This window comes from Canis lupus, chromosome 24 (assembly GCF_003254725.2).
Source record: "Canis lupus dingo isolate Sandy chromosome 24, ASM325472v2, whole genome shotgun sequence".
Lineage (NCBI taxonomy): Eukaryota > Metazoa > Chordata > Mammalia > Carnivora > Canidae > Canis > Canis lupus.
Window position 1 is genome coordinate 45,566,130 of NC_064266.1, and position 1,096,966 is coordinate 46,663,095.

At 60.3% G+C, this 1,096,966-nt stretch overlaps 19 protein-coding genes and 10 long non-coding RNA genes across 72 annotated transcripts; 16 read left to right on the top strand and 13 right to left on the bottom strand.

Annotated features, from left to right (window-relative positions):
• Window positions 1–68,353: 68,353 nt before the first annotated feature.
• Window positions 68,354–572,722, top strand: CDH4 (cadherin 4). 2 transcript variants are annotated; one of them, XM_025470591.3, is made up of 16 exons: window positions 68,354–68,477; window positions 70,522–70,633; window positions 440,450–440,676; window positions 462,013–462,186; window positions 519,902–520,057; window positions 528,872–529,016; window positions 538,643–538,815; window positions 549,630–549,767; window positions 558,429–558,614; window positions 564,834–565,087; window positions 565,432–565,574; window positions 569,327–569,560; window positions 570,408–570,641; window positions 571,027–571,166; window positions 571,625–571,789; window positions 572,206–572,722. In XM_025470591.3, exons 1-16 carry the CDS (start codon window positions 68,415–68,417, stop codon window positions 572,410–572,412), a joined length of 2,751 nt encoding a protein of 916 aa, XP_025326376.1. In that variant the 5' UTR covers window positions 68,354–68,414; the 3' UTR covers window positions 572,413–572,722. The 2 variants fall into 2 exon arrangements, with proteins under 2 accessions (XP_025326376.1, XP_048956309.1); XM_049100352.1 differs by lacking the exons at window positions 68,354–68,477; window positions 70,522–70,633 and adding exons at window positions 147,076–147,201; window positions 261,056–261,184.
• On the bottom strand, window positions 196,575–206,625 carry LOC112674218 (uncharacterized). Its single transcript, XR_003145333.3, has 4 exons — window positions 206,485–206,625; window positions 199,324–199,405; window positions 198,845–198,945; window positions 196,575–197,984 (listed from the first exon to the last, which is right to left on the bottom strand). It is a non-coding gene; the product is annotated as an uncharacterized LOC112674218 (long non-coding RNA).
• On the bottom strand, window positions 277,879–280,273 carry LOC112674217 (uncharacterized). The gene is made up of 3 exons (XR_003145332.3): window positions 280,015–280,273; window positions 279,393–279,441; window positions 277,879–278,530 (listed from the first exon to the last, which is right to left on the bottom strand). It is a non-coding gene; the product is annotated as an uncharacterized LOC112674217 (long non-coding RNA).
• Window positions 572,723–584,880: 12,158 nt separating the features above from the next.
• Window positions 584,881–652,176, bottom strand: TAF4 (TATA-box binding protein associated factor 4). Its single transcript, XM_049100309.1, is given in 18 exon segments — window positions 584,881–586,364; window positions 601,220–601,339; window positions 601,755–601,811; window positions 602,186–602,311; window positions 603,058–603,188; window positions 603,498–603,667; window positions 605,513–605,627; window positions 605,983–606,130; window positions 608,140–608,385; window positions 608,946–609,035; window positions 610,865–610,987; window positions 611,513–611,632; window positions 614,061–614,180; window positions 615,406–615,572; window positions 650,685–651,161; window positions 651,276–651,695; window positions 651,698–651,821; window positions 651,823–652,176. Coding segments are annotated over 18 exon segments (3,261 nt in total). The 5' UTR covers window positions 652,162–652,176; the 3' UTR covers window positions 584,881–586,196.
• Window positions 652,177–667,311: 15,135 nt separating this feature from the next.
• On the bottom strand, window positions 667,312–669,892 carry LOC112673424 (uncharacterized). The gene is made up of 3 exons (XR_003144795.3): window positions 669,104–669,892; window positions 668,659–668,860; window positions 667,312–667,834 (listed from the first exon to the last, which is right to left on the bottom strand). It is a non-coding gene; the product is annotated as an uncharacterized LOC112673424 (long non-coding RNA).
• Window positions 669,893–672,795: 2,903 nt separating this feature from the next.
• Window positions 672,796–677,019, bottom strand: LOC112674223 (uncharacterized). 2 transcript variants are annotated; one of them, XR_007405463.1, is made up of 4 exons: window positions 676,877–677,019; window positions 675,135–675,368; window positions 674,713–674,904; window positions 672,796–673,684 (listed from the first exon to the last, which is right to left on the bottom strand). It is a non-coding gene; the product is annotated as an uncharacterized LOC112674223 (long non-coding RNA). The 2 variants fall into 2 exon arrangements; XR_004808907.2 differs by having other exon boundaries at window positions 672,796–674,904.
• Window positions 676,816–688,211, top strand: LSM14B (LSM family member 14B). Of its 8 annotated transcripts, none has more exons than XM_025470595.3 (11): window positions 676,817–676,976; window positions 678,495–678,658; window positions 679,959–680,094; window positions 680,868–680,984; window positions 683,209–683,376; window positions 683,634–683,711; window positions 683,915–684,076; window positions 684,441–684,591; window positions 685,182–685,336; window positions 686,348–686,533; window positions 687,007–688,211. In XM_025470595.3, the coding sequence occupies exons 1-11, from the start codon at window positions 676,850–676,852 to the stop codon at window positions 687,144–687,146; spliced, it is 1,584 nt and encodes a 527-aa protein (XP_025326380.3). In that variant the 5' UTR covers window positions 676,817–676,849; the 3' UTR covers window positions 687,147–688,211. The 8 variants fall into 8 exon arrangements, with proteins under 8 accessions (XP_048956260.1, XP_025326380.3, XP_025326381.3 ...); XM_025470599.3 differs by lacking the exon at window positions 676,817–676,976 and adding an exon at window positions 677,969–678,121; XM_025470596.3 differs by lacking the exon at window positions 683,634–683,711.
• A 1,910-nt stretch (window positions 688,212–690,121) lies between these two features.
• On the bottom strand, window positions 690,122–695,431 carry PSMA7 (proteasome 20S subunit alpha 7). The gene is made up of 7 exons (XM_025470603.3): window positions 695,231–695,431; window positions 693,546–693,672; window positions 692,886–693,010; window positions 692,144–692,266; window positions 691,364–691,483; window positions 690,649–690,711; window positions 690,122–690,341 (listed from the first exon to the last, which is right to left on the bottom strand). Exons 1-7 carry the CDS (start codon window positions 695,324–695,326, stop codon window positions 690,249–690,251), a joined length of 747 nt encoding a protein of 248 aa, XP_025326388.1. The 5' UTR covers window positions 695,327–695,431; the 3' UTR covers window positions 690,122–690,248.
• Window positions 695,432–695,734: 303 nt separating this feature from the next.
• SS18L1 (SS18L1 subunit of BAF chromatin remodeling complex) lies at window positions 695,735–722,219 on the top strand. Its single transcript, XM_025470604.3, has 11 exons — window positions 695,735–695,895; window positions 703,229–703,305; window positions 703,980–704,064; window positions 705,410–705,554; window positions 706,115–706,309; window positions 707,157–707,321; window positions 707,696–707,800; window positions 708,412–708,504; window positions 716,252–716,371; window positions 718,763–718,890; window positions 719,393–722,219. Exons 1-11 carry the CDS (start codon window positions 695,827–695,829, stop codon window positions 719,417–719,419), a joined length of 1,209 nt encoding a protein of 402 aa, XP_025326389.1. The 5' UTR covers window positions 695,735–695,826; the 3' UTR covers window positions 719,420–722,219.
• On the top strand, window positions 696,089–698,438 carry LOC118352175 (uncharacterized). Its single transcript, XR_004808908.2, has 2 exons — window positions 696,089–697,805; window positions 698,137–698,438. It is a non-coding gene; the product is annotated as an uncharacterized LOC118352175 (long non-coding RNA).
• A 1,374-nt stretch (window positions 722,220–723,593) lies between the features above and the next one.
• MTG2 (mitochondrial ribosome associated GTPase 2) lies at window positions 723,594–736,453 on the top strand. Its single transcript, XM_049100307.1, has 7 exons — window positions 723,594–724,060; window positions 730,459–730,617; window positions 732,140–732,287; window positions 732,881–732,996; window positions 733,705–733,923; window positions 734,172–734,310; window positions 735,021–736,453. The coding sequence occupies exons 2-7, from the start codon at window positions 730,465–730,467 to the stop codon at window positions 735,395–735,397; spliced, it is 1,152 nt and encodes a 383-aa protein (XP_048956264.1). The 5' UTR covers window positions 723,594–724,060; window positions 730,459–730,464; the 3' UTR covers window positions 735,398–736,453.
• A 10,492-nt stretch (window positions 736,454–746,945) lies between these two features.
• On the bottom strand, window positions 746,946–751,401 carry HRH3 (histamine receptor H3). Of its 2 annotated transcripts, XM_035705584.2 has the most exons (4): window positions 751,137–751,401; window positions 750,020–750,186; window positions 748,557–748,954; window positions 746,946–748,454 (listed from the first exon to the last, which is right to left on the bottom strand). In XM_035705584.2, the coding sequence occupies exons 1-4, from the start codon at window positions 751,384–751,386 to the stop codon at window positions 748,034–748,036; spliced, it is 1,236 nt and encodes a 411-aa protein (XP_035561477.1). In that variant the 5' UTR covers window positions 751,387–751,401; the 3' UTR covers window positions 746,946–748,033. The 2 variants fall into 2 exon arrangements, with proteins under 2 accessions (XP_035561477.1, XP_025326391.1); XM_025470606.3 differs by having other exon boundaries at window positions 746,946–748,954.
• A 718-nt stretch (window positions 751,402–752,119) lies between these two features.
• Window positions 752,120–757,963, top strand: LOC112674227 (uncharacterized). 2 transcript variants are annotated; one of them, XR_003145336.3, is made up of 3 exons: window positions 752,120–755,778; window positions 756,221–756,285; window positions 757,759–757,963. It is a non-coding gene; the product is annotated as an uncharacterized LOC112674227 (long non-coding RNA). The 2 variants fall into 2 exon arrangements; XR_007405464.1 differs by having other exon boundaries at window positions 757,762–757,963.
• Window positions 757,964–767,310: 9,347 nt separating this feature from the next.
• On the top strand, window positions 767,311–809,530 carry OSBPL2 (oxysterol binding protein like 2). Of its 7 annotated transcripts, none has more exons than XM_025470608.3 (15): window positions 767,311–767,432; window positions 783,109–783,209; window positions 785,252–785,335; window positions 786,768–786,912; window positions 788,279–788,354; window positions 793,168–793,302; window positions 793,842–793,939; window positions 797,279–797,461; window positions 799,123–799,230; window positions 799,835–799,924; window positions 801,954–802,077; window positions 803,722–803,850; window positions 804,869–804,992; window positions 806,072–806,162; window positions 808,260–809,530. In XM_025470608.3, the coding sequence occupies exons 2-15, from the start codon at window positions 783,173–783,175 to the stop codon at window positions 808,360–808,362; spliced, it is 1,527 nt and encodes a 508-aa protein (XP_025326393.1). In that variant the 5' UTR covers window positions 767,311–767,432; window positions 783,109–783,172; the 3' UTR covers window positions 808,363–809,530. The 7 variants fall into 7 exon arrangements, with proteins under 7 accessions (XP_025326393.1, XP_025326395.1, XP_025326397.1 ...); XM_049100305.1 differs by lacking the exon at window positions 767,311–767,432 and adding an exon at window positions 781,750–781,965; XM_025470610.3 differs by lacking the exon at window positions 785,252–785,335.
• Window positions 809,531–816,931: 7,401 nt separating this feature from the next.
• On the top strand, window positions 816,932–822,932 carry ADRM1 (ADRM1 26S proteasome ubiquitin receptor). 2 transcript variants are annotated; one of them, XM_025470616.3, is made up of 10 exons: window positions 816,932–817,083; window positions 817,549–817,762; window positions 818,275–818,391; window positions 820,089–820,212; window positions 820,753–820,839; window positions 821,317–821,398; window positions 821,636–821,757; window positions 822,113–822,270; window positions 822,399–822,501; window positions 822,705–822,932. In XM_025470616.3, the coding sequence occupies exons 2-10, from the start codon at window positions 817,550–817,552 to the stop codon at window positions 822,806–822,808; spliced, it is 1,110 nt and encodes a 369-aa protein (XP_025326401.1). In that variant the 5' UTR covers window positions 816,932–817,083; window position 817,549; the 3' UTR covers window positions 822,809–822,932. The 2 variants fall into 2 exon arrangements, with proteins under 2 accessions (XP_025326401.1, XP_025326400.1); XM_025470615.3 differs by having other exon boundaries at window positions 816,933–817,083; window positions 821,636–821,868.
• A 115-nt stretch (window positions 822,933–823,047) lies between these two features.
• Window positions 823,048–868,435, bottom strand: LAMA5 (laminin subunit alpha 5; the record flags this gene model as incomplete). Its single annotated transcript, XM_035705499.2, is given in 81 exon segments — window positions 823,048–823,474; window positions 823,599–823,718; window positions 823,836–823,929; window positions 824,017–824,144; window positions 824,223–824,379; window positions 824,473–824,637; window positions 824,711–824,903; window positions 824,971–825,116; window positions 825,205–825,337; window positions 825,433–825,597; window positions 825,683–825,813; window positions 825,916–826,059; window positions 826,130–826,262; window positions 826,335–826,492; window positions 826,583–826,726; window positions 826,985–827,147; window positions 827,221–827,354; window positions 827,484–827,637; window positions 827,711–827,847; window positions 827,935–828,105; window positions 828,176–828,324; window positions 828,410–828,589; window positions 829,354–829,464; window positions 830,009–830,111; window positions 830,216–830,357; window positions 830,599–830,753; window positions 830,920–831,036; window positions 831,146–831,342; window positions 831,451–831,621; window positions 832,130–832,241; window positions 832,421–832,531; window positions 832,604–832,755; window positions 833,255–833,404; window positions 833,492–833,672; window positions 833,892–833,992; window positions 834,163–834,377; window positions 834,511–834,566; window positions 834,568–834,592; window positions 834,775–834,902; window positions 835,149–835,262; window positions 835,775–836,005; window positions 836,569–836,652; window positions 836,752–836,853; window positions 837,070–837,231; window positions 837,358–837,498; window positions 837,686–837,830; window positions 838,031–838,235; window positions 838,507–838,718; window positions 839,113–839,228; window positions 839,782–839,921; window positions 840,417–840,543; window positions 840,633–840,834; window positions 840,910–841,007; window positions 842,278–842,386; window positions 842,494–842,654; window positions 843,171–843,324; window positions 843,411–843,517; window positions 843,595–843,737; window positions 843,981–844,119; window positions 844,237–844,393; window positions 844,484–844,583; window positions 844,861–844,966; window positions 845,073–845,125; window positions 845,237–845,342; window positions 845,574–845,626; window positions 846,043–846,180; window positions 846,263–846,397; window positions 846,482–846,616; window positions 846,713–846,850; window positions 846,932–847,072; window positions 851,612–851,674; window positions 851,758–851,892; window positions 852,059–852,149; window positions 852,238–852,356; window positions 852,503–852,618; window positions 854,151–854,248; window positions 854,325–854,495; window positions 854,594–854,712; window positions 855,395–855,512; window positions 863,879–864,031; window positions 868,193–868,435. Coding segments are annotated over 81 exon segments (11,145 nt in total), but the record flags the coding sequence as incomplete, so codon positions are not given.
• Window positions 868,436–881,499: 13,064 nt separating this feature from the next.
• RPS21 (ribosomal protein S21) lies at window positions 881,500–884,423 on the top strand. 6 transcript variants are annotated; one of them, XM_025470621.3, is made up of 6 exons: window positions 883,355–883,491; window positions 883,706–883,768; window positions 883,854–883,917; window positions 884,003–884,074; window positions 884,228–884,283; window positions 884,361–884,423. In XM_025470621.3, the coding sequence occupies exons 2-6, from the start codon at window positions 883,719–883,721 to the stop codon at window positions 884,368–884,370; spliced, it is 252 nt and encodes an 83-aa protein (XP_025326406.1). In that variant the 5' UTR covers window positions 883,355–883,491; window positions 883,706–883,718; the 3' UTR covers window positions 884,371–884,423. The 6 variants fall into 6 exon arrangements, 5 of the variants coding, with proteins under 5 accessions (XP_048956268.1, XP_048956269.1, XP_048956270.1 ...); XM_049100311.1 differs by lacking the exon at window positions 883,854–883,917 and having other exon boundaries at window positions 881,500–883,491; window positions 884,204–884,283; XM_049100312.1 differs by lacking the exon at window positions 883,854–883,917 and having other exon boundaries at window positions 881,500–883,491.
• A 58-nt stretch (window positions 884,424–884,481) lies between these two features.
• CABLES2 (Cdk5 and Abl enzyme substrate 2) lies at window positions 884,482–897,950 on the bottom strand. Of its 2 annotated transcripts, none has more exons than XM_025470619.3 (10): window positions 897,472–897,950; window positions 890,882–890,953; window positions 890,692–890,784; window positions 889,649–889,726; window positions 889,145–889,253; window positions 888,545–888,710; window positions 888,080–888,183; window positions 887,656–887,762; window positions 886,737–886,941; window positions 884,482–886,494 (listed from the first exon to the last, which is right to left on the bottom strand). In XM_025470619.3, the coding sequence occupies exons 1-10, from the start codon at window positions 897,933–897,935 to the stop codon at window positions 886,354–886,356; spliced, it is 1,539 nt and encodes a 512-aa protein (XP_025326404.1). In that variant the 5' UTR covers window positions 897,936–897,950; the 3' UTR covers window positions 884,482–886,353. The 2 variants fall into 2 exon arrangements, with proteins under 2 accessions (XP_025326404.1, XP_025326405.1); XM_025470620.3 differs by lacking the exon at window positions 897,472–897,950 and adding an exon at window positions 892,684–893,098.
• Window positions 897,951–900,063: 2,113 nt separating this feature from the next.
• Window positions 900,064–915,621, bottom strand: RBBP8NL (RBBP8 N-terminal like). Its single transcript, XM_025470622.3, has 14 exons — window positions 915,435–915,621; window positions 909,355–909,500; window positions 908,306–908,348; window positions 907,631–907,726; window positions 907,021–907,133; window positions 906,453–906,525; window positions 905,920–906,050; window positions 905,691–905,773; window positions 905,278–905,444; window positions 904,152–904,866; window positions 903,749–903,875; window positions 903,211–903,281; window positions 902,993–903,114; window positions 900,064–901,456 (listed from the first exon to the last, which is right to left on the bottom strand). Exons 2-14 carry the CDS (start codon window positions 909,413–909,415, stop codon window positions 901,372–901,374), a joined length of 1,887 nt encoding a protein of 628 aa, XP_025326407.1. The 5' UTR covers window positions 909,416–909,500; window positions 915,435–915,621; the 3' UTR covers window positions 900,064–901,371.
• On the top strand, window positions 912,488–917,509 carry LOC118352176 (uncharacterized). The gene is made up of 2 exons (XR_007405466.1): window positions 912,488–916,882; window positions 917,254–917,509. It is a non-coding gene; the product is annotated as an uncharacterized LOC118352176 (long non-coding RNA).
• A 6,855-nt stretch (window positions 917,510–924,364) lies between these two features.
• Window positions 924,365–932,558, top strand: LOC118352177 (uncharacterized). The gene is made up of 3 exons (XR_004808911.2): window positions 924,365–924,930; window positions 931,159–931,325; window positions 932,420–932,558. It is a non-coding gene; the product is annotated as an uncharacterized LOC118352177 (long non-coding RNA).
• Window positions 932,559–939,175: 6,617 nt separating this feature from the next.
• Window positions 939,176–949,306, bottom strand: GATA5 (GATA binding protein 5). Its single transcript, XM_025470623.3, has 6 exons — window positions 948,760–949,306; window positions 947,366–947,541; window positions 941,483–941,608; window positions 941,199–941,286; window positions 940,782–940,906; window positions 939,176–940,457 (listed from the first exon to the last, which is right to left on the bottom strand). The coding sequence occupies exons 1-6, from the start codon at window positions 949,289–949,291 to the stop codon at window positions 940,302–940,304; spliced, it is 1,203 nt and encodes a 400-aa protein (XP_025326408.1). The 5' UTR covers window positions 949,292–949,306; the 3' UTR covers window positions 939,176–940,301.
• A 12,288-nt stretch (window positions 949,307–961,594) lies between these two features.
• Window positions 961,595–967,627, top strand: LOC125753489 (uncharacterized). The gene is made up of 2 exons (XM_049100315.1): window positions 961,595–965,175; window positions 967,287–967,627. Exon 1 carries the CDS (start codon window positions 963,094–963,096, stop codon window positions 964,054–964,056), a length of 963 nt encoding a protein of 320 aa, XP_048956272.1. The 5' UTR covers window positions 961,595–963,093; the 3' UTR covers window positions 964,057–965,175; window positions 967,287–967,627.
• Window positions 967,628–999,317: 31,690 nt separating this feature from the next.
• Window positions 999,318–1,009,481, top strand: LOC118352180 (uncharacterized). Its single transcript, XR_004808914.2, has 2 exons — window positions 999,318–999,938; window positions 1,009,323–1,009,481. It is a non-coding gene; the product is annotated as an uncharacterized LOC118352180 (long non-coding RNA).
• Window positions 1,009,482–1,028,833: 19,352 nt separating this feature from the next.
• On the top strand, window positions 1,028,834–1,034,039 carry LOC118352182 (uncharacterized). 2 transcript variants are annotated; one of them, XM_035705595.2, is made up of 2 exons: window positions 1,028,834–1,029,477; window positions 1,033,855–1,034,039. In XM_035705595.2, the coding sequence occupies exons 1-2, from the start codon at window positions 1,028,854–1,028,856 to the stop codon at window positions 1,033,855–1,033,857; spliced, it is 627 nt and encodes a 208-aa protein (XP_035561488.2). In that variant the 5' UTR covers window positions 1,028,834–1,028,853; the 3' UTR covers window positions 1,033,858–1,034,039. The 2 variants fall into 2 exon arrangements, with proteins under 2 accessions (XP_035561488.2, XP_035561489.2); XM_035705596.2 differs by having other exon boundaries at window positions 1,033,858–1,034,039.
• A 9,402-nt stretch (window positions 1,034,040–1,043,441) lies between these two features.
• LOC125753491 (uncharacterized) lies at window positions 1,043,442–1,046,380 on the bottom strand. Its single transcript, XR_007405470.1, has 2 exons — window positions 1,046,240–1,046,380; window positions 1,043,442–1,045,468 (listed from the first exon to the last, which is right to left on the bottom strand). It is a non-coding gene; the product is annotated as an uncharacterized LOC125753491 (long non-coding RNA).
• Window positions 1,046,381–1,047,373: 993 nt separating this feature from the next.
• Window positions 1,047,374–1,049,707, top strand: LOC112674235 (uncharacterized). 9 transcript variants are annotated; one of them, XR_004808922.2, is made up of 5 exons: window positions 1,047,374–1,047,513; window positions 1,048,233–1,048,357; window positions 1,048,567–1,048,652; window positions 1,048,754–1,048,859; window positions 1,049,154–1,049,707. XR_004808922.2 is itself a non-coding variant. In XM_035705600.2 (4 exons), the coding sequence occupies exons 1-4, from the start codon at window positions 1,048,469–1,048,471 to the stop codon at window positions 1,049,619–1,049,621; spliced, it is 543 nt and encodes a 180-aa protein (XP_035561493.2). In that variant the 3' UTR covers window positions 1,049,622–1,049,707. The 9 variants fall into 9 exon arrangements, 2 of the variants coding, with proteins under 2 accessions (XP_035561493.2, XP_035561491.2); XR_004808919.2 differs by having other exon boundaries at window positions 1,048,233–1,048,859; window positions 1,049,154–1,049,389; window positions 1,049,496–1,049,707; XR_004808918.2 differs by having other exon boundaries at window positions 1,048,233–1,048,859; window positions 1,049,154–1,049,356; window positions 1,049,496–1,049,707.
• Window positions 1,049,708–1,053,352: 3,645 nt separating this feature from the next.
• LOC125753490 (uncharacterized) lies at window positions 1,053,353–1,058,608 on the bottom strand. Its single transcript, XM_049100323.1, has 2 exons — window positions 1,058,476–1,058,608; window positions 1,053,353–1,058,288 (listed from the first exon to the last, which is right to left on the bottom strand). Exon 2 carries the CDS (start codon window positions 1,057,582–1,057,584, stop codon window positions 1,056,592–1,056,594), a length of 993 nt encoding a protein of 330 aa, XP_048956280.1. The 5' UTR covers window positions 1,057,585–1,058,288; window positions 1,058,476–1,058,608; the 3' UTR covers window positions 1,053,353–1,056,591.
• SLCO4A1 (solute carrier organic anion transporter family member 4A1) lies at window positions 1,058,247–1,081,473 on the top strand. Of its 11 annotated transcripts, none has more exons than XM_025470628.3 (13): window positions 1,058,247–1,058,597; window positions 1,059,138–1,061,366; window positions 1,070,226–1,071,093; window positions 1,072,044–1,072,134; window positions 1,072,711–1,072,832; window positions 1,073,200–1,073,311; window positions 1,075,858–1,076,012; window positions 1,077,326–1,077,521; window positions 1,077,960–1,078,125; window positions 1,078,218–1,078,390; window positions 1,078,591–1,078,655; window positions 1,078,916–1,079,064; window positions 1,080,405–1,081,473. In XM_025470628.3, the coding sequence occupies exons 3-13, from the start codon at window positions 1,070,292–1,070,294 to the stop codon at window positions 1,080,567–1,080,569; spliced, it is 2,196 nt and encodes a 731-aa protein (XP_025326413.1). In that variant the 5' UTR covers window positions 1,058,247–1,058,597; window positions 1,059,138–1,061,366; window positions 1,070,226–1,070,291; the 3' UTR covers window positions 1,080,570–1,081,473. The 11 variants fall into 11 exon arrangements, 10 of the variants coding, with proteins under 10 accessions (XP_025326413.1, XP_025326411.1, XP_025326414.2 ...); XM_025470626.3 differs by lacking the exon at window positions 1,058,247–1,058,597 and having other exon boundaries at window positions 1,060,136–1,061,126; window positions 1,061,290–1,061,366; XM_049100317.1 differs by lacking the exons at window positions 1,058,247–1,058,597; window positions 1,059,138–1,061,366 and adding exons at window positions 1,063,111–1,064,249; window positions 1,065,626–1,065,710.
• Window positions 1,081,474–1,096,966: the final 15,493 nt, after the last annotated feature.

The window sequence follows — 1,096,966 nt, forward strand, 5'->3', positions numbered from 1 at the left end:
ATGGAGATTGCACTTGAGCCCACCTGGGTGCAGGTTCTGTGCAGGGAAATTGCAAAGAAGGCCACGCACGAGGAATCCCAAGGAGATGGAGGTGCCGAGGCTGAGGGGCCTGCTCTCGCGGGGGCTCTCGGGAGCTTGGCCTTGAGTCTGGACGGCTCGCCCCCACGTGCAGCCCCAGAAACTGCTCGGCTGCAGGCCAGGCCCCAGTTCCTCCCGCAGCACTTCCGCTGGCCGACCCGATCTGTGTTCCTGGTTGAACGTGCAAGCAGGAGGCTCGCTGGCTCTGTGTGCAAGCCGGGCACATGGGGTTTGTGTCTGACTCGGCCAAGGATTGGAGGCTCCTTGGCCAAGGACCCATCGGCGTGGCTGAGAGAGGCAGGCTCACGGGGCCCCAACGTCCCTGCTGCCCCCTCGGCTCTGGGTGGCAGGCCAGGCATTGCACACTCGCCTTTAAATAGGGAAGCAGGACTGCTGCTCACGGGCGGGCTGACCTCTTCCTAAGCCGCACGCCCAGTGCTGGGCTGGTGCAGAGATGATGGATTTCTAGGAGAGGAGAGCCAGCTGCTCCCCCTTCCAGGGGCCAAAGGTCCTGGGGAGAGCGTGTTCTCCCCAACTGAGGAGAGGCAGGTGCGGCCCTGGTGGAGGCCCTGATGGAGGAGCCAGGCGTCTGCACCCGAGCCCAGCCCTGCAGGCGGTCCCGGGAGCCAGAGGAGCAGATCTTGCAGCTGCAGACCTAGAGGACAAGACTGCTTTGCTTGCAAATGTGTTGACTCTGCAAAATGGAGAGAAACAGTCGGGAGGTGTCGGGGAGTGACAACATCTGGGCCTCGGTGGTGTGTGTTGGAAACAGCGCTGACGGGCCGCCCTCCCCTGCTCCCCAGCTGCTGGGCCAGGGCGCCGAGGAGGGTCAGCAGGACTCCTGGGAGCACCACGGCAGGCTCTGGCTCCCTGTGGGCAGGACCTCTTCAAACTCACAGGAGGCCACGTAGGACAGACCCAGGGGAAGGGCTCAACCCCGGAGGGGATGTGCTCACCCACTGGCACTGGTGGGGGCCTCCCCAGCGCTGCCTCCCTGGAGCGGCCTCCAGGTTTACAGCACCTTGAGAAAGGTCAAAGGACTTCCACGCTCAGGACCGTCCACTGATTTCAACCTTCGGTGTCCCTCACCCCAGCCCCCCCAGAGGATTCGAGAGCCGGCACCGTGACGTCCACCTGAAGCTTCAGTACCACATAGACACGTGCCCATGCTGTTAACACAGCTCACCAGAACCCAGGGGAGAGGGTTCCTGCTGCAGGACCGGAGCACCTGCAGGGTGAGCGTGGGCTCAGCCCTCATTGGCCACTCGTGCAGCCACCAGAGGTGTGCAAGTGTGTGCGGCACCGTGAGGCCAGGCACCCTGGAACAACTAAGGTGATGGTGCAGGTGAATCTTTACTTCACGGACTCTATTGAGAGAAGGAAATTGAAGCAATTATCCTTAAGGTAAATCAGAGCTGAGATGCCCGGTGGCTCAGCAGGTGAGCATCTGCCTTCGGCTCAGGGCGTGACCCTGGGGTCCTGGGATCGAGTCCCGCATCGGGCTCCCTGCAAAGAGCTTGCTTCTCCCTCTGCCTGTGTCTCTGCCTCTCTGTATCATGAATAAATTTTAAAACTCTTAAAAAAAAAAAAGATAAATCAGTGCTGTGCAGAGGGCCAGAGGGTATGTACTTAGAAACAGAAGAGTGGCCGTGGCTGCCGCGGGAGCTGCAGGGAAACCAGATGCTGCGTGGACCTTGTTACCTCGGGGGCTTGTCTATGCGGAAGGTCCAGCACGTCTGCCACATGGACAACAAGGCGGCATCACCTCCACGCCCCCACCGAAGAGGAAGCAACCCCACTAGGAGCTGAAACGCGCCTCCCCTTCCACGTAGCCGTTCCACTCGCCCGTTTCCCATTTCCGGGAGACACACGTGAGCAGGTGCACGAGGCAGCCCTCGGAGGAGTGCTCAGAGCCGAGGGTACGGAATCAGCAGTGACGTTAAAGTCCAAGTCAGGGGCCACTCCTGCGTGCACACCCCAAGCAACTGACAACAGGAACCCAGACGGTTGCGCACAAATGTTCGTGCAGCATCATTCACATCAGGCAAACCCCGGGAACGACCCGGAGGTCCATCGGCAGGTGAGCAGAGAAACTAAATGGGGTCTATCCCGGACGCTGCAACGTGACGCGGCCACTGCAAGCCGTGGAATCCTGACCCCTGCTACCTCCTGGACGAGCCTCGAGGACGTGCTGAGTGACAGGAAGCAGGCACAAAACAACAAGCGCTGCATGGCTGCACTCACGGCAGGTACCTGGCATAAGGACACTCGGAGAGAGCAACAGGGGAGAGGCTGCCAGCGGCCGGGCCGGGGCGCGAGAGGGGCTTATTGGCATTATTGGTGAGCTGAGGTCTGTGATGAGCAGGTTCTGGAAGTAGTGTGCTGGTCCCCCCACGCCGGGGGGTGCGTCATACAGAGGCCTGCGCCCTGACAACGGTGAAAACGGCAAGTTTTGCATGATGTGTTTTACCACAATTAACAAAATGAGCTCGGAACAGCCCAGAAAGTTCCCCAGGAGGGAACGTGCTGTTACGTTCTGGGACGTCTAGACCAGGAGTCGGCACGCGCTTCCTGTAAAGGCCACGTTCAGTGTTGTGGGCCATTCGGTTTGGGGCTCATATTCTTGTTTGTATTTTTTTTTTTTTTACAACCATTTAAAATGTAAGCGCCGTTCTCGGCTCTCAGGCTGCGCGAGAGTGGGCGGTTCGCCAGGTTCAGCCTTTGGGCTGCCGTTTGCCAAACTCCTGGTCTACATGATGCAACACTACACGGATCACCGAGAATTCAGTGCTTTTGTTTAAGTACTTCTATTGACACCGAGAGACTTCAAAATGTATCACAATAAAAACAATTTGCAAGTGTGACATGAGTATATTTACAGAAAAAAAGAAAATCGTGTGTTTCTATGTGTGCGGATCTGCTTGTAAGAACACGGAAGCCTGGGGAGATGCAAAGCCATGGACGGTGGTGACCTTGGAAGGGGGCATGAGTGAAGGTCAAGGGAACTTTGCATTACCTTTAGTTTTGAAAACTTTTTTTTTATTAAGATTTTATTTATGTATTCATGAGAGACACAGAGAGAGAGAGGCAGAGACACAGAGACCCAGGCAGAGGGAGAAGCAGGCTCCCTGCAGGCAGCCCGACGTGGGACTCGATCCCAGGACCCCGGGGTCACGCCCTGAGCCATAGGCAGACGCTCAACTGCTGAGCCACCTAGCTGGCCCTAAAAATTTTTTAATGAGCATATATTTACTGGTGAAATTCAAAATAATATTCACAAATAACACCAAAGAGGGGATCAAGGTGTTTCCCACACCCCAAACTCACACCGTAATCATTCTTTTCTGCTTAAGAAACTCTGAAATCTCTGGTCACCCCCTAAGACGCCAACACTCCCCCAGGACAAATCTTTCCCACCCCAGGACGTGCCCAGAGAGTCGGGAGGTGACAGCAGCGAGGGCTCTAAGACCTTAGGAAAGCCCCGCAGACCCCGCTTCCGCATCCTCCGCTCAGACTCGGAAGGACGATGTGCAGGGACAGTCCGGGGTACCGCTGCCGAGCGCTGGGACACCCGAGGGTGCGGGGGCTCCACCCAGCAAAGGCCCCAGCTGACCACGTGCCCTCGTGTGCTGAGGCCGGGGTGTCCGGTGAACAGTTTCACAGCCAGTTTGAGCCACGGGCGGAAGGGCAGGTGGAGGTCTCACCGGTCTCCCAGCGGGGGACACTCCCCCTGGGAGGCCCCCCCAGGCCGAGGTGCCTCTGACCGTGTGCCCTGCGCCGACGGGCCACCTTCACCAGCCATCGGTCCCTGGAGTGGGCAGGGGAGAGTCCCCTCGCCCGCCGCCCTGGTGGACAGCCCTGTGCCCGCGCTCCTGGCCTCCAGGCCTCCCGCCCATCCCGGCCGCAGCGCACACCTGAGCCCCGGAAATTCTCCGCAGAGAGCTGTGGCACACGGGACAGGACGGTGAGGGCCCGATCCCTGCTCTGAGTCGCAGACCAGTGACTGTGAGCCTGCTGGGTCCTGGGCCGGTCACCAGGAGACTCCGGAGTGGTCACCGTAGGGGCCGTGGCCTTTCGGAGTCCAGCATCTTCACACTCGACTCTCCTTGGGACCGCCCAGGGCCCTGCGACGAGAGTCACTGTCCCCATTCAACAGAGCACAAAGCAAAGGCTGGGCATTTCTGCACCTGCACGAAGCCACGGAGGGGGCGGATGGGGCCCCGCGGTCAGCTTTTCCTTGGGCCGAGCTCCGTCTACGGCGGGCAGAGGGCACCACGGCAGGAGGGCGCAGCTCCAGGATTACCTGCCAACAGGCAGATTTCCATGAACAAGTCTGCGCTGCTCTGTTTCCTGCCTTCACTCATAAATTCCTGATAATAATATCTCCTCAAACTGTTTTACTGAAGATTTGGTGAGCACTTCCCAAACACCCATGACCATTGCTAAGGAGATGATAGTTATTATTACAGTTATTATCACAGAGTCTAAATTCCTGTCACCTTTTTGCAAACTAAAGGACACTCAGGAGCCGTGCCCAGCCTGTTCTCTGCGTCGGCTTCTATGCCGGCAGATCTTCCCGCGTGTAGCAATGTCATTGTTCAAGGGAGTCTGGCAAAACACTGCCACCTCCTTCCAGAAAGAGCCCACAGCGGTGCTCGGTGGAGCTTGGCCAGGCACACCGCGCGGGGGAACCGACGGAACGGTCACTCGCTCTCCCTCACGGGGCGTGTCGCAGACTTTGCCTCCACTCCGGGACGCCCGTGCACTTTCTGTTTCCTGGTGTTGTCGGGTCCGGTTGTTTGCATTTATTACAAAGTAATCCGTGTCACCTGTGGTAAATGCAGACAACATGGAGCACGTACCGTGAACACCCCACCTGTGTGAAAACCACCTACAGAAGTAACATCAGAAAATTGACGCATGTGTGGTCTTCGGACATATTTTGATGTGTGCATACACACTTGCACACATGGGTGCACACGGCCATACGTGTACACACATACATGTACAGAGAGATACACACACATGCACACATGAGTGCACAGCCATACGTACACACAGAGAGACACACACACATGCACACATGCACACATGAGTGCATACCCATATGTGCACAGACATACACATGTGCACACAGGAGTGCACACGACCATACATGCACACACATACACACAGAGAGACATACACACATGCACACACGAGTGCAAGGCCATACGTGCACACACATACACACAAACATGCACACATACACACATATTTGCTCACAGAGAGACACACACCCTCACACGTACATAGGAAATTAGGTTTTCTTTTTTTTGTTGTTTTTTCAAAATTAGGATTCTACAACCACATCATCCAAATTTGCCTTCCACACCTAATACACTCGGGCCCTTCCCACGTCCGCACGGAGTAACGACCACGTTCTTCCCACGGCTGCTTCCTACTCCGTTCCTGACCGCACCACCCGGGATCTGCACTCCCGTACACGGAGCTGCGGACTCTCAATGGTTTCCTCGTGCCAGCGACGCTGCAGTGAGCCTGGTTTTTGGTCCAACGTCGCACACTCATGCTGCTTTTCTGCAGAATGGAGCTGATCCCTGAATGTAAGGAATGAGTGCCAGGATAAGAGCAAACATCGAAAACTCATAGCATGGGAGAAACAAAGTGTTCCCTTCACTCTGCATTAAATTCTTCTGGAGAAATGGGCACGGGGAGCCAGAGCATGCACGGACCCGCGTGGACCTGCGATGTTCCCACAGGCCGTCACCAGTCGTCAGCCTCAACGGGTAATTGTTTGACAAGCCACATGTTGCCATCATCGCCTCCATACTTTGGGAGCAGGTGACATAATATTGTGACAATGTACTGTAGCACTTATGAAATCTTAATAACCGGTGCACGGCGAAGGTCGTGAATTCCCAGCCAAGCCCAAGCCCCGCACACGGCCGCATCTCTGCCGGAGATAGATTGCCTCCCCTCAGGTGCAGCTGCAGTTTTAAGCAAGACACTAAATCACGTTGCTTCCCACCTTGCCGCATTTGTGAACAGGATGGCATGTCTTGCCTTTGAAATATCCAATTAGAAATAGAGGGGGGGGGGGATTAAAGCTGGATTTCCCAAAAGCTAGATGATTCCCCCTCCTCTCTTTAAGGAATAAAATATTCCAATTAAGACTTGGCAACTAAATAACATTGCCTAAGGAACCGTGCATGAGCTTACCCTTCACGATGACAAAATGTGCTCTGACCCTTAGCGGAGAGCATCGCTCGAACTCTCAAAGACAGGGTTACACTTATTTCCTTGCAACCCCCTCGGCACCGGATCCACGCATGGGAAGCTTGATATATTTTGCAAAGTGAGTGTCATCCACAGCCTGAAGTGTTTAAAAATCACTCATTCCGTTTAATTAGATCTTCAGTAGCTCTGAAAATTAATATCACGCCGATTGTGACACTAATGAGCTCTGTGATCTTGGGAGTGATGGAGACAAGGGTCTTTGCAGGCACTTTGGGATCCGGACATTCGTGTGGTTTCGTGATACGGCTTTGTCTCGGCCTCATTTCTGTGACTTAATCCGGGAACAAGTAGCCCATTTTAACAAGACCACATGGCGTCCGTGTGTATGGTTATTGAGCCTGCTGCATGGGAGAAGGAAAAGGAAAAAATATATAACCAGCCATGATTTAACGGAACTGACATGCCATTTTTTTTCGACTTTTTTCAAAACCCCATTTTTGCAGCATCGACCTCATTAAAAAGCCTCTAAGCAGGATGAGGATCTGGGTCCTGTATATATTAATAAAATCATCGATTTTCCCCGAGCCAACTTTTCACTGGCACCGAGACACCTCGCAACACTGCGAAAACATCGCTCACGTCAATTTCCAGTGTACCGCTGTTAATATCCAATTTCAAGAGCACATCTTTTATTTGTAAAAGCAAATTGCTAGAAAAAGCAATTGCCACTGGCATCCCATGTTTCTCGTTCCAGCACGTATCTTCATGGAAAATTTATAGGAAATAGTTTCTAAATTTCTCCAATCCTATATAGTACGGGTGTTTATCATACATTTAGATACCTATGTGACCTGATTATTTTTTTTAAATGACAACCCATATGAATTTAAAATGAGGTTACTTTAGGGTGCATAAATTAGAGTAAGTCGCACTGAAGGATTAAAAATAAAAGGCAAGAAAGAGGAGAAGCTACAGACCTACTGAAAAGCCCAAGCTTAGATCATCTCTCGCATTTCGAACGAGTCCCGCTCAACCACTGTCGGAAGCGGTGAGGTTGCAACCTTACTGGATCGGGGAGTTAATACACATGACTCTGGGAATTACAGCAAGGTAATTAAGGGCATTTGTGAGAGAGCTCAGGGAAACCAATTGTTCTCTGGCATTATTGATTGAGTGATAAGTCAAGTAATGTTAGCATCAGGTAGAGAGTGCAGACCAGACCAGTAAATAAAAGGGCCATACATTTTAAATGCAATTGTTGCAAAGGGCACTTTGCTTGGTGCCGAGTGCATTCAAAGCTCTAATATGTCTCTGTGTTTGCATAAAGTAGAGCAAGACAGGAAAAAAAAAAAAAAAGCCCAAGTAGAATAATAACCTGCGCTATATAAACTGAGGTAAGCGGTCCAATCAGGCTGCTGATAGGAACGTGTGGGTGACGACAGACCACGAGGCAAAGCCATAAACTGGGTGACTAGACATAGACATAAAAACACAGAGAAAACGTGGGAACGTAACAGCTGTGATGCCCCGGATAGGTGCTCAGGGTACTTAGCCTGTCGAGGACACACTTCAAGGCGGTGCGTAGACCTGGCCTGCCCTCAGGGCCGAGGCCATCCTTCGCCGGTGTGCATGGGCTGCCCTTTGGTTTCACTTGGCTTTTGCAGTGCCTTTCATTTTGCCTTTGGAAAATGACCTGCCAATATTTAAGACTTGGGAAGTTCCACCCAGAAAGTCGGATTCCTGGCATCTCGTGAAAAATTAAGACCTGACAGCCTTGAGGCCACCTTTGCACATAATTGAGAATTTGTCCTAGCTGCAGGGATGAAGAAGAGGGAGTTTCTCTCCCCACTCGGCACGTGCCCTGCCCAGCCCCAGCCACGTGTGGTCCCGTCACGCATGGGTATGAGCTGAGTCTTCTCCCCTAACAGACCAGGCTGACGTCCAGTGCCACGGGGTTCCGGAGGTAGAGAATACAGGCTGCCCTGGTCCTCACGGGTTTATATGCAGCTGTGGCCTTCTCCATACATCACCGTAGAGATCATATAAAGATTATAAGAGTTCGTGTGCTCCATGCTGTACGGGGAGAAAATCAATTTCTCATTCTTCCAAAAGGCTCACAATGCGACTGGAATTTTACCTGAACCAAGTAAACAGAATTGTCATCTAACATGAACGGGGGGAGAAAGGTGTTAGAAAAAGACTTTATTGTTCTATTTTCAACTCTCCTGTTATTATCAAGGTTCAACCGATTTTTTTCCCAGGAATGGGATTGTTAGGGGTCAACTTTACGATGAACCCTACAGAAACCATGCCTTGGGCTTTATAATAGAAACATTTTAACATTTAAATCATTGGTGAGAGATTGAAGCCTTGCAGCTAGGAAGATGTGATTTTTTTTTTGTGCCATTTATTTTCCTCGAAAAGTACAGCCTGACTCAGCGTCGGCTCCTAGCCTGTCTCATTGCAGGCCAATGAAGCAATTGAAAAACAAATGAGTGACCTTGGGCTTGCAAAGGTCATGGTAACGAGCCTTCTGTCCCCCTGGGTATAGACCTAGGACAGAATACAGAAGATGCTCCCGGGAGAGAGGAGCAAGCTCCTTATACTTGAAGCTGAGGACAGCATCGCAAGGTGGCCTGGAGCCTATCTCTGCTATAATGAGACCCCTCAGAGGACTCTTCTACATCTGGGAGAAAACAGGCTTCAGAAGCCACCTCCTCAGCCATGATCACTCTAGGTCCCTGATGTGCAATGGACATGACACACTCAAGTCATCCTGAGCATTCAGGGGTGGTGACACTCCACACAGCGCGCTTAACGCAGTGTCCGGCAGAGAGCAAATGATGGATGCATGCTGGCTCTCGGTGCTGAGAGTCTGGAGGATCAGTTAACAGTCAAGGGGTGAGGAGTTCAAATCCTGGTGTCCCCTCTTGTTGCTGGGAAAGTTATTTGATTGCTAATCCTCATCTATAAAAATCAGAATAATAACTCCTACTTTGTAGGAATTCCATAAAGTAACATGAAAAATATAGCCCAAGGTGAGCAGATATATTATTAATTATCGCTATAGATGACCTACGTTGTTCCTAGGACCCGTATTTCAGGAGCAGATTGGACACGGCCAAATCAATCAGACAGCGATTGGAACTCGCACCAATACCTGACAACGACATTTCTCAAACAGTGATCTGGGAAATGAGCGGCATGCAAAGTAGTGTGTATTGTGTGTGCAATGCATCACCCGGTCCTAAGTGCCCTCTTGGGTGTGCTCACAATAGGAGCATAAAGCCCAGTACTTGTCCCCGCGTGTGCCCACCATGATCTTAGGAGACCGATGGCTTATTGCACATTCTTCGCTCATGTGCTCTTTACTCCGGGCGGACGAAGCATTTCCTGATTCATGCAGTCTCGTAGACCTTCGTTTCCTTCACACAGACCTGGCTGTTATGATCATCTGTACTCTCGAGGAAGGAAACATGAATTTAACTAAGTTAATGAAGACAGCAGCACAGTAATAAGCCCGCTGTCCCCCTGGGTATAGACTAGGGCGGAAGACAGAAGATGCTCCCAGGAGGGAGGCGCGGCTCAGGCGATGTCAGGAGGATATGATGATGGCCTGTGTTTTCTTGGTATTTGCCATCAAGATCCACAGGAGCCACAGTTCGGAGTCATCGTGCCCAGTTGACAACATTGTCGTGAACTCGCACACCATTTCGGGCAGGCCAGCAATTAAGTGCAAGCCCTGCTGGAGCTGTTGGGGTCTCCTTTGCGACCAACTATGGGTCATTAACAAGACCACCTGGTGCACTAAATAATCAGAATGTTGGGGGAGCTGCAGGGGCACCAAGCAGTGGAGGCATGTGCATGGGGGCTCCTGGCTAACTCCGGGTGCAGGAACGAGCTCTGGCTCTCTGTTTGGGACTCAAGGCATACAGCATCCAGAGGGAAGCTGAGATCCGGCTCTTGTTAAATGACATCCACACGCTTCTGAGGGCCCCACATGTACGTCCTAAATCCACCAAACGCAGGGAGAAGCAAGCCTTCATTTTAGAGAAGAGCTTGCCCGTGGGACTCACCACTCACATCTCCAAGCAAACAGCCGCCCACCCAAGCTTGGCACGCTCGACAGCGTGCATTTTGCCCTCACACTTCTCCTTCTCATCAACAAGTGTTGAGGACTCCTCTGGTTGTCTGGCACAATGAGGTTTTGATCCGGTTTTCCATCTGATGACTTCATCCTTGCAGAGGGAACACTAACTGCTTTGAGCTTTTCTGGAAGTTGCTTCGAGTGGAAAGCGAGAACGTATATGTTAAAGCAACAAAAGTTCATGTCGTGAGTTATTGCTTTCTCAGTGTATTTGAGAAATACCCTTTCATCTGAAGTCTAGGATTTTTCTCTTGATCAGCAAGGAGTTGGCGACCAGCTTCTGGGCAAACGGTGTCCTGCTCAGCTGGATGCTACGAGGCCGCTCCCTCCCCCCCACCCCTGCAAGCTCTTTTGTGACTTTTTCTTGTTTTTACAAAGACTCACCACCTGCTTCCAGACAGTCCAAGGGGACAGCCCGTGTCTTCTGGGTGTTTATCACATGTGTGCCACTTCTGTGAGTGCAGAAGGACTTTGAAGGTTGCCAAGTCTACCTTCTTCGTTCTCAGTGTATGAAAAATTCACTGAAGTTGCTATTTCTCAAGAGACTGTAAGGATTGCCTCTGATTTGCCTCAATTCATGCTTGCATCCCAACACCCATCTCGGAAACCTACAGTCTCTGTTGCTTCAACCCTGTGTCCAACTTCTCTTTCTTCTCAAAACTACACTGTCTACCATTTATCGTCTAAGAATAGAAAAAATGTCACTGCATTTGGCTCTCCGTCTATACAAGGATCGTGTAACTAACGGGAGGGGGCATAATTTTTGCCAGCGGAACTTTATTGTAGCACTTTTGGCTGTAATCTCAGAAGGATAAAAGGCAGTCTGCTACTCAGGATGCTGTTTACATCTTCACAAAATGCATTTGGGCGTGCGATGGTCGTGAGAGCCGTGCAGAATTTGCCTGGTTCAGCCTGTCCCCGTGCAGTATCTGAACACACACATCGCTCCACGGTCGTGCGGCCGAGAGTCACTTGGTCTGATAGCCAAACCCAAAATCCACGGGTGGTTTTGGGTTTTTTCCTCTCTTTTTAGCATTTTGGGTTTTTTAAATCATTATTCGTTTTCATTTTGCTTCTCCACTGCCTGGAAAATTCTGTCTTCGAGTCCATAATAATTGTCTTAAATCCTCCCTCGTTGGTAGAAGCAATCGAGACTCTCACTACAACCAGGCAGGCGTCAGAACAGCTTCTTGCCAGAGAGCTTGAAGTCTCCTTGTCATTGAAATCTCAAACTCCATCACCGTAAAAAGGCAAAATAAAAAGGAACTGGCATATCCATTTCCATCTGTTTTACCCTTTCATTATACCTTGTTATTTAAAGAGAACATGATCAAGTCACGTGACTGGAGCCTAACAGTAAAACTGCACAAGCGAAGCCCCTACCCAGACACCTTGAATAAAGAAGATGATTCCTGGTAAGGTGTTGCGTTGTCTGCACAGAGCTGCACGGTTCTAATGTCACCCACAGAGTTAAGGGAGTGATTAAGGGGTTAAGCAGGACCCACCCTGTTAGTGACATCTGTCAGCCAACACTAGGGAACCCGGGCCATGGGAGGGGCCCCTTTCCTCCCAGGTCAGGCCACCCCTGTCTGTCAGACAAATACAATAGGAATTACTTAATTTAACACCGTTTCGGTTCTAATTGAATTCCATTTTCTAAATCCTGAATAAATACATTACAACTGCCGCTTCGGTCAAACGGAGAGAAAGAGCCATCTTTTAATGACTCCCCTGTGGGTTTAATGCCTATTCTATCCTGAGAATAATGACTCCGACAGCCCTGGAATACATTGAAGGGATAATGGTTATTTAAACATGTCAAGTCTTTACAGAGCAGATAAGTATTTTAATTTGCATTTATGAAAATCAAAAAGTAAGCACGGGAAACAGGTGCCAGTTTATCGACTTCCTAAGCCACAGAAAACACGGAGCTGCAGAATCAGGAAGTGAGAGGGGAGGACCGTCCACCCTACTTCCATCCTTTCCTGAGGGGACCTGCCGCCAGCCAGCATCCCGAGCACGGCGTTCTCGTGAGTGCTCGTTACAACAGCACATCTGATCACACACCTGCCTGGCTTTACACCTTCAGGGCTGCCTGTTGCTCTGCCATCAAGACCAACAGAGCCAAGAGGAGGGTCAGGGCCCTGCTCAGCCTGTGAGGCTCTGCACGACCACATCCTTGGCACGCTTCAATTTCCAGGCCCACCTACTCACTGCTTCCCCCAGGACCTTTGCACATGCTATACTCTGTAAACCTCACACTCACATACACCATAATTTGTAATTATCTAATTATTTATGTCATCGCCAGATTAATGTGTGTCTCCAGATAGGCAGTAAACTAGCGGCCTTATCTAATTTGTTCAAGATCATAACCCCAGGCACATTTTGCTGAGCACACAATACACTCTCCACAAGTTTCTGATTGAATAAATGGGTAAATCAATCAATTGACATCTTACTTGTGGCGCCTAAAAATAAATAAGCAACTTAGTCGAGGTATTTCTTGATTACTCCCATAATCCAGCACTTCTTAGATTCCGAGTTATTTCATGTTCATTCATTTCCATATTCTTTCCTCTAATCTCCTTTTATTCCATCCCTTAAAATTGTCAAGTGGGCTACCCCATCACAGTGTACCCAGGAGACCCTGGACTTGGTCCACTACTTGGGCCGGCGCCCCTTCATTTTCTGGGTCTGTTTCTTTTCCTGGGGCTGCTCTGAAAGCAGCGTAGCTCTGTCTCCCTCCCAGGTCCTGCCCGTCCCAGGCAAGGACGAGCCAGCCTAAGACATAGCACAGATAGGCCCCTCTCTGCAGGCGTGCCTCGCTCCCTCCCTGTCTGCCCCTCCCAGGACTCTCTGAGGACATGGCCATGGATGGCCCTTGCCTGCCTGAGCAGGCAATAGACTACATGGAAATTCCCCCTCCAAAGGCCGGCCTCCTCCTTCAGCCAGCAGCTCACCTGCACCTGGTGGAGGCTTCAGGGGCAGAGAGAGCTGGTGATGGGCTGGTAACTGTTCAGCAACCAGCTTTAGGAGAAAAGGGTGGGAAGGTCCTGACTTGTAGCCCCTGCCAATTTCCCTGGTGCAAATACTTTCAGTGCAGCTGATTGCAAGTCACCAGGATGATGTGCAAGAATGAAGGTACAGGGAGGTGTGCTTGAAGAAGCCTGGGCTAGCTACCCAACGTTGTGAGTTTGGTTAACAGCTTTTATTTCCTCCTTTACTGGAAGGTGGTCCCATCTCCAGCTGCCAGCACCTGCAGGAGGGACAGGAATGAGCCTCTTTCCCAAGTGCTCATGAGCCTATGTTCTTCCCGGAGGTCTTTGCCAGTACATGGAAATACCTACCTAACTGTTACAATGCCTAATGAAATGGATTTTAAAAGCCCGCACAATTACTTCAGATATTTTATAGACGACATCCCTGCAGTTTTAAAAACTTGAATTTGAAACATAAGCAAAATTCTAGAATATCTGCCTGAAAATAATTTCCTAAAATAAGAATAACGGTAAAATGTACAAATGTAAGAAGAGGGGTATAAACATGTGTGAAGCCTCAAATTTCAAGTGTTTGCCACTGTTCACCTGGGGGCCTTGTGAACCTGACTCCTCTGCCTTCAAGGGCAGGGAGCCGGCTTTGCCATTTGCCTTGGGTTTTGCCTTGAAGAGCAGAACAAAAGGGCTTGGTTGCTGGTGGAAGGGAGAGGATCCTGCATTTTGTTATGGGGATGTGTGCAAGTCAGACAGGAGAGGGGAGAGAGAGAAGTGAGAGACAGAGAGAGAGCAGAGGCAGAGAGAGAGAGAGTCCCAGTTACGGGTGGGGAAGAACAGCGTCTTTGTCTGATGAGCTATAATCCAAATGTGGGCAGCAGCAGAGCTCGGAGCACAGCTGGTTCTACAAATCTACATCTCAGACATTTGAGTCAGAGGTCAAGTGCGGCCAGCAGAATCATGCACAACAAGGACAAAACAGCTCCCTTCCCGAGATCCCTCACAGCTGAGCATCTCCGCTCACCACCATCTCTGACACTCGGCACCCCGGCACCCTCGTGTGAGGTGCTGGAGCAGATGTGGGGCCCCTGCCCGACCATGTGTGCAATAGTCTGGAAATAGAACTCTCCTTGACAGTGGTAATTCCTACTTGTCACTTTACAAATTGAGCTACTTTTTAAATGCATGATTTAACCACCCTCCCCTTCTCTGCATGGATCTCTTAGGACCTGTCCACATGGCCACTGGCCCCAAACGCTGTACTCTTAAGATGATAGGTCAGAAGCAGCGGGATTGTCAGCCCTGCTATCTTTGCTTTGTTGCTGAGGGTGTGGGTAATGAGCCCTCTCGCTGACTGTTGATAGTGTACCTATGGAACACCTTCATGTTGTTTTCTGTTTGTTTAGTCTTATTTTTTTTAATTTTGGGGGGCAGTCGGACAACACCATTTAGAAATTAAATGTGCATAACCCTTGACCTAATTTCACTTCTAAATCTATCTATAAAAATAATAGCACGAAGATGTACATATATGGATAATCATCATGAATAACAGTGAGAAATTAGAAACAACATGAACACTTACCTAGAGTGTTCTGTTAATTTGGGGACATCCATATAATGGCATGCTCTGTGAGTACCTCTAGACCTCAGTGTTCCTGTAGGCTTGGTGTGTGTGAAATTGCTGTTAGAAACAGTGCCGAGCACATGGCAGTGTTGACTACTGTAATTTGTCTCTCAAGTCTGATCCCCTTTTCCACAATGTAAAACCCCATTCATTCATTGATATGGCCAATATTCACTATGTGCCTACTATGGGCTGATGGCAAGACATCAGCTAGTTGTAGTGAACAGAGCAAGCTCGGGTCAGGGATCAGAGAGAGGTGTGATGTGGAGGTGCAGGTGCCATGGGGCAAGCCATGACTCCATTCCAGGAACAGCATTTTGGCTAAGAGTGGAGAACAGCTAGAGGTAGCAGCTCCAGGTGGCGCACAGTTTGAACAAAAGGATGATGGTAGTTTTGGAAGGAAAGGTAGTAACTCTGGATTCACTGAGGAAGATAAGTTTTAGAGATGAACTGAATTTGAGGGTGGAGGAGAAAGAAGCACCAGGAATAGTTCCTAGATTTTGAGCTTCAACATCTGGGCAGATGGTGGGATTTCAGTATGGTATGTGGGACACTGGACCAGGAATGGCTGTGTCTTGTGGGAAGGGGTGATGGAGATGTGGCCTTTCTGGGATGACAGGGGATTTGGTATCTCATGGATGCCCAGTGAAGAATTTTTCCTAAAGAAACAAATGGCCTTGAGGCTTTCATTGAGTTATTCAATACTGATTATTTAATAGAAGTAACTATACAAGATAAAGCAAAATGATGGCTACATCGTTTGTCATGTATCTGAAAGGAGTGATGCATAATTATACATCGTGATCAACCCTCTTCAAGACCTAGAGAGATCGAGAAAGTTGACTTTTTGATCCAACCAGAAGTGGTGGCACGTGAATTTGAACCCAAGTCTGCCTGATTCCAGGTGTTTTTGCCATTCTAAGGGCACCTTGCAAGATTCCAGAGAATTCTTCTGTGGAGATTAAAAGAGAGAAATTTTGAAAGTAAGGAAAACGTGAGATAACACCTTGCAGATTTCCAGTGTGAGATACAACTGGCAGGTGTTCACAAGCCTTGGCAGGCACTCAGATAGTTTCTTAGAAGATGCACCAGCCAGATAGCCAGATAAGATCAAGTTTCTATAATGGAACTTTTGTACACGGAGAGAGAATGAAATACAATTTAAGCAAAGTGGAGTCAAAGACTTCAGATTTTTTACTTCAGTGATGGAGAGTCCTGGAGAGATTATTGCTTCCACCTTTACAACAAGTAAAGAACCAGACAAACTGCAAGCCACTGACTTTTCTTGAACCCACTGAAGATCTAAGGTTGCAGAGCAAACAACAACAACAAAAAAACAAACCTGGGGAGAAACAGATGTTTACAGGGAAAAAGAAGACCCAAGCATTTGCTTACACGGGGCAGCTGTTACCTGATTGCACATGCACCGGCAGGAACTTTCATCTGTAAACTGTTGACTAGTTGATAAAGGCCACGTGAGGGCCAGCAGGAGAGTCGAGCGCACGGGGACTACCACCCAGGTAGAAGTTTGCATCCTCTCCAAACACACCAGGTGTTGTGTGTGGAGAGCAGATGTGCCCATGGGATGTATGTCAACCATGGCATGAAGGATGGGGGGGGAATTAGGAAGTTCTTGTCAGCCCTTACCCAACATGTGAGGCAGTATGATATTAACTGAAGGTGAACTTGGGTTTTTTTCATGTGTATTTTGTAAATACTAAGGAAAACACTTAAAAATTAAGAAGTATAAATAATTAATAGAAGAAATAAAGTAGGATCATAAAATGGTCACTTGTGCCTAGGAAAGGCACAGCAGAAAGAGGGGGAATTTTTAGAAAAATAAAATAGAAAACAGCTAACAGAACGATGACGTTTAATCCAATTACATCACTTATCACCTTAAATGTGAATGGTCTCAACACAACAGTTAAAAGACAGAGATTGTCAGGTTGGATTCAGAAAGAGGAAGGCTCAGCTGTATGTGGTCTAGGGAAAATCAATTTTAAATATAAAAACATACAGGCATTACAAGTAAAAGGATGGTGAATGCTATGCCATGCAGACACAAATGATAGAAAGCTGGAAGAAGTCTACCCATTTCATACAAAGCAGAATTTGGAACAAGGAATATTATCAGAGAGAAAGAGGGATATTGCAGAATGATAAATGCATCAATTCTCCAAGAAGAGGTAGTGCTCTTAAATATTTATGCAACCAACACCACAGCTTCAAAATACTTGAAGCAAAAGAACTGATTCATCCAACGGAAGACGGAAAAATATATAATTAGAGCTGGAGACTTCAACACGTCTCTCTCAGTCACTGCTATCACAAGTAGGCAGAAATCAGTTAGGATCCAGGCAACCTAAACACCACTGGCACCATGTGACCTGATTGACATTTATAGAACACCCCACGCAACAAAGGCGAGATACGAACTTTCTTCTAAGTTGTCCGTGCAATATTCACCAGGGGAGACCAGGCTCTAGACCATGAGACAACCCTTAATAAATTTAAGAGAACAGAAATCACGTATTTCGCTGGACAAAGACTGAACTAAACTAGAAAATTGATAACAAATATATCCGGAAAATCTCTACATATTCGGAAATTAAATAATATATTTCTCAATAAGACGCGAGGGAAAAAGGAATTCTCTGAGGGAATTAAAATGATTCTGAGACAAACGACAATAAAAATACAACATAACAAAATGTGTGGGATTCAGGTAAGGCAGAGGTTAGAGGACAATTTGTAATGTGACATAATTAAAAGAAGAAGAGGAAGAAGGAGGAGAAGGGGAGGAGGAGAAGGAGAAGGGGGAGGAGGAGAAAGGGAGGAGGAGGAGAAGGAAGAGGAGGAAAAGGGGGAGGAGGAGAAGGAAAAGGAGAAGGAGGAGGAGAAGGAAGAGGAGGAGGAGACTGGGGAGGAGAAGGAGGAAGAGAAGGAGGAGGAGAAGGAGGAGGAGAAAGAGAAGGAGGAGAAGGAGGAGGAGAAGGAGGAGGAGAAGGAGGAGAAGGAGGAGGAGAAGGAGAAGGAGAAGGAGGAGGAGAAGGAGGAGAAGGAGGAGGAGAAGGAGGAGGAGGAGAAGAAGATTTAGAATCAATAACCCAAGCTTCCACTCTGAGGAATTAGAGCAGGAATGCTAGTTAAGCCCGAGGCAAACAGCAGGAAAGAAACAATAAAATTTAGAAAGGAAATCAATAAACGTGAAAGCAGAAAAACAATAGACAAAACCAGAAACCAAAAGCTGGTTCTTACAGAAGATCCGTAAAATTCATAAACCTATAGCCAGGCAGACCCGGAAAAAAGAATGAATCCCATTTTATCGGCATCAACAATGACAGCGTCATCACTCCTGGTCCCCCAGATACTGAGGACAGTAAGTAAAGTTTACGGCCCAACGTCGGCAGCGCAGTGGGATGCACCAACTGCTTGAAAGACACAAACTCCAGAAACATACTCAGGACGTAGACAGCCTGCGTGGGCTCATGTGTATTAAAGAGATTAAATTAATTAAAAATCTTCTAGAAGAGAAACCTCCAGGTCCTGGTAACTTCACTGGAAACTTCATGAAACATGTAAGAAAGAAACAATAGAACATCTGTACAAGATCTTCTAGAAAATCTGGAAAAGCGAAGACTTCTCAATTTACGTAATGAGGCCAGGTTCGTTTTCCTACCGGTGCCAGCCGAAGACATTATGAAAGAAGAGAGAGAAAGAGAGAGAGAAGGAAGGGGAAAGGAAGAAAGAGCCAGACCAGGAGGAAGAAGCAGATGTTTATTCCTCATAAACATAAATGCAGAAATTCTCAACAAAATAAAGCAGCCTGAATCCAGCAACATGTGAGAAAGTTCGTCCGTCGTGGTTAAATTAGGGTCTATCCGAGGGATGCAAGTCTGGTTCAGTAAAGTAAAATAATAGAATTGGCCGTATTAATAATGTAAATAAGAAAAAAGTAAGGACGTAGGTACAGAAAAAAGAATCAGATAAAATGTAACACTAATTCGTGATGAGGGATGTTGGCAAACTGGGAACAGAAGGCACCGTCCTTGACCGAATAAAGGGGCATCGGCAGGAAACAGCACACGGGACAGCGCGAGGCCGGGGACGCCGGGCCGTGGGCCAGGACCGGGACCCTCGGCCACCTGGGGCCACCCCACGCAGGGGCCCTGCCACCGCCCGGCCGGGCAGGTAAGCAGCTGAGAGGCGCGGGGGTAAAAGGGAGCAAGTGAAGCTGTGCCCCTTGGGTGGCGGGATTGTCCACGTGGGAAATCTTAAGGATCCCCGAGAAGGCTCCAGAACCGGGGGCTGTGGTGGATCCTTCACCTCGGGGAGGCCAAGGAGCACCAGCAGCGTCCCCCCGACACATGAACGCACACCTGTCCCTGCACGTGTGTCCCTGCACTCACCCACACTCGGGCACACAGGGCACAGGCGCTCGCGTGCACGTGCGCTCCCACACCCACGCATCCTGCTCGGGCACACAGCCAACACGGGGGCGGCGAGGATGGGAGGGAGCAGGGGCGGGCGGGGGGGATCCTGTGGCACCAGCCAGCCCGGGCCCTTCGCCCCACTCCACGGAGCACACCTGACCTCCCGCAAGCTCCCGCCGGGACCAGCCACCGAGAGGCCAGAACGTGTCTCCATGGTGACCTTCTGGTGATCAAGGCCTTTGCTGGTCACCAAGGTCGCTGCCAGCACCTCGCCCCCGCACCCCAGGGGGCCACCACCCCCAGCCTCTCCTGGGGGAAAACGAGCTACGTGTTCAGGTTGCGGGAAGGGGCGTTTGCTGCTCGCTCTCCCGGACGGATGCCAGCACGGGGCGGGCACCCTGGTCCCCGGGCTCCCCCGAGAGCCTGTCACTGCACTCGGATGGGCCCCGAGGGCCTGCGAGGACCCCGGCGGGAAGGTGAGGCCGAGCACTGTCACACCCCCAGCCGCCTCCCTCCAACCGGGAGCCAGCCCGGGGCACACTGCCCGCCGACGGCCGTCCCCTCATAGGCTCTCACGTGGGTGTCTGTTGCCAACATTTTGAAATTCGTTGTTCAGCTTCTTTATGCTCGAGGCGAAACACTTGACGGGAGACGAGGACAGCGCGTTCTTGAAACCACGCTGATAAATTCTACAGAGACGTAATCCCCCCGTGGGCTGCAAGGAACCTGCGCACACCTAATACCGGAGCTTGGCAAGTGCACGATCTCAAGGACCGTATAGTTTACCGAGTGGGGAGCCCCCAGGGATGCCCCAGCACCTAGCGCCGCACACCACGTCTTCGGGGCGGACCGGCCCCGCTGCTGATCAAACCCCAGATGTGGGGGCCTCGGGGCACCTCCTGTGCAGAGCTCGCTGGGCCCGCCTTGCCCCCGTTGTGGGCACCGCCAAGTGGGGTTCCGCAGGTCCCCCTGGGATCCCGCCAAGGCAGGTGCGCTCCAGGAAACAGGCCCCGCTGCAGCCCCGGGGATAAGGAAGTGCGGGCGTCGGAGGCCCTGGCACGGATTGCTTTTATCTGGAGGCAAATCCAGCACGCTGAGCGAGTTAACCGCCTTCCAGGGAGCCCCGCAGAATTTGGAGACGTGGGCGGGTGTGAGCAGACACTCACCAGCTCCGCACACCCCGGGGCAGGGGTTCACACCACCAGGGAGCCTGCGCTCCGGTGAGGTCCTCTCACTCGGCCCCTGCTCTGCTCTTAGTGACCTCCCTGAGCTCTGCTCTCCTCACCCCTGCAACACAGGTCGCTCCCTCCCTGGGGTTGAAGATGAAATGAGGTCAGCAAAATGCCCGCATGCAGCTAGGCGCCCGATGAAAATCAGCTCTGTCTCTCCGCGGGGACATTTGACGCCTAGCAGCTCAGGTCCCGTGGAGCACGCAGGCCTTTCTGGAACGAAGCAGAAGCAAAATTAACAGTTCACCTCCCACCAAAATCGTCTACGTCCAGAGGGAGTCCGCCTTCTGTGGTCGCGTGAAGAAAGGCCCCAGCAGTTCGAAGTCCCGGGGTCCCGTTCTCAACGGGAGCAGCTGAGGGAAACTGCAGGCCACGCGCTGGAAAGCTCTCGGGCTTACCCTCGGACCTAAAACCCTCGGGGAAATTAGTTCTCCTGAGCCATCAGGAGGATGAAGGGGGCTCTCAGCCTGGCAGCTCCGAGTCCTGCCCTGGAGCGTGGGCCGGGGTCTGGGTCCCCGCCTCGCAGAGCATCCCAGCTCCTGCTCCTCCCGCGTCCTCTCCCGCTGCACCAGCTTATTCCAGGAGGCAGCTACGCCCTCCTCCCCTCATTAAAAGCAGCTGTTTTATTTCTGATTGACTCTCTTTTGAGCAAATCTTCCAGAATCAAGTTGCTTGAAGGGTAATTGTTTCTGACAAACATCTTGTTTCTTCCTCTCCACAGCTGTGGCTCTTCAATGGCTGGAATACCATCTATTGACTGGCGTATTTATGGCTTGACTTTTTTCTCTCCTTTTATTGTGGTTCTGTGTTGTTTAGTCCTCTTAGTTTGGGGGGATTGTGCTCTTTAGGTTTCGGGGGGAGTTATTCTTTTTTTGCTTTAGTGTGCTCCTAACAAATAGCATAAAAATTTTTGTTTTTTATTTATTTTTATTATTATCATGTTTTTAAGTAGGCTCCATGCCTCGCATGGAGTCCAATGCAGGGCTTGAACTCGTGATCCTGAGATCGAGACCTGAGTTGAGATCAAGAGTTGGATGCTTAACTGACTGAGCCCCCGAGACACCCCTGTTTTTAAATTATTTTACATAGAAATATCTCTGGGAGGCCTGGGTGGCTCAGTGGTTGAGGGTCTGCTTTTGGCTCAGGGTGTGACCCCGGAGGTCCTGGGATCAAGTCCCGCATCGGGCTCCCTGCACGGAGCCTGCTTCTCCCTCTGCCTGGGTCTCTGCCTCTCTCTCTCTCTCTGTCTCTCATGAATAAATAAATAAAATCTTTAAAAATAAATAATGAAATGTCTCAATAAAACATCCTAAAACGTGGGCATGAGTCCATTAACTGACAAAAATCTGCGTTTCAAAGAGAAGCTGATCAGTCTCAAATGTTCAAAGATCACCTTTACAAACCCCGGAACCGCGTGTCAACCCGTTCCATGGAACTCAGGGGATACGTTTCACACTCACCTGCATATTTAATCCCTCATCAAAACCGTCTAGGAGGAAGCTATGGTCCCCTTGAACATGTCTAGGGATAGAATTTCTGTCATCTGACATGAGTCATGAAGACTCCCGGGGCTTCCCTCTGGATCCCCTGACCTCTAAACATCTTTGTGGGGGGGGGGCAACGCCCTTTGAAGGGAGGGGTCCCCCACACGGAGCCTAACAGAACCAGGAGGCCTCCATCAGGCTGAGGCACGGATAGGGTGGGGGTGGATGGAAGGCACTGGCCATCTGCCCAGGCGCCTGTGACTGCAGACCACCATGTCTCTGGTGGGGTCATCGGCTCCTCAACCACAGTCCTGTCCTAGAGAAGCTGCCCCCATTCTGCCCTGTAGGACCCCCCACGGGCATGAGGGTGACCTCATGCTCACCATAGGTGGTGGGGCCACGGGTTCAGAAAGCAGTACCTGGGTGGGTGAGAGTGAGTGTCAGGGACACAGCTTCCCAGCTATTTCTGCTCGGAGCCAGGGTCCAGCCACGTGTAACTCAGGAGCTCCCTACTCATTGTTCGCATTTGGGGGCGTCCCCTCTCTGGATTATAAACTCTGCGAGGTCTAGCCTGTGCCTGTCCTGTTCAGCATTGGTCCTCAGGACACAGCTCCATGCCTGGAACGAAGGGCTTCTGGTAGAAACAACGAGTGCGCTTTGGGTCAAGAAAGGAGTAGACCAGGTCAACAAGGTGACCACAGCACAGTGGTCGATGGCCCGTGTAGGAATTATAATTACAGGGAACAGGTAGGCAACCATATTAAAGGCAAAAAAAAAAATAAATAAATAAACAAACAAAAAAAAGAAACCCTTTTTAATATTAGAATATAATGTGTTTAATAGATGTGATTATTAAAACTCGTGGTGTGATCATTAAATTGTGAACTCCTGTTTTAAACAATAAGTACTCTCCTCATGCTGTCACCAAGGAGCCATTGGGATTCACGCAGGGCACCCTGACACATCCAGGTTTTGATCTTGAAAACTAGTCTTCCATGAGAGGAATCCGAGCTCCTCAGAGAGGAATTGATTTGATGTCCAGGGAAGAGCAAAGTCAAGATGATCCTGGAATATCTGATTGCCAGAAAGTGAGAATCCTTTCTAAAAATGTTTGGGAACAGTATCAAAAGGACAAAAAAAAAAAAAAAAAGCTAACCAAAGTGGCTCCCAGTGGACACTGTGACAATGTAACCATCGCCAGGAAAGTGATAATTAACAGGTAGTAGGAACGACCCGATTCAATGAAAAACCACTGGCCGATAACGACACTCCAAATGGGGAAAGAGGACGGGAAGTCTTCAAAACCTTCTGTGCAAGATTGATGGGGTGTTGATGACGTGTGGGTCCAGATTACAACCCCGCAGGCTGCTTGCTGGTTAATGGGAGAAAATGTAATTACACATTGGGAGGATCTACGATGCCCCTTTGCAACCCAATGACAAAACCTGTCGTCGCCAACGTCACGTGAAGTACGCGGCGTCCCTACCTGTTCCCACCAGTCAGCCCCTCGTTCAGGCCTCTCAGTTTTGAACCCTTTATTGTTTAACCCAATTTGAGTTGATTTTTTCATGAGTCAGGTAAGAAGCAGCCGGTAACTAAAGAGCCAAGTACACAGCTGGGGACTCCAGAGGAGGCTCATCCTCCCATCTTCCTGGTAGTGAGGAAACTCTGCGAGCGTCCACCTCCTGGGACTCCGATCAAAACCCGCCTAAGAGAGCTGGGTTGTCTGAACCTTTAGCAAACATGGGGTTACTTCTCGGGTTGGCTTTACCCACAGGGATGGGAAACCAGTTGGGTGCCGCCATTTTGGTCCAGGGCAGGATGGCACAGGAAGGGATGCTGTTGGCCATTGGGCCTTCCTTTTGTCTTGGCTGATTTTCCAGGCAGGTTTCCCATTCTTTGAAATTCCTCAGGGATGTGTCTGGGATCTCAGCATCTAAATCCTCAGCTCATCCCTGTGCAACTCCCCTTGACTGGTTCCCAGGGTGTCACCTCACTTCTCAAACCTTAAAATGTCTGGCACAACACCATGTGTCACTCGGAATGGAATGATTTGCCGGACCAGTGGAATTTGTCATTATCTTGGTACCTTGGATGATGGATTCCCCCGGGACTCGCATTGCAACTGTTGGTGGGAATCATGGCATCACCATCTCTCAACGATAGCAACATTTTATCTGCTAAGAGGGAGTGAGGAGGTTATTTCATTAATCTCTCAATCTGCGTCCTAGATGCCAGATTGGCTGTGACCAGTGGGGCAGTTCCCTGCACCGGTTACTTGGGGCACCTCTTCCTCCTGTGCTGGACCTCCTTGCTCGACGTTCCCCAAAAAGCTCAGTTTTATCAAAGATTTCTCTCCACCACCTCCACAGTATTCAAGGGACCGAGACACGCATGTCAAATATTTCAAGCCATTTGCAAAGGTGTGGAGATTGCCTAATGCTAAACTGGCAGAGTGAGGCTGTGGATGGCAAAATTACCCGTTGCACACAGTCATTCGACGCTTGTCTATCACCCGCGTGAGACACAGTGGAGGGAGGACCGGCTGATTGAGCTACTCAATGGATGCATCCAGAAATACGGCTCAGAATTAGTATTTATTTTCCGTAGCAAAGAACAACCGCGCTGTTTCCTGCTGGGAAATTTACTATGCCTTTATTTTGTTTAACCAATAATACCTTATGGGCTCTTGAAAATTATATTCACTTAAAGATCAAGCAGCCATTTTCATCTGTCCTGACGGGAAAGGGAAAATTGCAATTGGGTCTACGAAGCTCAGGTTCAGTCCATGATTTGCTGGAGTGACTTCCGCGCAACCACAGCCACGGCTGCTCACACTTGCCTTTGTCACATCTCCCGAGGACGCGCGCTCACAAGGGAAGACACTCCTGGGAAGACTCTGCTCCTTCCTCGATCATGTCCAGTCTTGCTCGTCTTCATGCGTGTCTTCCCAGACTCACGTCTGCACTGACCCCCCCTCCCCACAGCCCTCATGGCAGATGGAGCAATTGGCCTTCCTTCCCACCTCCCCCAAAGCCGAGCTCCTGTCGCGTGGCTTTTCAGCCGCTGTCCCTAACAAAGGGGCCACTGGCATGCCACCAGGCTGCACGTGTGGGCAGGGTGGGTGTCCATTCCGGACACTGGGAAGCGGGCAGGGGGGACAACTCACTAGTTTCCAGTCAAGGACAGGAGTTTAGAACTGCCAAGCGGAGCCGACGCAGAACGCGTACACCCGCCCCGTCCACACCCAGACACGGGAGAAATAAACGCTTATTCTACACACAGCTGAGATTTTGTGGTCTGACGTAGCAACACCTGACTGTACGACCTCCTACGGCATATTTTCATGGAGCCGAGTGAGTGTGGCAGGTAGGAAACTCAGCCAGCTGATACACAGTGTTAACACGAAATTTTCTTCATTTATTTAAAACTCAAAAAAAAATAAAAAATAAAAAAATAAAACTCAGCTCAGGGCAGCCTGGGTGGCTCAGCGTTTTAGCGCCGCCTTCAGCCCAGGGCGTGATCCTGGAGACCCGGGATCGAGTCCCACATCGGGCTCCCTGCATGGAGCCTGCTTCTCCCTCTGCCTGTGTCTCTGCCTCTCTCTTTCTCTGTCTCTCATGAATGAATGAATGAATGAATGAATGAATGAATGAATAAATAAATAAATAAATAAATAAATAAATAAATAAATAACTCAGCTCTTCCCCCAGCTCCATCCTCCGGGGGTGGAGAGAAACCAACCCCAGCCCATCTAGTGGTGAACACCTCCTTTCCCCATGGACGTGGCTAAGTTCTACCCGTTGGCCCAGTCGGGGGACAGAGAGGAGGCAAGGGTCCGCATGCTTCTCAACGTGGGGCCGACAGCCTGCTACATAAGTGTCCCCGTCACGGTCCCTGAGGCCCCCTGCAGACACCTCCTCACACGGCCACTCATCACGTGGGCCACTGTTCGGTTCCCGCCACGGGCTAGGATCTGGGATGCCCTGCAGGGTACCCTTGGGCCTTTTCTCAGCCCCAGAGCTCCCACATTCTTTCTAAGGCATCCCCAGAAGGAGGACATGGTTTCTCCCTATTCTGAGACCCAACCAGCTTCTCCGGGCTCGGCTTCCTTTCCTGGTGCTCGGTTCAGGAAGCCACGGTGCCCGCTGGTGACTGTCCCGTCAGACTGTTCATCTCCCCACCCGGGGATGCCCATCTCCTCTGAGGACAGCAGAGTCTGTCCTTGGTTTCCTCCCAAATTTACCAACGATTCCCAAGTCTTTTGTTTATCTAGGGACCTATGCTTTTGAATGCAAAAGCTAGGAAGAGACGCCATGGTTCCGTACGTTCTGATGTCATTTTTCTCGTTTTGGTCCAGACCCCCAGACAACCTTAGTGAGTGTTGGAGAGGGACAGAAGAATCAGTCCGTGTCTGTGTGCTGGTTTACGGAGCTTATGATCCAGTCCAGCAGCAACAAAAGACAAATAAGAAGCAATTCATTAATTAGCACAAAAAGACATTATATAGTTATTCAACTATATTTCATGTGTTAAAAAAACATTCTGTAGAGATGTAGAAACTGTAGAGGTGACCTGGAAGCTCTTGAAAATGCCACCCTGAACGCCTAAATCGGAATCTCCAGGAATGGGTCCAGCTATAAGGAGATTTTCGAAAGCTGCTCTGGGGAGTTGAGTTGAGAAATGCCGTTCTAACAAAACCCTGGCATGCCCCAAAGTCTCTCAGCTTTGCAAAGACCCCTCATCCACCTCCAAGGAATTCCTTCCAGTTTAAGAATCGGTTAGCCAAGATCCCTCTAAAGGAGAAAGGGGAACCCGTGGCCTCTGTGAACCCTCCCCACACAGAGCCCTGGCGCATCATGAGGAGAAGGGCTAGCAAAATGACAGCCCCCAACGGCAGCAAAATAGAGCAAACAACACATCCCAGATCCTGGAGAAATGTGCGCCGTGACCGTGGTCTGTCTCCGTGGTGCATGAACACGGAGTGATTTCCGTGCAACCGGATAGAGTGTGCCGGGTTTCAAAACATCCCCAAGAGCCAGCTCTCTTCATTTCTGGCTGGAAGGCGCTCACTCTCACCCTGCTGAGCACCTGGTGGGACTCGGAGCTGTTTCCAACAGACACTTAAGAAACACTTGCTGGATGGGTGTAAGATGGGTGATACATGGCAAGTTGTCTCGTAAACAGACCTGGTTCCAATCACAGGCACAGACACACACAAAATCACAGGTGCTGGCGGGTACGTAGAGGGTCTCCTCACTGTGGAGCTCTGCAAACACCCTGGTGCTTGGATGCCACCCACACCATTGAAGTCGGAATGCCTGGCAACTGCCTCAGGGCACAGGTTTTTGTTTTTGTTTTGTTTTGTTTTTTTAGAAATATTCCAAGTGGTTTTGGCAAGCAGCTGAACCATCATAGGGGGCACGGGGCTAATGTTGGTGGTGCTGTGGGTGTGGGGGTTTATATAACCACAGATTTCTTTTTCTTTTCAAGATGTATTTATTTAAGGCAGGGGAGGGAAGGACAGAAGGAAAAGGAGAAACAGAGTGTCTCCAGCAGACGCCCCACTGAGCGTGAGCCTGTCGTGGGGCTCGATCTCACGACCCGAAGATCAAGACTGGAGACAAAACTAAGAGTCGGATGCTTAACCGACTGAGTCCCCCTGCCCCAGACCCCCCGGAGTAACAAGGGATTTCATTCCATCGTTGACTCGGGGAGAAAGCTGTGGTTCAGTGTTGGTAGGACTGGGGACGTGCACCTCCGCCACGTGGGCCTCCAGCTCGAGCCTGGGAGGCTCGTGGTGTCTTCTCCACACGTAATAATGTTTTCCTGGTTCACTCAGGCTCCCAGCGGCTCCCAGACTCACAGAGTTGGAAGAGGCAAGGCTAAGACTCAGGCCTTGGTCTGTCTGGCTCCAAAGACATTATCATACACACGTCTTGACAGGAGTAAAAAGGCGGCGTAACGGTGCGACTCACAGGGAACGGGATGCGCATCGTGTGGCTTCGAGGTGTAAGGAAGGTTCCACAGAGGAGGCATATGGGAGGTGAACCTCGAGGATGGAACCGTGGGCACAAGGGACATGTCTTTCAAGCAGAAGGATCGGAAAGTAAAATGTCAGTGTTTAGATGTGGCGGGGTTGGCACGCAGAGTAGAGGGTGGTCCCAGCAAGAGGTGGGATAGATGAGTCCACCTAGTACCCGTGGTACTGATCCAGAGATGAAGTGGTGCCAAGGGAAGATTTTATTAGAAGGGATTGTTTTAGGATTCCCCGGGGGAAACACAACCAATGGGATGTATACACCCATGAAAAGAGATGTATTATAAGTGCAGGCAGGCCCGACACCCAGGAGAGGCACTGGGGCAGATGAGGCCACTTGCTGGAGAATTTTTCTGTTACATGGGAGACGGTCCATCTTTTGGTTCTCTAATGGGCCTTCAACTGATTGGATGAGGCCCACCCTCATTGGGAAGAGCAATCTACCAACCGAAATGTTACCCTTTCCGGAAACAAAAATGTCACCCTCACAGAAAACACCCAGAAAAGCGTTTGACCAAATATCTGGGTACCTGTGACCCATCAAGTTGACTCGTAAAGTTAACCTTCACAGGGGTGTTCAGATCAGACCTTCATTTTGGCTTCAAGAAGCTTCTGGATGCCACTGGAGAAGGGATTCAGAAAAGAGAGTCTATAGGTATCCACGAAAGGATATCTGGGATGTGAATGTAAAGAATCACAAAACATCAAGTGCTCCAGGTCCCAGCAACAGCTTAAGAAAAGAACAAACAGACCTATTAACGTCGGAGCCGCTGGAGACCCCCCTCATTCTCCCAACTTCCCCCACCAGTACCCTCTCCCCCGGCTCTTTCCCCCCAGAAGTAACCCCTGACTTGTGCTCTTGTTTTCTTGCATAAATATTTATGCAATCTTATGCAAACTCCAAGCAATCTTCTCCCCTTTCTCACGTTTTAAGTTTTCCACATGTTAAACGTTCCAGGAGCCAAACGCACCATGTGCATCGGTCTCTAGCTTGTTGGTTGGCCACACAGCACACCCCCCGGCTTCGTCCGGCTCATGCCCGCAGCCGTGAGTTGTCCTCTCTCACGCTGCACGATGTCCCGCTCACGAGCACACCGCGCATAGCTTCTCCATTCCACTGTGGTGGCTTCGGGCCATTGTCTCCTTCTCCCTGCATCACACATAACGCCTCTGTGAACGTGCGCGTCCACACTTCTTGCTACTGTGGGTGCAGAGCTCCTCTGGGATGAACCCCTGGGGGACGTGCTATGCCAGAGGATGTGTGTGCCTCCCCCCAAAGCTGTTCCTAATGCAGAATACTTTCCCGGAGCCTTAGTGTCAGGAACGCTGCCTCCACTTGCTGCCCGTCGTCCCACATCCTCCCATCCCCGGCCGAGCCCAAGGCTCTGTCCTTGCTGGAGCTGTTGTCGGATGGGCTGTTGCCCACAATTCCCAGCACTCTCCTTGCACCAATTGGCATTCAAAACTCCTCTCCTGTAAGGTCTTTTCAAGCTGTGGCACCCACCCTTTATTGGGTTACCTTTACTTTATCGAAAAATATATTGTGAGACTTATTTATATATTGTAAATACTTAACCTTTTTGAATGATGTGTTGTGAATACCGTCTCCCATGTGGAAGCTGGCTTGGGGGGGGGGGGTTGTTATGATTGGGTTGCCCAACGCTTTCCACATCACAGTCCATGGGAGAAATTGTATCACCCAGATGTCCATGTACCTCCCTGGGCGCACTACGTCCGATAGTCATAGACACGTGGCCTTTTCAAGGACGCATAGAACATTTATGCAGAGTGACCTAAACACTGAGACGTAAGCTCCGCTGAGGATATTTCGTATTGAAATATGTTGAGGGCACATCCTTAATGCATTCCAAAGGACGAGTACCACACGGATCAAATTTATCTCTGATGAAAATGGGAATTGGTCATTTTTAAAAGATAACTAAAAATTTCATACGTTCACACATTTCTGAAAACATATGATTCACTGATGGGATGAAGGATAAATCAGGCTAAAATTCCAAAAGCGTTTCGAACTGAATGGTGACAAGGATCCTACGTGTCAAAACCCATAAGATGCAGCACAGCAACATTTGAGAGAAAAATCTGTAGCCTTAAACTGTCACGCTAGAAGAGAAGCCAGGTTGAAAATAAATGAACTATCATGCACATTATCAGAAGATTACAGATGCAAGCAAAGCTCAGTAGAAGGAAGGAAGGAAGAACAGAAAGAGGAGCAGAAATTGATGAAATAAAATAGGAAACTACCCTCGAACAGAAAGAATCAACATGGGAAGAACTAATAAATATGAAAGGTTTGAAAACAAAACTATCAATAATTGTGAGTAGAATTTCCAGATAAATTACTTGAAGTAATAAGACAGTTTATTAAAAGATCCAGGAGGAAAAAAGAAAAAAACAGAAGTACTTCCACAAAATTAATTTCGTATCACTCCACCAGCAACAAACAGAAATGAAAATTGAAAGCACGTTCGTTACACAGGCACCCGAACACTGAAACCTGGGAATAATCTAACAAGAGATCTGCGACACCTGGGGGAGGTAAAATTATTCCGTTTTACTGGTGCACGTAGAAAGTTCCAGTAACTAAGAAAGTGTACGACGTTAATTATTTTTTTTTATTTTTTAAAGATTTTATTTATTGACGTTAATTAATCCGAAGATTCACTGTTTCAAGATACATTGATTCTCTCCAAACGGATAGATCGATTCAGTACGATGGCAGCAATTCCAACCGGTTCCCCGATGGAGCAAAAGTGCAGGTGTGACGTGACAAGGTCCTCGACCACTTAAACAGTTGTGCAAAAGCTCAAGAGGCAATACATGGGGAAGAAGTGAGGAGGGAGAGCTTTTCCTACAGTAATTAAGGGGCCCGAGAACCACCCAGGAAACCTACGACCTGGGAGAGAACCAGAACCAGAGCCAGAACTAGGGTCCATGGAAGCTTCATCGGTGACCAAGGTGGCATGGCAGCGGCGGTGGGGGGGGGGGGGGGCGGGCTCAATGGATGGGGATGAACAGTGGGGTTTCCTGCACAAAAAAATAAATCATGCAGGGCAGCCCCAGTGGTGCAGCGGCTTAGCGCCGCCTGCAGCCCAGGGCGTGATCCTGGAGACCCGGGATTGAGGCCCACGTCAGGCTCCCAGCACGGAGCCTGCTTCTCCCTCTGCCTGTGCCTCTGCCTCTCTCTCTCTCTCACTGTGTGTCTCTCATGAATAAATAAATAAAATTTCAAAAAATAAATCATGCAGCAACCCTTTCAACGCGGATTAAAGAAGTAAATGTCAGGGGCGCCTGGGTGGCCCAGTCAGCTGAGCGTCTGACTCTTGGTTTTGGGTCAGGTCACAATCTCAGGGTCGTGAGATCGCACCTGTGTCGGGCTCCACGCTCCACAGGGAGGCTGCTTGAGATTCCCTCTCTTTTCCTCTGCCCCTCCTGCCCCTGCTCTCTCTCTAAAGTAAATAAATCTTAAAAAAAAAAAAAGAAAGAAAGAAATGTGGGAGGCAGTTCCTTTTGTAGATTGTAGGAAACTGTGGAGACTATGTATAGTCCCCGTTGATAAGCCGGTTAATTGCGTATCTAATCGTCATAAACCCGGAGCGGCCCCTCTTTTCCTTCTGGTTGCTTGAAGACGCCGTCTTATTTTTAGCTTCCTGCAGTTTCACCAAAACGTGTCTAGATGTGTGAGTTTGTTTGGGGCGGGGAGGGTATTTATTTGCCTATTTATTTACATTCTGCTTATGATTACTCGAGCTTCCCGGATCTGTGAACTGGAGTCTTTCATCAGTTCTGGAAAGTTCTAGCCTTAGTACATATGTGTCCTTGTGGGTTTACAACCGTTGAGTGAACTTCGGTTTCCTTGTCGCTTCACCTGTGGGAAGTCCCTGGGATCTCTGTTGATGGCGAGGTTATCTCCTTCTGCAGATTTCTAAGAACATTATGGACAAGGATGGCTTTAAACTCTGCGTCAGGTTTTGTAGGCTGGGTTGTAATGTAAATTCGGGACACAACAGTGAATTCTCGGGTTATCAATTTCAGGGTAGATTTTCCATGTCCAATCTGCCTCGAGGACTGAAAGGACAGTGTCCGTGCAGCCCTTGAGGCTGGATTTGCTTCCACTTCCCCTTATATTGGGGGGAGCCCTTTGGGGGGCCCAGCTTCAAGGGGGAGGAACCGCCGGCAGACTTGGCACCTTGGACAGGCCTGAGCTTTGCTTTGTCTCCCTGCACCTGCAGACCGTGAAGCTGAAGCCCGACATACCTGGCTGTCGGATGCCCTCGTCCCTGCTCTTATCACCTCTCTGGGCTCCCAGTAATAGCCAATTGCTGGACGCCAAGGTTCATTTACTTTCTTGCCAGCCCATCACGCATTTTATAGGTGTGTTTTTTGTTTTCAATCCAGCATTTTTGGTTGGTGTCCGCGGGGGAGTTTGTTGTATCTATCCCACCACTCTGCCAGAAGGCATTCTTTTTAATAGTTGCATAAAATCCCACATCATAAACATCCCACTTTTTAATCATGAATGGAGAGTCGGTTTTCTGAATGTTTTGTTTGTTTCTGATGCACAGTGTTGAAAGCGTGCATCTCTACACTTGTGCTCTCATCTCTGCAGGACGGGATCAAAGTTTCGGAGTAGCTGCGTTCCCGTGTGTGCGTTTACAGATACACAGATTGATGGATTCACAAATGTACCTCCTTTGTCTCAGAGTGGGCACATTTGCCCCTTCTTCCCCCCCCCCGACTTTTTATTTTGAAAAATAAATAGTTGCAAACCTTGTACAAAGGGCACATGCATGCACACACAGGCGGAGGGTGATCCATATGCTGAAATACGCCCGGTTTTATTGCACCATTTGACTCGAGCAGCCAGCAGGACGCTTCATTACTAAATGTATCAACAGGTGTTTCCAAAAACAGCAACATTCTGCTACAATATGGTTCTCAGACGCAGGAAGTGCAACACTGATATAATTTTATTATCTAAAATAACTGTTCAGGGACACCTGGGTGGCTCAATGGCTTAGCACCTGGCTCCGGCCCGAGGTCCTGGAATCGAGTCCCGCATCAGGCACCGTGCATGGAGCCTGCTTCGCTCTCTGCCTCTCTCTCTCTGTCTCTTATGAATAAATAAAAATTTTTAAAAATACTGTTCATAGTCATATTTCTCCAATTATCCCAATAACGCCTTTTAGCATTGTTTTACTTTTTAACCCAGAAAAAAAAAAACAGAATCTAATAAGGATCACAAATTGCCTTTAGCTGCAAAATTCCCTTAATCCCTGGAAAGGGGGACCTGGAAAGGTCCCCCCGACTTTATTTTTATTTTTGTCTTTCATGGCGTGGGTCTTTTTCATGAGTCCAGGGAAGTCATTTTGCAGAGCCTCCCTGGGAGGTGTGTATCTGACCACTCCTTCATGATTGGGTTCAGCATAATCACTTCTGGAGGGAACGCTCCGCGGGAAACGTCTCCCTCCTGGGACATCACATCAGGGGGCACGTGGAGTCACTTCTTCCCGTCATCGCCGTATCAAGTCTCAGCTCTGGGTTCAGTTTGGGTGAAGTGAAGTCTGCTGGGTTCCCTCTTGTCATCATTTGCCCCTAGAGATAAACGAGCACTTCGTGATCCTAGACGTTGAGGCAACGTGGGCACCCTCTTTGCCAAGAGCTTCCATCCGGCGATCTCGTAGCCGGTGCTGATTCTCGCCCGACTCGGTCATTATTACCGTGACCGTCAAGGGATGGCTCCCTGTTCTATTCCTCTACATTTAGTTATTGATATTTCTCTGGAAAGAAGAGCTTTCTCGTGGACCCTCACTTTTAAGACAACCGTTCAGTCCCTCCTGCATATGAGTGTGGATTCGTGGGGTCTTATTTTTTTTCTCTTATGCATGTGCTGACGCCCACTCCTGTCATTTCTGTTTTGATGCTGAGGTTTCCCTGGGCCAGGCCGGTGGGAGCCCTCAGGCCACAGGGCTCTTTCGCTCCGTCTCCGGCCACAATGCCTGATGTGGGCCCGAGAGGCTGCAGCCATCTCCCCCGGCTGGCCCAGCCCTCGGGCCCACAGGGTTCCGCACGATGGGATCTGGGATCTGGACGCCAGCGGCCTGCCCTTCCACTCTGAGCCTGTGCTCCCCTGACTTCCTGCCCTATCCCCCCACCCCCACCCCCAGCACTGCTCCCGCCTCTGAGCGCACCTTGAATGCATCTCTTTGACGCTGCTCCTTCCCTTGACACCAACACAATTCTCTTCCCGTCTCTCCAGGGATGACTCCCCCACTCCCAAGGCTCCAGTGATCGGTCATGCTGTCACTTCTGTGCCACCACTTCCCGGGGAGCCATCTCCCGAGCGCCAGCCCGCCAGTTACAACTGCACACCCTGCTGAGCGTCCGTGCCCCATGGGCACCTCAACCTCGCTGCACGTTCACTCACACACGGCGGCACGGCCCGTCCCCCGGACCCAAACAAGCCGCCGTCTTTCTCAGTCACCCAGTTTCTCCAGCCACCGGATTGCGCCAGTGGACCACCGAGGCGCCGTGCACACTGCCTTCTCCCTGCCACCCCAGCGCCGTGTAGACCGCAGCTCCTGCTGACCTACCGACTCGCACTCTGCAGCTCCTCCCTCTCGCCTGACTTTTTTTTTTTTAAGATTTTTTTATTTATTCATGAGAGACAGAGAGAGAGAGAGAAAGAGAGACGGGGGCAGAGAGAGAAGCAGAGGAGAAGCAGGCTCCCCCAACGTGGGACTCGATCCTGGGTCTCCAGGATCAGGCCCTGGCCTAAAGGCGGCGCTCAGCAGCTGAGCCACCTGCCCTTTCACCTGACTTCTTTTTTTTTTAAGCCTTTTTTAATAATAAATTTATTTTTTATTGGTGTTCAATTTGCCAACATACAGAATAACACCCAGTGCTCATCCCGTCAAGTGCCCCCCTCAGTGCCCGTCACCCATTCACCCCCACCCCCGCCCTCCTCCCCTTCCATCACCCCTAGTTCGTTTCCCAGAGTTAGGCGTCTTCATGTTCTGTCTCCCTTTCTGATATTTCCCACACATTTCTTCTCCCTTCCCTTATATCCCCTTTCACTATTATTTATATTCCCCAAATGAATGAGAACATACACTGTTTGTCCTTCTCTGATTGACTTACTTCACTCAGCATAATACCCTCCAGCTGACTTCTTGCTCCTGACTTCTTGCTCCAGATTTCCTCCCCGAGCGGTGAGGCAGCCCGGGTGGCACGCCCCCTCCAGCAGGTCCCCCTCCCTTCCTCGGGAAGCCCCGACGTCTGTCGGCACAGAGAGCCCCCGGCCGCCCGCCTGGCTAGGTTCTCTAATGGGACTAGAGAAGGTGTGCAGTGGGACTTGGATGACAGCTGGTGCCCCGACGGCCTTCCTCCCCTGCCCACCTCCAGCTCAGTCTGTGGGCAGCTGCATCAGCACCATCCGGAGCAAGAGCTGGTCTGCAAGATGAAAACCCTGTGCTGGCTTGATGGGCAGAAGGACGGGAGTCAGAATCCCAGATGACCCTGTGGGACACTCTCCTACCCCACCCAGCTCATACCTGGAAGCTTTCAACTTTGATTTTCTCTGAACCACTGCTCTGGGCCGAGGAGGTGCTTCCTCTTATCAGCAGGTGTCCCTAATCCAGCTGACAACACACTACAGCTCATCGCCTTGGGGATTAGCCTCCCATTGGCCTTAGAATCAGCTGCGAAGCCTTCATCAAGTTACCTGGCTGCCTGCAGATTCTTCTCCTCCACCAGCCATGCCCCTTTCTATTCCCTTCAGTGGCCTTTTCCATCCCGCTCCAGTCTGGGTGCTCCTCGTGTTATGCATCTGGTACAGATATGGTTGCAAGCATGTGTTCATTGGAAAAAGTTGCATCTTTAGGGTCTATATTCTCTGTTATCTGTTTATGTGCATATAGATGATGGAGATGGAGGCACAGGTGCGGGATAGGTGTGGGTGTAGGTGTAAGTAGAGAAGTAGATGTAGCTGTGGTGTAGATACAGGTGGGTGTAGGTGTCAGTGTAGATTAAGTGCAGGCGCAGGAGTACCTGCAGGTGTACATGCAGGTGTGTGTGCGGGTGTGCATGCAGGTGCAGGTATGTGCATGTGTGTACAGGTGTGCATGTGCGTGCATGTGCAGGTACAGGCATAGGTGCAGGTGTGGGTATAAGTAGAAAAGTAGAAGTAGATGTAGTATAGGTATGGGTGGATGTAGGTGTCAGTGTAGATTAGGTGCAGGTGTGGGTGCAGGTGTGCATGCACTGCAGGTGTAAGTGTAGGTACAGGTGTGGGTGTACTGCAGGTGCAGGTATATGTGCGGGTGCAGGTGGAAGTGTAGGTGCAGGCGTAGGTGCAGATGGAGGGGTATGTGCAAGTGCAGTGTAGGTGTATATACGTGTGTGGAGGTAGACAGGTGAAGAAATAGATGTGGATGTAATCACGACCCCAACCACCTCAGGCAGAATCAGCACTCGGTTCACATCCCTGGTGTTTTACACCTTCCATACCTACCTGGGACTTCCCGGCAGCCCCGCAGGCCAGTAAGCACCTGCATCCCCAGGTCCAGCCACATGGGAATACACAAGAAGCACTCAATGAGTGTTCATAGACACGCTAGTGAACTGGAATTCTCTCTGCACACACGTGTATTTTGGGCCCTTAAGAAATGACTTCCGCATGCCTAATTCCAAATGCATATGATCATACTTCCTTTATTTAGTCTAAGACAATTTTCTGAGATTGTACAAAAATACCTCCTGAATTTGGGGATTGGGATTTGGAAAACAAACTCTTCTGTCTCCTTCCTCTTCATTCCCTTCATGACTGAATACATTTAATTCACGTCCCCTTGACCTTTCCATTTGGAAAATGACTCATCCTTTGGGCCTGGATTCTGTAGCTGTCCCTCCCTCTGCTCCATCTCAGAGTAACTGCTTCATACACTCCCTGAGCCCAGCGGGTCTGCACTGCAGACAGCTTCCGGGGGTAGAGACCACCACCTTCCCAGATACCAGGAGAAGAGAGGAGGCAAAGACCCAATGTGTTTTAGAGTAAAATGTGTTGGTCTTATGTAACAATTATGGGAATGTTTTCAGGTTTAGCAAAAAAAAAAAAAAAGACAGCTAGTGATTTTGAATGTCAGATAATCAAATGATTTTTTGGTATATGGATGTCTCGTGTAATAAATAATTTTTTGGTATTAGTAAGTCACAAATATTATAGGAAACATATTAGAAAATCTTTCATTGCTCATCTGAAATTCAAAGTTAATTGATTGCTTTGTGTTTATGGGGCAACCAGAGAACACAGTGCATTTTGCCTAAATTGTCGTCTGCGGTGGAAAATGCTGTCTTGGATAATAACATTCTACTTACTCCTCACAAAAGTCCACTGAGGTAGGCAGAGCAAATGTCATTAGCTGCACTGAAATTAAGATATTTAACAAAACTCACAATGTCAGGTGGTGAAACTTTAAGATCTTAACCATCTGGCTTTTATTTTACCCATCCTAGCTTTACTGATGGGACAGGTGGCCCTTCCCACAGAAGAAGGGGACTCGTGACTCGTGCCTGCTTCCCTCAGTTTATCATCAGGGCACCACTTGTCCTTAGGGGGGGGGGCACCCTGCCCAATCTGGAGTCCATGTGTTTGGGTGAGATTGATCCCAGACCCCGGCAGGGAGGATCTGCAGAGCCCATCCCTTTGGCCATATCAGCTCCTTGCACACACCCAAGACAGACCCATGAGACACAATCACAGGACTTTGGCTGGAAATTAATTACTGGCAAAGAGCACTCTCTTTTGGGTAGGCTCCAACTTGGGAGGCCATCATAAAGGAAAGAAAAAAAGAGCACGAGAAAGCAAATCCTGAAAAGTAATTTGAGCACCTGGGTCATGGTGCCCAAAGTCTAATGGCCCTAGACTCTGCACCTGCATATGAGTCAATGCATTTTCTTTTTTGTTCAACCTGGGTTTAGTTGGATCTCTGCCACTTGCCAATAAAAGGGTCTTGAGCACCTACTTTCACATTTACATTTCGGTCTTTTGAAATCTGTCCTGGACTGGAATCTGACAGTTATTTATTGAGCACTTGCTATATCTTGGCACTATGTCAAGCACAGAGACCCAGCATGGACAAAGTAAGCATGACCCCTGCTCTCACACAGCTGACTTTGATGGTCAAATCCTCAACCTGCCACGGCCATCCAGTGCTGCTCAGTCCGAGGGGACGTTCCCAAAGCTGTATCAGATGCGCTTGTACCAAACGTCTGAAACCCAAAGAGCCAATTCCTCAGGTGGCCTCGGTAATTCTCTGGTCAGAGAGCAGGGCACACCGCCTTGTGCTCTGTTAGAATCCTGCCACGTTCCCCCCTGCTCCTGTTAGCGCTCACACCGTCCTCAGGCACCACCCGCGGATCTGCCCATTCTCCAGCCGCCTACTCAATGAATAAACCATCTTGTTAAAATGCATAAATGCCAGTACTAAGACCCCAGAAGGCAGTGACTCCTACCTATTCCCAAGATTTATATTCTGAGTGTGAAAGTCAATAAAAACTAATTAGATGTTTACCTCATTTCCTTGGTAATGACCCTTACATGGCACTGATTGTTGAACTGAATCCATCTGCGGGCACTACCTCTATTGGGGTCAGGACTAATTTCTGCATACACCAAGAAACATCACTGCAGTTATTTATACCTGGGGCCGGTATGTTCTGTGCAGATGCTCATCAGCTCATTTCCATAGGAGGAGGAGCTGAAGCCAAGATTTTAGCGCACCGAGCAGGGAATTAGGTATGCAACAACCATTAACAATAATGAGAGTTATGCACCTAATTCCCCAGCATCGTTTTAAAATTTGTTTTATTAAATAATGCTGTAATGTTATGGTAAGTAATGCAATGTTAAGTAACATTGACTTCAGCCTCATTAAATCATCTCCTTAACTATCATAGTGGAAAACGAGTATCATTAAACAAATGTGGTTTGTCATCGGCCATGATGTCATTGTTGCAGAAGGTTCTCTGCAAAGGAATTCATTAATAAACAAGGCACCGCATATATAGGGCCACTAAAGGGGTGCAAAGTCGAAAGCGAACGGGTCCGGAAGATACCTTCGGAGAGAGAATTCATAACCCAAGTAAAGAAGGAAGAAGAAGAACCCATCCCCGCTGTCCTTGGGTGGCTCCCCTCTGTGCCTGGGGGAGGGACGTGAGCTGATGCGCTGTTGGGGAAAGAAGAAGAAGAGAGGAAACGAGCCTCTGGAGGTTTACCAGTCGACCTTCCAGAGCGCAAGGGAAAATCTCAACATCTCTGCCTCCCCTTGTCGGGACTCCATTTCACAATGAAAGCCGCAGGACTGTAAAGGGAAACATTGGGATTTGTGTGCGTCTTTTGCTATATGTTATTCTCAGTTGTGGTCAGTAGAGTAACTGCCCCACGTCCTGATGCCCCAAGCCCATGAATCTGTGAGATTATGCAGCACCGGGATGGACTAGAGCTGGCTAATCAGCTGACCCTAAGATAAGGAGCTTGCCCTGGATTGTCTGGTGGCCCCAGTGTCATCACAATGATCTTGGAAGTAGAGGGGGAGACAGAAGGGAGAGGTCAAAGACAGAGGAAGGGAGTTAAGGAGCAGAGGCCAACCCTCTGGGTGCAGAGTGTGCTCCGGGGCCCTTCCATCGGCCAGCTCTCTGTGCGTGCCCGGGCTTGATGTTGAAGAAGGTTTTGTTTGACTTCAGGGCTGAGAAAATGACTAGTTAGCTGGTTAGATACAGGCTCAGAGCCTTTCTTGGTGAGAACCCTCAAGAGCAGGATGTGATCCCAAAGCCACATTCTACCCACTGTCCCACAGCACCTACGGCCCTGATGCCAGTAAGCAGCTGTCGCTTAGAGGTGATCGGAAGGTCGGTCTTCTGGATGGGAAACATCTGCCTCAACTTGTGGTTTGTTTCTTACATTATCCCTGTTAATGGGTCTTTCCCAAAGAGATCTTGAATTTATATCAAAAATGTATCTCTGGGACAGAAGAATAAGCACGAGGGCACTGTATCACTTTGCCAGGCTCATGGTTGTGAAGGGTTACTAATGATGTAAAGCTGAGAGGCACTCTGGGGTTTTATTTATTTATTATTTATTTATTTATTTAGATTTTTAAAATTTATTTATTCATGAGAGACACAGAGGCAGAGACACAGGCAGAGGGAGAAGCAGGCTCCATGCAGGGAGCCTGATGTGGGATTTGATCCCAGGAATCCAGGATCACACCCTGGGCCAAAGGCAGGTGCTAAACCGCTGAGCCACCCAGGGATCCCCTGCCCTGGGGTTTTAAATCAGGCTTTGCCACCCGACAGTGTGCAACCCACTCATTACCCAATGACCCACAGCTCTCACCCCTGGGAGCCCTCGGCCAGGTCTTGTGTGCACTCTGTAACAAAAGCCAACAGTGGTATTTACATATGAGACATTCTCCCCTGCGTTGGCAATTGCCCACTTTATTACACTTGTGTAAGATAGAAGTGCAAAGATTCCAAAAGAAGATAAAAGGGCACAGCCGGGGGGTTAGCTCTCAGTGTCCAGTAGGGTTTTCTGTGCTGCTGGCCATGTTCTGGAGCTATTCTGTGCAATAAGGTAGACTCTAGTGACACGCGGCCACTGAGCACTGTTAAGGTGGCTCATGCAACCGGTGAACTGACTCTTGGAGTTTAGTTCATTTTAATAAACCTAAATGTAAGCATCCACAACTGGCTGGTGGCTCTTGTCTTGAATGGTACAGAGTTGAAGGAAAATTGTTGAATGTGTCCATGACACTCCGGTAGCCATTGGCCTTGGAATGGTCCGCCATGTGGACAGGTGCGTCCCAGCCTCCAGGACCTAGAAATATAATCCCTCCGTGGAAAGTCATGCTGGCTCATCCATCATCCTGCCGTTTTTTAAAAAGACCTTTAGTCTGCACGTCTTGTATCTATTTCTTTGGTTACCGTACCTATCAATTTATGTTTCACATCGTCCCTCGACCGAAATGCATGCCCTGGAGGGGCTCACTCTTGGTGCTTTTTTATTACACATGCAGAATTAATAAGGGACTAATTATTCCCATCAATTAAAAATGGAGCTCATAATAAAAAATACCCTTGAACTTTTTGGAGTTAACAAAACCACATGTAGATGGTTGTCATGCTGGGGAGACGGCCCTGGGTGTGCTGCCCAGACCCCTCGCTGGGAGGACTGGCTCCTCCAGGTCACCCGCAGAACCCACTGAGGAAAGGGCCTCACGGCCTTGCCATTTGGGCCCGAAAAAGCCCAGTGGAGACTCAGATGTTCCCACTTCCCTTCAGCACTCCGGCATCTCCTGATGCCTCAGAACACCCAGACCACGATCCAGATTGAACGGCCTTGTTAAATGAGGAAAACAAGATTTATAGATTAACTTGCCAGTTTCAGCGTTTTGATCCTCACAGTAAAAACTGGGCATCTGACAAGTGTTATTGAGGACACTGTCTGAGTGGGCTTCGCGGGAAATGACAGCCGCGGTCCCCGGCCCCAGCGCGGGGTCACCGCCGTCAGCCAGGCCCCCGGCAGCGCCCAGGGGATCTCGCCGGTTCCGTGAAGTGGCTCCATTGCCCCCTGGGGACCGGGGGTCCTGTGGCATCGTGAGCGGCAGCGCGAAATATTAGTTCGGCTCAGGCCGCCTCTGCTCTGAAGGCCAGTTAAAGGGCCCAGGGTGAGCCCATGGCCGGTCCCACAGGCTCCCGGGGCCTCGGAAGGCAACCAGGGGCTGCTGCCCGAGGCCGGGAGGCCACTCCCTGCGAGTCAGGGGCGCCAGGACGTCAGCAGTTATCACTCCCGAGGGAAAACAGAGAAACAACACGAATTCTCACTTTCCACAGGCGCGTACATTTACCTACAAACGCCGGTTCCCAATGTGGGTTCCTGGGCACGTTGCTGTGGCCCCTAGGGTTCCGTATTCACAAGTTAGCAGATGCTGAGTCCAACTATAGCAATGAAAAAAATGAGGGGGCGTGTTTTGGTTTTGTTTTGTTTCTTGAGTAGTCTCAACCCTGGCTGTATGTTAGAATCACCTTGGAAATTTCGTAAAAAAATTCCAATGCCTGGATCACACGGTTCAGTTAAATAATATTTTCTGGGTGTGGGCTGGCAGGAATCAGGCTTTTATTAAAAAAAAAAAACAAAAAAAAAGAAAACAAAAAAATCCTCCCTGGGGGATTTGAACATGCAGCAGTGTTGGACACCATGACTGGCGATCTAGGAAGTTCCAGGTCGGAGGTGGCTGGAGGAGCAGCTCAGGCAAGGGAGCCCCTGACAGCTGTGGGGGTGGCTCCCCTCCGCGGAGACAGCTCCCCACCTGCTCTCCACTGCCGCAAACCACAGGCTCCAAGGTCAGCATGTCTACACAGCACGTTGACTGCCCCCCCCACCCCAGCAGCCCTGCTCCAGTGGAGAAATGAGGCAGCCGTCGTCCTCCGCCCAGATCCCTGACGGGGCAGGTGCCGGTGCCACCTCCCGCTGCTGCTCCCCAGCAGGAAGCCAGACAAGGACCCAGGATGGCCCCACCACCGTCTCCTCTGGGTAGCAACAGGTGTGTGCTACGGGGTGGAAACAACAGCTGTTAGTCAGTCTGCAGGTAAGAAACAAATGCAACCTCCTCGAATGCAGAAGAAGATATGCTTCATTTTTTTCCATGAAGTACTTTAGGTCACCAAAGCCACTGTCCCCATCATGTTTTTTTTTTTTTTTCTCTACTGGTTTAATCGTTTTTAAAAATACAACTCAGTAGCATTCAGTGCATCAGGCTGTTTGGCAACAGCAGCTCCATCTAATCCCGGAACGGGCCGGTCACCCAGAGGGTGATCCTGCCCCCAGGAAGCGGTCACTGCCTGTCCCCAGCCCCCAGCCCCGGCAACGACTGGTCTGCCTGGGTCTCTGTGGACTCCCCAGTCCTGTGCGCTTCCTGTCCAGGGAAGCCACAAGGCCTGGCCTTTGCGTCTGGCTTTTCTCACTTGGTGTCGTGTTTGCATGCGCATCCACCGCAAAGCCAATGTCCATGCTCCCATCCCTTGTACGTGGATAAACAAGCGCAGTATGTCCGTACGGTGGGGGATAAAACTCACCCAGGTTTTCTTTAGAGCATCTTGCAGGAGTCGTGGGCATGACACTCAGGTTTCCAAAGCTGGAGACAGGGAAACAGACCAAGCACACTTTACACGACTAGCAGCAGAGGCAGGGGCCCGAGTTCCCCTCATCCCTAAAGCCCCGAGTGTCGCTAGCAGCTCCCTGGCGGTCAGCGGCCTGGCCTGGCGTGTGCTTTCCCTGCTTCAGGGGTCCTCAGCCCCGCACTCCCAGGAAGTGAGCAAGTTTCCCAAAGGAAACCCCCGTGTGGTGCCAGGGGGAAGGGCCAGAGATGTGGGGCAGGCACAGACGGAGACGCTTTGCAGACACGAAAGTGTCCCCGCTGGGGGCTCAGAGACCTTGGGCCCTCTGTCTAGGGCTGGCGGCCTGATATTTTGGGAACCGTGACAATAACAAAGCACCTGCTTACTATGCCCCGGGTGCCAGACGCTCTTCAAAGCGCTTCCTTGGCCTCATTCAAGCCACATGGGAACAGAGAGAGACGCATGTCGAGGGGGCCCGCTTCAACGCCTGTGCAGCTCAGGAAAACAGCTCTGCCCGTCTTGCCAGAGCCCCGGGCCACACGGAGCTGGGGAGCTCCTGAAAGGCGGCTGTCGGAGTCGAGCCGAGCTGGGCCGTGAGGGTACAACACACGTCAGCTCAATGGCTTTATGTGAGAAAAGGCACAGAATGTGCCTACTTGATAGTATTTGTATCGATTATATGTTGCAATGATAATATTTTGTATATATGTCGTTAGAGTCCATTTCACCTGGTGTCAGCTTGAAAATTTCAAATTTCACACCAGGCTCTGGGCACCTGGGTGGCTTAGTGAGTTGAGCAGCTGCCTTTGGCTCAGGTCATGGTCCCAGGATCCTGGGATCGAGTCCCGACCTAGCAGGGAGTCTGCTTCTCCCTCTCCTCCTGCCCTTCCTTTCTTCCCCCCACCCGCAGCTAGCTTGTGCTTGCTCTCTGTCTCTCTCTCTCTCTCTAATAAATAAATAAAATATTTTTAAAAATCTCACATGTTGCCCTTGTTAACATTTTAATTGGACAGCGATGGTCTAAAATGTGGGCTGTGCATACAAGGTAAGCACCACGGAGCTGAGAGGTGGAGCTCGCTCTCAGCCTTGCGTCCAGCCTGGCTTTACCACGTGCGAGCTGGGCTTCCTGAGACAGATCACTTAATACCTCTGGGCCTCACCTGCCTCCCCTTTCAATGGACGACAAATCTTAGCAGACCCATGGCGTGATGGGACAGTCCGTGTCTGCAGGGACCAAGCCCAGGAACCGGCACGCAGGCAGGTGCCGGGCATCACTGCTGCTGCTTCTGTGACACCATCCTTCCCTCCAGGCGCGGGAGAAGTGGGTGGGAAAGGCAGAGAGAAATAAAGCTGCAGAAGGTCCCTTCACAGAGTCCCAAGTTGAATCTCTCCATCACCAGGAAACTACAAATCTTGTCCTTTTGATCCTTATTTACAGAATGTGTATCACAGCCAAGCCCCACACAAGACTCCAGGAGCCCGGGAGCGCCGATCTCAGGAGGGCGGACGCATCACGGAGCATCCATCCATTTCCCCAGGACACCGGCCATTCCTTCCCGGGCTCCTTTGTCTCTTGAAGTTAGTGGGTGACTTGTTTACCTTTAGAAGTCGTGGCCTCATATTTGGGTTCCGCCAAAGTCAGGGTAGATCATGAGGGGCAATGCGTGTGTTCCCTGCTGGGTGATGAGCTTGTGGGGGAGAGGAGAAGGGAGTCCGGTTGCAGTGGGTCCCGTCCCCTTCACACACCTGCTGTCTGAGCACAGACAAATCTCACGTAGGAGACGGGGATGCTTCCCACGTCACGGGCTGGTTGGGAGGCTAATTAAGTTAATGAACTCACAGGGCGCAGGCGGTGAACATATGCGTCCATCTTGATTACCAACATGTCGCGCGTCCTACCGCAAGGTCTAGCCATGGAACAAGTGCTAAGTAAATTATGGGAGAACAGTAAGCTGAATCGCTTTCATTGTTGCAAGGAATACCTTTTACCCTTTTTTATTGTTGCAAAATGTCACGCGATTAAAGCTAAAACAATTCATTAGTGACAGTTTGGGTGGCTGCATGTGTGTCTGGGTGTACGTGCATGTCTGCACGTGTCTGCACGTGCGTGCATGTGTGCGTGTGCAGGGGAGAGGGGATTCAGCACTATGTGCACGTGTGTGTGTGTGTGTGTGTGTGTGCATGAAAGAGGCTCCTTCCCCGCCTCTCCTCTGCCGCTCCCTGCAGGCCCAGCCCTTCCCGCAGCCTTCTCGCCTCCACAGCCCTCGAGCGAGCGTGCTCTGGCGTGACGGAGTGTGGGACACGGCATCGTCGCCGGCTGGCTGACGGCACTGAGCACGGAGCTGGCGTGGGGGGAAGGCCACCGGGCCTCGGCTCAGCAGAACCACCGGGCGCCCCCAGCCGGAAGCCACGCCCAGGCGACGGGGTTACCAAGTCTCAGCTGCAGTGGGTTCGCGTCCACCTCGCCCCTCCCCTGCCCTCCACTCGCCAGGCCACGCTATTTACTGCTCAGAACACGCTCAGGATCCACGCGGCAGTTTCTGTTTAAAATCTATCTCACATGCTCAGAGCAAATTAAATCGGATGGAGCAGAAATCGCCTTGAAGGAAGTGAATGCGGTGACTAACTCCCCGGTTAACGTGGCTGGGTTCCTGCCACACTTCACCTGTCATCCGGGGCAGGCCCGGGGGGCAAGCCACTGGCCCCTTGGGTGTCCTCCGGGATCCGGCCCTGGGAGGTCCCACTCACCCCGTAGCTCTGGATTTCGATTCACGGTAGAGGTTGGCTGCTCGTGGAAATAAGGCGGCGTCTTGTTTCGAGTGGGTGGATGGATGAGGTTAGGATATTGCCTGTTCAGGATGGGAAAAATGCACACGGTGTTTGGGGAGCATGTGAAACAGAAGCAGCCACTTCTGGGCTAGAAATCGGAAGACGCTCAGAAGCCAGTGGGAAGGGATGAGGGGGCCATTTGGGCAACGTGGAGAGGAAGTGAAGTTGCCCTAGGAAATGATGATGGGCTTGTGCGGGGACCCAGGGCCGCTACAGGCTCTTGCGGTCAGTAGGGCAAGGCCCCCCCGGAGGTCGGCCTCCTCATGGCCCAAACCTGGGAACCCGGGACCTTCCATGCCAGAAGGGACTTTGCGGCTGTGATTATGGTTATGAACCTTCAGAGGGGGGATTTCCCTGGATTATCTGGGTGAGGCCAATTTAACCACACGGGTCCTTAAAAGCAGAGGGCCTTCCCCACCTATGGTCGGAGAGAGGCACACACGTGTGGGAGACGGATCTGAGACCTGACCTGCCGTCACTGGCTCCGAGGATGGAGGAAGGGGCATGAACCGAGCACCTGCAGATGCTGGGAAAGGCACCAAGGGGATTCTCACCTGGAGTCTCCGAAGGGAGCACAGCCCTGTGGGTCCCAGGGAGACCCAGTGCAGGCTTCTAACCTCCGGAACCTGTGAGGCGATGCACGCGTACTGTGTAAGCCACGAAGTCTGCGCCACTCGGCTACCGCCTGCCCCACGAAGCTCGGGCTTCCCGCTCACAATCACTCCCCGAGCCCCAGGCAACTTCTGCAAAGTGGGAGCATCAGCAGACCCACCCCACGCAAGGGCTTTAGGGGTCAAATACGGTTCTGCGGGGAGAAGTACTTGCCCCTTGCCCGTACTCCACGGTCGTGAGCCTAAGTTGGAGTAAAGAAAGGAAGGGGCCGTGTGCCACGAAATGCAAAATTTAGAATTCGTAATGATGGCAAGGGATACGAGGCATGATCCTGTAGCTAGGAGGCTTCTTGCAGCATGTTTTTAACAGTTGCAGAGAGTCACTCTGCTTGTAAGTGGGTGGGATGACTTGCAGGTGCCTCCCCTTCACGCACCCACAGCTCCAGCAGCCTCGTGGGCCCTGGGTGCTGCCCCCGGGATGGGGGCCTGGGGACACACATCTTGCCGAGCTGCATACGGTCCCCCGGCAGGGTCTCGGCGGATGGGGGAGACCCTAAGTACATGGAGGAACCAGACTCGGGCCTCGGGTCCAGCTTAGCCCTCCGCAGTCTCGACGACGCTGGGAACTGTGGCCGCTGCTCTGTGACTCCAACAGCAAGGAGGCCTCGTTCCCGCACGCCTGGGCTTCCTGAAATGGGGACTGGTCTATTTTCTTCTTACTTCCCAGGGAGAAAACCAAAGGCTTTTTATTCCCGCCACACAATCTCAGTACTTTATTCTCCCTGTAAGTAAATTCCTGCCTCTTTCTAGCTTCCCAGCAGCTCCCGCCCCCCCCAACCCCCACCCCCACCCCACCCCCGGGCCCTGCCTTGGGCACCTCCCTGCGTCTTCTTTTCCCTCCTGAGCATGTCCCCGCCTGCCCTGCCGGCTGGGCCCAGGGAAGGATCAGATCACTCACTGATCAGATCTACCTGAATTACCCCCACGGGAAACTCTCCTCCCCCAACCGCGGGGGGCCTGCCCCCCACCCCAGGCCCCTCGCCCCACAGGAGGCCCAGCCGTGCACAGCGCCGCTTAGTGGCTGCGAGCCACAGGCGCACCCTGCTGGGAGCTGGCGAGACTTGGGGTGATGGGGAAAATCAGGGTTTTACGAAAATCATCTTTTCACTCTGTCCCCAGAACTCTGTGTGGATCTGAGAGCCGGGTAGGGATTTGCAGACAGTGGCAAACTATGAATGAAAGGGAATGTAAGACCGCACGCGGGTGTGAGGGTGAATTCAGCAGAACCATATGACGCGGGGAACGATCCGGCGTTCAACCTCATGTTTGTGCGTGGGGACCTGGGGACAAAAGTGAGATCTGTCATCACCTATCTATCTTCCAACCACCTACGTATCATCTGTCATCTGTCTATCTACCTTCGTCTATTTTCATACATAGACACATTTCACAGAAATACGGATCATGTGTTTCAGGAAAAGTACTAGAACTACCCTCTCCTGAGCTTCAAGAGGGAGCGCTGGACCCGGGGGCCGGGCGAGGTATTGTGCTGAGAGCCTCGCTGCGTGGATTTTCCCACTTAGGACACGTCTGCAGAGTGAGTGCTGAGAGCCCGAGCGGATGAAGACAACGCGAGGTGCCACAGGGGTGGGGCGGGGACGTCCCTTCGCTGTGGGGACTCAGCAACAGCCAAGGACGTGGTGGCCGATGGACGTGGATGCGGTTAGTCGTGAGCGTGGGGCTGATGGCGGCCACCAGCCTTCTAACGAGGCGCTCCCGGCCCTAGATTTGACCATCGGCCCTGCTCTCCTCTCCCATCGATGCCAGGCTCCTGCTCTCTCTGCTTCCCTCCCAGTCACCCCTTGTCCACACAGGACAGATGGGCTGCCCCACACCCACCGCATGTCCTACAGGGTCCCCAGCCACCGGCCACTGGCGCTGGTCTCTTCCAGACCCTGTGGGAGATCACGACGACTGCTCCGGCCAACGGGAATGTCCCCGCAGGTCACACGGCCAGGAGAGTGGGCCCCGTCCCCCAACAGGCCAGCGCAGGCCTTGGCCCTGGGCACCCCTCGTGCCCGCGGTGCTCTGAGTGTCCTCCTCGGGGGCCTCCCCGCTACGTGCCAGACGCACTGTAGGCACAAGTGGCGTCTGTCCAACCGCGGCGAGGCTCTGGGGGAGTGGGGCCCTCGCTGCCGGGTGCCTGGAGGGACAGGCGGGGAGGACGGCTTCCCTCCGGGCTGTCGCAGGAGGTGCGGAAGCTATCCCAGCTCCAAGCACTTCCACCCACCGAGGCTGGCCGCACATGTGCTGTTCGCCAGCATTGCCCACACTCCCCACTCTGGCATTTGCAGCCCAGTGAGTCTCTCTAGTGGGGCCGTGCGGGGACTGGAGGCTGTCCAGCAGCACACGATGCCGCTAGCATCCCCAGCGTGCCTACCCTCGCCCCGTGGTGACAACAGATACACCCGAGATGTTGCCGAATGTCCCCGGGGGCAAACTCACCACTGCCTCCCCTGTATCGAATTCTCCATCCTCGCCATCTGCCTGCCAGGGGGCCATGATCATTTCCTTACAGAACAGGAAGTTGAGCTCTGAGATGTTGACACACTTGCTCAAGGTCACACAGCCAGTAAGTCAAGGCGTAGAAAATTGAACTCATACGCTAGCCTTTCTGGAAGTCTCCAGAACGGCATCTATTGTCCTTTACCCCTGTGGAAAACACTATCACTGAGCACTCGGTGTCTCAACCATGGGAGCTGGGATGACCCACACCCAGTCAGCAAGTACCAAGTCCAGATAGGAAGTTACCTTGATGCTGAGAGTCGCTGCCACGCTGCAGGCCCAGATCAGCAAGCAAGCAGGGGAGCACGGGTCTCTGGTGAGTGGGGTTGGAGCCTGGCTCCTGCCTCCCTGAGAACCTCCTTCTGCCCTCATCAGAGATTCACAGTGTGCAGGGGAGGGGAGCTGCATGACCAAATGGGCTCATCATTTCTCATTAGTTTGGGGGCAGGTGTTAGCAGGCCCAGGACTAGGGTGAGGTGCACCAGGCACCTAAGGGCTGACCCCTACTTGCCCAGCCTTGAGAGTGATGCTGCTGCATACCTGCACCCTGGGGGCCTCTTGTGCACCCCCTGCACACATGCCCCAGCACCTCCTGTGCCCTGACTGGTCCCAGTTCTGGCTCTTCGTCTTGCCCTCATGGCCCTTAGATTCATATTTGTCCCAGTGGCCATGGTGGACCCCTCAACGTCTCCCATACCCTCTCCAAAAGCTTTCCCAGTGTGTTCAGAGGAGGGTGTGCAGCCCCCTGGCAATCCTTCCAGCAAGAAAGACTCATCCTACAAGACACTTTGTCAAGGGAGCCTAGCCTGGGGTGAGCCATCAAATGTAGGCCAAAGCAGGCCAACCCCAGGCCAGCTCAGGTCAACCCAGGTCAGTCCAGGTCAGCAGAGATCTACTGGGGCAGCCCAGGCCCAGTCCAGACCCAACCCAGGCCCAACCCAGGTCAACCCAGGCCCAACCCAGGTCAACACAGACCCAACCCAGGCCCAGCCCGGGTTAACCCAGGTCAACCCAGGTCAACCTAGGCCCAACCTAGGCCCAACTCAGGCCCAACTCAGGTCAACCCAGGCCCAATCCAGGCCCAACCCAGGCCTGACCAAAGTCAACCCAGGCCCAACCAGGTTCGCTCACCTCAGGCCAACCCAGGCCAGTCCAGGTCAGCAGAGATCTACTGGGGCAACCCAGGCCCAATCCAGGCCCAACCCAGGCCCAAACCAGGTCAACCCAAGCCCAACTCAGACCCAATCCAGGCCCAACCCAGGCCCAACCCAGGTCAACCCAGGCCCAACCCAGGTCAACCCAGGTCAACCTAGGCCCAACCTAGACCCAACTCAGGCCCAACTCAGGTCAACCCAGGCCAGTCCAGGTCAGCAGAGATCTACTGGGGCAACCCAGACCCAATCCAGGACCAACCCAGGCCCAACCCAGGTCAACCCAAGCCCAACCCAGACCCAACCCAGGTCAACCCAGGCCCAATCCAGGCCCAACCCAGGTGAACCAAAGTCAACCCAGGCCCAACCCAGGCTCAACTCAGGCCAACCCAGGCCAGTCCAGGTCAGCAGAGATCTACTGGGGCAAACCAGGCCCAATCCAGGCCCAACCCAGGCCCAATCCAGGCCAGGCCACACCTAGCTCAGTGAACTCCACTCTCAGAGAAATAGGTTGCTGATGTCCAAATGCAGAAGAAGTGGAAGTTTTGGCCCAATTCTACCCTATCCCAGGGTCTCTGAAGGCTGATAAAAGGCACAGCTTTCCTGATGAAACACTGCCTACAAAACGGTCCGACAGACATTAGCATCCAGGAGCCGCCCAAACAAAAGCCCTGCCAGGTCCAGCACCCGGAGCTCAGCTGTTTGATAGCATGTGCTGCCGCCGAGGCACAGCGCTGCTAGCTCCTTGACATCACTTTCAAACCACTGCTTTATTTCAATAATTATAAAGCTTCCTGGCCTCTGACAAATAAACGGAAAGCCTTCCCACGTGCGGGAAGAGCCGGCAAAGGGAATGGTATCAGAGCTGGGCCTCGCCTTCCCCTGTGGGGTCTGTTCTTCCTAATTTGTGTTTGCCCAGAGCAATGGGGATTCCAGAGGCTGGCAGGCTTGTTACTCACTTTCCACCCCCGTCAATCTCAGTGAGGTTTTACATTATTGGATATGAGTTTGGGGTGAATTATTCAGGTTTCAAATTTTGATGAATGGAGGGGAAAATGCCTGTAGAGAACACAGAACTCTGTCAAACAGGCACAGGTGTGTGTGTGTGTGTGTGTGTGTGTGTGTGTGTGTGTGTTGAGAAAACAAACATCACCTTTGCCAATCCCCACTTGTCCTTCCTGTAAAGCCTTCCCTGCGCATCCCGCAGGCCTGGGAGCAGAGCGCCGGGCGGTGGGGGCCCTGTCTGCGAGCCCACTGGGGGCCGCTCGCCCATTTCCCCGGGCATCCCCTGTGTGTGTGTCAGTAATAGTAACGATCTACGTGCCGTCGGGCACTGGGCCGACCACAGTGTGCCATGCACTCGCCCAGGGAGCTGGCACCAACTGCGCGTGGCCTGGGGGACCGTCTGCAGTAACGCACGGTACCCCGAGAGACCGGGGCCCAGGGAGTGCGCCGTCACTGTGCCCCCCACGAGCACCTCTGGGACGCTCTTGCCGGCAGCTTGGCAGCGGGTGGTGTGGCTATTTCTGTGTGAGAGCCAAGGGTCACCAAGCTGCCCCACGGCCACCTCGAATAAATTGGGAAATTTGCCTGATGGTACCGTCCCTGCGTCACCTGTCAGTAAGGGGCGCCCCCGGTTTCGTGAGAGCCTCCTCGGAAGGAAGGCGGGACGCGGAGGAGCCGCAAAGCGCTGTGACGGAGCCATGTGCTTCTGCACGGTCATGACGGTGACCCGCGGCCTCCCGGAGGCACTTGCGGGCCGATCGCCTGGGCACGGCCGCCAGGTCAGCGGGCGGGGCGCCGCAGCTGGGTGCACACCTCCCTGCTTGAAAGCTGATCTCTGGTCTCCGAGCTTAGCTGGCTTCGGTGATGTGTTATTACGACACCTCCTCCACCTCGTATTATTAATTTCATTTATAGCAGAACCAATAACTCATACATTCAAGGCAGTTTGTCATGCATACCTGTAAATAGATTGAAAGTTTACTGAAGCATGCTGGGTAAACACGAATCTGGTGTCTGCTCGTCTCCTGGCCCCGCGCCAAGTTCTTTAGATTCGGGCCATATTTTTTATAATGCATATGAATCTATGCCACAAAGACAGCCTCGCCACCCCCAGCCCCTGCCACCATCACCCCTGAAATTCCATTTAGTTTCAATTTTACTGCTCAAAGCGGCTCTGTTGGAGCTGCATCCTCTGAAGGTGATATGTCGCTGCGTCATCGTCGTATTGATTTAGAGGAGCCGCCTGCAAGCGCCCGGGCTCCTATCACTGGGCAGGACCCACCTCACCCCTCACGAGGTGAGTAAACAGAGGCAGGGGTCCCCCGGAAGAGGGGCCGCCGGCAGCAGGGGCGCAGGACCGGCCCGGCAGGCTGGACCCCAAGGCGGCCTGGAGTCCCTGACAGGGGTCCCGGTGCAGGCCGTCTGAATAATTAAAGAGGCAAGCTGCTTGCATAGAGCAAACCTTCTATTTCCCCTTAAGGCTGCAGCTAAAGAACGTAAAATGGGATGTGCGAATATTACCAGTCTATGGACCTTTTGACAATCATTTCCCGAAATTTGTCCTAGAGGGCCACCGGCATATGTGCTCACGGATGACACATGTTCAAGGTAAGGAGTGCCCTGGGCTCTGGGGGCAGGACCCCAGGCCCAGGCTGCAGAGCTGGGCTCAGTTTAACCCGTTTCATGGAGCTCTGTGTTCGCTGCCTTCCGAGCACCCACCCCTCAGAGTTCTCGGCAGGAGCGGGGGGCAGGACATTCCACTCCCTCATCAGGGAGGCAGGGTGACTGACTGCTCCCCCCCATGTGGGCAGGCATGTGACCCAGGCATGGCCAATCCGAGCACCGAGTCACCCTGGCACAGAGACTAGTTCAGAGGGCTACAAGGACCAGGCTGGCCCAACGAGGCTCCTTCCAGGACTTGTACTCAGATGACTGATGAGCCAGGTCTCCTGTTGCTTGCGTTCCTGACAAGGAAGGGCATAAAAGTGCTGCCAGTGGCCGTTTTCCTAGTAGAAGGAGAACCCTGATTCATCATGAAGCTAATATGTGCGATACAGAAGGGGACAAGGGCTGGGGTCAAAAGAAATCTATTCAGCACCTGGATCCAGCCGTGCCTGAAGACAAAGTATGTCTTGCCTTTTGAGTGACCTGAGCCGATATACATTATTCTATTTTCTTTAGCAGAAGCCAGCGTGAGGTGGAATTTACTCTCTTCTAACTGGCAAACAATATCCTGGTGATGCAACTTAGACCCCGCGAAGAGTAGCGCGAAGAGCCAGTGTCTCCCCATCCCTTCCTGCAATTGTTTGGCTTTCCTTGCAACCGCAAGAGTCTGATTCCAAGCTAATGGTAGTCTTTGAATTCCTTCAAGTGCTATCCTTTGTAAAAGCAATCTCTCAGGCTGTCAGAGTGCGAAGTGATCCGATTGTGTGCAGGAAATGTATCATTTTAAAATGAAAACGGAAAGGCGGGTTTTCTCTAAGGTCTTTTCTTTGAAACCGTGTGTCACCTATTCCAGCATTTTCAGTCCCCTCCCCGCTGCTTTACTGCTTTAGAGGCAACCAGATATTCCTCCAGCGTCCAGCCAGCCTTGCCCCCAGCTACGTCGAACTCCAGTCCCCGGATTCGGACTCTGCGTGCGAGCTGCCCTGAAAGCCACTGACCGAGCCCTTGGCCCAGCTGCCTGCCACCGGGTCCCCTCTCCCAGGGGCCACGAATGATGCCCGTGAATATGCTGGACTTCAGTTGAACTATTAATTTTACTGTACAAAGCCGGGGTCAACGGCATTTGGAACACAGCAGGAAAATCTACGTAAATGAACACACACAAGTATGCAGAAGGCTCTGCAAACACATGTCCCCGGAGGTGGCCGGGCTGCCACCGAACCGTGTCACACAGGTGGCCCGAGTCCTGATTTCATTCCCGACCTCAGGGAAACAGCCAAAGCTCCGACAATCCTTGGGTTTCTGATTACAACGGAAACACTGTCTGCGCTGGAGACCCCGTGTCTCCCGTTGCGTGCGAGCTTCCCCGGACTCAGATGGTGCCGGAAGGGCGGGAAAGGCCCAATGTCAGCTGCAAGGTTCGAAGCCAGGGCTTGGTTTCTGATTTTATGTAAATGTGGGTAAAACTTTCTGCCCGCCTTCTGCCTAGATGCCATGTTTTCCGTGACTTTCAGGGAGGAAAACAGTTTTCCAGGTTCTGTGGTGTGGTTGTGCCAGACGTGGGGCCAGTCTCTCCGGGTGTGGGGATGCTTCCGGGAGGAGGTCCCGTCTGAAAATCCACTGGGTCCCTGGCCTGAAAGTCGGGCCTGACACAGCCGTGGCTGCACACAGTCCACCGAGGGATTCTCAACTGCTTTCTGCATGTGGACTTTTTATCCTGCAACTTTTACTTTGTGTGTGTGTGTGTGTGTGTGTGTGTGATCTCTAGACTTTTCTACATATAAGATCATGTCATCTGCCAACAGATAATTTTACTCTTTTCTTCCACTTTGGGTGACTTTATCTCTTTGTTTGGCCAGTTGCTCTGGCTCGGGCTCCCCGTGCCATGTTGGGTAGGAGCGGTGGCGGGAGCGGGCGTCCTTGCCTTCTCTGTTTTCTACCACTGAGTGTGATGTGAGTTGTGGGTTTGGCATGTGCGGCCTTTGTTGTGTTCAGGGACATTTCTTTCCATTTCTGGTCTGCTGAGAGTTTTCTCTGATGAAGGGACTTGAATTTTGTCAAATTTTTTTCCCCCAAGTTTATTAGGATGATCATATGACCTCAACTGTGAATGCGATGTGTCACATCACCCGCTGTCTGTATGCCAAACCATCCCTGCATCCCAGAGACAAACCCCACTTGGTCGTGGTGTCCTGTCCGACCCTCTCAATGTGTTGTTGTATTCGGTTTGCTAATCCGCATTTGTCAGGGATACTGCCTGATGAAAATAACTTCCCTGTGTTTTTCTCTGGTTTTGCTGTCAGGGTAACGCTGGCCTCATACAGCGAGTTTGGAAGTGTTCCGATCTCTTTGGAGAGGTTTAAGAAGGATTTGGAACTGATTTTCCTTTAAACATTTAGTGGAATTCACCAGTAAAGCCGTCTGGTCGGGCGCTTTTCTTTGTCGGGAGATCTTTGATTGATCAATCTCCTTAGTCACGATCGATGTCTTCAGATTTCTTCTTTCTCCCTGATTTGGTCTTGGTGGGATGTACGTTTCTAGGAATCTAGCCATTTCTTCTAGGTCGTCCTATCTGCCGGCATAAAATTGTGTGTAGTCTCTAATGATCCTTGGTTTTCTATGGAATCAGTTGCAATAGCTCCTCTTTCTAATCTTGAGTCTTTTTGTTGCTTAATCTAACTGAAGTTTTGTCGATTTTGTTTATATTTCAGAAAACAATTCTGTTTTGTACGGGTTTTTTTTTTTTCAATTTTTAAAAAATTCTCTTATCTCATGTATTTCTGCTCCAATCTTTACTATTTCCTTCCTTCTGCCAACTGTGGGTTCAGTTTGTTTTTCTTTTAGTTCCTGGAGGTGTAAAGTCAGGTTGTTTATTTGAGATCTTCCTTCCTTTCTATGGTAGGCGTTTATCACTACAAACTTCTCTCTTGGCACTGCTTTTGCTGCATCTTATCATTTTATGTTCTGTTTTTGCTTTCATTTGTCTCAAGACATTTTCTAAAATCCTCTTTCATTTCTGCTGATTGTCCAAGAATGTGTTAATTTCCACGTATTTGTGAATTTTCCCGTATTTCTTCCGCTATTTTATTTGCAGTTTCATTCAGTTGTGATGAGAAACGATACCTGATATGATCTCAGTCTTCTAAAATGTATTAAGACTAGTTTGATGACCTAATAGGTGATCTATCTTGAGGAATTCTCCACGTGTGCTTGAGAAGAACGTATACACACTCCTATCTTCATTGCAGTGTTATTCACAGCAGCCAAGAGGTGGAAAAAATCCTCAGTGCCCATTGATGGGTGGATGGATAAATAAAATGTGGTGTATGCAAACCATAGAACATTATTCGGTTTTGAGCAGAAGGAAAAACTGCCATTGGCAACAACGTGGATGAACCCGGAGGATATCGTGCTGAGTGAATATGCCAGACACAGAAGGACAAAACGTGGATAATTTCAGTTATGTGAAAGGAGCTAAAATAGACTCTAAGAAACAGAGCATAGACACTTGGTGGTTTCCAAGGGCTTGGGGAGGGGAAGTGGGGAGCTGTCCTTCGATGGGAATAAAGTTTGAGTAAGTTCTAGGGATGCTGTACGACTTGGGGACCATAGTCAACAATACCTTACTGCGCACCTACGATTTTGCAAAGAGGGTAGAACTCATGTTAACTGTTCTTATCACAGTAAAAGGATAAATGAATGAATGAATGTTCACTCATAAGAAAATACGATGCTCTCAGGAGTAGGGAGACGGGGAGGATGGAGGGTGCTTTACCAGCTGCTTACTGACCAGGCACCTGGAGCTCCATGCAGAAAGTCACTTTTCAATGTTATATTTCTGCCCTACGGTTGGGTCACTTTGCTCTCCGATTACCTGAGAGATTGGTTTTACCAACGATAGGAACGGGGGTCCTCATCTACTAACTCCCACCCACCACTGGTTGCAGGGAATGACCCTGTCCTCCCTGTGTGTGTGCACATGCACATATGTACACACCCCTTGGGTTTGGCTTGTGCAGGGGTGAGGCATGCTCGAGAGGCAGAAGGAGGTACTTCCAGGGCCTCAGGTAGGCAGCCACCTGGTTGCTCAGCACACCTTAGTGATGTGATCTACCTGGAGCAACAGCTTCATTGCAGAGCCTGCCCTGGGGCCCCCAGATTACCCTGGCCTGGGCTGTAGAGGGGTCTCAGCTACTCCAGGGTCTGGGGCTGCATTTGGCAAACTGCACATCCCGAATGTCACTTGCAAGATGAGCTTGTGGAGCAGGGCCTATGTGGGAAGAACCTCTCCTGCCTGCTGCTTGTGGGACAAGCTACCTCCACCAAGTATACTTGTTCTGGCCTCAGCTGTGCATTATCCCCAGCCCCCCCTTGCTCTGTGGGCTCTTCATGTGCAGCTGGATGATCAAAGAGTGAGCCTCACAGAGGCCCCGCTCCAATACAGTGTCACTCAGCAGAGGCCCCGGGCTGGAGTCATCATGCCTGGCCTCTGATGTCAGTGGGACCAGGGAGATGTAGAATGACAGAAGCACATCACACATTTACCATCTTAGAGGCAGTTTATATCCACTTCCCCTGCCTACCCTCCTGGGGAGCTCTGTTCACACAGGCGACAAATGTCCCCCAGTGCCCTTTGCATGATCACCGAGAACCCAACGCACACACAGCTGAGCCCACCTGAAAAGAACCCTCCAGCCGCAGCCCAAACTGCTCAGCCTGAGGAAGGACAGGTAACCTGTGTTCAGCTCTGGAAATGCATTGTTTTGCTCGTTTTCTTTTGTTTTCTCTCTTTCCGCTTCCCCTGCCTCTTTCTGACATTGGAGAAAATAGGACTTGAGATGCACAGTGCCTGTCTTGCCTTCCCCCTGCAAACTGGAGTGTGAGCAGAATAACGCAGTCCATGTGTGAAGGGAGGGTGTGGAAGGGGCTTGCATGCTGAGCCAGGGCCTCGTGGGGCTGCTCCTTCCTTCCAGCTGCGTGAGAGAAGCAAACCTCTTAGGACAGGGTTGGGATTTTCAGCTCCAAGTTCTGTGTGTAAGGCTGGAGTCAACTAGACATTGGGCCAAATCAACTGGCTGGGATTGGCTGTTCCCCGTGAGCTGCTGGAAGAACACCCACCTCCCCCTGACCCTACAAGACCAAAGGGCTGCCGGGACAGCTCACCAGCATCAGGGACAGGCTTCCTCCCTGTGTCTTCACCATGACTTGCTAAGCGAGCAGGCTTCGGAAACAGTTATGTGGGTCTGAGTCCACACTACCTCTTAGGCTGGGCTATGCTACAGTTCGTTATCTATTGCCGTGTAACAAATTGTTCCGTAACTTAGTGTCATAAAACATCCACTTCCAGTTGTATCTCAGTTTTATGGGTCAGGAATTTGGACAGGACTCAGCTGGGTGAGTTCTCCACAGACGTCAGTGGAGGAGACTCGGTGGTCCTCAGTGGTGGGTGGGCTGGTCTGGAGAGTCCTGGAGAGCTTCGCTCACAAGGCAGCATGAGGCAATGACAGCGCAAGGCACCCTGCACCTGGCCACTCTGGCATGGTGGCCTCAGGGTGGTCAGATAGTGCACAGGGCAGCTCAGGGGCCCAGCGAGGATGCTTCAAGAGGTGCCCTGGGGGCTGCAAGGCTTCCTATGACCTAGTCTCAGAGAGCCAAACGTCCGTTCTATCACATTTGGCCACTAAGGCCAGCCCAGATTCCAGAGAGGGCAACGCGTGTCACCTCTTGGCGGGAACAGCAGCAAAGAACCTCCTGCTGCCACTCCGATTCTACCCCAGGCCAAGCTGCTGCTTCTGACACAGGTCTTGATTCTTCCTGAGTGAATGGCAGTAGTCATGGGCCTGACTTTGGAAAATGGGCGTGAGGATAAAGTGGGGTGATGCGCAGAAGTTCTCTGTCTTTGGCCCTTGAATAGGGTCTGTGGGGAAGGTGGCTCCTCTTTCCTCGGTTCATCCCAGACAGAAGCTTCCTGACCACGTGCGCCGGGGCTGCCCACCCACGACGCCAGCCCTCTGCCTCCCAGTTGCGCCATCTCCCCGGCTCTTGTACCACATTCCTCCCCACACTGCCTCTCAAGTGCGATAAACCGGCTCCTGCGTAGCGAAGGCTGTGGCGCTCGGCGAAGATCATTATCTCTTAAGAGCAATGAGTATTTGTTGAGAATATGCCTTCCCCAGCAATAATTTATAAATGAAAGAGAGAACAATCATAATAGTCATTGAAATCCCAAAAAGAAGGAGACTATTTATAAATGCAGAGTGCTTCATCCTTGCCAATTCCCGAATCTTAAGTACCTAAGTGGGAGAGAGTGAGGGCAACTTTGTTAATTGGCATCTAAAAATCTGTGTTGTGAAAGGTGCTCACCAGGACTCAGAAGAGATGAGAGTGCTGCCAGCAGGCTCCGGGGCAGCGTGGCTCAGCCGGGGCGCGGGCGTTGTGGGCACGGAGGCGGCGGCGGTGGGAGGGAGGTGCCGGGGAGCGACACCCCTGGGCCCACCCCCAGCTCACTGCCAAGAGGCCGGGGGCCTGGGCTGGAGGCCCCGAGGTTGGGACCCTGGGTGCCAAGAACCCTGGAAGGCAGGAGAGAGACTTACTCAGGATTCATCTAGGGGACGAGCCTATAGTCTTCACTGTCTGAAAACCCAGGGATATCGGGAAGCAAATGAGATGTCCTTAAATAGGGGGCTGGATAAACAAACTGGGGTACATCTGCACAATGGAACGTTAGTCGGTGCTAAAAACACGGGGAGGGGGGGATCAGGGCACATGGCGAAGTGAGAGAAGCACCCTGAACAGGCGACACACCGTGCGGTTCCAACTATATGACCTTCTGGCAGAGGCAGAGCTGTGGAGGTTAGAAAGCGCCGTGCCTGCCAGGGGTTGGGGAGCCCAGGATGGGCAGGGGAGCACCTGGGACTTTGGGGCAGCGCAAGCCGCGTTCCTACCACAGTGAGCTGGTGGGTGCATTTGTCAGAACAGCCCATGGTTGGCCTCACCCTGGAACAACAGCCCCCGGGGCCTGGGTGCAGGGGCTCTGGAGGAGAAGGTGCCCATCTTCAAACCCCACAGCCCAAAGTGGTGGCTTTTCTCACCTGTGCATTGTGGCAGCTGCTGCCTGTCCCTCCTCCGGAGCCGGGGTATGGTCAGGATGAGCCCAACACCTGGCAGACACACGTGGGACACTGCTGCCCCCCACCTTGGGGGGCCTCCCCACCCTGGTCCCGCACTGTTGTCCTAGGTCTACTCTCCCCACTGACGGTGAGACCCATGGGGGGAACACAGCACAGCGCTTGCTCAGGGTGGGAGCCCCCGAGAGGATCCTGGATCTGGGCACATGAGACCCAGCTCGCTAGGCAGGGACGCAAGCTGCTGATCAGACTTGCCCGCCTCACCTTTGGCTCAGGAGATGGCTCTCTGGGGACCCATACGGTCTCTGACCTAGATTAGACCCCCAGTTTCTCGCCGCTTCTTCCTCAGTTTGGGAATGCTCCAGAAGAAACGGCTTTCTGTGGAGCTTTCAACTGTGGAGCTGAAATGCCCCCCAGGGAGGAGCCGGGCTGACTGACCTGCGCTCATCTCCTGGCTCTGTTTGAGGAGCTGCACCCGTCAGAGCAAACCACGTCCCTCTCAGAGCCTCAATGAAATGCGGTTGTGGCGAGTGGGCCCGGGTCCGCGCTCGTGAGTCTAGAGTCCACGCGATCCTCCCAGCAAGCAGCTCCCAAGTGCTCCAGGCTCGCGCCTTCAGCTGGAGACCTTCCCAGGGACCCGGGGCCTGCCTTCCGCAGCACGAGGCACGAGGCCTCTGGCACCCACTGGGCTCTTCTGAGCCCTCCCCCTGCCTCCTCCATGTCTCGGCACCTGCCTCCACTCTTGCATCCGGGACTCCCCTCTCCTGCAGCCGGAGACCCAGGCCTAGGCCATTTGCTACGGCAGGAACCTTGTTCCTAGGAATCAATTCTATAGGTTTTAGCTTGACAGCCGGGTCGCCTGTGGAGTAGACTGGGCGGCCACGTAGCATGCCCACTTCTGTCTTCAGGGCTCTCCTTCCCACACGCAGCGCCCAGCAGCCTTGAGGCCCCTGGCAGCTGTCCTGAGAATCCCGCTCTCGTGCCCCACCTGGACATGACTGCCACTCTGACCGCCTGCCACATGTCCCTCCATCAAACCAGACGTGTGTTTGCCCAATGCACGTTGGGAAAGATACAAAAAATGAAGTCACAATAGGACACCCAAGATGGGAGTGTTTGGAAGTGGTTTAATGCCTTAACCGCTGGTGTGCATTCTAAGTCACCTGGGGAATGCTGAGAACACAATTGCTCAGGCCCTGATATTTGCTGAACCTGAATCTACGCGGCTGGGCTGGGGTCCAAGAATCCCTATTTTTAAGATGTTTGTCAGGTGGTCCTGTTGCACAGCTAAAGTTTGAGAATCCCGGCCTTATCCCAAAGAAGGCAATCGCTAACGGGGGCGGGAGGGGGGGTGTCATATTTTTAGGCAGGTGGCTTCATCCATCTGCCTCTGAGTCTTCTTTCCCATTACAGCGTCAGCCTCAGACCCAGAAAGCAGAAGGAGGCTGGGCTCGGAGGGCACCCCGAGGGCTTGCTTCTTGAAGACAGGCGGGCGTCTCTGGCCCCCGCGCTCAGCAGAGTGCCGAGCTTCGGCCTGCACCGCACATCTGCCCCCCGCACCCCAGCAGCCTTCACGGGGCTGGAGCTCCAGCCACTCCCAGTGCCCCGGGACCCCGTCCTGGAGAAGGGGATCGGCGCTAATCCCCCACAGTTTGATAGCACCACAGGCTAAGGGTAACTTGAAAGGATCCAGGCAGCCCCTCAGCAGGTGCAAGCGTCTCCCCCAGGGGCCCCCAGGGGGGCTAAAGCCTAGCGCAGTGTCCCAGCCGCAGGTAAAGCCCGCGTTCACCTGCTTTCCATTTCCCTGGTCTCTGTTGCTCTGCTTACCTTCCAACGTCCCCCCTTTCCTGCTCTCCCTCCCTTAAATCTAATATTATCTATTTTACTCTATAAACTGTTTTCATCGCCCTCCTTGCAGACCCCTGCCCCACCTTCCGAGCATCCTTGGTCCCACTGGAGCAGCCTCCTCTGGCCCCAGTGCTCCTGTTCCTGCCCTTGGAGATTAAGAGCAAAGGGAAGAGAAGCCGCCGGCGGGTGTGGGCAAGGAAGGGTTCAGGTGGGCAGAGCGTTGCAGGGCGAGGTTGAGTTTCAGAGACCCGCCTCGTGTCCTGCCCGCTTTCCTGTTCATCTGCTCGGTGCTGGGCCTGGTGCCCCGAGGGAGAGCGAGCAGTGGGTTGGTAGAGCTGTCCCTGCCCCATGCAGATGTTAGATGAGCCGAGAAGCAGAGTGACAGGTGCGAAAGGTCCTGGCTGAGTGGGAGGTGTGTGAGCAGCCTCGTGGGGGGTCTGGTGGGGCCTCTCTCATCAGGAGCCTGCATGCTGAGCCGCAGTCAGCCATGCAAAGACCTGGGGATAGAATGTTTGGAACAGCAAGTGCGGAGACCCAGACGCAGGAAGCAGCCGAGGAGCGAGGCCAATGGGAGTGGGGGGGGGGTTGGCGTCTCTGTGGGGGCCAGATGGCGTAGATCCTTGTGGGACATCATCGAGGTCCAAGAGGGTCCAACCTGAGGGCTTGAAGCAGAGGCATGATGTCACATTCTCTGATTCACATTTCTAATGGGCCTGGTTTGCGGGTAGAACAGAGGGGGGGAGGTGGCTGTAGGGGTCCAGGTGGGAGATGAGGAGCTTCAGACCCCAGGGGGAGGGAAGTATTTGCATATGCAATACGCTTTGCCAGAAGAACCAACAGAAAAAGAAAAAAACAAAGTAAATGGATAAAAAGATCACTTCTCTGCTCCCATCCTGATGCTACGGGGACACAGGGCACCCATGATACAGATGGACACAGCTCCAGCCCAGGTGAGGAGGTCCCAGGGAGCAGGAGCACAGGGCACCGCCACGTTCCTGGGACCGGGGCCCGTGCGCCCCCCGGAGACGCGCTAACAGGGTGCCCTGGCGCTCTCTCGCTGACATTTCCTCGTCCGCCCGCGCCAGCCGAGGTCACCCTGACCTCTTTCCTCCCTCTGTCAGCTGCTTCTAAGAACCAGCCAACGACAAGTCGGACATCATGCAAGGTCGTGAGTGAGCACTCTGTTATTGGCGTCCTTGTGACATGTGTCCCTGCTCCCAACACGGGGGCTCCCCCTCCTTGTAAAGCAGACAGGAAACAAATGAGCGAAGCAGCAACGCAGAACAAGAAACCCCTGGGATCCGAGGCGGCCCATCTCCTCCTTCTGTTGCCACAATGCGTCTTCTTTCTCCAGCGGGTCCTAGGCCCTGGGTTGTCACCCGGCTGCCCCGTACTTTTCTCGATCCTTCTGAGCTGCACCTCCTGCTTTATACAACACCTCCCCTTTATACAAAGGGCCCACCTGAACCCTTGCCCACACCCGCCGGCGGCTTCTCTTCCCTTTGCTCTTAATCTCCAAGGCCAGGAGCGGGAGCACTGGGGCCAGAGGAGGCTGCTCCAGCGGGACCAAGCCGGGGACAGGATGCTCGGAAGGTGGGGCAGGGGTCTGCAAGGAGGGCGATGAAAACAGTTTATAGAGTAAAATAGATAATATTAGATTTAAGGGAGGGAGAGCAGGAAAGGGGGGACGTTGGAAGGTAAGCAGAGCAACAGAGACCAGGGAAATGGAAAGCGTCAAAGTCCCTGCCTCCCACCCCAGTCCCGGAGGAGCAGCACCCGAGAACATAGAACCATAGCAGAGCCTTGGCTTCCTCCAAACACGTAGGCGTGGCCAGGCTCTTTGGGGTGCTGGCCCAGGTAAGGGTGTGGGCCTGGACCCAGGCAGCCCTGGATCTGGGAGGAGCATTGGAGTGCAGCCCGGAGGGCCGTAAGCTGCCCTGAGAGCCATCACTGTGGCCACAGCTCTGCCCACCCATCCCCCGGACACAGGGCTCCCGGCTCTGCGAACGGGCGCATGTGCTGTGCCTCCGCCAACAGGGCTCTCAGAGTGTCCAGGGGCAGGTGCAAGGCAGCGGGATGGTGTGAAGACAGAGGTGGGCAGGACATCCTAGGGCCGCCAGACCAGGCCGCTGCCCCTGAAGAAAGGGAGGCATGAGCACCCCGACAGAGGAGCACCCCGTCCCATGCAAAGGCAGCGTGTATCCTGGCGGGGGGTGCGGACACACAGGAGCCGGGAGGGATACGTGTGCACCTGCTGGGATCAGAGGTCAGACTCCCCGGGGGCCGGGTGTGGGGGGTAGGCCTGCCCCCTGGGTCTCTGCACTGGAGCCTGGAGGTGCCCCCCCAGGCCCCCCACAGGCTGCCTTGTGCACCGGCACTGCGCTCCCCCCCCACCCCGGCCTGTCTTCTGTCCCCCGGAAACACCCCCTTCTTCCTACACGGCCATGACGAGATAAGGATCGGAAGAGCTTTAAGGCAGGGCCTGCCCCATAGTAATATCAGCAAATGTTAAAAAGGGAACAATGATATTGTGGAAAACAAAAGCAGTCGTTCAGCTTCATGGCTGAGCATCACTGGAACTGAAGGCAGAGAAATACTTGTGCTGGCCTCTCTCTCTCTCTCTCTCTCTTGCTTTTTCCTTCAAGATTGTTCTCTGCTCCACACAAGAAGGGTTCCTTTGAGCCTGGTGTCAGGATGATTTTTTTCACTTCTGCTTTGCCTTGAATATCTTCGACTGCCCACAAAGATTCCGTTACGTTCTGGGAAGACACCTTTTACTAACATCTCCTTGCTTTCTTTACAAAACAGCTTTTATCTAACACTGAAGTGTCTAAAACGTAATGATGAGTGGGGAAAGCAAATTAACATCAGCTGAAAAGGCAGGGAAATGGAGCCCCGACACCAGCATGTGATTTGCTTCTAGACATGAGCCCCTTCCCAGACTCACCTCTGCGAGTGGGAGAAGCCGGAAGTCGACCGCGCTCGGCAAACATCTGCGGACCACTTACAGTCAACAGTTTACAGGTGTCGAGGGGAACAGCTACTCACATGCTACCCTCCCAAAAGAGTTTTCTTAATCTCTCTTAGAAACAAAAGCACACTCTCCTCTAGTGCTCTTTATCTAGCAGGCGGAGAGCACAACTCCTCCTCCAGGTGGGCTGGGGCCCGGGGAGGCTGGGCAGAGCAGGGCTGGCTGGGGTCCTCCCTCCAGCCCGTGCCTGCGTCGGGGTCTGACCCACGTCTCATGCTGATTCCCAGGCCCTGCCCCCCAGAGGTCCAGATTCAGTAGATCCAAGGCAGGGGCCAGGAACTAGCATTTTTATGAAGCTCTCGGGAGCTGCTTATTAGCTACAGGATAGACCAATCGTTCTCAAACACTAGCATCTACCCAAGAGGTTGTTAAGAGGCCAGGTCCCAGGCCCTAGACCCCAAAGCCCCCCGTCATCAGGTCTCAGGTGGCGCCCAGGAATCTGAATTTCTTGGGAGCCTCTCTAGGATTCTGCAGCAGAGGATGTGAGGACAGAGGTAGAGTGGAAGGAGAGGCGGTTCACACGCAGATCCCCATACTGTAGGTCTGGGGTGTGGCCCAACGTTCTGCATTTTAAACAAACTCCCAAGGGGTGTTGATGCTGTGGGTTTGGGGTCGTATATCATGCGACCTAGCTGCAGACCATCTTTTGCACTCCGCTGCTATGTATTTCAGATCATATTTCTGCTTCCTCTCCAAATGCATCCTCACTGCTTCGTTCACAGCAAGCGTGATAAACCAATGCTCCCTACTGGACTTGCCTCAGTTACTGCAGTGCTTCTGAAACCACACTCCTGAAAATGTGCGTTCCCATAAGACATCAGACACTGTGTCAAAAGGCTTCCTCCAGCAAACGAGTTTGGGAAGTGCTACCTGCCAGGGTGGCCGGGGGCCTGGGTGAAAGACAGGCCGGCCCTGCAGGCCGAGCCGGGGCCTGCTGTCTGCATAGCTCCCCTCGCTGAGCTGAGCAATGTGGATGTTAACGGAGCCCACTTATGGAGTGAGGACGCCTCTGTGAGTTCATTTACCCAAAGCTCCTGCATCTGTGCCTGGCTCAAGGCTGGACGTTCTCAGAACGCATGTAGCCTGTCTGGAAGTCACGCTGCGCTTCCATAGCATCCAGACTCTGAGGCACTCAACCGTCTGAGACGGGGAGATGTGTCATCCAGCGTTTGGGCCTCAGGACCCCCACCCAACGCCACCATTTTTGTTGTTCAACTTGCCATGCGTGTTTGCAGTCCAGCGGGTTATGGAGCACAGTAGAGCAAATGCTGAGTTCTGGAACACATCCCCTAGGAACAGTTTGCATTATGCTCTGGCCTTCTGAAGACAAAGGCAGGTCCCAGCAATGGACAGTTGAGGACCGCCTGTGTGAGCCCTCCAGACAGTGCTGGAATACACTGAGTAAGGGGGCGGGAAGCAGCGGGGGTCTTTCCGCGGTGTGAGCTCAGGGCTGAGGAATGCAGTCCCCCCCACCCCCCCCCACCCCCGCCTCCCCCCCGTGTGGATTTCGGGTGGATTCGTCCCTGAAACCTCACTGGCTACGCAGGACCTCTGTGCAAGTGTGAACATGATGAGCCCGGCACATTCGGCCATGTAAACCTGTAACCTGTTACTCTCCTACCAGGTCAGGAGTGTTCCGAGATGCAGGGCGAGGTGTGGCAGGCTGCTGCAGATGTGCGCTTCTGTTTACTAGTCGCACACGCTTGCTTTCCGGAGGAGAGGCCTCACGGGTTTGCATATAGATCTTACCGCGCTCTTCCTGGCTTATCAGATGACCTGAGGTCCAAGGCAGCTGGGGAGCTAACCTGCAGACCGCCCTGCCCAGGTGGGAGGGCGCTGGGGGGGGAAGCAAAGCCCTTGGGCAGGTCTTCTGCCCTCCCGCCCTACTTGAGTCTGACCTTGGAGCCCAACACTCGCACTCCATCCTCTTCCCACTCCTTTGCAGAGCGTTTCTTAAACCAGAACTAATGTATTCTGGACACAGAGCTCCTCCAAACCGAGACAAAGAAATTTCAAATATCTGAGCAAACAACATCACTTTTTCCTAAATCTCAGAGCCGAAAGGAAACGTGCAAACACATTTACTCACTTTCCAGGCTGTACATATTTTTCAGTTGATGATCCCTTAACGAAGTGCTCCCCGCCCCCCCCCCCCCCAACCCCATCCACCCACCCACCCAGTTCAGAAATCCCCCAAGCAGAGCAAATGGAGCCGGGGCCTGGGCAGCCTGCGCGCTGCTGACATTCCTGACAGCTCTTCTGTGGGGGGGGGGGGGGTGGGGGGTGGATAATTTCTTCCTTTTCTTTCCCGGGGCCTCTAATTTCTTTCTTGGCTTCTCTTGGGCCTGAGTGTGAGTGCATTCTGATGCACGAACGAACGGGGATCAGTCGGGTCCCCAGCCCCCGGGGTGCGCCGCGGCCGGGACTGCGCGGGTGGGGGTCTGCCCGGGGACCTCCCGCGGGGCCGGCCTCTGGGGCGCTGAGTCCGGGGCGGGCGCCCACCGTGCGCGCAAGGCCTCGCTCCCGGGGCGGAGGGGGGCGGTGCGAGGACACCCCGGCGCAGGGAGCAGGAGGGGGCGCCCCCGCCGAGGGCCGCGCAGGAAGTTGGCCCGAGCAGGGGGTCCCCATCCAGAGGGGGCGCACGGGGGCGGGGCCTCCCCCACCCCGCGCCCCGGGGGTCCGGGCCGGTCCGTGCTCCGGGCTGGGGGCGCGGGGCGCGGGGCGCGGGGCGCGGGGCGCGGGGGGCGGCGCGGCGCCTTTAAGGCCCGCGTCAGGCCGAGCGAGCGAGCGCAGGGGCCGGGCTCGGGGCGGGGCCTCGGCGGGCGGCCGCGCGGCTTCACCTGCAGCTCGGAGCGCGCGGAGACAGGCGCGGGCGGCTGCGAGGCCCGCGGACGCACCGGCCCGAGGAGCGCGCCGCGGCCCCTTGGCCTGGCTCCGGAGCCGGGCGGCGACCTCGGGGCGCGGGGGGCTGCGGGCGCGGGGCCCGGCCGGGCGGCGGCGGCCTCGGGGCGGCGCGATCCGGCGGCGGCGGCGGGCGCGGGAGCGGGAGCGGGCGCGGGATCCGGGCTGCGGGCTGCGGGCTGCGGGCTGCGGGCTGCGGGCGGCGCGGCGGGAAGATGACGGCGGGCTCCGGCGTGCTCCTCGTGCTGCTCTCGCTCTCGCTCTCCGGCGCGCTCCGGGTAAGTTGCCGCCCGGCGTCCCGGCCGCTCGGAAGCCCGGGGCCGGCGGGGCGCGCGCTCTCCCCGAGGGGCTCCCGGCTGCTCCCGCCGCCTCTGGAGGGACCCGGGGCCGCCCGGCGGGGGCGGGGCGGGGCGGGGCGGGGGCCGGGACCGGGACCGGGACCGCCGAGCATCCCCGGCCGCGGCTCGCAGCCCGCCCCCCCCCCCCCCCCCCCCCCCGTGCCCGGCCCGGCCCGGCTGCCCGCTGGTGGAGCCGGTGCGCCCTCCGCCGCCGGGAGCCGCGACCTCCGGAGTTGGCGAGCCCAGCGCGGGCCGGGGCTGCGGGCGGGGGTCCGGCCTGGGTGCCCCGGGGTGGCCGCCGAGCCCCCTGCGCGGCCGGAGCTGGGCTGGACCGCGGCGAGGGGCGAGGGGCGAGGGGCGACCCCCCCCCGGTGAGCCGGGCCCCAGGCCGGGGGCGGGCGGGGGCGCCCGGGAGGCGGCGGGGCCGCGGGACTTGCAGGAACCCCCTCTCGTGGCCGCTCGGCCTCGCTGCTGCTCCGGGCAGCGCCGCTGGAACCGCGGAGGGAACCGAGCGCGGCGCCCCGGGCCGGCTGCAGGCTGCGGGGCGCTCGGCGGCGCTGGCCGCTCCCCCGGGGCCGAAACTTTGCGGGGCGAGTCCGGCTCCGGGGCCGCGGGCGCGTGTCCTGCCCGGATCCCGAGCAGCGGCGCCGCGGCGGGGACCGTCCCGGAACGCGCCCTGCCCCGGGCCCCCCCCGCGCCCTGCCCCGCGCCCCCCCGGGACCCCCCCAGGGACCCCCCTCCCCGCGCCCTGCCCCCGCCCCCCCCGGACCCCCCGGGACCCCCCCCCGGGACCCCCCCGGCGTCGGAGAGCGGAGTCCGGGCTGCGTCCCCGCCCCGCGCGCGCCGCCGGGGAGCCCTCCCGGGATGCGCGGCCGCCGGGCTCGGCGTCTCTCCCCGCGGGCCTGCGGCGGGCGGTCCCCTGGACGTTGCCCACCCCGAGGCCGAGCCGGGGGGCCCCTTGCGCCGGGCCGCACCCCAGGGCGCCCCAGGACAGGCGCGCACCCACCCGCTCCGGTCGCCCGCGGGGCTGCAGGCCGGGCTCCCAGGGCGGACCAGCTCAGCCCAGTGGCGGAGGGAGGACGGGAGGCTGGAGCCCCATCTTCAGGAAGCCTGTGTCCTTGCCAGGCGCTGAGCCGCTGCCGCCCCTGGGAGCACCTCCCTTCTTGCCCTGGCCCCTCCTCCCTCCCTGGGGACCCACAGAGAGGACGGAAGCCCGCCCGCCCTGTGCACCCTGTGCACCCAGAGCCCAGCTCGGGGCCCCCAGGGTGCCCTGGCTGCACCTCCCTCCTGTCTGTGGCTTCCCTGGCGGCCTGGCGGCGCTCCTCACTCCTCAGGTGTGGCCCCGCCAGAGAGGCGGTCCCCACCCACCGCCAGGCCCCGGGGCCAGGGCAGCGGTGCCCTCTTATCCCCTGGGCTTCCGTCTCCCCGGAGCCACCAGCGAGGCTGGGTCAGAAGGTCAGGTGCGCCCTGGTGCTGCGTCACCTGCCCTTGTCGCTCCTGTCACTTCATCCCATCACCCGGGCATGTCCTCACGTCCCCTTGTCACAGGAGGGTGAGCGCAGGACAGGAGGTGTTTGCAGAGCGAGAGGCCACGTTCACACAAGTTGTACGGCTGCGCATTGTGACAGCTGTCCTGGGTCACGGGGAGTTCCTGACGCTCCCCGGCTGTGCCCGGTCCATCGGTTACACTTGACTGCGGGTGTGTGTGTGTGTGTGTGTGTGAGGGAGAGCACCCGGGGCGTGCAGGGTGTGGCACTGCCCCCGGCTTCGGGCATCCACGGGGCCTGGGGCGCTGCTGAACCAGGTGCGGCCATGAGAGCTCAGGAGCAGCAGAGCAGCGGGTTTGGGTGGCGGCTGTGGCTCCGGTGTTTGTGTCATAGCCGGAGGCAAGACCCGGCCTGCAGCAGCCCCTAGTAAACATGGGTTTTGGATTAAATTGTGTCAACTTCACATTTGTTCCAATCTCTTTTCTTTCTGTTCTCAGGCCCATAATGGGGATCTTACAGCCAGAGAGACCTGCAAGGCCGGATTCTCTGAAGAAGACTACACGGCATTAATCTCGGAGAATATTCTGGAAGGAGAGAGGCTACTCAAAGGTAGGGGGCCGCGGCGGGTGGGGAGAAATGGCACACCGTACTCTGGACAGGGGAGACGTTTCCAGGAACAGGCGAGGCGGGGCTTGGGGCTTGTCTTGGAGGCAGGCTCTTTGCAAAATGATGGCCGTGAGGTCAATGAGATGCGGATCTGTGGACCTCGAAGGCATGTTTGCATCACAGGTGAATGATTCAGAATGCCTGTCATTTTTGAGTGAGGTGAATCATTTCCTGGGCAACAAATTGGAATTCGGATGTAACGTCACCCAAATAATGTGCAGGGAGAGACTTTCTTGCTAAGTATTTTTATGTATGAAATTCTGGATTCTTAAATTATCCCTGCTTTGAAATGCATGATAAAGCAGACGATGTTGTTGGAAATGCGGTAAATAAGCCCACAGACGTTCTGTTCACAAATGTGGCATTCATTTTCATTACTGCCCCACTGACAACACGAAAACACACATGCAGGAGGGAACTACCAATTAGCTTTATCGTAATTGTAGGATTATATCCACATTTGTGATGGGAACGTCAGAGGCAGCCTCAAAAGTCAAGTGACAGTAGATCATTCTGCATGTTGATCTGTTTCCCTTCTGAGACAAACTAATTAAACTTTCCATTTGCTTGGGAGGGGAAATAAATCAGCTCTTCCTTCTGTGGATTCCAAATCCTACCACGAGCACGGTGGCTGTGCGCCTTCCCAGAAGTAGCAGCTTTTAGCTGATTTCGGAGTGATGGAGGGAACAAAGTTTGGATAAAGCTTCAGAGCTAAATTTCAGCACTTGCGACTAAATAGTCCTCGTACCGCTGACTTTCTCCCCAGTTTTGTGTTTTAGGGAATCTAGGATTTTCCCCTAAGAGCTGACAACAGCTTCTTTGGCGGTATGTGTGTGTGTGTGTGTGTGTGTGTGTGTGTAACACACACATATCATGATGTGATTTTCAGATCCTCTTCCTTGGGGATGGAGCTTGTTGACTTCTCTTGTTTGTTCTTGGTTCTATAAATCAGGATTTTGACTTGGTATTTAGTCCAGCTTTTCTTATTTGTTTTCTGCATTGACTGCTTAAGGGTATGACACTAGTGAATCTTTCATTGATTACCAAAAAAAGTTAAAAATAAAAAAATCCCCAGCAGTTGACCAGAAGCAGGAGGGGTGTGTTGCATGAGTCGTCATATATGGCGAGAGTTTTCAGGAGATGCTCAGTGAATTGCACCGTGCATGTCATTTTAGAGGATCTCTCAGGATGTATTAGGCTGCCTCGCATACTTGTGTGCTCAGGGAAGGCCTGGAAGATTCTTCGATACTCAGTGTGTTGTACTGTTGCACAGAGCAGGGGACGCAGTGCGGCACCCCTGCTTGCTTGTCTGGAAGCTGGCATCCTGCGCCTCTCTGGGTACGAGCTACACTTGTGAAGACCTTGGATTATCAATTTTACTCAGAAATGTAAGAAAAAGTGTCTCTATTCCAGGAATGACAAGTGCTACCGACTGTGGAAGAGAATAGCAGGTTCTCGTACCTTTTATGATGAGATGTGGGATTTCTAACGGACGTCTGGTCTCCCACCTGGCGGGGGTGTGGGTCCAGGCGGCACTGGCCACTCTGCTCTTGGCCAGGGTTGTGGGGAGGTCTCGATTGCTGGCTGAACGCTGGCCTGCCCCATGAGCCCAGGTGGCATTCACCCAGTGTGGGGTGAAAAAGGTGAACTCAGACTTGGGGTTGCATGACCCATTTTCTGGGCACTTATACCTGAGATGATGCCCAGCCCAGGTTGAGGGGAGCATCGCAGGAGTCCCCCAAGCATTGGGACCCTGCTCGTCCCCTCCTCTGGGGTGGGCTAGAGCAGCATTGCTTCTCCTGCACCTGCGTGCCCACCCACCTCCCCGCACACACAGAGCTTTTGGAAACAAAGATCTTTTACATCTTAGAAGTAATTTTACACATATGAAAGCAAAAGCCAATGCTGACACACGCTGAAACCAGGGCAGGTAAAAAAAAAATCCCCCTTTTTGTGTACAAACTCTGTGAACCACAAGACCACGGTGAAGATGTGCGCGTCCACAACAAAAGCCGCGATATTTCTGTTACTCTGGTAGGAATCGACTTAAATAGATAATGACTATTTATAATTGACTTTTTCCAACAGAGAGAGCTTAACCTTAATTTGACAAGTGCGGCTCCACAGAGTCGCCGTTTTATTATAAGTGCCCCGAAAGCCATTAACGACTGCTTGGTGGCTCCTTCGCCTGAGTCCGCTTACCAGCCGCCCCAAACATCCAGATTCCAGAAGGAGTGATTTGTTACCCAGTAATTAACTTATTTATGATAAATGGATGGAAGAAATGTCGTGGCATTTTGTTTTATGTCTAAACGAAAAGCATTTGCATTCTAAAAAATTTCATGCTAATTAGGCTTAAAATAGTTCTCCCCAACAGGGTGGCACATGCGAACCTTCCGCGCAGCGATGCGGGGCGCCCGGCCGGCCGAGCCCTGGCGTTCCCAGGTCCCCTCCGCGCCGTGCCTCCCCTGTGTGCTCTTCCTGGCCGCCAGGTGAATGCGCTCACGTCCTCTTCGTCTTGTTTTCAGGATAATTCGCTTATGGCCATGATCTCTGGTGCGTGGTAATATCCAAAGGAGGATGGCTAAGCCGTTTTCCTTAGGCCAAGATGGAACGTTCTGTGAGCCATAGTTTAGCGTGGGGCAGTTGCTGAGCTGGTGTCTTTTTCTCAGCTTTGTTAATAATTAACGGTCAGCCCGGCAGCTGATGCAGTGACCTGCATTGCTCTCTTGTGGCGGGCAGAGTTCTGGAAAACCCAGACCAGCTTCGCCGCAAACCCTCCCCCTGCCAAGGATGGGAGAGCGGTAGGCTGTGCAGTGGGCACCCAGGCCGCGTGGGTCCCAGCTCCCCCCGGGGGCCCGGAGAGGAGGCGGCGTGTGAGTAGAAACGTCTGCTGGGGGCAGGACAGAGTGGGGTCTGGGCGTCACCTGAGGGAGGTGACCTCGACTGATAAGAGAGGAGCCTTGTCTCTGATGATGACGGCTTCAGAAGAGCTCCCATGCTGCGTTCGCTGCGGGCCCTCGGGTGCACCCCCAGCCACGCTGCTCCCTCCTCGGGGAACTTTTGCTCTCTGGGCGATCATCCCTCTTACCTTAAACCCTAAGGCTCATGAGGGCAGCAGCTCCCGCACGCTGCTCTACTATTTTAGATCATTTCAGGATGCACTCAGCTGACAGGATAAAACCCGATCACCAGGATCTTAAATGAAGGGGGGTCAGTTTTTCTCACCTGACAGTGAAGCGCGAGATGGTGGTGGTGGCGGGGGCGTGGCTGAGACCGCCCCTGAGCGCCAGCATCACTTGCCTGGTCTTTATTCTATCCTCTGTCTCTAACTGGTCAGCCCCGTGAATTGCCTCATCGTTGTAAACTGGCTGCCGCGGCTCCCGCCCTTGCATTTGAGTTTGGAGCAGCATAAAGGAAGCGCCGTCTGCAGCCCTTCCCTGTATGGGGAAAGCCAGCACTTCCTCAGGATGCTGGCAGTTTTCCTGGGCTAGAACTAGGTCACAGGCACTCCCTGCCTCCGAGAGGGACGGGGAGGCTGAGAGGCGGGAGCTGCGTTGTCGTATTTGGGTTAGAGCTATTATGATCCGCCACCTGGTCGATGCATATCCTGGGAGCCAGTAGGATTCCGGTCTGGGAAGGAGGGAGGGAGGCATGGGTGCAGAGGGGACCCGCCTGGCATCTGGCCCCTCAGGCTGCTGCTCCCAGCTCCCTCCCGGAATGCACGGGGGCATGAGTGCCTCATTTGCATATAAGGCTCCGTCCCCTGGGGAGGTAGGTGCGAGTCGGGGTAAGAAGGGCCCGTGGTATAGTGGATGCAACCCTCTGCGCTCGCAGTGTGGCCTGACCCTGCGCTGCATGGACGGGTCACTGTTACCGGGGCCGAAGGCGCATCCCTGGCCGCAGGGCACGGGGCTAAACCAGGCCCGCCACCCACCCAGCGCCCATCACTGCGTCTAACTCGCTAACTCGCGGTGTGGTTGCTGCACAGTGACAATCCCACGTGAAGCCCCGAGTGTGCCCGACAGCGCTGCACGGGCTGCAGGAGCTGCTGGGAATGCTTAGGTAGGTGGCACGCTGATGATCAGTGTGGACGAGGCAGGCGCGGTCGGCGGCCCCTCCCAGGTCATCCTCCGTCCTCCCCCTCTTCCTCGCCGTCAGGTCTTCTGGGCTGGCCCATCTGGCATAGGCTGAGTCCCGTTTCAGACGCTCACACATCACGTCTGGGGCAACATGGCCCCGTTGTGGTTAGTGGGATCTAATCAGGTTATTTTGTTAGATGAGGCTCCTGGGAAAGATGTTTTTTTTTCTTTCTTCCTGGTAGAGAGGAATCTATTCTGCTGGTCATGCCTTGTGCCCTTTCCCCTTACCGCTTCCTCCCGCCTGGAAGACAGACGTGATGTCTGAGGCAGAGCAGCCGTCTTGTGACGATGAGAATGGTGCAGCCGGAACTGGATCCTGCTTGAATGACATCCACATAACCTCTGGGCTCCTTGTCCCCCTAAGCGATGAGAAAAACAAAGCTAAAATGCCACAGTTGAGTTTCTTGTCTGCAGGCCATTGTGACCCATGACTTGGGAAGCAAGCTCTGTGCACGTCAGCAAGATGTGCCTGTCCTTCCCTCTGGAAGCTCGGAGCGCATTCCAGCCTCTCACGGGAGCCCAGTTTTTCTCCCCATCCTTTGTTCCGTGGGCCTTGGCCTTTCTCTTGCTTTAGTAGCCTCTGCTCCTCGTGGACTAGAGTCCACGTCCAGCACCCGGGATGGCAGAGTGCGCGCTGTGGGCGCTCCGTATTTGCCGAGTGGAGGAGATAAACAGTCACCGCATCCGAGTCCGGGCCAGAGTGTGGATGAATCATTAACTGTATGAATCCGGGCTGCGTGTCCGCCTCGCCCGTCATGGAGGGTGCGTGCAGGGTCTGCTGGCTCCCTCAGCCGTCCTCCTCCAGGAAGCCAGGAGAGCAGGCCCGGTTGGGACTTTGTCCGCAGGACTGACTGGCCTGGGAAGCCGTGGTCTGTCTGCGCAAGAGGTGGAGGGAGGGGCAGCCATGCAGGACGGCGTGTTCCCTGCTCTGGAAGCCGGGGGAAGGCTCCCCTTGGGGCGCCACGACCTCCACGGGCTCTCCCGGCAGCCGCCTCTGGGGTCCCCCAGGAGAAGCACCCAGAGCCTGCCATGCAGGCCTCGCTGCAGGCCGTGATGCCCCTCTGGCTGTCTTTGGGGCCACCCTTGACTTTTCAGCCTTGCCCCACGCTCATTTTGCCTGGTGGCTGAGGTAGGAGGTTTAGAAGGGAGGTTTCTAGCTAGGGACGGCGGCTTCAGGCGGAAGCAGGGTCCGCCTGGGAAGGCGCCACTGCCCGTGTTGTCCCCAGAGCCCCAGCTCAGGCAGAGACAGGGTCCCGGTGGCCAGAAGGAGGCAGACGGCTACAGCCCTGCGGCCCACATGGCCCGAGGGCGTGCTGGTGGCCACAGGGCCCCTGTGGCCGTGTGTCGGGCCCCACCCCCTGCATCTTCCCGCTTCTGCCCCATGTGTCACCTGTCACCACCCCAAAATCCTCGCTGCAGAGAGCTCCCACGCCAGTCAGACAGGAGCACGACAGACTCATCGGTGCCCTGGCTTAAAGATGAAGATTTTTGCATTTCAGAGCCGCGCCTTTTCACGGCGCCTCAGGATGCAGAAACGCGAGGCCTCGTGTGATTGTCGCGGCCGCGCTGCCTGGCCGCCCTCTGCGGACACCGCCTGTGTGGTCTCACGAGGCTTGGCCGGCGAGGTAGGACCGGTCCGGACGCACGGCTCAGAGGCTGATGTCGGACGGGGAAGTGGAGCGATTGGCCGGAATGCGTCGACTCGCTCTACCTTCCCTGTTCGTCCAGACTCGCGCTTGTAGCTCATTTACGTCTCCCACGTGCTGCGAGCGAAGATGGTTTCCGAGCACCGAGATCACGTGCACGCAGGATACCCCAGATGCTCAGGGCACCGTCATAAGATTAGCAATTAGCAAGCATTTGGACGTGCTAATTGTCTCTCGTCTTGGACGTTTGCAACCAGCAGAGGCCCGGCGTGTCAAGAGGCGCCTGATGGCCGTCAGTGATGCGTGAGGGCTCATCTGAAGTGGGTCCAAACTCTGTGGACACCTTGGGTTTGCAAAACCGGCCCTGGGATCACAAGAGCCAGCATTCTGTGATGCCAACAGGAGTTTGCAATTCTGAGCATAGAAGCGGACGGTCCAGAGTGCGTTCCTGGCTCCCAGGCTCCACCAGCGCGGGGGAGGCCTGTGCTCCGGGAGTCGGCACGCCTGTGATGCAAGCATGTGAGGCCATGAGAAGGCCCGGGATCGGGGGCCCCGAGAGGAGCCGGCGACTCTGCCTGAGGGAGGCTCCTGGCACCCTCTCGCGGCTCCGTGTGCGTGACCCCCGTCTGTCCCGGGTCTGGGGGCCTGGGTGTCTCCAGGGGCCCCTGATAGGTTTGCAGGCCTGCTCCCTCGCTCCCTCCCTCTCTCTGCATCTTTGAAGCACACGTAAGTCGATGCCAGAACTAATCACCAACTGAGAACAAGTAAACGTGCGAGCGTTCCTCTTTCCGAAGGATGGACTGATTATCCTGAATCCCACTGTGAAAAAAATACCATAATGTGCTGCGTTCCTGCGCATCGAGGGGGGTGGAGTTCTCTCCCGTGTGTTCTCGCAGAACCTCGTGGCACGCTGCTCCTTGCTTTTCGTCCTGGGGAGGGATTGAGGCGTGTTGTAAGCTGGTCCAGTCAATCGTTCGCTTTTGTCAGAAGGCTCAGAATTTGGGTGGCTCTCGGCTGCCGTCTCCTGCTGTTTCAGGCTGGCTCCCTGACTCCTACGCGGAAGCAAAAGAACAAAACAAAGCAAATCTACTTAATTATCTGTGACCAGTGTGTCCTTTCTTCCAAAGCCTGCCCCCCTTCCCGCCTCCACCAGGGCACACACTGTGTTTTGGGACCTTCCGGGTGCTCGTACGGCCGCTCCCTCCAGGCCTCCCAGGCACCTGCGGGCTCGGGGCGCTCGTGGGTGGGACTGCAGCCTCGCTGGCTCTGCACAGAGCTCTCTGACTTTCCATGGCCCGCACGCCTTCTGCAGGGAGGAGCTCGCTTGGACCATGGACCGGGTTAGTGTTTCCCTATTGTCCAGTGGCCTGCATGGTTAGGGGCTTAGAAGACCCAAATTCATCTCCTCCTCACTGCTCTGCACACCGACATCCAGTGTGGGCCGGCCCTGCAGGCTGAGTCGTCCTGGAGGCCCCAGGGCAGAGTCCAGGCCCTTGCCGGCTCAGCGTCACGCGGCGCCCTGTTTCCCCGGGCTTGCAGCCCCGGGCTCGTCCTCACCGCCACTCCAGTGCTCCTGCCCACGCCTCACCGGTGCTCACACGGCCACCGCCAACTGGCCACCTTCCCTTTCCGGTTACGAGGACCCCTGAGATGGCACTGGGCCCACCTGGCTAATCCGGCCGGCTGTAACCTCGGGCTCCTTGCCTTGGTCACTTCTGCAGAGGCCTCTGTGCCCGCCAGGTGATGCTCACAGGCATCCCTGGGGTGTGGGGTAGGGGCTCCCTCAAGCCTGTGCTGTCGGCCCCCACGTGCTGAGGACGGGCAGCATCTTGGGCCCCTTGCCGTGTTCTTCATTCAGTTCCTAGGGGTGCTCAGCAGGTCACACAGACACGCCCCTTCCCTGTGGGAGGAACAGGGGCCCGGAGCCACTGAGAACCCCGTGGAGTCAGGGTCCGGAAGCGCCAGCACTCAGGCACCGAGCAGCTCGTCCAGGCCCAGCCTTGTTCCTGGAGCCCCCGCCTGCCGTGGCCTGTGTCTGTAGTGGGGGGGGGGGGGGGGGACTCTGGCCGGCAGCTCCTTCATGGGTCCTGAGATGTGATTTGCCGCTTGAGAGTCTGAGGCTGAACGGAGGCCGTAAAGCCCACGGCAGCTTCCGATCCGGCTGCTTCGAACGTAGCCTTGTTTGGCTTCACTGTTTTCCTGCTGACAGCGTGTGGGGATTTAGGAGGGATTAAGGTAAGCCTCAGCGACAGATAAATATCCACAGGCACGAGAGTGCCACCCCTGCCTCGTCTGCCGGAGGATGGTCCTCGTGGAAGGACGGGCGCTTCCCTGCCCAGCGAGAGGCCCCCGGAGAAGCCACCCTGCGGGGGGAGGGAGGCGTCCTTGGCCCGGGTGCATCTTCCATTTGGAATACAATTGAATAAAGTTCCAGCCCCAGGGTGGGGGCCACAGACCCATGTCTGTCCTGGAAGGAGCTCTCTCTCTCTCTCTCTCTTTGAACAGGACGGAGGAGGGCGGCTCACCTCCTGGGTCCTCCCTCAGGACTGTGCGCCTCTGCTTGTCCACGCGACTTGGAAAACTGTTGGATTATTGTCTTGCATTGGGTTTTGCTGCCCGAATGGAAGTTTGAACATTGTTGACGTTGATCTGCCTGGAAAGCTGCGGGGAAGTGAGGCCTCGGTGTACGTGTTTGCTAAGCACGCGGTCCCCCGGCTTCCGCTTCCAGCAGGGCTGAGGGAGAAGTGCAGGCTCAGAGCCAGGGGATTCAGGGGCTGGGGGGGCCCGACTGGCCTGTCCTCCTTCCTGCGGGCCTCCGATTCCTTATGTGAAGAGCAGAGGCATAGCACATCCAACGGGGGTGGAGGGACTGCCTGCCTGGGGGACACTTGGGAACCCTGGCAGGCCCCCGGTCCCCTCCCAGACCTACTGTCCTGGGTCGAATGGTGAGCCCCAAAAGTTACATCTACCTGGACCCTGTGACTGTGACATGGTGTGGAAAAGGGGTCTTGTAGGCATAATTCAGTGAAAACATGGAGGTGAGATGATCCTGGATTATCCAGGCGGGCTCTGAGTCTAGTGACAGGTGTCCTTAAAAGAAACAGAAGAGCAGAGACAGACACAGGGGAGAAGCCATGGGAAGGGGGACAGACGGGGAGATGGAGCCATGAGGCCAGGGTGGAACCAAACAGGCAGGAAGGCCCAGCCCTGGAGCCCCCGGGGGCAGCACAGCCCTTCCCACACCTCGACTTCAGACTCTGCCTCCTAGAACTTCAAGAGAATACATTCTTGTCATTTTAAGCCACCAAGTTCGCGGTCGTCTGTTACAGGTGCCCCGGGACACCCAGACCCAGTGCATCAGATATCCTGGGGCTGTGGCCGGGGACACTGCCTGATGGACCCGCGTCCCCGGGAGGCTGGTGCTCGTAAAGCTGAGGACCCTGGGTCTGGAGGACTTTTAGCTTCAGAGTCCTGGGGTCAGCATCCGTCCTGAGGAACCGTGTTATTCCTGATGGTGACGGCATCTGCCGGGCGGTTGCCGGCGGCGGAAAGTGCGCCTCGGGGGCGGGGGATGGGGGGGATGGGTTGGGGGGCGGTGCTGTGAGCGTCCACCTCCCCGGAACGGCGGGCCAGGCCCTTTGCTGCAGAAACACGGTGTTCTCATGTGTAAAGCGTGACACGGAACAATGTCATCGGAACTAAAACGTGCGTGGAGCATTTGCTCTCCTCCCATTATCTTCCCTTGTCAAATGCCATCTTAACAAGGATTATAGCTCAGATGATACCACGTAGACACGTTGTAAATATTGTGTTAATCCGGAGGTCTGCATTTGGGCCTGGCTCGTGGAACTGCTGCCTCCAGAGGAGGAGAGGCTCGCTCCCCCTGCTGCCCAGATGTGGAGGCACGCGGGAAGGCGCGGGGCGCGCAGGCAGGGAGGCATTTATAGAACGTGCCTCTTCTCTCCCCAAAACTGCTTTGCCGTGCAAATGCAAAAAAGGCATTATTTCTGGCTCCAAGTGTCAAGTTTCTTGTGTTTTGAGCAGCCGCGTTTTTGCTGCCTGGCTGCTCAGCTCCTCCGAAAGCAGAGGTTAGCGTGCTTGCTGCGGGGAGCAGCTGCTCAGCTGTTTCCAGGGACCCGTCCCTGTCGCTGCCACTTCTTGACCGTTGGGGGCGGCCTCATGTATCCCTGGGGACAGCCACGGCCCTGTCCGTGGGTGCACAGTTGCCGGGGAGCCCTGGGCACCCCGTGGGAATCTGCTGCCCCGGGTCCCGCAGCCCGGGCATCCTGACTTCCTGGGCGGGATGGGCAGCCCTGGGCCGGCGCTGAGGTGAGAATTCCTGTCCCTGCCAGAGGCCTGTTGCCGCTGGGCTCAGGATGCCCCAGTCCCCAGGCACCGCTCCAGCTGGGCCGCCTGCCCACTCCCCACGAGTGCCTGTGACAGCCGGGCCGGGTGGGGAGGGGCCCCTCGCGGGAGCTGCCAGGTGAGCTCTCCCTTGCTTCGTCCCGATGCTCAGGCTGGTTTGCACTCCGTGGGGATTTCAAGGAGAAAGACACCCCTCTTTCCTTCCTTTCTTTTTTTTCTTCGATGATACAGTGACAGAGGGCCTTGGCAGGCTCGTCAGAGGGGCACCTCTGATTGATTAATGAGCGCCGTGGGGAGGACGAGCTGCATGTGCAGCCACCTTTGGCGAGCACCAGAACCCCACAGGAAGCCCCGTGCCGGTCCTGGCGCCCGGCCCTAATCCAGAAGCTGGTAGGACAGTCATTCTAGTCTGTTGAGATTCTTCTGTGCTGGGCACTGTGCTGGGTGCCTCACCGGTGCCAACTGGACTCATCTGCACAAGCACCCTGTGAGGTAGGTGCATTATTAATCCCCCTTACCAAGCGGGGGGTGCTGATGTGCGACGCTCTAGGGCCCCTTGTTCATGCTCCTGCACCAGTGCTGGTAGAGCCTGGGGGTGAGGGGCAGCCTGTCATCTGAGGCCATCCCGCTTGCCCTGTTCACCGAAGCTTCGGATTTTCCCGATAGACACTGGGCACCCTGAGGGCCAGGTCCAATCAGCTTCCAGGGGTCCAGACCCAATGCCCTGTCATCTGCTGCATGATAGCAGGCGCGTGTCGTGACCTGCATGACCTTCTGTAGCACCCTCCATAGGAGGTGATGAGCATTCTGATTGCAGGGGCAGGCCTGGAGGCCCGGCAGGATGATGCATGAAGCTGTACCTGGCCTGTTGAAGGCGTGGCCACTGCTCGCTCGCCCTGGGTCACCGTTGATGCTGCCGCTCGTGAATGCAGCAGGCCCCACTCAGCCAAGTGGAGCCCGGGCCTGCAGCATCTCTTTCCTGGAAGCTTTGGGGATGTGAAGCCCATGCTGCATTCCTGATTCATGACCGGGACACCCATGGCTGCGGGCACCTCTCTTTCCACGCAGCCCTGGTTGTCGGTGGATGACCTCAGACAGTCCTCTTGAGAGTCTGGCCCTGGGGCACGGGGAGCAGGCCTTTGAGGTAGTCATTTTTCTGTTAGACGGCAGCTCAATTTAATAGGTTTTTATGGTTTTGTTTGGGAACTTTTCCCTTCTTGGCTTTTCCATTCTTATGTGTGGCCAGAGACCTTTTAGCAAAAGGAGTGTTCTTAAAATTGAGCAAATAAATTATGGAATGGCTTCTTTAAAGCTCTGTAGGCTCATGGAGAGGCACACACAAATGTAAGTTATTCACTATGGTTATTTATGAACAGGGCTCTGGTGTGGTTGGATTATGTCGCCGCGTTTTAACGCCGGGGAGGGAAGCTTCAGTGAGGTCGGAAGCTGGCTGAGCGAGGTGGCCGGGCTGCATGCTCTCCCCTGTGTAAAACGGGACGTTTCTTTCCTAAACTACTCTCTTTCCCACCTTCCCTCAATATGAAGAAGAAATTACACCACTCGTCTTACCTAGTCCTTAATACTTTATAATAAAAACAGGAAGGGTTTGAAGGTGATAAAATTGTGATGAAAAGTCCGTAAAATTATAGAACCTATGTATTCCTGAGAACACGGAGGCTTCGCGATGACTTTTTTTTTTCCCCTTAAAGGAGCTGGACAGCTTCAGGATTGATCTGCAGAGAAGTATAAGATATACTTCCATGTGGGAAAAAAAAAATACTTACATGCTTGAAAGGTTAATGGCTGGTAAACGTCAATTTTCTACAATCCTGGCTAATAAAAATACCTTATAAGACATAAAATGTCATGCTGCCAAAATTACAGGGGCCTTTGAAATCCATTTGAAGTCTCGGATCCTTTCAAAATGATTGGGGGTAAGGGGGGGGTGTGTGGAGTGTGAGCTTCAAGTATTTTCCTTCATGGTTGAGTGATGGCACCTTTGCAGGAAGGTATAAGCATCTCCAAAGAGGTGGAGTCTTTTTCTCGGATATTTTTGGTGGAAACACTGAACAAGTGCTCTGGATTCCTAGTCCTAGAAACCGCAGGCGGCTCTTTCCTTAGTCCTGTCCACCTCGATAAACCTGCCCTGCATTTGTGGGTCTTTGAGAGGGCCCTGCTCTGGGGATTTGCATTTGAAACACTGTAAGCGTGATATTCCCTGAAAGTCTCTGGTTTTTTAAACATGATGACAGCGACAGCCTTTTGTGGCAGCCCCTAAAATTAGAATGGGCTTGTCTGCACTCTGTGGGTAGGAATTCCAGGGCACAGAGATTCTGGAACTTTCTAGAGTCTCACAGAGATAACTTGGAGGGGGGCTGCTGGGGAATAGCCTCTCCACCTTCCCTGTCTTGAATGTGCATGGCAGATGTGTGAGTACCTAGCGAAAACCCTAAGGGCCTCGTGGTGGGTTACTGTCCCGGTGCCCTTAGGATCCACGTCTTCTGTATTAAATCGAGCCCCTGGACCAGGGTGCCCCTTCTAATGAAGTGATGGAAGACAGCCCTCACGTCCAGCCTGGATGAATCAGCATGACGGAGGGGCCAGTGGGCTCCCTTCCTGACTTCTTTGTGAGCGGGATTACATTCCCTTCAGGCTGGCGCGGGGCGTGGACTTGGCTCCAGCATCTCATGAGGCTGCAGCAAAAAAGGCTCACGTGTCTGCGTTTAGATTCTGAAAAATCTCCCGTGCTCACCTGATGCTGCACCGGTGCTTCCCCCCCTGTTCTCCTCACACGGTACGTGAGGCTGTGTGAACCCAAAATAGGGATCTGATTTCCCAGCAGGATGAGCCCAGAGGTCACGCCTCCCACCAGGGATGTGAGAGAAGGTGCCACTGATGGGACGGGTCTATCACGACATAAGAGAATCTTACTTTTGCCATTTCCCAGTCGAAACATTAAAATAGGGGGCAGCTGGGGTCTCACAGCAACGTGCCACAGTTTGAGTGGGGGCAGGCTGGGTCTCTGGGACCGGCCCGATGGGTTGGCCGGGGCTGACTGGGTGCAGGCAGAGAGAGAGCGAGAGCGCGGGGACGCGGGAGCAGGACGCCAGGCTCCTACTCGCTTGCCTCCCTTCCCTTGGAATTCTGCCCTGAGTGGTGTCTCCTCCCCTTACAGAAGGGGCACCGAGAAGACAGTTCTTTCTAAGCCAGACCTCCGTCCTCCGGGAGCCCTGGCGCGGGTGCTGGGGACTGCTGGAGACGTGCCCCATTGTTGGGCTCTAAAAGGAGGATTCTGGAACGATACAATTCTGTGACGTGCACATAAAAGTCCCCCAGTGTCTTCCTAAGGTCGCCGCCGCAAAAAGGCACTAATTAATCACTTCCTGCAACCGCAGTGGGGCAGGGGCTGCTCCCGAGACCAGGAGGCTGCCGTCTGTGCTCTGTTTCTCGATGCGGGCAGAAAAATCACATTGTTTCCTCACTTTGAAAGGTGGTTATTTCATCAGAAGCCATCCTCTCCCTGCAGTTATCTAGGAATTGTCTTATTGCATTTCTCCCTTATCACTTTCGAAATAATATTATTTCCTTCTTGTTTAAATGCCACGGGGGTTCAAACTTTCGTTGTTGGAAATGGCACCATGGATGATGGCCTTGTTTATTGCCAGAGTTCCCGGTCACTCTGGAGGAGGGCGGCTGTGACGGGAAGGCCGCATGCGGCTCCGGACGCTCGTCTGTGTCTTCCCGCAAGAGTCCCGAGTTCTGAGTGTCAAGCAGTAGCTGTGGAGGCAAACGCTTATCTATTTATTTCCGAACATATTGTGCCGTTAATCTCCACTCACCGTCTCCCAGTGGAACTGCTCTTCATGAGACTGTAGCCTCTCTCCAGAAAGTTATTTGATTTTTGATGTAAGGAAAGGATTAATGCAGTTGGATTTTGATAAGGCTGGCCGTCTAGTGTGGCACAGACACGCTCGTCCTGCGCGTATCGCTGACAGTTGGTTCGTTACGCGGGAGCACTGCAGAGCGGCGATACAGGACGTGCAGAGATAATTGTAGTTTTGCTATTTAAAAAAAAAATAAGTCTAGTGCTTTACAATGTTAAAATGATAACCCGTTTAGGGGAACTCACAGTGCCTGTCTTTTGGCACAGGAAAACCTCTTCTAGCAGCTTGACTTGGATCCTATTAATCTATTTTTATTTTCCTAAGCATAAATTAAAGCCTCATTTTTACTTGAACTTTGAAGCTAGAATGTGGGGCCAGAGGTGCGTGTCTGCAGTTTTGAACTGAACATATTTCCAGGACTCTACACCAAGACGAGCATGTGCCTTTGCTTTTAAATGATCTCCACTGTTGAGGTGAGATGTACTTGGTTACACTCGACATTAAGTAGCTTGATCTGTGGGGGATGCTCCTGACCCAGGTGCTCATCTTGATGCTGCACGTGGGAATTGGGGGAGAGAGGGCTAAGTGGCTGCACTTGTACATTGGGTCAGTGTGATCCCATATTCCTGCCATCCCCCTCTCCCCAGAGGATGATGACAGGGCTGGTGTTCACACCCGCTCGCTCACACTGCTGTTTCCCACGTGGCCGCGTTTGATGTTTCTATGGGATGGACGTTTGTGGAGGTCCCGATGGTGGTTCAGGGATGCTGTTGTTCTGTTACGGTGGCTCTGAGAAGGCCACAGGGTCAGAGGCTGCTGGACAGAGAAAGGCATGGGGGCCCCAAGACGCCGCACATCATTGATACATCAAATTGTTCATTTTGCCATCAGTGGTGATGTCTTGCTTCAGAAACGTGTGAATCTTTGGCTCCCCAGATACCAGAGCAGCTGCACTGCTCTTTGGCCCATGAGCCACTGGTCCTGAGGGTCAGGCCCTCCAGGCCATGGTCCCCGGGCTCCATTCCCTTTTTCCCCACGCCACGCCCACTCCTTCCAGGGGCCAGCCCTTCCTTCCCGCTCTGCTCCTTTGTTTTGGCTGCACCTGCCCCACCCCCCAGCTGCCCTTTGATCCATAGGAATCTTCTAGGGCCTCCTGCCTCAAATCCCATTTCTCTGTGGAGCTCCTTCTGCCGCCTTCTCCCATCGTCCTGCCTGCATTAAGTGAGATTAATTACTTCCACCTCCATTGTCTCAGCTTTATTAAAGTATGTGATGATGTGGGTGTTTATTATGTTGTTCCTCCTGTCTGCCCAAGTCGTGGTCATACCGTGTGAGTGCGTGTGACTGTATGTGTGACTGTGTGTGTCTCTATGTATGTGTGTGTGTATGACTATGGGTGTGTGTATGTGTGACTGTGTGTGTGACTGTGTGTATCTCTATGGTTGTGTATGTGTGTGTGAGACTGTAGGTGTGTGTGTGTCACTTGTGAGTATGTGTGAGTTGTGTGAGTGTGTGTGTGACTGCATGGCTGTGTGACTATGTCTTTGTGTGTGTGTGACTGTGAGGGTGTCTGTGTCAGCGTGTGGGACTGTGTGTGAGTGAGCATGTATGAGCGACTATATGTGTATGACTGTGTGTGTGAGTGCATGTGTGACTGTGAGGATGTCTGTGTGACTGTGTATGTGTGTAACTGAATGTATGCATGAATGTGAGTGTGTGGACGGTGTGTGTGAGTGTGGTTTTGTGAGTATGGCAGGGTGTGTGACTGTGAGGGTGTCTGTGTGACTGTGTGTATGTGTGTAACTGAGTGTATGTGTGAGTGTGGCTATGTGTGTGAGTGTGCGACTGTGAGTGTGTGTGGCATTACTGCTTGAGTGCTGCAGGAGGATGTGTGCAAGGGAGCTGGAGGGTGAGGCCGATGCCCGGGGTCACCCGCGCAGCCTCCGTCCCAGGAAGGCATCTTTGCAGGGAAAGGAGATGAGCTCGCTCCCCGCTCTTGGAGGGGCAGAGGCTGGAACTGACAAGCAGGGAGACATGAAAGCGTGATAATTAGGGAAGGATGGGCACAAAGTGGAAAAGTCACAGTAGTTTTCATTTTGCACCTCTGCATTAGGGCTTACTCAGCTTATTTATTAAGCTGTTATCAAAGCAAAGGAAGACAAGTGGGTCTTACTGTAATGAAATTGTCTCTCCGTGGGCTGTGCTGGCTTCAGGTGTCCAGAGCGTAATTGGATGACATTGGTGATTATTGCATGAGCCCTAGGGCCGGCAGCCCCTCCGTTTGTGCGCTGTCCACGCCGCACAGCTCACGGCTGTCCTGGGGGAGGAGGGGCGGGGCTGATGCTCCGGGTTCCGACCGGGACCTGCAGGGTGGGTGCCAGCCAAGCCTGATAGAGTCTTCACATTTCAGCCCCCAGCACCATTCTGCAACTCGGGGCCTATATTACAACCCAGCTGAAAAGCACATGGGCTGCCATTTGGTAAACTTTCCCTCTTGGGGTATTTGGCCGGCCCAGGCATCGGCAAGCGGGCAGTTCCTTATCGAGTGTCAGGGAGCCGAGGAGGCCTACCTGTTAATTTCTGATTTATTTATTTAACTGTCTGACTTTTTCTCTGTCCCTGCCACCACCGCCCTTCACCACATAGCACCGTCTGCCGGTGTCACTTCCCTGCTGATCGTTAGCTCTACAGCATCCTGTTGCTCTCAGGGAGTGGAGGCCTGGAGACGCCCATGTGCCTGAATGTGCACAAGTCAAGCTGGTTGGCTGATGGGTTTATTGATTATCCTCTCCTCTCCTGGCCTTGCCAAGCTGGGGGCCTCCCTGGATGAGTTGGGGACGTTTAGGTGCTGTGGACATGCCCATGCTAGATACTGAAATGTGTTCCTCGTACACCAAGGATGTGCGTGTGGTCACTGCCTGCAGTTACCGCCGGGTCAGCGGGGCAGCGCCTATCCTGGTGCTCAGCCCTCAGGGAGACGCCCGGTGCTTACTCATTGTTCCCAGAGGATGAGTTCAGAATATGCGAGAGCCAGGCAATTTGGAGGGGAGCAGGGGTGCCATGAAGTATATTGTCTCCTTTGGAAGCACGGAATCGAGGCTTTTCTGGGTGTCTGACGATGGGCCTCTGGGGTGCCACAGGCCTCCGAGGATGGCAGTGCCCGGGCTCTCATGGTCAGTGATCAACGCTGAGTTGATGAACTTCACTTCCCAAGTGAAGATCCCAGAGGCAGGGATGCGTCCTTACTGGCAGAGGTTGGATATCACTGGTAGAGCCTCTGCAGCTTTCCTGTGAGCAGCAGAAACACTGTGACCCACGAGAGCCAAGGGCCTGAGGCCAGGACGGGGACCTCCCTGCCCCCCTCCCAGGGCACCTGCATTCCTTTACTCCTAGGGTGAGAAGCCATGTGGCTGTGACTGCCGTTCCCAAGAGTTGTCCCTCTAAAATAGAGACTGCAGCCAGAGGCACTTTCAGGAACATTCTAGGAGGTGGGCAAGGGCTGGCACAGGTGAGCACATCCTCCCAGCGGATGGCGTGGTCCTCACAGCATCTTGCTGCCTGCCGGCTCTCACTCTCAAATGCATCCTTTGCTGAGACACCAGATCGAGTTTCAGAGGCAGACTGGTGTGGGGCTCAGCACATTGAGGCCACCACAGGGCCTTGCACACTCCTCACCCTGCTCTGCCAGACTGCAAAACCGAGTGCCTGGTGCTTTCCGGTTTCTTGCTTCATATTGTGCTGGGGCCTCTGCTGGGGCTGCTTCCTCAGATGAGCACCCTCTGCCTCTGCTCAGAGCTGTGCTCCCTCCGTGTCCCCTGCTTGTGCTGGGGGGCCGCTGTCCAGAGCCGCCAGCCACGTCCCCTCGCCCATTACCCTTCCTCCACTGCGACGTGGCTCCCAGAGTGCACAGACTGCTTCCTGCATTGCCCCCTGGCCTGGAGCAGTCCAGGCCTCCAGGGAGGGCCAGTCAGAGCCAACCGCTGAGCAGGTGATGGGGCATGTCCTCCCCAGGGGGTCTGTGTGACTGTCACAGCTTCCCTGACTCCCTCTGGCCTGCTCGGCTGGAATTGCTTGGGCCTTCATCCCATGTCTCTGCTCTTTCTTGGCTAGTTCCCACCTCTTATTTCCTCCTCATCTTGGGGGCAAGTCTCCTCCAGAGCCCCGCCCCCCACTAGCAGCCAGGATCCCTTCCAGGCTCCCGTGGAGAGGGTGCTCCTGCTGTCATGGGGCTGCCGTGGGGCTCAGCATGGGGCGGTCAGCAGCCGGCTCCTCTTTCTCCCCATTGAGCGCCTGCAGGGGCCGGCCACCCGAGGGTGGAGGGAGACAGTGGGAGGGTCTGAGAACCGGGGAGCCTCTCCTCCTCTGAGGCTGGCACCCTTGCCTAAGCCCCGTGGGAACACAAACTTGGCCTGTACTCCCAGTGCCCGAGAAACGTGGGCAGTCAGAACCCTGATGTGAAAACCTCTAGTTTTGTGAAGTTCTGTGAGTCAAGCACACAGCAGGTCACTGGGCTGATTTCCAGGCCTCCATGCATGATTGTGGGCTTGGCTCTGTTTCAAGTAGCAAGGCGGCCGTGTGGAGGCCAGCACTAATGGGAGGCTCTGACGCTCTTCTTGAAGACAGGTAACTGGAAGGAAGGGGACATCTTAGGCAGGGCCCATGGTTGCAAGGAAGAAACCCCCCTCCAGGAGGTAAAGGCCAGGCCTGGGGTTGTAGAATAGTCCTCCATGCCGGTCGGTAGCCCCAGCAGGGCCCTGGGCCAGGAGGCAGGTCTGGGGATGTCCCCGCCCTCTGCTATCCATGAGCCTTGGCCTTGACTGCTGGGGCTGGGTGGGGTGGGGGGGCTGTTCCGGGGGCTGAGTACGAGAAGGGGGTGAGTGTGAGACGCTAAGCGCAGGAAGGGGCAGGGGCTGTGGTGCAGGTGACCAGTGTGAGATGGAGCCTCACCCCACGAAGGTGGGAGTGGGTTTTAACTGCACTTTGTTCAAACACAGGCTGTCAGCGCCAGAAGACCCCCAGAGCATCAGGCCCTGCGTTGCTTCCTGCAGTGCATGTGGAGGACGGTCGGGGTTCCCATGGCACACATGGCGCTAGGGATGGGGTCCTCCAGGGACAGAGACACCCTGTCTTTCTTCCCAGCATCAGGGCCTCAGGATGGCACCCCGATGTCTTGCTTCTTGCAAATCTGGATTTTTCAGAGAAAGCAAGCACCAGGTGTGAGGCAAAGATTTAATCGCATTATTTTGCTTTTCCTGTGCTTATTTATAAGCAGAGGTTTAGGCATTGATATAAAATCCCCTGTTAAGCACATGTATTCCCATAAGTTGAAGGCGTCCGTTAAGACAGAAGCAGAGGTCTGACCTGGGAGGGGGACGTGGAGAGACCGCAGCACGTGGCGGCCGTGTGCGAAGGCCTGGTGACCTTCACAGGAGCCCACCTTGCTTCATCTCGCTGTTCCCCGAAGCGAGGGCTGGGCGGGCAGCAGCGTCCAGACAGGCTCGTGGCACTGTCCTGTCTCCATCACTCGCGGTGGTCAGTATCCCTGGCTGTCTTCTCCCCGGTGGTGAACCGCTTCCCCTGCAAGTCCCGAGTTTCATAGAGAATCGGAGGGATGATGGCACCGAGGGTCTGCAGGTGGGGCGGGGCCTCAGCTGGGATCAAGGGCGCACACTGTCCTCTCCTCTCAGACAAGTGGCTCGGAGCCGTCCACGTGTTCTGACCTGGTTTATGGTGGGTGGGGCTCTCCCTTGCACCCCTGCTTCCAGGCAGCGGCGGCGGGCAGGCCTGTGTGTGCCCGTCACCCCCTCCAGGATGGCACCGTAAACCACGGTGGGGTGTCCACGCAGCCAACACCAACGGGGCCACCTGCTTGTAACCCGTGCCAGGGGACGGACCCCAGGCCTGTGCATTCTTCTTGGGGGCCCCAGGCAACTCCGCTGCCCTGACTGCCAGCGTGGTAAACACGGGAGGACACCTGCACCTGCAGATTGAGTAGGCTCTGTCCACACCTCCCATGTATCTGAGTGTGTCTTTGAAAACCCCAGCTGCTCGGGAGAGAGGCAGTGGAGCAGAAGAGGCAGTTGGTGTAGACGCTAATCAGGAGCATAATTAATGAGGAAACAAAGCAAGAATTAACCTTTGGGAACACACATTACATAAGGTAGTTTCTTTTCAAAACATATCATTCATCTGTCCCTTTTGTATTAATATAACATTTTGTATTTTTACGATGCCAAAAAAATTGTTTGAAGATTTGAAATTAGAAAAATACAAAAAAAAAATTCAGTATGATTTTATCTACCTCCCCTGAAGAAACCATGGTTAATCATTTGTCGTGTTATTTGTGTCTGTGTGTGTGTATGTGCGTGTGCATGTATGTAGCGTGTACACAAACTTGGCATAGGTTGGCTGTGTTATAATGTAGGTGCACATGCGTGCTGTGTGTGCAAGCGTGCACGTGACTCTGATGTGTGTTCTCGTTTCCACATGTAGCATGTGCACGAACACATGTACAATCTAATGCAGACGTGTTCATACCCACACATATGTGCTTCATGCATGGCTGTGCACTGTGTGGGTACGTGGGTTTGAATGTTAGTGTATGTGCAAGGATGTGGGTGCTGTGTGTAGTTCACACAAGCTTGTGTACCTGTGGTGTGGTTGAGTGTGTGCACACACGTGGCTGTGCTCCATGGACACATGTCATGCGTGTGCTGGGACAGGATATTTCCAGTGCTTGGCGACTGACTGGCAGTGACGGCGTGATGAAGATCCTTGTAAACCCAGCTTTTGGTACTTCTCATTATTTCTTCATGATGAATCATTAGGAGCAGAATTCAGAATTTCTGGTTCAGAGGTTGTGTTTGTTACGCAGTCCTGGATCCACTTGTCCAAAGGATGTTTCAGAGGGTGGTGCTGATTGATGTTCCAGGTGAGGACATTGGGGATGTGCATGTCCCCATGCCTCACGGTGCCGGAGGTACTAACGAGGCCATGACGGGGAAGGTGGCGTCATCTGACCTGCGTTTATTCGTTCGGTGGAGAGGCTGGGCATTTAAAAAAAACATCTATTTTTCCCTCTTCTTTTTTCTTTTGCAAAATTGCGTGTTCAAGTGTGCTCGTGTGTCTCCTCGGGGTGATGGGCGCGGCCGACACACATGTAGAGATGCATTTGGGGAAATCTCACATCTGTCCTTAGCTGTCAAACACGCTCGCGCGTCTGTGCCCGGTTGCTGTTGAAATCCCTCAGGGAAGTTTTGTGATTATCTTTCAGGTAGTTTTGTGCATTTTTAGTACTTACCATGTGCTAACGTGTGCAGAGCGTGTACTCAGCACGGAGGTGCTGAGATGTGTGGTTGATGGGATCTGTTTTCTCCAGGGACCATTTGTTTGTGTTGATAAGTAAGCAGAAGCCTTCCAAGAAGGTCTGAGATTTCCAAGGCCTGCAGCCGGGGGTTTAAACAGCCGCCAGGACCCGGGCAGCCCAGTGTGCTCGCTAGAGGGCCTGGTCATCATTATTTCAGGCTCTGCAGGCCAGATGTTGGCGGGACCTACTCGACTGCCCTCATAGCAGAAGAGTGGCCGTGGACGGTTGCTAAGGAAGGGGTGGCTCTGTGCCAGTAGGACTTTATCCACAGCCCCAGGCCACGGGCCGGATTTGCCATGACGCGGCCCCCCGCTGCCCTGCGCCTTCTTTGCCAGATTCTCCCGTTGTTGCCTTCAGCCAACCCGTGCCCTGAGTGCATCCGTCTTTGGTCTTCACAGCAGCCATCCGCAGCTTGTTCACAGTCCCATTCAACAGATGAGGAAGCGGAGACCGGCAAGCTGGGAGGACACAGCCAAGGTCACGGGGAACCCATGGCTGCCCGTGGAAAGTGCAGCTCACGGTGGGGTCCGGCTTCGGGGCCAGAGGCCACAGCGTGTGTCCCCGAGGCCGAGCGGGCTGGAGGGGCCCAGAGGACATGAGGACACGAGCCGCCGCCGCGAGCCCGGCCCTCCAGCCCTGCCTCGGAGCACTTTGTGCCGGGCAGATGATAATGACGCCCATAACGGCGGCCGTAACGAGGAGAGAGAGAGGAAATGGAACATTATTAACCGCTGATGGATAGTGTATTCAGTTTTCAATTTAATGATCTGCAACTGCAAATCTAGGGTTAAGGATGAACCAATTTCTCACTTCCTTTTTGCTCTGTTCATCCCAGATAAGGAAATGAAAGGATTACTCCGCAGACGTGCAATCCAAATGTCAATGTTCTGCCTCATTAGAGAAACTGGCACGACTCCCCCGAAAGCCGGCGCGGTTGGGGTGACGGCGCGCCGCTCACCGGCTCAGAGGGCGCCGAGGGCCCCGCGGGCCTCTCCAGGCCGTTGTTCCCTGGGCCCTGGGAGCCTCTCCAGTGCCCTTGCCCCTCTGTTCGGAGCCTCCCTCCGCGGCCGCGCACCTGCCTATCACTTCCACCCCGGCCAGCGGGGTGCAGGCGGCCGTCCGGAGCCCCTGGGGGTGGGTTCCCACCTGTTCCCGCCATCCTGGCAGGGTGCTGAGGCACCAGGAGGCAAGCATCCGAGTTGACGGCTTGTCGACCAAATTGCTGCAGTTCGGTTGCCTCCTTCCCAGCGCTCCTGCGCGGAGAGCAAACGGGAGGCCGCCTGAGCTCGGTTCCACCGGGCGCCCCCTTCCAGAGCCAGGACTCCAGCGGCACCGCGGGGGGGCAGGGGCTGGGGATGCCGCGGCCCCCGGCCCCGCAGCACCACGTGCCCGTCCCACGGCTGTACTTGACAACGCCGGTGTTTTCAGTTCTGCACAGAACTTGATAGAACCTTCCAGATCAAGTGTTCTTTTCACATGACTTGAGATGGGGTGGGCGGGGGCTGCTGGTTACAGTTCAGAAGCCAAGAGTGTTTGGTAGCTAATGCTTTGACTCAAGGAGAGAAATTATGAGCAAACACTTCTGCTCGGCAACTTTGTGAAAACAAACATATGACAGCGTAAACGCTTCTTAACAGCCCTGCATATTGGTCTGGTTCACAAGACACTGAAAACCGAAAATAAAACAATGAGAAAGGATGTGTGTGCCAGCTTGCAGAGAAGAATCCCCGAATAGCTGACGGGTTCGTTTTCACTGGTTTATGGGCAGATTTCAGAGCTGCATCTGTTATTTCTTTGTGAACACTCAGACGTCCTCTGGGCTTGTTTCCTCGGATGCTTTGTGAGCGACATCTGCCCAGGAGTCGCCGTCAAGTGGCCCCGTTGGAAGGAGGAAGAGTCACCGCCAGAAAGGCTGGCCCCCATCGTTTTGAATGCGTCTGATGTCACACTCCTTGACGGTGCTTCTTGAAACGTTGGGTTTGTTGTAGAGCCGTCATTCCACATGGGACACAGAACCCCCCCCGTGTGCGACGGATGTGGGGCCCCCACTCCCTGCTCCCCGCTCCTCGGCCCTGACACCGAGACCCTCCATGGCATGCCTTCTCGGGAGTCCCGGCAGCCTCGGCGTCCAGAAGTGAACGGCGTGTGTGCGCGCCACTGACCTGGCCACGCACCCGGCAGGCATCAGGTGGTCATCACTCAGCCCATGGCAGCTCTTCTTGAAAATGAAGACCATAAAGGGCGCTGCTGGGGGCAGTGAGCCCTGAGCCCTGCTCGTTTTCCATAGCGGCATGTGGTCCCGGAGATGCCCAGCGCACTCATGCTCCCTTTTGGGGCATCCGGTGAGTGTCAGAGCTTAGAGTCCAGTGGACAGTCACGGGCTTAATTCCCAGGCTGCTTAGGAACCTGCCCTGCCTGCACATTCTCCCCATGCTCACTGGGCGGCTGCTGGAACTGTGCGTCGGGTACCCGGGCATGCCTCTGGGCCTGCATGTTAGTGTCCTCGTGTCCAGCCGCCTGGCTCCGCGGTGGATGAGGCTTGTTGGGTAAACCCACGCCACGGCGGCCCATGAGGGAAGCGTGACCGTGAAGCAGGCTCCTTTGGTTTCCGGGGTGGCTCAGAAGGATGGTTCAGAAGCTGAGATGCTGAGGCCCAGGCACCCGGTTGGACAGGTGACGTGGCCTTGAGCTGTGTCCGTCGGGAAACAAGTGCGTGTTTGCTCCTCCAGCTATGGTGAAGCTCCGTTTGGGCGCCACCTGTTTTCAGTGAAATTGAGTTTCCCAGGATGAAGAGAATCACAGCCAATAGGATTTGGGAGGACAGGGATCAGCCTTTTAAAAAAAAATCTTTTTATCCAAATGCATTTGTTGAAAGAAGCCTCTAGCATATTTTCATTCTCATGATTTTGTTTTTCCCAAGTAGAATGCAGTCCTCAGTGGAGTTCTCTGGTTACGTGTTCCCAGGAAAGTCCCCTTGCATGGAATGACCATAGTTCCTGGCCGATCCTTAAAAATGGGATTTTCCGATCTTTGGTTCAGGCCCCAAAAGTTGAACTGTGTAATATGTTTTAGTGGAAAGAATCACATTTGTCCCTCTTGATTGACAGCCTCATTCTCTTGCCCACCAGTGTCTGAGGATGTGGCCATGCACTGTGGGGCGACCGGGGTGACCTGCAGGCACTGAGACAACTCTCCTCGGGGCCTGGGCCTGGGGCTGGGGAGGTGGGCAGGCGGGGGCTTGCTTGCCGATGGCATCCTGGGCACAGAGCTGCAGTGGCAAGCCCCTGTCCCAGGGTGGGTGGGTGGACGCAAGCCGGCATCTAATTAATGATCCTGCCTGTCCAGCAGGCCCAAGGCACGGCTGGCAGGTGGAGCTGTGGTTTCCATGGGCCCCGGTGGCAGGAAGAGGTGACACCGTCCTCGGAAGCGCCGTCAGAGGTGGTGGCAGCCACGGCCGGCCGCGCCACAGGTGAGGGCGTAGAGCCCCGAGCACGCCCGCCCGGCGCTCACGGTCTCGGGGCCGCCCCACGTGGGAAGCAGGGCGCCCGGCACCACCGGGATAAGCAGCTTCAGCTTCGGTCTGTGTTGCAGGTTCAAGGGTGTCCGTTGTCTCCAGGCGGTAATAAAGTCATCGTGTTCTGAGGCAAGAGTCAGAGACTCGGGCTCCTTGCAAGTACGCTGCGGCTTTGAGGGAAATGGCTTATCCAGATCCTATTAGGAGAGGACCAGAAACATTTTAAAAAGCCGGGAACCCATTTTTTTTCTCTCCAGCACAAGAAACGGGCGAGTGGTGTAGGGAACATGCTCCTTTTGAAGGGGTGGCAGTTATTTTTGCTCCCAGGCCAAATGGGGACTTCACGGGAGCTCCCGTGCACAGTGCTGGGGTGATGGGGGAGCGAGGAGGGGGGTGGCTCCCTGCGCGCTGTCCTGCGTGGCCGGCCCGCTCCCGTCCTAGCAGCAGCTGGTCCTAGTGGTGGCCTGAGCATACCAAGCAGCGAGCGTGCCAGTGGCCGCCCTGTCCTTGCCTGCGCACAGCCAGGGCTTGGGGCTGGCGACTCCGCTCTGGGGGGATGACTCTGGCTGAGCTCTCCATCCTCTCTAGGGCAGGCTCATTCTGAGCCTCTTTGCCTGTTTTTCTGCCCGTGTACTCCCACAGCATGGGGCACAGGAGTCTTCCCAGCCAGCAGTGCTTTGGGGTTGTGGGGGGTCGGGGTGCATTCCCTGCCTTTGCCTTCATGGGACGGCTGAGGCTTGCGTGGTGATGTCCTGTGAAACAGGAAGTGACACCTAGAATGTCCCCTAGCCAGCGGGGTCCCACGTGGCCCTGTACTTCCACGGACCGCTTGGCCCATCTTTCTAAGTGCTCTGTGGGGAATCACTGCCCTTACTCCCATTAGCTGCCTGCCGCACCCCTTTTGTGAGTGGGTGATGTGGTCTGGAGAGGCTATGGAACCTTCCCAAGGGGGTAGACCACATACTCACACTCTAGATGCTCCCTACTCCTGGGACCACTGCACACAGAAGGACGTTTCAGGCTAAGTGGAAGGATGAGTGGATGAAATGAATGGATGGTGGGTGGGTGGGTGGGTGGGTGGATGGGTGGGTATATGAAATGGATAGTAGGTAGGTAGATGGAGGGGAGAAGGGTGGGTAGATGGGATGGATGGATGGGTGAGTAGGTGGGTGGATGGGATGGATGGATAGGTAGATGGGATGGGTGGAGAGGGGGATGGATGGATGGATGGATGGATGGATGGATGGATGGATGGGTAAGTAAATGGGTGGGTGGGTGAATGGGATGGATGGACAGGTAGATGGGATAGGTGGATGGAGGATGGATGGATGGGTAAGTAAGTGGGTGGGTGGGTGGATGGGATGGGTAGATGGGTGAATAGGGGAATGGATGGATAGGTAGATGGGATACATGGATGGGGGAATGGGGGGATGGATGGACAGGTGGGTCAGTATGTGGTGGGGGGATGAAGGGACGGATGGACAGGTAAATGGGGGGATGGGTAGATGAATGGGGGTAGAGGGTGGGAGGGTGGATGGAGAAAGGATGGATGAGGAGGTGGTAGAGAGAAGGAGGCAGAGAGAAGCGGGGTGGGATGGGTTAATTGGAGTTTCTTCATAATGGCTATTACTCAGCAGATTCTTCTGGAGCTGTTGGGTGTGACAGGCTGGGGCACTGAATTAAGCGAGCAGGCCCGGGAAGCCCACCTGAACTTCGGCTGGATCCTCTTTGTTTTCCACGTAGGGTACTCGGGGTTTCTAATGAGAGTCTTTCTCTTGAAAAAATCACAGAAAAGCACGGGCCTCGCATTGTGAGGAATGTCCTGTGTTGTGCGTAAAACAGCGCCGTGGACGGAGGGCTCGCTCACTGTGAAGCATCACTTGTAAGGTGGTGCTCGGCGATCAAGCTGGGGCGTTGAGCAGATGCGTGTGATCCCACGGACGGGCCAGCCCTGGGAGTGGGGGTGGGGGTTTGTCTGCCTCGGTCACGGCGTTCCCGGCGCCAAGGGCAGTGCCTGGTGCGCAGCAGACACCTGAGCCTCCTGCTCCCGCCAAGGCCAGATCCTGGAAGCCCCGCGGCACGTTTTCCGTCGGGTCTTTCTCGCGTGTGATAGAGACATTAGTGCACGTCAGACCCTTCACCGGGGCTTTCCCATTGTTTTAAGCGTGTTCCTTTAATCTAGTGCGTTCGCGCCCTCGGCTGAACTTTCATGAGTCTGCGGGGAGACCGGGAGTGCTTCGTCGTGCTGTGGTTTGAATGACAATCAGGAGGTGCTTCTCCTGGCTGTGGAGGCTCTTTGCAGCGGCTCCATCTCCTTCTGGGTCTGGGGTGTCGGGCCAGCTCCGGGGGCCCATCGTCCCACCCACGGATGCCCACCCAGGAATCCCAAGAAGGCTTTGGCTCTCGCGAGGTGGCGTGTGTGCGGTGACTCCAGGAGCCCCGGGCCTCCCTGGAGCACCCTCCGCCTGTGCGTGGAGACGTGGCAGCGGGGTGGTCTGTCCCAGCGCCGTGCTCCTGGCCCATGTCGGGCAGCTGCCTGGCCTGGGACACCCGCGCAGAAGGGTCTCGACCCTGGGCCACCGCAGGCCTCCCCACTGCCGGCTCCGAACGGGCAGGGAGATCGATGAAGCGAACTGTGCGTGAGTGGCAAGGATTAGAAGCGAGCCCGGGGCTTTATGGATCAGCTGCCCTCGAGAGTCAGCGCTCCCCTGGGGAACCACGGAGCCACAGCCCAGCCCAGGCCCGGGCTCGCCTCTCTCCCTCGCCCCTTCCTCGCCGACCTCCCCATTCCCCTTACCCCTGGGCTTGTTTCTGGAGCCTTCTTGTGCACCGGCTCCTCTGCAGCCCCAGGAATCCTGCACAATGCCACGCCCTGTCTGCAGTTACTACAGCCCGACCGAGGATCTGGGTCCGGTGCTTACCACGTCTCCTTTGAAAAGTCACTTTTATCTATGGCAAATGCTGTGAGCCTCTGGCAACTACATTGCCCTCGAATCCTGCAGTAATCATCATCCCTTTCTGTTGCCAAAAAAAAAAAAAAACCCAATTAATTAAAAATACATTTAAAAGTACGTGTATTAAAGGAAATCATTAACAAGCCAAGCTGCAGAGGAGTCAGAAAAGTGAGAGCTGGTGAGAGTCTCCTGTGTTCATGGTAACGAGAGAGCAAGTGTGGCTGCGTGTCTGTGTGTGTGCTAAACAGAACAGTCTGCCTAAATTCTGGGGTGAAAAATGCTTTAAAAGAACCAAGTTGGTTCTGACGACAGAAATTGGAATGAGAACCTCGCCGAGTGTAGAGGGTTGAGCAGAGCCTCCCGGGAAGATATGTTATAGGCCTCACCTCCCGTGAGCGCAGCTGTGTTGGGGCGGGGTACGGGGTCTTTGCAAATTTACGTAGGCAAGAGGAGGTCATGCTGGATGCGGACGGCGGTTCTGGGAAGCCTTCCCAGTACGTCCCTGAAGGGGCTTCGTGCAGCAGACCCTGTGCCCGGGGGGAAGTGGCCCGCTCACTCCACGCCGGAGCCGGGCAGCGCCGTCCCAGATGCAGGCTCACTGTCAGGGGCCTGCGTCTCGGCGAGCGGCGCAGTATTCCCCAGAGCCCCTCGGACCCTCGCAGCACCCCGTCCTGCAGGAAGCTCATAAATCCCCGGTCTGCGAGCGAGGACTGAAGCCCACGATGGCAGCTCGGGGAAAGTGCCCAAGCCCTTTGAAATCAGCCATAAGACCCGCCGCACCGTCCTATGGGGGCTTGACCTGCAGCGAGCATCCGGGGCGGGCTGTTTGACTGTGGGAATATTTGACATATTCAGCTCTTAGGAGGACCAGCTTTGGGGCTGGTTTGTACAAAGGGACATTAGTAAAAATGATTTTTTTCTTAATGTGTGTCCGTTCGCTAAACAAGCACAGCATGCTGTCGGTCCTGACAGCAGGTGCCCAGACGGGGGCGTCGGTTCCTGCCTGCTTGGAGCGTACCCCACCCCGGTGGGGAAGGGAGGGTCGAGAAGCCATGCATCGGTGAGATCCAGGTCATGCTTGCAAGTGCAGTAAGTTACAGAACATAACATGCACTTGCCGTAATAATATCTCAATATGGAAAAAAGAAAAAAATAAAAAACTCCCAGGGAAAGGATCTGTTGCTCCAAAGGTAGACAACAGGTGACGTTGGAGTTGGAAGGCGCCTGTTGGGTGAAGTGACATTAAGGGGACACCTGCGTGATGAGGAGGAGAGAGGCCAACCACATCTAAGGGGAGAGAATCGCACGTGCAAAGGCCCTGAGGCAGGAGGCCCCCGGGGTGGAGGTGGACAGAGCCCCTAACTGCGGACCCCTGCAGGTGGGGACAGCTGAACCCCAGGCCTGCTCTGCCCAGACCCGGCCGGCCGTCGGCCTGTAGCTGGGAGCTCTCAGCAAGCTCCTGAGAGCCGGGGCACCTTGGGGCTGAATGGGCCGCGGCTGGGCTCCGGCCCCCGTGGGTTCTCTCCACGGTGATGCCTGCCTGGGAGGGGAGAATGCTCAGCTCTCAGCCTGGTCTGAGGCCCCCGCCTTCCCCCACAACCCACAGATCCCCCGCAGGGACGAGGCCGGCTGCCTTCCAGTGCCCAGATGTCATTTCTTTTAGGTGGAAATGCCCTGCTTTCCTGGGACCTTGTCCCAGGGCATCAATTTTCCTCTTCGTGTCCTTATTCTAGAACGTTCTCTGGCTGACCGATGGCCGGGCACTCCCACCTGTGCACGTAGCTGCAGGGAAGCCCCAGACCCTTCCAGCTCCTGACTGGTTGGACCCCCCGGAAGGTTTCCACAGCGAGGGGGGGGACCTCCGTGCGGCCTCATCGTGGCCATGGGTTGTGCCAAGGGCTGCGTGTGCAATGTTTCACGGAAGGGTCCCAGGCCCGCCGCCTGCCAGCCCGCCTTCCGGACGGGGGAGCCCCGACCCCGCTGTGCCCACGAGAACGTGAAGGCGCACCATGGAGCCCATCGAGGATCATGTGTCCACGATCCGGTAACTGCTGTGGGCTCACTGTGCGCTCTGGGGATTGAGGAGGAAGCAGCGGTGCCGTTATGGGTGTTCAAGGTCACCGGCGTCCCCGCACTTGGAGCACGTCGACTGTCCCACTTGGGAGCAGAGCCGCGGCATCCGGACACGCGTGTCCGTAGAATTCAGCTGGGGCTGCTGCTGCCCCTGCCCAGGTGCGCCAGCTGCCGACGCCAGGGTCCGACCCCGTGGCCGCGTCCGTGCCGCCCCGGCCGCCCCTCGCCGTGGGCGCCCGACCCCCAGGGAGTTCTGTTGCCTCTTTGGTTCTTTCCAGGGATTATTCTCAGACAATAAACCTCATCTCTAAAAATAGGTCACATAAAAGGCTCGAGTATTTTTCTAATTAGTGTGAGAATTTATTGAATATACATCACACGTATAGATCACAATATTATTAAAATTACTATTAAGACTTTACACATCAAAATATTTCAGGCGACGGGGACACGGGAAGCCTGATGCTCCCTGAGAATCATATCTGCATTAGCAAGATAAAGGACAATTTAGGACGATTACAAAAGCAATGATTTAGCGTACAACATAAAACTCTGCTGAGAACTAACTCCTAATGCCAGCTGCTGCTAAGCTGCTTAATCTTTATCTAGTTCAATTAAAATCTGAATGTTTGGGATTTCATTAACAACGAGGGGTTTGGAAATTACATGCACTTTTACGCTGGATTCCATTGCTGATGCCCGGTATTGGAAGTTTCCCAAGGCGTCTTCAGGTAGATTTAGGTAGAATTAAAACTCGCGTAAAGGATAACACAGAGGTAAGAGAAGACTCGTTGAGTTTTTCCGTCAGATCCAGCTGACAGGAGTAGGACCGCACCCAAACCGGCGCAGAGGGCCCGGGCCGGGCGGCCGCTGGCCACGGACGGGTTGACAGAGGGGGACGGCGTGGGCCACCCCGGCTGCGCGTGCGGCTCCGGCCTGATCTCCGCTGCAGGGTCTCTCGGTTCATTACGCGTTTCCCGGCTTTGCAAGCGGGTCTTTGTAAAATTCGACCAGCGAGGGCGATGTCTGCACGATACCCGGAGATCAGAACCTGCCGGGGCGGATGCTTCATGGGCACGTCCGCCCCCCACCCCCACTGGGCGGCAGGTCTGGTGTCGCCGGCCCTATGCTTACCCCGAGGACCCGAGGACCCTTGGAGGCTCTGACGGAGCGAGGGGTGGGACCCGGAATCTGTTCGTCATGCCCCCCGCCCCGCAGTCATGCCCCACGCACCCTGACCAAGAGCTCACGGTCTGGGGGGACACGCCTGCTGCCGCACTAGCTCGGCTGCCTGTGTCGGGGGAGGCTGGATGATGGGCGCAAAGACGTCCATGCCCTGCTCCCCGGAGCCCGGATTCAGTCACCTCATGGGGCAGATGGGACTAGGTCGTGGACCCGGCGGTGGGACAGAGGGAGGAGGGCCCGAGGTGGGCGGTGTGTGCCGGCGGCCTGCAGAGGCTGGATTGTGCAGGAGGGGCCGCGTGGGGTGCAGGTGCCCCCGGAAGCTGGAAGAGGCGAGGAACAGCTTCTCCCCCGGAGCCCCCGGTGGGCGAGAGTGTGCGCCACGGCGGCCCCGGGGGCCCGACGGGCTGTGTGTCCTGAGCAAAGCTGCCGTGTCCTCACCCCAGCTGCGTCTCCCTGTGTCCCCGGGAGGCGCCTGGTTCCCTGGGGCAGAAACAGAGCCCAGGCCAGTTGTCCCATGATCTGGGGGTCAGGTCCCTGCTTCCTGGCACCCTGGGCAGCTGCAGGCACTGGCTACCTAACGTCCTTCCCATCTTCCCATCTGAGGTCCCCTGTCCCCTGCCCTCCTTGTCCTGGTGCGGCTCCCTAAGGGGGTGCCCAGGAGCTGAGGGGGTGGGGGCTCCCTGCGCAGCGCTGTGCACACCTGGGCACGCCCAGGCCAGGGAGGCCCCCGGAGGGCCATGACGGGTGTTGTGTTCTACTTCTGGATGGGGCCAGAGGCTTCCTAGAAGTGGGCATTTTGGATGAAGAGTAACCAGCTCCGTGTCTTGGGTGAGGACGCGCCTGTGATAACTCCCCTGGGTCATCGGGGAACTGTTCAGTATTCATCACTTTACATGATTCTGAAACTGGTTTTCTGTGACATTTCCTTATCTCAGATTTGCATCTTCCTGCTTCCTTGTCTTCTCTCGAAACTATGAGTTCCTGGAGGGCAGGAGGCGCACGTGTGTGTTGCGTGTGCAGGTGTGTGTGTGATGTGGGCGTGTTTGTATGCATCTTCTAGGACCCCTGATGTGGAGCCTGACAACCCAGGAGTACGTGTCATGTGTTTTGTGTGTAAACTTGTCTTTTCATTTGTGATGTTCCCCCCGCCCCCCTGGGGCGAGAGAGCAGCACTGTATCTGTTACCCCTGCTGCCGTGCTGGGGCAACTGGGACATCTGCAGCCACAATCTTACTTTCTTCGGCCTTTGGGAATTTAAAGTGTCCACAGATCATATCAGAATCGGGTTAAAATGCTGGTTCTGACTCGGAGGGTCTGGGCTGGGGCGTGAGGTCTGCACCGCCTGCCGCCGCCGTTGCACTGGGGACCACGCCGTATGGAGCAGGGATCTCGAAGGCTCCACCCTCACACGTGAACCCCCTGGCGTGTTCCGAATCCCTGCGCCAATTCCTGGGACCGTAAATGCAGCCCGATGCCTCCGATTCTCCTGCCTTCTCTTTTCGGCAGCTTTCCTCTTCCCCTTGGTCTGAGGGCATTCGCACGCACCTCGAATGGCCGTCTGATGGCTCGGGACCCACCATGTGGCAGGGGGCACGACAGGTTAGAATGAGCCACCGTGATTTGGTGTCGTCACATCCACTTGTCAAGAAGAAGGCAGAAATAAATAAATGACGGGTGTGCCCACGTCCCAAGTGGGTTTGGTGCACGTTTCAGCAGGGAGGTGCATGGGAGCTCGGAGCTGAAGGGTCTTCCCTTCATTGCTTAGGTTTCATGGCGCCTGTTGATTTGCAGAGTCTTTCAGAGGTTGTTGGCAAGGATGATGATTGTGCATCGGGACGCGACAAGCCACCTTAGCGTATCTTAGGCAAAGCATCCCAGGTTCCTTGGAAACTCGCATCTGCCAGAAGTGGTCGATTTGCTGTGTGGCCGTGATGTCATTAAGGGTTTGAAACATTTGACCCATGGATCACTACACACAAAATTAAAAAAAAAAAAAAAAAGGCCATGAGTCCTGAGTGTCCAGGTGACAAAACCTCTCTGGCTGAGCACCAAGGTGTCAAGGGGCCAAGTGGGACCCCCTCCCCTGCCCCTGCCTCCAGCCTTTCTCTAGGGTTTTCCCACCTGGCAACCTCCGTGTTGCCTGTTTTGAACTTCAGGTCACTGGAGCCCATGGCCTGTACTCTCCTGTGTCCAGCTCCTTTGGTCCTGCTCCAGATCATTCAAGCGGTGGCTCTTGCATGCTCCGGGTGCCCCCTCCTCACGTGGAGCCTGCCTTCCTGCAGAGGCACCGTGCTTTGCCGGCCCCGTCTACACGGATGGTGCCGTGGCAGGTGCATCACGTGGGGCCCACAGCTTCATGCCATGCCTCTGGAGTGGCCTTTAGGAATCCCTTCCTTGTATTCGAGGAATGACCAGAATCTTGAAAGCACAGTGCAAGTTGCACCAGTGGAGGGTGTCAGTGTTGAGCTCAGTGCCCAGGGGAAAATGCAGACATCATTGTATGTTTCCGTTGGTGCCACGTGAGCCTCTTGGTTTTAAATGTATGTAGCATAGGACGGCACTTGATGGGATGAGCACTGGGTGTTCTACTATATGTTGGCAAATTGAATTTAAATTTTAAAAAAATGAAAAAAAAATAAATGTATGTAGCATAGTCTCCCATAGGCTTGGACCACGCCGGGGGCGTGTGGTTTTCAAGGGTTCTGCAGATGGGTTCTTTAGTGTTAAATACTATATGTGTACACGCTCAACCAAAGCTGTCACAAAAATCCTCGAGCCGCAGGGCTGGGTGGGTGGTTCTGTGGAGACTGAATTAGTGGGACCCAGTGTCCTTTGTGGGGAGGGGAGGCAGGGGACGGTGACATCAGTGGCACCCTCCTTCCCACCCCATTATGCAGGAAAGCTGCGCAATTAATCTTTGTCCACCTGCAAATCCTGGCAAAAGTCAGACACGCCAGCAGTGTCTGGGATTTTTCTGCTGCTTTTGTTCATTGGAATAATTGCGAGCCGGGGGCTGGGTGGCGGTGGGGAGAGCCAGGGCTCACCATTTGGCACGAGCCAGACAAAATGTGCAGCCCATCCCGTTAGCCAGGTGCCTGGGCTTGCATTGCCTAGCGGGAACCAGTTTGGGCAGCTCCCCAAGGTCTTGCCTTAAAAGTGCATTTGATGATTGCTGGTGGAGGAGAGGCTGGTGCTCTGACTTCTGGAGGTTAGACTTTGCTGCCAGGAACCTGTCCCTGTGCCTGAAATAGCCCCTCTGCACATCTGAGGCCTCTCAGAGCCTGATCAGAGGCTGGGCCGTGCAGCGGGCTTGCAGCCCGCAGTTGGCGGGAGAACTGATCCCTGCTGGATCTGGATTCCAGCAGGTGAGCGGGTACCTGGACTGCTCCCCTCTGGCAGCCCTTGGCTGGGGCAGGATGGGCTGCACGTTGGTGGGTCCGGGGATAAATTGGGGTCCCTACTTATAAAATTGTGAAGAGTTTCAAGATGACGGAGCCTTGAACCAAGCACAGCGCCGAGGACTGTACACCCCAAGCCCGGCCATATGCAGGCCAGCTGGGGCCCAGGAGACCCTGTGCTTCCCTTGGATCTTCTGGCTGGGTGCTGGGGTGCAGGGGAGCTCAGGGGAGCATCGCCAGCACATCTCCTGATCCCTGAGATGTGGGTGTGGGGCTCCCAGCACTGGCCACACAGTGCAGGGCCCTTGTCGCCCCTTTCCCGGTGCCGTGGGGGTGGGCACCGCCTCGCTCTCCTCTGGACCTTTATTTGAGGTGCCTTCAGGAAGGGTGGGCAGGCTGTCATGGACAAGACAGCAATTTGGAGGCAAGATAAAGCAAAACAAAGAAATGTGACAGAGAGGAAAGGAAGTGAAACCATTGTGGACACTGCAGAACATCCGGACCATTTCCCCAAATGGTCCTACCTCTCGCTCCAGCACGTGACCCCAGTGATAGTATTTGGAAGATCCCAATAGAAAGATTAATTTGTAGATTGCCTTGTTCATTCATTCCACAAGTACGTCCCGAACACGTGCCAAGTGCCAGGCCCCGAGTGTGGCAGTGAACACGACAAAGTCCGAGAAAGATCTTTAGTCACGAAGCGCACGTTATGCGGGCATCTCAGGGCTGATCGTGGCTTTTCAGAGGCCTTTGGAAAGAAGAGAAGGGGGCTGACGCGTGGAAGGGAGGTCCCGCGAAGGGCCAGGTCAGCGTGGCTGGAGCCAGCCCCGGCTCTCCGCCTCCCCGCCACCCAGGCTGCACCTGCCCTTCCGGGAAGACTGTCTGCAGGGCTTCTTGGCCACAGGGAGGACTGAACTCCCTGTCCCAGGCCTGCCCTGCAAAGATCCCGAGGCCCATGCCAGTCGGATGGCTTAGGTCACTGCCCACGTCCAACTGTCCATGGAGTACAGCCTGCAGGACAGCTCCGGCCTCCAGCCAGCAGGCCCAGAGTGTTGGGGGGTAGCGGTAGCCCTGGGGCTGCAGCCACTCGGAGCTCTTCGCTAGGGAAGCAGGTTCACGTCCTACAAGCCAGATGAGGAGTCTGCTCAGGCTGCCGGAACAGGGGAGCACAGACGACGGGCTTACACAATAGGAACGTTTCCCCCGCAGTCTGGAGGCTGCATGTCTAAAACCAAGGTGCGGGGATCCCTGGGTGGCGCAGCGGTTTGGCGCCTGCCTTTGGCCCAGGGTGTGATCCTGGAGACCCAGGATCGAATCCCACGTCGGGCTCCCGGTGCATGGAGCCTGCTTCTCCCTCTGCCTGTGTCTCTGCCTCTTTCTCTCTCTCTGTGTGACTATCATAAATAAATAAAAAAATTAAAAAAAAATAAAAATAAAACCAAGCTGCAGGCAGGGCTGGTCTCTCCCTGGCGTGTAGATGGCCGTCTTCTCCATGCACGTCTGTGTCCTGAGCTCTTCTTATAAGAACACTTGTCACGTTGGATTAATATCCATTGCTATGACCATTTTATCTAAATTACTTATTTTTTTTTTTTTAATTACTTATTTTTAAAGGTCCACTTTCTAAATAGAGTCCCAGGTGCTGAGGCTTAGGACTTGAATGAGGATTTTATCGGGGGTGGGGGAAGGAGGAACAACTCAGCCCCTAATGGTTCTCCTGCCTCCCACCACGGGATGGGAAAGAGCCTGCCCCCTTCACAGCTGGGGCTGGGCGTGTTCTTGTCCATCCTCTTGTGTCCCTCAGACTCACCCTGTGGTGGCTCAGGGCCAGATGCATATTTAGTGGACTTGCACGTGGGTCATCAGACACTTAAAGGTGGCCCTCTAAGAAAACAGAACCTAGGAAGTTGGAGGGAGGGATGCGTGTTTGTCTACACTCTGAATGGGGATGGCAAATAGCAAATAGCTGAATAGCAAAGCCTGGGATGAAATCAGAAAGAAAAAATGGTTGGATGTGGAAAAAAATACAGATGGGGGAAAAAAAAAAACACCCTTCGATGAAAAAAATATTTTCACATCGAAAGGCAAACAGAAAAAAAAAAAAAAAAAAAAAGAAAGGCAAACAGATCCGGGAAAAGAATCGTGATAAATATGACGGGGAATTTCTCACCTTTAAATACAAAGAGGTGACGTGGGTCGGTGGGAAGAGTGCCCGTGAGAGGCGCGGCCAAGCAGGAAGAGGAAACGGACAGAAAGCAGGTATTGACTAATGGGGGGGGGGGGGGGGGGGGGGTGCGGTCCTGCTGGTAACCAAGGGAATGAAAATGGTAAGTGTCCCCTTTTGCCGTAGCAGTTGAACAAACTTTCTCTTCCCATCGTGAGTGACGCTACTTAGAGCCGACCAAGCACCTGGTGAGTCGGCACTTTTACCCGGTCTGCAGAGATTCAAGTGAGATACAGAGGAACCCACGGAATATGTCAAGCGCCAGAGAAACGGGTGTGCGCCTTGGCTCCCGGCTTCCAGATCCAGGCCCTCCTAAAAGGAGAAATCGGGAATGCGGGCCGGGCTGGTGCGGGCGGGCCGGGCGGCGGGCTCGGCGCTGCACTGGGCGACTGCGCCCACCGGCGGCCTCTCCTGCGCCCCAGCCCGGCCGGGCCGGCAGCTGGTGGTCTTTCCCACCCACCTGGTTCCCCCGTGTTCGTGTCTCCCCTCTGACCGCGTGGACACTGGGACTGAATGAAGGCAGGGCCTGTGCGCACCGGACGCGACTCTCGTCACGGGTGGGGGAAAGCCGTGTCACAGGCTGGCCTGCTCGGGATGGCTTTCGAGTGCCGGCTCTTCGAGGCGCGGTGGTGTTTAAGGTCGGTTTACTTCACCCTGGTTAATCCCGTGTACTGCACGGGGCCTGGTGCAGCCCGAGGGGCAGATGAGGGCCCTGCTGAGGCCTCATGGTGCCTGGGGCCCCCCGGAGCGGCAGCAGGGGCCCCAGGGCCGGGCCGGGAGCGGGTGGATGCAGATGCCTCTGCCTCCATCACGGGCCCCTTCCCTCCGACTTGCTAGCTCGCCCCTGGACTGCCCTCGCTCACTGGTTTCAGTGTAGACAGACCCCGTGGGGCAGCCACCAGCCCCTCCTCACGGTGCCTACACCTCCATGTGATTATGTTTTGAGAGCCAGACACAGAGGGAGCTCTTAATTTCATGCACAAATTAAGGGAGCGCTGGTGGCAGCCGCGAGATGAGCCTGGGACTGTCCACCCACCAGGGCCGTGAGATGTCCGGGAGGCGGTTTCCTCTTCTTTTTCTTTTTAAGTAGAGGAGCCTTTTTCTTCCAGACAGAAGTGATGAGTCGCAGCCGACCACTCGTGCCGGGAGCCCCAGCACGATTCCAGGCTCTGGCCAACCTACGTCTCTGGCTTTCTCTGGCTGATTAGAAAGACCACAGGGGGAGGGAGCCAAGAGATACGGATGCTCCCGTACTCGGGCCCCCCGAAAAGCAACAAGCTTACCTCTTGGACCTCAAGGAATCTGAGCGCTGTCTGGAAAAACAGGAGTTAGTTTGTCCCTTGCCCATTTGCCAACCTTTTCCTCGACTTGTGTCAGAGGAAAGCACCCCCTGCCCACAGCCCGTGTGGTCTGTGGAGGGTCCCCCCCCCCCGGCTCAGGTGCTCGTGGGGCCAATGGGACGCCACCTGGTGCAGCAGCACCTATGTTTCTGGGACCATGGGGGTTGCACGAGGCCCATGACCGGCTCCAGCTGCCCCGATGCCTGGGCAGGAAGCTCCTGCTGGAGTCTGGGGTCCAAGAGCAGGGAGGCCCCTGCAAGTGGTCCTCGGGGAGCTCAGAGCCGTGAAAGTAAGCTGGTCCCGGGGACAGGTGGTCACAGCAGACAGGCCGGCCTGACTCGGGTTCGCAGAAGCTTATCGTGTCGCTGAAGCCAGCTGGAGTCTGGTTTCCCATCTCGTCTGCAGAAACAGCGAGCAAGGAAGTATTAGCAGCAGCTGCCCCGGGCCGGGCAGCGGGAGCCGGGCCTGGAATCTAGGGCGCCGGGGTCGGCCCTTGGGGAAGGCCGAGCGTGTCCGCGGAAAGGGGCTCTTCCAGAGGCGGCAGGCGGCGAGGGGTCCTCGCAGGTGGCGGGCGGCACACTGCTCCTCGCGCCCCCTCCCTCCTGGGTGCCAGCCAGGGCCCTGTGGGTGGGGACGGGCGCGTTGCAGGGAAGCCGTGAAACGAGAAACAGAAGCTCGGCTTCCACACGTAAGGGTGTTTTCGGATAGGTTTTTTGATGCATCTGCATTTTTTCAAAATCCATTCCATCAGGAGAGGTTAAGAAAAGGAAAATCTAATTTTCTGGAACATCGGAGATGGAGAAGACCCTGCTCCTCGCAGATGGAGGCTGTGCTTCACTAGGTCTATAATTTGAAGGCACTAAGGAGTTTGAGGAAGTCCACTTGTCCCCCTAAATCAGGTTCAGGCAGCAAAACAAATGTGTTGCTCCAGAGGGGATGGAATAGACCTTTGGCTGGAAGGGGGGAGTAAGCCATCAGCTCAGTTTTACCGGGTTTCCGCCTCCCCCCCCATGAGTGTCCACCGTGCGCCGCGTCTTCTCAGGGGGACCGCGTGGTCTGAGAAAGGAAAAGTGGACGCTTTTCGGTGCAGTTAATTCCGTGGGCCCCAAATGCCGCGGACTGCTGGGAGCGGGTCTGATCAAACAGATGGGTCCGTCGGTGCCTCGCCAGCGCTGACCATGTTATGGGGGCGGAGAGGGGCTGTCCCGATGGCCTGAGCTGGGCTGAGAGGAGCTGCTGCCCAGCCTGGACCCACCGTCCACCTGCTTCTTTCACGGCCGCTGCCCCGCGGGCCAGGGGGTCACGGCGGCCCTGCCGGGCCTGGACGCCGGGCCTCGGGGCCCCTGGGTGGGCACGGGCCACCTGCACCCCACAGCTGGCCTCCGGGCACCTGCACCGTGCATCCTGTCAAGTCCTGCTTCAACTGGAGTGTTTGCAAGGCCTGCCCCCAGGCCTGATGGAGGGGGGCCCAGAACCGCCCACATGCCCAGAACCCTCCGTCTTTGCTCGAGACCAGGTTTCTCAAGCTGGGGGTGCTGTCTCTGTAGGATGCTCCGCAGCAGCTCCGCTCGCTCCATGCCAGTGGCCGTCCCCTTCCCCAGCCATCACAACCAAAAGTGCCTGCAGATGTCACCCAGCGTCCCCTGGGGGCAGGAGGTCCCCTGGTCAAGAACCACGGCTCTACGCAGAGGGCCCGTGTTGGTTCGGAAGCCGACCCCGTCCATGGAAAGCAAGGAAAGCGCAGGTGGGTGGCGGGTTAATAAGCACGGGGACTTCCTTGCGAGGCCCGCGTGGGCTGCAGGGAGACGAGAACCTGAGGTTTACAGAGAGGCCTCAACGAGACCCGGTCTCAGGGCCGCACGCTCTGTCCAGGTGGAGGCCCTGCAAAGGCTTCCAGGGGTGGGCAGGGTGGGCCAAGCCCCCTCCCAGGGGCAGGGGACGGTGAGCAGCCTCCGATGCCCTGGGCCGGGGGGCAGCGGGCGGGTGACGACCCTGGGTGAGCTCCTTGAGACAGCGGCCGGGGAGGGGACTTCCCGTGTCTGTTCGTGGCTCCGTCCCGCCAGGCAGGGGTGCATTTGCTTGTTTTCTGTGAGGGGCTGTGTCTGAAAGTGCCATCAAAGTGGAATGCCCCATGGCCTTTGGGAAAAGGAACAATCCAGCCGTCCTCGCAAGGGGTGGTGTTGCGAGCACTTGGCTGGCTGGCCGGCTCCCTGCGAGCCTAAAAGGACCGGGGCTGCCCCGCGGGAGTCGCACGCTCTTAGCTGCGGACGGTTTTTACCTAGACCTTGCGTGTGGGATGAGGGCTCCCGCGCCCTGCTCCCTGGGTCTGCACGACCTCTGCTCTTGTGGACCTGGGTGGGAGGCCGTGGCCAACGGGCGAGGCCAAGCACCCCGAGAGAGGCTACATAGAACACAGGACCCCGCAACCTGCCTTCTGAAGCTGCCTGAGGTGGAGCCAGTGATGCTTGATGCTTGGCTCCTGTTGACATGGTCGCGTCTCCCGGGGCCCAACACCCCGTGCCCGGCGGCGGCAGCGATTTGCCGAAGCAGCCAGTGTGCACGTGGGTTGAGCCGCCGACTCCATTAAGCAGCCTGAGCTCGTTCTGGGTTCCTGAGCCGATACTGTGGGGTCACGTGGACTGTGGGTGCCTTTGGGTCACGGTCCCCACAGGAGGCTCCGGCACTAGGAGTGGTTCGCCCGTCGCATAAGTAACAGGACGCCGTGACCTTTGGGACGTGCAGACCATTCACAGACCTTTGGAGTGCGTCAGACAGGCTTATTGCAATCAACTCCTCCCTTTGGGCAAATAATGAACTCAGGACGTTGAGGCAGAGAGAGGAGACGATCACGTGACCTACCCCCAGACAAGGCCTGCGTTTCTGAGATTATGGGACGACGGGCGCTCTGACGTCGGCGCATCGAGGGGAGATCGCAGGGGCCGTTTCCAGCAGGCTGGAGCCTCTTGCCTGCCTCTTACTCCACTCACCTTCGTGGGAAAGTCCATCTGTCTGTCCTCGTTGGCTGCCGGGTACCTGTGAGAGTGCGAGGCTCTGGGTAGGCGTCCAGGGGTCCCAGTGTGACCCTGGCCCGCAGGCGCCGGTCCCGGGGCGGTTGTGCACTGTGGCTTGTGGGGACTGTGATGGGGGCTCTCTCTGTGCCGTAGGCCCAGGAGGCCTTCCTGGAGGAGTGTGGCATGGAGACCGATTGCCTGAGTGTCCTCAGGCTGCCGTGACCAATTACCATGAATTGGGTGGCTCTGGGGGGCAGATGTTTTCTGTCTCCGAGCTCTGGGGGCCAGACGTCAGAAATCAAGGTGTGGGCAGGGCCGCTGTCCCTCTGCTGGTTGCGGGGAAAGATCTTCCCTGCCTCTTCAGCTCTGGGTCCGCCGGAGGCCCTGGCACCCCTCGGCCTGGTGACCAGCCCTCTGCTCCCTGCCCCCCTCGTCACCCGACCTGTGTCTGAGAGGATGCTGCGTGCAGACTTCCCTCCTCTCCCGGGGGCACCGGTCACTGGAATAGGGCCACCCTAAGCCCATTGTGGCCTCGTCTCTATTCAGTTCCGTCTGCAAAGACTATTTCCAGAGGGGGGACGTCCTGAGTTTGCAGGCGGGCGGACAGGAGTTTGGGGGGGGATGTTGACCCAGCGCCCTGACCCTCAGCGCTCGTGAAAGAGGAGCAGCGGGAGAGAGGTTAGCACCCAGAGAGGGTGCTCGGTTCGTCCTTGAGGCCAGCGGCCGTGAGGCACCTGGATGAAACAGTGGCCTTGCACCTGTGGGCAGAGCCCTGGGACATGGGACCCTCCGGGGCGCCCTCAAACGAGCAGGTGCAGGACCATCACTGAGCTTTTCTCTTAAACCTAGAGCAAGCACCGTGGTGAGTCCTGGCTCCGGCCACGGTGCTCCCGGGATGCAGGGCAGGGGCAGAGCCTGCCGGGGCCGCAGGAGCACCGTCCCCCCCACCCGCCCACCCCCGCCCAGGCTTCTGCGGAAGTTGAAGGAGAAGCGCACAGCAGGTGCTTCACCCAGTGCCTGGCGGACAGTCGGCTGTCAGAAAAGGCGATAGTGGGTCTTTGGCATTTTTTTGGCTTTTGTAACATCTTTCCTCACTGTCCTGGGTGGGTCGTCAATAAGCGATCGTTGAGAATAGAGGTCTCAGCTTTCATGCTCCTTCGTGGGGCAAGTCTCCCCCATGAAGCTCTTCGGGGGAACCTGACATTCCCAGATTTTGCCTCAAAGCCCCAATGAGGAAAATCCAGTGACATCCTTCCCCGTCAAGCGTGAAGGTGCTGTGTTAAATTCTGTGACGTTCCCTTGCCTGTAGGCAGCGGGGCCTCGAGGTTTCTCACTTGTCAGAGAAGAGGTGATAGAGGAGTAAGACCCGTATCAGGCTGCGGCGGTGTCAGAACGGGAGGCGTGCATTTGGGGACCGAGAGGATGGAGAGGACGTTCTGGGGGAACGTGGAGGGAGCGAGTGTGTGCTCCTCGGAGTAAGTGCGAAGGCCCAGGAGCGGTGCTCCGGGATGGGGTGCGGAGCGTGGGCCCGGGCAGGCGGGTCGCGTGTTCTCTTCTCTGCACGGTTCTTCCTGTAAAGATTCCGTGGCCGTGGACTCTGCCTCCAAGAGCATCAACGGTCCCGGTCGGGAAATTATCAGAAACCCTGGACAAGCTCTGTGCTGCTGTGACAGCTGCCTGATCGGGCGGGTTGGATCTCTGCCACCGGGTCATCCTCGTCAGCACGGTGTCCCGTCCCCGCGTGTCCCCGTGCTGGTGCTGGTGGCACCGTCGCCCACCCGTCAGGGTATGAGACGCAGCCGTCCTGGACGTACAGACAGATCCCGGAGAGAAGCTAAGTCGAGGGGAGCTCGCTGTGACTCCGCGGTCCCCTTCTGTTTCCAGACACTGACTTTAGGGGACAGATAGAGTGAAGGGATGAGGTCACCCCTTTGCGTTCCCCTCTTCTTAGAATCTCTATTTAGGCAGGTAATTAGTACTCCTTTCCAGACTCCTCACTTAAGTGACTTGTTTTAGGAAGGGCTTCGCCCAAAGTTGAGCGCGTGGAAGGTTTCCATGAATATATATCGAAGGAAGAAATGAATGAGTGACATGTTTTGAACTATATTGGCTCACTTGTACAAAACTGCATGCATAACAGGAAGCTGGCTGCGGGGGGAAAAAAAAGGATTATTCTTGTGAAATACACAATTATCTCTCCAACGTGCCGTGTGGTTTGAGAACCCCGAGGAAATGCAAGCACATTTGTTGTCTGCCCGGTTGGGACGGGTGGGGGCACGACGGGCGTGTCACAATATGTCAAGGAGATGACCGTCTTCCTGAGATTCCGTATGAGGGAATATAATTAGGGTTAGAATCGCACTGTCTATGAAACATGTCTGCTGGGTCCAGAAGGCTCATATTCCGGAAGGTGCCGGGACCGCCTGTGGGGGACGGGCTGCAGACCCGGTGCGGCTGCACACGGCACGGGGCACACGTGCTTCCCGGGAGCATTTCGGGGTGAGATTCCACAGGACAGAGGCTTTTCTGTATTAGGTCACGTGAACCTGGCAGCAAAAAAAAAAAAAAAAAAAAAAGCGGCTTTTCATGTCGTGGGAGGAAAACTATTTGGTTTTCAGTGGCGAGAAAGCCCCGCTCCACGCATGACATGTTGCTTCTTAGGACTTTTCGTCTCGGTCATCCGGGAGCATCTGGAGGCCTGGGCCGCGGCCAGCCGTGGAGGGCCTGGGAAACACGGCAGAGCCAGTCCTGGGTCGCCTCCCTGTGTGTCATTTCCCGACAACTGGTTTGTCGGGCACAGTTTTACTGGCTGGAAGGCTTAGGATTGGCCTCCCCTGGGCGAGAATGGGCTGTCCTGCTCCTCCTCTCCCCCTGAGGGGTCCTGCGGCAGAGAGAGGAAACGGGGAGCGGGGCGGGGAGGGGGCTGGGGCCCTGTGGGTGCCGCCTGCCGTGGTCCACTGCAAACCTCATATTTTATCTGAAAAATTCATGTGCCCAGGAGCCATGTGAGAACAGACAGTTATGTTTGATTGTGTAACAATTAAAGTTCCTGACTGTCGAGAGCGTATCGTTTAAATTTTACAGAAAAGAACGGACACCCAGGGAAAACGAGTCTTTACCATATCTGACGCTTCTTTTATTTTTTTTTATTTTTTTAAAAGATTTATTTATTTATTTATTTATTTATTTATTTATTTATTTATGAGAGAGAGAGAGAGGCAGAGACACAGGCAGAGGGAGAGGCAGGCTCCATGCAGGGAGCCTGACGTGGGACTCGATCCCGGGACTCCAGGATCGCGTCCTGGGCCAAAAGCAGGTGCAAACCGCTGAGCCACCCAGGGATACCCTGACGGTTCTTTTAATAAGTAAAGAGCTTTTAAAAATCAATGAGAGGTGACCGGGGGCTCATACTGGTGCCGATAGGTGGAGAGGTGAAGAAGCCATGGCCAGGTTATGTGAACGCCCAGTTCGCAGGAAAGGACTTTCAGAAGGTGCTCAGGTTCACGGCCCTGCGGCACGGAAACCGTGGCCACCTCCTCACTGATTAGGTTGGCAGGGATGGAACGGTGGCGCCCGGGGCTAGCAGGGGTGGCGGCTTCGGGCCTCGTGCAGGCCGCTGCTGGGGGATTGATAGTCAGCATTTGGAGGGTTTTTTGACAGCACCCGGTACGATGGAGTGGACGCGCCCCTTGACCCAGCCGTCCCACCTGCAGAAACGGAGTCCGTAGCGTGCTCCGGGGTCTGAAGAGTCGTCTCTACTGGGAACCGGTCTACACTGGCTGGATTGTCGGCCTCAGCCAACACCGAGCAGGAAACCAGGCAGCCGTCGTAAGGGCTGAGGTCCGATTCCGTGAGTGGCCATGGAATTCTAATAGTTGATCTTACGTGAAAAAGCAAATTCACCAGCGTGTGTGCTGGGGACTCTGCGTTCGATAACATCTGCGCTTAGGTAAATAGTCACAGAACGTTTTTAGAGGCGGGTAAGGAGAAGCTGACATTCCCACGCGGCGTGGGCGTGGGGAGCAGGGCGGGACGGGGGTTTTTACCTCTTCTTGTGGGATATTGACGGTGGCCTTCAGATGCGTTTAAATAAAATCGCTAGGGGTGGTGGACGGGGAGGTGGGCGGGGGGTGGGGGTGACTGGGTGACGGGCACGGAGGGGGGCACTTGATGGGATGAGCACTGGGTGTTATTCTATATGTTGGCAAATTGAACACCAATAAAAAATAAATTCATAAAAAATTTATTAAACAACAGGAAAGAAAATATAAATAAATAAATAAATAAATAAATAAATAAATAAATAAATAAATAAATAAATAAAATCGCTAATTTAAGCGACAGTTTGCTGGAGGAGGAAGGTGGCCTTTTCTCTTAGGTGCCAGCGATGATGAGAGTTCCCCTTACGCTTTGTAAGTGACAGTAACAGTCGCGTGCCTGGAGCGTTCGGATTCACGCTGTGTCCGTGCGTGTCACAGCGTGTCGGTGGGTGGCCCAGAGCTCGGGGGTGGGCGGACGCCTGGTCCCTGGTGCGTGCACGGCTCCTGGGCCCTAGGACTGGGCGTAGGTGGCAGTGAGGCGGCGATGAGACGGGAGGACCCCTCTCTCTCCCACACCCACTCTCAGTGTTGGCTCCTCCGAAGGCATCGGAAGGTGGGGGTGCGCTCACCTGCTGGACGTCGTCCACTCACATCGCACACACCCTGGACGGTCAGAGCAGCCTGAGCTTCGGCTGAATGAGCTCTGGGCTGCAGGGGCAGGTCCCGTCAGAAAAAGCACCGATGGCGCAGCCCCGCCTGCCTGCCCCTGGGCAGTGGCACCTGCTGCCGGGGGTGGGGCCCGGGGGTTGGGCTGTGGGCCTGTGGCGCTGCTTGGACAACCGCGTGTGCGTGACACAAACACGCCCCACAATCGTGGTCACCACGTGCAATGCCTTGTGAATTTGCTTTTTTTCACTTAAGATTAGTTATTGATCAGGGGGCACCTGGGTGGCTCAGGGGTTGAGCATCTCCCCTTAGCTCAGGGCGTGACCCTGGGGTCCCTGGATCGAGTCCCGCATCGGGGTCCCCGCAGGGAGCTGCTTCTCCCTCTGCCTGTGTCTCTGCCTCTCTCTCTCTCTCTCTGTGTCTCTCATGAATAAATAAGTAAAATATTAAAAAAAAGATCAGGGATCAGTTATTGATCAGCGTTCCACGGCCGTTCATAGGCTTGTGCCCTGCTCTCTTCAGTAGCTCCTGCTCCATCGAGCTCTGTATCTGGCCCCAGCGGCTCCCACCGGAGCGGGGCTTGTTGTTATTAGTTTCCTGGAGGAAATGACCCTGTCAAGTCGCAGAATCGGAATGGCTGGCTCCAAGGGTGTGCTCTCCGTCTTGGTGGATGTTGCCCGTGGGCATGGAAAGCGTCACGTGGTTCACCCTCCCGACCCTCGTGGTGGGAGAGTCTCTGCCAGAGGGGCCGTGGGGAGGGCTCGGGGCTTCGTCGGGGTGCACCTGCCGTGGCTGCTTCCACACCACCTCCAGGACTGACCTCCTCTTTGTCTCCCCCTCCCCTGGGGCGGCCACATGCCCCTCAGCACATCCCTCCTGCCCCCCCCAGTCCATTGCCTGCAGACGTCCAGGGGGCATCACCTGCTGCTCTGCTCGGCCAACGCGGGCGCACGTTCACCGTCTGGCCTGGCCCTGGCAGGCTGCCCCCGTGTCCCTGTGTGCCGGCCACCTGGTCCTGTCAATTCCTCACACTTGTCCAGCTTGTCCCCAGGAACTGGAATGTTCTCCGCGACCCTGGCCGCAGCTGGCCCTGGGCGTTCGTGTCTCAGCCCACGCCTCACCCCACATGAGACCAGGGGTTTTGTCCTCTGTCCACCTGTTTTTATTTTTTTCACAGTACACACCCCTGCGTGGAACCGTCGGGCTTAATTAATCTCTCTCGTCCCCCTGGCCCGAGAGCCCGGGCTGTTGTCCTTGGCGCCGAGCCGTGCCCGGCTCTGGGACCACGGGTGAGCATTTGTCCAGGGCGTGAAAAAACTCTTCCAAGAGAGTCGAGACTGTGAGCCCCGCGTGGGGTGGTGCTGTGGTCTGTCCGCGTTCCTGCCAGGGATCGGCGGCGCCAACACCAGGGCCAGGCACAGGGTGGCCCCGAGTACTCCTGACCGGTGGGCACGGGCGGGTCCCCGATGGGAACATAGACACCCACGTTACGCCATCTGTGTAATAACAGGGGCGAGAGCCTTCCGGCCGCCCACCGTCCCACGGGGCCGTCTCCGTGACCTTCCGATCGCGGCAGAGCCTGCGGGAACGTCGGCGCGTCTTGGGGCTTCCCTGCAGCCAGGTCTGGGGCGGGCAGGCCTGACGTAGGGAGGTGCTAGAGGAAGGCCCCACAGTTCCAGGGCGGCAGGGGGTTTCCATGTGCCTGTGGGATCAGAGGCGCAGGGTCCAGCTGTGGGTTCTTCTGTAAAGAATCCAAAACCCTCCTGTGATGCTGGCCCGCCCGGCAGGGTTCCTGACCCGGGTGCTTCCGCCCCTGCCTGGGCAGGGGGAGAGTGCAGAGCACCCAGACCACCCGCGTGGGGTCAGCCGGGCCACCGTCCCCTCCCCAAGCCATGGGGCAGCCTTGCTCTTGGCTCGCTGGCCACTCGTGCATCTTGCGGCGAGACGTGTGCCGCCTTGGGGGGGGGTCGCTGCCCCTCCGCCCGGCGGCCCCACCCTCCTGGGCCCCACCCTGTGGCTCAGACACCCAGCTGTTTGGAGACAGGCCTGTGATCTCCGCGCTCCTCGCCACAGATCTGAGGCCCCTGCCGTCCCGCGACCGCCGGCCCGGCCTCACCCTGAAACAAAGCCTCAGCCTCTCTCTCCGCGCCAGGGAGTCTTTATTTTTGGAACCGGCCAGACCTGTATGTGGAAAGGGCGGTGCCGTCCTCGGGAGCCCGCCGGGGGCGGGAGGGGGGGGCCTGCCGGGTGGCCTCTTCAGAGCAGGGGTTAATTTTTAGGGGCATTTCAGCAGCTCTGATAAAGAGAAGAAACAAGAGCAGCTGTGACCGCCACACAGTGTGAGCTGTGGTCCCTCGGGGGGGACGCTGCAGGCGTGTGGCTGTCGGGACCGCGTGCTCCGGGACCCGCGTCATGAACCCCCGGCCGTGGCCTGTGCACCACTCGGGCGGTGGACCAAGCAGGCCGGGCCCCCTCGCCTGGCGACGGGAAACGGACGGGGTGCGACGCCTGAGAAGCGGCTCGTGCAGGTGGCCGCGTGTGCAGCCCCGTGCCGGTGGCGGCAGGACGGGGACGCGGGGCCGCCTTCCGTGATTCCAGACGCCTGGCACGTCTGCCAAAGCCCCAGGTCGACACTCGAGGCGAAGTGTGTAATAATGTAGAGTTTATTGCCCCAGCACCAGAGTGGCTCAGAATTAAAGTCTGTGCCCTGTGCGCGGCCTGCTGTGACAATGCCCTCCGAGCGGCTCCGGTGCCACCATTGAGCTCACACTGCCCCAAGGCCTGTGGACCCTCGGCGACGGGGGCCGTGTGAGGTGACCGGGTGGCGGGGGCATCCAGCTCGGTGAGGACAGCGGGGGTGATGGGTGAGCCTGACCCCTGCTCAGCCCTCCTGCTGCCCAACCGAATGGGGCTTGGGTTCACTCAGCCCAGCTCGGGGCGGGGGTGCCCTGCTGGGAGCTTGGGCTGTTTGGCCAATTGTTTGGGTTTTGGGGAATTCAAGGAGGCAGGCCTCCCACCCATCCCTCGCCGATAGAATGTTCTTGCCTTTGTTGTCGTCAAACCTGCTCTGTTCCTCTGTTGCCTCCTCCTGGAATGCCGCCCACAGCCATCGGCCCTCCCGCTAGCCCCTCCTGATCCCCAGACCCTTGCACCTGCAGGCAGGGCACCTGTCCTTGGCCCCAGAGCAGTTGCTATGGTTACCCTTTCCTCCCCGGGGTCCTCTTCCCCCGGATGGCCCGAGCCGGGGGCGGGCACCTTGCCTGCTCTGTCCTGCAGGTGCTCCCAGAGCCCAGAAGCTGCGGACGGACGTGGTGTTGGGTATTGAGTGGGTGGAGGCGGGCCTGCTGCTGCGGCGGATGGCAGCCTGGTCGTCACTGCCCCGGGCCCAGGGCCCACAGAGCTTCCGTGACTGGAGGACACGGGCTGCCCAGCTTGGCCAGGGGGAGGAGCAGCCTGGCTCGGGCGTGGGGCTGCGGCTCAGGGCATAGGTGGGCACAGAGGGAGGGTGGGGCAGAGGAAGCAGAGGAGTTCCAGGGACACCCCCCCCGGGCCCCCCAGCAGGCCTGACCCCAGGATGCCCTCCAGGCTGTGCCTTCTAGGGGCCCATCTGAGCCTTTCTCCAGCCAGCCCGGCCCAGCCTCCCTCCTGCTGCTACCACTTCTTGAAACCATGTCCTGTTCATGATAAAAACTCATCTGGCTCCATAGCGGGGCTTTTCAAGTCCTGGCTGTGTCACATGTCATCTTAGGCAAGACTTGCCAACCCGAATGACAGGCACAGCAGCCGTCCCTACTCTGCGGGTGAAATCCAGGCTCCCAGGGCCCCACGGGTGAGGGAGTGGCATGTGGGCCTGGTCCAGCTCGGCAGGCAGGTGCAGGGCACACTGCACGGTGGGTGGGGAAGGCACCTGGTGCCCAGGGCTCCGTGTGAGGAGAGAGAACAGCATCCGCTAACTGCATCTGTATAGAGTACACGTGTCAGTGACACTACGTTGGCTGCATTGGGCAAAATCAGAGTAGTGACGTAATCCCACCTCTTCAGCTTTAGTACCTTTTAACTTGGTGCTGAAGCATTTAGGACCGTGCACGAGGTTGGTGCTGTCTCTGCTGCTGCACCTGATGGGCCAGGCTCAAGGGGGACCTGCCTCAGATGCCTGCAGGTGCGACCCTCCCTCTGAGAGCCTTGGGGCTGGTGAGCGCTCCGTTTCCCTCTGCCTCTCAGTTCCCCCTTCTCTGCTGGGGTGCCCCTACCGTGTCTTTATGCCCTCCCTGCCTGGCAGCACCCCTGAGCTCCCCAGCCTGGCTCTGCACCTGAGGTCCAGCCATCGTGTCCTATATGCCATGGGCTGTTTAGGGCAAGGCTTGGCTGACCCAACAGCTCATTCACCTGGCCCGTCATGGACAGAAGGGGGCCTGGGGGCATGCCCTAGCCCCAGACCATCTCCTGTCACCCGCAGGATGGCACATGGCTCCCATGCTGGGCTGCACTTGACAAGCCAACAACATGGACTCCAGGACCCTCACAGACCCTCTGGGTTAGAACTCATCAAGGATGGATCTGGGTGTGTGTGGGCACATGTGTATGTGTGTGCATATCTGTGTACATGTGTGTATGATAGGCACCCGTGTGTGCATCTGTGTATGTGTATATATCTGTATTCGTGTGTGCATGTGTGTGCATATGTGTCTATGTGCATGCATGTGCACATGTGAATTGTGTGTATGCATGTACTTGTGTGTGCACGTGTACACACACACACACACACACAGACACACACACACACACCTAATCTCCCCTAGAGTTGCTGATCTGGGCTAGGGACCCAGTGGGCCCACAGCCTCCGGCTCCCACTAGCCCACACGTAAGAACCTGGTTGCCCGGGTGCTGTCCCTTTGCCTCACCCCATGACAAACTTCCAAAATGTGTTTGAGGGTCACACCATTGGCCCTTTGTTTCCAGACTGAAAGGCAGGACTCTGAGCAGGGGTCTGGCCCCATATGCACCACCCGAAGCCAGTCTCCACCCAGCAGCCAGAGCTCCAGGGCTTCCTAAGGGTAAATCAAGAGGCACCTGCGACCCCTGTATGCACCCAAGACAAGGAAGCCCCATGAACATGGAGACTTGCACACGGTGCTCATAACATCACGGGAGGAAACCACCCAGATGCTGTCAGCGGGTGCACAGGTAGACAAAATGCTATGAATCCACACAAGGGAACACCATTTGGTCATAAAAAGGGGTGAATCCTGACACGCACCATAGCATGGGTCAAGTGTGAAAACACGCTCAGTGAAGTCAGGCCATTCATAGGCATGATGTGGGGTTCCTATGTAGCCTATGATGTAGGGTCCCATTCCCATGAAAGGTCCAAAACAGGAGAGTCTGTAGAAAAAGAAGATAGGGAAAAAAAAGAGAGAGAGAGAGAGAAAGAATATAGATCAGTGCTGACCAGCAAGGGGGTGTGGGGAGATGGGGAGCTACTGTAATGGGACAGTGGAATGTTCCAGAATTAGGTAGTGATGATGGTGGCACAGCTCTGTAAATGACCTAAAAACTACTGTAGCGTACACTTCTTCCTTAAGATTTATTTATTTATCTTAGAGAAAGAGAGAATGTGTGGCAGGGAAGGGCAGAGGGAGGAGAGAGAGTGTTAAGTAGACTCCGCTAAGCTCAGAGCCTGATGAGGGGTTTGAACTCACGACCCTGAGATCATGGCCGGAGCCGAAATCAAGAATCAGACGCTTAAGTGACTGCAGCACCCGGGTGCCCCGGTGGTGTGTGCTTTCAAAGGGTGAGCTTTATGGTATATAAGTTCTGTTTCGGTTCAGCTATTAGGAAGAAGGCCTGGTGGCCAGGCCCCCGGCTCCCACCACACGGTAGCGGGGCCCGCAGGCCCCCTCAAGTGCACCGTCTCACCCCTGCTCCCCCGCCCCCTTGCCCGTGCAGTGAGTTGCCATGCCCAGGGATTCTGCATGGCCCCTGCGTGCCCTTCCACTGACCTCCCCGAGCTGATGGCCTCTTGGGTCTCAGCTGAGAAGCCGCCTCTCCGGTATCGGTTGTCTGAGCCCCTGCACCTGTTCTGCTCCTGCACAGATGTTCTTCCTGAGGCTGCGGAGCACTCACCAGCCTCTGAAACCGTCCTCTTGTTGGTATGTTTGTTTGTTGTCTGTTTTCCTCCCTGAGAAGGGGTGCTCTGTAGCAGGGAGGCATCCGTGGGCCTGTGGGCTTGCTTCTCCGTGCTCAGCGCCTGGCACGTAGCAGGCCCCCAGACCTTGCTGGATGAATAGGCCTTGAGTGGCAGCATGATTCCCTGGGCTTGCCCCACCTCGTCTTGTCCGGGACTCTGGAGCTTGAAATGATCATGAAGGGGACGCCACCCACAGGGCATTTACCTTGAGGTGTGGAAAGGAGACATGCCTTCCAGGTGCACGGTGAAGGGCTGTACAGTACCCAGGAAACACTCCCAGAAGGACAATGAGGTTGGACCCCCAGACCGCCCTTCCTGCTCGAAGCAGGTGCCGGAGCCGCCTGAGCCTTCAATCACCATTAAGCCTCAAAGACTTCTCAGTAGACGCAAGAGGCATTGCACGTCTTATTAATAAGCGTGGTGGCGGCGATAATGCTGCTACAGGAAGCTAATGAGATAAAACGTATCTGACAATTCCCTCTCCCGTTGGGTCTGTTGTTTATCACGAGCACCTTCGCAAAGACGGTGAGCAGAGGCTGCGTGGCTGTGGACAAATGTCAACGTATTTATATTGATTCTCTCCCTAACGGCCCAACCATTTTGGGAACGTGGGTGGGGCCGCGTCAGCGATCTTGTCTGTGGTCCACATAATAGATACAGTTGCCACTATCTGGTCTGAGGGAGATCGAAGGTAATTATATTCACTTTGTTCAAAAACTTAGGACTAAGCCGCCTGAAAAGCTCTTTAAGATTCCAGACAGATCGATTTGATATTTAGGAATTTTAATTGCACCTTTTCTGCCATTCACAAGGTGTGATTTCTGGAGCACACGGGGGTCTCCCCTGAGCATCGTCCTGGTCCTGGCCCAGGAGCCAGAGGTTCGCGGTGTCCTCCTGGCGGCATTTGGGAACAAGGTGTAAGGGGTTCCTGCCTCCCTGTCTGGGCTGTTGCGGGCACTTACAGGGTGACTTTGGTAGAAGCTGGTCGCCCGCTGCTGTCTGTACCTGCTGGTGACTCGTCTCTATTTCTCTAATTTGATTAGCGTCGCTGAGCCAGATGCGAGTGTCTGTTGTTGACAAGCGGCCCCTACCTCGTCAGTCTGCTGATGAAACCAGAAACGCCATCCCTCTGCGCCACGGTGGCCCCTTAGCTCCTGCCTGCCCATGAGGGTCTCAGGCTTTTCCTCCTTCTCTGGCCCAGTTCTGATGCTGTCCTAGAAGAAGTTGCTGCTCTGATGTCTCCCCGGCCGGGAGCGTCTCCTTTTTGGGGTGCCTTCCCCATCCTTGCCTAGCTGAATCCCATGAGACCCAAATGGACCCCCTTCCTGGCTGTGAGGTCCAGAGGACCAGTTAGCTCACTGGGCCTCGCCTCTCTTATCTGCCCAGCAGGGATCACAGCAGATCCACCCCACCCGAGGGTTAGCTTGAGGATGCAGCGTGATGATGTCTGTGTAAAGCAGGGCACTGTGCCCAGCGCATAGTAGGTGTGCCTCCTCCTCCACCGTCAGCGGTGGTGTTCTTAAATCCAAGCGTGTCACCAGTTCTCCTCAGGGGCCTGTTATCTCCTGGCACCTGTTCCCCAGCACAGCACCTGGTCTTTCTTCTATGCCTTCGCCCCCTTCCACAAAGGCCTTTTCACGGGACTCTTCTAGTCTCCCTTGGTCAGTGGCAATCCTGTGTGCACAGTAGGTCCTCAGTAAGTATTTGAGGGGAGGAGGCCAGTGCCTCCCAGGATTCTGCACATGCAGAGACCAGCTTCTTTTTAACCCAAACCAAGGGAGGTCATTGGGCTAGAATCTCCAGTCCTTCCTGCAGAGGGCAGGGGTCCACGTCACTGACACTCAGCTGACTCTGTGGTCCTGGGGCCTGTTTGCCCTATGTTCACTGTGGGACCTTATAGGTGAGGGGTCTCTCTTTCCTCCCCATCTCTTCTGTGGCAACAACACCCCTTAGAAGCGAATCCACTCACATGTGGAGCAGTGAGGACAGGTAGTCTGGGCGGTACTGAGATTTTGGCCTCAGTCAGGCTGATAGGAAATAGCCAGGCTCCTTCTCTCTGTGAGGCTTGAGAAAATGGGTGAGGGGTAGAATCCCGGCTCAGCTCCTCTTGCTCCGGGTGAGCCACTGTTGCTCTCTGAGTGGCGGAGCCTTCACTGTGCAGTGGGGGTAGTCCAGGCAGATACCGCCCAGGGGTGCCAGGGCCTGATGAGTTGTTCTCCTGATATGGCTGGCAGAGTGCTTTGTTAGGTGTTGATGGTGATGGTCATGATGAAGATGGCGATAATGAAGATGGTGGTGATAATGATGATGGTGGTGATAATGATGATAGTGGTGATGGCGGTGATGAAGACGAAGATGGTGATGGTGGTGATGATGGTGGTGGTGCTGGTGATGGTGGTGATGAAGATGAAAATGGTGATGAAGATGGTGGTGTTGATGATAATGATGATGGTAATGATGGTGGTGCTAGTGATTGTGGTGATGGTGATGATGTTGATGGTGGTGATGAAGATGGTGATGATGATAGTGGTGATGGTGGTGATGGCAGTGATGAAAATGAAGATGGTGAGGATGAAGATGAATATGGTGATGATGATGACACTGGTGATAATGATGGTAGTGATGATGGTGGTGATGAAGATGAAGATGGTGATAGTAATGATGATAGTGATGATGATGATGATGGTGATGGTAGTGATGCTAGTGATGAAGATGAAGATGATGGTGATGATGACAATGTACAGATACCCCCTGGGTCTAACCTTGAATTTTCTCCCATGGTTCAAGAGTCCAGAGTCTGTCCCCTAAGGGTGCCCCCCACTCCTTCACACCACATTGCCCTTGCTCCCTGTTTGGGAGGTTTGACATCCCGTTCTGTGACCTCTGTCATCTTTAATATTTCTATTTCTTTGACCTGTGATTTTTCCCTTTCTGTATGTGCTTTTTCTTATTCTCTAAACCCATGCTGCACTGATGATTTGCACTGCTGTGAAGATAGAAATGGCGCTTCCTTCCTTCCTTCCTCTGGTAATTTTGAAATGTGTGAGTTTCTGCCCTGGAGTTTTTAGTTTTCTCAAACTGCAGGGGGCTAATTAGTTTGGTTATTTCACAATGGCCTTTACTATTTTGTTATTAACCGGGCAGATATCCAAGGACTCCTACTCCTCTTTGGGGGCTTTTGCGAGGTTTCAGTCGTAGGGCTGGGTGGGAGAGTGATAGGGCTTGCAGAGAAGCCAGGACAAGGAGAGAGTTGATTGCTGGAATCAACTCTAGCTGTCCCCAAGAAAGCCACAGGGCTAGGTTTGCCTTTTCGGTTTGACCAAGTTGAGAAACACCAGCCATTTTGTAGAGCAGTGGTTCAACCCTTGATTTTCTACACACTTTGCTTCAAAACTCTCTAAAAAGATATTTTAAGAAAGGATGTTGGGGTAAGGTTGAAGATAAGAAAATCAGAGGTTTAGAACCAGAAAAAAGGATGCTTTTCCTGCATCTAGGACCTCAAAGGAGGGCGTTTTGTCTTGGCAGAATGAATGGTTGTAAATAAGACTTGAGCAAAAAGAGAAGGAGGAGAATGAGGAAGGTGTGTTTTCTCTCTGCGAAGACATGCTCTCCAGAAGAATGAGAACCAGAGGATTGGCCAGGCTCTGCTGGGCTCCCAGGCTGGGCTCTAACTGTTTGATTTGCCTTCCCTCTTGGCCTGGGTTCATCTGCTCTTCTCTCGGGAGTCATCCATGACCCTCCGCACTCACTGACCATTGCCATTAATTTTTAATAATCCTCTCAAGATTTGTTCAGTGCAAAGGTTTTAGTTGTAATTGAAGGGAGAATTTTTTTTTAATTATACTAATGGTTCTCCAGAAAGTGTTTATTTTTTCATCGTTTCATCATCCTTAAGGCCAAGATAACATCATCAGGAGACTGAGAATCAAAGAGAAAGTCTCATCCTTCATTTTATGTACATGGAAGTCCTAAAGTGAATTTGGTGTTTCTATGTATATTCCCTGGAGACATTCTTGAACGTGTCCCCAAGGAGAACACACACAAGGATATTTACTGCCGTATTATTCAAAATGGGGGGAAAAAACCCGAAGCAAACGAAAGAAAACCAAAATGTCCAGTAATGGGAGAATAAATATGAAAATTGTGGTATATTCCAACAGTGTGATTCTGTGATAAACCATATATCCGTATCCCCGTGGATAAACATCTAACGTAATAGTATACAAGAATTGCAGAGTGATACTTACTAAATGGTACCATTTAGATGATGTTTCAAAATATTCTCAGATATGATATTTTGTTTATGTGTCCGTGTGGAATGAAAGCAGGAGAATGAAGAGAGAAGGCACACAAACCATTTCCAAGTAGTGGTTTCTGCTATGCAGGAAAAGGCCAGGATGGAGGAGGGTGAGCCAAGGGAGTTTCCATTGCGACACGTGATGGTTCCTGAAGATCCAAAGCGGATACGGTGTGTGCCCTCATTTGTGCAATTTTGGTAATGTGTGTGTGTGTGTGTGTGATTATTTTTTGTAGGTTTTTTAAAATTTTTGTTTATTTATGATAGTCACACAGGGAGAGAGAGAGAGGCAGAGACACAGGCAGAGGGAGAAGCAGGCTCCATGCACCGGGAGCCCGACGTGGGATTTGATTCCGGGTCTCCAGGATCGTGCCCTGGGCCAAAGGCAGGCGCCAAACCGCTGCGCCACTCAGGGATCCCTGTAGGTTTTGAAATATTTCTTAGTTATATGTTACAGACTTGATGAAAAGATTTTACATAATTATTCTTAAACGAGGTCCTCTCAGCAGAGGTGGAATTTGGGGTTCTAGCTAAAATCTGGGTCATGTTGAACTCTGTACGAGAGACTGTGGGATTTTACAAAGGATTCCCAAGAGGATGTACCCCATCTAGAGCAGCCAATTTAGGATGTTTGAAGGGAAAAGCCCTCAGAATTAGTCACAACCTTTAAAGAGTTACTTGCTTGCAGATTTTAAATGCCATCTCATTGCTTCCGAGTTCATTTTATGAATATAAAGAGTATTACTGAGTTTAAGAAGATGAGTTAATTAAGAAATCATAATTCCCAGAAAGCCTCTTTGACATAATTTAGAATCCCAGGTAAGTGTAATCCCATCATTAAAACCTGAAATTGAATGGGAGACTGGAAAATACTATGTGACTGCACAATATGAGTAATCCCAACAAGAGGGTCCAGAGGTGGGGAAGAAGGGTGAGCAGGGGTGGGAGACCAGCTGTCTGGAGGATGCAGGTGGTTGGAGGAGGAGACTCGTTCTGGCCCAGCAGTCATGGAGACCAGTGGCTGACTAATGTCCAGGAGATGGTTTTCTGTGAACACAGAGACGAGTCACTCACCCCAGAGCCTCCCAGTGTGGACCAGCTGCCAATGCCCCTGTTTACCACATAAGGGAGTCAGTCGTGGGCAAGGAGACCAAGGCTAGGTCCCGTCTGTTGGGGATATTGCCAAAGGGGTCTGCCCACGGGACGGCATTTTGGATTTTCTAGATCTGATTCTATGATGACGTAATAAAGTCGCTCATCCTAAAATCATTGTTGGGCCAAGAATAGAGTATGCCATAAAAAGCCCCATGGTTTCTCATCCTTTTTGGTTATGTTTGCTGCCTCTTTGTTCTAAAGCCATGCACAATGGGTACAGATCGTCCTGTCTAGCCTAGCATTTGGCCCAGGGAGGGCTAACCTGGCCAAAGCTCCGCGATCAAGTTTAGACTGTGAACTCCAAGATGCTTCCTTGTGTCTTCCATGGAACGGTTTCCCATTGGGCAGCAGCAGCAGGTGGCAGCGGCTCGAGGAGGTCCTGTGAGGAGGCGTAGCATCAAACCCCAGGTCGGTCCATCCCCTCCTCCGAAAGGCAGGGTCCCGCGCTTCCGCGCTCAGGGTGATGAAGGCGAAACACCGGGCGAGAGCCCTCCGTCGAGTGGCGGGCATCGCAGGCACCTCTGTGAATCTGCCCACGGTTCCCAGGAGGAGCCCGCGCTGGTGGGGTGCTGCCGTTGGCGGTGATCACGGGCGGGGGCGGCGCTCCGCGTGGAACGGGGCACATCCCTCGCCCCCCAGAAACGTCAGTTGTTGTTGTTGTTGTTACTTTTATTGACCTTCCACTTCAGCTGAGTAAACTCGGGGCAGAAATGAATGACTCCAGTGACAAAGAAAACAATCTTGTGGCTTAATATTGACCAAATCGGGGAGCTGGGAAGTAGCCCAAACGTGGCATTACCGGTGTTTGCTGAACTGCCAGGAGAAGGTTGCATGCGCTTCTGTGTGTACATATTTATTTAACATAAACTTAGGTGGAGGAAGGAGCTCGGATCATGAATGCCAGCAGTCTTGGAAACCGGCAGATGAGTGCATTGGCAGATCCATCATCCGCAGCCGAAGCTCGCTCTTCTGCGATGGTGAACCCCGTGGCTGGCTAATCCCTGTGTGCTATTAATAGGGAGCTGAGTAATTGGAAGGGACTGGCCGAGGGCTTGTAAACCCATCTGTCGGCCACATTTTCATGACTGTTTTTGGTACACGGCATCTCGGAGGCGAGAGGTGGGGGCTTGCCTGGTGACAGAACAGAGAGCCAGTGTGCAGGGCTTGGACGGGCCCACGTCCCTCGCCGGCCCCGGGAGAAGTAGTTCCTAAGATCCGCAGCCTTCTCCTGCCCGGGGCTCTGGTGGAAAGCGGGTTGCACACCGAAGCCTGGTTGTGTAAGCCGAGGGTCTAGGGCTCATGACATTCTGTACAACGCAGAGGCCGCAGTCTGTAAGGCCCGCTGGCCGCGGTGACACCAGGGCAGGATTACGGATGACGGCCCACTCTGGGCCTCGGGCCTGGAAGACAGGGAGCGTCAGCTTCTCGGGAGGCCACGGACTGTAACGACCGGGCGTTTCATAACCGCTCGCTTGGGAGTGGGGAGGGCCCCCCACGACCGCCCCTCTGGTCAGCTCCGGCCTTGAACGTGCTTCCCTCAGAACCACCGGGCCTGGGGGTGCCTGATGAGGCATGGCAGGTGAGTTCCTGGATGGACAGTCCGGGGTTTATAATTCTGTGAAAGTTACCCAAATGTACAGTAGCCTTTTTTTTTTTTTTTTTAAGAAATTAAAGAATCCGGGGATCCCTGGATGGATCCGCGGTTTAGCACCACCTTCAGCCCACGGCATGATCCTGGAGTCTCGGGATCGAGTCCCACATCAGGCTCCCTGCATGGAGCCTGCTTCTCTCTCTGCCTCTCTCTCTCTCTCTCTTGAATAAATAAATAAATAAAAATATTTTAAAAATTTATTTTAAAAAAAGAATTAAAGAATCCTAAATATTTGAAATCATGCAGCCGTGTCCTGATGCTATCAAATTTGCATCTCCTCTGAGCCTCATGGATGACCACACGGGTCACTAAGGAAGTGATCGCACTGCCTCTGGGGTCCCGTAGGTACTGGTTTGTGCTGTCACCCCCAGCTCCGCGGGAAAGGCAGGGCGCCCTCGAGTAGGCCTTTGCTGTGGAACGTGTTGTGTTCCTGAGAGTTTTCACTCTGCAAGTGCGATGTGGAAAAGTAGATGGTATCTGGTCTAGGCCGGAACACGAGACAGAAAAACGGTTATGAATTAAGGTGAAAGAAACTTCAGGTTAGTAGTCTTTGCCAAAAAATAATTTTCATTGAGATTTCAATCAAGAGATTGGGAGCCACGTCCATAAAAGAACAGTATTTAGCTAGAACTCTTAAACAGTTACGCGGGAAAGCACGTACGCGGGCACGTGTACATGTACGTCGTGTGTCTGTGTCAGAACCCAGAGGGATCTCAACCAACAGGTGGGATGTGTTCACGGAATGGGAGTGTGTGTGGAAGATCCTGCAGCCAGAACCTGCATCATTATTCCCCAGCGCCCCTGCTTCCTGCACCCCCGTTCCAGCGTAAAACCTGCCGGCTGTTCTGATACGAGTCGGCATCAGTATCAGTCACTTCTGGTTGCAGTAACAAATGACCCCAGGCTCTCAGTGCTTATGAAAAGGTGTCCGTCTTACAAACCAGTTGCCGTGGGCCGGGCTTGTGTCTTCTCTATTCTGTTGTCTTGGCTGAACACGTTTTTTTCTGGTAGCTGTGCCTTTCAAAGGATTGATTTCTTTTTAAGATTTATTTATTTTAGAGATTGAGAGAGAGAGTGTGTGTGCATGCACACACATGTGTGAGGGAGGGAATCGCTAGCAGACTCCCTGCTGAGCATGGAGCCCAATGCAGGGCTCGATCTCACGGCCCCAAGATTATGACCTGAGCTGAAACCAAGAGTCAGACGCTCAACTGATTGAGCCGCCCAGGCGCCCTGTCAAAGGATTGATTTTTGATGCACGATTTCTAGGCTTTATGCCCCAAGAAGGCATGGGCCCTTGGGTCTGCATCATGCGGCAGAGTGCCCGTCACAGCAATGACGGTCGGTCACCTCAGTGGGAAGAATCCCTGAGGCTGGACTCTGTAGGGGCAGCGGTGAAAAATACGCCAACCCCGAGAGGCTCCCTGAAACACAGACTTGACGTAGATGTCGAGTATTATATCCGTGTGAGGAGTGAGGAGAGCATAGTCCAGGCAGAAGGAGGAGAAAGAACTCTGGACGAAGCCACGGAGATGTAATAACAGACCTTAGCAGGCGCCCAGGACTGCCCGGAAGTTGTACGAGAACAGCAGGAGGGCCTGATGGAGGGTGGGGAGGCGCGCTGGCCTCGTAGGTCGGGTAGGACGGTGGCGTGCCTTGCTCTTTGCTCCAAGGCAAGGACCACTCGGAGCGAGAATCCAATCGTGCCCTCAGTTTACGTGCTGGTCCTGGGATTGCTTGGCGAGTCTGTTGGGTTTTCCATATTTGTTTATCATTCTTCTGTCTACATTCTGAAAGGATTTGAGGTAATTTGCAACAAAACAGATATACGTTAAGGTTCTTAAAATGGAAAGCCAGAGAGCGGAACTCAGTGCAATTTTTTTTAATTTTTTTTTTTAATTTTTATTTATTTATGATAGTCACAGAGAGAGAGAGAGAGAGGCAGAGACATAGGCAGAGGGAGAAGCAGGCTCCATGCACCGGGAGCCCGACGTGGGATTCGATCCCGGGTCTCCAGGATCGCGCCCTGGGCCAAAGGCAGGCACCAAACTGCTGCGCCACCCAGGGATCCCAACTCAGTGAAATTTTACGTCTGTTCTTTTCTTGTGAACGTCCTCCGGTATCCTTGGTTTTGGGTTTGCCGTTTTTCCCAGTGACAAGGTAGCCAGAGGGCCACACGGCCAGTTCACGAAGAAGGAAGGGGTTGCTTTTCCCTGTTGCCCGTTAATTTGTAAAGTTCCATACTTTCTGACATTTCTTATATTAAGTTTTCACTCTGTCATTTTTGGCTGAATCTTGTTTCCTAGGGTCTGGGATTTGACATTTGTATTCTGATTTTTTTGGTGATAACTGTAATGTTAACACAAATTCACAGACACATGCTCAGAGTAAGACCTTCCTGAGTCTAGAATTGGTTAAGTCAAGGTTAACATCGCCAGCACTGCGGAACTTCATCACTGGATGTCGAGATGCGGGGTAGAGAGGGCAGCAAGGAGTCCGGGTGCCGTTCTTGGAAGGTCTCAGGCAGCAGCATGCCATCGATCGGGATTTGGACAACCCCCTGCTGCCCATGGAGGGTGGGTTATAGGAGCGGGAGTGGAGCGGGAGCCAGGCTCGCCAGCTGAGTCTCACCCAGGCGGGAAGCCACGTGCGCTGCGTTGGGATAGGATGTGAGTCCTGTTCAGTCCGTAGCCAGGTGCCTGGCCCGTCCCCCTCATCTCCATCCACATCCCAGATGGTGTCATTCAGCAGCTTTCCTTGTTCCCCGAAAGCATGGCACCTGCATCCAATAAACCGCATATCACATGGTCTCATACTTTGCTGCCAACATCAGGAGCCATGATTTTCCTCACGTTTCATCCCCAGGACTCCCTTGAGGCCCTGACCTCACAGTCAGAACCCACAGCACCCCTGACTCACTCCTGTTCCAATAAGGGACCTGACACTCAGGGGGCCAACCCTAAAACTTCATCCCCTGGGTGGCCCTGACACCCTCTTGCAGGCAAACCCCTCCTGACCTGCCAGCACCTCGGTGGGCATGCCTCATCGGTGCCGATGGAGTTTGCGTGCGACGCTTACCTGTTTTTACCAGAATACATGCCATCAGGTGAGCAGCCTTCTCTTTTAGATTGTTCTAAATGTTCTCACTTGGATTTTGCTTAAAGGCAAAAAAAAAAAATACCCCAACTATCAACACATTTTTCCCTTTTCATACTTTACCAAATGTAACAGGATATTGACTCCCACGATTTTTCCTGGGGTGACTCAGTATAAATATCTATGACAAATCGCAGAAGGGATTCTTAATGGCAGCTGTCAGTGTTTATTTAAAATGAATTAGAGCTTTCCAGTTCTCTGCAATAATCAGGTCTGCGAGAGACGCTGGAGGCCGCTCCCGTTGCTCGTGCACCTGGAGGTCCACCACCCCAGGAGGTCCGCGAGGTCGGGAATCACAGGCGCTTGCAGAGCAAACCGAGCCCACCGTGGGGGTTCGTGAAACGTCAGCTCGCCTCGCGTCATCTTCGCACAATTGTGTGTGTTGTGCAAACCCAGGCTGCGTTTTCTTGGTTTGGAACAGGCCATCGGCCTCCTAGACTGCAGCTGATGTGGCCGATCGGGACTTTGGACTGGATGTCTGGGGTGTGCAAACACGGGCGCTCACGTTGTATGGTGGCCGGACTGTCCCGTAGCCCTCCCGTCGTTAGAGATGACCGTGATCAAGGGAAGTCTGGAAACCCACGCGTGTGCTTCTCATGGAAAAAGCTCCCGTGTGCACACCAGATCCTGGAGTTTGGTGACTTCCCATGGGCCCGTTTTGCAAGGGGTGATGCTAAATATTTCTGCATTCAGAGCAAGCGAGTCAGGAGAGAGCAGAAGCCTGCTGGTGTTCTCCGCAAAGGAGTTATTGCCAGTAGTTCTCTTTGGCAAAAATGTAGGAAGATTGAATTCCGCCCAGACTTTCTCTAACCTTAAAACCGAACTTCCAGTGAGAACATCGTTTTTTTGTTCTCTTTAGTTTCCTTCTATTTCCCGTGTTTAGATAATCCAGAACCCATTTATACTTCGTGGTGTCCTTTGGCTAAATCTCTCCAAATGGCTTGGAGCCTGGCTCCCCGGGCGGGGTGGACGAGTGTGGGAAGAGACGTCAGGGAGCACGGGAGGACGTGTCATTTCAGAGGTGACTCGCGCGGGCTTGGAATAAGCCATCAGATGACGGCGAGTGACTGCTTCTCGCCTCTGGAATGAAAGAGAGAGAAAACCGTTTGGTTCTTTTGATGTAATTGACGCAGCGCCTTAAAAACGCTTCTGTTTTGCTTTTTCTTTGTGTTTTCAAGCTGCATTTTTGGAAAAAGAGCACAGGGATGCCCTGCCTGCCTCTGGCTCCCCAGGAGGGACACAGCCGCAGTCCTTTCTTGGCCGCCCGGGCCTTCCGTGGACGGGGAGGCAGGCAGGAAGCAGGGCCACACTGTATCACCGTCTTTCTATTACGTGTTTGATGCTGTGTGGCCCTGGCATCCGGGATTTTGTGTACGGAAGTCGTACTCTGGGGTGGGACCGAGTGCCTCTCTATGCTGAACATGGACCAAATCTCGAGCCGGGTGGGTCTAGAGGGACAAACCGTTGTCATCAGGAGAAGGTAGCAGGGAGCCCAGTGCCCCGCCTGTCCCCCACCAGGGGCTGCCTGCTACGGGGGGAGCTGGTGGTTCTCAGGAGAAAGGACAGAAGCCACATGCACCCCACCTGTCCTCAGAGCAGGGCTTTGTCCGGCTCCCGCGTGGGTGGGGTGTACTGTGTCTACCGTGGTAGCTAGCGGTCGTCTTGAGTGCTGGCTAATGGTTGCTGTGAATCGAATCACAGGGAAGAAACACCCACTTGAGGTGTGAGCCAGTTAATTTACACGGTAGGTGAGGAAAAATCCCTCTGGGCCACGTGGAGGCTGAGCAGAGCGATGTCCTGCTGTGTCCCACCTCTCCGTTGGCCGTGCCAGGATCCGCGGCGCTGGCTGGGTGCTGGGCTGGGGGCGCGGGTGTAGACTTGGGGTGCAGACCCCTCCGTGGGGGCTTGTGGGGTAGAGGACTGTGGCTCTCCAGAGCTCTGTCCCGTTTGAGCCTCTTGTCCCGCGGTGAATGGGGAGCCCTGCTCTGAGCAATAAGTTACCTCTGTAAACAGCATCGTGGGGGAAGGCCTTGCCGGTTCCCCTGAGCAGGGAGGGAGGCCCCCCAGAATGAAGCACCTGCTAAGGTGGGCGGGGTCCTCATCAGGGCACTTGCAGAGGACGCAGGATGCACGGGCCAGCAGAGCCCTCAGCAGGCCCCGGGGGACCCCAGTGCTCAGAGCCCACCCGACCACCTCCCTGCCCTGCGTGGGGGCCATCGTCTAAGAGAGGCGAGGAGATGCCCCACTGGGAGGAGACCTCTGACCCGGGACAGCCAGGCCCCGTCCTCCCCCAGCCAAGGTCATGGAGCCCACCCCCGGCCACCGGCCTTGGCCTCTGCTGAGCTGCCCCCTTCACGTGGCCTCAGGAGAGCCTGTGTCTTGAGCCAGGAAACCGGGGTCCTCATAAGGGACGTGAAACTGGGGACCAACTTGTAGCTTTTCTTTATTTTCTGGAGATACTTGTGGAAGGAAACTCCGTACAAACCAGGGAGTGAGTCAGGAGGACAGCGCTCACACTCCAGGCCCAGGTGGGCCCGACACAGGCCACGTTCCCACAGGAGACACCGTGCTTGGACAGGGTCACCTCTGCCGTCGGGGCGGCTCTGATGGTGGATGGGCCCCAGGGCCCATGCGGGGAAGCCTGTCCGCCCCCTCCATCCTGGTGGATGGGCCCCAGGGCCCACATGGGGAAGCCTGTCCTCTCCCTCCATCCCGGTGGACGGGCCCCAGGGCCCACGCGGGGAAGCCTGTCCACCCCCTCTGTCCTCGGAGCAGCCCCATAGCACAGCTGGGGTCACGTCTCTTTCAGACCTGGGGGCCGGGCCTGTCTGCCCACCACCCAGGTCACCGTGCCCTGCCCATCCACACGACGGGGCCCTGGCTCTGGCCGTCCTCCGCGGCGCGGGCTGCGTAGCCGCCTCTCGACGGCTTGCTATAAAACTATGCACAGTCACTTCAGGCCCCGCGGAAGACAGATGTAGAGCGGGGCTGTCAGGAGTTTCTGGACATTCTTAGAAATGACATCTCTTCCATCTCATCTAACGCGTGACTAAAATTTCTTTAAAAAGAAAAAGAAACAGCCCACAATTTAAATGAGACCCGAAATGGGTGCCGATCAGCCATTTGTGGCCTGAGTTCAGCAACACCTCCCTGGCCGGTGTCAGGGCACAACACGTGTCCTTTCAGGGAGGCTCCATCCGGAAGGATGACCCGCGACCCCTCAAAAGGGGATGGCACACAGGACATTTCATAATTCTGTTCTCTCTCTCTCCTACCCCGTAAGTCCTATGGGAATGCATTGCCATTGTCAAAGTCCAGTCCAGCAAACCCCGAGGGTCCCCATCAGCCCCCCACTCCCCTTGGCACCTTTCTGGGTGTTTCCATGGCTATGCAAATGTAGGTAAATATTTTAGCACAAATGGAATTGATTTTATATATATATTTTTGTTCAACTTGCTTCTTAAATCTCATATGCCCTGGAGTACATGCGTTATAGGAACACGCGGGTTTACTCACTTTAAAAAATTACAGAGTATCCCATAGACTGGACGTCCCACTGATTGGTTTAATTAGTATTGATGACACATAGGTCGTGGCGTGTGTTGCCGCTCATTACAGCACGTGTTTTTCTACACTGTGGTGAAGTCATCCAAACGTGGGAAAGACATTAAGTTGCCTTTAAAAATGACTTTACTCATTTAAATCCCCACCAAGAGTGTGCGCATTCTGGGCAGCCTCTCTAGTACTTGGTATTTTCAGTACCAATTGGGGGTGAAATTTCTGACCATCTGGTAATTAAAACATTATATTATTAAAAATTTTTTTAATTTCCCTGATAACTAGTAGAGTTGAACGTATCATGTTTTATAGGGACCATTTGTATATCTGCATAGAAGACTATATTCTTTAAGGTATTTGGCTTTTTCTTATTGATTCATAGGAGCTCTTTATATATGTGGCACATTAATTCTTTTATTTGCTGCATGCACATCTTTCGGGCAGCGTGCCGCCTGGTGCTTTTTTCTGCTCTTCTGAGTTCTTCTGAACAGCTCAGCAAGTAACCTGACACCCTATGAATGTGTGAAATACCGAGGGCAAGGAATGGGGTCTGTTTCCCACTCAGGGACACGGGTCCGAGGACTCTGGAAGCCTCCAAACTTCCAAGTACAATGTGCCGAGGAGATCGGTTCGGTCCACGTGTGTCCTGCTGGGCTGCCAGGGCCCCGGGTGGGAATCAGGCCCTGGGGACCCCAACGGTGTCTTCTTGCCCTCCCACCACCTCAGGGGCAGGGCGCTGCCTTTCCTCGCCCGACTCTGACACTCTTGGCTCCTCTGCTTCTTGAACCGCCTGAGACTCTCTGTTTTACTTGCCCCACGGAGCTCCACATCTGGACTCTGCTCCGATGCCTCATGGGCTTCTGGAGCCCGTTATGATGAATTGGCTTCTTCCACCCCCAGAGGCAAAGCTTGGTGGGCAGGGCTGGGGCCTCGGGGTTGGGGATGTGGCTCCTGGCGGTGTGGCCTCGACTGTGTGGCCACCGGGTCCTCTGAAGCTAACGTGCTTCCTCCATTTGACATAATTCCTGCCGCCCTGGCTATGTGCCGAGTCATCACAGATTGCGTGACACCGGCCAACTTGGCCCGTAAATTCATGTCTCCACCGTGAACTCACTCATCACCTTGTAAACGGCCTTAATATACTGAGGCCCCATGGATGGGTCTTCGTGGGAAGCCAGATTTTACTCGGCAGCGGTGGGCGCGGGCCCGTTCCCGACACCCGTCCTCCTGCGGCCGGCCTCGCATCCAGGCCCCCCTCCACTCCCTTCTTATTTTCTCTCTTCTTTACTCGCTTTCTTTTCTTTATGATTTGCCCGTAGAAGGGGCTGATTAGTTCACGTTCCTGCGGACAGGCGGCACTGCACACGGGACCCTGCGAGGGGCCGCTCTGCAAACAGCTGAGAAACAAAGTTGTGTTGTAGCTCGGCGGCTTCAGTGGCGCTGACCTCCGAGCACGAGAGAGAGCAGGGATCTCTCCACCCCCTCAGCCCCGCCTCGTGTGGAGAGGCTTATTTTCAGCTTTACTCTTGGAAGACTTTGTTTTTCTGCTTTCACGTGTGGAGAGCGAAGAATTTTCGGCCACGGCGGTAGCTCGCAAGATTGTGTGATGCTGGTTTTCACCTGCGGGTGATCGTGTCCCCGAGGGACACTCAGTGACGTCCGGGGATATTCTCGGTTGTCATGACCATGGAGGGGGCTGCTAGCCGCAGCGCACAGAAGCTGCAGTGCCACCAAGCATCTTCCAGGGCTCGAGATGGCCCCCCGGCCAAGGCCCCCGGACCAGCGGACCAGGGCTGAGCAAGGCTGCCCTGCGGAGCTGGGCTGTTCTCCAGGTGGTGGTGGGGCGTGAGAGCACAGACTCTGCAGGAGGGTGCTCCCCCAGACTCGGAGTGGAGAGGGTGCTCCCCCGGACTCAGGGCAGAGAAGTTGCTCCCCCAGACTTGGGGTGGAGGGTGTGCTCCCTAGGACTCGGGGTGGAGAGGATACTCCCCAGGACTCAGGGCAGAGATGATGCTCCCATGGACTCGGGCAGAGTATGCTCCCCAGGACTCAGGGTGGAGAGGGTACTCCCCAGGACTCGGGGCAGAGACGGTGCTCCCATGGACTCGGGGCAAAGAGTGTGCTCCCCAGGACTCGTGGTGGGGGCCACATACTTGTGCTTGAGCTCCCAGCCTGCCCTCTTATGAGTATCTTTGTCCCCCTGAGACCACCCCCGAGTGCTGCCAGGAGGTGAGTACCCCTAGGATGGATCTTCGTGGGTGGTGGTCCAGTCTGGCTGTGGAGCAGGTGCCTGCACGCGGCAGGTGCCCAGAGCATGGCTGCTGCTGCCGCTGTTGGTAGAAACCAGAGAGCAGAGTCCAGAGAAGAGATGAGGGAGCTTTCAGACCCACCCTGCCCCAGGCCCCAGATGTGACGCACCGTCTGCTGCATCCTAGTGCTCATCTGCCTCTGGCCAGCCTCCACCTTCCCTCCTGGCCTGGCCGCAAGTGGCCAGTGGCCCTGGGTGGGCTCCCCACGGTGGCCTCGTCCCATGCCCGTGCAGGCCTTCCTGGCCATGTCAGCCCCCACCCCATGTTTGCCCCCCACACTCCTGGTCTCAGGGGAGCTTGCCACAGGTGCGCAGGCTGGGGGTGAGGACGGCTGGGGGGCCCGGGCCACAGCCCCTCACTGGCCATCAGGCCTGGCTCCCACACCTACGCGGGCCCTGTTAATTAGGCGCTGTTGGCCACACTGGGAGTGACGCGTTAACATTTTATAGGCCATTTTCTCATAAAGAAAAGCAAAGCCGATGTAATTCTTGCTGGCTTTGAGGTTTTGGCTTCACAGTCAGCACATCTGATGCAGCCACTGTGGGAATAAAACCCCTCCAATCATCGTCCGCGTCGTTGAGGAGCGAGGAAAACACTCCATTTTAGTTCTTTGAGCAAAGACCCTGAAATCCTTTAATGTCCAGGCAATAAACAGTGAGCACATCTTCCCTGCAGCCTGCAGACCCTGAACTGAGGTCTGAGTCAGGAGATCACCAGCAAAACAGAAGTTTGGAAAGGCTGGAGCGGGGACTATGCTCGGTCTGCCTCTGCCAACCTAAGGAGCGTGTGTTTGGAGGGAAGCACGCTCCCGTCAGCCCTCGTGCAGGCTTTCCATACCCTCAGGGCTCAAAGGGACCTCTGTGGGACCAAGGGGGTTGGGGTGGGGTGCACATACATCTTCCTCTTGCAGAGATGTCTGGATCTGAGACAAACACCAAAAAATGCAGAACACATGCATCCAGAATGGAGATGACAGTCTGTCCTGAGCTCTTGCACGGGCCTCACCACCACCACACCATTGCACATACTCCAGCTCTCTGATTTAAGAGAAGAAACATGGAGACTGATCAAGATGTGACTATGGAGAACACTGAGGAATAGTAGCTGATAGCTAAGACAGGGGGAAAGCATGTAGACGTGTACACGTGTGTGTGAGCACACCTATGTTCTGCACATGTGTCTTCTATCTACGCATCTACCTGTACGTTATATGTGTATGTATGTATCTGTCTTCCACCTCTGTCTACCTATCCAGCCAGCCAGCCAGCCAGCCAGTCATCCATCCATCCATCCATCCATCCATATCTGCATCTGTCGATCCACCCAATCATCCATCCATCCACCCATCTATGCATCTATTGATCCATCCAGTCATGCATACATCCAACTATCCATCTATGCATCTGTCGATCCACCCAATCATCCATCCAGCCATCCATCTACGCATCTATCAATCCATCCAGTCATCCATCCATCTAATCATCCATCCATCCATCCATCCATCCATCCATACATCCATCCATACATCCATCCATCTGTCAATCCATCCAATCATCCATCCAGCCAGCCAGCCAGCCATCCATCTATGCATTTATCAATCCATCCAATCAGCCAGCCAGCCATCTATCTATGCATCTACCATTCCATCCAATCATCCATCCATCTGTCCATATGTGCATCCGTCCAACCATCCATCTATGCATCTGTCATTCCATCCATCCATCCATCCATCCATCTATCCATCTATGCATCTGTCGATCAATCCAATCATCTGTCCATCCATCCGTCCATCCATCCATCCATCCATCCATCCATGTATGTGTCAGTAAATACACATACATGCACATACATAGAGCAGTCATAAGAACTGAAAACCATCAGGAAGTTTGGAAAATCCCTTGCATTCCTCACAGCCCATAAGGACATTGACATCTATGGAATTAGACACCAATGGGTTATTCTGGAAATGACCAGGTGTCAGAAGAGCATCCTGGTGTTTTGGAAGGGATAAAGTTTATCATGCACTTGCTAAAAGTTCGTTTCCAGAATGGTCATACTTTTTTCCACAATGCTTTTCCTTCAAGAATTTGTCTTTGCCTAGGTGCGCTGCTGAGGGAGATTCATAAAATACAGCAATGACATTTATAGAGCATCCGTTGTGTGCCCAGTGGTGAGCTAAGACTTGTGCATGCATTCTCACACTGGGATTTATCACTATTCCTACCAGACTGATGGGGAGCTCGTCTAGGTAGAGGGTTTAGCACTTTGCCTGAAGTCCTGCAGCTGGAAGGTGACACATCTGGGGCCTCACGTGTTGTTTTGTTAGGGCGCCTACCCGCTCCCACCTGCTGGCACAGCCATTCCCTGAGCTGAGAGCCACTGTTTCCCGGGAGACCTGGGGAAATGAGGTCTTTGGCATTAACCCCAGCCCCGCTCAGCCAAGAGCCCCAAGAGTCTTTACGCCCAATTGTTTATGAGTTCAGCCAAGCAGAGAAACACCATGCCCCCTACCTGCTTTAATCCCCTCACCATTAATTGTCTGGCTGCATTTTCTTCAAGAGGTAACAAAGAGTAAAATCCATGCAGTTGCTTTTCTGTTTAGTTGGTTGTAAATATTCAGCCAGAATTTGAGTGACAGTGCAATCTTATGTTTCCCCAAAGCTTGTGCCGTATGTGAATATTTTAATTAGGATTGTAACAAGCTATTGAGAAAGTTTGAGCTAAATTGGTTCAGCTGTTTTTGCATTAGTGAAGCATGAAAAGAAATTTTTTTCATCTATTAGAAAAATATCCCTTAAAAAAAAAAAAACAAAAAAAACAAGCCAAACCAACTGAAAATCAGCCAGTTCGGGATACTTCAAAGTCAGCAGATTGGATCTCGGTTGGGATTAACTGTACACTTTCAAAAAATGTGAAATTTAGTTCAAAAAGGTTGTCCATGTTTCGCCTCTTCCCCTTGGCAGCTGCTTGGGAGGGAGAGATGGTTCTGATGAGGACCACGTGTTTCTAAGGAGGAAATTACTGGCAGGTCCAGATTCCTCAAGCTGTCTCAGCTTAGGGTGCACCATGAAGGTGATGTGCTCCCCCCTCAGCGAGGTGCTGGGGTACGTGCTTCCCCCTCGGGTGCTGGGGTGCCCCTTCAGCACGTGACCCTACCTCCACCAAACAGCTGGCTGTGCAGGGTGCACGTGGGGGAGCTGGGGGCATGGCCCAGGCTCCCCTCTTGGGCTGCTCTGTTAGAAACTCCGCCCGTGTTGAGCGGTGACCTGCCTGCTTGGCGCTTTCTCTCATGCCCTGCGTCTCCTTGGACGTGGAGCATCTCTCTCGGCTCCATCAGAGAGCTGGAGGGGGACGGGAAGGCGGGGGTGGCTGGCTAAGGTCTGGCGACATCTTGCCCGCTGCCACCCCTGCTGCGGGCCCCATGTGCGCGTAGGTGTCCACCCTGCTGGCGAGGGCCTCTCTGGGTCTTACCCATTCGCTGTGGTCCTGTGTTCCCGTTCCTACAGTTCAAATGTGTGCTGACACACAGCGCAGACCACACACGGCAGCTCCGTCCCCAGCAGGACTGTAAGCCCACCCGTCATTCCTGACCTTGAGTTCATGATCCCCAAGGGCGGGAACTGGGGCTTCCTGTTGGTTTGGGTTTTGTTTTGTTTTTTGTTTTTAACCCCCCGGGACCCCCTACAGCACCTACGTAACTGACCACTTGGTAGTTGTTTTTAAATAATTCTTTGTGAGAAAAAAAAAAAGTCTGATTTTGTAGGTTCAAAATCCAGAACAGCTTTACCGGGTGCTTGGTTTCTCCCAAATGTATGTGCTTTAATTGCCAGTTGCAATAAGACGCGTTAATAAATGTGACTTGTCCTCACTGTCTTCCGCGTGGATGAGAGAAGTGTGAGCCCAGCTAGGAGGAGTGTTTCCCACGTGGAGGCCTCGAAACTACTGGAAGGGTCTCCTCGGCCGGCGCGCTGGGATGATGAGCCGTGTCTGCTGCCCTCCGCACAGCCCGCCGTGCACCGAGGCGAGCTCAGCAGGGTCCGAGCCCTTCGTCCCGGGGCAGCGGGCCTGCAGCTGGCTCCCAGGGACACCGGTCCGGCGGTCCCCACGGCCTGAGGCTGTTTCCGGTTCGCTGCGGGCTCCGGGCGCGCAGCCCCAGCCCCACGGTTTCCCTGCCCCGCTGCCTCCCGAGGGGCCGGAGCAAACAGTCCATAAATCCTGGCGAACAAAGGCGGAATGAGCGGTGGCTTTCTCGCCAGCTCCCTTCCAGTTTCCTTGCCACTAAGCAAAAGCATTTTTAATCAGCCTCATTATGCTGTTAATGAGGAGAACCTGAAGCCCAGCCCCTTGCGAACAGGCGCCCCTGTGTTCCTGCAGGAGACAGGGGGACCCACGGCCCTTCCCAGCTCTCTGCGCAGACCTGTCCCCCGGGGGTTTGCAGGCCGGGGTGCCAGAGGCTACGGCGACGGGGGGCCTGGCCTGGGACCGAGACAGTCCTTCTCACCGGAGGGAACCATCCCATTAACGCGGGAGCTGAAGGAGAGGAAGACACATAAAACCATACAAAACCGTTTGCCTGGCAGGGAGTCGTCCTGCCAAATGCTCTTGTAGATCTCTGCGCGGGGTGGCGGGAGGGAGACGGCTTCCTCCGCGGTGCACCGAGCCCCGGACGGCAGGGCGCCCCGCCTTCGGACGTGGGGCAGGGGGTGTTTCTAATCCGAACGTTCCACACGGATGTCCCTAAACCTGTCAAGGTCAGGAGGGGAAGCCAGGACGTGGAGGCAGCGAGGCAGAGGTGCCGGGCATCAGCCGGCAAGGAAGCACGCCCGTATTTTACTTGCTGGCAGCCCGAGTTCATTAATTCCAAGGGAAGTTTCTGGGTCAGTGAGTTCTCATCTTGGCTTTCTTTTCCTAAAGAAACAATGGACTCACACATCGCTACCAGGGGACGGGCCCTCCTGAGCCTGCCGAGTGACGGACTCTGAGTCTCGCAGGCACTTCCCAGGGGGGAGGGGGGTGCTCGTTGCCAGGGTCACTCCAGCACGTGGCCCCAAACTGCGTGCCCACGCGTGTGCACCCGAGGGTCCGCGTACATGTGCTTCTCCCCCCCTTTCCTGGGAAAACCAGCAGTAAGATGAGCACAGGCCCCAGTGCCAGGGTCATTCTAGAAACACTGGCCTGGAGAAGCCCTAGTTCCCAGCACGCGGATGGGCCGTCAGCTGAGGCTGCTGTGTTTTGGCCGCCCCGGCGCTAGGTTCCAAGGGCTCCGGGGCCTGGGCTGGGGTCTTGGTTCTGTCCCACAAAGCGGTAAATGAGGTGTGCAGCCCGTGTCCCCGGCGGAGCAGAGCCCCGGTGCCTTCCTGGGGGGGGGGGGGGGGGCGGGCGGCGGGGGATCCAGAGCCACCACGGCCTTTCCCCACATGCTTCATCTCTGGGCTTTGGAGAGAAAGGCGAAAGGGAAGGAGGAATCCAGAGGCTTCGATTTGCACTAACTGCTCCCGTCAGAGTCTGCGGCGCGTCCTGATGAAAGCTGGGCTCTGATGGAGCGGAATCAAAAGAGGCAGACAGCGACTTCGCTCCCACGAGATGACACTTTAAAGGGAAAGGCCCAGGAAGGAAGTTCTTTATTGAGTAATTAGCCATAATAAGCTCAGATAAGACAACAGATCAAACAAATCCTCGGAAGGAAAGTGAACAGAGACGATGCCTTTCTGGAAGGAATAACAAATAATATCCCCACCCCGAAATCTGGGACTCTTGGCAAGATGCCGGTTCCAAATGGAAGTAGCCGCCACACGCGGCTCTCTCTTCTCACTGAACCCAAGTCATAACCAGAGTCGTCAGAGCCCGAGCCAGGCCGCCCGTGGGGCCGGCTCTCTGCGCGCCGCTACCTTGCAGAGGCGATCTCAGCCAGACCTTCGTCAGGAAGGGTGGCGGAGGCTCACGTGCACCCCGAGTGTGCAGAGCCTGTGCCGGGCACCCCCGGGGCTGTGCCATGGGGAACAGAGGAGTTCCTTATTTCTGAGGGGCTTTCGGAGAGGAGAGCGCTGGGTGGGAATGAGGACGCGGAGCGGGGGACCGGCGGGTGGCAGGGACGGGGCTGGCGAGAGCTGCGGCCAGCGTCTCGGGGCTGCTTCTCAGCTGGGACTCCGCTCCTTCCGTCAGCCGCTCGTTCCCAGGGGTTGCCGTTTGTTCGTGTCCCCCAGGAGCCAGGCAGAGGGCCCTGCCCAGGAGCTCACAGTCAAAGCCACCAGGATTCAGAGCAGCGTGTTGGTGAACACGGTGACAAAGGTCCAGGCGGGATGTTCCTGGGGTGGAGAGAGGCCACTGGGGAGGGTTTCCAGGAGGAGGGAAGTCAAGGCACAGAGATGCTCTTAGGGCCCAGTTGTGGACCAGGTACCGGAGCCTGCAAATCATGAAAGTTTCTGAACTTAACACAAAATAGAAAAAAAAAAAAAAAGCAACTTTATAGAATCTGTTGACAAATAGCCAGAATGATCAAAGGCGTAGAAACCCAACTTTGAGACGGTGATCCCGATGCGTACGGGCTGTGTACACGTGAGCTGATGCTCCAAGCCTCAGGAGTGTCGGCTGGCCGCTCCCATCTCCGCGGAGGTCCCAGCGGAGGGCGCGGCATCACAGTGCCCCAGGAGGAGTTTGGGGAAAGACTTGGGGGACCTCGGATCCCAGGAACGGGAGCCCCGCTCTAACGACTTAGGTCGGATACTTGGGGAACACGGGCTGGAGAAGCAGCGGGCGTCGGAGAGTTCGGGAGGCGCAGCGTTGAGACCGCAGCTCTGCCTGGGGGTCCGGGGGTGCTGGTCCCGCTGCTGAGTTAGAGCCAGGAGGCCGCGGAGCACTTACATCTCCGTCCGCGTGGAGCGTGGGGCTGCGCTCTGGAAGCCCTTCTAGAGCCTTCTAGGCTCCTCCGGCCACGAGTGTGGATGCGTCCGTTTGCCAGGACATGTGCGCTCCCGTGATCTTCTGGGCAGGGTGCGGCGGGGGAGAAAAATCATTCCTTAGCTCTTGTGATGACGTGTGTTGGAAAGAGAAAAGCAAACCTGGGGAAACGGGTACACGAGCGAGGCAGCTGCCTCCTCGGCGAGGACGTGCGCCCCGCGGCCAGGTGTGGTCTCCCGGGGCAGGTGCACGAGCCGTGGCGAGCCCGGCCCATGAGGCAGACGCGCGTCTCGGGCCTCGTCCTTCTAATCTGCTCAGTGCCTGTCGTTTCCAGAAGGAAGATGCTCCCACTAGGATTTGGCTTGTGACAATCGTGTGTGCAGGAGCCCAGCGCGGATTCCTTCCAGGGGTGCACATGTGCTGAAGAGCAGGCGACGGAGCCAACACTCCGAGGGTGGAGCAAGGAGTCGGAGCCAGCGGCCAGGACAGGGAGATGGTGCAGGTGTGAGGTCGGGATGGGGACGTCCCTGTGCCGAGGCAGCCGGCTCCCAGCGCCCCAGGCCAGTGCTCAGGGTGGGCAGAGGGGGCACCGTGATGTCAGGCCGGCCGGCCCGGCTCCTGACTACCCCTCACGGCCCCAGCCCTGGTCCCGGGGCGGGGAGGGGTTTGTTTTTCCCACGTGGCGGGGGAGCCGAGCTCCGACTTTCATGGAGGCCACAGTCTTCAGGGCACACAGGTGACCAGCAGTCCGTGTCTCACCAGCAGGAGTGGCTCGGGATGGGTCCGGACGGTGGAGCCCAGGGACTGAGGTTGGCAGGCGCCCCGTGGGATGCCCAGGGCCACGCGGCGGGGAGGATGGGTGGGATCACGAGGTCGTGTTGGCCCAAGGACACGACCCAGCAGCTGGCCGCAGGACGAAGTTCCAGAGAACGCGCACGGTAGCCCATGGAGCAGATTCCAGCTCGTTGAAGAGCCGCCAGGAAGGAAGACGTTTTACGTGCCTCCCGCGTGTCCCTTTGCCGGTCACGCAGCGGATGGACGGCCTCAGTGAGTGGAGGCGAGCCCGGGGGCGCTGCCGCTCTCACCTGTGAAGTGGGGCAGCGGCGGCCCCCCCTCCCCGCCCTCCAGCCCCAACGCTCGGGTCACGTGTACACTCCTGTGCCGCGAGTCCTGCCTGGGGCCGTGTGACCTGCGCGTGCGAGCTGACCGTCTCCTCCTCCCCCACCGCCCACCCGCACGTCCATTCATTAGCTCGCTCATTCATTGCTTCATCACACAGATCTAGCTGGGCGTCTGGTGTTTGCCGAGTGCTGGGCTGGGTGATGGGGATGCACCGGCCAAACAGACAGATGGGCCCCGCCTGCCGGGTTTCCATCGCTCGAGAAGCATCGGAGATCTCCCTCCCTCGCACACATGCACGCACGCAGACACGCACACGCGGGCGCAGATAACATTCTGACACACGTGATGAAGAGGTCCCGGGCCCGCCGGCGGTAAGCGGGGGTTTCGGGCCCAGCCTGGCCGGTCACGGGGGCCCCCGGGTGGGGAGAGCCGGGGATGGAGGCCAGGCCGGGCCCAGGGCCCAGGAGCTCCGTGCTGGTGCCCGAGGCGGCTCAGAGAGGGAGGCGGCGCGGAGGGAGGCGTGAGCAGACGCGCCGTGCCAGGGTGTGGGGAGAGGGAGCCACAGTGCCCAGATCTAGAAAATCTACCGTGGCTTCCGAGTTGCCCGTGGCAGGCATTTCCACCCGTCATCGTACCCTCACCGGGAACAATCCAGCAGGTCCCGCCTGGAGCAGGGCTGGGACAGGGGCCCTGACTCCGCCGCCGCCCCTCTGCCTGGTTCGCAGGGGTCTCCTGACCAGCTCCCCACCCCCACCCCCCAAGTGCCTTGTCCCAGGAAGGCCTGTGGCAGCAGGCGAGGTGGCAGGTCCCCGGAGCTGCTCCCGCCGGCCCTTCTGATGCCTCTGAGCCGCCTCCCTGAGCACCTGGCCACCTTCCGTGAGGCTCGGGACTGTTCACGGTGCCCCTGGCACTCCGGGCACCTTGCGGCCTGGCCTCCTGGGAGGCTGGCGTGGCCCCTTCTGCCTCGGGGTGCGCTCAGGGGCTCAGCTGGATGGGGTACAACCCTGTGTGCGGGCGGAAGGGCTCCCGGGGAGCTCGGGGCCCGCAGGCTTGTGTGGTCATCCCCGTGGCACATGTGCCAGCCGTGAACATGTGCACGGACAGGAGAAAAGGTGTTGCTTTTTAATTATTTATTTTTTTAAAGGATTTTATTATTTATTATGAGAGACACAGAGAGAATGAGAGGCAGAGACACAGGCAGAGGGAGAAGCAGGCTCCCTGCACGGAGCCTGACGTGGGACTCGATCCCGGGATCCCGGAGTCACGCCCTGGGCCGAGGGCAGATGCTCCACTGCTGGGATTTTCACCTGGCCTATGTCTTGCTTCTAGCTGAGTGGACTTGGAATGAGGGACTCTGGTTCAAGGCCAGGCCACGGTGAGGCTGATGATGAGATGGTGAGAGGCAGGGAGGGTCCTAGGGGCCCCGTGCTTCTGAGTGTGGCCCCAGACCACTGTCGCCAGCACCCCCTGTTGGGAGCTCAGATTCCTGGGGGGACTCCACTGAGGCAGGTACTCGTGGAGCGGGGACCAGGAGTGGGGTGTTAGCAAGCCGTCGGGGGATTCTGAGGCCCACTGATGGGTGGGGGGCCACCGCCCTTGCCCCTGCAGGGCTGCTGCCCATGTAGCTCAGGGGACAGGCTGGCAGCCTTCTCTCTTCGATGGGGTCGTGTTCTGTGTTTTTACTTTACGTATTTATATGTTTTACTTTTTTTTTCCCCTAAGATAGTTTCTAAACCTATGAAATAATCAACACAAGCACGTATGTTTTAAGAGATGGAACAGTAAGCTCCCAACGTTAAGACAGAACCTTCCGGTCGTGGAAGGGGCGTGGATGCCCCTGTGCACCCCGCCCCGTCACACACCCACCCGCCCCTCACCGGTCATCGCTCCCCTGAATTTTTGTGCTTAGCGTTTCCTGTAACACATGGTTTTGTTTCGCTCGTTGATTGAGCTTTGTAGAAATGGGAGACCGTACCCCGTGCCCCCCGAACTGGCTCCTTTCACTGAGGTGAGAACCAGCCTAGACAAAGGGTTAACAACGTCGACCCCGACCCAGCTCTGCCACCGCGGCCTGGAGCCAACCCGTCAAGATCTCTGTGCCCGAGCCTCTGAGCCTGGAAAACGTAGACTTTCTCGGTGTCTCTCCAAATCGCCGAGCCCGGTAACGTGCATCTGGTTGTGCACACGGATTTTTAACGTTAAAAAATACGATGTGTGTCTGCGACGCATTCACGTTGCTGCTCGCGGCTGCGGCGTCTCGCTGGTCCCCGACGCAGATGGTTCTGTTGTATGACTAGAGCGTCACGTATGCACCTGCCATGCACGGGCCTCGATTGGTTCCCAGGTTCCTCCTTCCGTGACTGGTACCCCTGTGAATTGCTTATTTAACTGTTTCTGGTGTCGATGAGCATGAGCTTCCGGAGTGTTCAGGTCCACGTGAACTTGCTGGCGTGGGGAGGAGGACCCCTCGTGTCACCCTTCCTGGAAAATGTCACTAGTTGACATTCCCACCAGTGATGTCTAAGAATTCCTATGGCTTCAAATAGTTGCCAGGGGTTCGGGTCAGATTTTTTAAAAAAAAAGTCTTTTACCTTGCCGTTGTGATTTTTATGTCCGTTTCGAAATTTCTCGACGACGTTGAGCATCATTTCACGTGTTTGCTTGACGTTCTTTTATTTCTGTGGTTAAGGGGTCATTTGGATCTTTTACCTGTTTTGCTGTGAAGTTGCTATCTTCTCGCCGAGCTGTAAGGGTCACCTATATGCTCTAGACACTTGTTCTTTCTTAGATTTGAATGTGGCAAATAGTTCCTCCCAATTAACGTCTTGTCCAACTTTCCTCGTGACGTCTTTTGGCAAACACAGGCTCCTAACTGCCTGCCGGGAGGTGATCAATTGTTTTCTATGTATATTGATTTTTCATGTGTCTCACAAAAAGAAACACTTCCTTAACCGAAGATCGTGCAAGGACTCTGCTACGTTTGCTGCTAAAATTCTTCTAAAGTCCCCGTTGAAGCCCTTCGACCTTTGGGGCCTGCTTGCGTAACTGATGTGAGATCGAAATACAATTTCACTTCATTTATTCTCCGCAGAAGTAAATGTGATTCTTCAGATGGCTCAGCGGGTAACTAACTGTTCGACTCCCTGCTGGTTTCCAACGCCGGTTCTTCGTATGGAAATTTCTCACGCGTGTGGTGGGTGTGTTTTGGGATTTTCCATTTCTCAAAACCCGCAGCACTGCCCTGCGTTGATGTGGGCTTGGTTCTGAGTCTGGGGCGTCCGTCGGGCAGTTTGCCACCGTGTTCTCATCAAGACACTCTTGCCTGTTCATGATCCTTTCTTCTCCCATATACACTTGGAAGGCGTTTGCCTTCCACAAAAATATTCTGAAATTTTGATCGGAATTCTTTTGAACCCAGTGCCCAACTAGGTGAGAACGGATATATTTGCCCTAAAGATGTATTTCTCCATTATGCAAGTATTTAATGTCTTCCTATAATATAAAATTTTCTCCAGAAACTCTTTGCACATTTGTTAGAGTTACTTATAGGTACTTCATATTTTTTGTGTGATCAGAAATGTCATCTCCTGGGACACCTGGGGGGCTCAGCAGTTGAGCATCTGCCTTTGGCTCAGGTCGTGATCCCAGGGTCCCGGGATCGAGTCCTGCATCGGGCTCCCCTCAGGGAGCCTGCTTCTCCCTTTGCCTGTGTCTCTGCCTCTCTGTGTCTCTCATGAATAAATAAATAAAATATTTTTAAAAAGGAAATGTCATCTCTTAGTAAACTCCATGGTCTTTACAGTCTAGAGTATTGAAATGCAGTGGACATTTGTAAATTTATCTGGTATCTAGCAATCTGTTCAGTTTCTAATTTCTAATAAATTACAGATTCTTTGAGGCTCTTCCATGTGGATAATCATGTCATCTATGAATAATGTTATTTTAAGTCATTTCTTTGTACCTTGGATTCTTCTTTCTTGTTAATCAGTCATTGTTAAATAGAGATGCTAATAGCAGATAACTCTGTTCCTCATTTACAAGGCAGTGGCTCTAATGATTCGCCACTAAGAACGAGGTTTGCTGTAGATTTAAAAGATACTCTTTATGAGGTCTAGAAAGTTCTCTTTCATTGCTAGTTTGCTGTGACTTCGCGTTGCAGTTTTTTCTTCTGCTGAGACAGTCTTATCATCTTCCTCTTTAATCTGTTCTCATAGGAAATTGTGTCAGTAAACAAACTTGCGTGGCGAATAAACTTTGCTGGGTCGTGAGAGACAACCTCATTACACCTTGCTGGATTTATTTGACCAATGTTTATCATCAGTAATTTTTAGCTCTTCAGAAGTGAGATCACCTGTAATTTTTCCTTGTGCTTTTCTGGCTCTTGATTTTGGAATTAAGGTCATGCTAGTTTCATAAACCAAATTGGGGAGCGGTGGTCCTTGTTTTTCTGTCCTCTGGGAGAAAATACACAAAATTAAAACCATCTCTTGACTGGTTGATAGAACTTACCTGTACGTGTCCCAGGCCGTGTGTGTGCACGCGGGCATGTGGGCACTCGCGTGTGTAAATGTGTGTGCGTGTGTGCACACACGTGTGTACAGGCATGTACGAACGTCGTAGGCGACTCTGCTGTTTACTTAGGGGATTAGAGAACCTGTAGGGTGTCCTACTTATTATCAAGTTGATTTTGATAGTTCATGTACTTTTTATTTTTTTAATTAATTAATTTTTTAATAAATTTATTTTTTATTGGTGTTCAATTTGTCAACATACAGAATGACACCCAGTGCTCATCCCGTCAAGTGCCCCCGCCCAGTGCCCGTCACCCATTCACCCCCACACCCCGCCCTCCTCCCCTTCCACCACCCCTAGTTCGTTTCCCAGAGTTAGGAGTCTTCATGTTCTGTCTCCCTTTCTGGTATGTACATTTTAAAGGAGAAATCTTTGCTTTTCACACGGTCAGCCAAACCACAGGCTGAGCTTCAGTTTCTTTCCCCAGACATCCCGCTTCCTGGGTGACGTGTGCGATCTCCGCACCACAGTAACGCCCCTCCGCCCCGTGACGGCAGGCCCCGGCCCCACGTGGACGCAGTCTGCATTCGTGAGGTGCTCACCGTGTCTGGACACGTGTGTGGCAAGGCAAGGAGCTGTGGCCCAGGAACTACCTGAAGCCACATCCTTCAGGAGGAATGAGAGTGCAGCTGCTGGTCCACTAGGACCTGTAACTCACTTACCGGTCATGAGCAATTGTGGGTTTCTTTCTTTTTCTTTTTCTTTTTTTTTTTCTTTTTCTTTTTTTTTTTTTTTTTTTTTTTGGCCATTTTCATAACTGTTAAACCCTGTCATGATCCAGGATGATCTTCTCATGCACCATATTTGACCTAAAGTCTCCATAATTATTACTTTCTTCCAGCACCTTAGGTAAATCCACTATGCTGAGACCCAGATACCAAGCAATTAGACCTTGGCAATTGCAGTCACCCCATAACTGTCCCCAGGTTCTCCTTGCTCACTTGGCAGCCTGAGGGATGTGAGAAAATATGAACCGGGTCGTGACGGCTTGAAGTCTTTCCTCTGAACCCCAGGCTGGAGGAGGGCATGGCCTCTGCTGGGCACAGTGTCCACTAAGTCTCAGCTTCACAGTCTTTTAAACTTGTAAATCCACGGGCCACTTTCCTGCCCCAGGACCTTTGCACATACAGTTTTGGCCGCCCAGGACATTCTCCTCTCTTTAAACGCCAGCACCATCTCATCCCTCAGCTGTGGTAAAAACGTCACTTCTTCGGACAGACCTGCACTGACCACTTGCTTGTGGTCGGTCCCCCCGCCCCTCCCACTAAGGTCTCCACTTCTTGTTTCCATCTGAGCACTGCCACGGTTGATAAGGATTTCGATCCTTTGTCTTCTCCACCGAGTGTAGCTGTGCAGTAATGGGACCCACTGGCCTTGCTCACCCTGGCATCCCTCCCCAGCTCAGCATAGAGTAGGTGCTTAGTGAATACCGAGGAATGCCGTGGAGCCACTTACTGTGCTGCACGTCCTCCTTCAGACCTGCCAGCAGCCTCAGAAGCTTGAGGTCCCCAGCCCGGCCCTGCCCTGGATGTGGCTTGTGAGGCGGTGCCCCTGGTCCTATTGTCCTCCCATTGGGCACCTTATCCGCCCCTCCTGCTGGCAAGTCCCTTCCCTTCCTCTGAGTTCCAGCAGCGTCCGGACAGGCAACCGTGTACTGGGGCTCCAGTCCTGGCCCGGCCGCGAGGGTCTCCCAAGCTTCCTATCTGCAGAGGGGGCTTAATGCCATCCTCCACCTCTGGGTGGGGGAGCTGCCAGGATAACGGGTCAGTGAGAGCCAGCGCATGCTCAATCCTGGGCATCCAGGCTCCCCGGGGACACTCTGTCCTCCTCCTCCACACTCACTCCCTCTGCACTGCAGTGTCCTCCAGCCTGAGGATGGCTTCTTCGTCTCTGGGCCCTTTGGGCAGGATTCGCAATTTTTCTGTGGATGATCTCAATAATCCTCATCCCATCTGGGTCCTTGGCAGGGTTTGGCACCTGCTTGTGATTGTGTGCAACTGTTGGGAAGCGTTCAAGGGCAGGATGGTGGTGGGTCCGGCCGGGAAGTAGACAGTCCCTGCCCACAGGTCCCTCCCGAGGGTGATGAGGGAGGACTGGAGTTGGGGGAGCAAGAAGGAGCCATGGGGAGGGAAGCAGCCCTGGACCCCACGTGGCCCCATATGTCTGGGAAGATGAGCCCCACCCAATGCAGTGATGTCCAGAGTGTCTGCGGGGCCGAGGCTCCCAGACGCTGCTGCGCTCTGGGCGTGCCTGCACCACTTTGTAGAGGACGGTTGTCAGGCTCCTGCATGTGACTTTTGAGACCCATCAGATCAGAACTCAGCCCTCAGGATCTGCAGGCATCATATCCCTGCTTATTGGCTGCATCCTTGCATCCAGAGAGATGTGAGCCTTTCTCTCCCTGCTGCAACGCACCCCCATGGCGGTTCCCCTTGCATAAAGCCTTTCTTACCACCTTTAACGGGCATCAGAATACTTTTTTATTTAGCAGATCCAAGACAGACCCCAAATAAGTAAGCAGGACAGGAATGCTACTGAGCTGGAGGGATTAGGATGCTGTTTCCTGTGACTGTGCACGCATGAGCTGGAATAAGGCTGGAACCGGCAAGCTGCCCTAATGCAGAACTCGTGTAGGCACGTAGGCATGAGCCCGGGTGTCAGAGATCCAGATAAGAGGGTTTCTCATGGTTCCCAGCTTCCCTGACATTGCAGCATGGGGTGGGGGGTGGGGGGGACGGGAAGCATTGACTCCCTGTGGGGCAAGATCGTCTGAATTGGAGCACCAGCTTTGCTGGGGAAATGCTTGTCTCTGCACTTTGCAATCCTCCAGGTTTGAAAGCTGAACCTCCAAAGAGATGTTACTGAGCTCCTGCATTTAGTTGGCTTCTAGCTGGTCTCTGCAGCACTGGGGGGCTGTCTTAGCTTAGGATGCCCTGAAAGTAGATCCTGCCGGGGTGGGGTGCCAGCAGCTTATTTGGGGAATGATGCCGGGAGACCTGTGGAGAGAGAACAAGGTAAAGAGGAAAACCAAAAAGAGGGGCTTGTTAAGGGGGATACGGCCTCAGGCTACCACAGCTCAGCCCCTCAGGGGATCCCCCTGCGGGACCACGTAGGACCCACTGTGAGGAAGGAGGAGGCGTGTGTGCTCCAATCAGCGCCCCCCACACACACTGGCTGGGGTCCACGGCACCGTGCACGTCGCCAGGGAGAGCTGCATACGCAGGAACTGCTCATCAAGGCCACCAGCCACCCCCGTGGCCCAGGAGCTGTGGGCAGGGCAGCAAAGTGTCGACCAGGGTCCTCGGAACACCTGCTCCCTTGGGCTCACCATATCCCGGTACATCTGATACTTGTCTCTGGCTAAGTGCTTGCTCTGTACCAGACACTTGGAGCTGAGGACACAGCAGTATTGAAGCCGACAGTGAGACACGGTGTAGGAAGTAAGGAGAGACCCATGAGGAAGCCTCAGAATTCAAGTTCTCAGTGACAAGAACAGCAGCGTAGACAGGGGGAGCCCTGCCATGATGGGGACATGGCAGAGAGACACAGGACCCAGCCTGACGGGCCCCTACCCGCCCAATCCAGGGAAATGCCAGAATTGGAAATAAAGACGATGGTAGTGATAGTAGCCTATGGAATAAAGTAAGAATTTTGAAGTCCACGCTGGCACAAACAATAGGACTGGGAAGGGCGGGGCCTCCTTCCAGCAGAACGGCCCCTGACATGTGAGGCATCTGCAGTGGAGCCAGAGAAGCACCATTCCTCAGGCAGCGCTGATGAGGGTTGGTCCAGGCGAGAAGCACTGTAGGTACCGCAGCTAGTGGGGAAGAGTTAAGGCGCGATGCGATAGATAGCCTCGGAATATCCTCCTAAGGAGTCTTAATAATTGCCAAGGTGGAAGTAAAGCTGATTTTATGCACAGAGATTATGGTGGACACATCCTTGTGAAGCCTCCAAAGCCACTCCACCTCCGGTCATGGGGCGCGTGGATGCCGCGTGCCTGCTCATGGACCCTCGGCCCTGAGAGGACGCAGCATCGGCTCTGATTGCCCGAGTACCCGGGGTCTGTTGGCGGGGAAACATCAGAGAGACCCAGACTTCAGAGCTGCCTACAGTAACCAGCCTGGCCTCCAAAAATGCCGCAAGTCACACAACACGGGAAGCAATTCAAGACAACTTGAGAGCGGATGACAGGTTCCTGCAGACGACCTGGGGACTACTTCTGCACAAGACATTCTAGGGACAGGTGGCGAAATCTGGGAAGTCCCTAGGTTAGGTTGGGGGCATCGTGCAGCGTTATCATCCTGATCTTTGAATTCAAACTGGGATTCGTAGGAGGAGGTCTTTGGCTTTGGAAAATACGTATTAGGGTATTTATCAGCAATCGAGAAAATGGGGTCAAGGGAACGTACATGAAGGGAACGCAGGCATGTGTCATGTTCTTGCAACTTTTCTGCGAGTCTGGGATCATATTAAAATAAGAGTAGCAAGACAAACAAGCAGCATAAGACCAAGAGAAGGGACGGTCCAGGGGGCACATGTGGAGGCGGAGCAGGTGGGAAGCTCAGAGGTGACCCTGCTTTTCCATGGGGAGCACCGGGGTCGCTGTGGGCAGGGGGAGGGCCATGCTGGACATGGCTCGTGGCTCCGAGATGAAATACAGATGGTGGCGCATGTGGCGTAACCCACCCCGCCTTGGCCAACACCCCGGCTGCTATCTCCTCCCTCTGACTGCCGGGCCCCTGGCCTCACGGGGTCATCGTGTCCCCCACAACGGGGGATCTTCCCCCTCAGAGGACAGACCGCCACTCGGTTCTAAGTCCTGGAAAGGGCTGCGCGGCTGCTGCCAGCCAGGGCTTGGGGCTGTCCGCCAAAGACCGATCCTTCCAGTGGGAGTGTAAGTACTGATTACATCTCCTGCTTTGTAAATAACTCAATGGTAAATTTTTACAATTTTGTTTTTACAGAGGCCCGTAATGAGAAGGCTGCTTTTCCCCCTGTCACTTGGATATTAAGCTCTTTAATGGAAGTACACAAAATGACTCCATAAAACTTGGTACGGAGCAGACTGCCGTGGGCTCGGCGCGGTGGAGAGTGGAGGGGCTCCGGCCCCCGACGGGTGAGCCCCCTGGCAGTGCGGGAAGCCGGCGGTGCCCACAGGACGGGTCCTCGCTCCCTCTCTGGGGTCCGGTCCCTCCCTGCTGCGTGGGCGGCGGTCACCCCGCGGCCTTCTCGGAGTGGGCGGGAAGGCGCAGCCTGGGGATTTTTGTGATCTGGGAGCCTGCCTACTTTTTAATTGGCCTCGGTGTTAATGAATGGCTCCGCTGTGTGTGGAGCGAGCAGGGCTGGGCGCTGGAGCGTGGAATCTGATTGCAGCCTGTGCTCTGAGCCCCGCGGAAGCCTCTGGAGCCGCCCGGATTGGTTTGGCTCCGGGCTGCACAGTGCTTGGCAGCAATGGGGCGGGAGAGGGTGGAGGGGGAGAGAAGGCGGGCGCCCCCGCGCTGGCAGGCCTCCGCGCTGGGTCTCAGGTCGTGGGAGCCAGTTGTCATCGTCGCCCAGGCAGGCCAGCTCCGGGGCCCTGCCCGCGGTCCCCAGGGGCAGATGGGGACGTGGGGACTCTCCCCGGGAGGCGGCCTCCCTCCCGCTCGGGACCCGGGAGAGGACGTGTGCTCATCCTGCCATCCTGCCAGCTCTCGCCCGGCGGGAAAGGCCGACAAGCTGGTGGTCCCGTAGCCGCCCACCTGCCTGTTCTCCAGCCGCGGTTGTCTTGCTGCGGCTCCCGGCGCGCCGGCTCCCGTGCCCCCCAGCACCGGAGGGCCGGCCAGGGCTTTGCCGTCCTTCGCCGCCACCGTGTCACTGGATGCAGGCCCGGAGAGGGACCGCCAGCTCCCCTGAGACCCCGGGGTCCGGCCCAGAGCCGCACGGAGCCGAGCCGGGCTGAAGACGCAGCAGAGCGGGAAGCGGGTTCACCCGAGGTGCTGGGCGCACCCTGGAGGCAGGTCTCGAATCCGGACGCGCTCCCACGGGGCCGAGGCCGTCCCTCCTGCTCGTACCCCTGCCCCTCGCCCCGGCCGGGCACGTGTTGCTGTGGCTCGGGGAGCTCGTCCCAAGCCCAGGCTCGTGAGGACGACGCGGAGGTGGTGTTTGGTGGAGCCGCAGGCAGTGGCCCGTGTCTGCAAACGCGGCGCCCGTTCCAGGTTCAGGAAATGCTGGTCTAAGTGAATCCGCGTTTTCAGGATTCGGCTTTCGTGGTTGAACTCGATACGTTTGTTCCGCGTCCGTGACCCCGTCTCTCCCTCTGCCCCTTCTTGCCGGGCGGGCAGCTGAGCACCAGAGTAAGCACGTGGGTGCCCAGCCAACCCGGAGGGCCAAGAGCCACATCCTTCCCTGGCCCGTCGCTCATGGGTGACTCAGCCACTGGTCCTGATGTCACGTGTTGGCCTGGGCCCCACACAGATGCAGACCCGGCGGCGGCAGCATAAGTACTGGGGGCCCCAGGCCTTCCCACCCCGCGTGACATCTAGAGGAAACCAGGGCACGCATCTCCAAGCGTGCACTCTGCCCATCATGCTCATGCAGCGCGTCCCCGTGGGGCTGCAGGGCTCCATCCTGTGGTCTCTAGTCCACGACGTCTGCTCGTGGGTGCACCATGCTGGCTTCCTGGGACCAGCGGTTAGGGGTTCCTCGTCCATAAAGGAGCAGCCCCCAAGCTGGCCGGGCCTCTGGCACCCCCGGGGGCACTCATGGGTCCCTCCACACGGGAGGTGGCAGTGAGAGGCTGCAGAGGGGACCTCGGGGGACCCACGCCAGCTGCCCCATCCCACCCACTGACCAGCCAGGGGCTGGTTTTGCCTCAGGTGAAGAGGAGTAGCTGTGTCTCCCCCGCTTACGCTCACCCAGGTAGAGGCGTGGCCACGTCAGTAGCAGTAGAACACGCTCACCTGGGGCACCTGGGGGCTCAGCGGTTCAGCGTCCACCTTCCGCCCAGGGCGTGACCCCAGGGTCCCGGGATCGAGTCCCACATCGGGCTCCCTGCAGGAAGCCTGCTTCTCCCTCTGCCTGTGTCTCTGCCTCTCTCTGTGTCTCTCATGAATAAATCAATAAAATCTCTAAAAAAAAGGACACACTCCCCAGCTTAGAGGTTCAGTCCCCACTATAGGAGGCCAGAGCGTGCGCGGTCACGCTGGGGACTGAGGCTAACGGGGTTGAGCCTGCAGCACAGGGACGGTCATAAACGAGCCCAAGGCCTGATCCTACCACGCACGACGCTCCAGACCTCTGTTTTTACACTGAGCTGTCACTGCTTAATCTTATTTTTCATAAATAGCATGACTTCTGCCTTGTTTCCTAACAAACTGGAGGCTTTGGCTGCCCGGGGCCCATGCTGCAGGCACGTGCTCTGAGTCACCCGCGTTCCCGCCGGGGCCCCCCAGCCTGTCTTTCCCGCCGGCCCTGGAGCCCGAGGGTTCAGCAGAACCCACAGCCCCGTGTGGGGCCCAGGACGCTTCCCAGCTCCCAGCCCACGGCCGCACGGATCCGCCGCGGGGGCAGGTGCCATCCCGCACGGGACATGCGAGATGGGCTGTGTCTTCTCGCTGCTCACTTGGAGTTGCTGGCGACTCACTCAAGGCTCCCTTCATCGCTCTGGAAACAGCGACGGTGTTCTCCGGTCACCGCAGATACCGTGGGGGGGGATGGGGTTGGGGGTTCTCCTGCTTCATCCCTTGTAATGAAGGCCGTCCTGGGCCTCTCAGGACCACTGGGCCCTAACGGAGGAAGAGCAGCAGACACAACTAGAGAAATCTCTCGCTGTCGCTGACCTCCCCGTAAAGCAGGAGCAGGAACCGGGGCCGTAAGCTCCACCACTCACACCTCAACTGTCGCGTGGCCCGGGCCGGTTGTGTGGGGTCGCTGGGGCTGTTTTGTCAGTTGTGCAATCATAGTGATGATTCCTCATTTCTGGGCACCGTTGGGTGTGCTGGTGGACACGCTGTACAGTGACCTGAAAACGCCGAGGGTCACATAAATGCCAAGCGACTTGAAGAAACAAAGGTGTGTATCCGCGTGAACTCTGGACTGGCTCACACCCAACGTCTGGGGCACTCTGTTCCCTTCGGAGACGATGGAGAGGGCACGGAAGCTGCTAGGCACAGAGCAGGAGGGGTCCCTGGGCGCGGGGGTGCTGGCGTGTGTGGGCCGGGTGCACGTGTGGCTGGGAGAGAGTTTGCACGGAGCTCCTTGATGGTAGTGAGTCAACAAGCTTTGACAGATCAGCCACTCTGAGTTTTAAAATATTCGTCAAACACCCATCAGGGATCAGTCACGGAGCTCCGGTCTGGTGGGGAAACAGCAGTAAAATATGGTCGCTCCTGAGGGGCTCATGTCTCAACAGGGAGGAAGGTGTAGGAAGGTGAGCACAGCGCATGTGACGCGGAGGACACGGATCATCCCCTGTGCAGGGAATCTGGGAAGGCTGCACAGTGGAGGTGATGGCCAGGGTAGGGAGGGGATGAGACAGGAGATTGACCAGGGCATCCCTTCATGTCTGGCGTGTACATGTGGCATACCTAGGGGGTTCCCAGGAGGCCTGCGAAGCATGTGGGGGCAGTCTGGGATGTGTTTAAGAGAGTTGACGCAAGTCAGACCGCCTGGGCTTAGGTCCTGGCTCCTCTATGTGGGTCCCTGTGGCCTTGGGCAAATTGCTTAAGTTTTCTGGGCCTTAGTTTTCTCTGCTATAAAATGGGATAACAACACTATCTACTTCAGAGGGGCTTTATAAGGCTGGGAAGAGTGCTTAGAAGAGTGTTAGGTACCTACTAAGTGCTCGGTAAAGTTAGATGATGATGGTGGTGGTGGTGATGGCAGTAGTGGTAGTGTTGGTGGTGACGGTACTGGTTGTGGGGTGATGGTCACCATCGTGTTGGTGGCGGTGGTGATCATGATAGTGGCGGTGATGGTGATGATGGTAGTTGTGATGATAATGCTGGTGGTGATGGCAGGGATTATAGTGATAAGGATGATGCAGGTGATAACAGTAATGATGATGGTTGAGATGTGATGGTGGTGGTGGTGGTTGTGGTGATGATGATGGTTGAGATGTGATGCTGGCGGTGGTGGTGGCGGTGGTGGCGGTAGTAGGGTGGTGGCGGTGGGAAATGTGGAAGCAATGGTAGTAGTGCCGGCGGCATCAGCAATGACATCTATAGCGCGGACAGTACAGAGGGTGGTGATGCCTGCCGTCTGTTCCCCCTTAGTGTCGGTGAGATGAGCACGGATCGTGTGACGTGAGGAAGTGGCCGAGGAGTGGATCACCCAGGAATGCTGTGCTGAGGAATGCGGTTGCTACTGGAAGGGAGCACAGGGGAGGGAGCGCAGGGGCAGCTGGGCTTCTGTCGGCGGAAGCCAGGCTTGGAGCAGCTTCCCAGCTTAGAGAAATGGCAGCGGCACAGCCGTGGAAGCGGGAGAAGCCCGGGGCAGGTTCCTCCCAGAGTCGCTGGAGGGCCCTGGAAGGGGTGCTCCTGTTTCCATCTCACAGGTGAAGCACGTGAGCTCGGGGATGTGGCAGGACCACTCAGGGTCACCCGGGCGGAGGCAGCGAAGCCAGGATCGCAGGTGGCACGTGGCCCCACTCACACCCGCTCTGCCCCGGCAGGTCACCGGGCAGGTAGCCTGTCCACAGTCTGCTGGTCATCCTGGCACAAGGGGCCTGTCTCTTGGGGCAAAAGCCTAATCGCGTGCCTTTAGGGCCACCTCTCTCGTCCCCACAGCGGGCCCTCGCAGGGCAAGCTTGGAACTACGGGGTGGTGGGATACCAATGCGCTCCCACCACTGATACGTGATGGGAGGCTGTCGTTCACGTCTGCGTTGCCAAGGTAACAGGGGATTTGGAAGGGACGGCCCAGCGACACATTTTGCAAGCAGTACTCTGGGTTATTGAAGACTTGGTGGCTCGGGCTAGCACTGCGGAGGTCAGGAGCGCGGAGGCCCCAGGAGCACGGCCATCTTCTGTGATGGGCGAGGAGCTCCAACCCCTTGGAAAAAGCTGCTCTGGGGGCTCCTGGCCGGTGGCAGATTGGGGTCCCCTGCCGTGTCGGGGCATCCGCTATGGCTGAGGTGCCTGTGGTTGCACGGCCGGGGGTTTGTGCCAGGTGTCCCTCCCGGTCTGCGCCCTCCATCCTCTCTCCCACTTCCGTCCCCGGTCCAACTGCAAAACCCTCTATCGCCAAGACAGCCCCGCATGGCCCGAGTGACAAGTGTCACCAGGACTCAGGAGTTTTGGGATCCGCTGCCGGCACTCGGCCCAGGGACCCCTCCCACCTCCACCCCAGCCCGCCCGGCCACCCTGCAGGCAGGCGCTGCGTCACCTGCATGGGGACCTTGCTTCGCTCCTTTGTGCATGTGGAGAGTGACTGCAACCCCGTCTGCGTTCCCCGGCCCCGTGAGGGTTTGGGAAAACCTGACGTTGTGCAGAATCTGAACACGAGTGTCTGGAACGAAGAGAAGCTGGTCTGGCTTCTCGACTCAGACACGAGCCCAAACCCCCCGCCGGACGGTCCCTGCAGTCCCCCGATCGTGTTGGCTTGGAAGCAACCTCCGCGTCTTTCATACGGTCCAAAGGCGCGCCCGGGATGCCCAGGGAGGCCGTGGGCGTCGGGCTCAGGGCTGGTCCCTTTCAGAGCCAGGCGCAGCCCAGGCCGCTACCGCATCAGAATCGCGTTCAGAGCAACCCTTTGGCGTGACGTGAATGGGCTCCACGGCCGCCCCCTGTTTTTTACTTCATAAGGTTTCTGGACCTTGCGAGGGCAGCTCCTGTGATTGACTGAGCAGTAGATGGATGGGCCCTCGTGACGCGTTCCAGGCAGTTCCAACATCCTTCGGCGTCCCCCAGAGAGAGGGAGTAACGTGACCTCCGGAGCCTTTTAGGTTTCTTAGCGTTGTGTTGGTGTTGCTTGACCTAAATAAACATATTCAGGAAGAGGCGTTTTAAAGGCTTCGTTGGGATATGGATTTGGTTCCTTTAAAAGTTGGAGAGTAGTGTTTTGGGGTCATGTGGCTACTTGAACAAACGGGTCTGAAATCGAAATGTCGGGCAGGGCTGTGTCCGCGCTGGAGGCGTCGGGGGCGGTGGGGGGAGCCTTCCTGCCTCCTCCAGCTCCTGGCAGCCGTGGCCGCCCCTTGGCCTGTGGCTGTGTCTCTCCAGCCTCCTCCCCCACCTTCACGTCCCTGCCTCTCCCCGCGCTCGCTCTCCCCTCTTCTTCTAAGGACACTGGTCACTGGATTTAGGGCCCAACCGGATAATCCGGGATGATCTCTTTATCTCAAGATTCCTAATTACTTCTGCAAATATTCTTTCTCCAAACAGGCTGACATACACAAGTTCTAGGGATTTGGCATGGACTTATCTTTTTTGGGGTCACCATTCCAGCTTCTTTGTATAGCTCTGTATGGTTTAGCATGATTTACAAACTTTTTGCTTTGAAACATAGGTTGATAAGGAGTTGGCGGAGATGGTACACACAGGTCCCTTGGCCCCGTCCCCTCCTGGTGTCACACCTAGCGAAGTGATGTTGATACAATCCACAGATTTTAGACATCATTTTCTTTTTTTTTAAGGTATTTATTTATTTATTTATTATTCATTCATTCATTCATTCATTCACTCATGAGAGATGCAGGCAGAGGGAGAAGCAGGCTCCATGCAGGGAACGCGACATGGGACTTGATCCCGGGTCTCCAGGATCACGCCCTGGGCCGAAGGCGGTGCTAAACCGCTGAGCCACCCGGGCTGCCCTAGGCATCATTTTCTTTTGAGGGTCTAATTTCAAGTCAGAGAGAGGTGTGTGTATACCGCAGACCCCCTTCCTTTTTTTTTTTAAATTTATTTTTTATTTATTTATCATAGTCACAGAGAGAGAGAGAGAGAGGGGCAGAGACACAGGCAGAGGGAGAAGCAGGCTCCATGCACCGGGAGCCCGATGTGGGACTTGATCCCGGGTCTCCAGGATCGCGCCCTGGGCCAAAGGCAGGCGCCAAACTGCTGTGCCACCCAGGGATCCCGCGTAGACCCCCTTCCTAGCTGGGGGACTTCGTGCAAGCTTCTCACCATCCCCAGCCCAGGGCTCTTCCTTCCACCAGGGAAAGGGGCGCTTGAGAGCCACAGACGTGGGGGTCCAGAAGGTGGGTGGCCTGCACCCGCATGGTGAGTGCTGCTCCCTTCAGTAGACTAAAGCTGCAGCTCGGACATGGGATGCGCTTCCAGGTCTGCTCCTTGGAAGGGTCTGGAGAGCAGACTTGGAACATGCACGGGTCTTAAAAAAAAAAGAAAAAAAAGGAACATGCACAGGGCTTGGAGTGAGCTCCCCGGCAGGGTCTGCGCGCCCGAGCACCGACAGCCGAGCCCGCGGCCCAGAGCAGCTGTCACTGGCCGGCAGCCACGCAAGGTAACCCGGTACTTCTCGCCGTGAATGCCAAGCGGACGGGATAGTTAGCGCCGTGGTTTTTATCGTTCTGGGAGCTAACCCAGCGTTCGAATCCGAGTAGGAAAATCATGCACGAGTCGTTAAGAAATGCGGAGCCTCGTCTTCCTGACGGAGAAGGCGGTGGTCGTGGTGCGTCGAGTGTCGGCGCTGCAGTCTCCAGCCTGCTGCTCCCCTGTGACGGGATGGCCATCAGGTTCCGTGACCTAAAAGGGAGGGGAGGGCTGTCCCTCCTCACACACACACACACCCCACCGGTGAGGTTTCCAGAATGCATCATTTAAATGCACTGAGTCGATTAAGAATCCTTCGAGGAGCCGCAGAAAAATCACGGCAACACCCCGTCCTGTCCCCAGCGCTTGACCAACCCCACTCACCGCCCCTGTGCTTGATCATTAAGTTCCGACTGCAAGTTTGGGGAGTGAAATGTCAACTTCAGGAGTGTGGAGCAGAAAGGAGAGTCCGTGGGCATCGTTGTTTGAACCGGGGACAAATCATTCAACGAATATCAGATGGTAATTGGCCTTTGTTTAAAGTGGAGCGTCATGCAGGTAAGGACTGTAGATAATTTTGTTGCAGATCTCTTTTTTTTTTTAAATTATTATTACGCAGACTAATTTGATATTGTCCTGGGAAGCCGTCCCTTTGAATATTCAACAAAAGCAACAATGCGCCGGAGAGATGATAATTTATGCTCGGTGACAGCTATCACCTGCTACCCTTCATCACACGTTTACGGGGAGACGCTCGACGCTTCCAATCTCATTAAGCTATTTATTCATTGTAATGAATGATTTTAATGTACTGCATTAAGGTTATGCCACACTGAACTGTTAAGAAAATCCATCTTACTGTACACATGTTAATGTTTGCAGTTAAATTAATGCCTTTATCGCCGCCTCGCCGGTCGAACGGACACCACGTGCGGAGTGATCACACCCGTCTTCCCCCCGCCGTCCCGTCCCGGGTCACTTCTCCATACAGCTGCGGCCACCTCGCCGGCACGGTGTCCGTGGACAGACGCGCCACCTGTCTCGCATGAGCTCATGCATCGCGGGGGCTGCTCACCGCAGCACCCCCTTCTGCACCAGCCACCACGGGGCTGCCGGCACAGCCTCCCGGGCTGCATGCCACCCGTCCGTGCCCCTCCCTGGATCCTTCAAGATGCTGTTGGCACGTTGCAAAGACAGGAAGATAATATCTTTCCTGACGATGGAAGGCAGCTCTAATAAAAAGCTGTCATTCACAAATCCAGATCCACTGTCACACGATATGCATTTTAAAGACCATATGAACTGTTAAGTGGCTCAATATGGACAGCCCGCATGGTTATTACAACTCGGAGATTTTTAGTGGTGAGAGAAGGGGGTGTGGGGCCCGCTACAGCTTTTGGCAAAGGAAAAGTTTGGGGTTCTGCAAAGAAACACGGCACCTGCGCTCTGTGACATCCCAGTTGTCTATCCTACACCTGCTTGAGGGGGCCTCGCTGAGGAGGGTGGGACGTGGGCAGGGGGTGCATGCAGCCACAGCCCCGGACGGTCGTCCTCAACCATCTAGCAAATACTTGAAAGCTGCAAGCTGCACCGGGTGACAAAGTCCCCATCTGAAGGCAGCAGATGGGAATTCAGAATGGCACTTTGCAAGGGGAAGGTTAGGTGGGGCTTGGCATGTAGCATCGTAGATTCGGAGAGGAGGAGGAGGAGGAGAGACCCGCTCACACCAGGGCCAGGGTGAGGTCTGGGACGCCAGCACCCTCCCCAGTCCGTCTGTCCGAGAAGCTGCCAGCGTTCTGCCCCGTAAGATCGCTGGGACGTTTGTGATTGACATTTGCTTCGAGCGCCTGCTTATTTTACAGATGATATCACCAGGGCCCAATCAGGGACGCGGGCTTTGAAATTTAAGGAAGAAAAATACGTTCTTTGGGAGAAAGCAAATGCAGAAAATTGTAGACAATTATTCTGGGCTTCTTTTAGACCGTGCGGAAATAATTAGCCCATCGCACTCAACCCAGCAGTTTACGATAAACGAAAACATCCACTTAGCGAGAATTTTTAGTTTTAGAAGAGAAGGAATAATGTGGGGAGAGAGTGTGCCACCCTGTCCCCACCCACCCCCCAGGCGTGTTTGGTTTCCCGAGAAAGAAAATAGCCAGAGATCATTCTCGAGGAGGGTGCAAGTGGACATGCCGTGACCCCCCGTGCATGCACGCATGGCGGGCGGCACACGAGGGTGGCGTCCGCCGGGAGGCTGGAGGCGGCGAGCCTCCCTTCCCTCTGCCTCGTCCTCGGGGCGCAGTGCTTGGCGTCTCCGGTCGGTCGGGGTCGTCTATCCCTCACACTCGTCCGCACGTGGCCCCATCTGTGTCCCGGTGAGCGCTTAGGGCTCTGCACAAGTTGTAAGCGGCTGTTTGTCCCCTTGAGGGAGCAGGCTCGTCTCTACCTTGCCTGAGTCCAGTGCCTGGCACGTAGCAGGCGGTTCACAAATGTTCATGGAATGAATATCTGACCTGGTTTGAGGAACACGTGGAGGGCACTTTGGCAGAGTCTCTGGCAGCGTGCGAGCGACTGTGGTTGCAAACATCGACCTGGGTGCGGGGGACACGGAGCCCACGGGTTGGGGGGTGCTGCTGAACATCCTGCAGCGCCAGGGCGGCCCCCACGGCAGAAGACGGTCCGGCCCAAGATGTGGGGCGTGCCACGTTTGAGAAACCCCAGTCGAGATCGTGAGATCTCAGGTCATCTCTCTTCCTTTCCATTGTAACGATTTCCCAAATTCTCTGAAGTCATTTTGTAATTAAAAATTACTTATTAAAGAGGTATTTTTAATTAGGACCAACGGGGGAATTAAAGAAGCCGTGGCTGTCAGGACTGGCGTGGTCACAGCACGCTGTTGCCACCTGCTAGTTTTCATCCCTGAGGAAATTTCTGGGGCCAGTTTGCATACCTGCACATGCCCTCAGGCCTCAGAATCCCTGGAAGCTCAGAGAATATTCTAGAGAACACCCTTGAGATATGCCCACTCTGCGATCTGCCGGGTAAGTGAGCCCACGGAAGCAGCAATTTACCCAAATGGACGGAGTCAGCACCATTTAGGGGCAGAGGGGCCGAGCCGCTGTGCTGCTGCGTTGCAAGGCATGGACGGCGTCGGCTGCACCGGTCGGGGCCTGGTGTGCGGCCAGGACGCACTGAACATGATGCTGGCAGTGGACGGAGGTCTGGGCCAGCCGGTTCCTACTGGTGCCCCGTCACCCCAGGCATTCTTGTCGTGCACCATCGGCCTGGCTGACACGCTGCACGGGCTGAGGGATGTGCACGGAGCAGCATGTGCAGCCCCGTCTCCATAAATGCTGTTCCTACAGCCTTTTGGGGAACCCCCACTTGGCGTACAGGGCTCTGGAATTGCCTGAGCCAAGGCTCTGCGACGGTGTGAGTACTGCCCATTGGGGTACGTCCTGGGACGCTCCCTGGCCCTGGCATGTTTGTGCGTGGGGAGCAAGACTAGCTGACCCAACTTCCTTCCTCTCTCCCTTAGGTAATAGAAGCAGAATGATCCTTAGGTTAAAAAAAAAAAAATTGGGAAACCATATTTCTGCATTGGCACGTTGTCCTCTGAGGACACCGTCTGTCCCTAATTACCAGTCCTGCTTCCAATTTGCCCTGGCTGGGCAGCCTTCCCGAGGCGTGCCCTTGGGTGCACCGCGCTGGCAGCAGGGGAAGGCCGTCGGCTGCCGCCCTCGGGGAGTTCTTTCCTGCCGGGCTCCTCTCCCTCTCCGGGCGCTGAGCAGGTGACGATGAGCCAGAGGAGGGAAACCGCTCTCGGTGACCAGTGCGGAGGCAGCAACGGTCAACGGGGACCTGGGGAGGGCTGGCAGGGTCACCTTTCCCAGGCCTGGCAGGTGAGGAAGCCGCTATGAGAACGTCTCACATGCACTGGGGCCCAGCGCGAGGTCCCGGCTCAGCGCGGCTTTCAGCGTCACCCTGGGCTTTTGTAAAATGTCCCATTTCCTCTGGGGGGTGAGCACCTCATGCTGCAGGAGGTGGACGGGGGGACTTTATGCCGCATAAAACTGGCCTTGCATTCCCAAGGGATTGGGAAATTCCCCTTTGTCTGGTGTAGAGTCAGCGGCCTGGCGTGCTCCCCGTGGGCTGGGGGCCGAGGGCGCCGGAGCTGGTGCTCCCAGGTCCACCCTGCGTGCTGGTGCGCAGGTGCTCCCTGGCCCCCCGGCCTGCGAGGCACAGGGGCGGGGACGGTCCGTGCCCCCCTGACGTTCTTTCCAGGGAAGTGAGTTCCTTGGGCACGAAAATTAGCCTCCTTTAATGACAAAAATGATATAGTCCATTGAAGTAGGGCTGGATTTATCTCATGACGGCGCCTGCCACGGCCTGGAGTATTTATTGAGCAGTTTCAAAGTTCATTAAGTGCCAGAGATTAGAGGCTGCCCCGCGCGGTGCCCCGTACAGGGGACGTAAGGCCCTATTACTTGGTAAAATGTTTGCTCTGTTGTTAATTCAACTCCCCTGACTTCTCATCTTCGGACTCAAAAGACATTTTCCCGTGCTGTTAAATTTGACATTTTCAAAGGACCCGGGACTGTTGTTCACAGCACTCACCAGAAGCCCGCGACGGCACATTTATTTCATGGGGGAGGAATGCTCGCCCCCCACCGCTCTCTCAAATGTCAAACGCATTAGCCCTGCCTTTTCCCCACGCACTCTCCTGGGTCCCCTGACTCAGCCCGAGCCGCTGACCGCCAGCACGGCTCCCCGGCAGGAGGGAAGTGCAGGTGGACCCTGCTCCCCGCAGCGGCTGGGCCCCGCCCCTCCGACCCGCCGTGCCCTCGGCACCCACCCGACGACGGCAGGGCAGGACGCGTGGGGACAGGGCCCCGTCCGCGTTTCATGCTGTGTGTTTCACTTCCGATTTCCTTCCGAGCCCGTTCCCGCTGAATCTCCACAGGAAAAGACGTTTTAAGAGCTCATTTGACCGAGGGCCTCTGTTTGCTGGATTGTGCAGCGAGGTCCTGCTGGCACCGACCACTCTGGGCAATGGGTCCTCCCGTGAGCTGGCCCAGGACGCGGACGTGAAGACGGCGGACGGTGGAGCCCGTCTGCGGTCCTGGAGAGAAGAGCAGGACAGGCCTTTGGTCTCCCCCCAAGAAGGAGGGGGCTGCGGGTGGGCCGTTTGATGCGCGGATAGACAGCTGCCGCCGTCTGATTTGGGGCCCCCGGCCCTGGCACGTCTAAACCTGGAAGCTTTCGTTGGCAGCATGAAGGAACTTCCTTCATGTTCTCGAGACGAGATGAGATGTTCTCACGAAAGTAATTCTGAATTACCGCCCGGCCCGGGAGTGTCTACGGAGCACACCCGTCACGCAGAGGACACTTTGAGCGCAGCTACTGCAGCCGCGCAGCGCGGATCGCTGAGGGCCTCCCGGCGGCGTGGCCGGTCACTCCAGGCCTCAGACTCCCTCCGTCCGATCAGGGGAGTAAGAGTGTGTGGCTTGCTTGCCGCCTTCTCCTGAGGATTAAATAAGATCACGCCGGGGATAAGAGCTCAATGATTAATAATAATGATCAACACCACCCACGGAAAATGCCAATATTCATTAAATCCTTGCACGTCCCGGGCACGGATCCAAGCAGCACGTGTCTGGTACCCGCACATACAGTGTTCAGAGCAGTGGAACTACTCCCACCGGGTGCACAACAGGAGAACGGTGGGCCCAGAGAGGTGCTGTGACTTGCCCAAGGATACACAGCTGAGAGGCAGCCGAGCTCGGATTCAAAACTAGCCTGTCTAAACCTGGGGATTGCACGGATGACCGTCACAGCACGGTGTTAGTGGCTTCCCACGGGATGTGGGTGTGTAATGCACCTGGCGGACTCAGCCAGCCACCGTCACACGCGTGGTCGTCACCGCGGGAAGAGTGATTGCCTGTGTCTCACTGCATCGGTATCGTCTCTAGCGTTGGTCCTCGTGGGTGTATCACGTACAGAACAGAAAATACCGAAGTCACCGCATGGTCATCACGCTCAATAGCCTAGGACGGTGCTGGGCGTTGGACACCCGTGAGGCAGGAGGGGGCCGTCCCACCCGGAGGTACTCAGAGGTCATGTGGGTGTGTGTCTCGAGGGAGCCAGCGCCTCCTCGGACCCCCCACCCCACCCCGAGTGTTCCGCCTGATTCCCCTCCACCGTCGGAGGTGCCTGGCTCCCCTGACGGCCTCTTTGTCCGCGTCAAGGCCCAGCTCCAGCATTTACTCCCCGCCGCAGAGGGTGTCCCGCCCCCACCTGCCGTCTCCGGAGAGGGAGGGACGAGCCCAGGTCTGGGGGTGTAAGGGAGGACTTTGCCCCGAGCCCTGGAGTGACTTGCCCTGGTCCATGCTGGGACCTGGATGGAGACAGATGCAGAGGACAGGATGTTCCTGTGCTCTAAACGCTGCAGAAGGAGCCGGGTGCCTGGAAGCAGTCCTGGGGAGATAGGGGGTGGTGGCTGTGCACCCCATCTCAGCGGCCAGGCCCTGCCCCCCAGCGGGCCATTGAGCCAGACCTACCACGCCTGCCAGCTTCTCAGGAGCCCGATACAGATTTTCATGTGAGAGCTTCCCATTTTTAAATGTTGGAAGCTTCATATTAAAATACAGAGAAAGCTCCGAGCTGCCATGTAGGCCAAATCAGACGCTTACGTGGTTGGACATCTCTGTGGCCGCTGCACGATGAACACCCGCACCCCCACCTCGGGCCTTCCTGCGCGCTCACCATGTTCTAGAGCCTCTCCTGGGCCCGTCACGAGATCTGCCCGGTAGGCCCCAGCCACCTGCCTGGTTGTCAGCCACCGACCCCAAGCTCGGGGGGCAGATCTCCCGAGAGCTCTAGATCGGATGCTGGCTCTCCTCTTTGGCGACTGGGCCTTTTGGGGGATCCCTGGGGGGGTCCTCCTCCTGCTTCTCAGGCCCTCGCCCCTTCCGAGGCCAGAAATCTCCAGGCTTTGTAATAGTTTCTGGGGAACTCATCACTGGATCAGTGGTTCCAAACCCCCGAGAAAAAGATTTGGCCACTTAATCCCAGAAGATCGACATTTGTCATCCAATGAATCATATATGAGAGCCACCGTGTTACTTAGTGTGTTTTACTGAGTGAAAACACACAATGAGTATGTTAAAAGGTGAGAAAAAAATAAACGTTGACTTATTAGCAGCACAGGAACGTCTGTGCTCGTGTATATGGCATTTTTGTACGTGTGTGGTGTTATTCGTGATGTTACTAATTCTAAACACTGAATTTTAAAAGCTAACTGTGCTGTCAAGGCACAGCAACCACTTAGACTGAGCTCCATCCCTCATGAGAGTGTGCGTAGATATTTCATAGTCTTACTAATTTCAGAAATTTTGGGTGATTTCATCAGATCTACCTACGTCCTCTGTGGCCTTTGACCTCATAGGGTGACTGACAGCTTGGATTAGGGCTAGAAGTACTGCCTCCACCTCTGGCCCTTTGCTTGTTTTTGTAAATAAAGTTTTATAAGAACACAGCTACACCTACGTGTCCTTCGCAGAGCTGACTGGTTGAGCCAGAAACCATACATGGCCCCCAAAGCCGGAGATATCTGCTAGCTGGGCCTTCCCAGAAACGGCAGTGATTCCCAAACACAAGAGGCGCCGTCCCTGAACCGCCAGGGGCCTTTGTCGGAGATCCAGATCCTCGAAGATCCACATCCTCAGCTCCTCCTCCGGAGATCCAGCAGGCAGGGATCCAGAGCCTGTATTTTCATGAGCCCCTCGGGTCATTGTCATGGGCAAGAGCAGGCTGAGGAAGAATCTAGAAAACAGCTCTGCTCTCTCGATGACATACGCCCAACGGTAATAATGGCCAGTGAGCTCTCAGACCTGTGAGGCCGCGGGCTGAGAGACCGTGTCTCAGGCCCACCGGGCCGGCGTTCCTCTGGGTTCCTCGTAGACCATCTGTGTGGGGCCGTCCACTCACCCGCGGCGCTCGCAGGAGGGGCACATTCCGCCCCTCACCCCACACCCATCCTGTTGTGGGATCTGAGCCATGGACAGGCCGTGGGCAAGTGTCCACACCACCCGCAGAGTTGGAACCACCTGCTTTCTTGCTGGCTCCCTCCGCAGCCTCAGTGCTTCCACGTTTCCCAGGCTCAGAGCCCTGAGGTCTCGGCAGAGGCACCTGTGCCCCCACGTCGGCCCTGGGACGGGACTGGATGCCCCCAACGGCTCAGAAACAGGTGTCAGATATTTGGCGGTTTTTGTCATACACTTTTTAGAACTACTTAAATCCTTATGGGAAAATTATTTCAATAAAAACATTTATATAAATATGAAATAAGTATAAAGTCTATAAAAATGAGGCCTCTTCTGGGGGTGTTTCCTCTGGGAGGAGGGGTGGTCCTAGGAGGCTGTCGGGATCCTTCTCTCTAGCCAAGTGGTGGTTTTGATGGTGGGCTCGCTTTGTGAGAATCCATCAAACTGTACGCTAGTGACTTCTGGGCTTTTCTGCGAGATGCTATGGATTGTATGCTTTCCTAAACACGTATATTTTTCTTTTTTTAATATGTTTTTCAAGATTTTATTTATTCATGAGAGACACACAGAGAGAGAGAGAGGCAGAGACACAGGCAGAGGGAGAAGCAGGCTCCCTCGTGGGAGACTGATGTGGGACTCGATCCCCAGACTGGGATCACGGCCTGAGCCGAAGGCAGATGCTCAACCGCTGAGCCACCCAGGGGGCCCAACACACTTATTTCTAAGTACGGGCCTTCGCGGACTGGCCCGAGGTGACCCACAGTCACCTGAAGGGCTGACGAGGTGGACCTCGAAGTGTGTGTGTCCCGTGCCTGGGGGAGGCCACTGGGCTGCAAACCACTGCTCCTCATAAATCCTGCCACTTTCTTCAGAATGATGTCGCCACGTGGCTTTGTATTGGTTACCTGTTTGCTGAAAGTGTCGGCATGAGATAGAACCAGTTAAGTTACATTAGAGTTTTCGTTAGAAAACTAAACAACATTCTGCCTGGGTAGGGACCCCATGGCTTTCCTGGCGTCTGTGTCGTCCTCGCCGGGCATGGCACCTGCACGCGCCCCGGGAACGGAAGGAGCCGTGAGCAGGGGCTCACCTGTGCACTGGAGAAGGCGGGGCCGAGTGTGGGGCACGGGAACCGTGTGGCAAGCTGTGCACACCGCGCACCCACGCCGAAGGCAGGTCATCGGGGGCGCGAGCTCCCGGCGTCTCTGCGGGACCCACTTGCTGCTCTCATTCACAGAGACTCCCGTGCTCACGGTGGCACCAGAGGAGCGCTGCGGTGTATCGGTCTTGGCTCCGTCTTGGAGCTGATGATGTACCTTGAAAGATGTGGAGCTTTAAGTATTTACGGGGGCCTGATGCTACAGGAGGGTGGATTTGCGCTCTGGGCGTTTCCGACCTCGGAAGAGAAGAGATGATGTTCTTACGGGGGCCATTTGTACATACAGAAGAAGGAGAGGACCCAGAAGAGAATAACGTTGGGACTTACCACCTCCTAGGGGCTCGGGAGCGGGCTGGACCTTGCGTAGTCGTGGTTGGCGGGCGGCGAGCAGAACCGGTAGGTCGTGTGTGTTCTGGGGGAGACGTGCTTTCGGGAAACGGCTCACAGGCTCGCGGGGCTGGCAAGTCTGAAACCCTGAAACCTGCGGAGCGGGCGACAGGCTGGAGACCCAGGGCCAAGCTGGAAGGCAGTCTGCGGGCACAGGCCTCTCTTCTCCGGGGCCCCTCAGTCTTTCCCTTAGGATTTCAAGTGATGAGATGCGGCCCACCCAGATGATGGAGCGCGATCTCCTTTGCTCAGAGTCTGCAGGCTTCAATGTTAACAGCATCCCCAGAGGAAATACCTCCAGCCACCCGCAGGTTGGCCTTGGACCTTCTGGGCCGCAGGGGCTACGTGAGTTGACACATAACATTGACCTTCACACACCCGGCGACCTCTCAGGCCTCGCTGATGGGCCCCCTTCCCCAGCAGGCTTCTCTGGAGAGAGGCAGGCGGTGCTACTGTCCAGGAGCCGCGGCGACTCGAGGTAGCAGAGCGCGTGTTACCCGCTGGGTCGGGAGGCAGCTGAACTTGCCCCTCAGGACCGTCTGTTTCTCCGTGGAGAGTAAGCGACGGCAGCCAGAGGGGTGCAGAGGCCCTTCCTCCCCTGGCCCCGCGTCCTCTGGCGACTGATGTGCTTTGAGCCTCCCGCAGGAGGCCCGGCACCGAGGAGTGCCCGCATGCCCCCGGCGGCCTTGCGCTGAGAAACATGCCCCCGCCGCGGCCGGAAGCCCCCTGCCTCGGGCCAGCAGAAGCAGCCGAGGGGAGATTTATTCTGACATATTTCTGGGGCATCGTACATTCTGTCCCGATGTACTCAGACACAGGTTCCAGGAACACAGAGGATTTGGACGTGTTCCCGATTCGCGTTCCTGCCAGATGACGTCCCGCGCTTGGACAGGTTTGGAAGCTGTCCATCTTCTGGTTTGGTTTTCTCGTCATGAACTTGTTGCACATACTTTTCTCTCCAAGGGAGCCGCGGGGCTGTGGCCGCCGTTCCTGAGCGTGATGGCTCTGGGTTGGTGGAGCCAAGTGCTCTGAGTCTCACGGCGAGGCTGTTCTTGACGGTCTCTCGCTCCCTCTGGGCCCTAACTGGACCACCTCAGCGCAGCTGTCAGCCTCCCAAGAGAGCCGCAGGAGAACGGGGTCCCCTGTGGGACTCTGACCCTGTCCCTTCCCCTTGCCTCCAACCACTGACTCCTTTCTGAACAGGGGACAGCGGCCACACGTGTGTCCAGTCATGGTAGCCTTGTGCACAAAGGGAGAAACCTCTCCCCTCTCCACAGCTCCCTTGTTTCTGGGAAGAATATTTTATGGGCATCAGCTGTGGGTGTCCCTCCAGGCTCTCCAACAGTTGTGAGCAGCGTGTCTGGGATGGAGCACAAACCCGTGGACCCATAGCCAAGTGCACACCCGCAGACACACAGCTGAGCGAGTTCCCCGCAGACCCAGAACTTAGGGTGCACCCGTGGACCCACAGTGGAGCGTGCACTTGGGGACCCACAGCGGAGAAGGCAGCGTGTATGTCCCTTCTGGCTTCCCTGGCCTACCCGGCCTCTGCTTCTGGGGGCGTCACACTGTGCTCTACTGCCTTGACTTTGTTGCCCACTGACCCCGAAATCCTCACTCACAGTAACTCCTTCGAAGACCAGACTCTTCAAACAGTATCTTCAATGATTTTTTTTTATAAATTTTTATTTATTTATGATAGTCTCACAGAGAGAGAGAGAGAGAGAGAGAGAGAGAGAGAGAGGCAGAGACACAGGCAGAGGGAGAAGCAGGCTCCATGCACCGGGAGCCCGACGTGGGACTCGATCCCGGGTCTCCAGGATCGCGCCCTGGGCCAAAGGCAGGCGCCAAACCGCTGCGCCACCCAGGGATCCCAGTATCTTCAATGATTTTAAAGAAAGAACCTGTCGTTTCATAAAAGATTACTCATGGAGAATTCCAAGCACAGGGAACAGCGTCCCCAAGCCCCGGGCCCCTCTTCTACTGTCTCTCCACCCACGTGGGTTCTTCTGCGTCCCAGGCAGCCTGTCATCCTTCACAAGAGGAAGGGGCGTCCCTGTGGGAATGGGGAGGGCCAGCGTGCCCGTCACCCACATCTGACATCCAGCACTAAGTGTCGCCAGCTTGTAAGCACGTTTTTTAATTGCCCTTTTGTGTAGGATGTGCTTACCCGTGTGCCGTTGTGTTGGGGAGACTGAACCTGCCCTCCGGGCGCCTGGACGGGGAGGGGGTGGCCTTCCAGGCAGGGGTGGAGGGCTGGGCTCACAGGTCACCTGTGCCGCTCAGGGTGCAGGAGCCACAAGCACGCGGGGCATCCCCCGAGCTCAGCGGGTGTCATGCAGCTCATTCTCTGGGGACCTCCCTGGATGGCTGCTTTTAGAGATGAAGGGTGGGGCGGGGGTTTGCAGGCCCATCTCACCTACGCGGCCAGAAGTCGCCCTGAATGTCTGCCCTGGTTACTTGGCTCTTGCCTGCAGGATGGATGTTTAGCGTGGTGAGCATTTGCAGAGAGCTTCAGTTGTCGTACCTGGAGGGTTGGACCAGTTAACACACGAAGACGGAAGGCCCAGCGAGGTTCCCAGTGCTCACCACGGTGGAATCTGTGGTAGAAAATCCTTTTTTTCCCCTTTCTCCCTTAATTACCGAGCTACCAATTTACTCAGGACAAAGTCTCCTGAACAAAAGCTCATTTGTCAGACTCCCTTGCAGCTAGGTGTCACCCCGCAACTAAGTTCTGACCCAGTGCATTTACGTGGGATTATTTGAGGGACTTCTAGATTTTTTTTTTTTTTTGGTGCAAACTTTCCCTTCTGCCTCCCCGTCAACCTTCTTCCCTCCTCCTTTTTCCTGTGTGGAACATAGAAGTGATGACTGGAGGTCCAGCAGCTACCTTGGACCACGAGGTGACCTTGAAGGTAGAAGCCACAGATGCACAGACCAGAGAAGTAGAAACGGACCGGGTCTGTGCCCCTCTGCCCACCACCGTGGCCCTTCTGGACTGCCACCCTGGGCTTCGTGACGTGAGCAAATATCTTTATGAGTTCGAGGGAGGCTCTGCATGAATGGTTGATCCTAAACCTAATGCAGCTTTTCACGATGCATGACTTTTCTTCTCTTTGGACGTACTGGGAGTGTGTGTAGGGGCGTGGGTCCTGGCTCCCAGTCGTGGCCTCACGCATCAGGCTGCTGTCTTACTCTGAGGTGTGTGGCCACCTCCCCAGAAGTCAGGACACTCAGGAAGGTGACCACCTGCTGCCCCCACCTCCCTGTGGGTACAGAGCCTCCTAACTCATCATCTCATGGAAAACATGTAAGGTGCAGTCGGAGGGCGGGAAGGGCCCCTTGCACCCCGCTTAGCTGGGCCCGTACCCCAGAGTGTGTCCTTCTCTGAGTTAGTCTCCTGGCAGCCGTGTGCCCACGTGGGCTGTGTTCACGACGCACGTTCCCGCGTCCACATCTTCGTGCCGTCAACCCACGCCCACGCTCCTGCTGCCTCACGGGACGCTTCTCTACGTACACAGACCCTACTTTGTCTTTATTCCTAAAGCCAAAGGGCAAACGGGAAAGCACCATCTCTGGCTTTGGAAAGCTTCCCGCTTTGTCCAGATATAGCAACAGGGAGTCTGGCTGGACACGGATTATCAGGAAAAATCTAGAAACCGCAGTGTGTGATTTCCGGCTCATGTAAATATCTCCACATGTTATTCTTAATTAATTATGTTTTATTGAAGCAATTAGGTGACTGACAACCTCAGTTAAGTGGTAACAAGAAGACCATGTCTTTTCACAGCTGCTGATCAGACGCTGCGGCTGGGCAGCCCTGGGGCTGGCGGTGGGTGAGGCCACAGGCGGGGCTCTGGGCCGTGTCCCCCCCCACCCCCGCCTCCGCCCCTCGCCGAGGAGAAGAGGCCCCTGCACCCCGTCCCTCCACTTCCCTTCTCTTTCTTTTAGTTTCCAGAAACCGTGAGGACAGCTGCTCCAATCCCAACCGTGGGGCTTCTCCGGGAAGTTGGGTTAATCTGTCTAATTTTACACCTTTCACGCCGCTCCGCGTGGTCAGAGCATCAGATAAATCTCATGCTTCTTGCCTTTTCGGAAACGGCCAGTGGCGTTCCAAGCAGCCAGCGCACCTGGCTCAGACCCGGGGCTTCGGGACGTACCGGGGATTGTGCCAGCAGGTGGGGTGGGTGTTCCCGCCGTGGCTCATGCAGAGAAGCAGAGACCATCCGGGCAGGGGCTCCGGTGGACACGGCACTGGCTTTATTTCAATCAGATTTCCCCTTAATTGGAGCCATGTCTTCGGGAAAATGCCAAACGTCCGGGGGCTTTAGAGATTAGGAGGCAGGTGGCCGTTTCGTGCTTCAGAGGAAGCACATTGTACGGGATGTGGTCAGTACACCCTCAGGGCCGGGTTTGTGTGTGGGGCCTGGAGATGATGCTGAAAGCGGTCAGGTCAGCCACGCTGTCTCCTCACCCCTGCCGTCCTAGGTCTCAGAGGCCAAGGCCAGCCTCCTGGTCCTTCTGCCCCCTGCCGCCAGGCCACCATGTCCCTTGCTGTGTCCCATGAGCTACGGCCCATGTGCTGGGACCCGCTCCAGAAACCACTTGACTCCCCTGCACTGATGCTTCACAGCTCCTCATCCATGAGCTGGACCCCAAGGCCGCTTACAGTCTTGGGGCCGGGCTCCCTCGTGTTCATCTTAAGAAGAAACCAGGGACGCCCAGGTGGCTCAGTGGTTGAGCATCTGCCTTCAGCTCAGGGCATGACCCCGGGGTCCTGGGATCGAGTCCCACATCCCCGCAGGGAGTCTGCTTCTCCCTCTGCCTGTGTCTCTCATGAATAAATAAATAAATAAAATCTTTAAAGAAGAAGAAGAAGGAGGAGGAAGAGGGGGAGGGGGGAGGGGGAGGAGGAAGAGGGGGAGGGGGAGGAGGAGGAGGAGGAGGACCACCGCTCACGGAGTCAGTGTAGTAGAACCACGCACGGTCCAGCCTTGGCCCTGATCCCCCGCGTTCACGTTCATGTAGTCGGTGTCCTCACATCGGCAACAAAGGAAAATAAAGCCACGGCTGCAAGAGGAGTTTAATCCAAGGGTCTCAGCAACAGATCCTTTCCCTGATACGTATTCAGACGAGGCACCGCAGCAAGTAAAGTTGCGCCCTTGACCACTTGTCAACTTGCCGCTTAAATCCCGCCCTGGGTTCACAGCAAATCTTGCCATTCTTCATCTGGAGAAGAGACCTTGCACTTTTGCCTCTAGGGCTTCAAGTTCTCAGGAAGGGTTTTAGGAGTTTCCAGACACTGGGATGTGGTTCCCTTAGCCGTGGGGAGCGCACAGAGGAAGTGGGTTGGTTCCTGGACTCGTGCAGGTGCTGCACTGGGGACCCCGCGGTGCCGTGGCCGAGGGGGGCCTGCCTCGGGCTGGACCCGGCGACCTGGGGACACACACGCCAACAAACGTGCTGCATGGGACACAGCCCTGAGAACGTTGACACAGGGTGGTGGGGTCACTGTGCATTGGGGGGGCCACGGCCAGCCTCCCTGCTCAGGAGAAATTTGGGCTGAGACTGGACGATGCGCAGGACCCAGGCTGCAGGAAACAGCGGAGGAACATTCCAGCAAAGGGATAGGAAGGAGTGCTGCAGGCACAGTGTCAGCCCCAGCTGCTCTAAGACAGACCAGGCTGGAAGCCGCGATCAGGGCGCCAGCCTGTGTGGTTCCTGGGGAGGACCTGCTCCCGGCCTGCGGCTGTGTCCTTGCATGGTGGTGGGGGGTGGCGTCTTCCTCTGCTTGGAAGGGCACTCATCCCATCACGGGATCCCATCCCCATGACCTCATGTCACCCTAATTATCTCCCCCAGACCCTACCCCTTTACCATCGCTGGACCCTCAGCAGATGTGTTGGGGACACACACATTCAGTCCTCGGCCGCCAGGCTCAGACACCCGCCTGGTCTGCCGATAATATCCTGTTTGATCCCGGCCCCCAGCCCCTCTGCCTGGACTCAGCACCCATGAGACAGACACAGCCCACTGCGCTCACTCCCAAAGGGGTGCCCCTCCCAGACGTCCGTGAGGTCCCGTGCAGACGCCCAGGCCAAAAGGTAGTCACCATCACCAACTACTTCTCCCTCTTTCCAGAAGGTTCTACCCCCAGTGCCTCACAGGGCTGGCTCAGCCCCACTCTGTGAGGACGCCCCTGGAACTCCAGCTCCGTGAGAGGCCATCCCCGTGTGTCCGCCTGGTGTGAGGGCACCTGGCCTCCCCACGGGCTCCGCCTCGCGCCCAGCTCCCGCGCTCTCCACACCCTGCCCCTTCACGCGGCGGCCGGCGGCCCCTCAAGAGCGGACGCCCAGCTGCCCCGGCTCGGCACGGGGAGGGTGTGCGAGGACCGCTGTGGCTCATGGCTCGGGAACAGCAGTAGGACTGTGCACAACCGCTCCGGACAACGGTGTGCTCTCTTTTCATAAAGCTAGACATGAACTTGCTTATGAGGTCTCCAGAAGCTCGACCCCTGGAGATGTTCGCAAGAGAAATGAGTGCTTATGTCACAACAACAACAAAAATAATAAAAAACGTGCAGGAATGTTCATAGGAGCTCTGCGCTTTCTGGCTCCAAATCGGAAGCTGCCTGAGTGTGTAGATGTAGGAAAATGGGTGAAGAGGCCACACACGCTCCTGCGGGGTGACGGGCACGGTGATGGTGGGAAGGAGCCGGCGCCGTGTAGACGACTGTCACAGACGTTAGGTTGTGCACAAGGAGCCAGACGCACAAGGGTGCACGCCGTGCCCGTCCGCCTCTGGGAGGCTTGTGAATGGGCCAGGCTAACCGTCGGCTTCTTACAGCTGCTGTAACAAATTAACCCGCACCGAGGGGCTTAAACGACACACACGTACTCTGGCAGTCCTGGAGGTGCAGTGTCCGCACGGGCCAGCAGGGTCGTGTCCCTCTGGGCACCACGGGGAGCCTCCGTTTCCCGGCCGTTCGCAGCTTCCGGAGGCGCCCACACTCCCTGCCGTGGCCCCACATCACGCTGTCCTCTGCTGCCACCAGCCCGTGTCCTCCTCTGATGCTGACCCTCCGGCCTCCCTCTTACAAGGGCCCTGAGACAACCAGGGCCCCCCAGAACCCTGGATACCTTCCCCCCTCCACGCCCTAATGGCCTCTGCAAAGCCCCTTGGTCAGGAAGCCTTGTCTGTACAGAATCAGGGGATTGGGACGCAGTGGACGTCTTGGGGGATCGTTGCTCTGCCCACCGCACTGATGACGGGAGAATGTGGGCTCCCCTGGGGGTATCGGCTGTGAATGGACGTGGGGAGTATTGCGGGGTGCCGACGGTGCTGTCGACCTGCACGTCCGTGCCGTTCACACGGGCGTGCACCTACTGAAGAGCTCCTCGGGCTGCAGCCGGAGGGTCCACCTCGGCACCAATTCCGAAAAGAAGACAGAAGTTAAGTCAGCCCTGGGCCTGGGGGGCGAACAAGGAGCCAACACGTCTGGTGATCGTTCCCAGCACGGCCGCATCTTAGCACCTCGAGGGGGCCTGGGGACGGGGCACAGGGCGGGTGGCAAGACCATGCAGAATGGCCCCCGGGCTCCATGCGTGTGGTGCGCGTGGAAGGAGCCCGCGCCAGGAGACACGTGTAACTCAGTCAACAGGCCCCTGACAGTCTACACAGCGAGCAGGCCTCCTACGCGGGTCTGGAACCGAAGCTCTCGGCCTGCGATCCTCGGTGCCCCAGGCCCTTGCCGGTCTTCATGAAGCCCAGCCAGTGGTCGCCAGGGCGATGGGCCCGTGGGACCAGGGTTCCACACACAGGCCCGAGTTCTTCTGGAGACGTGGACTCTCATAGGCTTTTGCACTCGAAGGCTCTGGAAATTGAATAGTTTAGAAAACTGCCAATAATTTTGCCAAAAGGAAAGCACCGGCATTTTCAAGATGCTTTTTCCGTCCGTGGCCCAGCGTGGAGGACTGCCCAGCCCCATCCGTGGCTTGGACGGCGCCGCGGCCCCTGCCGCCATGGGGGGTGCGGTCGGGGGGCCTCGTCCCGGACCTTGGGCTGCTCCCTCATTTGGTCCCAGAATCAGAACTACCCAAGAAACGTCGAAACAGCTGGGACTCGCAGAGAGACGCGCTACGCCCCCGTAACGCTCTTTAAATAACTACAACGTTAAAAGGGGTTCCCTCCCTCTCCAGAAGGAACTAAAATGTGTTCTTCACAGATAAATACTTCAGACTAGACCAACTCATCTGGAGCAAATGTTACCTTTTTAAAGATGCAAATTGAAAATTAAACATCAAAACCCGCGGGTTCACTGGGGCCACCAGGAGGGGCTGGGGTGCTCTCAGAGCTGGTACACGTTGGAAATCGGGCTCACAGCCCCTACCGACCTGCAGGATCTGACTTTGTACCGTTGTTTCACTTTGTGTGTTTTTGGATTATTTTAAAGAGGAAATAGGATAAGAACTATCAGGCATATCATCAGCAGGTGGAAGCTGCTGTGCATGAGAGAAGTGAGTCCCCAAGATCATTCTAGAAAGATTTTGGCACTGTTGTTCCCTGCAACTTCACTGTGGCCCTGAAATGTCATTTATTTTTTAATGTTCCCAATTTGGAAACTCTGAAAGGGGATCAGTCACAGCTGCCAAAGAGATAGCATTCGGTGGCTAAGAATACCCAGTGTTTCAGAAAACTGATAATCATCATTAATGTTCAGGGGCTCACAGCACCACACGCCGTCCCTTATCCCAACCGATGGACGCAGTGGGTGCAATTTCATCTCCTTTCTCGGATGAGAACTAGGGAGCTCAGGGGAGGGAAGTGACTTGCTCGAAGGTGCACAGCTCAGGGCTCAGCGGGGATCTGAACCAGTCTGGCCAAGTCCTGAGAACGGCCAGCTGTACCTCAGGAGTGTTGGCTTTTTACGTGGAGGCTGGAGTTGTGGGAAAGCCCAGTGGCGCTTTAGGGCCTTTCCTGTAAGTTATTAGAGAAAAGAAGAATATCTTGTGATCATCCATCCATCCATCCACTCATCCAAGCATCCACACATCCATCCATCATATATCCATCCATCCATCTGTCCATCCATCCACTCATCCACCCATCCTCCCATCCACCCACCCATCCATGCACCCATGCACCATCTGCTCACCCACTCCTCCATCTGTCCATCTATCCATCTACCTACCCGTGCATGCACCCATCCGTCCTTCCTAGGTTTGAGGATTCTGGGACCAGCAAAGCTGATGAGAGCCCTGCTGTCATGGATCCGATGTTCTTCTTCACCATCCTATACTGTCATCAAGATAAGGAGCCACATCATGCCCTCATCAGGCCCCCGGAGCTCCCACCTCTGGGCTCGTGTAGCGAGACTGATTTCAGAACTGCATCAGTCACGCCCATGCAAGGAAAGGCTGCATTTATAGATGTGAAGACCTCAACAGAGACTGTGCCCGGGTAATTGCCTGGCACAACCTCGAGTGAGACCCTCTTTATTTTAGTTTTCAAACGGGCAGCGTTCCCACGGGGCCAGACGGCCCAGCTTCCACAGGGAGGTTCAGCCGCCGCCGGGCTGCACGGTGTCACCCGCCTCAGAGATGCCTCCGCAGCCATGTCTTAGGCATGGCCCGCCATCTGCTCTGCAGCTACACTGAGCAGCTCATTTCATTGAGCTCTGCCTCATACGGAGCAAGTTTTGAGCTCAAAGAAATAAAAATACAAATGAGCAATGAGTGCCAGAAGGGAAGGCGTGTGTGCATGTTGGGGGACGTGTGGGGAAGGGATGTGTCAGCACCGTGGGCAGACCACAGCAGGCAGCCCGCCGGTGTGGACAGGCTGGACAGCAGCCTCAGTCCCGCAGGATATGTGGCCGTCGGCATGCTCGCTGTCGGCTCGCTGGGCCCCCTGCCCCATCCTGGCACACAGTAGGTCCTCGGCGCGGTCCTGCAGGGGGACCACGGTCTGCCACTTCACCCCCTGAGCCTCCCGCCTCATCCAGAAACAGGTGACTGCGGTGTCCCTGCCCTTCCGGCAGAGGAGCCTGGCTCTGGTGGACCTTGGCTGGCCTCTCCTTCCCTTTCACTCCACCCCACAGAGCAGATGAAGGGTGCCTTTCGGTCACTGATATAATTCACTGTCCCCTGCAGAAAGCAGCCCCTTTCTCTCCTGGGGCTGCCCCAGGTCTGGTCCTTCATCCCCGAAAGTAGATGAATGTCTCTGTCTTCAGCAGAGTCTACACCGACACAAACCAAGGGGAATCTCAGTGAGTGTCGATAAGAAATCCGGGCTCCCGGGCATGACCCAGGCCGGCTGGAGCTGGCTCCTAACCGCTCCCCAGCGCCAACTGTGCCGTCCTGCCCCCGACGGTGTGGGCACTAATGGGCGTCCTCCACGGATGCTCCCAATGGCCTGTGGGGGCTTGAGAGTGGCCGTAGAAACTGGGAAATGCTGCAGGTTGGCCTCCGTCCCGGAGAGCTGGTGTTTAACGTTCACCAGCACCCCACGGGCTTGCACTCCTGAAGTCTAGATTCCTAGCACGGCGTTCAAGGCCCTCCTTTTCTCTAACTCAGCTCAGAGTGCCTTGAGAACAGGAAAGAGGGGGACGCCTGGGTGGCTCAGGGGTTGAGCACCTGCCTTGGGCCCAGCGCGTGATCCTGGAGACCCGGGGTCGAGTCCCACGTCGGGCTCCCTGCGTAGAGCCTGCTTCTCTCTATGCCTATGTCTCTGCCTCTCTCTCTCTCTCTCTCTCTCTGTCTCTTGTGAATAAATAAAATCTTTAAAAAAAAAAAAAAAAAACAGGAAAGAGGGGCAGGGGAGGGGATTTGTTCACTGGCATGCCCGGCGTTCCCATGGCACATCGTGGCAGAGATACATCCAAGGACTCCGACTGTGCCCTCGGACTAGGCCGGCCCCTCCCCGCCTGCCTTCTCAGCTCTGACCTTGCCCACGGCGTAGCCCACGGCAAACTTGGAGAAATGGCTTTTCCTGGCTCGGAACTTGAGCAAGAGCTTGGGGGCTGCATCTCGTTGGCTTGCTCTACCTCTTTGTTTCCCCTTGAACCAGCCCATCTAAATGGAATGTTCTGGTTGAAGGAAGGCAGGGAGGGAGGGATGCAGGCGGGGGGGAGGGGCAGAGGGATGGGGGACAGGGCAGGGGGCTCAGGTGCAGAGGACAGAGAGGGAAGGCGGGGTGCTGTGGTCCCCTTTGAGCTGGAGGGGCGACGCAGCCCCGTCAAACCTCAGGGGCAGAAGGAGACTGGGGCCTGACCCTGAGGACCCGGAGTGGGTGCTGGGCAGGCCAGGCGTGGGCTCTGTGACGTTTCTCCCCCACCCCCCAGCCCCGCGGCCCCCGCGGCCCCGCAGCTGCGTGGAACCCACCCCTTCTCATTCCTGTGCTCCTGGCTGCTGGTCTCTCCGGGACTTCTGTGCAGCATGCGCTCCGGTGTTGGCCGTGGTCTGAAAGCACCATTCCCAAGCGCCTTCCCCATCTGTCCTCTGCACCTGAGCCCCCTGCCCCGTCCCCCTGCCCTGCAGCACCCCCCCCCACCTGCATCCCTTCCTCCCTGCCTTCCTTCTGCCAGACTGTGAGCACCTGTGGAGTTGTTGGACTTGCCCCGTGCCCCCTGGCCCAGCTGCCCCCCAGCCCAGCTGCCAGCACAGGCCGTCGTCCCGGGTGGGAGCGGGAGCGGGAACCAGGCACCTGCTCTTCGTGCGCCGAGGCAGCCCCGTGCTGGCGGGAGGCGGCCTCTCCTCACTCTCCTGGCCGGCAGCCTGGGGCTGTGGGGCCCGCGTCCTCGCAGATACCAGCACCACAGCGGCGCTTGGAGGGACGCACGCCTGCGCAGTAGCAGGGCCCGGACCATGGCTGTCACCACCGAGAGGATGTGAGTCATGTGGGATCACGGCCTGGCACACAGTAGGTGCTCAGACCGTGTGCCTCCCCGCCCCAGGGACTGCCCCCCACAGGTTCTCCCCTAGGTCACTCGTTGGTGAAAGGTGACGGGGTGTCTCCCCGTTGGCACCCCAGGCAGTGCTCGCTCCCAAGCAGCTCTCGGCGGGTCATCCCGGTGCCCGTCCTGTGCTGTGCGGCTCCGGCCGGGGTGACATGGAGCATGGAGGGGGCAGCATCAGCGACACCCATGCATGCGTCTCTCACGGCCTGGACGCTGGAGGTCCGAGAGCACGGCGTGGGCAGGTTGGTTCTCCTGCGGCCTCGCTCCTTGGCTCGCACATGGTCCCCTCCTCCCTGTGTCCACATGGTCGTCCCCGCATATGTCTGTCCTGGTCTCTTCTTATAAAGACACCTGTCAGACTGGATGGGGGCCCACACGGGTGGCCTCATTTTAGCTTGATCACCTCTTTAAAGACCCTGTCTCCAAATCCAGTCCCATTCCGAGGTCCTGGGGGTGAGAAGTCCAACCTAGGAAATGTGAGCAGACCCAGGTCAGCCTGTCACACTTCCCATCGGCCTGTGGGTGCAGACGTGTCCCCAGGCGTGAAGGCACCATGCTGCCGGAGTGCGCGGGCCTGACGCCAGCAGGTGGGGAGCACCCCCGAGTGCTCCCCCACCCCCCCGGCCTCGGTCAGCTCACGCTGCCGGCTGCTTCGGCTGCGCCGTCCCAGGAGGGGCGGGAAGCTGTGGCCACCGCGGAGGCCCGACCTGCCGCTGCTCAGCGCGCTCTCGGCGAAGGAGCCTTGCACCATCCTTGAGCAATTTGATGGCACTGACGGTGCCCTTGCAAGCGCAAGAGTAAGGGGCAGAAGGTAGGGCCCGTTCCCAGAACTGGGATTCCCATTAGAGCCACAGTCGGGCATCGCCCTGGCGGGGAGGGGTGGCGACGCCCTTCAGACAGCCGGGGACCGTCCTCTTGCTGGAGGCAGCTCGTCTCCTGTGGACCCGCACCGCCCATGCGCCCTGGTGCTCAGGCGTCTTCCGGCGGCCCCGGGGCAGGTGGCGGTTCCCGTGTCCCTCACTGCGGCTCCGCAGGCTCAACCGGACACAGGCTGGGCCCTCTGCCGCGCCCCCTCGGCAGTGGCTCTCAAGGCGGGGTCTCCAGACCAGTGGCATCAGCATCTCCCCGGAAAATGGGGGAGGCACGTCATCAGCCCCACCCCAGACCTGGGGACACACACACGTGCGTTTAGAGCTGCAGAGCTGGCTGGCCAGCCGAAAATGCTGCCGGCAGCAGGGAGTGGGTTTTTTTGTTTTGTTTTTTAATTTTTTTTTATTTTTGCAGGGAGTGTTAAGTAGTCTCGTAGCCACGTTGAAAAGTACAAAGAGGGATCCCTGGGTGGCGCAGTGGTTTGGCGCCTGCCTTTGGTCCAGGGCGCAATTCTGGAGATCCGGAATCGAATCCCACGTCGGGCTCCCGGTGCATGGAGCCTGCTTCTCCCTCTGCCTGTGTCTCTGCCTCTCTCTCTCTCTGTGTGACTATCATAAATAAATTAAAAAAAAAATTAAAAAAAAAAAAAGTACAAAGAGGGACGCCCAGGGGGGCTCAGCCAGTTAAGCGCCCGACTCTTGGTTTTGGCTCCGGTCCTGATCTCAGGGTTGTGGGATCGAGCCCCACGTCGGGCTCCACACTGAGCGAGGAGTCTGCCTTGGGGACTCTCTCCCTCTGCCCCTGCTCATGCACGCTCTTGCTCTCTCGTAAATAAATCTTTTTGTTGTTGTTGTTTAAGTGCAAAGGAAAAGCTAAGGTTGATTCTTTAACGTGGTAAATATACGTGACATAAAATAAAATAAATAAAATAAAATAAAATAAAATAAAATAAAATAAAATAAAATAATATATATATACGTGACATAAAATTTATCGGCCTAAACCGTTTTTATGTGTACGGTTCTGCGGCATCCAGAACACTCCCATCGTTGTGCACTGTCCACCTCCAGAATTGCCTCACTTTCCTGCAATGAGATGATGTCATGAATCCCTCCTTCCCTTCCCCAGCCGGATAGCCACCATTCAACTCTCTGTCCCTGGAAGGCGACGGCTCGGGGTCCCTCGTGTGAGTGGACTCGTGCACGATGTCTTCCAGTGCCTGGCTCGTTCCACTCAGCAAGGTGCCCTCCAGGTCCACCTGTGCGGTATCAGGTGTCACGTGTCCTTCCTTTTTAAGGCTGCGTCTCATTCTGTCGTGCGGCTGGACGATTTCCTTGACCCATTCATGTGGTGATGCACACCCAGGTTCTCTGCGCGTCTTGGCTGTTGAGAATAACGCCGCAGTGAACACGGAGTGCAGATGTCTCTTGGAGACCCTGTTTTTGTGCTTTTGGATATATACCAAGAAGTGGGATTGCTGGATCGTGTGGTAGTTCTGTTTTTAATTTTTTGAGGAAGCTCCTTCTGCTTTCCACGGTGGCTGCACCGGTGTGCGTCCCCACCCACGGGGCACGGGATTCCCTTCTCTGCAAATCCTCACCAGCATTTGTTCTGTGCTGTCTTCTTGATGATGGTCATTCTGACGGGTGTGAGCCGACATCTTGTGGTTTTGATTTGCGTTTCCCTGATGATGAGTGATGTTGAGCATCTTTGCATGCACCTGTCGGCCATCTGCATATCTTCCTTCCTTAGAAAAATGTCTATTCAGAGACACCTGTGTGGCTCAGCGGTTGAGTGCCTGCCTTCAGCTCAGGGCGTGATCCTGGGGACCCGGGATCGAGTCCCACATTGGGCTCCCTGCATGGAGCCTGCTTCTCCCTCTGCCTGTGTCTCTCTGCCTCTCTCTGTGTGTCTCTCATGAATAAATAAATAAAATCTTTAAAAAAAAAAAAGTCTATTCAGATCCTCTGCCCGTTTTTTAATTGGATTGTTCAAGGGGATTTTTTTGCTTTTGAGTTGTATGAGTTCCTTATATATTTTGGACATCACCCCCTCAGCAGATCGATGGTTTGCACATATTTTCTCTTATCCTGTAGGATGTCTTTTCATTTTGTTGATGGTGTCCTTTGCTGTGCAGAAACTTTTTAGTTTGATGTGGTCTCGCTTGTTTACTTTTGCTTTTGGTGACAAAAAAAAAAAAAATCATTGCAAAGGCTGATGTCAGGATGCTTACCATCTGTGTTTCCTTCTAGGACTTTCATGTTTTCAGGTCTTATGTTCGAGTCTTTAATCTCTTCTGAGATGATTTTTGTGGATGGCGTAAGATAGAGAACCAATTTCATTCTTCTGCATGAGGCTGTCCAGATTTCTCAACGCCAAAGAGACTGTTCTTTCCTCATTGAATATTCTTGGCTCCTTTGTCATAAATAACTGGCCATATAAGTGTGGGTGTATTTCTGGGGTCTCTAATTCTGTTCTCCTCTAATGTCTGCCTATTTTTATGATGCCGGGACCACACTGCTTTGATAGCTGTAGCATTGTAATGTAGTTGGAAATCAGGACATCTGATCCCTTCAACTTTGTTCTTCTTTCTCAAGACTGCTTTGGCCATTTGGTGTACTTTTGGGTTTCATATAAATTTTAGGGTGTTTTTTTTTCTATTTCTGTGAAAAATGCCTTTGGGGTTTGATAGGGATTATTACACTGATCCATAGATTGCTTTGGGTAGTATGGATGTTTTAACAGTATGAATTCTCTGGGGATCCCCGGGTGGCTCAGCAGTTTGGCACCTGCCTTTGGCCCATGGCAAGATCCTGGAGACCCGGGATCGAGTCCCACGTTGGGCTTCCGGTGCATGGGGCCTGCTTCTCCCTCTGCCTGTGTCTCTGCCTCTCTCTCTCTCTCTCTCATGAATGAATTTTTATTTTTTTATTCTTTTCATGAATAAATTTTTTAAAAATCATATGAATTCTCCCAATCCATGAATGTGGAACGTCTTTCCATATGTTTGTGTCATCTTCAGTTTCTTTCACGGATGAATCGTGATTTTCAGTGTGCAGGTCTTCACCTCCTTGGTTAAATGTATTATAGACATTTTATTGACTTTGTTGCAGTTTTGAATGGGATCGTTGTCTTAATTTGTCTTTCTGATAGTTTAACAGTGTATAAAATCATAACAGATACTTTTTGTGTATTGATTTTGTGACCTACAACTTTACTTGAATTCATTTATCCTAAGTTTTTTCATGAAATCTTCAGGGTTCTCTATGTGTAATTTCGTGTCATCTGCTAATAGAGACAGTCTTACACACCTTCTTTTCCAATTTGGGCGCTTTTTAGTTCTTTTTCTTGCCTCCTTGCTTTGGCCAGAACTTCAGGTACTGTGTGGAGTAGGAGTAGGGAGAGTGGGCATCTTGTTCCTGATCTTAGGGGAAGCTCTCTATCTTCCACCACCGAGCGTGATGGCAGCTGTGGCCTATATTGTGCTCTGGTGTGTTCTCTCCATGCCCAGTTTGTTGAGAGTTTTTATCATGAATGGATGTCAGACACAAACTTCACGGAGTGTGATTTTAGGGACTGTGGGCTTATCCATTTTAATAAAAGGCAGTTTTTCTGAGACGGGAATGTCTCTCGACAATTTTTTCCTGACTCACTGCCCTTGGGGAGCATTGGACGTCTGTACACAGACATGGGGTACGTGTCTTCGGGCCTGGCCCAGGTGTTGGTTGGATGGGTGTTTAGACCCCAGGAGGGGCTGAATCGGGGAGAATGCAGCAGGACTGGCCCGGCCTTAGTTCTTAATAGAATAACATCGCCGGCGGAGCTGACCAGGAGTGCTCCAGATGAGACCCAGACTCTGCGGCCTATGTCCTTCTCTGGAAAAGGCCTGTGTTGGGGGCCACGCAGTTCGGGTGCCCAGAGACTTTCTCTCTGTTTCTTAGTCTCATGTGTTCTCCTCCCTCTCCCCTTCCCCCATCTCTTCCCCTCCCCCTCCCTCATCCTTCCTCCCTCTCCCATCCCCTCCCCTCCCTCCCTCTCTACCTGCACACCTGCTGCGGTTGCCTCTTCTACCTTGAGCCAGCTGTGGGATGTGGGACACACACACACCAAAGTGCCAGCTGTTACCTCTAAAAATATCACCAGCATGCGCCAGCACCTTCAGGTGCCAGGAGTCAGGCCATCAGAACATTTCCCCCTCTGAGTTGATTATTATCAACACCTGTCAGCACACCCCAGGCCCGTTTCAGGCCAGAGTGCCTGTATATATTGATTGCTCACTGCGCTATAGATTAGCACCGGGGTTGGGGAGGAAGCTTCCAGCAGTGCGCGTCTCAGAATGTTCACTTTGCATTTAATGGATGCATCACCTGCATCCTCCAGGGCAGCAGGACAGAGGGTACCCACAGTGACCCGACTTGGTCCCGGAGTCCAGACTCGGGTCAGACGCAGAGAACCTCGGTTCTGAGGATGCAGCGGGGTGTTACCTTCCTGCGTGCCCGAGACAGCCAGGCCCTTTCTGTCCCAGCGCATGTGGGGAAGGAACACCGTGGACCCGTTAGGTTTCCTGCCTGGACACAACGGCCGCAGGTGGCACTGGGTCCCCAGGAGGCCTCAGAAGTGGGAGAGCCGCGTCTGCTCACAGCGCGTGGAGGACTCCTCTTACTGCGGTTTTGCTGTTAAATAATAAATGCTGATCGGGAAAATGAAGATGCCATTGGCTTCGGGCGGGCCCTTTGGTGACGCACATCTGAAGGTGTCGGATAAGAGTGACGTGGTTCAAGCTTAAACTCCTGCTTTTTTTCTTACTAAGTGAAGTTGTTAGATAACCCTATTCGGTTCCCTGATCCTCTGATTTCCAGTCTGTAAAGTGGGCCCAGAACAGCACGTGTGTTACCGCCACGTGAAGTCACGAGTGGACGGGGCCGTCTCCCCATGTTGCCATCGGCAAGTGCCACACGCTGGGGGTGTTAGCATCACTGGATATGGTTCCTCGCAGTCTGGGAGCCTGGACGCCCCGTCGGGGTATCCACAGGGCCGGCTCCTTCCGCAGGGGTGAGGGAAGCCGTGCCTGGGCTGCCGACGACCTTGGGGGACCTCTGCTCGAGGACATGTGATGCCCGTCCCTGCTCAGCCGTCACGTGGACCTGTGGGCGCCTCTCCCCTTCACTTCTCCTGTCACCGTGTTTAGGGCCCCACCTAATCAGGGGCCCACATCCTTAATCACATCTGCAAAGACCCCTTTTCCAAATAAGGTCACCTTCACAGCCCCGTGGACCTGCCTTTGGGGGGGACGCCATCCCGACCTCTCCAGTGGGCCCACACTCTGTCAGTGCAGAAGGGCCTCGTGTGCAGCCTGGGGGGCTGCTGGTCACCACGAGGGCTCAGTACCGGGTGCCTCGAGCTCGCACCCCCATCCCATGTGGCAGGATGTCTGATACCACCTTTTTCCCTGAGGGTAGCGCCTTGATGGGCTGGTTCTTTTTTCTTTAAGATTTATTTATTTATTTTAGAGAAAGGGGGGCAGGAGCACATGCATGCACGCAGGGCTGAGGGAGAGAGACTGTCTAGCAGACTCCATGCTGAGTGCGGAGCCCCATGCGAAGCCGTCTCACCACCCAGGATCACGACCTGATCTGACACCGAGAGGTGGACGCTCAGCCGACTGCACCTCCCAGGCGCCCACGGGCTGGTTCTTATCTTTACCTGCTCATTTCTGGTTTCTCCTGTGCCGAGTGAGCGCTCCCCTGTGTCTGGCTGATTGCCGCTGACGCGTCATCCTGTGGAGGTCTTCCCTTCACCTGGTGCCCGATAAATGCCCTACTGTGTGTTCTGCACATACTGTGCATGATCAGGCTCTGAACTACACAGCCATGGTGTCACCCACCCCGTGGTGAGGGTGTCATTGTCCGCAGCTTCATGACAAGCACCCAGCAGGCAGGAGGCTCATGCTGAGGATGCTGTATGCAAAGCCTGAGTTGCATATTCTCAGATTCTAACCATAACCCTCTGAGGGGGTGTCCATGAGCCCCATTTTACCAAAAGAATGTGGACAGGTGAAGGGTTGTCTGGACCCGCTGTTGGGGAGAAGGTGTCAGGCTCTCACCCAGGAGCGTCTGATGCTGAATCCAGGAGCACCAGCCTCGGCCTGCGTGGGTCACAGGAGTACAGGAGGCCACAGGAATCCTAGCTCCTCTTGCAGCACAGGGACCTGTGGGACCCAAGGCCTAGTGGTGGCTACAGGGGCTGGAGCTGAAAGTGATGGGAGCCAGAGGAGGGACAGTGACTGTTGGCAGGTGCCCCTCACCCGGGAGGCATGACGTCACCAAGCACCATGGAATGAGAAGTCTCAGCAGAGAGAGAGGTCATCTCTGTCCTGACAGAGATGTACCAGACTGTAGGGCACCAGACTGTAGGGTAGCCGACCCTGCATGGGATGCGAGAAGGCAGGAGGAGCTCAATGCTATTCCTATTTACAATTTCTTTTTGCCATGGAAAAGAAAATAAATGGCCCAAATCATTTCGGAAGATTCTGCAGCAGGTCTTTTAAAGCTGGACATAAAAAAATAAAAATAAAAAAAAATAAAGCTGGACATAATGCATTCCCTGTGGCTCAGCTGCTCCGCTCATAAGATGATGCCCAATGTTAATGCACAATGTGTATCTAGAAGGTTCTAGAAGGTTCATGGCAGTCCAAAGTTGGGAACGACCCAGATGTCCATCCACAGCGGGATAGGTAAATGAATTGGGGTGTATTCACACAGTGAAGTGTACACAGGAGAGTGAAGAATGTGCTGCCCCAGCCTGGAGTCTGGATGAGCATCAACACGACGCTCCCGAGCGCCGCCAGCTGCAAGAGCAGGTCCTCGTCCTCCCATCATCGGGAGCTCAGAATGGGAGAATGGGACAAACCCCAAGTCCACTGTGAGGGGACTCGCTACACTCCTATTTTGGGAATGGCTGCCTGGAAGGGACGCGGGGGCTCCTCGCATACCAGAAATCCTCCCCCCTGGACTGGCTGGTGGTTACATGGGTTGTGGTTGAGAAAGGCCGTCAGCCTGTTCTTCACTCTGAATATGTTCCACTCAATTTTGGGAAATTACCATGGAAATCACCAGGAAGACTTTATTTGATGCAATAACAGGAAAGACTTCACAATCCTGGACAAAATAGGAGCCGAGAGGGACCCAAAAGGGATGTAGATGAAGCGTGGAGATGTTCTTTTGATGAACGCAGCCAGATACCTGAGGGAACATTCTGGATGCTTCCACTGATACGAAACACTGAGTGAGGTGGAACTCGTCTACACTGCCGGAAGCCAAGGCAGTGGTTCACTCTGGGGTGAATGGTGTTTCAGGATGAAAGGGAATCAAGCAGGGGTTTTGGGGTGCTGGTCACACGCAAGTCAGTGGTGCAAACCCAGGAGGCTTGTACACTCATGATGCACAAGCGTCCTCTGGAGAAGGAGCCAGAAAGAAGACACTGGGTGTGACTGGTGTTTACGGCAGGGACTGGGGAGGACCGTCCCCCTGTGCCTGGGTCCGCAGGAGGCGAGAGGTGGTGGCAGGGAGAAGAGACGGGGCTCATTGGGGTGGCATGAGGTTAAGTGGGCTTATGCATTATTAACTAATTTTAACTCCACTCGCCTTCACAAGATAGACAGATGGCAGGGAGGCCCCGGGCTGGAGACGGTCCTCACCCCTCAAGCATTAAGCCAACAAGAAGACTGCCAACTGCCCCCTCCCGCCCGTGGGCCGGGCCTTTTGCCAACCCACATCAGAGGCTCGAAGGCCAAAACAAACAATCTGATGATCTAATGACATCCGGGAGAGGCCAAACAGTCCCGCGGGGTGACCAGAGGACGTTTTGGGTGTAAATCCGCACGCACCGTCGTGGGAGACGAGATGGCTCCCCGCGCCCGCCGTGCCTCGGGGCTCCCCCGACGGCGGGGGCACATTTACAGACGCGCGTATCTCTGCGGTGGGGCCGCGGGCCGCGCGGTCCCCCTGCTGTAGGGGCGCCCACTCCGAGGTCCGAGACCTCTCAGCTGCGAGGGCTTCCCCGGCTGCAAGTTCCAAATTCGGACGGCAGCTGCGGCGGGTGCCAGCGGGAGCTGCTGCCCGGGGCCCCTCACATCCTGCACGAGCCCCTCCTGCTGCCGCGGGCCCTGCATCCGCGCCGCGCTTCACGCCGCCTTGCTTCCCGAGTGCAGAGCGCACAGTGAAGGTGACAGGGACCCGGCCTCTCCTTCTCTGGTTTGGAAATGACTCCGTGGCCTTAGCATCTCTCTCCCTCTCTGCATTTGTGAAGCAGTAGCTTCTCTGCCCATAACGTGTGGTGTCCCTTCTGTTACTCGGCAGGTACATTTGTCATCTGCTTTTTTCCCCCCATTTTGAGATAAACACCCTCAGACCCTCTGATTTCAGCACCATTATGGTGCTTTCCTTGCTCCTAATGAGATGTGTCCTTACCTGTCTCTGCATCCCAGCCGTCGCTAAGGGATGGGCCTCTCGTAACTGGGTTCAGGCTTCCTGCATATCTTCTCACACCTCCACCTCCTGGCCTCTGCCTGCGTCCTCAGCTTCATCACTCCCTGCACACACGTACACACGCGTGCACAGATGAACATATGGGTGCATACACCACGCATCTCCATATGCACACATCACAGGTGCTCGTGTGCATACCTCTATGTGTGAGCACACAAACGCACGTACAAACCACGGTGTGTGTGCACAGGCACAAGGATGCACATGTCAGCCTCATACATACGTGCACGTGTGTGCCCAGATTACCCTGTGGCTCTCAGCTGCAGCCGCCCCCTGTGGCCCCCATGGGCTCCTCCTCCCCCAGCCTCCCACAGCTGCTCCTGGGCCAGGCAGGCCCTCGGTCCACAGCTCTCCCTTCTGCACTTGGGGCCTGATCGGCCCCCTGGGCCTCAGTGGCAGGCCACCTCTCAGACCCTTCCCTGACCCCTGTTCTCCAGGGCGCAGGCCTGGCCACGTCCTGACTCAGGCCCCAGGCATCTGTGTGCTATGGGTGCTCCCCCCCGCCCAGGGAGAGCCCCATGTCTGCCCTTGCTGGGTCCTGGCACAGGACCCCAGGCATCTTGCGAGTGTGCAGGGTTGGCAGGGCCACTGCAATCTGTCCACCTGAGGCCAAGCTGGAACCTGACCCACCACCTGAAGCCCAGGGAGCCCACTGCGGGAGAGGAGGCTGCAGCCTCGGAGTCTCACCTGGGCCGGCTCATCCGAGGCAGAGTTGCAGAGGGGTGGCCCTGTGCCAGGCCCTGGGCACCAGAATCAGACACCCCTGCGAGAGATGGATGCTCAAAGAGATCCCCACAATAGGATAAGGCCCCGCAGGGCTGGAGAACCAGGCTGGCTCCTGGGGGCCCAGCACAGCAGGCTGGAGACGGGGAGGGTCTGAAAGAGGGCCCTGCCCGCTGCGCCCCGAGTTGAGATCTGCCGGCGGGAGGTGCGGGATGGGAGACAGGGTCACAGGTGGGCGGACACAGCAGAGGTTGGGGGCAGGGAACGCCAAGGGTGGACCTGGGCTGCTCTCCCTCCTTGGGGCGCTCATTGCTGCGACTGCTCCCCCCGCCATGCAGGCGAGCGCCCTGGCGCACCCAGCACAGCCTGGCACAGCCCCCCGCTGTGGTCCTGCAGGCGTCCCTGCTTAGCCCTGAGGTCTGGGCAGCCAGCGTGCACAGCGCGGCACCCCCTGCAGGCGGGTAGAGGCCCGGGAGGGGCGGCTGGGAGCTGGGGTCAGGGGGCCTGGGCAGAGCACCCAGGGCGGGGCAGGGAGCAGCTCAGGGTGCCTGAGGGCAGGGGTGGGGGTCCCCTGTGAATGCGGGGCAGGTAGCAGAACCCGCCCTGCAGCTGGCACCTGAGTGTGATGCGGTCACTGAGGTCAGGCCAGGGGCGGGCCCGGCGACCTGGACGACACTGGACGACACTGCCGCGGTTGCCTGGGCGGTGACGGAGGCCTCGCTGCCAGAGGCGCCTTTGGGGAGAGCGGGAGAGCCGAGGAAGCAGGTGACACCGGGAAACCTCTCGGGCAGGGCCCTTAGCACAGGGGCCCACCCAGGGCGGGACTGAGACGTGGTGGCCTCGGGCCATCCCTAAGGAGGCAGGTGCACATCCTCCATCTGCTAATGCAGGGAAATGACCCCACGGATAATTAGCCGCGGGTCCCTCTGGAGAGAGAGCGCAGGGGGATTTCACTCTGCTGTTAAACAGGTGATGAAGAGGTATTCATTTTATGGGGGAAAAGCAATAAAATAAATAGGACAGAGGAATGCATAATATATTTAGTGGAGGTGGCTCACGTTGGGTCTTTTTTAATCTGACATTTGAAGCAATGATCCCATTTTTTTGACAGAGCAGGGTGTTGTAATCAAGCTGTGATCATGGTTTTGCTCAGAAAATACTCCAGCTCCAGGTACGAAGATGAGAAAGACAGGAAAACTATCACAAGCCGTGTCCTGTGACGTGTTATCTGTGACTCACGCGCACTGTCATCATGTGACCGAAGCTCGGTGTGTGTACATTTGCACGGCGCTGGCGGGATCGTGGGCGGCGTGGAATCTGCTGTTCTATGCAGAGGCCGGCGGACCCGGTGTCGTCCTCAGTTCTGGGCGCCGGAGGCTGCAGGGCGTGTTTGCCTGTTGGCCAGCCCTGTCCCTGTCCCTGTCCCTGTCCCCTGCGTCTGTGGTCTGTGTGTGAGGGACCGTAGCCCCCGCAGTGATTGCCGTGGCGTGTGGGGCAGGTGGAGCCTCCCACGGCATCCGAGGCCACGCGGTGCCTCACTGTCCGGGTGACCTGGGTCTTTGGCCCCAGTGCACGTGATGGAGGGCGATTCCCCAGGAGGACTGAGGCCGGAGCCTGCCTCCCTCCGCGTTATCTTTCCGGATGGTCTCAGGGTACAGGATGTGTGTGCAGGGCTCTGTTTTGGGCGGTCAGGATTTCAAAATAAAGATTCTTCTGAACAAAGACCTTGCTTGTGACCTTTTATGTGAAGCCAGCACAGAGTCCGGGCTAATTGTTAGTAATTTTTCTCGGATCCGTTACTGTGTTCCTGACGGATGGTGTTTTCTTTCACAATGTTTGTGTCACTCACTTATAACTAAAGTGAGCAGCGTATGTACCACGGCAGCTCCCGGTCTAATTAGGGAGGAGAAAAGTCAGAAAGTGATTCACGGGCTGGCGTCTTTGGAACAAGCAATTAAAAGCCACCTCGAAGCCTAGTGCGTGGCTTCCCGCTGCATGTTTCATACTGAGGCTGCAACACACGTGTTTGCTGAGCTCTTCTTCATGGCTCTGTGTCCCCAGTGCCAAGCGTGTAAGGGGCGCTGGTTGTGCACGGTGGCGGCCGACCGTGCTCCGTGGGGCTCTGTCTGTCGCAGGCTGATGGGGCCTGGCAGCCACTTTCTCAGCAGGCCAGGATGGAGGATGGGTTTTCTTCCAGTACAAACAGATCCAAGGCCAAAGGCATGAACAGTTTTCCTGCGGGGATTTTAAGGTCTGTTGCATGGAACTGGAAGGCTGTCTTCTCTGATCCCGATTTCCGGGCCCTGGGTTCGTGAGAGTGGTCCCTCTCCACCACAACGGAGCAGCTCCTTCTGCTTTCCCAAGCAGGGTCCCGTATGTGGAGCCTCTGGGGTGTGCAGCCTGTGCTCTGCCTTCTGCCTGGAATGCCACCTGCAGATGCCAAATTTTCACGAGAGTCATTGTTCAGGTCTCTGCTAGCAGCTCTCCCCACCCACCCCCACGCCAGGCTGTCATTCCACACACTCGGACCGGGACTCTGGTTCCCTTAAAGCAAATGGCTGGGATCAGACCAACTCTGGAATGGAAGCTGCCTTAGGTCGGAAGCAGGGAGGGAGGAGGGACAGGAAAAAACAGAGAAGGAAGGAAGGAAGGAAGGAAGGAAGGAAGGAAGGAAGGAAGGAAGGTAGGTTAGTCTTGAAACATCAGGAAACAACCAAAGCAGCTAGGCCTTGAGGGCCAAACCTCAGAGAAAAGAGACCTGCTGACAACGGAGGCCAGTGTCCCCTGCGGTGGGGTCGCTGGAGTGGGTGCTGACCTCTGGGCTGCAGGTTCTCAGGCAGGACAAGACAAGAGTCTGCTCAGGGGCTGAGAAGTGGGGCAGAGCGGGGATTCTCACCACTGGGGACTCTGGCTATTTAAGGCTTGTCTGAAGGGGAACCTCTGATGCTGCCCCATTGGCAGAGATGAGCAGCCCCTGGGACCCTGACTCGCTGCTGGTGGGGATGTAAACTGGCCTGGACGTTAGGAAAACTGTGAGCAGCTGCTGCCAAAGCTGAATGTGTGCACGTCCAAGTCCCAGGAATTCCGCCCTGAGATGGATCCCCGACGGAGACACAGACAGGTGGGCACCAGGAGACAACATCGCTGGTCACATACCCCGAACTAGAAGCCATCCAAATACCCAGCGATAGTAGCACGGACAAGTAAATCATGGGCTACCCATAAAGAACGCGCTGCTACCTTCACAACAAGCATGACCGCCATAGATAGGATGTCAGAAGATGGAGTACCTTTGGGGGTGGGCCCTGGGTTGGCGCATGAGGGAAGCTTCTCTGGTCCTGGTGATGGTCTCATCCCAGTCTGGATACTGGTCACGCGGTGGGGATGTTCACTGGAAATCCATCAAGCTGTACACTTAGGATTTGTACATTTTGTCATAGGTATACTTTGTTTTTAAAGATTTATTTATTTGAGAGAGAGTGTGTGCATGTGCATGAGCAGAGGCAGGGTCGGAGGGAAAGGGAGAGAGAGAATCTCAAGGAGACTCCCCACTGAGCGCAGAGCACAAAGCGGGGCTCAATCTCATGGAATCCAAGATCATAACCTAAGCTGAAACCAGGAGTCAGATGCTCAGCTAACTGAGCCACCGAGGCGCCTCGACCGTATGCATATTTTAACATAAATCTTAGCTAAGTAGATGGAGGATGGACGGGCAGGTAGGTAGGTGGGGACAGAGAGAGAATATGAATGAATAAAAATGGTGACTTACGATGTGTGTGTTCTGGGGACAGTCTTCACACACAGATCCGTTTCTCCCATGTTCTCAGCCTGTTTATATTCTTCTGTCCCTTCTAAAAAATTATTTTATATTGTACTTGTTTGCATTTTCCAGACTGTGGGTTTCTTGTTCTCAGGGGTGACAATAAAATGATGATAATGATGGCCGCTTATATTTGACTGCTCACTGTTTTCAGATACTGGTCTCCATTTATTAACTCATTTAATCTTTACAAACAACCCTCGAGGTAGAGACCATTACTATCGCTGTCTCACAGATCCAACAAAATTGAGCCTCAGAGAGCCGATTCAGCTTCCCACAGTCGCATAGCTAGTCAGTGGCAGGAGCGGCATTCCCAGCCTCCAGCACCCACGCGTGCTCCAGCTGTCAGGCTCTCTTGCCTCTCCTAGTGATGAAGGTGTCCGTTTGTGTAACATGACTATGCGCTAGAGACATACGGAGCTCAGCACCCAGTACAGCCTCTCATCTTTGTGTGTCCAATATGAGGCAGTGTCTAGTATTTGTCTGTTGGGTGGATGGACGGATGGATGGATGGATGGATGGATGGATGAATGGATGGGTGGACAGATGGATAGATGAATGGACAGATGGATGGACAAATGGATGGATGGATGGATGGATGGATGGATGAATGGATGGGTGGACAGATGGATAGATGAATGGACAGATGGATGGACAAATGGATGGATGGATGGATAGATGGTTGGGTGGATGGGTGGACAGATGGATGGATGGGATAAATGGATATGTGGATGAATGGATGGATGGATGGATGGATGGATGGATGGATGGATGGATGAGTGGTTGGATGGATGAGTGGATAGATGGATGTAACAGATGTGTAGATGGATGGGTGATTAGATGAATGGACAGATGTGTCGATGGATGGGGTAGATGGATGAATGACAGATGTGTGGGTAGATGGGTGGGTGAGTGGGTGGATGGATGGGTGGGTAGATGAATGGGATTTTCAAAAAGTATGCCCTCAGAAAATTCCCTCTGAGTCTTTGTGGTGTCTGGTCTGTAGGTAAGCGATTCCCAAGATAAGCACGAGAGGCACAAGCAAGCTTGGAACTAGGCTTCTACCTGGAGGTGCCCCATTAATACAGATTCCTGGCCCCACCCGCATAGATTATGAGTCAGTAGGTCCCCAGTCGGTCTCGGGACCCTGAATTTCCAGCAGACTCCCAGGACGTGCTGCTCTGCTGGGCTGCGGGCCCCACAGGCGAGGCCGGGCTGTGAAGTGTCTCCGGTGGCCTGGTGCCGTGTTTCTTGCAATGACGCTGAAGACTATTTCCCTAAGCCCTCTGTTAATTGGACTAAGCAGAGATAACGAGAGAATGATTTCTAGGGCATGTCTTCAGGGCTCTGCAGACTGGGTGTGTGCATGCAGGGAAGGGGGCAATAGGGTTTTCCGCAGCTTCCCCCGAACGTGAGTCTGCACTCAGCTTTGAAGCCCGCTCATCAGTGTGCCAGGCGGCCTTCTGCCTCGAGGCCATTTATAGTGCCGAAGCTTGTGAAGCTAAAACAGTTTGATGTGTAATTGCAGGAGGAAATGGGAAACCTGCTGAGCATGGCAGGATATAGTGCCTTATCACCCTTTATGTGCAGCGGCTGCTTGCCGGAATTGCCAGCAGATCCGCACCATCGACAGAACGGTGACATTTTTCATGGGCCGCCGTGTTCTGAATCAACACTGCAATGGTGTGATTAGAGCAGGACGGGAAGGGAACAATCGCCGTGGCCCTGGTGACAGATCAGTCGCAAGCCCTGCCTCCTCCTTATTACCTGCTGTCTGGTGTGATATGCAAAGCAGCTTCTCCAGACGCATTACACCTTCACATTACCTGAAAATTGAATTTTATTTGGTGGCCTGCATATAATTTATAGCACTCCTGCAATACACTTCAGTTCTCATTTAGCTGAAAGTGTATTCTTTATTTCCTACTGGCCGAGAGACCGAGAAAGGAGCCTGGGTGCCCGGGTGCCCGGGTACCTACAGCCCCCCGGCCGCCCGCGGAACGGGGGTTTCAAGCTGCGTTGGCAGCTCATGGACGAGGGTTGCCCACGCTCCGCGGTGCCTGAGACACCCTCCTCCTGAAGACGTGCTGCTGTCAGCGTGGCTCGAGGGGTGCTCTGCAGCCGTGGGTCCCTGCCTGGCCGAAGGCCGCCCCCGTGTCCTGAGGCCGTGCCGGACACGCGCCGGGAACCCCCGTGCCAGAGGAAGCGTGTCAGTAACGGATGGACTGGATTTTAGCTCCGAGGGGTCGCCGGAACTCCCCTTACCCCCCATTTCAAGTCATAAACATTCTGTGGGGAAGATCTATGTGACAAACCTTGGCTTCTGGGGTTCCATGCAGGACAACATCTCACATGGTCACAATTGCTTTTTTTTTTTTTTTTTGATTGAGTTTATCAGGGCTCAGATTTACATACAGTAAAGCGTACCCCCTTTAACGTGTACATTCCCATGAGTTTTTTTTTTAATTTTTTTTTAATTTTTATTTATTTATGATAGTCACAGAGAGAGAAAGAGAGAGAGGCAGAGACATAGGCAGAGGGAGAAGCAGGCTCCATGCACCAGGAGCCTGACGTGGGATTCGATCCCGGGTCTCCAGGATCGCGCCCTGGGCCAAAGGCAGGCGCCAAACCACTGCGCCACCCAGGGATCCCCATTCCCATGAGTTTTGACAGATAACTACACTCACGAGACCACCATCATCGCAAGATTCAGAGCGTCTGCCTCCCCTAAAAAGCGTTCTCTGCCTCTGTGCAGTCAACCCTTGTCACCCCAACCTCTGGCAGTGGTCCCTGCATGTCAGCGTCCCATCCCTGGGGGCGACGTGGCATTCTCCACAGCTCTCCAGAAATGGGATCATGGGCCACATGGTCTCCTGGCTTCTTTGCCCACGTTACCGTGCACACGTGTGGCACCTTGCTCTTGCTCTGTAGCATTCCACTGAACGGGACACACGTTTTGCATATCATTCACCTGTTGATGGGCATTTCGGATCATTTCTAGGTTGCTGGGACAAAGCTGCCATAACCACTTGTGCCTACGTCCTTGCACGTCTCACCTGCCCGGGGTGAGCGCCTAGGAGAGGAATGGCAGTGTGCGAGGCAGCTGTTGAACGTGCTAAGACATTGCCTGGTGGTTTTCCAAACCAGCCGCATGAGCATTCCACCCCGGCCCACAGGCGGGGTGTCCAGCCCTTGGGGTCGTGGCCACCGGGGTGAGTGCGCAGCGGGGCCTCGCTGTGGCTTACTCCCCCTTTCCCTACAGACCGATGGCGTTGGGCGGCTTTACACATTCTCATTGCTTGTTCACGTGTCTTCTGTGAAGTGTCTGTTGAAATCCTTTATCTGTTCTTAGATGGTATTGTTTATCCCATTACTGCATCTTCATATACCCTGCACGTAGGGTACCCTACACGTAGGTGACCTTCATATACCCTCCACGTAAGGCTTCCCCAGACAGATAGATTGAAAATCTCCTCTGCCAGCCAGTGACCTGCTGCTTTGCTTGGGTCTTTCAAAGAGCAAAAGTTGTAATTGTGATAGAATCCAGTTTGCCAACGTTTCCCCTTACGGGCCACACCTTCTATTTCTATCTAAGACCATCTTTCCTCATCCAGAGTCTCGGCCGTGTTTCCCCTGTGTCTTTGGCACGTTGTAGAGCTTTCGCCCCCGCGTTCAGATCTGGGATCTGTTCTGAGTTAACCTCTGTGAACGGAGCGAGTTAAGGGTCAGGGTCTGTTGGCCACGCGGATGCCCAGTTACGCCAGCACCACTTGTTGGAGAGACTTTTCTTTTCCTGTTAAATTATCCTGGCAGTTTTGTCAGATTCCAGTTGACCCTCTCTCTGTGTGTGGTTCTCGGTTTTCCATTCCGTGCGTGGCTCTGGATGCTATTCGTCTACCAGCGGCAGCAATTCCTGTCCCTTGATAGTAAATCTTGAAATCCAGTCGCTACGTCACTGACTTACTCCTTTCAGAATTACGTCGCCTCTTCAGAGATGTTGCATTTTCATGTACGTTTTTTAAAAACCCTGCTGGATTTTTTTTTAAAGATGTTATTTGTTTATTCATGAGAGACACAGAGACATAGGCAGAGGGAGAGGGAGAAGCAGGGTCCATGCAGGGAGCCCGATGTGGGACTCGATCCCGGGACCCCAGGATCACGCCCTGGGCTGAAGGCAGATGCTCAACCGCTGAGCCACCTGGGCGTTCCCCAATCCTGCTGGAATTTTGATTGGGATTGCCAAAATCCCTCTGGAAGATCACTTAAATGGGCTCTCAAATGCAAGAGTTTGGGTGCGTGGCCCTGGGCATGTGTGGTTCTCATGCCTATAGAAGCACTTGGGCCGGGGAGGTGGGAAGGAGAAGGCTGTGGTGCCCTCGTGCAAACCCCTGTGCACCCCGAGGAGTGAGCAGCAGAGGGAGTGGGCTCTGGGACGTCCTGCGGGGCACGCAGCACCACCTCCCTGGTGATCCTCGTCAACTTTGATATGTGCAGAAAGAGCTGTTTGCTGTTGAGAGGATTGAATGAAACCTGGCGGCTCGTGCATGAGCTGCGCGTGTGTGGACTTCAGTCTCCACCCAGCTCTGTCCACCCAGCCACCTGTCCCAGTTGGTATTTCCAGCAGCGGCTTTCTTGTGTCCTGGCCGTCACTGCCGTGACCCGCGGGGCGGGGGTGGTTGTACCCTGTGCAACATGCCGCTCCGGCGACTTCCATGTAGAGGCCAACGCTACAGAGCTACTCTTTGGAGACTTCTGCCTCCAAAGATCAGGGGGCAGGGCAGCCAGGAGCTCACGGGACTGACACGCCAGTGACATTTGATCCCTGGGTAACTGCCCAATTAAGAGTTGGCTGGCGGTTCGTAGCTGCCCTGGTTCCATCGTTTTTGTGAATGATCCTCGTTAGGCTTTGCATGATCTGATTTAGCCCGGCTCTGTGAAAGCGCCGTGCAAGCCCAGCCCCTCTCTCTCCCTCTCTGCTATTTGAGAGAATAATAGATCCATAGGAGAATTCATTTGTAACTCTAAGCCCCCAGTTAAAGACGTCTCGGGGGATAAACGTGGGTGATTTGTAGAACATTGCGATGCATTTATGAGATAGATTGCACGTTCGCTGCACACAGCGGGGCCAGATGCATGGGAGGCGTCAGGCTCTTCCCTACCTCATGTGGCTCTCCTTTGGGGAGAGAACGCAAGCTTTACTGAGTGCTAAGTGTGAAAAGCCGCCGTGGAAGTGGCTTCTGTGGCAGTGGTCCTGGGAGCAAGTACCTGCTTGCTGCTCTTCCAAGCACATCGGGGAACCCTGAGGAGTGAAGTGCTTCCCGCTGAGCTGAGTTCCGGGCCCTGCCCCACCGCCTCCGCTGTCACGGGGAGGTGGTGAGTGTGACACGGGCGGGAGGGCGGTGCTGCACCGAGGCAGCGTGTCGACAGCCCGTGCCCTGGGTGCTGGTGCCCCCCACCCTGCTGCCCATCGCCCATCACACCCCGGGGTCCTGTTTTCCGCTCCTCCCACCCCTCTCTCCCTAACGCTTGATCCTTAGGGACTCTGCTACTTTATCCCCGCCGCCGCCGCCGCCGTGGCAGAAAGTAGACGACAGCCCTAGCTCTCTCTTCTCTTCTCTTGTTCTCTGTGCTCGCATCTCGGGCAGCCTCACCCCCGCGTACAAAACCCAATTAACTGGCTCTCTGCTCAAGCCAGGCTGTGTAGACAAACTTGGTTTTCCTTCTAAGACTGTAAGCCACGGGACTCATGTCGATCGGCTTTGCGGTTACTGGGACCTACTGTGTCTGCAGGAATCTGTGACTCTGCAGCACACCCAGGGGCTTGGATTCTATCTTGTGCCATTTACCGGGGGCAGAGGCCCTAAGGGGCAGTGTGACCTGCCCTCATGACAGGTGTCAGACGGGGAGGAGGGAGGAGAGCTATCTCCTGCCCGAGCTGTTGCAGGGAATTCATTTGCGAGGCTGCTGCAGGGTGGAGATGGCCAGTAGGCTGCGCTGGGCCCCCTGGCTCTCCCAGGATGGGCAGCCTCTTGGGTAGCCCTGCCCGCGGGCAGAGGGGTGCAGAGGTGCAGGCCAGAAAGTGGGTTTTCAAGCCAGAGTGGAGGGGACGTGAGAACAAGGAGCCCGGGAGGGAGCCGGTGCCGGGAGTTGCCTGCAGCTGACCGTGCGCCAAGTCCTCACCACACGTGCCCGCAGAGCCCTGCCACCTGGGCTGCCCTTCCCTCCGGTGGTCAGGTGTGAGGCCTGCTCCTTCACCCCCAGTCTCACCACAGGACCTTTGCACGAGCTGTTCCTTGGCCTCTTTAGCCTTGAGACCTGGAGGAAGCCACCCCCAGCCTCCTTGGCCACATCAGGCCCTCCGAGCCTCAGCTCTGTCCCACCCGTTCCTGTCTTAGAGTCACTCTGAGATTCACACAGGTCCGTGTGGATTCCACTTCAACTCAGCCCCGTCCCACGCCCGCCAGGGCTTCTGTAATTCAACCCTGACATTGGCTACACGGTGCAAGCTCAGACCTCACGGGCTAACGGCACATTCCTCACAACACTGCCCCCACTTCAGACCCCAGCCACAGGTCTCGGGGTCCCCAGACCCCCGTGCTTCTGACCAATAGGTTACAGATTCCAGGTTTCCTGTGATGCTCCTGCCCCTCCCCTTCCCATCCCCAATTCGGTATTTTGGGAGAAAGGCCACACTTGTGATTATAGTGTTACTATAGGCGTCAGGGCCCCGGGGTGGGACGCTCCGGGCACACCCGTGTGTCACCAACCAGGAAGCTCTGATATCTTTCTGCGTGCAGAGCTCTTCCTGGGGGTTGGTCACGAGGCACGGTGGGTTACGGCTTGGCTGTGTGACGGCCCTCCTGTCCCTGTCCCCGGCGGAGCAGGCTGGCTCGCTCCCCGCCGGCGTCTGCACCCGCTGCATCTTCACGCCCGGCACCCAGCCTAGGACACGGGGTAGGGGCTCCCCAAAGAGCAGAGATTGAGGGAGGGGTCGGCCTGATGCGGGTGTGCTTGGGAGGAGGCTGGAGCAGCCCACCGCAGCCTCACCGGGCGCGAGGACAGAGCACAGGCCCGTGCCCCCGCGCCTTCCCCGCCTCCAGCTCCGCGTACCTGGTCCTGCAGGAGCCGCGGCTCTCGTGGCACATCCCAGACTCACGGGAGGACGCTGTTTATTGACCTTGGGTCCTCTCGGCTCTCGCAGGGTGGTGCGCGACACCAGGCGCTCAGCTGCTGCAGGGCAGCTTGCTTCGGGCTGGGAGAGCCAAGACCCTGCTCGCTGGCCGCACACGGGGACCGGGGGTGCTGACTCGGCCTGCAGAGCCGCTGGCATCAGAGCTTCCGCTGCGGGGACCACGCCAGGTCGTCCATGCGCTCGGGGAACAGGGAAGCGAGGGCTTTCCTTTTGCTCCCAGCGTCACTGCCTGGGGGCTTCCGCCCTGCAACAGAAGACTAATTAAGTGACCAGGATCCCCGATGGCTGCTGTCCTATCACAGGTCATGGTGCTGACACCCCCCCACCAAGACTGGCAGGAGAGCCCACCAGGCCCACACTCGTCCCCCCAGACAGCGGACGCCATCGGCGAGCAAGGCTCCGGGTCCTGCAAGGGTCCTGCTACCTGGACTGAGAATGGAATTGACAGGAGCAGAGAAACAGCAGAGAAGCAAACTTAATTTCCTACAGAGGGGAATCCACACAGACAGAAATTTCCAAGACGGTCGGTGAAAATGAGGCGACTGGGACATCCCGAACGACGGGGACGGCGTTGGGGACGAGGTCTGGGCCCAAGAGCAGAGGAACGCAGTTCACAGGGCGCCACGGAGAGCGGGGCTCCGTAACTAGACGTCTGTCCCCCACGGAGGGGCCGCTCGGATCAAGTCTGTCTCTGCGAGTAACCCCCGTCCTGGGAAAGGCTCCCAGTTTAGGTGCTTGTGTGGAGGTGCGGGAGGGGCCGGAGTTTCTCTGGAGCCTGCAGCTCCGAGTCACCTTCATGCCAAGTGGCCATCTCGGGGTGACCTGCCCTCGGCCCCTACGGAGCCACACAGACAATCCCAAAGGGACCGGCCATGGTCAGCCACTCGGATGTTACGTGTGTTGTCGAGGGCCAGGCACGGAGGGTCCTCGGCGTGGTGCTCCGCCCTTCACGGAACCCACTCCGCTCTGCCCTCAGAGCAGGAAAGCCTCCACGATGAGCGGTCTGGACCCCAGCAGCATTTCCTCTTCCCAGACAGGAGGGCCCCCCCTGGCCTGGGGCCGTAGGGCACCACCACCCAAGCCCAGCCAGACAGGATGTACCCCACATCTCTCTAATCGATGGATCAAATGTGACCAATTATGCCTCGAACGAACGAAAGGTCCAGCATGCGAGGAGTTTTACTGTTTTTAAACATTTATGTTATCTTAAAAATAACATACCCATCAGTAGGAAATGCAGCTTCCATGAAGAATTTACATTAGGAAATATGAAAATCCATACCCCGTACCATTTGAGTGTTTTTTTTTTTTTTTTTAGAGAAACCAAGGAACCTTTCTGACTTCAGTTTTGTAGTGTGTGTTTTGTTCTCCTTGAGAGGACCTCATAAATCAATTGGACACATTTTGCTCTAAAAGAAATATTTTATGTGTGAAGTACTTTCTTCAAGATTTTCTCTTTTATCAGGGGTTTGTAAAAGTGCAAAATGACACGTGGGTATAATTGGTTGGCCGTAGTCCTTAACTGTGGGCATCGTATATCTCTGCTTATGCAAAATTTATTTGAGTGTCAGAACTTTATTTAAGTGTATAAAGTGGGGAAACGCTTCCCTGAAGACATTGCATATGAAAAAGAAGATTCCGTGCTTCAAAAAACTTCTGGCAAAACTCCGCAACCCCGTACTGATAGGACTCTACCCACAGCGTCCTAAAGCGTGTCCTTGGCAGAAACCAAATCTTGAACATTTTATTTAATCAGTACTATTCCCCAGGAATCCTTGGGAAGAAGCCCAGTTCATTTTCAGTGTCCTACACAGTAAAAATTAGTACAAAGATTTAACTCACTTTGAAAACATCCAAAAAACCTCCCAAAATTTCCATTGTTATGTTTGCCGTGAAAACACTGGGCGCCTTGTGTCAACGCTTCTTTTATTTTTCCTCTCAGTGACGCACATGTCTTCTGTGTTGACTGCTCTGACTGAATATATTTTTAACTTTTAAAAGACTTGTCTCTTCCCTGAAAAATAGTTTGACTTTTTGTCAAAATGGTCAAAACAATCTGGGTGTTTGAAGTCGTGTTATTTGAAGACGCGGGCCTGTCTTTGAGAAGCCAGCCCCCGAGGAGAGTGTTGACATGCATGCTTCAGTTGTCTGTCACTGCGTGACCACCCCCCACACTCAGAGGTGGAGGACACCAGTGCATTAGCATCTCCTCGGTTCTGCAGACATGTGGATGGGCTCAGCTGGGCGGTTCATTCAGGGGTCTCCCATGCACCTGTGCTCAGGTGGTAGTTGGGGTTGGAGTCATCCCAGGCCACGAGTCGCCTGGATATCCAAGATGGCGCACTCATGTGGCTGGCAGTGGATGCTGGCCATCAGCTGGGAGGTTGGCATGGATGGCAGGTAGGACATGATTCAGGCTTGTCATAGGTTCTGAGGTTCACTAGGTTCACTAGGTTCTGAGGCCTATGTCCCAAAAGAGAGCATTCTCAGGACCCACGTGAAAGCCAGAGGGTTGGTGACCCACCAGTGGACGTCCCAGAATGTCTGTCCCGCTGCGATCTGTTAGTCAGTATGGTCAGTAGCTGGTCCACATTCGAGGAGAGGGGATTGGCATCTCCTGTAGTGGGAAGCAGAGCCTCTAAGGAATATTCCTCAGCCATTAGAAACGACAAATACCCACATTTGCTTCGACGTGGATGGAACTGGAGGGTGTTATGCTGAGTGAAATGAGTCAATTGGAGAAGGACAAACATTATATGGTCTCATTCACTTGGGGAATATAAATAATAGTGAAAGGGAATAGAAGGGAAGGGAGAAGAAATGTGTGGGGAAATATCAGAAAGGGAGACAGAACATGAAAGACTCCTAATTCTGGGAAACGAACTAGGGGTGGTGGAAAGGGAGGTGGGTGGGGGGTGGAGGTGACTGGGTGATGGGCACTGGGTGTTATTCTATATGTTGGCAAATTGAACACCAATAAAAAATAAATTTATAAAAAAAATAAGTACAGAGAAAGAAGGAATCAATGAGACCATCGTTGGAGACCACCCAGTGCAGCCGTCCTGCTGTAGCTCTCTGAGTCACCCCTACTGTGCGCCTGTGCACAGACCATGCATGCGGTGAGTTTCCAGTAAAACCTGCCTCTCTGCTCATCGCTCATCGCTCAGCCCTCTCATCTCTGCTGGACACACCACGGCTTTTTAGATCGCTCTTCGCTGATCGTCCAGTGTTGCAAATGGCCCATAGTAAACCCCAAATGCGGTGTAAAATGATCGCCGAGTGGGAGTGCAGATAATGCAAAAATACAGCATTTCATGAAGATGATGAGCATCTTTCTGGAAAACCGCAGAAGTTGCACTCACGGTTGTTGACGAGTGAGGAGGTGGCGCTCCTGCAGGTAACCATCAAAGAGGCAAAACTCAGCTTTTCGCCAGTGATAATATATGTTCACCTAAGAGAGTTATTAAAACATTAAGTAATTAAGAGAGCATCTCCTGGGAATTCATGGAACCCTAGACTTTTTTTTTTTTTTTTTTTATAAAAATCACTCTCTGCGAAAGGGGCTCTGAAAGTGTGAGCTGCCACGGATTTTGTTAGCGAGCAAGCGCTGCAGGTGCCAATTTCCGACATCAGTCTTCCACTGAAAAGCCAGGCGTATAGTTGCAATTAGAACTGATATTTTATTCAGTGTTAGATAAAATAGATGTATTTTCAATTGGTTTTAGTTTTGTTCTTCTATATAAAGTGTTAATCAAATAATTTGATGTGCGTTGTTCACTGTAAAATGTTGACCTCGGTGTTCAGTGGATTTACTTTGTCTCTTGGAGAGTTTGGACTGCCTGGTGTGACAGAGGTCTCCTGGGGTTTGGATCCAGGTGATCAGGGCTGGGATTCCAGGTTTCCGCTCACCAGTGTCGGCACCCTCCGACAGGTGTCCTAGTGTCCCCGTGGCCATGGTGCGTTGCTGACATGGGGTGAAGAGCGGAGAGGTCTGGTGTCCGTGTGGGGAGGCTAAGCACCGCTCTTAACAAGGGTGGAGTGACCAGGAAGGGCCTAGGTGCTCAGACCTGCTGGCAGGTCGTCCGCGTGCTGGCGTTGGAGCCATCCGCACCGAGACCTGGCTCTGAGACAGAAGTTTCCATTGAGTTCAAATAGAACTTCAAAGACATCTCATTTCTCTAGCTTCATTCTTAGGGCGACAGAGATACAGTTCTTCTTCCCACGTTTCTGAATCAGGAGCGACTTCTTTGAGCCTGCGAGCCTGTGCTCTGCGCGACTCAGACTTGCAATGCCGCATCAAAGCTGCCGCCCGCGGTGGTCCTGCCCGCCGCAGGGGCCATTCTCTGGGCAGAGTCAAAAGAGATAGGACTAAGTTTTAGAAAGGGGAGTTTTAGAAGGAAAGGAGGACCAAGGGCCCCCCCCCACCCCCCGCCATGCACACACCTGCCGCACCAGCCTCCTACTCTAGGGTGGGCGTGGTGACCCAGTGGGCCGGGCCACACCGCCAGCCAGGCCGAAAGCGGTGAGGCCCTGGGCCCGTGACCGCAGCCCCTGGCACCAGCCGTGCCCACTGGAGCTGTTTGCCCCCATTTGGTCCACGAGAAAGAAGAGTCATGCAGAACCATTCACTTTGCAAGGTGTAGTCACTCAAACCTGGCGTCCTTCTTAACAAAGCTCAAGCTCCATGCGGTAGAAATTCCTGCAAGAATTTTCAAAACCCACGTTTGTGAATCTGCGCATCCTCCTGGATGACGCAGCGAGCGTGAATGTGACATGAAGACCGCCGAGACGCAAGGGCAGCAGCCCGGGCTTCCAGGACCAGTTACTCTCGCCTTCACTGCTGACGGCTAGCAGGAGGGGGGCCATCGGGCTCGCCAGACGCAGCAAGTACTCGAGGTTGCTCCCAGCTGTAACCTGTAGTTTCGCAGGAAAAGCCCGCGTGCGGGCCGCCAAAGCTCCGTCACTGCGAGCGAGCTGGGGCCAGGCCTCCCCGATGCAGAGACCCTCAGACATGCCATGTTTAGAGCATATTTTTAAACAAACATCATCATTGTCAGGTCGATGAAACAGCTCTGTCCTTTATGCTTATCACCCTGCTGTGAAAATGTTTATGGCAAAAAAAATAATAATAACAGATTTTGAGGGACGCCTGGGTGGCTCAGCAGTTGAGCATCTGCCTTCGGCTCAGGTGGTGATCCTGGAGACCCGGGATCGAGTCCCGCATCAGGCTCCCTGCCTGGAGCCTGCTTCTCCCTCTGCCTGTGTCTCTGCCTCTCTCTCGGTGTGTGTCTCTCATGAATAAATAAATAAATCTTTAAAAAAAATTTAAAAAAAATAACAGATTTTGAGAACTCCGATAAAATTACTGCCTAACTAGACACCATTTTAAGTAAAAGTGGTATTTCTAACCGGCCCACTGGGGTGTGTCAGGGCTTCATGTGGGAGCTAAACTCCACTCCAGGTACCCACAGCCTGCGGTCGAGAGCAGGTGTTTGCTTTCTGGGGAATGAGATATAAAATGTTAGACACTGACCCGCGTCCACAGGAGCCCCAGCGACCGTGGTGACTTCCAGACCGAAGTCAGGGTGTCCAGAGGCTCCAAGAATCTGCAGATGGAGCTGCTTTGATTAAATAAGTAACAAAGATGATTTTTAACCCTCTTTTTGCTGACTGGGGAAAAAAATGTACATTCGTAAGTATACATTTCTTTGGCTTGAGCCCTGGTCCCCAGAAACAGTGCAGTTTCTAAACGTTGGCGCCGCTGACATCGGAGCCAGATGGTCTTCTGTGGTGAGGACATCCTGGGCACGAGGATGTCTGGCAGCAGCCCTGACCACACCCACGGGCACCCTCCTTCCCCCACCTGTCCAGTTAGCACAATCAAAAGTGTCTCCAGACTTTGCCAACTGTCTCCTGAAGACCCAACGGCCCCTGAGTAGGAACCACTGCCTTAGTAATACGCTTTAAAAAAAAAAAAAAGTGCTAGATGCCGTGAGCCATGTCCAAAGCACCTGTGTGCAGAGCCTCACGGTTTGCCTGGAAAGCTCTTTGCATTTAAACATCGGTGCCCGGGACTCTTGCTTGCCCCAGGAGCTGTTAATGCTGCTTAATTGGTGCAGTAAATATTCCAGAGTCTTCCTTATTCCGCCAGAGTCATTTGGAAACCGGCTTTGGAACGCGGCTGCTATTTTAGGGATCGTCACACATCATCTGCTGTTTGGTGTCAAACCCGGAGTCGCTGTTATTTAACACTGATTAATAAATGGCAGGTTGTCAGTACCGGATGTGAAGAGACTTCAAGGCGCCATTGTTCTTTTAAATTAAAACATTTAAACATTTAAATCCAGGGCTGGTTCTGGTGGCTCATTTTAATTATTCCTTTTGTCTTAGCATACCTTTCTTCTGATCACGCAGCTGTCACGCCAGCAGTACCTGGCGTCGGAGCACATGACACCCTCTCCCTATTAACTGCCATTATTTTTATAAGGAAAGCTGGAAGCCACTGGAGCAGATATTAATTTCGAGAGAAGACCGCTGGCTAAGTTATTAAAATGGATGTATCTGAAAGCTACAACTCATTTCATTTATATCATGGGCGGGCGGCAGGGCTGGGCCGTGCGTGCACGTGTGTGGCGGGGGGGGGGGGCATTTGGCACCGGGAGTGCTCCCCCCGCTGTGGTCCTGCCGTCCCTTCTCTGCTCCCGACTGCAACAATCACAGCCCAGCTCCGCCCATCCCTAGCAAGCAGGAGTGTGCGCAAAGACCGTCGATCCCCGCATTGACGGGCAGTCGGACAATCAGGTGGGGAGCAAGGGGGGGCCCTGTCTGGAGCCTTACGTTGTGCCCCCAACCCTCCCACACAGGCACCAGCATCCGTGGGCAAGACTCCGTCTCTGGAGGAAGGGTCCGGTTGGCCGACCCCAAGTTGAGCCCTGCCTTCCCAAGTCAGCGGGCTCAGGGACCATGGCGATGGTGCTCTTCACTCTATAGAGATGCGGTTTTCTCACCAACTTTCAATCCACCTGGTTGGTGTTATATTTAGCTGTAAAGGGTGGGGAGCCATTGCAGAAATCAAACTCCTGCAAAACACAGGACAGTTTCCCTCCCTCGCAGGATGGATATTCCCCGGGTCCTGGGTTAAAGCCACAGGTTCTCAATTTGGCGTGCGGGTGGGATGCCTGGCCCTGCCCCTCATCCCCCGCGGAGGGCATCTGGGCAAATGCGGGCGTCTTTCTCCTCCAGAACCCTGACCCCACACATATGGTTCCCTCTGGTTCCCACTGGCTCCGGTGACTGTTCATGGTACCACGGACGGGCGGGCAGTAAAAACCCAGAGGGAACCTCTGGCAGCTCATTTAGACGTGCTGGGTCCTGCCTCGGGGTCGACTCCCCGACAGACCGTTAACTCTTTACATATCTGCAAGTATATGTGTCAGTTATTCCCAGTTGCTTCTCAGATCTTTTTCTTTTTTTTTTAATTTTTTAAATTTATTTATGATAGTCACAAAGAGAGAGAGAGAGAGAGAGAGGCAGAGACACAGGCAGAGGGAGAAGCAGGCTCCATGCACCGGGAGCCCGACGTGGGATTCGATCCCGGGTCTCCAGGATCGCGCCCTGGGCCAAAGGCAGGTGCCAAACCGCTGTGCCACCCAGGGATCCCCTCAGATCTTTTTCAATAAAAGGTAACAAATACTAAAACCAGTAAAACCCACGTGTCTAAATAAAATATATTTAAAAAAGACAGTGGGACAGATACAGATACTGCAGTTCTCTGGGTTGCATTCTGGGTCCTAAGGAGGAAAGACCAGGAGCGAAATGAAAGCTGACAAACTCTCAGACTTTTTTAACGATGCAGTCCATCTTCCCCACGTAAAGATGATCACCGTGTAAAGTCTTTTTAGATCGGGAAAGTAATTTTCATAGGCAAAGCAATTAATCAGACGCTGACGTTCAGGACACACACGCTTTCCATAGTAAGTACACCCAAAAAGACCAGAAGGAGTGGGTGATCCTTGTGAAGGACGAGTTTTTACTGAGATTATCTTTTTTTTAAAAAAAAAAGAGATTTATTTATTCATAAGAGATGCAGAGAGAGAGAGGGCGGGGCAGAGACATAGGCAGAGGGAGAAGCAGGCTCCTCGCAGGGAGCCTGATGCGGGACTTGATCCCGGATCCCGGGGTCACGCCCTGAGCCGAAGGCAGGCGCCCAACCCTGAGCCACCCGGGCGGCCCTACAGAGAGCATCTTGAAGCCCAGACTCCTACAACCTGGTGGGAAGGAGAAGAGGGGTTGCCCCATGCCAGGCACCAGCGGCCAAAGATGGTCATTTAAAATCCACTTTCCAGACTGCAAGTGTTCTACAAACCTTGTTTCCATGAATCTACCCTGGAGTCAACTCCATGCTTGGAAGGAAGTAGGAGCCCAAACCTTAACGCTACGCAAGTGAACGTTTGATTAATTGTTCTGCCTCTGAAAGTTCCCTTCCAGTACAAAACGACGCCTCAGCTGTAGCCCTACCTGCAGGGACAACAGTTATGCACCGAATCGGCGGTCACGCTTCTAAGCACTTCCACGCCGCTCGCCTCACGCACACGCCTCCCCGCCGCCAGGCGTTCGTGGCTACGGAAATATCCATCGTTGGGATGATTATTGTTCAACCAGGACGCCTCATGTGGACACGTGCGCTCGATTGCCTTTTTCTCGTTCCCGACAGTGGCACGGACAGGGGCACCCGAGCGCGTGTGTCCCTCCTGCGCTTCTGATCATCACCTTCGGGGTGAGTCAGAATTAAAGATTTAGAACATTCTGGAAAAGGCTTTTGGACACACTGCTAAGGTGCCCTAGGAAGCTCCCCGCCCCCCCGCTGCCCCACATGCCGCGTTGCACATTCCATCGTAGCAGGAATCCACAGGCGAGGCGGCCGCCCCGTAGGCCAGCACCAGGTGAGGGCGGGCGGGTGGACGTTGACACGTGTGCACTGGCAGGTGTCATTTATTGAGCATTTGCTTTTCCTTTGTAAGTCCATTATCTGTGGGGGGTTACTTGCTGGTTTGCTTACTTTTATCCACCGAAATGCTTGCCTTTTCCTGTTTGCTGCGTAAGAAGGCCTCGCGTGCGTGGGGACCTCTGTGCTGCCACACTCTCTGCAGACACGTTCCCCCCGCCCCGTCTGTCTTTTGCCTTCGGCCTTATCCGTGGTGTTTCCCGACTTGAGGATTCGCGCTCAGTGTTGTGACAACGTCTGTCTCGCCCCCAGCGTGCATGTTTTCCCCTCGCGATCTGCTGCCTTCCTCTCTGACCCACTCACCTCACTTCCTCCCGCGTGTTTCCCCTATTAGGCCTCTTCCTTCCTGCGTCTTCCTCCCTCGTCATGGTGACACGGGCACGGTGAACTCACAGATGTCCCCAGCTGCCTGCGCGTCCGTGGCCCGCACTCCCCTCCCGCCTGGGACCCCCAGTCCCCTCCCGGAGCAGTTTAGGGACAGACATGAGGATCTAACGTGGGCTGGTGGCGGGGTGAGCTGGCTGGGCCTCCAGGAGCCGCCACCCCGGGAAGCTGGCGACCGATGCCTCTGTGTCCCCGGTGCCGTGGGTGCCCAGCGACTCGTCTTACCTTCTGCTGACTATAAAAAAGATGCTTTTATAGTTTCCATTAGAGATTTTTTTATTAAGCAAACTTGCACCCTGCCAGACCGGAAAGGTATTATGTGAACGTTTTATGAGCAGAATGTAGAAATTAATGGAGAAAAAAATATTAGAAATTGGGATTGTTTAGCGTTGCTTGCTGCCCGCACCTGATGGAATATGGTTAATCGTACATCACATTGCAGGTTCCTCTAATCTCCTCCGTAATGTGTTTTTTATTTCCATTTGTGTTGGGGGTTTTTGTAAAATAAACACATATTGTGTTCTCTGGAGAGATAATGGACGCCTTTAAACGGACAAAGACGGGCCCGATTCCGTGGGCTCTGAGCTGTGCGAGGCGGGGAGGGGGGCTTCGTGTCCTGTCTTATCACACTCTGCCGTAGGAAACGGCTTACACGGACCCGGCCTCGGAAGCTGCAATTGTGTCGAAAGGCGTTGCGGTGAACCTCGTGCGTGGACGCGCGGTTCCATATAATGAATCTACAAATAGGCACCCCCGCGCATCCGAGGGTTTCTTTCTGATACTCTGAAAAAGCTATTCTTTTTTTTTTTTTTTTTTTTAGGCCAATCTTCGAGTTCAGTGATGGAGAAATAGCAGTAATAACAGCACACACACAAAAACAAAATCAAAATGCCCTGAAAATATTTAAATTTGCATCAGGAGACAGCACGGTGATGTGATTCTATGCAGCAGGTCGTCGGGTGAAGGGGCCACTCGGTGGTCACTGTGCCGTGGTTTTCTCTGCCATCTTTAAAACCTGGATTCTCGTTAATGCTGTCACATCATGCACAGTCCCTGGGACATGCTTGGGGATGGGGATGGGGATTGGGGTGCAGCTGCCTCCTGTGGGCTGCGTGGTGGGGGGTGGCCAGGGGACCCCAGCTGTCCTGGGAGGCCCGCAGCATGGTGCCCGCATCTCCTCGGCAGCAGGGGTCAGTGTAGACGACTGGGCAGGGGGACATTCAAGCCAGTCTTCCCATATCTCCCAGTTTTCTCACCTGCTCTGCGCAGGACTGGTCCTCACTCTCTGTCATGAGATTGGGGACATCATTTCATTGACCCTATAGCCCATCTTGCTGAAACGATCCTTTTGCACAGCCCCCCGATAGGGGCAAAGGAAAGGATTTCAACAAGTTTTACTGCTTTCTAAAATGTATTTTAAGTGTTTGTTGATGGCGGAAGATTTTCATGGGAATGGGTAAAAATTAACATAAAATTACCCCTGTTACTATTTTGATCTATAAATATCCCTTCTAGTCTTTTTTTTTATTATTATTAAGCCTGCAAAAGTGAAATTATGCCGAATAATTTTGGTTTGCCCTCAACTTCCCCATCTCCGGTGGCTACTTCCCGTGTTCCGCGTGGCTTCCTGTACCGTTCCCAGAGTTGTGCTGGTTCTGTGGTGCTCCGGAGTAGTTCGCACAGCTTTTTCACAGGCAGTTCCGAGTGTGCTTGGTCTCCATTTTCCTGTCACTTAAGGGAAAGCAGTTCCAGCAGGAGATGCTTACGTTCTATTTGCGGGGACGGGCTGGTCTCTGCCCCCGTGACTGACCCCAACTCTGACCCAGAAGGGGAAATGAGTGTGTGTTAGTTTCTACAGTGTTGACAGTGATCGCGGGATGGTCAGAGCTGTCTTGGGGGATTCCTGGATGATCCTCCGAGTGCCCGGTTAGTGGACGTTAAACCCCATCTGTGGCTCAGGGCTGCGTCTGGATGAGCCCCTTCACAGGGACATCTTCTTCTAGGACGGGCCTGGGTGGGACCCTGAGCTGCAGGCTTCGGGACCAGCTGGGGACAGGGAATGATGCCTCCCAGGGGGCTGATGACCCGGAGGCAGGAGGCTCACACACGTGCAGTACCCATGGAACCTAGACACCCCGGGCGGAGGACCGAGGGCTGGGTCTTCTCCCAAACTGCCCTCGAAGCTCTTTCACAGCGGTCTCCCCTGCACCGAGGGCAGGATGCCACGTGGGTTACATGGGCTTCTGACCTCTGGAAGCTCGATTTGTGTCAGCCAAGCCAGCCAGCTTCCAATCAGGAAGCTGATTCTTCACTTGGCAGAGGATGGGCCGGGAGGGCTTCAGACACACAGTCTGCTTTTATACCAAAATATGGTTTCAAATGTGAAAGTGTGTCTAGGAGCCCGAACACGTCCATTACTGTTAACACCTCAGCACCTTCACTCTTGTCCCACACTGCCGTGGTGTCTCAGGCACCTGGCTGGAAGCACCCAGGCCCCGCTGTCCAGAGCAGCGGCCCTTGGCTACACCAACAACCCCCTCCATCTGAAGGACTGCGGGCATGCATGGCTCCTCCCCTAGACCCGGAGTGGGCGCCCTGCAGTGGGGTCCTCCCCGCATTGCCCCGGTGTCTTCACTGCCACCCAGCCCTGGGAAGGAATCGTGGCTCTGTGAGCCCAGCCCCCAAGGGGTGCTGGACAGCCCTGCACCTGTATTAAATCCCACATGGCCAACTCAGGAGAGATTCTACGTGTTAGGGCCACAAGCTCCCGTAGAGAGGGGACTACAGTGGTCAGGAGAGACTTGGCATGTCCTCGGCGGTGCTTCCCTCCCTCCTCCCCTCACCCCACCCTGCTTGTCTTTTGCTGTGTCCTTGCCCACTCCACGTGGAGGGAGCGTGTGCTCCGTGCTAGGTGGGTATCACACATGATCCTGCCTTTGAAGGCTGCAGATTCAGGACGACAGCCGTAGAGAGGGTGCCTCTGAGCCACATCAGAGCATCTCAACTGTCTGTGCCCCAGGACATGACTAAGATCCCAATATGACCACTTAGCTGAGGCCAAGCCACACAATCCTTACCAAGCCCTGGTTTTCTGATCTGCACAAAAGGTGTAATAACAGTTCCTGGGATGCAGGGGAGCTAACAGGTGCAGTGAGCACACGCACCTGCAGTCCAGCCTGAAGCCACGGCGCTTCTCTCGCCCATCTTCCCTGGTTTGTGGGGAGGGAGAAGCCAGGGCCCCGTGGCCCCAGCTGGATGTGGAGGCAGGAGGGTCACCCTGAGCATTGAGAGGCTGAGAGGACTTCTTCGAGGAAGGATCTGGAAGGTGGGAGGGGCAGGGCAAAGGGAGAAGAGGGCCCTGGGAGGTGGTGTCTGGGCAGAAAGGCCTGCCTGAGCCTGAGCCTGGCTCCTGAAGCTTGATGGGATGCCATGCTGAGACCATGTCACCCGGAGGACAGCTAGGTGGGGACAGGGCCCGGGCAGACGCGTCAGCCGGCTCCTGGCCACAAGATTGTTGTCATCGCTGCTCTCTGTTGTTGGACGTAAACCAGCACCAGAACAGTGTTGCTTCCCCAGCAGACAGAGTCACAGAGTTCACTCAGGTCCCGTACCCGTGAGGTGTGAGGCCGGGATTGGCCCCTGACCCCGTCCCCATGCAAGGGGCCGTGGAAGGAGTCTCCTGAGGTTGGTCAGGGCCTGGACGTCTGTGGACATGGAGACAGATGGCCTGGACCTGGGGGACGGTTATACATTGTAGACCTGGACCCATCTACCTGGACAGGGAGGTGACAAGTATAGGTAGGCGAGGAACCCAGAGCTTCCATCAGGTTTGTTTTGTGTGGTTCCTGCAGCATCTGTAGAGACAAAGTGACTGCCCACCTTCAACCATCATGAGACTTCACGTCAAAATCGAGGTATTCCCCACTGTCCAGAAGTCAGGGGGGTCTGGGCTCTGGCATAGCAGAGAAGTGAGTCCACCCCTTGGAGGGAGGACAGCAGCCCGATGCCCGCCAACCTGAGGCCCAGCGTCCCGGCCATCTGTCCCGCCTGCAGCCCTGGGGTTCTGAGATGTGCACCCTCGTAGCTCCTCACCCTTCCCTCTGTCCCCTGCCAGGCTCCTGCTCCAGGCCTAGGGTGCAGAGGCCTGTGGGAGGTGGGCAGGGGGTCAGGACAGAATGACCCAGAGGGCATGCAGGGAGAAGGCAGGCTCCTGCAGGAGGGAAGGCCCCTCGGCCCCCGGGCCTACCTGAGGTGAGGCCTCCACACGAGGTTGCTCTGGTCCATCAATAAAACTAGCAAGGGCCCGGAATGAGTGTTTTCCATGTAAACACCACCCCTGTGTGGGCCTTGGAGGCGGTGGTGTTCCCACCTGCCATTTGCAGGCTGATAATGAGAGGGTCACAGAGACGGACGGGACCCTTGCCCAAGACCTCACAGCAAGGCTAGGACCCTCCACAAGCCAGATCTGGCCTGGGCCCACCCTTCCCCTCGAGAGCACGTTCTCCCCATCGGCACTCAGCTGTGACATGAGTGTCCCCCACCCAGGCCCATCCGCCCTGAGCCACCTGCGCTCGTCTGCCCAAACAGAAGGCAGTTCACGCGTTGGCGTGAGCAGGGTTTCTCGGCCACGTGCGTCTGCGGATGGGGCTCACCCGTAGTAAATGATCACACGCTACGGTGTGTTTCCGGACCAGCTCAGCCCAGATTCACAGGGAGGTCAGACTTCTCCCCCAGCTTCTCCCTCATTTGTGGGCATTTAGATGATTTAGGCAGAAACCATTTGAAAATTAACTATCCAGATAATTGCCAGCCACTTAGGTTCACTTTAGAAAATGCCAGCCTGACGGTAAGTCAGCCCCACTCATCTCGTGTCCTCCGTCGGGGACGCGGCTCTGGTCCTGGCCTCGGACCCGGGCGCTCCGGCCTCTCCTGCGGTCGGTTTGTGGATCGCGAGCTCTGTGGCTTCACGTGTCGTGCGGCTGCCATCAAATCCAGGTTGGGCCCTGCAGAAACAGGTGGCAGGTTTACAGGTGGAGCTCCAGGCCACTTCAGAGTTACTCTTAGGTGTCAAAACATTATTTGAGACGATGCCCGTCTCCACTGGCCCGTAATGGATCTTAGTCCTTCACTTAAAGATTTCCCTGCCCCGCCTGGTGGGGAAGAAAAGCCCACGTGAAGTAGCTCTATACACGTCGCTTGATTTCTGAAAAGATTGCTAATCCCGGTGGGAATTTATGTAAAAGCATTCAGACCCCGCAGAACAGCCAAGGCTTCCATATTTATCAAGCTTCGCTCTTCTCGTGTGAATAATGCATCCTGGGCCAGGCGCAGCCAATTGCCTTCGTTAATGAATTTCAAAGGTAGAGACGGTTGTTGAAGCGTCTTATCTGGTGGGCTTGCTGGTGGAGTTTTGCGATTTATTCAGTTTTTAAATTTCCGTTGATTGTTGAAGAGTTTTCCAACATTTTGTAAGAAGGAAGACAGGGAAAGCAAGAGATATGTTATTTGATTTTTTTTTTTTTTTCAGTTAATCCTCTGGATGCATTCGCTGGTACAAGCCAAGGCCTCATCATGCACAAGTCCTGGTGGGGGAGGGGGACACGGAAAGAGAAGACCCATGACAGTTACCCTGTTCCTCACCTTTCTTCCCCCCCCCCACCTGACCACCCCCCGGCCCCGGGTCCACCTGGCACACCTGCTGAGACGACACCCTTTGGGCAGCGTAGCTGGCATTTCGTTTAGCCTTACAGTTTCTTCCACGGCAGACTCATGGCGGGTCTCCTCCCAAGCTCACCGCGTAGTAAAAGGTTTTCATAAGAAGCAGATGAGGAGATGAAAATCAAACATCCAGGAACTAATTACACTAGTTTAGGATAAAGCCAGAAGAACTCTGAAAGGAAGGGGGAGAAAGCCAGTGAGGGCGCATATGGAGGGTATTAAATTGATTTTAATGTCGTCGTTTGATATCTGGGAACACGAACAATTTATGGTTCTCAGAGCTGTCAAATGGAAGCATTTGTCTTCCCGTGGTGGGGCGGCGGTGCTCATGAGGATCAGGACCCAGTGCCCCAAGAAAGAGCTCGAATTTCATTCTGGAAATGCAGGTGCCCGAGGTGTCCGGGCTCGCATGTCCCCTCCTGGCTCTCCGCAAGGCCCTAGGCACACGGCTGGTCCTCTGCAGGTGGGTCCGCGTGCTGTCCCCGCTCACAGGAGCATGCGAGCAGCACTGACTCCCGGCTCGTCGGGCACGTGTGGAGTGTGCTCCGTGCACGTGGGCCAGATCTCGCGAGGTGCTCAGCAGCATGGAGAAAAGGAGGTGTGGGCGGCAGATTTGTTTGTTTTTGTTTAAAACCCAAACCTTTTGCGTGTCTTCCTTAATGGGATTACAGTACAGGTCTGGAACGCCTAGCGAGCCTCAATGCCGCACATGCGGTCCCATGACCTTCATGAAGACCCCTTGAGGTAGAGCAGGGCCTGTGGGGCCTCAGGTCTACCACGTGGGGCCCTTGAAGCCAAGGGCCTGCTTCCCTGCCCCACACAGGCCAGTGGCCTTTGCAGAAACACACTCGTCTTCAGGACCCCACATCCCCTTGGTTGGCCTGGCCCGGGGCGACCGTGCGCTCAAAGCCTCAGCTCCCCGGGGACCCCCATCCCCCTGGGGGTCAGGCACCCGTTCAGGATCTCCACCAAATGTGAATCAGCAGCCACCTCCTCCCAGCGACGCTGGGATTTTATCCAGACTTTGGGCTTCACCAGCACGTGAGCACACATGTGCTGTCCCGGAGCCGGGGCCACAGCGTCACCATGGTCCACAAATGGTCCTCAGGTGAGAGGGCGTGTCTGCTGTGGGGCCACCCGGCCGTGACACCCAGGCGGGGAGGGGGAGCAGAAGGTGGAGGGCACCTCGGAGGCCCGTGTTCAGCCCTGGAGGCAGCTGCTCTCTCAAGCCTGGTCATACTTAGAGACGTGTCTTTTCTGTAACTGGAGGTGGCAGATGTGCTCAATATGCATTGCAGGCCTTCCCGTCACTCCCCCAAGGAAACTCTGTGTCCAGCAGGGAGGCCTCTTCTAGGGAGCGGCGGCCTGCGTGCAGCCCCTGACCCTGCCCAGGCAGCCCACACCTCACTGCCTGCCAGGCCCTCTCCCGAGCTGGGCGCCTGCCTGATGGTCTTCCTTGCCCTCTTTGTCTGCAGATGTCATGTTGTCAGGCCCCGGGGTCGCAGGCCTTCTCTAAGCTTCGGTAACGCGTTGCCTGTGGCCATGGAGAGCGCTCATCCCTCCTTCAGATGTTTGCAAAAGAGCATCCACTGGCGGAAAACGTGGTGCCGGCTGCTTGGGAGGCGGAGGAGGCAGCGGCCTGTTCGCCCGGAGCTCACGGTCTTGGGGGGTAGTGTTCCCTTCTAGCGTGATGAGTGCTCGAAGGAACCAAGTGGGGTGGGGGGCTGCAGGGCAGAGGAGGGTGCCCGCCGCTCCCTCTGGGGGGATGGGCGCTCTGTTCTGGATGGCACCCCTCACTCTGCACAATCACAGTTATCACATCCCTTATCCTGTGTGATGCTTTGTACACGTCTAGACAGCGAGCACCATGCAGGCCGGGGCACACCCGTGGGACATCCTCACAAGGCTTTTGTCAAATGCAGAGAGAATGAGAGAAGCGGCTCACTGTGATCTGTTTTCTGCCCCGCACGGCACCTCTGACATGGTTTGGACTGGTGGGGGTGAGAGCCGACGGCCAAGGAAGAAATCTTGGGCTGTTTTTTGGTGCAATAAAGGTGTTTTTATTAAAGCATGCAGACAGGACCCTGGGCAGAAAGAGCTGCTCTGGGGTTGTGAGGAGCAAATGATGAGACACTTTGGTGTCAGGGAGTGAAAGACAAAGGGAAGTTTCCAAAAAGGACTTTCAGATTCTAAAGGAGGCTCACAGGATCCTGGAGGCCTGGCTCTTGTCAAGCTAAGGCTGTTTTCCCCTCTAGCAAAGCATTAACACAAAGACAGTTGGGAGTTTCTGGAGGAATGTCAAACTCTGCCTATCTCAAGTATTTGCCGGTGGGCTACGGGGTTATAAGGAAATTTTATTTTATCTACATTTCCTTCTTGCCTTTCTTCGGCACGTCACCTCCAGCCAATGAGAAAATGCCTCTCTTTGCAGGAAACATTGGTAACACCCCTGCTGCGTCCTGAAATGGAACCAGAGATAATAGAAGGACCTAGACAGACGCTCGTTTGACTCTATCTTGCAGGTGTCACGAGTCCCAGAGAGTTGCAGAAAGCCATGTACAGAGAGGTCCTGTCCACCCTCACCTACTTCCTCCGGTGGTGACATCGTAGGACAGTGTCACGGCCCACAATGTGGCCTTGGTACAGCGCACAAGCCCCACTCCCACGTCGGCAGTTGGCCCTGCCTGTGTGCGCACACGCATGTGGCTCCATGCAGTTCTCTAAGTGTTTGAGCATTTACGTACCACAAGCTGTCGCAACCAATCTGTTCTTCACTTAATTCCTAATAGCTCCTCCTCATCAGCCTGTAGGGAGGTGCCGTGCCCTCTGCTGCTGATCAGAAATACCTTCCTCCAGCCACCCAACGGGAGGCCACTGAGGTCTCAGCAGGTGGTCACGGAGGACTCCCCTTTCTTCCAGCCTCTGGGCTGGCTGCTGTGGACATAAAGGTGACCAAGGTGGAGACCGTTCCTGTTCTCATGGAGTTTATGGCCCAGAGCGGGAGTGGGCAAGGGAAACAGGCTGTTCAAACCAATGACGGAGGCTGTGACGGGAGCGTGCTGCCGGCCTGTGCACAGGGAGGGTGCAGGTCGGGGCAGAGCAGGGGCTCGCTGGGCATGGGTGGAGGGAGGGGCGTTCAGGCCACTCAGGGGTCCACGGCATGGTCAAGGCTGCTTGGGTGACCCCCCACCCCGTGACTGGGGGCAGTTGCTCAGGAGTGTGCAGGGGTAGGTTCCACTTCAGGAAGCCTATGTGCAAGGCAGGAAGCTTGGACTTCACTGGAATTGTAGCTGGGACCCATTTGCGCACTGAACAGCTTTATTGAGGTAAAATTCACACACCATACAGTTCAGTCTTCTAATGCAGTTCAGCGGTGTTTGGTTGACTCAGACTTACGCAACCGTCGCCACCGCCCAAAAAAGTTCTTTGTAATTTTATCTCATGTAGATTCGTTTTACCCCCACAATCCAAGTCGCAGACTGTTCAACCTTGATAAGCATATGCCTAAAAAATCCCTACATGGTGTCACCATAACATCAAGGAAGATGAGAAGGATGGCCCCCACAAAGCATAGGATTTTCGCACCCAGGCAGGACTCTGCTAGAAAACCCGGCCAGGGCTTGTGGCTTGTTGGTGGGGCCTCTGGGAGGGTGGCAGCTGCGGCGTTGGACACAGCTTAGATTACTGACTCGAGTGCCTCAGGCCAGTGTCGCAGCTGGGGATATAATTCCCCAAAATGGTGAAGAGCTCTTGGAAGGTGCTGAGCAACATGAAGGACAACACTCTTTCTCTTTATGTGATAATTTCACTCCTGGAAAAATTCATTGTGGATTAAAATCCTGCAATAAGGTGATATTTCTACATAAAGCAAAATTAAGATCTGGGCTAAAATAATTCTAAACCTATAGGATGAGCTGGTGGGCCGTGTCAGCTGGACGCACACGGAACTTCTAATGCTTTGCAGGATGACTTGGCATCCCTGGCCCTTGTCCACAAGATGCTAATGGCACTGGGGCATTGTGATAATAAAAATGTACTTTGCCTTATTTTCAAAACTGCCCCTTGGGGTAGTACCACCCCCACGAAAGCCACTATGCTTGACTATGAGTTTCTCATGGACCCAATAGCTAGTCCTTATATTTCGCCTGTTTTACGGGGCCTAGCAGATATGAAGTAGCCAAATAAACATGGATGCATGGAGAGAGAAATGGATGGGGTGGATGAAGAGATGAATGGATAGGTGGATGGATGAATAGATGGAGAGAGATGGATGGGTGGATGGATGGATGGATGGATGGAGAGGGATGGGTGGATGGATGGATGGATGGATGGATGGATGGAGAGGGATGGATGGATGGATGGATGGATGGATGGATGGATGGAGAGAAATGGATGGGTGGATGGATGGATGGATGGATGGAGACATGGGTGGATGGATGGCTCTGGAATATCACTATACTTGAAAAACCCTCAGGAGCCTGCTGTCCAGCATATGTGCTAAGTTCACCATCTCTGTCCTTGGACATGATTGGGCCTCTACTCTGAAGTAGCATATGGTGGTAACTCAGTGCGTGAGAATCATATTTGGCTGCTCTAAGAACACTCAGTTATGTAAGAATCTGAGATTTTACGGTAAGTCCATGATTCTCAACAGCTGAATTTGATTTTGCCCCAGGAATCATTTAGTAATACCTGGGAACGTCTTTGGTTGTCACAACTTCAGACAGTATGGTGGCATTTCGTGGGTAGAGGCCAGGGATGCTGCTCAGCCTCCTAATGCGCAGGACAGCCCCTGTGACAGAGAAGGACTCAGGCAGATTGTCAGAAGTGCTAGGGCTGAGAAACTCTGCCACAGGGGATCAGCTATACTATTTTTAAGGCACCGTAATGTGAGTCCATTGAATTTGGGAATACTAAAGATGGCCTTGAACAAAATGGATGCAGAAAGAGCTCATGCACGTATGGAAGACAGGAGGCAGGGGGGAGGCAGCTCCAGAGACGAGCTCTGCCAGGGCTTTCCTCCAGGTGTCTTTAGAGCAAGGAGTGTGCCCTGTATGTTGGACGTATCATTAGTGTGATTATATATACTTATGTGAAGACACAGTTGTTCTATAAACGCAGCGATGCTTCTGAGAATAATAGGAAAACTTCTCCTGGGGGTGAGCAAGTTAACAGACGGAGAACGAGAAGCCTGGATTCACAATGGGGTGATAAATGGAAACTTGCTGCACAAAGGAAACTCGGTGTTTTAATTTGTCAGAAAATTACTGACTGGCAAGAGGTGCTTTGTACCAGAGCTCTCCCTTCAGAGTGTGAATTTTCCTTAAAAGAGAGCAAACCTCTGTTTACTGTCTCTGTTGAACAGAGTCATTTGGAAACAATGAGGACCTACATGGGGTTCACGGACCAGCCGCCGTGTTGCGGTAACCACACGGGCCATTCTGGAGACAATTAGTTGTTGCCGACATCTGCTGCTGTGGCTGCTACAGCCGGTTTCTCTACGTACCTTGGAGGTTGGCAAAAGCTCCAATTAGTTTCCTTGTTCACTGGAGCTTCACATCTCCCTGGGCCATCTCTGGAGTGAAGGAGTGACTTGCTTTATCCTCCTTCAAGGAAGTCTGTTAAGGGTAACCCCAGTGTAAAGAGAGCCAGAGACATTAGGATACGGAGCTATCCTGGGAAAGTTGACCAGCAAAGCAGCCAAAATTTGGTGATGTAATGGTGTTGACGACTGTTATCTGATGATGAAAGTGGCTGTGATGGTAATGGTGGTGGTGACGGCGGTGATGGTGATGGTGGTGACGGCGGTGATGGTGATGGTGATGGTGGTGACGGTGGTGATGGTGGGGACGGTGGTGCTGATGATGGTGGTGACAGCGGTGATGGTGATGGTGGTGACGGTGGTGATGGTGATGGTGGAGATGGTGGTGATGGAGATGGTGGAGACGGTGGTGATGGAGATGGTGGTGGCAGTGGTGATGGAGATGGTGGCGATGATGGTGATGATGGCAGTCATGACAGTGGCAGTGACATACGGTGGTAATAGTGATGGCCCAACCCTGGCAGGGTTAGCAGAACTGGCCTCTGGCCCTGCTTGCCCCATCCGTGATCTGCACACACCCCTTGGCCTCAGCTCCTGCCGCTCCTCCCCTATTCCTCCTGCCTCTGAGCTCTGGCCATTCCCATAGTTCATCCATCCTAGGGTCCAGCAAGCTTGGCCCAGCACCTGGGACTTTCCAGTTTCTGTTCCCTCTGGAAGTTTTCTCCTTTGAGTGTGCAGCTCAAACCATCCCCTGGAGCCCTGGAGGGGCCTTCCCTGATGTCCCGTTGCCATCTCAGTGTCCTCCTGGGCTTCTGTCGTCTGATGGACAGGTTTCACTTCTCTCTGGCCAGGTCAGCTGTCACCTTCTCTAGAAGGTCGGTCTCATGAGAGCAGGTGCTGGCACTGGGCATCACTGTACCCCAGTTCCTGGCCTATGGGGGTCCAACAGGAAGTCACCATGGAGAATCCCTGATGCAGAGCTTTCTGTGCACCTGTGGGATGGGGTCAAGGTTTGGGGGGCTGTTAGGTCTCCAGCCGGGAACGGGCACCATAAAACAACAGTCCGAGGACACCACCCTGGAAGTCCATAACAGAGACCGTGTTGTGCACGTGCCAGAAATCACGTCTTTGAACTTCACACCACCAAGGTGGGGAAAGGGGCACAGAGGACCCCAGGGGCCTCCCAAAGATTTCAGCATCGTCACAGCCCATACTGACCCCAGGGCCCAGTGGGGGAGGGGTCTCCAGGCCAGCAACCACCTGCAATGGCTGGAAGCACCGGGCAAGTGGAGGCCAGGAAGTTACCCCTGTGTCAAGCCGGTGGCTGGCGCCAGAGTCTGGGACCACACTTTGCCAATCAGTCAATATTCTCTGTTAGTAGAAAGTCAATCAATGTTTGCTAAATGAATGTGCACAGGTGTAAAACTCAAGGAGAAAAGGTGTGAGGAGCGTGTCACCCAAGCTGGCACGTAATAAGCCCCGAGCAACCACGTGCCCTGCTACTAGCGCCGTCATTGCTTCCCGGCACCCAGCTCTGTTACCGACAAAGGGAAGCCTGTGATCAGTGTGACGCCTCCTCCTGCCGTCATTGTCGTTCTGTAGCAGAGAGCGGGTGACTCTTCCCCTTCAGGGAGCAGAGGTGTGCAGGTGATTGGATGTGAGACCTGCTGCCCTCACCTGGGCCTGAGAACCGGCTATTCCATTCTTTTGATGCCTGGCCTTAGAAGCGTGGCTAGGAGACTCGGGCCCCAGTTTCGCTCTGAAAGGGACTGTCGGAGGTCCCAGAACCCTGGACTCACCTGCTCTTGGGGGGACCTGGCTTCCCAGGGACCTGCACATACGGTTTGGGACTATAGTGGCAGCAGGGCACCTACCTGCATCCAGGTTTGAACGGAACAGGTGGTGAGGCAGCACCCGTAGGTGGGAAGCGTGTTGAGTGGGTGTCCCTAGGGCCCTTGAGGGGCGGCACAGCAGGCTGGCTATCCTGAGGGGGTGGATCTTGCCGTGGGGAAGGGGCAGTGGGTGCTGGACTTGGCTTCCAGGGTCTGGGGGTACCGATGAGGCCCTTAGAGGCATTGCCCAGCCCCACGAATGGCACTGACCACTGTTTACTGTTACCATGAATAACAGCACCGTTATCCGTGCCGGCCTGCTTGGCAGCGGGGGGCATCGGCTCCAGCTCTCCCAAGGCCCCCAGGGGACCCCTGCACCTAGGTGGCCCCCTGGCAGCAGTGGCCTGCACCAATCTGTTTGCACCTTTTCCAAGAGGCATTACTAGTGCAAATTGCAGGGGACCGGGTTCCTAATGCAGAACTGGGCCGTGTTTATAGATCCTGAACTTTAAAAAGTTGTGGGTGCCTGGGTGGCTTGGTCGGTTGGTTGGGCTTCTGACTCTCGATTTCAGCTCAGGTCATGATCTCAGGGTCGTGGGATCGAGCCCCGCATCGGGCTCCACACTCAGCACCGAGTCTGCTTGAGTTTCCCTCTCCCTGTTCCTCTGCCCCTCTCCCCGCCCCCACGCGAGCTCTCTCTCTCTCTCTCTCGCTCTCTTTCTTTCAAATAAGTAAATCTTTTTTAAAAAGTGAATGTTGTATCACCCCCTCTTTCCTCCAATTTCATGCCAATTATTGTAAAGGGAGTATTGGCAATCTCAGAAACAAATTGGATTAAAAACTGCAAAATCCCTAAGCTGGAGCTTCCGCAGGGAGGCCAGCCGTGCCTCCAGCCCCTTCCACGTTTCCTGCAATTAAGAAGGGCATTAAGGAGGGCGGCACTTCTCGAGCACTCTCTTAATTGTCAGCTGTGCGGGGTTAATGAACTACATTAGTTCACCGAAAAGTAACGTACGGCTGGGCTGTCAGCACCTGACGCATCGGCAGTGGGAAGGAGCCTTCGGAGACTATCTTTGGAGAAACTGCAAGTGACTTGCCTCCCTCGGAAGGATGAGGAGACCGGAGGCCGTGCGGCGAGGCAGGTCCACACCGGCTTCCTGGATGCAGCCGGCTCCGGGAGGGAAGGTGCTCACTCTTGCGGCCGCGGGCACCGGGAGGGGGGGGGTGCAGAGGTGTCTGGGCGGGGGTGGGGGAGGCACCTGCCGTGGGGGCGGGGGTTTGGTGACCTTTTTCCCAAACTGCCGCTCCCTGGAAGTGGTGTCTCGTCCTCCTGTGTCATTTCTGCATTTGCGAGGTGGTTCACTTAACCTGTGCGCCGACCTGGAATCGTCCCCGCCGGGGGCGCGTGCTGTTTGCAGAAGAATCTTATTGAACAAACACAGACTCTTTACACTTGACTAGCAGGTGCCTCAGGAGGGGTTAGGCGGCGCTCGGCTGCCCAGGGCCCTGGAAGGCCCGTGGGTTCCCAGGGCCGAGGAGTCGGCGTGAAACCCGGGGGCAAATCCATGAAAAATTAAGACGCCCATTAAAAATTGAGTTGACAAAAGATTGTCGCGCTCGGCACTCCCGGCTCGGGCCCAGCGTGGCCTTGCACGCACGAGAGATCCTTACGTGCCAGTTAGACTCTTTGACCAGGAAATTGTCGGGGGCACCGTGTGCGCCGGATTCCTGATCAAATGCCAGGATTAACCCAGGACTTGGGGTGCTGTGGCCTCGCGAGGCTGCAGATGGGGTCCATGGTGGGAAGGATGTGCGAGGCTCCTGCTGGCGGGAACGCTGCCGGGGCTCTGTGGGAGCTACTCATTAGCCAAGGCCAGGCTCGCCCCTGATGAGGGGACGGCGATGGAGCGCTGGAGGGGAGTCTTCAGAGGAGGAGAATCAGGGGGTGAGCACTTCCTGGGGGGCAGGGGGCACCAAAGTCAGAACCGAGGTCGGTGAGAATCCCTGTGCCCAGGCCCCCGCCCCTGGACTGTGCTCAGGATCCCGGGAAGCCGGGGGTGCTGACCGAGCTCCTCCAGAGCCCTGGGCTCACCGGTGGCTCCGGCCAATCAGTCAGGAGCAAAGACAGGCGTCCAGGGTGCACACCTGGGCTCCCAGGTGACAAGTCTGAGGGCCCAGCCAGGAGTCCTGTCTGAGTCACGGCCCCAGGATTGTAAAAGAAACACCACGGGTGGCAAGGGGGACTCCCGCACACTGTAGGGGGATGAGAGTGAACCTAATTCTGCTGAAGCCAAAGGTGGGGGGCTCTAGTCGGGTGAGCACGAGGAAGGGGGGGGCTCTAGTCCTGGTGAGCTCAAGGAGAGGGATGGGGGGGAGGGGGCTCTAGCTCAGCTGGGGTGAGCAGGAGGAGAGGGGCTGGAATTGAGCTGCCTGGTGGGAAGCCACGGCAGGTGGGCCTCTCCTCGGCCGTGGATTTCCACCTGTAAGGCCGCCGCTGCCCACAAGCTTTATGACGGCTGCTTCTCATAAAACTTGCTGGCTCAGGACACATCAGTTTTTGGGAAACTTGGTGTGTGGGGGCCTTGGTTGGAAAGAAAGTGCCAGAAGGGCAGGGTAAGCCCTGCTGCAGTCAGAGACCAGTAGGAAATTAATACTACGCCAGAATATCGAATTGTTCAACAGTCCCGCAGGTGTGTTACCAAGTGTCATTATCATAGATGTGATCGTCCGAACCCCCACTCGGAACCCAGAACGAATGCGAGGAGTGAGCGTTTGGCGTATGTTCGGGGCTGTTTTCGGGCTGTAGGAGGAGAGACGGTAAAGCCACCCCTGGAATCTAGTTGAGAAATGACAGTGCGGCGCTGGGCTGTTGACCAGAACATCCTCGTGTGTTATTACCTCCTGAGGGCCCGGCCCGATGACGGGCCAAGACATCGTTTTGCTTTCGCACGCAGAATTGTCCCGAGTGGTGGATAATACCGGAGAAGGTTAATTGATTTGGGCAAATTTGGACACAAACGGCCTCCCTGGATCTTGGAGTGGAGGTTGGAGCCGCCAGCTGGACCAAGAGGACTCTCGGATGGGCTTTATTAACAGTCCAATAACGAACTTGGACATGTCTGTTGTCCTCGGGGTGAGAAGCAAATCAATCTTCACGCGCGCCGAGCCCGGGTCCCCTCCCGCGCACGCGGGCGCTCGTGCCAGCACCCACGGCTCGCTGTGGACTCAGAGCTGCTACCAAACTCATTTCCACTAGAACAAAGAAGCCACTTCAAACCCAGGGGCTCCGCGCGAAAGACGGCTCTTTTATCCAGGTCACGCATCTTACGTTTTCCCTGTTCAACAAGCTAAAAGTCTGAAAATGTCGCATTTGGATCCTTTACGACGCGGGTCCTGCGAGCGCGCACAGGCCGTCACAGGCATGTGTGAGTGTTACATGCCTACAAATTGGAAAGGTGTGTTTGAACATCCCAGGTGACCGTCGGCAGGGACTTGGAACAGGCGTGCCGAATGCTAAAAGGGGCAGCATATCGTGTGTTTTTCTCTGTCCCTCTGGGAACGGGAAAGGGGTTTGTCGGAGAATTTGCTGGAGATTCTGGGTTTTGATTATGTGAGAATAGCTAATCTGCTGCTTTCCTATTTTTATCAGAGCAGCCAGGAAGACTGGGACTTCTGTCGGAATTACGTACTAGAAAAAACTCGTCCAGGGAGATATGATAATGGGGAGGGACAGGTGGGGAGCAAACCGGGGATTTTTTTTTTTTTAAGATTTTATTTTTTTATTCATGAGAAACAGAGAGAGAGAGAGAGAGAGGCAGAGACACAGGCCGAGGGAGAAGCAGGCTCCATGCAGGGAGCCCGACGCGGGACTCGATCCCGGGACTCCAGGATCAGGCCCTGGGCTGAAGGCAGGTGCTAAACCACTGAGCCACCCGGGCTGCCCATTTTTTTAAAAAAACCTCTCCTATTCCCTCTCAATACAAACACAGTAAATATATCCTAGCAGCACGTACTCAAGATAACGAAGTTACGCTTTCATCATCTTAAAAATGACAATTCTTGGCATGGCGAGGCCCTGACGGTTGACCTCCGGCACCTCTCGCCAGAGGGTGTGCATGTGCCGATTGTGCAGAGACACCTGGATGCGTCTGAAGCGCGTTGCATCTTGGTGGATGTGTTTTTTTTTTTTCTTTCTTTCTTTTTTGAGCTGTTGCCGGTAATGAAGTAAAATGGCTAAACGTTAATTTTGAATATTTATCTCCTGGCTTTTGTTTTTGTCCATCCTTGCCGTTTTTAAATTTCATTTTCATGTGTGTTTGTAAAGATTGCATTCAATTCTGACCCTAGGGAATGATTAAAAACTATAAACCGGAGAAACAGATTCTCGAATCCGGTATATCTGTTTACAGGGCTATAAAATACAGCCTTCCTTTTTTTTTTTTTTGCTTGTTTTTGTTTTTGTTTTTGGACAAATTTTGACTTTGCCTTGTTCCCCAGAGATTACTTTCCAAATTACTTTGCCGGCGTGAGCTCACGGACGAGGGAAGCATTTCGGGGGCCGTCTGAGAAAGAAGATCCAATCTCCCCTGGTAACGGGCTTCAATTATGAGAGTGCATCCAATTGAGCTCGGTGTGCGGGTCGCGTGCCGCGCGTCCCGTCCACCAAAGGAGACCTGAACTTGCGTGTCTCTCTCTGTCGCTCTCCTGGCTGCCCTCCCGAAAAGGAAAGAGGTAGACATTGGCTCAGGAGAGGCGGCCTCTATGCATGTAGGCCCCAACGTCAGGCGGCTTGAGTCAAGTGGGGTTTTTTGTATGCTTCTCTCCAGATGTTTGACAATATGTGAACACAGCTGTATTATCTTTACCAAAATAGTAGATTTTGCTGCAGTCCTGTTAGATGACGTTCCCTCTCCATCTTCTGTTTTGTTTCGTTCTAAAATACAGCTAAGACGGAGGACGCGGGGTTGTAGGGAGGGACCCCGGCGGGAGCGTGCCGCGGGGCTGGAAGACGCTTGCCCGAGGGAGGACTCGGGATGGCCCAGGATCACCGCGGGGACCGGGGACCCCGACCGGCACAGAGGACATATTGCAGGGCCCGGCTGTGGGGTGAGGGCCTGAGGGTTAGCCCTAGTCCAGTTGGCGTGGCCCCGGGGGGCTCACGGGTCACCCTGTCCTTCCTTAGTAGTGGCTGCAAACATGCATGCGAGCCTGAGTCCCATCCCGCCCCCTTGTCTCCCCCTAAGCAGTGATGTTCGCGGTGATTTCAATAACCTGTGCCGCTCGGAAGGTGCACGACGCGCCAGGCTCATCTGTAAGTCGCTCGAGCTGCTTCCCGCAGCCGGCCTCCTGCCCAAGGGCACACTCACTCCATCAGGGATTCCCCAAGCCCCCGCCCCGCCCCCCGTTTTACCTCAGTTGGGCCCAACCCAGACCACAGAGTGCGTCTCCTCCGCTTTACCTCGCCGAGCTGACATCTGTGAAACCCTAGGACCGGCCTCCCGTCTCAGCGGATTCTTTTTGAGAGCTTGCGTTTGTGAGCTCTTGGTTCTCCACACTCGCCGACCTCGTGGGGACTCAGCGGCTGAGTCTCCGGGCCTCGGAGCAGCCCCGGCTCTGCCCTGACCACGTGCGGCCCCCGAGCGCCACGTGGCATCCCCGCCAGCCGGGCCGACCACACACATGACCACAAGGTGGACAGGCCTCTAGAGTACCCACCCTCCCCAGGCCCCCCCCCCCCGGGTTTGCTCACTTGCTAGGACGCACAGGACTGAAGCCCATCAGAGTGATGCTCAAGGCTCTTTATGGCGAAAGGACACAGGTTAGGATCAATGAAGGGAGGGGACGCATGGGGGTGTCCAGGTGAGACCGTGTGGGTGGTGTCTGCTGTCCTCTCCCTGTGGGGCTTGTGTGACACACGTGGAGTGCCACCAACCAGGGAGCCTCCCTCGAACCCTTCCCGAGTCTTGGTGAGGCCTCCGCCACCAAGGCACCGCCCCCGCCCCTCGGGTGGCCGACTGCCAGCAGGGCCCCAGCCCCCCCGCCCTCCCCCCACGGGGCTCCTGGTCCACCCCAGACCCCAGCAGAGAGGGACGCTCCCATCAGGCAGGACGTCCCATGGGCCTCAAGGTCACCCCTGGAGCCGAGGGCCAAGGCCACGCTCTGGACGAGGCAAACTTGTGACCACACAGCTCGGCTGCCGGAACTGACCGGGGGCTTCCCAGGCTGACGCTGGCCACTCCAGGGGCAGTGGTCAGTGCCGAGTCGTTCTGTGAAGCGTCCGGCATCGACTCTGGAGTCTGTTCTGCAGATGCATCCCCCCACCCCTGGGTGGTACTTTCCCAGGAAGCAGAACTGAACACGTGGGTGGGTGCGTGACGCTCCCCCGTGGATCCCCTTTGGCGTGTGCTGGAGAAGAGGCTTGGCTGGTTCCCGCCACGTTAGGTCACGTGGAAAAAGTTTTCACTTAACGTCCTTCCGGGGAGAGAGTACGATGCGCTGCCACACGGGCGAGCTGAGTGCACCTGACGCCGGGTCCTGACGTCGTGGGACGGGGGTGGGGGGCACAGAGTCCCCGCCCGGCGTTCGCCGGTTACTGGGGTGCATCCCGGGGTCTGTTTCAGGCTCTGGACATGGAGCTGGAAGGGATGCGTGTTTGTGCTCCTGGATCCGAGAGACCTCGTAACCCGCGGGTTCGTGTGAGCAGGATGCAGCAAGATCATCAGGAAGTGAGAAATTTTGAGGATTCGGTGCCCACGTGCTCATCATGACTTTATGCCTCCTGGTTTTTAACCGTGGCTGTGTTTACCAGCAGGCTGACACCGGTGTCCTGGATATTTAGCAGCGGGCTCCATCGGGTGGGTAGGCCCTGCGCCTCCCTGTCTCATCTCTGCCGGCACGTTTTTTCCATTCCAGGGTCTTTATTTCCAGAAATAACCTATTTTAGGAGCTCATGTTTGGACCAGTGGGCCCTGTAACTTGATTCATAAGCAGAAAGTTGAGCTGGTGACCAGCTCTGAGCACGTGGCCGCACCCCGTGTCCCGTTGTTGGCCCCTGGTCCCCTGTAGGCCGGTGGTGTTTTCACGCTGCACCCATGGATTCTGCTGCCAGAAGCGCCGCCGAGTATTGGACGCTGGGGATCCCGGTCGAGATCCAGGCTGCTCTGCAGAGGGTCCTGGGCAGGAGGGGGGGGCGTGTTTCCAGCTTCCTCCACCACCTGGATCTTCAGGAAACATCCTCCCGGCGAGGTGCTCCTGTGTCGCGGAGCAGTACGTTATCGTGGGTGTTCCTGGACACGGAAAAAGTGCAGCGCCTTAGGGCTGCGAGGTATCCTCGGGTCCCGCAGTGGGAGAGATGCCGCAAGATTTTCTAGATTATTCAGAAGCCTCCGGTACCTAAGATGCAGAGGGAGAGGAGTTTCATAACCACTGTGCCCCGGGTGATGTGGGTGAAGCAATCAAATCCTCTCTTTAAGACATAATTATGATTACTTCCAACGTTCTTTTTTCTGGAAATATCCTCTCTTTCTTCTTTTTTGCTTTTTTTTTTTCTTTTGATACTGCCTGGGGCATTTTTATATGTTCTATTAAGAAAATTCCTGCTGTGGCGGAAGCTTCCAGCAAATACTCTAGAGCCTCTGTTGTTTCTGCCTCAGACGAGGTTTTACGGCATCACTGAGCCCTGCAGAGCATCCCGCCAGGAGTGCAGGCCGCGGGGTCCGGGTGTCAGCGCAGGGGCCCTCGTTGCCAGCCTAGGACCCTGGTTCCAAGCGTGACTTGTTGCCTGAATCTCTGAAATATCAGACACCCAAGGCCCGTGCTGCACGAGCAGGTCTCTGGTCACCTTTCCTGGGCGATGCCTTCGGGTGAGGGGAAGCCCGCGTCATCACCGAGGGGCTTTAGTTGCGGAGCCTGCGGTGGACGAAGCAGCTGGAGGCTCGCAGAGCCGGGCACGTGCGTGCGTGATCGGGCCGTGCGAGTGAGAACGCGGGGCCTGCCGACTGGCGACCTGCAGAGAAGGCCAGCTGCACCCCAGGGTGGCATGAGACCTGCCCCGGCTCCCCCGACTCCCACGCCTCCCATGCCCTCAGGCATCCATGCACCTCCCCCGGCTCCCCCAACTCCCACACCCAGGCACCCATGTGCCTGCCCCGACTCCCCCGACTCCCACACCCAGGCACCCACACCCACCCCAGCTCCCCCAACTCCCACACCCAGGCACCCATGCACCTGCCCCGGCTCCCCTGACTCCCACGCCCTGGGGCACCCAGGGACCTACCCCAGCTCCCCTGACTCCCATGCACCTGCCCCAGCTGCCCCCCGACTCCCACACCCCCAGGCGCCCACGTCGGAAAGCTGAAATCCCGCTCCACCTAAATGACTGTGCAGAAACATGGCTTCCAATCTGTGCCCTCAGGGGTCTGCCCCCGGCCCTCCCTCCTCCTCCCTCTCCTCCCCACCGCTTCCTTTCTCTCCCCTGAAGCCCCCTGCCTCACCGTAAACCTCACTCACCCCTGCTTTCCTGACCGGCTAGACGTGTTTGCGCACTGGCTATCGTACGGCAGACGACCATCAAACACCACGAGATAGAATTGCAATGTGTTAGTTTGGTGACTTTGCAAGAAGCCTTCGTTCCCCGGCAGCACGGTTCGCCTTTGCCCCTGAGTGTCGTGGCCCAGGACAGGCTCGCAGGTATCAGGAGCATCGGCGCAGGCACAGCACGCGTCCTCCGGGCGGGAGCGGTCCTGGTGGTGTCGCCACGAGAACAAGGACTCCGGCGACGGCTAGGTTTTACCATTTTGTTGGGGTTTCCTTGAGTTCTCCTGTTCCACACATTTCACAGATTTCAGCCCCGTGTCGAGTCCTGGGCTATGAAAGTCCCGGGGGAGCGGGGAGCTGAGCACTGGCCCCCACCCTGGGGAGGACAGAGACGGAGACGGAGCGACCGTGTGTGCGTCCCAACAAGCATCCTAAGCATGCACATGCGTCCGGGTGTTCCTGGGCATAGACACACTACACATGTGTGTACACGTGTGCGTCTTACCCCCGCAGCAGGGCCGCAGGGCGGGTTCCGTGCCGTCCCCATGCACAGCGGGCAGAGCGGAGGCTCGGGTCATGTCCTCTGCCAGGGAGACACGGACACTGGTGGCCACTCTCACCCCACCCAGCGGCCACCAGCCCTGCCCAAACCCCACCCTGCGGGGCTCCGCGCGGTGAGGGCTCCAATGAGGCGCTGGGCTGGGGAGGCCGACCGGGGAATTTCAACTGCTGTGTGTATTTGGAAGCTTTTCCAAAGCAAAACAAGATTTCAGGACGTGGTTGAGGAGATGCAGCTGGGGACAGATCAGGTCTGTGCACTGGCACGGACGGGACCTGGCTCTGCCCCCTGGCACGGACGGGACCTCAGGCCACTGAGATGAGGTCATGGGCTCAGCTCAGCTGAGGTCATAGTACCGCGGGGCCCTCCTTGCAGGTGGTTAGTGAGGAACTTGGGCTCAGGTGTTGGGAGACCTGAGCGGCACCAAGGAAGCCGAGGTCCAGCCAGAGATGCATGAAGGTGGAAGACGCACCTGTTCTCAGCAGGAGGATAGGGCCCAGGGCCGGGCAGCCTGGGGACCCGAGGAAGGGGAGAGGTGTCCTGGCTGCTGCCCCCACGCCTCCTCCCACTGGCCGAGGCAGGTAGGCCAGCAGTCTGACCAGTGCTCGCAGGGGCAGGTCCTTGCACAACTGTCCAGGGCAAGGGGGTGGGTGAGGCCACAGGGCAGACGGGCAGATGCAGCACGGAGGAACAGTAAGAATCTGGCTTCACTTTGATGATGGGGACATGGGCCAGGCTCCACGGGGTTGAGTAGAGGGAGGGAGAGGAGACAAGAGGACGGTGGTCTGGGGGAGCAGTGCCAGGGACATGAGGGCTGTGCTTGGCGCTGGGAGGGGGTGAGTGTGGGTCAGAGGGCCAGAGGCCAGAGCAGGGGTTGGAGGGATGGAGGCCAAAGCAAGGGTTGGGGGGATGGAGGCCAGAGCATGGGTCAGGGGGATGGAGGATAGAGCGAAGGTCGGGGGACAGAGGCCAGAGCAGGGGTCGGGGGATGGAGGCCAGAGTGGAGGTCAGGGGGATGGAGGCCAGAGCACGGGTGAGAGACACAGGACACAGGGACAGAGGACAGAGGGGCGAGGAGCGTGTTCGGAGGGTGGAGGAACCCGCTCTGTCCTGAGGCCGATGGCAAGGAGGCCCCTGTGACAGCCAAAGTGCTCAGGAGCGGGAGTCTCCGGAGACAGATCCACACCTGATGCCAGGTGACCCCCAGCACTCCTGACCTCCCCTGTGTCCGAGACACAACCAGTAGCCACGTGGAGATGTGGGAATTTAAGTGAACTAAACTCAAACACAAGGAAACTGTCGGTGCCTTAGTCACGTTTCCGGTGCTCCGTGCGCATGCGTGGCTGGGGCTGCGGGACCGCTCGGGGCACGTGCATAACGCCCCTGTCCCCGCAGAAGGCTCTGGTGGACGGGACGCCACCGAGGTCCCTCGTTCTCCCTGCTGGCTCGGGAGGAGTGGCGCGGTGCAGACGTCTTTGGTCAATAGTTACGTTCGATGCTCTTCTGCTGGGAGGACGTTTCTACTATAGAAACAGGATTTCCGGCAATCTCGCTTCCTGGTATTTACCCAGAGGAGGTTGAAAACTTAGTGTCCGCCGCACAAAGCCTGCACACAGATGTTTGCAGCAGCTTTATCCATAATCGTCAAAACTTCGAAGCAAGCAGGGTGTCCCCCCGGTAGGGGGTGGATAAACAAGCCGGCCCATCCAGTCCGTGCAGCACCGTTCAGCGGCAACAAGAAATGAGCTATCAAGCCATAAAAAGGCGTGGGGGAAACTTAAATTCAAATCACTAAGTGAAAGAAGCCAGTCTGGAAAGGCTACACACTGTGCGATTCCAACCATATGACTTTCTGGAAAAGGCAAAATGACAGAGCCCGGGAACAGATCAGTGGCTGCCCGGGGGGTGGCACGGAGGACTTCTAGGGCTGGGAATCTAGCGGGGTGGCGCTCTGTGGGTGGATCGCATCGCTGTCCGTTTGTCCAGCCCCGTAGGATGCACAGCACCGAGAGTGAACTGAAGGTAGACTGTGGATTTGGGGCGGTGAGGACGTGTCCACAGTAGCTTCATGGATTGTGGCGAATGCTCGGCTCGGGCAGGGTGTTCGCAGCAGGGAGGTGTGTGTGCGTGTAGGGCGGCGGGTGTGCAGGAATCTCTGTACCTTCCCCTCAATTTTACTGTGAACCTACAGCTGCTTAAAAAAAAAAAAAAAAAGCCCTATTAGGACACCTGGGTGGCTCAGCAGTTGAGCACCTGCTCAGGGCGTGATCCTAGGGTCCCGGGATCGAGTCCCACATCGGGCTCCCTGCATGGAGCCTGCTTCTCCCTCTGCCTGTGTCTCTGCCTCTCTCTGTGTCTCTCATGAATAAATAAGTAAAATCTTTTTTTAAAAAATGCCCTATTAAAAAGAAAAAAAAAAGGATTTCAAGTTTAGCCCTTCTCCAGGTTGGCCCTCACCTAGTCTTCTGTAAGCAGTTTACCACTTTTGGGGGGAACGTGGAGAGAGACCTGCAGATACTGGTGCTCACGCTGCGACTCTGCCCTTGGACCCCGCGTGGTTTCCCGGTGGGTCCCGAGTGACCCTGCGGTTCACACACAACGAACCACGGACCTGAACAGGCCGGAGGGAGGCTCGGCTCTCCCCAGGCCCACCCTGCCAGGAGCAGCCCTCCCCACCCTGTCCAGCCCACTGCTCCCCACGAAGACTACGTGTCCCCCGCACCCCGCAAGGAAGGGTGACCCCCTCCTGGAGCCTGCTGCTGGGCGGAGGCTTTAAAGGGTCGTCCTCTCCAACAGAACCCTTCCACCCTGTAGAAGGTTCCGTGGACTGGGAAATAATTCCTCTCTCCCACCTTACGCACAGACACAGAGCTTTCGTTGTTTAAAATAAAACACCAACATCGTTTATGGGATGTAAATAGAACTTCTGTAAGATGAGGAGCCGAAGCTGTCTGTAATTGTGCGAGCAGTGACATTTCCTTCCGTCTATTGGCAGGGATCGTGGCTGTTCTGAGTACAAAAATATGCCTCTAAATCGGGAACTGTAACTGGCGCCCCAGACAACAGGGAGGCTCGCCCAGAGCTCCGGGGTCCCAGATGCTGCCCACCCTGCTGGACCGTGAGCACCCAGGTGCCCAGAGGTGCAGCCGGGAGGGGACAGGGCGCCAGCAGCTGCCGTCTATGCTGGGACGGGAAAGTCCAGGCAGCCAAGCCAGGCCAGGCCTGAGTGTCCCATCTGCAAAACCAGTGCCCGAGTGGCCCCTGGTTTGGGGACAGCTGCAGGCAGGCACACGGGAGCAGTGAGGACTCTGCTGTGTTTCAAGTGTGACCTAATTTGCATTCCCAAGAGCAGACCTCCCTTTCCGCGTGTCAGAGTGTGTTTGAGCTGCTAGCACAGCCTGGGGCTCCGATAACAGTCACGCCTCACAGTTCTGGGGGTGGGGAGCCCAAGACCACGGCTGGCGAGGGCTGTCCTCCCGGCTTGCAGGTGGCCACCTTCTGGCTGCGTCCTCACTCGGCGGACATGAGAAGCTCAAGTGTCTCTTCCTGTTCCGGCGTCTCTTCCCGTTCTGCTGAGGACACTAACCCCATCATGGGGCCTCCACCCTCGTGACTCCTCTACCCCTCATCACCTCCCAAAGGCCCAGATCACAGGGGTGGTTAGGGCTTCAGCATGCGTGGGGGACACACGCATTGGACCCATAGCAATATGATGAGTACCCAGGGCTGCATCTGGTTGCCATCCAGCAGATGACCCAGGTGTGACACAACTTACCGTGGTGCCGCAGGAGGCACACGTAGCCCTATAACAAGCGTACATTAATGCATCCAGCGTGTATTAAGTGCTTGTTGCATGCTAGGTATCCTGTGTGTCCTGAGGGGACAAAATGAATACACATTACTTTCCTCTGTCGGGGGGTCAAAGACCAGAACGTAGCAGGCAGGGAGGCAAACGACCTCTGAGATGCGATGCACGTGTGACGGAGATTACCTGCGATTCCTTTACCGCTTCACAGAGCTGAGCCGAGCAGAGCGTTCTCTGCTGGCAGCCGTCTCTGGAGCTTGCGATTCCCTTGCGTAGGACCCGACTTCCACCTGCTGGCATTCTCCTGCCTGGAAGATCTCTCACAGGCCTGATGCGGCAGCTCTGCTGGTGATGAATTCTCTCAGCTTTTGTATTTTTGAGAAAGATTTTATTTTGCTGGACATTTTTTTTTTTCCTCTTAAGGGATAGTTTTGCTGGGTATAGAATTCTGGGTTTGAGGGCTTGGGGGTTTTAGTTTGTTTTGTCTTTCACTTATTTTAAATATACGTTGCAAGGGTTTTCTGGCTTGTATCATTTCTCAGACGAAATCCACTGTCCCCCCTTATCTTTGTTCATCCGTAGGTCGTGGAAACCCCCACCCCTCCCAGCTCTGGCTGCTTTTAAGATTTTCTTTGTATCACTGGTTTTAACCAGTTTGATCATAAACTGTGTTGGCCTGGCTTTCTTGAAGTGTCTCTTGTTTGGGGTTCTTTTGTCGAGTCTTCGGATTTATAGTTTTCGTCAGACTTGGAAAATTCCAGTCATTATTTCTTCAAATACTTTTGCTCCCCTGCCCCCATCTCCTGTGGAAGTTCTAATGATGTATCTAACGAGCTGCTACAAGGCATCCAACAAGTCACTGATGCTTTGTTCTTTTAAATTATTTCTTCTGTGTATTTTCGTCTGGATGCTTCCTGTCAGCGTGTCTGCAAGTTTGATGGTTTCCTTCCCCCTGCGATGTCTGGTCTGCTACCAGGCCCTGTGCACTCCCCATCTCAGACTCTGTGGCTTTCACCTGTGGAAGTGTGATGCAGGACACGCTGCTGCTTCCCCGCCCCTGTGAATGTGTGGAATAGAGCTGTAATACCTCCCTACTGTCCTTGCCGGCTAATTATCTCCTTCTGATCTTTTTTTTAATCAATCACTATTTTTCATTATGGGTCACATTTCTCTGCAACTTTGTGTGCCTGGTATTTTTTATGAGATGCCAGATGCTGCGGATTTTGTTTCCGTGTGTGTAGGCATGTTTGCATCAAGATATTCTTGATCTTTGTTCTAGGACCCAGGTAAGTGAGTTGGCAACAGTTTGATCCATTTGGATCTCACTCTTCAGTTTCAGTGAAGGAGGACCAGGGCAGTGTTCAGCCTGGGGGCTAAGTGTGTAAGTGTGTCCCACTACTGAGGCAGTTTTCATTTGATTGTTTTGAGCTATCTGGTCAGTGCACCATGAATGATGAAACCTGCCCCCCCCCCCCGGTGCAGACACAAACATTTCCAGCCCTAGGTGAGTTCCCCTGAGGCCTTCAGGGGGTCCTGCTAGATGAGGGTGGTTTCTCACATGCAGTTCTCTGATCATGTTCAGCCCATGACTGAAGGAAGCCCCTCCACACACCTCTATGTCTCTCTCTTGTGTGTATATTGCACCTTATTACTTTAAGCTCCTTCCCTGCTGACACCCTCACCCCATCTCAGCCCAGGGCACCCTTGGGCTCAGCCTGGTTCCCACAATGGAGCCGCACCCATCTTCGGTCTAGAACCCCAGTCGCTTGATGGCAGCCTGAGTCCCTTATGCCCTGGCCTCCCTGCACGGAAATGTGCCCTGGTAGCACTGGGCATAGTCAGGAGGCATTCACCATCACCGCTCAGGCAGGAGGCAGCATGCTGCAGGATCCCCGGGGTGAGGGAAGCTGCTAACACCCTGCAGTACCCACGGCGGCCCCACATGTCAGGGCTTGTACATGAGTGCAAAGCCCTTACTCAGCATTCCACAGGTCTGGAAACACTAGAGGGTGCAACCCGGTGCTTGTCGTCACAACCCCCTTCCCCACCTTTGTCCCACATGTCTACGGAGAATGCATCTCTTCAACCCCCCTCTGTCATCTGCACACTCACAGAGGCGAATTCGAGCACAGACCTCTCCAGGGGTCCTGCAGGGCCTGGGGGAAAACAGGAACTTCCCTCCAGAGGCAGTGTCTCCCTCCCCTGCAAGCCCAGACCCTGCATGGAGCACTAGTTTGGTGTTAAAATGCAGAAACAACGTAAAAGAGGGCTCTCTCTGTCTCCCATTCCAGCTCTTTGTCCTTCTCTGTGTATCAAAGCATCAGAATATGTGAAGTTTTTTTTCCCCAGGAACCAAACCACTTCAGCAAATGGTTTTCAAATACAGTAAAATTCTTCCAAATGTTTACTTATGAGACATCCCATATGATATTTTTTCTCAGTTCCATACATATCCATGGACTTTCTGTTTCTCCTCTATGAGGGCTTTGTTTCTCTCCCCTCTTCCTCTCGAGGTTCAGCTAAGCTGGGCCCGAACAAGAGGCCTGCAGCTTCACCTTCCTAGAAAATGTGCCTGCTGCTCCTGAGAGCCAGCACGTGGGGGTTCTGCTCTCCTTCGGCCCCAGCGCTGCTGCTCGTTCCGGTGGCGTGAGTTCTCTGCAAGGTGCAGATTAACCAAGCAGTGGTTCTGCAGGGCCCCGGACGTGCCAGGTGTCATCAGAGATCTGGCAACGGGATGATGCCGACGTGCATGCGAACCAACATTTTCCGAAATATGTGTATCTGTCTGTCCCCAGTTTGTGTTTCTTTTATTCATACGGAGCTGCTTATGAAAACAATCGCCCCATTTCATCAGCACAGATTGCAGTCAGAGCTGCTTCTGTGCGTTCTGGCGGCGGGAGGGGTGTCGTGGCTGATTTCTCCGCCAGGCCCAAGCTCTGCTCCCTGGGGGCCTCTCAGGTTCAACCCGCCCTTCTGCTGGCAGGGCCTAGACGTTGCTCAGCTGCCTCCCACCTTGGGGGGGGTGGTGCATGTCGTGTGACCTGGAGCCGGCCAATCAGTGTGTTCATTGCCCTGACACCTCTCCCTGTAGGGAAGGACCGTTGCCCACATGCTTGATGCAAGAATGCCAACGGCAGTAGCACCAATGCAGCACTTATCCATGTGCCAGACACTGTCCCCATGTCCACCCATGAGACAAGTCATGCCATGTCTGGCATTCTACAGATAAAGAAACTGAGGCACAGAGCTTCAACCGCTAGGGAATGGTGGGGCTGGGATCTGAACCCGTGTCCATCAGCCCGGACATGGAGCTGGTCCAAAGCACTCCTTCCTGCTGCCATAAACTTGTAGGAGAGAGAGGCCTTCTTTCTTCTGGGTCTCTTCAGCCCACTGCTGGGGGTCAGCCAGGTAGCAAGGTAACAGGGCTCCAAGCTTAGGCCGAGGAAGGCAGAGCTGAGAGCCGAAGAGTGAGACCTTGATCTTGGATTAGTTCCGTGCCTGGACCCAGCTGTACCTGAAGGGGGACGCCCAGACATGACATTGTAGCTGAAGCCAGGCCCACTGCATTTGTGACTTTTCCACCAGACTCCTCTAATCTAATCTGATCTGCTCTAACCATACAACCTCAAGGCCATGGGCATTGTCCACGCCTGTCCTTACCTCTGCCCCCAGGAGTCCTCACACTCTGCACACGCTCCTGGGTGTGACAGTGATGGTGCTCCTTCCAGGGGCCGGCCTTGGCCAGGTGACCTGCTTTAGCTCACGAGATGTTGGTGCATGTGCCAGGAACAGAGGTATGGGCCGCGCCTGGGAGCCAGGTCTCTTTGGCTGGGGTCAGGACCTAAGCTCAGGATGTGAGCCCGTGCTGGGTGGAGGCCTGGGGAAGGAGAACCTGGGCAGCCCACCAATGGGTATGTGCCGCCCAGCAGCCAGGTGCCTGGTGGCTTCTCAGCTGACTCCAGGCGAAACTTGCCCAAGGCCCGTCCAGATTGCTGGCCCACAGGTATCCTGTGGAGCAAACCAAGCCGATCAAAACGTCTACATCCTGGCCTTGTCCCACCACGTCCTGTTTCTACCCACTTGGCCTTTCCAGTCTTTCTGGTGCCCTGCTCACCCCATGGCTGACCACACTCAGGTACGTCCCACCCCATGGCTGACCACACTCAGGTACGTCCCTCCCCTGGCCTCCTCCTTGTTCCAGACCTGCTTCCGATGCTTCTCCTTCTGTGCTGCAGACACATTTTTCCTAAATCACGACCTTCACCTTGCCCTTCCCTGTGGGTCCTCCCGGCCTCTGGGACGTGGGGCCAGGTGCCTGACCACACTCGGGGTCCCAGAGCCCAGGCTTGCATGGGCTCTCCAGACTTGCCACCCACCGGGCCCCCATTTGCATCCTCCCCTAAAGGAAAAAGGTGCCATCGTGCCATGTTCATTCCCACAGTTTTCTCTTTTGCCCCAATACTCCTCAAAATTGTACACTTTTGTCTTTCCTGAGCCTACCAATTCTTGAAGACCTGCTTCCACTCCCAGCTCCTCCACGAGGCCTTCGAAGAGCACAGGGCACCTCCCACGTTCTGAGTGTGCCCCGGCCGGGAGCGCGTCCTCATTTCTCCATCCTGCCCACCTCGGCATCCGTACCCCTGGTCTCCTCTCATTTGCCACCTCAGACACGTAGCAACGTCTGGCTCTTGTTCCTTTTATCACCACGACCGGGTGATAAGCGGCCCGAGAGCCAGAGCAGCTTTGCCCATAACAGGACCGAGCTTTGGAAGGCTGCGTGTGCAGAGCGAGCCGGCCCTGGCAGGCGTCCTGGGCCCGTGTGCGTCCCTTCTGGTCAGTTCCCTGAGGCTCCACGGTGCGGGAGGAGCTGGAATGGTCCCCTTCCCCTGAAGCACAGAGAGGGGCAAAGTGACTTGCCGAGTCACACGGTGGGGTTTGAACCCGTGGCCTAGGTGTGTGGAGCCCGCCCTGAGCACTCGCCCACCTGCCTCCCCATGAGTGTTTTTATCCTGTTTTCAGAGCAGGTGTGATAAGATGGGAGCGTGAAGCTGTCCGAGCCTCCCCCTGGGCTGAGAAGAAAGCCCTGCTGCGGAGCACGTGTGCTTTGGGGACGGGTGGCCGTGCAGCAGGTCCTGCTGAGAAGCAGGAAGGCCGACCCCTCCTGCCGGCGGACTCCGTTCTCCAAATGAACTGGCACACGGGCTTCGTTTTGATGATGTTGGCAGAGGAGCCGGGCTCTTCAGAACGGAAGTCAGCACCCCTGTTCCGTGGTGGGATGTGGTTGGCAGCCCCGGGCTTCCACGCATCTCCCTGGTAGACGATTGTATTCAATTTACTTTTTTTAATGTCACGATAGGGTGGCAGGGAGGCCTGCCCGACTGGTGCGCTACTCTCCACGCTCCGACATGTCCCTCCAGGCTGGATTCCGGGGGGTGCTCTGCTGGGTCCCAGCACCACATTGTCTCCCAGAATATTGCACGTCCTGCAAGGGGGTTGCAGGTGATGTAGATTTAGGGATCCGGGCGGCAAACGGGCACTGAGCCCGGCCACCTGGCCAGGGTGGTGTTAGATCCTGGGGACGTGCAGCTGCTGGAGACAGACCCCAGGCTTCGCAGAGCGGCCGCCCTGAGGGAGATCTCCACGGCGGGCTGCCAGACACGGGCCAGGTGAGCACCTGGGGACATCCAGGGTGCCGGTGGCAGGGCCGTGGGCCTCCCCGTGGCCTCCGTCAAGCGTCCTCGCGACGATAATCAGGGATGCTCCTGCCCCTGCGAAGGGCAGAGGGACTGGCATGAACTAGCACCAGCTGCGTACCCCTGCCCCGCTGGCGGCCAGACAGCTGTCCGGGCCTCGGTGCCCGGGACGCATTTCAGCCGACACCCAGCCTCCTGCCAGCTGGGCCGCTGGGAGCGGACGCTGCATCACGTCACTCGAGTCCCGGTCCCCACGCTCCTCCCGGTTCTCCCCGACACAGGCAGCCAGCACGCGTTTCCCCTCCTACACCTCCCTCCCTCTGAGCCGAGACCAACAAACCAACGTGTGCACCACTCACACGCTTAAATAATGATCTTCACGGGTTTGGAGTGCCAGGGAGCCAGGATAGGCCATCCGACAAATAAGGACAGAGTGGGCAGCGTTCGCCTCCACGGGTGAGCAATGCTTTTCTTTTTCCTTCATGTCTGAGATATGGTGGACTGGAGAAATCCATAAACACACAAAGAAACTCCACTAAAGGCAGAATGTCTGATTCTGCTGGGGTTTTAAAAATATTTTATTTATTTATTCCTGAGAGACACAGAGAGAGGCAGAGACACAGGCAGAGGGAGAAGCAGGCTCCATGCAGGGAGGACTCGATCCCAGGACCCCGGGTCACGCCCTGAGCCAGAGGCAGATGCTCAACCGCTGAGTCCCCCAGGTCCCCCCTGTGGGGTTTTGCCCCATGGGGCCACCCGGATCCTGCCGTGAACCTCAGGCGCCCCGGAAGTGTGGGCCGTGACTCGGGCAGGTGCTCGGGCCCCACAGCGCGACGGCCGTAGTCGGGCTTGTGAGCGCCAAGGGGCTGAGGGGTCAGTGCCCACCGGGCGGGAGGACGTCACCGTCCCGGGGTCCCAGGCAAGAACACGCGCTGCCCGATGAGTGTGTGGCTCTGGCGTCACGTACCGGCGTCGCGGCTCCGGCCGTCGCTGGAAGTCAGTACCGGACGGGGCTCCCTCTCTGTAGAGATCTGCTTTCTGAGATAAACGTTTATTCCCCGGAGCATCACAGTGCTTGGATCGGGCAGAATCAGACTAACGGGGAGCGGGGGTGGGTGCTTGAGGTGCATTTGGAGACAGAGTCACCCCCTCCTGTGGTGGATCCGGGGAGACGCCCCGACCGGTGCTGCTTGCTGGGCAGCAGTGTGTTCAAGGGCAGGGAATCGGGCAGGATAGACCGTGCGTCATGGGGCCGGGGACATCGAGGTCCCTGCGGGGTCCCCGGGGGGTCACATACATGCTGGAGCTGGGAGAGAGGCCGGGCGCAGAGGAGCGTGGCCTGCATCGCCCATGGGGCGCTGGGTGTCGGGGCGCCGGCATCGGGCATCGGGAAGGGCTGGCTGCAGCTGGAGGCATGGGGTCGGGCAGGACACCTACGTACCCGAGGGCCGCTGCCCATCGGTCCCCCTCCCGCCCCGACGCTCAGTAGCCCGGGGACAGGGAAGGGTACAGGAAGGGGCGCCGTCACCGGGCTGCGCAGGCTGTGGCCGCCCGTCCTCACCCCGCCTTTGCAAGAACGATCCGGCCCCTCCGAAGCCGTGGACAGGACTCAGTCCTTCCCTCCTCCCCGTAGTCGCCCCACTGCGCCCTGCACGGAGCCCGGCACACGCGCAACACCGGCCGCCGTCACGGGGGCTCATGCTTTTGTAATGGAGCAGAGCCACTTTCAATTTCATAAGAGAACATTCTAGATTAACTCGTTTGTTGAGAGCCTCCATAAACAAACGCCTGGAGTTCACGCGGAGCCCCGTGGAATGATCCTTCTAGTGGCTTCGGCTAAAAGACGTCCCGCGGTGCTGATTGCTCCACGATTGTTTCCGTTGGAGTGAATTATACTTGTGGTAGGGTTTGTACCGGGCTGATTTATTTTAAATTGTAGGATAAGTTCTAAAGCACAAGAAGTACCTACTCTATAAAAAAGTGTCGTGGGGCCCGACTGGCAGCCAGAGAACTGAGTGATAAGAGGCAAAAGCAGGAGTCGGGCTCGGGCGCCGTCGATATTTGGTGACCCTGACTCCTTGCTTTCCCGAGTCTGAAGGTGGAAAGGGTTTTTTATGACATCTTTAGAAATCAGCGGCCGTTCTCCTGCCGGCTGTCCTCTGTTCCTGGCGCATCCTCTAAAAGACCGTGCGGACTCGCAGGGGCACACAGAACCCTAAGCGTGGCCCTCGCCTTCCACGCACGCCGTGTCCTCGGAGCAGCTTGACCTAGAAGCGTCTCTCGTGTTCAAAGATGCAAAGACAGGGAATCGGGACGTCCAGCGGTTCTGTGTCAGGCAAGTGTGTGTTTTTTGTTCGTCAGTTTGGAAAGAGAGCCTCTGCTCACGTTGTGCTTTTGTGCGTTGCCTCGCGATCATCCCTCGGTGTCTGTACCATGCGGGATCGGGACTTCCCATTTCCTCGTCTGGAGGCTTCTTCTGGGTGTCCATGTCCTGTCCTCCCCTTCCAGCCTCACGAACGTGTCACCTCTCATCAGGAGATGGAGAAGGGTGTCCTGCGTGCTCTAGACCTGCCCTTCTCTGCATCTCCGGCAGCTTGACAGCCACACTGTGCAGCGCCCGACATCTCCTGTGTACGTAGCGGGACCCGGGGCAAAACCCAGGCCCGGCCAACGGACCACTGGTCTCATAAACAAAGTCGTGACAGAGTGGCGTCAAACTAGAAGCGAATTGACTTGTCCCTCGCCGCTCCCCCAGGGCCGAGCTCTCCACCGGGGGTCCACTGCAACAGGCCGGTTGGTCCTGATCCCAGTAGCCAAGCCGGGTCCGTGCTTCCTGCCCTCCACGCTACGTGCTGCACGCATACAAAGCTGTTTCATCTTCTCCGCAACCCCGGGCACAATCGCTGCCGTGACTTCCATTACGGGTTGACGCACTGTGCAGGGTGGTTGAGCAACTGGCTTTTGGGACCGGACCCATCTGGTCTCGGAGTCAAAACCCAGTGATCTCCAAATGTAGCCCCCGAGCAGTACTATTGGGGGAAATTCCTGGAAAATGCAGCTCCCTCGGCCCCCTCATGGAGGTTCTGAGTCGGTAGTTGAAGGGTCCAGGAATGTGCATTTTAAAAGTTCTCCTCAGATTGTAATGATGGACCACATTTGGGGATCTGCTATTTTAGATCACGGATTTCTCACTGGCGACAGTCACATTATTTGATTTCAAGAAAGAAAATCAGGGACCCCTGGGTGGCTCAGTTAAGCATCTGCCTTCGGCTCTGGTCATGATCCCAGGGTCCTGAGATCGAGTCCCCACATCAGGCTCCCCGCTCAGCGGGGAGTCTGCTTCTCCTCTCCTCCTGCCCCTCCTCCCTGCTCATGCACTCATACAGCTCATGCTCAGTCTCTCTCTCTCTCTCTCTCTCTCTCTGTCAACTAAATAAAATCTTTTAAAAATTTGTTTTTAAACTTAAAAAAAAAATAAAGTCAAACCCATGCTCACCCTACAGCTCAGTTCTCCCCTCCCAGATGTTATCTAAGGGAAATGAGAGACTTGTACTGAGTGTTCAAAGCAGCTTTGTTCACAACAGAAACCAAGGCAGCCCAGGCGACCGACAGCCGACAGGTGCATCGTGCAGTGGGATTCTGTTCAGCAACGGGAAGGAGCACCCCGCTAACACCTATGGCAACGGGTGAATCCAGAAAGCGTGTGCAGTGAGAAAAGACTCACGCAGCGGAATACTTACTGTACCATTCTGTTTATGTGACATTCTAGAACGAAGCTAATCGATGGTTTGAAAATATTGTCACGGCGTCTGCTTCTGGCAGTGGTGGAGGAGTCAGGGTGAGAGTGGGGGTGAGGGGACAACACCCACGATCTCGATAAGGGCCATCCTGCAGAGTATGCCTGTGTCACAGCTGAGATCTTTGCATTTCATGCCACGTACATCTCACATGAAAGGAAAAAAAAGAAAACCTAAGTGAGTTTTGCCCTCTGCTAATGACATGCACGGTGACATGTTTGTGGGTGAGTTATTCTCACGTCTGTAGCTTGCTTTGGCGTGTTGCAGAATGACATGGCCTGGTGGAGGAACGAGGGACGGGTAGATATGTGGCACAACAGACACAGGCTGTGATTCAGGAGCTTTCAGGCTGTCCTGTGATGCGGGGATGAAGGGCCTTCCCTCCCGTGGAGCGGCCCTGAGATGCAAGATGGTCACTATGGTTACCTGCCTGCTGAAAGTCTGACAGATGCTCTCGGACCAGGAGCCATCTTCCGTAGCTTCTGGCATCGCTAAGATACAGGAGCTCGGTGGGGATCAGAGGGACCACTTCATCCCCCGTGAGGCTGGCCTGGAAAGTGGGGCCATCTGCCTTCCTTCCCCTTGTAGCCCGGACGTGGGTGCAGGCAGGATGCTGCAAGATGGTGGGGTGGCTCTAGAGTTTTCCCAGATCCACGTGGCAGGTGCCAGAGAGATAGGAGGCCCCGGGACACTTTGGCCCACAGCATGTGGTTGGTTCAGGACAGTGAACTGGCCCCAGCAACACGGCCCAGGGAGCAGCCCACTTTTCCTCCAGTCCCAGTCGAGTCCTCCCATTGAGGGAAGCACGTCAGCACCGTCCTTGCAACAGGAACACCTCCAAAATGGCTTATTCCCAGGGCGGGGGCGTGGAGGGAAGTCCTCACTGACCCTCCCACGAAGACTGGCTGTAACGTGGACTTACTTCACTTGAGGTCCACGTCCGAGGTGTGAATACAACCGTTTAGCAACAACAAAAGAAGATGGTGGGAGGCGGGAGTGGGGGTGGGCGGTGGGCACAGGACTCAAGCTCACCGGCTCCACGTGGCCACTCTCATGCGTGCTCACTGGGCCCATCCAGCTCCCGTGTGCTGCTGCCCCGGGGAGAGCTGCTGCCACTTTGTAATCATAGCAATTTCAACCAACAGGGATGACTGGTTTTATCTGAGTAGGTCGCTGTGGCGTGGAAATTACCTGCTAGCAGACTCCCCTGTGCTTATCCTAGAAGTGTTTCTTGGTGGCTCCTTAGTGCCCACACTTGCACAGCACACCTTGCAGCCACGTGGAGCAGGCGCCAATGCCCACTGTGTCCGGGCTCAGGTGACACTCGTGTGCCCACTTCCTACAAGGAGCGCCGGACTTGCCGTGCCCCCCTCAAAGAGTGAGGTGTATCTGATGTAGGTTCACTTACTGATGACACTCGAGGAGAGCCGCTGGGTGACATCAGGGGGATTATGGTTTGGGAGACGAGTCTTTGGGAGAACGTTCTTTACTTGTCAGATAAGAACTCAGGGCTGTCAGTGACTGAAGCCATCTAGTCTAGAAGGAGCCCTTTGGGCTGGATGTTGTCATCACCCGGGGATAAGCACAATGAAAATCCTGGTACACTTTCTTCCAACGCTGTGGACTGTGTCTACACTCGTTACATGAATCATGAATCTATGCTTGTTCTTGTTTACATTGGCAATAGTGAGCTCACGCTCTCGGGCGTTTCTTGACCAAGGGGCCCTTTCCATGCCTACTGCACGTAATTGTCACGTAACATCCAACATGAGGATCTTAAAATACCCCCTGGATTGTTAAAGAAATATAAAATGATATTCAGGATATCGAAGTGCTAACAAGGATGGTTGACTGTACTTTAATGGTCCGACGATGGGCAATTCATGTAAGATCTGTATGGTTGCACTCGAGATATGTTTCAGTAGTCAGAAATCTTTCCCTGTGCTGCATGACTGTTTACCAAACTCCTACTGTCTCAAATCATGGGGAACGAAGTGCCTTGTAGAAGAATAACATAATTTTATTGGCGGCTCCTTTGAAGTACAACATATGGCGCATGAGATGACCAACTGCATGTTAACCTCACAGCATTTTTACGCAGGGTTTCCCAACCACGGTGTGTGCATCCTGTGAATAAGCCCAGAGCTAGCATGTCAGTTTTTAGGAGTTTGCTGTGTGACCAAGTAGACCATGGTGGCTCAGCCCCAGCACAGCCGGTCCTATATGGGGCACTGTAGTGCCCTAAACTTGGTCCTTAGGGTTCTCACTTGCACAGCAAGGGGAACCATCTAGATCTCCTGCCTCCAAACCTCTTGTAGGACAGGTGGCTCTGAGTAGCATGTGTGTGACTCTCGTGATGCTGGCAAACTTCACCACCAAACACTGATGAAAAGCAGAAGACACAAAAAAGAGGGACAACACAGAATGACTTAGGTGACTGTGTGTCATGTGGGGCTTAGGTAGTGGATAGAATCTTGAAGGTCCATAAAAACTGTGATTTGGTTGTAAAGAACAGAGAAAGAATTTCCTTTAGGGCAATTTTAAGACAAGTGCACATTTTTTTAATTTTGACCCCACGTGTATGTATTTTTTTCCGTTGTGTTGGCAGTGTTGATGTTGATGGTGGTGGCATTAGCGTGTTGGTGATGGTGGTATTGATACTGGTTGCTGTGGTGTTGCTGGCAGTAGTGGTTGATGTTGGTGATTGTGGCTTTGGTGGTGTCATATTGGCAGTGTTGATATCAATGGTGGTGGTGGTGGTGGTGGTGGTGGTGGTACTGTTGGTATTGGTAGTGGTTAGTGTTAACAGTAGTGTGGGTGTTGGTGGTAGTGATGGTGTTGATTGGGTTGATGCTAGTCTTGGTGGTGGTGTTGGTGGTGGTAATATTGGTATTGGTGGTTAGTGTTGCTGACAATGGTGTTGGTGTGGATGGTGGTGGTGGTGATGGTATTGATTGTGATGTTGGTGTTGGTGGTGATGGCATTGGTGGTGGGTGTCAATGTGGTGGCGGTGGTGGTATTAGTATTGGTGGTAGTGTTGCCAACAGTGGTGTTGGTAGTAGTGGTGTTGATGGTATTTGTGTCAATGGTAGTGTTAGTGGTGGGTAGTGGTGGTGGTGGTGGTGCTGATTGGGTTGATGGTAGTGGTGGTTGTGGTATCGGTGGTGGTGGTATTAATGGTGGTGATGGTATTGATTGCGATGTTGGTGTTGGTGGTAATGTTGGTGGTGGTGGTGATGGTGTTGATGGTAATTAGCGTTGCTGACAGTGGTGTTGATAGTGGTGGTATTGATGGTGTTGATGGTGTTGAGGATGGTGTTGGTATTGGTGGTTAGTGTTGGTGTTGATGGGCCTCTTTGTGAGTTCTTGCCTTCCCAGTGGAAGGCTCTGTAGAGAGATGGCTACCTACCGAAGCATCACTGGGACTGGAGATGCCGGGGCAAAGAGGTGAGACAAGATGCCTGTCCTCGTGCAGCTCACCCGCCATCTGAGCAGCGCAGGCGCATGATGACCAAGTCAACACCCAGTGATGATATCAGAAAGCAAGTAGTGCTGTGGACACAGTAAAAATAGTAAACATAGATCAGCGGAGAGCTGGGCTCCTTTAAACTGAGTGACAGGACAGGTGACTGAGGCACAGGGACAAGCGAAGCAGCTGGAGGCTGCATCGGGACCACGTCCGTGCTGAGTGCAGGGGCAGGAAGGCACGGGGCTCTGGTGGACGGGTGTGGAGCGTCATGTCTGGCGTGGAGCGGCCACAGTCACCCGCCAGGGGGTCATCCAGTGGCTTGGATTCAGCCCTGTGTGGGGGGCCCTGCAGGAGGAATGAAGTATGTGAATTCACCTCGGGACTCAAGCAAATCACTCAAACCCACGTGCTTTTAGCTCAGACGCTTTCCTGGAAATCCAGCAGAGCAGATCTTTCCCTCTCTGGACCTCTTTCTGGAAGAAGCTGAAGGTGAATCCGCTCCGGACCAGCCGCACACCTTCAGCGTGGACCTTCCAGCGCCCACGGTCCACAAGACGGGCCGCGCTCAGTTTAGGGTCTGTCTTCCCCACTCCCGCCTGATACTCAGAAGTAACCCCGTGGTTCTCCGCATTTTTCTGCCTCTCACAGAGCAATCTTCCCTTCTGTGGCTCGTTGCCTCTGTTGCCCATAAAAATATATTTTGGAAAAACAAGCTGCATATTGAGTGCTGCTGAGCTGCCGTAGGAAAGGCCTTGGTGGCCACAGCCCTGCGCGCCACGTCACCGGTTCTCCTTCATGACGGCAGAGGTGTGGCCGGAGCAGATGGCACGGAGCACCTTTGTGCCTCCCTGCGAGCGGTGCTCCCACAGGTGGCATCACGGTGTGGAGGCTGCGTCCCCACCCCGTCCACGGAGAGGCTGGTGGTCTAGCAGGTTCTGCTGGTCCTCCCTTCCCCCATAAGCCCAGTCCTCACCCAGTCTCGTTGGGTGTCAACTCTCTGGCCAGAGTCATGGCCCCTCCCACCCCACCCCCTCCAGGGAGAGAGCGGATCCTGCATGTGTCCTGCAAGGAGGGAAAGCAGAGAAGCCCAGCGGGTGGGCTCTGGAGGCAGAGGCGGCCCCGCCAACCCTGCTCTGGGGCCTCTGTGGTGCCCGGGCTCTCCCCCGAAACAAGACCTAAAAACCAGCAAAGTGAGACCCCAGGTTCTTGTTGCTGAGAATGTGCACCCGCTAAATTCCCCGCGTGAAACACAGGGTGGGAGGGAAGCGTGCATCTGGCTGAGCTCATCGCCCACAGCCACGGAGGAGCCTGTCAGAGGTGTCAGTGAGGCCCGCCGTGGCGGGAAAGTCCCCACGGACTCTGCGCACCAGCCCCCGGGGGCCCCAGAGCCGCCCTCCCAGCTCCCGATTGTTTAAAACATTATTACTTATGTTCATCCTGAAAGTTTAGAGATTTGCATAAAATGCTGCCTTCATCTTCCTTGTTTTTTTTTCTAAACTTGATAACGAAATCTCCGTCTCTGCCCTCACATGCTGTGTGCAAATCACTAAAATCTATAAACCTTGAATAGATTTAGAAAATCATACGCTGCTATGAAAGAAACCCATAAATGAGTCTTTGTATTTGAAGTTCTGTCATTTAACAAATGCATTGTTATCCATTATCCCTTCAATACTTAATAAACAGCTCGTAATGAAATACAGAGGGGCACGATGGGAAGGGCTTTCTTCCCTTCCTTTTTTTCAAAAACAGCTATTTCCTTGCAGGTAGTAATTTTGTTTTAAGAAGAGCGATGTTTAGCACCAGGCCTTTTAATAAAGTATGTGTGAGAGAATAATTCTCCTAAAACATTCTGTATCTACAGAAATCTATATGTGGGAGAACTTGAATTATTCTCTAATAGATTTTATTACATAGCAGTTAAGAATTTGTCTAAGAGACATCTAGTCAGAGGCATCTATCTTGGCTAACGAGGCGCGGGAGAGAAAGGAACTTACTGGAAACTGGTGTCATTCCCTACTCGGGAGAATTCTTTGCCTGCTCCGGGCTGCCCTTTCCTTCTGGAGGATCGAGCGCTCCAGGCCGCCGATTGCTGGAGCATGGGGCGCGTGCGCACACCGAACACGATAAGCCGCAAATAAGGGAATCAGCACGTGTTGGCTGAATCCACACTTTCTGGGGGTGTGCTGGCTGCCAGTGCGGAGTCTGCCCCGGGGAGACCGAGGCACCCAGAGGCCTGTCCTCAGGGAGCCCACCTGAACGGCAGGACCAGCAGGCAGAGCCTCGGTCTCAGGAGCCAAGGGTGGAGGCCCAGGTAGGGGCACACCTGCTATGTTAATAAATTAACACCCGCGTGGAGCGTCTGTTAGGAAACTGATGGAAGGTGAGAGGGGACGCGAGGGAGCCAGAGGCGGAGAGCGGGAGAGGGAGGGACACCCCCAGACCCCTGCGGCGTGGGCGAGAGCCACGGCAGGATTCTCGCCCAGTATTCATCGAGAAATCTTTCGGACTTACAAAAGAGCTGGGCGTGGAACACCTGGACACCCCCGTGTAAATCCTGCCCTTCATGTGCTGCCGCGCGTGCTCCGTCCCATGCCCACCCCTACATCACCGTCCTTGTCCCGGTTCCAGAACAGCAGTGGGGGTGCCAGCCGGCTGCACCCGGACACCCCAGCAGGATTTGCTGACATTTTTGAGGCAGACGGTCACAGAGAGAAAAACACACACGTTCTAAGTTCAACAAACACATACACGTGCGCAACCAAAACGCTTATCAAGGCACAGAACATTCCAGAAAGTCCTCTTGTGCCCTGGTCAGCGCTCCCCACACACCTGGCCCCAGAGGCAGGTGCTGCTCTGACGTCTCTGAGTTGCCCGCCTGTGTGCATCCGCCCGCAGCGCACCTGTCCGGGCTGTACCGCGGCTTCGGTTTGGGTTTGGGTTTGGGTTTTGCCGCCCACCAGACGGCGGCGCTGCCCGCATGCGGCTGTTACGAACGAAGCCATCGCGACCACCTGTAAACGCTCCGCCGGGGCAGGTGTTCCCGCTTCTCCTTGGTGACCGCTCTCGGCCGCGGTCCCTTCATCTGGCAGAGCGGCGGCCCCGGCGCCTACCGTCCTCGTGGTGCCCCCGCCCGTGTCAGGTGTCTCCGTGGACCGCGTGTTCGGGTCCCGCCTGATGTTCGTCTGTGTTTTCTGTTCCTGCCCTGGAAGGGGAACGTGTGTGGTCCCTCCAGGTTTATTATTGACGTGGTTGGAGTCGGATCTCCCCCTTGATGTTTGTGGTTTTGTCTCCCTTTGTGACCTCTCTCTCTCTCTCTCTCTCTCTCATCTTTCTTTTTATTTCAATTGATGCCTTTTTTTTTCTTTTAGAATTTTGAGTTATTTATTGGAGTCTTACTTCTGCCCTTTAAGTTAGTTTAGGGTTGTTGTAGGGATTGCGGTGGACACCACAGCCCACTTGAGGCTTCATTCGGGGAGAAGCCGAGGCAGAGCCGTGGGAGGGCGGGCGGCGGGGGCCAGCCCGTCTGCAGTGCAGCGAAGGAGGATGTTCAGAGTGTCTGGCGCGGGCGACCACAAACGTACGCTCATGCTCTCCTTACCGTGTAAATATCGATGCTTTAATAATTGATTGTAAGCAAACTCAGGGGATGGCATGGCTCGTTTTTATTACCTCTTTGAAGATAATTCAATTTAATAACTGCTGGATTTCTAAATCCCCTTACTATTTATAGTAAGCATTGGGTGTTAAGATCAACTCCCGAGAACCAAACAGCCACGGCGGGTCTCGTCACCTGCCCCCCTCTGCAGGTGAGTCGAGGACGGTCACAGGAGGACCATCCCAAAAATGGACATGGTTTTTTGACCCAGGATCAGTGGAAACTCTGTCCTACTGGCTCTGTCTCCCCTGTGAGGAGGAATTAAGCTGAGTGAGGGCCCCAGGGCTGTCTGGTCCTCTGGAGGAGCCTCCTCCAGGGTGTGCATGGAATCCTGTGGGCCGGGAGCCTGGGGCAGAAGAGGTGGACGTATGGTTGAGCGAGGATCCGACTCGGAGCCAAGTGTCGGGCTGTGCAGGGAAGGTTTCTCAGCCCACCCTGTGTGGCTGGAGGGTGCCTGGCTGGAGGGCAGCCTGCCGTCCCACAGGCCTGCATGTGCAGGGACCCCATGGGGGCAGTGGTTTGGAGTGAGGCCCCAGGGCCAGACGCCTCTGATTGATCCTGGTTCCCCCAACACCTCCAAGCCTCATGTGCTCATCCCCAGATTGGGCAGGGGGGACAGATCTGTGTCTGGGAGGGTCAGTGGGGTCATGCACCCAAAGCTCTTAGAAGAGCACCAGCCCATCCCAAGTGTCACGGAGTCATCACTGGGCCATTATAACTATTATTATTAATTTTATGATGGCTCTTGTTGCCGTGACAATGGCCCTCAGTGTGAGGACCACCGCTTTCCTGTTGGGAGCCACCGGGGTGTCCTCCTCGGATGTGGGGTCGCCCGGCTGTGCACGGCCTCCTCTGGCCTCAGCATGGGGTGAGCGGTCAGTCGTTCGTCTATATTACCGCCGGGTTTGTCAGGTAATGAAGACAGCACGGGCTGCACTGGGAAATGGAAATGAAATTTTTAATAGCATCTCCAGCAGTGACGAAGAAAGGAGGGCACAGGAAGCCCCAGCTCAGCGGCCACAGATTACAGAGTTGTTACTCACACTTGCCTTTGGAGGCACGAAGTGCATTAAGATGCTGCCTTGGGAGTGAGCTCACACTCAGGACTCGCTTGTGAAAACCGCACATTGTCCGAGCCGAGGGCAGTGCACACACGCTGCCTGACAGGGTCAGGGCCTGCCCCGCCCGAGCATCAGGTGCCGCCTCAGACCACGACCCAGCTCACCCCCAAGGGATGTGCGGCCTGTGTGAGCTTGTGAAGGAGAGAAAGTTAGAATGAGAGGAGACCAGTGGCTGCAGCTGTATTTGTGTTCTTGCCCCTGGAGGTGTTCGGAGGCCCAGATGGCGGGAGCTCCTGCAGCCGCCTGCCGTGGGCAGGTGTTGTGATGAGATGTGACCCTGGTCGCCAGGGGTGACCGCTGGATGGGTCGCCATAGGGTGAGTGGGAGCAGTTCCTACAAATTTTCGTGGTTCGTCTCTGTGAGCTGTGTTGAGTCTGTTGGCCAGTCGAGCGCCTGTCCTTCGGCCCCGTGACCCGGGATCCCCAGAGAGCCTGGGTGCAGGAGGCTCACTGGGAGTTTCAGGCCCCTCGTGGGCACAGGCAGGTGTTCCTATGATCCCTCTTGCCACAGAGTCAGGAAATGCAAACTCATTATGTTTGAAGATCTGGAACGGTTACCGCTCTGCAGCAATCCACCGAGCGTGTCTCTCCAGGAAACTAATGAACTCAGGGAAGAAAGAACTTTCTTCTCCCGTAGATAGCAGATGATCTCCATTTTTTGTAGAGCCCTAGACTGGTCATACCTGGTCACGCTTGGAGCAAGAGGAAAGCCCGAGTGGGGAGGCGGCACCACGTTCCAGCATCCTCACTCGAGCTGCTTCTCCGTATTGGATGCTAAAGCTCCAAAGTTTCAGGGTCAATGACTCCTTCCCCCAAAAATAAATAAATAAATAAATAAATAAATAAATAAATAAATAACTCCATCCTTCCCGTGAGCAGCTGAGCGTAATTTGGATACTGTTTGGCCTCTCTGCAGAAGAGCTGATGCAGCTGGATGGAGGAGGAGGACCCAGGGAAACTGAGAGAAACAGAGTGTGGCCCCTAGGAAATGCCCCTGGTTATTGCTACTTACCTGGCTCCCTGTTCAGGGCGTTGAGACTCAAGAATGATTTTATTAGGCAAGCGGTGCAGTCGGGAAGAGCCGTGGTCCAGATGTCAGGAGCCTCCTTCAGCCTGCTGACCCCACTACTTCTGAGGGCACCTGTCTCCACGACCTGGAGACGCCACTCTGGTTGCCCGACTCGGGAGGGGCTCAGTAGTGGGTGGAGGAGCGTGTTCCAGAAAGCGTGCCGCGCCGTGTGGACTAACGGGGTTCCAGGGTACTTGTGGGGATAACCAGAGTCCACCTGTCGCTGTCACCACCATCGTTAGGGAGCCAGAGGGGAACGCAGCTAGACCCCACTAATGAAGCTTCTCTGTTCTCTTCTTCCTAGGTAAGTGATCCCGCCGCCGAGCTGGACGCGCATGCCCGTGACACACCCGCCTGCCTGCGAGAACGTGTCTCCGCTCCCCTGGTTTCCCCGGGGTGCTGAGCAGAGGGCCCGTGTGAGCTGGGAGGATTGGTGAGCGCATCCGCCGCTCCAGCTGCGTGCGAGCGACACTGGTCACACCTCGGGGTCTGTGATGCGCCGCTAACGTGCACGTGAGGAAGGGGCGGAGATGAGGTGGCCAAGCAGCGAACCAGTTTCTCTCTAATTTGAGAAACCAGCATAGAAAACAGTTAACCTCGGGGGCGCCTGGGTGGCTCGGGCGGTTGAGCCTCTGGCTCTCGGTTTCCACTCAGGTCGTGATCTCAGGGTCGTGGGATCGAGCCCCACGTCGGGCTCGGCGCTCAGAGGAGAGTCTGCTTGGGATTCTCTCCCCCTCTCCCTCTGCACCCTGCACTCATGTGCTCTCTCTCTCTCTCAAATACATAAATCTTAAAAAGGAAGAAGGTGGTCAGACTCCACGGGGATGCGATCTGCAAGGCCCAGGTGATGCAGAGCGCAGGATTCCCGCGTGAGCTTCAGGCCTAGCAGCCTGGTGGTGGTCGGTCTGTCCATCTTGTTGCGTGTGACCTGAGAGCACGGACACTTGCCGGGAGTCCGTTTCCTGCTTCTCCGGAGTGTCCGCAGGTTGGCTCTTTTGAGGCTAAGGTGGTTCTTTTGGTTTGTGGCAACCAGTTCAGAGGTGTTTTCAGGTTTTTTTAAAAAAATTAACAATAAGTCGCTAATGGTCTGTCCTGCTCACTGGGAGGCAGCGTTAGGTACACGTACATCGGCGTGATCAGGAGATGCAGTGGCTGACCTGAGCTGTGCAGGGAAGTCCTGCCCCGGCCCTGAGTGGCGGACCTGTCCCTCCCCTGAGCTCATCTGGAACCGTACCCGTGCTGCTCTTCCACAAAGAGAACAGCAACGCCGAGCCGTGAGCTCTCCCAGGCCGGCCGTGCCGTGTGTTCGTACACTCCCACCTCGTGTCGCGTGGGGTCGGACGTGGGGGGAGCTCAGGAAACCAAGGGATGCCGGGAGCCAGGGTGATGGTCGTCCCTGCCTGAGCGCGCCCGGCCCGCCTGCTGGGGGGGCTCCCCGAGCGCTACAGGGAGCCCCTCCCCCTTGGCGTGAGCTTCCCGGTGTCCGGGGAGTGGAGGGAAGTGGGACATCAGGAGAGAGAAGCCGTCCTCCTCCTGTGTCGTCCCTGGTGGCAGCTACTGTGGTCAGGAGACCAGCAATACCCCCGTCCGTACCGGCGGGTCCTAACGGACAACAGTCCCAATGTGCTGAGACAAAACACCCGGAAGGTTCTGTGTGGTTGTTTGGCCAATTTACTTACTAAGACAGTGGGGTGACGTTGAAGTTAAACTCACGGACTTCCTCTAGGCCGCAGATGATTTGGCCTCGGGAAAATTCTCAGTGGCCGGGCGGGACCCAGGGAGAAGGCAGCCGGGAACAGCGTGGGCGGTACGTGCCCCGGGGAGCGCGGGGGAGGACGGGGCAGTCGTGTTGCATGAGCCCGGGCAGCCAGACCCCCGGGGTGTTCGCTCTGCGTGGAGGAACCGGGTCAGGAAACGGGGCGCGCCGTGGGGCGGAGGCCCTCTGGGGAGAAGCAGCGGCTCGCCGCGGCCCGGGGGGAGGGCATCGCTCTGCGCGGTCTCAGGAGCGTGTCGAGGCGGCCCCGGTGCACACACCCGATTGTGAACGTGAGGGACTGTCTTTTAAAACGACCAAGGAAATAGGGGAAAAGGTCACAAGATAAAGACTGGTTTCCCTAAAAGGGAACCCAAACCCTCCTTTGGAAACGCAGCCGGGTTGTCTTTGTGGGTTCGAGGGAGCGTGAAGGGGGGCGTGTTCTGCAGGTTCTGGGTCGGGCGGGGGGAGCCGGCCTCGCCCTGACTCCGGCGTCTGCAGGAGGACTTGGGTCACAGGCCATGTGAGGACGCAGGTCAGAGTCCCCTTGAGTCCCAGGCCCGCCTCTGGCCAGAGGATGCCGATCCAGGGGTGGAAGTAACCACGTTGTGAGCGAATTGGCCGACCTTCCGTGTCATCGGCCTCATGGTGCCCAGCCCGGCAGGTGAGTCTGTGGGTAAAATGCGCAGCGCTCCCCGTTCGCTGTGAGGAGGGCCACTTAGTCCCACACGGAACTGTGTGTCTTTGGCGAGAGACTTTCCCTGGACGTGCCCCTTCCTTGCTCGCTGCTCCGCTCCGGGCCGGGTCCTCTGGCTCAGTGTGGCCGCAGCGAGGGCCGCTCCTTTTGTCCTCCTTCGGATCAGGGCACCGCCGCCTCTGGGACGGGGACCTCACTACTGACAGGTGTCCTCAGGGCTCTCGAGTCCCCGGGCTCGGCATTCGATGCCCCAGGCGGCGCCCCGCACGCGGCGCTGCAGAACGCCCACTGCTCCGTGGGGTCACTCCGTGGCTGGACACCGGTGGGGCCAGGACACGTGACCCTCCTGGGACACCCAGGCCTTCATTCGTCCCGAGCCCGGCTCGGTCTGGGGTTCAGGAGGCCAGGTCGGCCTTTCGGAATCCAGTTGTAGAGCCGTGTTTCCAGCTTCACCTCTAGAGACGTGTTTGCTGCTGAAATGAGGCTCAGCATCGGTGAGTCCGCGGGAGGACTTCCGCCCCCGGGCTGTTTGGCAGCACCCGTAGCTCAGGGGCTCCCGGCCGGGGTGGCCCGCGCCCAGGAGGTGTTGGGCAGTGTCTGGAGGCATTTTGGTTGTCGCCACGCCCCGGGGTGAGGCATCCACTGGCGTCTGCAGGGGACAGTCAGGGGCGCGGCTAGACGTCGCATGGGATGGCCCCCAACGCAGATGCGTCCTGCCCCAGGCGTCACCGGGGCCAAGGTTGAGAGACCCTGACGTCACCAGTGACCAGAACGTCAAAAGAATTAACGTTAACACCACAGGAACGTTAATTTAAGGCATATTAACGCGACAGTTGAAACAGATGGTGTGCAAAGGGGATGCGCCATGTCATTCTCGAGCCTGTGAGGTCCGCGGGGTGCTTACGCCCCCCTTGTAGATGGGGACAGAGCCCCGAGGAGCCGGGCAGCGGCCAGGCCTACAGCGCGTCGCCGACAAAGCCGCCTGGAGCCGCCCCTGCAGCAGCGCCGCGTCCTCGGCCATGCTGTCCACTCAGCAGGGGTCGGGCCGTGGGGCCTCCCCGCCGCGAACACTCATGGGGCCAAACCCCAGGCCCCAGGCCCCCGCCCGGTACCTGGCCTCCCTGCGTGCCTGCCGCATTCTTGCCACGTGCCAGTCTGACCGATGACCTAATTGGTGCCAGAAACACGGTCACAGCGATTCTTTCCCGGCAGCTCTGCGTGGCGACGTTCACCTCGATCTGGGCCCCGAGTCCGGGGGAAGGAGGCGCACGCCCCCCTCGTCCCCACACACCTGCTCATCGCTTTCCCGGCTCCACCCCGAGGGCTTGACTTAGAAGAAGTGTCTGGTTTGATGGGGGGAAGAAAAGACGAAACCACAAAGTGGGCGTACGAAGCACCGCGCGCGGGGAAGGTGTTCCTCTTCCAGGCACAGCTCAGCACCCCCGCCTTCACTGTTGAACATTTGGCTGAAGATACAGGGCTTGAGGCTATTTTTCTTGCAGAAATTGTTTTTGATTCCACTTCTGCTTTCATTCACGGCTTGGAAGGAAGGCCTGGGATGTGAGGTGTGCGGGGCGTGCCAGCGGCTGCCGCAGGTGGGGGTGAAATGCGAGGGGAAGGCAGCCAGGGCTGGGCAGGGCCAGGGGCAGGGGGAGGGCAGGGCCAGGGCCAGGGCCAGGGCTAGGGCCAGGGCAGGGGCAAGGCCAGGGGCAGGGCAGGGGCAGGAGCAGGGCAGGAGCAGGGCAGGGCCAGGGGCAGGGCAGGGGCAGGGCAGGGGCAAGGGCAAGATCAGGGGCAGGGCAGGGCCAGGGGCAGGGCAGGGGCAGGGCAGGGGCAAGGGCAAGATCAGGGGCAGGGCCAGGGCCAGGGGCACGGCAGGGGCAAGGGCAGGGGCAGGGCCAGGAGCAGGGGCAGGGCAGGGGCAGGAGCAGGGCAGGGGCAGGGGCAGGAGCAGGACAGGGGCAGGAGCAGGGCCAGGGGCAGTGGCAGGAGCAGGGGTAGGGCCAGGGGCAGGGCAGGGCCAGGGGCAGGGCAGAGGCAGGGGCAGGGCCAGGGGCAGGAGCAGGGCCAAGGGCAGGGCAGTGCCAGGGGCAGGGGCAGGGGCAGGAGCAGGGCAGGGGTAAGGGCAGGGGCGGGGCAGGGCCAGGGCCAAGGCCAGGGCCGCCGTCGGGACTGTTACCGGGCTGCCTGGGGCAGGGAGGCTCTAAGTCGGTCCCCCCGGCTCGCCGGGGGTGCGTTGTCCCCGCACACAGGGTAGCGGCTCTGGGATCCCGTCCGCCATCCGGGAGGCAAGTGTATTGAAGAAGTAATTCGGTATTTGTGTGCCTTGCGGCCCGAGCACGTGCGCTCGCCCACAGGTTTGGGGCAGGGAGGGCAGCCTCGCATGTGGCCAGGCCTGTGGTCTGCAGAAGGCCCCGGGGGGTCCAGGTGAGGATGCCCGTCCGCCAGCCCCTCAGCCCGCGGGGAGCTGCTCTTCTCAGTGGGGGGACCTGCTGCAGGGCAGCTGTGCGTCCCGGGGCCTTCGGGTCACCCAGAGAGCGACGAGGCCCAGCCACGCGGACGCAAGGCCACGGCCCGACTCGGTGGCCCGCCACCACCCGGTTCCCCCACACTGCGGCTTTAGTGACCCGCACCCCGCTTTCAGGGCGTTGGCTTTTCTCGTTTGGCCGGGTGAGTTCGCAACATGTTGTGTGAGTTTTTCAGTAGAATATAGTTTCTTAAGTCAGATGCAACAACTAAAAATAAATATATGTACACACACATACACAGACATTTATAAATACAGGCATTTTCTCCAAAGGTAATTTTTCTAAAAGCCAGAATAGCTTTTGGGACCACATCTAATTAGGAGATTGTAGAACAACGCAGAGCCATCTTGATTATAATAACCGTCTTCAGATAATGCGGTGTTAAATTAGCTCACTCAACATCTATTTTGTAAGTAGATTTGGTTTATTTTTAGTTCTTATTTGAAGCCAGGAATCCAAATGGAGGCGAAGGGTTTCAGCGAGCGAGCGTGTGAGACCAAGGGGAAGGCGCCCGCGGGGCCGGGCCTGGCGGCTCCTCCACCAAGCTCCGTGCTTCTCGGGAGGAAGTTTGAAGAAGAGGTGCCGTCGGTGCGGGCAGGGCTCGCTCGGCCTCAGAGACGAGCTTCCACGCGAAGGAAAGCAAGTGGCGGACGCTCAACACCGGCGGCGCGCCCTGCACGCGTGCGAGCGCGGCCCTCAAGTTGCCAAGGTCGACGACAACAAGGGGAAACCGGAGGCCCGCCCTCACCTGTTGGAAGCTGGTCCGACGGGCCTCGCGCTGGCGGGTGGCTGAGGACGGGTGGCACAGTAGTTACTGCTGATTAAGGAGCCACTGCGTCTTGAAGACGCGGCTCCGGCGTTCAGTTAATCTTCCAAAGCCGACACCGGAGCGTTCTCTAAAGTGATTGCTCCTAAAATGCTTTTCGGCCCCCCTCACCCTCTGCATCTCCTTCTGATGACCTACTAGGGGCCTCCGCTCCCCGCCCTTGCGGAACTGGGTCACGCGGGGAGGCGGGCGTCGTGATGTATGTTCCCGTAGCCTCAGCCACTTAACCTGCCGCTCCGCCGGGCCGGAGACGACAGGAAGCTGATTATTCACAGCGCAAGCAGGCGGCGGCTGGGGCAGAGGATGGTCAATTTAAACGATCGGGGCTCGTTTCTCCCTGTGTTTGAGAATCTCTGTGGCAGGCCTGGCGGAAAAAACCCACCCACCGGGTCTTCGGAGTTCACACACTCACTCATGCACGCACGCACAGCCCAGCTGCCACCGAGGGGACGTGCGACAGCAGAGATCTGACGATCGTAGATCGGCGACAGCCTCGGACACCCAGCTACCCGGGTGCGGCGCCGAGCCAGGCCCTGATTAGGACTGTGCCATCGCTCGGGGACCGCGGGGCCTGATGACAAACCCAGGGTCGGCGGAAACGAGACTTTTTTTTTTTTTTTTTCCGATGCAAACACACGAGGGAACGAGTCTATTTCAATGCAGACGAAGGGTGCCTTGGTGAACGTGCAGCTTCCCAGCGCGCCCGCGTGGCAGCTCTCAAGGGCAGAAGAAGAGAACTCACTCTCCGTAGGCATCCTATCAGGAATGGGGAAATTTTGCAGGTACTTACCCTGCAGTATATCCGTGAGGGGGGGAAAAATAAAATTGAGTTGCACAGCTAGCGTGTTGGAGGGCTTCACAGTCAAGGCATGGAAGTAGAGGGTAGCGGAGGAACAGAAGGAAGGGTGAGGTGTCCTGTAGGCTGGGTCCCCGGATGTGGATTTGTAGGCTCTGCCTCGGAAAACGGCAGCGTGTGGTGTAGACCCGGGCTGGGTATGGGGTCTCTGCACCCCGAGGCGATTCCAGCACCTGCCCACCCGCCAGCCGCAGCCCAGCTCCACAATAACCCTGGAGGCGGAAACTTCCAGCTCAGTCGCTGACACCTGCCGGTGCCTCCCGCCTCGCCCTCCCGAGCACACACGTTGCGCACACTGTGGTTCGTAATCCCCCGGACGGTCCAGTGACCACGACAGATATCCAATCCCATGGCGGAGATGGGGCCGGCCACCCCCTGCGCCCCCGCACCAGGCAGCAGGACGCCCCCCGTCCCTGCGAGGGGAAGTCACCGGCCCACCTGGCAGTCCAGCGCATTCAGATAATAAACGTGCACCGTCGCCCGCCTTGGACGGCAGTGACGCCCCACGTCCGTGCCAACCCCCTGAACCAGGCCTCGTGCCTTCACTCACAGTCCCCCAGGGGCGATCGGGGCCCCGCGGAACGCACGGCCGCGGCCCATCCAGGAGCACACCCTGCACGCCAAGCACCCCGCGCCCGGAGATGTCCTTCTGCTAAACACCCCTCAAAAGAAGCACCCGAGAGTATAGACGCCGGCAGATTCCAAATCACTAAATTTCTGGGTTGAAGATCTTTCTGATCAGATTTTCAAACAACTTTAAATGAATAACACTCCACTGAAAAACACACACAAAGCTATACAGGCTTCAATAAGGAAATTTCAAACGCTGAATATAGATGCAGCTGATATTTACAATGATTTCCAAATGATGTTAACCCAGCCATTAGCGCAGTTTACAATTGATTTTAATGAGAACCTTCACCATATGGAAAAATCCCCCCGCCCCCTCTCTCTCTCTCTCCCTCCTTTCTTACCCCTAAAATATGACGCTCGCTCCGTTAACATCCTGAGATACCAGCTGCGTGTGAAAATCTCGCTATCAGCATCTGGGAAGGGTAACATGATGTCCTTACCTCTGAAGTGCGAGATGTGACGCTGCGGTGGGGGGCGGGGCCCGGCCCTTCCCCTTCCCCATCCCCTTCCCCATCTCCTTCCCCATCTCCTTCCCCATCTCCTTCCCCATCTCCTTCCCCTTCCCCATCCTCTTCCCCTTCCCCATCCCTTCCCCTTCCCCATCTCCTTCCACATCCCCTTCCCCTTCCCCATCTCCTTCCACATCCCCTTCCCCTTCCCCATCTCCTTCCCCATCTCTTTCCCCTTCCTCATCCTCTTCCCCTTCCCCATCCCCATCTCCTTCCCATCTCCTTCCCCTTCCCTTCCCCATCCCCTTCCCCAACCCATTCCCCTTCCCCATCTCCTTCCCCTTCCCCATCCCCATCTCCTTCACCTTCCCCTTCCCCATCCCCATATCCTTCCCCTTCCTCATCTCCTTCCCCATCTCCTTCCCCATCTCCTTCCCCATCCCCATCCCCATCCGCATCCCATCTCCTTCCCCATCCCCATCCCCTTCCCCATCTCCTTCGCCATCCGCATCCCCATCTCCTTCCCCATCCCCATCCCCATCTCCTTCCCCATCCCCATCCCCATCTCCTTCCCCATCCCCATCCCCATCCCCTTCCCCTTCCCCTTCCCCATCCCCTTCCCCATCTCCTTCCCCATCTCCTTCCCCATCCCCTTCCCCTTCCCCTTCCCCATCCCCATCTCCTTCCCCATCTCCTTCCCCATCTCCTTCCCCATCTCCTTCCCCATCCCCATCTCCTTCCCCATCTCCTTCCCCTTCCCCATCTCCTTCCCATCCCCATCTCCTTCCCCTTCCCCTTCCCCATCCCCTTCCCCATCCCCTTCCCCAACCCATTCCCCTTCCCCATCCTCTTCCCCTTCCCCATCCCCTTCCCCATCCCCATCTCCTTCCTCATCTCCTTCCCCATCTCCTTCCCCATCCCCATCCCCTTCCCCTTCCCCATCCCACCACCCCCTCCTTCCTGGCCCCGGTACCCCCTGCACCCTGCTGTCCCCCCTCCTGCCTTCCTGGCCCCTGGCGCCTGTCACTCACATCTCCCCTTAAAGCCAACCTCAATAGCCACCTCCTCCAGGAAGCCACAGGTGATTATAGTTCCCTTCCCCGCACATATAGCTGAATCTCAGGTCAGCCTCCGTGCCTCCCTCATGTGTCACTTGAATCACAGCAACTGCCGTGCGGCCCCCTGCACGAATCTTCCCTCCGTGCGGCTTCCTCCAGGCAGGAGGCAGAGCCTGGGAGCTGGTCTGCGGCCGGGGGGCAGCACTGGTGGGCGTCTGTGAGGACGGCTGCCCCACCCCGCTCACCCCTCTGCCCCCCGGCTCCACCCGCCTCCATCCGAGCAGGGGCAAGGGCATTAACTGAGTGACCAGATTTTTACTGAGGCCGCGTCTTCACGGGGCCTGGAGTTGGCTGGTGATGTATCGACACGGTCCTCAGCAGGGGAGCCGCGTTAGGAGCGGCAGGTTGATTTAGCCTCGGAAAACACAGATGGAAGCTTGGCTCAAATATTCATCATCTCAAGAGCAGCTCTGGAATCGTGGTCCAGAGGATTTAGGGGGTCGTAAAGAGGACATCAGGAAGGGCTGGCCTCACGGAGGCCTCCAGACAGCTGGCCTCGAGCCCGGGGCGAGGGGCTGGTTCACAGCCCGGGCGACCCTTCACCTGGAGACCAGGTGCCGTCGTCCCTGCGCCTCCCTCCACGGCGCAGCACAGGTTCAGAATCGTGTGTTGAGATGAGAGAGCTTTTGTTCAATGTGGAATTTTCTTACTTTTACATCCGGCAGCCCACAGGAAGGTTTAAAACCTCAGGTGGCCCAGCGCCCCATCCCCCTCGGCTTGTACCCCGCTATTAGACGGGAACGGGGTTTCCTGGCTCCCTGTCCGGAGTCCCTCTTGACGACGTGATTGAGCCATGGGCTCCGTCACAGGGACTGTCACCCTGCGTGGAAATTCGAGGAGCAAATGTGCGGCGAGTGCCCGGCTTCCGTGCCCCAGTGCAGTCCGCCCACCGTAGGGCACGATCCCTCTCTTAACTACAGCCAGGAGCGGAGAGCACTGTGCACGGTTACAGGCAAAGACAAAACAACTGCATCTGACTTTTTTTGTCTTCTCAGAAGGCTCATCTCAGTGCCTCCCCCCTCTCCTCTCTCTCCCTGGGGCTGGTCCAGTTTTCACACAGACTCCCTCCCCTGTACCTGCTCCCGGGCAAGCCCCAGAGCCCCTGTGCCTGTCAGCCAGGCCCTGACCCTCCATCTGCAAGCCGCCCCCTTGCTCGGATGCTCCCCATCATGGGACCATGCACTGGTGTCGGGAGGAATGGGGGCCCCCACTCTGGCAGCCAGCCTCTGGGCCACGGGCTGGAGAGTGGACACGGGCCCCCTCTTCCCACAGCCCTGGGGCCTCAGTCCGGCAGGGACAGGCCCACAGACCTGCACATCCCGCCCTAATGGAGTGGCCTGTTCAGCCCCTCCCCTGCCCTGCCCTGCCCTGCAGTTGCTCCCCAGGACGACTGTCATTTATGGAACCTGCATCGGACACTATGTGACCGTCCCATCCCTCATCTCTTGGACCCCTCGAAACTATAACCTTGAGGTCGATGCGATAACACCTTCTGATTTACAGAAGGGGAAACCAAGGCACGGTGCCTGAGCTGCATCACACGCGGGAGGCAGGATCTGTGCTCTCGCCACCCCGGATACGAGCCACAGCACCACGGAACATAGTTCACAAGCTCATCCAGCAGACGGCTCGGCAGCTGGGCTGTTTCAAAGCACAGTGTCAGCTGGTGGAGAGCCCGGCTGGTGGTAACAGCACAGAGCCCGTGCTGGCTTGGGAGGAAATGTCAGGCCACCGTCTTGCCAAGAGAGGTCACCACAAATAACCGCGCACTGTTCCCAGGTCAGGAAGAGTGAGGTCGGCGCTCACGCCCAGCTCCTTTGCAGAAACTTGCCTTCAGCGTGCCTGCCTCCCCGTCCAGAGCACCTCGTCCTGGTCAGGACACCAGGCAGGGCTCCTTTCAAAACCTACAACCACTCCTGTTTTTATAACTCAGGCCTTCCTCCCTTTATTGGGATATACCACCCCGAAGATGCACAGGTGACAGCACCCAGCCGGGTGACTGTTCACAGACAAGACCCCAGTGTAGCCAGCACCCAGGTCAGGTCACCCCGAGCTCTGATCCCACTATCCCGAAGGGTGGCCAAATTCCCAAACTCAACCTTTTTGACTAGTTTGCCGGACTCTGAATGTGAGGTACACACAGTCTCTTGTGGCTTGAACCTTGAGTGGGGCAAGAGGCTTGGAGTCCGTCCGCGGTGTCATGTGCAGCCCAGCGGGTCCATCGTGCATTTGCTTTTCCTCTGCAGACGGAGACCAGGATTGTTGACCCATCGCCGGCTGACAGCGCTGGGGAGATGTCCAGGATCAGGAGACAGGGCTGTGGGGACTCCCGGGCTCGGGCATTGCCGGGGCCTGGCCCAGGTGTGTGCCCCGCCTCAGTGGAGCCCTGCAAATGGCCTTCCAGGGGCGCCGGCCCACAGCCCTGGGGCCGCCTAGGAGCCCCCAGTGTGACTTGCTCCTCGGCCACTCCTGACCCCGGAGCTTGTTGAGTGGCTAAGCCCCTCGGGCTACAGGGGGAGGGTGACGCCCGTGCCACCCTCACAGGATTGTGGAAGGAATTGAACGAGCGGGTAATGACGCCAGAGTGCTGGGAACGGGACCGCCGGAATTGGGTTCCCTCTTACTCCCCTCACCCCGTGTTTCATCCCAAGCAGCCCGCTCGCTGCCAGCCCGGGATCCCCCCTCAGAGCCCGCAGGCCGCTCCCGTTTCACCCGCTGTCGCTTCAGGTATCTGCACACGGAGTCCAAATCCTTTGTGCCTTTCAAGGTCTCTTCTCCCTAAATGCACAGGTGTGGCTGCACAGCTTCAGGGGGACTTCCCGTGGTCGGGACCCCCGGTCACCAGGAGGGTGTGGCGTGCGTCACCTGTTCACTCTCAGGGACCATGTCCTTTTACTCATCAGATACAGCCCTTGGGTTCCAAAAGAACTTTTAAGAAGTAATGATTGTGGGGATCCCTGGGTAGCTCAGCGGTTTAATGCCGCCTTCAGCCCAAGGCGTGATCCTGGAGTCCCGGGATCGAGTCCCACATCCGGCTCCCTGCATGGAGCCTGCTTCTCCCTCTGCCCGTGTCTCTGCCCGCCCCCCGACCCCCGTCTCTCATGAATAAGTAAATAAAATCTTAAAAAACAAAGAAAGTAATGATTGTTACTGCAGGGGTCTAGCCCTCCCTCCCTCATGTGTCCCAGGCACTGGGCAGGTACTCATGCCACCATCATCCCTGTATTGACTATCCCTAGTTCCCAAACCCAGGAAGCCCGTGTGGCCTCCACAGCCAGCCTGGAGGGCTGCTGTTGTTCCCATTTTAAGAGCAACCCAAGGTGCAGGGGAGGGTCCCTAACCACAGCCTATGCTAACTCTGCCCCCCACCTCCCGAATAGGAAGAGTACTCTTGAAGGACAGACTGGAATCTGGACAGAACTAGATTCCCTAAAATGGTGGGGCTACATCCATCCGCTTCTCTACTTATCCACCCACCCATCCATCCATCCATCCATCCATCCATCCATCCATCCACCTGTCCATCTATCCATCCGTCCACCTGTCTACTTATGTATCCATCCATCCGTCTGTCCATCCACTCCTCTACCTATCCATCCATCCATCCATCCATCCATCATTCATTCACTCACTATCATGGGGCCATCCATTCATCCATCCATCCATCCGCTCATATGATGCAAGCTCCTGGGACTCCATCATTGGGATGATGCCACCTCTTGCTGGACTTTCTAGAAGCTGAGTGTGAGCATCACCCGTCATGTGACTTAACCGGTGAAGGTGTCCTGTTGCACTGGAGGCACCACCGCAAGATTCTGGGCTCTTGGACCTTCTTTCACTTTCCTTAGTGGAAAGGGCTTCGTGTTTAGTGACATTCGGCACTGTCATAGGTTGGCATGCTCCTCTGTCTTTGAAAGGTGACTTCAGCTCACTCTTATCAACACTTGGTGACTCTTTGGAAAACGCGATGCTTCCATTCTGGACACAGAGCGGATGTCTCTAAGCGATCGCCACTGTTTCTCGCCTCCGGGGCTTTGATTCCATTCCCCGGGATAATGGTCCAGTGGCTGGTGCTGGGAGATGGGCAACCGCAGGGAGGCCTGTTGGTCATTCTTGGCAAGAGCCTTTGTGACCAAGGGGCGGGTGCAGGGCGGTCGCAGCTGCTCTCACGCTCCCCGAGCAGGTCTTCACGAGGGCATCTCCGAAAGGCTTCTCGGCTCCCATTGAGAGGACACACCATCCTGCTGCGCTGCCCGCCGCCCCTCCCTGGGAGACCCAGGCCCATTTGTGAGATCCCTCGAGACCCTGACAACGTGAAGGCGCAGGGGCACAGTTTCTATACTGTGGAGCATCAAGACAAGCGTGCACACGGCCCACAGATGCATCCACACACTTCTGCCGAGCATCTTCTTCAGTTATTCCGCTGGAGGCTTGCGAGTGGAAATAGTGGAGACACTGACGTGACCCCTGCCCCCCCCCTCCTGCTGCAGAAAGGGGTGATGATGGGGCCTGACCCCCTGGGCGGTCGGGTGGGATCCGCCCCAGTGAGCGTTAGGAGCCTGACCCTGAGCCCGTGGCCAACCCCTGATGTCTGTGTGGCCTCAGGAAGTCGCTCTACCTCTCTGGGCTCCGTGTCCTCAGCTGCGCATGGCTTTGTCCACGTCCACGTAGACTTGTCTACGCAGAGCGCTCAGGACGACGCACAGCACAGAACGGGCACCGCGCACATGCCGCCCGTCACCGTGATTCCCTGCGGAGTTGGCGGGTCAGCCGGGCCCTTCTCACGGGTCAGGCCCCGAGATCAGCGTTCAGCCTTCGCTTTCTTCTTTAATCCTCCGCCCAGCCCTGTGAAGGGGTCGCCGACGTTTGCCACCTTCCCCGGTTCAGAGCTGAGCGGCGAAGCAGAGCGCACACCCAGGCCTCCCCGGCCCCGGAGGGGCTTCGGGACTCCTCCGTTGTGCGGGTTAGAAGTCATTAACTTGAAGGAGCTTTCAGCCTCGTTGGGAAAATAGGATTATAATCACCCAAACCGTGGCACGAAAAAGAAGAGGATAATTAAGTGTTCAGATGGGCGATGGACACGCTCACCTGTGCCGGAGGTCGACGAGACTCCGTGGACAGCTTCCACGGGGCCTTGCGGGGAGCGTGGAACAGACGCCGCGCTGGGGACGCAGGAGGATCCTTCAGGCCAGGAAGGACGTGTGCCCTCGTCAGGAATTAGACGTGGCTCTTACACGTTTACAGGATGGTTCCTTTGCCGTCGTTGATGTGAGGAAGGACTTCCGATCCACCAAAGCCAGGCTCGGCCCTCCGCTCCCTGCGGTTCCCCCGGCCCCGGCACCGTGGGCAGCCCGCGCACGTCTGCACATCCCGCCGGACTCTGGGCTCCTGCGGGACGAGGACAGCCGGGCCCATCTGTGTCCGTGGGTGCCACGTACAGTGTGATGCTAAACAGCCTCCGAAATGAGGGCACTCAGGGCAGCATGACCAGGTCAGACACATCTCTTGGGAAATGTGCTGGGGGAGGAGGCGACAGGCGGAGGGGCAGGAACAAGGCAGGAGAGGCATCGGCCCCACTCCCGTGCCCTCGACACCGTCCGAGCTGAGTGTCAGGCAGGCGCATCCCCGAGACGGGTGTCGGCACACACGCCACACACACTCGCTCGCTGGTCTCAGGCGGACCTCTGGCTGCGAGCACCGTCCCCACATCACAGAGGGAGAGACCCAGGCACAGAAGAGCAAACCCGCCAGGTCTTGGAGGGACCAGGGCTCAGACCAGGGGTACCTAGTTGCTCAGCTCAGCCCCTGACCCCCTCTCTACCCGGTTGAGCCAGGTTCCCCGGGTTGACCTGACTCAGTTCCCCGAGAGCAACTCCAGGCCCAGACCCTTGCCGTGCGGGAGCACAGCAGCACCCTGGCCCCTTGGAGCATCCTGGGAGTTCACCTTCCTGGGAATGGGGAGCGCAGATCTTGGTACGACCGGCTTAAGGCCAGTCCCTTAGCTTTTATCCTTTCCCTGAGACGGAGCAAAGCCACGTGTTCTGGGTGCGTGTTGGGCTTCTTGAGTCTGTGTGTGAATTTGACCCGAGTCCCAGGAGTGGGGGCGGGGGGTGCTGAGGAGTTCCGGGCCTTTCCTGCCCAGCCTAGGTCTCGTCCCGGCAGAGGCCATCCTGCTTCTCAGCATGTGTGCTCCCTGCCTGCCCGTTCACCTCCCTCCCTGCACCCCTGGACCAGGGGGGCCCACGCTGCCACCCCTGCCCCACCCGAGCCCCCATGCAGGGAGTGGGCGTCTTCCCACCCAGTGATGAGGGAGCAGGGGCTGGTCAGGCCTGGGGCGGTGCTCCCAGGCTGCAGGGGGAGGAGCCAGGCGAGCTGGGCTGCAGGACCAGGCTCCCCCCACCAACACCCCTCCCCGCCGCCTCCGGAAAGTTGATGCAGGTGGGACCACAGTCTGCGAACTCCGTGAAAACGTGAGAGAGGGGCCCCGCCGCTCCTGACACCAAATGTTGCGCACATTAAAGTTTAATTCGATCTTTTTTAATATCACATTAAAACGTTTCCATCCAGGAATGGAATGGTTATAGCGCGTATAAATCTGCCATACACACAGTGTTTCATTTATATTAGCTTTTATTTAACTTGGTAAAAGGTAATTTGCTTTTATTAATTGATTCCTTCTCCTCCTCCGGTCTGGCAGGCCGTGGGGACCCTGGGTGGGGACGCATGCGGGGCAGCTCCCCCCGGCCCCCAGGGCTGCCCCTCACCTGGTGCCAGTGCTCGTCTTGCAAGGACGCTGCGGGACGGCCAGGGCGCCTGCTTCCCCCACAAGGCCTCACCTCAGGGCGCCCTGGCCAGTACTGACCGCTCAGGGGTGTTGGAGCCCTTGTCAGCCTCCTGCCTTAGGGGGGCACGTAGAAAACGACCCCCATGCAACTGCTGACTCATGGGCACACCTGGGCAGCGGTGCTGGCATCTGGGATGCGTGGCCTGCGTCAGGCTGGCCGCCTCCGTCGGCCGCTGGTGCCCCGAAGAGACTCGGTGTAACGAGCCCCTGCCTGAGCTGTGTCCTGATGGTCCCTCGGCCCACCTGCCTGTGTCCGTGACCCAGCTCCCCCGCGCTGGCTGGCACCGTGCATTCACCCACCTTCCTCCGCCCATCTCTCTACCCTCAGAAGTGTGGGTCCCGCTCTGTGCTGGGACCGTGCCTCAGTTTCCTCATTTGTGCTGGGACCTTTGAGCCGCTGTCGGGTCACAGTCTGGTGCATCCCCAGGTGAATTTCTGGGTAGGTCGACACGCGGGGCAGTACGGAGGCCGCCAGGTTCATCTAGAGCCCATCCTCTGCACTGCGTCCCTGTCCTGACGCAGAGCGCCCCGGCACGGATGGAAGGCTGCCTCCAGGCCGAGAGCTGTCATCGTCAGCAGACTCCGCTCTAGAAACGCCTCGGCATGTCGCAGGTGCCACGGGCGGCGGGCCGCAGACCGGGTGCCAGGCGGCTTCAGGACGGGCGGCTGGGGTGGGATCGGCAAGCGAGGGTCCGCCTTCCATCCGGGGAAGAGACAGCATCCGCGTGGCCCCTGGGTCACCGGCACCCGCGCTGCCCCCGTCACCTGCAAGCAGTGGGCTGCTCGCAGGACTGGGAAGAGCCATAGTCCCTTCCCCCACGGAACCTTCGTGCCAACTTCACTTTGCTACAAAAGTAATATTGAAAATGGCTGGTGTTGGGGAAAAGGTATTTATGACAAGAGCCAAGAGCTACTGGCGGACGCGTGCCTGGTGTTTTCCCACGGGAAAGGCGACACTAGGCCTACCTGCCGAAGGAAGAGCAAGGAGCTCTCGGCTCACGGTTCGAGACGCGCCGTCTCCGTGGGGCCGGGGGGCGCGGGTCTCTCTGCAGACAGACGCGGGCTTTGTAATGACTTAGCCGCGCAAAGACCGCATAATTGCAATTGGGACAAATTGTTTTCCGTGGTTTGGATGATGACGCTTCGTATGTGTGCAGTGCTTTAAACCCTTCTCCAAGCTGTTTCATACCCACTCTGCCATGTCCTCCGCCTAACTGAGCTTGAATCGGAACAAAGAAACACACTGATAAATTAACTAAATCCTGCCCTTTTATGGGGGGCAGGAGGGACGAGAAACACAGCTGCGTCACAGTTGGTTTGTGGGTGCCCATGAAGAAACGTGGAAAAAAATAAGGGGGAAACGTTATGCTCTGCACCCCTCCCTGGCTCAGAAATAGGGAAAAAAAAAAAAACCACCAGGAAATCAATCAGATTCATTTTTTTAATATGAAATATTTGCAATGAGATACTTGTTCCTTGTTCTCCTGTTCTTTTCTCTGACCCTCCCATCACCGCTGCTCAGAACACGTGTATTTCTGAAAGTTTCACAATTGGAATTTTTGGTAAGAAGCCGTGACGGGAAGAAACCGTTCAGTAGGAGGGTCAGAGACACAAAGCGTCGGGGGGTCTCCCCCTGGGAGAGACGGACGGCGGAGCCAGAGCGGCTCTGCCGCAGGCTGTGCCGCACATCGTGGGATGCAGCGTCCCTGGCTTCGCCCACTCGATGTCACATCCAGAAATGTCACCCGGCATGGACTGCCCAGGGCCCCTGGGGTGGGCGTGGGCTGGACAAACTGCCCCCGGGTTGAGAACGGCTCGTAAAGAAGCCCCATTGCTGTGAAGCAACAGACCTGTCTGCAGGAAAGCCTCGCACGGAGGACTCATCCGGGAATCAGGCACCGTGTCCGCAGGGCCGGCTTGGGCCAGAGTGACGGGCCGTCCCCTGGATCTTCATGTCCCCTCGTGACCACTGAGGGCCACCTCTGTTGTCAGCAGGGAAATGGAGCTGGTGCTCCCAAGGGCAGGGACGATGCTTCGCTTCAGGCAGGCCTTCATCTTCCCCAAGTTCTCAGAATCTGAAGAAGAAAACCAGGATATTGGAGGAATGACAACTAAGGAAACATCTAGAAATTGCTTCTCAGTTTGCACTGTGAGGTTTGTCTGCCAGACCTCCTCCCCGCCTGCCCTGCCTCCTCCACTGGAGACGCTGTGTGGCCCCCAAACAAGGAGCTGTCGGGCAGTGAGCCAGCCTCCTCCTCTGCTGCGTGTCCCTGGGGGGCAGGAGGGGAAGGACTTTCAACCATTTTCAAGAGATGGCTCCGAGGGGCCAGAGGTCCGCCCCAGGGACACGGAGACCAGGGCTCTCCTTTCAGGGGAGGCCGGGGCAGAAAGAGCCCTCCCTCCCGGCTGTGGCCCAGAGCAGGGACACCTGGGGAGGTGTGTCCCATGCATGGTCTCAGGGAAGCCGCAGAGAAGCCAGCGCCGCAGCTGGGACGCAGACTGGGCGCATGAGGACAGCTGATGGGCGCTCTGCCTGCCGTCTGCGCGTGGAGCAACTGCAGAGGCACCGAGCATCCGCGCTTCGGGCCCTGGACCAGAGGGAGGGGTGCCCTCGGTCTGTCTGTACCTGCGGAGCCCCGTTACGGAGCAAGTCCACTGAGCATCCCCACAGCTCCAGGGAAGGGTTTAGGCATGCACGTGAACAGGAACACGCCCATGCCCACACACACGGTGCACTCATATGCTGGTGTGCATGCATGCATGCACACACCTGCACACACCTGCATGCAGGAGTGCATGCGGTGTACTCACGCAACTGCCCTCTAGTCTGCATAAATGCATTGTGCATGCACGCACACAGACATGTGCATACAGTGTGCACACATACGTGCACCACACATATGTGCCTTCACACACAGATGCACACTGTGTACTCACATGAGCTCACACACACGAGTTTTCTTTCACATGGACTCTTCGGCAGATCCTGCAAGGTATAGAATCATTTCGTTTCCGATGGTGGCAGGTGTTACAATGCCGAGGGACCAGGGGAGTTCGGGGATGGGCCTCTGCTTTATCAAGAGCCCAGGAAGCCCCCTGAGGACCCCCCGCAGCTGGTGGAGCTGCCGAGTCCTGGAGGCAGAGGGGAGCAGGCGAAGGCACAGGCCAGGGGACCCCGGTTACCGTGTGGATTGTGTGGTCCTACTTGTTTTCCGGAACTCGCACCAAAGTTTCTGGAGAGCTCTTCTCCCCAGCAAACGCAGCACTCCCAGAAGGCAGCCCCCTGCCTCCCAGGGCAAAGCTCTGAGAAGCTGGTGGGGAAGCAGGAAGGGCCGGGGACCCGTGCAGCTCAGCGGTGCTGGGGAGAAGGTGCCGTCCGCTTCCTCCCCCGAGGGGGGCCGGGCCCTGCCGGGGGACCCTCCCTGGAGGCTGGTGCTGGGGGCGTTCCCGGGCGGTGTGTCCCTCCTGGTGCCGGCATGGGGCACCGTGTGCTCTCGGGGTGAACGAGGGGCTTCCCCAAGCCCGGCAACTGTGCGTCAGTCCGAATCTCAGCACCCACCTCCACCGTTCTTAGCGCCGTCGATCACAGCTGTGGGAGGAAACAAGCCAAACTCCGATAGCTCGTTTCTCAATGCGCTACCCCCTGTTTACGCTGCTGGGGTTAGGATCTCGCTGGGCGAGAGCCGCGTTCCCTCCCGCCTGCCTGGGAAGGAACACGTTCACCCTGGAGTCTAAAACGAGGGTGTGGGGAATGGCGTTATCCAAATGCGGCCTGTGCCCGGGGCCCCAGCGTCGTGCCGACGTCACGTTCCCGCTCTTGATCGCGGACTTGGGTTATGTAAGCCGTTGTCGTCGGGGAGCCTGGGGGAGGAATCCTCGGGAACTCTGCCTAATTTTGCAACTGCTGTGAGTCGCAAACTCTTTCAAACTTAAAATTAAAAAACCCCATCTCCATAGCATTCAGTTCTCAGCCATCAGCGGATACCTCCGTTATCAGATCTCTTGAGTTGAACAACAAACACATTCTCCAACCCATGCTTTAACAATAAAGAAGGCAGACTCTTGAGCACAAAGTGGCTCCTCTTCGCCTCTCCTCATCCTCTCCACCCCCAACACCCTTCGTTAAAAAAAAAAAAAAAAAAAAAATCCTCCTTTCTAATGTGAACACTGAAATGTGCATTAAGATCACAAGGCTGGTCTCAGCGCTGGCTTCTTGTTCCCAGATCAGAACCGCCTTAGGGCGGTCACTCTCTGAAAGATAGTTCTGTCCTTGCAAAGCTCCAATGGCACCTTGCGCAGACCTCAAGGGGGTGAATCCCTGGTCTCAGCCTGTGCCCATTTGCTCGGCCGTCCCCCGTGGACTGTAACGCGATCGGAAGCTGGAAGAGCAGACGTTTGGCTGGGGGTGTGGAGCAGCCACAGCTGTGTTTCAGCTGAGCTTTCCCGGGAGATGGAGTGAGTTTTGTGGGAGTGAGAAGGCTGGAGGGCTCGCTTCCTTCACCCCAGTCTGGGGCTTGCATGGTGCACCCCGGATGCTTCCCATTGCTCGGGGCCCGCACACCTGCCCCGGATGCGAGGCTGTGGCCATCCCCGGGAGGCTCCTCGGGAGATACTGAGGATGCATCGTGAGGTGTCTGCAGGCTGCCCAGAAATGGCTGTGCCCCCCGGAGGAATGTCCTCTGCACCCAAGATCTGCTTCTGCAAAAACCCCTCCACATGCAGGAGCTAGCAACGTGCTTAGAAGGAAGAGGGAGGGAGGGAAGGAGGGAAGGAGGGAGGGAGGGAGACAAACATCTGTGGCATCTCTGCTCTGTGCCTGGCGCCACGTGATGGCCAGCCCTGCATCTCACCTTCTCCGCACGGTGGCTGCTGTGGCTCCCAAGGTCTCCACGTGTCCCTTCCTTGCTCAGGTCACGGACCACGGCAGGTGTCCCCCACCGACTCTCATTCAGAGACGAAGGCCGTCTGCCTTCAGCTTCCAGTTCCTCTGAGTCCTCAGGCCCTCTCCACCCAACCGTGGGCCTGTGAGAGACGAGGAAGGCCTACACGCAGAGGGGAGGTTCCAAGGCCCGCCCAGGGGAAGCCGTCCCCGTGGGCGTCTGCTCCCCGGCAGCCACCTGTTCCCGTGGACAGGCGCGCGTGTTCGGTGTTAGCTTTCAGGTTTTGCCACGACGTTAGTGCTTTTATTACCCCCTTTACACAGATGAGGGACCAGAAGGTTCAAGGACTGAGCTGAATTGCTCACGAGCATGTGGCTCATCGACGGGAGCGGGGACTGGGCCCCGGCCACCACTCCCAAGGTCTCCTTGCGTCCCTCCGCCCGCCCCCCCTTTCTGGCAGTCGCTGCCCGGGTGCTTCTGCTCTGGCTTTTCGGGCGTCCCCAATGAACACGACACGGGCAGAAGGAGGAAAATCTTCCTTTTCTAAGCTTCCGTGTCAGGGAGGGCCTAGCAGGGCTGTGTTGTGACGTAGGAAGCAAAGACCTTTCTAGAACCCGTGTCCTGTGGTCTGGATTCCCTGGCACTCCTCTCAGAGCAGGCTCCTCCTTGGCACCCTAAATGACTCCCCGGAGTTGGGAGCGCTCCTTGCATGATGGACGCATCTTTTAAAAGTCTAGATAAAGCCTGCAGCCCGGTGTTATGGGAAAAGATGGTTTGCTTTGTGATTCTCAGATGTGAACGATGGAGAGAGTGCTCTCAATCTCATTATTGCAGTTGTCATATTTCAGAACTCCCTAAATTTAGCTGTATTTAAAAAAAAATGCCTACAGTCTTACATCAAGATAAAAAGGTTTCTGTCAAAATCAAATGACATGTCAATTTTAATGAGCAACTGAAAAATTAACAAATGTAACGTTCTAATCTAATTATGTTCTTCCGGAAAGCTCCTTGAAAGTTGACTCCAGTCTGATTGGCAAGTGCTCTGCCGCCGGGGCAGCAGCAACCATGTGTGGGAACCCCCTGGCGTGTGCAGAGGGGTTTGCCCCTCACGGCATTTCCAAAGCTTCGGGGTCGTTGGCTCACATGCTCACGCTTGTCGTGGACTACGACGTACACACAGAAAAGCAAACAAAGTGTACGCGTGTCTCTCTCAATTTTCCCAAGAGAGTCACAACCACATAGCCAGCACTGCAGATGCTCCCCTAGGGCCCCTCCCAAGTCACTGTCTCCCCACGATTTTTAATAAACAGCAGCTGTTTTTAGAAGGAGGGGATCTGGCCTCTCGGCTCCCGAAGCCTCACCGTATAATTGGTGCACAGAATGCTGCTCAGAGTTAACGTGCGCGGTTTGCTCAGTTTGGACCTATGTGTAGAGTCATGTGACCGTCATCATCATTCAGGTAGTAAACCTTCCATGGCCTCCAAAAGCTTCCCCTCCGTCCCTTTATTGTTTTGTGGGGTGGGGAGAAGGTAACAACACTAATATGAGCTCTACCCTTGCAAAGATTTTCAAAGTCCATGAGACCTTACTGTTAACTCTGGGCACCAGGCTGCAAGCGGAGCTCGAGAATACAGTAACCCTGTGCCCATTAAACATCCCCGTCCCCTCCGCCAGCCTCTCGTGACCGCCTTCTGCTTCTACATCCTCGATGTCCTTCGGTCCTCACGGAAGAATCCGAGCTTTTTAAGCAGGGATCTGTGCTTCCCTTCCCAGAGGACAGGTGGCTGTGTGCAGTGAGGGAGGAGAAACGGTGACATCTGTGCATCCCCTCTCCTGCCCAGCGTCCCTCGTGGTTTGAGAATTCCACATGCTGCTCTGTGTGTTTCTGGGGAAGGACGCGGAAAGACCTCTGCCCTGTTGTCTCCAGTGAGTGAGAGCTTTGACGAGATGTGGCTGTGCTTTCCAGCTCCCACCCTTACAGAAGGGATTTTATTTCGCTGCCCAGAGCGTCGGGTGCTGCGTCAGTAGGACGTGACCTTTTATCACAGGCGTGGACCTGGGCGGAAGAGCATCATGGCTAGTAACTAGAACTGGCTCAGCAAATGCCTCCCTTCCCTTGTCTTGCTTTTGTTTGGTAGCACCTTGGGTGTGGGAGAGAGTGATGGCGTCTCTTCATGCCGTCCAGCTGGACACTCCCCAGAGCGTCATTCTGGGAGCTGGAGACAGTGGAGACCGGAGTCGGCCCTTTCTCAAGGACGTATTGATTAGCTGGGAACAGGGCACACCCAAAAACAAGCAGTGGGGAGGGCAGCAGGTGCTAAGTACCAATGTGGGAGGGAAGAGGAGGCCAGAGACGGGAGATCAAGAGATGGGAGGCAGGTTATCTGGACAATGTAGAAGTCACCTGACGCAAAGCCAGGATACAGGCAGGACAGGTGATGCGGGCAACACAAGGCTGGTCTACCTTCATCTCCTCTTTTTTAAAAAGGAAATTAAGGGGGGATCCCCGGGTGGCTTAGCGGTTTAGCACCTGCCTTTGGCCCAGGGCACGATCCTGGAGTCCCAGGATCGAGTCCCACGTCGGGCTCCCGGCATGGAACCTGCTTCTCCCTCCTCCTGTGTCTCTGCCTCTCTCTCTCTCTCTCTCTCTCTCTCTCTCTCTCTGTCTATCATAAATAAATAAATAAATAAATAAATAAATAAATAAATAATAAATAAATCTTTTTTTAAAAAAAAGGAAATTAGGTTGGCCTTGTTTTTTTATTTGTTTTCTTTGCATTTTTTTTTACAAATGCATGATCTCGATCCTTGGTTATTAACGATTGTGTATGTCCACATAGTGTACTTAGTAAAGCAGAAAATTAGACGTTTTAGAAAGATTTCCACCAGAGGCCAAAGTAAAAGTAGTTTTCTAGTTTTCAGTTTCAGTTAGATAGAGTATCCTATCCCTAATGAAGATTTAATCCTGTAGACTTTGGATTTCATATCCCAAGAATGGAATGGCCATTTCCATGGTGAGACATTCATATTTGATTCCTGAGACCCAAAGCCACATTTTTAACCTTTTATTGAGATCCTTTCTGACCGTATAATCTTAGGAGATCTGGAGATCTTAGATATCAGGAAGATAAATTTACATAGACCTATACCATAATTCTTGTTCTTCATATATTTTATATTGCATCATTTACATATGCTTTAAATATCCAATGAATTGTAATAAATGGGAACTCATAATAAAACTGGTAATAAAATGGATTATTCAGGTAATGCTGTTTTATTACAGTCTCATTATGATTATATAATCCTTATTAAAATCTGGATCAAAGATGAATTTCTCACTGGAGGCATTTCACAAGTACTTTAATAAATTCTATTTATTGCACAATCCCGGGGTGAATATTGGTTTTTATAATCTCATACAAATGTGTTGTAACATGACATGGAATCCATCTACAGGAAATCTGCAGCATGATTCCTTGATAATTTGTAGCTTAGTTTCAGAACTTCTTGTTCTTACTCTAGATTCTTTCATTAGAAGCAATGTTTGCTGGGTGGAATGTATTCATAGCATTATTTTTCATCTTTAGCTGCTATGGAAGTTGCCCCCAAGTGGCCCTTTTCTTAGAATCTTATTCTGACAGCATCTGGGGTCGTCTGGTGCTGATTAAAGCTGCACATGGCAGACGGAATCAGGCTGAGCGAGCGCCATCCGTGTGGTGAGCCCTATCCTTGTGGTGGGGGGTGCAGCCATTTACTAACAGGAGCCTACACATCTGGGAACTGGCAAAGCAGCCCCTTGCCCCGGCATCTCCAGAAAGATCTTTGAAGGCTGGACGAGAGCCAAAACAAGACAGCAAGAATGATCAAGGGAAAGGCATGGAGCCTCTCCGAAAAGACTGGCAGCGAGAATGCTTTGGCTGGGAAGAGACAACACTGGGAGTATTTAATGTCATGAAATAGTCAGATCTGTTCCACCAGACTCGGAAGGCAGGGCCCAGGAGCATATGCGCCCGGTCTAAGAACCAGTGAAGGGAGTCCAGCTTTCAGCCTGATCTAACAGGTAGAGACAAATACTGGAAGCATCCTGTGACTTTGTCATCTTTGGTATCTACAGGTGGGGCCTGGTGCTGTCCACTTGGGGGTGCTGAACGTGTGCCTGAAGATGGAGCTGCTCTGACATCCTTCAGACGCAGATGCAGCACCCCCTTGGTGGACAGCACAGGGCGGACACATGCGCTTAAGGGTTTGTTTCCAGAACCCCACATGCGTGGGTCAAGGAAGAAATAGGACTGACCTATCTTAACATCACTGGAATTCACTACCCACAGCTGCTGCCTCGGAAGACCCTGGGCCAGACCTCTGTGTCCACTCTGGTCTCCTTCCTCTGGAGTCTGCTTCCCCATCTGTACAACGGGCAGCGCAAGGATCTACCATGATGTTGTTACAGGGATAAAAGAACCCATGTTAAAATCATAGCGTATCTGGTACACGAAGATGTGTATTGTAAAAATGTTTGCTAAATTAAATAGATTTTTTTTCTGAATGGGTCTCATAGGCCATCCTGGAGGGTGAGGTCATGGGTCATGGGTCATGGGTGGGGGGCGGGTAGGGAGTGAATCCTATGCATAAGAAACCGAGACACCTCCTCATTCTTCTAGGCGTGCCGGGTGTGGACAGTGGAGGCAGCACTCGCCGAGTCCCAGGTTGTGGGGACCAAGGATCTGTTTGAGATGAGGCAGCGCAACGGGCCTTCAGGCCTGGGTGCAGAGCCCAGGGGTTAACACCCTCTGAATGCAGACTGGAAATTGGATGTGGAAACTCGATTTTACCAGCATCAGTTGGGGAAGCACAATTTTAAAAGCAGGATTTAGATAAAACTGCTTATTAGTAAAGTGAGGATTATCCAGGATTTAAAAGTTTGGTCTTATCTTCCGCACCGCTCAAGTGTGGGAACTTGAGGGGATTTTGGCCCCTGGCCGGGGATCTTCAGCTGTAAAAGTGTCAGACAGTCTTGAAAAAGTGACACCTGCTGCTGGTCCTGAGGTTTCCTGCCATCCCGGGGGGTGGGGGGTGATGCTGATAAATACGTGTGTGAGCAAAACCCAAGCACGTGGCCGACCGACTCCGGGTCCTTGATGGCAGAAAGCCCTTGACACCATAAGCATCTGGGACCATCCACGGAGCACAGACCCCACGGAAGGTTCCACTTGAGAGACGATCCGGTGCCACCAGCACCACAGCGTGGTGGGCCTTTCTCTCCGCCTGCCACCTGCAGGCAGGACGGCACCCAGACAACCATGGGCCGGCTTCCCTGTTCTTTCCAGACCTTAACACGTTAAGGACGTTCCATAAGTTGTTCTGATGGGCCCTGGCAGCCTGACAAACATGACAAACAAGGGCTATCACCAAAAAAGACGCACGTAGTCTGGGCCAGGAATTACGATGGATCCCTAAACCTCAGAGCTCCCCCAGCCTCTGCCAAATGCAGCTCATCTTTCGAAGGACCTGCTTCACGTACAGATCAGTAAGGGAGAAACCACTCAAGAGAAACGAAATGGGAAAGTGGGCAAAGACATAAATGGGAAGAGACAGAGACGGTGGTAAACAGACATACAGAAATATTGCACCTGCTAGTGGTCAATTTAAGACAAACCAAAGGGCAAATCAAAGGGCCACCCTTGCTCGTCTGATTAGCAGAATCTGAAAGTTGGCGGTTGAGGCCCTGGGGACGTGGGGTCCTGCAACATGTGCATGTGGGAATGGCGCACGGTTGGCTCCTGTGTTAGTTTTCTGTTGGTTTAGCCAGGTGTCCGCTGGGGCTGCACCCTGTCCTCACCTAGGGCCTCGCCCGGGCTCCCCAGGTGCAGCAGAATGAGTTCCTTCTGCTTCCCACGCAGCTTCCTCCACAAGGAAGGCCGCCCGGCAGGTGGGGTGAAGGAGAGACAGTCCCCGGGGCGAGGACCCTGGAGATCGTGGAGGGTGGGCTGCCAGGAGGTGCGGTCTGGGGGCACTGTCACTGAGCTCAAGGGAAGAGAGTTTAAGGAGGTGGAGGCTCTGCAGCAGCAAACTCCGCAAAGCAGCCAAAGAACATGAGGGCAGGGGTGACATAGGGCAGGTTGGGGCCCACAGGGCAAGAGGCTGCTGTGGGAGGAGGAGGGAGCCACCCCGGGGCTGCCCGCTGCTTCCGGCAGTGGTGAGAACACGGTCACCAAGAGTGCCAGCACCCTGCGGCAGGGACAGTTCAGCAGGCTGTGCCCTGGTGAGGATGCTGTTGTCCCCCGGGTGTGGGAAGACCCAGGGACCTGCAGGGCCGGCTCCAGGTGGGGGGCCCTGGCCGCTCCCTCGTTTCCGCCGCCTTTCTCTGCAATTAGAGATGCCTCGTGTGCAGGGACCATTAACGCTGCGTCTCCTGCTGCATTATTGAGCAGGCGTCCCGAGGGGCCGGAGCCGGTTCCCACTCTTCAAAGGGAATAAATAGGGTGAGGACGTGACTGTGGGTGTTAACTGTGGGGAGCGTGGGCTCTGCAGACCTGGAATGTGCCAGGCCTAATTACCCTCTGCACTTGTGGAGAGGCAAGGAGCCTCACCAGGCCTTCGGACCTGCAGGGATGAAACCGAGGATGCTTCCGGAAAATTAACCCCAAGTCTCCTTGACGGGGGAGGACAAGCCACAGCCGGCCTCCCAACACCCAAATAAGCCTCTGGCTGGGCAGTATTTCTTCCAGAATGTACCCTGGGAGGTGTTTCTCACCATCCTTTTGCTTTTCAGACAGGAATCCCCACCTCTTTCTGTTTAGGGAGATAAATTGACTGAATGCTAACAAATTTGTTCCATTAACATATTCAGCGGTAGGCAGGCATGAGATAATATAACTCAATTTCTATCTTAAATCATTGTTTTAATCTTGCACTTGAATATCATCATTTAATTTGTACATCCAGCTGGAAATATTGATTTTCAGAGGCATTTATTCTGTGCATTATGTAAAATTCTATTTGCACTCTGCTATAGAAATATTACTTTGTGGCTTAAAATATTATTGAGATTGTTCCTTTTTTTTTCTCATTTCCCACCTGCATCATATGCAGACAGGGCATTTGAGGGCCTAACCGGGGCGTCGGGAGGGGAAAGGAGCTCATTGAACCACGTGGGACTGACTGACTGTGGCCTAGGGGAGAGACGGGGGAAAATTGTGTGTGTTCCCTTGGTTTCTAGGACTGTGCGTGTGCCTCGGTGTATGTATCCTATGTTAGTACAATTGTTTAAAAGCTGGTGGATAGCAAACGGCAGGCTCCCAGACTTAACCCAAGGCCAGGCACCCAGCCAAGCTCCAGGCCAGCTGCCTGTGGGTCAGCGAGGGGAGCCCCCAAGGCTGTTGTTGGGTTGGGCTCCGGGGCTGGAGCTGCAGAAGCAGCCCCTCTGCTTGCACACTGATCAGGTTCTGCTGCTTTTGAGATCTCTCCCTAAACTTGTGCTTGCTCTCGTGTCCCAAGGCCTCTCTCACTGAGACACCCTAGAGAAAACATTGGTAGCCTCCAGCGTGGCTGTGGCAGGAAGGGAATGTTCATCCCAGATGCATCCAGAAGTCGGCCAGTCGAAGGCATGAATCCCATCCACCCTCGTGATGCAAACAGCCACAGCCTTATGCATTCAGAGCTTCTGACCTTTAGAACTGAGCATCCGCGGCTCACGTTGTGGAAACCCACACCATAGCTGATCTCCCGGATACCCGCTGACCCGGGCCGGGCGGTTATAATTATTCCCATTTCACAGATGAGGACGCCGAGGCTCAGAAGTGTGATCTCACAATTCACTGACTTCAGTGGCAAAATAGTGGCAGGTAGACAAGAAAGATCCCAGGCGGCTCACCGGGATCTCCGGCAGCCCGCAGAGGGGGGCGCGGGTCAGACGGGGACTCTGGCCATGGGGACGCCCCTGCCCGTAGGGCTCAATCGTGTGTGTTTAGGATCCATCCACGAGCCCGTGAAACAGGACCGCAGGTGCATTTGCTGATCTCTGCTAACTCAGAGAAGACAGAAGTAGATTTAAACTAATGGTCATTATATCAGGCTTAGGGAAAAAAATCAATACGTAGTTGTCCAAAAAAACCTTTTAAGGAAAATGTTTTAGGAATAGATTCTATGTAGGGGAAGTCTAGAACGGGCGACATAATTTGTGGGGCTCAGTGCAGAACAAGAACACTGGGCCCCTTGTTCAGAAAGTATGAAGAATTTCAGGACCATGACAGAGAGCAGTGCCCGCGGGATGGGGCCCCTCTGAGCGGCGAGCAAGGTTGCGGCTGAGCGGGCCCAGGCGGAGTGCGTGGGGCAGCTGGGGAAGAGCTCCTGGAAGTCCTGCCCTTGGCCTTGCACCTGCCACTGGTCAGACGACCCTGAGAGTTCAGTGCTGGGAGGCAGGCCGATCCCTGCCAGGAGGCTGAGTCACTCCTGAAGGACTGGAGTATCTCCACCTCGAAGGACCCCCATGAATGCTTCCACTTTCTCCTTATTCCCTGGAGAGACGGTGCAGCAGACCCGCCCTCCCACGGGAGCCTGGAAATCACAGCAGCTTCCCAGTGAGTGGCCTGGGCTCCCCATGGGTGCAGACCGCCAGACCGGCCAGAGCCAGAACTGGACCAGGAGGGGAGTCCTGCTTAGAGCATCCTTCATGCCAGTCTTCATTCATTCATTCATTCATTCATTCATTCATGGGATGTAGGCTCCCCTGGGGGGACCCCCGCACAGAGCCCTCCTCCATCGTGGGGGCGCCTGGGCTGGCACAGGGCCTGCAGCCAGGGCACAGCTTCCCTGAGACGGTGGCTCCTGCAGGAGAGAGGAGGGCGAGCAGGCTGGCAAGGAGGAAGGGCTCTGCACGGGCGGCCCACAAAGATCACCCCTCAAATACCCTCTCCTCCTCCTCCCTGAGGTCTGTGCCTAAATTCAGTAGGGAAACAGCAAACCTCCTTGGTGAACTCCATTAAAAAAATAAATAAGGTAAATTGAAATATCTAACCGCTAAGACCCGTAAGGATGCCCGTTGTCATAGGCATGCACACGGGCGCGGGTGTACACACACGTACATACACATACAGGGGACGCTTGGTGCACCCAGGAGGGTCCCGCCGGCACCGAGTGGGTGGGCGTCAGGGGCACTGCCAGGCGCAGCCTGCACGCCCGTGAAGGGGAGAATTTGCCAGAATTGCATAGGGCAGAGGCTGATGGGCTTTGCTGAGCTATGGGCCTCCCCCCTGCCCCCCCGCCCTGCCCCCCCTCCCTGAAGGCTTCTCCTGTACCTGCACAGAGGTGAGCTCGAGCCCCTCCCCTGACAGGAACTCCAAGCCAGAGCCTCGTGGGGAGCAACGAGCCGGGCCCTTGACAGCACAGGATGAAAGACGGCCTCCCGGAGGGCGAGGCCAGGGCAGCTCTGGACTTGGATTCGGAGGGAGTGTCCCCCGTGAGTGACCGCGACGTCCCCGCGCCATGAAGGGGACAGTGCCCGCCAGGCCAGACCTGCCAGTTCGCCCCAGTCCTCCGGAGCCGCCGTCGGCCCCCCACTGGCCTGCCCCCGGCCCTTCCCGGGGCGCCCACCTCACCACGTGGCTCCGAAGGCCGAGCCCGCCCCCCAGCCAGGGTCACACACAGAGGGGCCCTGGCGCCCAGCTGACAGCTGAGGGTGAAGGGGCCGCGTGCAGGTGGCGTCGAGCGGCGTGGCCGGGTGTCGCGTAAACCCAGGAAGGCCAGCTCGTGCACATATCAGGCACCACGTGGGCTCCCCGCTTTCCCGCGAGGAACCTCTCCTCGCTCCGGCAGCCTTCTCGAGGGCAGGTGGCTTTAGCCTAGTTCCCTTCACCCCTGCCCCCCTCAGCCCTACCTGTGCACCTGAGAGAAGGACACGCGCCACGTGCACCCCGCCCCCCCCCCAGGGAGGCCAGCGGGCAACGGGGCTCGGGCATTTGTCCACAGACACACCGGGCTTTGTTCTGCGCTGGTGTGAATTATTATGTCTGAGCCCCAGCCTAGAGGCCGCAGCCCATGAGAGGCCCTGAATTTGCCCAGTGGGCGTGGGGTGGGCGCCGTGACGCCGCGGCTTCCTGCCAGGGGTGGGGTGCCTGGCCCTCGCCGTCATGAAGTCCACACCTGTGCAAATGCTGTTGGGGCGGGAGGAAGACCCGAGAAGGTCCGGGGCTCAGGTGGGTTGCCGTCCGGGCTCCTGGTCCACATGGCCTGGGCCGTGCACCCCCGGCCCGGGGCGTACCCCCCCTCCCTGGGTCTTCAGTTCACCTTTCTCCCCAGACCCAGGCCTCACCTGCCAGCGCTCACTTCCCACATGGGCTGCGGCGGCTGCAAGAGCCAGGTATCTGCACCCTGGGGCGGCTTGAACAGCAGACCCTTACCCCTCGGGGTCGGGAGGCTGCGAGTCCAAGAGGAGGTGTTGGCAGGTTGGTTCCTCCTGGGGCCTCCCTCCTGGGCACATGGCTGCCGTCCTGTCCCGTGTCCTCACCTGGTCATCCCTCTGTGTGCGAGGACACAGTCCTATGGGATCGGGGCCACCCTACAACCCTTGTAAAGAGCCTGTTTCCAAATACAGTCAGATTCTGTGGAACTGGGGGTCAGGACTTCAACATACGAATTTGGGGGGACACAGTTCAGCCCATAACTGTGGGGCGTATCCCGGGTCTGGAGCTGCCTCCTGGTTCCTGGGGGTTTCCGTCCTGCTCCTCGTCCCACAGCGGGTACCTGTGGCTGTCCTGCTTTTAACCACCATCCCCTCTGCACACATCTCATGGGCTGCGGCCCCTCCAGGTCCCACCTGGTTCCAGGGGCTGGAGGTGGGAGGGGGACAGTCATATTCGCCTGGAGACCAAGGGAACAGCGCCCGGAGAGCAGCCCCAGGGCTCAGCACCAGGCCCGCCCTTTCATCTGCTGCCCCTCCTGCCCTCGCCCCGAAGTCCCCAGCAGCCCTGGCCGAGGAGGGAGGCTAGTGGGGTTGTGGTCAGATGTGAACGTGAGGATAGACACAGGGCAGGTAACAGGCCGGGCAGGACCTCAGAGGCCCGCTCACCACGCGCTGCGCAGGTCAGGTCGCCCCCAACGTGCGGGCACCTCCCAGGGGCCTCCCAGGGCAGGTGCGCAGGAAGTGGGTGGGACACGCGTGAACAGCAGCATATTGCTTCTCAGGTTTTAGAAACTGCGGTTAGAAAGATCTTGCATGTGGCAGCACATTTAAGAAATTGACTTTATTGAAAGGCAAAGAGTTCTATGAAAAGATGTAGGAAACCCAGCAAACACACACACACACACACATCCGTTAATAGGGTGCTTGTGCTCTGGAAATTGGGAAGCATCGAGAAATATTCATGAAGCCACCAAGGGCCGTGTTTGAAACAGCTTACAGGGGAGTGAATATCCCAGATTTTGACGTCTGACTCGCGGAAGATTCCCCCCACCCCCACCCCGCCACTGCGATCGGTGACACAAGCCAATGTGCCTCCCGGCACGTAACCTGCAGCATCTGGTCTTGGGGCTCCGGTCTTCCTAAACCCTTACTGGGGGGTGTTCAGCGCACCTGCTAAAATGCTGGGTGCCGTGGGTGCCAGCAGGGATGCTGGACGGGAAGGTCTTACAAGCCACCAGTAGTGAGAGATGACGATGCAGAGGGACCGTGGCTCTCCATAGGCCTTTCCATTCATGAATCTGACTCTGGCATGAAGTTTGTTTTTTTTAATTTTTATTTATTTATGATAGTCACGCAGAGAGAGAGAGAGAGAGAGAGAGAGAGGCAGACATAGGCAGAGGGAGAAGCAGGCTCCATGCAGGGAGCCCGATGTGGGATTCGATCCCGGGTCTCCAGGATCGCGCCCTGGGCCAAAGGCAGGCGCCAAACCGCTGCGCCACCCAGGGATCCCCTGGCATGAAGTTTCCCAGGACTTTGATGGAATCCACGTGGTACAGATGGGTGCCGGCGTGTCCCAGGTACCTTCAGGGCCAGGGGCAGCGTTAGGAACCTTGGTTCCTTTGGCAGCATCTGATGAGCCAGAAGCTGGTGGTTTCCGACGATGCCGCGGCCCCGAGCCGTTCCACTAAGGCGGTCATCCCGCAAACGGGCACGCAGGTGGAAGCCCCCGCCGCACACTCTGCAGGCGCCCAAGCTCAGCACACCCTGGGATTTCTCTCTCAACGTGTTGGGCACAGACTGTCTAAGACGGGAGGACGGGTGGGAGGACGAGTTTGGCGATTCCCCGTCGCTGCCTAAAATATGCGTGTTCGCTGCCCTCTTACCCATGTGCCCAGAAGGTGTCTCAAGGGAAGCAGAATGTCTTTTCCGTCTTCCCCCAGAAAATAATTAAATACCGCGGTCATCGTTCATTCTGTATGTATTTGCTCAGGTTATTCATCAAAATGCGGAATTCTCGATCATCTGCCGTCGTCGTCATACCAGTGGAGTGGATACGTCACGCGGGTGAGCTAACGTGTCCCGAGTGTGTGTCAAGTGATGTACATGGGGAGGTCACCCCTGGAATCAGCGGCAAGGCTCTGGGGTTCGCGGGCGTCACAGGAGCCCGGCCACCGTCGCCCTCTGCTGCTGCTTTGTGCGTCGCCACGTGGGATGCGTCTCCCTGTTTTCAATACGCATATTCCTTAGTTTCGTATCTTTAAAAAAAAAAAAAAATCTACAAAGCACTGAGAAGTACAGACGACCTAGTGAACACTGAGGTGTCCGCCACGCAGGATTGACAGACGTTACTAGACTCTTACAGAAATGAGAGCGTTGGGATCCCTGGGTGGCCCAGCGGTTTGGCGCCTGCCTTTGGCCCAGGGCGTGATCCTGGAGACCCGGGATCGAGTCTCACGTCGGGCTCCCGGTGCATGGAGCCTGCTTCTCCCTCTGCCTGTGTCTCTGCCTCTCTCTCTCTCTCTCTGTGACTATCATAAATAAATAAAAATTAAAAAAAAAATAAATGAGAGTGTTATATAAAAGGTGACCTCCCCTTCCGTACCCAGAAGCAATGCTATCGAGGGCGGCGTCTCTGCATCTGTGTGTTGTGCCTTTTCTGTACGGTGTGTAGAATGGTACAGAAATCATGCTAAATTTTGCACAGACTTATCTTTCTTTTTTTATTATTTTTTTATTTTTTTATAATAAATTTATTTTTTATTGGTGTTCAATTTGCCAACATACAGAATAACACCCAGTGCTCATCCCGTCAAGTGCCCCCCTCAGTGCCCATCACCCAGTCACCCCCACCCCCCGCCCTCCTCCCCTCCCACCACCCCTAGTTCGTGTCCCAGAGTTAGGAATCTTCATGTTCTGCACAGACTTATCTAAAACGTGTGCAAACGGGATCGTGCTGTGTTGTCCCGGAACTGGCCTTGTTTTACTTAATACCATTTTGCGGTCTCTCTTCACTGGCACGTATTAATCTAGTGCGTTTTAGCCGCTGCCCGCCCACGAATGCGCCACAAGATGTTCCCTGTGCTCGTAAGGAGGTCGGGTGTGGGGTCATTGCTACGTCCCCCCCGCCCCCCGCGTCTCACCCCTGCTCCCTGCAGGGCACCTGGGAGGGTTGCTCCTCAGATGAGGTATGGCCACGCTGCTTGCTTTGGGCAATGAGATGTGAGTGGGAGCGGCGTGAGCCACCAAAGGTCAAAACATGTGACCGCCCAGGGGAGGTGACTCAGGACCCTCTTTCTCATCTGGAAATCCATCCAATCAAAGCGGCTTGGGGCACTGAGCCAACACCGCAGGGCAGCGGGCAGCGGCCTGGAGGGTTACCTGGGCGGGGAATAGAGTGATACTGGGTTAAGCGACTGAGGTTTGGGGCCTGGCTGTTACTGCAGCAGAACAACATCCCATCCTGACTAAAGAGGCCGGATCTGGTGTTGTGCCATCATGAGCAGTGCAGCAACGTACAGCATCATGTGCATCTCCTCAACTGCCTGGATCCGCTGGGTCCGGGGGCAGCTGTGCTTTTAACTTGGTGTTGCCGACTTATTCTCCAAAAAGGCTGCTCCAGCTCACAGCCCCGCCCGTGGCGAGAGAGTCCTTCCCTCCACCCCCAGCGCTTTTGAGACGTTGCACATTTGCCAGGCTGAGGAGTGTGAAATTAATTATTTCACTGCTTTAATCTGCGGCAGGTGCTCTCTTTATAGATGTAGTGTTAGTTATGGGGCTCTAAAGTATTATATTCCATGATAATCAACGTAACAACCCTTTTAATGAAAAATTCATATTTTGCACAATATTGGGGCATTTTCCATGTGGGCATCAGTGAAAAAACAGTCGTCACCAACGGAGTGGACTCTTGGAACCACATAGGGAGTATTTTATGAGCAGAAAGGGTTTTTCTGTTCCTTTTAATAAACAGCTCTGGCACTAGGAAGGGTGTGTGCTGGTGGTGACGAACATCAGAAGGTGGCCCGGCCCCCCTGGAACTGTTTGCAGGAACCTGTGAACCATCTTTCAGGTTCCTGTGACGTGGAAAGGCGACAGTTTCTTTTGTTAGTGAAAGTTTGGCTGGCAGTGTTTGGTTGAGCAATAAAAACGTTGCTAAATCCGCGAATGTCACTTAGCTCTGCTAATTTCTCAACCATGATAGGTTTCGTTTGTCACTTACGACATTGCCAAGCGGAGCGATTTTTTTTTTTTCTTTCTTTCTAACTTTGGTTACAAAAATTTGTGAAAAGCAGAAAGTCGACGGCACATCTGGGACGTGTGGGTGCTGAGACGTGAGACGTGTGCCCAGGTGACCGCACACCACGCGGCGGAAGCGCCCTCCTAAACCTTGCGTTGATTACAAGTGATTTTGCGAGTGTAAATGGGCCTTTGTGATGTTTGTTTGACAGAGTTGGTACCTTCCTTGCCCTAACACCACCACCGCCGCCACCCAGGGATGGCAAATAGAAATCCGTTTATCCGGGCCGGAGCTGCTAACAGAACAGCTCTCCAGTAACTTCCCCGGCCCTGGGGAGCGGAGCATCTCACTCCAAGTCCCACTGCTGGCCTGTGTCTCTGCAGACAGGGGGATCCCCCAGGGGACTCTGCTCATTGCCCCCCCCCCAAGGGACATGGATGACATTTGGGGACTGCTTTTGTCCTGCTCGCCCAGACGGTGGGCACATGCCTTCTGCTGTTGGCTCCGTGAACATTCTGCCATGTTCTGGGAGACAGGACACCAGATCTTGGAAGGAAAGCATGTGGGATGCACGTCCATCCAGATGGATGGGTCACGGGGTCTCTGTGCTGACAGCGGGGTGACCCACGTCAATGACGGGACTCCGCGGGGACAGGCCGCCCGCTGACCCCCGGCTCCCACTGCCAGCACCTGACCGAACTCTCACCTTCTCCCACCGGGGAGATGCCAGCTTGGGAGCGTGTTGGAGGAGGACGCTGGAGAACAACGTGCGTGACTGAGCCGTGGCCGTGGGCTGCCATCCCTGCTCCCGGGAGCGTGCTTGTGAGATGGGCCAGCCTCTCTGCTCCTGAGGAAGGAGGGCTTTATGAATTATGGAACTCGAGTCTTACATTTAGGGAAGGGACGTAACTGCTGGGATCTTGGGATTTGGCAAATACAGTCTCTGGGTAAAGTCAAGTCAATGTGAGGAAGAAATCAAACGTGCTGATGCGTCATTTGGGCCCGTTAGGGAAGGATTCGTGGGCAGGCCCGAGGTGGGTGCCGGCGGACACGCAGCCTGCGCCCCTGACCTCGGCTGTCCCAGAAGAGGGAGGTGCGGCCACACAGCCCGTCTCGGGGGGTCTGTCCCGGTGGGCGGCGCCTGGGGCCACCTCCGGAGCTGGCAGGGTGAGCCAGGTAGGAGACCCCGCTGCAGGGAGCAGCACACTTTGGGGACAGCGTGGCACCTACTGTTCCCACGGCAGCCGACGCAGCTCTTCTGAAAGGCCAAACAGCTCTGTGCCTTGAAAAATTACCTTTAAGAGGCTAACGTTGTGGCCGTGTCCAACGAGCATACGTTAGGGAAGTGGCAGTAAGTTATGGGACATTTCAAAACGCTGCCCGAAGCACCCAAAAACTGACGGCGAGGCACGACAATTAGGTGTCCTCTTGCTTTGGGGTCACGGTGTCAGGCTGTCACGAGCACATGCTCATGGACTTCCCACGTGGGCTCCATGCCCCGGCATCTAGTGTGAGAACATCCATGTGGCACCCCCGGCCCCCTCCCTGGCCTCCCACTGTCTCATAAAACCCAGCTGGTGACCAGGTTTGCTTTGCACAATCACGGCACAAATTCTCTTCTCATCATCCTCCACCATCCAGCTGTGGGAGCCCCCGGCAGCGCCCTCGGAGACCATGGGCCTAAAGGCAGGCGTTCATGTGTGTATGTGTGTAGTCTGGTGTGTATGTGTGTGGCCTGATGCATGTGCACGTGTGTGTGGTGTGTGGTATGCATGTGGCCTGGTTCGTGTGCACATGTATATGGTGTGGTGTGTGTGTGGCCTGGTGCATGTGCACATGTGTGATGCGTGTGTGTGTGATGCATGTGTGTGGCCTGGCATGTGTGTTACACACGGGATGTCTGTATTACGTATGAACCCAGGAGGCACGCACGCCGTGTTGTCCGCGTGCCAGGGACTCCCAGCGCCTGCACCCCCTGTGACCTGCAGTGTCGGCCACGTTCTTAGGCGTCCCCCGTCCAGTGCTGGGTCAGCAGCTAACTAACGGGCTGCAGGTGTGTATTTCTCGGGGGGTTCACCCCAGAGTCTAGGTAGGCGGGGTGTGTCTCCGGCTCTGCTGCAACAGCAAAGGAACACACTGCACGTGTGATCGCCGAGCTGCTGGCCTGATTTGCCTGGAGGCCCGTCCTGAGCGGGCTAAGTCAGCCTGTCCAGGAGATGAGAGACGCGGAGTTGGGCAGCAGGCCCCCCGGCACCTGTCCTGCAGGAGGGGTGCAGCTGGAGCGTGTGGCCTGGCCCCGCCAGGGAGCGCACGGCCCGGAGACGCGCCCCAAAGCTTGGAGTCCGGGCAGCCGTCCGAAGGCTTAGAGCGGGAGGCACGGGGCTCGGAGGTGGCAGCCGGGCACCTGCTAGGACGCCGCTGCTCCCCGCGCCCCCCAAACACACAGCCGTCCTAGGTTAGCAGAGTTCTCATCTGCTCGTGGAATTATTGCCGCAGGCGGCGTCTCCGAGGCTCCCAGCCAGGCCACAGCAGGGCGACACGCTCGCCACCCGGGAGCACCTGTTGTCCCTGCCAGGTCGGGTGAGGGACGTCCCAGCGCTCGAGCCCCCAGTGCTAATGGCCCGTCACTCGCACGCTGGATGCGCCCGGTGGACACAGTGTAGTGTGTGTCGCTGTGGGGTGGGCAGGGACAGCCCCTCTGTGTCTGCGTCCCAGGGCTGGCATCTCAGAGGCTGGGGACAGTTGCAGGCGCCCCCCCGCCCCCCCGCCGACAGCCAGGCAGCCAGGCAGCCAGCCAGCCGCTCACCGAGTCTGCGGACGGGCCCCCGTGGCCCTCGGTTCTCACGTGAGCAGCTGGAACCTTCTCACGGGCTGGTGGCCTGGAGGGGAGCCTCTGCAGGGTGGCTGGGGGGGGGCTGTGTCAGCGCTCGCAGGGTGGCGGCTCTGGACGGCTCCAGGGAAAATGCCGGACGCAGGACGAAGGTCGTGAACCTGTTACATCTGCAAACACGACCAGCAGGAGAGAAGCCCGACTGTGGGTAAACGGCCGGGCCACAGGCGGGGTGAGGGGCGGACGGCGGCACCCGGTGCCCCCAGCCTGGCTCTGGCTTCTGAAGCCCACGGCCCCTCGAAGATCCCGCTCTGCCTTCTCGGGGTGAGCTGTTGCTGCAGAGACCCAGTGGCGGGATCCCAGCGCCAGGGCGGCCAGCACGAGGGGCAGGGGCCCTGCTCCCCACCCGCCCGAGGGCTCCGCGGGACAGAAGGGCACCCAGTTGGCGCCTCTCCCGTCTCAGCCCCTCTCAGCCCGCAGGCACTTGCAGGCTGGTCTCCTGCTGTCGGGCCAGAGGATGTTCACTCTGAACCTGGGGTTCGAGCTCAGGGTCCTGCCACGGGGGCTCCGTCAGGGAGAAGGTGATCTTCCCCTGCGCCCCCTCCCACAGGCCCGCCGGTCGGGGACATCTGGCCCCACTCCTCATTGGGATCTTCTCCTTGACAGCCGGGGGTGCCCTGGGGGGAGCTCCCTCCTCCACCCGCTGTGGATCCCGAGCTGTTGGGGGGGGGGATGCACCTGCCAGGGAGTCTTGGTGACTCATGGGGACGAGGCAGCTGCAGCAGGCCTGGCCCCGTGAATCCGGCATCAGTCCTCAGGCTGTTCTCCTGTCGAATGAGAGAAGACCACGATTCCGCTTCTCCATGCCGGTCTGCGTGCAGAACCTAAGAAGAAGGCACCCCCTTCCTGTGTCCGCTCTTCAATCCCCCTGCCAGCCCACCTCGCAGCGCTTGGGTCCCAGGAGGGCCCGGGCGCCAGTGCAGGACCACGACCAGGAGGCTGGCGGCGTCTGGGGCCTGGCGCAGCCACTCCGGGGGGGCGGCCCTGGGGCGTCCTCGTGGTCCTGGGGCTCGAGCCACCTCCCTCACACACGGGCCCGCACGCAGTTGTTCAAGGCCTATGTGCATGTCTGTGCGTGTGCACGTACCTAAGCTCCATGGGTTCACAGATGTGAATGTGTGCACACACGTGTGTGTGTATGTGCACCTGGACACGTGTGCACAGGTGAACGACTCGATCTGTGTGCGCATGTGTGCATTGCGTACGTGTTTCTACATACAGGTATTTACCAGACGTGTACCTGAACACAAACACATGCATATACTTATGTGTGCACACGTCTGTGCACATGCACGTGTGTACATGGATGCACGCACACACATAGGCATGGTGTGTTTGTGCATGCACAGGGATGCATATGCGTGTGTGCACATGTGTGCATGCTTACACAGATGGACTTGTACCTTGTATTTGTGCAGAGAAGAGGAGCACAGGCACCCGACAGGGAGGGAGGGCTCGGGAGGGATCCGCTGACGTCTGCTGTGCTGCCAAGCCGGGGCCCTGCACCAGGCAGAGGCGAGGCTCCGGGGATGCCAATTTAAAGCCGTCCCCTTAGCTTAAGTGATACGCCCCGAGGTGGGTGCTCTGGGGTGGACCGTCCTGTCAGGTACACGGACAGAGGGGGTGGACCAGAAGCAGCAGTGATGAAGTGTGAGGGGCCCCAGGGCAGGGGTGCCCCCGGGCAGGGGTCCAGCGATAAGCTGGCCTTTCCAGCACAGACAACCTCAGAGTCTGCAGAGTGACCCTGGTGCTGACACACTTACTAAATAGGCTCCTATTTGAAAAGCTTTCCCAACAGTGCCCTGGCTCGCGGTAAGCTCTGTATACACACAATTGGTAAAGTAAATAAAAAATAAAATACGGTCTGCCATTCGTGTTCGGGGGGCGGGAGGGAGGCCTCGCTTCCTGGGTCGCCACCCGCGGGCGGGCTTCCTGGTCTGCGTGAGGCCCTCGGGCGGGAGCCGATCATGTGGGGGGTTATGACGCCACGAGCCCCGCGGGCTCCCAGAGCTGGGGTGGTCCGTCCACACCTGCCGGCCTCACGTCGGTCTGCTTCCCGGCATTTCCACGAGCGCGTGCAGCTGACCTCCGGGGAGCCGGTGGGCTGTGTCGGCGGTGGGCCGCCGGGGGCCAGCAGGTAGCGGCAGCTGCAGGCAGCCTGGGGTCGGGAGCCTGGGCTTGTGGGGCGTCCTAAGCTCGGATCCCTGTCCGGCAGCAGCGGGGCCCACGGGACGTGGTTCTCTCTTACTGGAAGGACCGGGTGATGCGCCTGCAAGCTCTGGAGGTGGCGAAGCAGAAGCATGAGCGTGCAGAGCGGAGTGGGATCCCCTCCAGCCCCAAAATGTGCCACCTTTTGCTCAGAAGGAGATTGAGCACCGCCGGTTAGGACTGCGGGCCCCAGATCCCTTTGGACCGGTTATTGCAGAGGACCGAGGGGCGGCTGGACGTCATAATCAGACCCCTTTCCTGGGAGGTAAGCGGAGAGTTTAGGCAGATGGCACTGCCTCCAGCGCTTGGTCTTTCCCGTGTGGCCCTGGCCGGGGCTGCGCCCAGGGCCGTGCTGCATCCCACGCTGCTCTCTGCTCACAGAGGGCACATGCTGTGGAGACATGTGGGAAAGTCGATTTTTAAAGTCGTCGTGATGGTTAACCGGGCATCGGGTAGGAGCACGGTACCTGCTGATTCCCACAGGGCTGCTCAGAGGCGTGCGACCTGCTTCCTCACTGGCTCCGGGTCGTCCGGCGAGGGCTGCAGGCGTCGGGAACTGGGCGTGGGCCTGGGAGTCCGGGGCCCTGCCCAGCCTGGCTGAGCCATCAGCGGGGCCGTCTGAAGAGGCCGGGTGCCCTCGCTGAACGTTCCTTCTGGCCAGGCTCACGGCCAGCTCCAGGGCACCGCGGTCAGCACGGCCAGCTCGCGTGGCCAAGCACAGTTTGTGGGGAGGGCGGTCCCCAAACGGCACCGGCTAGAGGTCACTGGTTCTGCTCGGGGCCGCTGCAGGTGTGGGCTCGGGGGCCCTCACCCTGGCTTCCCTGGCCCCCGCCTGGGCCCCACACGGAGGGCCCGCCGGGAGCCTGCCTTGAGGAGGAGCGTTGCACACGGGAAGGAACCATGCAGCTTCCGTGCACACCCGTCTTGAGCCCTCGGTGGTGCTCTCCGCCCGCGCCCCTGCACCTCGCAGCTTCGGGCCCTGCCTGACCCGGGGCCTGGGCCAGCGGCTCTCGGGGCTCGACCTGCGTCCGGGTCAGACCCTCTGCACTGTTTCCCTCCTGGCTCCCCCGCCCTTCCGGGGACACGGCTGAGCCGGTGCAGGCACGCTGACCCAGCCTGCGGCCGTGTGCCCTGCCGTGGGTGCCGGGTCGGTCCCCTCGCGAGGTGGGAGGCCATGGGCTGGGAGTTGCAGGTGACTTCCCTGCTCTTCCCGACAGTGACCACGCGTGACTTCGGGGCAGTGAGTCCAGAGGGGCAGACCTGAGGCCCCCCGCCAGTGCCTGGCCTGACCTCTACCCCCTTTTATCGTGGAAACTAGCAGCCACGTGCAGGAGGACAGAGGGGCGTGGGAGCAGGAGCTGTCGCCGCAAGGGCCAGCCCGGTTTCTCCCGCCGCCTCGGTCTGGATAACCAACCACACTGCCGTCCGCCTGGAGGACTCGCAGTTGCTCCCTGATGTCTACAACTGGCAGGGAGCGTCCAGGTGCCCCGGGGTCTCAGATGACGGCATCTTTAAAATTGGTTGGTTTGAGGGGCACCCAGGTGGCTCAGGATGTGAGCATCTGCCTTCAGCCCAGGTCATGACCCTGGGGTCCCGGGATCAAGTCCTGCACCAGGCTCCCTGCATGGAGCCTGCTTCTCCCTCTGCCTGTGTCTCTGCCTCTCTTTCTTTGTGTCTCTCATGAATAAAAAAATAAAATCTTTTAAGAAAAAAATGTTTGAGTTAGGATCCGGATGGAGCCACAGTTTGCAATCAGCTGATGTGCTGAGTGTCTTCTGACCTGTGGGTTCCCCTCGTCTTCCCCGTCTGCTGGTGAGGAAGCAGTGGTCAGGCCTCAAGGGCCTCTACCTGGATTTGCATCTGGTACCGGGTGGGGTGTAACAGGGCCGCAGAGATCGGACCCACGCAGATTCATGGGCCACTTGGTTTTGGTTTTTTTTTTGGGGGGGGGGAGGGGAGGGTTGTTTTGTAGAGAAGTCACACTTTCTGAGGAAGCCGGGTCTAGTCCCTCACGCACTCTGAAGGTGAGAAGATGGGCCGAGCGTGCTGGGCCGTGGGGGCGATTCAGGTGCACGGCCAGAGGCTGGGCTTCACTGCTTCCAGAGATCAGGCCCAGGCGCGGCGGGTCCCGGGAGGCACAGGCAGAGGCTCTGGCCGGAGGTGGAGGAAGTGGGTACATCACCAGGAGGCCCAGCAGACGGGGGACGTGTTTGCCAAGACGTTGACATCAGTCTGGCCCCATTTTATTTATTTTTTTATTTTTATTTTTTTTTAATTTTTTTTATTTATTGATGATAGTCACACAGAGACAGAGAGAGAGAGAGAGAGAGAGAGGCAGAGACACAGGCAGAGGGAGAAGCAGGCTCCATGCACCGGGAGCCTGACGTGGGATTCGATTCCGGGTCTCCAGGATCGCGCCCTGGGCCAAAGGCAGGTGCCAAACCACTGCGCCACCCAGGGATCCCAGTCCGGCCCCATTTTAAAATTCAATTTTTTTGAGCGATTTGGCCATGTTCTTGGGGCAACAGTTTATTCAGATTGGTTGCATTTTAGTGACTTGAAACCTCTATTAAAAAATCAAAGCATGTTTATAGAAATTCAAGTTCTTAGGGTGCCGCAAATAAATTGCCTCTAGGAGTGCCCGTTTTTTGGCAATTCAAAGAGAAATGTTGGAAAGTAGCCCCTTCTGATGGCACAGCCCCACCCTGCAAGGTCTGCCCCACGACGCCCGTCCTGAAGAGGAGTATCCGAGGAAGGAGCGACCGGCAGGTGATTGGGTATCGTCCTCGACCCGCTGGGAAGAGGGGGCGCATCCGGAGGGCTGGGGAGCACGGCGGGTCTCGTTCCGGGACGTCCCACGCGGCCTCGGCTCCTGGGCGCGGGATGGAGATCCAGGGCTAGGTGGACACACGGGCAGGGGGACAGGGACGAGCAGTGAGCTCCTCACTGTCCCACTGCTCAGACCCCAAGGTAGAGCCGCCGGGAGCCGCGGGTGTGAGCAGCAGGCGTCCGTGGGCACGGGGTGGGTGACGCAGGGGGCCCCGTCGCCCCGCCACCCGCTCAACCGCAGACGCCCCCAGGGGTGGGGGACTTCAAGCCCTCGCCATCCCCAAACAGGAGCGTCAGGAAGGCTCTCGGGAACCACAGGCTTCTTCCAGCGTCTGTCGGGGACACCCTCCAAGCTCGAGGACCGCTCTCTGAAAACCTTTGGAAATGCACACGGGGGCAATCCCTTAAAAAAAAAAAAAACTGGGTGATGGACACTGAGGGGGCACTTGGAGGGATGAGCACTGGGTGTTATTCTATATGTTGGCAAATTGAACTCCCAATTAAAAAAAAAAAAAAAAAAACAACGCTCCAGTGCTCTGAAGGACGGCGGCGCGGGCTCTACGGGACGTGCCCGACTACAGTTTGCCGTCGTCCTGGACAACCTCGTAAATGCAGAACTCCGGTCACGTGTGTAAAGGATACGCGGCCCTCCGACCCCACCCCGCGTCGCCGCGAGGACGTCATCCGCATCCCGAGCCCCTGGACGATGCGGAGAGGATGTGGGGGGCGGGCGCCGGCCCCTCGTGACTCACCCAGGACGTGGGAAGGTGACGGCTGGGACCACAGCCTTTGGCAGCAGGCTGACGTGGGTTCAAATCACGGCCTTGGTGCTCCGGTGCTGTGTGGTCTGGGCTGGTGGCTCTGCCTCCCTGAGCCCAGCCCCTCGTCGGTCACGAGAGCCCCTGCCTCCTTCGTGAGCGCGCTCAGGTTCTGGAAAGATGTTCCGCGGTGCGTCAGCCTCCCGCTTGCCCCGCGGCGCTTTCTCCCTCACTGTGGTGCCCCTCCTGGGGGAGACTGTCCCGCTCCTCACCCTGGCTGCGATGCTGCACCGCTGCCGCCCCATCGCATCCAGTGGGGACAGCGGGGGCCCCCAGACATGGTCCCTCCAGGGTGAGTCCCGGAGCCGTGGTCTCTGAGCTGACGCTGGGCCACGGCGGCGATGCTCCGCACGGTAGGAGCCCCCGTCCACCCCTGTGGGAGCTGGGGGGCCCTGAGGGGTGCTCAGTTGTTTCAGGTCCCTGAAGGAGCCCCGTGCACGCCCCTCCCCGGCACAGGGGCCACCCCCCCCAACCTCATCCATTGCTCGGAACAGCCCGGCCCATCTCCGTCTCAGTCTCTGGAATCCTCTGTGTGCGTGGCTGCCCCTCGGGAGAGACGCCCCCTCCTTTCCAGTGCCCCAGTGGTTTGCTCGGGCCCCCATCTCCTTCGGATGCGCATCTTCGCTGGACGCCTGCCCCCAGGGTGATCGGCTCTGAGACCCGGGCGTGGCCGGCAGCCGGGAGCCACGCAGCAGCATGTCCACGCCGGCGGCACCCAGGGACCTGCGGTGTGTGCGTGTGTGCACGTGAGGACGTGTGCACGCGGCAGTGCATGTGGAGAGCTCTTCCTGTAGGAGCTGTGTGTGCAAACACGTGTAGGTGGGTTCGTGTGCAGGTGTGTGTTCCTGTGTGTGACCCACACATGTGCAGGTGCCCTTTCAGTACGAGCTGTGAGTATGGGTGTGTGCACCTCGCACCTGCGTGCGCTCAGGGCACCCTGATCTAAGCGGCTCCTTCGTTGGCTCCTTCCCGAGCCCCAGGCAGCCTCGGGGTGAGCGACCCCCGTGAGCGTGCACGGAGGTCAGTCCGCGAAGCTGTGTGGATCCTTCACGGGGTGAGGAATGCGGGCCCGTGAGTCCCCGTCCACGCGTGTGGGCGCCAGAGCCGTGGGGCACGTGGACGGGGTCCGGCCCTCCTCATGGCGGGTCCTGGGGCGGGTATCTGGGCGCGCCCCTGCCCGGGGACCTCGGGCGCTGGAGCCGCTGACCTGCTGCGCCCCGCGGCTGGGCTCGGCCTCCCGTCCCCTCCTGGTCCCCGCCCGGCCCACCCCGGACGGCCAGCAGCCCAGCGCTCTCCCTGATGACATTCACCCCTGCAGCCATTTGTGCAGAAACTAAAGCGGATTTGATGTGATGAATCACAAAATCGCACCCTTTATTCAGAAACCCCGCATAAATGGCCGTTCTGTTTGGGATGAATGGGGCCCGTGCGGTGAGTTATGGGCTCATTAGAGGAGCAGAGCACATTCTTTTATCATATTAGGTTTATTTAAATCACACAGAACGTTCGTTTTTAGAAACAATTCCCTCCCACCTCAAGGAGCCATCAGCATTGCTCCAGGAAATATGACACCATCCCCTTCCGCACGGGACGCACACGGCTCGCGATTGTGCGGAACTTGATTCCATTACGCCTTCCCCGTGGGGACAGCCCATGAAGATGGATTATACGTTACAAATGCTATTAGAGAGCGACACAGCCTGAGTCTCCTCCTGCCTGTGGCTCAGAGGTCCCCACCGCGGCGGGCTCGCCCTCGCACCCCAGCCCCAGGGAGCTGCACGGTCCTCCCGTCTCGGGAAGAGCGCGTGTGACCCCAGCAGCCCAGCCGGGAAGGCTTGGGCTTTGGTGGCGAGAGTGTGTATTTGGGTTTCACGGAGTCTAAAAAGTTTAAGTAGGTCCAGAATGACCCGGGCAGAAGGCAGCGGTGCCCTCGTACAGGACCACCGGGATCCAGAAGGCGGAGAAGAGCCCCTCACACGTCCTTATGACGGACAAGAAGGGACTCGTGGAGAGAGGGTCTCCGGGGGACGGGCTGTGTCCAGTCCTCCATGCAGAGAGACGGTCGTTGTCACCATCAGGCCCCCGGGCACCCCCCGTCCCCACCCCTACCCCCGCCGCCGCCGTGGACCTTTTTTTTAAACACGAGGAGAGCCCTGACGGTGACGCGGCCAGAGTCCAGCCTGAACCTGAATGTCTTCTTCACCGAGCCCCAGTGGTGAGCACAAGGACCCCAGCACACAGCACGGCGGCCGTCGTGGGGGAGGTAGCGCCCCGGCTACGAACGTGCGGTCTGCGGCTTGCCCACCGCGCCACGGTTCCCGGCCTCCGGGGCTGCACACGCCTCGTGTGTCTGCACTGGGACGAGCGGGTGGCGGCTCGGCTCTGCTCCCGGGGCGGGGGGGGGGGGGGGGGGAGTCACAGACCCTCAGAGGCAGCGCGCGCCGGGGCCGCGGCCGGCTCGTCTGGGCGGCGACATCCTCCTCGTGCTCTTCTGCCTCAATCTGGGGCCTGATGAATAGAAATGTCACTGGAAATTGATTTTCCATTTAATCAAAAGAGGAATTTATTTCTGGGTCTCTCCCGATGTAAGGTCATCCTTTGAGGAGTCACTGAGCATTTTATTAAGTTTTAACCTTCCTGTTGCGCGTCTCTGGGTGCTGTGTCCACGGGTCAGCGGGCGCCCTGCGAGCCGTAAGCTAATACCTGCAAAGGTCACAGCTGCCCTGCGAGGGCACCGGGCCGGCGGGCTCGCTGGCAGAGGCGGCGCGTGCCCCTTCCGATTGCCGGGCAGCCGGCTCCGGGTGAGGGGGGGCCCTGCGGTCTGAGACGGGGCAGAGATGCTTTCCGTAAAAGGGCCAGACGGGTGGGGGGAGCACGTTGGGCTCTGTGGCCGCGGAGGCCCCAGGGCAGCATCACCTTGTGAGCAGTGAGTGACCGCCTCCCCCAGAACCACCGGCGGGACCGGGGACAGGTCTCCAGGGCCGCAGCTCCACGACCTCTGCCCTGACACACCCCTAGGCCGGCGGGACCTCATGGAGTCAGCCCCGGGGCGTGCAAAGCGGGCTCCCCCTGCCGGGCTGAGTTCGGGTGCTGGGACCCCACGGCCCGCTGACCACAGACGTGCATTAGGTGCTGGAGCTTCCGGACGTCGCGGCTGCAGGTCCTGCGGCTCAGAAGGCGCGAGACCGGAGGGAACTCGTGGAAATCCATGGTCTTCCACGTCGGGCGTCTGCCTCCACGGGATGCCCACGCGTTGGGGTATTGGGGCGCACCCGGAGCCCCGGGTCGCGGGGGGCCCCGTGGGCTCCGCGGGGGCCGCACTTGCTGGATGGACGGCCCTGCTGGAATCTGCAAAGTCTTGTTAACGACATTAATGTGCAGCTACCTGCGTTTTAATCACGGAGACACAAACCCGGGCCGTTCCTTTCTGGTGGAGCATCACTAATTCCAGCCACACGGTAACTGTGCGGCGCCGGGTTCTAGAAATTAGGCCTCCGGGATCCATTAGCTGTGTGGTGCGCCGTGGCTAAGTGAAGGGCTGTATTATTATCAAGGTAATTCAAAACAAATTTCAAGCTGTGACAACAAAACGGTTCTTGTAGTAGGTTGGGGTTTGTACAGCAATTGCCGGCTAGACGAGGACGGTTATGTTGCCGAGTTGGGATTTTGGCGGGCCCATCTTACTTGCTCGTTTGCGAACAGAATTTTCCCGATGCGGTGCGGGCGGGCCCGTGGTGAACTGGCACCTCTCTCGCTCCGTGTAGCTGGTGGGGGGGGGGGGGTTGGCGTGAGATTGCTCCGTGCCCACGAGAGACAGGAATTTGCAGCAGGAATCCTGGCCCCGGGAAGGGTTGCCCCGAAATTGGGACGGTCTTTTGGGGAGAGTCACGCGGGCTGAGCCTTGCTCCCAAAGCCCTCTTTCCGTTCCTCTGGCCCATTTTCAATGCAAACAGTGCCCTGGAGAAGTTAACTTCGGGGGCCGAGTGGGGGCACTTAGGTTCCCTCCTAGATCCTCTCTCTGCTCTAAGGCTAAAGGGGCAGGAGCAGGCGTGTTACAGGCCATGGCCCTAGGACCGTCCCCTGGCCCCCCCACGGGCTGTAACCCTGGGGTCTGCTGGCTGTTCCTCCCTCCGCGCTGTGCACCGTGTAGTAGATGCTCAGTAAATCTGTGCCGTGGGGATGAGGGTCCCACAGTGCTTGTGAGGGCGCGCCGTGGCGACAGAACGCCCCAACAACATGGGGAGAGCGGAGGCACCGTTGGCTGTAATGGTGCTCAGAGAAATCCACCCTGACCTGCGAGCCGTGCAGGTTCCCTGCCACGTGCACCGCTGTGTCCCTCCCACCCCAGGCTTGGCTGAGGGCGAGGGATCCCCAGGGAGAGAGTGGGGCCTCCGGAGAGAGGGGGGTCCCTAGGGAGATGGTGGGAGATCCCCAGGGAGAAGATGAGGTCCCCAGGGAGAGGGCAGGGGTCCTGGGGAGTGCGACAGTGCCATGGCAGGGTGACCGCAGCCTGGTGGCCCTTGGCTGCCAGCTGGCCCGGCCTCACGGTCCCCTCACTGGTGAGTCACCAGCTGTGCCAAGTGGCTTTAGAGATTCGCTCCTTCTCCCGTCGGGTGGCTGGGAGCTCAGGGGGACCAAGCGTGGCTGCTCCTGGGACACTGACCGTCTGACCTGTGCGGGGCGAGGACCCTGCGTGTCACCAGCAAGAACCAGATGCAGTGGGGGGTGGGGGGGCGTCACCGCCGTCGCTCTGGCAGCTGAGGGCCGCCCGTAGTCGCCCGTGCACACGGCGCGTAGCCGGCTGCCGGTCCTCCCCGGCCACGGCGCCGCTGGGAGAGCCGAGACCCCCACACACGCGCGTCTGAACCACGGCACCTTCGCCCGGTGGCGCCAGCTGATCCGCTTCCCGGAGAGCGGCTCGTGGACCGGCTGCCTTCGCTGTTCCCCCGGGGCCTCCGGGAGGAGCTGCCCGGGCCTCACGCCGCGGACACATCCCTTCTCCCGTGGCTTCTGGTTACCTTTACAGGTTTTTTTTTTTTTTTAATTTTTATTTATTTATGATAGTCACACAGAGAGAGAGAGAGAGAGAGGCAGAGACACAGGCAGAGGGAGAAGCAGGCTCCATGCAAGGAGCCCGATGCGGGACTCGATTCCGGGTCTCCAGGATGGTGCCCTGAGCTGAAGGCGGTGCTAAACCACTGCGCCACCCAGGGATCCCACCTTTACAGGTTTAAAGGGCAGGTGCCTTTTTAAAAAATACGTTTCGGGAGCAACTCTTAATGGATGCGGCACTTTTGAAAGTTGGTGAGCGCACCTGACGGCGGTAGCAGTCGCTCCGTAGGTGTTTCCAGATGTCCTATGTCCGAGCGGTCGAGAGCGGTGGCCCCACCGTCTGGGTCCGGGCTGCCGCCCACCGCTGTCCCTTCCGTGCGTCGGAGGAAGGCGGCAAGGTCGCCGCCCTGTGGGGCTGGAGGGCCCGCGGCCTTTGTCCTTCCCCCCCTCAGGTCCCCGTCCAGGGGAATCGCTCCAGCACCTGAGCATTTCAAGAACAAACAACACTTCCCTTCACTTGTGGACTCGGCTGCGCCTCCGCCTGGGACCCTGGGTGCAGACAGACCCACAGACGAGGGAGACTATCTCTCTGGCGTGAAATAGGACAGTAAATGAGAGTCTTGTCCTCGGGACCTGGCGGCCGGCACAGACCACACCTGTGCCGCGGGGATGGAGACGAAACCTGCTAAGTGCTCGGCCAGGCTTAGGCCCCCGCAGCCCCACGAGGAGCCGCGTGTCATCCCCACGTTACGGATGAGGCGCCAAAGCACAGGGCAGGTGTGCGGCGGCCCCAGGGCCACACAGCTGGTGGGATGCAAACCCGGGGGAGCCGTGGCCGCGTCCTCCCGGACCCTCCGGCCTGCCGACCCCGCTCCGACAACGTGGACAGAGCGCGGAGCAAACAGCGACGGGTGCCGTCTCCGGAGTCAGCCGGCCGCGCTCCCCCTGCCGAGCCCCCTCCCTCCGGGAAGCGGCCGTGCCACCTCCTCGGGGTGCGGCCTGCGGAGCCGAGAGCCGCCGCCCAGGCCTCGTGTGCAGGAACGCGCCTCCCCGAGCTACTCCCACCTTGCCGTGGGAACGGTCCTGTGATTTATTATTTTAATTAAGGGCTTTTAAGCTTTAATTTAAAAAGTTAAATAAGCTGTCTTTTTATGTAAATTGCGGCTGAGCGAATGATCACCCAGGAGCCCTGTGGGCTCTCACCTGCGGAGATAACCCTCTCCTGGCAGGACCCCAGGCGTGGATCCCAGGCGCCCACGGAGTAAGTCTGCACACGGGGATCTCGGCTCCGGGCGGGGGTGCCTTCCCTGGGGGCAGCCGGGCCGTCTGCTTGGTGACAGCCGTGTCCCCCTGCCCCGGGCACAGCCTTTATTGCTGCCCTGTGACATCTGGCCGAGAACCCGTGGGATCCCACGCCTGGCATCGCCTCGTGCCAGCTCTTTACTACCAACACCCTCTTGCTGCCCCAGGAAGGCGACATGCAAGCCGCTGTTTTCAAAAGGCAGACACATGTGGAGCCACAAGTTCGCTTCCCACCAGGAAGGAGGTCCCCGTGGGTGCAGCTGCCACAGCAGGGGCGAGGCTGCCCGGTGCAGCCTCCCGCTCTCCTGCCTCCCCCCTGATGTGCCCCAGAGCTGTCAGCATGGAGGAAACATTTGCTCCCGTGGTTCTCTGCCCTTTGGGTAGAGGGGTGCAGGCTTGGGGGAGGGGGCTGTGCCCTGGGGCTCAGCGGTGCCCCCACGCAATCCCCACAGCCCGGCCGCCCTGCCCTGTGTGCAAGCAGTGCTCCCCACGTCCAGGGGGCAGTGGCAGTGCAGCCGCCCACACAGGGCCACGTTCCAGGCCCGTGATGACCTGCATCTAAAGCGCTTTGCATCCGCGGCCTGGGCAGGTGGGAAGCGGGCCGGGCAGGTTCAGCACCTGTGGACAGTCTGCTGGCAGCCCAGCCGGTTGTGCACTGAGCTCCAGCACCTTCAGCAGTGCCCCCACCTGCCCTCATCCCCTTCCCCCTCCGTGTGTGGCCACCTGTGCCCGCGGCCTCGGAGAGCCACCGTGTCCATCTCCAGGTCTCCCCTTCCCGGACACTGGGTTTAGGGCTGCTCTGATCCAGGCAACCTCATCCTGGGACCCTTGACTCGAGCCCCTCTGTGAAGACCCTGACCCCAAACAGGGTCACGTTCTAAGGCTTCCAGATGTGCCTGCAGTCGGGGGACACTTTTCACCCCTTACACCTACTTGTAACGATGCCTCAGAGAGCCTCGGAGCTGCACTCAGGAAGGCAGGTCCGGGGCAGACACAGCATCACTGGAAGTGCACCTGGGAGTGGGCACCTGGCTCACTGCTGGTATGCACCTGGGGGTGGACACCTGGGAGTGGGCACCTGGGAGGGGACACCTGGCTCACTGCTGGTATGTACCTGGGGGTGGACACCTGGGAGTGGGCACCTGGGAGCGGAAACCTGGGAGTGGGCACCTGGGAGGGGACACCTGGCTCACAGTTGAGGTGCACCTGGGAGTGGGCACTTGGGGGCAGGCACCTGAGTCACAGTGAGGCACACCTGATGGTGGACTCCTGGGAGTAGGCACCTGGGAATGGGCATCTGGCTCACTCCTGGTGCACACCTGGGAGTGGACACCTGGGGGCAGGCACCTGGCTCACAGCAAGGCACACCTGGGAGCGGGCACCTGGGGGCAGGCACCTGGGAGTGGGCACCTGGGGGCAGGCACCTGGCTCATGGTGAGGCACAACTGGGAGCAGGCACCTGGCCCACAGTGGGTCTTGCCACACCTCTGCTGGGCCCGCCGCCACTCCTGCTCTCATTCCGCTGTCCCACGTTGACATGCCGTTGCTCTTGCACCAAGCAGACCCGCGTAACAGCCTTGGGGAGGATGAAGCTCTTCGGCACGTGCTCAGTGCCCCCGAGGGCTGGCATCTCCTGAGACCGCTGGGCGCCCGTCCGACCGGCCCACAGCCCTGGCTGCCTGGGGGGGGACCTGCCCATGACCCCCGGCCAAGGTGAGGGAGGGCCACACGCAACAGACCCGCTGCCCTGTTGTTCCCACCGTATTTGACCTAGACTCTCCTCTCTAGGGAAGAATTTCACCTCTTAGTTATTTTTGGTTCTTCCAAAGATCTTGAAAGAAGTCGAAAAATAGCCTTATTTCCTTACGATTCATTCTGCGCCGATGCTGAAGAATAGGATTAAAAATTGACTATAAACCGACAGAGTCAATACCCACCTGTTTACCCAGCGGGCAAACCGTGGCAGTTGCCAGCGCGCAATGCTGTATCGCATTTAACCGCGTCGCCCTGCGTGGAGACGGGTGGGCGCCGGGCGTGCGTGTGCGCCGCGGGAGGGCTCTGTCCCTGCAGGGTGAGGTCTGCAGTGCCCACGCATGCTGTCCGGAGGGCCTGGCCCGTGGGGAGCCGTGCGCACCCCTGCACCCTGCAGGGTTGAGGTTGGGGCCCACCGGTTCCATGAGTCCGGCCGCACGTGGCGTATTTCCAACACCCAGAAAAAGCACGGAAGCCAACGGCAGGCGGTGTGTGGGCGCTGTCTTCAAGGACACCCCCGCGGCCCCCGGCGGTGGGGAGGGAGGAAGGCAGAGGGAAAGCAGGCTGCAGGCATGTGAGGCTGTGCACAAATCTGCATTTTTCATGGAAGTCACTGGAGAGATGAAGTAACACAATGAACGGTACCTTGTAAATAAATACTCGACGTAGGAATAGAAAAAGTCCACGAGCGGCCGTCAGAGTCTCCTCGGAAACGGAATGAGCCCTTCCTGCCGAGATACAGTGCTGTGGGTCCGAGCGGACACAAGGATCATCTTCCTTCTCACGTCTCCTGGAGGAGACCGTGACGGACTCTCGCTGGTTTACAGACATCCCCGCTGAGCTCCTGCCTCAGGGCCTTTGCACCTGCTGCTCCTGCTGCCAGGAGCACTCTTCTCCACACGGCTTGCTCCCGCACTTCTTCAGGTCTTGGCCCAGACCTCACCCGCCTCATGGTGAGTGAGGCCTCCCTGCCCCCTTACTTGGACTTGAACCCCATCGTCTGCCAAGATAAGTTCACACTTAGGAGTTACAAGAGTAGTGCAGAGCCGGATTTTCCTATTTTCGACACCCAGTTTTGCCGCCGCGTGTGTAGGGGTGGAGGGGGGGTTGCTCTGCTTCAATCTACCTATAGATCTATTACTTATTACCTGTCTATCACCTATGCGTTATCTATCGATCATCTGTCTACCTGTCTGTCACCTATCTTTTGTGTGTTTGATCTGTCATCTGTACATCGATCTGTCATCCATCTAGATACACACACGCCGAGTTTTTCCTGAACCCTTTGGGTTTTTTGTTGTTTGTTTGTTTGTCTTAAAGATTTTATTTATTCATGAGAGACACAGAGCGAGAGAGAAACAGAGACACAGGCAGAGGAAGAAGCAGGCTCCATGCAGGGAGCCCGACGTGGGACTCGATCCCAGGACTCCAGGATCGCGCCCTGGGCTGAAGGCAGATGCTCAACTGCTGAGCCACCCAGGTGCCCCTTTGCTGAACCCTTTGAAAACCAGTTGTTGACACACACCCTCTTACCCCGAAATACTTGGGTGTGTGCGTCCCAGGAAGGAGGATGCTCTCTTAGCTAACGTGGTTATAAACGCAGACGCTTACCAACAATCCTGCAGGTTCTACAGAGCATGTTCCAGGTCTGCCAACAGTCCCGACGGTGTTCTCTGGCCCCCGGCCTGGCCACAGCTGGCCGTCGTCCCTGCAGGGATCGCTCCCTGCGTGTGGTTTTCGTGTCCCCTGAGTCTGCCACAGCTCTGGGCCTGCTTCGCCCCTCCCGACACAGGCTGCCTGGCTTATAGGATGCCCTGGATGTGGACTCATCCGATGTCCCTTGATGAAGCTGGTACCATTTGCTGCTGCTGCGAGAGCAGCATCACAAAGTCGGGGGTCTCCTTACAGCAGAAGGTGAAGATCAGTTTTTCGGGTAGAAGAGGAGCAGCTGAGCTGAGCATCTTAGCTCCATGCCCTTGTGCGTCCTATTGCTCTCAAGCAGCGGATGCAGGGCCTGTGTTGCTGAAATGCATGGGGCATTGCTGGAGGGATAGGCTGCTCGCCTGAGACGAGTGCAGCAAAACATGGAGAAATGTCTGGGGCCTGCCACGGGGGGGCCTCGTAAGGGCTCGGGGGAGGCATCGTGGGACCGCGACTCTTCTCTGACCAGCTGGGCTCCGTGCAATCCGTGGGGCAGCACCAGAGGACGCTCACAGACACAGGTGTGTCTTACATAAAACTCAGGAAGAGAGTCTGCAGGTGCCAGGATCACCCGTGAGGGGCGAGCGATGCCCAGCCAGGCCCCATCCCAGGCCCGACGGGAGGGACCGCTCCCATCGCAGTCCGATCGCAGTCCGAACGCGTAGACGGCAAGAGGCCATGCATTTGGGGTCTGGGCGTCGAGTCTCGCCAGCACGGATGCCTCGCCCCCTCGGGGGGGGTGGTGTGCCCGGGAACGTGACGATTTTGCTTCTAACGACGGTGGCGGGCAGCTGCTCCGGACCTCACGTCGCCGAGGAAAGCAGTGCTGGCATAGAATGGGAATGCTTAATTGAAGTGGAAAACATGCGGGAGTAGAGTCTCTTGAACTGCGGTTTGTGGAGATGCTGCTGTAATAATGCTAATTACCTTCCCTGCCGCCCGTGGGGCCGCGGGCGCTCCCCTCCTCCTCCGAGTGCCTGGCGTTGGGATGTGTAGTGGCTGCTAAGAAGTTTAAAAAAAAAAAAAAAAGAAGAAGTTTGACAAGCTTCTCCTAGGAAAACATCAGGCCTGGGTACTTAAGTGGGTCCGTGCGCTGGTGCGTGTGCAGGGAGACGTGCGCCGTGTGGCCGGAGGCTCGGCCACTTTGTGTGCGAGGGTGCAGGGCGAGGGCGGCATCCCCGGGGGGAACCCCCTGCCCGGTACCGTCCCTCGGCAGCCTCTCGCTCCGGGGTAAAGGCTCGAGGGGTGCGTTTGCCGGCAGGTTCCTACTGCGTAAGCTTCGCGTGTGGACCCCAGTCCCTCAGCGGGACCCCAGGCCGCAGGGGCTGCGACCGCTGTTGGCTCGGGGATATTTGTCGTGAGCCGAGGGATGGATGGTGCTGGCATTCCTTTGCCTTTTGCGCTCAACTCCCAGATGGTCAGGAAAGCTGCCGGGCTTGTCCGGGGCGGAAAGGCTGGCGGCCGGCGGGAGCTCCTGGGCTGGGGGGTGAGCGCAGGCCCGGGGGTTCGCTCATGTTCCTGCAGGAGCCGGGACATGCAGGCCGGGGGTCCGCCCTTGACAGGCCGGCACCCGCACCCTCTCCCAGGGGCTCCTAAGGGATGGCACGGTGGTCTTTACCCAGGCACGGGGCTCGGCTGACGTGTGGGGTCCGGGCTGAGCCCCAGTGGGGTGCGGATGCCCCCTGTCCCTGCGGTAGCTGAGGACTAGGCTTTAGGAGCTGGAATGAGACCCAGAGACGCGGGCTCAGGGGAGATAGTGCCTAAAACACATGCGAAGGGGGGGGGGGGTCTGGTGAAAAGATCCCTCGTAAAAAGTATACACGTGTTGCTCCATTTACAGCTGAACAGATAAAGCGCCGTGTGGTATGACTCCGCCTTAAGGAGGAAGGACATCCTGACGCCTGCTGCCACACGCGTGAACCGTGAGGACGTGCTCAGTGAGCTGAGCCCGACGATGAAGGACGCATACTGTGACTGCCCTCACAGAGCAGCCAGGTGTCGACGGGGGCCAGGCCTGGTGGGGGAGGGCTCAGTGGGTACAGACGTCCAGTTTTGCAGGATGAGAAGGTTCTAGAGACCAGTCCCACCGCACTCAGGACGGTAAACCGTGTGTTACGTGTTCCGCGATGGTTTTTAAAGCCCCGTGGTAGACAGATGGTTGGCAGGCGGGGCAGCCGGCGTGGCGGGAACGCCCTTTGCAGGTCCGCGCCTTTGCACATAGTCAGGGGCAGCGAGCTGGTCCAGGGGAGGGTTTCCGGTTTCGGCTGAGCTCCGGGCCCCAGGGAGCCAGAAGCCACGAGAGGGGAGCCCAGGGGGACCCCACCCGGCCACCAGCAAGGAGGAGGTGAAAGTCCCCATCGCTGCAAAATCCTGGACTCATCAGTGCTCATGACTCATTTTGGCGTTTGCCTTGAGATTTGTTCATTCCAGAAGCAAACAAACAAAAAGTTGAGCATTTGGAGGTTCTTGTGGAAATGTCACCTGCTGTGGGGCCTCTTGGGAGGGAGAGAGCATCCCTGTTCTCAGACCCGACACCACGGATGAGAGCTGGGGCTTAGGTCTGGAGGTGCCTCGGCATGCTCGAGGGGCTCCCGGAGTGTGACCTCAACCCTGTGGGGTGGCGGGGGTGTGGTCCTGTCCTGCCACAGACGGGGAGCAGGTGGGTGCAGCCCCTGCGTCCTGGGGGCAGTGGTGAGCACCTCCAGGAGCAGGGAGGGAGCCCGAGCACGCACCATTCAGGGCCGCGGGTGTTCCCCAAGCTGGGAGCCGGAGCGGGAGGCAGCCCACGGCACGCCCCACGTCCGTTCACTCGTTCACGCGATCCTTCCATTAGCAGCAGAGAGGCAGCGGCAGAGGCCGCGCGTCCCGGGGCGTCACATGGAGAAGCAGCCGAGGCCGGACACGCAAACTGCACAGAGACACGGCCTCGATAAACTCAGATCCCGCGCACGTGGGAGGGAAGGCGGTACGCGGGCAGCACCCCGAGCGCCGACGGCACCCCAAGGCCACCAGCAGCCCCGCCTCCCCGCGGCGTCCTCGCTCTGGAAAAGCAGCAGGTGCAGGTTTAACGGCTGCAGCCGTGGGGGGCTCAGGGCGCACGGGGAGCCGGCGGCGGCAGCTGGACGTCGCAGCCCATTACTACCACCGCCCGGGCCATGCTCCAGGATCCGGTTCTCGGCAGCCCGCCCCACAGGCCCCCGTGGCCTGGCACCCCTCGCCAGCTGCCCGTGGGCTCCGAGCTCTCCTGGCGGCGGCCGCAGAGGTGGTGGGAGCCCAGCCCACGCGTTAGATTCCAGAGAGCATCTCGTGGCTTGTAACCGCGCCAAGGTCGATATTTTCACTGGGGATCTCGCGCGGGCGGCGAGCATGTGAGCCGGCAAGCGCCACGTCTTCCCCACGCAAGGCCGTGCCGGGGAGGAGGCACGTGAGCCCCGAGTCACGGATAGACCGAAGGTGGATGCAGGCGTTTCAGTGCCGTGGGGGGACCACGGGGCACGCGGGAGGGGCGGCTGCTGGATCGCTGCCCGGAGCTTCGCGCACACGCGCTTCACGTGTCCGGGTTCAGCCCGGCCCGCCGCCCCCCCCCCCCTTCCCCTGCCCTTCTTCCCCATTGTAAATACCACTGAAATCGTGCATCCTCTTCCATCGTAGAGAAAAAAATAATTTTCAGTTGATGTAAACGTGCACATCTATTTCAGAGCTCCAGCCACTGAACCGCACCAGAGGAGAGTAAATTCCGCTCAGGTGAGGCACGGGGCGAGGTAGGCGTGAATGACGCCCGGCTCCTCGCTGAGGGGCGTGTTCACCTCGGTGTTTCAGAGCTAGATCGTGTGCTCCTCTCGGCGGGCTCTGGCCTCGCCCAGACAGGGGGGCCGCGTCCAGGACGCTTAGACATGTGCCAACCGCCATGCGCTCTGGGCGGCCTTCCAGAGAGGGGTGCGCTCACGTGGCGGAGCCTCAGCTGGGGGAAGATCTTCCCGGGATCGGGGAGGGGGCAACCTTAGCAGCTCGTACACTTAGCGCTGAACTCCCGGGGAGTTCTGCACGTTACAAAATGGGGCCCTGGAAAAGCATTGCAATGGGGTCAGGGCTTTGGTTTTTTTATTAAGCAAGTTCTTCATTTAGGACTCTTTCGGTTGCAAGGGGCCACACGGACCCCCAAAGGCTATCACACACACACACACACACACACACACACACACACACACAAATGTTAAGTAACAGAGAAATCCAGGTGACAGCTTCAGGTATGGCTTGATCCAGGGGCTGAAGCTGTGATCGTATGATCCCCTCCACCTCCAGGAAGGCTCCCTTCATCAGGGCTCTCCCCTCACGGGAAGCAAGCTGGCAGCAGTCGTACAGGCCTGCATGTTTGCAAGTTTGAGTACAGGGCGAAGGAGAGAGGATTTTCCTGGTGGTGTTAACCAGGATGCACACTTCCAGGCTGCCGGGCCCAGGGCCACATTACAGACGCGTTTATCGGGGGGGGGGGGTGGGGGGGCTGTGACGGTGGTAGAAGGACGCAAATGTGTACCCCTGGAGTTTAAATCTGTTAGTGAGAGACAGACAGTCATAGAATCTTGGAATGAGGGAAGGCGAGCGAGGAGAGAGGAACGTGAGTTTGTAGGGCGGGGGTCTGCACACCGTGGTCCTCTGCCTGTTTTGTCAAGTCTCCTCGGAACTCAGCCAGGCCTGTCCATTTGCACACCGTCCGTGCTGCCCTCACGGGCCAGCAGCTGAGGGATGGCCGTCGCGACCGTCCGCGCGCCCCACAGACCTCAAGGACTTACTCTCTGGCCCTTTACAGGGAGGGTTTGCTGATCCCCGTGGAGCCTGTGATAAAGGAAGTGCCCCTGGTGGGCCGGGGGTGGGGGATGCTGCGGGCTCCCCAGGGCTCTTGCCCTGGGACCTCAGGCATGAGGGGGATCTAACCCCGAGAAGGGCTGGGGCAGGGGCGAGGCGCGGAGGTGGGACGGGGCTGGGAGGGGAGTAGGGGTGAGGGGTTTGGGCTGTGAGACTCAGTGTCCCTCTCAGGACTGGGGGGGGGGGGCAGAAGAGGAAAGAGGGAGGGAGAAGGGCCGGAGGAGGAGGTGGCCCACTCCGGGGAGCCCGGCCTCTCCCCGCGGCTTTTCTCTCTTTGTTGTTCATGCGTGTGGCCAGGAAGCAGCTTCTTCCTGCGGCAAGGCGGCACCTCAGACTCGTCCTCACCGGTCCTGGGCCGGTGGTGTTCTCCGTGGCCGCTCGGGGTCCTGAGACAGCACAGAACACCTTGGTGCAGGGGTGCTGAGCCCAGGTCACCCCGGCCAACTCCCGGCCAGCGCTGCGCGGGGACGGGGACCCAGCTGGGGCGTGTGCACATCCAGGCCGCCGGCTGCACGCGAGGAGGCTCAGAGCCCCAGAGCCCGTCCGTCCCCGCGGGCGGCGTGTGGCCAGCGTCAGCACCGGGAGCGCCCGGGCCACCCCAGCCCGGAGCGCAGGGCTCATGGGCGCGCCCCGACGTGGCCCCACAGCCCGCGCGCCCCTGAGCCTCCGCGGGAAGGCTGGAAACACAAATGCACAATTAGCTTCACTGAGTCCGGGGGCCTGGGGGTCTCGGGAGGTGCATTTATTTTTAATGCAGACGAGGATGTCGTTGCGAGGGCCGTACAGCGGGCTCAGGTATTAAAAATCACCACGGAAAAGGCTGCATCTGCTGCGAGAAGCAGGTGAGCGCGGTCGCCTGCGCCGTCCACGCCGGTGTCTCGCGTGTGGACGGATCTGGGCCCTGAAGGTACTTTATCATCGTCCACAGGGGCTGAGCTGAGTCTCTCACCTCCTTGGATGTGGCCCCGGGCCTGGGGTCTGGGTCCGGGTCTGGGTCCCGGGGAGTCGGTGGTCTTGGCCCTTTGAAAAGCAGCCTATTGTTCTAGCACATTCTGCCCACGAGGATGGTGGTTGGAGGCACCTGCGGCGTTGATGAAACCTTCCTGGTGGTGGCCCTGGGCGCCCCGTGGGGGCGGGGGGGGGGGGCGGACAAGAAGATGCTCAGGAGAGGCGTGTGTCTCGACATAATTAACATTTCTGATCACTGTCTTCCCTCCCAGCGAGCTAGCCTGAGGGGAAGCTGCAGGAAGGCAAAGCAGGGCCTCCTCCCTCTCCCCACTCCCCCCTCCTAACCTCCTCCCTCCCTCCAGCGCCTCTCCCCACCCACCGGGTGCTGCACGGCCTCCCCCTGCGCCGGGGCCCCTGGACGGGGGTCCTCCCTCCGCCTCCCGCCCCCGACTCTGCTCAGACCAAGACGCTGCCCCCTCCACTGTGTCGCCCAGGTTGGGGGTGACACATGCCACGTGCCCGACACCCGCACAGGGGACCCGCCCGCAGCCAGACGCTGTCCCGGGGTGTGTGGGGCACCGGGCGGGCGGGGGAAGACCTTCACTGCTGTGCAGCGGCGCCGAGCAGAGCCCGGTTCTCGGGAGGGATGTCATTCATGGCTTTGTCAGGAGTTCCCTGTGCTCGGCTCGTGGGATTTCACGGGCGGCGGCCGGGCTGCTCCAAATTAACGCTAAATAACTGGGATGTTCTCCTTCCCACTGGTTGAACTAGGAGCGCGATGAACGGCACCCAGGGGCCCTTTGCAGCCATCAAGGGAGGAAATTCCTGCGGCTGAGAACCTGCCGCGGTGCCAGGACCTCGGGAGGCGGCGTGCGTGCTCAGGACGGCCTCCTGGGACCCTCCCGGGGCGCCCCCTCCGCCCCCCCAGGCAGGCCGCTCCCCTGCCCCAGCCTGTGCTCATCTTGCGGTGCAGCTGGAAGTCTGGGGTGGGAGGGACCCAAAGCCAAACTCCAAGTCGGTTCACGATCGAGGACGTCACCAAAAATAGACTTTCTCTCCTTCTCCCCGTTACAGCGTATTTCCAGCCATCCCTTTGGGGTTCCACATGCTTGTCCCTGGGGGAATCTGCAGGACGACGGTGGCCGTCCCTCCCAGCCAGGGGGAGACAGGACAGCGCCTCCCGCAGGCGCTTCTCTTTCCCCGGATCCCTTGACCAGGCCTGAGTCCGGGCCCAAAACCACCCGGCAGCTGCAGGGCGGGCGGTGCTCCCCAGCCCCGACATTGGGGTGGGTGCGTCCCCAGCAGGGGGGTCAGCCCCGCTCTAACCCCAGCCCCCACACAGCGGGGTGGGCACTTCCCGGGGGGGCACAAGTCCTCACAAATACGCACTCCCCCCGGGACTCTTCAGACTCGGGTTTATAGGACCCCCGTTCTGGGTCCCCGGGTCCCCTGGAGCCACCAGGAGAGTGCACGTTGGTTAGCAGCTCCGGGCGTCGTGTCCCGATCTCTCCGGACGACGTGGGCGGTAACGTCCATCCTTCCCGGGGCGCGAGGTCTCAGCCGGGTCCCAGCAGAGCAGAGCCTGCGCGTGGCCCTGTCCCCACGAGCCTGACGCGGACGCGGGGAGCCCCGGGGAGGCACCTCGCCAGTGCAGGCCGAGCCGAGCCACAGACCTCCACACCCACCAGGGACCTTTGCCGACCTGTGGCAACGTCGGGGAAATCAGAGAGCGGGCCCGGGGCGGCGCGTCACGAATGCAAATGGCCCTGCGTATTAGGAGTTATTCAGAAGCTCTTAGAGCCAAAATGTACCTTTTTTTTTTTTTTTTGGTGAAATAAAATGGCTGATTAAATTGCATGCACTTTCTGAATATAAAGAAAACTATAAAATAAACATCTGTGCACTTGAGGTTCATGGAGCGCCTTCCGTGCGCGTGGCGTCTCCGTCAGCCAGCAAACAGCTAATTGGCGGCAGCACAGCCTTTCGGGTCGTAACGCAGCCCAGGGTAAAGGCCTTGATTTACAGACTCTTATGTTGGTATCAAAAGGAAAAAGGAATCCGTGTGAAGTCAAGGCAAGCTCTATTTAAAAAAAAAAAAAAAAGAAAGAAAGAAAACAAAATTTGCCTGCATTTTCTGGAGCACTCCACGAGCACGTGCCCCCCAGACCTGGTGCCCCCCAAATGGCGCGTGCGCGGCCCGCTGCAGCTGCTTCAGGGGCCCTGAAGGAGACGTGGACTGGGAGCTCGGCAGTCGGGAGCGGAGATCGGTCCCCGTGTCTTCGCCAAGATGCCTCGTGGGGAGGAGACTCCGCGCCTTCGTTTGCAGACCTTCGTCTGCGGAAGGTGGGGGGCATGCAAGAGCAGGGAAGACCCCTAGCGGGCAATCATGGGCTGAGCCCTGGCCCTCCCGACCCCCCACTTTTGTTCATGCCTCACTGAGCCCCGAACCTCCGTATGTGACCCGAGGGCCCAGGGCACGGGTCCCAGGCCTGGCGTCTCTCGGGAGCCATCCTCACGCCTGTGGCCAATGAACGTGCCCAGAAGCAAGCTGAGCCCGGGTTCCTGCTGCCCTGGGCTGGAATTCGGGGGCAGAGGGGCAGGGGGGCCGTCTGGCCGTCCTACTGGCCTGGTTTGCAGAAGAGACAGGACAGTCAGAGCGCAGGGGGGCCGTGGAGGCTGTCGCGGGGCCCAGCCCCACACCCCCCGAGCAGATGCGTCGTGTGCATGTCCGTTTCCTGTTGCCGCTGTGACAAACGACACCTGGGAGGCTAACGTGGCAGACGTAAGCTCAGAGTCGGGAGGTCAGAATCGCACGTCGGCAGGGCCGGTTCCCTCTGGGGGCTCCAGGGAAGAGCCCCTTCCTTCCTCTTCCGGCTGCTGGAGGCCACACGCCCTCCTGAGCTTGTGGCCTGTCCCCATCTTCCAGCCGCAGCGTGTTCAGACCTCCTGCTGCCCCCGCTGGCACGTCTCCTCCAGCCTCCCGCCTCCCTCTTACAGGGACCTCCGTGGTGACGCAGCCTGCCTGGGTGACCCAGGGCCCTCGCCCATCGAGTGTCCCGTCCATCACATAAGGTGACATATTCACACTCCAGGACTCGAACGTGGACAGCTTTGGGGCTGCTGTCAGCCTCGTGCATCGTGACCTCCCGTGATGCCGGAGTTGCTGGGAGGATCGTCAGGAAGGCGGGAGGTCGGGGGGTCAGGTAGCCCTTCACGGTGGATGGTTTGCCTGAGTTCCTACGGTGTCAGCAGTGTGGTGAGCCCAGGGCAGGGACCCTGGTGGCCTCCCTGGCCTCCACCCCTCATCTGTATGTGTGTAAATCAGCACACGCACACGCACACATTGCCAGGCCCCGTCTGCAGGCAGGCCTTCCCCAGCCGTCGTTTGGGGAGAACCAGTGTCCCCACCTCCCGCCAGCCTGCCGCAGGGAAGCCCACTCCCCCGTTTGGTTTGCTCACGGCATTTATCTCTGGCTGCACGTCCTGTTCGCCGACCTGGTGCATTCGCCCAGTTGTCCCTACTCACCTGTTCCCCCTGGGCCGGGAGCCAAGCAGGCAGGACCTGTCACCTCTGGTGTCAGGCTCCTCGATCGGTGCTCCGTGAACTTGGCTGGAGGGGGGCCCGGAGGCTGGTCCCCTGTCGGAGGGACAACCTTCCAAGTCACTCCTTGGGACCCCAGAGAGCTGCTGTGTGAGCGGCGACCCATCGCGGACACGACCTTCACCCGGGACGTGAGAGTCTGGGCTGTTGGGTGACGCCAGGCTCCCCTGCTGTACGTTGGGAAGTCGTCCGAGAATCAGCTCCAACGTCAAAGCCCACACCGGCCCAGCCTGGCTAAGTTAAGCTTGGAATCCGAGAGGAAAGAGCACCCTCCACGTGACCCTTGGTACCCCTCCCCTGGATAGTTAGCACCAGGGACGTCAGCTTTCCCGGGGCGGTGGCCAGCAGGTGCCACATCCCAGCCACGTGCCCACCCTGCCCTGCAGAGCTTGTGCCCGGCGTCCAGTGGTGACGCAGACACCTTCCAGGAGGCTGGGCCTAGGAGCACCCTGGCAGGAGGGGGACAAGCGAGGGGGCCGGGGACACAGGGCCTCCGTGACTCCTTACTCCTAGAGCCACGCTGGGCTCATCGCGATACCGCCGCTACCTTCCCGTGCACCTTCACTGTCTCACACAGAAAGCTGAGATCGGCACTTTGGGGACGATGTGTGCGTGGGGGAGCTCACCTGGGGGGCGGACCTTCCCCCGTGACGTGGGTGCTAATTGAACAGCGTCCACCCCGCTCACCTGAGGGCTCTGGTCTCTGAGGACGTCGGGCAGGCTGCTGGAAACATCTCACAGAGAACAAAACGTATGTCCCCGTTCCTGGCCACCCCACCTGGCCAGCGAGGTGTTCTAGAATCTTCCTGGAGCGTTGTCAGCATCGCCCTTGCTGCCTCTAAACCTCCGCGTGCCTCTAGGCTGTGCTGTGCGTGCTCTGCGGTTCGGTTCCTCAGAGATGCCCGAGGGGAGCGTGGGGGGCGCACACACCCCGGGTGCCCCCGGGGCCTGGCGTCTCAGTGTCCACATCAGGACGGTTCACCTGACGGAGAGCCGCGTCCCCTCCCGCCGGGCCTAACCCTACAGCCTCGTGCCCCTGTCACTTTCCCAAACCGGCGCCTGCACCCAGAGCCTCAGCCCAAACACAAGCAAGCGAGGTTCTGTTTTTCAGAAGTTCTGCCCCGGTCGTGGTCCGACCCCACTGTGGGTGCCCCTCTGCTCCCTCCTCCTTTCCCAGCCTCACATGTGACACAAAATGACCGTATAGCCGCACAGGCCTCGGAAATAATGGAGTGGCCTTTTAAATATGCATCAGGTCTCGATGCGCCTCTGCTTACACCCTTCCAGCAGCTTCCTTGGTGCTCCCGGAATAAAACCCTCACTCTTCGTCGGGACTCTACATGGGTGGCCCCGGCCAGGCCTTGAGCCAGCCTTCCTGGGCCTGGAACATTCTGTCCTGGGCTCTGGGCACCCACGGGTGCACCTGCCCCTGCAGGTCTCCGCTGAGCAGCTCTCAGAGCGGCCTCGCTGTCCACCCCCCGGGCTGCATTGCCCGCCCCATCACCCCGCGTGTTCATTTATTTGCTCCCGCGCTCTGCTCACGCTCCGTAATTGTCTACTCTATTAGCGGATTGATTTAGAGACTGTTTCTCCTGCTCGGGTGCCCACTCGGGGAGTGACAGCTCCTGTCTCACCCTGGGTTCTGTCTCCAGTGATAGCACGTGGCCTGCCCACTGCAGTGGGAAGGTGCTAGGCTAACACCTCTGGATAGATGCACTGATGGATTTTCACTAAAGACGATAGCGAAATGCGGGATAAGCCAGAGATGCCTGTGGGAATGTGTGTGGGTGTAGGGGTGGGGCCCTCAGACTTCGGGGGGCTGCGGGAATGCATTTGGGAACACAACCCCAAGACAGTGGAGGCCGTGACCCAGAGCCTGCACAGCCACCACCTCCAGACAGCCGCACCCCAGGAGCCAGTGCCCTGAGGCAGAGAGCACAGCGCAGCTCTGCCCCCACCTCCAGCTCTGGCACTTGCCTGCCACCGGGTCACCAGGTCACTGTGAGACTTGATGAGAAGAGCACGGAGGAGCAAGACTGGCACTTCCCCATAAGGAGTGACGGCGCTTCCCTGGGAGGTGGCCTCGGAGCTCCCCCTGTCCCCTCCACTCACCTGCAGGCCGGATCCCAGCACTGCGAGCTCCCACAGGCCGGCACTGGGCGCCCTCGCTCCTCCGCCTGCACAGCGCAGATAAGAAAAATGGCCTGGAGCTCAGGAATCTTGGCTTAGGGTGGCCAGCGTGGTAAGCGGCGGGGCTGGAGCCCAGCCACAGGTCTGCTCTGAAACATTCCAACAAAACGATTCTGCTGGAAAACACCATCTGCCTGAGCCAGTGCTGTGGGAGCAGCAAAGGCCCACGACCCGGGCCTGAGTCCCGAGTTCCCGTTAGCCAGCTCCCCTTTGACCTTGCAGAAGTGCCCCTGCCCTGGGTCTCCCCGCCCACCCACGCCGCACCCCCCCTCCACCTCCTTCTCTTTCCACCCTGGCCCTTGTGAACCACCATCAAAATCACTTCTGGATTTTAGGCTCTTGTTTTGGTGCAGGCTTCTTTTTTATTGCAAGGGCGTTTATGTTTTACAAGATCTATGTTACTTAGGTATCATTTCCCCCTTAATTTTCAAGCTTTATATTCGGGGCATCTTTTACCTTTCTGATTATTTGGTCAAATTCAATTCAATAGTAGTTTATCAAAGATCAAGTACAGGATCCTCCTGGAAATTGGTGGAACATTTGAGATGTTGGTAATGATGGTGATAATGATGTTGCTGATAGTGATGGTGACGGTGATGTAATGGTGGTGGTGATGGTGGTGGTGATGGTGATGTGGTGGTGGTGATGGTGGTGGTGATGGTGATGTGATGGTGGCAGTGGCAGTGATGATGGTGATGTGATGGTGACAATAATAGTAATGGTGACGATGGTGATGGTGGTGACGATGCTGATGGTGGTGACGATGCAGTAGATGATGAAGACTGCGGCTAACCCCCTTCAGCACTGATGGATTCCATGGCCCACTCCGAAGCCCTTCACACACATTAATTCATCTGATGCTCACGGGAGCCTTATGAAACGTCTTCCTTCTGAGACACGGAACCAGAGACATGGGAAGCTGGAGTGACTTTCCAGAGATGCCCAGCCAGTGCTTGGCAGCCCTGGAATCAGAACCCAGGCTGCCTGGGACCACAGGTCATGCTCTATACCGCCGTCATCCCCACTACTGCACAACTCACCAGGTGGTGAGAGATAAGACACACATAAAACAATGAATTAAGAGTTCTAAAATTATCTGCTCTGCTGCATTAATTCACTTATTTGTCGAGCAAACCTCAGAGTGCCTACTGTGTGGTAATGACCCTGGGGATGAGAGTGGACAAAGCAGGCATCCCCCGTGGAACTTGATCGCAGGAGGGACCACCCAGTCTCTCTCTCTCTCTCTCTCTCTCTCTCTCTCTCTGTCCTGGGTGCCCCACGACCAAGGAGGGAGGTGCAGGGAGGGGGGAAGGTAGACATGGCTTCTGGGCATCAGGGTCTTCATCTGATTGCTGAAGGAAGACTGATAATCGAAGATGGTGGAGGGGGGACAGGGAGGGGAGGCACCCCTGGGGAGACCTGGATACTTGGCTCCTGGGAGGGCGGAATGAGACATCCCTGAGGAAGGTGAGGGAGGCCAGGCAGCCTGAAAGGGGCACCAGACACCTGGCGGCACTAGGCAGGTGCACCTCACGCTGCCCCTTTTATTGCTGCCCTCGTCTCCTCTGCAGAGCCCCACGGATGCCTGTCCCAGCGGGCGCAGTGCCTCCTCTGCTGGACTTTTACATTGATCTCCAAATCGGTTCAGCCAAGATGACATTGACCCCGAGGCCTGGGCCGAAGACTCCCATCGTGTGACCAGAGTGAGCGCTGGCAGGGAGCGAGGGAGCCGAGGGCCGCCCGCGGGCGCTTCTGCTTCCGTCCATCTCCTTTCCCTGCCCCCAGCCGGTGGCCCTGAGCCGGTGCCTGGTGTGGGAGACACGGCCCCGGGGGGCCCCGAAGGTGGACGGCCTCACAGCCCCCCACCCCCGGTTCTTACCACCTTTTCTGAAGGAAGATTAAGCAGCAGAAAGCAGCTGCTTTCATTGATATTTATTGTTTTAAATTCATTTTTAATTGCACAGGTAACACATGAGTGATCTCCCATTGCTGAGCAGTGGAACTGTGCCGTTCAGCCCGCAGCCCCCGCCACCCACCCAGGCGCGAGTGATGCTCCCCCGGAGCCCGCCAGCCTTTGCAGCTTTGTGTGCCCGCTTCCCTGTGCAGTTAAAAATACACGTAAGGGTGTACAGATTTGTTTTTCATTTTAGGACCCTAAGTGATGTAGCAGCGCTGTTAATGCAAAACTGGCTTTTCTCACTTGGCAGTACGCGTTGGGCGTCCTCCCGGGATGCGGTGCGCGAGAAGCGCCGAGCCACGCGCCCGCCGAGCTGCGGCCATCCTGCAAGCGTGACGTTTTGTTCTATTAATTGCAGCCAAAATCGGGAGGGAGGCCGAACCAGGAAACGGGGGAAGGTCCAGGCTTTTAGATGGGTTTCCGAGATGGTCTAGCCTGGTTCACGGTGACTCGCTGGGAGGAGGACAGAGCTCTTCGTGCGGCCGCCGTGGTCTCAGGCCCACGGTCAGGAATTCCAGAAGCAGGGCCTGGGCAGAGAGCAGGGGGCAGTGGCCGGGCAGCAGGTGACTCTGGCCCTGGTGCTTGGCGTCCACGCAGAGGACCAGCCGGCGGTACTCAGGGCGGGGGACACAAACAGCAGACGGCATGAACTCCGGGAGGAGTGGCCCATTCCGGATGCGAGTGGCTCAGTGTATAAACCTGCGCGGCGCGCGTTCTCTGCAGGGGAAACTGAGTCATCTGGCCTGCACCCAGCGCCAGCGCCCTCTCTCCCTCCCGGCTCCGGGCACTGGCGTCTCTCATCCCGCTCTCCCCTTCATCACCCTGGTCCACGGCAGCTTCAGTCACTTGGCCCCCCCCTTGCCTTTGCCGGTTCTGCGTTTCCCCGGAAAAGCCAACAAAACCTTGCACCTCATAAATTTTAACAGGCCTTTCAGCTGATGTATTTCATGTCTGGATTGTTTTATCTGTCTCACTTTGATTGTGCGCCCCGAGGGCTGAGACCTCGTCCCGTTTCATCTTTTGTGCGGCTCCGAGCACACTCTTGGCATCCGGCTCTAAAATCACACGAGAAGATAAATATATGCAAACATCTATAATTGTTTTATTTAGCGCGTTTGACAATAGATCAGAGGTGAGCGCGCGCCCGCACGTCTGAGACTTGCACGTAATTTCATCGCTCGCCTTAATCTGTTCCTTGGGTATTAGTAATTTGTAAAACATGATTTATTCGCTTAGAATTTTTCTTCATAACTTTAAGTGTGTGCGTAACATAAAGGAAAACGTAATCTCCGATTTCTGATTAACTTTTGCCGCACAGGCTTCCTAGAGTTACCTGTGCTTACGAGGAGACATAAATAAGACTCAGAGCGTGTCGCAAAGACACACGTCTTCCTTCTGCCCAAGCGGTAAGTGATGTTAAAACAAAGAGGTTCAAATTGGATTTAAGACAGATTCAAGTCCATCGGGAATGATTTCTCCGTCTGAGTTTTCAAACGTTTGCGGAAGGGAGGTGCTCTCGCTGGCTTGTGTTATCCCATTCGTTTCACCCTGTTTCTAACGCGTAAGCTCTCAGGTTCTTTCTTCTGCCGGGAAAGTGCTCTTCGTGAAAATAATACACCTGTGGCGGATGTAACTCGGTACGTGACGTACAGAAACGAAGGGGAGCCCGCTGGAATAATCGGGAACTCACTTCGTTCTTTCAGAGCTATCCGTGGGATGCCAAGTAAGGTGCTGGAATACGAGAATTTGGGAAAGACAGGGTTTCCAGCCGCAGGGGCTCCCGGCCTTTAGCAGGGAGGTGGAGCACAGGCCAGGCAACTCCGTGCAGAGAAACCGCGGCCCCCCGAGCTGAGACGGCCGTGGGGGGCGCAGGAGGCGGGAGAGCTGGCCTGCGAGCTGGGACTGCGGGCCTCGGGCAGGGGGGAGGCAGGTGCAGAGGGGCGGGCTGGAGCTCGCCGGGCTCCTGGAGGACACCGGGGTGAGGCACAGGCCCGAGGGGCGATGAGCAGCGGAGGCTTCTGTGCCGGGAGCAGTTACCTCAGTGATTTGATGATTGTGAGGATTGTGGTCGCTCTGGCTGCTGCAGGAGACAGGTGTGGAGAGAGCGCAGGGAAGTGGGGAGGCCGCCCCGTTCCAGGAGAGCCGCAGATGTGAGGATGGGTTGGGAGTCCTGAGCGGGGTGCCCCGAAGGCTTGCGTGTGATCACAGGAGCAGTGTCGCCCGGGGGCAGGAGGGTGAGGGGCCTCCACTCACACCCTGAGGAGAGGCTCTTCAACCCCATCGTCCACGGTCGCTCGGGGATCCAGCTGCAGGGACTCAGGGCAGCCCCTCCACCCTCTGGACTCGGTTCACCTTATTCCTTGGGGGGCAGGGGAGAGTGCTCCACCTTCTGCTCAGGGCAGAAGCTCTGGTTAACATGCCACCCGCCACCCTGCCGAGGTCGGGTCAGGATGTTGGGATACTGTTCAAATACTTAATCTTTAAAAATGCAGCATTTTCAATAAATCGGTGTGTCCTGAGCCCTGTCTGAGGCCTGACAGCCAGGGGTCTCGGGGTCTCCAGGCCCCAGTCTGGGGACCAGGGCTGGTCATGGAGGACCATCGAGGTCTGCCCTGCCCGTGCTGAACACAGAAGTGCTCCAGGACAGCATCCTCCAGAGTCCCAAGGATGTGGCTCCTTTGTTCGGAGGGGGACATGGCACAGAGAAGGCCTGTCCCTCCTTTCCCGTCTATGCTCGCTCGCTCAGCAAACTGTGCCTGCTGCCCTTCCGGGACCCCTCCCTCTCTCCCTTCCCGCCCAGCCGTGTCTGTGACCTTGCTTGCACTGGACACCTGCTCACACTTGTCCCCTGCTTGCACTGGACGCTTGCTCACACTGTCCCCTGCTTGCACCTGATGCCTGCTCACATCTGTGCCCTGCTTGCTCCTGATGCCTGCTCACACCTGTCCCCTACTTGCACCTGATGCCTGCTCACATCTGTGCCCTGCTTGCACCTGATGCCTGCTCACACCTGTCCCCTGCTTGCACTGGATGCCTGCTCACACCTGTCCCCTGCTTGCATCTGATGCCTGCTCACATCTGTGCCCTGCTTACACCTCACACCTGCTCACACCTGTCCCCTGCTTGCACCTGACACCTACTCACACCTGTGTGCCTCCAAGCAGCCGGGGCAGGGTGGCCGCTAGTAAAGCTCAGCCCAGGCCTGGCCCCTGCTCTTATCAGGCTTCCACTGCTTCTCCCTCTGCTGAGGACAAAAGCTGGAGTCCTCCCAGAGGCCTCAAGCTGTGTCCCACAGGCACCCCCTCACCTGCCCACTGGCTGCCCTACTGCTCCAGCCTGGTGTCTCTCGTGTGGCTCATCAGCATCTGAAGGTCTAAATGGCCCCTGTTTGTTCACTTTCTGCCCTCCTCCTGCAAGAGCCTGTGCTGGGCCCTATGTACTCGTGTTCCCTGGGGGCGCCCGGCACAGCCCTTGCTCACCAAAGGATCATTCAGATCCAGTGGCTGCACAGGGGTCTTCCGTGCTCCTGTGCTGGTGCTGGGGTGGGGAGCTGGGTGTCAGCAGAGTCCCTCACTCCCTGCCTTCCCGGAGCCTGCAGTTTGAGAGGGATATTAAGCAAATGGCCCCACTCTGCAAACTGCAGGGAGAATGAGCACAAGGAGGCCGCCACAGGTGCCGGGAGGGCTCACTGTCCTGGGGAGACGCCCATGGGAAGCAGCATGAGATCTGAGGGAAGGGAAGGCTTTAGCAAAGCAAAGAGCTTCCATGTCAAGGAAAACAGCCTGTAGGGAAGACTGAGATGAGCAAGGGGGTGTGTTCCAGGAGCAGAAAGAACCAGAAAGGTTCTAGGAGAGCCCATGAGTGCCAGTAGGGAGCTGGCTGGAAACCCAAGTGAGAGCCCTCTCCAGGGCAGGCGGGAGTCAGAGAGCAGGGCTATAGGGGCAGGGGGAGAGGGAGGGGACAGGGGCAGGGAAGAGGGGGGATGAGGCAGGAGCAGGGAGCAACACACGTAGACTCACTGGAGCCCTGCGGGGAGCTGAGTCTGAGCTGCCCTTATAACTCAGGGGCCCTGAGTCCCAAGAGGCCGGGAGGGAGCAGCAAGGATCCCGAGCTGGCTGGGATCCAGGAGCAGGGCGGAGGAGGGGGGACAGCTTTGGCATCATTGTCGTGGCAGCAGGTGGCCCTCGTGTGCAGGAAAGTGACACAATCGAGGAATGTTCTGGAAAGATGGTTCTGGCAGCCCAGAGACAAGTGCCTGAGAGGAACACACTGAACTCGATCCCTCACCACCTTGTATGTGTCCAACAGCACAGAGCCACAGGGAACAGCTGGCTCCTGGAGGAAGGTGGTCCTGCAGGATGCTTTCTGACCACGCATAGGCCTGTCGCCCCACAGCCCTTCTCTGGGACGTGAGGGATTGGCTCACCTGTCAGAGCAATGGCTCCAGGAAGGTGCTAGAGTGGGACCTGCGGGCAGGCTCTCGGCACCATCTCGCTCCTGAGCATACTTTCTACTCACTAGATGTAGGTCCCTTCATGTCATTCTAAGGTCTGTTCATGATCCAGCTTCAGGAGGTTGGCTGTTTCCAGGAACATGCCCATTTCCTCCAGGTAATCCCCTTTGTCGGTCATCGTGTTCTCTTTCTCCCCTTTTTATTCCTGTGACACCAATGCTAACACCCCCTTCCCACGTCTAAGTCTAGGTATGGGTGTCTTTTCTCTTGTTATTCTTGGCCCAGCTCAGGAGAGGTCACTACAGAAAAAAAACAAACAAAAAAACAAAAAAACAGGAAAACACAAAAGAAAGAAGCAAGAGAGGGGAGGAGAGCCCAAAAGCTCTACGACATCCAGAAAACAGTGAACAAAATGGCACCTGTAAGTCCTTCCCCATCAGTAGTTATCTCAGTGTGAACGGATCAAACTCCCCAGTTAGAAGCCATGGGTTGGCTGAGTGAGTAAAACCAAAGGAGACACCAGAATCCAGCTGCGTGACGTCTCTAGAGGACTCACGTAGATCTGAGACGCCTGGTTTTTGTACCAACCTGTTTAGATCCTAGTTTGCTCCAGAGACCTTTCCCTTGTAGTTACTATCTCAGTTGCATAAAACCTCACATAGTCTTAACAATGTAATTTAAACTGATAAGAACTGAACCTCAGGCACATTAAAAACTCCTTTACATCTCCATCCCCCACTTTATGCGGCCATGGCACAAATTACCTCTTTGTATATTGCATGCCCGTTAGCATAGATGTGTAATCACCATGTAGGCTTTTATTGTTTTTTTTTTTTAATACTATGCTAGAATTGAAAGGGACCTGTGTGCCTGCATTACAGTATTACGGGTTTCTTCGTTTGTCTATATGTGTACCCCTCCCAGGTAGTTCTGTATCTCCATGTGGTTTTGTATTACCGTTGAGCCTCTTTTTGTTTCAACTTGAAGGACTCCCTCCAGTGCTTCTTGCCAGACAGGTCTAGTGGTGATGAACTCCCTCAGCTTTTGTTTATCTGATAAAGTCTTCATTTTTCCTTCATTTTTAAAGGGCGGTGTAGCCAGATAATAGTTTTCTTGGTTAAACAGGCAGGTTTTTTTCCTCTGTCACTTAGAATATGTCACACCCCTCCTTTCCCGTCTGCAGTGATAATCTTATGGGGCCTCCTTATGGGCAACAAATCACTTTTCTCTTCTTACCTTTAAGATTGTGGCATTTGAGTGTGATTACGACATGCTTCAGTATAGGGCTCTTCAGGACTCATCCTAGTTGGAGTTCGTGAAGCTTCTTGAATGTGCCTGTCCATCACCTCCTCAGATTTGGGAGGTTTTCAGCCCTCGTCTCTTCAGATCGACTCTCTGCCCATTTCCCTCTCATTTCTCATCCTGGGGCTCCCATAACACATCCATTGTTCCACTTAATGATGTCCTATAAGTCCCTTAGGCTCCTTCACTTTTCTGCATTCTATTTTATTTCCATTCTCCTGGTTGATAATTTTGAATATCCTGTCTTTAAGTTCACAGATTCTTTCTCCTGTCCTTCTGAAGATTAATGCTGAACTGCTCCACTGAAATTTTCAGTTCAGTTATTGTATTTGTCAGCTCCAGAATCTCTGTTTCTTCTTTGGTATTTCTGTCTCTGTTGATATTTCATTTTTCTCATGCATCATTTTCCTGCTTCCATTTAGTTGTCCTTTCATGCTGTCTTTAGTATTAAGTAATTAACATTAATTACTTAATATTACTGATTATTTAGTAATTAAGTATTATTAATGATACTTAATGATGGTGTTATTTTGCATTCTTTGTCTGGTAGTTTATATATTTCCAGTTCTTAAAGGGTAATTTTCAGAGATTTAATTTATTCCTTCTATTGAGCCATTTTTCTCTCTGTTTCTGTCTCTCTTTCTCTCTCTCTCTCTGTTTGTTTTGTTATCGTCTTTGAGACTTGAGCATTTGGGGGAGAAGCTACCTTTCCCAGTCTTTACAGTCTAGCTAAGTACACAAAGACCTTCACCAATGTAGGTTGGTAGAGAGATTCTGGAGACCTCTCAAACTTATTCTGAAACAGCATCTTCTCTGGACTTGCACATGCAATTTCCTAGTTGAATTTTGCTTGTTCCTACTTAGGATCTCCCCAAAATTTCTGTCTGTGGCACTTGAGCCTTTCTGGTACTAGACTGACATGGGATCTGTTTCCATCTCAGTGGCTTCCAGCCTGGTTCCCATACCTGTCAGGATTTAGAGTCAGGTGAGACAGAAACCAGTCTCTCAGTCCATGCACCCCAAAGTCAGAACATTGGACTATGTCCCATTCTTCTTTTTCCCTCCCAGGGAGAACCAAGAGTTGACAGTTTTCCTCCCATCACATTGCTCTGTGCCATGGGTAGTAAGTGTCATGAATTTTCCTACCACTTTTGATGTGGTTCTTCTTGAGTCATCTGGGATGCAGGAACTTATCTTTACTGGTTTCTGGATTTTCCTCAAAGGCAGTTTATCTATGTACTGTCTGCAAAGTCATTGTCACCAAGAGGAAAGTAGTATCTGGGGTATCCTATTATACCACCTTGCTACACTCACTCCCAAAAATAGGAGTTTTGAACACACTATGCATGAGGGATGAAATCACCTTCTGACAGATCTCCCAGCCTTCACACTCATCCCCATGCACAATACCAGGGATCCACAGACTTGTCTCATCAAAGGCTAGATAATAAATATATTCACCTTCGGTGCCCATACCATTCTGTTGTAGCTACTCAGAAGCATCATTGTAATGTGAAGCGCCCATAGACAATAATGTAAATGAATGAGTGTGGCTGTATTCCATTAAAACTTTATAAAATCAGATGGTGAGCAGGCCAGAGTTTGCAGTCCTTGCCCCATGTGGCAGACTGAAGGATCCTACCAAAGCCCAAGCCAGGTTACATTACTGGTCAGCCCCAGTACTGCAGAGTGTCCACATTTCACTCGAAGCAGAGTGTGGTCTTTGTAGCAGCCTCCACTCACTGCATATCCTGCCCCCTGTTCTTGCCATCGCTCTGTCCTAGCCACCTTTCTGGATCTGTGGCTTAGTCACATGAGCTGTTCCCACGTTAGAGTCTTTGCCTTCAGTATTCCTACTGCCTGAAATACTTTTCCTCATATCTACCTGCTTAACTTCTTCACTCCCTTTGAACACTCTGTGACTCTCCCTGTATCACTCTGCTCAGGTCCCCTTAACAGACTAGGGGCCTAAATGACAGAGGTGAGTTCTCTTACCAGCAGGAGGCTGGAAGTCCAAGATCAAGGTGTGGGCAGGTTTGTTCCTCCAGGCATGTAGATGGCCATCTCCCTCCTATGTCCTCATGTGGTTGTCTCTCTGTGTATACCCATGTCCTAATCTCTACCTTTTTTTAAGATTTTATTTATTTATTCATGAGAAACACAGAGAAAAGGCAGAGGCAGAGGCAGAGAGAGAAGCAGACTCCTTGCAGGGACCCCGATGTGGGACTCGATTCCAGGACCCCGGGATCACACTCTGAGCCAAAGGCAGATATTTAGCTGCTAAGCCACCCAGGTGTCCCCTAATCTCCACTTCTTATAAGGATACCAGTCATTTGTATTAGGGCTGACCCATATGACTTCATTTAACCTTAATCACCTCTGTAGAAGCCCTGTTTCCAAACACAATCACATGTTATGATCCTGGAGGTCAGGGCTCTAACATATGGACTTAAAGGGACACGCTTCAGCCCACAGCACTCCCTCTGAGCCCGTGCTAACTGTCCTGTTTAAATGACAGCCCATCTCCTCACCCCAGTGCCCTGGATGCTCTCGTTCTGCTCTTTTCCCACTTAGCACCATCTCTACTAATATCCCACAAGACAAACCAACACTTGCACAACATTCTCTTCTCTGGGATCCTTTATATTCTTAAAAATCATGGAAGATCCAAAGAGCTTTTGTGTAGAAGGGTGAAATTTTTATATTTCCCATAGTAGACATTAAAACTAAGACATTTGAGAACTAGTTATTAATTCATTTAAAAATAATAATAAACCATTTACATGCTAACTAACATACATAGTGTATTTTATGAAAACTAACCACATTTTTCAAAAAACAAAACCATTTTAATGAGAAGAGTGGCAGTATTTTACATTTTTACAAATCTCTTTATTGTCAGGTTTCTGCATCTACTCTGTTGTGATATGTTGTTCAGGATGAAACATAAAAAAAAAAAAAATCAGCCTCACCCAGATGTGTAAGTGGAAAAGGAGAGGCATTCTAATACACTTTTCAAATAATGATGGATCCTTTTCTTTGATATTATACCAAAAGTTAACAGGTGTTAGTTTCCTAAAGGTCAGTTACAATGTGGAAGCTAAAACCATTTCATTATACTTTTCATACTTTGTTCAATTAAAATCCATTGATTTATCTTGTACTTTGAATGGATCTTTAAGGCATGCATAATTTTGTAACATCATGGATTAGTCTTCTGAAATTATTGATTTTATGTGTTATATATGTCTTCCATTTTATATTTTAAAAATCCTACTTGTTAAATATCACCACCAGTCTCATAAGAAAAACATGTAATTGTTGGGAAGCTGTCAAGCTCACAATGGCACACATGAGTTTCCAAAACTCTAATTTTTACTTGAAAGCTCTAATTTTATCATTGGCAATAAATATTGTCAGTTGTTTTCCTTGAAGTGACAGACTCACTTTGTTAATTTTCAAGCAAATGTCTGCCAAACATTCAAATGTGACTAACTATGGTATGTCTGTCAGTTGTTCTTTTAAGTAAAAATAATTTTCCATGAAAAAAAGTGGCTAGTTCAGCTTGCAACTCACAGTCTCACAAGTGCCTTGCATCTAGACCCACCTTACTCAGGTATGTGCTTTATCTCTGCTTCCCCTTTCCTCATACCAAATAATGAAAAGAAATGTGTTTGAGTCAAAATTTAATAAGATAATTTCTGCTGGTTGTTTCATTAAGGGCATTCTTTAGAGAAATGATTTTCCTCCATAATAAAGGCTTGGTGATAAAGAAGTACTGAGTGCTAATTACTGTTTGGGGCCCCTGCCTGGGTTATGCCACAGCACCCACCATTCTGCCACTAGTGCAAAGACATCATGGTGAAAACAGCAAATAACATCTTTTTATCAGCTTATTGCAGTAAAATTCACATACCAGAAAATTTGCCTTTTCAAAATGTAAAATTCATAGTTTTTAGTATATTCAGAGTTGTGCAACCATCATCAATACAACTTTAGAACCTTTCATCACTCCAAAATAAGTCCAATTCCCATTGGCAGCTGCTCCCCATTCCCCTTCTAACCACCCCCTCACCACATGTGCACACACGTACACATATGCACCCTACACGACCACCAGCGTGTTTTCTGCCTCTGTATATTTGCCTATTCCAGAATCATAAAATAGTGGTCTTCTGTGCCTGGCATCTTTCAGTTAGCATACTGCCTTCAAGGTTCATACATGTTGAAGCACGTGTCAGTGCTTCCTTCTGTTTTACTGATGACATGTAGCAGCAGAATAATGGCCTCCCAAGGAGGTCCACATTCTAACGCCCAGAACCTGTGTGTGTGTCACCTCACATGGTGAAAGGGATTTTGCAGATGTGATTAAGCTGAGGACCCGGAGATGGGGAGATGATCCTGGATTATCCTCATATAAGAAGGAGCCTGAAGGTCAGAGTCAGAGAGTCAGAGAGAGAGAGGACAGTGCAAGCAGCAGTCAGGAGGGTATGAGCACACAGACACAGGTGACCTCTACAAGCTGGAAAGGCAAGGACAGATTGTCCCCTGGAGCCTCCAGAAGGAACCAGCCCTGCTGACCTATTTCAGACTTCTGACCTACAGAACTAGACTCAGTTTGTGGTCACTTGTTACGGCAGCCATACAAAACTAACGCATGTGGCCATCTCCCGTCTTGCTTATCCACTCACCCCTGGATGGACATCCAGGTTGCTTCCAGTGTTTGGCTACTACGAGGAGTGCTGCTAGGAATGTACAATGGGTTTGTGTGGACATATGTTTCCAATTCTTTGGGGCAGACACCTAGGAGCAAAACTGCTGAGTCATATGGTAACTCCATGTTTAACATTTTGAAGAACTGCCAAATTATCTTCCAAAGCAGCTGCACCGTTTTACAGTCCACTAGAAATATATTAGGGTTCTAATTCATCTGCATAGTCACCAACACTTGTCATTTTCTGGGTCTTTTATTATTATTATTATTATTACTATATCCATTCCTCACAGGTGTGAAGTAGTATCTCGTGGTTTTGATTTGCTTTGGTTTTAATTAGTCCATAATGACTGAGGACAATGAGCATCTCTCCATGTGTTTATTGGCCATTCGGATATCTTCTTCGCAGAAATATCTATCCAAGTCCTTGGCCCTTTTTAAATTGGGTTATTTATCTTTTATTGCTGGAATGTAAGAACTCTTTATACATTCTAGACACAAGTCCCTTATCAGATATGTCATCTGCAGATATCTTCTGATATCTTCTCCCTGTGGCCTGCGTGGTGGTGAGGAGGGAGCCCAGCCCTCCAGCCACACTGGCCACGAACAGCACTTCTGCGGCACAGAGTATGGGGGTGGGGAGTGAGAAATGCTGGGGCCCCACCCGCCTGCCCCCCAAACCAGGAGCTGAAGCAAGGGAGCCCCACCTCCTTGGCCTTACCCAAAGCAGAATCTTCCTCACACTGACCTGGGGGTTGGGGAGGGTGGAGCGGGTCTTGGCTCAAATGCCCGGACTCATCTTGCTGATATTTAGTACGTTTCCCTGAACGAGCATTTCTCCACTTGTTTTGTGTTCTTGGGACAGTTTCCAGAGATGTTAAAGGGTTGTTTTTAAAATAATCCTTATCCACTGTGTTTGTCTCGCTGGGAAGGGATCCATGGCTCGTCTGGAGCCTCCATTCCAGAAGTCCCTCGGTGCAACGTCTTGGTATGATTGTATAAATCGTTGGCCGAGCAGAGCCCCTGAGCCATCTTGGGGGCCCCCAGGGCCTGTGGCCCCGCTGAGCCCCAGTGTTGAAGACATTGCAAATGGCATGCAGATGCTCATGGGTCTCCCGTCTGGATACATCCCCAGCACGCAGCAGACACTCGGGCTTTACTGAAGGAAGGCGCTAAATGTGCAGATGGCACTTGGAAATGCAAGGTCAGGGGTCAGAAGCATGGGCTGAGCTGTGCATGCCACGCAGGGCCTCGTGCTGGCTCCACGTGACCTCCCACCCCATCCTCTCCAGCTTCAGGGACCCAAAGCCATGGTCAGCCTGAACGCATTCCCGCCTTATCCCAGGTCCAGGTGTGCCCCCACCTAGCTGTGCCTGCCACGCTGTGCACGTGGGGAGGGTGAGACTCTGGGCAGCATTCACAGACGGCCTCGGCCTGGACCCCAGTGTGGAGGCTCCCAAAAGCCACGGGAAGCTCCCTGAGCGGGTTTGCTCACCCCGAGTGTGCACTGAGTGTGCACAGGGCTGTCTTTCTCAAGGCTTCCCGAGCTGCCTGCATGTGTCCTTCACCTTCGGTGCCCATACTGAGAACTACACGAGAGTTAGTCCTCCTTTATCAGGAAGATCTTTTTATCAATCTTCTGTAGTGTTTAAGAAACGCTGGATGAGGCACGCGTAGAAAGGGAGAAGCAGAGCCTCATTGGGATTCCAACGGCGTCCCGTCTGTCTGACCTGCGTGGTGTATTATACACAACAGAGCTGTACCATGTGGATTAATTCTGCGGACTCCATTTGAGGAGCGTGTTGGTGGGAAAGATTGAACATTCGAGGACCCGGCTCAGCCTCTGACTTGAGAAGTCGACCGTGGGCTGGTTTGTTATGAATGTCCCCATAATGGCTTCCCATAAAACCCTCCCCCGTATAACGTCTGCTCATAAAAATCCAATCTCCATTGGCCCAGGGCAAGGAGAGGCCAGGCGTTCCCGACCCGAATGCGTGAGCTGGCGGGGAATGGTCCCTGGGGAACACGCGCCTCTCCATCACAAAGGACAGCCGCCGAGCAGACACATCCCACCGGTGGGGTTGGGCTGAGAAATCTGCGGGAACAGAATGGCTCTAAGCACCGGGACAAAGTAGTTTTGACCTCAGCCCCTAAATTGCTCTTTCCGTTCCCCCAGACTACTTACTTCCCACCACCACAAGCAGGGGAATAGAAGGAGTGTGCATGGACTCGGGAGTGTGTGCTTCGCAGGAGGGGGGCCGGAGCGTGCTCGGGGCCTGTCCAGGACGTGTGCTGTGCTCCTGGGGCCCCGGAGACCGATGCCCCCACTCCGGGCTTGCTGAGATGGGGGTGGGGGGCAGCTGGGTGTGCGAGAGGTTCAAGGCTCGTGTGCAGGTGGAAGGCGACCAGTCTCGGGAGCTGCACACAGGGTCTCACAAGGGAAGCTGGTCTGACCGATCGTCTCTGAGCCTGAGTGTCAGTAAGGAAGGGGTGGTTGGACGGGGGGTGGGGGGGACATAACAGTGCTGGCTGTAATAAAACCAGTGGCTAACGTTTAATTAAAGTCATTTAACATTTAACTTGAGAATTAAAGTCATAAACATTTCTTGGGTCTTGAGCACCACCAGCTCTGGTGTGGGTTGGGGGACACAGTCGTGAGCTCCATGGAACAGGTGCCAGGAACTCCCACGCTTAGTAATAATGATGCAGAACAACACTGGGTGGGGATGTGACTCCCCGCGGGGCCCGCCGGGCTCCCCGCACACTGCGTCCTCGGCACTCCACACCCCGGCTTCTGCGCCTCTGGTTCTGAGGCTGCCCTGTGCCCCTGACCCTGTGGGGCAGGCAATACAGCCTGAGCCGGTGACAGAGCAGGGCCTTCAAATGCATAAAATCAGATACATTGAGTCACAAGGGTCCCTAATCATATTGGAATGTAGTCACCAAAACGTTGCAAAATCCATGACGAAGTGTGTTTTTGTTAATGTGCTAAGTAACAAGGTCCGGGGTGGCCTAAGCAATGCTGAATTCCCAGGGGCGCTGACTCAGTGGTCTCTCAGGCTCTCCTCAACCACCCTGAGGGGTGAGGGGTCGCGGGCCGTGCCACGTGGCTCCCCCAGCACCCACCCCGTGACGGGTGCACCCCTGTCACCTCGGGCGCTCCTGCAGAGGTCATGCACCCCAAAACTCTCCTGCCACAAGACCTCATTTCTCCCATCCTGGGGCGGCCTCCTGCCTGAGGCCTCGACATCTCCCGCTTAGAGGGCAGGGGGTGGGCCGGGTGGCCACAAGGGCTGGAGGGCTCCTGCAGCCGCTGGGCAGTGAGGTCCCACGGAGACTCGGGTCAGCAGGTGTGCCTCCACCCGGCACCCACGTTGGGTGTCACAGAGCATGGGGCGGGGTCGGCCCCCGAGTGACTCAGGCGTGTGTGAGCTGTGCCGAGCATGCGGCGGGATAGCCCAGGCGTGTGAGCAAACTCCTGCACTCCTTCCCCGTTTGCCCAAGATCCGCTGTGCCGACGGGCTGGAGCTGAAAGACTTGGTTTTCTGAGAGTCCTGCATCGGGCGCTGACCTCTGGTGCCAGATGGCCTGCGCGGGTGACCCGTGGCCAGCGTCCTCCCGGGGAAGGGGGGGTTGCAGGGTGGCCCTGCCTATCCTGGCCCCTGGCACTGGCTGTTCTTGGGGACCTGCACCTCTGGTGTCACTGTGAAGGTTAGGACACACCGTGGGGCCCCCGCAGCACACATGTGGAGCCCGCTGGGTACGGGGAGAAGCTTAGGGACATGTGAGTGTGCCCGTGTGCACTGCAGCTGCTGTGGCCGTGCTGTCCTCTTTCCTCTTGTTCCCATCTGCCCCTCCTCATCAGCGTGACCCGCCCGCGGTGCCCTCAGAGCTGCTGCATAAGAACCAGCTCCCCTCCTGCCTCCTCCTTGGCTTTTCCAGGGAGGGGGGACCCTTAAGGACGATGCCATTCATCCCGGGGCCTCGCAGGAGAGTAGAACATGGTTGCATCCTGAGCTCAGTGGCAGTGGCTGGGGAACCCGATGCACCAGGTGAGGGGACAGCTGTGCTGGGTGTGCAGCTGTGGTTCCCCTTCTCTTGGGGGCATGGGGTGGCCCGTGGGCGGCAGGGGGGTAGTGGGCAGGTGCATCACCGGGCGGGCAGGTGTCTGTGCAGGGATGCTGGGCCCTGGGCCCTCCCCTTCCCTCTGGTGCTGTGCAAATCACTGTTTGAATTAATCCATCAGTGCCCTGCGCTGTGCACCCCGCAGGTGCATGATTAGTGCTTTTTAAAGCCCCCCGTCCTGATTCTTCTGTGCCGAGCAGCAATGTGTTAAATAGAAACTCAACCGGAGCCTGCAGCCCCCTCTCATCCCCGCCCGGGCAGAGGAGAGGCACAGCTCTGCTGGGGGGCGGGGGGGCCGCTCTCAGAAACCGCGGAGCACAGCCTCACCAGGGCACCCACCCATGGGACACCTGCTGACCCCGTGTCCCTAAGACAAGAGACTCCTGTGAACACGACAGCCCCGTGACAAATACCAGGAGAAGCATCTAGAATCTTTTCCCTACCTCCCTTCCCCCTAAAGGCTCCCAGTCTCCCCCCTTGCCCCCACCGCCTCCTCCTTTTCTCCCGATGACACTCTGCCCCTGATCCTGGCTGAAGCGGAGACAGGCCTGTGTTCACCACGCATAACCCCGGAGCCGTCTCGCACCGCTGTGCTCGTTGCTTAAAAAATAAAGGCAGAGCCTTCGCCACGGGATCGAGGAGCAGCCTCTCCCAAGAGATGCTACTGGTTCCTGAGTCGAAGTGACAGGTACACCGTTTTAATGACGGGGAAAGTGTGAAGGGTTTATTATAAGTTGAGAAGGCTTGTCACGCGCACAGACTGGCGACGCGGCGGCGCTGCTCGGGAGCGGCCGGCGCCCGGATGCCAGGGCCGGTGCGACGGGTCAGGCTGTGGAATGAGCCCGGGCCCGGGCGCCCACCCACCAGCGCGGCCGAGAGCAGGGCGCCGAGCGGCAGTGGCGTGAATCCACGGGGGCTACGTCATTGAATTTCTGGAAGGGACGTTCCGGTGAAAGAAGGTGACAGGCTCGGCCATGGGTCCTGGATTCCAGCTCTCGAACTGCAGAGGCTCCCGTGGCTCAGGGCGGGAGGACGGGACTTCAGGGTGCACACGTGTAGTGATGGGGGCGCAGGCCCCGGTGCCTCCACCTGGCTCGTGAGCCGAGCCTCAGTTTCCCCGTCGCCGGCATGGGAAGCCCAGAGCTCCATGCCCCCGGGCTGCTGTGAGAGTCCAGTGCAGGAATGCCCCGGAGCACCCAGCGTGGGCCCCGCACGGAGAGGCTCGCAGCCCCCACGTGTACCTTCCTGCACTTGCTCTTAACCCTGCTTGAGGCTCACCCGGCCACACCCGCCTCCCCGAGCGCCCGCTGCCCCCACACGCCCCTGATGTGACCCTGACATCTGTCCTGTCCCCCGAGGCACCTCCAGGGCCTGGGCCGAGCTCACGGCCGGTGCTTTTGGTGCAGACCACAGGAGGTGACCGGGTCGTGCTCTTGCCCGGCCTGTGCAGAGGCAGCCCCCCTGCCGCCCGCCCCCCTGCACTTCCCCAGGGACCCTCACCCCTGCCCCACCACAGACGCAGCCGCGGGGGGCGGGGTGAGGGCAGAGACCCACCTCTTAGGGGCATCTCCCTGGTGGGAGTGGATTTCCACCAGTTTGTGGGCTGTGTTCCACTTACTGCAGGGAACTTATCCGCGTTCACCTGCCTAGTCCCGGGGCCTGCTGTGCCCACGGCAGCCAGGAACCCGCTCCTCAGGCTCGGGGAGGGGACTGAGCCGGTGACTTGGAAACACTTTTGCAGAAAGCTCAGACTTCAATATTAGATACTAGAGCCGATCCTGCCCCCAGCCTCTCCCCCCAGGAGGTCCCTGTGCCCCCAAAACCCTCCCTCCAGGAGGTCCCACCCCAACCCCCCAGGAGGTCCCAGGCCCTCCCTCCAGGAGGTCCCACCCCCAACCCCCCAGGAGATCCTTGTCCCCCCCAAACCCCTCCCCAAAGAGTTCCCTGTCCCCCCCAGCCCCTCCCCACAAGAGGTGCTGTCACACAGCCCCTCCCCCCAGGAGGTCCCTGTCCCCCCCAAGCCCCTCCTCCAGGAAGGTCCCGCCCCCCAACACCCATCAGGGGGTCTGTACTCCCCCAAACCCTCCGTGTCCCCATGCCCCCAAGGCAGAGCTCTGAGTGTGTCAGGTACATAGGGCACCATGAGACCTCCCAGGAGAGAGGACAGTGGAGCGGGGCCAGGAAGCCCACCGAGGAACTCTCCAGCCGGAGGAGTGAAGAACTCAGGTCCCATAACCACCTGGAGACTTGAATCAGGCGACGACACAAGAAAAGCGCTGAGTCCATCGTAAGCCGCAGGGCATGTTTGCATATACGTGTGGTTATGCAGCACCTGCACGTTCGCACGTGGGCACAGGCATCCACACGTGTGTGCCGGAGCCTTCCCTGAACACCAGCCCCCCGTGCCCGCCCGAGGCCTCCGCTCCCCCACCTGCTAGTGGAGCCTGTTCCCCCTCCACGTGCTGTCGTTCCTTTCTTCCCAACGACCTCTGTGTCTGAAGCCAAGGGTACAGGACGTGTAAGCCGGGGCTGGATGGGGGGAGCACCCCGAGACGGCCAGCCCGTGTGGAGGATGAGATGTGGAGTTCACGCCTGCTGCCCCGGCGGCCTAGTGAGCCCTCCTGGACCTTCACGCTGATCTCCAGGAGTTACTGAACGGGACCCGCGAGGGGGAACATTTGGCCGCTGAAGATGTGCTTTTCTGGCCTCCCCCGCGGACGTGTTCCCGGGCAGAAGGCCACTGGACAGCGATAGGGGTTCTCATGGGGCGTTTCCAGCTTTGGGTCCAATAGCAAGTCTTCCCTGCCCGGGGCAGGGGGCAGGGGGAGGAGCCTAGGCCGTCCAGTTTGCACCCCCTCCCTGCATGTCCTTGAGAGCGCACGTGCGCGTGCACCCCCAGCACACATGTGTGTATTTTTATTACCGTTTTCTGGATGAGGCATTTCACAAATGTGCTGCTTCTCAATCCAGCAGCTTGCAGTAATGGCCTAATTACGAAGCTCCTGGTGAGCGTTGCTATGGGCATCACTTGGGGAGAAATGGAAGTAAACAAGGGGTCCTCGTGTGATCTGGGGGGATTGGGCAGTGGGAGAGAGAGGTCTGGCCCTGGAAGGGCAGACCCCACCGCCACCCCCACCTCCGCCAGCCGGGCCTGGGTGCAGGCTCGTGGGTTCTGGTGAGGTTCAGAGCGCTCTGTGCCGGAGAATTCTGGCGTGAACCATGTGGAAGGCTGCGGCGGGCCTGCTGCCTATTTTCACTTCTCCATGAAATGCAATTCCACACGGTTGGGAAGATGTCAGCCTTCGGGTCAGGTGATGAGCTTGAGTTACTGTTATTGGAAGTAATGAGTCCTGCCTGCCACTGGGCATGGGTAGGCAGCGAGGCGCCTGCCACTGAGCAAAGTCGGCTTTTGATGGAGGCCCCCGGGGCGCAGGCAACCAAGGCCCCTCCACGAAGGAAGGCATGAGGCTCTGCTGCCACCTGGATGGCATGAGCTGGTGTTAGTCTCTGCCCCTGCCCTGCCTCCCGCCGTCCTCCTGCTGTGCCTCTCCCTCCCTCCACCCCACACACATGCACACAGGTGTGCGTGCATGCACACGGCCATACTTGCACACATGCACATGCCCATGTGTGCACTCATGCACACACCCATGTATGCACGTGTGCACACAAAAATACACACATACACACACTCCTAGGTGCACTCATGCCATGCACACATACATACATACATGCACACGTGCATGCACACATGTGTACACCCATGCATGCACCCATGTGTGCATCCATACACACGTGCACACATACATGCACATACACATGCATGCACGTATGCATGCACACATAGTACACACATGCACACATGCACACACCCATGAGTGCACACATACATGCATGCACACACCCATTGTGCACACATACATTCACACATACTCATATGCGTGTACGTATAGTACACATATGCACACATACACACATGCACACACCCATTGTGCACACATATGTGCACACATAATACACACATGCACACATCCACTGTACACATACATACACACAGGCATGCACACATCCACACACACGCACACACTCATGCACACGTTTCTCCCATCTGTCTTCTCCCTATTCCTAGTAGAACTATCACACAGGATACAGCTTTTGTGCACAAATAAAGCATCATTGCACCATCTTGACGATCCCTATTCAGAAGGAATCAGCATGTGAGGTGAAAACAAATGCCCGAGCAGGGGCAACACCATGGAGATAAAGCAGCAAGTGGGGCAGAGGGCAGGGGGGCTGGTGACGCCCAGGACTCGGGCCTGACCTGCCATCCAGAACGAAAAGGCCCTGGCACCCCGGGCCCTGGGACCAGACCTACCTCTTGTTAGGGGAGAGGAGTCTGGCTATGGCAGTGCCACTGGCGCCAGGACAGGAGGGCCGTTTGGAACCCACTGAGGCCAGTGCTGCCGGGTGCAAGGTAGAAACGGACGCACCCCCACCAGCCAGCGGCAGGACCCCAGTGGCTTGAGCCAGCCTCACACCCAGTGCAGTGCCGAAGCTGCGCGTGGCCCTCTGTGGCTCAGAGCCCATCTGCTCTGTGTGTCACCCGCCACCCCGATCCCTGGTGCGCCGGCAGGAGGGTCCCGCACGGACACTTGTAAGATGCGGAAACCAGCCCGGGGGGTACGGCCACAGGGCAGCAGAGCACAGCGCCTTGGCCTGCGTGCTGCCTCCCAGCCTGTGAGGGGCACGAGCCAGCGAGTCCCCGGTTGCGGACGGGCGGCCTGTGGCACAGATCCCGGAGCAGCTCCGCCAGAGTCACACGGCGGCAAAGGTCTGGGGCAGGATCCGAGCCTGTGCCCCGAGCTCAGCTCCTCTTACAAAGCTGGCTGCTGCCCCCGTGGCTCGTGGGCTCCCACGCGTCCGGGCCTGGCTGCATTCGGAGGGCTCTCTGCCGCCGTGAGGCTCCCGTGTGTACTGAGGAAGAGACGTGATGCATCGGGGAGTGGGTGCACCCGCTGCGTCCCGGGCCCTCTCGGTGGGGACAGCCTGGCCGCGCTCCTCCTCGCCCATCGCCCACGCACACGTCCAGTGTCCTATCTGTGCCCCGCGTGTCGGGAATGGAGAGAAATGAATTTCCAACCGAGTGCAGCTGGGTGACCCCGGTGACCTTCCCTGAGGAGCCGTGCGGGGAAGGGGATGCGCCCGGATGCCGGCCGGCCCCGCCTCAGCGGCCTGAGGGCCCCTGTGATTGTGGGGGGCCCGCTGCCAGGGTCTATCCTCTGCTGGCCGCCAGAACCGGGCCCAGAGCGGGCTGAGACCGGAGGCAGGACGGGGACGGGGACGGCGCGGCGGTGATTCGCCCGTTTCCTGGTCCGTTAGCCTTTACGATCTCGTCCTACCACGGTTGCCTTCCACTCTGCCTTCGCCGCCGACCTGAAGCCCAGACGCGCAGCCAAGTGGGCAGGCGCCATGGAAGACAAACGCGCCCCTCGGCCGAGGCCCGAGTGGGCCTTTACACGTCCGTCCGTCCGTCCGTATCCGAAGGTGGGATTTTCGTCCGGGCCGACAACGCACTAACCGAGATCGTTTCCTTGTGAATGTTTGTTTGCTTTTTTCCCTTTCATCAAAGCGCTAAGTAATACCATGACCTTCTGGGACGCCGGAAGATTTTTTTAAAAATCCAAAAAGCTTTTTGATTCCATTTAAGAAGAAAAGGCACTACTTTGAAAACACGTTTGATGGCCTACACCCATTATTTATGATTTTCTCATAAATTATTTTTGTCATAGACTTTTTAAAAATGGACTGGGTGACGGGCACCGAGGGGGGCACTTGATGGGATGAGCACTGGGTGTTATGCTATATGTTGGCAAACTGAGCTCCAATAAGAAAATAAAAATAAATAAAAAATAAAAATGGACATAAAACCTAACACAGCAGTGCAACAGGGGGGAGTAACACACACAAGATGGTTGGCAGCCCTGAGATCAGTGCGGATGTAATAAGATGGGCCAGAAACATGTGGCTTGTTTAAAGGGGTTTGGGGGCACATGGACCCTGGTCAGCCCCTGCGAGGCCCGAGCTGCAGGGCATCAGCCTTTGGGCCGTGTCTGCGGCCGGAGCTCTCTCACCTGGGCCGGCAGCCGTCGAGCCGCGCCAGCTCCTGGCCAGCTCTGGCCTGCTTTTCACTCTGGCCACAAACAGGTCAGTTTGGGGGGATTTTTGTTAAGAGTCAGGAAGGGTTCTCTCTGGCAGGTAGCTGGTGTGGTGTGTTCCTCTCACGGCCAGCTTGGGGCCCCCGGACGGGCTGGTTCTGTCCCGGTCTGACGTGCTGGGTCTCTCCGCCTCTCCCAACCCCAGCCCCGGAGCTACCCCTGCTCCATCCTCCTTCCCTCCTACTGCTGCTCCTCATTCAAGGACCTCTTCTTCCCTTGCAAGGCTTCAGACTCCCCCTTGAAGATGAATTTCTTAAAAATGAGCCTTCCCCTCCTGGGTCCCTCCGTCCCCCTCCTCCCCAAGGATGCTGGGGGTGTGAAGGTCCCGGGCCACAGCACAGGGATCCAGCCCAGATGCGCGTGCAGCTTGCTAGAACGCCAGATGTTCAGTCCAACCAGCGTGCATAATTTGGGTGAGGACGGGTTTCTTTTTAAGCCACATGGGTGACAGGTCGTTGTCTTGATCACATCTGGGAAGTGCTAACAGGAAATTTGCCCAGTGGCTTTGGTCAAATGGGAAGTTGTTGCTGTCATCCTGAGAACAAGGAGAAGCCTGTCAGTGGACACGACCCCTGGAGACCCTCCCTGGCCAACACGCGGGCCCTGTGACCGTCCAGATGGGGCGCCCTGGCCCCCAGTTGGTGGTCGCCGGCACCTAATGCTGCAGCTTGGAGCCAGCAGCACCGTGAACAGAGTCCCTGGACCCCGCAGCCTGGAGCTGCGGCCTGACTCTGGGGCACATTGTCCTTTGCTCCGTATTCTCACAGTTTTGATCTGTGGTCTAGGAACGTTGGACACGGCCCCAGACATGGCCTGTGGCAGCTTCCCTCACTTCCTCTTATTTTATTCAGAGAATTGATTCTGCAGACCTGGGTGCCAGATGGGCCACTCTCCCAGCCACAGATCCAACACCTGCACTTACTCGTTGTTCTGTGGCAGCTGGTTGTGGTTGGCAGGTCCCAGGATGACCACTGAGGGCATCTGGAAGGACCAGCCAGTGAAGCCATCACACACCCAGCCAAACTGGGGTACAGGCGTGACCCCTAGTTCGGAGAGCAGATGTCCATGTTCCACACAGGCCAAGGCTGTAGCATTCGCTCTGCGGCACCTCTGGGATGGTGTGCCCGTGGGGGGCAGGCTGCACACCGCACTTCTCAGGGCAGCGCCGATTTCCAGAGCCATGTCCAGCTCCTTTCATCAACGTCCAAATCCCCAGCCAGCCCCCACTCTCAGGCTTCAGGGCACGCGTCCAGGGCATGCAGCTATGGCTTACCATTAGTCCCGTCAGGCCTCTACAGGGAGGACGTGTCGTTCTGTCTTCCTTAATTATTACTATTAAAACAGGGCGTGAAATAAGCAACCCAATGGCCAGATGTGGTTACGTCTTGGTCTCCTTTTGTTTTGTGAGTATTTTCCTGAATTCACGTCGTTTCGCATGCCTTAGTTACTGTTGGAATTACCTTGACTGGATTCTCTCCACTCATATCCTTTGCAATCTTTAAAAAAAAAAAAAAAAATTATCTTCTTGCCTTTTTCTTGTGGTTTTGCAAAAAAAAAAAAAAAAGGTGTTTTTTTGTTGTTGTTTTGTTTTTCATTTTTTTGGCTATCATACACATTGCTGATTTTGCTAGATGGACTGTCTCCACCCCAGCACTTTTAGGGTGACTTTGCAAATTAGGGACTTGATGCAGTGGAAATCCTTTGCTCCAGGGCCATGGTTTAGAGTCTTGGGTCCTATTTAAAGAATCTGGCACTACCCCCTTTACTAACAGCCCCCTACGTCGTCCATCAGCGCTGTGGTTTTACACATGGCCCTGAGGGCTACAACCTGTGAGGACCCTGCTTTTGTGTGTGGTGTGAGGTAGGGATTGCACACTCATGGGTCTGTTTCCGGAGACTCACTTGCCCCCACGGGTCTCTGGCCCTTGGCCAGTCTCTTCTGCCTAATTTCTACTGCAGAGAACTCAGTGCTCAAGGACCTCCACCGCCACGTCTGTGCTGCGTGCAGAGCAGAAGATGACGTGGAAACAGCCCACACACCTCTAGGAGGGCGGGAGAAGGTGCAGCCCAGAGAGAGCAGGTGCTCGCCACTTCTCCTTCATCTCATCTCACCTCCCAGCGCTTCCTTGACAAAAACCAAATGGGTTTTTCTTCTCTCTCTCTCTCCCCACCATGCTCTGTCTCCCCGTCCCCGCCTCCGCTGCTTCAGAAAGCACACGCGCCTGTGGAGGGAGCCGGCGTAGACACAGGGCTGCCCTCCAGGCAGAGCGAGCCCGAGGCTCTATTCCGACTACCAGAGCAGCTCCCCTAGAAGCGGTGCGGACCTTCTCCCCTCGTGACGGATCCGACCAGACAGCGTTTGCGTGTGTCAGTCAGTGGGAGAACCTCCAGAGCAATGTAGCAGTGTTCTCACCCCTTAATATTTCCCTAGAAACGTGCTGCCTCCGTGCTGAACACACATTTCTTTTCATCACCTCCACACTGCTGTGAGTAATAGTCATTTATAAACTGTCCTTCTCTGAGCAGAATCCAGGATGTGATACTTAAAAAAAAGAAATCTGAAAGGAAGGGCTTCAAAAGAAAATAAATCTAGTGAACTGGATACCTAAACCACCAGGGAAATAATTAATTCCGAGAGATTAAACGAAGGAGAGGAAAGCTTGTACGGGGGTGTCTTTAGCCGGGGCTGCCTTCATCCCCCGCTCGCCGCACATCTTGGGCCTCATCCACAGGCTGGCGGTCAGCATGCTCCTGGGAGCAGCGGGCTCCGTGGCCTTGTGCCCTCTGCACGAAGATGTTTGTTCCCGGCATCCTTGAAGCTCAGATTAGTGGCTTCGGGAGCTTGTTTGTTTCCCCGAGGCGGTTGCTGGTGCTTTTCCAGATGTGCTGCGGCTTTGGCGAGGGCTTGTTTTCGGGTCCCCTTGATGGCTGAGGTGACCGAGCCTCCTGTGCATCTGCTCCTCCTGCAGGGCCGGGGTGCGCGGGGAGGTGGGCGGAGGCAGCTGAGAGGGGCGGCATTGCAAGAAGGACCGTATTCCTCTTTGTCTCCTACGGCTCCTGCAATTTCCTGGGTGACAGGAGGTGTGCGTTGCTCAGCGCGAGCCTTTTCCACCACCGCCCAGCTAGCGGGTGTGACTCGTAGGGTCCCTCGACAGCCTCCGGAGGGGGCTGGTCCCCAGGAAGAGGCAGGGACCCCAGGGTGGAACCTGCAGCCCCACCGGCCCGCCTCCGGGAAGGGGACAGGATGAGGCTCGAGAGCAAACTCTGTGAAGACTCCCGGACAGTGAGACTTGGGGGCTGCCGGGCTGTGCGCGCAGGAGGTGCCGGGAGGAAGGGGTGCGCCCACCCCGTCACCCCGCGCGGCTCCCATATGGCTGCTCCCGAGTCGTAGCCGTTATAATAAACCATAAACGTAAGGGAGCTAAGCGTTCTCCTGACTCCTGTGAGCCATTCTGGCAAAGTATTGAACCTGAGGAGGGGGCCGTGGGATCCCCTGATCTGCAGCCAGGAGATGAGGAGTACGGGGGACACCCTGGGGTTGGTGACTGGAGGCTGAAGGGGGCGCAGGCTCACGGGACGGAGCCCTTCCCCCGTGGGGCCTGCGTGAACGCCGGCTGCTTAGCGCCCCCCGACTGATTGGCTAGGGATCCGGATCCAGTGTCGGAGATTTGGAGAACCAGCCGGTGCCAGACAAAACGCCCAGAGGATGTCAGCAAAAAGCAGCAGAAAAACCAAGACCTCTTGTTTTTGTGGGTGACCAGAGCTAAACACTGGGTCCTGACATTTCAGTGAGGGAGCTCGTGGCACCTTCCTGCCCCCAGCCCCCCTCACCGCAGGAGCTGCTGCACCCCTGCTGCACCGCGCTATACCCTGCTGTATCCTGCTGCACCCACTGCACCTGCTGCACCCCCACTGCACCCCGCTGCACCTCCTGCACCTCGCTGTACCTCGCTACACCCACACTGCACCCCTGCTGCACCCCACTGTACCCTGCTGCATGCCCACTGCACCCCGCTGCACCCACACTGCACCTGCTGCACCCCCTGTACCCTGCTGCACCTCCTGCACCCTGCTGTACCTTGCTATACCCACACTGCAACCCTGCTGCACACCACTGCACCCTGCTGCACCTTTTGCACTCGCACTGCACCCCACTGTACCCCACTGCACCTGCTGCACCCTGCTGCACCCACACTGTACCTGCTACACCCCCACTGCACCTCGCTCCACCTGCTCCACCCCCACTGCACCCCGCTCCACCTCGATGCACCCACTGCACCCCACTGTATCCTGCTGCACCTCCCTGTACCGCGCTGCAACCCCACTGCACCTACTGCACCCGCTGCACCCTGATGCACCCCACTGTGCCCTGCTGCATCTGCTGCACCCCCACTGCACCTTACTGCACCCCGCTACACCTTCTGCACCACCGCTGCACCCCTGCTGCCTATGCAGGGATGGGCCTGGGGGAACCCGGGCGAATCCTGCCCGCCCCGAGGGTGCCAGAAGCTGGAAGCACCTGGCCCCAAGGTTGCATTTCTGGCTCTGCTGGAACTTATACCCTTGAAATGTGGACACATCGTGCACATGGGTTTTTCTGAGTGAGCGGCTTCAATTTCCCATGATGAAAAACATTTATATTCACTTAAACCTCAAAGTGATTGTGTGTAGGTTATTTAGGAACTTTTAAGTCTGGCATTAATGACACTTAGAGAAAAATAAATCCACGGATAGCGGGTGGTTGGAAACTTTGTGTTAAGCACACTGCTGTTGACTCCGATGATTCACGATTTGGCATTTGCTCTCTGCCATTCATCTCTCTGTAGCGTCTTCAGGACAACGCATGTATCTGGACCCAGCTCGCTCCGTGTCGACCCACAGACCTCGTAATTATTAATGCAGGGATTTGAGAGTGAGCAGAATTAAGGATTTCTGTAAAAACCAGCATATACGAAGCGAGGGCACCCAAATCCTGCATTTCTAGGCCTAGGCCGACGGTGAGGCAGGCGCGGACAGTTCATCCGCGGGAGCCTGCTTCTCCCTCTCCTCCCCGCCCGTGCTGTCTCGTTGCCATCTCAGGCGCTCTCTCTCTCTCTTAAATAAATAAATACAAGTCTTTACAAAGGAGGGGCGGTTTCCATCCTGAGGTTCACACGCAGCAAGGCTACGGCGCCGGCTCCTTCCACTCAGCTCTTCCGCCGCAGGAAGTTTGCCCCCGAGCGGCGCTAACCCTGCGGCGCTAACCCTGCGGCCGTAACCCTGCGGCCCTCGCCTGTATCCCAGAGCGCACTCCGCTGGCGGGGCTGCCCCGTCAGGGCCTCTGCACAAAGACCCAGGCCCCAGACGCATCTCTGTGGCGGCCTTAGCCAGGCGTCCGGGGCAGCAGGGGCCCCGCTGCGTGTCCGTGGCCTCTTCCCATCTCCCTGGAGGACTGGGGCCCGGGCAGCTGCCGGAGGGCAGCGAAGAAACCCGGTCAAGTAGCTGAGTGGGGAGAAGGCACAAGGTGAAGGCATTTCGGTGGGAGGCGCAGGTGTGCCTCTGCCCTGGGTCCGTGGGCTGGATAAACACCACCTGTGACTCAGAAGAACTAGCACACTGATACGTCTCTTAAGAGCAGAAAAGGTGAACTTCAGGACGTAACACCTGTTTCTTCATTTTCTTCCAACCAAGCCCTCCAGCTGCGCTGAGATGAGGCTTCAGGACTTGGCTGATGTCACCGAGCCCCATCACTTCCCCGACGGAGACCGGGGTGTCCCAAGTCTGTGACCCGGGGTGGACATCTCTGTCCTCAGGCACAGAGTGACCCTTAGTCCTCAGGAAGGGGCAGCCTCTGCGCATGTTGGGTGACCCACCGTGGTCCTGGACTCCTGTGCATCACTTGCTGTGCAACAGAACGTCCACCTGGGAGGGATTGGACTTTGGGGTGGTGGGTGGGAGGGAGGCATGTCAAGGGCTTTGGCTGGAGCGGACGACCCAGGCACAGGACAGCTGAGAACATCATGGGTGTGCAGGGGCGGAGGGTGGTGTTTCCTCAGTTAAGTAGACCAGCCATGCTGGGCGTCTGGGGCACATGGTCCTTTGTCTCCTGAGGACTGAGCCTTCTGTGTGCACGGTGAACTGCAGGGAGGGAACAGACACCAGGGGACCAGCCGAGCCCCCCAGCCTTCCTCCATCCCCGGCATCTGGGCCAGGAGCGTGTGCACTGGCTCCAGACGCACACTCCTCGGGTGGCAGGGGTGCAGGTAACTCTACGGAGAGAGTGTAGGTTGGGGTGGGGCCTGGGCTCACACGCCCTCTTCAGTATGAGCAGTAAATGCACACCGTGGCCCCTCATTAGCTCATCATGGGCTTAAACCAGCCGGCCTGGCCCGGTGTGTGTGAGGCGCTGCCACTGTCACCTTTTCCTGCACAGACAGGAAGGGAAGTGTGTGCTGGTTTACCCCCATCACCAGACACTCGCGGCAAGAACTGACACCCCGTAGTGCCCGTTCCTCTCCCACCCCCACGTCCCCCCCTCCCAGCACCTCCCAGGCTGCCATGTTTCCTGCTTTAGCTTTGGCCTCTCCAGAAGTCAGACGGTATCTGTCAAGTAAACGCTTTCTTGAAGTCGTGTCCAGCTCATAGAGTCTACTTTTGTAAAAACCCAAATGTTTATTTTTCATTACCAAAACTGTCTCTAAAAACAAAATGATGATTATAACTCTCTGGGTTCACCCCACAGTGGAAGCTTTACCAAATACTGACAACTCACTGTGGGTCCCAGGCCGTGCTTCACACCTACTCAGTGCTCTACCTTGGTTTTGAGAACATAGCAACATCCGTGTGGACCCAGGCCAGCCTGCGGAGACTCTTTGAATCTCAAGGGGCACAGGGTCCCACACCAGGTTCTAGTGCTTTATTGTGAATGTGTCCTATTTGTGATCTGTGCCACAACTATGGCCTTACTGCACAGGGTGGCATCTTGCATTTGAGGTTACAGGGGTGCACTGGACAGGAGGGCTTTCAGGGACTCAGGGGGGCATTCATCCCACACAGCCAAGGGAGGACTGTGCCCAGGGAGGACACTGCCATAGGTGCTGGATGACAGCATGCAGTGAGGTGCTGGAGTGTGGCTGCGGCAGAACATGCTGGCAGCACCCAAGTGGGGTGTATTGGCCCCTGGGCTCCTGGGAGACACCTGGTAGAAGGGGGACTGCAGCTGGTGGTGTCTCTAGCCCAGAATTCAGGAGGAGCTAGACAGGGGTTCACAACTGCCCTCAGTGCATGTCTTCCCAAGCTTCCTCGTGGCTGAGTCAACTCAGAAAGGCAGGGTCAAGAGGGCATCCTCATGGGCATGGGTGTATAGTGCTTTGTGCCATGATTACATTAGGATGGATGGATGGATGGATGGATGGATGGATGGATGGATGACAGGTTGAAGGGTGGATGGTAAGTGGGTGGGTGAGTGGTTGGATGGATGGATGGATGGATGGATGGTGGATGGATGGTGGATGGATGGGTAGATGGTAGATGGATAATGGTGAGTGGATGGATGGTGGGTAGGTGGTTGGTTGGATGCTGGGTGGATGGATGGTGGATGGATGGATGGATGGATGGATGGTAGACGGATAGATTGAAGGGCGGATGGTAAGTGGGTGGGTGGGTGGATGGATAGATGAGTGGATAGTTGATGGATAGATGGTGGATGGATGGTGGATGGGGGATGAATGAATGGTAGCCAGATAGATGAATGGATGAGTGGATGGATGGATGGACAGATGTACAAATCTTCAACAATATACAGTATCTGTCACAGATCTAGCCTGTTGAAGATTTGTACACATAGAAAGTATAGCTGGAAGACTACAGGTGAGATTGCTATTTAACAATGCGTTCCATAATTCACTAACAGAAATGTTTATTTTTAAGTTTAGTTCACTTAATTGATACAACTTCTTTCCTTTCCCATTAGGCCCCCTGGAGAGAGGTGTTTGTTTTATCTGTTTGCAGAGAGTGGCTTTCAGTGTCATAATAAGGATCAGATACAAAATTAGTGGGGATCCCTGGGTGGCGCAGCGGTTTGGCGCCTGCCTTTGGCCCAGGGCGGGATCCTGGAGACCCGGGATCGAGTCCTGCGTCGGGCTCCCTGCATGGAGCCTGCTTCTCCCTCCTCCTATATCTATGCCTCTCTGCCTCTCTCTCTCTCTCTCTCTCTCTTTCTGTCTATCATAAATAAATAAATATCTTTTAGAAAAAAGATACAAAATTAGAGCATCTTCCTGGACATGCGATCCCGGTTTATCAAACAGGAATGTCAAGCCTATTTCCCCAACTGTGTCCTCCTGGGGACAGAGCCCTTCCCCCACAGCGGAGGGTTCAGCTTCCCTGCGTCTCCGGGTTCATCCCGGCCCCGTGCGGTCACTGCATCACATCTGTGGGTTTGTGGAGATCGCTCGGTAAGTGTAATTGTTTGCAAGAGTTCAAGGGATCCTCAGCATCTGTTTCTGTTTCCAACCGCCCTGTTCATATTTGCTTTTGTGAGTTTCCTAAAATGGCACCACCGAGGTTCTTTAGTGAGAGGTCAGGGTTGGGAACTGGGGTTGGTGTAGAAAGCCCACCATCAAGTGGAGTTTGACCCCAAGAAGGAAACTCTGGAAAGGACCACATCCCGGGCTGGGGAGCTGGGTTCCGGGGTGGCCTCGGGTCCTCCTGCGCGGCCCCGCCTGCCCCACTGCGCGGAACAGGCCGCCGGGCCCTGCTGACATTCTGCAGCTCTTCCTCAGACAACAGCCTGTCTCCTCTGCTGACAGGGAACATGCCTCAAATGAAAGTTCATTAGTCTATTGAAACATTTCAGTTAATTGCAAAGCTGGTACCCAGAATTGTCAAGTTCATATTTCCATCTGTGCATGAGCACAGTAATAAAGAATTGTTTTGGACAGGTTAATTTGCCTAAAATACCGTGCAGTCAATCAGAGTAACAAAGTTGTTGATGCCCGCATCTGTCAAACGGGGCTTCATCACGGCCGTCCTCCGGCTTGCACGAGCCGGCGGGAGGACAGTGAGCCGGCGTGGCAGCTGGACGGGGGGAGCGTCATTCAGCGTGTGACACCCAACAGCTGGGCGCGGCACGGGGAAGGGTGGCTGATGGTTCAGGGTCTTTTTTGAAAGTAATTCATAGTCATCGGGGTACAAGATGGCTCTGATACTTAATTCGGATCCTTGATGGTATCTACATTCACTAATTGTGTATTTTACTTAATCTGCCACAGATGAAAACCCACTTTGAAATGGAACATGTGTGCTTCTGTCTAAGGACCCCTCACACACGTAGGTGTTTAATTTAAAAACAGGGCAAGTGTTTGAACTGTCATTCTTGAAATAGGCTTCCCATCAAAGCCCGCCTTGCTTCCGCGAAGGAAGGGTGCTGTCGGTTACCGGCCGGCTGTTAACTGGCGACCGTGGGCCTCACACGCGGGGCTCCCGCTCCCGTGCCTCAGTCGGTCCTCACGCACACAGCACCACGCGGTGAAAGCCAGTTTTGCACCAGGTATCGAACAGGAAGAGGAAAAACTCAGTCGTGCTGCTCCAAAGCCGGAAAGCTGGGAAGCAGGTCCTGACGGCATTTCTGGGTCAGCGTGGCCGCTCCCACAGATGCCACAGCTCCGGAGGCCGGACGTCCGAGAGGTGAGCTGCAGGCGCGCGGGGCCGGTCGGCCGGGGTTCATGAGCCGCCCGGCGCACGGGAGGAACCTGCCCGACGAAGCACATTACCTGGTCATCAGACCGGAGAGGCACACCCATGACGGTCACGCAGGGTGACCGTGTGGGACACCTGGAGCGCCGAGGTCAGAGCTTGGACTCAGCTGCAGGAGCCGCGGGTTCCAACTCTGATGCTGCTGTGCGCCTGCTGGGTGGCGGCGAGGAGGTTATCCAATGGCCTTCTGAGACTCGGTTTCTCCGTCTGCAAAATGGAGCTGAGGGCGGCTCCTCCTTGGTTGAGGTGAGGGTCGCGGGTCCTGCACACAGCGGAGCGTTCGGGATGTCCCGTCGGCGGCAGCCAGCAGCTGTGCTCTGCCCCCACCTCCAGGGAGAGGCCCAGCCACTTCCTGCCCCCGTCGCCTTTCTCTGTCCCACGTGGAGCCCCCTCCCCTGCAGGGCAGAGAGCGACCGTGCCTATTTCACTTACATCTGCTTCGTACAGACTATACCTTCGTGAACACTTTCAGAAGTACCTGACCAGAGGAGCAAGCAATTTCTAGAACAAACTGGACACCTAAAACAGCACAACGGCACAGCTAATTAAACCATTCGAGGGGAGCCCGGAGGACCGATCGGAGCACAGCCGGCGGCCACACTGTCTTTTGTGTACAGCAGGGTCATTTGTTGAAAGCACGTCATTCCCGGTCTTTAGGGAGATGCTGACGTGTCACCGTGCATCCCTGGGGACCAGCCATCAACGGTAAACGCCCTCGTAGCAAGTCACCGGGCACAGAGTATATTTGCAAACAGAAAGCAAGGTTCGCTCTGCATCTGAGCAGAGAGAGGCCTGAAGACCACCCCCTGGGAGAAATCCGAGCCTGGCGGGGCCAGCACTGAGGTGCCATCCCCGCCCCAGCTCAGATGGCCAGAGTTCACGCCTGGACTCCACACGCCTCACTCCGGGCCTGCGGACGAGCAGCTTATTCTTCCTGGGGCTGCATCCCGTCATCTGTAAAACGAGGGTGGCCGCAGTTCCCTCCCGGGGAGGGTTGTTGGAAGATCAGCCAGATGCCCCGCGCGTCCAGCAGGTGTTCCGCGAAGCCAGCCTGCTAGGCAGGTGGACCGATAGCCGTGCTCGCGGCGGTGACCTCACCCCCGGAAGAGCCCTGCAGCGTGCAGGGTGCACACAGAGCACGGGGCGTATCGCACGGGCGCCTGGAGGAGCCTGCCCGCACCGCTCCAGCGCCAGCCTGGCTGTGAGCCTGCGGGGCCTGCAGCGGCTGAGGCCAGGAGGCCGGCCAGGTGCCCAGCGCCATGCAGCTAACGACTAGAGAGTCGAGTCTAACTACCTGTCGCTGCAGATCAGCTGTGAGGCTCAGAATCCGGGTGGAGGGAACCTCTGTGTCCGAGTCATGGAGACCTTCCTGGGACCCTCACAATGAGGTGACGTATCATGGCCGAGAAGCCTACAAATGCCCATAACGAGACCCACGGGAGCAGGGCCGGGGGAAGTGTCCCTGGGGGGTGGCGCCGGGAGCCTCCGCCAGGATTCTCCTGATGGCTCCAGGAGGCCGGGGGGCATCCAAACCCCGCGTGGAAACATTCTGTTCACCCGACGGGGAAGGGAGGGCCATTTTGAGCAAGTGTGTGTTGCTCTGAGTATTTAATTAATATATTTATTCCAAATTCAAATATTTAATGAGAACTCTTCCCTCCCCCCCATGACATCAGAAATCTCTGACATTTGCTGAACCAACTTGGCATCTTTATTAAGGATTTGCGTGTGAGGCATCCACGGTTTTGAGCAGCCTGTGTGGTGGTTTGTTACAAAACGACGGCGTGGGAGGACGAAGCATGAGAAACACGGGGCTATATTAGGGTCAGGAATAATGATCATCTACTCATTGTGAGAACCAAATATCAGCAGATCAAGGAAAACAAATCTGAAAGCAGTGAAAACAACATTTTTAAAGAGAAAAAAAAAAACAAGGATTTTGTTTGTTTTTTGGGGATTTTTTTAGACTTGGCTGTATAGGCAGACACTGTTGAGACGCTCGGGACCTTTGTACCTCAAAACGGATGATGTAACAGGCTGCGGCGCGCATCCTGGCTGCTCCCCTCCTAGCCCCGGGCTCACCCTGGAGCAGGGAAGCTTTAGGATCATCACCCCCACCTTTCAGATAAGGAAATCAAGACTCCAGGAGATTGTGAGCTATGTGGTCCTGGGCAGAGCTGCGGCTCGGCCCGGGTCTTCCGATCACAAGTCCCGCGGCCCTGACGTCTGTTCCCACCTCGTAGGGAGGATCCAACAGCACCGTGTGCGTGGAAGCCACTCGGTGGGTCAGAAAGCATCATGCAAACGGCGCACCTGCGATGCACGGCCCCACCTTCAGTGCTCGGCGGCCCGCTCTCTGGGGGCAGGATGGTCCTGCAGCCCCCGCACCCCGAGGGCCATCCCTCCCTTCAGCAGGTGTTTGGGGCGCTTACAGGGTTCCAGGTGCAGGCGGTGGAGTGGGGGGCGGGAGGGGCGCTGATCCTTGCCCTTGGGAAGTGGCCGCGGGAGAGCTGGACACAGTGGGTCTCCTCAGGGTGGCAGGGAATCAGGGCTGAGGGAAATCGTAGGGTGGCCGGGGAGGGGTTCCCGGTAAGCAGAGTGGTCGGAGCAGAGGACACGGGTGCAGGGAACGTCCACTCCCTTGGGAGCCATCCGGATTGAAGATGCCAGCTCCCTTCGTTTGATGGACTCTTCATATATTTTTTGTTTTGCTTTGACGTGCGATGTGGGCTCATGAGCCGAGCATGCGTGCAGGTGTGTGCACATGCGTGTGCGTTACACGCTCTGGGGTGCTGGAAACGCGGGACGGATGGACACCCAGCTGGCTTGCAGGGGTCCAGCCACGCTGGTCCCTTCCGACTGGCCGAGAGCCCCGCCATGCAGCTCTCCGCTGTTGGAACATCGCCTTCGTGGGCAGGAAGGACCCGCAGCCCCCCCCCGCCCCGGGCTCTGTTGGCCGCAGACGCTGCCGTGGCTCCTATTAAGGGAACAGGAAAGAATATGTGACCCATTGCCCTTACCCTATGTATAAAACTATAGGAAGGCCAGCATTTTTAGAGTGTTCTGGATTTTTTTTTTTTAAATTGCACTTGAAGAAAAATTAAATTCCGGGCAGGAAATGAGTATGTATCCTAGAAAGACACGCTGTTTGCAAACCTCTCCGCCTAGACGGGTGAGACCCCTGAAGTCGGGGTTCTGAATCCTCCTCACGCCTCCAGGGGAGGAGAGGCTGCACCCCTACACTGGTCCACGGGGTGGGGGGTGCTCAGCACCGATTAGCAAAACTAGGCACGCCTTCGGGGGAACCGGTGGGAACAGGCAGGCGCCTGGCGGCTTTGGGAAGAGGGCGGGCGGGCCCGCAGCAGCACCGAACCAGGGGTGGCCTCCCACCCGGGCCGGGGGCTCCGCACCACCGCGCCGGGACAGGGCTGTGCCATCTCGGGGAGCGGCCCACCCGGGGTGGTGCGAACCTCAGGGGTGCTCTGGGCTGGGACACCCCGTGCCCCTCCCCCGGCTCCCCGCCCCGCCGCTCCTGCCAGTGCCCCTGTTCAAAGCTGCGTCATTTGCTGGAGAGAATTTCAAGGAGACAAACCAGTTTCTCTACACGATAAGGAAATTCAGTCCGCCGTCGACGCTGGATACGGGAGGTGTCCAGGTGCCCCCCGCCCCCCGCAGGTGTCACTTCTCCTGTGGGAGCTGCCTTCACATCCGTCCCCGGGGCAGGGGTCACAGGCTTGTTACTTGACTCTGTTTTTCGAGATATGCCCGGGCCCTGGGCCCTGCTTGTTCATCAGCCCCTCCTGCCTTCCCCTGCCCGCTTCCCTCCTCCTCCTTCCCCCATACACGGGTCCAGGCATGTCTGGGCCCTGCGAGCCCTGCGAGCCCAGCATTTGGCAGTGTCCTGGGGCAGCTGGGGGTTCCTGGGGGCAGCACCGCCGGCCATGGGGGGACATGCTGTCCCGGGGCACCTGGGGGAGGCCTGGGGGTGCAGTACCACCAGCCGTGGGGGGAGATGCTCTACTGGGGCAGCTGGGGGGGCCTGGGGGCAACACCGCCAACCATGGGGTGAGATGCTGTCCTGGGGCAGCTGGGGCAGCCTGGGGGCAACACCACCGGCCATGGGGGAGATGCTGTCCTGGGGTAGCTGGGGGGAGGCCTGGGGGCGGCAGTACCACCAGCCGTCGGTGGAGATGCTCTACTGGGGCAGCTGGGGGGGCCTGGGGGCAACACCGCCGACCATGGGGTGAGATGCTGTCCTGGGGCAGCTGGGGCAGCCTGGGGGCAACACCACCGGCCATGGGGGAGATGCTGTCCTGGGGCAGCTGGGGGAAGCCTGGGGGTCAGTACCGACAGCTATGGAGGGACCTGCTGTCCTGGAGCACCTGGGGGGCCTGGGGGCAGCACCGCCAGCCATGGGGGGAGATGCTGTCCTAGGGCAGCTGGGGGAGGTCATGGGGGCAGCACCGCTGGCCATGGGGGAGATGCTGTCCCGGGGCATCTGGGGGAGGCCTGGGGGGCAGCACCCTCGGCCGTGGCTGTTTGCAGGGTTCTCCCCAGTGCTCTCCCTCTCGTCAGTGCCCCCCAGAGACCTGCCTCTTCCCTCACGGCCCTTGAGGCCCATGGCCTCCGAGGCTCTCCTCACCCCCCACCCCAGGGTCTCTGTACCCCCTCCCTACCCCCTACCCCCTCCCCCTGCTGCACAAAGTGGGAATTCTCAGCCCACTTCTGTGGCCCTGGGGTGCCGAGCTTCCCTGAGGCCCTTCCCAGGGACCCCGACCCCTCACATGCCCCACGCGTCCCTGTCACACGCACTGCACCCTCTGCCGGGACCTCTGACCACCCTGGCAGATTGCCGGTGCCCACAGGCTCCACGCCCCTGTCACCCTTCACACGCCCCCCCTACCCCCAGCACCCATGGAATTGGGCACCACCCCTGGGAACCCTGGGGGCTTGCTCAGCTGCGTCTGCCTCCGCCTCAGACTTCAGGCCCCATCGCATGCCCCCTTGCCCCCCGGCCCCGACTCAGGCTTCAGGATTCCGCGTCCCACCGCATTCACTACGGGCGGGGAGCTCCCCCGAGTGCTCCTGCCCGGGGCCGGGGGGTCCTCAGGGACAGAGTGCTTCCAGCCCCCTGCCCGCCAGGCTGGCCTGGCCCCGGGGGGCCCGCCGCCCCGCCAGCTGGTCTGCAGGGCTGGCACCGGGCGTTCACACCGAGCACACTCGTGCCCGAGAAGCAGAGCTGAGACAAGGGGACACCCTGGGGAGGCGTCCGTGAGCCTCGCCGTGCTGGGCCCATAGCGGGCCCCGTGGACAGGTGTGCGGGGCAGTCGGGAGCGGGAGGGATCGGGACTTCGCCCATCCCTCCAGCATTGTCTCGGGTGATGCACTGCATACAGTGGGGCTCCATAAATGCTTGATGAGCGTGCACCTGCGTGTGCCTCTCAGCCGCGGCACCTCACAGACAAGCCCGGGCTGTGTCTGGGGCGCCTCTGCTCCCGAGCCAGCGGGTGGAGTCCCTTCTCTGCAGATGCCGGGGCAGAGGGCGCCCCCCACAGTACCGGGCCGCGGGCGGGAGGGGCGCTGCTCAGTGCGGGAAGGGGGCCGGCGGCGGCCACGGGGACGGCAGGAGCGCCCTGGCTGCCGGCCACCCAGCCTGCCCGAGGCTCTGACCTCTGGCCGACGTCCCTCGGAGCCGCCCCGGCCAGGGGGAGCAGACGGGAGGCCCTGGGCACCCAGCGATGCCGGACATGAAATTAAAACAAATAATTCAGAGCTTGGCCTCCAGGGTCTGGGGATTGAGTCCCCCGAGGCGGGGGAGGGGGGGGGCTTATCTGTCCTCCGCACCCGCTGCCACGGCACATGCGGTTCGATTAAAGCGTTAATCATTGATGTTTCTTTTTAAGTTAAGGATGAATTTGAGACAGCTCCGAACTTGGAAGGTTTATCTTCCAATTACAGGGAGTCCTGGTCATAACGACCACTGGCGATGGCCGCGGAAGCCGAGGGGGAGAAGCGGGGGTGCCGAGGCCCTGCCGCAGCCGGCCACGCCGTCCACCCAGGTCCTGCCCTGCGAGGGTGCTGGTCCCCGAGTCCCCTTCCTCCTCACAGCCACGTGGGCCCTCCGGGCTTCTCCGTTACGAGGTCTCCGGTCTCTGGACGGGACGCTGCTCCTCTAGTTGGGCAGACGAGGGCAGGGGTTAGGGTCATGGGCACCGGTGGTTGCCCCAGCGTGGAATCAGGGACATGCAGACCCGTGGGGTAGGGGCTCCGAGGCGGGCAAGAGGCTCTGGTGAAGTTCCTGGCGCCCACGGAGGCCTAGGAGGGGCGGCCCGGCCCCGGGTTCTCCCCAGACCCTGGGGAAGCCTGGCCACCGTCCCCGACCCAGAACTTTCTGTGCCCCCACCAGGCGCCCGCTGTTGCACCTCGGCGTTTGCACGGCGAGCCCTGGCTTCTCCCAACGTGCCGGGGCCTCACGCCGTGCCCGGGACACGAGCCCGCCGGAACTGGGAGAGGTGGCCCAGGCGCCCCGCCGCCCCCGCTGCTTTGCTCCAGACTGCGGGCCGAGCCGCGGCGGAGGGAGCGCCTGGAGCAAAGACCAGGAAGCCCTTGGGGTCGGGGCCGGTGCTGCCTCGTGGTGGCCCTCCAGGGGGCCTGGCTCCCCAAGACGCCCCAGTGCACCTCAGGGCCTGCCTGGGGGCTCCAGGGCCCTCCACTGGGTGGCACCCGCCCCGGGGCCTCAGGGCCCTGTCGTCTCCGCGTTTGGCTGAACCTAAGTGTATATCATGATTTAAAATTCCTCGAGACCCCATGACTTTCCAGGATCCAGGTCGGCACGGGCCAGACCCAGCTTAGGCATCCCAGTCCTGCGGCCGGCACCTGTACTCCGCAAAGCCCGCTCGAAACGCTACGGCTGCAAACCACGTCCAGTTCAGTTATCCTCTTAGACAAACGCTTGTGCTCCCAGCCTGCCGGCGTCGAGCCAGGCGTCGGGGGTAGAGCACGGAGCCGGTCCCTGTGCTTCGTGTCCGTGGGGAGGCTGGCGGATGAGGCCCCCACACACAATGAGGCCAGCGGGGCTAAGCAGGAAACGGGCAGGGGCTCAGGAAAGCCTGGAGGCCCTCCCTGAGGAGGTGGCAGCTGAGCCGCACCAGGTAATGAGGACGCGGCCGTCGTCCTATCTGTGGACACCTACTGTGCGCCCCACACTCCGCCAGGGCCTGGGGACAAACACACACGTAAGGTAGCCCCTCAGCGCCGGGAGCCTCTGGTTCTCCTTCGGCCCTCTATGCGGATGTGCGCAGAAGCCAAGTGTTTGGGCACATGGGACCCTCCCTGCTGAGCGGAGAAACCGAGGGCAGGAGCCTCGGTTCCAAGTTCCTGGCGCCCGATGCCTGCCCGGGGGGGCGTGTGCGCCTGGGGGCACCCGGGGCTCTGATGCTCAGCAGCCCCCTGGGCCCTGGGCCGGCTCGTCGCTCTGCTGCCCGGCACCTGCTCCCGGCGCACAGCCCGGCGGCGCCCACACGCCAGCGAGTCTCCCCCGCTGCCCCGGCTGCTCAGCGCGGCCTGTCGCCCACGGCCCTGGGGTCCTGATCGCCGTCTCGTGTCATCCCCAGCCTGAGGACCTCGGCCTGCGCCCTCTCCTTGAAGCTCAGGCCTCGCCTCGCCGAGGCCCCGGGTCGCCCCGGACTGAGACGCGGCGAAATCCAAACCTTAGTGTGAAAAGGCAAGAAGCAGGTTTCTAGTTACTCTTGGAGGATGTGACGCGAACCATTAAAAATAAGAAAGTTTCTGTTTTAGGGAGAGACCTGCTAGGGCCTTTATCACACTGATAAGCCTCGTGCGGTGTTTTAAACGAGGATCTTTGCTTGAATAATTAATTTTCTCATCTGCCGCCTGACACGGAAGCTCAGTGGGGATGCCCCCGCTCCCCCACACCGTCCACGGCGCATCCTGGGCCCTCAGACCAGGGACCCCTGGTCTCCCTGTGGCTCCGGGGCCTCGTGTGCTTGTCTTGACTTGTTTTGCTTGTGTTGCTTTTTTTTTTCTTCTTGTTCCAAGTTTGTATTTCAAAATAAATTCGTGGGAAGTGGCAAGGATGGCACGGAGGGGTCCCATGGGCCCTGGCCCCCCCCCACCCCCGTGGTTACGTCCTCCAGGACTGTGAGCAGAGTCACGGCCCGGACGTTGGCCCAGTTCCCTGCCACGTGGGGATCCCACCAGCCGCCCCCCCCCGCCGTGGAGCCACAGAGCCCAGCAAGGCCACTACAACCTGACCCTTGGTGCCCCCGGTAGCCACCCGCCCTCTGTCCCGAGGCTGCCGTGGGCCATGCAGGGTGCACAGGGGCCACTGGTCCCGCTTGGATCCCCTGGGGCAGCGTCCACTGAGTGCTGTCCCCATGTCCCATGCTCTCCTGGGAGCTCCTGTCCCCCCACCTTGACCATGCCCCCACCCTGACCGTCCCCCTACCCTGACCATCTCCCCATCCTGACCGTCCCCCACCCTAACCCTCTCCCCCATCCTGACCATCCTCTGCCCTGACCATCCCCCTACCCTGACCGTCCCCCCCGACCATCCCCCCATCCTGACCGTCTCCCTCCCTGATCATCCCCCACCTTGCCGTCCCCCCCATCCTGACTGTGCCCCTTATCCTGACCATCCCCCCATTCTGACCATCCCCCTCCCTGACCATCTCCCCATCTTGACCAGCCCCCCCGCCCTGACCATCCCCCCATCCTGACCGTCCCCCTGCCCTGACTGCCCCCACCCAACCAGCCCCCAGTCCTGACCATCCCCCTCCCTGACCATCCCCTGCACCCCGACCAGCCCCCCATCCTGCCCGTCCCCCCATCCTGACCGTCCCCCCGCCCCCGCCGACTGTTAGCGGGAATCAGAAGCTGCCCGGCTGTGCAGCTCGGTGCTGACTGGCCTGCTCCTCCTCCCACGTCTGTCCTCCCACTCACCTCCCTGTGTCCCAGCCCTCGAGGAACCTTGTCATCGGCCAGCTTTGTCCTCCCTCCCTCGGCTGAAGGCTTCCGTGGCACCGGAAGAAAGCGACACAATAAGAAGGAGCCCACTGGGTGGGTTTGCGCCCCGTGCAGGGAGGAGCTGGGCGGACCCTGCGGGGGTGCAGCCCCCCCACGGCACAGCCGTCAACCCGGCGGTGCCCCCACCACGTCCCCCGCCGCCCAGGCCCCTGAAGCACGTGTCTGGGGAGACACAGCATGAGGTCGCTGTCAGGCAGACGCTAACTTAGGGTTGTTTTTTCCCAGTTTGGATTGTGGGCACGTGTGTTGCTTTTTTTCACTGAAAGCTGATTTCGGGGAGTCTGGACGGTGCTCCCTTCCCGTCCCCGAGCTTGGGGCCCTCCTGAGAACCGAGACTCCACCCGAGCCCTTCCCTGGTCTCTGCCCCCCCTCCCCCCCGCCCCAGACTCCAGGGCTCGCTCGGTCCTTGCTTTGCTGGCTTCCTGGGGCCTCCGTCGGGACGCAGCCCGGGTCGAGCTGCAGCTGCAAGAGCTCACACGATGCGTTCTCCGGTGTAGCCCCGCGGGGTCCTGGGGGCCACGGGCCATGTGAACACTCGGGGGCCCACCGAGTGGATCATCTCTCCCGGCGCCGTCAGCCCGCCCCCCCCAGGCCAGCCTGGCGCCCCTGCTCACGGGCCAGCTTGGCCACGAGGGGAGCGTCGTTGCTGCAGACGCGGCGCCCAAGGAACGGTGCCGTCCACGCGCTCGGCTCGCCGCACGCTGGGCTTGTGAAGAGAGGGTTCTGGAACGTGTCCATCCGCAGCTCTTGCTCCGTCCCGTGGGGCCAGCCTCCCCCCACCCCCCCGCCAGCGGCAGCCCTGCTGGCCTTTGTCGCTAACCTCCTCATCCCCTTGGGCTGCCTCACTAGCGAACCTCTGAGTAGGATCTTCAAGGCGCCTGTCAAGTGCGGCACACGGACCCCAAGGCGGCTTCACTCAGGAGGTTGGCAAGGGGAGGACAGCGCCAAGGTCCCAGAAGCTTCCAGAAGAGGGCTCCCTGCGTCCCGGCTGGGGGCGGGGTGTGTGTGACTCCTTGGGAGGTGGACTGGGAGTCCAGCGGCAGGCAGAGGTGCCTGGGGGCTGCGCCTGGTGGGCCCGGAGCCTTCCCAGGGACACAGTTACAGACGAGGCCACGGAGGTGGCCGGAGACCTAATCACTGAGGGCCTCCGAGACCGTGGAGGGTGGAGAAGGACCCTGCACCTAAGGATGGCGCAGGGATGGCTGGGTGGATGGGCAGGTGGGTGGGACAAGGTGAGGGGTCCCACTGGAGGCTGGAGGCTGGGGGACAGAAGGCTGCAGGACAGAAGCACGTCCCCCAGGGGTGAATGGAAGGGGCGAGCCCCCTCCGGGGAGGTGTTGACCGCAGGCCCCCGGCCCCCACCTGACCCTGCTCCTGGCCTCGTGCTGCCCAGCTCCGCGCCCACCAATCTCCGGAAGAGAACGAGCCACACAGGGGAAAGGAGGGCTGAGGCTCTCCTGGAGACCGTGTGCGCGTACGCAGGGAGCCTCGTGCTCTGCGGGGCCTCCGGGGCTCTGCAGGTGGCAAGCAGGCCTGGTGTGGACGCGGAGGAGATCCGCGGGGGAGGAGGTGATGGGGACGCAGGATCTAGGACGGGGGCGTCAAGGTGGGGGACATGGGCTGTCCGGAGACTACGTGCAGCCCGGGGGGGTATCGGCCGAGGGATCTGGGGAAGCCCAGAGGGGCCTCACGATCGTGAAACAGGAAGCGTCCCCTGGCAGCGTGGTGGACACGGACGGGACGTGCAGCCACCTGGCCCGAGACCCACCGCGCACGGTTCCTGCGGGCCGGACGGACGCCGCAAGTACCACCGCCGGTGAGAAGGGACAGGGGTAAATCAAGGCCGTGCTTGTCCACCAATGTCCCACCACCCTGCGAAGTTCTAGAGGGAAGGGTTGTTTTCTGGAAAGATCCATCTCTGTCTCCTCGGGCCATTTATATTCTGAACGCAGAAGCTGAAGGCGTGAGCGGCATCTCTATTTCTTGGTGGACCCCAGGTCAGCTGGCCAATTATTTTATGTTTTTTTTTTTTCATATTAAGGATACCGTGGTGCCCAGAGAACAGTCTGGTTATCTGGCGATGAAAATGCCCATCTTTGTCATCTCAGAGCCTCTTTGTCAGATGCCGAATGAACCCGAACGCAGTTCTGTTTTGTCATAAATTGCCTTCTGTTGGGTTTTGGAGTAATTACTTTCTTGCAGGAGCTTTTGTTGTGTTATCTTAGCGGATAGTCCACTCGGGAGAGCTGATGGGAGAAAGAGGGCCATAGATCACGCTTCCCCCGTGAAACTTAGTCGCTTTGATGTTTAGCGGTAGATTTGGGTAGAAAATCCCAGAGAAAATAACAAGATCTCCCTGTAGTGGAAGGAAGGCACACGGTCAAAATCGTTCACTTTCCTGGGTCTCTGGGACATCCCAACGGGACAGCCGGGTCCGCCTCCCTGCACCGAGGAGCCTGCACCAGCTCCTCCGGGGCACGAATGATGAGCTCACGGGTGTCTCTGTGGCCGAGCTCACCGCGACCCAGATGGCCCCACTCCCGTCCAGGGGGTGCGGGGTCCTGCCCCGGGGGGTGCGTGGGAGCGCGCTGCAGACGGGTGCAGAGACAACTCAGAAGACACGCGTGCAGCGAGCCAGGTACTGCGGGTCGGCCAGCGCCCGGCCCCGGGCCGCCACCGTCCAGGGGACCACCAGTGAGTTTAGACGAGTGTGCCGGCCGCCATACGATGCAAACAAGCCTCTAGGTGTGAGCCCCGGTCACGCCCCGTGGGGAGGAGGCAAGAGAGGCATCAAGACTCGGGGGGATGGGAGATGGATCTTCAAGGGTCGGCAGGAATTCGCCAGCAGAGAATTATAGAAGAGCCTTGAACCTATACATGTTTTTCCTACTGATAGAAAATTCCGCTTTCATCACCCAGCAAGCTCAGCAAAGATTAATTAAACATGAGGCATTGATTAATGTTTGAAGAGAACTGGGAGTCCGGGCTACGCTGTTGGCCTGTCTCTGGACGACCCTCGGGCCCTTTCTGCCAACGGCTCCTCACGCCGCAAGTTCCAGCCCCGACTCAGCAGACGCACGTGGCCGCCCAGGTTGGGTGCTGGGCACGCTCAGGGCACGTCCAGGGCACGCCGGGTCTGTGTTTCTGTGTACACGGGAAGGCCGGGGGGTGGCCTTGGGTTTGCCAGCCGACCCGTGGCTTGCAGGCTGAACCATCAGGCCCCGGTCCGCGCCGTGGGATAACCAGTGCTCTGCTGTCCCTGCCGCTCTCTGGGCCCGCGCGGGCTGTCAGGACCAGAGATGGGCCCCTGGCAGTGGCCGTGGCAGGAGGCGTGGCTCTCCTGTGTGTCCGAGGCCCTGTGTGGGGTCCAGGAGTTCTGCAGGAGCAGAGGGATGCCCTAGAAGGAGGGGCAGGGAAGACAATGACAAGAGGGTCTGGGGGAAGAGCAGGGTCTCCTGTGGTTTGGGGGAGAGTTCTGGCTTTTTCCCATTTCGTGCCTGGTGTTCCCTGGTTGTCACTGATGGCAGCAGAGGCTCTTTCTCCTTTTTCAGTGCTGCCATGTCTGGGTGGCTGTCCAGGCAAAGCTGGGGAAGCCCTAGCAGAGGGAGAAAGGAGCTCGGTTCAACCACAGGCCTTCCATGTGGTGGGACTCTTCCTGCAGCCATGTCATCACCATCACCCCCAGGAGGGCCGTCACCCCCAGGAGGACCGTCACCCCCAGGAGGGCCATCACCCCCAGGAGGACCGTCACCCCCCAGTAGGGCCATCACCCCCAGGAGGACCGTCACCCCTAATAGGGCTGTCACCCCCAGGAGGAACATCACCCCCAGGAGGGCCATCACCCCCAGGAGGACCATCACCCCCAGTAGGGTCATCACCCCCAGGAGGACCGTCACCCCCAGGAGGGCCATCACCCCCAGGAGGACCGTCACCCCCAGGAGGGCCATCACCCCCAGGAGGACCGTCACCCCCAGGAGGGCCATCACCCCCAGGAGGACCGTCACCCCCAGGAGGGCCATCACTTCCAGGAGGACCATCACCCCCAGGAGGACCATCACCCCCAGTAGGGCCATCACCCCCAGGAGGACCATCACCCCTAATTGGGTTAGATTATACCTTCTTCCTTTTCAGAACCCCAGCAGGCTGAGCACACTTTGTGGTATTTGCCCTGAGAAGTTGGCTTGGTGTTACACTATATGTTGGCAAATTTAAATTTTTTTAAAAATGTAAAAGAAATAGAGAGAGAGAGAATTTGGCTCATTAGAGAAACAGTCACCTAAAGGAGAGCCATCCTCACCCTGCTGCACACCATCTGTCCCCAGACGGGACTTAACTCCCCAATAAACGGGTGTCCTGCCGCTGACACACAGGACCATTTGGGCACGTGTGTTCGTTCCACCGCAGGGGCTCAGCATGGAGTTGGGAGCCCGGGCGAGCATCTTCATGCCATGGCCCAGCCATCCTGTGAGGCCGCCACAAGGAGGACCAGGGTGTGGTGACAGCAGTGTGGGCGTCGGCATCGGACCCACCTGGGCTCACCTGTCCAAGTTTCAGAGACACGGGCTCGCCGTGGACGCGTGAGGAATGTAGTGACGCAGGTGTCTGAGCCGGGTGGCTCACTACCTGGCAGACGCGGCCCAGGGCTCAGCGTCCCGACTATGCAGAGCCCTCCCCCCCCCCCGCCCCCCCGCCCCCCCGCCACCCAGCCAAGGTCAGGAAGCAGCCACCGCCTGTTCCTGGGCAGGTCATCATCGATTCATTAAGGCCGACAGCACTATAAAAATCTGCAAAAGCATTTCAGCCAAGGGCCATGAATTAAATTAGGGAAGAAAAGCATTTCTACAGATTTAGAGGCACATCCAGCCTTAAACACTATGCTGGAACATTCTCCGATTCTGAATTGCTGGAAGAGTTATTAACTCCCGTTGGCTCAGAACTGCAGATGGGGTTACAGAGGCGTCTGTTACTGGGAAGGTGAAGTCTCCGTGCGGTGAGATCTCCTTGGTGGCCCCAGCAGACCCTGTTGTTCTTGGCAATTATGCGACACTGAATCCGGGGGGCTCTGGGGTGGGGGGTGGGTGACACCGCCTGCAGCTGCCACCCAGCCTGTCCTTGCTGTCCACGGGGATGTGGAGCAAGGGAGGGGCCTCATCAGTGCCAGCATAGCCCTGGGACATGTCCCCGAGCAGGCGTCTCCCCGGGTGTAGGGGCCCCCTGATAAACTCCCTGCAGGTCCAGCTCAGCTTTGGGGTGCCGGCCAGGGTCTGACTCCACCTGTCATTACAACCTGAGCCACCAGAGCGCCCTAGGTCATGCCCTTGGCTTCACGTGGCACCTTGGTCATCCGCCCGGACACGTGTCCTCATGCTGAGCCCTAACACAGCCTCCTTTCTCTGGCACAAAATATTCATTCCAAATCTGCTGTGTCAGCAAAGCGGGAGTTCTGGAAACATGACTCCCACGAAACGGTAGAAAGTCAAGTCAAAGGACTGATTTGCAAAGTAAAATGAAAACTGTCAAATGCCAGGAGTGCAGGCTCTGTGTTTTTTACCTCAAAGTGACAGAGTAAAGGCATTTAACAGGAAAAAAGCATGTGCGCCCATGCACACACACATGCCTGTGCACACACATGCACACACACGCACACGTCGGTGCATACCCATGCACATAACACATGCACATGTCTGCGTGCACACATGCCTATGCACACACACACCCATGCACACATCTGTGCATGCACACACGCATACACAGCACTGCGTTGCTTGGGGCATCACGGGGAATCAACCACTTCCCCCCACAGCTGTCGTTCCAGGACAGGCGTTGGCCCAGGACACCTCACCATCTGGCCAGAACCGTGGACCGCGCCCCAGTGCACAATTAAGCGGGAGACCAGGCATATCCCACCACTGTCGTGGCCACACCACTGACTGGGCTGCACTAGCACCCGCCCGCAGAGGGTGCTGGGCCCCGCCACCTGCTGAGCATGTATGGGTGGGGCCACGCCACCAGTTAACTAGCGGCTCAGGTAACACAGAAGGGAAATGACCTGTCCCGTGCTCGTCCACCCTCCGGGTCCTTCTGACCATGTGGGAGCAGGAGTGGACTTTCAGAAGGGGGACGATGTCCCTCTCCACGGGCTCTGGGGGAAGGAGCAGGGTCAGCGGGCGTTGTCACAGCCTGCTCTGGGGGCACTGTGCTGGAAGCACCCTCCTCCGCTGCCCGATTTGGCGCCGACCTTAGGCCCAGTCTGGCAGGGGGACTGGCAGGGCTGCGTTCGAATCCTAGCACTCTCGCTCTGCATCCTGGTCTGTAAAGTAGGGGCGGGGCTGACGCCACTGGGCGGGTTGCTGTGGGGCAAGAATGCTAGAAACTCCTGTTTCTCGTTCCTTCTTAGTCTCCATTTAGGCGAGTATCTCGTTTTGCCTTTACAACTAGGGAGCGAGGGGCGGGGATGAGGGCCGGGGGGGTAGCCCCCGTAGAAGGGTAGCTACAGACCCACTCCCAGGGTTCGGGTCCAACCACCTGCCGGTGTCTCAGCACCTGCGGATGGGTCGTAAGAGTGACCTCTCCCAGGGTTGTGGCCAAGAGCAGGCGAGTTACCACGTGAAGTGCTTGGGATCGGTGTTTGCCGTTCTCGGTGTTTCCAGGGAAAGGCCCTTCGGGAAGGAGCTCGCCCTGAGCGTGGGGCCTCTCTCCCCTCTAGGGCCACCCGAGTATAACCTGAGCCATAGCGTGGCTGCCTCTGCGACCAGACCTTGGCCTCCTGCGTTCCACCTCCGTCCCCGCAGCAGGGCCCAGGGTCCAGGAGAGAGGAGGGCGGGGAGGCCGAGTCGCGCGGTCCAGCGGGCGAGGGGCGCCGCCTGGAGTCCATTCTATATCCTTTAGCTTCCTTTCGAGCTTCTTGTTTAAAAATCCTCCTCTGCGTGCTACTTCGTTGAACTGATGTTTGACAGTCTGGAAGCTGAACATCCAGGTCACAGTGCAGAAGCTGTCATAAAACTTCGCTTCGGGAGTGCAGGGCTGACACTCCTGCCTGCAGTGGGGCGAGGAACCGAGGAGCTGTGCACCCATCACCCGCACTGCTTCCCGCCGGGAGAGGCGGGCGGCTTGCACCTGCCAGGAAGGGCTCAGGCCTCAGCTCCCGCAGGTGCAGCCGGACAGGGGACCCTGGGTGTTTGGGAACCGTGGGGTAACTTGGAGGGGGCGTCTGGGCTTGCGATTAGTTTTCAAGGACGGCACAGGGGCCGTAAGCAGCCGCTGTGACCCCTTGTCCCCAGGACGCTCCGGTTAGTGACGCCCGGGAGAGGAATGGCCGAGGGCCTGGGCTGGCCGAGGACGGCCGGGTGGAGGGAGGGCACACGGCGTCACGGGCGTGTCCCGGCCGCGAAAGTCACGGCGGAGGGCGCCTCCTCCTGCCCGAGCTGCCCCAGCTGACCGTCCTCAGTTTATCTCCAGACTCAACGCTGATACGGATCCCAGGTCTCCAGGGCCGCAGCTCACACGCCCACAGCACCCTCTGGGTGCTTGCCCCGTCCTGCCACCCCCGCCTCACCTCACCCGCCCGCTCTCCTCTCTCCTTCCGGTCGGTTCTGCTCCTGCAGCTGCCAGACCGGGCAGTATCATTAGATGGTGGCACCGCCTCGCCCAGGGCCCATCGCGGGCTGTGCCGCCCGGAAGGTGCGGTGGGAACTCCTCCGTGAGGACGCTGCTCCTGGGGCCGCCCTCCCCTGGGCCCTGCATTTGGGCCTCAGGAGACCTGGGCACGCCGCGTGCTCGCCCGCCCGAGTCCAGGGCTCGCTGCTACTCGAATGCTCCTGTCCCTGCACTTCCCCCGGCGGGCAGCTCTCCCACCTTCTGGAAGGTCGCCGGTGTGAATGCGAGCCCCCCGCCCCCCCCACCATCCGATCTTCTCTCGCTGCCTGGGCCTTTCCCCTACGTGTTCTGTTCAAGATGAATGTCCCCAGCAGACTATGGGCCGCATGAGGACAGGGACTGTGTTGGTTTGCAGCTGAATTCCTAATGCTTGCAGGGGACACCGAGGCACAGTCGGCGACCGAGAGCTACGATACATACCGGGGTGAATGCTGTGTCTCTGTGATTAAACGTCAGCCTTTTTCTCCCCCCGAAACACTTAAACTGAGCGTCTCCTGCATGTCAGGCACCGTACGAAGCCGCAGGCTATAGTCTCGAATAAGACCAGTTCTCATCTTTAGAAAAACTCTTTCAGCCTCAGCGTACGAGCACCTATATAGGCTTTACTTACGCTGCATCTTAAATGATTTATTTCCGTACTCAAAGGTAATAATAATTACAGGTTTTTGGTGCTGCTAATTCAGAAATAAGCAGTACTTTGTTAGTTTTTCCAAGAGCTAACAATTAGCTCAGCCTCTCTGACTGGTGTGAAATGTATTTCAGTTAGGCCGTAGCAAGGGTTTTAATCAACACATCCACACACGGGCTGTCCATGTAATTATGTTCCTAAATGGTCCTCACATGGATTTCTGCCCACGGCTACCACGATACCCTCACTGGAGGAGGTTTTAAGACCAGTAACGCACAGCACAGGGGACGTTTGGTCCTCCCCTGCCGTGGCGGTCACTTCTGACTGTAGAGTCTTCGCCTCTAGGGGGGCAGCAGGCACCTCCCAAACTTACCGGTTTGCGTCTTGCATGGGCGTCCCAAGGGCAAGCGTCCCAGACCCGTGTGGAGAATGCTCGGCCTCCCAAGAACAGGTGGGTGTGTCCAGAGCCCGTTCGTTCCTTCATGGGGCTCCCCCGACACATCCCTAATGACCAGCAACTTATGGATCAGGAGCCCCGCGAGCAGCCAGCCCCTCACCTGGAGGGCGGGGCACCCTGGTCGGCGCGTGGGCTTGGGTTCACACCTGCGCCAGAGCCCTGTGACCTGGGCCCGGCTGCCCCACCCCTCAGGTGAGCTAAAGGCCATCCCGTCAACCCTCTGTAGGGAAATCCCACCAACCACTTTTTCTCCAAATTAAAGCACCCTCAAGGGACGCCTGGGTGCCTCAGCGGTTGAGCATCTGCCTTTGGCCCGGGGCATGATTCGGGGATCCGGGATCGAGTCCCGCATCTGGCTCCCTGCATGGAGCCTGCTTCTCCCTCTGCCTATGTCTCTGCCTCTCTCTGTATGTCTCTCATTTGTAAATAAATAAAATCTTTAAAAAAAAATATTAAGCTTAAAAAAATAAATAAAGCACCCTCAATTTTATTTTTAATCTATGCTCATTGATTTTCCAATGATTTTAGTGATTCGAGTACCTTCCTCAGGCTCCTCATGCTTCCTTGGTCTTAAACACTAAACACAATTGTAAAAAATAAACGGTGTTAGAGCTGAGCATATGGGTAGTCCGGTTGCTGTTTCTCACCTAAACAAGTCACTAAATTAAACTAATCCATTAAGAGTCTACTGAATGTAATTCCGGAATTCTTCTAATTATAAAAACATCTGAGTATTTTTATTTTGGTAAATGAAAAAAGAAATAAAATAAAAAAATAAATGGTGTTTTTCTTCTCAGATTCACTCGACTCTGAGGTTACCGGTGGTAGGCGTCCAGAGCATTGGGTGCCCAGGGCAGAGACCTCGGCTCCGGGGTGAGAAACAGGCCCCTGTTACTGTCCTGCTACCAAGCCGATGCTCTGCGCAGAGAGGAGCCCCCCCAGGAGGAAGGAGCCGTGGGGGCCGGGGGGCAAACACGACAGTTGTCTTCCAGTGTGTACTTCGCGGGTGTCCCTGGTTAGGACCGCAGCTGTAGTCTGAGAGCGGGCTGGATAGCATGGGGCTCGAATCAGTGTCAGCATCCCTTCAGCCTTTCCAGAGTAGCTAATAGGGACGCCTGCGGGGCTCAGCGGTTGGGCACCCGCCTTCAGGCCAGGATGTGATCCTGGGGTCCCGGGATCGAGTCCCACATCGGGCTCCCTGCGTGGGGCCTGCTTCTCCCTCTGCCTGTGTCTCTGCCTCTCTCTCTGTGTGTCTCTCATGAATAAATAAATAAAATCTTAAAAAAAAAAAACCCACCAAAGTAGCTAATACACATTCATGGCAGAAAAAAGAAAGTGCAAAAAGGAAAGAAAGGGATGCAGAGCCCATTATCCATGCAGAATTACTGTGTCGCTTCACCCACTTCCTTCCACGCGGCTTCCCGCTGGTAGATGCGGGTAAGCGGGACTGTGCTCGCCTCAAGGGCAGGGTGCGTGGCTACTTAGGAACCTGCACACGTGTCCGTGTTATAAATTACACCATGTAAAGTGACTGAAGTCACCATTACGGGGAACCTCTAACCTAACCAGTGCTCTGGGACTGATGTTTGTGTCCCTTCTAATTTCCGATATTATAAATAATATTGATGATGATGATTCTCTTAATTATTTTTGCATTTGCCTGTGACATCCTTAGGATAAATGCTATAAAAAAAAAAATAGGTCGTGATGGGTGGTCACCTCTATGCCTTTACTAAATAGTGCCATGTTGTACTTCAGAAAAAAATTGATTATATGCATCCCCACCATTAGTGCTGGGGAAAAGTCTATTCAGATCCGTGGAATCTTGAAATTTAATTTTACCTGATTATTATCCCCAGGGTAATGCTTGGGACGTTAACTCATGAAGAGATTTTTTTTTTAATTGGGGGCAAAAAACACCCCACTTCCTATAATCATGCCAAATAAAGTTCAACAATTCTAAAGAAATTTTGTTAATTATTTGTGTATTTATGTTGTATGGGAAGCCATGTATATTTTCTTAAAAACGGTCATATGCAGAATCATTTGATACTCTTACTTTGGTTTTTATAATTTATTTGGTTTTATTCATTGGAGGTGTCTTAATCCATTTCTGAGATTCATTTGGCATCGATGACACTAAAAATATTTGCAAAAACAGTTCAATGACCTGAAGCGGTATAAAATGAGGTTTAAGCAATAAAAGCTGTATATAAAATTTGTGGGGGCGGAGGTGTGATCTCAGCATTCGGTAAACCTTGAGGAGGGCGCCCGGCAAACAGGAGGACGGAACTCTAGATGTTTGCACAGGGAGGTTGTGCAAAGAGGCGCTCACCCTGGGGGTGCAGACCATGCACGGTCCACGCAGAGACACGCACCCACCACCCGGGGGGGGGGGAAGGCTACGTGTTGGCGGGGGCGGAGGGCTAGGTGGGGAACCAGGACACCAGGGTGGACTATCATGTTCATTCCATATATTTCTGTTGTGCTCGTTTCCTTAGCAAGAAAGAATATTACACTTGTGGTTATATTCAAAGTGTGTGTGTGTGTGCAGAGGTGCTGCCTATTTGCACAGAGGGTGTGTGTGTGCGGAGGTGTGTGCATATTTGTGCAATGTGTGTGTGCGCACGCGTGGGGGTACATGCATACTCGCGCAGAGAAAAGGCCAGCAGCAAACGTGAAAACACAGCGGAGTCTCCTTGGGGTTGGTGCGCCTCACGGTGGATGTGCCCTTTATCTCTTAGTAGCTACGTCGGTTCCTTAACAGAAGACACGTATACGTGGGACCAGTCCCATAAGTACGCGCACGCACCACTCTTTCATTTGGGCTTTTTGGAGAGGGAGCTGGCTGCTGGTCCAGGCACCGCCTGGCCTCCTTGACCCAGGGACGCGTCCCCTGACTCGGGAGGAGCGGCCACATCCCGCTGGCCCAGCTTCAGCAGGAGGGAAGCCCCTGGCCAAGCAGATCACGGCCCTTTGTCATCAGGTCCCCGGTCCGTTCCTTTAGCGTGTCCCCTCTGATGGCAGGTCCCATCTGCTGGCTCACGCCCTCCCTCCTTCGGGCGCCCAGCTCTGTCCTGGACACAGGAGCGCCTGGACCAACAGGCAGTAGGGCCCTGGGGCCTGGGCAGCCAGCTCGGTCCCTGGCGCATGCTGGGTGCATGCACGGCCCGGGAGAACGCAGTGTGGCTGACGGAGAGCCACCAGGACGGCAAGACGCAGCTGGCAATGACCGTGCCGTGGACGCCTGGAGGCACGAGGACGAAGCTTCGGGGTCGTGGACCAGCGCCGAAGACAGGGAAGCTGCCACCAAGCCAGGGCACCCGGAGGAGCTGCGCTCGGAGCTCAGCCCTGCCGTGGTGGAGGCCTCGCCCAGGGGTGAAGGACGGGCTCGCTGGCGTGGCCCCAAGCGCCCCCTGACCTGCTCCCAGGACGGGGCTCCCACAGCAGGCCTGGAACGGGGCCGGTCCGGGTAGACGGTGCCGGTGGGCGGGGGGCAGGTGCCCTGATGGTGGCTGGGTCCGGGTGCCGCCGGGTGTCTCCAGCCTCCACCTCCAAGGTCTTGGGGCGCCCGCAGCCCCGCTCCTGGGTGCACGCCGAGGTCACTGGAGAGACGGCCCCAGCCCTGGAACGTTCTCGGGCCAGAGCAGGGCCGGCCTCAGGTCGCGGCGTCCTGCAGGATCCTCCACGCGAGGCCGAGGGAGAGCGGCAGGTGCCTGGGTGTCCAGCCCTGCGGGGGTCTTGGCAGAGGTAAATCCCCGCCATTGGTGGCGAGAGTCGGCGCGGGCGGCTCTGAGCCGTGGAGGGGGAGGTGCTGCTGCCCACACAGGCCGCCCAGCGGCCTCGGCCCGGGCGCTTTTTGTGGGTCCGATCCTGAGTGATTTCCAGGGCCCAGGGTTGTAGGCTAGATCCACGGGACGCCTGAGCGCCTGTCTCACACTATCGGTTTCACGACCTTTTATTCTTGCTTATCCAGAAGCTTCCCCAGTGCTTCTGGTGAGGCAGATAGGATGATTTCCAGTTCCCCAGGTTAGGAGAACGCGGGGCCCGGGTTCCCCAGACGCGTGCAAGGTCTCCGACAAGGGAAAACAGAGCCGCTCTCGGGAAGGCCTGTACTGACCGAGTCCCAGGGTCAGCCAGCTGTCCACGGAACCCTGGTTCAGCTCTGCCGGGAGCCCGGCTCTTTGGCCGACACCACGCGGTGGACGCCCCTTATCCTCATTCCCAGTTACAGGGTCTGATTTGTTTGCGACTGACCTGCTGTGGCCTAAGCTCAACTATCGTAGGAAATTGGGCGAACGGTACCCGGAACGTCTCTTACTGTCCTTGGCAACTTCTCGTGAATCTATAAATAATCTCGAAGTCAAAACCTTTCAAAAATAAGATGGACGGCAGCCCGGGGGGGGCGGGGGGCTCAGCGGTTTAGCACCTGCTTTCGGCCCAGGGCGTGATCCTGGAGACCCGGGATCGAGTCCTGCTCGGGCTCCCTGCATGGAGCCTGCTTCTCCCTCTGCCTGTGTCTCTGCCTCTCTCTCTCTCTCTCTCTCTTTAAAAAATTAAAATAAAATAAAATCTTTAAAAAATTAAAAAAATAAAATAAAATCTTTAAAAAATTAAAAAAAAATAAGATGGAGCCGGTGCACCCCCAGGTGTGTTGGAACATCACATCCTGTGAGCCTTACCCAGCTGGGTGCCCCCGGGACTCACCTCCAAGAAATGCTCCTCCCCGAATGGCCCCCAACACACATGCACGGACACGTACGCGTGGGTACAAGCACACGTACACGTCCCCGCTCCCCAGAGCTCCCTGTCTTCCCCTGTGCAGAGCCGTGTCCGTCTGTCCTGTCCTGGGTCTCCTCTACCAGGAGCTCCCAGGAGGACACCGGCCACTTCCCGCCATTATCCTGGAGTCCCCTGTGGGCCTCTGCTCTGTGGTCCGTGCTGGCACACGGTGGGTGAGTGACTCTGCCGACATGCCGGCTGGGGACAGATGCCCGGGGGGGAGGAGGGCCGCCCCACGGATCCACGTGGAGATGTGTGAGTCCTCACCGCACGAAGCCCGGGGGGTGCACCCTGGAGGAGCTCCAGACCCTGAGCCACACCCAGCGGTGAACGGGGTCCTACCGGCCGGCCGACCACCTGCGCACCTCGGGTGCCGGAGCGCTCCCCAGAGGCGTGCAGGGCACATCCCCCTTGACTCACCCTGGGGCCACGTCCTGAAAAAGTTGAGAAGTTGAGAATGTGGTAAGTCGAAAATGCATCAAGGCGCCTAACCTACCACGCGTCAGAGCTCGGCCCGGCCTGCCATGAACGTGCGAGAACTTAGCCTCAGCTCCGCAGAAGCCTCGCGCACCGAGCCTGTGCTGTGATCGAGTGTGGACTGTGCCGGGTCGTGTACTGCGTCCTGGACACCGAAAGTGAGAGACAGAAGGGACGTCTGGGTACAGGGTGACCGTGCGTACCCTCGTGGTTTCACCAGCCTGGTCACCTGCTGGCTGGGAGCTGCCACCGCCCAGCATCATGAGAAAGGGTCAGACCGCGTAGCGCCAACCTGAGAAACCATCTAAACTCAAAATTCAAAGCAGTTTCTACTGAGCACGTATGGCTTTTGCACCGTCGTTAAGTCAAAAATCGTGTTGACTGTCTGTATTTAGCACTTTGGGGTACCTGGGTCCTTAGCAGACGTGCTTGGTTCTTAGTACTTAGGGTGCCTAACTACTGGCATAGGTGCTCCGTACTTAGTACTTAGGGGTGCCTGCGTGGTTGGCTAGGGTGCTTGGTGCTCAATACCTAGGATGCTGAGTACTTGGTGCTTCAAGTACCTGGTGCTCAGTACTTCACCCTTCGGGTGCCTGAGAACCTAGCAGAGGTGCTCAGCATTCCCGTCACACCCCTTCCTCCCCGCTCTGCCCCTCCTGTGACTGCCGGTCCACGGGGGCTTTTGCAGGTCCGGGGAGGGGAGCCTGCACCGTCCCCACTGCCGGCGTGGGAACCGCAGAGGGCTCGGCGCAGGGCACGGCGGGTGCACAGGCAGAGGAGCCGCCCACGGCCTGCGGAAGTCCTCAGAGCCTGTAAATGGGGCCTCACCATAAATAAAACAGCACCCGCCTCCCAGCCGGGGCTGGTTTTGATGTTTCATTCAGGAGCCGGCCGCTTGGTTCGGGGCGTGGTAACGCGCTTCACTCTGCACGCTTTGCTGCGAGCTCCCTGCACACAGGCCTGAGAGGCAGCCGTAACAGAGCTGGAAAAACAGCCACAAAAAAAAAAAAAAAAAAAACAACCTTAAGTCTTGAGCTCCGTGTTTCCTGGCCAGGCAGCCTTTGTCGCCAGGCTCAGGCAAGGCCGGGCCCTCGGGGTCAGGGGTGCGGAGCCGCCCACTCAGCACCCAGGCTCCCTGGGAACGACGCCCGGATCACTGCAGGTGGTGGAGTGTGTACCTGCCACAGCCACCCTGTTGGGCGTTTGATGTTCTGGGACGTGATGCGGGGGCTCCCGAATCTGGAGCCTCCAGCCCCTCAGAGAAGCGCCATCAGGAGACCAAATGCCTCTTCCCACTCCCAGATCTGCCCCTGGGCCACGGTGAGATTAGGGACTGCAGGCAGCGGGGGTCCCAGCTTGCCCCCACCCCGCCCCCACCCCAGCACAGGTGTTTGCAGAGCGTCCCAGGAGGGTTAACTGCGAGCAGCTCAGGAACCCAGAAGTTCCAGAACCACCGTGACCCCCAGGGCACACACGGCCCTCCGGGTCCAGGCAGGTGGCCCTTGGACAAGGACATGGGCGGGGCGAGGGGCACGTACAGGGAGGGGGATGCAGGGGCACAGGGACTGCATTAAAAAGCCACATCACACGGGAGGAAGACGTTTTCTGTTTAAGGCTCTTGCATCTGTTCCGACAACATCGGGAGAAAATGCCAGTTCCCAGCCCGCGTCCGGGGCGCCCCCGTGGCTCTCGTGCAGCAAGAACAGACCTCAGGGCGGATCGGCAGCCAGGGGAGGTCTCGGTAGAGGGACTCTCTCTGCCAGACACTCCTCTAAGCCCTTTAGGGACAAACCCACATACCCACCTGACCCGATGACCCGGGTTTTTTATTACTTGCATTTCATAGACAGAGAGACGGAGGCACAGATGGGCGTCACTTGCCCAAGATCACACAGCAGAAAATCCCCAGAGTGGACTCCAGTGTGAACCCGTCGGGCCTGCCTCCGAGCACTCTGCCCAGCGCACTGGAACATGCCTTTACCGTGCGCACATGCCTGCAAACGTGCATACGTGTATGGACACATACGTGTGCGCACGCGTACATGGGGGGCGCACGTGTAAATGTGCATGGACGGTGATATACTGAGTCGGTTTAAAGAAAAATAATATGCAGGTGGTGTTGGCTGATTTAACATGGTGAAGTGCTGAGCCATCCGAGGGGTTAAGAAATCTTTCCAGAAATTTCCACGGCCGCCCCTGTTCCCGTGGGCCCCCGGGGAAAGTACAGAGACGGGGTTTCTGGTGGGTCAGGGGCACCACGTCGGAGTGCGTCCCTCTCGGGCCTGGGCGGGTGGAGAGCGGAGCGTGGGCCCAGCCCCTGAGCCAGCCCCGAGCAGCCCCAGGAGGCTGGCGGACATGCCCCGACCCCGACCCCGGCCCGTGCCCCCGCTGTCCGTGAGAGCAGGTCCGTCAGGCGGGCTTCAGGGTGTGCACCCACGGAGCCGACGGGGTGCCTTCCACCCTAGAATTCTCGGCACTTGTCTTCAGGGAAGTTGTGAAAACAAGGCTTCTTCCAAATCAGACCTGATGCAAATTGCCTGTTTCGCTGGCGTGGAAATGACTGGCGGTTAAGGCGTGCGCTGGGCACCTTCCAGAGCTCGCCGCCGGCGTCCCCCGCCACACAAGGTAACGCCTGTCAGCAGGTGATTGAAAATGTCCAGGCTGTGCTCCTCAATTAATTATGAAGCAATCTGTTGTCAGCATTCCCAGCACCGCGTGCAGCCCGCCACTCGGGGAGGAGGCGGCGGTGCGGCTGCAGGAGGACCGGGAGGGAGGAGCCCGCGCCGTGGCAGGTGCACACGCAGGGGCCTGGCGCGGGCTCAGCGGGGAGGGACCGCGGTCAGGCCTGGGGCTGGCCTTGCAGGGCACAAGGAGGGGACCGGGAACCTCTCCCCTCTCCCCTCGGAACGTCCCCTCAGCCACCACATTAACTCTGCAGAGGGAGGGGGACAGTGTCGCGATCCAGGGGCCATCCCGGAGCACACCTGCACCCCGAGGAGCCGACTTGGGGTCACGTGCTCGGGCAGCCCCTGGGGCCTCGTCTCCGTGGCCGTGTTCAGGCGGGAACGCGCACCTGTCTAGGGATCCGCCGCCTCCTCCAGGAAGCCCGCCGCCAGCCAGCGTGCGGTAGAGCCCTGTCCCCGACTCACCCCCACGCGACGCAGACTGCCACACGCCCGCACAAGCAGCGTAGACACGCGGGGCTGCTCCCCCAAGATGTGAACTCATGAGAGACCTGAATGCCGCCCCCCGACGCGCGGGGCCGGTGTTGGGTGGCGGCCCCCAGACGATGGTGCGCCCGGCGAGTCCACGCGGAGGAAACGAGCTTCCCCGCCCGGGCCGCCCGTGGGGTGGGAGGCGGCCTCCCAGGGTCGTGACCGTGCTCGGGAAGCTGACTGGGCCGCGTGGGAGTGAAAACCCCGAGAGGCGGGAGGCGGCGGCCGCGGCTCAGGCGTGGGGGCGCTGTCGCTGTGAGCGCGGGGAAGCCACTGGCGCCACCGGCCCCAGCCTCTGTCCGCGGCTGTCTGGCCACCCGAGAGGCCGGCGGGGAGACTGGCTGTCCTCCAGGCGGCACCGACGGGGGCCTGGACGCGCCGCTGTGTCTGGAGATGGTGAGGCGGGGAGGGCCTAGCAGACCCGCCAGCCGCGCAGAGGAGGCCACCCAGCCCCGGACCGCCCCGGACTCCCGGCTGAGCTGCTGGGCGCTGTGGGCACCGCTGGACACGGGCGCTGTGGGCTCCGCTGGACACGGGCGGAACTAGCCACTGTCCCCCGGGTCCTCCCCCTCCCACCCTGGGTCTTTGCCCCAACCCTGGGTTCTCCCCCCTCCCACCCTGGGTCTTCCCCCCACCCTGGGTCCTCCCCACCCACCCTGGGCCCTCCCCCCTGCTCCCACCCTGGGTCCTCCCTCCCCCGGGTCCTCACCCCCGCCCTGGGCCCTCCCCCACCCCCCTCCCACCCTGGGTCCTCCCACTGCACTGCTGACCACGCCCTGAGCCTGTCCCATGTTCACGGTCTAGGTCCAGAGGCGTCCAAGCCCCTCCCCCCAGGCTCCCCTGCAGGGCTCACCAGACCAGGGGGACACTGGTCAGGGAAATGGGGACACTGATGCAGGGGAGGTCCCACACCCCAGCCACGGGCCCTGACCCGTCTGCCTCTCCCTTTACTGAGAGACCAGCCCTCGCTCACCCAGAGCCTCCTCAGCGATCTAGCACCCATGACGCCCACAGCTCCAGGGGGCTCCTCCTACCCAGTGGTCAGATCAGGGCCCTGCAGGGTGACTGCTGACCCAGGAAGCCCCGGCCCCCACAACCCTCAACCGTGAACCGGGCCCGTCAGAGTACAGACCTCACGGGTGCACCTGGCATGAGCCGGAGCAGGACGCGGGCGTGGAGCACTGGCGCGGGGGCGAGGGGTGCTGCCCAGGGGCCAGCAGGGTCCTGTCTGGAGCAGAGCGGCCATCCTGAGCGTGCGGTTCCTCCCAACCCAGCACCACGGGGCCTCTGCCCAGGGGACGGATGCTCGTTAACTGCCCCCCCACCCGCCACCGAGGACAGCCCCTGGTGGGAGAGCAGGGCCCAGGGGGGACCCTCATCTGTCCACCTTCCCTCCCGGAGCTGTGCCCCTTCTTCCTCTTGATGTCCAGCGGTATTTCAGCCAGAGGTCTCTCGGGGGCGGGGGGTCTCCTGCACGCCCCGGCCCCTGTTCCTTTATTCCAGAGGACGCTGCCTGCTGGAAAACCCAGCAGACACTCATAAATCCAGCATCTTTTTGTTGCAGCACCACCGAGGGCTGCATCCCACAATTAAGACTCCTTTTTTTGAAGCACTTGGTCTGAAGACAAAAGCAGCGTGAACTAAATGAAGTTTCTTGAAATTAACAGTCGTCATCACATCTGAACAAAAATGCTACCCAGAAAATAAGCTCAATAATTGAAATTATTTCTGCCAGCCCGTCAGTCTGGGGTTGAGTAAATAAAAACCTCTGGTTGCTAAGAAATGGAGACGGCCGGGGAGAGACACCGCGGGCGCTGGGGGTGGCTGTTCGCCAGCGTGGCGGCGGCGGGGGCGACGTGTGTTCCGGGTAGTCCTGGCCGGGGCCAAGCGCGTGAGGGCCTGAAGGCTCACGCTCAGGTGAGCCGATAGGGACGTCTGGTCCCCCGTGAAGGGACGGGCAGGAGCTGCCCTCTGGCTTCCAAGCCGACCGCGGCCCACACAGCAGCACGCGCCCTAACCCGGGCAGGTGCTCCTGCCACTCGCCGGCCTGGCCGGGACGGGAATGCTCACCCCCAAACGGCACCACAACTGTTTGATCGGGGATCCGTTAAATGAGACTAAAAGAAAAAAAAACAAACCAAAAAAAACGGCCTGGATTTTCAGCTGTGGGAGAAAAACCTGATTGCAAGGAGACGGGGTGACTTCGCCTCGGGTGTTCACCTGTGTGCGTTCAGTGGGTCCCCGCCCCCGGGTTCTGTGTCCGCCTCCTCCTAGACGCAGGATCCCCGCCAGACCCGCTTACTGAGTGACAAATGCCCCCACAGAGCGTGCATCCCCAGGGCTCGGGGGTCCGGAGAGATCCGAGGCCATCCCTCAGCATCACAGGGTGGTGACCCCAGGTGGGTCGTGCTCAGTCCCCTTTGATGGGGTGTGTGCTGAGCCAGGGGCGGCCGCGCTGTCTGATGGCCCCGCCGGGGCATGTGACACCCAAGTTACCTCCGACCCCTGCGTGTGATGTGCGGGCAGTGGCCCGGCTGCCCTGCCCGTCGGCACATCTGGGCATCTGGGCTGCCGATGGGGGACAGGCGACGGCGGCGGGAGCGAGGGGGTCCCCGGCGGCCGCACACGGAGGAAGCAGAGAGGCGGGGAGCCTTGTCATGCGGGAGACAGGCCTGCCCAGCCCAGGGCCCCCCAGCGTGGGCAGCGAGAAGCCCCGTCCTAACCGTCCTACCACGGCTGCCGGCTTCCAGGCAGGGTGGCCGTCTCCACCCTCCGGGGCACGCTGTTCTCGGTCCCCTCTCCAGAACGGGGGTGGTCCCCAGGACACGTTGTCCCCAGGGCTCGGTGTCCCAGCGAGGTCCGCGGCATGGGAGCCAGGGGCCGCCTCGTGCACCGACCCGAAACCCATCCTGAGGAGGCCAGCCCCCTGCACACACCCCGCGGCCTCACCCCACGGGCCCCGAGAAACTCGGTTCTGTCCTCGGAGGCAGGACCTACCGTGTCTGCGGTGCACGAGCCCTGGTGCTGTGACATCCCCCCAAATGCCTGTCAGCTCTGGTGAGCGCACCACAGGGGACAGGGCATGGGCGGGCCGCCACAGCGCCTGCTGTGCACAGCTCGGGGTTACATGGTCGGGGTGACACATGGAACTTGGAGCTGGCTTGACGTCCCTGCACCCCTGCTCCCGGCCCTCCGGCCTCACCCCCAGGTCCTGAGCAGACACGTCAGAGCAGGAGCAGGAGTGTGTGAGGGGGCGCGGGAGGGGGTGCACGTCTCAGGAGGGAGCTGGGGACCGGGGAGCAGGGCGGGAGGACACCACATCCCAGTGTGCCGTCAGGAGTCTGCACGGCCTCTCCATCACAGGGCTAGGCTCACAGCCAGGCACACGCGTGTACTGGGGCGTGCGGTCGTGTCAGGGCACCTGGGCCTCCGTGTTCAGGGGAGGCTGCCACAGTCTGCGGGGGAAGAAGAAGAGCCAGAGGTCGGAGAGGCCGGGTCCAGCAGGTCCCCCCAGGACGTGTAGTTGGAGACCGGGGAGTTGGCCGGTCCCGTGGATCACAGCCGGGCCGGCGGCTCATGAGGAAGGCACAGCGAGTGCAAAGACCCGGTGCAGGACAAGGCTTGGCATGTGCCAGCGCCGAGAGGTCCGCTGGCCCCGCGACAGGAGGGGTTCTGCAAGAATCCCACTTGAGCCACAGACACAGCAGACCTTGGAGGCCGTGATGCGAACCGTGGGTTCCCTCTACGACCACTGGTGGCCACTGAGGGTTCCGGCAGAGGATGGAGTGTAGAGTCCACCGAGCTACCGTGTCCTGTGCTCAGGCCCAGAGGAAGTGAGGAGCAGTGAGAGAGCCCGGAGCAGGTGGCCCAGATCCCCACCGCAAAGCTGCCCCACGCGTTCTGTTCCCAGAGGGAAGCTCTTTCCCAGAATCTGAATCTCCTGCTAGCCAAAGTGATCATTTTCCCATTAAATGCCCTTCCTTTTGCATTGCAACGAGTGCCCTCCCTCTTTCTCCTTCCCCCCTCAGCTACAAAAGGCTTTAATGAAAATAACTTCTGGCAGCTGTGTTTATAAGAGCCTGCTGTAGGATGGATGTGACATTTTAGTATAAATAAAATGTACAAATCCGTGCAGGACATGGCTCTAGCTACAGAATAGGGGTGCCTGGTCCCACTCCGGCAAGGCCACTGGTACACCTTGGCCGTGGGAGCGGAGTGGCCTGAGCTGGTCACCGGGAGAGGCCAGCGCCACTCAGCTTGGGACGGCTCGGGGAGACCCTGTGCACCCCACTGCAGCGTCAAAGCCCTTTCTAGGAGGAACTGACCTAATGATACTGAGGATCATCCCAACTTAAGCTGTGGTCCTTGCCCTTGGAGAATTAGATACCTATCGAATCCTGACATACAGTCGTACTCAAATTGCATTCAGTATAGGAAAGGGTGGGTGGGTGGATGGATGGATGGACAGGTGGATGGATGGATGGATGGATGGATGGATGGATGGATGGAGTGAATGGTTGACTGGGTGGGTCAGTGAATGAATGAGTGAATAATAGATGGATGGATGGGTGGACAGATAAGTGGATGGACGGATCAGTGAGTGGGTGGATGGGTAGGTGGATGGGTGAATAGGTGGATGGGTGAACAGGTGGATGGGTGAGTGAATGGTTGGGTGCATGATTGGGTGGGTGGGTGGGTGGATGGATGGATGGATGGATGGATGGATGGATGGAAGGAATATCCATCCTAGAGCTTCCTGATGGCTCTGTATGTGGGTGTGTACCCTGGTCTGTGTCTGAACTGGGATTCCAAGATGAATTAAACAGGGCCCGCTCCTTTATGGCACCCTTCCCAAAGTCAGCCACATAGCCCCCAGGCAGGTGCCTATACTTCGCACGAGAAGACATCTGCCTCCATAATGTCTTCACAGGTGTCACTTCAGCATCCAGCACTGTGTCCACCACAGTAGGGGCTCCTTAAAAAAACGAGTCAGGCTCAGTGAATCAATGGGAAAACAGCCACAGGGAAGGCAACGCATGAGACCAGGGAGGGGTGAGAGCTCAGAGCCAGTGGTCCCTGCAGGTGCACAGCAAGGCCACCTGCCAAGGAGGAGGGTCAGAAGGTGGTAGGGCCTGCTGAGAATCCAGGCCGAGAGACTGTGCCCCGTGACCCTGTGAGCCGGCTGGCTTCTCCAGCCATGCACAGCAGCCTTGAGGGCGAGCCGAGAACGGAAGTAAGGTGGCTCAGGTGTGGCAGGTGAGGGGGCCCAAGGAAGTGAGCGTGCAGCCAGCCATCGGCCCTGGCAGAGGACGGAGGACCTGAGAAACACAGGGGACTCTGAAGGAACGGGAAGGTCACCCACTTTGCAGAGAGAATGGGCTTCCCTGTCGGGGCATCCGCCTGAAACTGGGCGTGACCCAAATGCCACCCCAGTGTGGCATCCAGACTCTTCAAGCCTAAGGAGGCACGTGTGGTGGACAGAACAGCGGCCCTCGCAGGCGTCCAGTCCTGCTCCCCAGCGCTCGTGAACATGTCGCCTTACGTGCAAAAAGGACTTTGCAGATGTGAGCCAGTCAAGGACCTGGGGGGCGGGGGGCGACGGTGATGATCTGGGCGGGCCCTAAACACAACCAGGGGCGTCCGGGTACAGGAGGAGGGGGGCAGGGGGCCTGGATGGGAGAAGAAGGCAGCAGAGGCCGGAGAGGCAGGTGTGAGCTGCCGGCCTCGAACGTGGAGGGCGGGGCCGGAGCAGAGGAAGGCCAGGCCGGCGGCCTCGGGGACGCAGCCCACCCACACCTTGCCTGGGGCCCAGGGAGGCCAGCGAGGCCTCCACCCTGCAGAACCGTGAGGTGATGCGTCTGCGTCCCTGTGGGCCGCCAGGGCGCAGTCCTGTGTCCGGGGCCCTCGGCACCTGTTGGTCCCCGGCCCAGCCCTCCGGGGGGGGGGGGGGTCTCTAACCTTGAAGAAACGACGACAAACAGCTCCAAACCAGCCTCCCCTTCTCCAGCCCTTTCCACTGTATCCTTTGCAACTTTCCAAGGGAAGGGTGGGCGGGGAGGCCCCGGTCGCCCCCGCCGTGCAGGCCGGAGCTTCTGCATTTGGGTCTCGACCCCGTGCGCCTGGAGAGAGGCGGCTTGAAGAAGCTTGACGAATCCACCCGGCGTGACGCGTCTGCTCCGATACTCCACGTGGATGGACACCTGCATCTTCCTTAAGGTCTCATTATCCCAAGAACACGCGGCCGGGCCCAGAAGAACCCTGCTTTGTAATATCTGCCCGTCTTCCCCGGCCTCTCGCGGGAGGGGGAGTCTGGGCCAGCGCGGAGCTCGTCTGCTGGATTCAGCGCGTCCTGGGTCCTCGGTGCTTTCAAGAGACATCGTGAAATGAAGTCAGGACGGGTTACAGAGATGCCCACAGAGCAAAGAACACGCGCACATTACGTTGCTGCTAAGGGGGAGCTAAGTCACGTGTCTGTTCCAGACAGGTGACGGGTCGGCAGGAGTCCTTCAGAAGTCGGGGCGCTCGCCTTCGGCCTCACGTGAAGCCCCCTTCAGACGGGCCCGGTTCCAGGAGCCTGGTTCTCAGACCTCACGTCTTAGTAGAAGCGGGAGGAAGAGCTCCGAGGGCTGGACAAAGGCACAGACTCGTTTCTCATGCCCCTGGAAGGACCGTCGCGCGGCTGGGCCTGTGAGCATTGCCGACTCCATCGCCTCGCCTGCAGCCTCCGGATCGTTCCGCGAACACCCCCCGAGCTTTCCAGGCGCGGTGCAGGGAACGAAGAGGTCCCCACCCTCGGGGTGTGAGCGCGGGCACCCGGCCGAAGCAGGGAGGGTGCGGAAGGTTGAGGTTGCACCCCAGGAGGTTGGGGTGCAACCTCCTGCAAGGGCAGGAGCGGCGGGCGTCTGCCGGGGTAGGGGGGCAGGGGGGAGCCTGTGACAGCCACGGGGAGCGGGAGCTGCAGGCCACCGCCCGGGTCTCAGGGGCAGCATCCTCAGGGCAGAGCTGACCCCGGGGCTTGGGGGGCGGGGGGCCTAGGTCAGAGCCGTCCCGTGGAAACAGAAGGGCAGCCGACAGGCAGGTCGCCTCTGCCGTTTTAAACTTTCGAGTGACTACATTTGTTTTTTTTTAATAAATTTATTTTTTATTGGTGTTCAATTTGCCAACGTGACTACGTTTGAAAAGTAAAAATAAGCAGGTGAAATCAATTATGATCTACATCTCATTGAACCCGACACACCCGAAATAGCATCTCAAATGTGGGCAATACAAAAGTTTGTTAATGAGAAAACTCTCATTCTTTTTTGGTGCTAATTCCTCGAAGTCCAGCGTGGGTTTTACGTTGATTGCTCAGCTCAGTTCCCACCGGCCATGTTTCCAGTGCTCCGTGGCCACACGTGGCCAGTGGCTGTCGCACCGGGCAGCGCGGCCCCAGGCCCCGGGCCAGGTCAGCCCACGGGGGTCCTTGAGCCAAACCTGGCCCCCCTGCCCGTTTTTGTAAATAAAGTATTATTGGCACACACGCCCGTCATTTCCACCCGGCCTGTGTCTGTCCCCCACTTTGATGACCTGGGTGAGTAGTCGCGAAAGGGACCCCGCGACCCACCAAGCCCAAAATATTTACTCGCCAACCCTTTATAGAAAACACCGCTGAGTGGCTGCAGAGGGAGCCCGGTGTCACCCATTTGCTGGCCACCAGGCAGCCCCCGTAAAGCTCCGAGAAGGAAACGAAGCGCCGTGGGATAGCGTGGCCCCCGAGGGGGGTGGAGCGCATTCGGAGCCGGGTCTTCTGAGGCATGTGCCTTTACCCAAGAAGGAACTGCTACAGAGGCTTGGAAGGTGGCGGGAGGGGACCACGGATGGTGGGGGCCCGCGGGTGCCTCCTCCCGGGACGGACCCCCTTCCAGACAGTGTGGGGGGCAGAGGAGCAACTGCTTGGGGGAGGCCTGAGCCGCGTCGTCTGCTCCAAGGCCCGGGGCTAGGCTGTCCCGCTGCCCCGGACTGGCTGTTGGTGTAACGGGGCCCAGGGGGTGTGCCCGGCACTGTTCTAGATCCTTCCACGTGCCCTGAAGCAGCAAGCAAACGTGTCCCTGTGCCCCCGGGGTCCTGCGTGTCCGGGAGCCGAGTGGAGCCGCGTGCCAAGCCCCACTGTCGGAGGAGGACAGCAGGAGGCCCCGGGACAGGAGGGGCGGAGGACAGAGTGAGCAGTCTGGGGGGCACCGGGGGACACATCACACTGGAGGCCCTGCCACCAGGGCAAGGACTGCGACGGTCTGGGTGTGGACGCGCCCGGAGGAGGCCCTGCTGGTGTAGAACCACTGGATCGGAGCCGGCTGCGGCGGAGGACAGACTCAGGGGGCCTCGGTTACGGGGAACGGACCTCAGCCCGCCTCAGCTGACAGCCGTTCCAGGCACGGCGGCCACGGTGCCAGCAGCGGAGGTGCCCGGTGCCCAGCACCAGCGCAGGGGGCGGCGCGGAGCTCGGGGCCTCCTCGTGGGGACGCTCCCGGCCGGACTCCTCCTTGACGTCCGGTCCACCTGGAGGCCCCGTCGATGCTCAGACTCGGACGTCACGAAACTGCCTGACTTTAAGGAGAAGCTCAACAGGGCTTCACACTCAGGCTTGCTCACTAGTTGAGACCCTCCTTTCCCAACGGACCCCGCCCCCGCCAGATCTGAGGTAAGCGGGGTGAGCACGATCAACCCTAGGACAAAGGGGACGGGACGATGGACGGACAGGCAGGCAGGCATAATTTTCTGAAGATGTTGATTGTGTAAAGATGCTGATGCCAGAGCCATAAGCAACACAGATGGGCATCGAAGGGCGCGGACCCGTGGCGGGCGCCTTGGCGTCCAGGAGCTAGAGGAGCCCGCCACTCCACCCGCCAGGTGCCCCTTGGGGTCTGCAGGAGTTTCTGGGCTGCCGTGCAAATTACTACAAATTCAATGACTTCCACACCAGAAGTTTCTTCTCTCTTTGCTCTGGAGGCCAGAAGAGTCTGGAATCGAGGTGTCTCTGGGCAGGTTCCTCCGGGGGCCCAGCCTCTCCCCCTGGCTCCCGATCACCCCCAGTCTTCGTGTCCCTGACTTGGGGGCACCACCCGACTCCTGCCTCCACCCCGGGTGGCCTGTTCTCTGTCTCGTGCGAGGACACGTCCTGGGATGCAGGGCCCATCTACTCCCCAACCGGCTCATCTCCAGCCTCACCCTAGTTATTCTCCTCCAAGTCCCATTTCCAAATAAGGTCACATTCTGGGGCTCCGGATGGACGTGAATGTGGGGCACACCGTTCAACCCACTTTGCTGCCCAAGGGAGCAAGCAACTTCACTATTTGTCCTGTGGATTGGCCAGGCGTTCTCGAAGCTTCCCAAGGAGACGTCGCTGTGCACCATGTTCCCGCCACACCCTGTCCCGGAACAGCGGCCCCAATGGGCTGGACTCGTGGGCATGACCTGGCCCGGGGCCTCAGTGGACGATCAGTGTTCTCCTCCTGCCTCTTCTCGGGGTCCCCTGTGCCCACGTCTCAGCTGATGCTCCGAGGCCACACACCGTTCTCCTCCAGGCTGAGGGACCTTGGCACCAAACGGGGTCTGGAGGCCTCCTTCTGCAGGTGACGCCGGGCCTAGTGCGGTCAAGGCCGGTGTCCGGTCCTGCATCGAGTCCAGGCCTCCCCTGGCACAGCAAGGGATGGGACAGAGACGCGTCCCAGACGCGGGAGCCGCGGGCCCATGGCTCCAGGCTGTCGTACAGAGCAGCCAGGGGGAAGCGCCTCCCTGCAGGCAGAAGCCGTAAAACCAGGAGGAAAGAGGCAGAGACAGTGGGGGACAGGCGGGTGGCTGAGGGGGGGGCGTGGACAGGTGATCGTCCACACCGTGTCTGCTCACGCCGGCGGTCATCAGGGCGCCACAAGGGGCGTCAGACACGATCTGAAAGCCCCGTGATCTCAGTCTGGAGGTATCCCTGGTGCCGGCAGCAGAATGTGGATGCCCAGGTGATGCCGTCCTCCCGCGACACACAGCGTGTGGGACGGTGCCAGCGAGAGCCCTGGACCCCTGCCTTGTGGGTGAGTCCTCTCGTGGCCCCTTCCCGTCCCGTGTCCTCCAAGGGCCAGCTGCGGAGAGGCCACCTCTCTCCCGGAGGGACAGTCCCTGCCAGGGAGACTCAGCGGTTACTTCTGCAGGGCCAGGACCCTCTGTGTCCGACCCACTCCTTGGGGGAACACAAGTGGGTCATTTTCCAGAAAGAAAAACGGGTTCGAAGTGAAGTGGCTTCCCTGATGCCCGTTCAGTCTGCGCAGCTACTAGCACATGATGTGACCAAAGCGAGGGAATGCGGGTCCTCTGATATCATTCGGGACTTTGCAGCGAGGGGGAGACACCCACCCGCACACCCGCACTCCTTTCTTCCCTCTTTCAACCACACGCAGGTAAATTTGAGACATAATTTGATGTGAATTATCTACAAATTGTATACAGTACTTCACAACGAAGTGGCTTTTTGCAGGGCTCGGTATGAATTTTCTCTTTTGTCCAAATCATACAAAATACCGTCTGTGAATTGTTACGATTTTCTGTCGTGCATAAAAATAGGGCTTAAGTCACCCAAAAGGTAACAAAAAAAAAATGCGTCAGACAATTCTTGGGACTTTATAACTGCGTACACACTTGAAGGAGTCTGTTATTTCCCAGGGCCTTGTTCCCAGAGAGCAGTGAGAAAATGGGGCATTCGCCAGGGTCGGGAGGAAAATCCAAGTCCTCCTCGGGAGCCCAGGACCCTTTCGCAGGGCTCTGGTTTTGCAGACCCCCCCCCAAAAAAAAGAGCTTCCCAGGCATTAGGAAAGTCGGGGTGCTCTCTGCAGCTGCCGGTGGGGTGCATTTGGAGCTCCGGCCATAGGAAGCTCTGTGTCTGCATTTGCTCGTGATCTCGTAGTCACTGTACCTTTGGTTTCCTGGTTAGGGAGCGGGCTGCCGGCTGCGCCGTGTGTCTGGAGGGTGTGTGAGCTTGCGTCCGGGCAGGGAGACTGAGTAGAAAATAATGGGATGCCCCAGCCTGGGACTGCGGCCCTGTGTCCCCGCTGTAAGGGGCTGCACGTCCCAGGATCTGCTCGGCATGGGCGTGAGCCGTTGGCAGTGACCTGCACAGAGGGGCTGAGGACCGGGCCTGCAAATCCCCACCGGCACCCGCCCCCAAGGCCCCAAAACACAGGTAAACACGAGAGAAGGGCAGCGTTCCTGCCTAAAACCATCGGGCCAGCCACACCTCCGTGGGACTATGGGACACAGAAAGGGCACCAAGAACACCTTGTCTCAGAGGCATTAGGACTGGGGCCCCATACCGGGCATCAGGCTCCCCTGGGGCTTGGTTAGAACCCAGATTTGGGGGCACCATCCCTAGGTTCTGGGTTAGTGGGTCTGCAAGTTTCCCCCGTGAGTCCCGAGTGTGTCAGCCTGCTGTGGCTGCTGTGATTTAGGGCCCAAAGACTCGGCCACCTGGCGGTGCTGGAGGTCGGGAGTCCGCAGCGGGGCTCCGGGGGCTGAGATCGCCGTGTTCCTCCTGGAGGCTCTCGCAGCTCCCAGGGGCACCCATGGCCCTGGGCTCCTGGCCCTTCCTACACCCTGAAGCCGCCAGTGCGGCGTCTGCCCATCTCTCTCACTCTGACCTCCTACCCCTTCGAAGAACCCTGTGATGGCATCAGGCCCCTCCGATAGTCCAGGACCATCCTCAGTCTCAAGACCCTTAACCAATCACATCCCCAAAGTCCCTCTGGCCACGGGTAGGGACTTATTCACGGGTTTGGGGAATCAGAATATTGACATTTTCGTGGGGCTTTTTAGATTCTGCTGCTCACACCAACTGCTGCTGCTGCTGCTGGTGGTCAGGGACCCCACTGAGCCCAGAAGGACCCCAAGGGTGTGATGCTGTCCCATCCTCGTTTTGTTTCTGGCCATCTGCCCAGCTCACTGGTCAGGCCACCGTGCACGTGGAGCGTCCAGACCCATCCCTGCACCCCCCGCCCCCACCATCTGCAGTAGCTTGACTCCACAGCTGCCGCTCCCCGCACACACGTGCTCTCCACGGGCTACCTTCATTCACTTTAGACACAGATCTGCGGCCTTAAGGTGTGGGGCGGCGCGGTCTGGTCTGGCACGTCACGGCTGCCTCTGGACACGGCTCTGCTGTGGCGAGTTTCCCTAACAGCAGCAGCGTGGGATCACCCGGATTACAAGGCCGGCCACCGCAAGTCCACCCCCAAGTCTGAGCCACAGCCCCCATGAGGCGGGAAAGCTAGATGCCTGAGCCCCCCGCAAGACAAAGGCGGGTCAAGGGGTGTGGGATGGAAAAGTGTCAGTCATCCAACCCCATGCTCCGATGGCACCACTCAGTGCCCGTCCCAGTTTGAGCAAGTCCCCGAGCCAACCCGATCCTCCTGGTTTCTGTCACTTCAGGGTGCCCTCGGGGGCAGTTCACCTCCTCAGCAAACCCCATGTCTGTCCGGCTTCCTTGCTGACTCCTGGAGGACTGAGGAAATGAGGAATCAGAGCAGTTTGGAAGCAGAGTGTGAAAGGCACGCAGGCACAGGGAGGCGGGAAATGGGCCAGTGGGTTCCAGCTGCTGGCGGAGCCCTGGTGGTTTTGGTTCTGCCGGCAACACGCAACTGCTGAGCACCTGCCTCCATTCTGACATCTGGGCGGGTCCCTATCTTCACAGCACTTACCTTCAGTGGGTGTAGGAAGGTGGATGAATGGACGGATAGATGGACAGACAGATGGGTGGGTGGGTAGATGGATGGACAGATGGATGGATGAATGGATGGATGGGTGGGTAGATGGATGGACGGATGAATAGAGGGAAGGGTGGATAGATGGTTGGTTTGATGAATAGATGGATGGATGGATGGACAGAAGGAAAGGTGGATAGATGGATTGATGAATAGATGCATGGATGAATGAATAGATGGATAGGCAGGTAGATAGATGGACAGATGGAAGGAAAAGAAGGAGAGAATCAGACATTAAAGTTTCATTAAGAATAAAACCATGAGGGCAGCCCGGTGGCTCACGCTTTAGCGCCGCCTTCAGCCCAGGGCATGATCCTGGAGTCCCGGGATCGAGTCCCACGTCGGGCTCCCTGCATGGAGCCTGCTTCTCCCTCCTCCTGTGTCTCTGCCTCTCTCTCTCTCTCTCTCTCTCTCTCTCCTCTCTGTGTATTCCCATAAATAAATAAAATCTTTAAAAAGAAAAAGAATAAAACCATGGCTGGTTGAAGTGTGGATTTTAGCCCCCCAGCGAGTGCCTGATGTTTCTGGTGTTGTGAAGAGGAACCTCGCAAAATTTCCGATGATTCTAATCTGTGTAACACTGTATTCAAGTTTGTAGGTTTATGGCATTTGTCAAGAGAACTTATTTTACTCGTAGGTCAATATGCCCATAAGCAAATATCCTGAAAGTAGGTATTCGCTGCTCACGTGTCCAGGTCTACGCTTTCTTTAGGAAAATGCGTTGAGTGAAAGAAAAAAAAAATGCATTGAGAACGAATTGTGAATGGTGCTCTCCTGGCTGCTTTTCTAAAAATTTAGCGTCTTTTTATGAGGATGGAAATGACAGACCAGAGTCTATTAAAACAAACGTAAAGTCACCGCGCCATTCAGGGCTGGCAACTGGACTTCGTGCGCACGATTTTGTTAGACTGTTTTCTCCCTGGAATGTGTTTGTGTGAATTTATATTCTGAGTATAAACGTGCAGAATATGAACAAGTACACACAGCTGCATTTCCCACGTCTGTGTGGTATGAGGCATATGATAAATCTTGAGATCCATATGTTTGTCTTGTGCAGTCCTGATCCTTGAAAGTAGTGAGCAGGAGACATCAGGGCGGCAGAGGGGAACACGGTCGCGGGAGGCAGCTCTCCACCCCGGAGGCTGTTTCTGCTCCACAAAAGAAGTATCTGGCGAGATTTCTCTCCCGCCCGGCGCTGCGCAGCCTGTGCTGGCTTTCTTGGAGCTGTCCCCGCGCATCCTGGCGCCCCCAGCCCGGGGCCCCTGGGGGCCGGGGGGCAGCTGGACGAGCCAACACCTGCCCGCACGGAGAGCGTGGTCAGCTTCCTCCGCGGACGGGCGCCACTTCTGAACCCTGCTTGTGGCGTGTCGGGTGCCGGTGTCGTGAACCCACACTGTAGGTCAGGAAGTCTAATGTGCCGATCAAATATTTGAATGCGTTTGCTCGCGCACAGTGGGTCTGTCTATGGGAGACCGACCGCGGGGGACCAGCTCCCACTCTGGGCCTCTCGCTCTGGGCAGGGGCCCTGCGCCGATAAACCATCCGGATTTAAAGCCCTGTTGTCACGAGAGGCTTTTCCGGACGTGGGATTACCCCCTGCCCACAGTGGGAGTCACACGCACACACCTGGCTCCGTCGGCTGTGGAGCGAGTCAGGTGGGGCAGCTCTTCCTGGCGTGGGCACCTGGGAGGCGGGGCGCCTGGGGACGTTGGCCGCGGCGGGAAATGTTCACAGCTCACGCCCTGTCCGAGGATTTAACAAGGGTGACTGACCCCCAGCGTGGGGCAGGGATGTAGCCCATCCAGAGCAGGCCCTGCTCTGAAGGCTCAGAACATTCCAGAAACCACCAAACAAATGAACCAATGTACTGACTTTTTTTTTTTTAATTTTTTTTTTCAATTTTTTTTTTTTATTTATTTATGATAGTCACAGAGAGAGAGAGAGAGAGAGGCAGAGACCGAGGGAGAAGCAGGCTCCATGCACCGGGAGCCCTATGTGGGATTCGATCCCGGGTCTCCAGGATCGCGCCCTGACTTTAGAAAAAGGAATTGCATCAGGTGGGGACTGCCCAGGAGGGGACGGGGGCAGGGGCCAGCACCCCCTGGAGATGTCTCTGCCTGATGGAACTTTCCAGTTAGGGGAAGAGCAAGCCTGCACCCCGTGTGGCTCAGTCCAGCGGATCAGGTGGGTCAGATACGATGTGTGTGGGCTGCGGGGGGGGGGGGGGGGGGTCTCAGACCCTGTCGGACAAGATGTTTTATACAAGACACTTCATTACCCCAAAGGGGGCTCTGACAGGCGCTGGTGTGCCCCCTGCCCCTCCGTCCCGGCGGTCTGCCTCCTCTGGACCCTTCCCGTGGCTGGGTCACCACTGCCTTCCTCCACTTGGCCACTAAAACGCTGCATTTTAGCGTCTTCTTTAGCTTCTACCGTTTCGTTGAGAGCCGTTCGTGTATTGTCCCGGCGTCAAAACCTGCCTCCACTCGCTCATCTCTGCGGGCTCTGCCATCCGCCCCGTGTAGGAACCCGCGCCGTGTGGGATGGAGCGAGCAGCCTGTGCGCCCTCCCCCCCCCCGCCCCGGGCTGCCTCGTGACGAACATGCCGCGCAGGACCCGTGGGTCCCAGAAGCCTCCTGGAGGCGGCCGGGGCCTGGCCCTCGCCCCTGGGCTGAGGCGGCCCTCCCCATCACCAGCGCGGGCACTGAGCAGCTGGCCCCGGCCCCGGCGCCCTTCCACCGTCCTGACGTGGGGCACCTCTTGGAGCACCAGGGTCCCAGCCCTTATCCCCCCCGCCCCCGCCCCCGCCACCTTCAGAAGCCCGGAAAGTGCCGGCCGCCTGAACCTACCCATTACCGCGGGCGGCACAGAGCAGCCCCCGGATCCCCACGGATGGCGCCCACCTGCCTTTGACACTCGGGTCAAGAGGGAAAAGCGTTTCCTTCCCGACCCCTTCCCCCCTTTATCAGAGGACATTTTTGCAATTCTGGAAGATTCCAATAAATACAGAAGGCAAAAATAAGATCCATTCTAGCACTAGCCGACGTGGTGATATTTTTTTTTCCCCAGTGAAAATAGACCAGTGGCATCTGTACCGATCATTTTACATATTTTTCTGCCAAGAGAATGGGGTCTTGCCAGCTTTTCCTAAAAGAATCAGAATTTCCGTGAAAGTCCTGGAGCTGCACAAACTGTTCACGCATTTGGCGGCAGGTGGTGCACCGCAGAGCCGGGTCCCCAGCTACGTGCTCGCCTGTCCCACGCCTCCGGGGACCTGTGAGCTTGCTCTAGACAGAGGTCTCCGTCCCCAGGAATGCAGTGCTATGTCCTAACCACGGGGTGATGGTGTTAGGATGGGGGTCCCTAGGAGGCGATGGGGTCCTGAGAGCGGGGACCCCACGGAAGAGACCCCAGAGAGCTCACCCCCCACCCCCCCGCCCTGTGAGGGCCCAGGGGGAAGACGCCGTGGATGAGCCAGGGGGCAGGTCTCACCGAATCCTTGGTGCTGGGCTTGCAGCCTCCTGAGCTGTGAGAAACAGGCCCGAGGTAGGGCCAAGGTAGGGTATGGCTGCCCGAGCGGACCAACAGCCCAGGTTCCCGCGGTCCCTGGAGACGCAGGAGCCCCGTGAGCGTGAGGGTGTGCACGTGTGTGTTTGTGCGCGCACGTGCACCACAGGGGTGATTCACTTCTCCCCGAACCCCCGCCTCGAGCCAGCCTGCAGCCTACCTCGGGGCCCCCGGACCCTCTTCCCCCCGACAAGGGGTCCCTTGGTCCTAGCACGCTATCACCCCAAGCACACAGCGGGCAGCGCCCTCCCCGGGATCCCCTGTCAGGGGTCCCCCCGCCACCTGCCCCGGCCAGCCCTGTCCCCCTCAGCGGGCGAACCCGAAGGGAGGCTGCTCTTCTGCAGGCTCCTGTCCTCGGCTTCCCTGACCCCAGACCGGCCCCGCTGGACAGGACTGCTCAGGGTCTTGGGCCCTGTGCAGGGGATTCGTTACAAACAGGGTCCCCCGGTCGGTAATGTCTGCACGTGGAGCACCTGCAGACATGCAGAATGTGGGCGTGGCCGCCAGGTGCACAGGTGCAGGCGAGCATCCCCGGGGCGCCTCCATCCTTGCCCGGCACAGGGGACGTGGTACAGGGGACACGCTGGCTCCGGCCACCCTGCAGTCAGTGAGTTTGCTCCAATTCTGCACAACGGGCCAGGAGACAGTTCTAGAACTCTATTCAAAAATGGATTTGACGATGGAGCAGGCAGGACTTCGGGGCAGCAAGCTCACTGGAGCCCTGGGAGTCCCCTCTCCCTCAACGCCCGGGCAGAGGGGGCAGCGCTAACCCGGGCACCTGCCCTTCAGCAAGCACCTGCTGAGGCCGCATTGATCTGGAAACATGGAAATGCTCCTGTGGTGCCGAGCGTCTGTGTCTGTCCGAGCATGAGTGTGTCCCCGAGAGAACGGGGCGGGGGGGCAGGGGGGCTCGTGTTTCCAGTAGCTACGACTTAGCTCTATATTGTCAAAGGATCACTGAGAGGATATGTAAGTTCAAGATCCCAGTTCCCTCCACCCGCCCTGCACCCGCCCTGCACCCTCCCTGCACTCACTCTGCACCTGCCCTACACCCACCCTGCACCCACCCTGCACCCACCCCTCACCCTCCTTGCACCCGCCTACACCCTCCCTGCACCCACCCTGCACCTGCCCTTCACCCTCCCTGCACCCACCCTGCACCCTCCCTGCACCCACCCTGCACCTGCCCTTCACCCTCCCTGCACCCGCCCTGCACCCTCCCTGCACCTGCCCTGCACCCTCCCTGCACCTGCCCTGCACCCGCCCTGCACCCACCCTCACCCTCCCTGCACCTGCCCTGCACCTGCCCTGCACCCACCCTGCACCCTCCCTGAACATTCCCTGCACTCTCCCTGCACCCTCCATGCACCCACCCTGCACCCACCCTCACCCTCCCTGCACCTGCCCTGCACCTGCCCTGCACCCACCCTACACCCTCCCTGCACCCACCTTGCACCCGCCCTGCACCCTCCCTGCATCCTCCCTGCACCCACCCTGCATCCTCCCTGCACCTGCCCTGCACCCTCCCTGAACATTCCCTGCACTCTCCCTGCACCTACCCTGCACCTGCCCTGCATCCCACCCTGCACCCTCCCTGAACATTCCTTGCACTCTCCCTGCACCCTCCCAGCACCCACCCTGCACCCACCCTGCACCCTCCCTGCACCTGCCCTGCATCCACCCTCACCCTCCCTGCACCTGCCCTGCACCTGCCCTGCACCCACCCTGTACCCTCCCTGAACATTCCCTGCACTCTCCCTGCACCCTCCATGCACATGCCCTCCACCCTCCTTGAGCCCACCCTGCACCTGCCCTCCACCCGCCCTCCACTGCCCTGTAGCCCCTGGGAGCTGTGTTGCGTCTCCAAGGCTGCACTATTGCCTTAGCCTGTTGACATGACCCAGCGCAGTCTTATTCCACCGGCCGTCGCCCCACCAGCGCCAGATGAAGCCTTGTTGTACTCGTAGTTGCCAAACCAGGTCAAAGGGACCTCTCTCTCCAGCCCTCCCTCCCCTCCACCAAGGGCCCCTGAGGAATCACTTAGTGCTTTTACTTATGTCTGCCTGTACCTGCATTTTCTGACACACAGGAGGTCAGACCTGGGTTTTGGTGGCATCGTGGGGAAGGGCCCCCGTGACCTTAGCCACTTAGGAGAGCCCCTGGGAGTTACCTGGTGCTCCTCCGAGACCTTATCTCTTGCATGGAGTAAAAACATACATGAATATGATGTGTTCATCTTTCAAGGTTAAAATCTGGGGCATCTGGGTGGCTCAGTGGTTGAGCATCTGCCTTGGGCTCAGGGCATGACCCCGGGGTCCTGGGATCGAGTCCCACATCGGGCTCCCCGCAGGGAGCCTGCTCCTCCCTCTGCCTGTGTCTCTGCCTCTCTCTGTGTGTCTCTCATGAATAAATAAAATCTTTAAAAAAAAAACTAAAATCCCACTGGATGTACCCTGCCACCCCAGAGGGACTGGGGCAGACTGACACTGTGTCTGCGGAGTCTCACGGGGGCTGTGACTGACTCACACAGCCTGGTCAGGGCACCAGGGTATCACACGAACCCCGCTGGATGAGGATGGTGGCTGGTGGCTGGGTGAGCAGCGTGGGAGCAGATGGTCCGTGCGGGGCCCAGGCATCACCTGTGCCTGATTCCTGGAAGGCTTCCCAGAGGCGGTGCCGCTGTGTGTGACCAGCCTGGCCAGGGGTGGTGCGCTCCAGACCAGCGCCTGGCATGTGGCCTCAGCCCCAGGGGCAGAAGGGGGCACAGGCGAGGGTCAAGGAGGGACCATTATGTCCACTCGGGGGCTCGTGTCCACCTGCCCGGGCCGTTTCTCTGCGTGGATCGCTGTATTTCATTGTCAAGCGGGTCTGCTGCATCTCCGGGCACTTGTTCCAAGCCGTGGCGCTGAGCCTGGCCGGGGAGCACAGAGAGAAGAGCCCCGATACCGCCACCGACCACCCATCCCTCGGGGCCTGCTCCTGCAATGGACGGCAACGACCTGAGCGCTGGAGTTTGGTGTCAGCAGGTCTGGCCCTGCAGAAGAGTCAGGCAAGTGGCTGCAGGTGTCCCGGGGTCTGTGGGGGTTTAGGGAAAGCCCGGGCCCAGGGGTGGGGTTCACTCGGATTCTGGGAGTGGATGCCGTCCCGAGGCCTCGCGCACAGGCTCGCGGGGTGCCATGGGCCCAGCCTGTCGGGCTTTCCAGAACCCAGCCCTTCCTCCCAGAGATGGACCTCCTGAGCGACGTTTAGCCTTGGTGACCATCTCCCCCCGGCCCCTGACAACAGCTGCGGAGAGTGGAAGGACCTGTCCTGATGGACCCCGGGCTTTCCCTCCCCTACAGCCTCCCCGCTGCTGCCCTCTGCCCTCTGCTCTGTGACCTCACCTGCACCTGCCCGGACTCCAGTCTGGGTCGGAGAGGGGAAGGAAGACGTGCGTGCGCGCGGATGCAAATATATAAATTCTCGAACCATACAGCCTTCCTAGCGTTTCTATCTAAGTATTATGAGAATCGGCAAGGACCTAAACCCCTTTGTTTCTGCCAAGGAAAATGCTTCACCTTGTCTTGGTGCAAAGAAATCTCTGGGCACGTGGGGAAACGAGGTGCACAGGGGGGTGCAGATGTGTGTGTGTGACTTCTCTGGTTTTCACAGCCTGTATCCTCACATTTCATCAAGGAATTCATCAGAGGAATATTTATTTATTTCCAGAACCATCAAAGGCATTTTATTTTCCTTCTGGTCCACATATTCCTAAAAGGATCTGTTTTAAATAGATAGGATGACCTCACGCTAATCTCCCCTTCGGCTTAAAAGAGAAAGAATAAGGAGAGGAAAAGACTCAGCATCTATGTAACATCACACACATTGCTCTGCGTGGGTATGTTTTATGCCACGTTTCCTAATAAACATTTATTGATTGAACCAGGAAATTTTCTCAGATGTGCACCCGCGCCAACAAATCCCCGAGCGCTGGAGTGTGATGGGGCAGGGGGCAAATTTATAACAACTTTACACCATCGCAAAAACCCATCTGTGCTCCGTATGACTCAATTTGCTGCCACTTATACACATTTCTGCAGCAATTGATCAGAAAAATTGATTTAGATTCTATTTTAATGCTCTATTTTCTACCAGCAAGGTAGTCATTTGCTTTTTTTTTTATTTCTTATTGGTTTTTTTTTTTTTTTTTTTTTTTTTTTTTTTTTTTTTTTTTTTTGCAAATGCTGGATAGGGCCTCAGAAATGCCCATGTGGATATTGGTCAAAAGCTATCACATATTCCTGAAAGCCTTTAAGCTAACACTGTCAGGAGGATATGAAAGAAGTTGTTTCTTTCTTTTTTGTTGTTTTTTTTTTTTTAGTTATCCAATTAAAATGATCCATGGAGACAGCCAGCCCAGGATGGAGACTAGGACAAATGGCATTTGGGGTTTTGAATGGCTAGTTTGGGATCTAGAAGAACTCTATTAACCCTTCACCAGATCGGCCTCAACTTGACCTGATAACTGCCCGGCGGACAGTCACATGCTGGCCCAGCGAGCACCGGGGGATGCTTCCCCGCAGGGCCTGTACCCCGGTCATTCTTTTGTTCCCATATTTTGTTGATTGCTTGCCATGCACCATGTTGGAAACTCGCTGGAGGCCCAGAGGGTGAGCAGGATGGGAAGCCAGAGAGGTGGCTCATCCCGTACCCAGGGGAAGCTCTTCAGGTGTCCTGATGGCACTGCTTGTTGGCCCTCGGAGCGGGGGCAGCTTCACTGGGGTGGCGGGCGGCCACGTGCACACTCGCCAGGTCCCCTGCGTGTGAAGGTGTCTGGCAATTTCCTTCTCGGCCACTCGGAGCACCTGCCCCGAGGCAGCCCTGGCCCAGCCACCTGCTGCGTCCGTCCACTCCTCTGCTTCCTTTTCCCACACGTCACTCTCTGGAGCTGCGTGCGTTCATTTACGTGGGATCTTCGGCCTCTCCATCTAGAATGTTCAAGAGTGATGGCTTTGCCCTGTGTGTGTCGGTGCCCCACACCTAGAACCGAACCGACGTGCGGGAGGCGACCCCGACCAAGTGACGGGTGTCCCCTAAGTGCACGTGGATGGCAGAAACTGATCCTGACCCTAGATGCCCCCTGCCCACCCCCCGGCCTGAAAACACCTCTCGGGCACTCACGAGGGCATTCTTTTGTCAACCTGCAAAGGGGTGGAAAGACACGCAGAGGGGAGGACGGACTGCCTCATTCCTGGTGCGGTTTTTAGGGGCGGTCATGAGGGCCGTGCTGTCTCCCCTTTTGTTTTTTTTAAGATTTTTTTTTTTATTGGAGTTTAATTTGCCAACATATAGCATAACACCCAGTGATCCCTTGGCGAGGACCTCGGCGTGCTCGTGTCAGTCCCGGGGGCCTGTCGCCTCCCAGCCTCCCTTCTCATTCAGGGCGACATGAAAATATAGCCACGCGCCTTCCAGGGAAATGAGGTTCGCGCGTGTCGACGGTCCTTCCTGGATGATTTGTGAATTGTGATTTCAAAGCGGAGAATGAGAATGTTCTCCGCGGGCTGTGCTCCCGGGGGGCGCCCAGGCACCCCCCCCCCAAGATAAGGAGCGCACGGGGCCGGGGCTCAGCCGGGATGCAGGCCGGGGCTCTCTGAGGGGGCACCCCTGCGAGATCAGTGTGTGGGAGCCGCCGTCAGAAGTCCCCACCGTGCCGGGCACCGCGGAGACTGCTGACAGAAGCTAAAGTGAAATGTCATACTTTGAGATCCGCCGCGGCAGAGGAGCGGGAATGCGGCCTGTTGTGCCTTCAGAGACTAGACAGCTAAATCTTTCATTCTTTCAGCTCCCAACATATGGCATGAAGTAGGGTGTGAAAGATAGATTTCTTTGGATAGGTGCAGAAAATATGTGCCGCGTTTTTCCTGCTTGGCTGCATAGAAAGATCAAAACAGCCGTGTTTTCGGAGAGCAGAATGTTAATGCTCCGAAGCCATGCGTCCAGGGTGGTAACGTTGGAACAGACCTGCTCGCGGTCATCAGCAGTGCGTGCGGCAGGCCCGGGACCGCGGCCGTGGGGCTTGGCTCTAGACATGCACCCTGGCCCACGGGGCCGCCCTCCCCGGGGGCTTGGCCATCGGGGTTTTGTTCTGCGGTTCGTGGACCTGATGTACCGATGGTGCGGGCGGAGGGGGGACCCCGCAAGCATGCCCAAGCCCCGGCTGCTGCACTCGCCCCGGGCTCCAGTGGTGTGGGAGCCGTGGATGGTGGGGGGCCGCCCGGCCCTCCCGCCTGGCACTCCTGGTGGCCGGGAGGAGGGCACCCGAGACCGTGGTGGTCACGGAGCCACCGCGGGAGGCGCGGGAGCAGGCCTGGAGCCGCAGCCCCAGAGGGCAGAGCTTGGGAAACACTAACCCCCGCCGCTCAGCCCCGGGGAGCTACTTGCCTCACACCCCACGCCGACCTCATCCACGCTTCCACCAGGGGACGGAGGGTGCCTCCCCTCCCTGCCGGGCCCCAGGCTCAGGCTGGCCCCCCGACCCTCGACCCTGGGCTCCGGGCCAGCCCAGCTTTCAGCGGGAAGGAAGGCAGTTCAGCCTGAGACAAGGCTTCCCCGAGCTCTTCAGCCTGCTTGACGCACACAGAGGGAAAGCCGGGGCCCGAAGGTAAGGCAGGCGCAGGCACAGGAGGGTCGCTCGGAAGCCTGCACGGTGTGCGGTGGTGGATGGACGTGCCCCGGAGACGCGGGGACCAAAGGGGCCGTGCAGTGCGGGGTGGACGCCAGCGCATCCCGTGGCTGTCTCCTCCACGCTGCCCTGCAGGGAGGACTGTCACCGGCTCCCCTCCCGGTGGGAGCTCAGCCGAGAGGCGGGGATGCCAGGAGCCCAGTTACAGAGAGGTTGAGTGAGGTTTGAGCCTGGGCACAGCAGTCTGAGTCCGTCCCCTGACCCACTGCCCTCCCCGGGCCATAGACCCGGCCCCCAGGACCTCCTAGCAGGCACGGCCTCAGGGATGGGGTGGGTTGCGGTGGCTGAATGCAGGCCCCAATGTATGTCCAAGGCCCTGACCCCCCTGCACCTTCCCTGGAAAAGGAGTCTTGACCTGAGGATCTGTAGGTGAGGTCATCCTGGAGTATCCGTGTGGGCCCTGAACGCCGAGACAAGTGTCCTGCACAGACGCGCAGAGGAGAGGGTGGCGTGGCCCTGGGGGCGGGGGTGGACGCAGCCATAAGCCCAGGAGCGCCGGGAGCCTCCTCCCCTGGAGCCTCCCAGGGAGCGCACCCCCTCCTGCCCCCCCGCCCCCCAGATTCTGGTCTCCAGAACAGCCAGAGAATGGATTTCTGTTGTAAACCACAGGCTGGAGTCCTTTATTCCGGGAACCGCAGCAAAGGAACACGGGGCAACACCTGATTCCAGAAACGCTGGCGTGTGGTGAAGGCTTCCAGGGTGCCGGAGGGCTCAGTCCTCTGAGTCGGGCCCCACGGGGGCTGGGACCCCCACACCAGGAGCGCCGTGGCCCCGACGCTGGGGGCAGTTTCCCATCACCGGAGCCGGATGCCCCAGAGCCCGTGCCCCCCGCACAGCTCCCTGCTGCCAGCCTCTGAGACCGAACACCCTTCCCTGCCCCGTCCTTGCTGGGCCTTGAGTCCGACGGTGCATCCCTGCCCCACACCTGCTGGCAGGCCCCTGCCCTCGCTCGTGTCTCCCCAAGGCCCAAGGCATGTGCTGCTGTTTGGCTGAATGAGCACCTTCCCTGGGGAGCCGGCGACGGGCAGTGCAGTGCCAGCCCCCCCAGGACACCCACGTGTGCACTGGCCTCGTTGCCTTGCGCGTGTCAGCGACCTTCCAGCCGTGTGAACTGACCCGGGTTGTGTGGGGCCACACCGCCCAAGACGTGGCCTCAGCCGCGTGTGGCTCCATGCCTCCCGTGGCCCTGGGCTGCCTGCTGGACGTGGGTCTGCGTGTCCCCACCCTCGCACACGGTTCCCCGGGCAGGTTCCTCGGGCCTCACTCCTGCCCCGCGAGCCCAGCAGAAGGCCGCAGGGCGCCCGCCGATGCCCCGGCCAGGCCGGCTTCTGCCACCGGTCCCGGCGGGTACAGCTGGGGACACGGAGTTGAGACTCCCAGTATTTATTCTAAGGTGGTTCAATTTCTTTAAATGTTTTTTTTTTTCCTTTTGGTTTTCCTGGTGTTTTGGAGAACCCGCCCACAGAACGGTGCTGGGCACCCGGAGAACCGTAGCCCCGAAGCAGAGCCTGGCGCCGCCTCCTCAGGGCGTCCCGGGAGTGGGAGTGGACGGCGTCAGCGAGCCCAGAGCAGAGAGGACGGGGGTCCTGTGTCCTCAGAGCTGGTCCCCTGACCGCAGGGACCTTGGCGCTGGGACTGGACCGTGGGGTCCCGAGGCTGCGTTTCCAGAACACACAGGGCACGTTTCTCAGCCTGGGGCCGCGGACCCTGGGCATGGGGGCCGGGCGGGGGGTGCAGCACATCCAGCAGCACCATGGGGTCTGCACCCGTTAGGTGTGACCAGCTCTGCCCCCGATCGTGACAGAAACGCCTGTAGACCCCGAGCTGGGGCCTGAGCAGGGGAGGAGGGGGCGGGCCCTCCGCGCGCCAAGCCTCTGTGTCCGCGACGCTGGTCCGTGTTGGTGCCGAGCGCTCGGTCACCAGCTGTCCAGCCCGGGCTGTGCTCCACCAGAACACACCTCGGCGGCGTGGAGGCTTCCAGGGCCGCGGCCCGCCAGGCGGGAATGGCCACCGTGTCCCGCCGTGGAACGTGTTTACCGGGCTGGTCCTCACCTGGAGAAAGAGGACTTTCCATCCTCGCTGTGGCGGTGGCTCCGCCCTCCCCGTCTGGCTGGTCATGCAGCCCTTGCGTAAAGGTCAGGGTGGCTGAGGATGCCCGCTGGGCACGGGTTTGGGGCAGAGGCCTGCCACCGCGGCCAACACCCGCGTGCCCGAGCCACGGCAAACCCCGCGCAGGGCTTGTCCTCGGGCTTCTCTCCGGCTCCGGGACCAGGTTTTCCTTGACACAAGGACAGCAGGTGCCAGGAACCTGCTTTACTCCCACCTGCGAGCCGAGTTCCCCGCTGAAGGCGAGCTCCCGAGGGCCCAGGGCGGCCAGCCAGTGCACACCTGCCCCCGCCAGTCCCGCTGCACGCTTGCTGAATGAGAGAACACCGCAGCCCGGGCCAGCCCCTCTCGGCTGGGGTCTCGGCTGGGTCCCGTCTGTCGCCTTCCCGGCTGCATGGCCCGGACCCAGCGCAGCACCGCCCGCACGCCGCACGGGCCCGGGGCATGTGAGCTCGTCCTTAAAGCCGCGGCTCTTCGTCTGGACAGAGAACCAGCGCCCTCCACGCCCTCGTTTGTAAAACACTTCCAAAGGCCGAGTTCGTTTCCCAGCGCAGCTGCAACAAAGGACCACAAACGGGTGGTTTAAACACGGGAAGTGAGCCGTCGGGGTTCCGGAGGCTGGAAGTCCGAGGTCCCCGTGTGGCCGGGGTCGGTTCCCTCCGAGGGCGTGAGGAGCCTGCAGACCCCGTCTTCTCCCCGGGGCTCGCTCTGTGCACGTCTGTCTCTGTACCCACGTGTCCCCTGGTGATCAGGACACCAGTGGTGTGGTGAGCTCCCGCGTGCCATGCTCAGCTGAGCAAAAACAGAACAAGAGCAGGATGCGTCAACACACAGGCCAGGCCTCCCGCACACGGATCCTGGGTCCCGCCCAGCCCAAGGAGCGGCCTTCTCGGAGCTGGCCCTGTCCTGGCCCATGCAGACAAGCCAGCCGCTGGCAAGGCTTTTCCAGACGCGGAATATCCCAGGGACCCTGGAACAGGGTTGTCCTCAGCCAGAGGAACCTGCCTTCCCGGGGTGCAAGCTTGGTGTTATCACAAGGGAATGGGTGTCGCTCAAGCAAAATAGAAGCTCATCCAAGCCAAGAAGCCTTGTCCTCCTCGTCCAGGCCCGCTGGTCCGCGGGCAGCGGCAGGGGAGGCCCAGGCCACGGCGAGGCCCGGAGAAGTCCTGAGGCGAATTCTGCGAGACAGCAGTGGGACCGTGGGAAGGAAGGGTCCTTGTCATTGTCGTCTCCACCGTCCCGCCAGCTCCGTCAGCGTCGTTGGTCGGAGAGTGTGCCGAGGAGCAGGTGGTGATGCTCGGCTGCCCCCCATAAAACCCCACGGCCCTCTCGTGGGACCCTCTCGTGGGAACATAGGTGTTCTTGGGAACCATGCAACGATGGCCTGTTATCACCATTCTCTGCGGAATCGCCGCCCAGGGTGGGAGCTGTTTGCAAGGCGGGTGCGGGCGGGGTTCAGCAGGGCAGGAACGGTGCACGTGGGTCGCTCTGCCCACCGGGAATGTTCCAGACAAAACCCACAGGCACTTGTTTTGTGGAAGGAAAGCGAGGACCACCCTCCCCTGCGCAGCCAAAGTAGCTAATTCTGGTGAGAGTGCCTTGTTTGCATTTTGTGCGTTGTTGCAAATCCTTGCAGCACTTCAGTGTGCAGCTAATTGCTCCAGTGTCCACAGAATTGATCGTGACCTTGATTCAGGGCCGTCGGAGTCAAAGCAAAGCAGAATGGCTGTTAGGAATACACGCTTTTTGGCTTTTTGTTTCTCTGAATATGCATCTTCAAATCACAACGACCTTGTGTTTGAGCTTTGGGTTCCCTGGTGCCCTGGAAACCCCGTGGTGGGCGGTGCCGCCCACGGAAGAAGAGGCACAGCGTGTGTAGGGCTAGTTTACCAGGTTGGGTTCTGCAAAGCGATTTGCAGGACTTTGCAGCTAATCTCCTGTTTTCATTTGATAGAAATGCAGATCTCTTCATCTACACCTGTCACTTTACTACAAAGCACACAGGGCCTGCGTGCCCGACAGCCTGCGTGCCGCGTGAGGAGGGTCCCACGGGTGTGCGCTGGCCGGGAAAGTGGGTGCACGTGTCTCACGTGGAGGATGTTCAGCATTTTCCTCGGCCAACGTGTATTTGTCACGGTCCTGGTCCCGTGGGCCGAGCCGTGTTTGAGGGTGGAGCGTGAACACTCAGAGGTCATGCCCTCTGCTGGATTTGCAGTCAAGTGGTGCAAGGGCTCGCCGAACTCCCGGGCCCCTTGGGTGCTATAAATACCGCAGAGGCCGAGTCGATCATCAAAGCTGGGCCCCCTGAGCAGGCTTGGCACGTGAGCCCTTGGCCATCCGTCTTCACCTTCTCTGAGTGGGTGTGAGCCCCTCCTTCATGCAGGCGCTGCTCTCTGCATGGGGCGGGGGGACCCTGACACCTGGTTCCTTCCTGGTTTGAGGAGTCAGTCAACAGAAGAGCGTCGGCCGCGTGGGAGGTGACTGCAGTGTTGCAGAGCAGTGGGCACGACGACGTGCACGGATGGGGTTGCTATCTGAGGGGTCCGTGGTGGGGAATTCCAGAGGGAGGAGCTGAGGGCCCAGGGGGCCGGCTATGACCTTGCAGACGTCCAGCCTAGTCCTGAAACGGTGTCATCTGTCCACACCCACGAGTTGGTGGGGTAGGAGCGAGGTGAGGGCGTGGGAATCAAAGCCCCTGCGCCCTCTCTGTGGGTCCCTTCCCCGGGCCACCTCCTCCCTGTGTCTCCATGAACCTGCGAAGGGCCCAGCAGGCATCTGCATGCAGCCACCTGGTCTACCTCGAGAGTGTGCATGTGTCCCCTGTGGGCCCTACATGGCGCTCCTCTAGGCCCCGGGGTGGGGGGACCGTCTTCGCTCGTGCCAGGCTGTGTCCCAGTTGGCCTCCCTTCCCCTGATCTTGTCCTCTTTGTTTTCATTTTAAGCACACTGGGTCGGCTCTGGGCTTAAACAGTATTTACTCAGAGCTCTTTACCTTGTATTTTTCATTTGGAAATATTAATTGTGACCTTTCAGAACTCCCAATTAAACTTTTCCAATAAAGTGAAAAGGTTGAAGAGCAGGAGCGGGGCGGGGCGGGGCGGGAGTGGGGACAGGAGGACGGACTCACTGCTTCTGCGAGTGGCCAGGCAAGCAGCCAAGCCCGTGAGCTGGGGAGGCCCGGTCTCCGGCACAAGTGGGGAGACAGGCTGCGTCCGGCCCGACCTCCAGGCTCCTGCAAAACCAAGCGGTGAGGCCTCTTAGCTCCGCTCCTCGGAAGCCGCTGGGATCAGGAGTCAGTGGGTGGAAATAATTTCTGTGGCGTCAGAAGTGTGTCCCGGAGCCCCTGGTTCTCCCTGTGTGGGCACCTTGCTGCCCGGGTCTCCACAGGCACCGGGAAGGATATTAACTCGACGGGGTCCCCGTCTCCTTTCCAACAGGAACCTCTGTGGGGCACGGTCCTCACTCCGGGAGGGGTTTGGAATAAAGGGACCCCGAGTCCACCAGCAATGTGGGGACGCCTGCCTGCCTTCCTTCCAGGGCAGGGCCAGCTTTCCCGGATGCCTCGCCCGTGCACCCTCCGAGAGGACAGCAGCTTGCTCTCAGGCACAGCCACCTGGATGCCGGCCGGCGGCACGTGGCGCCCAGCAGCCTCCGTGTCAGGGCACGTGAGGTCAAGCCAAGAGGCAGGCAGGAGGGGCAGCCCCACGGCCATGAGTGGAGGGAACGCGACCCTCCGAGTGGAGGTGATCACATCTCACGGCTGACGGCGCCGTACAGAGGGCTACATGTCACCGGGTCTTCTGAATTTTCCTGATAAGCTGAAAATCTGCATTTTTGTAAATGTGAAATTTCCCAGTAGCTAATATCTGCAGCCTAGACTGGGGTCTCTCTGCGTCTCGGCACGTTGCCAGGGCGGGCCAGTCGGCTGTTGGTGGTGAGGGCCGGGCCTGGGCATTGACGGACGGTCAGCACCCTGGCCTCTGCCCGCCAGATGCCGGTGAGGAGCTCTTCTCCCCCGTTGTGGCACCTGAAGACGTCTCTCGACGGTGCCACCTTTCCCCGGGGGGCCAACGTCACCCCCGGGGGAGAACTCGGATCCAGACTGAGCCTCTGTAGCAAATTCTGCAAAAGACTGACCCGGAAGACCGTCGAGCAAACAGCTGAGCCCACACGTGCCCGGAGTCTCACAGCCTCCCTTACGCACCTGCGGCTCCTGCGCTCAGGTCGCCGCCCCAGCATCCCCTTCGCCTTGCCTGCAGCCGGGCCACCTGGAGTGCATGGGCCCCTGCAGCAGCCAACCAGCTCCCCCAAACTGCACTTGCTGGTGAGCTTTGGGAAGGGCCTCAGGGAAATGTGTGCTCCCATCCTCGGGAAGGCGCCCGCGCCCCTCGCAGATCCTCGAGTTGTGCTGTTGTTACGAATTACCTGGGAGGAGCAGAATGTCACTCAGGGCCCCGGGAGGCCAGCGGGGACACGGTGGGTCACGGCCAGTGTGGGGGGACCCGCGGTGTGAACGCTCAGCCCTTGAGCTCCGGCTTTTGCGGGTTGGTTCCCGGGTGCCCCTGGGCTGCCCCCGCGGCATGGCAGGGAGCATGGCACTCAGAACATCCCGGCACCATCTCTCCCGGTCGCGGTGCCCATGGCCGGTGGCCACTCACGGAAGCCACGGCCGTGACCTCTTTCTGCCGCTTCAGAGAGACCCTCCATCGGGAGATACCTCCTGGGCTTGCTCCGAGCCCGCGGGTCAGGAGGATGAAGAGTGTCGCCTGGCCATCCGCCCCGACCAGGCTCGCCCTGGCATCTGCTCCTCTCTGGTGGCAGACGCTTCGCTGGAGTTCTAAATTAGGCAGAAGCCTGCAGAATGGCCCCAAGGCTCCGTTTGCGAGGGGTTTGCTGGGCTCTTCTGCACACATATGTGTCAACAATGAAAAATCGCATCACTGACGGCCAAATCAAATACCCCCATTGTGTCAAGTGTCCCCAGACGTGATGTGCAGAGCTCAGAGCTCCCTGTAAACCTGTCGCTTCCTCCCCTTAAAGGCGCCGCCACCCCCACCGACATCTGAGAGTCAGTCCCTCTCCACTCAGGCAGAGAGCGAGTGCCCCACACCGGCTCGCACGGGGGCGATGGGGACGGAAGGAGGCCCACCCCCTGCCCCCCAGCTCCTCGTGGGGGCCCCGGGCCCCGTCTCAGGGAGCTGGACAGGCCGCTCTTGAAGGAGGCAGGCAGGCAGGCCAACGCCACGGGGGCCCACGGGGGGATCGCGGCCCAGGGGGATCACGAGGGGCCCAGACACCCTACCCAGCCGCCCGGGCACTGCGCTGGGAGCCCTGACAGTTGGCAGAGAGTGGAGAGATCCACTTCCCTTAAGGCATGTGGAGAGTTTTTATAGATACGACAAAGGGGAAGGTTTCAGGAGCCACGTGCGGCCGCAAACAGAGTCCAGGGGAGGAGGGACGGACAGAAAGACAGGCCCGGCCGGAAGTGTCACTCACAGCAGCCTGTGCGGAAAGGTAGCCCGTGAAAGGGCGAACATGAAGCAAGGGCCAGTGGCATCTTCTGGGTTCCCGGAGCTGGGCGCTGGGAGGGGCTGCGACCCCCGAAGCAGACAGGGCGGGGCTGCGGGGCTGCTGCGGGGCTGCTGCGCTGGGGCTTTGCAGAAGGCAGCCCCGTCTCTGAGCGGCCGCCTGGAGGGACCGCGGGGACCCGCGGGGCCAGGCGGAGCGTCCGTGCTCCCTGGGACGCGCCTGCCCGTGGAGGCAGCCAGGCTGTGAGCTCCCGCCCCCACCCCAGGAGGCAGAGGGATCCAGAAATAAGGGTCCACATTCCAGTCGCGTCTACGGAGCCTTCTTCGCACCCACTGCCGCCCACAGCCTCCCCTTGCTCCACAGCAACCTCAGCTCAGGAGGCTCCCGCCAGGCACCAAGGTGCCCCCAGAAGGTGCCGGAGCCCAGGCCGAGCCCACACCCTCCATGTCCAGCTCTGCGGCCGTGTTTCTCCTGCCCCCACGGGTGCACATCCCGGCGCCGAGGGGCCTCTGCCGCAGGAAAGGACCACAAGGGTCACCTGCCTCTACTTTGAAGGCCGTGGGCTCGGACTGCAGATAAGGCTCGGAGGAGGCAGCCCGAGCTGCTCAGAGCCCCCGACGCCCAGAGACCCCCAGGCTGCCCTCGGGGACCCTTGTGGCCTCCCAGCTCCCAGACCGCCGGGACCCCCAGCCCGCTCCCGCCCCCTTGACTCCCTCCCAGAACACGAGGACCTTCTCCCTCTCTGGCAGCTCCCTTGGAAAAGCCGAGGTCTTCCCTGACGGCACCTGCTCCCGCTGCTCCATCTGCGGGCACCCTGGAGGGTCTGGGGCTCAGCCCCTCAGTTCCTGAGAGCTGGAGGAGTTGCAGGGCGCGGGGTGCCGCAGGGGCTGGATCCCTCTGTGGTGACGGGTGTGGCTCCCGGGACACGGGTCTGGGCTGTCCTCAGCGGCACCCAGCCCCAGCCCCAGCCCCGAGGCCCCAGCCTCTGCCCTATGCACACCCTCCCCTCCACTGCTCTGAGCCCCCTGTGCACTGCTCTCCTCCGCCAACTCCTCTTTCCCAGAACGTCCTCACCGCCTTCAGGTCCGCCAGCCGCCCCGAGGAAACCACAGGGACACACCAGCCGTGCCCAGCGCACTCCTCCGTGGCTCCATGCTTCCGTCCACGTCTGCAGAGACGCCCCTGACGGCCAGGCCCACACCAGGAGTGGAGGAGCCCATGTGCTCCCTGCCCTAGTCCTTTAGCACGGGAGAGCCAGGAGTTATTCATGGAATTCTAAGTCCACAGAAAGCTGGAGAAAAAAAGGCAGATCTTTATTTCAGTTAAAATGAGATGTGTGTGTAATAGAAGGTCCTAACCTTGTCTGGAACGCCGTGCTTGTGCCCAGGAGGGACGCATCGCGATGACGATTTCATTTATCAGCAGAACTGATTCTCACTAGGACGCTAGTGGTTGATAGGGGGGTTGTGTTATCCCCCCGGGAGAAGGTGTTTTCAGAGGATTACACCTGAAATCATGTCATTACTTTAAATCACAGGGTCTGGTCCCCACCGTAAGCTTCCAGACAGTTCAGTAGGACAGTGGCTACGCTGGTGTTCAGAGATGGGAACACGGGGCCCTCGGTGAGTGAGACGGGGCACTGCGTTATGGAATGCCCAGAGGCCTGCCTGCAGGAGGCGGTCCATGAAGGAGCCCCGTGGGCGTCCAGAACGGAGCCAGGCTGCAGGAGACCCTAACGTCAGGCCAGGCGTTGGCCTCGGTCGTAGGGGTCCTGGGACAGGGGGAGGCCAGGGAAAGGGATGAGCCTGCCTGGCGTGCATGGATGGACTTGTCTTTGGCTGGTCCTTGGGGACACCCTCCGTTTTCCCCTGAGGGTCAGAGTAGCTAGGTCTGTCCCCGGGGCCCCAGCCAGCTCTCACGGTGGCACCCACAACACCCCCCGCACCCCGCCGACCCAGCTCTGGCAACTTTCCCAAAACATGGATGGAAAACTATTTAAACAGAAGTGCTTTCAAGGGAGAAGCCCGGAAGGTACCGCGTGGCCATGGCTCTGGGACGGCCGGGAACCATGTGGGAGGCTGGTTGCCCCCCGGCCTCGACTGGCAGGTGCTGCCTTTCTTGGACAAGACCCCCCGGCGCTCTCAGGCCATCTCATCGTGCGGTTCTGTGGACGCGTCTCAGCCTGCTGCGTGCCGTGGGGATGGTGACCAGAGGCAAGAGGCGTGCTGTCTGGGAGAGGGGGAGGGGAGGTCCCCGCACCGAGTGTTTCCATCATCTCAGAGGAGAGCGGAAGCTTCGTTCTCAGGCACGTGGAGGGGCCGGCTCTTACCCTTTCCTACTCAGAGCCCGACACAGCCCCTTCTCAGCCAGCCGGCCTTCCTTCTCATGAGAAGTGCCCACGACATAGTGCGGTGCCGCCCTAACCAAAGTAACAAATCCCCCCCAAACGTGGTGGCTCCCCGAACAGGGAACGGATCCCTGCACGACTCCACGGCTCTTGAGAGCAGCTTAGTGAGGTGGTTCTGGCTCAGGGCCCCTCGTGTGGCTGCAGCCAGGCCGGTCCCCAGGGGCTTGGGGGAGCTCAGGGATCTGCTTCGGCATGGCTGGCTGGCACGCCGCTGGCACGAGCCCTCAGCATCCTACCAGGTAGACTCTCTACAGGGCTGCTAAGGTGACCCCACAGCATGGTAGCCGTTCCCCAGACCGAGCCACCAGAGAGAAAGCAAGGTGGAAGCCCCACGTGCTTATGGCCCAGCCTTGGAGATCACATGTGTTCGTTTCTGCTATATCTCTCGTGGCTAAGAGGTCAGCCCTATTCCATGTGGGAGGAGTGTCCACAAGGACTGCCGTCGTCTCAGGGTTGGCTGCCCCGGTGGGTCGGTGGGATTGGACGAGCACCACCAGAGATGTGTCTGCCATCATGGTCCTGGGGACCAGCAGGTAGGAGATTCTCTTTCACTCTCGTGCCTCCTCTGAGGGTCCCATCCGTGCCCTCACCCTAACGCCTCAGCCCCAACGCCGGAAGGCCCTGTGCACACCCTGATCTGAGCTCAGGGACACGCTTGCTGTGTTTACCCCCACTGTGGTGATCCCGGACATTAGGCAAGAGGACACCCAGGCAGGATTTGTGAAGGGCCCAGGTTCTGGATGAAGGGACCTGGCCTGGGGGGCGGACAGTGGGGTTTGCACTCTGTGCTGCCAGGGGAGCCAGTCTGCTCCATCTAGATCACGGTAGCTGTCTAGCAAGTCTAAAATCAGGTAGTGCCAGTCCGCTGACGGTTCTTCATCACCCTGGTGGCTACGCCGGCTCTTTTGCCTCCTCTCCACGTAAACATTAGAATCAGGTTGTGTGTCCCCACAGAATAGCTTCCTGGGATTTTTACAGGGACTGTGGTGAATCTGTAGATCAAGTTGGGAAGAGCTGATATCTTGACAAGATCGAGTCTTCCTATCCATGAACATGGACTATCCCTCCCTTTATTCCGTTCTTCTGTGACTTAGTTCATCAGAGTTTGGGGGTTTTCCTCATACAGATCTCATGTACATTTTGCTGGATTTATACTTAAGTGTTTCGTTTTGGGGAGGTGCTAAAGGGAATGGTACCGTTTCTCATTTAAATTCCGCTCATCCCCTGCCGGCGTACAGGAAAGCAATAAGCTCTTTGTGTATTAACCTTGTTTCCTGCAACATTGCTGTAATCACTTGTCCCAGTTTTGCGAAGACAATCTTACTTCTTCCATCCCGAGCAGCACATCTTTGGTTTCATTTTCTTGCCTTATCACATCAGCGAGGACTTTGCCTGTGTTGTTGAAAATCAGCGCGGAGAGGGGACATCCCTGCCTTGCTCCTGATCTTAGTGAGAATGTTCAAGTTTCTCACCAGGAAGTGTGATGTGGACTGTGGGGTTTCCGTGGGTCGCCTTGATCGGGTTGAGGCTATAACCCCTATTCCCAGCTTACTGAGAGTTTTCTTATCGTGAATGGGCGTCGGATTTTGCCAACTGCTCCTTCTGCGTCAGTCGATGGGACCCTGTGACTTCCCTTTCCAGCCCGTTGATGGAATTACTGTAATTGATTTTCAGATGTGGAACCAGCCACTGCAGCTGGATGAAACCCACTTAGTCATCACGGCCTACGTTTTTTTGTACGTTGTCCGATTTTATTGCTGATATGTTGTTGAAGATTTTTGTATCACTGTTCAAGGGTGTCAATCTTCATCCCAAACCAGACATGCCAAACACTCCGCTGACCCAGGCATCCCTTTCCCGCTCCCAGGCTGCTGTAAGCTCAGCCCTCTCGGCCTCCTCAGCACGTTGGAATGCCACTGCCCTGTCCCCTGTGCCCCGGCCTGGGCTGAAGCCACCATCATCCCCCACCAGGGTGACAGCAGTGCCCAGAGCCCTGCAACAGTCAGGGGGCCAGTCTCCCTACCTGGCACCCTGGGCACTCACAGCCTCACAGCTCCTCACCTGGGTACCCCTGCCTTGCACAACATTTGCAGACTCTCGTCTGCCTGGAGCTACTGCCTTGGGTGTTTGCAGCCCACCCTTTCCCATCCTTTGGGTCTCGTTGAAATGTTGCCTCCTTCAGGAAGCCACCCCCTAGGATCCCCTGGCCGAGGGCACCCTGTTCTTGCCCCCGGCGGCGTGACTCTGTCCTCCCGGCCCTCACATGGGGCATGCTGCCTTTGCTGTGGGCTCTTCTCAGAGCGGGATCACGGTCGGACCCTGACTGGACCGTTTGTTACAGACCAGGGCCAGGTACACGCAGACATCGAGCGTGAGCGTTTGGAAACTTGCACCAACGTCTTGCCTGCAATCTTTTCCTGGTAACTCTTTATATTTTATGAAAGCATCAGTGTGTGATGGAGAGTTGATTAAAAAGCAGAATGCTGGTCTTCCAGCAGATGGACTGGATGCTCAGGTGGGTCCCTCGCCCAGGGCCTGCCCTCTGGCTGAACGCAGGCTCCGTGGGACAGGCCACCCGGGCTGACCCCACTACCAGGACTGCACCTGCCTGGAGGTCAGGGAGCGCGTGGAGCTAACAGAGAACCCCAGGGCCCCGGTCCCCACCTCCCCCCACCTGCACCAGATCACGCGGCCGGCCGGCGGCCCGAGTCATGCGGCCAGAGAGCACCTGCCCCTGTGTCCAGGAGGGCGTGAGCAAATGTGTGACGCTGGCCAGGCCAGCAGGGCCTCTTCCGGAAGGTGGCAGGGTGGCCGTGCATCTCTTGGGTAAACGAGAGCACAGGGCGCCGCAGACTGAGACGACACGGGCGATGCTCCTCCCGGGACCCACGAGACAGCGCTCCCTCTCCCCGGAGCCAGAAATAGCGGGCGCAGCGGGCGGGGAGGGCGCTTCTGCTTTTTCCTCCCTTCACAGATGGCGCAAGCTAATCATTCTCATTTGTGTAGCACCTTACACCTCTGTAGATTTTTTCCAAAATGTTGGAAAACAGATGATCACGTCTGTTTTTGTAGCCGTGTGAGAGATTTTCATGAACGGGATCGGGGAGGACCATCTGGGTATTTAGTGGAAAGTTTGCCACCAGCAGCGAGTTCAGAACCGGAGACGGTGGCGGAGGGGGCAGGTCTCACCCGTCTGCAGGCTGCCTGGGGGGCCTGGGGGACGCGGCGTCCGGGAGGCCGGGCTGCAGCCCCCAGAGCCGCTCGGCCAGCTCCCCCGCCTCCCCGATTTCCCCCAGCCCCGACTGACGGTAACCGAGCAGAGAACTTTCCAGAGAAACTGGGAGCCAGAACTGTCTCTCTGCTGCCAGCTGGCTGTGCATCTCAGACGCGTCAGCTCACCTCTCGGAGCCCCGGCATGCTGCAGGCGTCGGGGCTGCTGGGCTGTCAGGGCGCCCGGTCCTACGAGGGCACTTGGCTCCCACGGAAGGTCCCGGGGGATGCGCCGCAGCACAGTCTGCAGCGGGACAGACCCTCTGGCTTCACACTGCTTGTGAGTCATCTCTCCTGCGGCGGAGCCCCCTCCTGGCAAGCCTCGGGTGTGTATTTATGCAATTTGTAATTAAAGCAATGCAAATCGATGAGCGATGAGCGGGAGGGACGTTGCCAACTGCGCTGCACCACCCCCGCCTCTGGGGCTCTCGGGCTGCTAAGGTGGCAGCCAGAGGAGGGGCTGGCGGGCCCGGCGAGGACGGGCAGGGCTCCGTGCGGAGCCAGCGCGGGTGCAGAGCCTCGTTCATGGACGGACGCGGACGCAGCGCCGTCGGCGAGGTCAGCTCCTGTGGGTCACGCTCATTCGCTCACTCAGCAAACACTCACTGCGTGCCACCTCCACACCCGGCTCTGTTCTAGGGTCTGGGACGCAGGGGACTGGGGTGGCAGGCCCGCCTGCCAGGGAGGGGGCGTCCCAGGGCCGCTGTAACAAAGAACCACAAACTCAGTGGCTTAAAAAATGGAAATGTGTCACCTTACAGTCCACCTGCCCACCTGCGTCTGACCTGCCCCCACCCCCCCGCCCTGGCCAAGCTCCAGCTCTGACCTCCTGCCTCTGTCTTGTAGGACCCTTTGATTGCAGCTGCGGCCACCCAGCCAGTCCAGAACCCCATCTCCAGACCCCTCTCTGAATCGCGTCTGCAAAGCCCCTTTTGCCAGGGAAGGTGGGGGGTGGGCCTGGGCCTCTGTGAGGGGCTGTCACCCTGCCCACGCAAAGGGAGACAAGCCACCCTCCTGCACGCTTGTGTAGGCCAGTGCGTGCTGGACCCGGACATTCAGGGAGGTGCGGCAGGGAGGGTGGGGACAGGGTGTCAGGAGAGGAGTCTCTGCAGAAGCAACACCCAGGGAGGCAGGCAGAGGGGCAGCCAGCCATGGCACCTGGGGCCCAGTCTGTGCCAACGTCCTGGACGCCCAGGAAGGATAGTTACACCCCAAGATGAGCAACGGGGAGGCTGGGGCCACACAGACTTACCCATCCGTGAGGGGCTGCACAGGAGGATGGCGGGGCCAATGGCCAGACGCGGGCTGACGCTGCAGAGCTGTGGAAGGGGTGCAGGGGGCAGGGACGGGGGGCTTCAAGTGTATGGCGGCCGGGGAGGCTGGGAGAGGCTGATGAGGCTGCTGATGAGGCCAGGTGGGGTGCAAAGCCTCGGTCCTAGTGAGGGAGCCCTCCAGGGCAGTGGGCAGCGGGGTCCAGCCTTGGGGTTGGAGAAGGACCCTGGGCCCTGGGGAGTGAGGGTCAGCCTGGAGCCCGGGAGGCAGCAGGAGGGGGAAAGGTGCCTGCCTGGCCACGGAGGGAGGGCAGCGAGCGGCTCAGAGGTGCAGCGGGTGCCGGGAGAGGGTGCTGGGAGCCCATGCAGGCCGGGCAGGGCGGCAGCGTCCAGAGCGGGCCTGGCGGCGGGCAGGCTGGCAGCCCAGGTAGTAGGTGGGGTGTCTGTTCTCGTCCGCGTTAGGAAGCTACCCCACCCCTACTCCTCATCCCTTCTCCCCGCGCCCCTCCTCACCTGCAGCCTGCGTCAGCACCCGCGTGTGCAGAGAACAGTCCCGTGGCCTCTCGCGGGGACAGCCCATGAGCACGGCGCGGGTCTGGGCAGCCAGAGGGGCAGCAGCGGGGGGAAGTGAGACGGGACGTGAAGGAGGAGGTGGCCCCATGACCGAAGGGCTCCTCGCGTCCAGGCTGTGCTGGGCCCAGGCCGCCGGCCACGGGAGCCTCTGCAGTGGCCGGAGCTCCTCCTTGAGTGGGCAGGAATCACATTTTTTCATGTTCCTGAACTAATGGAAACAAATCACAGAACCGTTCCTGACCCACCAGGGATGCCCTGCGGCGTGAGACTGGGCGATTAAGGCCAAGGGAGGCTCCAGAAGCTTCCGTGCCGCCAGGGGCAGTGGAACAGGGTTGTTTTCCTCCAAGCCAGCCCTGGACCCCTTTACTCACCCCGACGTTTCGGAGGAACCCAGTCTTTACACTCTCTGGGCAAATGCACAAAATATGCACACGCACAGGAAAGATGCTTTGAATGAGCTCAGCGCAGGCCTGTGTCTCTGCCTCCAGACGTTTGCGGGTTTGATGAGCTGGGGCCACCCTGCTGCCAAGGAGCAGGAGGGTATTCCTGCCCTGAGCCAAGTGTTGGTGAAGAATCACCAAGTCCTGCTGGGGACTCAGGGGAGAAGGACTGTGCGCCAGGCTCTGTGGAGGCGCCAGCCTGCACCTTCCCCAAACCCTATGTATGTCCCCTTCTCTGGGGCCACGCTCCTGTCCTGGTCTTTCCTACAAGGCAGAGCCACAGAAACAGCCCCTGCCCTCTGGGTGCCAGAGGTCACGACTGGGGTCACCCCAGGGGTAGCCAGAGGAGCATCTCCACCCCACCCAGACCCCACATTGAGGGCGGCACCCCGGCTGCCTCACCCCGGATCCTGGTCTGTGTGCTGGGACTCCCCACCCCAGCCGCCACACCTCGAGGGGCACAGCCAGCGCCCCGGGGACCCTTGCAGAACGTTCACATTCATGTGAAGAGTGGCGGTGCCAAGCAGTCCGTCCACGTGCCACCCCTGCTGCCCCTCCCTGCACGCTGACATGCACCCTGGCCCTGGCGGACGTCGCCCCGTGAATGCTGGGGCTCCTGGCAGCCACTCGCTCTCAGACTCGGTGATCCACAGTGCAAGGTCGAAGACAGACTCCGTCTCTATCCCCAAGGCGGTGGTTAGTGGGTGCAGCCACAGCCGCCCCGGGGATGGGGGCCCCCGGCTGCCCTGAAGCACATAAACCGTGCACGCAGCGGCCATGCGGAACGCCCAGCATGGAGGGGGGCCTCCTGCCTCGGTGGGCCGGGCAGAGCACAGGCAGAGGCAGGGGATCAAAACTGCATCCAACTTCTTCACGTTACCTGCAGCCAAAGGGCTTTGCCTCTGAGAGCAGCGCATTGCCGTGAGCTTCCGCAGCTCTATTCAGAGACTTCTGCGTGGGCAGTTTTTGTTCGTGGCCAACACGGGGCAAGACCCAGCGCACCGAGCCATGCCTACACGTACGGGAGCACGTCCGAGCCGGGTAGCCGGGTAGCCCAGCCTCGGGGTCGGACAAGGTAGCAGCAGCCACGGAGGCCCGGGAGGTTTTCATTCCCTGCTTTCAAAAACACAAGCTGTTCCCCCCCCCCCCCCCGCCCCCGGAAGAGCACGTAATGTGCGAAAACATTAGGGATATTGCAAAATGGTTGCGTGACATAACTGTGGAAATATTTCACCAAAGCATTAACCTTCCCTCGCTTCCTTCCCTCCCGACCCCAAAGAGATAATTTCTCCCAGTCTTTATCTTGTTCCTCCGTGTAATTGCTGCTTTAAATCACAAAGCCTTGAGAGTTACGAGTGCAGGATGCAGAGCTGTGTCGAGGGCGCGCGCACCCTCAGAGCCGCCCCCTCCATCCCGCCCAGAAGAGGGGCGGCGGGCAGGTGCCGGGGAGTCGGGACTCGCGTCCCCCAAGTGTGCGCGAACACGGCGCTGATGCTGTGAGACGAGAAGGGCCTGTGGCTTTCCATGGACGCCTTTGTTCTTTCCTTCTGAAGAACGGGTGATTCCTGGGAGCGCGTGTTTCACTCGTAATTGTTTTTTAAATTAAGTTACACTTTGCAGCCCTGACTGCTGAGATAAAGTCGCGGCTGGCGGGGAAGCACCTTGCTTTCGTTAAAGGAACGAGGGTGATAAGACGTTGCCCTGTGCTCACTTGCAGAGCTTAAACCTCCCCACGGCCACTCTGCATCTTCTTATTGGGAGAGTCGTGTGTTCTGTGGGCTCCGGCCAGGGCAGTCCGAGGGGGCGGGAAGGTGCGCCCCTCTGCTCCCCGCTGCCTGCAGGCCGGGCAGGGGGTTCGCCTCTCGGCCTCTGAATGCCAGGCCTCGTGCAGGGCTTGTGCTCCTGCGGTGTCTCATTTAATTGTGGCAAACACCCTTGCAGGCAGAGCTTGATCTCCGAGAGCGGCCGTTAGCTTGGCAACTCCCTCACTGCGGCGGGCCCGGGAATCTGACTGTGGGCCGCGGGCTCGGGCCGCGTGGGTCGGATAAGGTGCTCAGAGACGTTTGCAGGCTCTCCAAGGCCACACAGCTCACCCCGCCGGCTCCCAGACTTTAGCTCTTGGCAAGGCGGCACACGGCGTGCTTTGGCACCTTGGTGCACGTTGCAGGTGCTCGTCACCATTGTAGGGACTCAGCGAGACGGACGGACTCGGCTCGGATCTCCCAGCAGCCAAAGGAGTCTGGTCCGAAGGCTGCCTTCTCTGGCGGATGTCTCTTCTCTCCAGGGAACATGCGGGAACCCTCTTTCACCATCTTGGAATGTGCACCCAGCAGGAGCGAGGCCCCCTGGGCACGGACCAGGTGAGGTTGGCCAGGTGGGCAGGCCAGGCCTCTGCAGGGCAAAAGCTGGAGCGGGCGTGGGTGATCCTGGGGCTCACCCCCTGCCTCCAGCATCCTCAGTTCTCATGTCTAAATTATCTGAAAAAAAAAAAAAAATCATTCCTGCTTCATTGACCTTTCTGCAAATTTTAATTTACACCCAGGAGTAAAATGTCACATGACTTTTATGCATCTGCCGGAGCTTCTTCACCGGTATATTAAAAAAGAAAAAAAAAAGATTCTTTATCAAGATTTTGTGTCGAACTTGTAATTGCCTTGGGATAAACAGCTCACGTGCACGGGGCTCCGCGCGGGGCTCCCTTCAGGGGCGAGGTCTTGGACTGCTGCGTTTCTCCGTGAGGGGACGCGGATGAGGCCGGGGCATCGGGTCGAGGACCGAGGGAGGCCAGGATCCGCTGCCTCCACGTTGGCTTCGTCCGCTGGCTGTCTCTCCTGCCGGGGCAGAGTCACCAAAGCGTGGCCGAGACGGGCAGGAGCCTGCAGCACGCTCTCCCCCGGCGAGGGGCGGTCACGGCGGGGAAGCGGGGCGTGTGGCGGCGTGGGTGACCCTGCAAGAGCATCGCTCCGCCGCTCCGGGTAGGAAGTGGGAACCCGCGCAGCCCGTGCCTTCGGGAGCCTGGAGAGCCTTCGCAGGGCCCCCCGCGGCCCCGTGTGCCCCCCACCCAGGATGCACCAGCAGCGGGTCTTGGAGGCAATTGTTTCCACAGACGCAGGACTTGCTTTGGGTGTTAAGGTCTCCAAGCGCCGTCGTACTTACGCTAGCGAGGAAAGTAAGCGCCCTAGTTCCGGGGGCGCAGCGATGCTTCTCCGGGTCATGGCGGGAACAACAAGCAGAGCCGACGGTCACACGAGCAGCCCTCGTGCACCTTGCTGGGCCCACAGTACATACTGGTGGCACGGGGTCACCCTCCGTCCTCGGGACACACGGCAGGGGCTTGCTTCCTCACGACTTTGCGGTGAGGGCTGACGGCGGGACGTGCTGTGGCAGCGCGGCGGGGGCAGAGGAAGTCTGTCCGTCCCTCCCAAGAGGGGCCAAATGGCCAGTGAGGGCTCCCTCGGCCCCGTGTCGTGGGATTCGGGAACCATCTGTCACTTCGGCGAACCCGAGCCTCGTGCTGAGGACCTGCCCCGAATCACCAACATGCATGAGGTACACGGGTCGCCGGGCCTTCCAGGACTCCCCGGGCCCGGCCCTGCTCTCACCGCCCTGGGAATGCCCCAGACGGACACAGAGTGACCACGGTCGCGACCTGAAACCACGTCCCCCCGCCGCCCCCCGCTCGGCTTGGGCCCACGTTCCTCAGACGTTCCTCGGACAGTGACGCGACGCATGACGACTGTGTGGCCAGGACGCCCGCCCGGCTCGGTCGGTAGAACACGACACTCTCGATCCCGAGGTTGTGGGTTCCAGCCCCACAGTGGGGGCGGTGGATCGCATTAAGGAAAAATTTTTTTAAATAAAAGGAGCCCACGTCCTTCAGGCTCTTGGGGAACAGGGTGTAGACGGGGACCCGCCCAGCAGATGTGCGAGGCCTTGGCGTCCCTGGGGGTGGGGGGAAGGGGGGAGGATGCTGCCAAAGGACCGCTTCTGTCTGTGCTGGAAGAGAAGGCACTGCTCAGCACGGAGCCTTCCCCGTCGTGAGTCTGGGAAGTGTGTCCCCAAGTCCCCGTCACTCCCGAAGCCCGAAGTGCGGTCAGAGGCCCATCCTGGAAGGAGCTCAGAGACACGCAGTGACACCCCGGGGCAGAGCTCCATGTGGGCCGGGGCAAGGGGACGCGGTCTCTAGGGGACTGTCCCAGCGCGGTTGGACTGGCTGCGGCTCCCCGGCCAGGCTCCTGCTCCATCGGGCCCTTCCCGCCCCCCCAAGCTCTGCTAGCACCTTGCGCCACGAAGCCCCCAACAGGCCGCACGCGACCTGCACATACCTGCCCGGCTGCTGAGCGTGTCGGCCCCTGCCCTGCCCTGCCCGCGGGCTCCTGCGAGCACCTCCGCACCTGGCCGGCGCCCGGCCCAGCCCCGGGGAGCAGGGGCGTTGAGGGCAGACCCCAGACACCAGCAGCTTCTACCCTTGGTGCACACAAGGGCCTGCTCACCTCGGGGCGGGGAGGGGGATCCCCAGACACCCACGGGCCCGGTGACGTGAGACCCAGAGACCGGGTCCGGGCTGTCGGTGTGATGGAGAGAGGGGGCGTGCTTGCCTTTCCCAGGTCCTTCTTGTTTACTGTAGAGGCACGGCTGGCAGGCGGCCCGGGTGTATTTACGGCTCAGGTTCGGGGCCAGGTGTAGGTTCAGCCCCAGCAGACCAAAGCTGAGGAGGTGCCAGGTGAGGGGGCCGCCGGCGCCAGGCGGGTGGGCCCATCCCAGCGCCACCAGGTGTGCACCTCATGCGTCCGAGCCACACAGCCCCACAGACGCCCAGACACCCTCGTCCTGCCCAGGCCCCGCCAAGGCTCCCTCCGAACCCGGGAGACAGGACTTGTGAGCTCACAGGCCCTGGCAGCCGTCCTCAGGCTCCCGGCCCCGGGGTGCCCACCGGAGGCGCTCGTCCACCTGCAGCCCCGCACCGTCTTCCTGAGCCGCAGCGGTGGCCCTGACGCAGTCCTGGGCGTCCCTCCCGTCACGGAGCAGGTGGGCTCGACCCACGCCGCGGGGCCTGGTAGCCAGTGCATGCTGGAACCCCCCTGAGGGTTCTGGGTCGAGGCTCCCCCCTCGTGTATCCGTCTGCAGTCAAGGGCGGAGGGTAAAGCATGTTTTTGTTTATTTGTGTGTCTTTAACTTAAACGGTTGCTGGTTCAGTGTTAGGAGGCCCCGAAGGAAACATTTGTTAGCACCTCTGGGGCGCCGACGACCCAGGGAGGGGTGCTGCTCCCGTCTGTGCCGTCCGCCCCTGCAGACGCCCGGCTCAGGAGGGGCCCCGTCTGTGCAGGCCGTGGGGGCTGGCGGGGAGCTCGTGCGTGCACATGTGAACACGCCGCTCCCTAGGGGTGTGCCCGCGCGAGCGACCCCTGCCACCGCCCCGTGCTCACAGCCAGGAGCCCGCTCCTGATCACGGAGTCCCAGAGGCCCCCTGACCGTCCCTGCCCCACCAAGCCCCATCGGCCTTGCTCTTCTCCGTAGCTCCGAGAGGCCCCCACGCCGTCCCGCAACGTCCCCTTCTCCTGTCCCCTCCACTGGGACGCGGCACCGTGACTGCCGGCCCTTGGCGTTGCCCACTCTGGGGAACAGAGGCTCCCCAAGGAGGTAGCAGGGGAGGGCAAGCCAGGCCAGTCAGTAGGTGGAGGGACATGGTGGATGGACGGGCGGACGCGTCCATGGCTTTGCTCCTTCCCCCGCGGGATGCTGAGCCCATGAGGGGCCTTGGTGGTCACAGGCCTCCGCAGGCTCCAGGACGACGGGGTCGCAGCAGGCCGCGGATCCCACCGTCAGAGCAGGGCTCCCTCTGGGCCGGTCGGCGGGGACCGCCTTCCCAGACCTCCCCGGGGCCCCAAAACCCATGTGGTCCTCAGTGTCTGCAACAGCTCACTGGGAACTGGGAAGGAACTAGAGCGGGTGAGTGTCCCCAGCAGGGACGCTGCCAAACAGCCCCACCCTGTCCTTGGGGCGACATGGAGTAAAGTCATGAGCAGGTGTGGAGGCCAGGTCCTCTGTGGGGGCGAGAACTGCCCCCTCTGGTGGCTCCCCCCACAAAGGACCTGGTGGGGGGGACGGGGGCGCAGGGTGGAGAGGTGACCCTGGGGACAGGCAAGAGCCATGTCTCTCCTGGGCCTTAATCACGAGCGACCTCATTAGCTTGGTCCTGACAAGAAGACGCTGATGAGAGGGAGGCAGGCGGCTCTAAAAATAGCCAGTCCTGCTTCCTGGGCTGCGGGGGGCACCCCCGGGCCTGGCTCCCCTGAGCCCTCGCTGCAGCTGCTGCACCCACCACGGGCTCTGCCCAAGGGACGCCATGACACAGACACCCACCGAGGCCCCCAGCCGCAGGCCGTGTGGGCCCGGCCACCCGCTCCCTGTGTCCCAGGCGAGCCGTCCATGGGTGGGGAGGAGATGAGCCGTCTGTCCTGGGGGGTGAGCCATTCATTGTCGGGGAGCAAGCCGTCCATCCTGGGGGGAGAGTCGTCTGTTGTAGGAGGATGAGCTGTCCATTGTGGGGGCAGTGGGTCGTCCATCGTGGGGGCTGAGTGGTCCATTATCCGGAGAGAGTTGTCCATCGTGGAGGGACAAGCTGTCCACCATCAGGGGGCAAGCTGTCCACCGTGGGGGCGAGCCATCCGTCATCAGGGAGAGCCTTCCATCGTCCGGGGGGAGCCGTCCATCATCAGGGGACGAGCTGTCCGTCATCGGGGGGAGCCGTCCATCATCAGGAGATGAGCTGTCCATTGTCAGGGAGGAGCCTTCCATCATCAGGGCAAGCCGCCCATCGTCAGGGGATGAGGTGTCCATTGTCGGGGGGAGCCGTCCATCATCAGGGCGAGCCATCTGGCAAGCCCTGCCTGGGCTGTGTCACCTGCACCGCAAAGCCCTGGGAACGGGTGTCGGAGACGCTGCTCAGCTGACCATCCTGAAGGCAGATACCGACCGGAGTCCGTCTCCCCGTGGGCCCCTCTGTGTGCGGGGTGACAGCCGTGGCTGCGTAGCCACTGGGCGAGGGGGATGGTCTGGGCGCTGAGCCTGGCACGTTTCCTGGCAGGTGTACGAACTCTGTATGCAGAAGCTGCCACTACGGTCACAATGACGTCCTCTGGTCCGTCACGGGCTGGCCAGGGACGTGTGAGCTCGCACGGCCCCAAATACAAACGGTCACTCTTCCCGACGGCCTCCGTGCTGGGCCTGCACCATGGGGCATGCAGGGGGCCTCTGGATGCTGCTTCCAGGAGAAGGGGGTGTGCTCTGAGCTCACGCCCCCCTCCTCCCCTTGGCCGGCCGGGAAGGACCCCGAGCTGGTCCTTTGTCTCTTCCTCAGCAGCATCACGGGAGAGCCGGGGAGCTTTGCGCCCACAAGTGTGCTGCGTGGTGGCCGTGACTGTCTGCTGTGGATGGACGCCCGGGGTGGTTTTCACGCGGGAGCTCGTCACAGCGAGACACAGGAAGAGGGCAGGATAGAATGAGCTACAGCCTGGAACCCCGGCAGCCCCCCCCCCCCCCGGCCCGCTCTGTCCCCAGGGACAACCACACTTGTGTAGGGAGTGGCAGGGAAGGGGGTGCTCCTGGTGGCACAGGCCTGGGGGTCCGGGAGGCAGCAAGGCCGGGAGCCCCGTCAGCACCCGCCCTGCCCCTCGCGGGCCGTGGACCTCGGGGCTCAGTGAACCTCTCCGTTTCTTCAGCTTCCTGGGGAAGCACGTCCCTCCGCGGCCGCCTTTCCAGCGTGGGGACAGCCGCAGTCAAGGGCGCGGAAGACAGTGTCCTCGGGGAGCTGCCTGGGGCGTCCCCAGCAGGCGGGACGTGCCCGTCGGGTCCTCCTCGCGCCCCTGCCAGCGTGCGAGGGCGGGTTTCACCCAGTTTGTCACCCGGTTCCGAGTCTGCGCGCTCCGTGCCGAGGGGCATCCACGCGGTTCGCTACCGAGGCGGGTAGGACTGCCGCTCGGGAAAGAACGTGCCCTCAGCAGCCCTCCTTGGACCCCGAGTCCTTCCCCGCCGCCCCATCGCTGCGTCTCCAACACACCTGCACCTTTGTCTTCTCGAGCGAAGCACCGTTAATTAGCACCAGAGCCCAGAGACTTCGCGGTCCGTGCGTGAGCCCGGGGCCGTTCCCAGACTGGTCTCACGCTCGGGGCCCCAGGTGGGGGCCACACACGCGCCTCCCGGCAGGTGCCTCCACCTGCCACGCGGCCCCGTAAATACTGAGTAAGGTCAGCAAGAGTCTCCGGGGGCCGTGGGGGGGAGGGGAGGGCACGTGCCGGAAGGAAGACACAGGCCACTCAGACGAGGGCACACGTGAGTCGCCACTTTGGCTGATTGTTCTTGGACGCGAAGGATGTCCTGGGAGAGACGAAGCCGGTGACGGCTGGAGCGTGGCGTCGGTTCATTAGGAAGACACCCAGAGGGAGAAGCGGGTTTTACGCTCCCTGCCATAAATGAAATGGCACGAGAGAGGTTTCAATGTTTTGCTTTCAAATGGGATTTTTAACATTTCTGAAACTGCGTGTTTTTCTCTGGAGAAGGAATGTCTGACGGATAACGAATATCCGTTTTTTAATAGATTTTTTTTTTAAGCAATTTTAGGTTTATGGGGAAAGAGAGCAGAAAGTGCAGGGAGTTCCCACCCCCGCCCCACGACTCCCCCACTGTTGGCACCGACGAGCTGGTGTTGAGAGACGATTATTAACGGAAGCCCCTAGTGTGTGTTGGAGTCGCTCCTGATGCTGTTAATTTCTGTGGGTTTGGACAAATGCATCATGACGTGAACCCTCTGTTGTAGCGTCACCGGAGCATCTTCGCCTCCCAGGCACCGGCCCCGCTGCCCCCGCTGCCCTCGCTCCCCAGCCCCCGGCAACCGCCGGTCGTCTGCGTCTCCACGGCCGCACCTTTTCCAGAACACTGCAGGGTGGGAGTCCCCCGGGGAGCGGCCTGTTCAGGTGTGCTTCCTCCACCTAGCCACCTGCATCTCGGTTCCCCCCGCGTCTTCTCGGGGCTCCTCAGTTCACCCACTACTCACATTTTTTTTTAAGATTTTTATTTATTTATTCCTGAGAGACACAGAGAGAGAGAGAGAGGCAGAGACACAGGCAGAGGGAGAAGCAGGCTCCATGCAGGGAGCCCGACACGAGACTCGATCCCAGGACCCTGGGGTCACACCCTGAGCCCAAGGCAGACGCTCACCCGCTGAGCCCCCCAGGCGCCCCCAACACTAAGGGAAATGGAACGTGTGCATCTCCCCCCACCCGCGGCCCTCAAGCACCTGCTGGTAGGAGCCAGAGTCCCAGTGAGGCGTGGAGGCCCAGACTGGAGGCCGTGGTCAGAGCCACGATGAAGCAGGCAGGGCGCCAGCCTCGGGGAGCACTAACGACCGCCCCCAACAAGCTGCGGGGCCGGGCAGGAGCGAACAGCCCCGTGCACAACGTGGAGCCAAGCACGTGGTATATACACGTCGTGGGGAGAAACGGGTGTGGGCGGCTGAGCCGAGGGCCGCGGGGAAGGGGGGACAAGTGGGGCAGCCTGTGTGGAGCCCTGAGAGTGCGCCCCCACCTTCCCCCGCGAGGTGCTGGGAGGCAGGTGCACGTGCACACCCTGCACGGGAGAGACTGGGCGGTGGTGGCCAGGCTCAGACACGAAGAAGCACTGAGCCGATGTAGAATGAATTAGGGCAGCTCCGTGTCACGGCCACCGCTGGTTTGGAGACAAGGGACGGGGAGGGGCCCGTGCGTGTGGTCTGAGGTTTGCAGAGGAGGCGGCACCGAAGGGGTGGGGCGGTGCAGGCAGCAGACGAGGGGTGGAAGGGTCGCCAGTGCCCAAGCGGGGGCTCGGAACCCCTGAGCGCGGGGCCGGGGCACCTCGAGGCCGCGCTGGAAGGGTCACCTTTGGATTGGAGGCACATGCGGTCACAGTGTTGGTGTGTGACATACCGTCCAGGCGCGGGCTCTCCTGGTCCCTGCGAGCACAGCCGCGGACCCTGCCCGGCCCCCGACCCCGGCGGCACGAGGAGCGTGCCCTGGTCCGTGCTTCGGGAACCCGTGCCGAGCACAAGGATGGCAGAGGACACTGGAGGCGGCACCGGGTCCCCAGGTCTCGTCCTGGCCCCAGAGGCACCGTCGCGCGGCCCCGCTCGGGCTAACCGCTCCCGGGCACCAGCCCCACGGGGCAGCCCCTCCCCAGTGTGTGAGCAGGGGACGTGCGCAGTCTCCACGGCCCGGCCTCCTGCGCCCCGCAAGCAGGACTGCTGGTTCTGGTGTGGCTGTGGCCGTGGGCAGACGTCCGGCCGTAGGACCACGTGGAGGAGACACACGCAGGGCAGCGTGTTTGTGTTCAAATCACAGGCCGGGAAACAGCGCGGGGGGACGTGCAAGGGTCCGGGCGGCCTGAGGTTCCAGGCAGGGGGGCAGCGGGCGTGAGGCCTGTGACCCAGCCCCCCGAGGGGCCGCACGAGCACCGCCAGCACGCCTGGCCACGTAATGAAACCCGCCGGACAGCCGTCCGCTGTTCATGATCACCGCCTCCTGGCATCTCTGAAGATGCCCGAGACGAGGGGGCCGCTGCTGCCCAGCACTGTGCCCCCGGCCCCCGGGAAGCCACTGGACGAATGAGCTGGGGGGTGGGGGTTCTCAGCTGAGATGAATGCTGGAAGGCTCCTCGGAGGAGGTGCACGTGCTCCTGAAGGGTGAAGGGTGTTACAGGCAACGGGAGCCACGTGTGTGGACGCCGAGCGCTCGACCAACAGGGAAGGGATAGGCCGTCGGGGGTGAGAGCAGCCCTGGGCACCCAGCTGCTGACCTTCTGGCTGCCCCGGGGGCAGGGCCCTAAGCGGGAAGACGTGGTGAAAGCCGTCCCAGCAGGACCAGTGGTGGCCACCTGGCCGGCCTCACTGACCCTTCAGCTCCAGCCTCGGGCTCTCGTCCCTGAGACTTGGGCCCTTGCGGGGGGTCTCACTGTGGAGAATCAGGGAGAAGAGGCATCGCTGAGGTCACTCAGCACAGGGTGTGCCCCCAGGGCCCCTGCTCATCACCTCCCTCCAACCTGATCTTCACTCCAAGTTCCTGCTGCCCGGGGCTGCCCCGACCCCCTCCGGCTCCCCAGCACCTGGACGGTGCCTGGGAGATGCAGGGAGTGTAGGATGGATGGGTAAGGGGCTGTGGAGGGAGGGAGGGAGTGGGGGGAGGAGGGTGTGGAGGGAGGGAGGGAGGGAGGGAGGGAGGGAGGGAGGGAGGGAGGGAGGACGGATGCAAGGAGGGAGGGAGGCTGGACGGAGGGATGGACAGTGGACAGGGGGAAGGATGGACGGGTGGAGGGATGGATGGGTGGACAGAGGGATGGACCGATGGAGGGATGGACAGGTAGATGGAGGGAGGGAGGGACAGTGGATGGAGGGAGGAATGGATGGGTGGATGGAGGGACGGATGAAGGAAGGATGGAGATGAACAGGAAGAAGGATGGACGGATGAAAGGAAGGAGGAGGGATGGCTGGAAGGAGGAGGAAGGAGGAAGTCCGGCCGACTCCTTGCCGAACTCACCCTGGGCACGGCCCCAGCTACGAGCTCACCTCGGGCTCGTTTGTCCTTCTCAGTTCACCCAAAAAGAAAAATAACAAAAAGGCATGTTTCATAACCACGGCGCAACTCCCAGGAGGAGACACAGCCGGCGCCCCGTCACTGTCAGGCAGGTGCTGCCGTGAGGACGCGGATCCGCGCCCCTGGCCCTCCGCTCCCCGCGCCGGCGCCCACCTCGCTCCTCCCACCGGGGAGCACGGCCGGCGAGGGGGCTGCCGTGTGTCCCCTCCCGGGACGTGGATGTGGCCCCGCGCACCGCGGACGGGCACGGCTGCACAGGCCTGTCGCCAGCCCGCAGCGAGCCAGCAAGGCCCGGGCCAAGGCGGGGACAAGGTTTTAAGCGAGTTTTTTGTTCGTTTTCCATCCTGGAGAAATGAAAGAAGCCGCACACGGCGAGTATCAAATCGTTACGATCTCCGGATTTCAGAACTGACCGGAGGCCGGAGCCCGACCCCCACATTCCAGCGCTTGGAACGGACAGTTTCCACACGTGAAATTGGCACCAGCTACAAACGTTGTGCGTGCGCGAAATTCTAAGAAAAATGTGATAGTCTGGCTCGCTGCGCGCTTTGCATTTGGGGCATCAATTAACTAAATATTAAAAGTGCCCGGGGCCCGTATGGAGAAGGTTGGCTGCCGTCACGACGCTGGGCCCCGCGGGTTTCGGAGGCTCAGGGAGGGCTTGTGGAATCACCCGAATAAATGAACGTGCTCCCGAACGTGATTAATGGTCTCCCTGCGAGTTCAGTTCGCTTCTCTGTACGGCGAGGGGCTGAAGTAGCTCGTTTCTGCGGTGCCTCCGGGCCCGACATTCTGGGGTTTTGTGACCTTCCTGGGAAATTCTGGAGACTCCTGGAGCCATGAGGCCGTCTGGGTGCCGGGCAGGTGTCCTGCCCACGGACCACGGATGTTTGCGGAATGATGACCTGCGGGACCTTGGCCGAGAGCCGTGGCTCCCCGGGGCCTGTCCCCGTATGCGCCAGGCCGGGCAAGGCTGGTCCTGGCCACAGCGGGGACGCGCAGGACGCTCAGAGAGGCAGCAGCTTGTCAAGCACAGACCTGGGTGCAAGCCGTACCCCAGAGGGCCCTGGGCCACGTGGCATGGCCGCAGTGCCCCCCCCATGCACACACACGCAGGCAGGGACGGACGGTGCAGTGGCGTCGGCCGTCACTGGCGATGCGGTCGGGGTCCCGGGGCCCCGGGGCCGGTGCTCGGGCGCGCAGACGGCACGAGGCCTGCCCACGGAGCGGCTCCCCGGCCCCCACGCTGGCTGCGCCGCCGCGCCCAGGGAACAGAGGCAGCGGGGCCGCCGCTGTGTGTACTTAAATGATTGGATTTCGTGTCTCTCAGGACTCCTGTCTCTTGTCAAGTTTGTTTAAAACTAATGGAAGTAATTAGCAAGCCCCGGAGCCGCGTGCAGCAGGAGCGCCGCCACCCCGCGTCGCGGCCCCGGACCCGGAGGCAGCTCGGCCGGCCTCCTTCGGGGGAGCCCAGCTGGGGGGCGCCCCCCGCCAGCACCTACCCCACCGAGCGACTTCCACTCCCGGGGCTGCTGACGGCCTGCCCGCCTCACCGGGGCCTGGGGCGCCGAGCCTCAGACCGGGCGCGGGTTCCACCGGGGCTGCTTTCTCCAAACAGCAGCACAAGGTTCCCTCTCGAGACGGAGATGCACACAGAGCTGACGTAGGAGAGTCTCCCTGGGGCGCCGGGGCGCAGTCGGTTAAGCATCCAAACTTGGTTTGGGCTCAGGTCATGATCTCAGGGTCGTGGGATCGAGCCCCACGTGGGGCTCCGTGCTGGGTGTGGCGTCAGCTTGGGGTTCTCTCCCTCTCCCTCTGCCCCTTCCGCTCACACTCTCTCTTTCTAAAATAAATAAATTGGGGCCCCTGAGGGGCTCAGGGGTGGAGCGTCTGCCCTCCACTCAGGCAGTGACCCCGGGGTCCTGGGATCAAGTCCCGCATCGGGCTCCCTGCACGGAGCCTGCTTCTCCCTCTGCCTGTGTCTCTGCCTCTCTCTCTGTGTCTCTCAGGAATAAATAAGTAAAATCTTTAAAAATAAAATAAATTCATAAAATCTTTTTTAAAAAAAGGAGAGTCCCCCTGGCAGCTCGGCGTGGCATCAGGGGCCTGCAGCACCCCACCTCCAGCTCTCACCAGCTTCAGGAAGGTGCTAAGAGTTTCTGGGACTCAATTTCCTCACCTGCAGACCAAAGAGGCCGCTGCCCACCAGCTGCGCCTAGTGGGGCGCCCGGGGCCTGGGAGGGGGGTCGCTTCCCCGGGAGCCAGGCTTGGAGGCAGGAGAGATGCACAACCTGAATTTAATCAGGGCAGGAGCTTCTCCGCATTTGCTGGTTTCATGTGAAACATTGAGGGAAGCGTTTCTTCTAGAATCTCATGGGACTTTAATTTTTTCTGAAAACTAAGGGAGAAACGAGATCAAAAACGAGCACATCAAGGGAAGTATTGACTGAACATGTTAATACTGGGCTGCTGGCCTTCGCAGCCTGGGATGCTCTGTCCCGCCCTGCCCGGCTCCTGCAGACCCCGCGGCCCCCCCAGGGCTGGGGGAGATGGTGCGCCCGGGGTGGGCCACATCCCGCCGTCCCCTCACGGCCCGGAGCTCCAGGTGGGGGCATCGTGGGGAGGCCTCGCCTCCTTCCGTAGTGACTGTTTGCCGGCGCCATCCTCGGCCCTGGGGGCCACGGTGGGATGCAGGACAGCGGCCGTGCACTCACGCGCGGCGGTGCAGGCGGACACAGGCAGGGAGCAGAGGATGCCAGACAGGTGCAGGGATGCAGCGCGAGAGGCGGCGCACAGGGCCGGCGGGGCCTTGGGGTCCCACTGCTTCCCAGGAAGCTGACCACAGCTGCCATCGCGCGGCCCCGGGTCCTGTCCCACGCGGGGTGGAGGCCGTTCTCAGGCCCCGGGCCAGCCTGGCCTGCGCAGGAGCTCGTGGGTGCTCGGTGCCCACAGCACCCTGGCCTAGGCCGGGCAGGAGAAGCAGGTGCTCTGGGCCGCTCGGAGCCGGCTTCCCAGAACCCTGAGACCTGCATGGCCCCACGCGCCCTGTTGGTTGGCCGACCCCTTCCTCAGAACACGCCAGGTGACAAATGGCCATGGGGCTTCTCATGTGTCCAAACGGGTCCCCAGGGGGAGAGGCGGCCTCCCCAGGGCCTACCCCGTTGGGTCTGGCCAGGTCCCTGCCTTTCAGAATGGAAAGACGCCGACTTTTTTTTTTTTTTTAAGATTTTCTTTATTTATTCATGAGAGACACAGAGAGAGAGAGAAAGAGAGAGAGAGAGGCAGAGACACAGGCAGAGAGAGAAGCAGGTTCCGTGCAGGGAGCCCGATGCGGGACTCGATCCCGGGTCTCCAGGATCAGGCCCCGGGCTGAAGGCGGCGCTAAACCGCGGAGCCACCCGGGCTGCCCGGACGCCGACTTTTAAAGCCCGCGAAGGTCTTGTGGACACCCGTGTGGGGAAGCGCTCGCTTTACCCCAAGGGCGTGATTGGTGACAGGTTGGGCGTCATCGCACGTTCGATGGCACCATCCCCGCTGTCCTGGCAGGTGTCCCCCGCCCCCTGGGACGTGCGTCATCTGAGGGTCCCTGTGGACGGCGCCGCACCTTCCCTGCCGGGGCCACACCACCGCCTCCTCAGACGTCACCAAACCCTGTGACTACGGCGGCGTCTACGTTTAATCTTCATGGGACGCAAGCCCTCCCGCCGCTGTCCAAGGCCGTTAGTGTTACTAGAAATTTGCGGTTAGACAACAAAGGAGCTTATTTATGTATTTTGTGCTCATCTCCCAACATCCCCCAAACCGTCGTGTTTATCTTTCTCCGTGACAGTTAGGTGTCAGGAATGATTGATCTGCTCAGTTTGTTGCTGATTTTAATTCGCTTGCCGTCGGGGCGAGTCGTACAGTGAGAGCAGCGTGGGATTTTCTTGTCACTTGAAAGGAAATGCAATTATTCCCTCGTCGGCGGGGGGTGTATTTCCAGGGAACCTCGACCCGCCCGAGCCCCGGGTGCCCTCAGTGTCCGAGGACCGGGTCTGTGCACGCGGTGGGGGCGGGGGGCAGGGAGTGGCGCTCCCTCCTCTCAGGCCGGACAGGGCGGAAACGCCGGGCGTCCTCACGTTTGAAAACATTTCTACACCAAACCCTCGAGTGGGAGGCGCTGGTAACCGGGAGACGCCTGCAGTGAAGTATGTGAGATGCGGGACGTACGCGTCGTTTATTATTTCAAGGCAAGCAACAATAAAAGGTGAACACAGGGGAAAAAAACACTTCATCAAATGTAACAGTGAAGCACTTTTTTTAGTTTCTGGAATAAATAGTAATTAAATCATGTAAGCTGTGACAGTGAAATTGCTTAAAAAAGCAATCCTCCCACCGTAATTGCTGAGATACCCACACTTTTATAAATACTAGGTAACTTTATCTATCGTTTCTATCAGCGGAATGTGACACCGGCTGCTGGCGCCTTCTCATTTTACCGTGGCGTTGGCGACAGCTGCAAAAGCACTTGTGTCAAAAACACACTGATGTGGTCCCGGTGAGCTCGCGGCTCCTGAGGTGTCTTTCCCAGCCCAGGGGTTGCAAGTGGCCGGACGGCAGAGTCATTAGGAGGGGCTGGCGATGCGGTGCCTAATTCATGCACGGGGGGCAAAGCTCTGCACGCACCAGAGGGTCGGGAACCCCGCTGCCTGACCCACCCCGTGTCCGGTCCCCGGGAAGGCCCTCGATGACCCCGGGTCCCGCCCAGCCTGCCCCGACAGAGCCTGCGGGCATCAGGTTGGGTCCTTGAGTAATAAAATGCACCAGAGAGCACAGCAGATTCCCACTCGGAACACCGAACGCTGCCTTCCCGGCTCCTTCCACGCACTTAACCTTCTTGGGGTGGAAACAGATCCGTGGGGGCGTTGGGGCATGAGGCCTGCAGGGGCTCGGGGGCTCGGGGGCTCGGGCCAGGGTCGTTTGCAGGCAGAGCAGAGTGCACCCGCCGTGCAACCCACAGACTCGGGTTGGATTCGGGGATACGGGGACGGGGAGGAGGGCGTGCGGAGACGCCGAGCAGCCAGCCGCGGGGTTTTTTATGTCCTTCTGCGAAGGCCAATAACTAATTCCCTGAACGTGGGAGATAAAACACAATACCTGAAGGCCAAAAAATCAGTTAAATCGTTATTTTCCCCATGTTGCTCCTTCGGAGATCAAGAACCCGCAGCTGAAATCAACCACGCGAGCACCTGCGCCACCCTTTGCCCACAGGCCGGTCCTGACCCTGTCTCCTTTTCCACTTGCAGTCACGTTCAGCAGCTGTCTGGGGACCAAGGGGACACAGTATGAGACCAACAGCGTGGACTTCAAAGTAGAGGCAGATGGGACGGTCTTTGCCACTCGTGAGTTGCGGATCCCCTCGGAGCAGGTGGCGTTCACCGTGACCGCGTGGGACCGCCAGACAGCCAGGCGATGGGATGCCATGGTGCGGCTGCTGGTGGCCCAGCCCTCGTCAGCCCGCTCCGCACACAAGGTAAGATGTGACCACATGCAGGGGTTTGGGGAGGATCCTTCCTCCCTTAGGTCCATGACCCTCAACGGGCTGTGCTGGCCCCAGAGGACCTCTGACCTGCCAGCTTCCTGAGGCCCCATCCCCGGTTTAATGCACAATCTTGACTGTCTTAATTGTTCTTACCCGTTTCTCCCTGGGCACCCCAAATTCTGTAACCTCTCCTGCCTGAGGCTTTGGCCTCGGGTGTGGGGCTGGCAGGTTAGCAGGAAATTGCAGCCCTGTTTGTCCTCATGACCAGTCCCAGCTGCTCACTGCCCCCTGCCTGGGGGTCAGCCCGTGGGGAAGCAGAAAACCTTGCAGCGAACAGGGGGCCTCGGGACCCTCAGAATTACTGTGATGTGAGGTGCATCAGGTCAGCAAAGAGAACGCACCGCGAGAAGCAATGCCTTCTACAGCATTCCCGGGCATTCCTCCGAAAAGACCCTGGGAAGCAAAGGGTTAGACCAGGTTGGTCAGATTCCTTCCTGCACATTTACCCAGCGCCTCACACAATTACGGTGCCTCATGAACTGCAGGGGCAGACAGTCTGCAAGTTTCCCAAGCCGGCGGATCAGGGAACCCTCTTCGGGGCTTCCAAGGAATCCCCTTTGGGAGAACAGGGACCTGTATTTTGTGTTATCTTGTTTTTAAACAAAACAGAGGTGGTTTAGGTTAGAGAAGAGAAAGTGGTGACTCTGGTGGGTAGCTTTCCCCTCTGGCAATGAGTTGATCCACCCAGGAAGGACGTCAAGTGCCCTCATGGCTATGTTGACCCAGGCCTCAAAGCCCATTTCCCTTAGCAGAGCCGCAGTATGTTGCGAGTCTCTCCATGTGGGTGCTGAGACCCTAGGACAGATGGAGGGTCCCATGGTGGTTTCCATTCTTTCCTGGGTGATGATGACGGGCCACGAGCTGGTGAGAAGGCAATGAGCAAGGTGGGCCCTGGGGTGGCTGGGACATGGGCCATGGGGGGACCCCTTCCCTCAGGTGCAGGGCCAGGGGTTGACAGGCTGGCCCCCAGTGTTAAGGCTTATATCCCTGATTGCAGTGGAGAAAACACGTGTCTCAGAGCAGAGGGTAGAGGTCCTTAAAGCCTGTGGAAGTCCTCAGATAAAAGGTACTAATTGAAAACATAATGACACCTTTTGTTAGGCATGTTAATGAAGCGATTTCTGATGCAGTTAATCCCCTGATCCTCTTGGAAGGTGATTGCAATTAGTCCTCAGTACAAGTGCCTCTCCAGCCCCACGTCAGGCTGGCCCAACAAGCACCCAAGGGGCAAAAGGAGAGGCGAGGAATCTGCATCCCAGACTCAGGCCATCCTGGCAAGTCTAGATGCGGGGTACTGTGGGGCCACATGCCTGCGTGCATGAAAGGTGGCGGGCAGAGTCTCTGCAGCCCGCCCAACCCAGCCCTTCTCTATTCATTTCAGGTCACCTGATGACTCCCTGTGTCTTCTTACTTTCAAACTCAGAATTCCTTGTCCTGACTTTTTAGGACCCTGCCTAGGCCTTGTCCTAGGAGGTATCCACCCCTCTGGCTCTCAAAACATCTGTAAGTGGCTCCTCTCATTGTCCCCACTTTACAGTTAGGGACACTGAGTCACGGGACCACAGCCCCTATGCTGAATGGAAGAATCAGTGTTCTAGAGAGGAGTGAAAACTGGCTTTCTAGGTATGACTGAGCCCAGCACCATAAAGCAGCCTGGCTGCCCTGGGTTACAGTTTAAATTAAATCTTCTTTAATTTACTGTCTGATGCTTTGGGACATGTCACTTGACCACACCAAGATTTACTGATATGGAAAATAGGATAACAGTGGGGTTGTCACAGGTATTATATGAGGTTATGTGTCATACAGATTGTAGACTCACAAGAGCCCTGCTGCAAGGATGCAGCTCTTACTACTGCCATCAGCATGGTCCCTACCCTCAGTCTTGTGCCCATCACAGCCACTGGACCCTCCCCAGGGTGGTTCCTGGGGACAGGAAGGAGGGTCTGTGTAAGACAGAGTCACTTAGTTGGTTTGTCCTTACAAAGACCAATACCAACCTTTGAATAATGTCGCTCTCTATAAATGGTTTAATGTAATACCATACTGTTGACATCCCCGACCACCTGCCAGAATCAAATGTCAATCTTCTCCAGTGGAAAGTACCTCACTAGGCCTTGAATTATACCCGTCTTCTCTTATAAACAATGCCTAGCACTCAGCAGAAAATAACTGGGCACACAGTAGCTACAGGTAATGGAGTTATCAGACATAGGAATTATAATATCTATGCTTACAGTGTTTAAGCTTACTGAATACAAGATTTTTAAAGAAGAGTAGAAAGGAATTGCACAATTTTAAGATGGAAAAATGCAACAAACAAAAGAGCTCAATGGGTAGATATATGTGCAGATTAGATGCAGTTGAAGAGAGATTTAGTGAAGCAGAAAATGTCAGAAGAAATATTCAGGCTAAATGACAAGGAGAAGGAAAATACAGAAGGAAGAGTAAGCTGGAGAAGTAGCAAGAGGTCCCCAAAAATGTATGTTTGGAATATGAGGGGGGGATAAAATGGAGCCAAAGTAATAATTGAAAAGATAATGACAGAAGACTCCAGGCATCATTTCAACGTGCCCCGTGGATTCTACGTGGGATAATATGAAGAAAGTTGCACTTAGGCTCAGTCTTCACACATTCAGGCTGCTGGAAGGAAACACTGTAGGCTGGGCAGCTTGTAAACAACAGGCATGGATTCCTTGAATTCTGGAGGCGGGAAGTCTGTGACCAGAGTGGCAATGTGGTCAGGTCCCCGAGAGGGCCTCCTGCCGACTGCTGCCTTTGATGTCTTAAATCCTCACCTGGCAGCAAGCAGACACTCGAGTGTCACTCATGGGCACCAATCCCATCTGGCATGACCTCCTCTGATCCTAATCACCCTGCAAGGCTGCACCTCCTGACACCATCACCCTGAGGCACAAGTTCCAGCATACGAATTTGAGGCCACATGCATTCAGTCCACAACAGGCATTTTATGGTAAAATGTCTGAACACCAAAGTCACACAGAAGATCTGAAATCCAACAGAAGCCAGCTCCAGGGAAGGTACAACGATGATAGGGGAGCTGGCTTCTCGAAGGGGCGAAGGGACGATGGGCACCAGAAGGTGGTGGGTGGTGACAGACACAGGATTTTGTTACCCAGTGAAAGTCTCCTTCAGGAACCACCACAAGAGACTCTGCTATAGGTTATGTTCTTCAGGCAGAAATAGGATGCTTTGAGATGAAAGCTTAGAGTGAAAAGCCATGAAAAGAATAAGTAGATACAAATAATTGTGAGCAAGGCGGGTGAGATGCTACGTGAGGTGTAAGCTACAGGACAGACGAGAAAGCATGCATGGAGCCAGAGGATCATGGAGCCAGAGAATCCAGGATGCTCACATGCCCTGGAAGATGATGGAAATGGAATTAATACACTACTCGGATAAGACAAAGACCCCTGTACAAGGTCTTGGAAAATCACCATCAGGTCACAGTGGTAGACACGATCAATTTGAGATGCACAAGGAGCCCTGGCCAAGGTAGATGGCATTTCAAGTCATAAGTAAATCTGAACTTGAGGAGTGACCTAAAGGCCTTGTACTAACGTGATAAAAAGATATCTATCATAATACCGTCTTTATTTTCCCATGGGATTCTCACAGGACTCTAACGTGATTGCAAAGGAAGCATTATGCTCTCACCGGGTAACTTAATAATGACCCAGCACCGTGCAAAGGAGAGCTAAGCCCTCCTGCCTCCTGGGTGCACGTCCTGTTCAAATGTTTTCACCTCTTCTAGTCTGCAGATTTAGGCAATATTTTTTTAAAGTGCCTTTAAAAATATGCTTTGTGTAAAGATGGAGAAAAGTTGAGAGTAAAAAGACGCGGGGAAAACACCATGCAATTCTCATCAGAGGGGAGCTGGGCATTCTGTTAATGTACGAGTCCTAAATTTGTGTGCACCTGATAATCCAGCTTCAAAATACTTAGGCAAAAACTGGTAGGACTAAAAGGAGAAATAAACAAATATTCCATGAAAGGTTAAAATTAGCACACACACCTCTGAGTCCCCGATAGAGCCGGCAGACGGACAGCCAGCAAGGAAATCGAAGTCTCGGCCCACAGATTTAATGAGTCTGGCCTCCCCTCCGAAACCCAGAACCAAGCACGGCTGCGAACACGTGACCTTCAGGGATGCCCAGCACCTTCGCGACACGTGGCTGCAGGCTCAATCTCCAGCCTCAGGCTTAGAATCAGAGCAAGGAAGGAGGAAGGTAACCGAAAAGCCCCCGTAGATTTGGAAGTCGAGTGAAGAGCCTCCTGCCCGGGCCTCGCAGGAAGGAAACCGCATGCAGGGTGCACAGTGTTCTGAGCAGAGCGCGCGGGAGGAGCCAAGGTCACGCCCAGGGGAGCGGCCCACCTTACCTTCGTGAGAACAGAAGGGGGGTGGGAGCCCTCGGTCTAAACATTTAAAAAATTAGGGAAAGAAACGAAGCAGAACAAAGTGGAAAGAAAGAAATGGTCAACGCAAGAGGAGAAGGTAATGGAATCAAAATCATAGGATTCCCAAGGACAGCAGCTGAGCCTCTGAACTCCCGAGCCGATCAGAGGGAGCAAGGAACCGCCGTGATCCGAATCGGAAGGGACAACAGGGCGTGATGAGCAGCCTCGCGGTCGGTTGCCGTGCGTGGCGGACGGTCAATGCCGACGCACTTGGGAACATACCCGAAGTGACAAGGTTCTGGGAATATGCCGCTCACCAAGACCAACAGGAGCAGAAAACCTCAACTGTTCCGTTATCACGAACTCCTTTCAATTCAGACCCGCGCCCCACGGCCACGGCCACGCGTGAAGCGCTACCCCAACTGTAGGGAGGACTTAAAGCTCATCCCGAGAAACTTGTCCAGAGAGGCGAACAGGCGCCCAGCCAGAACCGGCGAGAACTCCGAAGGGGCAGGAGGGGAGCGGGTTGCCGTGCACCAGGCTGCTCTTAAATCGATGAAAACAACACCCGAGCAAAATACTAACAAGCTCAAGTGCACCCGTGTCTGCAAAGGACAAACCGTGGCTGCACGGGTCCGTTCCGAGAGCAGAAGACTGCTCTAACTCCTGGAAGCGGATACCTGTGATTCAACACAAAATAAGGGGCAGACACCACGTGACCACCTGAATATCGGTTGTTAAATGTAACTTCATTCAGGATGAAATATTCAGCAAATTAGGAAAAGAAGGGACCACCCCTACCCTCGTCAAGGGCGTGCAGCACACCGCCAGGGTGCGATGGGGATACTCGGAGCCTCCCTTGACATCCGAAATAGCACGAGACTGCTCTTCCGTCACATGCCAGAGCTTCAAGCCGCTGAGGTCAGGCGAGAAAAGGAGTCAGAATAAACAGACCCGGCGGTGTGCGTAGTTTATAGGATTGTGAATGTCAAGAACCCGAAATAATGTGCCGAGAACCTGTTGGGCTGGGTGAGTGAGGTTAGTTAGCAAGAGTGCTCGGTGCAAAAGCAATTGCACCTCCACGCACCAGGAATAAATAGCTAGAAAACGAAATTTGAGCCGGATGCCAATGACAATCGCATTTAAAATGATCATACAGCCAGGAATAAATCTGGTGAAACCTTTATAAGACCCTTACATGTTGTTGAGAACAATTAAAGACCCTGAAAACCAGAACTTCTGCTCATAGCTCAGAAAGCTTGGTGCCGTGGTGACGCCAGTTCCACCCAGAGGTCCCTGGAGACTCAACGGTCCAACACGAATGACAATCACAGCATGTTTTGCTTGTCTACTAGTTTATAGAAGGGCAGAGAGATGACTTTAACCTTTTTTAAAGATTTATTTATTTATTTGAGAGAGAGAGAGAAGGGGGGGCGGTCAGAGAGAGAGAGTGAGAGAGAGAATCTCCAGCAGATCCCCCGCTGAGCATGACGCAGAGCTCGATCCTACAACCCCAAGATCATGACCTGAGCCAAAATCAAGAGTTGGATGCTTAACCAGCTGGGCCACCCAGCTGCCTCTAGATGACTTTAAATGTTTAAATGAAAATGCAAAGGCCCAAGAATAGCCCATAACAGCACGAAGATTGGTATTTGGGATGTGGTGAGGTCTATGTGCAAACCAGAGCAGTTTCTTGACCTCAGCACTGCTGGCATTCGGGCCGGACCATCCTCCATGGTGGGGTGGTCCTGCACGCTGTAGGACGTCCACCCAGCAGCATCCCCGGCCCCTACCCCTAGACCCCCATTGCCACCAGAGCTCTCTCCAGTCTTTGCAAAATGTTTCCAGGGACTAAAGTCTCCCCCATTTGAGAACCATTAACTGCAGTAATTAAAATGGGTGGTTTAGGGGCGCCTGGGTGACTCAGTGGTTGAGCATCTGCCTTCCGCCCAGGGCATGATCCTGGGGTCCTGGGATCAAGTCCTACATCGGGCTTCCTGCATGGAGCCTGCTTCTCCCTCTGCCTATGTCTCTGCCTCTCTCTCCATGTCACTCATGAAAAAATAAAATAAAATAAAATAAAATAAAATAAAATAAATAAAATAAAATAGGGTGGCTAAGGAGCAAAGGTGATCAGATAGACAAATGGAGCAGAATGGCAAGCAAAGAAAAAAACATTTCATGTTTTTTAAAAATCATCCTCAGGGAGGAGTAGCTTTTACACAGTAGAATTCACTCGCTTCACGTATACGGCCTGATAAACCCCGTCAGTGCACATGGTGCAGGCGCTTGATTTTTATAAGAGCAGCGCTCTGTGGCCAAGGTCAGTACACTAGAGCCCGCGGCCAGATCTGACCTGCCACCTGCCACCCGCCTTTTGATGGCCTGCAAGCTAAGCATGGTTTCTATATTTTTAAACGGTTGTATAAGTATCTATATTAATACCTTTGATTTCACTTCTTGGCCTGCGATGCCTAAAATATTGAACTATCTGACCCCCTTAACAAAAAGTTTGCCGGGCCCTACCTAGGATAACGGAGGAAGGACGATCTTTTCAGTAGATGATGCTTAAGGAATAAAGGTGGAATGACCCCTAGCCCACCCCACCGCCCAAAATCAATTCTGGGCAGAATTTTTTTCTATAATGCATGCTGAGGGCTTCCCGGCTGAGTTTGGGGACGGTGGGGAGTTCAGATGGGGACACAGTGAGCAGAGGTGCAGCTGGCAAAAGGTTCTGGACACAGAAAGCACCCTTTCCAAGGGAGCAGTGTGCAGGATGGAAAGTCCCGGGAAGCTCTTGCCAAAAGGAGCTTTGAAGTACATCCCCCAAGGACCAGCGTGCGGGGTCCCCCTAATTTCCCGGTTCCGTGAATCCTCTTTCTCCAAGTGCAGCCTCCCTGCCCGGTGTTTTGGGCGACTCGGTGGAGCTGGACAAAACTGACAGCTCCCTGGTGAGACGAGCCATAAAAATCTGGCAAGTTTTCCCCTTCCCGTTTCCTCTCTTAGCAACTATTCAAAGGCAGCCTTTCTGTGGGTAATACCAGCCATGCTGGAATCTGGAATAACATTTTTTTGTGCAGTCTTGCAGGAAAGCTGATAGCAATTCAATTAGAAAATGCAAATGAGGTCACATATTTCCCACAGGAGTGCTGGATCGCCCCCGAGGAATCGGAGCAATATTCTGGCCTAACAGTAAATACTGAAGATAAAGGTTCGCGCATGGTTGTCAGCTGACGGGCTGCGCTCGCACTCGAACGTGGCAATGGGACCTGTGGGTATAGTTTGCAAAAAAGAAACTGTTGTTTATGAAACTAATCCTGGCTCTTAACGCGCACGTCAGCATTTATGAAAGATACACTCAGGCGAGCGGCACCCACGCCCGGCCGGCCCCGGGGCGGACATGGTCTCCCCACGCGTTCCTGCGTCCCCGCCTTGGACGGGCCGAAAGCGTCCCCCGGGGAGCATCTGCGGGGTGCTAACCTGCGCTCACTCGGAATGGGGGAGTTTGTCGGAAGGCCTCGCAGACACGCAGGTCAGGCTGGTGTGCTGACGCCGCGGGGAAATCTGGACACAGACACGCATGCAGGGGGGACTCCGCAGGTGAAGTCGGGGAGCAGGGCGACGCTTCCACAGCCAAGGACGGTGGAGACGGCCAGCCGGCCGCCGGAGTGGAGGACAGAGGCCCCGAGTGGATTCTCCCCACGGCCCCAGAGGGAACTGCCCCCGCCCCCCCCGCCCCGACACCTTGACCTCAGACTTCCGCTGTCACCACGCCCCGGGCTCTGGTGCTTTGGCTCGGCGGCCCCAGGACGCTGTCTCACCAGGCATGTGGCCTCCCCGCCTGTGGCTGAGCGGACTGCAGACAGACCTCGTGTAGGCCCCCAAACGTGGGCTGTGGGTCCCAAGCCGGGGTCCCGCCCAGGCCTCCAGACGCCCCCAGGTCTCCGCATGCTGCCGCGCAGTCCCCAGGACAGCAAGAACAGGTCTGGCCAAGACCCCTATGGCGAGGCCCTGCCGTCCGTCTGCACCCGCCCACAGTTCGTCACCCCTCCATCCCGAGAGCAGGCAGGAGCCCGTCGCCTCCATCACCAAGGACCCCCAGGGGGGTCACGACACGGTGCGCTGGAGACGGCCCGCTAAGGACCCGTTCCTGCCGTCCACCTGCCCACCCGAGAGGTGAGACCCCTCAGGCAAGGCCGGCCGAGGCAGGAAGGCCCTCAAGTGAGCACCGGAGGGCCGGCGCGCCTGGGCCTGCACCCAGACACCGCAGATTCAGAGGTTTTGACTGAAAGGGGCCCCGTGGGGCTTTCCGCGCAAGGTGGTGCCTTGGGAAGGCACCCAGGTCAGAGGTGCTGCCCGAGGGATGGAGTGTGTGACTTCAGACAGTGGCAAGACGGCTCTTTCATCTCTTCCCAGAAGACGGATGGCCTCGTGCGAGCGATCAGCCATCGTGGGCGAGGTGTAGACGTGTCCGCGCCCATGCCCCGTGGGGGCGGCCTCCTGCAGCCCTAATGCGTGTTCGCCCCCCCCCCACCACAGGGCTGCTCCAGGCACACGCCGGACTGCCCACACCCCACAAGCCCTATATCCCTGCACGTCAGGGCCCCACAGCCCCGCACCCCCACACCGCTGGGTCCCCAGGGATGAGCGGAACTCCTCAAACTCACGGCGGCTGTTAACTGTTGGCGCGCAGGGTGTGAGTGGTGGTTGTACCTGGTCGGAGGGGCCTCTTGGCTTCCTTGTCTGCGGTTTCGGAGAACGGCCCTCGGGCGACGCGTCCACCCGACTGTCCTCTCCTGGCCCCGGGTGAGCAGGACGTGCCCGGCGGGAAAGCTAAACGCTGACACTATTTCAGGCTGCAAAGGGCCCCGCACACCCGGGTGCCGGGGTTGACCCGCCCACCCTCTTGCGGGGCGGAGGTGACGGGTCACCGGCACAGCCCGGGGGGCCTCACGACTCTGGCCGGCACTGTCCCAGTGAGACCGGCCGGGCGGGAGCCGAGTCAGGCAGGAGCGGCAGCTCGCTGATGCTTGGCAGCCGGGCGGAGACCAAAGGGACGAGGACGAGCGTCGCTGCCAGGCAAGGAAGCTTCCGGCATGTCAGCCGGGGCAGACAGGCCACACGGGTCCCTGCAGTCTCCAGGAGCACAATCTCGAGGTGGACATGACGGGCAGGGCACCCTCAGAGGATTCTGGGGTCCCCTGGGTCAGAAAGCTCCCAAGTCCCTCTCTTGGTTCCCTGGGGGAGTGACGACCGAGCACGGCTGTGTCCCTGCCCGACGCGCCCTGCGGCAGCCTCTGTGTCCCCATACCCCGGGAACTGGGAGCCGGCCCTGAGCAGGGGGCAGAGGCTGCCGCCGTGTCCAGGGTCAGAAAGGCGACATTAGGAGCCAAGGCCTAAAGCATAAGAGAAGACAGAGGCCGCCTCCAGCCCCGGCCTCTCCCGTCCTTGGGCGAGATCCCGTCTCAGCCCATCCGAGTCTAGGCCTGGGGGGCCGGGCGGCCAGCGCCAGGGGACACTTCTCTGCACGCAGCCTCCTGGGCGTGTAGTGAGCGGAGACGGCACGGGTGCGTGTGTGCACAAGAGCTGTGAGCACTGCAGACGTGCTTGTGCCCTTGGGCTGTTGCTCACCCACCCCCGGGGCCTGTAGCCTCTGATAGGGGCTGGCGTGTGCGTGTGCATGCACGCGAGTGAGGCAGCGTGGGTGCAGGCTGCCCTCCGGTAGGTGTTTCTGGTGAAAATCAAGCAGGTGTGTCCAGACGCACGCAGGTTGGTGGTTCTCTCCAGGCCGTGGCTCCCACCGGATGTTTGGTGAAGTATAAAATCCTTCTTGTTCCTGAAGATGTTTCTGGAAACAACAGAGAGGCGGTCGTGGGCGCTTCTGCTTTGAGAAGAAGCCCCAGCGAGGTCACCTGTGAGCCTGAGCCCCGCCACCCGGCGTACACGCGGCCTGGAGCCCATCCTGCGGGCCCCACGTCCTCGGTGGACAGCAGAACCGACTACGGGGCTGAACATCCCCGGGGCGCCTTCCGGAAGGAAATGAGACTGGAAGTCTGGTTGAGTTAAGGCTCTCAGGCCGACCCTGATCACGTCCTCTTTGAAGCCTTCCAGAGCCATCAACGCTGACAAAACTGACGATATTTCTCACTAATTGACACCAATGTGAAAGATTCATTTGGTTCCACCGCTAACAACTCCGGGAAAAAAGTAACACAGTGTGGCTTAACTTGCTAATTTAATTTAATTTAAATTTTTTTTTTTTTTTTGCTGCGATTGTCCCCCCCTCCCCCGTAAAATGAAGAGTAGTTTCGTTTAAAATGTTTCTAGACAAGTATGATTTTCTTGATTCTCTCAAGGCGTGCAGAGGAGCCTAGAGACACTTTGGGTTGTCACAACTGGGGGTGGGGGCGGCAGGTAGGGGAGTTTCTGGCATCAAGTAGGTGGGGGCCACGGACCCCCGGCAAATGCCCAGGAGGCCACACCCCGGAGAGCAGTCTAGTTCCTAATGTCGGCAGTGCCGAGGCGCAGAGGCCCTGGGCTGGAGACAGGTGTTCAACCGCCGGGGCCCTGGGGGTCCTGGGTGAGCTGGGGAGGCCTGGACGGCTGAGCAACCCGGCTGGACGCGTGGTGTGAGCCTCGTGCACGCACACCCACACCCACACCCACACGGGGGGGCTCGTCGGGATGGGGTGGGGTCTCCCGTCCTGCCCTCTGTGCTTGGATCCTAGGCCTCACCGCGGCCCCTGAGCCTGCCGTCTGCACATGCATGCTGCCCTGCAGGGTGCACCCTGTCCTGCCTGCACTGGGTGCTGTGCCGACCGCATCCTCATTTTTGGGGAGAGAGAAGGCGAAGGAGGACAGGGGGTGACCTTTGAGGTATTCAAGAGAAAGGTGGTTCTGACGCCAATAGGAACAGCATGACACCTTCCCAACCAGGAGCCCCCGGCTGGTAAAAGTGCCTGAGCAGCCCCGACTGAAGTCTTTCCACGGGGGCGGCTCAGTTTCCGGACCTGGGTCCCCCTGCTTGGCCCGGGTGGGACAGGGTGTCAGGAGCGCTCACGCTAACCAGCCGCAGGGCAGAGAGGAGCCGTGCGCCAGCTCGGGGGACGTGACCGGTCACTGCACCTGCCAGGGCCTCACCTGCCCAGGTGTGTGCGGGGACGACAGCAGCCCCTCCCTCCCCGATGCCCTGGGTGTGAGTGAGCAACGAAGACACTCTCCCATGGGGATACAGGAGGGAATAACCAAGCCAGGAATGATTTCCATGGGAATTTGCAAACCCGCCTGCCCTTCCTAGAAGAGATCAGGAGTCAGAAATAGCGTAGTGCTGTGGGGGGAAGATCACACCTGCGTCCATCTGCTCAGGGGCCATGCGCACGTCGGAAAATCCGCTCGGCGCCTCTCAGAACCAAACTCATGCAAATGTTTATTTAGAACGGCTCGCATGTTCTATTTGCTGAGGAACAGAGATGTTTCCCCGTTGTTTTATTTTGTGTTTGTTAAATACCATTTTACTCTGTCCGTCCTTAGCTGCCATGGAAACCAGCCAGAAGGCTGCAGATAGCAGCCTAGTTAAATATTTTAAATATACATGCTTGCAGGCAAACAAAATGTACCATTTTTCAAATGCATATTGAAAGGGGAGTAGGAGGCAGAGAAATGAACTATCAGGACAGACTTTAGTGCTTCTTTTGTTTTTAAGATTCTGATTATCTTCAGTGAAAATCAGCACCAGGTTTGACATGGGGGGTAGGGGAGGCGGTATTTCCTTTACGGAAGCACGTGTCACCCAAAGCCGTAAGGAAGCAGTGGAAACAGGAGGAGACAAAGGAGAGGCATAAGTGACACCCGTGTTCGGGGAATAAAGCACGACCGACCACCTCGGTCAGGTCACAGTGCACGAGGGCCGTGGCCTCCCGCACGTCCCCCTGACCACAGACCCCTGTGCCATCAGTGATCTTGGAGCACCAGGCCCTTCGTCGTGTTTTTGCGTCTGAGATGGGCCACTTACTTCCCCAGCTGTTAGGGCCGTTCAGGAACGGGCAGGTGGGACGATGGACACAGGTCAGTGGTCACTGTGCGCGTGTGAATCACAGGTGCCTCCGAGCCCGGGCGGGACCCAGCAGGGAGGCTAAAGGAACGAGGTACCGGCTGCATTCACTGGCACCTGCTCGGTGTCACGAAGGACGGGGAGCGGGGGAGAAGGGCTGCTTTATTCGTGGGAGTGGAGAAAACGAAGCTTGTGGCCTCCCAGGGCCCCCAGAACCTTCCGTCCTCCAAGCGCAGATCCCCCCGTGCGGGGAGGCCGGCGCTCAGCCGCGCACTGACCGCACAGAGAAGGGTGTGCACCGCCCGACCCGGAAGGCGGGAGAACAGGCCCAGGGAGGTTAGAGCCCAGCGTCGCCCTCTCCCGCCCCCAGCCCTTCCTCATCGTCTGCCCGGTGCCCGCCCGAGGAAGCCGTGTCCGGGCATCGGGGTCCGCAGGCCTGCAGTGCCGGTCGCGGGAGTCGGCCCCCCAGGGACGCCGAGGGGAGGGGCCTGGGTGCACATGTGAAGCCCACCCGGAGCCCCGTGGTGAAGGAGAAGCCTTGAGCATCAGCAGACACGGTGCCCGCGTGGCATGTCCCACCGGGAACAAAGTGGAGATTTTTCCATAGATTCTTTTATCAAATCAGATGGATTCGGGTCCAGGCCACTTTCTCAAAAGTGGAAGGAATTTGAGAGGCTAAGGAAGGAAGCGTCCAGCAGGTCAGCCCCGGACCTGAGGATGGCGGGGAGGGCCTGTCGGGGCGTCAGGCTGTCATCTGTGACATCTTTGGGGGGTCAGGGCTGCTGGGCACACCTTAGAAATGCACCCCTTGGGGTCTGGCACGTGGGCATCTTGAGGCAGTTTCCATATTAGTTGCGTCTGCTGAGAGGGCGACTCTGAGCATCCCACCCCATCCCCACTCCCCGGAGGATAGCCGACTCCCTTTACCCACCGCGCTTTGCAGAAGCGCCAAGTGTCCCTGGTCTAATGACTGTGCTGGGAGCCCGGTGCCGCTCCCGCCCCCCTTCTTGCTCCCGCCCCCTCTGCACCCTCCTCCCTCTGCCCCCCTCTGCCCCCCTTCTGCCCTCCCTCTGCTCCCCCTCTGCTCCCACCCCTGGGTTTCCACGGGGCTGCCCCTACCTTGGCCCGCGACACTCTTCACTTGGCCTTGCCCAGGCTCTGCCCTTCCTCTCGTGTCCCTTTGCACCTGGGAGGCATTTCTAGAGCAGGTGCTTGGCTCCAACCCCCGGGAGCCTGTCCACCATGCGGGTGGACTGGGGATGGGCCTCCCCCCTCCCTGCTCCACAGCACCTGATACGACGGGTCAGGAAGGGGTGCAGCGGGACCTGTCGCCTGCATCCCTATCACGAGGAAATAGGGACATAGTCACCCAGGAAGCAGCAGATGCCCACCCCCGACCAAGATGGCAGGAAGGGCCCGAGGGAAGCCACCTGAGCTCCGTGGCCTCTGATTATTTATGCTTCCTATTTACCTTCACCTCTGATGCTTGACAAGTCAGCCCATTTAACAGCCAGTGCTCACACTTGGCTCTTAATAACTCTGTGTCCCTTACAGGTGAACAGTTAGATAATAGAAAATATGATGAATTAGAACTTTTTGCATGTAGATGGGAGGAGGTGCGTATGATCGTAGCCTTCCCGACACTATTTTTCTTCCACCACCACCCCCCCCTCCCCGCTTTTTTCCAAAAAAAAAAAAAAAGGCGATAATTTAAATCCTGCCTCGGGTCAGTTTTGCATTATTCATCTTTCCCTGGTGAATTGATGATGGAGGGAAATGACCCGGCTTCTTCCTCATCTGTGGCGTCCCTGAAGACCTCACCTGGAAGTCACACTCAATTACACTCATAATCAGACACACAGAACAATCCTCTGGTACAGGGAGAGCAAGACCGGGCGGCACAGAGCTGCCGGGAGCCGACGAAAATAATGTGCCGAGCGGGGGCCGCGGGGGCAGCGCCCGCAGATGGCTGTGGGGTGCAGGTTCGGACCGGCAGGGGCCGGCGGTGGACTCGCGGCTTCTTCCACAGCTTGCCCGTGAACCGCGGCCTCGGTCTCGGTGAGCCGGAGGGCTGTCGTCATTGCTGCGCCGTCGTCCTGTCCTCGGGCCCCTCACCTCCCAACTCTTTCCCTAAAATAACAACCTGCGAGCCGAGTGCGGGGGCTTCACCACGTTATCCCTGGAAGAGGGGACGCTTGCCCTTGAGCCCGGCCCAGAGAGCCTGCCGGGGGACAGCTGCCAGGGCCAGACGAGAAGTCCGGAAGGACCTTAAGGCCACCTGTCCTGGGCCCCGCAGGCGCCCAGGTGCCACAGACGGTCTGTCTGCAGAGGGACCAGCCGTCAGCCCGGGGAGGCCCCAGATGCCGTTTTGTCTTTGCGAAGTCGACGTCCTTCGATGCGGTGACTCCAGACTCCCACCCGGCAGTGAGATTACCCTCCCCAATTGTGGGGGGAAGCTGACCCTCGGGCTGGTGCCCCAGCCCACTGCTCACACCCCAGCTGTCCAGGTCGCCCAATGCCCAGAGCTCACGCAGCCCCTTGAGCGGGGAGACCGAGGCCCAGAGACAGTTAGAGGCACACCTGAGGTCCTGCTCCTGGCTCTGGGACCCCGGCTCTGGGACCCCTACTCTGGGATCCCCTCTCTGGAACCCCCGCTCTGGGACCCCCACTCTGGGACCACCCTCTGGGACCCCGGCTCTGGGACCTCTGCTCTGGGACCCACTCTGGGGACCCCCACTCTGGGATCCCCTCTCTGGGGACCCCAGCTCTGTGAACCCGGCTCTGGGACCTCCCACTCTGGGACCCCCACTCTGGGATCCCCTCTCTGGAACCCCCACTCTGGGACCCCAGCTCTGTGAACCCGGCTCTGGGATCCCCTGCTCTGGGACCCCCACTCTGGGATCCCCTCTCTAGGACCCCCGGCTCTGGGGACCCCTGCTCCGGGCCCCTGGCCTCACGAGGTCCCCTGGCTAATCGCTGTCCCAGAGCACCGTCGGCAGAGTGACTCCGGCCCGGAGCGCCGCGGAGGGAGAGGCAGCTGAAACAAGAAACGCTTTGCAAATAAAAGCTGCTGAAGAAGCAGATCTAGGACTTTGCAAGTGAGAGTGGCCCGTGTGGTCTGCACCGGGGGCCGCTCCACACCCTCATCTGCCCCTTTGGGGAAGTGCCCCCGGTCAGTGCACTGGGCAGTGCGGGCTGCGTCTGGGGTACCTGGGCACCCAGGTGTGTCCAGGTAGGACCGGCTCACGGGCAGCCCTGACCCAGGGCACGACTGGGGTGTGTGGAGGGGACGAGAGGGGTGGGGCAGGGTGGGGTGGGGGCAGGTGTCCCTTGTGGCGAGACACCTGAGCCCGAGGTTGTGGGGGGACTGGTGGGAACCCCTCCCACCCCATTGCTCCCTAGTCCAGGACAGCGAGCCCATCCCTCCTGCAGCCCCAGGTAGTGCCCTGCCCTTCTTGGGGGGAGGCCACCACGGCCGGGGAGACGCCCGGTGCAGCCGCCAGGGTGGAATCCCGGCCGCCTGCCCATGGCCGGAGGGGGGCCCATCCCAGGGGACAGCTAACCCTGCCTCGAGCATCCAGGAGGGAACCCACGTCTCCTCCCGGGGAGCACCTCCCCCTGCACCACCCCTGGCTAACCCCTCCCCCACCAGCCAGGCAAATTCCTTCCTCCTTGTGCCTCAGTTCCCTCACCTGAGCTATGAGGCTGTAGGACACCCCGAAGCCCCCCGTCCCTCTGAACACCTGGGGCTCATTCTAGGCCAGGCCACCACCCCCTGGTGTCCTGGCAAAAGCCCCCGACCCCTTCCCTCTGCACCCCTGGTTGTCCAGCCTGCAGGACCCCCTCCAGGGTGACTCTTCTCGAGTTTCTCCCCACTGTGAACCGGAAATGGGGCTGAAACCCCCGACCATCTGCCCAGTGCCCCAACATCACCCCCACTACCTCCCCATAAGGGTCTCCTCGCTCCACACAGAGGAGCCACGGCTTGGGGGTGCGGGGGGCAAAACAAGCCTCACCAGGCCAGTAAAGAGCAGCCTGTGTCAGACCAGCTCTGCCCACCGGGGAGCCTGGGATGCTCCCCCTCTTCTTCTAGGCCCCAAACGTCCCTTTAGTTTAATACAGGTTCTGGAGGCACCCATGCTGTCCTGCTTCCACGTCGCCCCTTCCTGGCCACTCCTTCCCAGCCTCGTCCCCCAACCCACCCCCGACAAGCTCCTCTTCACCCCTCAGTGCCCTGCCCAGGTGTAAATACCCCATGAAGCGTGTCGCCCGCCCCAGACGGATTGAATGGCATGTAACTGGCTGCTGGTTTGAACCCTGCCTGGTCCTGGCTCGGTGCTGGTCACTGCCCCACAGAACAGCAGCCGTCCTGAGGAGTAAAGCAGAGGATACCCCGGCCACTGGCTGCCCTGTGCCCCCGTCTTCACTGCCCTTGGACTCCTGGCCGGCCACTCCACACGAGCACTTTTGAGGGCAGAGCCTGAGGGTCCCTTGATTTCTGGTGCTCAGGAAATGTGTGCAACCCCACATTTAAGTCTGCCCACTGTGCGTGCCCTGCGCCGAGTGGGCGGCCAGAAGGAGGCCTCGGCCCCCAGGGCAGGGCGGGAGGTGCCCTCCCTGGGCAGGGACAGGGGGACGTGGAGGTCCTCAGGCCTGGTGCCCGAGCCGACCCATCCCAGGACCTGAGGGCACAGGCCACGCTCTGGGAGGCTTGTTCCAGCTGCCGTGTGCCCAGGGCTTCCCAGGGGATGTGCGTGGGCCAGGGAGTCCAGTGGGGAGGCTGGTGGAAGATGGGAAACGGGACCTGAGCCCTGGCAGGCCATAAGGGCACCGACGAGGAGTGCATCCAGTGGCAAGCAGGCGGGGGTCAGGAGCAGGGCACAGCCCGGGTGGCAGCCCGGCCTCCGTGTGGACGGCATGGCCAGTCCTTGACCCCGAAGCACAGGACGAGGGGTGGTTATGGGCGCAGAGCCCAGATCTGGCTGTGCTCAGGTTGGGGGCTCCATGCAGCATCCTCGTGTCCACAGCTCCAGGAGGGTGACCTCTTAACCACATCTTCCCGGATGTCCAGGAAGAGGATGGCGGGACCAGGTGCCCGCCTCAGGGCTCCCTGCCCTGTAGTTCTGCAGCTGTGAGCTCGCTTGGCCCCAAAGGCCAGTCCAGCAGCCAGGAGCCCCCCGACTCCCACCAAGAATGAGGCCTCTGGCCTGGATGAAGCCGTCTAGGGTGAGCCAGTGATGGGCTTTGGCTAACCCGTCACGGTGCCGGGCTTTCGGTTTTGAGAAAAGTGTGGCATGTTATGAACATGCACAGAGATGTGCAGACACTACACTCCTGCACACATGCATGCATGTGTGCCCACCTGTACATCCCTGTGTGCACACACGTACGTGTTAGCAACGGGGCACAGAGGTCAGGTTCGTATCATTAGCCAACACTCAGCCACCCTCAACTCTGCAACATTCAGGGACGCCTGGGGAATTCAGCAGGTGTCGTCCCTCAGGAAGTCCGGAGCACCTGCAAGTAACGCACGCAGGGCTGAGTACTCGTGTCATCGCGCATCCGCGTCGGGCGCCGCGCGCAGAGTGGGCCTGGCGCTGCTGCGTGTCCAGAGCGACGTGCTCGCTCCATCGCCGTAACCGATGACCCGCACGGACATTTCTCCACCAGAGAAGCGGGTGCCTCTTGCAGGCCGAGGCTGCACGGCTCTGGCACTGATTTTCACCAGATTTTGTTATTACATGTGTCTCACAGCTTTAAAATAGTGGCAAATATGTGCAATTTATTTAAGCAACACTAGGGAAATTAACGCCGCGCAGGCTCATCCGAAGCAAATGAAGATAAAGCAAAAAACAAAAATGGCTTAATGAGAACGCTTTAGGGTCCTGAGCCTGGAATGCTGGGAGCGCAGGTGAGCGTCTGCTGGCGCCGGAGCATTACCGGGTCAGGGTCAGGGTTGGGGGCAGACCTGTGTGTCCGCACCCCCTCTGGGGGGGCATCGGGGAAGCCACAGGTGACCAGTACCCCCTCCCTGAGGCTGTGCTTGTGGCGGGGGCTCCTGGCGTCTCGTGCAAGGTCCCCAAGTCCGGCTGGCTGCCCTCAGGCACACACTACCCCAGCCCTTCTCCTGGGCCGGGTACCTGGGGACAGGTGAACTACCTACCTGTGGGTGGGGAGCCCCGGGCCGGGATAGCAGCCCACATCCGTCTCCTGGAGGCTCCCTCACCCAGCCTGCAGGCCGCACTCTCACCTCCCAACGGTAATGCTCATTGTGCCCAGCCCTCCCCACGCCTAACTTGAGGACAGGTAAAGGGGGGTGTGATGTCACAGGCAAAGACCCAGCAGTGAGGGGTGGTGCTCAGCCAGGTGCTCCGGCCCTGAGGTCTGACTCCCGGCGTTCAGATCCCTGCCTCTGCCCCCGGAGCTGCGTGACCTTCGGAAGCCTCCTGAGGCATCAGTGAGAGGGGTGTAGGCGGAGGCCGTGTGGAGCGCCCAGTGCCCCGGGGCGGGGAAGGCGGTCTTCTCCTCGCTGGCAGTGGGGGGACAGCGTGCGGCCAGGACTGTCCTAAATGCAGTTCCGTGAAGCCCATCGAGGAACCTAGAGATGTGACCCCATTGCTGTGTCACCATTAGACCCTGAAGAGGAGTCCCGGTACCTGCAGCCTGACTTGAACAGGAGTGGGTGTCATGTCCCCTTCCGTAGACGTCGGGGCCACGGGCTGGCTCCCCTCGCGTGGCTGCTTTGTGACGCAGGCTGGGGCGGCCTGTGAGAGGCGTTGGGGTTTAGATGCCACAGATGCCTTTTACTGCAGAGACTTGAGGCCGCGCCAGCTGGGACCCTGGTGCAGAAAGTCCCCGTGGGGGTCCCTCCTTCCAGGAGCTTGTCTGGGTGGGTTTTCCCATTGATTCGGGCACTGGGGAGCAGATAGGAGGTCTTATTTTTTTTCATCAACTAGGCGGTTTTCTCTGTATTTAACGTGCTTCTATTCAGCTTTTTTGCCAGAAGGAGTGGGCAAGGTTCTGTGCCCACGGAGGGCAATAGTAAGCCCACCTGGGGCCACCTTGCTGGAGGGACCCTGAGCTCAGGCCAAGGAGGGAGCCTCTGTGGTTGGCGTGGAGTAGACTGTGGCCAAGTGCCATGGGCTGTCCCCATCCAGGCCTCTTGTTGTCGTGTGAGCCCTGATGGGCCGCATGTCCGTGAGGTCAGTGCAGGTGCCGTAGTGTCCCTGGGATCCATGCAGGTGCCGTACGTGGCCGTGGGGTCAGTGCAGGTGCCTTGCGTGTCTATGGGGTCCATGCAGGTGCCTTGCATGGCCATGGAAGTCTGCTGGTTCCCTTAATTATAGAAAGTCATGTATGTTGTAACATTCAGAAACACAGGATGGTAAAAGAAGTAAAGTAAAATAAAACAGCATAAAGCTCACTGGTGATCATTGACATTTTCATGTATTTCCTTTCAATCTTTTTTCTGTCCTTACAAAGGGGGGGGTGGATATGGCTATGTGTACACTTTGGTGCCATTCTCCACTTACCATTATTTTCGAGGCATTTCTCCAGATCCTGGTCTTCAAACAGGAGTTTTCCGTGACTGTACTATCCCAAAATATGAACACACATAATGCATTTAGCTCATATTTACTGCTGTCAGCTCTCCGGAGGTTTTTTTCCTGGTGTTTTTATTATTTTATATGTGCATCATATTATTATAGGAACACCTGTAATGACCATGTGTATAGGAAGAGCTTCCCTTACATAAAGTTTCTGTGGGACAGCTGTGGAGCTATTGGGTCCAAAGCCAGGACCTTTTAAAAAAAAATTTTTTTTTCAGTTGACAGCAAGGATGATTTTTGAGGCTCTGGATGGTCACTGTCACACGCAGCTGGCCAAGGGCTGTGGTCAGCACCCAGAAGTGGTGAGTGCCAACGCCGTCCAGTCCCAGCAGCTGCCCGATAGGCAGGGGCTCTCATCAGTTTAATTGCCATCGCAACCCTGTGAATTCAGGGCTATTATTACCAGCCCCGTTTTATAACAGAAGCAGCTGGAGTTCAGAGAGATGAAGCCACTTGCCCGGAGTCAGTGAACCTTCGGATGCACATAAATACAAGACACCAGGTCTGCTCAACCCCAGGCCCCCACATCCTCTACCATCACTTCTGCTGGCTACCCCGACACACTCCACCATCCCGAGGATCCATTTGTTTAGTCCTGTCGGTTTGACAGCTGAAGAGGATTTATTACTTCAATTTGCATTATTTGATTACAGGAAGATGTGTACATTTTTAATAAGCCTACTGAGTTTTATTTTTCTGTTGATTTCTATTCATGGCCTTTTCCTGTTATCAAAAAGATCTCGTGTTTCTATTGATTTGTAAGAACTCTTTGTATAGTGAGGCTGTTAACCCTTTGGCAGATTGGTTGTAAATCATGTTTGCCAAAGTCGTCAACGGTCTTTAGCCTATGTTTTCATGCACAAGAGTCTTAAATTAAAATGTGTTTTCCTTTATGATCTTTTTACCCCATCCTTCAGGGATTTAAAAGCTGTAGTTCACTCTGCGACGTATTCTTCTGTTTTTACGGTTTCTTTCCCTCACCGTGTAATTACGTAATCCATTTTGTTACATGGGTGTCTTGCTTGATTTTTTTTTTCTCCAAGCACTTAGCTACTTCCCCAGGCATCATCCAGTCTTTCTCTGTTGGTGGAGGACAGAACAGATTCTCTGAACAGATGCCTTTTCCTCTGTGCAGAACTTAACCAGACTTCTTTGGCTCTTCTCTCCCCCCTCCGGCTAATACCACAGAAAGGAAAGCAGAATGGCGCTCTGGACGCCTCGCAGCCTCCCAACGACATGCTATTGCCGTGGCCCCAGCACCAGAACACCAACGGGCTGAGGAGACAGAAACGGGACTGGGTCATCCCACCCATCAACGTGCCAGAGAACTCCCGTGGGCCCTTCCCACAGCAGCTCGTGCGGGTAAGTGGAGCCCCTCCTGCCGGCTGGGAAGGGTCTGGGCCCAGCGCCCCTCTCCTCCCTCTCCTCGGGGATCTGGCAAGTCAGTGGCGGGCTTGTCGGGAAGTGGGAGCGAGGGACACTCTGCACTTGGCGCCTGGACCTATTCAGTCACGAGGTGGCACAAGACAGAGAAAGATCAGGAGGGCCGTCGCGTCCTCGGGAAGGCGGTCCTGCTGGACGTGGGTCATCTGGCCCCTGCCGATGGAAGGGGGCAGGGCGGCGACTTGGGGCCTTTGAGCTCTGACACCTTTCTGTGCTCGCGCTCTTTTCCAACAACGACTGAGACGGCGGGTCTGTGATGGTGGCCGTGATACTGGCGAGAAGCCAGAAGCCTTGGGATGAGGCTGTGACCCCAAATCCGGCACGTTGGCATCTGGCCTGTGGGCTCCTCCCGTGCACCTGCTCCCAGCCCCCACCACGAGGGTGCTATCCCAGGGAGAAGGGGAGGATTGGTTTTACAGATCTGTATTTCAAAAATCCAGACCATCAACTAGCATTTCCTTCTTCCCTTTGAAGAAAATTGCAACCCAATCTGGGCAATAATTTGATAAAATGATGGTGAGGATCCCATCCGGTAATCTCCCGTGCATCGTGGACGCCTCGCCCCACTCGGTGGAAGTGAGGGTCGCTGGGGCAGCGCGAAGGGCTTGCTTTCCTTCCTCGGGCTGATTAGCCTGTTTTGTTCCCCACTCGGCTCCACGGGAAGCTGGGGTGTGATTCAAAATGCAGAGATGGGGCGGCAGCTGGGGGGCTCCGGGGGGCTCAGTGGGTTGAGCTTCTGCCTTCAGCTCAGGTCCTGATCTCGGGGTCCTGGGTCGAGCCCCGCGTCAGGCTCCCTGCTCAGCAGGGAACCTGCTTCTCCTCCCTGGGCCGGCAGCTCCCCGTGCTCCAGCGGTCCTGCGCACTCGCTCATTCTCAAATAAATAAATAAAATCTTTAAAAAATAAAATGCAAAGACGGAGCAGAACAAAGCAGTGGGGTCCGTGTCAGACGCCCCACCGCACCCACCACACCCACGGTGACCGGCCACAAACCTGCAACTGCGGGCACTGCCTGTGACAAGGTGAAGGGCCACAGGAAGCCCCAGTGGGTGGCCCTCCCCAAGCCCCAGGGAGCCCTGAAAACCTTTGGAATTTCACCAGAGTGGAAAGCTCTGGAGCTGTCTTGTGTTATGTTAATGAAGTGGCTTTTGGAAAGTCCCCTGAGGAGGGGGGCTGGCTGCCTGTTGCCGGGGGAACCAACCCGAGGATTAGGGGCTTGCAGCCCCGCCCCCCAACACTGGGTGGAGATTGAGTCCGACCCCAGTGGCCGATGGCCAGCAATCTGATCAATGGAGCCTCCTGTCTCCACGGGGAAGCTTCCAGGAGACCAAGGTTTGGGGAGCTTCAGGCTGGGGCGCTGGAGGGGGCGCGGGAGCTCGGCGCCCTTCCCGCTCCTCGTCCTGCTGTTGCGTCGTGTGTTCTTTGTAACAAACTGAGAATCTGTGGAGTAAACGTGTCCTGTGTCCTGTGGCTGCTCCAGCGGATGAGCGGAGTTCTAAGGAGGGTCATGGGAACCTCAGACTTGCAGCCCGACGGTGGGAGGCACAGGCGACAGCTGGACTTTGGGTGGGCGCCTGAGTGGTGGCTGCCTTGTGGGTCTGAGCCCTTCCCTGGAGGGACGGGGTCTCCCGCAGCTGGTGTCCGAATATAGTGCGACCGTAGGCTCCCGGCAGGTGTCCCAGAATTGCTTGCTAGGGGAACCCCTCTGCTCTGGTGTCAGAAACCATCGGCTGCCGTAGTCCCATGGGAGCATAAGAGAGTCTCAGACTCGCCAGAGGGAGGCCGGCCTCTGACCTCATTCCCCCTGAGAGGGGCAGCTCCCCAGGGTACCCCCTGCCTGGCCTGACTGCTTAGAGGTTCGCTGTGACGTGGACACAGACTGGAGCAAAGCACTCAAGGCATGAACCCCGACCTCGGAGTAGATCCCCAGGAATCCCGTGTTGGGGGCCCGCCCGCCAGCCCCACGCCACCGACAGGATGAGTGTTCTGCGGCCCCCACTGCGCGCACCCACCGCCCTGGGGGCGCTCCCCTATCTGAACGGCATTTGTCATTTGCCTGATGTGTCTCGCTAGTGATTCACTGTTAATATAGATAAATGTATCTTAAGAGGAGGCTTGTACTAGCTCACAGTGGCTGCCTACAATAGAGGCTGGCAGAGGAGCTAAGGCCAAGAAAGCAGTGCTGCTGCCTGGCTGTGTGATTGTCCACACCCAGAGCCTGAGGGCTGCCGGGGACCTGTTACAGGGGAAGCGAGGACCAAGTGTCAGAGTGTCCCAAAGACGCCCTGGGACCAGAGGCTCCCTCTTGAATGTCATTAGGATCAAAAGCAAATTGGAAAGGGAGTGAGTTTTTCATTGTGTGAGTCGGTCTTATTCAAAGGCTCGTGCTCGTACTAGTCAAAAATCAGCTTTGGTAGAAAATTGTTGCTCTAGCTCGGGAAGCGGCTGGGCGGCTGGCTTTTTCTGTAAAGGGCCAGACAGTATTTTAGACTCTGCAGCCGACCGGCCTCCGTGGCAAATCCTCAACTCCTTATAGTGCGAACGCTGCTGCTAGCAACCCATAAACTACTGCTGTGTCCGTGTTCCAATAAAACTTTATTTGCAAAAACGGGCAGTGGGCCACATGTAGCCCGTGGGCCCTAGCGTGACACGTGCAGATCCAGCGCATTTCCCAACCTCGGGAGGGTCTGCCCCAATCAGCCTTGCCGGCACTTGGCAGGAGCATTGAATTGAGTGCGTGAGCTTGAAAGGAATACCCGAGGGTTCTCGCGTGCGCACACACCGCCGGGGACACATGGGACCTCTGGCGGGCACCCTCGCATCACTAGAATATTCTGCTGTCCTGGCTTTCGGACTTTCTTAGCTTAGCAATCCTAGTACAGACACAGGAAACTTTCCCCATCCGTGTCCATCCGCACACGGGCCCGTAAAGTGCCAGGAGGGGACGCCGTGGCGGCGCAGCCCCCGACCCTCGAGGACTCTGAGTCCGTCTCCTTCCTGCCGATGATGGAGCATAGGACGCTTCTGTACCTTCTGCCCGAGGGACCTGCCGAGGTCTCAGGGCTGATAGGTGGAAGCTGGAGGCGAATCCGACCGAGCACAGAGCCTCCCCGACCAGCCCCAGGGACACGTTGATGGGGGTGTCACGGGGGCATCTGCGTGCTCTCGTGGGGGCTGTGCTGCATTTCCAGCTGAATGGCTGCGAAGCGGGAAAATCTGTCCCCTCCCTTGGCGACCCTGGCTGCGGAGAGCAGCAGAAGGCGTGTCTGGAGGCCCTGCCAATACGGGTCCCGAAGACCCCCCTTGCCGCTGACGTGGGTAGCCGGGACCCCGGGGATCGGGAACCTCGGCCGTCGGGTGAGAAAGTGGCAGCACCAGCAGCAGCCCAGCCTGGCAGCGGCGCGGCCCTCGGGTTTTCCGCTCTGCCCCGAGGCTGCGTCGGGAGCACATCCGACCTCCCTCCGCTCCTCAGCCCACTGGCGTGTCCAGCCCGCCCTGCGGGGACGCCCCTCCTCGCCGCGGGCAGGGCGCGTGGGCCCAGTTGGCCGGCTGCTGTGAACGACGGCCGGGAACCTCACACCCGGCCACAACAGAGGCTGCCGCCGGCTCCCGTGAAGGTCGTTTGTGGGAGGGAGGGCTCCGTACGTGGCGGTCACTCGGGGTCCTGGCACGAGGGCTGCAGGACTGGCTAGGCTGAACGGGGCGGCCGTGGCCGTGCCTGGTGCAGAGGGACGCCGGGCAGCGCGGTCCAGCTCCGCCAGGAGGGGGGAGGGTGTGTGTGCGGACAGGGGCTGGTCTCTGCCCCAGCAGGTTCCCCGAGATGAGAACAGGCGTGTCCCTTCGTCTCTGATGGCCCAGAAGCGCCAGGGCCTGGGGTGGCCGTGCGGGGTGGCAGGTAGCCCTGATGGCCAGCCGCCCCCAAGCCTAGCCTTCCTCCGCCCGCTGCCCGGCTTCGCTTCCCGCGCAGCACTTAGTACCTCTGACTCGGTGCTTATGACTCGCGCATCTGAGAACAGGCCTCCTGTCTCTAGTGCCGTAAACAGTAGGCACTACGTTTGTTGAATGAGAGATTGAGGCGAGCCCCAGGCGGGTGCTACCTGGGTGCCCGACCGCTGAGTGACCCGGGCCGCTGAGCCCCGCTTGCTTGGCTCTCAGAGTTTCTCCAATGGGAGATGGAGCGCGTTCCGGGAGCCTCCCCGTCCGCTTCCCCCCCACGCGGGGCTTCCGAGCCGAGCCGGATGCTTAGGGGGAGATGTATCTTCAGATTTATCTTTTCCAAACAGACTCCCACTGATCGCGTAAGGACTCAGCACAGAAACACGGATGCACACGCATGTGCACACGGGCACACGCCATCCCACTTCATAGGCACGCACATGTACCCACGTTCTCCCGGGTTTCGGGGGGCTTTTCTGCCAAGCATCTGTCTGCAGGATGTTCCTGCCAGTTGGGGGGGGGGGTTCTCCTGGAAGGAGCCCGACCCTCAGCGAATGTGAATATAACTTGATGGGGATGGGGAGCTGAGTGGGGAGCACTTAGAGGTTCAGCTGGGATCAGCTGCAATTCTGTGCTCATTAAAGCATTTCATTCTGATAAAATATGTTAAATGAAAAAAATGGGCGGGAGAGAACATTCTTCCCAAAAAGCCTCCGTTAATTACAGGCTTTTTCCTTGGAAGGAATATCACGTCCCTCCGTAGGCATCGGTGAGTTCCACGGTGCGGGGAGAACGGGCCACCGCCTCAGGTGGACCACCGCAAACAAAGGCTGACCGTGTGGCTGGGCTGCGGGAGCCCCGTGTGTCCGTGACGCGGCAGGGAAGCTCTCCCACGGGTGTGCCCAGCGGAGTCAGGCCACGGCCTAAGTAACGTGGGGAGCATGGAGATGCAGCCCCTCGCAGAGGCAGCCCTCAGAAGCTCCAGGTGGTGCCTCCTTCCAAACAGAGGGGCCGATCCCCCGGGAAGCTGGAAGGAGGCCCTTTGTCATGGGAGGTGGCAGGGCAGGACCCCCCCTGCTCCTGAATCAGCTCTGGGCTCTGGTGTGGGGGCATCCAAGGGTGCCAAGCACTGTGCTGGCGCCAGAGGTTCGGAGTGGGGAGGACTGGCATCCTTCTACAGCCTCGAGGCCTCCAGGCAGCCGGCCTGCTGCTTGTCATTCAGAATTTGGTCCCTCCGCTACCGAGGTCAGGATTCCTTCACGTGTACATTAGTGGAAGGTTTTGAAAAAGCCACTTGCTTTTTCTAGCACGTGTGTTAGGTTTGACTTCCGGCAAGATTCAGAGTGAGGATAAAATCAAACTTTTAAAAAGGTCTAATAAAAATTCAGAATTTGTTAACTCGAGAGGTTGTCCAGGGCAACTGTAGGAATCGGCTCAAGATGATGAGGAAGAGTGTCGTGCCACTGGGAGACAAGCCCTTTAATTTTGGAAGTTGGTATTTTAACAGACAGGAACTCATGCAAACCTGTCCTCAGAGCGAGGCCTGGAAAAGGAGCTCTGAATGTCAGGCTCTGGAAGGAGATGGTTACATAATCGCTTAGCATCAAGGGTGGCCACGTGGCCCAGATGAGCAGGAGGCCGTTTCTAGAGGAGGGAGCTCACGAGAGCACAGCTGCAGGGGGCTCGGGAGGACTGCGAAAATCAGCTTCTCACCTCACAAGGCCAAGTGAGCTCAAAATGACTGAAATCAGAGCCTTTTTTCACATTTCCTTGATAAGTTTGGCTCCCGTTTTGTGCACATGTGCTACGTCGCATCCTATCCAGCCACAAATATTTGCCGACCTTCTGTGTGGACACGGAGGGGTGGGGTCTTTGGGGCACGGGCTCCGGAGCTCGGCGAGCAATGAGATGTGTCCCGGGTCAGGGTCGGCACAGTGACATGTGTGACGGTGAGTCATCCTGCATCTGGCCCAGGGTAGACTCTCCACAGATATCAATCAGGTGTTTGAATACATTTGATGGACCCAGCTGAGTTGGAGCTCACTGTTATCCTATGGAATGTTTGCTGGGTGACCTCGTGGTACGAGCATCCTAGCGTCCACCTAGGAACCTGGTCTCTGGCTCTCTGAAGGCATCCACTCATGTGTGAATGACCAAGCAGTCCTCATTCACCATCTCGGGGAAGCCAGGTGACCTTTTGAAGTGTAATATTCGTGTTTTTCCCCTTCTTTGTTTCCTCGCCATCTCCAGGGCAGGGTCTCACTCCTTAGCACGTCACAGAGGCCCTCGGGATCTGACGCTGCCCCTTGGCACAACAAACTCCAGCCATGCCGGGCTACTGCAGCTGCTGGCTGATCACACCCTCGGGTGCCTGGAGTCCTGCGTACTAGTTCTTCCCTCAGCCTGGACTGTTATCTCACAGCCCCAGCCTGGCCACTCCCCACCTCCTCTGAAAAGGCCCCTGCCTCTCCGAAGAGGTGGAGGCCCTCCCGCCCTCCCGTGGGGAGCGTGGCACCCCATTGCCTGCCACTGTGACAGTTTTTGATACTGTTTTGTCAGTGATTATTGATCTGTCTTCCCCAGTAAATATAAAGGTCCTTGAGAGACAGTCCACCTGTCAAGCAAAACAACACCAGGGATAAAGTGGAGCCATTAAGTACTTACCAAATGAACGAATGACACGGCACTTGTGACATATCTGCTGGGTCAGCCTTTCATGATTATTTCGAAGATTGTTAAGTCAATTACATAATACTTGAAAGTAATTACATTGTAAGTTCTATTTCTGATAAATAGAGTCATTTCTATCAGACTACCATTTCTGAAATAACAATTATAAACAATGCAGGAAAATTTCTTTAACTATTTGAAGCTGCTGGAGAGTGGCCAGTAGTAGACAGGAACTGCTGTGGACTCAACCCTTGAGAGAAGGAAACAGCACTGGATGCAGTGTGTTTATATGGCTTTCCCTGTGAGAACACTCATCCTGCCATCAGCAGGTAGCCAGATCTCATGCAGAAAACCACAGTCTCACTCGTTAAAGGACTTGGAAGACAGATTTTAGAACCGACAAAGCGGCAGAATGTGAGGGAATAAATCCAATAAAATACGGAGCCCCAGGTGGAGACTTCCACATCTGCTTCCAGCCTCTGCCCAGTCAGGGAGCTATGCATATACAAGGGAGACTCCAGAGAACCCAGTGAAAAGCAACTGTAAGAAGATTGAAAGAACTGAGCAGACATTTCAGCTGCTGCCTACTGCAAGGGAAACAGATTTAGATTTGGGTGTAGCCAACTTAACTCCCTGCCTTAACAAAAATCCACACCCTTCAGGGAAAGATAACAGAACCCGTGCCTGCAATATAGCATTCACAATGATCGATACACAACAAAAATTACTAGACATGCCCCCAGGATAAAAGGAAAAAAAAACAAAATGTGAGCCACAACTAAGAGGGACAAACCACCCACAGAACCTAACTCTGAGATTAGCTTAGATGGCAAAATTACCAGCAAGACCTTTGAAATATCCCTTTTAAATATGTTCAGGGGGGATCCCTGGGTGGCGCAGCGGTTTGGCGCCTGCCTTTGGCCCAGGGCGCGATTCTGGAGACCTGGGATCGAATCCCACATCGGGCTCCCGGTGCATGGAGCCTGCTTCTCCCTCTGCCTGTGTCTCTGCCTCTCTCTCTCTCTCTCTCTGACTATCATAAATAAATAAATAAAATTTAAAAATAAATAAATAAATAAATAAATAAATAAATAAATAAATATGTTCAGGGACTCAAAGGAAAACATGGTCAGAAAGAATGAATACACGTGGAATCACAGCCGACAAGGGAAGCTAGTAATATGACCAATTGGAAGAGGTAAAACTGAAACGTACAGCATCTCTAATAAAGAACTCCCTAGGCGGGCTTCCAAGTCGATTGCAGAAGGTGGAAGAGTCACTGCACTTAGAGATAGGCTGGTATAAATCATCTAACTGAAGAATGGCAGAGGAGAACTGAAACACGAAATTTCAGCTGGATGAGAGAAACAAGCTTACAGACCCAAGAAATTTATTGAGCCACAAGTGGGATAAATACAAAGAAAACCAAACCTTGATTATCATCAAAATGATGAAATTCAAAAAAAATAGAGAGAAATCTTGAATGCAGAGGAAAAGATACAGTACATCACGGGACAACATTGACGAGGGCCAGCTTCTCTTTAGGAGGCCCCGGGCAGGGGATCCCTGGGTGGCACAGCGGTTTGGCACCTGCCTTTGGCCCAGGGCGTGATCCTGGAGACCCGGGATCAAATCCCACATCGGGCTCCCGGTGCATGGAGCCTGCTTCTCCCTCTGCCTGTGTCTCTGCCTCTCTCTCTCTGTGTGACTATCATAAATAAATAAAGAAAAAAATATTTTAAAAAGGAGGCCCTGGGCAATGGAATGTCATTTTCAAATTGCTGAATGGGAAAAAAAAACTATCAATTCAGAATTCTATATCCAGAAAAAATGTCCTTCAAAATTGAAGGTGAAATAAAGACCTTTCTAAGCAAACTGAGGGAAACCATAGCCAGCAGACCCACAAGAAGTGATAAAGGATGTTCTTTAGACTGAAAAGGAAGGATTCCGGTTGGAAGTTTAGATCTACAGAAAGGGATGAAGAGCACAAGAAAAGATGAATTTGAGGATTAATGTAAAAGATTATATTTTCTCGGGATCCCTGGGTGGCGCAGCAGTTTGGCGCCTGCCTTTGGCCCAGGGCGCGATCCTGGAGACCCAGGATCGAATCCCACGTCGGGCTCCCGGTGCATGGAGCCTGCTTCTCCCTCTGCCTGTGTCTCTGCCTCTCTCTCTCTCTCTGTGTGACTATCATAAATAAATAAAAATTTAAAAAAAAAGATTATATTTTCTCAACTTACTGAAAAGATAGCTTACTATTTAAAGAAAGATAAAATGTTGTATTGCAGGGTTTATCATTCATAAGGTCTAAAGAGATCATGGAGATGCCACCTCCATGTGGCCCGCTGCTTTAATGGTCACCGGAATGGAAGGAACCACTCCAGGACCGATTGAAGACGTTCTGAGTGTCCTCAGCTCATCCCCAATGGAAACACACCTCCTTAGGGAAAAAGTTCTTAATTATAGAGTAACATTTTCATAGAAACTACAGGACTTCCTCCCCAGTGAGTCCGGGTGGCACGGCTACTTGCCCACCACCTGCAAGGTGGACTCTGCCTCTTTCTGTGGGGATGGGGTCAGGTACTACCCACCCCTGCGTGGGTCCCGAAAGTGCGGCCCCAACATAAATGCACCATTCAAGATCTTCCGCAGCATCTGCCAGGCCTCCCTGTAATTAGACATTGTGTGGAGACCTGGAGGGAATTTATATCGTCCTTGCTAAAGCCAGAGGGACATGAAGAGAGCAGTCATTCGCCGATTCAGCTGCCTTGGCTTCTGCGATTTCATCAATCATGTGAAAGAAATGTGCAGATCCTTTGTGTTTACCGTTCCCTCATCGGAGCAGAAAATGTTCCCTTTCTTGAATTGCTTTAATGGCTATATTTATGCAGCTGAAAGTTCCTTAAGAAATGAAAGTTGAATCAAATTGCTGCAAATGCTCAGATAATTTATCGGAGAATATTCAATTAGAATATATTAATATTTTAGATTTCCATCATTAATTTAATATTCAGAGATTTAATGTAGCCATTGAATCGGTGTAGTGCCGTGTGGGTGGGTGTTCAGGACGGGTGCTCCGTGCACCTGCCACGAATGGCCAGCTCACAGCGGTGCTCCCACCCACAACTCCCCCCCCCCCCCCCGCCGTATAATTTCTGCAGTGGCCACCAGGCCTCGGGTCTGCAGATCAGATGGGCATGGGCTGGGAGTTCCGCTGGGCCTCACTGTGGAGGCCAGGGGGGACAGAGGTCAGGCTGGTCAGGGCTGGAATATTCTGGAGCTTGAAGAGCACTGGCCAGCAATCATGAGAGGAGATGGCAGTGAGGAGATGGCTGGCAGGCCTAGTTCATCGTTCTTCTCATCCTAAGTCACCTCTGGGATAATGTGGGTGTTACCAGGGAAACCGACCTCCTGCCCCTGTGGTTCCCCTGGGTCTACTGTAGGGTTAGGCTGGCCTGTGGACAAGTTGCAAGAGGATGGAGAGTCCTCAGGGTCGGTTGGGGTGAGGTTGCCAGTGGCCCCCTCCTGGAAAGGGGTGTCCTCCTTTCTGTAATGTGGCCTCCTTTCTTGTAGGAAGTGATGGTAACAGGAGGTCGAGGTGAAGGTTATGTGTTCAGTCATCACTCACTCCTCAAGCCTTTACGAACAGTCAGAGCGCCCACCCTGTGCTGTTCCAGGTACAGAAGATACACAGAGAGCAGATGACCCAGAGTCCAGCTCTCCCAGAGTTTGGGTTTGGGGGAGGGAGATAAGTAAACCACTAAATACCTGTTAGGGGTCAGAGCGTGTGGGGTGCCGTGAAGGTCCCTGCCACATGAGGTGGCTCCGGAGGTCACCTCTGGGGCGAGAGCACATGCAGTAGCAGAAAAACTATAGTGATGTAGACGAGAAGAGCATTTGGGCAAAGGGAATGGCACGGTTTTGGAGGAAGAACCTAGAGGCCACAGTGGCTGCCTGGAGACAGAGAGAGAGACAGAGAGAGGGGAGGGTGGTGAGCCAGTTGGGAGACCACAAGGCCAGGTCATGCGTGAGGGGACGTGTGGCCACGGCAAGGACTGGCTTCACTCTGAGATCCAGGGGGTGATGACACGAGGCTTAGACCCACCTAGTGCAGAGGCTTCTGCTGTGACAAGCGTCGGGGGCGTTGTGTTAATGTCCTTGCTCGGCACAGTAACAACGTTGAAAACCTCGACAAATCCCTGCTTCCTTTGTTAGGTTTCCTTCTCAGCAAAATCCATGATTTGGGTTCTGCTGCTGCTTCGGGACTTGCAAGGCCCTTGGGTTCTCCCCTCTCTGAACCTGGGGAGGGTCCTTGGGCTCTGAAGCCACCCCGTGCCACCCTGCACCCTGCACCCATCCCTCCCCGACCGCCAAGAGCAGCAAAGGGCACCCCGGGCCCAGCCTGCAGCATGTAGACCAGCGGTTGAAACCTGGTTGGCCTGCAGATGCGTTTGCTGTGACCGACGCAGAGTTCCACAGGTGTGGACACATTCCTGACACTTAAATCAAGAAATGTCCACCTCCCTAGGGAAAAGCCATGTGCACAAGTATGTCCTAGAGTGGTGCAGGCCGCTGATGTCAAGGGGCCAGTCCCGGGTGCGGGCTGCAGACAGGCGTGAGCTGTGTGGGGCCACGGTTGCCACCAGCCGCCGGCATCACTTGGAGCCCGGGGAGCACGTGGTCGTATCCCTGGGAGTGTCAGGAGGGGGCTGCTGAGGCCAACCGGCAGGGGTGAGGCACCAGGCTTTAGGTTTGGAATGGGGGGGCTGTGGGGAAACTGCTCTGGAGGGCCCCACGCGGGCCTCTGCTTCCGGGCGGGGTGTGCAATGTAGGCCAGCGGCCGCGCTGCCGGGCTCTTCGTGGCGTGCGGCCAACCCTGCAGGGCAGCTCGGCGGGGGCAGCTCCGGGCCAACCCCCAGCTCCTTGCAAGTCAAGTTGGGGTCGGCACCCGGCGGTGGGGAGACGGACAAGAGGCAAGTCTGCTCCTTGCGTGGCTCGATTTCGGGGGCGTGACAGGGAAGGGAGAGGGCTCGACCGGGATGCTTGTGACCCTCAGGGTTGTGAGAGGCTCCCGTGGCCTCGGGGTCGTGGAGCTTCGGACTCCTGCGTGTGTGCGTGTGACGTGAGAAGCTGCAGAGCACCCACCAGAGAGGCAGGGCCCTCCGGGGTGGCCCCTGCTGGCCTGAGGCAGGGAGGCCGTGCCCGCAGCTTGCTCCCTCCAGGATGTCCCTGTGCTTGGAAGGGAGTGGACAGCAGACGCACCGGCTGCAGGTAAAAACCCGTTTTCCCGGGCCCGCCTCTCTGGTCCCAGCTGGCACCCAGACACGGGGTCGGGAGGTGCCTGGGTGCCTACAGCAGGTGCTGCCTGGAGCCAGGGAGGAGACGGGCTGCAGGCCATGTGCCTTCCTGGGCGGCGACGGCAAGTCCCGGCCGGCGGTTCCCCCCGACAGCTACAGTCCTGCGGGAGACCCGATGATATTGGGTGTTTCTGGTAATTTCTTCCAAACCACAGTCTTCCATGTTGAAGCCTCCTTCTTCCGAACTGTAGAGAGCCGGGGTGGGGAGTGAGGGACACCCGCCTTCTCAAAGCTCTCAGCTTAGAAACGAGCGTCCCCCTCCCTGACACCGGAGCACAGAGACACGGGCTCAGATGCAAAGCCAAGGAGGGCGGACGGCGTCCAAGGAGGGGTCGTGTTCGGGGAACCAGACTGTCTCCAGGCCTCAGAAGACAGAGGTAACAGTGCGCTGCTTCCCGCCCCCCTAGTGGTGCTGGGACAGCCTGACTTCTGTCCTCGAGTGACTCTGGGGGAAGGGGCCGTGCGGGACCAAACTGTTCTGTGCTTGCGGTGCCTCTGGCTGCCGGCCCCTCGTGACAGTGCCGGCTCTCAGGCCACACGGCCCAGGGCTCAGGGACATCGCTGTCCGGGCCGTCGGGGAGCGGCCTCATGTCCTGAAGGCCCAGAGACGCACCTGCACCAAGGGGTTCGGCCTTCCAGCTGCTGTTCGATTGAGCTACGTGTGAGGTTTGGGCCTTGAGGCCTCATGAGCTGTCATGCTTTGGTTGAGAAGCTCATTTCATTTTCCCAAAATGTGGAGTAATGAAAACAAGAAAAGCCCTGGGTCCTTTGCGTCTGTTAAAAGCAAAACTAAGCAGACAACTAAGCATCCTGTCTGAAGAGGCCAGAGCCCTGCAGGCCCTCCAGGCCGGGGAGGCGGGGTCCTGCGGCCGCGCCCCACGCGCCGCTCGTCTCCCCCACAGCCCATCACCAGGACGAAGCCGGGGTGTTTACAGGCATCAAGTCCAGTCGGAACTGAGGTACAGCGGCGGCTTCATGGTCACGGTCGCGGCCTGTCCTTCCGCACAGACGCACTGGTGGTGCAGACCGACAAGAGGAAAGTGTCACAATAAGGAAGGAACGATGGAAAAAATCCAAGGCCGAGATGAGACGGGCAGGGCCGGCAGGTCAGGGAGGCAGCAGGTGCTCCAGGTGGGGCTTGCTGGTGAAAGCCTCTCCACGAAGCCACCGTTGAACTCCCGCAGGATTAGGAGCCGTGTGTGCCAAGACCAGGCAGAGAAAAACTGCAAGTGCCCCGATCCTGGGGTGGGAACAAGCCCAACGCATCCAAGGAATGGAGAAGTCTTTGCAGCAAGAATATGGGGAACAAAGAGAGATGGGAGGGCAGGCCAGGGGGAGGCAGGCCAGGGGGGAGCGCAGGGACCGAGCCCCTCAGGGCCTCTGGACCAAGCAGGAGATCCAGCTCTCGCCCCCCACCCACGTTGAGAAGGCTTGAAAAACACCTTGTGTCATGGTCTGCGAGGTGCCTTGGGCTGCGTGGGGCGGGTTGGAGGGTGGACGGTGAGGGGCCAGAGCTGCCCCAGAGTCCCAGGCTGCAGGAGGCGGCCCAGGGGAGCAGCGGCGTGGGCAGGACGGCACGGGAGGGGCACCTGGTGGGGGCCGCAGTGCCCGGAGCCCAGAGAGGCTGCTGTGGATGCGGCCCGGGCCCTGCTCCTAACTGTGCGAGGCAGAGCGGGAGGTGCTGAGGCCTCTGCATCCCCAGCCATGTTGTGCCGGCTTCGTGCCTCCGAGGAGCAGCACAGTGCGCAGCTGCGGCGCCCGGGAGGCCCAGATGGGTGACGGATTCCCTGTCACGTCATAAGTCGTCCGAGCTCTGGCCCTGGAGCGCTGGGCCGCTGGCCGCTGCCTGGTTCTAGTAGCTTGCTGTCTCCCGCTCCTGGGGAGTCACGAAGCAGTGCCCGGGGCCATCGGCCTGACGGGACTGGACATCGGGGCCCCCCCGTCCCCTCCCTCCCTAGGTGGACCCGGCCAGCTGCTCCCCAGGTGGGAGGCCAGCAGCTCACCACCAGCTCTGCTGAGCCTGGCTCCCGCCGGACCCCAAGCACAGCCTCCCCAAGACCAGCAAAGCCCCGCTGCACACGCACGTGCACACAGCCTGGATTTCCTCCTTGTCCCCAACACGCTGCTATGCCAGCCCGTGACAAGGAGCGTACCATTTGGCCACCACGGGAGGCTCAGAGAGGATGAGTGACTCACCCACGGCCACACGGCCGGGAAACAACAGAGCACCCCGTGCACGTGACCCGACAGCCCCGGGCTGCCCCTCCTGGCCTGTGGAGGAGGCCCCGTTGTGGCCCGGCCCACTGTCACCTGATGCTCGCAGCCTGGGGCTGCCCGGGGGGTGGGGGGCCAGCTTGGGCTCGGCACTCCGCTCCCCATGAGCCCACCCCAGGCTCTTGCCTCCTGTTTCCCGGGAGGGAGATCCTGCAGGAACCCACGAGGTCCCGCTGCCGTCTTCCTGGGCCCTGCTTGCAAGGGAGGACCGGGGGCGCTGGGACACCTCAGGGCTCCTTGGTGGCCAGACGGGCCGGGGTCAGCCTGAGCACCTGAGCGGTGGGCTGGGTCTCGGGCTGCGGGGGTGCGGGAGCCTGTGCGCCGCTGAACGCGGAGACAAGTGCTCGAGACCCAGAGGAGGACGGAAAAAAATAGCACCGCCAAGCACAAGCCGCTCGCAGGGGCCGTGCTAAAGTGGAAAATGTTCCTCTTCACCGAGAAATTGAGTTTCACACACTCTCCCAACGGTGACAAGCCGCACGCCTGTTCCGACTTGCCGCGCGAGCACCATATGGTACCAGCTTTAGCAACTCGACGTGACGTCCCCGACGGGAGGGCCGCCTCCCCCGGCTGCAGGGAGAACGGGGCCCAGCCAAGGGCTCGAGGGGCCGCCAGTGCGTCCTCTGCAGGACTGACCCCAGGCCCGCGGCCAGAAGGCCAGTCGGACAAGAGCCACACGAGTCCCTCCGCTGGGAGCTGCAAGGACGCCGAGTGCACGTCAGCCCAGTTCCTCCTGGACGGTGGCAGCGCCCGGGCAGGAGCGGCGAGAAGGAGGCCTGCCCTCCACCACCTTCGACCTTCGCGGCAGGCAGGTGCACGCAGCAGGGCTGGGGTGGCTCCTGGGGGCTGGACACAAGTGATGTGGCCTCACAGAGCCCAGGTTGTGCAGCGGGAAGGTCGGGTGGGGCCCCAGAAGCCACTGTGTCCACAGGCCCCCTGGTGGGTGAGCCACGATGCAGGCCCCTCACGCTTGGACCAGGCCGCTTATCTTAGGCCCAGTGACTGTGGACGACCCTCTGGCTCGCTGTCTGCCAGGGCAGCCCCGGGACGCACCCCTTAATCACTGTCCCCCCCCCAGGCCAGGGTCCTCAGGGCAGCCCCGGATGCGCCCCCTTATCACTGCCCCCCCAGGTCAGGATCCTCAGGGCAGCCCCAGGATGCACCCCTTTATCACTGTCCCCCCCAGGCCAGGATCCTCAGGGCAGCCCCAGGATGCACCCCTTTATCACTGCCCCCCCAGGTCAGGATCCTCAGGGCAGCCCCAGGATGCACCCCTTTATCACTACCCCCTCCAGGCCAGGATCCTCAGGGCAGCCCCAGGATGCACCCCTTTATCACTGCCCCCCCAGGTCAGGGTCCTCAGGGCAGCCCCGGGATGCACCCCTTTATCACTGCCCCCCCAGGTCAGGATCCTCAGGGCAGCCCTGGGATGCACCCCTTTATCACTGCCCCCCCAGGTCAGGATCCTCAGGGCAGCCCCGGGATGCACCCCTTTATCACTGCCCCCCCCAGGCCAGGATCCTCAGGGCAGCCCCGGGATGCACCCCTTTATCACTGCCCCCCCAGGTCAGGGTCCTCAGGGCAGTCCTGGGATGCACCCCTTTATCACTGCCCCCCCAGGTCAGGGTCCTCAGGGCAGCCCCGGGATGCACCCCTTTATCACTCTGCACACCCCGAGGCACATGGTTCATAAGTGTCCTGTGGGATCTCAGCCCGAACGGTGCCACGCCCAAGCCTGCAGCTGGGCCCATCTGGGCCGTGGGTACCTGCGGCCGAGGGTGTGGGCCCTGCAGAGACACCTGTGCATGGTCCCCCCCGCCCGGGACCTCCCCCTGGGGGATCAGGGAGCGGGTGAGGACAGTGCGCCGTGGGTCCTGCCTCGCCCTCACCCTCTGCTCCCCACTGTGGGGTGAGTTCCTCGCTGGCCTCCATCCCCACTGAACACGCAGGTCCCCACACCTGTCACCACAGACAACCAGGAATGGGGACGGGCCAAGGTCCTCATCCTGTCCAGGCCCCACTGCTCCTTCTCCCTGTGATTCCGCAGCAACAGGCCACAGAGCTCCAGGCGCCCCGTACCCACTGCACTGAGTCCCTCCAGCGGCCGTGGGTTCCCCAGGAAAAAAAATGGCTCGTCGGAAGGCGGTGGTGCTGGGGGGAACCTTCTGGAATCAGGCTGGATGGCACCACACACACCAAAGCCCTTCATTCACTCAGGCTCCTTGCTCCGGAGCGTGGGGATTCATGGACACAGGCAGGCTGGACTGCGGGCCGGGAGGCTGCCGGGGCCCCAGGGGCCCTGGACCACCTGCTTCCTCCCCCTTGCAGAGGACAGGCCTGGCCGGACGGGGCGGCGCGGGCTCCTGAGGCCAGGGGTGCGGGCGGCAGTCTCCCAGGGTCGTGGCCGTGATTCCGGGTCTGTCACCACACGGGGCCGGGACCCGCCGCCTCCGCTTGCCGTTGACGACTGCGCGTGCTTCCTCTCGAAGCCTCTCAAGGGCAGTTAGCCCTGTGACCCTGGCTGAGGCCAAGGCTGATAACCGCTCCGTCCCAGGCAAGGGTCCCCGAGACGGCTCCAGGCTCCGGGCCGTCCCCAGAGACCGCGCCCCCCTCTAGGACCTCCTGATGCAAATTCGTAAAGCTTTTCACGCGTGTGCGATGTTTACCAGCTTCCGGCCAGAGCTGTGCTGTTGAGGATGAATTTTATAGTTGCTACATTTCTGATCAACTGTTACTTATAATTAGCTCCTATAAATATTTCTAAATGATCAGATACTGTTTAAATAGTTTCAATAAACTACGTAACTGCCTTCTTGCTCCTACCCAGGAATTACATGTAAATTGCTCTAAACCCGGAGCTTCACAGGAGCAGGGCCGCGTCTGGCTGGTTTAAGTGTGGTTTGGTTGACACCCGGCTGGTGCCTGGGGGCGGGGGGGCAGGGGGGCTAAATGTGCTTCGGAATCCAAAAGGATTATTGTACCTACTCCCATGAACCTCAGGAGGATTCGAGTGGGCTACGGCGTTCTGGGTGGGAATTCCCGGGAGGATCCTGCGCCCCGCACCCCGTCCTGCGTCTCCTGTTGCTGCGCGGCCCCGTGTGGTTTCTGGAGGGCGGGCGGCCAGCTCGCGTCCTCGGGAGGCCTCCGGGCTGCGGAGTAAGCGGAGGCTGGGGCGCAGGGCTCAGAAGGTTCTGGCCCAGCCCTGGGCTTGGTGGCTGAGGGTACGCGTGGTCTCACGACGCCGAGGGACAGGTCTGCTGGAATCTCCTGCCTCGTCTTGCCCGATCGCTGAGCCGGTGGAGGACCCTAGGCCTCAGAACCTTCTGGTGCATGGAGGCCTCACTGCTCACAGGTGTCCCCTCTGTGGCATCTGTGCCCCAGGCCCTGCTCTGGCCCGCACACATCCCTCCCGGGGCAGCCAGGTACTGATTGCCTCGTGTCACTGGGGCGCTCTAGGTGCTGGGGTGTTGGGCTTCATCATCACCCGGGGCTGGAAACCCCAAGTTGTGATGTGAGGTCGGGCCTTGGGGCCGCTGCACCAGCGGACGTGGTGGACGCTGAAGCCTTGCTTTCCGGGGCTCAGATGCTGCAGCCTCAAAGCTCAGCAGACAGCCGAGAGAACCCCAATACCTGGAGATGGGGGGCGGGAGGCGGGCAGCCCTGGGCCAGGGTTGGGAATGTCTGCTCCAAGCCACAGCAGGTGCAGTCTGAGCCCTCGGAGCCCTCAGAGGCCTGACAACTGAACCCCGCTGTACATCTCTGAAACCCAGAGCAGGGCTCCCCTGGGGCTGCTTTAGTTTGCTGAGGCTGCGGCAAGAGACCACCGCAAACCCAGTGGCTTTAAACAGCCCCCGTCGCTGGTGTGCAGAGGCACCTCTGGCTCCCGGCACTGACTTCACATCCTGCCGCTTTGCTGAATTCCTCTATCAGTTCCAGCAATTTCTGGTGGAGCCTTTTGGGTTTTCTACCCAGAGAATCCTGTCGTGTGCAGAGTGAGAGGCCGACTTCTTTGCCGATCCAGAAGCTTTTATTCCCTTTTGTCGTCTGACGGCGAGGACTTGCAGGGCCGTGGTGAACGGCAGCGGTGAGAGTGGACGCCCCTGTCAGGTCCCTGACCTGAGGGGGGACGCTCTCAGGTTTCTCCTCCGTCGAGAATGATATTCCCTGTGGGTCTTTCATAAATGGCTTTGATGGTATTGGGGTGTGTTTCCTGTGTCCCGATGAGCTCACTCCTATGTGAAGTTAAGGAACGAAACAGAAGGTCATGGGGGAAGGGAGGTCAGAATAAAGGAAGAGGGAGACAAAGCATGAGAGACGCTGAGCTCCAGGGAACAAGCTGAGGGTCGCTGCAGGTGGGGGTGACGTGACGGGGTGAGCCCTGGGCGTCACGTGCAACTGATGAGTCGCCGACCTCTACCTCTGAAACTAATTTTTAAAAAATTAAGAACAGATTAAAAAAAAAAAAAAACCCACATTTCCTCTCTGACAGCTCTGGAGGCCAGAAGCCTGAACTCTTGTTTCTATGGGTCAAAATCCGGGTGTCGGCAGGGCGGTGGTGTCCCCACGGGTTTGCCCGGCTCCTCTGGCTTCTGAAGGCACCTGAGGCCTCGACTCGCGGCGTCTGACGCCAGGTAGAGGCGTCTCCCGGTCACTGCAGGGTGTCCACGGCCCCCGCCACTGGAGCCAGAGCCCCTCCTGCTGTGTCGCAGGGTGTGATGGCATCCAGGGCCGCGGTCAGCCGGCGTCCTCTCCCGTCTCATCTTGCTCAGCCTTCGCTGGTCTCCGCCTCGTAAGGCGACGTGCACGGGTTGTAGAGGCTGCTGGAGGCTGAGCGAGATGGAGGTTCAGGTCTGTCCCCGCCCCGTCCCCACCGATGCCGCCCTTCACCTTCTCTCCTGAAGGAGGGATGCTAACGACCCCAACATTTATCAGCCCTTGAAGGAGCCAGAGCCCTACAGGTACACCCCCGGCCCCGCGCAGTCCCCCGCAGCCCTGCAGGAGGGGAGCGTACTCCTGCCTGCCTCTGGCCGATGAGGGGACCAGGCTTAGAGAGTCTGGGGAGTGCTGGGCTTTGAACCCTAAAGAGCCCGCCCTACAGGCCCCTGCCGCATGTGACCGAGGAGCTCCCTGAGTCGACATGCCCGGCAAACTGTGCAGGGGAACCAGCCCCCTGAGGTCACAGGTGCGGCCCCCTCATCCCTGCTTCCATGGCTCCGAGTTACTTGTAAAGAATTGGATTTCCTGTGCGGGAAACTGCTTTGAAGAAGAACTTACTTGGGGGAAGAAGACCAGCCTCTCTGCAGAGGGGACTGGAGCCTGGGGATCCGCGCTGGCGTTTGCCGCTGGCTGTCCCCGGTCATCAGCTCCAGGACGGCTGCGAACTGCCAGCGATGGAGGAGAAGCAGTGAGTCTGCGGAGGCGTCTGCGCCCGAGGGCGGCACAGGAGGTGAGAACCCCCGCAGGACCCGGACGCCACGTGGGCGTGGAGGGGGTGCAAGGGGCCGGCCCTCGGAGCACCAGCATGGGCTCTGGGGGCGGCGGGGGCCACCGCGCGCCCTGCTCACCCCGGGGGGGTTGGGCCTTGCAGCGCGGGGCTCCTGCTGATGCACTCCTGCTGTTTCTTCCCCACCCCGTGTCCATCCGGGTCTGGCGCCCTCACGTGTGGCAACTGAGGCAGGGGGGTCACTACCAGGGTCCGCCTCTCTGGATGGCACGGACCCTCCTCCCGTCTCCACTGCCTGCATCCCACAGGCACCTCCGGCGCCCATCCACTGAGCCGCCACCCATAGGGGAGCCGTCGGTCTCTCCGGTGAGGCGTCCACTGGCGCCAGCCTCACCTGGTGCCCACGGAGGGCTTCGGGGTCCCCGCGAGGTGGCTCCACACAGGCCCCGCCTCCATCCCGATGCTCCAGGGCCAGTGAGTGAGGCGCTGGCTGGTCCTTGGCACGCTCACGGCGACCCATCCAAGCGAGCGATTAGCGGTGCCACACGGAGACGCACGCAGCCAGTCTGTCCAAACCAATTTCCCTGGGCTGGTTATTGCAAAGTCTAAAAATCCCTAATTCCTGGAGGCAGGCGGGATTTAAATTTAAGTTTGGATCCCAAATGAGATCTTTCCATCCGACTGTTCATCTGTCCTTGGAAACGCGAGGCGGTACCTCGATTACCCGTCAGGGCTCTGGCTGGGCTGGTAGCTGCGCCTGTGGCTCGGAGCTTGTCCGCTGCTGATGGAATCCACCCAGATCGGGAATTGGGCTCCGCTGCTGCCTGGCCCGGGCGTCCTGGGCGCTGGCTCCGCGGGTTCCCCGAGGGGTGACACCCTCAGGCCACGACGTGGCTCCGCAGCTGCGTCCGCCAGGGTCCTGACGGGGCCACCTGCCGGCTCCTTGCTTTGCCCCCAAAGAGGATCCATCCCGAATCTCGCAGCTTCCATCCAATCCTTCGCTTATTAAACCATCAGAACAGAAATCCATCCTGAGAAAAGCCTCCGTTTCCAGCGGCTCTGCAGCTCAGGGAGGGACTGCTCAAAACCCCGAGGAGGGGCCTCGTCCACGTCCACGAGGGAGGGTCCGCTCTGCCCGCGTCTCCAGGAGGCATCACGGAGGCGGACAGATCCAAGGAATTGCAAACGAAGGAAACCTTTTGTTTTTAACACAAATCCCTTAGCAGAGAAGTGGCCAAAGTGGTGAATTGTCGTGTGAAGCAGAAGCACACACTCTCCAAACAGGTTTGTTACTCGTGGGGTCGGCGGGGGCGAGAGCGGATATGGGGGGGCTTGTTCGTGCCACAGCCAGCAAACCCCGCAGCCCGCCCCAGGGGCTCCGCTCAGGCCCCGGTGAGCCCTGGACCCACCGAAGGCCGGGCCCCGCGAAGATGCCTCCTCGCGTTGCCCCGTCTTGTCCCCGCCGGCCGCCCAGCGCAGGTGAGAGGACAGCACCCAGGATGGCACCCAGGACGGCACCCAGGACGGCCGCGTGGGCGAGAGGCAGGTGCTGCCCCTGCAGGGTCACGGCTCGCACTCTGGACCGCCCAGCCCCGCCTCCCGTGTTCTGGCCTCTGCCCTGGCCTCCAGCCTCACGCCTGCCTACCGACTCCGTGGAGGGACCGGAGACCCAGGGGCTAGTTGCACCGGTGGCCGGCTCTGCCCTTCCCTCCCAGACGCCCCCGGCGCCCCTTCCTTTTTGAAGTCCCCAGACCCCATCTCTCCTGACGCGCGTTCCTAGCTCAACACCCCTCGCGTCTCCTTCTCCGACCTGCCCGCCTCTCACTGGAGGCAGGTTCAGCTTCAGGTGTGTTGGGTTTGAGTCACAGGGGGCCCAGAGCGGGGACCCAGTGGGTGAGCCACAGCCTCAGAAGTGCAGGGAAAGTCCTGAGGGGAGCGTGCCCCCTGTGAAACATGCCGCCATCTAAGAAACCACAAGGACAGCCCACGGGGGATGTCGCCGTAGAAGAGTCAGGGCTCTGCCGCTGCCCGGGGAGGCGTCAGCTCTCAAAGGCAGGTTTACAGTGCGTGTGACACAGACACAGGTGTGTCGGTTTCAGGCACAGCAGGATCCAGGAGCTCAGATAGCATCTGTGTTATCAGACGGCTTTGTCCCCGTCCTGGAGACCGCGGTCTTGCATGTCAGCCCTTCCCGGCCGAGCCCCCAGCATCAGGCCCTGCGCAGCACGGAGCTTACACCCCAGCCCAGCTCTGGAGAGAGCGGTCCTCTCCTCCGAGGAGTTCCAGCAGAGCTCATACGGCTGCCTGGAGGCCGCGCCGGGCGAAGATGTACCGCACGGGCCCGGGGCACGTGACCGCTGTGAGCTCCATCCCTCCCTGCAGACAGGAACAGCGGAGGGGCAGCTCCCCGCGGGCACTGGGGGTCCTCCCTACGGCAGCACAGTCAGAAATAGGTCTTCGCCGCAGTTCCTGACTCAGGGCTCCTAAGACCTTTGTGTTCCCCGAGGGGTAGGGACCCAGAGGGGCTCCTCGACAGCCTGGGGGATGGGGCACCAGAGGCACCTTCAGGGTTAGGACTTTGACGTCAAGGTCTCCAAGGGCCGATGAGGTGATGACCGTGGCCACGAAGGCCCCTACATGACGGGGGCTCACGGACCTTTCAGGGTGATGCGTGTGTCCACCTGCTGAGAGGGTGTCACACCCCAGCTCCGTGGGGACAGAAGCTCCCGCAGTCGGGACCTTGCCCGACCTCGCCCTGTGCACCTGTTCCCCTGGCTGTGCCCCCATGGGTGTCGCTTATCATAAACTGGTCGTCGTGGGTACAGCGTTTCTCCAAGTCCTGTGCGCCCTTACGGCGAGGGATTCAACGTGAGGAGGGGTCGTGGAAGCCCCGGAGCTCATGTGACACCCGAAGTGGGGGCAGACTGGGGGACGGGGCCCTCGCCCGTGGGCCTGTGCTGACGCTGGGAACTCACTGTCAGAATTGCACCCACTTGGTGTCCAGAGAGCTGGGGAACTGGTTGGTGTGGAAAGAGATGAGACGCTTCCCCGACGGAAGGACACAGTCAGCAGACAGACAGACGTCCATTCAGGCTGAGAGGATGAGCAGTGTGGGCACAGGGTGGCTGGACACAGGCCACGTCCCCTCGGCGAGGCAGGCTCAGGGTGGGGGAAGGGGGTCAGCCAGGACCGGACCACCCGTGGAGGCGTCCCCGAAAGTGCGGTCATCGTGGGTCCAGGCCAGTGCACCCTCTGCCCGGCCCAGACGCCGTCCTGTGAGGAACAGGAGAACCCGCCCCGTGGGTGCAGACCCAGCTCCCCCCCACCCGAACCACTGGGGATGTTTCCGCACCCAGTGCCACTGCCCTACCAGGTCGCAGCGTGTTTAAACTCCTCCAGGGACGGCTGGGCGCGTGAACGGATGTCCTGAGAGAGGCTCGAGCTCGAGGGTCATCTGGGAACACGCGCAGGGGGCCGGTGCCGCCCGGGCCAGGAGGGGGACCGTCCAGCCCGCCAGCGCGCAGACTCATTGGCACCTGGAGGCAACTTGGTGGCACCTGGGAAAGTGCGCGTGTACTCCTACTGCTCAGCAGAGGCTGGTCGGGGGACCTGCGCCCACCGACACCCGGGGCTCTGCTGCAGGTCGCGGGGAGCTTCCAGGTGCAGGCGGTGGTCCTGGGCTGCGCTGCAGGGGCCGCTGGGGCACCCGTCATGCGGCTGGGACGCCATGGCCTAGGGGAAGGCCCCCACACGCGGGTCTGCGTTCTGCGCAACAAGCTGGTGGGTGGGACAGGGGAGCCCTGACCTCCGGAGCTCGAGAGCCCTTGCGCCTTCCAGACCTCGGAGCCTTGACCTGGCGCCAGCCCGTGACCAGCAGTGTCACCACGGCCCACCCCGGGGTCTGGCCAGGCAGCCGCGCCCCCCACACCGTGCGCACAGGACAGAGGGAACCGGGGCGGCCGGGGAGCCTGTTGGCACAGCTGCCTTTGGCGCTTTGCATCTGAAGTTGAAGGTACCGCGGGCACGGCCAGGCGTAGACGGGATTCCTTCCAGGACACGGGATGTGGGGGCTTGTTCGGCTCATCTTGTGCTCCTTTGTGTCTTTAAAATCTTTCCCCCAAAAGAATTGTCATGGAAAACAAGCAGGCAGGCAGAGCGGAGCGGGAGCAGCTGGTGGGGCTTGACGAGGAGGGGCAGGTGGCAGGTGAGGAGGCGGGAGCGCAGGAGGAAGCCTCCAGGCCCAGGGAGCAGCGCTGGGCCCGAGGGGGTGGGCAGAGGGCGCTGGGCCTGGGGTCAGGAGCCCGCAGGTCAGGGAGCTGCCAGCTGACCCCGGGAGCAGCAGGAGGACACTAGCCTCTCAGGGGGACCGTGGGGACCCCCCTGCCCTGACCCCCCGAGGCCGTGCTGTAGTAGGGGTTCGGCCTCGCTGCCCAGAGGGCTGAGTTTGGGAGGATAAAGCCTGCAGCTGGGCCCGTCTGAGACCACCTGCCGGGACCCACCCCACGGACAAGGGACGAGAAGTCGTTCCTGCAGGAGACCAGCAGGCGCCCACGCGTGAACCGGAGCCCTGTGCGTGGTTATTCATACCGGAGAAGAAAGCCTGGATATCTTTGACAGTATTTTTCTAGGAAGCGGCCAGATGAGCTGCAGCTCCTTGAGGTTCAATAAATAAAGGGGAGCTCCTGCCGGCCGCTGCTCATGCACCTGCCTCCGCCGCTCTCGGCACGTGGTTCATTGAGGGGACGGGCGGGCTTGGTGTCCCGAGGGGGGCCCTCTGCAGGAGTGACCCCCTTTGTTCTTTCAGAGACCCCATGCGTGCCTGTTCCCTTTGCAGAGACGAGGACGGTGGCTTGAGCCGCCAAAGAAACGTGCCCCAGATCTCACGCCCAGGACCCACAGGCCAGGCTCCTGCAGAGTTAGCAAAGCGGGGGGAGGATGCTGCCGTGAAGTAGGGCAGCACGGGGCTGGGGGGTGCAGGGGGAGATGAGAGCCGGGGGGAGTCGCAGACCCCCGCCCCGGAGAAGCCCACCCCCCCCCCCAGCACCGTGAGAGCCGCGGGGCGCTCCTGTGGCAGGTTCGAGGCCACTGCAGCGTCTCGATGCAAATCAGACTTGAGAGCTGCGGGAGGAACCGTCGGGGGCGGGAGTGTGGGAATGCGGGTGGAAACCTCTAGGCCAGTGGAGGCCGCTGGGAGGCGACACTGCGTCCCCCGCCTCTGAGTCCTTGCTCCTCGGGCCGGGCTGGGCGGGCAGGGCCGCAGCCCTCGGCGCCTGCTCCTGTCCCTGGGAGGCATGTGGCCGCTGTGCCGGCCCCGGGGACGTGGGCAAGCGCCGCATGTTCGCCCAGGTGACACCCGACGCCCGGCTGACACATTTGGTCTCCTCTAAACCACAACCCCACTTTGAAGAGAAGATCTTTTTTTAACTACCAAGAGGCCCTCTAATAATGGGTTGCTAAGAAACCGCCACAGTAGATGATTTTGAAAACGTCTCGCTCGTCCCTGGTGTAAGAGTTCCCGGGGCCATGCAAACAACCCACCTCCCACCCCCCAACCCCCGCCCCCAGCTGGAGTGCAGCCTGGGAGGGCTCAGGGGGGGCGCAGGGGAGGGGGGCTGGTGGGACCGGCCGGATCATGGGGCGAGCCGCCCTGGGGACGTGCCAGTCATGTTGGACGAGGGAGCAGCTGCTGCCAAAGCCACGGTCACTGTGGCAGGAGGCCCGGCAGGTGCCTTCAGGGGGCCTGGGGCCGTCTGGGCCGTGGACCGCGCTGTAGCATCTGATAACAGGGTGTCTGGATACCTAGGGTGACACCTACGGCGTCTGCGTTTGAGGCAGTTGGAGCTAGATCCCCCCAGGCCCTGTCTGTCCCCTTCCTCCCCTCGGGGAATCGGCGGTCCCGCCCCCTGTGCTGGTTGAGGTTCAGCCGTTGAGGGAAGGCAGCCACAGGCAGGTCTCGCAGGCTGTGATAATTTGCGTGAAGCAGCTACCTAGTAACGCCCAAGAAGCATTCGGGAAAACAAATGGATGCAAGAGGACAAGTGAGAAGGTCCTGGGGCCTTCAGGCTCCAAGGACACCATGGGACAAAGCCCCCGGGGGAGGGCCCTGTGTCGGGAGGATGGCCAGATATCCCCTGGGGATCGGGAGCCCCAGAGAGGGGGGCGGTGGGGAGTTTGGTCTGCATGTAGTGTTGATCAGCCCTCGGGACGTCTCGAGCGGCGCAGCCACAGAGCTCTCAGCCACTAATGTCATCTGTCATCCTGGTAAATAACATCCACCCCGCGGTGGGCTCACAAGCATGACCAGGGCGCAGGCACCGCGGCTCCAGACCTCGCTGGGCAGGCTGGGCTGGGCACCCGCCCCAGGAGCAGCGAGCCTGGCCTGGACAGGTGTCCAGTGTGAAAATGGCCAGCACACCCCAGCCCCGAACTGCAGTGAGGTCGAGCCTGGCACATGCCATGGGGTGTGCTCCTGCCGAGCTCGCATGGAATCCGTCTCACTGGACATTGGGTCCACACGTGGGTTGTGAGCTGCAGTGGTTAGAAACCAGGCCTGAGGGGATCCCTGGGTGGCTCAGCGGTTTAGAGCCTGCCTTCAGCCCAGGGTGTGATCCTGGAGACCCGGGATCGAGTCCCACGTCGGGCTCCCTGCATGGAGCCTGCTTCTCCCTCTGCCTGTGTCTCTGCCTCTCTCTCTATGTCTCTCATAAATAAATAAAATCTTTAATAAAAAAAAGAAAAGAAAAGAAACCAGGCCCGAGCAAGGAGACAGGTGCCAACGTTGGGGGACACACAGATGCAAGGGCTCCCATCCCCGCAAAGCTCTGGGTTCGAGAACACAGTCTCCACCGGGACCCCAGGAATCTGTATTTTCAGGATCTGGACTTTGATTTGGAACCTAATAGACACATCGCCTGTTGTTCTGGTCTTGTTTCAAATGTAGCAACGCCAGCTGCAAAAAAAAATATATAGCTAAGGCTCGGTGCAAAGACACATTTATAACCACTATACCCTATAGTTAGGAAAAAAAAAAAAGCCTCCATTTAGACCTCATTTCGAAGCTATGGACACATTAAGGACCAACCCTAGATCTTAATGATGTGTAGGGTTTTCTGCAGTCCCGGCTCGGCCCCTCCTAGCTCTCACTGCGTCTCAGAACATTAAGGAGAATATATGCAAAATTCATTCCTAATGTGATTTGCAACAGAAGAGCAATCCCGCACTGCACCTCCAAGCAGCTCCGGCGTTATCACGTCCCCCTCCTGTCTGCCTCTCAAACGTGGAAGGCGTCGCCGACACACTTCCCTGCTTATGGCCAGCGCCCTGACGGGGTCAAGCTGGCCCCGGGCGAGTCCTTTGTGACCCCCACCTTTGCACTCCCTGCATTTGGTTGGACACTGTTCATGCTGTTGTTTAAATCAATTCCCTTTTTTTAATTTTTTTTTATTTATTTATGATAGTCACATAGAGAGAGAGAGAGAGAGAGAGGCAGAGACACAGGCAGAGGGAGAAGCAGGCTCCATGCACCAGGAGCCCGACGTGGGATTCGATCCCGGGTCTCCAGGATCACGCCCTGGGCCAAAGGCAGGCGCCAAACCGCTGTGCCACCCAGGGATCCCTCAATTCCCATTTTAAATTAAATATGTTTACTGTAGGAACATTTCACGTGGCCATTGTTTAATGGGAAAGCCCCCATCGCTAAGCCTAAAGAGAATGGGGCTCCCCAAAGGGGCAGCAAAATGACGTGATTGTGTAAAGTAAACCTGTGTCCATCCCCCATCAAAAACCATCTCGGGCCCCAGCGAGGAGGCACCCGTCACAGATTGGAAAAAGCCGGGGAGACCGACTTACCTGCCATCTTTCCAGTTCACGTAATGAAAACCAATCCCCCATTTGGAGAAACCAGAAAACAAGTGACACCTCGTTAGAAATTGAAGCCCCAGCAACCTACGATTAGGTGTCATCATATCCGTACACGCGTGACACCAGGACTAATTAGCGTTCGCACTCGGGGGAGGGCATGTGCGGAGGTGTCACGGCTCCCATTGGGGATGATGGATGAGGAAACCAAAGCCGGGACTCGTGTTCGCTAACCTGGGGGCGCTGCTCGTCGCTGGCTGGCTGGTCCACTCGGGCAGAGCCGGGAACGCTCGCCAGCATCACAACCAACACACACCCAACTCGGGACAGGCGTCTGGGGGCGAGGGCAGCAGGGTGGCGGAGGGGAGCTCCCGGGCAGGGCCACGGAGGAGGCTGTGGATGCTGTTCTGAGTCTGACGGGGCTGCTGGAGGTTCCATCAGGGGCGCGACTGACCCGGGTCTCCTTTGGAAAGGTCACCGGGTCCCCCCTACACCAGACCTGGAGCACGGGCACCAGTGTGATGCAGGATGTCATTGCTCCTGCGCGGGGGCATCGATCACACCGATGTCCCCCGCTCCCCCGCCAAGCAAGGCAGTGGCCGGCCCCGAGGAAGTGGGGAGAGCAGTGGACACGTGGATACGGGGACACACTCAGGGGTCCTTGGGATCTCGCAGTTGTCAGGGGCGGAAGGGAGCATCATGGCCAACACTACGGATGCCGGCCTGCTGCAGGGGCTGGAGTGGTTTCCCCGCACGCAGGCCACCGCTCCCTTTCCGGCCCATCCTGACCCCGCACCCTTTCTGGCCCATCCTGAACCCAGCCAAGGAGGGGGGACAGAGGGGCTCATTAGTGCTCAGGGGACGCCACATTTCAGTTTTGCAAGATGGAAAAGTTCTAGAGCTCTGTTGCACAAAATGTAAATCCACTCGCCACTGAACTGTATTCGTAAAAATGGTAAAGATGGTAAATTTAACACTATGTGTTTTTTAGCACCATCAAAAAGAATTACTATGCAAAGCTGGCTGGGCTCAAAATAAAATCTAAAACCCTTTATTTAAAAAAAAAAAAAAAAGAGAGAATTTTGTCTTTTAAATAGGAAATACTGAGCCAGACATGAAGCTTTCTCTATAACTTGCATGTTTATCTAGAACATAATTCACCATAATTCTGAATTATAGCGACTTAGACTTTAGACCTAAACCTGTTCCTTACGTGAAAGTAATGAAGGGGCACACCACAGTCCTAATTGAGGTTGTAATTAAATATAAATTTCGGGGCTCCTGGGTGGCTCAGTGGTTGAGCATCTGCCTTTGGCTCAGGGTATGACCCCGGGATCCTGGGATCGAGTCCTGCATCGGGGTCCCCACAGGGAGCCTGCTTCTCCCTCTGCCTGTGTCTCTGCCTCTCTCTCTGTGTCTCATGAATAAATAAAATGTATAAAAATAAAAGAAAAAATACAAATTTAATACGTAATTTTTTATCATGTTCCCCCAAAAACACCTGACCTGGGGCATGTTCCTGGCTGTTTCTCAAGACCCTCTGTTCACTGCATGTGGGATTTATCAGAGATCATGAAAAGTGGGCCACAGCCGCTCGAGGTCAGAGTCTGGGTGCCCCACCCCGGTTCCCCCCGCCCCATTCTCCTTCGTCTCCGCCAAGCCCCCCACGAGCCCCCGACAAGCTCGGAGCAACACCGAAAACTATAAGCGTATCCGAAGTAATGGGTTCTCTGCCGTCAGGGCAGAACCAAGTGGGGCCTCCTGGAGACCGCCCCAACCCCAGGGGGCCTGCATCACCCCCGGGGTCTCGGAGCTTCTGGGCCGGAACCCGGGCGCCTGTGCGGCCCTTGCAGTGTCTGGGCCGAGCAGCCGGGGCCAGAGAGCCTGACGTTATCCTGCAAACCAGGCCGCGTTTGTCGCGGGAGCGGGACGGAGTCCATCACGTGAGCTCAGCGCCTCACCCCTGCGCAAGTAGCGGGACGTGCTGACAGCTGCTTCATCAGCAGCCTCGTCGCCGCCTGTCAGACGTGCTGTTCTAGAAGAACACAACAGAAATCGCATAAACACACACACAAACATCCCCAAACTCTTAGGGAAAAAAACAACCAACCCACCACAGTGTCTGCTACGGACGTGATGCAGGTGGACCAGGGTGAGATCCCGCGGACTCAGGCTGAAGGGCGGGGTGGTCGTGAGCCACGGGACCCGGCCGGCTCCCAGGACGGCCTCGGGTGACGCGCCCGGAAGGGACAGCACTGACCCTTATCCACCCGCGATAGAGATCGAGCTTCTGACCATCTGGAGCGAGGACAAACCAAGGAACAGCTTTCGTGCCTTCGCCATGAGAACGGGACGCTTGCTCACAGCCATGAGCAAAGCGAGTGAAAGCAACTAGTTGGAATGGGAGAAGCCGCTGAGGCATGGGCGCTGCTGGCCCGGCCATGGGGTCCTGGGGTCCCCGGTGCCCCGGCTCCCCCGCGTGGCTGGCACCCATGCCACGCAGCTGCCCACACAGGCCGTTCCCCGCAGCCTGCGGCCCGGCCACCCCTCCTGAGGGCCTGTCCCTGAAGCCCCGGGGGGTTTGCATCCACCCCACCTTTGCATTTTCAGGGGACCCCCCTCCCGACTAGGGAAGTTAGGTGCTCCCCACAGCCGGCGACCACAGCCTGCGGCCCAGCTCCCCCACCGCGGCTCCAGGGGCCGGCCGAGAGCCCGTCCTGGCTCGTTCCCTTCGCTGCCCGGCTGGCGGGGCTCCTGTTGGCCGAGGGCAGCTCCGAAGCAGGGGGCAGCTGCGAGCCCCGCGGACTGTCCTCCCAGTGTGGTACGTGGTGGCCGCCACTGACCCCCGCCGCAGCCCGTGCCGCACCCTGCACAGGGATGGCCGCGGGGCGTCTCCCCAGCCCCAGGACCCAAGCCCGCGTGGAGCCGGGGCCCGGGACGTGTTTGGTGAAGGACGGCTCCGCATCTGTCCCCACTCCCGGGGCTGCAGACCACAGCCCAGGCTCAAACAGGAACCCGTGGGACCCAGCACCGCCCACCCCCCCGCCTGACCCCACAAGCGCGATCCAGGGGCTCTTTGCTCTTCAGTACACAAGGCTTTCGAGTGCCCGGGCGTGCGAGCACCAGCGTGGACACGGAGGCAGCTTCTGCGATGGCGTTTCTTCCCGTCTGTGAACTGAGGACGCCCTGCCTGGTTTTGCAGCAGCCTGGGGCCTCCGAACGTGCTGAAGACGGCCCGCAAAATCAGAAAACTGCACCCTGAGTGCACTCCAGTTCCCTCCGATTATTATTACGGCGCAAGGTGTGCCGGGGGCACGGGTGCACAGGGTGGATCAGCCCTGCCCCACCTGCCACCCCGGACAGGCTGCAGTGACTCCAGGTCACGGCCCCCGAGGTAACGGGGCCGGGGTCATGCACATGTGGCCGTGAAGTGTTTGTCCAGGCCCAGTAATGGCCCCTGGGTAACTCCAGCAAGTTCTGTACTCGTGAGCCGTGAGCCGTGAGAGAGGGTGGCCCTCGGCTGTTCGCCCAACAATAGGAGCTCCCGGCCTGGCCTTGACCCCTGGCCACCTGTGTCCAGGGAGTCTCCAAGGTACAGCAGGAAGTCCAACCTCACACTCAGACCTCGATCGGGGGGAGTTAAGCCCCTTGGCCCTCAGGAGCCCAGGAGACCCCCGGTGGGCCCCCCAAAGTGGGAGCCTGCTTCGCTGCAATCCATCCTTCGGCAGAGGCGGCGGGGGTGCGGGGGAGCCTCGTAAAGGCTTTGGGATTCCGCGCTCAGGGCTCCAGAGGCCACAGCCGGGAAATTCTGAGCTCGAATGGAAATAAACCCAAGGAACACTGCTCTTCTGATTTTAAATCTTTGAAATTTAATCCTAGATTATCAAATGCAAAGTACACCCGAGCCAGAAGTGCAAAGCTCAGGACAGCTGAGGTTTGGGGCAGGGAACCGGGTTCTCTGTCCTCAGCTGTCCACGCTGCTTCTGATGCCCGTTCTGTATTAGCCCCTGCACTTCCCTCCACTCACAAAAGAGGGTTTAAGGAGACGCAATCTCACGTGGCCTTGGCACAGAGGGGCTTAAAGTCCCCCTAAAACCCAGGGGGACTCGGGCACTTGCATCCCGGGAGCAAACTGGGGGCTTTGCAAGGCGACTCCCTTGTGTGGGGACCCCCCCGCCAAAGATGCTCACGCAGCTGGATGAAAGGGCTGCCGGGATCCCCGAGCTGTGAGCGGGAAGCTTGTCCCCGCACCGCCTTGGAAGGAAGGAAAACGGGGGAGAGGGGAGGTGACGCGGGAGGGCGCGTCTCTCCCAACCTAAAACCCCACTGAACACCATTGTTTGTTTTCCCCATCATCTACCCCATAACGTATTTCCCTAATGTTCACGGGGATAAAATGCACGCAACATTGAGCAGCTTTCTCAATTGCTCCCTGATATTCTAAATACAGAGGTAACAATTCCGATGGCAGAGTTCAGCCCAGATTCTTATGGAAAATTCCATTTTCCACTTCTTTAAACACCAAATTTATTTCCTCTTATCTTACGAGATGTTAATTTTTGTAATAACAGAGGCCATGGTTTTGCCAACCGGAGACATAAACCGGCCGTGAAAAGTAGGGATTCTAGATTCAAATGGCTGCTTGAGCCCGAACACCACCTCTTGGCTTTCTGCAGTCGGGGAGCCACTGGTGAAAGCCAGAAATCTGTCCCCAGCGGGTAGGGATCAGGATGGGGTGGGGGAGTCTGGAAGGATCGCAGGCATGACCGGGGCTGCCTCCACTTTGCCAACAGGACAGAAGTTGCCCTAACAGACCACACGGGGTCACCTGGCGGAGCAGCAGGTGCACTGCGATCCCCCGGGATGCCCCCGCTCCCCTGCTCCCCTGTTCCCACGCGGAGTCCGGGCTCTCAGGGGTCACATGCTCCTTCCTGGCCCCGCGTCTGCCGCCCACACTCATTCCCACACTGACCGGAGCCTTGGAGCCGCGGCTTGTCCTCAAGAGGTGCCAGCGAAGGCCACACGGCAGGCTGGGCTCGGGCGAAAGGCTGGCCTGCACCAGAAGAGCGTCTGTTCCAGTTCCAACGCAGGGACGGCTGCCTGGGTGACTCACACCGATGCTTCTGCACTTGGTCTGACCTCTGTCCGACCAGCCCCCCCGCGGGCTTTTGCAGAATTCCCCCAGGGGCCCCCTCCCCTGCTGGGCGCCCGGGAGACCCTTAAAATGGAGAGGCTTACCTGTGCCCTGGGAGCTGGTGGTTCCGTGGGGGCGAGGAGGAGGGACTGCAGGGGCCCTGAGTTGTTAGGAAGCGGAGAGCTTTGTCAAGCAGAGGGGGCTTCTTGGAGGAGGACGGCTCCAGAGGCAGTTTGAAAACAAAAACCAGAGAAGTGGACGGTCCTTGCTCTCGCCCTGCACTGAGTGTGTTTCCTAAGTCGTGTCCTGCGCTCCGCACGAGGAGCCCCAGCGGTTAGGACCGTGCCTCCTCCTAATCTTGCGGGGAGAGAGGAGGTTGGCCCAGAGAGGTCATAAAGCAGATGGCGGGGGACCAGGCAGCCTGATTCTTGAGTCTGAGCCTCAAATTCCTCATTCGTGTGAGCTCCTAGGGGAGCAAGATTGGGGCCCCAGAGCAGGGGAGCGTCCCCGACACGTCAGCAGGAAAGTCGCTGTGTCGGGAATTCGAGGAACGTGTGGGTGAAGCAGATACCAGGGCCTTTAATGAGTCCCCTGGAGACGGCCTGTCCTCTGCGGAGGCTGCGTAAGGGGCAGGACAGTCCCAGCCCACCCCGCCCAGAATCAGGCCTAACGCGTCGGCTGACATGACCTGCTCTCCCTGCGCCCAGGCCCGCAGCTGCACCCGCATCGTGGTCGGCGGCTTCTCCCTCTGCCCGGGATGCCCCGTCCACTTTGCTCACCAGACGGCCTTGCTTGAGCGGCCAGCAGGGCTGGGCAGCGTCCAGGGAGTCTCCCAGGCCCCTGCCTGCGCCAGCGGGACCTCTGGGGCTGTCCTGCCTGTCGCCGGCCTGCCTGTAGCCAGCAGGTATGGCCACCTGCTAACCCCGTCTCTCTCTCCGTCTCCTGCGCTGGCCGGTGAGCTCTCAAGGTCACAGATGAGCCCCCAGAGGTCATCAGGCCCCAGCGCACGGCCACAGGCAGAGGCTGCCCGGCTGGACAGTCCGTTCTCAGCCGCAGAGAACAGGCCGGGCCACCTAGAGCTAGGGCTTGACCTGCAAGTCAGATCGGAGAGTGGGTGAGGGACGCCCGTGGATGTCTGGACGATCCCCCCGGAGGCACAGAGAGCCAGCGAGGGCTCTTGAGCTGCGGAAGAGCTCCTGTGAGCTCCCTGTCGGGACTCGTGACCTTCAGGGACCCACAGGTTTCAGCCACAGCCTTAAACCATCAGAGGCCCCCTCCCCCCGACATATACACGCACGGATGGCGGGAAGGCCTGCCTGAGCCCAGGCTCCAGCCTCAGGCCTCCCCGAGGGCCAGGGTCCTGTCTTCCCCAGCCGGCCCCATCTCCAGGCGTTAGTCTGTGAGGACCACCCTCAGGGCCCAGGGCCCAGTGACCAGCTCTGGGAAGTCGTCTTTGGGTCCTGTGTGGGGACCAGGAACCTGCAGGTGCGCGGCCCCACCCCTGGCTCTCCGGGCAGCCTCCCTGCACGTCTGCATCCCCCGAAAACCCAAGCAGAAGCCTTCTGTGCCATCCTAATCGATGACAGCAATTAGCAGTGGGCTCTCGGAAACTTCTACTGGTCACTCTTTGTGACCCTGGCCCGTGGGGCTGCCCACAAGCAGCAGAGAGCTGCCGGAGGGGGCCTGCTGGATCTTTCTGAGGTTGGCATCATTGCAGGAACCCCATGGCTGTGCCCTTGGACATCCTTCTCAGAAAGGGCCCTCTCCAGCTGGCCTCTGGGTCCCCTCCTCCATTCTCAGCCCCACCCCCACGGTCCGGGGACTTTGGCCCCTGACGGCCTGGTCCCCCCTCTCCAGGGAGGCCGGCCCGGGTTGGGGAGGGGGGCCGCAGAGCAAGATAAGCAGGCATGAGGGAGCGTCAGAGGCGTCCGCTGGGCAACAGGGTTGGCCTTGACACTGTCCCCGGCCAGAAGAGGGGACCCAGGGACGGAACAGGAGCCTATTGATATTTGCATCCGCGGATTGTTTTCAGATTCACTTACAGCACATCGTTCATTTCTCCGGAGGAAACTTCCAGATGCGTTTGTGTTCTGCAGCCCCCTTAACCCTGTGACTTATGGCGTCTCCTCCACATACATCATCAGGACGATCATAGGTGCTTATGAAGGCGGCTGAGCTGGGACCCGCCCTCACCTTACGATGACGCCCACACACACCGTTTGGCCGGGATCGGCCGCGTGTGTACGTCCGTCAGGAGAAAGCATCGCTTCTGATATCCTCGTGGGTTCTTTCCCCTGTGCCGCTGATTGGGATAATTTATAGGAAGGCTCTAGGGCCGGGCCGGGCTGGGACCACTTGCGGAGCCCGTATAGTTACCAACCCTCCTTCCCAGCTCTGTGCGCTGTGTGGAGGAAAGACGCCTCTGAAGGATCTAGTCTAGTCGTAGGGATGAAATGCATGTTCATTTGGGGAGGGGGGCTCAGTTATTTACAGGTGAGCGCAAGGCCCGCCGGGCTCTGGGGGACTCGACGAGCCGGGGCAGACTCGACGAGCAGGGGCAGACAGCAGGGGCAGGGGTGGAGGGTCCTCGTGACCCGCTTCACCCTGTGACCTCAAGCTGGTTGCTTTCAGAGGCCTTGGGCCGAACTCTGCGGGCACAGACTCCCGGGATCTGGGGTTGCGTCTCCTTCCTCCCACGGGACTGTTTCTCTCTGGGGACGGTCTCTGGCCTCCCTCCTCCTGCCACCGTCTCCCGGGCCGCCCCCTGGATGGTAGCACCAGGTGCTGCTGGGCATTCACCACCGCAGGCCACGGTGCCTTGGTCCCAAGCCCAGTGTCCTCGGGCCAGGCTGACGACGTGGCCCGGGCAGGTCTGGGCTCCCGTCCCACCCACGAGTGTTCCCTGTCAGAATCCGGCCAGACCGACGTGGCCCCGGGGGCCTTGGCAGCCGCGTGTCCGCAGCCACTTATGTGCTGTTAATGCTCACTCACGCCTCCCACGGTGGGGACGCTGCCTGGAGCGCGGCTGCCCTGCTCACCACCAAGCGTGGGGCGGGTGGCCCTGGCCACAGTCACCCCGGGGGCCCAACAGGGACAGCGGGAGTCGAGGCGTAAAGGTGGCTGCGCTCCGGCTCCTGGTCCAGGGCGAGCGGTCGGCAAAGGCCGGGCTGGGGTCCGTCCCAGCAGCAGCTCAGTGGGAAGGGAAGCCCCGCGCCTGAACCCACTGCGAGCCGCGCTCAGTCCAGCCCCGCGAAGGAGCCCGAACCCGACTCGAGGGGCCCGGGTCAGCGATCACACTGGAGCCTCCGAGCGCCTCCGGGTGCCTGACCTGCCCACGGACGGGGAGAAGCGCCTGGAGCGCTCGAGGCCCCCGATGCCCCTCGGTGAGGGACGGCGTACCCACTGGCAAGGTTCCGGCGAGGCGGTGCTTTTGCTAAACACACACATTCCGTGGGCTTTTTTAAATACAGAAAAACAAGGTAAGAAAAGAAACACGGTTGTTGCCCTCAGTCTCGTCGCCGTCACCCACCTTTGTCTCGGGTAGAGCGCGTGAACTCGCTTAGAGCCCCCCTTGCTTTCCTGTGGCCTAGAGCCTCCCCCTCCACGTGCCCGTAGCCTGCTCTGACGTTTCTCGCAGCAGAATTAGCTGTCGGGGCTGCGCACGCCCGGCTGCCACGAGGGAGAGCCGGGGTCTGTGGGCACCGCCCTGCGCAGCCCCCCCTCCCTCCAGCCTCCACCACCCTGAGTGCGTCGCTCCCCGGGGACCTGGGGAGAGGCCCGGCGGAAGCCCTACGCTGGTAGCCAGAGCTGCAGGCTGGCACAGCTGCGCCCCCCAGGTGACAGGGCTCCCCGCAGCGCCCCCAGGTCCCAGCGCCCAGGACCCCCTGCCCCAAGGCGTCGCCCCCAGACCTGCACCCAGGACAGGAAGCAGGTGTTCCCTTCCCTCCTCCTGTTCAGCCATTCCCCTTCTCCCATTCCAAGGGGACCCACGGGGGGCTCGGCACACTGTGTCCACCGTGGACGTGGGCCCTGTGGCTGGTCTCCCTCAGGGAGCCCCCTGCCTCGTGGCAAGAAGACCCTGCACCTCTGCATCCCTGAAGCCACTCCCCGTGCAAGGAACAGAGCACCAGCCTGTAGCGGCCTGAGCACTGGGGTCTTTTTTTTTTCTTTTTTTTTTTTATGATAGTCACACAGAGAGAGAGAGAGAGAGGCAGAGACACAGGCAGAGGGAGAAGCAGGCTCCATGCACCGGGAGCCCGACGTGGGATTCGATCCCGGGTTTCCAGGATCGCGCCCTGGGCCAAAGGCAGGGGCTAAACCGCTGCGCCACCAGGGATCCCGCACTGGGGTCTTTATTTCATGTTCTAAGAAGGAGAGAAAGTGGGTGATGCGTCACGGGCTGGGCAATGCTCGAGGACCCAAACCCTCTATTGCTGACTCCACCCCCCTTAGCTGTTGGCTCTGTGTCCTCGTGGTTGCAAGAAGGCTGCCAAGTGCCCCTGCCATCTCGTCCGCCTCGAGTAGTGACAGCGATGACTCTTTCCCTGCTTGTCATCAGGAAAGCGAAAATACGCCGGGATCCCTTCCCGGCCGCAGACCTTGGCTTCCGCCTCGCCCCTCGGGGATTGTTCGCAGACCGCCCCGAGCTGCAAGGGAGGCGTGACTCTAGCCTCCTTGGTGGGCGACGGGAGCAGGAGGGAGCTCGGCTCACCGCGGCATCCATCACGCCAGGCAGGGAAGCTCCCCGGTGGGTCCCTTCCCGGCTCCTTGGGCTTCCGTAGTCACTAGATATTTTTCCTTCTTTAGGGAGGAAGGTGGGGCTCTGTGATTATATTTTTAGATATCATCTCATTAATAATTCACTTATTTACCGTGACTGTGCCTTTAGACTCCGAGGTCGGCGCTCTAATACGTTGGTGAATTATGTGTTCATTACTCGAGTACCGCATAAAAAGCATCTTGATGCCTAGAAAAATCACTCGTGTGATAAAACCCTTTGTCATTTATTCATTTTAATACAATAACCATCCCGTCTGGTGTTGTGAGTGTTGTGGAGTCTCCGATGACAGCAATAACCCGAGGAGGCAGTCGTTTTTATAGAGCAGAGTTATTGCCGTGTTTAGATTTCAGCACTTTTATTAGGGCGCTAAAATGAGGGCTGATAAGGGGGGATGCCGGCCGACGCGCCTGTAACCCGCGGGGCCCGTGAGACCCGGGGCTGGTCCCGCCGTCCCTCGCCGCGGCGTTGGGTGGCGCCTCCTTCACGGCCAACGGAAGGAGCCGGTGGCCGAAGGGTCGCCGCAGAAGCACTAGAGGGTATGTCCCCTCCCCCCCCGCCCCCGGCCGAGGTCCCCACGGAGGGTGTTGCCCGTCGCCAGTGGGAAGAGAACAGGTGCTTTCCTTGGGCTTCTCCGGAGAAACAGGACCGGGAGGCTTGGGAGGAGCTGCGGGCTGGGGACTCGGGAAGGCTGATGTGCAGACCCCCCACACTGGTTTGGAGGGGCCCATCTCTCTGTTGTACGTGGGGCTCGGCTGCTGTGAGGAGGCTTCCCACTTTAGGGAGGACCATCGGCTTTGCCCAGAGTCCCCTGATTCAAGTGCCCTTTTCTCCCAGAAACACCCAGAAGGATGTTGGACCAAACACCTGGGCGCCTCGGGGCTCAGACGAGCTGACAAAGAAAATTGACCATTAAACGTGGGGGTCACAATCCCAGGCTTCTGGCAAGCGGGTCCAGTGGCCTGCCCTGGGCCCCTCATCCCTGCCGCGTCCCAGAAGCCTGCATCATGCCGACTGTCTCACAGGGTGGCAGCACCCAAGTAAAACACACTCGGGGTTTTGACACGGCTCTGCCGTGTGCCAGGGAAACTGGACATCACCAGAGACTGCGTTAACAAAGGCATGAGGTCCAGAATGAAGGAGGTGAGAGTCCCGACAGCTCACACCTGGCACATCCTGCTGAGGTCTGCACAAACGTGGTGCACGTCAGAGAATTCCAGTAAGCTGAGGGGGTTTGGAAGGGCTTGCACAGGATGGAGGGGGAATGAAAACGAAGCCATAAAAGGTCAGTGGTGGAAGTGGAAGGGAGACGGGGTCACCAGACACCATCTGCACCATCTGACGGGCCGTTGGCAGGGAGGGAGTGGAGGACGACGCTCTGACAGTTGGGCCGTCTGTGGAAGCCAAAGGCTGACCTTAGGGACCGGGTGGGGTACACAGGCCCCCTGTAGCAGAGACGCCGTCCAGGGTGTGCGCGCAGGGCAGGAGTCGAGTGCACCCACCAAGGCCCCGCAGCCCGGCCGTCCCCGGTGCTCTGCACACACGCTCTCCGCCTCCCTGTCTGAGGCTCGAACCATCACAGCTGACGGCCCTGGAGGGGACAACCTCCCGTGGATCCTCCAAACTTGAGCCACAGCAGAGCTAGAGCAGCGGTGGTTCTGTTCGCACGCGACCTGTGATGGCTCGAAGCTGCCCCCGGGGGTCCCGGTCCCGGCCGGCGAGCTCCCACAAGGCCAGCCTCCCTCACACAAACAGCCACCCATCTGGGGTTCCACCGGGGGCACCGAGACACGGAGTGGGGGTCCTGGGGGAGCCGGGGCGGCCGCGGGCTTCCTGCCGCAGGGTCAGGTGCCTGGAGCCAGTCCAGGTGTGAGACAACTGGGTGTCGTGGGGACCACAGCGGACAAGGCAGCAAGCGCCCCCCTGAAAGAGGAGACGGTCTCAGGCTCCCCGAAGGCCGCCACGCGCCCAGCGTGAACAGATGTCCCAGGTTTTCAAAGAGCAGCCAAAAACCCGCCAGTGGGACAGACGAGCCGCGGAACTGCCCATGGCCCGGGGCCGCCGGGCCTCTGCCTCCGCAGCAGGGAAACGGGTGCTTCCCACCAGAGCGCGGGCTTCGCTGGAACCAAGTGCCGTGCGTCAGCATCGTCTTGCTCGGTGCCGACCTTCCCGAGCCCACGGCTGTGTCTCCCTCGTCCCCTGTCCCCGCATCTCACGCTCCCGGCACGGTACCCGCCACGTACCACAGAGTCCCTGTGCCCACCTGGCTCCTGGCGCAGACCCCGGGGACAAAGGCAGCTGTGCCCTGAGGCCGAGTTCAGGCCTTCGCAGCGCTGCCCTCCTCGAGGTGGGGGACAGACGGGCCGCCGCCATCCCCCTCGGACACGCCTTGACTCACAGGCCAGTGTCTGCCCAACTTGCCATTGGGTGTCAGGAGTCCAGCACGGTCACACGGCCGTTCTCTGTCCTTGTTTCCTCACTGCCCCCCCAGAGGGGGAGTGGAGCCCTTTCTCCGTGACACGGGTGGAATTACGGCCGGCCGTCTGAGTTAAAGCCAGTGAAGGTCACTCCCGATTACACTGTCACTTGGATAGCGGGAGAAATAAAGCAGGTCTTAAAACTTTCTGTGTCGGAAACATGCACTTGCCACTGAGACGCATCAATTTCTGTTTTCCCCAAATTTGCATTTTGTGTCATCATAAAGGCAGACTTCAGAGGCAGGAGAGGCGTTTCAGAAATTGTTTGGTCCAAACCCTCACTTTACACGCAAGGAAATGAAGGGCCCCCAAGGTGAGCAGACTTGCCTTGGACACATGTTAGCGGGTGAGCATCGTGCCCTTGGACCCTGGCCCATAGGGCCTCCTGCGGGGTCCCAGGCACATTCTGAGCCCCTTGCCACTTGTATGAGGTCCTGTTGACATGAGCAAGACCGGGGCTGAGCTCAGCACTGAGCCCCTGGGGAATCCCTCCGCTGGACCACCCGGCACCCTCCTAGAGGCAAACATGCTGGCCTCCAGGTACTAAGTAAAGAAAATTCTAATTCATCGCAGGAGGGCTACACACCCACCACTTGTGATAGCAGACGCTGTCTGGAATCTTTGAGAACTGCAAAATCTGAAGCTCTGAAAATATTCAGATGCTCTGAGCTGCCCCACACGACCTCTTGGATTCGTCTATTTCTGAGTTTCATTTGTTTTATTCGGCGTGGTTAGGTGACGCATTTATTGTGTCTGTTACTGTCCCTCCTTTCAGGCAAGTGAGCTCCTCGTACTATGATGCTGGTGGTGGTGCAGGTGGTGCTGGTAGTGGTGATGGTGACGACGGTGGTGGTAGTGAGAGTGGTGCTGGTGGTGATGATGATGATGGTAGTAGTGATGGTGATGGTGATGGTGGCGATGATGGTGGCCGTGATAATAGCGATGGTGAGGATGGTGAGGATGGTGGTGAAGTCGATGATGGTGGTGACAGTGATGACGGTCACAGAAGAGGAAGAAGTTGCAACTGCCATATCTTGAGCACTTTCTGAGTCTTCTAAGTTATAAGCATCTTTGTTTTGATCCTCTTGACAATTTTTATGCAGTAGGTCTCACCATCCCTGTATAGATGAGGAGGCTAAGTTACGAAGGTCAGACTTATCCACGGGGGCACCAGCAAGTGGCAGGGTGAGGGTTTGAACCCAAAACTATTTGCTTCCCGAACTCATGCTTATCATCGTTGATACAATGTCCTCAACATGAGTTTGTGGATTCTGTACTCAGTTGAATTGCTAAATCCCTTGACGTCTGCTGAAATATTTGGCAGCAAAGAGTAAATGCCCATAACACATTTATGTCGCCAGTTCATGTAAACTCTTCAAAAAATAAGGCATGCTTTTCTCCACTGAGTAAATTCTACACCGAAGCATGCTCAGTCAATAAATACTCCGCAGTAAAGCCATGTTGTGGGCCAGCTTTCATAGGTGTAGAAACTGTGTTTTATTGAGAAGTTTGCAAGAGATGATGTCTGTAGGGCAGGGAAGAAATTGCTGGAGGAAAGCAAGTCTCTAAGGACCATTATTCCATTTGCCATAGTTAAACACATCAGCTTCTTTTCTTTTTTCATTATAATTTTCCTCCAGATATCTGGAGCAATAGCTCCCCCAGGGAGAGAATCCCATTGTCCTCCAGAGCTCCGAGATTAGGGCTCTACTCCATGCCAGCTTTCCTTTGCACCTCGGGGTGGCCCCATCAAGCATAGCTCTGCAAAGGCGTCTCCACTGCTGCCTTGCTAAATACGGGCTGCTGGGGGTAGCTGGATTCATGGGTAACGGATATGACTTGAAATGAGTAGTGGCCATTGAATCTTACAGAGATGGATAAGAATACAGAAAAGATGGTCTCCCTCTCCGTGTCCCCACAGCAGGCACTAAGTGAATTGATGATGGTAGAGAGGCAGGACAGAACCAAAACAGAGAGACCCCTGGAGACGATCATTATAGGTCTCACCTAAGGAGGCAAAAGTCCTATCATTTTCTTCACTACGCGGAGCTCTCTGCCTGTTATGAGAACCCGTGTGGGCACGTGTTCATCTTTCTAATAGTGACCTCATTATTTTAGTTGGAATTAACCAGCATGAAAACTTGGGAGAAAAGAGGTCTTGATAAGAAATAGTAAGCCAGTGCCAAACAAGAGATCCAGGTCAGATTTAACTCAATTGTAGGGATATTTAGAAGGGGAAAAGAGTCCTTTTTCCTTTTATTTGAAGGCTCTTTGATCTACGGTCTTCTTCCCACTTATGCTTATAAAGGAACCATTACGTTGTGGGATGACACTGCGGCCATGTACATTATAAGAAAAGGCCGAACCCTCCTTAGATCACAAGTGGAGTTAGGCAGCTTAACTTCTGAGCGTAGGCAGCTTAACCACAACGCTTCTTCATGCAGGATGTTTAAAGGTTGGGTCTCTCCAAGCCCTACCTTCTGCTAGAACACTGTGGCCATTTTCATATCCAACAGCCACAGTCACAGTGTTTGAATTTATGGCATAACAGCTGGTTTTTCTCACTTGACTTGCAGATCCTATAGTCGGTGAATCCTTTTTCCTTTCCTCCCTCATCTATTCCTTTACCCCATGACTTGCCCCAAAACTCTATAAAATGACACTAACATTAGAAGTTATAGATCCGCACTTGATGGGATGAGCACTGGGTGTTATGCTATATGTTGGCAAATTGAACTCCAATAAAAAGAAATTTAAAAAAAAAGAAGTTATAGATCCATGCTCTGAGTCTCAACTCAACACCAGGCTCACGCATAAGAATTTTATTGAGCAAAAAAATAAAAATAAAATAAAATAAAATAATAATAATAATAAAAAGAATTTTATTGAGCACTTACTGTGGACAAGGCGCCATTTAAGCGCTTCACATACAAGACCTATTTGAAATTCACCCAAACTTTGGAGGTCGGTACTATATGTATCTCTGTTTTACCAATGGGGAAACGGAGGCTGAGAAGTTAAGTAACCTGCCCAAGATCAGAAGGTAGAAAATAGCATTTAAATCCAATTGATTTGAGCTTAGAGTTGACTCTTATGCAACTTGCTCTGTGGCATCTCCTTTATATTGTCAGCTGCTCACTTGGTTCTCTAACATATTTCTACTATTATCATGATTATCAGTATCACCATCACCATCACCACCATCGTCACCATCACCATCACCACCATCACCATCACCACCATCAGCAACAGCACCATCACCATCATCACTACCATCACCACCATCACCATCATCACCACCATCACCATCATCATCACCATCCACCACCACCACCACCATCATAAGTAATAAACAGGGTAAGTAAAGCACCATTTCTATGGCTCTTCTTCTGTCTGGAGGAAAAGGAATTGGTCTACCTTCCCATTGTTATGCACAGCTGCCAGCACAAAGATTTGATTTTTTAAAATAGCTTATGAAAAGCAGCACTACAAGCAATTCTCAGCTATTTGAAAGAATCAGATAACCTGAAAACATGAATAAGGAAAAACACATATACATTTGATTTAGGATTCCACTGTGCTGATTTTTAATAGACCATTTTTTATGAAAGCTTATTTCACAAGTGCTTATCCCAAAGACTGCCCCATGAAGCAACCATGGTATGATAATGGCTGTTTTGGTGGGGCCAGCGGGATGTTGACAGGTCAGATTGCTTTGGCAGATGCTGGTTGACCGAAGTGAAGCAGGTGCCCCTCCTGTGGGACTTCTCAGGGCTGTAGCACGCTAACACGCTCCCACCTAGTGTGCAGCTCTGAGATGTCTGGGAGGAGTGAAGGAAGGGGAGCGTGGTAGAAGCCTGGGGGAGAGGGCCTGGTAGGGCATCCACAGAGGCTGGGGAACAGAGCTCCTCGCTGTAGGCTGGGCAGCAAGTCCGGGAAGCAGACCTGGCGTCGGGTCCTAGGGCAAGAAGGCCTTCGCTGAGAGTCTCAGGTCTGCCCACCTCCTCCCAGCCAGCACTAGACTCTCACAGCCAACAAGGCCCAAGAGCCCTGGAGCAGGGAGCAAGTTCCCATGGGCCAGGGCCAAGGGCCAGCCCCAGAACCAGAGCTGGCCTGAGGCAGCCAGCGGGAGACAGCCCCTCTCTGCCTGACTGCAGAGGCTGGGGCGCCTTGGGGCCGCCCGGAAATGCAGCCTGGCTGATTCCTGGCAGAGGCCCGGGTTCTTCCTCTCTCATGTCCATGACCTAGCAAACCATGTGAAACCATCCAGAAATAGGACCGTTATTTCTAGAAGTCAGTCTCCTTCTCCCAATTCAGGTCAAGGCCATCATTGCTAATGATCCTCTGTTAATCACTCACCGTATGTTGTTTCTGAGCTTAGAATAAACTCGGATTAAAGGGGAAACACCCAAGAGGGCTCCACAGTGCCAGTCCTTGCAGGCACTTCTGATGTCACCCCTCTGACCCCGACTCCAAGCTGCAGTGGCCCCTTCCCCACCAGGACCTCTCCTTGTAGCAAACAACCCGTCAAGTACTCCAGGAATCCCTCCTTCTCATCTGGTGGAACTTTTTTTAAAAGACATGAAAGAAGAGCGTACTTAAAAGTTCTCTCTGCCTGGCTACATAAATTATAGTGTAATCAAGCAATGAAATGCTGTGTGCTTCTTGAAAGAATAAGGCCCTAGGAATTTATGCAGAAAGAGCCTCAATAAGCTGCAGAATGACACAAAGAGTGTGGCCTCGTCTGTTTAAAATAACTACAAAGGCTCTGTACCTACCTTTGTACTAGTATCTATGCCTCTACCTACCTGACCTGAATCTACACCTACACCTGGACCTATAACCACCTGTACCTACACCTGTGCCTCTGTCTGTACCTGTACCTACACCTGTACCTGTGTCTATACCTATACCTACACCTATACCTCTATCTCAACCTGTATCTACACCTGTACTTCTGTCTGCACCTGTATCTACACTTGTACCTGTGCCTATACCTACACCTGTACCTACACCTATACCTGTGCCTGCACCTATACCTACACCTATACCTCTATCTCAACCTGTATCTACACCTGTACTTCTGTCTGCACCTGTATCTACACTTGTATCTGCACCTATACCTACACCTGTACCTACACCTGTACCTGTGTCTGAACCTATACCTACACCTGTAACTCTGTCTGCACCTGTATCTATACCTATACCTATGTCTACACCTGTACCTACACCTATACCTCTATCTCAACCTGTATCTACACCTATACTTCTATCTGCACCAGTATCTACACTTGTATCTACACCTATACCTACAGTTGTACCTATACCTGTGTCTGCACCTATACCTACACCTGTACCTCTGTCTGCACCTGTACCTACACCTGTACCTCTGTCTGCACCTGTACCTACAGCTCTACCCATAATTCCACCTGTACTTACACTGTACCTATAACCACCTGTACCTATACCTATACTTACCCTGTACCTGTTCTTACACCTGTGCCTGTCCCTATCTAGGCCTGGCTTGGGCTGAGGTCCGCAGTAGAGACTTCACTGCCCAGAGCCCCCTGCAGCCCTTGAGGAAGCAGCCCACAGGAGGTTCTGCACAGGAGGGTCCTCCGGGTGGGGTGCTGAGCAGTGGGCCCCACCAGCTCCGCCCAGAACGAATCTTCGAGTGCCAAGGCCAGCCCCCACTCCCCAGGGAGGCTTGGAGCCTGGCATCAGCCAGACGCGTGTGTTTTCTTGATCTGAGCAAATTAAATCCTCCCTGAACTGCAAAATTGCCTCCCCTGGAATAAAGACCATGGACGGGTAAGTAGGGAGAAGCATAAAAGGATGCGTTCTGTTTGCAGGAAGATGGGCTGCTGGCATCCCCGCATGCCGGCGGTGAGTTGGGGCAGGAAGGGAGGGGGAGCTGTTAGAATGGTGGGGGCCCCCTTTAATTGGCTGGGGCCAAGGTGAGGAACCTGCTCACTTGTGGTTTTCTAAGGAGCAGGAGCTGGTCTGCACGTGTGGGCTGTACCTGCTGCTTCCTCTGTCTTTGGGGGGACCAAGAAAGACAGTTCAGCAACCCCTGGCCGTTGAGCCCATGGGCTTCCAGAAGCAGCTTTGGGATAGCCCCCTTCCTCCCCTCCAGCTCCTCGGGGGCCCCGAGTAAGACAAGAAAGGAGGTGCTTCTGGGCCCTTCCTTCCTCCCCTCCAGGTAGAGCCAGGTGAGCTTGTACAAAATGAGCTAAACCGGGAGTTCTCAACAAGGCATATCTGCCCCAGGGACACGCGGCCTTGTCCAGAGCCACATTTAGTTGTCACTCCTCGGGGTGGGGGTGCCACCAGCACCTAGTGGGCAGAAGCCAGGGATGCTGCTCAGCACCCTAAATGCCCAGGACGGTACCCCATCACGGAGAACGATCCAGTGCCAAGGTTGGTAAGTTCTGGTCTAAAAGGGAGGTCGTACAAGCTCCCTGGGGGCATTCGTGGTCTCGGTCACGCAGCCCCTTGTTGCCTTGAATCAAGAGACATTGAACCAGAATCTGGGTCCTTGTCACCATCCCATCAGGTCCCCACGGCCTGTGGCGTGGCAGGTGACACGGGGCCAGGCTGCCCCCTGGTCCTTAGTAAGCAAACAATGGGGATGCCCAGGTTCGCAGCAGCCGGTCGGCCTGTGCCAGGACCTCAGGCCGCCTCCCCCGTCCTGCTCACGGGCCTCCTGTGTCCAGCGGTTTGGAGACTTGTACATGGATCAGGATGCTGGGCTGGAACTTTCACTGGCTTCTGTGGCCAAACCCCCCTCTTCTATTGGGGTAAAACACACAGAGTAAAATCTACCCTTCGTGGCATTTAGTACATGCACAATGCCATGCACCATCACGTCCACCTGGTTCCAGAACGTTCCATCATCCTGTAAGCACCCAGCACCCACTCCCCTCCCCCAGCCCCTGGCATCCACGAACACACTTTCTTCTCTACGGATTTGCCCATTCGGGTCATTTTGTGCAAGTGGCAGGACAGGATACGTGGGCTCCTGTGTCCAGCACCACGGTTGGGAGATCCGTCCACGTTACAGCACGAATCAAAGCTTCATTCCTCTGACAGGCAAAGAATATTCCATCGTGTGGAGGGGCCGCATCTTGTTCATCCTTTCATCCGGGTCTGGACAGCGGGGCTGTGACCGCCTTCGGCCCTGGGCACAGTGCTGCTGCGAGCACTGTCTTCGGGTCTCTGGGCTGTACGCCCAGTGGAACTGCGGGGTCGCGTGGTGACCCTTTCACTTTTGAGGAGATGCCAGGCTGGCTTCCAGGTAGCCTGTGGGCCTCCCGCTGAGGTGGCCAGCGGGCGAGGGCTTCCCCGCCAAGCATGTCCCGTGAACGAGCCACTGGGGTGGGCCTGGGCTCCAGGAGCCCCAAGGAAGCACCCCCGGTGCCGACAGCCATTGGCAGGACACACTGCTGGGGGAGAGGGGCGCCTTGCTCCTGCTGCGAGGGTGGCCAGGCGCTCGGGTTTGGGGGTTGACGGCCCTGCGTCCCAGTGGCCCCCCACGACCCTCCCCCTGCATCCAGTCCTGTGGGACCAGGGGCAGAGCCCACTTTCTCTGCAGGCCTCAGCTGGGGTGGGGGAGACACGGTCCCCGGGCTGCATGGCGGGTGCAGGGGCCCTGGGGCAGTTCAGTGTGTTCAGCAAAAACCAAAGGCCCCGTGAGATGCTCGCGGGAACCTTGAGTCCTTGAGCTCATGCAGAGCAGGAGCTGCCGGCACCCTGAGCCACTCCCGTGTGTTGGCGGGATCGGCGGGCTTAGGGCACCCGCTACAGGGAGGGGGTATAAGGGTGCCTAAGGCATGAGCCCTCTCAGAATATGAATATGAATCAGAGACTCAGGCACAGGGACCCCCACTCCTAAGCGAACAGCATGTTGACCACCTGCTCCCCGAGAACATGCTTGGACGCTGGGCACCTTTGCTCTTGGATGGAGACGTCAGTGCTCCTGGGGGCCCTTCGAGCAGGAAGGACGGGGCTGCGGGGAAGTCTTGGCCACATGTTCCTCCGGGCACAGGAGGGTTTGCGTCACTCACTCTGGCCATCCCGCCCCGGGGGCCCTCAGGCTCCTCGCCAACGGTCCTGCCGAGCACACGTCCAGGGAACCCGTGTCTGCCAACGGGCGTGTCACCAGGGACCCTCAGTGTCTTCATCTAGGGCGGGGCTGGCACCGTCTCTCCTGGGGCTGCCGCAGGGGTCAGTGAGGTGGGGCGCGCTGAAGCGCCCAGGGCGGTCACCCGAGTGCCGCAGAGACAAGAGAAGCAGCAGCAGGTGTGGACGGCGGCGGCGCCGGGGGACGGCACCTGCTTCTCTGTCGCAGGGACTGGGGCTCTGGGGGCCAGTGGAGGGGGAAGGGGGCCTCCGCGGCTCTCTTCACCACCCACTCCTGTGCCCTTCGGAGCACTTACGGCCTCGGGAGCTCTCCCAGGCTGGGGACACACATTAGGCACCCGCGGGGCGGGCGGGCGGGCGCACGCTCCAGGTGGTAATGAGCGTTCAGAGAGGATCCTAAAGGAGGCACCTGAGTCCAGCGACTCTCCTCCGGGCGGGGCAGTCAGGGAGGGCTGCCTGGGGCGGCGGTGGTGGTGCCGCTGGGGACCAGAAGGCTTTGAGGGGTAGGAAGGGGAGGAGCGCTTGGAAGAAGGTGGAGTCCTCAGCTTTCTGGAGCCGCTGCTGTCCCCATCACGGGGACCCTCCCTCCCCGGCCCCTGCCAGGCCTCCGGGTGCAGCGCCCTTGAGTCACCCCACAGACGTGGCCACGGCCGCTGCTTTCCTCACCGTGCTGCCCAGCACCGCCCCCCGAGGACTGTGCAGCCCTCCTGCAATTGAGGATAAAGAGAAAGTGGGGTTTCAATGAAAAGGCTGAATCTTGGTGATGGATTTCTCCTAGTGACGGTGGAGACACGGCCTCAGTTTCAGGCCCACTCCCGAGTCACAGCCGTGTCTTTTAAAGGCTGGCAGTTCTCGGGGGCAGTAAAAACTCAGGGGGAGAGTCCCAGGGAAGCTGCTTCCAGCACCTCTGCTCAAATCCCTGGGTGTAGGAGGCTCCCCCTTTCTGGAAACGCCTGCCCCGTCCCAGAGCAGAGTAAGGCGCTGTGCCTGCAGCCAGGCCTGCCGCCCGCGCGTGGGCTGTGACGGCCGAGCACCGCGGGGCTGCCAGCGTGGCACAGGGGCTCCGAGTCCCCGTGCTCGTCACACAGGGGCACCCGCCAGCAGTGCGCTGCCCTCCCCGGGGCCCCGGCCCACCTGGTAACCCCCGCCACTGCCCAGCGTGGCCCCTCTCTGGGTCCCTGGAGCAAAGCAAGAGCTCAGTACTGTGTGACCATGGAAGTGGGAGGGACCAGGAACAGAGAGGGCCTGGGAGTCCCAGTACGTGCTGGGAGCATCGCTTGAGCTGCGACAAAGCACAATACTTAGCCCTCGTTAGTGACTCAGCACAGTACTGAGGAATCGTAGTACCCACTCAGTACTGACCAAACATGGTACTTAGTACTGGACAAGCACAGTACTCTACTTGGTACTGACTAAGCACCATGTAAGAAGCTGAATAATCATAGCACTCAGCCCTCAGTACTGAGGAAGCACAGTACTTAATCGTCATCAGAGTCCCGTTTCCAGGTGAGGACAAGAAAACAGAGGACTCGCGACTTGACTTGACCGAGGTGGGGAGCTGGGGGGCCTCTCCGGTGTCCCGGGGAGCCGGGCCGGAGGAACAGGGTACGCAGAATAGGGAGGACATGTTGGTGCCAGCAGGGTCACTCCCGTGAGTGTGTGGGCAGGGCCCCCCAGCCGCAGGCAGGGAACACGCGCTAACCCGGACCCGGGCTCCTCGCCTGGAACACCAGACTGACCACCAGCGAGGTGTGATGACAAGTGTGGGGAAGCGCTCAGCCCGCAGGTTCTCGTGTCCTGTCATCCGTCCCGCTGACCCCCGACTTGATGGGACTGAGGCGGTGGCCCCGAGAAGAGCTTGGCTCCTCCGTGGCCGTGGGCTCCAGACAGACCAGGGTATTCCTTGCGGGAGTCATGGGAAGGGGCGGCCTCCCGGCTCTGGCTCCGTGCACACGACGGTGCTCGTAGTGAGGTGGGAGCGGCCCCCAAAGCCCCGGATCTGCCCCCACCTGCTCTGCTCGGAGCCGCTTGCTCTTCCAGGAGGCCCTCCAGGCACCTGCGCTTGCCCCAACGCCCCTCCCCTCCGGCCAGCTGCTGGGAGTCCCCGAGTGACCCTCTCTCCTGCGCGGACGGCCGAGCGGCGCACAGAAGGCCGTCAACCACAAGAAAAGAAAAAGCTGGTGACGGCGAGGGCGGTGTAGACAGCTGAGCAGGTGTGGCCAGCAGCGCTGGTGATGCTCAGACCCCCGCGGGCCCCCGCCCTCGCCTCCTGCGCTGGGTCTCACCAGCGGTGCACAGACGCCCCCACGGAGGTCAGACCAGGCCACAGGGGAGACACCCGCCCCCCGCCCTGGACCGGCCCACTAAAACCAGCCCCCTTGTCCCGAGGCTGGGCTCCCTCCGCTGCAGGTCACACGCCACGACCACGCCCCCCCGCCCCCCTGTGGGATGAGGTGAGCCAGACCCCGGCTGACACCACGTCTCTCTTCGCTCTTGCCCCTTCTCCTCTTCCCAGTCATCGCTACATAAGCATCCTTGTCTCGGTCTCCGCCGTAGGGAACCCCGCACGGACACCAGGATCGAGAGGTCATGCTCGAGGGGGAGGTACCGTGGGCTGAGGCCCGAGCCCCCCGGGGACCTCACCTCTGCTTAGCACTTACCTGCCCGGGGCTAAGGGGTCAGATGGAGTCTTGACCCTAAGGCCTCAGGGAACCATCCAGCTTCTAAAGCAGGAAGAGCAGGCCGGGAGGCTCCCGGGCGGCCAAGGGCTGGAGGGAAGGCAGGCCAACCGGTGGCCCCCAGCGGCCTGACAGGGAGATGGCACCGTAGTGGAGGGGCCCCCATCACATCTCCCACCCCGACTCATTCTTGATTCCGATCCACGTTGGAGGGGGCGCCTGGGTGGCTCACTGGGTTGGCGTCCGACTCTCCGACTCTTGGTTTCGGCTCGAGTCATGATCTCAGGGCTGTGGGATGGAGCCCCAGGTCGGGTCGGGCCCTGTGCTCGGTGGGGAGTCTGCAGGAGACCCTCTGCCTCTGCCTCTGCCCTCCCCCTGACTCGTGCTCATGCTCTCTCCACCTCTCTCTTTCTCTCTAAAATAAGTAAGTTTTTAAAAATTCTTAAAAAAAAAAAAAAAAAAGATCCACGTTTAGGAAAGAGAAGCTGATTGTCCCACCTGGCCGGTGGGCCTGCCTGTTGGCTGGGGGGAGGGCAGGCCGTGTTGACCGTCCCCCTGAGACCGCACACGCACGATGGGGAACGATGACCCCCCAGAGGACGCCAGGCCTCTGTTACCAGAAGAGGCAGGAGGGGACCCCGCGTCGCCCCATTGCTAGCAGTACTATCTTCTCTAACGCGAATTAAGTAGCTACCTGTCTTTATTAATTTGGTGCAACCTGGAGGGCATTTTTGAGAAGCATCTAATTCACTCTTCCCCACCAGGCGAATTTTGTAAGAACATATTCATGGCTTTCATTAGCATTCGTATGGCTTTGAGGATTCTTTTCGTGATTTGTAAAACTCAAAGTAATTGTGAATGGTAACGTGTAATAGTGTCGATGCCACACAACAAATGCCTTTTCCTATCACAGTCTGGGTTTTTCTGTTCATTACAAGAACCTAATTGAAAATAATCGAAGGCTGGATTTTATCACACATGAAAATACTCGACAAAATGCAAGAAAGGCAAACAGCTTCGAGCCTCGTGATGTTGGGGAGTCAAGGAAGAGTCGAGGGAAGGGAGGAACCCTTACTTGCCCGCGCCCCAAGTTGGTCCTGTTAATCTGATGAGAAGAGTTTGATCATGGCCAGGCCCCGCGTCCTCCCCAGCGCGGCGGCCGAGGGCTCTGGTTAGACGCGGCGGGAGCTGCTTGCAAGAGCAGCCCAAGGGAAGCTCTCCGCCCAGATTCCCCCGCCCAGATTCCCCCGAAGCCTTCCAGAGTCCCCGCACCCCGAGGCGGCAGCCAGGAGCGTGGCACCGGTGTCCCGGAGATGTCCGGGCGGGCCCCGCGTCCTCGGCGTCCCCAGCTGCGTTCAGAGGCTCCTCAGGAAGGCCCGTGACTCCATCTCCGTCCCCAGTTCCTCGTGGAGCTTTGTCCAACCCCTTGGCCCCTCGGGTCCTCGGTGCCCGGTAGGGAGAACGGACGGACAAGGTGGTCTGGTGGGCCCGACATTGTGGGATCCCCCTTTGGTGACCCCCGGGAAGCTCTGGGATGGGGAGGAAGTTCCTTCAGAGCTGACGGGGAGGCTTCGGGGGCAGAAGGAGGGTAGGAGGAAGCCCTCGTCTGGGCAGAGGCCCAAGAGGAACACAGTCGGGATGGGGTTGAGGACGGGCCATCCCACTGCCAGCCCCATCCTGCCACCCCAATGGGGCACGGGGGGAGCATGCCCTGCCGTGTGCCAGCCCCTGCAAGGGCAGGACAGGGGCCAGCAGGGCTTCCTGGGGAAAGGGGCACCCCCCTTCTCTCTGGGCTCCACTCTGGGGGAGGTGGGGGGTGACCAGACCTCGCTGCTCTGCCTGGCTCCCCTCCCTCTCTCATTTCTCTGCTCTTTTTCCTTCCTCTCTCATCCAGCTGTGAAGCCTCCAGGTGGACCTCTCTCTCTCCCTCTCCCTCTCTCCCTCCCTCCCCCTCTCTCCCTCCCTCCTCCTCTCCCCCCCCCCCAGCAACCTTGCACTGCCCCCGCACCCCTCCCTGATGCCCCCTCAGGCCTCACTCCCCACACCTCTCTGCACGCTTCCTTCCTCATCCTCTGGGCTCAGAAAAGCCGGTTCCTCTAGGAAGCCCTTCCTGCCACCGCCCACCTGCCACGGCCTTGGTCTTCCTTACGGCCCCTGGCGGTGACCCTGGCCACCTGTGTGCCCATCCCTCTGCCCCCTGCCTCCAGGCAGTATGCCCTGGTGTCCTGTGCTCATGCAGGGTTCAGTGAGCATCACTGTGTGCGTGGTGCCAGGTGCGCACGCTGTCCCGGGAGACAGAGCCTGTCCTGTTTGTGTTCCTCAGGCCAGGCCGGGGAAGAGTGCTGACCGCCCTTAGTGCTCACCTGGGCAGGGGGGCAGGGAGGGGAGGAGGAGGGGGGAGGAGGGAGAGGAGGGAGAGGAGGGAGGGGGAGCATTCACAGGAAGCAGACAGGACAGTAGACACATAAAGCCTGAGGTGACCCTGATTCTCTGTCGCCTGAACATCAAGAAGCCCCAGCAGTCAGAGCTGAGGCCCCGCTGCGGCCACATGGGGGCTACAGATGCATCTAGTGAAACAGTTCTCCTACCCCTGGACTCTACTCTGGTGGGAGTCAAGTTTTTAAAAGACAGTGGCCTCTCCTGGGTGCCTGCAGCCGAGGCCGAGCGCAGATCCGCCTGCGTCCCACGTGGTCCGGGGCCGGGGGGCGGGTGCGCAGCTGCTGTCATGACTCAAGCATCTGAGGCGGGGAGGAGTGAGGACCACTGCAGTCAGAAGTCCCAACAGGTAACGAAAACGAGGGTGTGCAATCTGTTTCCCTGGGAAAGTCTCCAGGTTTAATCCCAATTGAGGAGAAAGAGCTGGAACACTTCACTGAAGATTTACATCCTCACGGAAGAGCTTCATCCTAAGGACTTGGAAGCAGCTTCGAAATGTTAGGGCAGGAGCGCCGGGGAGGCCACGTAACGGCCCAGCGAAGCCCTGAGGGCATGGAACCGGCACCTTCCAGGACGCCGGGAGCCAGAGGGGAGAGGAGATCCAGCCGTGTGTGTGTGTGTGTGTGTGTGTGTGTGTGTGTGTGTGCAGGTGTGTCCATGTGTGCATGCATGTCTGTGTGTGCATGCTTGCAAGTGTGCGTGCGTGTGTCCAAGGTGTGTGTCTTCGTGTGTAGGTGGTGGGTGCGTGCATGTGTGCAAGGTGTGCGTGCCCCTAACCGTACGAGGCAGCGGACGAGACCAAACATTCCATGTGAAACTTGCCCCACGTCATCCCCCTGGAGCCTCTTTTCCCTACTCCTGCTCCAACAATCTTTATCACAATTTTTCTCTGTGGACTTAAGAGGGCATCGCTTCTCTCGGTGCCCGGGGTCCCGCAGGCACGCGCCGAGGGAGGGCAGGGCAGCGTCCACGGCGCGGTGAGGGTGATGTTGGGGGGCCTCGGGCCAGCCGGGGGGCAGGGGCCGGGGCCGCAGCCGGAAGCCCCGAGTCCTCCCCGCAGCGGGCGCCCTCATCTCCTGGCGTGGGGCCTTCCCTGCTGGGGTCTGGCCGAGATTCTCTCCCCTTCGATGCTCCGGGAATAAACCTCCAAGGTGTTTGCGATTCACAACCACACGCAGCGACTTTTCTCGGTTTCAAGTTCATTTGCGATTAGGCAAATACCTCGTCCTTGGGGAAGCCTCTGCCAGAAGCCTTGTCTCGTCCGGCCTTTCCTAAGGACGCGGGCCGGCCTTCCGGGCACGAGCCCCTGGGTGAACACCAGCGCCCGGCGCCGTAAGTTACTTTAATGCAGGCGTCACTTTAAACTAACCTTTTACCATCTGTTCTGTCCTTTAATAACAAATGCAAAAGAGCATAACTCTCCGTGGTGTCGTAAAAGTGAGGTGGGTGATGGAGATGCCTGTCTGTGTTCTTTATTCATGGCCCTATCATATGCTGCTGTGATGTTTTTCTCATTTTCCAGACACAAATCACGGGGAAACTGCTCTCCCCCGATCTGGTGAATTCATTTGTACAGTATTTCTTCTTAATGTGGGAACCCGTGGGGGAGCTCAGAGCATCCCGAGCCGGCGGGAGCCCCGGACGCGCCCGCAGAGTGGCACGTGGGAGATTCGGCAGAGGCACCCAGTGGTCAAAATGTAATGAGATTTCTTTGCAAAAAAAATAAAACCTCTTTAAATATGAGGCGGGTTCTTTTCAGTGGTTTTATAATTAAATTTCCCCGTGAAGGGTGGGCTGTGCCCCCGGCTGCTGCAGCCCCCGCCTCGACTGCTGCCCCCCACCGGGGACCTGCTCAGTCCAGCGCAGCCCAGCCCCTCTGCCGGGGCCTGGTGCGTCCTCGAGTGCCGAGCTCACCGCCCTCTCTAGAACCTTCCTCGCTCCCAGAGGCAGCCGGTGCTTCAAGGGCAGCTAGCCTCGAGTTTTTGACAGTAATCGGGCAGCTCCCGTCTCCGCCACCGGGTCTTACCTGCTGCACTGGGTTCCCCACACCCCGAGCAGGAGCGCAGGTGCAGGCGGCAGGAGGGGGCTCCCTCTCGGGGACCCAGATTGGTCGCCGCTGCCCCACCTACCCAGCGGCCACAAACTCCCGTGGGGAGAAGAGGCGGTGCTCAGCCACGGGCCATGAAGGGCTGCCCTCCTGTGAACCACAGGGATGGAGCCAGGTGGCCGGAAGGAGCACCTGCCCTCGGACGCTCAGATGGGGCTGTTGTGCCTGAAGGACGCCACCTGATGGGCAGGCGAGGGACAGCTGATGAGGACCGGGTGGACTCCGGCCCTGGGGTGCCCGACCTGGGGCCCAGCGTGTCATCGCCTGCAGGAGGCCGGGGCGGCCAGCTTGGCGGGACGTGTGCCCTCAGCCCCAGCCCCTGCCATTCTTTCAGTGGCCTTGCGGGCGACCCTGCTGGGGGTGTGCTGCTCAGGGCAGAGCCAGGGAGAGCCGGGAGGTGGGAGATGGGAGCAGAGGTGGTCCTCGCCACCTGGGGGAGGAGCAGGTGGGGAGGGGGAGGGGGATGGCATGCGGTGGGGGTGGGGGAGGGGGTGCATCTCCAAAGCATCACCCAAGACGTCCACTCAACATGTGTCACCTACGTGGGTACAAAAAAACACTTGTTGTGATGAGAACTTCGGGGACGTGCGGTCAGCAGGTTGCAGAGAGCAGTGGGGGGGGGGGAGCTGCCGTCACTGTGCTGTCCGGCTCGTCCCGTGACCCACTTAATGCAGACTGGGATGTGTGCCCCGTGGGCCGCCCCCACTCGGGGTGCCCGCCCCGCACCTCCAGTCCTCCATGCCATGAGCTCGGGGTGGGGGGCGGCAGGGGGAGGGGGTCTTCATTCAGTTTTCACTGCAGTCTCGTAATAAAACGTCCCGGCCAGCCCTGCTCTGTAGAACTGGAGCCTTCCACCGCCGTCCACTGCCTTATAAAACGTGGTCATGGCTCCGGGGCTTGTTGACAAAAAAAAGCTGTTGAAGGATGCAGGGTCGTCCGAGCCCGACCCCGGCACAGCCAGAAATCCGCATACTGACTTCTGACTCCCCAAAAACCTAAGTGCCAGCCGCCCAGTCGAGCAGAAGCCTTACCGGCAAGGTAAACAGGCGGCGAGCACTTAGCGCGTGTGCTACGTGTTTCACGTACCGTTTGTACGCTCGCCGCAAGGTCACCTGGAGAAGGGACGGTGGCGTCACGGACGCCACAAGGCAGCGGAAACGCGCTGCGGGCCCGGGCCGTCCTCATCGAGCCATCCTCGTAGAAGTGGACCAGCGCGGCCCAGAGCCGCGACCGAGAGTCAGCCGTGTTCAACGCCGAGTTCCAGTCTGTTCGCTTGGCCTTCCCAACCGCCCTCTGCAGTTCATTATCCCACGGCCCAGAGAAGCCGGTTACCTTCCGCTCCCGTCGGGCGCCCCTCATCGCTAGAGCTCTCGCTTCCTCCAGGCGGAAGGGGCGCATCCTATTTTTATTTTCTGCATTTTCCGTTGAAGTCGAGTTCACGTGCAGAATTACACTAACCGCAGGCGTGCGCCGCACACCTGGACGCCGGGTGACTCGGCAACTATCTGCCTTACGGAGTGATGCCCACAAGGAGTGCCGTCGCCAACTGTCGCCACGCCGTACGCCTTAGTTTTAGTTCTGCCAGTGTCCCTTCTGGCCCCCGGCCCCCTGGGCCCTGCAGCGCGCGGGGCTGTGCGCCACCCCTGCCCTCCCACAGTCCGACCTCGCTCACGGACTCGACGCGGGAGCCACGGAAACGTTATGTCTTTTCAGCGACGCCCAGCTTCTCTGTGAAAACACCTCTGCCATCCCGACGACAGGCTTCAGGGTGAAACCCGGGCCTCTCTGCCCCAGCCCCGCCTGGACGTCCTCCCCTCAGGGACCGGATCCTGTCCTCTGGTGCCTCCATCGAAGGAGCGAGAAGACAGGGACACAGATGAAGACTCGGGGTGTCAGCGTGCTGCGTCCCCACCTTTCTTCCCTCTGGACTCCGCAGCGGCCGCTCCGCGTCCCTCCTTCCTCATTCCCCACGCGATGGTGGACGCGAGGAGCGTCTGCGTCAGGGCCCGGGCCACCTCGCACCGCGTTCCCTGCCTTCCTCTGCGGTGCTGTCGGTCTCCGCCCCGTGTCCCTCGCTCCTGGCACAGATTTGAACTTGGAATACCGTGTCTCGTCTTTCCCCGTGACCTCGCGGGCCCCGGGACGTGTGGTTGGTGGCATCCGTAACTCCTGCCCACCGACTGCCCTGCCGGTTCCCAAAGCGGACAAGGCATTAGCTGTGCTCCCAGAGCGCCTCGGGCGGGCCCGGGGCCAGGACATCAGGGGCTGGATGAGGGTACGTTTAAGACGCGTGGCCCCTGCTCCCCGCTGCAGGGTGACGCTCCTCTCCTTTCGCTCCTCCTTCCAGATCCGCTCCGACAAAGACAACGACATCCCCATCCGCTACAGCATCACGGGCGTGGGCGCCGACCAGCCCCCCATGGAGGTCTTCAGCATCGACTCCATGTCCGGCCGGATGTACGTCACTCGGCCCATGGACCGGGAGGAGCGAGCCTCCTACCACGTGAGTACCTCGGGCCCTGGGCTCCTACCTCGGGGGGAACGCGGGCGCCAGCCTGTACCGGAATTACCCACGCGGCTGGCACCTCCTGGGGCTTCTCACTCGGTGCACTCAGGGCGGGCGCAAGAGTTCGCACCTCTCACACGGTCCCGGGCCAGCACGGTCTGGGGCCACGCTGGAAGGACGCCTGGTCTAGAAGAAGCCCTGGTCCACGTGTGCTCCGAGAGCTGGTTAGTCCTGTGGGGGAGATTCCCGTGGCCGCCGGGCACACTCGGGCCCTATCAGCACCCCCATCCTCCCCAGCCCTGGGGTAACGCTCCTACAGCAGCTCCATCTCAGAGCTGGGCCTGCAGAGAGAAACTCAGGTAAAAATCTAGGGGCACCTCGACGGCTCAGTGGCTGAGCATCTGCCTTCAGCCCAGGGCATGACCCCAGGGTCCCGGGATCAAGTCCCGCATCAGGCTCCCTGCATGGAGCCTACATCTCCCTCTGCCTGTGTCTCTGTCTCTGTCTCTCTGTCTCTCATGAATAAATACAATCTTAAAAAAAAAAAAAAAAAACAAAGTAAAAATCCAGGTTGCAGATCGGCACCCGGAGGCTCCTGGCTGCTCCCCTGCCGGGGCTCCCTGATGTGGCGGCTCAGGGGAGAGGGATCCCGGAGCTCAGGTGGAGGCGGCAGGTGTCTTCCACCCTCACGGCCAGTCCCTCGTCCAGACCCTGCCTCCTCGTCTGCTGGATGCAGGTTTGCACCAGCTGGAGGCAGCACGAGCCCAAGGCAGAGGTGAGGACCACAGCCTCCTCACCAGGCGGGGGGACTCGGGGATTAACCTGCGTGAAGCGTGGAGAACAGGGCCCAGCGCACAGTGGGGCCAGAGTGCATGTTTGTAGTTGTCATCGTGATACCCGAACACCCAGGCATCAGCTGTAGTCTGGAAGTGAGCCATCATCTGAGAGGATCAGATTCTCAGCTTCTTGCCCCGATGCGACTGCCATCAGCCAAATCTCACTTGGCTTCAGCCCACCGCGCTGACTGGCCCAACACGGCTGCTGCTGTCTGGTCATCTGCGCGGGGCCCATTATGTACGGGTCCTGGCAGGAGGGCTCCGCGTGGTATCCGCGTGGCCATACCACCTCCCAGGGCCAAGAACAGAGCCTGGGCCTCAGGGCGTGTGCACCAACCAACTACAGAGGGAGGGAGCTGGTGGGAGAGGATGACTCAGTCGTTGACAACTGGTGGCCTCCCCTGAGGGACCCCTGACACCCCACCAGAGGCTGGGTGCTAGGCTGACTGGACCTGGGGAACTCTGGGTTAGGAGGCTGGTCCACCCTCTCTTAGTCACAAGGGTTTCCTGTCTCAGACTGGTTGCCCGAGTCCCGAGTGGGTTCAGCTGCACAGAGGCTAATTGACATGGATGAGGAGCTCCAGCCCTATGGTTTTCTCCAAGGAGTAGCGACACGGGTGTGGAATCAAAGTCAGGCTCACAGCTCCAGAAATCCCCAGTTCACTAGTCCCAGACATCCCTCTACACAGCAGCTTCTAGGAGAAACTATGACTCATTCACCCAGACTCTTACCTCTTGTGTATCCCACTTCATCCCTCATCCATCCATCCATCCATCCATCCATCCATTCTTCCATCCATGCCTTCCTTCATCCTTGCATTCTTCCATCTGTCTATGCCTCCATCCATCTACTTATCCATATGTTCATCCATCATCCATCCATCCATCCATCCATCCCATCCATACATCTGCCCATCCATCCATTGATCCATCCATCCATCCATCTATGCATCCATCCATCTACTCATCCCTCCGTCCATCCCTCCCTCCATCCATCCCTCATCCATCTGCTCATCATTCATCCATCCCTCCATCCCTCCATCCATCCCTCTATCCCTCCATTCATCCATTCTGTCTACACATCTGCCCATCCATCCATCTACCCACCCACTCATTCATCCATCCATCCATTCTTCCACCCATGCCTTCCTTCATCCATCCACTCCTCCATCCATCCATCCATCCATTCTTCCGTCTATCTACTCATCCATCCATCCACCCATCCATTTCTCCATCCATCCATCCCTTCCTTCATCCATGCGTTCCTCCATCTATCTATGCCTCCATCCATCTACTCATCCATTTGTCCATCCATCATCCATCCATCCATCCATCCATCCATCCATCCATCCATTACATCCACACATCTGCCCATCCATCCATTGATCCATCCATTCAACCCTTCCTTCATCTATCCATTCCTCCATCCATCTATGCATCCATCCATCTACTCATCTCTCTGTCCATCCCTCCCTCCATCCATTCCTCATCCATCTGCTCATCATCCATCCATCCCTCCATCCATCCCTCCATCCATCCATTGCGTCCACACATCTGCCCATCCATCCATCTACCCATCCACTCATCCATCCATCCACTGATCCAGGGAACATTTCCCAAGCACCCAGTATGTGTCAGGCCCTGTGCTCGGCAGGAGGCCTGCAATGACAACATGAGTAAACACAGCCCCACTCAGGGAGAGCTTACCCTGTGGTGGGATTAAGAGGCATCAAAGCCTTTTGTCCTGAAGCCCCTAAGAAAGGCTGTGTCCCCAGATTCTTCAGACCACAGGCCTTGAGAACAGTGGATGTGGGCACTGACGTGCGTCTGCATCCTGCCCCAGAGACGCCGCTGGAAATGGGCATGTGGGTGCTGTCCTGGCTGCCCCTCAAACGGTGGGGGCCAGGGTCAGAGAGAAGGGATATAAGGGAAGTGGATGGTCTTGTTAGCTGGTTGGAAAAAGAGCTTCCTCCCTTGGATGCCTGAGTATCTGAAAGAAAATCATCGTATCTTTTCTGAGCCAGACTGATGATTTTGTTCACGGCCCAGGGAATGTGGAGGAAAACACGCAGACATAGGCCCCAGAAGCGGGCGGCACTGACACTCAGGCACACTTGGCCGCTGGCTTCTGGGCAGGCAATTTCAGGGGTGCCTTCCCCCCTTGGAAGGGGCTCCCAGGCCTCCTCTGAGGCACTGGGGAAATGAGGTGTGGTTGTTCCCAGAGCAAACCCTTGCTCGGGGCCAGACACTGGGGATGCACCGTCCCTCCCCCTGCCCCTCCTCCCCTGTCCTGCCTCCTTGCCCCTCTGCCTCCTCCCTGCCCCTCCTCCTCCTCCCTCCCTCTCCTCCTCCCCCCTCCTCCTCCCATCCTCCTCCCCCTTTTCCCCTACCCCTACTCCCTGTTCCTCCCCCTCCTCCTCCCCTCCCCCTCCCCCTCCTCCCCTCCCCCCCTCCCCCTCTCTGCCTCTCCCCCTCCTCCCTGCCTCTCCTCCTCTTCCTCCTCCCTTTCCTCCTCCTCCCTGCTGTCTGTCTACCCTGCATTTGTGTCCTGGAGTCTAAAGGGAGCAAATGTTTCCAGAAGAGAAGGAAGGGGTGCTGCTCCCTGGCCGCGCAGCCCACCTGCTCGGGTGCCCCTGTGCCGTTTGTCCCTGGTTAGCCCGTGACCTGCAGAGCCTCCTCCACCGTGGAGAGCTTTGTGTCCAGACGGCCCCACAGGGAGGCCACTTGCTGATGATCATGTTCACCTCGTTTGAGATTAGACAGATTTGTCGTTAATTACCGCGGCCGCTTAGAGCCGTCCTCCTGGGCCGAGGAGCGCAGCCTCTGCCTCTCCGGGGCCCTGACAGCGGGGCTGGCCCGGCTCCTGTCGGGCGTGCGCTGGAGTGTCAGGCCGGGCTTGGCGGCTTGGGACGGGGCGCTCTCGGACCGGCATCGCTCCCGCCTTCCCTGGGGCTCCAGCGACCCCTGCCGTCCCTGCAGGTGTCTTCTCTGGCTTCCAGACTGGGAGGCTGCCCCGCGGGCCGGTGAGCCTGGCGGGGAGAGGCCGCCCCGGGGAGGCCCCGCTCAGCCGGACGTCCAGGCCGCCTACGGCTTCCGGCTGTGGGTGCAAGGTGAAGTGGGGGCCCCCATCTGGGCCAAGGATTGCGGGGCCGTCCAGGCCCCGGTGCACACAGCCCCAGAGCCACTGCACGCCAACGGCCACTCCTGGAGGCCCCCGGCTCCTGGGCCCCCCGAGACGGCGGCTCGGTGTTGGCGGCACCTCACCCCCCGCCCACCTTCGTGCTGACACCCCAGGCCCAGCGCTGGGACGGCAGGATCCCGGCTTTGGGGAGTGGAGGTGGAGCGCCTCCCACATGAGCCACACGGCAGGTCGCTGAACCAACAAGCCAGCCGCACGGTGCTCCGGCAGCCAGAGACGCGCCCTCCCCCCCGGCGGCGGGCTCCCACCCGGCGGCACGGGCCGTCCACTCACGTCTGCGGCGCCGCTGGGGACGGAGAGGCAGCTCCCGGGTCGGCCCCCACTGCGGCAAGACTCTGAGACGGACAAAGGGACAGAGACAGCGCCAGAGAGAGAATCACAGGGAGATGAGACGGAGCAGAGACACGGCAGAGAGCGCGGCGGCCGTGGGGGCGGGGAGGCACGGCCCCGGGGGGGCAGACGGGGGTGCGTGTCCCTCGGGTTCTCACGGTGGCCAAGCTGGCGGGGAAGCGGCCCCTCCTGGGCACCGCAGTGTGCGGCCTGGGCAGCCGTGCCCGCGGGTGCGTGAGGCGGGGCGTCGGGCCTGCGCGCTGGGCTCTCGGCCAAGCCGGCCTCGGAGGACACGGCCCCTGCACCTGCGGACCGCAGCCCACCCGACGGCGCCCACGCAGGGGGGGGGGCGGGCAGGCTCTCCTTGCATCCGCTTTCGTTGCTTTGGAAACCCTGAGCTCACAGGCAGACCTGCCTTTGGTGTTTCCGGCTAACAGTCCCTCCTCGGCATTTCTCACCGGACTCGGCGCTGGAGGTGCCAGCTCCCCGGGAACCCTGTGGCCCGGCCTCCTGCCGCACCCCAGCCGCTGGTGCCACCGCCCGGCAGAGACTCAGGGCCCCGGGGTGACCTGCCGCCCACTCACGGCTCGGCCCAGAGGACACGAAGGAGCGTCTGACAGCCGAGGCCACGCCAGGGAGCGAGTGTCGCCTGCCGCCTTGCTCAAGGCGGGATGTCGACCCACCAAGTGCCAAGGCGGCAGCTGACATCGTGCAGAGGAGCCCAGGCCGTGCACCGCGCACACGCACCCCCCCCCCTCCGTCCATTCCGTGTGTCTGACGTGGTTCCGAAGCCTCGCCCCGCCCGGCTCTGCCCAGGAGACGCGCGGCATCTGCAGCCGGATGGCTCTGCAACAGGCCCCCTCGGAAAAGCCAGGGCTCGGGCCGCAGTCCCCGGGGATCCGGGGTCACATGCTGCCCCAGAGGGGAGGCCCCGGTCCTCCCCAACCACCTCTGTCCCCTGCAGGCGCCGGCCCCTCCTCACCCAAGCCGGCCAGGGAGGAAGCAGAGAACATCAAGGGGACACTGTCCACCTGTCCCTGCACACTCGGCTCACGTCTGGGCCTCGGGGTGATGTGCTCATCTTGACACTTGGCCCACGTTCTCTTGTTCTCCCACCACGTCCTGAGGTTCCCTCCTGGGAGATGGGAAATCCAGCCACGTATTGCATGTCTCCTGCTCGTCATGAACCAGCAAATGAGCTCTGCAGGGCTGCCCCCTCCACCTCCTCGGGCACACCTCAGAGTGAGGCATGTCTCCCGGAGCCACCGCCGGCTGCGGCCTGCAGAGCATCACCCCTAGCCCCTCCCCACCCCCCTGGAGTGACAAGTCAGCAGGAAACCATGGGACCCAGATCAGAGGAGCCACCAGTGCCATTTGCCGAATTCTGGATTGAAAGCTCATGTTCGGTTCTCCAGCTCGGGACCCCCAGGGCTGGGAAGCCCCTCCAGGCGGGCCTCACCCTCCTCGTAAGACTCCAGCGCGACCCCGTCTCAGGATGTGCACCTCACAGGACGCCCACCAGAGCCTTTGGGGTGGCAGTGCCAGCCCCCAGGCATGCAAGCTGTCTACACTGCAGAACAAGCCAGCACAAACCTACTGGCTTAAAATAACACCCATTTCCTGGCTCGCGTTCTGGAGGTCAGAAGCCAGTGGGCTCTGCCTCAGGGTCTCACAAGGTGGAAGTCGAGGTGATGCCTACCTGGGGTCGTCGGTCCTGCTCATCGAGGTTGTGGCAGGTCAGATCCCCACCTCCTCACTGTGTGGACCGGGGCCCCGCTCACCCCTAAGGACGCCTGCAGGCCTCGGCACGTGGCCCCCTCCGCTTTCAAGCCAGCAGCCGAGCACTGAACTTGCCTTCGCTTCGAGGCTCTGACGCCCGCCGGCCGCCGGCTCCTACCCAGACGTTCCCCCGTCTACAGGTCAGCCCTGCCACGGGACGCGGCCTGCTCTCAGAGCGACCCCCCATTGCACCCACATCTGGGGATCCACCCCCCGCAGCCTCAGGCGCCTCAGACCCATCTCCCTGCTGAGAGCAAACTGATGAGCTGTGGACACCGTCACCCTGGGACAAATGCACAAAATGAAGACTGGCCCTGTTTGCTTTGCAGGATGATTCTCTAGAAGGTTCTTTTGAGGGTTCCATAAACAAGACCTGCTACTGAGTCCTGCCACTACTCTCATCTCGGGCAAACCTCCTCATCTCCCTGAGTCTCGCTCCCCATCCGTCAAACAGAGGTCAGGACAGGACTGGTCTCTCGGGTCCTAGTGAAAGCTGAGGCGGGTCACACAGGCGGGCTTGGGGCCCTTGCCCAGCCCTGAGCAGCCGCTTGCTCAGTGCCGGCGACGGCAGGAAGGCTCTGGCGCCCGCAGGTGCGTCCAGGGCCCGCGTGGAGTGTTCCACGGCCCGTGCTCCAGGAGGAGGCCAGCGGCCTGCAGTTAAAACACGGAGCACAGCGAGCCCCCGCGAGGCGGCAGGTGCACCCCGGTTCCTCCCCCTCCGGCCCCCACAGGGACCCGACCCCCGGCCCCCAGCCCATGCGTTCGTGCTCCACCGTCTCCGTCCCGTGGTGAGAAGGGACAACTGTCCTGCTCACGGCATCACAGGGCAGGAACTTCCCTTCGCATGAGCTGCTCAGGTTGGCAGGTAGCAGAAGGCGCCATCGGATGACGGGACCCCCCAGGCCCACAGCGCAGGCCCAGCCCGAGGCAGATGGCAGGGGCGGGCCTTACAGACTCCCCACAGAAGCCACAAATGTCACAAAAAGTGTGGGGGTGCAGTGGGGTGAGGCAGGAGGACCCCCGGCCCTCACCCCCTCACCGCCAGGCTGCCGCTGCTGCTACGGACCACGCCAAAGCCAGTTGTGCCTTAGAAGACGCTACCTGTCATCGCAGCTCAAGGACCTGGATTCAGCGGCTCCTCGACCTCGACTCGGCACGCGGCCACCTGGCTGCATTTGACACAATGAGGGGTCACCTGGCTGCCGCCGGAGGAGCGTCCCTGCAGGACGGGGCACAGGGTTCGGCCTAAACCGCAAGCGGCGCCTCACGACCCTTCCATGCGGTGCTCGGAGCCGAGGCACCAAGTGCGCCGTCACGTGTGGCCCCACGGGCTGCGGCCCCAGGACTCGGGCCTGACCTGCGTCTGTGCAACAACACAGGCCACCTCCCGGCAGACACCAGCCTCCAGCTGCTCCTTAAACCCCCCATGTTAAGGGTACGATTCCGCTGTCAGGACCAAACCCAAGCCGCGGGGCTGGAGAGGACCGCGTGGCTGCCCAGCCTGGAGACACATCGCACCCACAGGCCTCAAGCGCTTGGCATGGCGCCATCCTGTCGCAGAGACATGGAGCTGCCGTGTGAACGGCTCACAGGGACGGGTGTCGGCAGACAGCGGCGCAGCAGTCCCAGCCCTGGTGGGGGACCTCGCAGAGCGCCTCACCCCGTTCTCCCCGCACGGCCTCCCCACCCCCACCTCAGCCGCTCCATGTCCCCTGTGGAGCCCTCCATGCCTGCTCTTCTCCCCGTTCCCTTCATCCAGCCCCAGCTCAAACGTCACCTCCTCCAAGAGGCCTGCCTGGCCTCCCCCCAGCCCCAGCCGGTCGCTGCCAGTTCCTGGGGTACCTGTGTCTGTCCCCTCCTGGTGTCCGTCTCCCTCCTCGGTGAGCAGCCCCAGGGCTGGGCCACGGCTGGGCCACTGAGCAACGGCTAGGGCCCGACCGGTGCCTGCTACACGGAAGCCCTTGACAGGTATTGGTTCAGTGAATGAATGAATGAATGGTGAATGAATGAATGAATGAATGAATGAATGAATGAATGAATGAAAAATTTAAAAAATGAGGTGCCCGGTGGTTCATTCAATTGAGCATCTGACTCCGGGTTTCAGTTCAGGTCATGACCTCAGGGTCCTGGGTTTGAGCCCCGAGTCAGGGTCCACGCTCAACGAGGAGTCTGTTTCTCCCTCTCCCTCTGCTTCACCCCTGCTCACATTCTCCATTCTCTCTCTCTCTTTCTCAGATAGATAAATAAAATCTTTTTTAAAAAATTCTAAAAATTGTGCATCCCTGGGGTGCTCAGCAGTTTGGCACCTGCCTTCAGCTCAGGGCGTGATCCTGGAATCCCAGGATCGAGTTCTACATCGGGCTCCCTGCATGGAGCCTGCTTCTCCCTCTGCCTGTGTCTCTGCCTCTCTTTCTGCGTCTTTCATGAATAAATAGATAAAATCTTTAAAAAAAAAAAATCCAAAACCTGAGGTTCCTCTAAGAGGCCTTCCCCATTTCTGCAGCAGAGAGCACCGAGGCTCAGAGGAGTTTGTGACGTGCCCCGGGCTGACCCCCGCCCAGACCGTCCCCGAGGGGCCCAGGCCCTCTGTCACCCCCAGCCCAGAGCAGTGGGCCAGCCATGCCGGCGGCCGTCCCCAAGGCTGACGGTGTCTGTGCTGCTTTCCAGCTCAGAGCCCACGCAGTGGACATGAACGGCAACAAGGTGGAGAACCCCATCGACCTGTACATCTACGTCATCGACATGAACGACAACCGTCCCGAGTTCATCAACCAGGTCTACAACGGCTCCGTGGACGAGGGCTCCAAGCCAGGTGAGCCAGTGGACGAGGAGGCCCCAGGATCTGGGAGCCCCGACGGCCCTCAGCCTCCCCCACTGATGCATTTTTTAGCAGGCGTGTGACCTGGGAGCAGGGCCCCTCCTTCACGGGCTCCATGGTGCAGAGGGGGCGTTGCAGATAAGAGACGGGCTAAGACCAGCGTGTAATGCCACTGTGCTGAGGGTCAGGCTCAGAAGGAACCCAAGGGACACAGAGCACTGTGAAGGAGCCTGTCAATCAGGGAGGGGCCCTCTGTGGAGGTGACCTGTAGGCAGAGGGCTGAGGTGTGCCACGAAGCCACTCGGAGATAAGGGCTGTTGGGGTGTGTTGGAAGGGAGCCTGAGGAAGGAAAAGGCATAGGCAAAGGTCCTGGGGCAGGAGATGAGGTCAGAGAGAAGACCCGCCCTCCCAGGTCTCCGCACCACACTCTCCCTTTATTCCGAGCCCCCGGGGAAGCCCATGAAGAGGCCAGACTCCCGCAGCCCCAAGACACGAGCCGTGTGCCCGCCGTCCCCTGGAGGGCTGACCCAAGGGCCGATCTGCCCAGACTTCCATTTGGCATTCGTGGTGTTGACCACGGGGGATCATGTGCCACGGCCTTGCCAAGCACGTGTCAGAACCCCTGAGTCCCAAGACGTGGGCACCCTCCCTCTCCCCGCAGCAAAGACAAGGCGCAAGGTCGGAGGAGGTGAAGCAAGCGGCCCAGCCCCCTGGGTGCGGATGGGCCAGGATCCCCGCCGACGCTAGCCCTTGCCCAGGGACCAGCAGGGCACCTGGCGTGGGTTGGAAGTGCCCACCGCACCCCCCGGTCAGTCTCCGTGGGGGGGCCCGGGCTGTGGGCAGACAAGCCCCCGGGGTGGGTTCCGTGCACTGCAGCCTGCGCTGGGGTCTCCTGCGGGGCCGGGCAGGGGCTCATCCTGGGGACAACCGTGTGGCCGGGGTTGGGCCGGCGGAGCTGAGCCAGGCACCCCGGGGCCGCCGGGAGTAGCCACGGAGAAGCACGACGCCAGCTGCACTGGAAGGCAGGGGACAGCTATTCCTACGCGCACCCGTGCGGCCGGCAGCACCCGGCGTGGCTGGGGGACAGCGCGCCTGCGGATGCGAACCCCGTGTACCGGGCGTCGGTGCTCAAGCGGGCGATCTGCCCCGGCGGGCGGGCGGGTCCCTGGGCCCGGGAGGGGGGCCTCTGGGCTCCCGGGGAGGCCGGTGGCTCTGGGCAAACGGGAGCCCCAGCACCAGGAGCTGGGAGCGGCGCCCAGGGGTCAGCGCACGGCCCGCACAGCGCGAGGCCAAGCATTTATCATCGCGTCTCCGCCCGGAGGAGGTTGTCAGAGCCCCATCTCCAGGGGCTGCTTCTTCAACAAGGTGAATTGTGTTTCCGATTGATTGTCTCAGAATCACAGACGCAGGCCAGCCCGGTGCCGGTGAGGGGCCGGGATGTGACATTATTTCTGGCGGGCCTCCCTGTCCGCGACCCACACCACCCTGCAGAGGCGCCTGGATGTCAGGAATCAAACCTCCCGCGTCTCATTTTAAAACAAATCGATGGAGAAAGTCTTTCCAAACGTGCTTTGCTCATTAGCATGACAAAAGCAGCAAATTGCTGTGTCTCCTCCTCAAAATCCTGATGAGCCTTTAAGCCTGGAGATTGGAGCCCCCACCCCCACCCCATGGCCCCAGCTCCACCGTTGCTTGGGATGCGTGGCCTGGAAGCCCCGACGGCTGCGCCCCAGGACTGAGCCCCTCTCCCCCTCACTCCTGTGCCTTTCATGGACAGTTTGCACTACGTGTGGACTGACTTTCAGGGTCCCTGGGGGACCCCACGTCTGACTGTGATCCCGGAACAGCCCTCAGAGGGGAACGGGGACCCCACGGCTTTGTGCCAAGCCCAGGACGAGCCGTACCAGGCTGCCGTTGGACGCCCTGACCCCGCATGAGGCTGGTCGAGGCCGAGTAGACGCCAAAGCATCGCCCTGCATCCCGGGGGCCGGCGGGCAGCTCCAGGCCCCGAAATAGTCTCCGTGGGGTCCTCCCGTGCGCCGGCGAGTCCCCACAACAAAGGGCATCACATGGCGCCCTTGCGGGGTGAGGAGACCCCGCCCCGAAAGTTAGTGGTTATTCTCTGGCGTGAGGGGCGAGGGAAGGGTCACACGTGCACGTTCTAAGGGGGAAACACGGAAAGATGTATCAAATACTGACTCACACAGACAAGTCTCTTAAGGTTTGGGTAGTTCGTTTTGGGGCCACCAGCAGAGTGACTCTTGACTGGGGTCCCAGGCGGAGCCCACGTGCACCCCACGATCTGGCCCCGGTGCCCCTCCACGGCGTGAAATCCCCGGTGGCGCTGGACCGGAGAGGCTCGGAGGGTGTGGTAGTCCCGGGGTGGCCTGTCCTGCTTGGTGCGGCAGCGGTCATTGTGGTTTGGGGCCAAGAGCGTCCTCCACTCCCACCTCAGCTGTGAGACGTCCGGGTCTTCGACAGCCCCCCTGGAAAAGGGAGCGCACTGGCCCACGTAACTGCGGGGTGCAGAGGCGGGCGGCAGCCTCAGGGGCCGTGGCCAGAGTGGGACCAGCCAGGGCCTTGCCAGCCGCGGCCACCCTCCCGTCCCGGTGCTGGCTCCTTCTCAGGGAGGCCTCTCTGCCTGCGGACAAGACGCTCCAGCAGCCGCAGACTCGGCTGCGCCCCGAGAGGGACCACCTCCTGCTGGCGGCCGCGGATCCCTGGGATCTGGCTTGGGTGCGGGGGGAGACGTGCCCAGCCTGAGGGCGTCCCCTCGGCCGGGCGAGGACTGTGAGCACCCTTCAGGCACCCACAGAGTCCGGGTCTAGCCCCTCCCAGTCCTACAGCCTGAGCGTGCGGCCCGCGTGGATTCGCCAAAGGAAACCGGATCGTTGCTCCAGAAGAGGGAGCCGGATGCCAGCTAGGCGCCAACACACGCGGGTGTAAGACATGAGACGCCCCGCAAACCTTCACCGCTTCCCCCAGTGGCAACGGTATGCAGAACCGTCATGTGTGATCATGCCGGGACGCTGACCCCAGGGCCGTCCCCGGGCCTCAGGACACCGACCCCAGGGCCATCTGTCCCTGGGCCTCAGGGCCATGACCCTGGGGCAATCCTCGGACCTCGCTCAGGTGTCGGCAGGTTCACCTGCGTGTGCACAGGCACGTGTGTGCGTACGTGCACACACTTCCATGCAGCTTCACCACGTGTGTCGATTCCTGTGACCACAGCCAGGTGGCTGAACAGCTGCATCGTGAGGTCACCCGTCCTGGATTTTGGAATGGCCACTGCCCGCCGTCCCTCCCCACTGCTTGGCTCTGCTCGGAGCCCTCATTCCACCCCGCGGTGGCCCTACGGGGTAGGCACGTCCATTTTCCCCACTCTGGAGATGAGGGAACGAAGGCGTGGAAAGGTAAGCAGGGACGTGCAGCTGGTAGCAGGTGGAGGCAGGACGGGAGCCCCGGCGTCCAACTCCCGAGTCACGGTGCCAACCAACCGTTGTACAAACTGCTTCCCCGCCCCCGTCTGTGTGGAGTGCTCATGACCTCAAGCCACTGAAAACCCGGCTCGTACCCATAAGGGCTTGGGGGACGGCTTGACACGGTCCATGCGTCCCCTGCTCGTTGCTCAGCTCGTGGAGCAGAGGCCGCTGCTCCTCCAAGCATCGCATCCACTATCGGGCAGAAGGAAGAAAGGGGAGAAGGAGCACACCCGTGGTGGAATCCAAACAGATCCCGGCCTTACAAGTGGAACATTTCCAGAACTTAATCCATGAGCATTGGATATTGAAAAGAAAACCGAAACAAAACGAGACCCAACCCTACACTTTGGTTTGTCATGGTGTCAGCGCAGCAGCCTACAACTAAGTTCCTAAAATCCCACTTTGGACTAATTTTAAAAAGAATCCCAGTTTTTACTTTTACTCGATGGTGAAATTGGTTGCTCTTGTATTTTATGAAAAAAAAATGATTTTTTTAATCTTCATACATAGAATCAAAAATACTTTAACTGCTGTAAACCTTCAAAAGTTAATAGAAATGAGATCATACTGGTTTGTTTCTTATTTTGATTGGAGAAAAATTAAATTGCTGCATTTCGCAGTGACCCATTTAAAAAAAAAAAAAAAAAAAAAAAAACTCTCCCGCCCTGGGAGAGCACATGTGATGTGAGAGCGCCTTCTCCAGGATAGGGAAATATCAACCCCACCCTCAAGGAGCCCATCGTTCAGCTGAGGAAGCCAGAAATCCGTGTGCTGCACACCTGCTAACGCCTGGTACAGACGCACACCTGGGCAAAGGCAGAGGAGAAAACATCCACGGCCTTCGGGAGAGGAAAGCCTTTTCCTGCCTCAGGACCTTTGCACATGCGGTGCCCTTGGCCTGGATGTCCCCCCCGCCCCACTGGCCCCTGGGACGCCGGCCCCTCTTCCTCCCTCGGCTCTCCTATGGCTCCTCCTCGGCGCTGCATTAACACTGCGCTACTCGCTGACTTAGTTTCCCAGCTTGTAGCCGCTTGCACCAAGGCTGTTCTCTGCACCCGCACGAGGGCGAGACTCAGTGAACCCAGTCCTAGCCTGACCCCCTGGAGGCCACTTGGTGCTGCGTCCTGGAGCTCGGGGCTGCTCGGCCCTCGGTCCTACGCGGCAGGCTCCTCCAGCCTCGCAAGGAAAGAGTAATAATCCACAGTGATTATCTTTTAACTAACAAAAAAAAAAAAAAAAAAGACTTTAATTGGAACTCCTGATCTCCCCAACCCCCTTGTAACCGTGTGAGGGCCTGTATTATAAATTTTGAAATTAATGTCGCCTTAAAATATTAAATAGCAAAGAAATCTATATGCTGAAAATGAAGTCAAAGAAACCTTCATCTAGATAACGCCGAGTTTTTTTGCTTAAATAGATTATTCTATTAGTGGCCCGTTTATTTATTTATTTTATTTCTGTGCCGGCGGAGGTCTCCCCGAGATGAGTGCCACGGACTGATGCACAGATGGTGCCAGATACTTGAAAGTCATCTGAATATTAAGAATTTAAATCTTTAGCCTCAGTGATTTGAGCAGAAAGCCAATTATGGGGCTGAATTAGTTTTCAAATTAAACTGCAGTTTAAGGCTTGTGAAATTAATCCTTTAAGGCGGAGGCAGAGCTGGTACACGGATTCCGCGCGAGAGCCGACCCCCCGGCTTCCTCCCGTTTCCTGCGGGTGCGATGATGATCGGCAGACACGGCCGCGCCCTGGGGCGGCAGGCAGCGTCCCCCCTGAGATGAAAACACGAGCCGGATGTTCTGTTTCGTTTGCCAAGGAGAACGGAAGCCTGGCTCCTGGCGAGAGCGGCCGGAGGAGGCGCGCAGAGAAAGCCCTGGAAGGATGAAAGCTCTGCTCCCCGTCACCCGGACGCGCCCTCATGCCCTGTCGCTGCAGATGTGGGCGGCCGGCGGGAGCGCTGCCTCCCCGGGGCCCGGGACCGCGGCCACGTGGCTTCCACGGACACGCCGGGTGGCACCTGTGGACGCTCCGTGTGACTGGGGCCGCTGGGGCGCGGAGGGGGCAGGAGGGCCAGGGACACAGCCCGCAGGCCGGGCCACATCGCCCAGACACCGGCCCCAGGCACCAGCTCGCGGGCAGCTCCTGGGCACCCCCCACCCTGGGGACCCCCAGGGTACCCCCCAGGGCACATCCGGCTTCCAGAAGAGGACCCACAGTTTCCAGGAGCTCAGGGACGCTGCAGGACCAGGCCCGGGAGCGGCAGCGGGGTCTGATCCGGGCTGCACACACACTGCCAGTCCCACCCTGAGCCCGGCGGGGCCGCAGACGTGACCCCAGGCCCCAGGAAGGCGTCCGGTTGGAGGGATCTCTCTTCCCGTGCCTCGTTAGCGGGGGTCAGCCGGGGCCGCAGTGAGCCGCCCAGCTCAGCCCCAGCTTAGCCCTGTACCGGGTGGAGCGGTGCCCGCCGCCCCGACGGGGCTCCACCCAGACCCTCGGGATGCGGCCTTGCCGGGAAACGGGACCGTCAACGTGATTGGTCTAGACGAGCTCCCGGCCACTAGGACTGGTGTCCCTTCTAGGAAGAGGCGATCGGGAGCGGGGCACGGGGGAGGCCGGTGACAGCGGCCGCAGAGGCGGGAAGGGCCCCTCCGCTCCCGGCGCCGCCAGAGAGCGCGTGGCCCGCTGACGCCGTGGTGCTGGGCTTCTAGCCTCCAGACCCCGGAGCTCATGACGCTGCCCCGCTTCAAGCCGTCCCCGTCGCCTGGCGCAGCTTCCCTGCACCTGCCCCTTCCCTGTGCCCCAGGGAGACCGTCCACCGGCCCCGCCCGAGCCCTGTGGGAGGGCGTGAGGTCAAGGCCGTCCACCGCCGCCTGTGGGGGGCCACCTCTAGGGCCAGGCCTGGGGTCTGTCCACCCAGACCCCGGGACAGAAGGACACGGAGGAGGCCACAGTGTCCACTGCAGGCCGTGAGGACCGCCAGGCCTCAGAGGGAGGAGCCATGACCAGGGTCAGAGCAGGGGTCAGAACAGGAAGCAGACGGCGGCACAGGGGCCCGCGGCTCAGGGCCCAGGTTAGAGCCCGGCCCCGGGTCAGCGGGTCAGCACACGTGGGGTCTCGGCCATGCGCAGGCAGGGCAGAGGCCGCCTCCCCCGGGGGGCCCTCCGGGCTCTCAGGAGCTCCTCCTGCCTCTTCCCACCTCCCTGGCCCCGGCTCATGTCCGCTGTCCCGCGGCGCCCCCGTCACGCTGGGGCCGAGCGCTCAGGCCGCCTGACCGTGGAGGGGCGACCCCGCTGGGCTTGCCGAGTCTGCTTCCTGGGAGACACCGAGGCTCTAGGCTCTAAACACGAAGTCACAGCTTCTGTTGCTCAGTTGCCTTATTTCTTTTTCTATTTTCTTTTTTTTTTTAATTAACATTTTACTTTCTGACAATCGAGTGATAGACTTTGAAGGAACCGTGGACGATCCAGAGAAACCACAAAGGAGAAACCAAAATCGCAGGGGGCGCCACGCTCCGAGACGGCTGTCGAGGTGTCCGCCCCACGCCCCCTGGCCTCCCCTCCTTTGCACAAACACGTGGTCATTTCAGAGGCTGGGGTCACACTGAGCAGTCCGGGGACCTCATTCCTTCCCAGCGAGGCGCTCGGATGTCATGGAAATCTCAAATGTCATTAAGTGTCCTTCTGCGACGTTCTAGTGGCCTCACGCTGCTCCATCATCGCGAAGTTCGAGTAACATCACCATTTGTTCGAGTAACCAGCGCCCTGCCGTCCTGCGGTTAATAGCATTTATTATGGGTGATGCTTGTGGCTTGTCTGCACCCCCAGACGGGAGCCTCACGGGTCAGGGGTCTCTCCCACTTGGACTTTGTGTCCGGGATCCACACGCAGCGTGCCGCCGAGACGGGGTCCCCACGTCCTCCACCCGGTTCCCCCGACGGCAACGTGGAAATACGCGAAGCCCACCCCACGGGAGCAGCACAGGCTGTTTGTCCAGAGCCGGCCGGCACCGGGGCGTCGGGCAGAGACCCCAAGGGGGTGGCAGCACAGAGAGCTTCGCAGTGAGAAGGGGCCGCTCAGGGCGGGGGTCCCTGATGGGGCCGTGGGCCCGGGGAATGGGAGGTGGGCATCGCGTGTCGTTGGTTGGGGGCTGGCCTCTCCGGCTGGCCCTGGGCCAGAAGCCAGGACAAAAGCTGGGGGAGCCGTCATCCTAGATCAAGTGCCCCCCGTTCTGGGCCCATTGGTACCAGGTGGCTGTTGGGCTCCCTGGACGGTTACAAGACAGGGTCTGGTTCCGCCCAAGTCTGAGCTGCAGCGAGTGCTGCCTCCTGCGCTGGTTCCCAAGGACAGCGGGTCACCTCCCCTGCTGGTTCCCTCGGGCTCTGGGTGCCCCCCCAGGGCTGATTCCCTCAGGCTCTGGGTGCCCCCACAGGGCTGGTTCCCTCGGGCTCTGGGTGCCCCCCCGGGGGGGCTGGTTCCCTCAGGCTCTGGGTGCCCCCCCGGGGGGGCTGGTTCCCTCGGGCTCTGGGTGCCCCCCCAGGGCTGGTTCCTTTGGGCTCTGGGTGCCCCCCCAGGGCTGGTTCCCTCAGGCTCTGGGTGCCCCCCCCGGGGGGCTGGTTCCCTCGGGCTCTGGGTACCCCCCTGGGGCTGGTTCCCAAAGATGGTGGGTGCCCCCCAAGGCTGGTTCCCGGAGGCGGTGAAGGGCCCCCCCCCACTGTGTCACCGTGTCGGGGTGGCTGTCCTTCCCCATGTGTTCCGTCTGTCAGTCGTGTCTTGGCAGAACCACAGCACGATACCACAGCCAGGGTATTGGGGCTGACACAGAAGTTACGGAACATTCCATCCCTAGGAGGATCCTCGTGTTGGGGATTTAACAGCCGCAGCCCCTCCTGTGCACCAGGGATTTTGTGGATCTGTTTTCTCACGGACCCGCAAGGCCGAACGTGGTGCTTGGCACCCAGTGGGTGTTTAGTCATATTCGTTGAGGGTTTCGTGCTTCCTATCGGGAGCGGCGTGAGCACGGGCTGCGGGGCACGGATCAATCAGCTGTGATGTTTTTTCCTGAAGACAAATTCCTAGAAGTGGATTTGTGAACTGGACACATTTTAAAGGCATTTTGGGTACAGACGGCCAAACTGCCTCCAGAAGCTGAGGCCGTCAGCGCCCGGACCCCGGGGAGGGGGGGTGCGGAGTGCCCGTCCCTGTATCTTTGTAAAGACTGTTTGCCTTTTGGGCGCGAGAAACATGCCTCCCTTTCATTTCTTTGATCAGTAATAAAGGTGATTTTTTTTTTCTAAAAAGGAGGAGCCAAAAGCATCTCAGCGATAAAGATTTGAAATTCAGGCTCCTTGACTGGAGACGAAGCCAAGGGGCCACGGCGGGTGTGTCGGGCGGCGGGGTCACCGGCCGGCTTATCCCACGTTGTACCTTCTGGTATTTTCCCGTGAAAAGGCTCTGGTTTCCATGGGCGGGTTTTATCTTTGCCCACGGCAGGGACACCGAGGGAGCTGCGGGTGCCGCCCTCAGAAGGCCGCTCAGCCCTGCACGCGGTCGGGGAGGCGGGCACCGAGAAGGGGCAGCGGGGGCAGCTCCCCAGCCCCTCGGGCCTGGGAGGCCCGCACCCCAGCACGTCCACCGCCCGCGCGGGCTCCTCTCAGCCCATTTCCCGTGTGACCCCCAGCGCCGGCTCCTTGCCTCCTGCAGAACCGGGCCTGGCCCTTCTCCGTGCGCCTCCAAGTGCCCCCGCGGCACCTGCCACACTCGGCGTGAGACACGGGGAGCCGAGGCCTGGACCGTCTGGCCCGGGGGGGTGGGGGGAGCGCTGGGTGGGAGCTGGGTCTGCAGCCCCCCTGCTGCTCCTCCTCTCTGGGCCCCAGTCCCCCCACTGCCCGCCACCACGAGGGGAGGTCAGAGCCCATGGGTCGCAGGACACTTGCGGTCCCAGAGGAATCCTTCAGAGGTTCCTGGCAGGGACGTGGGGCAGCAGTTTGCTTTCTGGCACCGCCTCTGACGACGGGCAGGCCTCTGGCACGCGGCGTGGGGGAGGATGTGCGGCTGCCCCCGTGTCCACAGGGATCCGCCTGCTGTGGCCGCGGACGCCGCGCATCATTTCCACCGAGATGCTTTCTCTGTCTCCCAGGCACCTACGTGATGACAGTCACGGCCAATGACGCGGACGACAGCACCACGGCCAACGGGATGGTGCGGTACCGGATCGTGACGCAGACGCCGCAGAGCCCGTCCCAGAACATGTTCACCATCAACAGCGAGACGGGGGACATCGTGACCGTGGCCGCCGGCCTGGACCGGGAGGTGAGGCGGGCGTCGTGGGGCGGGGGGAGCGTGGCCCCCAGGGGGCCCGTGTCCTGTCGCGCCCGGCTGGGAGCAAAGGTCCCAGCGAGGCGGTGCCTCGGAGTTGGCCGCCGCCCTTGGAGCGCATCCGGGAGCCCGTCCCGCATGAGGTTTCCGGGCAGGCCCGAGGGGAGAGCTGCTCTGGCTGCAGCCACGGCCGGGCCGCGGGGGCGGGGGCGCCTGACCACCGTCTCGAGCGTCTGCACCCACACCTGCCTGGAGCACCCGTCCTGTGCCCGACCCTGGCGTCCCCTCCCTGACGCAGAGGGGCACACAGGAGGGGCGGCACCCCCCGCTCAGCCCAGGAAGGATCGGAGCCAAACTGGCTTATTCTCACCTTCCCGACCCTGTGTGACCCCAGGAAGCCCGCACCCCTGCTGGACCCCATAGTCCACCCGCCGCCCAGGGCCAGACCCCAGAAGGAGGCTGCGTCCAGAGAGGGTGGGACAAGGCGGCTTTGCTGCGGCCGCCACTGGAGAGGCTTTTTCCCAGTGAGTACAGGGCGTCTCCAGGCACTGGGCCACGTGTCCCCATCTGGGTAGATGACACTGTCCCAGTCACCTACCTCCGGGTTCCCTGGAGGAGTCATTAGCCGCTCCCAGCTGAAAGCCCCGGCTGGCGGCACCGAGTACTCTCAGCTCCCTGCCTGAGCGTCATCGTCTCCTGCCTCTGGGCCTCCACCACTGCCTCCTGCTTGCTCTGTGACCAGAGGCCAGCATTTCCTCTAGAGGATACGTGACTCGGTTTACCCTCGAAAGCATGTGGCTCCCGGGACAGGGAGGAGACCCTGACTGAGCTCAGAGTAAACAGGATGAGCTTCTCACTCCTTGCTGGGGGCTTGTTTGCAGAGCCTGGACCAGCTGCGTCCTCGCTGGGGGCTTGTTTGCAGAGCCTGGACCAGCTGCGTCCTCGCTGGGGGCTTGTTTGCAGAGCCTGGACCAGCTGCGTCCTCGCTGGGGGCTTGTTTGCAGAGCCTGTAGCCACACTTGTCCTGATGGCCTCTGGCTCCCCCTCCCAGAAAGCCTGTGAGCTCACCGTCCGGGTCCAGGGCTCACCTTGGTCTGGGGGCACTGAGCCAGGGGCCGTGCTGGGTGTGGATTTTCGGGGCTACGTTGCAGCAGGTTCTATCCCCCCCAGGCTGATTCCCGTGCCTGGTGGTCCCGGCAGCTTTGAGGGGGACGCCAAACTCCCCGAGTGTAGCCCTCACCCCTGGCAATGCTGCCGGAACACGTCCAGCCACTCTGCCCGACCTGTGCCTTCCAAATCAATAAATGCCCGGTGGCAGCTTGGGAAGTGTCCCCCACCCACCCCGAGAAGGGCACGTGGAGCTCCCCTTGGCATTCCTCCATGGTACCCGGGTGGTGGGCTGGGGCGGAGGGGCATGCGAGAAGTAGCCTACGTGACCTCGTGGTGGCGCAGCCATGAGCACGTTAGGGGACACGTCTGAGCCCCACGGCGATGCCAGCCTGGCAGGCCAGCAGGGAGGCTGGGCCCGGGTGGGGGGCGAGGACTGGTGGGGAGGCTTCAGATGCAGGGGTTCAGACGTCCTCTGGGCCCCATGTTGGGGGGCACATGTGGCAGGAGAGGTGGACAGGCCCTCAGGACTCCGTGGGCGCACTGCGGGGGGATCTGTTGGGGCCCCACCGCCCTCGCAGGGACCAGGGAAGGCGCCCCGTCCATGCGGACCAGGCCCTGGAGTCAGGGATCAGGACAAGGGGCTGCTCCTCCTGGCTCCGGAGAGCTGCTGCCGTTCTCTGGGGAGGTGGACAGCAGGCCGTGACAGTGACCCCTGGGGAAGGCCACCGGACAGGTCCACACAGGGACAAACATTTGTTTTTTCCTTCCTTGTTTAGAAAATTCAGACAAAGGTGCTGTGGGTAAGGCACAGGGCATGGAGCGCTTGTTAGATGGATGGCTGCCCCCCCGAGGTCCCAGGGGGGCTGTAGGGGGTGGGGAGCAGAACCTGAATGAATGTGCTGCAGGGGGTGCAGGGGGGCACACAAAGGGTCATGTACCGACGAGATGCGCTCACGATGGAGAAATCAGGGGAGGCTTCTCCGAGGAGGTGGCCTTGCTCTGAACCTTGGGGGCTGGTAGGCTCCGTCGTACACTCTGCTCTTTGGGACGGACGACCAGCACCCACTTTTCCAACCGCTGCGCATCACACATCTGACGTGTCGCGAGCACCCACAGAGCCACTCCGCGGGGTCCTTCGTTCACTCAGAGACGTGAGCTAAGCAGCGGGGCACCCGCGGCCTGAGCTGCACCCTGGACCCACCCTCGATCGCCCGGCGTCCGCGGGCAGGTGGTGGGGGCCCCAGAGACGCAGGTGCCCGTCGGCTGCCCCAACCCGGGGTGCAGAGTTAGGCGCAGGGGTGCAGGGAGGGCACCAGAGGCCGCACCCCAGATCTCACTGGAACCGAGAGCAGGCGAGGCGGACAGAGCACATCCAGGGGCCACGTCCAGCCCCGGGCCGCGCTGGGCACCCCCAAAGCCTGCCGGGGCGGCCAGCACTGTCAGCCTTGAGCAAGCGGGCTTTCCTCCCCGGGGGTGGGGACCCGAGGGCTCCCCGGGGGAGGCGTGCGCTGCCCTGACACGGGCTCCCCAGCCGCTTTCCAGGGGGAGACGCTCCTGAGCCGAGTGGAGGGGCCGCGCTCCACCCTGCAGACACCGCACAGGTCGGGGGGGATTTGAACTCCAGGCAAGCCACGGCTAGCGTAAGTACGTCCCCAGTGTCGCGTGGGGCATACTTACACTAAAAATTATTTGGCGTTTGTCTGAAGTTCAAAACTAAGTGGGTGGCACGTCCCTGTTTATATTTGCTCCATCTGGCACGCCTCCCCGGAGGTCCCCGGCCACCCACCCAGAACCCCGGTCCGGGCCCAGGGCCGGGGGCAGAGCCGGCTGGTGTTGAGATCCGTTGGGCAGGTCTCTGAGGAGCCCGTGCCTGCACCCGTTCCCCGACGGCGTCACGGGACACCCGGCAGGTGGAACTGGGGTGGCCGTGGCGGGCGGCAGGGTGCTCGAGAGGGGGGCTTTGCCGATAGGAGGGCGGGACAGGTAGGGGACGAGACACCCAAGGGCACGACCCCAACCCGAGGCCATGGGGTCTGAGCAGCAGACCACCCCCGACACGTCCCGCGCCCTCGCGTGGGGGCCTTCCCTGGGCCGCAGGGGGGTCCTGGCACCTGCCTCTGAGGACCCCCGCCTCCTGGAAGACGTGAAGGACCCCGTCCATGGGCTGATGGTGGTCTATGCACCCACACCTAAGGGGACAGCAGCCAAACCAACCGGTGTCGGGTGCTGAAAAGTCTGTCCTCAGAGACGCCTCCTCCAGGCCGTCCACCAGCACTGCACGCCCCATCAGCCAGCCCCCACCCGCTGCCCCACTGCGGGTCCCCGTGCACCTAGTGCTTGCTTTTCCTGTTACAGGACGTAGTGGCCACTGGAGGCTTTGGGAGGATTTGGGCTCATCGTGGGGGGCTCAAGTCATTAACCGCCACAGAAGCATCTGACCAGGACACCCGGGGGGTGACCCCTTGTACCCAGGGGGCCGAGGCCCAGGGGGCTTCGTGGGGGTGGGCGCCCTTCCCCGGACACAGGCGGGGGGCTGCAGGGCAGGGGCAGGCAAGAGAGGCCCCCGGGGTACCTCCGCTGGGCAGCACAATGAGCCCTGATGCCCCGAGTCTCTGGTCCCTCCTCGCCCACACCGAGGCCCTCCTGGCCTCTTTCTCACTTGGGACAAAATGCAGAGCCGTCCCCACGGCCCCAGAGCCCGCTCCGTCCCCGTTCGCTCAGCCGGGCTCTGCCCACGCGTGTCCCTGACCACTGGCCGCCTCGCCTGGGCCGCGCCAGCCTGTGAGCCACGTCCTCACGTCCCCTGGCCCATCCTCAGCCCCGGAGCCCACTCCGTCGGGTTGATGGCAACAGAATCCCCTGCGGGGGCGAATCCACGCACCTGAGTGGAGACCGCCCGCCCAGGGACCCTCCCGGCCCGGCCCGGCCCCTGCGTCACCACGTGCCCCGCACCCCGCGCCCCTGGCGTAGGAGGGGCCGCCACGGGCCCCGCAGTCCGGCCTCTGCCCCCGTTCTCAGAACCCCGGGATGCACCAGGCGGCAGCTCGCGCAGCCTGGAGGGCGCCGGCCTCTGCCCCCCGGCTCTGTCCCTGCTGGGGGCCTGGCCTCTGCGTCGGGGCCGCGGCCTCGGGGGCTGCTGGGCGGCCAAGGCCCCTCCTCCCCTCCGCCCAGAGCGGGCGGTCTCGGGCTCTTGAGCGCGCCGAGTGGAATCATCACACACGGGCCGTCGGCACGTCCGGACCACGCGCCGCGAGGGCCCTGAGCAGCTGGCGGACACTCCTGCCACCCCCCGCGTCTCGTGCCGGGCCTGCGGGGAGCCCCGCGGGGTGGCCAGGTCCCGGGACAGAAGGGGTGTCGGGGAGTCTGCAGGCGGGAGCCGGTGCCTGAGATGCACCACGTGCCCCGGCGCCTCGGGGCCCACGCCGCCCACGGTCCCGCGGGCTCCCCGCTCCTCCGGGGCTGAGGCCGGCCCTCGCCCTCCACGCCTCTCCGCGCCCGGGTCTTCCCGGCTCAGCAGGAATGTGGGGAAAGGCCGGAGGGGTGGACGGACGCGCGAGGGCCCCAGAGCTGTGACCTCTGCCCCCGAGGCCGGGCAGCGTGTCCCACAGCCCTCAGAGCCCCGCCCCGCCCATCCTGCTCTGGGACTGACCAGGCTTTGGGTGTGTGTGACCCCGCCTGGTTCTTACCAAGGAGAACTACTGTGCCCTCCCGCTGCAACTCCAGGGGATCAGCGTCTGCTGCGATTACTTGTTTTGTTGTGTTTCTCAGCCTCCGAGCGCCGCCCCCCCCAGGTGTCCTGGCTCTTGGGGCCTTTCTTACTAGATTGCTGCAGTCCCTGCCAGGTGATGCCCTAAATCTTATACTACAGTGTGAGTAGTTGATAGAGGCGGGACAAGGTGGCATTTGCACCGTATCAGAGAGTAGAGCCTGGAGCTGCAAGACGGACGCTCCAAGGATCTCAGGATTTGGGGGGGGGGGGGTCTCTTCCCCTGGGAGCTGATTCGGCACAAGCAGAGAGTGCTCACCCCTGACGGGAGATTGCTACTGCCCTCACGGCGTTCAGGGGGCCCTGCACAGAGCGAGGCAGCGCCCTGCCAGGTGCCCGGGGAAGGGGGGCTGAGGGCCCGCCATGGACCCCGCACCGGGTCCCCTTCCCACGTTGCTCACAGGCACCCCCACCGTGTCCGCCTTTGAACTTCGGGGAGAGGAAACGAGAGAGCGGTGGGGGCGGATGTGAGCGAGGGAGCACCCCCGCTGGCTCACCCCGAGTTACCCAGACACCCCTGGGTGAGGCCACTCAGCGCAAACATGACAGCAAGGGCACCCCCACCCCGTAAAACCTGCGGGGCGGCCACTGGCAGGGGGTGGAGGCCCCAGGAGACATGCCAGTCCTGCCCAGCCGGGTGCCCATCACTGCCCAGCCAGGTGCCAGTCGCAGCCCAGCTGGGTGCCCACTCGCTGCCCAGCTGGATGCCCACTCAATGCCCCAGCCAGGTGCCCACTGACTGCCCAGCCGGGTGCCCCGTTGCTGCCCATCCAGGTGCCTACTCGATGCTGCAGCCGGATGCCCAGTCACTGCCCAGCCGGGTGCCCAGTCACTGCCCATCTGGGTGCCCAGTCACTGCCCATCTGGGTGCCCACATGCTGCCCAGCCGGGTGGCCACTCACTGCCTATCCAGGTACCCACTTGCTGCCCAGCCAGGTGCCCACTCGATGCCCAGTAGGGTGTCCACACTGCCCAGCCAGGTGCCCACTCCCTGACACCACCCCAGAGACAGGCGGGCACTCAGGCCCACCCGACCCAGGTGCCAGAGCTTCGCCCCCGCAGGAAGGTCACGTGAGCCGGTTTCTCCACGAGGCTCCTCCCCAAATCTGCCTTCCCCCTCCTCTCCCTGTGGGAATATTGATCCTCGCCCCGGGAAGCGCAGCATCTTTGGGGGAGAAACACCGCAGACCCTCCTCGAGCCAGCTTCCCGTTCGGCAGAGCGAGAGCCGTCTTTATGAGGGGAAAATCCACGGACGTCACTGCCACCGTGTCTAATTAGGCAGAGCTGTGTAAATTGAGCGTTTTTACATGATTAAAATGTCAGGAAGGGCCTCATAAGATGTGAGAGGCTCGAGTGTCTCCTGCGTGCCCGGCCGGGGCACCCCTGCTGCTGACGTGGGTGGCCGGCCGCTCGGGGCCCAGGTAAACGTGCCCCTGGCCCAGGTGAACGTGCCCCCGGCCTGTTCTGCAGGTGCGGGTGGCGGCTGCCCCAGGGCTGTGCTGGGCCACCGACGTCCTCAGACCCTCTCTGCCCACGCCGGGGCGAGGTGGCTGCGTCAAGGGCCCCACCCAGGCTCCCCGTCCCTGGGGACGCCGACCATCACCTGTCACCCTCATCAGGCTGCAGTGTCCCCCACACGTGGCTGGGCCACGGCCCCTCGCAGTCTTACGGGTCTTTAGGGAGCCAAAACCCGCACCTTCCTATAGTTCCAAGCCCGCAGCCCCGTCCCCTGGCGGCTCAGGCACTGACTCAGAGAGCAGGAGCACCCCAGCCTCGGCCAGGGAGGAGGGGCGCTGGGAGGGCCTGAGTTGCAGTGTGGACGCCGGGCTCTCAGCTTCAATCTCCACCGCATCCCGGCCGCCGGCCCACGACAGACGGCTCGTATGGGAGGGGAGACTCGGGCCCCGGAGCTGCGGACACCATTCTCAGGCTGGGGGGGTGCGGCTCCAGCAGCCTGTGGGGGGCCACGCCGCGGGCCCGATGCAGGCCGGGATGCAGGCCTGGCGGCCGGTGTGGGGACGGGGACGCGGGGCCTGCAGGAGGCTTTGATGCTCTTCTAGGGCGGGTCAGCGACTGCATTATTGATGGATGTTCTGCAAAATTTAAACGATGAGCTTTGGGGAGGTAGGCAAAGACCCCGGGGACCACCCCCTTGTGGCTTTCTTCCTTCTCTTCAACTTGGAAATGGCCAGATCACATTTTAATGAGTTCATCCCCGCACCGCTGCTGATGCGGCCGAGTGGGAGGAGACGCTGGGCAGCAGGGGGCGGGGGGCGCGGGGGCACCTGCGTCCGGGTGGGAGCAGCCGTGGCCAGCTGGCCTCCAGCGGACGAGCCCCCAGAGGCACCTGCAGGCCCACTCCCCACCCAGCCACCTCCCTCCAGCTGCACTGGAGACCCCGTGGGTCCAGAGCTGGGTCCGGGGTCATCTCTGTGTCCCCGTAGAGCCGGGCCCCAGGCACACGGCCCATCACAAAGTAGGAGGGTGGCACCCCTGCACCCCAGGGCCGCGGGGAGGTAGGAGTGCTGCAGCGGGTCTGCTCCGTGGGGTCGCCAGCGGGAGGTGCTACAACGGCCAATAGCTCATCAGGCCAGAGCCCCCCCAGGTGACGGCGGGACAGTCGCACCAGGGGATCTGTGTCCAGGGACGCCAGGTAACGGCCACCCCCTCAGCCTCCAGTGCCGTTCCAGAAGGGGATTTGGCAGAAGAGCAAAGGGTGACAGCTCCTGGGTCTGAAGAGCCTACTTTGTAAAGCAGAAGCGACAGCCCAGAAGCCCAGGGGCTCCACCAGGATGCAAATCCCTGATCAGGGCCGCGAAGCCGGATCTCAGAGGCCCCCCCTACGGGAGGCACAGCCTCTGGGACCCCACCCACCCTTCCTGTGGCTGGGAGATCGCCCCCCACAGGGGCCCGGGAAGCCCCCACCCGGCCTCCAAAAGCAAGACAGGCACACCTTCCAGTGGTGGTGGGCTGTGCACACGTGTGTACATGCAGGCGTGGGCGTGCACACAGGTACAGACATGCACACACGGGTGTCCACATGCGTACACTCACGGATGTACACAAGGACCCGTACACATGCACGCGTGTACACATTACACACACGAACACACCTGCACGCACGTACACACTCACACACCCACACACACGCATGAGCCTGCACGCAGGCACCTGCGCATACACCCGTGTGTCCCTGTGTCTCCAAGGGCAGTAGCCACGGGGTCCCAGGGAGAGGCTGTGCGTCGGTGATAAGGGGGAAGGAAGGTTTGTGACTCCACCTTCCAGCCACACGTTCCTTCTCTGGCTAAATCCGTCTCCCCGGGTCGGCCTGTGCCCTCTCCTGCCTTCTGCTCCAGCCCTGGGCGTGGGGGCTGGTCCTGGGAGGCCAGGTGGGGCGTGAGGTTGGGTGGCTCCCTCCGCCCCGGTCCCCGTCCTTCCCACCCAGTGATCAGACAGGCTGAGCCCCAACGGCAGGGCCCCCCGGGTCCCGGTGAAGCCTCCCCGAGTGGGGCCCTGCCATGGGCCTGGAGCAAGGTGGGCACAGGGGCAGGGGCGTCGCGACACCCGGGTTCCCTCCAGCAGCACCAGGAAGGGGCCCCACCAAGGCCCTTAGGAGGCTCCTGGGGCAGCCCCCACCACTGTCATCACAGCACGGAAATGCAGTCTGACGGTCTGGGGCCTCCACCTCGGGGCTGCAGCCATGGAGGCTGAGCCGTGTGGGTGCCCGGCCGTGGGCCCCTCAGGCCTGCAGAGCCAACGCCGACCCATCCCAGACACCCGCTCCCCCTTGTGCCTGCTGTGCTGTCCTCTGGCGGCTCCAGAGACGCCTCCGTGGCTGGGCCTGTGGGTGGGTCAGCCTGAGGGGCGTCCCCAGTGTCCACCCCCGTCCTGTGCCCAGCTCCTGCAGGATGGAGCCATCCACACCGCGCCCCATCCCCGCCACTGTCCTCAACCCGGGCCAATGCTCGGCACATCTGGAAAGAGAGTGCAAGTGCCTGTGGCTCAGAGCTGTGCCCATAGACAGTCACCCCCTGTGCCCGAGGAGGGTGACACTGCCCCTGAGTCACGTTCTGGACGGCAGAGAGAGGGGCGAGCGTGACGCCCTGGGCTCTGGGGGCCCTGCCTGTGGGGCATCAGCAGGCAGCGAGCAGGCAGGCCACGCGGACGCTGAGAAGAAAAGCAGAGTCCAGGGAAGAGCAGGTGTGGGAGGGAGAGCCAGGGGCGGGGGGGGGGGCGGGGGGACTGGCATTCCACTGTGGAAGGGGTCGGCCTGCCCGTGAGGGGACAGACAGAATGGCCCTCAGCTGCCCTGCGTGGGAATGTGCTTGAGGAGCAGCCACGTAGGGGAGGGGAGGAGAGAGGGAGGCCAGATAGGTGGGTGGGTGGAGGAATGGGTGGGGGGATGCAGGGATGGATAGGGGGACAGAGGGACAGAGGGATAGGCAGGGGGACGGAAGGATGGATGAGGGGACAGAGGGACAGAGGGATAGGCAGGGGGACGGAAGGATGGATGAGGGGACAGAGGGACAGAGGGATAGGCAGGGGGACGGAAGGATGGATGAGGGGACAGAGGGATGGGAAGGGAACGGAGGGATGGAGGGATGGGCGGGGGACAGAGAGATGGGTGGGGGGATGGAGGGATGGATGGGGGGACAGAGGGATGGGCGGGGTGTTAGAGGGGCGGATGGAGGGATGGAGGGGGGCGGGGGAGGCGGAGGATGGGGCGGGGAGGGACAGAGGGCCGGATGAGGGGAGGGGTGAGGAGAGGGATGGGTGGGTGTGTGGGCAGAGGGATGACAGAGGAAGAAGGTAAAGGCTAATCTTCTGAGAGAAAACCTGAAACCCGACGCTGCACCCAAGCAGACAGACGCAAGCTCTTTCCATTATTTTTTCCATGTCTCCTGGGTCCTCCCCACTTTCACAGCTGTTTTACTCAGTTCCCTTAAGCTGCGGGAGCAACCGGCGCACAAGCCCTCGGCTGGAGCCCAGCACACGGCCTGTCACAGCGGGGACCGGGTGACCCCCGCCCACCCTCGACCACCGCCCCGCACGGGTGGGACAGAACGAGTGGAGGCGGGAGGCCCCCGAGCCCTAGTCCCCCCCACCCCCCGGCCGGGCCCAGGCAGGCTGCCCAAGCTCTGGTCCCACCCCCGTGGCCGCCGGGCCGCACCCCCACTCCCGCGGAAGGCTCCCCGGCTCCCCCCGCCCCGGCTCCCCGAGGAGCTTGCAGCATCCCCCCTCCCCCCCCAGCCTGCCTGGAGCCACCTGCCCAGCGTCGGGCCCAGGGCCGGTGACGGGCCACACGGAACAGGTTTCGGGCTTTAGGGCCGCGGGAGCTCTGCCGCAGGCGGACACGGCTCCAGACGTCAGCTTGGCCCGCGGCCCGGGGTTGACCGGCCGACCGCCGTCCGCACGCGCGGGATCCGGGGACTCCACAGCCCCTCAGAGACCCTGAGCCGCCTGCAGGTGTCCGGGCGCCGCACGGGGCACCGGGGGCCTCGGTGGACAAGCTCGCCGTGCGTCGGCCTGTCTGAGTCAGCGACGTCACTCCACGGGAGCGGAGAACGTCTGGGGCAGCGCAGGGGGCTGGCCCGTCCGTGGGGTCGTCCCTGTCTCAAGGGGTTCATCCTGGTTTGCCAAACCCCCGCAGCACGGTGCCCTCCCTTCAGGCTCGGCCCCACACAGCCCTGCAGCCCCGAGGCCGGGCCCTGACGTGGACGCAGCCAGGCGTGTGCGGGAAGCACGGGAAGGGACCGTCCTTCCAGCCCGGGGGACGGGGATGCCGAGAGCTCCTGGGGGCCCCGCAGCCCCTCCCACCCGCGGGGACCGGACCACAGCCGCTAACGCCGCCTCGGGGAGCGCATGTGGGTGAAGAAGCCCGTAATCCCAGCCCCAGACTGACGTGTGTCCTTCCCACCCCGTCCCTCCCAGAAAGTCCAGCAGTACACGGTCATCGTTCAGGCCACAGACATGGAGGGGAATCTCAACTACGGCCTGTCCAACACGGCCACGGCCATCATCACGGTGACCGACGTGAACGACAACCCGCCGGAGTTCACCGCCAGCACGGTGAGTGTCGCGCCCCGGCAGCGGGCTGCCCTCGGAGGGAGCTGGGCAGAGGGCGGTGCCGCCGCGGTCCAGGCAGCAGGAGGCTGGGGGGCCCCCAGGTGTCTGCAGCAGGGGGAGGCCGGAGGGGGTGGCCTCGGGGTGGGGGCGGCGGCAGCAGGTGCCCCTATCCGGCTCGAGGAGGCGCCACACAGAGGGACGGGGACGCCTCAGAGGCGCCCAGGACAGGGTGGGCTGCACACTCCCTGAATGCGGTGCTACTGGGGCTCAGTCACTGTTGGAGGGATGCATGGTCGTGTGCGCGGGGGGGGGGGGGGGCCTGCTTGGGGATGCCCAGGTGGGGCCCCGCCCGGGGCAGGCCGTCCCTGCAGGCGCAGCTGAGCTCCCCTCCACAGCAGAGCGCAGCCTGGAGGCCGGGAACACGCTGCGAGCCCTTCCCCCAGGCTTGGCTGCTGGCTGCCAGCCCCCCAGGCTGCTCCCCACCGAGGGCCCGAGTCCCTTTGGGGACGAGTCTAGAACCCGAGGCATGGGTGCCCCCCCCACAGGGAACGTCCTAGCGGCAGAGCCCTGGGGCCACAGATTGCAGCAGAGCGTCACCGCCACGAGGTCCCTCCGCATTCAGCGTCCACATGCTCGATGGCCCCTCGGGGCCGCCCCACGGCCTGCAGGGCCGGCCTCTGCTCTCTCCGCTCTCAGCACCGGGCACCCTCCCGTGATGCCTCCCCCAGGCCTCGGGGGTGCCGACAGCTGGGGGCACGGCCCTCCCTGCAGGTGCCCACCCTCTAGTGCAGCGGGTGAAAGGGCTAGGGCGGGAGAAGGGGGGGGTCAGCGAGGGCTCCCAGGGCGCCGCTGGCAGGTTGCAGCTGCCCCGTGGATCTCCCGACGGCCTCTCGGAGCCGCCCCCCGAGGTCCAGGCCACTGCGGGGCCAAGGGGACGAGGATGTGACAGCAATAGGCACATCACAGGGCACGCTGGGGAGCGCCCCTGCCAGGCCGTAAGCCCCCCGCCCCCTGTGAGGGTCAGGGCCCGCGATGTGGCAAAGGCTGAGGCTCAGAGAGGCCAAGTCCCAGCCCAAACCCACTGGGCCAGCCCCTAAGTGGGAGCAGCTGGATTGAACCCCAGAAGCCTGGCTGATTCTGCAGCAAGCAGGGGGCGGGGAGGAGGGAGGTGGGGAGAGGGAGAGGAGCCCCCCTCCTCCTCCCCAGAGCCCTCAGCCCAGGCAGGCACCTCACAGGCCAGAGTCCTGGGGTCGCCCCACCCCGGCGTCCGAGCGTGCCCCCGTCCTGCACCCCCGTGCCTCCACGCCCCGAGTGCTCCTGTCCCAGAATCAGAGACCCCAGATCCCACCCCCTGCACCCCTGCGCCCTGCAGCCCGCCCCCCCACGGCCCCCAGCCCGACCTCGCCCGTGAGGACAGGGCGCCATCTAGCGGGCAGACGGCGGATGGCGTGCAGGGGCCCCACCTGGTGAGGGGCGCGGGGCGGCCGCTCCCACTTGCACTCCTGGGCCAAGGAGCCCAGGTGGTTGGACGCGGTGAGGCAGCCCCCTAGGGAGCTGGGAGGAGAGTGGTGCCCAGGCCCCGGGCCCCAGCAGGGCCTCACCCACACTGGCCCAGCAGCCCCGGCCGCCCTTCCTGCTTCCCCCTGCGCCTCTCCCTATGATGACAGATGTCCCTAGGACACGCCGGCCTGTGCTGGTGCAGGAGGGCCGCGCTCCCGGGTGAGCACCAGCGCAGGACACGTCCCGTGGGCAACGTGAGGACTGGAGCCGGGACCAGGCCAGCACCTGGCGGTTGTGGGGCAGGGCGGGGGGCACCTGAGGATCCTCAGAACCCACCGGCTGAGTGAGGGTCTCGGATGGCCCACGGCAGGTGCCCGGGCGAGAGGTCACCCAGGCTCACGTTCTGGTCCTGGTTCCAGCCTGTAAATGCTAGTTGTCTGGGGAGGTGTGGCAGCGGCCGCGGCCCTCCGGACCCCAGGACCCCCAGGACCCCCGGGAAACAGCCTCGGGACCCCCGCTGTCACCATGGAGACCAAGCCGATCGTCCCTGGTGGGACTAAAGGATGTGCTTCCTGGTGCGAGGCACCGTGGTGACCTGACAAGGTGGAGGACTGAGCCCGGCCCTGCCGGTCACCTCTGCCCCACCGGGCGCTGACGCTCTATACCCTGAGTGTCAGGGAGACTTGCCACATCCGCACATCCTGAGCGGCCCTGGGATCGTCTTCAGCGCCTGTTGGAGTAACGTCAAGCCCACGGGGACGTTGCCAGAGCGAGAATGAGACCAGTCCCCGTTCTGTGGGCCGCGGCGCCTGCGGAACGCCGCTCACCGTGGCAGGGAGCTGTGTGCGGCGTGGCCCTCGCGTCTAGAGGCTTCTGTGCATTTCCTAAGAGGTCTTCCCTGACGTGGCCACTGCCCCTTTGTCCACCAGAGACAATGGAGGCCCAGGAGGCGAGTTCCGGGGGCCCCAGGCCACATAGAGTCTAACCCAGACGGCCTGCTCGGACCCCACCATTGTGCCTCACGGCTGACCTTGCAGACCCTGAGGGTGTCTTCTCTCCCCTTCTGGGGGGGGGCACCTTCCCTTCTGCAGCCCCAGCAAGGGGCCCGGGCTGCCCGACCCCTGCTCCCACAGGGGGGGCCTGCAGGGGGCCTCTCCCGCCCCCCGTCCCAGCCCCCGTCCAGCGGTGACACTTGCGCTCTGAGTCTGAACGCCGTCTTCCCTTCTGCATGGCAGCCACCCCAAAAACACCCGTGGGTCCCCCAGAAACGCCCATCCTGGGAGGGCCCACGACGGAGCGAGGACCGGAGGGCTGTGTGAAGCATGAGGGGGTGGGCAACCCCGATGCACACACACCCCTGAGACGTGGGCGCCGCGGGAGCCACACGGGGATCCTGGGGAGGAGCATCGGACCCCGAAGGTGGCTGGGAGGGCGCCCTGGGGCGGATTCCTGCCCCGCAGCCGGTGGCGGGCACAGCCTGGCCCCCGGGACGTGCCGCTGCCCCTCTGCCTGGGGCGGCCTCCCGGCCTGGAGCGGCCCAGGTCAGAAGAGCCCGCGGGCGAAGGCTGGGGGCGGCTGTGGCCCCGCGGATGGATCCTGACGTCGGACCCATGGCCGCTGGGGTGGGACCGGTCTCCGTCTCGCCCCCGGGTGACTGGGCCACGGTCATGGGTTCCCCCCGGGGGGCAGGGGGCACGCTGGCCACATCCCTGCTCACAGCCCGGCTATTTTTACCAAAGCCTAATCAGGAACAATCAGCAGAAGCTGAGGAGATGAGGGGATTTGCATGATCCGGTTCCTATTCTTACACGTTAATTAAAAGTTGTTTTCCCCTTGCCTGGGCCGCTCGCGGGGTCCTCCGCAGCCACCGAGGGGCCGCCCACTTGCACTCTCGGGCTGGGGGCGCGGGCCCGGGACGCGACGTGCACTCTGCCCCCGGGGCCTCCGGTGGGCCTTGTCCTGGGACCCCGGGCCCTCACACGCCCACGCGAGCGTCTCCTGGAGTCAGGAAGCCCCTCACGGACCCCGCCTTGGTCCCTCCTCGCTGTGTGCCCGTGGGCCGATGGCTGGACCCCCCTCAAGTGTCATTCGGTCCCAGGGTGACGTCAGGAGCATCCTCTGCTCTCCGTGAGCATCGGTGCCCGTACGATGCCGTGCTGTGCTCCGCGGGCCTCGACGGTAGCCAGCCCTCCACCCCGGGCGCGCAGGGGCCTGTGCTCAGGCCTCCGCACCCCTGGGGTCCTGCCCCCGCTCGGACTTCGGGCGAGGGGCGCACAGCCAAATTGCCAAATGGTCCGATCTGAGCGCAGCCTCCTCATCTGGGGGGGAGGGCAGGAGCCATCAGGTCCAGCGTCTTCGCTGAGGCTGTAGCGATGCGACGCGCTCCCCTCCACCGCCCACTTTGACGGCTCGGCCCGCGCCCCATCCCGAGGAGGCATGGATAAAATTATCTGTTAAGAAATTTGTTTTAGTTAAATTAACATTCAAGTAAATGTCCCAAACCGAAGGAGAACGACCGTGGGCTCCCTGGGGTGGACGGGAGGACCACGAGCGGGCGCGGAGGCTACGCTGACCCACGGCAAGCTCAGCCCCCGCGGCGAACCCGTCACCCTCGGAGGCGCTGAACCGATTTGCCGGAGGCGGGGCTGTGACCCGGGAGCCCTGGGCCTGTGGGGCTGGCACCCCCACGGTTTTATGGTTTTTCTTGGGGTAACACTTGAAGTTGCGTCCTTGGGGCTGCCTGTCTGGCCGGGTGGAGAGGCGGCCGCGGCTCTGGGCCTGGCTGGTGGCGGCCCCGGGCGGCTCCTACCCTGGCTGCTGGCGCCTCTGGCCCAGGCCCGGGCAGTCCCACTTGCTCGGCTCTTCCACTGACACCCATGGACCCGGGGGGAGATTTTGACTCAGCCTGAGTTCCGGAGACGAAGTAACCGGCATCTCAAAACTGGAACGAACGCCTCGCCCTTAACTGTGCTCGGGCCCCCGGCGCCACCCTCTGCAGTAACGCATCGAAACAGCTCTGAGCAGCGAGGAGGTGCAGGCCAGAGCGCCTGGCCCGCCTCACGTCACATCCCGTCACGTGGACCCTGAGCCCTTCCTGCCAGCCCGGTGTCCATGTCCCACAGATGACCGTCCCCCGACCCTCTGGCCCCCCGCCGGCCAAGCTGCACGCAGAGGCGGGCCCCGGCTCCTCCCCGGCCAGGTGCCGACCTCAGGCGAGTCCCTGTGCCTCGGCCTCGTCCCCTGGAGCTGGGGGCACCTGCCGACGGGTGCACACCTGCAGGCAGGCTGGGAGCCGGGGACCGGAGCACAGGAGGCTTGGCAAGGAGACAAGGAGCGTGGCTGTCGCTGTGCCGCTGGGGGCGGTTAGGTCCGCAGCATGTTCGTCCTCGGGCGGAGGCCGGCTGCTTGAACCCGCGGCCCGACCGTGCTAGGACCGGCCAACAAACCCCGTCTTTAAACCGAAACGCTGAGGGGTGGGGGGAGTCCGAGATCTATCTTCAGCTGATTGCTGGGTCCTTCCCCCGGGCTGTCCCTGGAAGGAGCCCTTCCCCGTGTGTCCTCTCCCCTCTCTGGTGACAGCTCCGCGGGCTGGCTGGCTCCAGAGGGGCCCCCAGACCTCAGTCCCTCCCCCGTGACATGCAGGGTCAAGGAAGACCCCTCCTAGACATGGCTCCTGGTTCGACACGGACCCTCCAATCCGATTCTGACCCTGAACTCAGAACCCAGAAGAAATCGTCATTGGTTCACTGGACAGGAAAGTTCAATTTCAAGAAGCAAAACCCCTCAATGTGCAGAGGCGCATCCACGCACTTTCCCACAGCAGCCACGGACGCTCGAAGGCACGGCGCTGGCATGTCCCCAGTGAGGTTCCGTGGGGACCCCTCCCCAGGCGCCCCTGCAGCCCCCGGAAGCCCCTCTGGCTCCGGGCCCCACAGAGGCACAGCCAACACCCCGGCCAGACGGACCCCGGGCCGACTCCCCCTCTGCTAAGGACAGCGATGAGCCCTGGGCTCCCGGTCAGGGAGGGCGCCCCCCCCCCCAGTGAGATGCCCCCACCCGCGCAGTGGCCTCGGGCCAAGGGGAGGGGCTGCCCACCCCGAGGGCGGCTAGGGAGGCTCAGGTCCTCCGGCCCAAGCATGGGTAGGCTTGCTCAGAACAGAAACAGAAGCGCAGCCTCAGAGGTCACGGCGTCACTCGAGGTGCATGGCGAGGGCGCCCGGAGGACCCGCGGTCCCGCGCATGGACAGGCTGTCATTCTTGTCCTCCTGGATCCTGCTTGGGCTTCGCTGTTCTCACCCTAATCCTCCTCTATGCTAATGTGACCTTCCCCCGGGAGCCCTGGATTTGGGCCTTGGAGCTGGGTTTGTGCTGGATGAAATCCCTGTCCCTCAGGACGGGGCGACATTTGAATTCGGGACCTCCATCTAGGCGAGGCACTCCGTTCCAACGACCTTAAAATTCCATCTTCTGCCAATATCTGCCTTTGCCTCCCGGGAGGCATGAGCGAGGCTCACCCTGTGCCTGAAGGTCTGAAAAAATTAAATTAAAAACTCATTATGGCCAAGGGAAAGTTAATAAGAAAATCCTAAGCCAGATTTATCAGCTTAAGACCCTTCTTTGTGAACCTTTATTAAACTCGCATGAATTAAAACAGACGCTTGGAATAACTTCATCCGGAGCCTGCAAAGGTTGGGCTCCGGGACCCACAGGTCTCCCCTGCGCCGTGAAGCTCCGGGGTGGCCAGACTGGGTGGAGGTGCCCAGCAGCCCGGGCCGGAGCCCCTCGGAGGCCCACCCGAGGCTCAGCGCTCACGCAGCAACCCTGGGACCCACCCCGTCGTCTAATCCAAGGGTGACGCTGCCAGAGGATGTGAGTGGTCACGAAGCCTGAGGCCACGTGTGTCGGCACGGAGGCTCATGGGGCACCCCTCCTGTCGCCGGGACCCGGCGTAAGGACCAGAGCCCCTTGTCCCGTGCCGGGCGGGGCGCGGCCACCTGCAGGCGCCAAAGCACAAGGCCTCTGCCTCACTGCTGACCAGCAGGCCCGAGGTCACCTGACCAGCTTGTGGCTGTACGGGAGGCTGAGAAAGCAAGTTCTGGAAAATAAAGGGAATTCAGGCAGGCAGCCTAACAGATATGCACAAACTGACCGTGGCAACTTAGAAAGAAAACTCTTCATGTCTCAGGAGCTGGAAACTAAACACGGACTTCAGGCACAGCTGGATCCAGGCACCAGTGGCCACCAGGAGCCTCCCTAAGCCGTGCTTCCCCTGGGCTGGCTGCAGTCCTGAGCTCAGGCACAGCTGGATCCAGGCGCCAGCGGCCACCAGGAGCCTCCCTGAGCTGTGCTTCCTCTGGGCTGGCTGCAGTCTCAGGTGTGCATGGCACCCCCACCCCACCCAACACCTTCAAGCAGGTGTGGGCACACCTAGGCCGGGACAGCGGGCACCAGGACTAAGCCACAGGTCCGTTTCTGAATTCCTGCAGGGGGCGAGTACAGGGGTCTGGAGCAGGGATCCAGGCTTGCCTGTAAAGGGCGTGTAGGAATTATTTTCACGTCTGGCACCATCCACTCCCTGTCACACTCACTCAACCCCGCCACAGATAAGATATAAATGAGGACATGGCTGTGTGCCAATCAGTTTATTAACAAAACAGGCGACGCCCTGAACTTGGCCCTGGAGGGGGCCAGCACCTGTGCTGGCCTGCGTTCCCCCCAAGCCGCTGAGAGTCGGGGGTGCTGCAGCCCCAGGACCAAGGATAGTGATCCTGGTCACACACACCCCGAATTCCCAAGGAGTCTGGAGCAAGCTCACGCACTGCTGGCCGCCTCCTCCTGCCGTCCGGGGAGGTGGACGCAGGCGCCCCTGGCCCGGGCCTTCAGCTGAGGAAACAGGCCCAGAGAGGCTTAGGAACCCCCAAAGGTCGCACAGCTGCTTGAGGCCAGGCCAGACCTGAGGCCGCCTGGACAGGCTCACCTGCCGGGGGACGTGGCTTTGTCACTCATGGCGAGCTGGGCCCTGGCCGGGCTTGTCCCTCCCTCTGCGGCCAGGAAGCTGTGCTCTGGGGCCGGGAGCCTGGCCAGGCCCTGTGTGTCCCTCACAGAAGCCCTGACACGTGCCGGGAGCTTTGTGTGCATTGTGCTCCATCCCCAGGCCCTTGGGGACATGCTGTGCCCATTTTGTGGATGACAAAACCAATTCTCATTCAGCACAGGTCGCACAGCCCCTGAGTGGCACCGGCCTCCTGCTATGGGGATATGTGATGCCCCAGCAGAGGGAATGGCCCTGGTGCGGCAGGCGGGGAGGGCCCGGGCAGGTGGGCCCCAGCAGGAGGCGGGTCTCCAGGAGGGCTCAAGGGACAGCAGGGCAGCGGGGAGCCTGCCTCTCCCGTCCCTCTGCCTGCCGCTCCCCCTGCTTGTGCGCTCTCTCTCCTTCACTGTCTGTCAAATAAATTAAATCCTAAAAAAAAAAAAAAAACAAGTTTCAAGACAGTGAGAGCAGAGCATTGACCAAGTCCGGGCCTTCTGTGCAGGCCACACACGGGGGGGGGGGGGGGGGGCGGGCGGCGGCCCTGGGCGGGATTCTCACCCGGAGGGGTGCTCGGGTTTCTGGCAGCGCCGCACACGGACACGCACACGGCGTCTCAGCCACGAGGACCACACTCTGACGGGAGGGGCTCGCAGTAGCAAAGGCTCGGTGTTGGGTCACCCCCTGTCTGCAGCCGCTGACCCCAGCGCGTGGCGGGACCTCAGGGTGGCGGGACCGCAGACAGGACTCTCCATGCACCACCGCCTAGCTCCCGCCCCGCGAGTGTAGCCTACGGTCTCTCGTGCGTCCCGGCTGTTGCTCTGGCCTCCAGGGCCAGGGAGGGAGAGGCGTGAGGGGGTTTAGGAGGGGGGCCGGGTGCGTGCACGTGTGTGTGTGTCCACACGTGCAGGGGAGGTCGGTCTGGAGGCGGTGGGTGGGTGCAGCATGCAGCCGCGGGCCTGCTGGGGGAGCACAGCCCTCTGCAGGTGCCCGCGTGCCCAGGGAATGGGCCCCGTGGGAACCCGGGGTGCAGGGGCGGCGGGAGGCGGGGCCCCCCGGGGGCAGGTAGAGAGCCCCTCCCGACCTCCCCGGGCTTCCTCGCACGTTCTGAGCACTGTCTGTCCTTATGTCCGCAGTACTCGGGGGAGGTGCCCGAAAACCAGGTGGAGGTGGTGGTCGCGAACCTCACGGTGATGGACCGGGACCAGCCCCACTCGCCCAACTGGAATGCCTTCTACAGGATCATCAGCGGGGACCCCTCAGGACACTTCAGCATCCGCACGGACCCCGTCACCAACGAGGGCATGGTCACCGTGGTGAAGGTGGGTACGCCCCCGCTCCCCGCCGGCCGCCGTGACTTCGCCCCCATCACAGAGCAGAAGCGATGCCCGGGTAAGCGCGAGCCACCCCGACGCTCAGGGCCAAAGGGCGGCTCCCACCCGCTCGTGCCAGGGGCAGGCGCCGCGGGGACCTGGCCGCGGGGCCCCCAGGGACTCGGCGGCCTGAGCTGCGCCCTCCCGCCACCCGGAGGGCCGATGCCGTGCTCGAGCAGGGGTAGACCACCTGCGTTCCCGGGTAAGGCCGCCCAGCCGGGAAGGGCCACGGCCCCTAACGCCGCGCACCTTGCCTCTAACACCTGAGGAGTCGGCCTGTTTCCCGGAGCAGCAGGAAGGCCTGTGCCTCCGCCTCCCCGTGCGGTCCTGCCCTGGACGCGGTGTCGCGATTACGGATGCGGCTCAAGATGCGTGCGGGGGATGCAGGCGCGATGACGAGGGGCCGCTGAGGGGCTTGGGGGACCCCGACCTCCCCGGCGTGGCGGTGGAGACAGGGCTCTGTGAACCTGTCACGAATCACAGGTGAATCCCACTCTCTGTGAATTTAAAACTGGGTTTTACAACCTCCGGGCTGAGAGCAGAGGCAGCGGCGCCGTCCCCCCGAGCCTGGACCGCGTGCCCTGGCACGATCCTCAGCTGGCGCCACACGTTCCCCATTTTTCCTTTTTTTTTCTTATTATTTGCACACGGCGCCTTTCTCCAAACTCTCCACTTAAAGTCTGTTTAAGGCAGAGGCCTCATCTTAGCATTTCCAGGTTAATTTTGCATCGTCCGGTGGAGACGCGGTGCTTTCCGGCATTCTCTGCAGGGGGGCGGCCGGGACGGGCGTGGGAGGCGCGATCCGCCGCGCGGGGTTCGGGGGGCCGTTCTGGATTCCCGCTGGCTCCTGGCTCACTCACGGCCGGCGCGGGCCAGCCCCCTCTCCAGGCCGCTCCCGGGGCCCGACGCCCAGGTCTGTGGCTCCCGGGGCAGCGGGCCCTGCAGGTGGAGGGTCCGGACCGCGCCCGGCAATGCGAGGACCATTCCGGCCCCGTGGAGGAGAGGCGCGTGGTCAGCCGGCGTCCGGCCATCGCGCAGGCCCCCACTGTGGCGTGTGGCCCAGGCAGGGCCCAGTGGCCTGGGGGGCCTTCCCGCCCCTGCGCTGCCCCCCGCAGCCCCCGCCCCCCTGGCTCATCCTGCCTCCTCCCGGGCTGCAGCCGAGCTGGGCCACAGCACCTCTGCCCACAGACCCCCAGCCCCACTGGGCACCTGTCACCGTCGCCAGCGTCCTCGGGAGCCCCCTCTGCCTCTTCCCACAATCTCCTCCAATGAGGAAACCGCAGGCTCAGACCAATCAGCCCTGTTCTCCTGCCTACACCCAGACCTCCCCTTTTGAAGCGGAAAAGCCAAGAACTGGCCCCTTCTGCTCTCCCCTCCCCAACCCGCCCAGCTGTAAGGCTTGCAGAGGCAGTGGGCGAGCTCTGCCCAGACGCTGAAGCAGGGCCGGGGGGGCAGGAAGGCCGGGGGGCAGGGGCCCAGGGTGCAGCCCCCACGGGCCCTCCCTCCACCAGCCCCCGGGCCTGCAGGCAACAGCTCCCCGAGCAGCAGGGCACGGAAGCGCCTGCCCCCCGCCCCTCCCCCTGTGCCCCCCGCGCGCCCCACGCCGGGCAGCTTCCCCTCAGGCCACAGGCCCAGCTCCCGGCCTCTCAGGAGAGGGTCCTTGCCGGTCTGGGGAGGCAGCCAGGCCGAGCCCCAGCAGTACATCCAGCCAGTCTAATTGAAACTGGTGGGCCAAATTACCTATCGATTTCTCCATTACAAATATGTTTTATTTCACCCTCCTATGGACGTTTATCGGCCATAATAGTCTTTCTGGAAGGCATTCGCACTCAGGCTGGTGACACGATCTTAATGCATGACACGCGATGCTCTTCATGTCCCCCAGGGACGTGAACCAGTAAACAGGGAGAGAGATTTCTTCCTTTGGGTGGTTTGTTCAGAGACAAAACCACCACAGTTTTATGAAACCACTGAAATGGCGCAGCCCCTCCCAGACTGTCCGAGGGTCCTGGCGGAGGGGCTGGAGCCATTGGCAGCTGCTGGACTCCGCGTGGGTGCGGGGGGTGCACCCTGTGGGTCTGGAACCGTCCAGAGCCTGGGACGGAGGAAGCAGTCCGCACCGGGGGGCAGAAGCCCTGGGCCGTATCTCTCAGGTGAGGGCTTCCAGGTTATTCTGCACTGGGAGCCTCATCCGACCCCTGCCCGCAAGGCCATTGAGGGTCCTGCCGGGGCGGAATCTGGGTGCGTGGCCCCCCACAGATGCGCCTGAGCTGCACCCGGCATCGGGCTAGGTGACGGGCCTCGGGGGTGGACAAGGGAGGTGTCGCGTCCCCCTGCCTGCCCCAGGCTGACCCACAATGGCACCAACGCCTCCTCAAGGGGCCGGCGGGGCAGCGGAAGGCATCAGAGCGACAGGGCGTGTGCCACCGAAGGACATGGTATCTCATGGCAGGGCTCCAAGGGCCTGCGGGGACCACCCTGCCCCCCGGCAGACAAGGACATCCCGCCTGGAGAGGACGATGGGGCTCAGCCCAGAGCCGCCCTCTCTGGAGGGTATTGGCCTCCAGACCCTCTCGAAGGGCCAGCTTCGGGCTTCCAGAACCCCTGGCCCCCGCCTCTGCTCTGATTTAGCTTTCAAAGCCCTTTTCGGATCTACTGCTCACCTGCAGCGGGAGCTGAGAAGGCAAGGGTTTGATGCACCAGGCGTAAGATACTTTTTTTTTTTTTTAAGATTTTTCTTTATTTGAGAGAGAATATGAGAGCATGCACAAGCAGGGGGAGCAGCAGACGGAGAGGGAGAAGCAGGCTTCCCGCCGAGCAGGGGCCCCGATGTGGGACTCGATCCCAGGACCCCAGGATTGCCACCGGAACCCTGGGGGGCCCCCCGGGCACCCCCAGGTGTAGGATTTCTAATGCTCCCTGAGTCAAAGGCTGAGCCGCTGGGGGACCCGGGGGGGCTGGCTTGGGTCGGGTCAGCGGAGGCGCCGCCAGCCGCGAGCACAGGCTCCTGACCCTGGCGCTCTTCTGTTCATGGCGAAGATCTCCGGGCGCCCCGACATGCCGGGACTGGTCTCTCCCGGCCCCGCAGTCGGGCCCTCGCTTGCCCCCCACCGCCTCATCGCCGATCTCACTCAGAGAGGTTTGTAACTCCCGAGGTCGGGATGCGTCACCCTCAGAAGTAGGCTTTGCGTCCACGCCCACGCCCGTCACACCTGCACACGCCTGACAAGGCAGCCGGCTTCCCTTCGCGTTCTCCAGTTCGAGTCTGTCTTCACTTTCCCTTAATTTTCCCAAAAGTGACTCTGCTGTGGCTTTTCAGATCTGGATCTGAACAGGGTCCCCACCCCCACCCCCCGCCATGCATTTGGTTATAACATGTCTTGAATCTCTCATGGCCTAGAACATTCCACCCACCATTGGCCTGCATGGACGCCGGGCCAGCTGGCCGATGCAAGGCCCCACGTGCCGCGCCGTCCGACCACTTCCTCGCGGGTTCTTGTTCCTCGTTCTCCCTCCCGCGCTGCCGGCAACCTGGGATTTAGATCTGCGGGGGCCCGTCCGTGGGGAGGAGCTCGCGGCTGAGGCTGGGTCACGTCGCAAAGCCCATGGTGCCCGGTGGTCCCGCTCCGGTCACCTGCACCCGACGGGTGGGCTCCGGGGTGCAGCCTGTTCCCGTCGTCCCCCCGCAGTCGGCCTTTCCCGGCCGCAGCGTGATGCTTGTAGCTGCACCTGCGCGGCCCCCCAGCCTCCACCTGCTGGTTCCTCGTCTAACCGTGATCCTTGGCCACGCAACGTCCTTTGTGAGTGAGCACGAGGTGGTGCTCCTCAGATTGTCATTCCTGGGCTAGACTTAGCACAAAAGGGCGTCCCCTCGTCGACAGGAGCCCCCCGGCGTGCCTGTGAGCGGGGCGTGGAGGTCATAGAGGGACCGCAGGGCGCTGCGCTGCTGCTCCGGGGGGGGCGGGGGGGCCGAGAGTGCAGGTTGCCTCGAGGAGCTGCGAGAGGCCAGCCCTGCCCTGGGGACCTCAGCCCAGGGACGCTGACTTATGACCTCCAACCTCCGGAGCCGTAAGACAGCGAGGTTGTGTGGCTCCAAGCCACCTCGTCGGAACAGGGACCTCGCACAGAGTCCAGCAGCAAAGGCGGACGGAGGCTTCGGGACGGCCACGCTGCCTGCTGCCACCCCGAAGGTCCCCCCGTGATATTTTGGGCCACCTGGGTCATCCCGGGCCATCTCCCGCTGCAAGACCCCGACCATCAGGCTCACAAAGCCCCCGTGCCCCGGAGGGCGACACGGTCACAAATGCCAGATGTTTGGACCCGATGTCTTTGGAGGCCATCGATCGTTCCACCAGAGCAATAAGCAAACTCATGAGCGTGTGTGGGTGTGTGGGTGTGTTTCCACGTCCTCGGTACCGTTAAGACTGCACGGATTTGTACGTATCCGTATCGGGTGTGCTTAGTCAGCCGCTGTCGTTGCCGACCTTGCCCCCGGCGAGTGGGAGCCCACCCACCCCCCGACCCCGCCCCGGCCGGTCCCGGGGTCCTTCCTGGGTCCTTCCGCCACCAGCCTGTTCCCGAGCGCTTCCGTGCACTGTGGCCCAACCGGGGGAGGCGCCTGCCTCACATCGGAGCCCCCATGGGCACCGCCGCCCTCCATGTGGCCGGCCCCTCGGCCCCCGAGGGAAGCAGGGAGGCTCCCCCCCCAGCACTGCCCATCCTCACTGTCTCCCCGTGTCTTCCACTGATTCAAACGGCCATTTCATTCTAACCTAACAGCGGAGGATTTTTACTTAAATTCAGTGACTCCATACTTCTGTCTCCTTCCTCTTACACTGAAAAATCTGACTTCGGAACCACGTGTCACAAGCGCTGATTCACTTTTCCCTGCAACATGCATAAAAGGGCGCTCAGAATAACGAGCCCAAGTCATGACCAACCGTGCGAAGACCAAGGGAGCTTAAGGCTTCTGTGCAACGACCGTTGTCCTTAAAATCGATCCCATCAGGAACTGCCATCTAGACGCTGCGCTGGGCACCTGAAATCGCTCTGCTCCGGGGAGTCATGCTGCCAGCTGGTACATAGTCTCCCTTTACTCCAGTTTGCCTGCGGTTTTCAGAGGTCACGTTACATATATATAATTTTATTTGTGACGTGAGTCACAGCTCCGTGCCGCAGCCCTGCCCCCCACCCCGTGCCGCCCCTCTGCAGGCAGGGGACCATCCTCACGCGTTTTCTGGTTCGCTCGTGTGGTCTTGGTCTTCCTCTCTGCAAATAGGAACAAATACAAATTCCGGTTCCTGTCCCTCTACACTGAAGGCCGCACGCTGCGTATCTACCGCTCATCGGCAGATCCTGGAGGTCTGTGCACCTCGCTCAGTGGGTCTTCCCCGCCCTTTCTGTCGTCACAGCTGCAAACTTCCAGCCGCCCTGGGCTTCGGGGCTGTCTCCTGTGCGCATCCTCCAGGAGGACACAGCGATCCCGCCGGGAACCTTCCTGCGCAGAAGTTCCCTTGCGTGTGTGGCAGCCTGGTCTTTGAGTCGCTACGTGTGGCTCCGCATCTCAGGGCCCCAAGTGCCTCCGTGCAACTTCCCTCCCTCCCCAGAGTGTGGGGAGCACCGCAGACCATAGAACTGTTGTAGCGTTTGTCATTCGGGGTCCTGGCACCCCAAGAGGGTGTAGCAGGGGATCACGTTAGTGCAGGAGCCACGTGCAGGGGAAGAGCGCCCACAGGCCGGTGTCTGAGTGTCCTGGGGCCGCCGTGACAAATTACCAGAAACAGGGGCTGGGGGTTAACACAACAGGAGAGAAGGCCCGCTGCACCCAGGAGGGCACCCTCAACAAACAGCCCTGGAGGCCTCGATCTGCTGAGAGCTCGGGCCGTGAACGGCTGCCCCCCAGGAGCTGGGGCCCCCAGGAGCCCGGCTACGGCCAGGCCCTGGCATGATGGGAAGGCACGTTGGGGGGGGCCTTTACCCCACAGGAAGCCAGAGACGAAGCAGTCTGCACACGGCTTCCCTTGGGACCGGTGTCCTGGGCACGGAGCCGGGTGGCAGGAGCAGGAGGGGACCGGGGAGGCAGGTGCACACCAGGCAGCCACGGCCACCGCCCCCGAGCCGGCCCCCAGGCACCTGCGCCAGCTCACCCCCTTGGGCCTCTCGTTGCAGGCGGTCGACTACGAGCTGAACCGAGCGTTCATGCTGACTGTGATGGTGTCCAACCAGGCGCCCCTGGCCAGTGGGATCCAGATGTCCTTCCAGTCCACGGCAGGGGTGACCATCTCAGTCGTGGACGTCAACGAGGCGCCCTACTTCCCCTCGAACCACAAGCTGATCCGCCTGGAGGAGGGCGTGCCCAGCGGCACCGTGCTGACCACGTTCTCGGCCGTGGACCCTGACCGCTTCATGCAGCAGGCCGTGAGGTGGGTCCGCAGAGCACGACCTCCCCCCACGCCCCGCCCTTGGGCCTCGGAAGGGGCCTCCCCCCCCGGGCTCCCTCGCTGCCCATACGGAGGAGCCGCCTAGCGCCCAGTGAACCCTGCAACCCGGAGGGTCTCTGGTGAGCTCTCAGCGGTGTCCCCGACCCATGTCGTCTCTCCAGCGTTGCCAGGGGCTCCACCCCAGAAGGTGGAGAAAGCTTTCGGGACCCAGGACCCCGTACTGGGCTGGGGGGAAGCTCCCCGGCGTCCATGCAGGCTGGGGGACCAGGGGCGGGGCTGGGGCTCGGGCCACCCTCCCTTCACCTCCTCACCTCCTCCCTCCTCAGATACTCGAAGCTGTCGGACCCAGCCAACTGGCTGCACATTAACGCCACCAACGGTCAGATCACCACGGCAGCCGTCCTGGACCGCGAGTCCCTCTACATCAAGAACAACGTCTATGAGGCCACCTTCCTGGCAGCTGACAACGGTGCGCCCCGCTCCAGGGGGTGACTGTGGGTGGGGGGCCCGCCCAGCACTGGAGAAGGTGGAGGGGCGAGGCTGGAAGGCCCCTGCGGTGCCAGGTGCCCTGTGCAGTGCCGCGAGCTGCCCCTCGTCCCCCAGTGCCCCCAGGCCGCCCCCTCTCTGCATCCGGGGCTCAGCTCATCGCCGCCTCCAGGCAGATACACACCCCTCCGCTCTCCCGCGGGGCGCCCTCGTGGGCACCGGGGGAGCCGGGCCAGCAGCAGGGGGCCAAGCTGCGTCCAGCCTGGTCTCGGTGGAACATGACCTGAGCAGTTTCTGAGTTCCCATGGGGTAGACTGAGGGCAGCTGAATGACACTCACGCTTTGGCAGAACGGCCCGGTCGTGCCGACTACAGGCCAGGATAGGTGGGGGCGGGCCTCCCCCAAGCAGCCCCTGGGGTGCCGGCCCCGGGGCTCCGAGCACCCACTGTCCAGGCCCTCGCAGCCCTCAGGGAGCAGGGGCCCCGTGGGGCTCAGAGTCGGGCAGGCACCGTGCGAAGCCGCACACGGCAGCCGGAGCCCTGGGGCTGGCAGACGGTGATGGTGAGACCCCCCGCCCGAGCCAGGATGAGGAGCCCCAGGAGCTGGGGTCGCAGGGTGAAGGTGACCCCGGCAGGGGTGAGGCGGGCTGGGCAGAGGCACTGGGGCCTTCAAGGGAGGCAGACAGTGCCTCACGGCCGGGCACTGGACTCCCAGCCCCGAGGCCACCGCTCCCTGGACCCAGGGACCCAGGAGGCGGCGAGGCCCCCAGCCCCGTACCCAGCCCACTCTGCACAGGAGGGGAGAGGCAGTGAGGGAGAAGGAGGATTCTAGAGCCAGGGATCAGTGCCAGCACCACTGAGGGGTGGGAAGAGACCTGACCACTCCGTGCCTCGGTTTCCTCCTCTGTAGAATGGGGATGAGCCCCCCTCTCTCCTGCAGCTGCGAGGATTAGGTGCGCCGGTGTCCTCAGAGCCCTGGGAGCCGTCGGCCAGGAGCCACATTTCACTGCAAGGGAGGTTGGGAAATGCGGCCCAACAGCTGGGCAGGGTGACCTCAGATAAAATCTAGGGGCTCCGGTTCTTCTATCAACGTCAAAAGGGGGGAATGGATATTGGGGGACAGCTCAGCAATCTCTTGCCCCAGTGAGATGAATGAGAAACAAGTCCACCAGACACTTTCAGGGAGTAGGTTCTGGAAGAAAACAAAGCAGGGCGAGGGAGGGAGGGGCCGGCATTTGCAGCTGTGCTCCTGGGGAGCTGACTGCGGACCAGAGGGAACAAGCCAGGGGGAAACAGCGCAGAGAGGAGACCCAGAGTTTGGAAGCAGCCCGCGCAAAGGCCCTGAGGCCGACCTGTGGAGGTCCGCTCAGGCGGGTTCTAGGTCAGGGGTGCAGCCCAGGCCCCGGAGCAAGCGGAGCCCTTGCACAAAGGCTCGTTCTGCGGCAATGAAAGCCGGGGCCCGGTAACCACCCGCCAGCCTCCTCCCTGCCTTCCCTGACCTACGGGACCCAGAAAAGCCGAGGCCTGGCTGTGGCCGTGAGGTGCACCGGCCCTGGTTGTGGGGAGCTCAAGAGGCTGCGTTAGGAGGTGGTTTTGAACAAACCCGGGGCCGACGCAGCAGAAAGCCGAGAGGACGGCGAGACTGTGAGCAGGGTGCATGCAGGCTGTGGGGTCCCTGGTCCCCCCCACCGTGCTGGCCGGCACCCACGCCATAGCGGCCTCCATGGCCAGGCCCAGCTGCGCCCTGGCCCGGTGCTCTCATGGGTTCCTGAGACCGTGAAGACACATGCTGGGCCATATGTCATAGGTGCCTGCCTCGGCTTTGCCACCAAGGGGTACTGCAGCCGGAAGATCTCTGACCCCAAGCCTGGGGCATCTGTGTCGCACGCACCCACGTGCACGCGGCCCTGGGCCAGACCTGGGGGCTCAGGGAACCGACGGGGCCCTGGGGTGCTCTGGGTGTGCAGAGCAGGTCCGCACCGAGGCCTGCAGGCCGGGAGCCCCGGAGGCCCGCTCGCTGGGCTGGGGAGGCACCCAGGGTCCGCATGTGGCTCAGGGCTCCTGGCCTCAGGCGCCTGCAGGGTGGGGCCAGGGAGACACGGGGGCGTGGACAGGGTCGCGGGCTATGGAGAGACGGGGAAGTGGGTGCCGGCCCCACAGGGCAGGGGTGTGGGTGCCTAGTGCTGGGCATGGTGGGCACCATCTTCTGTAGCTGTGCACCAGTACAGCTCCATGTGAGTGCTCTATGTGGGGGCGGCTGTGTGTGTATGTGCATGTGTGCATTGTGGGGGTGTATGCACATGGGTGCTGTATATGTACATGTGTGTGCGTCTGTGCATGCCTGTGTAGGGGTGTGTATGTGCACATGGGTGCTATGTGGGTGTGCATGGGTGTGCATGTCTGTGTATATGTGTGTGCCTGTGTATGCGGGCATGTGTGTGCACGTGTGTGTACGTGTCTGCGCCTATGTACATGGGTGTGTGCACATGCATGCATGTGTGTATGTGTGTGTACACCTGTGTGCCTGTGTGTGCATGTGTGTGCCCATGTGTATTGTGTGTGCATGTGTGTACATGTATGCATGCCCATGTGTGCATGTGTCTGTGTGTCTGCATGTGTGTGTGCACCTATGTGCATGTGCATGCTTATGTTGCATGTGCGTGTGTGTCTATGCCTGTGTGTATGCCTCTTTATGTGCATGTGCGTGCATGTCCACCTCTGTGCATGTGCATATGTGTCTATGCCTGTGTGTACATGCATGTGTGTCTGTGTGCATGTCCCCATGTGTGTGCATGTATGTGTGTGTCTGCACCTGTGTGTGTGCCTGTGCGTGCATGTGCATGTGTCTATGCCTGTGTGTGCATGCATATGTGTGCGTGTGCATGTGTGTATGCCCCCATGTGTGTGCATATCTCTGTCTGTGTGCATGTGCATCCATCCATGTGCACCTGTGTGTGCATGCCTGTGCATTCATGTTCGTGTGTCTATGCCTCTGTGTGTGTGTGCGTGTGCGCCTTGGTGCATGTTTGTGTGTCTATGCCTGTGTGCGCATATATGTGCATGTGCATGTGTGCATGCCTCCATGTGTGCATGTGTCTTGTACACATGCATGTGTGTGCACCTGTGTGTGCATGCCTGTGCGTGCGTGTGCATCTGCCTGTGTGCCTGTGTGCATGCATGTGTGTGCGTGTGTCTATGCCTGTGCGTGTGTGTCTGTGTGTGTGTGCATGTGCATGCATGTGTATGTGTGTCTATTCCTGTGTGTATGCCCCCGTGTGCATGCGTGTCTGTGTATGTGTATGTGCGTGTGTATGCCTATTCCTGTGTGTACGTGCATGTGTGTGCAAGTGTCTATGCCTGTGCATGTGTGTGCATGTGTCTATGCCTGTGTGTGTGCGTGCATGTGTGTGCATGTGTGTCTATGCCTGTGCGTGCATGTGCATGTACCTATGCCTGTGTGTATGTGCATGCGTGTGCCCACTCACAGCTGTGGGTCTGGTGGCGGCTGCACATCTGAGGCCGTGTCCTGTGTGCAGCTGAGTGGCCATGTGTCTGACGGTGGGTGTTGGTGCAGGTCCGGGACTCTTGGGGGCCATGGCCGTGGTGTGTCCCGTGCAGACCTGTCATCTGTCCCCGGGGCCCTGGGGCTGGCGTTGGCCTGCTGCGTGTCATCGTGTGCCCGTGGCCGTGGGGCACACAGAGCAGCCCTGTAGGGTCACCTGCATCTGTCCCACAGGGATCCCCCCGGCCAGTGGCACCGGGACGCTGCAGATCTACCTAATCGACATCAACGACAACGCCCCTGAGCTGCTGCCCAAGGAGGCGCAGATCTGCGAGAGGCCCGGCCTGAATGCCATCAACATCACCGCGGCCGACGCCGACGTCGACCCCAACATCGGCCCCTACGTCTTCGAGCTGCCCTTCGTGCCCGCCGCCGTGCGGAAGAACTGGACCATCACCCGCTTAAACGGTGAGCCCGCCCCGGGCACCGGGACAACTGGACACGTCTGGGGTGTGGACACATCTGGGGCGCAGCCCACAAGCCGGGACCCGTGGGAGAGCGAGCAGTGGAGACGGGCCGTCCCCCCACCGGAGCCCCTGGGGACTGTCCCCTGAGGGGCCTTGAGGACAGTCCCGGTCCCGCCGCTGTAACGAGCTCACCCGTAGTCCCCGCGCCCTGCGCCCGGCCCCATGGGTGGGGCCCCGGCCCATCTCTCTCCTCTAGGTGCGGGCCTGTTGTATGAAAGGGCCTCCAGGTCCTACAGTTTCCTAGCACTGTGAGGATGCACCTAGAAAGGTCACGCCAGTGCCTCGCGTGTCTGGGGGTACAGGAGCACACCTGTGACCCAAGCCCTCACCAACACTGAATGTCATTTTTAAAAAAAAGCATTTTTCCAGTGTTTTAGCCAAAATCATGGTTTCCATTCACATCTCTCAACCATGCGCATTTTTTTCCCCATTTATTTATTGGCCGTTTGCGGTTCTTCTGTGAATTGCCTGTGCCATGCCCTTGCCTGTTTATCTTTGAGAAGGTCTTTTTCTAATTGATTTGGTAGAACTCTTTATATATTAAGGAAACAATTTCTTCAACATGTTGCAATTGCTCCTTCTGGAATCACCAGTGTCTCCTCACTTTATGGAGTGGTCTGGCGTGCATGTGCGCGTGCGTGTGCCTGAGCGCGTGTGCACGTGTATATGAACCAAACAGGTACTTTAGATTGTCATGCTGTCAGACTCCGTCGTCCCCTTCGGACGTCCCGCTCTAACGGGGTGCTGGCTGCAGACTGAAGGCAGCCTGTCCTGTCACCCCGCACCAGGTGACTACGCCCAGCTGAGCTTGCGCATCCTGTACTTGGAGGCTGGGATGTACGATGTCCCCATCACCGTCACCGACTCTGGGAATCCCCCGCTGTCCAACACGTCCATCATCAAGGTCAAGGTGTGCCCGTGCGATGAGAACGGGGACTGCACCACCATCGGCGCCGTGGCGGCGGCCGGCCTGGGCACCAGCGCCATCGTGGCGATCCTCATCTGCATCGTCATCCTGCTCAGTGAGTATAGCTGAGCCACGCGTGCAGACCCGTGCCCCCACGCAAAGACCCGTGCCCATGCGCATACACCCATGCCCACATGCGCACACCCGTGCCCACGCACACAGACCCATGCCGGCACATGCAGACCCATGCCCATGCACACAGACCCATGCCGGCACACGCAGACCCGTGCCCACGCACACACACCCGTGCCCTTCCATGCAGAACTGTGCCCACATATGCACTGACCCATGCCCATGCGTACACACCCGTGCCCACGCACACAGACCTGTGCCGACATACACAGACCCGTGCCCACGCACACAGAACCATGCCCACACACTCGCAGACCCGTGCCCACGCGCACCCACACCCCGCTCACGGTGCGGCCCCGCCCCCGCAGCCATGGTCCTGCTGTTCGTCGTGTGGATGAAGCGCAGGGAGAAGGAGCGCCACACCAAGCAGCTGCTCATCGACCCCGAGGACGACGTTCGTGACAACATCCTCAAGTACGACGAGGAGGGCGGCGGTGAGGAGGACCAGGTGAGGCTCCGCTCCAGCGTCCGCCAGCGTCAGGGCCGCTCTCTGCCCTCAGCCCAGGACCCAGCCCGCAGCCTCGCACCCCCCGGGGGCCGCTAGGTGACCAGACGGCCGTGCACGGGGCGCCCTGGGGGAGCTCCAGGGAGCTGCCTGGCTGCACCCGGGTCGCGTCGCCATCAGGGGCCTCGGGCAGCTCCTTCCACCACGTGCTCGTGCCCCCCCGGAGCACGGTGACAGTGACCCCAGCCCCAGGCTCTCCCAGGGAAACCAAGGCATGTGCACAGGAGCTGCCGGGGTCCCAGGTGCGGAGCCCCAGACCATGAGGGCAGCCCGGGGGGCAGGACTGGGAGGACCTGGGGAGCGGGGGGCAGAGTGGGGGGGCAGAGCAGTGCGGCAACAGCTGGGACCTCAGGCATCTGGGCCCCCGGTGACGGCCCCCACGGCCCGCCTCTCGCGCCCAGGACTACGACCTGAGCCAGCTGCAGCAGCCCGAGGCCATGGAGCACGTGCTGAGCAAAGCCCCGGGAGTGCGGCGGGTGGATGAGCGGCCCGTGGGCGCCGAGCCCCAGTACCCGGTCAGGCCCGTGGTGCCCCACCCGGGGGACATCGGGGACTTCATCAGCGAGGTGCGTGCTCCAGGGGCGCAAGGCCGGGTGGGGGCGGGGGGTCAGCGCCGGTGCGAGCAGAAGCAGGGGGCCAGGGCGCGGGGGCCTCCGGGCACACAGCAGGTGTCGTGGGGTCAGTGGACACGATGACATCAGACGTCCAGGTCCTGGTCCTCGGGCTCACCCCCCATTGCAGGGACACGGGCTGTGGACCGTCCTGTGCACCTGCCGCGGCCCCGCTCTGCTGTTGGGCCACATGGGCACCTCAGCCCCTGGTCATAGACCCCGACCCCCCCTCCCCCGGTTCCCTGACGGCCCCTCAGTCAACCGCAGGGAGCGCTTGCGGAGCACCTACTGTGTGCAGGGCCCAGCGACGTCCCCTCCCGGCCGCTTCCCCAGCTCCCCTCCTGGGCCTAACCCTGCGCCTCTGACCCCAGGGCCTGCGCGCCGCGGACAACGACCCCACGGCGCCCCCCTACGACTCCCTGCTGGTCTTCGACTACGAGGGCAGCGGCTCCACCGCAGGCTCCGTCAGCTCCCTGAACTCGTCCAGCTCCGGGGACCAGGACTACGACTACCTGAACGACTGGGGGCCCAGGTTCAAGAAGCTGGCGGATATGTACGGCGGCGGCGAGGAGGACTGAGCGGCCTGGCCCCGGGCGCCGGCGGAGCGGGACTGCGGGAGGCGCCGGGCTCCCCGACTCCCCGCGGCCGTGTCACTTAGTGGTGTGTTAGGGGGTCCCTCCCCGCCCCAGCCCCCCCAACAGTGAGCTGTCTGGCATGAGCCCTTCTCGCCCCGCGGCGCGCCACCCGCCGCAGTAGCTGGCTAGCACGGAGAGCAGCGAGAGGCACTCTGTCTTAACTTGAATTTCTTAGAACAGAAGCACTGTTTTTAAAAAAAAAAAAAAAAAAAAATGAAAGTGCCTTTTGGTACATGTATCAGATTCCCTCAAACTCAGGAGTGACGAAAAGCAAGCAGACAGACCACGTACGTCCCCCCAACCCCAGTCCTGAGCGCCCCCGACCCCAGCTAGCCCCAGCTCTGAAGGCGCCAATTAAGGAATCGGGGAGAACCTGTCTCTCTCTCTCTCTCTCTCTCTCTCTCTCTCTCTCTCTCTCTCCCTCTCTCTTTCTTTTTTGGGTCTTTTATTAAGAAAAACAGTGGGTGATTTGCTTAACAAAATTGACAAAGAAATCGTTGGGGTTCAAACCCCAAAAGCCCATCTGAGTCCTCAAGCTTTGCTGGACACGGTCAGGGTTTCCTGGGCCTTTGGCGCCCCCCCCCCCCCCCCCCCGAGGCAGGGGGCAGGCCGGGGGCCGGCAGGGGGCAGGTCGGGGGCAGGTCGGGGGCAGGCAGGGGGCAGGCAGGGGGCAGGCCGGGGGCAGGTCGGGGGCAGGCAGGGGGCAGGTCGGGCGCAGGTCAGGGGCAGGCAGGGGGCAGGCAGGGGGCAGGCAGGGGGCAGTGGGGGGACAGGCCAGGAGAGCCCCCGGGGCGGGCCCAGCCCATCTACCAAAGGCACGTGTGCGCCCTCGGCTCGCACCGAGTTTCTGGCTGCCCCGGCTCCCGACACCGTGCACAGGTGGCAGTGGGGCTCCAGGGGGCTTCCCCGACACTCACCATCTCTGCCCTTTGGCCCCCCAACCACGAGGCCTGCCCGAGAGACAGCTGTCCCCCCCGGAAATGCCACGCAGGCCCCCGATGCCTTCGGTCCAGAAGGCTGCACCTCCCAAGAAGCCGCAGCCCAATCGAGCGAGCATCCCCGAACACCTGACACGAGCCCCCCGCCCCCGCCAGCGGGTTCCTGGAGGCCCCCGTGCAAGGCTCCGCTGGCGACACCCGGACGCCCTCAGCCCCTCGGAGGCCCGTGCGGACGGCAGAGAGCGCGGACACCTGCACGTGCCTCGGCAGCCTCTCCCCCCGGACTCGCAACCTGACGTGGACAGTGAGGCTCTGCTCCGAGTGGCCGGGACAGCCCGCCGTTGCCCTGCCGTCGGCCTCAGATGCATCTGGACGGCACCCACCTGACGCAGTGACCCAAGTCCTCTCCTGGGGACCCAGGGCAGCACCGAGCAGCCGCTCAGACTCCCGGGGATGCCGCTGCCCTTTGCACGGAACTGTCTGATGCGCCAGCCTGCCAAAGGACAGCAAGAGACGCTCTGTGCGTCCCAGGGACCCGCCGGGGAGACCCGCTGCGTTGGTTTCCCTGGGTGATAAAAGGCCACGCAGGCCCTGGTGGGACACGACCCCTCCTGGGAGCACCCTGGAAAGGGGGTGAGGGGTGCCCTGGCCCTGGGCGGGCCTTGGCGTTGGGGGGGCCCGTGGCGAGCAGGCAGGCCTCGCGCCCATCCTGGAGCCCTGGGTCGGGGGAGAGCTCAGCCTGGTCCCCATGCTCCCGGCCTGAGGCCTTGGATGCTCCCCCGTGGCGACGGTCACCCTCTTTTCCAAACAGCTTTGGCCTCAGAGGCGTGTGTGCAGCAGGCAGGGTGGTGTCCCCGCGGGGTGTCAGGGCTCCTCCCCAGGCCACACTCACCACCTCCGCCACTGTCCCCGGGCCGGGCTGGGGCCCTGGCCTGCGGCCTGATGGCTGTAGGGCTCCGTCCCCGACCCCGTCCCCGCTGCCTGGCGGGGGGACGAAGGAGGTGCCCGTGCCCCCCGCTGGATGCGCCTCCGCAGACGCCTCTCTCTCTGCGTCAGGTGTGGGTGGCCCGCCTGGGGGGAGGGACCGGGATCGCTCAGGGCCAGACGAAGACTGTCCGGCGTCTGGGGGCGCGGCCATCTGGGGACTGCTGGTGGGGTCAGGGCTGGCAGGACGTGAGCTGGCATCTTCTGTGTTTTGTTTGTTTTTGGAACGTTTATCCTCCTGTCGAACTTCTCGGCACGAACATGTTCTGGGAGCCGAGGCAGCTGTGGACGCTTCTCTGAAATCTTGAGCCCCCCGGGTGGCCAGGGCCCTGGGCTGTGCTCGGGGACGGCTGTGCGGGGCCCAGCCCGGGACGCACCCACCCCGTGGCGCCCGGCGCCCCACCGCCCCGCCCCACCGCCCCACCCCACCGCCAGGGCCCCGACGCACCTCGCCTGGATCACGCAGGCTGAGGCTGGGCCACGCCGGGGGCCACGCGTGCCCTCCACACAGTCCCCGGGGGCCGGGGGGGCTCGCGTGCCCCCACACCCACTTCACTGCGCACTCGGTTCTGAGGTCGAGCTGGGCGTGCCAGCAGCGTCACGCCTCCCGCAGCCTGTAGACCCACCGTGCCCGAGACCCGGGGCCCGGCCGCGGGGGCCCAGACTCCGCGCTGGCAAAGCCCTAGGGCGCACCTTCATTTCTGTAGGGGATTTTGTTCTGTGAACAGGAGAAACCCGCGGGGGTGGCGCGGCGAGGACGCGGCCGTGGTCGGGGGCGCCCAGCCGAGGACCCCCGTGTCCGTCTGTCCTCACACCCCGCGCCTTTGCTTTCCCGTGTCTCTCAGCACAAGTGCTGGGCCTCCGGCCACCACAGCGTCAGGGTAACGGCCACACGTCAGTTCCCCGAGATGCCTCAGTTTCCCTAGCGTGAGCACCGGCCGACACACACACACACACACACACACACACACACACACACACACGGTCCTTTGAGAGGTAAAAGGTTAGGGGAGGGGAGTCTCAATTTTTGTCAATGCTGAAAAGAGCACCAAAAACCCCGCACAAACTCTCCCATGCACAGAGCGTGCCGTGAAGCAGCTCGCGCAGCGCGGTGCACGTGACAGGTCCTGCTCGGCGCGGCCCGCGGGGAGCCGCCTCTGTGTATAATTGGAACGCGTTTCTTCTTTTCCTTTCCTCTCCTTTTTCCATTCTGATCTTTTTTTTTTTTCCTTTTCTGCATGTTTCTTTTTTGAAAATGGACAAAATGTGTAGCAGCCCGCATGACTGTGGTTGTTTTGGGGAAAGACACTGGAGTATGATGTGTTCACACTGCAACTCCAAGCATTGTGCAGTTAGGCAAAAGTCCCAACTTTTTTTGTAATCGTCAACAGCACAACTATTTTGTATTGTTGTTTGTATCATTTTGTACCAAAAAAGAAAAAAAAAAAGGAAAAAAAAAAAGGGAAGAGCGTCGATGTTTTCTCAATGTGTTTTTAGTGCCAGGAGGTCTTGGTTCCAAACTGAGTAGCAGCTTTGCCGAGTTGTCGTGTACCGGGGCGGCGTCGGGGCACCGGCGCGCTGCTCCAGAGGAGTTAATAAAGCCCCCCTTTTAAATAGTCGGCCTCCACCTGCTTGTGTTTCTCCGGACCTTCGAGAAGCCGACGGGGCTCACGGACGGCACCGGACGGACGCGGGGTTCGGTGTTGAGATGGGAGCGGCGCCCCCGATGGGCATTTCCCGAGCCCCCGCCTTGTCCCAGACGCAGCCCTGGGCCCCCGCAGCACGGACGGCGCACAAAACCAGGCCCGCCCCTGCCCCCCGACGGGGGCCCGCGTGCCAGAGGCCTGACCGGGCCCAGGTGCTCACACGTCGCACGTCAGGCCGGCAGGTTCCCCTCCTGCCCTCACGCTGCCGTGGAAGGATTCTCACTCGCCACCCCCCCCCACTTATCTCGGGGGCCCAGCAGCTCTTCGTGTGGTGGGAGGGCAGCACCAGCAGGCCGCGGCCCCAGAGACACGGGGTCCACCCAGCCAGGCCCCGCAGCCCCAGAAGCTCCCTCAGGCCCAGCCTGGTCACCTGACCCAGCGCCCCCTGGCCCCGGGCCTGAGCCTGAGCAGGACGGGCCTCTGCGCGGTGCTGGCGGGGAGACCACAGGCCCAGGCCCACCCCGCTGGACCGCAGAGGCCCTGCCCCCGCCCCGAGTGGACCACGTTCACTGAGGCTGAGGGGCTGCCCTCTGGCCCGGCGACTAAGGACCTGAGCCCCAAGCAGGCGGTCCCTGCACCCCAGCCAGAGCCGGGTCCTCCAACCTCCGCCCCCCACCGACCGACCCCCCAGCCAAGCCTTTGCTAGCGCAGATCTGCATCCACAATACCACGCATAACAAAAAGTCACTCACTCGGTTAATTACGGGTGCAGCTGATAATTACAGGCACAATTAGCCGCTCGCTAATTTTGAGGGTGCCGAGCAGCTAATTACGTGCATAATTAGGCGACTGCTCGGGCCTGAGACAGGCAGTGGGGGGCGGGGGGAGCAGGAAGTCCTGTAATCAGCCCCCCGGGGTGAGGCTCTGCTTCGGGACACCCTCCCACACCCAGACCCGCAGCGGCTTGTCCCACCGGGAGGGAAACCACGAAGTCCAGCTGGGGCCTCGGAGCAGCCAGGACGCCCCCTCGAGGGTGATCCACCCGGCGGGGCCTGCGCTCTGTGCGTTCCAAGAGGGAACCGCAGGCCCAGGAGGGGCATTCAGCCCGTCAGGCCACGGGGCCTCGGCTCCTCCTCCTTGAGGTGACGACCCACCCTAAGGGCCCAGGAGGCCTGGTCCTGCCCCCGGACCCCTCCCGTGTCACGACCACAGGGTCAGATCCCCCAGGAATCCAAAGCCCACCCTCCTGGCCACCTGGTCAAGGCCAGGCTCACCGGGGCCACATGGGGGGGCGGGCAGCCGCCCTGAGAAAGATCCTTTGGTCGTCAAGGTAGAAAGAGCCAGGGCTTGCAAAGGGACAGAGGCAGGACGGGGGGCAGGTAGCACTGAGCAGGGAGGGCGGACCCGGGGCAGGGCGGGGGGCAGACTGCAGGGGGCAGGGCTGGGAGGACCTGACCCTGCCACTGGCCGTGCTGTGACGCAGCCACACGTGGGTGACCAGGGGACACCAGCCACGGCCTGGAGCCCTAGACGAGGCCCGGAGGGGCGGGTCTGGCCGGGAGTGGGCGCTGCGGGAGGGCGTTTTAAGGGAGGACGGAGAGCACGTGAGATGCAGGATCCAGCGAGAAACTGCCGCGTCCCGGGTCAAGCTGCTACGAGCCATCGCCCTTCAGGGACCGTCCTGCTGCTGGACAGGCGCGTGGCGGGGGGCACCGTGACCTCAGTCCTGGAACGTCCCCCTTGGAGAGAAGGAACCTCCACTCTGAACCTGGCTTATCAGGTGGACGCAGACGGCGGTGCCTCGTGGGAGCCGGGCGGGGTCCCCGCCTCCTCCCCCCTCTGGGCCCAGGTCCTGAGCGTCCTGAGAGGGGCCCCCACCCCCCACCCCACCCGGCCGCTGATCAGGCTGCGGGGACACAGGACTCCCGCCTCCCTGGAGGACAAGGACGACTTCCCGAGACCTAAGGACATGCCAAGCTCCGCCTCCCCCCCACCGTGCCCCCCGGTGTCCAGGGCGTGAGGGGAGCCCGGCCCTCACGGGCAGCCTTTCCTGGGAGCGGGGGCGCCAGCCAGCCAGTGTCTGCGCCTCGAGCCCGGGCAGGTGCGTGGACACCGACGGCCGTCCCTCGAGACCCTCTGGGCTGGGGGGGGCCGGGGCCACGGCGGGCGGCAGGGTGAGCCCACCCCCTGCACACGTGGGACCCGGGCCAGAGGCCACACGGAGGGAGGCCCGTGCCCACACCGCACGCCTGCTGCCCTGTCCCGGGGACGCCTGAGGCCTGGGTGGCCGTGACCGTGTCCCAACACAGGCCCTCGGGGGGCGTCTCTGGGCACTGATGGCCGCATAAGCATGACGTTCAGGTCCCCCCGACTGACAGGGTGACAGGGAGCTCGGCCCCGGATGCCCAGCCGAGGGCAGAGGGACTGGAACTGGCCGGGTCTGCGTCACTGGCTCCCCCCAACACACATGCCCCGTCGTCCACCCTGAAACGCCCACCCGCTCCCCACTGCACCCCGGGCCCCCCGACGACGCCGACCCCCAGCAGCCGTGTTGCCCCCTGTGGCTGCAGGAAATGCCCGCGGGAACGGTTTACCGCAGAGAGCACCGTGGGGCGGCAGGAGGTCCCTGCGGAGCCGGGCAGCGGCTCGGGAAGGCCCGCGTGGTCCTGAATCTCGGGGCCCTCCGTCCAGGAGCCTCCTGAGGCCTCACGGTCTCTCCTCTGGGTCTGCACCTGGCAGCGCGCTGGGAGCGGCCACCAGCCAGGTCCCCGGCCTCCGGGCAGCAGCGGGTGTGGCCCCAGCTGGCTCCTCAAGACCGGGCTCCGGTCCAGCTCAGTCGCTCTCGAGGCTCGTGACCTTGGGCGACCCGAAGGTCTCGGGGCAGCACCTGCTGCGCTGAGGGCGCTGGGAAGGCGAAGTGAGCTGAGCCGGAGGCCGCGTGCCCCAGAGCTGTGGGCGGCCCAGGGGCGGGTGGGCCTCGGGGGCCCCGGGTGCAGGCCAGGCCTCCGGGCCGTGTGCTGCGGTTCCCAAACACGCAGCGCGCCAAGCAGGGTGAGGTGTGTGCACGGAGCGTGCCCCGTGCCCCGTCCCCCTCCACCCAGGGACCAGGGGCAGGCGGCTCCGGGCAGGGAGGCTGCTGCCAGGGGGGCGCCCTCGTTGGCTGAGGCCTCCGCCCACCGCCCACCGCCAGGAAGGAGGCCCCGGCACCGCTCTCCAGATGCAGAAGCCGTCCCAGCATTTTCAGGGAAGTCACAGCAACGGGCTCGGGTGGTGACGGCACCTGTTAGCTCAGCGGGTGCAGGCTGGCGCTGACTTCTCACCAGCACCCACCCAAACTGTCCCCCCCTTCATACGGCCACCGAGGCACCCACAGTGGCCCCCAGACCTGCACCCCACAGTGACCTCGTCTCCCCACCTGCGGCACGAGGCCACAGACACCTCACGGGGCTGCCAGGGTCCCGGGTCCACCTGGAGGCAGGGGTGGGGAAGGGCTCTGGTGGGGGGCACCGGGCAGGGAGGGGCCAAGCCTGTGCCTGCGCCGGCACCGACTTGCCTTTTCCTCCCTTTTAAATTTCTGGAACGGTTGTCATGGAGACTACGAGGCCGGTGGCCAGGGCACAGGTCAGCGGGGCCTGCGGGAGGGCCAGGCAGGGACTGTCACTGACCGCTGGACATCCTTTCTGCCCCCGCCATCCGGCCTGCGCCCTGACCAGCCACACAAAGCCCTGATCCTCGGGGGCCTACGACGCCCGCGTGGCCGAGGTCACAGTGAGAAAGGGGTCATGTCAGAGACGGAGCCGATGACGGAAGCGCCAGCTGGGGCGGAGGGGCCCCGGCAGCGCTCAGGACCCCGAGCCACCCTTGGGAGGGTCAGCGCCCGGCAGCCGGGTCGACCTGCCGTAACACGCGGAGCCAACTTGGCGCTGGGGTCCCGTGGCTGCCGTAACAAAGGACATCGGATTTTTGCTCTCGGACCTGGGGCCAGCACGCAGGATGGTATCCGCCGGCTGAAATCCCGCTGCGGGCAGGGCCCGGCCCCCTCCGAGGCCCCGGGGAGCGTCCTTCTTGCCCTTCCCGCTCCCGCCGGCCCAGGCGTCCTGGGCTTGAGGCCACGTCGCTCCACCTGGGCCTCGCCCTCACGTGGCTTCTCTAACTCCCTCTAACAAGGACGCCCTCTTGTAAGGATGCGTCACTAGACTGAGGGCCACCCGGGTAAGCCAGGATGGCCTCATCTCTGTAGAGGTCCTTGGTGACCTCTACAAACACCCTTCCTCCAAATAAGGTCACATTTACAGGCTCTGCGGATTGGGACCTGGTTTTGTTTTTTTGATATTTTATTTATTTCAGAGAGAGCAAAGAGGGAGAGGGAGAAGCAGACGCCCCGCTGGGCAGGGAGCCCGACGTGGGGCTCGATCCCAGGACCCCCAGGTCGTGGCCTAAGCAGAAGGCAGATGCCTCACCACTGAGCGTCCCCAGCGACCCCTGCCAGCCTCCAGGCTGCGAGGGACGCTGTGCTTCCGGACACTCCCGTGGCAGCTCACACTCGCACTCACGCGGAGACTCCGCAGGGACTGAGCGTGCCCATGGCCCACTCCTCGCTGCTGCGGGCGGCGCTGGGCAAACCCACCAGGTCAGCCGCTCACCTGTACACGGACAACGGGGGGGGCTTTCCCAGGTCCTCGCTGTTTCCCACAAAGCTGCCGTGAGCACCTGTGTACACACCCCTGCGTGGCCGAATCTTGCACTTGTGGGACCATGTCCGGGAACATGTGGACGGGGTGGACAGGGTGACGCGCGCCCCACGTCTGTAGGGACCGCCGCGGGCTGCACGGCCTCCACCCCGCGGCCTCTGCTGGTGCGGCCTGCTGGCATCCCACCGTGCACCTGACTCCCACGCAAGCGCACGACGGCTGCTCCCGCCTTCCTCCCCTGACGCACCCGAGTGCACTCTGCCCCGGGCTTGCCCGCCACCGCTGCCCAGGCCACTCCTCCCGGCAGAGCCCTGCCTGGTGTCCTTGGGGGACTGTGCCTTCCTGCACCCTCCGGGCCCGGGAAAGGCATCCTGTGAGGGAAAGGTGCTCGCTGACACTCGCTAAATACGTGTATTTTAGGAAAAAAGATGATTGCGTGCCCATTCTCCTAAAAAATACAGGAATCCTGGCAAGTAGGACAAAGCCTGAAGCAGCGGCCTGAAAGAGCAATTAGACTCTTGGAAAACGGTGTGATTTGTGTCTTAAGGAGAAGACGTAAGTGCCTTGGCCGGTCTTCCCCGGGAAGCACGGCCCCGAGTGGCCCAGAGGAGGGGAGCGGCTGCCAGCCGGCGCTGGAAAGGCCACCCCGGACCGTGGCCTACCCGCAGGGACAGCACGCACGGGGCTGAGGATGCGGAGGCTGCAGACGGGTCCCCAGAGCTCTGAGATGGAGCATGAGGCCAGAACAGGCGCCCTGCAGCCTCCGCTGTCCAGGCTGGGGGCAGGCCAGGCCCGAGGGTGGCGATGAAGGACGGCCAGGGAGAACTTTTTTTTTTTAAGACAAAAAAGACATTTGGAGACCACCGTCTGATAGGAGGAAAAACTAGTTAACACTCAACTAGTTAACCAGTGACGCTGGTCAATCCCGTGAAGATCACTTATCCCAAGACACCCGCCTCCTCTCAATTGTCCCCAGGTCTCGTAGGGCCGGGTACCTGCCCAGGCAGAGGTGATATCACGCCGGGGGTTCCGAGGCTGAGCTCTGGGCCTTCCCCAGGTTTTACTGAGGTACGTCTCCTAGATGCTGAAACGCACGGACCTCACCTGCCGGCCTGTTCACAGGTGCACACACCCAGGGGACCACCACCCAGATGGAGACAGAACATCCCCATCGGCCACCCTGGGAGGTAACCAACCGCGTGGGCTCCCGCTGCCACCACCAGGGGGGCGTGGGGGCCTCTGGGCCTGGCTTCTCCGTGATTCTGTAGAGATTCGTCTATATCACCGAGTGAATCGGCAGCATATCCCTTTCCATCCCTGGGCGGTGGCATCGAGGTGTCCGCCCACCACCCGAGGGACGGGTGGGCCGATCCCGTTTGGGGCCATCGGTGCCCAGCACCGCTGTGAACATTTCCGGACGGCCTCTTTGGCGGACAAAGGCCATCGCTGTCTCACGTAGGCACAGGGGAGACACACGCGCTTTGCTTTCTTAAAAGTGCAACAGTTTCCCAGAGTGGCCGGACGGCTCCCCAAGGGCCACCGCCACGCGCTCTCCGTCGGCCTCGGTCTCTCCGGCGGGCGTGCGGCAGGCTCTCATCACAGGTTTTCTCTGATGACCAATCATGACGGGCAACCCTTCCATTTGCTTCCGGGCCCCCGGTAGGTCTTGCATACGCATCTAGCAGTGGAGTCTCTCCCTATGTGGCCTGCGGGTCCCGTCGGGGCTCTATGCGCACGTGGTCCCTCCCGGCCCGTGGCTTCCCTTCCGCTCTCCCCGGGCACCTCTGGATCTGCACAAATTTCAAGTGCACTTGGCCGTTTTTTCTTTACGGCTTGTGCCCGCCCTCCCCAAGGTCGTGAACACCTTCTCTGATGTTTTCGTCTAGAGGCTTTGGACTCTTGGCTTCCACTTCCAGGCCTGTGATCCATCTCTAGTTAACCTGTGTGTGTGTGTGAACGTGGGGAAAGACTCGCTCTCCACCCACAGGCCGCCCAGCTCCACCAGCAGCTTCGCCGCGTCGGCGTCTCTGTCCAAAGTCTAGTGGCCATGACATTCGGTTCCGCTGCCGGACGCTCCGTGGCGTTCACTTGCTGTGCCTGCCCTCACGCCAGGCCACGCCATCTGGGCCGCGGCTTCGGCTTCCGCAAGTCCTGAAATCTGGGAGTGTGAATGCTCCACGTGCGGTCCAGGCCGTGTGAGCCGCCCGCGACATCCCGGCTTCCTACGAGTCCCTGGGATCCGACCGTCAGTTTCAGCGCCAGCCCCGCGGGGACGGCGAGGGCGCACGGGGTCCACGCGGACGGCACCGCCGCCGTCCAGCACCCGGCCCAGCCTGAGCGCAGCGTGTGCTCCACTCAGGCCTCCTCGTTTCTCCCGCTTCAGCGGGGGGCTCGTCCGTGCCGCTCCTCGGGCGTACGCCCGGTACCCCGACGTCCGGGTCCTACTGTCAATGACCCCCGCGTTCCCTTTCTGGCTGCTGGCGGCTGGAACACAGAATCACATGTCATTTTGGATCCTGACCCTGTTCCCTACAATTTCACAACATTCAGGCCTCTGTCAGTCACGGGTTTGTGGAGTCTTTCGGACTTTCTGTGCACGGTGGCATCATCTGTGATTTCTTTCTTCGCCTTCGTCCTTTCCGAACTTCACGCAACTTTCGGCCTCGTGTCTTGTTCTTATTTGCCTGGAAACACGGCCATCTGGGGAACGCGGTGGAGAGAGCGGACGTGCCGGGCAACACCATCCCACCCTCTACCTCCAAGCCCACCCAAGTTCCCAAACCTGACATCAGACAAGTAATACCGTGTCGTGCGGGGACACTGAACAGCGGTTAACGGTCTCATGAGAGAAGAACAACGGACAAACCTGTGCCTCGGGTCTGCAGGCAATGCTTCGGCCGGGTGTGGTCTCCCGTTGGCGTCGGGGCTGTGCCTTGGCCGCGACTGTCCTCAGTGGATCAACGGGACCCAGTAGGACATAGAGAAGCTGAAATTAAATCAGTCAGACCTGCCAAAATCCAAGTACGCGTGTCCTCTACCGACTGACCTGATTTATCTCAGGCCAAGAACTTCGTGAAAACCAAGTAGTCACGGTTAGAAAGTCCACGGGTGACGTAATCACGGAATTACCTGGGGCCTTTCACACGGACGGGAACCTGGAAACCACACCTCAAGTGCCTCCTGCTGAGGCTCCGTCCTCCGCCGTCACAGATGCTACAGTGAGGGTGATCCCTGCCCCCAAAGATCACCTCAGAACGTGACCTGACTTGGAGACGGGGCCTTGCTGGCACCCTAATCCATGGTATGACCACTGTCCTGGGGCCGTCCAAGGTGCCAGCCAGCACCGGAGCCGGGGGACAGGCCTGGAACAGACCCCCCGTGGCCTCGAGGGCACAGACCCCGCTGAGCCCAGACCTCAGACTTCCGGCCTCCAGATCAGGAAAACGGGCCTCCACTGCCGAGGGCCCCGGTCTGTGGTGCGGACGGCAGCCCCAGAGGCGATGCAGCAGGCTCCCTGACGAGAGTGGTGTTTCCCGGTGTAACTTGTAAGGAAGCCCACACATTCCTGGGCATGGTCCACCTGAAATCAATGTGAAAACTAGACACCACCTCCGAGCACGCCGACCCACCTACGATACCGACCACGGACAGCGTGCCAGAGGCAGGGTGCAGACGTGCCCGCAACACTAGGGGGTAGCGCGGGGGCAGGGCCTCCTGGAGACCCCATCTGTCTCCAGCACTGGGAAGTTCTCATTGGGGCTGGGGTCATCGCCAGGGCACGTGTCCATGCACGGACCCCCGGGGCCACCGGGGCCTTACCTTGCCTGTCCCCAGGGTGCCCCAGCTGCAAGCACAGGTGCCCCGGCACACCTGTGTCCAGGGTGGGGCGGCCCCTGCAAAGGGACACAGGCAAGGTGGCCCAGACGGCCCAAGCATGCGAGGAGCAAGCTCCACCTCGGGGCCTCACCCTGCAGCACACAGCTCCTGTTCTTGGAGGCAAGGTTATTTCTACTAGAGTCGCTGGGGTTTAGATACTGATGCTAACAAGTAGTAGTTCATAAATAAACACTGTTCCACTCAGTGGAACCAGAGCTCAGTCTCTGGCAGCAGAATATAAAACTGAAAAAAAATGGGAAAAATAGGCAAAACAGATACAGATAAATTTGTTTTTAATAAAGGAGTTAATTTTCTTTCAATCCTATATAAAACAATAGCAATTAAAAACTTCATTTTTGAAAGTAAAATATTTACATATGAACAAGTAACTGTGCAAAATTTACATGAAAAAATGGAAAGACAGGGATTTCCTAAAAGACAAAATAAAAGGTGTAACAGTTTTCAGGTGTTGATAAAAATACTGATCAGCATTCGGTTCACACTCGCGCGAAGTAAAGTCTGACGTGAGGATCCACACAGAGAAAGCCAAAGTATTTACAGTCATAAAAGTACTATCAATAGACAATTTAATACAATAACCTCTGAAAATATAAAGAACCAATTAGTATATTTGTAATAAAAAAATAGGTACAAAGAAGGGGCTTTGCTCTGGACATCTGTAAAGTTGGCCCACAGCTTGCTTACAGTCTCTTAGCAAAATAATTATAGTTTACATAGCCATTTTCATGTTATGTGCCAAAAATTATGTACAATTACTGACAAAATACACCAACCATTTTTCAACACTTGATTCACACTGAGAAACAGTCTTTTGATGATTCTTCTCAACTTTGATTTTATTTCATCTAAGTTTCCACTTTTAGCTAAAAAACACAGTGCAAGTAAAATATATTTATGCTGAAAAGGTTTTCATTTCTTTTAACTTTACAGCTTTACAAACTATAGCAAATAAAATGCGTCTGTACAGATGCCGACCACACACTCGGAAGGAGCCGCCGCGCGGCCTCTCCCGAGCAGAAAGGTGACCACGCTCCGGGCGAGCGCGCGATGAGCTCCGTGCTCCTCGGGGACTCTGGCGAGGGAGAGGACAGGGACATAAATAGTCTAAAACATCAGTTTGCTTTGCCAACTGACTAATACAAAAATAAAATAAATGAAATGAGGTCATTGCTGTAGACACACACCTACGCAGTAAGTTGGGTTGAATAAACCAAAATGCACAAATAATGTAGAAACCGCTACGAGGTGACAGAGGGCAGCTAATTATTTGCTAAACGATTCCATCAGTTTTTATATATGGCTTGTTTGGCAAGAAGGCCACTCAATCAAAGATGAGTTAAGAGTTAATTGTCCGTTCAGAGTGCCCACGGGCCTCTGTGTTCTCTGTTACAGAAACGTGTTTTCTTCCATACTGAAGAGTTGACTTAGAAACAGGAATATAAAACTGTTCCATTGTAAAGAGGTGGCTGTTTTTTAAACAATATCCCATTTGCTTGTTACAAAAGGCGTAATCTGCAAATATATAAAAACGTCCCAGGCGTCTCCATCCGCGATGCCACGCCCGCCCTGTGCTACTTAAGGAATGCTTTGTAGAGCAACAGTGAATGGCTTGTCTCACGCTCATTCTCTAAACAAAATATGAGGTCCCTGAGGTTGACCCGCGTGATCCTTTGTCGCGTGAACTGTCTGGGGGTTCCAACGCCGGAGCTGCCTGGGACCGCCGAGCCTGGGCCCGACCCCTGGTGACGAGAAAGGAGAAGACAGCCGGGTTAGTGGTGTACACGGGTGGGCAGGACCCACGGCGCTGGAAGGAAGGGGCAGAACCAGGTGCGGGCCCCTGGTCCACATGCCTGCGGCCACTCATGCCCCCCTACAGGTGTCCCAAGGAACCCGGATGCTAGAGGCAGCCAGGCTCCTTCCCACAGGCCTGCCCCGTGAGCTGAAGTGCTTTGTGAGTCCCTAACGGGAAGGGAGTGCGAGAAGGCACAGCCCCCATACCGACTTCCAGGACCGGTGCTCAAGCACAGGTGAGTGTTACCCCCCCGCGATTCCCAAAGAGCCCGGACTCCAGCCCCTACAGAAGGAACGGGTGGTGGCTCCCATCCCAAGGGGGTAGGATTCCTCTGGGGCTCAAAGCCGGCGTCCCCGATCTCACGTGTCCAGGAGGTCCAGTGGGACGAATGCCACACCTGGGCCAACTGTGTCGTCCCCACTTCGCTGACAAAGGCACAGTCCCCACACCACAAAGTCTAAACTCCTGGACTTCGTGGGCTGGCAGTCACCCGGTCAGCAGGTCAGGCCGTAGCACTCCGGCCACCGCGGTTATCCGCGGCCAAGGGGACGCCCTGGTCCCCACTGCTGTCTCCGGCTGACAGCAGCGCCAGGGAACAGCCAAGTTCCTCTGAGTCTCTGGCGCCTGCTCATGACACGGAGTTGCTGTGGTGGTTTTCCTGGAAGCATCGTGGCCACCCAGCCGCAGCGTCCTGTGGTCCCAGCACCGTGTCTCCATCCGACGCTCCGAGGGCACATTCGGAATGAAAACTAAGTGTCTGTATTCTGATGGTTAAAGTTGCTCAAGTGGGTTTCAGGGGCAAACAATACAACGGTATTTTTACAGCTTGTTCTCAAGTTTAAAGAAAGTGGGAAGAATCCGGCCGGCGCCAGAGCGCTGCCCAGACAGCCGCAGTTCCAGGAGCCGGGCAGCAGGTGGCAGGCGAGGACCACGGCTCCGCTCGGCGCACCCGGCCCCTCGCCAGGCCCCCTACGCCAGGCCGGCAGGCTGCTCCTGTCCCTGCACACACGCGCCTCCGACCTCAGTCACACTACTTTACACCTCCTCAGGACCCTCTCCTGCTGAGCCCTCCTCCGAGCTAGTTCCTGCAGTGGCTACTTTTCCTTGTTTGAAAGAATGATTCAGGTTTTCTCAGCATTTCCTGAGGCTCCGTAAGAACCCTAAAGTCTTCCAGGCAAGAGACAAACAGCCACCTCTGCAAAGGTGTGTGATGAAAACAGTCTGCAGGAACAGAAGGAACAGCAGGAGCACGGTGGCCATCCTGGGACCCACAACTCTGGACCCCGTCACCACAGGGAGGCCCCAACAGGCCCAAGCAGAGTCCAGTTTCTGGAAAGAAAGCTGCTCAACAGTAGCCTTCCTTCCCTACCTGCCCTGCAGACGCCACCCCTGACCTCAAGGCTCTTGGGGACAGATGCAGCCACGGAGAGAGAACGCAAAGGCACTAGCTTACGCACAGATCCAAGTACCTCTGTGACACTCGTGACCGATTCTGGACCACATCTGATGTTTCTACTTTCCAAATAGCTCAACAGCCAAAACAGCTGGGACAAGGGTAGGTACACACTTCAGGAGCAAACTAACAGCTGCTAAAAGTCGTAAATCAAGATAATTAACACTTTATTGCAATATATTTTAGAAATCAAAGCTAGTGTCAAAGAATTCTGATGGGCAAGTGTCAGCATGGCCCAGGACGGCCGGCTGAGCGCCTCCCACAGGCCCAGGCAACGTGCTCTGAAGGACAGCGAAAAACTGCCATTTCTCGTGGTTCTATGGACTTTTACAAAAAGCCTATGTTCAAAGATATCCTACTTGATACTCAAATTACTTCTACTTATGTGGGATGAGCACTGCCTCTTCCATTTCACACCAAAATGGAAGGACATGCATTCAGGGTCTCGCCTCCAGGGTCATGGTCATCTGCTCTGCGGGCTGCAGAAGGGGGTCACAGGAGCCCAGAGCCCAGCCGGCAGGGCGGGGAGAGCCTGTGGGAGGTCCTGAGCCGCCCCGCCACTGCAGCCTGCCGGCACCGCGCCCCGACCCGGAGTAACAGAGCACTCTGCCGGGTAAGGGCCAACGTCGGGCCCGGGAGGCGGCGGTCGGCAGGACCAACTTCAGCAGCTTGCACACCCATCAAAGGGCTGTTTAGTTCGCTCTGTCTTTGCAGGCACTGGGGCTAAAAACACAGTGACCTTGGACACAGCACTTACGCTCTCGTGCAAGGTGCTTCCACTTCTGAAAACAGAGTGAGAATACCATCACCCTGTCACAGGACCACTGGAAACACTGACAAAAGGAAGCCATTTCTTCCGAAGGCAGCCTTTTCCATCGTCAAACTGCCACAATCAGGCAGCTCAGCGGTTTAGCGCCGCCTTCAGCCCAGGGCATGATCCTGAAGTCCTGGGATCGAGTCCCGCATCGGGCTCCCTGCATGGAGCCTGCTTCTCCCTCTGCCTGTGTCTCTGCCTGTGTCTCTGTCTCTCTCTGTCTCTCTCTCTATGTCTCTCATGCATAAATAAATTTTTAAAAATCTTAAAAAAAGAACTGCCACAATCAATCTGACAGCCAATAAACACTTGATGTAACACCAAATGGAAAGAAAAAACACCTTCCGTCCAAATCCCACCTGGCTCGTGGGCCACCTCATGCGGGAGAGCCCACTGTGGAGAGGGGAGGCGCCACATCACTCACTGGGGGAGAAGCTCCTGGCCCAGCTCTGAGCTTCCCACAAGGGCCAAGAACATGAGGCCCTGCCCATGGGCCCCTCGGGAACTGCCTCAGGGAATATCCACATGGGGGGGCCGAGAGGTGGCCAGAAGCACAGCAGGCAGCTCTCGGGCGAGGCTCTCAAGGCTGCTCCCACACCCCAGGCCTCAGCTGGACAACCAGCAATTTGGGGTGAAACGCCAAGAGAACCGAACGGCACAGGCTCCGCCTGCCCCACTCGGCTGGCCCTGGAGATGGCACACTCCCCAAAGGGGGGGTAAGCTCTCACTGCCCAAAACAGAGCACACCTGCGCAGACAGGTACCTCGAAGACCCCCAGCCACGGTAAAGACACCCAGGTACTCATCCCGGGGGGATGCATGGCACTCACAGGAGGATGAAGACAGCGCATGGCTGGCGAGTCACCTGGCAGCTCCCGGCTCACCCCAGAAAACAACTTAGAACCAGAAGGGAAACACCAGTCTATACAGAGATCACTCCATCAGTGAAGCAGGGAGCACTGTGCTCCAAAAGGGCCCCAAATGAGCAGAACCGGCCCCTCCTCAGTGCGGTGCCCCAGCACCCACAAGGCTACATGGCAAAGACAGACGGGAGACGGCGGGGGCCCACGTCCGGCCAAAGTCAGCCCAGAGTGGCCACTGGTCCACCCGTCTGAGCGCCCAGAGTACCAACAGGAGGGGGGGGGGCTGGGGGGGCAGAGTCCTCGGAGCACAGGGCCTCGGAGAAAGGCCGTAAAACCAGGCGGTGGACAGGAGAGGAGAGGGAAGTTCCCGACGCTGGCAGAAGAGGGCGCCATCGGACCGCGAGTCCTGCGAGCGCCCCCCCCCCCCCCCAATAACCATAAAAGTGAACTCGAATATCAGCAGGTCCACGAGGACCCGCTGCCAAAGGTCAGAAAGTGGAATTCCACGCACATCAGAGACAAATGCCGTCTGGAAAACAAGAACGCTGCAGGGCAGCCCCTTCAGCCACAAACAACGTACCTAAGTGTTCGAGGACATGAAAACTGCTCCAGATCAGAACCTGAAATATTGGGCAGCCTCGGCGGCTCAGCAGTTTAGTGCCGCCTTCAGCCCAGGGCGCGACCCTGGGGTCCCAGGATCGAGTCCCACGTCGGGCTCCCTGCATGGAGCCTGTGCTTCTCCCTCTGCCTGTGTCTCTGCCTCTCTCTCTCTCTCTCTCTCTGTGTCTCTCATGAATAAATAAATAATTTTCAAAAAAAAAACCTGAAATATTAACAAAGAACTGGATTAAGAAACAGAAAGAGGGGCGCCCGGGTGGCACAGTCAGTTGAGCATCCAACTCTTGGTTTCCGCTCAGGTCGTGATCTCAAGGTCGTGAGATAGAGCCCCGTGCTGTGCCCCACACTCAGTGTGGAGTCTGCTTGGTATTCTCTCCCTCTGCCTCTGCCTCCCCCACCCCATCGCTCACTCCCTCTAAAATAAATAAGTAAAATCTTAACAACAAAGGAGTAAGAATTGACTGGATGCAGGAAAAAAATGAAAAAAAAAATCCAATCAGAAATGAGTCAGTTAGCAGTTAGCTATGAGGTGCCGAGGCGGGGAGCAGCGAAGTAGGGGGGCCCAGCAAGGGGCACACGCGAGGACGGGCGCTGCGGCATTAGAGCCTCCAAAGAAGCGAAACAGACAACGTAGCACAAGAGGCACCGAGGCCAAAATCCAAGAGAAAGTTCTGGGAAACAGAGACCAAAATCTGCACTCTATCAACCCTGACGTCTCCTCATAAAACTATTACTTTCAAAGAGACAGATGAGGCCTCTAGGGAAAAAGGGAAAAATAAATTACAAAGCTAAGACAATCCGCCTGACATCAGCTTTTCAAAACCAACTCACAAAAATGAGGCGACCACGGACGAGCATTCACAAAATTACTGAAAGAACATGTGAACCAAGGGTTCTCCGTCCCGCCACACTGTCCTCCCTGCCCATGCCACAGAGGAACTGCTTTCCACACACAAACGTCAGGGGACCCTGCACTGAGGCCCTCGTGGGGGCTCTGCCCCAGGAGAGGTGGGGTCAGGCCGTGGCCATGAGACGGGTCAGCACCCACGGAAACACGCACCTGATACCACAGCGGACGCAGGGCGGGCAGAAGGTCGCGTGTGGTGACAGGACGCAGACAGCCGGGGGGCGGGGGGGACGGACCAGGCTGGCGGCAAGAGCCTGGCACCAACGGGGACCAGTTCCATAAAAACCAAGGACTGGAGGCCTTTCGTGAGGTTTATGTGCAAACATGACCACCAGAAAGTAATCATAAACCTTCCTGAGTACAAACAGAACGTTTTCCTTAAAGAGCAAAGAATATACACTTTAGAGAATCCCAGCAAACACAAAATATGTGTAATTGTAAAATATCACGAGAGAGAAAAGACCAGGCATGCTGGTCGCATCAATAACGGGGAACGGACTTTTTTCATTCACACATTAAAATAAAGCTTTTTGGGGGGATCCCTGGGTGGCTCAGTGGTTTAGCATCTGCCTTTGGCCCAGGGTGCGATCCTGGGGTCCTGGGATCGAGTCCCGCGTCGGGCTCCCTGCATGGAGCCTGCTTCTCCTTCCTCCTGTGTCTCTGCCTCTCTATCTCTCTCTCTCTCATAAATAAAATAAATCTTTAAAAAATTAAAAAATAAAAAATAAATAAAATAAAGCTTTTTGGTGTGCCAGGGGGGCTCAGCCGGGGAAGCGTCATGCCTTCAGCTCCAGTCATGATCTCAGGATCCTGGGATCGAGCCCCGGGTCGGGCTCCCCGCTCAGTGGGGAGTCTGCTTCCCCCTCTCCAACCTGCTCGTGCTCTCTATTGCTATCTCTCTAATGAAGAAGTAAAATCCTGAAAACAAAGAAAGAAAAGAAAAGCTTTTTGACTTGACTCTGAAAAAAAAGACCAAGCCATTGTGCTACTGACTGGAGACATGCCCAACATCAGGAAGGCTAAAACAGGTGGGGGAACAGAGGTGTTCTACACGGAGGGAAGCAAGGAGAATGGGTGACGGTCCCAACTCAGGACACAGAACTCAAGCCCACTGGACAAAACGGGTGTTTTTTTAACACCGAAAGTGACAACTCACAGAAGCTGTAACGCTTATCAATACTTATGTGTCAGGGATCCCTGGGTGGCGCAGCGGTTTGGCGCCTGCCTTTGGCCCAGGGCGCGATCCTGGAGACCCAGGATCGAGTCCCGCGTCGGGCTCCCGGTGCACGGAGCCTGCTTCTCCCTCTGCCTATGTCTCTGCCTCTCTCTCTCTCTCTCTCTGTGACTATCATAAATAAATTAAAAAAAATTAAAAAAAAAAAAACTTATGTGTCAAATAACAGGGCACACACACAGCCCCTCGCTACAAAGCAAAAACTGCAGGAAACATAGGAGGTAAAAATAGAAGCGCGCTAGTAACAGTCACCACACTCAGGACAAAACACATCAAATGGACAAAAATAAGCAAGGACTCAGAAAATTGGTCAGCATAATCAGCAAGGTAGGCATCATGGACATCTATTAAGCTCTCCACCCTCTCGGGAGAATATGCCTGTCCTCAAGCACCCACTGCACATCATGGAAACCGATGACCTGTATCACCCGTCAGACTGGCAAAATCTAAGACGAGGACAACACCTGGCGCTGGTGAGCGTGGGGAGCCCTCTCCCACGCCACAGGGGGACACAACGTGGCATGATCTTCCAGAGGGGAGCCCAGCCACTGCGAACAAAACTACCTGTGCCCTTAACCACCCTCAACGATACCCCCGCAAGGCGAAGATGCTCGTGCACACGGTATCTAAGGCCGCATCACCTGTGCACGAGGAGAGACGGCGACGGTTCCGAAGGCACCGCATTGCTATAAAACAGAATGAGGAGGATCTTTCTGAAATGAAATCAAGTTCCAGGATGTATTAGTGAGAATGGCACGCTGCCAAAGGGTGCCTTGCCTGCACCTCAAGGAAGGTGAAAGAGGGAAAGAAAACACGCACAGGTGCACTGAGTGGACATGGACTGCGGGGGTGGGGGGCGGGACTCATGACGGGCACCCTCTGTCTGCAGGGCTCTCCGCACTTCTGATCCCTGGAGCCCTGGCCACGCTCCGCCCACCAAACTAAACAATTAAAATCAACCGAAAAGTAGGGGAATCCAACATGGAATACAGGCAGCAGCAGGAGAGCCTAAAGCTGCGCTGCACTGCGCTACGTTGTAAGGACTAGAGCCGCGGTGAAAGCAGTGGCAGGAAGGAAGAAGCCCACCCGAGCAGCTTCGAAATGCAACATTCTGACCGGATGTTGTGATGCTAAGTACAACAAGAACGGTGCAGAAATATTCCACACAGCTTAGCAACTCTGAAACGTCTTTATACTTCAGGATCAAACAAAAATAAGTACACGTGGAACAACAAACCAGGTCTCCCACATGAGACACCAGGCACGGCCAGGAGGAGCCCTGTGGCAGCAGAAGAGAAGCTGAGGTCCACGTACAAGCGCCTGTTTCCAGCAGAGACAGAGGGACAGAAACAAAGCAAGTGTGGCGGAGCGCGTGTGGCCCTCGAGGAGGGCTGGACACAGGACACCCAGGAGCACGGCCAACAGAAGGAGCCTGCGCTGATTCCATGGTTATGGCAGGAATACCATAAGCTAAGTCTGGAACATTCTGCAATGTGAGAAAGGAAGAAGTCTTCAAAAAGTGAGGGGTCATGAGAGGTCATAGGAGCTGGCCGAGGCCGAGGCCACGTGGGCGTCCAAACATGGACAGCGGTGACGGAGGGTCACCCACGGTACAAGCCAAGTGTACACACTAACATGGGTAAGTCACTGAACGAGCAAGCAGGAGGGGGAACAGGGCAGAGGCGACAGCTCCCTTTACAGCAGAACCACAGTTAACACACGCGTGGGGCCAGAAAGAGAAAACCAGTCCCAGGCAGAGAGCACAGCCGCCACTGCAGAGACAACTGCTTGGGGACGCAGGAGCCCGCGGCACAGTCAGCCGGCAGATGCCACCTGAACCCAGTGGTCGAGGTGATCACGTGATGCACGGACAAGGGCACCCTACCAGCTTTTTGACATTCTAGCCAAAATTACGGAGCCTGGATCTAGTCATGAAGAAACCTAAGAGGAACCCAAATTAAGGGACTTTGTACAAAATACGTGACATACACACTTCACAAGTGTCAATATTAGGAAAGACAAGGACTGGGAAAGACACCAAGTCAGGAACCACAAGGTCCTGGGTGAGGTCCTGCAACACAAAGACATCACCAGTGGGAAAATAGGGCACTCACACGTGGAAAAAATATTCGCAAAAGAAACATCTGCTCGTGGACTATCACCCACTCTGCAAAGAACTCACAAAACAAGAGTAAACAACCTGAATAAAACTGGGCCGGGGGCAGCCCTGGTGGCGCAGCGGTTTAGTGCCGCCTGCAACCCAGGGTGTGATCCTGGAGACCCTGGATCGAGTCCCACGTCAGGCTCTCTGTATGACGCCTGCTTCTCCCTCTGCCTCTCTCTCTCTCTCTCTCTCTCCCTGAATAAATAAATCAAATCTTTAAAAAAAAAAAAAAAAAGCTGTGCCGGGCAGCCCGGGTGGCTCAGCCATTTAGCACCTGCCTTCGGTCCAGGGCATGATCCTGAAGACCCGGGATCGGGTCCTGCATCGGGCTCCCTGCATGGAGCCTGCTTCTCCCTCTGCCTGTGTCTCTGCCTCTGTCTCTCTTTCTTTCTCTGTGTCTCACGTGAATAAATAAATAATAAATAAATAAATAAATCTTTAAAAAAAAAAAAGGGGCCAAAGCCCTGACCGGCCCCTCACCACAGAGGACCCGCAGGCGAGCCCCTGAACTCACGCCCCTCGGCCTGTGTCACCAGGAAATGCCGACGACGACCAGTGAGACGCCCGCACGCCCGTCAGAAGGGCCCAAGACCACCGCGCCCACGACGCCAAGCGCAGGCGGGGACGTGGGCCAGCAGGGCTCCCTGGGGGGCCGGCGGGAAGGCGGGACGGCGCGGCCACCTGGGAGACCCTCTGGAGGGCGACGCTGACAAGCCCGAGCCCCCTCCTACCCTGCGCCCCAGCGCCCGGGCGCCCTAGGATTTGCCCGCAGGAGCTGAGAGCCCACGTCCACGATCCCGCTCACGGATGTCCACGCGGCTCTGCCCGGAACCGCCCACACTGGGAAGCGGGCAAGGCGCCCCTGGGCAGGGGGGATGAGTCCGGGGCGGTCCGTCCAGACGACGGGCTGTCACTCGGGCTGACGTGAGAAGACGCGGAGGACGCGTGTCCCCAAGCGAAGGAAGCGCACGCGGCGTGACTCCGACCCCGTGACCTTCTGGAAGAGGCGCAAGTACGGAGACGTGGACCGACCGGTGGGCGCTGGGGCGGCGGGAGGCGGGGTGCGGGCAGGGGGAGACGAGCGCGTGGCGCGGGGGGACTCAGGGCAGGGAGACGGCCCTGCGTGATGCGCTACAGCCGATGCCCGTCACTGGACGTCTGTGCAAACCCGCGGCGCGCGGCGCCCAGAGGGACCCGAGGGCCAACCGCGGACTGTGGGTAATGACGATGTGAGTGTGTGGACTCATCCTGGCAAAACCAACACGACTGTGGTGAGTGATGAGGACAACGGGGAGGCCGTGGGGGAGGGTGCAGAGAACCTCCGAGCCTCCCTCCCCGTTCCCTTGTCGACCGACAACTGCTCTAAAAGTTTATTATACTTCTAAAAAATTAAATTCTGAAAAACAAAATCAGATAAAGTCTTGTAACAGCCTATGGCACCAATGACTCATACTGGGGGGAAGCTGAGTGAGGGGTACACAGAAACACTCATGTTTCCCTACTTTTCCATGCATCTAAAATCAGTTCAAAATGAATGGTTTTTTAAAAGATGTATCCCAAGGAATTGCTCCTAAACTCAAAAAAAGAAAAGGATCAGAGTACTACTACTACCTCTGATGAAGGAAGGCACAAAGCAGAGACTCGGTGGTAACCGCTCTGTTTGTAACACACAAGCATCCCCCCAAAGCCCCAAAACAGGCAAAAGCAACAACATACGAAAGAACTCCCCAGAACAGCCTCTGGTGACCTGCTTCCTTCCGTGTCGCTCGGGGTCCCCGTGCTTTCACTGCCAGCTGCTGCCTCGCGGCCGGCTCCCCCCGTGGGTTTGGAAGCACACACTTTTCCTAGTCCCCAGCACAGACTCTGGACGTACCTTAACACCTGAGTCAAAGTTAATCAATATGCTTTACCCCTCTGCCTCCTGCCCCTCCCGGCACGGGGACCCCAGCAGCCAGCGTGGCTGGGACCAAACACAGGGAATAACGGGAACTCGATCTCTCACGGAGAAGGACTCATAGGCAAGGAGAGGGCGAAGGCTGGGCAGCAGCCCTGCGTGCAGACTACGATCCGGGTGTTCGCAGGAACGAGACGGGTGTTTCAGACACAGAAAGCGCCACACACGCATCTGCACTTGCATGAACGCCCCTGGGCCTGGAAGGAGCCGTGCAGCGAACAGCACACACAGAGCTCTGACCCTGGCCTCCACGCACCATCCCCGCCGCCACCCCCTACCCCTGGAGGGCACCAGGGCTCCTGGCGAAGCACCGGAGGGGCGGGGAAGCACCAGAGGCCCCGGGATGCCTCTCGCCAGTAAAACCGTGATGCTTCAAGAACGAGGGAGATACTTCAAAAGGATATAGAAACCAGCTTGAAGGAGCTTCCACTGCCCAAATCTAGAAATAATGAGAGTATTGATTACAACCCACGGAATACACAGGCGTCCATGGTCCCTGCCACGGTGATGAGCGAACAAACAAATGGAGCATGAACGGAGGAGGGAAAGCTCTCCTTACAGCAGAAGGCAACTAGCAAACGTGGAAGGTGCAACGGACAAAGGTCCTCACAACCGGCACCTGTGACGGCCGCCGAGAGGCAGGCGGGTGTGAGCAGTGGATGCCGAGGCTGGTGGCGGTCTGAGGAAGGACGGCCTCCGCATCGCCCTGAACAGCTCCTTACTAAATGCCAACACACACTGAGTCACGGGGATCACACTGCGGAAACACGGCTGAGCCGACGAACCGGGGAGCAACGTGCAGGTCAGCAGGAAGGTCTCCACACGGGCCTCCGGATGCGACAGACCCAACAGCCTGCCCATCGAGATGGGGGCGCCCCTGCCAGTCACCCCACACACAAGCCCCGGCCTCTTCAGTACCATCCAGAACGGGGAGATTCAGAGCAGGCTCATGTGGCCTGCCAGCTGGATGCCACACGTCCCTGCACAGAGCAACAGAGACGCTGCCGGGCCGCTAGCGAGGTGGGGGCAGGTGGGAGCAGGTGGGAGGGCGGGCGGACTTCCTGCCTGGGACTGGGAGGCTGTGGGGCACTGGGGGGCGCAGGACATCCCATCACAGGAAGACTATGCAGGTCCATACAGGCAGTGCACACGCACACACTGAGACACACAGACACCAGGATGAGGTGCGTGTGATGCAATGTTCAGAACTGAGAACTCAGACTAACGGAGTTCTATGTGCTGCTACTACAACTTTTCAGTAGGTTGAAACTATTTTCAATTTTTTAAAAAGTTGTATTTAAAAAAAAATAAATCACTATACCCTGGGAAGACAGCCACAGGGGCAGCTGTTTCTTGGTCTTCCCAAAGGCCCACGTAGACTTATGGCAACTAGATGACAAAACCTAAAACCAGCAGACGACACAGCAAAGCCAGGGGAGGTGAGCCGCGGGCAGCCACAGGCCGGATGGTACCACAAAACCGTGCGGCACAAACTAGAGCAACACCAGTGGGCACTAGCAGGCCTGGAAACCCCAGGAGCCCGTGGGTCCTCAGAAATGGAGACAGCCGCTGAGCCTGGGGCTGGGCCTGCCCTGGGCCCAACAGCACAGGGCCTCACACAGATGAGACCAGGGGATGGGAAACTGAAGACGAGGAAGACAGGGGCAGTGGAGACCAGGGCAGCCCGAGAGCACGGCGGGTGGACACCGGGGGCCCGGGGAGAGCAAGCAGCCGCACCTCCATCACCGCACGAAGACCACATCAGAGGGGCTCGAGAGGTTCGCAGACTACCTCAGACACCATCTCCTCTTAGAAGTTTAAGAAAACTAAATTCATAGGAAAGGAGAACCGGAAAACACAGAGGCCAAATCCCACATGAGTCGGGACAAGGGAAAAAGGAGAGAAAGAGGATGAATGACATCTCTACCACGAGAAACACCATGAACACATAATAATAAACAGACCGGAACTGTCACGTTCTACCTTCAAACAAGCTAGAAGACACGAAGAACATGGTTGCAGTCGGGAGAGAACAGAAGCTGGATCTGCAAACTGTAGAAACGAGGTGCCAGAGGCAAGAAAAATTAGAAAGGGAAGTTGTGAACGAAAGCCAAACCACAAGAACGGAGCCGTGAGCCCGAAAGAGGCCGCCAGAGGGAGGAGCGGGCAGGCAAGGGGCAGGCGAGGGCGGCGTGAAGGCCGAGGCAAGGGCGACATGACCCCACCACCGGGACGTCTGCAGAGGAAGCTGGGCAAACCCACCGAGAGAGAAGGTATTCCCGAATAAAACAGATCTGAAACTGCCTGTGAAGGACTCAACCCAGGAATGCCAACACAAGATAACTAATTCCAAGTACAATTAAAGGCTCTTTAAAAAAAAAAAAAATCCTTTGGGCAAAAAGAACACATGACATACAAGAGAAATAAAATTAGACCATCATCAGGCTTGAAGAGCAACACTGTACGCCGGGAATAAACGTCCAGGGTAACACGTGTAAGGTTCTCAAGGAAAGAAAACAGGAGCCAAGGATTTCGGCTACGGAAATGGACCTTTAGGAACACAGGACACGGACTGTCATCCGTGTGGATGACCTCGGGGATGTCGTCCCCACGAACAATCCCAGACTGTGGCACAGAATGAGACTCTGCATAGACACCACCAGTACTGCAGGATGGTGAGCTGGGGGAGGGTGAAAGGGACAGAGGTGAAGACATGACACCCAGACAACGCACTACGTCAGTGGAGTCAAGAGTGTGTGCACGCATGACAGGCCTCGCTGGAACCCAGCCCACGTGCGCGAAGACCTCCCTCCCACCGCGGCCCCCAGCCGAGACATCGCAGGGCCTTTCCCCGGGAGGACAACTTACTCCCTAGGGTAAGAGCCACCCCGACAAAGCCTAGAACCAAACGTGGACAGGGAAGGCGGAGTGTGCAGGGGCGTCCCACAGGCCCGTACTGACCCCAAAGTGAAACCCAAAGCACACGAGTCAGGGTGAACCGCCTGCTAAAGCAAGAGTCAGCAGTCTCCAAAGGAAGACAAAACCCAGTCTCTCAACCTGTCACCCACCATATCCAGCATCGAGCAACAATCACGAGACGTGCAAAGAAACAGGAATGCATGACCCACCGTTGAGAAGAAAAGCAGTGAACGGAGTGAAGCTGAGGAGCCCAGATGCTGGCCCTGCAAACACATCAAAGCAGCTTTGACAAAGAGGCCAGAGGCATGATGTCCCGGGAGCTGTGCTCTCTCTCAGGACGTGAGCAGACAGGGAATCTCAGCAGAGTCAGAAACCCTAAGAAAGACCGGCGGGAAACCCCACAGGCACAAATACATCAGCACGTGAGAGCTGCCCTGGGTGGGCTTCACGGCCGCCTGCCGATGACACAATCGACGCAGTCAGGGAACCTGGAGACTGCGATCAGAAGAAATCGTGCTGAGGACAAGAGAAGATGAAAGACAACTGAACAGTGCCTGAGACCCAAGGGCAACATCATCAGGTCTGACATATGTGTAACTGGAAACCCCACGAGAAAAAAAGACCAGCAGAAAAAAATTTTGAAGAAATAAAGGTCACAATGTCACAATGTCTCAAATTGGAGGAAAAACACTGACCTACAGATCTAAGAGCCCCGACCAGGCTGAATGTCAAGAGAACCAAGTCTAAAGACAACCCAGACAAACATCTAAAAATTAAGACAATAACCTCAAAGCGCCAAGGAGGGAGACAGCAGGCGGAGACCTTGGTGGGCCCAAGAAGGCAACCGAGCCGCCCCTTCTACAGGACCGCGCCGGGCATGGACCTATCACAGCCAGGCATCAGGTTTATGAATGAGAGTTTTGCAATTTGGGGACACACACTAGGAAAACTCCCACCTTTTTTGTGACCTGGAACAAGACAGCACAGCACTGACGCGGGAATGTCCTTGCAGGCGTGCAAGACGCCAGCTCAGGTAGAGGGGCCCAGGGAACAGGGCAGGGGGCACGGCGCAAAGGGTGCCTGGTCCTGGGGCACAAGTATCCCTCTTGGTGGGTCCTTTCTGAAAGTTAGATGACATCCATCCGGATATGCTCCGCACATCCAAGAATGTAGAAGAAAATAAATCTTAAATGAAAAAAACACTGTCAACCCAGAATTTTATATTCAGGTAAAATATCATTCGAAATTGAGGGAGAAACATCGCCTCTTTCACGTACACAGAAGCCGAGAGAACCCGTCGTCAGCACACCACACAAGAAACGCTGGTGCTGCCCTGCAGGCCCAGGGAACTGCTGCCAGCGCAAGCCCGGCCGCCACCACCACCAGAAGCCGTAGGGAAAGGCCAGGCTTGCTTTCTTCCTGTAATTTACTCAAAAAACAAGTCACAGTGTAAACAAAAGTAGCAATACCCTAAAGTTAGGTTTATAACTACATGAAGGTATCACCACAAACAAAACAAAAAACTAACAAAATCTGAACAGAAACCAGCACGGGCTGCTTTCCCTCACGCCAGGCCCCATGGCCCCGTCCGTCCTCCTCCAGGCCTGCGTCACGCATGCTGCTCAGGAGCGGGCGCCCCTGGAAGGCGCTCCAGCAGTTAGCGTCACCCTGCGCTCCCTGCACAGGCCATCTAACCTCACGGCATCCAATCACAGCCCTCACTTCCTCACAGAAAGAACTTCCATCCACAAGTCGACGGGACACAGAAATTCCAAGGGAGATGGCCACATACATGTGGCCAATTCTCACATGTGTCTGCCGACCGAGAGGTGCCCCCGAGGCCCCCACCAGCCCTCGATCGCTGTCGTGCTACGTACTTCTGTCCCCGACCCCGGTCCTGGAGAATCCACTTTCCTCTTTTTCCTGGGCCCGATGGCGGCGAGTGCTGTGAGGTTGGCATCGCGCTGCCTCATCTGTGCCAGCTCTTGTTGCTGCATCTTTGTTTTGAAGAGGAAACGAGGACTGTCATTTCATGCACATGATTTTTGCTTATCACAAAAGTAACAGAGACATCAAAGATCTTCAGAAACTGTCTAAATTAAAATTTCTTTACTGTTTTGACTGTAATGGTAGGTTTATCCTGCGATCAGAAAAATCATAAAGCAAAAATACGTTCATCTTTAGAAGCTCAGAGAATATAACAAACTGTGTAAATATAAAGACTGAAGAGACCCCATGAGAAATTACTGTTCCATCTAAAAGCAGAACACACAGTTGCCCTCTGCAAACATCTTACATAGCCTCATCACAGAGATGCCACCACTTTCTTCCCCTTTCTTTGGTTGGACGATTAGGTTACATAAGAATCTATTTTCAAATGTATAGTAAAGATTTTTTATTAAAAGAGCTTACCTCTTTTGCCTTCTGTTTCAACCTTAATTGTTCTGGATCTTCTTGTCTGGATCGAGACTATTTTTTTTAAAAAGTAAAAAAAAAAAAAAATAATGAGCGAACTATCATCTAACAAAAGACAAAAATATAGCCTGCACATCATGGAAAAAAAACAAACTCTTAATCCGAAGAAAATCAGGCCCACTGGAGAAGCGCTCAGAGGCGGTCATCATCCCGCCCACCGGTCACAGGAGCCTGACAGATGGCATGCCAGGACGGCCCGCAGGGCTCTGGACGCAGGTCCACGTCCCACCTGCAGCCCTCTCCTAAATCACACGCATCACGTCTTCTGCAGGGCCAGCCCCCAACACAGGGCCAGCCTCCCACAGCCCTGAGCGCGTGCGCGGGTGCTCAGGACCCAGGCCAGGAGCAGCCCCAAGTGCGGTACTTGCCTTGGCTGCTCGCATAAGGATTTCTCTCTCCTGCTCATCCTTCCTCTGCTTTTCAATTTGATCGAGCTGCTCAAAAAATTTAAGCTGAGCCCGGACGTCACTTGCCTGCTCATATCTATCATCATCCTACAAAAAGGTAAAAACACGGTCATAAATTTGGGGCCTAGGCTGGACAGGCTGCACATCATCCCACCTCCCAAAGCAAGTCCTACATAACTTCCACACCTGACCCCTCATCCCCAGATGGCCTGTGTGTGACATGCTCTGCGGGTTAACACACACACAAGTGAGTCTCAGGCAAGCTGTGCTGGGGCTCGCGGGGGTTTCCACTCTGCACACTTTGTTACTGTTCCTTTATTCTAACTGCCGCTCTGACGGCACCGGCCTCACACCGTCGGCCCCTCTGGGTACTGCTCATGTGAGGGAGGGAGGAGGAAGGCGGATCCCACCCTGCAGCCTGCCCCCGGAGGCTGGGCTTTAGCACAGGTGACCCTCCACGAATCCAAACAGAGCAGTGGTCCAAGTCACGGGAGCAGGCGTGGGCCAGAGCCCTGAAGGTCTGCAGGAGCGAGGGTAAAACCAGAGGAGGCTCCCCGAGCTCCAAAGTGGGGGAGGTCACCTCCATCCCAGACCCAGCCCAGGCTAGACCCCTGACGTGCACCCTCATGCAGACCCATCCTACTTCCCAGCCAGGGCACACAGAGCCTGAGGCCACCATGGGCTAATGAGGTGGCCTCGTCCCCAAAACGTAGCTCCATGAAACACTCAAAACCAGTGTGCCACCCCCACGTCTGGTGCAGGAAGAGGCTTCCTAGCACCACTGACCAGGAGTCCACAGCAAGTGCAGCCTCTTTGGGAAGCCAGTGAGTTACCTTATAAGAGAAGTTCTTCTGCTGAGCAGTTTCTGATATCTTTTCTACAAGGTTCTGTAGCCTCTGCTGCGTAGCGTGGGATACGTAACTCACTACGTCTGGATGCAACTCCGTGATGCCGTGTTTTTTACCTGGGGGTAGGCAACACTTTACAAATGTCGCTGTTCTGTCGTCCACGACTCACCGCTTGGAGCAACGTGAGGACGGCCCCCGCAGGCCTTCGGGGCGGGAGGGGTTGGTCTACACCCGCTGCAACTACCTGAGGACCACTGGCATCAGCCATGTAGGACACGGGCAAAAGGCGGGACAAGGCACCAGGCGTGTTCGCGGAGGCCCACGTGCCCCGCCAGGAGCTGCCGGCAGACGGCAGCTCCACTCGGAAGACTAAGCCACACGGGCACACCAGCAGTCCTGGGGATGGCTGCGGGGCTCCAACGTACCTATTTCTAAGATTCTTCTTTGTAAAGGCGCTGGTAAGAGGAAGGTTTCATCCTTACAGGACCGTGTCAGGGTGCCCACTAATTCAGAGTTCGTGGCTAATATTCGTGCACTTTCTTCTGACAGGTTCACTCCCGCCATCGAGGCCACATCATTGATGTCATCATCATCCCTTCGGAGAAGAAGATAATGCTGACTGAGCGAGGGGCGCGTCAGGAGGTGCACTTGGGGGGCCTGACCCAGTGGGACCCCGTGTAGAAAGCACGCCGATGCCCTCTAGGTGTGCGTCCGCCAGCTCCCTCCTGTACCGCGCTGTCACCTGAACGAGGAAGGCTAGTGGTTCTTTGAAAATGAATCTGTTCTTTTAAACGAAGGCCCGATGGAGCTTAAAGCCACACAAGCGTCCTGGCGTGAGGACGTGTGCAGAGGGCCCCCCCAGTGAGGGCTAAGTTGAGGGAGCAAAACCCAGCAACACTGTCCTCACTGCTTCAAGGAGTTTGTTCCAAGTGAAACCTTTCTTTAAAAAGTCAAAGAGCATTAATTTATTCTTAAAACAGTAGCAGTTACAGAAAAGCCGGAGTCCAGGGTGTGGGACTCTTTCTTTCCCTTCACCCGCAGGAAAGCTGCCAACCCGAACCCCCCTCCTCCACCCTGTGCTCCCTGCACCCAAGGGCGTCCCTGCATGGCTCTCCAGCCTCCTTAGCCTGGAATGTTCCTCAGCCTTGCTCTGGTTCTTGTGCCTGTGACACCTGCAAGGCCACAGGCCAGGAGTCTTGCTGCACGTCTGTGTCCATCTGATGTGTCGTCCCCACCCCACCCTCAGCTCGAGACAAGAATGTCACACAAGCTCCGCAGAGGGCTGGGTCTCCTTGGTCCCTTCCTGACGTGCTGCGAGCTCCAGCCCTCGGGGGTCCCGGCCCACATCCCCCTTCCCCATAAGTTTCCCATTCATTCATTCTCACAGGCTCGTGCTTTCCCGTCTCATCCAGCGGGCACAGTCCATTCCTACAAACATGGGCAGTGAGGAGGCCCTAACTAGGCAACTCCTGTTGATTCTGATGGTGTCCGTCCACCCCAACACTGCTTTCTGACCTATCAAGATGCACCAGCTCCCCCTGTGAAGACCCCAGAACCAGCCTTTCTAAGGTGTCTGGGTCACAAGAGCAGAACAGCTTTTAGAAGACATAGTCTGAGCACTGGGTGTGCTGGCCGCCACGCCAGGGCGCCCCCGGTGCACAGAGCAAGGGGCTTCGTCCAGTTCCCCCTACGTGTGTAGACACTGAACCCCGAGCTAACTCAGCCCCACGGGGGCCGTTCTAGCTCACTCTTCTGCACTTCTAACTCCCTCCCCTGGCAGGAAGACACCAGGGTTCCCAGTGACCCTTGCTCTCTTACTACTCTGACCTGCCAGCAGACCCCCCCTTTCCTCATGGATGTCCTCCCCGCCCCACCAGGCGCTGGCCCTCCATGCCAAGGCCCCCAGGCTCAACACCCTCCTCACCCCACTTGGGTGCAGATGAGGCTAGGGCCACCAAGGCTCAGCACTGCTGATGCTAACTCCGTTCCACCAGCCAACAGCTTCAGGGATGACTTCTGGGAGGGAGCAGCCCCGTGAACACCCCTGAGATGCAGGACCTCTCCTGCTGCTTCACCATCACCCACGTCAGCACTACAGCCTCTATCCCATGATTCCCTGACACGTAGTCCCTCGCCCGGCTGCTCATCAAGAGCCCATGGTACAGCGTTTCCACAAGTTTTAAAGTTAAAAGAAGGGCAGGTGAAGCGTCCTGCACTACAGCCATGATGCACTCACAACACTGAGACGGAACATCATAGCGACGGGTTTTCTATTCATTCATATACCAAAAAGCGCTGCTGAGTTCCTGCTACGAGTCTGAGGCACACCTCCCTGCACAAACTTTGCGGAAAAGGTGCACACAAAGGTCAAAATGAAGCGGGGGAAGAACGCAGCGTCAAAGCTGTAGTTGTGGGTGCCACGGGGCGGCCCTCTCCTTACCGAAACGAGCCTCCCCCAGGCTCCTTGAGTTTGTTTTTCTGCGCAGCAGCTGCTTGAGCCGAGACAGCAGAGAGAGCTTTGGTTCCAGGTAGCACGGCGGGCTTCACCACGGGGACTGCAACACAAGACACCAACGGTATACCCACCAACAGGCCGTGGGCACACTCCGTGGAAGCCCCCGCCACTGCTCTGGAGCCTGGTGGCCCAAGGGGCAGGCATCGCCGCGGACCTGCCACGATGAAGCTGGTAGAAACTCCGGGATCCCAACCCGAAAGTACAGGCAAAAGCGTAGCGCGCCCCCCAAGCACTTACTCCTCTGAAACCCATCGCCCTCTGGCAAGTGCGAGAGAGGCTGGGAGTGGAGCAATCAGCTGCGCTGACTGGATCTGACTCCCACACCCACCCCCCACGGAGGTGACGGCCACACGGTGCTGCCCAGGCAGCTCACGGCACCGAACGGGGGCCCTCACCTGGCTGCAGCTGGTTCAGCTGGATCTGCTGGGGTGCGGTGAGCACGATGCGGCTGTGAGGCTGCCGGAGCGCGACCATGGGCGTCTGCGTCAGCGTCACCTGTGGCGGGCGGATCAGCGCTCCGGGCTTAGGCGGCTGCTGGATCACCTGAGGCAAAGCCGCGGGCCCATCAGCACACCCCCCGGAGCTGCCAGCACCCGTCCCCGGCCAGGGCCCTGCCAGGACCGGACACCTGTGTCAGGTGCCACAACAGAGACAAGCCCTTGGGGCAGATCTGCACAGGGGGCCTGAGGTCCTGAGGTCGGAGCCGGAAGGAGGCAGGCTGACTTGGCGGGCTGGCGTGGAACACAGGCCTTCCCCCGTAATTTCAAATTACGGTTGCTGAGGGCTGCAAGCCCACTTTCCCTCCTCCACGGGGTCTCTAAGAGGTGCGCTGCCTTTTTTACACTGGGGGGAGGGGGAGGTCAGATTTCCCAAGTCCTGCCCTGAACTTGGCCCTTAAGGAAGAGCCTCTCCGACGGCCTCCCCATCGGGGCCTGCCTACACTCACCACCCCAGGCTGAGCCCAACCCTGGGCATGTCCCTGCTGCCCCCTTATCACAGGCCCACAGGGCACGGTGCTGCCCTGCCTAGAGCTGTCAGCTGGAGCCCGCTCCCACCTCGGCCTTCACCTGGCTCAGCCCCTGTGCCCGGCCTGGCGCCGTGCCCCGCACACAGCGGCGCCCCCCAGGCCTGCAGGGCCGAGCCCTCTCTGGGGCCAAATGCTTCAGGACTTTATCTCAATGTTACAAAGGTGACCAGCTGCATATGCCCTGGACTACAGGGCAGCCGCTGAGGGACAGGGCAGTGCCCTGCGACCAAACGGTCTCCATGACAAACCTATGAAAAATCACACATAAAGAAGAATAAAGATAACTATTGCCTCAAACTGGTTCACGTCAGGTTTTGCCATAAACTCAGGGAAAAGCCTCAGGTGTGCGTCTCTACAGGCTTCAAGGCAGGCAGGGAATGGGCCAGGCTTGGGCCTGAGCGCACTGCTGTCCCCCCGCCAACAGGCACACCACATCCAGCAGGACCAGGGAAGTAAAACGCAGAACTGACCCTGCCAGCCAAGACTGCCTCTGACTGCAAACCACAGACAGCATCAGGTTGTTCACCTTTCAAGGACGGACGACTACCCACCCATTTCTCTTCAAGAGAATTCTCCTTTGGCGTAAATTAGGCCCAGTGGTTTGGGGAGTCCCGTACATACAAATCTCTGCCCCTCAGCGTGACTCATGCACACCTTTGGCCCCCTGTCCCGAAGCTCCCAGTCCCGTAGGCTAGATGCTCTGACCCACTGTGAGCATGAGTCCCTCACCACCCGTCCACACAAAGACAGAAGCTGTCCCCTGAGCAGGTGGGAAAACAGCCTGATGGACTCTGGTTGCTCACTCGGTTATGAAGTGGCTGCTACAATAAAACACGTTCTACAACCTGCTACCAAGTCACAAGGCAGCCTGCACTGCGGAGGTTTTTTAACTGTGTGTAAGGAACAAAATCCCCTTCAAAGTTGAAAAAAATCAACTGCCTTTCTACGTCTGGGGAGCCCAGCTGTCTATGGGAGCACATTTAAAGTACAATTCTTCCCAGCAGAGATCTCCCTTCTCCAGCTGCAGAACTCAGAAAACTGGACCCACATTGTAAATCAGCGATCAGTAGCCTGGAACTTTATCTCACCAGGGCCCAAACCACGGCTGCAGAGCCGGGTTCAAGGCCGTGAGACAAGAGACCCACCGCCATCTGCCTGACGTATCGTCACCAGGCACACACAGTTTCCGGTCTTGGGGTCATTATGTCCAATCGAAGGTCACGTCCCACTAAAATTCACGGCAAACACACCGTGATCCTTTAAACCATGAATACCTCCCCCAAACAATATGGGTAACAGACCAGTGGGGTTAAGAGCCAACATGCTTATTTCATGTTCCTGAGCAAGAAATCACAAACTTGCAGGGCTGAGGCCTCTAGCTCCTGCTCGAACTACTCAGGCAGCAGCACCCAAGCTTGTCCCTGGCAGCAGCCTTCCCGCCTGCTGGAGGGAGGCTTCCTGAGCCGGGGCCGACTGTGGGGGGCAGCGGGCAGCGAGGGGATGGGCAAGGCTCTCGCCTTCATACCAGTGGCGTGGGCTGCCCCTGCTTGCCAACGCCAACCTGTGTGGGCTGCGTGAGGCTGATGACAGGGGGCTGCAGAGCGCCGGTCACGGTGGCTGCCGTCTTCCCGGCCGTGCGCTGGGCTGAGCTGCTCAGCACCACGGCCGTGAGCGCGGTGGTGGCCTGCGAGGCGGGCGGCGGCTGCTGCTGGCTCTGCTGGATGAAGGCCGCGGAGTCGGGGGTCAGCTGTCTCAAGGCGGGCAAGCTCCTCTGGGCGGAAAGACAGACACGGGGTCGGCGGCAGCACAGGCACCAGGTTCCTTCCTCACAAACCCGGAAACCTCCAGCTCTGAGAAACAGGCCTCCAGCTCCACCATGTAGGATTTAGAGCCTTAGGGCCTCTGCCTCTGGATGTTGGGATCAGCATCCAGCACTCACGAGCCCTGAAACCGCCCCCGCCCCTCCCCCCGTCACCCAGCAGGATTATTCTCCGTGAGAACCAGCTAAAATGTTTAGAGGAGAGACAAGAACGGTATTTTTACATCACAGTGTCAAGGGTTACTTAGGAGGGCCGCCCTGATGCCCTGAGCCCTGGCTCCTCACTGTGAGCCCCGCCTGTCAGCTTCTCTGCTGGGGCTCAGTCCTCGGCCCGGGTGCTGCACATCAGCAGCTGCAGCGTCGGGGGCTTCACAACATACAGGAGAGCCGCCGGACGGGAAACTTAACAGGTCCTTGAGCCTAGCGGGGGCACCTGCACACCCCTCCTCCCCTCCTGCAGGCCTGCTGCAACCTGCCAGCATGCAGGGCTGCACGGGGGTCCTCATGATTACCTTCAGGAAAGGCACAAGGTAAGGTTGAGGTGAAGAATTAAGTTCCCGGTATAATCTACTAGTGAAATCTTCTGCTTCAATTTTTCCATCCTTAAAAACAAAAAGCACAACAAAATTCTCCTGTGAATAGAAGTCAAAACACATCTCTACTCAACATGCACTGGCATCCTGTTTGGGAATCAGTGTTCTTTCTGCCAGGTCTTGCATGGGACAGAGGAGACAGCATAGAAGTCAGGCACGCCGTCACAAAGAGATAGTGACCGACACCAAAGACTCACAGAAGACCCTAGGAGGACGCCCTGGGAAGGCAGGGACGCGAGTGCCCAGACAAGAAGGGGCACAACTCCGTCCTGGAAACCAAAGCAAGTATGGTCTGAGGGTAGGGAGGCTAAGAGAGGTGGGTAAGAACGGGACATCACGGGCCATCCCCCAGAGGAGATCCTGAGAGGGGAGACCCTCAGCCAGGCCTGCTGACACCTGGGGTCCCCACAGGAGAACATAAGCTTCTGCTCAACCTGTGCCCTCTTGTTTGGGGTATTAGCAACAGACCAACCCAGAGCTAACTCATGCTAAGTTCAAAGAGGGAACAGCCAGCAGTGTCCACAGTGCCAAGAGGTCTGGTGGGAAGGGTGGAACAGGGGTCCTGGCGCGCTGACGAGAGCACAGCGGGAAGATGAGGGTGCAGTGTCGGATCATCTACGGAGCAAGGGATGGCGAGACCCAGCCAGCTCCTTGGTGTGGGGAGGACCACAGACAAGGGACCGTGGGGATGAAAGAGAAAGGCATTTATTTCAACAGAAATTTTCATTAGAAGGTAAGGATTGTTAAAATAAAAAGCCAGGAGTCCTTGCTTCTCGTGGGAGGCGAGATCACTTTTCAATCTCTAAGTTCCCTGAAAATATTTAAGTACGTGGTCTGAAACAATCGCCCGTTTGCACTTCCTTCCTTTCTAGACCAAAACCAGCATGGCCTGCGAGCAGGGCACAGAGCCAGCCCCCGGAGGAGGATGCGGCATCTCTGAGAGAGGCTGTCCCGCAGCCCATCACCCCAGCGTAAGGGACTCCTCTCTGCTGCCCACTCTCAGCTGCCTGCACTGGGAAGGCACGCCCAGAGATCCAAGAACCTGAGCCGAAAACCCCAGGAGCAGAAAGACAGAAGCCCAGACACCAAACTACCAGATTTCCTCAGCAAAGGAAATCCAAAGGCAAGAGAAGAGCAAAGAGGGACATGAGGCCAAAGGAGACAGAGCGTCCGCTGCAGTGCCTGCTGAGAGCTTAGCCCCGGCTTGAACAAGCCGTAAGCAGCCCAGGAGGGGGCCGGGACCATGCGTTGCGTGGCATGGCTACATTTGCAGGCTGACCAGGCGTAGTCGCGGTCTTTAACAAGTGTCCTTCTGTGCCGAAATATGTACGGGACTGGGGAGGAGAGGGGGAGGCAGTGGTGGGGCGCAGCAGCCACAAGATTGGGTGTGACTCGGACCCTGGAGAAGCTCGGAGATGGGGCGCAGGGCTTCACCAGACTCCGTTTTTCACTTCTGACAGGTTTAAAATTCTCCATTACAGAAGGTAAAGCAAAGACATGAGAGCAAGCCTGTCAAATGTGCTCCGTTGGGTGTGTCTAAAATGCTTCTGGAGCCAACAGGACACTTCCAAGTGGCAAACAACAGGGCCGGCTCTCTTCATGTGGATGCCCTGGGATGCGGCCAGGCTGGCACACGGCGAGGCCGCAAAGGGCGCCGGCCTCCACGTGGTACAGGGCAGGGCGTCCATGGCAGCCTCTCTACGAAGTCCCCAGAAGGCTGCCCCAGGCCCGGCGCCCGTCTGGGCCATGCACACCTGTGGCAGGACGTCCCCTCCCCGACGGACTCCGCGCATCCCACAGATGCTCTCAGGCCAAGGGGCTCTGGGTCACGCTCTTACCAGTAGGCTCTGTACAAGTTCTTTCACGTTAGCAGCTGTCTCTGTGGACTGTTTACCGGATGAAGCCAGCTTTATTAACGTAGACAGAAAATTTTTACATTTCTTCACGTTTTCCATTGTTTCCTGGAATTAAGTTAAAAAGATTCAAGTGAAAACATGTTACGGCCGATTTCCATCACAGGGTCTGGGTCAATGGAAATGCGCATTTGTATATAAGAAGCCTGCACTTCTCCTCTAAGTGTACAATAAAATGAATTAAATTATGACATAGCTACTGAAGATGAGGGAAAGCCCTGAGCAAGGAAACGAGAAGAGGAGTCCAAATAAAGTCTGATCCGGGGGCTGAGAGATGCACACGTGCACAGGAAGCTACTGCGCATCCAACAGGGACGTGGTCCTGGTCCACGGACAGCAGCTTCTGTACGACCCACGGGCCATGTCCTCAAAGGCCACTGTCTGGGCTCCTGTCGTGGTGGACTTCTGTGCAGCCTCAAAGCCCCAAGCAGGGGCCAGGGCCGCTGCCCTCACACCCCACCTCAGAGAGGCCAAGGTCCCCGGCCCTGGAGGAAGGGAGGCTGCGGGCAGGTGGGCGGAGGGCAACAGGGCACCTCGAGGCGCCTCTCATCCACCCCCACGGGGGGCACTCACCGTGGCAGCTGTGGAGGTGGTGGTGGCCCCTGGGACCGTTCGCTGAGGTGTCCCCGTCTGAACAGCTGTCGCCGTCCCGAGGGAAGTTGTCTGGGCAGCGCCACCCAGAACCAGCTGAGGCTATGAGAGCCCAAAATGAAAGGTGACCACAGGCTCCGCAGAGATGACCCTCATGTCCCCCAGAAGGAAACAAGACTCCACAGCAGGTGGAGCTGCAGACTAAGGCACCAGGGCCATGGTCCTGAGTGCCAAGGGACACAGGATGGCCCACCTGGCCAGAGACCACAAGCCCGGAAGCGCCATGCAGGGCCCAGCCTGGCATCAGAGTCCCAGGGTGGCCACCGTAAATCAGCTCTCCTCCAGAAACCAGATGCAAAACAGAAACACCACAGCTGAAACACGTCACCCGGCTTGTGCAGAGGCTGGAGACAGGGAAGGCTGGGGCATGAGGTCGTCACTAGTCACCCGGGGGGCGGGGGGCGGGCTGCGCCTCCGCCACCACGCGGACCCTTCTCTGCTCTCCACAGGCAGGTCACAGAGAGACCTCATGGCACAGGGGTTTCAGAGCAGATTCATGCGTGAGTGTGAGTGGGGAGGGGCCGCTTCACTGAACACGGGTGCCGGGCCCGCGGGGTGGGACCCCGGTGACATACCCAGGGACATCTCCAGGCCTCGGGGAGGCCCGAGGTTTCATTCCACGTGAACCATCACGACAGACTGGCCGGTTTCTCGCACCAGATGCTTCCAATTTATAAATCTAGCCTTCGATGTCTCTCCAACCTTCCAAACGTTACTTTCCAGCGGCTCGGGCGCAGGGACAGCAGCCCAGAGCAGGGCGTCCGTTCAGCCTCGGCCGCCCAAGCCAGCGCCAGGCGAGTCGTCTCCGGCACCAGCAACCCCCAGCTGCGGACCCCGGGCCCCTGCCGGCCCGCGTCCTCTCCCAGGACGTCCTCACGCACCATGCCGCAACCAGAGCCGGCAAGTGTCTCGGGCAGCCGGGGGACAGTGGGGCTGCTGCAGCCGCCAGCAGGAGCCAGGGCACCTCAAGACGCCCCGTGCCCGCTCCCGAGGCCCAACGGACGCACGCTTCCCCACGTGACCCAAGACCGGGAGCCGATGCGGGTAAATTCGCCACCATACGTGATGCGGGAAAAGTGGCCTTTCCCTGTAACTGGGACTCAGGCGCGCCCACCGGACTGAGCTCGGTACACAGAGAGCGTCCCAGGAAAGCCACCCTGTCCTGGGTGCACCCCAGTCGTGCCAAGCCCACCGCGGGGCTCCGGGTGCCCCTCCCGCTGCTTCAGAGAGCAGCGTCACCCACACGTGGCGCCACGTGAAGGCCAGGTGCCGCCAGGGGGGGTGGGAGCCCCCCCGGGGGGGGTGGGGGCGGCTCCGGGATGCCCCCCGCTGTCCTGCCCCTCTCTTCTGCCTCCGTTTCCCCCTTCGGGAAATGGGAACAGCGCCTACCCCGCAGCCCCGCAGTGGGGCTTACACACAATCAGCAACGATGTAAGCACAGTCGCAGCACCCCCCAGAGGCCCAACACAAAGCGGCCAACGCCGTAAAACCCGCACTGGTGACCCACACTGGTGATGGACACACGTAAACACGTTAAGAACAGAACAGCTCTGAAACCACTTTGCTTCCGGCTGCCTCGAGCCAGCTGCTGCCCTGACCACGGGTCTCCTCCCCATTAGAGAAGGAGCCAGCCCAGCCTGGGCGCTGCCCCCTCCCCTCCTCGGCTTTCCCGACCAGAGGCTGACCCGCTGGCACCGTCCACGCAACCCAAGAGGGCTCAGCGCCTGCTCCAGAGCACTCGCCTACCCACAGCTTAAAAGCGTTTTAACAACAAACACACACCAACCCCACAGGCCGACGGGGAACGTCTCTAGAACTGGATTTCACTCCTGGCAAAGGGCACAGGCCACGAGGGAGGCAGGCCAGCCAGGTGGCCAACACACAGGCCCTGCGGCCACTTCCGGAAGCCCCGACCCTCACTCGTCTGTGCCTCACCAGGAAGAGGGGCCGAGAATCACACCCACTGGCACACACAAGCATTGAGAGCGCCATTCTCAGATGGGACCCCCATCCTCGCCCCAACAGGTGCCACACCCGCACGTCCACCCCATAGATTCCTCTGCCTTTCGATCAAGTATCAACAGAGTGACATTTCGGGACACCTGGGTGGCCCAGCGGTTAAGCACCTGCCTTTGGCTCAAGGCATGATCCCGGGGTCCTGGGATTGGGCTCCCCACAGGGAGCTTGCTTCTCCCTCTGCCTGTGTCTCTGCCTCTCTCTCTCTCATGAGTAAATAAATAAAATATTTAAAAAAAAAAAACAAAAACAAGTGATGTTTCTAATTCTACTTCCAGCATAGCAGGAAGCTTTTAAACATGTTGCTGGTATGAAAATCCATGTGGCTTTAAAGGAAAGGAAGCCTGACCTGTCCCGGGTCAGCAGTCAGAGAAAAACACAGTCTTCAGGACACCTTCCTCCCGAAGCTCAGCTTAGCACCCAGCACCCCAGCCCGCACCCACAGCCACCTCACCTGCACTCCGGGTGAGCGCTGCAGCGCCGTGTTGGGCTGTACCGTCGTCTGGGCCTGAGACACTTGCTTGATTATGGTCGTTGGGGTCACCTGCCGTGCAATAATAGGGGTCCCAGGTGCCTGAAAAACAAGCAAGCATCATCTAAAAGGAGCAACAAGTGACAGTATTTCCCCGCCACCCGATGCAGCACAATCAACCCTTGAGGACAGAACCGGGGCACCCCGGTGCGTCCAGCCTCAAGCTACAGTCATCAACAAAGCCACCCAAATTCTAACCTTTTCTTACCAGAGGGAAAGTGTATGATCAAAATATGTATGTGCTGTAATCAAGCTACCGCTAGGCTCCTTCGCCCGAGTCTACCAAACACGGTCTTTAAAGAACGCGAATATCTGGGAAACCGCTCTGTGCTCCCGTTCACAAGCACTAACACAGGAAGGGTGCGTTCCTGGGTCTAAGGATGGGTCACAGTGCTGCAGAAGAGGAAGTAAAGGAGTGACCAGGTGGCCCCGACACCTCAACCCGATGGAAAGACGGCACGAGTCCCAAGCACGTTGGCGCTGACGTGGGCTGACAGCAATGGCGCTGGCAGTCAGACGGCAACTTGCACAAGTGACAGTGACACCACAGGTGTCCTCCGCCTGCATCTTACTTCACACAGCCCCACGGGCCTTGAGCTCGCTGCTCTGAGCTGTCCCTCGATCACGGGGCACCCTGTGGGTCTCCCAGCACTGCCAAGGCCTCCGTCCACAGCGCGGGCCTCCACCTCCACAGGGGACACGGCTGACTCCACAGGAACGTCAAGCCCCTGCCAGTCTCCACCTCAGTTACTAACAGGCCACCCAGCAGGCAGGGCCCCGAGCAGAGTTACGACCCCGAGCAAAAAGGCACCAGGAGACAGAGGAGACGCGGGTAGCATGCTGGCACGCACTCGATCGGAGTCAGGATGTGGACAAGACACGCCAGCACTGGGGAACCCGGTCCCCCACCGATCTCCAGGCTCAGGGCACTTACCCCCAAAGGCCTAACCACACATGTGGAGGGCACGGGTGCCGTTTCACGCCACCTCCTAACGCTCCCACACGCCTCCCTGACACCTACAGGTAACGCACGCAGGGTTCACTTTGTACAAGAGGAGACTGAGGCACGGGAGGTGGAGTCAGGGACAGCAGGGAAGAGACAGGACAGAGTCCAGGCCACCATGCCAGAGTTTCGCAGAGCGTGGACGCAGAGCCAGCTCCTCAGAGCCTCCCGATGGTGGACGGCGCATGGCCGCCCCTCTCCGCCCTCGCAGGACACCTGCAAGACGCCCCACGGGCTGCCACCACCCGGCGCGCATGCACTCACCTGTACGGTAGAGATCTGGACGGGAGGGGCACTTGTGGGGGTTGCAGGGCGGGGCGCCATGGTGGTCTGAGGCTGGGTCTGCACGTGGGCCTGGGCCTGCATCTGGGCCAAGGCCTGCTGAGGAATCATTAACAACTGCCCGTTCTCGCTCCGCACGAGGACCATACCTGGGGATAAAGGAGACCTGGCGTCAGGTGACGTACCCCGCATACACACGGCTGGTGAAGGTGCTGACCCTATCAGAGGGGAGCCTGACGGCCCTGAGAAGGAAGGAAAGGTGTGAGAGACACCCAGAGTCCCTGAACTCGAAACACACCTGCCAATAAAGGTGACATGCAAGATGGGAACGTGCACAAGGTTTTCTCCACCAGATTCACGCCGCAGGTGAGTCTTCCTTTCAGAAGTCAGGCCACCGGCACGGGCCTGCAGGGAGGGCCTGGCGCCCCTCTGGGGAGGACGCCGGGCACAGGGCCCCACGGCCCCAAGGCCACACACTGTGCCCACAAGGCTGTCAAGCACTCACACCACTGCTCCTGGCCGTGGCCAGGCTCCTAGGGCAGCGGGAACGTGTAGAGGCAGCAGCCAGGCGTTCAGCCGCCGAGCCCACTCCTTGTCTGGGGCAGTGGGCAGCCTGGCCTCTCCACCGCGGGGCTGGGACCTCGGAGATACAGCCCAGCCACGGCCTGGGGTCCTGTGGAGCCGAAGCAAGCACTGCTCCTGGGAACCTGACTCCCGTGAAGCCCTGTCACCTCACCCCTCTCAGATGTGGGGGGAACGCTGGGCCTGTGGCTAACCTGGGCGCCCCCACACAGCCACAAAGACAGGGACGGCCACTCACGTCATGACGCTGGAGCTAAATCACTGGAAAGGCAGTCCCATCAGTCAGATTTGGCATTAATTTTAGATTCAAGAACCAGCAACCAATTATGTCAGTGATTCTACTAGAAATAATCTATTTTACTGCTTAACTCTCACATTTCCCAGGACAAAGTGAGTAACAAACAGCACACTCCTGCTCACACCAGACCCCAGCAGAAGCCCAGTGCCGCGATGCTCCAGTGGGAAAGGAGGCACCTCCACCGCACACGTACCAGCCTCCCACAGTGTGGACTGAGGATGATACTCTCCAGGAAGAAAAGGCTGCCCTGGAGCCTCCTGTTAGCCCCACAAGAAGCAACGTCAAGGCTTTCCTTCCTGAACCAAACAAGAGCTTCAGTGACTCCCTAGTCTGCGAGGAGCCCCTGAACCTCTGGGTCCTGCCTCCTTCGACAGCCAGCGTGACATCAAGAAACAACAGCCCCTCCCTGGGCTCACAGCTACAACCCCTGATTCAAAAGAACCACATTCATGCCCAGTAAGTAAGCTTCCCTCCAAACATCCCTTTTACAATAAACCATGCTGAAATTTAAAAACAAAACAAAACAAATACCAGCTGCTGCAAATAACTCACTCTGCTAAAATCTGCCAGACCCAGGAGCCCATGAGCACACCGGGGACCCCACGAGAGGAAACAGGGCCAACTCCTCCTGATGCCAATCCCTCGAGCCCACTACCCCCTCGTCACCAGTCCCCCTTCCATCAGGAAACCCCGCTCCTTCCTCGTTAGGAGGAGTGAGGAGGGACGGCAAGGCATCAGTGCCTTAGTGCCCCAACTTCAAGCTTGTTAATACGACAGTGGATGAACGTGCCTGAACTATCAGGTGCTTTTCTGCGTAAAGCATTCCTTCAACAGAAACCTAAAGGAAGATTTAAATAATAAACACTCATGAAATAGTGAATGAAGCAGCAGCGCACTGTGCACACTGGGCGCCACAGAAGTGTGAAATGGTGCCGCCCGCTGTGCCGCGTGCCCGTGGCTACAAGTCAGAGAAGGAACTGCAAACGTTGCCAAGAAGTGACCCTGGGACTCTAAGCAGGTAACTTTACCTCACAGAGACACTCAGAATACATCCAAGTCGGTACATAAGGGGACAAGTGAGAATGACAGATGGAACTGGGAAGAAGGGAAGTGGGCCCCCAGTGACCGTGACCCCAAGAACAGCCTCGTGGCTCCGGAGGCCGAGGGAGGGCGGTGTGCACACGGGAGTGGGCGCCGTCCTGGGGACACACTTCCCCCCAGTGTCCCCGGCCACGATGCGTTACAGTCACTGATCACGCAGAAAGCACAGAGCCCCAGGATGATCACGACGCTGACAGCTGCATCAAGTGCCACATTTTAATGACATTATCACAGTCTTGGATCTCGGAAACTCTCACTGTAACCACTCACTTCAAACAGATAACCTGTACAGTGCCTGTTCTTGCACAGACCAAGAAACACAACTCTGTCTCCAAGTCAGCTCCCCTCTGCAGGTGCAACATGGGCTCAGGGAAGGGGCCCTGCGGGTGCGGTCCACTGCCCCTTACACACGGGGCCACCTGGCACACCACAGTGCCCTCCTTCCCAAACGCATCCAAAGCCCACTCCGCACACACACGCCCTGGCAAGCGAGAGGAGGACTGCACACGCTGGCCTTAACCGTCTGACCCCTGACACAGAAAATACGTCTTCTGTTTCCAAAGACCCTTCGGCTCCTGCCCAGCCGAGGTGGCCAGTCCTCGAAGGCAGTTCACAGGCAAGGTCAGGAGCCATGGACGGGCCTCCCTCCGCCTCCCCCAGGAGCCGCTGCCTCTGCTCAGGATGCACAGAAGCCAAAACCAGCCTGTCTGCCCAAGAAACAACCCTGCCCAAGCAGACAGTACTTCAGATGTTCTTTTTTTAATAATTGTAACACTTTGCTGAAAATAGTGAGTCTGTGCAGCAAACAAGCAATGCAGAGACATACAAGGCAAACAGAAATCTGAAATCCCACGTCCTCTGGTCACCATGCACATGGAGGACATGCGTTTCGACGGCGGTGATGAGAAGCAGTCCGTGGCATTTCCTTCCTCTCACCGCTTCTATCGCAAGTCATTTCCGTGTCACTGAACATTCTTCAAAAACACAGTTTTCAGGAACTACATAATACTTCATCCAAAATGTACGTATAACTTCTTTATTGCTTAGGATATTGGGCTATTTTCTGGTTTTCGTGGCTGTGAAAGCTCAGATTTTAAAATTACAATGCACAGCACCAATGCCCTGCCAGCAGTTCCACAGGCCGCACCGTCTGGCAGAGCCTGGGCTCCCGCGCTCACCCACGCAAGCCCCGGCGCACCTGCGTGGGAGGCCAGGCCACCGCCCGCGGGCCGTCCCTGCTGCTCAGCATTGCGTGGACCGCCAGCTCTTTAGAGAGAATCCTATCCTTCCTCCAGCACCAGAGCTCAAGATAAACTCAAGGTTTTTACCCAATGTTACAGTTTCCATGATCCTTTTCATACCAACTTTTACTGTATTTTTAACCAAAATGTAGGTCAGCCAAAGCTACGCTACAGATTAAACAGGCATTTTTGGACTCGCCTGGGAACCTCCACCTGGGCGGCATCCCTTCTGGGGAGGCTCCTCCGCACAACCTCCTGTGGGCTCCGTACCACCTCCGCCTGGCCCATCACAGCCCTTCAAGCGGGGCTCCCTCGGGGCCATGGCTGGGGCTGTAAGGCTGTAATGACAGGAGCAGGGCACAGGGAAGGGTTGCTGGGCCAGGGGGACCAGACCTCCAGCCTCACCCTCCCCACCACGAGGGTCTCCAGTGCTGTCACCTGTCAGAGTACGAGTCCACAAAGACTCAAAAGGCAAAGCCCTCTACCATTAAACACGTGCAAAAAGAAACTGCGCCCCGAACCCCGATGCCAATGCCAAAGAAGCCAGAATTGGGACCAGAGCCGAGAAAAGGGGCAGAGCTCAGTGTGAAACACAGCCGAGACTTGGTTCCTGAGTGGCTGCCCACCACGCTGCGAGCCGGAACCATGAGCTGGAACCACGAGCAAGAGCCTGGGGAAGGAGAAGAGGACCTGGGACCTGCTGGCCCCAGGCTGTGGCCTGAGAAAGAGCAGGGCTGTCCCCGGGGCCCAGGACCCAGAGTAAGAGGTCCCAGGTCCTCCTGCCACACAGCCGCTGATGCGGACACGGGCAAAGCTCACATCAACTACGGCCTAGGTGTTCCTTTCACTCTTGTGGCTTGCTGCTGGGGTACCATGACTCCGGAAAGTGGGGGCGCGGGGCTCCAACACGCGTGTGGGCGGGGCCCCCGGGGCCTGGCACCACACCCACCTCACAGGTCTAAGTGTAGAGGGGACGGCACGCACCAACTGTACCCAACCGTGCCGCTGCTGCGGTGCTGGCTCCGAAGGGCCTGATGCACACGAGGCCTGACCCAGGCCCTGGTCCCAGGGTTTTGGTCCTCTGAGAGCCGCTGCTCCATGCCGCAGTCTCCCCGCATTTTGGCAGCTCTGCTCCCCACACTTGTCCACAAACTGCACAAAGCTGACCATCATTTCTGGGAAAACTGCCCCTAGGCTCCTGAAGGGCCAACCAGACAGTGGTGTAGGACCCACTAGTGGGCTGGGACACGAGCTCGGGCAGGAAGTCCTCCCCAGAATCCGGTGCTCTGTTCTCCTGGACAGCTCATCCTGTTCCCTTAAGGAGGCATCTGTGCTGTTACAGTATGCACAGTGGGCATCGTTCTTTCAAAACCTGTTTACTGGGATCCCTGGGTGGCGCAGTGGTTTGGCGCCAGCCTTTGGCCCAGGGCGCGATCCTGGAGACCCGGGATCGAATCCCACATCGGGCTCCCGGTGCATGGAGCCTGCTTCTCCCTCTGCCTATGTCTCTGCCTCTCTCTCTCTCTCTCTCTCTCTCTATCATTATAAAAAAAAAAAAAAAAAAAAAAAAAAACCTGTTTACTATTTACTGTTGTAAAGCTAAATGTTTTCGTTCTCATGTGTACAGGGGGCAATTCAATGCTCAAAGCAAGAATGGGGGGAAATGCTGTTGCTCAAGGGTGAAGAGCAATGACATTATTCCATTTCTGAATAGTTAAAGATGAAGCTTCTGACCCAATTCATGTTCCAGCACGTGCAGCTGCCTGCACAACATAAATGCTGTTACCACAAACTTTAACTCATCCTAGCATAACACTAAAAACTACAAACACGGCTGAGAACCGTGAAGAGAGATGTAAAGCGAAGAGCTTCACCAGGCCTCGCTCACGGGTCGGGGAAGCCAGTGGCTAAGATGCCAACTCTCCTCAAATGCACCTGCAGATGTAGTGTAATCCACCCAAAATCCCAGCAGCCCTTTGTGTGCAAATGGACAAGATGATTCTAAAATTTGTATACAGAGGCTCTCTGGGTGGCTCAGTGGTTTTAGCATCTACCTTTGGCCCAGGGTGTGTGATCCTGGAGTCCCGGGATCGAGTCCCACATCGGGCTCCCTCTAGGGAGCCTGTTTTTCCCTCTCCCTGTGTCTCTGCCTGTGTGTGTGTGTGTGCGTGTGTCTCATGAATAAATAAATAAAATCTTTAAAAAAATAAAGACTTTATTCATGAGAGACAGAGAGAGAGAGAGAGAGAGGCAGAGACACAGGCAGAGGGAGAAGCAGGCTCCAGAAGCAGCCTGATGTGGGACTCGATCCCGGGACTCCAGGATCACGCCCTGGGCTGAAGGAGGCGCCAAACCACTGAGCCACCCGGGCTGCCCTAAATAAAATCTTTAGGGGATCCTGGGGTGGCTCAGCAGTTTGGCGCCTGCCTTTGGCCCAGGGCATGATCCTGGAGACCCAAGATCAAGTCCCACGTCAGGCTCCCAGCATGGAGCCTGCTTCTCCCTCTGCCTGTGTGTGTGTCTGTGTGTGTGTCTCTCCCTCTCTCTCTCTCTTATAAATGAATAAATTTTTTAAAATCTTAATAAAATATTTTTTAAAATAGAATAAAATAAAATTTGTATACAAACACAAGGTCGTAGAGCAACCAAACAACCATGAGAAAGAATGAAGTTGAGGCTAACGCTACCCATTTCCCAGTGCGCTCAAAGCTGCAGGACAGCGCTGGTGCAAAGTTGGAATAGATCGATGGAGTAGAACGGAGTCCAGAAATGGGCATGGACAACTAATAATTCTTGGCAAAGGCACAAAGGCAATTCAATGGGAAAAGCTAGTCTTTCAACAAATGGGGAATAAGTGAACATCCACAGGCAAAAAGCATTGACTTGGATCCCTGCCTCACACCGTATATCAAAACCGACTCAAAATGGATCCCAGACCCAAATGTATTAAGCCCTAGAACTCTAAATTTCTCGAAGAAGGGACCCCTGGGTGGCTCAGCAGTTGAGTGTCTGCCTTTGGCTCAGGTTGTGATCCGGGGTCCTGGGATCAAGTCCTGCACTGGGCTTCCCGCGGGGAGCCTATTCTCCCTCTGCCTGTGTCTCTGCCTCTCTCTGTGTCTCTCATGAGTACATAAATAACATCTTTAAAAAATAATAATAATAAATTTCTGGAAGAAAATATGGGGGAAAATCTTTGTGACCTTGGATTAGGCAAAGATATTCTATTTTCTTTTAATATTTTATTTATTTATTCATGAGAATATACAGAGAGGAGAGAGAGAGGCAGAGACACAGGCAGAGAGAGAAGCAGGCTCCATGCAGGGAGCCCAATGCGGGACTTGATCCCCGGTCTCCAGGATCATGCCCTGGGCTGAAGGCGGCCCTAAACCGCTGAGCCACCTGGGCTGCCCAAGCAAAGATATTCTAGATACGACACCAGAAATACAACCCTAGAAAGAACAAGTTGGTAACATGGACTTTATTAAAATTAAACACTTCTGCTCTTCAAAAAGCACTACTAAAGGAAACAAAGATAGGCCAGAAGAGGAAAGGAAGTCCTCGCGAGGCACATCTCCAAGAAAAGGCTAGCATCTATAACATGGAATTCTCAAAACTCACTGAAAAGAAACAACCCAATACAAAAAATGGGCAGCAGACTCAAAGAGACGCTTCCCCAAAGACAGACAGACGGCAAAGCAGCACATGTGAAGATGTTCCACACTGGGCATTAGAGAACACATATCAGATCCCCCGTGTGACACCTCGCCACGGTCGCCGCACAAGCAAAAGCAGGACACTGACCATCCCAAGTGCTCACATGGGTGTGGAGCGACCAGGGTTCCCAGACACCGCTGGCGTGAACGCATCCTGCAGCTCCCTGCAAAGTCCCACATGCCCTGTCACAGGACCCATCCCTTCCACCTCGAGGCACTCACCCGAGAAAAGGAAGAGCAGACCCTTACAAAGACTTACACCCAAGTGATTCGTAGCAGCTTTATGTGTAAGAGCCAAAAACAGGGAACAACCCATAGGTTTACCAGCAGATAAAAGGACAAGCCATGCTGGCATTACCTGCAAAACAGAGAAGTAGAGATGACAAGTGATGAGCTGCCGATACACCACAGCATGACCAATGACCAACCTCCCTTCACCTGGAGTGATGGTTCGGCGGAAACCCTCCTGCCCAACAGCTTTCCATAGTTCCCCACAGCTCTAGGGACACAGGTGGGCTCCATAGCAGGCTCCCTCAGCAGCCTCATCTCAAAGACACTAGCCACAGAGCCCCTGCCTACCCCAGGGCCTCCTGGCCTCATTCTAGAACATTCCTTCTTCCCTGCTGCTGCCTCTGGAGCAGCTCAAGGCCTGCATCCTCAGAACCCGCCCACACCTCCTCAGGCTGTGCCCCAGTGTCTGTGGCCCCAGGAGGCTGTGTCCCCTCAGTGTAAGCTCCCTGGGGACAGGACCCGGCCTGCGCAGGCCGCCCTCACATGTCTGCACGAGGAGGCAGGGAGGAGAACAATGGCTTCAAGCCGCACTCCACAGGCCAGCCGCAAACAAGTCCAGCCAGCGTAAGGGCCACCAGCCAAGAAAAATAAAATCAGTGGCTAGTGTCCTCTCTGGCCGACGCGCACAGAAAAAACTGTTTTTCTACGCTGTCAATGCTTTCAAATGCTAAAGATTAGAAAAAATATCTGAAACATCTGAATAAAACAAACACTACACCTGGGGTGAGCACAGCGTGACAGAGCTGCCAATCACTCTGCTGAGCACCTGAAACGAACAGAACACTGTGCGCCAACTACACGTCCGTGAAAAGAGAAACAGAACAGCCCCAGGGCAGGCGGGTCACCCCACGCCTGGAAACACCCGTTCAGGGGTACAAGCCGACCATGACCCGCGGCTCAGTCAGGAGCCCACACATCACATTCACCTCCCCCTGCATCGTCCCGACGAAGCTTAGGACAGCAACGGTTTTAAGGCAGTTTGTCCCCTAGAACTCTTCAGATGCTGTGTTTACAAACTTCACCCATATGTGCACACACACGTGTGCATACGCACAGGCACAAAGGCCACCAGAACTGTTTGCTGCTGGATGGGCCGGTGGAGGAGACGCGGATGGGGGACGGAGTGGGGTCCTCCCTTACAGCAAACATGTCCATACAGGTTGAACTTTTGTAATGAACAGAATTTTGTCCAAAAAAGATGACTAACTTGCCTATAACCACAATAGTTTTATCTACTTTAAAAAGTGGCCAAGGGCACCCAGCTGGAACATGCAACTCTTGATCTTTGGGTCATGAGTTTGAGCCTATGTTGGGTGTGGAGATTACTTAAAGACAAAAATCTCAAAGTTTTTGTTTTTTTTTTTAAATAAAAAGTGGCCAAAAAAATACATCAAGTGATTCCATAGTTTCCCACAGCTCTAGGGACACAGGTGGGCTCCATGGCAGGCTCCCACAACACAAGGGCCAAAGAGCAAAGATGCTCAGCCTCACCAATAAGCAAAGACAGGCAAATTACAAGATGACCCTGTTCACCTCATCATGGCACGGGGTGGGCACAGGGCATACAATTCTGGGCCAGGATCTCTTCAGACAGTACCAATACTGTAACGCACGTCCCCTGACCCAGAGACTGCAGTCATGGGCCTGTGCACAGTGAGACACTCGCCCAGCAGGGGACAGGTGCAGCCGGCTGGCCATGTCCACCCTGAGACAACACGCACCATCTAGAGGAATGCATTCCAACTGTGCACTGGCGGGGATGCGTGTCCTTGATGTGCAACATGAAAAGACAACTGCAGGGCAACACATGGGACCAGCTCCTGCGACAGGCCCCGGGCGTGTTTAGCTCGTACTTAAGAGATAAACAACTACAGTCACCATGCACCTCGGGGTGTTTATGTCTCAGAAGACGCGCAGGGCTCCACTGTCCGCCGTTCTCCACATCAGCACTAGAAACACTGTCACGTAAAACCATCAAAAGAAAAACAGTGACAACAAGTGATGGGTGGCCAGCTGCCAGGAGAGCTGTGGTCCCCTCAGCCCTCTGGGGCCACCTGTACCGCTCTATCACCCTGGGCTCCCAGTGCCGCCTGAGGGCCCACGCACTGTCCCTATCCCTATGGCCCCGTCGCAGACCCCCAGAGCCGAGGCGTCCTCTCCCATGGACATCTGCCCACGCCAAGTCTCGGACGCTCCATAGTGCTTCATCTGTCCTGGGGTGGCAGGGCCTTACACCGAACAGACACTTACTAAACACCAAAGAGTAACTCGGTGGCCCCACTCTGTGGCTCTAGCAGCATCCCACACAGATGTCACCACTCTTCTGGAAGGTGTAGAGGAAACATGGGCCCCAGAAAAGACACAGCCGGCTCCCCTGACAACGGGGCAGGATGGTGACGCAGCCTCCTCACGGAGGGCCGGGCTCTCCTCCAGCGTCACAGCCTCGGCCCTCCTCACTCCTGCGGAGCCAGCAGCCTCGTCCTTCCTGGGAGGCTCGCATCTGCCCAGCTCTCTGCCCTACGCCCTCGGCCCTGCCTGCTAGTGTGCACGGTGAGGGAACGGCGTCGTGAGCTCCAGCGGGCTGGTCAGCCAGTACCACTTTCTCATCTCCCTACTTCTTCAAAACCCCTGAAATCCAGGGGCCTCAGGGGCATCCCTGCATTCCTGCTCCGGGAGCCCCAGGTAAACCCCCCTCAACTTTCCTAAACTCTTAGGATCAAGACTGAGTGCATTTAGCCCCAATTTTTCAGTCTGAAATCCTAAAGGCCCCGCACTGACCAAGAAGCTCTCCCCACACGCACATCACTGTGCTCTCCTTCATCTGCAGATTCAGGCACTAGGGTAGTGCCCCCTCGGCCTTGACCCAAGGAGGCTCTGATCTCCATCTGTGCCCCCCCAACCTCCACCCCACCCAAAGCAAGGTCGCCCAGGGTCACTTCTGCCCTAGCCCCAGGTACACTCGGCCTTCCTTCATTTCCCCGCCCCTGATATTCTCTTCTTCTATTAGGGGTACTTCTGTTATACACCATAAGTTCTTTCTAGTGTGAAACGTGTATAAATAAACAAAGAATAAACAAATAAATGCTCCCAGCAAAACCTGAATGCAGCCACAAAGCAGGAGTGCAGAGCCACCGGCAGGCAGGTGCCTGAAGGACCCACTTCCCCCTCCAGAGCTGGGCTTATGTCCAGGGGCCCACGAGCAGCTCTACAAAGAGAGGACAGGAGGCTCTGCAGGATCACTAAGGCAGAGAATACACAAGATGCTTTGGAAGAACACTCTGGATCTTTGTCAAAATCAATACGCAAAGCGAAACGATGGTCTGCTTCCTGGGATCATCAGGATCATCTTCTGTAATCTCAAATCCCCAAGCCCGTCCACCCCGAGACTAGCGTCTGTGCTCTCTGTGTTTAGCTGGCTACTGAGCCAGTGGGAGCCAGAGAGGCCAGAGAAGAGTGGCTAATCTGGAAGCGTCAAAGGCGTGGTAAGACGAGCAGCTCGCTGCGCCAGACAGAGCTGTCCACAACACAGGATGAGGCCCAGAGGGCCCGGCTGGAGGTCCATCCAGGGCCTGGGTCTGCAGCAGCTAAACCACTGAGGGCATCCTGCTTGTCGTGAAAAACCTGTAGACAGAGCTAACACAGCACAAGTTCGAGGAAACTGAGCTCAGGAGGCAGATGCTGTGCACTTTACATGATTTATAGCAAAACTCCAGCTCTCCAGAACTCAGCCCCCGGGCAAGCTCCCTTCTCGGACCACTGAAGAGGCCAAACACGGGCTCTGAGCAGCCGAGCTATACCCACTCGCTTGGCCAGCCAGCAAATACCCACCGAGGCCCTACTAAGTGCCAGGATGTGCCAGGCACCGACAAAAACAAGAAACACAGCCACGGCACACACTCCTGGAACTCCCTTCACAGTGGAGAAGGCAGGGACTGGCCAACAACCTCACCCTATCTGATCGATGCTACGGTCAATCGGTGCTATGGAGAGGAGCTGCTCAGCACTGGAAGAGCATGCAACCTGGGGACCTTCTAGGCCTTGTCTGAGGGGCCTAAGCAGATTCAAGGACGAAGTGGCACCATAGCAACACAGAAAGGAGTGGGGCCCAGCTGCAAGGAAGGTGAAGGAGAATGCACCTCATCTCAGCAACACGGGCAAGGACACGGCAAGGGTCAGTGGGGAAGAGCAGAGAATGGGGACCCAGGAGGCTGAGATCCAAGCACAGGTCAGCGAGGCCCCCAGGTCCTAGGCAGGTACTGGGGTTGCCAGCGTGGATACTCCCTACAAAGTGTGGGGTACGGCTGGAAAAGCGAGAGGACAAGGAAAGAGACCGCAGGTGGGAGGGAGAGGGTGCTGACAAGCAACACTGTTCAGTTTTAAGTAACATGAAGGCAAATCCCACAGTTGGCAGAAAAAGCATCTGATAAACTCAACATCCACTCATGACTACAGAATAAATATCCCCGCCAAAAAAAGCAAACAACTTCGGGAAATTAGCAATGGGAAGGAGCTTCCTTGACTTGATGAAGGGAATCTACAAACCATAGTCTCCAATGGCTGATCTTTACAGCATTTCCTTTGAAATGAGGAGTAATTCACAGATGCCAGTCATCACCCATTCTACCCAAGACCCCAGCAAGCCCACAGCCCAGAAGACAGGCCAAGGAGCTGGGAGCATAAGAAACTGTCATTAATTGTCAGAACAGGACTCTCCGTGTAGAACATCCAAAAATATTGCACACACATTTTTTAATGAAAGTATGTAAGCATGTAATAAGATTGCTAGACACGATCAACACCCAGAATTCAGCTACAGGGCCCCTGGCAATCAAGCATCTGCCTTCGGCTCAGGTCATGAACCCAGAGGGTCCTGGGATCAAGTCTCACATCGGGCTCCCTGATCTGCTTCTCTCTCACACACTCTCCCTCTGTGCCTTCCCTCCATCTCCTTCCCACAAATAAATAAAACCTAACAAAACAAAACAAAATTCAACTACAATTCAACATACCATCAACAAAAATTAGAAAATGTTAACTCCTTTTTTTTTAAGTAGGCCCCACCCCACCCGCAGTGTGCCAGCGTGGAGCCCGACACGGGGCTTGAACTCATGACCTTGAGATCAAGACCTGAGCTGATGGGACGCCTGGTCGGCTCAGTGGTTGAGCATCTGTCTGCCTTTGGCTCAGGCCATGATCTGGGGTCCTAGGGTTGAAACCCATATCAGACTCCCTGCATGGACTTTGCTTCTCCCTCTGCCTGCATCTCTGCCTCTCTCTGTGTGTGTGTCTCTCATGAATAAATAAAATCTTAAAAAAAAAAAAAAAAGACCTGAGCTGAGATCAAAAGTCAGATGCTTAACCAACTGAGCCACCCAGGCACTCAGAAAATGTAATTTTTAAAAACTACTATTTACAGGTCTGGAATGACTAACAAAGCACATGCAAGACCTAGATGGGAAAAAAATACATACGCTTGATTGAGAGATGTGATAAAAGATCCACACCGAGTGATTAACCATACTCGCAAATATGCAGACACTATACCACAGATGTCGCTCCTCCCCAAGCTGACCCACAGATCAGTACAATCCCAATCAAAGCAACTACAGGAACCCTCACGGGCCTCAAACAATTGACTGACAAATGCATAAGCAAGACAAAAATGCCAAGATGAACACAGACAATTCTCAGGAAGAAGCAAGTAGGGTCTTGCCCTAGAGTTAACACAACGCCACACTATGGACACGGTGGCACCAGCGGAAAAGCACAAAGACAAGCCACTGAGAGCCCAGAAACAGACCCCTATGTCATATAAAACTTGAAATGTTGCAGAGGGGATGCACAGGTCAGTGAGATGAGGACGGCCCATTCAAAGAAAGAGTGCTGGGTGACCATCTGCCGGAGAAGGGGCAGCAAGTGGCCCGAGCTCCCCTGCACCTGACACAGCCTGATTCCAGGGGACGGAAGACACCAGAGTGGAAGCACACTAAGATGTCAGAAGAAAATACAGGATACTATCCCTATGAGCTTGGGGTTAGAAAGAGCATATTAATCATGACCCAAAAAGGCGTTTGCCATAAAGACAGATCAGTGCACCTACATGAGAAAGGAGAACCCCGCTCCGCAGACGAAGCCAGAGACAGGCTGGCCATGGCCACACACACACACACACACACACACACACACACAGCCTCTAAGGAATCGTAACCACAATAGAGATTAACTCTCAGACTGGTAAGAGAACACTCAGAGCACGGCCAGCATAGAGCCAGCCGACGGCACGCACGGCACGCCACCACGACGACTCAGCGGCATGTTGCTGTGTGAAGGACGCCAGGCTCACAAGAGCACCGCTGTGCACGTTCACGTCTACACAGCTCTAGAGGCAAGATCCCGGTCACTGGGTGATGGGGCGGATGGGTGGCTGCCAAGGAGCTCGGGGAGGGGTCTACACCCCGAGTGCAGTGACAGTCACACAACGTACGTGTTCGTTAAAACTCACGAACTATACACTCACCAGCGTCAATGTTGCGGCACGCAGACTACACCCCCGAAAGGGGACGGTGAAGGTAAAGCCGTGGGGTGCCACTGCACACCCACCAGCAGTCAGGCTGCACGAAGCTGACCCTGTGCCCCACAGACGACGAGGACATTCCCAACGACCACTTAGGAAAAGTGTGGTGGCTTCTGAGGAGCCTGAGCACCACTTGCCCCGTGACTCAGCAGTTCCATCCTAACACCCATGAGAAAAGAACATGCACACGGACGTCCACACGCAGCCTGGCCCACTAATGCTCAGGACAAGGCTTCGCTCCTACCGCCCCCACTGGGAAACCCAACTGTGGGCGCCCTGGGCGCGGACTTACTGACACGGGGGTGCGACAACGGGGGTGAACTCCACACCGTGTGGAGAAGCCAGCCATGATCGCCACGTGCAATACCATTTCTGTGAAGCTTTAGGAGGGCAACCAAACGGCAGACCCAGAGCGCACTGTCTGCCTGGCCCAGGTGTCCTGTCAACAAGGGGGCACGGGAGGCTCTCGGGGTGAATGGAACATCTGCAGCTGGGGCGTGATGCTGGGCAGACAGGTGCACACACTTCTCACAGCTTACTCTGCACGCTCCAAACGGGTGCCTCTTGTGGTCTGTGCTTTATGCACACCCCCCCCCCCCCCGAAAACTTTCACGTGTGCTGAGCTCTATTTAAAGGCGAGCCTCCTCAACCCTCAGATCCCATGGACTCGGCTGGCAGAGCGCCAGGAGGCTGAGTCACCCCGCTGACAGCACAGCAGGCCGGGGCAGCCAGGCCGGGATCCCTCTCACCTCCGCAGGGAAGGAGCGCCCCGCCGCCCCCTCCTGCAGCCCGAGCTCCCTGGCTCGGCTGGCTGGGCCCGAACATGCGCTCCTCCTGCGTAACTGTCGTGTCTTTGCTGGACTCTATTATCTCCGTCAAATCTTCTAGGGGATCCCTGGGTGGCGCAGCGGTTTAGCGCCTGCCTTTGGCCCAGGGCGCGATCCTGGAGACCTGGGATCAAATCCCACGTCGGGCTCCCAGTGCATGGAGCCTGCTTCTCCCTCTGCCTATGTCTCTGCCTTTCTCTCTCTCTCTCTCTCTGTGTGTGACTATCATAAGTAAAAAAAGATCTTCTATGATGAGCACGTATCACAGCCGTGCCCTCTCCCCCGAGGTCCCAGGGACGGGGTCCCCCATGCGAGAAGCCGAGGAGCCTCCCCCGGCGCACGGTCAGAAGGTCAGGTCACCCTCGCACTGCATCACCCACCCGCGTCCTCACATCACTACATCCCATCGTCCCCTCATCACAGGAGGGTGAGCACAGGACAGGAGGTGTTTTCAGAGTGAGAGGCCACGTTCACACAACTTGTATGGCTGCGCGTTGTGACAGCCGTCCTGGGTCATCGGGAGTTCCTGATGCTCCCTGGCTGTGCCCGGTGCAGATGTGTGTGTGTGTGTGTGTGTGTGTGTGTGTGTGTGAGAGAGCACCCGGGACGTGCAGGGTGTGGCACTGCCCCCGGCTTCGGGCGTCCACGGCGCCTGGGATGATGCCCCCAGATGGGGGAGACTGTACCCCCTAAGGGCTACTATGAAGCAGGCAGGCCTGAAGGAAGCTGAGACACATCCACGGGGTCAAGCGCACGGCCAGCCCAAAGGACACTCCACGCTCTCCACTGAAGACGAGACGGATGCCTCCATCGGAACAGAACCCAGAAGGGCGGGCCTCGGGTGGTCCCTGGGTGGGGCAGTGGCCCTTCTCCAGGCACAGCCAACAACCTCTCCTCGCCTCACACGGACGCCTCCAAGTGCTCTACTGTCGTAAGAAAAGTGAGACTCCAGTAGCAGACCTAACCAGCCATCAGTGAAGCCGTTTCAAATACACCCCCGAACGCCTATCCCAGCTTTTGCTCCCCTGCACCCCGCTCTCAGAGACATGAATGACAACTCCCACCACAGCTCACAACCCTTCATCTCCTGAAACGGTGGGCAGCACCATGGCAGGCAGGAAAAGAGGCACCGAACTTTTTCCTGAAATCTAGTTTACAAGGAATGAAGTCCACCCATTTTAAGCACACAATCAGAGTCTGAGCAAATAGGCACAGTTGTGTGTTAGTCTCTACCGCAACTAAGACTCGAAACATTTCCATCAATTTACAAAGCCCACTGGCACCTCGCCTGGGGCAGGCGACCACGTGGTTACCCTGAGCTCCTCCTGGGGTCACAGGAAGGGAGTCGTGCACCAGGCGCTCCCGTGCCTGGCTTCTTGCACCTGACAGACACGGCTGTAGGTGCCAGGCCTCTGGTCCTTGCATCACCGAGCCCGGACAGACCACATGCCACACACGTGACAGATATTATGGTGATTTCCAATTTGGACTCTGTAAACTAGGCTGCTACAAGTGCCCGCAACGAGTTCCGTGGGGATGGACGTCGCATTTCTCTTGGAGCAGGACTGCGGGACACCGCCATGCTCCCTCCTCCTGCCGGGCGCTCGCCCCCTCCGGCCAGCGGGCTCCATGACCCCCATATCCACCAGCAGGAGGTGCGGCCAGTCCTCCTGGCTCTGGCCACGACCGTGGGCATGGAAGCGATGGAGTATCCCACCGGGGCTGTCATTTGCACTTCTCTGATAACCAAGGATGTCAGCATCTTTTCACTAAGGGCCATGTGACCCCTCTTCTGTGTCTATTCCAACCTTCCGCCCATCTTAACAGACAGAGCTGTGTCCTCTGCTGTCCTCTGCTCTCGACACAAGTTCTCAGATACATCGCCCCACCCCAAACCTGCCTTCTAGTTTCTTAACATCTGTCAACTAGCAAAAGTTTTCTTCGCATTCTTAAGTTCAGTGTCCTGATCTTTTCCGCTGCGGTTCAGGTGCTCTGCATCCTAGGGAATCTTGTACTAACCTGCGACGTCGTGCAGGTGGGACACGCTGCCACTTCTAGGGACTCTGCGGCCAGTGTCTGGCGTCCCACAGCAGATGACCCCAGAGCCCATGCTCTACTTCTGCTGACATCCTTCTTCTCCAGGGCGCCAAGCCACGGTCTGATGGAGCAGGCATGGAGAGCCGGGGACGATGTGCTCCCACCTGCAGGTCTAGGACACACGCAGCAGAGACGCACTGTGCTTGCCTTAGTCTCCTCCCCCTGACACAGAAACCCTACCCAGAAGAGGGCAACTGCAAACTAACCAAAGCAATGCAGGACAATGTCTCTGTTGGACTCTGTTTGAAAACCAGACCCAGAGAGAACGCGAGGGGCACAGTCTCATTCTGACAAAACTGACTTAGAAGCAGGGGTGGTAAATCTTATGGAAGGGACACCTGCCCAGGACGCTTTAACACTTAGCAGAGCACTCGTGCTGCCCAACCCTAAGTCAGGCTTTGCCATGAGAAAAGCGAGCCCTGATTCCCATGGTAAGAGCACAACAGACGACGAACCTATGCTATTACCTTTCAATCATATGGAAAGTGACACAGTCAGGGGAGCCAGAGGTCTCTGGTCAGTCCTCACCTGGACACGCAAACATGGGAGCTGCCGGATTCACAAGCATCACCCTGACCCTGTTCCCTCAGATCCCCTACATCTAGGACTGCCCCCAGGCCCTTTCTCTTCCTACCTCTATCCTTCTGCCAAGACTCATCCCTCACCAACCCAGCCACCCCGACGTGCACGTCCCTTGTCACCACAACCGTGTTTTGCCACCATGCCCACTCTATCCCACACTGAGATGTCCCCTTGTTGGAGAGGGTCACTTTCCAACACAAGTACCAAAAATCACCCCTGAAAGTCCCCTAAAGCCCCTGGAGGTACTGGCTGAGCCAGTCCCCTCTGGGAGGACCGTGGCCAACTCCTCCCAGGTACTGGAGCACACTGGTGCCTGTGCATCTGAACCCCAGACCAAAGACGGCACTTGCCTTTGGGGAGCCTGGTGTATCAAAAATGCTTTTCTAAAAACACTGACTGCATGCTCAGGGGCTGAGAAGAGTGCACTTCGCTCCTCTGGAGCACACCTCCCCATCCTCCCGAGGGGCACTGCCAACTGACCATGTTATGACTCCGAGAGCTAACACTCAAGGGTTGAGGGGACCTGAACAGCTAGTCAGCAGCGGACCCCGGCTCTCACAGGAGTCCCGCTGGCGGCTGTCACCACCGGGGGCCCTGACCAACCTTGGCTCAGGAGGACAGCTACACGCAGAAGCCCCTGTAGAGTCAGAGTGGACCTCCCCTCCCTCCCAGGGCTCATCCCCCTCCGGCCCTCCCCTTCCCAGGCAGCCAGCTTTTAGGCCCTCACAGAAGCCCCACCCACTCCCCTGGGCCTCTGACCCCCCACCTGCCTCACCTGTGCCACCCCCCAGGCCCCATCTCCAGGCACAGCAGTGCTGACACATGCCCCCACTGGGCCATCATCCTGACTGGTCTCCAGGCCAGGGAGGGGCAAGTGGGCCCAGGGTCTCCGAGTGGCCCTAGGTAACGTGCCTCACCAACCTGAACCTCGGCTACCTGTCTGCAAGAGGGCAGCCAGGAGAGCAGGAGACTTGGCTCACTGTCCCACGCCCAGGCACCCTTTCAGGTTCCATCTTATCCTCTACCTCCTCCTACCATCTGTCCCCTGGTCCGTCACCTGCCCTCATACAGGTGATATTTCTTACTCCCCCCTCATTTCCGCCTGACTGGACCAAGTCACATTTCCTGAGACCTGGATATGGCAGGAGTCTCCTGAGGCTTTCCCTGCATGGCTCGCTCCTTTGACCTCCCTGCTCACTGATGGCACTTTCAAAATACCCCCATTCATGATAAAAACTCTCAGTAAGCCAAGAAAAAAGGGCAACTCCCTCATCCTATGGATAAAGATGATCCACAAAAAACCTACAGCTCATATCCTACTTACCGGTAAGAAACTCAAAGCTTTCCTACTAAGATGAAAAACACGGCAAGGAGGTTTCTTTAGCTGCCAATCCTCCACATGGCACTGGGAGTTCTAGCTGATGCCACACAGAGGACAAAGTAAAAGATGTATAGACCGGAAAGGAAAAAGCAAAACACTGCATTTGTTCATAAATCACAAGACTGTCCAGGTAGAAAACCCGAAAAAAATGACAAAAGAAATCCCTGCAACTAAACAACGGTTATAATGAAGTTGCAGGATACAAAGTTAGTTTACAAAGGCCAATCATTCTCCTACGCCAACAACGAATAGAATAGAATCTGAAATTAAAACACGTTGTCGGGCAGCCCGGGTGGCTCAGCGGTTTAGCGCCGCCTGCAGCACGGGGTCTGATCCTGGAGACCCGGGATCGAGTCCCGCATCAGGCTCCCTGCATGGAGCCTGCTTCTCCCTCTGCCTGTGTCTCTACCTCTCTCTCTGTGTCTCTCATGAATAAATTAAAAAAATCTTTAAAAACAAACAAAAAAACACGTTGTCAAACTAACACCCAAAAAACACAAAATACTTAGATATAAACCTAACAAAATACGTATTAAGATCTCCGTAAAGTCAACTAAAATCTCTGATGAATTGAATCACAGAACTAAATAAATAGGGATCTCTGGGTGGCTCGGCGGTTTGGCGCCTGCCTTAGGCCCAGGGCACGATCCTGGGGTCCCGGGATCGAGTCCCACATCGGGCTCCCTGCATGAAGCCTGCTTCTCTCTCCGCCTATGTCTCTGCCTCTCTCTTTCTCTCTCTCTGTGTCTCTCATGAATAAATAAATAAATCTTAAAAAAAAAAAACTAAATAAATGGTCATGAATAGGACTCGATACTGTCAGGATGACAGTTCTTCCCAACTTGATCTATGGATTCATTTTCATCCCAGCCAAACTCCCAGCAAGTTACTTTAGGGATACTGACAAAGAAATTCTAAAGCTCACATGGAGGGGGCGCCTGCGCGGCTCAGTCCCTGAGCGTCTGCCTTCAGCTCAGGTCAGGATCTCAGGGTCCTGGGATCGAGTCCCACGTCGGGCTCCCTGCCCAGCAGTGAGTCTGCTTCTCCCTCTCCCTCTGCCCCTCCCCTTGCTCGTGCTCTATCAAATACATAAAATCTTAAAAAAAAAAAAAAAGAAAAAGAAAAAAGAGCAGAGCCCTGAAACAGGCCCCACGAATACAGTCAACTGATGTTTGACAAAGGAATGAAGGCAACACGACGGAGCAGAGACCGGCTCTTCCACAGTCGGTGCTGAGCCCCCACGGACGTCCACCTGCGGAAAAACAAATCTACACACAGACCTACACCCTTCAGGGAAAATCACTCCAAGTGGGTCACAGACTTAAATGTACCGTGTAAACTATCAACTCCTCGGGGATAACCCAGGAAGCAACCCAGGTGACCTCGGGGATGGCAATGACCTTTTAGACACAACACCAAGTCAGGGTCCGTGAAAGAGAGAGCCGACAGGCTGGTGCGCGTGAGAATTAAAAACGTCTGCTCCCCGAAAGACAACACCACGAGAGTGAGAACACAAGCCACAGACCGGGAGGAAACACTGGCCAGAGAAACAGCTGAGAAAGGGCCGTCGTCCAAAATACAGAAGAACTCCTAACACGCAGCAACAAAAACACAAACAACCCGATTAAAAAAAGGGCCAAAGCCCTGACCGGCCCCTCACCACAGAGGACCCGCAGGCGAGCCCCTGAACTCACGCCCCTCGGCCTGTGTCACCAGGAAATGCCGACGACAACGAGCGAGACGCCCGCACGCCCATCAGAAGGGCCCAAGCCCACCACGCCCACGACGCCAAGTGCTGGCTGAGATGTGGGCCAGCAGGCACTTTCATGGGGTGCTGGTGGGAATGCAAGATGGCACAGCCTCTTTGGAAGGTAGTTTGGTGTTTTGTTGCAAAACTAAACATATTCTTATCCTATGATCCAGAAATTGTTTCTTGGTATTTACCCAATCTATTTCTCGTGAAAACTTATGTCCACACAAAGAGTTGCACACAGATGCTTACAGCAGCTTTATTCATAATTGCCAAAACTTGTAAGCAACCAAGATGCTCTTCAGTAAATGATGGATGATGCACTGAGGAAGGGGATCCCTGGGTGGCTCGGTGGTTGAGCATTTGCCTTCGGCTCAGGGTGTGATCCTGGGGTCCCGGGATCAAGTCCCACATCAGGCTCCCTTCGAGGAGCCTGCTTCTCCCTCTGCCTGTGTCTCTGCCCCTCTCTCTCTCTCTCTCTATCTCTGTGTGTGTGTGTCTCTCATGAATAAATAAATAAAATCTTAAAAAAAAAATAACACACTGTGGCAGACGCAGAAAACGGAACGTTAATCAGTGATAAAAAGGAATAACCTCTCAACAGTGAAATGGCAGGGCAGAGACACAAATGTACATCACCAGGTGAAAGAAGCCAACGTGAAAGGCCACACACTGTGTATGCCAACTATATGACACTCTGGAGAAGGAACAACGGCAGCAGGGGTCGGGGTCAGGAGGTGGGGGGTGAACAAGAGGACCACAAAAGGTTTTAAGGGCAATGAGAATACTCGGTACAATACCGGTAACAGATAGATGTCTTTATGTATTTGTCCAAACCCATAGAACCTACACGCAGAGATGAACCTAATGCAAGGACCCTGGGTGATGATCAGATGTCAAGTGCTGGTTCACGGATCCTAACACATGTACCCTCTGCTGGGAGATGGACAGTGGGGAGGTTGCACATGTGTGGGGGCCGGTCACATATTGAGAAATCTCTATTTTCCTCTTAATTTTGCTGCGACCTTTACTCTAAAAAATTAAGTTCTTTACAACACAAAAACACATGATCCCTTTTAGTGGTACCTGGAGACTCCAGGGAAGTACCCCAAACCCCCTCAAAAAGTAGCCTGTGGGGGCACCTGGGTGGCTCAGTTGGTTCAGCTCAGGTCATGATCCTGGGGTCTTGGGATTGAGCCCATTGCGGGGGGGGGGGGGGGGGGGGTGTCCGTGCTCAGCGGGGAGCCTGCTTCTACCTCTCTCTGCCAGCCACTCCCCCTGCTCGGGCACTGTCCAATAAATAAATCAAATCCCCCCAAAAAGTAGCAGCCCACGGATAGCTGGCTAGCCAGCAGAATTATCTATTGCCCACACCTCTTCCCCCACCAAGAGCCCACTAAGCCAAGAGTGAAGGAAGGGACCCCCAAAGGTCAGGGCAGGATATCCAAGCTCTAGGCAGAACTAATAGCCACAAGATCCTTTCCTAAAAAAGAGAGGACATTCTGGCATCAAGAAGTCCCCGTCTAGTCCCACCTGACCACCACGAGACGAGGGGTGCCAAGGGGGCACGACGGCTCTCCCTCCCTCCTCTGTGCCACGCTCCCACCGGCCAGGACCAGCAGACACTCCATAAAAGGCTCAACAAGACAGAGACCTCTGCACCTACTGCATGCCCAGCACCGTCCTGGGCGCGAGGCGTCAGTGGAGCTCCCCTCTCAAGAAGCCACCCGGGAAGAGCACAAACGGTAGGGCGCCCGAGACAGGGGAGGACACATGCCAACAAGCCACCCAGACACAAGAAAATGTTCCCGACAAATCAAAAGGAATTTCAGAAAGAGAACAGGCAGGTAATTATTTTAGAAGGGAGCACACTGCCCTCCACCTGGAGGCACCGCAACATTGCGGCGGGCAGCGCCTCCGCAGGGCCTGCTCTCCGGCCACTCCCGGCCAGGCCACGCGCGCATCGGGCTCCGGGCCGGGGGCCACGAGTTCGCCACCCGCGGTCCTCCAGGCGTGACTCGAGGGCACTCGGGCAGACAGCAGCACCAAGGACGAAGCTGGGGCTGGCCCAGGGGCTGGGAGAGCTGTGCCCCCAGCCCCCACATTGCCAGAACCAGCCGCTTACAGGGCCGTACGGCTCCGCTATCCCAGCCCGCCCCCACCCCCACGCGGAGCAGTGACCTTCATCCCAGATAACAGTCTACACCTAACCCTCCAGCCTCGCAGGCCGACTGCACCCTGCAAACCACCTCTGCACAGCGACCAGCTCTCCGGACAGGGTGCACCTCTTCCAAGGGAACCCTACTTCTGGTTTGATGGAGGACACTGATTTCTCGTGATGACATAGTGCTTCGTGGCAGTCAGGCCACAGTGCCCGCCGCCCCACATAAAGCCTGGGGACAGCCGCCTGCCTCCCTGCTGGTCCCAAGGAAGGACCACCGCCTCTCATGTCCCCTCCCTGCCCCCAGCAGGGTAAGCTCTTTCTCTCACCCCCCGGGGAGGTGGGGCTGGCCACTTCAGCCCCTTACCCTCCCTCACCCAAGAGGCTGGTCGCAGGAACTCGGTGACACAGCCCTCTCAGGACTCAGGGTCCCTCCACCCCAGCTCCTGCCCTCTCTGCCACCTTCTCCGAGGCCTAACCAGACACCCTGCAACTCACAGCAGCTGGGACCAGCCTCCCTGTCTGCAGCCTGCCGGCTGCCCTGTCCTGTGGCCCTGGGCCCTGGCCCCCCACTTTCTCCCTCTCTCAGCCTCTGGAGCAATTGCTGACTCGTCTGTAAATACATCTGGAGTAACCACGAGCCACGGGCAGCCACCAAGCACCTGAGTGAGCTGTTTGCAGGTGCAGCCATAGGAAACAGGGTGCTCATGGCTCAGGACGACATGCATAAGGAACGGCACGTCAACCTGGCAACACCTAGACACAAGGGGTTAAATAAGATACATTCTCATCACCGACTTCATCTTGTTGAACTTTCACATTTCTTGTCCTTTTATTTTCTTTTTAATGTTTTTCTGGTTTCTGGTCCTTTTAAACATGCTACCAGAAACTTTAAAATCTATACATGGCCTGTGTCACATTCCTCCTGGAGAACATGGGTCTAAAATCTCCAATCTTCAGAAAAAAAAGTCCAGAAACAACAAAAGAAACGGTCCTTACATTCCATTCACATGGCCCCATACCCCCTCTGAAACGAGTGTCTCTAAACGGTATCTGAACACCCCAAGATCACTTCCCCACCCTTCCACTGAGGACTGGCCTGTTCCAGCCTCTGGGAGCCACTGGGGGCCATACCCAAAGCAGCTCCTTCCTCATCTCCCTAACTGGCCACCAACACATAACAGGTGAAGACACCTTCTTGATACACGCCTGGCCCCATGACCTGACAACCCTGGGGGCCCCCCAGGGGCTCTCCTGTGGGCTCTCCTGGGGGTTCCCCTGGAGGCTCCCCCTTGCCTCACCTGTTCTCCTCCCCAGCATCCTTTGCTAGCTCCTCCTCTGTTCCACCTCTAGGTGTCAGAATGTCCCAGAACAGGTCTCTGGCCTGTGTTCTTCTCTCCCTGGCTATACTGCACCTCCTCCAAACTTGGTGAGCACACTGCCCTCATGGTTTAAAATAACATCAGTCTCTTTTTCTTTTTTTTTTTTTTTTAAGATTTATTTATTTACTTATTTGTCTTGAAAAGAGGGAAAACACATGCAAGGGAGTGCACACGCACGCGGCCAGGGTGTGGGGAGGACAGAGGGAGAGAGAATGTGAAGCCGACTTTGTGCAGAATGGGGAGCCTGATGCAGAGCTCAATCTTACAACCCTGAGATCATGACCTGAGCCGAAACCAAGAATCGGATGCTCAACTGACTGTGTCGCCCAGGCCCACGGCCATCCCCTTCCCCCACAACTTTTTAAAGTAAGCTCTACACCCAGTGTGGGGCATTAACCCACTACCTGGAGATCAAGGGTCCCATGCTCCTTACAGTTGAGCCAGCCGGGTGCTCCTAAAATATCATGTCTTTTAGGGACCATCCCCCCCAACTCCCAACCCTGAACCCACTTCTGAATTTCAGACTCACATCTCAATTCCCCCCAGCCGCCCCCCTTGAATGGTTGGACAGCCCACACTACACATCTAGAACCAAGAACCTGAGTCTTCATAAACAGACCCAGACCGTTCTCAGAACCTCTCCCGCGTGTGGCCCTGTCGACAACAGCCTGCCAGCATCTCGTGAGCTGACCACTCCTCCCAAGGCAGGAGCCCTGGGCACAGCGTGAGGGCCCTACTGGCAAACAACACAAGAGGGGATGAAGAAGCCCTGGTGTCTCCGTGGAGCAAAATACCACACAGCACAGGATGGAAGAATCGCTTAAAGCAAAGACCCCACAGCCCGGCACCCTTCCTACAAACTTAAAACTCAGATAAAACACCTATTGAACGACGCTTAAGAAGAGGCCATGAGCAAGTTGGAAACAAAAAAACCATGGGGTCAGGACGACAGTGGCCACAGGCTAGGGGAGGTGGGGGCTGGACGGTCGTGTGGGATGCTGGCAGGGCCCAGCCCTTCTGCAGGTGGTGCCTGCAGGTGCTCGTAAGCTATTTAAATGACCACATGAAACAGCCCCTGCAGGGACCAAAGACTGTGACCAACCCAGTTCTACGCAACTAAGATCCAAAAACATATCCTGTTCCCCACTAGTCTTCCATCTCAATTAATGGCCTTTCAAACTCATGGCGTGTCTACCAGGCGGACAGACCACAAACACCTCCAGACGACGCCCTGACTCACGCCACGGGCATCCCTGCCACGCGAGTGCCACACTGACGCACAAGTTCAGAGAACGCGGCACAAGCTGTGGCTCTCTGCCCGCAGGGGCTCCTGCCTCGCCAGCTGGGTGAGGCGGCCGAGAGCCCCCACCCCGGACTGGCTCTGCACCGCCTGCCCCACTGCCAGGGCCTCCTGGGACAGGCCTCAGCGGGCCACGCACCTGTCCCGAAGAAGCACCTTGCTCTGCTGAGGAGCCACAAAGACCAGCGTCCCGAAGCAATGTGGGAGCCTGGGCCTGAATGATGAGCAGAAGCACCCAGAAAATAACATCCTTTGCAATGGGAAGAGCAGCTGTGACCCAGTGGGTGCCCCGGGAGCAGGTGGCGAGGCTGTGAACCCCCCGCGGTCAGGCCACCATCAGCCCAACGAAGGGCCTTATGCAGCTAACAGGTAGCACAACACTGTGGGGAGGTGGGGCATCCAAGGGACCGAGACCCTTGACACTGCACTGGGCATCTACTGCTTGACAAGTTCTAACTAAAGCACACACAATTACAAGAGAGAACACTCCAGGCGTCTACCCCTCAAAACAAGTGGTTGTTAAGTATTATCATAACAGTTTCGGGTCTCTCTAGGAAAAATAAAATATGCAGAGAAAGTCAAGGTCCCAACCCCAGGCTCATCCCACCATCCCAGGGAGTCAGAGTGCACCCTCTGGCGCCCTCCCACACCAGGACACACGCATGCTCACCACTCATGGACCCGAACGGTGTGCACCCTTTCACAGCCACGGCCATGGCTCATAGCACGCCTCGTCCCCAAGCCACCTTCCACACACGGGGCACCTCTGCCGTCCAGCATGCCAACGCCAAGCAGAGAGAGGGCTCCCGCACGCTGTCACACACCGCACAGCCACTCATATGACCGTGTCTCCACGGGCCTAAGGCTGGCGGCCTCACAAAGCCAGGCCAGCGGCCTCCCACTTGGGGTACAACAATCTCCTAGAGGCCGGCAGCCCCACCCACTCCAGGACACTCTGCCAGGACCCTCACGGTCACCCCGCCAGCCTCGTCCACAAGCATGGTCAGAGACCCACACGGAAGTACGTCTGGACCGTGAAACCCCCAACGCTGGGGGGGCGGGGGGGATGAGGCAGGCTCCACCATCCGGGATCACGATCCTAGAGAGCACCCAGTAAGGAGTGTCCAAACCTCCCAGCATGAAATGAAAGCCAGGGTTGGCCCCCTGAGCATCAGGCCCAGAGCGGCCAGGACCCTTGCCTGGACACACAGGCTCCCAGTGGGCTCCAGTTGTGGGCTCCTGCGGCCCATCTGCGGGCTGTGTTGACCGAGTCACTCTAGAGCTCTGGGAGACATTCTGAACAAAGTTTCTCAACTGTTCGACACGTAACGAGGTGGCACCAACCCTGATTATCTAATCAGTCCAAAGCAGCAGAGAAAACTCTCGAGTGTCCAACACGGACTACAACAGACAGAGGCCTATCTTGAGCTGGGCTCTCGTGTGAAACAGCCTGGCCCCTGTGCGTGCGCTGCCTCGAGCGGGCGGCAGTGCAGGAGACGCAGCGGGAAGGAGCAAAGGCGCCTCAGGGCCCCCGCCCTCTCAGTGAAACGGCTGAGGGTCTTGGAAAAGCCACTCACCTCTGCGGGTCTCGCTGTCATCGGGACCACCTGGCTGTGGAGCCCTCCGACGCCCGAATCTGTCCATCAGCACACAGCAGGGAGCCCAGGGCGACACACGCCTCGGCGAAGCCACCGGGGTGTCAGCTCAAGCCCCGCGTCAGAGGACAGGATGCCCATCCCAAGCCGTTGCCACACATAAAAAGGCCAAGAAGCCAGGAGATGTTTGCTGCCTTAATGACACATGCTCTGCTTTATAAAAAGCTCTTAAAACAAGAGCTGCCCTGTGTCCGCCTCCCTGGAGGGCTGGTAGCGCTCAGCGTCGCCCCTTCCCCGCAGCGGGCTCCCTGCTCTCGGCCACCTCCCTCCTCCCCGCCCCTCTCCCCTGGACAGAGTGGCCCAGGCGGTAGCCTTGCTGTTCTTCTAGGCAGAGACTCCCTTGGGGGCCTCACTCTCATGGCCAAAAGCTCCATCATACGCCATGTGACTCCCAAATTCAGACCTCCAGTGGCCTTCCCCCCCCCCCCCAGGCCCCCGCCTCATACTCAGCTACCTCTGGGACACTTGCTCAGAGGTGGCATCACAAACTTCACGTTCCAGACAGGCACGCGGTCACCCGGCCCACTCCTCCTTCACTGCAGTACCCGGACTGGGTCACCCCAGAACTCTCAGTTCCCTACCGCCACACCCTGCTGCCCGCCCTGCCCCTCACCACCCACCCCTGCCATCCACGGGCCACAGACACGAAAGAGATCTCAAAACACAATTCAGGTTCTACTGGCGCCCTGCCTAAAACCCTCCAGCGGCTTCCCACCAAACCTGGGATAAAGTCAACCCCGTGGCACACCTGGATACAACGGCTCTGTGACCGAGCCCCACGCATGTCCCAGGGCCCACGCTCGGGCCTGTGCACCTGACCTGCCGTCTCCTCTGCCTGGAACCTGGGCCCCGGCTGCGCACACAAACCCTCTTCTCATCGTCTTCATGTCCAGGTGACAGCTCCATGCCAGCTGCTCAGAAAGGCGTCCCGGCCCAACCAGCAGTACCCTCGGTCACTCACTCTCTGTGCGCTGTTTATTCCTGCATCACATTCGCCACGATGACAAAATGTGCTCACAGTGACATTGCCAACCGCCCACCCCCAACCCAACTCAAGCACCCCAAGAGCAGGGGCTCTGTTGGCCTCGGGACTCCTGGGCTGGACCCCAGCACCCACATCCGCCTTGCTCACTGGGTCAATGCACACCCTAAAACTAATGGGCCACAGTCTTGATCAACATCTGTGGAGAAAGGTTTAACCTCATTTAGTCAAAGAAATACACCTTAAAAGCAGATAAAACCTTCCAAGGAATCCTTCAGAATGGTATCGATTTCTAAAAAGTCCTATTTTGGCCATGGTTCTAAAAACCATGACGTGAAAGTGGAAATGGTTGAGCCTTCAAGAAGGCAATTTGTATCAAAGGCCTGAAACGCTCAACCCACCAGATGCACGCAGAGCTTTGCACAAAGACGCTCACCTGAGGGTCACTTACAACAGACGAGGGGCCGCGAGTCCCGGCAGCCCAGCACGGGGGCCTGCGGGGAAGCCTCGGCCTGCGGTGGTGGGGGGCGGCCCAACAGGGGCGCTTCAAAGACCACCAGGGGCGGGGCACTCGCCACACAGGCCGGGGCGGGTCGCACGCGGGACCACGGGGATGGGACTGCGGACCAGTCGGAAGTCCCTCTGCACCAAACACAGGCTGGGAGGACGGGCGCCAGACCGAGCCCGGAGCCCGACTGCCCGGCTGCACAGGCAGGGGCCAGGAGTGACTTTCTTTCCTTCTTCGTGGTTCTCTTTCCTTCCCCAACTTCCCACAGTGAATAAAACTAATTTTAAATCAGAAGAAAAAAGGTGGGAAAAGAAGTCCCTTTCAAGTGACTAATAGTTCTCCAACACTTTGTAGCGCCACTGAAACATCAATCAACAGCGCCCTCCCCTTCTCCTCCCCGATGTGGGGGCGCGGGCGACGCCGCTGCTCAGGCTCCCACACCACCAAACTCCACGCCAAGAAGGCCCGGCCCGTTACCCGCTGTTGCACTAACCCGCGGCGTCTGTCTACGTAAATCCGATACGGATTATATTAAAAACCACCCCGACAAAGCTCCTGTGTGAAAGGCGTGACAATTCCTTGGAAAGCTCTCCTCACACACCGGCCCCGTGCACTTTAGCACAAAGGTTAAGAGTGGAAAGGCCGCCTTCCCTCCTCTTCCAGCCCTGATGGTAACACAAGACCGTCCACACGGTATGGCCACCCCACGTCCCCAGCACCTCCCTCCCTTCCTGAAGCCCTGGGTCTCACCGGCTGACCCCACCAGGCCTTTCGGTGCCCTCTGCGGAGCATCCAGGCCAACACCTGCCGCTCTGACCACAGGGCACAGGCCTGGCAGGCGGCGCACAGCACCGAGGAGGAGGGCTCGGCTGTCCTGGCTCCTAGTGTCCCGCTCTGTCCGCTCGCCGTCCGCTCAGGCCGCCAGCCGCCCTGAACACGTCACTGCAGAGCTACAGAACCTCCTAGCTGCTTTGCTCCTCGGTTCTAAAATCTAACGTCCAATTCAATGCGGTCATAAAGAACTGTTTTAGGATTTCCCCAACCTCTGGAGCTGGAAAACGATTCAAAATATGCCCCTTGGGATGGGAGCTTCCCAATATTGCTGAGGATGTCCCACATTACCTGGTCACACCCTCCTCATGAGATTAATGGTCAAAGAAGCACTCTCGACCTCCCCCACCCCGGGCCACAGAGAAGAGGCAGAGAGGTCCCATTAGACTCCGGCTTCAGGCTGAAAGAAGGCCTGCAGAGCGGCCGAGGGGCTCTGAGCCTCCGGCCCCTCCACGCCAGGCTCGCCCACCTGCACCCAGAAGGCCTCCATCCACCAGGCAGGCGGCCACAGAAGAAATCAAGACACGAAGGAGAGAGAACCCGCACGCTTGTCAAATTGGAGGGGGGGCAAATGTGGTCAATGTCGGCATCTCTGTGTTTTGAAGGTTTTTAATCTCTTAGCCTAGATGTTTAAGGACATGTAAAAACAAAAAGTTGTCATCGAAAGTGTTCATGGCCCTCCCGTAGAAAACATAAAGCTCTCAATTTTGAAACAGAACTTCACCTACCGCACAGGGTTTAGTTAAGCAGCGTTTATCGTGACCTTACAGCACGGGGGTCACGTGTTCATGATTCACAGTGCCCCCACCCACAGCCACCTCGGGCCCAGCTGGCAACAACTGTCCCTCGCCCACGGTGCCCGGCACCCGGGACAGAGGCTCCCGCTGCAAAACTCACCTCTCTCCTCTGGTTTTCCTATCACAGGCCCGATGAAATAAAAGGCTGCCAAGCTCCAGCCTAAGAAGTCTAAGAGGAGAGCCCTAAACAGTAACTGTTTCCCAGGACAACCAAGAAAACCTGAGACTCCTGCTTATCGGCACACGAGGAAGAGTAAAAGTGCTTCTGATTCTGAGAACTTTGCAAATTCCCCAAACCTAAGGCGAGTTTCTCCAGAGTCCTCTTAAATCTCTGCTTCAAGATTTTCAAAAACAGTTGTTAATTATGTCTTAATCAACTCACACATGACGAGCTATTTATAAAAAAGCTGTCTTCAAATGTATCATTTCAGATGAGGAAAGCTCACATCTATGTACTGAAACGGGCCGAAGCATACCCGGAACGGCCTCTATTTTGATTTCGCGGGAACAGACGCGGGTGCCCCTGCTGCTCTGCCCCGCTGGGCTGAGCCACTTCATTCCCAGGGCAGGGTCCGAACTGGGTCGGTCCCGTTCTGATCCAACGCCGCTGCCGGACGGGACCCGGTGCCCACTAGTCAGCAACTCTGAGCAGGGGTAAGGGCAACTTCCGCAGCACAAGTGGGAGCCTGGGCACTTGCCCACCACGGCCCAGGGGCAACAGAACAATCCTGGGGGCCGCGCCCCTCGGCCCCTCGGTTCACACTGTTCCTCCACGGCCCAGGTAGCAAAGATGCCCCTTTCCTAACCAATTCCTGACAAATGTGCGTCCACCCCACACCCCTCACGTGGCAAACATAAAGGACCTGGAAAGTCCTCGACTTTTCAAACTCCAGCGATTCTGCCGTAAGCACACAGCACACGCTGCCCTCAAGTACGGAAAGCAGCAAGAGAGAACAGATACCCCAGGCGGGTCGGAGGGACCCCTTCCCCCGTTACTGCCCAAAGATAAGAACCACCAGCCCCAAAAGACACCCACGTATGCCTAAAACACCATCCCCACCCCACCCCCCAGTCACCAAGACGGCTTTGTCCACCCTTAAGATGATGGGGACAGTCACGGGCAAAGCCCAGACAGGGTGTGAGGAGGAACGGCCTCCCCTCCGGGCCAGCAACGCGCAGAAGCGAGCGCTCAGGGAAGCTAGCTCTGTCCTGCGCTACGCAGGGCTGTCCGGTGCTGGTCGTGTACCGCTCCCAGAGAGTTCTTTTTCTTTTCCTTACAAACGTCACTTACCGAAGCACATCAAAAGGCAAACTCTAAGGCCTGTGGCCCAAAGCGAGCCCACACCCAGGCACACTCCCTCTGCAGGCAGCTGCGCCCGCTGCCCCCATGGCTGTGGGACACGTCCCCCACATCTACGATGTTCCTGTGACAGCGCTGGCAACGTTCTCACTCACGGAACCAGAGTCAGCCACCGCACCAGACTCCCCAGTGGCCCAGAACATGTCCAAGTTTGGTGCAGTTTTGATGGAGAATCGAGCAGTCTTTAGACTTCACTGCATCTACAGCAACATGACGCTTGAAAACCAGCGAAAAATGGAATGTGACTGGGATAGTACGTGCACAATAAACGCTCCGTGATAGCACTGTGTCCCGTTCATCCCCGTCAGTTCTACAGTGCTCCATGAAATGGTCAACCCTGCTTCCTAGCAGGCCAACTGAGGCTCAAAGAAAAAAGCCCAGAGCATCCTCGAGTAACAAAATCTAAACTTCTAAACACATCCCTCCTGCCACAGCACCAGCTGCCAAAGCCGGCCCGTAACTTCAATGCCGGGTTCCCCACGTCCTACTGCCCGGCTTGGGGCCAGCCCTCCTGGAACCAGACCGGACCCAAACAGTATAGGGTCACCACCACTGGGCTGTTCCTTTCCCCACCGACAGATACCCGCACTCATCACGTGTGGGAATCAGCGCCCCGGGCACCCGTCCTTACAAGCAAGGATACTAGCTAGCATCGAGAGTATTCACCTTAAAGAAGGAGCAAGCCCATGTTCCCAGGCCGAAGCGTCGACGGTAGGAACGGTGCTCTGTCCTGGAATGAGAACCTACACCGTGGCCAGACCTCAGAGTGATAGGAGGACAAACTCATGTACGCTGCAGAAGATTGCTCATCTGCCAGGGCAAAAGATCACCTTCAGAAACGAGCATCTGTAATGAAGCATCTCTCTGAAAAGATCTCTTAAAACCATTTATGCACATGCTAATTTGGGTGTCATATCACTTTTTTCTTCTTTCAACTATAATCATAATATTACTTCGATGTTACGACTTCCAAGCTGTATGACACTGGTGCTTTCCAGAGTTCTTGGGACAGCTGCCTTTGCAGGAAAAATCCCTTATCCATTTTTGTCATTCCCACGACAGATAAAATTTAGACTCTGGTACCTTCAAACAAGCAAATTAACTATAGTAACATAAACACTTCTTTACAAAACCGTCCCGACAGAGCACATTAAGACAGATTTTGGTAAAACCAAAGTCCACAGAGGCTCACAGCGCGCAGTGAGAGTGGAGCATGAAGGCCCAGGGCTGGCCTCAGGCCCTGGGGAGACCACGGTCCCTCCTCTGCCCAACCTGGAGCCCCGGCCTGCAGGAAGGCCAGGTCCTGAGGGGCAAGACTCTTTCACACACTCCAGCTGCCAGCAGTCCGTGAGCTCACTTGACACCTGTGTGCAGCCTGGAAAACCCTGCCCGCCCCTAATCCCCTCCTCCCAAGTGTTTGCATCTCTGAGTTGTAACAAGAATGAGCTGTTAGCCAAGCATAGTTATTTTTACAAGTCACTTCCACCTCCTCTTTATACGTCGTATGATGAAAGACTGCAATGAAGAGAGGACATCGACTAGTAGAATTCAGTATTTCCTGACCAATTATATAACTAGAATATTCACAATCTGTCGTCTCAGTTTACAGAATCATACTATTTAAAAGAAAGAACTTTGTTCCCGGGTAATAATTTTAACCATGGGTTTTTTTTTTTTTTTTGCTTTTGCTGTTACAGAAATGAGATGATGTGAGAGAAATCAAGAGTTCCCAATTGGCGGGGGTCAGAGGGTGGGGGGCAATGGAGACATGGATATAATCTTTCCTATTCTAGAGGACATCTGTTGCCCAAATGTCAACACGGGCGGCTCTGTGCTCTTAAATACGGGGGGCTTAACGCAAACACTCGTGACAACTCTTGCAAAGAGTCAGCAGTTTACAGCTTTTTTCAAGCGGCCGTCTACTAGTCACACAAAGACATCTCTAATGGTGACATTAGAACAGAAGATAAAAGGGAGTCCAGGGTCAACATGACAAAGATGGCAGAGATGCCCCTTCCCAACCACGGCTTCCACCCCGTGCCCCCCCCCCCCAGCAGAAATAAGGAGGGGGCTTCACTGGAGCCAAGGCTCAGACCCGGGATCCGGCCAGCCCCAAACTGCCACACCTACAGGCCCAGCGAGCCAGGCCAAGCGCCTGCCCTGCCGCACCGACTGCTGAGGAGCTCACACCAGGTTTAAATAACAAAAGTACAGCACAGGGGAAGGCCTTTGCTCGGAGTCAGGCAAGTGCTGAACCGTGTGGGACCACCCGAAAGGCGCTTCTGTAGACAGGTAAGGAGTGTCCTGACGTCACGACCTGACGTACCACAACCACGAATTCCCTCCTCTAAAGGTCACTAGAGATCAGCCCTATTGGCGGCCGAACAGTCAAAATACACATAAGGAGCAAAACAGACACTTCAATCAACAGCACCACGACTTCAAAAAGGAAACCAAGTGTGTCGTAGGGGGCATCTCAGCCCCTCTCCAGCATCACCTTTCTCCCTAAGAGCGAGGCAAACCCCCCCAGCCCCAAAATGCGGGTGGGGGCTGCAAGCTTTCCCTACTCCTGCCCATATAAAAACACCCCCGTCAGCTTTGGCCCCAGTCGGGTGCTCACAGGCTCTGACAAGGAAACCTCTCCTTAAGATGCTGAAATTCTGTCAAGGTGACCAACGGCTCTTTCCAGAGCGCACTCGGGGACAGGGGAGGTGCTGTTTCTACTACTCCTGCCACGGCGGCGGCCGCTCCACCAGCACATGTTACTACACGGCAAGGGAGGAGCTCTCCAGAAGCTCAGCACTGGCAGTCCACGCAGGCGAGGTGCAGAGGATGCAAGGGAAACAGGGGCGCCTCCACTGCTAAACTTTCTCTCTGCCTGGGAATCCCCAAACAAAGCAGCATGACCTGGGATGCTGGGGAGGCCCTTCCGCGGTCAGGCCTGAGAGACCCTCACCAACGGCCCAAGCGACGCGGGAGACGAAGGACACGCACGGGTGGGGACCCCACAGCTCCGTGTCAGCAGGCGTTGCCTGTACCTCTGAGAGACCCGCTGCTGTCACCGGATGGTACCAACGGAGGCAACCGGGCACCCTTTAACCAGCACACTACGCTGCGGGCCACTGTGGCCACAGGAAGTGCACAGCACAGCGCAGAGGCAAGGACGTGGACCAGGAAGGGTGTGTGCCCGAGGATCCCTCCAGGGCTCACCTGGGATCCCTGCCATCCTAGGGTTAGCAGGGAAGCGGAAGCTTTCCATGCAGGCTTGCCCAGCCACAAGGAAGGAGTGTCACTACTGTGCCTGACCTCACGGATGGGGGGGGGGGGGGGCAACTCTCCATCCCAGCCCAGGATAACAGAGCAGCAGCAGCAGAGTTCAGTGAGGACACAGGCCAGACACAAGTGCTCCCCAGAAGCAGGAGGGGAAGCACCAAGTGCAGGGGCCGCATGGACCGGCTCCTCCATCACCCCTCGCCCTGCCGCCCCCTCGGCCTCCGCCGCGGGGGGGGGGGGGGGGGGGAGGGGCGGGGGAAGGGGGCGGGGCGGGCAGGGGCACACGCGGCCGCGGTGGGAGCCCAGAAACTTTGCAATGCAAGGAGCCAGCACACAGCACACGTGAAGCGCGGCCCCAGGGCAGGGACCCCCGCTGCCCCGGCACCCCGGGCGCGCGCACACGCGGACACACGCGGACACACGCGCGCACACACACGCACACGCACACGCACACGCACTCTCTGTCCCCGAGGGCAGCAGCCCGGCTGGTCGGCCGCAGGCCCGCGCACCCCCGTGACCCCAGCGCCCTGCCAGCCCCACAGCTCCCCGGCCTCCCGCCCGGCGCGGCCACTCACCTGGGGGCAGCTGGAAGTTCTGGATGTTGGTCGGGTTCTGGGGCGGCTGCGGCAGGCGGGGGGCAAGGACCGTGGGCGTCAGCGTGGCCCGGATCCCGCCGCTGGTGGCCGAGGGCGTCCTGGGCAGGCTCTGGGGCGCCGCGCCGGCCGAGCCCTTGGGCAGCCCGCCGGGGGTGCCGGGGGTGCCGGGGGTGCCGGGGGTGCCGGGGGCCGGCGGCGGCGGCGGCGGCAGTCCGGCGGCGGCGGGCAGCGCCCCTTGCATAGTTGGCCCGAGGATCATGCCGGCCCCCGCGCCGGCCGGGCAGCTGGTCGCCAGGGCCTGCGGCGGCGCGGGCGCCGGCTGCACCGCCGTCTTGGGCGAGTCGGCCTTGGCCACCTGCGCGGGCGCGGCGGCGGCGGCGGCGGCGGCGGGCCCGGGCTGACTGTTGGCGGCGGGCGGCGGGGCGGGCGCGGGCGCGGGGGCCGGGGCGGGCGCGGGGGCCGGGGCCGGGGCCGGGGCCGGGGCCGGGGCCGGGGCGGGGGCGGGGGCGGGCGCGGGGGCGGGGGCCGGGGCCGGGGCGGGCGCGAGGGCGAGGGCGGGCGCGGGCGCGGCGCTGCCCCCGTTCTGCGCGGCCGCCGGGGCCGGGGCCGGGGCCGGGGCCGGGGCCGGGGCTGCGGCCGGGGGGCCGGGCGGCCGGGCCAGGCTGGCGGCGGCGGGCGGCGGCGGCGGCGGCGGGGCGGCGGCGGCGGCGGCGGCGCTGGCGGGGGCCGCGGGGGCCGCGGCGGGGGGCGCGGGGGGCGCGGGCGGCGAGGGGGCGCGGGGCGCGGGCGCGGCGGGGGCGCCGAGGAAGGGCGGCGTCTGGATGACAGTGGCGGCGGCGGCGGCGGCGTTGGGCTTGGGCGGCGGCGCGGGCGCGGGCCCGTTGTGGAGCAGGCTGACAGCAGGTGCGGCGGCGGCGGCGCGGAGCGAGGTCCCCAGCGCGGCGCTCCCATTCAAAGTTTGCGCGGCTCCGGGGCCGCCGGGCGGGCCGTTGCGGGCGGCGGGCTGGGCGGCGGGCTGGGCGGCGGGCGCGGCCCCGGGCGCGCAGGCCCCGGCCCCGGCCCCGGCCCCGGCCCCGGCCCCGGCCCCCGCGCCGGCCTCGAGCGCGCTCAGCTTGGCGGCGGGCCCTGCGGGGACAAGCGGGGCGGCGCGGTGAGGACGCGGGCCCGGCCGGCGCCCGCCCGCGCTCAGGCCGCGCCGCGCTCTACCTGCGGGGGGCGGCTCCGGCGCCGCTGCGGGCGCGCCCTCGGCCGGCACGGCCGCTCCGGCTCCGACATGGTTCCCGAGCGCGCCGGCGGCCGCGGTCCGCGCCTCGGGCGCGCGGGGCGCCAGGTGGTGGTGGTGGGCCGCGCTGGCCGCCAGCTGCGACTCGAGCGAGCCCACCAGGTCGCTCACCACTTTCTCGTCCACCTCGCTGTTGAAGAAGACCTCGTCCAGCAGATCCGAGCCCGCCGCCATCTTTCCTCCTCGGCCCGCCGCCGCCGCCGCTCGCCGGCGCTGGGCGGGGAGGAGGCTCCGCGCGGGCGGGCGGGCGGGCGGGCGGGCGGGCGCGGGCGGGGGGCGGCGCGCGCCTGCGGGGCGGGGGCGGCGGCCGGGCGGGCGGGGGGCGGCCGGCTGGGGGGGGAGGGCGGCGGCGGCGCAGTGCGCAGGCGCGGCGGCACGCCCGCCCCCGCCCGCCGCCCGGCGCGCTCCCATTGGCCGCGGCGCCCCCCGCCCGGCCGCCCGGCGCCCCGCGATTGGCCGCGGCGCGCGCTTAAAAGGCGCGGCCAATGGCTGCGAGCGGCAGAGGCCGGGGCGCGGGCGGGCGGCCTGGGCGCGGGGGGCGAGCGGGGGGCCCCGGGCGGGCGGGCGCGGCGGGCGCGGCGGCCGGGCGGGCCGGGGTCGCGGCCGGGGCCGGGCAGGGCGCGGGGGGCGCGGCGGGGGCCCGCTGGGGGACGGCCCCGGGGCTCGGTCTTTGTCTGCGGTCGCTCCAAAATGGCTGCGGCCGGAGCTGACGGGAGCGCCGGGCGGGCGGGCGGGCGAGGGAGGGACGCCGTGCTCCGAGGCCCCTCCGCGCCGCCGCCGCCATAGCGGGGCCGGGGAGGGCGAGCCGGCGGCGGAGGCCGGCGCGCCCCGGGTCCCCGTGCGTGCGGCGGCGGCGGCGGCGGCTGCGGCCCGAGCGTCCCCGGCGGCGCCTGCCTCGGGCGGCCCGGCCCCGCGCGGGGCCCATAAATCACGGGGGGGCGGACAGGCCCGCGGCGCGGCAGCCGGGTCGGAGCGGCCCGCGGGGACGGCCTCTGCTCTTCCTGTTTCCTCTCCTCCCGCCGACCGGCAGCGTGACCCAGAGGCCGCAGGACGGGTCAGGTACGGTCCCCTGCGGGCGCGGTGCGCGGACGGGCGGGGCGGGGCGGGGAGGGGGCAGGGAGGGGGAGGGGCGGGGGACTGGGCGGAGGGGGGCCGGGACCCACCGAGCTCTCCGCGGGCGGGGCTGCTGCTCAGCCGAGCAGAAACGGGGAATTACGTGTAAAATCAGAGTCTGTAAACCTTGACGACTAATTGGACAATTTGAAGTAAACCACGTACAAGCATCGGCAGGCTGCCTCCCGGCCCCCCCCCGCGTGACGACGTCGGTCGTGGCCCCGCGACGTCTGCACCCTCGGAGCGCCCGGACTGGAGTGCGGGTGGCAAGTGGGCCCAGGGTCGGTCCCCACTGTCGGGTCGCCCCCTGCACGGGGAAGCCTCCCCAAAGGGAGCTCGGCGGTGCCACCTCGGGGCGCCCCCCCCTCACCGCACCCGTGGGTGCATGCCGCCTCCACTCCTGCCTGCACCAGGCCTGCTCCCACCTGGGTGCTGACCTCACCCCAGGGTGCTGCGGGGCAGCGTCCAGTCCAGCAGGAGGTCTGCACCCCCTCCCACCTCACCCCGGGGAAGAGGGGAGCTGCCCACCTTGAGAGGGAACAGGGCAGCCCTGGGGCTCCTGCCCTCCTCCTAAGGGGGGACCCCCCCCCTCCCGCTGCCGACCTGCCCACCTTGCTCACTCACCCTGAGGACTTGGGGAATTTTCTTGAATATCTGTGTGGCTTTACCTGTGGCCACAAAGAGTTATGACTTCTGCAGCTGGAAAGAGACCTCCCACCTCACATAAAGGAAAAAGGGACAATGAAAATGAGTCTAACTCTAAAGACCAGGTTTAAACATGGGAACACATTTGCTGTGACAACGGCAGAACCCAAAATGCAGTCCTGCTGCCTGCCAAGCCGAAAATGTGCAAAACCATGGGTGGAAGGAAAGGCAGCTCCCCAGGCCAGCAGCCATGCAGGCCTTAGTTTATTAAACAGTATATGGTCTTTTCAATAAAAAAGAGAAAGCATCACTCACTTAAATATAAAAATAAACATAACCAAAACCACACTTTCCGTGTTGCTCCAGTTTATGTGCGAGATAGGCAGTGTCCAATGTATTATCTAAGCTTTCGTTGTCCACCTCAACTACTACATAATAAAACAAGACCTGCAGCTAGCTGGCAGCTGGTGGCCTGGGCCTGGCTGCCAGAGTCCCATCTGACAGGTGACTTCCCCACCCAAGCTGACAGTGCTCCTCAGCACGTCGGACCTAGCAGAGGATGCCCGCCAACAAGTGGCTGCACATCCCACAGTCAAGCTCATGAACACATAACTGATCTGTAGATGCAGGCCCATTCGTGTCTTAGGGTCATCAACATTATAAACAGCAACTTATAGAGAAACAATAGAAATTTATTCACTCACAGCTCTAGAAGCCGCTTCTGTTGGCCCCTGGGGTCCTGGGCTTGCCCCACATCCCTCCAGTCTGTGCCTCTATGGTCACATGGCTTCTCTATGGCCTTTCATCTTTTGATGACACCAGTCACTGGATGTAGGGCCCACCTACTTCAAAATGGTTTCGTCTCAAAAAAGGATTTCATTTCAACACAATTCAATTAACTGTGCAAAGACACCATTTCCTAACTGTCACACACTGAGGTTCTGGGTCGATGTGAATTTTGGGGAGACACCAACCCAATACAACATATGACCAGTCTGTCCACTTATGGAGACAAGACGCACAGATAAATCAGAAGGCAGCCATCTGCCTCATCAGCCCCTTTGCCCCAGAACAGTAGCCTGAGGCCTGAGTCTGGAGTGGAACCCACCAGTCAAGGCTGCCCCTCCCGCTGCTGCCTGGGAAAGAAGGTGCAGTGGCCAAACTCTGTGGCCACCAGTGAGAGGCAAACTGGTGCACTGAGCTCTCTACGCGGGCCAAGCCCGTGTGGCAGGTGAGGTCCAAGCTTGGGAAGGTTGTCAGCAGCCCAGGGTCTCTCACGTTGGAGACAGAAACCTGGAACTCGGACCCTAACGCTGACGGACGCAGGCAGGCCTCCTGTCAGGCTGCCAGCACTGACCAAGCCCTCGGTACGCCAATCAGATGTCCGCTCCTAAGTTAGAGTCGGAGGCAGGCCTGCCTCCTCCGAGACTGACCCAGATCTGCTGGATGCGGGCTGTCTGCAAACTCTCGAATGACTCATTTACAACAGTTTCTTGGCTGACTCCCACAAATAGCTAACTACGGCTATCACGGATGGCTTCTACTGGTTTAGCTCAGAGAGGAGCTTACTGCAAAGTTCAGGTGGGAACTCTGAGGTCAGCCTTCCTGTGACATCTCCCTCGACACCCGAAAGTGCAAGCAAGAAACAGCCTTCCTCTCAGAGGAGCCTGATGGCCTCCTGAGTCCCCCTTACTCCGAGGGGTGCGAGGCTGCCAAGCTCCATTCTCTAGGCATCACGCCCATCAGACGGTTCTCTTCAGGTAGAATCGCTTATTGCTTTGGTTGATTCCTAACAGAATTTGCCCCTCGCTCAGCTTTTTTTTTTCTAATTTTTATTTATGATAGTCACACACAGAGAGAGAGAGAGGCAGAGACACAGGCAGAGGGAGAAGCAGGCTCCATGCACCGGGAGCCCGACATGGGATTCAATCCCGGGTCTCCAGGATCGCGCCCTGGGCCAAAGGCAGGCGCCAAACTGCTGCGCCACCCAGGGATCCCCTCGCTCAGCTTAAATGTCCAGTTTAAAAAGCCCAAGCCTCAATCCCTGAAATCCTACCTTCTCGAAAACCTTAGCTTCGTTGCAGGTGCTGTGGGAGGTGCACCAAACCATACATCTTGTCATTAGAAACGCTTATTTCATTAGCATTAATTGTTTGGACAAGATCCATAAAGCTAAGATTTTAGGCACTGACCATTAATGCTAGGTAGGATGTAAAAAAAATAATAATATTTACAAAAGCATCAAACAACCAAATACCTCCAAATAAAACAGAGCACAAGACCAATGGACAGAAAGTTGTAAAACCCGATTGAGAGAAATTTTAGGAAAAATAAGTAAGTAGAAGGATACATGGAGTTTAAGAATTGGAAGGCTCATTATCATAAAACTGTCATTTCTTCCCAAAATGATCTACAGATTTTATACAAAGCAGGTTTTAAGATCCCAGTAGGGTTTTTCCACAGAAATTGAAGGCTGGGCTTCCATTTCCAGTACAGTAGAGTAGCCTCCTGGTGAACTAGCCTCCCCCCAGCACTGTGAACTGTGCACGAAATACAAAAGACCACTTACTGGAGTCATCAGCGTGAGCACGGGCAGGCAGACGCTGCAGAAGTGAGCTGCCCGTTTCACTGCTTCCAGCCTAAGGGCAGGCTGCAGTCTGTACCACCCGGGGTAGACACGACATGGGAGTCCTTCTGTCCTGAGGAGCTGGGAGACCGAGCTGGGCAGCGACAGCCTCTGGGAAGTACCGGGGCATCCCAGAGGTGAGGGAGCGAGAGAAGGGGAGGCCCAAATTCTGCTTATAAACTGCGCCTAAATTTCCAGGTGACACTGGAACACAGGCATGTGGCAGACTGCAAGCAACTAGGCTAGAAATAAAAGAACCAAGATGAGGGACACCTGGGGGGCTCAGCAGTTGAGCACCTGCATTCAGACTAGGGCGTGATCCCGGGGTCCCAGGATCGAGTTCTGCATCGGGCTCCCTGCATGGAGCCTGCTTCTCCCTCTGCCTATGTCTGTGGCGCTCTCTCTCTCTGTGTCTCTCATGAATAAATAAATAAAATCTTCAAAAAAAGAAATGAAGTCTAGCACGAGATCAGAGCTGCTATCCATGGGACAGGGTTTGTAGCCTGAGCCTGGCCAAGTCTTAGCCTGACACCAACACAAACACGAAATAACAAGACCAGCTCTGGAGATATGTGTGTATGAGTCCAAAGTCCACAGAAAATAGCACTCAACCCGTCCAGGAGACAATTCAAAATTAATATTGATATAAAAAGAAAAGGAGAGTGTTAGCCATTCTCAAACAAAAACAGGTAAGTAATAGAGATTGATCTCTGATGTGACCCAGGTAATAGTATTAGCAAACAAGGATTTAAAAGTAACTATTTTAACTATAATCACTGATGGAAAGGAAAATATGTTTTCAATGAGTGAAAAGATTTTTTGAAAACCACAACAGAGGGAATCCCTGGGTGGCTCAGCAGTTTGGCGCCTGCTTTCCGCCTGGGGGTTGATCATGGAGTCCCGGGATCGAGTCCCACATCGGGATCCCTGCATGGAGCCTGCTTCTCCCTCTGCCTGTGTCTCTGCCTCTCTGTGTGTCTCTCATGAATAAACAAATAAAACCTTAAAAAAGAAAAGAAAACAACAATAACTAGAACTAGAAACAATATTTAAAAAGTGGAAATTCTACGACTGAAAATTAAAATATCATACAGTTAACTGAGGGACGCCTGGGTGGCTGGCTCAGTGGTTGAGCATCTGCCTTTGGCTCAGGTCATGAACCCTGGGGTCCTGGGATCAAGTCCTTCATCGGGCTCCTCACAGGGAGCCTGCTTCTCCCTCTGCCTGTGTCTTGGCCTGTCTTTCTGTGCTCTCATGAATGAATGAATAAATAAATAAATAAATAGAATCTTTTTAAAAATAGAATTTATTCAATTTAAAAAAGAGTGGGAATAAATAAAAGCCCAAGGATCTGTGGAACAATTTTAAAAGATCTACATATGTGTAATTGAAATTAAAATGAGAAGTGAAAGAATGCAAGAAAAAGTATTTGAAAAAATAATTCCTAGCATTTTCTGTATTTGGTAAAAGATATGAATCTACATACTTGAAGAAGTTCCACGATCCAATACTCACGTAAGATAAATTCAAAGAAAACCATGCATAGGCACATCATAGTCAAACTGCTAGAAGCGAAATATAAAAAGAACAATCTTAAGGTAGTCTAGAAAGATGACACTTGTCATCCAAGGAACAATACATTGATTTTAATGACTTCTCATCAGAAACTATGGAGGCCAGAAGAGAATGGAACAACATCATTAAAAAACTGAAATTGGGACTCCTGGGTGGCTCAATGGTTGAGCATCTGCCTTTCGCTCAGGTCATATTCCCGGGTCTGGGGATCGAGTGCTGCATTGGGCTCCCTGCAAGGAGCTTGCTTCTCCCTCTGCCTACGTCCCTGCCTCTCACTCTGTGCTTTTCATGAATAGATAAATAATATATTAAAAAAAAAAAGAACTGAAATAAAGTCTGTCATCACGTTTGTAGAATGTCAAACCAGCTTTCTTTTTTTTTTTAATTTTTATTTATGATAGTCATAGAGAGAGAGAGAGAATGAGACAGAGACACAGGCAGAGGGAGAAGCAGGCTCCATGCACCGGGAGCCCGACGTGGGATTCGATCCCGGGTCTCCAGGATCGCGCCCTGGGCCAAAGGCAGGCGCCAAACCGCTGCGCCACCCAGGGATCCCTCAAACCAGCTTTCAAGAATGAAAGTAAGTAAATATATTTTAACATGAAAGAAAATTTTTAAAAATTCTTACCATCAGACCCATATTACAGGAAACGCAAAATAGGGCATTCTTCAGGCTGAAGGAAAATAATACCAGATAGAAACTCAATCCTTAAAAAAAAACAAACAAACAAACAAAAAAAAAACCCTCAATCATCAGCAAAGAAGGAAGAATATCAGAAATGATCCATACCTGAATAAATATAAAAGGGTACTTTCCTCTGAATTCCTCTCAAATCCACACATCTGTGCAACAGTTCTAACATTGAACATTGTGGGGTTCTTCCTATACATAGATGTAATACACACAACTCTAGCAGGTAACACACCTATGACATTGAAAGGCTCTACAATTGGTGGGCTTCAAGACTATATTAACTCACACAAGACCATGTGCTGTGATCCCTAAAGCAATCGCTAAAAACACACTAAGGAGTAGACCTAGAGGGGCAGCCCCGGTAGCTTAGTGGTTTAGCGCCGCCTTCAGCCCAGGGTGTGATCGTGGAGACCCTGGATCAAGTCCCACGTCAGGCTCCTTGCATGGAGCCTGCTTCTCCCTCTGCCTGTGTCTCTGCCTCTCTCTCTCTGTGTCTCTTATGAATAAATAAATAAAAATTTAAAAAAAGGAAAAGGAGTAGACCTAGAAATACAATAAATAAAACGGAATAATAAAAAAAAAATAATGACCCAAACGAAAGCAAGAGGACATTTTTTAAAGGAGCAAATGTAAAATTATAGCCCTAAATCCCACTAAATCAATCATCATATCAAGTATTAAGCATTGAGTACCTCAATTAAAAGGACATAATGCCATAATGGCCTCATAGTACGAGAAACAAAAATTGATAGAATTAAAGAAATAGATAATTCAGAATCATTTTTGGAGATTTTAACACTGATCTCTCAGCACTGCATAGAACAGATGAACAAAAAAACTCAGGACACAAATGACCTGAACACCATGAGCTGTCTTGACGTCATCTTAATCCAACACACCCAACACATTCTTTTCTATTGTATACAGTAGGTTGTATACAGCAAGATAAACCAAATGCTGACCTATAAAACAAGTCTCAATAAATTTAAAAGGACTGAAATCACATAGAAAATGTTCTCTAATTACACTAGAATTAAATTAAAACCAATAACAACAAGATAGCTATGAAAACCCCTAATATTTGGAAACACCTCACTAACCCCTGGGTCAAAAAAAAAAAATCACAGGGGAAATTTGAAGATATTTTTGGACTAAAAGCTACTGGAAATACAACATATCAAAATGTGTGGGCTGCAAACCAAAGCAACGCTTAGAGGGAGTTTTCATTTATAATGCTCATATTAGAAATTGACACATTAATTCCAAAATTCATACAGAAATGTAAAAGGTCAAACATAGCCAAGGTAATCTCAAAGAAGAGCAAAGGTGGAGGATTTACACTAGCGCACACCCAACCACTGTGGTAATTAAGACAGTAGAGCATTGGTACGATGGATAAATAGACCATTTGAATAGAATAGATGGTGCAAGAAAAAAAAACACATATAGTCAGCCGACTTATGACAAAGTGGACAATGGCATGGTGAGGAAAAGACTGTGTTGTTGTTTTCAGTGATTGGTGGTTAGTCAATCAGCTGCCCATAAGGATGAAAAATGAATTTTGACCCAAACCTCACACCAGATGGAAAAATCAATTCCAGCTGAATTGAAGATCTAAATGTAAAAGGTAAAATATTAAACCTCTGGAAGGAAACATGTCTATAATCTTGGAGTAAGGTTTTCTTTTTCTTTTTTTTTTTTTTTTAATGAATTAACACAAAAGGCCCTAAATCCTATAGAGTAAAGATTGATTGATCAGACTGCATTAAGAACTTGTTATCAAGAGGCGCCCGGGTGGCTCAGTGGTTGAGCATCTGCCTTTGGCTCAGGGCATGACCGTGGGGTCCCAGGATCAAGTCCCACATCAGGCTCCCTGTGAGGAGCTTGCATCTCCCTCTGCCTGTGTCTCTGCCTCTCTCTGTGTCTCTCATGAAGAAGTAAATAAAATCTTAAAAAAAAAAAAAAAGAACGTCTCATTAAAAGACACCATTAGAAGATCAGAAAGTGGCTCGCCCAGTGGGAGAGGTTGTGAACAGTAAGGGCAAGTGGTTGGAAGACTGGAGAGGCACATCACCCCTGATAGTGAGAGGATGACTGGGGTGGGCGAGGTGCGTGGCCTCCTCGGTCACCAGGGAAATGCAAAATAAGCCCACTACAGACCCCATCCCACCAACAAAGACCAAACTCAAAAGGGCTGACACCCTCACCTACATAGCTGGTGAGGAGGAGGAGCAACTGCTGATGCAAAGCTGCTGGCAATTTCCACAGAGCTCTGTGGCGGCCCACCCGGCCCAGCGGGCCCAGCGGGTCTCCTCCGCACGTGCCCCACAGGACAGGTCCTGTGTGCGACAGCGGACGCGCTGCAATGGCCATAGCGGCACTGCTCATAGTCACCCCAGGCTGGAAACAACCCAAACTTCCAACAACAGTAAAATGGATAAAGAAATGGTGGCCTATTCACACAACCGCATTATATGGGTGTGTTTGGTTTGAGAGAATGTGTTGATGTGTGTGGTTTTTTTGTAAATGTCACACTTGAGTGAAAGTCAATGGGCGAATGTATCAGACTCATCTGTGCACACTCAGCTTTCTGAGCCGGAAGGCCTGAAACAAACCCCTCACCCCATAAGAGAAGGACCCCTGAGCTCAGAGATCACAAGTGATGGGGCTAAGGCCACCAGAACGGGAGAGCAGGGACCAAAACCCAGGTTTCCTGAGTTCCCAGCCAGGGCTCCCCCTGGTACAGCAAGCTGCTCCATCAATATCCTCTTTTTTTTTTTTTTTTTTTGTCTTTTCTGGTTTTGCTTAAAACAATAACAACAAACACCATAAAATTTATCATCTTCACACTTTAAAGTATACGACTCAGTACTGTTAAGAATGATTTGCATTGTGCGACAGATCTTCAGAATGTTTCCACTTTTTCAAACTGAAATCCTATACCCATTAAACGGCTCCCCGTTTCCCTCCCCGCCGTCCCTGGGAACCACCGCTCTCCCTCCCGTCTGCCTGACGGACTCCTCTAGGTCTCTGATAGAGGGGACTCCCGCAGTATGTGTCTTTTCTGTGACCGGCTTATTCCACTGGCACAACGTCTTCAAGGTCCACCCCTGTTACGGCAGGTGTAACAAAGCCCTTCCTTTCGAAGGCTGAATATGCTCCAGCGTACGATGGCCCACACGCTGTTTATCCACTCATCCATCAGCGGGTGCCTGGGGTTCTTCCACACAGACCCCTGGGCTGCTGTGAACTTGGGCACGCTCCCCTTGAGACCCTGTTCTGGTTCTTTGGGGTGTATTCCCAGAAGTGGTCTTGTCAACATTCTTATGTTATTCACTTATATGAGAGAGAGAGCGGGGGAGGGGAGAAGCAGACTCCTCAGCAGAGAAGGGAGCCAGAGGCGGGGCTCGATCTCAGAACCCCGGGATCACGACCTGAGCCAAAAGCAGAGACTTAACCATCTGAGCCACCCAGGTGTCCCCTTACGTTATTTTATACTTGTAGGTTTTACCCCTTCAACTAAACTGTGAAGTCCTAGAAGCCAGGGGTCAACTATCCAGGTGTGGGTGAATGTTTCATAACCGTCTTCCTAAGTGGATGGGGGAGCCTTGATTTGTGATATTTGCCAAATTCCTTGGTGTACAGACCAAGAAGACACCCGGTGCTGGAAACTGGGCACCGTTTGAAAGTGTCCGGGGCAGGCTGACCCTGGGTTGCCACCCCATCCCACGCAGCCAGGCAACCCCACCCCCTCCCCTGGGAAACCAAAACCAAAGACACCCAGACTCAGGGGCAGGAGCCGAGCAAGGCAGGGGTGGAAGTGGACTGAGCAAACGTCTCTCCATAGAAGGACACCATTAGCGGTGTCTGGTAACCGGCACTCGGGGGCGCTGGTCAAACTCTACTTCTGAAAGGGCACCTGGCTGGCTCAGTGGTTGAGCCCAGAGCGTGATCCCGGGGTCCCGAGATCGAGTCCCGCATCGTGCTCTCTGCAGGGACCCTGCTTCTCTCTCTGCCTGTGTCTCTGCCTCTCTGTGTGTGTCTCATGAATAAATAAATAAACTTTTTTTAATTTTTTTTTTTTTACTTATGATAGTCACAGAGAGAGAGAGAGGCAGAGACACAGGCAGAGAGAGAAGCAGGCTCCATGCACCGGGAGCCCAATGTGGGATTCGATCCCGGGTCTCCAGGATCACGCCCTGGGCCAAAGGCAGGCGCTAAACCGCTGCGCCACCCAGGGATCCAATAAATAAACCTTTTTAAAAATAAAAATACATGAACTCTACTTCTTAGGTTGGATGGTGAGCACATGAGACATTTAGCATTTAAAATGTAAGACAGAAACACACCAGACCCATGTGGTGCATACACCTGCGCAGGTGTGCCCTCAGGTGCTCCCCGCCTCGCTCTGGGAGTTCTGTCCGCGGGATTTGGAGAGACCCAGCTGCCTGCCTTCTGAGAAGCCGGTGGCGATGATCCCTCCATCCACTGGGGTTGTTAAGACTCACTGCTCCAACACAAAAGATGCCCCCACTTGTAATCTTTTCCCCCTGGATTCCTACAATTAGGGAGTGATTGGAATGAGCCAGTTGCTCTTCTCTTGGGAAGCCCAAGTGAGCAGCACGTGTCCGCAGTGTGAGGTGGGAAGTAAGTCACAGGCCGGCGAGTCTCCTCTTTAGGGGAGGAAGGCTTGTGTCACACATTAGTGGCTTTCCCCAAATCCATGCCAATGTGCATTTTGACATTCCCGTTCTATCCAAGCGGGCCATGCGACTCAGACACCGCAAAGTTAACAGCCTGCCCCGGACACGCACATGCTCTCTCCAGATCTCAGCAGATGGAGGCCCAGCTCGGCAGCGGATGGGGTGCGCGGCCTCATTATGAACCCTACAGCCCCCCCCCCCGACCCTCCGTGGTGAGCCTGGTTTGTGCGAGAAGGAACCAAAGCACATTTGAGACGTCAGAGGACCTGGAGACCTTGCGGGAATGCCCACCTCAAGCTCTGACCTCAGGGTCGCCAGGACCAAGGGCACTTTATCCTCCAGAAAGCGAGCAGAGCGGGCGTTGTCAGGTGCCGGCCGCCACCCACCGCCCGGGCCCAGGCTCCCAGGACACGGCTGGGGAGGCAGAGGCCGGGAAGGCGCGGGCCGACCGCAAACGCCGCGCCAACGGGGTTGCCTCTCTCTTAATGCTTTTTCTGCAATTTTCAATTTTTTTTCAATGAACGCATTACCTTTTATAATTAAAAAAAAGAAGCGTGGTGTGGTTTTGCATCTTTCAACTTCCTCCTGTAAAACACACGCGTTGAGAAGCGCACAACCCCGTGAGGTTCCTCAAACTGAACACACTCGTGCCACCAACAGCGGAGGAGACACAGAACGTGCCCTGCATCCCCGGGACCCTGGGAGCCCCTCCTGCTCACTGCCCCGAGGGGGCCCACCCCTGGCTTCCAACACCGCCAATGCCCGTCGCCGGGCGTGGGACTTCGCGTCAGAGCAACTGCTCTCTTTTTTCCCAATGTTTTATTTTCCTAGAGGGTTAGTTTTTGTTTTGTGATAAAATGCGCCATCGCGGCTGTATTAAAGCGTGCAACTTAGTGGTGTTGGGTACATTCATGCTGCTCTGCAGCTGCCTGCTCTGTCGAGTTCCAGAACATTCCATGACCCCAAAAGGAGACTTGGAACAGTCGGTCCTTTCCCCTCTGGCTCCCTGGTGTCTGGCAACCATGAGGCCACTTTCTGTGTCTCTGTCTCTGGATTTTCCCATAATGGGATCAAACGACGTGAGTCCTTATGTATAGGCCCCTCTGTTCCGCGTCTTCAGGGCTCCCACCCACGCCGGGGAGGGAGCACCTGAGCCCACCCCGCGTGCAGGGACCCAGTGATACTCGGCGGGGTGGACGGGCCGCACCCGGGGAGCCCACTCAGCCGCCCACAGACGTTGGCTCCTTTTCCTTTGGGGAACAGTGTTGCCCGTTCATGCGCGGGGCCTGGCGTGGACACAGGTCGTCCTCTCCCCTGGGCACACACCCCTCGGAGGGGAACCTTGGGCTCCAATGGCGATGCCGGGTCTAGTTTTGTCGGGCCCCCTTCCCTGGGCAGGAGGTGAGGCCTGTGTGCCCCCCAAGCCTGCAGGTGGTTCTGGCCACGGTTCCCGGGCCGAATGTGCACCGCCTGTGTAGCCGCTCCTCAGGTGGTGGGGCCACGGCCAAGGAGGCCGCTCCCAACATTCCGCGCTGGACCGTAGTGGCGGAAACACGCTCCTCCTGGGAATACCAACTGTTCACACACAGGCACGCACGCCCCTCCCGGGGCTTTCCCGCTCCGTGCCCGAGCTCCCCCCACCGTTGACCCTCCCCCCAAGGCCTGGGGCAGGGACCACCAGGGGCTTCCGAGGCCGATGGGGGGAAGAGGGAAATGGGTCCAAGGACAGACTCCGGGCAGGGGCTCCACCCACACATGGGCATCTCCTTCGACAACGTGGGGAGGGGATTGAGGTCCTTGATTGCTTGGCAGATGCCTCTTGGCCATCACTGTGGGCCTGACCTGTGCTAGGCTCTGGGGACACGTGCTGGCAGGAGAGGGTGACTGGAAATACGGGAGGCCATGAATCAGGAAGCAGTGCCTGAGTGGCACAAGAACAGTCAGCAGGGTGATACAGAAGTGCTGCTTTGGAAAGGGGGCCAGGGAGGCTTCCTGGAGGCAGTGTCCTGGGAGCAGGCCTAGTTAGGCAGGGCGAGGTGACTGCCCAGCAGGGAGCTCTGATCCTGCAAAGGCAGGGCAGCTGGGCACTGGGTATTACCCGTGCTGGGCCGGTTTCCTCCACGTCTCACTGGCTAGTGGTGCAGACACAGGGTCGGGCAGGTGATGGTTACCCAGAATGGCTTTGGTCCTTCCTTGGTCCCCTCCTGCTGTATGGCCTCAGGCTGGCCCTGGGGTTCAGGTTTCTCAGCTCTGTGTCCTTCAAAGGGCGTGCAAGGGCCAGGGCGTGGGGAAGGCGGGCCAGCCGGGCCTGATCCACAGGGGAGGAGGCACACGAGCAAAGAGAAGAGGAGGCTGTGTGGGACGGCTGTGCAAATGTCATCAGTGGCACGGCCAAGGACAAGGCGCCTGAGGACACACAACCCTGCAGTGTGTGGGGCTGGGGCTCCCCCAGGCCGACTGGGAGCTCCTCCGTCCTCCTGTCAGGAGAGTGAGAACGTCCCATCAGCAAGGACAGAGCTAGGCCTGTGCCTGCCGCAGCTGGTGACCCGGCGTGGGTCCTGTTTCCATGCCGGCTGCACCCCAGCCCCCAGCAAGGGTCTCGCCTGGGAAGTGGAAGGCGCTCAGGGGATGCCTGGGGCATAAGCGCATGGGTGACCGGGGTTCCTCGGGCCAGCACTCAGGGAGTGGCTCCGTGGTTGGTGGTCTGAGGGCCCGGGGCCGCCGGCTGTGACGGCGTCGTGCGGGCCGTCCTCACCTCCTGTCCTGTCTGGACGGCATAGCCTGCCCGCCCCCGGACGCCCTGTCAGCACTGCCCTCGTTCAGACACACGGGGTGCTGTCCTGCACCGGGGCACAGTGCAGGCAGGCCGGGGCACATCCTCCCAATTCTTCCAGAATCTGGAACAAAGTGGGGTTTAAGGAAGCACAGCTCCCCCCTGCAGCGTCTTCCTGCCCCAGCAGGACCCCGTCTCCAGCCTGCCTTTAGCAACCTCCCAGTGTTTACTTACTGAGCTTGCACACGAATGTGGGGGCCTGCCCCTTCCCAGGGCCCTCTGCCCCCTGTTTCCTCCACTGGCCAGCCGAGGGTATGTGTCCCTGTGCTCCAAGGCCTGGGGACCCCATCCCCCAGCGCTCCTGGTGGCAGTGAAGTTTCCACATGCTTGGCTTCCCTGCATCCCTGCACCTCTCAGGTGTATCCCTCCCCCGGGGTCCCCTGCCCACTCTCTGAGCATCCTCCAGCAGGTGCTCAGGGCCCTAGTCACCTGAGGTGGCTTTATGTGGCCCTCTTGGGAGATGCACCACACAGAGCTTCTGGGACAAAGAGCAGCATCCCTAGAACATCGAAGGCCATGCTGCTGTCACCTGCATCCTTGTGTGGCTGCCAGTCAGATCCCTGGCTCTTCACACAGGACCCGGCCCGCTCTCTGGACGCTTTAAGAGTCAGCTTTATACCCCCTGGTTCTGGAAATTTCATGACACTGTGCCTGGGGTGGGTTTTCACTCCCTCAGCCTGGAGCCTCACATCCTCCTGTTTAGGAACATTTTCTGGCAGATGATTTGCTTGGTGGCGCTCTCCCTTCTGTATTTTCCTAACTCACTAACTGCACGTCAGACTGTGTCTAAACCAGTGGTCTAATTTTATGCTTTCTCTTGTATTTTTCATTTCATTTCTTTCTAATTTATGGGACTTTAAAAAAAATATTTATTTATTCATTGGAGAGAGAGAGAGAGCACGAGCAGGAGGGGCAGAGGAGAGGAAGAGAGAATCTCGAGCAGACAGACTCCTTGCTGAGCATGGGGCCTGACGTGGGGCTCCATCCTGCGACCCAGGGATCACAAGCAAGAGCTAGACAGCTAACTGACTAGGCCACCCAGGAGCCCCGTGGCACCTTTATCTTTGCATTTTTGCCCTTGCTGTTTTTTTTTTCTTTCTTAATTTTAAAAAAAGAGCTCTTCCTTAGTCTCTGCCTGTTTCTTTTTTTACAGTATCTTGTTCTTAGGTCCTGGGTGTGATATTTTCACTTATCGCTCTGAGAGATTTTGTTCTCCTTTTTTCCTAAAGATTTTATTCATTTATTCATGAGAGACACAGAGAGAGAGAAGCAGAGACACAGGCAGAGGGAGAAGCAGGCTCCCTGTGGGTAGCCTGACGTGGGACTAAATCCTGGGACCCCCGGACCATGACCTGAGCCGAAGGCAGATGCAAAATCGCTGAGCCACTCAGGCTGCCCGAGATTTTGTTCTCTTTTCTACTATCTTTTGCTCTTCCCAACTGTCTCCTTTGGGCTTCTTTATTTTGGTAGGTACCCTGCAGGACCTTCCTGAGAGGCATGCAGTGCTGATGGGAGCAGCGTGCCTGGATGGGGTGAGGCTGGAGCACTGAGGTGAAGCAGCAGGGTCCAGGCACGTGGCAGGATGTGTTGGGAAGCTAGGCCAATTCTGCAGAACCCCCAGGTTTCCCACGAGGCAGACGAGCCCGGCTGTCAGCATTCTGGGAATTAGCAGAGTCACAGTCAAGGTCGTCTCTCCAGAGGTGCCCGGGTGCCGTCTCCCTGATCCTCCCGGGCTGGCGTGCATGGGGCTGGGCTGGGGCCCCTGAGGCCAGAGCCTCCTGGCCTGCACCCCCAAGAGTGAGCCTGAGGCCTCCAGCCTCCGCCAGCCTGTGTGTCTGGAGCCTAACCGCTCCTTTAAAAGTCTCGTAACTGCTGTTCCCGTCCTCACCCCCACTCCGTGCCCCACCCTCAGAGCACCTGGCCTCCTGGATTTGGAGCCTCTCTGGTTTTCCCTGGTCTGAACGTCAGGGCCACCCCAGCACCTGTCTTCCAGCTGAGGGAGAGGAGATGGCACAGAGTCCCACTGTGGTCCTTCCCTGGGACCTTAGCTCCCTAAGCTGGGTTGGATTGGAAGTCACCCCCTTACGTTTGGGTTTGTCTGAAAGGCATTTTTGGGAGGAGATCGTACTATCGCTATTTCTCATCTCCTACTGCCACCATCAGTACCTCCGATCACTCAGCAGAAGCACTGGCCAGAGGGGACAAAGTCTGGAAACATCAAGAAATGTCACCTGGGGGCACCTGGGGGGCTCAGTCGGGTAAGCCTGTGACTCTTGACCTTGGCTCAGGTCATGATCTCAGGGTCAGGAGTGCAAGCCCCATGTTGGGCTCCATGCTGGGCGTGGAGCCTACTTAAAAAAAAAAGTCACCCAAATGCCTGCCTGCAAAAGAGGAAGAAGAAAAGCCATGCATGTCTGAGCCAAGAGCTGAAACCTGGGGGTTGTGGTGAAGGGGCCCAGAGCACCCACCATCCCCTCCTCACCTCAGGAAGGATCCTGGCACAGCGTCATAGGACGATTGAATGAGGTGCCAACAGATAAACTCAGATTTCTCATAAAATCCAGATTTCTAGCTCCCCTTAAACACGTTGGGTCTGATAGTACAGGTCACAGCAATGCCCAGGGCACTTAAAGCCATGTGTTCTTGACAAGCTGCTGAATCTTCCTGACTTTCTATGTATTTATCTGTAAAAGAAAAACTTACTTATAATAATTTCTGAAAAACAGTCTGGAGCAACAGCTGTCCCTCTCACCCAGGAAACACGCTGTCCAAACCCTGCCGTCCCCACACCCTCCCCACCCGGGAGCCTGGGAGCCCTGGGCCTGGACAATTAGGACGGTGGTGGGCAGGACCAGGGACCTTGCCGTCCCTTCCACCAGCCAAGGTGACCTTGAGCAGGGGCCCTGGCGGTAGATTGCCCAGCACACCTGGACCAGGAGTTCACACCGACTGTAGGTGCTGGGGGCCAAGGCTGTCCTCCAGAGCTGGAGCTGGCATCCTGGGGGTGCTGGGGGGCAGAGCCGAAGCACACAGGTTAGGGGGTGCGGGGTATGCCGGGGCTGCTTTGCCCCTTCCACAGGGTGGCTGGTGGCGGCAGACGGCCTGTCGGATTGGATGACATCAGAACAGAGAAGACAGGAGGGCTGGGCCGTAAGATGCCCGGAGGAAGAACATCCAGGCAGTGGGACAGCAAATCAAAGTCCTCCCTGACATTTGGAGCCCCTAGAGCCCAGTCAGGAGGAGGAGTCATGGCCCAGTTGGCAAGAGGACGTGGGGCTGCTGGCTGGGGGGACACGTGTGGAATTCAGGGCCCTCTGGCGCCGTGGTGCCCCCCCAGGCCTGTGATATGCCCGCACGGTGCCACCACCCGGCCTGAGAAGACGGTGACCAGGGCTCAGCTCCTCCGGAATGAGGATGGGGTCACACCCCCAGGACCACCCCCCAGGCCTGCAGAGGTGACAGCAGAGGGTAAGAGCAGAGGGGAGGAGGGGAGGGATGAGCCCCTGCTGAGCCCCAACAGTGGCTGTGATACTTGGGGTCCCCCCGGGAAGAGTGGCTGGGGAGCCCGGGACGAGGCCCCTGATGCAGGGGAGATGACCTGTGACCACAGAGCCCAACTGTGAGGGAGGCTGAGGCTGTGACTCAGACTTTGCTGAGAGCCGTGAGGTGGCGGAGGCAGTGGCACCAGCGCCTGGCCCTCTCTGCCCCGCGGGGGGCTCCCCCACAGCTCCCTACCCCCCCCCCCGCAGCTCCCGCCGGGGGGCAGACTTGGCCACGCACAGTGGCTGCCGGCCCACGCGAGCTGCCCCCGGTGATCACACTATCCCGGGCACCTGCTTCAGCGGGGCCCGCAGGCCGGGGCGGTGCGGCCACACGGGGCAGAGGGAGGGCTCGGCCACTCACCCCGCAGCGTGGGCTGGCGCTCCGGCTCCGCGGCTGCTGGGCACGTCCTCACGGGCCTGGGCCGCAGCGTCCTGTCTGTAAATCCCACGCTGGAGCGTCGCTGCCCACTTGACACCGACACTGCGAACCTCAACTGCCACGACTTTCCCGTCGAGGGCCCATCTCCAGGAACGTGCCGTCCGGGCCTGACCTCTGCCCAGAACCTAGAACGCGTGGCCGGCAAGTATCAGGGCAGCGGAGGGAACATGGGCCTGTGGACTCGCAGCAGCAGCTCGGGGTCCGTGGGCTGCGCGCCGCGTCCCCTGAGCCGCACGACGGGCCGGGCAGTTCCCCCTTGGGCAACTGCTGGACACTTGGTGCCAAGGCACTCCCGAGCAGGGAAAGGACCATCCTCGCTGAGACACAACACCCCATCCCCAGATAGGTCCAGGGCGGCCGGTCCACCTCACACGTTGCTGTGGGAACGTAAGGTGGTGCCGCCACTTTGGAAGACAGTCTGGCAGTTTCTCACCATGTTAAATACAAAATTACCCTATGACCAAGCAATTCTACTCCCAGGTGTATGCCCGGGGGAAATAAAAACGGACGTCCACACAAGAACCTGTACAGGAACGTTCACGGCAGCCGTGGTCCTAGTAACTGAAAAGGAGAAACCGCCCAAACGCCCATCAGCTGAGTACGCACACTCGGTGGAACGTTATCCAGCCATAAGGAAGGAAGGATTGACCAACTCTGCAATGTGGACAAGCCTTGAGAACATCCTAATGTGTGCAAGGGAAAGAAGCCAGTCACCTGAGACCATATAGCACAGGGTTTCATTGGGGTGAGATTTCTAGGACCAGTAAACCCACAGCAGTTGCCTGGAGCTCAGGGGAGAGGGGAGTGTGGAGTGACTACTAGAGTGTAGGGGTTTTGGGGTGGGGATGAAATGATGCCGAATTATATGGTGATGGCGGCACAGCTCCAGTGCTATGCTAAACGCCACTGGACTGTAACACTTTAAATGGGCGAATGTCATGGTACTTTCTAGCTCGATAAAATCTTTAACCAAAGAGTAAGGCATGAATTCCAGTCCAGCCCATGGTGGAGAGATCAGACCCCGGAGCGCTGGCCCTGAGGTCAGCTGTGGGTGCGGAGTGCTGTTTGTGACACTCTGCCCCCAAACCCAGCAAGAGTCCCAAGGCAAACGTTGGCTCTCCTGTCCCGGTGCTTGAGAAAGACAAATAGGTATCCGCGTATGTCTACGATTGGCCGATTGGCCGTAGGAACAAGGAGAGCCACGGTACGTGTCTCGGGCATGCACTCCCCGTCCAGCTGCTGGGCCTGCTGGCGAAGCTGGAAGCAGCTCTGTACCGAGAAGCTGACCTGCGGGAGCGCAGCGCTCTCCCCCGCCCGGCCCACGTGCTGCCCCGTGGCCGCCTGGGTACCTCGGGGCTCCCGATGCACACTAGTTCTTGCCACCCAGCGCATGACCCCAGCCTCTGCATTCAGGGTGGCTAAGGCAGCAGCAGAAGGGAAGGTTTATGGTGTTACTGCCTCAGACCTCAACGTGAGTAAAAATGCCCACATGCCCAGCAGAATGCCAGCCTTTTATTGGGCCGTGAGCATGTCTTAGTAAGCGTTCCAGGGGCCCTCAGGTGGCTCACGGAGCACTGTTAGGTGAGTTCAGGCTTTGGGAGCCCAGACCGTCTCTCCCAGCCTCTGCCACGGCTTCTCTATTTGCAGGACTGCATTCTCGGGGCTGCAGGTCTGCCCCCCCAGCACAAAGACAAGTGCCCAGCCTTGGAGTGGACTTGGAGCTGGCATCCTAGGACTCTTCTGGGGAAGCCTGTGGGTTACCGTGGCAACTCCCTCGGCTGTGTCCCGCATCCTTTGCATGGGGTCAGGAGAGGACAGGGCCCTGAAGGAGTAACCGATTTCCCCAATGCCCAGCTCCAGCCTCCAGGGCAGTGTGTGTCTGGGGACCTTCGGAGGGTGAGCTCCTCGAGCACAGACATCACTTCTGGCGCCTCTCCCCCAAGGCTGAACGCTGCAGGGCAGGGGTGCCCAGGTCAGCAGCCCGAGCCGCCTGTCTGAACCCCAGCCCTGCTGCTTGCTGTGCGGCCCTGGGCCCTGGCTGAGCACCTCCCCCAGGCTGCTTGCCTCACCTCTGAAGGTGGAGGAGCACAGCTCGGAGGACCCGGCCTGGGTCAGGGGAGGAGAGTGCGCGGCCGGGCCGGCGCTCATAGGAGCACGGGGCAGGCAGCTCGGTAAACACTGGCTGTTGTGGGCACTTAGTAGAAGCGTGACGGATCGCCCTGGAACAAGGCTCTCCGTATTTACTTCCTCTCCAAGTATAACAGACACGTGCACAAAAGTGCTCAGGTGTTCAGATCTACGCATGTCTACGAATGGAATGCACCTGTGTAACCAGCACCCACAGCGGGCCGGCTCCCAAAAGCCACCCAGGGCCCTTCCAGCCTTGATGCCTCATGCCACCCCGACAGCACGTGAGCGCTTGCCCACCGTATGTGCAGGGCATTGGGCCACTGTTCTCTGGGTCTCTTTCTCTTGCCGCCCTGTCTGTGCTCACACTTGGTGCCCCAGAAGCTTCCAGCAGAACAGGCTGCCATCAGAGATCCAATCTCCTGCTGGCGGGCCTGGCGGTTTCTGGTTTCACTGTGAAAACGTTCCGGTGCACGTTCACTGGTGAACAGACACACGCACCACCACTGGGTCCTTCGAATTATCTTTTATTCAGAAATAAAGAGAACTGCCAAGTGCATGGGCCCTTACATCCCCCTTTTCCGTTTCCACATCCTCAGCTGTGGCTTCGGTGACTCGGTCTCACTCTCGTTCTCCCCTTGGGAAGTGCACAGAGGCCAGGTCCTGGGGGCCGGCAGGCGGCAGCCTGGGCACAGTCCCTGCCCCGGGCTGTCTCCCAGCCCCCAGCCGCCGGCCTGATGGAGCCTCCCGGGAAAACAGCCATCTAGGGCCCAGGGCAGAGGAAGTGGATTCCAGCAGGACTCACAGAGAGCAGGTCAGACCTCAGGGAGTATTCCTGGCTATGCAAGAACTAGGAGCCACCTTCCTCGGCCTTTACTCCCCAGACACGTGGGTAGGCCCTGAACACACCCTCCCTGTGCCCCTTTTCTCGTCTAGAAGGTCTTAGTAATCAACGCCTTCAAAGCCAGCCCGGACTTCCCTACCCAGCCCACCTGTAACCCCTGGGCTCCGTCCCAGCTCCACTATCTGCAGGTGGGCAAGGGCTCTCCCAAACAGGTGAGCATCTGCCCTCCCTTATGCAGGACAGGAGAGGGTGGAAGAGGTCCTGCCTCGCTGGCATGCTCCCACACTTCAGGCTGCTGACTTTTGCTCTGTGGACCGCCTATTATTGACCTTTGAATCAACTCACCTGCTGTGTTTTGCTCCTGGTAAGCAATGATACCCACGCCTCCAATGGCCACGAGGCTCATTCTTGCTCAGGTGGACATCAGAGGCACAATGATGTTCTGCGGTGAAGGGTCCTTCCTACAGCAGGATCTGCCGGACTGTGATGGAACCCAGGACAGCGTCCCGTGTCCACATATTCACACCTGTCTGTATCAGGGACCACTTCACTCCCCCTAGACACACAGTAGGTACTTAGTAAGTGGCTCTTTTTTTTTTTTTTTTTTTTAAGTGGCTCTTTTTTGCAGGGGAAAACTCGCTAGCTCCCTCTGTGGTCCTCGGCACATGCAGCCTCCTACTGGGTAGGCCTGGGCTCCTGGCCCGTTAGGTCCTTGCAACCACCAATGAGATGGGCAGGAGAGCTATCGTCTCCATTGGAGCAAATGAGAAACTGAGGGAGTCTGAACTGCTCAGAATATCCCAGCTTCTCAGCTGTCTCTCTGTCCTTGGGCTCAGCGATGTAAGGCTTGGTGGGTAGGCACTGTGAAAAGCTGTTTCGGGTGGAGGTGCTGAATGAGTGCACCCCAGCCCGGGGTACAAACCACACTGATGGCCTCCTGAGTCAAGTCTAGGTCCCACCACAACTGCTCCCCTTCTTGAACCTTTTGCAAGTGCCCTCCACTTCGGGCAAGACACCAAGGAATGTGCGGTAGGGCTGGCATTCTTGGACCTGTGCACCCCTGTATATATTTAGCCTCCGCCCTGCCTGGGCATTTGCCCCATGGCTAATGTCCTCAGGGAACCACCTAGCTGCACACCAAGGGTCTGGCAGGCTCTCAGAAGTCTCTGGAAACTGCGCCCCACCCTGGTCCTAAGGCTTGGAACCTCTCTTTTCCAAGGCAGGACCATCTCTCAGTTGACGAGTACATTCCCACCCAGCTGGGGATGGAGACACACAGAAGCTTGTGGCTCAGAAACCAGAATCTGGGAAGCAGAGAATCTGTGACATTGGGCAAGTCCTATGCTAGACCCAGAACATGGGGGGGGGAGGGGGACGATCAGGAAGTTGGGGTGGAGGGGGGCAGCAACTCAGGACAGGTATGCCCCTGGGAAAGGCTGCGCTAAGGGGCAAGTCCCACCCCACTTCTAGGAGCAGGACACCCCAGCCCCAGAGAGCTCTCCTAGTGGGGCTAGACCAATTCCATGGCTGTGCTGTCCCCGTTCTCAGCTTTCCCATGTGCCAAGAATCAATTCTAGAACATACAGGTAAGCCTCGGCAGGTACATTCTCAAGACTTTCCACCTCCTCTTCTGCTTCCTTCCTGTTCCCTTTCCTCAAAGCCGGCTCCCTGGTCCTAGATGTCGCTGGGTGCTGGTGGGAGCAGGATGTCTCATGTGCAGCAGGAGCTGCCTCTCCGGCCTGCAGCCCCGGTCCCGTGCTGGGTCTCAGTCCTCCTCTGCAAGACGAGGGCCGTCAGATGCCTAATCTGCGCTGTGGGTTAAGCTCTTGTCCCCAGTGGTTTCCGTTCTTTAGTTTGGCACTCGGGGTAAGAAACGGGTTTGACATCTTGACCCAGTACCCACGGGAACACTCACGTACTAAGTGGCCTGAACACAAAGCCATACTCTATGGGAGATGCTCGGGGACTTTCTATTTTACTGTTTTATTTTTATAAAATGCTGTCACCATCCACGTAGCGCCTTCCAGGACCCTGTTGGGGCGGCCAGGACCCAGACAATAAAGCTGCGCACACGTGCAGGCCCCGGGCGGCGGGCGGGCGCTGCGGGGACGAGGGAGCCCCGAGGTCGAGGTCGAGGTCGAGGTCGAGGCCACCCGGCCGGAGGGCTGAGCTGGAGCCGGCGGGCCGGGCGGGGCTGGGAGGCGCTGGTGGCCGCGGGGTTTATTTTAAGGGACGCGAAGCTACCGCAGGTTTGGGGGAGGGGAGGGGAGGGAGGGATTAAAGGAGAACATGCGCTCAGCACTTTATATTTAGCGGCTGACGCGCCGGAAGCGCTCGTCACCCGCAGCTGCCGCTGCGCCCAGAGGGCAGCCCCCACCCCGCGCGGCTGGGGATCCCCGGCCCCGCACCCCGCCCTCGCTCGGCAGGACCGGCACTCACGGCCCTCTGCCCACGGGGACCCTCGAGCCCGCCCCCTCCCGGGACCGGGAACCCCGAACCCCGCCTCCTCCTCCGGGAAAGGGATCCCCCAACCCCGCCTCCACCTCCCGGGCGGGACAGGGATCCCCGAACCCCGCCTCCACCTCCGGGGACAGGGATCCACCCGAACCCCGCCTCCCCCTCCCCGGACAGGGATCCCCCCAACCCCGCCTCCACCTCCGGGGACAGGGATCCCCGAACCCCGCCTCCCCCTCCCCGGACAAGGATCCCCCAACCCCACCTCCCCCTCCCGGGACAGGGATCCCCGAACCCCGCCCCCTCTCCCGGGACTGGGATCCCCCAACCCCGCCTCCCCCTCCGGGGACAGGGATCCCCCCAACCCCGCCTCCCCCTCCGGGGACAGGGATCCCCCCAACCCCGCCTTCCCCTCCCGGGACAGGGATCCCCGAACCCCGCCCCCCCTCCCCGGACAGGGATCCCCGAACCCCGCCCCCTCTCCCGGGACAGGGATCCCCCAACCCCGCCTCCCCCTCCCCGGACAGGGATCCCCGAACCCCGCCCCCTCTCCCGGGACAGGGATCCTCCAACCCCGCCTCCACCTCCGGGGACAGGGACCCTCGCCCTTGCCTCCGCCCCCCGGGGCAGGGACTCCGCCCCACCCGGCCTGGAGAAAGGGAGGGCCCGGGCGCCCGCGGACCGCGTGGCCTCGCAGCCTGGAGCTGGGGAAGCCGCCCGGCCGCTCCTGGAGAGCGGATGCTCGCACGCTCGCGGCCCCGGCGCCCGGGCCCAGGCAGCCGAGCCCGGCCCCGCCCCCGGCCCCGCCCCCGGCCCCGCCCCCGCATTCCCACCCCTCCCCCTCCGCCCCGGGCGGCCCGCGGGGTCTCGTGCTCTCGCCCCGCGCGGGGCCCGCCGGGACTTGGCTGAGGAGGGGGCGGAGCGCGGGGAAAGCCCGCCCGGGCCCGCGGCGCCGTCTGCGCAGGCGCGGAGCGCGGGCCCGCCCCCCGGCCGGCGGCGCGGCCATATTTAAAGGGAGGCCGGCGCGCGGGCCAATGGGCGGCGGGCGTGCGGGGGCGGGGCGTGGCGGCGCGAGGCCCCGGATGTGGCTGCGGCGGCCCCTCCTCCCCCGCGCTCCCCTCAGACCCCCGGCCGCGCGCCGCCGCTCGCTCGCTGGTCCCCGCGCAGGCCGGTCGGGCGGCGGTGAGGAGGCGCCGAGGCGGCGGGGCGGGCGGCGGCGGCGGCGGCGGCGAGGCGACCGCGCGGAGGCGGGCGGGCGGGCGGCGCCATGAGCGGCTCGTCGGGCACCCCGTACCTGGGCAGCAAGATCAGCCTCATCTCCAAGGCGCAGATCCGCTACGAGGGCATCCTCTACACCATCGACACCGACAACTCCACCGTGGCGCTCGCCAAAGGTAGCGCCCGCCGCCCCCGCCGCCCCCGCCGGCCCCGCCGCCCCAACCGCCCGGCCCCGCCCGCCAACAGCCCGCGCCCCGCCCGCCCCGCGCCCGCCCGCACAATGGGCTCCGGGCCCGCGGCGGCTCATTGTGCGCGGCCCGCGGGGGGGGGCGGGGGCGGGGGCGCGGGCGCGGGGGCGGGGGGCGAGCCGGCCCCCTCCCCTCCCCCCTCCCCCCTCCCCCCCGCCCCGCGCACCTCTGCAGGTGGGGCCGCCGCGGCCGGGGGCGGGGCCAGGGGCCTCCCGAACTCGGCCCCTGCGAGCCCTTCTGGAACCCATTAAGCAGCTGGGGCCCGGAGCCTGAACAAACACCGCCGGAATGGAACCTCCCGCCCCGGGGGCAGCGCCGCCCGCCCCGGGGGCCCCGCCTGAAGCGCCGTCCTGCCCCGCTGCACCCGCGGCCGCCCGCCTCCCCCCGGCGCGGGAGCCACCCGCCACCCCGCACCCCGCCCCCCGCCCCCGGCCCCGGAGCAGCCCAGAACCTTCGCCCGCCCAGTCGAGGCAGGAGGTGGCCGCAAAGTTTCTTTGTCCTCATGCTCCAGGGAAGATGGCGAGTGTCCTTCCCTTGAGCGCAGCCCGGTCCGCAGGGTGTCGGCGGGCCTCGAAGGGTCCAGCTCAGCCTGCGCCGTCAGAGGGAGCTCGGCCTCCAGGCCTGGACGACGCAGCCATTCCAGACTGGGGGGGGGGGGGGGTCCGTCCCAAAGCCCGGCGCCCGGGTTCCAGGGCAGCCCGGGAGGATTCGGGACCGCGTACAAGGCCGCGTGCTGACGTGGACTCCTGGCACCAGCTGTGTCGGGCTTGAGGTCCCCGTTGGGGAAACTGAGGCCCAGAGCCTGTGGTCTTCAGCAGGGCTGGTAGTTAGGTCAGATGGAGGCTGCGTCAAGAGATGCAGGAGGATGGACTTGGAGAGCTCTCCAGACCCGCACCCCCCCCCCCCCCCCCCAGAAGGCACCCGGTGCTTGCAGGCTGGGACTGTGGATCCAGGTCCTGGGCCTGCTCCTCCGGCTGCTCTTAGTAGCTCTTCCCCAGGCAGGTTGCAGGAGGGCGAGGGGAGCAGCCTCCCGGCTTCTCTCCTGACAAACTCCCCAGGATGACGGACGTGGGGTGAGGTTTCAGGCTGTTTAATCTAGAAGTGGGGTGTAAACAGCGCTCGCTGCTCTGCCAAGCTGACCTGGTTTGCTGGGGGGGAGGGGCGCTGGGCCTCCTGTGTTCACACTTGAGAACGTTCAACTTCACGGGACGTCAGGCCGACGAGCCATTAACGTGTCTTTGTGACCTAGAACCTTTTGGAGCAGTGCCAGCCGGGGTTTTGTGGGTATTGTCCCCTGGAAGCTGGGGGCGGGGGTACCGTGCCGCGGATGGTGTGCAGGGCAGGCCGGTCGCGGAGCACTTGAGAGCTGCAGTGCAAGAGGATGGGTGGATGGAGCGCTCTTGGCCGAGGACGGCAACCTAATGCTGCTTTCTCTCAACTCCAAAGTGAGGTCTTTTGGTACCGAAGACCGTCCCACAGATAGGCCGGCCCCCCCGAGAGAGGAAATCTATGAGTACATCATTTTCCGGGGAAGCGATATCAAGGATATTACCGTGTGTGAACCCCCGAAAGCTCAGCACACCCTCCCTCAGGATCCTGCTATTGTTCAAGTAAGTGTGTTGCTCTGCTTCACTGTGGGCACGGTTTCCAGAGGCGCTGGTTTCCAAATGGAACTTGGTGTCATCTGTTTGGCGGGAGCGCTCAACTCGAGGAATAGCCTTTTAGTGAGAAGTGGTTTAATTTGTGTCCAGGCTGTTGGTGTTCCTGCGAAAGGTCTTAACCTCAGCAGGCGCTAGCGTGTACTGTAAAGTGAGACTCTCTGTCTTGTGAGAAGGGGGTGGTGTTCTAGTCTTGTCTGGGGTGCTTGGGGAATCCACGTTTGTCCTTAGTGTTTGGGTTGGGACAGCAGGACTTGCTCTCTTGACACGGTCCAGATTTTACCTGCCAGTGTTGTGGGACATTGAGTTTGCAATTCTTACACCATACACCTGCTCGGTCTATTAAGGCATGACTTTAAAAAATTCTTTATTGTTTTCTAAGATTTGAGAGAGGGAGTGTGTGCGTGCACCAGAGAGTGCATGAGAGGGGAGGAGTGTAGAAGCAGACTCCCCACTGAGCAGGGAGTCCTGATGAGATGGTGGGGCTCCTGGTGGGGCTCCGGGCTGGATGGGGCTGGATGGGGCTGGATGAGATGTGGAGCTTGATCCCAGGACCCGGGTGACCATGACCTGAGCCTAAGGCAGACACTTAACTGAGCCACCCAGGTGCTCCCATTTAGGCATAATTTGCCCTGGATGACCAGGGAGTCTAGGTTAATGGTCTCTTGATTTGCAAATTTAAATAGTCAGGGGCTTCTCTGTGGGAGATAGGAGTGTGCCCTGGGGGTGCTCTGGGGACAGGTGGAGGAACTCTGGGCCAGACTTAGGAAAGGTTTGAAGGGAAAGTTCCTGGGGACTTAAGAAGAGCCAGGCCTTGAGAGACAAAGGGGCCTGCCTTTTGGGAGCAACAGAGGCAGCAGTGTCCCTGAAGACGGGACCAGAGAAACGATGCTTATGCTCATCTGGGAACCCCACAGCTATGCTCTTGCCTGTTACGGGCAGGGCCTAATTGAGGATGGTGTGACCATCCTCTTACAGAGGCTAAACTACTTGATGACAGTGGAGTGCCATTAGAGGGGTTGAGTTCTGGGAAATTCAGGTTTGAGTTACCTGAACAGGTGGCACTGGGTATAGAATGTGGGAAAGGCATCTTTGAACTCCCTTAGATTATCTTGGAAGCGTCCCCTGTGCCCCCCAGTCTCCAAGAACTTAGGCTGACAAACCATGCTGCCTTTCCCTGTCTGAGCAGCACTTTCCAGGTGGGTGAGGGGAGGGCCTTGCGCTGCTCTCATCTGTGTGTCTCCTTGCTCAGTCTTCCCTGGGCTCGGGCTCGGCCTCCTCCTTCCAGCCACACGTGCCTTACAGCCCCTTCAGAGGGATGCCACCCTACAGCCAGCTGGCTGCCAGCTCTCTGCTCAGCCAGCAGTACGCTGCTTCCTTGGGTCTAGGTGAGTAACCTGTTTCTCTCTGGTAAAGTACTTTTGCTGTGACCTCCAGGAGGCGGGGCCACGGACCCTGCTAGTGGGGACACTCTGTTCTTGGGATACTCAGTTTGTATCGCACGCTTTGTACATTACTCAGTGCAACCTGAGCTAGTTAGAACGCTTAGTATCTACTCAGTGGAGAGAGGAGGAAGCAGGCTGAATCTTGGAACAGAGAATCCAATCAAAATTATTTGAAACGTTGGTTTGGGCGGAAGTCATGGTACGTTTGCTTCAATAAGAAGCAAGTGTTAGGTCTGATTACAGTTGAGTTCTAAGTATTGGCACATTTGTAAGCCTACAAATAAAAAAAGCTAATACGTATTATATTCATTCATTTTGTTGTCCATGCTTTGCTCAAAAGTTTTCCTGAAGATGGACTAACTCTGGAATGAGGTTCTCTTCTGCACCTGTAGAGTGAGAGTCTACCTGGCCTTGGATGCAGCTTTGTGAAGTGTTCAGACCCCGGAGTTGGCAGGCTCACACTCCAGCGCAGGGCTGTGAGCAGGCCCTGTGACAGTTCTTGGTCACTTTTTTAAATCAAGTCCTCTTGATTGCTGTTCTTAGCGTGGGTGCCCTTCTCAGCCTGGCTCACTGCGTTTCTAGAATAGGTTTGTGTGAGCCACGTGTCCTACGAGAGATTGCTTGACTCTTTCCAAGCTTGCTGGACACAGGGTGAGTGGCTCATTACTTATTTGTGTGCTTTCTCTTTTGCTCTTCTCTCCTCTGTCTTCTTTTAGAGAAGCTGGTGAGCCCTCCAGCCTCGGCCGCAGCTTCCAGCCCTAGTTCTTCTCCATCTCCACAGCCCGCCTCAGAGCTTGACATGTCCTCAGAGCCACATCAGCTCACTTCCAAGGGTAACCGCAGTTTGGGAGAGCTGCATGCTGTCTTGCCATCCTGAGAGCAAGGGGGTAAACCAGTAGCCCAGAGTGACAGTAGCTGTAGCAGATAATTTGCCCAGCCCACGGGTCAATTAAGCTGCTTCCGTTTGGTTCAATATGTAGTCATGATTTATTAATTAACTTGCCCAGTTTTAAAGAAGTGATTGGAAAGAACTGACCAAACACTTGTTCACTCTTCCTGGGTCCAGGGTCTGTGTTGGACCTGTACCGAGACTACCAAATATGTGAATTTTGCCTCTGCATGGAAAGCCTTTCCCTGGGGGTTTCTGCTGTTCCCAGGTGTGTTCTAGATTGCTGGGTGTGAGACTGCAGGAGAGAGTCACTAAGAAACTCACGTTGTTTTGGGATCTGTGCGCCACATTTGTTGCCCGTCCAAGGGGCCGCAGGTGTCTTCTTAACATGAAGCCCCTTTAAAATCGAGAGACTCGATCGAGCCGTTGACCAGGTGAAGGGTGTGGGCCTAATGGCCAGCTTGTTAATGCTGGTGTGTACCACCTGCCTCAGCTGGGCTGTGGCATCTCTTGGGGTTTCTTGACCTTTCCTGGTGTTCTTATTTCATTGGAGAGCTGAGACTCCTATGCCCGACTGTTCAAGGTAGAGCACAGGTGCTGTGCCCTCCCCACCTCAGAGGCTCGGTCCAAGATCGCACCTGGAGCTTCCATCCACTGTGACACACAACTACTGTCTGTTATGTGCTCCTGCGTGGATGCCAATGTGTCCAAGCTATATAGAAGCAGTCCTGTTTTTTGTTTTTTTTTTAAGATTTTATTTATTTATTCATGAGAAACACAAAGGCAGAGACACAGGCAGAGGGAGAAGCAGGCTCCATGCAGGGAGCCCGACATGGGACTTGATCCTGGGTTTCCAGGACCAGGCTCTGGGCCGAAGGCGGCGCCAAACCGCTGAGCCACCCGGGCTGCCCAGAAGCAGTCCTGTTTTTGTTTTTTTCTGGTTAAAGTTTACATTAGATAATTGGTTGTTCTTTGGGTTGTTTGCATAAAACTGCTCATAAGGCAAGATAGTTTAGCTGGTTTGGTTTTATCATAAGCACATGAGCCTGGGAGTCATGCCCCATGGAGTTAGAGTGTAGCAGGAGCAGTCCGGCTGCGTCTCTGGGAACACCCTGCTGGGCAAGGTGGCAGGCCGGGGAGGGGGCTGTTCTAATGTGGTGCCTGTCGTGGAGCTAACCGCCAGATGCCAGTATGCAAGGCCATGAGCACTTTCCGTGCTGGTCATAAGGGATTTTTCACAGTAAATCCCTTAGTGTGGTGTGCCACGAGGAAAACAAGAAAGGTGAAAGAGCCAAATTTCACACATAATGAGCTGAATCTCATCATAGCTACCTCTGTGGTTAGAGTCAGTTTTTGTGTCTCGAAGCTCTGGACCTCCACCCAGCACCGCACCGCCCCCCCCACCTTTAGACTATAGGGAGGGGAGGAGAGGACGTGGGCCAGTGTGGGTGGCATGCCCTCTCCCTGCTTCTTCAGAGGACACCTCAGGAGCTGGGGCCTCCGCTGAGGCTCGGCCTCTGGGCTTGGAGCTGCTGTGCTCCGGGATGGGGCTGCAGTGTTGTAGGAACAGACTTCACATGGCCGCCTCCAGAGGCAGCTTGGGAGCCTTGGCTTCTTCCAGCTGTATTACTTTTCTGTAGTCGGGTCTTACTACGGCATCCTTTCTGTTGTGCATCAAGCAGAAACAACAGAGTTCTAGAATTTAAGGAGTGACCACTGCATATGCTGGAAGATCGGACTGAGATGGTTCTTGTCCAGCATGGACTGGAACAAAATTCCGTGAATTTGCCAGCATCTTGGAATCCACAGAGCCCCCTTGGGGTTAGAATTTATGTGGTTTTGGAAAGCTTTGTTCGTTTGTTTTTTGCATCCCATTCCCCATCCTGGAAAGCTGTTTCTAAACTACCTGGGAGGTATTGGTTTTTGGCAGGGTGTTTTTTCTCCTCCAGGCTTGGGGCTCCTGGGGCTCGGGGCTCCTGGATGAACTGGCCTTGTTGCTGCCTATTAGACTTGGGGTGGGGTGGGGGTCCATCTGGGAGGCTTTGCCAGGATTGGGAGAGTCTCCAGGTGGTTACCTACAGCTGCCTGACAGGCCACCCAGGAGTGGCTGGAGGGGCGTGAGGTTTTCTCCTCCCTGGTTTTCAGCCCTCCTTCCCTTCTTGTCTCAGGAGCTGGTTTTCCATCCGTCCCCGTCGGCAAGAGCCCCATGGTGGAGCAGGCTGTCCAGACTGGTTCTGTTGATAACCTGAGCACCAAAAAGCTGTTACCTGGCAAGGGCCCTGTGGGGATGCAGCTCAACGGGCGCCCCGCCCAGCCAAGCAGCAAGACCACCAGCGGTACTTGACCCCTTCACTCTGGAGTTTGCTTCATGTTCTCAAAGCGGCATGCTGCTTCCTGGGGTTCTTTTTTCCTTTCTCCTTTTTTTTTTTTTTTTTGATTAAAAAACACTGCCCTCTGCCCCCTCATCCTAAATACTATGTGCTTTTGCAGGGTCTCCCCTTGCTGCATGTCCCCCGTGGTGGTGCCACCCTCCTTCCATCGCTGGGCTCTGCTATTGTAGGCGCTTGCCTTACTCTTACCTTTTGCGCCTTAGATGTAGTTCAGCCGGCAGCTGTGCAAAGTCAAGGGCAGGTGAATGACGAGAACAGAAGACCTCAGAGGAGGAGATCAGGTAACAGCTGTTGCCACTTGAGTTCTGGGGAGCTGCGAACCATCCAGGTGTGCTCTGCTTAACCCCCCATCTCTGGGTGACAGTTTCAGGGGGTGCTGGGGCTCAGTGTCTGCTTCAGTGTGCTCTGTTCCCTCTCTGTCGTCTGTCTCACGCTGAGTGACATCATATTGGTGGCTCACCAGCCGTGGCTTCCTTTCTTACAGGGAACAGACGAACGAGGAACCGTTCCAGGGGGCAGAACCGCCCACCTAACGTCAAGGAAAACACAATCAAGTTTGAAGGCGACTTTGATTTTGAGAGTGCCAATGCCCAGTTCAACAGAGAGGAGCTGGACAAAGAGTTTAAGAAGAAACTGAATTTTAAAGGTGTTTGTCGTTATTCAGAAATTGCCCTCTTGGCCCAGGGGCTCAGGAGTATCTGCAGAAGCAGGTCACAGGAAGATGGGTGGAGAGGCAGGGCAGTTGGGTCTGGGGGGTCCCAGCGTGGAAGGTGGTGCCCTCTAAGTAGTTGCTGAATGAGGGAGGAGAAGCCCTGGGGCACTGCGGAGACACTGGGGAGGAGGCTGTAGACCACGTGGCCCCGGGGCGGCCAGGACGGTGGTTAGGATTTAGAGGAGGGGTTTCCTCGAACCCCAGAGACCCCCTGAAGCACTTCCAGGTGTGAGGACTGGCTGCCAGGTAGAACGGGTACTCTGTTTGCTTCCCGGCATCCCATGTGTTCTCCGTGCAGATGACAAAGCTGAGAAAGGGGACGAGAAGGACCCAGCAGTGGTGACTCAGAGTGATGAGGCTCCTGCTGACGAAGACCACCTGGGGCCTAACTGCTACTATGACAAGTCCAAGTCCTTCTTTGACAACATCTCCTCGGAGCTCAAGACCAGGTCAGAGGTCCCGGGTGAGGGCACCGGGCTCGGGGCTGGCGAGGGCTGGATGAGCTGGCAGGAAGACGCTCGTTCTGCCTCAGGTCTCTGGAGATATGCTCTCCTGAAGACCAGACTCAGATCTAAGTTCCTACTCACATCTTTGCCTTGTGGATATATCTGTCCCGGTGGCACCAGCAGATGACAGTGTGGGAACCCCCGGCGGTCACAGGCCCCTAAGGGGTCTGACCAGGGTCCAGCCCAGACTTCCGTCTTGGCTTTGCTACCTCTTGTTCTCTTAAGGCTGGGCTTGGCGCTGCCCTCCCCAGCTGAGTGGCTGCATCATTCAAGTCTACACCACTTGGTCCTGGCCTGTTCTGGGTTCCCCATTGACCCCGGGGGCCTGAGGGCCTCGGTCTTTGCAGCAGCTGGCCCGCGTGTTCTGTTGGGGTGTTCTTTCACCTGATTGCTGGAGACTGGGGACCCTATCGTGCATTCTTAGAGCCTCGCAGCTGGTACTCCGATGCCACCATGTGAAAAAGCTGGACGATAAATGGAATCTCTACAGAGGGCAGAGCGTAGATCTCCAGATCCATTTGTTTTGTACACAGAGGGCCAGACACACTGCTGGGCATCGAGGGCGCAGCACAGAACAGGCTACTTCCCCACGTTCGTATCCCGGCAGGGGAAAACATACACACACGCCCACATGAGAGAGATGCCCCAGCGAACAAGAGGGAGGAGGCCGGGCAGCGGGAGGGTGAAGGTAAATGGAGTGTGGAGGTCTCCCGCCGTGCGCTGTGGGGGAATGAAGACAGGCTGCCGGGGCGAGCCGGCCGGTGTGCGTCTCCCACCCGCCAGAGCAGAGTCCGAGGGAGTTGGTCTGGGCTGAAGGGGACACGTGCATGGGGCTTATTAGGTCACGGTGACGACCAGCTCGTGTGCCGAGAGTCCTGGGCAGCTGTCCGGGTCGGAGCCAGGGAGCCAGGCCGTCTGACGCCTCCGCGGTGTCTGTCGAGTGTACTGAAGGGGGACAAGGGTTGAGGCCGGGTGCCCGTCTGGCTTCTGCGGTAATCTGGGTGTTTGGGGAGAGGGTGGGGCTGGGGCTAGAGGAGAGAGTGGGGCTTCTGAACCGGCTTTGAAAGGGGAGCAGACGAGGTTTGCGGACAGGGCGTGGGGAGAACCAGAGCGACTCTCTGGGTGGTTGGCCTGGGCAGTCGAAGGGTGCAGCTGCTCATTCTTTAAGTGAGGCCTGCGGGGGGCTCGGCGCTGGGTTGTGGTGCCCGCGAGCTGCCTGTAAACGGACACGGGGGTCCTTGCCTGAGCTACATGGGCGGGTGCTGGGGCAGCGTGCAGTGTTGCGGCCCTGTCCCCGCTGCCCCTGGAGCACAAGCATCCTATTCCTAGAGACCCTGCTCCACCTACACCAACTCCCTCCTCATGCACTAAACTTAGCTGACGGGGTCCGTGTCTCAGAACCCAGGTGGGCACTGCCCAGTGTCATGTGTTTGCCGTAGTTGCTAAAGGCGTGACAGTCCATGCTCAGCAGCCAAGTCCAGTGACAAACAGACTCCCCTGGTCGGTGGGGTATCTGGGAGCTCCCGCAGTGTCGGTTCTGTGGCTGCCGGGTCCCGACGGGGTCACCTGCTCTGCTGGCTCCAGCAGCACTAACCACCTGCCTGCCTTCCCTTCCTCCTGGGCTGGGAGGCCGGGCTCTGGCTCGGAGCCGTGAGCTGGCACTGCTGCACTTGGTCTCACGTACCTGTCTGTGCTTCAGTTCCAGGCGGACTACGTGGGCTGAGGAGCGGAAGCTCAACACAGAGACCTTTGGGGTGTCGGGAAGGTTTCTTCGTGGCCGTAGCTTCAGGGGTGGATTTCGAGGGGGCAGGGGCAATGGGACAACCCGCCGCAACCCAACTTCCCACCGAGCGGGGACTGGCAGGGTGTAAGGACGCAGCCCCAGGTGAGTGAGGGAAGGAGGCTGCTGGGCCCTTGGGGGGGCGGGCATTGGGGTGGGAGTTCCCCGATGGGCAGCCTCTGCGGGGGGAGCGGGGAGCAGCTGGCTGGGCTTCCAGTAAGAAGGGATGCCTCCAGAATCCAGGCCACGAGGAGGGCCCTGACCCTCCGAACCGCCCAGAGGGCTCCCAGGGACTCAGGCCCAGTGTTGTCGGAGAGTTGCGAGCCTGTCGCCCCACAGGGACCCCGAGACAGGTGTGTCCTGGGGCTGACCCGCCCCAGCTGGGTGGGACCTGGAGCTTGTACTCCCTGTCCCCAGTACGTACAAAGATGATTTTCATTGTTGGTTGTGATTGGAAAGTCCGGGGAGCCCTGGCCTGATCGGGGTGTCCTCCCTGGGAGTCTGCGTGCCTGGCTCATGCCGGGTGGCGCCTAGTGGAATGGAACGTGCTCACTGGGTGTCCTGTCCCCGTCTTGCAGGCACCTGCGGAGGCAGCACAGAAGTGGAGCTGGGTCTGAGGCTGTTGGAAATCGCTGCACTTACTGGGGAGATGTGGGTCACTTTGTTTACTGAGTTCGGAAAATTTGCGCACTACTACTTAGGTTTCGGACTTAATTGAACTTGGACATGGTCTGAGTTAGAACCACTTGTTTTGGGGGGAAGTATTCATGGGTAACCTCTTTGAGGTATCTTGGCCTGTCTTTCCTCTTTAGTTGCGCACAGCCTGATTCTAAGGTCTTGGTATTTTGGGAAAAGGTTTCTAGAGCAAAAGCTTGATCCTCACTTTGTGACTTTTTTGTGACAGCTTTGACTTTTTTAAAGTGGAACCAAATCTCATTTGGCAAATGTGACAGCCAAGCGTATCTCTGTAACCCAGCTGGCCTCTGGTGCTGCTGGCCTGGCACTCCCATTGCCACAGGTGGGGTCTCAGGAGCCAGGCAGGGCCAGCATGGGAGCGTGTGGGGGTGGGGGGCCCAGGGCAGGGAAAGTGGGGTGTCCCACGGATCATGTTGTATAAGCAAACCAGACAACCCTTACATCCCGAGTGGCGATGTCAAGGTTGAGGGCTGGTGGGGTTGGGGGGGAGGGGCGGGGAGACGGGGGAATCTTGGTGGCTTAGGAAGGGGGTCCTGAACGTGAGCTAGGCACTGTTGCTCAGAGCCTGGCTTCCACAGGAACCGGGTGGGGGCCAACGTCCAGGGCCAGCCCCCCCACGGGCTCCCCAGCCTTCCCGCCCTGCCATCCCCTGACCCAGGCCAGTCAGTGTTGGACTCTGGCCACTGTTCAGTGTCTCATCCACTTGGAAATGAGCCAGTCTTTTTTGCAAAGTCGGTTGACCGAGAACCTTTTTCTTCTCAACTGTAAATAGTTGTGTTTTTGTTTTACATTGGGTGGAGGGAGGGTGGGGAATATAAATTTGTTGCATGAGTAAATGGGTCAGACCTTTAGTGTAAGCATGCGCCCTTCTGCCAGAGAGGGCATCGTGTTGAACATAAGCACCTTGGTAACTAAACCCCTTTACATAGCTATAAAGGTTTTAGTTCTGTATTGATTCAGTTACTGTAAAAGCTTGGGTTTATTTTTGTAGGACTTAATGGCTAAGAATTAGAACATAGCAGTGGGCTGCTCTGTTGGAGTAATGTAAATTGTAATTATAAATAAACATGCAAACCTTTAAAACTTTTTTCTTCTCTGCTCTGAAAGTAAATAGCTGTGTTGATTGTGCTGCTTCACATGCCCTTTGTGAGGCAGGGGCGGCTGAGGCCTCACGCTGGTAGGGTCTTGGGAGACCGACCCGGCTGGCCTGGAGAAAGGGTGTGGGCCAGTCTCAGGGTCGAGGGCTCTGCTTTCCAGACACTTGGGACACAAGCTAGTCTTAGAAATTCAGTTCACAGATAAACCTGCTTTAGAAAGTGGTCCTTCCGTTGCTTCACCGCAGCCTCCAGAAGCTCCCCAGAGCTGGCCTGGCACAGGCTGCACCCCAGCACCGTGCGTAGAAGCAGCCCGTTCCAACTGTAGGGGTTTCTGGCGGACTTTGAAAAAGCAGAGTCCGAGACCTAAGGCTCGTCTCCCTCCGTGTCTGCCCAGGACTCCGTCGGGCCCGGAGCAGGACCAGGCAGCAGGGACTCGGCCCACAGTGTCAGGGCCCCTTCAGTTTCAAAATGTCAACACGTTTTTGGGGACCTTCCTTTTGGGGGGCAGGGGAGGGCACAGACCAACATCCTTGGCCAGTGAGAAGTTAAAATCTTCCGTAGTGTACGTGCTATATGCAGGTAGCCAGGGCGCTAATTCTAACCTGAGTTAGGTGACTCAGCAGCTGCGCTAGACAGGTATTTCTGTCAGCCAGCCTAAATATAGTCAAGTCCCTTTACCACTATGATGACTAATTGTGCTATTAAGATTGTAAACTGGCATTTTGACAGTACACATTTTATGAAACAGCTTAAAACCTACCTGGGCCTTTTTCATCCTTTTTAGAAGACGGTATGTATGTGCCATTCAAGGAGAGCCAAGCAAGAGACGCTGTAGGCTGAGGTGGGAAGCAGAGCCCTGGAATCCTTTTTTTTTTTTTTTTTTTTTTAAAGATTTTTATTCATGAGAGACCGAGAGAGAAAGGCAGAGACACAGGCAGAAGCAGGCTCTGCACAGGGAGCCCGACGTGGGACTTGATCCCAGGTCTCTAGGATCACGCCCTGGGCTGAAGGTGGCACTAAACCGCTGAGCCACCCCAGCTGCCCGAGCCCTGGAATCCTAACAGCATGGCTGGAAGGGGCAACTGGCCTGAGGGTGGTCCAAGGGTCCCCCAAAGACCCATCTGTGCTATGCCCCTGGGGGACTGTCAGCAGGCAGGCCTGGTAGCAGAGCCTCCCGTGAAGCAGCTTTTAGACGAATGGTTCGAGTCTCCTCTAGAGACCCAGGGCCGTCTCTGGCCAGAGCAAGAGCAAGCCGGGAGCAGTGGGCACCAGGATCTTGGGGAGAGGACAAACTTTAAGACCTGATCTACGGGGACGCCTGGGGGTCTCAGTGGTTGAGCATCTGCCTTTGGCTCAGGTCGTGACCCCGGGGTCCTGGGATCCAGGCCTGCATCGGGCTTCCCGCAGGGAGCCTGCATCTCCCTGTCATGTATCTGCTTCTGTCTTTGATGAATAAAATAAAATCTTAAAAAAAAAAGGGGGGGGGGGAGACTTGATCCTGCTACAAATACAGGGCTTGTTCTCAACACAGCTGCTGCTCTGCAGAATTCTGAATTTAAACACTGAAATGAGTGCTCTCTGTGCTGTGTCCGTGATGTTCTGTGATTAGGAACTTGAGTGAAGATCGAGGAAGGAACAAGGTCAGGCTGCTTAGAACCCCTACAGGAAACACACTTGGGAGTTTCCTGTGTCCGTGTGAAGTGCCACACACCTGTACACCCGTCACCGTGCGTGCTCTCCTAGAGCTGCTTGGACTCCCCTGCCCGCCACCACGGCCTGGGGCCTTGGAGCCTGGAGACAACACAGGCTCCTGCTGAGGACAGCACTCCGAGATGCAGAGATGCAGAGCGAGGGGAAGACTCCACGGAGCTGTCACGATTGCACCGACACACAGACGCTCTTAGGAAAAGGTCAACAAACAAATTTATTGCAGGACACACGGACAGTAAATGGAATGGAAATGCCTACATATCATTTTTGAGAATCTTCCATGATCTGAATTTAAAAATCACTACAAGATTCCATCATCATGATGCTTTCTTTTGTTTCTTTTTTTCATTTTCTTCTTTTTCTTTTTCAATTTCAGCAACATATTTTTCAATTTCTTCAGGATTTAAAATCTACCAAAGAAAGTTTACGGTTAGCTCCCCTCCAAGCCACACAAGTGCCCCAGAGCACCAGCGCCACCCTCGGGAGGGAGCTCCTGGGCTGCAGCCAGCCTGCACCTCCCAGCTGCTGCTACAGGGAAACCAGGACGGCAGCCTGTAGGCAGCCCCTGTAGGCAGCTGAAGGGCAGGAGCCAGTGTGCAGGGCTGCAGTGCCGGGAGAGCCTCTCCCCTAGCACTCGGGCCACAGGACCAGGGTCCCTGCACCCCCACCCCCAGGAATGCTCCAGAGCCAAAGATAGCAAATAAACTCCGTGGTTACCTTGAGGGGTTGATCTCGCCTCATAACAGCCAGTTCAATGTTTTTGCCACCAGACTGAACCACCTTGGAAGGAAGAAGACATCAGACACCTCCCTCAAGGCCATGCAGCTCTGGCAAATGCCTCAAACACTGCCCCTTGAGGGGAGGGAGCAGGTCACCCTGAGGGCCCAGCCCCTGAAGCTTCCTGTGTGGCAATCCCTGCCTGCCAACCGCAGACCCTTCTTCCACAGAGCAGCTGTGCTCACAGCCCGCCCCACACTGAGCCCCGACAGCTGGACCCCAGCCTGGCCTTCTGGCTCCCCGTCTGCCTCTCTGGCTTTACCCACCAGCACCTCTGCAGTGCTGACAAAGCCCAAGGCACCTCACGACTCCCGGCCCCAGGACTCCCTAATTCCCCAACCTTGGCAGCAGCAGGAGCCTCAGCAAGGCCGAGTGAGGGGAGTGAGGGCTGTGAGCGGCAGAGTGCACCCAGTGGTTCCGTCCTGCCTCTGCTGCTGCTCATCTGCGCTCTCAGACGAGCTCTGAGACCCGGTCCTGGATTGCTCTGGCTGCACGGAGGAGCTGATACAGCACTGCAGCAGCGCCCAGCCAGAGCAAGCCCGCAATGCCCAGTACCCCGCGCATGCCCTCAGCGCCTCCCTTCCGGTGGCCTGTACACCAGCTGCCCACTCCTGTTCTCCCCAGCCCAAGGACCGGATTTCAAATGCAAACGCACTTCCAGGAGGGCCTTGATAACCAGCTTAATGGTCAGGTCATCAGTCTCAATGGCTTCATCAGTGTAATTCTTCTCCAGAAATTCACGCACTGACTTGGCACCCCGACCTATGGCATTGGCCTGAAACAGAAATTTGTGACATGGTACAAGGCACGACAATCCAGAGACAGCCCAAGAACATGGCCATCAGAGCGCCTGGGTGGCTCAGGGGTTGAGCATCTGCCTTTGGCTCAGGGCGTGATCCCAGAGTTCTGATCGGGCTCTCCCCACGGGAGCCTGCTTCTCCCTCTGCCCACACCCCCCCTTATGAATAAATAAAATCTAAAAAAACAAAAACAAAACACTCATCACTTGGATGACATAGCTTAAAAAAAAAAAAAAAAAAAAGCCACAGCCATGGCTGCAGGGGCCTAGTCCTGTGTCACAGTGTGAGGCAGCCTGGCAGCAGGTGGTGCGAGATCCCAGGCCCCACCTCATGGCTTCCTTTCCCAAAGGGCTTTTTGGAAGTGGTGCTGATCCTTACCAGGAGTGGCATCCTTTTTCATCACTGAAAAAATATGGGTAATCTTACTTTGCACCATGTATCCCCATACCTCACTATCCTCAGATTTTGTCTCAAACAGCAACTTTAATGACTTCTCTGCTCCCACATCAGCAGAAATATCGTGGAACATACTGTGTACCTGTGAGCCACCAAAGGCCCAGTACCTTCCAATAGCCTCCACAACCTCTTTTACTGGCAAAACCACCCAAAGACCCTCTGTTTTATCAGGGACTCACCTTCCAGGCATGGTATGTCCCCGAGGGGTCAGTCTGATAGAGTCTGGGCGTGCCATCAAAGTCGAAACCCACAATAAGGGCAGAGATGCCAAACGGCCTACGCCCATTGCTCTGCGTGTAGCGCTGGTGGGAAAAAGAACAGGTCAGTGCTGTCGTCTTAGCACAAAAGGCCCCCGGAACCCACCCTAACACACACGATGTTCAGAACAGCTGTGCTTTCACCGAGGGGATGGAGATGCTCTCCGGTATCTGCAATGCAAGTGATGAGTGAGCCCAGTCCAGAGCCTGTGCGTCTTTCTCTTGAAAAGATCTGAAAGGTAGACCTGTGACCACAAGTCATCACAGAGTGCAACTGAGGCCGCTGGAACTACTCTGACAACAGACAACAGACGCGCCTCTGGCTACATGGTTGCTTTTAAAACGACTAGTGTTTCACAACAGGGCTGGGGTGGCTTTCAGCTCCTCCCAAGTGCTAGATAACCAGTCACACAGCACATCAAGACAAAAACTACCATTTCCCTCCAGAAACACGAATTTGGACTGTCCCGTGCCACCAAAGCGGATAAGCTATATGAAGTTATGCTCGTACGAATAAAGATCGGGACTGTGTGTGAAATCAGTGCAGTTTTGACTCCATTAAAGTGGCACATGCAGACATCTACACGCGGTAACAGGACACTTTGTGTGACACAGCAGTGACTGCTCCGTAACCAGAGCCCAGCCACAGGCAGGGGACCGCCACCTGCTTCAGACTGGCGATGTAGCGGGTGATGTACTCCACGGTGACTGGGTCCTCCACGGTCAGCCGGTGGCTCTGGCACTCCACTCGGGCCCTGTTGATGACTATCCTCGCGTCAGCAGTGAGCCCTGCAACAGCAGACAGAAAGCTGCCTGACCCACGACTCATCTGCTCCAATCGAGCATGACCCAGGTCAGATGACCAGATAGGAGCTGTCCTCAAACCATTCCTCTGACCCCCAGCTCTGAGCTCGTCTGGGTGGGTGACACGGGAATGATCCTCTGTGAGCTTCTCAGACAAAGCAAGTCATTCTCTAGGGTAGCTCAGGTGAACTGAGACCTTCCTAAAGTGGACGTGCAGGGAGGGGTATAGGAAGCCATGTGACTAGTGAGAGCACACCGCACACCCCCACAACAGGGTGCCACAGCCGTGGAAAGCAGATCAGACCCAAGACTGTAACTACGATCCAGTCATGTGCTGGCAACAGCATGGCCCTTTGGCCCAGAAGGCACCCCACCAAGAAAGCATGAGATCTAAACACTGCTTTTAAATGATTTTAGTTTACCCAGTTTGCATATCTTTCAAGAGCAAACCCACCAAGACAGCCTCCAAGGGACTGATCTTTACTGACTTTGAGAAGTACGGCACTAGCCCCAGACGCACCTGCAAATGCCATGCAGACATTGTCATCCAACGCACAGATCTTGCGCACGGTTCTCTCATCCTGCAGTTTGGCCACTGACTTCTTCTCCACGCCCAGAACAACAATGTCCTTTCCTCGCACGCCAACCTTCGGTAAAAATTGACACGGTACGAGGTTTTGCCAGCAGGCACAGAGCACTAAGCAGATGGTAATGGGATCCTGCAAACACCCTTAGGGTGGACACCTCACCCTGTAGATCACAGATACTGGTCCACTGCTGGCAGAGCTAGCCCAGGTGTCATGAATGACCAGGGTGCCCAGTCCTGTGCCCTGGACATACTAATACACAATTTTCTTTAATATGCAATTCCATAACTATAGTATCAAAGAATCACTATACAAGGATTTTAAGCCGGAAACCCTGATATTCAAGTCAGGTACTCTGAAAGCAATGTCTCTGTAGTTGTGAAATTATTTTAAAGCCCACCCCGCTCCCTCCCGCACTGTGACACACAGATGTGCACAGCTGTGAAGACGACCTGATTGGCTATCAGGTAAGGACAACTGTATCCACTATTCCTCGGAAGCCAACTGCTGTGTAGAGCTGATACTGTAGAGGAGGAGGATGTACTGAAAACATGGAAAAATCCCCAGTGGCCAGTTAACCACCACCCCACCCACCCCTGGGTAAGGGCAGGAGCAAATACAAACGAGACAACACTTGGAGACCAACAAGATTTCTCAGCCGCATACTATGGGCACTGGGACCCACGGGTCCCTCCACGTGGGGCTGCCCTGCCCGCCTCTACCCCTAGAGGTCAGCCAGTAGCACCTCACAGTCTCCCGCAGAGACAACTGTCTCCACCCTCTGCCAAATGCCCCTTGGGGTGCAAAATCTGCACCCCCTGCACGGTTGAGAAATACCGGTCTGCGGGGTTTCAGACTTTGAGGCTTGTTCTCCCGTCTTAAATGATGCTGGAATCTCCCCCCGACCCGGGGTGGGGGTGGGGGGTAGAGATGCGGGGGGACCAGGCCCTGAAACCCTGGGAGGATCAAGCCAAGCCAACCGCCCTGGCCGGCCTGAGGGAGGGCCGGGGGCTGGCGGGGGTCCAGGCAGCTCCTCCTCCAGAGCTCTTTAACCTAAGTGAGCTCACGAGATGCATTTTGGACTTTAATTCCAGGAGAGACTCAGGAAACGAAAACGCTTCGCAATTCAGAGTTGTGCACCTTCTCTGCTCTGCCTCAAATCTCCGAAACTACAGGCGATAAAAAAGAAATACGGCAAAAAAAAAAAAAAAAAGAAAGAAAGAAAAAAAACCGCACACCGCCACACGCTTTGACCAATAAGCAAATCGGCAGGTGTCGCAAAGGCAGCTCCAATTTAAATTTCGAACCGTGGCCCAAAGGCCATCGGGGAGATGCGGCGGGGCGGAGGGTCGGGGGGGCGCGGGGCGCACGGCGGGACCTGACCCCGGGGCCGGGGAGGGAGGGGGAGGGGGGGCAAAATGGCCGTCCTCGGGGCCGCTCGCCCGGAACCGCCGCCCGCCGCCCCGCGCCCCGCCCCGCCCCGGCCTCCCCCGCGCCGCTGTGCCCCCTCCCCCCGCCCCCCGCCCCCGCTGTGCCCCCGCTGTGCCCCCGCTGTGCCCCCCGCGCCCCGCCCCGGCCCCCCGCCCCCCCCACGACGGGCCCCGCCGGGCGCGCTCACCGCGGTCGAGCCCTTCTTCACGGCCTCCTGCGCGTACTCCACCTGGAAGAGGTGGCCGTCGGGCGAGAAGACGGTGATGGCGCGGTCGTAGCTCATGCCGGCGGCGGCGGCGGGCGGGGGCCCGAGGAAAGCGCACACTCACGGCCGCTCGGCCCGCGCACCTCGACGCCGCCGCGCCCCGCCCCGCGCCCTCCCCCGCCGCGCACGGCGCCCCCGGCGTACGTGCCCACGCACGGCGTCAGCGTCGGGGCGCCGGCGGACGTGCGCGCGCGGGGGGCGGGGCCGGGCCGAACCACCGGCGGCGGGCGCGGGGGGGGCCGGCGCGGGGCGGGCGCGGGGCGGGGCGGGGCGGGGCGGCCGTCCGGGGCGCGGCCCCCGGGACCCGGCCGCGGGGGCGGGGGCGCGGGGGGGCGGCGGCGCGGCGGGCCCGCGGGCGGCGCGGGGGGCGGCGGGGCGGGCGAGCCCACGAGGCGGCCCCCCCCGCGCCCCGGCCCCGCCCCCCCGCCCCCTGCGACTGCGGAGAATGAGCGCCCGGGGCCGCCGAGCGCCGCCGGAGCCCCAGCCCCGAGGACCCCGGGCTCTCCCCGCGCGCGACCATGTCAGTGGCCTTCGCGTCCGCCCGGCCGCGGGGCAAAGGGGAGGTCACGCAGCAGACCATCCAGAAGGTGGGCCGGGCCGGGCGCGGGGCCGGGCGCGGGGCCGGGGCGCGGGGCGCGAACAAAGCCGGGGCGCCCCCGCCGCCGCGCCCGCTCGGGGGGGCGCCTGCCCGGAGTCGGGGGCCCCGCGGGGGCGCAGGGGGGCGCGTCGGCCCCGGACACCGCCCCGCCCGCCGCCCGCAGCCCGCCGCCCTGGCGCGTCCGGGGGTCTCGGGGGTCTCGGCGCCGCCGCAGCGTCCGCCCAACACGAACTTTGCCGCTGCGCCCTCCGGCCGGGAAGCCCGGCGGCCCCGGACACCGCGCCCCGGACACCGCGCTCCGGCCGGGGCCCCTGCCCGCCTTGCGAGCTCCCTGCTTCCCTTTAGGAGGCGAGTCCGCGGGGAGGTCGGTGTCCGCCGACCCGCCGGGTCCTCGCCGCGCCCTGGGGCTGCCCCCTCGGCCCTCGGCCCCACTAGCTGCCTGTCTCCCGGGGGCTCGGCCTGATGACCGCGGCCCCCTCCCTAGCGGCCCGCCGGGACCGGACCTGGCGCTCAGGGGCTCCTGTGCCCCGAGACCTCCGCTGCGCCGCAGGCTGTGAACCGGGGAGAGGGCCCGAGCGCAGGCGGAGACGGCGGAGAAGTGCGCGGAGCCTTCGCCCAGTGAGCGCTCGCGGCCGCTGCAGGCCAGGCACCGCTCCAGGGGCTCTGCAGGCCTTAGGTCAGTTAGTTCTGTGCGGCAGCTGCAGTCGCGCCTGTTTCGCAGGCCGGGAAACCGAGGCACGTGGAAGTTCAGTGCTTTGCAGGGAGACGGGCCAGACGGTGGCTCCAGGGTCTTCCGTAGCCAAGACTTGACCTGGGAAAGCTTGGCAAGGCGGAGGGTCCGGCGACCGGCCCAGAGGCACGCTTTGGCACCCCCAGGGGGTCCCCTGGCACCTTGACTTTCTGGAGCTCCCGTGCGGTGAACACAGTGATGTTCCGAAGCCGCCTTTGGCCCAGTGGCATCTAGCTCCTTGTTCTTCGTGCTCACCCCCCGCTAAAGCTTCCCGAAGTCTCCGAGCAGGAGCGTGTGTGTTAGAGCTCTGCTCCCAGACGGCGGAGCAGAAAGGGAAGCCTGCCGACCGCTGACAACGGGTCTCCGTTTGGGCCCGGACGGGTCCGCGGTGCGTGTACTTGCCTCGCTGCGTCGGCAGCAAGGAGATGTAGCCAGGCCTCCTGCGGGTCCGCGAGGGGCTGACAGGTGCGTATCTCACGCTCATGCTCAGAGGGTCGAGAGAAGCCAGGGCTTCCTCAGGAGCTGGCTTGGTGGTGACGGAGCAGGAGGTATGCGGCTTGTCCTTGGGGCCTACCTGAGCAGGAGGTGGACTTAACTTCCACGCGGCCTCCAAGGTCCGCTCGGGTGTCCCCTCCCTCATTCTCTCTTAGCTGGAATGTGGCGAACGCGGCGCTTTGACACACTGTTTGGGTTCCTAAGTGTGCGAGTCACAGCGCCAGGCCGTGAGTGCTCCGTACGTACTAGAGCATCGATGCCGCTCGTCCTGGCAGCAGAAATGTCTGGGAGAGGCAGATGTACGCGTTTCCTGTGGCTGCCAGAACATTTTCATAAACTTGGTGGTTTAAGTCACCAGAAGTGGTTTAAAACAGCAGAAATTATTTTCTCGGGATCTGGAGGCCAGATGTCCAAAGTTAAGGTGTGGGCAGAGTTGGTGATTCTCTGGGGCTCTGGGGAGGGGGGTTCTGCTCTATGTGTCTGAGCTCCTCTTGCTGCCGGCTTGTTGACCCATTACCCCCGCCTCTGCCTTGCTCTTCCCGCGGTGTTCCCTGCGCGCCTCTCCTCTCGGGGATGCTGGTCCTGGTGCTTATAGCTCGCCCTTCAGCCTGACCTCACCTTAACTTGATCGTGTCTGCAAAGACCATTATCTCCTAATAAGGCCACATGCGCAGGTACTGGGGATTCGGATTGGAGCGGGACGGCTTGAGGAGCACACCCTGACCCATAACGGGGCAGGTGTGGGGCGGATACTCCAGACAAGGAAAACCAAGGAGCAAGGACAGGGGGTCTAGAAGATTGAGGGGGTTGCAGGTGGTCCCCCACGTGGCCAGCGCAGAAGGGTGTGGAAGGCTGGAGGGGAGTCGAGGGTGGTCCCGCCGGTGGTCTGCGTGGAGCAGAACACGGGATCCAGACTGGAGGGGAGGGAGAGCCAGCCTGATCTGGGGGGCCTGGGGTGCAGTGACGTGGTTTCCCTCCGAGTGACCAAACCGGGTTTCGGCGCAGTGGGCGGCATAGGCAGGGCTGCATTTCCGTGAGGACCGCGGGGAAGGAGACCTTGCCGGACCCTGAGGTGGCAGTGGGCAGCAGTCTGGCAAATTCCCGTGGCCCCCGTACCCGGCTGGGCAGCCTGCGGGCTGGGGCTCCCAGAGGCTCCCCGCCGGCCCCACGCTGTCCCCCCTGCCATGGGAGGCGTGGGACTGCAGTCTGCCCGGCCGTGTGGCACACCAGGACCTGGCCGGCAGGCAGGCACCTCCTTGCTGCTTGGCACACACGTGGTTGCTTAATAAATGTCACTTTTATTGTTATTGTTCCGTGTTGGTTTTCTTAATTTGTTTTCTTGGCTGGAGGCGGGTGACGGTGTCATCTCTGTAGCCCCAGCTCGCTGTGCTGGGGGAGACAGGCTGTGCGGGGCTGGACGGAGCTGGTGGATGTTCGGGCACCGGGTGCCTGCCCGGGGTCTGAGTCGAGGGGTGGTCAGAATCAAAGCAGCCCTGCGCCGCTGCCGCCTGGGGGCACGGAGGTGAGGGATGGCCGTCCAGCTGGGGGTGGGGGCCGAGTGCTCCCTCTGACTTGGAATTTGTCCTGAAGAGCGTGGGCTAACTTGGTCAGGAAGGTAAATTGGCTACAGCTGCCGACGGCTTGCGGGTGCCGAGCCCTTGACTTGGTCACAGACGTTGGAGGCAGGCGTTACGACGGCCTTTCCCTCCCCGGGGACAGGAGGGGCTGGGGCCGTGGGAGCACAGCCCTGAGCCACGTGGACCCTGCAGAGCGGCCGGGGAGGCAAGGCCTGGGGCGCTGTTGCTGGGCCATGGGTGACGGTGATGCTCCGTGAGGCCCCGAGTGCCATCCCCGTGGGGGAGCGTGAGGAAGCACGTGCTCAGGAAGGGAACAGCGCGGCCGGGCCTGTGCCCTCCTGCCCTGCGCTGCTGCCCGGCCCCGCAGAGCCCTCAGGCCTGGAGGAGGAGGGAGCGCCCGGGTGCAATGCAGCGGTCACGGCGTGCATTGGTTCTCTCACAGTAGCTGTGTCGGCAGCCCGCAGACGGAGGGAGGAGCAGCAGCCGGGGTGTCCCACGTGACACGAGCGGGTGGTCCCCACTGGCATTCTTGGGGCTCTGGCCCTCTGTCCGTAAGCTGTTCCCCGGCCAGCAGGTCAGGGCCCTAGCACCGGCCACGGGTGCCCTGGGATCCCCGGGCTGGGAGTGAGGAGCTGGCCCAGCCCAGCCCCCAGGTGCAGGAGTTGGGGGGTGGCACTGACGTCCCCAAGTCCTGCGGGACTGTGAAGTGGTGGCGCCGGTGTGTCCTGCCGCATCTGCAGTGGCACCTCTGATGGCATCTGCTGATAAGGTGACTGCTCATCCTGCCGCAAGAACCTGACAGAAGTTGAAAGGTTTCGGGGAGAAGGTGCTAGATGTTGGTGCAAAGAAGGCTCCTGTAACTGGGCCCCACACCACTTGGCCAACACGGCTCCTGTGCAGAACGCACAACCTTGGGGAGTGGTTCTGTTCCTTTTCAGCCGGAGGTTGCTGGGAGGTGGGGGAGCCGTCGGCCCTCGGGTTGGGGGCGGTGGGAGCCGGGGGCCTGTGGGGTGCATGGGAGCATCCTGGGCTCAGATCCTTCTTCAGCTGATCGGTACCCAGGCTCAACCGTCGTGTACCTCAGTTTCTTGGTGGAAACATGGGCGAAGGGAGCTCCTCGCAGGCTACGTTTTTGGCGAAGCAAGGTGACCTGGTCCCGGAAGGCGCTTGGCGTCCCAACTGCGGGTCTTCAGCCTCTGGAGCAGACACTGGACCGGATGTATCAGTGGCGACAAGGGTGTGAGAGGTTCACCCCAAATGGGGGTGACCGCGGGGAGTGCAGGGTTCTATGTGGAGGAACACGCGGCGGCTGCGTGGGCTCTCGAGACACGAGTCAGCGCCCCACCTTGGAGGGAGCACGCGCCTCTTCCCTCCACACGGGAGCCCAGTGGCCTCAGTGCCCGTGACTGGCCTCTGTGAGCGCTTCCAGCACGGAACCCAGGGAGCGACTCCCGCAGGCCCCGGGGAAGACAGGCGCGTGTTTGCTGGAGCGCCAACGTTAAGCATGTGTTCCTGTGTCCTTAGTTTCTGGAAATTGGGCACGTGCGTCAAACACGGAGGTGGTAGCACCACGAGGCAGGGACCAGCTCCTCCCAAGGACGCTTTGTGTTTGGGGTTTGTGGTCTTGAAACCCACACCTAACTCACGTGCTCGGCAGCTAGCTCCCCTGGGCGCTCCTCGGGGGAGCCTGATGCCACGGGCCGACCTCCCGCGCCTCCCCGGCAGGCTGCCTGCGTGCCCCGGGCGCAGTGGGCAGAGGCCGAGGCCCAAGTGCAGGTGCAGCCCCCGTGACGCGCAGCCAGCTCTCCGGCCAGCCCGCGCTCTTCCCCGCACCTCAGGCTGCTCCTAGGAACCTCCCCGCGCCCGCCCTCCTTGTGTGGGAGGCGAGCTTCGTGGTCCCGTTTGTGGCCTTGAAAGGCGCGAGGCCACATGACGCCCACGTGGAATTCGGAAACAGGAGCTTCGGGAAGAGCGAGGTGGGGTCTCCTGGGCCGACGTAGAAGGATCTCCAAGACTCCAGAACAGAAGGGACCCCCGTAGGCCAGAGGGAGGAAGCTGTTCCACCTGTGTGCACGGACGGGGGCTCACCCCCGCGGCTGCGAGTGGGAAGAGCCGAGGGGCAGATTCGGGAGAGCCCCCAAGACGAGGCTCTCCCCGCCACTCGCCGGCCACAGCTCGATGTTGACCTTTGGCCCCTCCAGGTGGTATTGCCAACCTTTTAGGTCATCTCTCCTCAGGAAGGCCCCCTCTGGAGTGGGTCGTCCCTCCTCGAAGTCTCGCTTGGGTTCGGTCACGTCTCCTCAGGAAGCCTCCCCCGGGCTCGGGCTGTTGCTCTCCACCGTCCGCCAACCTGTGCCCCGTGGAGCAGCTCCGTGCCGGGCTTTTTCAGTCTGTTCGTTGTTCGGATCTCGCCTTGTCCTGGCGTCTTGGCGAGCTGGCCCCTTGGAGAACGTTCTGATCTGGAAATTCATGCCCTTCGGTTTTGAGAAAACACGTTGAACAATTTTTCGGATGATTTTTCTCCCTGTGTTTTCTTTCTGGAAGTCCGGGAAGCATTGTTTCTTGCCACTTGGATCATTTTTCTAATTTTACTGTTTTCTGTTTTCTACCTTAGTGTTTTCAGTCTGTTCTCTGGGAGTTTCCTCAACCGCATGTTCCAACTCTCCGTTGACTGGTTGGCGCGGTCAGCACGCGGCGCCTCGGGCTTTGCTCTCCGCAGTGTCCGGCGGCCTTTCCTGACCCGCTTTCCTGGCTCTTGGGGGTGGTCGGGGCTCTCGTGCGTCGCTTTGTAAGTTCCTTTCGGGGGAGATCACGTCTCCCCCGGGGCAGGGCTCCCTGGCTCGGCGCTTGGGGTCGGCCTGCGGCGCCACGGGTGCCTGCGGCTCTTCCTCACCCCGTCCGCCCCCCTGAGCGGCGCGCGCCCGGCTTCTGGGGGCCCCGCGGGGCCGTCTCCGCGCCTGCGCGCTGGGCTCTCACGTGTTGGCCGCCCTCGGGTTCTAGAACCCTGCCCACGGCCCCGACGCGCCCTTACTCGCCGAGGTCGCCGGGGTTAGAGGCCAGGGCGCCCGGCCGCGTCCCTGCCCGCCGTGGCTGGCCCCGTCCTGGGTGTTTTCCGCCCACTGGGCCAGTGCCCGGCCTCGCCGCGTCCTCTCCTCACCCCGACGGCGGACGATCGTGCCGTCTCGCGCTCAGAAAAGCCCCAGGCTGGTGACGGCCGGTGCTGCTGCGCTTCCGGTGAGCGTCTGGCTCCTCCACGTGCTTGAGCGGCACCTGCGGGGCTGAGGCGACCTGAGCCAGACCTGAGTCCCAGACCTGAGTGTGCTGTGCCTCCCGCCGCGGCGGCCCAAGGTCCCAGTTCTTCCCTCTCTGGGCGCCGCGGCCTCAGCCAGCCCCCAGCATCAGCCAGCCCCCGGCCCCTGCAGCCCCCGGCCCCTCCAGCCCCCGGCCCCTGCAGCCCCCGGCCCCTGCAGCCCCCGGCCCCTGCAGCCCCCAGCATCAGCCAGCCCCCGGCCCCTCCAGCCCCCGGCCCCTGCAGCCCCCGGTCCCTGCAGCTCCCGGCCCCTCCAGCCCCCGGCCCCTGCAGCCCCCGGCCCCTGCAGCCCCCGGTCCCTGCAGCCCCCGGCCCCTGCAGCCCCCAACCCCTCCAGCCCCGTGCCAGGGCAGCATCTCTGCCCAGCGGATGCGGCTGTGGCTGGCGGGGTCAGGCCGGGCCACCGGCTCTGCGGGAGTGGAACCCTGAGGTCAGGATGCAGCGAGGGGTACCCTCGGCCGGTGGCCCGTGACCCTTGGAGCCGAGCCCCCCACAAGGACGTGCGCCCTGGCGGCCGGCGCCGTTCGTCGCTGGCCAAGGCGCGGCTGTTCCTTTGGCGCGAGGCTCTGAACAAAGGCCCCCGCGGAAAGCGGCGCTCACCTTGGGCTCCCCTCCGCCCCTCCTTCCAGAGCAGGAAGCTGGGCACATGCGCGGCTGCAGGAAGAGCCAGAACCTTCTCTTCGCAGCCAGGGGGAGGACGCTGGCGCTGTGCCCGCCTAGCCGCCCCGGATGCCTGCGGACCCCGGGCCTGTCTCCCCGCCCCCCCGCTGCTCCCACTCCCCCGACCTCCCTCCCTCGCCCCCCTCGGGTCTCCCCAGGCCATCCCGGGCGCTGTCCCCCTTCGAGGTCGTGGTGGTGCTCCACAGGGCCCGTCTCCCGGGAGGCACCGCCATGTGGCCCTGAGGCGGGGGGCTCCAGTCCAGCGTCCCGCACGTGGACTCCGCAGCCCCCTAGCTGGGCGCACACGCTGGGGTCAAGGGCCCTAGACGGCGGGGAGGCCTGTGGGCCGTGGGTTTGCCTCCACCACGTGACAGACCTCGGAACCTGCCCCTGGGTTCGTGGGGGACTGACCGTGGCGCACGGAGGGTCACGCTCAGCACAGCCCCGGGAGGCCGGTCCTGCTGGGGGGTTGAGGTACGCCTGCACGCCGGCGACGGCGCTGTGCACCTGCTGGAGGGACGCCAGCCGTGCTCACTGTGCTTCTCTGCAGATGCTGGATGAGAACCACCACCTGATACAGTGTATCCTGGACTACCAGAGCAAGGGCAAGACGGCCGAGTGCACCCAGTAAGTGGCCGAGCGGCAGCGGCGGTCCCGCCCAGAGGATGGCCTCGCCCCCTGGTCGCTGCCCAAGGAGCGGGAGGTTTGCGGGGAGATGGAAGCATGGGAGGCGGGCCGGCTGCTGGACACACAGGGGACAGTGCGCTCCTCCAGCTAGGACCTCGTGTGGCCCCCGGGCCTGGCTGCAGCGGCCTGTCAGAGCCCCCGGGGGCCGGTGGCGGCAGCAGCCCCGTGTGCCTGAGGGTTTTCTCTGCTTCGGGGAGCCGGCCTCTCCAGGGGTGCAGACGTATCGAGTCAGCCTGGTGTCGGGGTCAGATGGAGGAGGCCTTGTGCGGAGTCTGCTCGGGCGTCTGCCTCAGCCTCTGTCCTCTGCCCCCCTGTGACCTCTCCTCCACCCCCTCCTGTTCTCTGAACAGACCTGGTGACCCCTCCCCTTGGCCCCCGTTTTGGGGTCTTTCCGCATGCTGTCATCAGATGGGATCCTGCTCAGGACTCAGGCTGGGGCCCGTTCCCTGCCTTGCCCTGTCTGACCACAGAGCATCTGGTGCCCGGCCTGTCCCTGGGCATCGCCTGCGCTCAGCATCCCCTTGGGGCTTGGCTGCAAGGCAAGGCTGTCCCCGGTAGACGTCTTCGGATTGGCCTTCCGGCTCCTCTGCCTCACCGTGCGCCCTCACCCGCAGGTACCAGCAGATCCTGCACCGGAACCTGGTCTACCTGGCCACGATCGCGGACTCCAACCAGAACATGCAGTCCCTGCTCCCCGCTGTGAGTGCTTGCAGAGGGGGGGACGGTGGGGCCCCGTCCTTGCCCAGCGCTATCAGGCGCTGCTTCGAACTGCTGGTTCGGAGAGCAGACGTCTGAGCGCGTTACCTGGAGTAACCAGGTAACAGGAGCATGGAAAGAGGGTGGGAAGCCAGTCAGAGTCTGAAGTGGACTGGTCAGAATTGTGACACCCGTTTCTTAAGCAAAGGGAGGTGACCCAAAGGAACCAAACCTCTAAATGGCAGGAGGCGGGTCTTGGGAGAGCAGGGAGTGCCAGTGGCACACAGGATTCTTGCTCTTTATCGTGAGCCCTTCTGAGCGATTGGAAAAACGGTAGCCTGGGAACATATGCTGCTCTGATTCAGCAAAACTGCAGAAGCGCCCGGTGCAGTGAAGGCTGTAAACACCAGTGTTAATTTTTTAAAATTTTTTGCTTAATTTTTTAAAAGTCTTTTTCCCAAAATCAAATTATTGCCGCAAAAGCAAGACCTAGTGGCGGCTGCCTCCTCCACAATAAACAGGAAGGCACGGCCTCAGGAGGGCCTGGCCCTTGCGGGACCAATGGGCAAGGAGGTTCCAGGACAAACCTGCCACCGGGAAGGGCTTCCTGCTGCCCCTAGTCCCTTGGAAGTGACTTTCTAAGTGCCGGCATGTGTTTTGCTGACAAAATCATTGCACCAGCCTTGATTGGCCTATGAGATTGGGACTCCTCAGCCTGGAGGTACCAGTGGATCCTGCTGGGAACTTTGTTTTCTCGGCCAGGTTAGGCAGCATATGGGTCCAAACCTTTGGAGGTGCTCTTTGATTTGGATTGAGGACATGAGATGCAGGGGTCACTCCATCCCGTTGCCCTCTATATCCTGATCAGAGGTGGGCTGGCAGCAGGGCAGGGCACACACAGAAGAGGAGCGACAGGAATGCCAGTGCTAAGGCACGGGGCAGTCTCTGCGAAGGCCCTGGGGCATGGAGTGGTGTGGATGAGGACATAGAACCCTGGCGAGCTGAGGGGCAAGGGTGTGGAGTAAGTTGAGGTAGATGCAGTCTGGGGTGCTGTATCCCCGGTAAAGAGGACCCATCTTTGAACTTCTAAGGATGTGTTGATAAGCTTGGAAATCATTTAAGTTCTGAATGTTCACACAAGAATGCTTGGTGTATTATCTTGGCCTAAAAGGCTTGGGCCTAGTGATCCACCATCGTCTGATCAAGTATGAGAGCAGCAGTTGGTTCTAGACATTTGCCAGGTGGCCATGAGACAGGTGGATCTCACGGGCCACCAAATCTCTGGAGGGCTTCAGGTGGTTATTCTCTGGGTTAACCATCCTCCCTGTTACCTCCCTGTTGCCTGCAGCCGCCAACGCAGAACATGAACCTGGGCCCCGGAGCACTGTCCCAGAGTGGCTCCAGCCAGGGCCTGCACTCCCAGGGCAGCCTCAGTGATGCTATTGGCACGGGCCTGCCCCCGTCCTCCCTCATGCAGGGCCAGATCGGCAACGGTGAGTAGCTTTGAGCACCTCGGGGTTGGGGCTGGCTACTGGCAACCACGTCACCAACTCGGGCTCCCGGGTGACCACTGTCTCAGCAGGGTACCCCATGCCCCACAGAGCTGAGTGTGGGACCGCCCTCCTCCCAGAGGTCCTGGCTCCAGGTCGGCTGCTGTGCGCGGGCACACGTGTACCGGGAGTAACAGGCAAAGGGAATCCAGTACTTCCGATCCCGTGCTCTGCTTTGACGCTCTAATTGTGGCCATTTCACATTGTCGTGTGGGGTTCTGTGTGGATTTTTAAAATGAGAACAGAAAGGTTATCTTTGGAGCAAGAACTGTCCATAGCCATTGGGAGCTCTGACGATGATAACGGGCGAGTCCTCTACTTGGTCAGCACGTGTGTTTGTTTCTAATGACTTAACTGTTTACTTCATCTGTGGCGCTGTTGACCACAGGTTAGCCTCCCTCCCCACAGTCGCTGAAGGAACTCGGGTGTCTAGAGCAAGGCCAGGCCTGCCATCAGAGGTCGTCTTCGATGGGTTTCAGGCCCCCTCCCTGTGCTCCTGGCAGGTCCAAACCATGTGATGCAGCAGACAGCACAGAGCACGCTGCCCACCACCTCCATGAGTATGTCGGGCAGTGGCCACGGCACGGGGCCTGGCTACAGCCACTCGGGACCCGCCTCGCAGAGTGTGCCCCTGCAGGGCCAGGGCGCCATCGGCAACTACGTGTCACGGGCCAACATCAACATGCAGTCCAATCCAGGTACTGCTCTGCTCAGCCCTGGGGCGCCCCCTGCCCCCCTTCTACCCAACCCCAGGACAGTCCCCGAGCCCTACGAAATGTGTGCAGGCTGCACATTGTAGTCCTGTAGGGCTTCTGAGATGGCGGGAGACCCTGGGACCAGACCATCTGGGGTCTGGCTTTGTGGAAGGGTTTCCACTGTTCCCTGTGGTAGCTTGGGGGAAGGTTCTGCTAGGGGGTGGGAGGGAACTAAATCAGACTAACACAGGATGGGGGGCAGTGTAGCCAGACTGCAGAAGTAGGCAGGGTGCAGGGCTACAGACCCCCGCGGGCCAGGCATGGGGCTCTGAGCACTGGGTAGCATCAGGTCCAAATCACTGTGGGACAGTGTCAGGCACTGGATTTCAGAGATATGATAGAGAAAGGGAGAACATGTAGTGTCTACTTAGTTTATTTTTACTATTAATTATATACTGAAAATGAGGGTATTTTGAATATATCAAGTCAAACAAGGTGTATTACTAAAATAGATCTCACCTGTTTGCTTCTATTTTTGGCACGGCTCCCATCCCATCCCTTCCCATCCCATCCCATCAGATAGGGCTGCTCTAATGGGTTTTGAAGGCCAGGGGGCAGCGGCCATCCACCAGGAACCTTAGAAGCCCAAGTCTCAGGGCTGGGCACAGGCATGGCTCCTCTGGGACCTGTCTTAGGAATTCGGGAAGACAGGACATGTGTTTCTCTCATGCATGGAGGTGGCCCAGGAAATTCTTAAATCTTAAATTGGGAGAAAGGTGCCTGGGGTGAGGGGTGAGGACACCCGCCCGGGGAGCTTCTCGGGGTTATTTGGGTCTGTCGTGTCGCCCAGTGTCCATGATGCACCAGCAGGCAGCCTCGTCCCACTACAACTCGGCACAGGGCGGGAGCCAGCATTACCAGGGCCAGTCGTCCATCGCCATGATGGGCCAGAGCGGGCAGGGGAGCAGCATGATGGGGCAGCGGCCCATGGCGCCCTACCGGCCCTCCCAGCAAGGTAAGGCCCGTGCCGGGTCTTTGTCCTGAGAAGCTGGAGGGCGTGAGGCTTTGCACGTTCCTTAGGGTTGAACCAGGATGTCGGGGGTGTGGAGCCTTGTGGGGCTAAGGAAACATGGAAGGTTGTAAGCCAGTGCTGCTTCTGGAAGCAGACGAGGCTTGAGCCGGCATAGGGGTTGGAGTCGGGCGCAGGGCCCGAAGCAGGGACAGGGCTGTTGTGTTTGTAAGTACCAAGTCCGGGGTACCCGGGCTGGATGTGGGGAGAATGCTTGGGTGGCCTGGGGGGTGTCCTCTGATCCGAGGCCCACGGGGGGGTTGCTCCCATAACGGAAGAATGTCCTGAGTTAATGACCCATGTGCACTGTCCGCCTCCAGGGTCCTCCCAGCAGTACCTGGGCCAGGAAGAGTACTACGGCGGCGAGCAGTATGGCCACAGCCAGGCCGCCTCGGAGCCCATGAGCCAGCAGTACTACCCTGATGGTGAGGCCCGCAGCCACACTGTCGGGCAGCCGCGGGGGACCGTGTGGCTGCTGACTGCCGCTCTCTGTCCTAGCCCTGACCTCCGCCAGCAGAGCACCCAGAGGCCCCTTGCTGGAGTGTGTTTGGGGATGAGAGTGAGGGCTTGTCTGCCAGTGGGCCGAGTCTGGTCTCCATGGAGAAGCTTCCGGCACAGGCCACAGCTACCCACGTACTGGAGGCTCTCCGTCTCCCTTCCCAAAAGGCAGTAGGGGCTACAGCTGGGATGAATAGGTGCATGTAGCTGTTCTAGAAGAAGGACACAGGTGTCATTGTGAAGTGCCTTCAGGAAGGTGACAAACCTGACCTGGCCGTTTGATCTGCTGCTCAGTTACAGTCTCTGCAGATTATTTTTCCTTCAGTGCTCAAGTAGGGTGATCCTTTGCATCTTAAAGGAGGGAATGGAGGCCAGGAGGCAGTAGGAAGCTCCTTCCTGGGTTTAGTGCAGGGAAAACAGATCCAGGTCCATGTCTGGCCGCTCCTGATCTGACGGCTTTGCCCAGTTCACAGTGTCTGCGCCCTGCGATCCGGGGGTCTCGGCCTCCGCTGACTGCATGTCATCTGTTTGCCTGCAGGACATGGTGACTACGCCTACCAGCAGTCATCCTACACGGAGCAGAGTTATGACCGGTCCTTCGAGGAATCCACGCAGCACTACTACGAGGGCGGTAAGGAGCGCAGGGGCCGCACAGCCAGCTCCGCAGCGTAAGCTGCTCGCACAGCTTGGAGTCTGACCCACACCTGCAGCAGGTGGTGCAGGGCTCTGTGAGGCACTGCATCCCCGTTCACGATGCAGGTGGGTGGAGGGGGCTTGGCTGGCCGTGTAGGGGTTGCAGGGGCACAGACTCCACCATGCGGCTCAGCTGACCAGCTTGGGGCCTGAGAGCTCAGTGGAACACGCTCCGGAGTTACGGACTCAGCCGGGGAGGTTCTAACACCCATGCCCCTCCTGAGTCAGTGGGCAACGTGTGTGGCTTCGGCCTGGGCATTTCTTCAAATACCAGCTGACCAGATAAAGCATGGCTTGGGCTAGGGGCCTGTGCAGCCCCCACCCCGGCATTCCCCCATGGTGCTGCCCTGGGGGCTGTTCATCGGAGGTGGGGTGAGGCAGTGATGAATGAAGCTGGCTTTATTGACAAAAACCCAATGACCAGCACACACCCGTTTCCCTGCTGCAAATACTCCCACCCGTGCTGATGTCCAGCCACCAGCATGACGTCACCACACACAGAACTGGGAAGAAATCTGCACAATTGCTTCTCGGCGGGGCCCCCATAGAGTGAAGGTACTTCCTGCCCTTGGGAGACCCCAAGAGAAGAGAAAACCATAAAGTCACCGGGCAACGGGACATCAGCCGGCTTAGCCCAGGCTTCCTGGCCCGGGTGTCAGAAGTGGAGACAATGTGAGGGTTGGTAGCAGGGCCCCTGGGGAAGGAAACCCCAGCAATAAACGTGAAATGGGCAGCTTGTGAATCCAGATGTTTTTGGTGGCTTTTTAAAAGAAATATACTAAAAATACAACAGAACTTACTATTTGAACCATTTCTGAGTATGTGGTTGAGTGGCACGAAGTGCATTCACATCGTTGTGCAGCTGTCCCCGCCGTCCGTCTCCAGATCTCGCTCCTCTTCCCAGACTGACTTCCCGCCCCTGTCAGCACTAGCTCCCCAGTTCCCGCCCCCGCACGGCCGCCGTGCCACCCTGTATCTCTGCGCGTGACGACTCTAGGTCCTTCATGGAAGTAGGATCCTTCAGTGTTGGTCTTTCTGACTGGCCGGTCTCCCCAAGCATGACAGCCTCAAGGTTCAGGTGTGTGGTGGCTGGTGGCAGGTGGCAGGAGTCCCTTCTTAAGGCCACATTGTGTTCTGCTGCATGGATGCTGCACGGTTTACTCATCCCTTCAACTGTCGATGGACACTTTCAGTTGCTTCTGTCTCTTGGCTGTTGTGAATCCTGCTGCTGTGAATGTGGGTGTGCAAATAGCTCTTTGAATCCTTTGCGTTTATACCCAGAAGTAGAATAATGGATCATAGAGTGATTCTGTGTTTAACTTTTTGAAGAACTGCCACATTGTTTTCCACACAGTTTTGTCTTTTAGTTTTAGTTACAATGTTAGGAGATTATCAGACATATGGAGACTACGGGAGAGTCGCCGGAAAGTCTGTGCTGTGGTCAGTTACAAGTGTTTCCCCGTAGTGGCTTCCTGTGTCTATACGTTTGGGTACCACTTACCAACGTGGCTCAGACCCAGCCTTCTTGGCCCGAGGAGTCTGGCTCCTGAGACCCCGAGATGGGTGGTGCCTGGTGTAGTCACCCAGTCAGGCAGGTCTTCACCCCAACCCCAGTGGCTGCCCGCATGGGCCCCTCCTGCTCCCAAAGCAGGTGCAATGACCTGGTTATCACCCCTGGCTGGATTTGAAACTTGATGATGGATATAGAAGGAGAGAACCAAAGCATCCCGACCATCTCAAAGGAAACTATTTATGAGTAACTCGATGTTGCCTATTATTTTTAGGAACCGGTTAAGTGTTGCTGAGCAGGTAACACTTTTATCCTGCTTTCTCTGTCACCACGACTGCCCCTGGCCTTGCCTTCTGTTATGACCACAGTAAACTCATCTGTGATCCACTGTGACCACCTTGGCCGTCCCCTCATCCACGCACTTGCCCTAGGTACTGTTCTCCAGTCAAACCTAGGCTGCTTTTTGTCTTAGCTTCCGCTGTCGAAGACAGGCGTCGGTGAGCATTCTCTGTGTGCATCATACCTCCTCACCTTGGGCCATTCGTGAGAATAAATCCCTGAGACAGGGCCCTGGCCTAGGAGCAGCTTTGCAGGCTCTTGACTGTGGTGGCCAGTCAGTGTCACTGGCACGAGTATGGCCGGTTCAGGGATCGCAGGCTGACCGGGCAGCAGCACGCAGGCAGCCTCACTGGGTGGTGCTTGGACAGGGTCCGTGAGGGGGTGCCCCTTGCAGTGGGAGACCTGCAGAGAGGCTGGGACCAGGCCACACTCCAGGGGGAGGTCCCGGGGGAAGTGCTCCTGTGTCCAGGTGGCAGCACTCAGCTCGGCTCCAGCCCAGAAGCCCATCATTACAGGGCATTGACCTGCCTGTAGGTAGCAGGTACACCAAGCAGGTGGGCCCCGCGTGGCTAAAAACCTGCATGTTTGGGCCATTTAAAAAACAATTCAATGTGTATAAGGTAGGGTTCGTGCCTGCACTACTGGGTCTCAGCCTGCCAGGAAGAGGTGCACCCCCCGGGACCTCTGGAACTTATCCCTCCCTGCAGGTGCGCCTCCGTCAGCCCTGCCCTCCTTCACCTCCTGGGATGCCAGTGCTCAGTCTTCACCGCTGGAGGGGCCTCTGCTTCCTGCCAGCACTGCTTTGTCCAAGTGAGGGTCCTAGGAGGAAGGAGCCTCCTGGCGGAGACAGTTACCCCAAAGACACACCAGGATGTGCTGCTCAACCTTTTGAACTTCAAAGTGCACACTTTTATGCCTTCGTGTTTGGGTTACATGTTCTCACTTTCCATAATTGATGGAAACTGTGCTAAAACGCTTAGTAGCTTCGTTTAAGGCGAATGTGGCAGATGGCATGGTTTCCTCCTGAACCTGGAAGCGTTTTGTTCCATCTTGTTAATTGGAGCCCTACCTGGGACTCCACGTTCTTGTGCTAAAGAGGACAATGTCACCCCATAGTGGGCGGCATTGCCAGGTCTTGTGTGAGAGGCAGATGGTGTTTTGCTTTGAGAAGGCAGGGATGTACACAAGTGGCATGTGGCTCCACGAAGGTGGAGGGTATCAAGTGGATGCAATGAGGGGGGTAGACTGAAGCCAAAATAAAGAAGTTTCTGGTAATTACATTTATCCCACAGCAGGATGAGGAGCCTTGTAGAGCACAGGTGGCTGGTCTTGGGGTTTTCATGGGAAGTGGCATCTGACAGGAGCCCTGTGTGGTCCCACTGATGTGCAGAGGACCAGCGCTGGGGAGGGCCCAGCGCTCACTAGGCCAAGCCAGGCAGGATAAGGGGATAAGGGGCCGACAGAGCCAGGCAGACAGGCCGCCACTGGGGCACCACCGCAGCTTTGAAGTCCTATTGCACTTCATCACTGTGAAGACATTTGAAGTAGCAAGGACCGGATGGAGCTCGTGCCCGGCGTGACATGTCCACTGGGAACTGTGTCAGTTAAAAGAAGCGAAGCTCCCTGTAGGCTCCTGTGGCAGGTTCTCCTGGGCTGTGCCAGGTGCTGAGGACCAGGGTGTCAGGGGTGCCATCCTCTGTGTAAGACCGCACGTTTGCACATCCCCCCACTAAACAAACCCTGAAAAGATAGCCAGGACAGCAATCCAGGTGAGTGGAGGACAGGGCCGGGGACCTGGCAGGGCTGGAGGTGACCTTCTTCCCTGAACCTCTTGAAGGGGGTGTGTGTTCACTTTTACATTTCTGAATCACACGAACGTATCTTCTTGTGCAGAAGTTAAAATTTAAAATATGAAACATTACTGGCTGTCACTGAAAATCAAAACAGCCTGACCTTGCAGCCCTCTGGACCCGTCCCTACCCCCGAGACCCGTGGTCACAGCGCCGTCGTCTTGGGTGTCCCTACAGAGACCAGTGCTCCACCTGTGGGTGGACATTCAGAACAGCAGGGATGGTGGCTCCTTTGGGCTTGTCCCGCAGGTGTCCCCAAGGCACATCCTTGTTTCCATAGGTAGTTTTGTGTAGTTTTTGTTGAACGTATCAGTGAGCTGATGGGCTTCTGGTTCCCAGTGGCTATCTTGTGTCCGGATTCATCAGGCGGGCCCCTTTTCTACCGGGTTGGACTCCGGCCAAGGGAAGGTTTTCCGTGGTACAAGGGAGCAGAGCTGTGGTTGTCAGAGGCATCCCCGCTGACGTTTATTGCACACCTGCTGTGTGCCAGGCCGCAGCTGGCCAGGTGCATGTGAATGCACCCCTTTATTGATTACCATAAAAAGAGCAAAGGGGCTATAAGGCTGAGAATGCTCAGACTGGACGTCTGAAGCCCAGGAGAACCCCACTGCATCTCCACCGTGCTTGTCAGGGTGTGATTGGCACAGTGCGCTGGAGTCTGCGCGGTCCTTCCCCGGTTAGCTCCAGCTGGCAGGAAGGAGCCCACAGAGCTTAGGGCCTCTCTGAGGGGCTAGGAGCAACTGTGGACACCCCATGGGCGTGTAGGGTCCTCAGGGAGGACTCGCCCTGGAGTCAAAGCAGGTGCACCTGCCGTTCCTTGTGGCTACCGTTCAGGTTCCCGCCGAGGGCTGCAGCCCTTCTTTACAGCGGCCGGCAGCTCTCCATAAGGCTGCTACTTAAAACATCAGTTTCCAGGATCTGGTTTTTATTTGTTTTTATTTTTCTAAAGGCTTCTTTTTTCTATTCATTTGAGAGAAGAAAAAGCATGAGTGGGGAGAGGAGCAGAGGGAGAAGCAGGGAGCCCAACGGGGTCTCCATCTCAGGACCCTGGGACCGTGACTGAGCTGAAGGCAGATGCTTCACTGACTGAGCCCCCCCAGGTGCCCTGGACATGTTTTGATTTAAAATAAAAAGCCAATTATAGTAGTCCCCTCCCCATCCACAGTCTTGCTTCCCACGGTCCCAGTGATGAGGTTCCCCGCGCGGGAAGCCGAGGAGCCTCCCCCGGCGCACGGTCAGAAGGTCAGGTCACTCTCACGCTGCATCACCCGCCCGCATCCTCACGTCACTTCATCCCATCGTCCCCTCGTCACAGGAGGGTGAGCACAGGACAGGAGGGGTTTCCAGAGCAAGAGGCCATGTTCACACAAGTTGTATGGCCACGCGTTGTGACAGCTGTCCTGGGTCACCGGGAGTTCCTGACGCTCCCTGGCTGTGCCCGGTCCATCAGTTACACTTGACTGCGGGGGTGTGTGTGTGTGTGTGTGTGTGTGTGTGAGGGAGAGCACCCGGGGCGTGCAGGGTGTGGCACTGCCCCCGGCTTCGGGCGTCCACGGGGCCTGGGATGATGCCCCCAGAGAAGGAGGCTGTTGTGCCCTGCTGGGCCAGCTGTTCATCTGCTGGCGGGTGCTGCGGGCGAGTGAAGCCCCCAGTTCCCTCTGCGCCCCTCCTGCTGAAGAGCTGGGTCTTGCACAGATTCGGGACTGAACTTACTACAAATTAAAGGCTGTGCACTCAGCACTTTTTTTTTTTAAGGTTTTTTTTTTTTTTAATTTATTCATGATAGACGTAGAGAGAGAGAGAAGCAGAGACACAGGCAGAGGGAGAAGCAGGCTCCATGCAAGGAGCCCGATGCGGGACTCGATTCGGGGACTCCAGGATCGTGCCCTGAGCCAAAGGCAGGCACCAAACTGCTGAGCCACCGAGGGATCCCCCTCAGCACGGTTTTGAAGAACAAAGTCCTATTCAAAAGAAATGAAACTAGACTTAACTTGGTATTTTTGTAAAGGTATTTTGAAAACCACAGGTGGAACTTAATGTCCACACGGCATCTAAAACAGGAGCACTTAGGGATCCCTGGGTGGGGCAGCGGTTTGGCGCCTGCCTTTGGCCCAGGGCGCGATCCTGGAGACCCAGGATCGAATCCCACATCAGGCTCCCGGTGCATGGAGCCTGCTTCTCCCTCTGCCTGTGTCTCTGCCTCTCTCTCTCTCTCTCTGTGACTATCATAAATAAATAAAAATTAAAAAAAAAAATTAAAAAAAAAAAATAAAACAGGAGCACTTAGACCTTGTGGGAGGAGTTTGCAGTGGTTGTTAGAACTGCCCCAACTCTCAGGAATTGTGCGGCGATGCCCTCGCTGCTCCTCAACCATGTTTCTTACCTTAAGCTTTCTTCCAAAATGAAGCTTTGGGCATGGAGTGTGGCTGGCTAGATTTTTGAAAATAGGAATTAAGGCATTTTGGGGGACATCTTACCGGCTCAGTCAGTTGGGCATGTGGCTATTGATCTCAGGGCCATGACTTCGAGCCCCTTGTTGGGTGTAGAGATGACCTAAATAAACTTTTAAAACATATGTAGATAAATATCTGCCTTTTAAAAAAAAAGTTCTCTGTGGCACTGGTTTCCTAATATCCAGGCGAGGGGTCTGAGCTGGAACTGCATACCCAGCCTTGCATGTTTGCCACTAAAACGAGGGTGTCATTAAACTTCCAGAGTCCTTCCGAGCTGTGTGGACGCACAAACTTAGATTAAGTGGTCTGGGAAGCATCCTGGTAGCTGCGGCTCAGCTCAGCATGTCCGGCAGCCACGGACGGGGAGGTCCCTGAGCTTCCCTTCTTTGCTCTCTGGAGGCCCGGGGGCCATCCGTGGCTGCTGGCTCCTGCGCTGCTGGGCGGTGCGCCTCCGTCCCCATCTGCACAACGGGCGCACAGTAGTGCTTCTCTCACAACGGTAAGGGAAGTACGTGGGGTACTTGTCACCCGCTGGGGATGCACGGTGGCCTGTGGTCACGTTCCAAACACCGCAGCTATGGTTTTCCTTAGCAGTGAGAGTATTTCTCACCAACTGACCTACTAGCCTAGCGTTGGGATAAATTGTAGGAGTAAACACCAAAAGGAGCACACGCATGGAATGTACCGTGGGTCACTGACCCGTACGGACTCCGTCCGGGCCTAAGGATGTCTCTGTTTCCTCTAGCACACTGAACCTCGTAGCTCCGTTTCACTGGTGTGTTTTCAGGTTCTCCTACTGTGTTCTTTTCACAAGCAAAACCACAGTTGACCAGGGCTGAACCGTGCTTGCTTCACAGTCGCTGGTTCTGCCGTGCTTCCGGCTCTCCTGGCACCTAGGGCTGCTGTGGGGAAGTGCCACCGGCCAGGGGCGCTGAGCACAGCCAAGGTCACCCTCTCAGTTCTGGAGGCCAGAGGTAGGAGATCCAAGAGTCGGCAGGGGTGGTCCTTCGGGGGCTCCCCTCTCCCAGCTTCTGGCAGCTCCAGCAGTCCTGGTGTCCTTGGCTTGTAGTCCCATCACTCCACTCTCCGCTTCTGTTGTCACGTGGCTTTTTCCCTGTCTGTGTCCAAATGTCCCTCTTATAAGGACACCAGTCCTTGGATCAGGGCTCATTCTAGTCCAGCACATATGCCCTTAGCTATTTACATCTGCACACACCCTATTCCAGATAAGACCACGTGCACAGGTACGTGAGGTGGAGACGTCAGCGTACCTTTCTGGGGCACACAGTTCGATCCCAAACACTAGCATCAGCCTTTGCCTTGAATTGTATTAGCTGTTTCTTTTTGGCCATATATCCATATTCTTATAAAATAACAAAAAAAATGTAATAAAAATATTCAAACTTGTGGAAAAGAGAAGATACTGAAGCAATCGAGTTGGTCCAGGGGTTTTCCAAGGTGCCCACATCGTGAGTGGTGGGAGGAGCTGCCTCTGTCTGCAGAAACGCACCGTGTGTCTCCTTCCCTCCACAGGAAACTCGCAGTACAGCCAGCAGCAGGCGGGGTACCAGCAGGGCGCAGCCCAGCAGCAGGCGGGGTACCAGCAGCAGTACCCCAACCAGCAGAGCTACCCCGGGCAGCAGCAAGGCTACGGTAAGGGGGAGGCGGCGCCTTCCCGCACAGGCCCCACACACGGTCACGCTGCCGTTCATTCAGGGGATGCTTAGTACACTTCACTTTGGAAGAGTTTTAGATTTCCAGCAAAGCTGTGTGGACAGTATGGAGAGTTCCTCTCTGTTCACCTCGTGCCACCACTGCGACCGTCACAACTCAGAAGCTAACACGGGTACACTGCCATGGCCTGAACCCACGGTTTACTCAGATCTCACTTGTGTTCCCCGAGTGTCCCTTCCTGTCCCACAACCCATCCGGAATCCCCCATGACACTTAGTCTCATGTCTCCCTCTGCTCCCCTGGGCTGGGACCCCATCTGGGAAATCCTTGTCCTTCTGGACTTTGGCTGTCATGAGCATGAGCGACTGGGCAGGTGCTCTGTGGGGCATCCTCAGGTTGGGCTTGTCTGAGGTTTTCCTCAGGATGAGACTGGGCCGTGGGCTTTGGGAAGACAGCATGGGGGGAGTGTCCTTCTCATCTCACATCAACAGGATTTGCCTCTGATGCTGACCCTGGCCACTGGCCCCCCTACCACCAAGTTATCCCTCTTTTACCCTTCCCTAATCTTTAGATGGAAGGAAGCCACTGAGTCCAGCCCACACACAAGCAGGAACTGTTCCATAGACTGAAATTCCTCTGTAAGGCAGAGTTAGTTAGTTGTCCTAGAATAGAGGCAGAGTAATTAATTGATTAGTTATTAGTCATTTAATATATATTTATGAATATTAATTCCAGGACATCTCTGTGTGGTTCACGTTGTCTGGCTCTGCCTTTTGGGAGCTCTTCCAATCCCTTTGACATGCTCTCATCCTTTGGTTTTGGTTTTGTTTTTTTTTTAAAAAGATTTTATTTATTCATGAGAGACGCAGAGAGAGAGGCAGAAACACAGGCAGAGGGAGAAACAGCCTCCATGCAAGGAGCCCAATGAGGGACTCGATCCTGGGAGTCTGGAATTTCGCCGAGCCAAAGGCAGACGTTCAACTGCTGAGCCACGCAGGTGGCCCCCATCCTTTGGTTTTCGAGCATTTCCTTACTCTCTGGGACCACGGTACTCTCCCTGCTGTAGCCCTAGAAGCAGCCATGTCTCACGGGAGCTCTGGGTCCTCCAACAGGAAAACGGTGTTAGGAGCCAGGAACCAGGAGCAGGTGGGCATTTTCTGAGCCACTCCCCCAGTCACCTGAGATGGTCCACATGTGGGTTAGTCTGGCAACAGCTTTCAGAAGCGCCCACTCACCGGCTTTTGTTCACCCCACAAAGGTGGGGTGATTCCCTAAAGTAGAAGGGGCCAGCGGGTCTTCCCAGAGCCTGCCAACAAGCATCGTTCTCCAGGCCCGCTGGATGGAAAAGGGGACGGAGGGAGCTTTTTTGAGCTACAGCAACAAAGGGAGACACCCCAACCACTGGGGGTCAGCTTAGCGCAGGCTCAGTCTCCCTGGGGTCGGGCTGCCCGACACAGCAGAGGGCCGTCCTGCCTGGTAGCAATCTGCACACCTGCCCAGTCCTCTGCCGGCCCCGTCCCCTCGGGCAGGTCCCCCCGACACAGTGCAGCCCTGGCCCCCAGGCTGCAGGTCATGTCTGCCAAGAGCCTAGACCGCACAAGGCTCTCCCTGAGTCCTAACCCGCTCCTGAGAGGCGCGTGGGCTGTGCTCCCCAGAACCCAGGGTGCGGGGGACCTTTGTGCTTCCAGGGGCTGCTGTCCTAGGAGGACAGCTCCCTAACGATGCCACCACTTGCTGGCCCAGCAAACTGTCAGCTTTCAAAATACACGGTGGAAGCCGCCCTCATGACCTGAACGAGTAGGTGATTAGTGCACCAAAGAGTGAGTCCCGTGAGTGTTTACAGAAGATCCACGTGTCTGTACCTGACACATCTTAGTTTAATGTGAACACACACAGCTCCATTCGCTCGCCCAGGCACGGCCCTGTGCCTTCCATACGCCAGGCAGCCCTCTGCGGGGGCTGCACCTTGGGACCACGAGGAGGCTTATAAACAAGGTGGCAGGCTGGGCCCCCTCGAGACCTGCCTTCCTGAGCTCACCGGTGACAGTGGTACACGGGGAGGAAAGAAAGCCACAGTCGAAGATTCTTGTTCGGCCTGTGGCAGCCATGACTCATTAAATAGCATTTTTTGAAAAATTACTTGGTCTTTATCAGTTCTTTCCAAAGGCTTCACCGTAGTTTCCCCGGGAATGCCCACCGCCCCTCTCGCGCAGGCGAGCCGCCTATGCTGTGATACTTGACTCGCGGGTTTGCGACCCCGTGGTGGCCGTGCTCCCCGCGTGGACCACGGGTGGAGGAGGGCGGGGAAGGTGCTTCAGGCACTCCTGGAAGGCGGGGGGCGGCTGTTCTCACGGCGCTGTGTGTCCTCAGGGCCCGCCCAGGGAGCCGCGTCGCAGTACTCCGGCTACCAGCAAGGACAAGGCCAGCAGTACGGAAGCTACAGAGCGTCTCAGACGGGCCCGTCCGCCCAGCAGCAGCGGCCTTACGGCTATGAGCAGGCAAGAGCCCTGGCGTGTGCGGAGGCCTGGCCGAGGCTTCTGTCGTGGTCATGCGGAACCGTGCGGCTGCCGGGGTCCCTTCCAGAATGTTGATTCTCTGAGCCCGGGAGGTGTTTAGAAGTTACCTCTACACGTGTGCTCACCCGGGTCAGACACAGCTGAGTGTGTCTGGGCTGAGTGGCGCTGCATCGGGGTCCCAGCCCGCGTTTGCGTCCAGCCCTGCTGCTGACCCCTTGGGGGGCCTTCCCGGGGAGAGCTGGTGGGGCTCCTCGCTGAGCTGATGTCAGTCACCAGCCATAGGCTTGGACAGATGGCTTCAGAAAGCCAGCAGCTGCCCCGCGCGTAGAGGCAGAGAGAGGCTCTCTCTAGGCGGAGAGCTGTGTGCTTGCGCGCTTTGAAGACCTCCCCCCATCCCTAGTCCTGGCTGTGGGCCGTGGGCAGGTGTGTCTTACGCTTTTACTCGGGACTGTGGAAGTATAACGTGTGTTTTGGTCTCTTGCAGGGCCAGTATGGAAATTACCAGCAGTAAGGGGCAAGTGTTCTTGTTAGAGCCTCGCAGTGGCACGTCCCTCCCGGGATGGTCGGGCTGGTGGCAGTTCTGATGAACTATGACCTCTTGGTTGCCCTTCCGCCCCACGCAGCGTCTGCATGTGAAGCGTGCACATTTCATCCTGGGTATGACGCCAAGCATGCACCGCTGGCGGGAGACAGCGCTTGGATGGTGTGACATATTTGGTGCTGTGTATAGTATTGTACGTCCATACAACGGGGAGGTTGTCTCTTTTTTGTCCCCCCGCCCTTGATGTTTCTAGCTAGCTTTAGGGGTCCTCTTGTCATCAGAGTATTCTGTGCCCAGGAATGGGCCACAGCTACAAGATGCCATAGTCCATGTGTTCACATAAACGGGCCTCAGGTCTGGCTCTCCTCATGCACTTGTCGTAATGTGGGTTGTAAACTTGTCTTTCACTGACTACACCGCAGCTGGACACACGCCACAGCCCCTGGATGGCAGCCTCTTCCTGTGCCTCGATGGGGGGGGGGGGGCATCTTCTATGTTTTGGGTCAGTTTCTGTTACACAATGAGAAGGATAAAATGCTTCATTCAGAGAGGCTGCGAATGGTCTTTCCCAGAGCTCACGCATTACCTGTGTCTCTCACCAATTGTGTTTATCCAAGACGTCTTATGTTTTTGTTTTAAAAAGTAAAGAGGGATCAATGCGTATATTCCAAATAAATGTACAGCTAGCCTAGCCCAGGTTAGGAAGGAGGGTAGTTCCTGAAGGACAGAGGGCAGTTCTCTAAAATGCCTGGCATTGGCCCTTTGTTCATTGGCTGGTCATTTCTGGGATTTGGATATTTGATATGCCCAGTTCTAAATTGATAACTTAAAAATATTTATACCAAATTTTCCAAACAGTTGGCAAGTTGTTTGTTTCATTTATATTATTTCTTCCAGGACCTACTTGTTCAGTTCTCCAAGCAAGCGTTCCTTTTCTTGTAGAGACATCTGAAAGTTACATCTTATTTTTAAAAAGAACCTTACAAATTTTACTGTGTTCTTCCTAATGAAAAGGAAAGGTTTTCTATGGGAAAATTTGAGTAGATTTTACATTCCTAGGACATTAAATCCCATTTAAATTCTACGCAGACATTAAAGACAGCTCACTTGACAAAGTAGAGTCAAAGGAAAAACCCTCTATTTCATTAATTAGTAATACCGATATTGTATTATCTTTTACCTGGACTGTAATACCCACATGAATACTTTAAAAACATCTTTGGATAAATACTGATGTACTTGTAAGAACAACCAAAAGAATAGAAAAAATATCCAATTCTCGCTATATCGGGTCTACTGAAGGTGATGTTTTTAAATTGGTAAGTTTCAGAAATGTCTTAAAACTCTAAAGTAGTTCTTTATCCAGAGCTGTTGAACGGTTTACAGTTTACAAGGCGTTTTATGTTGTTTTCGTTTTGTCTTGTTTTGTTGCTTGAATGAATCCTGACAGTCCACACTGGGAAATACGGGGGCAATTACTGTTCCCATTAGACGTATGAAGAACAGAGGTGCAGGTTAAAGATTGCCCCAGACGAGTACCAGTCCTATTCTGGGATATTTTCCCCTCTTCTGTGGGGACAGACTCACACATGCACTGGGATAGGAGTGTTTATCTTAGAGGCATATGGGTTTTAAAAACTCTTGACACTGGTAAGGGCTTAAAAATACATATCTATATTAAATGACTGGAATGAGAGTTCTTAATTGCTAAATGACACAGACATTAGCAATTTCGTTTAGGGAGGTGTCTCCCTCGCTTTTGTTCTGTTCGTTCTTGGCAGTTTTCACAGAACTAATTTGCAGACTCAATCGGGGATTGAAATTTCCCACTGAAAATGTTAAACATCTTAGGCAACTGTGAACGTAGTTTTATTTTTATTCCTTGCCAATCTGCGAATATGCCTTTTATGTGTGTGTGTGTGTGTGTGTGTGTGTGTGTGTGGTTTTTTTAAGTGGTGTATTAATACTTTTTGAAAGAAAAGGACACTTAAACTTATCCCAAAACTTCAATCTGAAATGTCTTACATTAAGAATTTCTTGAATGTTGTGTATATATTTTAAAAAGCACTTTGTGAAATAGTTTGTACATTTATTTCCTAATTTATACATGATTTTTGGTATTAATATATTTAACGATTAATAACAGAATGTTTATTTAACGTGTTGTCCATTTTTATGTAATATTGTGGGGGGAAGGTGATGCCAGCAGTTGTTTTTCATTAAATGTATTATATCTTCTCTTCCGTGATGTGTTCGCAAAGCTTAGGCTAACGTGAGTTGTTTGTGCAGTGTGGTCGATGGTGCTTTGTTTCTTACGACGGCTTCCACGCAAGGCCAGTGGACAGGCAGGGACGGACCACCTGGACCTCGGCGCTCATTCTCCCGCAGTGTCCCTGCCCCCGGCAGGTGCTGGATTCCAGACGTGCCCACGGTGTCCAGAAGTCTGACCAAGTCGCGGGGCCGCAGAGCCTCGGCCGGGGCGCGGTGGACTGGGCCTGGGCTGCGGGAGGCCGCCCGTGCTCCGGCCCCCAGCTGTGCCCGTGTTGGTGCGAGCAGGTGCGCCGCGTGTGGCTCCGCTGGGCCGTTCCCCGGGGATTTGTGGGGCTCTTCCTTCATTTCTAGTCATTGAACAGGTCGGATTCGTCTCACTCGTGAGCACAGTCCATTTTCTGGAGAACATCCTATCCCTTCACTTTTTTCCAGAGTCCGGCGCCCATTAAATTGCTTATGATTTGGTGTAATGTGTGAATAAACTGGTTCTTCAAAAGCAGCCTACCCGGGAGCTTCCGTGCTCTGTTCGGACCGGCAGACGGGCACCTGGACCGGAGGGGCGGCGGCCTCGGTCAGACGGGGGAGGCGGCCGTCTGTGGGAGGAGGCGGGTGTCTGTCACACAGGACAGCCAGCGTCTGAGGGGGGGGGGCGGGGGGGCAGGTGTCTGTCACACAGGGACAACCGGTGTCTGACGGGGGGGGGGGGGCTGGGGGCTGGGGGAGGCAGGTGTCTGTCACATGGAGACAACCAGTGTCTGACGGGGGAGGCGGGTGTCTGACGGGGGAGGCAGGTGTCTGTCACATGGAGACAGCCAGCGTCTGACGGGGGAGGGGGGGGGTGTGTGTGTCAGGTGTCTGTCTGACGGGGGAGGCAGGTGTCTGTCACACGGAGACAACCAGTGTCTGACGGGGGAGGCGGCTGTCTGACAGGGGAGGCAGGTGTCTGTCACGGAGACAGCCAGCGTCTGACGCGGGAGGCGGCTGTCTGACGGCGGAGGCTGGTGGCTGTCTGACGGGGGAGGCGGGTGTCTGACGGCGGAGGCTGGTGGCTGTCTGACGGGGGAGGCGGGTGTCTGTCACATGGAGACAGCCAGCGTCTGACGGGGGGGGGGGTGTCAGGTGTCTGTCTGACGGGGGAGGCAGGTGTCCGTCACACGGAGACAGCCGGTGTCTGACGGGGGAGGCGGGTGTCTGGCGGGGGGCTGGGGGAGGCAGGTGTCTGTCTGACGGGGGAGGCAGGTGTCTGTCACACGGAGACAGCCAGTGTCTGATGGGGGAGGCGGCTGTCTGACGGCGGAGGCTGGTGTCTGTCTGACCGGGGAGGCGGCGGGCGTCTGACCCGCCCCCTCGCGACGGCAGCGGAGTCCCCCCGCCCCCCCCGCCTGAAAGGCGTGGGCGGGGCTTGGCCGCCTCTTCCGCTCACGCGCGCTGGCTGGGAAGGCCCTGCGCAGGCGCGGCCGTGCCGGGAGGGGCGGGGGCTGCCCCGGAAGTGGTCTCGCGGCCCAGGACCAGGCGCCGGATGTGACGTATCCTTCCGAAGCGGTGAGTGCGGCCGCGGGAGGTCTGATGGCGGCGGTCGGGGCGCGGTCGGGGCGCGGTCGGGGCGCGGGGGGAGCCGGGGCCGCGGCCGTGGGAGCGCAGGGGCGCCGGGGGCCCCGGGGCGGCGGCGTGGAGCGCGGGCCGCGGGCGCCGCCGTGTCCTCCGCGCGGGGGCGCACGTTCGGAGGAGCGTGTCCGTGGGCGCCGCGCGGGCGAGGCGGGCTGGCTCCCGGCGGCGCGGGGGCGGGCGCGGGGGCGCGGGGTCCTGCCTCCGCCGCGGTCTGGGCGGCGCGCCCCGCCCCGAGGCCCCCACGCTGGCGCCCGCCCTTAGCCCGTCGTGGCAGGTGTGCGGGGCCCCGCGCCCCCCCCGCCCCCCCCGCGGACCCGCAGGACGGGGCTCGGCATCTTCCGCGCGCCGAGCGCCTTCCAGCGTTTTCACCTGTTAGCGCCGTTTATCATAAGTCGGCTGCGCCCCGGCGTGGAGCCCGCCCCGCGGCCTGAACTCACGACCCTGACCTCAGGAGCGGGTGCTCAAGCGGCCGGGCCACCGGGGCCCCCTCCAGCGCCTCTGCAGGCCCCGCTGCCGTGGCGACGTCCCCCGGGCCCCAGCCCTGCGCCCCGGCCCGCCGTCACCCCTCCCGCCTGCACCTGCTGCGCGCCAGGACGCGGACGCTCCCAGGAGGGACTTGAGCGCACTTTCCTGAGTTCCCGCGGTGTAGACCAGCGCTGTCCAGTAGGACCTTGTGCGGCGGCTGCTGTCACTGTGGGACGGGGTATTGGCATTGTCACATCCTTACGTAATGTAAGCTCAGGAGCCACACGGGGCTAGTGGCCGCCTCGGGGGACAGTGCACGGATGGCCTTCGAAGGAACACAGCCCCGGGATCCCGGGGGCTCAGCGGTTTGGCGCCGCCTTCGGCCCAGGGCGTGATCCTGGGGTCCCGGGATCGAGTCCTGCATCGGGCTCTGCATGGAGCCTGCTTCTCCCTCCGCCTGTGTCTCTGCCTCTCTCTCTCTCTCTCTGTCTCTCATGAATAAATAAACAAAATCTTAAAAAAAAAATAGAACACAGACCAGACAGCGGCGTGAATCAAAGTCGGACGTGTTTGCTGTGCAAGGGAGGGCCCAGTCACCTTTGCAGGGTGTTCAGCCCGCTTTTCCACGCACGGTTGGAAGGGCAGGAAGAAGCAGCACTCCCAGTTAGGCAGGAGTCAGACCTCAGGTCTCTGGCCGGCTCTGCAGCAGATGACCTTCTGTGCAAGGGGCCTCCGGGTCTCGCCGCCAGTGCCCTGTGCCTGGTGTCCACGCCGCTGGGTGCAGGTGCGGCTCTGCAGCGGGCTTGGCCCTGGGTGTGCTGGTGGCCCCGATGGCGGAGTGGTCTTCTCCCTTCACCTGTTTCATACTCTGCTCTTGTCTCATTCTCTGCTCCTGCCGCCTCCCGCCTGATAGCTCAGACCACGGGGGAGTCCCTTCACCTCTTCATCTGCAGAACGGAAGAAATAAAACGACTTCCTTTACACGGTTGTTAGGAGGACCAGACGAGGTGATCCCTGGAAATACTCAGATCGTTATTCTGCGGGTAACTAGGTAAAGGTCTTGAGTGTTTACTGTTCAACTTATTTCTAGGTAGGTTTTGTATGTGCTGCTCCTTACTGCAAGTGAGATCGCTTTCTTTTTTGTAAGATTTTATTTATTTATTCATGATAGACATAGAGAGGCAGAGACACAGGCAGAGGGAGAAGCAGGCTCCATGCAGGGAGCCCGACGTGGGACTCGATCCCGGGTCTCCAGGATCGCGCCCTGGGCCAAAGGCAGGTGCTAAACCACTGAGCCACCCAGGGATCCCCGTGAGATCGCTTTCTTAATTTCACTTTCTAGTTGTTTGCTGTGAGTATATGAGAACTTAAGTGGGTTTTGTGTATTAACCTTGTGACCTGCAACCTTGGTTAATCCATTTAATAATTTTAATCATCACTTTATAGATTTTCCTGGGATTTTTGTGGAAATAATCATATCACCTGTCTACCCCCACTTTAAAAAAATATTGCAGTGTGTACAAGACAGGGAAAGAAGTGGGGAGTATGGCAGTTCTTTCTCCATCTGGGGGTAACAGCCCTGTGTCCGGGCCGTGTGACGGCAGTGTCGGCCTTGTGTAGATGCCCCGTGTCAGTGTGGAGATGTCCCCGCCTGCTCTTCACTGCTGCAGCATGTCATTTCCCTGATCGTGAGTGGCTGTTGGCTCCCGTCAGCCGTATGCGGTTGCCAGCAGGGAGTGGTTCGCACCTGAGAACGCCTGCGGTCCAGGAGTCTTCTGCTTGGCCCTAGCGTGACGCAGGCTCACCCAGGCGCTATGTTGTGAAGGACTCTGCATCTGTGGTTGCAGCACGAGGGATGTTGGACTGATTTTCTTTGGCGGCAATATCAGGTTTCAGTGTGGGTTCTCAGGCCTTATCCAGGGAGTTGGGTAGTGACCTTACTTCCATTTTCTGAATAAGTTTCTGTAATATTACTGCTATTTTTTCCTTAAATGCTCTTCAGAATCTATGGGGGAAATGGTGTGAGTCCAGAGTCTTGTTTTAGGGAATGTTCTAAGAAGTCTCACTTTTCTGGTAGATACACAGCTATTTAGGTTTTCTATTTCTTCTTGTGTTTTTTTATTGGGTAAGTTTTGTTTTTCAAGAAATCTGTCCATTCCACGTAGGTTGTTGAATTCGTTGGCAAAAAGTTACTCACGGCGTCCTCTTATGCTTTTCACATCTGCGCAGTTTGTTCTGACGTTGGTGATGTGTGCTCACTGTTGCCTTGGTCAGCCTGACTCGGGCATCAGCTCCGTGTATCTTTTCAGTGAGACTTTTCCGTGTTGTTAGTGTTCGGGCCTGTTTCTTTCTGCTCTTTATTATTTCCCTCCTTCTGCTCACTTTGCTCTTTGCTTTCTAGTGTCCTGATCTCAGTTCCCTGAGTTAGGTCTTCCTTCTTGGCCGATGTGCCCGCAGCCCTGAGGGTCCCGGAGACTGGCACATGGTGCTCTCCTTATCGTGCTGTCCAGGATGTTCTCTGGTTTCTTTCTTGATGTCTATTACGCACTAGATTATTTTAGAACCGTATTGTTTAATTTCCAGGTAGTTGGGGTTTCCTTAGGGTCTTGATCCTTACGACTGCAGTCCTGCTGTCATTAGAGGACATGCTCTGTGATCTCCGTCCTCGCACCTGGCAGTGATGTGTGTCCTACACTTGCTGGGTGGACTGTTTGTGAATGTCACATCGATACTGTGGGTAAGATGGTTCAGACTTTCTGGTTCAGACTTTCTGCATCTTTGCTGCTGTAGGTTGTTTGGTTGTTCAGTTTTCAACTACTTTTTTCATCAATTCCTGAGAGAGCGGTACTAAAGTCCCCTCCTGCTGTCCTTGTGAAATGATCTGTTTCTCCCTTTTTTTTTTTTTTCAAAGATCTTATTTATCTATTCATGAGAGGCACAGAGAGAGAGGCACAGACACAGGCAGAGGGAGAAGAAGGTTCCATGCAGGGAGCCCGATGCGGGACTCGATCCCGGGTCTCCAGGATCATGCCCTGGGCTGAAAGCAGCGCTAAACCGCTGAGCCCCCCGGGCTGCCCTGTTTCTCCCTTTAATTCTGTCAGATTTTGCTTGATGTATTTTGAAGCGCATCTGCAGCTGCTCGGTCCTCCTCATGAGCTGCTGTTGTATCAGATGTCTTCCCTCACCCGGTTAGGCTAGAGTCCACTCCTGTGCTATTTGTTTTCTGTTCTGTTCCCCTGTCCTTCTGAATGGAGTGGTTTCTGAGCATCCTCCGTCCTCTGTTCATTGGCTCTCTGGCTGTCTCAGTATCGCGTGTCAGCGACAGCTCTAGAACTTACAGAGCACATGCCCGGCCTGTCCTCGGCTGCTGAGTGCTGAGACCGCACCACCGCACGGAGATGCAGGCCACTCTCACTCACAGGGTCCCCTCAATCTCCTCCTGATCTTAGGTTTCCAGGTGTAGGACCTCTGCCTGCATTGACCCACTGGCCAATATGATAAATCAGTCTTTCTTGCTACATTTTCCATATTTAAAAAATCTTGGGGTGCCCAAGTGGCTCAGTTAGTTACACATCCAACCCTTGATTTCAGCTCAGGTTGTGATCTCAGGGTCATGGGATTGGGCCTCACATCAAACTCGTCTCTCAGCAGGGAGTCTGCTGGAGATTCTCTCTCTCTCTCTCTCTCTGCCCCTCCCGCTGCAGAGGTATGTGCACGCACTCTCCCTGTCTCTCAAATCTTTTAAAAAACAAATTCTTGTAAGAAAACAGGTGGTGGTGTATGTTTGACGTTTCTGTTGCCGCCATCCATTGCTGAAGATGTGGGTTCCCTCTGGTGCCATTTTCCTTCCCCGAGACCTTTCTCAAGCATTTCTCATAGAGCAGATAGATTGGTGGTAAAGTCTGCTTTTTTGTCCTCTGAGCTGGGCTTGTTTGGCCTCCCGTCCTGAAGGGTATTCTCACTGGGGTGTAATGTTGGGCAGAGGGCTTCTGACGGCCAGGACTAAAGTTGGCGTTGCAGGACAGCCTCATGCAGTGTGGGATCTGGGATCTGGCTCTGGAAGAGAAGACGTTAGTGTGGAAACTGGTGAAATCCAAACGCCCACTGGAGTTTAATGAATGATTAGGTACCAAAGTTGGTTTTTTTAGTTTCGACAAAAGTACCCAGGTCCTGTAAGATGCTCATATTAGGGGAAACTGGCTAAGAGGTATATGGGAGTACCTTTCACCTTTTTTGTAAGTAGGGGCACCTGGGTGGCTCAGTCAGGCAAGCGTCTGACACCTGGTTTCATCTCAGGTCCTTGTCTCTGGGTCTTGAGATCAAGTCCTGTGTCAGGCTCCAGGCTGGTCATGGAGCCTGCTTGGGATTCTCTCCCTCTGCTCCTGCCCCTGCACACATATACACTCTCTCTCAAAAATAAATTAATTCCCAAATAAAAGCATATCTTAAAAACAACACGTTTACAGAAAGATAACGGGAGTATCCCCCCAAGAGGGGCACCCAGCATAGGTGTGGTAGGGGGAGAACACTGTGGGGGAAGGTTTGGCTGTTGTGGGGATTGAGCCAATAAACATGTCAAAGATGTTGGGAGCCAGAGTTCTAGCAGTCAGAACGGGGTTGTCAAGATAGAAAATGAACGTGAGTCCTATGGTGTGGAATTGGGTACATAGGTGTGAACTCATGGTTTTCAGCAGATGCTGCTATCTAGCTGTGGGTGGATGGGCCGAGCAGTGATGTGGGGGTGAATGTTGGGCGGTGCACCTCTGCCTGCCCTCGGGTGCCTCCTGAGCCTGCCAGCAGCGACGCCCCAGGAGCCCGGGGCATGACCAGCGTGCAGAGGGGCTTCTGCATCCCATTCTCCCAAAGCTACCAAGGCTTCTTGAGTAAAGGCTGATCTCAGGGTCGCCTGAGGACAGTATGAAGTGAGCCCGGAACATTCTGTGTCATGAAGTGGGGAAGTCCTCTTAAGATTGATGGGCTGCCAGTGACCAAACTGGAAACCATTTGAACATCAAAAATAAATAACAGAGTGGGACTCAGTAAAAATAGGAAAGCATGAGCCCATGACAGTGAATGAACAGGAAGCTTATGGGGAAGTGGGTTGGGACACCCGAGGGCTGGAGCTCGGAGCATGTCAGGAAGGAAACCCAGCCATCTGTGGGGCTTGTGTGACATTTTTGTCCCAAGGAGAGGGGATGTCAGACACAGACGTGCTGCAAGACGCCTGGCCTGTGGCCTTGCAGGCGTCCCGGGCACGAGAGCCAGGGCTACGGAGGCCGGAGAGCCATGCAGGAGGGCTGTGAGGGTGACGGGGGGCCTGCTTGCAAAGGTTGCCCAGCTCCAGAGGGGTCACCCATGGGGGGGGGGGGTCAGGTTGGCAGCTTCCCTGCAGGTGATTCTGGAAGGAAAAAGAGTCCTTCACCCTGGACTCTGGCTTTTGGCTTTTCGTTAACTGTTTCCAAGTGAGACGCAGAACTTGCCGAGAGAAGACTTCCCACAAAGGACATTTCCCTTCCAGGCAGAGCCCAGGATGTGGAGCGGGAGACACGTGAGAGGCTTCTAAGGAAAAAGCAAATTCTGCTTTCTCTCCCACTGTCTTATACACACGGTGGCTTCATAATTATTTTTTAAATGTTAATGTGCATTTCACACCTAGAGATGGGAGGAAAGCCTCTTTCTCTTTTTTTTTTTTTTAAGATTTTATTTATTTATGAGAGACAAAGAGAGGCAGAGACACAGAGGGGGAGCAGGCTCCCTGTGGGGACCCCCAAGCAGGACTCAATCCCGGGACTCCAGGATCACACCCTGGGCTGAAGGCAGAGAGGCTCGACTGCTGAGCCCCCCCAGGGATCCCCCATACCTCATTTCCTTTTATGTGGCACATGTGCGTCCACACAGCAGGGACATCGGAGAGTGGGTGGTATCAGGCACTCACGGCAAAGGGAGAGGGGGCTGTCACCACCTGGAGGGCCAGGTCCCACACCGCCTCATGTTTACCTTGGCATCTGGCATCTGCAGGATGTGTAGCTGTTATTGAATGAACAGGTAACCGTGTGAGCAGCTGCTAGTTAGGGAGAAGTGACCCACGTTCACCGATCACGCACGTGGGCGGCCTGTTGATGGGGGTTAAGTCACCCGTCCTCCCAGCCCAGTCCCTTTGACGGACGCGCAGAGTAGAGCTGCACGGGGAAGGGCGCCCTGGCTCAGACCTCCAACAAGGGGCAAGGGGACGTACCCACCACACTCCGTACTCTGCATTCTCACTGTGTTCCATTTGGACTAGTTTTAAATGGCACGAATTCACTAACATTTGTGTACTTGAGTGTTTTATTTTTAAGAAGTTATTTGATCCTTAGATTCTGTTAATGTTTTCATTGATCAGATATTTGAAAACCTGCAGAGGAGGACGTCCAGTGTTGGAGATTTAATGGTTCCAATTCTCTGTACACACAAATCTTGCTCTAAGTGACGCAGCTCGATGCGGGCAAGTGAGCCTTCCTGGCTCAGAGCAGAAAGTGGTGAGTGACGGAAGTCCCGGTCATTGGTCCGAGCGCGTGGTTTCAAAGCCAGACCTGGAGACAGCGCTGTGCGTGGACCCTGTTTTGGGGCTTCCGTTTGCAGGTTTAAACCAGGTGTCTGATTTTGCCAATTTGATTTTTTGTTAGGGAGCCATGGTGCCTTCCAGGCTTCTTTCAGTAGGACCACGGCCCTTGCTTGGGAGCGTGTGGCGCTGGACTCAGGTCGGGCTGCTCTCGGCCAGCTGTGCAGACTGCGCCAAGCACCAGGAGCCCCCTAGGAAGAAACTGCTCTCCGAGAAAAAACTGGTGAGGTTTCTGACCTTGAAGGGCACTGCCCCGGTTCCTCTTCCGAAGGTGCAGACACTGTGTTGAGTTCTCAGTATCTTGTTCATTCATTCTGTGTGTTCTAGAAAGGACACATGTAGCTCTGTGAAAGTGATGGGCTGGGGTGAAGGCCTGTGTGCACTGGGCCCTGAGCTCTCGTAAAAACTGCAAAGACCAGGGAGGGTGCCCGGGGCTCCAGAAGCACCAGCCTCGTTCCTTCCCTTTAGCTGGGCCGGGTGTGTGGGTGCTTCTTCATCACTCGCCCGCGTGTCTGACGTGGGTGCTACACTCTTAAGTATGTATGACTACTTCTTAATTTAAAACATCCGGGTGGAGGGGAGGGGCTAGACCTTTAGTTTCATAGTTCTTTAAGCCTTACTGGGTTTTCATTCTGTTTACCAAAACCTTGAATTGAAAACATGAATGATCTTTGATTAAAGTCAAGAAAATAAGTGTTTATGATCCACTTCATTTCCCCCAAATGGGAGGGAGGGTGTCTGGATAAGCATCCTTGGGACAAACAGTATCTCATATGGACACCTCAGATGGCAGCGTTTGCCCAGCCCCACGGCTCAGCATTCCATAGGGTGTGGTTTCCCCCAGAAGGTAAAAATCCAATCCAAGTTTTACCTCCCCTAGAATGCTCATCAGCTGTGCTTTTTTCCCCATCAGATTGATGTCGATGATGTTGACTTATAGCAAAATTGGACATGAGTTTTTGAAATAGTAATTCATGGTGTTTCCATGTGGTGGTGCCAGAGAATCCTAAAATTCTTGTGTATTTAAAAAAAAAAAAACAAGATCTGCTTATGGAGTGACAGAAATGCAGACGTGCTGGGTCCCAGCAGAGAGGCTGTGCGTGCACACGCATGCAGCAGGCAGGTGGTGACACCCTGGCCCCTGTACCCTGGTGCCTCAGGGAGCTGATCTTCTAGGATAAGCTAATGTTTATTAAACGTCAACCTCATTAGTCCTCATTCTGTAGCGAGATTGCGCCTCCCTGAGAGGCCCAGAGAAAAACTTCCTCCCAGACCAGGAGTTGTGTCTGCTGCTTTGGTCAGGCTGCAGAAAACACTCCTGAGTCGGAAGCCTGGTAGCCCACCCAGGACTCACATTCGTTATTTCATCTTTCCTGTGATGAAGACCTGGTATTTCAGCAATGTCTTCCTATTTGAAAAAAAGATGGAAAGATGCATTTTTTAAGGAATATTTCCAGAACAACTCTTGTTTTCTTTAGGTTGGAAATGTTGCCTTTCTTACCCAAGTGGGTATTCCATACTGACCACCCTTTACACCCACTTGCTGCCTGGCCTTTGCCTACAAATAGTAGTGCCTTGTGGGAACTCTTTCTTACATTTGCATCGTAGGCGAGATGAGAATTTAATACCATCGACTTCTTGTTTTAAAACCTGTCGTAGATACAAAAGGTACATTTTGTGTGGCTGCTTGGTCCCTGAGAGGACTGGCACATGAGTAATGACCGGGCTCGCTGTGCTCTCTGCAGAAAAAACATTTTGTGGACCATCGCCGAGTGCTCGTCCGAGGGGGCCGTGGCGGCGACGGGGCGAGCTGCTTCCACAGTGAGCCCCGGAAGGAGTTCGGAGGCCCCGACGGTGGTGACGGAGGCAGCGGTGGCCACGTGGTCCTGAGAGGCACGTGGCTCTAGGGGCTGATGGAGGGGCAGAGTGCTGGGTCTGCTGGTCTTTGGGGCAGGGACTTCCAGCTTCTCTTGCTTGTGGGAATTTGAATCCAAAAATCGATGTACAGACATCATTTTTATTAATTTGGATGTTCCCATTTAAATAATGCCCCTAAACCAACTTCAAGGGTGAGGTTTTTTTTAATTTGAGGAACACGAAGCTCACATGTGCTCAGGGGCAATAGCCTTACAGTCAGGTGTGCAAAGGACCAGCGGGCCCGAGCCCCGGAAGGCCACTGGGCACATCGAACACTTGAGGCACAAGTGCCGCCGAACCCGCACATGTAGGCAGCATTCACAGCAAGAGCAAGTGGAGCTGTTGTTAAATTGATGATAGGCATTATGGGTGATGTGGGCTTTTTCAGAAATTGTATTTTCTTAAAGAAAATGAGAATTTAGCTTTCTAAAAAAATCACGTTGCCAGTTGGGTCACTTGTGCTATGACCCCACGCTGGGTTTCCCTGCGCATCCATGATGTCCTTAAAGTGTGTGCAGACGCTTCTGCTTTTAGCCCAAGGAAGGTGAAGGTCCTTGCTCTAACTCTAGCTGACCAGCAAGTCAAGTCGCTGTCCTCAGTGCTGTCGAGGTACCAGGGTTCCCACGGAGAGGCTGGCGGCAGGAAGAACTGCTCTGGACGGAGCGGCACTCTCCTCTACGTCCCGGTGAGCCCAGGGCTGCAGAGCCCACCCCTGCGTGCTTCCTGGGCACCCCCCCAACCTTGACCACACAGCCCCCCTCTGTGAAGCAAACCCCCCAGGCCCTGAGTCGGTACTCATTTTATCCCACCTGCCTATGTGAGCTGTTCAAAACTTACAAAATTATTGTATTTAAAAAGTGGGACCCCAGGGGCCTCCTGCCCCTCTGTCCAACCCTCCTGGGCCATTTCCTCTGAGAGCAGAGACTTCTCCCAGGTTATCCGAGTGTTTTCCAGATGCTTCCATCCACCGTGTTTTATTTATTTGTTTTTAAGATTTTATTTATTCATGAGAGACACAGAGAGAGAGGCAGAGACACAGGCAGAGGGAGAAGCAGGCTCTGTGCAGGGAGCCCGATGCAGGACTCGATCCGGGATCCCGGGATCACAACCTGAGCCAAAGGCAGTCGCTCAACCACTGAGCTCCCAGGCGTCCCATCCACCCTGTTTTAGAAACACGATTTGAAAAAGCCATGGTTGCAGTTTGCAGGGAGCGTCACAGCTGCATAGAGTCCCTTCGAAGGCCAGGACCTTTCTCCTGATGCTTCATAGCCCTGTGAACAGGGAGCCTCGTGATGCCCCCCACCCCACCCCACCCCACCCCTGAGCAGGGATATGAGTGCTGGGCCCGGTCTGCTCCATGTGTCTATTCTTCTAAGCACTGTATTATTTCCAGGTCCCTGTGGGCACATTAGTGAAGGAGGGAAACAAAGTCGTGGCCGACCTGTCATGCCCGGGCGATGAGTACGTCGCTGCTCTGGGCGGGGCAGGAGGAAAGGGGAACCGCTTTTTCCTGGCCAATGACAACCGCGCACCTGTGACGTGCACCCCCGGACAGCCCGGGCAGGAGCGTGTTCTCTTCCTGGAACTCAAGATGGTGGCCCACGCTGGGATGGTGGGTGTCACCTGGAGGCAGGAGGAGGTGGAAGGGGCAGGGAGGAGGTGGCATTTCTACAGCCGAGTTATAGAAAAATCCGTCCCTGGTGCTGGAGTATGTCTCAGGCTGGACGGGAACAGCAGCGTGGGTCTCCTCCAGGGAGGCCCCTGTGCACATGCTGGAGCCCGGACTCCCGTGTCCCCACCTCCCAGCCTCGGCCAGGCACAGAGCCCCGAGGTGACGCGGCGTGTTAACGTTTCCTCCAGGTTGGGTTTCCCAATGCAGGGAAGTCCTCGCTTCTCCGGGCCATTTCGAACGCGAGACCCACCGTGGCTTCCTACCCGTTCACCACCTTAAAGCCCCACGTCGGGATTGTTCACTGTGAGGACCACCAACAAATAGCAGGTAGAAATGGCGTGATTCCCTCGGGAGGTTGGCCTGAGATGGTTTCGAGTGCTTCAGAACAGGGATTATGTAACTTGCAGAGCTTCCCACCCAAAATGAAGCGTTGTCTTTCCTAATTTAAACAGTTGTAGTTCTCCATCAAAATTAGGTTCTAGAGTCGCTTCCCACCCCGTCCCCAGGCCTCTGTTGGCTGGGTTCAGGAACCGATGTGTCGGCTTCAAACCTGAGGAAGTCCTGCCTCCTCTGGTTTTCTCCCTCTCCCAGCATCAGTCGTGGAGACGACATGTGACTTGAAAAGCTTCCCTGTACCATTTTGAGAGAAGAAAACTTTTTCCCAGAAGATAATGTACCCATTAAAAATAGTAAGCCTGCTGCTGATGTTATTCGTATAGCACTTTATGTTTGCAGAGTACTCTGTAATAATTTCCATCAGTAATCCAATTCTTAAGTTTACAGGAAGCCATGTTCCCCTTTTCTGAATCAGTTTTAAAAGCCAGAGGCCAGCCTGTGTTAAATGTTCCTTATCGGGCCGGCCCACCAGCAAGCCTGTCCCCATATCCTTCAGAGCCTCTGCGGAGGTGCCCGGGGCGTCACTGAGGCGTGGTGCGGAACGAGTCCCCGTCCAGGCGCTCGTCCAGGCGCTCGGCGCCCGGGGCCCCCGGAGGGAGCTGGCCTGCCCTCCCAGCCCCAGCGCCCTGTCTCCCCTGCAGTGGCCGACATCCCGGGCATCATCCGGGGCGCGCACCAGAACAGGGGCCTGGGAAGCACCTTCCTCAGGCACATCGAGCGCTGCCACTTCCTCTTGTTCATCGTGGATCTTTCGGAGCCAGAGCCGTGGACCCAGGTGGAGGACCTGAAGTTCGAGCTGGAGAAGTATGAAGCGGGCCTGTCCAAGCGACCCCATGTGGTCGTGGCGAATAAGATCGACCTCCCTCAGGCCAGAGCTGCTCTGCCCCAGCTGCGGGCCCGCCTGGGACCAAGCACCGTCATTGCCCTGTCGGCGGCCACCGGGGAGAACCTGGAGGAGCTGCTGCTGTGCCTGCAGGAGCTCCATGGCCGGCACGTGGCCGCCGAGCTCAGGTGGTAGCAGCCAGGCTGCCACCAAGGGCGACCGACCCAGCGTCACGGGCTCTGAGCAGAAAGTAGCCTTAAAGGATCAGCAGCGTCACTGCTTTGCCTCCCACCGTCCCTGGGGCTCGCCCGCCAGCAAACGTCCCAGGACCTCGGATGACGCACCACCGACAGCCTGCTCCCTGGTGCCTCCCACCCTCAGTCAGCCCCCCGATGGGCGAGGGCCCCGCAGCCACCACGTTGCAGCTGAGCGGGCCCGACCTGGGTGAGCCGAATAGGAGTCCGCACCCGGGACCCCGAGGGGAGGCGCAGGCTCCCTGACGCCAGAACCTCCAGTGCTGGCCACTGCAGAGGTCAGCCCGCCCTCCGGAGGGTCGTGAGGGTCGTGAGTGTGCGGGGACAGGGAGCGAGAAAAGCAGGGGCGACGCCTCCTCCTGTTCCCAGACTGCCGTCCTCGGGAGCCGCTGGCTTCACGACTGAATGCACCCAATATCCGACCCGGGCCGCGTGCGGTTATTAACTGAGGGCGCAGACTTGTGCTTCCCCCACATGAAGTCTGAGGCTTTGGGCACATCCCTGGGGGCCCTTAAGGGACGAGGTGGCTGGGGACCTGGGGCAAGCCGGGGAAGGGACTCTGGGCCCCTTGGGGCTTAGTCCCGGGGCCTGGCCACGGGAGGCGCCGGTGGCCGGGCCTGCCTCCGACGAGCTTGCGCCTGAGCTTTCGGGAGCAATTCTGTTTTGATCTACCGTCAAATCTGCAACTACAACAAGAGTCCCTTGCCTGAAGCTTTATTTTAATGCCTTATAATTTCCGAGGTCCTTGTGTTCTGGAAACCAGAGATGGGTTTTGCAATCTCTTTGCTCTCTCCGGGGCCGCCACAAAGGATTTCGGAGAGCCGGTTAATTATCCTGGCCTTTCATCTCCCGCCGCCCCGCACCGCTGCGCGCAGGGACGACACTGGGTGTCTCCCTGCGTCTGCCCTGCGCTCGGCTGTGCCCCGGCGGCCTCAGGACCTGACCCAGAAGAGGTTCTGGGAAATATTGCTGGAATGAAGAAAGGAATGGTGTCCGAGGCTGTGTACGTGTTGTTTCTTTTAGTTTGAAAATACCTTTAAAAGGCACGATGGCAGAAAGTTGCTGAGCGGCTGAGCCCCCGTGCCACCTCCCCTCCCCGCCCCGCCGGGCCGCAGACGTGTCCCCAGGCACTGCCCTGACCACCAGGCTGTTCAGCCGTGACTTCACCTACTGGCTTGGCCCCCACCTGTTGACACCGCCCCGCGGACGGGGACTCCACTCGCTCGCGCCGCCACGCCGGCCATCTGGGACCCACGTGTCGGGCTGACAGCGGGCGCTGTAGCGCGTGGCGCACGACCCTCTGTCCAGCCCCTCACCTTCTTGCTGCTGACGTTCCTCCTGGATCTCCCTGCCTCGTTCTCTCCGCCCCTGGATGTTTGTATCTGTCCCAACGTCTGTCCCTCCCCGTTGGTTCCAGTTCACAGCTGTTCCAGTGGCCAGCTTCCCTCTGCCCTGAGGATTTCCTCCCCCGTGCCCTCTGGCGTCCTGTTCTCACATGGCCCATGCAGGCTCCCCACCCCTGCCACGTCTCCCCTTGCTTGACTCCCTCCCTCCGAGGTGGCTGTCACCTGCTTCCTCGGGGCCTTTCCGGGAGTGGATCTGAAGATGGGGGCCTGAACTTCAGGATGCAGATGTCCCACGTTCCCTCATTTTTAGTCCTAAGGCCTGGCACCCCCGTTTCTAGAACTCCTGCATCTGCTTGCTCCAGAGAACAACACTCCAGGGTTGCCCCCGAGGAGAGGGGGACCCTGGGGTGCATTCACCAGCCCTGTCCTCGGCCCCACCGTGCCGGCCTCCCTTGATCTTTTCAGGGGCTCATCCCCTCGTGCCTTGCCTAGTATGGCAGTGGGGCTCCTGGCAGGAGCACGTGGGCACCACTCTGTGCAGGTGCAGTCAAGGCCTGGGAAAACGGGCGCACTGCCCACTCTGAACCAGAAACCGAATGCAAACAGCAGGTGTAGATCCTGCAACAAGCAGAAGCCGGGACGGCTGGTTGTGTGACCGCAGACGACCCCAGCTCTGTGCTGCCGGCCTGCGTGTCCCGTTAGAGGTCGAGTCCATCCCTGCCTCCAGCCTGGCCCGCCGGGTGCTTTCCCCCGGCCCCGTCGACCCCGCCAGCGCCCGGCACGGGACCAAGCCCCAGCTGCACGCTAGCGGGCAACAGGTCCTGCCGAGGCAGAAACCAGCCACCCACACCACCCACCCCAGGGTCCGAGCTGCACACTGGTTGCTTCACCTCAGAAAAGTGGGACGGGTCCGCGCTGGTGTGTAGTTGAGGTGCGGAGCGAGCCCTCCGTGGGGCTTGAGACACTGATCTCGGGGGGCTGCTCGGGTCAGGACCCCCCCCCCCGCCGTGTGCCTGGCCCCACCACCGTGGGGCGACAGCCTTGGGCTCCGCGACAAGCAGCCCAGATGCGGGGGCTCCACTGGGCCACGCAGCGCCACCTCGGGAACCGGCTGGGGCACTGTGGGAAGGGTTAGTGTGTCTGCTTTGAAGATAGGTTTTATCACATGTGTGTTAGTCAACTCAGGTTGCCGTGACCGAGTCCACACGCTGGGAGCTGAAAACAAAGGACGTGATTCTATCCCAGCTCTGGAGGCCGGAAGTCGGACCCGACGTCGCCGTGTGGGCTGGGTCATGCCCCCTCTGGAGGCCTAGGGTCACATCCCGTCTGCCCCTCCCGATGGCCCCAGGCACCCTGGGCTTGCAGCACATCTCTCCGGTCAGCCTCCGTGGTCACAGCTCCTGCTCTGTGTCTCTCTGTCCCCTCTTACAAGGACCCCAGTCATGGACTTAGGACCCACACTAAGCCAGGCGACCTCATTATGAGATCTGGAATTCCATCTGCAAAGACCCTATTTCCAAGTAGGATCCTGTCCTGAGGTCCTGGTGTATGTGAATCAGGGAAGGGGGGCAGTTACACCGGTAGAGCACCTTTTTTAATTCTGACCTTATGTATGTTTTATAATGTGCCCCGTTCCCCTCATCTTCCCTGTCCATCAGGGATCCCCCTCTGCCCCCCTCAACCACCCTCTCCCTCGAGCAAAGCCCCCGTCCTCACCTGGCCTGGCCACTCGCACCACCCGTCCCTCTGCTCCAGCTGGGTGTCCGCCACACTCAGGACACTCCAGATGCTGGGCTTTTGTGGTGCGGCTCTCTCTGATCCTAGTGCCCTTCCCCAGGTACCCCATTAACGTGCGTCCCCATCACGAAACTGGGGAGGCCGTCCCGCCCCCCTGATCAAAGCCCGCACCCCACACGGGGCCCACCGTGGGCCTTGCCAGCTGGTCTCCGGTCACGTGGCCACTGGCGTTGTGCAGCCGCCCCGCCTCACTTCCTTGACAACAGACGCCTCGTTGGTCTGGGCCGGGTCGTGGCCAGGTGGGACCAGCACCCCGAGGCCTGAGGGCACACACGCTGGGGCGTGCTGGCTCAAGCAAACACCAGTGCTGGGGCCCGCGTGGAAGCCTGTCACGGACAGCCCTGCTCAGCGACATGGGCTGCCCCCTCCTCGGGGCCGTGGGCAGGCTTGCACTTCCACGCGCCCCTGCAGACCCCCGGAGGCGGGCGGGCCGGCGTCGCTCAGGGCTCCGAGGCCGGCACGGGGGCCCCTGTGGCAGCTGTCCTGCGTCTCGGCCATGACCCCACAAATCTATACAGGCCGTAAAATCTCAAAAACCCGAATGCTTGATGGGCGACAACCTTCAGTTTGGGAAAATGAGAGAGTGGCGGAGCTGGATGGTGGCGGCGGGTGTGCCACGTGAGTGTGCGTAGTGCTGCCAAGCCACACACTGAAAAATGGGTAAAAGGGTAAATTTTATGTGTATTTGACCACAGAATTAACTAGGCCCAACCGTACCTGCGCACACACATGCAGTTGCACGCCAGCGCACACGCGGGCATCGGCAAGCCGGGCTGCAGCCGCCGTGTGGCCCCCCCACCCCAGCAGCCCTGCGCAGCCCCGCCATCTCTCCACGTTGTTAACACAACTGCACGTGCGAACCCGCGGCAACCCCAAAGGGGGTCGAAAGCAGAAAAGACACTGGAGAAGGGATCATTGGGTGGCTCAGCAGTTTGGTGCCCGCCTTCAGCCCAGGGCATGATCCTGGAGTCCCAGGATTGAGTCCCACATCGGGCTCCCTGCATGGAGCCTGCTTCTCCCTCTGCCCGTGACTCTGCCCCTCTCTCTGTGTGTCTCTCATGAATAAATACATAAAATCTTTAAAAAAAAAAAAAAAAAAAAGACACTGGAGAAGCCGCGGCTCTCAAGGGATCCCTGTGGAGACGGGCCTGCGTCGCCCGTGTGCTCCCAGGACGGTCCCCAGCCCGGCACTCCTGATGAATGTCTGTTGGCAGCAGACACATGTAAGGTGGCAAGAGCCGGGAGGAGTGGGTCCAGCCCGCCCCCCGCGGCGGCAGGCTCCCGCAGGGACTGTCCTTCCCAAATCCAAGGCGCCACAGGCCGCAGCGGGTCATGCAGGGCGTCCTCGGCCCAACCCGGCTGCTGCCACCTGGGCCCTGCCAGCCGGCCCCACCCACGGCTCCTCCTGAAAGGGCTGTAGGGGGCGGGGGACCCGCAGGCCACCTGGCCCAGTGCTCACGGTGCCACACGGGCTGCGGGGAGTCACAGTGGCCTCGCCCACACGTACCTGCTGATCCCACAATCCGCAGGCCTCCCTGGGGCTCACTGGGCACAGCCAGGCCTGCCTGGGGGCCACGGGGCCAGATGGGCTACCGGGGTGGTCTCCGTTTTGCAATCATTTGGTTCCTTAGAGAAAAAATCGGTCAAAAAGTGATGGGTACCAGGCAGCCCCGGTGGCGCAGCAGTTTAGCCCGCCTTCGGCCCGGGGCGTGATCCTGGAGATCCGGGATCAAGTCCCACGTCGGGCTCCCCGCATGGAGCCTGCTTCTCCCTCTGCCTGTGTCTCTGACTCTCTCTCTGTGTCTCTCATGAATAAATAAATAAAATCTTAAAAAAAAAAAATTGACAGGTACCGACAGTCCCCACAGCCGGGACTGTTACTGTACCCAACACTCAGCCCTGGGGGGTGACGCCCCATGGGGGGAGTTACCCCAGCCCAAGTTCCCTCATCTGTGCCGGAGGGGGGGCGGGGGGGTACAGAACGCCCCGGGGAGCAGGATCGCCGCTGGCCTGGCCTGGGCTCTGAAACTGGTTCACTTCAGCCCCAGCCGGGGGACCCAGGGCGCACCCCTCCAGCCCCGCACCCAGCCGCGCAGCGCTTTCCAGAGCTGGGGGGCTCCTTAGAGCCGAGGCCTCCCTCCGTGCCCACCCACGTCCCACCCACCGTGCGGGGAGAAGGGCAGGGAGGGTTGCCAGATGTGATTTGAATTTCAGATCCGCAGCAAAGAACTCTGTGGGCTTCCGTGAGAGCATTGTTTGTTGGGAATCAGATAACAGGACTCCTGCCTTTTATCTGTGCCCCAAGAGAAGGGGTGTGGCGAGGGGGCTGGGGAGGCCTGGGGGAAGGGCAGGAGGGGGGCCAGGCTGGGGGTGACCCCTGCAGCCTCCCCAACCCCCTGGCCAAGGATGCTGCCTTCTTCCCGCACCTAGGGGGACGCCCCTGGCAGGCGGAGGTGACAGCAGGCCTGTGGATGGGGCCAGAGGGAGGTGCAGACCCTCCCGGCCCCCCACGCCGTGCCCCCTACCCCACACTGCCCACCCTGGCTGAGACCCACCAAGCTCATGCTCTGCTGTCCCACCGTGGGGTCAGGCAGGCTCCCTCCTGCACCGGCTGCCCGGCACGTCCATCGGGGAGTCCCCTTGCAGCCCTGGGGACAGGCCCTCCGCTGTCAGAGGCCGGGGCAGCCCCCCAGGGAGGGTGGCCAAGAGCTCCTCCCAGAAGCACACGTTCTTACTTACTTCCCCACCACACCCACGTCAGGACAACCCCAGCTGGCCACTTCCAACCCAGTGTCCTTGGGGTGGCCTCAGCAGCAGCGACCCCTCCCAGAGAGAGTGGACGCCTTCCCAGCTGACTGGGGAGCCACCCTGGGCCTGCCCAGTGCCCGCTGAGCTGACCCGGGGGCCCAGGTCTGATCCCAGGAAACATCCCTGTGACCCCTATATGTCCCCGTAGCCTGGTGGCCCCTGCAGAACCACTACCCTGCCCAGGGGGGCTTTGTCCGAGGGCTCTGACCTCCCAGTGCATAGATCTGGAGCCCTCGGTGAAGTCAGTGTCGGGTTCAAGGCCCAGCAGGTGCTCAAGAAAGTTCGCTGACTCTATGTCCTGTCTGCGATGCGTGCGTTAGGATCAACTCCCCTGGATTTAGAGGTTGCCCTCTGCTGAAATGCCCCCCGAACTAAGTCCATCCTTCAGTATGACTTCATGGTGGGCGGGACGGAGCGGACGGAGCAGGACTGAGCGGAGCCTCAGCGACGAGGAAGCTTATGGGCCCTGGGGGCACCGGGAAGGGCCCGGGAGGAGGCGGCTGGCCCACCTGCCCACCCTCTGGCTTCCCAGGAGCACGTGCTGGCGCCAAGCCGGGAGCCAGCAGGAGACAGGTGCCCGCCGTCCACCGAGCGGGTCCAGCTCCTACACTGCAGCGAGGAGTGTGTTTGCTGAACTCTTCAAAGATCATCAGCATTTAAAGTAGAAGCATTTAAAGATCACGAAATTTGTCATGTTTGAATTTGGAACCTGGTGTGACTTTGGAGTGTCACGGATGCGTGTTCAGCCCAGTGCCGTTCACCACCTCCTCTCCTCACGCCCAAAAGCGTCTTCTCCTTTCTCCTTTCTCTTTTTCTTTTGAAGGGTAGAGCCGTGTCCCCTCCCCCGAGGTCCCGGGGACAGGGTCCCCCGCGCGGGAAGCCGAGGAGCCTCCCCCGGCTCACGGTCAGAAGGTCAGGTCACCCTCGCACTGCATCACCCGCCCGTGTCCTCACGTCACTTCATCCCATCGTCCCCTCGTCACAGGAGGGTGAGCACAGGACAGGAAGGTGTTCTCAGAGCGAGAGGCCACGTTCACACAACTTGTATGGCCGCGCGTTGTGACAGCCGTCCTGGGTCACCGGGAGGTCCTGACACTCCCTGGCTGTGCCCGGTCCATCGGTTACACTTGACCTCGTGCGTACACGCGTGTGTGTGTGCGCGTGTGTGTGTGAGGGAGAGCACCCGGGGCGTGCAGGGTGTGGCACTGCCCCCGGCTTCGGGCGTCCACGGGGCCTGGGATGATGCCCCCAGAGAAGGGGACGCTCCTGTATTTTTGTGCCCCTCCGAGAAACTCCCATCAGATCTTACAGGGAGCTGCCTGCCTCCCTGGGGGCTGAGTGCCGTCCGGGAGGCCCTGGGCAATAGGCCCAAGGCCGGGTGCCGGGTTGGGTCCCCGTGTGGCACCTGTGGACACGAAGGGCGTCACAGGCACGTGGCCGAGGCTTCTGACTTTCCTACCCAAGTGTTAAAAGACTGCTTTCCTACCCATAACCATTACAGACAACTAGTTATTATTTTACTAAGTAATTAATTCACTTCCCCCATTTTTTATTAGTCGGAGACACAGGCCTCCCACGGGCAGGAACGACCGGTTGCCCCCGAGCCGGGGGGATGCCGGCCTGGGCCGGGTATTGCTGGACAAGACCTCTTCCATGCGCTGCACAACCTCTTCTTGTGCCAGCTGTAGGAAGGAAAGGGCGTTCGGTGACTCATGAACAGAAAGGTCCAGGCGCTAGCTTTAGGCAGGGCTGGATCCAGGCGCTCAGACGACGGCACCAGGAAGCTGCCTCCTCTCAGCCTTGGATTAGCCCTTCCTCCGCCTTGGCCGTGCTCCTCCTGAGGGGGGCTCAGCGAGGACCGCCTCGGAGGCCACCAGCCAGCACCCCAGCTGCAGGGGACACCTGCTTCCCAGATCCCAGCCCGAGCCCCAGGCCGGCACAGCCCTCCGGCTGGGCTGGGCACGCACACCGCCCCCACCTACCGCGGCGGTTCTGAGCGAACCCGCTGGACTGAGGGGTAGTGGTTCCCCAAAGAAGAAGGGGCAGCGCGGTCAGACTCCCTGGACATCGTCAGGAGCGTGCGTGCGCCTTCCGAGGGGGCAGGAGCCCGGGCGGTGGGCTGGGGCCGCACCGGGAAGGTGGCCCCGCGGGCTGAGGCTTGGGAAGGTGGTCACGGGAGGAAACCAGCACCCACTCAGCCACTCACAGTTGTGTGACCTCGGGCCGCTCACTCGGCCTCTCTGTGTCCCAGTGTCCTCACCTGTAAAAGGGCAGGAGTGCCACACGCGCGTGAGGCCCCGTGAGCGCAGATGAGAAGCGGGTTCACAGGCGCCTGGGGTGCAGCGAGTGCAAAACGCGGGGAGCCGGTCCAGTTCAGCCTGAGCACGCCCCTGGGCCGGGCACCGTGGCCACCCTCCTTCGTGGCCTCTCCAGCCTCCGGCCTGCCCCTTCCCCGGTCCTGCCGGGCTGGAGTCAGAGTTCCTGCCTCCGTCCACCCCGCCACTCGCCCTCACATGTCCTCCAGACGAAACTCTGGCCCCTCTGGGGCTTGCCTGACCCTCCACCCCAAGCCCTGCTCTGGGATGGTCCCATGCAGCTCTGGTCACCAGACGGGCCAGAGGCCTGGAGGGCCAGTCCCCCGGGTGTCAGGCGCCAAGTGTCCTCCATCCTCTGCGGCCCTGGGCAGGGGCGGGGGGCCAGTCCTAGCCAGCCTCGGATCCTGGGCTGCTTTCCCCTCTGAGGAAGGAAGGGAGGGAGGGAGGGAGGGAGGGAGGGAGGGAGGGCAGGGAACAGGGTGAGCCCTCCAGGTCCCAGGGCGGCGGCGCCTGCAGCTAGCACCTTGCTGTGGGGGGCGGGAGGCCCAGGCCAGCACAGCGCTGCCCACCGGGGGCACCGGGCGTTCCTGTAACAATGGGCGGGCAGAGCCAGTGCCCCGGCAGGGCCTCAGCGATGTCTGCTCCCGCATCGCCCCCTGTCCCCCGCGCCGGGACTGACCCCATTCTGCAGAGGGAGAAACTGAGGCCCAGGAGCCGCTGCCTGGCCCCTCAGACCGACTGGACAGGAAGGAGGGTGGGCGAGGTGCCCCGATGGGTCCCTGGCTTCAGTCCCAGCCTCCACACAGACCTGCTGGGCAAGCCATGGCGGTCCCTGCCCCCGGCCTCAGTTTCTCCTCCAAACCCACTTCCTGCCTTCCTGCCTGCCCCGGGCAATTGGGCATGGGGCCCCCCACCTCCACAGCCCAGCTCGTCTCCCCCCCCTTCTCTCCTCTGCTTGCTGGCTCCGCAGGGGTGACTTCTCCCGGCTGCTTGCACACCACACAGCAGAGAGCCACCGACTGAGGCCTGGGCCCCAGGCTCCCGGAACCCCTTCCCGACAGCACGGTCCCCGCGGTGCCCGGGGGGATCCCAGAGGAAGGGGGAGATGGACTCCTGGCCCCCCAGCCCACTGGGTTCGGGGCCTGGGGTGTCGCCCGGCCCCTGGAGCCCTGGCCCCTGCACCTGCAGAGCTGGATGCGCCCCCCCTGTGGGCCAGCTGCGAGGACTGAGCGTGCTCCAGCACATGGTGGAAAGGCTCTTGGCAGCCACGGGTGTAAGCACGGGGCGGGGGCGGCGGAGGACAGACGGCCACGCGGCTCCCCCACACGTCAGGGCTCCAGAGCCCGGCCTCAGCGCCCCAGCTGTCGTGGCCCTGGCTGCCCCAAGGAAACATGGGGCGACCTGCCTTCTGTAGAAAGGTGGGGGTTGCCGGCACAGCACCCTAAAAATGCAAGGTCTTCACCGCAGCCTGGGAGGGACCCCCACCCAGCACATGCCCAGAGCCGGTTCCCGGGCCACCCCTTATCCTGCACGCTCTGCCTTCGACCCGCGGCCTCTTGGGGAGCGCCCCTTGGGGTCAGAGTGTTCAGGAGACCAATGAGTGACACAGGGTCCCCGCCCACCGCCCGCAGGTCCTCCCCCCGCCCATCCCCATCGGTGTCCTGCAGTCCTCGTTCCGCGGGAGTGGCCCCGCTTGTCCGCAGGCTGTTGATGGGCGGCCCAGCGGCCCAGCACCCCCTCGGCCCGGCACACAGTAGGTGCTCAACAAACAGCAGCGGCTGGCGTGGGCGACCTCGCGGAGCCCCCCCCCCTCCCGCCGGCGCCGGCTCCCCGCCCCCCTCCACCCGCGCGGCCCTCGGAGGAGAAAGGCCCCTTGGCGTGTTTGTTTGCTGCAGGACTCAGGCCCAATAGACTCGGTGGCTTTCTTCTCTCCTCCTCCGTCCTCACGCAGGAGCTCGGGAGCAGCGGTTTCCAGAGATTGAAGACAAAATTGCTTGAAAGCCTGCGCTTTTATCTCCAATTTGTAGCCATTTAGCAGGGCCGGGCGGAGGGGCGGCCAGGGCTCCGGCTGTGCTGCTGGCGCGGAGGACGGGGTCCTCGGCCTTCCCCAGGGGGCTCCGAGCGGTGGCGACGGTCGCCCGCGGGGTGGGGGCGGGGGCCAGCCCGCGCTCTGGGCCCCGCAGACGGCGGCACCCACGGTCCCTGCCACCCCGTCCCCTGCTGCGCCCGCCCCAACCTGTGCCCCCGAGGGCGGCCCCCGGGCTCGGCCCTCCCGCTGGCCACTGAGGGGGACCACGGGGCACCCTGCCTCGGCCACGGGGGCCCCTGGCGGCGGAGGGAGATAGTGCAGGGAAGGGGGCCCGACGAGGATCCGAGGGAGTTTTCTGGGGCGTTTGGAAAATGAAGGTGCAGACACAGCTGTGGGGTGAGAGGGGTCGGGAGGAGGAAGGCTTTGAAATGTTGCTGCGAACAGCTTCGCTCTGCAGCGGCGAGAATGAGAGTTTGCTGACCTGCATCTGGGGGCTGGAGAGGGCCCCGCGGCATCTGCTGTCAGAGCGTCACGAGACAGGCTCTGTCTGCCGTGGGACCCGAGGCTGTGGTCAGAATCCTGCGGAAGCAGTTCCAACGTGGGGGGAGAGAACCTGCCGCCAGGGGAGGGAGGGCTCTAGTGCTGGAAAGGAAGGAAGGCTTCCCGGAGGAGGTGGCTTCTGGCCCACCCAAGTTAGTGTCTCCCCTAAGCTGTGCTGCTCTTGTCCCCTTCCTGCACGGACTCTGAGCACCTGGGCTGGGAGCAGTGTCTGCCCCCTCCGTGGAGCCTGCAGGGACTGACCGTTGGACTGTGCTCACGCCCTCCCACCCAAGGGGCCTCCCCTCCTTGGGCCCATCCCTTCCTCTCCCCCCCGTTGAACTCTGCTCCAGTCCTCACGCCTCCTGGCGGCTCCCCAGGTGGAAGATCATGGCCAAGACAGATGAGAACCCCGGTCCTGGGGGGTGGGCAGGCTGCACGGGGTGGGGGGGCCCTCCTAGCACCAGGTCACCTGCCTGAACAGGGGTGCGTGGGGGGGCACTGCTGGGAGGGGCGCCGGCCCCGGATCCGAATCAAACCTTGTATGACAGGCCAGGTGGTCCTTCTTCCCCACCTGCTCCTCATGCCCTGCTGGGTGGTCCCGTGTCTCCCTGAAGTACAGGAGCGCAGCCCGCCCCCCCAAGGAATCCTCAGGAATCAGCACCAATAAAAAAATACACTTTACTGTGACCTCGAAGTCTGCAGGGCAGCGCAGCGGGCACGCGGGGAGCGGAGCATGCAGAGCGCCGACGGGGTGCACAGGACGTGGCGAACGAACGGCCCCTCCACTGGGCACGCCCCGGGGACCCCGGTCTCCTCGGGCTGCCCTGCAGAAGCCTCGGGACCCTCGGGACATGGCCAGTCCCCCTCCCACCCCTCAGCCCAAGGAAGCTGGTCGAGCAGGTGGGGCGGGAGGGGCAGCCTCTGGACAAGCAGGCGTCCGGGACTCCGGCCGCTCTCGGAGCCGCCAGTCAGGGCTCAGCACCCCGAGCCCGGGGGCGGGGTGGGCAGAAGCAGCTGGCGCAGCTCAGCCGGAAGCAGCAGCGCGAGGAAGGAGGGCGTGGGAGCCCACACCTGCCAATCCAGCCCTGAGCTCCTCAGCAATTTTGTCTCTCTTGATTAAACAGCCAAGGAACATGGAGTTCACGGACGTGTTTTCTTCTTCATCTTCCTGAAACACCCAGAATGGAAGAGCAGAGAACGGCCGCGAGGTTCCCGGGGGGCACTCGACACTTTGGGGGCAGAGGGGGTCAGAGGCGGAGGGATGAAGTTGCTGGTGCCTGGGCTTGAGCAGGGAACACACAGCAGCGGAGCCAACGGCCCAGGCTCGTTTGGGGGGGGACAGTGTGCAGGTGTGCGCACGTGCGGGGGCAGACGCTGCGTCACTTGCTTCGGGAAGGACACCAAGCGGTAACTGTGCAAACGGTGGACACTGGCCGCCAGACCGTCTGTGGAGGGTGGGCAGCAGGGCGGGGATTGCTCCCCCTGGGGGGCAGCTAGCGTCTGGGGGCAGGGGAGGCGTCCACATTCCCATTCAGGCACAAGGGCCACCCTGGCCAGCCCGCCAAGCTGCCTCCACCGCAGGCAGATGGTCTAAGAGATGCTGCGCGGCATTTAGGGTGCGCTGCAGACAAGGCGTGGCCCCCTGGGGTGGCCGATGGCCAGGGGCCCGACCAGGAGACCAGAGCTGGGGGCGTGGCAGTGGGAGGGCCTCCCCGGCGGCCCCCCTGGCCGTGAAGGGCCGCTCACTTCCAGCAGCGCTCCAGGGAGCCGTGGGGCTGGATCTTGAGCTTCTGGGGGCAGAGCAGCTTGGTGAAGGCTCGTCGGAAACTGTAGTGGCAGAGGGGGTAGAGGACCGGGTTGACGGCCGAGTTGGCCCACAGCAGCCAGAAGGACGTCTCGTACCAGTAGTCAGGGACGCAGTGGCCGTGGCAGGCGGCCCGAATGATCATCAGGAGCGTGTACGGGGCCCAGCAGAGCCCGAAGATGCTCACGATGACGGCCAGCGACTTGGCCACCTTCTTGTCCCGCGACAGCCGGAAGCGCTGGGTGATGCTCTGGGACACCATCTTCATGCGCTTCTCCAGCGACGCGGAGGACGCCGACGGCTTGGAGCCCCGCTTGAGCGAGCGCGGCCGCTCTGCGCCCCGGGAGGAGCTGCCAGAGCTGGAGGTGGGTGAGGCCGCGGCGCCCCCGCCGCTGCCGCCCCCCAGGGCCGCCTCCCCGGCCTCGGCGCCAGGGGCTGCCTCGCCCACCCCGACCCCGTACCTGTGCAGCGGCACGGCCTCCCCTCGCCCCTTGTGCCAACAGCCCCAGCAGCCGGGCGCGGCCGGCGGCGGGGAGGGCTGGGCCTCGGGCGCGGGCTCGGGGTCACGCGCCCCGTCCAGCCGGACGCGGGTGCGCCTCTGGATGTTCAGGTAGATGCTCAGGTTGAAGAACGTGACGCTGAGGAAGGGCGTGAAGAACTCCAGCGTGGAGGCCGTGATGAGGAAGTACCAGTTGTAGAAGAACTCGGCGTAGCAGTGGCCCTCGGGGATGGAGCTGCCGCCGGACAGGTGCTCCCAGCTCAGGATGGCCGGGCCGTACAGCAGGAAGGCCAGCACCCACACCAGCACCATCTTCTGCACCGCCCGCCGGGTGTCGCCCTGCTGGGCCCGGTAGGACACCTGCCGTGGGACAGGCTGGGTCAGGAGGGAAGGGCACCAGGCCCTGCCGCAGCCACGGGGGCTGGGAGCGCCCCCCCTCCCCACGTCCCCCCTCCCCCCAGCAGCCTCTGGGCCTCTGTGCAGGGCCTGCCTCTCCTGCCCGCACGGATCCTGGGCTGGCCGATGCCCAGCACGCTCTCCTGCAGCCGGAGAGCCTCCCTCAGATCAACCCCAAACGCGACCCTTGGGCCAGTCTGCCTGGGTACGCCCCCAGCAGCTGTGAGCTCCCGAGAGTGTCTTGCCATTGTCCCCTGTGCCCTGAGTGCCCACCGGGGGCCAGGCTCTGTGCTGACCCCCTTTTGGATGTCTCAGCATCTCTGTTACTGTCCTCACTTTCCTGGTGGCTCAGGGAGGGAGGCGGAGACTGCAGGTGGATTGGCTCAAGGGGACAGAGCTGGGACGTGACCCCCACCCCACGCTCTGCCCTCTGTCCCATGGCCTCTCTAGACTAGGACACATGTGGCCCCCAGCAGAGGGCGCTCAGAGTGACCGTTAGAGCCACCAAGGAGGAGATGAGAGGGCAAAGGGGAGACCAGTGCTCCCATGGCTGCTGCCCTCGTGCCCCTATGGCTCTGACGTGGGAGGGCCGGGCAGTCCAGCGTCCCTAACTCAGGGTCACCACTCACACCAAGGGAAGCTTATGGGGCCAGAAGCTGATGCCTGACTTCCTGGTGTACCCTCGTGCACACACGCACATGCACACGTGTGTGTGTGGGGGTGCCACCAAAGGGCTCTGGCCCAGATCCTCCCTCAGCTCTCAGAGCTTTGGACCTGCTCCAGAGTAGAGGCTGAATCGTCCCCCTTCCTTCGGGAACAGCCGATGCCAGGTCCAGACAGCCCTCCTGCCTGTCCCCGGCTACTGAGTGGGCAGCTGGCCATAGAGGACCCAGTACATCAGGTGTGAGGCCAGCAAGCTCACCTGGCACCGCCCACAGCTAGGATATGGCCATCCTCTGTTGTGGCCACTCCCTGACCCCCCTCCCGTCCCCCCAGGACTGAGCAAGGGCAGCGGCATCCCAGACTCACAGCACGGGTGACCGACAGGAAGCGGTCGTAGCTGATGAGCACAATGTTGAAGACAGAGGAGGTGCACAGCAGATAGTCCACCACCAGCCACAGCTTGCAGAGACCCCGGCTAAAGGGCCAGCGGCCGGTCAGCACATAGGGCACATAGAGTGGGATGCAGAAGGCCCCTGCGGGAGAGGAGGGCCAGGGTGAGCCTGGGCTGGACGGGCGCCGGGGGTGAGCCGCACCGCGGCGGAGAGACGGGCAGGACCTGGGGGTCGCACAGTGGCCGCGTTCCTGGGACTCGCGACCCTTCCCTTGCCCTGCCCTCTGCCCTGTGCCTTAGGCGCAGCCTCTGCCCTGATACCGGCCCCCAAGCCCTGCCTAGCCTCGGGTCCCACTGGCATCCCTTGGACTCGGGGGCAGGAGGGAAGGCCCCGGGGTGGGGACCTCTGGGCACCGGACCTCCAGACTTCCGCCCGGTCCTCCCAGGCCCCAAAGGGGGGAAGGAGGATTTCCTCGCTCTCCTGCCCGCGGGACCCCAGCCCCATCCCCGCCTTTGGAGAGCCCTTGGGCGGCAGATCAGAAGCCACACGAGCCTTCCTCCCGGCTCAGGGGGCACGTGGCTGCCGCGCCAGCCGCTCCCACCGCCCAGCGTCTGGCAGACGCACCTAGCAGCCCCAACAGGTGTCTGGCGCTCGGCCCCTCCGCGCCCCGCCCCCAGGCCGGCAGCCGCGCGCGGACACGTGAGAGCGCGCTCCTGCGAGCATCCCCCCGCCCCCCCCCTCCGAGGACTCCCCACCCCGTCCCCGTCCCCTCCCCCACGCCTCCCCCGGCGCCCTCCGCACGTCCCGAGTCCGCCAGCAGCCTTTGTTTGGCTCCGGCGCAGGAGCCGGCGGCACCGGGGCCGCTGCGCCCCGCGCCCCCCGCGCCCCCCGCGCCCCCGCCCGCCGCCCGCCCCTCCCGAGGGCCGTCCCCGCCCGCCCGTCCCGCCGCGAGGCCGCGAACTCGGCCCGCGCCCCCGCCCCGCGCCCCGGCGCCCCCTCCCCAGCGGGGCCCCCCGGCGGGGCGTGCGCCCGAGCGGACGCGCCCCGGTCCACGCCCGGTGCCTGCCGGCCGCGCCGCGGGGGGGCTTTACCCACGAGGAAGTCGGAGATGGCGAGGTTGAGCAGGAAGAAGTTGTTCTGGGTGCGGAGGCTCGAGTCGGCCACGAAGGCGAGCATGACCAGCGCGTTGCCGAGCACCGTGGCCACGATGAGCAGCGCCATGAGCGCGGCCAGCACCGCGGTCCAGGCGGCCGAGAAGCCGCGCGCCCCGCCCGCAGCCGCCGCCTCGCCCGCCAGCGCCCCCGACGCGTTCAGCGGCCCGTCGGGCGGCGCGCGCTCCATGGCTCAGGCGGCGCCGGGGCGCGGGGCAGGGCGGCCGGGAGGGGCCCCGGCCCGGGAGCCTGGCGTCCGCGGGCCCTCGGCCCGGCCGGCTGCCCCGGGGGGTGCCCGGCGCATGGTCCGCGGACGCGGCCGGGGCGGGGCCGGGCACGGGGCGGGCGGCCCGGCGGCCCTGGAGCGGGGCGGGAGCGCGAGCGGCCGCCAGAGCGCCGGTGCGCCCCGAGTGCCGCGCGCAGCCGAGTGCGCCCCGCGCCCAGCCCGCCGCCCCCCGCCCCGCGCAGCGCCCCCGCCATTGGCTGCCGCCCGCGCCCCGCCCCCGGCCCGCCCCCGCCCCCGCCCCGCCCGGCGCCGGCAGCACCACGGACAGCGCCGCGTGCCCGCCCGGCCGCCGAGCCCAGCCCGGAGCGCACGGGGCTGGCGGGGGGCCCGGCCGGGCGGGCGCGGGGCGCGGGGCGCGGGGCGGGGGCGGGGGCGCGGGGGGCGGGGCGCGCCTGCTGCCCCGGGGCCGCTCGGCCCGCCCCGGCCTCGGCCCCGGCGACGCCTGCGGGCGGGCTGGGGCGCGGGGCGGCGGCGGGACCCGGCGGGGGGGCGCCTGCACCGCGCGGGGGAGCGCGCCCCGCGAGCCCCCTCCTCCTGTCGAGCTCAGCCCGCGGCTCGCGGCTCCGGCTCTGGGGGAGGAGAAAGGATGGGAGGGGTCTCCGAGGGCGGCAGCCCCGCGCCCGCTGCGGCCCCAGGCGCGCGGGGCTCTGGGTGTCAGCCTCCCCGCCGGCAGGGCCCGCGCGGGGTCTCGGGTGACCTGCAAGGCGCAGACAGTTGTGGAGTTACATAAGGGAAGATGGGGCGCCAGTGGACCCGGCCGGGAAGCCAGCGCGCCCCCCTCGGCTCCCGCGGCCCCAGGTCGGCGGCCAGAGGCCAGGGGTCCAGAGCTGGGCCCCGGGTCCCCTCCCCCCGGCCGCCAGCGCAGCGGGGCGGTCACTGCTGCAGGGACAGACGAGGTCACTGCGCTGAGGGCGCAGCCAAGGCAGCAGCTGCGGCGGCTGCGTTAGCGCCTGCAGGAGGGGGTGGGGGAGGAGAGGCGGCGGGAGGGAGCACCCCCTCCCCCCCAGACACACGCGGAGAGAGACAGGGTCAAGGACGGATTCGGCAGGAGACATTCACAGCGAGAGAGACAGATGCGCCCACACTCAGACACACAGACACCCACAGCCCGGGGAAACAGCCACCCAGCGTCAGGCTGGGGACCCACCGGCAGTTAGACACACAGGCAGACAGCAGACAGCCAGGGAACAGCGCCCGGGGGAGAGGAAAGCAGCGACTGCTCTGTCTCCAGCGGCGCACATCTGCGGAAGCCTCCAGGAGGACGGCGATGGGCGAGTGTGCATGGGGGTCGGGCAGCGAGGCCGGGGGAAGGGGCTGCCGTCCGGACGCCAGGCGCTGGCACAGGCGGGCGCCCCCGTGGCGTCCTGATGGTGCGAGGACCCAGCCCTTTCCCGGGCCCCAGGAGGTACTTAGGAAACTTTGGGAAGTGGGGGAGGCAGGTGCCCTCTAACCCTTCCCCGGAGCTGGTTGCTGCAGGAGACCCCAGGCCTTGGCCCCCCGGGACCCACTGTTCACGGCTTCTCGCAGCTCATCCTCCCCGAAGCCCTCCCTGCGCACCTGGCTGTACCCCTCCCCTCCAGAAGTGAGCCCGCTCCCCCTCACAGGCTCCCAGCCGACCCCGACCACACCCCAGTGAGCCTGGTGGGCAGCGCAGTGCAGGACCGGGCAGCTAGCTGGTGGGGACACAAGCCGTGTGGAGAGTTTCTGGAGCAGCCGGGCACCGCTGGACCCCATGGCTCCCATCAGCCAGGTTCTCCTGCACCTTCGGTCCTGGGTCAGGACTCAGTGTCCCCCACACTCAGCCGGCAGCTCCCTGCTGAGTGGACCCCCCCAGCCCTGTTCTTCCCCAACCACTCAAGGCAGGCTCTGGCCCGAGCGCTGTGTGGATGCCCTCACCCCTGGCCTTGGGAGATGGCATTTGGTGGGGGTGCTGACGGGGGGCTCTGGCCCTCTCTCACTAGCTGGGACCTCCTTTCCAGCCTCGGTGTCCCCATCTTGGAATGGGGACTGTGTGTTGCTTATCGTACAAGATGGAGGGCCAGGCCAAGGGCAAGTGTGCATAGAGAGCAGCCCCTCTGAAGTCTCTGTGAACCTGGCCACGGTTGTCCTTGTGGCCGGCAGTATTCTAGAGCCTTCCCTGGAGGTCTTTGGTCCCACAGCAGCTGGAGGGCGCATGGACTCAGTTCAGACCCTGGCACCGGGGGGCCAGCTGTATCACCCAAAAGAGTTATGTTTTTCTGAGTGTGGAGATCTTCCTTGGTAAGTTGAGGCCATCAGGAGACAGAAGGCCAGGGGGACCAAGTTTGAGGGTGACCATGGCCAAGGCTGGTGAGCGCCTCCTACTGGCATTTACATGCATGACCTCACTAACTCCCATCTGCCCTCAAAGGTGGGTAGGCTCGGAGGTCCCTTTGTAGAGCAGAGAAGCCACCTACCCAAGGTCACATGAGGCCACAGGCCCCTCACTCAATGGCCACACTCTTGGTCCAGCTCTAAGGTCAAGGCCCCTGAGGTCAGCCTTGACGTTGGCTGGACACATGCCTGATGTCCCCTGAGCTGGGCCCAACTTGGCCAAGGCAGTTTGGGGTGAATGAGGCAGGTCACCGTATGGCTATCACAGGATATCTTGCCGTGGGGGCTCTATCCCAAGAAGTGAGTACCCGGGTGCCTGGATGGCGGAGAACTTCCAAGACGCTGGGAAAGGCTGGCAAGGGCTGGGGACAAGCGTGCCCCTACTCCGGGCTCACCAAGGCCCTCGCAGAGTGGCTCGGGGCCCCAGTATCCATATTTGTTGAAACAGCTGGCGTTTGACGTGCCCGATGTCCACTCCAACGAAGAGACCATTGAGCAAACGCCGCATCCACGCAAACTCCAGGCAGATTAGCAAAACCAGATCCCCTGCAAACCCCTCACATAGGAGGTAGTTCACCCACTGATGGGCTGACTTGTTCATTCATCCACTCGACAAGGTTTGGCTGAGCACCTAGGAGATATGAGGCACTATACCAAGCTGTCCTAATGGAGGGAGGCCGGCCCCACACAGGATGCTCATGCGTGCGTCCGACAGTTGTCAGAAATGAAGCAGGGCGGGGATGGAGAGTGTTGCACCACCAGCCCTGGGGGTGCCACCCAGCTCTCCTTTCGAGAGAGTGTGGTGCAGGGGCAATACTGTTTGGATCCGCTGCTGACTCGGAGCTGAGGTGAGGCCCACGCCTTCCTGATGGGTGGGGCTCCCGGCAGCGGGTGGGACGTGTTGTGTGAGCCAGAACATGGCCCAGATGAGAACATCTAGATTCGGTGGCCGTGCCCAAATCGGAGGCTGGCTGGGGACCTGACCCATAAGGGCCAGAGGTGGAGACAAGGGCTCTGGGCTGCAGCCATGGGGATGGTCGAGTGACTGTGGGCCCCGATGTGAAGGGTCTTGTATCCCCAGAAGTGGCGTGACAGCACCGAGTGGTCACATCAGAGGCCATGTGTGGGCCAGGAGCATGGACTCCCGTCAGTCCAGGACCACCCGGCTCCTGCCACCTCCCAATGTGTGACCTGCCAGCAACAGAGACCGAGGCTGAGCCCCCAAATAGCACGTTCTTTGTGGATTACAAATTGGCACCTGGCGGCGGGCGGGCTACATTGGGCCCCCTCTGCACTGAAAGGTCTTCACAAACCTGCCCAGGTGTGGGCTTGTCCCCATGATCCAGGGCCTCACACAAGCCCGGTCCAGGCAAGGGAAGCCCGCCCAGCATGGCACCAGCCCAGGACCACCTCCCAGCCCGGGCCCCACTGGCTGCATTGCGCGCTGCACCATCGCTTCACAGGGCACGGGGACAGCAGGGCAATGCCCGCGAGGATGGGCGCCGCCCCCAGGACACAGCCTAGTGCATTGGAGGGTTTTACACGGCGCTGGGTTCCCAACGGGAGAAGAATGAGTGCGTGGACCCAGGGGCCCCCTGAGGAATTCGTGCCCCCCAGGCTCTGCGGGGTTCCAGGTCCCTCCCCCAAGGGCCCACTCTCAGCGGCAGACACGTGGAGAGCCCACTGGACTCAGCGTCCACTGCCCGGGGAGCAGCAGACGGTCGGCAGGAGGACCTGGGGCTGCTGGTACTCCGAGCTGCAGGGGGGACACGTGTGGAATTCAGGGCCCTCTGGTGCCGTGGTGCCCCCCGCGGGCCTGCAATGTGCCCGCACGGAGCCGCCACCCGGCCTAAGAAGGCAGTGACCAGGGCTCAGCCCCTCCGGAATGAGGATCGGGTCACACCCCCAGGCGGCCCCCAAGACCTGCAGAGGTGACAGCAGAGGGTAAGAGCAGAGGGGAGGAGGGGAGGGATGAGCCCCTGCTGAGCCCCGACAGTGGCTGTGATGCCGGGGCTGGTGTGCCTCCCCCCTTGGGGGTCCCCCTGGGAAGGGTGGCTGGAGAGCCCCGGACGAGGTCCTTGGTGCAGGGGAGACGACCAGCAGCACTCGGAGGGGTGCCACTCAGCTGTCCCTGCCCCAGAAAACCGAGGAGGGCAGGGCGGTGTCACAGCCCCGGCTGCTGCAACAGCGGGGACTCTAGGACAGCCTGACGCTGGGCTCCGTGGGCGGCTGGGCTGCTGGGGCAGCCGGGTCTGCACCCTGTCCTGTGGCCCACACCGCAGTCTGGGAGCCCCTCACCTGCTCCCGTTCCCCATCTTTCACGGGTGTCCCCACTCATCTCACGACCCTGAGTCCCATCTCTGTGTCTGCTCCCTGGACAACACAGGTCAACACAGGCCAGGTTCCAACTGGGAGAGGGCGGCCAGTGAGTCTCCACCGAGAAGGGCACACGTGAGTGAAGACCCACGGGAGGGGGCAGGGAGGTCGCCGCTGGGTGGGCTTCTGGACGGAACAGTGTCCTGGGCAGAGGGGCTGCAGGAGTATGGGACAGGGAGTGGGAGCTGGGGACAGGGAGTGGGAGCTGGGGACAGGGAGTGGGAGCGCGTGTCTGCGGCTGGAGCCCAGAGAGGGGAGGGTGTGGGGAGAGGCACATGTGCCACCCAGGATGGTGCTGGGGGACACCGTGGTGGCACCCACCCCTGCTTCGGTGCAGAGGGCGTCCGGCGGGTTGAGGGCAGAGGCCAAGGGGCAGGGGTGGGGAGGCTGCAGTCCTCCAGGCGAGGCGGTGGAGGCCAGCCGGGTGGCAGGGGAGCGGGGAGACCTGGCGGGATTCTGGGTGCCTCAGGCAGCTGCCCCACGAGGTGTGCGACAGAAAGGCCGAGGTCAAGGCTGACGTCAGGTCTTGGGTTCTGGTGGCTTGGAGGAGGGCGCGCAGCAGGGTGTGGGGGTGTGCAGGAAGAGCAGGCTGGGTGTGGTGGGGTGCTCTGACACCCGGCTGTGCCCCCGCTCCGGGCATCTGGAGGAGAGGTCCTCAGCCCCCTCGCCCGCCCGGCCCCAGCCCCGACCCTGCAGCCTGGCCCCGCGGCAGCCCGCCCGCCCCTCCTGAGTCTCGGGGTCAGAGGAGCTCCGTGCTGGGGAAACAAAGTTGGGTGCTGTCGGCGTCACACCAGCAGGACGCTGTCCCTTGTGTCCTGTGCTGTCACGGGGCAGCCTGGCTCTGCCATTAGCCACCCTCGCTGTGCTAGAAAACCCTTTCTCCTTCAACCAACTGCGTGCCCGGCGCTGTTCCTGCAGAGCTCGGCCCCGCGCGGGACGCGGCCCACTAATGAGGAATAATGAGCGAGCAGAGCCGCCGAGGTCCAGCTGCAGGGCAGTTGTCCTGCTAGTTCCGGCCCAGGCACATTTGCCAGCGCGCTTGTCAGGGCTCTGGGTCCGGTGCTGTGACACGTCTTCAGAGGAGCCACTGCTGTTTGCTTTCTCCTCCCGCAGGAGCTCATTTGAATATGGGAATGCAGATTTTTCTTTTTTTGTTCCTTGTCTTTTTTTTTTTTTTTCCTGGTGACATTCTGAGCCAGCTCCTAGTGCGTCCTGATGAGTTCAGGGCCCGGGTGTGATCAGAGGGTGGCTCTGGAGGCCACCAATTTGGAATAAATGCTGAGTCTGATTTCCCTCCCTTTAGGGACAGAGCTGAATTGGGCCCAGGTGGCAGGAAGGAGAGAGAGGACAGGAGAACCAGGGATTGTAGCTGCTGTAGTTTGGCTGCAGATGACAAAACCAGCTCAAAAAGGACGAAGGGAAAGGGGTGTTTATTGTTGCCTGTGATTGAAAAGTCCAGAGAGTAGGATTCAGACACAGCTGTATCCAGGAGCTCAGCAAACACCTGCTTCTGTCCATCCGTCCCTTCCGTGTATTCACTATTCCCAGCAGGCGGTGTCTCCCTGAGATCTCGCCCCGCTCAGGCTGCCGTCCTGTGCGCTCATTCACTCCGCGGGACCGAGGAGGGGCTGCCCACAGAAGCCCAGAAGGAGCCCCACTGGCCTGGCCCCGGGCAGGGTCGGCGGTAGCGCCTGACCTCGCAGCAGCTTGGGTCGGCACAGTTGGAACCCCGCCCCTGTGGACGGTAGAGGAAGAATGGCGGGGGGGGGGGGGGGGGGGAGCGTGGTGGGCAGGGAAGTGAAGTCGCCCCCTGCAGCTGCCCCGGGGTCGGGGGCCGGGGACCGGGGGGTGCCTCGGGCCCTTCCCCCGGTAGGGCCCCTGTCGCCAGTGCCCAAGGAGCCCAGGCGCGGTCCTGGGGGCAGGTGGGCCCCAAGAGCTCAGTGGGAGGCCCCCGGAGACCAAGCCCCTGGCGGGTTGGGGTCCTCGGCGGCAGCTGGGACCGCAGACAGAGCCTTCTCCCCGGGCACCGGGCATCGGCTGTGCGCACAGGGTGCAGACGGAGAAGAGGGAGCAGGGCCGTGAGGTGAGGGTGGCTCCGCTCCAGCAGCCCCAGCAGCCCCAGCAGCCCCAGCAGCCCCAGCAGCCCCAGCAGACCGCGCAGAGCCGGGCAGGTCTGCTCTGGGGACGCCTCCGGCTCGGCCTGCGGCCCTTCCTGGCCTACTTCTTGCTCGTCTGCAGCCTGCGCTGCCCGCTGAGGGGCTGGGTCACCCCAGCCCGCAGCCTGGTCAGCCGCCCCCAGGCACGCTCACGCCTCCGAGCCCCTCCTGCCTCAGCCTTCCTGGGGAGCCCCCTGCAGGGCCTTGGTCTCCCCTGGGGGAGCAGAGAAGCCGAGGGCGCGAGGACGCACACATGCAGATGTTCAGAGGCTGCAGAGAAGCCGCGGGTGTGCAGGGCTGGAGGGAGCGGGCCCTGACCCGGGCTCTGAAATGTCCTCACCGTGTGCTCTTTCCTCCGAGGAAGCAGCCTGGGTGGATATCAGACACGACCGGAGGGTAACGTCAGGAGGGCTCCCTGGAGGGGGTGCAGCCCGGAAGAGGTGGTCCCGGGGGCGTGTGGACGGCTGAGGGCAGAGGGGTAACAAACGCTCTCCTCTGAGGAGAGGGGCGCCCCACCTCCCAGGGAGGTGCCTGGATGTGCCCACCTCCCCGGGCTGGCTCGTAAGTAGCTGCCGAACCTGTGCAGGTTCCCTCTGGGGGCAAAAAAGGAATACGTGGTGGAGAAAATAGAAAACACAACTCAGACCGCGTCCACTGTGCCTCCTCTGGGGCCCTGGGTCGGGCTCCCCGTGGGCTGGCGTGGGGCCTTGGGACAGTCTGGAGGGCTCTGAATATGAATCTGGCCCCAAGAGTATTGGGCGGGGCCTCCGTGGTCGTGACCCAGCACAGGTCACACAGGCCACAGGTCATCTGGGCCTGGGGACCTGGACTAAGCACGCGCCATGACTCCCCAGCCAGTGCCGCCCCAGGGCCTTTGGACCGGAGCTCACTCCATCAGGCCCCAGTGGCAAACGTCAACCCCTGGGGTCGTCAGCCCGACAGAGGTGGGATCACAAGTCCGACCCAGGGCCCGGCTCTAGGCCTGTGCAGTGGGCCAGTCGGGGGGAGGGGAGCGTGCTGGGATGGTGCCCTGGGTTCTCTCCCACGGCGGCAGCGGCACCCCGACCCCGGAGCTCCCTGCCCAGGACCTGCCCCCCCCCTGCCCTGAGCCATGCCCTTGCCTGGCCTGCTGGCTGGCAGCTGGTCACTTGCTGGCTGCCGCCTGCCTGTTCTGGCAGGAGCATGGCTCTGCTCCACTCTCTCTGCCCAGCAGCGCCACCCTCGCAGCGCATCAGGTCCTGCCGAGGCATCTGGGGCTGACCGTCCCCCCCAGCCCCACACTGGTCCTGTCCTGTGACGATCAGCTGGGGGGGGCTGGTGACCGCGGCCCATCTGCAGACCCTGGGCCTGGGGTTCACGGCTGGGCGGGCAGGGCTGGCACCTGCGCTGCACATGTTTTCCCGGAGGGCACAGCTGAGGTCAGCAGGTGTGGGGGGCAGACAGGGTGACCCCTGGGCTGGGCCCTGGGGCTCTGGGGCCACTTCCCCTGACTGGCTGCTGCCCTGCTCCCCTCGAGGGGTGAGGCTGAGACGCCCAGGGTCCCCTGAGCACAGGCCTGGCCCTGGAACCTAAAGCCTGGCCAAGCTGCTGTTCCCACCCCCCGGCCCCATCACCTCCCTGTATGGGTCCCCAGGCTGCCCTCCGAGCCTGAAGCCTTCAGGGTCAGTCCGGCCCCTCGTCTTTTTTTTTTTTTTTTTTTTAAGATTTTATGTATTTATTCATGATAGAGAGAGAGAGAAGCAGAGACACAGGCAGAGGGAGAAGCAGGCTCCACGCAGGGAGCCCGGGATCAGGCCCTGGGCCAAAGGCAGGTGCTAAACTGCTGGGCCCCCCGGGTGCCCCTGCCCCTCGTCTTGCCTCTGCTATTCCCAGACCACTGACGGGGCCCCGAGGACGTGTGTCCACACGTGCACGTGCAGGGGTGGTGTGAGCACAGTCTCCCCCTGCAGCAAACCTGACCCTGTGCAGAGCCCTGCACCCCACTTCCCTCCTGAGCTAGCGTTCAGGGAGCCCCGTTGGGCCTGAGGGGGCGCCCACAATGCCTGGAGCCTGCCTGGCGAGGCCCCCAGGAAGACACCGAGTGCGCCAGCCCCACACCGGCTGGGGGAGCCAGGTCCAGGTAATAAGGTCCCTGCGGGACACTGGTTTCAACACACGTGCCACCAAGGCTACCAGCAGAAAGCACCCGAGCTGGCTGTGAGCCACGATGACGGCCCCGTCCCCAGACCCAGGCCAGGGACTTGCCTTCTGTGGGGGTGCAGTGGGGCCACCTGCCCTCTTCCCCCACCCCTGCCCTCTCCACACCCTCCTGCCCCTGCCCTCTTCACCCCCCTGCCCCTGCCCTCTCCCCCTCCCCACCCCTGCCCTCTCCGCCCCCCCTGCCCCTGCCCCTGCCCTCTCATAACCTCTGCATAATCGTCTCACATTTTCTAAATTTGCTCTGCTGATGTAGGCAGAGCCGGACACAGGCATGTGGTGAGTAACAGCCCTTCCCTGGCTCTAGTTTCCCATCTGTACAATGGTGCAATACTGGATAAACCGGTGGCTAAGACCTCCTGAAACTGGGGGCTCCCAGGAGCCTGTCCCTGGGGCCTCGTCTGTGCACCACCCGAGAGGCTGGCCCAGCCTGGGTGCCCCGATGGGCAGAGCAGGGCTCCAGGGGCCCGGGTCCCTGTGCAGAGCGGCCGTGGGGGCTTCCCGTCAGAGCCTGGGTGCCCAGCGCCGGGCTCGGCCCCGCTCCCCGCTCCCCGCACAACGCATAGCCCGTGACCCAGCCTGGGGCTGCCTGATGGTCTCCAAGTGATGCCGTGAGGTCCAGGTCCCATCAGGTGCCCTGCCTGCCTCGGGAGGCTACGGGCTGCTCCTAGGCGCGGGGCGGACGCTGGGGACAGCGCCAGCTGCTCAGCTCGGGGGTGACGCCCACACCCTCTGCCTCCACGGGTGCTTTCGCGCACCCTGGTCTCCTCTGGGTGCCGCTAAGGCCCGAAGAACAGGCGCAGAGGGACCCCCTATTCACAAGCGGCACGGGCTCCATCCGAAGCCCCAGCTATCCGCCCGGACCACCTGCACCCCCCTCCTGCCAGCATCGGGGCATTTATTGAGCACCTACTGTGTGTGGCGGGGCTAGGAGCCCGGCAAGCAGTGCAACCCCTGAGGCCGGGGAGCGGGTGCGGGCGCGGCTTGGGCTCTGGTGGTGCCGGGGCTGTGGGACCCCTGGGCGGACCGCCTTCCCGACCTGGGGCAGCTCTGCCAAAGCACCTGGCAAGTCGCTGCTCATCGGGGCCTTCGCCTCTTCCCCAGAACAAACCGGGCCTGCTCGCCCAGACTGCCACCCCACCGGGGCTGGGGGTGGGGGACAGAGCTACCCAGCCGGCTGCCTGCAACTCCGCAGCCCCGGAACCGGAGGGCAGCACCCTGTGCGCTCTGGTTCCTCTACTGAGCCCCCAGTTAGGGCAGCTGCCGGGTCTGTGGGCCCTGGTGCGAAATACAAATACATTCCGCACGCCCAGCCCCCGAAATGAAGAATGTCAAGGTGGCAACTGCAGAGCGGTGAGTCGGGCACGGAGCCTCACGTGACTGCAGGATTGTACACCTGTGAACGATGACGCCCCCCCCCGGGCACCCGCCGGCCTGCTGGGGCCACCGCCTGGCCCTCCAGAGTGAGATGCCTGGCACATGGGTGCTGGCTGTGGCCTCCTCTCCTCCTGGGGACAGCATGGGGGGAGCATGCTGACCCCCGAGAGAGCCCCAGATGCCCCAGCGTTTCCTACCCAACCCCCAACCCCACCTGCTGGAGCAAGAGGATGGTGGGGGGAACGTTGGCGGCACCCCAGCCCCCAGGCTGCTCAAGCGCTGGCCCTCTCACCCCCCAGCCGGCGGCTCCCCTGACAAGGCCTCAGCAGCCCAAGCTGCCCTCCCCCTGCTTCTGCGCACCCTACTGCTTCCCGCACAGCAGGCGCTCCTCGGTCCTGCCCAAGGTCAGGGCGCAGCAGGAAGGGGCAGCACTTGGGCGTCCAGGGACAATGCTGAGCGACCGCCAGGCGCAGGGCACAACGCGCGTGCAGGGCGTCGGGGGCTGGTGCCCAGAGCTCTCCCTTGGGTCCGGTGCTGCCCCTTCATCCCAGAGCCCATCCCAGGAGGGATGCCCATGCCTCTGCCCCTGCGCTGGCCGGAGCTGGATGAGACCCGGGTGGACTCAGGGGTCTCCCTTCAGAGAGGCCAGCAGGCAGGTCCTCTGACAAGTGCCTGCCCATAATCCTCTCCCCCGGGTCCTCTATTTTGTTCAGGCTGGCAATGCACTCAGCTTGAAATGCTGTCCCACCAAGAATGCCATGGGATGCGGTTCTGGGCGGTGGGACGTGAGCGCACGTGCCTGGTGCTGTCAGGGACAGATCCTAAAAGGGAGCTGACTCACCTGGCAGGCAGGGCCACACTTCTCTGCTTCCTCTCTCTCTGCCTCCTTCCTCCTGGCCAAGCATGCATGAGATGGCTGGAGTGCCAGCAGTCATCTTGGGCCATGAGGTGAATGTGAGGATGGAGCTTGTTCTGGAAAAGTGGCACAACAGGGTAGAAAGTAGGTCCTTGATGATGCAAGGCCCCCTGCCAGCCCTGGACAGCCTGCGCTTGTGTCATGTGAGACAAAAGTACATTTCTATCTTGTGGAAGGCTCTATTATTCTGAGTTGCTATATATGCAGCTGCAACTAATCCTGAAGGGCAGGCAGCCAAGTTGGTCCGAATGTCCCCCCAGCAAGGTAGGAGGTCACTCCAGGATTGGGCGAGACACTATATGGGAACAAGTTTCCCAGTTCCAATGAATCCCGGGGCTCGGCTGGGCCTTCTGTCTCTGGGAGGCTCACACCGACACCGGAACGAGAAGGGCCCGGGATGCCCTGCGTTTGTTGGCTTCATTTAAATGGTTGTCCCAAACCTACTGGACCCTGGAACCCTTTGCTCCAGGAACACCTGCTAGCAGTCAGAAAGGCCTCAGGATCCCGTGGCACCCGGTTGGGGAAGGTGCATTCGCAGATGCTCAACCCACCGCTGGGTACACAAGAAGTGCTCAATAAATGTACAGGCTGCCACTAAAGCTGGAAATGGGGCCCGTGTCAACTCTATGAGCACGGAAGTCAGGGCCCCACCTGCCCCCTCAGGCCCGCCTGTTCTGGGGCTCTCGCCTCAGCCCCGGCGGCGGCCCACGCCTGCCCACTCCGTCCTGGGGCCCACGGAGCTCAGGGCCGCCCTCCTGCCCGGGAGCCAGAGCCGGGCCAGGCCGCTGCTCACTCAGGCGGGCCGCGGGGCCAGCGGAGGCGGAGCCGCAGCCGTGAGGAAGCCGCGGGGTAAAAAGTTGATAAAGAGAAATGCATTTCTTTTTCTTTTGGGAGAATTCAACGGGTGCAGATTGCTCAGGTCCCAAAGCCATGGGGAAAAAAAAGAAAAAGCCCTTTGCCGCTGCTATTGATAACTTGTCTCTCTTCACGTGGTGGGTTCAAAACTAAAAATACTCTCCTCCGACGATGGGGAAGCCGAGTGCTGTCACGTTGCAGAGGAGATGAGAAAGTTGCATGGGGAAGGCTCTGCTTGGGCCACGTGAGGGCCGGGCTGGGCCTTGGTGGCCAGTGCTCTCAGGCCGCGGAGGCTGCATCCCTGCGTCCCGAGAGGAGGTCCCCTGCATTCCGCAGTCGAGAGTGGAGAATGGCCTCTCCAAAGGCCTGGGGAGTGGGGGTGCAGGGAAAGGACTCAGCTCGGGCCGCGCCCCTGCAGGGCAAAGGCCAGGCCGGCCACGCGGGGTGCCCAGCACCTCTGGGCACCCAGCACCCTTGGGCACCCAGCCGTGTCGGGCTCCCGGGGCAGCTCTGGCTGCGGCCCTGTCCTGCACGGGACAGGTTGCTCCACTCCCTGAGCCTCAGAGTCCCTCACCTCTGCTCTGCCTCCGCCAGGTGAGAGATGGAAGGAGGACGAGGCTCGTGCTTCCTGAGGGCAAAGCAAGGGCATGTGTTCCCACACAGTTGGGGCTCTGGCCCCAGCACACAAGGCTTCGTGCCCACGGGGCTCTTGGGTCATGGTATCAGTTATTCCCCATGTGAGTTGCGACAGGGAGGATCCAATTCTGGGGCGGTGAGTGACAGGCAGACGCGACCGTAGGGTCTGCCCTTGGGCCTGGCCGGGTCCGAGAGCAGTTCCCGTGGGAGCAGACACCCCGAAAGTTATCTCCTAGCCCAGCACTCCTCAAAGTGCTGAAAGCACACTCGTGGATGGACCCCCTCCAGAGAGGACTCCCCAGGCCTTCGTGCTCCGGACGCAGGAGACTCCGACCAGCCCCCTCCACCCGGCAGGGAATGAGTCAGTTGATGTCATGACCCACGAACCCCCCAGAGGTCCCAGCACCCAGGAACACCTGAGCGTCTTATTCAGGTGCAGACTCCAGGTGGAGAGGTCTGGGCAGGCCCCTGGCTTTCCGACAAGCTCCTGGACCTCTGCTGCCTGACCACGCGGTGCCTGGGCCACTTCCTCACCGCAGGCCTGAGGGGAGTCACTTTCCCTGCCCGAGGCTCAGTCTGCTCATCTGCACCGTGGAGATGACACCCGGTATCTACTTGATTGGCTGGTGCACACGTGCAGCTGGAGGAGACCCGGAAGCCACTGCGCCCTGGAGAAGGCCAGCTGTCGTCACCACCACCATCGCTGCATGGCCCCAAAGGCCCTGTCTCTTCTCCTGCTGCTGTCTTCCATTTCATTCTTAGAGAATTTTCCCTCTGGAATCAGCCTCTTGACCTAGTGAAGATCATGAAAACTGCTCCTGATTGCGTCCGATGCACTGCCCTTCAGCCATCAACCGAGAGGGGATCCCCCCTCAATCCTGGCCACGATGACCAGGAAGGACCGGTGGCTGGTCCTTGGAGTTCCATTTATTGCATCTGCTAAAAGGGGGTGAACTGATATTTCAGCTACAGGACCCACTTGGGGTCAGACCCTACCCAACCCCAAGGCCAGCAGAGAGGTGGTCGAGCTCCACCCCGGGGTGGTCCGTGGGCAGACAGGAGACTGTCCGCTCCACTCTCTCCTCTCATGCTGCACTCGCCCCAGAGGTCATGGCTGAGGGGTGGGCCAGTAGGTTGAACCCCTCGGGGCATGTCCTTTGCATTAGGTCAGAGTCTTGGAGACTCAGCAGGGTGACCCATGGTGGTTTCGGGACCCTGTGCTGGACTTGGGCCAGGCCCACAAGGGAAGCTTTGGAGCATCTCCATGGCAACAGGCCTTGTCCTTGTCCTGGCTTGGGGGCCTGCACACACCTCCCTCGCCTGCTGGGGTCGGTTTCTTCAGGGGTAACCATGGCAACGCCTTTGTTTCTGAGGCCTGGCCCCACCCCCTCCGGGTTTCTCTCTACAGCAGAGGTTGGGAGAGCTCCTTTTCAGTCCCAGCACGCCAGCCGCACTGCTGACAAGGCCCACCAGTGAGCCCGGCCAGCCTCTAGGACGGGGGAGGACAGGCTTTCTGTGCCCAGAAATGCAGCCTGCCTCCCTCCAGGGACCCCATCCACTTCCTCATGACCTCATCTTTAGGGGGCAGCCAAGACCTGCTGCCCCGGCCCTCAGGGCACCCTTGGTCCCGCCGGGGGCAACCTGTCAGTCCCTCCACCTTGCCAGAAATGAGGAATCACCTTCTGATGAGGGAGTGCAGAGGCTCCAAAGGGCCCGGCTTTGTGGAAGAGACACAATGAGCAGGACCATTTCAATGTGCCACATGGGCACGAGGGCTCTATCAGTACTCTTGGGGTTGCAGGGCCCCAGGACTCCTTCAGGCTCACACAGGCTTAAGCAGAAAATACAGTAGCTCAGATAACTAAAAAGTCTAGGACAGAGCTTGCTTCAGGTGTAGCTGCTCCAGGTGACCCAGGATATCTGCTCTTGCTTCACTCCCTCCCCTCCCCGTGGCAAGATGCACAGTAGGAGTTGCAGATGGGCATCCCTGTCTTAGCCAGCCCAGTTCTGGAGAGGTCTGTGGGGAGAGGGGAGACTCATGGGACTCACCCTTCCCTGTGGCCTGAGCTCTCTGACCCCCAGGGCTGACCCGCATTGGCCAGGACACCGTCTCTTGCTCACCCCTGAGTCAGACCAGACGCTTGGTTCAAATGGGATGAGCTTAGGAAAAAATCCGGTTTGCAAATCTGGGTGCTCAGAGATGTTACTAAGTTGCCCCAAGCCACAAAGCTGATAAGGATGCAAGTCTGACTCCAGAGCTTCTGGGCTCAATCACGGAGCCCAGATCAGTGGGTTTTATTTAGTTATTTAAGATTTTATTTATTTATTCACGAGAGACACACAGAGAGAGGCAGAGACACAGGCAGAGGGAGAAGCGGGCTCCCTGCGGGGAGCTCGATCCCAGGACCCCGGGGTCACGACGCTCAACCCCTGAGCCCCCCAGGGCGCCCCATCAGTTTTAACCCGGGGAGTGAAGTGTCAGGGATGCAGCCAGAGGGTAAACCGGTGCCGGGTTTCGGCGAGCGATGAACGGCATGCCAAGGAGGGCGGACGCTGGGGAGCCCCGTAAGATGCCTGAGCTGAAGGAGCGCTTTGAGAGGCTGCCTCCCGCCTCCGCCCGGCCCGGAACCCGCCTGGGAACCGCGGCCCCCCGCACCTGCCGGCCGAGCGCCCCCGCCACCTGACTCGCTGTTTGTAAACTCAACTCGCCCGGCCACGCCCCTTCCTCCCTCTCTCCCGCCCCTTTGGGGTCAATATCTGCATAACCCCGCCTCCCCCTGCTGTGACTGGCTGCTCGTGGCGTCACTCCTCCGTGTGGGCGGGACTCCCGAGGGGCGAAGGGGGTTGCCGCTCCGGGGACATGATTAGCATAGTCCCGCCTCCCGGCGCGGCCCTCGGGCCGGGCGCTGATTGGGCAGGCGGCGTCTGACGCTCTGGCGCCGGGCGCTGCGAGTGGCGGGCGCGGGCTGTCAGTCTGCCTGGCGGCCGGCCGCACTTCCGCCTCGGTGTCAGCGGGTCGCGGGCCTGCGGGGCGGGGGCGGGGTGGGCGGCGAGGCTCGGCCGGCACCGGAGGGACCGCGGTCCAGGTGAGCGGCCCGGGACCCGGCCCCGCGTCGGCGGGGGGCGGCGGGCGGGGGGCGGCGGGGCCGGGCGGGGCCGGGCGTGGGGGAGGGGAGCCGGGCCCCGGGCGCAGCGCCCGCCCGCCGGCCCGGCCCCCGAGCCCCTCCGCTCCCTCGGCCCGACCCCCGCCCGCCCGCCCGCGGCCCGCGGCCCCCGGGAAACTCGGGAGGAAAGTTGGCGGCGGCGGCGGCGGCGGGGGCGGGGGGCGGCGGCGGGGGTGGGGGCGCGCGTCGCCGGGCAACTGCGGCGCCGGAAGCCGGGCGGGCGGGAGGCCGGGGCGCTGCGGGGCGGGGGCGGGGGCGGGGGCGGGGGGCGGGCCGCGCGGACGACCACCTGTGCGAGGGCCCGCGCCGCGTCCCTCCGTCCCTCCGTCCGTGTGTCCGCCGCGCCGCCGCAGCTCGGCAGCCGCGCGCGCTCCTGGCCCGCTGCGCTGTCCCCGACCTAGACGCGAGGGGCGGGGGGCGGGGGGGGGAGCGCCGGCCCGGTGCCCCGGGGCCCTGCTCACGGCCGCGATCCGGGACCCCGAATGTCCGTCCGGGACCTGCTGGCGGCCGAGCCAGCAGCTGCAGCTTAGCCCCTTTCCGGGACCGCTGGGCGCATCTGGAGACCTGGCCTCGTTCAGTTCAGGGGGTCCCGGGGCGGCTGGGCCATGTGCCCTGTCTGCCCGCCGCCTGCGGCCTGAGCCCTGGGCCTGACCCCTGCAGCCTGACCCCTGGAACTGACCCCCGTGACCCGAGCCCCGCGGCCTGACCCCCGCGGCCTGAGCCCTGGGCCTGACCCCTGCAGCCTGACCCCTGCTGCCTGAGCCTTGTGGCCTGAGCCCTGGGCCTGACCCCTGGGCCTGAGCCCTGCAGCCTGACCCCTGGAACTGACCCCCGTGACCTGAGCCCCGCGGCCTGACCCCTGTGGCCTGAGCCCTGGGCCTGACCCCTGCAGCCTGGCCCCTGCTGTCTGAGCCCTGGGCCTGACCCCCGCGGCCTGAGCCCTGGGCCTGACCCCTGTGGCCTGAGCCCTGGGCCTGACCCCTGCAGCCTGGCCCCTGCTGCCTGAGCCCTGTGGCCTGAGCCCTGGGCCTGACCCCCGCGGCCTGAGCCCTGGGCCTGACCCCTGTGGCCTGACCCCTGCGGCCTGACCCTTGCTGCCTGAGCCCTGGGCCTGACCCCTGCGGCCTGAGTCCTGCAGCCTGACTCCCGCGGCCTGAGCCCTGGGCCTGACCCCTGCGGCCTGACCCCTGCGGCCTGAGCCCTGCGGCCTGAGTCCTGCAGCCTGACCCCTGCGGCCTGAGCCCTGGGCCTGACCCCTGCGGCTTGAGTCCTGCAGCCTGACCCCTGTGGCCTGAGCCCTGGGCCTGACCCCTGCAGCCTGAGTCCTGCAGCCTGACCCCTGGGCTTGACCCCTGCGGCCTGACCCCTGTGGCCTGAGCCCCGCGGCCTGAGCCCTGGGCCCGACCCCTGCAGCCTGACCCCTGCGGCCTGAGCCCTGCAGCCTGACACCTGCTGCCTGAGCCCCGCGACCTGAGCCCTGGGCCTGACCCCTGCTGCCTGAGCCCTGTGACCTGAGCCCTGGGCCTGACCCCTGCTGCCTGAGCCCTGTGACCTGAGCCCTAGGCCTGACCCCTGCAACCTGAGCCCCGCAGCCTGACCCCTGTGGCCTGGCCTCTGTGGCTGCGTGGGGATGGTGGGAGGACATAGCCCTGGGCGGCAGGGGGGACCCAGGTCCTCGTGGCTAATGTTGGGCAGCAGGGTGGGAGGCCCTTCCTGACTTTTGTCCCCTGGCCAGAGTTCCATGCGGCTGTGACTTGTGTCATTTACCTGCAGGGCTGATGAGCAGATAACCCCGTGTCGGGCGGCCCCACCCCCGCCCCTGCACACAGTAGGCGCTCCAGATGGTTCCTTCCGTTCCTCTTGTTGCAGACAGGAACCTTCTGGGCTGTACTTCCTCCTTGTCCAGCACGGAGCCTGGCACGCTGTTGTCACTGAGAACATGACAGTGCACGGATGACTGAGTCTCCTTGGTAGAATTTGCTTTTCTTGTTTGCATCACGTATGCTCCTGTTAATAACAGCTCTTAACTCAGGTGGTGATAATATGTAACACTTGTTTTCCCAGGACTGCTGTGAGCACACTGCATTGACTTCACTCATGTGGCGCCGACATCCTCAGGGTTCATGAGGAAGCAGAGATTAGGTGACTTACCCTCTGTCACACAGTAGTAGGTGAGGGAGCAGGGATTTGAACCCAAGCAGGCTGGGCTTCAGAGTTTACACTCTTAAATACCCTCCATATTGCCTCTTTAAACCAAAATTATTATTGACCGTCTCCTCTTCACGTCTTCTTTTGGAATATTCTAATTGCGTTGTGTTACTCTGTGTCGGAATTGTATTTCTTGCAGCATATCTATCTGATGTTCATTTTTTGTGAGCCCAAGCGTTTATAAAAACAATTTTATTTTTTCTAAAATGAAGGAATTCTCCATCTGGCTTATCCCAGATTTTGCAGAAATAGTCTCCGTGCCGCCCTGCTCCTTGGTCAGCAGCGAGCCGGCTGAGGCTCACTGTGCGGAAGGCCGAGGTGGAGGAACAGGGTGATGACAGACACACACAAGTACGAGGCCGTGGCCGCGAGCTCAGCTCCGAGCAGACTTCTGCGGTTGGGGGGTCACACTGCTGTGCCGTGTGACACTGATGAGCTGTACTATTGTCATGTCTTGCAGGTACCCCTTGTCTTTCACCCTCGTGCCCCTTAGCCGTGCCCTCTGCCCTCCAGGAAATGCTGGCCACCGAGTCTTGGACATGTACTTAAAGCTTGCTCAACTCTTAGGATTTTATTACACCCAGCCGATCACAAATGTGACATTTGGTTTCTCGGTGAGAAAGTTTTTGAAACCAGGACAGCCCCACGTGCTCCTGGTCAGCGCTGTGCTTTGCGCTGCGGGCGGGCACTGGGCTGAGTGTCTGGCACACATTGTCGAGCGTGTAGCTTAATTCTGAGCTTGGAGCACTGGTTTGTAGCTTATTGAGACTGAGAAGGAGTTAGCGTTCGAACACGGCTGATGAATAAAAACTACTTACGTCCTCAGAGTTAGTATCTTAAGTGCTAGTTTGACGCTGTAAGTGCAGGTTCCACGTACAGTGGTTGATCCGTGTCTGCTGTAAGTCTTGCTCTTTCCAAGTGTTTGGTGTTGCAGCGCATGGCACTCGGGTTGGGGTCAAGCCCTGACGCAGAAACACGGTGTGGGGTGCGGCCCATCCCCGCAGCTCTGCAACGGGAGCGTGTGACGGGAGCCACCTAGACATGCCTGAGAACTCTATGGCGTTTCTTCCTTTTCTTTCCAAACCCAGAATACTACTTGAGTTCCTCTGGCAGAATTTCAAATCCCCGTTCGTTGAACTGGATCTTCAGGTTATACAAATACTGTAATCTTTGTGTTGAGCTAAATGGTGGAAGTAAGCCCGTACGGAGCACTGTCTTGGGGCACCTGGCCGGCTCAGTCGCTAGAGCGTGTGATTCGTGGGGTGATGAGTTCCAAGCCCCACGTTAGGTGGAGATTACTCTAACAAAAAAAATCTCAACAAAAAATAGAAAGGATTGTCTTGAAGAAGCAGGTGTTGGGAGACCCTGGCCTGCCGTGTGTCTTTGTGTCAAGGCAGTGCCTGCAAGGATTGTTTTGAGACAGACTCTGGGGTCAGTCCTGGCGGAGCTGGCCTGACCGAGTGGTAGGGGAGCAGGGGCCGTGTGCCTGGTGCTCTTCTGGGCAGCATCCCACCAAGCCTGATGCTCTGTTCCAGGAACCCCAGGTCCCTGGGTGCCCGGGGTTTCGGGTTGTCCCCAGGGCTGAGGGCTGTCAGCAGTGGGAACCATCTGGGTGGACAGGCCTGTCTGACTGCCCATTTCATACCTTTACGAGGGGTTCAGAGGTGCTGAGTAAGGCTTGTTCCAGGCTTGTGCCGGGGTTCTTGGGAGAGAGCATTGTGTACACGAGAATGGTCTGTAGGGAAGTGGTACTGAATCCAGATTCTAGAAAAAAACTATGGCAGCCACAGGGCAGGGACGGCTGTGTGCTTTACTGAACAAATGAAGACTGATCAGAGGCTGCTCATGAGAAAAGATGAGCCATGATCTGACACCTTGAGCCACCTGTGTGGCTGGAAAGTGCTACTGATGAAAACCAGAGGGACTATGTGAGTTCACGTCCAAACTGGACAGCTGTGGAGTGGAAAGAAGCACCAGGCAGATTGATGGTGGAGGCAGATGTAGTGAGGGCCCGCGGTCACTCTGCGGATGCTGGGGAGGGAGAGGATTGGGGCCATCTCGTCCCTGACCCTGTATGAGTTAGGTACCGAGCACTTGTAGTCCAGGAGTCGTTGGCCGGAGGTGGAGCAGGGCAGGTCACGGGAGGGACAGAGGCAGGTGGGGTCCCTGTGGTGCCAGCTCCCTGAGCGGTGCCGTGGGCTCTGTCTCTGCGGTGCCTGTGCTATGGGGTGAATGCTGATGCCTGTTGGGTTAGAAGGCTCCTGGGTTAACATCGAAGGGTTTTGAAACCTAGCTTCTCATCAGAAAAACCTAGGTAATTTTGTAAGAAATGTAGGTTCAAGGCCCAGCCCCAGATCTAGTGGATCTGGGCTTCCGGGATGTGTGCAGCTTGCTCCTGTTATTCTGGTGCTCCTGGGGTGCTCACTGGTACTTGGGGCCCACGGTGGGGTCCTAGCTCAGTTTCGGATCAAGGGCCTTTTTGAAAACTTAGTGGAGAGTCCAAGTCACCTTCCTGAAGGGGAAAAAAAAAAAAAAAGAACACAAATGGAATTTTGCCATTTGTTTCTTTTTATTTATTTCTCATATTTGGGGTACTGGTTAGAAATTCATCCCTGAGACTCCTGTCCCCGGCACTGGTGCTCAGGAAGTACAACTGGGAGTGCCTGGGATGGCTCTGATATTAGGAGGATAGACTCAGCACAGTGAAACCAGCCAGCGGCTGATTGAGTTGTACCTGGAGGTGACAGGGAAGGACACCGGATGGGAAAGGGCAGCAGGCATGGCAAACTGGACTGTGAGCATGGTTCCGGGCCCCCGTCACTGCTTCTGCGCTGCACCCAGCATGTCCTGGCCATCCCACTGCCACCCGCTGGTCCAGGGTGTTTGGCTCTGTTGGTCGGAGACGGCCTGCCGTCGGGGTGCTGCCCAGGGATGCTCAGGGCCCCGCACCGCACACCCGCTGGCGTGGTGGCTGCTCGCCGGTTTCCGTGAGCAGGGCCGTAGGCCGTGGCCAGAGCTCCCTGTCCAGATCATCGTCACGCCTTTGCTCGGCTGCGAGTTGGGCCTCTTTTTTCTGTGTCACAGGATGATGAGGTGATTAAAACAAACGTGTGTGTGAAAGGGCTTGCCGTCCTCCTGTGCACGCTGGGAGGCCCTCCGTGCTGGATTCGGAGCCCCCAGTCCTCGACGTGCAGGACGGGTCCTGGCGCTCGCCATTGAACCCTAGGCTGGTGGAGCCGGAGGCAGTTTGTCGGCGGGGGGGGGTGCCCCGCTCCCTCGGGCTGAGCTGGCCGCCCAGGCCCCAGCAGGAGGTGCGGCTCCCGCGCTGCTGGCCGCCCAGCCCGCTCCTGGGTCTGCCCTCTGCCTGCCCCCAAGGCCCCCCGGTTGGCATGGGGAGCAGTAAGTAAGCCGCGACTAACACGAACATTCGTTTACATAGTGCGATAGGTTCGTTTACCTTCCTGAAGCCTAGAAGCGCTGTGCGTGGACGCCTCACCCCGGAAACCGGCTCGGCTGGCCTGGGGTGCGGCCGTGCCGTCCTGCGGGGCTGCTCCCTGGCGTGCTGGAAGGCAGAGCTCAAATCTGCCCAAATCCGCCCGCCGTGCGGGGCTGGGAGTTCGCGCAGGGTCAGGCAGCTGATGTCTGTGATGATTGCACACCCGGGGAGGCACACAGGGCCGCGCAGCTCCCTGTACCCCGAGACGGCACCTGGATGCACCTGGATGGAGCCCCGTCTCACCCAGGTCTCCGGGAGCCGGGGCCAGAGGGTCAGCGCCCGCTCCTGCCCGTCTTCGCTGAGCCCCGGGCGTGAGAGGCGCCCCGTGGGTGCGAGGCAGACAGCCACGCGGAGCCCACCGTGTGGAGGAGGCCGTGTGCGCACGGCAGGTTGTGCACCTGGCTCCACCGCAGGCTCGGAGGGCTGCGGGAGTGGGCAGGCCTGGTCTTTCCCCAGCGGGTGGCAGCAGCACGTTTCAGTGAGGGCGAGGGGAGCAGTCCAAGGTGCTTGGGAATCAGAATAAGCAGCAGGCTGGCCCGGTGTCCTTACTGTGGCACATCTGACAGGTGGGCCTTGGGAAGGCTGCTGCGCTGGGGCCAGCCCGTGGCTCCCGCCCCTCCCTGCTCTGCTGGCCGCCTCCCTTCCACAGGACTCCCTCCCTGTGGCAGGACCACTGGAGAGCTTTCTAGGGCTGCGGCGCTCAGCGTGAAAAGTGACCTATGGTCCCATGAGACCCTGGAGCGCTGGGTCCAGGATGGATGCTTAAGTGGAAGGAATTCAGTTCATTTAGCATTGCATAAAAGTAAGCACTCCCTTGGGTACCTCAGCTACATTTCAGGTGCTCAGAGTCACCTGCAGCCAGTGGCTCCTGCGCCAGACCGAGCAGACGCGTCATCCCCAGCCCGGCTGGAGCTTCTGCTGCCGGGCTCTGGAGCCAGTGCAGGTTGAGTCCTTGTTTCCGTTAACTTGTGTTTTACGAAAGAAAGACACTGGGAACTGTGGCGTGGTGGGTGTCAGTAGGGCGACAGTGTCTAGGCATCTAGGTGACAGGTGGGTCTAGAATACTAACACATGAGTGACCACCAGGGCCGTGGGGCCAGGGAGCACTGTCTGCCCACAGTAGTGGTGTTGGGGGGGGCGAGGTCTCGGGAGACACGGGGACAGGTGGCCCCTGGCCCTTCTCTGCTGCCTGGTGGAGAGAGGCGGCGGGCTGGGGCCACCGCAGGGCCGGCCTTCCCCTTGGGATGTTAGCATCCTCCAGCGGCCTTGGCTTCACTCGTCCTGAACTTCTCCATCTCTGTCCTTCTGTTCTTTAGTTCCCACCCATGGCTAACTGTGGCCCATCGTGTTTTGAGCTCTGGCTCGCACTCGGAAGTGGCTGTGTTTCCTGTTCTGGGTGGGCCACGGTGGTAACGTTTCCGCGTGGCTGGAGCACCTTTCCAGGGCTCTGACGGCCACGCTGCTCCCGGGAGGGAGGAGAGGCCCCGTGGGGATGCCGTGGGGACTCTGATCTGCTCCATCACTAGCCACCTGAGGTCAGCGTGTTCCCCGCACGGACGACGCGCAGGGGTGTCCAGAAATGTTTGGCCGTGACCTTAAGGGGCGCGGGGCACCAAGAGCCTCCGATGCGCTGTGCTCCGGATGGCGCGGCCCGTTTCCGCGGGGCGCCAGCCCGGCGTCCCTGGGCTGCTCTCCTTGGGCCTCTGGGGTCTCCCTGGCGCCCCCTTTGGGAAGGCCTCTCCTGTGACCGCCCTGTGGGGGGCTCTGGGGCGGCCGCTGGCGTCCTCTCCCCGCCCGGGGTTCCGCGCCCCGCTCCCCGCACCCCGGCCCAGCTCACTGCCCGATGTCGTGGCCTCACGGCGCTTCCGTGGCGTTTCCGTGCCAGTGAGCCAGGGACTTTCTGCTCCGTGACTTTGAACAGTTGGGAGGAGACACAGCCTCCGAAACTGGAGTGTGAGATGAGGTTTTGGGGTCCCTTCTTAGAATCCCATCGTTGGTAATAACGGGACCTTTTCCCTTTCAGCGTAACGCTGTCTGAGCGCAGCGCCTGGTGTGTTTGAGCTCCTTGCGTTGTCCCGTATTTCTCGTCTGTACCGCCTGATTCTGTATTTTTTCCAATTGTTAAAGTTCTGGGGGGATCTCTGGTGGCCCAGGGCGTGATCCTGGAGACCCGGGATCGAGTCCCGCATCAGGCTCCCTCCTGGTGCCTGCCTCTTCCTCTGCCTGTGTGTCTGCCTCTCTCTCTCTCTCTCTTTCTCTCTCATGAATGAACACAATCTTAAAAAAAAAAGTTGTGGTAAAATATACCTGACTTAAAATTACCATCTTAACCATTTTTTTTTAAGATTGTATTTATTCATTCATGAGAGACACAGAGAGAGGCAGAGACACAGGCAGAGGCAGAAGCAGGCTCCATGCAGGGAGCCCGATGCGGGACTCGATCCCAGGACCCCGGGGTCACGCCTTGAGCCGAAGGCAGACGCTCAGCTGCTGAGCCACCCAGGGATCCCATCTTAACCATTTTTTAAAAAATTTTTTATTTATTTATGATAGTCACACACACACAGAGAGAGAGAGAGGGGCAGAGACACAGGCAGAGGGAGAAGCAGGCTCCATGCACCGGAAGCCCGACGTAGGATTCGATCCCGGGTCTCCAGGATCGCGCCCTGGGCCAAAGGCAGGCGCTAAACCGCTGCGCCACCCAGGGATCCCATCTTAACCATTTTTTAAAAGCACTATTTTATTTTTAAGTAGGTTCTATCCACATCGTGGGGCTCAAACTCACAACTCTGAGCGCCAGAGTCACACGCTCTACCGACTGAGCTGGCCGGGCACTCCCCACCTTAGCCACGTCTAAGTGTGGGTTTCATTCGTATGAAATCATTTATAACATGTGCACCCGTCATCACCATCCATCTCTGGCACTGTTTTCATCTTGTAAAATTGAAACTCTGTCCCCAGTAAACAGTAACCCCTCCCCCAGCCCCTGGCAGCCACCCTCGTGCTATGAATTTGAACTCACGTAAGTGGAATCAGATTGTTTTTGTCCTTTCGTGGCTGGCATATTCCACTGAGCACAGTGCCCTCGAGGTTCGTTCTTGTGGTAGCAGGTGTCAGGTTTTCCCTCCTTTCCAAGGCTGAATAATAGTCCATTGTTCGTGTAGATCACATTTTGTTTGTCCGTTGGTCCCCCAGCAGTCGCTGGGTTGCTTCCGTGTTTCAGCTATTGTGACTCATTCTGCTGTGAACATGGGTGTGCAAATAGGACCTTGAGGACCTTGCTCTCCATTCTTTTGGGCATATACCCAAGGGGGAATTGCTGGGTCATATGGTAATTCTGTTTTTATTTCTTGAGGAACTGCCGTCCTTTCCTTACTCCTGATCTTAGAGGAAGAGCTTTCAGTTTTTCACCGTTGACTATATTTGCTGTGTTGTGGTAAGGTCCTTCTGTTGCTCGTTTGTTAGTGTTTTTATCATGAAAGAGGATTGAATTTTGTCAAGTGAATTTTGTGTAGCAGTTGAGATGATCGTGTGTTTTCCCGTCATTCTGTTGATGTGCATTTTATACCCATTTTCATATGTTGGCCCATCCTTGCATTCCAGGAAGAAATCCCACTTGGTGATGGTGTCTGGTCCTTTCAGTGTGTTCCTCTCATCAGTGTTTCGTTGAGGACCTTGGCCTCTATCCTTAGGGGATGTTGGAGAGCAGCTTTCTCTTCCTGTGGGGTCTTTATGTGGCCTTGCCTCAGGATCATGCTGAAGCTTGTAGAATGAGTTTGGAAATGTTCCCTCCTCTTCAGTTTTTTGGGAAAGTTTGAGAATTGGTGTTAGTTTTTCCTCAAGTGTTCAGTAGAATTCACCAGTGAAGCCATCAGGCCCAGGGCTTTTCTTCGCTGAGAGATATTTGATCACTGATTCAATCTCCTTGCTAGTCAGAAGTTTTCTGTTTCTCTGTGAGTTGGTCTTGGTGGGTCTTGTGTTTCTGGAAGGCTGCCTGTTTAATCGACGGTATCCGGTTCGTTGGCGTGCCATCGCTCACGGCATCTCATACATTCCTGTGTGTTTACGTAGCGTCGGTAGTAACGTCCAATTGTAGCTGAGTATTCTCTCCTTTCTTCTTAGTCTACGTGGCTGTGGGTGACCAACTTTGTTGATCTTATCAGAGAACCAAGTTTTGGTTTCATTGATTTTCTCTGTTTTTCTATTCTTATTCCCTTCTTTCTGCTAATCTTGGTATTTGTTCTTTTTGTTAGGTTGTAGAGTCAGGTTGTTGAATTGAGATTTTTCTCATTTTTTGATATTGATGTTGGTTCATCAAATTCTCCTCAGCACTGCTTTCGTGGCATCTCCTAAATTTGCGTAAGTTATCTTTTCATTTTCATTTGCTCTTGAGTATTTTCAAATTTCCCTTGTGATTTCTTCTTTGATCCCTTGCTTAAGGGCCCACCATTTAATTTCCACAGTTTTGTGAATATTCCAGTTTTCCTTCTGATTCCTAACTCATCGCTTTGTGGGCAAAGGAGATGCCTTGTGCGAGGTCCATTTTGTAAAATCTATTGAGATGTAATTTGTGGCCTAACATCCGCTCTCTGCTGGACACTGCGCGTGTGTGCTTGAGAACGTGTGTCTGCTGATGCTGTTGGGTGGTACGTTCTATGTGTCATAGATCTGCTTGCTCTGTGGTGTAAAGTTCTCTGTTTCCTCATTTACCTTCTGTCTGGTTGATGCTTGCCAATGCACTTTTGAATTATTAAATAGAATTTATATTATTTTGAACAATTTAAATTCAGAATTGATATTTAACTGCAAAAGTAGTGTTAGAGTTTTCATATTACCAGTGTCCTTTTCTTTCTTGTGAAGATCACACCTAGGTTGCCTTGTCTGTTTTTTATAGAGAAGTTCTCCTCTTTCGTAAATTGACTGTGAAGACTAACCTCTGGGTCCCTTAGGCAGCCACTTATTCCTATGTGAGTAGATCTGTTTTTCTAATAAAATCATGCAGATGGATTTGAAAGACTTGAATGGTATTTGTACAAGTGGTGGTGGGACATTTTGCATTTGGAGCCAGGGTTCTGGATGTATGCACGGCAGTCAGAGTGTACATCTTAACGAGAGCTGGATGGGGCTCTTCTCAAGGGAGCGGGAAACTGGAAGGAATGGTGGGGTGTCCTGGGCTGGTGGCCACCTGAAGAGGCTGGGAGTGAGGATTCAGGGCAGCCCGTGGCGGGAGGTCCCTACGTGAAGGGATCAAGACCTCTGCCTCCGCCTGTTCCCTCTGGGAGGCCAGGTCGGCCCCGTGGTATCGCGTTCAGGCCCAAAGTCAGTGCAGAAGGAGGCCAGCTAAGATGTACAGGACAGGCTTAGTTTCCTGGGTTTTCTCTGCAGTTAAAAGAGGGGATAGTTGATCGGAAAGAGCTAATTAAAAAAAAAAAAAAGTCCTTTCCTGAAACACTGTCTTCGTGGATGTCTTCTGAATGCACAATAAAATCTGCGTGAAGGAGGGCATACGCAGGAAGTACTAAGTGCTGCCTTCTCGTTGATGCTGTTTCTTGAACAGTTGACTTTCCGTACGTCCCTGTACCTTGGTAGGGGGCTGAGTTACCAAGCCTGAGTGTCCCTCAGTTCCGTAGCCTTCTTGCTGGGTAGGGGCGCTTTATGCACACGGCCCTTCACTCCCCTCTGCAGGGTGTTTTGGCAGGATTTGGGGGTAGGAGACCCGTGTCCAGGGCCCCAGGCTGCTCAGACGACCAAATGCTGCAGGGCCCGGGATGGTGGGGGTTCGGAGGGGTCGGGGAGCTCTAATGTGAGGAGGTCAGGTGGGCAGGCAGGTCTGTGAAGGACCCCGGGCTGGAACGCTTGCAGAAGCCTGCCCCGCAGAGGCCTCCCAGAGCCCCCCAGGCCTGACCCAGTGGCAGGCAGCGGATGCTAGTGGAGGGCATGAGGGAGATCTCTGTGTGGTGCTGATGGCCTGTGGCAGTGGGGAGTTCCACGGCCCAGGCAAAATGAAGAGAACAGCTCTTCCAGGAATTCCCTCGAGACTGTTGGAATTAATTACTGAACTTGTGAAATGGGAGCCAGCCTGCGGGGTGCTGTGCAAATTTATCGTTGAGCTTGTGGATGTTCCTGTGGGGTTGGTGGGCGAGGCCTTCCCGGCAGGGCCCGCTCCTTGGGGTGGCCCGGCGCTCAGCCCGGCCTTCAGCGTTGTCCAGCCTGACGTCTTAGACCCTCATTTTAAAGATTTCCATCCATTTTGATTGATTTACTTTTAACCTTAGGACTTCTGTTATGGGTGAGGAAGCATGTAAAAAGGGAAACATCATGGCTCTTAACGTCCCTCTTATCACGGGAGATTTTCCATGTGGGGGAAGGCAGGCGGCAGAGCATGAGGCCCCCGTGCGCCCGCCCTGGCTCGGGCCAGCTCCCCCACCCGCTCCTTCCGTGTCACTTGGAGGAAGAGCCCCGATGTACCGTGTCCCGTCCACACGGACCACAGCTGCAGCTCTGCAGTTAAGGCCTCTTGGGGAGAGCGCAGTCAGAACACCTGTGCCTTTTTTAAGACACATTTGACTTGAGGTTTAATTGACATGCAGTGGAGTCCCCGGATTTGAACTGTACAGTGCATTTTGACCTATGCATCCACCCGCGACACGGTCCCCTCCGTGAGGATCGCGGGCCGCGCCTGGGTCCTGTGCCCGTCTGCCCCTCCTGTGGCTGGACGTGTGGCTGGTGGGCCGCGCACCCGGGGGGCCCCCTCCTGGCGCCCTCTCCAGCCTTTGTGATTTGCTGCCGAAGAAGCTGGAAGTCCTGCAGCCTTCCCCAGGGGAAGGATCCTGCCGTCCCTGTCATTGGAGCGGAGTGCGGCGTGTTTCTGTGTTGTCTGCGCGGCTCGAGTTTGGGGCATGACGGCGGAGGGGGGCACGCGGCGCCGCTGGCAGTGGGCAGCCACACGACGCGGTCCCTTGTCCGTGTCACGCGGCAGCGCCACGCACACACCTTCCCGCCTCGTCCCGCGGCTCCCCTGTCATTAGGCCAGACGGCGGCAGCACCGAGAGCCCGAGAGCCCGTGCAGGAAAGACGGGATGGAGGCCTGGCGGCCCCCGCTTGGCAGCTGGCTTCAGAAGTGCGTGCTGGTGTCCCCCGGGTGACCCGTCACCTCCCTCCCAGTCTGTGTGAGCTCGGGGCCTTGCTGTGTCCCGTGCATCAAGGTCTCTTGCTGCACGTTGGTGCTCCGACGACATCCCTGGTTGCAGCGGGAGCCTCTGTGGGCTCATCCTGAGCCCTGTGACGCGGCCCCCTGGCTTCCTGCGGCCCTCCAGGGATCCCCGTTCTGGATTCAGCCGCTTCTAAGTCTCCAGGGACCCTGGTTCCTTTAAGTGGCTTCCAGAGGGACAGAGCAAGTCGCTACATGTCATAGGTAGGACAGGTCATGTCGGAGAGGAGCTAGAGTAGGTAGCAACGTCTCTAGTGTGCGCAGGCAACGAGTCCTGGACTGGTGAGTGAGGCTCGGTACGGGTGTTTCCAGAAGCTGCCTGGTGCCTGGTTCTGCATGATGGGAAAGAAAGGGATCTCAGAGAGCCTTTCAGGGCAGAAGAATGGAGTAGCTTCATGCCAGTTTGTTTTACAGCATAGGGCCAGAGATGAGCCGCCTTGGAGGTGTCCCCCAGCTCTGTGTCGCCACTACAAGGGCAGAGGGCACGTCCCTCCCTCGGGACCGTCTCTGCCTTTGCTGCCATCAGAACTGCGAGGAAGGCTCTGGGCCCCACGTCTGTGCTACTCACACAGACGTAAACTCAGCTTATTTTTATTAAAGTCGAACCTTTTGGGACAAAGGAAACTGCGATGGAAACTTGGTTTAAAGTTGTTGTGACACAAGTACTCGAACAACATTGTGCACTTGCTTGTGACTGTCTGTCGGAGCTTCCATGAGGTTGGCAGCCACCGTCAGCAGGAGGCTCTTGGGTGTGTTTGAGCCCCGGACCCGTGAGCACCTCACCACAACTGACCTGCTTTTCCACCTGTCCCCCAACTTCCCCCACATCAATAATTTCCTTGTTTTCTTTTTTTTTTTTTTTTAAAGAGAGCGAGTGAGCGTGTGTAGAGGTGGGAGGGGCAGAGAGATAGATAATCTTTTTTTTTTTTTTAAGATTTCATTTATTTGTTCATGAGAGACAGACACAGAGAGAGAGGCAGAGACACAGGCAGAGGGAGAAGCAGGCTCCATGGGGGAGCTCGACGTGGGACTCGATCCCGGGACCCCAGGATCAGGCCCTGGGCTGAAGGTGGTGCTAAACCGCTGAGCCACCCTGGCTGCCCGAGAGAGAGGGAATCTTAAATGGCTTCCACACCCAGCACAGAGCCCAGCTTGGGACTTGATCTCACGACCCTGAGATCATGACCTGAGCTGAAATCAAGAGTCTGATGCTTAATGGGGACCTGCATTGTTTTCTTTTTAAAAATCTGTTACTATTTTTAAAAATGGGAGTATAGTTGACATAATGTTCCATTAATCTCAGGTATACAGCAGGTGATGCTGAGCTCACCAGTGTAGCTGCCACCTGTCACCACACCCCGCTCTCACGGCGCCATCGATGACGTCCCCATGCTGTGCCTCTGATTGTGACCATTCATTCTACAGCTGGGCGCTTGGGCCTCCCCTCCCCCTCCCCACTGGCAACAGTCTGTTCTCTGTATTTGCAAGTCTGTCTCTGCCTTTTGTTTCTTTGTTTATTCATTTGTTTTTATATTCCACAAGTAAGTGAAATCATATGGTATTTATCTTTCCCTGACTTATTTCACTTAGCTTAATACCCTCTAGGTTTATTCATGTTGCAAATGGCAAGATTTCATCCTTTTTATGGCTGAGTAATATTCCATCACAGACCCCACAACATCTTGGTCCTTGGACAGTTGCTTCCATATCTTGGCTACTGTAAATGTTGCTGCAGTGAACATAGGGTGCATTTATCTCTGAGAATTAGTGTTTTTGTTTTCTTTGGGTAAATACCCAGCTGTGGGATTACTGGATCAAGTGCTAATTCTACGCTTAGTTTTTGAGAAACCTCTGTACTATTTTCCACAGTGACTGCACTGGTTTGCATTCCCACCAACAGTGCACGAGGCTTCCTTTTTCTCCACATCCTCACCAACACCTGTTTCTTGTGTTCTTGATTCTAGTGTTTATCATTTTCTTATACAACTGTAGATAATGATTCTTTCAAAGATTTTACTTGTCAGGGAGAGAGAGAGAGAGAGCATGAGCAGGAGGAGCGGCAGGCAGAGGGAGAAACAGACTCCCCACTGAGTAAGGAGCCCAATGTGTGGGGCTTGATCCTAGGACCCCGCGGGGTCATGACCTGCGTCAAGAGCAGATGCCTAACTGGCTGAACCACCCAGGCGCCCTTAGATAGTGATTTTTAAAAATAACTTCAATTATTGATTACTTGTTAATCTATTTTTCTTTGATGGATATTTGTATTATGAATGTTTCTCATATATTTTGAAATCATGCATTTGTCAGATCATTTTATTTCTTTGCTTAAAATTGTGATTGAGATTGATGTCAAGAATGGTGAATGCGTATTTTTAAAGTGTTTCTAAACCATGAAACTGGGCAGCCCGGGTGGCTCAGCGGTTTAGTACCACCTTCAGCCCAGGGCGTGACCCTGGAGACCCGGGATCGAGTCCCACGTCGGGCTCCCTGCATGGAGCCTGCTTCTCTCTCTGCCTCTCTCCCTGTGTCTCTCATGAATAAATAAATAAAATTAAAAAAAATAAACCATAAAACTTTTGAAAGCTAAGTATGTGGAAATGCTTTTCCCCTTAGAGCTCCAGTGCCTGTTGGATTTTTGCCAAAATGTAAGTTGACAGCATACAATTCCTTACACATCGATGTAGGTCCAGTACGATGACGCCATAGAAGAGCCGAGACTGGGTGGCGAGGGAGCCCGGCTACCGAAGGATGAACGGCGAGGAGGAATTCTTTGATGCCGTCACAGGTGAGCAGGGCAGGAACTGACTCAGAGGCCGTGGTGCGGGCGCGAGACCTCGGGCCGGGTCCCAGACTTGGCCTGGGGGGTGTGAGAAGGCCTGGGAAGGCGAGCAGGTGGAGGTGGGACCCAGTCCCATCACTGACACTCAGCAGAAGCCTGCGGGGGAGGCTGTGGGCCACGGGCGGTAACGAGAAAGGACAAGAGTTGCCCTGGAGCGTAGACACTTTTATTTGGATCCCCAAGTGAGGTGGTCAGTTTTCTTATGTTATTTGTACTTCCTGATCCAAGCCTTGCTGTCTTAACGTTGGGACTAGATCTGGTTTGGCACCACGTGGAGTACAAACCCGAAGTAGAGGGGGTCTGTGCCGACAAAGCTGCTCCCGCTGGTACGGAGTGCAGCGGGCCTCCCTTCTCCCGGGACCGTTTGCAGGACCGGCACGCAGCCTGTGGTCCGGCCTCCTGCAGATGACAGGGGAGCCCAATGGGAAATAGTGCGTGGAGGGCCTGTGTGCGTGGGGGCGGGCAGGCCGGGGCGGGCAGGCTGGGCGGCCTTGCCATGGCCTCTTCCCCCGGCGCTAGAAGAAGCCACTGGCACCTGAGCGAGCAAGTGAGTGGTGACCGTGTGGTCCTGAAGGCTCCTCGAGTTCAAGACGCCCCTCACAGTCAACACTTGTGATGTCGTCGTCGTCTGCCAAGGATTGTTGGTGGAAAGGGACTTCAGGAGCCCCTCGAGTCCAGCTCCCCCGTCCTTAGGTAGAGGAATACAGTAGCAACTTTGAACTATTTCTCTGGGCCACGGGTTTAGTGGCAGACTTTCAGGTCAGAGGGGCTCCTTCTGCCAGCAATTGCTGTGGCTGTCCCCTCTGGGCCAGAGTGTCTGTCCCCCGGAGCCCTGGCAGAGCTTGGGGCCTCGGTCACTCACGGGCCATGCTCCTCCTTCCAGACCAGGGGTCGCGGGCCCGGTGACTGGCAGCCCGAGACTGTTGATGTCTCTGAAGCTCAAGAAGCAGGAGGCGCTGAGCTCCCTATGGTTTTCAGAGGCTAAACTACTAAGTCCTCTTCCATGATCTCATAGCTGCAGTGCTCCTCGTAGATGTGCTCCTAGGACACTGTCCGCCCAACCTGCTCGCTCCTCAGCAACCACTCGGTTATTCCTGTTGAGTGCAGTGGTCTTCAGGGGCTCGTGCCCTCGGATCACCTGGCCCTTGTGGGACCACTGGGCCTGTAACCAGAGGTGCGCCCCTCCCTTTGGGGCCTCATGGGACGTTTCCTCTTGCCAGGGACCCTGCACCCAGATTCCTGAACATCTGTGAACTTTGCCTGGAGATTTTTCTCTGGGGAGGACTTGAGCTTTGTGCAGCGTGCCGTCTAGAGAACCTCTGTCTCTGCCTCTGCGCATGGCGACACTCTTCTGCGTGTCCCTGAGAGAGAGGTGGAGGGGGCAGCTGTCCGGGGACAGCACTTTCTCACCTCAGTCCTTCCATTCCAAACCAAATAACAGCAGAAAAGCACCAAGTCTCCCAGTGCGATGATGCACGTGAGACGGGCGGAGTGCTGACCGCTTCACCGTGTAGAAGTCTGACTTTGTAACTGCGGAAAAAGTAGGAAAGAGAATCGAAGCCTGGCGCTTACTAGATGAATGGTCTGGTAGGCGGTACGTCGTCCAAGAACCGGCACTATTAAAGGGAAAGGTTTAAGGTACATGGAAAACACATACGGGAACAGACTGATCTGGTAAACGTGTGTGACTCGGGCACCTGTGGGCCTCGGTCAGTGAGGCGTCTGCCTTCGGCTCAGGTCAGGATCCTGGGGTCCTGGGATAGAGTCCTGCATTGGGCCCCCTGCTCAGCGGGGAGTCTGCTTCTCGCTCTCCCTCTGCCTGCTGCTCCCCCTGCTTGTGTGCGTGTGCAAGTTCTCTCTCAGTCAAATAAATAAAATCTTTAAAAAAAGTGTGTGTGCCTCCGAGTGATCAGATTACAGGTGATTTCAAGTTTCTCCTGTGCTTATCAGTCTTTTCTGTTTCTTACAACATATGTCGCATATGAAAGCATGTAACCCGTTCACACAGCGCTGTGTTAGTCCGAGAAGAGATGTCAGCATGATCGTCAGCCATGTGTTGCCTTGTTTCCTGGGTGCGTGTTCAGGCAGGACCTCCTAGTGTCGGGGGACCCGAGGGGACAGGGGTATTTGGGGGAAGGTGGTTGGGCGGGTCCAGCAGGAAAGGAGCGAGGGGCACCTGGGGGGGCTCAGTCAGTGAAGCATCTGCCTTCAGCTCAGGTCATGACCCCTGGGTCCTGGGATTGAGCCCCACGCGGGGAGCCTGCTTCTCCCTCTGCCTGCCGCTCCCCCCCTCCCCTGCTTGTGCTCTCGGGCGCGTGTGCTCTCTTCTCTCTCTCTCTCAAATAAGAAGTAAATAAATACATTTAAAAAAAAAGCAAAGTTTAGACTGAGGATTAAGTAGATGTTGCAGTTGGGTGGGTAAGAAGATGAGAGGTGGCAGGCTGTTTTAGGAAATATTGATCCTTTAAGAGGCTCATTCTGGACGTACCTTTCAAAGCCAGCGTGTGGTGAACATCGGTGCTGCATCTTGTGAACCTGTCAGCACGCAGGAGTAGCAGAGAGGGTTCTTTTCGCGTCTTCTCAGGAAAGTGTAGCAGCAGATTTGTTGATGTTTCGGGTCTGACAGCACTTCCCCACCTGGCCTTATGCCCTCGCCTTCGTCTGCGCACTGAGGGGCGGCAGGAACTCGGCTGCCGGTGGGTCTTGTGTCCCCCCTGCAGTGGTCACGGTCATACCGAGTACCGCAGGCCCGGAGCACCTCCCCCCCCCCCCCCGGGTGGGCCTGCTGCCTGGCAGCCGCGGCTCGGTGCCCAGCGTGCCTGGGAGCAGGAGGCGTGTGCCGCAGTGAGCTGTGCCAGCCGATGCGAGAGGAGCGGGCCTCCTTTTCCCTGTAGGGGCTGTTCCTTTGGGAGAGGGCTCTCCAGGTGGGACAGGGCCGCGGCCCGGGGCGGGCCAGCCACATCCCACACCGGCCCTCAGGAACCCACTGCCCATGCTTTTGGTCGACGTGGGATGCTTGCTGAGCTCCAGCTGCTCGTTCCACACTCAGGTTCTTGCTCACGAGCATGAGAGTCTGGCAGAGCGTTTGGCACACGTTCCTCTTCCGTAGAAGCTACTGCCGTGGCTTGTGTTCTAGAACTGGAGGCAGAACTTGACTGCGGAGCGTGTGCAGAGACTGAGTTTGCTGCAGCCTCGGCTGGCCTGGCTGCCGTCGGGGCGTCCGCCCCATAGGGAGTGAGGCCTGACCGAAGCAGGGACAGACTGCTCCCTGCCTGCCCCCGGGCCTCGGGTGGGGGCCGGGTCTCAGCGGCTCCTGGGAAGGCCCGGGAGAGCAAGCCTGCCCGTGTCCCTGCCTCCACCTGGGGCTCTTGGGGAGCAGAGCTCGCTGCTGCCAACCGTGTCTGTTAGAAACAATGTGGAGCTCAGGCATGGTCAGAACTCTTGGAGGTGGGCTGTTACAGCTTCCCAGTCCCCGAGGATGACCATTCTGCTTGTTGCGTGCAGGCTTTGATTCTGAGAACTCTTCCGGGGAATTTTCAGAGGCAGATCCGAGAGTTGCTGGAGTGATGCGCGTGGACACCGGTAGAAGTAACGGGATTGGAAAGGTCGGGGAGAGGCCCCCCCGAGAGAATGGGATTCAGAAACACAGGTATGTCGTCCTACATGTGTGTTTTAGAATCTTCCGCTGTATCTGTGGCTGCCCCCCACCGTGCTGCAGGGCGCCCCTTCAGCGCTCCGGAGGCCTGAGTGGGAGGAGCGACCCCACCCGTGGCACCTGATAGGGGACTATAAGGTCACCCTCCTCTTGAGATGAGGACTGGCCCTGCTCCTCTGGCTTCGGCCCCTGTCCCGTTGTCCCTGGTCCCAGCCGACTGAGGCCTCTTTGCAGTCCTTAGGTGGCCTGGGCCTTTCTCACGGCAGAGCTCTGCTGTGGCCACGGCTCTCTCCTCCGTGTCTCTTTAGTTCTGGCTTTTCCCTCCTGACTCACACAAGGCTCACCTCAGTGCCCCGCCCCTCCCCGTGGCACCCCTCAGTTTGCACTTGCCCTGCTGTGGCCGCTCCCAGTGTTCCCAGAACCCAGAGGAGAGGGGGCGGCCAGAGCCAGTGTGGGGTACTGGCAGCCTGCCGTGCGATGCTCGTAAATGTTTTCTTTCCCGTTTCATCCCCAGCGGCCTGCTTCTCCTCCCCTCTCACCCCTGACATAAGCAGTGTGCCCTAAGCCGGCTGCCCCCTAATGGGATATCCCCAGGGACAGGCATGCCCTCCTGCCTGGGCCAGCGCACCTGCTGTCATTGTTCTGCAGCTCAGAGCCATCAGGTGGGGGTGGGGGTGTCTGAGCCAGGAGCCCCTGCTGTGGGTGTAGTTGGACCTTACCCAGAGCCAGAAGCCAGTGGGAAGTGCAGGGCAGGACCCCGGGACCCCGGTGGTACCTTCGAGGGCCCCCCACGCTGTGGCTGCCTGCCGACGGGCTCTGTCTTCAGTGCATGGGCCCAGCGTGCTTCCCCCCAATCTGGATTCACAGCCCACTTGGACACCCCGTTTCCAGGCAGAGAGAGCATCTCCTCCAGCCCCAGTTTCCCAGGAGGGAGACTGCCGGGTTTCCCCTGGCAGCTGGCAGGAAGAGGGCCTGAAAAGAAACTATACCTCAGGAGAACAAACTCATATTTGAAAAGGGCTTATGGCCCGCTTCTGGAAAGGTGTTAATTCGCTTCCCACTTGTGTCCTCCTGCCCGTGGGTCTGCGGCTGCTCCAGGGGAAGGGGCGCCCCATCCCCCACTCTGTGGAGGGAGAGGAAAGTTGTCTGTGTGGTCACGACCATTTCCTGGGAGACCCTCCAAAGCACCTGTGCAGAAACCTGTCTTCGGGATTTAACAACCCTAGCTGCTGCCAGAGCCCACAAATGCGGTGTTTGCATCTAAAAACTAAAAAAACTGGTCACTGAGCAAAATCATCGACTGAACTCGAATCTTCTGCTGGAGGAATAAATATGTGTTTCTCTGGTCGATTCTTTACAGGACGTCATTGCCCGCCCCGATGTTTACCAGAAGTGATTTCAGTGTGTGGAGTATATTAAAGAAATGCATCGGCTTGGTAAGTTCACATGGACTCACCTTGGGGCTTCAAGCTGAAACTTTTTTTTTAAGATTTTATTTATTTATTCATGAGAGATACAGAGAGAAAGGCAGAGGGAGAAGCAGGCTCCCTCTGGGGAGCCCGATGCAGGACTCGATTCACTGACCTGGAATCACGACCTGAGCCAAAGGCAGATGCTTAGCCACTGAGCCACCCGGGCATCCCTGAAACATTTTAATTTCCCATGAATTTGTTGCTCGGCTGGTAGTTGAAGAAGATGTGCTCTGCATATTTATAGTGACATGAAATGAGGGTAATAAAATAGGAAAGGGACAGAGACAGAGGAGAAGAGGAGAGAAAGGCCCAAGTGTTTGCAGACAGCAGGAAAACAATCCCGCAGGCAGACTCTGGATGTAGGGAGCATCACAAGGGTTTAGGTTCGACCTTGGTGTTCTGTGACGGGCTCCTCGCTGGCTGGTTGTGGACAGTCTGCAGGACTGGGGAGCTTCGGTGGGTTCCCTGATGCACGCTGAGGCCAAGCCGTGGGTGCCATGGTGTGCAGGATGTGGTCACCGTCCCCCAGCCCCGTGCCGGGCTGCAGGCAGAGCTGAGGTGCTCTGGGTTTGCAACAGAACAAACCCAGATGGATTGTTGGATTAGTTGGATGATTGGTGTCCTGGAGCCACAGACTTTTATTCTCATGGTATCTTTGCCTGTCTCAACCGGCCGCGGGAATGTGAGCTGTGTCCCCTTGGGAGGGACGAGCGCCCCCATGGGCCGTGGGGCGACTCAGACTCCAGTGAGTGTTGTACCAACAGACATGTGGCCCTGTCCCCGGTGCTCCTCGCATGCGTGCTGCTGCATTTGTTTCTGCCCTCAGCTGTTTATCAGCCTTTTTCCAAGAGGAAACTGCATCTTTTCTCCCGCTTTTTTTTTTTTTTAAAGATTTTTTATTTATTCATAGAGACAGAGAGACAGAGGGAGAGAGGGGCAGAGACACAGGCAGAGGGAGAATCAGGCTCCATACAGGAAGCCCGATGTGGGACTCAATCCCAGGTCTCCAGGATCACACCCCGGGCTGCAGGCGGTGCTAAACTGCTGCGCCACCGGGGCTGCCCACCGCTTTTTATTTTGAAATAATTTTGGACTTCTACAAGATTGCAGAGGCACATTGAGCTGCGTTTGCCCTTCATGCAGCTGCCTGTGGTGGTGACCTCTCACATAGTAGCCAGAGCCCAGTGAGTGACACAAGGGGATTCCTGTTGGAGCGTCACTGGTCACCTCACGGGGGACTTGCTTTCATACTTTCTCCCCTGCTGCCCTGCTGGAGGGCGGTGTTTAGACATCACGACCCTATGCTGGATGTGCTCGCCACTCCTGGGGTGTCACTGCCCCAGGCCTCTCGCAGACACAGCTGGGAAACCTGAGTATGTGTTATGACCCTGCTTGCACACCTACATATTTTTGTACCTACTTATCTTTTATTTCTTTCTTATGATTTGGTTTTTTGAAAAGATTTTTAAGTAATCTCTACAGCCAATGTGGGACTCGAACTCACAACCTTGAGATCAAAAGTTGCAGGCTCCTTTGACTAAGCCAGCCAGGTGCCCTGCATGTCTCTTCTATTTTAAAATGGCAAAAAAAAAAAAAAAAAAAAAAAAAAAAAAAAAAAAACAACTCAAAACAAAACATAAAAGATAAAATAAAATGGCACATTTGGGATTCTTTTCTCTTAGCAGTGTTCTCGCCTACGTTTTTCACTGTGTGAGTGGGTCAGGTCTGGACAGCTGTGTCTGTCCGAGGTTGGGTGATAAACTTGACTAGCTCCTTGATCTCGAAGCTTGTTCAAGATCCCTTGTCATAAAGGGACACCGTTACCTTGCATTCTTCAAGGAATCAACCTTGGATGGATTCAAATAGAAGCTGAACAAAACGTGGGTCGTGGGCGGCATGTTCCCAGGGCTGCACCTGCTCAGCATCCATGGGTTTTGCCTCTGAAGTGGTGATACTGCCCTCTTTGTACTGCTTTGGCCACTGAGCAGTGGCGACACAGTGGCCCACGTGGGCTATCTGAAGCACGCCCAGCAGCAAGCAGAGCTGCGTAATCCCCTGGCTCACCGCAGCAGCCAGGGCTCATCACACCCCAGCCACACCTCATTGCTTCCCACACCCCTAGTATTTTTTTTTTAAGATTTTATTTATTTATTCATAGGCACAGAGAGACACAGGCAGAGACACAGGCAGAGGGAGAAGCAGGCTCCATGCAGGGAGCCCGATGTGGGACTTGATCCCGGGTCTCCAGGATCACACCCCAGGCTGCAGGCAGCGCCAAACCGCTGCGCCACTGGGGCTGCCCCACTCCCCTAGTATTTTTTTTTTAATAAATTTTTATTTATTTATGATAGTCACACACAGAGAGAGAGGCAGAGACACAGGCAGAGGGAGAAGCAGGCTCCATGCACCGGGAGCCCGACGTGGGACTCGATCCCGGGTCTCCAGGATCGCCCCCTGGGCCAAAGGCAGGCACCAAACCGCTGCGCCACCCAGGGATCCCTCCCCTAGTATTTTGAAGCGAATTCCACTTGTGAATATTTCTTGTATCGCTAAAGGATACAGATTACTGTTTTTTTTTTTTAAGGTTTTATTTATTTATTCATTAGAGACAGGGAGAGAGGCAGAGACACAGGCAGAAAAGCAGGGAGCCCGATGCAGGACTCGATCCTGGGACCCCAGGATCACGCCCTGAGCCAAAGGCCGACGCTCAACTTCCTGAGCCACCCAGGCGTCCCCAGATTACTTTTTAAAAAAATTTTTATTTATTTGAGAGAGAGAGTAGGAGGGAGAGGGAGAGAGAATCTGAAACAGACTCACTGCTGAGCTCAGAGCCTGACATGGAGCTCGATCCCAGGACCCTGAGATCATGAACTGAGCTGAAACCGAGGGTTGGACACTTACCTGACTGAGCCACCCAGGTGCCCCAGATTGTTTTAACACAACCACAGTCCTGATACCGTAATATGTTTATGCCGTCAAATTCAGGGGCACCTGGGTGGCTCAGCGGTTGAGCATCTGCCTTCGGCTCAGGGCGTGATGCCAGGGTCCTGGGACTCGGCTCCCTGTATGGAGCCTGCTTTTCCCTCTGTGTCTCTGCCTCTCTCTTTCTGTCTCTCATAAATGAATGAATAAAATTAAAAAAAAAAAAGAGGAAATATCAAATTCTCCATTGTCTCGAATGCCATTCCCGAGTCTGTGCTGCTCAGGCTGTGTGGACACCTCTCTGTTACTCCTCTCCTGACTTTGAGCCCCGATGCCTAGTGTGTGAGCTGCGCCAGCGGCATCGCTCTTCCTTTATTTCCTGGGACACTTGTGTGCCAAGCACGTGCCCTTCCACTGCTGTGAGTGCGGCTTGCATAAGAAAGTCAGGGTCAGTGGGTGATTCTTTATCACAGTTGTCAAGTGACGGATTTGGTTCAGTAGCCTTACCCAGCATGACCAGTATAACCAGCTAGTTTGTCTTCTATTGTTTTCTAAACTCACAGAGTTGAAGCTCCATGCTGTGTTCTGGTCCCCGAGCTGCTCTGTCTGTGGCTGGTACTGGGGTCTTCAGGTTGGCTGTAACCTTTTACAGAAGATGCTCTGGCTCATTCTGTACCTTTCTTGTTCAGGATCTGGAATCAGCTCCTTGTCCAGGGAGAGAGGACTCAGGACCACAGCTGGGCCCCGGGGAGGCTACAGGTTGCTTTTTTTAGGTCTTTCCCAAAGGAGCTGTTTTGATTTGTGTCAAAGGTGCTTTAGATTTGGGATGGCAGGACTAATGCAATCTCTGTCTCACTGTGTCTGTGCCTCTTTTCTTCCACACCGATAATCCCAGTGTTTAACAACGCTGGAGATGACCGGTTTAGGTGAACACGTAATGAGTGACTCACCTGCTCTGTCCCACACGCAGAACAGTTCTGGAGAACAGGACCAGCTCTGCGGCCAACAGCACGTTTACTGAAATGTGCGAGTGCACTGGCTTTTGTGGTTCATTTCGTCCTTAGGGTGTATCTCAAGTCACCGTGGTCCTTCTATGGGTGGCTGCGCCCGAGGGGCTTGTGTGTGTTCATTTGTTTCATCATATTCTTGGTGTTTGGAGGTTGCTTTTCTAAATTAATTTTGTTTCAAAATTGTAAACCCAAAGTCACATCTTTCAGACAAGATTCCAGGGTATATTCCAAGAATTTAGCTTCCTGTCCCTGGCCTCCGTGTGTCCATCCCCTTCCCCTGGAGGGGACCACTTCACAGCTTTCGGGTCCATCTTCCCATGCCTCAGAAAGCTGATTGCGTGTTTAGACAAACTAGAGGCTGTTCTGCCTTTTCCCTGGTGCGATACAGCCATAGCCACGTGGGGCTACTGCTTATGCCATTGGTCACTGCGTTGTGCTGTGTCCTCTGGCTGCCCACACCAGCTGGGGCCCCGTGGGGACGTTTGAGTGACATCTGGTCTCTGGCTGTTTGCCAGAGGATCTGTGGGATGGGCTCCTGGAAATGGGACCACCAGGCCGAAGGGTAGGTGTGCATGTAGTTGTGCTCCTGCGGCCAGGCCCGCTCTGCATGGCTGTACCACTTTGCACCCCTACCAGCAAAGGGGGGCGTCTTCCCCCCAGCCTTGCCCACAAGTGGGTTTGGAGTGTTGCCACGTGAGCAGGTGAGTAGTAGAGCCTCCACATGGTTTACCTTCTTTCTCTGGATGAGTAAGGCGAACATCTTCCCTGCCCTCAGAGCAGAGTGGGCGTGGGGCTTGGGTTCCAGGGGAGAGCCCCTGCGTGACAAGTCTTCTTGCTCCTTCTAGGAGCTTTCCAAGATCACCATGCCCATCGCCTTCAACGAACCTCTGAGTTTCCTCCAGCGGATCACAGAGTACATGGAGCACGTGTACCTCATTCACAGAGCCTCGTGCCAGCCCCAGGCCCTGGAGAGGATGCAGGTGGGTGCTGGGCTCCCCTCAGGGGGCAGCAGACATTGAGCTTGGGTGGGTGTCGGATCGTAGTTCTTGGGAACATGACAGCGTCTGATGAGCACGTCGTGGTAGGGCCCAGGCACCTCGTCAGGGGACGCTTGGGGGAAGGGCCCACACGTCTGGGTGCTGTCCTGCTCAGCCACTCTGAGGTGTTGTGCAGCCTGAGCTCCACGGTGGTGGTGGCGGGTGTGGCGCCCCAGCTCCTCCTGGCTCCTTTGGGGACCAGCACCCTGTGTGCATGCGGGTGCGCCCGCCAGGCCAACCAGCCCTGCCCGGGACCTCAAGGCTGGGCTGGGCTGGGCTGGGTGGTGAAGCCGCACACAGTTCTGCGTGTGTGGCTTTGAGGAAGTGCTTGTGATGAAGGGTATTTCTCCGGAAGTTCTGTAATCTCAAAACATGTGACAAGCGGGAGACTGAGGTTGCCGGGCACGCGTCCCGGCACCGAGAAGCTGCGTGCCTGCGGTGCCCCGGGGGCCCTCGCTCACCGTCGTGTGCGTTCCTCCCAGTGCGTGGCAGCCTTCGCGGTGTCTGCAGTGGCTTCCCAGTGGGAGAGGACTGGCAAGCCCTTCAACCCCCTCCTGGGGGAGACCTACGAGCTGATCAGGTAAGGGCCCCGGGCTTTCGGGCCGCTTGGGATGGCTGGAGGGCTGGGGACAGGGAGGCCGGGGTTACGGCCGGGGTGCAGCGCGCATCACAGCGCCAGCGGGGGAGGGGGGGTGGCAGTGAGGAAAAGGCAGCCTGTGTCACCGGGGCGTCTTGGTAAATGTCACGGAGGGGCAGCTGGAGCTGCAGGGGCAGTAGGCACAGGGGGCGTGCTGCAGCCTCCCGAGGCCTGGGGGGGGGGGGAGCGGGCGACTGACATCCCTGCGGGTGGAGTTTGTCTCAGCAGCTCCCCAGCCCGCCCCCCAGCTCTGACCCGGCCCCGCTCACCCCGCCCCCCAGGATCAGTGGTGGCGGTCCTGGCGGGGCCCCGGGGGGAAGGGCTGGGCCAGTTTGGGCGGCTCTTCCCTGGCCCCGCTGCCCGTGCCAGGTGCCCACCCAGACCAACACGAGCACAAGCTAACGGCAGCGTTGTCTTTTTCCGTCGTGGGCTCAGCGGGTGAGGAGCAGCCCTCCGGCCTGGGCCGTGGCTCCTCTGCAGGCTGCTGGGGGACGGCCAGCGTAGTTTGTCACCTAGCCCTGGGTCCTGTGGACAGTTTCTCGGGATGTTTTACTAGTTAAGAGTTTGTTTTCCATTATAAGATCATGTCTTTTGTAGAAAATATATAAACTGAGCAATGTGAAAGACGAGTCAGACGTAACCCCATAGAAGACAGAGTTCAGGGGATCCCTGGGTGGCGCAGTGGTTTGGCGCCTGCCTTTGGCCCAGGGCGCGATCCTGGAGACCCGGGATCGAATCCCACGTCGGGCTCCCTGCATGGAGCCTGCTTCTCCCTCTGCCTGTGTCTCTGCCTCTCTCTCTCTCTCTGTGACTATCGTGAATAAATAAATAAAATCTTTAAAAAAAAAAAAAAAAATAAAGTACAGAAAATCCTAAATTTAAAAAAAAAAAAAAAAAAAAAAAAAAAAAAAGACAGAGTTCATGTTTTGGGCTGTGTGTGTGTGTGTTCACACGATGCGGTCGTGTTCATGTGTATCGCTTGTCACATAGCATCGTACCATCCTCAGTCCCCACGGCACACCAAGCTTGTGCTGAGTCACGCTGCTCTGTTGTGTCTGATGTGTGCGCGTCGTGCTGTGGCGCGTGGCGCTGCTTCTGTCACGAAGTCAGTAGTGGTGCATTGTGTGGTCACCGGCAGGTTGGGGTCAGCCCTCGGGCCGTGCTTCTTGGGCTCTTTGTTGCCCTTAATGATGTGGTTCTTAATGATCACGAGTTCTTCAAAGGTGAGTAAATGGCTGTGGGAACGGGGTGTCCGTCTGCTTGAGTCAGCGCCCGGGCGTGTGCCGGGTGTGTGTCAGCTCGGGTTTCAGTGCTCTGCGGAGGGGTGTCACCTGGAGCCCGCGCCTCTCCAGGTGGGCCCGCACCTCTCCACGTGGCTCTCTCAGCGGCTGGGGAAGCGACACAGACGTCCGGGGCCCGGCTCTCCCTGTCTGTGGGGGCCCGGGGGCAGTGGCCCCCGCTTCCAATGGACCGACAGGCCTGCGGCCCCGCGTGCTGACACCTCTCCGATTGCGTTACCTCGAGGAGGCTGCCGTGGGGTGTGCTCGTGGCGACAGGAGGCAGCGGGGCTCTGTGTGACGATGGCACGTCCCTGCTCCTTCGGTTCAGACACAGGGAAACTGAGGCCCACATGAAGGGAAGTCCTGTCCTGAGAGTCAATCTTCAGGGAAACTTTTATTCAGAATTCATGTGGAGCGTTCTTTTTTTCTCTAGAATTACCGTCTTGAGCAGGAATGACCTCCCTGCAGTCAGAGTGCCAGGTGCCGGGGTTCGAGCCTCTGACCTTGTCTAGTTCTGAGGAGATTGGTAGCATTTTTGTTTATTCAAAAGCACTGGGCAGCCCGGGTGGCTCAGCGGTTTAGCGCCACCTTCAGCCCAGGGTGTGATCCTGGAGACCCGGAATCGAGTCCCACGTCGGGCTCCGTGCATGGAGCCTGCTTCTCCCTCCGCCTGTGTCTCTGCCTCTCTCTCTGTCTCTGTGTCTCTCATGAATAAATAAATAAAATCTTTAAAAAAAAAACCCCAAAAGCACCATTAACGGATCTTGAAAAGAGAAAGGAAAGCATAATACAAAGGAAGTTCTAAAAAAAAAAAAAAATACAAAGGAAGTTCTAGACAATGGGAGATAATACAGATTAAAAGCCCATGAACAACCCCAAGGTGCTGGAGACAGTGTGACAGGCCCGCGTGTTTGTCTTTTCTAGGAAATTAACTTGGGGGTTGAGCCAAAGTTTCAGATGGGCAGAGAAACGAACATTCTTCTAAACTTGCAGACACTACGCATGTCGTGTCCTGGTGTCCAGGTCGTGCGTGTGGCCGTCGTGTCTGCTGCAGGCCGGGCCCTGAGGGGTCTTCCTGTTTCAGGAGCTACGTATCTGAACCAAGTCATGCTCCATGTCTTTTTCCCTGCAGATTGCTCCTGGATAGCCCAAAATAGCACTTGCTTTTCTTAGACAAGTATTCATTTTGTAAATTACATACCTGGGTAGGCAACCTTTTAAAATCTAATTTTTCAACTTTCCTTCCTCTGTAATGATTGGAAATTCTGATTCCAGTTAAGTTAGTAATTATGTGGTTTAGCTTTTATAATTTTTAATGACTACAACTGTAGGTGTATTCACAGTTCCGGAACAATTAAAAACTGACATTTTTATTGAAAAGGAGTGTGTACTAAAAATCCGGTTTCCTGGCCAAGAGTATCTTGGGGCATCAGACATTCCATCATAAAACTTCCAGGAGCCTTAGAAAAAGGCTAGAGAAGAACTCCCTTCAGAAAGGCTGCGAACTAAAAAAAAAACAAAAACAAAACAAAAGGCTGCGCACTCACCCCTGTTTTGGCTCATTAGGTGCTGGGTGTCCCTCTGGACGAAGGGGCAGTTTGGTATCGGGGCGTCTCGGTCACTGTTTCTAGGAGGTGCAGCAAGACCCGCTTGTGCTGGGGAGCCTCAGGGTAGAGGCTCTGCACTAATAGGCCCCTCTGCACTATTTCTCGTTCCATGTAGCGTTCAGCTTTGCCCCAGGGGCACGGTGTTCGTGTGCAGGCAAGTGTGTGTACAGGGTGTCAGCGTCAGGCCATGTGCGAAGTCAGAGCACAAGTGTGGGATATTCCTGCCACTCAGAGTGGCATGGCACCTGTTCCCCAGGGCCCCTCCCGGCCACAAGGGTGCGGTGAGCCGGCCGTGCGGGGGGCCAAGGGGCTCCGCCAAGAGGGCCGCTGAGCCCACCTTTGTCAGATTTTGCTGTGTCTAATGTGGCTGTCCCCACTCTTGTTTCTGTGCCTAGGGAAGATCTAGGATTCAGATTTATATCGGAGCAGGTCAGCCACCACCCCCCCATCAGTGCATTTTATTCAGAAGGCCTCAATCAGGACTTCCTGTTTCACGGCTCCATCTACCCGAAGCTGAAGTTCTGGGGCAAGAGCGTGGAGGCCGAGCCCCGGGGGACCATCACGCTGGAGCTGCTCAAGTGAGTGCGGGCGGCGCGGGCCCAGCCTTCCGGTGGAAGGGCCGCAGCCTTCTTTGTTCAGGCGCTTCCAACCGCAGAAACTCTTTCAAAGAGGAACTCCGCGTCAGACCTCACCTGGACGGGTGGGATTCCCACGCCTGCTGGCGGGACAGCTCTCCCTCCGCGTGACCCGGGGAGCTTTAGTCACTGCCACTCGCAACTCTTCTGCTCGCTGATGGCCCCAAGCGCAGCAGCCTGAAACGGCCACCGTTTGCTCCCCCACATGGTTTCTGGGACCGGGGAGCAACATAGCAGGCTGCCCTGGCTCGGGGTCCCTGGAGGTGGCAGGCAGGATGTGAGCCACCTGCATCCCGAAGGTGGCCGGTGGAGCATCTGCTCCTGGGCTCACTTCCATGGCAGTTGGCAGGAAACCTCTGTCGCTCGCTGTGGCCTCTCCATGGGGATATCTGTGCACAGCGTGGTGCCGGCATCCCTGGGAGCTGAGGACCCAAGGGGGGAGGAGCCACCAAGACAGAAGGCGTGGTGTCTTTTACGACCTCATGTTAGAAGTGACCCTTACCTTAAACCCCTGTTGGTCACACAGAGGGCGGGAGGGAGATGAGGGATAACCCCAGGACATAGGGAACGTGGACGTCCTAGAGGCTGCTCACACGCCCGTTAAATCTCAGTCCAGATGCTCCCCAGTGCGGCGTTGACCAGACACCTCATGAAGCAAAACCTGCATCTCTGGCGACCACCTGGATGCTAGAGGACCGGCGTAGGCAGTCCCGGCCGTGGCATGCCTCTGTTCTCCAGGGCGCGAGTCCTGCCAGGGGTAGCCTGCTGGAACCAGGCGTTTGGTACCATTTTTGCTTTGTGCCGGCCCAGCCTGGCTGGTTGCCAGAGAATACCAGCCCCTGAGCCCCGTGCGTCCCAGGGCCGACGAGGTCACCGGGCCCAGTGAGGGCACCCCTTTGCCAGGAAGCGTGCCTGTCTGGTGGTGGTCTTTGCTTTCTTGGGGTGAGGCGTGCAGAATTGAAAAGTGGCAGACGTTACTGATTAATGCGTGTGGGTTCCCCCTGGAAATTTGAGGGGTTCCAGATATTTGTCCTGAAATACTTCTGCTTCGAGCTTATCTCTGCCCTTTATGCCTCATTATGGCTTTTGACACGGCCTCTCTCGAGACGCGGGTCAGGTGATCTTGCTTCACATTCGCGGGGGTTTCTCCTTGGTCAGGCCGTTTGGGAAGGGTGAGGGATAAATGCAGAGGCATTTGGAACATTGTTCCAACAGTCGGTGCACCCCAGCATACCTGCCACGGAGCGACTCCCCGGCCCCCTGGGCCGGTGCGGGATGAGCAAGTCCTGCTGGCAAAGGGGCTGTTGTGTGACAGCTTCCCAGGACAGCCGTGTCCCTGTCTCGGTGGTCTCCTCTTGCTTATTAACTTGTCTTGACATTTAAGTAGAAAGCTTTGTTGATGCTACAAAGGAAAGCAGAAATAAATTTCAAACAAATGCTAAATAAATCACCACCGTTGGAGCCAGTTCAAAGCAGTGTTCTGCTCTTGTACAGATTTTAAGGCAATTATGGTTTAATTCTGTCTGGTATTTTGCTTTTTAGGTCACGCAGTGTCTCTCTCCTTGCTGGCCTCTGACTTGCTTGTTTTCTGGCATGTTTCACAGACACAATGAAGCCTACACCTGGACCAACCCCACCTGCTGTGTACATAACGTAATCATCGGGAAGCTCTGGATAGAGCAGTATGGAACCGTGGAGATTTTAAACCACAGGTAATAGCGCCCGTGGTTGAGTGGTGGTCAGACCGGGCGGATGTGCAGACGCGCCGTGTCCTCGAGGGGCGCCCCCGCCCTGCCCACGGCCGCGGCGTCCTGGGGCTGCCTCGCCTGCAGGGAGGGCCGCGCCGGGTGCGGGGGGGCTGGCCGGCGTGGACGCTGCTCGGCGCTCCCACTGTCTTTGGTGCCCCTTGTTGCTTCGTGTTTTGGTTTTAGTCACAATAGTGAATTTGTTTTGAGCTTCTAAACTCTGAGGAAGAATGGCGTGATCCCGGATGAAAGTCCCAGCCCTCCTCGGATGCTACCTGCTGTCCGTACCTTCTTCCTGGGAATTCATGGCCTGTCAGCTTTGTTCTCCAGCAGCTTTCTCGAGATACTCGCATATCCTAAGATTCACCCGTTGAAAGTGGAAACTTCAGTGATCTTTAGCGTGTTTACTGAAGCATGCAGCCATCAGCACTGGGCAGTGTGGGACGTTTCTGTCACAGCAGCAGGGTCCCCCTTCCCCCCCCCCCCGGCCCCCGCCGCCTCTGTGTCCCCACGCGTCTCCCCCAGACATTGCACGTCACACAACAGAAGCCTGTGTGTGTTTTCCCCACAGGACTGGAGACAAGTGTGTGCTTCATTTCAAACCTTGTGGATTGTTTGGAAAAGAACTTCACAAAGTGGAGGGGCACATTCAAGACAAAAAGTAGGTCTACACGGACGCCTCAGCGGGGCTCCTCCGGCACGTGGGCCTTGCTAGTGGTGCAGTGATGCCAGTGACATCTGTTCGCGGTAGAAAAAATGATGGTCCTGTGTTGTTTAGAAAAGACATTTCCTTGTTGAGTCTGCAAGGAGACGAAGGCTTAGTTTTAAGTGTCGTTTCCGGGTGGTGACTGGTGAGGGTCTGTCTCTCCCTCTCTTGAGGATGAAAGATCTGAGTCTGTTTTCTTTGGGTAAAGCGGATGTGAGGAAATGAGGTGTCCCCACAGAGAGCTAATACTCTGGTTTTGCAGCCGGAACTGAGGTTGGAAACGTGAGCGCGTCGCCTCCTCTTAGCACCTGCATGGGTCGTTGAGCACAACTCAGACCATAGCCCGTGTGAGCCTCCCTCTCAGTGGCTGGTTCTTTCTAGCCTCTAAGCAAGGGACTTTTAAAGTATTTGTGAGCAGAGAGACAAGTTCACAACAGACCTTCCGGGGTTTTCTGTCCTTCGGGCTAGTTACCTTATGTTTTTTATCTCAGATTTCTCATTTTTTTTCCCCTGGTAAGGAATTTGGGTCTTATATAACGTCAGGAAGCTCCTTCCAGCTCCAAAAGCTATACATTTTCTTTTTTTCTTTTCGCCTCTTTTTTTAAAAAGTAGTCTCTGTGCCCAACGTGGAGCTTGAACTCACCACCCCGAGATCAAGGGTCACATGCTCCACTCACTGAGCCAGCCCGGTGCCCCCTACACATTTTTAATTAGAAACAAGTTTTCAGTATAAAGCAGTGGATGCTTCCTCTCCTTCCTACTCTTTGGGTACCAGAAAGTCACCCATTCACACAGCCTGCAAGGTGCTTTCAGGCGTTAGACTCTGAGCATCTTGCCGGTTGAAGTAGGTCAGGACTCAGCCCGCAGACGTGCAGGGACAGCAGCCCTCTTCACAACAAGAGCACTGGCCAGCGCCTGCGCAGCCTCTCCCTGGTGGTGGAAACAACCCAGGCGGAGACCGTGGTCAGCTCACCTGCAGACACGGGGCCATAGGAGCCGAGTCCCTGCCACGCCTCGAGGCCACGCTCACCAGCCCTTGGGGGCTGCAAACCCTTTTCTGATTTCCTGGTTTTCTGTCCTAAATTGGAGTGAGCTCTTCCTAATGCTGTGACTCTCGGATGCAGACTGTGCCAGCCAAGGTGTCTGCCAAGTGATGACTGGTCAAGTGTCCCCTCATCAGTGCCTGCATGCCAGCTTTCCAGGCTGAGCCTTGGAGACAGGGGCCGGGGAGCAGCAAGGATGCCACGTGCCCGGCAGAGTAGCATTTCCAGAGTGCACATGGCCGCTGTGCTTTCCCCGCAGGAGGATGTAAAAAAGAAAAGCAAAAACGGCCCAGCGCTCTTGGCATTCCTTTTGGAATCAGGCGGAGTGCTCTGGTGGTTGATCTGGAAAGTCTCCAGAGATTGTTACTAAACGAAAATCGCAGGCAAGCGATGACGTGGGCATCCAATGTGTGGTTAGAAAGAGCAAACCATGTCACTGGAATTGGAAGGGCTGTTGATGTGACTTATAGGGAAGAGGGGAGGACACAGTGCGTGGAAGTCGTGCGTTTCAGGGACAGTGACCAGACCAGCACGCAGGCGCAAATGACACCAGACGCCCTCGTTTCTCACCTCCTCTTGTTGGCAGGGCCCTGCCAGCGACCCTTTGGGGCTTCGTGTCCTTATCTTCTTCACTTTGCTTTGGCAAATCAGGCCCAATGAGGGATCCTAAAAGGCAGGTTTTCCTCTTTGCACCTATGTCCAGAGAAGTCCTAACATTGATAAGGAGACAAGTGAGAACAGAGGTTGATCCCATGGTCAAAAGTAACATACTGCATGTTTAGATGAATGATTTATGATTAAAATTCCCTTTGATGGGGCGCCTGGCTGGCTCAGTTGGAAGAACATGTGACTCTTGATCTCGAGGTGGTGAGTTGGGTGTAGAGATTATGGAGAAAGATAAAGTTTAAAAAAACAAAAATAAAAATTTCCTTTGACTACAGCAAAAAGAAGCTCTTTATGATCTATGGAAAATGGACAGAGTGTTTGTGGGGCATAGACCCTGCTGCGTATGAGTCCTACAAGAAACGGGAGAGGAGGGGTGACCCCCTGAGCAAGGCACAGCCGGTAAGTGCTGCCCCCTGCACTGCCCCTCCCCGGGGGGGAGCAGACCCGATGGGTGGGCCCCAGCTTCCGGCTGCTGGAGACGAGTGCTGGGAATCAGCCGTCCCTCTGCTCCCTGTCTGTGGAGCCCCAGCTGGGGAGGAGGAAGGCCTGCAATCTGCCTGTCAGAGCGAGACTGCTTGTCTGTCTGGGTGCTACACGGGGCGGAGCGTGTGTTTGCATTTCGAGTGTGCGGAGGCTGCTGTTGTCAGCTGGGCTGGGGTCTCGGTGCCCCCGTGTTCCCCCAAGCAGAATCCAGTGCACCTGTGTTTCTTCCTGGGAACCCTAGGCTCTGGGTGCTTCTTCATAAACCTCCTGTCTTCCTGCACCTTGCTAGCTTAGACCCTATTAAAAAATCAAGAGAACGTCATGTCTGTGTTTTTAGTTCTGAGAACCAGATAATATATTCCACAGTCAAAAAGTTTTGGCAACAATACTTTTTCCCTGGAGCTTTGGAATACTGATTATCTTAGGGCTAATTATTCTTGAGCTTAAAACTAGAAATGAGGATGGCTCAGGTCACGATCCCAATGTCCTGGGATTGAGCCCCACGTTGGGCTTTCTGCTCAGGGAGGAGCCTGCTTCTCCCTCTGCCCCCTCCCTGGTTGTGCTCTCTTGCACACGCGTGCTCTCTGTCTCTCTCAAATAAATAAAATCTTAAAAAAAAAACAACAATAAGCAATCCAGAACTAGAAGTGGTAGTTCAAAAGAAGTGTCCAGTTTTTTGAGGTAAGAAGTCATGGGCCAAACCCAAGTGTTCAACGGTTATTTCACAAAGGTGTTCGGCCTCCCCTGGGGTTTCAGTGTCTGGCACTGTGGCGTCCCGTGGGTGCCGTCAGATGGTTCTTCTAATGGTGCTCTTTTACTTGAAAAAAAGGAAAGTTGCATTTGAAGACCACACAGACTCAGAATATGGAACCCATTGAGGATTGGCTTTTAATGCCTTAGCTTGGCTTTGTTGTCCTTTGGGTAACCTAGATGTGAGAGAGAGTTTTATGTGAACACACATTGCCAAGCGGCCTTTATTTAGCCTCTGGCACCAAACCCCATCGAAGTCGGCTCAGGTGGGGGGTCCTGAGGCCACCCGGTCCCACTCAGGCATTCTCCTGTGACCACTGCAGGGCTGCCCACTTCTTTCTCCAGGCCCCACTGATTTTGAAAAGTCAGGTCGTAGTTGTATCTTTTGCTTTCAATGTGGTCTCCAGTTGGGGTTCAGGCTAGAAGCGCTAGGTAACCGTGAAATCGCCACACAGGAGCCAGTTCTTGACTGTGGGCAGGGCTGCAGCGTGAGGACTGTCTCCAGCCCAGGAGCCGCCCTTAGCAAGAACCGTACGAGCTTTTCTAGAAGGTGTCGCCCCCCTTTAATGGTGAGCAGACTCGCTCGAGTGTCGTTTTGTGCTGCAGGTGCCTCTCCCTGCAGGAAAGCCCTGCCTTGCTGCTGACATCCTGCCCTCCCTCTGGGGAGCCCCCCAGCAAAGAGAACATGATGATGTCCTCTCCTCACTAGAGAGCCCATCTTGCTGTGTGCCCAGCGCTGACACTGGCCTGACAGTAGCTCAGGGGTACTGTCCGTCCAGGCTGGCCGTCCCAAGGTGTTCTGTGTTTCAGGACGACAGCTCCCAGAAAGCTGATGGCGACGTGCTAGACGCCGTGCCCGAGGCTCAGGAGACTGTGCATGTCATTCCCGGCAGCAAGCTACTCTGGAGGGTCAACACTCGGCCCCCCAACTCTGCCCAGGTTCGTCTGCCCCCTGCCATGCCTGCCACCCACCCCCCTCAAGTCTAGGCCTCTCCGTGGCCCCCAGTGCCCCCGACCCCTGGCCAGGCCCCACAGCTGTGCCTTGGTCCCGTGTCCACGCTGTGGCCCAGAGCCGAGGGCCCTCTGTCACTGGGTTGCACCCTGCGTGGGCCCCCTGGCCTCCCCGCAGCAAATGCAGTGCTCTCCCCACCTGGCGTGTGAGGTGGTGACCCGGGCCGCACGCAGTATGACAGGTGCCTGGTCTAGCAACCTGCACCAGCTGAGCCTTACGAAGGGGCTTCCGCGGCGGTTGTGAGAGATTATTTTTCTGACTTGTCAGTTTAGAGGCTTAGTGCGTTTTGGTATATATTTTTGAAAGTTGCACTTATAATTTATGTTGCATATAATAAGCTTGTATTATGTACAATAACGTACAACATATAACTAATAGATACGATAACGTGTGATAAACTTATTTTAACAATTATTTTGTTTATACATAAATTATATATACAACATATTATGTAATCTATCGTGTCATTACGTCCTGTTAACATAGCAGAACATGTAAAATAACTAGAAGGAAATAAAACATCCACCTATGCACATATTACGTGGCACAGCCACTGCCCCTCTCGGCTGAATGTAAAATAGTACAATGACGGAACAAGAGGCAGATTTCTCTTGAGGGAACACCTTTTACAAATAGGGTTCCTCCCTCCATCCTTTGGGGTGTGTGGGGAGCTGCCCTGCCCGCCAACATGGGGGGCGTCAGGCCCCAGGAGCAGAGCTGGAGCACAGGGTGGGCACCGCCCCCCTGCCCCCACCCCTGTGCCTGTGGAGGTGCTGGTGACACAGGCAGCCTTGTCCCACTGGTGGGGCCGCATCCGGGCGGGTGGATCTGCAGGGCAGGCCCCCAGGGCAGGTGACACTCAGCTGATCCCAGTGGCTGCTGGCCGTGAGTGGTGACAGAAAGCAGTGCCATTTGGACTAACAGCTTCCGTCCTTCCTCTCCCAGATGTACAATTTCACCAGTTTCACCGTCAGCCTCAACGAGCTGCAGAGCGGCATGGAGAAGACCCTGGCCCCCACGGACTGCCGCCTGCGCCCCGACATCCGCGGCATGGAGAACGGCGACATGGGTGCGCTTGCAGGCTGGTGGGGGAGGGGCGCGGGCTGCAGGTGGACGGACGGGGACACCTGGGACAGTGCTTCTCGTGCTCTCCATGCTAGAAGAGTTTTTAGAATTGTAGCCAGTTGTAGACACAATTAGGCTACATGAAAAATGAAATGAAACAGGATACACGCAAAATACAAGTCCCCCAGATTTTATTATTAGTGTCAACAGACATTAGGGTGACATTCCAAAGATGATATGTGTTGTTCTTTAAAGGTCAGCATAGGGCAGCCCAGGTGGCTCAGCGGTTTAGCGCTGCCTTCGGCCCAGGGTGTGATCCTGGAGACCTGGGATCGAGTCCCACGTCAGGCTCCCTGCATGGAGCCTGCTTCTCCCTCTGCCTGTGTCTCTGCCTCTCTCTCTCTCTCTCTCTCTCATGAATAAATAAATCAAAATAAAAAAAATTTAAAAAAAAGCAAAGGCCCCATGTCCCAGGCTCAGCCGCTCACATGCTGAGGATGTGTCCATGTGAGGAGGGAACTGGCCGCCTGCTGGCTGCCTGGGTCAGGGCAGTGGCCCGTGACTCCCCGGAAGTCCGTCCGAAGTGGCCCTGGGTGTTGTTTACACCGTTGGCGTTGAGTGGAGAGACTGCACAGGGCGGAGTGGGTGGGCAGCCCCTGCTCCCTCGACAACCAGCCTCTGGGTTCGCACTCACAACCGGGCAGCAGCCCTTGGGTGCCTCGTGCCGACTGAGCCTGAGGTTCAGGTCCCTGGGACCGTCTTCTGCAGAAGAGGCTCCTGCTGCCCCTGCCCCCCTGGGGGCTGCCCGTGAGCCTCACGGCGCCCTTGCCTGTGCCGGCCCGCAAGCTCGGCCGCCCTTCCCTGCGTGGTGGGAGCACGCGGCCTCTCCCCACGGCCCTGCTGGTGTCGGGGCGCCGCCGTGCACTCGAGGCCAAGTTTGGTTTGCAGAGATGGCATTTTAGCCAGTGTGACTTCTCGTCTGGGCCTGGAGGTGGGGGCGTCCCGGCATCTGCTTCCTTGAGCGCTCACCTCTGCTTCACCGTCCACCCTGACTCCTGACCCCCACCGTGTGCTTGTCCCCAGATCTGGCGAGCCAGGAGAAGGAGCGGCTCGAGGAGAAGCAGAGGGAGGCCCGGAGGGAGCGAGCCACTCAGGAGGCCGAGTGGCAGACGAGGTGAGGCCCGGTGGCGGGAGGGGCGGTGGCGAGGGCCCCCATGTGCCCATGATGGAGCAGAAGCAGTGCCGGGTCCCGTCAACACGGGCTCAGGAGCACCGACGGGCCGCGCCCCCAGAAGGCGAGCACTTACCCCTGCCCGCAGCGTCTGACGCTGAGGGCTCCTCTCGTGAGGGCCTATTTTAAAGGGACGCTGGGTGGCTCGGCGGTTTAGTGCCTGCCTTCAGCTCGGGGCGTGACCCCGGGGTCCTGGGATCGAGTCCTGCGCTGGGCTCCTGCAGGGAGCCTGCTTCTCCCTCTGCCTGGGTCTCTGCCTCTCTCTGTGTCTGTCATGAATAAACACATAAAATCTTTAAAAAAAATAATAATAAAGGGAACATAGTTGGAACCAAGCTGTGGAGGGAAGGAAAACAGCTTTCAGACAGGTGACACTGCGGAAGAAATAGTGTGTTTAGCCATCACCCTGTGGCACTGCCGCCTGCAGGCTGCCTCTCGCATCACCTGCCATGAGGCACAGGTGGCCTGAGGGGCCACGGCTGGTGACGGGAGCGCGGATGGGGAGGGTGGGAGCCCTGTGTGCCTGGGGGTGCCTGCAGGTCAGCCACACCTGTGTTCAGACCAGGTGAGAGGGAGATTCAGAGAGACAGTTATGCAGAGAGACAGAGATGCAGAGACACAGACACAGAGGCAGAGAGACAGTCACAGACAGAGACATAAAGACACAGGCAGACACAGAGATGCAGAGAGACAGACGGGGAGCAGACACCACTGGCCCTGGGCCGCCTCCTGCTTTCTCACGGGAATTGTGGCGAGTGTGGTTTGTCTGTAATCATAATGGAGAATAACCCATTGGATGAGGATTCAATCAGGTAAGTGCTGTAATGTTTCAGCATAATTGAAAATACGTATCTGTTAAAATGTTAGTCCTGCAGAAATCTTCGGGTGGTCTTGAGCCGTTTAGTTAGTGTTTCTTCCAGTCATCCTTCATACTTCGTAGTAATTGTCCTCAAGGCTCCATACAGTCGCCTCCAGTGGCGGTCATATGACCAACATATTTAAATCTATTCTTCAGGCTTGGGCTCCCAATTTGATTTGATATTATGCTTTCAGTAGTTTGATACTTAGAATTGGCTTCATTCCAAAAAAAGCTTGAAAAGAGTTAAACTTCCTTCATTGTTTTTAAGTAGTCGATTTAAAAAATACATTGTGGAAATAATGATATTTTTGTCCTAAGATGATTACTTCCACTTTGTGAGTCCCCCACATCCACTCTATGATAACTTGCAGGCATCCTTTGTTGCCTTCACTTTGTGCAACAGAAGTAGGGGGATGGGGGTCCATGAGGGGAAGGGGGAGGGGTTTGGGGGGAGGGGAAGGGTAGGGGCTGCAGGGACACGGGGTGGAGGGGTGCAGAGGGAGAGGGTAGGGAGGAGTGCAAGGGGAGAGGATGGAGGGCTGTAGGAGCGAGGTCATGGGGAAGGGGGATGAGGTACGTGGTGGGGAGGTAGGGGCCACAGGGAGTGGGGCGTGAAGGGGCTGGGGGGTGGCTACAGGAGTAGGGCCACAGGGGCAATGTGAGGGGACGGGTGCAAGGGGAGGGGGGCTGTAGGAGTGAGGACATGGGGGCGGTACGGGGCTACGGGGGCATGAGGTGCAGGGTGGGGGCCTCAGCGGGGCATGGGGGGGCACGGGTGCAGGGGCGCAGGTGCCCCAGGGGAGCCAGTGGGGGCTTCCTCAGGCGCACGCCAGAACCGCAGCCGGTGGCAGCCCGCGGTGTCCCTCTGGCCCCAGCCCCCCCGCCCAGGTAGATGCCGGCCCTGGGGAGCGCCGCGCTGTAGAGGCGCAGGTGCTGTTGAGCCGACCGCCACCGGGCTCGCTGATGGCCCGGCGTGTTTCCTGTTGAATCCGTGAGGTTTGGCCGGGAAGTGGACAGCGGCCTGGTGGGTACGGGAGAGCCCCCGAGGGAGAAGGTGATTGAGCCCTGGCTGCGGGCAGGGCCGCAGGGCCGCGGGGCCGCGTGTTGCCGTGGGAACCCGTCACCCTGGAGGGAGTGGGCCCTGACCGCGCCGCCTCCTGAGCGCCGCCTCTGTGTTGCAGGTGGTTCCACCAGGGCAGCAACCCGCACACGGGAACTCCCGACTGGTTGTACACAGGGGGTTACTTTGAGCGGAATTTCTCACGCTGCCCGGATATCTACTGAGGGGCTGGAGGGCCCCGGGCCCGGGACCGGAGGCTGGACTCCATCACGTGGCTGCTCCGAGCCCCGCTCACAGCAGAGACCAGCTTTTCCAGCGACTGTGTTCGTGGCGACAGCACCGTCCCCGGTGGAGGATTTTATTCTAATTAACTTTTGATTGCCAAACATTTTACTACTGTTGCAGCCTCTTCATAAAGCTTCACTTGGGATCATCATGTGCTCGTTAAGGGTGGAAAGGAAAATCCTTTGCGGTCCCCTCACGTGATGGGCCTGGGCTGGGCGTGTGTGGCTTACCGCACCCTCCTCCTCCTCCGTTCATGATGCAGTGACCAGAGGGGCTCCTGTAGTCCTAGACCCCTCCATGTCCTCCTTGTAACGCGGGCACAGGCTTTCTGAGACTGATATGAATTTGAACAGTAACAGGGGAAGACGGATCTTGAGAAAAGTCCTTCGAAGAGTTTTGTACAGGCCAGGAGTTGCCTCCTGAATTATGGTTAATACGGGAGTGAAGATTTTCAAAGCATCAGATTGAATGAAATGAAAAGTTGTCAGATTCTGTATTTTTTACCAATCTTCAATAATGTAAAGATTACTTTTAAAATATTTAAGTTAAAAGTACTTGAATAGTATTTTGCCGAAAAGCAAGATATGCATTAATCACCAATTGTATACTGTCCCAAATGAAGCATTACCGTGACCCCTAGGGCGGCCAGGAGCCTTGAGGGCTGTTGACAGAACTCCCCAGGCTCTGGCCCCGTCTGCTCCTCTCGCACCGGGGCTTCGTAGTCCCTGCGGGCCACGCCCGGTCGCAGAGTGGGAGCCACTGCTTGCAGCCTTCCACCTGGGCCCGCGGCGCTGTCCCGTCCCCGTCTCCCCAGCATGCACGTCACGGCGGGTGTGCGCCGCGGGAGGGTCCGAAGCAGAGTCTGCTCACAGCCCGGAATTAAAGCTATTTAACAAAAAATAGGCGTATGTCCATTTTAGCAAACACCTTGTCAAGTGACTGTGGTCTTTCTGTAGAAACGTCGCCGCCACAGACGGCAGAGCTGAGCGCGCGGGCACACTTGCACACTCAGGCACACGCGCGAGGTCGGACGTATGGAGGGGTGGGTTCTCCGTGAGAGGGTGTCTCAGTGCGTGCCCGGGCTTCAGCATCACATTTGTAATTAAATTTTTATTTTTTATTTTATTTTATTTATTTATGATAGGCACACAGTGAGAGAGAGAGAGAGGCAGAGACATAGGCAGAGGGAGAAGCAGGCTCCATGCACCGGGAGCCGGATGTGGGATTCGATCCCGGGTCTCCAGGATCGCGCCCTGGGCCAAAGGCAGGCGCTAAACCGCTGCGCCACCCAGGGATCCCTCACATTTGTAATTAAACCACTTTTAAAAGCGAGTACCTGTTCCGAAGGCTTGACTTTGTAGCTTTGGAAACCCGAAGCCAAGGTGTTCAGTGGAACCGAGAGCATCTGCTCGGCGGGGACAGAGCGGAGCCAGACGAGATCTTGGCGCATCCGGGGGTCTGGAGGGGGAATCCCGTGGCCGTGCCCGTGGCTGTGGCCGGCTCGTTGTCCACGAGGGAGGGCAAGCTGAAAATGCTGGAGGCCACAGCCTGGGGCACATTTTAAATGACAGTATTTAGGGCATTTTAACAACTTCTGTTGAAACGAGTCTGTTTCTCGGTGGCACCAGTGGCTGGCCAGCGAGGTTTGTGCTCATGGGTCCGCCAGTGAGGTCGGGGTTCCGGGGCTGCTCCACAGGCGCCCGACCGCCACCGCCACACGGGCACGTTTGCCAGGCCCTTGTCACTCGGCTTAGCAGGTTTTAAACTGCTGTTTTTGCAGATGCTAACACGTAAAGTTACTGCCTCCACTTGGTCTCCCTTCTCATCTCAGATGTCAGATGCTGGCCTGTAAGAGTCTTTCAGTAGAAAATGCATTTTAAAAACACACACCTGCTACCTACGGGTTTGACCCTTGCAGAATGCTATGGCCTTCTCGGCCATGTGATGTCATCATGGCTTTGCCACAAGGGCCCAGGAGCCTTTTAGAGTAATATTGTGGCTTAGAACGCCCACAGAGAATGAAAAGTCGAGCACACTCTCCCCCCAAAACTTGATATTTTGGTTTTGGTCCCCTTTAAAGTTAGGATTCATTGACACGTCCCTTGACTCGGTGCACATTTGTGAAGAGCCACTGGAGGTTTAGCCATGGACAGACAGATGCTGTCTTGAAGTCTGTCTCATGTACAGTGTAAACTAATGTCACGGGGCCCCGTGGCGCTGACCACACTTCACAGGCCGCCTCATGTTGGGGACCGACGGTCGTATCTGGGTCCCAGGGCTGGCACAGTCTGTCCTGGAGTGGCCAGGCTCAGGGCATCACCAGCACCGGCTTGGCCATGGCTCGGCCATGGCTCGTGCTCAGGAGAAGGCCGTGGAGAAGCGGGCCCCGGTCCTTCAGGGACGCCACCACATTTTGTCACACGACGCTGCCACCGAATCCATAACCAGCCAAAGCACTTGCGTCTCCGCAGGGTCCAGAGGGCCCCTCCTCGCAGACACGGTGCCTTGGGAAGGTGGCGGCCACGTGGGAGTGTTGGCACAGCCCTCCCAACGAGGTGGCAGCCCGAGGGGCCGCAGGCAGGGCGCCCCTGAGGAGCAGCTCCCAGGGCTCCCGTGTTCTCGGCCGCCACATCCCCTTCAGACCCCACCCGCGAGGCTCACGATGCCCGTGCTTGTGGGAGGGCCGGCCCAGGAGCTGCCAGATGCACATCTGGTGTGGGGCCCGGTGTGGGGCCCGATGTCAGACCCAGCAGGCGCGGCAGCCGAGGGGTCAGGGGCGGCCCTGGCGGCCTCGTGTCTGAGCGTGGAGCCCCCCTCCCTGGAAGGCGTTCGCGGTGGCTGTGGAGGACATGCCATCTGCTTGCTGCGTCCTGGTGGGTCCCTGGGGGTCAGGCAGTCAGACCAGAATGAGAGACACTGGGAGATGGTGACTTCCTGGCTGTACCAGTCGCCAGCGTCCACGGAGCACGGAGGGGCCAGGGAGGTGGTGGGCCCGGGGCAGAGTCAGCACCGACCTCCCGCCTGGCCTGGTTTCTCCGGGCGCAACGTCCAGACCTTCCGACGTCTTCCAGAGGACTTTCCGGGTCCGCTGTGGGTGCGAAGCGCGGCGTCCCCGATCAGAGGGCACTACTCAGGGACTCGCTGGCCTCTGCATTCTCAGCGTGAGGGTTTTGCAAAGTGAAAAGAGCATTTTTGATGTCTTGCTGAGTTTCCTGGACGGTCCGTCCTTGCGTGGTTGTACCGTTCCTTTGCCGCTTTGGGAACCAGACGGTCCTGGGTCACACCGCTGGTAGAGGGCCACGGCGTCCCCGCAGCGGGCAGCGGCTCAGACACCGGCCCCCCTTCCTGCCAAGCGTGTGCGCGGCCGGTCCTCAGCACTGTTTATCCTGTCGGTGCCGCGTGGAAATGTCAGGCAAGAACATGCGCTAGTGAGATGCATTTATTTTTATAATATGTAATAACTGGCAGCGCCCATCTGTATAAACAGAATCAACCACTCTTAGATTGTTTGGGGGGGACTGGTGCGGCTCTCTGAAGGTAAATGTTAAACCCTAGCTCCAAATACACATCTCTTTGAAAATGAGTTGTAGCTGACATTTGCTTTGCACTGAACAATTTTTCACTGTCTCAGCTGTTCTGGCCTCTCTGAAAAGGGTTGCAGATCGGCTACAGACGAGTCCCCGGGCTCTGTAGGATTGGCCCAGCAAATGGATTGTCCCAGAAAACTGCTGGTCATGGTGGACAGGGGGCTCGGGAACACTTGTGACACCATTGGGCAGGCACACGGGATGGGTGAAGGGGCCCGTGTTCTCCGAGCAGTGGGGAGCCCTGAGCGACCATCTCTCTCCTCTCCCGGGGATCAGAGCCAATTGCTGAAAGCATTGAAATGCCCGGAACACCGTGTGTGTTTGCCTCGAAGTCCTTGCTGCCTGGCTGCCGTCCTGGGTGCCCAGCAGCTACATACTTCCCGGGAGGATGAGCTGAGCGGAGACAGTCCTCCATCCGACAGCTGCTGCGGTGGCTCTGGTCCACGAGACGGCAAAGCCCCCAGGGTGCACAGGCTCCTCCACAGCTGCCGTGTCTGATGCCGGGACCGCGGGGCCCTCGGCGCTGCCGGAGCCAGACCTCCTGTCTGGGGAGCTTACCACCCAGTCCAACCAGCAGAGGAGGAAAAGGGGGTGCAGGAAGGTGAGCTTGCCCCCGGTTTCACGCAGGTAAATGGAGGAAGTGGGATTGGCCCTTGTTTGTGGTGAAGCTTACCCTGTGTGCACTTGACGGAGTTCCTATACTGTGAGATGACGGGGATGTCAACAACATTGGAGGGGGAAAGGACAGTGTCTTCAACAGATAGTGCTGGGGGACCCAGACCCCGACCTCACACCTCCTACGACATTAACTCCACGTGGGTCAAAGGCCTAAAACCGTAAAACTCTTAGAAGAAAGTGCAGGGCACAAGCTTAGCAACGTTGGACTTGGCAGTGATTTCTGGGGTAGGACACCGAAGGCACAGGCGGAAACTTAATGTTGGTGCATCAGACACTATCATCGGGTAAAAAAATGCAACCCATAGAATGGGAGAAAATACACCTTTGACGTCTGGTAGGGGACTGACCTCGAGGATAGGCAGAGAAACTCTAAAACTAAACAGAAACGAACCTGATCCAAGAAGAGGCCGAAGGCTCCAGCAGGCATTTCTGCACAGAAGATGCACACAGGGCCCACAAGCCCCTGAAAAGATGCTTGGCATCGCTAACCACGTGGGAAATGCAAATCAAAGCTACAGTGAGATCCCACCTGACACCCACGAGGATGGCAAGTGTGGAAAACAAGCAAACCCAGGAGCTGGCGGGAGTGTGGATGCATTGGAACCCTGTGCAGCGCTGCTGGAACCTCAAAGGGCGCAGCTGCTGTGGGAAACGGGGTGGCAGTTCCGCACAACATTACAAATAGAATTACCCGATGAGCCAGTAATTCCACTGTGGGCTTTTTTTTTTTTTTAAGATTTTATTTATTTATTCATGAGCAACACAGAGAGGCAGAGACATAGGCAGAGGAAGAAGCAGGCTCCCTGTGGGGAGCCCAATGCAGGACTCGATCCCAGGACCCCAGGACCTCGCCCTGGGCCGAAGGCAGACGCTCAACCGCTGGGCCCCCCAGGGGTTCCCTCCACTGTGGTTCTGTGCCCGAGAGAGCGGAAAGCAAAGTCCTGAAGACGCACTTCCAGGTTGACGGCCACGTCCTCCACCGTGGCTGAATCACAGGAGCCACCCAGGGGTCCGCTGGGGGGTGAGTGTGATCTCGGCCTACGAGGGGCTACTGCTCAGCCTGGAGGACGGGCATCGGGGACCCGCGGCCGCACGGGCACATCCCGAGGACGTCGTGCTGGGTGACACGGCAGCCCAGGGGCCGGCGCTGCGGGCTTCCACTTACAGCACGTGGGCGGGGGGACGGGGCTGGGGGCAGACGGGGCTGGGGGCGGCTCTGTGCCAGGTGACGGGGCTCTGCAGGCGGACGGTGGCGCCGCTGCACGTCGCGGCGTCTTTGCCACCAGCACATGGCACGCTCCACGAGGGTTAAGGTGGTCACGCTCATGTCGTGTATATTTTACCACAATAAAAAAAAAATGGAAAGAAGTTCTCTGCCGTTGCGGGGGGGGGGGGGGGGGGGGCGGGGCGGGGCAGGGCACTCCTGCGACGCTGGAGCGGTGGGGGCAGGGGTGGGGCGGGGGCGGGCCCCCCAGGCAGCAGGTCCTCGGGCTGTGAGCGTGCGCCCGCCCGCTGGGTGCTGACGGCCGGAGGGGTGCGTGTGCCCGGCCACGGGGCAGTTCTTGCCCTTGCTGTGCCTCCGATTCCCCCCAAGAAGAAAGGATCGCTGACAGGAAAGAAACAAGGAAAGACAGACAGACGGCAGCAAAACCCGCCTGCCGGGGCACGTGGAGGCTCCGCCGGCGAAGCGTCTGCCTCCGGCCCAGCTCGTGATCCGGGGGTCCTGGGATCGCGTCCGCGTGGGCTCCCGGCTCAGGCTCTCGGTCTCCGTCAAATAAAATCTTTAAAGAAGCAAAACCTGCCTCCAAACCGCGTCGTCAGGTGGCTGTGCCGCTGTGTCCCCAGCACCCAGCACTGTCACGTTCTGTCCCCAGCCTTCTCGTCACGTTTCAATTTGCCTTCTCCTAGGAATAGTGGCGTGGGCTCTTCTCCCGTGCCTCCCGCGGCTGTACCCCTTTGGTGCCGCGTCTGGGCACGTGTCCTGCGCCCGTCCAGTTGCGCCCGTGGTCCCCGTGCCCTGCCCGCCGCCCCGCAGCCGGAGGTGGGCGCACCCGGGGGCCACGGCCACCTGTCTGCCTGTGGCCACTGTCCTGGCCGGACATCTGTGGGGGGCCGGCCTCAGACGCGGGCCCCCGGCTGGAGGAGAGGGGTGCTTGGGGGGCCTGCAGGCCGCGGGCTGGGCCGGGAGCTCACTCCCAGGGTCTGCAGAGCTGGTTTCCCGCGGCCTCCTGGGGCAGCGTTCTAACTTCCCCTGACGTTGAAGTGCCACCCGCCTGCTGGCCCGTGTTCAGGCGGCCACTGGACTTCCCGGAGCGTGGGGCACCGGGGGCTCGCTGTCACGGGCCCTGGGACCCGGGGTCTCAGGAATGAGCCGGGCCCCGCGGAGCTCGTGTGTCTGGGTCTGCCCTGCGGGTGTTTACCTTCCTGGGAAATGAAGAAGAGTCAGCGCACCTCATGCCACCTCATTACTTATTAACATAAACAACAGTTTTAATGAAAAACAGCAATGTTTTCTAGCACAAAGCGACACTGGTGATTCTTTAGATCACAAGGCAACGGCTACAGAACCTGGGCGCTGAGCGGGGGCAGCTGGCTCTGGTTTCAGGCTCAGGTCCGGCCCAGCAGGGCCCGCTTGGGGCTCCCTCTCCCTCAGGCCCTCCCCTGCCCCGCGCTCTCTCGCGCCCTAAAATAAATAATAAATCTTAAAAAAAAAAAAGTGGTTGCGCTTCAAACTAGGTACAGAACATTATGTGGAAATTAAATGCATCAGCCCCACGTGTTACCAGCCCCAGTAAGTCTTCCAAATAGAAACTACCTTCCACTTGGATGCTTTCTACGGGAAGGGTCCCGCCAAGGGGTCACGCCAAGGTTTACGCCTGCGGAAGGGCGCAGATGGTACTGGCAGGCGGCGGGGGCGGGCGCCTGGTGGCCTTGCCTCTGGAGGGGCTGGCTGTGCCCACCTGGTGCCTGCGAGAACTGGCAGCAGGGGCAGGACGGACCCCGGGGCTCAGCAGCCAGGGCTCCAGGCCTCCTGGCCAACACCTGGCGGGGCTTCACCCACCGCTCCGCTTCCTCCCACGCGGAGCACACATGAGCCTTGGGGGCCTCACACCAGCACTGTCCCCCTGGGAGGAGATGGGAGGAGAGAGGGAGGGGGACCCCGGGGGAGATGGGGGGAGGGGGACCCCGGGAGGAGAGGGGGAGGGGGACCCCGGGGGAGATGGAGGGGGGAGGGGACCCCGGGGGAGAGGGGGGAGGGGACCCCGGGGGAGAGCGGGCAGGGCCCCCACACTGGGGGGGGAGGGGAATGGGGGAGGGGGACCCCGGGGAAGATGGAGGAGGGGGCCCCTGGGAGGAGATGGGGAGGGGGACCCCCGGGAGGAGGTGGGGGAGGGGTCCCCCGGGAGGAGAGCGGGGAGGGGACCCCGGGAGGAGAGGGAGGGGACCCCGGGGGAGGGGGGGGACCCCGGGGGAGAGGGGGAGTGGACCCCGGGGGAGAGCGGGCAGGGCCCCTACACTCCAGGGGGGAAGGGAATGGGGGAGGGGGACCCCGGGGAAGATGGAGGAGGGGGTCCCTGGGAGGAGATGGGGAGAGGGGACCCCGGGAGGAGGTGGGGGAGGGGACCCCGGGAGGAGGTGGGGGAGGGGACCCCCGGGAGAGCGGGGAGGGGACCCTGGGAGGAGAGGGGGAGGGGACCCCGGGGTAGATGGAGGGGGACCCCGGGGGAGAGGGGGGAGGGGACCCCGGGGGAGATGGAGGGGCCCCCCGGGGGGAGTGGGGGGAGGGGCCCCCGGGGGAGAGCGCGGGGCCGCCCCGCAGCGCTGCCGTCTCGGGGTCGGGGTCGGGGTCGGGGTCGGGGTCGGGGTCGGGGGCAGGGGCAGCACTTCTGTCCCCGAGTCCAGGGCCCCGGGGACCTCAGATCCCGGCCCCGCCCCGGGCGCCGTCCCCGGAAGTCTCGGGACCTGCCGCGCCCGCTGTTCGTGGGCCTGGGACGCCCCTCGCGGCCCGCGGCGCCCCCGCGGCGCTGGGGGAGCGACTCCGACGCCCACCGCTCGGTCGGCGGCCGCCCCGCTGTTCCAGGCGCCGCCGCCAGGGGCCGCCGCCGCGCCCCTATGACACAGCAACAATAGGAGCCGCTCTGGGCCGCGCGCCGCCCGCCCGCGCTTCCGCCGGAAGGGAGCGCGGGCGCGGGGCGGGCCGAGGCGGGCCGATGGACGGCTGCCCCGTCCAATCGCCGGCGGCCCCGCGGCGGCCCCGCCCCCGAGCCTGCCCAGTCGGCGGCGAGAGCGGCGGGAGGGGCGGGGCGAGGGCGCACTTCCGGCGGGGCCCGGCAGGCGCTGAGGAGGAAGAGCGAGCCCGGACGGCGCCTCTCGGCCGAGTCGCGGCGCGGGCAGGTGCGGGGGCGGCGGGGCGGCGGGGCGGCGGGGCGGCGGGGCGGGGCTGCGCGGTCGGGGTCCCGGAGCGGGGTCTGGCCCGCGGGGGGGCGGCTCCAGGCGGCCCTCGGGCGGTGGGGTCCGCCGCGGCCGTGCCGGCCCGTCCGCCCAGCGCGACGCCTGGGGCCGCGGGCGGGGGCGCGTCGGCGGGGGCGGCCTCGGTGCCTCGGTGCCTCGGTGCCTCGGTGCCCCCCGCGCCCCTGCCCTGCCCGGCGAGCGAGGCCCCGTCCCGCGCCGCCCGACTTGGTGAAGTTGTCGGGCCCGGGCCGGGCAGCCGGCGTGCGGGGGGGCGGGGGTGCTGGGGGGACGCGGGGGGCGGGGCGGGGGGACCGGGGGGTGGTCCTGGGCCGGGGCGGGCGGGGGCGGGGGCGGGGGCGCGGGCCCTGACCCTGACCCTGACCGCCTTGCTCGCCGCCGCTCCTGCAGGATGACGACCTCAGGCGCGCTCTTTCCAAGCCTGGTGCCCGGCTCCCGCGGGTCCTCAAACAAGTACTTGGTGGAGTTTCGTGCGGGAAAAATGTCACTCAAAGGAACTACCGTCACCCCAGATAAGCGGAAAGGGCTGGTGTACATTCAGCAGACGGATGACTCCCTCATCCACTTCTGCTGGAAAGACAGGACGTCGGGGAACGTGGAGGACGTGAGTGTCGCGGCGGCGGCGCGGCAGGTGGTGGCGGAGCCGAGCCGGGGCCGCACGTGGAGCGCGTCCGTGGGATGCCTGGTGCCCGCGTCTGCGCTTTGCCGAGCTAAGGGTGTTGGGAGGCTCTGTGCACCCGAGACTGAGGAGCGGGCGCCGGGGGTGCTGCCTGGGCCGGTCCCCGAGCGGCTGTTTCGTTCCACGGTCTTTGTTCTGCAGACTCACCTGTTAGTCAAGAGCAGGGCAGAGTCAACTTCTAACTCGTTTTTGAGCATCGTTCCCAAGACGTTTCTTAAAAACGCTTGGAAAGCTGCACGCCCGCCTTCCCTGCTGGGCCCTGTGAGCCCCTCGCCCGGCCTGCAGGGCTGTGGTGGGCGCATCAGCCCCGGCTTCCCCGGCCCTGCGCCCGGTGCACCCCCCGGACCTGGGAGCCAGCGTGTTTCCTGGGGGGCTCGGGGCTCAGCGGCGTGCGCGTCTGTGACTCTAACTGCGTCTTCACGTGTGGCTCTTGGCAGGACCTGATCATCTTCCCTGACGACTGTGAGTTCAAGCGCGTGCCACAGTGCCCCAGCGGGAGGGTGTACGTGCTCAAGTTCAAGGCAGGGTCCAAACGGCTGTTCTTCTGGATGCAGGTACATAAGACGTCTTATTTGCATTCTGCATTTTCTCGTCGTAAAGTCAGATGAGAAGGGGAGCCTGGGGGGCTCAGTCCCTCGAGCATCTGCTTCAGCTCAGGTCATGATCCCGGGGTCCTGGGACGGAGCCCTGCGTCGGGCTCCCTGCTTAGCAGGAGTCTGCTTCTCTCTCTGCCTCTGCCACATCCCATGCTTGTGTTCTGACTCTCTCTCAAATAAAATATTAAAAAATAAAATCAGGTGAGAAAGAAGCTCCCTGGTTGGTGGAATTCGTTTTCACGAGACATGGATGCCGTCGGAGCGTGATTGTCCCAGACCCTGAGAATTCCGGTGTCTCCTGGTGGGGGGGCTTGGGGGCCCCTCCCAGAGTCCACACACTTGTGGCTGCGCTCCTGGTGCCCGTGTAGGATCCAGAATTCCTGGCAGACCAATGAGAGTGATTTGTGGGTGGGACCCAGTGTGGCTGAGTCGGTGGGTGCAGAGCGTCTGCTGTGCTGGTCTCTCAGCCCCCCTCCCCCACCCTGGGCCACGAGCACCTGCGAGCAAAAGCAGGGGTGACTGTGTGTGGTGTTCTTGGTGTGTTTTTTTTTACAGAAATGGAGTGTTCTCTCCCAAATGTTTCTGAGCTTTGCCTTTCCTCCACCCCAGTTGTGTGCTTTGGGGGGTCTCCAGGGATCAGTGCACCAGGGCTCCCTGGTGCCCACAGCTGCAGTCAAGTGTGCCTTCTCCGGGGTTGGACTTGTTTCCATCCCCATTTGTCATTTTGTTGCAGGCAGCGTGTTGAAGAGTAACTTTATGCCAAGGCTGCAGGGGAATCTGTGTTAAAACCCAGAAGTGACTTGTTAGAAGTGGGCATACGTGGGCATGTCGTGGGCATGTTGCAGTTCTGACGGTGGTTCTGGAGCGAGGCAGAAAAGTTTTCTCTCCGGGGGCAGGGCAGGACGCTTGCCTCTGCCCACGCTGCCCAGTAGCGTGCGAGCCGCCTAGACGGGAGTAAGGATCTTGCAGCTGCCGTCCAATAAAACTTCATTTGCAAACAGACCGGGGGCGGGGCGGGGGGGGGGGGCATGAGTTTTTTCTCCAAGGTTTTGCCGGGCAATGTTCCACTGGCCCTTCATTTTTTCTTCCTGATTTTGCTCATCATTAGCCTTGCCCTGGGGTGGGGGACTCTGTTCGGTCCCCCTGCTGTGTCTGTGGCCCCCAGCAGACCCACGGGGTGTGCTCGGTCACGGGCGCTTTGTCTCGTGGTTCTGGGGCCACCTACAGCACACTGCCTGACGAGCCCACACCCCGAGGTGCTAGAGTTGCCTGCCTGCCAGGGGCTTTCTTGAGTTTCCAACTAACGCTGAAGGGCCGGGTGGGGGCTGGTTCGTGGGCAGTGCTGTGATAAAAGGGTCCCAGGAAGGCTTCCTGGCTTTTAGACTGTTGTGTGAAGAAGCAGATTCTGGAGGCCCAGGAGGCGTTGCTGTGTGCAGACTGGGTGCTCGGTGCCTTCATCTCCCCATCCTCACACCGAGCGTTGCCCCAGCATCGGTGACATGGTCGGGCTGCTGTTCCCGTCAGCCCTGCGGGGCCCGCTGGGTGCTGTGTGGCTGTGGACAGGGAAGCACCTGTCAGCCTCGCCGGTCTGTTAGCTACTTCAGTGGCGGTGGGCTGCTCTCGGCTGCAGCTGTGGTCCTGTCCTCCCCCCGCAGGAGCCCAAGACGGATCAGGACGAGGAGCATTGCCGGAAGGTCAACGAGTATCTGAACAACCCTCCCATGCCTGGAGCCTTGGGGACCAGCGGGAGTGGCGGCCATGAGCTTTCTGCACTGGGCGGTAATGATCACCTTCCAGAATGTGCTGGCATGTCCGTAGATGTCAATGACGTGGACCCCTGAATGTGCAGTCTGGTTGTTTGGTTTTTCATTTCTTTATTAAGATTCTGTTTATTTATGAAGAGCACATGTAATGGGGGAGGGGCAGAGGGTAGAGGAGGAAGCAAATCCCCTCCTGAGCCTGGAGCTGGATGTGGGGCTCCATCCTGGGACCTTGACCTGAGCCACCCAGGTGTCCCCAGCCTGGTTGTTTTTAAGTGGAAATGGAGGCTTCTAAGGTAGAAGTTTCTTATCACTTCCAAGTCAGGCCCCCCGCCCCCACCCGCCCATCTCTTGGTGATAGAGCAGTGTCTGAGCTCTACCCTGTTGGCTCCTTTCAGGCGCTATGTACCAGGGGGGTGTGTGTGTGTGCGCGTGTGTGCGTGTGTGCGCGCGCGTACACGCGCGCACTGTTTCATCAGAAGCCCCCAGAATCCCTGTGCTCCCTGCAGGTGTTGACCCGAGCACCAAGCCCCAAGTCTGAGCACCTTCTGTCTTACAGGTGAGGGCGGTTTGCAGAGCCTGCTGGGAAACATGAGCCACAGCCAGCTCATGCAGCTGATTGGACCTGCTGGCCTTGGAGGACTGGGTAAGTGCACGCGCCCTTGCGGGCCTGTTAGAGTGGATGGCCTTCAGTTAGATTGCCTGGGGATTTGAATTTTTCCTCTTAAGCTTCTCGTTGGCTCTGAGTGACCCCTGTCCTCAGGCCGGTGGGTAGGGGGAGCACAGCTGGCCTGGGAGTGAGGCTCCTGCCTGGGGCCCTCCGGTTCACTCTGGGGGTCCTGCCCGCCACCACCTGCTGTTGGGCCGGGAGGGGTGTGTTTCTTGGGCGGAAGGAAAACACTCGGCACTCTCCCAGGTTTGGACTACGTGTCACCTTGGACCTCAGTGTGTCATTAGTGATCTTACTTACAAAATAAGCTTCCAGAATGCTGAGGTGTGAGCAGTCACTACTCCAGCACCGCAGCCCACTGTGGTCACCACTCGTCCCTGTTCGTCCCTTGGTTTTAGCACAGGGTGTTCAGCAGGGAGAGGGTGTGGCATCTGAACTCCTGTCTCCTTGCAGGTGGGCTGGGGGCCCTGACCGGGCCAGGCCTGGCCAGCTTACTGGGGAGTGGAGGGCCTCCAGCAAGCAGCTCTTCATCCAGGTGAGCCTCGTATTCTGCCCCCCACCACGCCTGGGTGCCCCCAGGCCTCCCCTCCTCCAGGGAGACTGGACATAGGAGGTATGGAAGGACAAAAAAGACCTCTGGGGAGGGTCCTTTTCGGGGTCTAGACCGTTCCTGGATTCCTGGCAACACAAGGACCTTGGCAGCGGGACCGACGTGCTCTGTGGGCGCCTTTAGGGTGCGTGGCCGCTCCATGGCTGCCCTCCCTCTTCCCAGCTCCCGGAGCCAGTCGGCAGCAGTCACCCCATCCTCCACCACCTCTTCTACCCGAGCCACCCCAGCCCCCTCTGCTCCAGCAGCTGCCTCGGTGACCAGCCCGAGCCCCGCACCCAGTTCAGGTAATGGAACCAGCACGGCGGCCAGCCCAACCCAGCCCATCCAGCTGAGCGACCTTCAGAGCATTCTAGCTACTATGAACGTGCCGGCCGGGCCTGGAGGCGGCCAGCAAGGTAACACGTGCTGCTCGGCTCCAGGCTGGGGGGTGAAGGTGCCTGCTGCCCCCTTCCTGCTCGCTCGCTGGCTTTCCAAGGCATGGGGCCAAGCATGTCCCTGGCTGAGCCGCTGCCCTGCACGTATGTCACCTCTGCTCCCCTCACCTTGCCACACCTCAGGGCTTGGGTGTCCGTGGCTGGCCTCCTGCGTGGGTGTCTGTGTGGGCCTCGAGCCGCTGATGGCTGTGTGCTTGTGCCTTAGTTGACCTGGCCAGTGTTCTGACGCCCGAGATCATGGCACCTATCCTTGCCAACGCGGACGTCCAGGAGCGCCTGCTGCCCTACCTGCCCTCTGGGGAGTCACTGCCGCAGACAGCAGAGGAGATCCAGAACACTCTGACCTCGCCCCAGTTCCAGCAGGTAGAGGCTATGGCCTGGGTGCCCTGCCTTCAGCGTGGTTCCTTGTCACTGAGCGTCCCTGCCCCTGCGACTGGCCCCCGCACCTCCTTCTCCCCTGGGGCTCAGGCCTGTCTGGCTTTCCTTTGCAGGCCCTGGGCATGTTCAGCGCAGCGTTGGCCTCGGGGCAGCTGGGCCCCCTCATGTGCCAGTTTGGGCTGCCTGCAGAGGCCGTGGAGGCGGCCAACAAGGGCGGTGAGTGCGCCCCCCCCCCCCCCCACACACACACACCAAGGCCGAGTTTGTCTTAATCCTTATAGTTCAAAGGCCTCCCCTGTTTGCACAGCCTGGGGCTGGCCACCCGGGCGTGGGGTCTCGGTGGTCCTGGGCCTTAATTTGGTCAGCGGTTCCAGGCCAGGGTCTAGAAAGGTCACCTCTTGTTTTTAAACGCGTTTTAGATGTGGAAGCATTTGCCAAAGCTATGCAGAACAGTGCCAGATCCGAGCAGGAGGGTGACGGGAAGGACAAAAAGGACGAAGAGGAAGACATGAGCTTAGATTAATTGTCTGCTGTCCCCAAGGGGTTGGGATTCGCGGCTGGCGACCTCAGTGATGGGGCTGGTGGCGCACGCCCTCACCTCCATTCCAGCTTGCTGAGAAATAAAGGTCTTGTCTTTTACCTGCCAATTCTGGTTTTGCTGTGTGCCCAGGAGGGGAGCTGCTGAGGGGAGCGCCCTGGGCACGTCCGGGGTCGCGCTCTGCCTGTGAACGCTCTACTTTCACATCTAACGTCAACACCCAGTTAAACAGAAGTTACTTTTTAATTTTTTAGAAGCGGGGCAGATTCTCATATTATTAAAAATTGGAGGGGGAATCTCATAATGAAATTGAAAGATAAAAAATATTAAAAACCCCGGTTGAAAAAAACCATTTCCAGAAAGAAGACTCATCACCTGTAGAATCTAGAGTCCAGATAAATAGACACAGACTTCAGCTGAAGGGGGCAGGAGGCCCCGAGAGGTGGGAGCCGGCCTGCCTGGGGCGGCCCTCCAGTGGATGCCCAGCCAGGGCCCCTGGGCGCTCTGCTGCGTGGTTGGAGGGGCAGCCGCTGGCCCCCACTGCACCCTGGACGCCCACAGAGCGAGGCCAGGTGACGGGGGACCGGTTCAGCACCAGGTTCCTCATGCAGCCGCGGTAGGCTAGAGGCCCCGCCTGAGCGTTCAGGGGCCCTGGGGGAGCAAGGGACGAGGGGGAGACGGGTTGGAGCAGCGGCCAGTGCCCCCCTGGCCGCGCCCTCAGGAGGGTGGGGTGAAAGTGGGGCGGCCCCCACCCCCAGGCTGAGACCGCGCTCACCAGGCAGGCCCCCGAGGTGCAGGGGTGGTCTGGCATCTGCTGAGGCTGCCAGCGCGGGGCCCACGGTGTGGTTGCTCTGCGTGTCCACCTTCAGCTGGAGCACGTTCCCGCTTCTGGTCACTGTGGGCACAGGTTCCATGTGATGGGGAGGGCTGGGGGCCCCACAGCTGCACCCCCAAGGCCCCCCAGGCACTCCACTCCGCAGAAAAGCAGGGGTGAGAGAGGGGGCCAACTCACCCGCCAGGCGGTGCCACTGCCCATCACACAAGGCTGCGGGGCACGTCACCCACGTGGAGAATTCCCCTGCGCCATCGTCGGCCCGCAGCAGGACCTGGGGGCGGGGGGAGGTCAGGAGGGGAGCCCCTGTCCCGCACCCCCCCCCTCCCGTTTCCCCTTCCCCCACGGGCCCACCACTTACCTGCTTCTCCAGCACCTGCAGCTGCAGGTAGGGCGGTGCCTGCACCCGGCCCAGGTGGAAGACCAGGCCACTGGCTGTCTGAGGCCGGACCTCCAGCTCCAGGGTCTCGAGAGCGGCCCCCAGGGTGTCTGTGGGGAGGGGTGGTGAGGAAGGCCCGGGCGCCCCCCCTCCCTGCCTGGCCCAGGGCACAGCCACGCCCTACAGACCTAGGGTGACGACACCCCCGCTGTCCGCGAAGAACAGGCCCTCCTCCAGGGGCCTTGAGAAGCACGGCGTGACCCCTGTCACCCGTGTGGGGGCCCCCAGGGGCTGTCCGTCCAGCCGCAGTCTCCTCACACAGCCGCTGAAGCTGCCGACGGCCACCTGTGGGGACAGAGGGGCTGCTGTGGCGGCAGGTCCCAGGGGCCGGGGAGGGCGGGTCAGTGAGGAGGGGGTGCGGCCCGAGGTGCTTCTCACTGGCAGCCGGGGGCTGAAGCCACTGGCAGGGAGGCCCCCCACGAACAGAGTGTGGGGCCGGGGGCTCCCTGCCGCCTGGTGCTGCTGGCCGGGTCCCTCCTGGTCCCGGGCCCGGAACCCATTGATCGTCAGCTGGATCCGCGTCTTCTCCCACCGCACAGACACCTGCGGGCCGGAAGGCACGTCAGAATGGGAGCGCCCAGGACCCGGCCCTTGTCCCCCACCCCCAGCTCCTCACCGTGTGCCACCGGTTGGTCCGTGAACGCTGGCGGCTCCGCACTCGGAGCTGGGGCCCGGGGCCTTCTGTCTGCGCGACAAAGTATCCGTGGCTCAGGAAGAGGACCAGGGAGGGGCTGCCATCTGCGAGGGGGGCCGCGAGGAGCAGGAGTCCTCGCGGGAGGTGGGGGCGCACCAGCATCGACATGTGGAACCTGGAAGCCGAGCAAGGCCGTCAGCCAGGGCGGCCACCCCGCGCCCCCCCACCTGACCCCGCCTTACCCGTTCCTGGGGGTGGCCGGCACGCGGGTGAACTCCAGGTGACCAGACAGGGGGCCCCCAAACTGGTAGGCGTCTTGGATGGCGCTGAGGGGCCAGGGTGAGGAGCACGCAGGGTCCTGGGGGGGCTGGCGGCTGTGTCGGCCGGCCTGGGGGGCGGAAGGAAGCAGGAAGGTGGGGGGCTGCCTTCCGACCCCCACCCACCGCTCCGCCCACCCCAGCCTCCAGGTGCCCCACCTTCTGGGCGGCCCGCAGTCCTCGAGGCCCCTGCCCCTGGGGCTGGGTGCGTGGGGCAGGGGCGCAGCCTGAGGTCACGTTCACGTTGTCCCAGCCCTGCTGCAGGTCAAACACGCGCTGCGGCCCCAGCGGCCTGAGGAGGGTGGCGGGGTCAGCCCGGGGGCGAGGGTGGGGGCACCCCGGCACCTGCCCGCCCGCCCCCCCGTGCCGCCCACGGCTCAGGCTCACCGCAGCAGGAATACGTTGCTGATGCAGCCAGTGAAGCTGACCGCGTCGCCGGTTGTGGAACCGCCCCCCAGATAGAGCCGAGGGGGGTGCTGAGGCTGCAGCCCGGGGGGCGGGCCCTGGTGGGGCTTCATCTGCTGCAGCTGGTCGTCCACGTAGAGCCAGACCCTGCGGGGAGAGCAGTGTTTCTCCCGCCCAGTGCCCCCCACCCTCCCTGGACGTCGCTGCCGGAGCCCCGGCGGCGCAGGCTCACCCCGTGTTGTTGCCGTAGAAGGCCACGTAGTGGGGGGCGCCGTCGGCAAAGCTCCTTTGAGTTTTCACCTCCATCCTCACCAGCCGGAGCGTCACACGGCCCTGCTGCAGGGACACCTGGCATGGCCCCTCCTGGGGACCGCGGCCGGGTCAGCAGAGCAGGCGGGGGCCCGGGCGCCAGCCCTCCGCCCCCACACCCCGCGCGGCCGCTGCTCGGGGTCGGGGTGCACGCACCAGGAGCGCTTGGTGGTAGAGCAGACCGTCGTCCCGGGTGCTGCGGAAGCCTAAGCCGGAGTAGATGTGGGTCACGACAGGCGGGACGTCGGGGAGCTCGTGGGACAGGTAGCCGTCGCCGTGGAAAGTCATGGCCCGTCCCACCTACGGGAGGGTGCCGGTGAGGGGCCTGCCGCACGGCCCGCGGGGGCGCCGGCCGGGCGGGGGTGCTCACCAGCAGGTCGGCAGTGCAGCCCGAGCTGACGCCGGTGGTGTTCAGCCTCTTGAGATCCACGTACTTGCCCTGCGCCTTGATGCCCTTGACGCAGCCGCGGATCGAGCCTCCGGAGGGGAAGAGCTGCCGCAGGCTGCGGGGGGCGAGTGTCAGGGCGGCCGCCCAGAGCCCCCCGCCCCCCACCAACCTGGCACCGCCCGCGCACCTCGGGGGCAGCTGGTCGGGCGGCACGCCCCCCAGGTAGTAGGAGTCGGCCAGCTCCAGGGTGCTGTTGTGCTCCACGCTGAACACGTTGATCCTCTCCACGCGCACCAGCACCCGGCTGACGCGGTTTTGAGTGCCCCGCAGCAGGAACACCTGGATCTGTGAGGCGCCGGGTGCAGGCCTTGAGGGTGAGGCGTGCGCCTGCGGGCCCTCCCGCTGCCCGCCAGCTCTCCCCGAGCCCAGCCTCACCGCCTTGCTGGCCGTGCCCAGGGCTAGCAGTCTCTGCACCTCCTCGTGCTGCGTGTGCTGCGGGGAGGCCTTCTGCAGGCCGGTGCTCAAGTCATAGAGGAGCAGGAGGCTGCCGTTCTGCACGGCCAGGCACAGGAACTGGTCCTGGGGTGGGGGGCAGGGTCAGCATAGGGTGGGGGGCAGGGTCGGGGTGGGGGGGGCAGAGTCGGCATGGGGTGGGGTTGGGAGGCAGGGTTGGCATGGGGAAGGTGTGGGGACAGGGTCAGCATTGGGGGGCAGAGTCGGGATGGGGTAGGGGGGCAGGGTCGGCATGGGGTGGGGAGCAGGGTCAGCATGGGGTGGGGGGCAGGGTCGGCATGGGGTGGGGGCCAGGGGTGTGTGCACCCGGCTGGGCCTGCGTGCCTGGTGCTGCATGAAGAAGATGATGCCGCTGGAGGACACGAGGCGCAGCTCCTGCTCAAAGCGTTTGTAAGAGCCCATCTGAGCCTCCACGCCGATGCAAGCGAAGCCGGAGCCGTCCAGGTAGGAGCCGTCAGTGAGCCAGGGGTCCCCGGTCAACTTGGAGCTACAGGCCAGAGGTCAGAGGTCAGCCAAGAGCAGCCGAGGGGGGATGCGGGCCTGGCCCTGGCGGCACGTACCGGGCACAAGGTCTGTCCACGGCCGTGTCCAGCCCGAAGATGTCCTCGAAGTTATAGAGGCTGAGCACCTCCTCGTTGAGCGTGTCCATCTCAATGCAACCCAGGTAGCCAGGAAGGCGGAGGGGCTCGGGGGGCTGCGGGCACAGGGCACGGTCAGGGCTCCTTGCCCCCAGCCCCGGTGCAGGCGCCGAGAGCGCAGGTGGACGCGGAGTGGGGTGTGTAGGACGGGCGTGCAGGGCCGCCCCCGCCCCAGCCAGGCGCACCGTGAAGTTGCTGGGGTAGCTCCCCACGTAGAAGACAAAGTCGTCGGGCTGCAAGCTGAGCAGCCCCTGGGGCCCCGGGGCCACCGTGTCACCCTTGGTCTCATGGAGCATCTGCTTCTCCACCGTGATGGACATGTGGCCATACTGGAGGGTCCTGTGGGCAGAGGCGGGGTGAGGGGCGGGCTGGGGGGGGCGGCAGGGGGAGCGCAGGGGGCCGGGCCACCCACCGGTCAATGCTAACTGCTGCGAACTGCTCCCCGATATCTTCGTCGACGCTGAGGACAGCGTGGCCCGCCTCCCCCAGGCGGTACACCCACTGCACCTTCTGGTTCCGCAGAGCCACACCCATGTAGTCCCCGACGGCCTGCGGCGACAGGAGTCAGCGGGGTGGGGACGCGGCGCAGCCCGCCCGCTCCCAGCCGGCGCCCGCACGGCCCAGCCCGGCCCGAACCTGGCGGCTGCCCATGTAGAGCACAAAGCGGTCCCTGGTGACCCGGCCCGGCTCCTGCTCCGGGCTCTGGAGGTAGAACTTGAGAGCGGTGTAGGCGGCGAGGTCGGAGAGGTCCCGAGGGGCCCGCAGCTGCACCCCTGAGCGCCCGTTGAACTTCATGGACACCTTCACCTGTGGGGGGGGGGCTCCTCAGTGTCCGCCCCAGATCCTCGGGCGCCTGTCCCCGGGCCCCCGCACCCACCTTGCTGGCGGCTCCTCGGGCTTGCGCGATGAGCTCCCGCACTCGGCCGATGCTGGCCGACAGGGCCAGGCTGGCGTTGTGCACCCCACGGTTTTCCAGGAGGCTCAGCTTGGCCAGCAGCTGAGGCAGCGTCTTCTCCAGGGTGGACACTGCGGGGGGCAGACAGGGTGACGTGACAGCCTGGCCACCCCGCCCCCACGCCCCGCCGTCGGGGGCACTGCGCCCGGGGCCCACCTGAGCGGCCTGCGTCCAGCACCGCCTGGCCCAGGTCCTGGTTCCGCAGGCCTCCGTACTGGCCCTGCCACTGCTCCAGGTTCCTCTGCATGTCCTGAATCCGAGACTGCACGCGGGCGGCCGTGGCCTGGGCTTCGGTGGCCACAGCTTTGGCGTGAGCAATCTTCTGGCTCGCCTCATCTGTGGCGGGCACGGCACAGGCTAGGACGCTCCAGCTTCACGTCCCCTTGGGGGGGACCACCCACTCCTCCCTGACGAGGTCCCACAACAGGGGCGCCCACCCCCCACGGATCCCACGAAAGCCCCAAGAACCACCCTCTGTGTCCTCCCTCCACCATGGAGCTCCCGGTGTCAGCTTCTCAGGCCACACCCGCGTCAGCTCAGCCCTGTGCCCCCACGGCCCCCATCATCCATCCCACGGCCCTGCCTCAGCCCCTGCAGCCCCACACCCAAGCCTGCTGGGACATCCTACCCTCGAGTTGGTGGCTGCACGGGTTGGACCTGGGTCAGGCGCATCACCCGTTGCCCAGAGGCCTCCCCTGGGTCCTTGGCTCCAGCCACATGGCCTCCGGGCTCCCATCTCTACCTCATGCCCTCCGACCAACTGTACCCTCCCTTGGACATCCTACCTGGGAGCCAGGTCATGCCCAATGCCCCCAACCTCTAAGGATGAAACGTCCCTGCTGCACGCTCTCCGTGCCCCCCAAAACCCATTTTATTTCTCTCCTGTTCCCTTCCCGTCTTCACCGGCTCCTTGGAGCTACCTTGGTGTTTCCTGAGCAGAGGCAGGTCCCCAGGGCGGGGGCCGCTCACTGCTCTGGACGGCGCGGGTGCAAACACGTCCCCCCTCAGAGCCCGCTGGAGAGCCCTGGCGGGCACGATGGCCGTGGAGCAGAGCTGTCCGCCCCGGGACGGGCCAAGGGCAGGGGCGAGGACCGACCTACCGGTGTCCATGGCCAGCATGGCCTGCACCGCCTGCACTCGGGCCGCCAGCTGCTCCTTCTTGGCCTGGGCGTCTCGGAGCTGGGTCCCAGTGCCCTGGAGGGTAGCCCACGCTGCGGGGGGAGGCAGCCTCAGCCCCAGGAACCCCAGTGCGGCCCACGCCAACAGCCCGCCTCCGCCCGCCTCACCAGGAAGGAAGGCCAAAGCCAACAGCACATAGACGGGGGCCCCCGGACGCGAGGGCCCTGGGCTTGGGGAGGCCCCCAGAGCGACAGGCTCCTGCAGCCGCCCGGTCCCACGGCAGATGGTCACCCCCCCACCCCACAGGTAACACAAGGGAGCCTCAGAGGAGCCAGGCCACTGCCCAGGGGCCGCCCGCACCGACGCTCTAGCAGCAGAGCATGTGCCCTTTGACCCCGGCCCGCACTTTCTCATCCATCGGGCTCCAGTCAGGACAGCAGGAGAGACCCCTCTCGGCCTCTCTGGAGCCCCGGGGTCCCCCACAAGGCCAGGGTGGGCGGCAGGTCTTTGCCGAGCTCCCTGGGCCACACGCCGAGCAGGTGGTGAGCAGGACTCCCACGCGGGGCAGCCGTCACCCTCAGTCGCCGACCACCGCGCCCCCAAATGCGACCGGAGCCGGGGCTCCCCGGCACTCACCACGGCCCAGCCTCTGCTGCTCCCTGAGCGCGGCCTCCGCCAGGGCACTGCTGTTGGCCAGCAGCTCTCGGGCTCGGGGCGCCAGGCCCCGCTGCACCACCACCTGCAGACATGGGGGCAGGATGCGGCTCAGACCCGCCTGGCGGGCACCAGGGGCCGGGGCGTGAGGGGGCTCGCGCTGGGCTGCGGGCAGGGTCAGGGCCTCACCGCCCACGCGTGGCTCGCCTGCTGCAGGGCCTGGCCGGCGGCCCCCTCGGCGGCCTGCACAGCTTGTAGAATGCTGCCGTAGGCGTGCGCCGCCTCGAGGGCGCGCTGGATGAAGCGGTCCTGGTTGACGCCACGGATGATGCTGCGTGCGGGCGGGTGGGGGACACGGGGCAGGTCAGTGGCCTGCAGGCCAGACCCTCAGGCTCTCCTGCCTCACCGCTGCCGGGCCAACCTGCCCGCCCGCTCCAGCCCCTGCCCCGCTGCCCGCCAGGCGGGCCTCTCTGATCCCGTGAAGCCAATGCGGGCCGGGACTTCTGCTGGGACCTTCCTCCGAGAGCCCTCCCAGACCGCCTGCGCCCCCGGGCACTCTGCAGGCCTCGCACCTGGACAGGTTGAGGGCCAGCTGGTGCAGCTGCTGCGCATGGGCCTCCGCGGCCTCCACCAAGTCCACCTTGCTGCTTGCTGGGGAGAAGGCCCGCATCTTCTCGAGCAGTGGCGTCCGGGCCCCGTCCAGGTTGGCAGCAAGGTGCTCATACTCCTGGGTGGGGGCGGGTGGGGCCTTAAGCGGGACCCTCAACCCCCTTACTAGTCTCCCTGCATCCGGGAACCCAGAGTCTGTGTTCTGGCCAGCGGCCCACATAGCCTGGAGAACGCGAGCCCCCGTGGGAACCTGCCTCGGTGCCCCCGGGAGGGGCAGCACTCACCTCCCTGGCCTGGTCCATACCCCGCAGGAGCTCAGACAGCCGGGCCAGGATGTCGCTGGCGGCCTGCAGAGTGGCCCTCACAGTGGTGTTGTCCCGGGACAGCTCCTGCCTCCGCCGCTGGAGTCCGTGGGGGAAGCACAGGGGGACAGGAACGGAAGCATGACGGGGCGGTGACAAGAAGCCACAGGATAGGAGCGGGAGTGGGCAGGGGGAGAGGGCCCCTCACCAGGGCGTCCTCCAGGCGCTCCTGGTTCCGGCTGTTGAGCTCCTCAGCCTCCCGAGTGGTGCCCACCGCCCGGTTCAGGGCCCCTCGAAGGTCCATGAGGCCAGCCTCGTGCTGGGCCAGCTGGTCTCGGGCACGTGCGGCCAGCGCCTGGTTCTGCTCCCAGCGGCCGGTCAGCTGCTCCTGCACACGGGCCAGCACTGCGCCCAGGTGGGGACGGTGGTTTGGGTGAGGATCCGGGTTCCCCCCCCTCCCTGGGCCTGCCCAGCCCCCGTCTGGCCCAGCTCAAGCCACTTGCAGCCACTCACATCTCTGGGCCTCCTCCAGCTCGGCCTCAGCCGCGGCCCTCGGGGCTCCCAGGTCTCGGGCCCGCATCGCCCCCAGCAGCCGCTCCACCTCGGCCAGGGTCCGGCGCACGTGCTCGCCCGACGGGGCGGAGGCATTGGCCGGGAACAGCAGGTCCGTCTGGGACTCGAGCTCTGTTGGGGGCGGGGGAGGGCTGTCGGGCCGGCCTGCTGCCCAGGCGGACCTCTGCACACTCACTCGCACGCCCGAGACCGCAGCCGAGCACTCTCGGGGCCCCAGCACGCTGCCCGGCCCCCTGGCCTTCCCCAGCCCCACCCCAGCACCCCGCGGCCTCCTCTCCGCCAGCCCCTGCCCCAGGTCAGCCGCCATCCCACCTCCTCCCTGCCCCCCCGTCTTTTCTCTTCACAACAGACCTGTTTGTAACTAAGCAGATTTTCCCACAGAGCAGAGTACCCCCAAGGGGGACAGGGGATCCCCAAGGAGGGCACTGGCATGCCCACGGCGCCCACCTGCCCCTGGTCTGGCCGTACCCGCACCCTCTCCTGCCTCCCACGCTGCCCTGCTGTTCCCTCGGCCACGTAGCAACAGCCAAACCCTGCCAGTCCCTCAAAGCCTGCGGACCCGGAGCACCACGCGGCTTGCCCTCATCCCCTGCCCGGCCGGGCTGGCCCTGGCCCCTACCACTCAGGACGCGGTCCACAGCCCGGATGGCCACCAGCAGCGTCTGTGCCCGGCCCAGCGAGGCCTCAGTGCTGTCCAGCAGCCGGCTGGCCTGAGCCAGGGCTCTCGTGGCCTGTGGACACAGCATCCCATCAGGCCACAGCCTGAACCAAGGATCTGTGGCCCTGGGAGAGGGACGATCTGTGGCCCTGAGAGAGGAGCCTCTGGGGGTGCAGTCTCTGATGGGGAGGGTTCCAGGGGAAGGGGCTTTCGATGGGAGGGGCCTCCCGGGCGGGGGTCCCCGGGGCCTGCCTGGCTGTCCAGCCTCTGCACATCCTGCCCGAGGCTCGAGCTCTGTTGGTCCAGGGCCTCTAGCTGCTGCGCTGTCTCGTGGCGGACGCCCAGGGGACTCTGGAGCTGCCTCTGGGGAGGAGAGCAGGTGAGAGCCCGCAACCTGAGAGGACAGTCAGGAAGGCCAGACCGACAGGTACCTACCTGCAAGGTGGCAATGGAGGCGTTCAGCTTGTGCAGCCGGGCCCAGGCGACAGAGCTGGCGTTGATGCCGCGCAACTGCTCCCGGATGGCAGGGAGGAGGGCGCCCGCCTGCTCCAGGTCGTCGAGGAGCAGGACCACACAGTGGTCACACACTGCGGGCAGCACAGGTGGGTCAGTGCGGGGCAGGGGCTGGCGTGAGGGCAGGGAAGGACCCCTGTGGGGTCAGCGTGGTGGGGATGGGTCAGCCCAGGGTCGTGGAGCTGGCCCGGGAATATGGAGCCGGGCCGAAGGGGATGAGATTGGTGAGGGTCAGAGGGAAGCATGGGGCTTTTAGGACCGGTTGAAAAGTCAGCACAGGGATCAAGAGGTCTCTAAACATGGGGCAGGTGCCAGGAAGTCAGTACAAGCTCAAGGGATTCCAGGCTGGCCAGGGGCCAGGGCTGGTAGGGATCAAAAGGCGGGAGTGTGGCCAGCACGGAGTCCAGGGGTCCCCTGGAAAACTGAGAGGGGGGCGGGGGTCACAAGGCTTCTCTGGAAATGGAGAGAGACATAAGGGCCACCAGGTGGTGAGGGGCAGGGGCCCCTCGTGGACCTGGAGGAGCTGGGGAGACAGGAGTGGCCGTCGAGCAGGCCTGCAGTGCAGGAACACACCTTCACAGTGGACGCCATGGCCCCCGGGCCCGTCTGGCACCAGCACCTGGTGTTGCTGGCTGCAGGTGTCACAGCGCTCCCCGCTGAGCCCAGGGGGGCATGTGCAGCGGCCTGTGTGCACGTCACAGTGGCCCCCCTGGCACTGGCAGCCTAGGTGGGGAGGGGCAGGGTGAGTGGCGGGCAAAGGATCCTGGGGCGCCAGCTACCCCCCAGCACCCACCCACCCACTGTACTCACGCCTGCAGCCCTGCTCGGGCACCCCCCAGTGGCCGGGGGCGCACTCACGGCACTGAGGCCCTCCAGCCCCCGGCCGGCAGTGGCACTGCCCACTCTGGGGGTGGCACTCAGAGCCCTCCGCGGCGGGTCCGCAGGCGCACGGGCGGCAGCCCCCACAGTCCTGGAAGCCGAAGTATCCTTCCTGCGGTACAGGCTGCGGTCAGGCTGGGGGGGGGGGGCTCATACCTGCCCCCTGCAGGCTCCGCCCCCCCAGCCAAGGCCCGCCCCACCTGCAGGCCCCGCCCCCACGGGCCCTGCCCTCACCACAGGCCCCGCCCCTGCCCTTAGGCCCCGCCCCAAGCGAGAACCGCCCCACCAGCAGGCCCCGCCCCGCCCCAGGCCCCGCCCCCGGCAGCCCCACCTGACAGCGGTCACAGCGCGGCCCGGTCACTCCCGTCTTGCACACGCAGCGCCCGGTGTGGGGGTCGCAGGCCTCTGTCCCGCACGCCGCGCAGTCACACCCTGCAGAGGCCGTGCTGTAGCCGCCGCCTGGCCCCGGCCTCCCTGCGCCCCAGCCCGCCCGGGCCTCTCCGGCCTGGGCCCCTCACTCCCGCCGCCGGCTCGCCCCGCTCCGGGTGGGCTGCCCCGCGCCCCGCCGCCCCCACGAGCCCCTCCGGGTTGGGCCCGCCTACGGGTGCAGTTGCCCGGCACCAGGGCGTCGCCGTAGAAGCCGGGGGCGCAGCTCTCGCAGCGGGGCCCCGCGGTGTGGCGCAGGCAGCCGCGGCAGGCACCGGTCAGGGGGTCGCAGTCGCTGAAGAGCAGGTTGGGGTCACCGTTGCCGCTGCAGTCGCACGGCTGGCAGGAGCTGCCCAGCACCAGCGGGTTCCCGAAGAAGCCGGGTGCGCACCTGCGACGCGGGTGGGGTCAGCGGCCTGTGTCCCTCCCTGGCCCCCCGCCCGCAGGTCCACCCGCCCACCCTGCGGCCCCCAGGTCTGTCCATCCGCCCGCCTGCCCCCCTGCCCGCACACCCCACCGCTCACCGCTCGCAGGAGGCACCCGCATAGCCGGGTTTGCAGAGACACTGTGTGCGGCCCCCCTCGCAGGACACAGCCCACGGCAAAGCTGCAGGCACAGAGGGGGTTCTCTCGCCGCTGCACACCACCAGGGGCCCCATCTGGCCAGCGCACCCCAGCTGCCCCCGCCTCCAGAGGGCGGTGCTGACCCAACCAGGAAGGGGATGGCGACCTTCCCTACCAGCCGTGAAGGCGTATGGTCGGGCCCCTGGATGGGCTGACCCCACTTACTTGTTGGAAGGCACCGAGAGGGGGCAGGGGCAGCTGACACAGGGGGCCGTGGGGTCCTCCGACCCACTGCGCACGAAGCCGGCCACGCAATGCTCACAGTGGTCACCTTCGGTGTTGTGCTGGCAGCCCTGGGGCGGGAGGGACAGGTGAGCACCGGGGGCGGAGGCTCTGCTTCCCAGCAGCAGGGTCTAATCAGCTCTCACCCCAACCCAGCTCGCACCCCAGGGGCTCCATGCCCAAGGCCAGCCAGGGCCCGTCCGTGGCACCTCCCTTCCCCCGGGCTTCCCCCAGTGCACCCCAAGCACCGACCCAAGGCCCCCACCTTCCCCGGTCTGTCTCAGGTGGCTGCCCTGCCTTTGCTGGACCCTGCTCACCATGCAGACTCCCGAGCCAGGGAGGCAGCGGTCTGAGTGGCCGTGGCACTGACAGGGGACACAGCGACCCAAGAAGAGACCTTTGGTGTCTCGGTAATAGCCGGGGGCACACTCCTGGGGGAGGGGCACCAGCGGTCAGGAAAGGAAGCGCGGCCACCCCCAGGGCCAGAGGATGGACCGCGCTCGCAGACCCCGCGGGGTCCTCCCCTGACTCGCTCCACACGTGAAGTCACAGCCCCCAAAGCCACGTGGACACCCTGGCTCAGCTGAGCAGCCCTGCCACATGGGCTGGGGCCACCTCCTTGTAACCCACACACCTCTTCTGACGGGGTCCCAAAGGCCCTCAGATGAACAAGCAAGTGGGCAGGTGGGAATGCGTGACAGAGAGGGACGGCGGGGTGTGGGCAGGGGGCCCCTGCCGCGGTGGACCGGACAACGGGTGGACGGGGCAGTGAAGGGACCAGGGAAGCCGTGTGCACAGAGGGACACCAGGGACAGAGGTGACAGTGGGGTGGCAGATGGGTCAGCCCGGCCCGTGGCAGGAAGGCAGGGCAGTGGGGACGGCAGTGCCCAGCGGGTGGGGGCGAAGTGGGCAGAGCCGGGGGTGCCCATGCCCGCCGCCTCACCTGGCACGAATCTCCACGGTAGTTGGCCGGGCACATGCACAGCTCCACGTTGCTGGCCGGAGGCCCCCCGCCCACCTCGCCGGCCACCTCGAGCGCCACGCGGCGCAGGGAGACGGCCGAGGAGGTCTGGGAGAAGAGGGCGCGGATGTGCAGCTGCTCCAGGCCCGCCAGCACCATCATGAGCTCCTCGCGGGACACGGCGTTGTGGGTCTCCGTGTGTCGGAAGTTCCCCTGTGGGCACAGCAGCTCGGTGGGACCCCGACCACACACCCAGACCACGGGCACGGCGGCTCGGTGGGACCCCGACCACACACCCAGACCACGGGCACGGCGGCTCGGCAGGCAGCCAAACCAGCCCGCCCCGCGGGGGGAGCCGCCCGGCCGCCCACCCTGTGCAAATGCCAGCTCCAGACGCGGGTACTTCTGATCTCAGAGAGACGAGCCCTTCCTTAAATAAGACGCAAAAACCCCAACCACGCAGGAAAATTGATAAATCGGAGCACAGTAAACACCTCAACTTCCAGTCACCGAGACACCTAAGACCCGGTGCGGGAGGAGCCGCTGCTCCCAAGGCGGGCACGGGAGGCGGCAGGAACGACGACGCACAACCTCCCCAAGCGGGGGAGAAGCCCAGGAGCCGAAAGAATCCGAGCGGGAGGGAGCGCCGGGCCCCGGGCAGCGGGCGGCGGGACGGGAGGAGCCTGCACCCGCGCCCGGGCCCGTCTCCCGTCCTGGGGGCCCCTGGGCCTCCCCCGGGGTCAAGGGACCTGGGCGCCCGGGCCGGCTGCGCTCACCTCCACCAGCTGCAGCTGTCCCTGGTGAACGTGGCCGGGCGCCGGGTACACCGGTTCCAGGAACGTGATGCTCATCTGGTTGCCCTGGGAGGTGCGGGGGCAGGTGAGGGCTGCACCTGGGCCGACCCGCTCCTGCCCACTGTGCCCGCCCGCCCAGCCAGCCACGTCCACCCCGTCGGTCACCTGCAGCACCACGTCCGGCCTGCTTTCCCTGGGGATGAACACATCTCCGCGCTGGGTCTCCGAGTGCAGCTCATAGCGGAGGGTTCCGCCATAGGATGACACCTGGAGGTGGGGCAGAGGGATGGGACCCGGCCGGATCCCGACCACACGCCCAGAGTTGACAGCAAAGTCCTGGGCACCCCTGGGGCTAGGCCCCGGCACCCTCACGGAAGGCCCATCCCTCCCTGGACACGGGCGGCCCCACTGCCGTCCTCCCCCCTCCAGGGCAGCCCAGACACCCTCACGGCGCCTTCCCCAGGGCCCGCCTGGCCCGCTCACCCTGTCCCCCAGGTAGGAGGGTGGGGCCTGCCAGTACAGCTCAGGGAAGGCCTCGAACCCGCGCCGCAAGTCAGCGTAGAGCAGCTCTGCCTCCGCGCGCAGCTCGTGGGGAACCACCTGCCGGTCACTGCTGAGCAGCGTCCAGCCCTCCATGTCCACCAGCTGCGGGCGCACGGGAGGGACCCGGAGCTGAGCACCGTCCCGCGGCCCGGGGCCTCGTCCCACACCGGGGCATGCCGTGGGGCAGGGTGGTACGCATCCCCTCCCCGAGTCCCGCGGGCCGCACACCTCCCGACGGGCGAGGGCCGAGCTCCGGCAGCGCTCCGTGGCCCCGAAGCAGAAGCAGCGGGTACAGCCTTTTGGGTTGGTGGCATCGAGGGAGAAGGTCCCAAGGCGGCACTGGTCACACCGTGGGCCCTGCACGTTCTCCTGGGGGCGGGGGGGAGGGTCAGTCGGCCTCATGCAGCAGTGCCCGACCCGCCCTGGCTCGTTGTCACCCCCTTGCCCGTGGGCTGACTCTCCCCAAAGCACCCAGGAAGCCCCGGAGGGGTTCAGCTGGCAGCGCGGGAGGCGGGGGTGGCTGACACCCCCACCCGGGCCCCGCTTGTCCCCACACCTTGCAGTGGCACTGGCCCGTGAGGGGGTCGCACACGCTAGGCATGGAGCCCGCTTCGTGGCAGTCGCAGGGACGGCAGCTGGGGTAGCCGTGGAAGCCGGGGGCACAGGTGTCACAGCGGCGTCCGGCCACGTTGGGTCTGCACCTGCCGAGGGGTTCAGAGGCTGGCTGAGCCTCCCCCCACCCCACCTCTCCTGCTGAACTGAGACCGCAGCAGCCCCAGGGGGCGGCGACCCCCCAAGGCGAACCCCTCCCCGCCCGGAGCCGGAGGGAGTGTGCTCCGTGGCAACGCCACCCGGACCCGAGACCAGCCGGGGCGCGGGACAGCCCTCCCGCCCTGCTCACTTGCACTGGCCACTGTCCACGTCACAGGTGGGGTCCGTGAGCTCCTGGACACCGGGCCCCGAGCAGTTACACTCCTCACAGCCCACCAGGGGGTGGCAGCCGAAGGTCTGGGGCTGGCACACGACGCAGTCGGGCGGGACGGTGCGTGGCGGGCACACACAGTGGCCCGTGAGCTCGTCGCACAGACGGCCTCGGCATTCACAGGCTGTGGGGAGCGCACGCGTGGTGAGCCCCCGCCCCGCCGGCCCGTGTCACCCAGCTCCGGGCCCCACGCCTCAGGCAGATCCCGACGTGGGGGGCCAGTTGCCCGGAACTGCCGCCCGGTCCCCGGAACCCGACAGAGGGCAGGGCCCAGGCCACAAGCTGCCCGAGGCTCCAGAACGTCCTCCTGCCCCTGTAGCCACGTGTCCCTCCGCCGGGAAGCCCCTTCGGGTTAGAGCCCACCCCTGGCCGGCGCTCCGGGCTGCAGTACTCACGCCTGCAGCTGGGGAAGCCCCAGTAGCCGGTGGCACAGCGGGAGCAGTCCCGGCCGATGACGTGGGCTCGGCAGGGACACTGGCCCCCAAAGGGCTCGCACGTGGGGCCCGTGGCGCCCATCTCGTGGCAGCCGCAAGGCCGAGCCCCGTTGTTATAGTAGAGAGACAGGGAAGAGGCAGCCTCGCGACAGAACTGGGACGAGCTGGAGGGGCTGTGGCGAGAAGCTGGTGGTGAGGCCCAGAGCCCTCGCCGCCCCTCCCTACCCGACGCCTCCCCCCTGCCCTGGCTCCCAGCCCCACCCAGCCCTGCCCCCGAGCCTGGCCCTGCCCCCACACCGAGCCCCTCCCCCAAGCCCCTGGTCCCCCCAGCCCCTCCCCTGTCCCCCAAGCCCCCACCCTCCCCCTGAGCCTCCCACCCTGCCCCCAGAGCCCCAGCACTGCCCCCGAGCCCCCAGCCCTAACCCCAGGCCCCGCCTTGCCCCCCAGCCCCCGGCTCTGTCTTCCGAGGCCCCGGCCCTGCTCCCTGAGCAGCCCCGCTCTGCCCCCCAACCCTAGTCCCCCACCCTGACCCTCCCAAGCCCAGCCCTGGCCCCCAGCCCGGCCCACCTGATGTGGTACCCATGGGTGGCACACTGGCTGATGAAGTCATAGGATTTGTCCAGGGGCTCCTCTCGGAGATAGCTGGAGCTGTAGGCCTCCTCGGGGACCACCAGCACATACTCCTGGGGATCGGGGCTCCGTCACCTTCCCGCGGACCCGGAGAGCACCCGGGCTGGGGAAGGGTACCAGTGCCTGCCAGCGGGTCACCGGGGGTCTCTGTGACTGGCCAGCGGCCCGCAGGGCAACTGAGGTGGTAGCGGCAGCGTCACAGGCCAGCCCTGGGCCCCAGCAAGGCTGGCAGGGGCGGGAGGAGGTCGGCTTCCGTGGCCTGATGGAGCCCTGGGGGCCGTGGGAGGCCCGCCAAAGGGAAGCGCCCGGCCCCCCATGCCCCTCCCGTCCAGGCCTCCATCTCCAGGTAGGCCGCCCCGACCAGCAGGGCCCCAGGGGCTGGCGGACGCATCTCGGCTCTGAAGATCCTCGCCCTGCACCGTAGCCTCACACTATGGCCTGGAGGCCGGGGGGCTGCTGCTCCCTGGCACCTGGCGTGGGGCTGGGCCAAGGCAGACGGAGGACGCACCCCGGCTGAGAGGCCAGTGGCCCCCGAACAGGTTCAGGACGTCTGCACCCAGAGATGCTAGCCCCACCCGGCCTGCGACACGGCAGCCTTGGACTCACCAACCAGAGCCACCGGCCCTCGGGCACACGCAGGGTCACGGTGAGCTCGCTGTCGGTCACGTCCAGCACCGTCTGGCCTTCGCAGACCACCAGGGTGCGGCAGCCGTAGCCGTGTGGGCAGAAGCTGGCGTTGGCATGGCCTGGAGGGGAAGGAAAGGCAGGTCCGTGTGCCCCCCGCACCCCACGGACCAGCTCTGGCCCACGGCCTCATCCCAGGGGCGCTCCTGGAGTCACCAGGGAGGAAGAGACGCCCACGGGACGGGGCCATGCCCGCCGAGGACGGTGCATCTGTGTCACGACGCGCACACGTGACTCGCCTGAGGCCACGCAGAGGCCCGCTAGGTGCAGGTCCCTGAGCTCGGCCCAGCGAAAACAACACACGTACGTGAGAACACAAGGACCATCAACGTCACATGACAGGGTGAGCCGCGGCTCACATAAGGGAATCGAGTGGGAGCTGGGACGGGGCCGGGAGGCTGGGGCTGCCGTCCGCACTGGGCCCCGGGCACCCCACTTGGGAACTGGCCTCTAGGACGGATCCGTCCACGTCTCGTGACGACCACACCGTGGGGCTGAGGACACCCCGGCAGGCCCTCAGCTGGGGCCCGCCCGCACCGCGCCCCACGGCCACTCACCCTGCCAGACTCGGCCGCCGCTGACGAGGACCTCCACGGGGAAGGTGGGGTGGTCCGGCTGGTAGCCGTGCAGCAGGAAGGCGTAGCGGCCCAGGGCCGGCACGTGCGTGGTGAGGACCACAGTGCCCTGCGGGGGACGCTCCGGTCAGCAGGCGCAGGGCTGGGCCCACGGCCAGGGTGGAGCGCACGCGGCGGCCCTCCTGGCCAGGCCCTCACCTGGGGGTGGCGCAGCAGAGTGGGTTCTGCCTCGGGGTCCGCGGCCGTGGGGGGCCGAGGCTGGGGCCCCTCCGGGGGCGCGCCGGGCGTCAGGTCCTGCGAGTGGGTCAGCGGGAGGCCGGGTGGCAGCGGCAGCACCTGGCAGTCCCTGAGGATGATGGGCCGGGGCGGCTTCGGGAAGCGAGACAGCAGGCAGGAGGCCCTGGGGACGAGCGAGGAGGTGAGTCCTGCGAGCCGCACCCCCGCCGCACCCCCCCCAGCCCCCCCGGCCCCCCACCTGCTGGGGCTGAAGGTGCCGTGAGCGCTGACACAGTGGACCCGGGGCTGCACGAACTCCACGCTGAACGTCTCCACGGGCACCAGGGTGACGCTGTGCTGCGGACGGAGGACGGGGCGTGACGAGGACACGCACACGGGGCCGCCCAGCCTCTACGTCCCACGGCGGCCCGTCTGTGCCCCAAGTCCCTGCCCCCTGCCCCCCGGCCCCGCCGGCTGCACGAGCCCCAGCCCTGCTCCGCGGTCTCCAGGCCAGGAGCACCACTCGGCTCTCCTCGCGGGCTCCAGCCTGTCGCCCCCTGCGGTGATTCGGCTGCACATGGGCCACCGGCCTCCCCCTCAGCTTCAGTGACAGGGACCCTGCGCAGACGAGCACTCAGCTGAGCGGCCCTCGGGCCCGTGCTGCCCAGCACCACGCAGGTCTGGGTGCGGCAAACAGCCGAACGTGAGGCCTGGAAGCCGTCTGCACGTGCCCCACAGCAGAGGCCTGGACGCCGTGTGGCCGCGGTGACACCGGTATCCACTGTGGTTTGGGTTACGCACCCCGGAACAGGCGGATGAGGTGGCTGTCAGAGCCGGGGGGTGGCCACCAGGGCTGCGGGGTGTCTGGGGCGGGGCCTGCGGCTTCCCGGCCTGGGTGCTGGGTGCTGGGTGCTGGGGCACATGCCGGGCATGCCCGGGACGCGGCTCTGTGGACACCTTGCAATGACCTGGCTCCCCGCCATGGGGCCGAAGGGAGCGTGGACTGCACGTGCCCCGCCGCCAGCAGGCTGGGCCGAAGGGACGTGGTCCGTGCCCTGGAGCACCGCGGGCCGAGCCAGCGCGGCGGGCGGCCACGGGGTCCTCCCCTCTGCAAGTCTCTTGTCAACACTTGACGCACTTACTAGAACATGTGCACGACTGATACATTTTCTAAAGACCAGAACCAAGGAAACACGGTAAGAGTGCAACGCTCCGACGGCTCCTGTGTCCAGCTGACACCCACTCGGTTCTGGGCGTGAGAGCGACGGTTAACACCGCGCGGGGCTTCGTGGTCGCAGACGGGTGTGCAGAGGCCCGCGTCACCGTGACTCAGTCCTCAGAGCACCGAGGAGGTGTCTCCCTTCCAGCTCCAACCCATCACAGGCCCCCCGCCCCGTGTGGCCGCAGGAATGCTCTCTAAACAAGTATATATTTGTGGCCACGGGAAAAAAATACCCAAATCCTGAAGATTCCAGAAGAAACGTGACTGGGTGCCCACGGTCGGTGGTGCTGGTGATGGCCCCTGGGCTCAGCACTCCCCTACTTTGATGCTGCTTAGTGTCTTCTGAAAGGCCTGAAGCCACAGGGGGGGCCTGGGGCCCGTGCAGGGGAAGGGTCAGGGCCTTACCAGGAAGAAGCGGGCCTGCTCGGCCGTGAGCCGGACGCTGGCCTCCGTGTCCAGGTGGAAGACCGCCAGGTGGTGCTGGGCGTCCAGGGCTGTGGCCCGGCACAGGGCGCTGCGGGAGGGGCAGCGGCAGTCAGCAGGGGGTCGGGGGGGGGGCCTGGGGCCCAAGCCTTCCCACACGGCTCCCCCAGACCTGAATCCTCTCCCCTCCCTGCGCACCTGTAAGGGCAGGGGTGGAAAGTGAGTGCTCCCTGCTGGGGGGCCCGCTGGGGCGTGTGCACGGCTGCGCCCACCTCCTGAGGGGCGTCCTCATTGGCATACTCCACCACCAGGGCGTAGCGGCCTGGCTGTGGCACTGCCAGCTGGAGCTGGACGTCCACCTGGGGGGACAAAGTGATCAGAGGCCCCACCCCAGGCCCCACATGGAGAACGAGCCTCCGTGTCCTCCCTGGACACTGCTGCACACGGGCCTTCCCACCCTCTGCTCCCACAGCCTCCGCTCTCTGACCCCAGAGTCTGTGCACCTGTTGTCCTCGCTGCCTGGGGCAGCCCGCCAGGACACCCCATGGCCACCTGGCCTTCCAGCCTCTGCTCTCTCCCACCCTCCCCTGCCTCCCCAAGGCCCGCTGGCCTCAGCACTGGTGAGGGCCTGCTGCCCAGAGCCCAGCCTGGGTCTCAGAGGTAACAAATACCTGCTGCCTCCTCATGATAAGCCAGAGGTGGGGGTCACTGATACCCCGTCTACAGTTGGCCCCAAAGGTGTCCTGATGCCCCAGGTCAAACTTGTGTCCTGTCACTGCACCACAGACCAGACCGCCCCCTCCCCCAGACAAGGGCACGCCCTCCCCAGGTCCTGACCACCCCCCACCCCTCCATGGGGTCCCAGGGACACGCACGTCACTGCCCAGGCAGGCGGCCAGTGGTGGATGTGAGGGGCTGAGTTGCTCCGTGGGGCAAGGCCGGGGTAGGCTGTTGTCGTGACGACACAAGGCCTCGGGTCCCGCCGCTGAGGGGAAGCCATCCAGGGGCAGGTGGGTGTAGAGGAGGCAGCTGGGGGGACACGACGGCGGTCAGCAGGGGCGGGCGGCCTGAGCACAGGGAGGCCCGGCCCCCCACCCCGCCAGGCGAGCCCTCACTTGTTCCCGGAGCGCTGGGCGGCAGGCCGGAACGTGCAGGCGTCGGCCACACGCAGCTGCAGGAGGGCTGCCTCGTAGTACGTGCTGGGCAGCAGCACCACGTAGTCCTGGCGGGCAGGGCGAGAGGTGGGTACTCCAGCCCCCTCCCTGGGCCCCGTTGCAGCCCGCTCAGCCCCCGCCTCACCAGGAGAACCCCTTCAGCCTCCACGACCAGAGCCCAGGTGCCAGGATTCAGCACGAAGGGCTCCCCGAAGCCCCTCTGGGGCACGGTGACAAAGGCAGGCTCCGTGCTGGGCGGGAAGGTGACGAGCTGGCTCTGCTCTGTGCCTGGGGATGTGGACGGGGAGACCCCTAGACTCAGCCCATGGGCCACGCCAGGCTGCAGCGCCCCCAGGGCCAGGGCATAGGCTGGCTCCCACCCCCGCTGGGGCCCCAGGTGGGGCGGAGGGAGGGGGGCAAAGGGGAAGGGGGCAAAGGGGAAGGAGTGGGCCAGGAGCAGCTGGGGCAGGGCTGGGGCAGGGCTGGGGCAGGCCGGGCAGTGGGGGAGCTGGGAGCCCCCCAGGTACTCACAGTTGGTACACGTGGCAAACTTGCCCTCCTCTTGCACCGACACTCGCCCACTCACACTCACGGGCCCCCGGTTGACGTAGCGGAAGACCAGCCGGAAGAGGTCAGGGGAGGTCACGTTCAGCTTTGCCACGATCCTGGGCTGGGGGGGGCATGGAGAATCGGGGTGGCCGGTGCCCTGGCCCCAAGGGCCCCTCTCCTCCCCACCAACCAGGGGGAACCCGCAGCCCCCGTCGGGGAGGCGCGGCCCCTCGCCCACCTGGATGGGCGTCATCTGGGCGTAGCCCCTCCAGCTGAAGCTCTCGAACTCCAGGGGGTTGAAGCCGAAGCGCACGGTGTGGCCCTGGGGCGTGGTCGCCTCCTCCAGCTCCAGACGCATGTCGTGCAGGTCAGGCAGGTAGTGGTCTCGCGCCGGCCTGGCCACGGCAGGGAGGTCAGAGGCAGGCCTCGGGGTCCGCTGCCTCACCAGCCCCCTGCCCCCCGGGGCCGCGCAGGGGGTCACCCACTCGCTGCAGGTGAGGCCCTGGGTGTTGGGGCGGCACCGGCAGGCGCCGGTCCTCGGGTCGCAGCCCTGGCCCAGCGCACCGCCAACGTCGCACCGGCAGCCTGCAGCGGGAGGGAGCAAGGTCAGGGCTGCCTGGGCCCCGCCCGGCCGCCAGCTGTGGAGGCCACGGGCGCCGAGAACCCAGCTCACACTGACCCCCGGGGGTGGCCCGCAGCTTGGACAGTAACGGGGCACCGGGACCGGCTAGGGAGGTGTGTCAGGGGTGCAGCACTGCAGACCCCTGTCCCTCCCTGCCTCCCGGCCAGAGCACCCAGGAGCAGCCCCACGTGTCCCTCCCTTGCCCCCCCAACGTGGGCTGAGGGCCGAGGGGGCGCTCACTGCGGCAGCCGAAGTAGTCAGCCCGGTCCAGCCGGAAGAAGCCGTCCTGGCAGGCCGCGCAGGTCTGGCCGCACACGTGAGGCTTGCAAGAGCACTGGCCGTCGCCCTGTGGCCGAGGGGCAAGGTGAGACCCAGCCGTGGGGGGGTCTGGACGTGCCTGCCCCACAGCCCCTGGGCCCCTGGGCCCTGGGCAGCTCGGCCCTCAGACTCACCGGCTGGCACTCGGTAAGTCCGCCCAGCGTGCCCCGAGGATCACAGTCGCAGCCTGGCGGAGAGGAGAGCGGGCCTGGACTCCAAGGGGCCAGCCCTCACCGCCCTGCGCGGCCCTCCCCCAGCGTCTGCCCAGCCCCCGCACACCCTGAACCCACAGACTCACGGGTGCAGCCCTCGGGGTTCTCGGGACTCAGCCCCCAGAACCCGGGTTTACAACGATCGCAGCTCGGCCCCTCCACGTGGGCCCGGCACGTACAGGGCACCTGCGCCTGGGAGGAGGTGAGACGGAGGGTCCGGGCGGGCCCTGCCTTCTTACCCACAACCCGCAGCCCCCCAGCCCCAACCCGGCCCCATCTCTGGCCTGTCCCCGCATCAGGGACAGAGGACCAGCCAGGGGACAAACGGGCCCCGAGGATGCCGAAGCGACGGAGCACGTGATCACAGTGACGGTCTCCCCGGCAGCGATGGGCTGGCCCCACCAAAGGCGGCCTGGGACCTACCTCGGGAAGGCGGTGGCCAGCCGGGGCCAGGCCAGCAGGGTGGCAGGAGCCAGCTGTGGAGAGACCCGGCCCATCGTCACCTGTCGGTCACTGACTCCGAGGGTGCCTGGGACCCGAGGCTGCGTGGGAGCCGCACCCATGCCTCCCACCCGGGTGAGCAGGCGTGAAAACATGTGCGTGCCTGCTGGCTCTGGTCCCACAAGGGCCCACGCCCCCCACGGCCACAGACAGCGGTTAGAACACGCCCCAGGGCCGCCGGCACGGACACGCGTGTGAATGCGTGCTGTGCACGGGCAGCTCTGTGAGGGCACGCTTGCACAAAGCACGGACCACAGGCAGCCCAACCCGCCCGCCCTGGATCATGTGAGAGCACGCATGCGCACACGGTACGTGGGCAGTCGTGGGCACGAGGGCGACAGCGCAGGGAGGCCACACGCGGCACGTGCCACACACACTGCACTAGGCTCACCTTCGCAGTAGGGGAAGTTGTAGGCGCCAGGCACACACATGTCACATCGCAGCCCCGTCACACTGGGCCGGCAGCTGCACTGCCCGCTGCGGGGGTCACAGGATGCGTGCAGGGACCCCTCGGCGGAGCAGTTGCAGGCTGGGTGAGGAAGGCAGGATGTGGGCATGCGGGAGGGACGTGCCCGCCCTCCGCACCCTGCATCCCCTGCAGCCACACTCACGGGTGCAGTCGGGGAAGCCGTGGAAGCCGGGGCTGCACTCCTGGCAGGCGGCGCCCGTGTAGCCAGCACGGCAGTGGCACGTCCCGCCTGCCCCGCACAGCTGGTCCAGGGCACCCCGTGGGTCGCAGGTGCAGGCTGCAGGCGACACGGGGTCAGGCCCTGGGCATTCGTGGGTGGCCCTCCGGCTCCACCCGGGCCCCACCCCAGACCTCCGCTCACCGCGACAGTCGGGGTAGCCGTGGTGGCCCGGGCGGCAGCGGTCACAGTGAGGGCCGTCGAACTCCGGCCGGCAGGGGCAGCGGCCAGCCTCGTCACAGCCCTCGGGCAGGGTCCCCGCAGGGCTGCAGCCACACACTGGGGAGCAAAGCAGCACGCGGAGGCCCCCTGAGCCAGGCAGGCCGTCCCCCGAGCCCCCCGCCCACCTACGCCCGCGGGGGAGGCCCCACTCACGCTGGCAGAGAGGGAAGTGGAAGTAGCCCGGCGCACAGCGGTCGCACGCGGCGCCCTCGAAGCCCTCCCGGCAGGTGCACCGGCCCGAGTCCCGGTCACAGTCCCCGTCCGCCACTCCGGGGCTGGAACACTGGCACGCTGCAGGGAGGGAACGTGGTGTCAGTCGGGGAGGGGACGGGCCCCCAGGGTCCACGCGAGGGCAGTCGGGGCCACACTCACGCTGGCAGCCGGGGCCGTAGAAGCCCGGGGCGCAGAGCTCGCAGTGGACGCCCTGGAAGCCGGGTTTGCACACGCAGCGTCCCAGCCGCGGGTCCTGGCGGCAGGCGTTGCCCTGGGTCCCGGCGGCGCTGCAGTCACAGTCTGGGGGGAAAGGGAGGGGAGGGGGCCTCAGGGGCCTGCAGACCCCAGGCCCCCGCAGGACACTGCCCGCCTCAAACTCGTCTCCTCACACTGCTGTGCTGCACTCACACAACTAAACGACCAAAATGGCCAGAAGGCAGAGCCGAAGCCTCTGGAAAAGCGCCTGCAATGAATCAGGGCGCTCGGAGGACATGCAATTAGTTGTTTATAATGTAGCTACGAAGTCAACTGCAGGCGTCGATACAACCAGACAAGATGTAAAAACAAAACCATAACGAGGCAAAAAAGCTGTCATCTTTATAAATAATTGTGCGGTTAGAAAAGAGGAGAAAAATACGTGCTGAACGCCTTAACTGATGCACAAAAAGAGCTCATGGATGCTGTTATTTATAGAAAATGATGGTTTGATGTTTGTCACAAACGTAAGGGCGACCCCAGGCCCGACCAGCAGAGAGAAACAGAACTCGCAAACCCTCCGGGAAGGAAGCACAAATCACCAAACCCCGGAACACGTCCTGTTGCCCAGCAGAACGCGGGTGGCAAACACCTGCGCAGGAGGATCAATGACACAGAAAGAGCAGGAGCAAGCCCTGCCTGACGGCCACGGCCCTGCCCGCGCCCCGGCTACTCTCACGAGGCAGAACCAGAGGCCTCCGTTTGGCTCTTGAAGGAAAATCAACTCACGTCCTCTTGAAAAGATGCTCCCTGAACCACGGACCCAGACGGGCCACGGAGAGCTTCGTGAAGGGACAGCACGGCGCAGAGACGGTGAGCAGAGCGTGGAGACCCCAGAACATTCCGGAGAACCCAAAGCCACAAGCATCGGTGGGACGACAGGGAGCCGCTGCAGGGAAGGGGGCCTGGCCCGCCGGAGCTGCAGGAAGCCCCATGCACTCAGAGCAGGACCACGGGGTCACCAGGTGCATAGGGCCAAACTGCTCAGCTGGAAGGTTCTGGCAAAACCATTGCCCTGGACAGAAAGGCTGAAGATACTGGCCTCAGAGGCTGATGAGGACAGAGAAGAGACGGTGTGGGTTTAAAGGGCATATTGAAAGAAAATTAAAAAATAAAAAAAAAAAATAAAGGGCATATTGAACACGTGTGGATGTATACGGGGACCTGCGCCCCGCACAGCACATGTGGCCCCTTTGTATGGCCATGGAACATTCTCGAAGGGGTCACGTTCTAAGTGAGAAGCGAAGAAAATCTCCAATTCCAAAGACAAAGAGCAGAAACTGCAGGCTAGCGGATCTGACCGCGATGCAGAGCCATCAGACAGGGCGGGAAAGGACGAGGGACCGTCCTCTGGGCAGGGCAGGCTGAAAGGAAAGGGGAGACCGAAGTGCTCCACAGCCTGGGTCGCAGCCGTCGGGGGGGCCCAGCCACACAGCAACCCGGGCCCGGCCTGGACGCCGCTGCTCGCGCCCTGGGCCAGGTGACGGCCAGCACCCCCCCACCGCGTGCGAGGCCACCCCCTCCGTCACGACAGCCACGCCGTCTGCAGACCCCTTCCTGGTTGACAAGCCACACTTTGCACCATTTTGTCAACAACGAAGACAGAGTGGAGCTACTGGGCCCGGGAAGCCGCGAAAGCGGTGAGGAAACGGCGGGAAGCAGAAAGAGACAAGCGCGCGTGACCTCACTGACGTGGGGAACCCAGCGCTGACACAAAACACCGAGCTCACGGAAACAGAGAACCCGCTGGTGGCCGCGGGGCCGGCGGTGGAGACCCGGGGGCACAGACGTGCAGGCGTGAGACGCGTAGTTTGCGTGGCCGTGACCGGGCGAGGCGCCTGGACGCAACCACAGCCCAGGGCGGGTCTGGAAGTTGCTAAGAGGCCTTCAAAGTTCTCATCACAGGGAAAAGTGAGTCTGTAACTGTGTGGTGACAAGGGTTAACCGGCTGCCGTGGTGACCGCTCTGCAGCGTGCCCGATCCTCAAGTCACTACGCCGCGCACCCGGAGCTAGCACGATGCCGAGTACCTAGCACCCCTCGACTCCTTAAGAAAGAAGCAGATGGATCTAAAGGTTTTAGTTCAACATTTTCTTTTCTTTCTTTTTTTTTTTTTTTAAGTTCAACATTTTCTATGTTAAGAAGTAAAATCTCTCCCCCAAAGGAAAAAGAGAAAAACCCCAGTAGCTCTCATAGATGGGATACTCTTAAGCCGTATTTTGAAAACCCCGATAAACCCGTCAACCTTCCGACAGGTCTGATAAAGGGAGGAAACGAAAGAAAGAAACGAAAACAGATGATAAGAGAAACGTACAGCTCACGATGGAATGCTGCGCGTGACGTTACACCCATACGTTTCGAATCCAAAGGACACAATCTGCTAGGAAATAAAAATGACTGAAACGGACTGAGCCGAGCTAGGGAACGAACAGACACAACAAGCATGGAAGGGACGAGAACCGTAACCCAAGATCTCCACTGAACACGTGTCAGGGCCAGACGCCCTTCTAAGCTCTATCAAACTTTTAAGAAACGGGTGATTCAGAGACACCCGGGGGGCTCGGGGGTTGAGCGCCTGCCTTGGGCTCAGGGCGTGACCCCGGGGTCCCAGGATCGAATCCCACGTCAGGCTCCCCGCATGGAGCCTGCGTCTCCCTCTGCCTGTGTCTCTGCCTCCCTCTCTGTATCTCTCATGAATAAATAAAATCTTTAAAAAAGAAAAGAAAAAAGAAACGGGTGATTCCTGTGATTTTTAAACCACTGTGGAGCGTGACCAAGTACGGGTCATTTTCCAAGTATTTTCAAGGTGAATCACAAAACCAAAACAAGACGGCACGCACCCAAGAACCCCACCGAGAGGGCTTTCAACTGGGCTCCGTCACCAATGCAGACACACGGGTGCAGTTAGCGTAGAAGTCCCGGTACGATCAGCGCAGCCGTGGGCCGTTCTGGGCGCCGACCCTGGGCCGCGGGGGGGACGGGGCCCCTCGGCACTGAGGCCCGGCATCAGCACACCACAGTCCTGGGCTCCTCTGGCTGCTTTGTTATGTTTTTTTAGATTTATTTTATTTATTTATTTATGATAGACATAGAGAGAGAGAGAGAGAGGCAGAGACACAGGAGGAGGGAGAAGCAGGCTCCATGCAGGGAGCCCGATGTGGGACTCATCCCGGGTCTCCAGGATCGCGCCCTGGGCCAAAGGCAGGCGTGAAACCGCTGAGCCACCCAGGGATCCCCTCCTCTGGCTGCTTTGTAAATAAAGTTTTATCGAAACATGGCCAGGCCCGTGCACGTCCACGCGGTCGATGCCACTCGGCAGCTACAGCGCGACGGCAGAGCTCGAGAGCCAAGGCAGGACGCCTGGTCCTCAGCGTGGGAAGCAAGCAAGCGCCATCTGGCCCTTTCTGGAACAAGCCTGCCCACCCCCATCGATGCCGCCGATGAAAAGCCGACGATTACAGGCAGAGAAGAGACCGTCGAAGGCCGGCAGGCGGGAGACTGAGTTCGGGGCACGCCACCTCCGTACGACTGAGTCAGGGGCAAGCACGCCCTCAACAGAACCACACAAGAGGGTTAAAACACCGGCACGGAAGAGAAGAGCCCTGAAGACATGGGGCCGGGAGAGGCGGGCGCGGACAGACGCGTGGGCGAACACCCCGACAACCGGGTCCCCGGGAAAACAGCCGAAAGGTCAAGAGACACTTGAAAGAAGATCCAACCTTACAGATGCGTCAAAGAAACGCTCAAGATGCCAAACGTCAAATGCCGTCTAACCAGGACACCGCCAGCTGTCGAACGCACGGTTACGCCCTTAGGAAGGGACACCGCCTGCCCCTCGGACTGACACAACGTCCCCTGAAACACGAGCCCGGTTCCAGAAACACGGGGCGGGGGTGAGGGGGTGAGCATCCTGCCAGCTCAGCCAACAGTCCGCGGGAGGTGCCCACGGCGAGGACATCTGCGCCTGCCGATGCCGCGGACGTCACTACGCTGCACGCTATTTCTCTCTTTTGAGAGATTTGGCAACTTACGGCCACAAATGTCCCCAAACACGCACATCTTGTGACTCAGAACCTTCTAGGAAATTGTTCTACAGAAATTATCGAGAATTTATGGAAAGTTTGAGCTGCAAGGATGTTTACTGTAGCGGTTTTTTTTTTAAGTTGGAAAGAACTTAAATTTCCAACAACTGGGGGTGACTGATGAGATACTGCATCTGTGCGATGACACGGACCATGAGGTGACGTGTTTACAGGACCGGGGCGGGCGGAAGCACAAAGCAGTGACCACGGCACCCACCCACCACGTTGGCCCAAAACCGTGTGCAGCACACGGAAGGTCCCAGCTGTGGGGAGAGCCATCGCTTGAAAGCGGCGCAACTCCGGGCACCTTTCTGTTCCGCTCTATGCTCACCCGTCCTCTCGGAGGGTTCCTAGCACCGATACGCGGGATTTGCAGAAAAACACTAGAACCGAAACTAGAGTAACCGCGACAAATCCTCCCTCTCTGCGGGGCCTTCGTGGGGCCCCCCCGGCCACTGCTCTCGTGGAGTCCAGGGCAGGACGGGGGCCTCGGGGACACTTACTCACGATCTGTCCGGCCGGCAGCACCTGCTCCCCGGTGTCGTTGGGGGAGAAGGAGGGCACCGCTGAGGGAGGAGACAGCACGCGTCAGCAGGCCCGAAGGCCCCCCCGGACTCACCCCCAGGTCCCCCCAGGCCGACGCCCTCACGGTAGCAGTGCGGGAAGCCAGTGAAGCCCTCGGCGCACGCATCACAACGCTCCCCCGTGAAGTTGGGGCGGCAGTAGCAGCGGCCGGTCAGGTCCTCGCACGTCCCGTCCGTGAAGTCCGACTCGCAGTTGCAGCCTGGGCAGGGGCCGGGGAGTCGTGAGACCCCGAGCCCAGGGCCCCAGGACAGGGCAGGGGTGTGAGAGCCAGGCGGGGCCTCCCAGAGCCGCGCGAGGGCCCCCGGGGCACGGGAAGCTGGAGCCTCGGGACACCCCATGGCCCCACCCGGGCCGACCCCACTCACGGCGGCAAGCGTGGGGAGAGTCGAGGGGGTGGTCCGGGGCCCGGTAGAAGCCGGGCAGGCAGCGTTCACAGTTGATGCCGGTGGTGTGATGCTGGGGGGCACAGGACGGGTGAGCGCGGGACGGCGGCCTGCACCTGGGGCCCTGCCCCGGCCCCCCAGCCCCCCAGCCCCCTCCCCACCTGGCAGTCGATGCACACGCCACCGCCCTGGTACACGTTGTCCTGGTTCTGGCTGGCGTTGCGCCGGTCCACCTCGGGGTCATAGAAGCAGTCATGGGCGTGGCCGTGGCAGTTGCAGGCTGGAGAGAAGGGGGCAGATATTCAGGGGCCCCCGGGACCCCGCCTCGCCAGGACCCGGGGCACGACTCACGAACCACAGGGACCCCGGGCGTGGCAACACCAGATGGCCAGAACGGGCCCGGGCGAGCCGCGTGCGGGCACTCACACTGGCACTCGTTGGCACTGTCGGTGGTGGCCGGCTTCCACGGCCGCTGGTTGAAGCCGGGGCAGCAGCGGTCACAGGAGCCCCCACACGTGTTGTGCTGACAGGCACACTGAAGCCTGTGGGGACAACGGGACGGGAGGGGCTCCGCTGTGGACCCAGAGGGGCACCATGGGCCACGCACGGCCTCCCCAGGGCTGGGGGATGGGACGGGACACATGCCGGCGGGCAGGGCAGGGCTGGGGCAGGGGCCCTGGGTGGTCAGCCTGCAGCCCCGGGTCCCCGAGCTGGAGCGGATCCCTCCTCGCCCCGGCTCCCTGGGCCAGCTCCAAGGGCCGGCTCACGTAGCAGCACGAGCTCAGCCAGACGCCCCCGGGCGTCCAGGGCGCCTCCTTAGGGGCCAGGGGCCAGGGGCCAGGAACTGCTTCCCCTTGCAGTGGGGCGGACGCCAGTCGGAGGGCCCGGATCCTGCCTGCCGTCCTGGAGAGCGGCTGCGGCCGGCTTGGGGTCGGGGGCCAGCGGGCCGCAGCTGAGGACCGAGGCTGCAGCCACCTACCGCTGGGAGCCCCCACCCGCCACACGCCTCCACAAGCACCCGGGGCCAGCACCCAGCTATGGCGCTGGGCGTGCCCTGAGCCGGGCCCCGAAGCCAGCCCATGGAGACCCAGGCCCCAGAGCACACGGCTCGAGCCCTGTCCCCCCCCCAGGGTCTGCGGGGCCTTGGGAGTCCACGCTGCTGCCCTGCAAGCGGTGCCTTGAAGGCCCCCAGGGCAGAGGAGGCAGGGGCGGCGGCCCCGGGAGCAGGCCCATCTTCACCCCAGCTCAGCCTGTGCCACTGGGTCGCCGCGTCTGGCTCTGCCGTCCGCGTAGTCAGGGCACGAGAAATACCCCAAGCGGGGCCAGGCTGCGGGACCCTACAGTGGGCAGCAGAGGCCCCCGCGAGTGACCGTCCCCAGCCAGGCCACAGACGAGGGGCGGCTAAGGCGGTGGGGCCACGGGCGGCCAGGCCTGCCAACACGATGGTCAGCAGGACCCAACCCCAGGAGCTTGGGAGCAAGTAGTAGAAACTGTAAAATAAGAATGTTTAAGGCGTCTAAAACCTCAAAAATGTGTTGCTCTAAAATACAGGGAGGTGTGGCCAAGGAACCAATGGGAACTTGGATAAACGAAGATAAAATCACTGGAATTAAAGGCAGCAGTCGGGCTACACTGAGCTGGAGGATCTGTGACCGGAGTGCTGGTCCCGAGGCAGCTCAGGAGATGGGGAGGGGGACGCAGGAGCAGCTCGGGGGGCACAGGAAACCGCAGGAAGGTCCCGTCCATGGAACGGGATTCCGGAAGAAAAGAGGTACAAGGGGGAGCCGACAGGCAGAGCTGATGGCCCGGAAAGGGCCTGAGTTCACGACACACACTCTCAAAGTCCTGAGCAACAGAAAACGCGTCCGCTCCCCGACGCCGCAGAGTAAATGTGCGGAGCACCAAGGGAAGCTCCTAGAACCCTCCAGAAGGGGCAGGCAAGCCAGTTAGGTCCTTGACTCCCCCGCCCAGGGTCCTGGCTTCGCCGGGACAGGAGAGGCAGCCGGCTGGGGCCCGGCCCAGGGCGGCCCTGAGCTGGGAAGGGGATGAGGACAGGCAGGGGGCGGGGCCTCACCGGAAGGGGTCTGCGGGGTCCTGGGCATCGCACACGTCCGCGTGGCCGTGGCACACACAGCGGCCGCCGATGCTGATGTCCTTGATGCTGTAATAGTACTGCACCCGCGGCCGGTGAGCGCCGCGCCCCCCCCAGCCCAGCCCGCCTCCCCGTGCCCACCAGCCGGTGGCTCACCCGGCGGGTGACGGTGGGGTCCCGCAGGGCCTTGCCCATGAGGTGGCCCAGCAGCGTGTTGGTGCGCAGGAAGCGCAGGCGGATGTTGGTGGCTTTGGTGAAGTCTCGCAGCAGCGGCGAGTAGGAGAAGTTCATGGCCCCAGGGCGCCCGTTCACCAGGGACACCACGATCTGCGTGGGCCAGAGGGTCGGGCGGAGGGTCAGGCCAGGGAGCGGCCGGCGCCGCACTAGCAGGCCCCCCCCCGCCCCCGTGCCGCCCCGGGGCCCACCTCGCCATTCTCCAGGGGCACGATCCGGGAGTACTCGGTGGAGCAGATGACGTGGTCGTCCCGCGTGATGCGCTCCAGCGTCTGTGGCCCGAACCGCTCCAAGCAGTCCCTCTTGGAGGCTGCGGGAACCGGGCGGAGGGTGAGGGTGCAGGGCCCCGGGAAGGCTCTTGAACATCGCCGCACCCCCATGGGCCGCCCCACCGACCCCACAGGGTTTTGTTGCAAAAAGAGTGAGGCTCCTGGCCGAAGGAGAGGCCACCCCCGGAGGGCATGGCGGGGTGCAGGCAGGAGCCCCAGAGCCCGGCAGGTCTGAACGTGGCCGCCCCACACGGACGGACCCTCCCGGCTTCGCCACACCCGCCCTCTCTGCCGAGAACGGGCACCCCCACCCCCCGATGGCCCTCCTCATCCCCGACCTTGGGGGACCGTTTCCGACTCCCCTTTAGAGGGCTGCCCCACCCTCACCCTTGCCCATGCAGTTTTCGGGGACGTGTGACCCAGGCTCCCCATCACCGTGATAGGTCACGGAGGTCCCGCCGCCCACCCGGCTCCCTCTGCTGCCGCAGAAGCAGCCGGACCACAAAGCCGGCCTGGAGGGAGCCACGGGGCGGCCCCGGAGCCTCCTGCGCCACCAGCCCCTGGGCCCAGCTGTGCCCCATGTCACGACAGGCACCTGCCTCTAGGAACGCATGCGGGAGGCGGGCGTGCAGGGGGACCGGCCGGGCCGGCGGGGACCCTGAGAGCCTGGTGACGGCCGCCCACCCCAGGGACGCCCCTGGCCGGCCCCTGCCGCAGACTCACAGGCGAAGAACTGCCACGGCTGGTAGGTGCGGCCGAAGTCCGTGGACCGCTCCAGCACCCAGAGGTCCGGCCGAGGCGAGTTGGCGAACTTGATGAGCACGTAGGCCACGTGGAAGACCTGCGGGGCGGAGAGGTGTCGGCCGCGCTGGGCAGAGGGGCCGCCCGCCCCGTGGCTGGGCTCTCCTCGCCCTCTCGGCCATCCGTGGGCTTGGCCTCCTGGGGCCCGGCTGGCTCAGGGAGCAGCCCCCGCTCACTCAGACCCGGGGCTGCTGAGGCCCGCACCAGGGACCCCACCCCCCCGCGCCTGGGGGTGCCTCCCTCCACCCCTGCCCCAGAGGCGCAGGGGTCCCTCAGGCCGGCAGGCCTGGGATGGAAGGGGCAGCTGGGGGCAGCCTGTCCGGTGTCCACCGCAGGTGCCCCACTGCCCCTGAAGCTCTGGTGGCCGGTCCGGGCAGCGGCCAGACGCTGGCCCCAGCTCCCACGGGAGCCTGGCCTCCGCACACAGCCGGCAGCTCCCAGGATGGGGTCCCCGCCCCAGCCGTACCCCGGTCACCCCCCTCATCGTCCTCGGGGCTGACTCAGGACCTGCCCCCTCTCCCCCTGACCGGCCCCCGGCCACCGAGGCCCCCTGCGGTAGACACACTGGGGAATGAGCCCCCTCAGAGCTGGGCCGGGGGGAGCCTGCCAGCCCAGGAGCTGGAGGCTGGAGCATCGCAGGCAGAGGGCACGTCGGGGTAGCCCCGGGCATGGGAGGGCGAAGCTGCGTCCTGTCCCTGGCCCCAGGGGGTGCTCATGGCTGCCTCTCACCTCCTCCTGCCCAGAGGTCAGCATCCCCGACGCCCCTCTGACTTGTGCCCAGGGGGCTTGGTGAGGTCCCTCCTCTGTCGACCGTCCCCCGGCCCTGCAACCTAGCAGGCCTTAGCCTCGGCCCCCCAGCCCTATCGGGCAGTCTCCTCACGGAAGCCCCGACTATAGCCCATCCACACTGCATGCACGGAGGGGTAATTAAGGGGCCCTTCCAAGAGGCGGCTGCCCCCCAGAGGCTGGAGCACCCTCCCAGGCGCCAGAACTGGGCTCTCGCTGCCAAAGGTACCCCTCATCCAGCTCCCTGGGGATGTGGCACACGGCCAGGGGTTCTCCCATCAGCGCCCAGAGCCCCCAGCCCTGGGCCACAGATCCCAGGAGGGGCCCCAGGTCACTGGAACAGTCCACCGTCTGGACGACGAGCCGGCCGGCTGGGAGGCCCACCCTCACACGGCCAGTCGTGCGTGTCTGCTGTGCCCTGCACGCACACTTCCGGGGGTGGCATCCCAGCACCCACCCCAGCCTCAGCCTCCGGACACGATGACCTCAGGGGAGGGACGGTGGTTTCCAGGCCCTGCAGCCCTGAGGGCCTGTGAGTGCTGCCCCCGCCCCCAGCCCTCTGCCCCGAAGCCAAGAGAACAAAGCAGGCAGGCCACCGTCCAGGCTGGGCCCGTTTGGGCTCCAAGGAAACCAGACAGGGAAGACAGCGGGGTTCGGGACACCCCCGGTCTGCACTGGGAGGGCTCTCAGAAGGAGTGGGAGGTCCCGGACATGGGCACACACAGCGGGCCGATGTGCCACCTCGGGGCCAGGGAGGGGCGCCCACACCCCCGCCCCGCTCCCAGGGGCACCCCCAGGTGGGCAGTGAAGTGTGCACCAGCCTCAAGGGTGACATCAGGCTCCAAGCCCCCACTGCACCCTCCGTGGGGCCCCACCGGCCCCAGGTACAGGTCCTCTCTGGCACCTGCTGCCCCAGACCAGCTGGGCCGATCCCAGAGCATTGGGGCCTCTTCAGGGCTGCCCGAGGCCCACAGTCAACCCCCAGCCCCCCTCAACCTGAGGCCTCTGTGGTCATCCCAGGAGAGAAGGCGAGAATGGGGTGCGGGGGAGGGAAGGTCCCGGGCCCCTGACACGCCCGTTCTGAGTCCTGCCCTTCCCAGAAGGCCTGGCGTCTGCAGAGACAGGCCCAATTCAAGCCAAGAGCCGCCTCTGGGGGAGCCTGGGGGGGCACAAGCTTATTCACCCACAGCCAGGCTCTGAGGTCATCATCTATGTAGCCCTGCCCATCGGGGGAGGGGCTTCAGGGCCTGGGGGTATGGACCCTACACCCAGCCTGGCACCCTGGCCACCCCTCAGGCACTACCGGGAGCCCCGGGGACCGCAAGGGGCCCATATGCCAGGACGGGTGTTTAGGGGCGCACAGCAGGGCAGGGCCTGGGCGTGTGCGAGACGCCCACAGGCTGCTGGGGGGGGGGCGCAGCGGTTAGGCCCCCGCCAAAGCCCCGAGGAAATGAAAGGTTCCCGCCAAGCCCCCGGGGACCCGCCCCTGCCTTTCCCCGAGCGAGGCCACCGGGCTGCCCCTCCGCTGGCCAGCGCTGTCCCTCCCCCGGGTCGGCGGCTGGTCGCATTTTTCCCAGCTGAGAGCACTTGCACAAATATTGATTTGAACGCACTGATAGGGCAGCACCAGGGCGGCAGGGAAACGTCCGCCCCCGTGCACAGCACCCTGGGACGCTTGGAGGGAAGGCCCTGCGTCCACCTGTCTGCCACCCAGGCACCGGTCTGTCACAGAGGGGCCCGACACGGCCACCCCCACGCACCCGGCGGTCCCCCCCTGTCCCGCGGTCCCGGCTGCCAGGACCGCACGGCCTGCCCTGGACGTGACCTGGGGCGCGGAGCGGCCCCGGCCTCCTGGACTCGGCCCTCCCCCACCGGCCCGCCTGCTCAGCTCCGCTGCCAACTGGGGCTGACCTTTCCCGCTGCTACAAAGTTCTGTGCAGCAGGAAAAAAATGTCTTTTAAAGCAAAAGCCAAACAAAAGCCTCTCGAGTTATTTTTAAAAATCTGGCTATTTTGGGGGCCGGCACGTCTCCAGCACAGCAGCCGGACCTGCCTCTCGGCCACCGCACCCCCGGCCCCCACACCCAGCCTGGCCACGGAGGGTCAGGCCTCCCCGGGAGGGGGACAGGCCCCGGAGACCGCTGCCTGATGGGGGCTGGGGCCAGGGCAGGAGGCCCAGAGGGCGGGGGGCTGGTTCCCAGGCATCAAGGGGGCTGTGTGGTCCTGGGCAGTCACTTCCCCTCCTGGGACAGAGGCAGAAGGAAGACAAACAGCAGAGGTGTGTGGCTCAGGGACAGTGCCTCTCAAGGTGGTGGGATGGCTCCAAGGGCCCCCAGCAGGCGGACACCACCTACCCCGGGGGGGAGGGCAGCCACCCAGCAGGGGTGCCGCAGAGGCCCCGAAGCCACCCCGCACAGTGTGCAGGGCCAGGGCCGGGTTCTGGACAAGGGGAGAGCCCACGAAGAAGACTGGTGCCACGGGCCCCGTGGGGGTCTCTGACGCCCCCAGGGATGGGAAGGGGGCAGGGGGGGCAGCTGGTCAGCAACCTCGTGGCCTCAGGCGCCCATATCACCAAGGGCGGGGCCGTGATGGGCACACCCCGCCCTGGCCCACCTTGGGGCTGGGGAGACCCGGGCCGGCCCTCGTGCCCCGGTCCCGGGGGAGGAGGGAGCCCGCCCCCTCCGCCAGGCTGGGCGGTGTGAATCACCGGGCAGTCTGTGACTCAGCCCTGGCCCCACAGGAAGCAGGGCCCGTGCTGATTCCTGGGCCGGGCCAGGGTCCCAGGCTGCGGCCGGGCGGAGGCAGGAAGCCCCTCCTAGACAGGCGTCCGGGCTTCCCCTTGGAGTGAGCCCCGGGGGCACCCAGACCTCCTGGGTTCCCCCCAGACTGTGGGACCACCCTCAGGGCCCCCGGCCCCATGTCTGCCCACCTCCCAGCACAGACCCCATCTGGAAACCCGGGCAGTGACGAAGACAAATCGGCCGGCGGGGCCGGGGCAGGCGCGTGTCCTCCAGCCCCCCGCTGCCTAAACAAGCACAGCCGGCCGCACGCCGCGACGGGATGACGGGATCCGCACGATGGGATCGGGGCCCTGAGCACAGGCTCCTCGTGGACCGGCGCCAGGAGGGGCAGGGGGTGGGAAGCCACCACGGGCAGGAAGGCACAACTGGGACATGCGGAGGATGCTCGGTGGCTTCAGGGCTCGCTCTGCTGGTCGGGGTGCCCGGCGCACGGGTGTGCACAGCAGGGTGGAGAGGTGGAGGGGACCATGGGGGGCCTCCAACAGGTGTGTAGGAGCCCACTGGGCAGAGTGGAAGACAAGTGTCCTGCACGGCTTAGCACCTCGCCAGCGCTGGGCCGGGGGCCATTCAGGGACACACACCCCCACCCCCCCACCCTCCAAGGGCTGTCTCGGGCCTCCAGCATTGAAGGTTTCAGGCCCGGCCCCAGCCCCGAGCTCCCTGCCCTGTCCCCTCCTCCCTGCAGCCTGGCCCAGGTCAGACCAGATGGTCAATCCTGGGCCACAGGAAGTAGAGTTTATCCCAGGGGGAGCCCCCAAACCTAAACAATTTAGTCTCAGTGAGTGACCCTACGGGAGACCAACGCGTGGGGTTTGAAACCCAGAAAACAGGAGGCTCTGGGGGCTGCTAGGGCCTGGCGGGGACACAGGAGGTGGCAGGGAGGTGTGCGTGCCCAGGGTGAGGAGAGACGCTGGGACAGGCCGCGTGCAAGCGTCGCACAGAGGAGCCACGCAGGGCAGGGGACAAACGGCCCCCAGGCCTGGACACGGGTGGCCCCTCTGGCCCCTTGTCTTCTGAGCAAAGGGTCTTGCTCATTTTCATGAGAAGTGGGCCTGACCTGGGGACGTCTACCCCAGGGACGCCACCAGGACCCCCAGCGTCCTCCCCCAGGGAGCCCAGCTCAAGGGCCCACGTCCGGTCCAGCCCCCGCACCTGTCCTGGCTCCAGAGGCTGCGTAACCAGAGCCTGGCCAGCCTGGGCCAGACTTCCTGCCACTTCCCTTGAACAACCCCGCTGACGCTGCCAGGGTGGTGGCCACATGGCCGCGTGCCCAGCTGGGCCAGGACGCCAGGCCAGCGGCCGCAGCCTCCTAAGCCGGCAGGCCCGCAGGCACACCGGGACCCGGAGGCCTGCCCAGGGAGCCCCGAGCCGGCCGGCGTCCGAGGGCGAGCCGCCTAGACCCGGGGCGGGCAGGGCAGGGCTGCACGGGGATCCTAAGAGCCCGGCAGCCAGTGCGCTCTGGGGCCCTGGCCAAGGCATGTCGCCCACACGCAGGGGCTCTCGTCCCCGCGTCCACAGGAGGCACAGCTCATACGTCCGGGCCGTGGCCAAGCCCAACCCCGGGGTCTTGGTCCTCCACACCGGCTCAGTTTCCCCAAGTGCCGGGGGGGGCTCACCCACTGCCCACGGTCAGCAGCTGTGCCCAAGCTTTGCTCCCCGGCACCCCCATCTGGTGTCCTGTCTCCCTGCTGCCCCCCCAAGCAGGGCACAGACTCCTGAGCCTGGCACTTCTAGTCCTCAACCACCCCGGCCTACCCCCCGATGCCGGGGCCCGGTCCCCCTCCGCCCTGCTCCCCCGCCATACCTGGCCTCTCAGGGCTAAGACTTAGGGCCGCCCTGCCCTATCGCAGGGGAAGAACAGCTGGGGGGGTCAGCACTCCCCACCTGAAGCCAGATGTGGGCAGTGTGCCTACGGCGGGCAGGTAAGGGAGGGGACCGCCGGGGAGAGTCCCTCCTCCATGGCCAGGCCCCAGGGGACGTCTGCCAAGGGACAGAGCCCCCACCCCACAGCAAGCCCAAGCTAGCTCTGCCCAGCTCCTTAAGACCCCTGGGCAGGGGGCAGCCCCGGTGGCGCAGCGGTTTAGCCCCGCCTGCAGCCCAGGGTGTGATCCTGGAGACCTGGGATCGAGTCCCATGTTAGGCTCCTTGCATGGAGCCTGCTTCTCCCTCTGCCTGTGTCTCTGCCTCTCTCTCTCTCTCTCTCTCTCTGTGATATCATAAATAAATAAAAATTAAAAAAAAAAAAAAGACCCCTGGGCAGGGGAGGCGGGGGAGGAGGGGGCTGGGACCCCATGGTGGAGCCCCTGGTCGGGGCAGCTCTCATGAGCCAGGATCTACCCCGGGCGGTTAGAGACGACACCCGCCTTGCCCCGGGTACAGGGAAGGGGAGGCTCAGGCTGGCAGGAGGACCCAGGAGGACCCCCCGGCAGGTCCCTGGGACTCCGTGTGGGGCCCCCTCCTGCACCCCTGAAGGAGACCCACTTCTGGGGCTGGCACCCAGCAGTGTCCGGCCAACAGCCTGGTTCTCTCAGGTCTGAGGGTTCCCGGCCAAGGTCCACAGACAAGCAGGGCAGGGAGCCAAGGCCCGGGGCTCCCCATTGCCCGTCCCAGCCAGGACTTTGTCCCGGAGCCTCAGTTTCTCCATCTGCAAAATGGGAAGGAAGGCGGTTCCACCGTCCCCCGCCTACCATAAGACGGAAAAGACCACAGGGGACAAGAGGTGACTCAGGGCAAGAGGGAGCAGGCTCCTTGGGGCCCCCACACCCCAGGCAGACGGACACCTCGGGGACCAAGCCCTACCCTCCCGGTGCCCACTCATCAGGCACTGAGCTGGGAGCTGTCACGCAGCCCACCTGCCCCCTTTCTGTTCTCCTGGGGGCAGGAAGGCCCCCTGATGCCCAGTGCCAGCTGCCTCCTCCCCCTTCCCGGGGAATCCGCTCCAGATCCCAGAACAAAGGCTGCTGGCTGCCCGCCACAGGGGGTGTGCCCAGACCCACTGCCCGCTCAGCCTCGCTTCCTGACTGAAGCCCAGCCCCACCCCAGGACCATGCCTCAGAGGACTGCCTGGCCCCAAAGTAGGAAAACCCCGTACGCGGCCAGGATCCCAGGCTCTGGCCCTTGGGCCGTGCTGGCCTGGCCAGGCCCCCCTGGCTCAGCCTGTCACCCTGTCTGCACCAGGAAGTGGGCTCACGGGTCCTGCCCTGGGGCCATCCTCAGGACACCACCAGACAAAGGGGTCCTGAGGGCTCAGACCCGGTCGCTACAAGGGCCACATTCTAGACCCCCAAACACATCCTCTGGTGCTCCAGCCCCAGTGGTCTCTACTGCCCAGAACCTTCCCTGGTCCTCTTCCTACCCTATGTGGGGCTTCTCTACTCCCCAACAGGGCACCAATGGACCCGGTTTCCATCCCCAACCCCAGCAAGCAGGTGCACCCTGAAGGGACCTGTCGTTCCTCGGTGGCTCAGCTCAGAGGCTACGAGCTCCCTTTCCACGGGGGTGAGGAGCATGTGGAAAATCCTCTGGGAGCCCGTCTCGGCAGGAAACACGCCCAGGAAGATTTCTGTCACCCACAGAGCTCGAAACTGGGTCCATCTGCCCTGCCCGACCCCACAGCACATCGGCGGGCAGGGGCTGTCCTCCCTCGTCCCCCAGCCCCATCCAAGCGGCCCCTGGAGAGGAGGCAGGGAGGGATGGGGGTGGAAAGAGACTCCAGTGGGCAGAAAAAAGGAAGGAGGGGTGGGGGAGGGAGAGGAGGGGGGGGAGGGAGAGGTGTGTGGGTAAGTCGCTCTCCCTCCAACACGGCTGGAAAGGACCCGTCTCCCCTCCAAGTCCTTTCACAGTTGGGGTTGCCTCCATCCAGGTGAACCACCCGGTGGGCGTCTGCCGTTGCTGAACCTCCATCCCGCTGTCGCCCTGATGGCGTTAGGAGAGGTGGGGACGTTGCTGGAAGGACGGGCCCGTGGGCAGATTTGGGGACTCCCTGCCCCTCCAGCCTGGGGCCACAGGCCTGGTGGGGAGAAGGTGGGTGGTGAGGGGAGTGGGCTCAGATCCCGGCAGGTGGCCTGGGCCCAGGATTGGCTGTTGTGCCCTAGGGAGAGGCAGCCAAAGTGCAGGGGGAAGGAGCTGGGGGGCGGGGGGCTCCCTGCCCATGGGTCCCCAGCTGGTGGCAGTAGCAGGCCAGTGAGGGGGTTCACGGCACCCGGTCCTGACTCAAACTCAGTGAGGCACCGCAGGTCACCGGGACGGGAGGGTCCTGCAGGCCTGGTGGTGGCCACTCCCCGGCTCGGCCTCCTCGACCTGCCCCCACCGCAGCCCGGCGGCAGCGTGACTGCTGGCCCGTCCCTGGAGGGGCCCGGAGGCCACTGGGAGCAGGACGGAGGCCACTGGGAGCAGGACGTAGCCTGAGGGAGTCCGACCTCGGCCACATCCAACACGCCGGCTCCTCGGTCACTGAGAACCGCCTGCCCCCTCCCCCTGCCCAGGGCGTCAAGGGCCAAGGGGCACACAGAGCCCAGGCCTCCCCAGGCGCACCTAACCCCAAGGTGCCCCCCCAGCGCAGGTATTCCAGGAATGTCCACTTCCAAGGCCGCCTCGTTCCTGGGGCCCCTCCCACGGCCGCCAGGCAGCGCCAGGCTCTGCGCGAAGGAATTCCTCCAAGTAAACACCCGGCCTCCCGCCGCAGCCGCCGCCCCTCTCCCTAACCCCCTCCGCAACCCACCAGCCACCCCTCTCCCTAACCCCCACCCGGTGCGCCGCTCCGCCCTCCTCTCCCCTGCACGCAGCAGGGGGAGCTCCGGCCGCAGGGGCGAGGACCCTACCTGGCCCAGGTCCAGCGTGACGTTGACCTCGTTGTACTCCAGTCCCCGGGACAGTGGCGGGCTCTGCCACCAGCGCTCCGTGCCGTCGATGGCATTGCTCACGGGGTGCGCCCTGTTGCTGTTCGCGGCTGTGCAGATGTCGCAGTACTGGCCCTGGGGGGGTCGGATGGTCCAGGGTCACCCTCCCACCACCACACGGGCCTCCACCGCCCCCCCTCGCCCACCGCTCCCCCGTTTGCTCAGCAAGCACGCGTCGAGGGCCCACTACATTTTGGACTCAGGGGATACCGCTCGTGGGAAAGACGGCCACAGGCCTCGTGGGGGAAATGGGGAGTAGGGAAGGAGGGGAGCACCCTCTTTCAGTGGGAAAATCCCTGCGGGCCTCTCGGAGGAGGTGGCATCTGAGACCTACACTGCAAGTGGAGGGTGTGCTCCAGGCAGATGGGTTACCCCTGCGGGCCCGGGGCCGGGAAGAAGCGAGGAGCACACCCCACACAGGCCAGTGGCACCGCGAGGGACAGGGCCGCTCCAGGGGGACGTCACACTCCTGCACGGAAGGCCCAGGAGCACCAGGGTGGGAGCACCAGGCAGGGAGCACCAGGCAGGGAGGGGCGCAGGTGGCTAGGACGGCAGGCCCCCTCCCCCACAACCCTGGTGGCAGGCTCCCACCCAGAGCCTGGATTAGGGCCTCCAGAGAGTCGGAATTAAGCCGTTCCGGCAGCCTGTGGGGAGAGGCCCCGGAGTGGAGGCTGCCCAGGCGAGGCCTGGACCTCCCGGCTCTGGCGCTTCCGAGCCCTGGGACCAGGCCAAGTCACGGCTCGATGAGCCTCAGTGTCCCCATCCGAAGAGTGGGGGTAACGCTGGCACCTGCCTTGGCCACAGCAAGATGAACGGATCCCACACGGGGCCTGGCAGCTGCTTCTGTCACGGACCAGCCACCTGCTGGAGGCCTGTCCCTAGCAGGGAGGAGCAGGTGCTGGGAGCCCGGGGGCGTGGGGGGCAGCGGGGGGTGGGTGGGCAGAGCTGGGCCCTGGCCGCCCGCCGAGCAGAGGCCCAACCCCCACCCCGGAGGAAACCAGACCTGCCATCCCTCTGCACACAAAGGCAGCCCTCTGGGACTTGGCATTGACGGAGGCCCCAGAGGCCGCGTCTGGGAAATGTGGCTGCCCCACCCCTCCCGACTTCCCAGGGGGCCAGACCTCGTCCTAGGAATTGGAGGTGGGAGCGTGGGAGATCCCTTGCTCCCCCACTCCCAGGCCTGGTGGCCACGGACACCCCACAACTGCACGAAGGCGGGTCTGCCCGGTGAGACCACATGCGCCGGCCCCGGGCACCCAGCCGCCCACGCAGCAGGCTCCCAGGACCCCTTGTGCTAGGTGCTCTGGGTCGCCCTGTCTCAGACCTTGTTCCTGCCAGCGGGCTTTGGGCTCTCGTCTGCTGTCCTGTCTCAGCTCAGATGTCACCTCCTGCGCGGGGGCCCAGAGCTCTAGACCACCCAGGCAGCTAACCCGCCGACCCCCACGCATCACCCTCCTTTCTTCATCCTATCACAGACCTGAAATTCTCCAGTTCTTAGTGATTCTCAATTTACTGCCCCCCCCCCAGGGGCCTAGAGCTCGGGGGGGGCTGCCCCCCCTTTACCTTGCCCCCCCCCGAAGCTGCCACACCTGGGGAGTGGAGCCGGGAAAGGAGCATACTCCGCGCAGGCTCCACTGCCTAGCTCAAACGTGACCCCCAGACCGGAAGCCGGGCTCTGGCTCCCAGGATAAACAGAGGAGGAGCCCAAGGGATTGCTGGAAGCACCACAAACATGGGTGTGAGCCATCAGGGGCCTGGGGGGCCGAGGGTGGTAGCAGACCTTACAGGACTTACAGGACGTGGGCCTTCCAGAAAACGCCGCCTGTGGTCAGACCCCTGACCCCCCAAGCAAGCCCAGGCGGAAGCTGGGTGCACGGGCCCAGGAAACTTTCTGCTCGGGCCCACCCAGAGACTCAAGGAGAAGTGACTCTAGTCCCCATGAAAGGTGACAGTGGGCATCTCTTGGTGACATGGGCCTCCCGGCCGGCTGTCACCCTGACCTAGATCACAGTGGACAGTGCTGGGGGAACCAAGCTCCCTCCACCCTCCGCCGCAGAGGGTCCTGCCAGGAACAGAGTAAGGAAATAGGGAGCAACGGTAAGGACGTCCCCTCCCCGTGAGTCACCAGGCCGGTAGCTGAGCCCCCGACTTCCCCTGCGGGGCGCAGGGCCAGCCCGGAATTCCTGCAGTGCCCACCTGAGGTCACGGCGCTGCAATGTCCCCGGGGCCCTCTGTCTGCTCCGGGGCCCACAGGACCACTTCGCCCAAACAGCAGGCCCCACATGGGACACCCCGCTAGCCTCTGCCCCCTTCTTCCGGGGGCCCGGGGAGCTGCTAGCCCCTCTGCTCAGGCCCCACATCCTCTGAGACCCCAGGCCCGTGCTAGCCCAAGACTGAGCTCCTGGGACACAGAGGACGTGGGCGTCACCTCCCCGGCCCCTCCTGCCCCAGCCCCTCGGCTCCAGCTGGGGCCTGGCGGCAGCGCCTTAAAGGCCAAGACAGTGAGCAGGTCCTCTGTCCCCCGGGGCCACGCGGCTGTCCAGCTAGTGTCCAGCAGCTAGTGCCCATCCTTGCACACCTGGCGGCCTCCGGATGAGGGCCACAGTGGAAGCTTCCGGCTCTCCCCTCTCCTGCCCAACCCTGAGCTGTGGGGGCAGGGGTGCTGGTGCTCCAGGGCTCACTCAGGAGCACCCTCCCCCGTGCTCCCTCCCCTGTGACACCATGTTTGTCAGCGTCAGTCACTGGGTCAGTCGCTGCATAGCCCGTGGCTTCCCGGGCTCCTCAGCCCAAGCTCACGGCCTCAGGTGATGCGGGCTCTCGCACTGTGCCCATTTTGCAGGTGAGGAGCCGCACCCGTAGGGCGAAGCACAGGAAAGGGGCTCTGGCCCCGGGGCCCCAGGCTGCTCCTCTAAACACAGTAAGGAAGCCCGCAGGGATCCAGGCGGCGGCGCTGGTGCGAGCTCAGAGAGGGCCCAGAGAGCTGGGAAGACGGGCATCCAGGGCCCGGCCGGCCCCCCGTGCGGCAGCTCTGGACACCCCCACCCACACAAGCTCCTTCCCACCACCCAGACCCTCTGGTGGCAGCTGGGTCAGGCTGTCACCACTTGCCCCAGCCGGCTCCTGGCCTGGCTGTGGGGGTTGCAGCAGGTGTCCACAGTGCAGCTTTCTGAGCCTCAGTTTCCCTATCTGAAATGTGGGCTTGAACGTCCAGCTACGCTGGGCTCAGATGGAGCACACAGGTGAGCCCATGGGCGGCACGGCTCTGTGGCGCCAGCTCCCTGCTGGGCTCCGCTCCTCCCCACGTGGCGGGGCCCAGGGCAGCGGCGGGCAGGCAGTGCAGGGGGTCCAGCTGAGGCTCCTCCAGCTGAGGCTCCTCCGGTAGTCACCCACCCTGGCTAATCCGCCTCCAAGTGCCCTCCTCCCCTTCCCCTGCCTCTTCAATAGGAGGGTGATGACTCAGGTTACAATTGCCTTGGGGCCCCCATTCTTCCTAAGGCTCGGCAGGGGTGGGGCGACGGGCCTAGTATGGGTGTGAAGGAGCCCCTGGCGCCGACCCTGCCCCCCTCCAAGGGTAACCTAGGAGGCCTCACCAGCCAAGGGGCCTCACGGGATCCCACACTCAACCGAAGTCCAGAGGGTCTTCACAGCCCTGCTGTTGGTCAGGTGTCCCTGCCAGGTGATGCCACCTAACCCACTCGCACCTACAGACTCATGGCCGGGTGGGCCCGCCTTCCGGGGGGTCTGCAGGGGTTGCAACCCCATCTCCCCAGGGAGACTGAGGCCCACAGAACCCCCCCCCCCCCCCCCCCCGCCCTCGCACCTGTGGGGCAGAGCTGCTGCCTGGGTTTGCATCTGCTCCCACCCCGGTTAAAAACACCCCTGCTGGCCGCCACCCCGCACACCTGGAGGGTGCGTCACCCCAGACGCGGAGGAGCCACTTCACCCTCTGCTGGGGCGGGAGAGCCTGCAGGTCTGGCCCCAGACTCGAGGAACGCCCGCCCCGCGCCCTCCGCCCGGCAGGTCCCGGCCCGTCCCGGGCAAGGCGGAGCGGGCGCCCCCTCCCCCGCCGGGGTCCTTCACCGGGGGGCGCGCGCCTCCCTCGCGGAGCCGCCAGGCCGAGCCGAGCCGGGTCCCCTCCGCGTCCCGAAGCGCGGGCCCGGGCCGGTCCGCACCTGGGCGCCCGGCCAGGCCCCCGCCCCGCGCCCCCGCCCCCGCCCCCGCCCGGGCCGCGCTCACCTGGATGGTCTGGTTGGGGTCCCCGCCGGCCACCGGGCCGCCCACCAGCTTGCAGTAGAGGTCCTCGGTGGGGCGCGGGGCGCCGCGCGCCGAGGCCTCCTCCCCGCAGGTGGCCGACGCGGAGATGCGGGCGCCCTCCGCCAGGTTGAAGTAGGGCGGGTGCAGGCTGAGGTCGCCGCCCGCCGCCGCCCGCGCCCGCGCCGCGCCCAGCAGCGCCAGGCCCGCCAGCAGCAGCGCGCCCCCGCCCCGTGCGCCCCCGGCCCGCGCGCCCCCCGCGCCCCCCGCGCCCCGCCGCGCGCCCGGCCTCGCCATCTTCGCTCCCGGGACCTCGGCGCCGCGGGAGCCCGGCGGGAGTGCGGCGGCCGCTCGGCTCGCCCCGCCCGCGGACGCCAGGCCCCGCCCCGGCCCGCCCGGGCGCCCGAGCCCCGCGCCCCGGGGAGGGGCGGCCGCGGGCCTTAACCCTTCGGACCCCGGCGCGCCGGCCCGGGAAGGGGCACCTGCTGGCCCGGGGCCAGGCTGTGGGGTCGCGCCCTCCCCGCGCCCCGGTGCCCCGGCGGCTCTTCCCAGCCCGCGGCTCCGCTCTTTGTTTCCCTAACTTCGGGCACCTCTTGGCGGCCGAGCGCCCCCGGCGGCCCCGGGGCGGGCGCTGCGGCGGCAAGTCAGGCCCCTCCAAGGGCCCGGCCGGCTCAGCCCAGGGCGCCTGCCCCGCGGGAGCCGGACCGCTCCGGGGACCTCCGCCGACCCTGTGCAGCCTCCCGCGGGCCCCGGGCTCGCTCTGCCCCTGCCCGGCGCCCCGGGTCGGCCCCACTGTGCAGGTGACGGTGCGCTCCCACCAGCCTTAAGTGGCCTTGCCTGGGGGCCGAGGGAGTCGGAACTACAGCCGGATAGAAAGGCCCGGCTTGGGGACCCCATGCGTCCCTGGCTCCAATTCCTTTTTTTTTTTTTTTTACCTTATTTTTTTATTTATTTATGATAGACGCAGAGACACAGGCAGAGGGAGAAGCAGGCTCCATGCAGGGAGCCCGACGCGGACCCGATCCCAGGACTCCAGGATCTTGCCCTGGGCCAAAGGCAGGCGCGAAACCCCTGAGCCACCCAGGGATCCCCTCTGGCTCCAATTCCACCCTGCCAGCTCCCCCCTGCACAGACTCGGCTTTTAATTATTCTAAAATAGGGAAACGGATCCCAGGGCCTCAGATACAGGTGCCCACTGCGGGCCCCGGGGCCAAGGGAGGATGCTCAGAGCCTGCGGGCGGGCGCTGGGCAGACGGGCTGCAAAGGACCCGCGAGCCCCTGAGCGCGGTGGCCGGCTGGGAGCCCGCCCCGGTGCCCCAGGTGCCTGTGCTTGGAGCCATGGACTCCACCATCTTCGGTGCCCGCCAGCCTGCGAGCCCTCCCGCCCTCCCGCTCGGGGCCACTCCCCCTGCTGGGCAGGCCCCCGCTTGCCGGAGGATGCTTGGGAAATGACACAGGACCCAGAGGCCGGAGCTCAGGGTTGTGTCCCAGCTGTTTCTGTGTTCAGGGGGGCTGTGGCCACTGGGTCTCCTCCCCTCCGGCTCCTAGCCCACAGCGGCCTCATGGGGAGCCTGGGGGGTGAGGGGGGCATGTGCAGCTGCTGGGCTGGCAGCTCCCCGCAATTCTCCGAGCTAGGCCAGCTGGGTGTATGTCCCACGTGGGACCCCCGGGACAGGCCTGGTGGCGGGTGAAATGAGTGCATGGGGTGGCGGCCAGCTGGTCCCAGTGGGGTCCTGCGGCTGCGGCCCTTCCGGAGGGTTGCACCACCACCTACACCCCCCTGGCCATCCCTGGCCTCTGGCAGGTCCTGTTTCTCAAGGAGCTGGCGGCCCTTTCTGCTCTGAGTTAGGAAATACGCGGTGGGGATGACCCTCCAGCCCGCCGGGAGGATTTCGTAACTTTTCTTTTAGTTCTACCTGGGGGAGCGGAAGGAGGCGGTTACCTTTGTAGGGGAAGGTTTGAGTGGGGGAGGAGCTGGCCCGGAGGGTGGGCGGGAGTCGGTGGGGGGCGGTAATCTGGAGTCCCGGAGCCCACAGGCCAGCACAAGAGCTAATTTATGATCCCTGGCGAGGGACAGATGGAAGCCACCTCTGGGCAGTAGCAGAGTTCCCAGATGGGGAATTTGACCTGTCCCCACCCCGTCCCCCCTCCTGCCCAGAGGTCCTCCCCTGCGCATCACTGCACTGCGCTCTGGACCCTGGCCCCCCTTTGATAGCTCGGGGTCCTGATAGCTAGGGAGCCTCCCAGCCCACACCCTCACCCCAGGTCAGCTCCCCCACGTCCCTGGGGGCGGCAGAGGGGGAGGGTGGGTGCCCTTTGAGCCCCCTAGCGGCCAGGCCTCCGCCATCCGAGGCCCCAGCAGGCGGGAGAGAGGAGAGGCTGCCAGAGAATGTGCCGCGTCAGCCGGGGCGCCCGGTGCGGGGAGGGTTAATTAATCCGGGTAGACGCTTCCCGGCAGACAGCTGCCCCCGGAGCAACTGGTGGCTGGGAGTGGGGGGGTGAGATGGGCAGAGGAGAATGTGCCCACCCTGTGCCCCCACCCCGTGCCAGCTGGTGTGCCCGGGGAGGGGGCGGCGTGGAGGGTGGATTTGCTGCCCCCGCCAGGCTGCACAGGCCTCACGGAGGGGCCTCTGGGGGCAGGTGGGCAGGGCCGGCGGGGAGGCATCTCTTCCACCTTAGCCCCTGCCCACGTGTCCAGCCAGTCACCCCCAAGTGGCCCATCTCCCTGCTTCCTGACTCCCAGGCCGGCCGGCCACATTTCCTTCTTATAAGTGGGGAAACTGAGGCCAAAACTGGGGGTCAGTCAGGAGGGCAAGTTAGCAAGGAAGAAGGACTTGGTCAGTCATTTCCTCCCCCCACATTTATGGGGCACTGCTGACGCTGGCCCATGAGGAAGTGTCCCCCTGCAAGGGGGCGGGCAGCCAGGGGCCGGCATTCCATCCCTCTGTCCAGGGTGGGGGTGGGGGAGGGGCGGGGTGGGGGAGGGGCAGATTATCCGAGGAGTGAGCTCCAGGGGCGGGCTCGGAAGAGCCTGGCTTCCTCCTCCCGCCCAACTCTGACCAGCACCGGCCAGGCCCCTCTGCACCCAGCCGCAGGGGAACTGGGACTTGAGGAGGTCGGAGATGGAGATGCGTGTGGGGGTCCTCCTGGCCTGGACCTCTGGCCCCCAGGGCAGGCCCCTCCCCCGGCTCAGAGGCATCCCCAGGAGCCCCCTGCTCAGCCCATCCTCTGGGCAGATGAGTGTGTGTGTGTGTGTGTGTGTGTGTGTGTGTGTGCAGGGCACACCTGCGTCAGCCTGAGCCTGAACTCTGGAGCCGGCCTCTCTGGGAAGCAGGGGCCTGGGGTGCCGACTCTGTCCACACGCGTGCCCCAGGTCACACGGGTGCCAGGCAGCTGTGCTGGACCTCCCGGCCCGGCCCACACCCCTGCGAGAGGCTGCAGGCAGCGTGGAATCCGGTGTGAGGGGAGGAGGCCCCGCAGCTCGGCCGAGGGAGGCCTACAGGCCCCGCTGCCCACTAGGGAAGTGTGTCTCTGTGGGAAGAGGGCCTGCCAAGTGGCCCGCGCCCTGGTCGGGAGTGGGGGTGCTCCCTTTCTGAGGGCTGCTCTGATGCCCCTCCAGGGAACCCAGCTGGCGGGAACGTGGGCAGCGGAGTCTGGTGGCCGCCCTTGGCTGTGGCTGAAGCCAGTCGTGTGGGAGGAGGACGGGGACCAGCTGGGCACCCTGCAGTCTCACAGCTGGGAGGAGGCCGCGTCGGGAGGTCATAATCCCAGCCCAACAGAGGGAGTTCCCGGTCCCCTTGGGCCACTGCTCAGCCCACAGCCTTCCTGGGGCCTTTAGTGGGTACAGCCCAGAGCTTAGGAGCTCGGGCGAAGGTCAGCGGGCAGGGGACGGGCCTCGGGAGCGGGGGCCTGGGCCCGAGGGCGGGAAGAGGCCCAGAGCATCGCTGGGCCCCTCCCCTAGGCCAGGAGCACCCCTTTCCGTCCTGGGCTACCGCCTGCGTCCACCCCGCACGAGGGCCGCTGCTCAGAAGGATGGGGCCAGGTGAGAGCCCGGCATTCCCGGCATGAGGAGGGCCCAGGACGGCCCCTGCTGCTCTGGCCGGAGCACCTGCCCTCGGCCCCCGCCGGCCCCCACTGGGCTCTCCCTGGCTGTGAGGCCCGCGGTCCCCCAGGCTCTGAGCGGACCCCGAGCAGGAGCAGGAGCCAGCGGCCCGGCCACTGCCCCTGCTCTGGAAGCCTTCCGACCCCAGAGCTCAGGAGGGTCCCGGCTCCCAGGCCGTGCTCCTCAGGGTACCTACTGCAGGCCCGGCCTGTGGGCGTCCTGATGGTGGGAGGTGGATCTGCACACCAGAGAGGCCATAGACAGGCTCAGGGGTGTTCAGGGGCCAGGAGACTAGGGCTGGCCAGGCCCGCAATCCCAGGCTCTCCCAGGACGGTTCCCAAAGCTCCTTCCCCTAGTTAGGCTTGCCTTCTTCCCAACTGATGCCCTGGACAGGGAGGCTGCCCTATAAAAGCACATGACCCCAGGATGCTCAGAAATACGGGACTTCATGACCCTCCGCGGCATGAGGCAAGTGACATCAATGTGCACGGAGTCCTGGACCAGAGGATTCATTGTCCAGGGTCCAGCCTGGGTGTCCCCTTCCCACAGCCTTGGCGACTCCGGATGAGTGTAGGAGAGCCCTTCTCCGAATGACACGGAGCTGCCTGGTTCTGGGAGATGCACCATTAGCTGGAAGGAACCAGAAAGCTCAGCACTGCGAGAGGCTGCTTCTGTGGGTTGGAACTCTTACGGCTCCACGTCGCTGCACCCCGTCCCCCCAGGCCACTGGGGGCTTCCACTTGGCTCAGAATAGGAGCCAGACCCTCGCCGCCCAGCAGGCCCCTCCGTCCAGTCCTTGCTGAGGAGCATCCTGCTTCCCTCCCCCTCACGGGGGACTTTGGCCTTGTCACCCCCACCTGGGACATCATGGAGCCCCCACCCCCTTGTCTGGCCGCCTCCCTCCCTCCCTCCCTCCCCGCCCCAGGTCTGGACCCTCCAGGAACCACCCACGGAGCCAGTGGGTGTTGGGCTGCTCTGATTTCCCGGATTTCTTCATTCTATTAAATGAAATCTCAGCTGTGTCCTGCCCTGTTGGCCCCGCCGTACCTCCAGGCCTGGTGAAGGGCAGGTGCCAGAGAGCGGCCACGGTGTGCATGCGACAGCCCCACCGCTCTGGCCCCTGCCGGGGGGGATGTCGGGGAGGGGGCATCTGCGATGGGCCAGGCGTCTGCATCCCTGCAAGCACCCCCCACCCCCGTGGCCTCAGGGGTCAGCTTCAGCAACAAACCTCAGGCCCCACCTGATGGAACGGGGAGGGAGGGACAGGGCCGAGGGCCGGCTACGTCCAGCATCCTTGTGTCTGGGAGAGAAAGGAGGCCCGGTCCAGTGATGAGGGTGCTCCCAGGACCCCAGCCCCATGCACCTTTCTTAAGGGTGGCCCGCGTCAGGGCACCTCCTGGCGCTTGCTGGGCTGTGTGGTGGGGGTCCAGGCGGTGGGGAGCCCCCAGGGTCACGGCGGCCACGGCGGCCACAGCAGTTCCTTGGTGCCGTTTTTATCCTACTTGCCCTTTGGCCCCAGTTTTCTCGCCACCCCATCTGCACCACGTCCCTTTTGCACACCCCAGCCCGGGCGGCCCTGGGGAAGCCAGGTGAGGGGAGCCCGGGACGGTGCCCAGGGCAAGGCCTGCCCCCCTGCCATGGCAGGACCAGGCTCCAGCAGGCCCCTCCCCAGCCTCCATCCTCGGGGCCTGGCCAAGCTCTGGCTCCCACGGGGGGCGGGCGGGGTGAGGGCTCTGCAGCTTCTCCAGGAGGTGCCCGCAGACGGCCTTATATGGCCAGGAGTCCTCGGCCCAGGAGGAATCTGATCCCCCGGGAAGGGCAGGGCCAGGGCTGCCATGAGCCAGCCTCTGGGAGCACCTCCAACAGCCCCCAGACCCCCACCACTTCGGAGGGCGCAGGGTAGCCCCGAACCCTCGCCAGCTTTGGGAGCTCTGCTTGGGGCCCACCTGCTGCTCCCCATGGCCGCGCGTCACGAGCAGACTGCCCTGAGCCCTCCCGGGTCTGCCGTCGCGGCGAGAACGCGGCTCAGCCCACCCCTCCTGGCATCGCACAGGCCACACGGGTGCCCAAGGCTGCGGCCCTGCTCCGGCCCAGCCAGCAGGCAGGCGGTCCCCACCAGGGTCCTCCTCTACGTTGGTGGCGGGGCCTGAGCCCAGTGCCTCCCCCAGCGCAGCGGCGGGGTCCCCGGGCCACCTGTCATCTCCTAGGGCCCCGCCTTCCGCTTCCCCTTCCCCTTTCTGTCTTTTCGGACTCTTGCTCTCCGGGTTTCTCGTTCTCAGGCTGCCCTCTCTCTGGTCTCCCTCCACGATGCCCTAGATCTGCCAAGCTCGCCACTCGGGCAGCCCCGAGGCCCCCCACCCCCATGTCTGGCCTCAGTGCCGGTGTCCTCGGAGAACAGATTCATTTCTCATGAGGGTCAGCAGCAGTGGTGGCAGGGCCACTCCTGTGTGCTGTAGTCACGGGGTCCCGGCAGCCCTGGGATCGGGCTGGGGACTGGGGTGGCCGGGGGCACACGGGGCTGACGGCCCCCCTCCCCGAGCTTTGCAGCAGCCGCACAGCCCCAGGACACAGCAGGTGGAGGGGGTGTCCACCTCATCCAGGAGGTACCACCTCCCAGCCCATGCGCTTGCCCACCCGTGTTCCCCCAGCACACGGGCGCTGCCACCCGGGGGGCTCTGGGCCAAGGGCAGAGGGAGGCGAGTGGTAACGGCCTGCTCCGAGTTCGGGTGCAGCGCCCCTGGGCCAGCTGCACGGCAGGGACGCCTGCCACCCCCGCTGTCCAGGGGACAGAGCGAGGCGGGACCACAGGACTGGACCTCGGGCCGGGCCGGACCACCCTCCGCGCCTCCGCTGAGCCACTTCCTCGGCCAGGGTTCCTGAGGACGATGTGGGGGCCCCGGGGTGGCCGCTGGGAGTCACTGTTCCATTTCCCAGAAGGGACACTGAGGCTGGCCTAGGAGGCGCACCCACGGTGTCGGCGGCCGCCGTCTGGGATGTGCTCCGAAGGCCACAGGCTGGGGGGGCCCAGTGGGGGGGGGCCTGGGCAGCGCCTGTGCCGTGTGTCCCGCTGCAGTTCAGGCTGTGAGGAAGGTGTCCCGTGCCCCCCCCTTGGCCTACCCCAGGCCCCGTCTGTGGCACCGGCTTCCTTCATTCACTCCGCTATTTCATATTTTATTTATTTTGCTTTATCATTTTGTGATTTATCTTGAGCCAGGAGCCCCGCGCTGCGTGGGTCCTGGTCGTGCGCCCGCCGCCTCTCACTGGCCGGAGGCCCGGGGCGGGCAGGCCGACGGGGTCCCAGCTCAGCGCCCCCCCGGCACACCTCTCGGCCCTGAGGTCCACGGCGCAGTGCTGCTTGGTGGCCACGGCCAGGGACAAAGACGCCAGCCAGTAAACGGAGCCGCCGTCGGGGCAGCGGGGGTGACCCCTTGCAGACTCGGCCCCGCGTCACCACGTGGGAACGCGCCCGGAGGGACGCGGCGTGTGTCCGCGGGGGTTTGTGGCGGCGCCAGGCACGGTGTCCAGGCGCAGACGGTGGGGGCCTCCCGGGCCGGTGTGCCGGGAAACGGGGGGCAGCCCGGAAAGCACCCAGTCCGATGCCCGCAGCCACCCAATGTGTCCTGGGACCCGGGCTCCCCGAGGACGCCGCCCAGGGACCAGGAGACGGCTCGGGGCACAGCTCGGCCGCTGGCCTTTCCGGGTCCAGAGGGTCGCGGAGGCCGCGAGGGGGCCCTGGAGGCGCAGCTGGGGCAGGAAGGGGTGTGCGTCGGGCCTCAGGTAGAGATGGTGCCGGCGGGACAGGTCAGGGCGCCCGGGGACCGACCCCCCACGGCCTGCCCCCGCACACCAGCTGGGCCCGTGCTTCTGCGGGAACCCCCAGCCCTAAACAGCGTGCTGACTCAGCCTGGGTCCTGTGTGCGAGGACGCTGAGTCATAGCCCCCCCTCGCACTGTCCCACAGCCGGTCACCGTGCAGGTGACCTGCAGCTGGCGCCCCAGAGGCCGACTGTGAAGTGAGCCCTGGGCCCTGGCCTCAGCCCGCCACATCCCCCGGGGGGCCAGAGGGGGGTCGGGGGCTCCCGCACTGTGTCACCCTGATTTCAAACACGGGGGGCTCACGGACACCCGAGAGGCGGGGGAGGCACGAGGGTGGGGTGGCTGGGCAGGAGGGGAGCCCTGGGGAGCCCTGGGGCCGCGCCCACCCGGGGGGTGGGGGTGGCTGGGCGGCTGCAGGCCTCTATCCGCCTCGGCTCCCACGTTTACAAACATGTGGCCCGCGGCTCCGCCGGGGAGTGTAAACACATGGCGCTGCGCAGGCTCCCGCCAGGCCGCCCTCTCCTTCTGGAAAACCGTCTGGGCCCCACGCCTGGCGTCACCTGCGAGGAGCCGTGGGGAAGGCAAAGACCTACTGCCGGGCGCCCTGAGGTCAGAGGCCTGGCCTCCCTGGACCCCCGTGTTCGTGGGGCACCCATGCTCCGGGGGGGAACCGGCCATCCGAGGGGCTATGTGTGACCCCGCCCTGGTCGGCTCCAGCCCTGCTGACCGCGCCACGCTGCTCGGTCCTGCCTACCCCCCCGAAGCTCCCTTGGTGGCAGCCCGTGTGCCCACCTGAGCCCCAGGGGGCCGGGAATGTCCTGCCCCCCAGGGGAGGCAGTGGCGGAGGCCGCAGGGAGCTGAGAACCTCTGCCTTTTGCTGAGCCCGCACCTCTCCCTGCCCACGCCCCTCGCTGCAGGGACGCTGGGGACACTGGTGGGCGTAAGGGCCTCTTAGGGCGTGTCCCCCCCGGTGACAACGTCCCCCCCTCAGAGAGGGTTTCCCTGGCCACCCGGCCTAGACCAGGCATTTGGGGAACAACACCCTCCTGAGGGGGCGTCCCGGGCACTAGTGGCCAGTGGCACCTCTCCCCCCAGTTGTGACGACCCTGGCACGGGTCCTGGGGAGAGCCACCCCGGGTGAGACCCGCTGTCCTGGGCCTCTTCCTCGGGTCACGCGCTCCCTGGGGTCGGGGAGCATGTGCCAGGCACACTGCAGCGCCCACTGCCCACCCTGGGCCCAGACAGCTTCTGGCACCACAGCCACCTGCCCGTCACCATGTGCACCAGGTCATGGCAGGTCATGCCATGGCAGGGCAGAGCTGGACACCCCAGGGCCTCTGGGGCCCAGAGCGCCTGCAGAGCTGGGCTGGGGAGGGGGTGGAGCTGCTGTAGCCAGGAGGAGCTGGGGGGCCTAGGGGGGCCTGGGAGGAGCTGTGGGTCAGGAGGAGTTGAGGGGCCTGGGGGGCCCGGGAGGAGCTGGGGGGGCCTGGGAGGAGGTAGGGGTCTAGGGGGTCAGGAGGAGCTGGGGGTCCGGGAGGAGCTGGGGCTTGGGGTTTGGGAGGAGTTGGGGGGGCCAGGAGGGGCTGGGGGGTCTAGGGGGTCAGGAGGAGCTGGGGCTTGGGAGGAGCTGGGGGGCCTGGGGTTTGGGAGGAGTTGGGGGGGCCAGGAGGGGCTGGGGGTTGGGAGGAGCTGGGGGATCTAGGGGGTCAGGAGGAGCTGGGGGGTCGGGAGGAGCTAGGGCGGGAGGAGCTAGGGCGGGAGGAGCAGGCCGGGAGGAGCAGGAGCCAGTGGAGCAGACAAGCCTGAGCGGGGCCCGCACACCTGGGGCAGGAATGTGGATTCCGTGGCTGGGCGGTCCCGGGTGACCTGGGAGCGTGGGGCGAGCTGGGGCAGCTGCTGATGTGCGGGGTGCAGGTGGCGGGTGGCTGGCGCCCCCCAGGGCAGACCCAACAGCGCCCTCCCATCAGCGCCCGGGGCTGGGACCTGGGCCACTCACCCACCTGTCTAGTCACTGGGGCTACAGCGGGCGTCCCCGGGGTGCTCACCACCGCCGTCTGCAGCCACCAAGCCCCAGGACCCCCCGCCCCCCTCCACACAGAGGCCTCCTGGCCCGATCACCTCACCCCTCCGCCTGCCACCGGTGTCCGGCTACGGGAAGAGGGGCGACTTCCTCACCCTGGGCCTCTGCCTCTCGCTCTGTAAAATGGGCTCACCGCTGTACCTCCCCTCGGGTTGCGCGGGTGGCCGTGGGCCCCGCCGGGTGTCGTGGGTGGGACTGTCCCCAGGAGGCGGCAGCTCTGGCCGCGGGGCCCGCAGGAGGCGGTGGTAGGCAAGGCCCGGCTGGGAGCTGCGGCCCGGGGCCCGCTGCCCACGCTGTTTGCCCACCCGCACGCTCAGCCCGGCCCTCCGAGGGGCCCGACGGCTGCTGGCTCACCTCGCCAACGGCGAAAGGGTGGTGCCGGGTGCTCCCTGTGTCGAGTGGCAGCACCCCCGGTGCCACGGTGCCACCGCTGCACTGCTCGCCAACCTTGGCAGTTCCCCGCTCCCCTTTCCTGCGGAACCCCGACCCGGAACCCGGGAGAAGGACCCTGGGAGAAGGACGGGACCAGGGGTGCTTGGGAAGGTGAAGGGCCAGGGGAGGGGGACGGCGCTGGAACACAGGCCACTCCCGGGCCCCCCAGGCCCTCGAGATGGGGGCGCCTGCGTCAAGGCTCGTCCGTGCCAGGGCTCGGGGCGCTTGGGCACAGACCCTGGCCTCCGCCCCATGGGCTTTCCTGCCTGCGCCGAATCGAAACCCCACCCGGTCGGGCTGGAGCGCGTTGGCCTCCCGCCAGCCTGGCAAACCCTCTCGTGTCCCCAGGACGAGCCAGCTGGACGCCCTGCGGGTGCTCGTGACGGAAGGGCCTCCTTTCCTGTCACCGGCAGCCCCCAAGGGAGGGGTGGGGACCCAATGGGATGGGCTTGGGTGTCCCCCACCTCGCCGTCCCCCCGCTGCCCCCAGGTCCACCCGGTGCACAGGCCCGGCCCCCTGCCCGGGCTCCCGAGCGCCCTCACCCACAGCCTGGGTCGGCGGGAAGGGGACTGGCCCAGCGCGACGGCGACCCGGCACTGCAGGGCCCTCGGGCAGCTCCGCCTGGCTCAGTGGGCACGGGGCAAGCGTCCAGGGTGGAACCCTCGGCATCTGCACTCGTGCTTTTCGTCACATGTGGGTTACAACTCAATGAAAAAAATCTTCATAGAGTAAAATAAACAGTAAAATGACAAAGTAAAAAACTTGAAATGCAGTAAAATAAACTGACATATAAATAAAAGAAAGTGAAACGGTAAAATAAAATGAAAAATGAGATCACAAAATAAGGTGAAGTCGAGGGGGGCGGGGTGCCGGCCCGGCCCTCCCCGGCTCCCCGGGCGCTCGGCCTGCGTAGTGGTGCGGACCTGGAGGGTGGGCCTCATGCCCACCACGACCTCCTACGACCCTCTTCGAGATTGGGGAGGGCCAGCGGCCGCCTGTGCCTCTGAGATCAGAGACGGTCCGAGACAGCCCGGAGGCTGCGGTGCCAGGACCCCGCTGGAGGCCGCAGCTTGCTTGCTCCCTGCCCTTCGGCCCCAGGGAAGGGAGCCGGGTGCTCCCGCAGAGACTGGAGGGCGGGCTGGAGGGGCTGGTGGCTGCAACTCCTGGCCAGGTCTGGTCGGCCCTGACCTGCCGCTCACCCTGGCCCCCGCCCCGGGCCCGGAAGGAGGGTTTCCTGGTTTGGGGCTGGTTCCCTTCCACACACAATGCATTTCAGAGCGGCCTGGCTCCGCCTGGCCCAGAAACAGCTGCTGTGGGAGAGGGGAGGGGAGCCTGGAAGGCTGCGCTGCCCCACAGCCCAGGGCCTGCTTCACCTGTGTCTGAGGGGCTGCAGGATGTGCCGGGGCGTGGGCGGGGCTGCTGCGCGGACACCGACCTCGTGCTGCCGGCCACCATCACCTGCCCCGGCTGCCTGCGCGGGGACCTGTATGCGATCGGGTGGTTCCAGTGCAACTTCCTGTCACCGGCTCAGGATTCAAATCCAGCCGTATGACCTGGGGCCACAATATGAGAAAACGATGATGACGGTGGTGATGACAGTGATGGTGATGCTGGTGTGCTGAGGGCTCCGAGTGCCACACTCGTACTGAGCACTGCACTATTCGTCAGTTGCGTGAGGACGCCCCGGCCTGTGGGGGGGGGGCGGCTCTACTACCATCTCCCTCACTTTACGGCCGGGAGAAGGCGGCTGAGTAATGTATCCAGTCACCAGTCAGGAGGCAGAGGAAGAGCACAAGCTTGGCTTGTGATCCGCATGTGCTGTGGACGGTTAAGGTTATCCGGAGCACCTGGGAGGGGAGAGTGAGGGCGGGAACCTCTGTACCTTCTGGAGTAGGCACAGGTGCACTCAGGGACCGTGACGGCCTCCCCTGCAGCTGCTGCCGAGCTCTTGGGGGCTGCCCCGGGCTCTGCAGAAGGGCTCAGCCGGGCAGTGTCTTCAGGTGCCAGGTCTTCCTGCCCCCCACGCCCTCTGTCCCTCCTGGCCTCTGGCCTTTCCCCAACCCGGAGTCCCCACAGGAGGCTCAGGAGACGATATACCCTGTGGCAAGGGCCCAGGGGTCTGAGGGGATGGCTCAGCTCGGGCAGCGGGGGAGCGCGGTGGGAACAGACCTGTGAACCTCTGTCCTAGGGCCTCTCCGGAGCTGCAGGCGGCGCCATGCACAGCTCTTGGACGCCCCACAGTGGCTGCTGGGGACGGTGCAGGTGCCATGAGGCTGTCACTACCTGGGCTCTAGAGGCCTGACCCCACCCCTCCCCTACAGGTGGCAGGGGCCCTACTGAGAGGCCCACCTGGCTCCCATCAGGGACCTTGCTCCCCCGGGGGACCTGTTCGGAGAGCAGGGTTTCTTAAGAGGGGCTCAGCCAGATGTTATGGGCCGGACGGTGCAGGGCACAGAATTTCCCCTTCAAGAACTTGGCCTTGGGACTCTGTCCCAGAGGAGTGTATACACCCATTAGTGTCCTATAGTCTAATTTTTTTTTTTTTAAAGATTTTATTCATCCATTCATGAGAGACACAGAGAGGCAGAGACACAGGCAGAGGGAGATGCAGGCTCCTGCGGGGAGCCCGACGTGGGACCTGATCCTAGGACCCCGGGGTCACGCCCTAAGCCAAAGCCAGACACTCAACCCCTGAGCCACCCAGGCATCCCACCTTTTTTTTTGTGTGTGTGTGTGTGTTAAAATACACGTAACATGGGGCACCTGCTGGCCCAGTTGGTGAAGCATGCAACTGTTGACCTCGGGGTTGTGGGTTTGAGTCCCATGTTGGGTGCAGAGATTACTTAAAAATACAATCTTTTTTTTTTTTTTTAAGATTTATTTATTTATTCATTCAAAGAGAGAGAGAGAGACGCAGAGACACAAGCAGAGCGAGAAGCAGGCTCCATGCTGGGAGCCCGACGTGGGACTTGATCCTGGGCCCCCAGGATCACACCCCGGGCTGCAGGCGGTGCCAAACCGCTGCGCCGCGGGGGCTGCCCCAAAAATACAATCTTTAAAGAAACAAAACACACGTAATGAAAAACCTACTACGTTAACCATTTGTAATCGCACAGCTCAATGGTATTAAACACATCAGTAAGCGCTACCATCGCCAGCCTCCATCGCCGGCACTCTTCTTCATTTTGCAGGACTGAAACTCCGTCTCCATTAAACGCGAACTCCTGCTCCCCTTCCCCAGGCACCGGCTACCAGCACCCTACTGTCCCCCTGATATTGAGGAGTCTCAGTACCTCACAGACGTGCAACTGAGGGCTCAGCTGGCAAAGCGCCTGCCTTCATCTCAGGTCACGATGCGAGGACTCTGGGCTCCCCGCTCAGCCGGGGGCCTCTGCTTCTCCCTGTGCCCCTCCCCCTGCTTGTGCGCTCTGTCCCATAAATAAGATCTTTAAAAGTGTAATTGAGCAGTATTTGTCATGTTTTGTGTACTTCACTCAGCATATACTTGAACCTTGAGGTTCAGATTCTTTTTGTTTGTTTTTTAATTTTTTTTTATTTATTTATAATAGTCACGCAGAGAGAGAGAGAGAGAGAGAGAGGCAGAGACACAGGCAGAGGGAGAAGCAGGCTCCATGCACCGGGAGCCCGACGTGGGATTCGATCCCGGGTCTCCAGGATCACGCCCTGGGCCAAAGGCAGGTGCTAAACCGCTGCGCCACCCAGGGATCCCTTTTTTTTCCTTTTTGAGGCTGAATAACACTCCTCTGTGTGCGAAGACCATGTTCTCATCCATCCACCCCCCGACGGGGCATGCGGGTTGCTTCTGCCTCTTGGCTACCGAGCGCCGCGGCTACAAACATCCCTTTGAGACCTTCTTCCAATTGTCCTGTGTGCTCGCTCCCGAGAGGACTTGCCGCACCGCCTGATGATTCTGCTTCTGATTGAGGAACCGCTATACTCCCCGCCGCAGCGGCCGCCCACGTGGCGGTCTGGCCCGATGTCTCAGGCCGGCTCTGGCCGTCCTTCTTGCCGTCCTGATGCGGGTCGTGCTGCCTCCTGGTCCTCCCGGGCGCCCCCTCCCGCGGACGCCCCGCATCCCTTAACGTGCTCAGGGGTCGTTCGCACATGTCGGGGCAAAGGCCTCCCGGAGTCCTCCGCCCTCCGCCCTCCGCCCACCGCCCACCGCCGCGCTGGTGGCGTCTGCCTCCGCCCAGCCCCGGCTCTGCTCCGGGCATCGACCCCTTATCAGACGTGCAATCTGCAGGATTTCCTCCAGGTCCGGCCCTCCAGGGCCGACGGTCTGTCTTTGTTTTTAGCGAGGTCTGAGCCCCAGGCGGAGGGAGAAGCGGGCTCCTGCGGGGCTCGACCGGGGCCGGGGTCGCGCCTGGGCTGGGCCGGGCCGGGCCGGGCCGGGCCGGGCCGGGCCGACCTCACCCGCCGGCCGCCGTCGCGTCCACCGTTCCCGCAAGCTCGGTCGGCCCCGAAGCCTCGGGTCTCCCATCGACGTCACCAGGTCCAACGTCCTCAAGCTCGTGCCCTGTTCTCTCCCCAGAGTCTGTGGTTCCAGCGCCTGGACCCGACTCCACGCCAGCTGGGAGGAGTCCCCCGGCCCCCGCCCCCGCCCCCGCCCGCCGCACCCCGGGGTCCCGCCCCCGCCAGTCCGCGCCCCACCGCCCGCCCGCCCGCCCGCCGCGCCGGGGCCCCGCCCCACCGCCGGAAGCGGAAGTGCGTCAGGACGGACGGCGGCGCGCCGCGACCCGGAAGCACTCGCCGTGGCCCCGCCCCGCCCGCCCATACCGCTGCCGGGGGACGCGGCGCTTCCTTTCTGCGCTGGAGCTCGTGGTGGCGGCAGCAGGTGGGCCGCGCGCCCGGCCGGGGGCTCGGGGGCTCGGGGGCTCGGGGGCTCCGGGGCGGGGGCCGGGGGACCGGGGGGCCGGGGCCGCGGTGGGCGGGGCTGGGGGCTCCGGGGCGGGGGTCGGGGCCGGGGTTCGGGGCGCTCCGGGGCGGCGGGGGGCGGGGGGCGGGGCTGGGGCCGCGGCGCAGAGCTCACGGCGCCGCGGGTCTCGCAGGTGCGCCCTCGACATGCAGAACGACGCCGGCGAGTTCGTGGACCTGTACGTGCCGCGGAAATGGTGAGCGACCCCCGCCCGCCCCCGCGGCCCCCCCGCCGCTCCCCCCGCGCCCCCGCCCGCTCACCGCGCTCCCCGCCCCCCGCAGCTCCGCCAGCAACCGCATCATCGGCGCCAAGGACCACGCGTCCATCCAGATGAACGTGGCCGAGGTGAGCGGGGCGGCTCCGGGGGCGGCCGCGGGGTTGGAGCCACCGGCGCGCGGAGGCCTCCGTGACCCTCGCGGGCCGTTTGCAGGTTGACAAGGTGACCGGCAGGTTCAACGGGCAGTTCAAGACCTACGCTATCTGCGGGGCCATTCGCAGGATGGTGAGTCCTGGAGGCTGGCTCACGGCCGCCCCTTCCTGGCGGGGGCATCGGCTGCGGGGCGGCGAGGACCCTCCCCACAGAAGGGACGGGAGCGGCTGAGGCCTGCAGGGGGCCGGCCTGCGCCCCCAGACCTCCTCCTGTGCCTTCTTCCAGGGCGAGTCTGATGACTCCATCCTCCGGCTGGCCAAGGCCGACGGCATCGTTTCAAAGTAAGAGGGCTGGCGTGGGTCCCGCGGGCCCGGATCTCTCTAGGATTGACGCTTTAACGTTTTTACTTTTATCCTAGGAACTTCTGACGGGAGAAGACCACGGATGGGGGACATTTGTCGTAAATAAACAGTAAAACCCATTTGTGTTGGTTTGTTCTGTGACTGTGGGCGTCGCTCCGCTGAAAGGAGGCAACAGAGTATGTTGCAAAACCACATTTATTTGAAACCACAAATACAGGACTATTTGCACACAAATCATGACACGTGACTTGACAATGAGGTCAGATAGCCGCTTAGCACGCTTTTCAATGCACAGGTGCCGAGGGCCACGGCCGGCCCTCCAGTCACGCACCCAGGCTTGTAGAGAACGAGGGCTTGAGGCTGGCTTCAATACTGGCTTTGTCGAAGGACTGCTGAACACACGGGCAGCTCTGCGTTGACCACAGGATGCGCAGGGTCGCATGGGGTGGGGAGCTACAGGCGGGCAGGGGCCAGGTCCACGTGGGAGTTCCCAACGCAGACATGGGCTGGGTCCCTCTCCACGCTCATAACCCAAGAACCTCCTTGAGACGCCAGTGGTCCAGGCTCCTACCCGGGAGGGGGCTGCCCGACCTCGCAGCTCCATCCTCCTCCCTAGGGTACATGTGGGCTCAGCCGCCCTGCGGGGGACAGGGAGGTACTCTACAATAAATACAGTGGGAATACGGACTTGGGCTTCGGCCTCCATACTGTAGGCTCCCAGCTGGCCTGCGGGCAGACACTGGGCCGGGCTGCACGGAGTTGCTGGTGCCTGAGGGCCGTGGTGAGCAGCACTGGGGTCTCCTTTGTGCAGAAGCACATGTGCACACAAGTACAGGGGTGGGAGGCTGTAGCCCCCATGACAGGTTTGCAGGACAGTGGTAGGGAAGCAGCTAACTGGCCCAGCCAACGTCATTTTTGACAGCAGCTCACCCAAGGGGGAGACCCCCTTGGTCCTTCACTGTGCTCTGGAGAAGCGGGGCCGGGACGTGCAGGACGCCAAGACCACGGGCCTTGTGGGCATGTGGGGCACAGGCCTGTATACAGGTGACGGCCACTACCCCTTCCTGCCTGGAAGAAGTGAGCACGAACCCCCTTAGGGAGATGCTGCCGTGGGGGGCAGAGCTGTGGAAGAGCCTGTCTCCCGTCTGCTTGAGGATCGACTGTGGCTTCAGGTCACAGCTTCAACAGATCTCACGTAACCAATTCTGTTCCCTTAAAAAGACCCATAGGACCAAATCCCAAGTAACAATAAATACACTGTTTTTCTCCGTGACAATATTGCTTAGGAAGATCAAGAGCCAAGAGCAAGCAATCCAGTCATCCTGAACGTCCAGAGTGTCGCAGGGTTTCCTGGTGACAGGTGAGGGGCGGGTCCCCCGAGGGGCAGGCCAGTGTCTGCGCCGAGGCCCGCTGGGGTGTGCGACACTCGGGCACCAGGATTTCACAGTGACACGATGCTTGGAAGAGTAAAGAAGGACACAAACTGGAGTCTGCTCTGGTTGCCTTAACGTAATGCCAGAGCTCCGCCTGTGGGTGCAGGGGAGGCGGTGGGCAGCCCCGGGGCGCTGTGGGCTGCGAGGGAGCCAGGCCGTGGGGGTGCAGTGCCGCGTCTCCACATTCAAAAACCCAATACAGCCAAGACCAATACTCAGTGTTAACTTCAGCAATTTCGGTGTTCGGTGGGTCTGGAAACCCCATCTCCACCGCGATGCCTGCAGAAGACGTGAAGGAGGAGGGTGCCGCAGAGCCGGGATGACCCTACACGGTGAGCGGCCGGTGTAGCCCGCCTGCAGGCACGTGGGGAGGAACACAAAACCTCCCATCCTGCTCCTGTGATGACACAAGCAGGCCCTCGGGAATACGTGGTGGCACAGTGCGCTTTGGAAGGACACTAGGGTGTGAAGACGATGGCATCAGTTGCAAAGGGCAGGCGAGCCCCCGCTGGGTGGGCGTGCACGGCAGCGCCCAGAACACCTCCTGGGCCCCAGTGTGTGTGTGCCCGCGCCGGGGCTGTCCCGGTGGCTCCTGGCACGGGGAGGCCAGCCGCGGCTAGCACTGCTGCGTGAGGCGTCTGTAATGAGGTAACACCTGGCTCTCGGGAAGGTAGAGCGCGAGTTCCAAGGCCACCAGCACCGTGAACTCGAACCCAATGAGATCCCGTCTGTTGAATCGAAACCTTTCTTCTAGCTTCTGTGTTGAAAAAGGGAGAAGGTTACGTGGGGCCCGGGCTCTGCCTCCCACCCAGGGCAGTGGGTCTGGGTGTGGGCGCAGGCCGGGTTCCAGGTGCCTGGTGGGGGGACAGCGGGGTGCAGGCCTGGGAATGGGGGCAGGGGTACAGGCCTGGGCGTTGGGGGGATGGGATCATGGGGGGGTGCAGGCTGGGCTGAGGCCGGGCTGGGCGGTGGCAGTGGCGGCAGGACAGGCGTACTCACGTCGATGAGCTGCTTCACTTCGCTCCTGCGGAGGTCGCTGCTGATCTTGGCGGCCAGCAGCACGCAGGCCCCAGCGCACAGCTTGCGGTTCTGCTTGTTGAGTTTGCCCTGCAGGACGAGCTTCTCGAAGTACACGTAGGCCATGGACACCGTCACGGGCTCCAGGCTGCACTCCTCAGAAAGGTTCCGCATCTCCCGTTTTAAACTGCAGGTTTGCACGAGGTCAGGTGCTCACGGGCACGGGCCGAGGAAGCGGCCACCCTCTCCCTGCCCACAAATGGCCCTCTGGGCTGCGCAAAGAGCCCCATCCCCTGCGGGTGAGGATGGCCCAGCACTCGGCCCGCAGCATCCACCCCGCACTGAGCTGTACCCCTGGACCTACATCGTCCTCCAGGGGACACCACAGAGGACACAGTCCCTGCTGTCCTGTAGCAGCGAGGGGGACAACATGGGGAGAAAACTGCCCATAGAAAGGCCCTGAGGCGCAGACAGGCTGACGTGCATCTGGACCTCAGTGGAGCCACCCCTCCCCCCCGGTGTGACGCGGGGACCAGAAGCACCCAGGGCAGGCACCGGGAGGCCCCGCTCCGGACGGTCCACTGCTTACTCGCCGCGAGCTCTCGGGCAAGCCTCCTCGGCCCTCGATCCCATGTGTCATGGGGGCAGCACAGTGCCCACCTCCCACGCTGTCGCGGGCGTCAGGGAGGAGGACCAGCAGGTGCGGGTACGAGAGGCAGCGATGCAGCCTGGCCCGCAGAGGTGGAAGGCAGGGGGCCGGGGGGCTGCCGCTACGGGCCTGGGCACACGGCAGGAGAGGGCCCTGGGTCTGCGTATGTCAAGCTCAAGGACTCCCTGGAAATGGGGGAGGGACGGCCCATCACGGTGGCGGGGCCCCGAGACCTCGCCTCAGCCCCCTCACCTCCTGATCTTGCTCAGCGTCAGTTTGATGTGGGGGAACTTCTCTCGGAAAGTCTCGTTCATGTCCTTCTTGAGGTCAGAGGGCTTCACGTACTCTATCACCGTGGTCTGCGTGCAGAAGGCAGCAGGGTGGGGGCCGGCCCTGCACAGCTCTGGGGCCCCCCGCCCGGGCCCTGGGGGCGACTTCATGCTGGCCCGGTCTGCAAGCGTGAACGTGCTGTGGCTTCAGGCACCAGATGTAACAATGATGCCCCAGGCAGGAGGGGCCGAGGGCATGGTGGCCCCAGGCGGAGAGCTCAGCGGCCCTCTGGCCTGCCCACCCGCTCCTGTCCCAAGGTGCTGCCAGTGTCCTGGGCATGGGGGGCCCGGGCTGCCCCCAAACCACAGGTGTGTGCGGTGTGGGCATGAGTTGGCGCTCAGCGTACCATGTAAGATGCGAAGATGAGGACCCGCTTGTGCTTGCCGCAGGGCCACTGAGGGTCGTCCAGGAGGTTGGGGTTGTACTCCAGTGCGTCGCCCACGTCAGTCCCTGCACGCAGACAGCAGCCCTGACGCACCGCGAGCCCCGAGCTCTGGCCCACCGGGTTCTGCTAACCAAGCCTCAGAGGGAAGCATGCTCCTGGGGCCAGGAGAGGCTGCAGGCCGTGGTTCCCCGTCCCTGAGGGCTGGGTGGAGGCGGCTGTCCTGACGGGGAGGGACCCCAGCCCCCAAGCCACCTGTGGACCCGGGCTCTCCGCGGCGCATGGTCAGGTGACGCCGAGGCTGCTCTCACGGGAGCCCCTACTCTCCTGACCCTGCTCCCAAGCCTGGCGCCCTGCCAGCCACGTGCTGTCCCGTGCCCAGCCCGTGCGGCTGCCAGCCCTGCGCCTGGTCAGGGCACACCAGGCTACCTAGTTCCGCGCCGGTTGGTGCTGACTTGGCTGGGGCAGCTTTGTATCTGGACGCCGGCAGAGTCCGGGGGACGCTGGGCCGGGGCTGGGGTGGCAGGCCGTGGCTGTCCGTCTTGTGTGTGACCAGAGCATTGGTAGGGTACAAGAACTTGGCATAAGACACCACCTGGAGGAGCAAGGGTGCCTGGGCTCAGTCTCTGTCGTCCCTGGGCCCACGGCCCCGTGCCAAGAGCAGAGGTCCAAGCAAGCCCTGCCTGACCCCTTCCTGCTGCAGGAAGGGCCCCCACAAATGCCACCCTTGCCATCCTGTGTGGGATCCGCAGCACGGGAACCTCCTCCCTGCCCCTGAAGCCCCTGGCCTCTGACACCGGTGCAGACGTGGCACCGGGACACCATCCACACTCAGGTCATTTCTCGTCACTTGGCTGCTGAGCGAGGCGACAGGCCCATTTCTACAGGGCTGTGTGCCTTCCTCCCACCGACACTGCGCGTTTTAGAAGATTCAAGGAGATGCCCCTCCATGTGTTCGTTGCCTCAGTGAGCACAAGCTCCGTGCCCGCCCGCCCGCCTGCCCCAGCCGTGCACGGCACCCACGCTTGCCTTCCCATCTGCTCCCAGCTCGACGCCTTCCAACTCAAAGACCATCTCAGAGGACACAGAGACGCCGCCGGACGGGTGCCTCTGCTTCTGGCTGTCCACCCTCAGGTCACTGCAATGTACGGTGGGAGATAGCTGCTGCCTTCCTCTGCCCCCGGAGGCCGCCTGGTGCCCCCCCTTCCCAGGCCCACGCGCTTCCCGTTAGAACACCCTGGAGCAGCTCCAACCCCTACCAGACTGCCCGGGCCTGTCCCAGGGGAAGGTTCCCTACTGCCAGGTCCCCTGGTGCTGTCCCCCCAATGGCTGTGTCCTTCCGGAGTCATGGAGTTGCGCACGGACGCACAGCAGCATCCCCATGAGGAGCGTCCCAGGCAGCTACACTTAAGCAGCTCAAGCGAAGTAACGGTGCGGACACGCCCCTGCTAGAGCCAGGGCCCCGTGGCCTTCGGAGCTCCCGAGCAGCTTCGGCAGCCTCGGGATCACTCCCGGGCTCCCCGGGCCACTCACCTGACCCGCAGGCCTTCTCCATAGGGCAGGACCGAGAAGGCTGCACACAGGGACCGCTTGGCGCAGATGAGCACGATCCTGCGGGGAGGTGTCGGTCAGAGCAGGTGGCGGGCGCTTCTGGGAGAGAATCCCTTCCCGCCCAGACTTGGGTGGCGCAAGCTGCCTGGGGTGTCCAGGGGACAGGAGAGCCAGTCCATGTGCTTGTCCTTGGTCCCGCCGGTTCCCTCCAGGTGCTGAGGGCGGTCCGTCCCGGGGCAAGCGCATCCCCTCCACACGACGTACAGCACAGGAAGGTCTCGCCTGGCTCAGGCAGGCAGGGGCAGGTCTTGGGTCGGGACTCACTGGGAGGGGCCGGGCTTTGGAGGGTACTAGAGGCAGAGGGGGTGCCCAGGGGACACGGGAGGGCCCGCGCTCAGCCAGCCTGGATGACCCGCTGGTGGAGTCAACGTCCCGAACCAAACTGGCTGTGAGGTGCCCAGTGCGGGAACGTGTTTCTCCCCTCTGGGTCCAGCTCTGCCCTGCCCTGCTCCAGCAGGGGAGACTCCCCTCTTCTCTGGCTGGGACCTGGCACCTGCGCTCCCTGAAGCCAGCCCAGAGCTCGGGCCTGCCCCTCAGCCCCAGCATGAGCCTGTCACGCGAGGGGTCGTGCTGGGGGGGCGTCTAGGACCCTGCTAGAGCACAGAGCTCCCTGAGCAGGGCTGGGGCGAGGGGGGCAACGGGAGCCCCGAAGGGCCCCCGTGCCAGTCCTGGACCCCGGTTTGGGACACCTGGATCCCGCCTTGAAGGTCAACCACCCTGTGCTGCCCAAATAACACTGAGCCCTGCTCTCATGGCCACACTGCTTCACCACGGCCGCCCTGCGTCCCTTCACCCCACACTTTACTCAAGCTGGCGTCCCCTGTGTGGCTCTTCACCCAGGTCCCGGCCCCCCCGAGGTTCGAGGCTAGGCGTAGCGGGCAGCTCCAGGGCTGCAGGCAGGGGCCCAGGACCGATGCCAGCCCCGCCTCTGGGCGGCCACAGGCTTCCCCCCGGGCACCTGGTACCTGCTGTTCCTCGTGTCATACTGCCTCATGTTCTTGATGAAGTGAGTCTTCTTCAGGCCTTTGTGTCTTGGGGATCCGGATATGTGTTTGGTTCTGCCGGGTAAAAACCAGGTCACTCTCCGCCCCCTGGAGACACCCTCTGGCCCCACAGCAGGCGGTGGCTGGGTGTGCAGGGTCTCCGAGACCTTACCTCTGAACGGAGGCACATCCCACAGCGTCTTCCAGGAACTCGAGCGAGCAGCGCTGGGAGGCCACTCGCCTTCTGTAGAAAGACAGAGCAGGGCATCAGCTAACAGGCCTGGGGCGCGGGTCAGGAGCCTGTCTGTGCCGAGGTCTCAGCCTTGGGCAGGGCCGCCGAGGATCAATTGGCCAGAAGAATCCAAGGGGGACCAGCACCCTGGCCCGCTGCTCTGTCACCTCCCAGAGCTCAGCCCGGCCATCCCGAGTCCTCTCTGGCCCAGGACTGGCAGGGCAGGTCACGCTCCCCCACAGGCTGAAGGCAGGCGGGGCTTCAGGAGGGCCTCCAGAGTTGGAGGAGCACCCCTGGGCTCCCAGCCCGTGTCGGGGGCCTCTCGAGCCCGAGGGCTCAGAGACCCCGTGCAGCCGCACCCTCAGGTCAAGATCACGGAGCCAGGCTCCTGGCAACGAGGCCAGCGCCGCTGTCACTTGTCGACCCCTAGTCCTCATGGGGCCGACACGCACATCCCCCAGGAAGGGCCACGTACAAGGCCACATACAAGGGCCCCAGGTCCCCACACTTTCCCAGCAAGAGGGAGGCTCCCAGAGGCCAAGGCTGGGTAGTCTAGGCAATGGAGCAACACGGTGCTGTGCCCGGCTGGGCCATGTGCCAGGTGCCCCGTGTGTCTAGAGTGTGAGTGGGTCCGGGCTCCTGGGGAGGGCGTGGGGGAGGCGACACACGGCCGAGGAAGCCACTTCTGGGAGCTGCAGCCTGTGCAGAAGCAGCAGGGCCCCTGGCTTGCAGACGAGGCCCAGAGCGGTCAGGCCACCTCGCTGGGTGGAGCCAGCCTGGAGTCCAGTCACCCAGATCAGCGAGTCCCCAAGGAGCCAGGGTGACAGGCAGTCCCCGCCATGTGCTAGGGGCCCAGCCGCCACCTCTCCCTACAGGGGGACAGCCTGTGGTGGCACAGAAGCTGGGAACCAGCCCCAGATCACACAACAGGACGCTGCTAGGGGGTGATGTGAGCGCAGGGGTCAGTCAGCCAGGGGAGCCTGGGCTGCAGTGGCCGCCTGAGCACCGGCCGGGTGACACAGGGGTCGGGGCACCAGGGGCCTCTGCAGGCAGGGGTGCTCACAGGGCAGCAGGAGGGGCGAGGTGGGCAGACGCCCAGGGTCCTATGAAACAGGGTGCGTGTGGGGGTGTGTGCTGCAAGTGAGTAGGTGTGTGTGCAGGACCCGTGCCGAGAACAGCAGCCGCCTTAGGAGGAACCCGAGCGCCCTGGAGGTTCTGTGCCAGCCTGGCGGCAGGCTCGGGCCCCCGGAGCAGCGTGGGGCGTCCTCAGGGCACCTCCCAGGTGCTTCCCAGCGGGCTCCCCACACCTGGGGCATCATGTGCGGGGCCCAGGCTCAGGGCCCGACAGAGCGGCAGGTGACACACGGGCCTCTGCTGCTTCACTCACGTTGCCCGGGGGCTCAGGGCTGACGCCACTCGGCTCGTGGAGCTTTTAAACCTGTTCCCAGTTGCTTTTGCAGGTATGTGCTTTTCTTCCACTTTTCTCTCCTCCTAATAAGCATTTTACACACTCAGTCCTCACGACAGCTGCATGCAATGAGCACTGTTACCACTCTCACTTGGCGCGTGGGGAGACGAGCCAGTTGCCCGAGGTCCCCCGGTGGGCCAGGTGGTGCTGGGACGCGCGTGATAGCAGGTGGTCCGGATGCTCGCCGACGGCAGTGACACTGCGACTCCACGCCCATGGGCCCTGCTGGGCTGGAACCAAGGCCACCCCTCAAGTGCTCCTTTCCTGAACTCGCCTCTGCTCCACATGCGCTGTCTGGGCTGTGATGGAGAGCCTGTGACGGCGCCGGTCACGGAGCCCCGAGCTCTGAGGCGCAGCGCTGCAGGGGCACTTGGCACCTGGGAGGCCTAGGTGTGTGGCCCACCGTGCTCTCAGAGGCAGGCTGACGTGCAGATCCTGGGGAAGGGGGCAGCGTCCCAGTCTGCAGAGGTCTGAGTGAGGCACGGTGACAAGCTGGTGGCTGCAGAACATTCTGGAAGGGGAGCCTTTGTGGGCAGGAGGGAAGCAGCCTGCACACTCCAGGGATCCCAAAATCCTTGGGTGTGGAGGTGACCGCGTGTCGGGTGGCGCCCGTGGCAGCCAGTCTGCGGGCTCCCAGGAGGGGAAGGCGGCGGGGAAGCCAGCAGCCAAGCCACAGGCGAGGCATCGGAGGCCTGGTCATGGACGCACCACCTGCAGGGGCCGCCCGGGTGCTGGGGCAGGGCTTACCCTTCCCGGGCCGTGGAGGTCGCTCAAGTGCCCCTTTCAAAGTCCTCATGACAGTGAGGCCAGTCAAGCTTTGGCAGTGGTTCCCCTGCAGGAAAGTCCAGCCCCTCCGTGAGTCCCCCGCACAGCCCCCCAGCACGGATGGCCCCGGCCAAGGGTGCCCCGCTCAGCCTCTCTGGGATCCGCCCCGGGGGGGGCTCTGCACGGCCAGCAGGAGGCCGGGCCCGCTGCACTCCCGGCGTGCCCAGACACGGAGCGCCCCGACTCCGTCGTGAAGCTCTATGACGTGGGTGACGCACGTTGGGGCGCTGGCGTGCTAGGGGTGCTGGCTGCGGAGAGCTGCTGGGGGACAGTGTGTGCTGCCCCTGAGTGCAATATGCATTCACACCCCCATAAAAACACCACCAACAAACAAGCTACAATAAACAGAACTTGGGCTTTCTGCTAGCGGCGCTGCCACCCTCCTCTGTCCCCGGATGTCTGGGCAAACCCAAGCCCCCTGGGCCAGGAAGCCCCTCTGCTGAGCCGGTCAGGGTCAGGGTCAGCGGGACGGCGTCTACGCGCCATGACTGGCCCGAGGCTGCCTGCATCGGACCCTGTGGGGCAGAAGGGGTCAGGGTCATGGGTGTGGGCGAGGCTGTCGGGAGGCACAGGTGGCACCACACGGACCACAGGCCTGGCTGTGGCTCACTCTTAGCGTTGCCAACCCCCCACCTCGAACACGAAGCGCGCTTGCAAACAGGAAGACAGGTGGGTACCAGACAGCTCTACACCTGATGAACATCCTTCACTTTGTACCTGCAGAAATGCCCAGCCGAGGAAGGGCTCCCACCTCAGGTCTGTTTGGGGGCCGAGGACCCCCAAGCTAAGTGAGGGGCCGAGTGAAGGGGTCAGACCAGCTGGCGTGGGGCTGACGGGTACCCGTGCAATGACCTGGGAGCTGCTCCTGCTCCATGCCCTTCTGAGGACGCCACCCGTCCTTGCAGACCCTTGTGCACACTCGGCCAAGGAGTGGTGGTCCTGGGTACCCCACTTCACCAAGTTCCTGCCAGGAAAAGCACAAACTCCAAATTCTAGCCATCTGCTCATAGAGGCCTGAAGTTCCCCTGGTGATGGGACCCAAGGTGGTCTCTGGGAGCCAGGTCTCGGCAAGGCCTCTGGGCCACCACGGGGTAATGTGCCTCTAGGCTCTAGCCTCATCGGCAACCATCTCCCACTTGTCTTCCAACAAGAGCCCCCCCAAATCAGAATTGTAAGCAAAATGTCAGATGCTACACCAAAATTGGCTTAATTTGGACAGGAGTTTGACAGCTTCGGGAACACAAGGTGGCTCCTGGCCAGCAGAGCAGCTAAAACCCAGGCCCTTTCCAGGGTGAGCCCTCCAGAATCACAGGGGTTTCTGCTCTCCGCTAACAGCAATGTACCCGGCCTCATGGCAGCGCCCCTGGCTCACCTTCCCTGTCCTTAGTACCTTGGGCACTCGTGGGCGCCCTAGAGGGCTGAGCTGTGCCCTCCAAGAAGTTGTGTTGAAGTCCTAACCCCTGACATCTGTGACTGTGACCTTATTTGGAGACAAGGCCTTTGCAGATGTGACCAAGTGAAGATGAGGCCATTAGGGTGGGCCCCGATCCAGTGACTGGGGTCCTTATGAGGAGAGGAAGAGGCCAGGTGCAGACACAGACACGCAGGAGAAGCCACGTAAGACGGAGCCATCCGGAGCTGGGGGAGGCAGGACAGCTCCTTCCCTGGAGCTTCCCAAGGGAGCGAGGCCCTGCCTCGATCTCAGACCTGCGACCCCTGAGACAGTGTGAGAAGTGGCGGCTGCTGTCCAGGGCTGCCCTGAGGCCAGCAGGGGCCTGAGGACCTGTTCCTGCTGGAGGAGCCCAGAAGCCCGCCTGCTGGCCTTGAGTGACCGCAGTGTTGAAATGAAACAGCCCGTTAGAGGTTTGAGGAGGGAAGGATGGACTCCAATGACTCGCTCCGTGGCTCAGCACGAGGCCACACCGGGCTGAACCCTGGGTATGAAATGCAACTTCCCGGTGTGGCCTGAGCGAGAGCACTCACTGAGCGAGAGCACTCACCTGCTCCTGAAGAGTGTCTGCTCACCTGGCTCCCGCCACGCCCGCCCCCCACGCCCCCCAGCCCTTGACCTCACCCGACCTCACACAGCCCCTCAGGTGGGTGGTAGGTAAGGCTAAAGCACTTCACAGAGGAGTAAACTGAGGCTCAGTGAGGTTCCTGCCCAAGGTCACAGAGCCCCTGACAGTGGACCTAGGATGACAGCCATCTGTCCGCAGAGCCTGGGTCAAACAACCACACATGGTACAGACCTCAGGAGGCCCTCAGTCTCCTCCACGCCTGAAACACAACTGACCCTCAGACCGGGCCTGCAGTTAGGGGCCCCCTTGGCTCGGCCAGACGTGCCCCACACGCTCTGCGGCGACTTCCCTGTGGGCAGAGCTGGTGTGGCCCAGAGGCAGGAAGGAGGGAGAGGCGGGAGAGGGATCAGAGCAGGGGCTCAGGCCACGGCTGGAGGGACATGGGGACGGGCGTGGGTGCAGCAGGAAGACCAACGGGCACCCCGGCACTCATGCCACATCCCATCCCGTGCCAGCTTCCTCCTGGGAACGGGCAGTGCAGGGCACCACCAGCCACTGCGGCCTCGTAGCACTCCTGGTTACAGGCGCTGCATCCAACATCCGCGCCCCGAGCCCTTCCCTGGAGCGTGGTCTGGGGGGGGGGGGGGGCTGCTGCCTAGCCCACTTTGCAGGGTTTGGCCCGCAGCAGGGCCGCCATCTGCTGACCAGAGAACCTAAGATGACGCACAATCTGTCCAGAGTGCACACGCACCCCGAAAGGGGGCGGCCTGGCGTCCGACGGTGGGTGGAGAGCAGACCCACACTGCTGGCACACAGGCCTGGCAGCAGGCGCACCACCTCTCCCCTGAAGCTCCGCAACTCATCACACAACAGAGGGGCTTTGCCACTCGGCTCTGGCACCACAGAGGGACTCCAGAGACCCGGGGTGACCTGGGACCATCCTCAGGGCTGACTCTCTAGCTTCAAGGAGGAAGACGAGTATGCTTCAGGGCTCTGGTGTAAAATGGACCGATTTCCACCAGCGAAACAGCTCTTCCTTACACTCGGCCTCTGCGCAATGAGCAGCCCCACCTCCCCAGGATGGCAGGAGCGTGGTGCCGAGCTGCCATGTCCGGGGCCGAATGACCCCTTGGCACCACTCAGCCCCGTGCCGTCTCTGGGGCCTTGGTCAGGCCTGTTGGTGGCGAGGGTCAGGTCCTCCCGGGCCGCCCAGGAGGCAGCCGCGTCTCTGTACAGCTGAAGTCCTCCCGTCTACGGTGTGACGGCCACCTCGGTAAGCTCTTCTCCGGGGGCCACACACCAGAACTCGGACAACCAAGCCTGAATTCTGGCTCAACCCATCGAGGGCCAGGGCGAGCGGCAGCTGCGGCTACTACAGCCGTGATGGCCTCAGGTGGGAAGGGCCAACCCTGAGCCCAGGGCCTGGCGGTGGTCTCCGGGTCTCTGGGCCTCCCACCTGCGCAGGGCACGGAGCCGGAGGGCACTGCTCTGGGCGCCTCCCTGCACACCCGCGGGGCCAGCCTCCGGAGGGCCTGCCCTGCGGACAGTCGCTAAGCAGTGGCCTTCCCGAAGGACGGAGGCCCGGGCCCCAAATCACCCCTCAGGGTGAAGGTGGGAGGGCTCGGGGTCACCCCAGCCTCAGGGGCCGAGGCAGGGGCACCCAGAGGTGCAGCTCCCGGGGAACACAGTGGGGTGTCAGGCAGACGGGAGGAGCAGGGCTTGGGGGGGTGGCTGTCCTGGGGCTCCCTGGAAATGGAGTCAGGGCAGGGAGGGCAAGTGCGAGCGGGGATGGGGCCCTGAGCTCAGAGGGGACGGTGGGGGCACGGAGGTGGGGGGCTGTGGCCTGGCGCAGGAGCCTCTGTGACAGCGCGGGGAGGCCCGGGCACCCCGGGGGCCTGAGAGCAGAGCCCAGGGGGAGGGGCGTGTCCGGAGCAGCCGGGAGCGTCCGGGGGCGCTGATAAGGGCTGAGCGAACCCCAACGGCCAGGCTCGGGGTTGCCAAGGTTGAGAGGGGCTGGCGCGGTCAGGGGGGCCTGAGCCGGCGGACGCATCCCGGACTCCCGCGGCGCAGGGTCACCTTCCCACCCCGAGGCCTGTGCGGGCCTGTCGGGGTCACGGGGTCACGGGGTCCCCGCGCCCCAGGTCCCGCGCAGAGGCCCCGCCCCGCGCGTCCGGGGCGCTGACCCCGGTCCCCCCCCCCCCCGCCCCCGCCCCGCTCACCTCTGGCGCTGCCCGTCCAGCGGGAGGCCCAGGCCGGGGCCGGGCGCGGGGCTGAGCAGGCCCTGGGGCGCCGACGCCCGGGTGGCGGGGAGGCCGGCGGGGGGCGCGGGCGGCGGCGGCGGCGGCGGGGGGGCCCCGCGGGCGGGCGGCTCGGGTCCCGGGGGTCCCGGGGGTCCCGGCGGCGGCGGCGGCGGCCCGGGCGGCTCGCGGGCCTCGGCGGGCGGCGGCGGCGGCGGCGGCGGCGGCGGCGGCGGCTTCTCCCCGCCCGGGCCCAGGCTCGGGGGCCGTCCGTCCAGGGAGATGTTGTTGAGGAAGAAGAGCGCGGCCTGGCGGCGCCGAGAGTCCCCGCGCCTCCGGAGCGCCTGCGGCGGGGCCCGAGCGGCGGGGCCGGGGCCGGCGGGCGGCGGGGCCCTGGCGGGGCCGGGGGTCGGGCCCGGGGCTCCACCCGCCGCGGCCGCGGCCATCCTCCGACTGAGCCCGCCGGCCGCCCGCCGCCGCCGCCCCGCCTGCGCGCATGCGCCCGCGCCCGCCGCCCATTGGCCGAGGCGCGCCCGCATGCAAATGTCCCGCCGTCCCGCCCACCCATTGGTCGGCGCGGGGGCGGGGGCGGGGCGCGGGGGGGGGCTCCCGGGCGGCTCCCCCGGGTCCTAGAGGCGGCGCCGCGGCGGCCCGAGGGAGCGGGAGAACCTGCAGACGGCCCCGCGGGGCCTGGCCCGGGCCGAGCGGCGGCGGCGCCCCGGGTTCGAGTCCCCGCCTCGGAAACGGCGGCCGCGGGGCGGCGGCGTTCAAGTTCAGCCTCCGTCTAGCCGGAGCCTTTAGGCTCCAGCGCACGTCTCCCGTGGGGTGCGGGGTGGGGGGGTGCGGGGAGCTGAAGCCTTGCCCCCTTCCCGCGGGGGGGGGATTCAGCTTGCGAAGGGCCTTCCCCCCAGGAGCCCCAAAGCTCCCAGGAAGGGCGGGCGGTGCCACTCGGCTTCCCTTCCCAATCGAAGAAGACACCTGCCAGGAATGGCAGACGGGGGTGGGGGTGGGGGGTGGGGGCAGCGCCGGGCCTTCAACCCCGGGCGGTCTTGCACTCCCACGGCAGCAGGGTGACCCTGAGCCCTCCAGGTGCCTAGGCCTCATTTTCCTCTTCTGTATGCAGGTGGCCCTGACTTCAGAGCAGGTGCCTCCATACTCAGGTGCTGCCTCCTGGAGCCCCCAGGAGCCCACCCGTGTCTGCGGGGACAGGGTCCTGCCCCACCTCTACGCCACCCTTCTGCTCTGTCCAGCTTTCTGCCTGGGACAGTGACTTCAGGGTGTTGTGAGGATCAAGGGCCCCCTCAGCACTGGGTCAGCTGTGCGGCTGCAGGGCTGGGCACTTGCCGGTGGGTTGGTCGCCACAGCTGAGCGTGCCTCTGTGGGCAGCTTACCCAGCGCGCAGTGCTCAGTGGTCAGTGGAGAGGGTGGGGGCGGGACAGACCCCCTGAGATAGTTTCTTTCTTTTATTTTTATTTATTTATTTATTTATTTTTTAAAGATTTTATTTATTTATTCATGATAGTCACAGAGAGAGAGAGAGAGGCAGAGACACAGGCAGAGGGAGAAGCAGGCTCCATGCACCGGGAGCCCGATGTGGGATTCGATCCCGGGTCTCCAGGATCACGCCCTGGGCCAAAGGCAGGCGCCAAACCACTGCGCCACCCAGGGATCCCTCCTGAGATAGTTTCCTGTCCGTCCTGCACGACCCACTGCCTTTTCGCCGCCCCCCCCTCCCCGCCAGTGGCCGTGTCCCCTCCTACTGATCTTCATTTGCCACCACGGGTAGGCTCACCCAGTGTCCAGCCTGTCCTCATTCCTCTTCCCTCTGCTCTTCCAAGTTGGTCTTCAAAGCCTCTCCCATGCCTGGTGGAGGGGCTTGACCAAGTGCTGATGGGGACTGAACACGTGCCGCCAGGTGCTCAGGGGCAGGAGAACTGCTCTCTGAAGGCCCGCAGTGGGGAGTCCCTTTGCCCACAGGTGGTGCCCTGTGCCGCTGCTGCCTGCCGATGCCCGGAAATGGGGTGGCTAAGAGCCTCCTCTGCCACCTGACAGCTGGGGTGAGTCACTTACGCTCCCAGAGCTTCAGCTTCTCTGTCTGTCAAGTGGGGGTGCTAACTGTGTGCCTCATGGGGCTCCTGTAAGGGAGGAGCGGGACCAGGGCTGTAAAGGTCTGCGCCCAGCCTGGCACAGAGTGGGCCCTCAGTGCTGGCCAGCTGGTGCTAGTGGGGGACCCTGGCAGGTGGGCAGCTGACAAACTGGTAGCTCACAGTTAAGCTGACATCAATGAAGAAGAGAGGAAGGGGACAGTGGAGGGACAGAGTGATGGGCGTGTGTTATCTGTGGCTTCTCAGCTCCACACCTGTGCGCGTCTGCAGCAGGTAGCAGAGCTGAGCCCTGGGCCATGTCTCCTTTGCCAGATGGCACTGAGTGAAGTTTTGAGGGTGTCGGAGGGACCCCGGGAGGAACGTGGTCTTCTTGCCGGGTCTGTTGTGCCCTCTCCCTGGGCTCCCACCCCATGTGGCTTCTCTACCACCTGGGGTACACCTGAGCCAACCCGAGCCTGCAAGTCACATGTGAATGGAGCACACAGCTTTTTATTCAATTTCAGAAAAAACAAAACAACTTTTTTCAACAGGAGGTTTCACACACTCACACACAAACGTGCACATACACACCTGCACATTCCCTCTTGGAAACTTAGTCCCTCTGGCCTTTGCGCCAGCAGGCAGGCTGGCCGCAGCGAGCATGGGGACGTGGGGCTCTCGTTGTCAGGTCTGCACCCCCAGTTTGCCCCAGGCCTCGCCCAGTGCAGTCATTGCCCACCATCCTGCCTTTGCCTTGCAACGGGCAGTTCTCGATTTCCCAAACTTCATGCACAGGCCTGCCGCCAAGGCCCTGATTCAGGGGGTCTGGGATGGGGCTCGGGAACCTGGGTAAGGTTCTCTACAGAATGCTCCGAGACATACCCTCCTAAAGTGACAATGGTCAAGGGAGCAGGGTATCCCTGAGCGCGAAGGGTGCAATCCTGGCCGAGCCGCCCCGAGGCCCTGCAGGTGGCTGAGCAGTCAGTGGCAGACGTGGGGCCTGGACCTCAGGAGTAGCCAGTGAGGAGGAGGCTCTGTGCCTGTTCTGTTCCCTGCAGCCCTCCCCACAGGCTGCCCTGGTGGCTGTACCCCTCGGCAAACGGGGCTGGTTTTGTTCAGGCCTGGGTGCATTCCACAGCCTCTCGAACCACCTGTGGAGGCAGGTGGAGACCCAGGTGCCCCTGACTCTGCCAGCCGCACAGGCCGTCTTTGACACCTTTGTTCCCGGGTACGCTCTCTGCTGGGGTGCCCGGCACCCTCACGGCCCAGCGTGTTTGCAGGACTCCACGAGGGGGCGCCTGAGACCACCACTCACGCTCTGCGCTCCAGCAGGGAAGGGGTGGCCCGGCAGCAGGGGCCTGGGAGTCGGGGGCCTGGGAGTCGGGGTGCCAGCGGAGTCTGGGATGGTGAGAGGTGGGGGCGCTGCCCAGGAAGGGTTGCCTATGAGCGGTAGGGGTGGGGGCTGGGCTGGAGCCTGCGGGCCCCCTGCCTCCCCGAACTCTGCTTCCCCCAAGGCAACAGATGTTAGGGTGAGGGTGGAGCAGCAGGACCAGCTGGTCATTTCTGAGACGGGCGGAGATGGAGGGTTCAATGACCAGCCAGAGACCCGCCTCGGCCTTCCCAGCCCCTGTGGACACGGGCCAGCACCCTGTCGCCTCCTGCCCTGTGCTGGGCTGTCTGCTGGGCTGCTGGGCTGGGGGTCAGGCGGGGAGCCGTGGCTGGGCAGGCTGTGGTGCCCCTGGAAGCAGCCTGCTAAGTCTCCTCCCAGCTGCTGTCGCTGGCTGAGGGGCTGCTGTCCTCAGGGTCCCTTGGGCTCCCGGAGCCCTCGTGTGCTGTCAGGGGCTCCGCTGGGCTCCTTCTTCCTGGTGGCGGCTTCTTGGAGGCTGTGGAGAGTGGGCCAAGGTTAGCCGGGGCACGGCAGCGGCCGGCATGGCTGTCTCACAGCGATGCTGGCTCCTTGCCGGGGCCTCAGGGCAGTATTTGGGGCAGGGGAGCTGAGCCCACCGTCGCAGAGCCGACTTGTTCCTGGAAGCGACAGACACCCGGGCAAAGCTGGTCTGATTGGAGGGTGAGTGTGGGCGTCTGGTGGAAGGGTGGGCTCTCTGCAGGTGTGCGACCCCGAAGACCATCTGGCCCCAGTGTCCGGGTGCCTCGCTGAAGGTCCAGGACCTTCTGGGGAAATGCTCTTAGGATGCCCAAGGCGCTGCTGGGGTGCCTCCATGGGCCTGGGTACAGGGGAGGCCTGTCTGTCCTCGGGACCCTTGCAGGCAGGTCCTGCCGGGAGGCTGGGCCTAGGCCCGTGTCTGATGCAGAACGGGCTCCAGTTCTGGGTTGGACGAGTCAGGTTGGAATCCTGACCCCACGTGCCAACTCTGTGACCTTGGGCAGGTCATCTTACTTCTCTGAGGGCTGGTTTTCCCACCTCGGAAACCGTGACGACCCATCACTGGGCAGGGTGGTGAGGCCTAAAGGCAGTGGTTTCCGTGGGTCACCCTGAACCTCTGCCTGGGCGCTGCCCTTGGTGCGGGGTGCCAGCCACAAGCTGGGGCAGCGCCCTGGTCTCACCGCCCAGCAGTGTGTGTTTGCGGGGTTGGGGCCTGCTTGGCGGCCCCTGTCTTCGCCCGGCGGGGAGGACCGGGGACGGGGACAGCTTGGGTCCGAGCGGAGGGTGGGGTGGATACCCAAGCACCCCTATGGGTTGTGGCCACCAGGGCAGTTTCCCAACGTGCCCTGCAGGAAGTGCCTCGGAACGGGGCAGGTGCGCCGGCCTCCTCCACCGCCGGCCCTGGCAGACACAGGCCGCTGTCACCTTCGCGGCAACGATGGCATACTGTGGTGGCCACAGCCCAGCCTGCCGTTGCGGGCCTGCTTGCACACACCCCGGGCGGCGTGCCCCGCGAGCTGGGTGTTCACGGGCGCCTGGCGGCCACAGCAGGAAACAAGAGGGTGTCTGGGCGCCGACGCAAACACTGGAGCAGCCCCGTCCTCAGCACACTCTGCACACCCAGAGGCCTGCGCCCTCCCTGCGGCTCCTCTTTGAGGACAGAGGGTCCCAGAGGCCCCCCCACGAGCCACCCGCCTGGGGGCTGCTTGTGGCCGGGAGACCCCTGCCCTGATGCCCTGATGCCAGACGCTGCGAACAACTGTCCTCAGCCTCTTCCCGCTGAAATCTCGCCACAGCCCGGTGCCACCCACCTCAGGGGGGGGATTGGGAACAGGCCCCCACTGACGGGCTGGGCTGCGCAGTGGCCCGAAGAGAGCCCGGGTTCCCGCTGTCCTGACTCGGGTCCCTCCCCCAGGGGGCCTGTGCCAGGAGCCGTTCCAGGGTGGTCTCCGGTTCCAAGCAGCCAGCAAGGCGGGGTGGGGACCCTGCGCTTCGGCTGCCCCCCGCCCCCGCCCCCCGCAGCCCGGCCTCCTACCTTTGCACCGAGGGCCGCTTCCTCTTCCGTGCCAGGCTGGGCCTGTGCTCCGTGGTGCAGGAGCACCTGAGCCCCTCCCCTGCAGGGCTCGGCTGGGCCCCCACCTCAGAGCTCAGGCCCACCTGCGGGGTCGGGGATGTGGTCAGGACGAGGACCTTCCCCCGAGCCTGGGGCAGCCCTGGCTCAGTGGCTCCACTGCGGTGTGGCCGGGGACCCACCTCATCGTCCGAGGGGTCCGAGGTGTCCAGCTCGTCTGGCTCTAGCCCTTGCACTTGGGCCTTGCTGAGCTCTGCAGGGTGCAGGGTGCAGGATGTGGGTCAGGCCGGGTGGGGGGCCCTGGAGTCTAGCAGAAGCATAGACCTTTCCAGCAGGCCAGACTAGGAGTGGCGACTAAAGGAAACTGAGGCACAGAGGGACTGGGTGACCCATCAACGTCTCCTGTATGCTCAGCAGTGACCCCATCAGCCGGGCTGTCCCCAGCTTGGTCGCCCTGTGACAGGGAGCTCACTACTTGCCCTGAAGCCCTAATTGGGAGGATGCTCTTCCCTTCACTACCTGTGGTCAGAGAAGTGCCCGCCCTGAGCACCCCCATCTCTTTTCTGGGTCCACAGCTGGGGTCCAAGCCCTAGACCCAGGGTTTGGCTGGACGGGCCCAGGGGACTGAGCTGGGCCCTAGGACAGGCCCCCCTGAGCTGATGCTGACCCCTGCCCCTCCCTTCCCACTACGGTCTCGAGCCCCCAGGTACTCAGCCTTACCTGGGTGGCCATCAGCTTCGGGCCTGTGTGGGTGGGGGTCAGGTTTTGGCCTCCCTCTCGCCTCAGCTCCCGTCCCGCTTGGAGAGGCCGTGGTGTGCTGGGGCCCCGGAAGAGGTTGGGAGGGGTCCTGGGGGAGAAGCGAGTAAGTGGCTTGAATTCACTTGAGGCGACTGCCCTGCCCCCAGCCCCAACTGGGAAGGGCCTGCGGCCTGTGGCCTGTGAGACTCGCTGCGCCCGGGGCTGCAACCGGAGGGTTAGCCCTCTCCCCTCTAGTGTGAATCAGGCCAGGCTTCCCCACGGGGGACCAGCCCGATGGAACAGAGGGAAGAACACAGCTTGGGCCCGGCGGGATGCTGGCCTGGGCTGGGGGCATGTGGGGGCCGAGAGGAGGGTGGGCCCTTACCTCGGGAGTGGTGGGCTCCTCTGGCTCTGGAGCTCTCGCTCCCTTGGTGCCATTGCTGAGTCCCCAGGGTCCAGACTGGGCAGGTGGCTCCACTCCCTGAGGTGGCTCCGGGCCGGAAGTGTGGGCAGTTGGGGGGCTGAGTGACCCTGGCCGGTCGGGAGGCTTGGGGGCATCCCGGCCCCGGCCCCGCTCTGAGAGGTCCAGGGGCTTGTCTGGGACATAGTCTCGTGTGGCCGTGGCTTCCTTTCCCCTGGGGCTGCCTGGGCCCGCGGGCTGCACGTGCCCCCCTCCGGACGGGGCTGCCCCGGCTGCCTCGCCCTGGGGGCCTTCCGAGTCAGAGCTGACTGGTGGGGAGGGCGGGGTCCCCCCTGGCGTGGGCGGGCCCCTCAGCCTGGCACTGCCCACCCGCCCCTGTGCCCGCAGCTGCTGGGCCAGGAGCAGGTGCAGGGCCCCTTCCAGCCGAGGGTCTCGCATGTCCACCAGGGCGCCCGGCAGCCCCAGCAGGCCCACGGGCTCCTCCCAGGCCTCTTCCTCCCCAGCCTTCAGGCCCTGGGGCCGGGGGCCACCGGGGGCCGTGGCGGGGACTTGGGGGCTGCGGTGAGGGCTCTGAAGGTGCAGAGACAGGTGGCGGTTCAGGAGGCAGAGGCGGTCAGCCTGGAGGGAGCGCTTCAGGGACTCATAGGCCATGACGGGGGGCCGGGAGGCCCGCAGGAAGCTGCAGGATGAGAAGCCCAACTGCTGCGGCCCCGGGGTTAGTCCCCATCTCACGGGTGAGGGCCTGAGGCCCACAGGCCAGTTGCCCCAGTCACAAGGCAGGTCGTGGAGAGGGGTAGGCCCACGTGGATGGTCATGGAGAGGCCAGAGGTGACCCGGGGCCTGGGGCTCTGAGCAGGGACCCGCCCACGGAGATCTTTCTGCCGGGCCCGGCCCACCTGCGTACGATGCTCTCAGATCCTGAGAACGGTCTCAGATCACTTCCGAGGGGGCTCCTGGGACCCAGTGCCCATCCACTGCTCCCACACCCCCCTACCCCTGAGCTGGCCACCTCCCAAAAGGTGGGACTGGATTTGGAGACCAGGTGCTCGGTGGGGGCTGCTCTGGGCGGTGGCAGTGGGCAGGGCCTCACCTGTCCAGGGGGAGGCTGTGCTCGTAGAGTGGGCTGGGGGGGCTGCTCCTGGCGAGTGGCAGGGGGGGTGTCCCATTGGTTGAGGCCCGGTCGGCAGGGCAGGCCTGGGAGCCCGGCCGCACCACCGCGATGGTCCCGTGCAGCTGGTTGGAGATTCGCTGGGGGCTCTGCGCCGGGTGGAGGGGTCAGCCTGGGCGGGGCCGGCTGCAGCCCTGTGCCCTCGTCCCCGTGCGACTCCGGCCAGGTGACCCACCCTCTCTGAGCCGCGCCTCCACCCAGCGGTCCCTGCCCGGCACAGGGCACAGGCACCTGCTGTGTGGAGCTGGCCTGCAGTGCCTGGCACAGACCAGGGTGCCAGCTGCCAGCCTCCTGCCTGGGGCAGAAAGGAGTGGGCCTGGGGGGTCTGTCCTCACCATGTCTGGGGCCCGTGTCTCAGGCAGGTTGGCACTCGGGGAGATTTTGGCCACTGGAGATGTCCTGTAGCCCGCAGACTTTTCTGTGGGAGGAAATGCAGTGGGCAGGGCAGAATGGGAGGCCCGCAGAAGGTGGGCGGCTCGCCCCCAGCCAGGGGGCTCCACAGTCCTGCAGGCCCAGCTTTCTGGTCTCTCGTCCTCAGAGCACCTTCTCTCCGGGGACTCGCACCTGCATGGTCGTCCTCGGCCTCCTCGTGGCCTCCCAGCGTCTTCTCCGTGACGGCCTTCCGAGGGCCCGGGGAGGGGAGCAGTCGGGGTGAGGGGGGGTCTGAGGCGCCCTCCCTGTACTGGGGCTTGAGCCTGACCCAGAGGGGAAGCAAAGACAGGGAGAGTGAGCAAGGGCGGCGCCCCCAGAGACAATCAGTCCCCTGGGGCCAAGCCACCCTGCAGGGACACTCAGGTGGCCAGGAAGGAGCCCTCTCTGGACGTTGCCCGGGACTCCACCATCAGTGGCTCATGCCACAGGGCTGGCTTCTCTCAAATACGTGATCCCAGGGGAGTGGCAGGTGTCAGCTGCTGCGGGGCTGGGGGCCCCAGCTTGGTTCCTAGGGTGTCCCCTGGATCTCCCATCTGTTAGACTGCAAGAGGGTGGCAGCGTGTGCTGCGGTGATGGTGCTGGGCTGACGGCCACGGTTCTGCACCTCGTGCCGGGGCCTGCGGGGCTTGGGCCTTGGGGACCGAGAGGTTCCCTTCCCTGCTCACCGTGGGCCCCGGAGCCGCTTCATCTCCTCCTTCAGTGTCTCATTTTCCCCCTGCAGCCGGTTCAACTCGTTGGCTGCAAAAGGCACTGATTAGTGAAAGGCTGGGGGTGGGGGCGGCTGGGCTGTGCAGGAAGTCCCCTCTGTGACCCGCAACCCGTGACCTGCCCCGCTGTTACCCAGCGCTCGGCCTGGGGCTTGCTGGGGGTTGCTGCACGACCCGATGGGTGATGCTATGGAGCGGGGTGCGCCAGCCTTGGGAACCCTCCCACCCTCCAGTACTGAGCTGGTCTCTGGGGTGGCCCCCTAGGGCTCGGGGGCTCGGGCTCCTCATTGGCCGGTGGGACCTCCGGACTCTGTGGGACTGTCCTCCTTACAGGGAGGCGGGGTGGAGGTCCTGAGGGCAGGGGCCCCCCAGCCCAGGTGGCTGACCGCTGAGGGACATGCGCGGCCCAGCGGGGACCTTGTACTATTGTCCGTTTCCCTGAGACCCCATGTCAGGCTGAGCCAGTCCTCATTGGACTCCCACTGAGGGGACACGGAGGTGCAAGGTGACAGGGGGCAGGGCTCACTGAGGATGAAGACGTGCTGCAGGTTCTGGAGGAGATTGTTCTCGAACTCCTGCTGCTTCTTCCTGGCCAGCTCCTGGGTGACCATGCAGCGGTCACAGAGGCCAGCCCGCAGCCTGCCGTGGGGAGGAGGGAGGAGGGAGGAGGAGAGGAGGGAGGAGGGAGACTGAGGCCCGCTGCCAAGATGTGCCCCTGGCATGCCCGAGCTGGGGCAGCCCCCCCACCCCTACCCTGCCGGCTAAGCCCTCCTGAGTTGTGGGTTCTGCGGAGTTTGAGAAGGAACCTCCCAAGTGCAGCTCTGAGGATCCCCATGTGGGGGGGGGGGCGGGGAGGGGGATGGAGAGTGGAGATGCCCACCCCACCCAGCAGCCCCTCTCCCTCCTCTCCCTTCTCTCCCTGCAGCCCCTCCCCACCCTCCCCACCCTCCCCTGCATACCCCCTCCCCAGCAACCCCCCTCCCCCGCAGCCCCTCCCTTCCCCATAGCTCCTCCCCTCCCTCGCAGCCCCTCCTCTCCCCTGCAGCCCCCTCCCCTCCCCTGCAGCCCCTCTCCCCTCCCCGCAGCCCCTCCCCACAGCCCCTCCCCGCAGCCCCTCCCCGTCCGCCCCAGCGCACCTGTTCTCCAGCACCCGCACGTTCTCCTTCAGCGCCTTCTGCTGCTCCCGGAGCTGGTGGTTCTTGGCGCACAGCTCCTCCACCCTCTGGGCGTCGCTGCAGGGGGAGCCCAGGTGGGGGTTCTGCTCTGCCCGGAGCCCCACGCTGTCCCCCCACGCTGGCCTCCCCTGCCCGGGGAGGTGCCCGCCAGGGTCCTGCTGGGCGCCCCCCCCTCCCCCCCTCCGTGGGGACGTCCTTGCGAGGGCCGCGCTTAAGCCCTCGGCCCAGATGCCCAGATGCGAGCGTTCGAGGCTGCCTCGGTGACCGGCCAGGTCCGCACGCCACTCATTGCAGCAGGACTGCAGCCCCATAGATGACATGGGGATGTGAGGAGCCTGCCCCCCAGGCCTTAGGGGCCCCCAAGGAGTGCTCCTACTGGTACCCCAGCTGCCCCAAGTGGATGCGGCTTGCCCACCCCCTGGAGGGTCCCCGTTCACTCAGGGGCCTGGAGGTTCCAGTCCTGGCTCACCAGCTCCTGGAGGCAAGGAAGGCCTTGGACCAGACTCACCCCCACCCCCACGCTGAGCCTCAGTTTCCCCTTTTGCATCCCTGGATGATGGCAGGCTTAGTGCCCTGCACTGTGGCCACTGTCTTTCTCATTGGTTTTGCTCTGGGCCAGGGTCTGTCCCGACTCACCGACATCTCTCTGAGTTCAGCTCCAGAAGCTTGTTCTGCAGACCTGGAGGAGCAAGAAAAGGGGTGGGGGTCAGGCCGGGTCACGCAGCAGAGCCTGGGGCACCGCCTGTCCCTGACTGTCAGGCAGGGCCCTCCGTGGACCCCCTCACTGACTCCCCGAGGCCGCCCACCTGGTGGGCTCCCAGTCCGCACCGGCCGGCAGCTTCCACCCCCTCGGGGTCTCTGGCTCTGGTGCCTGCCTGGAGGTTGGGAGGGCCCCTGATGCTGGGAGTGACCGGCCACCTGGCCAAGTCCTGGCGTGTTTTTAGCGGGGGGCACAGCCAGTGTGGAAATAAAACAGGTCCTTTGAGGAAACCCCAGCAGGAGGTTGCCTCTGCCACCTACTTGTAGTCTGACCGCGGTCGGCCAGCCCACACAGCCCCCCTGCGTGTCCGGGTCGCTGGGGAAGAGATCAGGCCTTTAGGCCCTCAGGCAGGGTGTCCGTGCTGTAGAAAGGTCCTGGGAGGGTCTGGCTGGCCCTAGAGTGGGGGTGTGGGGTGGCTCCAGCCCTGTGCTCAGGGGGGTGGAATGGACAGGTGTGTGGGCTGGGTTCTGGAGGGAAGCAGAGGGATTCAGCTCCAAACCCTGGTATGTTCTGGACGGGCCTGGGGAGCCATGAGCTCCCACTCCTAGAGGTGGGCGAGCTTCTGCAGGCTGCCGAGCACCCCCTGCCCCGCCCTGGGCCAGGGGCCCATCTCCACCAAAGCTTCGGGCCCTCTGCTGCAGGCTTGGCTCTTCATTTCTGCTCTGCTATCAGCTGACCCTGGGGGAGAAGACCTCCAGGGCGCGCTCAGGGATGCGTCCCGAGGCTGGGCGCCTGCCTACATGGCCACTCTGGGCTCCGGGTTAGGACTCCCTGTCGGGGCCAAAAGGCAGGGTCCCAAGGCCTGGCAAGAATGGGAGGTGACCTGTAGGAGCACGTTGACCTGGCCCAGGTGAGGGCTGCAGACACCTGCCCCCACTCACCCCACTCACCCCCAGGCTGCCCCACCCACTCGCATGGCACTCACCCCGGACCTCGTTCTCGTGGACGTCCTTCAGTCTGTTCAGTGACTCCGTGAAGCTCTCCATGGCTCCCAACGGCTCGGGGCCAGACCCCTCTGTGCTCAGGGTAGAGCGATGGCTCCTCGGCCTCTACCGCCCCTGTGTTCCCAGCCTGCAGAGGACGAAGTGGGGAGACGTCCTGTTGGCTTGGGAAGAGTCTGTGGGCTCTAGGGCCCCATGTGGGCACATATGTAGACACAGATCCACAGACACACACACACCAGCCTCATCTGCCCAAGGAAGTGGGTCCCGTTTGAGAGGCTGCAGGGTTCCACGGAGGGGACAGAAGTCCCTCTGCAGAGGAGCCACAGACCGCTGACCCCATCCCCCTCCTCCCCACACGTCCTCAGGAGCACCTAGCTGGGTCGCTGCCCAAGACCAGAATTTGGGGGCCTGCAAGCCAAGGGCCTGGGCACCCTTGCCCTCACCACCTTCCAGGTCTTTCTGAGACCCTGCCAGCCTGGAGAGGTCTCTGGCAGGCAGGCCATTGGGAGGAGTGAGCTCACAGGGCTGTGGGTCCCCCCTGCCCCGCCCCCCTCCCCTGCCACTGCCCCTGTGGCCACAGAATGGCCCCAGGCCTGGGAGGCTGGGCCCCGGGTCTGGGCACCCATGACATGCTCTGTTAACCTGAGCTGGTTGCAACACGCAGAGCCCTTCTGGGAAAGTCTTCCAGCTCCCGCGAGAGGAGGGGGCATTGCCAGTCGCTGGGGCGGGTGCAGGCCACCACGCCCAGGCCTCTGCGCCGAGCTGCCGTTCACTCAGGCTGCGCGCCGTGCGGGCCGGGCTGTGCGCCGGGGGCCCGTGTCCTGCCGTGTGTGATCTGAGTGTGGACATGTGCGTGCGGACCTGCGTGCTCTGTGTGGTGCGTGTATTAGGGGGGCTGAGGCCCCAGCGCCCCTTCTCCCGCGTTCCCCTCGGGTCTGCATAACTGTGGCTGTTCAGGTGGACACTGGGCTGCGTTCAGCACCATCCCCACCGCAGGGCTGGGGCTCTGCTGGCCTCGCCGGCGCGCCGTGGGGAGGAGGGGCCCAGGTTCCCAGGCTCCCAGGGGACAGAGTGGGGCCGTCCTGGCCCCCCTGGGGCCAGAGCCTCCCCTCTTCCTGTCTGCATGTCACCACCGGGGGGGGGGGGGGGGGGGGGGAGGTGGCCCTTCTGGTCCTCCGCCCAAGGAGCCCTGGGGTCTGCTGGGCCCTGCCACCAGGCAGCTGAGCGCCTGGCCCTCCTGGCCCCTCTGCTGGCATCCCGCACTGACCTGTCAGCAGCACCCGTTGGCTGGCCTCCCACATCCACCCAGGCCTCACCTTCCGCTCCCTGGCCACGCCCGCCGGAGCCCAGCCCACCCCTTCGCGAGGACACACTCTCCACCCAGCAGACTGCAGGCCCCTGACGGCCTCTGCTCAGAGCAGCCCGTGGCCCCATCACTCCAGGCTGGCCCGGCTCCTCCCTGGGGCTGCTCAAGGGAACCCCGTCTCATTTGAATTTCAGTTTGCACAGAAGACACGTGCACGACCGAGTGTTTGCTGCAGCACCCTGAGGAACGGCCCTGAACGGGGAACCCTGCACACCCCTGCTGATGGCCTCCGCCGGGAGGAGGGACCGCCCCCCACTCCTGGGTGCCAGCACGCTGCGATACCGCGCCACGGGAGCCACACCTGGAAGCCGGCCGGACCTGGGGCTCAGGCACACGTGGCACAGAAGAGGCCTGATGCTCTGGGTTCTCGGGAGGTGGGGTGGTGGCCTGGGGGAGTGGGCCTCGGGCTGGGGGCGCCCCCAACTGCAGAGAGTAGACCCTGAGGCCCCGGGAGAAGCGACGGGTCGGGGCCAGCCCGGGGAAAGTGGACTGTGGGGTCTGGCTCTCAGCGGGCTCTGTGGACCTGAAGTTAAGCGTCAGAGCACCGGAAGCCTCGGCCAGAGGACGGAGTGAGGTCCGTGTCCTGCGGGGGCTGTGGGAGCCAGCTGAGCGGGGCCGGCTGGGGTGTGGTGGGAAGGTGGGGCTCCTTAACTCGTTCTGAGGACCTGCCTGGGCTCCGGGCCACTCCCAAGTGATGGCCAGGGGCATGGGGGTGGCTGCTGGGTGGCTGTGTGCCGAGTGGTGAGGACTCAGGAGGGTCCCTTGCCCCGAGGCTGGGAGCCGCCACTCACCCGACAAGGGGCAACCTTGCAGGTTGGGAGACCAGACCCTAAATCTTGGGGTTGGGAGACCGGGGTTCGAGCTGGTGTAAGTGATAGTCCCCGCCGCATTCCCAAGCTTCCTTTACGGCCTGTCTGACCCCCACCAGGCTGTGAGGAGCCCCCTCTCCAAATGGGGGAACCGAGGCCCAAAGAGGCAGTGTCATGTTCCCCAGCCACCCAGTGGGAAGTGGGAGCTGGGGCTTGACATCACCAAGGACTAGTTCCCCAAGGCCCCGCAGCGCTGGCCACAGAGATTTTTATCTCGCAGCGGCCCCTGGAGCTCAGGCGGTGAGCAGCGGCCTCTGTAGGTTCAGGCTGGGGCAGGCGGGGCGAGGAGGGCCGCGCAGGGGCTGAGCTGCAGCGCTGGAAATTCCACCCAGACCCGCCAGACAGGCAGCTCTCCCCCTGCCCGGACAGGAGCCGCCCTAGGGAGCCGACGGTGCCTGTAGGTCTGGGAGAGGCCCATGCGGGCTCTGGTGCTAGGCCGGCCTGCCCCCAGGCTCCTTCTGGCCCCCAACCCCTGCAGGCCGCACCTGGCTGCCACTCTCAGGGTTTCTGAAGGACACGAGGAGACACTCTCCTGCACGCCGGGCAGGGGGCAGCAGGGACACAGGGCAGGGTGTGCTGGTGGCTGGAAGCAGAGCCAGAAGGGGTGCATCATGCTGACAGCCTCTCCTCTCATCTCCTGGGAGGCCCAGGGCCAACCAGCCCACGGGTCATGGTGCCATGGGGATGTGTGACCTCCTCAGGTGGGCAGGTGACATGAACACTTTGGCCAAGGCCAAGTAGACAGAGTTAGTCTTCCAGGACAGCACCCCATCCGGGCCTCCACTCTCCGGGAATGTGAGGAGGGTCCAAGGAAGGGGCAGGAGGTGGAGGGAGGTGGCAGTCGGGGGGTGGGGGAGGGGGTGAAGTCCGCAGCCTCCCGTGGTTTTGGGAAGAAGGTGTGGGTAGAAGGAGGTTGTGGTGCCAGGGCTCTGCGGGCCGGGCCTCCCCAGCAGGCTGCTCCGCATCTGCTAGGAGTGCTGACAGCAGCTGTGGGGCCCCAGGGGCTCCAGAAGCCAAGGTCTGCTGGGTCTGGGGGTGTCGCTATGGGGCTTGGGTCAGGGAGAAGCCCACAGGGGTGAGGAGCTGGGTTGCTATCGCTGGGCCTGTGCAGCCTGTGCACAGGAGGGGGTGTCTGGGCGGCCGCTGGGGTGAGATGCCTGAGCTCTGCTCCTTAGGGCCTCAGACGGGCTCAGGGGTACCCACCTCCTCCCCTCTGGATGCCCAGATTGGAAGGTCTCTGCTGGGGCTGAACCCCCGGAAGGAGCAGGTGGGAGGAAGGGCGGGTGGGTCAGCCACTCGATGGCCCTGCGCACCTGCCGCCTACACTGGGCAGAGGGCTAAAGCTGGGGGTGTCCAAGCAGGCAGCCCTGGTGTCGGTCCCCGTCCTGCCTGTAACCCCCGTGTGACCTGGGCACATCGCTTCACCTCTCGGGGCCTCAGTTTCTCACTGGGGGGTAATGGGACCCCGCCCCATGGCAGGTTGTTTTAAGGCTCCTTTCTATCAAGTGATGCGTGTCCAGGTGACACCTGTGCAGGTGACACGTTCCAGGTGATGGGTGTCCGGGCAATGCGTGCCCAGGTGACAGATACTCAGCCAAGAACCTGGCAGGCCGGGTGCTCAGCCAAGTGCAGACGGAGGCCCCTGTGTCCCCTGGCCGCGGTCCCTCCACGCGCACCCCCTCCCCCGCAGCCCGGGGGCTAACAGTGCTGCTCACAGGGGCGCCTCCTGTCCTGGCCAAGTACAAGGACCGGGGCTGCAAAGATCCTTTGCACAAGGAAGGACCCTCCGCTCCCAAGTTTGAGGGCAAGGACTCAGGCTCCAACAGGCACACACTTGCATTGCAGGGACACTCTGGGTCCACTGAGTCTTGGTGACTGTCCAGGGGCGGGGCCACTGGCCTCATGCACAGAAGGCCTGCGCCGGGCACTACAGGGCGATGCCCACAGCGGTGCGGGTTCCTGCCCTGCTCCTGGGCCAGCCCGGCCCCGGGCTCCTCCAGGGTCTGAGGCTGTGGTGGGGGATCGGGGCTCCTCACCCCCTGGCCTCCCCTGTACCCCTCGGGTGTGCAGGTCCCGACCCGGCTCCTTCCCTGCGGTCACTCCTGTCTCTCTCCACCCACCCGTGGAACAACAACGACAGAGCAGTAAAGATAGCAGTGGCGGCTGCTCCTGAGGGTCCCCTCTGTGCCGGACGCTGTGCCAGGCTCCAAGCGCTGCAGGGGCGCTGCCGTGGCCCCCAGGTTTCTCCGAGGGAGCTGAGTGCAGAGAGGTTGCCCACGGGCTGTCTGTACCTCAACCCACCCTTTCCCAAGTGACCGTCACTGCGCCCTCCCTGCCTCCTGTCCGGCCCGCAGGGGGTCAGGCACACAGTCGGACACGCTCCAGGGTCCTCGGTGCGAGCCTTACGGAGCACCTGCTGCAGCCAGGCTTGGCGCCCCGGCCTCCTGCGGGAGCCGACTGGCCCATTCTACAGATTCGGGACTGAGCGAGCCTCGAAGCGGACAAGGCGCTCGAGTCTCTCTCCACTCTCGAGGGGCCTCTGTGGTGACGGCAACGCGTCCACGGCAGCTGTGGCCACATCGCTTGTCTGGCTGTGCCTCAGTGTCCCTGTCCCTGAAGCAGACGGTGGGGGTGGACCCTGAGCCGGGCTCCTGCAGGCGCAAGAGTCCGTGCCCCCCGGCGCTGTTAGGACTCTTTGCCCTTGGTGGGTGCTCCGGTGACAACCGGCCGGCTGGTGGTCAGGGGCCAGCCTGGGAGCCCCGGTGCCGGGCACCCACTCACTGGTCTCCCATTCGGCATGAAGTAACTATGATAAGCCCATTGCACAGATGAGGAAGCTGAGGCTCGGGGCGACATCACCTTTCCACGGTGGCCAGCTTGCCAGGGGCAGAGCCCAGGCCTAGCGACTCCCAGGTCGGTTCACGTCCAGGGACACGTCGCCGCTGGGGTGGTTTCTAACATCGCCAGACACGCAGACCAGGGATAGGCATGCATAAGTGAACGATGCCCACACACACGCAGGGAGGCAGTATCCTAACCGTGTGCTAGCACCCCGACACATGCACGCCGTGCCCTCGGTGCCACCCTCGGCCACCCCCTGTGCAGGCACACAGCCCTGCATTGGCTCACCGACAGCTGAACACACATGTACACGCCGGCGCACGCGCACACCTGGTTGTGGCTCCCACGTGCACACATGCACGGAGGACAAGGCAGGTGCGCGCTTGCTTGGCGGGCTCAGGTAACAGCGGGCCCTGCAACCTGACTCCTTGAGGACGGGCTGGCCCTCTGGGGCTGCACCCTCGCTGGCTTCCACCTTGAGGCCTGGTCAGGGGAGGCTGAGCAGGACCCATGTCCCTGTTTGTCACCGTGTTTCAAGGGACACGGAGCGGGGGGCAGCTGAGTACCCCCCGGTGCCCAGCACTGAGCCGGGGGCGACCGGGCCGTGGATGCCCCTCACCTCCACGGCTGCACCCCTCTGCTCTGTGGGGGTCTGGGCAGTGGGCAGGCCCAGGATGGAGGGTCTGGCTACCAGCCCATTCCCGGTGCCCCCGGATCCTCACCAGATGACGACTTCCTGGTGTGGTGGTGTCAGGCCGCCTGGCCTCTGCCCCGACCCTCCGCCCGGGAGTTTCCTTTGCCCGCTCAGCCCCCTGGACGGGGTGCCCTGGGGCAGGTGGCTGCGCCTCTCGTGCCGACCCCCGCCTCCTGCTCGGCGAGCGGAGACTGGGGCTCAGCCTTCGTGGCCAGCACCCCCGGGGGCCCCAGGCCCTCCCCCCCACCCCGGTTGTTGGAGCCGCCAGCCGCGGGGTCCCCAGCTACTCACACGGCCCCTCGGTGTGGCGACCTCTGCGACCTCGTGAGCCCAGCGCTCCCCACCTGAGGGAGACAGGAGTGAGCAGTGCGGGAACTTGCACGGGCAACAAGGCACAATTTTGGCCAAACCCGCTTGACAGGTTCTTGGTTCTCTCAGCCAGGAGCAGAAGGGAGGCAGAGACTGCCCGAAGCTGCCCAACGGGTTCTGTCTCCGCGCAGAAAGTGGCAGGACGGGTCGGGGCTGAACCCACACAGACCCGGGATTGTTTCCCCATAGTTACCGTGTGGCCTGTGTCTCTGGCCTCCGCCGGACACCAGGGCCCGCGGGGAGGGGGCAGCAGGCCTTGTCGCCGTAGGGCAGGGCCTGTGGGGGCCCCTCTTGCCTACGTCCCCGCTCAGCATGGGCTGACCTCCCTGACCTCAGTTTCCCCGTCTGTAGGGGGTGGCCGATGAGCGCAGGTGTGTTCCCAGGAGAGCTCAGGAGGCGGAACGCCAGAGCCGAGGGGTCAGGGAAACCCGCACCCAGCCCTGTCTCCTGCCCTCCCAGACGGCGGGTGGGCCAGGTCGGGGGTCTCTCTGGGGGTCAGGGCAGGCTGGGGGCCCCCGTGCGCCGAGGCGCAGGGGGACAGCGTCTGTTCTCTGTGCTGGGACGCGTGGCCACTGCAGAAACCGGGGGGCCTGGGGGGCTGCGCTGGCCCGTGATGCTGCCCTGCGTGCCCCCTGCCCTCATGCTCGCTCGTCCCCCACCCAGCACAGGCCTGTCGCCCCGACCCCAGCTCCCTGCCCTGCACCCTCAGAGCCGCGCGGGAGCCAGAGCCTCCCCCAAGGGCACCCGCGTGACTCCAGGGAGAGTTCAGAGCTCAGAGCAGCCCCGGGGCTCCAGGCCAGTGTCCCTGCTGAGGTCCCAGGAGACACTTCCTGTCGCAGGGGAGGTCCCCAGGGGCTGCCGCGGCTGGGCCTGGAGCCTCGGGGACGCCGCCTGCACAAGGCCGGCCCGCTGCCCGCGCCTGTTGGAGCCCCGTGTACGGGGTGTCTGCGTGCAGCCCGCTGTGAAGCATCGGGTGGGGGGGTGGCCCCACCTCAGGTGACCGTGTCCGTGCTCGTGATCGCGGCTCCAAGGGTTGCCCCCCGCGTGGGGGTTTGGAGGCGTTCTTGAGTGCGGCTGGGTGCACCGGGCCTGCGTCTGCTCCTTGTGACTTTGCACGTGTGTGCTGGGGCAGGGTGACCCCTGGGGAGGGCAGACACTGGGCAGGGGCAAACCCTCTCCCCCAGCGCCGCCGAGCCTCGCACGGGCCAGCGTGTGTCCTGCTCCCCCTGCCCCCGCCCCAGCCAGGTTTGAACCCCGACTCTCCCCTGGAGAGTGCAGCCACCTCGGCCCACGACCCAGCCTCTCTGAGCCAGGGCCTCGTCCGCAGAGTGGAAGCCGAGCTGCTGCCCCGGGAGCCGCGCACAGCGCAGGTCAGCGGACGGGCGGGGGCTCTGGCTGCCCCGTGTCGGTGCCCCAACAATAGGTGTAAGAAGGGTCTGGAAGGTAGACACAGGTGCCCCACGACCTCGCGGCCCCGTGGAGCTCACGGCTGCTGCAATCACGTCGGGGATGAATCTGCGCAGGTGCATCCCGGTCAGGGGTGGGCGGTGCCTGTTCTTTGCAGCCCCCACTGCGGCGTCACGTCATGCGGAGTGTTGTCACCCGGCTGAATCCTCCCCGCTCCCCCCTGCCCCGGGCCACCGCCGGTGTCTCCACTGCCTCCACAGCACATCACGCAGTGGCCTCAGAGTGGCCTCCGTCACCAGCGGCCTCCGCTTAGGGTTCTGCTGTGTCTCTGCAGGTCCCGTAGCCCCTTTCCTGCTGCGGTGATTACCATCCCGCTGCGTGGATGGGGGCTCGTCCCCACCCACCGAGGGGCATCGGGGTGCTTCTGAGTTTTGGCCATTGCAACTACGGCTGCCGGAAACGTCGTGGGCAGGATTTTGTGTGGATGGATGTCGTCTACGCCTTTGGGTAAAAGCTGAGGAACGTGATTGCTGGACTGAACGGCAACGGGACGTTTGGTTTTGCAAGAATAAAGTTTATTTTGATTTTAATTTATTTATTTTAAAAGATTTTATTTATTTACTCATGAGAGACACAGAGAACGAGAGGCAGAGACACAGGCAGAGGGAGAAGCAGGCTCCACGCAGGGAGCCCGACGCGGGACTCGATTCCGGGTCTCCAGGATCACACTCTGGGCCAAAGGCAAGCACTAAACCGCTGAGCCAACCAGGGGTCCCCATAAAGTTGATTTTTACAAAAGCCAAACTGCTCTTTAGGACCAGGAAGTGTGAGTGCCTGTCACCCACAGGACCGGCCAGCAGCCCCAGCCCTGTCCCCTCCCCCAGCTGCTGGGCAGGCACAGCTAGGGCTGGCCTTGGGGCAGGACAACCTGCTGGGCACCGGCCTCACCGTCCCTGTTTGCCCCACCTGCCTCCTTCAGGCCTCGTCTGGACTCTGGTGTGGCCCCGGGGCTGTGGGGGGCCACGGCCACTGCTCTGCTCCTGGGACACCACCCAGGGTCCCTGACACCTCCCCCTGGACAGTGTGTGCACAGTGGTGGGTCCTAGAGGATGAGTGCGTGTCTCCTGCTTGCACTCAGGCCCCCGTTGCTGCCATCTTACGGGGATGATGACGGGACGCCGTCCTGAATGCTGCTCGGAGCCTCTTGGCACCCCCTCCCCATCTGACAGGCAGGGAAAGCGAGGCTGGGGAGTGGGTGCATCACCTCACAAGGGATTGGAGCCTGATCTGTCCGAGAGCAGCACCTGTGCTCCCCGACAAGGTGTGGCCCCTCCAAACAGGTGGGGAGTTGGGTCCAGGGGCTGGGTCCTCCCCGAGGGGGCGCGGAGGGAAGGCCGTGGGCTCCACCCATCCTGCTGCTCCATCTTTCACAAACTCTCCTTCCCCACGCTGCGTGTCCAAGTGTGGTCCTGGGGGTTCCCGGCCCGGGGTCTGTGATGAGCTTCCTCTGAGCCTCAGTTTACTCGTCTGTAACCTGAAGATGAGGTGTGAGGATTGGCTTCCTTGCTGCGATGTTTCCTGAAGCCCTAGGATGCTGGGTGCCAGGGAACGTGAAGAACTAGCCGGGCAGCAGGACCCCCCCGGGCCCTCGGCACGCACGACGCCACGGAGCCTTACTCGCCCCCCGGCTGACAGGCCCGGTGTCAGTGCTCCGAGGCTGCTCCTCAGCACCCGCTCTCAGCTGGAAATGCCAGGGCCGTGGGGAGTCAGGGGCGGCCCCAGAACCCGGCCCAGGGCTGCTCTGGGCCAGGCGGCCCTCCTCCCCACTCGAGGGAGAGGGGTTGCGGAGCCGGGACTCCCTGGGCCCCCAGCCCACTTCCTGGGACAGCTGGAGGCACAGCGCTGGCCCAGGGGTGCGGCGCTCCCAGGCTTTCATCCCCGGCTCGGGAGGGGTGGGAGATAAGGCTTCAAAGCCATCTGCAAGCGCACCTTGAGAAGCCCAGCCTGTCCTGCCTGCTGTTTGTGTTACTGGATTGATAGATGTCCCTGCCGCATTGGCCCCCCAGATAAATGGGTCACCTATTAATGTGGCCCCGTGGGGGTGCCCTAAAGGGGCCAGGCTGTTTTCTGGGGCCCCTGTCCCCACCCTCTGTGCACACAGGCTTCTGTTGACCCTGCTGGGGTTGGAGGGTGCTTCCTGACAGCAGCGGGCCGAGGGGGGCGCACCAGTGGACCTGGTCTGGGCAGCTGGGAGGGGCACGCACCCCTCAACCCTCCCTTCACGTGGCCTCACACCAGGCACCCAATTTTACAATTACTTTCTGATAGCGCAGGAGCCGTAAGGTGGCCACTCACACATAAGGCCAAATTCCCCTCTGTTGTGTCCTCTGCTTGGGCACGTCCTTGTCTGTGCAACCATCTCTCTGCCTCTGAACATCGAACAGTGTCGAGTTCGGTGGCGTTTGTACCTCCACAGATTTGTGCGACCACAACTACTATTTGATTCCAGAACATCCTCATCACCCCAAAACCAAACCCCGTACTTAGTGGCTGTGGCTCCCCACATTCCCCCCAACAACTGAGCTACTTTTATTCTCCATGGATTTGCCTGTTCTGGACGTTTCCTGTAAGTGGAGGCTTAGAGTATGTGATCTTCTGTGTCTGGCTTTGTTCACTGAACATCACATCTCTGAGGCCAGCCCTTCACTCCTGTTAGGGCCGGATGCCATTCCACTCTACGCTGGACCACGGTGTGTTTCTCACTCATCTGTTCACTGACACTTGGGTCGTTTCCACCTTTGGGAGATTGCGAGTAGAGCTGCCGTGAACGTTTGGGTACGAGGTGTTTCTGGTTCTCTTGGATGTGTAGAGCCAGGAGTGGACGCGCTGTTGAACTTTCTGAGGATCTGCCAAAGGCTTTAGGACTTTATTATTTTTTTTTTAATTTTTATTTATTTATGATAGAGAGAGAGAGAGAGAGAGAGGCAGAGACACAGGCAGAGGGAGAAGCAGGCTCCATGCACCGGGAGCCCGACGTGGGATTCGATCCCGGGTCTCCAGGATCGCGCCCTGGGCCAAAGGCAGGCGCTAAACCGCTGCGCCACCCAGGGATCCCAGCTTTAGGACTTTAAAAAAACTTTTCAGGTATTTAATTGTGCAGCTATGAGAATGAGTCGACTGGGTTCTTGATAAAAACATTTGGGTACCTATGATAGTGCTCGGAGGGCAGGTCAAGGAATGGTAGATGACGTCATCTATCAAGGAATGACAGAGGATGGATAGGTAGACAGAATGATGGATAGAAGGACAGATGGATACACAGATTGATCTATGGATGGATGGATGGATGGATGGATGGATGGATAGGTGGGTGGATGGATAGTAGATAGATAGGTAGGTAAATAGACAGATGGATACATAGTTTGGCCTATGGATGGATGGATAAATCTATGGACAGATAGACAGATGCTAGAAGCCCAGGCCCTGCCCTGGACACCGGGGGTCAACAGGTCAGAGGTGGAGCTCTCAGGCAGTGTGTATAATCGGTTAGTCCTAGAAACCTAATGTCCCCATTCCTCTCCGACAGCTCCGGGGCATCCCTGGAGATGAACGTCTTCACTGTATGTCGCTGTTGCCCCCCCCCCGCCCCAGACATTGGAGCTGCTTCCATTTCTGGACTTTGTTTGGGTTTCCCCCTGTGACAATACGCTGTATGGCTTCTTGCTTGAGCACAGGTGCGATTGATGCCTGCAGAGACGAGGCCTGGAATTGTGAGGAGGATGCCCGGCATGTTCCCAGGGGCAGCAGGGTTGCAAGCTGGGCTCCAAGCTGGGCCACGGAGGAGATGCAGGGCAGGGGTGCAACAGCAAGGGGCCGGGCCAGGGCGGGAGGATGGCTCAGGGTCAGTGCACTGCGGGGTCTCTGCCAGGGATAGGATCAGGATGAGGAGAATGTGTGCAAAATCGAAGGTGGCACCGAAATCACAGTAATCAAGAGAAATAGCCTACATCGTTGGGTTTACTTATGTATGTATTTATTTATTTATTTATTTATTTATTTATTTATTTATTTATAAGATTTATTTATTTATTCATTCAGAGAGAGCGAAGAAAGAGGCAGAGACACAGGCAGAGGGAGAAGCAGGCTCCATGCAGGGAGCCCCATGTGGGACTCGATCCTGGGTCTCCAGGATCACACCCTGGGCTGCAGGCAGTGCTAAACCGCTGCGCCACTGGGGCTGCCCCATTGGGTTTACTTTAATTAAAATTTTTATTAAGACAATTGTGGGGTTGTCCACAGCTGTAGGAAATAATCAAGAGATCGAACAGGGTGGCCTTGACCCAAAAAGCATCGTCCTACTCTGTGCTTGCCTGTGTACGTGGGCCTGAAATTCTACAGCTTTGTCTTTTCTGTAGGTTTCTGCACCCACCACCCACGTCGAGACAGAATGTTCCCAACACCCTTTTGAGACGTTCCTCTGGTCCCTTTATTGCCACATCACCTCCCCCTGGGCCTTCCTCCTTGAACCTCGGCAGCCACTAACGTGTTCTCCATTTCTAAAATTTGTCATTCCAAAATATTATATAAATGGGATCATACTGTAGGTGACCTTTCAGGACTGGCAATGTTGCCAAACACGTGGAATCAGGACGCAACCCTGGAAGCTTCCAGAAAGGAAGGAAGAGGTCCTAGGTGGGCGATCAGGATCCGGCATGTTTTCAGACGTCTCTCCATTGGTTCTGGAGCAAAGTCTTGCTTCTTGAGACTGTGGTTTCCAGCCTGGAGGTCTACTCAGCCACTCGTCCAGGCGTTAGGACTGGAAGGGACTTCTGGGGCGGGAGGCGGCCCTCCTGGGCAAGCAGTCGTGTCTGTGCTCGGCACATGGGGCATCAGCCAGCAGCACAGGGCTGGGCTCCAGGACAGGGGACCCCCAGGACGGAGGTTAGGGTGGAGGGACGTGATGCCAGGGGTGGGCGGTCCGGGGTGGGGGGGTCTCTGAGGTGCACGCAAGTGGGTTGAGAAGAGGTGTAGACAATTGCAGGCAGGTTTGGGCAGTATTCGCTGACAGGAGGAGGGTGAAAAGAAGGCAATCATTTGCTTCTAGGTGTTCAGAAAGTTGTGCAAAAAGGGGGAAAACATGTTGGCACGTTCCAAAGCTTACCTCCGAGGAGTGTTGTTGGTTTTCTTGTTGTTTTATAGAGTATGTTTATGAAGATGTTATTTTTTTATTTATGAGGCAGAGAAGAGAGAGAAAAAGGGAGGGAGAGAGAGCAGGAGTGAGATGAGCACAAGCAGGGGGAGTGGCAGAGGGAGAGGGAGAAGCAGACCCCACTGAGCAGGGAGCCTGATGACGCGAGGGCTCGACCCCAGGACCCCGGGGTCATGACCTGAGCCGAGGGCCCCCTTCACCGACTGAGCCCCCGACGACCCCTAAAGAGTATGTTTAGAGCAGTTGTCGGTCGACAAGGGAACGGGGAGGGAGGCTCGGAGGTTCTCTGCACCCACCCCCACGGCCTCCCCGTTGTCCTCATCACTCACCACAGTCGTGTTGGTTTTGCCAGGATGAGTCCACACACTCACGTCGTCATTACCCACAGTCCGCGGTTGGCCCTCGGGTCCCTCTGGGCGCCGTGCGCCGCGGGTTTGCACAGACGTCCAGTGACGGGCATCGGCTGTAGCGCATCACGCAGGGCCGTCTCCCTGCCCTGAGTCCCCCCGCGCCACGCGCTCGTCTCCCCCTGCCCGCACCCCGCCTCCCGCCGCCCCAGCGCCCACCGGTCCGTCCACGTCTCCGTACTTGCGCCTCTTCCAGAAGGTCACGGGGTCGGAGTCACGCCGTGTGCGCTTCCTTCGCTTGGGGACACGCGTCCTCCGCGTCTTCTCACGTCAGCCCGAGTGACAGCCCGTCGTCTGGACGGACCGCCGCGGACTCATCCCCCCTGCCCAGGGGCGCCTTGCCCGCTTCCCAGTGTGGGCGGTTCCGGGCAGAGCCGCGTGGACATCCGTGAGCGGGATCGTGGACGTGGGCTCTCAGCTCCTGCGGGCAAATCCCAGGGCGCCCGGGCGCTGGGGCGCAGGGTAGGAGGGGGCTCGGGCTTGTCAGCGTCGCCCTCCAGAGGGTCTCCCAGGTGGCCGCGCCGTCCCGCCTTCCCGCCGGCCCCCCAGGGAGCCCTGCTGGCCCACGTCCCCGCCTGCGCTTGGCATCGTGGGCGCGGTGGGCTTGGGCCCTTCTGACGGGCGTGCGGGCGTCTCGCTGGTCCTCGTCGTCGGCATTTCCTGGTGACACAGGCCGAGGGGCGTGAGTTCAGGGGCTCGCCTGCGGGTCCTCTGTGGTGAGGGGCCGGTCAAGGCTTTGGCCCTTTTTTTAATCGGGTTGTTTGTGTTTTTGTTGCTGCGTGTTAGGAGTTCTTCTGTATTTTGGACGACGGCCCTTTCTCAGCTGTTTCTCTGGCCAGTGTTTCCTCCCGGTCTGTGGCTTGTGTTCTCACTCTCATGGTGTTGTCTTTCGGGGAGCAGACGTTTTTAATTCTCACGCGCACCAGCCTGTCGGCTCTCTCTTTCACGGACCCTGACTTGGTGTTGTGTCTAAAAGGTCATTGCCATCCCCGAGGTCACCTGGGTTGCTTCCTGGGTTATCCCCGAGGAGTTGATAGTTTACACGGTACATTTAAGTCTGTGACCCACTTGGAGTGATTTTCCCTGAAGGGTGTAGGTCTGTGTGTAGATTTGTTTTTCCGCAGGTGGACGTCCGTGGGGGCTCAGCACCGACTGTGGAAGAGCCGGTCTCTGCTCCGTCGTGTTGCCTTCATTCCTTTGTCAAACATCAGTTGACTGTATTCGTGGGGCCTGTTTCAGGGCTCTGCTCTTTTTTCTTTTTTTTTTAAGATTTTATGTATTTGATAGAGCACGAGCAAGGGGAGGGGCAGAGGGAGAGGGAGAAGCAGACTCACTGCTGGGCAGGGAGCCCGACGTGGGACTCGATCCCAGGACCCTGAGATCCTGACCTGAGCCGAAGGCAGACGCTCACGGACTGAGCCGTGCAGGCGCCCTCGGGGCTCTGTTCTGCTGCACTGGTCTGTCCATCCGTCTTCATCCGGGACGTGCTTCGTGATGTCTGACTTTGCAGGAAGCCCCGAAGGCGGGCAGGCACCCTCCAACTCTGTTCTCTGGGTCTTTTGTCTCCTCTCCACGCGCGTTAGAATGTGCTCATATCCACAAATAACTCTGAGGTTTTGAGTGGGGCTGCACGGAATCTCCCTCTGCCCCCGGACGGACTTCGCTGGTGGAGGACAGGGCCTGGGGAGGGGGCAGTGGGGCCTGGGGCTACCTCCCCGCTGCACGGCCTCAGCTTCCTTCTGGGACGGTGGGGGCTCCCGGCCCCTCACGTGCACTCCCGGGACTGTTTTATTTGTTGTATTTTTGTGGCTAAAAAGGGTTGAGAGACCTTAGCCCGCGGGCCAGGCAGGACGTGGGCTTAGGGAGTGGGTCTGTCTGCCAAGGTCGTCTTGCCCCTGAACGCAGTGTCCTGGTCACTGGGGCTGCTCAGAGCGGGGCCAGCAGTTCTGCGCCTCCTCGCCCGACTCTGGGAAGCTGAAAACTTGTTTTTCTGCTTGCCTGTCCCCGGATCCAAACAGCCCCGACGGCCAATGGCAGCGCTCCCGGCCCCGCCTGCCTGCGCGGAGCCGCCTCTGGCTTCCCTGAGCTGGAGCTGCGGGATTTATCCACGTGCGCAGTGGGGACTGTAAATCACGGCAGGTCGGGGCCCCGCGATCCCTGACGTTAGGAGAGGGGGCGGGGGTGAGGAGGCGTCCGTGCCGGGAACGATCCCGGCCTGGAGCTGGGCTGCGTGTCGGCACATCACAGATAATAAAACTGCATCTTCCTGCGGCGCACGGGGCCGGCGTGTCAAACCAAGATGCTGTAGCGGATGCCTGGTGGCCAGGAGCGTCCCGTCAGAAAGCCACGGTCCATGCACCACACATCCCACACACATCGTAAAGATACAGTAATGGTACGTGTGTCTTTAGAGAAATACTAATATTGTCGTTTTATGGGAAACGAGCCTTGAAAATACTAAAAGTCAGAATTTTATGGCCAAGAAGAAAGTTACATGATGAGGATGTGGGAAGGGAGATCCAAATACCTCTTGCTCTGGTCCCAGCGTCCTGGAGGGCGGCGGGAGGCCACCTGGGTGGACCTGCGGGCCGGCGCGGGCCCTCCTCCTCCTCCTCCTCAGGGAGGTTGTCCAGAGCGTTGCAGGCCCAGGATGGAGGCCTGAGCACGGCCTGGGCCAGGGGCGTGGCGACCTGGCCCCCAGTGAGTGCATGGTCCTCCTGGCTCGGGCAGGGCTGGGGTGTCCCGAGGGCTTGCTCTCACCCCAGATCTGCCCAGGAGGAAATTCTGGCTCCCACGTGCTCCTTGTCAGGTGGCGACTTGCCGTGGTGCAGGATTAAAGTATTTTAGGAATCAGCTTGAACGGCCCAGGGAAAGGAGCAATCCAGGGGCCAGGGGAGGTACTGACGATGTGCAGGGGACCAGGTGGGCCCCTGGCAGCGCTCAGCCCCCCGGCCCGGGAGCTGTCTGTGGGCGCTGATGGGCGGGGAGGACCGGGATGGGTGTGTCTGGCTGTGCTGACCAGCCCACCCCCTGGGGTTTGTCCCCCTGCCCAAGCCGGGCCTGCCGGGGATGGAGTCCTGAGCTCCCGTCACAGCTCTCCCCGCCCCGGTGGGAGGGCCGTGCCCATGTCCGCCCGGGGGACCCCGCACACCCAGGGGTAGGATCTTCCGAAATGTTGCTCGGTTGTTTTTTTTTTTTTAATTTATTTTAATTAATTAATTTATTTTTAAAGATTTATTTATTTACTCATGAGAGACACAGGAAGAGGCAGAGCCAGAGGCAGAGGGAGAAGCAGGCTCCATGCAGGGGGCCCGATGCGGGACTCCATCCCAGGACCCCGGGGTCATGCCCTGAGCCGAAGGCAGACGCCCAACCGCTGAGCCACCCAGGGATCCCTTAATTTATTTTTAAAAATTTATTAGAGAGAGTGAGTGAGAGCATGAGCAGGGGGAGGGGCTGAAGGAGAGGGAGAAGCAGGCTCCCTGCTGAGCAGGGCGCCCGACATGGGGCTCGGCCCCAGGACCCCGGGATCATGACCTGAGCTCAAGGCAGACGCTTCACCACTGAGCCCCCAGGTAGTTTTTTTTTTTTTTTTTAAGGTGAAATTCCTATGACTTAAAAATGCACCGCTGTAGGGTGAACATTACTCAGTGACTCTCAGTGGCTTCATAGTGGTTGTCACCACCGCCGGGTGTCGTGCCTGGAAGGAGGCCCCGTGCCCCTGGAGCAGCCACTGCCTGCCCTCCGCCCCCGCCCCGCACCCCCGCCCCGCAGCCGCCTCTCCCTTCCGTCTCCCGACCGGTCTCTGTGGACGCTGCCCGCAAACCGAGTCCCACGAGTGGCCTTTGTGTCTGGCTTCCCGCCCTGGACATCGTGTTCTCAAGGCTTGTCGCGGGGTAGCATGTGCCCCTGCCGTGTCCCCTCTCAGGCCCAGGCGCCCCCTGCCGCTGTGCCTCCCCCGGGGGCTGAGCCCACGTCCCGCTCTCAGCTCTTCGGGGATCTGGCTCCGATGCAGACGCGCTCTATCCCGAGCCTGGAGCGGCGCCGGCGGCAGGAGGCCCACGGAGCATCGCGACCTGTGGTGTCGGGTGTGAAGAGCTTGACGGGCCCGCGCAGCCGTGGCACCTCCGATCGTGGGGGGCTCCCCCTCTCCTCGCGGGCCTGGGGCTCTCTCGGCCTCCCTCCCGGGACCTGCGCCGCCTCCCGCCCACCACGCCTCCCACTCCGCGTCCCGTCACCAGGGATGAACTGCTCTCCCGCGGCGTCCTCGAGCCCCGAGCCCGCTGTGGGCAGCTTCCGTGGCCAGAGCCATGTGCTCGAGATCCGGCCACGCCGCTGCTTTCCCGGGGTCGCTCCTCCCGCTTGCTGAGCAGATCCCTCGCCTGGCCGCTCGCTCGGCGGTGCCCTAACGTCCTTTGGGAGCAGCAGGTGACACACAGTGGATAATGCATTTGAAGTGACAGCAAGTAGCCGTTCACACCCTCCCGTCCTGCAGTAGAGGATGAGCCGGGGGCGGAGACCAGGGCTTCCAGCTGCCCTGAGCCGGGGAGCCGAGGAGCTGAGGCGCCTCGCTGGCGCTGCCCGCTGGATTCTCTGACCCCGGATGTGAGCCCACCCCCTCGGGGACCCCCAGCGGCCTCGGCATCATCCACCTAGAGCACCGGGCAGGAAGCCAGTGCCTTCCTCCTAAGGGAGCCCCTCCAGGGGGAGGTGTGCGCACACTTCAGGGCCCGAGGGGCCAGCAGGGCAGCACCCACCCCAAGTCGGGGGCCGGGGCCAGTCTGGTGGGAGAGGCCCCTCTGGAGTAACGCCCCACAGGGAGAAAGGCCGTCCTCGTGGCCTTCTGCTCTGGGCGGTGGGTGGACAGACACCTTCCTCCCCACCTGACATGCCTGAGTGGCCAGGTGGCCCGGGGGACGGTGCCCTGGCCTGAGAGGCGGTGGGAGCCCCCCAGTCGGGGCGGCCTGTGGAGCCGGGGGCGGGCTCGGGGACCCCCCCCGGGCTGGGGGGGTGTGGCCCTGGGGCCGAGGCCTGTGTGGTCCGGCCCGCCCCGCGTTGCTTTCCCAAACACGCACAGTTACATAAACGGTGATAACACTTCATAAACATTTTTGTAACATGCGGAATGTTTGACATGAATTTCAGCTATTTTAGAACTAATAAACAATTGTCAATGTCATGGCCGACACGGAGCAGGAGCCACGGCGCTTTATGGAAGATCAAAGGGACGCACAAAGGTCTCGTCTTTAAAGAAAAAGAGAGGATGGGATGGAAGCGCCCCCCTGTCCCCCTGCCCCCCCCATCCCCCCACCCCCATCCCCCCATCACCCCCTGTCCTGGAGGCAGGGCCTCTGCGGCTCTGGGCAGCTGGCGGCGTCCCCGGGGGGCCGGGCGGGCAGGGGTCCTCGGGCCCCGTGGACCAGGCTCTCTGGTGGAGATGCTGCTACGTCTGCGCCCGTCCCGCGAGGGCTCCCCAGAGGGGTCTGCGCTGCTCGGCGTGGCCAGCGAGCCTCCAGGCACACGGCCAGCTGCCCGGCCTCAAGCCCAGGGCTGGCGCCAGAGCTCCCGCCCGCGCAGGCCGCACCACGAGCCTCAGAGACGTGCTCCGTCCGCGTGCGGCCCGGGCAGCCTGGACGCGGGGACACCTGAGCGCACGACCCGGGCGGCCACCGGCCCAGGGGGCCTCAGGGCTCCGGCTCGGGTCTTCCTCTGCGGCGTGTGGCTGTCATCCGTCACCACACCGGGGCCGGGGCCGTCAGGAGACGTCAGCGATGCCCAGAGGACACTGGGCTGGAGCGAGGCCCCCTCAAGCTCCGACCTCAGGGACTGGAGGGGACCGCGTGGGCCAGGCAGGAACAGGTGCACAGGGGTTGCCCGGAGACGCCGAGACCCCAGGCCACAGGCCCCTGCCGCCCCTGGAGGGAGGCCTGCCTGGCTGCTGGCCCTCGGACTTCCCTGAGCCCCGGGGACGCTGCCCCAGCTGCCGTGACCTGGGGTCTGGGTCCCCCTCACCCCTGCACTGGCCCCCGAGCTGGCATCTGCCCAGCACGCGTGCTTTCTGTCCTGCTTCTGAGGGGTCTGTGAGGGGGCTCACGGGCCGCCCCGCCCCTCTGTCCCCTGAATTCTCCACAGCCCCCCTTTACTCAGAGTAGCACAGTCTTCCCGGAGGCCGTGAGCCCTCTGTGCCCTCCTCTAACCTCCTTGCTCCCCTCCTTCCCTGAGAGCTCCTGCCCCAGGGCCTTTGCACTACTCCTCTGCTTTTCTCATTTCCTCTTTCACACATTTTTGGTCCAGCCCCCACTCAAATATCCGCTCCAGGCCGGGGTTGGGAGGCAGGGCGGGGGCCCTGGCTGCCTCTGAAGAACCTCAGCGGGACTGGCAGCTGTTGGGGGTGAACTGGGTCCCATAAAAGATATGTTGGAGTTCAACCCCGAGGACATGTGAGTGTGACCTCATTTGGAAATAAGGTCTTTGCAGGCGTGGTCAAGGTGGGGCCTGTAGGGTGGGCCCTGACCCGACGGCTGGCGTCTTCCTGGGATCGTGGGAGGACGGACGCAGGGATGGGGGGATGTGGCCACAAGCTCCAGGAGCTGGGGGCGGGCAGGAAGGGCCCTCCCCACCCCCAGACTCCCCCTGGAGGCAGCTCTGACCCGAGAGCCTGGCTGAGAGGGGCTCCGAGCTGGGTCCCCGGGGTCACCACTCCGTGGCACTGCGGGGTCTGCGGGGACCCGGGGCCATGGCGCAGGAGACTCGTGCACTCACACCCGGCTGTGCGCACACTCAGGAGCCGAGGAGGGAGTGTGCAGGGCCTTGGGAGGGTCACCCCCAGCCCCCGCCACCCAGCCCTGCTGCCGCCCTGCTCCCCACCCCTGCAGGACCTGCCTGTGTGTGGGCCCCAGAACAGCCCCGGGGAGCTCACTGGGGGCTCGGCGTCCCCCCTGCGCCCGCAGCCTGGGGGGCTGCCAGTCTTTGCAGTAACAGGCAGGGTGGCGCCAGCCCGAGGCACAGAGAAATAGGTGCCTTGCCCAAGGCCACACAGCTGGTTTGGGTCCCTGCTCCTCCCCGGCCTGCACCCTTCCCTCCCTGACGACACCTTACGTCCATCGAGGCCCACCCTGCCCGTGTGGAGGGCCCGTGGGGCCCGGGCTGGCTGTCTGTGCTCACCACCCCGCAGGCCTGCAGAGCCTGGTGACCAGCCACGGGGATGGGGCAGGTGCGTTCTGGGGGCACCTTGCGTCTGCACTTGTCCACCCTCCATGGGCGCTGCCCAGTGCGCTGTGGGAGCAGGGTGCCTGGAGTTGGCCGTGGCCCTGGGAGGCCCGAACCCCAGCCCCAGGGCGACCGGGTCGTGCCCTCACAGCCAGGCACCCTGCAGCCCGTCTCTGTGCCCTCGTTGGAGAATGCGGGCCTCCCCCGTCCTGGCTGTCTCCCCACCAGGCCCCTTCCTCGCCCGGCGGCATCAGCAGACACCTCCGCCTGGCAGCAGAGCCTGGTACGACCCCCGCCCTGCCTGGGTGGCCCGACTGCTCTGGGGTGTCGGCCAGGAGGCTGCATGGAGGCCCACCCCATCCATTACTGCCAGGGGCTGTGCCCGTGGACCCTCGTCTCCGAGCGCCGGCTTGGCCTTCCTCTTTGGGGTGGAAACTAACCCCAGGAGTCCAGCTGGCCGGGTGTCACGGGGGTGCCCAGGGGGCCGAGGCTGTCCCCTGCTCTCCAGACCTCGAGCTGGCTCCTGCCTGCTGTGCCCGGCCCAGCTGCCCAGTGGGTGTGGCATACGCACGGGACTGCAAAGACCCAGGTCACACGCACAAGAACCCCGAGGGTCACACCAGCACCTTCTGTGGTGATAACGTGCTGAAATGGTAACCTTCTGGGGCTGCACACGTGGCTTGAGGGACGTTGTGCTGGACGGCGCCAGGCTGGACGGCGGGCAGGCGCGTGCGTGATGAGGATGTCGCAGATCCCGGTGACGGCCCAGAGGACCTAAACGGGACGGCTCGCTGAGAGCAGGGTCAGGTCGCCTCCTTCTCTCGGACCCCGGGTGCCCTACTGTCTCCACGCCTGCCCCCCAGACTGGAGTGAGCAGCGTCCCGGGGCAGGGGCTGACCCTCCGTGGCCCAGCAGGACCCCTGCCTTCCCGTCCCTGGGACTCAGTTTCTTTACTCTGGGGATGATGCCGGGCAGCTCAGGGGAGCCATGGCTGCGAGGTTCACACACTTTGATTTACAGGGATCAGGGCTAAGGAGCACCTGGGGGCTCCGTCGGTGAAGCGTCTGCCTTCGGCTCAGGCCATGATCCCGGGGTCCTGGGATGGAGCCCGCGTCGGGCTCCCTGCTCAGCGGGGCGTCTGCTTCTCCCTCTCCCTCTGCCTCTCACCCCTGCTCTCTCTCACACTCTCTCTCAAATAAATAAATAAAATATCTCAAAAAAAAAAAAAAAGTAAAAGGACCCAGGCCCATATGGGCGTATGGGTGGTGGGTTTGCTGCTGCTGGCAGGAGGGTGAGGTCTTTCCGGGGGGGAGCAGAAGGCTGGTGAGCAGGCCTGGGAGGCGAGTGTCCTGGGGCCGCGGCGACAAAGCCCCACAGACTCGGGCTTCAACAACAGAACTTGATTTTCTTCCAGTTCTGGAGGCTGGAGTCCGAGATCCCGGGGGTGGAACCTGTCCCAGGCTGCTCTCCGGCTCCTGGTGATCGCCGTCGCCAAACGCTGGGTTCCTGGGCTCGTGGAAGTGTCCTGGGATCTCCGCCTTCACGGTCACACGGGCTTCTCCCTGCGCACCTCATCCCGAGGTAGGGGGTTCGGCTCTCAGGCTCTCGGCGTGGACCGGGCGGGCACCAGTCCATCCAGACGCTTGCTGCGGGGGCAGCGATGAGCGGTGCCCGGCTCTGGACTCGTGCCTGAGACTGCTGAGGAGTGAGGCCAGCGGCCCCAGGGGCAGGAGGGGTCTGTGCTGCGGGCACGTAGTCCCGGGCTGGCCCTGAGCCCCTGGTGCCCACGGGGGTCCCAATCCCTGGGGACACTGGGTTGGGGTCCCTGGAAGCCGTGTCTGTTCAAGCGACCGGCTGGGAGGGTTCTTGGGGGGAGCGTGGCCGCGAAGCGATGGCCCCAGCCTGCCCAGCCCGGCTCCTGACCTTCCGCCCCGGCTCTCAGCGGCTCCAGGGAAGACCCCGCTGTTTTCATTTTTCCTTTTTTTTTTTTTTGACCTAAAGCTAGATTTAACTGTAAAGAGCAATAAATTATGAATCAGGAAAAACATCTCTTGTCCCCACAAAGGACGTGGCTGTCCCCAGATGAGTAATGACTCTGAATTCACATTACTTAGTATTTATAACTTCCGCCGGACAGGACTTACAGATGTTCCTGGGAAATCCTGCCGGCCCCGGTGTATTTTTAGAGCCCATTGTCCTGGCCAGGTTCTCCCAGCGTGTCTCCGCCGAGGAGGGAGCGTGAGAGTCCCCTGGGTCTCAACCTCTCTCTGCAGGACCCAAGTGGGCCCTGGGCCCCTGGGCAGGTGGCGCCTCATCCATCTGAAGCCCGTCGGCAGTCGCACTCAGGACTGGTGTTTACTGACCACCTGCTGGGTGCCCACCCGGGGGGGAAGGGCCCATCGAGGTAGTGAGCTCCTGTGTGACGGCTCGGGGGAGGCCGTGGAGGCGCGGAGTCTCAGGAGGGGCTGAGCAGGGCTGAGGCTGAGGGGGGCCCTTCCTGGCACTGGCAGTTGGGTGGGTGGGAGCGGAGGAGACGGTCGTCCAGGAGGCTGGGGAGGGGGCCGAGGTGCCCCAAGGATCTCGTAGCACCTCCTCTTCTCCTGGGTCTCCAGGGGCTGCATCTCCTTTTGGGGGGTCACAGGGAGGACCCAGCGCGGGCTCCTTGTCTGCTCCAGGGCTGGACCGGGGTGCAGCTGTGCCTGGGGACGGCGACAAGCCCCTCCATGTCCTGTCGTTCCTGCTGGGGGCAGAGGCCCGTGTGGTCCAGGCTGCGGTCACCGGACTGACCTTAGTCCCCATTGTCAGGCCCCACTCACCCCCATCCGTTATTGTCCGGGACCCCCAGGTCCCCCAACCCCCTGTGCCCCTGCCCCCATGCAGCCCTTCCCCCCCCAAGCAACCCCCAGTCGCCCCGGCCTCGTGCACCCCCAATCCCTCCACCCCTGCCGCCCAGTCCCCCTGCCCCTCGTGCACCCCCAGCCCCCCATGCACCCCTCTGGCCCGGCCACGGGTCCTCGGAGCCCCCCCACGAGGGGCTGGCGCTGTATAAGTGTCTCTTGGCCTCGGGTGCGTGGATGTACTTTATTTGAGTATTTAATGTCCTCGCTCATTCATAAAATAAACAAAGGAGGTTTATGTGCAAGTGGCTGAGAACGGCGGCCGCAGCGCAGCGCGGGGCCGGGGAGCCTGGAGAGCCTGGCAGGGGCGCGGCAGCCGCTGACCTCATATTTTACTGAGGAAGGTCAAGTGGCCGGGGCTCAGGGGGCCCGGCGGGAGGGTCTGGGGGGGCCGCCGTCCTCAGCTCCCGGGCCTGGGGGAGGAGCCCGCGGCCCTCGGGGTCTCACAAGCTCTGGAAAAAGTCCTGACGCCGCTGGCTCCCCTCATGCCCGGTTCTGGGCTGTGCACGGGGTCAGTGGGGCTACGGAGGGGCAACGGTTCCCTGTCCCGTCCTCCCGGAGCCCCCGAGGGTCATGGGGGGCCCACAGTCTGCCCGGGGTTACCCTGCTCCGTGCGCCTGGGACAGGCTTCCAGGCCCATGGAAAGGTGACCATAGTCAAGGCTCAGCCGCTGCCCACCCCTGGGACCCTTCCCCACCCCCGGGATGCTTCCCTGTTCCCTGGGACCCTTCCCTGCCCTCGAGACCCTTCCCTGTCCCCTAAGGGTGGCCAAGGGTGGGAGACAGGCCAGCAGCTGTCCTGTTCAAGTCCCCTGGCCCATTCTCCTTGGGGACGCCACATGGAAACCATCCAGACCCAGCCCCGAGTTTTCTTAGGTGGCTCAGGTCCCAAGGACGTGTATTGTCAGCCTCAAGCTGGCCGGTGCCCCGGGATGACCGGGGGGCTCTCCCTGGGGGGCAGGGCTCCCCGCTGTCTGGCCCCAGCACTGTGTGGCCCCCCCATTTTGGAATTGCTGAAAAGACATTCCGGGGGGAGGGAAATGCTGGGTCCTGCCCACAGGGTGTCAGGGGCCTTCAGTATTTGTCTCATCTTCAGAAAAACTCCTCGCCTGCCGCCCCTGCGGCCTGGCGGGCTCTGCCCCTGGAAGCTGCCGTCGGGTGTCCGCTCCTCCCACCTGCCTGCCTTGTCCCGGGGAGCTGCTCGCCCACTGCCCCGTCCTCCCTGTCCTGTGTCCCCCCAGGGTCTGCTGGGGGCCTCGTCCAGCAGGCGTCACGTGGTGGGAAGGGACACAAGACCTGGACAAGCCCCTGAGGGAGGGGGAGGGGCATAGGGTCGGGGGTCACAGGTCAGTGTCTTGTCCTCTCCCTGTCTCTCTCCGTGTCCGTCTCTCCATCTCTCCATGTCCATCTGTCCATGTTCCTCTGTGCTCGTCTGTCCGTGTCCGTCTCTCCGTGTCGGTCTCTCCATCCCCCGCCCGCCCCCTCCCAGCCTCACCCCTCCTAGTCTGCAGACACAATGGCTCCATCGTCCTCCTCCTACCCGTGGCCTGCTCTGGTTCGGATGTGACCTGCCACCAGAACCACCTTCTGGCCACCAGAACCTCTCAGAGGTCAAGGTCAAGGTCAAGGGTGCTGTCCGCCTTGTTCGGAGGTCTTCTGAATACGAAAAACCAAGAAATGCGAGAACAGGGTTTGAAAATTGTGTGGTCGCTAAGATGTTTACGTTGCACAGCTTGGCACCTGTTATACCCGGAGACACCACGCAGAAAAGGTGAATTTGAGGGTCAGACAGGAAGACCCCGCCCACCCCCCTCTGCAGGGTCATTTCCAAATCTCTGGGAACCCAGACGCCCGGGGCCCAGCCTTCTAGGGGAAGGCCTGCCCCACCCCGTGGCCAACCTGAGCTTGCCGGGCTCTGAAGCCCTCATTGCCCCCCCTGCTGTGACCCCCACCCCAGGCCAGGTGCTGGGTCCTGCTGTCGGGACTGGCTCCACCGCTTGCTCTTTCCTGCCCCCCGATGGCCCCCAGTCCTGGACCGGGCTTCCCGGAGCCCTTTCCCTACACGCACGGGCCGTGCTGGTGCAGGGTCAACACTCACGCCCACTCCTGGCCCCGCTTGGGTGCCTGCGGGGTCAGCCCGGCTGCACGCCCCTGCCCTCACTCCCTTCCACGGGTCTGGGATCGTGGCCTTTGCGGATCACCCCATGCAAGTCTCCCTGGGGGCGTGCTTCTGGGGATCTCCCTCACCAGGACCCCTCCTCTCCCCTCTGCCCTCCTGGGGACCCTGCCTGACCCCCTCTGTCTCCCGTCTTGGGCTGTCCTCAGCAGGACAGGGAAACGGAGGAGAGACGGGAGCCCCCACCCCATGGAGGTGGGCCCGGGAGGGGCTGGTCAGCCTGTCCCCCGAGCCAGCAGGGGCCCCGGGCCACCCCTGCATTGATGCCGCCAGCACCGCGAGCTGGCCAGGCTCGGGGCCCCTGGCTTGTCTCCTCTGCTCATAACTGGAGGCTTAGGGAGACCCGGGTCACAGAAAGCGCAGTTGGTCAATACTCTTGGGAGCCCTGATCTTGAGGGCCCGCTGGCCCCACCCTTCTTCTCGGGCACGGGCAGCCGGCGGTGGGGACTCGGAGTCACCTCCTGGCACTGCCCGAGGACGACTTCGTGGAGGAGGTAGCGCCAGAGGGTCTTGACCCCTGAAAGCCATGTCCCGCCGGGTCGGGCATCGCGGTCAGAGGGAAGCACGCGAAGGCCCGGAGCATGGCGAGTGTGGATGCGGCAGGTGTCCCCTGTACCTGAGAGGGCACGCGGGTGTGGGAGAGGGGAGCCCCGAGGTCCCGGGGATTTGGGCTCTGGCCCGCTGGGCAGCTGCTGGGCTGGCACCTGGGCCCGAGTGTTTGGAAACAAAGAAGACAGACCCAGATTTGCATCATGGAAAGTCTGAGCTCCGGGCCAAGTCGGGGGTGGAGGACGGGCAGCTGGATGGGAGGGCGCTGGCGAGGGGACCGCGGGGCGCAGGTCTGCAGGGCTCAGTCCCAGACGGGGCGGCCCAGGTCCCCCCGCGCCGGGCCGGCTCCTGCTGGGCCTGCGGGCTCAGTGGCAGTGGGAGGGAGAGCCGCCCGCCCGGGAAGGACAAGCCCGGATTCCGCAGTGCGTCCCGCCCCGGGGCCCAGAGTGGAGGCTGCTCTGGCCTCCTGTCCTCCCACCCACCCGCCTCCCTCCCCCAGGCCCCAGCGCGGCCAGACGCCGTCCACGGCGGTGCCGAGAGCCCTTTATCAGATAATAAATAAGGCGGCTGGAGCCGTCCGTGTCAACATCTTGGCGGGCGTCGCAGGGCATTGCGGGGGGGCTGGCTGCCATGGCCTCCGAGTGGTCGTCGAGGGCCTGCCACCCCCACCCCGGCTCCAGCAGGACTGTGGGGCTCGGCCAGTCCCCTCCCCTTTGGGGCCGGTTCGGCCTCTGCCGGAGCACATGTGGGAGGAAGGACGGGACCCCTGGCGCCACAGCCTCACGGCCTCGGGGACACCTGGCCTCTGGGCCTCTGTTAGCCCCACGGGGCTCCCCGTGGGGGTGGGACCCCGAGGCCCCACCGTCCTCTGTCCAGGTGTTTGTGCGTGTCCCCGAGGGTGGCCGCCCAAGCCGCCCCACGCTGCCCGAGGTCTGCGGCTGCGGAAAGCCGCGAGCAGCCATAGAGGCCTCGTCCCGTCCCCGGAGACGGTGGGCGGCTGTGTCTGGTGGCGGAATGGCCTGTGCTTGACGATGGTGACAGCTGCAACTGTTCTTTTCTCAGAAATGTCCTTATTTGGTCAAATACAAAGTTGGTGCCCTGCACCACTTACCCAGACAACCATCTTCCCTTCTTAAGAAGCGCGTTCCCTTCGCAGCCGAGCACCTTGGAGGATCTGCGCCCATTCCTAACGTGCTGTTCGGTGGGAGCCGCTCCCGCACCCCCCCCCCCCCCCGGCCTAGTGGCTCACGGCGCCCTGGGGCTGCCCTGTGGGGTGGCGCTGGGCGGGCACGGCTCCTGAGCCCTAGGGGACATGTGTGCACCCCGCGTGTGCACCCCATGTGCGCCCTGAGCACACTCTCGGCCAAACGCAGCAAGAGTTGGAAAGGAGGGACCCCTGGGTGGCTCAGCGGTGGAGCGTCTGCCTTTGGCTCAGGGCGTGACCCCGGGTCCTGGGATCGAGTTCCGCATCGGGCTCCGTGCAGGGAACCTGCTTCTCCCTCTTTCTGTGTCTCTGTCTCTCTGTGTCTCTCGTGAATAAATGAAAATGTTTTTTAAAAAAAAGTCAGAAAGGACCCTGGCCGCGTCCCTGAGGACCTGGGGCGGGGTCCCCTGGAGGAGCCCTGCGAGGTGTCCCTGCGCTGCTTCGGGCCAGCGGCTCTGCATCTGCATCTGCAGCGGAGCCCGGGGCTCGCAGTGGGTGCCGGGTGGGCCCCAGAGGTCTCCCCGCCGGGGATGCCCTGTGCACTCAACGCCTCCCCTTCAGCAGCAGGGGCTGCTCCCTCCCCTGGCACCTGCACCCGGCATGCCCCGCGGGGCTCCGGGGACACTTTCTGTGGCCAGGGCAGCAGCAGGTTCGAGGCCTGCCCCTTGGGCTCCTGCATGTCGACCTCAGCCCTGAAGGTGGTAGGAGGGTGTCAGGACCGGAGCGCGGCCAGGCTGGGCCTGTCCCTGGGCCCGTCCTCCCACGGGGGCCGCGGTGCCCACGCCTGCCAGCCTCCGGCTCATCCTGTTGTGGCCGCCGGCCGGGTGGAGCCGGGGCGGGGGGGCTGGCGGGAGGAAGGCTGCAGGAAGGGGTGCCGGAGCTATATGAGGCCTCCGTCCGGTCCTGACAGCTTCCGCCCTGAGGAGCAGGGGCAGAAAGGCTTAAATTAGCGGGACACCCGTGCGCAGCGGTGGCGCCCGGCCTCCCCCTTCCTGGGCGCGGCACATGATGGCTTCTTCCTTCCGTCTCCGTCAAATCGTCCCCTCCTGTCAAGGACCCTCTTCACGGACAGGACGCCCGGGGGCCGCGGCATGCAGCCCCTCCTCTGCTCCGTGGGGACCCTCCCTGCCCTACGGTGGACTCCTCCGGGAAGGCCCCTTGGGTTGCGTAGAGCTTCCAGGACACCTCCAGACCCTGACCGGCTGCATGTGTGTGCATCGCAGACCCGGCCAGAGGCACGTGGCCTCCTCCTCCATCTACAGATGGGGAAACCGAGGCTCCGACAGAGGCCGCGGGCTCCCAGGAGATAACTTCCTGTATGATGGTGCTGTGCCGTCGTCCCCTCCTTGCCCAGGTCCCCGTGTGGGCCCCGCGTGGCCAGGTGCCTTGTGCCACCTCCTGGGCCCTGGTGTCCCTCAGCAGCCCCCTTGCAGGGCGAAGGCCACGTGACGGGATGGACAGGGCGGGACACGGTGCAGGCCCAGGGGAGGGGCTGCGTGCCCCGTGCGGTCCTCGAGGGCGCTCTGCGGCCTGCCGCCGTCTCCGTCACTCGGGGCCTGGAGTTGGGGTGCCCGAGGAAAGGCAGGTCTGGCAGTGCCTTTGAGGTGGGCCCGGAGGGGCAGGGGGATGACACTGCCCTCCACAGAGCTGCTCAGGGCTGCACAGCGGGAGGCGGGCACTGCCACTAGGTTGTCTCAAAGTAATGACCTGGGTCTCAGGTGGGGCCGGATGGGAAGGGGGCATTGCCCTCCCTGGCTCACTCGTGAGTGGTCTCCCGGGAAAGGCAGCAGGGTCGGTGGGCATGGGGACGAGGCGGCAGCGGGTTGTCCCCACCCCGTGCCGGGGGTGTCACGTCAGGCCGCGTCCACCTCGTCCACTCACGGGCACAAGCCCTGCAGGTGCCATCTGTTGCCCCGTCTCCTGCCTGGTCTGCTTCCTGACTGTGCTGGCCGGGCCGCTGCCCCGGGGACCTTCCTCTGCAGCCCAGTCCCGGCCCCGGGGCTCCCCGTGTGGCTCTGCAGGGACCTGGGGCGCTGGCCACCACGCAGGCTCCCGGGCCCCAAGGTTCTGCACGAAACTGGCCCATCGGGTCCCCAGACCTGGGCGGCCCCTGCTGTAGCTACGCGAGGGGACCCGGATTCATAGCCGGGACCAACGCGCTGTGCTGGTGGCTTTCTGTGGACGCCAGAGGGTGGGTGGCGGCTTCACCCGGCCTGCGGGGGGCCTGACCCATGCCCATGTCCCCGTGTCCCTGGGTGGGTCTCGTGCTGCTCACCGTGGGTCAGCAGGCAGCCAGGCGGTGTCGGGCGGAACCCAGTGCCCCAAAGCCGGGCTCGCTCCCCGTGGCTCATCGCAGGCCAGCACGGCAGGACGGGCAGGTGCGGCCTTGAGGCCCCGTCCACCTGTTCCTCCAAGTGCGGTCCCAGGTGGCCCCCTGTCCCTCCCCTGCCCATGCTGGCAGGTGACCTCAACGCCACCGTGTTTAAGGGCCTCCTGGGTGACTCGAGTGTCCAGTGAGGCCCAGCAGAGCCACGTGTGGAGACACCCAAGGGAGCGGTGGTGGCGGGGATGGCTGGGAAACCCCACAGGCACTTGGCAAAACGAAATGCAAGGTCAAAGTCTTTATTTTACATTTGTTTTCTTAAGGCATCGTTTGTCTTTGAAAAAAACAAGACAAGATCACTCGGAAATTGTGCTGCTTGAACGGGAGGTGCCACCTCAGGGCGGACGGACTCGTCCGGGGAACGCGCTCCAGGCAGGGGGGCCCCACGCGGGCGGGGGCACAGCCGTCCCAGCTGCGGCTCCCGGGCTTTACATCAGAAGCCAGGACGCGGCCGAGTCCCCTCCCACTGCCCAGCTACTCCCGGCCAGGTCATCGGGCTCCCCGGGGCGGAGCTGTCACCCTCCAGAGCACCAACCGGGGGTGGGGGGGCTTCCGCAGGTAGACGGGGGTTAGTAACAATTCCGCTGGGACAACGAACTAAGCTGGGGTGATCCCAGGTGAGCCAGGACGTGGGGTCACCCCACCGCCGGCCCCGACAGTGCCTGTGGGGTCAGCACGGGGCCCCAGGTCCTTTACCCTGCCTGTCAGAAACGGTCACAATATGCAGCTTCGGTCAGCATGAGGCCCCCCTAGTGCCCCCTCCGGGAAAACCACCCAAATAAACATGCAGGTAGAGGATGACTACGGTGTGAACGGCTTGTCCCTGGGGTGGCGTCCTGCTACGGCGCACGACCTGCACATCTGTCCCAGGCAGTCCTTCACGCACGGGCGGGGGCATTCTCGGCGCGTGGCTGCATCCATCGAACGTGAGAGAGGGACGGATCCTGAGTGAGGCTTGAGGAGGTCCCCTCATTCACGCTGCCTGTCTGGCCTCGGCCATCCCGGTCGTGCTCCGGGGGGCTGGGGCTGTTCCAACTGCAGCAACTTGTAGACACGGTGATGGCAAATGTTGACCAGAGAGCTCGAGGTGGCGGCGGGGGCCCCGGGTCAGCCCTGGCCGGAGTGGCCCGGTCAGAGCCTGGCAGCGCCGCTGGGGTGTCCCCTGCTGTCCACGGTGGGGGCCCAGGCGCTTCCCCTCAGCCTTCCTCCCGCTCTGGGGCCTGACGGCTGTCTGTACACAGGGACCCGGCGCCCCCGGTCCCGCTGGCCCGTCTCTGCAGGCCTGGTGGCCTCTCTCTGCTGCGCGGGGGCTGCACAGGCAGCCCAAGGGGCCGCAGGTGCCCGAGGACCTAGGCCAAGGCCAGCGCACACCAGGCCTCCTGGCGCAGGGTCCCACCCAGGCCAGCCTGGGGCCCCAGGGCTGCGGAGGGGAAAGCAAAGTCCTCGGGCTCGAACTTGAACTCCAAGTGGCTGGGGGCCAGGGGGTCGTCCACGGGACCAGGGGCCTGCAGGGAGAACGGAGACGCCCGGGAATGCAGGATGGCGGCAAGGAGCCCTCACGACCCGGCCAGGTTCCCCCTGGGCCTCCGAGGGCCCTGGAGTGGGGTGGGGGTTCCTCGCCATCGGCAGGATGACACACGAAGCTGGAAGCCTGACACCGACCACGGCCCAGCTGCTGGTACCCGTGCTCACCTGTGTGCCCAGCCCTGAGCTCCTGGGGGAGGCCCCCGGGGATTGGGACGGGGTGTGACCGGGTTGGGGAGTTGGGGCTCCCTTAGGACGCACCCAGGAGCCACCCTGGGCACCCCACCCCATCCCACCTGCCTTACCTGGGAGGTGATGCTGGACCCGGGGCACGAAGGGGATGCCAGGCTGGGTTTGGGTTTCAAGGTAGCCGCTGGGCTCTCAGGGTCCGGGACAGAGGGCGGCGAGGCTGTGCCGTTCCCCAGGCCTCCTGGAAGGGGGGGCATTTACAGAAGCCGCCAGGCCCCGCCACGCGGGTCACTTAATGGAGGGACAGGGTGGGGCCCCCTCAACCTGCCCTCCTGCCCCACGGCACCCGGGCCTTCCCCCCCGCCAGGCGCCACCAGGGCGCAGTCAGGAGCACGGTGCTTGAGCCAGACATGGAACCGTCTAATGGAGCATCTGAGACACTCTAGGTGACTCCATGGGGCGAATGTGCACCCCCAGGAGGGCTGGGGACGGGGCTCCCGCCTGGCACAGCAACAGGCCCCGGCCCCATGCACCTGAGTTGCTCTTGGTCTTCACAACGCTCTTGGGTTTCCGTTTCCGCGTCTGGATACTTTCCTTCTTCATCGCCAGGGGCCGCGGCACCTGGGAGGAGCAGGCAGGGGCGGGTAGGGGCGGGTGGCAGGTCCTGTCCCTGCTCACCCCTGGGCCCCTTGCCCCGTCAGCCCTGAAGGAGCCTCAGTGGGGCCCCACGCTGTCTGCCTCCTGCCCCCCAGTACCCCATCTCTACCCCCCACTGACCAGCGGGGGTCCACTCCCTGCGCCCACCGTGTCCGCTCACCCCGTGCAGCTTCATGTAGAGGCCACAGGCATTGCACACCGGCTCCCCGTCCGCGTTGCGCCGCCACAGCGTGGTGGTGGTCGTGTGGCAGTTGGTGCAACAGAGGCCGGCTCGGCGGGACGAGGACTGTGGACGGGGGACGCCGGCATTAGCGAGGGGGGGGCCTCCGCACCACGGCCCAGGAGGGATGCGAGCCGGACTCAGGACTGACCGGCGGCCAGGCCCGGGGCACGTGGGGCAGGGCGAGAAGGCGCTGGGGCACCGAGGTGGTGAGGTCTGCCCTGGGCAGGGACCGTCTCCATTCCTCGCAGCTTTGACCACACGTACTCTGAGCCCCGGGATAGTCCCTGTCTGGGCCTCAGTGTCCCCCTCAGTATAAAGGGCGTGAGAACAGCCCCACCTGCTGGGGCAGGTCCTCAGGAAGAACCCACGGCAGGAGAGCAGCTGCTTTTCTGTTACCATCTCCCCTCAGCTGCCGACGCTGGGCCCTCGCCCCGGCTTGCGAGGACGGAGCAGCTCCCCCGGGCCCAGGGTCCCCCGGGACCTCAGGCCCAGGCTGCACCTGCAGGAGACCTGTTGGTCCCGCGGGGTGCCCGCCTTCCAAGACAGGATCTGGAGCGCGTGCTCAGCTCAAGCAGTGGGTGGTGGGCTGAGGGCCCAGGGTCGCCTGCCTGCACCTCCCCGGTGCTGGCCACGGTGTCGCAGGGCAGAGCAAGATCAACCCATCCGGAACCTTCCTGAGGCCCCGGCGTCTCCCTGCAGGACTGACCCCCGATTCTGCAGGTCCATCTGACCAGGGGCCCCAGACCTCTGCATGGGAGAGCCTGGTGAGGTCCAGACAGCAGCAGCTCCGGGGGGTCCTGAGCCAGCAGGGTGCTTGGGGCTCAGGAATTTGGACCCCACAGGCCCGGGAAGGGGCCCTGCCCCGGCTCAGGATTCCGTGAGCTGCCGAGCCCAGCCCACCTCCGCGTCGGAGGGCCAGGTCACCTGCACGCTGGGAGCTCTAGACGCGCGTGCTGGGCGCAGGCCCCCAGGCCCCTCGGACCCCAAGCCCTTCCCGGTGCCCTCAACACAGCCAGCTGGCAGCTCCGCCCCCGGCCCCCCAGGCTGTATCTTCGGGGAGCACTACTGCCTTGTTCTCATCCCCAGGCCCGGCCCTCCAGTGCCCCCAAACCGGCCCAACCCTTTCCTCCACGTGCACTGAACCCCCCGGGCAGGTCCCTGGGGGCCCCACAGGGTGTGATGCAGGGTCTCTGACCACCTTCCCGTGGCAGCCGGGGTCAGGCCAGGCCACATCCGATCTGGTGTTTGGGTGGCAGGACTGGAGCCCGTGAGGACCCCAGGGGACGCGTGTCCTCCTGGTATTCTCCCGACAGAGCGGGGTGGGGGGTGGGGGATACGCAACCGCAAAAGGACGGTGTCCTGGGTTGGGAGTGACAGACACGGACTGGCCTCAGCTTCCCTCTCTCTCAACAGTCTCTTGTATCCCTCCTCCTGCAGTGGCTGAGCGAGGCCAGCCTTGCCCACCGTCTCCTGCCCACCGTGTTCCCGCAGGCTGCGGTCAGCAGGGCGAGGGCACAGGCCTGCCCCCGGGAATGGCCCGGGAGGAGGGGCGGGAGTGGGTCTCAAGCCCTCTGCCCAGCCATTCCCAAGAAAGCTCAAAGCCTCCCCGCCCTCCCCTCCCCTCCCCTCCCCTCCCCTCCACTTCCAGCTGCGGGCGGGCGGCTGCCCCTGCTCCAGAGAATTTTGCCCTGTTTAACGGAAGGCCTGGCCTCCGGGCTCCAGGCAGGACTATGTCCCAGGCTCCAGGACAAAAGGGCCAAAAGGCAGGACAGGGATGAGGCCGCGGAGGCTCGAGGAGAACACAGGGCCAAGCCTCTGGGCCTGGCTGGGGAGACCTGGTCCTGATGTCCAGCCAGGATCTCCAGCGGTCCCCCAGGGGTACGCGGGGCTGGGACTCGTGCACGAGCCAGAGTGGACGAAGCTGGCGGCCAGCCGGGAGCCCAGCAGAGCCGGAAGGGGAGTGGTGGCTGCAGCCCCGGCCAGACCCAGACAGAGCATGCTCAGAGTGGGAGCACCGGACCCAGAGTCAACAGGTCCCAGCCTGACCTTGCCTAGCAAGCGGCTGCTTTCACTGGACGTGATTTGAGTGTCCCCTCCCTGTCCCATCTCGCTGTCCCACCTGTCCCTCGGGTGCCAGAAGCTATGCACACGGGGGGTGCCCCCTGCCCTCCTGGAGCCCACCGTCCAGCGTGAGGCGGGGTCCCTGCCCCCACTCCCCATCCATCCCCTTTCCTAAAGGGGTAGGAGGCCGTGGGACCCGCCCCAGGCACCAGGATGCACAGATGCAAACTTTGGACGAGCAGCAAGTGCTCTAGAGCACGTGTTCCTGCAGCACGTGGGACGGACGTCAAGGTGCCAGTTGCCGTTTGTCTGAAAGTCACACTTACTGGGGTGTCTTGTATTTTAGCCGGTGAGGTCCCACCTCCTGCGGCGCATCCGGCTGGGACCCTCAGGCGTTCTTACCGATCTTTGCTCCCTTAGGGCTCACACTGCCGTCGCACCAAACCCGCACCGTAGTGGAAGGTAGGAGGGCCGTGGCCTTCCCATGGGCCACAGCCCCTTCACACCGAGTCCTTCCTACAGAAACGTGCCCACCCCCAGCACACACCCTCAGGCTGGCTGCGCTCTCCCCCAGCGTCCCCCACAGCTCCCGAGCAGAGCAGCGTCTCAGAAGAAGGAGAGCCCGAGACACGACATGCCACGTGCATGCGGGGAAGCAGCCCCAGGAGCTCACTCACCCGCACGCCGCACCCGGGGAGGGGGGGGGATTCTGGAACCCGGATTAGGAGTGAATTATTTTTTAGAAAGCATAAACTAAAACTAAGAAAACGGGAGAAAATAAGACCTAGAAAAAGATTTCAAAGCACTTGCTGGTTTATATTTCCCTCTCCTCCGGCCGATGGGACACGGCGGGCAGAGGCTCCGGCGCGGACAGAGGGCCTCCCTCCGCTGAGCGCCGAGCACACCCGGGACGCGTCCCCCGGGCCGGCCCTCCCCGCCTCGGCTGTCCTTCCTCACGGCCTGGGACAAGCGGCGGGGCCTGGCCTCCCGGGGCCTCCTAGCTGCCAGGCCTCCCTTGGCTGAATTTTGTTTTTCTCTTTTGGTCTGTTCTTTTCAAACGAAGTTAAACTTCAAAGCCTGCTCGCAGCCGAGCTGCCCTGAGCTCCAGGCCCGCAGGCCTCGGGTTCAAGTGAAGACATGGGCGGTGGGCAGTGCGGAGCCGGGGCGGGGCTGGCGGGGGGCCCACGCCGCAGCGGGGTGGCCGGCCTGCAGGGGTGAGGCGAGCGCACGGGGAGAAGCAGTTCTGCAAGTAAGCGCCTCGGCTCCCAAGCAGCAGAGCAGCAGGACGTGGCCCGACGCTAAGCGGGTCCTCCATGCCTTGGGAAAGGACATGTGGGGGACACGTGTGTGCCCTGGGGTTCAAGGGACAAGTGCCAAGGGACGAGTCCACGCGGCGGGCCGTGCAGGAAGGAAAACCCAGGGTCCTCACCAAGGTCCGGATTTGCTGGGCGAAGGATGCTGGGCCCCACGTGGCACCGGCTGCTTCCCGGAGCTGGCGCCAGCGGTCCCCCGGCCTTGGCCGCGGGGCTCTGACGTTCGGGGGGATGGGGGGTGGCTCTAGGGGACCTGGTCAGCCCGGCAGGACCACCGCAGCTACCCCACTGTCCCCGGTGACAGAAGCCTCAGGTCAAAGGTTCGAGGGGCCTGAGGATGCAGGCGGCAGGCCCAGGGCAGAAGGGACAGGGCTCCCATGGGGGGGGGGGGGACACACGTGCTTGTTACTGTCACATTCCTCCATTCTTGGTGACAAGCTTCTAGGACACTTGTAATCATTTAGAAGGTTAGGACGGTTCTGTCCCGGGGCATTAGTTCTGGCCACACGCGAGGGGGCGTGAGGCACTGGTGGGGCCAAGGCTGGGGCCACGGGCCAGTCCCCTGTGTCCGGAGCCCTGTGGGCCCGGCTCTGGTCCCAGCACACTCCGACAACCTCCACGTTTCCGGGGGAGCACGGGGAAGCAGTGGGCCACCCTCCCTGGGTGCCAGGCAGGAACCCAGACACAAATCAGAGCCTGCTCGAGGACCGGTGGGAGCAGGACGGCTACAGGAACACCCCCTGACCCCCAGCCCCGCTTGGCAAACACGTTCCCCACTCAGAGCTGCACGGGCCTAGGCACACGGGTGACCAGGCTGCCCACCCTCTGAGGCCTGTGGCCTCGGGGACATTCTTCACCCCAGGAGGCATCCTTACAGCGAATTATCCCTTGTCCCCAGACCAGTCCGCAGAGGTGGCCAAGGCCCATGTACGCGCCCCGCCGAATCTGTACAACAGAGCACGGGGACGGCGTGTGCAGGGGCCTGGGCAGGGACAGCAGGCTCCTGGCGGGCGGGGGGCACACAGGAGCCCGGGGCAGACAGTCCTGGACAGACCGCGTGCCCTCTGAGCGTCTGTGAGCCCCGGGGTCATCGTCCTGATGCCTAGATGGTGACCTCCGTCTGCTGGGCCCCCAGGGCAGGAACTTCTGCTGGGAGGTGAGCGCTGGGAGGGGTGCGACCCCGCTGGGGAGGATGGATGGAGCAGGGAGGGGACCCCGGGGTGGGGGTGGGGTTGTGTCCTCCAGGACATGGTCACTCTTAGCCTCAATTTCCATTTTTCTAAAGAATGGTTTATTCTTATGGGGGGGGAGAGGGCGTGGGGCAGGGTTAGGGGCGGGGCGGGGGGGAGAGCCCCAGGCCGACTCCACGGCCGAGCGCAGGGCTGACCTGGGCTCGATCCCACGACCTGAGATCATGCACGACCTGAGCCGAAACAAGAGTCAGACGCTCACCCACGGAGCCCCCGGGCGCCCTAGCCTCAGTCTCCCTATCAGTGAGGCCACCTCAGACGCCAAGCCGCTGCCGCAGAGCCTCAGGCCGGGGGCCATGATCACAGGGGCAGGGAGAAAAGTGAGGGGGTGATATGGATTCTGAGGTACCCGCCTTCCAGGAGGCACAGCGTGGGTGGAGGGAAGTCGGGGGGACCTGGTCGGGGGCTCCTACAGCCCAGCCGCTGGGTTCACAGTAAAGGCCGGCTCCCGAGCGCCACGCAGCCGGAACAGCAACCGTGGCAGGGCCACCCACACATCCGCAGGGGCAGCCCGGCGCCAGCCCCCACCTTGGCCCCCCACTGGTCCCAGGCACCAGAACTGGCCGGAACCGGCTCACACAAGCATTGGACCAGAAGGCTAGGCTCCCTGAGAAACAGCCGTGCCCAGACCTCGGACCCCAGGGCCACGCAAACAAAGGCAGGCCCTACCCCGTACAGGACCGCAGGCGCATCCGAGTTGGCCTGTAGGATGGTGTAGAACTAAGTCACTACAAACCTTTATGCAGCTTTGGGGACCCCGCCCTGTTGGGGGCAAAAGCGGAGTCCCCGTCCCCTGCTGTGTACCCGGCCACACAGCAGTAAAACCAAAAGTGAAAACAAGTCTCAGCCCCCCCGGCCTGGTAGCGGGTGGAAAATGCTCCCCGAGAGGGAGGGAGGCCAGGGCTCCTCCTGCGGAGGATTTCAATGTCCTCCGACAAAGCGCACCCAGCGGCCACCTTCCCCGTCGGCCCCAGGCCTGGGCCAAGTCACCCGCGCCCCGCCCCGCTCGGAGCCCCAGGGTCAAGCCCCAGCAGGCCGGCTGGGACCCAGGTGGCGGTCCTGCTGTAGGGCCGGGGCCTCCCAGCTGCCCAGAGCACTCCCGACCCGGTTCCGGTTCCGCACTTCTCGGTTCTGCACCTCAGGTTCCTGCACCCCCGCCACCCGGACTCCAGCCGCCCAGCCAGGCGGGCACTCACCAGGCGCTTCTGCGGGCGCACGAGCGGCCGGTTGACGCCGTTCATCTTGTGGTAGAGGCCGCAGGCGTTGCACAGGTAGTGGCCGGTGCCGTCGCGACGCCACAGCGGTGTGGACAGCGCCCCGCAGTTGACACACTCGCGACCCTCGCCGGGGAGCTCTTCCAGAAAGTCCGACACTACGGGGACGGGCAGCTCGTGGGCCGAGGCTCTGGCTTCCCACCGCCCACAGCAAGCGCGGCCTTTGCCCTGCACTGTGTGCGCCTTGAATTTGTTTTACTTTAAAATTTATTTTATCTAATTTTATTCTACGTCTTAAATTTACATACAATGAAGTTCAGGACAGATTAAAAGACACCGGTTAGCGTTGCCTTTGTGGGTTGGGGGAAGGTTAATAAATCAAAGCTCAGATTGCACAGCAGGGAATCGTCCCCCCCCCACGGGGTGTCACTTTGATCCCCGGGGAGGCCTGGCCGCGGCGCCAGGAGAGGGAGGCCGCAGAGGGGCCTTGTTCACATGGGGCAGTGGTGGTGAGGCTGAGTGGACGGTGACATCCCACAGGGGACACGGCGCCCTCACCATCAGCTTCACTGTGGGGCAGCCACCGTCCCCCCAAAACAACAGTGCAGCTGGGCCGTGTTGCGCACTTGGGGCTGCTCAGGGAGGCGGCCACTCCCGGCTCCCTCCAGGCTGGGCGGGCATCCTGGGGGTTGATCCCTGGGGGCCGATCCCCGTGGGGCTGCCCTGGGCTCTGGTGGGGCTGCCCTGGGCTCCATTGGGGGCAGGGAGTGGAGGAGGCGGGGGTTCCCGCTTCCTGCGCAGAGGAGCCAGTGGGGACCAAAGGCCGCTGGACCGTGGGCCAGCGAGGGCTCCTCCGCCCGCGGAGTGGGACCTGGTCGCTTCTGGCAGCACACACAGGCTTGGCTCTTGGTGTTTGGCTGCAGGGGTGAGAGAGTCCCCGGTGCCAGCAAATCTCTGCCTTACAGGCCCGGATCCATTATCCAAGTTTATACCCCAGGGGAGCAATTGAAACCAGGTCTCAAATTAGAATATGTAAACATTCTAGGACAGAGGTGACCCCGCGGGGGCTTACTTAGATAAGCCCGTGTTTTGAATTTTGTAAAAATCCCCTCCAAAACCTCAGAAGAGGGTTTAAGAGGTAGCCTGTAGTTGGGACGGCCCAGAACGCTGGGCTCAGATGAACGAAACGTAGAAACGCTTTCTTACCAACGTGCAGAAGAGCTCAGGCCGCGCGTTTTCATCTCAGCCCCCGAGTCCCGAGTCCCGAGTCCCGGGCCTGGCCGCTGGGCCTGGCGGCGGGAGAGCCCTCCCCAGGGCCGAGCTTCGTGGGGTGCGGGTTTGCACCGGTGGGGCCCGCGCCCCGGTCTCGCACTCACCGAAGGTGGCTCGGCGGCCGGGGAGGCCCGCCGGGCGGCTCTGCAGGCCATGCAGGACGCTGCCTTCGAAGGGTCCCGAGGTCCAGGCCGGGGCCCCCTCGGGGCTCACGTAGGCCGGGTAGGCGGCGGGGTAGGACGCGCCCACGGGCCGCCCGAGCGGGGCCGGGTACTGCTCGCGGGCCAGCAGCGCGCCCTGGTAGGCGCCCCCGTCCCGGGCCCCCGCGCCGCCGCCGGGCCCCGAGGGGCTGTGCGGGAAGGGGAAGGCGGTGGCTGCGGGCGGCGGGGCGGCCGGCGGGGGCGGGCTGCCGGGCCCGAAGGGGGCCGAGTCGGCCGCCTGCGCCCAGCCGGGGTGCGCACCTCGCCCCGGGGCCTGCGGGCCCGGCTCGCACGGCGGCAGGTAGGGCAGCATGGGGGGGACGCGCGCGGGCGGCACGAACACCGGGGAGCCGGCGGCCGGCGCGGGCAGGAAGGCGCCCGAGTCGGTGTAGGCGGCCTGGCCGGGGCTCGGGGCCAGCGCCAGGCTCGGGTACATCCTCCCCGACGCGGCGGGGACCTGCGGGCACAGGGCCGCGTCGGGGTCACGGCTGCTGGGCGCCCGGGCGGCGCGCGCTGGGCCGGGGTGGACGGCGGGGCGGGGGGCGCAGGGGTGCGGGGGGCGCGGGCAGCCCTGGGGCGGCCGGGCCACTCGCCTGGTCCCCCGCCGGCCGCGGAGCTTCCCGGGCGGCGCGGAGGGCGGGCGGGCTGCGGACTGGGAGCCCGTGCGCGCGGCTCCGCAGGGAATCCCGGGCGCCCCGCCGCCCCTCCGCGCCGCCCGGGCCCGCCCCGCCGCCCCTCCCTCCCTCCCTGGCTCCCTCCCCTCCCGCGGGGTCAGCGCTGGGGCTGTGGCCGCGCCACGTGACCCGAGCAGGCCTGCGCGGGGCGGGCGGGGAGGGCGCGGGCACTGGGCACACGGGGCCCGGCCCTGAGGGAGCGGGGAGCTGGGACGCTGACACGTCCCTAGTGCGCTCGGGGGACTCGCGGGTCCCTGTCCGGCCCGGCTCGCTCCGAGGCTGCCCGGTGTCCGGTCGGTCTCCTGCGCACGAGCCCGAGAGCCAGTGGCCGCGCTCCCGCGTGGCGGTGCGCTCGGGGCCCGGGCCGGATCCGGTTCCACCGGCCGCCCCGCTCCGTGTCCCTGGGCTCCAACCGGGTGGATGAGGGCCGCCCCATGCCCAAGTGCAGCCGCAGCCCCACGGCTTCCTGTTTCCGACCAAGCAGGGCAACCTGGGCGATCCCAGCGTGGAGGGAGGTGGGGGCGGCGAGGGGGCGTGGTCGGGCCTCTAGGCTGCGCCACCTGAATACCTGGATGCACTCCCCGGCGCCAGCCCTGGGGCGGGCTCCTTGCCGCCAGCCTAGGTGGGACTAGTCGCCCCTGCTGGTGGCTGTGGAGCCGGGCCCAGAGGAGCTTCCAGGAACCGGCAATGTGCGATGGGTGGGAGGCCCCCCGAGGTCATGGAGGTGCCCCCGGGCGCTCCCTGGGTGGGCCCGTGGTGGTAGGGCTGTGGCAGCCGGGCCTCTCTGGGGCTTGGCTGACCCATGCCCCAAGCCTCCTCAGGAGGCCCCAAGCTCTCTGAGGGGACTGCACCGTAGATACGGAGGGACCTGCTGGGCTGGGCAGGACAGTGCTGGGCAGCGTGCGAACCAGGCGGCCCTTGGCCAGGGCGCTTGGGGCTGTGAACTGTCTTCCTTTGCAGGAATGGGCTGGGTGGGGGGGAGGCTGTCGCTCTCCCTGCGCTCTCCCTGCCTGCAGCAGGCGGGGATCTGGGTGCATGTCCAGGCACCCAGTGTGAACCTGGCTGGGCTGCCCAGGAAGGGCTGTGCTGGAAGGTGGCGGGAAAGGCCCGGACTCTCCACAAGCCTTGCCAGGGAGTCAGTAGGCAGGGGGGCAGGTGGACTTCCATAGGGCTTCCCCCTTGCCGTTCCCAGCCCCTCCCTCACACCCCCCCAGCACCCCAACTCCTCTGGCTTTCAGAAGCCCCATGCACCTGCCAGGATGGGCTCCTGTGGCCCCTGCTCTCCCCACACCACCCTCTGGGGTGTGAGCCCAGGGGCCCCTCCTTGCCCCACCCCTCTCTAGACCTGGCCAGTGGATCTTTCTCTCTTTCCAAGTGGGTCCCCTAAGGGCAGAGATGTGTCCCTGTGCTACTAGGGTCCTGGACACTGCCAGGGGACCTCTGCGGCGCTAGGGGACCACGAAGTGGGTTGAGCCCGCACTCTTCCTCCTACCCTCAGAGCCCCGTTCACGGAGAAAGTGCGGGTGGGGGGGCGGTGGAAGGAGGCTGCCCCCCCATGCCCCTGGGGGTGAAGGGAGGGGAGGCGAGGGAGACCCCACCCCTATCCCCAAAGACCGGTCCAGAGAAGAAGAGAAGCCCCACCGCAAGCCTGGGATGGGGCAGGGGCCGTGGGGGAGGGCGCGTACTTTGCACCAGGAATAAAGTCCAGTCTGGTCCTTGAGCGCGAATCCCAGCATCAGTGGGCGCCGGGCTTTGTCCTGTGATGTTTCCTCTTGACCCTCCCGCCATCATCCCCGGGGTGTCGATGACGTCAGTATTATTCCCAGGTCCCAGGGAGCTTAGCGAAGGTGCCCAAGGTCACACAGCTAATAATTAAACCAGGTAATTAAAACAAACGCAGGAGGCAAACGGTCCCGAAGGGAGGCGACCTCGGGGGGCTTCTGCTGTATTCACAAATCTGTAAAATGGACCAGGATTAGGCTTAGGATGGAAAGGCTGAGACTCTTCTCCCGGGAGAATGTGTGTGTTGGGGGGGCCGGGGGCCGAGGGGGTGAGGGCGCCGCAGAGCTGCCTCGAGACCCTGGTCTCTCAAAGCCTCCCCGCTGGCTGGACACCACACAGGGCAGCCTGCTGGCGTCGGCGCTGGGCGGCCGCTCGGGGCGTCTGGGGCTGGGGCCCGCTCACCAGCGGGAGTGGGGGCTGCGGTGGGGCCCCCCCAGGCTGGATGCCCTGCAGACCCTCACTCACCAGCCCGGCGGCCCGCAGGGTGGAGGAGCGTCCGGTGGTCTTCACAGATGTCTCCTACTTGAGCCAAAGAGAAGGCGTCTCAGCCCAAACTGCAAAGCCCAGGTGCCCCCTCCTGCCCAAGCTCCCCTCCCCCCCACAAATGACTTCCTGATACTAAAGGGTCCCGTCACCCTTCTGTGCAGCTGCTCCTCCTCCAGAGGGAGCCGGGTGCCCCGCCCAGGCCAGGACCCGTCCCCCTGCTAGCTCATCCAGCTGCAAGCCAAGCCTCTGCCCATGCTGCTCCCCAACTTACAGGGCCCTTCCTTTGCCGTCTTGTTTACTTGCTGAACTCCTACACATCCCTCAACACCCAGCTTGCAAATCCCTTTCTGTGTGGCTTTCCCTGAGAAGTTGCCCTCTCCAGTCCCTGTGCCTCGTCATGTGTCATGTGTCGTGGTCTTTGGCCGTTTCCTGTTTTGCCTCCTCAGCAGACACGGAGCTTCGAGGGGAGCTTTGGGCAGCAGGTCAGAGCCTGTGAGTGCAAAGCAGTCAGACCTTGGGGCCCCGTTTTGCCATCTCACGGCTGTGTGACCTTGGGTGAATTTTCTCTCTGCACCCCTGCTCGTCTGTAACGGGGGTGACGGGGGTGACGGTAATGCCTGCCCCTCGCCCTGGCGTCGGGAGGTCCTGCAGCATCGGCCCCAGGAGGGGAGTCCGCGGGCCCCGGGCGAGCGCTGAGGGAAGCCAGGTGAGGGGTGCAGAGTGTGGGGTCCAGCGTGTGCTCCGGGGGCCCTGAGAGCGGGGTGGGGTGGAGTGGGAGTGGCACAGGGAGGAACAGCAGCCCCGGAGGTCAGCTGTGACTGTCCCTGCCCAGCAGACCTGGCCAGAGTGGCTGGGGGGCGCCATCTGACCCCCGCGAGAGGAGAGCTTTGGCCGTTAGCCCCTGGTGACCAGGGAGAGTGACTTCCCAGTCCAGGCTGGTGACGCACTGTGTTCGGGGGCCCTGGAGAAAGGGGACCGGGAAGGCCGGGGGATGGGGGCCCGGGGCAGGGGTGGGGCCCCTCACTCCCATTTTTTGTAGATGGGAGGACGAGGACCCAGGCCTCCAGGGAGGGCTTGCCCGAGGGCCAGGGCGGGGCCGAGGTGGAGACTCTGGGCTCCGTGCTCCTCCAGGAGGGGCCTGCACTGTGGCTGACCCAGGGGGGCCTGGAGCCGGAGAGGAAACCAGCTCACGGCCTCCCTATCACTGATGTAACCTAATCCACTTTCAAAGCCGCTTCCTGACGTCCCTCAGCACTAAAGCCGGGAGGCCAGGTCGCCAGACAGCCAGACCCACTGAGAGGGGTCCTCCGGGGAGGGACTCGAGGCAAGTTTGGTTTTGGGGAGAAGTACCCACCCTCCGAGGGGCCTATCTCCCCACTCGGCGGGACTGCAGCTTGGGCCAGTGCCCTGTCACACTGAGGTATTTATGACCGGCTTCCAGGCCCCGGAGCTCCCCCCGACAGGCGGGCCCACCGGGGAGGCCCTTCGGGAGCCTCAGTGCAGGAGCAGGGACAGGGGACAGGGGGGACTGAGGACGCACCCAGCTGGCTGTCTGGCAGGGGTCTCTGGTTCCTTCGGGCCTGAGCTCAGGGGGGTGTGCAGGGGGGCGGCTGGCTGGATCTCCTGAGCTCAGGGGTGTGTGCAGGGGGGCGGCTGGCTGGATCTCCTGAGCTCAGGGGGGTGTGCAGGGGTGCGGCTGGCTGGATCTGCAGCCCTCCCGTGTCTCAGGTGTAAATGACTGCAGCACGAGTGACCTCATGCTCGGAGCCTGGAACCAGGCCGGGCCGCGGGGATCAACAGCCCGACTCCCAGGCCGGCCCCGGGGATGGACGGCCGCCCCGTCAGGTCTGCCCCAGCCTGACCTTGAACAAAATCGTGCGGTTCCTGGGACCCCTGAGGCTCCGTGTCGCTGACTTGGCCGGAGCAGATGAAAACAAAACCATGTGTTGTCCCTGGAATTGGAGCTTCTGACTGGGGAGCGGTGCCCCCCGCTCTGGGCCCGGAGCAGCCCCGCACCAGGAGGGACGGCACCCCTTGCCGGTCCTTCCCTAGATCATGGTTTTGCCCTAAGCAGGTCGGGGTGCAGGATCCTTGTTTATCAGCCCTCACGCCCCAGAGGCTCCCCCCCTGCAAACAGCCCCCTCCGGGTCACTGACTTATCTGGAGCTGGCAGCGCACACCCAGAGGTAAGTGGCCAAGGGGGTGGGGTCTGGGGAATCCTGTTTGTGAACCCTCACCCCGAAGCCGTCTGGTGGTGCGTGTGTGCTTCCTCCGCTCGCTCTACGCCGGCTGTGGCCCACTGCCCGCTGTCCTTGCCTGGGGGCGGGCATGTCCCCTGCCCGCGCAGCGCTGGGATGAGACGGGCCGAGTGTGACTCACGTTGGTGACACGGACAGCCCTGGCCCGGCAGCACGGACAGGACATGGCACATCCGTTTCTTGGGGAGACTCCTTTGCTCCAGCCTGTGGGTTGTAGATGAGGCTTCCCCGGGACATCAGGTGCCCACATCTGTACACAGGGTCCCGTGTGGACAGCGGGAGCCCTGGTGCCAGCGTCCACGGTCCCTGCACTCTGCGGGCGGCTCAGCGGCCACCTGGAGCTCAGCTGCACCTGCTTTAGGGGAGCTACCACAGTAACCCAGAGGCTCGGAGCGGGGGACAAACCGACCTCGCCAGGGCCGTACAGTGGGAGGTGCCATGGTCAGGGCCTCACTGTGCCCTGCCCTTCGCTCTGGCGACAGTCCCTCTGTCCTGTGCAGAGCGTCACTGAGGCCCAGCGGGGGCGGGGCCCCCATGGCCATCGTCAGAGTCTGTGCGTGGTCTGTGCTCCCGGGTAAGGGCTGCTGCTCAGGGCCTCGGGGATGCGGGGTGCGGGCTCCTGCCCTGGGTTGGGTGCTGACGCCCTCAGTGAAGCCCCAACACAAACATGCTTGCACACACAGGCACACCTACACGTACAAGACATGCGTGTACCGCACAAGCGCAAATCTGCCTGCGTGTTTCCACCTTGGTGGACGGACTGCCTTTCGGGGAAATCCCAGGAGGGAAAGCAGCTCAAACAGTAGGGTGGCTCGGACCACCCTGGCTCCCTGCCTTCCTCCCCCTTGTCCTCTTCCCTTTCCATCCAGACACGGTCCTTAGCTCCGCACCCATCGAGGGAGGGGGCCAGCGGGACCTTCTCACTACGTGGCTCCAGAGCTTGTGAATGGCAGTGACAAAGGTGCTGGGCACCTGACCTGCCTGCTGCCGGCCTCCTGGGTGGAAGGACCCTCTGGGAGGGGCCGGGTGGCTCCCAGGGCAAAGGGGAGGGGGCCACTCTTCCCCACCGGGGGGATAGAGCATTCCTGGGTGTGACGCTGGGAACGACCCCCAGATCATCACCTCGACCCTGCAGGAGGTCATGCGGGTCTGAGGCCAGTTTCTTCCAGGGAGAGGACGGTGTGTGGGCATCACGGCGGCACAGAGGCCGTGAGGCGGAGGGCCCAGGCCACAGGGCCAAGACGTGGGCACCACCCCCGGGCCCTCCCAAGGGGGCAGCCAGCGCTTCCTGCCCCTTCCCTAGGAAGTGACCGCTTGGGGGCTGGGAGTGGATGCCTGCAGCCCTTGGTCTGGTCCCCTCCTGGTCCCCGTGGGGTAGGGCATCCTGCCACGGACCCGGACCCAGGAAGGAGGTGTTGTGGGGTCGGTGGAGAGGCCTCAGACAGGAAACAGCGGAGGTGGCAGGAGTCAGCAGACGGGAACACGGGCCCCCAGTTACACTCGAGTTTGGGACAAGCAGGAAACAGCGCTTCAGGTTAGGATGTGTCCTGCAGTAGCAGGGCCGGGGTTGTACCAAGGCTGTCCCGGTGTGGAGCCGAAGCTCGTCTCGGACGGGACGGCTTGTGTTTTATCTGGCCACCCAGGCCAAAGCGCGGCCCGGGTAGGGCCGCCACCCAGACGAAAGGGTGCTGGGGCTTCCAGGGGGCCGACGCGGTGGGGATGCAGACGGGGCCCGGCTGGCTGATGCCCCCGCCCTGGGACGAGCTGCTGACTTATTAGGGGGCCAACTGCGGGGGCTGGGGCTGGGGGCCCGCCTGGTCGCCCGCGCTCTGGAGGTGGCAGCCAGGGCACGTCCTTGGGATGGGGACAGGCTCAGTTTGGAGGCAGCTGGGCGGTGGGTGGCGGGCGCTGGTCCTGTGGGGCGGCCGGGGCGGCAGCCAGAGCCGGGGGCTTCCTCTCGGTCTTTCCTTCACGGGCTCTTGCTTTCATCTTCTGAAGGATTTCCTTCCTTTCCGTCCCCTCCTCCCTCCTTCGTCCCTGCTGCTCCCACTCTCCGCCCCGTCCTCCCGAGGGGGCTCCCAGGGAGGTGCTCCCTGGCCCCATCACACGTGCCCCTGGGCTCGGGGTCTCCTGGGCGCCTCTGGACTCCCCCGCCAGGGTCTGCGGCCCCGGGGCAGCCCAGGAGCCCCCTCACCGCCCCGCCCGCCGCGCCGGCAGGACGCCGGGTTTATCGCGTTCGGAGCGTCTGCTCAGTGTAGACTCCAGGTGGTGTCAGCGCCCGCCGCTGCAGCTGGCGGCAGAGGACCCGTGAGACCCCGGCGTGGGAAGACGTTTCGGAGGCAAGGGGATGATCGGAGAGCCGGGACCTCGCACGCCTTTTATTTCTTTTAAATTTTTTGCCCTTTCCATCTTTCCTGCAATGAGCAATAGTACGTAGATAAATAAACGTGAATGCGATGGAAATGGACGACGTGAGGCTGCTCCAGCGGTCATGGGAACCCCGCTTGGGGGAGGGAGTGCGGGGGCTTCGCCTGGGCCTGGCCCCAGCCTCTCAGTTCACAGGAAGAGGGTAACTTTGCTCTTTGCCCGAGCCGGGCAGGGAGGGGCGCCAAGGTGTCCTGGGGTCTCCGTCTGAGCCCGGGGGCGGGGGGGGGGTGCACTTCCGAGGCCCTGGCCCGTTCTTTCCACAGTCCCCAGGCTCCCGGAGCGAGGCACCAACGGCCAAGCTCCTGCACGGCCCGGGCCCCCGTGCACACACGTGCACCAGCCCGGGCGCCCAGCCCCGCCCGCACAGGCACACACCCCGGTGTACACCGTGTGCAGGGCGCACACAGGCGCCTCGAAGGGGAGGGGATTTCTGCCCTTCTGGTTGGCGACCCACCCGGAGTCCGCCCTGGGTCCTCTGCTCCCTGCGGTTGGGCGTTTCTTAGCCACGGCTGCGCCCAGGGCCGGAGCAGGCAAGGGACCTGCACACTGGCCACTCCCAGGTGGGCACCTGGCTGGGACGCTGACCTCCAGGTTGGCCACCCGGGCCCTTGAGCTCCCTGCCTCGGCGCCGGGCGAGACCCCTGTGCCCACAAGAGGGCTTGTTGCTCTAGGCAGCTCTGGCTTTAGCAGGAGCCTCCTTCCTGGGCTCTGCACTCCCTTGTGACCGGTGGCCTCGGGTAGCACCTCAGCCTGTCCAGGGGCTTCAAGCAGGCTCTGCTGTTCCAGAGACCGCGTGGGCTGCAGGGAGCCGAGCCTCCCCGCTGGGGTCCAGAGCCTCTGGGGAGGGCAGCTGCTGCCTGCCAGCACCCAGGAGGCCTGTGTGTGTGTGGCCATGTTTGGGGGCCGCCGCAGGGCACAGTTGTGAGCTAGCAGCTGGGTGTCCCTGGGAGGGGTGGGCGGTTAGGTCCAGCCCCACTCCTGGACTCTGCGCCGTGGGCCCTGTTCCTGGGAAGGGGGAAGTTGAGTCTCCGGCCGAGGGTCCCAGGCTTGCCCCCTCCTGAAGGCTGGGTCAGTGGATGACCTCCCGGGGGCTGGCCAGTCTGTCCAGGAACGTGGCTGTTCCGTCACTTGCCGGCCGTGTCCCCTTATCAGCTTGTTTGCTTCCCTGACCTGCGGGGGGGTGTGTGTCGTCGGGAGAGGAGCGGAGGCCCCCCTGTCTGAAGGGCCTGGGCTCTGGATGGCAGGATGGAAAGGCTTCTCTCTGCTGCGGAACCGGCCACCCAAGCCGTGCAGCCCGACGGGGCAGTGGCCACCAGTGGCCCCCAGTTCCTGGGGTCCGATGCTGCTGGCCAGGGAGGCGCCCCGTTGTGTTGGGCTGCCCGGCCTCAGCCAACGGCCCCTCAGCTGGGGGAGCAGATGGGCAGGTCGGCCCGCGGCCCCGGGCTCCAGCCCTGACTCTCACCCGTCCCAGGCTGCGCCTGCCTCCGAGGCACCGCCCAGCCCGCGCCAGCCCCATTCCTCATGTGCAAAGAATTTCCCGTGTAGCCGCCGCCGCTGCAGCTGGAACGTCTCTGCAGATGGATCATTCCGAAGAAAAGCAGCGTCTCCGTCTCCCGATGATGCAGACGTGGGCCGGCGTCCCGGGCCCCAGGATCCCCCTGCCCTGGCGTGGCTTCCTCCGGAGAGCAGATAAGGAGCTGCTGGCATCTCGCGGAGAACCCGCCCCCGCTGACGGGGAGGCCAGAGGCCGCTGCAGCGCCTGGGGCAGCTCCCTCCCCGCCTCTTGCCTCCTCTTCCCTTGGGGCCTGCGGAGGAAAGACCCCCCACATCTATGTGGGCACCCTCCTCAGCGCAGGGGTGCAGTGCTGGGAGGGGCGCCTTCCTGGGGGCCGCGGGAGCTGGGCTTGGCCGAGAGGCGCCAACGCGTTCTCTCCTGAGTCCTTTGCCAAGTGTGCGCCGGGCCAGGCCTGGGGACACGCTGGTGAGCAAGCGGGCCTGGCTCGCCCTCCTGAGCCTGAGTGTGGGGTAGACGGGGTGTGGGGGGGGGGGCGGAACACGGAGGATGCGCAGGCGCTCACGCTGGATGGCTGAGAGGTCCGGGGAGGTCTCACGGAGGCTGGCACCTCCGGGCACAGCCGTGCGCCCTGCACACGGGTCCTTCCTGCCTGAGCATTGAGATCCGGGGCTGCAAACAGGCAGCTGTGCGGGCTCCTGCACCATGTTTTTTTTTTTTTTTTTTTTTTTTTTTTGCACCATGTTTTTAAAAGGGGGAAAACTTATGTAAAAAATCCAGATTTATTTTGTCTTGGAGGAAAAAACACAGCACACTGTGACAACACTGGGCACGGGCAAGGGTCCTCCCGTAGGACAGGCAGGGGCTCGCCGGTTGCTGTAGACCCCACCACTCCCTACTGTCTGGTCACTTCTCTGCACGGTCCCTTTGTGGCCGACTCCTGGTTCGGACATTGTTTCCTGGAAAGCCCAGACCTGTTTGCAGGAAGGTCGCTCCACCTGGGCCCGGAAGACCGGGGTCTCATTCCTGGCTGGTCGATCTGAGCGGGGCCCTGTACCTCCCGAGCCTCCCTTCTTCGCCCGAGAGAGGGGTGGTGCCTGTGTCGAGGGGAGGCCCCCAGCCAGCACCTCTGCCGGCGAGTCCCACAAGCACCTGCTCACGTGCCATCTGCCTGATGTGTTGCCCCCTCCTGGTGGTGGGGGCGGCGGGAGCTTTGACATCAAGACAGCCCTGCACGTGGCAGGTTTAGGGATGGCCAGGAAGGCCGTCGGACCCCGGCGCTGGGTCCAGCTCGTTTGTGGGAATGGGTTGAGGGTCCCCTCTCTGAGCTGTGAGAGGTTTGGGTGAGTGGAAGATGCTGAGCGGGTTTCTCAAAGCATTCGTGGAAAGGGCTCCGGGTGGAAGGGGCAGCAAGGTGAAATAGAGAGAGGACACTTGGGAGGACCCCCACCCTAACCTTTCACGTGTGGATGAGTGCTGTGGTGGGGGCAGCACGCACACTTCCCACAGGCTGACCAGGGGTCCCTTGCAGGGAGCCTTCCATGGGGCCGACGGTCCCCGAGCTCTGAGCGATGCTGGACTAAGCACTAGGACATGCACGACCCTGCGGGTAGGCGTCAGTCGGGAGCATGCTGTCATGCCCTGCGCTGCGCCACCCGCTGTGAGCAGGGCCTGGCAGGGAAGGGGGCACCCTTACCACTTGTGGGATAAGGAGCAGCCGCACAGGGACTTCCGTGACTCGGGGAGGGGTGGCAGGACTGGGGTGCCTGCCCCCCGGTGACCTTTCTGGGCGGGGCAGGGCGTATCCACAGGCTGCAGGTGGAAGGACGTGCGGGCCTCCCCACTCTGTCCACGGAGCGGCCTCCTTTGAGCTCCTTCTGGCTTTTCCCCACAAAGGCTGTTCACACTTTCCCCACTTACAGGGTCGGTAGGTCGTGCAGCCGGGACGGCCGGCAGCGTTTGCTCCGTTGATTCAGGGAGGTGACTGCCTCTCCAGGTGGAGATAAGCCTGGGAAGCCGGGCTGGTTCTCTGCTGGGGCGGCGCGGGGCACTGGGGCTGGACAGAGTGGGGGAGCCAGGGGCTGTTTGCCCAGCCCCGCCGTGGCCTGTGCGTCTGTTGGTTTTGCCTGACGCCTGATAAGCGTGGCTGCTCTGGCCAGGGCCTTCGTGGGGCCTTATCTGGCCGTGCTTTCCTCTGGCTCAACCGGAGAACCAGTACTGCCCTCCTGCCTCATCCTGGCCCCGTGGGCCCTTGGGGACGGGGTGGAGGGCGGTGGGGGTCGATTCCTCCCCTGGCCCGGGGCCGCGGGGGCGGGCAGCAAGGAGGCCCCTCTGGACGGGGGCCCAGGGCCTGTGTGCGGTGGTCTAGCCCCCGGGTGCCCGCACACCACGGCCTCACTGCTGGGGCCACCCCTGCGGCTCAGGATCCTCATCTACAGGGTCCTCAGGCTCCAGACTTGGCCCTGGAGCTCTTTGGATTCTGGGAAGAGGTCAGTGTACCGGGATCCACAGGAGAAGCTGACGCAGCCGCTCACGTCAGACAAGAGGCTGAGCCCATGGAGGGGACGAACCAGCTCCAGGGGGCACGCGGAGGTCAGCCGTCTCCAGCCTCCGACCCCCATCACCAAACTCTGCCCCCCACACACCTGAGGCCCCGGGTCCTCCGGGGGTCGCGCCAGCCCGGCCCTCCCTCTGAGACCCCAACATTTCAGGTCAACGCTGCAGACCTAGAAGAGGCACAGCACAACCTCTGGCCAACCCGGGATTGCTCGAAGGCGCCTCCTCCTGCCCAGGTGGGGGGCATCCTTCTACTGCCCCCTCCCAGCCGTGGCCGGGCCCTGGGCAGCCGGCCCCTGGGGCCACGATGGGGGACTTGGGGGTCACTGGGAGGTGAGCACGGGGCACACCCAGGGCACAGCCAGCACACCCCTCATCGTGTTTGTCTAGGGCAAGTCGGGGCACCCGTGGGCCTTGGCCTCCTCGTCTAAGAGTGGAGGTGAGGAGCCCGAGCTCCCGGGGGGGGCTGTAGGCGGAACAAGCTCAGCCAGGCCTGGCCCCTGCTCCTTGTGCTCGTCGTCGTGGTCACCATCACACACCGGGAGCCCGGCGGGCTTAGCTGCCCCCATCGTCCTGGCCACGGCCCGCCGGGAGCTCCCCTGGCCCATCGTCCAGCCGAGGCGGGTCAGGGTCAGCAAGCAGGAGCCGAGAGCCCCCGGGTCAGCCCTCCACGCCTGTCCCCCTCGGGAGTGCATCTGGCCCTCGGAGGACAGAGGGCTTCGAGAGCGCGCCCGGAGGTTCCAGCGCAGCTCCCCGTAGACCCCGCACCCAAGAACGGCCCTCCTGGGGCGGGAAGGTCGGCCTCCTGGGCAGAGCGCCCAGCTTCGGGAGAGGTGCCCACCCGGCCGGCCGGATCCGCCCCACCCACCCCGGCGACCCGTGGGGTGACAGATGTCGCAGCCAGGGCGCCCTCACGGCCGGGACAGGGCTTTGAGATAGGAGTAGAAGTTTGCTGAATGAGGTGAGGGGGAAGGGCCCTCAGGGCGCGGGAACAGATGGGGCGGGTGGGAAGGGCCTCAGGCACAGCGTGGCCGTGGGCCGGGGCCGTGGGAGGAGCCAGCGGAGGTGTTGGACTTGCGGCTGCAGGCGCGGGAGCCTCGCTGGGAGGGTCGCTTGGTGGGGACTCCCTGTGTTCCGGTCAAGGCGCAGCGGTCCCCAGGGGCTCCCTGGGCCTCTCTCTGAATCACAAAAGGAACCCGTGTCCACATTGACCCTCGAGACTAGACTGTGCTCCTGGAAGAAACCCCTGGTCTCGTGACTTCCCCGCGGGCTCCCGAAACCCCAGGGCTCCACGCGCCTGCTGGGCGGGTGGGAGCCAACGTGCCCCCCACGCCGCGGGTGCCGTTTCCCTCTGTCCGTCCACAGGAGCACACGTGTATGTGTTTGTCAGGATCTACCTATCTGAGGGAGAGCGTGGGAGGGTGCGCACGCGTGGCGGGGGAGCGGCGCAGGGGGATCTCCGGCAGACCCCTCGCGGGGGCAGGGCCTGATGCACGGCTCCATCCCACGACCCCGAGATCAGGCCCTGGGTGGAAACGGGGAGTCAGAGGCTCCACCAGCTGAGCCCCCCCGGCGCCCCCTGAGCCCCGAGCTTCAACCCCGTCTCCGTGGCTGCTCTGGGACGCGCGAGGCCGGTCGGGCCGGTCCCTGAAGATGGACGCGCGTGTGTCCGGGCCTCTCTCTCGGCCCCACGTCAGCAGGGCTTCGAGGACGGGAGTGTTGACACCCCCGCCCCCCGGCTTGCGGGGACAGCTCGGGCAGGGGTTACTGTCGCGCAGCCTCAGACCCTGGCCGAGGTGCCGAAGGACGCCGTCCCCTCACCAGCCGGGCCCTTCGAGGGAGCCCCGGGCCATCAGGGGGGGTCCGACCGACACCTCGGACCTGCTGTCCCTCAGTGCCCCCCGAGTGAGGGAGCTGGACGTCCCTCCGTGTCCTGAGGCGGCCGAGCCCTGGGCCTCCGGGCAGACGCGCTGGCCCCGGGAGGAGGCCGCTCCGGACTTTGAGCCCGCGGCGCCCGGGAGGGTGTTTCCCGGCGGAGACCGCCCTGACCTTGGGCAGCACCCTAACTGCAACGGGGGTGGGCGGGTGGAGGGCTCTCCCAGCCATAAAGCCGGGGTGACAGGCTCAGCGGCCCAGCCGCACCCCACTTCCCCGGCGGCCCAAGCCGAGCAGAGCTGCCGCCCCTCAGGCAGCCCGGGCACACTCGGCCACCGTCGCGCAGGCCCACCCACCCCTGTTTGTCACCACTGGGGAAACTGAGTCCCCGGGTGGGGGGCGGAGTAGCATGGGAACTGACTGGGTCGCAGGGTCCCTTGGTTCTTCGGTCATTGCCCCCCACTTTACGGGGCGGGGCCCCGTGTGGGGCGCCAAGCCCAGGGCCACAGGCATCCAGCCTGCCAGGTGCTTCCGGGGGACGCGGTCTCTGCTCCTGCCAGGGCCCGGGTCCCACCCCGACCCCTGTGCTCCTGGGGGACAAGTCTAGGAACGCGGGCCTGGGAGTGAGAGATGCTCAAACTACACTTCCTTCCTGCTGCACTCTGCCATGGGCCGAGCCGCTCCGTGCCTCGGTTTCCCCATCTGCAAAGAGCGGTCTGTGGTAGCCCCCCTCCCCGGGCTGTTGGGGGGCGGGTGGGTGAGGCCCGTGCCTGCGTGTCTCCCCAGAGAGGGGAGTGTCCTTTGGGACCCGGTGCCGGGGGGGCCAGGAGGGACAGTGTGCACTGCCCGCCCCGCAGAGCCTCCCCAGGGCTGGCCTCTAGGCTCTGAGCAGGGGGCTGGGGCCCGTGGCTTCACAGGCTGGCCTCACCTCTCAGGGTTGTGCATGCGCCCGCCTGCCTGCCCACCTGCCTGCCCACCTGCCCACCTGCCCACTTGCCCATTTGCCCACCTGCCCCCTACCTGCCCGTCTGCCCACCTGGCCGCTTGCCCGCCTGCCCACCTACCTGCCCGCCTACCTGCCCACTTGCCTGCTCATCTGCCCACCTGCCCACCTGCCTGCCCACTCACCCACCTAACTGCCAGGCGGCGCCCCCTGCCGGCCACCTCCACCTCTGCTCCACCTTCCAGTGAGGCCACCTGCTCCCGCTTCCTCTTCCTTTTCCTCCCCACCCCTCCTCTGTGTGGCATCCCTGGTCCTCAAGGCTCTCCTCTCCTTTCCTCTTTCTGTCCCCCCCTCCAGGAAGCTCTCCGGGGCTCCCCTCCCCCTCAGCTCCATCCCTGGGCGCCTCTGCTCCCGCCCTGCCCAGGGTCTTGCTGGGGTTCGGGTGGGAGCTGTCCCCCGCGTGGCCGTGACCGCCAGGCTGCAGTTCTGAGCCAGCTCCCTTTCTGGGCCCCTGTGGGCGTCCGGCCGAGAGGGTCCTCCGGGGGCAGCCGCCGTTCCCGGTTCCCGAGGAAGCACAGCTGGGCCGGAGGCTGCAGAGGCCGCGGGGGCCTCATGTCGGGGGCCTCACGCTCGCCAGACCCTGCCATCCTCCCGCTGTGGGCGACTGTTCCTACTTATCATTTCTAGGGGCGACGGGACTAGCCCTGCTCCTGGGATGGCCTTCCTGGGGCCTGGGGGGTGCCGTGGCCTCGCAGGGGACGGAGTGGAGGGGATGCCCCTGTGCCCCATGCGCCCCAAGCGTCCTTGAGGCCCCGCGTCCCCCTGCTCTTCCCTCAGCCCCTGTGCTCCCCATGCCCCCCAGTCCCCATGTCCTCAAGTCTCCCACCCCTGTGCCCCCCATGACCCCCGTGTCCCCTGCACCTCCACGCCCCCACCCCTACGGCTCACAGGACGGGGAAGAACAAACAAACCCACAGAGACGGAACCAGATCACGGCAGATGGTGGAGACCGCCGGGAACAAGCGGACCAGAGGGCAGGGGTTACGTGACCCAAGCCTTCTGGGGGCCTTGCAGGGGGGGGACGACCGTCCAGAGGCAGGACTGGCCATGCGAAGGCCTGGGGTGTCTTAGGCGCAGGAACAGCACGTGCAGAGGCGCCCCTACCCCGGGGCTTCTCCCGGTCCAAGTCCCCCTGCCACCCCGCGGGGCCCGCCGGCTCCACCTGCTGGGGGGCCCAGGTTCAGCCGGTGCCGGGGCTGGGGGCTCCCCAGGAGCCGCTGATGATGCGCTGGGGGGCCCAGCATCCAAGGGGAACCCGTGAGGCCTGCAGGCTGGAGCCGGGAGGGAGCCTGCGGCTGAGGTGCAGGCCCGGGGCTCGGGCGCCTGAAGGAGCAGCTGCGGCGCGGCCTGATGTGAGCCCCGGGCCGCTCCCCCGGGCCCGGAGGGGTCGCCTGGCTCCGCAGACCCCGGGAGCCCTGCCACCCGCCACCCCACCGCCTGCTTCCTGCAGCCCGGCGCTCCCTTTGCCAGCAGGGCCCGTGGGCGAGCGTCCATGTGGGCGGGTCTGGGCCACGGCCTTGCGCGTGATGTGGGTCCCCCCAGCCTGCGCCACCCGCACCCTAAGACCTTGGCGTCAGGACCTGGCTGCGGAGACGGGAAGACAGCGGGGGCCTACCAGGGTGCCTGGGGCACGGTTCAAGAGGCAGGATGCCCCGAGGATGCCACTGCGGGCGCCCCCAACGCAGAGCGCCCCTGCCCGGAACTGAGGAGGCCGCAGAGACGCCGGTGCCCGCCACCCCGCGGCAGGTAAGGGGGGCCTGAGGTCGGGAGGCGCGGGCCTGCGTCCACCTCACAGGCAGGAAGACCGAGGACACCCTGGCGTCCCGGCGGAGGCTACGGCTCCCCCCCTGAGGGAGGCCAGACGGGAGCCTTCCGGGGAGGGGTGCCCTGCGGGGACCCTGACGCCCACCAACGGGGCCCCGGGCAGGGGGAGATGCTCATGACCCGGCCCGGGAAGGTCGTTATCCCACCCAGCCTCCTCGCCCCTGTCCAGGGAGGGTGGGCTGCCTGGGTCCTGGCGCTGCCCCGCCGCCCCTCACCCTGCCCCCGACCCCGCGGGACGGCCTGCTGACCGGGTCTCCAAGGTCCAGCCCTTGTGCTGAGCAGGACTCGGGTCACTGGGGTGGTTCCTGCACCCGGGAGCCGAGGGACTGGCCTGGGGGCAGCCACCCTGGTCTGGAGGCCCCGCTGTCCCCGTCCCTGGGCTGGGGCGCTGACTGTGACCCGCTCGGCCAGGCGGGGAGACACAGGAGCCGTTCAGGGGGGCTGTGCTCACCGCTGACCCCGCGACCCTGCCCCTGCCCTGGCCGCTGTCCCCTTCCCCGGGTGGCCCCAGCTGTCCATCTGGTCCCTGGGTGGAGGGCGGGCGGCGGGCACCCCCTGGTGGCCGCGCGGGGCAGGGCGTCTCGGGGAGTCCGTCCGGGGCGCTGGGACCCTGTGGGCAGGCCGAGGGGGACCTCGGGGCAGAACTGCACTCGCAGGGGCAGCTTCTCCTACGGGTGCGCTCGGGGGGGCCGTGGCTGGGATGCTCGTTTCTGGCGCCCGGTTCCATCCCGGCAAAGCCACAGCGCACTGAAGAGGGGGCACCGCGGGGGGACAGCCTGGGCCTGGGCGCCCCCCACCTGCCTCGGCCCCTGGGGGCTCTGCCCTCCTGCCGTCTACTGCTGTCCGGGGTGCTGGTGGGGGCTGACCCCAGTGCGGGAGCACCCGGGTTTCTCTGTGTCCCCCCCCAGCTCAGCACCCGGTTCCCCAGGGCCACACAGACTCCTCCTGGGCTCTTGTGGGGACCTCCTCCGTGTCCCGCCCTGAGCCTGGGGTGGGCCTGGCTTCCCCGAGGTGGGGCCGTGCTCCCCTGCCTTGGCACCTGCTGCCCCCACCCCCGAGGCGGGGAGGCTGAGGAGCCCGGCCCCCCACACAGAATGGTCACCCAGAATGACCTTCATGAAGACCGAAAGCATTGTTTGGTGTTTTGATCTGAAATGACTGCGGCAGGAAGAGGCGGGGACCCCCTTCCCTCCCCTGCCCTCCCTCCTCCCTCCCCTGCCCTCCCTCCTCCCTCCCTCCCTCTCCTGCCCTCCCTCTCCCTCCCTCCCTCCTTCCCTTCTCCCCTCCCCCCTCCCCTCTTGGACCCCTCCTCTCCCCAATATCCACTGGGGTGGTCTGAGAGCTGCCCCAGCCCCTGCCCGGTCCCCGCTCTGGGGCAGCGGCTGCGGGGGGCGGACCTGGGTGAGGGGTGCTGCTAGGGCCCAGTGGGGGTCCGGGACCCGCAGAGCAGGGGGCGGGGGAGAAGGGGGGGTGGGTCTCCCCACAGCCCTGTGTCCGCTCAAAGTGGGACGGGGACCTTCCTCAGAGCCCTGACACCCAGGACGCGGCCAGGGTCAGGAGGTTGGGGCGGGGCCAGAATCTGCTCCTTCAGGCTGTGAGTGTGGACGCAGCCTGCTGTGAGGCCCCCCGGACCCCGGCCACGCCAGTTCACGGGGATTACACGAGCGGGCGTGGACGGGCCCCCGAGAATCAGGGAGACCCGCCCGCAGGCCAGAGCGACCCCCATCCTTGGAGACACGGCCAGGGGGGCCGCTCCTGGGGGGCAGTGACCGCAGGCCCCGGGCTAGAAACGGGGGAGGAGGCGCAGGGCCCAGGTGCCCCCACCCAGGAAGCGACGGCTGGCCTGCCACGGCGCTTCTCCGGGAGCCAGGGGGCAGCTGCGCGGTGTCCACGCCCATGGGGGGGCCGGGCCGGGGCTCCGGGTCCCGCGGGGCGTCGGGCTGCATGCCACCCTCCGGTGTGCCAGCTCAGGGAGGGGATGCCCGGGTCTGGCCGGCCGTGTTGGTGGCAGACGGTGCCGGTCTCTCTCGCAGCGTGATGAGACCCGCTTAGGGGTGTGGAGGAGCGTCTGGCCGCGTCTGGGCCTTGTGAGCGCGCCCGGCCGAAGCCGGAGGCAGAGAGATGGAAAACGAACCGCACACTAATTGACGGTGAGCAATGCACTCGCCGAGTGAAAATGTGTGGGTTTAAGAGAAAAACGTTCAGGGGGCAGGAGAGGCGGCACGCCCGGCCGCGGGGCCTCGGAGGCCATGTCCTGCCCTGGAGTGGCCGCCGGCCCACCCGCCTCCGAGGCCGGGGCAGAGGTTTGTCAAGTGTCCCCACTTTACAAAGACTTTCTTGGGAAAAATAAAATAATTCCACGATCGCAGAGAAACACGATTTGAGAGGGTTTTATGCCAAAAGAACCCACTGTCTTATTCAAGCCAACGCCTCCCGGGGGTGGCAGGAGCTCTGCAGCAGGTCAAGGTAAGGGTCAGGTCACAGTGTCCCCCCACAGAGATCATCCAGGTCTGCTGCTGACCCACGCGCCCGCCTGCCGCCGTGGACTCTCTCGCAGGGCTGGCGTGTGCTGTGGGACTTTGCCACCAGGGGGTGCCCCGAGGTCGGGTGTTGCACGGGCGCAGGCGGGCGAGAAGGTGTGTGAGCGTGAGCGTGCGTGTGCGCCCGTGGGTCTTGCCCGTGCGTGTCTGCAGGATGGTCTCCCTGCATGGGCGAGCGCACGCGTGAGCATCTGTGCAACAACGCGTGTGCGCGAATGAGCGTGTCTGCGCTGCGGTGGGTGGGGACCCACGACTCCCACGCACCCCGGGAACCCCGCTGGCCCAGCAGCTGGCGGGTTACACGGCGTGTGGGTGTCGTCCGCTGGGAAGCAGGGATCCCCCCGGGCCCCCACGTCTGGATGGGAATGGCCTTGAGCAGTGAAGGGAGCTGCCCACATGTCTGCCGTGGGCCCCAGGACTGGAATCTTCTCTCCGACTCTGTGGGCGCCCAGCGCCATTCGGATGCCCCCCGGGGGTTTGTGAACCGCCAGGAGGTGGGCTGCACGGCAGCGGGGCCGGAGACTGGGCACCACCCGTGGGCTCTGGGGGCAGCGGTGTCCGCCCTGCGAGGCTCAGAGAGGCCAGGCAGTGCAGCCCCAGGCCCCAACTCTGGCTAAGCACCCCCCGGTCAGAGCCCCAAGGGTGGGGCTGGGTGGCCACGGGGGCTCGGGTGAGCGCGGTGGATTGGGCCACCTGCTGCCCCACCCGCCCATCTCCTGGCCTGGGTTGGGGGTGCATTCCCCGGGTGCAGCGCAGCAGGACCTGCAGTCCTGGGCCGGGGGCTCCGTGGGTGGAGCGTGCAGGGTCTGCGGGGGCGGAAGGCCCACACTTCCTGGGGCAGGGCCAGTGGGGCTCAGCTGAGGGCGCCCCGGGCTGTGGCAGGAGGGCCCCCCCCACCCCCGGCTGCAGGTGCTTTGTTGTTGTTCGCTCCCGGCCCCTGCGCCGTGCGGTGGGCGCTGGACCCGGGCCGTGCTGCCTTCCTGCCGGGCTCCTGGCAAGACGCTCGTGGGTGGAAGGACCCGTATGCTGCGTGCGGGGCCGTGCATGGAGCGGACGGTGGGGAGGGTCCCTGGATGTGGCACAGCAGGCGGGGAAGGGTGGCATTGAGAGAATCTGTCCCTTGGCGGGTACACGCCCCTGCTTCCCTGGAGATGGCACGAGGGAGACCAGCCTGGCCCCCACGTAAGCCTCAGCCGGGCACGAGTGGCCACGGAGGAGGGTGCAGACTTGCCTCCTGCGGGTGGCCGTGCGCTCAGACCCTGGCACCTGCTTGGTAAGTGTCCACTCGCAGGGGGCTGCGTGACCGGGGTCGAGCCCCTCGGGCTCCCTCGGTTGGCCCCTCCGGGGACTGAGACCCTGTGGGGACGGTCAGGGGCCAGGGCACAGGACCAGGCTGCCGCTGGACCTCACCTGGACGTCACCGGACCCGGCGTCACCTGCATGCCACCGGCCTCGCCTCCAGACCCCGGCGTGTGCAGTGGGGGTGACGACAGCTTGTGGAGGGAGCCAGCCAGGTGGCCCTGCCCTGACCCCTACAGAGGTCCCCCCACCCGGCCTCAGCCGCCGCCCATCCCCTGCACACCCCCGGGACGTCCCTGGAGCCGTGGGCAGGTGGCAGCAGGGTCCTGGGTGCGTGAGATGGCGAGGCTGGCACTGACGCGTCTCTTGGAGCACCTTCTGACGGGAATAGCTCCAAGTCAAAAATATTCAGACCTGCGAGGCTCTGCTGGCTGCGGAGACGGCCCCGCATATTCACCGCCTGGTGACGCTGCCGGGCTGGTGGATGGCGAGCCCCGGCCTCTGACCACCCCAAGGGCCACCCGGCCCTGCTGCGTGCCCCTCCTCCCGGTGTGGGTGAGCCGCACCCTTGGTGTCCCCCTGGGAGAAGCCCCGTCCCCGACTGGCAGGGGACATGTTCCTGCCTTAAGGCCTTTGCACCTGCGGTTCCTTCTCGGGAATGCTCGGCCTCCCCCACGGCCTGTTGTCCCCTTCCTGTCACCTCATCAGAGACCTCCCAAGGTCTGGATAAGGCTGTGGCCTCCGGGCGCCGTGGGGGCAGCCCGGCCCTCGGCCTCTGACCCCCTGATAACAAAGGTGTCGGGAAGGAGACCCAGACGGGGACTCACCAGGCAGCCTGACGGGAGGTGGACAACCCTGCAGGAACGGGGCTGTGGTCACCTGGCTCCCTCCTAGGTGAACTGAGCTTGTGCCCACCTGGGTGGGCCCGGAGCGTGTTCCTGGGTGCCCGGTGGGGGCCAGCAGCGCCAACCTGGGCACGGCTGCCAGGAGCCACCGGCTCCCTGAGGTCTGCCAAAGAGGTTCCTCCCTCCCCATCAGGTTCCCGTCACGCTGGAGGAGGGCTTCCCTGCCCCGGGACGCGCTGCCGGCGTCGTGTCACTCCTGTCCTCCAGGAGGCCTGGCCTCTGCCCACCCATGGCCCTAAGTGTTCTCTGGCCTGGGGATGAGGACAGGCTCTTCCTCCGGGTTCGTCTTAAGGCCCTGAGCCGGGAGGGCCCCACAGTGCTCCAGGCCGCGTCCCCATGAACCCAACGCAACACAGGCTAGAGAGTGGGGGCAGCTCTGTCCCCCGAGACCTCTTCCTAACGTGTGGCTGGACATCCCCGAATAGCACGTGTGTCTGCTCCATCCGCCTGAGGTCGTGATCGGGTCTAAGGCTGGTGTTACGGGCCCATGTCAGGGGACAGGGGCCCCCTGTTGGACTAGGCTGCCTGGGACCCCGCCTGGAACCCAGAAAGGGGGGCTGTGCCTCCCTGGTACACGTTGGCAGAGAGAGAGGTGGGGGCCCTGGCTCCCTCATCAGACACGCATCATTCCCAGCTGAGCTCAGTGGTGATGACGCCTTCTGTCTTCAGGCCCTGATTTCACATCCTGCTTCCTGGCTGTGAGGCCTGAGACAGTTGCGTCATTTGTCTTCTGTAAAAGACGGGCACAGCTGTGGCCCTGTGAAGCATGGGCGCGAAACCTCAGTATGTGACGGTGTAAAGCCTAGTACCCACCAGAGATAGAAGGTGTGGCGAGACAATGTTGCTGTGCCATCTCATGTCCACCACCACCACCACCACCACCACCACCGCCACCACCGCCACCACCATCACCACCACCACCACCACCGCCACCGCCGCCACCGCCGCCACCGCCGCCACCGCCATCACCGCCATCACCGCCACCACCGCCACCATCACCACCATCACCATCACCATCACCATCACTGTCATCACCATCACCACCATCACCACCACCTGGCTGGACAGCAGCTGCGTGGACCACCCCTGCCTTTCCTGCCAGCTGGTGGCTGCCCTTCCCTGTTCCTCGGTGCCTGTGGGGGCTTCGTCCCCTCCTCCGCACCCTCCACCCTCACCGTCCTCAGGGCATGTCAGCTGGGGCCTGCTCCCTCTTAGGTGGGATGTGCGGGACCCTCTGCTCTAGGCCAACATGTCTTACAGGTGGGTGTTAACTGAGGATCTACTGGGCATGTGCAGTCACTGGCTAAGGCTCATGGTCCTGGGCACACCGGCCCGAAGCACTTTAGTGGAGGCAGTGCCGGGGTCTTGGGATGGACACTCATGGTCTCCAGCCTCGGGAGCAGCTTGTGGGGTGGGTGTCGCAGACCGACTCAGAGCGACCCAGCGGGCAGTAGTGCTGGGCAGCCCCCTGGGGGGAGCCGATGAGGCCTGCACTGCTGCAGTCCAGTAAAGACCGAGCGGCTGCTCCGGGCAGGTGGTTCCCAGAGTCCTCTGATGGTGGGGCTTGGCCTGAGCACCCCCGGCTCCCCAAGGAGTGCGTGACCCCCTCAGAGTGCTGGGCCAGTGCAGGTCCCCCTACATTCTGGGGGGACACTCGGCTACAGGGTACGCTGGCAGCAGCCCCGGGCACGGCCCTGCCAGGCCGCACGAGAACCTCTCGACACAGCGATTCCCAGGCCAAGCCTGCGTCCGTGGCCGCGACTCCGAGCAGGTGGGACGAAACTCCCGGCTCAGCAAACTCCTTGAGCGTGCCGGAGCTGCAGGCAAGGGTCACCTCTGCCCCTGCGTCTCCTCCCGCTGGCCCCCGGGCTATCAGATTGGCCCACAGGCAGGGGCCGGGCTGCCCATGCTCTGCAGAAGACGAGCTTTAAGGGGACAATCTGGGCAGTGGTCACTGTGCCCCCCATGTGCCCCAGACTGGCATGAAGATGAGACCCGGGGTCACCCCGGGGGCAGACAGAGGACAAGAGGACCAGCTGGCCAATGTGAGGCTGCTACCGGGCGGGCTGCTGCCTGTCCCTCCACCTGACCTGGTCTGCTGGGTCAGGGCCCTTGACGGTTCCTCCAGTTTCCCTGTTTTGTGTGGATTTGGCCTCAGGTGAGATTCACTGGGGACAGTCTCCTGGGGGCTCCCTAAGTGGCACTCACGGGGGCCCAGGGCGGGTCTGCGGCTGCGTCTGGGATGGAGTGATGGGGACGGGGCCTGGGTTTGAGTCCTGCGTCTATGTGTCCAGCGGCCTGTCCGCCCAGGGACCTGTGGGCCGATGGGTCGGGAGGGCAATCGCCGGGGACGTGGGTGCTGGGGAACGGGCGGGAGGGGCTGAGGCTGCTTTCAGACGGGAAGACGGGATCCCACTGCCCGCAGGATGGAGGAATAAGTCAAGAGAAAGCACGTGGTTCATCTTTTTGTGTGTACATTATGTTTTTTGTTAAAGAAACGTGGTTTCCCTGAAAACGTGAGTGGGGAGTTTTAAAAGTGCGCCGAGGAGGGCGCATCCTTGGTGCCGAGCGAGGGGCTTCTAGATGGAGCAGGTCTCCGCTGCCGGAGGATGGTGCTGGGCGCCATGTGGGGGGCTGGCGCCCGTGGCCCCTCCCGTCCTGCCCTGGCTCTGCCCTCCGCCTGCCCCCCTCGGGCAGGCCACAGCCGGTGACCGACCAGGAGCGCGGCCGAGGGGCAGGGGCCGCGTGGCCCAGGAAAGACACCCTGGGAATGTGGCCGCTGGGAGGCGGCTGACCTGCATCCGGGCCCCGCGGGACCGTCCCCCCGGGGTTTTGGGAGAGGCCAGAAATCCAGGCCCTCATGCTCAACCTCTTAATTTTTTTAATTGGCAACTAATTAAAATAATTGTAGAACACCACGTGCATTAACCAGAGCACGTGAGGAGGGGACTCAGCAGGCGGCTCCAAAGCGACAACTTCCCTTCCTGCTGCGAGAGAACCTTAGCTGCCGTAACTGGACCACGGCGGCTACATCCTCATGGGAAAGCCCACGGCGGCCTGGGGTCTCCTCCGCTCCCCGCAGGCCCTGTTCTGTCCCAGGATCCCATCGAGGACCCCGCACGGCCTCTCGCGGCACGTTCTCCACGGGATCCTGCGGCTGGGATCGTGGCTCGGCCTCTCTCTGTCCCCGGCGACCGGCCGGAGTCTGGAAGACGGTCCCCCCTCTCGAGGTCAGACTGCGTAGTGGGTCTCCGGGGAAGGCCACGGAGGGGCCGCCCTGCTCAGGCCGCCGTGCTCAGTCCTTGCCGCGGGCACGTGGATGCTGACCCTGAGCACCTGGCTGGGGTGGACGCGGCCAGGCTTCTCCATCATGGGGCTGCCCCCCCCAAAAGCACGCCACAGCCACGGCTTCCCCGCGGGGGCGGGTGGCAGGTCACCTACAGCCTCGGGAGGGGTTTCCAGGAGCGTCTCTGGGATCACCTCTGAGCCCGGGGGAAGCTGAGGGCGCTGAGCCTGAGCGGGTGGGGTCTCCGTCTCCCCTCCTTCATATCATGGTCCACGTTGCCTGTTGTTGTTTGTGTGCTTTTCCTTTTTTAAGGATTTTATTTATTTCTGAGAGACGCAGAGAGAGAGGCAGAGACTCAGGCCGAGGGAGAAGCAGGCTCCACGCAGGAGCTCGACGCGGGACTCGATCCTTGGACCCCGGGGTCACGCCCTGAGCCCAAGGCAGGCGCTTACCCGCTGAGCCCCCCGGCGCCCCCATGTGCTTGTCCTCGTGAAGGCGCCCAAAGAAGGCTCCGGCTGTTGAGGAGACGCCCAGCACGACCCGCTCACGGCCCTGCCCGGGGGCCGGGCTCACGGGTGCGCTCTGGGCTGGCCTGGGCCCCGGCCTGGACGGGGGTTCTGATGCCCTCGGGCCGTCTGGTCTCCTGGGGCTGGCGGGCCCTGGCAGTAGGACGGGGGCAGCGCGGGGGGCGCTGGGCTGGGGGCCGGCTCTCCGTGAGGACCGGGACACGCGTCCGGCGGGGGGCTGTCCGTCTGGGGAGGGGCCCCTGTCCTCTGTGCTGACACCGCTCGGCTGAGGGCTGGACGGCAGCCTGGGGATGAGGTGTCTGCCGGGGCACGGGTGGCGGACGCCAGGTCCCCGTGGTCTCCGTGCCCCCCGCGGACACCACCAACCCCCCTGGCGCCCCGGCGCCGACCTCAGGGCAGCCCGGGTCCTGCAAGGTGCGGGGGAGGCCGCGAGGTGGGCGGCGTCTGTCCGGGGAGGGGCGTCCTGGGCTGGGGCCTCCCGCCACCGAGCGCCTCCCTACCGGTGGCCTGGCAGGGGCCGTGAGGGGGTCGGACTGGGGCTCCCCCGGCCCCGTGGAGCTCGGCCCTGGACTCCAGGCCCCTCAGGCCTCGCACCCCCTGCTGCCCTGGGAGGCCCCGGTCCCCGCCTCCTTCCTAATTCCCAGCCCCAACTGGACCCGCCCTTGGAGAGATTCCTCAGTTTCCCCTTCCAAGGAGCCTGGTGGCGTTCCCGCCCCTGCTGGCCTTTCCACTTCCGTTCTGGAAGGGCGCCGGGGCTCGGCTCCGACTCACGGGCTGCGCGGTCATGAGGGCCTCGGGCGGCTCGTGGGGGCGGGGGGAGCAGGGTGGGGTCTGACCAGGTTTCCTGCCTTAGCAGGGTCCCCTGCGCTCACGGCCTGAGCCCTGCCCTCTCCCCGGCGCCCGCCGAGCCCTCACCCAGGGCTGAGCATGGACTTCCTCAGTTTCCCCAGAGCTCCTGTGAGGGGTTGCCCGTGTCTCCCGAGGTTTGGGGCTATGAGCACAGGACGACCTCTTAGGGCGGCCAGGGGGTCGGTGATAAGGACGCTGGACTGAGCCTTGTCTCCAGGTCCACTCCCACCTGGATCCTGGTCCTTGGTCTCTCGGCATCTTGGAGCTCAGCCCCTGCTGCCCCCTCCCCCGCCTGGCTCAGCCCGGCATAGCCTCACTCCAGAAGCTTCCATCTCCCCCAGGGAGAGGGGCTCCTGGTGGCCTATCCCCTCCCCAAGATCATGCAGTGGGGGTCTGCAGCCTGCACAACCGCCCCGTGCCGGGAGTGTCCGCGTGTGCAGGGCTCTGCCGTCCAAGGAGGACGTGACCACGGGCTGTGCCCAGGGGGTGAGGGTGCGCCGGGGCCTGGGCCCTCCCTGGGGCTGCGGCAGCGGCAGCGGCACTCAGGGAGACGGGGCAAAGCACTGGCCCCTGTGGCCCCCCACCCCATCCCCTTCCCCAGCTCTGGGGTGACCCGGGCCTCGGGTGAGGTGTCCTGGGGTCTGTTCCCACTGCCCATCCGCCCGTCGACCTCGGGCACGTCCCTTCCCTCCCTGTGACATGGGGGGCTCCCGCCTACCCCAGCTGCCCCTAGGCTCTGCCGGGGTCGCCCAGGCTCCGCTCTCGGGGTGGGTGCCCGGCCTGGGTGCTGGTGATGCTGGGCGCTGGGCCGAGCCCACGTGACACCTGGCCCACCTGCAGCGCCTGTCACGGGGGGCCTGGTGCCCTCCTCACCCAGCAGAGCAGCCGGCAGGTCCTTCCGCCCCCGCGGCTGGGGGTGCAGGCCCGCCCGCCTCCCGCCCTCTGCACGCACCCCAGGCTCCTTGACACTGTCTCCCCCCTTCCTCTATCTCCCCTGCCCCCCCACCATCCCCGGCCCCCACCCTGTGCCCTCCTTCCTCCACTTTATACCTCCCCCCACCGACACCCCCCGAGAGCCGTCCGTGGAAACAGCTGGCCCCTCGCCTCCCTCAGGGCTGCCGACATCGGGGGGCCGGCTGGCCGCAGGTGCTGAGCCCTCAGAGCTCGCAGGTGATGGCCAGGTGGCTTCCCGGTGCTCGCTTGCAGGGGTCGGGGGCCCAGCGTCCCCCGCCCTCCCTGCCCCTCCTCCTTTGGCCAGCTGGTCAGCAGGGCCAGCCCCGCATACCCTTTCCCGGGCACCTGGGTGACAACGGCGGGTCGGGGATGCAGGTGCTGCTGGAGCTGGGATGCTCTCGGGGCTCCCGGCGGGTGCACGGAGGTGACAGTGTCTGGCGCTCGGCACAACCAGGCCAGCTGGCCTCGGGTCCTTGGGGCACCGGGGCCCCTCCCTGCCCGCCTGGCCTGCGTCGGGAGCTGGAAGTGACTCTCTGGTGGTAGTTCTGGGGAGTCACGCGAGGTGGGCACCCACGCCGTCCTCCCGCAGAGTGGCCAGCCGGAGCAGCCTGTGAGGTCCCAGGACGTGGCCGGTGAGCCCGCCCTTGCCTGGCGGCCGTGGGACGAGAGCCTCACCCAGCAGACCCTGGTGGAGGCCCTTGTGCACTGCATCACCCCCAGACGCCGGGCACCTGGGGCGGGGGCATCTGCCTGAGGCTCTCAGCTTCCTCCTTCAGTCTGACCCGGCGAGGGCGGGGGGGGCTAGGGTGGGTGTGTGGGAGCCTGACGGAGTCAGGGTTGGGGCTGGGGTGAGGCCCACGGTGTTAGGGGGACGTTGTCTCCTCTGGCCTCCCTGTCCCCCTCCCAGTCTTTTGCTTCTTTCCCAGCAACGTGTCCTGGAGCCTGGAGGATGCTAGCAGTCATTTACACTTTAGTGAGACTTAGCCGCCTGATCAGAAGATTGAGGCTCAGACTAGTGAACTTGCCTGGAATCCTCCTTCAGGTGCTGGGGCCATGACCTGACCCGGGGGATCTGAACTGACCTCTGAGCACCGTCATGATGACGATGGTCGTTTAGTGGGAAAGCTGACGTCCACCTCGGAATGACATAAAGGCTTGGTCCCTGTGTGTCCCGGCCTTGTTGGGGCTCCTGCAAACAGCCTCCGGGCCTCCGGGCTGGCCTCGGCGGGCTCGGGCGGCAGGTCTGACTCCGCTTGCTGTGTGGGCACTGGCCCCAAGGGGACAGCTGTCCTGGCCGCCCCGCCCCGGCCCGTCCCCGCCCCAGCCCGGGCCTCTCCACCGAGGTCCCGAAGCTCAGGCCGCGCTCAGACCCGCTGTGGGGCCCGCAGGGGCGGCCAGGACCCTCTGGGCTACCTCTGCCCCGGGCCAGGGAGCCTCGGACACTCGTCCCTCCCCTGCATCTGGCTCAGGTGCCCCCTCTCATCCCTGTATCTGTCCGTCCTGGACTTTAAACAGCCATGACCCGGTGCCCTGCTCCTCCCTCCCCTGCGGGGCCGTCCCCCCACCGCCGCGGGCAGGCTGACCAGCCCTGCGGCACCGCAAGGAACCCGCCAGAGGACACTGCGGTGGCTGGACGGCCAGGGTGCCCGGGGGACAGGCCACACGGTCGCAAACCCGCTGTGACCTTGAGGAGGAGGGTAGGACACAGGGCGGCAGCTCCTGCAGCGGGGCCGCCCCCCCGGCCCCCCGACCCCTCCACCCCTCCCCTGCCCCTCCCCTCCCGGGCTCCTGCCATCCTTTCTTGAGGACGGGTGGGTGGTCGTGCGGCCGCTGAGCCCCGGGCAGGACGCGGCCTCGAGTGGCCCCTGCGCCCAGGCTCCTCCATCTGGACCCTCGAGTGGGTGAGGGCGTGTGCGGCAGCCGTGCTGGTGGGGCAGGACCGTCCTCCACGGGTCCCCCGGGCCGGGGCCACCGGGCGCTGCTCTCGCCGCAGCATCTCGGGGCTCTGGCTCGGGCTATTTTTAACCTGAGCGTGGTAAGTGCATTTGTACAGGAAAACCAGTCTCCTGATCGATCCCCGCGGCTGCCCGGTGTGGGGTGTGTGTCCACACCGGGCGGCGAGCTCACGCGCTGGCCGGGCCGCCGGGGCTGTAACTGGAACCCGTCAGCTGACCAGGCGGGCTGAGTCCGGCTCCTCCGACCACGGCGTCCTGCTGTCCTAGCTGGTTACCGAGGCGCATCCCGCCTTAGCGTGACACTGGAACCTCGCCGGGTGCCGGGGCGCGGGCTCGCGCAGGGCTGGGGCGGGGAGTGGGCACAGGCCGTGACCCGGTCGTGGGCACAGGCGGGGCTGCCAGAGGGGCCGCCAGGCTGGCATCTGAGCTCAAGGGTGATCTGGGGGGCAGAGCTCGAGCTTCCAGCAGGTTCCCCACGGACATCCGAGTGGTTAGGAGGCCCCGTGGGAGGGGCTGGCCCCACGGACACGGCCCCTGCTCCCCCGCCCCTGAGGTCTTCTCTGTTTAGAATAACAAGACCCTCACGTTGGCGGCACCTACGCTCGTGTGACGTGGGGGGTGGGGGCCGCGCGGACGCAGTCGGCCTTGCACCCCCCTCCCTGGGGAGGGCGCTCAGGCCCCCGCTCATCCCAGCCGCGTCCCCTCAAGGTCCTCCCTGAGGTCCCCGGGGAGGCTGGGCCCTGCGGAAAAATCACTCGTGCATGTGGCCGTGATGCTTGCGGCCTGGGTGCGGCTGCTTCGTTGGTGTCGCCCTGTCCAGCGAGGAGGGACGTGGAGGCTCCAGTCCCTTTGCCGGGAGAGAGACACCCTCTGACCTCCTGCCGGAGGGCCTCTCACGTGGTCAGCACCCCCCGAGCTACCCCGGGGCCCGGGCTGGCGGGCTGCGCGGCTTGGGGGGCACAGACAGGAGCTGTGGTCGCGGTGCTGGGCTGGCGGTGGGGGGCGCACCCCACAGGTGCGAGGCCTGCGCAGGTGAACGGGAGGCGCTCTGCTGGCGGTGTGGCCTCCGGCCCCGCTGGAAACACGGGCACACTTGTCATTGGAGGATCCGCTCCTCGTGGGAACTAGGATGGCTCCGCTGCCCCCCCGCCCCCTGCGCCCAGGCCCCTCCAGCTGGACGCTCCGCTCGCCCTCCGTCGGGGCTTCGGGCTGCCTGGCCCTGAGAGCCCCGGCCTCGTCCTCTCCCTGGGAGCGGGGCGGGCAGCGGTGCGGAGGGCTCTGCTCCCACCCCTGCCCGGGGTCCTGTGGGCCGACCGCGCACCGGCTCCTGCGGGTGGCATGATGTCACCACAACCCGGGAGCCACGTCGGGGCCCCGCATCCTCGGGGGCTCTGAGAGGCTCGGCCGCCTGCCCACCGTCACCCCCACGGACAGGGCAAGGCCGGTGGCCCACTGACTCCCCGCCGCATTATCCGCCACTGTCCCGGGGCTGTGTCCCCAGGGCGGATCCCCCTCCTGGCCCCACGGTCACAGCCCCGGGTGGGATCCAGGAGCATCGTGTCAGGCAGGGGAGGAAGCACCAGAGGAGCCGGGTGCTTATGAGCAAAATCCGCAGGCCCAGCACCGCGCCCGTCCTGCAAGCCGGAGAGGCACCCGGGGTGGGCTCGGGGTACCGAGGGTAAAGAGCCTGTGGCCGGTGGGTGTAAAGGAGCAGGTGCAGCCCCGCGGCCCAACCTGGCCCCCCCATGCCCACCCCTAGGGCTCTGCACCCTCGGGCTCCCGGGCCTGGGAGTTGGGGCCTGCGGTCGGAGGGAAGAGGACGCACCGTCCGGGTGACTCCGTCGACGGTAAACCCCGTGAGGGACGGCGTTTCTTACGCTGTGGGCACAGCCTTTTACGGCGCGGGTGCTCCGTCCCTGTCGCTCGGGGCCCAACAGCTGTCCCGCCGGCGGTCACCGTCAATGACGCGATGGTGCCGTAAGGACGGCGCGGGCAGCGGGTGCTCCGTTCCTCCGGGACGCGGGGTCGGTGCGTGGTTTCTGCGCTTCGTTGAAGGCTGGGGCTCCGGCGGCTGCAGGTCCCGGGTGGGGGGCGGGGGGCGACGGACACCCCACACGGCTCTCATCAGGGAGGCGTCAGGGGTTCAGGGCTGAACGAGCCACGCGCTCGTCTCCCCCTGCCCGCACCCCGCCTCCCGCCGCCCCAGCGCCCACCGGTCCGTCCACGTCTCCGTACTTGCGCCTCTTCCAGAAGGTCACGGGGTCGGAGTCACGCCGCGTGCGCTTCCTTCGCTTGGGGACACGCGTCCTCCGCGTCTTCTCACGTCAGCCCGAGTGACAGCCCGTCGTCTGGACGGACCGCCCCGGACTCATCCCCCCTGCCCAGGGGCGCCTTGCCCGCTTCCCAGTGTGGGCGGTTCTGGGCAGAGCCGCGTGGACATCCGTGAGCGGGATCGTGGACGTGGGCTCTCAGCTCCTGCGGGCAAATCCCAGGGCGCCCGGGCGCTGGGGCGCAGGGTAGGAGGGGGCTCGGGCTTGTCAGCGTCGCCCTCCAGAGGGTCTCCCAGGTGGCCGCGCTGTCCCGCCTTCCCGCCGGCCCCCCAGGGAGCCCTGCTGGCCCACGTCCCCGCCTGCGCTTGGCGTCGTGGGCGCGGTGGCCTTGGGCCCTTCTGACGGGCGTGCGGGCGTCTCGCTGGTCCTCGTCGTCGGCATTTCCTGGTGACACAGGCCGAGGGGCGTGAGTTCAGGGGCTCGCCTGCGGGTCCTCTGTGGTGAGGGGCCGGTCAGGGCCTTGGCCCTTTTTTAAATCGGGTTGTTTTCTTATCATAGAGTAGAGAGTCCTCTGTGTTTCGCGCGGCAGCTCTCGGTCCGGCAGGTGTCTCCTTCCACCCAGGACGTGTCTACTCACTCGCCGAAGCGTCTTTGTCGAGCGGAAGTTTTAAATTTCAGCGCAGTCTGGGTCACGGGTTTTGTCTTTCAGGGACCTGTTTGGTGCCGCGCGTAACAAGTCACGGCCCAAAGCAAGTCCCTTCTTGGCGAGACGGTTTTTCTCTAAGGGACAAGGGCTGAACGTTTGCAGCCTTTCTGCTCCCGGGTTTATTTAGATTTGTTTTGGGTCTAAGTCGCGGCACCTGCTCCATTGCCAGGGGGAAGCGCGGTGACCCCACGGGGAGCTGGGCAGGCAGCGTGGGGCCGGGGCTGGGGGGAGCCCGGCTGTGAGGGCAGAGCGGAGGGGCCCGGGCTGGTGCGGGGAGGCCCGCGGCCGGGTCCAGGCTTCCCTGCAGCAGCCCAAGGGGCCGCTGGCTCCGCTTCCACCTCTGTCCCCTGGCTGACCCCACCCAGCTCAGGGCCACCGTCAGGGACGGGATGTGCGTCCCCTCCCGATTCCCACGTGGAACTGTAAGCCCAGTGTGACGGCGCGAGGGGGCCGAGCCCTCGGGAGGCGACCAGGTCGTGACGGCGGTCCTCTCGGTGACTCCAAGGCCAACGGCCAGGATGCGGGGCCCCAGCCTCCCGCCGCCAGATGCGCACCACGGGCCTCCTGGGCTCCGACCAGGGCGTGGGCAGGTGTGGGCAGGCGGCTCCTGCTGGGGGCTCGGGGGGCCTCTCCTGGCCTCTCCCACCGGGTGGCCCCCTGCTCTGGGCCCCGCTGGTGTCCACACCCACAGCACCTGCCGGCGTCTGTGCCCCCATCACCGCTCCTTCTCTGACCGTTCCAGGGACCCTGTGGTCCTGCGTCGGGATCCTGTCCTTAAGGATCACCCGTCCTTAACTGGCCCACGTCTGCACGTCCCTTCTGCCGTGTGAGGTGCCGGTCACAGGTTCCGAGGACCAGGACGTGGGCGTCCGTGCGGCTGTGGCTCTGCCTCCCGTGTGGGGACAGAAGTGGGGACCTGGGACACCCAGGCCATCCACCAGGAGGAGGGCGTCCCCCTGCGGGAGCCCTAAGAGCCTCGCGCTGGTTCTCACCTCCTCGGCCACTGATTGTGTCCACTCCCAGGAGGACTCCATGTGGCCGCTGCATCCCGTCTAGATGGGGAGGGGCCGGCCAGGCCCCCGAGCTGGGTCTGTGCACCTGCCTCCCAGCCCAGCCGCAGGGAGGAGGGTCCCACTCGTGTCCACTGAGGCCTAGGCTCCCCCGCTCCCCTCCCAGAGCTCCCGGCGCCTCGCGTCAGCCTGCCTTCCCCTCCTCGGGCCCCGTGGAGCGAGCCCGTGCCCAGGGCCACCCCGCCCGCCCGTGGGCCCCAGCTCAGCACCCCCAGGCCTGCCTGTTCCCCCGCCAGTTGCCCACCCCCGTGGGGACGGCACAGCTCTGAGCCAGCGCGCTCCCACGTCTAGTCCCCCTCCTGGGGGCAGGTGCAGCAAGCCCAGGGATCTCCCGCGTGCCCTGCCCCACACCGAGCATCCCCCCGGCCATACCCCCGCCTCAGGGCACGGTTGCCACCAGCCGTGGGCCCGCACTGGACACGCCACCACCGCCTTCTTTGGTTTAGACAAACGTACAGTGACGCGCACCCACTGCTACGGTGTCCCTGTCCCGGCCCTGAAATCCTCCGCGACCGCTCGCCAGCAGACGCTGGTCTCCAGTCGCTGGGCCCGCCCAGGGCGTCGCGCAGCCGGGACAGGGCCGTGTGGGGCCAGCGGCTCCCTGATGGCTGACGGCTCCTCCACATCTTCCTAGAGAGCGCGGCCTCTCTGGCCTGAGGAATATGGGCTGTGCGCGTGGGCCACGGCGTGCTTCCCCGTCGCCTGCAGGACAAGTTCTGGCAGCTGGGACCAGGCGCCTGCGGGTCTTTGCTCTCGGTCCCAGGGCTCTGGGCTGACTCGTGTCCCCAAAACCGCCTATGTCGGCCACGTAACCCCCAGGAGCCCAAAGGGAGACCGTCTTTGGAGACAGGGAACTACGTCGGTGAGGTCAGGACCGCGGTCATTACAAGGAGAGGACACGGGACACAGAGGTGCCCGCGGGGGGGCCGTGTGACGAGGGACACGGAGGGTGGGCGCTTCCACCGCCCAGATATGCCCACAGCGCGCTGTGGACTTGCGGCCTCCGGGACCCGGAGATGGTCCACCCGGGCTGCTGAAGCCGCGTGTGGGGCCCGTCGGGGCGCCCCCGGGGTACATGCCGCCCCTGAGCTCACTCCACCCTCTCCAAGCCCGCTGTCCCCGAGGCCGCCGCACTGTCAGGCCTGTGTGCAGCAGAGGACACAGGCATGGCCCCCCCCCCGGGCGCGCAGCCCCGGCCCACGGCTCCTCGCCCCCCCCACCCCCCCAACCCCCTGCCGCTGGCTCCTGGCACCCGCGCTGCAGTCCCTGGGCCCCAACACCTTTGTGCTCTAAGAGCAGGAGGCTGATGTCAGCCCTCGGGCGTCACCCTGCAGTGAGTCAGGGCCCCCTGAGCAGACCCTGTGTCTCCCGGGGGTTTGGAGTCCAGGTGGTGGGCACACATACCCTGCAGCCCCGCAGCCCTGCAACCCCACAGCCCCCAGTCCTGCAACCCCACAGTCCCCCTGTCCCCCTGCCCCACAACCCCATAGCCCCGTAGCCCCACAGCCCTACAGCCCCACAGCCCTGCAGCCCCACAGCCCCCAGTCCTGCAACCCCACAGAACCCCTGCTCCCCTTGCCCCACAACCCCATAGCCCCACAGCCCTGCAGCCCCGCAGCCCTACAGCCCCACAGCCCTGCAGCCCCATAGCCCCCAGTCCTGTAGCCCCACAGTCCCCCTGCCCCCCTGCCCCACAACCCCATAGCCCCGTAGCCCCGCAGCCCCATAGCCCCACAGCCCTGCAGCCCCACAGCCCCTAGTCCTGTAGCCCCACAGTCCCCCTACCCCCTGCCCCATAACCCCATAGCCTTGCAGCCCCACAGCCCTGCAGCCCCACAGCCCCCAGTCCTGTAGCCCCATAGTCTCCCTGCCCCACAACTCCATAGCCTTGCAGCCCTGCAGCCCCACAGCCCCGCACCCCGCACCCCGCACCCCGCAGCCCCGCAGCCCTGCAGCAGCCCAGCGCAGTCTGCAGGCTGACGAGGCACAAGCGGTTATTTCTGCAAGAAGAGCAGCTTCAGCCCCGTCTTTCTTCCTGCAGCTGTGCAGCCAGGTCTCTGGAACCCCATTCGTCAAAGCTGCAGGCTGAGGAGGGACGGCGTGGACAGAGGCCACGGCCAGCCCTGAAATGACCTTGGCCGCGGGAAATGCCCTTTGTGATGTCACGGTTAATTACTGCTGGGAGACAGGCCAGCGGCCCCGTGAGTGAGCCGTGCAGGCAGCCCTGCTCCCCGGCCCTGGGCACACGGCGGGGGGGGGGGGCGGGGGGCACGGGCGCTACAGGGCTGGGGGTGCTTCCCGCCTTCCACCCTGGTGCCTCCGTGTGCAGCCTGGACCAGGCCTTGGTGGACCTGGTGAGGAGGGGAGGTTGGGGGCAGGGAAGGTCACCACTCTGGGGCGGGCACGGCCCGGAAGTGCAGCCCCCGCTCCCTGTGCCCCCTCCCTGTGCCCCCCAGGACACCCCGCCCCCACCGTCCCAGCAAAGCCCTGCTGGGCGTCCCATTGGGCTCCGCTCCTAGATGCCCACCGTGTCCTCCTGAGGGCCCTGGGGTGGGGTCTCCTAGCCTGAGAACAAGGTCAGACTCTTACCCCGGCCTAGGCCCCCGGCGCCCCGGCGCCCCAGCCCCCCATCCGTGGCTCCCTGCGGGGCTTTCTGCCTTGCTTGTTGTGTGTGTCGGTCTGAGGGGCCAAGCCTGGGCCCTCACACCTGCCAGGACACCCGCCAGGACACCTGCCAGGCACGCAGAGCTCTTGGGCTTGTTCAGTTGTGCAGCAGACGCAAGCTCCAAGGGACTCTCGGCCGTGACCCCGCAGGCAGGCGCACGCCGCGGCGCAGGGACCCCTCCACGGAGCCCGGCCAGGGAGGCTGGTGTGGCGAAGGGCACGGCAACGACTTGTCTGGATTCTGTCCGACTGCCGGCCTTCCCAGCCCCCGAGCAAAGGCCGCCAGCCGAGCCGCGTGTCATCTAGCCTCAGAATTTTATTTGACAGATGAGGAAACTGAGGCAGAGAGGGCTTAGTGACTTGCCCAGGGTCCCCCAGCGAGAAAGGGCAGCCAGGGTGGACGCTGGGATTCTGAGCGGGCGACACCTCCCGCAGCCGCCACCCCGACAGGGGCCCCCAGCCTGGGCTTCTGGGAGGAGGGAGCCCGGCTTCTTTTTTTTTTTTTTTTTTTTTTAATTTATTTATAATAGTCACAGAGAGAGAGAGAGAGGCAGAGACACAGGCAGAGGGAGAAGCAGGCTCCATGCACCGGGAGCCTGACGTGGGATTCGATCCCGGGTCTCCAGGATCGCGCCCTGGGCCAAAGGCAGGCGCTAAACCACTGCGCCACCCAGGGATCCCGTGGGAGCCCGGCTTCTTGATGAGGGTCGCCCACCCGGCCGGCCCTTGGGCGCGGATCCAAGCCCCTTGCACCCCTGCCCCCCACGGCCTGGGGGTGACCAGAGGTTAACCCTGTTTACCGGCAACAGAACTACGTCAGGTTTCGCCTTTCAACCCATCAGCGCCTGGTCTAGGCGGTGACCCCAGCTCCTGGCGCTCAGGGTCCGGCTGGAGGGGCGCTGGGGGGCAGGGGCAGCGGGGAGCCCCGGGAGGCCTGGTCGGAAGTCAGCGGGCGGCCCTGCTGCTGGGCTGCACCCGGGCCCCGGCTCCAGGCCTGAAGCCCGAGCCAGGCCACGGGATCGTGAGACGCACACGCTACGGAGTGGGAGGTGCCCGGATACAGCAGGCGCTCAGTGGCGGTGGCCACGCCCGTGGGTGCCGCCGCCTTCCTCTCCACCTGCCAGGGTTCCTCCCGCCTCTGCTCCAGAGTCCGGGCGCCCCGGGAGCCCGCGGGCTGGGGAGGGGGCTGTCCCGTCACCTGACTCTGCCCCCCCCCCCCCGGGGACCCGGCCTCGGCAGGAGACGCCGCAGGGAGCCGAGGGGGGCGCAGGGTGTCAGGGCCGCCCCTGCAGCCGGGCCGGGCGCTCGGTGACCCTGCAGGCGGGGCCTGGGCTTCCAGGGGCTGCGTCGGAAGGGGTCGCCCCGACGGGACCTGGCACCAGGGAGGTTGTGGGGGAACAGGTTGGGGTCGGGCTACTGAAATGACCCCGGGGACTTCGAGTCAAAACGGCCACCCTGCCGACCGCCACCCGCTCCCACCAGCAGCACGGCTGGGGCGCTGCGACCAGTGCCTTCTCCTCCTGGACGTGAGCTCCGCACCTTGTCTTCTCTCTGGCCCGCGGGGGAGTGGCTGGTGCCCCCCGACCGCCGGGGGAAGCCTCTGGGGGAGAGAGGACCCAGGACACCGGGTCGCGTCCTCACTCGTGGACGGAGGCTGCGGAGACAAAGGAAGCGAGCACGTGCTGCGCGGCCGGGGCGGGGAGGCCACCCTGGCCCACCTCCCCCTCCTGGGTCCCCACCAGGGCCGGGAGCTCTGTGGAGACAGGTGCTCTCCACGGCCAGCCTCCACCTCCGCGGCCCCCCCGTCCCTGCGGCCTCCCTGTCCCCGCGGCCTCCCTGTCCCCGCGGCCCCCCCGTCCCCGCGGCCTCCCTGTCCCTGCGGCCTCCCCGTCACGCGGTCTGCTATTAGCTGATGCCATTTGGCCTTCACGTTTGAGGCGAGGATGGTGTTTAAGCCCCTGTTTGTGTTGTGACCGGCTGGGTCTTGGGAGACAGATACATTTTCAAGGGGCACTTGTGACACATTTATTGCTGGAGCTGATTAAAAAGCCCGAGCTGGTCTGGGGGGTGTTGTCGCCATATTCATTTACACCCCCAGAGATCACGGCTCCTGCGCGGCTTCTGGTGGGTGAATCCCGGCCCCCCAGGCCCGGCCAGGCCGTCGTTCAAGGGAGGGCTCAGCGGGCCTCCAGCCCAGCCCTGAGGGGGCTTGTGGGGTCAGGCCCCAGGCCGGGCTCTGGGGGAAGGTGGCGGAGGAGGGAAAAGCCTGGTCCTGGGAGCTGGAGCCTGAGGCATCCGTGACGCGCTCGCCCAGCATCCCTCGGGGGCCGTGACCATGTACCGCTGGGGCTGGGCTTGTCCCGGGGGCTCGGGGGCGCATCAGCAGTGACCGGGGTGCTCAGGGCCCTGGGGGGGCCCGGAGGCTCGGACCGCTGGCCCCTGCCATCCAGGCGGCTGAGGGCACCGCCAGCTGCAGGCTTTCCAAGGACTGTCCTCCTGGCGGGCAGGAGCCGCACAGCTAGGCCGCCACCCAGGACACAGGAAGGGTGGGTGGGAACCCCCTCTGCTTCCGGGGGGGACGTCGGGGCCAGGGCAGGCGGTGACAGGGTCGGGCACTAACGGGAGGCACCTGCCCCCTCGGCCCCCCGCCCCCTGAGCCCTCCCAACATCCGACTCAACTTGGCTTCTTGGAAAAGGCTATTCTTGGGTCTGCCCAACAGGTGCCGAGCGCGGAGCTCGCATCTGCGCTGATGTCAGCCTCCCGAAGTGTCCTGGTCCGGTGCCGAGGCCGCCTCTGCCCCTGCCGCGGGCCGGCGTCACCCTGGCCTGGCTCCGTGGGGACGGCTCCGGGCTGCGGCTGGCAGCCAGCGTCCTGGTGCTCGGGCCTCACCCAGGACTAGAGAGGGCTTGAGACCTGAACGTGGGCACAGATAGCTCGTCTTCCAGGAAGCCCTCCTCGCCTCCCCACGTCCCGGTTCCGTGTCACTGCCGGCTCAAAGCCCCGGGGGGGCCTGCGCTGTGTGCGAGCTGGTGTTTGGGTCCGATTCTAGGCCAGGCCCTGTGCTAGGCCCCTTCCCCAAGGCTGGCACGGTGACCCCCCGATCTGCAGAGCAGAGTCCGGGCCCCCGACAGGCTGGCGCCCTGTCCCAGGACCCTTCACTCACGGAGGCCGGAACCCATCCCAGAGCCGTGTCTGCTCACCCCCAGCCGCTTTCCCCGTCTCTCCACCCCCGCCCCCGGCCCGGCTCCTGCCAAGAAGGGAGCCCGTGGGCCCGCTGGCAGCTGGCACGGTGGCCGGGTCTCCATAGTTGATGAAAGCACAGGGAGGAACCAGAACGGAGGCCAGCGTGGAGGCGGAGGGTCATGATGGACAGAAGGAAATTTATATTTGTTGGCTTGTTGGCATCCAGCTGCCTCCGCAGTGACATAATCAGGAGGATTTTACTGACCGGGCAATAAAACAGCTCACAACCGCGGACGCTCGGTGCCTCAGCAGAGCTGGCCGCGGGCCTCACGGCCTTGGCCAAGGTCACTCCTGGGGCTCAGAGAGGCCGCCTCGGGGCTGGTGGCCCCCAGACGCTGAGCCCCAAACACAGGCAGGCCCCGGGGGGCGGGGGGCTGGAGTCAGTCCCAGACAGAGTTGAGGCGACCCGCCCCCCACACGCCCGGCTCCTGGCCACCCTGCCCACCCCTACGGCTCTGCCAGCAGTGCCCACCAGGCGGTGACCCCCACCGTTAGCCGGGTGGCAACCTCGCCTCCTCAAGTCCAGGGGAGCTTCCTTGGTGGGGGAGGGGGTGTTGGGTGGAGAGGCAGTGGGACCGGGTGAGCTGCACAGTCTTCGAGGAAGGGGTTGTGTGGCCTGTGGTACCAGAGCGAGGTCTGGGGTGCCCACCCTCGGACGGAACCACGGGCATCGGTGATCCCCTGGCTTGGCCGGGCGGGGGCAGGATCACACCGTTGCCCAGAGCATGCAGCAACAACAGGGTGCAAATCACCCACTATCTCAGTGAAAAAGCCAGATCACGTGAGTCACGGGACCTGGAGACCACTGGGTCGGGGCGGGAGCCCAGGGGGGGCCTGGAGACCACTGCAGCAGGGCGAGAGCCGGGGGGCCTAGAGACCACTGGGTTGGGGTGGCAGCCCAGGGACCTGGAGACCAGTGGGTCTGGGCGGGAGCCTGGGGGGCCTGGAAACCACTGGAGCAGGGCGGGAGCTTGGGAGGCCTGGAGACCACTGGAGTGGGGTGGGAGCCGGGCAGCCGCAGGGTGACGGCAGGGGTGAGGAGGGTGTTGATGGCTCAGGCTGGTGTCTGTGCTCCGTCTGCCATGTCACATACGACCACGTCCAGCGGCTGAAAGGTCCCCCATTATACCCCCGGGTCTGTGGCTCACGGGTCCGGCCCCGTGTGCTTGGCTTCTCCGCTAGCGTCTCCCTGGGCTGAGACCCAGTATGGCTGGGGAGGCTCGGAGCTCTTCCCGGCTTCTCTGGTTGTCAGCAGGATTCAGATCCTTGTGGTTGTAGGGCTGAGGTCCCCGTGTCTGGTGTGGCCACAGGCCCGTGGCCCTCAGAGGCGGCCATAACCTGGGTGTTGGCTTCCTTTGTTGACACCGGCTGGATGGCGTCCTGCTGATGCTTTTCCTTTGGGAGGTCTCACCTGACCAGCCCGGGCCCACCCAGCAGATTACTCTTATTGACTAACTTGCAGTTGATTGATCAGTGCCCCGATCTCGGGAGCGATTTCCCAGCACCTTTTGGGCTCTGCTCCTCTCAAGGGGCGGGGACGTAAGGGTGCGTGCTCTAGGGGGCAGGGGGTCTGCTTTCCTATAGGTTTGTTTGCAGAGGAAGTAGAGGACTCTGAGTCCCCGTGCCCCAGAGGGCGGCCTGGCCGGGAAATGTCCAAGACCCCACGCTGATGGAGATGGAAGGGCCCTGGGGCAATCCTAGGGGACCCCTCGAACCCAGAAGAGTTTCCCCCCCGATGCTGGATTCTCAGCCCAGATTGTGGGAAGCTCTGCCAGGTGCAGGTGCGCCCCCAGGTCCGGGGTGTGCGGGGCCTCAGGCCTGCTCTGCCTCTTACAGATACCTGAGGACTCAGATTCAATAATTTATCAGGTCACATAATAAATTCAAGGAATATCTCCAAGGCTTTGAGAACCCGGATTTGACTTCCCCGGAGTTTTACGACCAGGCCCAGCCATCCGTCAGGACCCAGCGGAGGCCCATTTGTTAAAGGGACAGCTCCCCTCAGGGCAGGCCGCTCTCCGCTTCCAGGAGGATCCGTGCTGTGCAGAAGGCAAACATCCCCCGGGGACCCCACGGGCCGCCACCCCAGGCCTGGGGCTCCCATTGCCAGCTGCTTAGAACCTCGGGGCAGAGGCCCACGGGGGGCCGGTGGGGACGACGGGGGTGGGTTCCACTCTCGGGAGCCCGGCCAGACGCAGCGGCCTGGGCTGTACTCAGCGTGGCGCACACACGTCCACATTTGCCAGGTCCTCTCCTGGGGGCTGTGGCGGGGGGAGCCCTGACCATGGGAGGTGAGAGGGCTTACCCTAGGCCGGGCGCCGGGCCACCTGCCCCCAGAGGTACGTAGGGTTAGATCATGAAGCTACAGCAGCGTTCTCACCTCCCAGCAAGACCTGCCTGTGGGGCCAGGAGGTGCCCATCGCCATCACCATCGCTGTCTCCATCCATCACCATCGCCATCCTCCTCGCCATCACCATCACCATCGCCATCTCCATCACCATCGCCATCTCCATCACCATCACCATCTCCATCTCCATCTCCATCGCCATCGCCATCGCCATCGCCATCTCCATCGCCATCTCCATCGCCATCTTCCTCGCCATCGCCATCGCCATCGCCATCTCCATCACCATCACCGTCACCATCACCATCACCATCACCATCTCCATCTCCATCTCCATCGCCATCTCCATCTCCATCGCCATCTCCATCTCCATCGCCATCGCCATCTCCATCTCCATCGCCATCGCCATCACCATCACCATCTCCATCTCCATCTCCATCGCCATCGCCATCGCCATCGCCATCTCCATCGCCATCTCCATCGCCATCTTCCTCGCCATCGCCATCGCCATCGCCATCTCCATCACCATCACCGTCACCATCACCATCACCATCACCATCACCATCTCCATCTCCATCTCCATCTCCATCTCCATCGCCATCTCCATCTCCATCGCCATCGCCATCTCCATCGCCATCACCATCTCTATCTCCATCACCATTGCCATCGCCATTGCCAGAGAGCCAGCTGCCAGCCCACCTTTATCCCCACCAGAGCTAATGGGGGAACTGAGACAGGTTAATGGTGTTCTGGGTGAGATGGGGATCTGTGAGCCACTGGGGGCCCTGGGGCTGGGCCAGGGGCCCCTGTGTGAGTGGACAACCCACTCTAATGCCCCTGAAGAAGATGCAGAGATAAAGGAGAGAGGAGGAAATTGCTCTTGGCTCACAGGCAGATGCGCCGTGGAGGAAACACACTTTGAAGTCCAAGAGAGCTCCATGAGGATGAATACCGGCCACTATGGGCTCCATAGGGGCACCCCACCTCGAGGACCTGTGGAGGGAGCCAGCTGCCCAGCCCTGGGATGACCCCCTGAGTTCCCGAACCCTGTGTGGGACGTGGGCCCTGGGGCAGGGATGCGGCCATGAGCCCCAGTGTCTGACGCGGGTCCAGGTTGGCTCCGGGACTCAGCGAGGTCACGGCCATCACCCCAGTATCTCCCCAATACCTGCATGGGGGCGCCTGAGAAGCTGGTGGAATGCAGATCCCTAAATGGCACCCCAGGCCCTGACCTGGAGGAGGGTGAGGGGCTTGCCTGTAGCCCTTCACCACGACTTTGGGGTCACTGTCAGGAGCTCCACACAGGGACCGGGGACTTTATGATGAGCGCACAAGGGCCCTTCAGCCACAGCGGCGCCCCCTGAGCACCCGCAGCAGAGCCAGAGGCAAGGGAGCCCCCGCCCCACCGAGCCCAGGTCCTCCCACTGGGCACAGCCTGACGCGGCACGTGTCCTGTTCATGGCCGTGTCCGACGCGGCCCCAGGCACAGGCCCAGGGACAGGGCGGCCCAGAGGAACAGCGGCAGGTGCCCACGCTGCCCCTGCTTCCGGCCTGGGTCATGGCCCCGGGTCTGTGCCCTTCAGCCGATGCTTTGCTCGGGGCTGCTGGCTGGGCCAGGGCGACCACGGAGCGAGTGCGTGCTCGGGAAGCCCCTACCCGGAGCCCGGCACCCACGGGCCTGCCGCAACCTGGCCGGTGGTCAGCACCGTTGTCGTGCGGCCACTGCCATCACCTCCATTCGAGGAGGGGAAGGTGCTTCTGGGGCCCCGACCACAGCATTTGAGGGAAGCACCGGGCTACCAGCACAGGCCAGACGAGGGGATCCCCCACTGGCCCAGATCCGATGCTGGCACCTCCTCCCGGCCCTGACTGCCGAGGGGCGCCTCCTTCAGCTCGTGGGGACCCCCCTCAGGGTCGGCACCGACGACCAAGCCCACGGAGCTCAGGCCCCCCGGGGCGGGGGGGGGGCGAGGTCGCAGGGAGGTCAGTCCGAGGAGGGAGCTCCCAGGAGGCAGGAAGTGCGAGGGGCGTCCCTGTAGGCAGCTGGGACACCTTGGCTGTGGCCGTTGGGGCCCGGCCACCCTCTCGGAGGACACTGCCCCCCGCCCACCCCCCCGGCACGGCATTAACCCACCGTGCTGTGACATTTATAAATGTTACATGCAGGGAACCAGAAAACCCATCCCAAATTAAACAAAGCCCCAGAGAGCACCTGCGTGGGCCCCGGGGAGGAGCCGTCCTGGGGGCGACGCTTTCATCCTCTCCCCGATGGGCCTCTCCGGCCTGCGCTTTGGCAGCTGTCCAGCTCTTTGCCCCAAATGAGTTTGGCACTTTTTTTTTTTTAAGCACCTTTATAACAATCTGAGAATGAATATTTATAGGGCAAGAACGAGGGAACCGGCTAATTGTGGCTGAGATCCTGCTGGATCAACACCCCTCGGCTCCCGGAGGGCAGCGAGCGGCACGGGCAGGGCTGCACCCTGCCTCCTGGGGGCTCCCTGCCGCGCTCCCGGGGCTCAGCCGCGGAGCAGATGGGGTGGGAAGCCTCACCCAAGCAGGTGGCGCTGCCACTCAGGGGCCCTCAGGGGCTCCGGGGACACTCTTAGGACAGGCCCCCATGTGCTGTCCTGCTCTGGGAGCCGGGGCGCCGGCCTGCACAGGGCGCGGCCACGACTCAGGGCCCCAGCGCCCCGCGGGCACCCATCAGGGTGGCCTCAACTGCAGGCCCTGGGCACCTGGGGTCCACGTTGGAAAGAGGAGCCCTCTGAGTTCCCCCTCCACCCGTCCTGCTGAGCCCTGGGGAGGGGAGAGGGGCAACAGGTGACGCAGGCACCACTCCCTGCATTGGCCCGACGGGGATGGGGATGGTGGGGGGGGTAGGGGTGCGCAGGGAGCACCAGGCACGAGGTGCAGGGAGTCCCTTCCACGCAACGTCCCCAGACCCTGCACTCGGGAAAGTGGGGTTCGCTGCCCTGGACGGAGGGGCCTCCCCTTTCCCGCAGAATCAGGGGCCCAGCGGGTCCGGGGCTGAGTGGTGTGTAGACACTTGGACCCTTGGGCCGGTGGCTCTGTCCGTTCTCTGCATCTCGAGGGCGGCAAAGCCTCCTTTTGTGCAGAGCCTGAGAAGAAAAGATGCGTGGCGGTCCCCGGGGCTTCCTGCCGACGCTCCTGCGTGTCCCTCGGAGCTGGGCCTCCTCTGCGGTGGCCGGTGGCACGGGGCTGGCGGTGGCGCAGGTGGCCAGACCGCAGCTTGGACCCTGAGTCCCCTGCTTGCCGTTGTCGCCGGGTGGCAATGCTCCGGGTCACCCTGGCTTCTTCCCGGCCCACGGGGCCTGCGGCCAGCGCTCCACCAGGTTCCTCTTGTCCACGGCCGGCCCTTCCCCAGCCCCCTGGCCACGAAGGCCGTGTCCATCCTACTTGGCTGTCCCCAAACTCCTGGGACAGCAGGCCAGGCCCCTGCCGGGTCTCCCACGCCCTCAGAGAGTCCGCAGAGCGTCTGGGACCACCGTGTAGTGTCCACGATAGGGTGTGGCCCATGGAAGGGGAGAGGGATAAGGCCTGTGGATGGAGACTACGTGATCCTCTGTTTTAAAGCTCGCCCTGAGGGTTACACCCCTGCAGGAGCTCCGGAAAACTTTCTGCTGTGGGTATGTTTTTACGTTTAAGGCAACATTTCTTAAAGTGCAGCCAGAATGGCCTCGTTCCCCCCGCCCCCCGCCCCGTGGGCTCCCGGACTTTGTGCTCAGGATCTTCCCTCGCCCTGCACGTGCGAATCTGTCTCTCGATCCAGAAGATGTTTCCACGGGGCCCTGTGGTGCGTCTGCGGGACCGGCAGGGGTGACCGGGCACAGGCGGGGGGCCAGGCTCCCGCTGAGCTTCCCTGGCACCCGAGGGGAGTCCGTGCAAGCCTCCACAGCCGAGAGGTTCAGGGCGGGGCACGGCCCCTGGGCCCCCAACGCACACCCTGGGGGCAGAGGAGAGGGCGGGGGTCGAAGCGTGGACCCCACGGCCCCGGGGGTGACCAGCCTGGAGCCCCCGGCCAGGAGCTCTGTATTGGGGGGGCTCATCGCGGGCAGGTCCAGGCCGCCCTGTGCCAACGCTCCTGGGAGGCCCCAGGGTCCCGCGTGGCCAGGTGCCCAGAGGAACCACGTGTGTACGACGGTAAAGCTGTCACCGTTCCGGACGGGACGTCTCTGGAAGCATCACTCTCAGCTGACATCACGGCCATGAAATACGACTGTCCTCATGAGCTGTCAGGGAGGTTTGCCCGCGGCCGTCACGGCCACGTGTGTACACGCCCGTGAGCGTCTGTGCGCGTGCACGCGGGAGCTTGGAGGCCGGGCCCAGCCGGGGACCACGTCTGTGACAGCCCTGCTGGCCCGGGGTCAGCTGGCCGGGGCGCAGGCCGGGCCCGCGAGGAGGGTCCGGGGCTCGGGACACTGCGGGAAGCCGGGCAGCCTGTCCTCCGGGGCCCCACCTCCCTCGAGAGCCGGGAGAGCCCTTCCCCGGCCGCCCCTGCCTCGCTCAGTGTGACCGGTCGCCCTGCCCAGCCCGGTGGCCCTCCGAGCCCCACCACTGGCCCTGCTGTCCTGGGGCACCGCGGGCATGTCGCAGGGGCAGGCCCCCCACGGCAGCTGGCGGCGGGTGTCCTGGGGCAGGAGGGGACCGGGCTGGGCTTCCCGAGGCCCTGATAACATGAGGCCACGCGCTCAGTGGGTTAAAACACAAATTTATTGTTCCACAGGAGGGGTGTTGGGGGAGGGGAGGTGCGGGCTGTGCCCTCCGCGCAGCTCAGGGACGCAGGGACAGGAGCTCAGCCCTACCTCGGGGCCCGGCCCAGGGCGTGCGGTCCGTGGGGAGGCCGGTGCAGCGGACCCTGGGCCCCACTCACCTTTGTTGTGTTTTATTTTATTTTTTATTTTATTTTTTATAGTCGCACACAGAGAGAGAGGCAGAGACACAGGCAGAGGGAGAAGCAGGCTCCATGCACCGGGAGCCCGACGTGGGATTCGATCCCGGGTCTCCATGATCGCGCCCTGGGCCAAAGGCAGGCACCAAACTGCTGCGCCACCCAGGGATCCCCTTTGTTGTGTTTTTTGAGGGAAACATCACACGGAGAAAGCTGCCACTTTAAAGTGAATATGGGCACACTCGGTGCTGTGCCGGGGCCACCTCTCTCATTCCAGAACGTTCCAACCGTCTTCCCGCCCCCGAGGAGGCCGGCCTGCACCCCTCCTGCCCAACCTTCAGGCACAAAGCGTCGCAGAGCCCGGGCCTCGGGGTGGCCCCTGGCGTCTTGGGGCTGCCTCGCTGCCGCCCGCGTCCCTGCTTCATTCCTGGCCGGGGCGGGGAGTGTCGGGGCGGCCTGCACCCCCAGCCCCGCGCCCAGGGGCGCTGTGAGTCCTTGTTTGGTTTCTTGGGCTCCAGCCTGGGGTGCGATTCCGGGCCTGCCGGTGTCGCCGTGGGAGGAGCTGCCATTTTGCCGGGTGGCTGCGCCCCAGGTTGGCGCCCCAGGTTGGCGCCCGAGGTTCCCGTTTCACATCTTTGCCGACACTTGTTGTTTCCCGGTCTGGGAGCTTCTGCGTGTTCAACGGCCGTCCCGGCGGCAGAGAGGCGGCTGCTCACCGCCGTGCGGACCTGCGTCCCCTGCCGACCAGTGACATCGAGCGTCTTGTCACGGGGTCCTTGGCCGTCACGTGTCTCCTTTGGGGACACGTCCGTTCAAGTCCCCGCCCATCATTTCGGGGCCGAGTCGGGCCTGAACAGGGACGGGCCGTTGTGGCGAGTGGGTCAGCTACGCTCTCATAGTTGGACCAAATTTTAAAATAAAGCCTAGGTTTTGTTTTATTTAAAATTCGTGGACGAGCGAAGTGACCGGGAGCCGGGTCTGTTGTCAGCGCCCCTGGGAGCCCGCACGTCCCACCGACCCTCCGGGGGCACTGGCCCGGCCTTGCCCTGCCCCCCGCAGACTAGAGCCCGGCCTCACCCCCGACCCCAAAGCCGAACACACATTGCCACGGCTCAGCCTCGGCCCCGCGGCCCCCCCCCCCCCGCTGCCCCCGCTGCCCCCGCAGTCCCTGGCCCCCCGGCCGGCGGGTCGACTCCTTCCTTCACTCCCTCGGGAGATCCTCCGCGCGGTGGAGACAGGAAGGTGAGGGATAGAGTAACCCTGGTGGGGGCCTTTCCTGAACGAACGGCACAGCATTAGCCCCCCCCACCGTGGGGGCTCCGTTACCACCCACGGGCCACGGCCCCACTTGACAGATGGGAAAGCTGAGGCCCAGAGAGCCAGGGAGTCGCCTGCCCCGTGGCACCGTCTGTGCCCAGGGGTCTCCTGCTGGGGCCTTCCTGGGGGCTGCGCCCCTCTGTCCAGGCAGGAAGATGTGGCGGGACGCAGAGGAGGCCCCCGCCCCCCGCCGGCCCCGGGGACAGCGCTCCAGGAAAAGCTCTCAGTGAGAAGCCACCGGTCCCCGGGGCGCTCCGGGCTCCATTACTGTCCTCCGTGCTTCCAGGAAACGCCCGTCTCCAGCGACCGCTCCGCCCCCGCTCAGCCCGAGGGGTGAGAGGCCCGGCCCGGAGACCACGCAGCTCCCAGCCCCCCGCGCCACAGGCCCCGCACCGGGCCCCCCCACCCCGCCCGCGCCACCTGCCACAGCCCCTGAGCAGGGCCCTTGCTCACGCCCCCTCGGGGCCTCCTGTCCCAGCAGCCCCCTCGGCCGGGCCTTCCCGTGTTGGCAGAGCCCCCCCCACCAGCCTCCCCTCTGTGCACCCCCCTTCCCGCTCCCGGGAGGAGCGCCCCATCCACCGGGGGTGCACTGGCCTGACCGCCCCCTGCTCTGTGGCCGCCTCTGCTCCGTCTGCTGGGCCGGGTCCCCAGGGCTGGCCAGAACCCCAGTGCGGCCACGGTGGCCCGGGGCTGGGTCGGCCCAGCGGCTCTACCCTCACCCTGCGCCATCCTGCCCTTGTGGCACCTGTGGCCTCCTAGCTGACCCCGGCCAGGCCAGGCCCGGGGGCTCCTCGGGGCCCCTGTTCACCCCACAGAAGCCGCCCCTGACCTCTGACCTGCATGGCCCCCCAGGCCCGGCCATCCCTTCCCCAGACTTTTCCTCCCGGAGCTCCTCCCCTCGCAGCACGGGGAGTGCGGCCTCCCCGACCTGCACCCCGGTTCCCTGAGCCCCGCGCGGCACCGGCTGCTCGGACAGACGGACGGACGCAGCTACTGAAACGAGGATGAGTCCAATGAGATCGAGCCGAGGCTCGGGCTGCAGCTGCGCCAGCCCCGTTCGTTGCGAGCCCTCGGAGGCCACAGCGCCAGGCGGCCCCGCTGGTGAGGGCGGCGCATCGGCATGTGCCGGAGCGCGCCCCCAGATGGTGCAGGGCCCAACCCCGCGGCCCCGGCGTGAGGCCCATCCCCGTGTCCCTGTGGCTGCGTGGGCGCCCGTCGGGCTCGCCGTCGCGGCTTCTTCCAGCCGGGCACCAAGGTGGCGTCGCATCACCAGCCCCCTTCCTGAGGATGCCTGGGGGGGACGCCCGGGTCGGGGCTGGGCCACCTCCTGGTCTCCCTGGGGCGGGCTTCCGTCAGCATCCGGGGTGGGGCCCTGGGGGACAGCAGGTGCCTGGGCAGCAGCCGGATGGCGGCCACTCCCAGGCCGCCCCTGCCCTGGGACCTCAGGCAAGCCTGTCCCTCCTCGTCCGCAGAGGGGATGATGGGAGACCCACCTCTTAGTGATGCTTTAGAGACCAACACGTAATCCGCACAGAAGCTTCTGGAATGCCCGGAAATGCTCGTGCTGTGGACAAATGAACAACCTGCTCTGTCATCTGGCTTTGTCCTTGAGACCCTGGGGACCCACCAGCCCATCTCCCGGGAAGACACGGCCCCGGGCCTCACCCTTGTCTGCATGAGCCAGGCTGCCCTTATGAGGGCGATTCTCCAGGTGACTGTGACGGGGCCTGCTCCCCACTCTCTCCCCCTTCCTCACCTCCTTGGAGGCTCACTGACAGGAGCCAGCCCCGGGGACAGGCCACACATCCGCCGCCCATCCCCCACCACCTGCACCCCCAGACGCCCTGGCTCCCTGACGTCCTCGCCCAAGCTCTGTGCTGCCCTCCTCTCCCAGCCCCTCACCCCCACCCCCACCCAGAGAGGGGTCAGGGGCCGTGCGGGTCCTCCGTCATGATCAGGGGTTTCAGAAAAGACCAGGCGGTTTGAAACCTCGCAGGGTCCCCACCTACCGCAGGTGAGCCCAGGACCCCACTTTGGCCTCCCAGACGCTCAGGGCTTCCCAGGAGCCCTGGCACCCCCCCCCGCCCCCTCTGCTGCCCAGTCTCCTGGGCCGCATGGTGGCTGCTGGCTGGTAGTTCTGCACCCCCTCCTCTCCCCTCTGCACCCCCTCCCCTCCCGTGTGCCCTGGCATCCCGCAGCTCTGGGCCAAGGGTGACGTCAGGGTCCCAGGCACATGGGGGCCTGCTCAGAGGGGCACAGACACCCGTTCCCCACACCTGCAGCGAGCCACAGGAGGGGCCAGGCTGGTGGATGCTTTCTGGAACAATGGGCATCTTGCTGCTTACACTTGGCCAGGACTCCACAGACCGGGAGGCTAGCAGTGTCCCTGCCTCCCCACGAGGCCTGCACCCCGCTATTGCAGTGCCCCGTCCTGTGTCCCGGGGGCGCCCACGCAGCTCACACAGTGGTGGGGGACGGTCGGCCTCCGCGGCCAGGCCCCGTGAGGACAGGTGCCCGTGTGCACTATTACATCATTGCGGCCTGACCCCGGGATGGGGGCGCTCCGAGAGGAGCAGGCGTGGGGGCCGGGGTCTCGCGCTCACGCAGGCCCCCGGGGGCAGGCCCAGGGCAGACTGTGGCAAGCCTGGTGGCCTGGCTCGCTGTCCAAGGTGACCTGCGGTCCTCATGCCTCAGAGCCGGCTCGGGAGCCTCCGGAAGTCCCGGAGGCTGTGTCATCACCTGACCCCCGGCCCCCATTCTGGGCGAAAGGGCACCGAGTGGGACCCAGTCCCCGGAGGCCCAGAGCAGGGCGGCGATGGCAGGCCTCCCCGCCTGGCCCGAGCCCCGGGGGCCGCCCGGGTCTCCCCTAGGAGCAGGCTGCGTGGCCTGGGAGGCTGCTGCCCTGCTGCCGGAGGCGCCTCTGTACTGGGCGAGGCTAAAAATAGCAGGGGGGACGGCAGGGCAGGGACAGCCGGTGGGAGGCCCGTGGGGAGGGGCGGAGGGGCCGAGGACAGCAGCCCGGGCCCAGGACCGCCGTCAATGGCGCTGGCGCTCCCACCCTGTTCCCGGTGGCCGGCCAGCCGAGGCCCAGCTGACACGCTATTTTTTCCCCTGCTTTACTAAATATGGTCAGGGAGCACAGCCCGAGGGGGCCACTTGGCCGGGGCCGCGTGTTTGGGATGCTTGGCCGGGTATATAAGGACTGCAAAGGTGAGGCCGGCTCCTGACCCGAGGGGGGCCCCCACGCCCGCTCCGGCCCCTCGGGTCAGCCCTCCCCTCCCTCGCCCTCCCCTCCCCCCCTGCGTGTGTCTCGGCGATGGGCTGTGTGCATGTGCGAGCCTGCACACCCGCGGGACCGGCCCCTTTTGTTCCACCCTGACCTCTACCTTGCGCTGACCCGGCTGGGGGTGCGGAGCGTCTGCAGACACAGCCCCGAGCAGGGAGGGGCTCAAGGTGCGCGGCTCGAGGTGGCTCCTCCGTAACTCTGCATCGCCCGCCAGTCCTGCGCCTCTGGTCCCTCCCTCCCTCCCTCTCTCTCCCTCTCTCCTCAAGATCTCCCTTCCTGCTAAGTCTGCGCTGCTGCGGGAGGGCTGGGGGAAGGGCAGGGTGCGGAGGGGGGTGCGCGGTGTCTTCTTTCTCTTTGCCTGCCCCCCACCCCCAAGTGCGGTCGCCTCCGAGCTCCGGCCTCCCCCACCCCTGCATTCGCGATTGGCTCCGGGAGAAGGTGGATGGTGCTGGCGCGGCTGCAGCATCTCCCCGGGAGCCACGCGGGCGCATCGTACCGGGAGCCGCGACCCTGCGCCCGCTGCCGCCGCTGTCGCCAGCCCGGCCGGAGGGGCTCCGCGGTGAGTCCTGCCCAGCCGCCGGACGGCCCCACAAACTTGCCGGCCGCCGCGGTGGGGGTGTGCCTGCCGGTGGGTGGGAGCCGCGGCCGCGTGCTTCCTACGGGGGTGCTTTGGAGTTTGCTCCTGGCTCGCGGCTCCGTCCGCATTTGGAAAACTGCAGAGCCAGCAGCCAGCAGGCCGGGAGGGCGCGTCCAACCGGGATGCACGAACTTTGACATGCGGGCATTTCGGAGGCAGCGGCTGCCTCTGGACGCCCAGGGGCGGATGGGGGTCCTGGTGCCGGGGGAGGGCGGGGGGGCTGGGGGAGGGCGCCGTTGACCTGCCCCCCGGCACAGAGCTCGGCGCCCGGAGTGGGGAGTGTGCTTAAACTTACCTTGGAACTTGCAGCATTAACCGTGGAGATGCTGGGGCAGGGGGGTCGCCCGCGGCTGCCCGGGGCAGGACTCTACTCTCGTAGATCCCGCCGTCCCCGTCGGGGTGGGGGGTCCCTGTGCTGGGTGCACACCGTGGGGGTGGGCGGAGACCCCGGGGGCTCCGTGGGGGTGGGGTGGGGTGGGGGTGGGGAGCAGCCAGGTGTCTCTGCGGGGGAGCATGACCTCCACGCGGCTGGGGTGGGGGTCACAGCTGACGAGGTAGGGCAGGGTGCCAGCTCACCCCCCTGCCCCGTGGGGTCCCTCGGAGGCGGCTGCTGCTTCTGTCCTGCCAGGATGGGAAACTGTTTGAAAAGTGGCCGGGGTTCCTGCTGGAGCAGGGCAGAGGCTCAGGGGGCTGTGGTTGGACCCGGGCTGCCCCTCCTGCCCTTTGGAGCCCCGACTTTGCCCTGAGCTCCAGACCGTCTGTGTGAAGGCCGGGGAGGGGGGAGCGTGAGGAGGGTCCCAGGCCCCAGCAGGGCTTCTGAGGCCTCTGTGGTCGCTGGGGGGGGGGGTGGGGAGATGTAGGTGCCAGGCTCCCGTTCCCGGGTGAGGGTCTCTGGAGGGCACATCCCGGGGTGCGGGGGGCAGAGGGGGGCCTGGGGGTGTCCCGGTTGCCTTTTTCACTCCGGCTCCATGAGGATGATAAATAACAGCAGCCACATGAAAATGGGACATCGCTCCTCAGGATCTTCCTGCAGGGTGGCTCTCTCCTTGCACTGGGGAGCTTCTTGGAGCCCAGATCACCCCCCCCCCCCACAAGGAAAACCCCAGCCCGGCCGTGCCTGGTGCGGCTGCCACAGCCCAGGGACTCGAGAAATTGCTTAGCTGCCAGTGCACCCTGCAGGCTCTGCGGAGACGCGGCCCTGCCCTGGGGGTGGCAGCGTCCGGACACCCTCCCTGGGCCGTCTGCGCGGGACGGGTGGGCTGCCTGGAGGCGAGGGTGCACAGGGTCGCCCCGGGTCGCCCCGGGCCTTGTCTTGCAGATGGAACTGGAAGTGTGTTGGGGCCGGGGGCCTAGTGCTGCCTAGACAGCAGGACCCCGGGTGCAGGTGGTCTGTGTATGTGCCCAGCTGGACCCCTGTCCCCGCGAGCGTGTCCCCTGCTCTCTCCCTCTGCAGGCGCCCAGCGACGTGTGACACCCTCTCCGCCGCCCGGCCGCAGGCCTCAGCCTGGCCACGGCGGGACCTCACCCGTGCGCTGCTGACGCCCCCGGGCCCAGGCTGGGGGGTGGCCTCCCCCTGGCGGGCACCCGACCTGGAGGCCACGCTGCTCCGTGTCAGCTCTCCGTGGTTCTCCGGGCTTCGGGGTGGCCGGAGAAGTTGCTGGGAAGAGGGGCGACTCCTCCATCACGGGCAGACTCTGAGACGCAGTGAGAAACAGTATCGACACAATTAAGCGTTCGAAGTGCTTAGCTTGCCTCGCGCTAAGTTTACTTAAACCTCTTTAACGGGTTCATTAGAAGCCGGTGCTCACCGGGAAATTCATCACCGGGAAGGCGGCCCCGCGTTTGCCTGTAAATTGGTATTGATCAGGCCTGGTGGGGGCCGGGCAGGTGCCACCGGGAGCCAGGTGGGCCGGGCCGCGTCGCCGGGCGGGCAGTGCTCGGTGGCCCCCGGGCGCCCGTGTGACCGCCCGCTGCTGCGAGCATCTTTCAGGTGGCCCCGGCAGAGGCGGTGACACGCCAGGAGTGCAGAGGAGAGGGAGAGGGCGAAGAAGGGAGGGAGGGAGCCGGAGGAGGCGGCGGCGGCCGCCAGAGATGGGAAGCAGGAGCCGCCCGGCCAGGCCCGGGAGCAGAAGGGGCAGGTGGCGGCAGGACCACCTCCCAGCAGCTCCCAGCCGCCCTCTGGAGATGCAGGGTCCACCTGCTACTGTCCTTGTCACGCGTGTCTCCAGAGGCAGAGGCATGACGGCGCCCTGCCCACGCGGGCTCCGGTTCCTGGGAGGCACAACCACCAGGGACCTGCCCCGGAGGCCGCCAGCTGCCCAGGTAAGGCCTGTCCCCTCCCGGGGTCTCCTGGTCCTCCCACCTGGGCTCACGGCGAGCGGTGCTGCTCCCCGAGCACTCGGGGTGGGTTCCCTCTGAGCTCTGGCCTCCCCGTGCACTTGGCTGGGACAAGGTGCCCAGATGGAGAGGGAGGGTGCTGGCTGAGGCTCGCACGTCTCCGAGAGGAAACGCGCATCCCTTCTCCGGGGTGAGGGTGGGAGGTGGCAGCCCTGGTCCCTGCTTTTCTTGTTCCACTGACGCAAAACCAGATCACTGTGGGGCGAATGGAGGGATTCTCGAGAGCGCGCGCGTGTGCCAGCCCCGGAGAGCGGGAGGCAGACGGCGCCCAGGTCGGCGGGTGGGGGCCGAGCCGGGACGCGGTGTGCTGGCCCCAGGCAGAGCGCGGGCTCCGGGTGTGGATCCTCCCTGGGGCCCCTTCCCTGAGCCCACGTCTATACCGAACTACCCGCTTGGGGAACATACTTCTTTATATGCCCATATGGACCTGCTAAGCTATGGAATGTAAAGAAGTATGTATTTCAGGTGGGGAACGCTCGCCCGCAGGGTCGCCCGGGGGACAGACAGACGGCCAGCCAGCCGGGCGGCGGCTACGGCCGGGGCGAGGCCTCCGTGGCAGGCTGCCTGGGCGTCAGCGGACGGACCTGTCCCCTGCCGGTATTGTTCTGTCACTTTGCCTGTGTCAGCAGGTGGAAGCGTTCATCAGACATTAAATATTCAACGTGCTGACTGCGGCAGAGGGAAGGTGGCCCTGTGGCAGGCGTGGGGTCCGTGCGGGGGTGGGGGGCTGGGGGGGCAGGTCGAGTGCCCGCGGCTCTGGGGCCTCACTTCCGCACACCCTGGACGGGGTCATCCGCCAGTAGAAGGGGCTGTCTGTGCGGGGGGCGGGAAGCAGCTCGCAGACTCTGGGAAAGCAGCGTGTCCCCAAAGGGTCAGGGAGCCAGGCCGGGCAAGGAAAGGAAGGAGGGGAAGGGGCTCCTGCGGCCACGTGGGGGGCTCCTTGAGGGAAACACCCCGCCCTGGCTCCAGGGGCTGCGCCGAGAGGCAGAGGCCAGGGTGCCACATGGCTCCGCGCCCCGGGTCAGGCCCAGGGCAGCAGTGGGGTCAGAGGCACCTACAGCCCCAGGCCCCAGGCCTCCACTCCAGCCTCTGAAACGCCCGAGCCCTGGAGCCTGGGGGCGCCCGGACGGAGGGCACAGATGCCGAGGGTGGAGGGTGGCCTGGCCCTGCCCCGCGGCCACGCCTTGCCCTGCCCTCCGCCCCCAGCAGCCCGAGCCCCCAGGCCTCCTTGGCCTGCCTAGGGTGACAGCTGTGGGGATGAGCCCGGACCCCTTCTGCGTGCTCTGCCACCGCCCGGGTCCCGGATGGGGGAAGGGGCTGGGGTGTCCCGTGATGGGACCCCGTGTGGCCCAGGGGACGAGGGCAGATGCTCTGTGTGGTGTGCGGAGCCGGGCCCCACAGCGCAGGTCCTTCTCTGGCGAGGACAGAGGGCAGAGAGCTCTGGGGTGGCTGCCAGGGGCTGGGCCACCACGGGAGGGGCCTCTCAGCCGGATCCTGGCCCTAGGGGTGCGGGGAAGCCAGTGTGTCTGCCCAGGGCACGTCCTCCTCGCCTCAGGGCTATTTTTCCAACGTGTGTGTCATCTCTGCTTTTCTGGGCGTCCTTGGCATTGCTGCCCGAGGCCCATGGCAGGTGCCCCAGCCCCTCCCACACCCTGACCTTTGGCAGGAATGCGGCTCTCACATCGGGAGTGGGACGGGGAGGGGCCGGCGGGTAGGCCGCCTCCTCCAGCTGCTGGAAGCCCCGGGGTCTGGGGGCAGACAGGTGCCCTGAGCCACGGAGGTCCCACTACGGAGCCTGCGCAGTTCCCAGCTCCCAGGGGGTGACTGTAGCTGAGGGTCGCTCCAATGGCACCCGTAGCTGGGAGGTAGGATGGTCCTTGGGCATAGCCTTCCTTCCGGCCACTGGGCCCTGGGGGGGTCCGTGCCCAGCGTCCCCGGGAAGGTCATCCTCGCCCAAGTGCTTCCAGCTCCGGCCACAGGGAGGGAAGTAGCAGGGCGCGTGGCCACCAGGGCTGGCCGCAGACACACGGCTCTTCCCCTAGATGCATCCCGCTGTACATTAAGGCTTTACTGCAGGATGTGGTGTTTAAATAAAAGCATTAGTGTTTGGGAATCAGGTTTGACTGAGCATAAAGCTAGCGAGTTCGCAGGGAGAGAGCTGTAAATTGCCACCCGTCTCTTGATTGGCCAAAATAAGAACGGGCACCACTTGGACGCCTCCCCGTGGGAGCCCCGGGGGCGGCTGGAACTTTCTGTACATGAAGCTCTAGCTCCTGGCTTCCCGGGGGAGGAGCCGGAGAGGGAACCCAGAGCGAATGTGGCTTCTGAGTCGGGTCTTTGGGCCTCTCTGCGGGGACAGGAGAGGCCGGCGGGCCTATGTGTGTGCTCTGCCCAGAGGGCTTTTCTGAGATGGTCTGTTACCCCCGACAGGCCGCCCTGGGGCCCCCGGGACCCTTGCAGAGGCAGAGGGGTCTGGGATGTGCGGGGGTGAAGGCTGCACCCTCTTAGGGCTTGCCCACCAACATGGGGACCCAGGTGGTTTCTGTGAGGCTGTGCGGGGACATGGAGGCTGGGAGGGGTGGCCCGTGCCCCTTTCTCTGAGCCCTTGGAGCAGGGCTGCTCCTGGGTGTCCCAGGACAGCTGGGAAACGTTCGCAGTCCGATGGCAAGGCCTGGGTTCCGTGTGTGGAGACGGTGGCTCCGGGGATTGTGACACTCATAATTTCCACCTATCAAATTAGTTCGTCTCTTTCCGGTGACGGCTCACAAAATCCGGCCACGCTCCGTGCGGGGGCTCGGCTGGTGGGGGCAGCCCCGTGGCGCCATGTGCGTGCGTCTACGTTGACCACAAAGTGTCTTCCGTGTGTGTAGCCAGGTGACCAAGGAAGCGGTGGCACCTGCTTCCAAGGAGGCGGCGTTCGCGTCTCGGTCGGACGGTGCACTCGTCACGGGCAAGAACGCGTTTTATGGCACAAGGTTTTCAAGGAGGGGGGGCCCTGGTGAAAGCATCTGTGGGGGGCATGAGGAATCTCCCTGAGGACTGCTGGGCGGAGGGGCCACTGCACGATCAGGATCCCCCCAGGACGGTGTTTATGCGGCCGCAGCCTGTCCATCAAAGTGAACAGCGTGCACTGCAAGTCCCCCCGCCCCCGGCCCCGGGAACACGGAGGGGACCCCAGCAATCCTTAGGGCCAGGGCACAGCCCAGGAGGATGGAGCCTGGAGGGACTGCGGGGCAGAAAGTGGACGGTGGGCAGGGGGCGGGGCCAGCGCGAGGGGCGGGGCCAGCGCGAGGGGGCGGGGCCAGCGCGTTGCATTAATTGTGCCACCTTAGCATAAAGGGTACCGGGCCTCCTCCAGCTTTGTGCTGACTCAGCCTCGCTGGCCGCACGTCCCATTGCAGAGGCCTCCGCTCCCCGCTGCTTGCTCCCTGCCTTTGACGCCTGCTGCTGCTCCGGGGCCGGGAGCGCCTGGGGGCCCGGGCCTCGCCCCTGCCCTTGGCCCACCAGCAGCCAGCCTCAGGTCGCAAGAGGCTGGCGTGACTTTCGGGAGGCGAAGGGGTCCCCAGCACCGCTGCCAGGGGCCCCCAGGAGCTCCCGCAGTCTGCTCCGCCTGTGTCCTGCCCCGGAATCTCTCCACGGGCCCTGCGGGGCCGAGCACCCGGCTGGCCAGAGCTGGGCGCCGCTCCTGGGCGGCATTCCTGGGTTCCCAGTGGGTGCTGCCTTCGTGGCTCAGAGTTCCAGGCTGGCTCTGGCCCTGGGAAGGCCCGGCCCGCCCCGCAGGGAGGGGCTGCAGCTGCAGGGGTGGCGGCTGAGCAGTGCGGGCTGCTGCAGAGCTGCTGCCGTGCAGGCGGCATGTGGGGCTGTGTGCATCTCAAGGGCAGGGACGGGAGGGACGGGAGGGCCATTCTGACAGCCTGGCGGCTGCTCCTTAGTACAGAGACTCAGGGCGATGGGTCCTGAGAAGTGGCGGCGCTGGCACCTGCTCCCTGAGGCGCTGCAGATCTGCACCATCCGCCTGCGTTTGCAGAGGCCCAGGTCCGCTTCCTGTGCTGGGGTGGGGGTGCAGGCCCGGTGTGTATGGCAGGGCAGGGACACCGGGCACAGAGGCGCCTTCGAGGCTGCTGGTGTGCAGCCCAGGGCCGGGCAGCAGGGTCACTGGCTTTCTCCCGTCCAGGGTAGTGGACACCCTTGGATCTGGTGGTGGAGAGTCTGGGGTCACCTCCCTGGGGCCAAGCGTCTAGCTCTCTAGCTTGGGGCACAGAGGACAGGACAGGAGGTTCAGGGCTGGAGTATTTTTAACAGCAGCGGGGGTAAGGCAGCTGTCCGGGAGCCTGTCACGGGGGACGGGGGAGGCTGGAGGGTGAAGGACACCCAGGACAGACGTGCCGCTTGGGTCCTTGTCCCCCTGGCAGGCCTGCCTGCCGACCGTCATGCCCACATATGGCGCCCGGGCTGTGTGTCTGTGCAGCCGCCTGCCCTCCTTGGCCGGTATAAATAGTCCACATTCTCAGCTGTCCAGTTGGAGAGGCTGAACTCAGATGACTCGGGGCCGGGGGAGGCCCAGGGGCGGCCTCCTTGCACCCCACCCACCACCCAAGTGCACAGTTGCGGCTGCGGTGACAGCAGTGCGGGCTGGCTGGGGCTCCGAGCCCTGTCCCTTCCCCACCCGCCCCCTTTGTGGGCGCCAAGTCCAGGCGAGCCAAGTCCAGGCAAGCCCCGGAGACCCTGGCGGGGGTGAGGCGGGCCAGGACCCCAACCCTGGGCTGGGGGCAGTGTGTGCTCAGCAGGCCTCTGCCTGGCCTGGTTCCTGCAGGCTGTGTCCTGCAGCGTGGACGCTGTCGCCAGGGTCCCCCCGTACCTCCTTGTCTGTTGCTGGCCGTGGCCTCCTGTGCTGCACACAGCAGCGCGCCCCGAGGCTTGTAGGCCAGCGGCTTCCCGGGGGACCTCGCTTTCCCTCCACCTCTAACCCAAGAAGCGAATCTCTAACGGTGGAGTTTCGCTCGGCTCTGCAGCCAGTGGAGCAGGTGACCTTGAGTGAGGGAATAAAGGGACCTGCCCAACACCCCATGAGAGCCGGGCACCGCTCCGGGGCTGGAGGCCGGTGGCCACGGGGCACGTCTGCACCTGCTGCCAGAGTTCAGGGCCAGATGCACCCGTTGAGTGGAGTCCTGTCGTGACCCGGACCCGGCGAGGAGAGCCCTCCCTGTGCCCTGGGGGTCGCTGGGGTCCGTGTCTGCGGGCGGGGGGACGGGGACTGCGCGGAGGTGCCGCGGTGCCGAGGGGCCCTCACGGCCAGCGAATTTGCTCCCGGGCCGCCCGCCCTGACCTCAGGGCTCTCCGGGGCGGTCTCGGCCGGGCGCCTCGCTTTCCTGCCGTTACACCGGCTCTCACCCCGGCCCCACCTGTGGGATAATAAGACACAAAAATCCATCTTACCATTTCTGCAAAGAACAGCAAAACGGTTGTGCGGCCCCTCTCGTCCCGCGTCCCTGCTCGCCCCGCGGCCCTGCTCTCCGGGCCTGTTGGAGGCGAAATTTATCTCTAGGACGGGCCCATCAGTTCACTTTGCTCGTTTGGTGACACGTTTATTAAAATCCCGGGCAACTCCGTATTAAACTTTTATCAGTGTTGAGAAATAATACATGTATATTTTTTGAACAGACAGGAAGGTCACGGACGCGGGCTGAGCAGGTCTAGGTGGGCATCCGGCTGGGTGAGCGCACGGGGTGAGAGCTGTTTGGGGGCGGGGCTTCCACACTGTGGGGCCCCCTGGAGACACCCCGAGAGGACCCAGCAGCGCGGGCGCGGGCTGGGCAGGCTCCTTCGCTCCGGCCCTGGGCTGGTGCTGCTCACGCTCCCGGGACTAACTGTAGTTCTTTGCTAGTTATTTTAATAATTAACCAAAATTTGGGATTAAAAATTAATTTCGTGGTGAATCTGAGTGCTAATAGGTAACGTTGCTGCCGGAGACATATTAGGTTACTGATGTTTAAATTTTAAAAGCTTCATAGTAAAAAGCACAAGAGGCATCCAGATAGGAGTTGCTGACAGGCTCCCGGGCGGTGGGAGTCAGGTGCTGCGGCTGGGACGCCCCTGCCGCGGTCTGGGCGCCCGGACCCTGTGCTGGCTGGGGGGGTGCAGCTGCACCCGCGCCCCGCCCCGTGACCTCCGAGTGCAGGGTCTTCGGCCCCACAGTGCGTCTCTGCTGTTGGCTGTCCCCGAGGGGAGGTGGGTGGCACCTCTGCCCTGGGGACCCGGCCAGTCCCACCCGCTGTGCAGGGCGCTGACGCCTCCGTCTGGGGCATCTGGTGGTTCTTCCCTGAGTGGGTGCTGTGTCTGGGCACCTGGGTGGGGGCCGCGGGGCAGCATGGGAGGGACGAGGCCAGGGCCACCCTCTGCGCTGGGATAGGTGGTAGCAGTGGTTAGGGGCATGGGCTGGCAAGGACTACGGACTGTGTGAGGCAGGCACTCCCACATGGGGAAACTGAGGCTCACAGGGACCGAGGAAGCCCTCTCTGTGCCCCCAACTGGTGGGTCAGACTGAGGGACAGCTCAGGGTCCGGGCAGGGGCAGCCTGGTGTGCCCAGGTCGCCCGGGGAGCTTCAGCCGCTCACTGTGTCCTCACTCTGAGTCTAAGGCCCCTTATCAAATGCAGGAGGGCTTCCTGGAGGAGGTGCCGGCTGCTGCTTGGGCCCTGGGGGGCATTTGAGGGGGCAGCGCCAGCAGCCATGCAGCCCTGTGGCCCTGGCGTCGGGGGCATCCCTGCCTCACGGGGGGCCTTCGGGGTGAGGCTGGCCTCAACTCTGGGCGGATGCACCACGTTTCACCTGCGTCGCCGTTTGCTCCGATCATAGCTAATTGGACACATATGCACGCTCATAGCATCTAATTTTCTATCGATTTTAACAGGGCTGCCAGAGTGTTCCGCAGTGACTTCCCCACATCCAGTATCAGTTGCTGCTTAAAAATGCTGAGTGTACGTCCCCGGACGGGACGATTCCATCAGCAGATGTTTAAAAACCTATTTAATTGTGTGGTTCATAAAACGCACACACTGTGTTGGCTGCAGCCTGGTTCTGTCTCACCCTCGTGGAAAGACAGGCGTGGGGGCCGCGGGGAGGGTCCTGAGGAAGCCGCTGCCCCGCTCCAGCCACGGCCGCGGCCTGCGATGCTGGGTTCCCCGGACGCGCGGCCCGTCTCTGCCAGGCCCTGCAGCCCGGGCCGGGGCGCCCTCCTCCCTGTGACGGGAGGCATCGCGCACGAAAATGCAGGCGTCGTGACGCGTTTGCAAGTCACGGTGAAGGCTTGGCACCGGCCTTGTCTGCTCCCCCGGCCGTCCTCTGGGCTCGGCCGTGCTCTCCCTCCGGTCCTGGGCTCAGAGGCCCCGAGGCCCGTGGCGGGAAGGGGCGGGGGCTCCTGAGGCGCTGGTGGAGGTGAGTGGAGGGGCCGAGCCAGCGGGGGGGCCTGGGCGGGGGCTCGAGAGGCACCTGGGTGGAGCCGTGGCCCGTTCAGAGGGCACCGGGGCTCGTGGGGCAGCCGGGAGCCCCCGATGGAGGCTGAGACCCTGGACGCCCAGGTGGGGCTGCAGAAAATCTGCCAGACTGAGTTAGACACTCACTGGGCAACCGAGTCAGACAGACACGGGACTGCGCCCCGGGGGTGCCGCAGACACAGCCCCGCCAGCCCCTCGGGCCCGAGTCACGTGGGCCGGACACTCACTGAATAAACAGTTGCCAGAACCTTCCCCAGACAAGGCTGTATAGGGGCGCGAGAGTGCACGGCTGGACGGCCTCAGGCCCGGGAGGGCGGCCACGGGAGGCATCCTGAGCCCCGGGCCCCCTCCCGGGATGACAGGATGGCGGGGCCGGCGTGCGGGGCTTCGAGCCGCGGACACAACCCGGCCCAGGCCACGCGGCCACGCCGCCGGGGTCCCTAGGCAGCCCCTGCCCGAACTGGGGGCAAACCCATCAGCCACCTGCTGCGCTCGCTCCTGGCCCCTGGGAGACCACCACCCCCCGGCCTTCTGGCCCCGAGCAGGGACCCGGCTGAGCCAGCGGTGCTCTGACACGTCCAGGGCCGCGCCGGACAGGCCCCAGGCCAGGAGCGATGCCGTGTGGAAGTGAAGGTCTGTTATTTGGGGTGAATTCCTGCAGACTTGGTGGCACAGGGACGGGAACCCGAGAGCACTGAGGGTGTCGTAGGGGCGAGGTGGCGTGGACGCTGGGCTGGGCCGCCCCCCAGGTGTGGGGCGTGTGCTTGGACTCGGGGATGACAGGTCCCCCAGGGACGGTGTCCATCCGTGGCAGCGGCCACACGGAGGCTCGTCATGGCCCCGCTTCGCTGGGAATATGCACAGTGGGGCTGGGAGCCCCCCAGCACCCCGGCCGGCTCTGGGAATCCTTGGGGCGCCCCACCGCCGTCCACATGCTCTGGAACCAAGAGGAAAGGGCGTGTGCAGAGCTGGGATATGGCCACGGGAAGAGCCTGGACGGGGGGGCCCTCCCCGGGCTCCTGCTGCCCTTCGGGGGCTGGTCTTGAGGTGAATGGCCAGGGCCGTTCCCAGAGGAGGAACCCTGTGGCGCTGACCGGTTCACTTCTTTGAGGAGGGGTACGGCGGCAGGTGCGGCGGGGGACGAGGTCTCGGGGGGCTCTGGGCTCTGCGCCCGCGGGGGCCATGGGTGGGCCTGATACCGAGCACCTGCCCCAGCGGCTGCGGGAGGGCGGGCACAGAGGAGGGACCAGGGCAGTCGGCGGGGGGGCGGGGGGCAGGTGCGGTCACCCCGCGCTGCAGGGCTGGTCTGTGCTCAGAGGAAAGTCCACACACCCGGGACGCCGTGTCCCTGGCACCGCCGAAGCCGCCGTCCCCCCTCGTCATCGGTGCTGATGAATTGGGTGCTGGCAGGAAAACTAATTTTCTAAAAAGGAACTTGCTCCGTCAGAGTCACGGAGGGTGATGAGGTCTTGTGCGGCCCCGGCTGCCCCGTGCTGTCCTCGCTCGGACTTCAGGGCTGTGCCCAGGGGCCGAGGGGACTCTCCTCGCATCCCCCACAGGCCGCAGGTTTGGGGCCCAGGGGCCCCGGGCACCAGTGGGGTCGGCCGTGTCCTGCTTCACCCCCCACAGCCACTCGAGAGGGGGTCCTTCCCTGGAATATTCCCACCCCTGCTCCCCGGGACCCCCGCTGCAACCGAGCTCACCTCCCCCTCCCACGGCGCAGGTGGGACTCGGGCCTGTCCTGCCTCAGTTCCAGCTGAGAGTGAGATGCAGGCTGGGGCCAGGGGTCTCCATCCGCAGGCGGTGAGCCCCCCGAGGGCAGGGCCCTGAGGGTCTTGGCTGGGCCCTGGGGCTGGGGCAGTGGCCGGTGCTGTGGTGCCCGGGAAGGTGAGGGGCGGGGGCAGCGCTGCCAGGGGATGGAGCCCCTGTGCCCGGGCCCCCGTGTGCATGCGTGTGCTGTGCGTGTGCAAGCATGTGTGTCCGCCGTGGGGCCCCCACCCCCGCCCCCACCCGTGGCACTCCCCTGTCATGTACGGTCCCTGCCGGGCACGAGGGGCCGCAGCCGCGGTGGGCCCTGCGGGGGAGGAGGTGGGGGCAGAGCCTGGGCGTCCTGGGCATCCGGACATCACGTCTCCCTGGGGACGACTGAGTCATCCACGTCGCTGCTTCCCATGGACCCTGGAGCCAAATGCTTTGCTAAAGCTGGTAAAATGGAACCAAATCAACTGTTCAATGGATTTGGTCCCCTTCAACCAGCTGTAGCTGTGCATTGATCGCGCCGTCAGCCAGGCCGGAGGACACGGCGGCCACGCGGAGGCCACACGGAGGCCCAGCGCCGTCTGGTCGGCCCCAAGTAAGCGAACCCCCACCCCCCGCCGAGACCGGGACCCAGAGGCCCGCCTGCCCTCCTCCCGGGCGATTCCTCAGAGGTGCCCTCCCTGGGGCCGCCCGCGCCCACAGCCCTCGCCAGCTGCCCGTGTTTGCACAGCGGAGTGTTGCTGGGAAGCGCATCGCGGGGCCATGTGAGCTGGGTCTGGGCAGCAGCCCCTGTCCTGCCGGACAGACGCCTCCCCACCTTGGCTCCACTTTCTCCTTGAAGGTGACCTTGGCCCCGGGAGGCCGTTCCCAGCTAGGCGTCCATGGCCCTGGTGGCCGCGCGGGGAGGCCCAGCACACGGCCCGCCAAGGCCCCGCACCTGCTTGTGCAGAAGTCGCCTGAGCCGCCTCAGGCCCTGGGACCACCCGCTGCGGGGCCACAGGACACACAGGAGGTAGAGCCGGGGCTTCTCTCCTGGGCACCCGCCAAAGAGCCCGCCTTCGGATCCCGCCCGCACCGAGGACCTGGCGAGGCCGGCCTCCTCCTGCCCCCCGCCCTCCCCCGCCCTCCTGCCTGCCTCCTGCCCGAGGCAGCTCTCGGGCCGGTGTGGAATGCTGCACCTGCGGGGGCGCGGGCACACCCCTCGTCCTCAGGACAGGGAGACAGATCCTCACCTCCGTCCATGCCCGACAAGCCGATCGATCAGCTTTTCAGTTGACTGGGGACAGTTTGCACCCACCCCCATGGTGGCCAGAGCCGCCCGCCCCCTGCGCCCGGCCTCAGCTCCCCTCTAGCTGAAAGGCTGGCCCCCACGTCCACCTGCAGCATGGACGTCAGCTCCCGACTCCTTGGAGCGGTTCCCGGCGCCCTCCCGCCCCCGGCCGGCTGCCCACTCCTGCTCCCGTTGCCGCGCCTGACCACACAGATGCCGTGGGGTAGGAGGCCAAAGACCCCAGAGGGGGCCGGGTGGGCAGCAGGCGAGCTTCATGGGGCCAAGGGCGGGGCGGCCCCAGGAAGCAGCCCCGGGCGGCACGTGAACGGCGGGCTCCGTGGGCTCCAGAGGAGCTGTGGACGCTGGGAGCCGAGTTGCGTGATTTTAGTCGTCCTGAAACACGGCCCTTCCTTTGGGTTTTCTCACCCTCGGTCATGCAAAAATATAAAAGCCATTCCCAGCTCGTGGGCCGTATGAACGCGGCCCTCTGGGAGGCGGCCCTGAGGCCCCGTCCGCCAGCCCTGGGCCAGGCCGAGTGCAGAGGGAGCAGCAGAGGCACGCGCTGGGCACCGTGTGCGTGGAAAGGCCTAGAACACGCCCGGGGCCCCTGTTCTGCTCCTGGTCCTAGCAGTTACGAGATGCTTGATGAAGGAACGCGGGGGCGCCCGGGGAAGCCACTCGCCCAGCGAGGCCCAGCTCCAGCTCTCACCGAGCTGCGAGGGATGGGAGGAGGCCAACGAGCAGAGGGAGGCCCGGGCCTGAGCCCCGGCCGCCTGGGCTGCGCTCCTGGTCCGGAGGTTTACTGCGGGGCAGTCTGGTCAGGCCCCCGGCAGCCTGCACGGCTTTAGCTGCATGTGCCCACAAGCTAGCGCCAATTTCTGGAGCAGGTGTCCACGGGGAGCCAGGGCCCAGCTGGGCGAACACCACGCCAGGGGCCTGGAAGGGGCACAGGGACGTGGGTTCACCCAGGGGGCCTCACACTCTGCTTGTCATGGTCCTCTGGGCCCGTGTCCCCCTGGGGCCGGGCCTGTCAGGGGCCTGAGGCCCGTGCCTGTGGCCCAGCCGGGCTGGGTTGGCATCCAGGGGGCTGTGGGTCCTGGGCCCGCCTCTTCCACATGGGGTCCCTCCCCGGGCAGAGCCTGGGCCACTAGGGGTGGAAGCCGCCTTGGCTCCTGCAGGTGGTTCCGGGCTCTGCTGTGTGGCTTCCTGGGGGCCTGAGGATCTTGCCTCAGGCGAGGCTTTCAGGGATCAGGGGCAGCGGGGTGGGAGCCCCCCACCCGGAGGGGGTGTGAGGGTCTGACCCTGTCCCCTGTGCTCAGAGGGTCTGCGGGGCCAGCCTGCCCCTGCTCCGCGTCACCAGCTGCTCTGCGCACCCCCCAGTCGGCGGATCTGGCTCCCTCGTGGCAGCCCTGGTGCTGCCAGGGTCCCCCCAGGCTGCGGACTCCGTCCCTCTTGAAAAGCCCTGATGTCCCCGGGGGCTCCCGGCGCAGCCCCCGCGGCCTCACCTTGCCCGTGGGCCCGGCCCTCCGTACTCGCTGACCCGGGCCCCGCCATGCGTCCTCACGGTGCCCCTCAGCCCTGGCACCTGGCCGTGGGGTCCCTTGTCGGGGTCGTCCCAGCGCCGTGCTCTTGTGCGCCTGGCCAACGCCGACCTTGGGCACCCGGGGAGGAAGCTGGGGGACGCGGGTGAAGGCGGGCCTCCGCGAACCCGAGCAGGAGTCGGGGACGGGCCTCTCGACCTCGGCCTCCCAAGTACAACCTGTGCGCCTCGGCGCCCGAAGGAGGGCAACGGAGGGACGCGCGTCAGCACCCGGGCCCCAGGGCCCTGCACGAAGGCCGCGCGTCCCACGGCTCCAGGCTACGCTTCTTCTGGCGGAGCGTCTCGAGCTCGCACAGGGAGACGGCGGCCTGCCCCACCCCACCCCCCCCCCCCGCCGCCTCCCAACGCCGCCCCTTCCACATCTGCCTCCCGTGGTTCCGCGACCGTCCACGCGGCGGGAGGCGTCTTGGCTCAGCGGCCGGAGGCCTGGAGGCTTTGCTCGGGAATCCCAGTCCCGGCTCCCACGGGGCCACGTCCTGCCTACGAGGGCCCTGAAATGCCCGGTACGTTGTAGTCAAGAAAATGTTCTTTGAAAGAAATTCTTTCTTGGACGATGTTGAGAAGCTCTACGCAGCCCCCAACACTCGGCACGTGGACAGTGAGCGACGGTGAGCAAGGCGGCTTGTCCTGTGCCACGGGGACGGCGTGGGCACCTGTGGGTGGGGCGGCTCCCCTCCTGCTACTTCGCAGCCTCTGAAGAGCTCCGTGGCCGCTGGGGAAGGCGGGTGTGATCTCGGGGTGCAGCCGGCCCGTCATCCGCACCCCCGCCCCCCACCTTCTGGGGAAGCGCGGCCACTCTCGGAGCCGCTTGGACGGTGGCGCCGCTCGCACCGCAGGCAGCTGGGTCCCGGGCGCTTCTGCGTGTCGCTGCTGCTCGGTTCTGTCCAGGCCTCAGCGCTTACTGCTGGGGACACACCGGGCACACGTGCACACACTCGCCTGTGCAGGCTCCCTCATACCTGCAGGCACACGCACACACGAGGCACACGTGCACACGGTGACGTGCATGCTCACGCAGGTGCACACACACACACCCCCTCACATAGACACACCCCCCCGTCCCCGCCCCCCAGCACACAGACCCAATTCACTATCATGGCTTGGGGAGGTGGCCTAGTGTGGGCTGAGCGGGGCAGGGGAGGCTGAGGGAGGGCAGGGGTGCTGGGGGGGGTGACAGGGTCTGGCCCCTGGGGTGCACACGTGCGTCGGGGGGAGGCTTACAGTGAGGTGGTGAAGCCAGGGCTGTGGGCTCTCCGCGGCCACCCCGCAAGAGGAGGACTCAGCTCCCCCCTTCCAGGGGAGCCCCCGTCCCGTGTTCCTTCCCTGGGCCCCTGCACTCAGCCCCCTGTGCTCTCCTGCCTCGATGGGCCTCCACTGCAGCCCCCGAAGCCTGGGGTCCTGTCCCCACCCCCCCGACGTACCTTCTGTTGCCAGAGATCTGATCAGTCTCCTCCAGCAGTCTCGGTGACCGGCTCGGTACGTGGCGGCCCTGCGGGCGTCTTCCTTCCTGGACTTGCCTTGCGACTCCCGCTCACGGGGGTGCGTGCCTGCGGCCTGCTGCCCTTCACCGCCACACACACCGCGCTGCCCGGGGCTGGACCCCAGGGACAAGGGGCAGAGGCTGTGCGGCAGGGCCGCCCGGGGAGGGACGGGTCCACCGCAGCTCCTGCGTCCAGGCTCAGTGTCGCCGGGGGTACGAACCCACCTCAGAAGGGAACTTAGTGGCTCAGGGCCGAGAGGTCTGACCTTCGGGCCGGGTCCGGAACCTCAAACTAGGTGCCCAGAAGTGTGTAGGGCCTACACCTGGCGGCTCCTTTCCTCTGGGCGGCTCCATCTGGGCCGGGCCCCCCCCCCAGGCCGGGCTAAGGTGGCAGCTGCACCAGGCAGCAGCAGTGCACCTGCGAGAGAAAGAGGCGGGCAGGGGGGCCCGGGTGGACGCTCACGGGCCGGGCCGGGGTCACTGGAGCACGTTGGGGGTCGGGGGGAGGATCCACCGGAATCACTCGGGCTCACGTGAGAGGAACCAGAACACTCTTTGCAAGAGGAGGTGCGGGCCGGGCACACACAGAGGCCGCGTGGCACAGTGGAGGCAGCCTTCGTGTGCCAAGCGTGGCACGCACGTGTGGGCTGGCCGATGCCCGGGTGGGGGGTCACGTCTCAGCTCCGCCATCCTGGGACAGCAGTGGGTGCGCATTAGCTGCCTGCCGTGCAGGCTTCGACCCGACTGGTTTTAAAAAATAAGAAAAAAATGGAAACACTAGTACGTGGGTGCTCGCAACAAGAAGCAGGGGTCTTGTCAGCGTAACACGGACGACGTTAGGGCTGCCCCGGGGCTCGCGTGGGTAGATTGGAGGACGTCGTCCAGGACCGTGAGAGCCGTGAGACCGTGAGAGCATGTCCAGGACCGCTGGACATCCTGCGGCTGGCCCCCGGGTGCGGTGGGTCCCCCACGACGTGTGGGCCGCTGTCCGAGTACGCGGGGTGCTGTCCCAGGAGGGTGGGTGGGAGCACCAGGCGGGGGTCCCTCCACAGGCCTCTGCTGCCAAGTGGGGGGTCAGGCCTCCCTTGTCAGCAGGCTCGCGGGGACGGCCGTGACCTGTGCTCCTACTCACCATCAGACCGGGGAGCCGAACGACGAATCACGAGACATCTCCCGCCATGCAAAGCTGGGCCGTGTGTCTCGTGGCAGGCAGGGGAGCAAGGCTGAGTCAGAAGTTTCTAGATGGAGATTCTCCGTCTTCCAGCACCAACCAGTGGACGCATGACTGATGGAGAAATCGGCATCCTGCCAACGCCAGGCTGGCGTCACTGCAGAGACACCAATGACGATGTGTAGAGACGGGCTAGTCCGTCTTCTGTGCTGAGTGCCCTGTCCTGCCCCGGGTGCCCCATCCTCACCAAGAGTCCCATCCTCACCGAGTGCCCCCGTCCTGCACTGAGTGTCCCATCCTCACTGAGTACCTCATCCTCACCGGGTGCCCCATCCTCACCGAGTGCCCCCGTCCTGCACCGGGTGCCCCCATCCTCACCGAGTGCCCCCGTCTTGCACAAAGATGTCCAGCCGCAGCCCGCTGCCTCCCCCGGGAGCACAAGTGCATCTTCCGCAAACTGATCACTGTCGCCTTGGCTCTTGGGCGTCCCCCAAGCTGCCCAGCTGCTGGCGTCGGGGAAGCCGCCTGCCCTTCTGCGTCCTGCCCTCCCTCCCGATGGTCCCCGAGGCTCTTTCTGGAGCCCCTGGGGCTGCCTCTGCTGCGCCCCGTGCCCAGGGGCCTCTCAGCCCCGGCCTCTCGGTGGGGAGGTTGCGCCCACCAGGAGGCACTGCCGGGCAGGGCTGGACTCACACCACCCGTTTCTGTCCTGTGCGTCGCCTTTGTCCAGGTGGCCTGCAGCCTGCGGTCGAGGCCGCCCCTTGACGCCTCTCAGAGGGCGGGGTGGGGGGCACTGGGGCCTGGGTCAGCATTTGCCAGAAAAGCTGGCAATCTGTGGGGCCGCGCATGCCGCAGGGGAGCTGATGCCTCAAACCAAGGACAGAACTGTCCTCAGATAGTGGGGGCCACTCTCCCCCAGGGGCCTGGGAGCCAAAGCAAGTCATGCAGGTGTGGGGGCTCTGACCCGCCGCCCAGCTCGTCCTCCCGGGGGGCCGTGGCCGGACCCCTGCCCCCAAGGCCAGTGTCCCACGGGGAGAGGCGAGCGTGCGGGGGAGGGCAGGGCCGGGGCCGCGCCCACTGGGCCATGGGGAGAGGCGCTTCCGTGAGTGTAAAGGTAGCGCCGGCCCCTCGCGGTGTGTGCCCCACAGGACAGAGGATGGGGCGGTGCCCCCAGGTGGCCCCAGCCCTCGCGGGAGGTCGCATGCTGCCCCGGGCCTGCGACGGCTCTGCAGAAGTCCTGGTCTGCGACCGCGGGGAAGACGCCCCCACGCCTGTTCTCATCTGTGCATCAGGGCTGCCCCGTGCGGCTCCCACGGGAGGGCCAAGGGGCCAGGTGGGGCCCGGGGTTCGCAGCCTGCTGGGCGCGCCTCCATCCCCTCGCTGCACCTCTTTCCTGCCCCCTGACAAGCAGTCACCACAGTGGGCAATCTGGAGGCCGGAGGGTGGGACCCTTGGGTGCAGGACGTGCTCACTGCCCTCAGGACCTGCGTCCCGAGGAGCCCGCTCCTCTCCCTCCTGGGACAGTGGCCGCAGTCCCCTGAGCATGCCTGGCTCCTACGGCCGGCCCCCCCGTGCCCAGGGCCCCAGCTGACCCCTTCCCGGCCAGCAGAGCCCCCTCCCAGAGACCCCCCAGGAGCTCCCGCCACCCCCAGAGGCCTCATCCGCGGCACTGACCTTGCAGCCAGCCTCGGGGAGGGTCGTGGCAGCTCTGGGTTTGGCACTGCTCTGGCTCTCCTCAGTCGCGTCTGCAGCAAAAGAACCACAGAGTAATAAGGACGGTGGTGCCTCTGCGTATCCCCTGTCGTCAGCCCCGCATGGGACCAGGAGCTCCTGGCCTGGGAGGAGCGCTCGGCGACAGGGCACCGCTGAAGGCTCGGGGTGGGAAGGCTGGAGGCCAGCTTCGGGGCTGGCGGGCTTGCAGAGGACCCTGGGACCCATGTGACTGACCTTCTGCACCTGCCAGCGGGGGGCGTGAGCACGCGGCCACCGTGAGCGACAGAGGCCGGCCCCCTGCGCACCCCGGGCTGGTGCCGGTGGGCCAGGGTGCAGGGACGGCTCCCCTGCCTGGGTCCCTGAGCCCCGGGACTCAGCCTCCAGCCAGAGGGAGAGAGAAAGACCCCCGAGCGGCAAGAGGGGGGCCGTTAATCGGGGTCTGCACAAGTTAATGAACACGCCGGCCGGCTCCCGGCTCCTGGCGCACCTGGGGGGAGGGCGTCGTACTGGGGACTCCCGGATCTGAAGCAGGCCCGCCACGCCTCTAATACGCCGTCCGCAGACGGAGCTCGGACATGGATTATTCATGCGGCGCTGTATTAATTGTATTGATATATTAATAATTAATCACGACGATGCTAATAACCACCGTCGTGACTAGTCGAGAGCTGCTGGCCCACGTCCCCCCACGGGAGGTCCCGCTGGGGATGAGCACGGTGCCCCCGAGGGGCCGGCAGCGCGAGGAAGGGGCTCTGGGGAGCGCGGCCCACGCACAGCGCCCGCCAGCCTGTTGGGGGGGGGGGCACGGGGTCCCGGCTGCCTCCCCTCCGGCCGCGAGGCCCTTCCCCCCAGGTCCGTGGTGCCTTCTGCGGAGTGCGGCCGAGGCAAAAGCAGGCGCTCGGAGCCATGATCCCCCTGAGGGTTTGGCCGAATTTCTCTCCTTGAAAACCTCTGGACGCGATTCCAGACACTGCCGGGTTCCCTGGCACCGCTGCCCCCGCCCAGGCGGACAGGGCTCCGGGGCAGGGGCGGCCCAGGGTCCCCTCGGGGGTGAGGACCTGGAGGGCTAGGGCTCTGCTGGACACGGCCCCGGGGGGCAGGGCAGCCGCGGCTCCTACCGTGGAGCCCTCCTAACCCTTGACCTCCAGCCCCGGGCCTCGCTGCCACCCAGACCTCCCTCCTCGCCCCATGAGGCGGGGTGGGGGGCTCAGCGGGGACCCACGGGCAAGTTGGTGTCTCATGGGGGAGCCAGGCCGGGCTCCAAACCCAGGAGCCAGGGGGCGTGTTCCTGCGGCCTCAGCCCCCCTCACCGTCTCTCCCCCCTTCCCTCCTTCCCCCCCGTCTCTCCCTACCCCCCCCCATCTCTCCCCTGTGAAATGGTGGCTCCAGGAGGGTTGCTGGGTCGGTCCGCCGGAGGCCTGTCCGTTGCTGGAGCTTCTGCAGGCTTGTCCCCAAGCACACTGGGGGGCACTCAGCAGCCCCCCCCACCCACATGGGCTCATGTCCCCCACCTGCCGGGGCAGCAGGTCTCGGGCCAGAACTTGACACAATGAACACAGGTCATGCAACTTGCTTTTGTTCCCTTTGGCTCCTTTCCTCTGAAGGAGCAGAGCCCCCTGCGCGAGGATGTGGCCTCGGCTCGGGCCTGGAGGCTGGCTCTCCTCTTGGCCAGGCGGGCAGAGGCGCTGCTGAGCCCACAGGGCGGGCCTCTGCCCACAGCCGCCCCAGGAAGGGCCCCGGGTGGTGTCGCCCCAGCAGCGCTGGCCGGGCCCCCAGGGGCCACCTCGGGGACCGCAGGACGGGCGGCACAGCCCCTCTCGGGCAGCACTTCCCGTGGGTCTCAACGACCATGCTGGGAAGGTGGGGACATGAGCAGGTGGGGACTTGCTGTGGGACAGAGGTGGGGGGAGCCCTTTGGGGTCCAGGGGGCCCGTGGGACCTGGAGGCAGAGGCTTCCAGGAGAAGCAGAGGTGCAGACTCTGAGGGGCTGAGAGCGGTGCCCCCACAGCCTAGCAAGCGACAGCACGCCTCAAATGTCGTCGGCAACAACAGGGCGGGCTGCCGGAGGGCCCAGGGGACTCGGGGCTCCCTCCTTTGGGGGGGAGGGGGCGGGAAGCCCAGCCTGCATTGGCCCTGGAGCAGGCGCCTGGGGGTGCCCACATGCTCTCAGCCCGGAGGGGGAGGCTCCCTGCACGAGGACAGTGGGTCCTGGGGGGCCCATCACAGCAGGGCCGCCCCCAGCCACCCTGGGGCGTTACAGATGGGGTGGGTCTGTGCGCCCTGAGACCCGAGCACGCGGGGAGTCTGTGCCACCCGGAGGCTGTGTGCTCGTGGGAGGGTGCGCCGTCCCGAGGGGCTGCGATGAGGGGCTGTGCGGCCACGGGAGGGTGTGTGGTCATGGGTGGCCGCGGTCGAGGGACGGTGCGCGGGCACGGGAAGGCTCGCCGTCATGGGAGGGCGTGCACGGCTGCACTGGGGCCACTGGCTTTATTTTTTTTTATTTTTTTTATTTTTTTAATTTTTATTTATTTATGATAGTCACACACAGATAGAGAGAGAGAGGCAGAGACACAGGCAGAGGGAGAAGCAGGCTCCATGCACCGGGAGCCCGACGTGGGATTCGATCCCGGGTCTCCAGGATCGCGCCCTGGGCCAAAGGCAGGCGCCAAACCGCTGCGCCACCCAGGGATCCCAATTTTTTTTTTTAAAGAGAGTTTACTTATTTATTTGACAGCACAAGTGGGGGACTGGGGGGAGAGGGGCCAGCAGACCCCCGCTCTGCGCAGGGAGCCCCATGCAGGACTCGATCCCAGGACCGAGGATCGTGACCTGAGCTGAAGGCAGATGCTTCACCCACGGAGCCCCCGGGCACCCCTGGGCCATTTGCTTTAAAGTGTCTATACTCGCACAGGGTTTGGGCACCATGTGCTCCAAAGCTATGGAGAAGCTGCGGGCTGAGGTGGTTGGTGGCCAGCGGGGAGCACGGCAGGGGCACGGTGGGACAGGGGGCACAGTGGGGGGCAGAGCGGGGTAGGGAGCACGGTGGAACAGGGGCATGGCAGGGGGCACGGTGGGGTGGGGCATGGTGGGGTGGGGGCATGGTGGGACAGGGGGCACAGCAGGATGAGGGGGATGGTGTGGGGTACGGTGGGGTAGGGGGCACGATGGGGGGCCTGGCAGGACGGGGGTCACCGTGGGTGCAGGAGCATGATGGGGACTCGTGTACTCAAGCCTGAACGTTAAACCCGCTACGAGGGTTGCTTTTATTTAAAAAGTAGGCTAAAAAAATATCGGAAAGCAGAACTGGGGCCCGGATGGAGGCCCAGGTCCCGGGCCTGCAGAGACCCGCCTTCGGGCACGTACCACCCCCCCGCCCCGGGCCGGGTCACCCTCCTTGGCCAGGCCCCCCCGCACCCCAGGGAGGGCTTCAGGAGGGCCCTGCAGACGTTCAGCGGCTCCCCCGCTGGTTGCAGAGGCACCAGGTGCTCCCGCCGGCCTGCGGGGTACGCACAGGAGGGCCCTGTGGGTCACACCCCCGGAGCCCGGGGAACCCGGGCAGCCTGCGCGTGGGCGAGCACAGGAGACACTGCCACGGCAGCCGCGCCCCTGCTGCACCCGCATCCCCACTGGGCCGGCCGCAGGGACAACAGCGAGCTTGGGGGGCACTGCCGGAAGGGACAGGGGCGCAGGGGATGTTGACCTGCTGAGAACTTTGCAGGAGACCCGGGCTCTCAGAGGAAGGGGGATGTGCAAACAGGGGGGGGTATCGGTGGTTCCGAGAGCTGATTCCTGCAGATTTCACCCCAGACTGGCTCCAGCCGTGTGGGGCCTGCGAGGCTGGAGGCCAGAGGGAGGGGCTCCCGATCCCCTGATCGCCCGAGCTGGCCCCGGCCTCCACGGGCAGCACTGGGGGCTTAGCCTGGGGTCCCTGACGCGCAGCCTGGGCAGAGGTTTGGGGCACACAGCTGGTATGGAGGTGATGCCAGCAGGTGGGTGAGGAGCCGGGAGGGGGCCTCTGATGCTCGGTGAGCACCGCAGGGCCGGCCCACGGGGGACGCAGGCTGTCGCCCACAATTCCAGGCACCTCAGTCGGGGCGTCTCCGTCTGCCAGCGCCCTCAGCCTGTCCCCCATGTCCCACTCCCGGCCACGGACGTCCTCAGACGGGAGGTTCCGGGCCTGCGGTGGCCTCTGGGGTGGCCGCGGGGATGTCCACCTGGCCCCTGCGGCCCCTGCCGCGGTCCACACCGAGGGGGGCCCCGGAGCCGCACCCCCGGCGGGCAGCGGGCTGGCTCGGCTCGGGTTTGTAAATCAGCCGAGGCCGGGGTTTCGTGCCGCCAGCCTGCCGGGCAGCGGTGCCACAGCTGCCGAGGGGGACTGCCCGGCGGTGACTCATGTGGGCCTGAGATTTACTCTCTCGTTTTGGGCATGAATAACCAAGTTCCCACAAATCTGTCAGGGCTTTTGAGTCAGGTTTGCCAGTAAGAATGACCAAATCAAATCCATCTTCCGAGGCCTTCTACGGGGCCTCTCCTCCCCCACCGGCAACGCGGGGTGACAGGCAGCAGGTCCCCGGGGAGCTCACGGGAGCCGGGGCAGGGAGGCTGCCGCGGGACACCCTCCTGCACCCGGGGGCCCAGTGTGCGGCCCCCAGGCTGTTCCCTGGCCCCCACCCAGGCAGCTCCGACACTGGCCCCTCCCAGCGTGTTGCCGTGTCCTGGGGGCCTGGGCCCCTATCACCTGGAACGGGAGAGATGTGGGTCCCTCGAGGTCCGGGTGGTGGGCTTGTGGGGTGACTCGGGCAGAGGACGGTTCCTGCCAGCAGGTGGCAGGGGCTTGGCCTCCACCCGGCACCTGTGTTTTGGGGAACGGGGTCCAGGCCCAGGGCGGGTGCTGCTCCTGGGCGTCTCCCTACTTCCTGCAGCGCGTTCCCTGCCCCAGCACCCTCTTCTCTGCTTATCAAAATTGACTTATTTTTCAAGGTCAAGCTCAAGGTCACCTTGTCCATGAAGTCTCCGCGCTGAGTGGCAGCCTCCTGGTCTCCAAAAGCCCCTTCTTTATGCGGCAAGTTTGGCTGGCAGCTCGGCCTGGCTCAGGGGCTGGCTGTTTGCACATCTGCTTCCCCACACAGACAGTCTGGGACTCTGGCCCTGCTGGTGCAGAGGTGACCCCACACCTGGCACCTGGTGGCCAGTGGTCACCTCACCTCATCCTCACTGTGGCTCCAACTGGGGGAGTTCGGCTTCCCAGGCCACACAGCACTTGGCAGGCAGAGCTGGGGCTCGAGTCCAGCCCAGGGTGGCCCCACGATGTCAGGACCTCGGGGTGGGGCCCTGGGTCTAGTGAGCCTGGAGAACTCAGGCGGACGGGGGGACTTAGGAGGCCACAGGTAGCATGGCTCCTGCAGGGGCGTCTGCTGGGCATTGTCAGGCCTGTCAGCTCCCCACACTCCTCACGCTGTCCCAGCACGTGCCTCTGCACAGGCTCCCCGACATCCCCATCTCACAGATGGGGAGAGTGAGACAGTGGACGCCACCTGGGTTGGGTCACACAGCCGGTGAACAGGATCAAATCAGCCAGCTCGGTCAGCACCAAGGGGCCCAAGGGGTCTGGCAGCAGGCGAGCGGCTGCAGGGGTGACTGGGTTTCACTGGCATCTCCCGTCCACACTGGGAACGGGGACCGCGTGCACATGGGTGGACTGCAGGGGGCTCTGGATGCCACCCGAGGCCACTGGGTCAGAGCTGGTGGGGCCCCAAGTACGCCAGCCAGCCGGGCCGGGGGGCGGCCAGTGGCTGCGGGCCATCCGAGGGAGCCTTTGCCACACGTGAGCCAGCGCCTGGCCACAGCCAGAGCTCAGCCCCTGCGACAGCTCAGCCCCTGCCCCTCCGTGTGCAGGCGCTGTGGGGGGTCAGTCCAGGACGGCATCGGGACCCCCCAGGACCCCGCCTGGGACCTGTCTGCACCCCCCACTCCTTCTGCTGTAGCCTGCTCTCCTGCTCTCCAGGGCACCGCCGCAGCCCGCGGCCCGCAGCCCTCCTGACCTTTGTCCCTTGGCTGCTCTGTTTAAGGGACCCCGACTTGCGGGCCAGGAGGGAGATTTCCCTGCAGGGCTTTCAGCTCCTGAGGGCACCCCAGCGAGGCTTCCTTCTAAGAGACACCCGCAGTCAGGACAGCAGGCCGAGCTGTGTGTGCCCGGGGTCAGGGCGGGGCCGGGGGGCCCGGCCCTCGCTGGGGGGTGAGGGGCCCCTGGGGGGAGACCCTGCAGCTGGACTCCCTCTCCAGGGCGCTATGGCCCAACCCTGTGGACTGGACCTTCGAGGGCTCCCCTCAGGTGGCCCTCCTGGCAGCCAGACACACAACTGGGGGGGCCATCCTGCCCCCCAGGAATGCTGCCCAGCCCGGGTTGGGGACAAGCCCTTGTCTGGGCGTCTTGCACCAGAACCTGTGGCCCTCTCGGGAACCCTTGCCGAAGGGGGCAGGACGGGGCTGGCGGGGGCCTGGAGTCATGGCCCCAGCCCCCAGCCCCAGCACCAGCACCCAGCCCCAGTCCCAGTCCCAACCCCAGTCCCCAGCACCCAGCCCCAGTCCCCAGCACCCAGCCCCAGGCCCCAGTCCCAGCCCCAGTCCCCAGCACCCAGCCCCAGTCTCCATTCCCAGCCCTAGCACTCAGCACCCAGCCCCAGCCCCCGTCCCCAGCCCCAGTCCCCAGCCCCAGCACCCAGCACCCAGTCCCAGCACCTGGCCCCCAGCCCCAGCTCCCAGTCCCCAGCCCCCAGTCCCCATCCCACAGCACCCAGTACCCAGCACCCAGCACCTGGCCCCCAGCCCCCAGCACCCTCCCCCAGCCCCACCACCCAGAACCGAGCACCCAGTCTCCAGCACCCAGCCCCCAGCTCCAGCACCCAGCCCCAGCACCCAGCACCCAGCCCCCAGCCCCAGCCCCAGCACCTAGCACTGACCCCCATGGCTGACGGGAGGCCGCCTGGGCTGTGGTTCCATCAGCAGGACGCAGCTCTAGGCTGGAGCCAGAGAGAAGTCGGGAGCTCCGGGGGTGGGGGGCGGCCCAGGACAGCGCCCCCCTGCCCGGCCCCGAGAGTAACTCCGCGGACCCAGACGGAGGGGGGCACGCGGCTCCGGCGGCCAGCGAAGGGGGCAGCATCTGCCCCCGCCCGGAAGGCTGCGGTTACTGTAGCACCGGGGAAACTGAGGCCCGCGGGCTAAGCCTCTGCGGGTGTGGCGGGTGGGCGGCCCCAGGTCGAGGGCCCGGAGCGCACCCCCGGGGCAGCGGCACAGCAGGGGAGGGCACCTCCCTCACCCCCCCGCAGCCCGGACCCGCCCCGCCCCGTCACCAGGCCCCCAGCCTTGCCCGGCGCCCCAGCCCTGCTTGGAGGGGGCGGGGCCAGGGCGGGGCCTGCCGCTTCCCCCCTTCCAGCCCCTTCCCGCGCCCCCCCCACCCGCCGGAGCCTTGTCACAGTCGCACCCAGCGGCACCCTGGAGCCCTTACCCGCCAGGCCTGGACCCCACGCAGCGTCCACCGCCAGGCCGCTGTCCCGTGGGGGGGGGGGAGGGGGCTGGAGAAGCCCCACGTGAGCGCAGAGGGGGGCCATGGCCTCCCCAGGCCTGGGGTCAGGTCCCCTCCATCCTTCACGGCTGTATGCACCCGCAGGCGCCTCCACCTCCGGTGCCTCAGTTTCCTCCCAGGACAGCGGGAGCAGGACGCTGCCTCTGTGGGCCACAACCTAGCGGGGGGTTGGGGGAGGCCCCGATACCTGAGCCGCTGAGACACTGTCAGGTGTGAACACGAGCAGGTGGGACTGACGGGCGGGTCCAGGAAGGCGGCGCCCAGGGGAGGCGGCAGGTGCAAAGGCCCTGAGGTGCCTGGGACAGATGGGTGGTCCACCCCGTGGAGGGAGGCCCTCCTGGCCGGGGCCGGGCTGAGGGGGCCGGGGACACATCCCCGAGCTGGCCGGGCTTACTCCACGGGCAGGGGCAGGGGCAGGGGCAGGGGCGGGCAGGAGGCAGGCCCGGTCCCTGTGTTCATAAGATCCAGTTGGCTGCCGCGGGGAAGGCAGCGGAGCCTGGCGGCAGTGAGGACGCCGGGCTCCCGGGGACCTCAGGTGATGTGCTGGCAGCCGAAGGGGAGGGGACACCCCCTCTGTTCTGAGGCTGGAGGCACAGGCTGGAGAGTGGACGGCGTGAGGTGAGGCGCCTCGGCGGGGGGACACCCAGACCCTCGGGCGTCGACGGCGGAGCTTGGGGCGGCCTGGGGAGCCGGCGGACGGCGGTGCCTGGCCTCCCCGCGTCTGGGCCGTCCGCTGGGCCTTCAGGGGGCCAAGCAGTGGCCGTGGGCCCAGTGGGAGAATTCTGGAACGGGGGCGTGAATTTGGGGTCATCCACACGCAGGTGACCTGTGCCCCGGGGCCTCTGACACCACGACCCGAGGAGGAAGGGTGGGGCGTGGGGATAAAGGTGGAGTCAGTACGACAGAGGTCGCTGGTCAGGGGACAGCAGTTTGGTCCAGATCGGTAGCGAGCTTGTTCAGTGCCACTCGAGGTCCCCCCACCCCCCGCGCCCCATTTACTCCCCCAGCATCCCCGTGGCAGTGTGCCATCGTCCGCACAGGGAAACTGAGGCTCCGGGCAGGCCTGTGCCCCCACAGGGTTCTCCCGGGGAGGCCTGCGGGCGAGCCGCGGGGGAGCCAGGGCTGTAGGGGGCGGCGGCCCGTCTCTCCGCAGGTGAGAAGCTTGGGTTCCTGAGATTGCCCAACTCCACCTGCCCCAAGGGGAACCCACACTTGGGTTGCAGCAAAATACACGGAGGACCGCCCGCCCGCAGCCCCCTGCACACCCGCACCCGGCCTTCCCAGCCGGCCGGAGGCGACGCCTTCAGCCCCCCAGGGCCCTGATGCGGGGGGGGGGGCGGGGGGGGCAGAGAATTGGGGAAGCGGGACCATGGGGGCCTCCTGCGCCCAGAGCGCTTCCCAGTGGAACAGGTGCTGTGACTTGTCCACGCTCACGAGCGCCCGGGGACCCACAGGACCCTGAGCCTGGGGCGGGGGCGGGGGAGGTGGCCGGAGAGGGAGTGAGGAGGGGCGCTGGTTCTCGGGCTCCCCCAGGTGCACCCGGAGGGCTTGTCCAGGCCCCGCGCGCAGCCGGTGTGGGGCCTCGAGCATGCGCGCTCCCACGATGCTACGGGTCGGGGACCCCCTGACGACCACTGACCCGGGGGTCCTACCCAGCCGGCTGCCAAGACTCCCTACGTCAGAGTTTGGGAAGGGAGGAGGGAGGGGCCGGAGTCGTGAGAGAATCTTGGAAAGTTCTCTGATGGGTCCCGCGTGGGCCTGGCGAGGAGCATGAGGAGCACGAGGAGCACGAGGAGCACGGGCCGCTCACCGGGAGGAGCTGGTTAGGGCTTCCTAGGTTGTGGGGCTGAAAGGAGGACCAGCCAGGGGCCTTGGTGCGAACAGATGCCGCGCCTGCCGCCCGGAGCCCCCAGGGAGGGCCTGGGCTGGGGCCTGGACAGGGTCGCAGGGGGATAAGCCCTGAGACCCAGCGAGAAACACGGGTGGCCGGGCGGCATCACGCGTGGACACAGCCTCCGGCGTGCTGCTCGTCTGAGGTCACCCCTGCCTGCGTCCCGCTGGGGAGGCTCTGGGAGGGCGCAGGGCCGGGACAGTTCTGGAAGCCCGTGTGGTGGGAGCGCGTCGAGGCCAGGGGCACCACTGGGCACAGAGGGTGACTGCTCCTCCCTTGGCTTAGAGTCACCTCTCTGGCTTTTATTTGGGTTTATTAGTGTCTGTGAATCCTCTGAAGACAGTACTGCCCCCGCCCGAACCGCTAAACCACCGAACCGCCTCCCCAGCCCCGGTACTAACTAAGGGTCAATTAAAATCCCAGCAGGAGAGAGAGAGGGAGGGGAGGGGAGGGGGGGAGGGGAGGAGAGCCGAGCCTGGGACGTCCATGTCCGCGGAGCTCTCGGGGCCTCCTGGGCGGGAGGCTCAGGTCCTGAGTGGACGTGTCCAGCGGCCCCCCCAGGCCCTGCCCGTCCCGGGACATTGGCTCAGCCCCTCGGTCACGCTGACGTCCAGCAGACAGCAAGTGCTTGAAACCAGCCAGCACCCCGGGCCTTGGACACGAAGGTGTCTGTTGGTGCCAGGCGAGGCAGAGGTTTGGCAAAGGACCAACGCACGGGTGACAGGCACAATATGGTCTCGCACTGCAGCGGCCTTCCCCGTGCCAGCTCCCAGGGTGCCCCGGCGCCAGTCCCGGCCTCTGAGTGGAGCCCCGCGCAGGGCCAGGCCTTCCCAGGCTGGCCGGGTCAGGCGTGGGGAGGAGCCTCCATGTTCACCCCGTGGGGACGTGGGGGCCCGGAGACAGATGGCAGAGGTGTGGGGCAGCTGGTGGGCTGCGGGGAGACGAGAACCTGGACGGGCACACTGGGCCCCCGCGCCGCCGTCTCGGCACCAGCTCACTCCGGGGGGCCCTGGGGGATGGCGCGTGCGGGGCCTTGCCAGTGCCTGGTGGCGGGGCAGGGGACGGCCTCCCGTGGGCATCCAGCCCGCGCCGTCCTCACGGCGAGCACAGGTGAGGGGACGGAGGCTCCACAGGCCGGAGGGCCCCAGCGCGTCGAGGCAAGGACGGAGCGGGACGGCGCCCCGCCTGCTCCCAGCGCGCAGATCTGGCGGAGGCGGGCACCCAGAGCCAGCTCAGGGGGCGGTGCAGGGAGCCTTCAACGGGGCTGGTGGCCAGTGCGGCAGAGGCCGCTACGTGAGGCTGGGAGCACCCACGGCGCCTGCGGGAAGAAGGGTCGACCCTGGGGGCTTTGAAGCTCAGGGCAACACGAGAGCCACGGGGGCGCGGCCGTGACCGGGGGGCCCTGGCCAGACAGCCGCGGTCAGCTGGGGTGCGCTGGGCTTCCCGGGAGGCGGAAGGGAAGGCCGGGCCGCGCTCCCCAGACGGTGGCCGGGCTGGCTGACACCACAGAAAGCCGTCCCCGCGTGGTTCCGGGGGCTGGAGTCTGCGGTCAGGGTGCCAGGGCCATCTGGTTCCTGCCGAGGGCCTCCTCCCGGCCCGAGGGCTGCATTCGGCGCGCTGTGTCCTCGGACGGATTCCCACGGGGAGGGCCCCAACCTCCTGACCTCGCCTGCCCGTAATCCCTGCCCGGGAGCCCGCCTCCGAATACCGTCACGCCGGGCGGAGTTAGGGTTTCAACATAGGAGTTTTCAGGGAGTTTGGGGTGTGGTGCATAAGCATTCGGCCTGTAACAGATACGAAATTCCTCAACAAATACTAGGAAATTGAATCCAGCAAAAATAAGTATCTCATGACTAAGTGACTCCTCCCTGTGATGCACGGCTGGCTCCACGATGTTGCAGTCACCGGAGCAGCCGATGCTGCAAGAATATTTGAAGATATTTCACTTCTACTCATGATGAAAACCCTCAGCACACTAGGGATAGGAGGGAACTCCAAGCTGATTAAAGGCATCTGCAAAAGAATAATAATAAGCCAGAAACCCAAACCTAGCATCATTTTTGGTGGCGAAAGGCCTAGACAGTGCGATAAGACAACGAACAAGCGCGTGTACGACCTACGGGCTGGAGGATTAAACAGCCGCCTCCGTCCACAGATACTACGCACGGGTCTACGTAGAAGTCCTGGAGAACTTACAAAAAGCTACAAGAACCAGCACAAGTGAGTTTTGCAAGGTCCTCAGGTACAAGGTCACTCTACAAACATCCGTCCCCCCTGTGTATCCGAGCAACGATCAATCAATAACTGAAATTTTTGACCAGGACCGAGTACAATATGGCACTGAACACTGTATGAAACCCTCGGATGCGCATCCAACGAGACGGCGTAGATTTCAGTAAGAGGAGGACCCCAGGACCCTGGCTATGGAAGTCAGCTAAGCCCACAGGTGAGAGACCAACCACGTCCACAGATCGTCCGCGTGTTCGTCTTCCCCAAACCGCTCCACAGATCTGATGTAAATGTAAACAAAAGAAAACACAAATAGTCAAAAAGCAGAAGCAGCAGAAAGTTTTTGTAGAACTTGGAAAACCTACTTTAAAACTTACGGGGAGATGGGAGATGGGATCCCTGGGTGGCGCAGCGGCTTGGTGCCTGCCTTTGGCCCAGGGCGCGATCCTGGAGACCCGGGATCGAATCCCACGTCGGGCTCCCGGTGCATGGAGCCTGCTTCTCTCTCTGCCTGTGTCTCTGCCTCTCTCTCTCTCTCTCTGTGACTATCATAAATAAATAAAAATTAAAAAAAAAAAAAAAACTTACGGGGAGGGATCCCTGGGTGGCGCAGCGGTTTGGCGCCTGCCTTTGGCCCAGGGCGCGATCCTGGAGACCTGGGATCGAATCCCGCGTCGGGCTCCCTGCATGGGGCCTGCTTCTCTCTCTGCCTGTGTCTCTGCCTCTCTCTCTCTCTCTGTGACTATCATAAATAAATAAAAATAGAAAAAAAACTTAAAAAAAATAAAAATAAAAAATAAACTTACGGGGAGGGCAGCCCCGGTGGCTCAGCAGTTTAGCGCTGCCTTCAGCCCAGGGCATGATCCTGGAGACCCGGGATGGAGTCCTGCTTCGGGCTCCCTGCATAGAGCCTGCTTCTCTCTCTCTCTCTCTCTCTCTCTGTCTCAAATAAATAAAATCTTTTAAAAAATTTTTTAAAAATTAAAAAATAAAAGTTATGGAGAAAGGGAAAGGAGCTGGAATCACCAAAAGAAGTGTTTGGGGAAGAATAAAGCTGGCAGGTGCACACTACCTGATTCCGAGTCTTCCTATGAAGCTGCAGTGATTAAGAGAGTGTGGTATTTACGATACGATACAGCCCACTGACTTCACTGAAGGTTCAATGATTGTACAACAGGGAAAAAAACTAGTCTTTTTTAACAAATGGGGCTGGAACCATCAGATATTCGTATGCCAAAAAAAAAACAAGGGAGAGAGAGAGAAAGAAAAGAATCTTGACTCATGCACTGCAGCACGTACAAAAATTAATTCAAAAGGGTTCATAGGGACGCCTGGGTGGCTCAGCGGTTGGGCATCTGCCTTCCAGCTCGGGCCGTGATCCTGGGGTCCCGGGATCGAGTCCTGCATCAGGCTCCCTGCATGGAGCTTGCTTCTCCCTCTGCCTGTGTCTCTGCCTCTCTGTCTGTGTCTCTCATGAATAAATAAATAAAATCTGAAAAAAAAAAAAAAAAAAACAAACCAAACCAAACAAAATGGTTCATAGACCTAAGTAGAAAATCTGTAACCATAAAACTTCTAGAAGATAGAAAAGGAAATTCTTCTATATGTTGGCAGATCAAACTTCAATAATATATATATGTGTGTATATATATTTTTTAAAAAAAGAAAAAGGAATTCTTGTGATGTTGGGTTAGGCAAAGATCTCAGATCTGACATATAAAAGCATTGATCTATAAAAAACAAACAAATTTGTAAATTGATTTTAATAAAAACAACTTCAGCTCTTTCTATGGCAGTTAAGAGAATGAACAGAGGAGCTACAGACTGGGATATTGCCTGATAAAGAACTTGAATTCTGAACATACGGAGTTCTCAAGACTCAGTAATAAAACGCCAATTTTTAAAAAGATTTTATTTATTTAAAAAAGAGAGAGAGCGCAGGAACACGGGGAGCGGCAGAGGGAAAGGGAGAAGCAGACCCCAGCGGAGCAGGGAGCCTGACCTGGGGCTCGACCCCAGGACCCCAAGGTCATGACCTGAGCTGAAGGCAGACGCTTTACCGACTGAGCCCCCAGGTGTGTGCAAACAGCCTGTTTTTGTTTTGTTTTGTTTTTTAAGATTTTATTTATTTATTCATGAGAGACACAAAGAGAGAGAGGCAGAGACACAGGCAGAGGGAGAAGCAGGCTCCATGCAGAGAGCCCGACGTGGGACTCGATCCTGGGACCCCAGGATCACGCCCTGGGCCAAAGCAGGTGCTAAACCGCTGAGCCACCCGGGCGTCCCAACAGCCTGGTTTTTTAAATGAGCAAGAGAGGGACGCCTGAGTGGCTCAGCAGTTGAGCATCTGCCTTCGGCTCAGGGCGTGACCCCGGGGTCCTGGGATCAAGTCCTGCATCGGGCTCCCCACAAGGAGCCTGCTCCTCCCTCTGTCTGTCTCTCTGCCTCTCTCTCTGTGTCTCCCATGAATAAATAAAATAAAATCTTAAAAAAATAAAATGAGTAAAAGATTCGAGTAGACGCTTCATCCAAGAAGATATAGGGATGGCAAATAAGCACATGAAAAGATGCTCAGGATCCTTAATTATCAGACAAAAAAAAAAAATACAAGTTAAAACTGTGGCAGAGGTGCCTGCACACGTGGAACGGCTATGTTTGTTCCTGAACCTGACAGTGCGAGGGCCAACAAGCGTGCGGAGCAGCTGGGCCCCCAGACGCAGCTGGTGGGAGCTCAGCAGTGGAGCAGCCACGTCGGAAAGCAGGTCCGTGTGCTCCAAGTCAAGCCCCCCTGCCGTGCCACACGACACCCCGCTCCTGGTCAGTCACCCAAGCAAATGGCAGTATGTGCACACAGGCGCTCACGGGCGGATGCTTCTAGCGGGCTTATCTATGATCACCCCAAGCAGCGAGTGAATGGATAAGCAAGCTGGACTACGTCCCCACAGTGAACCAGAGAGGAGCAGAGCGCTGAAGGATGGGACGGTGTCCACGGATCTCAAGAGCATTGTGCCCACAGGCGACACACAACAGGACATTTCAGGAAAAATAAAATTATAGGGACAGACAACAAATCCGAGTATGGCCAGGCCTGGGGAAGAAGGACGGAGCAATCGTAAGTGAGTTCAAGGGGATTAGGGGGCAATGGGTCTATTGCATTTCTTGATTCTACGGACCTACTATGGATGCAGGATGTCGTGGGATCTGGCTTCTTTATCTCCACTACCTCCAACTCTGCCTCTTTTTTTTTTTTTTTCCCAGTAGGCTCCACTCCCAGCACCGAGCCCAACGTGGGGCTTGAACTCACGACCCTGAGATCGAGACCTGCGCTGGGATCAAGAGTCGGACGCTTCACCACCGACTGAGCCACCCAGGCACCACCACCCTCCCCCCAACCCCCGCCCCGACCAATCTCTGCCTTTTAATTAAAATGTTTAAACCGTTAACATTTGGTGTAATTATCCATATGGTTGGACTTAGGTCTGTCATTTGATTTTTTTGTTTCTTGTTTGTCTCCTCTGGGTTTGTGCATTTGTTCTAATGAATTTATTTTTTATTTTATTTTTTATTTTAATTTTCTTTAGTATTCCACTTTGATGTGTGTACTGGTTTGTGGCTCTCTCCTCTTACATGGTATTTTAGTGCTTGCTCTAGGGATGCAGTGTCCTTCATCTTTACAGTCTGCTCAGAGTTGGGATTTCCCCCTCCCATGCAGTAAAGCAAGCTTGCAGATTTAGGCCCCTTCCCGGCCCCACTGGCCTGGGCCGCTGTCACATTATCACACCTACAAGTGTTGAAAATCCCACCACGGCTTTACCGTTCTTTCATTTTAAAGGGAAGAAAAGCAAACCTGGTTGTCTGCTCAGGCACCGCGCCCCCGCGGCCCCTCCTGGTGCCACGCCACGCCGCCTGGAGCACCCGTGCCGTTTCTGCGGGAGAAGTCTGCAGGGGGCATAATTCTCTTCCTTTTCCTTCATCTGGGATTATCTCTACTTACCTTCATTCCAGAAAGAAATAGTCACCGGGGATGGAGCTCTGGCCGCAAGCGCTTTCCTCTCAGTGCGTAGCGACTTTGCTCGGTGGCCGCGGCGTCTGGCGTCTGGCGGTCACGGGTGCCGACAGCAAACGTCAAGCTTCTGAATCGTTGTTTCGTGGCCCTAACGTGTTGTTTTTCTCTAGCTGCTTCCAAGATGTTTTCTTTGGTTTTCAGGGATTTATTATGTTTCTCGGTGTGGTTTTCTTTTAAGTTTATCCTCTTTGGGATTCTCTGAGCTTCTTGAGTGTTTCCACTTATTTCTCTCATCAAATTTAGGATGTTTCCCCCCGTTTTTCCTTCAAATACCTTCCGACCTTTGTCCTCTCTTCCTGGAACTCCCGTGCATCGGGGACTTTCCGACACCATCCCTGCCGGTCCCCGGGCCTCCGCTCGGCTCTCTCTTCCCATCTCTCCTGTGGATCCGGTACTTTCTATTCACCTTCAGGTTCACTGACTTTCTCCGTCATCTCCGTTCTGTTACGAGTCCTCCTGTGAATTTTTTATTTCAGATGCTGTATTTTGGGATTCGAAAATACTCATTTATTTTTTTATATTTCCTACTTCTCTGCTGAGAATTCGTACCACTCATCTCGTACATATTCTGCGTGTGAGAGAGAGAGCGGTCCCACAGAACGCTGTCAGGACACCCGTGGCGAGCACCTGGTCATCCCAGGGCTGGCACCTGGCCGTCGTCCCTCCGCCTGAGGAGGGTTGTTTCCTGGGTTTTTGTTGAGGGACTGTTGTACATCCCGAGCGTTGGAATGCGTGCTCTACGGACTCCGGGTCCTGTTTGAATCCTCTGGAGATGCTGGCCACGGTGTGGCGGGCAGGTGCACCTTGCCTTCTGTGGGCCGGGCCTCATGTGTGCGCCCTCGGGGTTTGGGCAGGGCCGGGCTCGCGCTGAGCAGACCCTCCTGTCCGGCTCTCTCCCTTCCAGAACCCCCCCCCACGGCCCCACCTGCAGGGGCCCCTTCCCTGGTCTCTCTCACTGGGAACATGGGGCTCCTCTCAGAGTCGCAGCCAGTGCTGACGCGAGACCGGGGCTTGCCACGAGGAAAACCCAGAAGCTCCGTGCGGGTTGTTGCCCACATTCTGCCCACTTTGACGTGTCCTCAGCAGTAGACTTTGTACTTCGTCCAGATTTTCGTCATCATCAGTGGAGGGGTAGGCCAGAGCCCAACGCGTACCTTGCCCACGTAGGAGACGCCACCTCCGTCTCCTTCAAGGACTTCCTGACGGTGAAGCTTGGTGGAGAGATCTTCAGGAGCCCCGAGGGTGAGTGTGGGCACCTGCTGTGTGCCGGGCACCCGAGCAATGCCCGGAGGCCCGGCAGGTGGTGAGGACTCGGGGGCGAGTGGCTCTTCTCTGGGGCGCTGGCCGGGGCTGTCCTGTGTCTGGCAGGGGAGGCCGCGGCCAGAGCCAGGGCGGGAGGAGTGGGTGATGGCATCATTGTGCAGACACGTCTTCCTTTCCTGCATCAAAGTCGGACTACCCTGCTCTGACACAGGAAGCAGCTGGGGCAGGAGGGGCAGGGCTGGGCCGGGTCTGGGCCGGGTCAGGACCCCCCCCCACCCCATCACACGGAAGCACTACCCCTGCCCCGGCGTCCTCTGAGCTACTCCAGCTACTTGGACAGCAGAGCCCGGTGGGACCGAGTCTCCTTGGCCCCACAGCACAGCTCTGGGGACAGATCACTGATGGCAGAGCGGATGAGCTCAGAGCCGGGGGTGGAGGGCAGTCTGGCTGCACAGCCATGACTCAGTGGAGAGGAGACGGGAGCAGAGGCAGCTCACACACGCACGGCCCTTCAACGCAGGAAGGGGGACAGGAGACATTAGGACCATGACGGCTTAATGGCCTTTGGCTAAAATGTCTCCTGAGTGTGCCAGCGCGGGGAGGCTCTGGGCTGCGGCGCAACGATCGCCGTCACTCAGCCTGCTGGGCCGGGAGGCGGTGGTAGCCGTGACCTTCCACCAGGCCACATATGCAGGTGGCACCTCCTACTGCAGGCCCTCCCAGCCTCAGAGGGACAGCGGGCTGGGCAGGAGGGTACGTGCAGGGGCGGGCAGCACCAGGCCTCACCCAGGCGGGGTGAACCCGGGCCCCTCCCTGCCTGTCCACCATGGCACCCACTTACACCCGCAGGAGCTGGGAGGTGCAGCAGCCAGGACCCGAGGGCCCCAGACCACACGCTTGCCACCTACGTGCTGCAGCCCGGGCCACACACTTGGGTCCTTCCAGAGCTGGTGTCCCTTGTTTGGGAAGAATGGTGAGGCCAGAAAGGACCTGGGCATGTCCCCCAAAGAGCCTAGAGTAAGATCGGACCCCCAGCCCAGCCCCCCTGGGCGGCGAGAGCTCCCTGCGAGGACAGGGTGGGCCCTTCTGTGCAGCTGGAGCCCCGAGGCTCCCTCCGCTGCTTCCACCCTTGCTCTGGCCTCTGAACACATTGCCTGAACATCCGGGTCCCACTGACCTGTCCCCTGGCAATCTCAGGGGCGCCCCTAACCCCAGGCCCCAGCCCGCTCTGTCCCGGCTCCATGAGAGGCCCCTTCAGCCAGATCCGGGGCTCCTGCGCTCCCTCTTGGGGACCCCTCCTGCCTCTGAGACACCTGCCGCCTGATCTCCTGCCCAGGCAGCCCTGTCCCGCTCCCTGCTCCTCACGGACACCCAGCTGCCGCCCCGCGTGTGGCTGGAGCCCTCTGGGTCAGCTCAGGTGAGGTCACCGACAGCCCAGGACCCTGGAGCACTGTCTGCACCCCCTCCCCAGGCCTTCCCTCTGCTGCGCCCTTGCCTGCCTGAGCCCTCGTGGCCGCTCTTTGGGGGACCCTGGGCGTGCTGCGTGCTGCGGGTCTGCTAGTAGATGTCATGCTCCCGTGTTCACAGGGACAGGTGACCAGTTTGTTGCCTCAGGAACCCCCCTCCCTCCCGCAGGGCCCGGGCACCATGGTGTGCACACCTGCCCGGCCACACAGCCCGAGGCGGCTCCTGTCCTGATCCTGGGAGACAAACCAATGCCCTTAGGGCCTGGGGGACACACGGCCCACGTGTGCAAACTTTTAACTTAATCATAGAGCGGGAAGTGGGCCCTAAAGCTGAGCTTCCCAGAGGGTGTTTTCCACGAGAATGAACCGTAATTTCTTGTTTAAATAAGAGAAGCCGGTAAAATCAGCTCTTCTTAGGGATCTCAGCAGAGAGCTCCTGCCCAGCGGAGACTTAGGGAAAAGGCCAAGTCTGCAGACCCCCCAGCAGGTTCCGGATGTAGCATTTCAAGAGGTCACCAGTCAATTGAGGGCTCACAGTGGTGTGGTGGGGAGGTCACGTCCCGACACCCCTTGGGCTGCGAGCCCTCGAGGACAGACAGGCGGGAGGGTGGGCCTGCGGGTGCCAGACTGCATACGCACTTCTCTCCTGCAATCACTGTTTCTGTACAAATACCAATTAAGCTCCAACTATGTGCCAGATAATGTCCCCAGCAGGAAACAGTCGGCACAGACATGATGGGAATGAGGAGCGTCTTGGGATGTGGGGCACTGTGTACAGGACACCCTCATCTGTTCAGGGTCAGGGGAGCCTTCCCCGAGGCCAGCCCTGCATGTGCAAAGGCCCTGTGGCAGGAGAAGCACCCAGCACAGACCGGGCGTGTGAGGGAGGTGAGCCTGAGGAGCTAACCAAAGGGCATGAGCTGAGCCCCCAGCCTGGGCAGACACCACAGGTCCGGCCCAGAGGTGAGGGAGGTGCACGGAGTGGGGCTCCGGCCGGGCTAGGGGCTCAGGGCAGGGCCCGTGCACTTGCTCCAGGGAATCTGCCCCTGCACCATGCAGCGGGCAGCTGATAACAGGGGAAGCGGCTGGGGTGGGGGTGCAGGGAACCCTGCTGGCCGAGCCGGGAGATGCCCCGTTTAGGACGGGCAGCGTGGTGGGGGTCCAGGGTGCTCCTGCACCACCCGGCCACACCGAGCCCTTCGCCGTGCTCAGCGGGCTCCACGCCCAGGGCGCTCACCTGGCTGGGCCGTCTCCTCGGCCAGAGCACCTGCCGCGTCCGCGCTCGTCGTCACATCAGCCCCGGAGCAGCCGCTCAGCCCTGTTTGGAGAAGGTAAGGGTCTCCAGAGGGGCCTGGGGGGTGGGGGGCAGCAGGGCAGTGGTGAGGCGGGCCTGGCGGAGGCGTTGCAGGCAGGCCCTGGGAGGGAGATGGGGCTGCCAGGACCCTTTGCTCCAGGCGTCCGACTGCTCCCATCAGGCCCCCACCCCTTTGGGTCCCATGGCCCCTCCCCAGGCTCCTCTGCACCCTGCATCTCTGGGGTATGGCCTGGGGTGGGGGTTAGGGGGAAGGTCCCCCTGCAGGCCGCTCCTTGTCCTAGTGAGGCATGGGGACAGCTCCCAGCTTCGTCACCCGCGGGCCCGCAGGTGCGAGTGGCCGTGAATACGAAGGAGCCGTCGGCGGAGCCCACAGCGCCCGTCATGAACGACGTTACCTGTATTTATTGTAAACTCTTCTCCGAGGCCGCGCCGGGGCGTGATGGATAGTGGGGCCAGGCGTCCTGGGGGGTCAGCCTCGCCATGCGGCTCAGGCGGGAAAGCGCTTCCCCGAAGGTTCTCCCCCACCTGCGCAGGGGGCTTTGTAAGATGCGTGTGGAGGCTCAGGCCCCTTGAGCACGGTTCCCCAGGAAGGCTCAGGGCACTCAGGTGACTCCCGTCTCTAAATGGGATGACGACTCATTTGGCTTTGACACGAGTAAAAGATGTTGGAGAGGGAGGAGAAGACGGGGTCAGAGGAGAGAGAGAGAGGGAGAGGGAGGGAGGGAGGGAGGGAGGCTGAGCCGACAGGAAGAGCCCAGCCAAGAGCACAGATGAACACAGCCAGCCCTGGGGGGGTGGGGGGCTCGGGCAGAGGGAGGGGCCTGCTCTCCCAGGACCCAGGAGTCGCCCCTGAGCTGGGAAGCGCTGGGCTGGGGGCCAGCAAAGCACTCCCGGCCTTGCCAGCAGGCCCATTTGTAACCGGTGTTACTCCTCGGCCGTTTTACTCAGCTGGCTGAGAGCCCCGGCGGCCTCCACGGCAGGGATGCGGGACTCGGGGTGGCGAGCCCCCCCCCACCGTGTGGCACCCTCCTCGCCGTGCTCAGGGGCCTCCCAGGCCTGCCCAAGGCCTCCAGCCCTCATGTTCTGAGAATGTGGAGCCCCAGACAGGGCTGGGGTCCCAGGGCAGATAAATGGTATTGGCAACAGCTGCAAATATCAAAAATCCCGGTGCATGTCCCCTACCCCAGGTGACTGACAGCCCAGCAAAGCCACGCTGCAGGCTCCGCCCTGGACCCCCCCTCATTTGCGTCATCCCCGGAGCAGAGACCCTGAGCCGTGCCCCAGCCCAGTCGTCTCCCACGGAGGACGGTGAGGGCTGCCGTGTGCCCGTCACAGGCCGTGTGCATTTTCGGTACTTTAAAAACTTAATTTCCTCCTTAAATGTCATTCAAGGGAACGAGCAAAGGGTCACCTCCCCAAACAGGTTCCTGATGGAGTAAACGGGCCGCGTCTGCAGCACGCTCCAGAATCACCCTTGCCCGCGCTGCAGAGCGTCACTCGGCCGAGTCAGGGCCTGCCTGGAACCAAGGCAACGAGGCCCACGTTTTAGCACTCACTTTGCTCCATTGTCGCTCCCCTGGGTAATCGCTGTGGGGGCACGAACACTGCATCGCACACCTCTCAGCCCTGCCTCCTCGTGGCTCCTGGTGGCCGTGTCTGCTGGGAGTCCCTTCCCGGTTACAGAAGACGTCTGTGGGGGCCCACGTCCTACGGCGGCACGCAGGTTTGCCTTGGGGATCCCCCTCTGCTCTGTCCCAGCCCACGTAGTCCAGGCGCGGCTGGCTGGCTGGCGGCAGCCAGGGTTGGGCACGTGCCCCGGGAAGATCAGCGAGTCAGTTCCAGGACGCATGATTCTGGGGCTGCTTCCACGTTGGTGACATGGACTCAGCCAATGAGGGCGGGTGCGGAGGGGAGAAAGCTCATCTTAGCAACACCTTTTAACCCTTGATCAAGCCAGACCTGAAGTCAGCTGCCCTGACCTCCCAGGTTGTGTTCCTGTCACCTGTAACTGAGGGAGCAGGTGGGGGCGGTGGCACCCGTCTCGCTGGACCCACGCCGGGCAGCAGAGGGGACACCATGACCCTGTCCTGAGAACAGCCTCAGACAAACCCAAATTGAGGGATGTTCTATGAAACATGGAACCAAACTCTTCTGGAATTTCAGTGTGTATTTAGGAAAGGAAGGAGAAAAATAAGTCACAGTGTGAATATTCATCGGAGAAAATACGGTTTTTGCAGAGGCCGGTGAGCCGTCAGTTTAACATTGCTACTTCCGCTCTGGAAGGAGGAGGGAGGGGCTCGAGTGCAGCCGCCACACGTGGGTCTGGTGCTTTGTTACGGGTGTGAGTGGTCCACGCTGCACGCAACCCCGGGATCCCCAGCAGGAGACACAGGTGTGGCTTGGCCCAGGATGAGCGGCCGGCGGGGGTGGGGCCCACGCAGACATGGGGTTGGGGTTGAGAGCCGCTGGCCACGATCAAGATGTGTTTGCATGAAAAAAAAAAAAAAAAAAAAAAAAAAAAAGATGTGTTTGCATGAAGGGCCGTTGTGCAGAGAACAACAGGGAGTGAGCTCAGGGTCCCCTGTGTGTGGGGGGGTGGGCTGCAGCCGCCGGGTTGGGGGGAGCACCCCCGAGAAGGGCACCCCTCAGGGGGCATCCAGAGGCCTCTCCAGGCAGACGAGGGCTGGGCCAACATACCCTCCCCTGAGCTGCCGCGGGGACAGGCCCAGGCGGGCGAGGACCAGGTGCCGCTGTCCCACGTGGACCAGAGCCCGTGCCCCTGCCCCTCATCGCTCGGGACGCCCAGGAAGACCACAGGGTCGGCAGAGATGCAGGTGCCGTGAGGACCGTGGCCTCCCGGCTCGGGGCCCGTCTGGAGGAAGAGCTCGGGCAAACGCTGCAGCCCCGTGGGTGTAGCCGCAGAGGCTGGGCGCCCGAGGCCTGGGTCCCCTCCCCGGCCCTGCAGGCAGTGTTACCAGCCGGCCGAGGGGCCTGAGCTGCTCTTCCAGCAGCGGGACAGCTGGGAATGGAAGGGGCGGGCTCAGCGGTGAGGTGGCCCTCCCGGGGGAAGCGGCCCGGCCGCTGCGGGCAGCTGCTTCTAAGAGCAAGAGACAGCTAGTCACGTGGTCGCACCGGGGGCGCCTTGCTGTCACTCACCTTGCACGGTCCCAGAAAGGAAGACGGGATGGAAGAGACAGGGCCATGGACTCCAAAGTGTTTGGGATCTAAATCAATACAATGAGCCTCAGAGGCCTCCCAGCTGTCACTCGGTCAGCCAGTCACGGCTGCGTAACAAGCACCGCAGTGGCAGGTGGCAAGGAGCATTTCCTTCAAATTCCCAAGTGTGAGGTTGCCTGGGCAGGGCCGACCGGCTGGTTCCGGGCTACGGGTTGGCGTCAGCGCCACCACCATGCTGCTTACGCTTCTGGGACCCCCTGGGCCAGACTTCACCAGGGTGACGGCAAGGGCACGAGGACATGAGCCCGACGCCTACACGCAGTTGCGGTTTTCACCGGGGCCACGTTCACCAAAATCCCATCGGCTAATGGACGAGGAGGGAAAGGGCGCCCACCTCCAGGCCCCCACTCAAGGATGTGGGTAATAAGGCCGCCACACTCGTCACCGGCGAGAGGTGGAGTGGTTGGCACCCAACCGTTCACGGCAGAAATATCCATTAGGAGAATCAGTTCTTTTAAGGGGCCCACTGCCCCTCGGTACGTCAAATGCCAGCGCAAACTGGGGCACAGGGAGGAGCCGTTGGTGGGATCCCCAGCTGCCCGGGGCTGTTCAGGTAGAAAACACGGAGGTCATGAGACGTCCAGCCCTGAGGCCTCAGCTTCTGCCCACAGGGCCGTACGGGGACCAAGATTCCCCACTGGCCAAGCGTCTAGGCACCAAGCAGGGCCCGGAGCGCTGCAAACCCCGGCCACGGGGCGCCCTGCACTGTCCCCTGCCCGCCAGCCCGCTGCCACCGCCGCCGGCGTCACGTAAACGCACCCACGCTAAACACGGAAAGATTGCTTTCCGGGAAAACTGCTGATAGTCGGGACTCCTGCAAAGAGAGAGCTTGAAGGAGACTGGCCTCCCGGATCCATACGACACGTGACAGCTCAGACGTTAATCAATTCTCCACCCTTGAAACGAAAATAGTCTTGATTTATGAAATCCCACAAGTCAGGTCTTTTCCACGCCACCAGCATTGTGAGCAGGGGCGTCCTCTAGGCGGCTCCGCCTGGTGCCAGGCGGCCTTCGGTTGGGCCCGGGACCCTCCTGGGCACGTGCCTTGCCCCAGCCCGCTGGGCGCCAACCTTCAGACGGGGACACGGAGCCCCGGCCGCACCCACAACCCGCGGGTGTAAGGGGGACGCTGCTCCGGGCGCCTCTTCACTGTGGTCTCAGACCCTGTGTGTGCACGTGGCGGTCGGCAGTGGCCCCCAGAGAGACCCCAACCCCAGGGGTCACTACCCAGAAGGTGAGAGGTCACCGGTTGGGGGAAAATCGTTCTCTCCAACCCCATGGACTGGGGACAAACGAGTTTGTTCTGGGCAGTTGATGAAGATCTGTAGAAAACGTTCGCCTCCGCCCATTTTAAACCGTGTAATTATATTCCATCTGCAGTTTCTGGTCACTAGCGCCAGACCCTCAGCTAATTATTTAAATAAGCAATTTGAACCAAAGTTTAGAAGCTTCACGTCACCGTTTACCCAACTCTACCCAACAGATAAAATAATGGGACTTCAGAGGAATTGCTTTATTGCGTTGGGGTGGTGAGTCCTTTCCAAGCACCACAAAAGGAAAGCTTGGTATATTTGACCACATAAAAATTTAAAACAGCCGATGGTTAAAGACACCAAGAACGAAAATGAAAAGCAAATGGCAAACCAAGAGAAAGTGTTTCAATATGTATTACAAATGGTTAATAGCGATCTCCCAAAGTGATACATTTTTAAAGGACAAGTGAGCCCAACGGAAAAATGGGCAAAAGACCTGCACAGGCATTTTTGCAAATTGCCCAGCAGCCGGTGAGCTTGTGACCAACGCTTCGCCTCACTGGAGTCAAGGACAGGCCAGGAGAGCACCAGTGGCACTTAGTTCATCTTCTGTCAATCTGGCAAATAATGCTTTAAGTCATAAAACCAGTTCTGGCTGAAGAACAGAGAAAAGGCCCCTCAGGCCCCTCAGGGTCTTTTCTAAGTTTGCAAGTTTTTTTTTTTTTTTTTTTTTTTTTTTTTTTTTTGAGGATGGGAAGGCCGGGCAAAGGGGTGCATTTGGACACAATGAACCAAAATCCCAATATAATTCATAGAAATACGTCCTAAAAAATACGTTCCTGCGTGAGGATTTGCATGCAAGGATGGTCACCACGTATGACCGCTGAATCTGGAACCAGCCCGCGTGCACCTGGGAGAATGAAGCCACCGGAAGTGCCGTGGAACATGTATCGACAGGGAGTGTGACCACGAGCACGACCGAGAGTCACAGACACAGTGGGCAGGTGCGAACACCGTTTGGAAGAGAGGAGTGAAGCATCGCATGCGCAGATGGTCAAGGCACGTGGACAGTGGCCGTCCCGGCAAATCTCTCAGGTGACCGAAGGGCCTCCGTAGCCCTCCCGCAGGTCGGAAGAGGTTACAAGACAGGCCGGCCAGTTTCCTCGTGCTCCTGCAGATGCTCCTCTGTCCGTTCCCACTGGCTTTGTTCTGCAGATCATGTTCGGTGCAGTTATTTGGGATCGTAGCGCAAAGAGGCAGGCCCTTGAACAGACAAGGGATGGCAAACGCAGGGGAGAAAGACGGGCACATCCTCTCGCTGCCAGTTGTCGTAACAGAGGAGGAAAGAGCCCGGGAGCTGCAGTGAGACAAGTCAAGGTATTTCCCTTGCAATGAAAACTGGTGTGTTTTTTTTTTTAAGGCGATGCCGGCGATGGAGAGGCAGAGGACACGGATGAAGACTGGACGCGTGGCACGGCGCCCTCGGCTTTGGCCCGGGCTCCCCACCCACCAGTGGCGGACGCAGGGGAAGCCCCGAACCTCCTGGTTCCGCCCTGACCCGAAACATCGGACAGATGGCCGTGGCCGCCCCGTCGGCTTCACAGCCTGAGGGGCCGCCTCCGAAGCTCTCCGTGGACACTCGCGCTGCGGTTACCCTCGGTGTCGTTGCTGTGTTCATTCAACACCAGCACCGCCTCCCTCCGAGGGAACCCTGCTTGTGCGCCTGACGCAAATGCAGCCGAACTGCATGCACGTCCCGGAGCCACCACTCCTGCTGCATCTTGTTCCCCCGGGAAGTGCACGCGTGGGTTCACTGGTGCACCTGCTCCCGTGGGCAGCGGGGCGGCGCCGTCCCTAACAGCCCCAAGCTGGTTACAGCCCCGCTGCTCATGAACAACTGCTTGGTAAATTGTATGTTTGTACAACGGCAAAGAACCAGGCTTCAGTTGTGCGCAACGACCCACAGGAATCTCCTGAACAGCGTCACACGCAGGAAGCCAGACGCGTGGCATGAGCACCGGCAGGTCCTCCCACATAAAGTACAAAGCGGGCAAAGCCGGGAGCCGGTGTGGCAGTTCCTGGCGGAGTCAACCGCACGGGCGCCGTCTGGTCCCGCTGTCCTGCGCGGTAGCAGCCCCAGCGGGATGCGCGCAGGTCCTGGAAGAGCATCCGCACGCGCCCCTGCACGGCAGCGCCGTGCACCGCAGCCGGAGGCGGAGGCCACCTCGCGGCCTGTCCACACAGGAGGAGAGAAGCAAAACGCGGCCCGTCCCTACGATGCAGAGTGATGTAGCCTTAGAATGACAGGCCACGACATGGTGAAGCTGGACAACACTTTTTTTTTTTTTAAAGATTTTATTTATTCATTCACAAGAGACCCAGAGAGAGAAGCAGAGACACAGGCAGAGGGAGAAGCAGGCTCCCTGCAGGGAGCCCGATGCAGGACTGGATCCTGTGACCCCCGGGGTCACGGCCTGGGCTGAAGGCAGCGCTAAACCTCTGAGCCCCCCAGGGATCCCCTGGAGGACGTTCTTGTACGTGAAGCTGCCCAAACACGAAAGGACAAATGCCGTGTGTTTCCAGGCTCCCGAGGTCACAGAGCAAGGTCACCTTCCAGGCACAGCCCTCGGGGGAGCCCTAGGCTCCTGAGCTCAGCACCGTGAAGCCCAGCACCCCTGCTCGGCGCCCGTGCTCTGGGTGCTGGGCCTCCCCTTGCCCACGTGCCCACCAGTGTGCGCCTGCAGACCCCAGCAGGGGTGCCCAGGGCCCTGTGGCTGTGAGAGCCGGGGAGGCCCAGGGCAGGACCCCAGCCTGTCCCTCGCAGCACGCCCTGAGCCCTGGCTTGCCAGTGAGGCCCTGCGCCCCCGAGACTCCAGCTCCTTCCTCAACGGAGCCCCCTGTTCAGGGGCAGCCTCCCCCCTGGGACCCTTTCCGGGACGGGAAGGAAGGGACGGGGAGCTCAGCCCTGGCTGCTGCCTGGCCTGCCCCAGGGCCTGGGCTGCTTCTGGGGGCCCCGCCATGGCTGGCCGGCCGCTTTCCTCACCTTCCCGAGTGTCCTCTGCCTTCTCCGACCTCAGCTGCGTCCCCTCGGGGTCCCTGCCCCTCGTCAGCGGGCACGTCGCACAGCGATGCAGCGTCTCCAGGGCCCCTGCTGACTTTGCTGGGAAGGGAAGTCCACCTGCAGACGGCAGGTGGTCACACTGGCACCTCCCTGCGCCCCACAGCCTGCGGCCTCTGGTCTCATGTGTCCACCGGCTTCTTCTCCCACGGAGGGTGCGGCCAGGGCCGTGGGGGCCACAGCGATTCCGAGGCCTCCTGCTCCGGGTCCCAGAGATGCCACGCCGGGCGCTGGGGAGGGCTCCTGGCCGCGCTCACGCTCTCTCCTCTGCCGCCCTCTCCTGGCCCAGGGAGGCGAGGCCCCGGGGGCGCGGGCAGGAGGGATGCATCTGCTGGGTTCTCTGTGCCATCGGCCGGTGTGGCAGGGACAGAGCAGCAAACTGTAAAAGACGACGTGACTTCGGCGTCCGAGCTAGGGAATCCGAGGCTGTGGGGGGAGCAGGGCACCCGTGCAGGGCTGACGGAAGGTTCTGGAGCTTCCGGGACAGGCGGGGCCAGGAGAGACAATGAGGAGGGTGTTGCCACCAGACTCAGTGCGCTGCTGTGGAGGAGCCCAGCCCACAGGCCCGTGGCCAAGGGTCAGGACTGCTCTGGGCGTCGCTGCGCCTGACGTGACCGGTTACAGCCCTGGGCGCCGCCCCCTTGGCGGCCTCCAGGACGTGCACCACCAGGTTCCAGGCCCGGTGACTGCGGCAGGTGGCGTGAGAGGCACGAGTCTGCCGCGGTCATCCAGCAGTACCTGCAGAGCGCACGCACCCCAGCCCCGCCCAGGCCGTGATGCTGTCACCGGGACGCCCACACTGGCCTGGATCACGTGGGGGCAGCACAGGCGTCTGCGTGGACGGCATCCAGTTCTCGCTGCAGCAGCGTGACTCACGGGCCAACGAGGTCCCTTTCTTAGGAACCAGGGAAGTGGCCCAAGAGAAGGGCTCTGTACAGAGACGCGGGGCCGGGGCCGGGCCTGCACAGGACGTCCCCTCCACGGTGGCCGGGAGGCTGCCACGCTCCTGGGGCAGGTCCCCACCCGGCTCCGCGGCCAGCGGCGGGGGCCTCCCCTCCCTGCGTCGACCACAGTGGTGGCCTGTGGGGCAGCAGGTGTCCCCTGGGCAACAGGGATGTGCATCGTGTGAGCGGGCCTGAGAAGAGCGCGGACGCCAGCGAGGACCGGGCCGACGTCTGCCTTCCTCTGCGTCTCACACGGTCGGAAGGGCAGTGTTGACGTGCGGGGAAGAGTTCGGACCGTCCGCGGCCCACCTGCGATGGGCCCCGCGAGGGCGGCTGGAGCGCGGGGAGGGGCGGGCGGGCACCTGGGCGACACAGGTGCTCAGGAGCCGGGGGCGGGAACAGGCCTAGAAGGGCCGGTCTGAGCAGCAGGGGGGACGGACACCGGGTCAGCACCAACCTTCGCGATGCTGGCAACAGGCGGAAACAAAAGCAAACCCAGGGGATAAACCCGTGGCTTCTTTTTCTTTCTTTCTTTTTTTTAAATGATTTTATTTATTTGAGAGAGAGAGAGAGAGAGAGCAAGGGGAGGGACGGGGTAGGTGAGAGGCAGACGCCCTGCGGAGAGGGAGCCTGATGCAGGACTCGATCCCAGGACCCCCGAGATCACGACCTGAGCAGAAGGCAGGCGCTTTGCCGACAGAGCCCCCCAGGCCCCCACACCATGTTTTTCTTTTTTTAATGTTTCTCAGTGGGTTGAGCATGTGACTTGATTTCGGCTCCGGTCATGATCTCAGGGTCGTGAGGTCGAGTCCCCACGTTGGGTTCCATGTGGGCTCCACACCGAGCATGGAGCTTGCTGGAGACTCTCCCCTTACTGCTCCCCACCCCCCTGCATCTAGCTCTCTTAAATAAATAAATAAATAAATAAATAAATAAATAAATAATAAAGATAATAAATGTTTCCTTTTTTTTAGGCAAGAATGAGGCATTTCTGCTCCTTTCTGGTGTGGACTGTGGGGTGTCCTGCATGGCTAGTCCTGTGGGTTGGGCAGCGCGGTGGGGAAGGGCTGTGAGCGACCAGGACCTCGCGGCCCCGTGGGTGAGCTTGTGAACAAACCCCCGTACGTGTGCCCGAGGACGCACCAGGAGGAGCGGGGAAAGCCACCTTGTTTCTCGCTGACCTGGCGTTGGGGCCGTGGGAAGGGCTTCCATGGGCCACGGGCGCCCACAGGGACGCAGGAGGGCCGGGGTGCCCCAGCAGACGCACTTCGGACGCGACTCAGCCCTTGCCACCCGATCCCTTTGCAGCCTGTTCACGCAGAGCCTGGACCAAGCCCGGGACAGCGGGCCCTGTGCCTCAGTTGCCCCATCCACCCGGAGCTACCTGGCCACAGGTGAACGGGGGCGGGGCCAGAGGTCGGGCTGCACTGCCGCCCCACAAAGACCCCGGAGTTTCCCAGGAAGGGTTTAGGCTTGTTCAAGTTTTCCGCCCCAGCTCTGGGTGACACTCCCGGTGAAACCACGGTGATCCCCGATGACCTACTGTTTCCTGAGCACGCAAGCAAGTGGACTCTGAGTCATGCCGGGGTCACCATGCCCTCGTAAGTGGCCTTGATGTGAGGGTGCTGAGGCCAAGCCCGGCCCCTCCCCCAGGGCGTCCCTTGGTCAGGGCCCTAGTGGCTCTGAAGCGCCCCCAGCTGGGGAAATGCCCTGCGCAGGGGGGTGGGGGGCTGCCCACCCTGCAGGGGGGTGGCCTTCCTCCTTCCTCCTCCCTCCTCCCTCCCGTCGCTCGGGCTGGGGGCCACGGGGGGCCACAGAGGAGGGGTTGGCAGCGTCCCCTCCAGGCGGGGCGGTCGGTGGCACCAGCCCTGCTGTTCACCTGGAATTCTCTGTAGGGTTTCGTGAAAGGCCTGCAGCCATCGTGCGGGGACCGTGCGGGGACCGTGGCCAGCCCCACCCTCTCCTCCGCAGGGCAGGTGCCGGCCACGCTCCCACCCTCCGCGGACAAGCCCACGGCCAGGCCTCGTCGTGGTGCGGGAAAGCTCTGGGGTTGGTCTGCGACTCGGCCTCTGCGCCTGGAGGAGCCCAGGCCCCTGAGGTACGACGGAGCCCGTGTGTAACGTTACGTGAAGTACGAAATATTAATCTCCACAAGATGTTCTATTTAATCCAAAGAGCCGCAAGGTCTCACGCCCACGCGGCATCTGACGAGACCCTCTCCTCTTCTGCGTCTTCAGACTCCCGCGTGTGGCACCGCGCAGCACGCCGCGCCTCACCCACTAAGGTGTTACCAGGAATCGTTGACTGGACTTAAACCCCATAAAGTTCACAGTCCAAAGAGGACGTTCACGCACCTAACTTAGTCCAAACATCCTTAAAAGTCTTCAGTAACCGAACAAAGTGTCATTAAGATTTTAAAATCTAACTTGATTAAACTTAAAATTTTAAATCTTAAATCTGCTGGATGGGGCCGGGGTTTCCAAGGCCATGTCCCCGCCTGCGGGCAGCCCACCTGGGTCAACGGCAAGAGGTGACCCTGTTGGCAGCCGAGGGACAAGCAAGGACCGCATGCTACGAGGGCGCGCGAGCGTGATGTCCAGCCCTGGGCTCGCGCTGCTTTGTCACAGCGGCAACAGGAAGCTGGCTCGAGGGCGTGGGAAGGAGCGTGGGCCCCGCCGCGGGGAGGTCCCGGGAGCGTGGACAGCCGGAGCGGGGAGGAGAGTCTGTGACCCTGCGCAGGCGTGGACGGCGGCCCCAGGGCGGCCCAGGGTGTGTGCGCCCCAATCCCCGGGGCACGGCCTGGCCGCAGCGCTCTGGGCCCTTCTATAGCCGGGGGGGCGGGGGGCAGAGGCGGGGTGCCGGGCCTCGGGCGGGGCTGGTGGCGGAGCCGCGGGGGCACTGACACGTCACCACGGGGCGGACTCGGGAGCGCACCTCAGTTGGCAGCTTTGTCTCTCAGGATCCAACTTGGCCTCGAAGCTCCTCGCTCGGGGCTGTCTGGTGGGGTTGGGTCGGGTCGGGTGGGATCAGGTGGGCTCAAATGGACTCAGGGGGGTCAGGGGTTCAGGTGGGTTCAGGGGGCCAGGTGGGGTCAGGGGGGTCCGGTTGGTTGGGTAGGGTCAGGTGGGGTTGGGTGGGCTCAGGGGGGGTCAGGTGGTGGGTGGGGTCAGGTGGGGTCAGGGTGGGGTCAGGTGGGATCAGGTGAGGTCAGGTAGGTTGGGTAGGGTCAGGTGGGGCCAGGGAGGTCAGGGGGGTCAGGTGGAATCAGGTGGGGTCAGGTGGAGTCAAGTGGAGTCAGGTGGGCTCAGGTGGGCTCAGGGGCTTAGGTGGGCTCAGCGGGGTCAGGTGGGGATGGAATCAGGTAGGGTCAAGTGGGGTCAGGGAGGTCAGGTGGGTTGGGTAGGGTCAGGTGGGGTCAGGTGGACTCAGGGGGTTTGGGTGGAGTCGGGTGGGGTCAGGTGGCCTCGGGGGCTTGGGTGGGCTCGGGTGGGGTCAGGGGGGCCAGGTGGGGTCAGGGGGTCAGGTAGGGTCAGGTGGGGTCAGGGAAGTCAGGGGGGTCAGGGGGGTCAGGTGGAGTCAGGAGGGTCAGGTGGGCTCAGGTGGGGTCAGGTGGGGTCAGGGGGTGAGGTGGGTTAGGTAGGGTCAGGTGGGGTAAGGTGGAGTCAGGTGGGGTCAGGTGGGCTCAGGTGGGCTCAGGGGCTTGGGTGGGCTCAGATGGGCTCAGCAGGGTCAGGTGGGGGTGGAGTCAGGTGGGGTCAGGTGGGGTCAGGGGTGCTCCGGTGGGGTTGGGCGGGGTCCGGCAGGGTCCAGCGGGGTCTGGAGGTCGGGGTGTCCGCAGCCGGGCTCCTCAGGAGCAGGTGCCATCAGAGCTGAGCTGTGCAGACGCCTCAGTGGCTCCTCTGGCGCGGCGGGGCATCACCGTGTGTGGCTGTGACACCCACGCAGGCGCAACCCCCCAACCAGCGACCGGGAGCACGTCCCCTCCTTCATCAGAGAGCAGGAAGAGGGGGCGCCCACGTCCAGCTCCGGTTCCCAGCAGAGGCGGGTGGCGACCCTTCGCGGGCTGGCGCTGTCCGTTGTGCGCGCCCGTCCCGGAGCCCCCGGCCTGGCCCACGGCGCCCGCCATTCCCACGTATTTACCCCCCGCTTCACCTGTGGCCGGCGCGCACCTGAGTAGCAGGTGCTCTGACGGGGAAGTTTGCCGAGGGGGGCAGGGCAGGGGCGGGGCCCCGGTGTGAGTTTTAGACGTTTTGGGGGGTCCTGGGCTTTCCCGAGCTCTCTGGAAGGAGTCCACGTGTCTGCACCCACGGCCGAGAGTCGGAGGCTCAGGGGACCGGCCGCAGCAGAGGCCACCCGGGGCTGGTGGCCTCGTCGCGGGCGGAGACCCGCCGGGAAACTTGTGGCTCCCCCCGGCCGAGGCGGGACCGCCCCTGCTTCCGCCCCTGCTTCCGCCGGTACATTTCCAGGGCTGAAATGTGCCTGTCGGGGGGGCAGGAAGGACGGGGCGCTCGCAGCTCTGCCGCCAGAAGTGCCGGCGCCCGCGCAGGATCCGGGCCGTGACTCAGCACAGGAGGGGGGCGGGGGGGCCACCGTCCCACATGTACCCAGAGCCTCGTCGGGGGTGCGGGGCGCACGGGCCACTCCCTGCCTTCGGACCAAGTGCGTCTCTGGCCACCTGTGAGTGGCAGTGACCAGGTCCAGAATGTTCCAGGGAGGAGGCCCCAGGGCCAAGGACTCAGGACCCTGGCCGAGGGTGGCAGAGAGGGCAGCGAGACGTGACTCCTTCCCAGTTCCCCTCTGGGGGAAGGTCCAGGGCCAGTGTCAGGTGAGGCAGGCTCCTCTCTGCCCGACGGTTTCGGTTTTGTGACTCGCTGTGCAGGCGGGCGGTGGCCGCGGGGCTGGGCCCTGCCCACTTCCCCAGGTGAACCCCGAACCAGACCGAAGCAGAAATACACTGCGCTCAGTGAGGTCGCCCTTGTCTGCCTTCAGGGGCTCGGCAAGAGGTGACTTCCTGCCTGGGCTGTGGGCCCCGAGTGCAGAGGGACAGGAAGTGGGGTGGGGTGCAGGTGGGAGACGCCGGGACTCCGCGTGTGGCTCAACGGCTCCCCTTCCTCTGGCCTGGCACCCACAGGGGCTGCCGGGGCCGAAGCCGGGCCCTGGCCCCTGTTCCCTCGGCCCGTGCTGGCCACCCCCCCTCAGACAGGGGCTCAGCCCCAGAAGCGCCCCTAAGCGAGCCTCCTATGAAACCTCCGGGCAATTCTGCATTTGGATATTTCTTTTTTGCATTTGGCTATTTTTAAGGGAAGTTCTTTATTATCGGAATATGTCACTATCACAAAAGGGAAATGCCCTCCCAAACCACACTGCTTCCGGCTCCATCAAAAAGAGCAGATGATGCCAGCGCGGTGCGCGGAGGGCCCAGCAAGGCCGCCCCCCCAGAGAGGAGCGCCCGTCCTCCCGCCAGCGCCCGGACACATGCCCTGGGACCAGGCATGCAGAGGCCCCAGCCTTGACTTCCTTCTCAGAAATGAGGTCAAAGAACATTTAATGCAAATCCCCATCTTATGAGCTGTTTTCCCATTTCCCGGTCGCTGCCTGCGATACGGAGCGGAAGCACCGCAAGCGCGCGCCCCGGCCGCGGATGGAGCGGAGCCAGGCCGTTGTCCGGGACTGCGAGGGCAGCAGGCCAGCCACCGAGGGGCAGTGCCTGGGCCAGCGAGCATTTCCCGCCCCGCCGAGCACAATGGAATGCCACTGTGTTCACTCCACGGTTTGGAGCTTAATGTTGCCCTAAACTGACACTGAACAGAACACAACAATGAAAAGCCAGTCCCGGGCGGGCCGCCCTCCTGCCCACCCCGCCGCGGTGCCCAGGACGGCAGCTGCTGGAATGCATTTCCTTGTGGGCCTGGTCCCGCCAAGGGTGTGGTCGGCGCAGGAAAGCAGGGCTGAGGGACGGAAGGAGGGGGCCGGCCACCCTGCTGTGACCAAGGGCAGGATCGTGAAGTGGGGTGTCCAGAGGCCAGAAAGACCGTGTCCCAGCCCCCCTTCCTTCCCAGTCTCCTCCCCGCCAGCCCCGCACGCAGGGCCCCAGCCCTGATCTGGGATAAATGCCACCTGTCACAGGTAACATCCCATTTTTCACCTCCGGGCCCGACTCCCCCCCGCAGCCCAGAGCTGCGTGTCCAACTTCTGACCTACCACCGTCGCCACCACCACCTTGATCATCACAGTTTCCCTATACAGCCAGGGGGGCCCAGGACCCAGAGCCCCCCGCCCCCGGAGACCTGAACAGAAGGAAGTCAACATCTCCCAGCCCGTGTAGAGATATAATTAATGAGGTTTATAAGGAAAATATTTATTAACACTCTTGGGGTTTTTCCATTTCCCTGATCTGAGGCAACCAGCTATGAGTCACTCATCACTAGAGGTTGAGTTAAGCAGGCCGGGCAGCCCCAGCCTCACTCAGCCAAGCGTGTAGCCTGCCGTCCGAACCCCACCCCGCGCAGCTGCCCCACATGGGCTCCCAAGCCTGAAGAGCCCACTGCGTGGACACGCCGGGCTCGTCCGTCCCTCTGTGGGTGGACACTTGGGCTGTCCCACCTGTTGGCTGTGGGGACCGGTGCTGCGGTGAACGTGGGCGTGCAAACGGCTCTCTGAGTCCCTGCTTTCGGTTCTTTGGGGGGGGGGTGTGCCCACAGATGGACTTGCCAGGTCATATGGTAACTCTGTTTCTAGTTTTCTGGAACTGCCACACTGTTTTCTAGAGCAGCTTGTGCGTTTTTCATAAGCTCCTGGAGGTCAGAGGAGGGGTAGGTGTGCTCCTGAGAAATGCCGACATATGGCTGGAAACACAGTTCTGAGCAAAGACAGCCCCCAGGCAGCTCTGGCTGCGGCGGGAACCAGGCTGCACGTCACCTGCTAACGTGGAGAGAACACCCCGTAAGAGCCACGGGCCAAGAATAAGCCAGGATTCCACCAGGGCAGGGCACGGGCGGCCTCCTAGTGCCCCGGGGGGCTGGCCCATGAGGAGCTGAGGCCACAGCCCGGGGTGCGGCGTCAGCCTCTCTGCCCTTCGAGACACGAGAGCTGTGGCTCCCAGCACACCCGCTGGTTTCCGACCTGGAGCCCTGCTCCCACCTGTGGCAGCCCCTCTCCTGGGAGCTGCACCCCTGCCCACCAGAAGCTGCCAGGGCCTCCCGTGGGGGATGGGGTACAGTGGGCACCTTCTCTGGGGGTCCTTGGCCTGGGTTTCAGGGAGGAGGGAGCATCCTCCTGTGGGTCCAGAGCGGGGCACACCTGGGGCAGAGCCCGAGGGCCAGGGTGAGGAGCCAGGTAGGGGGAGAGAGGGACAGAGGAGGAGGGAGGAGGAAGGGAGGAGGGGAGGTGGGAGAAGGGAGCCAGGCTCAGGTCGGGCATGTGGGAGGGACCGAGGTGCTCATCGCTGGCTCCAAGGGGAAGGACGGAACCCGTCCTCGAGCGCAGTGTCGTGGGCCCGGGCTGGACGCCCCCCTGGGCTGGGCCGTCCACCGAGTTCCCTTCCCCTGTCGGCTCCCGGTGCGCCACACTGGGGGCATCTGGCTTTGGGGTGCCTGGGCCCCCAGCACGGCTTAAGTCAAGGTCAGGGTGTCGGGGAAAGTCAGCACTTCCCCTGCCCGTCCACCTGCGGCCCCTGTGCTGGCAGCGGGCGCCCTCCCGTTGCTCCCTAAAGTGTCGGGGCGGCAGGACACTCCTTCGAGACAGCGACCCACTCCTGGGCCGGCTGCAGGCCCCCTCCGTGGGGGGTGGGGGTACGCCCGGGTCCCCGTGCTCCTCTGTGCCACATAGGGCCTATGCCGAGCTCCGCCCGCGGCGGGGGTGGGGGGCACACGGGAGCTGCCACTGATCCCGTCGGACCCCTCGGGGACACAGCGCAGCAGGGGCCTGTGTGCAGAAGATGGCACAGCCCCCTCTACACAGGCGTGTGGCCGTCACAGGAGGATGGTGACAAGGACGCATCAGGGTGGAGGATGGGGACTCGGTGTGGAGGAGAGGCCGCCCCCCCTTGGGTCCACATCACCTGGGGCGCCGCTGGCCGCGGCCGGGATACAACCGGCAAGAGGAGAGCGGCCACCCGGCACCCGCCATGGGGCCCGGAGCAAACTCCTCTCCCCTGAACACTTCCTGTAATGCTGTTGTAACGCTGCTTTTGCAATAAATAAAATTCCTGAAATAAAAGGCGGGGGAAGAGAGAGAGAGAGACCATGAAACAGGGAGAGAGATAGAGATGGAGAGACTGAGACGGAGACAGAGAGATGGAGAGAGACAGAGATGGAGGGAGACAGAGATGGAGGCAGAGATGGGGAGGAGAAAGCCGGGCAGGGGAGGAAGGGTGCTGGGCCCCGGGGAGGGGGCAAACAGGGCTGGCCCTATGGAGGCCGTGGGTCCTGGCTGAGGGCCTGGGGTCTGCAGGGGGCCTTGCAGGCGGGACGCAGGGAGGGGCACAGCTGTGACCGCGCACAAGGGGGACGAGGTGCAGAGAGCAGCTGTGATGACTCTCTGAGGAGCTGGGGTGCACAGGGGCCGTCCGCATGGGGCCCCGCAGGCCCGGGGTGGGGTGTCAGGGAGGCAGGGGTTGTGTGAATACATGAAGAGCCACGGGGAGACCGGTGGGGGCGGCAGCAGCAGGGGTGGCAGGAGACTGCAGAGCGCACAGAGGCAGGCCCCGGCTGTCCTTTCCCAAAGGGTCACTCGGTGACATAGGGACACTGGGAGGGAGACGTCAGGGTCCAAGCAGGAGGCCCTGGGCTGTGGCCCCGGTCAGGGGTCAGCCGGAGAGGCCCGCATGGACACCGCCCAGGGAATGTGCAGAGGTCAGGCCGGGGCCTCGAGGGCGGGGTGGGGAGGGCGCCTGGCACAGGCACAGGTCCCGAGCCTGCCTCCCCGGCCGAGGGGACGGACGGAGTGCGGAAGGACGTCAGGCTGGGAGGCCTTGGAGGGTGGGGGGACGCGTTCCCAGGAAGGGCAGGGGTCGGCTCAGGGGAGAGCAGGTGGGGGGGGCTGCACAGGACGATGTGGGCCCAGCCCGGAGCCCGGGGGAGGGTCTGCGGGGGCTTCTCTGGGGGAGGCAGCAGGTGACTGCAGAGAGGGGTCCTGCTGGCCAGCCTGGGGGGAGCCCCGGGGGAGGGGGGACGGGGCGTGAGGGAGGCAGGGCGCCCCGCGGGCCTGCAGGGCCTCGAGCCACCCACTTCCTGTGACGGGCCAGGCCATCTGGGATCCGGAAATTAAGCCGGCCCTTCAAATCCCCTCTGGGTCTCCGTGTTCCTGGGGTTTGACAGAACGTCCAGGCCTCCCTCAGCAGAGCCCCGCGTTCCTGCCCCGGGAAGGGGAAGGTGCTCGCAGGCCGCTGGCCGCAGGCCCCCGAATCTCGAAGCTCGGAGGCTTTGGGCAGGGTCCCACCATGAAGCGGGCTCGGGGGCTGTGGCTCACCTTCCCTGAGAACCGGCCCGAGCCCCCAGCCCCTGGGGCCGGCATGTCCCGGGTCAGGGCAGGAGGACACAGGCTGTCAGGGTCCTGGTGGCCACGAGGGCTCCAGGGAAGGAAGCGGGGGGACCAGAGGGCTCTGCCCTGACTTGCCCCGGGGTCCTCCCGGGAGCCTCTGCCCACAGCCGGGGTGCTTGGGGAGGGCCAGCTGGTCCCCCTGCCCCCGGGGAAGCACTCGGGGCCCTGCCAGACTCGGCCCGGCCAGCTCCACACTCCGTGGTCCTGTCCCCCCGCAGAGCTCGGCCGCTCCTCCGTGTGGCCCAGCCCCCCACCCGCCTGTCCTCGGCGGCGACCCCCGGGTTCCCGCGGACAGCTGCGGGCCCTCCCTGCGGGCTCCCCCCTGCACCTGCCCGCTCTGCCCTCCCGGCCAGCCCAGGGCTCCCCGAGGGCACCTGCCTGCCAGCAGCCGCAGCACTTGCCGAGGACCGCTGGCGCCACGAGGTCAGAGCCCCTGGAGGTCAGCTTCTCGGTTGCAAATTTGTCCGTCATGTTCCAGGAGGGCAGGGGACCTCGCAGCTTGGTCCGGGGAAGGGGGCTCTCAGGCCCCCGCGCTCCTCGGTGGGATGGAGCAGTGTCGTCCAGGACGGAGGAGGAACAGGTCATGGGTGGGGGAGGACGGTGGTCCGAGGGCTCAGCCAGACCCACGTGCCCCAGACTCAGTGAACAGAACCACCTGCCCGGAAGCAGTTCTGGGACCGCGATGAGGCTGTTCCAAGCACAGGGGGCCCCTGGGGCTGGCACCAGGCTGTGGATGCCAGGACACCTCCCAGGGCAGGGGAAACTGAGGCAGAACCTTGGGATCATGTCTCACCAGCGTGCCTCTGCTCTTTCTCACCCCCTCGCTCACAGCCTGGGGTGTCAGACAATGGGTGTCCAGAGTGCTGGAAGGTTCTCCAGGGAGCATGCAACCTGATGCCAGGGATGCCAGGGCAAGGCCTATGTCTACAAAGACCTACAGAGCTCAGAGGTCCGGCTTCTAGGGTGGGGAGAGAGACATGGTCCTTGAGGACTTCCTGGAGGAGGCGGGATGGACGTTTTCAGGAAGCAGAACACTGCGGGTATAAGGCACAGGGCAGGACAACCCTTGGGGTGTTTGTGGCACAGGAGGGTCCCAGCTGGAGCGGAGGGGGCAGGAGCTGGAGCCAGCGGGAGGCAGGGCGGGCGGCAGGGAGGCCTGGGCAGGGAGTCGAGCGACAGGCAGGGGTGTGAGCTCCTGCCCCAGGCCGGCGGGAGACACACAGGACAGGGACACTGGACGAGGGAGGGCCGGGGCCAGAAGGGCACGGGGACAGACCCCCAGCTGCCTGCAGAGGTGGGGCCCTGCCTCCCTGCGTCCTGTGTCTTTCCCTCCCGAGGGTCCTTTGCTCCTTCCTGCTGATTGTCACGAGGAGGCACCGCATGAGTGGCTTAGGGCAGAGGTGCCGAGGGCAGGCCCGGGTGGCAGCTCCCGCCCACTCCGTGTGCCGCGGATCCAGTCAAATGAGACACGAGGAAATGCCCGAGCAGGCCTACGAATAATTGTTGATAATTTGAATGTTTGCTTTTAACGCTTGCAACACAAGCCCCCAGTGCAAGCTCATCTCGCCAGTCGAGGCAATTACAGGATTTACGAGTGACGCGCGTTCCCTGGGTGGGCACGAGAGCCGCCGGGAAGGCCTGCCTGTCTCCGGCCTCGGCAGGGCCCCGCACACATACCTGCGAGGCCACCAACAATTCACCTCCCATGAGGTCATTCTGGAAGGGGAGAGCTCTGCCAAGTGGACCTTCTGACCCCACCTCCAGGACAGACCAGCGGGGCCGGCCCTGGGCAGGCCCGGGTGAGTCCGGGTGCCCTCCAGCTGGCAAACACATTTGTCTCTTTATCAAAGCAGATGCAGAAGGACCACACACGTGGATCCCGATGAACGTCAAATGATCCCTCTAGGGAACTGCTGGGCAGCCAGGCCCTGGGGTGGACGAGGGCTGGGCTCTGCGGGCACCGGGGGGGCTGGCCCCTCTCTTCCGGAAGCTCCGGAGGCACCCGTGCCAGAGCCGCCAGCGCAGAGGGGCCTGGCCCCACTCTCTTGGGTCTGCCTTTCCTGGAACTTTGGGTGCCCCACGTGTCCTCAGATGAGTCCTCAGAGCTCAGGGCTGCGTGGCCGGGTGGCAGAGGCCGGGCTTCATCTTTGTCTACCCAGAACCCAGTCTCTGTGACCAGCATCTCTGAGCAGTGACCCGTTAGTTGGCGGCTTCTACAAAGAACACGGTGCCTCTTCCGTCCGCCCGTGGAGTACCCGGGGCGCTTCCAGGTTGGCCACTAACTTGTCCCAAGACCTGGAACAGGTTTCTCTTTCTCTTCACTTGGCTTCTGATCCTAGGAGGAGAGGTGCTCCCCGCGCCGTGAGATGTGCATAAAGGCAGCAGACATCCGGCGGAGAGCGGGGTGGGTGAGCAGAAGCCTGCACACTTCAGGGCTTTGGGATGCCTCCCAAGATGAGATCAGAGAAGAATGATTGACCATAAACACGTACCTGGCCTGTTCGGAGTCTCCTGGAGCTGCCCTGACAAGCCGCAGTGCGTCCCCCACAGGACCACAGCGCAGCCGGGACTTGGATTCTCTCTTTTCCTTTTAATTATTTCCTCTCCAGACAAAACCCCGCCAGGATAGACGTTATTGAGTTCAGAATGTTCCAGGGCACTTTATCAGGCTGCTCCCATTCTCAGAGGCTGCTGTGCTCCAGGGGTGACCTCTAGCCGGCCTCCTCCCTGCCTCTCCTAATCCCTCCACCGCAGGACCAAGGGCAGGGTGGCCTGAGGACAGCAGGCCACAGCCCGGCCCACGGCGCTACCGCCAGGAGTCCGGCCGGCACCATCATCCCCGGGGCCCCCGCCCCCAGGCCCCACCCCGTCTGGTCCCGGCTGGGGTCTCGGGCACACAGGTGCTTCCTGGGGTCTCCCGAGGTGCAGCGGAGACACCCGGGTGAGCTTTTGAGAACGGAAGGCCTGCGTTTTGCATTAATATGCCTGAAATGCTTGCTCCTGATTTACCTTTCAAATTGTGCCTCTGAATGAGTCCCGTGGGAAGATCCCCGAGGGGGAGCCCTGCGGTCCCACATGACGCTCAGTTTGGTGGGGCCGAGCCCTGAGCCCAGGGTCCTCGGGGGCCAGCGCTTCCCTGAGGTGAGAGGGCGCTGCCGCCCGGGCAACGGGTGGAGTCAGCGCCCAAGGAAACTGCCAACAGCCTGAGTCGCCGCAGGAGCCGGTTCTGTCCTCCCTCCTCCTCCCACCTGCCCCTCGGGTCCAGGAGAGGTCTCCTCAGGGACAGCCCATCCCCAGCCCGTGTGACCTGGGGAGCAGCTGGACGGCGCTTTCCGACGCTAACCCCCTCGCCACAAGGACGAGGATTCACCTTTTTAAAAGGAAACGGTCCTGTTTTAGTAAAATACGTGAATTATTCGAAGGAAAAACATGGTGTATGACGGTGTCAGGGGCGTAACCCCAAGTGAAGTCCGGGCACAGTACATCCAGCGCGGCTGCTGGCAGTTGAAAGGCCTGCACGCTTCACCATCGGAGCTCCGGGCAGCGCCGCAAACGCCTCCCTGGCGGGGAGCTCACCACCTACCCAGGGCATCTCGTCAGCTGCCCGGGGAATGCTCCCAGCGGGCTCGGCTCCCCCGGAGGCCAGGGCTGCAGAGCCGTGGGCTCACCGAGGGGAATCTTCGCGGGGCGCCCCCCCCCAGCCTCCTCCTCCAGGCAGGCCAGGGAGGCCCTCCTGCTAGTTCCTCCTACTCGGACAGAACTTCTGCCCCTGGGAATGCGCGTGGTTGTCTCCTCCCTTCCTCAGCGCTGCCCGGAGTGGCGGCCGATCCGCCAGGAGCAGCCAGACTGTGCCCCGTTTCCAGGTGTGGACGGATGCGTGGAGGCAAGGACGAAACCGGGGGCCGCGGGGGGCAGAAGCCAAGCCCCTGAAGGCAGAGCGTTTCATAAATAACCGTTCAGACGTGCATGTGTCCCCGAGCCCAGCACCGCCGCTGCCGGCCCGCAGGAAGAGGGCAGCCCCCACCCCCTCTGCGGTCCGCGGCCTCGCTCTGTACGGCCGCCCTCACCGGCCGGGGTCAGGCCGTCCTCGCTAACCCCGCGCGCGGACTTCAGGCTTTAACCACACACACAGTTGACTTTTGTGGACTTTTTTCTTTCTTTATTTTGAGAGCGAGCGAGCACGCATGAGCAGAGCAGGCTGGAGGGGCAGAGAGAGGGAACAGGAACCCTAAGCAGGGGCCCCGACTCCGGGCTCCGTCTTGTGACCCTGAGATGATAATCTTGAGCCGAAATCAAGAGTCAGTGGCTTAACTGACTGAACCACCCAGGTGACCCGACTTCTCTTTAAGTTAATTCATTTTGTGGAAACTAAAAGGAAAAATTGTGGGGGGTCCAGGTGATGCACTGTTACTGTATTAACTCAGCAACCCCTGTGAGCTCCTGTCTGCGGCCCTGCCCCATCCCCTGCTTCATCCCACCTTCTGGTTTCAGGGACACTGAGGAAGTGTCATCACCCCGGTTCACAGATGAGCTAACCAGACCCGGAGAGATGAGGCAATGCGGTGGAGGTTCGTGGGAGAGCGCCATGGGATTCCTACGGGACGCGCTCAGGCCGTGTGCTGGGTGCTGGGTGCTGGGTGCTGGGTGCTGGGTGCTGGGTGGGGGCGTCGCTCTCGCCGGTGCCTACGGTTTGGCTACGGTGCCTGGTGCCTATGGTGCTGGTGCCCACGGCAGGAAGAGGATCAGCCCAGCGAGAAGGCTGCGGGGGGGGGGGGGGGGGGGGATGGGGGGCGGGTAGGGACCGGATTCCCCGCGCCAGGGTGAGCCCTCCCCGCGGCAGCCCCCAGCCCCCGGGGCCCCCCCCACCGGCCCCTGGCGGCCTTTCCGAAGGGTTGGGCGGGAGCTCACTTCCTCTCGGGCCCCTGCACACCCGGGGGCCCTCACACCCGGCAGCTTCACTTCTGAGTCAGAGACCCAGTCGCCAGGGGGCCTGAGGACACCGCCGCGCAGATGGCGGCTTCTGGCTGCAGCTCGGGGCGCCGCGGAGGGACCCGCCACCCGCGGGCGCGCGAGCCGGGGTCCCCTCAGCGCCCCCGCGCGCCCCCGCCGCGCCCCCACGCGCCCCCCGCGCGCGCCCCCCCTGCGCCCCCGCCGCGCCCCCCACGTGCTCCCACGCGCCACCCCCCGCGCCCACCAGCGCCCTTCCGCGCCCCCACGTGCGCCCGCGTGCGCCCCCGCCCCTCCCCGCGCGCCCCCGCCTCGTCCCCCCCCCCGCGCCCCCCCCGCCCCCCGCCCCTCCCCGCGCGCCCCCGCCGCGCGCTCCGCAGCTGTCAGCTCAGGGGGCGGGCCCGGGGCGCGGGGGCGGGGCCGAGCCGGCGCGGCGCCCCCATTGGCCGGGAGGGCGGGGCCGGCGGGGCCGGGGCCGGGCGGGGGCGAGGGGATGAATGGAGCGGGAGCGGGGGCCGGCGGCCTCCAGAGCGCGGAGCGCGGCGCGGCGGCCGGGTGTCGGGACGGTGAGTGGCCGGGGGCGCGGGGCCGGCCCCCCTGACGTCAGGAGCGCGGCAGGTGCAGGCGGACGCCAGGCTGGGCGGCGGCGCGAGGGGGCGCCGGCGGGGCCGGGCACGGGCAGGGGCACGAGCGGTGCGCCCCGCGGCCGGCTGCCCCGGGAAACGCGAGGCGAGTGCGCGCCGCCGCCGGCTGCCCCGGCGGGAGGCCTCGGAGGAGGCGGGAGGGAGGCAGGGAGGGAGGCAGGGAGGGCGCGGCAGGTGCCGGGGCGCACGCAGGCGCAGGCCCGCGGGTCGGGGCAGGACGGACGCGCCTCCCCGGGGCGCAGAGAGGCGCCGGGCCTCCACCTGCGGCTGCGGCTGCGGCTGCGGCGGGGCCCGGGAAGGGACGCCAAGCGCACAAGTTTCTCGGGCGTCTGGGCTTTGTCGGCGCCAGCTGCGCCGCAGGCACCTCGGGGGCGGGGGCGGGGGCGGGGGCGGGGGGGCTGCGCCGGCGGGTCCCCAGCCCCGGCCACGCGGGCGGCACCGTCCCTGCGGCAGCGCGGGCACCGGCTCGGTGCGGCGGCCGGAGCGGGCGAGGGAGGACGGGAACCCGGATGCGCACCGGGGCCTGCGCGGCCTTCCTCGGAGGACGGGAGCCGGCGGCGGCCGGAGCGGGGCAGGGGCAGGGGCAGGGGCAGGGGCAGGGGCAGGGGCAGGCCCGCGGGCAGGGGCGGGCGGCGCGCACGCGCTCGCTGGTGGGCGTGGGCGGCTGAGCCGGCGGCGGCGCTGCCCGGGAGGCGCGGGGGAGCCTCGGTACTTTTCCAGCCGGAGGGACCAGCTCAGCTCCGCGTGGCCCGCCGCCCCTCCCGCTGCCTGCTGCCCCGGTGCCTTCCGTCGCACCGGAACCGGCTGCCGGGCGCCCGGGCTGGGACCCCGCGCCCAGCACAGACCGCGCTGGCGGGTGCAGCCGGGGAGAGGAAGCCTCTGGTTTCCGCAGGTCTGCGTGTGACCCCGGGGCCAGCGCGCTGGCGCGGGAGGAGCTGCTGGAGCACCCAGAAGGCGCTCAGGGCTCCAACAGCGTCCCAGGAGGCCTGGCAACGCGGCGGCAGGTGGCTGCTATCACTCCCATTTTACAGTTGAGCAAACTTGCCCACGGGCTCCCAGCCTGTCCGCGGTGGGGAGGTCGCGGTCCAGCTTCGGGGGACTCCAGACATCTTGCAGCTCTGTCCCCGGCGGGAGGACACAACCCCGGGAGCCAGGCGTGGCACAGGGCCCCAACAGGTGGGCCCCAACAGGTGGGCCCAGAGCCCTTGGCAGGGGGAGCCAAGGCCCGCGGGAGGCAGGGAGGCGGCCTCTCAGGGAGCGCCCACACAGCCGGCTCTCCCAGGTGCCCCGCAGGAGGAGGACAGGACGGAAGGTCTGCTTTCCTGCTGGGCAGGGCTGGCGGCCACTACCCGGGGAATTTTTTATGGGGCTACTTCCCTCCTGGGTGGCTCTGACCTAATCTGCCCTGGGTGTGGCCCCTCACCTCAACCAGGTCCCTGGGCAGGTCCCAACCAAGTCCCTCCCACCACCGTGGTCAGGTGGCTGCGTGCCGGGAGGTTAGGGGCGATGGCCTAGGGGATGGAGGTCTTGGGGCGGCGCTCCTGTCCTTGTCAGAGCCCCGGATTCTGGCTGACCCCGCGCAGAGCCTGGCTCCCTGGGCTCCGGTGGACCCTTGCCTTGATAAGCCACGGCTGCGGCTCCAGGTCTGGGTCTCTGTCTGGCTTCCAGACGATCTAGAAGTCTCCATGAATGTTGATCCATTTCCAGGTCAGCGCTGCTGAGCCGGTGTCGGTTCACAGCCCTGCGGACTCGTGCTTACCGTGGCGGTTTTGGTGCTCAGGGCCTCCCCGTGGGTCGTGGGCAGGTAGCGGAACAGAGCCTGGTATCGCGGTCAGAAGGGATGGGCAGCTGGCCCCGCAGGTACCTGGGGGACTCGCCCCGCCATACTTCTGCTTTCTCCGGTGCGGACGGAGGCCGCAGAAATAGTCCCTCCTGGGCCACGTGGCCTCCTGTTCTCAGGCGTGGCAAAGAGCCCATTGTCTGCTTTTGGAAGGGGATAGACAATAATCCTCAGAACCTCTCAGCTGCTTTTGTTCGGGGACATTGAGCTGCTTGTCTGGCCCCGGCGTGCTGCTGGTGTGTGGGAGCCCGCTTCGGGGCAGGACCCAGTGTCCCCCGTGGCAGGTAATGGTCAGGCCTGTCAGAACCCCGCCCTGTGAGCCCGAAGGAAGCGCCAGCTCCAGTCTCTGGTGACCAGGGCTCTTGTGTGTGGGTGGACACTGGGTCCTGTGAGCAGGGGAAGGAACCAGCCTGTGGGGCCCCGGGTCACCTCCCCTGCTTGGCTGGCCAGGGGGACCCTTTCTGCTGCAGGCCCTTAGCTGCTCACCGTGTGGCCAGGCGAGGCCCACTGAGGACCAAGCCCGGGGTCCAGAGAGTCACAGGCTCCTGGGCTGCAGGGCTTCTAAGGCGTCCTCTGCACCCAGTGGGACCGCCCTTCGTCAGTGGTGTTTTCTCCAGGAAGCTTTGGGGGAACCTGAGATGTTGTTCCTTGGCCCAATGCCTTTTAGGGTTTGGGACAGGCAGGCTGAGTGGCACCCCCTTCCCACCGCAGGCTTCCATGCGGCCCGTGCATTTTGTCACGGTGATCTACGTCTCAGCAGCTCTGGGCCTGGTGTGTGGATCCACGGGCCGAAGAGGCCACCTGGACGGGGCTGAGCCCAGTGCCCCGGCACCTCCAGACCCTTCGAGGGCCCTTCTGCGGGTCTTCATTCCCGTGAGCCCCAAGTGCCCAGAGGCCGGGGGCCTTCACCTCGGGGCTCGCTCTCTCCTCCCCACGATGTCACACTTCTGTTGAAGTGGAGACACAGACAAAGAGAGGCCCACCACCTGCCCGGGGCGGGAACGCCCGCCAGGCTGCAAGACAGCCTCTCTCCGTCCCCTCCGTGGATCAAACCTCACGGGTTGGGAAGACGAATAAACTTGTACCGGCCTCTCTGGCTCAGCCTGCCCTCCCACACGTCTGCCTGCTGTGGACACAAGGTGGGGAGCAGGGAGTCCATGCAGGGCACCCCCGAAGGGACAGGTCCTCCGGCTGTCTCTGACAGTCCTTCATTTTTGGCCTCTGTGCAGAGTGGCTGGTTCCCTCCCCCCTCACCTGGGCATGGTCATCACGTATGCAAATTTGGGCGGGCCGGGCACCGCTGTGGCCACCCCATCCTGCTGCCCAGGGTCTGCTCTATAAATAGCTTTGAGTCTCGTCTTCCACAAGTGAAAGCTCCCTCCGCTCTCTCCGGCAGAGGAAGAAACATCAGGACGGACGTAGGAGGCGAGAGAAGAGAGCTGCCTGAAGGACTTCCACGGGTCACGGGGGCGAGGACCGGGGTGAGAGGGAGGGCGAGGCAGGGCGACAGGAAGGGCCCAGGGTGAAGACCCACGGCCAGGAGCCAGGCAGGGGCGGCCACGCAGGGTGGCACGTGTCACAGTGGCATGGCTGTGGCTGTCAACCTCAGAGCCACCAGGTGCAGGGAGAAGGGAGTGTAGAGGAAGCAGAAATGAAACCTGTATATGTCCCCAGCGAGCGGGGTCCAGGTTGGAGCTGCGAGAACCCCGGCCCCTAACTTGGAAGGGCGCCAGTCGCCCCACGCCGGCCTCCCTGCGGCCATGGGCTGGGCCTGAGCCGGCCTGTCCCCAGGAGCCTGGCAGAGGAGGACCAGGGCTCGGTGCTAGGCTGACAGCACGGCTCTGGGTGAGCCGTGGCCCTGCCGCCTGCTGCATTGGCAGGCAGCCTCCACGCGTGCACTGAGCTGTGCCCAGGACCCTGCACCAGCACGTAAGGAATAAGCGAGCCGAGGGGGGCTCGTGAGGACTGACCCCGTCGCAGCCCGGTGTTGACGCCAGGGCCCAGGGGAGGGCCACCCACGGGGCCGCTGGCTCCTCACGCTGCAGTTGGTGGGGCGTGGGGGGGGGGGGACAAGCCACTGGGACCTGGATTTCTTGCAGCCTCGTGGCTCAGACTGTGAGAGGTGCGGCTGACGGCTGGGCCAGTAGGGGACCCGAGGTGTCCTCCTGAGTGAGCTGCACGAGGGCGCACACACGCACGCACGCGAACACACACCCTTGCCCCTCCCACGGCAGCCCCAGGTGCAGAGCTCCTGGCTCAAGGCCCCACGGCCCACATTATCCTGGCTGCTAATCCTGGGCACCTAATCCCGAGGGGTTCCTCTCCCCGCGGCAACAGGCGTGGGCCCCAGCTGTGGTGGGGAGGCTCCGAGGACCAAGGACAAGCCTGGAGGCTGGGATAAGGGCTCCCCGGGAAGCAGCAGCAGGAGGAGGACGATCCGTCCACTTCTCTCGGGTCCGGAGAGCCATCCAGGGCCTCCCCAGCACAGCTCACGGCCCCAGCTGTTCCCCGACGAGGCGCAGGCAGCAGTGCAGCGGGGAGGGGGCAGCCCGGCCTTGAGCAGGTGCCCCGGGGGCTGCTCCCATCCTGGGGGCTTCCTCCTGTGTGGCACTGTCTGGGGCTCTCCTGGCTGGCATCCCCCGGGAGCCCTGTCCCCCATCCGCGGGCAGCCCCGCCTCCTGACCCTGGGATCTCGGGGGCTCACCGAGCGCGTGCTGAGGGCTCGGCCACTACCGGGCCCACGGGACGGAGGTTGGTGCCGGCGGCGCCTTGAGCCCCCCAGGGCCTCTGCAGCCGGGCCCGCCCTGTGCACCGTGCCTCTGCCATCTGCGCCGCTCTGCTCTGCGGGTGGGGACAGCTGGCTCCTACCAGTCGTCCCCAGGTGCAGGGGCTGTGGCTCCTCCCGGAGAGGACAGGGTCCTGGAGGGCCCCGCGCCCCACAGCCCCTCACGCCTCCCACGCAGCCGTTGGTGCAGAACTACCCGCCGATCAGTCAGGATGCTCGGAGAACCAGTCAGTACGGGGTACGCGTCCGTCCGTCTGTGTTGTTGACGTATGTATGTGTTCTCCGTATAAGCTTACCTAGAGACAGATACACACGTACGAAGATTTCTTATGAGAAACTTGGCCCGTGCAGTTATGAAGCTCAGCGAGTCCCCAGATGCGCAGCCAGCCAGCGGGGGAGTCAGGAGAGGTAACGGTGTGGCCGGCAGGGCGGCCTCCAGAGCCAGGCATGACGACCGGTCAGAGGTAGCCACGCAGGACAAGTTCAGGGAAGGGCCGGCCCTTTTGGGCTATTCAGTCCTTCAACTGATCAGACGAGGCCCACCGGCACTGAGTCTACCCATTAGAATACTGATTAGTCCTAGAAACACCGCTGCAGACACACCTGGCACCTCATGGCCCCCCAAAGTGACAGGTGGAGTCCCCCATCACGCTGCTCTTGGCCCCGAGGTAGTCGCTCTGGGCCTGGCTGTGGGCAGGGGGCTGCAGGGAGGAGGGGAGTCGCCAGGAGTGAGATGCCCTGGGGGTCTTAGGTGAGGCTGCCCGTGGACCCCACCTGGAGCCCCCGGGGGGTGGGGGGCGGCCTCTCCTGCCTCTCGGCTGCCCGTTGGCCTGCCTCCGCTGTCCCAATGCTCGGGTCCTCTGCCATCCGCTGCGTTGCCCCAGCTCTGCGGTCAGGCCTCACGGCAGCTGGAAGGCAGACACTCATTTTGTCCAGACCCAAGCCCAGCGGACAGAGGGAGGCTCCTGGGTACAGCCCACAGGCTCCAGGAGGAAGAGTTCCCAGCCTGGCTGCAGGACCCGGTCCCCGGAGGGCCAAGTCCCCCACGTGCTGTGTGCCGCAGGGTCCTCCAGCCCCCCCACCTGACCCCCGGCTTGCCGCGGGGCCCCGGGACACAAACAAGGGGCAGCGGCCCCAGAGCCACAGCCCGGCCTTAATGTGGGTCAACGACACTCCCTGGGCCCCGGCAGGGAGGGCAGCCGTGACGTCCCCGTCCCCTGGCTGACTGCTCGGGTGTCAGTGCTGCCCACGTCGGAGGCAGATCCTGGAAGGAAACTGCCCGTGAGTGAGCCGGGGCACAGCCCGACTCCAGCAGCATTGCCCAGGGGAGCTGATGGCCCAGGCACCAGGCCAGCAGCTCGGTGCCTGTTGGGCCTGTGCCTCACTGTGTGCACGGTGGGCTCGGCCACTCCGGCCACACTGCGGTCGTGCCGGGTTGCGGGCTCTCCTGCGGGACGGGTCCCGCGGCCTTTGTGGTGAGACGGCAGCGTGTGCTTGGAATTCAGACCAAGCGTCAGCACGACCACCCGTGCATCGACGTCCAGCGCAGCGTCTGGCACATCACACGCATATTGGTGCCCAGGTCGAGCCGGGCCAGATCCAGGTGCAAACTCAGAAACATCCTTGGGAAGTTCCATGAGACTCAGGACCATCCTGGTGGCTGGAGACGCCCGGTGTCGCGGATCCTAGGCTCACGGGGCCCCGGCCGCCGGCCTGTGGGTGGAGGGGACGGTTCCAGGCGCCGGGAGGGCCAGCCTCCCCATTTCTGATCCAGAGCCTCTGTACGGGCGAGAGCCTTCCAGACGGCACAGACAAACTGGGGCAGAACTGGGGCAGGGGTAGGAAAAGTTTGCAGGGGCTCAGTCACGGCGTGCTGATCTGCCTGGGCGATGAGGCGGGGCGGGAGCACGTGTGCCCAGGCTCCGGGTGGGAGCCCCCGGAGGAGGCCGCCCGGCCGCCTGAAGGCTCTGAGTGCTGCCACTCGATTCTCCTGTGCCTGTGGAGGCCACCAGTGCATCATCTGGCTGACACCCCAGACTGGATTCCCAATTTGCTAATTTAAATGATGTGATGTGTATGATTTGGCTTGAGCTTGACGTGCTCGTGTCCAAGATCCACAGCTGTTCAGGTAAAACTTGGCCACGGACTTGGAGCTGCTCGTTGCTGTTCTCTTGCGGCTTTTCTTTTTTTAAGGTTTTGTTTATTTATTCATGAGAGACCCAGAGAGAGAGACGGAGACACAGGCACAGGGAGAAGCAGGCTCCCTGCAGGGAGCCCGATGTGGGACTCGATCCCGGGACCCCGGGGCCACACCCTGAGCTGAAGGCAGATGCTCCACCGCTGGGCCCCCCAGGCATCCCCCTCTTGTGGCTTTTGATTTCCAAGGGGAGAACTTGTTGTGGCCATCCCTAGCTGTCCTGCTGCCTCCTGAGCCCTGCGAGGACCCGGTCCCCATCCCTGCCCCTGCGTGTCCTGCCAAGCGGGGCCCAGACAGTGTGGAGGGCGCAGGCGTCTGAGGGTGGCCGGGGTGTTGGTCACTTACCGGGAATGCCAGCCCCTGAAGGCTCCCAAGGGCCCGATGCGGAACGTCCATCCCCCCCGTGCTGCCCTTTCTCACGGCAGGTGGGGTCCTGGGAGCCTGGAGATGCGGGGTTAGCTGACCCACTGGGGTCGGGGGGAATGAGGGCCCAGGTGGAGCATGGGAACAGGGTGGGCTGGGGTTGAGTGGACAGAGGGAGCGCTGGGGCCTCTTCTCACTAGCTCGGCCACCTGCCACCCGCCGCGTCCCGTTGGGACATTCTGAAAACCGCCGCAGGGCAAGCCGGGTGGGCGCTGGTGACCCTCGAGTGGGGGCGCGCCCTGCCTCTACTGCCCCCACCATTGCACGTGCCCGCCTTGAGCTTCCTGCGGAGCTGAGGCTGCACGGGGTGGAGGCCGCGTCCACGCTTGGAGCTCCCTCCAGGGCCCGAGAGCACAGCTCAGGCCGGCCGAGCAGAGGCCGCGGGGCCGGGGGGCCGGGCGATCCAGGGCCCCGCAGGGCCCCCACATGGCCTTGTTCGGGTGCGCGGGTCTGGCGTGGACCCCAGCAGACCGGGGAGCGGGCCACAGGGCCATCGCGGCCCCACGGGACCAGGCACGGGGGCGTCGGGGCGCAGATGTCAGTGCGTTCGACGGCCCGGGTCGGCCTTCTAACCCGAAGCTCTCCTCACAGAACAGGCCCGCCCCTGGAGTTGTGCTCGGCGGGTTCCGAAGCCGCCCCCCGCGCCCCTGGACGGAGATGCCGCAGCGCTGCACAGGGGACAAGGCCGCGGTCTCCCTGCCGCCCCTGGTCTTCCGGAGCCCGCCCTCGGCCGCGGTCACGGATGCCCCGGGCAGGCGGGTGTCCCCCGGCTCGGCCCTGAGCCCGGGCGCCCCGGGGTCCGCGGCCCTCAGCCCCCTGGACCCGTGCAGCCAGCCGCTGTGCCGGCCGCAGGCGGAGAAGCGCGCCCGGGCGGCCCCCGACATGCACTACGTGGCGGCCGGGCCGCAGGGCGCGGCGTGTGGCTGGCGGGCCTTCGCGCCCGGGTGCCTGCAGGCCTTCAACACGCCGCGGGGCTTCCTGCTGTTCCTGTGCGCCGCCGCCTTCCTGCAGGGCATGACGGTGAACGGCTTCATCAACACCGTCATCACGTCCATCGAGCGCCGCTACGACCTGCACAGCTACCAGAGCGGCCTCATCGCCAGCTCCTACGACGTGGCCGCCTGCCTGTGCCTCACCTTCGTCAGCTACTTCGGCGGCAACGGACACAAGCCGCGCTGGCTGGGCTGGGGCGTGCTGGTCATGGGCGCCGGCTCGCTGGTGTTCGCCCTGCCCCACTTCACCGCGGGCGCCTACGACGTGCAGGCGGCCGACGGCGTCGGGACGTGCGGGGCCAACCGCAGCGTGGCGTGCGCGGACGGCGCCTCGGGCCTGTCGGGCTACCGGCTGGTCTTCATGCTGGGCCAGTTCCTGCACGGCGTGGGCGCCACGCCGCTCTACACGCTGGGTGTCACCTACCTGGACGAGAACGTCAAGTCCAGCTACTCTCCTGTCTACATCGGTGAGCGGGGCGGTGGGCACAGGGCGGGGCGGGCGCGGGGACCCTCACGTGCGTCTGCCCATGGCCGGCCGCGTGTGTGGCCACTCGTGGGGTAGCCGGTGAGCACTGGCCTTCGGGCCACCTGGGGCGGCTGGTGCCCGGGTCAGCTGGGCCCTCCCCGCGGCCCTGGCCCTAGGGCTTCCCGGAAGCCTCCCGCTCCCACTGAGACACCCACGGGCGTGGGCGGCGACATGTCTGGGTTTCAACCTGGTGCCCCCCAGCCCCACGTCCCTCCTGCCCGGCCAGGTGTCCCCAGGGGTGACACCGGCCGGCGCTCCGGGCCCGGCTGCACCTGCCAGCCGCCTGCAGCCCCCGCGTTTCCGCCTCGGGCCTGGTCCCTGTAAGTCCCCGCGGTGCTGACCCAGGGTCGCTCCGGGAGGGGCTGGGGGTGATGCTCTGTGGAGGCGTCCAATCCCGTCATCCCGTCATCCCGTCATCCCGCCAGGCGACGCCCTCAGGAGCTCAGCTCTCTTGAAGGAGATAGAGTCCCCACGCCGACTACAGTTGGCTTTGATGGAAAAAACATGAAATCACTTTAGAAAGTTAATGGAGGGTGGGCGGGGGAGGAGGGGGGCGCCTGGGTGCTCGGGCCGTTGAGTGTCCGACCCTTGCCCTCAGCTCAGGTCCCGATTTCAGGGGCCTGTGTTCAAGGCCCGCGTTGGGCTCCACCCTGGGCGTGGCACCTACTTTAACAAATAAAATCAATAAAAAATAAAAAACAATAAGGAGTTGACAGCGGCCGGATCCGGGAGGCAGCGGACGCTGCACAGATGAAAACCCCGGTCCAAAGGGCCCGTGCGCCGGGGCAGAGGGCGCGGGTGCCGAGGGGCTCCCTGGGGTGGGCCGTGGGGCTCCCGGCGTCAGCGGCTGGCGAGCCCCGGGGCCCCTCAGCAGCACCCCTTCCCCCGCAGCCACCTTCTACACGGCGGCCATCCTCGGGCCCGCCGCCGGCTACCTCATCGGGGGCGCCCTGCTGAACGTTTACACGGACGTCGGCAGCCGGTGAGTGTGCAGGGCCGCCGGCCCCTCGGGGACCACGTGTGCTCAGGGACGACGCTGGCTGCTCCGGGGCCCGGGGCCTGGGGGTGCGGGGATCCAGGGAGGGGTCCCTGATCGCTGCGGGGGGACGGGCACCAGCTGGGCGTCCTCAGTTCAACCCAGTTCCCGCGGACTCCCCGGAGCCAGCGCAGACCCCGCAGGCTAAGGCCCAGCCCTAGGAGGCCCCCCTTCAGACGGCAGCCTTAGGCGCGGGGCCCCCGCTTCGGTCCAGCTGCACATCCGTGGCGCCCGCGACCTTGGGCGTGAGAAGCCTCCAGAACGGCTCACGGAACCCGGGAAGGCGCTTTGCGCGCCAGATTACCAGTTCGCTAAACAGATTAGGAGGCAGGAGCCGCCAGATGGACGGGCCGCCGAGGGCGGGGGGTGGGGGGGGGCGCGGGCATCCGCGCTGTGCAGCCGCCCGCCCAGAAGCCCCAACGCCCCGGTAAGGTTCCCACGGAGCAGCGTGCGGAAGGATGCCCGGCGTGGGTGCCTGGACATGCGTGGACGGGATGCTGACCGCAGGCCTCTCTCCCACAGGACGGAGCTGACCACCGAGAGCCCGCTGTGGGTCGGCGCCTGGTGGGTGGGCTTCCTGGGCGCGGGGGCAGCTGCCTTCCTCACCGCCATCCCCATCCTCGGCTACCCTCGCCAGCTGCCAGGTGGGTGCGTCAGCCCCTCCCTGGGGCTGCTGGGGACCCCGGGACAGTCGGGGGCCTTCACCTCCTGGGCGGGGCCTGCAGGGCCTGTGCTGCCCACCCCGGGCACCCTCCGCCCCTGCGGCACCTCCCCCTACGGGCTCAGAGCGGGGCCAATGGCAGCCTGAGCATCTGCCCCCTCTGAGCCCCTCTTCCCCCCGGTCCCAGCGTGTGTCCCTGGCTCTCTCCAGCTGGTCGCCGCTCACCGTGCTGCATCCCCACCACACCTGGCCCCGCGCCCTCCATCCCAGGACCAGCCCAGACCTGGGGGCGGGCAGGGTCCTGAAGCACAGCCCTTGGTCCCCGCTCTCACCGACACGTGTCCTTCCAGGCTCCCAACGCTACGTGGTCATGAGAGTGTCTGAAACACACCAGCTGAAGGACAGCGGTCCCACGGCCGTCAGCAACCCCGACTTCGGGAAAACCATCAGAGACCTGCCTCTGTAAGGACCTCACGGGGGGTGGTGTGGGCCTCTTGCCCATGTCTATGTGTCCTGAAGACCCTTAGGGGGGGTCCCATGCACGCTGGATCTCGACCCCAACCCAGGAGAGTCCATGTGACCCCTCCAGGCCGCAGGGTGAGCACACAGCCCCTCAACCTCCCTCATGACCCAGTGCAGGGCAGGTCTCGGCCCCAAAACTCGACCTAAGAGACCAAGGAGCAGCAGCCAGAGGCCTCTGGTCCCGATGGAGGGCCCGGGCCCCAGCTCCTCACTCCCCCCTGTCCTCTGACCGGGTCATCAAGTGCCACCTGCCTGTGCCCTGGGGGCTCCAGGCTCATCATGCCCTCTCTCTGTCTCGAGGCTCTGAGGACCCTGGGGGAGCGGGACTGACCCCAGCCCTCTGCCCTGCACCGGCCCCTCTCCAGGGCTCCCCTGATCCTCCCTGTGTGTGACTGGCCTGGCTTTGTGGTCTTCACACGCCATCAGGACGAAAGGCCCCTGGCCTGCTCTGCTCTCGGAGCTCCTGGGGGCCCAGCACCCTCTCCACGGACCAGGCATTCCAGGGGGGTGGTCGCAGGGATGGGGAGGGAGGCCCCTGGACAGGCGCCCACCTGAGTCCTCTGCCTCGCTGAGCTGCTACCTGCCCCTCCAGCCCTCTGGGACCTGAGCCCGGGAATGGTCGTGTCTGATGGACCTCGTGGGGCGGGGGGCCGGTGGTGGCTGGAATGAGTCCCCGTGCCTGCCTTCGCCGGGGGGAGGGAGAAGGGCCTCCAGGGAGGCCCCTGTGCTGCCCGCCGTCCACTGCTTTGCTTCTGCTGTCATGCTACGGGCGGAGGGTGGGTGGCCCCCTGCTTCCACGTCCCGTGAGACCTCTCAGGAGCTGCCCCCAAGGCAGGCCGGGCTGGCCCGGGGCCTCACTGGCCGGGGTGCAGGAACCTCTGTCTGGGGGCAGCTCACCCAGTCTCCCGACACCGCGGTGGAGCCCCCGGTGGAGCAGGCCCTCGGGTTCCCTGCACACAGCACCAGCGACCCAGCCTGTAGGCAGCCCCGGGGCTCCCTCCTGGCCGCCGGCCCGAGCGTCCCGGCGCAAAGGCTAGGTAGGGCTGCACCGCACGTCCCTTCTTTCCAAAATCCAATTGCTCGCCGGCCTGTGCCTCCAAAGGAAGAGCATTTGAGGCTCAAGGTGTTTGCAGCCGCCGTGACAGGGCCGCGAGATGTGGCCGGTGCTCTCTGGGCTGGCGTGGGGACGGCCGGCGGTGCTCATGGACGCTGGGTCTCCGGGGGGGCCAGGGGGGCTCCGAGGACAGGCCTGGGCACCTGCTCCGGTTGTAGAGCAGCTCCGAGCTGTACACTCGGGACTGAAAGCACAGGAGGCCGGGTCGGAGCCGCCCAACGGCCGCCAGGCCGTGGCCACGTACGTCCAGGACCTGCTTTTCCTTAGGCGCCAGAGAGCAAGGGTCTGTCCCGCCGTGACCTGGGGCTCCCGGCCACATCGCCCCCGAGGCCGGGGGCCAGCAGACACCTCCGTGCTCTAGTCCAGGCACCTGCTGTCCGGTGGCTAGAGGGCTGGGGACGGCTCGGGGAGTCGGGACGCGCAGGCGCTAGAGCTCCCGGGCGGGGTGACCGGCTGCCCCACAAAGACGCAGCGTCTTTACTCCCGGACCCCCCACCCTTGGCTGCGATCTTTGTGTGTTTTCCACTCTGGGCTCCGCTTCCTTCACCAGCCCCCTGAGGACAGTGTGTTCTGTGCCCCTCGTGACATTTAAGGGGCAGGTGGGGTCACATGTGTGATCACAGGCTCTAGCCCTGCTCGGCCTGAACCCCTAACGGGATCCTGGGTTCCATTCAGCTGGAGCGAGTGGCCCCCAAAGAACTTGGGCTCATCCTGAGGGCAGGCAAGGTGGGGCCGGGGCTGGTGACCGGCCAGGCTCAGTGGGGACACGGAGGACGGCAGCCAGGGCCCATGTCCGACCCTCACAGTGAGGCCGGAGGCCAAGGGTCCCCCGGGCTGTGCAGGGTCGCACTCCCGGTCCTCCCAGGACCTCCCCGGGGACCCCAGCAGCAGCCCCCCAAGTACGCAGCAGAGCAACTGGGGAGCCAGCCATGCCTACCCGAGGCTCCTTGGAGGCCCCTCTGTGTCCCCTCAAGGGCTGGCTGAGAAGGGACCCCCTGCGTCATCCCCCGTCCGCAGGGCCTGGCCAGTCCTGGACTTGGGGACAGCCACCTCCCGGGCCCCCGGCCCCTGGCTCGGGCCGTCTGCCCGTCCTCACAGCTGACCCCGTGGTGACCGAACAGTGCACGGTCGTTTAGGGTGTCCCCGCGCTGGAGGGGGTGGCCCTGGGAGGGCTCCTCCCTGCGTTTCTGGCTTTCTTCCCCGGAGCCCAGCCTCACGCCCTGTCCTCACGTCCGTGGGACAGATGCGGGGTGACCACAGCGGAACGGGGGCTGTGCACCCAGGAGTGGGGGCCGTGGCCTCGGGGACGGGGCTTCCGCTCAGCCCGGCGTGCCCCCCTGAGCCTCCGTCTCTCTCTGGCCTCCGCGTGCAGCTCCATCTGGCTCCTCCTGAGGAACCCCACCTTCATCCTGCTGTGCCTGGCCGGAGCCACCGAGGCCACGCTCATCGCCGGCATGTCTACCTTCGGCCCCAAGTTCCTGGAGGCCCAGTTCAGCCTGAGCGCCTCGGAGGCTGCCACCTTGTTTGGTGAGAAAACTCTCTGGATGGGGCGGGGGGGTCCTCTGACCTTTCGTTCGTTCTCAGATGACTGAGGGGTCCTCAGAGCATCCTTCAGCAGTCCCAAGGGCTCCCGGCCGTATGGTCCTGCGGGGGGCTCGGGAGTGGGCGCGGGGCCGCCTGACGTGGCCACAGGGACGCGATGGCCCCTCCCCGGAGCTGGGGACACTGGCCACGGGCTGGCCGGCTCTCGGCCGACGCCTCCTGGTGGGAGGGTGGGGCGGGCTCGGCTCACGTGTGCTGCCCGCGCACCGACAGGCCTGGCTGTCCTCACCCCTGGCCTGTTGCAGGAAGGGCTGGGGCCCCCCAGCTCCGGACCCTCGGGCTCGGCCATGCCCGTGAGCCAGGTGTCTGGGGTCCCAGGATTCCATGGGACCGTGAGGTGGGCGTCCCCGGCCTGTGCCTGGGGCGGGCTGGCCCTCAGGGGAATGAGGGGCCCTCCTGAGACCCCCCACCACCGTCCGGGGCAGCCGCGGCCTTGCTGAGCACCCGCCGGGCAGAGGGGCCGATGCCAGGCACTGGGTCCGGCCCCACGGGGGTGGATCCTGGCTGGAAGGGGCGACGCCACGTGTGGAAGGTGGGCGCATCTGGGCAGCACGAGGGCCACGCAGCTGCACCCCAGCCCTCAGGGCTCTGTTCCCGGCACGGGGCTTCGGCGTTTGATTCGGGACCCCGTTCCCTGTTACCTGACACCCCAGACACCCCTCCTCACCTGCCTCTCGGCTGACCTCACACGCCCAGGTTTCCGTCTACAGCTGCCTCCCCTTCCCCGGGCGGCCCCCTCTCCTGTGCCAACAGCCCCCCAAGTACGGTTGCATCCTCCAAGGTCCCCCATGTTCACCCCAGGGGTGTAAGAGGTCCACGCCAGAGCTGGCCTGGGTCATTGCTGGAGAGACAGGCCCACCGAGCCCCCACTGCCACCCGCCCCCCGCCCAGGGATGGCCTGGGAGCCCCGGGCCAACGAATCCCTCCATGTGAAATGGCACTGGTCCCCGCTTTCCCCAAACGTGGCTCACAGTTGGAGTCAGGTGTCCTGGGGGCCCCCCCAGCAGGCAGGCCGGGGCCTTGACTTCTCCTCCAGTCCCGCCCGGCCCCTGCGTCCCCTGGACTGAGCCCCCGCCCCCACTGTCCAGCGCCTGACAACGCAGGTCAGAGCCAAGCGCTGCCACATGGACAGGTGGGCGGCTCCGGGCCTCAGTGTCCCCACCTGTAAAGACCCAGTGGGCACCGGCCCCCCTCCTGCGGCCCCCGGGGACCTCGCCGAGCACCTCCCTCTCCTGCAGGGTACCTGGTGGTGCCGGCGGGCGGCGGCGGAACATTTCTGGGCGGCTTCTTCGTGAACAAGTTCAAGCTCCGCGGCGCGGGCATCATCAAGCTGTGTCTGCTGTGCACCCTGACCAGCCTGCTGGCCTTCTTCGTCTTCTTCATCCACTGCCCCAACGTGCCCATGGCAGGGGTGACGGCCAGCCACAGCAGCAGGTGAGGGTCGGGCGGTGCCGGCGTCGAGGGGAGACCCCGGCCCCCCTGTCGGGGCACCAGTGGCCCCGGGGGACGGGGAAGGTGGGAGCAGGAGCCACGGTCTGGGGTTTTCCATTTGAGTGGACAAGAGAGGAAAGCGTGTGTCTGTCTGTGCTCGCAGACGTGTGCACGCACGCATGAGCCGTGCAGGGGTGCAGCCGAGCCCCGGGGGGCTGGCGCCGTGGCGGAGGGTTGGCCCTGGCACGCCTGTCGTGTCGGTGTTGGGAGCCCCGTGCACACGTTGCCTGTGCAATAACCGAGGGGAAGCGCGTGTTGCAGCCGCGGTGGGGGAGCAGGACGGGGTGTGGTGCGCCGGGCGGGAGGCTCCAGCGACCGCGTGGAGCAGATGAGGCTGGGGGCCGAGCCCGAGCCCCCCCCACCGCCTTGTCTCCCCCGCAGCCTCCTGCCCGACGGCCACCTGGACCTGACGGCCCCCTGCAACGCCGACTGCGCCTGCCGGCCCGAGCACTACAGCCCTGTGTGCGGCTCCGACGGCCTCACCTACTACTCGCCCTGCCACGCGGGGTGCCCCGGGGCGGCCGTGCCCAGCCCGGGCGGCCAGAAGGTGAGTGGCCGCCGCCCACGTGCCGTCCGCCGCGCCCCGGGAGGGCCCCTGTCCCTTCCTCCTGTAATCAGCGCTGTTGTTGCGCTCCTCAGGTGTACCGAGACTGTAGCTGTGTCCCTCAGAATTTTTCCTCTGGTTTTGGCCATGCTACTGCAGGGAAATGCACCTCAACTTGTCAAAGAAAGCCCCTCCTTCTGGTTTTCATATTCGTTGTAATTATCTTTACATTCCTCAGCAGCATTCCTGCGCTGACGGCAACGTTACGGTAAGCCCCGGGCCTGGGTTTCGCTCTGGTCCAGAACCTTTCCTTGCAGCCCGCCGCGTGGAGCTCTGCAGATCCTGCAGGGTACGTGCTTGCCCCCGGGGAGGCGGCCACGCGGCCCGGCGGCGCTCCTCGGCTGCCGGCGTGGGGGTGTGACTTGGCCACCCCCCCCCGGGCGCTGACGCCACCGCCTTCCGTTTCAGGTGCGTCCGCGACCGGCAGAGATCCTTCGCACTGGGCATCCAGTGGATCGTGGTTAGAACTCTAGGTACTGTGGCGTGTGTAGACTCGCAGCCGCCCAGCAGGGCTCGCAGCGGGTGGGCCTCCCCCGCCCCCAGCCCCGGGGCTTCGGAGAAGGACATCATCCCCTCACAGTCCACTAGAGGGACCCGTGCCCGCGTCTTCGCCCTGAAGGTGGCTTTTCCTCGTTAGCACAAAGGGGGGGCCAGGCCGCGCGGCCCCACGCAGCCGCCCGGCCTGCCCCCCGCCCCCCGCCCGCGCGGGTGCTGACCCAGCCTCTCTCTGCAGGGGGCATCCCGGGGCCCATCGCCTTCGGCTGGGTCATAGACAGGGCGTGCCTGCTGTGGCAGGACCAGTGCGGCCAGCAGGGCTCCTGCTTCGTGTACCAGAACGCGGCCATGAGCCGGTACATGCTCGTCTCCGGGCTGGCGTACAAGGTGAGGCGGCATCATCACCCTGCAGCTTGCGGGCGGCCTGGGGCTCCGGTCAGCGGAGGCTTCGCAGGAATGGTACCCAGGTCCCCTCCTGCGCGCAGACGCTGGCGGGCCCATCCCCCCCCACCCCCCCCCCGGGCCAGGCGGCTCGCTGGACCCACGCGTGAGCAACGCCGTCTCCTGGCCTCACGGTGCCCAGGGCGCCGCACGCCCGTCACCCGGCCCTGTCACGATGAACTTCCGGGGGCGCCCGAGGCTCGCGCTGCGTGGGGGGCAGCACAGCATTTATATCCTGGGTTTTGCGTGATGGCGGGAAAGGGCACAGCGAGATCCCAGGGCCGGCCCGCGACAGGGTGTTGATGACCTGCTTTGGCTGGAGGCGGGCTCGGGCTCCACAGTCCTGCCCCACGTTGTTCTTGAGCCCCTCCCCCGGCCCCACGGAGGACCCCCCGCCCCCTCGGATTAGCAGAAAAGTAGCCCCGGGTGAGGAGGGCTTGGTGTGGCTCCCGCGTGGTGGTGGGTCGGGCTCCTCGCCTCTTGCTCCTGTGTCCTCCGGTCCCTCAGGCCAGTAGCCGGGCGCCCGCCCACATAATAACCCCCTGGGCGGCGGCGCGCCGATGGGATCGCTGCTAAAGGCAGGGTTAGTTTTAGCAGGAGGAGCAGACAGGCTCCAAACGCGTCCCATCCGGTCATTGTCCCAAAGTGGACACTGGCTTCAGGCCCCCCGGGGAGGGGGGATGCTCCAAGGAGCACGGTGGGGGTTCCTGCTAAAACCCGGCACTTACACGGTCAAGTACACGCGTGAACGCAGAGGCCAGCATCCGTGCCCACTCCTCCTCGAGGCTGCGAGGGACCCGGCGGGAGCCCCGCGTCGCAGGGTCAGCCCCAGGCCGCTCCCCAGCCGCGCGGTGGCCTGGGTCCTCGCCCCCTCGCCTCCCCCGCGTCTCTGCCTCCGCGGCACGTGGCCGCCTCCCTGGCTGCTCTGTAAAGGCGCGCTCTGCTCGCTCCTGCCCGGACACCCGGCACCACAGGCGGGGCCACCCAAGGTCCAGGGCGATTTCATCCCAAGATCCTTAACTGAGTGACACCTGCAAACGCCTATTTCCAGCTGCAGGTTCTGGGGGTCAGGGCTGGGACGGCTCTTCCAGGGGGACGCTGTGCAGCCAGGACAAGCCCTCCCCCCCATCTGGGGCCTATCTTCACCCACATGTGGTTTTCATTCCCTCTGTGATAGTGTTGGTGTCCGCGCGAGGGGTATCCCGGAGAGACGGGTGTTCTCCCCGGAGCAGGGGGTCCCCGGGACCCGGGGCCGGGCGGGCAGCGAGCTCTTCCTCTCTTCGCAGGTGCTGGGCTTCCTGTTCTTCACCATCGCCTGCCTCCTGTACAAGCCCCCCTCGGAGTCTCCCGACGGCCTGGGCGCCTCTCTGCCCAGCCAGTCCTCGGCCTCCGACAACGCCATGGACCTCCCGGATGCCCCCTCGGCCCTCCAGCCCCACAGTGACGTCTGACGGGGCGCTTCCCGAGGACACCGATTTCTCCCCAGAAGGGCTGACCCCTCGCCGGTTGATGCCACAGTGCTGAGGACCCTCCGGGAATCTCCCACTGGATGCTGAGGGGTCTGCGCTGGTGGTGGACGCACGTGAGTCTCAAAGGCGCCCAGGAGAGAGAACGCGAGGCGCATCCGCAGTGGGCACAGCTCCCTCGTGGTCCCCGGGGACCGGGCTGATGGTCTCTCCTGAGGAAGAACGAGGCCCAGCGGCCCCTCCCTTCCCGGTCCTCGCCCGGTGGACGGACGGACATAACCGCACAGCACTGAATTTTCCCGGGGGCTCCGGAACTCTGGACACGTTAACAGCCGTGCTTTCAAAACAACCTATGCAACCGTACCGCGCTGTTAGCTCTAGAAAGTGCAAAGCCCCCTGCAGGCCGAGGCCGAGCTCTCCAGGAGCCTGCGGGCCTGCACACCAGGCGCCCCAACGGTCGAACCACTGGCTGAGAAGTACAAAGCCCGGCCCCCCGCGGCCTCGGGTGTGGTTCACCGCATCCTGGGGGCAGCCTGGCCCCTTCCGGGGGTTCTCCTGCAAAGCAGAGCAGCTGCGAGGCCGTCCCCGGGGTCTTGGTCCCGCTGGAGCCGCCTGCCTGGGGTGTTCAGACCTGCTGTCCCCTCCTGTCCTCGGAGCTGCTGCAGGACGGGAGCCACTTGCATATGTAGATATTTATGAACCAATATTTTGCATCACCTTATTTATAGAATCTGTTTTATACCTGAGAGTGCGGTGGGCAGAGTGGCACAGTCAGCAGGCACCTGCGAATTCTGCTGGGAGGACGTCGGGACTTCCGTGGGACGTTGGTTCCCAGGTGTCCTCAGTTAAAATTACGTGTATATAAATATATTTTAATATTTAAAACGTATCTCTGTGTGATGAGTTTTGTCTCCACGAGTTTGCAGTCTGGTGGCTTTATACATCCTTCCTGTGGGGTTTTGTGAGTTTGTGTCTCAAAGCCGGTGGCGAGCTGCCTCCCCGATGAGCACTTTCTGGACAGTGACCCACCTGGCGGGCATCTCCCGTCCCCCACTGTGACCGGAGCATCCCCTCCCTCCGAAGTCCAGCTCCCAGGAGGCGGGCCGGGGTCCTCCATCCAGGGTCCCCCTTCCTGCCACTTTCCTGAATGACCTACAAGCTCAGGGTGGAGACGGGGGCGGCGGACACAGTAGGTAGTCCAGCAGTGCGTGCACGGGACGTGGGACAACAGGGACACCCGGTGCTCCCCGGACGTCTGAGGTGGGTGGAGCAGCGAGCACTGGGGACGATGGCCTGGCCGCATCCTCCTGGCGCCCAGACGTGGCCACCATCGTGCTCAGCTTCTTAGAAGAAGCAACGGTGGAAGGGAGACAAGACTGCCAGCTGGGGTTCTGAGCACCCTGGCCCCGAGTCCCTGCGACGGCACAGGCAGGGGCCCCGTCACCCCAAGCCGTTGGGACACCCAGGGCAGGTGCCCCTCATTGTTCATCCTGCAGGCGTGGGGCACCTCTGCCCCTTGTCCTCTGGGGACCTTCTGTGAAGGCCAAGGACTGAGACCACAAGGTCCCTCCTCTGCTGGAATTCGGGCCCCAGGCACCAGCTCTGGCCGCGACTCCGGAGCTCAGCACCCGGGCTGCAGCCCCTACCCTGCTGGGCGCCGGGGAGCCCGGAGAGGCCACAAGCATGGCTGGGGTCAAAGGGGAGCTCGGAGCTGGGCTGGGGCCCAAACCCCAGATGGGACTCTCTTCCTCCCTCTCCCCACGATTCTGTGAATGTGACCTGGATGCCAGGCCCCCTTGGCTCCTGACCCGGACACTTCCACTGGCCAGGACCAGGGGGCAGGGTTAAGTGATGAGCGGGGACCACCCGGGATCCCTGGCCCTCTGGACCCGCTCAGGACTGAGCGCCTGCTCCACACCAGGCCCGGGCTGAGCGGCGGGGAGCGGGGGAGGCGCTGCCCTAGGACCCACCCTGGAACCTGCCCTGGGACCTGCTTGACACCTGTCCCAGGACCTGTCCTGACACCTGTCCTGCCACCTGTCTGCCACCTGCCCTGGGACCAGCCCTGACACCTGCCCTGGGACCCACCCTGGGACCCGCCCTGACACCTGCCCCGGGATCTGCCCCGAGGGCTGCCCTGAGGGCTCCCGGCAGCCAACCCAGGGCAGGAGGGCAGCAGGGCCCTGGGAGGACAGCTCAGCCAGGCGCTGGGATTCTCTCTTGGGCGGTGCCTGGCCCCCTCTGGCCCCCGATGCCCTCTCCGGGCGGAGGAGGCCCAGGGACCCCAGGCACTCGGCAGAAACAGGAGCTTCCATCCTGCCTTCGTCCTTGGAAGGGGTCCGAGCGGGGAGGGTACTGCGTTCAGCTCGTGTATGTCGTTAAACAGCTTTACAGAGACCTGAGTCACCCCCGTAACTCACCCACTGAAAGCCCAACTAGTGGGTTTTAGTCCATCCCGAGCCGTAGGAAGCTCGCCGCGCCAGCTAGGGCGGCCTCATCGCGGCCAGGAACGCCCCCCCCCCCGCCCCCCGCCACCGCCCAGCTCCCGGCCCGGCAACCGAATGCACTTTCCGTCCGCTGCCCGCTCAGGGCATTTGCTACAGGCGGGACGACACGGGGCCTGGTGTCCCCGCCCGCCGCGAGCACTGGTGCGTCCACGCTGGAGCCCGTGTCCTCGGGGCGAGTGGCAGCCCGCTGCGTGGGGGCACCCGTGTGTCGGTCGTATTATTTGAAGAAGAAACGCCGGTCCCGGCCTCTCCCCGCCACTCCCAGGCTGAAACAGTTTCGATCACTGCGACGTGGGAATCAGGATGGTGTCCTGCAGCGGGACCGGCCAAGAGCCACACTGAGGCGTTCTCGGGGGACACGGCCGCACACACGCAGCCCCACGCTCGCCGGTCCGGACAGCGGCTCCCACGCCGGTCCACGTCCGCTGACCCCGGGCCGTGAGGTCCCAGGATGGGGTCTGCGAGCTCACCACCGTGACCACGGGGCCGGGCTGGCCAGGGAGGGGCGCCCCGGGGCTCAGAGCGTCAAGGGGTCTAACTGCGGGGGCAGGTTGGGGCCGGGCAGGAGAGGCCTCCCGGGGCGGAGGTGTCTGCCGCCGCCTCACAGGGGACGGAGGGAGCAGGGAGCCCGGGGGGTGAGCTGTCACCTGGCACGGGACAGGGGACAGGGCTGTGGGCTGCCAATGAGGCCCTGGAGACCCTGCAGCAGGCAGGACGGCGAGGGTGGGCCGGCTCCACGATGGGCCTCGGTGCCACGGCGGGCAGCGCCTTCAAGCCGGAGGGAGCCCCTCCCTGGGGCCACCCCGTCTCAGCCCCTGCCCCCTCCCGGCTGTACGGCGGCTGCACGGAGGACGGGAGGGAGGAGTCGGGGCAGAGGGAGCGCCAGGAGGCCCCTGGAGGACCCAGTGGCTCTCTGGGGTACTCCACAGCTCTCTGGGGCACCCCACGTCTCTCTGGGGGCCCCGCGGCTCTATGGGGGGCCCTTTGGCTCTCTGGGGACCCCATGGCTCTCTAGGGCACCCCGCAGATCTCTGGGGACCCCGCATTTCCAGCCACACTGGCCGGGGCTGGGGGCAGGGGGCCGGCTGCACGCAGCATGGGAGTGAGGACGCCTCCCTCTGGAGCGGGCAGGGCTCCTGGCTCCCGGGTCCCAAGCACCAAGACCTGGCCTTCCCCAGATTCCTGACGTGCTGTCTGGGGATGGTCACCCCTCGGGGGATGGCAGGCATCTGGGGCGTTACCCCGCTGCTTGGCGTGTGCGTGTGCATACGTGTGCCCGCAGGTCCTGTGCACGGCTGACCGTGCACAGGTGCACACACACACTCCCCTCTAAAGCACTGTCCCTTGGATGGTCCCAGACCTGATCCTGGGGGGGCTTGCGGTGCAGGCTCTGGCACTTACAGGTGTTTCACCTTGAGCAAGTGATGTCAGCCGCGTGCCTCAGTCTCCCTTCTGCTCATGGGGCCCAGACGGAGACCCGCCCCCCGCGCGAGGCCAGGGTCTGGGGGAGCTCCGAGGACACCCGGCCCCTCCGTGCTGGTCGCTGCAGGACCCCAGGGGCCCCTCCCTGCTCTGGTGGGAGCCGCCGGCCCCCGAGGCCTGGATTGGCGGGGCCTGAGCCGCCGTGACTCCGGGTGATGATTTCCTTGCGTTTCATGGGCAGCACATTAAAATTGCGAGCGTGACCGCGGACACCGGTCGTGCATCCAACCTGCTGGGGCCGCAGCTGCGCCCGCAGCCCGTGCGTCCCGCTCTGCCTCATTCCGCACCATCAGTCTGGCACGCGGGCGGGCCCCAGGCTCGGGGGGCTTCCTGCAGGAGCGCCGTCTGCGGGGAGAGCCTCTCTGTGGCCTGGGGGGGGCGACCGGCGGGCTGCCCGACCCTGCACCAGGATGGGAGCCTGGGTGGCCTGGGGGCGGCGGGAGGCCGTGAGGACCGCCAGGACGAGAAGCACAGGCAATCGGACGTGGGCTACGTTATGAACTCGGAGCACTTCCTAACCTGGTGCATCACTTAACCTTTCCGTGCCTCAGTCTCCCCACCTCTGAAATGGGCATGATGTGGCCCTAGGGGTTTGTCATGGTTTGTGAAGACGAGGGTCCCTGGGCGGGGACTAAATGCAGGGGACGTGTTCGCCAGGTGAGCCTGTGCGGACGTCCTGTGGCAGAGGCGGGGGGTGGGGGGGTGGGGGGGAGGGGTTGGGGTTGGTGATCCGCCGGCCGGGAGGCACGGGCCCAGGAAGCCCGTGGGGAGATCCCGGTGGAGTCCAGCTCCCTGAGCCCGGGGCCACCCCCCAACCCCTCCCAGGAGTCACTTATTTGCTCAGGAGCAGTGACAGCACTCAGGCCATCCTGCGCCTGGGAGTCACTGGGGGCCCTGCAGCCCCTTCTGGGGCCTAAAATGTGGTCAGGTCGGGGCTGGGAGGGAGTCAGGTCGGGGTCCGCAGGGGGTCAGGTCAGGGCTAGGAGGGGGTCAGGTCAGGGCTGGGAGGGGGTCAGGTCGGGCCAGCAGGGGGTCAGGTCGGGGCTCACCGACAGGTGCAGGGAGGAACCGTCTCCATCTTGTCAACACAGGTGGAGGCCGGCGGGGCCGGCTCAGGGGTGGGTGGGACAGAAGCAGTAGGATGAGGTGGGTGGCAGGTGTGGGGGACCTGGCATTCTGTGCCCCTCGCCCACTAGCCAGGGCCCCTGGAGACGCCCCGGGGCAGCTCCGTTCCTGGGCCCTCCCCGCCCTGTGCTGCGGCTGCACATGGGGTCGCCGGGTCACCGTGTTTGGGTGTCAGGAGGCAGAGCAGGAACGCGGGGAGCCGCCAGCCTTCCCAATACCCTCGTCGCGCCCCACAAGTCAGGAGCACACGGGTCCCCGTAGGCACACGCACAGGTTTTCACGGGACAGGACAGTGAGCGTTTCACCTCCTTTGGGTTTTCTTCCTCCAGGACGAGCCTGCGGCGCATCTCACACAACAGGTGAGTCGGTGCCCCGGCGGCCGGCAGCGGGTGAGCGCGGGGCAGGCACTGGGGTTTCAGGGGTGCCCCCCTCCCCTCTGTGGGACCCCGGGCACCAGGGTCCTTCTGACCACGCCCCCCTGCCTTGCCCCGCCCCCCGGCTGCCTCCCTGCCCCACAGGACAGGACACTGCACCCGGGGCTGTATGGACGAGGACGCAGGTAGAGACAGAGACCAGAGACAGGGATGCAGAGCGAACCCAGGGCTGCGCTAACACGTAGGGGCTTATGTGGAGCCTGCTCCGCCCCGAGGAAACCCCGTCCAGGGTGCGGAAGGGGGGTCCTCCAGGCTTCCTCCTCCAGGCCTCCCCCTCCCCTCCTCCACCCCCTCCCCTCTCCGTTCCCTCCTCCTTCTCCCCACCCGCCCCTCCTGCTCCCCCTCCTCCTTCTCTCCTCCTCCTCCCCACCTGCTTCTCCCTCCCCCCTCCCCTCTGCATCTCCTTCCATCCTCCTGTCCTCCTGTCTCCTTCTCCTCCCTCCTCCTCCCACTCCCCCCTCCTCTCCTCCCCCCCTCCTCTCATCCTCCCCCACCCACCGGGCTGTGGTCGTAGGGCCATCAGTGGGCACCCGGGCTGTCCCCTTCTTGGCCTCCTCTCCTCTCTGACCGCGGTTCCCCCACGAAGCGCCGAGAGCTCCTGGGTGGAGACAAGGCTGCATGGCGGGTGGTGCCCCTCAGGGCGGGTGGGCTTCTGGTTCGAGAGCCCCCGGGGCGACCGCCCAGTGCTCCGGGCCACGTGTGCCCGCACAACAGCGTCCGCGCTCGGGAGCAGAGCTGGCTCAGCGCTCCTGGCCAGAGTCCCGGGCTCAGGACAGGCGGCGGCTAAGCAGGTCCCAAGCACCAGCTGCAGGAGCCTCTTCTCTCCCCACGGTCGAGGCGCAGCAGACGCCTCCTGTTCACCAGGGACCACAGCGGACTCTTCTGACGCCCCCGGGGTGACTGAATGTGGGGTTCACAGCCTCAGAAGAGGAAATCTCCGCTCTGCGGGGGGCAGAGGTGGGGACAGAGGTGGAGGTGCCGGTGCCAGGTGCACCCACCGTGGATGAGCAGGCCTGCGTCTGAGCCAGGCCACCTGGGAGGTGCAGAGCTGGCACAGGGACCTAGGAGGGGCCTGGCCCGAGGCACAGCCGTGGACGGGGGCGCCGCCGACTGAGGACGGCAGCCGGGAGCCTCCGGTGCTGCAAGCAGCAGTGCGAGGGGACGGGAGAAGGAACACCCGGGGCCTTGGGGTGCCAGGCCGGCAGAGGAGGGTCTTCATTTCCTGAGAATCCCAGTCCTTCCAATAATTAGCCAAATGAGCCACATCTCAGCACTAGAAATCTGGAGCGTCAGGTTCATGGCGGCTCCTCGAACTCCCTTCCCGCGGAGGCCCTTCCCTGGCCCTGCCTCTAGCAGAGCGCCGCGCCGTCCAGCCCAGGCGGTGGCCCCGCTCCCCCAGGCGAGGACCCAGCCTGCTCACCAACCCGGCCGAGCCCTGGCTCTCTGAGCCTTCAGCCGGTCCCTCCCCGAACCGTAGATCGGTGGGACCCCGCCTCCAGGGGGGCGTCGGGGGGCAGCGGGGACACGCACGGCAGGGCCTTCCTTTTCTGTGCCTCTTTCGCTTCATTGCAGGAGGGTTTGTGGAGAAGCCAGAGGAGGGCAGACGCCATCCTGGGCCAGGACGGCAGCCCCGCAGACGGACAGACAGACGGCAAGGCTCAGGGCGTGGGACATGCTGTAGGGACCCCGGCCCCCCAGCAGGGCCGTGAGCTGGACTCCCCAGCTCAGCACTCACCGTCCGGAGGCATCTGCACCCCACACCCTTTCCTCCTCTGGGGCCGAGTCCAAACACTTCCTGGTGGTCTTCAACACCCGGGACTTTCCAGGTGGAAAGACTCAGAGGTTGATGAAAGGGAATGGACATCGCCCGGCTCAGGGACCCTGTCGTTCCAAGCAGAGGTGACCTGCAGCATCAGTGCCCCAACACCTGTGTCCTTCAGCCTGCGCTCGCTGGTCAGGTGACAGGTGAGCCGGGGAAGAGGGTGGAGCTGAAGGAAGCCTCCCTGGTGAGGGGCTCAGGTGACATGTCCTTTGTCACACCGCGTGTCCCAGTGGCGATGAGTCCCGTCATGGTGGAGGGAGAGCTGCTGCGGCCCGAGTCACCTGCCGCAGGTGCAGAGCAGGTGTGTGACTCAGGAATGCAGGTGTCCTGGCCCCACTCCCTGCCCAGCACCGCTGCCTGGTGTCCTCCCCCCACACACCCTGCAGTGACCCCTGCCGCACGAGTGGGGGGGACCCAGCAGCAGCGCAGCTCCCCGGGCGCCCCAGTAGTGGTCAGTTCCCGCCACGGCCCTCAGAGGCCTCGGGTCCGCACGAGGCACACGGAGCTCAGGACGGGCTGTCACCTGCTCGGCTCCCGGGCCACCTGCTGGAAAGCCCGGAATGGACCCCAGGCCGCCGCCCCTCTGCCCCTCCTCTGCCCGGGCAGCGAGAGCCCCAATAGGAAGGAAGGGCGAGGGCACCCCAGGTCACCTCGTCCCTCGCTCCATGTCTGCGCCGAGGACCCACTGCTCACCCCACAGACAGGGACTGGGGAGGCAGCTCGCTGACTCGTTCTGAAGCAGTGGACCGGAGCCACCCAGTGGTTCCCAGCCCAGCGACAGCAGGAGCAGGTCCCGGGCTGGGGAGGCCGTTGGAGAAGCACTTTCCTGCAGCCCAGACCTCGTTGTGTCATCCTCGTGGACGAGCCGCCCAGAACGGCGCCATGAACCCCGATCACCACCCCCCCACCCCCCACCCCCGCCTCCACGATTTCCAACACACAAAATCCCACTTCGTCCACTTAGCAGCTCGACCTCTGGCCTCAAATTCCTTTTTTTTTTACACATTATGCCGAGGTCAGAAGTCCCTCTGCGATGCCCCGGCGGGTTAGGAAGGGGGTGGACCGCGGCCTCGGCGAGTGCCCTGCGCTTCCTCGGGGGGCTCCGCAGCAGAGCAGACCCCGGCGCTGCCTGGCTCCAGGGGAGGACGGAGCGGGGGAGGTCGGTGCCCCACGGGTCCGGGCGGGGGGGACCCCAACCTGGGCCGCTCGGGGCGCCCAGAGAGGGACGCGCAGGGCGCAGGCTCTGGCTCACTCAGACAGAAATAGCACGAAGGCCCCAGCGTTCTGTTTTCTCAAAAACATGTTTTTCTTGAGTAACTTGGCTGTGCAGGCAAATCACTGCGAGCCGGTGGCGTGCCGCCACGAAGCCGATCATTAGCTGTCACAGGAAGAAGCAAATTATCTCCACCCCGTTCCCCGCAGACCGAAGCGTCTCAGCGGCGAACGTCTTCGTCTCTAAGCCTTGAGATTTCCAGAGGAGACAAGCGTCGGTCGGGCGTGACGCCACCGGGCGCGTGAAACCAGGCACCTGCGGCGGCAGCGTCTCTGCCACAACCCCTGCTTCACGCATGAAGGACTCAGGAACCCGGCGGCACGAGGGCCCCGAGCCACGTCTCAAGGGCCCACGGGCACAATGCTGGGCTGCAGGTGTCAAACCAGCTTGAGGAGGAGACGCCGGGCGGGAGCTGCTGGGCCCCGGGCCCCGGTGCGAGCCCCGTCACCAGGCCTCCTTCCGTCCCAGTCCCGCGTGCAACCAGCTCAGCAGCCAGCGGGCGGCCACTGGGGAGGCACCTGCTCTTCCCAACAGGTGGGACGGGTTCTGAGCGTCCACCTTCTGCCCCCGGGGCAGGGGAGGGCGGGCCAGCCCTCCCGAGGCCACACCAGGGGCCCTGAGACCCCAAGACCTCCGTGACCCAGCACAAGGGGCAGGGCTGGAGCAGGGGGCACCCGGGTCGGACAAGCAAAACCCCCAGGTGTCCCCTCCGGGGTCGGGGCCAGCTGTCCATGGCACAGCCGCGCCGTCCGCCTGTCCTGAGGCCTGACGAGGAGCAGCGACTGCCCAGCCAGAGGACCAGCCTGCCACACAAGTGTGGTATTTGGGAAAAGATGACAGAAGCCAGACTCTGAGACTGGGAGCCGTGAAGGATGTCACCAGCAAGAGTATTTGCTTGGTGACACCTAGCAGGCTCGGCCCTTTTAAAAAGAAAGATGGGGGGATCCCTGGGGGGCTCAGCGGTTGAGCGTCTGCCTTCGGCCCAGGGCGTGACCCCGGGGTCCTGAGATCGAGTCCCACATCGGGCTCCCCCATGGAGCCTTCTTCTCCCTCTGCCTGTGTCTCTGCCTCTCTCTGTGTCTCTCATGAATAAATAAATAAAATCTTTTAAAAATAAATAAATAAATAGATGATAAATAAATAAAAGCTGGATTAGCCACCGTGTCCCTTGGCCATCACGCTCACGCATGGGTGTCTGTGGAAGGGATGGTCCCCGGCGGTGTGTGCGGCAGGGAGTGGAGGCTGGCGAGGGCCACACGGGCGGAGCGTCCCTCCAAGTCGGGCTGTCGCAGTGTGAGGATGGGGACGCAGCGTGGGCCTGCACGTGTGCGTGGTCGGTACATTCACCCTCTCGGCAGCAATCGCGCGGGGCGTGCGGGACGGCAGCGTGCTGTAAGTGCTCATTTACACTGGAAACGTCTCCTGGCGTGTGCTGACGCTGCTCTTCTCCCCCAGTGATGATATTTTTAAAAACCAGATTGCAGAGCTGTGCTGGCGCGCTCGCGACGAACACGTCTTTTGAGCGGAAAACAAGCGGCCGGCCCTGCGAGCACGGACAGCGCCTCACGGGGTTGCAGCAGCAGATGCCCGGCCCTGCTCTGCGGAGCCCTCGGTCCGGACCCCGAGGGTGGGGTCCAGGCCCCAGGGGAGCTCCCCGCGCCCCCCGCCGCCAGGCTGCCTTCCCAGCGCCCTCGGAGATGCCCTCGAGCAGGGACAACAGTGACCGTGTGTCACCACTGCCCTGCGTGGAGCCCGGGGTGAGGCGCTGGCTTCCTGGGCCTGTGTTCACTGACGCCGACGGAGAAGGGACGGCCCCCCACACCGGGGCCTTGGTGATGGGGGGCCCAGGCGCTCAGGGCCCGAATGATGCGCAGCCAAGGGCTGCAGGCCCAGGAAAGCCCTAGACCCTGCGCTGGGCGCTGGCGGCTCACCCTCCTCCCCTTCCACCCTGCGGCCCATCCCCCGCCGCAGAGTCGCCTTAAAATCCTGCAGCTCTTTAGACGTTGGTTCACGCCGACGAAACAGGGGCTCCTCTGCACACCCGTCACCCCGTGAGCAGGGCGCCCCCCGTGCCGTCGAGGGAGGCCACCGGGCAGCACAGCCGATGCCAGCAAGGGGCCGGCCACAATCTGTGGCTCCGACTTGGCGTCATCGCAGGGGGTGCGGCGGGAGCCAGGCTGCCAGCGGGCGTGGGGCGCAGCCCCCCCAGTGTGAAAGCCCGGGTGCTGGCGCTCTGGGCGCGGGGCCCGCGGGGACGGCTCTCGAAGGCCTGGGCCAAACCCCGCGTCTAGCCCCTGGAACTGATGAGGACGCAGACACACGGCCAAGGGGACCTTGCAGACGTGACAGAGGGAGGGCCCTCGTCCCAGATCCGGGGTGGCCGTCTTGCCAAGGAGCCCTTGATGGCAGGACAAACGTGCCCTACCGTCGGGAAGTGGCAGGAGCAGGCGCCAGGAGACAGACGGTGCGGCCACTGGCTCGGGGCCGCGGGGGATCCGGGAGGACTCCAGGCGCTGGGGCGGCTCCTGACCGCCAGCCGGGACCCACTCTGCAGCCCCGCAGCCACGGGGACCCGGAGAGCCAGGACACCTCCCCAGAGCCCTCCTCAGGGGCCTGCGGGCTGACCTCTGGCCATGCTCGCTGCCGGGCACCCTGGAGGCGGGGGAGGCCCACCTTCCTGTCGGGAGCTGTGGTCCAGGGGGCACAAACACGTGGCAGCGATGACAGGGCTCCTGTGCTGAGGGGTCTCCTGGCACCCAGGTGGGGAGGGGAGAGTCAGCAGGGGTCACCTGGGTACGTGGGCCCTCGCACACGGAGCCCTCGGGGCTTCTGCCCCAGGGGCTGACCCCAAGCTGCCTGCACTGGTTCCGCCCTGCTGGCTCCAGACCTGTCCCAATGCCCACGACTCAGTTTCCCCTTGAGGGGACCGGTCCCCTCAGTTCCCCTCCCAGATCCCCAAGCATCCTCATCCTTCAGGAGGTGGAGAAATGATGAATGTGTCTTATAAGTTCGTGGATAGCTGTCCTGGGGCACTTTGGGGAGGTGGGGTCCCAGGGAAGTGGGGTCCAAGAAAGGTGGAGTCCCAGGGAGGTGTGGGGTCCCAGGGAGGTGTGGGTCCCAGGAAGGTGTGGGTCCCAGGAAGGTGGGGTCCCAGGGAGGTGTGGGTCCCAGGGAGGTGGGGTCCTGGGAGGGAGGTTCCCAGGGAAGGGGGTTCCAGCACCTTCCCTTTGCATCTGGGCATCTCCCCCGTAGCTTCCAGCCCAGGGTCCCATGGCCTTGAACACACCCCAGGCCGTAGAAGCCGGAAGAGGACCTAACTGGGCTGGGCGCCTCTCTGCACACCCGCTGGCCAGATCACACCCAGACACACCTGCCTGCGGGGCAGGACTCATTGTGTTGACAGGGGAGATGCAGGGTGGAAGGAAGAGGGACACGGGGACGCCTGCTGACGCCCCTCGGCTGGGCCCCAGCGGCCACGGCTCTCCAGGTCCCAGGCCTGCCGTGGGGGCCGCAGCAGAACCCACCGGACTCCTGGCCGGCCGCTGCGCCTCTGTGGGACCCCCTCCTCCATCCAGGCTCCCGAGGTCACTTCCCTCAGCCCCCCGGCGACCAGCCACAGTGTTTCGAGTGGGCGTGGCCTTGCTCGGCCCCGGAGCTCCACGGCATCATGACAATAGAGCCTCCGGTTCGGGTTTTATTTTTGGAACTTGTATGAAGTCACTAGAAGATGAGAGACATTTCTTCTATTTAAATATTTCTAAGCAACTAGAACTCCTGATTACAGACAAAGGGAGCGTGCTTCGGATCCGCAGAGAAAGAGCTGGAACCGCCAGCATCATGTTTATGCAAACCCCAACTCCTCGCCAAGGGGGAGAGAAGTCAGAAAGGCGGGGACAGAGGCGCAGGGCGCACCTGCCCCAGGGCCACCTGCCTGGGCGCAGCCTGGGGCGGGAGGGGCGGGCGGTCCCCCACCCTGCTGTCCTGCGGCCAGCGCTCCGAGCCGACAGCTCCCGGTCCCCTTTCTCCTGATAACAAATGGAAGCCTCGTGGGAGCCCGACGGGACCGTTTCGGCTTCAAACCGCCTGTTCTGTTCAGAAGCGCGCCTGGGAAATTCAACCACAAATTGGTAAATTTATAACAGGCATAAGCGCTCAGGCTCCCGGGGTGCGAGCGACGACAGACTGCTGGTCCCGCACGGGAGCAGATGGGCTCGGCCGTCCTTCTGTGGGAGACGCGCTGGGGGGGGGGACGCGTTTTGCACAAGAGCAAAGTAGGGACCCTCCTCCCTGCAGGACCGGACGCGGGGGGGTCACCGTCACTCCCAAGCCTGGTCCAGAGACGCGGCTGCGCGGCCTCCACGGCAGCTCGGACAAGCGCCCCTACGCCCCTGCCCGACACGAAGCCAAAGCCAAGCCTCCTAGGAAACTTCCAGGGAACCGGGCTGCCTTGAGCGTGTCTCGGAAGTTGGATCTAATTTCTCCTTGGGAGACGATCTGATGCCGGCCCTCGTGTCCCAGACCCCAGCTTCCCTGCGAGGCTCACGCTGGGGGGCTCCACGGGCCCCCGGCCTTCTCTGGGAGGGCCGGAGCTGTCCCGGGTGGTTAGGGTCACGGAGGAGGAGGCGCCGGCCTCTGCGGGGGGGGGGTGAGGGTCCCAGGGTGCAGTGTTCCACGAGGCCCAGAGGGAACAAACCCCACCTTGTGCGCCCCCAGTCCCGGCGCCTGGAGCTGAGCCCCCGCGGCCTCTCTCCTCTCCCCTCACCCCAGTCCACCCTGTGCCCACCCCGTCCCATCAGCCCTCCTCCCCTCGCACCCCACACCCTCCCCCTGCAAACACCTCTACACATAAGGCTCCTACAGTTTGCTGGGAGCTGCAGGGAGTGGCCCCAAGTCCCTGGGTGCTGGCAGTGGACCCATGGATGGGGGATGCAGCGGGAGCGCTAGGGACAGGGCCTCCAGGCAATGGAAACCCACTCTTCATCCGTGTTTATCCACAGAGATCCAAGGATGAGGGGCCCCGGAACTGGGAGGAGCCCTTCAGTGAAGGCGTCTCCCGTGGCTCTACTGCACCCTCGACGGAGAAGCTGCAGCCCAATCAAGATTCTGCGCAGCAGCTCCCAGGAAGGGGTGATGCAGGACGCACGCGGCCCCTGCGGGGGCTCCTCTCCCTCCACACGCGGGCACGGCTCTGTCTGAGGAGCGCACACCCAGCCCGGGGGCCCAGCGCAGAGGAAGGAGGCGGGCTTGCCGGTGAGGACCCTCCGAGGCGTGGGCGCCCAACATTCTGCGCCTGAACACACACGCACACACGTGTGCCTCGTGAAGGGCAGGTGGTGCAGCAGGACAGGAGAGACGAGGACGAGCCGGCAGCCCTCCGCGGGCCCGGCGCTGGACCTCTGGGGTCTGCCGACAGCCCCCACGGGAGCGGAAGGAGGCTCTGCAGCCCCTCTGGCCGGTCACACTCACACTTCGCTTACACTTGCACATGTGTTGCTCTATTTTTAAGATTTTCCTTGGAATGCTGTACATTCGGAAACGTGTGTAATTTCCATGCCGTGGATGAGAAAATCCACAGCTAAGACTCTGCACGTATATGCATATTACATTTCCTCAAATTACATTTCCACATTAGCGCTACTCCCCCTGCCCCCAGCCTTGCAGGAAACATCAATTCTGTCCTGATAAGGGTACGGCTGTTCACTTATTATTATTTTTAATTTAGGAAGAGGTCTCTTCCTGGCAAGGATCGCCCTGCAGCCGATAGGCCCAGAGGGAAGGCAGGGCCCTCCGGTGCAGAGGGGAGCCCACGGCCCAGCCCACGCCAGGGACTGAATTCCTGCAGCCAGGAAAGGGGTCGTCTTCACAACTGTGATCTTCTTTTCTGGGGGGAGTAAATGCCCCTACTCCTCCCACAGCCACAGGGCCGGGGCAGTGTGGGGCCCTGCCCTCAGTGCCTACGGGACTTATGGGACGGGCCAGCGGCATCTGGAGCGTGGGGTCAGGGTGACAGGCCCCGAGGCTCACGCTGCAGGGCTCTGCTCCCCTGAAGCCAGCCAGGTGCCAGGCTTCGGCGTGTGAGTGTGGGGGCTGGGCACCCGCCAAGGGCACGGCCTGGTCACCCGGAGACACAGCTGCACCCAGGATCCGCCCTCCCCTCACCTCGCCGACGCGTACTGGGAAGGGTCTCAGCTGTTTAGGAAGTGCTCACGTCAGGGGAAGTCAGAGGGAGAAAGGGCCTCCGTGCCGTGGGGCTCCCCATACACGGGACAGGGGCTCCGAGCCGGCCCCCAGGGAGCCCCCACCGGGGCCTGCGCCCGCCTCGTGCACCTTCCGAGTGACATTTCCTCCATGGTGTGAAGCAAATGCCTTGTCCAATATTTGAGCTAAGTTGACTTTTATGATTTGTTAAGCTCCTAGGCTGGCTCGGAAAGAAATCTCGAAAAGAAGGCCAGCTTAGCGGAAAGGTCAGGGCTTGCAAACCAAACAGTGAGCTTAAGCAGCTGGACCACAGTGCGTTTCCACCGGCGGCGTCCCGAGGCGCTTCAGCTACTGGCCGGCAAAGAGCCTCCCCGCCGGAGGCCCCTGAGAGCGGTGAGCAGACGCCCCCCCCCGCCCCGTGTCACCTGTGAGCCCAGATGGCAGTGAGCCCCCGAGGCTCCGACACGGTCTGGCACCATCACTTCCTTGGGTGACCGGCACACTCAGGTCCCCGTCCCAGGAGCCGCTGACTTTGTTGGCAGGCTTCCCTCCCAGAGAGCAAGCTGGTCTGACCCGCTGGGGGTTCACGCCACTTTTGTTGGCCTGGGCCCTTCACCCTCACACCCTCTGAAGCCACTGCACAGTCCTGTCACCAATGCCTGTCACAGGGCACCGACTACGTGCCAGCCCCGCCGGCATCAGAAGCAGCCCTGGCCCCAGGGCCCATCCGTCCTGGCATCAGGCCCGTTTTACAGATGACGAGCCCAGGCACAGAGCAGCTCAGGCGGTTGCCCAAAGCCGAGCGGCAGGACCAGGACCAAGCCGTGCGGGATGCTTGTGTTGCCTTTGAAGGCTGAATTTTTAAGCGCACATTTTTATGCACTAGGATCCCCTGATGAGAACATGAGGTTTCTGCGGAACAGGCAGGCCCAAAGCCACTTGAAAAGAGGAATAAATACAGACCCACTCCAGCTGCGGACGGTGAACAGGTCTGGGCCGGGGCGGGGGGTGGGGGGGCACTGGCGAGCTTCTCAGCCTCACGCCTTCCTCAGCCCCCACCACCCCAGCCTGCAGGTACAACCGCCCAGGTCCACACAGGGCAAGGCTGGGACCCCTGGGGCCGCGGGCTCTGGGGTGACTTGTGATCCAACCCAGGTGGTGATAAGACGGGTGGGGTGCCCACCCATGCCCACCCATGCCCACGGGGGGATGAAGCCTCCCTGGGGTGCCAGGGATAGGAGCCCGCAGCTCTCTGCCTCCCCTCGTCCAGCACTCCAGGCCGGGGCACGGCCCAGAGGGAAGGGCAATAGGCCAGCTCTGCAGCACCCCAGCCACCCCAAGGGGCCTCGGTGCCCTGTCCCCCCTCCCCGGCACCTCCCTCACCCCCCCTGGGGGAGCGGGCCAGCTCCCTTCCTCGGATGGGCGGGGGGGCGGGGGCGCGTGAGAAGTTGGGACCACGGGGAATGAAGGGCGCGCTCCGGGGAGGCTGCGGGGACAGAGCCGACATCCCCGCCCCCGGGCGGCCCTGCGCGGGGCTGGGC

Coding starts and splice junctions, on each gene's coding strand:
- CDH4 (XM_025470591.3), top strand. CDS start 68,415: ATGACGGCGGGCTCCGGCGTGCTCCTCGTGCTGCTCTCGCTCTCGCTC. Junction 70,634..440,449: donor AGGAGAGAGGCTACTCAAAG/GTAGGGGGCCGC, acceptor TTCCACTTGCAG/TCACGTTCAGCAGCTGTCTG. Junction 538,816..549,629: donor CCGCCGGCCTGGACCGGGAG/GTGAGGCGGGCG, acceptor CGTCCCTCCCAG/AAAGTCCAGCAGTACACGGT.
- LSM14B (XM_025470595.3), top strand. CDS start 676,850: ATGAGCGGCTCGTCGGGCACCCCGTACCTGGGCAGCAAGATCAGCCTC. Junction 676,977..678,494: donor CACCGTGGCGCTCGCCAAAG/GTAGCGCCCGCC, acceptor TCAACTCCAAAG/TGAGGTCTTTTGGTACCGAA. Junction 680,985..683,208: donor ACATCAGCTCACTTCCAAGG/GTAACCGCAGTT, acceptor TTCTTGTCTCAG/GAGCTGGTTTTCCATCCGTC.
- PSMA7 (XM_025470603.3), bottom strand. CDS start 695,326: ATGAGCTACGACCGCGCCATCACCGTCTTCTCGCCCGACGGCCACCTC. Junction 693,011..693,545: donor TGTCTGCATGGCATTTGCAG/GTGCGTCTGGGG, acceptor CTGCTGTTGCAG/GGCTCACTGCTGACGCGAGG. Junction 690,712..691,363: donor TTATCAAGGCCCTCCTGGAA/GTGCGTTTGCAT, acceptor CTTCCTTCCAAG/GTGGTTCAGTCTGGTGGCAA.
- SS18L1 (XM_025470604.3), top strand. CDS start 695,827: ATGTCAGTGGCCTTCGCGTCCGCCCGGCCGCGGGGCAAAGGGGAGGTC. Junction 703,306..703,979: donor AAGACGGCCGAGTGCACCCA/GTAAGTGGCCGA, acceptor CCTCACCCGCAG/GTACCAGCAGATCCTGCACC. Junction 704,065..705,409: donor TGCAGTCCCTGCTCCCCGCT/GTGAGTGCTTGC, acceptor TGTTGCCTGCAG/CCGCCAACGCAGAACATGAA.
- MTG2 (XM_049100307.1), top strand. CDS start 730,465: ATGGTGCCTTCCAGGCTTCTTTCAGTAGGACCACGGCCCTTGCTTGGG. Junction 732,288..732,880: donor TGGCCACGTGGTCCTGAGAG/GCACGTGGCTCT, acceptor CTCTAACTCTAG/CTGACCAGCAAGTCAAGTCG. Junction 732,997..733,704: donor GCACTCTCCTCTACGTCCCG/GTGAGCCCAGGG, acceptor TATTATTTCCAG/GTCCCTGTGGGCACATTAGT.
- HRH3 (XM_025470606.3), bottom strand. CDS start 751,386: ATGGAGCGCGCGCCGCCCGACGGGCCGCTGAACGCGTCGGGGGCGCTG. Junction 750,187..751,136: donor CATCTCCGACTTCCTCGTGG/GTAAAGCCCCCC, acceptor CCTCTCCCGCAG/GGGCCTTCTGCATCCCACTC. Junction 748,955..750,019: donor TCCTGTCGGTCACCCGTGCT/GTGAGTCTGGGA, acceptor GTCCCACGGCAG/GTGTCCTACCGGGCCCAGCA.
- OSBPL2 (XM_025470608.3), top strand. CDS start 783,173: ATGAACGGCGAGGAGGAATTCTTTGATGCCGTCACAG. Junction 793,940..797,278: donor GAGACCTACGAGCTGATCAG/GTAAGGGCCCCG, acceptor TTCTGTGCCTAG/GGAAGATCTAGGATTCAGAT. Junction 797,462..799,122: donor ATCACGCTGGAGCTGCTCAA/GTGAGTGCGGGC, acceptor CATGTTTCACAG/ACACAATGAAGCCTACACCT.
- ADRM1 (XM_025470615.3), top strand. CDS start 817,550: ATGACGACCTCAGGCGCGCTCTTTCCAAGCCTGGTGCCCGGCTCCCGC. Junction 817,763..818,274: donor CGTCGGGGAACGTGGAGGAC/GTGAGTGTCGCG, acceptor GGCTCTTGGCAG/GACCTGATCATCTTCCCTGA. Junction 821,399..821,635: donor GCAAGCAGCTCTTCATCCAG/GTGAGCCTCGTA, acceptor CCCTCTTCCCAG/CTCCCGGAGCCAGTCGGCAG.
- RPS21 (XM_049100311.1), top strand. CDS start 882,562: ATGATTCTGCTTCTGATTGAGGAACCGCTATACTCCCCGCCGCAGCGG. Junction 883,769..884,002: donor CTGTACGTGCCGCGGAAATG/GTGAGCGACCCC, acceptor GGCCGTTTGCAG/GTTGACAAGGTGACCGGCAG. Junction 884,075..884,203: donor GCGGGGCCATTCGCAGGATG/GTGAGTCCTGGA, acceptor CTGCGCCCCCAG/ACCTCCTCCTGTGCCTTCTT.
- CABLES2 (XM_025470619.3), bottom strand. CDS start 897,935: ATGGCCGCGGCCGCGGCGGGTGGAGCCCCGGGCCCGACCCCCGGCCCC. Junction 890,954..897,471: donor CTGGACGGGCAGCGCCAGAG/GTGAGCGGGGCG, acceptor GTCTTTCTACAG/AAGGCGAGTGGCCTCCCAGC. Junction 886,942..887,655: donor ACGCTGAGCAAGATCAGGAG/GTGAGGGGGCTG, acceptor GCAAACCTGCAG/TTTAAAACGGGAGATGCGGA.
- RBBP8NL (XM_025470622.3), bottom strand. CDS start 909,415: ATGGAGAGCTTCACGGAGTCACTGAACAGACTGAAGGACGTCCACGAG. Junction 907,134..907,630: donor GTGCGGGTGCTGGAGAACAG/GTGCGCTGGGGC, acceptor TCCCCACGGCAG/GCTGCGGGCTGGCCTCTGTG. Junction 906,526..907,020: donor GCAGCACGTCTTCATCCTCA/GTGAGCCCTGCC, acceptor TGCCTTTTGCAG/CCAACGAGTTGAACCGGCTG.
- GATA5 (XM_025470623.3), bottom strand. CDS start 949,291: ATGTACCCGAGCCTGGCGCTGGCCCCGAGCCCCGGCCAGGCCGCCTAC. Junction 947,542..948,759: donor CGGCCGCCGAGCCACCTTCG/GTGAGTGCGAGA, acceptor CCGTCCCCGTAG/TGTCGGACTTTCTGGAAGAG. Junction 941,609..947,365: donor TGCGCCCGCAGAAGCGCCTG/GTGAGTGCCCGC, acceptor CCCCGTCCACAG/TCCTCGTCCCGCCGAGCCGG.
- LOC125753489 (XM_049100315.1), top strand. CDS start 963,094: ATGGGCCGAGCCGCTCCGTGCCTCGGTTTCCCCATCTGCAAAGAGCGG.
- LOC118352182 (XM_035705596.2), top strand. CDS start 1,028,854: ATGTCCGCGGAGCTCTCGGGGCCTCCTGGGCGGGAGGCTCAGGTCCTG. Junction 1,029,478..1,033,857: donor CGTCCTCACGGCGAGCACAG/GTGAGGGGACGG, acceptor TTTTCCCAGTAG/GCTCCACTCCCAGCACCGAG.
- LOC112674235 (XM_035705598.2), top strand. CDS start 1,048,469: ATGGGCCACGGGCGCCCACAGGGACGCAGGAGGGCCGGGGTGCCCCAG. Junction 1,048,653..1,048,753: donor CCGGAGCTACCTGGCCACAG/GTGAACGGGGGC, acceptor TTTCCGCCCCAG/CTCTGGGTGACACTCCCGGT. Junction 1,048,860..1,049,229: donor GCCGGGGTCACCATGCCCTC/GTAAGTGGCCTT, acceptor TCTCCTCCGCAG/GGCAGGTGCCGGCCACGCTC.
- LOC125753490 (XM_049100323.1), bottom strand. CDS start 1,057,584: ATGATCCCAAGGTTCTGCCTCAGTTTCCCCTGCCCTGGGAGGTGTCCT.
- SLCO4A1 (XM_049100316.1), top strand. CDS start 1,065,387: ATGCAGGGCACCCCCGAAGGGACAGGTCCTCCGGCTGTCTCTGACAGT. Junction 1,072,135..1,072,710: donor TACACGGACGTCGGCAGCCG/GTGAGTGTGCAG, acceptor TCTCTCCCACAG/GACGGAGCTGACCACCGAGA. Junction 1,079,065..1,080,404: donor TCTCCGGGCTGGCGTACAAG/GTGAGGCGGCAT, acceptor CTCTCTTCGCAG/GTGCTGGGCTTCCTGTTCTT.